This window comes from Cydia pomonella, chromosome 9 (assembly GCF_033807575.1).
Source record: "Cydia pomonella isolate Wapato2018A chromosome 9, ilCydPomo1, whole genome shotgun sequence".
In the NCBI taxonomy this organism is placed as follows: Eukaryota; Metazoa; Arthropoda; class Insecta; order Lepidoptera; family Tortricidae; genus Cydia; species Cydia pomonella.
In genome coordinates, this window is record NC_084711.1 from 17,033,062 (window position 1) to 18,156,874 (window position 1,123,813).

Genomic DNA, 1,123,813 nt, shown 5'->3' on the forward strand with positions numbered 1-1,123,813 from the left:
AAACTGACCTAGAAATTTTAAAATTTGAATTGAGTTTAGAGTATCGGCAAACCCAGGCCAGCACAGGATACAATATCATGTCTGTCTGTATTTTCGGCAGTTTCCGGCCGAAGTTTCGATTTCAGGATAAAAACCATGTCGCCGCCGAACCGAACCTTCGGTTTCGCCAAAAAAATCCTGTTTCGATTGGACACTAAATATCTGGAATTGCTAACTTCCCACACTTATATCACAATCTATTCTGTTGCAGGTATTAATATACAAAGATAAATACGTAGAAGGCGCTAACAACGCTCCACTAGCTATTCTAGAAGAGAACCTCATGAGCCACCTACTGGGCTTCTCTCAAATCATCTCGCTCCTCGAGCAATACCAGAAACCCATAGTTGGGCACAACATATTCATAGATACAGTGCTCCTCCATAATCAATTTATAGGACCATTACCTAAGAAATATTCCACATTTAAAAAGAATATTCACAAGATGTTTCCAAATATGTTTGATACTAAATATATTTCTCATGTTATGGCTAAGAAATTGTCGTATGATGAAGTATGGAAATCAAATGCATTGCAAGAGTAAGTCACCTATTTCATTAAAAATAATGATTTATTCAAATATCGATGCTACTGTCTGCAAGAAAATTTGAATAGTATATTCCATATCCCTAATGACAGTTTTTATAAATTATATTTCGTTTTACGGACACCTACGAATCCATCATCAGACCTAATCAGCTTTTTGTCACTTTCACGTATTGTCATATTAATTAAGTGGATGTAGGTATTTTAAATTTCAGCTCATTCCACCCACCCCACCTTGGGACAGCTTAATATAAATTTTTAAGAACATCGACATTAAGTGTTATTTGTTAACCAATTGCTTTCAATTTTAGTCTATATGAATTCTTCTCGGAAGCGAAATGCAAGAAATTACAAAATGGGGTAAATCTTATAAAGCTGAGTACGCCATTCGATGTACAGCAGACTTACCATGAAGCCGGGTGGGACTCTTATTGTTCAGGTAATTTTACTAATATTTTACTTAATGATACTGCAAGCAGTATATTTGACTGAGTATTTTCCGCAAATCGATAACCATTGTATTTTGTGTGTGTGTCTGAAAAACGAGGTAGCGCTACTCTAAACACCCTCAGCTCCTCCACGAAACCTATCAAGGTTTCAGGTTAATTTCTAAATGCTTGACCTGCTACCTATACTAACAGTGCATATTCAACGTCACAACACAATAGTCATTATTTTCATACCATTAGAGTTGAATATTTGAACTTATTTTACAGTAGGTACATATGGTGCTACTTTACCGCACTAATGTGAAAATGAGCACATTACGTTACTGTGTACGAACATTTAAAGGGCCATATGTACTGTAAAACGTTGTACGATACATGTGCGAATAGGTAATTCGCAACTCGTGTCGATTTAAAACACTCCCTTCGGTCGTGTTTTAGTTTATCGCCACTCGTTTCGAATTTCCTATTTTTCGCACTTGTATCGTAATGTACTATTCCAGGCTACTGCTTCATACGGCTCGGGCACTGGGCGGCGTGCGAGAACATCGGCAAGTTCCGGCCGGTCGGGCCGTCCGAGGCGCTCGCGGCGCTGTCTGCTTACAGCGGCAAGGTCAACGTCATACGGGGTGCTATTCTGTACATGGTAAGTCGAATTCCTCGAGCTGATTCATCCGCCTGGGTTACTAAGAGACGAAAACATTAACAAATTAAATTCGAGCCAGTGGTGTCCTCTGGGGCGCTCGCCATTAAAAACACAATTCAATTCATTTATTTTGTTGAACATACGTTACAAACACAAAGCGTAATGTAAAGCAGGATTGGATGTTTCCGAAAATATTCACTTTATCAAAAAAATGGTTGTTGAAGACCCGTTTTCGTTTTAAAAGACCTATCCAGCGACACCCAACATTTGACGCAAAAACAATAACTAACCACTTTGAAAAGTGCTCCAATTTTTTTTAAACACTACAAAGCAACTTATGTCAAAAAATCCATTATTTTTTTCGCAAACAACGCAAGGAGCACAACTTGATTTGCTTGCAAAACATAGTTTCACATCCATCTAAGGAGTCTAATTATACCATATCACAAATGCAGCTTCACGCTTTGCCTTTTAACCTTTTGAACGCCACGCCTATAGCACGCGGCGCGTAATCGTGAACGTTGTTGGTACGCGTGAAGGTTGATATTGGGTTGTAGCCGCGCGCGTCATATGACGTCTTTGGCGGTCAAAAGGTTAAGATTACATTGTAAGATTTGACTGGCTTGTGGCAAGATCAATGTGAGTTCTATATATCGGCCACATAACTCGTTTGTTAACAAATTCTGACCTATTGAGCCTTCGAAGGCGTTCGCAGCGCTCTCCTTACAGCGGCAAAGTCACCCTCATGCGAGCTTATAAATGCCGAACCGAATGTTACAAGATAAATAAATAAATAAACAAAATTATTTCCAGCCAAGGAAGCCAAGGAAGAATTTAATCAGCTTATTTTAAAAATCAATCGTGGTTTCATACTTCCAAACCCACCTACTTCAAATAAGCGAAGCTCATACCATTTTCATATGATTATAGAACCTAGAAGGGGACGACCCGCCGCGCCAGCGGCCCGACTGGCTGCACGTCAGAGCCCTGAAGGAGCCGGTGCTTAACGTCGAAAAGGTAACACATATCATGAATATATGGGTCACCGTCCCATAAATTACCCATCGTAATTGAGTATCATTTTGATGGCAGCATACTTCAATTAAAATAATATGTTTTAGTTGAAATGATAAATTATAAGTACTTAGCGTTTCTATGGATCTTAATTTACCACCTTGAGAATGCTCGTCGTTTTTCAAATCAGACAATTTGCCACAAAAATGCTACGAGTTTACCGAGTATTTACTAGAAAAACTTAAGTATCATATATTATATGTCAACTCGCAAATGGTTGGTAAGAATCAATAACGATAAATTTTTGCGTAAGGTGGTTTAAGGTTTGTGTGTGGTGCAACTTATGTATTATGTTCATTAACAAATAAAACTAAGGTGCACTAAAAATTAGTGGGCAGGCCATACATGGTATTATGGTCATGATTGATACTCACGACCGTTTCATACTTATTGGATCAAAAGACAAATTCTTACCACCTTATTTTAACCACCATATTTAAGCGCAGTTTAGGGTTTGCTTATCTGTTGTTTGTATCTTAAAATCAAAGTAGTACTTTATTTATAAAGTCACTTTGTGTGTCCTATACGGCATTTAAAATATATTGAGTGGTTAAATTGCTACCACTTCCCGAAAGGTGTCGCTATATCACCTGACGTCCGCTTCCGCCGAACTGTCGACACAGAGACTTGCACCGGGTAAATTTGGTTAATTATTTAAGAGCTTTTTATTTGGCAGGTAACTATTCTCTCATAAAGAGATACCTTCCACAGTGAGAACAGGGTGACATTTACTTCTAGTGATTAAGAGATGGCGCTCTACCCTATAGGGCTTGGTTATAACCCAACATTGTTCGTCATAGCAAATATAAAGCTTCAAATCAGTACAGTTGTATATGTGGCTTTATGGACCGCCTTGATAATATTAATACATACGTACCGCTGTAATTCGGCTGTATTGCTTTTTGTTTACTCAACTTTATTAGACTACTCGTAGGGAGCACCCGAAACCAGAGAAAAATAAAAATATCCTTTATAGACATACATTCTTGGGAAAAATAGAAAACAAACTGGGAATGCTCCATTTATTTATTTCTACCCCGTCTTTCTCTTCCGAATTCTATAATAATTCCTTTACTTTTCAAGCTGTTCGACTATGGGATTCTCTGCCTCTTGACTTAAGGTGCGCTCAGTCTCTTAACTCTTTCAAAAGACTCCTTAACCCTACACTTTTTATCCTATCCTCCATAATACTTTTTTCTGACTACTCTTCCTCTATGGCTGGTGCTGTTAGGTATATGCATTTAAATATATATAGTGTGTGTATGAAGTGTGTATATGTATTATATCATTTGATTTGCAACACCTACTAACATTTTGTAAATTTATCGATTTCCGCTACCTAAAGGTTGTCTGGAAGAGATCGTTTTTTAGCGGTAAGACCGCCTGTTGTTTATCTCTACTTATCATGCTGTTTTATCTCTGTATTGTTTTTATTGAGGTGTGCAATAAACAGTATTTGTATTGAATACATTGATGTTACCTAGGTTAAAGTTGAAACTAGTTTTCAATTTTGTTTTCTCATAATTTATTAATTTAGATATCTTAATTACGGGCCACAACACAATTACACGATACGACGATGTTTGGCTCTAAATCATCAACAAAACAAACAACATTGGGTTTCAATACTATTATATTAACCACTCGAAAACCTTATACCAACGAGATAAGGTCTAACAATCCAACGTACTGTTAGTAAATATAAGCAGAAATCTGGCCGCTGCCGTCAGTTGCATAACGCTAAATAAATCCTCGAATTATTATCTTTATTTAATAAAATAACAAAATAAACAACATTGTCGTCTAATTCCATCGTTGTCACGGTTAACCCTTAAATGCAGTGTTGGCAAATATCTACAAAACATTAGACAGCTCACAGATAAAAAAAGGCTTACGTTCTTGAACGCACCTTTATACCAAACGTCAAGTAGTCTTGGGAAATAATAACTGGCAACACTAAATACTACGCGCTTTTTTATTTATTTTTCCTAGATCATACATCCAATGAACTAAACAATAAAACAAATTTCTAACAAAAATAAAAAAAATCATGCATTTAAGGGTTAATTGTTCATAAACCTTACCCCAACGCTGTAAGATCTATCGACGGTCAGTCAGTTGCATTTCTGTTATTAAATCGTCATATAAGCAGAAATCTGGCGGCAGCTTGTAGTTGCATAACGCTAAACATGCGGCTATTTCCGTCGCCGTACGCGTCCGCGTTGTCTTGAGCGACAAATATAGACGTCACGAGTTCCGGGCGTGCTTAACCCTTTAGTGGGCAACGGTAAAACAACAACAAATAATAATTACAACTTCTCTTTTTGGCCCAATAGTTGACTAGAAGATAATGCTTTTAGGCATTACGCCCGCCATTTGTGTCTCTTTACTGTTGATATATACAATAAAGTTCAAATAAATTTTCGATGCCAACATACAAAAGTTTGAAATCAATTTTTAACAGGCAACGGTTGTGAGTCTGTACGCTACTTACTGCGATGGTACGAAATGGAAAGCTATTACTACTACGAACGAAATTCGGACCAGTGACCTCCTGGGATAGCAGCCTAGTCGCTTTGACTAAGATACGGAACCCGACGAATCTCCATTATGTTTACACGCTGCAAGCAAAATTAAATTAGAATTAAAGATTCTGTAGTTACAGAAATAGCGATTTATACAATGAGCGCTAGTTTTTGCCTGTCTCCCAGTCACCTTCGCTTTCCCACTAATAATCATCCCCACTTCACTAGCCCTGCGTCACCGTTACCTACGCAAGCTAAGAAAAGTATTCTCAAAATAGAACTGCGCCTTTCCAGACCGGCTTAGTCCAAGTTTAAATCACGCAATCCCACCTGTTCTCAAGATGGAAACACAGAAACACTGTGTTAGTGACAAAGTCAGGTAAGTGCTATTTGGACGCGCGCCAACGGAAAACACTCACACAGAGAAATTAACCCACACATTCATTAGTGCACCCCAGTTCAAACTGATTGATAATGACCAACTGTCACGGGAAAACTTTATTTTAGCGTGGGTATAGTTTTTTTAATCAGCTGGACGGTGTTTGATTTCTCAAATGTACGGATGGTCATTTTTCATGCCACTGTCAAGGTTAATTTAAGGTTAGGATATAAATACGAATGCTAGTGATCGCCAGCCGCGGTAGATCATTGCGATAGTCTCGTTTGTGTCACAGCAGCTATAGATATATTACAATGGCATTATTATGCCAGTTGCTATTGCACCACCACACCAATATATTCAGGTTGCTACGAAGGAAATATTTAAACAATGGCTCCTAAACTGCAATTTGCCTAGCTTTTATTGATTTTAGATAAAGAAATCCATAACCAATTTAAAAGTTGTAACCCACAAGTACAATACATGATATTATTTTTAAATTGTTATTGAAAATAAAGCATTTCTTTGTATGGTCAATGCCTTAAATATTTCATCGTTCCACGTCGCACGATGGTACAGAGAAGTTGCAGGAAATGTAACTTAATAATTATAAACAGCTCGCTAAGGTAGAGAACCGTGTGATTCTCCATTCGAACGTAGTTAGGCTCTCATTTTAAAACGACTAGCTTTGTTGCTCTGAAACTGTACTTACAATAGGATAAGGTACTCTATGCCTGTAATTAGTATATTTTGCTTCAGATACCATAGTTAAAAAAGCGGCCAAGTGCGAGTCGGACTCGCCCATGATGGGTTCCGTACCATTTATGACGTATAAAAAAAAACTACTTACTAGATCTCGTTCAAACCAATTTTCGGTGGAAGTTTGCATGATGTACATCGTATATTTTTTTTAGTTTTATCATTCTGTTATTTTAGAAGTTACAGGGGGGGGGGGGGGGGCATTTTACCACTTTGGAAGTGTCTCTCGCGGAAACTATTCAGCTTAGAAAAAAAAGATATTAGAAACTTCAATATCATTTTTGAAGACCATACCAAGTCGGTTAATTTATTCAGTCCCTACTTAAGGGACTTTCTGTCTTAAGTTATTACGTAATTAGCTAACCTAACAACATCTTATATATGTAAAATGTTTCATGTATGTATAATTGTTGATGCAATAAAGAATATTTACTTACTTATAGTGACCATATCAATAGTAAAAATCTTTTATATTTTAAATATGTAAACAGAATGATTTGGCCATCGCATGAAATCACAATGTATCTCACAAGTAATATATATTTTATTAAATTAAGTTGTTTAGTGCGATTGCCAAATTAATCTATTTATTTAAAACAAAAGATTTTTAATATTGATATGGTCACTATAAGATGTTGTTAGGTTAGCTAATTACGTAATAACTTAAGACAGAAGGTAAGGTAGGAAGGTAGGTAGGAACTGAATAAATTAACCGACTTGGTATTACATGGATCTCACAACTTTATACGGTAGAAGAACTGAGTTGTGTTGTGAGACTTGCTGGTTTCTTATATAAGTTATGTTTTTGATAGCTTTTGCTCTACGTCGTTTGTTTTATAAACTGGAGCTATATAAACTAATTAGAGGCGATATATCTCATGTCATTGTATGTGCAAAATTTCATTACAATCCAACACGTAGTTTTAAAATGAGGACGAAACTCCGTTTCAATGGAAAGGTGAAATTCGGTCGAGCTTGCTGCGGACTCTTAAACGCCAAGAAGAACGTTTAAACTCGTTATTAGTAGTCGTGTCCACTGTGCCACGAACGCTTATAAGTGTAATCGTGTACGCTGTCTATCTAACTTTAGGTTAATATTGCCATTCTTTCGCACGAGATCCTGACTCGAGTGACATTTTTGAATATATTGTGACTAAACATAATATACATACATAACATAATATATGTTACTATTATACTACGCTTAGTTTTACACGGAAGTTGTTAGTTACCGTTCAACATTTTAGACGTAACTTTATAACGAATCCACAATTTTCGTAAATTTCACAAGACTAAAGTGATGTCAGTAGCTATGATAGCTTAAGCTAGCAAGCTAGGCATAGCTTGGGGTTCCTGTTTAACAATATGCATTTCTTGAATTCATAGTACCTAAACATGGACAAGGACAAATCGCCAGACATACCAGCAGACAAGTTCCTCATCCGCTGCACTTTCGGCATCCGTGCGATCAGCCAACGGGCAATAAATTCAAGGGGCATGCCGATCACTCAACACATTCTGCGAACCGCGCTTAGCATATCCGCCATGCGTTTCTAGATTTGAATGCTCAGACAACTATTTGCCTTATTGTTATGCATTATGGTACAAAATTGAATGATTTTTCAAATACAGATACGGTGGATACGTTTGGTGTGGCAGAATTGCTACCTCATGCCAATAGACTAATTGTTCCGTTAGTGACACGTGTCTTAGTTTATCCAGAGATTGTTACCGTAGTACTTATTTCAAAGATAACACCCCTCTCTTTTTGCGTCGGGGGTTAAAAAGAGGGGCCTAACGCAAAATTGTAGCGTTTGTATTAAACTTTTACACATTTTATTCAAGGGCAAAAACAGTATTTTCAAAGTAACTGAGATAATTGAGAAAACCCGCGTCACCGCCATATCTCCCGTCGCAAGTTTTACGAGGCGTGCCGTATTTTTTGTGTCCTTCTAATTTCCTGGCTTTATTCCCCCTCTTAACGGATAACGCATCGTAAAAAGACTCCCTAAAATGACCAAAATCGCAGGAAACCACTGAATGGAGGCAGCGCATGATCCATTTTTAATTATGTAGACCCTATTAGGGTACCTATGCGTAGTAGGTATTTTTCAGCTGACGTGATTATGATGATGTATAGTCGGTCAAACAATGTTTGTCAGCAGAAAAAGACGCGAATTTTAAAATTTTCTATGGGGCGATAACCCTTCACACCTACATTTTTAAATTTGCCGCTTTTCCGTTTTTAGGCACATATATATGATCCACAACTCAGGAGCATTTCTATTACAGTTGGCTTCGCTGCTGGCCGGACTAGGATCCGTTGACGTGAAGCCACATGACAGTCGCTCGGCGTTGCTCGCCGTCGCCTCGCAGTACACGTAAGTCGCAGAACACTGCTTCCTCCCAAAACTCAGTAATTCATGAAGTTATTTGTCGGCTAAAGGAATAATAAGATGCACGAAGTGTAAGCAAAAAGTCGTGCATATTCTATATGGCCATCTAATTTAGCTGTCAAAACTGCCACTACCATACTTGGAGGATTTAACAACTGTAGACGCCTTGTCTGTAATTTTCTGTACAAAACAGTCTGCCAATTTTTGCGGGGGAGGGGCACGTCAAATGTATGTAAAAACGTCAGTCCATACAATACATATGACCATTGGCCGAGGTTTTCGACAGAGGGGTAAGCTCTTAAAGGTGACTCCAAAGCTACCCAAAAGTAAAATCATAATCTTTTGCTTAATGTAACAGCACTGTTAATTATACGTCAATTTACTTGAACGTACCTACTGTAAGTTTTCGATCATGCACTTTACAACGCAATATATTGAAACTTTTCAGGGCTGATAAAATCCTGCGTCACTTCAGAGACAGTCGAGAGTACAAGATATCAATGTACAACGTGTACAGACACTCAAAGCGGGCGCGGGTAGCAGTATGGCGAGTACTTTATCATACACACTTACACTTGACACACATATGCCTCAAACTACAATGTAGTTAACACAATACACATTGGCAGATGCAATGTTTCCGCACTTACCTTGAAAGCTCACACTTGTTAAACGTAATAGCATTTTTTTAAACCATGACTATGGTAAACCTGATGCTTGAAATTCCAGTGGCGTCTTGAGGTCGGTACCCTTTACTCTAAACTCTTTTAAACTCTGGGTACCTTACATACCATCAGAAACACAATCCGTGCATTTCAAATAACTGGTTGAAATTTAAAACTAAACCTCACCATGATTTACGAATATACAGGCCTTAAAATATAGGAAATAGATAATTGCGTTTGTTTAATTTACGAAACATAATGCGAAAAATGTTAAAACTAATTGGGTTGTCAAGGAACTTTACTTTTGTATTAGATTTCACATCTGGTTGCAAACGCCAAAATATGGCGACGAGAAGTAAACCACCTGTTTGTTAATTATAGTGCTTGCTTCGATTCGTGTAGTTCAAAACATGTGACTTTGAAATCGTGAAAACAATGTGTTCAAGTTATTTTGTTTGCAAGTCCTAATCACCGTTGTTTAGTTTGTTACATTTTTAAAATTTTGTTTAGTTTACTTTTTATAATCGGTGTAGTTTGACTAAATGTTACCAGTTTACAAATCACCTCTACAATATTTGTTACGTGTACAGCTTCCATGTCACTACTCCTCCACTCCACGCCACGTCACTACTCCACGCCACGGCCAAAGTGGCCAGATATATCGTAACACCTTGACCACATATACTCTGGCAAGCCCACTTTATCAGTAGAAAAAGGACACGAAATTCAAAATTTGTATGGGGGATTGATAGTCTATTTTGTTTTACAGTTTTCAAACACGACAAAGCTGGCTTGCCAGAATATAAATAAGGATGTATTACGATATATTTGGTCACTTCGGCCGCTATTTGATGCTGACTGTACCTGTTTATATGGTTCCAATAAATACTTAAATTTAATCTCAGTAGATGTTTGTTTCATTTCGAATACTTTGCACAGTATCTACTAAGACCACCTGAGTTATCTACCCAGACAATTACCGTGTTTAGCTTTCCTGAGTGGTTTGAGTAGACATACATAATAAAACAAAATTGTCCAAACGATTGTACTTGACATAGCATTTAGGCAGCCTTTTCCAGCGAAAATGAGAGGTGACGCGCAGGAATCCACCAATAGCATTGGTTATAATCCAGCGGAGCGAAGTGTAGTGTGTGTACTACGCATCACACACATACATGCGCATAGGTACTATAGTATTTAAGGCCTTGTCATTATACATCTGAACTCGAATCTAGTTGGTTTCTTTAACGCCCAACCTCACATGGCGACTCTGCCAGTGCGGCCTTGCTATACGCCTGCCAGATGAAAAAGTTGTTCGTGACCTTAGTGCAAGCTAAAATTAACTATCAATTTGAGTGAGTGGATCACCTAGATTTAGTAATATCTTGCTGTGTTAAAACTTGGATATATTACTACTTTGTTTATCTTTTGTTTCAGGAGTAGTGCCATCATCACGGGTAGCCTGGTGCTATATGTCCTCCACAAAAGTGTTAAAGGATAAACGTGTACAAATAACGTCTAAATACATATTTCTATGATAAAAACCGACTTGCCTTAAAATGTAATAATTATATGTTTACGCATCGAGATGATTTTTTTAAAGGTAGCACAAAATAGTTAATTTTATGTTATTCCGTTAATTGTTATTTAAGGAAAATCAAAAAGAAAAATACTGAATAAATCTTATTTTCTAATAATGTTGTTTTCATTAACATCGGATACCTTATTAATTGGTTGAATATATGTTAAAAATCAAGAAATCCAAGCAATTCATGTTTAAACCAACCGTAAAATCACCAAATTACTCAAAATTAACTTAAATATCTTCGCGCGCTCGACCTGTAAAGGCGTGTAGTTTATTCGACTTAATAATACGTGAGTAACCCGTTCAAAATAATTTTGTTTCGTTGAATGTCTTCGTTTATCGTTCCTCGACTATTATTTAGATGTAGTAGTTCTATAAATAAATAAATAAATATTGGGCATTCTTACACAATTGACTAAGCCCCACAGTGAGCTCAAGAAGGCTTGTGTTGTGGGTACTCAGACAACTATACTTAAATACATAGAAAATACCCACGTCTCAGGAACAAATATCTGTGGCTCTGTACTCATCACACATATAAATGCCCTTACCAGGATTCGAACCCGGGACCATCAGTTTCATGGGCAGGGTCACTGCCCACTAGGCCAAACCGGTCGTCAAGGCATCTATGGTTAAATATTTTAACTAATGGAAGAAAATACGTAAATAAAACCAAATAGAACATTGGTACTTATACTTAATCACGCCATGGAGTTTTGGTTAGTAAATAAAATAGTTGGGTACTTACAAGCTTACATCAAGTGGTACAAAATACATAAGCGCCTCAAAAAAATCTCACAGTAATTCTCGATCCCGTAAGTATGAAAAAATAGCATGTTTGTTTGTAGTCCACTCCCATTATGCCGGCACTCTCCCAACAGACTAAACACATCGCCGAGTTATGATCGGCTTGTTTCATCTAATCTAATTAATGACTGAAGAGTTTGAAGTGGCCGATATTGCGATTTCCGTTCTGCAATTACGTGAACAGCTCCGCTCCGCTATGTATAAGTTACACAAAAGTGGTTTCTGTAATAAAAAGTGTTTATTTACATATATGTATATTATATCAGCTGTAGAAATATCTACGTTGCGGGCGCTTTAATCTCTGGATTCCCTATAAAGTCAGTGCCAAGACTTTTGAACATGTCAGATGCATACATATTTGAGTAGTTGATTCTTGTCATGTTTACAGCGAGAAGAAAGTTTAATATTACTGAATAAGCCGACCCTTTGAACTCCACGATTTACTTACCTACTAGATGTCCCATAAATTAATAAATTTATAATATGGTACATTCTTAAACAAAATAACGTTCATCGTTTGTGTTTCGTCGTTTCCATTGTCCGTGATGATTATTATGCTATTATTCTGGAACTACCAAAGCTGTTTGTTTCACCTTATCTTATTTTGTTAATCTATTTTAGTCTATTTTTTATTTATATTTGTTTTTGTACATTGTGTACAATATAATGTAATATGCTTATTACATTATATTGTAACAATACCCACAACTCTCGTGTAACTCAGATGCTTGCTACTTTCTGAATGAAATCGCCTGCAGATCTTTATTCCTTCAGCAGGGCGATAGTTCTGAATTCAAATAATCGTTGCCAGTTATCTATCAAGAGACTGAAGGTTTCCAACCTTCACACTACCTATTTCAAATGTTGTTTTTTCTCGTTGAAACTTATTTACTGCAGGCAAAACATTTTTGACTTCACTTGTCAATCACAACCGAACAATAGATACCAGTAAATCAGAAAACAGTAGTTTAACCAACGTAATGTTTAATGTAAATTCTATTTTTGAAAAAATCACGTTTATGTGTGCTGTCGCTTTTACAGGAAACGAGCGAATTGTGATGTTTGTTACGGGCCAGTTGTAAATTCTCATAACTCGCGCATGTCAAAATGTTTGTCCGTTATTCCTGGGCCTGTAATTTCATAGCCGACTGAGCAGAGACGAGCGATCGTCGCTGGAGATCCAGTATAAGTGTGATTAGACTATGTATATTTGTTACGAATCTTAAGATCACGCTTAAATTGGTTCCCATAAAGTACCTAAATGTTCTCCAGTAAGAAACGAGAAGCCTGCCAGTAGTTAGGGGCTGGCATCCACTAGAAGCTGTATAAAAAAACTAACCCCCTTATTCATAAACGTGTACTAAAGTTACGATGCCGCTAATAATCGTGTGTCTCTTTCCGACGTATTGGTATGATGGAACAAACGATTATTAGCGGCATCGTAACTTTAGTACACGTTTATGAATAAGGGTGTTAATGTATTTCTATACTTGTTTAGTGAATACAATACAATTCGAATCACATCAGCTATAAAGCTGACATTTAAGTACGTCTTTTCTGTGCACCAAACAGGCATTTCTGCGATAATTCGAAGACACCACACACACCTTTATATGTTATCTACTTATTTTATTAGACGTACGTTACATTTTTTCTATCAATTGGTGTATATGAATATAGTCGCCTTACTTACGGAATAGAACAACAGCAAAAAACAAATTATAGATCCACATAGCATAGCGAAATAATACCGATGTCGCAACATGGTAGCATACATTTAAGTAGAAAAGCTTTTGACAGACTAGACGTCTCCAACAGCTTCAAGAATGATACCCAAATGAACTCCGAAAAATACAGCTTGTTGACTCGATCTTGACGCACCACACTGTTTTTTTATTGTCTGTCTCCAGAAATTCACTGCAGCGTGTGAATGCCAGCCTTAACAATTCGGTTATTGCTTGGGTTTAATTTCTTGCTATACACGTAAATCTGCCTTTACTGTTTGGCGCGAGTTCGATTTTAATTCAGTTCTCTGGTGCCCATTATGTATCAGGTTCATATTTCCGTTATTTAAAATATTTTTTAGACACAGGTACTAAATATTGTGACATCAAATACTAGCAAAGTTTTAGATTAAAATTGCTGAACTTCTTCGCGTACTTACAGAGATACCTACTCTGGACTGCACAATAGATACCTACTGGTGATGTAAGATTTATTGTCGGACTCGCTACAAATAAAAACTTACTAGTAGATTACTATGGCACTAGTATTGATGCAAATAAAGTAATAAAACTAAACGAGTTCGTACCGTAAATATTTAAATGTGCCTCAGTGGCACCAGCAATCTAAAATCGCTAGACCGTTTGGCGAACGACTTCCGAAATATATACGCTAATACATTTTCACGAGTCGTTAAAAACTTGTAATTGGTGGAACCACAATTTCGCAACAATGTGTACCGTGTTTAAACCTTCATAAATTTATAATGGATAATACACTAGCCAGTACCATAAAGTTTACTGTACTATTCTAGAAGATAAACGTCCTAATGGTGTTTGTACTACTTATGTAGTTATTACGAACTTCCTTTCGACGTTAGAACACATGATAGAAACTGCCCAGATTCTTGACCGTGACCTGGAAATGGGGTGAACTGACAACAAACTGCAAACTATTTGCGTGAATATACCATTTTCTGACTTGGGTATTATAGGTACTTAATTACCTGTACATATATTCCGCGTAGTTGGTTTGATGTATACTCATGCCTATTGATTTAAACTAACACGATCTTCCCTAATAATTAAACAAGAGTGTACTCGTATACTTTATCCTGACGTTTTGACCATCACATTAGGTGGTTTATGTACGTGCCCAATGCGCGTTCTGCGATACAGACGCAGACAGACAGCCAGCCTGGGTAGTTTGCTAAATATAGCTCGAAAAAATGCTGATAATGAAGATTTTATCGTAGATACTATCGTAGTACCTGTTTGATGTAAAAAGTGCCAAAGCTTGCTAGAATGGGAGCGCTTGGGTCCGACCAGTACGAATATCGTAAAGCGTGAACAGACAGAGGCCTTCGTCTACGCTACCAAAGATACATTAATTGAGTAAGATGCCTAAAATCTAACACAATTTCGTGCTTCGAATTTAACAGGTAAACGAGATGGCGCTGTACAGCTCCATACATTTTGCGGTAACTCTGACTGTCAAAAGTTGACGTTTGACAATTCAGTGACCGAAAAATATATGGCGCAATACAGCGCCGTCTCTTTGTGATGTTAAACTAAGGGGCACGTTTTTTTCATAGACTTTATTTCAATTTCAATTTTTTATTCATAAAATATTCATTTTACACGTCAAATTTATAACAAACAACATACATAGTTAAATAGATACATATTTATATTATTAAGTCAATAAGTATAGTGTAGGTACATTTTGTTCTCAATCATTCAGATTACAATATTATTATTTTTATACTATAGATTTCTTATACCTATTACAAACAATTCTCTTAGACGCTACGCACCCCGCCCTTAACAATCTTCCGCACTCAGTCGCCTGTTGCTGCTATTCTATGTTTAATTAAGTAGGTAGGTACCTACACTACACTCATGACAAATGAAAACGTTTAAATGCCCCTTAGGTACTTACTTTAGTTACATTTATTGGCTAAAATGCATAAGTCGGTAGAAAAATAGGTCACTTTTGCACTGACTAATGACCAGCACTGATCTGAAACGCAGGTGTTGAGTTGCCACTTCAGTTCTCGCCTCGACTGAACAATGGTTGTACGAGTATTAGGTTCACTGTAACGCGTTAAAAGCTATGTGCCTAATTATAGTGCATTGACACGGATGACTAATTGGTGTACACGTACGGGCAACCTGAAAGTCACAGTGTCAAATCGTGAACAACTACGTTACTTTAGGTACAGAACTAGCCATTTGTCTCTGAAAGATCCGAGTTAAAACAATCTTATATACGGATATGAAAATATTATTTTTCAGGAGTAAGTATAACATTTTTTTAAACAACACAGATCGTATAATACAGTCTGTTTGTTATTTGACTGGAACTGTTGTTGTCCTATAATCATACGAAGCAAATTTTTGGAAGGATATCAGGGAGTTTAATGTCTAAGATCGCCTGAAAGCCCGCCTGCAGCGAAAGCCACGAATATCTGCATTCCAGACAAAACAATTTCACCCACGATGGACGCGTATATCGCGTCGGTAGCGACAAAACGTAGGTAACTTACGAGGAAGGTACCTATCTCTTACCTACTTACTGTCGCGCGTTATTAGGAATATATATTAAATATAATACATATGGCGTTTCCTACACACTCCGCGTCTCCGCCTCTGATTTGGCAATGATTATCTTATTTGATAGCTAAGGTACTTTAGCAAAGTAAGGGTATTAAGAAAAATAACTCGGGAAATATGTCTGGATTATGAGTCAATAAAAGCAACCCAAACTGTGAGTCTCGTGATTACTACGAGGGCTGCTTTTTATATATCCGGAAACCGGGATTACAATCTTCTTAAATAGTATATTTGACCTCCATGGTAAAATTTGAACTTTTTTAAGTACTGGCCGGTATATTTTTTCTTTCTTATTAACGCTAGTGTTTTGTTTTTGACGGGTTTTAAATGTCATTTCGCTGCAAGAATGGAACTCACTCGTGAAAATATTCGTGCATAGATCAACTAACTTCAACTTTTGGTGATGAAGCTCCATCTAAAACTACTGTGTATCACTGGTTTAGTAAGTTCAATCGTGGACGTAGTATGCTTACGGACGAAGTTAAGGCAGGTCGCCCGAAATCGGTCGTTGTACCACAAAATATTGAGGCTGTGCGAAAACTTATAATGGACGACCGACATGTTACGTACCGCGAGATAGAGGCGACTCTGGGTATTTCTATGACTAGCATTAATAGCATATTACATGATCATTTAGCTTAGCAGAAAAAAAAATGGTTCGCGTTGGATACCGCACAACTTAACTAAGGAGCAAAAAGATGCTCGCGTCGAATGGTGCAATAAAATGTTAAAAAATATAACCGTGGTGACTCAAAGGCCGTTTATAACATCTATACAGGTGACGAATCCTGGATCTATGCATACGATCTCGAAACGAAGCAACAATCAACGGTATGGGTGTTTCAAAATGAGCCAAACCCTACGAAAGTTACTCGAGCAAAAAGTACATTGAAACAAATGGTGGCCTGCTTCTTCGGTATTAATGGCCATGTAGCTACAGTGCCACTAGAAAACCGTGAAACGGTTAATTCAGATTGGTACACGATCATTTGCTTACCGGAAGTATTTGAACAAATTCGTAAAACTAACCAGCGACGAAGAATCATTCTTCATCATGACAATGCCAGCTGTCATACGTCACGCGAAACAACTCTATTTTTGGAAGGTCAAAATGTGGAATTAACGGGTCATCCGCCGTACAGCCCTGACTTGGCACCCAATGATTTTTATTTATTTCCCAATATAAAAAATAAATTACGCGGTCAACGATTTTCGATCGCTGAAGATGCTGTCGACGCATTCAAACAACACGTTATGGAGGTACCTGAGGCGGAGTGGCAGAAGTGCTTCAAAAATTGGTTCACACGAATGCAAAAGTGCATAGATCATCAAGGGGAATACTTTGAAAAACAATAAAACCATTTTCAGCCGTGTACGTTTGTTTGTTTTTTTGTTTCCGGATATATAAGTAGCAACCGTCGTATCGCTTACAATTACATAAATAAGGAGTGGTTCATTAAAAAAATGGCAGTGAATTATCAAGTATATTTTTTTATTTATTATTAATTATGAAGCAGTTTATTTTTTTCAGTAATCTGTACATAAAATACCTACTATATAATAACAATAAAATTATATTGAGAAATATCAGATTGTATGAGTTTTCTCAGTTTTATTGCAATGTACCTCGTAACTTTTTGTACAACACAATTTGACAATCTTCACCTGCCGTTTTCCACAATACCATACTTGAATTTCAATTTTCACAACTAGTTGTATGCTTTTAGGAACATCATCTTACGAGTAAATTATACCAATAAACTGGAGTTCATCTTCGGTAGTCAGGAAGTCTTTCCAATCTAACCTCTGACAGAGGTTTTTCTATGGGAGACATATTTCTGTAAAAATCGCAAATACACAAAAATGGAAATTCCATGTAACTACCTCAAAGTGAAGTCAAATAAAAAAGGGCAATATCGAACATAAGACATTTTAATAATGTATTAAGTAGCTGATCAAACTTAAAGAAAAAACTATGTTTATGAGAATCACCTCACAAATTTTCTCAGAAGACGCTGTTCAAAAGGTCTTAAGAGGCATGTAATATAAAAGGCGAACACTTCAATTCGCCCTGTTATTTTAAATACGATTGTATTTAATTGTATAGAATAGTATGTACGGATTACTACAAAAATGCGCTACTTGAAAATTATCACTAAATTAAATGAAAATCCACATTAGTGCTGCTACTTTTTTTCTGAACCATTCCTTATGATATGCCTCACTTAGTAGGTATTTATTAACCCTTTATATGTAGGGCATGACCACCATATAAAATATTTTTGTATTTTTTTTCTTATACAGAATTCTTAAGACTAAGGAGGCGGTAAGGTTGAATCGTGTATTTTTGTAAACCTTGACCAAACGTGTACAATGTATTAGTGTTTCCCCTCTTCAGACGTGACCCATCAATAGGGAATACTACGCGAACTCTGCGTAGGGGTCGCCACTACCACAATCCATCACAATCTGGGGGCCTACCGCGAAACAAGAAAATCTTAATTTCATTATCTAACCTCTCTAACACTCTTGCTTGTTCGATCGAGCGATAAAGAGGCAGATAACGAAATTTCGAATTTCGGGAATACTCCCTATTAAACATGAAATTGTCCCATTCATATATTTTAAAGCTATCAATAAATCAACCTCAAATAACACTGATTTATAGACATCGGAAACGTTAAGTAACGGTATTTTTTCATCGACCAACCGTATCTAAAAATTCTAAACACAAAATGCAATTAACTTGTCATTATGTTGACGCACGGCCCGGTCGGTCGGCGCTTGCGCAGGGGTCGTAGCAACTCTAAACACGCCGACCTTCCCTTGTAACCGAGACCTATTGTTCGCTATGTCTGCTGCCTGAAAAATCTTCTCTATTTAATTTCTTTGGCAGCTGCCCCGTCAAGTATATTTTCATTTCGTCCCCGCGTGGGCCGCCCGCTCCTATAGCAGTGACTGACGTTGATTTTTATTGCGTGCACGATCCGATATCGTATTGTTTTATTGGCATTTGCCACGTAAAATAGAATGTGTACGCAATCGTAGCTCGTCAGAAGACATTGGGAAGATTTTAATTCTATAAAAGCATTAAACAATGGGTAATCTGGCGAGCATATGGTTTGAAGTCAGGCTTAGTGACTTCAAACCATATGCTCGCCAGATTACCCACACACCTGAGCTCTGTGATGATATTTGTGTTTGGTTAATATCGTTAGTGATTTTACGGCTATTTAGAGATGGGTTTCGTCGATCAGTGAGATAATGCATTCTGTGAACTGCTTTTATGTACGTTGCAACACAATGCTTTGGTAATCAGACTAGATGATGTATCAAATACGCTTGTTTTAGATAAGTTTATTTCAATCTCTGAAATATTTATTTAAGCCAAGAATATTGCCCTTAAGACATAACTAACCGAATTGAGAGATTGACAACTCTCACGAGAAATAGGTCTAGACTACGCGTTAAAAGTATGTTCTATATTCCCTAATAGTAAGCTCAGGTAGAACAATTAGGCTCTGACAGATACTTTAGAAGGCGAACTGTGGAGACATCTATAATACAAAGAAATGTTTACACATTTCGCTTTATTACAAAGGAGCAAGGCGCAAACATATATTTTTCTACTCGTCTACTGTCAGATTTGGTATACCAAACTATAATTGCACACTTTTCATGTATGAGCTCCCTCACCACTCAACTATAATATTAATTTCGATACGCTGTAATAAACTATTAAAAAAAGGCGAATCTCGTGCCGCCGCGCTCTCATAGAAATAAACGGTTGGGTCGCGCGTTTATGTCTTCCGTACTACATTTTTGTGTACTGAGATATTTACCAATTTTCATTAATTATTTAGATTTTATAGTAAAAAATATTATTTTAGATGACTCGTTGAAAAAGTACTGTATACAATAGTGATATAGTCAAGCTTTTTAAACCCGTGCCTTACTTAGGCAACTCAGCAAGCTTCTTTGCCTAAACACTGAGTACTCGACTGAAAAGCTCTCATATCACGATTGTATGAAATTATATTGACGTCAGCTGTACCTTCACGATAATAAAGTCACGATTGCATAGATATACCTTTACAAACCTTTATTATATAAAATTTCGACTCCTCGTCTTACCGAATCGCTTGCGTCATTGCATAAAGCCGTTTACATAATGCAAACGTAACGATTGATTTGAAAAAATCGTAAGAAATGCGGTGACGCATGCGCGGATAGTGGCAAGCACAGGAGCTACTACTATAAAACTCGTCTACTCGACTCTCAATTAGGTATTTCTCAGAATAATGTATAGCCTAGATTCGTACAAGTACGAGTATATCTAATCAGGGACATAATTATACTGATCCATCTGAGTCGTAGTTTCTGAGCTCAAGCTATGGTTCGCGTCAAGCGAACCAGAGATCATACCGAGGACATAGAAAATTGAAACGTCGTTATGTAGGTACCTCTCTATCTCCATATTCATGTGATAGTGAGGCAAATAGACAAACGAACAAAATGCGCGAAACAGCGCGAATGCGGAGGACGTCTGTATTAGTTTAATCTCCAATTATGCATAGTTGTTAGTAATCACGCGTCAAATATCTTGTTAGCTATTTGAGTAAAGTTCGGACTAAATTATTTTCAACGTGTTGATAAGCGTTCGCGAGTTCACGGTTTTTTTTTTTTTTGCTTCACTATTGTAAGGATTCTTGAACTTCTTGAAAAGCTAATACTTGTTATTAAGTAATAAAATGTTATAAAATCATTTTTAATAAACTCACATACCTGAAAATATGTATGAAATGCATCTCATTCGTCACCCAGAGTAGGTGGCTGCAGATCTGTTGAAACGAATCGACCGCCATTATTAAAAATGTGATCTTACTCGTGCTGTGCTCTATACGACATTGTCTAAAATAGTCACTTGGCGAGTTGGCGACTATCATGCATATTCCGTATTTTCTCTAAGTCTAAATCGGGCCCTAGTCTCAATGCTGCCGATCCACCGAAGGTTAGAAGTGGCAGCCAAAACCCTCTATCAAACACAAATCCCATCTATTCAGATGTAATAGCGATCTTGATATGTTCCGTGTCTCCGGTGCCAAACAATGAGAACACATTTCACGACAACACGTCTCCGTTGCGACAACTTCAGGCGCTAGAGAAATATAGACGCCAGGTGCAATATGTGGACATTCAGGGGCAATACGGCATGTATCATAAAATACCGACAGTCAATCTTGTCCAATTCTAAATTAAAAATATCACTGACTAGCCGGTTGACAATACCGAGCGACGTAAGAGCCCTAGAATTTAAAACGTAAATCCATGAGGTCAAAACAAAAACACGATCGGCCGCAATAACTTTATCGCGAGACAGTCAAAATATACTCGTACTACGATGTATTTAATTTTGTTTTAAGATTCCACGGATTTGAGGGATACACACATAAATTTTTGTTATATACTTATAAAACAACTAAACAATCAGTAACATGAAAATATAGTAAACTACAATCAGAACAGTTTTTCTAAGTCTATTCTGGATCGTAGATAAGTCTATCTTATAGGAATTTAGTGCGCAATATGATGGAAACAGCTCTGAATCCTACGATAACCTAGAGCCAGGATGTTTCTGGCGTTTCTTACTGGTGGCACGGTGACGCGCAGTCAGTGCCGGTACAATCAATGCCAGAAGGAATGACACCAGTGTGAACATGCTCCCTTATGAGCTTATGACGGACGTAGCAACTACGCCATGCGTACACGCACAGTGCACGCTCTCAGCCCGCACTCGCCGCTAATGACATATTTCTGGCAATGACGCGCCGCCATCAAGGACATGTCACAGCGGCTCTATTTTCTCCCGACTATTCCTGAAAGCTTACATTGTTTTATTTCAGTCCCACCACTGTCCACGGTACCGGGAAGTGCGTGTCTATTAGCGGCCTTACGTGCTTAGACCGAGGTTGAGGTGGTAAAAATAAACTGTGCAGATCTCAAATAGACACCACAATCTTATCTCATCGCCAAATTTTATATAATAAATAGGCAAACTATTGTTAGAGTTTTTTACATTATTCCATGTTCAACTTACCCACTAATCTATTAAATCTTTTATCAACTATTGAATAATGCAGAAGTCAAGATGCGTCAAATGTTTCTCACACTTGGATTTACTCCAGGCTATCAAGTACTTCTGCTGCAGTCAGCCACTTCATCACCCTACTCCTAGCTCCCTAACTCAACCCGAGTACTAATAAAGCACATATGAAAATTATCTCAAGGTTGAATAACATGATGAGCAGGTACAAGAATGTGATTAAAATAAATTCCCTTGGAATGATCACGGAAAAATAATAACCCGATAGAGTCCATTTTACGACATTGAGTGAATCGAATTTTGCGTTCAAAGCGTCATACTATTACGGTTATTACACCAATTACTGCAAGTACCGAAACTTACCATATTACGAAAATTCCTGTGTGAGGAAAGAAGTTGAAATTACACTAGTTATTAAATTACAGAATGACTATAAACTATTTGAAAATTGAACTCTTATCGTTTTTCCCCTGAACCCAGTACTAGTTTCGATACAGTTTCGAGAGAAAATGAGTTTGTTTCGAATTGCGGAAACCAAAGTGTTTAAGCTGAATGGTTTTAAAGAGTGTTTGTTTTGTGTAAGTGGTGGAGGGTGATTTATGTCGCGGCCATTACGCCGGCGGACGTCGTAAGCTGCAGCTCTCAGCCGTGTTGTCCCAGTATTCACACTCATTAATTCGGGGGCGTTTTATACTTCACGATTGTATATGGTTAGATTTATACGAGACCAAAAACCGAGACGATTGTCTAAAGCCTATTCAAGTGTTTGTAGTGTCGTACTCCCTAATATTAGTGATAAGGTCAGCCAGAGCAAATGCAATTACTTTAAAAAATACAAGAAGTGAGTCTGGAACTAGTGCCACTTCTACCATGCGTGAAGTCTTATGATTGGCGAAAAGGTGCCATGAATACATGCGGCGGAGCATTTTCCAAAATAGTATTATAATAAGGAGATTATTCGGATGTGGAGTTTGTCTTTAAGTAATTATTACACCACTCAATTAGGATATAGGCATGTATCCATTTAAGTTTAGCATTGGTGTAAATTATTGTTGGTAAACCTTAATATATTCAAAAAAAATGTTAAAAATAAATATTTCCACTTCAAAAAGTTTAACGTAACTGGAGCCATATAAAATCACGAACTTTTTATACACCGTGGGCTGGTAAAACCCGACAGATTTTAACCACGCATTCCTGAGGTCATGAGGAGCAAAAAAATTTTTATATAATTTTTGGGAAAAATCGGCAATAAAAAAATTTATCAGACAAAAATATTTTTTTTTTTGCTTTTTCTTCACACGACACGTTATTTCTTCTTTCATCTCGGCGAAAAACAATTAATTAGTTACAATGAATAAGTAAAGTTTTTGTTTTATTTACACTAAAAATTGCGAGTTTCTTATAAAACTTTTATGTCTGCCAACAAGTATATCTAAACCAAGTCACATACTAACAGCGTCGCAGCCAAAAAGGAGTTTTTCAGTAAGTTATTACAGAAACAATTGTTTACATAAATTGTCATTATCTCTAAAGCAAGACCGATTTCAGAAAACTTTTTGTGACATTTTAGTCTCTAAAATGCGGTCAAGAATACATCCTTAAAATCCGTCGGGTTTTATCAGCCCACGGTGTATAGTACCTGTAGAAGCCACGTAAAACTTTCAATAGACCAATTGGCTACTTGACTGTTTTTTGTAAATAATGTCAAACGATCTTGATTTTCCTGAGAATCAAATGTCTATATAGGACTCATGGCATTTAAGCAACACAAAGATCAGAAAGTCTGACGCTCGCACTCGACGATTGAATCGCCTGTAACAAAATGATAAGGTGATGTGACGTCACATCATATAAGTCTGTCCTAAATGCATAGAAGATTAAGGAAATTGACATTTTGACCCTGAAATATTGCGTTTATGTGTATAGTTGTCATACAATTTATTTTCATAAATATCAATAAAATGTAAGAATGGTACTATCTTCTTTTCTATTTTTGAAAGACCAAAAAAAAAATATTTTTTTGAGAATTCGGAGCCTTGAATTTTTTTATAATATCAATATAATTTTTTTAAATTCCACTTTTTTATAATGGATGGCTCATTTTCTATCCATTTAACTAAATTTTGTTATAATATTCAACATGTGTCAAGTACCCAATTATACTAACAGTACAAAACTAATGTCGAGCGGGACATTATTAGCAACCCGAAAAAAATCTGACACCAAACGTAACGACTACACCTACCGAGTTCAACCAGTGATAGGACAAGAAGCAGCTAATGCTGAATACTTTAGTAGCGTATTTCAGGCCAAGGAACCGCGGCTGGACCCTGCAGAGGTTGCACCACAGAACAGAACATGACACCAATGAGCGAGGGAGACATATCGTGCGTCACTATCAATGCCAGAAGGAAAGACACCAGTGTGCACATGCTTCCTTATGAGCTTATGACGGACGTAGCAACTACAACATGCGTACACACATAGTGCACGCTCTCAGACCGCACTCGCATAGATAATGTTGACATTTTAGACTTGCACCGAGCGGCGCGCAGGGTAAAGCCGCGCTCCTTGGCGTTAGCCCTCCATTTCCCTTATTTTCTTACAGAAAGTCTAAAACGCGTAAAGATGCCGTATAGTCGATGTTAAATAGGTACTCGTACTAATAGCCTTCATAAATTCATTCAGAATTCAAGTATACCTAAATTTAAGGACTGTTTGATATATAATAAATACATTCACACAATTAAGTATATAAGTATGTTTATATTATTACACCAGCACGAAATTACTTTTATTTTTCGGTGACTTCTATTGGCAGAGAATGCCTTTAAATTCGCCATTTGTACTATTTGATGCGCAATTAGGTTTATGTAAAATAGGGCTATAGAAGAACCGGTCTGTAACAGGTAACATCGTGTCGTATCCGTGGCGTGTAAGCGCCTCCTGGGCTGGCACCCGCCGCCAAGGTCCTAGGTGACCGCCACCTGGCTATTAATACAGCATGCACTCTCAATGGGCGATTTATTGCCTTCATTACCGAGCCGGCCGATCTTGGAGCAATCAACATGCTGTAGCTAAACAGGGTTTGTTTGGAACTAGAATTAGTGTTAGATGGAAATGCACAAATATGCAGTTTTATGAGTTTGTGTGCGCCTTCACACTGGTTTGTTTAAACGCTTCACCGCCTGCGGCTGGTGAACGCACTTAGTGGCAAAATAGACGGATGTATCGTGTTTTCCACTAGGTGCGTTGGACAAGGTTGTCACCATGAGTCCATTAGCTATCCCTCATGGAAATACTGTAATGAAGGCGATGGCAGTAAAGTCTAATGGTAGAGTAGAGAGCGTTTATTGAAAAGATAACATATAAGCCACGAAATGGTACCGACTCAGCATGGTGCTAGCCTGGTTGGACTAGCGCTGGTCTTCCGTCGGAGCCATGACCGTGTGCAGCACGAAGCGTAACACAATATTTAAAATAAATATGAAAATGGGCTATTCCTCTCTATGGGAAGAGGGGATCCTTTTAACGAATTATTTCTGTACCACTAAATAAAGTGTAATTACCGTCCAAACGAATTCATTAACATTATATGCAATTGCAATTTGTTTATACACACGATCAAATAAATTGCAATTGCACAGCTTATCGGTCGATCGTTGGTTGTATTTCCTACTCGAAAAATTTAGTACCTATTTTGTAAACATGAAATTTTGTGTGTGAGATTTTATATTGTTCAATCTCTGACAGACACGTAGGTACAGTCTGTCGAAAGTAAGGAAAGTAACTTCAAAAGATTTGACAATTCTGCGCGTCATCGTGGATGACACGAACTATATCAGACTATGCGTCAAACGTATTTCTGAAAGCTTAACAAAAAGAGTTATGTCTATATTTGTAGAACAATTAGACTGGCAGATACTTTTAACGCGTTAAATAGAAGTATATCTACACTACCGTCAAAATTTAAGACCAAATACAAAATATGCAAATAATCAACATTTTAATGATTTTTATACGAAAATACTACTAATCAAGCAGTGCATACCTACAAAAGCAGTAGATACCTACAATCCGAAAAATAAAGCGTTAAACAATTTATTAATCAGAATTTTTTAAAAAACCGGCCAAGAGCATGTCGGGCCACGCTCAGTGTAGGGTTCCGTAGTTACTCTTCCGTCACAATAAGCTAAACTGGAGCTTAAAGTATAGTAAATTGTTACCCAAGGGATGAAACGGTACCTTTCACGCGAGTTAAACAAATAGACAAATTTGCATAATCAGTACCTAATTAAAGTAAGTCTTTCGGAGCGATTATCTCCGAATATATTCACTTTATCAAAAAATGTTTGTTCAAGACCCCTATTAGTTCTAAGATCTTTCCAACGATACCTCACACTGTAGGATTGAAGCAAAAAAAAATCACCCCCACTTTGCGTGTAGGGGAGGTACCCTCAAAAAAAAAATTTTTGATTTTATTGTACGACTTTGTCGGCTTTATTGATTTATATATCCATGCCGAATTTCAGCTTTCTAGCACTAACGACCACGGAGCAAAGCCTCGGACAGACAGACAGACAGACGGACATGGCGAAACTATAAGGGTTCCTAGTTGACTACGGAACCCTAAAAAGGTATATATATATATATATATATATATATATATATATATATATATATATATAATAATTTCACAGTTTCTCATCGAAAAATCCTAGACGGTTTTCCACTACAGAGTAATCTTGACATCCTGTCTACAAGTTGGTGTAGTAGCGTTTCTTGGCTTATAGATTTCCACTAATATTGCAGTATCTCCCATAGAGTTTTTGCTGATTTGCTGAGTTCATTCCATGAAAGCTCGATCGGGTTAAGGTCTGGTGATTGCGGTGGCCAAATCGTGTTTTTAACACACCTTGCTGTTCTTTATTAGCTGTGTAGCCTCTATAGATCTTTGCCGAATGTTTGGGATCGTTGTCTTCTTCAAAACAAATGGGTTACCGATCAAACGTGTTCCTGAAAATGAAGTTCACCCTCTCACTTGGGTTTTAGACAAGGCTCTAGTAATATGTACATATTGTACAATAAATAATTGTTAAATAGTCTTCGTAGTGGTATTAATATAATTTCCGGCTAGGGTATAAACCTCTCCGAGCACCGCAATATTACATATGCCATAACAAGACAAATATGTTGCCTATACGTATATATGTAAATAGTCGATTCTTAACCAAGGGATGGAAGGCACTCATTTCAGTCGAGTAGTCCGAAGCTGAAATGATGCCATTCACCCGAGTTAAGCGCTCAAAGTACCTACCTACACGTGTTTTAAAAAAATATGACTATGAACTTTTAGAGTATTTCTTAAGGATACTTTCAATTAACAATTAAGGTCAAAATATCGTTATTTATGGAATAGGGAGAGAAAAACAGAATGGAAATTGTACGACAAATCCATTTAAAACCTACTTTAACTACTAATCTTTAAAAAAAATATGCCAAAAAACGTACTTGGAAAATAAAATGCTCCAGAGTAAAAAACACTTTCTGAACATGAGAAATTAAATTGAATGACATTTTAACCCGACATATCTAGAACATGCTGAGATCAAATACTTACCTAAGTATACATCAGTGCGATACATACACTTACTACACGTGTTAATCACATTAAAATGAAATTAGTCTTAAGCAATCAAAGTTTACATAAATAGACTTTGCCATCGGTTCCAACGGCAGTTTTAGGAAAATTCCTAAGCGGAATATGCAGCTTGCCTTTGCTGCACAGCCAGATTAATAATAACGGCCATCCGTTTGTCATTTTCGTGTCAAATATCATAATGTGTAGTAAAATATTGTCCATTTGGTTTGCAAAGCACACTAATATATCAATAAGAACACATTGTATGTTACATTGGCTTTTGCCAAAACGTTGATTGTTACGATGACAATTGTTATATCGTTATTTTGAAATGGCAACTAAACTAAACTAAACTAGGATTTCTTATCCACTCACTTGCTTCATATTTATAGATCTGAATGCACAAAACGTCTACTAGGATCCGTAATGGATCCTACCAGACGGATTTTAGTGGACGGAGGGATATTTATCAGTGACTTCTATTATTATAATAAAATAAGGGTGACAGCTGGTAACCACAGTTACCAAAAGCAAGTGTGGTTTTTTAGGTACTTAGTTCTTTTAAGCACAGCTTCTTATCTTAGCGAATTTCCCGGGCCCGCTTGGCAACCTTACCTGAGTTGGCTCAGTCACACACGCATCTGCTTTGTGTGATTCCAACCCAGAAGGGAATCTTGGCCTTGTTGGAATTTATCCGGTGTGCTAAGGATTGTTTTCCTTCATCGACGCTAAATATAGTTTAAATTATATTTGTTCCGATAAAACGCACGTAGGTACCTCTAACGGTACTCTATGACATCTGTATTATTTAAAATATTGTTTCTCAATAATTAATATTGTCATCTATGAAAGCCAACATGAATGTGCCATATTTCAAATTCTCATGTCATATTGTTTGTGGAACAACTAATGTGACAGACTGGCAGACAAGAGGATAGACAGAAACAAGAGCGATTATACTGGTATCATCGTATTGTCACAGTTTTGTTTTTAGGCACTTTAAAGTGAGAAAGTTTGCACATGTTGAGGTTTAAATAAAAAATTCTTTCATCAGTTTTAATTTATTTAGTATACAGTTATCTTTAAGCATTTTTTTTTGTAATCATATTACAATGATTGTAGGTATTCAATATATAAAAAAAAAAATAAGTACCAATATTATATCGAAAATATCCACTGAAGTCGTTACACAGGGTAGCAATGTTCGATTAATTTGCTCAACACAAAATATACCTACATAAAAGTGTCTATCTATTCTGTCCGCATAATTACTCCCTGTTATCTTTGATTCAGCAGTTCCATGGGTGATTTGGAAGTAAAGTTCCTTCCCTTTTGTTCAAAAGGGAAGTGCCCTGCAAATCCTGGCTACTACCTCGTGCCGGCTATAAATATTTTCCACGATCTGCACGCTTCACAAGTAAATATATACTTATCTAAAATTACCCCAAGGCAACCGTATATAATGTAATATCTGCATAATTTGGGTATTTCTGTCTGTGCGAGCTGCAGCCAGGACTTATTCCCGTAACCCACAGAGTACAGGCGAGAGTTCCATTCAGGCGAACCAGTGAAAATGTCGTCTTGAGATCTGTATTTGCTACGCGTGGTCGAAGAATACAGATATATTGGTTCTATTATTATTTGCGCTTTCCTGCGCTCTGAAGGCGATGGGAGTAGATGGATGGCCAGGGATTTGTGAGATTACGGGCTTCGCCAAGGTAGAGGCTACTATGCGGCTGCGGCTAATTCTCATAAATGCATATCCGGATTGGCTATTTTACAGACATTTCCTATTCGTATACAATTGACTTTACCGAATATCCATGTTGACTCCGTTTAGTGAATTTGATGACATTGATGATAATACTTTTACCCACAAAAATAAAGTTATAGCTACTAAACTTAATTATTATAATAGCTGACATTACTGAAAAAATATTCTCTAGTTTTAAATATCTGAATATAATGTACACATGTGACACAACCAAACACAATTACAATTAGTGTCTTTGATAACCAAAACTCACCAATTACTATCACAAGTTAAGAGTCATGGAACTAAGAACCGTGCTAATACCAAAACTAGGTAGGTAAACTTTGTTCGATATATATTTTTTGCAATTAATAAGTTTTGGTTGTCACCTGAGGATATTGTGAGTAAATCAGTATATATGTTATAGACTTGTGTGACTTGTGTCTCACTAATTTTCTCGCATTTAAAAGCTATGTATCGTCATAAAATAGCCCCTGCCATTAGAAACGAGCCTAGGTGGCCTCTACAACGTTTTAGTACAATTTGATAATTATTTATTAGGAAACTACCCATATACGAAACAACCTAACCATACAGTTTACCCATAATTTGAATTCTTATCCGTTTCTAGTTGCTTATCTGAGAGCGAACTATTAAAAGTAATTATCGCGCAAAAAAGTTCCTTAAAATTCGTTTACATATCTCACATGCTGTTGACACAACCCATGTTATTGAAGGGGCGAGCCCAGACGATATTACCTAAGAGATGTTTGTTGTTATAATAGTAAAAACCAATTTGTTAACTTTGTCTACGATGTTTCCTCAACCTACACCGAGATTTATATTTCCCGTTTAATTAATAATCAGTACGTTTAAACAAACATTGCCCAGGAAATTATTAATTAGTAAAAAATATATCACGAGATGAGAGTAACTATAAAACTGACGCACGTTAATCATTTTAAAATAAGGCCACCGGTTGAACCCTGGATCTATTTATAATACTTCGCCTAGCTCAATTCAATCTATCGCCACCAAAACATTATTTATGTTTGGTTTTGAACTGTCTATAAAAAGTTGAATATAGGTACAAAGTTACAGCAGTGTAGTTATTATCTTATGTCCACGTAAAATATTCCAGAAGCAACAGACATCTACAATATTTTAATTAACGCCTATTCTAATCCTCTTTACACATATCATCATGCTATTATAACTTATTAACCAAGAGGCTTTTCATTATCTGCAGTGTTCCAGTAAACTTACATGACGTACCGATTGTTTGTTAAAATCAATTAGTTCTCACTGGTTGTGGAAACGAGTGCTTGAAAAGCTCGGTAAGTGGCGGCCGAGCGTTGTACGCGCCGCTGCCGCCGGCGCACGGAATTTTTCGATGGACAACTGCCAGCTCCCTTCTTCTCATATTAATTATTATTTTACGCGCCTCTAAAGTATACTTACTAATACAACAACACTCACGTCGGGAATGGGAGCTATTCTCGGTCTTGAAAATTTACAACCGTTTGATTTGCCCTCTTAATCTTAGACAAGGCGAAACAAAAGTGTGTTCATTTATTTTATGGATGCTTAAATGTTTTATGTGTTTGGTTATTATAAGACGTAAAAATATTAATTGGTTTCTAATATTGCGTCGGCATATGTATGGATAAATACTGGATTGGATTTTCTTATAGCTGTGGTAACAACATGTTGCAGAGAAAGTTTAGCAGTTTTCTGTTGTTCTTGAAATTTTCACCGCAATCTCCAGCAGCAAATCGTGTTATTTAGAATTGAACCCGGCTGTATATCCAGGCTGCCATCTCACAAGGCCTCCTGTCTAAATTTGATGTAACACTGTAAACATAGACCAATTTAAAACAGGGCCGATGAGATCAAACAATCATTTCATTTTGGCAAACCCACGAAATTAGAAAGAAGTATAGTTAATGCATTTGATTTATTTTAAATACTGATTTACTCTCAGTGTCATCACCATTAATATTGCGCGGGCTCGGCCGTGAGAGAGCATAAGACGCGTGAGTTCCGCATTTATCTTCCAAAGCTGAATTTTGTTGCTCTTCCGCACCACAAGCGCAAGGTCATATATGGAGTTAGATTTCTGAATAATTATTAAGGTTAGTCTGAATTCTACAATTCAAGCAAAGCAAGAGTTCTTAACATTCGGATACCTTACAATAAATCAACTGTACCTACATATATATAGGGTACGTTATGTTACCTAAATCAAATCTAATCGGAGTAGGTATGAAGCGTAGCGCTCTCATACATACTGTTTTCGCGTTATCGGAAACGGTTGCGCTCGGACCAATAGGATGCCACTCTAATATTAATAGGCACCTACGTCAAATTTCCTTTTGAAAGTTGGCCTTCTAGCTTCTATCGCAACTTGTGCGCTGTAGCTATAATGAAAATGTATTTTATCATTTCAATCGCTTCACTTGTAACATCAAAGGCCCGCTTATGAGCTCCATCTCCATGAAGCAAAATGAGCTCTGTTACGAGCATTCTGGGTTTATTAATGCGGCATTTAATGTTGCGTGCGATGATAAATAAGGTGGTGTCAGGTAAAGACCTCTGATTAGTTTATCTAGTGATGAGCAAAACAGAAGTTTCAAATTGAAACTTGTCTGTCACACGACCGGCGGTGCGTAGCCTAACGGGCAGAGTTACACAAAAGATATTCAAATTAATTTTCTAGTTTCGTACTAGCTAGTTTTATCTGGAAAAAGATGTCTCACTTTTCAAGTGATAAAATATAAGGGTACCCAATCATTCTATACATCGAATAGGTACAGAGTACTTCCAAAAGTTTGAGGATTTTCCTGATTATTTTCTCATCATGTTTTGGTACTCATACCCCGGAAGCAAGTTTTGAAACTAGTTCTTCTTCTTCCTAGCGTTGTCCCGGCATTTTGCCATGGCTCATGGGAGCCTGGGGTCCGCTTGACAACTAATCCCCAGAATTGGCGTAGGCACTAGTTTTTATGAAAGCCACTGCCATCTGACCTTCCAACCCAGAGGGTATAAACTCGGCCTTATTGGGATTAGTCCGGTTTCCTCACGATGTTTTCCTTTACCGAAAAGCGACTGGTAAATATCAAATGACATTTCGTACATAAGTTCCGAAAAACTCATTTCTACAAGCCGGGGTTTGAACCCGCGACCTCCGGATTGAAAGTCGCACGTTCTTACCACTAGGCCACCAGTGCCTATAAAAGCGCAAAGCGCAAGTTTTTAAACTAGCTGTTTTGAATAAATTATAATTTTCAACGATGCTATTCATTACAAGCTTTTATTTACTTTCACCTGACCATTGTCTGTTTGTAATCAAATCTTGCAAGTTAAATTTGACCCACTTCCCGATTTCTGATGAAGCTGAAAATTTGCATACATATGTAAGTCGGGTGACAATTCAATATTATGGTACCATCGAGATGATCTGATGATGGAGACAGGAGGTGGCCATTCAAGCTTCGAATACATTTTTCTAGACATCCTTACAAATCCAATGAGGTAAACTTGTCTTTTAAACTATATCTTTAAGGCAACCAAGAGCGGTCTTTAGATTGTAAAACTGTTCTAAAGTGTAAAATTGTTAATAGGTAACCATGTAAAGTTCACATACTTTTTTAACGACGAACGACAAATTATTGAAACAAATAGTTCGTCCGGCGGAATTTATTCGTAGGTAAACTACCTAACTACTACTAAATTGAATTAAACCGGTACCATTGAAATAATAACAATATAATGACAGTTTATTTAGACGTAAACACGAAAGAGTCAGTGGAAGGTATAATTTTTTTTATAAACTTTTTCATTACCCTCCAGTGTAAAGTTGGACTATTTTCCGGTACTAAGTTTTTTTTCAGCTAACTATTTTGGAAAGCAACGTCACAAAATGGACAAGCAAATGGCTAAAGGAATTCCTTTAGTTACGTATCTCGCTAAGATGTATGGCACGTGTTAAAATCGTGCTTCATCTTGGCTGCTATTCAAACGTTTTTTATAATGTAAACTAAATATTGTTCATTATTTATTTTTTCTTTAAACATGACTCTGCTTGACTATTGTAAAATATCTGCCAACATTAAACCACCTGATGACTTTTATTAAATAAGATGCAAATTACCTATTATTCCATTATTATGACATATGGATCGAGTTACTCTACCTAAATTTTTAGGGTTCCATATTTCATATTAGAATCTTAACAATATTGCTATAGGTATCTTAGGGATATTCATGTCTTAAAAAATCTTTTCACTGAAAGAGATGTTAGCTGGATATTGCGAGCAATGACATGCATGCCAAAGGTTTCACAAAAAAGGATGACGAATACCATACGATGTGAAAGAACAGTCAACTGGAATAACTGCTAAGATGAAAGAAATAGAGAGAGAAACGACTGCCAGTTACGAAACTATCACTTATAAATAGTTAAATACCTACCTATTTTTAGAATACAATCATATATTTTTCAACGCAATATTTTTCCTTCCCAAAATGACAGAAATTATAGTGTGTCTATATGTTTACGGTTAGCGGGCCGTAAGTTTAATGGGTCACTTCGATGATAGCCCTTTGATAAACGACAAAATAAAAATACCTACATTGCTCAAGGCAGATGGCCCCTAGAGATTTGGACTGTAATTTCAAGATTTGGTCAATACACAAAGGAAACTCGACTCTGTACACGGATAATAATGGTTCAAAATTGTCTGAGTTAAGTGGTAAAAGACGTACATTTAGCGTGGGATGAGAAACTTGGCATGCCTCCAGGATTCACCTGTCGACCCCTGTATAATGATAAAAGCTTCACATTATTTACAGCTGTATCTTACGTTTGCACTTCTTGATATTAAGGTCTGATTATTCACGGTGATCGCTAAATGAGCGGTGATTGAGTATAAATCATATAGGAAATAATTACCTCGGTATTTATGAGTATTTGCAATCGAGATTTGGACTTTGAACCTTGTTCTATCCATCTTATTTGACGTCTGTTTGGATTAGCAGTTCTACGTCAGAATATATGTGAAGACGTCACGTTTGTCGGCATTAGTCGAGTCCCATTTTGTTCATGGAGCTGAGTTTTGTTAAATAGGATATTTCAAATATATATTTATATAAATCTTACAGAAAAGTTACCGTCTAACTAAAGACATAGAAACTTGTAGACAAAAGACAGAGAACATAGACAATACAAGGCAATGTAAGGTAAGGTATAGTAAAACAATCTAATCTTCGTCGAGTTGAACGATGAATTCCGGCAGCTGGTACTGCGGGCTACGCGGGCTCACCAAGCGCAAACAGATAAAAACTTCAGCAGCGAATATCAAGAAAATAAGTAGCTTCAATTATGCACCTTAAGTTTTTAACCATAAGAAAGGGCGACAACAATCGTGCGATCTTATATTTCGGGTCGGAACCTAACCCAAGCCTCATTCAGTTACAAGAGCCAGTGACGTACAAATAAGAATTTGATTAGGTTTAAATACAGGCAGACTTAAAACTATATAGACAATCTTTACCTGCGTTAGAGGTAGTCAATTAAGTAGGAAGTAATATTCAATGCTGTATTATGCAATTAAGCTTTCAATACCATTAATTAAATGTAATTTGAGTTGTGCGCTTCGCCTTCAAATTGTCGAGAAAATTCACCCGAAAAAACATAAGACGATCGAAAAGGTCATATTTTTTATTAATGGCCAGTGCGCGCGGTAACTGCACCATGCAGGTTTGCCATGTTACACTATGTATACATACAATTTATATGTAAAAGCTCTATCTCATCTTACTGCTTTCCCGATTGCACCCTAAAGGACCACCCGGTCCGCTTTAGGAACCTCATTCCCAGAATAGCATATGAGCTAGTTTTTATCAATATGACCTGACCACAATCAGACCTTCCAACCTAAAGAGAAAATCAGGCCTTAGATTACTCTGTTTTATAAATACTATTTCACACATTCCATGATACTCATTGCTACGAGTCGATGTTCAAAGAAACCTCCGATTTGGAAGTCCCACGCCTTAAAATATGTAGGTAAATATAAGAACAAAACAGAACAATGATATCAAACATGATTCTGCATAGAGTATTGAAAAAAATCATAGACAATAGAATATCTTGGCATCGAAACAGCCGGCGCTCGCCGCCGTCCAGCCAGCAGCAGGTATGAAGAATCAATTTTAGCAGCACACTCGCCATCTAATCACAGTCAGCATCTTGACCTAGTTATTTGCACCTGTACGCCAGTTAACATTAGGACGCTTTAATTATCTTCACATTCTTTGAGGGTATGAGTTAAAGACGGATAAATAAAATGAATATTTTTGTTAAGTAAGCAATATTAAAAATTTACAGCGTCAACTGGAACTATAATCTACTGATAATCTACCATCTAAAGTTAACTGGCTTGGCCACATCTGCAAGCAAAGTGGCAAACGGTGGTGATAATGGGGGGAGGGGTACTCATGCCCGCTACTTGTGCTATTAAATAATTTATGTAGTTTATGTAGTGTATGTTTTATTGACATATCACTTTAACGTTAGAAATATCATAATAGATAGATCTTATTGGGATCACAGCGGAATCGAAATAAACGTCAATTTTGATATGTCGTTTAGTTATCGATCTTTTGAAGATCTTTCCAAGATCGTAAACGTGTCTTAGTAATTCTTCGAATCGGGCCGTAATTTAGTGTTTATGCTTTCTGTTTAGCGCCAGGCTCTGCCGCTGTAGAGGTCTTGTAGCGATCTCGTAGCGCTACGCCGTTCGTAGAGGATGAGTGCTTGTGACAATCTGCTACGGTAGTTTCAGCTACTTTCAACAACTGCTTCTGATATATTGTTTAGTATCTGTAAAAGCTACAGTTTTAAAAAATTACATCAATTTTAATTGTTTATTAAATGTTAATGTCATCATCATTCGCTTGCCCTTATCCCATTCATTTGGGGTCGGCGCAGCATGTCTTTTCCTTCCATATCTTTCTGTCACCCGTCATCTCATCATTCACTCGCGTTCGTTTCATGTCATCTCTCACACAATCCATCCACCTTTTTCTAGGTTTTCCTCTCCCGTTCCATCCCTCCACATTCATTCGTAATACCTTTCTCGTCACATGACTTTCATCCCTCCGCATCACATGCCCATACCACGCTAGGCGATTCGCTCTTACTTTATCTATTATGGGTGCAACTTTCAGGCTTCCTCTTATATACTCATTCCTTATCCTATCCATTCTTGTCACACCACACATCCATCTTAACATTCTCATTTCCGCTACGTGCAATCTCTTTTCATCCGTCACTTTTAGGGCCCAACACTCTGATCCATACATGACGACAGGTCTTATGATGGCTTTATAAATTTTACCCTTCAGTCGGAGGGGCATCCGGGCGTCATAAATTGTTCCCGTGACCTGTCGCCATTTCATCCATCCTGTGCTAATTCGGTTTTTCACGTCACGGTCAATATCGCCATCACTGCACGAGCGAACCGAGGTACTTGAAGTCTGAGCAGACCGGCAATGTAACGCCATCGAGTTCTATGGCAGCGAAACCAGAGAGACCGCCCAAATCGCAGAACATATGTTCAGTTTTAGATCTGCTGATCTTCAGGCCAACATTCTCCAGTTTCCGCCGCCATTCCTCAAGTCTGCTCTGTACCTCGAGTCCGTCTTCACCCACAAGCACAATGTCATCAGCGAAAAGCATACACCAGGGTGCCTCCTCCTGTATATCCGACGACAGAGCATCCATAATAAGCAAGAAGAGGTAGGGACTCAGAGCCGATCCCTGGTGCAAGCCTACCGTGACACTGAATCTGTCGGTGGTGCCGGCAGTTGACCGGACGCGTGTACAACAACGGTTGTACATTGACCGAATTAGCTCCACATACTTCCCAGGCACGCATTTCTCTTTCAGAGCCCACCACAAAACCTCTCGGGGTACTCTATCGTATGCCTTTTCGAGGTCCACAAACACCATATGCATATATATATGTCTATAAGGTGTATTACAAATAATATTATTATTATGCTATTATAAGTAAGTATCTAGCATGTCATAAGTAACATTTCTTGTTTTAATTAGCATGGATTTCCGCAAAGTAACACCTGAATCTATAAATTAGTAATTATTTTGTTCCTGTCTAGAACAAAGTATACTTACACGCTGGCTCAAAAATACGTTGGGCAAATAATTTTTAAGTTTTTTTTTCTTACTTACTTTCACAAAATGCCTTTTAAAATATTGTTCCTTATCTTTGTTACACGTGCCTTTTTAGCTGTAGATTACATTTACCATGAGATAAATTAAAAACTAAATTTCATCACATACGAAAACCTACACTCCGTCACATTTTTGGGGACAAAAAACAGACAACAAAAATAATTTTAACCCAACCACAGATATTGTTTAATAATTAACAGTCTATTTTCTTGTTTGCCCCAGACGTAGTATACAAATAAATAAATGTCAATCGTCACTGGTTTAATTAATATATTTACAACTAGCTATTAATTTGGGTTAAATAAGTTTCCTACAGAAATGATATCTTCTCTTAGGCAATAAACCTTTTTATATGAATCAATATAAGACAAGCCCTTTACTATAGATACCCGAATACAATACTCACTACCCGAATATCTCAATTAATACCAAACGACATTCTTCGGCGCTCAGCCATAGAAACAAACACAGATTAGAGTGTAACGACGCAGCACCACACTCGTTTCATCTACTCGTAATTCAGTGTCATAAATTAAATGTTACATCATCACCTGTTTGACTTCACAAAGTGTGGAGTGCCATAATAAATGCCGTATTTGCATAAGAGTAAATTCATCATTCACGTCTATAACATTGCTAACAAAAACTTTCCTAAAGGTAGTCTGGAAGAGATTGCTTATTAAGCAAATGTCAATCGCTATCGTTACGACAACGAAACGCTTTGTATCTCTGTTTCATTCTTCCATGTTAGTGCGACAATGACAATTGCGTTTCGATCGCTACGGAGCGGAAGCGATTGGCATGTTGGCTACGTGGCCAGAGGCACGAGGTATTCGACGTGCAACTAAAGTGCAGTTGGTATGAGCTCTCGTCGTTTCAATATTCTAGTATGGTGCCGAAACGTGGAGCCTCAAAAGTTGACGCTCATGAGAAGACTGCTGCTCATACCTTGGACAGCTAGAAGATTAAACCCCTCCATTACGAGAAAGCTCAATATCAGCCACTCGGCTCTCCATGGGCGAACCCTTAGCTTCTTAGGGCATATTAGGCGGTTTCCATCGCATGATGTGGAGAAACATGAATTTAGGCCGAATAATGGCAAACGTGCTCGGGGTGGAACATGTGTGAGATGGTCGAACGCTATGAAGAGGTCGGCTGGTGGCAGTCTGCACCGTTCATTCCACACGGCTTATGACCGCACGAAATTGAGACAAATTACATGTGGTCGCGATCCTCAGCAATGAGAAAATGGTACTTGTACGACAAGAAAACCATTAAAGGAAAGCCGTAGCAGTCCACTATGTCTAGTAAATTTCAAAGATATTTGGAATAATATTTTGCTAAACTACCTCATTTTTAATACGATAAGGCATGGACATCATGAGAAAAGGGAGAGTTACAGTTAGGATCGAAGGTCATGGGGACCAGGTTGAAGTAACCCCTTAATGCCAGCCAGTTACAAGGAAAATCAAGTTATTATACCTATCCTATATTCATTTACAAATCCTATTTTACTCACAGCCTATTCCAAACTGTACGTAGTTCACTTCTAGCAACCTGGATTGATCAAATTTTCAAGAAAAACAACAAATAGGCGATTTTTCTTAAGGAAAGTCAAGGTCACGCCGATTTCACGCCGAAAACACCGATTTTTTTGCAAACGCCGCCGCGGATCTTTTTTAAATCGGTGCACACGTCTACTACGAAGCTATGTATCGCGTACCTGTACCTAAAGTACCTATGTAAATTAATTAATTTCTTAGCTTAATAGCATCGTTCGCAGACATTTCTGCTTGATACAAAATTAATTTACCAAAACGTATCCTTAAATTTAGAAGTTAACTACTTGAGTAACATTGGAACTTCCTATCTTTTTACCTTTATTTGTGTAATTAAGGTGCAAAGGTCAGTTCACCCAGTAGATATTTGCCCCTTAGCATATCTAAGCATCCATTCCACGCCGCGGTATGCCTGGCCGCTGCAACTATGCGGCCGCATTATCTTTTAATTATAATTTTCAATAAATATTATACCGGGCAGACACCGTGGCATATTTAACCAACCTTTCAGCGGCGCGGAATGGAATGGGCAGTTGCGGCAGCTATTCGACCACATTAGCTTTTATTTATCGCTATGTCGCCAGTTTTGTGAATGATTTCCTACGAAGAATTCCATTCCGTAAATAGACATACGCAACTTACGCCGCGGCCCTCTTGTATATAATAGATCAATATCGTTACAAATTGATGGAAATCGACTTATTTACAATTAGTCACGTAGGTATTTTTATTTTTACATGACTTTTAATGACACACAAGAGTTGTAAGTTGTACAAGAGAGCAAAGTGCTAATATTGATACTCGAGCTAGCGAAAGATCCCAAGATTGAACCATTAGCGTAATGTTAGGTTAAACAAACTTTGCTACCGAGTGAATCACGACATTTTTTACCACAGCAACGCGAGGAAAATACTAACTCTAAGACTAATCCAAATGAAGGCTATTAAATATCTATTATAATATTTATTATTGTTAGTGCTGATTGATTGAAATAAATAAATTAAATTAAATTATTCAAAATCATTACTTAAAAATCAATTACACCAGCCAACATGAGGAAACAACTCGAAACTTCATTTACCTAAATACATTTTTAAAAAGAATATAAGCTTAGAGGCTCGATATTAGACGTGATGTCGAACCTCTTCGCATACAGGATGTGTTCAGTGATCTAATGTATAAATATACAAATAAAATATATTTTTTTTTACAAAGTGATGCATAACCAAATATTTACAATAACAATACAAGTTTAATAATGTACTTTATGTATATACATAAAGTACATTATTAAACTTTAATTATTAACATCACTTTAGTATTCGTGCCCCGAGATACGAGTAACACACGTATACTTACGAGTATTAGAAAACTTTTGGAGGCAAAAAATATGTAACGCATGCAATGCCGGATTTAGAGGTCTGGAGGCCTCAGGCAATAAAGGAGTGGTGACCCCATGGCCCCAAATTATTTTCCTAATAAAATGGTAAATTTTCCGAAGTCTCTATTGTGGGGGCCCCTCTTTTGTGGAGGCTCCGAGGCTGTAGCCCCGGTTGCCCTCCCCTAAATCCGGAACGAATGTGTAACTTATAAACGATCTAGATTGTTGCATTGTTTCGTAGTGGGTCTACGCCGTAGCACCTATGATAAGAACATTACAAAACTTCTCAAATCCTGATACCGAGAGAATTCTCGATTAACAATATATACAGCTGTCCTTATAACCTAGTTAATCGGTTAAAATAGAAAAGATTATTATCAAAACAGCGACCCATAACGGAACCTTCCAACATTTCCGCCGTTTCATTACTTTCATTAAAGTTAATAACTTTCATCACTTAAAAACAATATTGATGTTATACATTACCCTCATTAAGATATGGACTTTTATAGTGATAAGAAAAACATGTAGGTACCTAACTCGTGTATTGATATTAGTAGAAAATTGAGTGTTGAATAAATGTCAACAAACTCAGCAATATGAAATGTGTAAGTATTTATTTTTGTAATTTCAGTTATTCGACGCCTGACTAACCTGAATATGGACCATATTTTGTAAATAAACTGAAGCGGACTGAATTCTACAGATAACATTGAGTGCAATAATGCGATGACAATAAACAAGTTGCACAACTGATGTTATTGAGGTATGATATCTACTAATATAAATACATATGAACATTTTGTATGCTTTAATGTTTCGATGTTTGGATATTTGTTTCTCTTTTATACAAATACGCCATAACGGATTTTAATGGAATTTAGTACACAGGTAGTTTATAACAATTATAACCTAGAAAAGCATAGGAGTATTTAATTATATTGAATGAGCGAATATTGAATGGTACTGAATGGCAGAATAGTTGTTCCTTTAACTTTTAAAAAATAATCAAAGAGGGAAATTGTTTTTGTCGTTTTTGGTGTGAAGGTTCGATGTGAGTGCTGGTTCATGTTTAAATTATGATTATTTTACCTAATTTCCTCGCATGTTTGGAGAAAAGCACTATATATGCCTCGGCAGGACCAGCAATTCTTGGATTCGTCTTCTTTGTCGGACTTCACTTCGCGTCGTCCGACAAAATTGAAACTCATCCACGAATTGCCCTTTCCCGGCCTCTGCAATAATCTACTATTATTCTATAGTTTGTTAAGTCCTAACGGGTGAATGAAGCACAAAGTTTAGTACGAGAGTTAATCCCTAATGGGGTTGGGACAGTTCAACGACTACATGTGGTGGAGGTCAGGAACACAGACATTATACATATTAATAATCGTTAATTAAGGTATGTACATAATACTTTGATCCTTTCTTACGATATAGGAGGCAAACGAGCAGACGAATCGCCTGATCTATGGGGTAACCAACAATAGGGAGTATTACTGCAATGTTCTGCCGCCAGAGTGCAGCACTAGCACACTAGCACCTTTCATAAACCATAGAGTAACTTATACATACTGTGCCTTAAACTGTTTTTTGTCAAGTTTTCACAGATAATTAAATATGACATTGATGCATCAAGGCGGTTTGTTTACAAAGGGTCTACCGGGAAACGCGAAAATCGAAATTTAGCTATCTTCCTCTTCATCGCTCGAATATGCAAGAGTGATAGAGAGGTTAGATAATGAAATTTCGATTTTTATATTTCGCGGTTGACCCTCAGATTATGATGGATTGTGGTAGTGGCGCCCTCTACGCAGAGTTTCGCGTAATATTCCCTATTACAAAGGCCACAAATTAAAGGTCCCATTCTACGGTACTTAGCTTAGCAGCAAAGTCGTTTTGCGTCTCGTACCTTCAAAAGTAGTCTTGTAATTCTCCACTTGCTCCTGCTTTATTATAAACCGTGCATTAAACAACTGTGCCGGCTTACATAGGAAATACGTTTTGCTTATCTGAACTGAATTTGCTGAAGATGCAGATTATAGCCAATCCAATCTAAAGCAGATGCGCGTGAGTCACCGACGACCGGAAATGCCAAGAACTTCCGATCGAACCGTGATTGATGTTTGCCACTACACGCTATAAGATACACTCATAAGCAGTAAAAAGTGTCACTTTATTTTGATTTTTTCATCCGTAACGACTAGTTTAAAGTGCTCCCGAGTGTATTCGCTGTTTGTAGGTCAAAGTCAAAGCAGAATGAGTTTGTTTGATAAACATGCTTAAATCAATAATCACACACTTGATAGCGACTAAACTATATACAATATTCTCATAATAAAAGGAATAAAGTTTCGTTTTAATAACCGTAATGGTTGGATTCAGAGGCATGTCAAAACAAAAGAAACGGTTAAGATTTTTTTCACTAGCGGATTAGCCCCTAAACAACTTTATAATTGGTAATTAATTTTATAAACCTTAAGTTAAATAAATAAAACACACGAATCGCTACTTTCATCAATTTTAATTATAGTTAAATCCTCGTGACCCTTGACGTCTGTTTGTAGCTTATTTGATTTCACCCCCGTCCCGGCGGGTCATTGCCTTATTTTTTTACAACCATTGACCCTGAATAGTGATATCGAAATAAAAAGAAACTTTTTTTATCTGTAACTAACTACAACTTTCTGTAACTGAGATTATTTTTGGTAATTGACTACTATCTATTATTGTCAGCAATTGTCTTCAAGGACAGGGGCTTAATGCTGGACAGTAAATGATGTGCATTTTACTTGTAATAATTTGTAAATTAAAGGTAACGTCAAGCGTTGTCAGAGAACTAGAAACTAGGTTTGCGGTTGCAAAGTTGTATGTAGTTGCATTTTGAACTGAACTTGTTCGGAATAGAGTCGAAGGGTGGGTTTGTGCGGTGTGCGGGACGCATGGGGGAGTAGCCGGCGCGTCTCAGCTGGCAAGCGGCCCGCTGCCCACCACAGAGCTTATAAAAGAGGGCGACTATCTGTTCCCGCGCCCGGCGCGCCGCACTCCTGACGCTCTCCTCATGGGGCGCGCTAACCTTACACGATAGTACCTACATTAACAAAAAAAGAAAGTATTCTTTCTGTATAATTGGATGTATGTACAAAACCAAGTTATTCGGACCAAGTGATAGTGAGGGTAAGTTGATTCAAATGTGACAGTGCTACCAACCGAGGACTGTGGATTGTGATTGTGTTCAGTGTTGCCAGCATATTCGGACTCCTAGATTACGGATATAATGGATTGTTAGTGCCGGATGTGAATAGGTGCGGATAAAATGCAGAAACGTGTCTCGCGTGATTTCTTCTTCGGAAGTGAAATAGTTACGGAAGTGTTTTAGCCAGTGTTACCAGGAATTAAATTGTGCACTATTGTTTTGGGCATAACCATGTGGTCAAGTCAATCAGTTGTGTGCGTAAAACTTTCTGTGAGCATTCGACTGATTTCTTTCTTACTCTTGGTCTCAAAAGTAAGGAATGAGTCAATGTTTTCAAATGTTGGGCTTGTGCCACAATGACTGGCCTGAATGTTGACTGGCCAGACTATTGTTACATCATATAACTCATATAAAGTCCCGACTACTGGTAATACTGGCTCATCAGAGTTTAAAAAGAATACGATTTTTGGTTAAATCGAATGAATCTTAATATAAATCATCAATAATGACAATAGACAACAGTACTTGTCATAATCATGACTGTATGATTATTAGAGATATTTGTTAACACAAAATACTTTCAAAATTAATATTTTAAAACGAATATGTCATCAATACATTTTACGGTGTCCCTTAATGGCAAATGTAAATCAAAATATTTACTCACCTAATTAAATTGAGATCAAACCAAAAATAACATTTGTAACTGGGCTCTCACTGTTAAGTGACGCAATTGATGGTAAACATATTGAATAAGTATTATACAAACAGTTGTTTGTTTCAGAATGACATTGACAGTCAAATTGCCGTCGACTGCACAAATCTTATATCTTAATTATAATTGAATTAAATACAAAACTGTCCGGTGCTTTTGCATAAAACAATAAAACTTTTTATTTGACGTTAAAAATAATCCTTTATTATCAAATCGCGTAAGTTAGTGTTATAATACTGATGTGTTAATTCCATACTGACTATCATATAAACAAAACTCGTACTTTATTTGTACGTACAATAAACAAAAACCTTTGATGAGAACAGATATTTTTCCACGATTCTAACTAGCCGGTTAGCAATAAAACAGGATAGAACATCTATAAAATTAATGTATTTTGGAGCTAGACTAACCTTTCTCGTGCGTTCTAAATCCCTTTTAGCCCATCCGAGCTGCCAAAGCAGATGGTCCGTTACGACACACTCAAGTACGATATTCTATTTCGATTATTACCTTCGGCCGTTTATTTGTAGATGACGAATCGCCTTACAAACACTGGCATTCGCCAGGGACTTGCGTACGCTCGTTACATTATCTCGGAATTTTAAAAGCTTGCTTTATATTTATGTACTCCGCACCTGCTAGGAAAACTCGCGCCGATCGCCGTTCGTTGATTTACGAACTCGATACTCCCTTTCCGTTGGTTCGCAAATCGCAATAACTGCGTAACCTACTTTATTCGAACCTCACAACACAATTAAGAAATCGGGCAAAGAAATTAGGGAGCACTTAGGTGTATGTAAATAGCATTTTTACATGAAAAAAGTATTTATGGTTTCCGAAAAAGATTATAATCTAAGAACTCGCAATTCGTTCAAGTCATTGTGCCTACCTAAGATATATAAAATACTAGAAAGAAATACTTTTTGTTGAATATCTTGAACAATTTCCCTAGAGATTTAATTTAGTCACATTTAAATTGACTAAAACATTTAATTTTTGGCGGTCAGTGTCATTTTTATTCCGAGAAACTAAATTAAATAACGACATTTATCTTAAACAGGGTTACCGATTGAAAGCATGCCGTAATAAAATATATAACTATACAATTAATTAAATGAAAAGTCGCGGGTAGATAACCCTACGCGTAGTAGGCACATAAACTTGCGCAAGGATATAACAACACGAATGTGTTCATTGTAGTATTTAACGCGGCAGCGTCAACACGGAAATAAGTCGTTCAAGTCGAAATCTAACCGAAGCGATTAATGGGCGATAAACCACAGTTACTGCCGCAAGTCTAGCGCATGATTCAATCGCAGGAAATACGCGTTACCACTTTATTCCCTCGTTAATTGTATGCCTGAAGCTAGAACTCTTCATTTCGTTCATGGGTTCCATCCACTTAATATCGACCTTGTAAACTTCTTACTTTAAATATTATTTTGTAAGTATCATCAGTTGCAACTTTTGTCTTGTATGTAGACAGGTGACTGAGATAATCAAGCTCTTTTTATTGTGTTTGAAGTTAAAGTTTGTCTTGGTCGTGCTGTCAAATAAAATAAGACACCTAACCACTTAAACTAAAAGAAAATGCATCTTATTTTGTAAATGTGCTCGTAAATAACCGTTAAATCGTTGTGTATTGAAGCCAAGTTTCTGAACACGTAACGCTATAAAATGTCCTCTCCGTAATACATTTTATTTCAGCCGCCGAAATAAACGTTGGTAGCATTGGCATTCAGCTGTTTTCCTGTAATTTTCTATTTCTACTCGGTGATTTTATTCAGAGTGTCATGAAGACAAGGCTGACAGTTTTTCAGCCGTCGCCCTGGCAGCTGGCTTGTAAATTGATTCAGGAACTGTTTTGTCAAGAAATACTGAACCGTTTTAACGTGCGTGGGCTTACCACGTACACGTGTCAATAATCGCTTTCCCAAAAAATATACTTCCTTAGGTACATAGCTTCGCTTTATCATTAACCGCTAGAAAGTTAGGTGGGATCTTCGATAAGATGATGGTTGATATTTCTATTCAAAAGAAACTAAAACAACGAGTGCCTGCCGAAAATCTGTGACGTATTTTTTTCAACCAACTCGTTTTAATAGTCAAGATATTTTTTTACAGAACCTAAACTAAAGTATTATAAATTTTAAATAACTTCAAACTCTTTCAAATAAATCAATTCCGTACTCCCTTATCGTGTACCTATAGATTTTGTAGATTAAAAGCGCTTAGTAGGAGACTGATGCTATATAGATACGATTGCACAGGTTTAGAAAACTGAAACGTAAACAAATCAACTGTTTACTAAAACAGCATTGCAATCGTGCGACGGACTGCCAGGATTATGCGATCGTACGAAAGCATAGGTATAGCTCTATATCCCTATTCTTTCATCGCGTTACGTCGACGGCACGTCAACGGAATAACGGATACTTTCCTGGAGTTCGGAGACATGAGGGATCCGAAACGAGACGGCCTTGGCCGCTCCAAACTTAGCTGACCGTGACAGACGCATTCGGTGTCCCCGTGGTCTATGTGCGTGGCATAGATTTATTTCCATTGTCTATTAGACAACTTTATTAAGTTTTTCTACAGAAAAGGTTCTAAATGCTACAATTGACTTCAATTAATAGGTATTATTTCCTACGCGCCATTGATTTAATTGATTACATTATAGATACAGTACCGAACCATAATGTAAACACTCATGTTTTTTTTCTGTATTTACTTATCCAGTCACCATCAGATATATCGGAGCGTCCAAGGTGTTCAAAAATATCGGATTATAGTCCTCCATGTCGTATCCGACAACGGTGACCTTTACAATTTCCTCTGATGAGCACGTAGGTATATGGCTCGCAATACCGATCTTAGTGTTAAATGTCCGGTCGCACTGTGTACAATAAAGCTGCCCTTGGTTATGTGTATGCGGTTAAAGTGCATGTTCAGATATTTTTGAGCACATTGGCCGATATATCTGATGGCGACTGTACATTAGGGTAGGGTATCTCTATTTATTCAGAAATGTGAAAAATGGATTCATATATAATAAAAATCAACTTCATAATTTTATATATAATTAAATTTTATATACTTATCAAAATAATATTGTAATAATTTAATTCAAATTGCATATTTTTAAGTTGAAATATTCAATTAAATGCATAAATTCAATCATAAAATGTAAATCTCTATAGCAATCTTATATTGGAAATACTGTCAGTTTATAGAGCTTTCAAAAACTCGACGTTGTTATCTCGATTCCCAACGAATATTTACTTTGCCACTGTTTGTATTTTTGTAGTTGGGAAGGTAAACCAGTTTAATTCTACAGTCCACTACTATTGAACACCTTAACGACACCTAAGACCAGCAAAGATTTAGCATTTTACTTAGCATGAATAAAAAGGAAACTGATTTGTAATCAATAGTTATTACAACGATATTTTATGATAATTATGATCCTTCCTTCAGACATGATTTACTCTTGGCACTATCTATGTTTACAATTGGTATTTATTTGTAAATTAATTAAAGTTTTGAGTTAGCGGAGCTTACATTTCAGTTAACGAGTATTTTGGACGTGTATGTGTATCAAATTGTTCTAGGCCCATAACCTGCTGAGGAATCATTTATCTAAATTGATTGATTTTTAGTTAATAGGTTTTCTATGGCAGGCTGGATGAATTTTTAATTATTTATTTATTTATTCGTTAGCATACATGCTTTTTACAATAACAGTTTTTACAATATTTTTATTATTTTATTTTATTTATAGGTAGATGTCTCTTTTTAAGTATTCAGAGATACTTGTGATAAGAGACACCGCTCTTCCGCAGTAAAGTATCTTAACTAACTTAAATTACAAATAGCCATAATTTTTTGAAAAAAAGTAATTTAAAAAATCCTTTCTAGTGTTTTATTTTAGAAACAAATACAACAAAGAGTTCAAAAACTGTCAATTGTACACTAAAGGGGATGGGGCAAAGGGGGTCCCGGCAAATATAACGTTTTTTTTCTGGCAAAAAATTAATGCAAAAACGCGTAAAAATCCTACAACGAATATTCACAAATTTCATCATTTAGTAAATAAATGAAATGATAAACAGAGTTCCCTGCGTGTCATAGAGCGGTATTTGGACTATTCATAACACAGGAAAAGCTACCTTTTTTGTTAAAATCTACCTATTAAACTTTTTTGCTTCTCCCCTCCCTAGAGGTCCCTGAGATTAAATTTAAAATTAGTTATCTCTTATAGTTTCTGAATTTCCCTTTAAGGATTAAAAACCCTGAATTAATTCTAAGTATGGATTGTTTTTGTCACCGTCCGTCTTTCGGGCTTTGCTTCTTCTTTTTGCGAGCCTGATGGTCATTCTAGCCGTATATATATATGTGTCAGATACACGATAGACGATTTAAGGGCACCCATCATATGTTTAATATACTCTCTATGCCGCAAATTTGGTACTTTTATTTTTCTCTGCATTTAAAACATTGCCGGAAAAAATTTCATAGTCAATAGAACTTATACCTCTGTACAGTGCGTCTCTGCGTGTTGTTGAGATAAACAATGCAAGTAACCTTATTAATTCAATAAAATAGTACAATTTTATTGAACATTATTCACGAATAATAAAAAAATTGTATTAAAAACTTGTCGAAAGCTTAAAAATTTTAGTAATGTCTCTTCGCGGCCGAAAGGTTCGTCAATTTTAACTTTTTTAACTCAAACCGAACCTTGATCGAAACATGATTTTTATGCCGAAACCGAAATTTCGATATGACACTAAATTTAGGTACAGTCGCGGACTTTAATTGTTGAGCCATTTAGGGTTCACTTTACATTAGTATTGACAACCTAATTAGGCTGAACCAAAGAGGAGTCGACAGTTAAAGCCCGCGTGACCGTACCTTCCTGTATAATACAGTCTTTCAAGTTGTATATACCAATGAACACCTCGTAATTATATGTGCCCTCAAATACCACGTATTTGACAGCTGTACGTCTTCGTATATATCGTCTGAAAAATATTTCGAGTCATACATCAATGTCGTCTGACCGTTGTCTCTGCCAACTGTAAACATCCAATGCCGATCCGTCTGTTGCGCCCCACTTGCAACAAGTATAACCTAATTATAGTAATTACCAAGCTTTTATTTAAGAGGTAAGAATAGCTTTGCCATCCTAGCGAAATAACGGTACTTTTTCTATGAAATGCCATCTCGGGAAAAAACGTTTTCACTAACTAAATCTTAACAAATCACTTTTTGATGTCGATCGCTTCATCATAATATATTCTAGGCTTATAAGTTTCGCTTTAAAAAAAAATTGTGTTGCAAAGAAATAAATAAAGGAAAACCTATAAACCTAGTTTTTCATTGTATCAATAACATACTAAAAATCATGGAGAATGGTAAATATTTAGAAGTGGGAAAACATTTCTCTTCTTCTATGGACGATCACGTAGTACTTCCCTCTTAACTTGCAAATCTTACAATGTACGGTAGCTATGTTTGTACGGGTCAAATCTTGCATAATAAATTTGACCCACTTCCCGGTTCCGATGAAGCTCAAAATTTGCATTTTTAAGAAAGTCAAGGGTGACAATGCATTATAATGGCACCATCGAGCTAATCTGATGATGGAGGCAGGAGGTGGCCATAGGAATTCTATACTTGTGTTTGGGGTTTTTAGTATTGTATCGATGAGTATTAGTTGCCCGTGGTAAGAAAAGTACAGTTGGCGACAAAAGCATTCATCTTTGTTAATATACCTACTCGTTATACATAAGCTTGTCTTTTTGATGTGCAGAAGCTCGGAAGCAAACACATTTAGGTTGCGTTGTTTCATCTCAGAGTTCCTAGTGACCACCCAGATTGGCCACCTCCTGTCTCCATCATCAGATCAGCTCGATGGTACCATAATATGACATTGTCATCCGACTTACATATGTATGCAAATTTTTAGCTTAATCGGAAATGGGGAAGTTCGTCAAATTAAGCTTCCAAGATTTGACACTAACAAGATAACATACATACAGGGCAAGTTAAATAAAATCTTGTAAAAAAATCAACCGTATAATGTCATCGTGTCATTGTCATACTTCTCACATAGGTGTGAAGCTAGCACATAATAGGTCTACTACATTACTCAGACAGTTTTTGTAGATACTGTGTATGTAAAATCAGCAAAGCTATTAGCTTGGCACCCCTGCATACACATTTTTAGCTAATCGTTTTGCTGACTGCTCATACTGTACGAGTACTTACTCGTAGCTACTGTTGCGAGGTGGCTTTTAAGTATTTTTTTTAAATATTGTAGGACATTATTACACAAATTGATTAAGTCCCACAGTAAGCTCAATAAGGCTTGTGTTGAGGGTACTTAGACAACGATATATATAAAATGTAAATATTTATAAATACATAGAAAACGCCCATGACTCAGGAACAAAATATCCATGCTCATCACACGAATAAATGCCCTTACCAGGATTTGAACCCGGGACCATCAGCTTCGTAGGCAGGGTCACTAGGCCAAACCGGTCGTCAAAAAAGTATACTTAAGAGCAATTCCTAGCTGAGCAACTTTCCATATCTCGAATTTTTGAAGCTATGTTTCTGTCGCGCTGCGGTGGGCGGGAGTGCGTGCGTGCGATAAGGACAACTGCAGCTCGGACTAAAATTCCCACGCAAAAAACTCAAAAATCGAGGTTTCGCTCTCGACTGTTTCCTCCTCTAAAACGCAACCAATCATTATAAATTTTTGGAAACTGCAAAGGAAAGAAATAATCTATGCCGCTATGTTTTGCTTTTTTGGATATTTGTTGTCATATTTGTATACTGCGCCTTATTTTGTAGCCAATTCAATTGAGCCGTTTTTGCGATTTTCGAGGCGCTGTAAGTTTCTTCAAAATAAAATAATCCAAAAAAGCAAAACATAGCGGCACAGATATTGATGATATAGATATTATTTGAAAAAAAACATTCAAATCCAGGGAGGAAACAGTCGAGAGCGTGTGTATGGAAAAATCGCAACTTAGGAATTCCTCTTAAGGGGCCCACTGATTAACAGTCCGGCGGACGGCCTGTCAGTTAGGACAAAAAGTTGACAGTTCCAAACAAGAGAGCGTAATTTTGGGTCAAAACCTAGTTTAACTACCCAATAAATGTTATTTATTTAACACAATACAGCAATAATAATACCTACCTTGTAAATCTGTTTTAAATTTGTTTATCTTTGTGATACCATTCAGTCAGTTATTTGTTTTACAAGGGAGTAAAGTTTGTTGTTTAACCGCTCGTGCAAATATTGATACCCGAGCAAGCGAAATGAGTCCAAAATTTCGAGAAGTGGAATCTTGAACGTCGCAAGGGTTTCAAGGCATGAGGGTTAAACAAACTTTGCCTCCGAGTGAAACACAAACATTTTCACCAAACCAAAGCGAGGAAAATACTAACTATGCAATACCAAAAAATCAAAATGAAATCCAAATGGACGTAATAAAAAAAAACATTCAAAACCATAATATCAAAGTCAATTCTACCAGCTAATATAAGGAAATAACTCAAAATTTGCATCTGATTACCTACTTTGCTCCACATGTGGATAAAATTCAACTTTCTCATCAGTTTTTGAACTATTAAGAGGACCTTTACCAGTTGGTATAGTGAAAATAATATGTTACTTTACAACAGCCAAGCTTTCCACAAGTTCACGATAATAACTTCTTACACGCGCATTTTCCCTTCGAATTGTATCGTTTCTATATTTTACCTTAAAATAGTTATATAAATGACCAATGTTTTCGTTTACCTCTCCTGCTTAATATTGAGACCAGAACAAGATAAAGATTCTATAATTTAATTTTAAGAAATCTTGAGCGTTGCGAGGATTTCAAAGCACGAGGGTAAGCAAACTTTGCTACCAAGTGAAACACAAAATTTATCACTACACCAACTCGAAGAAAATACTAACTGTAAAACATTACAAATCGAATTCCAATCAACGGTATTCAATAATTATCATTAGTCGATTCCACCAGCCAACATGGGGAAACAACTCAAAATTTTCATCAAATTACTTTGCCACTCTTGTGAATAAAATGCAATGTTCTCATCAGTTTCTGAAGAATAAAGAGAGGGTTTACTATGTGGTTTTTTAATATACTACTTTGGTGCTAAACAAGCATACGGCAGCTGGTGTGGTGAAATCGTTATTTGAATTATTTGTTTTATAAAGTTATTATTTAACCGCTTGTGCCATATTGATAAGATGTCAATTCACTCAATTTTTTTCCATCGAGTGAAATACAAGATTTTTCACCAGCGCGAGGAAAATACTAATTGTAAATTATCAAACAGAATCAAATTAACTCAAATCCCAGTGAACGTTATTAAATATTTATCATTCAAAAATATTATTCAAAAGTCAATTCTACCAGCCAACATAATGAAACAACTGAAAATTTGCATCAGATTACTTTGCAACTTTCTCATCAGTTTTTGAACAACCAAGAGAGCCATTACCAGCACTTGTGGTGAAAATGAAATTGTTTTACTTAATCGACCGATGCAATATCATCATCTGCTTCAAGCAACATTTGAAGCTATTAAACGTAAATAAGTTTTCCACAAGGAAATTTTAATTAATGTCAACTATAAAGTTACTTTATCGCTTGGAGAATAGTGGTGTAAACTGAAAAGCTTTATAATAGTCGTAAAGAGAAGCCGCATAATGTTAAAGCAAGGACCGGGGAGCTCGACCCGGGTAGCGCCCGCTATAAAAAGATCATCACAGGACAGGACGGTCGCGACGCCGCGCGAGCGCGACAAGCAACCCTGGAAAGCGAGTCGGCTCTGCCATCGAGTACTGTTGCCAAAATAATTAAAGAAATCTCTGACATGTCCCTCCGCCGCGCCCGCGCCGCGCTAAAATCGTCGCTCCCGCCCGGGAGTCACTACTCGGGGCGCGGCGGGAAAACACCTCCCGCGCCACTCTTATTTCTTCTTTCCTTCCCGACGCTGTCGAAAAATATTTCAGTAAGTCGAAAATAACAACTTTCACAACGCATTCCTGTGAATAAAATAATCAAAAAGTGTCAATTAAGTGTTTTCTAAGTAAATAACACAGTTTGTGACTTCATTACCAGTGATAAGTGTGTTACATAACGCAAAGAAATTATGATCACGTTTCTGCATTTTAAAAATACCGCATTTTGTAGGCGCCTATTGAACGAAAATAGCCTTCTGTCACGTGGTACAGAACCGGCCTATAACATCGCTCCACATTTATCCGTAGCTCTAAATCGTTCTGCTTATAATAAAACTATGTTATGTTAATAAAATGAATTATTTTAGTATTAAAACTATTATCGTACTCATTTCCGATTTTGCTTATGTCTTAAAAAGCTGAAGTAAATAAAAGGGTTTTAATTTGGATAATTAGTTCATGACATAAGTGATAGGTGGCGCTACACCTTCTCACTTTTACAACGTCACGTTAGACGTCAGTTCAAGAAAAAATGACGGCTACATTGGATACGTGTTCTAGTGGTTTATGATATTTACGAGAAAAGTATTAGTTTAGTACAAATACAATAGATTCTACTGTATAAAACTATAGTCACGCGCTTTCCTATTTTAAGTGTAACATTGTTAATGACAGTCATTTCTCATGAATAAGAAAAGTTCTTGGTGAGTGGAACAAACAGTAAAACGGTGCATGCGATGCAGGAAATTGCTACTTACAATTTCGGTTTCTTGCCCTATTTATCCATGGTATTTACGGCTACCGTGTAAATAATAATCATGTTACAATTCCGTCTGATGACAATCTCTTATAAATTTATTGTGTCGCAATTGTTTAACTTATCACCTTTGACTTGCATATTCTATTTTTTTTTTACAGTAAGTAATGTGCAAAAACATATGAATAAAGACAAAGCTATTACGTTGAATATTCTGCGGTAAACCGTCTGTAAAATTTAAATGTAAATCCAATGTTAAAGTAACATAACCTCACTAGTGTTGCAGTGATGATGATGACTGGTCAATTCTAACCTTAATTATTTATCTTTACAGAACTGACGGCAACATAGACTTTCACCATGGAGGACGCTCACACGAAATCCGTGGAAGAAGTCTTATCATATTTTGGAACAGACCAAGACAAAGGCCTTACCCCAGATCAAATCAAAAGGAACCAAGAGAAATATGGTCCAAATGGTAAGTGGCTCCATACCTACCTTGTCTTTGTTTAGGTCATGATGTTCCAGACCAACCAGTCAGAGTTAGGATGTTGATCATTCATGACAACAATAATATATTATCATGTGGATTATTACAAATATCGATTAAAACACATAAATCATAACACATCTTTTAATAGACATAAAGAAATCATTGTTGGTAGTATCTCGAAAATTCTAATACCAATGCATCATAACCAAATCCAATTCAGTTGACAGGCTGTTGATAGACAATATTAATTGACATTATTGACTTAACATTGAACTATGAAGCAATAAATATAAACATTTTATTAGGTATCTTACTACTAGTAGTAGTCACATAATAGTATTACACCGTAATTTATTATATATATAATACAACTTAGAACTCGAAAATATGGTATAATAGTTAGCAGATGCTATATTTTTTATTGTATGTTTTGGGATAAGTTTGGTTTCTGGAACCATAATTTAATTGAAGGTTATTTAAAAAAAGTATTGACCCTCTGAGCTATTACTACTAACTGTGGTTACCATTAGGGAATGCAATCTCCAACCAAGAGTGGTGATTCAAAATCTTGTGGGAAAAATCTAAATTGAGATTTGGTGTTTTGAGATCTTAACTGCCAGGCTTTCTAGATGGAGATTTGTGATACCTACTTGCTGTTATATTTGCAAAATAAAACTGCAACTTTGCTGAGAGTGCACTCCTTAGTTACCATCCAAATTTATTTACCTTATGTACTTTAATAAATGATATTGGCAAAACACATTAAAATATATGGACGGGCGGGTTAAGGGCAATAATAATGGGGTTAGTACAGCAGTGTATCACCCACAAACTCGAACCAATTGTGCAGTCTAAAACCACAATGCGTTTGGTCGCAACTAGTTGCATTAGACTGCATGATTAGCTCAAATTCGTGAGTGACACCTCTGAACTAGCACCATCCTAAAAGATATATGTCAATGCCTAAAAAGAGTTAGAATATTATCCTAAAACCACATGCAGCTCAATCATTTAAAGAAAATATGTGTTCATTTGGCATCATACTACTGTATCCATCAATCAGTCAGGGTTACTTGACTCCCTGCCAACTACAAACCTGGATGTGAATTAACCTCTGTTGACAACCATTTTAAAAATAAAAATCGTTCTATGATCTGACCTTGGACGCGACAAAATTAAGTAATTGAACCACTCCTGAAATTGCCTTTACTGACACCATCACAATCAATAATTTAATATTTATACTTATGCAATAGATAATAGATTAACTTAATTGATAGCTTTAAAATATAGAAAAGATATTTGACCTAGTTTGGAGTTTGTGTGTTGCATGCCAATAATTTAATATATGTATATACTTTGCGGTGAATTTGATTCATAGGTGGTGTATTATTTGTGATCTGTACTGAAATAATGAGCCTTATTTTGAATTCTGGCTGAAGAAATCCAGATCAAATTCATAACCTGTTTATTACAATAATAATAAGCCTCCTAGTTTCTGGATAAACTGATGGAGTAGGTTTTCCAAAAGTATTTTTTTTTAATAAAATAATTTATGATTATTTATTCCTAACAATTTAGGTAACCGTGTGGCAATTGAAGATTAAATTTAGGCAATTAGCTTACATGTTTGATTTTGAAAAAGCTCCAAACATTAAATTGTGAGTTTTTCAGTTCTTTCCATTTCCGTCTAACATTAAGAACTCTGGATCATTTAATTTAATGTGTAAAAGTTATTTATCTATTGGCAGAAATATTTCTTTCATTTGATAATATATTATTATATTTCTGTTGAACTATAACAATAACACACTATTTTAATACAAAAATATTAAAGTAGGTACTAAACTCTAGCCCCCTTATTCATAAACGTCTACTAAAGTTGACAAGCCGCTAATAATCGTTTGTCCCTTTCCGACGTATTGGTATGATGGAAAGGGACAACCGATTATTAGCGGCTTGTCAACTTTAGTAGACGTTTATGAATAAGGGGGTAGATGCGTAGGGTTAATCTAAATAGATTTTAACTTTATTTAAATCACACATTAATATACGCACACTAACCGTCGCCAAGTGAAAATACGAAACTTAAATTTAGTCAAGTCTATTGTCTTCTTAACCTAGTAACCGGCTTAACGCGACTTACTATAAACACACAGTGATAAACTGATCCTAATTTATACATTCTTGATTTCCTTTTTAGACACGTACTGTTGAAACCAGCCATAAAAGTAGTGTTCGTTAAAGCTCGTGTTTTTCGAGTCCTCTAATTTAAGACTCGACTCAGTTTTTCAGACTCGAGTTTACTTAATAAGTAACTTGAAACTCGAGTTCTCTTCAACTTCTTAGAGGCCAGTTTGTTGTTTATGTAGAGGCTTGATTCCTTTTTAGAGAAATCTTACGAAAAAAAATCAAAATGCATTTCTTCTTCATGTAAAATTAATGGGTTAGGTACACCATTACAATAACACTTATTTTCTTTACTGCTCCTAGTATTTAGACTATTTACATAAAACCTTCAAAATTGTTGCGCTGCGCTTGTTGTGTTGCGCTTAAAAAGGACTCGATAAAGGATTCGACTCGGGACTAAAAAGACACTAGTTTTTTTTAGCACAGAGTCTCGTAAAAACGACTCAAGTTCTTCAAATTTAGACTCGAAAAACTCGAGTGCCTACCAACACTACGTAAAAGCGCTAGAACTAGATTATTAATCACATTGATTGGTGGAAGAAAACAATTAGATTCATTATGTGATCGCGTCTGAGCGTTTTTGCCAGTGGAAGGTTGTGTAGGCATGTTCATGGACTGAAAAAGTCCATTGTCTCTGCCTCGGTGTGCTAATTGTTACGACGTACTGCTCCCAAATTATGCACAATTACTTTTAGACTATAACGTTATTAAGTATTAGTTGACTACGGAACCCTAAAAAAAAAAGCGGCCAAGTACGAGTCGGACTCGCCCATGAAGGGTTCCTTTATGACGTATTAAAAAAAACTACTTAAACTACTAGATCTCGTTCAACATTTTACCACTTTGGACACACATTTTACCACTTTGGTAGTGTCTCTCGCGCAAACTATTCACTTTAGAAAAAAATTATATTAGGAACCTAAATATCATTTTTGAAGACCTATCCATAGATACCCCACACGTATGGGTTTGACGAAAAAAATTTTTTTTTTAATTTTATGACGTATTAAAAAAAACTACTCACTAGATCTCGTTCAAACCAATTTTCGTTAGAAGTTTGCATCGTAATGTATATCATATATTTTTTTTAGATTTTTCATTCTGTTATTTTAGAAGTTACAGGGGGGGGGGGGACACTTTTTTTTACTTTGGGAGGTTCTCTCGCGCAAACTATTCAGTTTAGAAAAAAATGATATTAGAAACCTTAATATCATTTTTGAAGACCTATCCATAGATACCCCACATGTATGGGTATGTTGAAAAAAAAAATTTTTTTTTAATTTCATGACGTATTAAAAAAAAACTACTTACTAGATCTCGTTCAAACCAATTTTCGTTAGAAGTTTGCATCGTAATGTATATCATATATTTTTTTTAGATTTTTCATTCTGTTATTTTAGAAGTTACAGGGGGGGGGACACACTTTTTTTTACTTTGGGAGGTTCTCTCGCGCAAACTATTCAGTTTAGAAAAAATGATATTAGAAACCTTAATATCATTTTTGAAGACCTATCCATAGATACCCCACATGTATGGGTATGTTGAAAAAAAATTTTTTTTTTACTTTCATGACGTATTAAAAACAAACTACTTACTAGATCTCGTTCAAACCAATTTTCGGTGGAAGTTTACATGGCAATGTATATCATATATGTTTTTTAGATTTTTCATTCTCTTATTTTAGAAGTTACGGGGGGGGGGCCCACACATTTTACCACTTTGGAAGTGTCTCTCGCGCAAACTATTCATTTTAGAAAAAAATTATATTAGAAACCTCAATATCATTTTTGAAGACCTATCCATAGATACCCCACACGTATGGGTTTGATGAAAAAAGATTTTTTGAGTTTCAGTTCTAAGTATGGGGAACCCCCAAAATTTATTGTTTTTTTTCTATTTTTGTGTGAAAATCTTAATGCGGTTCATAGAATACATCCACTTACTAAGTTTGAACAGTACAGCTCTTATAGTTTCGGAAAAAAGTGGCTGTGACAGAATCGGACAGACAGACGGACATGACGAATCTATAAGGGTTCCGTTTTTTGCCATTTGGCTACGGAACCCTAAAAAGCCTTGCCTTGAAACCTGAAGGTGATATATTTTTGGCCGGAATGGAGGTATCTATAGTTGTATTTAGGAAATATTAATTAACATTTTGTTTCTGAAGCCAAAGACTTCTTAGGGTATAAACTATCAAGTAAGCATACCTAATAATTATAGTATTTGAACCATAATAGTCAATATACAGCTCATAACAAGTATTGTTATCAGACTTCCCTGTTTGTTTCTCAAGTAAATTTAGGAATGCAAAGTATTCATATTTCTCGCGAGCTCTTTTTATTCCACCTGTTGAGTCACGATTCAGTTTATACTACAAATGTAAACTAAGTGCATACAATATTCTTATTTACGCCTTACTAAACATATCGACATCAACTTCATTTTAATTTGTATCCTGTTGTAATAAAGGTACAAACAAAATCAATTCGCAAATTTAGAGAATAAAGAGAATTGCTATCCCACAAAACTAACGAAAGAATGCAATCCTGCCGTTAAATGTTACCCGGTTATCACACCTATGTCGCCGCGCCAATGTGTGAGCGGGCCATCGCTATCTTCGTGCATACCGCTGTTTCGCTTATACACCGGAGCGGGTTGCGGATGTGTAGACAGTCTTAAAATGGTCCATTGCCCGCTGCGCACGTGTTGATCCCACAAACCATACCGCTAATTACGTCATCGAAAATATTTGCACAAAAACTGGCGTCTTGTCTTGACCTATGTTTGCCGCTCGCTTGCCTAAGTTTGCATGACATTGCTTGCCTCGTTCGAACAAATGTAACTTTGATCTCTGTTTACGCATAGTTGGTAACTTTCCACTTTTGATGGTTCGTCTGAGATGCGGATGATGTGTTTGAGCGCCGGTATGCTATGGGTGAATTGTTTTGCATATACAGACAGACACATATTTTTTTGTAATACTATAAAATAATGGTTGTTACTTTTCACACGCAGTGTCGCCCGCTACTCATGATGCTAACAATATACCGGGTGTCCGGTAATTCCTAAAATCTTCTATACTTAATTAATCAATGGTTATCCATTAATTACCGGGCACCCTGTATAGGTGGGATAGTGACGAATACTAATATATGTAGAAAGAAGTATAAACGCGACCGTGCTATAGGTACTGCTTGGCCCTTATCATTAACCCTGGTTAATACACGTGTAACCGCCGTGTACACTAAGTGCTCCAACTTGTAACCATGTCGCCATACTAGCTGTATAGAAAAGTGGATACTTATGTTGGAGCGCCGACTGTACATAATTACAAATGCCCGATGGCGTAGTTAATAACACATCGATAATTTACCTTCATCAATGCTGATTTGATAGACTCGAAGCTTTGAAGCAATAGAGATGCAGGCCCACACATTTATAAATAGGCTGCATGGGCAAAGTCGCCAGTGCGTGCACGGGCACCGAGCCACAAAGCGCCCTCGGGCGTAACTCTCCCTCGGGGCTACCTATTAATAAAGAGGGGCAGTTATTGACACATATTACGCTTATAATGCTTGCTGGAAAAAATTGTATAACTTACTAATTATAAGAAATAGAAAAACAGCTATTTTATCTAGTTTATAGTAAAACAATCACAATTCTATCTTAGTACTCACGTCCATTATCTAACAACACCTATGTTTATTACAAAAAAATATCCGAGCTATTTTCTTTCTGCCACATGACACAGATTTCGTTTACGCTTTACATAGGACAGTTCTGGGCCTCCGGACAACCCAAAACCTGAGAAATAAACGTGCAGCGAACTTAATGCATTCGTAAAGTGGTAATGCACTTTTGTGGTTAGTTGTACATGACATGACTAGCAAATAGTGACCGTGATGTTAGTCAGTTCAGCTCAAGTTTTTCTCAAAACTTGTTTATTTACTCGCATCTGCCATCGTACAGCGAACGATTATTTTTCTTCTAACCATGCGGCATAAACTACACGTCGCTCCGCTTGAGGTTCCGTCACAATACGGAAAATGTTCAACGAGAATAGATCTTAAGGCGAATTTAATGCCGGCAAGCAGATTACGGTTGTGTATGTACAACCTGTTTTGGTCGAGTTTCATGTTGTATACTTCGTTTTTTTAGCATTAGAAAAAGGGTAAACAATCTTGATGTGTCTTTTTATTGAAAAATAAGTCACTGCAAATATGTAACATGTAGATGGACTTGGACGTATTTTATCCGGATTGGCGGGGGATACAAATGACAGGGTTGAGTAGAAAGGAGGCCTTTGCTCAGCAGTGGGACACAAAATCAGGCTAAAAGATTTTTTTTATACCTACCTTTTACCTACATTATTTTGGTGTAATATGCTATTGCATACTTCGATAAAAAGACAAGATTGTTTACCCTATAAAACGAAGTATAAGTGCCTACTTTGTTATTGAATAAAGTGAGCCGTGAACGATTCATTAAAACTGCAACATTTGCACCTAAATATGTGGAGTTCTCAGGCAAAACGTATGACTTGATGGGTTGTTAATAATAAAGAAGATTTTCACGATTTCTTGTTGCACTTTTCAATTTGTTTATTATAACACTTCCAGTAACATTTTAATTTTCAATCAAATCTATCTTAGACATAACCTTTACAATGCTATATAAAAACAATAAAATAATGGTATAATACATCTACCGGTAGTATTGCTACTACTGTTCACTATTCTATTGTAATTACATAATCCTTCTCTTTTTCATTATGTTTTACAGGGTTATAAACTAAAACTTTGTTGTAGGCTTTTCATATTACATCAAAGTATAGTAGAAGTTTTGCGTGTCTCATTAAAGCAGAGTGTCCACCTGCGGCGAGGTGCCCTTAATGTTTTCATGTACAGCTAAACTTGGCTGAATTTCTCGAGGTCGGCCCAAAGTGACAGGCGCCAACAACCAACACAATTCACCGCTGTTCATCATTGAATTACTTAATCTTTATTTGATATATAATTTATATTGTTGCAACAATGTATTTTATCTTGTCTAAAACTTTAAAATCTAAATAAATTTATTTGTACGCACAACAGAATATACTTAACATACACAGTTATCGTGCACGGGTTTAGGTCACAACTTTCATTGTTTCAATCGTATTAGGATTCGCTTGAACAATAATGGGAAACGGTCTAACAGTACACGTCGCTTTATATGACCAGGAAAGAATTTAAACGAACCTTATATGTAGCTGTAATCTCGAATAAAACATCCTCTAACGTCATCCTAAACCGTGTTTAGATAATACTTGCCCGGCCTCGGTTCGAGTGCATGCATACATATGTATGGGTTTTCAGCAGAGATAAATCTGTTTTGTTAGTTCACCAGAACCTTACATGCTCACGATAAATTGCTTGGGGTTCAACAGGTTTGCTTCATCTTACGTCTAAACAATCCATAAAAGCTCTGACGAGTGTCTTTTATTTTATTGTCAGTTTTGTTGCTTTCAAATGAGTGTGGACTGCGTCACTAAAATTTATTAGTGTAATTATAATGAGAAAACCATCTGCTTGAGGAATTTGCATGATAAATCGTGCAGAAGATATTGTAGATCGGCGCTTCAGAGTGCCTAGGCTGAAATATTATAAAGCGGCCTGTGGGTTTATTTTAGACGGGCTACGTTGGCGTGGCGTTTACGCGCCGACCAACTGACGCGCGAGCACTATGCGATATTCTATTTATTTTACAATACGAATATTTGATGTTCTTTATTGACTGTATCGTGTGATATCCACCTCATTATATTCTTAGAATCCAATTTCACGTGCCTGGCGTTTTTGCTCGAGGTTGTCGCTTGTGTTAACGTTTGTCATTTATTTTTAATCTTCAGTTACTTTCTTGTGTACTTTCACATTTTCGCGTTGGCTGCGAAACTTGTAGGTATAATGTTAAAAACTAGCACGGGTGTGTGAAAGCTCTACCTTTCCATAACTACTTCAGATTGGTACCTACGTTATAATTAGGTAACTGACTGAAACCATTATTATGTTTACCGAAGATCTCTATTATGTAGAGCAAATGCAACCAGCAACAAGGTTGAATTGTTTTGTCTTCGCCCACAACGTCAGTCTAGTAGCCTAGAGCTCCGTTGTTTCGTATTTTGCTTTGTTTCGTGTAATCAGTATATGATTTCAGTATCTTTCCTACTTGCGTGACTCATTTGCGTACGTTGATCTTGAATTTATTATGACCGAGTTCAAAGCTTGTTTTGTTCTAACGTTCTACAAATTACGTAGGTCAGGTGTTCCCAAACTGTGCCGCGGCGCCCTGGTGCGCCGTAGTCAAAAGAGGAGCGCCGGGAGGCAATCCTCACTATGTTACCTATCTAGTATCTACTTCGAATAGCCTCGCTAGGTTAGGGAACCGAGATTAAATTTTAAACTTGAAAGTGCGCCGCGGGCTGAAAAAGATTGGGAAACCCTGACTTGGATCATTCATAGGAGACTAAGATTCTGAGACTTTGGGTCTCTCATAGAACCAAGACATTGTCGGTTTCAACATTCGCTCGTCTTACAACTCTTAAGTGTTTCTTATAATTATCAAGGTGGTTTTACTTAGCACGTCGTTCTACATGAACGACGCGCGTATACCGCCATAACATCAGGAATACCAATTTTACAACGTTGAAATTGGAACAGTTAATCAATAAAAAGTGTCACCTACGGATGTGGCAGTTTTTGATTTGTGTGCCATTGTCAAATCCTCGGCGTTTCACGTCCCCTTGTCTCCCGTCAACGTAATATGATTAAAGCAATCCAATCACGGGTGCATCCACTAGATTGACGCGCTGCAGCGGCCTGTTGATCTTCTACAAGCGCGTCAATTGAGCGAAGGTCGACAGCACACGCCACCTGTCGCTAACTGGGCTTGTTGTCATGACGGACTTTCATACAAATCTAAATTTTTACTTTATTCCGCATAAGGACGTTGTTTTTTTGTTCAATATTAACCATATGACCACATATTAGGTGCATTCAATATTTAACCTATGTAGGTCGATTATTATTTAATTTAGGACAATTCCTGAAATGGCAAGCTTGCGTTTTTTTTTTTGTAAAACTATATATATTTGCGCGAATTGTACGACTTACGATCAGTAAGAGCTTGAATATTCAATTCGCGTAACGTGGCCAAACGTTGAAATACCAGGCGGTCTTCAGGATTTATAGCGAGCCAGAACCTGAAGAACATTATTAAAATTCTTAACCCAAGCAACAGCAGAATAAATAAAGCTAACATAATGTTTTTATGCGGTGCGCTTACCTGCCTCAACTTTATCTTGCTACGAGAATCTACCGAGGAACTTTATACTAATGACCATTAGATCCGAGAAGAGCAAACTTAAACAAAAAATACAGTCAACGACCTTCGTTTAGCATTTCCTATATATACGATAGCGATAACTACGCACGCGGCTAGATTACGAGTTCCATTTATAGTAGATAGTTAAATTTGCATTGTTAAGACAGATCAGCAACCGAAACACGTCCGCCGGCCTTTAGGAAGCGTAACGACGCCGTTGTCTCTACAGTTATAGCATCGCGAAACTATCAACGTTCGGGAATCATTTAATCTTGCCAGACACTTGGCATTTCTAAATTATAAAGCTGCAATGTTGCCTATACATAGGTAAGATAAGATTGCAATTCTAACCCAGAACCCTACTGGCTCTACTTTTCTGACTAGCATAGTATAGGGTTGCTAATGTTGCCATAACTATAGTGATCTAGACGGGGACAAATTTTTTTTTACAGATTTGTTTTGGCGTCAGATGGAGGGGGTGGAAATATAGTCTAGTAGAGCTATTTGAAAAATACATAACCTATTCCTTAGATGGGGCATGTTCTATGACTTTCACACGGAGCAATTTTCTTATTGGCCGGGACACCAACTTTCATACGGCGACATGTCTGGGCGTACGGGGACGTATGGCAACCCTAACATAGTAGAATAGTAAGAATCGCTATTTTCGCTGTATAGTCTTTCGTAGGATTAAGTGTCCCTAAGTCCGCTACTGTGCATTATCGATGAGTTGACTAATTGCTTACATTAGTCTACAAGGAGCTTGCCGGTGCGGCTCTGCCGAGCGTACGCAAATAGACGCACGATTGACTTAGAGCACATTGCCCGATTGTGCCGCGATAAAATCTACCCCGATTAACACACATGTGTCGCAAAATAAATAACACGAGACCTTGTAATGATAATAAGATACGAACTTGTACCTAATAAATAATTGTAATACGTAGTAGATCTTGAGCTAAATTTATGGGTCACTCGTCACGAATGCATGTTGAATTCATTACGCTGTGAACTAAATTAGATTTGAAACTTTGTGATGACGTTATGCGGTACGTAACGAGGTCAACGCTCAGGTCACCGGCCTAACCTAACACTCAATAATAAAGTTAATCTCATCTAAGCCCACGACTGAACGTGCTAAGCCTCAACCTGCAAAGGAATGCCGTTTCTTAATATATTTAGCTAAGTGTCAGTCGCCGCGGCCTCAGTAGAGGCACGTGCGTTTTATTTATTCACCGAATCAGCGATACCTGCGTAGTTTAGTTTCGCATTAGCAACCTGTTTGGGTTGCTGATAGGCGGCAAGGAGAGCGTTATCAGCCCGGCGTGGAAGTATTGACGTAACACATATACTATGCCATGTGCCATGTCCATCAGCCATCGATAGAGCGCTTTGCCGCCGACCGTGCCGCCGAACTATACATACGCCATACCAAAATGTATTTATGTACGATCGTAACTACCGAGATAGATCGCATGCCTGCTCTGACTGGTTTATCGTCTGTTAAATTTACTCCTTTGATGTTTTATTCAAAGCTCTAATTATGTTTTTTCCCTCTTTTCAGAACTGCCCACAGAGGAAGGTAAGCACCGGACGAGTAGAAACACATCTTTATCCTTTAACGCGCTTAGAAGTCGTTTTGGCGTGAATAGCAGACGCGTGAACGTATATCAGTAGTAGGACTTATTACGCATTCATATTGTTTACTGTGGCCTAAGTGAGTCCGCTAAGTTGTAAATTCATACTTGAAGAGTTCGAGCGTAACCGTGCCAAGGGCGTCTGCGACAAATTTTATTTACCTCGGAACCGTGAAATGTGATTAAGCACGTAGTGAAGTCGCCTCGCCGAGATGAGTATTAGTGAACCACCCAGGGAACTGCGAATTATGCTTGTAAAAATACATTTTGCGGTTTCATAAAACTCTAAAATAAAGAACGAATCTGATTCGTTTTATCGACACTAAAATGAAATTGCTATGTTTGATGGTACAGTCGATTAATGTTTGGTCTGTAAAAATGATCAGAACATAGCGAACTGAATCGAACGTATTCATCAGCTCTGTATTGAAGTTTGTAGCAACGAATTTGTTTATGCGGCAATTTCCGTTGCCGAATGCTGAAAAATGCCACAAAAATGTATGTCACTGAAATAGTGATGTATTTTTTCTCGCGGTATCTTGAATCTCGACCTCGTTCCCTTTTGTGGCTATCGCGGTATTGGAAGCCGCTAGTGGCTCTTGAAGCTCTTTTGTTAACTAGAAATATTGGGAAAAACTATACTACGATGTAACTTCAGGACTGACCTTAGAACTGTACGGATAGGAATCCGGCTTTCGTTCAGGTTGAGAGTAAAACCTATAATAAAGGTGGACCGGATGGTAAATGTTATAATAAAGAAAGCCTAAAATCTTCGACCTAAGGTGTAATTTACTTCTGTATGATTAATATCATACTTCTGTATTTCAGGCAAAAGTATATGGCAGTTAGTCCTGGAACAGTTCGATGATCTTTTAGTCAAGATATTGTTGTTAGCTGCTATTATTTCTTTCGTGAGTATTATATTTTGTAACTACATTTGATAACCCTAAAGGGCATAGATAGAGTAATAATTTTACTTACGTTTTTTGTTTCCAGGTATTAGCTTTATTTGAAGAACACGAAGATGCTTTCTCAGCCTTCGTGGAGCCATTCGTTATTTTACTTATTCTTATTGCGAACGCTGTAGTAGGAGTATGGCAGGAAAGAAATGCCGAATCCGCCATCGAAGCTTTAAAAGAATACGAGCCCGAGATGGGTAAAGTAGTCAGAGGCGACAAATCAGGCGTACAGAAGGTGCGTGCGAAAGAGATCGTCCCCGGCGACATCGTCGAGGTCTCCGTCGGCGACAAGATCCCCGCCGACATCCGCCTGGTCAAGATCTACTCCACCACCATCCGTATCGACCAGTCTATCCTGACTGGTGAATCCGTCTCGGTTATCAAGCACACTGACGCCATTCCCGACCCTCGCGCCGTCAACCAGGACAAGAAGAACATCCTCTTCTCCGGCACCAACGTCGCCGCCGGCAAGGCCCGCGGTATCGTCATCGGCACAGGCCTCAACACTGCCATCGGTAAAATCAGAACTGAAATGTCCGAGACCGAGGAGATCAAGACCCCCCTGCAACAGAAACTCGACGAGTTCGGTGAACAGCTGTCCAAGGTCATCTCCGTCATCTGCGTCGCCGTCTGGGCCATCAACATCGGGCACTTCAACGACCCCGCCCACGGAGGCAGCTGGATCAAGGGCGCCGTCTACTACTTCAAGATCGCCGTCGCTCTGGCCGTCGCTGCCATCCCCGAGGGTCTACCCGCCGTCATCACCACCTGTCTCGCTCTGGGCACCAGGCGTATGGCCAAGAAGAACGCTATCGTCAGGTCTCTGCCCTCCGTCGAGACCCTGGGTTGCACCTCCGTTATCTGCTCTGACAAGACCGGTACTCTGACCACCAACCAGATGTCCGTCTCCCGCATGTTCATCTTCGAGAAGATCGAGGGTGGCGACAGCAGCTTCCTGGAGTTCGAAATCACCGGCTCCACCTACGAACCCATCGGCGACGTATACCTGAAGGGCCAGAAAATCAAGGCTTCCGAGTTTGACACCCTCCACGAATTGGGCACCATCTGCGTCATGTGCAACGACTCCGCCATCGACTTCAACGAGTTCAAGCAGGCCTTCGAGAAGGTCGGTGAGGCCACCGAGACTGCCCTGATCGTCCTCGCCGAGAAGATGAACCCCTTCAACGTGCCCAAGACTGGCCTTGACCGCCGCTCGTCCGCCATCGTCGTCCGCCAGGAGATCGAGACCAAGTGGAAGAAGGAGTTCACGCTTGAGTTCTCCCGTGACAGGAAGTCTATGTCCTCGTACTGCACCCCCCTGAAGCCCTCTCGCCTCGGAACCGGCCCTAAGCTCTTCGTTAAGGGCGCCCCTGAGGGCGTGCTGGACCGCTGCACGCACGCTCGCGTCGGAACCGCTAAGGTGCCTCTCAACTCCACCCTGAAGAACCGCATCCTGGACCTCACCCGCCAATACGGTACCGGCCGCGACACCCTCCGCTGCCTGGCCCTCGCCACCTCGGACAACCCGATGAAGCCCGACGAGATGGACCTCGGCGACTCCAGCAAGTTCTACACCTATGAAGTCAACCTCACCTTCGTCGGCGTCGTGGGCATGTTGGACCCTCCCCGTAAGGAGGTGTTTGACTCCATCGTCCGTTGCCGCGCTGCCGGCATCCGCGTAATCGTCATCACCGGCGACAACAAGGCTACCGCTGAGGCTATCTGCAGGTCGGTAGTGTTTATCATTCGTTTGTTTGTTTGCTCAGGGAAACTTGGGTACGTTATAATGTATGGTTGACATTGCAGACGTATCGGCGTGTTCACCGAGGACGAGGACACGACCGGCAAGTCGTACTCGGGCCGCGAGTTCGACGACCTGCCCGTGTCGGAGCAGCGCGCCGCCTGCGCGCGCGCCCGCCTGTTCTCCCGCGTGGAGCCCGCCCACAAGTCCAAGATTGTTGAGTTCCTCCAGAGCATGAACGAGATCTCCGCTATGGTGAGTGAGCTGACATACGAGATAAAAATTGTGATACACGATAACCAGAGGTCGGAAAAGGTGCACTATATTACATTATGCCGTAACATTGGTCAGTTTAGTATGCAGACATTATAATATTAAAGTTAATAACGTTGAAAAGCAACACTAGCAACAACTTAAAGAAATATTTAGTTAGGTAAAACACCAAACCATTTCCGACCTCTAATGATAATCTGGTGGCTCGTGGGTAATATCAGATAGGTGGGGACTCTGATTTTGCTTTAGAATCGTAACTGTTCTTAATGATATTGACAAATAAATCAACCCCTAATCCCTATCAAATTAATCTCATCTTCTATTTAGTTTACTTTAAATCCCTGTTTAGTCTAAATTAAACAAGATGCGACTGACAACACTCCCAACTTTACTCAACTTATTATAACCTCTCCACAGACTGGTGACGGTGTGAACGACGCCCCCGCCCTGAAGAAGGCCGAGATCGGTATCGCCATGGGCTCCGGAACCGCCGTCGCCAAGTCTGCCGCCGAGATGGTGCTCGCTGACGACAACTTCTCATCCATCGTCGCCGCTGTTGAGGAAGGTATGTGCAACGCTAGTAACTTATGTTACAAATAAGCGCCAATGATTTTACTGTTACCAAAAAAGGACAGAAATGTTATGTCGAACTTTATTATTCATTTGCATCTTTTCTAAGATGAAAATCAGCCTTATGCCGTCCTTAATTGTAAGTAGAATTAAGATGCTGTTCTTCACCCACGATCGTTAAGAAACATCAAGAAAGTCGTTCACTTTCATGTGAAAGCTCCGATTACAAAACGAATCATTCTCTCCTTAGGCCGTGCCATCTACAACAACATGAAGCAGTTCATCCGCTACCTGATCTCATCCAACATCGGTGAAGTGGTGTCCATCTTCCTGACGGCCGCGCTGGGCCTGCCCGAGGCGCTGATCCCCGTGCAGCTGCTGTGGGTCAACCTGGTCACGGACGGCCTGCCCGCCACGGCCCTCGGCTTCAACCCCCCCGACCTGGACATCATGGACAAGCCCCCCCGCAAGGCTGATGAGGGTCTCATCTCTGGCTGGCTGTTCTTCAGGTAACGTAAAAAATACATTTATGTGAACCCCAGTTTAAGATTATGTCTCAGAGCTGTAAATAATCAATAGAATGAGGCGTTGGAAGCGGTTATTTGATATTAGTTCATTGGTGAATCAACTTTTTTTGTTTTATTATCCTGTCCCGTTGTCCAAGGGACAACAGTGGCACAGTTTGTTTGAAGAGACGTTGTATGCCGTTCTATTAACATGCTTAGTAGGGGGCCCGTTATGGACATTGGTTATAACGACCACAAAAACATTTAAGTACCATAAAATCAGTATTTCAATGAACTTTTGTCCCCTGGACAACTAATCGTAACCATGGCAACGAGTGACGCTAAAAAGTTGATTCTCCCATACATGTAATTGTATACATCATGGTGACGCGACTGTATGTATCATCGATTGGGATTATCTACTGCTAATCATTATTCTAATACTCGTCTTATATTTTTTTCTGAAACTGCCCACACTTTAACATATCTGCATCGGCTACAGTTTATCACACACTTTGCTTTCACAGCGATTATGGAAAAAGTATCCCAGAAACAAATTAAACAAACAAAAGTCTAAATTATATTTAAATTATCGTGGCCTCTTCGTATCCTCATAACTAGGAGTCGTAACTTCATCCGTCGTAACATATCCAGACGCAACCATAAAATGCCATATCAAACTCAACTCCAAATCATCCTAGTAATTAGTATTTTATGCAATCGTGATATAATAGACAGCTTTTCAGTCGAGTACCGTGGTTAGGTTAGGTTAAGGTACGGTCACCTCTGAAAATATCGATACGGACAAAGTGCCAAAAAATATGTATACACTACTCTAATATATATGACCCATAGGGTCGTGTATACATATTTTTGGCACTTCGATAGTGTCGATGTTTTCAGATGTACGAGATTGAAAAGCTTGACTATATCACTATTGTATACAATACTTTTTCTACAAGTCATCTTAAATATATTTTTTTAACTAAAAAACCTAAATAATTAATGAAAACTTGTAAGTATCTCAGTAAACAAAAATTTAGTACAAAATACTTAAATATATATTATGGTTTGGAGCCTATACATGAAAAGTACACAATTATATTTTGGTATATGAAGTCTTAATTCAACAATTACAGTCGACGAGTAGAAAAAATACGTTTCATTTTCAACGGTCCTCAAGAATATGTGAATTTGAACCTAGGTATCCTTGTTCAGGTACATGGCTATCGGCGGCTACGTCGGCGCCGCGACCGTGGGCGCCGCGTCGTGGTGGTTCATGTACTCGCCGTACGGGCCGCAGATGACCTACTGGCAGCTCACCCACCACCTGCAGTGCCTCGGCGGCGGCGACGACTGGAAGGTAACCTTTACATTCGTTTACCCTTTTACTGCCATAGACGTCAACTGGCGTGCGACGCTATAGCCCAATATCTACCTTATACGATTACTATTATTAATACATTGTGTTTGAATTATATTATAAATTACCTTAAACTACATGAACAACAACACACATGCAACTAATATTAAAATTAAAACATAAAAACAAGTTTTACGATGACGCATCGCGCACGACACGCGCGAACTCGAAGAGAATTGTTGCTATAACTAGGGTAAACTTACCTTACAGTAGCTTAACATAGTCTATGTTTTGTTCAAACAAATATTGTAAAAAAAATATTAAATTAATTTTGATAACAAATAAAACACTGTGTTATCTTATACAGCCGATTACAATTTGATAGCTGCAAATAAAGTTATTTTTAGTTAAATGTGTAAACAAACAACTTAATCGAAAAGGGACATTTTGTTAGTTTTGTTACACTAAAAATTCAAAATTTTAAGTAGATCTTATCACCTTTAAATGAATTTGATGATTTTATTTCTAAAATTATATTCTTTTCTTTTTCCCAATTTTACATCAGCTACAAGTTGCAGCTGGCCTCAACAGTAATATTTTGAAGTGACATTAGTTGTGATATTTGTCAATGTTCATTAAGTACGTAGAAAAAAACTAAGTTCGTAAACGTTCATACGTTAATTCCCAGGGCATCGACTGCAAGATCTTCACTGACCCTCACCCTATGACCATGGCGCTGTCCGTGCTGGTGACCATCGAGATGTTGAACGCCATGAACTCGCTGTCGGAGAACCAGTCGCTGGTCACCATGCCGCCCTGGTCCAACCTGTGGCTGGTCGGCTCCATGGCGCTCTCCTTCACCCTGCACTTCGTCATCCTCTACGTCGAGGTCCTCTCGGTGAGTCGCGTCTTCGACATTCCTATTACCTGACACCTATATATTTAACTGACTATTGGACAAATAATCAGGTTATCATTTAGAGACACTTTAAGTTGGCATAAATTGGTTAAAGTAAATGAACACCACAAGCCCTCAGGAAATTGTCATATACGCACCCATGCCACCATGACCGGATGGCCGAGGGGTCTAGGCATCTGTCGCATAAACAGAGGACGATGGTTCAATTCCAGCTCCAGGCCTTAGTCATTTTTTCCTTCGTATATGACATTTATTTCGGTAAATTGATGCATGATGAATACACCTACTTCCAGAGCATTCATATTAATTTAGTGAAAGTTTACCCACATTCAATCTTTACCGCAATTAGAAAAATAAAACGATCATGTGTATAATGTACATGTAAGACACTTGAACGAGACCTTTGTAAATTACTGACCATTTAACTCTCCAATAATATTTGATGCTCGTATTTTAGTAACCAGAGCCAGATCTAATTCATATGCGTAATCATTTTACCCTTTTATATTCAAACATACTATGTTACTCTTCCTAATTTAAACGCACAGACCCCTACGTATTGCTACCTTTAGAATCTGTTCGGCAAAGACGACGAACGGTTCGCCGAATGTGCCCGTAAGTAACGCTAACCGTTGTCGGTGGCGCGTGCGCAGGCCGTGTTCCAGGTGACGCCGCTGTCCATCGACGAGTGGTTGACGGTGATGAAGTTCTCGATACCCGTGGTGCTGCTGGACGAGGTGCTCAAGTTCGTCGCGCGCAAGATCTCCGACGGTGAGCACAACTGGCTCGACGGCATGCAGTGGATTGTGCTCATGTGGGCCGTGTTCTTCGGCCTGCTCATCTACGGCCCTCTATAGGCCGCGTGTGCCCCCCGTGTGCCCCCGTGCCCAGTGCCCGTGCCCCCCGTGCACACGTAACCTCCCGACCGACTGAAAACGCACGCCACCCATTACTACCGCTGCATTCTTATTCCATTCGCCCCTTTTGGGTACTAGCCGAAACCAGTCAATCAAAATGCATTGGGACGGATATTCCGAACTATTTTTTATCTAAAACTTTTACAGTTACAGCCACCAATTGATTTGTGGTTTTAGACTGGCCTCACCTAGTACTTAGTTATTTGTATAAATATTGAACGGTTTTGTAATATAAAAGTGGGTAGCGCGCGGATTCCTACTGTGGAACCCTCGGACACTGAGCTCGGCTCACCACAGTACCTAACAGTTTGATTGAATGCTAATCCCAGCACCGAGTGGATTGACCAGTGCACGGTATCGGAGACGGACGAGGCGGACGTTGTAGTGTCGGTACCGTGTCATACACGTACATGTACAGTGTGTACAGCCTGCCGGCGGGCGCCCCGAGCGAAGCGAAGCGTTAGATATGTGCGAGACAATAAACTAGTTTGGAGCTACACGAGGAACCATTTTACTTTCCTCTCCGAGTGAAGTGGCTGTGAACACCTTCATTGTAATTAACAACACCAAATATTGGTTTACTGATTTAAAAATATGAGTTAGTATTTTAGCATTTTAATGTATGATTATAATCTTTGTGCTGTGTAAGAAAGCTCCTTTTTGAAAATATCTCAGCTCGCACGCGGCTCAGTACATTGTCCCTGTGGACTGCAGACATAATTATATTCAACTTTACTATAATATAGTAATGTGCATTGTTAGCCTAGTGTAAATTATTGTAAGTGTAGGGTTAGGGTCGTGGTAACACTACGTGCTCAGGGGAAGTATATTCGTGCAAGGAACTCTCTCTGTCCTGTCACCTATTTGCTCGCTTGTTAACATTTATTAATGCATTTCTCTATTCTTACTTCAGATTGTATTCCAGAACGCATTTTGCCGCTGATTTTGTAACCATTATGATAACATGAATGTTTTGATCTGTTTATTTAACCCACCACTGACATTTATTTCAAATAATAATTTGTGATAACTTTAAATTTTTTTTTAATACAAAAAGACACGAGAGTAAAGTTTACCTTAATGCCACGTTGTGAATACTTAGCTTACTTCAGTGTTAATGTATTTCGAATTTCAAGTTCCATAAGTATGATAGTTATTACAAATTAATATTGGATGAGACTTGAAGCAATATAGTTGATGTATGTACGAACGTTTGATGCTAAGGTTCAATTTGGTACTTTATACTTTACGATTATACAATGAATTAATTTAAGTTTTTTTTTTAATAACTAATTCGATTTCTAGCGAGACATAATACTATTTTAAGTTTATCCCAGAAAATCTAAATTTATGTTATGGTACAAGCTCCGTACGTACATAAGTATACATTATATATACTACTAGCGTAATTAATCCCGCATGTGTACATTGCATGGTATCTATACGAATTAAACGAGTGCAGTTTGGTGTGAAGTTAACTATGTTATTTATTACTGTTATTGAAATATTTCAACACTATTTATGAGGTAAGAGACCGACAACCAATATTGAATTTAATGAACATTCTGTCTGTACACTGCACAACGACTGAAGGCATGCCCCGTGTGCCCCAACCTCCTCCAACTTTACAGTTACACAAATTAACTACTTATTTAAAATGTACAGTCGTTTATACATATTTTACATTGATTAAAAATTGTCGAGAATTAAACTTTGAATTATTTTCCCTGTGTTGTGACACCCCATGCACTACACTATCCCAGTAGCGATATTTGTACCTGTGTGTAATTAAAATCTCAAATGATGAGGATTAGAAACTTTGTCAGACCCTGCATCGATATTTTGAACTTGAGTGTTCTAAAGACCCAAGTAAAGAAAACCAGAGTAAATATCACACGCTTAGGCCCATAATTTTTTGAACACATTTTCGACGAAGTACTTCGGCATTTTGATGATAATTTTGATCGTTTGTTGGAGATTGCAGACTACTACCGAATAACCAGGAATATCATCAACATGTAGACACTTCATCAAAAAGTTGTCCAAAGAAATTAGACGCTCGAAACGCCCGTGATATTAACCGGATTGACCCACCAACATTCATAACATCACTACAAATAACCTGTGTTGTGTTATCCGTCTAACCCTGATTGTACTAAAAGTTTTGCAAAGCGTGTGGAAATTGCTTATTGGCTCAAACATTTATTCCAAATTTCAATTGTACTTTATTTTGTTGATTCCCAAAATCGAATATTTGAATTATTTCAACTAAACATGAACAATGAAGCAATCGTGACCAAAGAGAGACCATTTAACCCTTTGAAGGCTCTACGTCATAAACATAAACTATACTACCACGCCAAAGGCTACGGGCGTGAGAAAGCTAATGTAAACCTTACTTGAAAATGTGAAGGTTACTTTGACAGCGTACGCCAATAACACCTGTAGGTGCCCGTGGCGCTGTTGTCTCGACTAGTTACGACGCCTTTAGGTGTTCTTTGCGTTCAAAAGGTTAAATATTGTTATTTTGACTGTCTATAGGTTTCACTTCCCTGTTCTTCATTGTTCTATTTTCCAAATTTTGATAAGTCTACTGAAGCAAATTCGTATTCTATTAAACTGATTAAAATTAAATTATTCTACCCATGGCTCAAGGAATATGTGGGAATTTATTTATTTGAGTACACATGGTTCCTGGGGCCAAATGAGGGTAGTTGCAAAACTTTTACAGCGCGCGGCTGCCCGCCCTGACGGGTCGGGTGGGCCGCGCGGCGTTGTCGTCCCGTGTCGTATGCACCCCGCATGCACTAACGTCGTGTTGTCTGCCCCCAGCCCAGCCACACGTGAAGGTGCAGTAAACGCCACACGCCGCCGCAGCGCCTGCACGCACAAATCCATGAACACTCATTGTTTGTTGTGATCCCGCAGTGAAACTACACATTTAAAGTTAAATTCGACACGGTTGTGATCTCTGCACAAAATATTAAGTCGAGTGAGTCGGCCGCCGCACCCGTCCGAGCGCACACTAACGCTAACGTTGTTTTGCAGCGAACGAGCAAGTCATTGACAAGTGGTAAACGCCACCGATTCGTAGTTCCTCACCCGCTTCTCTCTGCCACTTCTACCGCTCTCGTCTCCCGTTGTAATAACCGATTGGCTTTTAGATGTGTATAAATGGAAGTCGCGTTGTCACTCTAGCCGGCAAGTAGGTCTGCTGAGTAGGCACAGGACACAGGACGGGCGGCAGCGGCGGGCGCGGACGGCGGCGCGGGCGCTACTTCACGCCCGCTACGATCTACTTCATCAGAGAGGACTTATGTTGTTCATAATGTGTATATACTATACAGTATGCTTAGGAGGTTTATTCAATTTGTTAAATTACGTCGTTCTATTATTAAAGACTACATGGTGCCCGTCGACAACAACAGTGCGATAGACAATGTGTACTTAAGTTGACAGCATTCTCATTATTAATTTATTGTTATATTTTTATTATCTTTTAACCTAGTTTGCTTATCTAGAGCTAAGTCTATGTTCGTCTATTAGTGCTGAAGCATCGACGAGCAATATGGTGTCTGGGAAGGATATACATTTGTCCAGTGTTTGATGGACGTAATTAAGTCCAAAAAATTAAACATACCTGTACATTTTAATGTATTATTGTTTTGTACAATAAATCGTTATAAAACCACCTATGTTTCATTTGGTAACCAACCCTTACAAACTGGTATAATAAGTACCCCATGTAAATCATCTAACATGTGGGTAGTTGTTCCGCTGCTTTCGCTTACCGAAGTGGATTTTTGCCCCCGTTATATACTATAATTCTTTGTCCTCTTATCGATATCGATCCCGATATATTAATCTTAATCTGGCATCACTGGATCCCAGATTCTGAGATAAGGGTGCGAATACAAACCTACCTACCCTACAGATTCATTGATTGTCTGTCTGTGATAGTCATCTTTTGTCAACCGCCATCACCATTAACATGAGCCAATTTGACTTATAATTTTGCACATCTTATACAATTAATGAATCTCTCTATCTAATATATACGCTGGCGTAATCTCCAGATATACAAGTCGTCTGTGTTTTTACCTTGCATAGTTAACATTACCTATAGGGACCGTGCGCGTTGGAGGGTCTGCCATCTTGTGGTCTGAATCGGAACCATAAACAGGCACATTTACACGTCAAGTGCTTTCTTGTGCATAGTAGGTTCTGCCATCTTGTGGGCTACATCGGAACAAAAAACATCACATTTACGCCTCGCGCCAAAAATCTGACGGCTCCTGTGCTGCCTCCTATAGTTCATGCACGCTCCCTATGATGTTTAATTTCGGGCACCGATTTCTAGCTCCTGTTTCTTCCTAGCCTAGCTAGACCATGGTGCCCTGGGGTCAATCATGTTTTTTTTTTTGATGCCGGAATTCATGAGTTCATTTCATCAGGTACAGTTTATATAGACACAAAGCTTAGGTTTCGGGTCCAGAGCAATGGACACCGATCACTTTGTGAAGAGCAGCTGCGCATTATAAAAAAACACATTCCGTAAGGACTCGCTTATAAGTGTACTTTTGTACTGAGACTGACTGAAAAAACACGTTCGTACTCGTAAGTTTCGGCGAAAATACAATAGAAAATAATTATGCATTACATCTGGACACGAGCTCCGAATATTCAAAATGACTGTGACGATGGCTTATATAATGAAAGCAATGTTTTTAAATGCAGTAGAGGAGAATTTTGTTGTCTGCCTCTCTGTCACTGTTTTATACTCAAGCGGTAGATGCCAATAAAAGACCGATGTGGTAGATCTTCGGGAGCACGCTCAGGAGTAAAGAGAGGCGGTAACACTGATGCAGCTACGCTGTGCGAGCGAGATAACGCTATAAACATGCCGTCGCCATCACGTACATATGGGAGCAGCCAAACTGTTCACAAATTTTAATATATGAACATAGCCTCTATTGTTTATTGCACAACAATATAACAAATAAATTACAAATGGCGAACTTAATGTCTAAATTCATTCTCTACCAGTCAACCATCACCTTTTGTCCGGGTCTACCTAAAACGTAGTCTGACTAATTCGCGTTATGCCTAGACCAACCGAGAAATAGTCGCACTGAGACTTAGCTTAGGCCTAATGAGTTTTTGTCCAAATGCGAATCTGGCACAAGAAGATTTAGGCCTCTTGCATTATTGTCGAAAAACGAATCTGGCACAGAGAGACTTACACTTATGTATTAAGTTTGTATCCAAAAGCGAATCTAGTGTTACTTCTATAATAGATTTTTTCTAATAATTTCTTTTCCAAAAACATTTCCTCTTAAACGCAACTAGACGGAGCCCCGCTTTACGGGGCTCCTATTTCTGGGTAGTGTGCCCTCCGGGCATCTGAAGCTACCTAACGAACCTAACCTACCTAACTATTAACCTGACTAATTGTGACTTCCCTGAAAACATTACACTTTGGGGGGCGACTAGGTAATTAGGCGTATCGCGAAATGGACAAACAACTACTTAATAGGTAATATAAGTAATAGGTCAATAGAGATTTAGACGAATAGCGAATTTCAAATGAAGTTTTGTCATAACGCGAATTAGTCAGACTACGTTTTAGGCAGACCCGGACAAAAGGAACCATCAGGCTAAACAAAACAGTAGTAGGTCCAGGCATGAAATATCAAGGCTATGGAGTGTTGAATTAAAAGGAGTAAAATCTCTTACTGTAAGTGTGATGTGACACTACTGTGTTTATTATAGACCGCGGGCCAGGTGCATATTTCGGCAGTCATCACCTCCCGGCTGATACTTTGTCATGCTAGTTTAAGATAAAATACACACGGATGACAGGCTACGACAGATATATATATTTAAATAAACATTACAGAATTATAGACAATCATCTAATATATAACCTTTTTGTTATTATTCCAACACTCCCACTTAACAAAAACAAACTTATTAAAAACTTCTACTTCTCATACAAGAATAAACTTGGGAGTATAAATTAATACCTACTGCACTGCTTAACACGTAGATAAACCCAACAGCTTTATAAATTTATAATGTTTGTTGGCCACCAAGCCTTTTGTCAGAATATCTGCGGGCATTTCTAGTGTTGGCAGATATTGCAATTTAATATTGCTTTTAACAATGTTTTCCCTTAGGAAATGGTACCGCACATCAATGTGCTTGGACCTTTTGTGGAATATGGGATTGGCTGCAAGCTTCTGAGCTGACTGATTATCATTGAACACAACAGAACTATAGTATAATCATTATGAGTTATCTCATATTGCAGACGTTTAAGATAAATAGCTTCTTTACAGCAATCAGCTAGCCCCATATATTCAGCTTCGGTGCTGGATAAGGCCACTGTACTTTGCTTTTGTGTTTCCCATGAAACAGCACATCCTGAAAGCTCGAAAAAATATCCAGTATATGACTTACGATCTAAGGTATTGCTGGCCCAATCAGCATCTACATAGGCTTGCTGATGTGCATTGCCATCCTTTGAATATCTTAAACGCAAGTCTTTGGTTAGCTTTAAATACTTAAGAACACGTTTTGCATAAGGCCAATGTTCTTCTGTGTAACATGTATTGAACTGGCTTAAATAATTAACTGAAAATACAATGTCCGGTCTTGTAAGAACAGCTAAATACATCATACTACCTATCAGTTGCTGATATGGCAAGGTCTTGTCGCAAACTTCACTTTTACTTGCATTCAGTTTAGGCTCAATAGGAGTCGCTGCTGTCTTACAATCAACTACATTAAATTTATCGAGAACCTGCTCTATATATCTTTCTTGATCAATGGTAATAACTCCGTTGTCCTGATCGTGGTTAACTCGCATGCCTAAACATTGCTTAATAGATCCTAAATCCTTAATTTTGAAATTTGTTGTCAATTCTTTTTTCAAACTGTTCATTTCATTTTGACTATCTGAAAATATGAAAAAATCGTCTACATACAACAATATCACAGTTTTAGAATGTTCATTAATTTTGGTAAACATGCACGGTTCCAACGATGACTTTTTGTAACCGATCGATTGTAAAGAATTGTCAACCCTTTCATACCATGCTCTGGATGACTGTTTTAAACCGTAAATCGCTTTGGTTAATTTTAAAACCTTGCTGTCATCGTCACACTCTAAACCTACAGGTTTTTGCATATATATTTTCTCCGACAAATAACCATTAAGAAATGCAGTTGTCACATCTAAGTGACATGTACTTAGATTTAATTTGACAGCTAATGCAAACATTAATCTTAAAGTTGAATGGCGCAAAACAGGAGAGAAGGTTTCCTCGAAATCAATGCCTGGCCTTTGGGTGAAGCCCTTAGCCACTAGTCTGGCTCTATACCGAATGCTGTTATCTGCATTTTGTTTCTTTTTAAAAACCCACTTACATTTTACTATAGCACCATCATCTGGAGCGTTAACTAACTCCCAAGCATTGTTATCATCGAAAGCCTTCAGTTCCTCTGCCATAGCACGCTTCCACTGCAAACTCTCAGGTCCATAAAGTGCATCATTGAGACTTACCTCACTACACGGATCATTATCGCTTACATTTTCACCAGTAGCGCACCAGCCGTATCTGTTAGGTGCCTTCCGCACGCGCTTAGATGACGTAGCTTCAGTGATCGTTCGCTGCGCTGCTTCAACAACTCTCTCGTCTTCGACTGCTGCACCAGTCTTTTCTAGCGCTGTCATAGGCTCAATCTGAATTTCAGCTTGTTTGTCCTTTTTAGTTTCTGGCTCTGTGCTTTTCGTGGCTTCTGGCATCGCTCCCACTGTTTTTGGACTCTCTTCGAACTCTATATCTTTGCTGATTACGAAGTCTAACGAGTTATCATCGATTGTGATCTGAACCTCGCTTCTGAGTCCTTCTTCAATCACAACAATGTCTCTACTCGTTGTTATCTGATTGGACTGTGGATTATAAACTCGATATCCTTTTACATTGTCTGGGTAGCCCACCAAGATGCACTGGATAGCCTTTTTGTCAAACTTAAGCCTCTTCTCCTTTGGCACGTGTACCATGACTTTACTCCCAAATATCCGCAGATGGCTAACATCAGGTTTCTTGCCAGTCCATAGCTCATAAGGAGTCTTGTCATCTGTACCCGATACAACTGATCTGTTCCGCAGATAAACAGCTGTGTTGACAGCTTCTGCCCAATATTTCTTGGATAGATCCGCGTCATACAGCATGCACTTGGCTTTTTCTACAATCGTACGGTTCATACGCTCACAAAGCCCGTTTTGATTTGGACTGTACGGATTCGTTTTGTGATGGATGATTCCGGCGTCTTTCAGGTACTTTTCAAACTCCTTCCCACAGAATTCCATCCCGTTATCTGTCCTAAAAATACGAACCTTTCTGCCGGTCTGGTTCTCTACCATGGCTTTAAACTCTTTGAATGACTTAAATGCTTCATCCTTAGTCTTCAAGAAGTAGACATGGACCATTCTGCTAAAGTCATCAACTAATAACATGAAGTATCTCGAACCTCCAATGGATTTTACTTCAATTGGGCCGCATAGGTCTCCGTGAATGATGTCCAGCAAGCCGCTACATCTGTTCCCAACATGGTTGAACGGCAGCCTCATCTGCTTTCCTTCACAGCATACTATGCAATTCTCTTTACATATCTGGGACTTATCTGTGTATGACATCCCTGTGACAGCTCCATCACGCATCTTGTTGAGGTCACTGCCGTTCAGATGTCCAAAACGCCGATGCCACACAGTCCCTGTTGTCGACAACAAACAGTGAGAATCTTTCACATTCAGTTTGTATACTCCGTCAACGAGGTCGGCAACTGCCACTATTTCATCCGATTGATTGTGAATGTAGCATTTTTTATCATCAGCAAAACAAACTGTATTTCCCTTGCTAACCAATTGGCTTACTGATATCAAGTTCGTTACAAGACCTGGTACGCACAAAACACCTTTGACTGGAATGGTATATTCTGTATTTTCAACCAAGGTTGTAATCTGGATGTCTCCACAACATTTCACAGGCATCTTTGTTTCATTGGCTACCACAATTTCTTTAACCTCATGCTGATCCGAACTGTCTATCAACCAATTTTCGTTTGGTGAAAGGTGAAAACTTGCACCGCTGTCAATATACCAATCTGAACGACTGAAGTTACCACTGAGGAATATTGCACTAAACGCATTCGATTGTTTTTTCTTCGTCATATTATTTTCGCATTGATTTTTGTAATGTCCAGTCTGTTTACATCTGTAACATTTTACGTGCGACTTGGATGTTGACGGTTCTGACGTATGCGTTGTAGCTGATTTAGGCTTTCTGTTCTGCCAGGCTTTGGATGCAAATGCGCTTTGCGAACGATTAACTTCCTGTCCATCTTCAATATCAATAAGCTTCGTTTTAATACTATCTGCGGTTATATCAATGCCGGAGTGCTCGATTGCCATGATCATAGGAGCAAACTTTTCTGGCAAACCCGCTAGTAATAGGGAACCAACCCACTCGTCACTGATTGAGAAGCCTGTGCTATTTAGCCTTTGACTTGCTTCTACGATCTTAGTTACATACTGTGACATGGAATCGCAGTCCTCTAAACGAATTGAGATGAGCTGACGGAGAAGACCAATTCGCCGGGAGAAGCCGGTGTCGTCAAACAATTTTTTAAGTTTTAACCACAATCCGCTCGCACTTTTCTCTGTTTTTATATGAACATATAGGCTTGGATCAATGGTCAAAATTATTTTCGCTTTCGCCTTTGCGTCATTGGCATCGCCTTCTTTTGTCAGACATTCGAACATGCCTTCTAATATAAGAAAATTTTCAACGGCAAACGCCCAATCATCATAATTTTGCCTACCCTTCAGTTTTGGTATGGTGGATATCACACTTGTTGACATTTTTGCTAATAAACAATCACGAATTTATTAAATTTTTAACATAAATAACCCATAACCAGATAAAATACACACGGATGACAGGCTACGACAGATATATATATTTAAATAAACATTACAGAATTATAGACAATCATCTAATATATAACCTTTTTGTTATTATTCCAACAGTTTAGATGCTGTTTTAATCTTTGTACTAGATTGTTATTTAGTTATAAGACTGCTGCGCCCTTGCAGGGTACATATTATGTAATTTTGTGTACTTAATATGATTGCAATAAATGCTTTGTCTTGTCTTGTCTTGACTTAAACTAAAAAAACCGTTAGCCGGTTCTATCACGGTGGGATGACCGTCAGCTGTAAAATGAACATGTAAAAAACATGCGCCTTACCACTTTATGTGCGGCAAAGCATGCGTAATGTGTAAATTGCGTAATCCGATGGATTTTCAGGCGTTTACGCCTGATGAAATGCTACATGCTAAGTTTCATGATTTGTTATTGCTATTATAAAAGGTATAGCGCTTATTTTTTACATGTTCATGCGACCAGCTGATGTTCTTACCAGCGCGATATAACCGGGTGAAGATTTTTTTAGTTAAGAACAGCATCTGAACTATAATTTGACAAAGTATCAAACGGGAGTCGATGACAATTTTTTTTGTTTTATGAGTTTAGGTGGCCATTCCTCAACACACCAACGGAGCAGCAGCTAACGTCCACGAGGGTTCATCATACCTAGCCGTTAACCACTACACGAGTTTTCAGCCGGGAGGCGATTCGTCATGGAAATAGTTCCTGGCTTGCTCTCTGTTATAGCCGGTCAAACAAGTTTGTCAGAAGAAAAAGGCGTGAAGTTCAAATTTTCCAGTGAAATGTATAACCCTTCGCCGCCTACATTTTTTGAATATCCCGCTTTTTTCTACTGACGGAAATGGCTTGTCAGTGTCAGACTATACCTTACGCTAGTGTATCAACATTAGATTTAGTGTCTACAAATTACCGCACCGGACCGCGATCTTAATGCGGTACGGCGCACGTATCGATAGTATGCTAAGGTGGTCGCCGGACGTAGATATAAATTAGAGCGAGAAAGAGACATTTTGTCCACACCAAAGTCACTGTCTAGTGCGGTAGTCTGTTATGGCTGTACGTTTGGTAATGTTGGCGCTTGGTCCATAAATTGGTTATCTAAGTTATCTTGAAAGTTGGATGTGCATTCTGCAGGTGATTATCTCTTACCTGTGGTTTTCCTTTCACATCTGTCTGACTGTCAAACTATGGTCAAATCAAACGTTCAAAAATTAAGCGTTCGATTAATTGTCGATTAATAGAAAATCATTGTGGCTTGTGACTGTTGCGATCGATTGCTTAGATGTTAGATGTAAATGAAAACTATAATTTAGAAAGAATAAGTACTAGCAGTGTAATACAATAAATATGGAATAACGCCCTTCTCACAAAATGGAACCATCATCAAGGTTGGTAGTTAAATGTAGTAGGAATCGAAACTTGTTTTACTTGGAAGTTGATTCCAAGAAGCTTTAAACTTTGCTTCTTTCAACTGCACGTCTTATATTGTTTACAGAGAAGCGTGTGAGTTGCCGACAGAAATGGCAAAGCTAGATATTATGGAGGTAGACGAGGAAAGCTCGCGGGAAATACAAGTATCTGCGGCACGTGTGCTGCGTAAGAGAAAATCGCTGACTCCAGAACTAAGCAAGCCGTCTAACAGACGCGTGAGTATGAGGCCACGCAAACACCATATTATGACAGAGAATGCAAACCCCAAGCAAATTGAGGCCCTATATCTTAACAAAAAAGTGAAAACATTGTCACAAACATTAGAAACAATATACGAGGATCCAAAACCAAATAATGAGACTGAAACTTTTATTGGAGGAAGAAAGGTGAAAAGACTGCTAACATTCCAGCTTGGAAACCAGTATACCAAGGATAAGATAAAGAAGCGCAGAGCAAAAATCAAAAAGTTATTGGGAAGTAGAGCATTTTTGAATAGGAAGAAGATACCAATGAAAGTATTTTTAGAGACTATCAATAGCTTGGAGTTAGATGAAGTACAAACAGAATCAATGGTTACTAATAAAAGTACAGATAAGGTGTAATTAAAATTCAATGTTACCTATGGTATCATAACAATCTCCCATCAATCTATTCTTAATGTGAAAGTTCGATAATGTAATTCAACAATTGTTAGTAATGTTTATTTGTAAAACTTAGTTAAGTATTGATTTTGATTAGGCTTACATAATGTACCTATGTTTGGTGGCTCCAGTTTTAGCACTATCAATTAATGAAATTGTTCTGTAAGTCCGGCCACAGCTCATATTTAAGTTCAGTTTTTTAACCTTTCGAGACCCGGACAAATATAGTGACATTCCATCATTGTTTTTTTTAAGCTGGCTACCCACGGAGCCCACGGGTCTCAAAAGGTTAACTCTACTATAAAATTTAGCTGCTTCATAAATCAGGATTAGATTTCACGTAATTAAAGTCTGATTGCATAAAAGCAGCAATTTTCGACATGCATTTAGATTTTTCAATAGTAAATAAATACACCATTTCAATAAATTAAAATTTATTTGAGATTCCTTAAAACCGATACTATATTACATTTATCACCATTTACTTATAATGTTAATTCTTAACATAACATGAGGATGATGTTTCTAGGCAACTTTCATATGTTTTCAAGAGTGTTGATGAGTGGTCATCCTCAGGATTAACACAGACGCAGCGCGGCTGTTGCCCGCCTGGGTTGTAGAGCTGGCGTGGCAGACCAGCCCAATCTCTTGAGATGCCACCACTGTAGATAGAAATGTAATATTAGTATTTTAATCAGATTGTTAATACCAATGCCAAACAGGGAATAATCAGCAATCAAAGGTACACTGGTAGTTACCGGGGCTGAAGTCTTAAAATATTTTAAGCTTAAATTGTGGCTTATACAAATGAATTATGCAAAAATCAACCTTATGTATGGTATAGGATAGATATCAGAACTTGTAATTTGATTGCCAAGTAGAGATCTTAACTGAAAACTGGTAACCTGATATTACTTGTCATCCTTGCATACTTACAAACTAAAACATAGCACAAGATTCGAAAGAAAATGATGTAACCTTATCTCCTGCTCCCTTATTTCTGTTTGCTTTCCAAATAAATAAAAATAAACATTAATTCAAGTAATGGAAATACCTAGTCCTTGTACACCACACCCGAGTGCCTTCACTGGAGGTCCACTCCATGTTGCATGATGGAAGCTTGGCCTCCTGCTTCTTAGCCATCTCCTTCTCAATTGTGCACTCATCAATTTTGCCATCAAATAGTTTTGAGTATTCTGTTTTTCTTCCTTGTTCATCATAAAATCTGCCAATCAGTAAACCTACAAAAAAAAACTAGAATACTTGGAATCCATCCTATCCATCCACCATCCATCCATCTCCAAAAATCATTAAGACAATTGACTTGGTGAATTGCCTGTTCCCGGGCAGTACAAAGAGTATAATAATATATGTAAGTATAGTAGTCTAAATTATAAAGTTGTATAGAAAAAGCTAATACTGTGGAATCTAGCTTTGAGTCAGTATCAGAGAAATCACATGGGGTGATTTAATACAAGTTACATGTCATATCTTACAAATAATATAAAAAATAAGTTGCCATTGCTACACATCTGCAATACAAGATGGGTTACAATCAAGAAATAGGCTTTACTAAGTATTATTACTAAGATAAAAAATAATGATTGCTCACCTACAGATGAATATTTTTCTTTTAAGGTATTTTCCCAGTTGAGCAAGTTAAACAACTCATTACAGGACAGAGTCAGCACATTGTCCTTGTCTTCACTCTCATCTTGAAAGTCTCCTGTTATAAAAGCACGAGAGCCATCCTTTCCTAAAACAATACAAAGCTTCAGACAGAATACTCAGATATTATTGGATGTACCAAAGCTAACATGTCCTTAATTTGGATGAGTTAAATAGCAACTAGGAACAATCTTTTATTTAAATTGAGCACATATCATATTTGGTAAGTGCAACAAGCTCAGTTCTCCATACAAACATAGTTACACTCTCATTTTAAAACAAGTATAAACTAATACAGGACTAGATATACTTCATGTCATTATACAGTCAAGTGTAAAAATATGGGTGTACACATCTTACTCAAAAATGTGTCCCATAGCATCTTATTCCAGTGTAATAAGAGCGTAGTACCATATTTATGAGACAATTCTTTCGATACATATTTTTGCATTTGACTGTATGTGCAAAGTTTCATTACAATCCAACACATGAACTGATGAGAACGAAACTCCGTTTGTATGGGAAGGTGAAATTCGACCGAACTTGCCGGGGACTCTTAAATTCACCTGAAGTAGTTAGTAGATTAGCAACCTTTTGTAGCATAGCTTTTGGATACCATCAGTCACTGTGCAAACTTGTATAGCAGAATATTATAATATAGAAACTGGTCCAAAATAATGTAACGATTTATAAAGGTTGTTTAAAGTAAATACGAGTAATCTTACCCACAAAGTAATGATATGGTGCATCACTACTGTAATGCCTTTTACCCTCAGTCACATCGTAAACGACGCCCATTAAAGCCAAATACAGTTTATCTTTTTTTACACCATTATATTGTAATAACTGCGCAGGCGAGAATATGCCTTCAATATTATTTTCATATTGTAAAAGTAAACTTTTAAAACTTTCAAACAATTCCTCCAAATGAGTTCTAAAGATAAAACTTCCCGTAAGCACAATTAACGTAAATAAAACGGTTTTTTTACCCAACATTGTTCTAATGTATTTTTATTTTATACACAATTTATCACAGATATGTTTTACCGGTAATTAATTAATTAAAATGAAATTGCAAACATTTTGAACTTTCGGTTTGTGATGTGGTAAGGTCAATGACCGACAGGATAGTGACGTCGTGACAGTTATCGGATCAATATTCAGCAGCGATAAAGGCGAGTATTCAGTCGGGTGTTCATTGTTAATAAAAACGTATTGAAGTACGGGAGTACCAACATAACAACTTACTAACATAAAAGATTGTTGTTATTATCTTACTGCCCTATTATCATCTTATCTGTCACTGTCAAATCATATGGTTTGGTTCTCAGTTATGTTATGGTTGCAGCTCAAAATTATTGATATTGAAATACATTGAAAATGAAGCTATTTCACCAGTTAAGAAAATATGCAACTTCAAATGCACGGAGAAGAGTCGTGGTTACCGGTCTAGGTGTAGTTAGCCCACTAGGTTGTGGAACGAAATTAGCGTGGAACAACCTTTTAAAAGGTCACTGTGGGATAGTTTCTCTTCAAGGGGAGGAATACTCTAAATTACCCTGTAAAGTTGCCGGTCTAATACCAACGCAAGAAGGTGATGAAGTTACGAAGGCACTATCTAAATCCAATTTACGATATATGGCTCCGGCAACTTGTTTAGCTCTTTTAGCTACATCAGAGGCATTAAAAGATGCTAAATGGATACCAGAGTCTGATGAAGACAAGGAGAGTACCGGTGTTGCCTTAGGCATGGGAATGATAGACTTGAAAGACGTTTGCGATACAAATGATGCTTTAAAATTAGGTTACAATAAAGTTAGCCCATTTTTTGTACCAAGAATATTACCAAATATGGCAGCAGGTCACATAAGTATAAAGTATGGACTTAGAGGCCCGAACCATGCTGTTTCAACAGCTTGTGCAACAGGTGCTCATTCAATAGGGGATGCATTTCGGTTTATTAGGAATGGAGATGCTGACATAATGGTGTGTGGAGGAGCAGAGTCCTGTATTAGTCCTCTAGCTATTGCTGGTTTCTGCAGATTACGAGCTCTCAGTACTGCCTTCAATGATGTGCCAGAGCAAGCCTCAAGACCATTTGACAAGAAGAGAGATGGATTTGTAATGGGTGAAGGTGCTGCTGTATTAATCTTAGAAGAGTATGAACATGCTGTTAAGAGAAATGCTAACATGTACGCGGAAATATTAGGCTATGGCTTATCAGGAGATGCTTCCCATATAACAACCCCTAGAGAAGATGGGTCTGGAGCAGTGTTATCTATGAGTAGAGCTCTCCGTGACAGCAATATTGATAAAGAACAGATAACTTATATCAATGCTCATGCCACTTCAACTCCTGTTGGTGATGGAATTGAATCAACAGCAATTAAGTCTCTATTCCAGAAGCACAGCACTAATATCTCTGTATCATCTACTAAGGGTGCTCATGGTCACTTGCTGGGCGCAGCAGGCAATCTGGAAGCTGTTTTTACTGTACTCACTTGCCACCATGGAATATTACCTCCTACCTTGAACTTGGATGATGCTGTTGATGACTTAAATTATGTGTCCAAGGTATCTAAACCTTGGCAAGTAGAAAAGAGAATAGCCCTTAAAAATTCCTTTGGCTTTGGGGGCACAAATGCCACACTTTGTATAGCTCAGTTATGATAAGTTTCTCCTAATGATAAGCAAAAATATATTAGGCATTTATATCACACAGTTCAATGGTATTTTTATTCCTTTCCTCTGAACTGTCAGATGGAAACTAAATAAGTTTTTGGCAAAAATTTCATTTTTGATACAAGTTTTTATCGCTGACTGTACTTTTTTCCACAGGGAACTAATACCCATAGAGACAATTCTAAAAACCCCAAACACAATTAGGTTGCGTTGTTTTATCACAGAGTTCCTATTGCTACCTCCTGTCTCCATCATCAGATCAGCTTGATGGTACCATAATATTGCATTGTCACCCAACTTACATATGCATGCAAGTTTTCAGCTTCATTGGAAACCAGGAAGTGGGTCAAATTTAACTTGCAAGATTTGTCCCATACATACTAACAGGGCAAGTTAAATAAAAGCTTGTAATTAAAACACATATTCCTTGCATTACAATTGATATATTTTAAAACTGAGTTACAAATTTCTGATTTGATAACAATGACAAAACTGCCAAGGTAAATCCTGAACTCTGGCTTACAGTTAACTCCTGATAACGAACAAAATTTTATTCATCATGTACCACATTATAACATTGAGTTACATAAAGCAATTGAAAATAAAATAGTTTGATCAAAAAATGCTACTTTATATATTTCTAAGCATTCTAATATTTTATATAGTAATTATTTTTAAATGCTGGGCATTATCCAGATGATTAATTCACATTTTATTGAATGGCTGAGTTTTTCCAACGAGACATTTTATCCTTCAAGTTAATGACTTCAACCACTACACTGCAGGAATCACAGGTGGCGCTCAACACCACTAACAATCGAATATCTATCGGGCGACACTAAATATGAATCTTATTTCAACTAAAAGCACCCTGACAAGCCTGCGCAACAGGTCGTGCATTTACTAGCGGACTGATGTGATCTGACGGTGTTCGGACGCTTCCTTCTATTCTATGAGACATGATTGACAGAAATAAAATAAGTTTAAAACAATTATCAAAATAAAAATGGCCGTTTCTATGTTTGGAATAAATCATAGCTACAGATATTCAATAGCCATTTTACCAAATAACTGGATATTACACATGCAAGACATTTTTAGTAGACGATTAAGCGGATATAGGTAGGTTTGTGCCTTTGAAGGTAAGATGAGTATGATTCGCTCGGCGCTTGGAGTCAGGCGGCGCGGTGCGAGGCGGCGCGCGCGGCGGGCGCGGCCGGCGCGGGCGGCGCGGGGTTGACGCACAGCTGCGCGAACTTCTGCCGCAGGTTCTGTCGCAACTCCTGCCTTTTCTCTGTTATGTTTCGACGTGATTTGAATTCCAGCACCTCTTCTATAGGAATATAACTGGTGTCTTGCTCCTCGTCTGAAGAGCATGTTTCCTGTGAACAATTTGATGGGTTCTTAAACTGATCTTTTTTTTTTGTATATGAAGTTTGAGCTCTATTAAATAATGGAAAGTGGGTCCAATTAGCTTACAAGATTTGACCCGAACATACAAAACACATTGCAAGAAAAAAGCTTGTAAAGAAATATGTAATGTAACATGGGTAAAAAAGACGTCCACTATAACTTGTAGGCGACAATTGGCTTGTAAAAATGACCAAAAATATTTCCGCATGATGTATAAGAGCATGTATGAGATTTCTGCTCAGATACATTTTCGTTATGCTTGAAAAACTGCTTGAAAGTTGAAAGTAGCAAAAATTTGATTCTTACCATTAACATTTCTTGTAGTGACAGTGGAAAACCGGAGCATGAAGTCTTATCGTTCTTATTGATATCTAAGCAGTCCCCTCTTTCATGGTTGCAGAACCCTTCCGAGCAGGCCACCTCCGAGCCCTCGGGAGAGCTCATGAGCGAGGACGAGCCTGACATAGTCTCACAGCAGCCTCCATTGTTGCCCGAAGAGTAGCCGTAATCTTGAGAATGCTCGGTCGGCGAAAGGTTTCCATTTTTGCCTCGTTTCTTGCCGGTTTTGATGGGGGAGCGGCGCTTGGAGTCGTCCTGGCACGACTGGCAGCTGTCGCCGCTGGCCTCGTAGCACTGGGTGAAGTCTCGCGGGGATAACAGATCAGTCGGTGTGTCTCGTTCCTCCATGAGGCATTCTTCGCATTGGCACTTTTCTTCTGGTTCCTCGGAATCGGCCTCCTGTTGCAAAAGAGTCGTAATAGATGATTTTACTTTATGCACTAGAGTAAAGCATAAAAAACAACTTTATGCCACGTAAACACGTCACCAATTCTACAAGCATGAGAAGTGAAAAATAAAAATAACCCCACCAAAACGATGCACTATTGTGATTGAATATTCTTCAATTCCTAGCTTAATTAAAGAAATATATGGAATAACTGACGATTCCAAACAGAACTCTATTTACATACCGATAACGTGAAAATGACGGCTGGTTGGTCAATCTACCACTTTGAAAAATTAAGGTGAAAAACCTGCATATTACAGTTAGAATTGTTATAGTCAATTCGACAAGTTAAAAAAAGCGGCCAAGTGCGAGTCGGACTCGCGCATGAAGGGTTCCGTACCATTTAAGACGTATTAAAAAAAATCTACTTACTAGATCTTGTTCAACATTTTACCACTTTGGAAGTGTCTCTCGCGCAAACTATTCAGATTAGAAAAAAATGATATTAGGAACCTAAATATCATTTTTGAAGACATATCCAGAGATACCCCACACGTATGGGTTTGATAAATTTTTTTTTTTTTTAATTTTATGACGTATTAAAAAAAACTACTCACTAGATCTCGTTCAAACCAATTTTCGGTGGAAGTTTGCATGGTAATGTATATCATATATTTTTTTTAGATTTTTCATTCTGTTATTTAAGAAGTTACAGGGGGGGGACACATATTTTTTCACTTTGGAAGTGTCTCGCGCAAACTATTCAGTTTAGAAAAAAATTATATTAGAAACCTAAATATCATTTTTGAAGACCTATCCTTAGATACCCCACACGTATGGGTTTAATGAAAAAAAATTTTTTTTTTTAATTTTTATGACGTATTAAAAAAAAACTACTTACTAGATCTCGTTCGAACCAATTTTCGGTGGAAGTTTGCATGGCAATGTATATCATATATTTTTTTTAGATTTTTCATTCTGTTATTTTAGAAGTTGCGGGGGGGGGACACACTTTTTACCACTTTGGAAGTGTCTCTCGCGCAAACTATTCAGTTTAGAAAAAAATGATATTAGAAACCTCAATATCATTTTTAAAGACCTATCCATAGATACCCCACACGTATGGGTTTGATGAAAAAAGATTTTTTGAGTTTCAGTTCTAAGTATGGGGAACCCCCAAAATTTATTGTTTTTTTTTTCTATTTTTGTGTAAACAAAATGCGGTTCATAGAATACATCTACTTACCAAGTTTGAACAGTATAGCTTTTATAGTTTCGGAAAAAGTGGCTGTGACAGAATCGACAGACAGACGGACATGACGAATCTATAAGGGTTCCGTTTTTTGCCATTTGGCTACGGAACCCTAAAAAGGGGAAGGAATGGAGATACTACTCCTCAAAATACGTGTGTTGGATTTGGAATGATGTATAGAAAAATGTATTCGAAGCGTTTATTAGCACACAAAAAATTTCAAAAGATGTAGACAAAACAATGCGGAAAAAGAAGACATTTCCTTTTTCGCCAATATCTCAAAAAGTACAAATATTTAGGAAATCTGAGAAGATTATTAAAGTGGAGAAAATTTTCAATCAAAAAGTCTTCACTTGCAGAATCTCCATTACTTATACTTTTTATTCAACGCTGAACATAGGTCTCCGCGTGTCATTTTGGGTATGAACGGGCGGCGTAAAATGCAAGTACGTCACATCAGATATTTTTGAAAGGCATTAATTGTCTTTACTTTGATTTTTTGTTAGTTTTCACCATTATGCTAAAACGCGGAGGGCTATGTTCAGTGTTGAATAAAAAGTATAAATACCGGAGATAAAGTTTTGCAAGTAAGGACTTTTTAAGGCTGTACCCGACGCCAATGACCTCGCGCGTGTTAGCGGAGCTTATACCCCTCACCGCACCACCCGCTGCAAAAGATCGAGCGCGCAAAACTATGCGTTTGAAATAGAATTTTGCTTGCTCGCGCGCGCAACGCGGCAGAAGTCCATCTAGCAACACGACTTTACAGCCCCAGCCCCGGTGCGCCCCGCACTGACTATACGGATGAGGTAATGGTAGGAACACTAGGAACCTAGGCGGGATTTAAGCTTATTTTTTAGGAATTGAGGCATAGTTTTATGAATAGAGATCGGCGGGGTTGAGCTGTTTTCAGTCTTTGCATAACAATTACCATTAAATGACAAGGTATGTCCAATACCTTGTCATTTAATGGTAATTACCCCATGTGTAATTAATAATTATAAACTAATTAAATTATTTTATTTTGGCTGCCTTCACGTCACGTCGCAATCAAAACTTACGGAATGTAATTAATCTACTTTACACAGCTTTCTGCTTAAGTGAGAAAAAAGTGTCATCTAGTATTAACACAAGCTTTATTGTATATCCATTTCACTCCACTCACATAAGTGGATGTAGACAGATCTTTTTCTATGTACAAATAAAGCTGAAATAAAACGCGGAACAAATAAAAAATTGAAAATATACAAAAACTTATAGTTATTTATTACAATAAATAAAAAAGCAAAAGCAAAGCACAGAAAATTTAATGTACAATAAATAAAAAAGCTTAGCACTCGTTTTGTAATGAATTTTAATTTTAGTTTAATCATTTCAGTCTTGTCTTCTTTTAATATTTATATATGGATATTCCATATCCAACATCTACAAGACACAACTACATGACATTAATGACGTAAAAACAGCTCACCCCCGCCGATCTCTGTTTATGAATTTGCAAAAAAAGCAAGAAAACCAAATCATTTTATAGTGTTTTGTGAGAAAGATTGTAAAGTTTCATATGTTTACGATAAAAGTTGCAGGAGTAATTAGGCCCAGCCACCCGATCCGGCCGGTCTGGGCTGGGGCCGGTGGTTCGGCCATGTGCACAGAATGACCACCGAGAGACTACCCCGACAAATAATGATAGGTCAAATAGCACACGCAAAAAGACCTGTGGGTCGTCCGATGTTGAGATTTAAAGACTCCTGCAAGCGTGATATGGAATGCTTTGGCATCAGTACCGGCGGTTGGGAACGAAGAGCTGATATGAGACATGAGTGGCGCAAGGATCTAAGCACCGGCATACAGAAACATGACGACGCCTGGTTTAAACATTTAAAGGACAAGCGATATAAAGCGACAATAACACCTCAACTTGCGACCCAAATTATTCGTGTGATATTATAACGAGCCCATTGTGTCCCACTGCTGGGCAAAGGCCTCCCCCCTCTTCTTCCACTCATCCCGGTTTTGAGCTACGACCGACCAGTCCCTCAAAAAGGAGTCTAAGTTATCCCGCCATCGCCGACGAGGCCGTGTGATATATGTGGGAAAAAATGTCGTGCTGCCATTGGGTTGCTAATAAGCCATAAGAGAAGCTGCATTAACCGGCACAACCGAAGATAATGACGTTGCAACAATCACCCGACAGGATGCTGTGGCCATTGATGAGTAATAAGGATACACCTGAACTAAATGCTACAGAGACTGCTTACCATCAGGCGAGTCATACGCTTGTTAGCCACCGACGTAGTATAAAAAAACTAAATATTGTCATATTTGCCAAGCTGCAGAATTTATCCTTAAAATAAACAGGATGTTTAGGTATTTAGTCGCCTGCAATATTTACGGGGTGAATATATAGGTCATACTGAGCAACTTTTACTATAGGATCAACCCCAAAATCGCGAAAATATGTACCCTCCCATCTTCTTCTTCTTCCTAAATGTCAAGGTCAGACAGCCAAAATGTATGAAACAGTAATTTTTTCGCGATTTCGGGGTTGGTCCCATAGTAAAAGTTGCTCAGTATGACCTATATATTCACCCCGTAAATTATTGCTGGTGACTAAATAAACATCCTGCATAGTGTTTGTACCCACAGTACACACTCTTGAGATGGAATGTGATGAATGGCTATGGCTTGCCGAGATCAGACAAGTATAAAATTAACTATTACGTTTAGCACGAGGACGAAAACGCATGAACGTAGCAACGGCAGCTCGTGCCGTCAAAGTAAGTACATACCTTGCACTTGCTCTCGACCGCCTGCCTTTCCTTCTTCTTGCGACGCTTGAGTTTCTTCTGCTCCTTCCTCTGGCGGCGCGTGAGTTCCTCCTGAGCCAGTTCATCGTACAGCAGCTGTAGTTTGGACACGCCGCTCTTGTGCTCGACGGCCGTCTCGAACTTGCGGTGCAGGGCCTCGACGGCGACGGCGCAGAGCGCCTGGCACGTGCCCTCCTCCTCGCGGAGCCGGAGCGAGATGCGCTGCAGCCGCTCGTAGATGCATATGCCGAGGCAGATCAGTACCTACAGAGAATGGTTTGTATAAAAGATTGAACAGAAAATACAGTCAACTTTAGTATATCTACGTCTTCCTCAGCTATCTCGGGGGTCGGGGGGATTCGGTCCTGGCCTGCAAGTGTAGACGTGTATCGAGAGGGCAGACTTGATACCACCGTAAATACAGCGTTGCTTTGTAAACTAGTATATTTACCTCGAGTCACATACTCGGTTTTAGCCTGCAAGTGTAGGTGGTGGTCAAGAAGGAAAACTTGTTACCACCACACAGTTTGTTTGTAAACTAGTATATTTACCTCTTCTTGAGCAATCTCGAGGGTCTTCGCGTGTCGCTCACGGTGGTTGCCAAGTAGTTCCGGTTCGGCGCGGGCAATAAGCCTAGCCACATATTCGGTCTTGGCCTGCAGGTGTAGATGTTTGTCGAGCAGGCAACGTTTGATGCCGCCGTACAGTGCCCCCACGTAGCCTTTCTCTTTCTGGGGCTCTTTCTCTTCCACTAACAATTGATATGCCCTCAGAACCTAGAGAAGTTATCAAAATTATTTATGTTGACGTGAATTTATTAGTACTATTTGATTCCTGACTTTTAAAAGAAAAGTTGCTGAAGGTGATATTTCACCTAAGAATTAAAATGCACAAAGCACAGGTGTAAACGTGAGTGTTGTATATAATCAACAGAAATCAATTAAAAAAATATACTGTTTTTCTATAATTAAAGTTTAAAACCAAAACAAAATCGCATGTTTTAGTTTCTTAAGATAAAAAATGCAATGTGCCAATTTAAAATTCTTGTTTGCAAGAAGGCAGTTTTTAGATAAGTCCTAGTCTCGACGCTTATCACAATGATAACAGTGTCGCAACCCAACCCAGCGGCTATAGACAGTTCAGGCAATTTATATAAAAACAACTTAGATTTTTAATTACTTATCATTTATCTGTATCATTTTCTAGTTGCATTCTAAAAGCGAGAAATTAACAAAATTACATTTAGCATGAGTAAGCTCCTCTGCTGTCAATACATTCAGGTAGGGGTTAGTTCAGTAGGTAAGAACCAAATAATGAATTTAAGCAATTCATACAATAAAATGGAGTATGTACTAATATTAACTGCTTGAAGGATAATTGTCTCATCACATTGTTAGGGTTGACAAGTTCAAGTATTAGAATACTTGTACATGGACTAGCGAAGCAATCGCTATGTTAAATCATGCTGCTAATAATCATTTGTCAAAGTCGGGTTTAAATAATCAATCATACATTTTAACTGCTACACACAGTGGTCGTGTCTACCATGAGGGGACTCTTTCCTATCAGGTGGTGTAAGAAAGAAACCTATGCTTATGTAAGAAATGTTTAACATTATGCTACACTAAAGTGCTAATGCATGTTCGACAGAGTTCGAAAGTTGTGCCAGACTGTAGTGTGTATAATGTATATACTGTCATATTCACCCAAACCCCTATCAGGCGCTTTTTCAACTACCAATGCTATTTGTGGCACAAAGGAGCCTATGTTTGTGGTTAGATGACTAGCTAACCTTAGTCTTGCAGTCAGCGCAGAAGCGATGCTTGCGGAGGTAGTTGTGCAGCGTGTCGTGCAGCGTGCTGAAGTGCACGAGCGTGACGTGGTCGCGCGCGGGCGCGCGCATGGCGTCCCAGGCGGCGCGCCACGCGCAGCGGCCCGCGCCCCAGCCCCAGCCCCAGCCGCACGCGCCCCAGCGCGCCGAGCCCGCCTCCAGCGAGTGCAGCGCGCAGCGCGGCGACTTCTTGAAGCGGCCCCCGCGCAGCACTAGGCATTCTATGCCGCTGCTGTGGACCCAATCGTATTGGTTCATTTTAACTTTAACCTATCAACTACCACAGTCGCCACATCGCATAAGCAAAAAGTTACCTCTGCCTTACAAAGTCACTTTAAATTTACATGTACTGGAAGTTGAGGAGTAAAATCAGAATGCCCCTCAAACTAATAACAGTCGAAAACTGCATTGAAGCTAAGGTTTCATTTCAATGAAGATGCTAGTAAAAGAGGGTTGAATGGGGTAAATAAATATATAAGACAAATGAATATTTGTGTTACTATTATTCCATCTAATAGCCTGAAACCACTATTGTAGTATTATTTAATAAATACTATATCCAGAAAAAAAAACATGTAAATACTATATGAACAAACAAAAAACAAAACATCATGGTCACAGCACCCGAATAACTTCCTTACATCTCAATATCTTAAAGACATTACCTAGTTTAATAATAAAACTTGTCAAAATCAGTTGTGCTAACATACCTGTGCCCGTTCAACAGTGTGGCGAGTGACTGTGGATGGATGATCTTATCTTCTCTAATGGTCATTATTTCGTCTGAGCCCAGTATCAGTGGGTCCAGTGTTGGGTGACCTGATTTTGACAACTGGTAAAAGAGGCGCTCCACACTAAAAAATGAAAAATAATAGACTCAAAATGGTGAAGAGCAAGTCCAGTATGGATTAACCAATAAGTAATTAAATAATTAGTTTGCAAAATAAAAGTGTGGTGTTGAATGTGTTAAAGGTTTTTGTGTCAGTAGTAATACCAGTTCTGCCATAAGTTTTTGAATTGTATAATTTTACAAGACATCTGCTAAAAAGGAAGTGATGGAAAATAACCAAGGGTCGAGTAAGCACCAAGGGCTGTTGAGGTGTGATCAGACTGATATTATAAGGGCAAATAACTTTTTTTATGTTGTTATTCTATCCCATGGTCCAAGGGACAATACTGGCACAGTTTGTTGGAAGAAATGTTGTATGACAATTTACTCACATACTCAGTGGATGACCTGTTATAGAAATGGCATAAAACTGCCACAAAACTCCATGTTTTCTTTAAATACAATAAAATCAGGATTTCAAGAATAGTTGTCTAAGGTATAAAAAAACCATCACCATGGCAATGAGTGACACTAAAAAGTTGATCCACCCTTGAAATGAATGTGAGTTCAGTGTTGATACAGTAAATCTATCATTTTTTTATTATTAATCATTTACTTGACCTTAGGTCATTAAATTCCATGCCTTGGAGGTTATAAGTTCTCTATATACAAATTACTTTCTTTCTAATATGCTGACTTGGCTAAACTAAGTATAAAATCTTGCAGTCATAGTTAAAACAACCGGAAACCATGCAAATACAACTTTGGTAAAAAAATTAAAGGCAAAATTGCTTTTGAAAAATTATACCTTCTCCGACAACCAACACATGGAATGCTTTGATTTAAGACGTTAAATATATCCGAGGCATCGACTCTGAGAGCCACTTTCAGTTCTTCTGTCGTGAGGATTTTATATTTGCGCACGAACTCCTCGTACTCGCGCCCCTTCACCTGCGGGTTGTCGCAGATCAAGCCCATCGTGTTCAAGTCCATGATCATCTGAAATCATACAAATAACCAATAGTTAACGTTCAACAAAGGAATTAAATCGCTTAATAAGGTCAACTATGAAATGTCATGCTCTTTTTGGTAGAAATCAATGATTCTTTGCGGCAAGTAATCACTGCGATCTTAAGCTAAATCGAAGTTCCATCGACAAAAACATTTGTGAATTAAGATATTTATCATTCTAGTTAAGCGTTCTTTATGTTTTTACATTCAATGACTAATTATTATAATACTACCACGGCACTAGTGTCAGAGTATAGATCTTGCTTACCGTGAGATTATCATAAATAGTAAGCGGCAACTGCCGTCGCTTAATCACGGGTTCTTTTTCACTGTTGTATATATCAACCAATTTCGCCATTTTAATGATGAATCACATAAAACTGCCGACAAAACACACAAATATACTCAAAATGACGGCCTTCACTAGTCAAGGAATACACGTCGTGTTGCGTCTGACAATTTGAATACAGATTATGCAAAACTTGGAAGTGAATACGAACCGTCAACGAAAGCCAAGTATTTAGTATGAAATATCATTGATATCGGAGGCGCCAACAGTATAAAATATGTTCGTAATCCACAGACAAATTACGTTTTTATGTTGCTGGGCCAGTTTTTTGTCTTGTTTTAGATTTTTTGGTTTTTTAATTATTATTTTTTTGTTCTGTGCTATTGGTACTTCTTTCTTTCGTGAATGACAGTTCGTTGAACTTGTTTTTGTGCGCATTTCGCAAATGTTCTGATTTTTTGTTTGGGGAGAGAAGAATCGTCATTTCCTCCAATTGATCTCGTTTTATTTTATTCGTTATCGATTATTTTAATGTCAATGTGTTGCTGTTTAGTCTCATGAAAACAAGATGTCAAAGATATTCACACCCACCAACCAAATTCGTTTGACGAATGTGGCGATAGTTAGGTTAAAAAAAGGTGGTAAAAGATTTGAAATAGCATGTTACAGGAACAAAGTATTATCGTGGAGAAATAAAGTGTATGTGGTATTTATAGAAATTTCATAACATGTTGCAACAAATACTTGGTACATAATATTTAAGGTTCTACATTAATTGTTTATTTTCAGAGAGAAAGATATTGACGAAGTTCTACAGACACACACCGTGTTTACTAATGTTTCCAAAGGACAAGTGGCTAAGAAAGAGGACCTTGTAAAAGTGTTTGCCAAGGAAGACCTAACAGAAATATGTAAGGAAATTTTAGAAAAAGGTGAACTACAAGTGTCTGACAAAGAGCGGCATTCTCAAATTGAATCCCTGTTTAAAGATATTGCAACCACTGTGGCTGATAAATGCATAAATCCAGAAACTAAGAGACCATATCCCGTCTCAATCATAGAAAAAGCAATGAAAGATATTCATTTTTCTGTAAATGTTAATAAGAATGCTAAACAACAAGCTCTGGATGTGATTCAGCTGCTCAAGAAAGAAATACCTCTTGAGAGAGCTCAGATGAGAGTCAGAATTCTTCTTACAGGCAAAGATGCACGGAAGACTAAAGAAAAAGTTGTTAAATTAACAACAAGTGTTGAAGAAGAAAACTGGGATTCTGGAAATTGCAACATAATTTGCCTTATTGATCCAGGAAATTTCAGGAATTTGGATGAATTGATAAGGACAGAAACTAAAGGCAGTGGCCAATTTGAATTACTAAATTTAAAGGAAATGGTTGAAGGAGAACAAGCACTGTAATATTAACTACAGCTTATTACTAAGTGGAATGTAATTTGTTTTTATTTGGTTGTGTAATAAAATTATTACAGAAATTGTTTTTTTATATATAATTATATGCCCAAGATAAAATTAAGGAGGAAAGGATTTATATAAAAGCAACTAATAAAATTACATATAATATATATTATGGAAATCCATTGTTGGTTACAATGCCTCTATTTAATTGCGCCAGTAAATCGCCTGTAATTTGCTAATTTGTTACAATTAAAAATAATTTATGTAAATACGAACAGATTAAATAAAATTGATATAATACAGTAACCATAGACAATTATGAAACGGAACGTAAAATACAACTAAAGGCATTTGTACATGAATGTAAATGATAAATATAGTTTGTCAAAGGGCTATCTCATTTCAAACATAGACAGAGGGAGTCATACTATCTTTGTGTTACACTAGTACTAGCATCCAAAAGAAAAGGATGAGTATAGTTTTTATTGTTCTTATTTACTGACAAATTGGTTTGACCAACTATAGCAACAATTAGTCATTTTAATTATTTGACGCTGCTTCCCTTATAAATGAATCTTACATTTTAGTAATTATTGATTCTTTTGATAAGACGGACGTGTATTACGTCAGTTGGTGCGATATTATTACTGTTCTCAAAGATGTATCGAATCTGTTTAGTGTGTATCGGAACGTTAAAGTGAATGTACTCAGTTAGGTACTCAAATGACAAATTAAAAAGTTTTATTTTTCTTATATTGGTACGAGATTTTATTGATTGTTTTCTTTCATAAGATTTTCGGGCAGACGGCGACTGAAATTGCAAGTTACTGTGATATATTTATTTTCAATATTTTACAATTCTTATAAAAGAATTAAATGAGCAGGGATAGCGAGTTATGTCTATAAGTAATGGAAGGTACAGAACTGGGTGGCGACCAGCAATTCTGTTTGAGATGGAACAATTTTCAAGCAAATATAACTTCTCAATTCGAGGCGCTGCGCGATGATGAGGACTTCGTGGATGTCACCCTGGCGTGCGAGGGACACAGGCTGGAGGCCCACAAAGTGGTTCTTTCGGCCTGCAGTCCTTATTTCAAGGAATTATTTAAAGTAAGTCGATCTTTCACTCCCCACACTTTGATGTGTCACCATTACAATGACTCTAGTGAAAGTTGTTATGTATAAAACACTTGATCTACTTACAAATGCCATGTCTTGCGTTCCGGTTAAGTACTCGTGATTTCATTTATTTGTACCTAATTAAAAATTGCACATAAATTTTTCTAATTGACTGATTAGCATACTGATGTGCCATGGGATTAATGTCCTTTGTTACTCCTGCAGGCTGAGCTCTGTGTGAATGTCTTAATTAATGCATATTTTCACATTAGAAATCTCTAGTGCATTTTTTTGGTATATAATTTCGAGGAATGCAATGCAATGTGCGGGTTTCATGTGGCTGAATTACTTTGGAGTGTGATTTGAAATTCAAACCATTCATTTTATTGTCTACTTTCATGATGCCTGCATTGTTAGAGAATTGATTAAAATAAAATTAACTAGTTAATTACACCTTTCTTTCAAACTGTCTTGACAAGTGTTAAGTTACATGTAATTTTTTTAATTATACAATATACAACAATCTCTAGCAAATGACACTACAATCCATGCCAAAATCCTTAACAATCTAATCCTTAGTCAAACATAGGTCTTGTTAAATGATAAGATCAAGACAGATCAAAACTAGATTTCCCATGGAGATGTTTTAACATTACTTTCATTTTGTATTGCAATGTCCAGGTGCTATGGGACACACCCCATATTTTCTCCATGCTTTTTTTATCTAACAATTAAGTTATCACATTATTCGGTTATCTCACACTTATCACATGTGGTTTTCAATCCAATATTGATTTACCTACATCCTGCATTTTTTTAAATCTATGTAACTAGTTTGAAATGTAAATATAATATTAAAAAAAAAAAACAGAACTGGGAGTCCTAAATTCATGTAGTACTTATAAAAATAGGCATCCTTAATTCATCTGGTACTTATACTTTTTGCATTATTTGGTATCATATTTGCAGCAGTCTTAAGTTGTTTATTTTATCTGTGTTTCATAAGTTGTTATGTGGTTGATGCTTTAAATATTTTTATCAACTAAAACTTTATATCAATTGTTTATATTTAGCAATTGATAAAGATGCTCATAAAGTCTAATTCCTTATATTTACTGTAACTCTAAAGTGCTAATCATATTGCCAGCAAATCACATGTGTAAATAACTTTATTATTTATTTTATTTTAGTAGAACAAGGTAAACAAATGTGATTTTAATACAGGTACAACAGTATGCTTATTACAAAAGACAGACCCGGATTTAGAGACCTAGGACTTCGCTGGCCCAATATTCCAGGGTTCTATTTTACATTTTCAAGAAAGTTGAAATTCGACTCAATGTCACTATGACAATGTTCACTTGATAAAACTGAACCATAGAACCCTGTAATATTGGGCCAGTGACTTGGTATGCCACTTAGAATTTAGGCGGCCTTCTCAATCTCAAAACCATTGCTAGGTTGCCCGGGCCTTTTAGGCCTTGGTGGAAATCTGACCCTAACAAAAGAATACTTATGAATAATGAAAAATGGTTTACCTTAACTCATAATTTACGTAAAAATGGTCTAAAGAGACCCGGAAAAAATGACAGCACTAACAGATTTTGGAAAAATGTACAGTCAGTGACAAAATCATCATTTTTAACAAAAAGTTTTTTTGTTCCAATTGATTTCAGTCCTATCCAACATCAAAGACTTCTTAAAGACCAACATTTGTTAGGGCACTGGAAAAGCCACGAATTGAAGAAACTGTTTTTCATATATTCACTGTATTACATTGATTAAATAAATAGAACTCAAAATGTATCAAGAGTACATAATGTACAGGGTCATATTATTAACTTGATTATACAATGAATGACATTGTGTGCAAGTTAACACATTCTCTCTTTATCAGGGGTGATTAACCTAATTGTAATGACACCATGTAATCAACTGGTCCCCATTGATTTACTAATGACTGTTGTCTCAAAGTACAAAGTCCAGTAATATCAACTTTATTTATGTTATGTTTCATAATCATAATTAATTTCGAAATGGGGAATATGCGGCCCATAATTAGGTAGTGATGCAAACTCTTGGATTGAGGAATTTCTGAACCAACCAATAACTAATGGTTTTATGGATAATGAAACATCTTTTCATTGTTAAATTTTATGACTAAACCTATACCATTTGTGGTTAAAGGGGCATTAAGGGGCTTTTAGTTTTAGAAATAATGAACAACTATTATTTCTATTATACCTAAAGTGCCTTAAGATTATGAATTTATGACTATGAAGAGGTATATAGATAATTACTTGCTATGGACTATAATCCTAGTGCCACAATGTCCAAGAGGTTTTATACCCACATAACTAACTTACTTCACCTGGAGGTTTGCACATAGTAATATAAGATGAAATCAAGAAAATGTCAAAAATATTAAAATGTTTATTTAGCAAATAGTTTAATTACCATGATGATTATTTATTTTTATATAAACAATGACCCATTGAAATAAAGTGACCCCTTGAACTGAGATAAAACAACCATGACGTAAGTATACCTTGACCATGGTTTAATACCATGATTGTGGCCAGTGAATAAACATTTGTTATTCATGGTTTTTTGACTCATAATAGGTAAACAAAGAAACATGTTGTAGCACAATTTCAACACTTTCGGTGCCGGCCGCCTCGTTTCCAGTTCAAAATGGACACACGTGTTCTTTTATAGCCATAAATGTGTTAAAACCCTGAATATAGTATACTTCAAAATAATGCCCAAAAATTTGCCATCTTGAGTAGTAAAGTAATGAAGCAAACCTGTAAAACGAAGTAAACCTAATTTATGCTAGCCATGATTATATTCATGTAAAAGTAGTACCTTACACATTTGTGGCGTTCCATGCCTTATGGGACCTTATGCTCCATGTGCATAAGGACCCTTCTCGTATCGAAAGCCACATTTTATGGTTGACACAATCTTATCATGAACTAAAATCATCGAAATTATAGATCAAATGTTTTTTTGGCGTCAAAGACAATTATAGGTACGTGTTGCTTATGCAACAAGCACATAGATAATTCTGTGATTATTTTTATTACATAATATAACAAAGCAAAGGAATTAATATCCGGTAGCATAATATAGCACATGTATTGCAATACAACTGTTTAATTTTATGAGCACTTTTATGACGTCATTGTTCTGACAAATATGACAAATTTGTATTTAAGTGTTAACGTTAAAATTACGCCCGACATATTGAACGCGACTTTTTTTTAAATATTATTATAGGACATTATTACACAAATTGACTAAGTCCCACAGTAAGCTCAATAAAGCTTGTGTTGTGGGTACTTAAATACTTTCATAGAAAACACTCATGACTCAAGAACAAATCGTGCTCATCACACATCTAAATGTCCTTACCGAAACGTCGTCGAATGTTGTACATTGTACTTCTATTACGTGATTTTCAAGTTAATACGCAATATTAGTACCCAAAATCCCGTTTAAATTGCACTTACTAAATTAAAAAATCAACATCAAACAAAAAAACTATAAGTAGGTGGAGTGCAGGCGATGTGATATGATATAGTGTATTTCTTTTGACAACGTAAATAAAACACAATATGGTATTTTATTAGGCAAGAAGATTCATTAGACGGGTCCACACAGAGCGAGCTTACCGTTTTGTGCGTGAGGAAATTGCCTTGCGCGTATGCTCGCTCTGTGTGAACCCGGCTATTTACACAGTTTTGTAATATTTGTTTAAATGGCTCTATAATTCGTTATTTTTTAGCGTTAGAAAAAAGAAAGACGATCTCGACGTGTCTTTTTATTGAAAAATAAGTCACGGCAAATATGTAACACTTATAAATCATATACGACCAATAACATCATTTTGCTTTCATAAGTAATAGTTACTATATTGTTAAAATCGTTTTTCATTAAAAAGACACGTCAAATTTTTTAATTAAAAAAAAACTAAGTAAGTAATTAGGTAATAAATGTTTTAAGTACCTGAAATTGTAAATTAAATTAAATATCATTTATTTTCAGGCAATTAAGGCCCTACATACCTAACGAACTAACATATATGCATTATTTTGTATATTTTAAAATCTTAAAATCATTTTGGCGACGCAGTTGCATCACTTGTTCCGGTGCGGGATTCGGCAGATTCCGACGAAACCGCCTCAATGTCACACCCTTCGGCCAGTAATTCGCGCTCACGATGGTTTTCAGTAGCGGCCGTGGCACGCGAACCACAAACAAGCGTTAAAAAAAAGCATTGTATACATTTATTTAACTACCTAAAGAAATACACTATAGACACATCACGTGTTATATGGGTGTTTTCTTTTTACTCATCACAAGAAATTTATTTGTCGAGTTCTCGAGGCATTGAGTTTTTTTTTCCGGTGTTTTCTTTTTACTCATCACAAGAAATTCATTTGTCGAGTTCTTGAGGCATTTGAGTTTTTTTTCTGTCTCGACGAAGGACAAATTTATCTAGCAAAGTGTGCTCTTCGAAAATGTAGCATTGCTAAAATATACAATTTGAGTGGTTTGTTCCAGAACAACCCATGTCCGCACCCCATAATATTCATGCGTGACTGCGAAGTGTCGCATGTTCGTGCGCTGCTGCAGTTCATGTATGCGGGGCAAGTCAACATCGCTCAAGCGCAACTGACTGCGTTCCTGCGCACCGCCGACGCGCTGCAGATCCGCGGTCTAACGGACTGCTCGCAGCACAACGACAAGGTACAACAGTGGATCATGTTTGAGGGGCAGGTTAACTTCGCTCAAGCGCTACAGGCTGCGTTCCTGTGCATCGCCGACGCGCTGCAGATCCGCGGTCTGACGGACTGCTCGCAGCACAACGACAAGGTACGACAGCGGATCATGTTTGAGGGGCAGGTCAACTTCGCTCAAGCGCAACAGACTGCGTTCCTGTGCACCGCCGACGCGCTGTAGATCCGCGGTCTGACGGACTGTTCGCAGCACAACGACAAGGTACAACAGTGGATCATGTTTGAGGGGCAGGTCAACATCGCTCAAGCGCAACAGACTGCGTTCCTGCGCACCGGCGACGCGCTGCATATTCGCGCTATGGACAAGGTATGGATACACCAGTTTATACAAGTTTGACTGTGCCATTGTTATTGGACTAGTTTATCATAGGTATGTGCGATTATATCGAGGGCTTCAGGCCAAAGGGGCGTATACGCAAAAATGCCATTTTTCGTTTTTAACGGCATCGTATTCGTCTTGTAACAATACGTAAGCACAATTTTTTTCATAATTTTATCATAACAATTAGTTAGTTAAATAATTAAAAAATCATTTGGCGTATAACTGACAGTCATCATTTAATGTCGTTCCAAAAAGGCGTACTGAAGGCGTATAAGTGATATTTTCATTCAGTCCCCAATATTCATCGGAGTATAAAGGCGTACGTACATACTTCTCTCACGTGACAGTGCGAACCACGAAATAGTGTCACGCTATATAGGCGTACATACATACGACCATAAACTTTTACCAACTATCCTCAAAGTGCGTCGCGGCAAAGAGGCGTATGAACATACGACCGTACAAAAATTACGTTGGCCTTCAAATAATGCCGGGCCAAAGGGGCGCGGAGACAGCGTCCTTGATTGCCGCATATTGCTATCCCTTTCTGTCAAGCGGGTAAGCGCACTAGGACCGCCTGTCTCTCAGTCAGTGTCTAGTGCATTACACTCTGCCTCCATGTACGCTCTGCAGATGGGGCTATCTGTAGCACGTAGGGTTAGTAGGTGTTTGTTTAGTGGGGCGGGGCCGGTTATGGCCCCAGTCAAAAGCCGGAGCTGTGGCCTCTTCAGCTGTCTCAGCCTCCTCGACAAACCGGGGTCGATTGTCGGGAGGGCTTCCTTCGCCTGCCTGCACGTGCCTAGGTTAGACCAGTACTGTTGGTGTTTTACCTTGGTGTTGTGTCGCAGCATCTTCCGGAGCCAGGCATAAGGCAGAGGTATAATTGGCTCCGGTCCTGCCACCCTCAGTTCCGAACCTCCTCTCGCCAATATGTCGGCCGCATCGTTCCATTCGCATTGATCCACTGCAGAGTTACGCTGGTGGTGGTGCTCACCTCTGACAGAGCTTTGTGGCATTCGTAGATTAGCCCTGAGGTCAAAGTATAACTTTGCAGAGCTTGTAGTACTGACCAATGGGGATGGGGTAGTCCAATACTTTCCTTGAGGCGATTGCGTGTGCTGCCATTATGATGCCCATATATTATGCCTGGAAGACTGTGTTGTGGGCACCTAGTGGTGTTGAGATATGTATATTTAGGTCCTCTGAGAATACTCCAGCGCCATTGCCTGACCTTGTCTTTGTTCCATCCGTGAAGATTCTCAGCTCTCTTGGGTTGAGCCCTTCACGAGGTTCTTCGTGTAACTGTATCTTGTATTTCTTGTCGAAGACGAATTGTCTGGGTATCCTGTCAGTCACCGCTTCTATTAGCGGTTCCTTACCTATCGCCTCGTAGAGGATCTCGGTGTGTGGTACCCTAGGTGGTCTCCTGAGATTAGATTTTTTGAGACGTACCGCCGTAGCCTAGCGCTTCCTGTTGTATAAAGAGGTGCAGCGGCGGCAGGCCCAGTAAGGCTTCCAGGGCCGTGGTTTGTATTGTCCTCATGCAGCCCGTGGTCGCCATATAGGCCAACCTCTGGAGTCGTTGTAGTTTAGCTTCAACTATGGATAGTTTGGTGCGTGGCCACCAAACTACCTTAGCTTATTATTGGTCGTATGGCTGCCTGGTAAAGCCATAGAGTTATCTTTGGGGTTAGCCCCTAGGTTCTACCCACCATTTTACGACACTGCCAGAATACGACTGTGGCTTTGTCAATTTTGCCGTTTAGGTGATTGCTTCAATTCAAATTGCTGTCAAGTATTACCCCTTAATACTTTACCTCAGCAGATAGTTGGAGTTCAGTGTCGAACAGTTTGGGAAGGCGGAAGTTTCCCAAGTTGCGTTTGTTGGTGAACATAACCAGCTCAGTTTTGTTAGGATTGACTGAGAGTTCGTTGTTACAATCATTTGCAGTTGCATGATTGCCGCTCGTCAGTATAACTATGTCGCCAGCATCGCCGATTGTGTAATAGTGATTATTGTTTAGTGTGATGATCAGGTCATTTACCACAAGGTTCTACAGTAGTAGTGGCGATAGGACTCCTCCTTGGTATTAATTTTGCTATTAATGCCTGCTGTGTTTCGCCCGTCCCGAGTTTGATGGTTCATTGGCTCAACATGTTGTTTATCCATTCTGTCATAACTGCATTCGCGCCATGTCTTACCAGTGCTGCTGCTGTAATGCTGCTGACCAGGTTCAGCCTGTCGAAAGCCCCTTCTATATCTATGAAGGTTCCTAAGCACATGGATCTGTTTTTGATCGCCACCTCAATTTTACTTACATGCATGAAGTGCTGATTCTGTAGATTTGCCAGGTTTGTAGGCATGTTAGTTTGGATGCAAGGGCACATGAATTAGCACCCTCTCTCTAAGGTACCTGTCACACAACCTCTCTAATGTTTTCAACATGAAAGAGGTCAGGCTGATGGGCCTGAAGGATTTGGGGTCCGAGTAGTCGCTTTTACCTGGTTTCGGTATGAAGATAAGGTCAAGACCTCCCTCCATTGCTTCGACACGTACCTATGAGCCAGACAGGCGCGCAGAACGATGGTCACCTTCAGAGTGAGATGCTTCCCGCCCCATTTAAGAAGCGCAGGGAAGATCCCATCCATCCCTGGAGATTTGAATGAGTCAAAGCTGTTTAAGGCCCACTGCGTGTGCTGCGGGCTGATTACCTCATATGTCTGTAGCCACTCGTCCTCCGTCGGGGCGGTTGTAATTCTTAAGTGTAACATTCCTCTGTTATAATTTGATGGAGACGTAAGTGGGTTAAGTTGTAAGCTAAATTACTTTTAGGTTTATTAGTAGAGAAGGTTTAATATTGTTTCTTTTTATGAAATGACGATAAATGATGTCGTATTTATTTGTTTAGAAGTTTTGAATAATATTTTATTGTTTAAGATAGTTATAATTTTGTTACCAGTGGTACCATTAAAGAAGGAGTAATGTTTATTGTATAAATACAAGTTTTGATACGTTTTAACCTTTTGTTCTAGTTAATGCACTCTAAATTTAATCGTTTGATTGTTTCTTGACTGCTTTTTTAGTAAAGCTATCATTGTGTTGTCTTAGCAATTTCTATGCATCCTTTACTACCGATTTCAATTCTTTTCTGTAAAATCGTTCTGTACTACTCGACTTTTGAGTGACTACCATTTACCTAATACTATCACAAATAGTAAAAATGATCTTATTGGAATTCAGTTAAGTCAGTTTTCTTAAGTAAGCCCACACGTTTTAACGCTAACTCCCACCGAACGGCTAAACGACTGCTATTATAGGCAAAAATCCGAGTAAGCGGCGTGATTGTCTTTTGAAACACTTCTTCTTATCGTGTGAGTTGTAAGATTCTTCTTCTTCTTCTTCAGGTACCATATCCTCAACGGATGTCGGCTACCACAGTCCGGAACTCTTCTCTATTTGCAGTCTTTCTGCCCAGCGAGGCAGCGTCCATTCCCGTCCAACTCCTAAGGTTATCCATCCATGCAGTTTTTCTTTTCCCTCTGCTTCTTTTCCCTTCGATTTTTCCCTCTATTATCACCAACGACTTTACACCGTGCCTTCCGAAGCACAGAATCATCTTACTTTTCGGACAATCAGGTGATTCAGCCTGCAATGTCCTAGCTAAACCGGGAATAGTCTCACAAAGTCACAAAGCGACTTTTGCTTGACAGTGTCCCCACCGGGATTAGAACCCAGAACCTCCGAATCGAGAGACAACCGCTCTAACCACTAGACCACGGAGGCTATTGAAACACTGAAATGCTCAAAGTGGCTATTCAAAACAGTTACTTACCCAATCGGTAACCAGCTCGAGTCGACATTGCTTAATCTCGTGGACAGTTGTGACACTATCAAAACCATCAGGAATCATTTTAATGGTAAAATCTAGATGAACTTATGAACATTTACTCACAATATAATTTGGCGCCCTATTATACGACCACAAATAAAGGATACTTACACGATAGATTCGTCAGCCCAGACGGGCGTATAAAAATCAGAAAAAATAGAAGAAACTACACAATGATGACTAAATTACTGTAAAATTAAAGTATTTCGAATTATTAACAGTATTTCCACCTTTCATGATTAAATTATCGAATAGAAAAAAAATATGAATTATACGACCATAAATCTCAAGTATTTTTCAAAAAATTTCAACCTAAATGTCGGAAATTATTGTCGTGGTAAAGAGGCGTAACTACATAATTACTGCTTTTTAGAATAGGTAGAACGAAACTAGGCATGACACATGAAAAAGATAGTAATTTAAATACTCTATGCAAAATTGTAGAACAATCGGTACATTGTAACAAAAGTTATTCAGTTTTTTGTGTCTCCTGAAAAGTAGGGTTCTTGCTTATACGCCCCTTTAGCATGAAGCCCTCGATATTATTAGTTGCGACATCTTTATTGTACCTATCAAAATAACGTAAACATCTATGAGATGAATAACCGGGGATACTTACTCACTGCTTCTTCTCTTTAGTATGGTATTTTACCAAGATATGATAGATACTGTGACTGACAACGAAGCAGAGCAGAAATATGGAAATACTTTGGTGTATGCGATATTAATACTTCAGGGCCCCCTAAAAAAGCACTTGCAATTACTTACCTGAATAGTTAGCAGACTGTTATAGTGTTGGTTTGACATTATCGTTTTGTTTGCAGAAAGTGAATCGAAAATCTCCTCCTTCCCAACTCCGTAATTTGCTCAGCGCCAAGCCGTCACAGTCTACCTCCTCCTCCAAAGCCACAAGCCAAACCGTCGACGCGCCCGACGATCCCGACAAGACCGCCAGTCGCCGCTCCACCATCAATTCTCCCGATGCTGCCAGAAATAATCTCGCTGATGAAACTCCTTCCCAAACGTCTAGTCAAATGAGGCCTAATAATGATGACTATAACGAATGCACCTACCCGACCATACGGGTGAAAACTGATCTCGAAGCTACCGATGTCAAGACCGAAGAGAACGATATTCTCATGGACCCGGGAGGCTCGGACCGGCCCGACGTAAAGTGTCAAGATTTCAACGCGTCCGATCTTTTAGAACCAAAAATGGAAGTCATGGAACAGGAAGCCAGCGACGAGGAGCGCTCCAGTTTCCCGCAGATTTACTACAACGAGAACAACACTCTCGCGAACCCTTTCGCAGCCCTGCAAGGTCAGTCAAAATAATCTTTGTAACTTTTGCTAATACTTGCAGTTTTCACGCGTGGCTAACAATCGTTTCTTTTTGTCCTTTAGGAAACATGGATCTCATGAGCGGAATGAACGCCGACGTCAGAGAAGACAGCGGGGAAGGTAAATATTGTCATATCTGTTATCACTTCCACATCATTATCACACGCACACGTCGACTCGGACAGCCGCGCCCCCGGCGAACCTTTAGCACTCGTAGTAGAGGAGGCGGTCGGCTTGGTGCTCGGTGCTCGGTGCACGGTGCAGGTGGCTAGGCGCGCGGGTGTCGGGCGACGGCGGCAGCCGCAGCGTCCCCGTCGGCCGGCGCGGGCGGCGGCGACGCTGCGGCTGGGCAGGCAGTGCGAACGTGGTGTTGTTGGCAGCGGGCGGAGGCGGAGGGGTGCGCTGCTCGCGCTGCGGGCGCCGGTACAGCAACGCGTCCAACCTGCGCCAGCACGTGCGCCTCATCCACGAGGCGCAGCCCGTGGCCTGCGCGACGTGCGGGCGCTGCTTCAAGACGCCGCTGTACCTGCGGCGCCACACGCTGGCGCAGCACCTGGGCCGGCTGCAGCCCGCCGCCGGCAAGAGCCCGCCGCCGCTCGTCGCCCAGCCCGCGCAGCGCTTCCCCATGTAGCCTCCGCCGAGGACCGCCCGAGCGAGAGATGCGCGACCTCCGGGACCGAACCGCCCGCTTGACCGCCCGACTTAACGTAGCGTTGCAGCACTAGCGATCCGCCCGCCTCGCATTCCTATTTCACTCAAAACATATATTTTTATTTTTGTCGCACGTCTGCTCTAAAGTATAATCCGGTATGCTTTATGTCGTCGTGGGGCGTATCGCATCTCTCGCTCCGGGTTTGTGTAGATGTGACTTTAAGGTCGTAATGAAGACTGTCAGTAGATTTATCTAGTCTGTGATCGGAGTGTCGCCGGGGGCCTATCTGCAGTCACACCTTTCCGCTTATTGCGTGCCTTTCAATAAATATACCGAGTGCCAGATGTAGGTTGCTTTGACGAGTCCCCGTTCCCCGTTTGTTGATCCGTTAATGCGAGATGATAGCTCTCTACTCATAATACCTATATTCGGTTCGGCCGCGCTTATTCAGAGACCTTGCGGTGGCGATTATGTTGTTTACTGGGAAGTACTCTCGGGAACAATGCGATGAGTCAGTGGCTAACGGGGCCTCGTTAAAGGGAATACACAAGTACCTTCCTTTCTGACAATAGACTGATTGTTGTTAAAGCATTTGTTGCGACCGGTGCTGATTTTACATGAACATAGGTTATTTACAGGTTACAATGTACATACATTATACATACACGTTATCCACAAATTGCCCGCCGCTTGCCGCCGCACCTAGAAGTAAATAAGGTGTATTTTCATAATAGAGAGTAATTTTTTGTACCGCGCGGCGGAGGGCGGCGCGCAGTCCGTTTTCTTTGTCGAGTCCGCGAACTGGTGTCCCTCTCCGGAGATACATTATATTCGCCAACAGCAATAGTGATATTTTTATACACAATAGATTTTATCTTTACACGATGTTATTGTTGAGTGATTGGACGGCTCCCGGTTAATAGTTTGTAAAGTGTTTGATGAATATGATCATTACGTTAATAAATGTCTTCAAATTCATATATTGTCTAGAAGAACATAATAATTAATTATTTAATATTAGTTACGGTTTATAGTCAAGCCATAGTTCTCTGAAACGCGCTGGGTCGCGTTTTTTTAATAAAGGAGACAAATAACAAGAGGTGTAGTTTAGTAAACGATATACACTTATTTTTCTAAGTAGCTTTTTAATTTTGATGCATTAATTTTTGAGTCGCGATATAAGGTGATAAAATTTAGCCATGGTATCACATCTAGTCATTCCCCAGCAAAAGCATTTAGAAAAGCGTTTATTTAAAGGTATCTATGATTAGGGTTGTGAATTACAATATTAGTTTATCATTTAAAAATTAAAGAATATCCGAATAGAGGTGTGATCTCAAAGTGACTATTTCTTACGATGATCTCTAAATTTCCATTTGCATTTATTTTAAACTATATAGCTTAAAGTTATAACTGAAAGTCTAATTGAATCCAAAAAATAATCCTAGATTATATTGATTGCAATAATATAAATTATTCTTGGAATTAATCGCTTATATTAATCTATTAGTAAGGTAATTTGAAAAAAGCACTTTCGAATTTCAATAATTTTAATCCAATTACTAAGTTAAGATGCAGTGCAGCTTTCATAATCGATCGAACGAGTATATAATGTTTAGAAAACGATCTCTTCGCACTTGCCGAGTTTAATTAGTCATTTTTGGAACTAGGAATTTTATCAATACAATGTTTATGAATGTAAATTAAAATAATATTATAACACCGTCGGAACAATATTTCATATGAACTATCGGAATTGTTTATATCATGTTTTTTACACTGTTCTGGCTTACGCCATAGTCGTAGCGCATAACGGCTGAGAACCTTACATCTGACCTTACATCTGACCTTACAAACTGAACGTTCCGTTTAGGCCAATACGTTGATTCGATTTTTATTTTGAATGATGCCGCTGAAGGCCTTTTCTTAACAACAGGGTGGTTCTCTGTAAAGCAGCTGTATTGCTTTACTAGAGGTTAGATTTAACATATCTGCAAGTCAGTGTGGATACACGAACTATATTCCCTTGAAAGCAGCTGTGGAACTACCTTCAAGAAAAATCACACCGTGGAAAGAGATGCATAAAGCTACCGCGAAACACGATACTCGATATTTCATTATCGCTCCAATATGCTAATGTGATAAAGAGGAGGATAACGATATTTTGATTTTCGTGTTTCGCGGTAGACCTGAATGGGTCTGACGTCATTCAAGGTATTTCGCGTCTCGACTGAGTGGCATAGGCAGAAAGTGCAGTTTTAATGGTGTTGGTCGTTGGTAGTCCTTCTTGCAATATTTAATTTAAGACCTGTTACGACTATATGCACTATAAAGGACTCTGTTTACTTGTTACACGTTTTACACACAACACTACACTCAATAGTTAAATCATATATTTCTTACATGGTTAAAATTACATGTCATTACAGTACAATTTATAACTTTAACCTTTTGAACGCCTAGAAAGCCTAAAAGGACAACTATAGGTGTTATGGCGGGCGCTGTCAAAGTAAACTTCACACTTCTTGAGTGAGGTTGGCGTTTTTGAGTGATGTTTGTGTTTATGATATAAAGTATTCAAAGGGTTAAAGGGAAAATAATTCGTACAACTTAGATGACAAATTTTAATCATGTAAGAAGAAACGCAATAGAAATAAATACAAATTTTTATTTATATATACAACAGATATATTTGTTTGTTTTACTGTAGAACTGTTAATTTAGGTTGTATATATCGTTCATCATTATGTACATAAATTATTGTAATTTTTTACTAAATATCAGAAAATAAAGTTCTACAATGACTTAAGTATTTAGTTGTTAACACAATACATGTTATTCTTAATTATACTTTCTGATGCCATAGGTACGTATATTTTCTTAACTTTTGTTGGATTTACTGTCGACGCTTTATGATCATGAGTCATTAACACGGGTATTTAATATAATTGATAATGCAATATTTACCTACGTCGTGTGATTAAGTGATTCCGGTAAAGATAATGTATTCTGTGATCATTAGCGTCGCCAAATATTAATTGACGACACTTGTACGTGATAGTTACAACAATCTTATGGTCAAATATTCAGCCCATTTCAAATGTGTTTTAAAACAGATCCTTATTTGGCCTATACAATGTGTTTGTCTACGTATAGTGAAGCCGTTAACCACGTATAGTATGATGAATTTTATCGACAAATCACCCCCCACCTATGTATTTTCTCAACCATTTTAAAACTGCACCCCTTCAAAGTTTTATGGCGCTAAACACGACTGCCCTTGGTTAATGTACCATTATCTGTCCATTTACCTATCGCACATTAAAAACACAAGAATCATTCGACAGCTTATGAATTAGGGCATACATTTGAAGCATAAATGTCACAGAAATTTCCACAAGTACTCGCGAACTAATAACAAAGATAAAAATTGTCTTCAAAAATTTCCTTTTTTTTATTTTATCTTTTTTTTCGAAAACGAGGTCGTTGACCTGTACTTTTTTTATTGATAAATGATAGTACAGATTATCAGCTAAAAGTTGACATCAAAATTATAGCCCTAGTCAAAACACTTCACAAGTTACACGAGTCCAAACAAGACCTTCTGTAATGTGCGTCGAACTAAGTTGCTTTAGTTCCAAATGACAATTCGGGCGGTGGGCAATTTTTCTTAAGAACTAGTTGATGCTCATTACAGAAGGTCTTGTTTGGACTCGTGTAACTTGTGGTGTTTTAACTAGGGCTATCATTTTGATGTCAACTTTTAGCTGATATCCTGTTCTATCATTTAGCAATAAAAAAAGTACAGGTCAACAACCTCGTTTTCGTAAAAAACGATAAAATTAAAAAAAAACTAAATTAAAAAAAAAAAAAACTTTGTTATTAATTCTCGAGTACTTGTGGAAAATTCTCCGTGACATTTATGCTTCAAATGTATGCCCTAATTCATAAGCTATCGCATGATTATAATTTTTTACATGTGCGATAGGTAAATTGACAGATAATGGTACATTAACCAAGTGCAGGAGTGTTTGGCGCCATAAAACTTTGACAGGGCGCATTTTTAAAATGATTGAGAAAAACATAGGTATGGGGGGTGATTTGTCGATAAAATTCATCGTACTATACGTGGTTAATGGCTCCACTATACGTGAACAAACTCATTGTAGATCGTGTCATTCGCGACGATGCGAGCTTTCACTCGTATTGTCATGTTATTTAAGGTTAGATTTGACAAATCTGCGCGTCATCGTGGAAAACACGAACTATACCCCTGCATCGAAAAACGTTATCTGCCTCTCTCTCTTGCATATTCGAGCGATAGAGGTAGGTAAATTAATTACCGGCCACTGTTATCTGACAATTCTTAAACCTTATTGCAAAGATATAAAGCCTACCATTGGTTAGTTAAGGTGGTTCGACTAGGTTACCCAAAGCTTAAACCTCACTAGATGGCGCCACAATTGCAAATTTTGAGTTTTAATTTTTTTGTGGAGTAGTCTTGGTATTTCTATACTGTAAAATATATTTAGCGCACTCTTTAAATAAATATTGAACTATTACAACAAACATTGAACACTTCATTGTACAAAAACTACCCCTTAATGTCGACAGAATGTTTCTTGACTCTATTTCTAACTATCACTCACACATTCAAACAGTCGTACTGGGATCCTTGTAGTAGACAATTTGGCACAGCGTGAGTAGGCTTCAATGGCGTTGCGGTATGTACGTGGAAATACATGCAAGAGGATGTGGGTTCGAGACTCATTAGAATTTTTTTTGTTATCAGTATTATCAAGTACCTATTATTATTAAATTATTTTATGAGAAATATGAGCGTTTTCCATAAAAATATTAAAAATCTGATTCTCACACATCATGATATTTTTGGGTTCTTCCAACTCAAAATCACTAGCATAATCAATCCTCGTGCTAAAAAAACCCGAAAATTTGTATTGAAATTTTAGTTTTACATTGTAATTTCTTTCACTAGTGTGACGTAATGGTATGGATATTTTAGGATATCTTTTTTTAATGCTAGGATGGAGAAGATTCTAAGTAGAATGAACCTAAGAAAGTCTAAATTTGTAAGTCAGATTTTCCGGTATTTTTTTATAAAAAAAAAACGCTGTTTTGTTCTAAAATTAAAGCAATCCCTTACTGCCCAGCCTTTAAAAAAGTAGGTACTATTTTACAGTAGAATTAAAACATTTTTTTACGATACATTTAATTAAATTACAGTGAGTTACAAAATTGCATGGCCTTCTATTTATAACCATTATAAAAAGAAATGAGATATTTACCATGTTTGTTTATATTATTGATTTCCCGATATTTTGACACAACTAGAAGTTTCACACAATGCCTAGAGATAGAAAATTATTTATTTATTTTATTTATTGTCAATTTCATTCAACGGATCACATCATATCCAATTTATTTTCTACCTAGTTGGTTATTAAATTCTGTTACTGCAATAATCTTTATCTACATAAATATACCAACGAAAGTTTAAAAAAGTATATATTAAAATGAAGTACACAAAATCAGGAATTACATATGACAATATCATTCAAAATCGCCTCCTCTGGCTTTGACACAGGCCCTCAAACGACGAGGCCAGTCATCAATAGCGGCACGCACGATTGTCATGTCTAATTCCGTCACTGTCTTAACTATGGCCCGCTTGAGGGAGTTAAGATTTGTGTGGGGTTTAGCACAGGCTTTCTCCTCAATAACCTGCTATATGGCATAATCCAGGGGCTTAAGGTCCAGGCTGGAGGACGGCCAGTCTTCGTGGGCAATAAAGTCAATTTTGTTCCTTCGAAACCAGGCTTGAGTTGTTTTTGCCTTATGTGCAGGAGCTGAGTCCTGTTCAAAGATCCATGGCTGGTTTTGAAATAGGGTGTGGTTTAAGGGCTTCACTATTGGTTCGAGAACGGTTTCCAGTTTCCGGTTTTCACACTTTTTTCACAGAAATGAATCTGTGTTAGCCCTGAGTATGACACACCCAAAATCATGTTTGGCGGGTGCCCACATTTGTGCAACGCAATAGGGTTGTTTCCATCTACAAATCTTAGGGCATAATTGTATCCCAATAAATTCTTTTGGATTATAAGAACATGTTAAACTGCTTTTACCTGGACCTGGGGACCTGTAATGACCATATTTTTATAAAAATTTAATTTAAAATAACTTTTGGCACACATCACGTGACCAAACTCGAAACGTCATTGAAGATTCTGATGACGTCACAACTCTCGGATTGACACTGTTGACAGTTAGGCGATTAACAACAAATGACAAATATCAGTTGACAGTTCGTATCTTCTACGTATGTATGTAGTTATGTGTCAAACCATAAACTGTGACGTCAACAATTTTCAGAGCGTTTTGGGCGCGAAAGCATCTGTCAAAATATATTTTGTTAATTGAACATATTTAAAGCCGTTTTTAGTATAAAAGCTGAATTTTAAGGCAACTTTTAGTTAATATAGAAAGTAATACAAGCGTTTCAAAAAATTGGAATACGATTCTCTTTTAGGCCCCAATTCATTATAGATACGACGAGATAAGCGTTATGTGTGGTATATAATTATAGCTCACAAATCCACCACATTATGTCATTTTTTATTTTTTCGGTAGCATTTGTTTTAACGGAAATAAAGAGGTTGCAAATCGAGTAACAGAACTTCAGAACAGATATCATTTGATATTTACCAGTCGCTTTTCGGTGAAGGAAAACATCGTGAGGAAACTGGACTAATCCCAATAAGGCTTAGTTTTACCCTCTGGGTTGGAAGGTCAGATGGCAGTGGCTTTCGTAAAAACTAGTGCCTACGCCAAATCTTGGGTTTAGTTGTCAAAGCGGACCCCAAGCTCCATTGAGCCATGGCAATATGCTGGGACAACGCTAGGAAGAAAGAAAGAAATCGAGTAACAGAACTTAGTAACCAACTAGGTATAATAGTTATGATGTAAATGTCCATATCATGTTGGAGTCATATATGTATTAGCCAACTAATTATTCAAGATCAATACACTTAGCTCCCTTAGGTATTCGCCTAAGTACAATCTCGGGCAAAATTGAGTTTTATAAAAGTGAACTAGTTTCTAGGTCATATTTTCTATGAATTGGTCATTTTTGTAGACTCCAATTACAGTTACACTTTTCCTGGTTTTTCGCGGACCAGAATATCGATGATTTTTGTAACTTGATTTAGACGTTGCTTTTCAATCCAAAAACACATAAAATCACAATTCAGAACATGCGGCAGCGTACCTCAACCACCAGAGCGGCTACCGGGAAAATCGAAATTCGTCAATTTCGGGCATTTTTCTCTGTCACTCTAATTACGTCTTAGTGAGAGTAAAAGAGAAAGATCCCCGCAATTTGCGAATTTAGGTTTTCGCGGTAGGCCCCCAGGTCCTGTCAAGTTTCAGCAGTGTTGCCAGGTGAGCGGAAGAGAATTATCGTACTCGAGTGTCAATATTATTGTACCGTTGAAAAAAATATCGTACGCCAATCAAAAAGGCAGCCCCTAAAAATGTCTAGCAAAATAAGCTTAAATTTCCAATTAATAATAAAAAAAAGACAATTTTCGTCTAAATTGCGCAAAAAATCTGTTTATGTTTGTGTATTTTTGGGATAGACTCAAACGGTATACAGGAAATTGTGACATTTTAAACTTTAAACTTACACCAAGGAGCCGAACACCCAAAAGATACTAATTTTAGCCTATTTCTGAGAGAAAGTGTCATATTTTGCTTCAAATTACTAGAGTTTTAAGGTGGCATCATCCAAGGGCTGAAAGTATAGTACTTTAGTGTACGATAATGCTCTTTGGAACATTATGTCATACCGGGGCCCAAATTATCGTACATGTACGACAATTATCGTACGCCTGGTCACACTGAGTGTCAGTGTCGACAGAGTCAGCTATAAACGCGTCAAACATCGCAACGTCGCGCCGATGGCCGGCCGAGGCATGGAGTGGCAACGCCGCAATGTATTTGTACACGACATTTGTCACACACACATGAGTAAAATTTATAAAAATATAACGTTGATTATTGCATGATTTCTGTATGAAACAAAGTTTTTCTATTAATTTAGCGCAAATGAATATTCTAAAGTAGATAGATGCGCAACTATTTATGTAATAATATTGTGTAATTAATTAATAAATAGCGATTGTTTTTTGTATGAAAATCGAACCACCTTAAGAGTGTTACTTTTAGTACTTTCAAGTTTATAAATAGAAACTTGTCATTAAGCTATTTTGTACCAGAATAGATAACGAGGCGGATTCACACGAGGAGCTTGAATTGATGACCACAATCATTGTTAATAACTATCACGTGAAAGTAACGTACTGTCAAAAAAGATGAGAATCAAGCTATGGTTTCGTATAAAACGAATAACAAGGTTGCTATATTTTACCTTAAATTGCGAAATAAACTTTTATATTTCATTTATTTATAAGAGCTGATTTGTTCAATTTGTTGTACATTTTGTTTTACTTGATTACCTAAGCTATTTTGAAGTAGGTAATCTGTCTCATATTCAGAACCCTATTGAACTATTTGTAGTTCTAGTGCAGTATTTTAATATACCTATGTAAAATATACTGTATAACAAAGCCAATTCTCATCTTCTTTGGGACCTTTCATTTCATTCGGGCTGTGTTTGCCTTCCCTACTTACTCCTTATCACTTTCATTTTAATTAATAATATCACGATATATTCAGCAAACACGGCCATCTGAAATGACACTCAATAATGTGTGCATTTATGTCAGCCCGGGCAAATATTTACATTTTCTGTAACAGATTTTCGTCTACGAGTTACTCCATTTTGACAAAGGGAAGACATAAATTGTACACGGGTTGATAAAGAAAGGTACAGTTCGCATGATTAGTTCCTATGTGTGGCGAGAAAACTACGCGGTTCCATATTTGCGCGATTTTGACATATAGGACCTATATAGCGAGGAAAATATTCGGGCGCCACCAAGCTGTTTAAAAACTGTGATTTATATAGAAGTCACCTGCAGTAGTCGAAGGACTGTCGAATTCGGCAAATGATCCAATATAATTGTGCTTTGGAACTGCATAGTCCCGCTCTCCGAACAGCAAAATTGAAAGATCATCTGTCTCTATCGATCAAATAATGCAAGAGCGATAGACTATGGAGCCAGACGGTCTTTCGAATATCTGCGTAATGCTTTTCGTGTGATAATTTGCGATATGAGACGGCCTTTACCCCGTCTCCTTAGTGTAATGTATTATGGTTTGTCAGCGGGGCGGTGGGACGGGCGACGCAACCGCCCGGTGCCGGACGCGGTGTGGCTAGAGCAGCACCGGCGCGCGCTGCCCTTCGTGCTCAAGCGCGAGAACGAAAGAGGCGCTGTCGCACCCCGTCTGGTAAATATATTTTTATTATTTTATTTTCTTACGGTTTGGTGTTAACAAGTACTAGGTATTAACACATGTTAGACGCATCATACGGGTGCGGACGTAGGACACTAGTGGCAGATCGTCCTTAGGCGGCTTGTATACCTACGCCTGTTGTTTTCACTGGTCAATTTATTGTCCGTGTTAGGCAAGGATGTCTTGTTTACTTGGATGTAGCTGCTGGTAGTCACAAACAAAACTGACGTATAAAAACGACCTTAGACGTCAATTCCTCCATATTGCCTAATTTTCAGCCAATTAGCACTTTTACCATGGCTTAATGAAGAAATCTCTCTCTCCGACACCGTTTACATTTTCTTTCAGTCGACGTATTTCCTCTAACTTAAAAATACATTCCTATTTAAATGTATCTTCTGGGTTGAAAGGTCAAATGCTGATCTAAATATCTTTGTTATGAATTGGTAACCAACCATGATTGAACAAAATGGTATTAGTATACTACTACTAGCTCTACTTTGATATCGACGTTCCGTATGGGAGAGCCAAATTATTTTTCGCTGCGTATCTCAGGAATGTTATAGAAAGGTGGTTCATTATGTCCTATCAGTATATTTGTACCTATAAACTATATTGCTCATTATGATATAAGGACCGTATCGTTAATTATGGAAACAAGTAAAATGACATCTACTCGTCTTGGGTAAGAATCTAAAATAAATATAGATTAAGTACCTTGACTTGAAACATGTAGGTTCTGATTAATGTTTCTAAAAAGAAATAAACAGTTCTATTTTTAGGGTTCCGTAGCCAAATGGCAAAAAACGGAATCCTTATAGATTCGTCATGTCCGTCTGTCTGTCCGATTATGTCACAGCCACTTTTTTCCGAAACTATAAGAGTATACTGTTCAAACTTAGTAAGTGGATGTATTCTATGAACCGCATTAAGATGTTCACACAAAAATAGAAAAAAAAAACACAATAAATTTTGGGGGACTTAGAACTGAAACTCAAAAAATCTTTTTTCATCAAACCCATACGTGTGGGGTATCTATGGATAGGTCTTCAAAAATGATATTTAGGTTCCTAATATCATTTTTTTCTAAACTGAATAGTTTGCGCGAGAGACTTCTAAAGTGAAAAAAATGTGCCCCCCCCCCCCCCTGTAAGTTCTGAAATAACAGAATGAAAAATCTAAAAAAAATATATGATATACATTACTATGCAAACTTCCACCGAAAATTGGTTTGAACGAGATCTAGTAAGTAGTTTTTTAATAAGTCATAAAATAAAAATATTTTTTTTTTCATCATACCCATACGTGTGGGGTATCTACGGATAGGTCTTCAAAAATGATATTGAGGTTTCTAATATCAAAAGTTTGCGCGAGAGACACTTCCAAGGTGCTAAAATGTGTGTCCAAAGTGGTAAAATGTTGAACAAGATCTAGTAAGTAGATTTTTTTTTAATACGTCATAAATGGTACGGAACCCTTCATGCGCGAGTCCGACTCGCACTTGGCCGCTTTTTTTTACATGTCTTGTGTTAAGACATTTATGTTTCGGTTTTTTTTTAAAGTAATACAATCTAACTTATGTATTGGTTCCCTCAGCCAGTTTCCTGAATTGATAGTGCTGTTCATAATTCTCTTGGACAGCAAATGTATTGGACGTTGTTTGAGTACGAACGAATCCAGTCAATTTCGAATTACTCGATTTTATGTTAGTTTGTTTTCTAAACCTTTATTTGAATCCAAAATCTTTCGATGGGCCTAATCTCAGGTTTTCGCAGCAAATTCGACATATTTTTTTAAATGCCAATCTAGTATATGGCGAGCCTAGTGACACGAGGCTAAATTGGGCCAGAATAATGTGTTTTCGAATGAGTGACAGTGCTTGCTTTCTTGTAATTATCCGAAGTTATATAAGTTGTAGTTTACGAAAAATAGGGACGCTTTCATACCACATTGACAAATAGCTTGCCAAACCAGTAGTTTTGGTCTAAGTTTACCGCAGAAAATGGAGTTATCGTCTTTAGGTATATTTGTACTTCTGATAAAGGTATAAAACGTCTGTGTTTTGTAGTCAAGTTTGACGTATGTACGTTTCATCGTCTATGATAGTACAACGATCATTTTTACTTAAAATTTGGTCTTACAACTTCCAAACCCGAATTTTGAAGGAAGTTTTTTTTGTTTTGCTGTGTTTACTTTTTGTACATTATCAGCAACTTCTCAAAATCTCTTTTTTCCGGGCAAATTTTTCGCATTTCTTCTTGACAAAATTAGAATGCGATGGGCCATGTTGTCTATTACGACCAGGTAAATCTTTTAAACTATGATAAATGCCGAACCGTTAAACGATAAATAAACTGTTTTCATGCTAACTTCCATAATCTTTTTCAAACTCGAAGGATAGGCTGACACATGTCAAAAAGCAATTATAGGGTTGTGAGCAGTTGTGAGTGTGACAGTGTTCATTAGAAACGATTTGGTCACAATGTTGAAGTATTTTGGTCACAATTGTTGTTGATTTATGAAATTGTTTGTAATTTTCAAACATATAATATTTTTTTCTTCTATTGTATTCCAATATTTAACTAATATAATAGTTAAAGTCGCGTACTCTATAGATTGGTATACGACAGACAATAAAAAACATTGTATTTTTTTTGAGCATCACAAACTTGTTTCCATAATTAACGATACGGTCCTTAACCTACCTAGCTACTTATACTCAACTCGCAAATTTCGGCTACGGGTTGAAAAAAACCCGTATTGCAATATTTTGTATTACTTAATGAAACGTTCAGAACTTTATAGTTCAAATATTTCACATTAAACTCGGATCTCTGGCCCTCTGGGCAAACATAAAGTGACTATATAATGAATATTTGCTGTGAGATATGGGAGCATGAACCTAGCCAGCGCCTGATTGCAGTCATGGGTCGGAAGCTAAGGACAAAGTTCTTTCCCTACGTTATCGCTCCTCTAAATAGTGCGCAGATAGCTGTCACCAAACTATAGTGAATATGCTATACACGGCAAACGCCGAGTTTCTTGCCGGTCCCATATTGGGACCTGAGAAGATTTAAGTCCCTCCTACAATTTAGGAGGGACTTAAATCTTCTCGGGTCAGAGGTTTAGGGTTAGAGCCGGCGTAGCTTTATTTGACGTTCATAAGCGCATTGTACTTGGAAAATTAATTATCTTTATCTTTAAACTGTGCCGTAGAATAAAGCGGATTTTCCATCAGATATGTACAATGTATCAAAATGGAAGAAGAGGTCAACATTAGGCTGTGAAACCAGTTTCAACCGACACTAGACGTTATTTTGAAGTTTATGTCCGTGACAAAGCTGTGTCAGGTTTGAAAATAAACACATTTTGACTATGTAAATACTTAAATAGGTATTTATATCGATTATCGCCGAACCCGATATTATAAATACTGGCGTTAAAGATATTTTGTCTTCATTGTAATGTTTTTAATTTACTTTTATGGAGAAAGTCAAGCTTATTTAAAACTACCAAAAACTAAAATCGCTAGTTAATCGTGTAAATACACCGAACGAGTAGTGTACAACACTAACATAATGAGGCAATTGTTAAGTTCCTTATTAGTATATTGCGTAATGATAAAAAATATTATCTCAAATTGGTGCCCTTCAGATATGGTACTTCATCTAAATTATAGTGAGATAGGTTATTAAAGACAAATTGGCTTAGGATTATCATTTATCATGTTGATAAATTTTTGTTCAGATAAAACTCGGCGAGGGCGTAGAGATCCGCGAGGAGCTGCTCCGGGGGGTGAAGTGGGGGGATTATAGAAAGGTGACGCGGGGGTTAGCCGCCGCGCTGTTCTCACCTATAGAGCTGGCTACTTGCTCCGTGACGGGGCAGCGCTGGTCGCGGGCGGGGCAGGAGTCCCGGCCCACGAAGCCGCCGTTAGACCGCCGCCGGGTCCACGCGCTCATATCCTACGTGAGCCGACACTTCCCCGACGTGGAGGTGTCCCGCATAAAGCAAGTGCTCGCGTACAAGTGCAAGGAGAACTGCGCCGCGCTTAGGATGAGAACTGCGAGGTAAGTGCTTCAAATTATCTCTGCGGTCGCGAGATCGTTTTTCTCTTAGTGTAAGCCGTAGACGGGCGAATACTAAGGCGCTTAAAGTAATGCAAAACATAGCCGCAAATTTGACTGCTGAAATGTAAGCCATACTGGGGGTGCATAATTTACGGGGCTGTGCAACTCCATCTACTTCAGCTTTTCAAATGGTTACCTAAAATATTTTACACAACTTTACTCTTCTTAGCATTTCTTATCTATGGTACAAAGACAGAGAGAAAGTTGAGAAATAATGTCAATGTCCAAAATTAAATAATCGTAGAAAACCATTAACGCCCTTACATCTGGATCTTACGACCTCTTTTTTGGATGGTGATATTCTATCTCAACTGTTAACTCTCTGTGTCAAGCATGTGGGATGGTAGTCATTTATTTCGTGGTTTCATATACCTCACATAAATTTAACACACGGCTTGTAGTTCATATTTTCATAAATTTCATGCTTTTGTTTATTTGAATACAAAAGGAATTCATTACGATCAGATCCATTGTGAATACACAGTACAATTATGTGAAAATGTTCAACAAACAAGACTATTAATCAAGTCCCATAAATAACCAAAATTATCAATAATAGACGCCCCGCGTGTAATTATCGTATACCTACTATATTTCACATAGCGTTATTTGTAAACATATCAAAGTACAATGGCTTGAGAATGTTAGTCCTGGTCAGTGAGACGCTCAGAGCGATGGCGAAATGTACTTCTTTACGTTATCGTGACGAGAGGTCGCTGGATGTCTCATTATCTTTGCTCAAAGAACACTATACATACCGTTTTGTTAACCGGCCTCTAATCGGGTAGAGACATGTGAATAATAGACTGTCTATATCGAAATAGCTAAAAAACTTCCAGGCCGCTTTCAATAATTTGTAGCGAGAGTAGAGAGTGAGTGCACTAAAGGGCAGATAGCTACAGAGACGTGTAAATGGTGTAATACTACAGAATAAACTTCCTTTAAATCCGAAGTTTGACAGCGATTCAGGGACGAATTATGCTGTCCCTTTCTTATTTATAGTACTATCCCTTTCGTCTGTTTAGGGTTGTCTAAATTCAAGTCATTATCTTATCTGTGGTCGTACATGCAAAGGGACGTCAAGTTACGCCAACACAATAATTGCAACGGACCCGAGAATGCCCGAAAGAAACAGCTTCGCCCCCCTGGTAATACCGTCAAGATGGATTGTGGTTCCTTGCAGAGGGCAGCCTATCGAACCCTCGGTCGCGTCACGATTCTTAGTCATGAAGGAGAATCTGCATATAAATTCGGTTTCCGCGCGCATTTTTATTGTTTTAGACAGGTCTCTGCGTGAACTGTGGGAGGTAAGTGTCAATGTCAAGTTTAAGGTTCCGATTTAGGCGATTTATGTCAAATGGCAGACTAGAACGCGTAAGAGAGTGGCAGTGAACTGTAGGGGATTAACCCGCTATAAAGGCGACGCCTTGAAGTGTTAGTGTCAAGTTAAAGTTTTCGACTTAGGCCACGAGGTGGAAGAGCCTACTACACATGCACTCCCTATAACGCTACTTAGAAAGGTGACAGGTAAAGATATAAATGGACAATTCATTTTATTTTAAAACTCACGGAATATTTTACAACAATGATGAGGCACACGTCTTTATTACATACTCGTTTTTGTCTTACTTAATAATAAATACCCTTATCTTTCTGGGTTCAACTTGGCCATATGCAGCGAATTCGGGAGCATGTTACTTTTATATTTAGTTACGGAATAGATTATAAGCATAGAAGGTCCACTGTCTAGCAAACGCAGCGTTGAGCAGGAAAATAATCTAAAACAGTTTTTTTCTCCGCTCTGCTGCCTCCTGTTTAGGCCCTTAGGTTTGTCAAACATACACTATTTAACGCTAAGTTATGGGACGAGATTCCGGTGCCTGTGAGGCAATCCCAATCTGTAGCATCACTCAAGGAGAGGCTTAAAAATTGTGGCTTTCCGATACTTTGGTTACGACTTTCTAGTTCCGTTGAGTACTTCTAATTTTTTAATTTCCTTTACTTTTCTGATTCGAATTCATATCTTTTTATATTATATATTGAATATTTATTTATTTTTATTTATGTTATATTCATATATGTATGCATTATTTTATGTTTTTCTATCTGTGTATATTTGTATCAATGTCTATTCAAAACTTCCATTTCTTTAATTTCAGTGATTGTACACTTTTGTTTGTGTTTGTCATTCATTCATCGTAACTTCTGTTCTACTCATTTTCTCAGAGGTTAACTGGAAGAGATCCCATACAGGGATAAGTTCGCCTTTGTTGTATTTAATTTGCTCTGTAATATATACATACATACAATAGTATACATCCGTTAGGGTTGTCAAGTTTGCGCGTCGTTCATGTTATTCAGTACACCGCAGTGGCTCGAGAGTAGAGGGTAAACAACTGCTCCACGCATTACTTGCATAAATCTACAGACGTAAGTGAAATACCACTGTCTGCCGGGTCAGGCAACCCCCTTTAACTTTTGCGCGGGCATACTTTTATAGCAAAGCAAAGATAATTCGAGTCAGGCTCAGTCTCACACTCCCAACCCCACACGATACATATCACCATGAGTTCAAGTTCAGCTCTCGTTTAATGTTAAACAAATTCTCGCTGGTGCTGTATTTTTAATGTACGAATATTTCAACTCTGTAATGATATACAGAAAGTCCGGAGACTGAATTTTGTTGCTTTCTCGTGTTGTGTTTTTATTAGGTGTTTTGGAAAGTTCTAGCCGCCTGTAGAGTATATTTACTAGATATAAATAAATATCTGTTGGTTACTTACTTATTTATGAAAAGTATATTTTGAATTTAGAGAAATATGTGTACCTACATGTTGCCTTTTAAGGTAGAAATGTCATTCTATTTACGTTTCTATCGTAGCTTGGTGCCTGAGTCAGCTGTCATAGCAATAAATAAGTACCAAATATACCAAGAGGAACGAATTAGACACGCGAATGAAGCTCGGTGAAAAATGCTGATGATGTTTCAACATTCTTAGCACAGTACGGTTGTGGTTGTATGCAGATCCCGAAATAAAACTTAAGATCAAGAACCAATAAAGAATAAATATGAAGAATATACAGAATTTAAGATAAAACTAGTTTCCAAGCGGACCCCAGGCTCCCATGAGCCGTGGCAAAATGCCGGGACAACGCGAGGAAGATGATGATACTAAATTTAAAAAATATTTAGATCAAAAGTACTTAGTGGACATCCTAGGATGCATTTGTTTGTTTTTAATTTGTATATAATTTTATTTATTCTTGCCTTCCATGTCCGGTTTCCACTAAAAAAGAGCCGAACGGAGCCCGTGCCGCTCGTAGTGGAAGGCATTCATTAGCATCATCATGTGCCTACATGTTATTTACTATTGTTACCTACTGTTATTGTTTTCTTGTGCTATGACTGCTTACTAATTTGACTGACAGAAATACCTACTATTTATCCATGTTTTGCAATCTTTTAAATCCTATAACCTAACTGAAAATGTTTATGGTACACTTGATTTGAATACAATAGATAAAAAAAAAAAGTTTCTCAATTATTGCGTGAGGGGTGAATCAACTTTTCGTCTAGTAACCCAGACGGCCGGTTTACATTGTTGTCTAGGGGAACAAACTGATTTAAATAAAACGACACTTCCATGGTGTTTCTCGAATACGTATATTGGCTTATTTATGAAATTTGCAATAGGTATTTTTAGAGAATTATTGTTCGACACAGTATATGGTTTGACTGCAGCCGATATTCAAAAAGATAAACTAATGTTTTGTTAAAAATAGGATCGTTTAAATTACAATTTAAAATAACGTGATTGAACAATTTGTTTTAGGTATCTGATGATTAGGTATGACATTCATATAAAAACATAAACCCTGCTTTAAAATATGGATGCGAAGCAAAAGTCGACGTATCAATGCACATAACCATGACTTAAAAAATAAATAAATGTTCAAATTATTTAACCGTATATGATGTAGTAGGTTAACAGTTTTGAATGATTCACCGCAGTTTCATTAGACTTAAATCAACCGGGATATGGACCGCCCGCTATTTTCAGTTACCCATGAACAAGATGCATGTAACTGCGGCGAAATATCGGGAGCTCGAAAACAATACAAAAGGTAATCACGGTCCATATCCCGGTTAATTTAAGCACCCTAAACGCGCGCGGCTCCGCGTAGGTACTACGCTACGAAGTGCACAGTATTTAACGATAATTTGCTATGCCTTCGTCAGATCTGAACAAATTTCAAGAAAATCCTAAATAAAGTTTAGGTCTTACTGCAAAAGTAATCCCAGCTTGCATTGGTAACCGATGCCCTGGTTGCGCATGCGGCACTCGAGACAGTAATACAATTTGAAGTAGGCTGTCGAATTGTTTCAGCGAGTCCACCAACTTCATGCTGACGGCGGCCGCGCGGCCCCCGCCCTGCGAGCTCGATGCGCCCGCTACGCGTGTCTACCCCCACTAGTAAGTACACTTTTAAGTCTTGTACAGTAACTTAAGTAACTAATTTATTATAGTGCTGTACATGAAATAATTGTACAAATTAAGAGGCTTCCCGCGGTTTTCATCGATTTTTGAGAAGTGTTGAGTCGTTACTCCTACATTTGCACTATATGTAGATAGATTTATAAGACAAACGGCTATCGGTTCATCAATCTTTTATCTCGATTCTGGCTACCGGATTTTGAACTAAAAAATATTAAGGTTCGTCTTTGACGTTTCTGAAAACTGGTCTGATATTTTTATTTTAAACTAATTAACACAAAAGTTATAGCCAGAAAATCAGTGCTTTGGCCTAAAATTGTTCTTCTTTGATGCCGAATATCTCGAAGACAGTGAACTTTGAAGTAAATACGGGATACTATATTGCTAAAAGCCGTTGCTGTTGATAAGCTACAAAAAACATTAGAAAACTAAGGGATTCCTATCGAAGGTCATTGGCGTTAGGGAGCCCCTTAAATAAAACGGAACTAAAGGAGAAACATAGTGCAACACCTGTTGACTTGTCACAACAATCGCAGTTATGTCATATTTTTGTAAATAACATATTTTTTTTCTTTCTGACGGCCACTGAAAGTTTATTGCTGATAACTCAAGATTCCGTTGCGTTGCGATGACTGCAAAATAAGGACACTGGAATCCTGCACGGTAATAATTAAGGGGAAATCATAGCATACGAAAATTTCTTAAATTAGTATTGTTTGGTTTTGCGTTATTACTTTGGTATTTCTGCGTAAAATAATAATTGGGAAACCCATTGTAGAAAATACTATTAATTTTTTATGCTTGAAGATATGTCCCAATCCTAGTCTCTGAGCCTTGTCTTTCCGCCATTTGACTTACAAATATCTCATATTTCCATAAGTTATGCAGAAGTTATTCGGAGGGTTACAAAGGTTTCTAGAACCACTTAAAAAGGGTGGGGATGAGCCGATACTAAATCAAACTACGATATGCTTTTTCGTGCGTAAACGGAGATCCGCATTCGTGATTCGACCGTGATATGTGCGTGGGCTTCCGATACTCAGCGTTTGGTCGTAAAGCGTGAATAACACTTTGCCTCTATAGCAAATAACATCTCATCTTATCAGGCCATGGCGCGCCACACACCATCTACGCGTCAATGTCTAAATAAACCTCGATAACATCGCGATAGTCTGACACGTAAATAAAACAAACTTATAACTGTAGTTTTCGTGCAGTTTCGTTTCGAAATGAGAGCTTATCTAAATGCTGTCGCAATAACAAGTAAATAATACAAACTTACAAACTCCGTGCAAAGTTCCGTTTTGAAATGAAACCTTATCGAAATGCTGTACTTTAACAAGGTCTTAGTTTTGTTTCTATGCCGATGCATACCGGGTCCGCCGCGGTAGGCTGGCGGTGTAACACTATGACGCCTTACAAAAAATGAAAAAGAAAATTAGAAATCTTTATTTTTTATTCGTCTGTAAGCAGATCTTAATTTCACACTTATTACACTGTAGTAGATCCAAGCGCTCCGGTGTGTGAGCGAAGCAGCGCTATGCACAAAGACACCGTCCTTATACTGTGTATATATAAATGTGCCGCTCGCACACCGGAGCGGCGTGCGAACCCTATGCATCCAATGTGTAAATCTATGTGTAGATTATTTTTCGACTTTTGAGTACATCGCTCTGCATAACGTAATAGATATCTTATCAACTCCAAGTTGATTATGATTTATGACAATTTTCATTTCTTTAACACACGTAGATTATGGTTGCGATGGGACCGATATCATAAAATTAACTTACGTCGAACTAAACACAATTAAGTGAAAAAAAGTACAGGTCAACGACCTCGTTTTCTAAAAAAAAAGTAAATTTTTAAAGACAAATTCTATCTTTGTTATCAATTCTCGAGTAATTGTGGAAAATTTTCTGTAACATTTATGCTTGAAATTAATGCCATAATGCATAAGCTATCCAATGATTTTTTTTTAAATGTGCGATAGGTAAATGGACTGATAATGGTACATTAACCAAGTGCAGTCGTGTTTGGGAGCATAAAAATTTGAAGGGGTGCAGTTTTAAAATGGTTGAGAGAAAACATAGGCATGGGGGGTGATTTGTCGATAAAATTCATCGTATTATACGTGGTTAACGGCTCGACTATACGTGGACAAACACAGTGTATAAATAAATAAGTTCTTTTCTTAAAAATGTCATATTTGATACAAGCTTTATCTTTGACTGTACCGTTTGAAGCCGAGTCCGACAAAGAAGACGAATCCACGAATTGCTATTCCTGCTGAGACATATATAGTACTTTTCCCCAAAAATGCGAGGAAATAAGTTAAAATTATCATAATTTAAGCATCAACCATCACTCAAATCGAACATTCACATCACAAACATTTTCCCTCTTTAATTATTAAAAAAAAGTTAAAGGCACAACTTATTCTCCCATTCCGTACTATTAAATATTCTTTCATTAAATATAATTGTGCAATATGAGCTACTATCACACTCTATCCTATAACATAAAATGGTGCTGACCGGGTCGGTAGACGCGGCCCGCGGCTATATTAATTGGCTGTTTCCGTTTTTCTTGGTGGACACATGGTTTTACCCTTAAATGCATAGTGTTGCCAAATGTCTACAAAGCATTAGATAGCTCACAGATAAAAAAAAGGCTTACGTTCTTGAATGCACGGAACGCACCTTTATACCAAAGGTCAAGTAGTAGTCTTGGGCAATAATAACTGGGAACACTAAAATCTGCGCACTCTTTGAAAATTTTGACATTTGATTTGGCGGCAACGTAGTTTTTGCTGAAGTTATAGCGGAGCGGTAAATTTATTTTTGATTTCACGTTAGGATTAAAGTGTTATTTCTTCAGTGAAAAAACGTTATTTCTTTCGGTTTCATAATACTTTTCCCATAGGCTGTGAACCAAAGTATTTAGATAAAAGCGTAACTATCTTGTTATAAACATGAAATAATAAAATGCAACTATGTATATTTTTGTATATAAACAAGTAAATATAAAAGCTGGATTTTTTTAATTATTTTTCCTAGATCATACATCCAATGAACTAAACAAAAACATTTTTTTCTACCAAAAATAAAAAATCATGCATTTAATGGTTAAAAAACTAAAAACAATACAGTAATAACTTCCCGTTCGCTAAAACACGACAATAATGGTTTGAATTTTTTTAATTTGAGTATGACCATAATGAAGAACTTCCCGTACTATTAGATAGATAGATAGATAGCATTTATTGGTAAAAAATAATATTTTACATGTCAAGTAGCAAAAAAAATACATTAGTTTTATTTAAAAGTAATTACATTACTAAAATTACTATTTTTGATACAATAAGGTGAACATTTCCCAGTATATTGAAGAAAAGTAAAATAACTGATGCAGTTGAGCTTGATAAAAGTCTTGTATGGTTTATATTATAAAGCCTTGTATGTGCTTGATGGAGATCTTTTTGTGGCCTCCTAACTTAGTCGGTAGTGACACTGCCTACGAAGCAGGAGGTCCCGGGATATTTTTCTCCTGACTTAATTGATTGTGTAAGATTGTCCAGTATTTATGTGTGCCGTTCTTTTTTCTCCACCACGCTGTTTTTTTATTAGTTTAACGTAATGTGACGTTGTATTGTTTCAGTGAGGCGTCGAAGAGCCCGGGCTTGGGCGAGTGCTCCGGCGCGGGCACGGCGCCTGCGTGCGCGGCGCCGCCGTGCCCGGAGCCGCCGCGGGAGCCCGACGCGGCGCAGTGATGCCCCGATACCGTTGCATATCAATTTCATAATCTTGTTGTTTTTTACCAAAAATGAGAAATTCTAACGATACTCGTCGCTCGCCTCAGACGCGACCCGGCCCCGCCCGCTCGGGACGCAGATGTATTTATTGGGAAGCGCGGAACGGAGGGCAGGCGGGGGATATTCATATTTATTTAGGTGATATTTTTCTATTGGCTACTGATAAGATTTTATCTGTCGTTATGTCGCCGGCCGCGCCGGGGTGCATTGTCGTTGTAAGGAGGGTTTGCCCGAAGCTCTAGCAATAATTTATCAGGTTCCTAAGAAGTTTCGTAGTTAGGTTCTATGCACGAATTTTCGCGAACACTGCCGCTTGATATCTAAATTTGTTTCACGGATATTAGTCGTTCGATTGCTTCCTTTATTTTATATTTAAAGAGTCATTTTTCATCGTTACGTTAAAATTTGTATATGAAGCATTTAAGTGCTGTACGAGGGACCGTTGCAATTGCAAAGTAAATATATAAAATGGCATAATGTTTAGAACTAACATAGATATATTATAGTCATTTCGTTTTATAGGTGTAAATGATAAAGAATTTATTTTGGAGCGTAAACGGTTTGGATATTGTAAAGTTTTTCGGAGAGCTGTGATCGAGACGGATATAAAGCAGTCATATTTTTAAATAAAGTTTAGGAATTACTACGTAATAATTGCCAGGTATACAGCATATTGTATGAGGCGAGGTGTACATAGGACGCGGGGCCGCGTCGCCTCCGCGCGTCCTCGTGTCGGATCCGCGCCGGAGCCGTACCGGACCCGCGTCGGACACGTGGCGGCGCCGCGAGCCCCGCTCTCGCGCACGGTCGTGTTTTTAATATAATCATATCAAAAAAAGCAATAACTATTATTTGATAGAAACGAATTTTTAATTTATAAAATACTGTTTTAACCAAGTTGTTATAAACGTAGCTAGTAAATTAATTAAAAAGTCTCTTTAAAAGTCCACAGTCGTTTTAGAGTTCTTTTGAACGATGAGTAATGTAATTACGTCTCACGTTTCGAATATCATATCATTTTGTAACGTGTTAGTTTGGGACGTTTCGTGCGAACGCAGTTCGTGTCGCGAGAACGGTAAGTTACAGTTACCACGGTAGGCTAGTGTAGTCCGCGCAACTAGTTACACTTACCGACTAGTATGTTACGAAGCCAATTGAAAGTCTTAATGCTCAATGTTGCCAAATTTTACTTGCCGAACGTCTTGTCTGTTATGATGATGATTCGTCAGTCGCCCGCCTTTACGGCGCCAGATTTGCTCAATAGTATGGAGTCCTTTATTACACTTTCATGAGTTAAAGTTTTGGCCGGAAAAATATCATTAGAAATTTAAATTGAAAGAAAATTTGATAGTAACTTAAATAAGACAAGTTAGATTTTATTAAGAGTATTTGCAAGTATAAATACTTCGTGGCGTATGATCGAGTCGAGATGCAATATGTTTATTTAGTGCCAAATGATAAGTTAACTCGTAGCAATATGTCGTATCTTAATGCTCTTGTGTAATTCGCGTAGTGCATCGACCTCTGAGGTTTCGAAAGTTTCTTTAACAAGACTATACAGGGAAAGTGTTAGGTATTGTTGGATTAAGGAATGTTGTTGAGATATAATACTCATGCGGCAGGGTGTAAAAATAAACGTACTCTATTACCGATCGGATGCATCGGTATGCCTCTCGGCTGTTGATCGACATGATGTGATCGAGCCTCGCTCTAAGCGTAAAGCTCTAAACCTAGTCTAGTTTTGATACTAAAATAATGTGAAATAAAAAATAATCATCCGCCAAACCTCGAAGTTATATCTCCACTCATTTACAGGGTAAGTTATTGTCTGACGTACGCCCTTCGCTAACATACTCTTATTTTTACACTCTGTTTTAATATTGGTGATGGTGGAGAGCAAGGAACAAGAGAATTTATTTACTCAAATAAGTTTTATTATTTATATTTTAACTAAATTGTAATGAATATACATTTTTTTGCATTTTATTATTGTAATGGCAGCTGTCCATGTAACGTAATCGATCAAAACAGCTGAATCGCGTAGGGTTTCATAAATAGATTTAAAACGATACATCGAACATGACACATTGGGCACAAATATTGTTAAAAATATGCTTGTTTTCTTAAACGCTTCGCTATCTAATAATGGATAATCGAAATCTTTGTTGTAATAATGTTCCTGGTTCTAGTGTCTAAATTTAATAGAAGTCACTTTGTGGAACCCTTGTGTTAGATACGTACTCTAAATACGTACGTTGCCAATTTTGTCTAAGTAATAATCTTGTACGCGTGTTGAAGTGACACGCGAGAGAACAACATCGAAGCCGCCGCGTCGCCCGCGCGTCTATGACGTGTCGCTAGCGTGTCGCCGTCGTGGCGCTCGCAGGTTGCGGGTGCGCGGTGTTGTGCCAAAATTAAGTGCTAGTCTTTTAAAACAAATGTTGTTATCAATTTTCAGATTTTATTTAGTCCAGAATATGTTTATTCCTGTGCTGTGAAAGTAGTTACTTCGATCAAATCAACACTAAATGGTGGTGTAGTGGTGATGCACAGTGTAGCTGTTTCGAACACTTTTAGCTAGATTCTTGCCTTTCAACACTTTAACCTTTTATCGTTTTTACTCAAGTTTACATCTTAGTCTTGTTTGTTATAGTATAATTTAATCGAGTCCGCTACATTGTGATCAACTTTTAAGTGTTAATGATAATGGTTGACGATTGCTGACAGCGAGCGAGCTAGATAGGCGTAGGCTTGTAGAGGCTAGGGCCTATTCGCGCTGCCTGAGGCAAACTCAACGATGGATCTCAACGTACCTAAGCCAATGAATACACTAGGTACCTCCTTTATTTTTGAGGCTAACATCATATTCCGCGATTAGGACCTGAACACCCTTGCGCTCACTCGCTGCGGTCATAAGATGATGTGATGATAAAGTGTCATTATAAGTCATAATATGTATGGAGTGGAGCCTTTGGAAAGCCGTGTTGGTTTGTTACTACATTTATAGTAAATATTTACTAAAGTGCACATAATTATTTAGCTACGAGCTTGTGCAACTTTATTCCAAATTGTTTATAGAGAAATCTATGATTATTTCCAAATTTTTATATTCATATTTTTGTAATCGTAAAAGACAAAGGCAACTTAAATTCTATTTATGTTGTGCATTTATTCTCAAATGTTATTACGTACCACATACTCGTGACTAATGTCAGAACAGGAGCGGAGAATATTATACAGTAATTATTCTGTATTGCTAATATTGTGAGTCAATTCTAGTAATATTAATGTTCCCTTTTATTTAGAGTTATTTACTATAATAAACAAATTAATTAAGATTGCTCAACCGGACGCAATGCTAACTGCAATTTAGCTGTACGAATAATTTTATATTATGTCCTTTTATATTATCATTTATATCTGATATTTTATCAGTTTTATTATTTTGTGAGATATGGCAGCGCATGTTAGTCTATGTTTATTCTTAAAGAGAGGCCAAATGTTGACTTGCTAATGTGAGACTGTTTTGCCAAGAATCAGAAAGTATATTATTACCTACATTGTTTTAAAATAAATGCTTTTATATAAATATACTTGAGTTTTTCTTTACTATTATCAGTAAAGTCACTCCGTTACCACATAAGACTAAAATTTATAATTAGTAAATATCTCAGTGCGCGACATTCTAATACCCAATAGTTGAGACCTTGTTGTCATCTCTATTGATAATAACGTAAGGAAGATAACAGGTACTGGGACAGAGTCGAGCATTCTGACTTCTAGTGTGTATAGCGGAATTGCCTCTTGCTTAAATTCGAAGCATCCCAACTGTGAAAACTTTACAGACAGCTTAAGGACTTATTAATTAAAGACTTCTGCCTCTGAGAGGAATCTTTCTGCTGAGAGGAAAAGGGAAATTACTTATACCATTATGGCCATTCATACCAAAAATAGTGGGAATCCGTTTAAGGGTATATTTGGGGTCCGGTTCTGATTAGAAAAATATTGAAAAAAATATTTTTCACGCGTAAAATTAAAAGAGGATCGGCCGAGTTGGACGCCCTGTCCCATAGTTCTTTTTTATTTGACTCAAAAAAAAAAATATACCAGTAGGGCTAAGATGGTCGGCTCTTTATGTTTCTTATGCCTGTCACGTTCTAACAAGTATGTAAGCGCGAAAGTGATGGGCATAGTGACAAGTGATAAAAATGGAACCATGCTGACACCGCAGTATGGCTAAGATAGTCGGCTCTTTATCATTTGTCACCATGCCTGTCACGTTCTCTTAAGTATGTAAGCGTGAAAGTGACGGGCATAGTGACAAATGATAAAAATGGAACCATGCTGCCACGATACGAATATGCCCTTAAACGAATAACTTACTTTTTGCCTTAAACGGATCCCCTCTATTTTTATCTATACAATTATCTGTCCCAGACAGTGTCCGACGAAGAGGTAGATGTTATACCCAAAGAATATAAATACTTGATAAATACCTAAAGTATGATAATGAGATTATATGATAAAGCGAACATTGGAAATATCAATTTCGTTAATGCCTCTTTATTTGCTGTTGCAAATATAATATAATAATAATATTATTAATAATATTTTTCCCCAGCTTCGGAAGAGGCTGGGCTCCTTTATTCTATGGTTATGGATATCATAGCACGTAGAAATAGTGAAAGTTAGACTGGTGTAGTTTTGTTAGAGAGCCACTATGAGGGTGACATTTGTTTAAAAATCCTCAATAAATAAATAAAGATTTAAAAAAAAATACGCGTGCGCCCGTGAGGGACAGAAGTTACGCAATGCACCAAATTAAAAACACTTTTAACATTCCTGACAACATACTAAAAACAACCTACGTAATTTGGCCGGGTTATTTGTTGCCTACCATTAACCATACTAAAATTTACGGTTGGGAATAAAAAAAATGAGACTGTGACAAGGACAAACAATCATATCGTCTTCTCTGCTACTCTTACTGAAAGTTCCATAAGAGCATCTCGTTCGGTCATCTCCCGGCTCTACCATTTCATATCTATACTTATTGTACCTCTATGAAAAACGAAACTTTTTTTTTTTTATTTGGAGAGTATTTAGAGCATACATTTACAAATTGGAGGGACTAAATAAGAAATTCAAAATTGGACTAAATCTGGTTAGCCAACTTCTCACCAAAATAAGGTTCGTACTTAATGCCGATTCTGAACTTACCCTAAAAATGAGTTTATTGACTTGTCAAATGTCATTTCTGAATTCAATAAACTAACCTCACATTCTCATAATTACAACTATCGTCTGTATTTATATCTGGTTTGGTAAACTATGTTGAGTAGTGAAATATTTTTTAAGCATTTTATATAATTCTGCTATTTACTAGTTAATATTAGATGGCGTTTCCTCAGCCTAACGCTCAAAGAGGTAAATACAAATCTTGTTGGCATTTCTAAATGAAGATACCACTATATACTTGTTTATATTAAAGATTTGGTGCTTTCTATAAATTCTCAAGTGTAGAAATCTGTTTGGTTACTAGAACTGACAAATAGGAAGATTTTGGAGGAGTTGCAGTTGAAGAAACAAATGCTTTTGAAGCAAGCTGCCGTGGCACCGCTCACCGCCACCACGATCAGCCTTACGCAGCCTAGCCCCGCCGGATCACTGCCTATGTGCTCTATCCCCCCAGTATCTGCTACTGCTGTGAGCCAAACTTAATTATTTGCTATGAAACACTAAAAAAAATAGCTTTTATTGAGTCAGCCAAAGTCTTGTTTTGTTATTCTTCACTCGGGATAAAACGGCTTCACAAATGCTTTGTAATTTGGCAATTTGACATATTTAACTAATAAGTCAGAAAAAGCATTCATTGGAGATACCATTAATTGTGAAAAAAGCATAATAGAATGACTAATACTGAACCCTTTTATGTGCTTCTAATAATTTATACTTTCAAGATCTAATGTGAAGCTATATTAAAAAATATGAAGCTTAAGAAACCATTTTCAAACTGTTTTTCAGGGTTTCCCACAACTCCCAGAAGCAAACATAATAAACACAAGCCACCGCGCTGCCTTGCAGCACGCCAACGCCACATCCTGTGGCTTTTTCGTCTCCCAAGACTCTTCATTCGGAAACCAAATCCTACCAGTGCTACCGAGGTTTGACAGCAAGTGACAGCAATGGCGGCTGTTATGAAGCTGAAGACGCTGCAGGGACATCTGCAGGAGTTGAGTGGGTTTGAGAAGCCAAAAGTACAACTGGAGCAGTATGAGACTCCTCCACACATTGCTGCAATTGCTCTTTACACAATGCAGGTGTGTACTGAAAACTAAAGTTTATACTTCAAATAGTTACTTTCTTCTATAATATTTACACATTTTATATATTAAAGAAAAAGAAACTTAAAATTATTAGTAGTGTTTAAATTTTACATTGTGTTCCAACACATACAGTACTGGAACCGAGAATTCCCGGTTCTCGCCATACAAACTCAGTACCGGGAGCAGGAGCATTCTTTAGTTCCGATATATTGTTATAATAATTGCATGTAAAAATATGCCAGTAAGTATAACGGGTTAGCACTGATTGACTAGCACATTATTATTTCGCGAAGTAGCAAAGGAATATTTATCTTTTAACGCCACTAACAATCTTTAAAAATCTGTAACTAAACAATATAGGGAAGGAAAAATTAATCAACTTCTCTTAGTACTTGTAAAACAAGCAATGTGAAAAGACTCAGATATGGCAGGCCTTCAGTGTCTCTATACTGATTATCTCCAAAATTGTTCCAGACACAATATGAAGCTCTAGAAGGCAAGCTAGTGCTCGACGCAGGCTGCGGGCCGGGCGCGCTGAGCTTCGGCGCAGCGTTGCTCGGGGCAGCCGTCACCGCCGTCGACGTCGACGCGGACGCCTTGAACGTACTACAAGAAAATAAAGATGACACTGACATTGCCAATGTTGATGTGGTGCAGTGCAATTTCCTTGGACCAAGTGTTTGTAGGTTAGTCATTTATCTTTCGTTAGCGCAGCTTTACTTGTGGTCGCCACCGCCGTCGACGTCGACGCGGACGCCGTGAGCGTGCTACAAGATAATAAAGATGACACTGAGATTGCTAAAGTGTTAGTAGGTTAATAAGAGTTGGGCCAAGCTTCAGTAATGTAATATTACTATGAATATAATGACACTGTCAGTGCAAAGTTAGCTTAGTCGGACTCTATTCTTCCCTTTGTTCAAATTTATTATCTATCACTTTGTCTGGCATCAAGCTTCCTTTAATGTTGAAGTCAGGCCTACATACAATTTGGCCTACTTTAAGGCCAATTAACTCCCGGGTCCACACAGAGCGAGCATACACGCTTAGGCGAGGAAAGCGCGCGCGCCGCCTCGGCCGAGTCACGTCTACACTGGCCGTATTGTGCGTGAGGAAATTGCCTCGCGCGTATGTTCGCTCTGTGTGGACCCGCATAACGACAAAGATGCATGCAATAGTTAGTACATTGTGTATTAAGGGCTGTAAACAAGAATTTACGAACGAATGTGAATTGAAGCCCGAGCCGAAGCGAGGGCTTAATTAACACGAATTCGTAATTAGCCGGGTCCACACAGAGCGAGCATACGCGCGAGGCAAACGTACGTACTCTCTTAACAGCCTGCATTACGTGTGAAAAGTGTGATAGCTTTATTTGTATAAAATATCTCTCCCTATACTAATTAGTTGCATGACTTTAATTTCAGATGGGAAAATTACTTCGACACAGTTGTGATGAACCCGCCGTTCGGCACGAAGAACAACGCCGGCATCGACTTGCGGTTTTTACGCGCCGGGCTTGATCTCAGCTGCGACAGTGTCTACTCGCTACACAAGTCTTCTACAAGGTAGGATAAAAATACAGTGGACTGAGTTCTACGACCAAAACATGTGAACAAAAAAGAAATTGAACTATAGAATTACCTTCATCTACGTTGTCAACTTGACATTGATTTTGCTTTGATTTTCTTGTTTGGATTACATTTTCTAGTATCCTATGATCACTGCATATACGACAGACAACATCCTGTCAGATAGGTTCTATTCCAAGTGCCTTCTAAAGTGAGCAATTGGCATTATTTAAACACATTAATAACTTTCTAGCACAGACTCGCCCTCCGAGCCCCTTACGTGCTACGGTGTCACACCAAAATCCAGTACGACATTCTAGTCAGAGAAAAAAAAATCTTAAGATGTATTCGGATAATTAATACTAATTGGGTAATTGTAAAAAAAACACCCATAATTCCACCATATTAGAGTTCATATTCAGAATTACCCGACTATACCGTATACAGTAACAATAGTTATATTTAAACAGGACACACATACAAAAGAAAATCAAAGAGTGGGGCGTAAAGGGCACCGTGATAGCGGAGCTGCGCTACGACCTGCCGGCGACGTACAAGTTCCACAAGCAACAGTCGCGCGACATCGCCGTCGATCTGTGGCGGGTGCACCACCCCTGCTAGGAGTAAATCACTTCACACATCTTACTTGATTCAGTCGTCCTAACCGGCATCCTAACTAGGATGTTTAAAAATATTCCTAGTTGGCGCATTTTTTTAAAGATCCTAGACTAAACTCTTACCCACTTATTCATAAACGTGTACTAAAGTTACGATGCCGCTAATCATCCTTTGTCCCTTTCCGACGTATTGGTATGATGGAAAGGGACAAACGATGATTAGCGGTATCGTAACTTTAGTACACGTTTATGAATAAAGGGGGTACTAAACGCGGTTACACGCGCGGTTAATTCTGAATAAAGTAAGACATGTGAAGCGCTTAAGGTTAGGTTGGGTGGGTAGCTATACAATGTACAATTGTAAAGTCGCCATCAGATATGCTCCGATATATCGGCCAAGGTGGTCACAAATATGTGAACACGCCTCTATTGCCAAGGCGTTAGAGTGCGTGTTCAGATATTTGTGACTATGACAACCTTGGCCGCTCCGACATATCTGATGCCGACTGTAATATGTATAATAATTGTATATGCTCAGGAACTACCTCTTAGGCTTAGAAAGTGACGCTTCTCTGTAGAAGTTGGGAAAGTAAAATGCGCCGTGATAGCGGAGCTGCGCTACGACCTGCCGGCGACGTACAAGTTCCACAAGCAACAGTCGCGCGACATCACCGTCTATCTGTGGTGTGGCACGTAGTTTGGATACGTGCGCGGTTATCAAATCGAACGAATTTTCGCAGTCTGAAAACAACTGACAATTTTTGAAGCTTTTTATTTTACCGCAACGATTTTTTTTTGGTAATTCATGGCAAGGTACTGCAACTGTAGACACGTATAACACGTTTACGTCAAAGATATTATTATGGCCTAGATGGTGATTAAAGTGCAGTAAGGTGCTAGCTATTAAAAAAGACAGAAAAGTTCGATTATCTCAAAAAACCATGATACTTTTACTAGACCTATGAGTGCATTATCTAGACCAGCCTAAGGTGGCCTGTCGGTGGTTAGAAGGTTATCTTCGTGTCATGTCACGTACGGTGGGCATGCGTTGTGGAGCAGAATCTCGTATTGTGTTTAGGGAATGCTCCCGGTACATAGTTTGTATGGCAATTCTCGGGGAGTCCCGGTTACGGTACTGAATTTGTATATAAAACCACTTCCTAATTGTGTCACTAACACTAGTATTTTACCCAATCTGACCATAGTTGTAATTTATGAATTAAGGTATATTCTGGTAATTCCAAATCACCTCCGAACATCAGGTAAAGGTGCATCCTTAACGCAGTTAAGCAATATTGCAACACGGTAGCATTAGGTGATCTACTTAATTACTTACTGTTACAGCGTGGGTGCACCTTAATTAAGAAAACGACCCATAATTCTACGATCAAAGTCCATTTCCGGAATTACCCGATCGTTAGCGATTTAAAATAAGCACCCAAATGCACCTTACCTACGGTTCACAAATATATTTTTATTTATTGCTATTTTAGCTTAATGTAGAATATCTATAATAGAGTGCTAAAAGTTAACCCTTCATGTGGCATACATCATTAAGTTTTTAGGAACTACTTTCTGTAAACTAATGAAATTTAAAAGACATATCTTGCTACGGGAATTTGCCACGCGAAGGGTTGACTTTTAATGGACGACGGCAGCAGCGTACTTGATTACGGTTTATAATCAAATGAAAAGTCAAACCAAAACCAGATTTGAGGCAAAATTTCGAGATTCGCCTCGTCTATTCGTAGATTTATATGTATACCTCTATCCATCGGCTCCTCCTCGCATAGCAATATTGTTACTTTCCAAAACTACAACAAAAAGTACTGAGGCAGACTGAAATAGTATGTATGTCAAATAGGAACGTTTCCGAGAAAATATGATGGGATAGGTTGATAGGCCAATTAGACCCACATTCAAACGGGCCTGATGTTAGGCCCGACGTTGAGCCCGAGTAAGAGTATTTTTCCCTTAAAGCAAATATCAGCACATCTTTTACAATATTTGACATGTAAAAAATACTTTTCACCTCAGCAGCTCGAACAAGCCTACTTTCGTCATTCCAGGGAGTGTGGAAAGTGTGATTTTCCTCACTCCAGGGAGTGGGACAAAGTAGCTTTTTAATTTAGTGAATGCCATGAATACAGGAATAAAAACTTTACTTGATGTTGAATTTTTTTTAACCTTTAATATGTTCTCACTACTGAAGTGAAAAGTTGTATGTGTCACACGAGAGCAAAGTTATTTTACATCTCTTGTTTTTGAGTCCTCAAGATCAGACTCAAAATCAACACTCGCAAGAAAAACTAACTTTCCTCTCTTGTTGCACAAATAACTATTGTCTCTAATTGCGAAAAATGTTCAATGTTAGATATTTTTGCATATGAACCATTTTTTTGCTGTGCTATGTGTACATGTGCTGATATTTGATTATCAGGCCCGGCGTCGGGGCAGACATCGGGCCCGATATCGGGAAGCTGTGTGGCGTTCCACGGGTAAAGGTACCTTATGGCGGTCGGCGCTTCCGCTGTTGTTAAAGACACTCCTATACTAAAGCGCCAACCGCCATATGGTACTTTTATCCGTGGAACGACACATAGTATTCTCGCGCAACAAAGTATAGAAACTGCGACAGGGACACAGTTGCTACGCGAGGTGGGGCAGTATGTTTATTTTTATAGTAAATATTATTAGGTACAATTTATATTTTTTTTATTATAAATCCAAATACCAAGTAAGTATATTTGAATTGGATCAGATATATGTTGACTGTAAAAAGATAAGTTTATTGTTTTAATTGAACACAAGGTAAATTTGAAATATATATCCAAATTAAATCCGAGTCTAAAAACTTATGTTTTTAATGAAGTATATAATGGAGCCGGACGTACTATTATAAGAATTGAATAACAAAATTAATATTTGTAAGCATGTGTTTATCAAAAACAACAGACTTTTTTAATCTTAGATGAAAACATTTGTAAAATTATACTTTACTAACACGATGGATGAATAAAGAACGATAAAACACAAAATAAAGTTTGTTTTCTTATGTTCAGCCTTAAGTTCGCCGGACGATATCGGCCTGTCAGTTATTTGCGATTGTCAGCTTTTGCGATCATTAAAATGTTAATAAAACGTTGTAAAAATGTACATGAAAATAACACTTGACTCGAGACGAACTCTAGACAATAGGTTAGTTAACATTTTTTAATGAATGGTATCAATCCATCAGGTTTTTTTTTAGGGTCACATGTCCATAAGAGACCCATTGCGTTAAAACAATACAAAAGTCACAAATGATAGTGAAAGTCTGACAATTGCACTTTACTGACGAAACGCTCCTAACAATGGAAATACATCGAGACGTCAGGATGTAACGTCACTATTGCTTAGAAGGCTTTTTGATGTATGGAAACAAGGAAATTGCGATTTTGTAGGTGAAATATTGGGTTTATGTAAATAGTTGGTAGGTTTCCATTATTTTATTCCTTTTAAATGTTTTTTTTTTTTAAACTTAAATTTCGATACTTTGAGGTCTTGTATCTTTTTTTATTCTTCATTCCTCGCGTTGTCCCGGCATTTTGCCACGGCTCATGGGAGCCTGGGGTCCGCTTGACAAGTAATCTCCAGAATTGGCGTAGGCACTAGTTTTTACGAAAGCGACTGCCATCTAACTTTCCAACCCAGAGGGTAAACTAGGCCTTTTTGGGATTAGTCCGGTTTCCTTACGATGTTTTCCTTCACCGAAAAGCGACTGGTAAATATCAAATGATATTTCGTACATAAGTTCCGAAAAACTCATTGGTACGAGCCGGGGTTTGAACGCGCGACCTCCGGATTGAAAGTCACACGCTCTTAATACCGCTAGGCCACCACCGTTTGTATCTTTTTTATTCTCATATACATATTTTTTAAGTTTCCAATTTATTGTGATGAATTGCTCTTTTTCTATCTATTTAAATGTGTCAATGAATTATAAAATTTATTTATAATTATTTATTTTAAGATTATTATAATGTAATGTTTACCTAGGTATTGGCTGTTGTATTTATAAATGTTGTTATGTATTTTTCATGTCACTATATGATGTTACTATAAATGTTGTATTGACTTGTAAAAGAGCCCTTGAGGCCTACTTGCAGAATAAATTTTTGAATTTTGTCAACAACCCTATTGTGTCAGACCCCACCAAGACTAACCTGTAAGTTTCAGGTTTTCATTTCACACACACACATAGCTAGAACTTAACTGATCACTATAACATTTACGAAAGCTTTGTTAACGGAGTCAACGATAGTACGCTTTAGACATATACAGCTTAAAAACGCATATTATGAGTACGCGAGCCGCACTAGTTAAGCTCAATAATATATACTAATCTATGGTTAAGCTTCCGATTGAGCGCCATGAGGAGTATTGGGCAAATAAACAGAATGGAATTTATAAATGTCTTTATATATTAAAGTAAGGTTCAGTCTTAAATAAAACTTTACAAGATAAGTAACATATAATTAATTTAGACACTCGACTCTAGACAAATTAGAAGCGCAAAATATTATCAGACCCCTCTCACACTAACCCATATTTTTGCCCGCTACTCAAAAGACCTTAATCTCATTTCATATATTCCATTGTAATCATGTTTATTTGTATATTTTGGTCATTCATTCAACAAAATGTTAATTTAATTTGAAATTAACATTTTGGTGTCAAATATGTCACTTTCTGGCATGAATTTACTAAAACATCATATTAACTTCAAAACGTCAAGCGACAACAGTGTTCTTTTCGTCGTTGTCGATTTGTCAGCGATAGTTACGTACTCGCTAGTATGAAAAGTAGGTACGATAAAATGGTCGCATCGTAGGATATTCATTCATCTCCGAACTTGATATTCTGCGCCAGCTTGATGGCCCCCGAGTAGTTGATGGTGACGGTGGCGCGGCGCATGTAGGCCTTCCAGCTGTCGGCGCCGCACTCGCGGCCGCCGCCCGTGGCCTTCTCGCCGCCGAACGCGCCGCCCACCTCCGCGCCGTTGGTCGGGATGTTCACGTTCACGATGCCGCAGTCCGAGCCGCTGGGCCCGATCCACTGGAAACAGATTCATATGACATTTTACACGCAGGAGTAGGAATAGTACATTGTAGGAGAGGCCGGTAAACCGCTTAAAGATGGACGAGTGATTTTCAAATAATACGAGTCCATCTTTAGCGTTCCCAGCCGAGGCATTACATAGTACTTTTCTCGACTACTGCGAGGAAATAATAAAACATTTGCATAACTTTAAGTACTTTAATAGACATTAATATTTATATTGGCGTGAGGACAATTTTCTTCACTAGAACTCTTCACTTATTTTTATAGCGTAGATATGTTTCTTGTATTTTTAGTCAACACATAATTTACACTATCCAATTCACTCGGTAAGTATTTTCCGATCTCGTCTTTTTGGCGTGAACTGAATGGTTTTGACGTTTCTTTTTTTTTAAAACAAGTAATTGGTCCTATAAATAACCTAATTTTATTTTTGTAGGAAAAAGTTGCGCCAATAAAGGACCTTTTACCATCACCAATGACAGATGATGATAACAATGAAACATTGTAGTATTGGTGGCTCAGGTGCTACAGCTATTGCCTACTTTCCAGCTTGGTTTTAGACCATCTATTGCCACATTTCTGAACGGTGGCGTAAAAACAGGTTGTACAAAAAATCCAATAGGTAAGTTTAGGTGATTAATTTGGAGAACAATACATTTTTGGAAATTTCTAAATACTAAAGTTGAAATTCTATTCACACGTAGGTACGTGATCATTAATCCTTACTAAGTAAATATATGTTATTTTTTGTTCATTTTTTATGCTTCTAAAAGTGTGCAGAAAATGACGCATTTCTTAACTAGAGACACATTTTACCTTTCCAGTATGTTTATTTCTTTTATATTACGATAGGCAATTAAAATTTAATATTAAATGAATTTGTACTCGTAGTACATTTCCCATTCTAATATTTAACTCGCCATTCCATAAATCACGATACTTTTACCTTTATTATTATTTGAAAGTACCCTCAAGAAATACTATAAAAGTTTATACTTAGTCATGTTCTTTTTTAAATACACACATGTTTTAATTTCCTCGTATTAGAAATTAAAAGTAAAGTGTTTAACTCGAGTGAAAGACTCCATTTCAGTCTCGGACTATTGGCACTCGAACAGAAATGAGTGTCTTTCATCCCTCGGCTAATAAACAATCTACTATTTTTCACTTGTTTCCGACTGAAAAATATAATCTTAAATATGAAATACTTACCTTGAAGATATCGGCTAAGCTCTCAGTGAACAAACTCGACGAGAGCCCTTGTTCCACTTCGTTGTTGTACGCGATGCCAGTAGCCAGATCGGGTATCTCAAGGCAGTAGACGATCGGCGCGAAGCACTCGGTGTGGACGAGCCTGTGGTCGTGGGGCAGGCCTGTGACGATGGTGGGCTCCACGAAGTAGCCTTCGCGCTCGATCACCTGCGTTCAGATAAATACGAGTAGTACATATTATAATCGAATAGTTTCTACATTGTTATGTGACATGTTGTGCCAAATTTTGTAGTGAAAGTTGACAGAATTCCGTCATGGTATAGTAGCTATATACTAATTAGTCAATTAAATAGGGCTCAGAGATGTTACTGCATTTGAAAACGCTTTCAACTGTTATCAATACGATAAGTATTGCGTGCCTTAAAAGTAAAAACACATATAATAGTAGTTTATATGACTGCTATGTAATGAAAGGCATTAAAACACAAGTGTGGGTTTAAGACATGAAAGAAGTGAGTTTCTTAAAAGGACCACGCGAGTATTACATACACTATTTTATCTCCACACATATTATAAACTTTCTATGATATATTCACTAACGCAAATTACAACCAACTCATTGGGGCTCTAAATAATAAGTAAATAAATCTAAATAAATTTTACCGCACACGAAAATGCACCTTTTCTCAACTACAAAAAGTCTAATTCACCTTTCCACAAGACTAGATCTTGCCGCCCGCCTTAACGATTTCAGCTACAGTCTTCTTATGCTTAAGCTTCAACGGCCGGGGAAGTGTGAAAAGGTGCGATAAGGGTTTCTGATTCTAACAGCAGCGCGTATCTTCTCACTACTTAAATGCACGTTATCTCAACAGAATAAAGCCTAATTCACCTTTCCACCAAACTCGATCTTGCCGCCCGCCTTAACGATTTCAGCAACCGTTTTCTTATAAGCTTCAACGGCCGCGGGCGTGTGAAGAGGTCCGATGAGGGTTTCTGGCAGTAGGGGGTCACCGATCTTGCTCACTACGCCGGCGAAGGCCTTGGTTAGGCGGGATACGACTTCGCTGTACACCTGGGGACAAAAATAGTGTATTCATTCACAATCATAAAACGTTTAAGAGACATGTTCAAACAGTATTTGACATTATACCTAATTTTTTGCACTCACCACAACATTGGTACTGTACGGAAAGTCTAGGTTGTTGGCAACGTTGCCAGCTCCTTCATGTGCAGTAGCATCCTGTGGGAGGCGGTGCAGCGCTGCTTGTTATAGGTTGGCGACGTTGCTAGCTCACCATCTTAAGTAGTAGCTGCCGACTGGTGGTGGTGCAGCGCTGGCCCGCGGTGCCGGCGTAGGCGAACAGCGTGGCTTTTAGTAGGAGGGCGACGTTGCCAGCTCACATTCTTATGCAGCAGCAGCCTGCGAGTGGTGGTGCAGCGCTGGCCTGCGGTAACAGCGCAAGTGAACAGCGCGGCTTTTAGTAGGAGGGCGACGTTGCCAGCTTACCTACTTCTTATGCAGCAGCAGCCTGCGGGTGGTGGTGCAGCGCTGGCCCGCGGTGCCGGCGCACGCGAACAGCGTGACTTGTAGTAGGAGGGCGACGTTGCCAGCTTACCTTCTTATGCAGCAGGAGCCTGCGGGTGGTGGTGCAACGCTGACTTGCGGTGCCGGCGCATGCGAACAGCGTGACTTGTAGTAGGAGGGCGACGTTGCCAGCTTATTTTCTTATGCAGCAGCAGCCTGCGGGTGGTGGTGCAGCGCTGACTTGCGGTGCCGGCGCACGCGAACAGCGTGACTTGTAGTAGGAGAGCGACGTTGCCAGCTTACCTTCTTATGCAGCAGCAGCCTGCGGGTGGTGGTGCAGCGCTGACTTGCGGTGCCGGCGCACGCGAACAGCGTGACTTGTAGTAGGAGGGCGACGTTGCCAGCTTACCTTCTTATGCAGCAGCAGCCTGCGGGTGGTGGTGCAGCGCTGACTTGCGGTGCCGGCGCACGCGAACAGCGTGACTTGTAGTAGGAGGGCGACGTTGCCAGCTTACCTTCTTATGCAGCAGCAGCCTGCGGGTGGTGGTGCAGCGCTGGCCCGCGGTGCCGGCGCACGCGAACAGCGCAGCTTGCAGCAGGAGGTCAAGGTTTGCGTCTTCGTTGACGATGATGGCGTTGTTGCCGCCCAGCTCGAGCAGGTGGCGCCCGAAGCGCTTCTGCACTTCTACTCCGACCTGAAAAAATGAACGTGAACATATTATTGATAATGCGATTACGCCAGGTAGCGAAATTTCGACCAACTGTCGAATATCGGGAAATAAATAAAGAACAAGAAAAGATTCTATGTATTGGCCTGGGTGGATGTAAAATTTAGGATTATTGGGTGGATTTTTTTTGTATGATTTTTTATTATTAAAAATATTCTTCACTTATATCTCACGTCTCTCCACCTTCTTGATGAAAATGTACGTAAATTGAATGCTTTAGACACCAGGGATTACCTGCTGTCCAACCGCGGTGCTCCCAGTGAAGGAAACCAGCTTCATCCTCGGGTCCTTAACCAACTGTTGCCCGATATCTTTACCGCCAACACACAGCGAGGCCACGGCGCCAGGAATGTTGTTCTTGACCAGAACGCTCTCCACGATCTTAGTGACGGCGACCGCGATCAGAGGGGTCGTGTCTGAGGGCTTCCATACGCTTGTGTCGCCGCAAACCTGTGGAAAGATTGGATTGGTGGGTATTTTTGAGGTTAATCTGTTGTAAGGGTGGAATGAAAGAAACAATCAAATAGGCGGGTCCACACAGAGCGAGCATACGCGCGAGGCAATTTCCTCGCGCACAAAACGGCCAGTGTAGACGTGCCTCGGCCGAGGCAGAGCGCACGTTTTCCTCGGGCGAGCGCTACCTTGGCCGAGCCGCTCGGTGTCGGTTTTTCGGCATGCTCAAAGGCGCCTCAGTCGTTTGCCGCGTGCTGGTCGGGATGTGTTTGTTTGGTGCGCGTGGTTATTTTGTTCCGTACATTTAATATCCTTTTACGTAGAAAATATATGATTTGAGATTCTAGAGACCCAAACTACACGAATAGGGGAATTAGAGAGCATTGATGTTTGATTGTTAATAAATAGACGGAGACTGGTGACGAGTCTTCCATCGCTAAATATCGCTGCGTGGAAAGCACCATCTTCCTAAAAGTGATACCTTTCTTCAATTTGTGTCTTGCCATTTAAGTTTTACGTGTAATTGTGAACCTAACAAGTCGAATCACTCCATTTTCTAACCTCGAAAGAGCCGATTTCCGTTGATATTTATAGCTTTGTTGCACCCAAAATCTCCTGAAACTCGTCGGTTTCGTTTTTTTCTTTTGGATTGCTTTGAAAAACAAAATAAAACATGAACGAGCCACGGCACCGGCAGTGAATGTGTACAGCACCATTTTGAACAGCTGACTCAGGGACGCCATCTTGCCGAGCAAATTGGCTCGGCTGAGGCACGCGCGAGGCCGGGCGTTTGCCGCGCGAGGAAATTTTCTCGCGAGGCTGCTCGCTGTGTGTGGACCCGCCTAATCGAAATCAAGATGAATCTAATCGAAACCTGACTAAAACAACGACGGGCGAATAAAAATGTGGTTCTTCCTAGAAACTCTGCTATGCTGTTCCTTATTTTAGCGTTTTAGTTGGTATGACAAAGAAAACTATCGTCATTGTATTCGTTTTGCGTTCTGGCAAATATTGAAAAATGAAAACAATTGGTTTCGGTATAATCACACACACTATACCTACTTCACTATAGGTAAAGAACAACCAACAACAACAACACACAACACCAACAAGCTGTTGCCCTGCTGTGACTGATAATGGGATGCTCTTCAAGGGCATTTTAAGTGAGTAGGTAAGTAGGTAGGTAAGGTTAGTACCTAAAGGTAGTGGATTTAAGATTAAATATCGATAAGTAATTGATAAAATTGTAACATTATTATTGAAAATTGTTCCTACCTCAAAAGATAAAAATACGTTTGATAAAGTCTCTAAAATTTTATAGTAACCTATAGGTTTGTATTGTAGGGAAACCCTCGATATGCCGTTCGTATCATAAGATTTAGATAAACTCTATTTTAAGACAAAGGCAAAGGCATTGTTATTGTTCATGTGAATCGTTGACGATAAGAAGTTGCCAATACAGAGTTCCGAAAGGAGGGTGGTCCCTGTTAGTAATCACAAACACATGAGAACAGCGTGATAGGACTGACAGGTGCAATACATACCATAGCAATGGCGCTGTTCCACCCGAACACAGCTACAGGGAAGTTGAACGCAGTGATAATGCCAATAGCTCCCAACGGGTTCCATTTCTCGATGAGCACATGACCAGGACGCTCTGAAGGCAGGATAGTGCCGGGCAAAGAGCGGGACAGGCCCAAAGCTAGGTCGCATACGTGGATGTACTCTACTACTTCGCCGATGGCCTCGGGGAGGATTTTACCTGGAAAAACGGTACAAGGTTAGGTACTGTGACCGGCACAATATGGACAGGACAAAAGACGAGCCTCGTTCAAGTCGGTATAGACTGAATCTTCTATGTCATCTACTGAAAGTAATAAAATTTTTAAATGAGCTTTTTGGTACGAGCTTTTGTCGTTGACTGTACTTTTCTTACAACAAGCAACTAATACTCATAGAAAAAATTCTGAAAGCCCCAAACGCAATTAGGTTGCGTTGTTTCATCTCAGAGTTCATATGGCCACCTTTTATGGCCAGCTCGATGGTCCCATAATATTGCATTGTCACCAGACTTACATATGTATGCAAATTTTCAGATCAATCGGGAAGTGGGTCAAATTTAGCTTCCTACACACTAACTAACAAACAAACTTACATACTAACAGGGCAAGTTAAGTAAAAACTTGTTAATAAAACGGTGGTGTTCAATATTTCTTTACATACAAAACTTAAAACCCATGGCACTCAAAAGTTAATTCAAATACTTCCAATACGGTTATCAATCAACATATAGAAGTAAACAAACATGTCAGGGTATATTCTCTGTTTCATGCTTTATCTCTCTGATGCATGCTCTGTTTCATCGTTGTCCGAACCTAGCGTAAAAATATCAAACAAGCGAAGAAACTAACATCTAACTAGGTATCTAATGGGCTTCAGTGGCGAGTGTCCTGCAAGTGCGAATCGTTCAGCAGGACGAGCAGCCGGGCACCGTGGCGTCAAGCGACAAAAGGATGTGTACAGCCTGCCATAAATGACGCACGTCCATCGGTTGCAGTTTCTTCCTCAGCACGTCCCCGATCTGCCGGACCACTTCCCCTCGCGCCGGTGCCGAAAGCTCCGCTCACTCGCGCTACGCTTCTATAATAAATCTTACTAGCTTCAAACTATTTTGCTTATAGTTGTCCGATCAAGTATAAAATCGACGAGCAAATACAAGTGTCTCAATAAAGATCTGAATAGGTATCTTACCCATTTCAAGGGACACAAGCTGCCCCAACGGCTGCAGTTTCTCCCGCAGCGCGTCTCCGATCTGCCGGACGACTTCGCCTCGCGCCGGCGCCGGGAGCTCCGCCCATTCGCGCCAGGCCTCCTGCGCTGCCGCGGCACAGGACTCGTAGTCAGATGGGCTGGCCGCCTGGACTTCAGCTATGATCTTGCCGTTGGCTGGGCTGAAGGATTGGATTACCTGCGAATACACATTGCTTAATAGAAATTACTTCTTAGGTACTAGGAACTAATTTAGCGATTGTAGTCTAGATAACAGTAAGGTGTGTGGCTTCGCACTTGGCTATGTGGTACGTCTGCTGGGCTACTTTATAGTGCAACCGAGAAAGCGCTAAGGTGAAAAGGACTAATAAAGTTTTCATAGAAGACCTTGATTTTTCCTAATCTATTTTTCACTGCATTTCATTAAGAAGACTGACAAGAAGAGACAATTCCTGATCCGGCTCGAAGGACCTTTTTTAGAAATGTGTAAGTGTAATGATATGTAAGTATAATGATTTAATATTTATAGGCAGAAATGTTTACTAAGGTTAAATGCTATAAAATACACAAAGATAACGGTGTGGGCAGGCGCCTTATCAGCATAAGCTAACAGACTAGAACAATAGGTTTGTTATGTTTGTTAACGTGTGCTATCTAATTTGTAATTTTAGCCATTACATCATTGTTTACCGTTTAAATTCTAGAAATACAGTTTATAATTTTATTTAGGATTGCTTAGGCGCTAAGTAAAATTTCTGATACTTACCGACTATATTGTTAACGCAAGAAAGGATATTTGAAAGTGTTTTATTAAAAACATCTCAATCATAAAAAAGAAACCAATCGTTCCAATTTTGGACTGACAAGAGATATTAATACTTTTGACTAAGTCTTTATTATATACTAATATTATTTCAATGGTTTTTACTTCAATAGAAAATTGTAATAAAATACTAACCTGCCCATTGGCCTGCCATTTCCCGTTGAACACACCAACATTCTTCTTCTCCAAGCCCAAATCTTTCAAGAAGGAATATTTAGGGTCCTCAATAAGGTAACTAGCGTTCCGAGCCATCGGTGCTGAGATAACACGGAGAGAGAGCACTCCACGGCACAAGATACGGCTCATCAGTGCTGCTTCCACACACGCCCGTATCAAAATACTTGTTTACGAGCATTATAATGATAGCCGGCATTATCTTATTTGTGAACAATTATAAATGAACGTCTTATCGGTAAGATAAGCCGTTGCTGGGTCAAAAGTGCCATTGATTTTTAATGATGGTATTTCGTAATGAAATTTTGCTGACATGTTTGTTATATTTCATAAATTCGAATTTTTGCTGATTAAAAGTTATAAGAAAATTTGCTGGGATCACTAAATAAACTCAAGGCTAAAGAAAAGAGGCCATTTCATATGAAAACTTCCGTACAATGTGACTAATTGTAATTGCTCTTAATTTTACCAAATGAAATTTAGCGACTATCATATGATACACACTGACATATTTCACATCAACAAGTAAAATATTAGATTGAGCTCAAGTAGCGATTCAGAACAGAACAATGAAGTTTATCTTGTATGAAAATAAGGCTTACATTAGGCATGTATGATCATCATAAAAATTTCCTGACACGGTCTAGTCATGATCTCATCTCATCAGCAATAATTTAAAAACTATTCAGACATGAGGGTAGTAACATTAGACATGATTGTCATGAATCTCAAATATGTGTATGAAATTGAACTATTTATAACTAATCACATAAGGATGACATTAAACATGCATAGTCATTCATACAAAATAACAACATGACCACTGATCAGGATCAGGAACAATTGAAAAACGATTTAGACATGAAAGGGATTAAAACCAGTCATAAAACTCAAACACCTACATATATTTAATAAATATTAATACTAATTTGTATATTTATCACATGATAGAACACCCCCATTCTCCAGGTGCCTCTCCTAGCGTTCCTTCTCTATATTCCTTAGCCTTATGGTCCAGATATGTGTTTTCTTGTCTCTTCTGCATCCACTCAGGTAGAGGTTTATCCCAGTCGGCAGGTGGGCTTTCTCGCTTCTTCCAGATATCATTTCTGTAGTGGGCTTTTAGTCTTTCCATCCGACGCGCCTTTTCACTCTCTATGAGTGCTGTCTGTAAAAATATATGTATGATAACATTTAACTTTAAATTTAATATTTACAGGTGGCCCATATACATTGTCAAAAATAGATTGACAACTTAATTTTGGGAATATTTTTCTTGCTTACAAAATGTTACTAAAAATGAAAACTACAATCATTTAATTAAAACCAAACTTATTATTTTCAAAATATTCTCCTTTAGCTTAGATACATTTGTTAAATTATCATAAAATATTGCCAACATATTTATTGGCCAACTCGTACAGTACCTGTAAGTTGCCTTAGTTCCAAATGATAATTTGGAACTAATGCATTTTTGTCCATCTATTTTTTGGAACTAAGTTGATGCTCATTACAGGTCTTGTTTGGACTTGTGTAACTTGTGAAATGTTTTAAATAACACTATTATTTTGATGTCAACTTTTAACTGATATCCTGTACTATCATTTAACAATAAAAAAGTACAGGTCAATGACCACGTTTTAGAAAAGAAAGATAAAATGTGAAAAAAAGTCAATTATTCCTTTAGTTATTAATTCTCAAGTAATTGTGGAAAATTCCCTGTGACATTTTTGCTTCAAATTCATGCCCTAATTCATAAGCTATTGAATTTTTATAATGTGTGACAGGTAAATGGACAGATAATCATACTATAACCAAGTGCAGTCATGGTTGGCACAATAAAACTTTGAAGGGATGCATTTTTAAAATGGTTGAGAAAAAACATAAGTATGGGGGGTGATTTGTTGACAAAATAATTCATAATATATGTGGTTAACAGCCCCACTATATGTGTTCATACACATTGTATACATTATTCTAACCAAAGATGACTAATTAATTAATTTTAACTAAAAACAAACAAACATGAGGAGATCTCAATTTTTTTAAATACCATTAGAAAATTTGAACAGAACTTAATACACAATAAAAATATTTTTTTAAAGCTAAACAAGATAAGGAATAATTACTCACCGCTGCCTTCTCATCCTTGTCAGATTCCCACTTACAGCAGTTATCATAGTCCTTCTTCCACTGGTTGCAGTTGAGGGTCTCACCGAAAATGAAGTATTGGTGGAAACGGCCACGGAAGCTTGTGCACTCTTTGTATTCATCCTTGTAGATTTCACAGTCTCTTATCTAGGGACAAATAACAGCATTAACGAATATCTGTAAAGATGTATGCCCTATTTGGCCAATTAAATATTTTATTTACATAATGTAAGGAAAGTTACATTATACATATAATACAAGAATAAATACATACAAACCACGTATCTGTATCAAGGTCTACTTGGCTCTTGGTCGTTTCTTCGTTAGCTGTACTTGTTTCACTACTCGGCGACATACTCAGGACAAATTGATTACAATATATAAAGTTCACGATGTTTTACCTAGGAAACATAACCTGTAAACATTTTATTACATAATATTTCTGCTAATTTAACGATATTGGTACGATGTATTTATAAGACCGACATAGGAATTAAAAATTATATCGAATCCAGTATTTACCTTATTCAGTTTGTTTCATGAATTTCATTTCAGCAATTTCAATCTTTGATGTTTAAAAATTTTGACAGACTGGCGGCACATATGTCGAATAATTTAATAGCTAAAATCAGTTTGACCAACATTGACAATGTGTTGAAATCGTTCAAAGCATGTTGAAAATGTGTAGTAGTGAGTTTTAAACGTATAACGAAACGTAAAAGCTATTTAAGTTATATAGAAAAACATAAGTTTTAAGTGACCTTCATATTGTTTATTGAGAATGAAACAGAGTGGAAACAGATGGATGAGACGTCAAAAAACCAGTCGTAAATAACAAAACGGCACACGTACACGTACATATTTGTTCCGAAAGATAAAGTGAAAACGATAATTTATTAAAATGATTGTAAATGGTGTCCAATCAATGATCCATTGACCTTTACCATCGGAACAAAAGTGATACTTTTAGTGTTTTAAAACTTTACTGTTTAGGTCGTAACCTGTGATACATACTTTTGTAGTGTTGTTTTTAAAGATGTCTTTGAATAAGCTCGTTGGAGGCGACTGCGGGGGCAACAACTCACTTGTTCAGTTGTCTAACATCGTCAGCCGGGATGCGGCTATCTCTCAACCGCTGTCGCAAACAGACAGGTTTGTCAACGAATTTATGGCTCAAAACTCCCAAGTACCACAAACTTTTAACATGAATGCTTTACTTAATAATATTCCTGAGGTGGACAAAAATGGAACCCAGCAATCTAAGCACACAAGTCCAGGATTCGTCGGGAATAGACCACAACTAGCTCCATGGATGGCAGGTCCTTCATCCTCTTTCATTCCCCCACAGCACATGCTAAGACCATTTTATATGCCTCAACAACCTATGATGCAGCAACCACAGAAATCAAATGTTCGAATTGAATATGTGAATGAATCTGATCTTCAGAAACCTGAGGACACTGATGTTAAAGCAAAAGCTCAGGAGTATGTGGATACTGTAAAGAATGATGATGAATTGGAATATAATCAATTCATGTCATTTATGAAGAGGATAAGTTCAGGGGAGCTTAACTTGGGAGCATCAACTGAGAGTAGTCAGAAGAGCAGAGATGAAATAATTGATGAAATGGCAGAAAAATATAAAGATGAATGGGCCAAGCTGAGTGATGGACTTGACTCAGACTATTGGAGTTCAGAAGCTGCAAATGGTATAGCAGAGGACTATTCATTTACTGAAGGAAATGTCATGCTGGAAAATAAGAATGCCCTTGAATTGGGGAAAGAAAAGTTGAAAATGGGTGATGTTCCTGGGGCTGTGCTATGCTTTGAAGCAGCTTGCCAGCAACAGCCTGACTCAGCAGAAGCATGGTTTATGTTGGGAACAACACAGGCTGAAAATGAACAGGATCCCTTAGCCATTACAGCACTGAAGAAATCCCTACAGATTGATCCCAGACAATTGGAAGCATACATCACACTTGCAGCAGCATACACTAATGAAAACATGCCCAAATATGCATTCATGTCACTAATTGACTGGCTAAAAGCTAGCCCAAAATACAGTGATTTGTTACCTCAGGATATTGATCCTAAGAGCTTAGATTTGAAAGGGCTAGAAGCTCATGTAAAGTCATTGTATCTCAGAGCTGCACAAATGAATCCCTCTCAGATTGATCCTGATGTTCAAAATGCTCTTGGTGTAGTGTTTAATATAAGTCAGGAATATGACAAGGCTGTAGACTGCTTTAAGGCAGCTCTAATGGTTGCCAATACAGACTCAAAGCTGTGGAACAGACTTGGGGCAACATTAGCAAATAGTGAGAGATCTGAAGAGGCAGTTGAGGCTTATCATGAAGCCTTGAACTTAGAGCCAGGGTTTATCAGGGCAAGATACAATGTTGGAATTACTTGTATGAATTTAGGCGCTCACAAGCAGGCGGCTGAGCATTTCCTAGTAGCATTAAACCAACAATATAAAGCTAAAAATATGTTCCCTGAATCAACTTCTGGAGATGTCAGTTCGTCAACAATTTGGACAACACTGAGAATGGTGTGTTCATTTATGGGAGAACATGAAGTGGCCAAATTTGTAGATGAGAGAAATTTAAGTGAACTGAATAAATTCTTTGAAATTGAATAATATTATTGCATCATTACTATAGTCTGCAGCTTTACACTATCAGAAACTGGGTTACTGTTTACTGATATCCTTTATACTACTGAATTACTGATAGATAAGAAAGTGATAAGACAAGATGTAACTTACTGGGGGCATTATTAAATTATAATTTGGGTGGTTAAGGGGCAAAGGATTTATATTGGAGGAAAAGCTTTTTGTTTCAGTAAAGTTTTTATGATTTTTTATATTGTAAATAATTGTGATTGGTCAAATTAAATTATTTTTTTATAATGTTTAGTGATTGTTTTGTTCAGTCAGCTCTTAGCATGTAAGAAACTGCACTTGTCATCTGACAGTGGGCATCCCTGTGGGTGATGGTTGTAAAACCAACATGGTCGAATCTGTATCCTGATGCTTCCAGACTTAGCTTTATTTTTCTTGTACTGACTATCCTTCTTCACTTCTTCAATTGTTTTAGGATACCTCAACTGAACTTTGCCACTTTGGACCTTGAATATGTGGTGATTGTTCTTCAACAGTGTTTGTAAACCACCACACTCTGATTTTAAAGCTTTCAGTTGATCATGTGGTAACAGTTGTACTAGCTCATTAATGTCAGCAATTTTACCAGGGTTCCAGATATTTGATACATTACAACCCTCAAGTAAATAGTTGGTTATATGACCCACAATTGATTGTATCAAGTTTTTGTCTACCTGAGTGCAATTTTTGACCTTTTCAACTGGATCTCTAGGCTTAAAATCATTTATCCATACATTTCTATTCACTTGTTCCTTATCAATAAGATTTTGTATATGGTTACATTGATCTTCGAAAGCTTTCTCTTCATATGTCCGACCTCTACCTAAAAGACAGATTCTTTTGGTGCTGGGTATTTTCAACCTGTCAACATCTGTTTTAAAACCAATGTCCTCAGACAATTGTTTTATGTGTTCCAAATACTCTGTGTATTGACTTTTAGATGAATTTTGCCTTTGATATTTGGTACCATCAAAGTTATATGCACAACATGGAAGTAAGAAAAAATTACATTTGTAGGAGCTTCTTGCTGAAATCACTGGGATCCATGGGGTCAGCTCATCTGAATGATTGCCTATTATCCAATCAGTGTCGGGATATAGATGTGTATCAGATGGTGTAATGGTTTTTTCCTGGAAATTCAAGACATACATTTAGAATAGCCATATTAATCATTCTACCATAGTTTATGGGAATAGTTACAAATATAATACAGTTTTTATTTTAGAATTATTTGTCTAGAAAGTTTTCTTCATTCCTGAACCATATTATTCCACTCATTCTTTCACATTACAACTGTAAGTTTACACAAGTGGTGTTTGCCTAAAATTAGCTGTGCAATAAGCTTAAGATACCTACCAAATGTACCTATACCTAACAATGTATCATTGTAACCGCTGTTGACAGACCTTTTGTATAATAAAGATGTTAAAATTGGCAAATGAAAGGATCTCTGTAAATAAGAACCACTTACATCTAATTTTACATCAGCACCAAACATGTCCCATATTTGTCTCTTTCTAACATCAATACCAACTCCAGGATGTCCTTCCTTTGACAAGATATAAACCAGTAAGCCATTTCCACAGCCCAAGTCCACAAAGCTTTGTAGAATGTTAGACCCTTGTAGTGCTCTTTCCTCTTCCCAGAGTAAAAGTAAGTAAGTGGCTATTGCCACATCTTCATAAACAAACTTACTAGGGTCTGTACATTCAGGCCATATCTGGAAAAAAAATCCCTATTTTTAATTACTTCAATACCAAGAAAATGTTAAATGTTTCACATATCAAAATCCAATATTACCTTAACCATTTCTTTCCCATACTTCATTTTTAAATCATTATACCTTCTGTAGTATTTATCAATGGAAACCAAGGCCAGAGATTGACTACAAAATTGTGAATTAGGTTTTGTATTCACACACTCTTGTCCCCATTTGACAAACTGTGGCAGCACTGTATTTAAAAGCCACTGAAGTGACTTGGAGCTTGTATCTAAAATGATAAGTGTAAGAAAAATTGGGTGTATCCCCATTTGTGCCCGGCGGGGACAGATGGGAGTACCGCTAAAATTGTTAATTAACATATTAGAATTACACTGACCCATACTATTTTGTTCATGATATAGTAGTAATTAAATTATCGTTACTGACCACAATTAGCCTTCAGAAGAATCATGTTGTTATTCAATTGCAAGGAATAAGAGTAATTTGGGCATACAATCTGATTTTTATTTTCTGGTGTGACATCATAAAATGTAACTAGATTTCTGTATTTTTCTAGACAAATGAGTTGAATTGCGTGGCTATCACTATAATTTTTAGGAAGCAACTCTGAGAGTATGATAACAACAGCATCATCAGAATCTGATATATCACACTGCTGAAGTTGTAAATTCGCAAGTAAGTAGTCTAGATATAAATCTACATTATCTATTTTGTCTATTTTTCCACACTGATCAGGTAAACACCAATTTAAAATCTTTGAAGTTATTGGTTTGCAATTGCATTTGTGTAACACCTTGCTGCCCCATACTCGTTTATTTACTACATGAGATTTTGTAATCAGGATCTTCACAGATTTCCAAAACGCGCTTGGAGTGATAGTCGTTGGAATTTCTTTTAACATGTTTTTTTTTTCTTTTACAATAAACAGGATATTTGGGATATTCGCTTCACGTGTCTTATGTTTTGACATCTACATGACATGACATACGTGTGACGTTTACTCATTTACTGTTTAAGTTAATTTTAAAAACACTATTTTTGTACACAATGTATATATGGAATACATAATTATATAGTTTGGCCCATAACTGTTTAATTTCAAACATAGACAGTGAGAATCATACTGTCTTTGTCTTACGCTAGTACTAATAACCGAAAGAAAGAGATAAGTATAATTTTTCTGACAAGTTGTGTTTGCCAGACTTTATAAAATAATAATAAATTTCCATTTTGTTTTTATTTTTTTTGGTATATCGTATTATTGCAAACAAAACAAGTAGTTTCGCTTAATGCCAGGTTAATTTTGCATTGTTACGAAATCATGTTCATCCATATCATGTTAATGATGTTAACAAAACGTCATCGGCGATTGACGTCATTGACATCAGCTGCGTTTGCCAGCTGCTGATTACAAAATATTTTTTACTTTTACAAAATCAATTTTACCTCTTGATATAAATGTATTTGTATGTCTAATTGTAATATTTATTCACCAGTCTATTTTTTATGCTAGTTTATGTATAGGTAATGTCATATACTGAGCTCGAACATGGGTATCAAGGGTTGCGGCAAGCCACACAGCAGCCTCAGTTCTATGTCGGTGATGATGGTAATCTCGTCCCAATAAGATCTCCAGTAAGTAAGATTATGTAGGCATGCTTTACGCTTAAATTTTGTTTAGTAAGTACTCTACAAATACACTGAAAGCAGGTCACGGAGCTGATACGCATATAGGTGTATGAAATAAATTAAAATGCACTTTTTTACTTTTCACATTTTCATAAATCAGTAAATAAAGGGAGTTCTTTTGTTTATAATTAAAGGTAGAAAGTCTCCTTATATGAGTTTCTTTGTTACTATAAATTTGGCAAGAGTCCATGTGACATTGTGGACTTGTGTCCACCATGTTTTTACCAATTTTAAGAGTGAATCACAATACAAAAATCATAATATTGGTTAAAAACATTCATTTACAAAGGCTTACACTAATTAAACATTTAGTTAGAGAATTAAGTATAATTTACCATTAAACCCGTGTAATAGTGCTGAAAGTAAACATAACATTTTAATATAACATACATCACTGTAAACAAATATCTATATCTCTCTTTATTTCACATCTAAAAAAATAGTGTGCTTAATATGACTAGAAATAAAATAGAAGGATATCTTTAATTACCTACTAGAAGATAACACATTCAAATGGTTGACCAAAACATAAACAAAAGTATATTAATATCATGAAGATTATGAATCAAAGCATAGATTACCATACTATTAAACTGACCAGTTTTAATCAAAACCTTAATCCACATTATTACACAGCTACAAGGCTAACCACTAATATTTATGCATATAAAACTTATCTGTAACAAAATGTAAACATTGCTTTAAGATTTCAAGATTAACATAGATAAGAATCACAAATAGCTTTGGTTTAGTCCTAAACTACTGTAATCTGCCACAAAATGTATGTGCATATCGAACAAGGCACATGTCCACACTAACACTACTTTATATACAAGCACATTATAATCACTGATATACAATGCATATTTTATAACTGGTCTGTTCTAGCAACAATGTCATGTGAGGTAATACAGTACAGTATGTTAATTTGTGTCAAGTTTATCATACTTATCTAGTGTGTGTGGTGATAACCAGCCGTTGACTAGCTGCTTTGTGCTATCTTTAGTTTTAGTTCAAGTATTCAGTGGGTTGCATGTGAAGTGTCATAGTGATGGAATGGCAGTGGCTTAAAGATTGGTGGAGGTTAAAAAGATGGAGGAGCAGGAAGAAAAAAGAGCAAAATGATGATGATTTTTGTTATTGTGATGACTGTTTGCCCGATGTGAGCTTTAATTGGCAAAATTTATGTTTATAGATAATGATTACATTTGTTGTTATAATTATGATTGTTTATAGAAGATAACCAAATAGGTATTATTTGTGATCTGTTTTAGCAATAATACAAAAATGTGGTCACTTGATTTAATCAGATTTTACATGACTCTAGACTTCTAAATCTATTTGCCATGTTGTTGTAGTGTTTGTAGATCTTAAAACAATAATCTGACTTTTAAGATCTCTGCAATAGTGCTCCTTTTGGTTTGTGAGGATAAGTGAAACAATGGAAGAGGTATTTAACTATTTCATGTTCATGGCCACACAGCTGTTATGCCTTGTGACAGTATTATAAGTTTTGATATGTTTCATTTTATTGTTAGCATTTCATTTAAATTAAATTTAAATTGCTTTGAATTTAAAAAGATCCGTCCATCAGTGTGTCACCAGGCTGTATCTCATGAACCGTGATAGCTAGACAGTTCAAATTTTCACAGATGATGTATTTCTGTTGCCGCTATAACAACAAATACTAAAAACAGAATAACATAAATATTTAAGGGGGCTCCCATACAACAAACATAATTTTTAGCCGTGTTTTTAAATAATGGTACGGAACCCTTCGTGCGCGAGTCTGACTTGCACTTGCCCGGTTTTTTAGTAAATCGTGATCTTCTTTATTGCTCACCAATAATGAAAATAACAAATAAAAATTACAAGTACAACCTACTACCTACATTACCTGCCAATATTTTTAGGGTGTGACAATTTTTTTTTAATAATAGATGAAAGCACATTTTAAAATCATTGCAATTAGTTTTCACTGATAGATCAGATCATAGAACATGTCACCTTGTAATTAAGAAGGGGGTATCTGAGCATCCCTTGGTACTCAGGTCTGTTAGTTTTGTACCTTCCGTTGGAGAATGGTTAATCTGTTGCATAAACTAAGTATGTCAGTTGCCGTCAAAATTTGTATAAGGTCTCGTTTTCTAAATAAAACGAAATTTAGAAGTCCTAAATGTGATGACAATGCATGGTTTCGGGGTAAACATTGCGGCCTCATTGAGTTTTTGCTCGTTAGAATCGTCTTTATGAGAAGTAGATGTTGTAGAATATAACGTGAAATAAATTTGTATAAAGCTGGAGGTCTTACGTTTGAATCCCTGTCAGGGCATTTATTTATGTTTATTAAAAATTATTGTTCCCGAGTTGTGAAAATGTGTTATGTATTTAAAAAAGTATCTAATATAGCTTTTTCTAGTACTCACAACACAAGATCTATTGAGATTACTGTAGGACTGTGATTTGTGTAAGTTGCCCTAAAATAAGTATATATTTATTTGAATAACTATTATTTTTCCACAGGGCGAATTGGATCTCTGCGACTCTTTGGATCCACACTACGATGGTGGCGGCAAAAAAGTTGTGGTGGGGGTGTGTGCCATGGCCAAGAAATCGCAGTCGAAGCCCATGAAGGAGATTCTCACGCGCCTCGACGAATTCGAGTACATCAAGATGCTCGTCTTCCCTGAGGAGGTTATCTTAAAGGTTCTCCTCATACTCTAACCTTTTAGTGGAACAAAATAGTGAGCGATACATTGGTAACTCTGTGACCTCTGTCCTTTTGACGCTAGTCTTATTTAAGGGACTGGCGCTGTTGTATCTATCCTTGTTCTGAAGTTTTTTTTGTATTACTCTTACATATAAAACCAGGTTATAATACTCATTACATTTTAAAAAATCGGGCTCAAAGTAATTGAATTGGAAATTTTGCCTTAATTAAAAAGATAGTGATTTATTTTTACTTTTATTTGTCTACATTAAAATGTGGCCCATTGGCCACAGATATAATAGTATTTGTCCTTATAATTTAGTCTAATGTTAAAAGGATATTAGAAACACATCCTATTATTTCTTCCCGTAGTTTGTAGACCATCAAGCTGTACGAGGGCTGCTACTTATGTATCTGGAAACACAAAAAATAACAAACACCTGTAGTTATAAATGGTTATATTGCCTTTATATTTGGTCAAGGTCTCAAGGTGAATGATGCACTTTTGGATTTTTTTTTTATACCACGACGGTGGTAAACAAGCATACGGCCCGCCTGATGGTAAGCAGTCACCGTAGCCTATGGACGCCTGCAACATCAGAGGTATTACATGCGCGTTGCCGGCCCTTTAAAAACCTGTACACTCCTTTTTTGAAGAACCCCATACTGTAGCCATGTAGGATATGTTGAAATCAGCGAAAACGGCTTTATCGCGAGTTTTTCTTTTTTTAAACCACATGTTCAAGTAATATCTTATGTATGCTCATCATACTATTGCAATGAGATCTTGCGATTTGTGCTATGACTATCTTTGCATTATGAGTTCGCGCACACCATCGATATTTTGTAGAGTAACAGCCGATTTTGAGTGTTTTTTTTTTTTAGTATTCGTCCGTAAGCATACGACGACCACAATTTAACTCAGTACTCACCTTTAATGGGACTCACTCTCCAAAAGTCTAATTTTTTTTAGTTTAACCACGCCGAAAATCGTAAAAAAATCATCGCACGAAAATGTTTACAAGTAAATCCATTGAATATGAAACAAGGAATTTTTAAAATGATGCTGCAATGTAAAACCAATTGATAGACATATGAAATGAAACAAACTGTATTCTTCTTCCAAAGAGTTCCATTTTTATATGATATATTATACTTTTATTATAGTTCCAGTAAGTTGCCCATTCCGGATACATAAGTAGCAGCCCTCGTACCCTAGAAAAAAAATGTGTCATATTGTATACAATCTGGCTACGTTTAAATTTAATGGCTCGTGAGTGTAATTTAGGAAAAAATACTGTTATCGAACGTTTATTTTGTTTCACTAGATAAACTTAGAAGTATCATTAGTTAACATTCTCTCCTGATTATTTCTGTGTAGTGTAGATGGTACATAATACGTAAAATGCATGCCGATGCCGTCTACTTACCAGCATGTTAACACAAACCCAAGTTCATATCATATTTAACGTGGTTATTAAAGTAAGGACGCTAAGCACGATCAATTTTGTATATTGACCCGCCATCTAACTCACGGGTCTCCAACCCCGGCCCGCGGACATTCAACGCGACAGCCCATGGTCCGGCCCGCGGGAAGTTGCCAAACGGATCCCAGGCTCCAGGGGTTCAGCATTCATTGAGAGTGGAACTGTGCCTAACAGCAGCAAGTAGATCCCCGCAGCGCAAAAACCGATGGTGGCCCGCGCGAAAGTTTCTGAGGTATAATATGGCCCTTAGATAAAAAAGTTTGTAGACCCCTGTGACCTAACTGTATTGCACGCACATAATTATATTGCTCACCCGCCAACGATGCTGGCGGTCAATTGCCACCGTGCGACAGGGACAACCATATAATAATGCGCGTGTTATCTAGATAGGAAGTGGCGGGTCAATATACGAAATTCTTCGTTCTTGACGTCCTTACTTTAAGCATAATGGACGTGGTATACCGTCAGTTACATGTATTTGTCTTTTTCTCTGAGAATCCAGTAAAGTGAAATCATATTTATGCACGTAAACACGTAGAGTGATGCAAGCGCCCAGTCAAAGTTCGCTGCTTGTCATCAGTTGGGGTAAATATTATGCTTGTTTGAACCAAAAATTGTGACTGACTATACTACCCGGGTACATTTGTAACGAAACACGTGATATTTCCGTGGACTTCATTTGTTTACCCACACACCCTTTGTCCGAGGTGTCCGGTTACCATTACTGATTATGACATGTACCTAACTACACGTATATTGCATGATCTTAGTGAAGGAACGAGGTAGGCCAAGTTCTTCATAATTTAATTGTCAATTGATTTTACTTGAATAAAATTGTCCAGTTGTCAATAGGGATTAGGTAATGCACGAGCCTCACAGCACGTATTTTGAGCATTAGTGTATGTTTTAATCAAAGATTCAGGGATTGAATTTAGTAGATTTACTGAAAAGTAGAACAAAAAATCGTGCATCGAATTTGACAGGTAATGTAGATAGTGCTATACGGCTTCGTACACAATGCGGCCACTCCGGTTGCCAAATTATGAAATTGGACATTTAAGTTACCACAAAACATTTTGCGCCGTACAGCGCCATCTTCTTCAGCGGTCAAATCGAGGGGCAAGTTATTTTTTAGGACTTTACATATCTTATACAATCAACGAATCTTTGGTTTTAATATACTTAAGGGGCCCATTGATTACCAGTTCGCCGGGCGATATCAGCCTGTCAATTATTCGCGTTTGTCAGCTTTTGCGAATAACTGACAGGCCGATATCGTCCGGCGAACTGGTAATCAGTGGGCCCCTTTAGTAGTTAGTAAGAAATGGGCCAAGTTCATGTTAATGTAAGATGTCAATTGTCTAGTTCCGTATACCGACTAAATTACAGTTTGCGTAACAAGACAATTTATGTAGGCTTGAACAAACAGATTGACTCTACTTACATAGCGATAAAATTTGTTTTATCGCTATCGTTTGAACCGTTTTGTGAATAATGGTTGTGCAAAGCAATATGAACACATTTAAAATGCTTTGTTTTTAAAATCCTGCTTATACCTTCCTACCTAACCATAAAGTACCAAACCTAATTTGATATATCAAGATTAGATGCAATAAAAAATAAGCATAGAATGATATCGTTGAGTAGTATCGAGCTTGTCAAACAGAACTCAGATTGTTAAAATAGGCGATTACAGAAGTGATCCGATTTTTGTTCAATGTGGAATACCGCAGGGATCCATACTAGGTCCCCTGCTGTTCTCCATTTATGTCAACAACGTTAGTACTATAGGTCTGTCAGCACATGTAACTCTATATGCTGACGACACTTGTTTATTTTACTTTGGCCGAAGTCTAACAGAGCTGGTTGATAAAGCACACGCAGACTTACATCTGTATAACAAATGGTGTCAAAGTAATTTGCTGACAATAAATACAAATAAAACATCCTACATGATCTTTGCTGCGAAAAACAAAAAACTTCAGCATCCTCCCACTATAATGATAGAAAACGATACTATACATCGCTCCACTAGCGAAAAATATCTAGGCCTGATACTGGATGAGAAACTAAGCTGGAAAAGTCATATAAATAAAATTAGATCCAAACTATCTTCTCTGACAGGAGCATTAAGACATTGTGCGGGCTGCATACCTTATAAAGCTCGGCTACTCATATATAACTCTTTAGCAAAGTCTCATTTACAATACCTAATTGAAGTGTGGGGATGCGCAGCTAAGACAAATCTTCAATTTCTGCAGAGATCACAAAATAAACTAGTAAGAACTCTATTTCAATATCCTCAGCTCACGAAATCAAAGTCACTTTATACTAAAACAAAACTATTTAATCTAAAACAACTATACACATACTGTACTTGCATACTCATCGATAAGTTACTTACACAGAATATACACTCTCAGTTACTATTAACAAAACGAAAATTTAGACATAATTTAAGAAATACCAATAAAATAAAATTATTTAGACATAGAACTAATTATGGAAAAAAAACCATTTTATTTGAAGGTGCACAAATGTATAACAACCTACCAAAAGATGTTAAAGAAAGTCATTCAGAGACAATGTTTAAAACTAAGCTGAAAGAATATATATATAATAATATTTACTAAGATGTGTTGGAATATGTTACATAATGTTAATTTATTGTAATCTCATGTAAGTGAACTGTTCTGTTCTTATGAGAATAAATGTCTTTAAACCGAGCTAAAGGCCACATCACCTGTGGCCATGGGGTGCTGACCTGCAGCGCGTGTGGCCGCACATGCGCTGCAAAGATCGGCTACGTCAGTCACCTGACAGCGCACAGCGACACTTAGCGGTAGAAAGCAGTCGCTGTGGCCGAAAACTGCTAGGAGACGATGATGATAATGATGAAAAGTTACGCCGCCGTATCGCTTAATAACATATGCTTCCTGCATGCATCCATCCATCCATAGTAGACTAATCTAGCATTTTTATATGATTAACAAGTTACCTAACCTGAGTCACCATTATTACTGAAATTGTAAAGGACTTGGCCTTTTTTCTTCCGTGCACACAACACCGTAATTATAGCAGCGGGTGTCCCCTCATTGCATGTTGCATTCTCGGCCATTCCACTCGTCTACCAGAAATTAACTTGTTATAACACCTATTTTACAGAGCCCCGTAGAGGAGTGGCCCATCTGTGACTGTCTGATATCTTTCCACTCGAAAGGCTTCCCGTTAGACAAGGCCATACAGTATGAAAAACTGAGGAAGCCGTATGTTATCAACAATCTGCATATGCAATACGATATCCAGGTATGTATCTAAACGTCTACAATAATGTGGATTGTTTGTGTTCTATTTTCATTGCCCTTTAGTGTAGAAATTTCAACATGTTCCTGCTTACTGTTACCTAACTAGAGTCATAGTAGTTCATAGAAATATGCAAGGAAAAATAAAAATTTGACATTTTGATGAGGAATTTTTCTCCAACTCTTTGGATTTTAAGGGCCTGTTTCACAATGCCCAAGTAAAGTCCTAAATAAGCTACTTGCCACTTATCCGACGAATAAAGTCATCGTTGGCGTTTCACAATCTTCGAGTAAGCTTAACTGGTAGATAAATACGTTTACAACTTAAGGTAGTTTTATCTGGCAGTTATTGTGAAACAGGCCCTTATCATAAAATCGTTCCTATACCATATAATCAACGCATAATTTTTAACATTTACATTTTAAGGTCAAGAAAGTGTCAGATTTAATCAAAATTGAACCTTATCACTTTGAAATAAAGTTAAAAAGCGTGGTGAGAGTTACATGTTGGCCTCTGCCTTATAAAGTGCTTGAGCGTTCGCACTAATCGGGTTATATGGATTGAAGAGTACGCCACTGATTGTTTATTATATCACTGTGTTTTTGCGGCGACTCTTACAGGATCGCAGAAAAGTATACGCCATCTTAGAAGGAGAAGGAATCGAGATACCCAGATATGCAGTTTTGGACAGAGACTCGCCGGATCCTAAGCGTAAGTAGCAATTTAAGTACGTCACTACTTTAGGACTAGGACTTCGCTGCATGAAACTGATTTTTATTATGCTAAGTATTAAGACATTGTAAATGTTAGCGTCAGGTATCCTAAATTATCTCAGCAATAATTACAAAACTCATGAAAGATTTGTTTGGTGGACTGGTTATTCATGGCATCGACTTCATTTCTATTGGTAGTTGCCGTTACACGATTAGTTAACGTTTATAGCAGAGAAAATCGTATCTAAGATGCTTTTTTTAAAACAAACATTTTCATTGTACAGGCAAATTAGACCGATTCAAGCCTCTAAATTTTCCATGTAGATTAGTTTAAACACACTTCAATTCAGTAGTTGTGATTTGTTTATTATTTCTTGTTTGTTTACTTTAAATTTTATAGACTATACAATAAGCTAGCGCAAAAGCAATTTCACTACGCACGGGGTTCGGGAAGCAAACAAGCAACCCTTTGTTGGACCCGGGTACGTCCTTAAACTACGTCCAAAAGAGAGGTACGGGCATTGTGAATGTCATCTCGCTTTGTGTGGTAGGGCACAGGACAGCGGATGTCATTCCAGATCTAGAGCAGAGCCTAACTGGGGAATTCCTCCACCTTACAGATAACCGTAGCCAAATAACACTAGACCCTACTCATAGTGTTGTGTTCCTGCCGGTGAATAAGGTTGCCAGAGCTCAACGAGGAGGAGGGGGGGGGGGGGGTTTGAGGGTCGGCAACGCGCATTCAACTCCTCTGGAGTTGCAGACGTACATAGGCTACGGAGACTGCTTACTATCAGGCGGGCCGTATGCTTGTTTGCCACCGACGTAGTATAAAAAAAAAGCACGTGCCGCACTTTTAGATTCTCCTGTTTAACTATGCGTTTTAGTCCCAAAACAGCTACTTACCATCTACTAAAAAATCACTGCAGACATAGGAAGGCTGCTTGATTTTAGGTATTCTGTGTCGTTAGGTTTCAAGGTATTCCTTAAATTTCTGCGAAGGTTTTTTTAATTGCTCAGTATTGTATTATTGCATAAAGTACCTATAGGATTAAAAGTCAGTTTGCACTATAACCGTGCCAAATGATAACCTTAGGTAACTTCAGACAGAAACCCCTAATTTTAAAGTCGGTTTTACTATTGCGTGTACCGGAAAATACCGGCAGACTCCGTCGCATACCTGCACTTGAGTGAGCCGCAAAATTACCTTAAACTACCGGGTCTTTATTAATCTGGTTTTAGGATGTCTAGCCACAAGTACAATCAAGGCCATATCAATAGGTATTTTTAATATATTTAAACCTTATTAAATATATTTAAAATGGGTCACTCACGTATTTTAAGTCGACCCGTTTTTGATATATTTAATATCTTACATCAGTGTCTCACGGAAGTTTTGTTAGGTATTTCCCTAATACCTACTTTACAAAACGTAATGTTCAACCGTATCTGTTCATAGTTATATTTCTTTGTGTATACCTATTGAACTATAGACCATAGAGAAGACCGAACAGTTAAACATACAACAACTTAAACTAACACCTAACTAACTGTTAGCCTATTTAAATTTACAAATCTTTATCTCCATACCATTTTTCCTGTGTGTGTGATTTTACACAATAATTCATCATTCGTTTCTCTCTTTTTGAGACCTACCTCTTTGACGTCTCTGTCATTAATTTCTCTTATAATTTTTTGTCACAGATCATGAGTTAGTGGAGTCAGAAGACCACGTGGAAGTGAACGGAGTGGTGTTCAACAAGCCTTTCGTGGAGAAGCCAGTTTCGGCCGAGGATCACAATATCTACATTTACTACCCCACGTCCGCGGGCGGTGGGAGTCAGCGGCTGTTCAGAAAGGTGCCTTTTACTTTGTTAATATAAAGATATAGGTGCGTCTAGACCTGGCGAACGCAGCACGAAGCCGCTTTGAATGCGTCTGTTTGCGAAAGGATCACTCACTGGACATGTGCATTGCGTAAGACATGCAGTGCCAGTTCTGGACACTGATAAGTGAATTGAAGTGAATTGACTTGCGCCAGTTGGAATCTTTAAAGAAATCATTACTTTGGAATGTGCAAACTATAGTCTGTTAAGCCATTTCCGTCAGTACAAAAACGGTGAATTCAAAAAAAGTTGGCCCAAAGGGTTATCGTCCCATAGAAAATTTGAATTTCGCGCCTTTTCTTCTGACATAGTTGTTTGACAGAATGACAGACTATAGTACCTGACATAATTTTACAAAGAGGGCAAACAACAGATGTTTACATTTAATCCCTGCCGGGCTAGCACATGATAGGCGCGAGAGCCCTCTTTAATTAACATAATTAGAAAAAGACGGGTAGTCTATCTCGCCGAGAGATACTCTCGCGCCAATGATGTGCTAGGCCTACAGACAGATTAATAATGATAGCATGACGTCACGAAATATTATTCGTCAATGACAATCTCTATGAGATGATGTAGTTTTATATATGTGCATAAATTTTGTTATGACACACTTCAGTCCTTTAACCCTGTCATGGCCTGTCATTCTTTACAATTGATTTCTTCTTTCAGATTGGAAGTCGTAGCAGCATTTATTCACCAGAGTCTAGAGTACGGAAGACTGGATCTTTTATCTACGAAGATTTTATGCCTACTGATGGTACGTATGCGTAGTTTATCTTTTATCAAACACTTTGATCAAATTTTCAAATAATCGCACTGTTTCGGCAACACTTGAGATTATTGCGTAAAGCTGAAACACTCAAAATTATCTTTAAGCCATTTGTTTTTCAGAATGTTTATCGTATAAGGTACTCAACCCAATATTCTATGTTACATGGAATTGTTTGATGATATAAATAATGATATATTCCTAATGATTCAATTCAATTCAATTCAATTCAATAATTTTAATTCAGAAAATAAATTCCATACATTAAAATACAATATAAATTAAGATAAAAATTAAAATTAAAATTATAATTAAATATGTTAGTGACAATGGGTAAATCCTTAAGAACTATGTTAGTAATAAATTGGCCTAATCAAAAAAAAATATATATTATTTCCCCGCTGTGGTATGGAGCTGCATCCATCGCCTAAGTATCGGGGAGTCCCACCTCTCGGCCAGCGTTTGTAGGATGGTGTTCGTGGAGCCGCGCACACGTTTCATCATCGAGGCGGCCCGCTTCCTGATAACGGCATAAAAGCCATCAATTTGCCGCTCCGCAAACATCACGGATATATACCTTCCAATATTAGGACTAAAGAATTTTATTCACGCATAGATCTGATACATCTTTTGTGCCATGTTTTATACATTTCCCCGTCATCCCAATGTACGAGTATGTTATAAAATATACGCAGACTTATCAAATTCTGATATTAATCTTTATTACATCCATCAAAATTTTTATTTATTTCATTATCAACATATGCTACCGCGGCCGGGTAAAACGTCCCACTTTCTCGCTTGCCATAAGGACGAGATTTGCTTGTATCTTTATATGAATAACCTGTCAAGGCATCCTTATGGCAACCGACAAAGTAGAACGTTTTTTCCCGCCGCGGTTACATATTTTAGTGACTTCAATATTATTGAAAAGCGCAATCAAATTTTATTTTGCATTAGAATAGGGAGTATTACTACAATTTTCTGCCACCAGAGTGCAGCACTAGCACCTATCGTAAACCATAGAATAACTTGTACATACTGTACTTTACACTGTTTTTAACAAGTTTTCACAGATAATAAAATATGACATTGATGCGTCAAGGCGGTTTGTTTACAAAAGGCCTACCGGGTAACGCAAAAATCGAAATTTAGTTATCTGCCTCTTCATCGCTCGAATATGCAAGAGTGATAGAGAGGTTAGATAACGAAATTTCGATTTTCTTGTTTCGCGGTAGAGCCTCAGATTGTGATGGATTGTGGTAGTGGCGCCCTCTACGCAGAGTTTCGCGTAACATTTCCTATTAGGTACTAAAAATACTAAAATTAGTCCCTTTTACATCTCAATAGGCACCGATGTAAAAGTATACACAGTGGGCCCAGACTACGCGCACGCAGAAGCCCGCAAGAGTCCCGCCCTCGACGGCAAAGTAGAGCGCGATTCCGAAGGAAAGGAGATCCGCTACCCCGTCATTCTGTCCAATCAGGAGAAGCTTATCTCGAGGAAAGTCTGCCTGGCGTTCAAGCAAACCGTTTGTGGATTTGATTTGTTAAGGTGAGTGATCAAGAAATAAGAAATCCTTTTGTAACGTATAGCTGGAAAGTATGGAGATCGCTATCCCGCAATTCTTTCTAATCAGGAGAAGCTAACCTCGAGGAGTCTGTCTAGCGTTCGAACTGTCTGTGGATATGATTTGTTACGGTGAGTGAATATTAATGTTAGGTAGGTGTAGGATTTTTTTCATTTTTTGAAGTTCGAAATTGAGCTGATAAGGCAAAAGAGAGATGTTTCAGTTGCGTAGTAAAGTCCCCTCTAGTTTTAGGTTTTAAAAAGGCATACATTCCTGTTTTTGTTACTCCTGCATGAACACCACGGTGTCCGGGGCCTTATGTCCGAAATTAAATTATGTTTGGGAATGACTTATAAATAAGTAATCGAAGTCAAAAGGCATTAGGATTCCCACAAGGAATTGTTCTAGGACCGATTTTATAAATCATAAATCATTTATTCGTTGCAGCCATGGTGTTACAGATGTTCTTAGAATTAAGTAAGTACAATCACGGACCCTACTAGGGCGTAGCAACATTTATACCTACATATAGGTAAGAGAGAAACATTTCTTTTAAATCCCAACGTCACAAAAAAATAATTAACATATCGCAGCACTTCTCACTATACTTTTATCTCCTCAGAGCGAACGGCAAATCATTCGTGTGCGACGTGAACGGGTTTTCGTTCGTGAAAAACTCGAACAAGTACTACGATGACTGCGCGAAGATCCTCGGCAACATGATCCTGCGCGAGTTGGCGCCCACGCTGCACATCCCGTGGTCCGTGCCGTTCCAGCTGGACGACCCGCCCATAGTGCCCACTACGTTTGGGAAGATGATGGAGTTGAGGTACGTTTAACTTTGTTTGGTAGAATTTATTTTCTACCCACTATTTTCTAAGTTGATCTGTTAAGTAGGTACGTGCACAATAAAGAATATTTACTTACTTACTTACTTACGTAGTCTACAACTACAACGCCGCATTATTAAGCGTTTACGACGATCTCGACCACACCGTATGTAGGCAATTTTACTTGTAAAATGCACAGTCCTAAGCACCAATGGTAAAGTTGCCGTCGAAGCTGCACACTGCGCTGCATACATACGCGCGAGGCAATTTCCTCGGATGCCGCTCTGTGGGTCCACGCCTATTTACACTCTATTGACACAATATCATATAGAAAAAAAAAATATTCTCAGATAATTAATACAGTCCATATTTGTTAGTATCAACTTACAACCTATGTTACATTACAGTACAATAAATTACATAAATGAAATTAGGTTGCTGGTAGGTTGCACTTTAGATTGCTGATTATTTTGGCCGATCTACCGATAAATTGTCCCAAAATACCATAATCAAACCACTCTGCTATCATTTTTAAGATCCCGATGGTGCTCCCGCGTATACGGTGTACCACTGATGCATTCTTTTTGCGCATAAAAATCATCTACATGTGCATCCGCAAACATGCCAGAAGCACCACAGTATCGCGAGAGCCTCAACAGGGCCCTGAAAACGTTGTTATACTGGACCCTCAGAGAGTCAAAGGATTTCTGTTTTAAATTAGCCCACAGGCCACTAGTATAAAAACATTGGCAAAACGCACGGAAAAAAGGAATTTTGACCTCCGTGCTACACTTAGCGAACCTGTGCGCCAACATACCGCCACGACCGGATATAGTCATCATCGCATTCCGCCATTTGTACTCTCGTTTTATAAATTTGTGCAATAAAGTTTAAATAAATAAATATCGTAACAATTATGAATAAAAAAAATATATATATAAAGAACAAAAAACCCGACTGCACACTAAAAAGATGAAAACAAGCCCCACAATAATCGCAGGCGGGGACCAACTTGACCGCCACCAACGAAAATACCTACCTAAGTAAGATTCTGCTAAAAAGTGAACTTAACAACCAACAACCAAAATGATTATAAGTAACCCTCTGTTGGTCCCCACCTGCGATACTTACCATCAGCAACAATATTATTATAGTTACCCCCAAAAAAACATCCTATGACACTCAAGACGAATCTAACGATACCTCATACATCAAAATCTATCAAGCCGTTTTGGTAACAGGAGACCACAAAGAAACAGACATACATACATACTTACACTGGAAAAACATTACCCTCCTCCCTTTGGCAGTCGGGTAAAAACGTGTCAAATTGTAGGTACACTAGATTCATCTGTTAATCGGCTTTCGAACACTGTACCAGTTTTACATACAGTAGAAAATCTGCGTTATATGAACGGAGAACATCTTCGTTACGACGACGCGTGGCTTGATTCGTATTGTCATGTAATTAAAGGTTAAGTTTTTACAAACCTACGCGTCATCGTTTATGAAACGAACTATAACGCGTTTCAAAACAACATTCATTTTTTCTTTCTAATAATTTTGGACGAAAATGAGGTCGAAACGCTGAAGGAAATTAGCCGTATTTTAATTAACTATCCATAATAATATTATTTTCAGATGCGTAGTGGCCGTCATTCGTCATGGCGACAGAACGCCCAAACAGAAGATGAAAGTTGAAGTACGACACCCAAGGTTAGTGTTAGCAGTTAGGAGATAAGATATGTAACGATTTCTTCGACATGTAATGTGATTGCAAGATAGATAAGTCTAATAGAATAATCTATACGTCTAAGACAGACTTCTTAGATCCTTAATTCAGACGGAGTCGACTTTCGACCTTTTCTGTGTGAATATGATTCTGTACGTGACTTTAAGTAAAATATCATTTGGGATGCGGATGAAAGGCTAAAACTTCATGCTCTAAACATACCTTTTATTAAAGCTTTGCCGTTTTAATTTTCACAGATATAGCCAAAGCAAAGCACAAATAAATATTAACCAAAACAGTTTGATATTAGACCAATACAAATGCCATGCAAGCCTTAGTTCCTATTCTTTTCAGGTTCTTCGAAATCTTCGAAAAATACTCCGGTTTCAAGCGCGGGCACGTCAAACTAAAGAAGCCAAAGCAACTGCAAGAGATTCTGGACATAGCGCGTGCGCTGTTAGCCGACATACACACGCGGCACGCCGACCCCGAGATCGAGGAGAAACAGGGAAAGTTGGAACAGCTCAAGAGCGTGCTCGAGATGTAAATACCTTTTTTCTCTTTTTAACTTGTAAATGCTAGGAGACTCATATCCTAATATTGTAGTGGATTTTTAATGCAACAACATGGTATTCCATACAGTCTTTGTCAATATAAATTTTGTCAATAAATATGTAATTTACATTACATCAATAAATTATGAGTATACAAGAAGTGCTCGTTTAAAGATATAAGATATACTATGATATTCTATTTTACTTACTTAAGATAGAGCTTATTTAAAAAGAATATTTCTTGAAATACTGTACTAGTGCGTACAAATAACTCTGACATCGGCATGATTTTGTATCGCGTCGATAGGGAAACGTGCACGTTGGAGGGTCTGCCATTTTCTGGCCTGAATTGGAAACAAACATGTACATCGACACTTCACGCCAAAGCAAGTGCTGCCATCTACGGTTCTCGTACGTTCTCTTGTAAGCTACATTGGAAGCATAAACGTCACATGTACACCTCGCGCCAAAAATCTGACGTCTCCTTTGCTGCCGCCTACAGTTTATGCACCTATAAGCTATAGATTTTAAAATACAACTAGGTACCAACGTAGAATGTTGTATGTCCCCAGGTACGGGCACTTCTCCGGCATAAACCGCAAGGTGCAAATGAAGTACCAGCCCCGCGGCCGGCCGCGCGGCTCCAGCTCCGACGACGGTAACGCGCCCCCGCTACACGGTCTGCACATATTTACACACTTTACTGTATTACTTTACCTTCCCGCCATTACTGTGTCGAGACTGACCGAGATATTACATTCAGATAAGGTTTATTTGGTCGTATGGTTGAAAAGAAGTTGGTCATCTTTACATCGAGACACATTTACTTTACACGTGGGGTTTGTATTTCTGTTATATGCGCACGTATATGTAAAGACGATGAACTTTTTTTTACGCTTTTAGGCTATATCAATTACAGACAAATTAATGTACAGTCAAGTGTGAAAATATGGGTGCACACAATTTATTTTATAATATGTCCCATACCTCGTAATTCGTCGACTTAAGAGCTATGGGACATGTTTTTCAGCAACTTGTGTGCACCCATATTTTTATTTTACACTTGAATTCACATTTTTTTAAATTCATAAAATTAAAAACCAGCCAGGAGCATTGTGTATTTATGTGTACCATCTCTTCAGTGACCACATTTATCAACTGTTATATGCAGTTCATAGTAGTAAAGCTTGAAAATTCGTTGATGTAGTTTACACTATACTTCGATTAATTAGCGGCTAGCTCTATTTGCAAAAGTTGCTTACGCTGGTAACGCTAAAAGAAGTATTCAGCGTATAGTGGTGGTTTTAATTGTACATTAGTATGAAGATAAGTGGGCTTGAAGTAAGCTTGTTATTTAATTGTCCAATAATAATACATTAGTTATTTGAATCAAAGTGGCCCACTCATTTTTGTTCACGTCGTTAAATATAGTGATAAATTAGCTTAGTTAGCTTAGCTTTGCTAAAGAAAAAAATATACAAGGTTTTGCACTGTAAACGCACATCGAACTTCGTACATATCACTGCAAGCGTAAAATATAGTTCATTATAAATACCACATTCAATAGTGAATCCGAATCAATAGTGTTTGCACTGTAAAACCTATGTTAGCCAGTAGCGATCTAATAAGGTTATCTTAGAAACTAAAATGGTCATAACTTACAGTAGAGGGCGCCGGCGAGCCGTCCCTGGTGCTGATCCTCAAGTGGGGCGGCGAGCTGACTCCGGCGGGCCGCATCCAGGCCGAGGAGCTGGGCCGCATGTTCCGCTGCATGTACCCTGGAGGCCAGGGCCGGCACATACCTGGTTGGTATTGCAGACGACACTATAGGACTATTCTTAGACTAGAATGTTCTTGTCAACTTTTCAGTTAGGAAAAATAATATATTCTGTATGAGCCCTATGTTTTAACTCTTTTATTATTATTTATGTATTCTATGTAAGTGACTGTACCTGACGGTACAGAATATATTATTTTTCCTAACTGAAAAGTTGTTTCTCTACGTCACATGGCGACCTTGCCAATGCAGCCTTGTTTCATCAACCTACACATATTTTAGATCCGCCCTTCGACCTCGTTTTCTAATCATGTCTAGAAAGACAGGAATTGGGGTGTCCATGCACAATTTTATTTAAACCGATTAGCCTCTTGCAAATACAATGTCTAGAGGTAGCTAATCCCCTGTTGAACATGTTTCAGATTCAAGTTAACTTACAAGTTTCAAGATACGTACTTTACAAAACTATTTCAATCTCTTGAAACATCCTCGCTCTCGTTTAAGGTGAAGGCGGCACCCAAGGCCTAGGGCTCCTGCGTCTCCACTCCACATTCCGGCACGACCTGAAAATATACGCGTCAGACGAAGGGCGAGTCCAGATGACCGCCGCGGCGTTCGCGAAGGGACTGTTGGCGCTGGAAGGAGAACTGACGCCTATTCTAGTGCAGATGGTTAAGTCTGCCAACACAAATGGGCTGCTGGATAATGATTGTGATTCGTCGAAGGTGCAGAATATGTAAGTAGACACTAACTCAAGACACAAAACATTACCCTGTCAGGCCTGTCACCAGACCGGTACCCTTGATCCCTTTATAATGTTTGTCGCTTTCTTTTTCCAATGCAAGTTTCTAATGTAGTTTCGGTATCGTTTCTAGTGGCGCTTAGATCTTATGAAATTTACGTTTCTGCACATGAAATGGACCAATTCGCTGTTGAGATAATTTACGAAAGGCTATTTTAAATAATTAATTTTTACATAGGGTCAGGGATTGTGTGATTTACTACATAATCATCCTGTTTTTGTAACAATTTTATACTGAAAACACTAAAATGTCAGATCGGTCAGCCAAATTGGGGCAATCTGCCTATTTATTAAATCATATCTATAACCGCAATAGCGAATTTATTTTATTACTTTTATTCGAAACTTCGGTAAATAAAGGTAATAAAATAAATTCGTTATAAATGTGATATGTGTTCAAAACGCGAAAGTTTTAAATGTTATAATCTGTCTATTTAGTATCTGGGATATAAAAACAAAGTATAAGTATAGAGAAGTCTAAAGAAAGGTACTTGATTTAGTAAAGGGACACTTTGCGAGTGCTTATGCAATCCGTTTGTTAATTCCAGGGCCAAAGCGCGTCTCCACGAAGCCATGCAAGTGGACCGCGAGTTCACCGAGCAGGACCGTCAGCGCATCAACCCCTGCGAGAGCCTCAGCATCAGCGCCGCCATGGACTTCGTCAAGAACCCGGTGCGCTGCTGCGCGCACGTGCACACGCTCATTCAGCAGCTCGTGCACATCGTGCTGGTCAAGAAGGACGACCCCAAGACTAAAGGTGACCCAGCCATGCGTGCCAAGACTTCACTCTTCACTCACTAGGGCAGGCAGTGCGTACCAGAGATCTTTAACGTAATTGACTCGAGTGGGTGTTCAGCACCGACATTCATCTTCCTCTCGTTGTCCCGGCATTTTGCCACAACTCATGGGAGCTTGGGGTCCTCTTGGCAACTAATCCCAAGAATTGGCGTAGGCACTAGTTTTTACGAAGGCGACTGCCATCTGACCCTCCAACCCAGAGGGAAACTAGGTCATATTGGGATTAGTCTGGTTTCCTCACGATGTTGTCCTTCACCGAAAAGCGGCTGGTAAATACCAAATGATTATCGTACATAAATTCCAAAAAACTCATTGGAACGAGCCCGTGTTTGAACCCGCGACCTCCGGATTGCAAGTCGCACGCTCTTACCGCTAGGCCACCAGGACTGCACAAGAAGATCTGCAGGAAAAGTGTCGTTAGTCGTTACTAATTGTACTCGTTTCTCATTCGCTTTTTTTCGTAAAGGCGTCTTACCAGTTTGTAAATTATACAATTTATCAGAAGTTTTTGTTTATACAACTTCGGTGGCAAACAAGGATATGGCCCGCCTGATGGTAAGCAGTTTCCGTAGCCTTTATACGTCGGCAACTCCAAAGAAGTAACATTCGCGTTGTCGACCCTAACACTCCGCACCCTCGTTGAGCTCTGGCAACCTTACTCACTGGCAGGAACACAACACTGTGAGTAGGGTCTAGTGGCTGTGGCTGTGGTTTTCTGTAAGGTTGAGGTACTTCCCCAGTTGGGCTCTGCTCTAGATCTGGAATGATATCTGCTGTGCTGTGCCCTACCATACAAAGCGTGATGACAGTGATTTTGGACGTAGTTTAAGGACATACCCGGGTCACGGTTTACTAACGATCGATTTTTTAAATATTACATTTCCTTTCAGACACTATCCTCTACCACGGTGAGACGTGGGAGCTGATGGGCCGCCGCTGGGGCAAGATCGAAAAAGACTTCTGCACAAAGAATAAGACTTATGACATCTCGAAGATCCCGGACATCTATGACTGCATCAAATACGATCTTCAGCATAATCAACATGCACTGCAGTTTGACTTGGCCGAGGAGCTGTACATGTATGCTAAGTACTTGGCGGACATTGTTATACCGCAGGTGAGCACTATACAAACACATGGCGTACGACATCTCGAAGATGCCGGACATCTACGACTGCATTAAATACGATCTTCAGCATAATCAGCAAGCACAGCAGTTTGACTTGGCTGAGGAGCTGTATATATACGCCTAGTGTTTGGCGGACATTGTTATATCGCAGGTGTATGAAAGATCATGGACAAAGGTGAAGAAAAACTTTTGTCGTATAAAACGGCATGTTTTAACCTCCCAACACCTACCATATAAAAATTTTGGAAGGGAAATTTAGACCTAGTCGTTTAGTAAATTGAATCGAACTTCTCTTGTTCGAGAAATTAGAGAGAGTGCAATTTTATTTGATTGAAGTTTTTTTAAATGTCATTGAGATGCTATAGCAATGTACAACGGTCTTTACGAGCTCAACTATTGTAGACACACGGCTAAATCATAGTCGGGAATGAGGTGGTATCAGTTCTTATACGAGTATGTTATTATCGGCAATCACAATAAATTGAATTGATAACCACCTTCTTTTGGTTTTTTAAGTCGGTAAAAATATAGACAATATTTGCTTGTTCGCCAGTCTGATCACATACAGGGGATTTCTCAAAATGACCAAAAGATGCACACAAAACTACTACAAAATGCGGTCACTACAATACATGCTTGGTTTTCAGGAATATGGACTAACGATGCAAGAAAAGCTCACGATTGGACAAGGTATTTGTACGCCGTTGCTCAAAAAGATTCGCGCGGACCTGCAACGGAACATAGAGGAGTCCGGCGAGGAGACCGTCAATAGGCTCAACCCGAGGTAACATTAAATGTTAACTTTGTATTCATTTAGTACTCGTATGGTGGAACGCATTTGTTACTGGTGAGAGATGACTTCAATTGAAGCGTGGGTGAGAGGCTGGTACGATGCTGGATCAATGTATCGTCAGGCGCCATCAAATAAATCGGAGCGGCAAAGGTGTTAAAAAATATCTTAACATGTACCTCAACGTCTTGATAATAGGGGTTTCTTTTCTCAGATATTTTGAACAACTTGGTTTTTTTTATGATACAGGAGGCAAACGAGCAGACGGATCACCTGATGGTAAGCGATTACCGCCGCCCATGGACACCTGCAACACCAGAAAGGTTGCAAGTGCGTTGCCGACCTTTAAGATGGGAGTACGCTCTTTTCTTGAAGATTTGAAGGTCGTATCTGTACGGAAATACCGCAGGCGACAGTTCATTCCACAGTTTAGCTGTGCTAGGCAGGAAGTTTCTGGAGAAACGCACAGTTGAGGACTGCCAACCATCTAAGTGGTGAGGATGGAAATGTGATTTTGACGTTTATTGTTTGCCACTAAGTTCTATATTCGTATACAGGTACAGCCACGGCGTGTCGTCGCCGGGCCGGCACGTGCGGACGCGCCTGTACTTCACCAGCGAGAGCCACGTGCACTCGCTGCTCACCGTGCTACGGTTCGGAGGGCTGCTGGACGTAAGTGAACCTTAATGTTACATCACTAAGGTTGATATTGTCTCGTACAGCTACTGTGTGTCGTCGCCGGGCCGGCATGTGGGAACGCGATACGAAAGCCAAGTGCATCCGTTGCTTACCGTGCTACGGTTCGGCGGGCTGCTGGATGTAAGTGAACCTTATTGGTACAGCACTAAGGTTGAGATTATCAGCCTCAGAGTATATATTAAAATTATGTAATATTAAAATTTATCGGTGTTATCACGCACGCTCGGTGCTATTGCACGCGCATAATTATATTGCTGTCCCGCTTATGATGCCGGTTGTCAATGTCACTGTCAATGCGAGTTTGACAAGCAATAAAATCATGCGGGTGCAATAGATATAGCAACAGGCGGCTTAATGTACGAAATTCTATATGGAAAGCATATGTGCTTTAATAGTAATAGTGTGTTACAGTTTGTCGCCATCAATATATCTCATGATATAACACAATATGTCACTTTTGATATTCTTTTAAAATTGTCAGGTGTTAAAAGACGAGCAGTGGCGGCGTGCAATGGAATACGTGTCCATGGTTTCGGAACTCAACTACATGTCGCAGATTGTCGTTATGCTGTACGAGGACCCTACGAAGGACCCCTGCTCCGAGGAAAGGTTAGTTGAGTTAGTTCCTCTATGGCATTCGACGTATGTGTCTCAGCATCAGTAATCAAGAAACGTACAAAAACACTGAAGAGATAGCACGTAGAACAAAATTTGTAAGTAAGCAATGTGACATTCGATCGATTTGTACCGTGTACTTTCAACCATGAAGAAAGAGTGACGTAATTCATGGTCACATTCCTTTGGCTCAAATTTTTGTTCGATGTGCTCACTCTAGTAATTTTTGTCCATTTTTTTTGATAAATAGTCTGTCAAACAGCGTCAACATGTCAGTAGAAAAAAGCGCAAAATTAAAATTTTCTATGGGACGATAACCCTTAGCGCCTACATTTTTTAAATTGGTCGCTTTATTCTACTGACGGAAATGGTTTGACAGATTTTATTTAGCTTATGTCGGCCGTATTGTGCGCAGGTTCCACGTGGAGCTGCACTTCAGCCCCGGCGTGAACTGCTGCGTGCAGAAGAACCTGCCGCCCGGGCCCGGCTTCCGGCCGCACAGCCGCAACCACTCCACCACCAACAACTCGGTGAGACCCTACTTCATGCAACGTGGAACAAAAATAGAGGGGATCCCTTTAAGGGAATATTCAGTATCGTGTTCTGATTGGGGAAAAGTAGAAGAAAAAACAATCTTTTTTCTAATCAGAACACGATTTACAGCCCCGAGTATATAGTATAGTGCACCACCTACGAAGAAGTGTAGGCGAGGACAGCCCCACACCCTCCCTCAACAGACTAAAATCACGATATCATCTGGAGCAAGTTTCACCTTAAACTAATCATTTATCCATTGACAAAATACATGACAAACATATTTGTTTACAGCAGAGCTCCTCCGAAGAAGTGAAGTGTATAGAAGAGGAAGCGGAGGACGACCAGATGGCGAGTCAAGAGACTTTACAACCGGTAAAATTACATGTTTCTATCTTGTGTATCTATGGCGCCACTTTTTGGTATTTAACACATATCAGTGAAAGAATAAGGATCAAAATCAAATGGCGTTCTAAAAGTTTTAATCATGTGTCGAAAGATGGCAGTAAATTTACTGTGGCTACAAAGTTTTCTTTGACAATCCACCTCTATTTCGAATTCTATTTGGTATCACCAGGCAATCAATTAGGAGGCCAGGTGATCAATTAGGAGATTAGAGAATGGGGTCCGAAAGAATGCTTTCAACGCAAGAACGGGTGATATGGGTCAATTTTGATAAAAACATATAGTATATTACTAAATCACATCGTTACTGACGTAAGTAAGCTTCACGGTTGTTTCGAACGCTTAATGTTTTGGACCACTGGGGGACCATATAGGAAGATCCAGGCCTTAGTAGTTGTGCTGAAAATGTATGCTATGAATGTTTTCAGGACACCGACGAACTGGACAACACGTTTTCTCCGAGGAAAAGTTGTAAATCGAAATTGAGACCTTCAGATCCTATTCCAATTTGGTAAGTAGACAGATGTCACATTACTTGTCACGCACGAAGGGTATATAGAGCTAGCTATGCTGTTTCTCAGGGATTATAAATAAGAAGAAAACCAGGGTCGTCGACTATACGATAAATTTCATACTGACGACCGGTTCGATCATTGGTGTTTTATTTATTTATTATTTATCTATATACTTATGTTATGTATATCGACGCCTAGTACCCATAGTACAAGCTTTGCTTAGTTTGGGGCTAGATCGATGATTGTCGCCAATATATTATTTATTTTTATACTTAGTGGCAGTGCGTAGAGCATATTAGCCGAAAGATTATTTTAGAGGCGTCCACGAACCGATCGGTCTTGGGTGGAGGCTTTTGAGAAGGTCTATGCCGATCTCATGCCGCATTTCTGGTGCCTGCAAATACCAAAAAGTACGGAACCCTCGGTGGGCGAGTCCGACTCGCACTTGTCCGGTATCTAAAAGGCTAAAAAGCGAAGTCACATAGCTCACGGAGCTACTACGTTAGTGATATTATGTAAATACGCATAACGAACTTTACAGTACATATGGGGCTACTTTATAGCACTAGTGCGAGAAGTAGCATATTACGTTACTGTGTCGAACATTTAAAGGGCCATATGTACTGTAAAACGTTGTACGATACATGTGCGAATAGGTAATTCGCAACTCGTGTCGATTTAAAACACTCCCTTCGGTCGTGTTTTAATTTATCGCCACTCGTTTCGAATTTCCTATTTTTCGCACTTGTATCGTAATGTACTATATTGTTTTATTTCCACGATGGTGGATGGATGGTGATGTATTGTGTTCGTACAGGTACCTAATTGTAATATCTATCCTCATGATTTTGCACCGCCTACAACTTATCTGCTTTGCATAAAGGTTGACTGGTAGAGAATGCCTTATGGCATTAAGTTCGGCTTTTGTACAGTGTGTTTTCTTATGTGCAATAAAGATTAAATAAATTAATAAATGGTGTAACTCAGCCTTTCCTTTCCCAGCAACCTGCACTACACCGTGAGCGGGCACGAGGCGGTGTCGCTGGCGGCGCGCCTCAACGAGCTGCGGGCGCGGCCCGACCACTCGTCGCATCGCGAAAAGGTCACATTAGTGTGTAGAGCGAACGTTAGCGCTCCAGTGCGGCGTCCATAACTAATAATTATAATAATTCAGCCTATATACGTCCTACTGCTGGGCACAGGCCTCCTCTCATATGCTAGAGGGCTTGGGCTAGCGTCCCCACGCTAGCCCAATGCGGATTGGGGACTTGACATACACCTTTGAATTTATTCGCAAATGTATGCAAATTTCCTCACGATGTTTTCCTTCACCGTAATGGTAAATGTCAAATGATATTTCGTACATAAGTTCCGAAAAACTCATTGGTACGAGCCAGGATTTGAACCCGCGAACTCCGGATTGAAAGTCGTACGTCATATCCACTGACACCACCGCGAAACAAAACAAAGACTTAGAAAAGTGCTAAGCCTAAGAAGGGATAACCTATGGCTTAGAATGTTTGTTATTTATACGTCATAATGTCATAGAAGTTAGACGTTTAAAATTACACTTGCACTGCGTGTGCTATCAAAATCTTTGCAGACTTGTCTTGATCTTACTCTAAGCCTAAAGTAGGTCTGTGTTCGATGCACACATCCCTCTGCCCCTCGACGCCACGCAGCCCGCTCGCCCGACCGCTCCGCTAGACGCTCGCCTCGCCACTGAAGCCGTAGGTACGGCCCGGCGGAGACACTATAAGTGGGAACGAAAGGTCTGTGATTACACAGCGTCTCATTTCCACAAATCTCGCTGATCGAACATTCCACCCATAGAATTAGTATTTTCTATAGACGGGTCATACGCATGCGCCCGTGAGGGTCAATTACAGACGCAATGTGACGAAATTAAAAATACGTAACATATCTAAAACAACCTACGTAATTTGGTAGGGTTCATTGTTCCCCACTATAAAAACGGTGGGCAATAAAAAACGTCTACGTCTCTTAGGACTTTTTAGAAGTAGGCAAAAGGGAAAGGTTATACTTAATAGGATTGTTTCCAATTTTTTGAAACGCTTGTATTACGTTCTATATTAACTAAAAGTTGCCCTAAAATTCAAATTTTATAATAAAAACGGCTTTAAATATGTTAAATTAACAACATATATTTTGATAGATGCTTTCGCGCCCAAAACGCTCTTTGAAAATTGTGTGACGTCACAGTTTACGGTTTGACACATAACTACATACACACGTAGAAGATACGAACTGTCAACTGACATTTGTCATTTGTTGTTTATCGCCTAACTGTCAACAGTGTCAATCCGAGAGTTGTGACGTTATCAAAATCTTCAAAGACGTTTCGAGTTTGGTCACGTGACGTGTGAAACCAGATATTTTAAATTCAATATTAACAAAAATATGGTCATTACAGGTCCCCTAAAAGTAGTTTACCATGTTCATATAATCCAAAAGAATTTATTGGGATACAATTCTGCCCTAAGATTTGTAGATGGAAACAACCCTATTATGACAAGGAGAAACAATAATAGTTCTTTCTTTGTTAGTCCTACTGAAAGTTCCATAAGACCATCCCGTTCGGTCATTTCCCTCACCTCCCACGTCTAATCCAGTTAAATACTAAATTCATTATTCCACCAGCTTATTGCTTACAATAGGTACTCTTTTCCCTTTAGAATGCTAGAAAGCCGGATTTTGGTTTGACACAGATAGCTTTTTAAGCAACCTTGGAATATTATTAGCATAAAACACATATGTAGTACGAATAAAGCTGTTGAAATTAGTTATTCTTCCTACTAGAGTACGGCCCGTTAAATTTTCGACATAATTACGTAATGTACTAAAGATCGCACTAGTGCGGTAAAGTAGCACCATAAAATAAAGCAATGTATGATATTCCCATTTCAATGTAAACATAACGTAAACCGGTTCTATTTCTAATAGCGCCTTGCAACACAACCTCTTTCTAACATCCACTTTACCCCACCAGAGCGAAGAAAAAGAACAAAACGCCAGCGAAGACCCGCAGCCGCGAGCGCGCAGCTACGACCAGCACAAGCAGCACGACAGCGGTAAGTGCGCGCGCCCGCCGCGCCTGGCCCGAGTGCGCTAACTGCTCGCGAGTATGAACTGTGCTATGTGAACCCTATAACAGGGGCCTGCTTTACGAAAGCTTGTAATTGCAAAACAAGAGGAAGTCTATGACAAAAGTCCCTCTGGTGTTGCGGGTGTCCATGGGCGGCGGTAATCGCTTACCATCAGGTGATCCGTCTGCTCGTTTGCCTTCTATCATAAAAAAGAGGCTAATAAAATTTAATAATCCCCAACGCAAGCAATCGATTTTGATAAATATTTAGAAAACTTGATTTCAAATGTAAAAAAATCCTCATTCAAATATGTTTACCCATTTAAGAGCTACGCTGTCACAGACAGACATACATATAGTGGAAAAAGTTATGATCATATCCCTCTTTTTGAGTTCGGGGGTGAAAAATAACCTCCTACAAGTTACAAGCTTTTGTGAAACTGACCCGGGCAGACAGAAAAATATTTACTGCCACGCGTGCTAAAAATGACCTTTAAAATCAAATTAAGAAAAAGGGGTAATATGTTAAAATATTTACATATCAGTACCCCTAGTGTAATTTTAGTCGATAGCGAAACGTGACGTACGCGTTTGCGTTAAGTCTCATTTTGTATGGGTTTTTGAACAGCGCGCCAAGCGGGACGTTTGTCGTACGTCACGTTTCGCTGTCGAAAATATTTACACTAGGGGTACTGGGCTACACTCACTTGACTTTTTTCGTCGCATGGAGTGCAGCTTTCATTATAATTGAGATGGTAAAAATATAAATTTGAGAGTATAGTGTAAACTGTAAAATGCCTCGTCTGCGAAAACTAGTCTTGAGAAAAAAAATATGGAACTGACTCCTCCAAAATAAGATACAAATATCTACACATTCCCTTATGATATTAGCTTAACATTAAAAAAAAAGTTTTAGGAATCACGGGGATAGCGCTCCCGATCTAATCTTACTGAAAATGTAAAAAAAAATAGGAGCGAGAACGGGTTGAATGTGTTCAGCGAAAAGTAGGCAGCTCGAAAACATCTTACTGGAATATTTGAAAATCTGCTTCAAATCAACTCCGATGCGATCTTATTTTACGAACAATGGATATGAAACCGTTGTAACAGTTTAGTATAATACTTAACGGTATATAATGAAGTTTTAGCTTCACGTGCCTTGAGTACCAAAATAGTAGTTGACGTGACAGAGCATCTGTGAAACATCGAATTTAAGGAAACCATACTAACGTTAACGGATGACTTAAGATTATTTAATGTTTTATTCTTCGTCATCTTTCATAGTTATGATTAGTTGATTACTTTGCTACTGAATAAGATTATGTTAAGTTTTATTCTTTATTCATAAGCAACACCGTAGGTACCACTTCGCAACTTATGCCTGATTTTGCTTCTGAACTATGCAAATTGCAGTAAAATATGTGGTGTAGGTACTTCTTTAAAATTTCTGGGAATTTGGGAAGTTCTTTTTATTCTTTACAATTTATTTTGTCCCCGCTTTTATGTTTGTGTTTTATTTTTATTATATTAAAGGACGTTATGATTTTTTTCCGGTATCAATAAAATAAATAAATAAAATCAGGAAATAAAAAATAGGACACACAAATTGAAGTGCCACAGTACGCTCAATAAGGCTGGTAAGAATGGTATTTTGTTTGGGTTAACAATATTATATTAAAGTGTAAAACCAAATCGGCCGTTTAAAAACATCAACTCGTCCAGTTAACTATTGGCTAGTATCCAAATTATTATTGCCACGGAACAAGTAAAATTATAAAATTTAGTATTTATAATTGAAATCTAAAATTGATAATTTTTATCATAAAACAAGACTGATCCATAAAAAATAGCCCGAAACCCATTGATTTCATCAGATTTATACTACTAAAAATCCAATTTAATATAAGTAAACTCTTTAACTATTGAAATATCTTACTAAAATTTACATTACCAATTGAAAGCAAAGCCAACAGGCGTATGGCATCATGTTTTACTGCAATATGTAGTGTACGGTTGTCCGGTGTATCGGGCAGGCGCGGAAACGACCCTACGCGGGGTGCAGGTCTGGTAGAGCTTCGACAACCGAAGGTGATTCCCGACGAATGGACGAAAATGTTAAACTCAGGGATCGTTTCATTGGTCTTCCTTATATTTTCGTTTTTATGCTTTCTTTCTAAAACAGCCCGCTGTTCGCTTGGGTATTATATCAAAATCCAATGGACTTGTCTCAAAGCTATATCTCATTTTGACCTAACTATAAGAAAATATGGACTGCAAACACTGACCAATGTAATTGACCCTTCACACCTTTCTTTGTCATGTCATAAGCTCATAAGTCTATCCAGAGAAGCAATTGTGATGTTTAAAGTTTTTTGTTTCGGAGTAAGTCCCTTGGAAGGTAAATGTGAAGAAGTGTTACCAGACTTATATACCAACCTTCTATCGACGGTTGCCAATCATACACAACAAAAAAACAGGTCGAGTAGAACCATAAGGGTTCCTTTTGTACCTTTTTGGTACGGAACCCTAATTAGAAAACTTTATTGAATTAAATTCCACTAAAATCGTCACTTCAATAGTCCCTTTTTGTCTAAATGAATTTACAAAATTGTTATTGCACACGACTAAGTATGCTCAAATATAATGTCTTGCGTTTAGGTCCATCCTTGACTTAGATACAAGACTTAGTACAAATACACTTAATTTCCCCTTTATCTTACGCCAAGTGTCATTTTGAACAATAAAATGGCCCTTTAAACCTGAACGCATAAAACTAAACAAAAACATTGCAAGCGGTACACCAGACAAACAGTAGTCACCTATAGTTTCCCCCATGTTGGAGGTAAGCCAGCATGTCCCGTCGAGGATGTATTTTTATTTAATATATTTTCTAAATAGTGTAATTTCTAGCGTTTCAAGTGGTGAGCTCAGCTGGCCGGCGATGTTGTGTGTTTGCGCGTCTTGCTCCTCGCGTGTGCGTTTGGTGATTGTGCTGCCCTGCATGGTGTTCTTAACTCTTAACCTAGTTAAGGTTATTGTCTACTGTTCTGCCATGATACTGTCACTGATAACTAGAATTATTGGTCTTATAATACTTGTCAGATATCAGAATACTTTAATATCCGCATCATCATTGCTTTTTAAGAATCTGTGCGTTTCCAATGTTTCCATGTTCAATATCATAATAATATGTATAGCCGAGTGCAGTACACGCAGTCGTTGTGTCCGAAATCGGCTAGGACTTCCTCATCATCATAAGCATTGACATAAATCTTTATTTTTAATACACCTACGATACTATGGCAATTCGTCAGACTTCTCGATTTTGTTGTGCACCACACCTTCAAAACTTAACTAAACGTTCTGTATTCTGATATCTAAGCAATATACTTAAATGAACAAAGAGAAATGCGTTATTAGTTACTAGTGATAATATCTGACTATATAGCTAGTGTAAGATGTTCTAGTGATGTGTTTTAGTACCGTGAACGCAAATTTCGAGTCATGACCCTTCTCCCCCGATCATATTCGTATGAGCGGGCGAGAGGCCCCGCGACGGAGGCTTGCGTCCACGGAGGGCGGCCACCATCCTCAAACGACACTTGGTTACGGGTTCTACTCTGACTGTCTCGCGTCTTGACACTCACGGGCACGCTTAAGCACAATTCTATACTTTATTTATTACGCAATATACTAATTTATTTTATTTCTATCACCTCCCTTCTAACTACATTCGCATATCACGTAACCGCACGTCCGTTAACCGCTCCCTACCCGCTAACAGTCCCCGTGCTAACGCTCACGACGCCCTCCGGGTTGACTTCGGCGCCGGAGACGCCGGAGTTCGACCTGGAAGGGGTCGAGTCCAGTACTAACGAGCTGCCGCTGTCCGCGATCACATTCGGTAGTAGAGTAGAGGTGGGGCCGGGGCCGGGGCCGGGGCGCGTGGCCTCGTGGCCCCGCCTCGAGGAGTCATTGTGGCGCGGCGCAGGGCGGCGCCAGCGGCACAGCATCGCCGGACAGATGAGCTACCTCAAGATGCTGGGGCTGGCACGCGGCAAGGCGGCCGGTGCCGCGGGGCTCTTCAGCACGGCCGTCATCTCCGGCTCGAGCTCCGCGCCTAATCTGCGCGTCTGCATACCCTCCTCTGCAACGAACAACAGTAAGTTATTTTTTTTTGATAATACGAGTCAAACATAAACTTATCGGATTTGACACATTCACAAGCCCTCGAGTTGTGAATGTATGGGTGTTGCGCGACTGCGCGTGTCTAAATATGAGGGTCGACGTGTTATAAATCATAGTTTTATCTTAGGGCGCGGTATCTGTGTATTCTTAGGTCCAATATCTTACGTGAAATTTAAATAAATGATAAACATGTCTCGCGCAATCTAAATGTGTCAAAATCCAAAAAACTTATCAAAGTAGAACAAGCTTTCCTATGATAGGTAATGAATTAAATGACGCAAAGTATTTTTACGACTTCGGTAGGTGGCCGGTTTATTAGTTTAGTCTTAATCGTTCGAACTTAACCTAACCGGGATTTTTTTTTATAGTTTCTTCGTATTACGCGAATCAGTGTTCCGGCATACCATCGCTTATGTAACACGTGTAGGCTTGGCCAGTTCTATTAGAATAACACATAGAATAGGCGCAATATTCCTAATGAATAGGGAATATTACTACTCTATCACTTTTGCATATTCGAGCAATAGAGAATCAGATACGAAATTTCGATTTTCGCGTTTCAAGATAGGCTCTCTAAACAAACCGCCATGATGCATCAATATCATAGTGAAAACATCTCAAAAAACTGTGTAAGGCATAGTATGTATTAAGTTAGTGTGTGTGTATTAAGTTAGTGTTAGTGCTAGTGCTGCACTCTGGCGTCAGAACATTGCAGTGACTCTCTCTCTTCCTCGCGTTGTCCCGGCATTTTGCCACGGCTCATCGGAGCCTGGGGTCCGCTTGACAACTAATCCCCCGAATTGGTGTAGGCACTAGTTTTTACGAAAGCGACTGCCACCTGACCTTCCAACCCAGAGGGTAAACTAGGCCTTAATGGCATTAGTCCGATTTCCTCACGATGTTTTCCTTCACCGAAAAGCGACTGGTAAATATCAAATGATATTTCGTACATAAGTTCCGAAAAACTCATTGGTACGAGCCTGGGTTTGAACCCGTGACCTCCGGATTGAAAGTCGCACGCTCTAACCGCTAAGCCACCAACGCTTCCAGCAGAACATTGCAGTAATACCCCCTATTATAAAAATACTCATAATAACATAGAATTCGCGCCAGTTTTCGTCAATCTATCTATTCTTAAATAACAGAACGATTGGAAACAAAAGAATACTAATGAGTGTTTCAAACAAAGAAAATCCAGTTAGTCACATAAGTATTGTTTAGTCTAATAAGAGACATACATGACTTAAGTTAATTGTTTCGTAAAATAAATTGTTCGCAAAAGGTTTTGGAAAACATAGATCGACAGGCAATGTGAATCAGGGACGAACGTTCCTTGGTGTTTTTTTCGTGTTACTCTCCCAAGATTTCATCTTCAGTAACAGGTAAATGGACCGGTTTAATTAAAGTGGTTACTGTTTTCTAAATGAGTGTTAACAGCTATTCAATACTTGTCATTATACCTAAGAGTAAATATAGAAAATTATTTTGATTACAGATTAAATTTTTTATCATCTATCAGAGTTATCTGAACACGTAAAACGTAAAGTCTCTTATAAACAACTTGAATAATATTTAGTAACACCCTTTTTCACCACTTAATTAACATCTGACTACTGACTGCAGTAACAATAACAACCATACATTATATTTAGAGTCCAACAAACAAACGCTCTTAAGTTTACTAGGTATAACCTATATTGTATGTGTGACGTTATGAACACAAGCGTAATTGTTTGCAGCCGCACTGGAAGGGTTCGGGGGCGTGCCGGCCATCCGGCCTCTGGAGACGCTGCACAATGCGCTGTCGCTGCGGCAGCTGGACGTGTTCCTCGAGCGCGTCACGGCGGCGCCCGTGCTGCTCGGCACGCCGCCCGCGCCGCCGCCCACGCCGCCCGCCAAGCCCGCCTCGCCCTCCAACAGTGAGTGTCACGCCTGTCGCGGCTTGCTCGCTCGGAGCACACGTTTCGTGGCCCTCGGGTTAAGCCACTTACGAAATTAACTTGTGGTTGCAACCGGCATTCTATACTACGAGTGGGTCCTTAAGTGCGTCCAACCGCAGCCGCAGTTGCAACCGCAAGCGCTTATGGTGCTTAAAATTTAAATAACGCAACCCAGCAGTGTCAGGGAACCGCCGGAACTTCGCCAATCCTCCTTGTTGAAGCTAGCGGCCTTCATTCGGAACGCTCATCACAAAATAATTAAAATTCGCGTTGTGTCGAGATTCTAACTTCGCTACCCTCAGGACGAATCCAGACTTTACTCTTACATAGTTAACCATGTTATCAACCTTCGTAAGGTAATGTAGACACAGACGGGTCGCAATTTCCTTCTCTTCTCCGCCTTCTTAATGATTATGCTTATGCTTCGCGTTACTTCTAAAGCAGCCTATAAAAAGATCAATACTTGTAAGATAATTTGAAATCAGATACCTAAATGATATTATGGCTCACGCACAAGAGCTACATACTCGTACAACGCAATTGTTCCAGGCGTGGGCTGGAGCGGGCCGTCGTCGCTGATGTCGTCGTCGGGCGAGCTGCCCAGCGCGCTGTCCTCGGCCGGGCCCTCCTCGCCCAACTCCAACTACGCCTCCAACTCCGACCACAAGAACTCCGAGAGGTATACCTTACCATAGACTATACTAAATATACTTGTCGAATTGAGGTTTATACGAGTATTGGACGTGGTTTAGCAAATGTTCCAAATCAGAAAATGAACTTTTGGCCAAAGAATGTGCCTACATTATATTATTATATCAAAGAATTATTTATTGATTGTAATAGAGAAATAATGTCTAACCCCCTTATTCATAAACGTCTACTAAAGTTAACAAGTCGCTAATAATCGTTTGTCCCATTCCGACGTATGGACAAACGATTGGATTGGAAAGGAACAAACGATTATAAGCGGCTTGTTAACTTTAGTAGACGTTTATGAATAAGGGGGGTAAGAATAAAACGTACCTCCTAGTTTGCCTGGCGAAATAGATGGCAGTATACTGCAACATAAATTTTGTGGTCACTTAATAATAGTCAAACGTCAACTTTTGACAATCAGGGATACCACATAATGTACGGAACTGTACAGCGCCATCTCATTTACTATCAAATTCGGAGCAAGAAATGGTCTTAAACTTAACACATCTTACCCTATCAATGTATATTTAATTACGTAATGTACAGTCTAGTTCATTGTATACATTTCTTCGCCTTAATCCATTATAATAAGGTGAAAAACTGTATACATATAGTTATGAACTCGCATCTACCTACATTAAATTATTTAATTATGTCTGTATGTATAATGTCATGTTTGGATCTATTTTGCTGAAACCATTTAATTATTGGATCAATTAAATTGACCCGGTCGGTCACTATTTATGAATACTGTTTTTGTATATTTTCAAAATATTAGAATGTTCCGGTCGGAATAATTTAATTAATCCATTATATTAGTGTCTTGTAAGATATGCTCTTGCTACAATTTCACCGCCAGCGATTCATATCAGAGACACTTATTTTTTTGTGAATTTGTATATGTTTGGAAGACTAAATGTTCTTAAGTGCCGTCTAAACATATCTGAGGGCATCAAAACGCTACGTTTCGTGTTTTAACCTAAATCTCGATTTCGAAAGTGAACCAAATGTTTTATCGTGTTGCCTATTAAAACATGTGTATTGCTAGCATGCTAAATTGCAGAGTGCTATAACACTTGATAATCATTAATCAGTTGTTACAACGATAATCAGTAAAAATGTTAGGTTAGGTAGGTAATTAAAAAATAAATACAAAATATATATTTTATATGTGCAAAAATTACAATTTTCAATAAATACACGATCATTACATCCGTGGCTACGTGCATCTATCTCTTTCGCACTAGACCGATTGAAATAGGTGCATGCTTTAGTCTCACGAAACACAGCATGCTGTATAGAGATCTAGTAAATTACGCCCAGTCAGCAGCAGAATTAGCGATAGCAAAGAGTTATTTAAATTGATCTGAAGTAAGGACGCTAAGCGCGAATAATTTCGTACAATGACCCTTCTGCTCCTAATTCTCTATTGCATTGCACGCTCATAATTATACATGCCACTGTGCGAGCGAGACAGCAATATAATTATGCGCCTGCGCAAGATATAAGAAATGGCGGGTCAATGTACGAAATTCTTCGTGCTTAGAGTCCTTACTTCAGTTGAGATGTAAAGTCTAGCGGCAGCTGAAGTAGATTGCACTGTACCGCGCCATATTTTTTGGTAACAGAATTGGCATGAACCAGATTTACAGATGTAGTGAATAATCCGTTCCCATAGTATTTTGTTGGAAACTTTCGTATTTGTCATGCTACTTCAATCAGTATCAGTACATAAAGTACACCTGTATCACATTATGTACCGAAACGTACAGCGCCATCTAGATTAGGAATCAAATTCGAAGCACAAAGGGTGTAGCAGGATAGCCTAGGAAAAATTATTTTTTCCTAAACTATGAAAGTGACGAATTTCAAATTTTGTACAAATATTAATAAGACTAAAAGCTATGTGCTAAAAAAATATTAACCCCCTAACCATTTAAATTCTTGTAAAAAAAAACAAAAATAAAAAAAGAATCACCCTGTATATCAAGTTTGGCTCATGGTACACACACCAATTTTTTTTTTTCAAAAATGAACCAGTTTATATTCTACATTATACAAAAGTTTCATGGACCTACTCCAGAAGGAACATTGCGAAATTAATATGTATTGGCTCTTTGGTGCGTACTATTCATTGAACTCCCACTGAGCCTTGCATTATTAATAAAATAATAAACAATGGCTTGCGATCGGACCGCTGCTCGTGCCCGATTTGAAAAAGGTGGGGATAAAGAAGTATGAATCAAACTCATTTGTATTTATAAAAATATTTTTAGGGTTCCGTAGTCAACTAGGAACCCTTATAGTTTCGCCATGTCCGTCTATCTGTCTGTCTGTCTGTCTGTCCGAGGCTTTGCTCCGTGGTCGTTAGTGCTAGAAAGCTGAAATTCGGCATGGATATATAAATCAATAAAGCCGACAAAGTCGTACAATAAAATCTAAAAATTTAATTTTACCCCCTACACGTAAAGTGGGGGTGATTTTTTTTTTGCTTCAATCCTACAGTGTGGGGTATCGTTGGAAAGGTATTTCAAAACTAATAGGGGTCTTCAACAATTTTTTTTTTATAAAGTGAATATATTCGGAGATAATCGCTCCAAAAGAAAAAAAAATGTGTCCCCCCCCCCTCTAACTTTTGAACCATAGGTCCAAAAAATATTAAAAAAATCGTGGAAGTGGAGCTTAAGAAAGACATTAAATGAAAACTATAGCGGACATGATCAGTTTAGCTGTTTTTGAGTTATCGCAAAAAGTTTCCCCTTCATAGTAAAAAGACTTACTTTAATTAGGTACTGATTATGCAAATTTGCCTATTTGTTCTCGCGTGAAAGGTACCGTTTCATCCCTTAGTTAACAATTTACTATACTTTAAGCTCCAGTTTAGCTTATTGTGACGGAAGAGTAACTACGGAACCCTACACTGAGCGTGGCCCGACATGCTCTTGGCCGGTTTTTTTTTAATTATTTTGATTTCGGGACCGAGACGTTGCGTATTAAGCATGATACGAGTATAATGATTAGTGGCTCAGAATAGTACGTTTATTTTAATTTCGCAATGTTCCTTCTGGAGTAGGTCCATGAAACTTTTGTATAATGTAGAATATAAATTGGTTCATTTTTGAAAAAAAAATGGTGTGTGTACCATGAGCCAAACTTGATACCTGTATATCAAGTTTGGCTCATGATTCTTTTTTTATTTTTGTTTTTTTTTACAAGAATTTAAATGGTTAGGGGGTTAATATTTTTTTAGCACATAGCTTTTAGTCTTATTAATATTTGTACAAAATTTGAAATTCGTCACTTTCATAGTTTAGGAAAAAATAATTAAAACAGTTTTGGGGTTAATCGGGTGTTTTTCACCCCCAGGGGGTAACAGAGGGATGAAACTTTGTGCAGATTATAACCTCCCCAAAAGGCATCGTTTGATTACAGTTTCGGCCCAAAATCGCTGGGGGCAATTTTTCCTAGGCTATCCTGCTACACCCTTTGTCTAAGACCAGTATCTACCTACTTTACACAACTTAAACTAGTTATCACCAAGTTGTTACCAGTGGTAACTACTGGGATTTTATTCCCACCATTTACCACTGGTAACTACTGGAAAAAAAATCGAGTATTATTAAAGTTCAAAACTAATAAAAACAGTATAAATATAAAATACTTTAATAAGTAATGATATATCGATTAGTGTTCCAGTAAACTGCCTTAACTGATCAAAAATAGTCGATTTTTAACTGATTCGTTTATTCGTTCGTATAATTATTTCAAATTACTATTAATAAAATAAATATCACCTAAACGTTGATTTCTCCTGGACTATTTTAACCACTGGTAAAAGGTGGGAAAAAAATTCCAGTGGTTACCACAGGTAAGAACTTAGTGGTAACTAGTGGGAATAACCCCTTAATCGTACACAATAAATGAATTATTAACATTTGTGTATACAGAAATAACATGCTCAAATGCAATGATCATAGTATTCATAGTCGTGGACTTCTCCATCGACTGTCAACGGAGCACTCCATCCACGGAGCTACTTCTGCTGCTGTCCATAATAAAAGATATGAAGCGCAGTGGATCGAGAATGGGCTTTGCGTAAAGTTAGGCGAAATACTTTGTACTTAACTAAGGGCTCATTATGAGCGAAAACTCGCATGCGAGTTTCATTGCATTGCGGTTTTTGATAGGTCGGCTGAATTGGATGTAGCCTCAATTTGCATCACGACTGAACTCTCATGCGAGTTCGCGCGCCCTCTAAATGAGTCCAATGGTATTTTTTTGGATGCTTGGATAATTTTGGGTTCTATGGATAAGATCTCTCGTGTTATGGTCACGTTTATCGCTGTCTATGCATCTGTCCTCATATATATGAAACCTATGGAAATAATAGTGTTACGTTCTTTAAAAAATGTTGAACGTTTCATTTACTTGTCATAAATGCGGCCATTATACGTCCGATTTTCACGAGTGTTTTCGAACGTATTGCCTCCAAAAGACAGGTTAATATATCGTACCCAAAAAAGGCCTCTTATTCTTATTACATTTGGGCCTTATTCCAGTCAGTATTGGTAACAGTATTCTGTTCTGATATATACCTAAATATGTATAATAATCTCTTTAAACTTACAGTACAGGGGGAAGGGGTCATTTCATTTATCTCTGCAGCTGACTGTACATAAGTACTATTCCGGCGTTCGAAAGTGCTCGTGAAGTACGAGTAGTGGGACTATGAATTTGATTTGTTTGCAACACCTCCGAAAGCAGATCTGTCGACATCGTAAGAATTAACGAAGAAAAATTATTAACCCGCAAAGCACGAACACAGACGTAATAATTACCTATATTCATTATTTTTGTAAGCGAAATGAGCATTTATATTAGTCATAATTTGATACCAATAAGTATAACAACGGTGCGAACCTTTCCAAAACATGCCGAAATATGTTAATAGTAGGGCGGTAAATGAGAAATTGTGGATTCCAGTAGCAATTGGAGTAAAAATGTGGCGAGCAAGCTCCCCCAGTGGGACGGGGAGGCGGCCACTCTGTGCGGCGCCGACGCCGGCCTGCCGCCTTACGCGCACCACCCAGGTACACACTTTACCGGTCCACAGGCCGTCTAGGGGTCTGTTTACACAATGATTATGTTTCATTCTAGTTCACACATTTGTTACTAACCACGAGTGACAGACGTATGGAATCGCACTAAACACTAATCAATGTGTAAACAGGTCTTTAAGCTATCTCTACATCGACTTGGTAGGTAATAAACGCCATCATAGACGTCAAATTTCTAAAAATGTGACGTATATAAGTGATCCTGTCATACTTTGCCGCAAATTGCCGTAGATTTATCTTATGAGCTCCACAGACGACACCTATAATTGCGTGTGATTTTCGATATATCGACTGCTGAGGTGCAATTTATTCAATTGATTATAAAACGTCGCCATGTATCTAAAATAGCATGCTATTTCGGTGACGTTTGTAGAGCCTCTTAGACAGACTCTAAATTTATCTGCCTTCATTCAACAAACCGTCGTGAAAACCGCATAACTGTTCAGGACATTTTGTAAGGCTAAAAGTTACTATTTCACAAGTCGAAACCGGCAACGATTATTATTATTCAAGTAAAGAATGTAAAGACCTCTTTATCAGTGTTGTCTGTTAAAACTTGTGAGATTGTTACTTGGAGTTTTATGACCAAAAGCCCTAATCCACGGCCTTTTGTAATTGAATTATTGTCTACATTAAACTCGTTAGCCGCAGATTGGAACGTAATGGAAGCTCTCATTGTATATCCGAAATACTAAAAGTTCGACAGGCCAATCTACTACACAATTTTATTTCTTATGTGTTGTACTAAAAGGACAGCTGGTTTGGACAGATTAGGTAGTAGATTGTCCAATCGAACGTCATTCAGGGATATAAAAATATGGTTTAATTAAATTTGCTTTCTTCGTGGCATAACTTTTTCTATGGGAATTATGTTTTTGCGAATTTTTTAACTATTAATGACTGTAAATATTTAGTAATCATTAACACATAGTATTTCCTTTAGTATCGTTTGGTAACTGAAATTGGTATACAGCTTTGAAAAGGGAAAAAAATCCAAATCGGTAACCGGTTACAACATGAAACTTCAGTTACCGATTCGTAACCACGGTTGGTAACCAGTTTCGAAACGGGAAAAAAATCTCAATCGGTAAATGGCTACAAAATGGGACTCTACCGTTACGGATTCGTAACCACGGTTGGTAATCAGCTTCGAAACGGGACAAAAAATCTTAAACGGTAACTGGCTACAAAATGGGACTTTACTATTACTCGTACCGATTGGTAACCAGCTTCGAAACGGTAAAAAATATCCCAATCGGTAACTGGTTACAAAATGGGACCTTTCAGTTACCGATTAGTAACCATGGTTGGTAACCAGCTTGGTAAATGGGAATATTAACTCCTATTACCATTCTATAGCAGGTTACAAAACGGCACAACACGGGCCCAATACGTAAATGGTTACAAACCGTTAACTGTTTCCCATTCTGTAGCGGATTACAACACTTGTTACCAAACGGCACAACTCAGGCCCAATACGTTACTGGTACAAACTGAGAATCTTGATTCCCATTCCGTAGCTGGTCACGAAATTTTGGTTACCAAACAATAATAAAGGTAAAATTGCTGTATTGATAGGGATTGTATAAATAGGGTCGTGGAATTTTCTTAATTGACTCACAAATTAACACCAAAACAAATTATTAAAAAAAATGTTTATTGGCTTAAGCAGTACAAACAACTGTATAATTTTGGAATTGGTACTAATCGGTATACTTAACGCCTACCTACAATCTAACATTGGCAGGGAAAGGTAAATCGCTTATGTATGCAAGTTTAGTAAACATTCTCATAACATACCTGATAAAAGAATACTGATATCAATTGCTTGCTTTCACATCTATATTGTTGCCCGCTGCTTAGGAGTCGATGCCGACATATATTACCTTATTGCAATATAATATATCGAAAACGTAACTTTTAGAAACAATATTTTGCTGACCAGGACCATTCCAATATTCACTTAGCAGCGGGCATCTTGTGTTTAAGGGTATACCTACGCATTCGTATTTATGCAGCATGATTGGTTTTTACAACACCAATAAAAATTACTAGGAATGCAAGCTGTTGATATTTTTATTACTAACAGGGATTGTATAAAACTGGTTAAAATTTATAATAACACTTAACGGCAGCTGCACTAATATCATCACACCTAGCTAATGTGCCACTATCCTAACTAGACCGCAAGTGCGTAGCGAGTATATTGGAAGCATAAAACAAGCCAGTTCGTGTCGACAAATCACTTCCGCATGCATTCAACGTTTTCAACCTGGGCGCACTTAAACTTTGTAGCCTGCTGATTTCGACAGTAAACCGATTTACGAAATTCGTACAGTCCAGTGCTATGGGACTCTCGAATTCGGCAGTATACATAGTGTAATCGTACCCTAAAAATCATACCCATTTACATCTTTCTTAACTCGTTTTTTATTTACTAATGAAAACTTTTCTAAAAGAGATGGTTATTTGTTATGAAACTGGACCTTCAATGTTGTGATGAGATTTAGATTGCATGCAGTGATGGTCGCTACACTAGATACATTAATTGTTACACAATATCACGAGATCATGGATCATAATGAATAACAATGCCATTGCACGATTTTTTTAAATATACACCTACGCTATATATAAAAATTCTTAAGTACGTATATGTAGATTCGTTTCAGAATTTTTAAAATAAAATATTGAGCAAGAATGAATTCTACTCATCATAGGCAGATTTCATATTAGGTACTACTATTTTTATTTTATTAAATTATGAATGAATGGGTTCTATATTCAGTATCAATTATATCATACCGGCTGATTTTACAATACTGCCACCATGTACAAAGAATTTCGAACGTTGAACCATTTTTTGTCGCAGTCACTCGCACGTTATTACGAATATTATTTATATTGCTGTTGCTCTTTATAGTGCATTTAACATGTAAATACGATGTATGAAATTCTTAGTAACCAACGGCCACATAAAAATAGTTCTAGATATTGTTATAATATATTATGTATTTATTACTAACAGTAAACTCAGTGTATCTAACCGGGTGTTATGTGTAAAAGGTTCTTCTGTTAGCGGGGACGTGACGCCCGTGTCGCTCGCCTCGGAGCTAGAGTTCAACAGCAACGAGGCTACGGCCGGCTCCATCACCGACCACGACCTTATGGTGAGACTGCGTTAATTAATGTGTGCTTTGTAATATTAGCAAGAAGGGTTCTTATTGGATTTATTTATCGGCTTCGTGGTGAGAGAACACGTAGAACACAGCAGTTTAGAAACCTCTGCTTTCTGTGTATGTTTATGGAACATCGACACGAAAGAATAGATTTAGAGTCAAACCAAGTTAAGTTGGCAGCGATTTTGATAGCCCAGACGGTGCACGGGTTATTTTAAACGTCAAACTTCTATGAAATTATGCCATTTACTTGACGCTTGCACTGTCCGGGCTTTTAAAATCGCTACCAACTTATCTTGGTTTGACTCTAAGACATTTGTTGACTTTAATGCTGTTATTGGTGGCAATTATATTTAATATGATGACTTGGGAGTCTAAGTAATTCGCAATTTAACTTGTAATGTATATATTTTTCCACCTATCCTTGCAGTAAGAGATAAATATATATGGGACAGAAATGTAATTTTAAAGAGTTTAAAAACAACAAACAGAGACAACCTTACCAGATTACTGTTAACACGTGAATTTGATATTACAGAGTGCAGAAGGCGAGGACGACGAGGAGACGCTGTCGACGGAGCCGCACAGCAGCTCGCCGCTGCGCTTCATTAGGAACGAGCTGGCCGCGCCCGCGCACAAGCTCCACAACTGCCGCGCCTCCACCAGCCACGCGCCCGACTGCACCCCCGACTTGCACAAGTCCAAGGACAACATCAATAGTATTAACATTAATATAGATAGCGAAAAAAATAACAAATACGCGAAGGTAGACTCCTCTCATTATTTAAGCAACCTCAACTCGCTAAACGACACTGGCAAGAATAAAAACAAGAAGAATGAACTGATGAACAATGGGAGTAGAAGATATAGCGACAGTAGCGCGCAGAAAAGCAACGCTGCAGGAACCGTGGCGGGCAGCCGGTTCACCACGACGCTAGTCGCCGAAGACTTGTTGCGACCGAGCACATCGAAGGAAAGTAAGTCCAACAACAACCTGCCCAACGTCCCCCCGGAGGTCACCACACCCTCGGTCACCAAAGCTAACAATGCTGCCGTCAAGCCTGGCTTCACGATCACAGACGATTAATGTTATGTACTACACCTAACTTAGTGTACACATTGTGCACCATGCTTTTTCAGAATTACCTACACGTTATAATTTAAGATGAATTGTGATATTGTTAGAAAACACTAATTAGTGTGCAGGCTGCCATAGGCTGTTAAGTAGCTTTTATTTTAATTATAAAAATTGTCCACTACCAATTACTCATTTAAATTTAAATATATAAGTTCAAATGCACAGGTTCAATGCAAATGTTTCATACATGCTTTTGCAAGGATTTCTTGCACTTAAACCAGATGTATTTAATTATGTAGTTAAACGCTATTTTCAATACAGTTATTTTAATAGTGTATACACGTTTTCAGATAATGAACTTTGAATCAACATGCTGCCTGGAATAGACAATTGTATTAGAATGTTTCATACATGCATCCTTATCAATTATGTTACATTGCATATACAACAGACATACTTAGTGCAACTAATAGGAATTAAAGTCTTTATGAGAAAATATATTACCTTCTATATAAATAATGGTGAGTTTATTTAATACTTCCTGATACCCACAACAATAACAGGGGACGCAAAGTAAAAACAATAACCGGAACATAGTCCTAACAATCAACTGCATGTATCACACAGTAATCATATACTAAAATTTAAAGCTCAAATAGAATAAGCTAAGCTTAAACTTAAATTTGTAATGACCAGACACATCACATTGGATTAAAAGCTAGTTTGACTGGTTGTCTACTCTGGCTTAAGATACTTGGGTTTGGGTGCCATGTTGACCATGGAGAGCACCATGTTGAAGATGCCTCGATGCTGGATGCCTGGCCACAGCAGCAGGCCGATGGACAGGATGTACAGCAGCAGCACATTGTTGATGGCGGAGGAAACCCAGCCCAGTGTGCACAGTAAGCACATGGATATTATGTAGTACTGAAATGTAACAAAAAATATTTGTTATGTAATCTTTTTAGATTGACTTGGGTGGTATACTTCCAACTTAACTTGAAGGTATAAATCCTATAGTTACTACAACTCTTTGTCTGGGAGACTTTTATATACTATGTCAGTGGCAAACAAGCATACAGCCTGCCTGATGGTAAGCAGTCTATGTATGCCTGCAACTCCAGAGGAGTTACGTGCACATTGCCAACCCTAATACTTCGCACCCTCATTGAACTCTGGCAACCACAAGTTGTGTTCCTGCTGCGGTTGCCAGAGTTAGTGTTACACAACACTGTGAGTAGGGTTTTTCAACAGGTATGTCCATTTGAAATTTATGTGATTGACTGAAAGTTATAATTCCAACAACTCTAAACAAATACCACCAGTGACTGCTTATCATACCCATTAATTAGCCTTTTGAATGCCAAGAACACCTAAAGTCTTTGTCGCAAGTCATGCCCACAGCAACAAGGATAACTATAGGTGTCATGGCTGATGCTGTCAAAGCAACCTTAACACTTTCAAGTAAGTAAGGTTTACATTAGCTTGCTTGCGCCAGTTATCTTGGCATATAAGTGACATTTTTGTTTATGACTTAAAGCATTCAAAAGGTTTAACCGCTTAATACACAGTGCAGTGTGCAAAGTGGCATTAAATTTGATTACTGTTCACTGTATGGTAACTGTATAAAAAACAAAAATATGTTTATTACAATATACCAGTGGTGGGCAAAGTACGGCCCTCGGGCCAGCTCCGGCCCGCGCAAGGCTTTCATCCGGCCCGCCGACGGTCCTTCGAAATAATTAGTATATAGCTCGAGAGATAACGGTTTCAAATCAAAATGTATTTATACTGCAGTTCCCGCCCCCCTCGGATTTTTTTAAATTTTCTGGCCCCCCATGAAAAAAGTTTGCCCACCACTGCAATATACACTAGAAGTAATTACAATTATTATTTATCTTCATTTATTTCTCTTCTTATGTTAGGATTTTTTATGATATGAGTATATAACTAATAAAAACACATACAAGCCATAACAAATATGGCTTGTATTCAGTAATCATGAATGAGTAGTTCCGCCCAGCGGGTTGTCTGGCATCTGAACTAAGTTCACGAGCACCCACCAGGTGGGTTCCCGGCAGTGAATGTGTTAATTATTATAGCCTCTTTATTTAGTCTTACAATTCATTGTTTATTTTTTTTTTATATGGTTATAATATGTTTTTATGCTAACAAGTAGTACACTAATTTATTTTTATTAAGCTGTTTCACATTTTGTGGCGGAACTATGTCTTCTGGGAGATGTAAAATAGACAAATCATATCATTCATTTCTAGTACTGAAATTCTTTCCAACTTACCAGAATAGGACTGGTCTCCCTGAATGAAAAGAACAATTGAACATGGTTCAGAATCTTGTTGTAGTCCCTCACAATTGCTTTGCAAATGTCTTCAAAGATCTTCTCCTTCTGTCCAGTCCATGCACTGGGGCCGTAAAGAGATGTGCATATGATGGGCACAATGAAATCCAAAAAGTTGAGGAAAATTCCCACAATTGCGAATGTAGTCAGGAAGTTTGAATCCATGAGCCAGATGAAAAAGTATAGGAAACTGAGTACACCAACAATAGTAGCTGGGTACCATTGCTGTTCCCACAAGATTATTGATCTCATTGGCAGCAGGGCCATACGCCACCCTTCTAGCAATCTTTTGAGTTTCTTAACTTGTTGTTCCTAAAGAAATACAAATGCATGAAAATTGGTTATAAATATCAAAATCAAACTAGAAATTAACTTGATTTTCTTTTGGAGAATCATAAGCATAAGATCGAATATATAATGATATTATTGAAATAGAACAAATGCTATATGAGGCATTAAAACAATGTACCGACTACTAGGATGTAACTGTTTGTAGTAAATATTCGAACTCGCAACTTGTGCACAATAAATCCAAGTACATAGCTCCATACGATGATATTCTAAAATCTACACAAACTATGATAACTGAAAACACTAGTGCGACTGCGAATTGTTTTAACTCAATTATAAATTACGCACCTGATCTTGGGAGATGATATCTGCCATTTTCTCTTAGCTCTTAAATATGCAGTTATCACTATTAAGAAGTAATTGGCGTATACCAAAGCGTAAATTCTTATTAATTTTAGCAAAACGAACAAAGACTGATAAGAAATTAGACAGTGAGGTCAGTAAGCGGTATGCGTTTCGATATAGTTTCGATTTACAGCGAACAGCGACAGAATACTATCAGTCAGTGTTGTCAACTCTGAAAAAATGCTAGTCATTATGCAAAAAATATGTTAAAGTTTTTTGAAATATGCTATAAAAAACCGGGCAAGTGCGAGTCGGACTCGCGCACGAAGGGTTCCGTACCATTATTTATAAAAACGGCAAAAAAAATGTTTGTTGTATGGGAGCCCCCCTTGAATATTTTTTTAATTCTGTTTCTAGTATTTGTTGTTATAGCGGCAACAGAAATACATCATCTGTGAAAATTTCAACTGTCTAGCTATCACGGTTCATGAGATACAGCCTGGTGACAGACGGACGGACGGACGGACGGACAGCGAAGTCTCAGTAATAGGATCTCGTTTGACCCTTTGGGTACGGAATGTTTTTAGACACAATATTATTCTTTTTAAGTGACAGTTTACACTTAAAAAGAATAATATTGTGTCTAAAAAAATATGCAGTAAAATACACCGTTATTATTTAGTTACGAAAGTTACGAATCTGTTGTAGTTTGGCAAAATATTTAAATACATTTCATTTAATCGTTTATTATTGCCCAAGTGAGTGCAAAACGCGAGCAAAGCGTTTCCATTTCATGGAAAATTTCGAGCAACTATCTCTGGCACTCTATTAATACAACTTATATTTAGTAATCAAGCCTAATTTTTATTATACTACGCCGGTGGCAAACAAGCATACGGCCCGCCTGATGTTAAGCAGTCTCCGTAGCCTATGTACGCCTGCAACTCCAGAGGAGTTACATACGTGTAGCCGACCTTAACACAGTTCAGCGACGTCTGTCCATCCGCCCATCCACCATATATTATACTACTCTTTGCATCCACAACTACAAAAGTCAAAATTCATATGAAAATACGAATCACATAACACAATATGCGCATTATTGCTGCCAAGTTAGTGTAAAATGCCAAAGCATGTAAAAATATGCCACATCAGGCATATTTTATGCCAAGTTGGCAGCACTGAATACTATACTTTTCGGTTTAGTTTAGCCGTCGGTATTCAAAACAATGAATTGACAAATACAATCACCATAGATATTCCTAAAGATGGAGTCTAAGCCAGCTTGTCACCTTAGCACACACACAGCCACATTTTATGTACGATTAACAATGACTACAATGAGTAACCAAAAATTGTGGCCAAATCCATAAAGTCATATCGATAAACTATCGACATTTTTTACAATTTTTATTTTTACTTGAAAGGATTTCAACTACCTAAAATGAACAAATAACCATTAAAACATTGGCAGACAAGGTGATATTTTCTGCGAGTGTGGAGTCCTCCAAACAACAAAACACATAATCGAATGTTCCCTATGCTCAACGATGTGCACTGAGGAAGATCTCCTGAGGGCTACACCCAGAGGGCTAGAAGTGGCAAAGCATTGGCAGACAAGAATTTAATTTAAAAAGTTTGATCCCTTTACACGAATAAGAAGAAGATCATTAAAACATAACTTTATATATTATTATCAACTAGTATGATTTAGTGAGTTTGATATTACTATAATCAGCGGCGGATATCCATGGGACACCGGCCAAAACCAACTAAAATATGCTTTCCGCAATAATTGAGTTGTATCATTTCTATGATGTTAAATTTAACTGCTTCAATTAATCGCTATTCCGTTCCGCTGTGTAGAGATTATCGATATATAACATGATTAAAATCGACAAGTCCACATCCCTGAAACGCAAACACACACAGCTTGCCCACCACCTATGTAGCTACGGCTTGAGTATCAAATTTTGTAATGCCTTGACCAGGGGCGGGGACACTAGGAAAATAGTTTACAGTACATATGGTGCTACTTTATAGCACTAGTGCGAAAATTAGCATATTACGTTACTGTGCCGAACGTTTAAAGGGTCGTATGTACTGTAAAACGTTGTACGATACATGTGCGAATAGGTAATTCGCAACTCGTGTCGATTTACAACACTCCCTTCGGTCGTGTTTTAATTTATCGCCACTCGTTTTGAATTTCCTATTTTTCGCACATGTATCGTAATGTAGGTACTAATATAATATGAGCTTATTTGTTCTATATTAATTTTAAAGTGGTAGCTGGGTAAAAATGGAACAAGCATTTAACTGGGGTAGTTTCAAATAGGAAAATTAGACTCCTAATGTTACAAAACTTAAATAATGCTCAAGGCAATGCAGATGCCGTGAGGTTTTATTTAGGTAATATCGAAGGTAAGAAGAAAATACCATCCGCAAAGATTCGTGCGATTTGATTTCGCCAAAGAAATCTGAAACGAACTAGAGCGCATCTATGGACGTATGTGCGTAGACAAGACATACGATCTATGCCTGAAATTCATCAGCTACAAAATATCTGGAGCGAACTACTTACGGAGCTATAGAGCTAAACGAAATTACTCCAAATTCTCCTAACGTGCAAGATCCTAGAGACATTACCTCCGGAATATCTTGAATTCAAGTTCAGTTAGCTGTTAATGTCAAAGAAGGAACGCTCAGTTGAGAACCCGGCAAGTCATTTATGCGAACACGAAAGAGTGCTAGGTCAGACTGAGATACAAGCCATAAGAGACGAGGCTAATGCAGCTTTCTGCACAAAGATGAATAAGGCTAAAAAGAAGAACAATTCCAAAGAGATTAGGAGTTGCAAGTACTTATACAATACAATACAAATCCTCTTTATTGCACAACCTCAAAATAACTTTTACAGAGAGACATACATAGTACATGAAGACAGAGGTGACAACAGGCGGTCTTATCGCTAAAGAGCGATCTCTATCAGACAACCTTTAGGTAGCGGAGAAGTGATAATATTAATATACCTACGTACCTACTCTATTACTATCTTGTATACCAAATTGAAAGAATTAAACATACTTACGTTACTTTTAGGGTTTTTAATTTTCATTTCATTCTTTCAAAACTTTTTCTACATAGTATCAGGTCTTCTTGGGAGGTTTACAAGTTTTTTTTTGTTTTGATTTCTTGTAACCAATAAAACATTTTTGTTACAAGAAACTAAACAGAAAAATTACTTGTAAACCGACCAACTGGACCTAATATTATGTAGGACGAAAGTACACATACGGATGCACTGACCTATCACACATAGACAGTTAGTCCTCATAAGGCTAATCTGCCAAAAGTGAAGCCGAAACACGATCGATGTGTGCGTGCGACGCTCGTGTCTTACGCTCAGCGACACACACATATATACAAAAACGGGTTGCCAGAGTTCATTTATTCCCCTTAAAGTAGATGGATTTTAACCACATCCTTATACTTGGCTATCAATCATTTGGGAGTGTGTATGTAGATATTAAATTTATAGCAAAAGCTTTCAAGGTTTCTTTTAAGGACTTTGCATTTCTGTACTTTGTGAAATAATGTTTAAATAAAAAACGTTTATTTTTTTATTTTACAAATGTGCACAAATAATAGCTGGTAGAATTGACTTTGGAATAATGATTTTAAATGATAAATATTTAATGACGATCATTTGGATTCGATTTGGTTTGATTTTATTTGATATCTTACATTTAATATTTTCTTCGGGTTGGTATGGTGAAAAGTTTTGTGTTTCACTTGGGGCAAAATTTGTTTAACTCTCGTAACTTGAAACCCTCGCAACGCTCAAGATTCCATTTTTAGAAATTTTGGGATCTTTATCTACTTAGCTCGATAATATTGCTAATTAGCACGAGCGGTTAAACAACAACTTTCCCTCTTGTAAAACAAATAACTATTTATCGTCAGTACTAGTAATTGTACCTGCCGGCCTAGCCAAGGTTGCAATCGCTATTGCTTCGACAACGAAACGCTTTGTGTCTCTCTATCAGTCTTCCATATAAGTGCGACAGTGACAGTTGCGTTTCGTTTTTACAGACCTTAACTGTAACACCTGTGTTCCACAAATAAAAATTACTTTACTTGCTCATCAAAATGGCGAGAGCATATTCGACTATGTTTAGTCGGTTTCCATATTGCATCGTTCCTATTTAATCTAATTTTTTCCATCCATCTCGCAGACAGTAGCGGATCAGTCGGAAATCTAAAACGAATATCACACAAAATAAAAATATGAATTTAAACTGTAATTTTATAAAAGACAAAACATAATTTGAAATAAAAGAATGAAAAACTAAAAAAGAATATTTTCTATAGTCATACAAGGAACTTAAAGTAAGCATATTAATTTTATCAATGTAATCGTCATGCCTCATTTGGAGGAAAAAAGATTCATATCACCTGGCAACATTTATAAGTAATGGCGGCTGACGAAAATTTGGATTTTTGTATTTACAATTACGTAAAAATATCACATTAAACTGGATACTTACGCGTGAAATGTTATATCAGGCGGTTTGTTTTTATTCACTGATGTGTTGTGACACCAATTCACCGCACAAACAACCATCTTTCTTGTATTTTTTAATTTATAACCGGGAGGTGTACACAAACCAACTCGACCTTGAGTACTGCGAGGGCCGTTCGGATACGATGACACGAGGGCGACATAATGTCGCCCTCGAAATGGCTTCACTAGGGATGTACAGACTAGGCATCTAGGCTAGTTATAAATCTATGTACGGATGCATATGTAGTTGTGCACGCACATATACAGACTTAACTTGGGGATGAAATCAGAGATGGCGCTTTCAAATGAGTTCAATAAAATGCTTCAAGAGGGTTCTCTTTACCTATATACTTACTTTACTCTTTGGCCTTGACAATCACAATGATCACAATGGCTTGGGCTCATGGGCTCGGCTACATCCACTCCGAAGTTTGTTATCTACATAATATCATGCGTAAATAGCTGCATCACTCTTGTTTTGTGATATTGAAGAAAAATATGCAACAGAAGCTTAGGCAAATACAAGTCGCATGTGTTATGTACGGATATGTTGCCCAGACTGAAATTACACTACGTTTAAATTAATTCCTTTATTATTGAAATAGTGTTATCTTATTTGTGTCTACGCCAGATGTCATGGTCGGGGCTGCCATTGTGCAATATTTTTACCCAAATGTGAGATATATTATAACATTTATAACTCAGTAACAAAAAAAACACCATACTTATATCGTAAAAAATTGACGTTCATGAAAAAAAAAACAAATGATTCTTACTGTTTACATTGAATTTCATTATTGTTTACATAAATTTCTCAATGTCCAAATCCAAAACTTTCGACGTATAGTTTGGCAAGCCATTTCCATCATCAACCGCGGCAATTTTAAAAAATGAGGGTTGTAATCACATAAACAAATTGAATTTCGCACCTTTTTCTACTGGAGTTTTCCAGGTTATATGTACTTACATGTATTCAACTTTTAAAATATCGGTAATAATCCTTAGAGATAGACCAAGATAACTCTGCAACGATTTTAATGGCATAGATTGTGCATGTGTTATTTATACGTCATAAGTTCATAGAGTAAGACCAAGCTAAGTTGGCAGCGATTTTAATAGGCCAGCCGGTGCAAGTGTTAAGTTTAAAATAACACTTGCACTGTCTGGGCTCTCAAAATCGCTGCCAACTTATCTTGGTCTGACTCTAGAAATTAGACAACACTTGCACTGGGCTATCAAACTTAGACGCTGGACTTAAGTTGGTCTTACTCTTATTATTTATTAAGATTAAAAACTCATGCGTAATGGTATGGGTCGTTTTATATTTAGGATAACGATTTTAAGGTTGACTAATACACTTAAATTTCAATTTAATTTAATTTCATTTCGTTTATTTATAAACACAACATATTTACACGTCAAACAGTTCAATTAATCGCTTTACATTATACATATATCACTTTATCTTAAGATAATTACATTGGTAGAAATACACTTAGGTTAAGTTATTTTTAAAATAAGCCCACCAAAAAATAGGAGGTTGTCAATAATAAATAACTATCCACCTAAGCACATTTAGTTTTATTAATGATTAGAGTTACATTATACATATACAGGTACATACATATACATATACACATATATATATATACGTGTATATATACATATATAGGTAACCTATTGAAAATGAAGACATGTAAACGTAGAGTCTGCATAAAGATTAGTGAATGTATTGGTTCCTAATAATTTAATATATTCCACGACTCTTCTCTTTCTGCACAAACTTTAATAACACATTTCCCTAAGTTTCTTGTAAGCATCATCCCTGAACGGTCTCAAAGTAACTTTCATGCTTTCAACTAAGGTTTTCTGGCAAGCTTGCACAAGTTGTACGAGCAAGTGATGTTTAGTGTGTGCGTATAATTTTTTATCTGGATAATAAAAAATAATGCAAGGATTACTTAAGAAAACATTGCGTATTGTATAAAATATTTATTAATTTAAATTATACGATTTCATTTATATGAAGATTTAAAGTTGGTACATATAAAAAAGTAAAAATATAAAAACTTATACTTTTAGTTAGTATAGAACGTAATACAAGCGTTTCAAAAAATTGGACACAACCCTATTGATTAAGCTATACACATGGCAGAATAATCTAAGTATACATTTTAGCTTACTTCTAGAATGCCTACGGATCATTATAATATAAGATCATTTTTGAAAACTTAATATTATGTGCTTATAAATAGATAAATAGCTGTGTGTCTATGAGTCAGAGTCAAAAAAATATCTTCAATAATCAGTGCGTATCCAAACAATAGTATGCTTAATTTTTTCTCGTAATATTTAGTTAATTCTTTTGAAGTATCTCTTCCCAGGCTTAGCGTTGTCATGTGTCAGTGTCTAAAAAAAGAAATGTATCATTATTACACAGATCACTTTATTTGTCAGTTATATATTGTATCAGATTAATCTATCGATAATTACATATATATCATTTATATTATCAGCTCTATCGCATCGTGAATAATAGCACGTATTTCGATAACGTCTCTAGTTACTATATTTCAAAGCATTTAATGTAAATCTAATGTAGCCGTGCATTTCCATTTCCATGTCGTAAAAAGCCTGCATACATTCGTCTTATTCTATGATTAAGACGAATATATGTGTCGTTTTCATGAAAAAGGTACCCCATTGTCGCTTGCCATAAGGACTCTCTGACAGGTAATTCGTATAAAAATACAAGTTATACAAGTTATTACGTCCTTATGCTAAGCGTCGAAGTAGTGCCTTTTACATGTAAACGTCACAGAGTCCGTCTAAGCTAATTTTTAAAATAAAGGTCATATTTTTGTAAAAATTGGACAGTAATAATATTTCATAATGTCATTTTCACACGTTGTCATTTCAAATGTCTTGCAGAGTTAGCTCGGTCCCAAGAGCGTCGCCATCCAGCTGTTGGGCTAAGGGGGGCAGTTCATATGGCCGATGGCCAAGGAGAGGGGTATACATATAGTTTAAAGTTTTGTATTCAGCTGCCCCCTCTTGGCGACGCCCATAGTTGGTCCGACTTTATTTAGCTCATTCAGCTGCAGATTGACCGTATATGGAAATGTTGCATATGGATTACTGTTGCACGCCACAAATTGAAATACAAAAACTGTTTATAATACTCCACCAGTGTCAAAATTTACCCGCTTAATACTTTTCACATACTTTACGAATTAGATAACAGGCCATCAAGTCATACAGTACAACCATACCCGTACCGTACCGTACTATGTATAACCATAGTAAAAAAAAGTGGAAGTTTCAGGAAATCAAATTATTCAAAAAAAAATCCTGAATACTACACAAAAATGCCGAGAAATTTCATGAACCAAACAAAAAAATGTACTCTAACCGTTTTCCCCCTGAACCGTTAAGAGCACACTTTGAAAATTTCAACAACCATACTTTATTATTATACCTTTTTTTAGGAGACCATCATTCTCAGAAATAACATTTTATAAAGTACTTACAATAATGCATTCATCATCAGTGAAGAGGTAATGGCGTCCACATTTCGCACCGTTTTCAGGGATTACTGAATTCGTCTGAACTTCATGATCGTTTACAAGAATGGTTACGCTCTAAAAAAAAGGAGAAACTTCTATTTTAATCGATAGTGATTAGCATTATGATAATTAATCAACGCAAAGCGGGGTCAGATTCACGCAATAAGTTTGCAGTATGAAATAACAAATTATATTTATTTATTTTCAATTATACTGCCATCGTTTTTTATCGTACCCTAAACGTATAAAGTCTATAAAATTTACAATAAGTAGTCGATTGTAAAACAAGATAACAATACAACCTATTTAACCAAAGCCAATTTATCGATATAAGTAGGTTGAAGATAAAATTCGTATATAAGCTAGAGTTATAGGTAAAATTAGCTTTTAATTCGATTAAGATGAAATAATATAGAAGATCTTAATTTTAATTTAGCTTTGAAATAAGTTTGTTTATACAATATTTTAATAGACTTTATAATAGTAAGAATCTATATACTACATAGATCTAGATTTTCTAGGTTTAATATGTATTTCACAGTGCTTTGGATTTTAATGTTTCTATGTACCTTAATTTCGTTATACCTATTTACCAAAATTCCTAGATATCCAAAAGTAATAGTGTTAAATTACCTAAATTCTTTCTCAAAACACCACTTTATCTAAATGCCTCAACTTCTAATCAATGTGCTGTCACAATACCTAAAAGCAAATTACCTAGATTAATGACTGCCATGATATCTTATATGTATTATCGTCTTTAATTCCAGCAAATCATTAATAAGTATAAATTTAAAAAAAATTAAAACCCCTATATGCTATATGCCAACAAATCCATTTTATGCCAAAAATTTCTTAGCGGATACTCTTTAAAATGCTGGATCGATTTTTATGAAACATAGGTAAGAACCACCGCAGGAAAACTCGCTTTCACGTTAAAAAACTGCATTGAAATCATTGGAGAGCTACACTGCCACAGACAGACAGGCAGATATTGCCCAGATAGCAGATCACCTTGCAGCAAATATGATTTTTCTTTGATTATAAATTGCTACGTCAAATGTAACAAGGCAAGCTTGTATCAATCTTGGAGCAACTTATAAATTTGATATATAATGCTTCAAATATGTTGCAGTATTGTCGCAATCTTGCATTTTATTTCATGTTTCGAATATAATCTTTCAAAATGGCTGCAAACTTTGAAGATACTGCAAGTTGCAAATATGATTTTTGACATTTGTTTCAAAGTTTCTACAAACTTTGTTTATATTTCAATTTGCAAAGATGGTCTTTCAAGTTTGTTTTATAATTGCTGCAAGCTTTGCTGTGACTTCAAGTTGCAAACATGATATTATTATTATTTTTATAGTTGCTGCAAGCTTTGACGTTTTTTCAAGTGGCAAGCATGATATTTCAAAGTTGCTGCAAACTTTGCTGATATGTTAATTTGCAAAAATGATCTTTCAAATTTATTTTAAAGCTACTGCAAACTTTGGTGTAACGTCAAACTGCAAGCTTAATAAAAAAAAAATCTAAATTGCTGCAAACTTTGATGATGTTTCAAGTATCAAAGTTGATTTTTCTACTCGTCGACTGTAATGGTTGAATTAAGATTTCTTATACAAAACTATAATTGCATATTTTTCATATATGGACTCCCAACTCAAGTGTACAAAATTTTTTCGATACGCTGTAATCAACTATAAAAAAAAAATAGACCAATCACGTGCCGCCGCGCTCCCATAGAACGGGGGACGGGCGGGCAGAGGCTCGCGCGTTTTTGTCTTTTGTACTACTTACCAATTTTCATTACTTATTTAGGTTTTATAGTAAAAGAAATACTATTTTTATTAGCTCGTAGAATAAGTATTGTATACAATAGTGATATAATCAGGCTTTTCAATCTCGTACCTCACTTAAGCAACTCAGCAAGCTTCGTTGCCTAAACACGGTACCTACTCGACTGAAAAGCTCTCTATTGTATTAAGATTGTATAAAATACTATTTCCGTGTTTGGTTTAAAGTTGCTGTTAACTTTGGTGTAACATTAAGTTGGAAACATGGTCTTTAATTATTTTTCAAAGTTGCTGCAAAGTTAATTTTTATAAAATTATTTTATTAATTAGTAAAATTACGTACCTACATGCACATAATTATTATCATCAAAAGGACACAATACCTACATGATCTTTCAATTTTACTGCAAACGGATGATGATCTTTCAGATTTAAGTTTGTATTGATTTAAAGTAACTCTTTTACCTTGGTCCTAGTTTTACCTCGGACAGTTGGCAATATTTCCACATTGCCACGGTTATTGAAATACCTACTTCATTCATATTATTTGAAACGTTATTATTAATCATCAAAATCAAGCTATCAACGAAACTTGAAAGCGGTCGGTATCTCAAGAAAAAAATCAAAATATAAATTGTCTCATGAAAAGTCAGTATATCGAATGTTAAGTACCTACATCAAGGATGATGATTTCATGTTTTGCTAACAGATAAAAAAAAAGAATATAATATATGGGTTAAAGTTAAATAAGTAATTAGCTACTCGATGGTAGGATTACTTCAGCCTAATCTCAATTGGAAGTGCTATTACGAAGCTTACTTGTCTAAAAAGTTGCTTTGTTGTACCTCAGATACCGAAAATATGTTGTACTTTGACCAGAACTTGCTACTAATGTACCTACTTAAATATTATTATTTTTTTAAGGATTAATATTTGCCGTATTCCTAATTATTGGTTACCTGCGTTATAAGTTACCAGGTAATTGATCTTAGAAAGGATTCCTAAAATGATTAGGCAAAAATTAAATAAGACCATTGCTAACTATATTTTTCCAAGGTACTAGAAAAATCTATTGAATGGCGTAAGTAAGTATGCTAAAAATATCTGATTCCATACATGAATATTATTTCTATGATTATTTTATTATTAATTAAAACAAAACAAGCGAAATTTCGTACTCTTTCGACAAATACAATACATTAATAGTTGATTAGTTGGTTATTGTACGAATTCCCGCCATGCCGCCAATTCGCAAACCCAAAACAAAGACGATATGCAGTTCACATTTCAAAAAAAATTATTTGAATCGTCTCAATGTCTAATATAATTTGACCCCTAACTTCAGTACTACTAAACGATAAATAATATGTCAGACATAAAATGGACGATCGATTCGTGTTGCTACGCAAGTGTTCGGTAAGCGTCGTGAATCATCCTTCGTTGTTGAACTGACGCAACTTTCGCTACTTGCTTTAATAATACGTATTATGAGGTTCTTAAATTTAAACCTTAAAAATCAAAAAATAGAGCACTTTTTTGTCTAACAAAACTTTGACCGTTTTTTAATATCATGGTCCAGTATATAGCGCGGTTAGCGTCTACCTGACAGCTCCATCCGTTCGCCGGCCGTATTGTGCTATTACCAATTTACCGCCCAAAATCCTTATGAAGAAAAAAAAAAACTCCAGCAGAGGCAGCAGAGGCGGTCGAGACAAGATGGCTGAGGCTGCATGAAGCTGGTATTGTGAATATTGTGATAAAGTTTTTATTGTTACTGGACATAGTAGGTAAGTAGGTTAAATTCTTTAATTTCCTTTTGTAACGATTTTGTTGTTTTTAACGAGAATACGGCCTATCTATACGAAAGCAGATATCATTTTAGCCTTTAGACGTCTTCAACCCCAGAGGTGATGCTTTAAGGAAGGATTCACTGTGTGTGTGTTGATGGCTAAAGGGCAAGCAGGCCTGTTAGCATAACTTGACTTTTGACGCGCGAGTTCAGGGTACAACGTAAGATATGCTAGGCCTACAGGTTGTAGCGTATTTACTTTATACTTCGAGTCACGCTTGAAGTATGAATTCGCGCGTCACATGCCAAGATATGCTAGGCGTACAAAAACATTACTATGAGTCGATATGGAATGATATTGGTGACTAGAGTTAAAAATCTGACGGCTTCTAGAGATATTTACTTATTTTCTATTTTTTATTTTCTTTAGGAAGAACTGAACATGTCTCGAAAACCTTTTGTCCTAATGTCTAGGCAGGGACAGTTAAAGAGAATAAAACGAGAAATGGCACAAAACACACAAACAAATAATATTTCGACCAATGACAGCCACACAGAGGAAAACATATTGTTTTCTCATCACAACTCTCGTCAGGTGGTGCAGCTAATGGCAGAGAACGAATTTGACTTGAATAGCCCGGGGTCCTCTTGACATTGTTCCCATCCTCCTCAAAACCATTTCAATTCCTCTCCAAGTCAACAAAATACTCCAGCTTATAATGATTATTCGGCATTTAATAATTTTATTAATGAACAGCCTTTATCAGATAGTGATAGTGATGACCAGGTTAATCCAATTGATATGAATGAATCATTTAAAAATAGTTTGAGACATTGGGCTATCAAAAATCAAATGACCCATGTTGCTACTAATGAATTGCTGAATATATTAAAAGATCATGAATGTTTTGATTTGCCAGCTGATGCTAGATCATTACTTAAGACTCCGGCAAATGTTATCTGTCGAGTTGTTGAGCCAGGACATTACTCTCATATAGGTTTGGAGAAAAATTTGAGGGAAATATTGAAATTTGTTAGTGAAAATGATAATGAAATTCTTCTATTAATCAGCATTGATGGGTTACCATTATTTAAAAGTAGTACAATGGAGTTTTGGCCAATTTTGGGTTCTGTCTATAATGTTCCTGCAATAAAATCGGTTGTGTTCCCTATTGGTGTGTATTGTGGCCCTAAAAAACCTATTAGCTGCACATCTTTTATGGAAGAATTTATTTCTGAAGTTGCTAAATTGATTAACTCGGGTTTGACTATTAACGGCAAAAACATTAAAGTTGCTATTAAAGGTTTTGTTTGTGATACTCCGGCAAAATCTTTTTTTCATGTACAAAGTGCAGACAACCTGGTGTTTATTTGGAAAACAGAATGACATTTCCTGAGTGTGATGCAACTCTAAGAACCCATGAAGAGTTTCTCAAGATGGATGATGAAGATTTTCACCGTACTCAAACGCCATTAATATCAGTACCTGGCATACATTTTATTAAAAGTTTCCCATTGGATTATATGCACCTTGTTTGCCTAGGTGTTGTGCGCAGTCTTATTTATATATGGATGTTTGGACCAGTACCAATAAAACTGCCTCGTCAAATTTTAAATAACATCAGTGCTGATCTGGTTGCTCTTGCCAAGCACATGCCTTTAGAGTTCAATAGGAAACCACGTTCTTTGGATGACGTCAAAAGGTGGAAGGCAACTGAATTTCGCCATTTTTTGCTATACACAGGGCCGTTAGTACTTTCAAAATTAAAGTCTGAATATTTATCATATTATAACAATTTTATAAGCCTTACTGTTTCTATGAGTATATTATTAAATCCGGAATATTGCTTTAAATACAATGAATATGCTAGAAATCTGCTAAAACATTTTGTCAAAACATTCATCAATTTATATGGCGCCCAAATGGCAACTTATAATCTACATGGTCTTGTACACCTCAGTGATGATGTATATGAATTTGGTGCACTTGATTCCTGTGCAGCATTTCCATTTGAAAACTTTTTACAGGTTTTCAAAAAGAATATCAGAAAAGGGGCCAAACCTCTTCAGCAAATAATTAAGAGGTTCGGGGAAATGAGTAATTCTAACTTTTGGACTAAAAACATATTACCTTGTGGTTCTATTTATCCAATATTTGTAAAACCTCACTCATCAGGCTTGCTTTTGCCAGGGTGTGATAAATTACAGCAGTTCAGCTCAATTAAATTTCAATCTTTTGTAATAAAAACAGCACATCCGGATTCATATTGTGTTTTAAAACATGGTAATATTGTAGCAGTATGCAACATAGTGTTTTCCAATAATGTGCAGAGCATGGTTATACTCTGTAAAGAGTTTGCAACTAAAGAAAACTTCTTTGGTACACCATTAATAGAAAGTTCTAGTATAGGAATTAATATAGTAAAAGAAAAAATGAGTCTATGTGAAAAACCTGTGTCGGATATTGTGGGAAAAGTTGTTCTTCTCCCTTTTCATGATCACCATGTCGCAATCAAAATGCTGCATTCATAGGTCTTAATCCATAATGTCCTTTGTTCCTGTCCTATCCTTTACTAGCCTTGTGGGTTTTGTCAAAGTGGATGATTACTTACTACAGGTATGTGGATATCAAGCCGGGCCTATTTTTAAAAAGCTTGTAACTTGTTAATACAAGTTACAAGCTTTTGAGAAATATGCCCCTGGTCAAACTGTTAATACAAGTTGCTTTTGCAGAGCCGAAGTGTATGAAACACCCAACATCTTATTCGCGATATTGAAATTAGTCCTATATATTAGTCCTATAGTAGAAGTGGATGTAGCTGCTGCAAGTGTATGTAGCTGCTAAACCCCCGTGCCGCTACGCTATAATAGTTTTAGGAAACCTTTTTTAGCTTTTTAATTTATGACATTTAAATAATTTTGAAACCATGCACAGTCAGGGAGAAAATTGAATTATTTAAAAATACACATTTGATGCCATTCGCTGTTTCTATCACGGATTAAGATCAAGAAACCAACCTTAGAGCACTATGAAAGCCACCTAGTATCAAAGAAAACATTTTCCATACATTAGCTAAAAATACAAGGTTATTCACTTAATCGCATAAGGATATTTCTGTGATTCATTACAGCTTGCAGCATGTCTTCATAAGTGAAAAAATGTATAAAAAATAGTAAATTTGATTTTCGTGATTTTTAGTAATCCAATAGCATCAGAGTATTGTTACAGATGGCGCCAGCGTAGGTTTTCCCCGTCAAATTTTAGTTTGGGATTTGGCTGAAATCCCATAGAACAAAACTAGATACTGGAGAAACATATGCTGGTGGCATCTATCAAAACCTTTAACATTTGCCTTCCCCATTGTGATGTCTTCATACAAAATTATGATTTTAAAAAGCGTATAATATGAGTATGTGAGTGATTGACCGAAGTAATAAAAGAGCATTTTCACAATGTATGGGAAACGTTTTCTTTGATTTGTGTTTTTCCTAGTGCCCTTGCCTTAACATGGCTTGGTCTCTATGAAATCCCTGATAAAAGCAGGACAGATGGCACTAAAAAACTTTGTTTTAACCAATTTTGTTGCTGCCTACATTAAAATAAAAATTGCAATGTTATAATTTAAAAAAATCTAAAGGCCCGCTAAGATAATCTTCTTATAGGGGCATGGGATTATAGTAGCTGCCAATACTGACCCATTAAAAAAACCATCCTGTATGTTCACCGCAACCGCTTATAGTCGAAAAACTCCCAGAATTATTGACAAAATCGTTACTACTTACTTATTTCGTTGGTCAATTTAGCTATGCTTCATAGGTACTTATTTTGTAATGTATTTTCAGATTCTTTATAATGGCTCATTTTGCCATCGTTACATTTGTGGACGAGGCTGATGCACCAGGAATAATTGCATCAAACTGGGTAATAAATGAAAATTTATGTTCGTACCCTAATGTACGTACAGAAGAATTAAAAGACAAATTGTTAAAAAGGAAAGCTGAACCCGAGGATAAATGGCCGCAGTATAAAATAAAAATTCTAAAATACTACGGTATGAAATTTTCATATATTTTTAGGGTTCCGGACCTACCTGAAAAGGAAATAAAACCGGCCAAGAGCATGTCAGGCCATGCTCAGAGTAGGGTTCCGTAGTTACTCTTCCATCACAATAAGCTAAACTGGAGCTTAAAGTATGGTAGATTGTTAACCAAGGGATGAACTGTGGGTGTACGTCTTTTTACTATGAAGGGGAAACTTTTTGCGATAACTCAAAAACAGCTAAACTGATCATATCCGCTATAGTTTTCATTTAATGTCTTTCTTAAGCTCTACTTCCAAGATTTTTTTCATATTTTTTGGACTAATGGTTCAAAAGTTAGAGGGGGGGGGGGACACATTTTCTTTCTTTCGGAGCAATTATCTCCGAATATATTCACTTTATCAAGAAATGTTTGTTGAAGACCCATATTAGTTTTGAAAGACCTTTCCAACGATATCCCACACTGTAGGGTTGAAGCAAAAAAAAAATTTCACCCCCACTTTACGTGTAGAGGAGGTACCCTACACGTAAAATTTTTAGATTTTATTGTATGACTTTGTCGGCGTTATTAATTTATATATCCATGCCAAATTTCAGCTTTCTAGCACTAACGACCATGGAGCAAAGCCTCGGACATACAGACAGACAGACGGACGGACATGGCGAAACTATAAGGGTTCCGTTTTTTGCCATTTGGCTACGGAACCCTAAAAACAATACCATCTCGTATATATATTTTTCGTAATTTTCCTGAATCCATTTTTACTTTCAGAAAATTATAGCGAAGCCCGTCTCCATTTGAAAAAAGCAGAAGAAACTTCCAATTTGGATTCTGATGAGGAAGTAAGAAAAAGAAAAAGAAGACAAAAAAATATCCCTGCCAGAAGACTCTAACTCAGAAGATGAATACCCCATTATGAAGATGTCAAAAACCCAGCAAATATTAAAAAAAAAAGAAAATGATTTAGTTAAATATCCAACTCCTCCTAAACCTTTTTTTTTTTTTTTTTTTTTTTTTTTGTTGACGCAGGGGTGAATGCCTTTACGCATCATCGCCCCCCGGGCGAGGGAAGCCCATTGGGGGGGCGGTATGTGGGACTCGCTCCTTCCGTAACCCCCTCTGCTATTCAGAGGGGGAGGAGGAGAATACCCACTAACCTCCCCTGCGGCGTTTCCGTCCATGCCGTTAAGGGGGGTGCAGGGGGCTCGCAAGCACGTCACCTCAGCACCCCCCCGGCGGTCCCGACCCGGATGAACCGGGACTTCACACCAGTTTGGGGAGAATCAGCAAACGCATAACTGACTCTCCCCCCTCCCGTGTAGGGCCGTGTTGCGGGTCCCTCACCCGCTGCCCTACTGGGGTATAGCGCGGTTCGCAATGGCGAACCGCCTAGCCCTCCTGCCCGCTCTTTTTCGCCTGATCGGGAGCGCGTTTGGATCCTCTTCGCGCTCCCGCTCCTCGACCTCCTTTTGCGAGACAACCGCGTCACAAAAGGAGGTCACCGCCTCCCAGGATCTCTCGCTGCCCAGCATGGCCGCCACGACACTGTGCAGCGAGAGATCATTGGTCCCGATGGCTACCACCAGCGCACTCCGCTCCACCGCCCAGCGATTGCACACCTGCAGGGTGTGCTGGGCGGTGTCATCCGTCTCGTCACATTGATGGCAGGATTGGGTAGGCTCGCGACCGATCCAGTGCAGGTAGTGACCGAAGCACCCGTGTCCGGTCAGTACCTGCACCAGTCTAAACCCAACCCTGCCGTGCGTCCGATCAAGCCATCGGTCTAGCGACGGGAGAACTGCCCCTATGGTGTAGGTTCCATAGGGGGAGTTCTCCAGGTCCTCCTTCCACTTTTCACGCAATCTCCTCTGCGCCATTCTGCGTGCCTCCCTCACTTCTTCAGGAGCAGGGAAGTCGCCCGTCTCCCTACTCCTGATTCTCCGTCTGTGCGCATCAGCGAGCACCTCAGCGTCCAGTTCCCAAGGGGAGGTGCCCGCCAATACGCACGCTGCCGCCCAACTCACCGTCACATAGGCCCTGCAGACGCGTACAGCTATTACCCGTTGGGGCCTCCGAAGCAGGGCTTTGTTCTCCCCGTTGAGTTTGTCGGCCCAGATCGGGGCCCCATAGAGGGCCATGGATCGGGCTACTCCAGCGTATAGACGTCTGCAGGCATGTGACGGTCCTCCCACGTTGGGCAACAGCCGACCCATCTCCGACGCCGCCGTCACTATTCGGGGAGCAATTTGGCGGAAGTGCTCCCCGAAGTTCCAACATCTGTCCAGCGTGAGGCCGAGGTACTTTATATGGGGCCTCACCTGGACATCCTCGCCGGCTATTCTGAGGGAGGACCCGGCGGGCACCCTCCAACCTCTCCTCGCAAAGACTATTGCATCAGTCTTTGTGAGGGAGACTCTCAGTCCTAGGAGGCGGATCCTATGAATCATGAGGTCCGCCGCCACTTCCGCCCTCCGCATTGCCTCCCCCAGGTCCTTACCCCGAATGGCCACCATCGTGTCATCGGCGTAACACATGAGGGCCATCCGGGGGAGCAGCTCTGCTCGGATGGCCCAGTCGAAGCCGATGTTCCACAACAGGGGTCCAAGCACCGACCCCTGGGGAACACCGCAGGCCATCCGCCTTTCCAGTCGCCCCTCGGGCGTGCTGCAGACCACCACCCTATCTGACAGGTAGTGGTCTACGAAACTCCTCCTAAACCTAAAATAAGTGCCATGTTAGTAGCAGACACAAATAAAAATGCCAGTAATTCCTCTAAAGAGATGAATTGTCAACACAACCCAGCTGTAGAAGGCCATCTGTGTTCTAGTGGAGTTGAAGACCACGCATATGGTAATTGGTTTATTGTATATTGACCATGTCTATTTTAAGGATCCCGAGGAGGTTACGTAGAAATAAAATTTGAAACTGATTTTTTTTACCGAAGTCCGTTTTTCTGTCTCTTTTTTGGTTATTAATCGTGTTGGGTGAATAAAAATAGCTTTGGTAGCTACTTTTAAGGGAGTCACCCTAAATCTCTACATTCTCTACCCACCGTGTGTGACAGCTTATCTGATACGCATTTTTAGCAGATTTAGAAATAATTTGTAGAAACTAAATTTTTTGTTATATATTGTTTTAACGTTTGACTTTTATGTGTTTGTTGCAGACATTGTGCCTGAAGAATTTAACAACTGTGCAGAAGTTAACAACCATGGGGCAATAAATGGAAACTCTATCATTGTATGTAGTCCCACTCATACTCTAGCCTGCACAAATAATGTCTCGAACGGTATCTCTGGTATGTGTTTTTTTCGTCATTGTTTTTAGATTAGATGTAGATAGAATATTTCTTCACATCACCTATTCAGAAATAGTTATTTGTGCAATAGGAGAGCAAAGTTAGTAATTGCAACGAGTGCCGATTCTATAATATAATCACGAGCGTAGCGAGCTATGATCATTCAGAATCGTGAGCATGGCAACGAACTAAAATCGGCATGAGTAGCAAAAACTTTGCTCTTGGTTTGTGAAATGTGGTGATATGAATATGTGCTGTGAAAATATCTAGGGCTACATTATTTAATTTTTACCTTTGCGGCCATTGTGATTTGTGGTATGATGACGATGACGACGAAAGATGATGGACACGGATCTCTTTTACCCACTAGACGCGGAGCATGCGACACTATTTGAGGTCACCACACACGGGCGCTCCCATATACTAATTTGTGACCTTATTAATAACAAATATCATTTTCATGTTGTTGTAGCATAAATTAGAACAGGAATCAATTCAATTGTGCGGCTCACGGCGCAGTATTTTATAAGCAAAAGAGCTCCTATATTTGTGGTGACCTCGCGGTCTTAGCTTCTAATCTGAGCTCCATATGCTTCATATAGCGGTGTTTGGATCTAGTCTGTGATGATGGATGACTGTCGAATGGCGGATGACGAATGTCTGAAGACGGACGTCAAATAACGGATGTTGAATGACAGATGTCAGGTGGATGGTGGATGTATTGATTGTCTTAGTGGTCTTTTATTTTCCTCAAAGGTGGCGTAAAAAGTATAGGCATGTGTTACATATGGTACCTAGCAATAGTTATTTATTATACAAGGGGGCAAAGTTGTTGTTTAACTTCTCGTGCTTATATTGAGACCCGAGGCAGCGAAATATTCCGAAATTGAGCCACGAGCGTAGCGAGTGGTTCAAAAAGTGGAATCTTGAGCGTGCGAGGGCCTCAAAGCACGAGAGGTTGAACAAACTTTGCCGCCGAGTGCAATACAACATTTTTCACCACAACAATGCGAGGAAAATACAAGCTGTTAAATAATGCAAATGTAATCAAAATTATTGCTATTCAATATTTATCATTCAAAATTATCGCAGAAAATGAATAATATTGTTGTTGTTAGAATTTGTATCAAGTTACATTCGGATATGATATTCGGACATGTGGATAAAACGTAACTTTCCACACACTTATTAAAGGATATTAAGAGCGCCTTTCCGAGGTGGAGTGGAGAAAAAGTATTTTCATCGTGCATTCTATTTTAGAATCCCGAGCGTAGCGAGCTTTACTTTGTCAAGGATTATTATGTACGCTTTCTCCATAAATGTAATTTAGCTCCCTTGTGACACCATCTAACTACATATTATTGTTGTAGGCTGCTCCGTAAGCAAACAATTTGGCATGCAGCAGGCTCATTTAATCCAGGTCGTGACTGACTTGGCCAAACAAATGTCTGAATTGAATAGAAAAGTTGACATACTTTTAGGGACACATACAGCAGATAGCTTTAATGCATATACACAAGATAATTTAGAAATTTCTGAATTATTAGCTACTCTTCCAGTAAAGGATGATGCGAGTTTTTGTCATTTCAATGACCAGTTACAAATAGTCCGGAACAAACAGGCAATTGTGAGTATACAGTATACACTTGTCTACTTATGTCCGACACTTATGTATTGTTTTTTATCTTGTAATTTTGTAACTTTTATTTAATAGGTATCATTTTTGGCTGGTATTGGCGGTAGAAACATTCGAAGTTTAACCACTAATATGTTGAAAAGAATACTACAAGACGAAGTTGCCGAGCTATATTCCTTAACTGGAAAACAAATGAAGAACTCCAATAAAAAACCATTTTTAAAGACAGAAACCTGTAAAATAATCTTTCGTAAGTATATTTTGTGACCAAATTTCCTAACATTAAAGTATCTCAACACCGACTTTGACATTAACGGCCTCATATCATAATAATTATATTAAAAAAGTATTATTTATACCTTTCCCATACGCCTGCTTAAAATTTCGTAAGCACAAGTAAATTCAAATCGTTTTTTATTCAGAAATCTGCAAGAAAGTTTACGAAGATGCGACAGAAGAAAACCTGAAAGAAATAATTAGCGACTGGCTGAATCAGGCTAAAGTTAGGACAACAAGAAGGTAAGAATTACTGTAAGGATTAATGCTTTGAAAATCCCTAGTTTCTAAGGTCGGTGTCGATAGAAAAGTAAATTATGGCAAACAAACCCATTTACCTTCATTGCATCGCAATTTTCTGAAATAACTGCCCACGTTTGACTGTAATTTTTCTGATCCTAAAAAAATAAGTATAAAGTAGGTAACCTTAATGCGTCTATGATATATACCTCAAGTCGATTGGTATGTGGTAAAAACGGCATGTCATTATAATATTATTTATTTGTTTCAGGGCAGAAAGACTAAACAGACAAGCATAACCCTTATAAAGGCAGAGGCGATATTTTAAACATAGCTAATATGAGAAAATGGAAGAATCCTTCAGCATTTTCAATTGAGAAAACCATTATTATATAGTTGATATATATTGCTTTCGTACCTTATACTTACTTTTTTCATCAGTATTTAATTTTGGTGTTAAGAAATCCACGGCAATAAGTGGTCAATTTATGCACTACGCCTGTTAAGGAAGGTGAGTTATCATATCACTGTTTTAATAGAGAATATATGTCAAATCAAGTGTACTAATAGGTAGAGTGCATATATTTACCACGTGTTTTTTTTAATTATTTAGGTTTTTTTACTGTAGATGTATTCCCCAGTGTATAACTGGGGTCTTATTAAGGGATAAATAACGAGTCTGTGCATTAAGTAACAATACTGTATGTTGGTACTCTTTATATATTATTATTGCATACTGACACCAGTCAGTTTAACCAATAGTGCTTTAATAGTTATTTACAGTACATATGGGGCTACTTTATAGCACTAGTGCGAGAAGTAGCATATTACGTTACTGTGTCGAACATTTAAAGGGCCATATGTACTGTAAAACGTTGTACGATACATGTGCGAATAGGTAATTCGCAACTCGTGTCGATTTAAAACACTCCCTTCGGTCGTGTTTTAATTTATCGCCACTCGTTTCGAATTTCCTATTTTTCGCACTTGTATCGTAATGTACTATTACGATACAAGTGCAAAAAATAGGAAATTCGCAACGAGTGGTGATAAATGAAAATACGACCGAAGGGAGTGTTTGAAATCGACACTAGATGCGAATTACTGGTTCGCACGTGTATCGTACAACGACCCATATGTACTGTATATGGGTCTTTAAAGTTTCGACATATGCACAGAAAGTGCTCATTCCCGCACGCGTGCGGGAAAGTAGCACCATATGTACTGTAAAATAATATGTTGTGTTCCATACCTAATAAATACTGTAATAAAATCTTACACAATTACCCATGAATAATTTGTTTTATTTAGTTAGTTTAAGGCTTCGTCACACTCCAGCGCGATGCCGGCGGGGCGTCGGCGCGGGCGCGACACCGACAGTCCGACACACCGTTGTGCCTCGTGTCACGACGTGAGGCTAACATTCGGACCTCAGCGACGCGCCTCGCTCACGCCTCGCCAGCATCGCACTCGATTGTGACGAAAAATCCTTTAGTTAAACAAACACTATGCAAAGCTGAGATGTTACTATTGCATATAGTTTATGAAAACAAACATCATTCAAATTTGACATGTTAGCCTTGCATATAAATTGTAGAAACAAAAAAGACGTAAATCTGACATGTCAGTATTGCGTATAATTTGTTAGAACAAACACCATGCGAGGTTGATAATATCAGTATTGCATATAGTTTGTTAAAACAAAAAATATGTAAGGTTTACAATGTCAATATTGCATATAAATTGTCGAAACAAACACGATGCAAATCGAACATGTCACTATTGCACATAGTTTGCAAAACAAACTTCTTGCAAGTTTGTTGTTGGGAAACTAGGAGGTTTGATCCAGGCTTGCGTCAAGTGTACATACTTGTCATCGCAAACTTGTCACAACCCTTCACTTGTGATACGTCAAACTTGTTGCAAGGCGGGTCCAAGTCTAAAATGCTATCTGGGTGGCGTCAAATATATAACACCCCTCTTTTTGCGTCGGGGGTTAAAAAATAATTGTTAATACGACAAAGGTTTTACAATTGCATATAAGACAAGTTTAAACGATGTTTAAAAAAACCGGCCAAGCGCGAGTCACTCTCTCATCGAGGATTCCGTACATAAAAATATACGACATTCAGATTTTTCTCTTCTCTACAAATTTGTAGTAGTTTAAAAAAATCTTCATAAAGATTTTGCTACCCATACATTACATATATGATAATATTATTATGATCACACATACTGGTGCTTAATCTCGATGATTGATTAAGTACTTTAAATAAAGACTTTTTTTTCTCTACTTGTTGTATAAGACGGTATTACTTGCCAAATTAACTTAATTAAGGTCAACGGAAAGTACCTTACACATTTTGATTCCTTTGCGAGTGTCAAAATATACGTTTTTAGCGGCATACTCGGCCATATCTTTTTTAAGTTAACTTAGAAGTTAGATTTTTTTTTACAACTTCAAAGGACTGTAAACCTGAGTATATGGTTTTAATTTCACGTCAATATCTCCAACGTTTACCATGATAAAGGGTCTTGATCTTGACAGACAGACAGAGTGATTTTGTAAGGGATTTTTCCTTTTGAGGTACGGATGCAAATTAATTAAAAGTCACTTATTGTCTATCCAAAACAAAAAAGAGAGACGTGGGTGTGTAAATATGTATATTATATTATATATTGACCTCACTGCCTCGTGCTCAAAGGGCAGTGCAGCAGAGTTTTCCTACCCGGTAGTTTTGCGTTGGTGAGTAGGTTTAAAATGGACTCGGTTGCTAAGTCAAAAAAGTATATTTTATGCACTACAGAATAATAATAAAAAAATTTGATGAGTTTAATGAGCATGAGAAATCCATGTCTTTTACAGATAGAAAAAAAATAGTTCAGTTTGGAGTTAAATTTTAAAATATATAATCGTTAAACAGTCCCATTCACCTTTATTGAAGTATTCGGCATATTCTCAACATATTCTTCGCCTAATTTGAATTTATATTCAGTTGTTCTCAATAAGGAAGAATTTTTAATTGTCATAGTTTCTCCTTCTAAGGTAATTTCCATAACAGGAGATGACATAGACATCATTTTTCGCCCCATATATGGTACACCTATAAAAATAGTAAATTTTCTATAAATTATTAAGCTTTACACGAAATGAAATTATTAAAAAAATACAAAGTTTCTCATTTTTACATACCGACTGCTGTGAAATATTCATCAATATCTTCATTTTTATAGTGCTGGTATTTTCCGGCGATGGACGGCATTTTTCTAGCGCTTGTTTATTTTTAGACACGAAGAATGGCGAAGTCACCTCACCTGTACGGCCCGGTAAAAAATACTATCATTATCACTATCAGTGAAGTGAACAACAAAGCGGCCAAAGACTGAAACGAAAGCGGTATGAAACGTCACACACAAAATATGTTGCCAGTAGATTTTTAAGAAAACCCCTAAAATTTGATCTATATCTACATCTCGCTCACATAAATGAGGCTGTGCTCGAGTGCGAGTGAGTCGAGCGAGTGTGTATCAGTACCCCTAGTGTAAGTTTTATCGACATCATAACGTGACGAACGCGTTTGCGTTAAGTGTCATTTTGTATAGGATTTCGAGTTTCCAAAACGTCCCGCTTGGCGCGCTCTTTCTAAATCACATACAAAACGAGACTAAACGCAAACGCGTACGTCACGTTTCGAAATCGAATTTATTTACACTAGGGGTACTGATCTGACAGGTACTATCGGTTATACTAAATGACACTAACAGTAGTGACACTGACAGTTCACGCTCAAAATGCTGTACTAATTTGTTTACTACAAATACTCGAATAAAATGTTAGAAGCTGAAGAAAATAACGCCCGTACGATATTGGATTATTTAAATGAAGACTGCTGGCGTGCCGTGTTACACTATGTACCTCTCCGGAATATCATAACGAGCGAGCGAGTATGTCGACGGTGGCAGAAAGTTATGCTAGTGTACTTGCAAGGAGTCCGGGTTAATATCACTTTTGAAGAGGAAAACGATAAAAATACCCATTCTAATGCCTACTGTATGAAACTTTTGAAATATAGGTATCCGTCATTTGTGAGCTGGACCAACAAATTAGGCGCATCTGTTGTTGGTACTTACTGCCATGATCAAGAGGGTTTCAAAATGGTTAGAGCTAACTGCCCCAATCTAGAAGCTTTAACTTTGCTACACATGACAATGAGAAAAGCCAACCAAAACCAATTAATCTCACATAATCTGAATGAAGACTTAAAGTTTCTGAAAAAGCTTTGTTTCTATGCATGTCCTGTCTCAGATGATTGTATTAGACAATTCATAGCTGACAAAGCCTTAGAGGAATTAGAATTCTATGATTGTGATGAAGTGACTGGTGAATGTTTCAATACTATAAAAGGATTAAATTTTAAATCCATTGTCTTCAGTAGCTGCCAAAGTTTGAAGTCTCAACAAGTGCTCTCATTCATCAACCAACTTAGTAAGCTGATGAAGCTTGAACTGTTTGATGTTCCTCGAGAATTATGCAGGGAAATCCAACTGGCACTGGATAAGATGCCCAATTTGCAGTGCTTAAAAATGTATGGACAGGGTGGAGCAACAAATCAGCCCTATTTACTATCTTCAGAGCCTCTCTCACAACTCACATACTTAAAGCATTTAAGTACAGACTTGAAAGTGACAGACAATGTGATAGAAGCAGTAACACGGTCTTGTAAGGAATTGCTAATTCTAGACCTCGCTGACTGTGAAGTTCTAAGTTCACAAGCTATTGAAGCGATTTGCCGCAACTGTGGGACACATATCACTGAGCTTGGGCTTCATGGCTTCTCCTACCTAGGAGATGATGATGTTGTGGCTCTCATTCGTGGTTGTCCTGAGCTCACATTGCTTACCTTGGGTGGGACATACCAGCTTACACCAGCACTGCCTCCACGCGCTGCTGCTGCGCGGCAACAGGTGCGACCAGGATGCTGTCTGCGCCTTGACGTAATTGATACAAATTTGTGTGACCCATATTACTTGGAGTCTGTAGAGGATGAATATGGAGAATTTCAGGAGGCATATGAAGACCTAATTTTAGAGCTTAATTGAGGACTGTTCATAGGAGGAGGTTCAGAGGACACATAATTATGATTTTATGATACTGGTTGCAATTGTTAAGAATTTGACAAAATTTATGATGAAAAATGTTTGTACAGAAGTTTCACCAGTTTTTATTATTTACATGTCTGTGGTTGTTTAATAAATTAAATACTCATGACAATGAGTTTATCCTCAGAAAACTGATAGGAAGTCCAGTATCTGGGTCTTCTCCAGTACAGTGAAGTCTTTTGAGGAACAAAACTACATATGGAAAGCGGCGATTTACAAATCAAATAATTTCTCAGATGAGAAAAATAATAAAATATACAATTTAGTCTGTACTTTTGCAGATCAAAATGATGACATGACGTTTTATCACGTATTCCACTCCACGAACATAGTTAAATTTTAATGATATGCAACATGCAGTGGCGGCGCAAAACCAACATTTTATGTGGGCAAGGTACATTCATTAGCGAGGCCCTCTGGTGGCACAAGGAATAACGAACATTTTTACATTGTGTTCGAGGTATACTTTTTGAGGCGCGAGGCCCCTCGGACCGCGAGGCCCCTCGGACCGCGAGGCCGTAGGCGGTGGCCCACGTCGCCTACGCCTAATGCCGCCTGGCAACATGTCTTAACGATGGACATTTCAATAAAAATTACGTCATACCTATATGAGATATATTTCATTTTCCCCGGCATTTCCTTTCCTTGATTCATACAGATAATTTAACATTACACATACTAATAAAATGTACACAAAATAAAAAAAACGTATTATATCTGTGTTGTGGTATACACTGTCTCTAGCACAGAATGGACTTAGTGAGTTGCGCGTTTATTAAAAACGCCTGTGCAGTTGGGTGTTTACGAAGCGGACGACGGACAGTCGGACAGATACAGTAATGAAATTGAAAATTGATGTGTGTACTATGACGTGATGTGACCGAATCGAATGTTTTGATTTTTATAAAAACTTGTAAAAAAGTAACGACTATTCATTATCATTCTGTGTTATTTAGCTTTAAGTGAAAAAGTGTTTACAGTGACATCAACTTTTTCTATTGCTTGCTAGCAAGGGATTGTTGATCGATTGTGTGATAATAGTTTATTCTGTTGACCTAATTAGTTTTTGAAAATGGGTAATAAGGAGGATTATTTGACAACGTACCGGGTGTTTTTTGAAAACTTTGCGGCGACAGTGAATCCTGAGGACCAGCTCCCCGTGAATATCGCGGGCTATACCATCACGGAGAGCGAGCTGCCGGGCGAAGTATTGTATTGGACCACCCAGTATTTATCAGAGAAGTAAGTACTCATTCCATCATCTGTGATCATTGATGATAATAAAAACATTAAAAGTAACCAATAGGTCAATGGGCACACACCACATATACACAAAAACATGTCTCATGTATGTCTCCCTTAAAGTTTCCTGTAAAAAAACGAAATTGTATTAAATTTCAAAATACAAAATAATTTACAGAAAGACCTTTAGTTTCTACATCGTTTCTTTTATTGAGAGTATGCCATGTCATTGCAATACAAGGGAAAACTACCTTCACTAAACAACAAAAAAACAGCATCAGAATTGTTAAGGAATTTTAAGCTTATATTGTACTTTTTTAACATTATTTTGTAGCACCAACCATCTATACAGTGTAGGGGCTAGTTTTATACATTTTTCATTAATTTTTTATAATTCTCTAATAGTATGACTTTCTTCTAATGTATGTCATATTAGAATTAGGTTTTTATTTTATGGAAAAATTGTTTTGTGTTTAGTGTATGCCTTGTTAAGATGTTTCTTAACATTGCAGTACATACAATAAACCCACAACTTTAATGAAATAAACTTAACTACATTTTGTAAATGATGAACTCTGTGGGTCATTTACCTTAAAAAAGGCTTTGAAGGGCTTGCTTGCATTCCTTGTTGTAACAGGTGTGTTCCTAATATTTCTTACACAAATGAGTACCATTAAACAGTAAAACAATGGCTTTGTATTTGTATAATTTTTATTTATAAAATTTATTTGTATGTCTTCAAAGCTATATAACTCCCATAAGACCCAAACATATTAAGATAATTTTTAGATGGATCCCAGTCACCATGTCAATCATTGTCATTAGCCAAAAAATTGTCAGGAAAAAATGATAACTAGTTTTGTGTCTTTACATATTTTAAGTTATAAATTAGGTAGTTTATTAAATATTTTACACAGATCAACATAGCCCCAAACTAAGTAAAGCTTGTACTATGGTACTAGGTGACAATATACATACTTAATATAAATAAATAAATTATTATTATTATTAAAGTTTTTTTTTCCACTTAACAAGTTTTGCAATCTGTTTCTAATTTACAACTATTTCTTCCATCTTTGTTATGTGGCCCCTCTGAGGGTAAAAGCCTCCTCCATTCCTTTCCACCTTTCTCTGTCCTTTGTCATATGCATTCAACATTTTCCTGCTGTGGTTATTATATTTATTTATTTATTTATTTATTTATTTAAACTTTATTGCACACATAAAGAAAAATGTACAAATGGCGAACTTAATGCCAAAAGGCATTCTCTACCAGTCAACCATTGGGTCAAACAGAGACATTTGTGTATGTTGGTGCAGGAAAAAATAATAACAAATAATAAGGAAAAAATTAAACGTGAAGTCAAATAATATTAAAAATATATAAATAGTTAAATACTACTACTTATATAATGTATAAAAGATAGACTAATACATATAATTATGTACATATACATGATGGTGAACCTTATTTAAGTTCTTCTGACAGAAGATGCTTGCGAAGTAGTCGTTTGAAAACGGGTTTGCTTGGGGCTTGTCGAATAAAGAGAGGGAGGGAATTCCAGAGACGGATTGCCTCAACGGCGAAAGAGTTAGACATAAAACCAGTACGGTGAGAAGGAATCGAGAGTTTGAGAGAACGGGAGGAACGGAGTTCACATCCTGGACGGGGGGTGATGAAAGTGAATTTACGTTTAAGATAACCAGGGGAGGAAGGCTCGAACAAAATGGAGAATAGAATACTCAGGATTCTAAGGGACCTACGACGACGGATGGAGAGCCAATTTAGCTGACGGCGATAAAAAGAAACATGGTCGTATTTGCGAAGTCCGAAAATGAAACGTATGCCATTATTCATAAGACGGTCTAGCTTATTGAGGTACTCCTGAGAGATATTAGTCGTGCACGCGTCCGCATAGTCAATAACTGGCAAAATTAGAGTCTGCACAAGTAATTTCTTAGTACCTACTGGGAGAAAATTCTTAAATTTATAGAGATAACGCAATGTTCCTGAAACTTTCCGACTTATTTCAGAGACTTGGTCATTCCAGGTAAGGCTAGAATCTAATACTAGGCCGAGATCTTTCACTTGTTTAGTTACTGGAATAACAGTGCCATCAAACAAAATCGGCGCGACAGAAACCGCACCAAGCTTTACTTGTTGATGATGGCTACCCAGAATAATAGCCTGACATTTTGCCGGATTGACACTGATGCCAAAGCTATTGGACCATTCAGCTATGTGAACTAGATCGTCATTGATGAGGGAAACAGCAGAATTAACGTTTTCCACAGAAGCATGGGCGTAAAGTTGCAAATCATCTGCATATAAATGGTAAGAGCTGCGGATTTTGGAGGTGATTTGGTCAATAAAGATTGAGAATAAAAGAGGAGAAAGGATCCCACCTTGTGGTACCCCCGTGTTCAGGTCACACCAAGCAGATAAGCATCCACTGGCTTTAACAGCCTGAACGCGGTCAGAAAGGTAAGACGCGAACCACTCAGTCGCTTTTGATGAGACCCTCAGATGTGTAAGAGTCGCAACAAGTAGGTCATGATCAACCGCATTAAAAGCGTTGGAGAAATCGATAAGCACCAACACCGTTACTCTGGAATTCTCCATGCCATTTCTTACATCTTCAACAACATTGAGAAGTGCGGTGGTGGTGCTGTGCCCTGATCTAAATCCCGATTATATCATCGGCCCATCTTTTCTTTTGTCTTCCCCATTTTCTTTTGTCTGTTGGGCCCGGCCATTTAGTTATTTGGTAAGTCCATCTCCTGTCTTCGTATCTTGACAAGTGCCCGGCCCAGTTCCACTTCTGTTTTAAACTAAATTCAAGGGCATCTGTCAATTTAGTTTTCATAATAAATAAATAAATACTCAGATGCAAAGATATCATCTATAACTGAAGACACAAATATTTGTTATAAACACATAAACAAATGCCCTTACTGGGATTCATACCCGGAACCTACAGTTTCATAGGCAAGGTCACTACCAACTAGGCTAGAAGGCTGTTGAAAGTTAATAATATCATAAGACTGTTTTGATTCGTTAGAATATGTGTTGCTGATCCCTTATTTTTTTGGCATAAATTTGACAACAGACGGGTACACACAGAGCGAGCATATATGCATTGGCAATTCCGTCACGCACAAACCGGCCAGTGTAGACGTGCCTTAGTCGAAGCGGCGCGCGCGTTTTCCTCGCCTGAGCGCCCCGCCTCGGCCGAGGCAAGTCTACACTGGCAGGTTTGTGCGTGAGGAAATTGCCTCGGGCGTATGCTCGCTCTGTGTGGACCCGCCTAATCAAGAGTTTGTGATTTTTATAAAACATGTAGACATCTTAAACAATAGTTAGTGGTAAACAAGAATATTGCCTGACCTACTTGATGGCAAGGTTAAATAATCTGCTTTGTCAATCCTTTAAAAATTTATACAATTTTTTTTTACAAATCCCTTTTACAGTCAGGTCTGAAAACATAGATATGGATTATAAAGTGCCAAAAATATGTATAAACCTTCTTCGACAATCTTATTGCCCATAGAGTCAGACTAAGTTAAGATGGCGGCGATTTTGATAGCCCAGAGCCCAGACGGTGAAAGTGTTAAGTAAACATCATAATCCATTATTTCATAGAAGTTTGACGTTAAAAATAACACATCAGCTGGGCTATCAAACTTGCTGCCAATTTGGTCTGACTCTATGGGCAATAAGATTGTGTATACATATTTTTGGGACATTGTTCCTATCAATATTTTCAGACGTGACTGTAGCTTGAATAATCATTGAGAGAGCATTCAACAACTATAGTGAAAGTATTTATATACCTACCTAAAATGATTTATTACTTATTAGGCAGTTGAACTGACGAGAAAAATCTAGCGCATCATTTAGTTACAAAATACAACAAATGCGCATGTAAATTCCGTTATGTGCTATTTTTTGGAAACGGAAACAAAACCTAAAACAACTCTCTGTTATTGTTGAGCCATTAAGGGTCTTAGCTAAATTGGTTGTTTAATACTTATGCGATGGAATGTCCAATTTAGCTAGAACCTTAAGGGGCTCCCCGCGGTTTTAATCGATTTTTGACCAGTTTTAAGTTGTTACTCTTACATTTGCACTATAGATAAAATTATAAGACAAACGAGCAAACGGCTATGGTTCCTCAATCTTTTATCTCCATTCTGGTCTGCCGGATTTTGAAAGAAATGAACACTTATTTTTTATTTTTTTAAACATTGTCTATAAAAAAAATTTTTCGTTACTCGTTTGCTGTGAAGGAGTTTACATGTACGAAATACACTCATTTGGGTTAATCTTTTACGTATCTAAAAACTGATCAGAGATTTTATTTTTATAACTAATTAACACAAAAGTTGTTCAACTTTGATGCCATATATTTCGAAGACAGGGACCTTTGAATATTGCATAAAGCTGTTGCTGTTAATATGATAAGCTACAAAAAGCATTAGAAAAATAAGGGATTCAGAGTCATTGGCGCTAGGGAGCCCCTTAAATGGCTCAAAAATTACGGAGCGCGACTGTTCATTAAGTATATATAATACACACTACACGTACACGTATTACATTTACGTATCTGTTATAATATGTTTTCTCAAAATATATTAAAACTGCACATAGCGGGCCTATTGTCAGAAAAAAATCAAGGACCAAGACTAAAATTCCCCTAGTTGTTCCATAAAAGCAGTACAGGTGATTTATGCGCATAATAAAGCACTTGTCTAATTTGTCAGTGCGTTGCTCTTGGGAATTGCGTAATGGTTTGTAGCGGGACAATGTTGCTCATCCAGACGAGGGTGACCAGATACAGCATGAAAAATTCCAGGAAGTTCCGTTCTGCTCATAGGGAAATTAAGACTTGTAAAAAAAACTGAAAAGATATGTATTCGTCATGTTGAAAAGCCACAGGTTTTTTTTATACCACGACGGTGGCAAACGAGCATACGGTCCGCCTGATGGTAAGCAGTCATAATAACAGTCACCATAGGTTGTTATCCTTGCAGCTAATTTTCTTTTCTCATTTTTTTCCGAAAACGATTTTGTAGCTTGTTGTTACAGTCGCTTTGCTTCTGTTAAATAATAACAGTGTGTTCATCATTTACGTATTAAATGGAAAAAAATACCCTAGGTTTAACATACCTAACCAATTTAACTTTAAACCAAAACTGATATTTAATGAAACAAACAATCAGCATTGATTTTGCCCGTTAAATATTTGTAATAAACGTAAATTATTGTTTAAAGGTGAACAGAATAGACAGACACGCAGACAGAAGGGTGCTACAGACGCGGAGTGTGTAATACACGTAAATCCGAGGTTAGACAATCGTCTAAACGGAGTCCGAAATTCTGGGACAATCCCCGCTTTTCCTGCCATGTGGCGACTCTAATGTCGACCGGCGATCGCAATCTCGATCCAACTCGGATGACGTATTGTCCGCTTTGTTATAGGAAAAAAACTACTCCATAATTACATACCTATCTACCAGAGGACAATAGTAGTACACGAACTAGTGCGATAATGGTGAATCATTCGCGCACCCTACACCTACCTACGTTTATAAATTTGTTTTCCCGTTCACAAACCGGAAGTCAACAATTAAGTTATTTAGGTAGTTGCTTGCCTAAATTATAGGTTAGTGTAAGGCTCGGTATAACTGGTTATGTCAGTATTTGATACTTCTCTTTTTCTTCTCAGCATATTTGCGACCACTGCTGAACATATGCCTCTTTCATGGATTTCCTGTATGCGACGGTTCTATGTCAGGTCGGCCCTGTCGTCTTTTTAATCTTCCGACCATCAGGCTTTCTTTCCGTTTTTTTTCGTCTTCGCTTCTTAGTCGAGGTCTCCAGAATAGTACTCGCTGGTCCCATCGATCGTCATCCCTGCGATAGATGATAGATAGGTATGGCCAGCCCATTCCCACTTTAGTTGCGCAATTCTTTTGGCGATGTGGGTAACGTTCGTGCGTTGGCGAATGTCCTCATTTCGAATTCTGTTTCACAGTGAGATCCCGAGCATCGCGCGCTCTATAGCTCTCTGTGCCACTTTTAGTTGGCGGACCCTTCAGGTTCAGTGACTGTGGGGTGTGGGATTTTGAACTCGAAAACATCGCCTAACTTGCCAAATGTGTATTCCACTATATAATTAGAAACGCTTTCTCAAAATGTTTTATAGAAGTATATCCGACATGGAAACTTCTTTGAATGCCATACGTAACTATCCATATACATTCATACGCATATCCATAACCTTCCCGGAAAAACCGACCACACATATAATATTAAACCAATCTGCAAAAGAATCCGAGAAGTAACTATAGTTGTAAGTTTCAATGCGTGTCAAGTTGCGATCCACCTGATACTAATGTAATTGTTTAGGCTTATCATTTATCATGCTGATATGAAGCCCATTGGCAGTTCTACATAGGTACCTATGTAGTGAAGCTGCGATTGAATCATTGATTTTTCACCAGCCGTTTGTCATCCTTGGATGTGACGTTATCAATTAGTCAGTGTAACGTGGCGTATATTATACCTAAACATTTTCCTATACATCTATCGGCGAGTTCACGCAATGACAATAAGGAAACCGTAAACACATCTTATGTAGGCAGTAGGTAGGTACTTAAGTAGCAATAGTGCATTGTAATTTATGACTACTGGTACATAACGTCACTCTTACCATCTGAGTTTGACGAATTTCTGTTTTTATGATTGATTTGAAATAGCTAAGTACACAAAATAATCGCTAAAACTAGATAAGTCATTCGACAGTAAAGTTAGATACCTACCTAGACTTACCATCGTATTTAGTTCATAAGCCACAGGACAAATATTTTTTCACATCACCTATTGTGGCTAAGTGGCACTTTTCAGTTATAGGTCACTATTTTTCACTTTTTTGCGTACTATTTTTTAGCTTAAATAATATTTTGAAACAATAATTTCCTTATAGGTGATGTAAAATAAAAAGCAGTGTGTGTCACATAGTAGCTTAATTATTTCCATCTTGGGCATGAACACTCGAATGAGCTGAGGTTTCTATATAAAATCCTTCGCTTCGTTCAGGATTCAATGTACGCCCTCGTCGTTAATATGTCATTATGCTCGCTTGTGACTCATCTACCATTGTTACAGAACTAAAATGTGACTGATTTAATAGTTATACCTATCAATTTCATTTAACTAACCATTCAAAAGAAGATGAGAATAATTATAGCCTATAGGCATGTGCTTTCCGTCGTATTTGCATGACGTCACGTGGGGTTAACCCATTTGTGTTCAACACTGTTACTCACAAGACTGACTGTGCACGCCTCCTTTTCGTATAACCAGTATGAACCTTTTAACTATTAAGTAAGTAATGTAAGAATTCTGAGATCAGTTACTTAGTAATGTGCCATGTGCCTGAGGTGACTGCGTTTTAGTAAATAATAAAAATAACAGCCCTCCATCTATTTCTTTTCTCATTGCCCACCCAGCGCGAGCTGTTAGACGACTAAAATTACCTATAACTGACACCTCGAGATCCGTAATAACTACGCGTATTAGGTGTCACTTTCCGCTGGCTTTTATTTGCTAGCGCATTGCTCTGTAAGGTAAAGGAATGCCCGCTCTGAACCCGTCGCCGCTTCCGTGCTCACAGATGTTCCCTTCAATGCATCCGGATGCGCCACTAGCCAAATGACGCTAACGAAGGAACATTCTTACTCCTATCCTATTATTTGGTTTACGCAATCATGTGTATTTTACCTCTACCTCAAATTTTAACCTTCGAAAGTGTTCGTTTTACGAGAACGTCAGAAGATTCCGACCAATAGGCGTACGGCTCTAGAAGGACGCGGACGCAGCGACTGAAGCGAGCAGACCTGGCAAGGAGACAAAACTTTTCCTTTGTATAGAAAACCCTCGGACTTTTTATTGGTTTCTACCACCAATACCATATAATTTTTGTTACCAATGAAAGGTCAATGCAACATAATATTTTTTTGCGGACGAAATCTTGTTGTTTTTCGCTTTTATTTTCAAGGGAGGCTTGTTTTATGGCGAGTGTTTGACATTGCCAACTGCTGGACAAGTCTACCTTATTTATTTATTTAATCTTTATTGCACAAAAGAAAACCTTATAGTACAAAAGGCAGACTTAATGCCATGATGCATTCTCTACTAGTCAACCTTTTCTAGGCTAGGCTTATCTAGATGACGTAGGTAGAGGTACTATGGTCTAAGACAGATTCTAACCGGGTGTAATCCACGAAATTGAATCGGGTATCACGGTGGACCTCGTCGGAGATGGAAGAATGAACATAGGATGATCGAAAGTGCTCAAAATCGGTAATCGTGGATAAATTTGAGGTAGGCCTTTGCTTAGCATTGGGATTTGGGACACGCTAACCTATACTTCCCCTTTGAAGTACGGTTAGTTACAAGCTTACAAATAGATTGTAGAGAAAAATCACCGGCTTTAGCGATGAGACAGAGAGTAATAGGGATCGTGATAAGTCCGTGGATTCCTGATTGAATCTACCGCTATTTATTATATTACTTTTAAGAATATGCACAGGAAAGGCAAACGTTTCAAATATTTAAAAACCGTTACTTTTGAAAAACAAATTATAAAAAAAAAACACAATAGTAGTACAAACAAATATACTGCTTTTAAATAAATGCTAACGCACTTTAAATAAATACTTTATTTAATTCGTGCTAAGGTAATCATGAGATTTTGGATTAAAAACTTATGGTCTCAATGTAGAACCAATAGAGTTAGACCAAGATAGGTTGGCAGCGATTTTGATAGCCCAGACGGTGCAAGTGTTATTATAAACGTCAAACTTCTATGAAATTATGACGTTTACTTAACACTTGAACCGTCTGGGCTATCAAAATCGCTGCCGACTTAGCTTGGTCTGACTCTAGCATTAGCGGTGAAGCATTTGCATAATAAAGAACTGTGTCATGAACAACTACATACTTCCAGTTAATTGAAGACGTTATATAATAATTATTAAGAAGCCATAAGTAAGAATTCATATCGCTTATCTAATCGCTTTCATTCTACTTAACCAGACTGGAAAGATTACGATCGTATGTGTATGGGTTCTTAGGCACTCTCCTATGCACGATAGTCACGTTCGTTTATAATGGAAACATCTGTGAAGTAATAGTTCCGAGGTACAGTTGATCTGTATTATAAAACACTATTTCTGAACTCTGTAATCCAGTGAAACTTGGATAAATGGAATCCTGTAGAATAGGATTGTTTAAAGGAATATATTATTATAATATTTAACTTTGTCAATTGCCAACATAGTAACAAAACTACCATCAAATAGCCAAATTATCAAAACAATATTCCATCTGTTTGAAGAGCTATTCTTTAATAGAGAGGAGATACACATACTACTATATGTTACTAGTTTTATAACTTTCTTTGTTAATAGATAGCTACCAACGTTAAGGTATATTGACATCAGGTCGTACTCGCACGGTACGTAAAAAACACAATAGGTCTCTTTCCAATTACAAAACATTCGAATACGGCCTGTTCAAAAAGAAGAGGTTTAGTTAGACCAAACTAGCTAATAATTTTATTGAACTGTTTAAAACTTCTACGAAATTAAGAAGTTTAAATAAATCACTGCCAACTTAGCTTGATCTAACTCGTAGTAGGGTGTTCTCTTATTCACAGTATCTGCGATACATAATAAACAGTTTGTTTCACTAGTAAAAAAATAGTCATAAAAAGAGCACTATATAATTTTTACGGTTGTACAGTCAACAACAAAAGTAGTGGATCAAACAACCCTTCAAAAGTATAGTCTACTGTAACAGCTTAACAAAAAGTGATGGTTTTATACGTAGAACAATTTAGACTGTAAAAGATATGCTTTTGAACATGAATTTTAGAGATTTATCTATATTAGGAAAAGTTATCGGGAATATCATATACTTCTGGCGCATTGTTTCATCAGCTACTTTTGATGCTGACCGTGCTCACGTATTTTTAAATAGTATAATTATTATGTATTATGTTAAAATGACTGAGGTATAATCCAAAAAAATATTGAAGTTCGCGTTAGTTCGAAATTCGGGACAGTCTCAGTATTAATTGGCCGTAATTTAGGGAAAAGGATCAAATTGATGTTAACCTATCAAACGAATTAAAACTTTCTATCAAAAAGAAAATTTATTCATTTAAATTACAAATTTTAGAGAGTGTATCATTTTTGCTAAAAGTGGGTCAAATTTAACTAGCAAGATTTGTCCCATACATACTAACAGGGTAAGTTAAATAAAAGCTGGTAAAAAAACACCCCGTCTTACTTATCTAGGTTACACTGTCTCAATCTAGGCCGGCGAGCTTTATGCGATATTCTATAATAATGTGTAATTTGCGGGACGCTCCATTTATTCCAGCCTGTGCGGTAAGCGAGCGTAAATTGCATGTTACGACCATCTGCCGAGTTGCATAATCGACTAGCTACATTGAATTGCAATTACAATACCAATTTGTTTACTTGATGCGGTACGCGTGTACGAGTATTGTTTACTAATTAGCTGAAAAAGCTATTGACGGACTTATCGATTATCGAATTGGTGTGAGAAGTCAGTGTGGTGTTAGTTAGTAATGTTGGTTTATTATGCAGCTTTAACCCTTTGAACCCTTTATGTCATAAATACAAACATCGCTCAAACGCCAAGATCCCGGGCGCAAGGGAGCTAATGGAAACCTTATTCGAAAGTGTGAAGGTTACTTTGACAGGGTAGGTAGACATAGTGATAACATGTATATTTTTGTTGAGTTAGTCCGAATATGGATGTATTTTGTAATTCGACTTTGTACTTTTTGAACCTTTCTTAAATGACTACACCTACATGTGTAGGTACCTAAACACTATATCTTTGCAAGCAGGAGATTTACTAACTATATAGGGACCGTGCGCGTTGGAGGGTCTGCCATCTTGTGGTCGGAATCGAAACCATAAACATGTACATTTACACGTCACGTGTTTTCTTGTGCATAGTAGGTTCTGCCATCTTGTGGGCTACATCGGAACAATAAACATCACATTTACGCCTCGCGCCAAAAATCTGACGGCTCCTGTGCTGCCTCCTACAGTTCATGCACGCTCCCTATAAGTACTTGATAAGTTTGTAAAATTTCCTTTGACACTCTTCTAATGTTGAAAAACATACCTATGCAAAGTAAGTGGAATAAGTATATGCTATTACAGGTAATGTAAACAATAGTCCTTATTGAATGCCTTTTGATTTTGATTTGATTGAATGGACATGGTGTATCCGTGTGAATGAGTAAACGTTCATGTATTAAGTTGTCGCATTAATCATGAAGTCTTAAGTCCTGATGTATTTGGTCCAAAATATAAAACTGGCTCTAGTACACATACATTTCAGGTACATCCACAATTTAGTAGTCGTCTAGCAATAAGATGTCAGTGTCTTAATATAGACTTGTGAAACTTGGCAATATAACGCTTGAGATCATCAATTAGTGTGCATCTGAGCGTGGGGTCTTTGAAATGCATGGGTATAAAAAGAGTTGCGCAATTAGCTTGAGGGATAATCAGAAGTAGAGATGTGCCGATTAACTTTGACGCATAATACTTACGACTCTTACGAGTACATTTGGTCGGTATGCGTTCGGTCTTTCTCTCGTCAAACTGTGTATTAGACTGACTTGTAGCGGTTCAGCCATTATAGCAGCGCCAACAATATATTCTGTTAGTTACCTCAAGGAGATTGGTACCTTCGAACCTTAAAGCAGAGAACAATTAAAATGAAAAAGAGGGAGCTAATGGGTTCGCATACCCCAGGTTGAGGGTTTAAGAAAATAAATTCTGCGAGTTTGATTGTCTTATTAAGATGCGTTTTAATATCACGCACTCCTTTAGTTACAAAATACATTAAGTGGTGCTAGTGATGCATGCTACTTGACAATCGAACCGAACGATGCGGTCAAAAAAGCTATGCCAAATATGCCGCATACTGAATAATTACCGAATGTTCGGCGCACCTCTAATCAAAAGGTCTACTCTGCAGCTTTCTCTATTGGACGTGGGATGCTGTAGGTTGGTTACTTGGATGCACAAATTGGCACGAGAGCTGCGTGGGACGCGGATGCCAGATAGTACCATTGTCGACAAACTTTACTGACCATTCGTGAATCTTACCTCGACGATATAAGGTCTACCAATGGTAAATTAACTGAGTTTATGTTAGTACACGAGTCAACGCTCCGCACCGCACTGCCCTTCTTGTTTAAAGTTAATCAGCCGAATTACGGTCATGGTGCTCAAACTGTTGGCTTCTAAATCTCTAAATTCTCTAAATTATTTTCACATACACATCAGTACCTTCCTAGATAATTCTGTGTTGCCTTTCCGTCTCCCATATTGATGTGGAAAATTGGAAATAGACAATGTTATCAAAAAATCCAATGTAGTTAACTATGTCTCTTTGCTTGTAGTAGTGATTATTACTTTTTTATGGTAATATTTCTAAACCTGTTGACATGTAGAAAGCTGTAAGGAGTTTTTTAAATCTACCCTCTTTAGAGATTCAAGGACACAAATTGATATCCACTTCGGGATTACCCTAGGCCTAGTCGTTGAAATGTCCATCATTTCAATTAGATTTTAGAAATACACCTGTATGATTGAAACATTAATGAAACGACAATATATGATAGAGTGGTGTTTCCTTATTGAGATAAAAGAACCGCCAGCACTAGCGAACCTAAAAGATCTATCAACAACTCTCGGATTATACTCATACAGTGTTAAAAACAGACGCAGCGTCCGAGTACAATTTGAACTTCCAGCCGGAACCGAAAATTTAATATCCGGCGCAAGTCCGTCTTTACGGCCACAGACAACAGATGCGCCACTTGACTCGAGTGTTCTTAACTCGATTGCTTTGCCTCCGCGCGGTCGCGGTACGAATTAGCTTTAATTTGTGGTGTCATGCCATGGGACGTCTTCCGATTTATCGGTGTACAGAAGAGAGCACTGACCTGCATGCACTCGACAGACAGACATATCCGCATTTTATTTCACATATACATCTACCTTGAACGAGTGACGGACAGAGTGAACGCCCGTGTGGTTTATTTATCCTGGTCTATTCTTCCGTCTGATATAAATAGCGTATGTATTTCTGCTTTCTGGCGTCTAGACGCCAGATAGAAAAGCACAAGAACCAGTGACCAGCAGAAGACGCGCTGGAAAGACGACATAATAAAACTGGCAGGCAAAACATGGCAAAGAACAGCTAGAAACCGACACAAATGGCGTGATATGGAGGAGACCTTTGCCCAAAACTGGGAGTCCAAACGAACATAGCATGGATTAACGAAACAAATACCTATTAAAAATAAAATATGTCTATAGATAGTATAAATTAACGAAGGTAGAAACTGTAAAACGTTTGGAATAAAGAGCTTTATTATTGTTATTATTATGTATTTCTGCTTATCTTTTACTACTGATCTGCCGCTTCGCAAGTTTACTAGTACTAAATCCACGAAAATAGACCAATTTAATCCTTGGTACGTAGCTTGTGGTAAGGAGTGAGGGCGCAAAATAGATAGTGAGGAGTTCGACATATTTGGCTTATGTTTTGAGCAATTTAGATTAGTTTTGCTTTAAAACACCTATATAAGTGGATAACCATATGGGCTGGATACCTTGTACATGTAAACGACTAAAACTATCTCTGAAATACGAGTCTGCACTCAGTGAGTACCTATATGATGACGTTACTACAACACTGGGTGACAAATCGCTAGAGCTTGCCCCATTTCACGACAAATAAAGTCACAGCATGTGCAAATACAACGATTCAAGCTATCAAGTACATGAAGAAATTGGAATAGATTGCGATATTTAGATACGGTCGCGATAACGGTATCAGCAGAGATGTCATTGTAATTGTACACACTAACCGAGTTAGGGCGTTTTAGATATCTAGGCGAGCCAGCATAAGTACGTTCTCTGATTATAATTTATATATACCGGTTTTTCTGAGGTTTCGATTTGCGCGCTCGCAACAGCAATATGAACACACTACCAGACGCACCTACTTCATTCGTATCGGCTGGCTTATGTCATTCTCTGGGTAAATCTTTTGTTTACAAACCGTTTTGTTTCACATCGAATGTTTGTCTACTTTGGTGGCATTCAATTGATTATTCGTGATTTAATTCAACTTTTGATAATAAAAACCGCTCGTATAAATTACATCAAATATCTCTTAGGTATTCAGGTTTAACTAACTTTCTAAAGATGTCGACCTTTGAAAAGCCGCTTCTCCTTTTCTTAAGGAAAATCCCGTGTATAATTGACACTGGTTATTAGAAAATTAATTAGCAAATTATAAATTATTTCTGATATCTTTCTTAGACCTAAAGGCGGCCAAGTTCCTTTAATATTCACAAGTTCTCGATCAGATTTAATGACATTGGCCCGGCATTTTTATTATCATATTATATTAAACTTTGGCTAGCAGTTTGAAGTCTCAACGGAATTTAAAGAAATATATGAAATGAAGGAACTGGTTTTTAGGGTTAAGTTCTAACCTAACTCACAGAAGTGTTTTTGCAGTGTGTTATTATAATTAATATTAATAAGGTAATTTTGAAAATTAAAGGGCTCCGTACAATAAAAGTGATTTTTTTCAACGATTTATTGTATTTTAACCGCCTTATTATAATACATGTATATTACTTAAAAGCTTATAAACATCAAACAGAATAAGATTATAAGATACAATACATAAGCAAAATCAGTCAAGCGTGTGATAATGTGATGGTAAGGAACCCTCCGCGCGTAAATCCGACCCGACCAGTAGTCCTTGCACTTTGCTCGAGTATTTTTCACTATACACACGTGACAAGGTCCAACTTTTATATTATTTTTTACTGAGTCCTTATATTTTTATAAGGCTCATATTTCATGTACCTCGCAGCAGTTAAAGTTTGTCGTTATACCTACATCAACATCAGTAGTCGTCTTCCTTCATTCCCTGTCTGTATGTATAACTTCTTATACGTGTCCCACAAACGCCTGTGAGGTGCAAGCAATAACAACATTGTATACGAATACAGCACGTGCGGTGCCGTCGAATTAATCGCCAGCTGATTTCAACGCCCACTCGAAATAGACTGCCATGCGGCGTTTTGGGGCATACGCGGTGTTGACAGAGTTGACTGATTATTTATGTAGCTTATTTCAACGACATAAAGTCTACCAATGGTTAGTAACTCTTAGTTAGGTGAGTTAGGTCTGTATTCCTTCCGATCACTAAGAACAGGTGAGCGTTCCACCACAAACCAGAGGGCCTACCGGAAACACGACAAATCGACAATCGAAATTTCGTTGTCTGCCTCGCTATCGTTCGGATATGCAAGAGTGATAGAGAGGCAAAAAAATAAATTTAGTTTTTCGTGTTTCGCGGTTGGGCTTCGGTGTGTGCGATTTACTAAGTAGGGATATTAAACATGCTTAATCACAAACTACTATATTGAGGACGTTCACGAGGGTGGGTTGATAAGTAATTAGCCTTGGCTATTTAAAATTTGATATATAACATTTTATTTTAAATCGTGTCTCTGGGGATCGGTGTTCAAAATTTGGATTTGTTGGTAAATATTTTGTTGATTTTTCAGCCATTAAAAAAAAATGTGTCCATTGTTTTCAAAATGGATAAAATTGAACAAATGCTGTGATAATGATAAAGTTTGTATACATAAAACGGGTATGAAGGGCATAGATATATATGAAGCTTTAAATAATGTTTTGGGTGAATGTGCTCTTTCTTACACCATTGTAAAAAACTGGATGGCTAAGTTTAAACGCGGTCGTACAAGTGTCTAAGATGAAGCCCGCCCGCGACGTCCGAAAACTGTCACGACTCCGGAAACGGTATTCAAAGTACATGATATAGTTTTGGCAAATGTCAAATATCCTTATTTTCAGGCAGGTCGACGATTGAAGCTACCTGAAATATTTGACATTACAGGTATCTCTAATTAACGGGTACATCATAGCCTTAGTGAGGAATTACATATGATCATCTTCCACCAAGACAATGCCGGGGTTCCCTTGTGTTGAATCTATGGCAAAAATCAAAGAATTGAACTATGATTTAATGCCCCATCCACCTTACTCGCCTGATCTTGCACCATCAGACTTCCACCTATTCCCTAAGCTCATAACATTTTTGGGTGGACAAAAGATTGCCACATATGATGCACGGAGACTCCGTCGAAAATTAAAATCTATATTATCATGCATTTTAAGTATTTTTTTTATTTTTACGCTAGTTACTTATCACCCGGCCTTAGTAAGAAAGTATATTAATATCATTTTTTTATTTTTACTGTTTACTACGAATGTTTATTGAATTTATTATTGAATATGCCTTTTTTTTTCTTGTCATAACTGTCGTAAGGGTGATGAAATTTATTAAATGGAGGTGACTACTATTACACTCTACGATAGGACAGGTTGTTGTATGACTTGTATGTTGTCTTAGAAACTACGAGAAAACGTACCCACGTCACGTCCGCGCTATAACTTATTTATACTTTTTCCAGACAATGTCCCTCGGCACTATTGACCCCGCTGCTGCGGATAATCCTCGACGAGGTCCGCGTGGCGGCCAAGAAACAACCCGCAGAGTTTGGATATAAAGCCGACGAGTCTGGTGAGTTTTGGCAAATTGGCACCCTATACCTAATAATGGCAATGTATCGGCGTCAATGCGGCGCGTTTAAATAGCTTACTTAGTTGTTTTATTTGACAAGCTTCTGCCTGCGATTTCGTGTGCGTGGAATGATGATGATAATATTTTGATAAAATCTATCTTATGTCCTCTTTCGGGCAAAATATCCTCATACCAAATTTTATCATAATCGGTTCTGCGGTTTAAGCGTGAAGAGGTAACAGACAGACATATAGATGGAGTTATTTACGCATTTATAATATTAAGTAGGGATTAACGATAATAAAATTAAAAACCAAAAGGTTTTGCTTATGGCCCGTCTAAGCTAACCTTGCACCGACTTGAATAGAACAAAATGAGGCGGTGTCTTATCTTATGATTTTCGGGGGCCCTTGCACTTTGACCCATAGGAATCTTTTGTGTAAAGGGGTAACCCCCTTAGGAAAGATCCGTAGATCCGTCAGCTAGTCAAGAGCTTGTTTGACCATCTCGATGTGCCGGATAATGGAGCTTATGGGTAGCATTTTGAATACCTTTGGTTCCAGATAGCCTGCTCCCAAAGTCCTTCATTATTTGTCTGGCGAGGGCGTGACATTGACACATTAGGGGTATTACTGTCTGAGGCAGTGTCACGTCATTTTTGAATAGAAATTTGACATTCATGATGTCTTGCCACACTTTGTCATTGCAAATGCCATGTAAAGTTAGCTTGGTCCAACTCTAGTTGTTTTTGACTTTGATTAAGAACCCTTGCTGTGCGTAATAGAGTGTTAGCTGACGGGGGCGCGGCTGTGATCCCAGTTCGGATGGAACCTTAACCGAATACTTATTAAGTCTCAACGCGATTGTAGTTTGTAAGGTTACTATAACATCTCAAAATATCTACATGACTGAATTTCCCAGCCAACTAATCCGTTGAGTCACGCGTTATACCTGCGATAACGACATTCACATACGTAGATAAAACTCAAAATGTATGCAACGGCATTATTCATCGCAATAAAATTAAGCAAATTTGTTTAACTTCGCCAAAGATTCCCTGAACTTCGTAGTGGAATCATTAATTCGGAGAATCTTCTACTGCGTTGTGTATCTAGATGGCATGAGATAATAGCCCTTCTTGTACACAGCTGCAGACTTGTTTGCGTTTATTAAATAATAATTTAGTTTTTTTTTAAGTGCCAAAGAGCAAAGCCTTCCTAGATGTGTGTAGAATGTAGATGTTTGGACGTTGGTCCTATAAGTACAAAAGTACAGGGGTTTCTATCATTTTCACTGTCTGTCGTCTTGGTCGTTGGTCTATATAGATACAATTTTCCTTGTATTCCAAAACGTCCTTGTCCTACTGAATGTAATAAATAATAAATATTGAAAAAAATCTGTGACGACTTGCTTCTGCATTATTTTCTTTTTGCAGTGATTTTAATGATGTCAGCGAATAGGTATAATCAGTCTGATCAAACATAGCTTATGGATATTGACAGTACGTATTGATTAATAATTTAATACTTACAAACTGTTAATTTATCCGAATAAATGAGCGGGATCCGAACCCTGGTTGGATATTTATCTTGTGAAGTTTACCTATAACTTCATCCTTTACACTTCTTTCTCACTATAGTAGCGTAGATATATGCACTCCGGCAATTTCCTAAAAGCTCGCGTCGTAAAAAAATCTTAGTGCCAAAACGTGCGATTAGGTAATATTCGTATTACACTATATCACCCACAACACAAGCCATATACCTACATCATTTTACAACGCCGACTATGGATGAACACAAAGGCAACTGAACATACATATTACGCGATAGCTTGCTATGAAATTAGTCGATCTTATTTCAAAACGAATCGAAAAATTGAGAATTGATAAGGGACTAGTTTTTTTTAATATTCTTCTACGCCTGCAACTCCAGAGGAGTTAAATGCGCGTTGCCAACCCTAACACTCCGCACCCTCGTTAAGCTCTGGCAACCTTACTCACCGACAGGAACACAACACTATGATTAGGCTCTAGTTTCGATTCCTCCAACCCGTTCTGCGTGTTTCTCATGTAGCCGTCAACGGCTCCCGGCACTCTAGACCGTACGCAGGAGCTAATTTTTTTCGATTCTGGTAAAGTTTGATTAAGAGTATCTTCTGTACCTAAAGCTATTAAATAAGTGCTCTGTGTCGATATCGTCAAAGTGTGAAGGTATGCAGTTCCAAGTGGGTGCAGGCGCCGTCTAAACTAGGAGATGTAAACAGGTGAGATACATTTTGGTCAGCAAGGTTACATAATAAGCTAACCCGGGATGCACTTGACAGTGAAATGGAGCTCGATCTATATATAGTTCAGGAGAAAATCAATACTTCAATGCAACTGAATTTCCGTGAATTGTAGCCCAGATATCGCGCGGCGCAACAGGCCGTTGCATACAGCTCTGCCGGTTTTCGTTATAAAAAGCGTTTTATCGTTTCAACAATAATGTCTTCTGAAAATTCCATGTGTTGTAAGAAGAGCGTTACAAGCTTTTCTGTATCTGAACTTTGTTTAGATGACTTATGTATTTGTATTGAAATTTATGGCCGTTGGTTGTTTCCTGCTCCTATAAATTAGTGGCACGTGTAAATTGTGCAGTAGCATTAGTCTGCAGGACATTACAGATTAGTATTTCTGAGACTTTCAAGATAAGATAACACGAAAATGTTTATTTACTTTTACATGTCCGTAATTGGTGTTCCTGTCGCCTCCTTCATATTTGAATGTATGTTCTGAAATGATTTTCTTGTTGCCTAAGTTTTGTTAGTCATAAAAATCCAGAGGCCGTGAGTTCAATTCTCGCCCAAGGCAGTAATTTTTCCACTTTTAAAATTATTCTAAGCTATTAATGCATCGTTCGCAGACGTTTCTGCTTGTTAAAAATTTATAAAAATTACATACATAATATTGGTATAATACTGTTAATACGGGCCTAGTGTCTAAAATGTATTATACACGCTTATAGCTCAACAAAAAAGTTGTGTTTTAATCATCTTGAACACCTCGGCCAGTTTGCAAACAGTTTGCTGTTTGCCAGACTGCAAACGGAGACCTAAGGTCGTTTTGACTATGTCTGTCATCAGTGTCACCGTTAAGCGTTTGATACATTTTACTGCATGGAAATTTTCATAGCTCACTACAGGTTTACGTTAAGTCAGTCCGCTAATTGTCGTAAGCCCTTACTCTTTTTCATTTCAGTTTACGTAGCCCTCCGCCTAATGCAAGCCGTAACCGCCCGCGTCAACGACGTATGCCTGCGCTACTTGGACAACTCGCGGCTGGACTCGCTGCCGCCGCCGCCCGCGTCGCACCTGCAGGAGCTACGCACGGTGTCGGCGGCCACCAAGAACTCCAGGCGCGTCATGGAGGACAGACACGTCGAGATCGGGAACTTGGAGGCGCTGTTCGGTATTGAGGTGAGTTGTTAGAAGTTGGACTATTAAGAGAATATCAATGGTATACGATACGGTATATTTTAGAAGAATCCAATATTTATACAAAATCTTTGTTGAATTCGTTGTAAATCAAAAGGTCACCACTCGACGTGCTGAGTTACAATTACAACTAGTCGTCTAGCTTTACCATGTTGCAAAAAAGAGTTACACGTGCTAAAGTGATTTTATGCTCGAAACGAAACGCCCGTAATACTTATATGGTGTAATGTAGATTCACGTGTGACTAAGCGAACCAGGCGTCGAAAATGATCTACAAAAGCCCTTATTCTCTTAACAGGAAAAAGTGTTCGGTTAATTTTGACTACCTCGCCCGCTTAGCTAATCTGCTGATGAATGGATGTAATAGGCACATAGGCAGTATTTACATTACCAAGTGCTGTAAAACTATGAAAATCAGCAACCAATTAATAAATGAATTTTGTTTCACATAAAAACAAATATTAGTAGAGATTATAGCGACGATCAATTCTGTGTGATTATTCCATGCCACGCTTCTGCGGTCGCCACCGCACACATAATATTTATTGTCAAGCACGTTTTCCTGCTTAGCATACCTTGATGCATCATTCTCACACTTGCATATACGTGAAACCGTTTGACCCATTTGACTCTTTGTCACTTAAACGTAGGTACGTGTACTTTGTACGTAGGTACGTGTAAATGTCTTTTGGAGGACAATAATTACATTCGAGTTTAGGGCTAGCACGATACCGATAACAAATGGTTTTGTTCAGTCCATCTACCACCATGGTTGTATGATATTTTTTTTACCATTTTCACTAGCCTATTGTCATAAACTGTCAATACGATACGACCAACCAAATATTTCATCATCCTCATTCGCTTGCCGTTTTCTCATCACTTGGGGTCGGCGCAGCATGTTTTTTCCTCCATATCTCTATGTCGTTCGTCATTTCACCGTTCACCTGCTTTGTTTTCATATCATCTCTCACGCAATCCATCAATCTATCCATCTACTTACTGTAAGATAATATTCGTATGCTATTGATTTTTCTATTGAGTCTCAAATTATGTTTGTGCTTCTGGTTGCTCAAAACAAATCTACCTCCTTTCGAAGTCAATGATCGATCGATTAGCCAGCGAAAGTTTTGGCTAACGACTGATTCCGGCTCCCTAAAAGTTGCACTAACTTGAAGGGTACTTGGCGGGACGATTCCCGGACCATTACGCTGATTTATCGTGTAGCTTTAGATGTAACGCAGTTGGAACATTCAAACTTATATGACAATAAGCCTTCTTATTCTATATACGAATCAATTAGTTATTTCTAGTGCCGAAAATACGATGGTTTACCCATACTTGTTTTAACCTCGTAAGGCCCAATGTGCATTACGATGTACACACTCAGTTTTAATTTTACTAGAACCTTTAATAACCCAAATAAAGTAGCATTTCTCTTGTTTCGTTGCTTTCTTAAATTTCAAATTTCTTATCAACAGGTTTTAAATTACAAATAGGTTTTATTTACGGTAGATCTTACGTGGTTATGGTAAATTAGAAAATACGTTGACCATAGAGTATTTTGAATCAACTTCAAACATCAAACAAAAGAAAGATAAGGTTATGAATTCAAATCGAATCTGAAAGTAAGTTTCTATAAAACTTTAATTTGAAAGTTGTCTAAAGTTTGATCGATTACATAGTTTCCCTTCTTAATTTGATGCGCACAGTGCAATGACTCGATTAATACGGATAACTGTCAATAACCGTAAGTGGTCCTATTCCCTGCGGCCGGGGCACTGTAATCATATATAGCTTCCGATCGTTACTTTGTATTAGTTTAAAAGTAAATAAATTGATTATATAGATTCTAATTTGAGGAACCTATGATTAAATTATGGAACTTCATGAGAGATTTGTTACGACTTGAATTTAGTTTTGGGCTGATACAGAAGTCATAAAGTGTGTAGATTGATTTCGGTTGATACAGATGTGTTGTAGTATTTATATTAACAACAGGTTCACTCAAAAACACTCGTCCAAAAAAAGGAGATTCTCTACGATACAATAAATAAATTCACCTTTTAAAAATATTTTGCTTGTATTTTTATGACCACTTATCTTATCTAGAAGCGTATGCTTATAAAAGTATTTACTTAAATCTATCTCATTTATCTATCATACATTTGCAGTGCACAAAGCCAACGGCCTTCTACGCCGTGTACGACGGGCACGCCGGCTCAGCCGCGGCCACCTACTGCGCCGCGCACCTACACCAGTACCTGGTCGAGAGCCCGCACTACGCCACCGACCTCCGCAAGGCACTCAGAGACGCCTTCCTTCGCACAGATAATGACTTCATCAGGAAGAGTAACCAAGAAGTAAGTCTTAGTCTACAGCAGGTAAAGGCTACAGCTTACTGCGTCACGCACCTACACCATTACTTGTTTGAGAACCCTCACTACGGCACCGATTTCCGCGAGGCGCTTAGCCTTTCTTTGCACAGATAATTATTTTATAAGGAAGAGTAATCAAGAGGTATGGCTTGTAGCTCCAGTTCTTTTGTCGTTGAAAGTTCACATTTGGCTAGGCGCTGGGGTGCATTTTTCTGCGTAAAGATAACGAGTTCATCTCAACATCAAGAGCAACCTTGAGTATGAATCAGGAATATATTGTCTGGAGTACGTGCAACAGTGATGATACTGAAGATGAATGCAGTGTGATACTTTGTACAGATAAGAAGTTTAAGTTCGCTATATATTTATAGAAAACTATTCTTTCAAGTTGTGTATCACCCATTTATACCAAAATTAAGAAATAAAACTCATCTTGAGAAATGCTAAACGGTATGTCAGATCTCTTCTGGCCAACCGGCCCCAACTTTATTTAGTCTTTTGAAAAAATAAAACCCTAAACCTAATTTTTTACCATTTTCCATGTACCACCTGCACGAATACACTGCGCGCATCCGCGCTTGACTATTATTCCGAAACTCATCGATAGAAAAGCACGTTCCTGACATATTAATAAGAGATATTCTTGTTGAGCAGCGAGCGTGCGGCGGCAGCACGGCGGTGGTGGTGGCGGTGCGCGGCTGCCAGCTGCACGCGGCGTGGGCCGGCGACTCGCTGGCGCTGCTCGCCAAGCGCATGCGCCTCATGCAGCTCGTGCGCCCGCACAAGCCCAGCCGACAGGTACACTACAAATACTGAACCGAGCCCGGCCAGAGCGGGCAGGCAAAACAGATCGCAAGCTGCAACGCATACCTATTGTAATAGGTTTCTCAGTAGAGTTTTTGCTCAGCGATTGTTTAACAAATTCCTAAAACGTGATGTCGCCGAAATGTTGTCTTCGTGAATTCTTCATCGTCGTTTATGACATGCTTCGCTCCCTAGCATTATACAAAAATTAAGTTGAGTTCAAAACTTATACTTGTGTACAAACTTGAACAGATCCGGTCACACGGACAAGTTGATTTTCGCCTGCCGTTAATATTGAAGCAAAGTGGCTATTCATTGAAACTACTATATAACTTTAAATTTTCATTAGAGATACAGTATATAACAAACAGAACGAAAGGCAAAGAAAGAAACCCATTAATATCTAGGTAATACTGAGCAACTTTTACTATGGGACAAACCCTGAAATCGCGAAAAAACATTGGTTGTTTCATACATTTTGCTGGTCTGATGTTGAAATTTCCTATCGGAGAGGGAGAGTCAATTTTTTTTTGTCGCGATTTCGGGGATGGTCCCATGGTAAAATTTGCTCGGATTACCTAAACATTAATGGGTCTCTTTCTTTGCCTTTCATTCTGTTACATACTCACAAATTTAAGTACGTTCTGAAGTTTGGTGTATAGTATTTTGTGAAAATAATTTGCATAGGTTTTGACGATAGCAGGATTTTTCAAGACCACCCCTTTGTTCTGCGAATGTGTAATCTATATTGCTATTGGCATCATTTTCTTTGAGAGATGTTAAAAACGACATACCCCTAAAACCAGAAAAATTAAGAGCTGCCATGCTGAAAAATGATAATAAATGTGTTTGTGTATGACAGGACGAAAAGGATCGAATACAAGCGGGCGGCGGCGCCGTCATGTTCTGGGGCACGTGGCGCGTCAACGGGCAGCTCGCCGTCTCCCGGGCCATCGGTAACTGCGCGTGCTAGGGGCCGCTTGCACCACGACTGACCCCCGTCAATCGGCACTCAACTATCAAACTTTTCATACAATAAAATGTAGCGAACTTTTAACGGTGACAGTTTGGTGCAACCGATCCTAATACTGCTATACTCTACGCGTACCTTAAAACCACCCAACTATACTCCAGTACTATGTGTACAAGTTTAATCTGTAATTAAGTATCAATGTCAATCTTCTTTTTGGCTTGCTCTAGAGCTGCGGCATTAAAATAATAGTCACAACTGAACGAAGATACATATTTAAGTTAATTTTTGGACCATACTTGTGAGCCCAAAAGGGCGCTAATTTGGTTAGTTTTACGGTAACATCAAAACTGATTTTGAATGGGATTTTGTACGTGTGACGTGTGTGAAGTGCCCTAAAAAATTAGAAAAAAAAGAGTTATAATAGATTCGTGCTTTCTACGTGCGTTGATTAATTGCATAAGGGTATTTCGTCTGACCAATATCTTGGTCCAATGCAATGCAATGCACATGGAATACCATCCTAAGATGTATAAAGACTAAGAAAAAGTTATGCCCCCAAGTTTGACAGCTGAAAGATGGCACTTTACCGCACGATATATTGTCGCAGCCATATACAATAGATATAAACATATCTAACATATGCATCTACTGTATATGATATCGATATTATAATAAGTACAAACCGCCCTTATTTACGCAAATAAATAATTTTCTGAAGTATGACCTAAATTCTAAAGATATCAAATTACTAAATAGTGACTGAAAATCGTAAAAGCTCAAATATTTATTTTACAACCACTGCGACTAAACGTAACACTCGTTTATGCCCTGAACAGGTAAATGTTCCTATAAAGAGAATTTATTTATAGGTGGGACCCCGTTCCGTCGAGTTACGAGTCCGCATGCACGTTTATGTCGAAATAAAGTGCACTTTACATTTTAAATGTCCTTGTTGCTGCCAAACTCACGCGCGTTGCTTCAAAATTATGCTTTTTGTGTTTTGTTCTCGTACATTACCTTACACATTTTTTACAATGTAATGCTACTATGTTTTGAACTTTTTGTTTTTAACTTTGAAAGAGATAATTTCAAAAATAACAAATATGAGCTAAACTAGAAGCATCTTCTGCTGTAGAAACAGGAGGTAAGATGCTTTGTAACCGTTTCAGTAGCGTGTTACCACAGTATCAAGTGCTTCTGTACCTTAAGGCGCTCTTATAGTCGGATTTTAGGTTTTTGAGGGGGTGAAACAGACGAAGTGGCAGAGCAAGCAGGCGGGCGCCCCGCGCGCCGCGCTCGCAGCAAGCCTACGTCCTTATTCTGACGCCATCCGTATTCTGGTTTGTTAGTTCTGGGATCTTTTCCGGAAATTTATATTGATTATGATTTAAACTTAATGAAATTAAAAATTTGATAATTATATATAATACTAGAGTATACCGCGGCAAATTGAGAACCTAGTAAAATGATACCAAATCGTTTTGTGTTGAAATAATATTACTTACTAATTCAGACAAAAGTTACAACTGTCTGCTTTAAATCATATATAGATACCTATTCAAAACTTAGTTGACCTTAAAAATGCAATAGAAGTCAATTTCGGGCAAGTAGTGAAAAAAGGAAGAATACTAGCAAAGCTAAGTAATTTGTGGAAGTGAACGTAAAAAGGTAGCATGTTTTCGCTGGTATTGAGATAACTGAAAATATAAGCATAAGGTATGCACAAGCATATGTAGCTCCAAAAAGTAGATAAATTATGCTATCTTCTCAAAAAAGAACCATGACTCTAACTGTAACGACTATTTCTATATTATTTTTTGAATTGACGACAATGAAGACGATTATAAATTTTAAATGCAAAAGTCGAGAAAACTGCTATTATTATTTATTATTTAAAGTTTATAATGGCAAAAATGCACTTATACTACTACTACTACTTCGAAGTTATATAGTAATGAGTATAATTGACTGACTTTAATTAATGTCTAATAAAGAATCAGTCTGTTGTCTGTCTACTCTGTCTGTAATCAAATATTACAAGTATATTTGACCCACTGAGGTTTCAGATGAAGTTGAAAATCTGCATACATATGTAAGTAGAGTGACAATGAAATATTATGGTACCATCAAGCTGATCTGATGCATGAGAGAGGAGGTGGCCATAGGAACTCTGTGTCAAAATATCGCAACCAAATTGCGTTTGAGGTTGTTAGAATTGTCTCAATGAGTATTATTTTCCTTTGGAAAGAAGTACAGTTAAGACCTGTTCCGTAAAGTTAATTAACATACAAAACTTTCCGATAAACAAAATTATTTTATCGTCAACTGTTATTTATCCCTTCAAGTGGTGGCCCACCACTCACGGGTCGGTTCAGCCAACAGAGGGTGGTTAGTGAGGTGTTGCCATATTTAGTGGCAAAATTAAAGGCTTTGAAGTATATTTACGCTATTCTAGCGCCCAAAAGTAGCTAGCAAGTTAGACAAGGAAAACATACATACACACGCTTGTTAACGCTTGGTTGCTAAGGACCTTTCATCCGGGATCGAACGCCTAGGTCGAGTTCTGTCTTGATTTTTAAAGAGGTTATTTTGTAAATACACGGTACCCTCGAGGAAACGGAAAGATTGTAACAGTATATTCCGGATCGTATATAAAGGCAAAAATGTCATATAAACTTTTTTAATTCGCCTAGTTTCAGAGTTAATACCAATTTAAAAAAATATTTTTCGTTGTGTTTTAGTGCATAACGCCTTTTTGATGGCTATGTCGCCAGTCGCCACTTTGGGACCTAGTCTAGACTACCTTCTTGACAGATATCAAAGTCACAAGGTACCATTTGAATAGACTAATTTTTACGAAAAAAAAATGTACCAATTTATATTAATCCATAAATTTTCCAAGAACATGAACTTAATATGTTTAAAAACATACAAAAAGTAAAAAAAAAAAAAAACAATTTTTTTTTGCGGAATTGACTTAAACTTGTACATGTCCCATTAGTAATTACCAAGCTACTACTAGGTATAGGAAAAACAGTTTCATATGCATGGCAGGCATGAGTTTAAATAAAGTTTCTATAAATTGTGATATCGACATATATAATGATAGCATAGCAGTAATAAAAAATAAATTAATTAGACACTTCATGGGTGACAATAATTCTGGCGCAGGACAAGGCTCGGTGCATTATTGAATATATATATATATATATATATATAGATCTGTTCTTATGCTGTAGGAACTTGTATGTGTAAATTAAGATGGGCAAAAACTTTTTATAATTTATTGTATTTCTATAAGTGAGAACCTGTAATTGGCTCTGTAATTCTATTGGAAGTTCTAGATATATATAGCGCTGTTGGTTTTCCATATATGTACTAAAAAAAAAATTAAATTCTTATGACCTCAGGAATACGTGGTTAAAAAAAATCCGTTTCCTCACGGGCACTTTTTATGACTTAACCTTTGAATTTTAAGCCCTACGTAGAATATTAATTCACAATTACCTCCAATCATAACTTTGTTTTGTGGTGGTAGTCATTTTTAATAAGGAAACTGGAAAACTGTCACTGTTGCTAGGTTTGATTAGTTAGGTGCATGTGGCGAAATGCATAAACATAACAATAATTTAACAACAACAAGGACAAATTCAACAGAAGGACATGATGTCACGATCCTCAGCATTGAGGGACCAAGAAGAAGAAGACAATAATTTAATTGTTCTATTCGAATAGCGTATTTAGTGCTTATTCTAACGATATATGCTTCAATATATACTTTTATACATAGATAAGCTTAAATAGTTGAATTTGTAATATTCTCTAAATCCGCGCTGAACACCCGACGGGGCCCCGCCACGTGACTACTTTTTACGTTTTGGCTTCTGCCACTTGAAGGGATATACTATAGGCCTTGACTAGTGATTCATTTCAAAATAAACTATTTTAATATATACATATTACACATAAGCACCCTAATGCAAAAATGAAGAAAATATATTTTGCGTAACTTTCGATCGATTTTTCCACTTATATTTTGTATTGGCAGGAAAAATAGTAAAAGCATATCACAAAGACATAACAAGGTCCAAGGTTTTAAAGAAGAAGGTAAAATTGGCTGAGACCTGAAATTGACGGCAGTGTCATCGAAATTTATACTTGAAAAAAGAAATAAAATGTCACCAGTTTTCATTTCATACCAAACAGAAATAGCATGGTATAAAAGTATTATACCAAACTTTTACAAAGGACTTTATGTTTAACATTATCAAAAATGGAATTTAGTGACATTCTTGAATTTACAGAATAATTAACCAGTGACATAAAAATATTGGCGAGAGGTACAAATATATACGAACTTCCGAACCGAGTACTTGCAAAATTTTGAATGGAATTTGAAGGGTAAACTCACTCCTGCTCACCTTACAAAATAAAATAGTTGATAAATGTTGTAAATAAAGTCTTAAGTGTATACCATATGAAAGTTAATAAACCAGAAATACCAAACAAATTCAACACTTATAACATAAACTATTACAGCCATTTGAGCACTTCCACAAAAACGTGAAATGGTACCTTTCACTAAGCACTATTTAAATCCCACATATTTAAATCCAGTATATCTCCTGCATCCTGTATGTGTTAAAAATGAAGCTGTTACAATATAATGACTTATATAAATTAAACAAGTGGACCCTCTTTGGATCACTGCGCCACAATAGTTAGTTAGTTAGTTATTAATTTTATTTGTTTACGTTTAAAAATAGGTATTCAATTTGATTATTACTGTAATAGCCATTTAAAATATTATTTTACCTAAATTGATAATTAAAAGTAGGTACCCCTCACGAAATAAGTACTACTGAATTTTATACTTAGCAGTGTTTTTTAAAATGTACATGTATTTTACCTTCCTCGTATTAAAAATGAAAAGTAGAGTGTTTAACTCGGGTGCAAGGCACCATTTCATCATTTGGTTAAACGTGGCTGTATGCCGGACAGGTGCGTGTGTAAAACTTGTCAAAAAAGATAATATGACGGATGGATGTCTGAAATGTCACCGTATTTAAGAATCAATTAGCTTAAAAATTAGTTTTTTCTTCGTAAGAGTGATGAAAACATTGTGTGTATAACATATTTGTGTATTTATAGTGTGATTATCTATTTTATGTAACGTCCGCTAAACTAGCACAGGTCCGACGCTGACAGTGGTCACGGGCGTACTGGCGTACTGACGGTATTGCCGCGCAGGGTAACGTTTAGTAGACAAAATGTTGAATTCATAATTATGAATGAAAAATTTAACGCATCGATAAACTGACAAGCAAAATGTTAGAGTTACTTAAAAGCTATTGAATGAAGTAAATTTCATATTGATATTCATCATAGTACTTCTAAAATATCGAAATAAATACAGTTTTAAGCATATTTTCAAAGCAAAAATCTATCGAGAAAAAGATGAGCCATCGTGTTTCTGACAAGCATACGGCTAGTTCAAAGACTGAAGTTATACATACTAGAAAATAATCGATGAAATCCTTGTACAAGCCTGTAAATATCGATTTAAAAATAGCGCATTTTACTATACACCGCGCCTTAATTTAAAAAAAAATCCTTACAGCTTCTAAAACACGACGGTGAAGTCTTCTTCCTCACGTTGTCCCTGCATTTTGCCACGGCTCATGGGAGCCTGGGGTCCGCTTGGCGAGTAATCCCTAGAATTGGCGTAGGCACTAGTTTTTACGAAAGGCACTGCCATCTGACTTTCCAACCCAGAGGGTAAACTAGGCCTTACTGGGATTAGTCCGGTTTCCTCACGATGTTTTCCTTCACCGAAAAGGGACTAGTGAATATCAAATGATATGTCGTACATAAGTTCCGAAATAAGGTTTGAGAAAATCACTATACTCGTACAAATCTTGGCAAGAACCGGGCTTGCCGGCCGCGTATACCTATCCGTCTATATCTACTTGGCCTGCAACCCTTCGTTTCCTGGCCTATACACCGTGTTTTTTTTTTATTTCCGTTAATTTCAAGGGTGCATTCCTGAGCTTAAATTAAGTAACTTCCTCAAAGCCACCGGTATTCTAATTAACTCCATTTCGGAGATAATCAATAATTTATTTTTATCTTATAAGGCCCCTACGAGCGTGTACACTAGCCTTGGGGCTGTTTACAAATTGATTAGTATTTAGTACGAGTTTATACATTTGCTACTAAACGTAAGTACTATCTCGGACGATCGATGTTCGAAATGACATTGATATGTCACAGTTTCCAAATGTTTGGTTGAGTTAAATGTAATGCCCGTGTTACAACAACGCTATATGCAACATTTAATTACTTTTTATATATAAAAAAATACATTATTTGAAAATTACCTATGCCATTTAGTACTTACGTGCTTACTCATACCCCGAAGGTAACGGAATTCAATAAAAACACGGTGTATTGTATAATGTAGGTACTATTGCTATACCTAACTTATTTGTATTACAATTATTTTCAAAACCTATAACTTTACATTTGCAACTTGGCAACATTGCATTTTTATTGTATTAACGGGGTTACAGGTTATAAAATCTTATGTTGTTAAATATTATAATGTACTTATACAATTTGTGGTAAATTCATTGACAGTTAAGTAGGTAACTTAATTGAACTACAATCTGACAATGGGGTTGGCAAATGTCAACGGATTTACATAGATAGCGCCAACATATTAGGGTTTTCCTGTCTCTAGTTAGTGCATCCAGGCCATAAAAAAAAAACAAGAATTCGACAAAACTAGGGATTCACAGGAAAAACTATGCTGTCGCCATCTGTAAAATACTCCAACCGGCCAACACAATTATGTTACTATACTATTTCACAAACTTGTCAAAATATACGTTATATTGAACAGCGCTCACAGTAGAAACTGTCTGATAAATCGGTGCAATAAACGCAATAATCTCCTCAATCGCTCACCGTCAAAAGAACTATCAACAACCGGCGTTGTTCCGTCGCCCCTGAAATTAGCGACAATACGTCTCGAGAACCATTTTCATTGCACCATTAACTTCATGACGGTCTCACCCTGCTGGGAAAATGTGGTTTATATCGAACTGTGTGGACTAGCTACTTATATTTAGTCTAAAAAAAATCACGCCCTAATGATGATTAATGGGGCATACACAGATTTTAAAACAATGCATGTATGTAATGGTTTTATCATATATCATTTTTAATGTGGAAATTTACACAGATGTGCCATCGGATAGTTTCCAAATGAATTGACATTTATGGTGACACCGCCAGACTCGGTCACAATCACAACAAAGCCAGGGCAGAGTTTGCTTGGACCCACTGTACTATTAGCTTTTTAGTGATTTTCAACTTATGACTACTATTATTTTCCTTTAATACACAGCATATAAAACGTCAATCCTAACCTAACACCTGTCATTTAATACAATTTTTTATTTATTTTACCCTCCTAAGTCCTAAAAAAATGCATTTCGTCGGAAACCTTACTATATAGTTCCAAAGTTTTTTTTTTGGGGGTATTAGAACAAATCGGTAAAAACCCCGACTAATGGCACTGGCTGACCTATTTGCAGCTGAAGGAATATCAGATCCAGATCATTCATAGCTAATAGTTATTTACGATACAAGTGTGAAAAATAGGAAATTCGTAACGAGTGGCGATAAATTAAAACACAACCGAAGGCAGTGTTTTAAATCGACACGAGTTGCGAATTACCTATTCGCACGTGTATCGTACGTTTTACAGCTCTCTTAAAAGGCTCTTTAAAGTTTCGACATTTGCACGGAAAGTCAAAGAAAGTTGGGAAAGTTGTGCTCATTCCCGCACGGGTGCGGAAAAGTAAGACCATATGTACTGTAAAACATTTTAAAAGTCATGGTCAAAATATCAATGGATTTTTTTTTCATTAAAATAACTGTTAGCTTTTACCTAAATCGTGGTATCATATGATTACCACACCCCAGGCTATTAATACAAAAAAAAATAGTTTCTAATAAAAATTGTGACGTCAATAAAATCTTGTGTTGTTGAATTAACGACAACAAGTCTTAAGAACCGCATTATTGCATCATTGACTGCACGTTGTGCATCCCCCCGTCTAACGGCATAATGGCTGCCTCGCGTCCGTAATGATCACGATCATTGTGAAAAATGAACCACGACCTACTGCCACAGATTAAATATTCAGTACGTTAAGTGAAGTTAGGGCTATTCTGGGACATTTCAGCACAACTCACCGTAGTATGTAATGAGCTAATAACAGCCTACAAACCCCAGATCCGAGTAGGTATATTAACTCCCACATGCAGGCTGCATATTCGAGCTAGCGCGACGTGACATAATTTTCATTAGGTAATTTTGACTCATGTACGGTAAAGTTGACATATTTTGTTTGACATGTCAGAGTAGGCGGGCGGTATTCTTATCTGCAGTTTAATAAGAGAGATATGGGGTGTAGGTGTGGTGTGTTAGGATAGGTTCTTCTATTGTAAGTTGACCACTGAGGTTTCAATAAGCGTTTTATCAATGTACTTTTCCTTATAGTATATTCCAGACTAGGTGTATTGGCTTATACATACACTGCATAAATCATCTGTCAAGATGATTCCAGGAGCTCCAAAGTTAGGTTAGGTTAGGTAGGTCACCAGCCATCATAAAGAGATTCACAATAAGCGAAAATTATAACCAGCTTAACTAGCCGCACGGTAGCTTACCGTTTGATGACTAATCAGAATTAAGATTGAAATTTACCAAAATTGATCCATAAACCTAGTCAATTTGCAATACAAAACAAGCCAGTTATATGACCAACTTAAATTGTTACTGCAGTTATATTCATATCACGTGGCAACAAAACCACGTGACCGGGTCGTTTAGCCAATGCTAATCCGAATACAACATTATTATTATCATGAGCCCATATTGTCCCACTGTTGGGCAAGGGCCTCCCTCTCATTCTTTCACGTGCCCCTATCCTCGAATATAAAATGTTGATCCTAAATTCCTAATGCTATATTATACCTTTTAACAAGCTTTTAATCAACTTGCTGTGTTTGTATACTTACGTAAGTTCGGGTCATATCTTACAAGCTAAATTTTCCATTATTCATTAGTTGGGTAACAATGCAATATTATGGTATCATCGACAATAATCACGCTGTGATAAAACAACGCAACCGAATTGTGTTCGGGTTAGTTCGAATTTTCTCGATGAATATAAGTTGCCTGTTGAAAGAAAAAAATACAGTCAGCAATAAAACCTTTAACCTAGTATTAAAAATGATATTTTTGACAAAAACTTATTATAAGTCAAAGAACTGACTTCCATAGCTTAACTGTGCTTCTGTTGTATGGTATCAGAGCAATAATAATAAAACGAGCGATTAACTTCGTTCGCACCCACCGTGTTCCGCCTACCCCTTTTTAACGCCTATTGTACGTTTTTTGTGAAGTGTTCATGAACGAGCTTTTAATGTAGGAACAAGTCTCTGTGCAATTTGTGGATTTTCCATGATTCAGCGCAATATACTTGCTGAATGCTTATTTGAAAATGAATATAAGATTGTATTGATGTAACATTTTATGTACTTATTTATTTTGTGTCAGAGCTTCTATAGGTTTCAAATCACTATATGTTTTCAAATTAAAAAAAGTTTATACTAGTACATTGACCAACGAGGGGGGTAAGTGACATTTTGGAAATGAGTTTGCAATAATTGCAATATTCTTACCCCCGGAGTTACATACAATGTTTTTCATCATACTTGAGAAGAAAAAACTAAATTGTAAGCGAATTAATTCTTGAATACGGTGACATAACATTCGTCCGCCATATTGTCATTTCTTGACAGGTTAGGTATCGAAGGCACAGACCTATCCGGCATTCAGCCACGATTGAAAATTATGTAAAATGGCTATTAAATTAATCAAATTAAATATTTTTAAACATAAACAAAAATATTAAATTATCAACGTCAGTATTTTAAAAGTAAAACTCATTTACGCGACTTGGTTTGTAAAAAAAACTCCCTAGGGAGTTATAGCTTTTTTTCACAATACATAACTCCCGAGGGAACAATATTCGCCTTTGTCCTTCAGTACACCTGCATGAAATAAGATCTTTTTCGAGCAAGTGTGATGAAAATAATATATATAATAAAATAATTAAAATTATGAACATTCCATGTTGGTTTCGTTATCGGTTTTGCGTGTCAAATACAGTCACTTGGTCAAATATTAACATAGCAGTCGCGCACCTTTACTTTATGGCAATTAAAAAAATGTGAACCTTGAATAGGAATAGAATATGTAAAAACGAAACGTATAAGATATATTTTCTTTTTCTTCTGCCTTAAGATGATAGGCCACTGCTTCTCCATATAAACGTAGTCCCCATTTTCCTCTCTGGATATTGACATTATGGATGTTTTTAGATATTTTGATGTATAGCTATGCCCCTATGTTCGATTTTTTTATTTGTGCAAGAGTTAGGAGTGAATAACAGATTACATTAAATTTTTAAATGCTCTAAACTTTTATAATAAATAATTAAAGAACTAAAAAAATACATAGGGGCAAAGCTGTGGTTGATATACAACAAACTGTGTCAGAATATTTTTAATAATGTTAATATCCATAGAGGAAAATGAGGACTACGTTAGTACGAAAAGGCGGTTTCGGGGCAGCCGGGGCCTATCCTCTTAATTACCTAAAATTATTTATGCATTACCTAATTATTTTATCGCCGTAAAATATACATGCCAGCAACATAAATTATCTACGACAAACGACAGATCGTCGTCACGCCATTATTCTGTATAAACAAATACAAAATAATTGATCATTATTATTCATATTCATATCAAAGCACTTATATTTTCAACCCACGTGCGTGATTTCGAAAACAATAGGGCTGTGCATTAAATTAGAAGTTGAATGGTGCGCGCGCCGGGCGCCGGCCAGCCGTGTGCGACCCTCTGGTCTTGCCCTACGATGTACCGCTATTAAACACCACAATATACCCTATTCCTTTTTCTCTGCACTGCAAAACGATATCTTATCTCAATGTAAGAAAGCCTGTTTTTGATGAGAAGCGGAACTGGACATACGATGTTTGTGTTTTAACTGCTGACATATCGATCACTCGGACACCGTGCACTTAACTCTTATAGGGGTAGGAATTGACGATCTTATTCACACTCTGAAAGGTGTTGTGAGTTTTTCTTCTCAATCTTGGCGTAGTCTTAATATTTTCTTATTTGTAACCCGCGGTGTTGTAATGCATCAAACCTTAAGCTATCAAAACCAAAATATTTCCAGTAGTTTATTTCAGTTTCTGTCACCAAACTGACTAATATCTCTTATATAATTTTATAAAAAAATCCCCCACGATCGTTTTTCAAACGATACCTATATCTGTAAACGACACATATTCAGATAACTATCACACAAACTTCCGAACAATATTAAAAACTTTACTCCGCATTGATCTCGAATTGTTAGGAAACTCCCACCTAAGGGTAGGCGTAATCTAGCGAAGTGGGAGATAAAAATAGTGTTGACATTTTTCTCGGCCGCGACGTTCCGGGTTTTCTCCACATATCGCAGACTACTCATCGATTTCGCGTTCCACGGCAGATTAAGTTGGGAAACGTTTGCTTGGGCCCCCTTAGGTAGGGTCACCAAACGACTGCATTTTGCCTGTGATTTGGTCTCGTGTTAGACACGCGAACACTGAATTTCCAAGACTTTTGATTAATTCATGACATATACCTGCGACGTACCGACTGGAGATTTATACAGATGGTCTGTTGTCTGAATTACAGCCATACATTTTGAAAACTTGCGGATTCATTCAGGTGAATAATTATAGGTATTTTATTTATTTAATATTTTCTCCCAGAGTTAGAGAGAATAGTAAGAGTTAGATATTTTTTTACTTGTTACTTGCTAGTAAAGTTGCAAGAAAGGCAATATATTCAGACATTGCTAACCCCTGTCGACTTTCATAAGTAAGATAAACTCTTGTAACAAATCCAGTGAGTATAAACCAGCTTCATCTGTATCTGCTTGCCAATCTTACTTATGACAAAATAGCAGACTTAGCCTAGTTGAAACTATACTCGATGAAAATTCGACGTTAGACAAAAATTCAATTTGGGATTTGCGATTGGGGCCTATGTACTACGTGTAGGACACCAGTCGTCATATGGAACACAAAAATCAGGGATTTGTTCCAAGTTTCTTAATCCATTTTTGGTAACCCTAGCGTTAAAACGAGCGAAACTTATCCGGGGTGCTTCACGCAAGATTAGTTTACTATGGCCTCCACGTAGAATTAACTGCGATGCGATTGCTCAGATGTATTGGATTCGGAATGTTTGACTAATGATAATGACTGGTTGACGCTTGACAAACTTAGGAATTATCGGATAATCCCATAAAAATATTTATAAAAATACAACGGCGCACTAAACACGTCCTGTTAAAACTCTTAACAGAAGGCAGTGTTGCTAGTTGTAAACGAACATAATTTAAAAATATAAAAAATTTGTAATTCATATGTCTTTCCCATCACGGAACAATGGTGGTCCGGATCTTTGGGAGGCGTGCGCGGAGCCGGAGCCAACACGTAGAGGCCCTTTTGACACTTTAATGAAATGTAAGGGGTACACATATTATTTAATATAAAGTCTGAAACAGTCCGAACCTAAAAAACCTTCACTTAGATTTGTAGTATTTAATACTCATTACCCTTTCTACGTTCTCTTAGACGTGTGACCTTAGTCACGCTATTTAAGTTTTAATCTTCGAGTGGACTGTATAACTATATGTATATACACTCTTTATGTATACCAAGTACATTACAATTGAAAGGTCAAACAAATATGGGCTCTCTCATTCAAAGTAATCACATTACGAAAGAGTACGACAGCTGCAGTTTCTTTGTTAGAGCCGTAGACAAATAAGGGCAACCTCAAGCTTGCAAGGCGCGAGTACTCTTGCCAGAACAATTTTTTAGAAGTCTGTTTTACTGTCTGTACACTAACAGATAATACATTTTCTTTGAAACATACAGTTTTGCAGATGGGTTGAAATCATTTTAATTTAAGATAAGTTTTCGACAAAAAACATTTTTGGGTAGGTTAGCTACAAGCTTTTATCGCCGACTGTACTTTTATTTTCACAGGCAACTAATAACCATCGAGACAATTCTAAAAACCCAAAACACAATTAGGTTGTTTAACACAAAGTTCCTATGACCACCTCCTGTCTCCATCATCAGATCAACTTAGCTCAACCATAAACATGATGTTGCATTGTCACCCGACTTACATATGTATGCAAATGTATGGAAACCGGGAAGCAAATTTAACTAGCAAGATTTGATTACCGATACCGACACGTAGACAACGGGACAGGTGAAACTTAAAGCTTGTAATAAATAAAATATTTTTTGTACTGGAAAAATACGGGGATTCATTATAACATTTTCCTACTCCTCTACTGTTATCTGTCATTTATGCATTCATTAACACGAATATAAGAACATACATAAAAGATTTCAAGAAAAGTCTATATTGTCTATTCCTCGTAAAAGCTCTTGTGCTTTTATAAGCTATAACGTTACTGCGATTAATGGCTACCAACCTAACAAAACCAAAACGAATACAGTTTTAAACTAAGTGCATTGCTGCCAACTTACAAAATATTCATTTGGTTGCATAGTAAAAATAATTACTTCATAAGTCAGAAACACGCATGTGACACCCGTAATATAGCAACACCCATAGACTACGAAGACCGCTTAGCGTTGCTTATTAGTCTCCGTAGGCTACGGTGGCCAAAATTGAAAAAAAACTGTCCAAAAAATTAATCTAGCAAGTAGCAAGTACCAGGGCCTCATGAGTTACGAGGAGGTGTCGCCGACCGGCCGGCCGCGGCCCGGGGCGGGCCGGGCGCGGAACAAGGTATGCTCGCGCGTCTTGGCTATATACTTTTGCTGTAATTTGTTTACCTAAATTAAGATTTATTTTTGTTGACTCGTAGGAAAAATATTGTATTTCTCTCGTGGCGTATTCCTTTACAATGTTCGCCTACGCCTTCGGCTCCGGCTCACATTGTAACTCACGCCACTCGCCTTTTTTGACCCTTCTTATACAACTGTTGCATAAAATACTATTATAACACTGTAGTCCTTTATTTACATAATGTCATACAAATCCAATACCAGAAAAATTGATTTAAAAGTACAAGTCATAAAACCCTGTAGAATGGTTCTTCTTTTATTTGCTCAATGAATGTTAGATCTGGCAACGCTAGGAATGTGTGGGTCAACTTTCTCGAACATTTATAGAGTTTAAGAAAGAGGGTACTTTTTGAGTCCATGTTTATTAGGAGCAATGTGCCTACGAGCAGAGTAAATCCAGACCAGATGATTTCAAGAACACTAACTGCGTCACTAATCGCTAAGTTTACGATCTTTAAAATATATGTCTTGCAAGCTTGGCCGCAACTTTTATGTCTGCATATATTTTATAATTATGCACAAACATCCCGTAACTATTAAACTGGTCGGTCAGACTCATTCTAGATGTTATTATTATGTGGTGCCTCATATGGTATCACACTGCAGGGAAAACATTTGTGTTACCTACGTGAACTCAGTGGGTCACGTAAGGATGAAACCGTCTAGTCGCCTCAGATTGCGGTCAATCCTTCAATCAGCAATCCATTTTTTCTTGTTTCATCAGCCAAATCCACTGCGTGTTCGATTTGGGGTTTCGGGCTTCTACTTCGTAGTGATTTTATCTACATGTCATTCTGCAACTGCATACCTATTGTATGACCAACGCAAAAAAAAACATTCTTGTTTGTTTAAATTTTTGTTCCTTTTTATTTAGTGTTCATAATTTTTTTTTGTCTCGCAGGCGACGCCATGTACAAACCCTACGTGACCGCACGACCAGAGCTCGCGACCGTGGACCTAGACGGAGATGAAGACTTCGTCGTCGTGGCCTGCGACGGGCTGTGGGACTTCGTCAGCGAAGACGAGGTCGCGCTCGCCGTGTACAGACAGCTGGCGGCAGATCCAGGTTAGTGAAATACCGAGACAGTGACCTTGGCAGGCTTCCTTCGATTGTTCAAAGCCCTCGTATATACCTACGGCAGACGATCGCTCGGTCATTCATCTTCATTGTGCATTTGTGTCCAGGACGATTGGATCCTTCGTGCTATATGTAAGGTAGAAAGTGTGTAGGTTACTAGCATGAGCACAGTGTATTGTGATAGATCTTTCACGGCTTAGGTAGGTACTCTATTGATTGCAGTATTAATATTATGTTATCGTTAATATCTAAATTCATACTGCAAGCTGAATTTCATGTATCATTTGATTCATTTGTTCAACTGTATTGAATGTGTGTAATTAAACAAACATGAGCATTTATAAATTTATTTGTATTCTGTACCAAAAAGGAAAAGCGTGAAAATTGTTTTTATTAACACAATTTTACGGTCGTTATAATGCGAATCACATAAATGTATTGTGCGGCGAATGAATCACAGCTCGACCCCCATTCTTCGCGATAGGTAGTTGGGAAACGAAGGGAAGTCGGTGTCTACTAAATTGCATTTGCTGGCCTTGAATCAATGTATGAGTCGCCACGACTGTGGTTTCTGTTTTATAAATACTTAGTTTGCAAAATAAGGTAAACTGAAAATAATATTATGGCCCGACAAATAACGTGATCGTAATACATTCTGAATGATGAATGATTTGTAATTACAATTTTGCGGTAAACATGCAACACTATTTTTACACAATCATATTAGGCATACAATATTTGTCTATAACGTGCAACAGAATTGGCCTTATAACACGATTTGGCGATCGACATTGATTGGCACGCCTCTCAAGTACGTCGATTGTTATGTGCGGGGCGAGTCACATGATTGTAACGTAAGAGTGTTTGCTTAAAATCTGAGTGCTCTTACGCTAAACACAAACAGTTTAAAAGACCCCTGACTGATAGCAGACTCCCTTCAAAGTCTCCCGTTTAAAGTGACGTTGCGAACAGTCGGAAGGACTTCTTATATTTGTAAATACAGTAGCATTGGTGCCCTCGAGTCTACTCTAAAGTGCCTTTAATGGATCGCTACGCCCTGGGCGATAAGAGCTTTCATCTTGTTCGACAACATTTTTCTTGTTTTGTAAACGTTACCTCGTTATGTTGCGGGTCCCCACCAAAAAAGGGTTACGTTGAAATGCCTCGGTGACGGAAGCATTCGTGAGGGGTCGCGTTTTTATGAGTTTAAAAAAGTGCTTCGTTAGATTAGTAGTAATCAAACAAAAAGTACTCCCCTGTCTAAATTGAGCAATGTAAGTCGGATAATTTTAATAAAGGCCGAGTATAATATTGTCCCGCTTGTTGACACATCGTATAATAGGGATGCGTGTGTTGGCGTTGGCGCCCCTTCACAGTGTCCATCAGCATTATGACAGTTTGACGTTTGGACCGAGAGGAGATCCGTGATTTATATCCCGCACATTACCAGATCAGGTTACTGTCAATTAGCTAAAGTGATAGCAAAATCAACATGACGAGATTTACGTTCCATTCATGTAGTCACACAACACTGGCTACAGTTTTAAAAAACAATGAACACCTGTACGTTTGCGCCGGTTTATTCAGGGTACAGGTTTCTTTGTTTGAATAGGTCTTGCGAAAAAAGCCTAAGGAGAACAATAAAACTGTACTTTATGTTCCGTAACGAGATTGCAGCGGTGCCTAGATTTCAGCCGGGCTGCGGCGCCTGACCGCAGCCCCACAATATTGTGTAGTAATTGCGTCGGAAGTGGGGAAGTGGAGAAATTGGATACTTTGTTTTCGCTTCGCCCCCTGTCGCAGCCCTCGGCCCGTGCCCTCGCGCTGAAGCCTTTCTAATTATTAGCTTTGTGCACTCTTTGTAAACGCAATATCGTGGAGATTGTTGATGGATTAGCTCTCAACGAGTGGAGCAACTAACTCGGATAGTGTTATTAATAGTTTTGGCTGTTTATTGTGTATTGCATTTCCACGTTGTTACATAAAGGTGTAACAATATAATTTTTAGTACAGCGACATGGGCCCTGCAAGGGCACAGCAATTCTGTAAGAGGTTTTGCAGGCTTTGGGGCATGCAGACTCATGTTGTAAAGGGCAACTGCGTGTCTTTTTAAACATGCTTTTAACAAACTGCAGAGTTCGAACTTTGACCTGGTTTAATTTGTCACTCCCCGCTTAATTTAATATTTTCAGTGGGTTCTAAATCCCTACATCGCTTTTCGTTTTCCATTTGGCTGGCAGTCCGCGCCTGTCCGTCCCGTGGATTATGCGATTTAGTCTTTTAAACTGTCGTCCGTGAGTACGTATTCAAACAGGGGAGGACAGCTGTCACTAATTCGCCGGGGGCTAGCTGAACTTACTGCGTCCGATGCACCCGAAATCACTCGTATTGTTTAACTACAGAGACTCAATTCCATCTACCCCAATCCCTTGTTAAAATTGCCGAATCGTCAGGATTAAGTTGTCGCCGCGGCCTTTCCTCGCATGTCACCATTCCATTTGAATATTCGGAAATTTCCCTTAGTACTGTTTGATGTTAAGATATCAAAAGGATTGTTGGATTTCTATGCGTTCAGCATACTATCCAATTTAGTTTGATTATCCATTCATCTGTTTAAATTAGATACCATTATAAGGGTGACTATTGATCTTTCCATTTTGTGTTACGTAGGCGTCGGATTTGGAGCAGCTGTTATTAACTGGAATGATTGGTAGCTGCGATAAGTTACATCAGCATGCATTGATGTCAAATTGCGTTCAGATAGTGACTCCCACTGGTGTGGCATTCCTCGCTAGCACGGGCCGGGAGCGCGGCCCGGCCGGCGCGCCGATCGCTGTGATAACATTGTACGCGATAGATCGATAAACGATAATTCACGCGCACGCGCATCCTACTAAATGTCACTGCTAACCCGATACTATTAATCTGATGACATATCACAACACATCACAACAATATCAGATTACTTCTCAATCCTCACTTCCGTCGTAAAATACGAGGATTCCGTGCTCATTTCAACGCGGAGACGCTTCTTGGCACCAAACTAAGTGCCATTCTTGACCTTGACACTGTTGGAGACATACGCAGTATCTGCTAGCTTTCATTCACGGGTTAACGAGTTACGCTATGAATACAATAATAGAAACATTCGAATCGATCATTCAGATCCACTGCCTACATGTTCCAATGGCATAGCTTTTATACCTGATTGTCGCTATAAAATTTGACTATATTTGAATACAATGCATGTTAATGCCTTGTTTAGCCGGTGCAATTTTTTGACGAATTGATGCAGAACTACTAGACTAATGTTATTTATTACCAATTGGACGAGTAGATTGTGTAATTATGCGATGAAGCGCAATGAACAGCTCTAGTAATTATGTCGTTTATTTTAAACTGGGAACAGCGTGCCTTCTGGGTTAACGTATAATGAGTTTAATTGCCAGTTTAACAATTACTCTTAGCTTACGGCGTAGGCTGGCGCGTAAAATTGTTTGGCGATTACAAAAATAAATTTTAAACGGTTGCTCGTTTAAAGAAAAGTTTGTACAGATTAATGAGGGTGAGGCTCTAGTTGCTTAACAAGCCGTGGACTATTCCGAGCTCATTAGCATCTACAAATTCTACGGCACGAGAGAGTACGTTGTGCCCTTTCTTCTGCCAGTTGGTACATACCTAATTAGCTTTACAAAATTTTTGTTAGTGCCTAAGTTAGGGTCACCTGGAGTTTTTTTATAAATTGTATCAAAAATTAAATAATTAATCATCATCATTGTTGCGTTTCGAACACATAATTAAATAATTATGTACGTTCTTAGCTTAAGCTTAAAGGTCTCCGGAGTCATATAAAAAAGTGTAGTAAAAAGTGGCATAATTCCACTTTAGTAATTTCTACATGACATTACCAAAAATTCCTCGCAAGTCAGTGCAGAGCAGCGTGAATTTTAATTAAAAATTTTACGTTCTCGTATTCAAGTCTGTGAAATTTAATGAAAACTAAGGGAAAATTCTTAGATCGTAATCAGTTCAGTCACGTGATTGCGGTTGTCGAAAGTAACCTGCGTACATGATTTGTTTCCTATGAAAGTGTACGCGGACGGAGTCGCGCTCCACATGACATGTCGGGCGCGGAGGCGGCGCGCGGGCGGTGCTAGATGAATTTGCATTGTAAACAGGCGGAGCGGCGCAAACGAAATCATTTGCAACGTCTCGCATCCATTACAACCCCATTGTCTTAATCATTCGCCTATCGTACCGCCTGTCACACAGTTATGACTCATTCATTGAGGTTAAATTATCACCAATTCGCGGCTTAAAAAGATCAGGAGAATTAATTAAACCAGCCTCAACTCACTCTGTTTACAAAACGACCCGTTTCTGTAGTGATTATATTTCCAGTCGAGTGGTCTCGCGGCTGTCGCGAGGGGTGCACTGCAATAAAAGAATGTGTAGAGCCGTAGAGGCGGGAGGGCGCTCGTTACTGCGGCCCTCTCGCTTTGACATCATTACATTTATTGTACCACCCCTATCTCGAGCCGCAAAACCTCCGACGCTAAATAAAGCCGTATTCTTCCACCTTAGAACTGACGTACTGTTGGAAACCTCAGTTTAGATCACCCTTATCGAAATTTGTCATCTCTATTCTGGCACGGTTGCTCCTTATTCAAATTGGAGTGAGTCAACTTAAGATTGTTAAAAGTTCAGTAGCTGGGATGTTCTTTTGTTAAAGTTAGCTCGTGTCCCGCGGCAATAATTCTCCGATTCTGAGATATTCTGTTATAATTTTCTTACTCAGTAGTTCTTTACGAGTTATGATGTAATATACTTACGGAAGGGAGAATCGAGAAACTTATGCTCCGCATATTGTGTTGTAAATACGCTTTCAGCGTTATGTGTGTTTGTAATTTGTTTCAAAGTCCATTTATTTTGTCTGTGACTAACGTTTTATTAATGACTAACAATAAGTAATTAAATAACTTAAGTGCATATAAGTAGGTGGTAAATGGGCATGGTATCATCATCATCAGTACTATGAAAAATGTCACAAACCTAACACCTATCAACATGTCGTTCATAAACATAATAGTGTAAAAATTAATGATGGGTATGTATATTATATATGACTTATTAAATATTGGATGTACCATGCGTTGGATTCTGTCTGGGTCATTTGCTTTTCCTCTTCCAAAAGGGTTACTGCCTAATAACTCGCCCGTTATCCGATTACTGGCTATACGTGCCCATTGAATTGAGACTGACTCGATTTGTTCACCTTCGCATACAACTAAATCAACTAAGATGAAGCAATTGCATATGCAGTCTTGTCTCAGGTGTTCCCTACTCCAAGGGCTACACTAGGCGACAAACACGCCGATGACGTGCACAACGTACTTACGTAGTGCATATTTTTATGCGTTAGTCTGGTTGGCTCCGGTCCAGCATTCTCGTACATTCACGGTACCGGGCCACGTGGGTGTCCGCTGTTCTGCAGCGTAACGTCAAGATGATGAATGCTCTTCTAGCCTGCTAAATTATTTGTCAAATCGGTTTGCACTGAACGTGCAAATAGAAGGTGTGGACACGATCGAGTTTTAATGAAATGACCCGACTTAGCGTAGGCACTTTTTCAACTAGTATATTCAGTTACTTCTTAATCTCTAGATGAAATTAAAACGTAAAAACAATTTGCTTCTATGAATTAAATACGAGTACTAGGAAAGCACCTTATTTTGATTTGGTTAGTAGATATATGAATATATGGTCTTTTAAAATCATTAAAAGTTCATAAATAAAGTATTTATCTTTGTTTTTAGGGTTCCGTACCCAAAGGGTCAAACGGGACCCTATTACTGAGACTCCGCTGTCCGTCCGTCTGTCACCAAGCTGTATCTCATGAACCGTGATAGTTAGCCAGTTGAAATTTCTACAGATTATGTATTTCTGTTGCCGCTATAACAACAAATACTAAAAACAGAATAAAATAAATATTTATTTCCAATCTCGAGGTTCTCATCCAATCACCGAAGTTAAGCAACGTCGGGCGGGGTCAGTACTTGGATGGGTGACCGTTTTTATAGATAATGGTACGGAACCCTTCCTCTGCGAGTCCGACTCGCACTTGTTTCCTTATACATATTTGGCATTGTTGAGAAACAAATTAAACTCGTTTATAGGAAACTAGCCTATTACAGCCATGAATGCATAATGCAAGAGCAAATAATAAAACATATTGGACAAAGTGACATTGACTGTAATTTAATGTCGCATGTTTTCACGCTTACTCTCTCAGATATTTATATCTTACTCCAAGACATATGTTAAAGTAAGTATATGGCCTGCAAATGACGTGTCTCTGATTGAAATAACTAATTTTACGTATATATTTTTCGAACGATTTAACTCTGGATAGGTACTTTGCTTTTAATATTTCTATTTTTTTAAAGGATTGTAATGCAATTCGATATTTGTTGTGTCAATGTTACTGTATTTTAATATCATAAAACGTTAAAGTGGCTATAGTTAATGTTTTATTATAGGTATTACTTATATTTCCCAGAATTTTCCTTAAGACTTGCAAAAGAACCCCTTAGGCGTAAGTAGTCAACTTTGAGTCATTAAAATTTACATGAACACTGCGTCATAGCGAGCGTAACGGGAACTAACTATACTTGCTTCAGCTAGTTCGCTGAAATTATCGCCCGTATGATCCCCTAATACATTTCGAAAGCAGGCTGTGGTCGTGTAAGCCCCTTCGGTATACATAATTCATCGTGATCAGATAGGGCTAGTGTCATTCCAACTCCATGCAGCCAGTTGCTCCTTCCAACAAACCAGTTAAATAGTGCTCTTCGTTTGTGCACATTTGTCGATCTCGAGATCTTAGTGAACTGGTTAGCCTAAGAAAATGATGCATAAGCGGTCGCGTAGTCAATCAGAATAGATGGCTAAGGCACGCGCCGCGGACTTGCGACCTGCCTCATGGGCTCCTATCCTACCCAAGCTGGCGTCAGGTGGTTTGACCCCAATGTTTGCTTTATCTATGATGTATTTTTCTGCCTCTTCTATCAATATTGATATTGAAATTTTGGAGTAAGCTATTATGTTGTCAATATGGAATGACGAATGACCATTTTTATTTTTGTAACTTTCTCTAGTTATAGTTCATAGTGAATATAGTGATCGTTTTTCACTGTAGGTATGCCATGGTTGACCTGGGGGTGCCTCATGCTATAGTTTCCAATTTGGCCCATCTGTCATTATCCTATAGGCGCACTAATGACAAACTCAGTCCCATTTTAGTTTGGTAATTAAGGTCCGACCGAGAACGCTTTTTCTGTCTCGGCCGAGAACGAGACCGAGACCGAGATTCAATGGTATTCTCGGCCGAGACCGAGACCGAGACCGAGAATTTATAAAATAGAAGAAAGAACACGATTTTTCCTATCAACATGTTTTAATAGTCGAAATTCGATGATTTATCAGAAAAAGTTTTCATGGCCACTTCTTAGCGCTATTAAATAAATAGTATTTATAGGGTTCCGTAGCCAAAATGGCAAAAACCCTTATAGTTTCGCCATTGCCGTCTGTCTGTGTCTGTCCGTATGTCACAACCATTTTACTCGAAAACTATACGATATATTTTATAACGGTATATGGAACGAAGGTGTATTATGTAAGTCGCATCTTAGTAAGGTAAATAATTAAGCTGTAATAAATACTTTTTCAGGAAAATGATTTTGAATATCTTCTTATTAAAATGAAGGAAATGCCACGAACATTCGCTCTTTTGCTTGTCTGGCTTTTTGTATTGTATGAAGGTACGGAACCCTCCAATATGCGTTGCCCGACACTTGGCCGGTTTTTCTAATACGGATGTGCACAAAAAGAGGTACAGTAACAATAATCAAAATTAAAAAAGTTTTATATTGTTACCCAAAAAACGTAATTTTTCAGCGTTATGGTCCGTTAAATTGTGACAATGCTCGTCGTTAAACTAGTCAGTTAGGGACCTGCTACTAAGCTAAGCCATATTAAATGAAAATCAACCTATGTCTCAAAAACCACACCGCGAGTTTCGTCAAAATTGTATAGAAGCATCCGCAAAGTTAGCATGAAATTATGTCCAATATTTCACAACAGTAATCCGCCACAGGTATTGTTTTGTACTTACCTACTGCTTTACCTTTTCCCGTAAACAAAAATTTATTAAGTATCAAAATATCCAGTGTCATCTTACACCCACATCAAGTTAATTTAAGTTAATTAGTTAATTACTGGCAACCGAGCCTATCCGATCCCAACGTCGTATTTGATAAGTAATTGGCTTAAAATGTGGGTACGAATCCAATCAAAATCACAAAAACGTCACACCAAGCGGGCGAAGCAACCAACGGGTGGCTTAGAAACGGGCGCTCGTGCGCGGTAAATTCAAAATCCACCAATGATAACTTATTGCCTAGTCTCGGTCTCGGCAAGAATCTCGGCCCATTTTGGCCGAGAGCCGAGACCGAGACCGAGATCTCGGTCGGACCTTATTGGTAATGTCTGGCTTATTGATATAGGTAGGTACATAATTGATGTATTGAATCATCTGTATCACTGATCGGTATTGTAGGTAGCAAACTCGCGGTCTTCTTTAGGAAGCAGCCGAGAAAACGCCGAGATAAGCAATGATTCTCAGTAATGAACGCACAATGATATTTTTAATTGTACGTTTAGTCTAGCAGCCGCTCAGCGAACTATCACCGCTTTATATAGAGAGGTTATTGACATACGCTGAAACGTATGCTCAGCTTATGATTTGGAGCAAAGACAAGTAAATAATAGACTGTAGCTGGCGATATTTTAGAGACCTCAGACAGCCCAATGCTATCTGAGTGCTATCAGAATATAACAGATAGTGTTTGCGCTTTGCGACACCTCTTTAAGTAGCGCCATCTGATACTGTTACTGATATCTCTGACAACTCCATTCCGCAGTTATACAATAAGAGGTCAAAAGACGTAACTGCGAAAGGCAGGAGATGTTGAGGCAAAAGGCTCGCTTGACTATCCTGGTTAAGCATAAGCACTACAATAATGAAGTATGCGACTGCAAGGAAATTAGCAGTCTTTTCCGTTTACTTTTCACTGGTTGCAACGAGAGAAAGTGGCAGGGTGCCGGGCGGGTTACGCCGCATGGACATGGCGACGTTATCTTCCGTCAATTCGTCTTTGCTAATTAATCCAGCTATCGTACGTGTAGCATCACGTATCCACGACATATAATCTAGTAGACTTCCCAAACGCACCATCTTCGCCCACGGCGCCCACCTACCAACGGACTTGCTTTTCTGAAGATGATGAAAGCCAACTAAAACTGAGCGCAGGTCATAACTGCCCGCGTAGCCAACATGCAAATCGTACACGCTCCGTAGCGTACGAAACGCAACTGTCACTGTCGCACTGATATGGAAGAGTGATAGAGAGTGATGACTACGCTATGCTACGGAGCGTTAACGATTGGCATGTTGGCTAAGTGAGTAATTACGCTCTAATCTTGTGACTGCTGTAACTGTTCCTAATGTATATCTGTTGTACCTATCATTCTTTTGGGCAATTAAACGTTTATGACGTACCTACTCATTTGGTAAATTTAGTGAGTATGTGACTTTTTTCATACAAATCGCGATACATGCAACATCTATTCTGATCTGCATCTGAGAGCGCCGCATTCGCGACGGCCACTCCGCGACGCCAAGCGAAACTATCTAAATGCAATTCACACATGAACAGTGCTACAGAATGCACCGCCATTCTTCTCCGGTCGAGTGCTCTCCTTCGCATCACCATTCACATGCTAATTAAGCTGATAGATTAATTGCCATAGATTACTACAAGGCTTTTATACAGGTATTGTCTTCTGAAGTTGTAATAACACCTAATTGGAATAAGAAAACTATCAACTCATATTTTTTAATATGTTGTATCTAAATTAATCTGTTCCGTTCATTAATTTTATGTTTACTATATTGCACTGCCAATGTTTGAATGAATTCCAATAACAGACGAGAGTAACGCGCTAACGTGCACTAGTTTATGCGATTAGCACCTATTTTTAATATTTATTATTTTTATTTATTATTGGGAAGTTGCGGGCCTTTGAGTGCCACGTCGTCGACCAAGCAGTGATCTATTGTGACGGCCCTTAAAAGTTGATTACTAATGCCCGTTTTTTGGGCCGTAATGTTCTGTACCTCATAGGATTGCAAGCCATGCATTTTTAATAACCTTGATCTTACATTAATTCGTAGTATTTTTTTCTATTTTATTTTTACAAAATACTTAACATAAAACATACCAAACCTGGGACTAATATATGTATAGGCACGAGTTATAACTTCATAACACTAGCTAGCTTTTAATTTATTAATCAAAATCATATCTTTTTTTTTGTGGAAGAGATTTTTAACACACTTCACAGTGTATGAGAACAAGCTTATTGTTTCACGCTACTCGACTTATAAGTACGACAGTTAAAATAATGTCTGCTCCAAGTCAACTTTGTCATGTAATAAAACCAGCCAAAGATTGCCATCCTTTACGGCCAACGATTAAAGCAAAGTCTTCGTTTCTCCATATCAGGGCGTATATTCGAGTTTCATTGCCTTCTCAGGATATTTTTTGCTGAATAAATTTGCATGGAACGAAATGAGGATGGCGAGACGGCCTGTAATGTTTGTCGAGCACTCTGTTTGGTTTGGCGATCCATGTTTGCGCCGCCATTGTATTGCCATCGCGAAACTGGTTCTCGAATCGCATAAGCCGACTATTCGCCCGCAGAACGTAAGACAATGATTTATATTTAATTTATCCTCTTATTAAATTCTGATAATACTTACAATAATATTATACTTAATACCTGATCATACAATACAATACAAATACTCTTTATTGCACATATCAATAAAAGAAAACAATACAAAAAAAACAGCAACTCAAGCAGAGGTTATCATATCATTTGTCATGGTTTTAGATACGTTTCAGTAAAACGATAGCCTTTCCAAGTTGACAGTTTGACCGCACCAAGATATCGACATCATTGGTCAATCGAAGTAAATCTTAAAGCGAGAAATTAAAGATGAGTAAAAGGGTTGTAGGTTTAACTATTTATAAGATCAAACAGGGCCATTCCATCAAAATTGCAACTCATTGCAACTGTAATTTTGACTATCACATCATTAGACCATGTGTAGACTTTGTCATAGCGGTACAATCGCTCTGAAATGCCATTAGGTGCGGGATGTTACTAACGCCGACAGAAGGATGGCGGCGCGTGTCCGCACTCCGCGGCGATGCGCCGCTCACGCCGTGCAACGCACTTCCACAATAGACTGTTGTTTTTGTGAACGCAAACGCAGGTTCAATGACCGCTCACTTTTCGTACACGCCCGCCAAATTATTAAGACGAATAAAAGTCTCATGTCCCCAGTCGTCAGGCCTTGCACATAACATCTTTTAAACCCGCCTGTAATTTTCTAAACTCTGCTCGCCTCGTAGTGGTACTCGTACTTCACGGTTTATCGGATCGTATATCTTATAAATTAATTACAATGATTGAGCGTTAATGCTTCTTTGCTAGATGCTACATAGCTTAGCGGGATAATGGACCGACTTATCGGCCGGTAGTAATCGGAACCTATTATTACTTAACGTTTGGCATGTATTTAATTTAAAAATATCACACGCATGAGTAATGGCCCATAATTGGCAGAGGGTATCACTGAAGAATACCTAAGGACGTGACATCCGCTTGCTAACTGTAAAGTGTTATCAAAAGCTACGCGTTTGTTTCTCTAAGTAGACTATTATTGGTTCTATAATTGACAGTGATGATGATGATAAATGGGCCCCGGCCTGAAATAAACGGATATTTAATTTAATTTAATTTATAAATACAAACACATAACTAAGTGCCAATACTTATTAATACAATTGTATTAACACTACTATCCGTAAATGTAAGATAGACATTAAACTTGTCCTTACTTATCTGGGGGTCATGCTACCGGTCTTAGAGATTTTATTTACCTACTATCCCTTATCTTCGTTTTCATTACATTTTACATGTATGATAACTGTAGGTACCTTACCTTCTAATATCATTCCAACTTATGGGAACTTTTACCAACTTCTCCATAGTTCTGAGCGATGTTGTACCAACACAATCCATCAAGGGCAATGATTTGTTCAACAGTTTGATTTATTGGTCCTCAGATAGTTATTACGAACAAACAAGTACAGTTACGTATGTATAGGTATATGTAAACAGAAGTGGACTCGTGTGAATATCGCCCAAATGTTATCCGCCTATTTGTTGCGCAATGTGCGTCGTGGTCATTTTTTGGTTTTTGCAAGCATGACGGTGAGTCATGACGACTCATAATAGCTCCGAGCGAACATTTATGAGGCGTTAGACTCCAGGGCTGCCGTTCCAGTAACTTGCCAAGCTATCGCATCGGGGCATTTATGAGTATAACCTACGCATACGCATAGTTGTTACGGATCCCGACATAATACTGCTACTGGTTCTATTGAGGCGAGATGTCCTGTTACAATGGGAATACCAGCGCAGTCGATTTGAGCGATGTCTCATTCTGATTCAAGCGGGCTATGTCTGATCCAACCCAACTTCGCCATATCAGGCCTACCAGTAATGTCTCCATTGTTCCATGAATAATCCTCACCAATTCTGTCGAGCGTGTCATATGTAACTATTTCTAGACACTTTAGATAGTTTCGATGACGCAATTTTATAAATATTCAGACGCTTTTCAGCATTTTTAATATGCAAAGAATACATTTAGCAATTGGTTCCCCGGGTTTGGTGAAAGCTATGCTAGAAAGGCTAATTACTCTACACTATTGTAATGCAGCCTACACACGGCACATCGTCATTTGTAACGGCAATCGAGGGTTTTCGAGTAAAATGCATTTTGCATGATATGATTTTGATGATCACAGCAGTTCGGATCATTTTGCTTCTCAATAAGTATAAGTTTCTAGACGAGGCTGATCAAGCATGTCCGATCTGCAGCACCGCAAAGGTTTTCTAAGAGGTAGTTGCAATAGCGATTGGTAAAAAGCCGTACAAAAAATTTACTGTAATTGGTACTACAAAACTGGGAAATAAGTGAAGAGTTTCGTGGAAAACGTGACGTGAAAACAATTTGCGAATATTAAAGATAAATATTGCTTAATGTCGAAGTGACAAGGCATCAAAAAACTGACAGAAGAAAGCAGTGTGCTTGAATTATTTCTGGGAAAACTTAAAGCAGATTGATTTCAGGATGATGAAAGTATTGTTTTATCATTTTTTTGCATTTGTTTTGCTATCGACAGTGATGTCGGTTGCGTCAGTTGGCAGCAATTTCACGGCTATCGAGCTCGTTCGCTGTTCCTTGTGGAAAAGTGAAGTGCGAAGTTTCGGAGAGTCGGCGCGCGGCGCGCTGGAGCGTGGCCGGCGAGGTCGACGGCCGGCCGGACTCTATAGCCATGCACCGAGGGGCCAATATCCCGCTGCGTCTATCATTATTAACATCGTTTTAACAACAATTGTTTCCTATATTTTCCTAACACCATCTAATAAGAACCCAATAAGAGTAGTAGAACTTTTCGTTAACTTTTTTGGAGGTCTCGGAAATGGTCAATCAGTCCAGCAGTCGCGTCCACTCTGGAGAATCAAACCCATGCATTCGTTGTGTCTACTGTGGTTACATTAAAAAAACATTAAAGTCCCTGTTGGTCTGAAAGTATCACATCATATTCTGGAGGTTTCCATGCCAGCCGGCAACATCTGGAGGGCGCGTTGCGCTGGCGTCGGAGGGGCGGAGTGCGCGGGGTGCGCTCGGGCTCCGCCGCGCGCCAGTCCCCGAGACGCCGGCCGCGCGGACGGCCACCGCGAGAGCACCACCGTGTTAAGTCTACCTATAGTGCAGTGAGTGCAGGAGCTACCCTAGGCCCGCTGTTGACATATGTGAGTCACGCTACCGCCTACGCTTTCGCATTGTTATGTTTATACCGGCGACGGAGACGCCGGCCGGCGCGCTGCATAACCTATACGCTCTCCCATACATAAAAGGTTTCAGTGAAAAAGATGAAAACTACTATAGTTATTCTGTACTGGTTTATTGCAGTTAATTAGACGCATGCGGCGCCGGCCGGTGACCGACATAACCTACTTATGCGTGCTTAGCTCATAAATGAAAGTTATTACTTGGTGTGAGGAAACAATTTCAGGAACTTTTAGTTTACCGAAGTCGTAATGATTTAATATGACGTATTGATACTTCTCTAAATCGGACTAGTGATTACTCGGTATGAACCACAATTTGTTGCGGAGCAAAGTAATATGCAACAATACATTGCCTAACAATTGTGTATTCAGTTCTAATATGCTATATCATTATGTAAATAAAATGTAATACATAGATATATTAGACACCTATGAAGATTTATCTATCTACTCAATGAAATGAGTAGGTACGAGTGGCTTAACGCCTATGACTCACTCACACATTCAGTCCATACCCTTCATGTTTCTACCTCTTTAAACTAACAAATTAACAAGTAAGTTTAAGTTAATGGCCCGAGTCTCGCGACGCCTGTGCATTTTTCACAAATAAGTAACAATACGAAGGTGATTCAATTAGTTGATTAGTTAACACGATCCCCGGTGCTTTGCGCCGCGATCACGCAACGGTATCCACCCTAGCCACCTCAACTAAATCCTACTACACCTAGGGCTAGCACTTGGTTAACTTTATACCAGACCAGCATTAGCGAGCAGACTTCTAAAATCTATACGGATAAATTCCAAATCCCCTGTGGGCTAGACACTTAGCAGCTAATTATTACAATTTACCACTTTAGAGCTCTTAAAGATCTACTGCTCGAAGAGGCAGTCAGTCTAGTCTAGATTTACATTTTGTGAGTAACAAACATAATGATGAAATGTTTGTTCAATAACTTCATAAGTACTAACTATTGTGACCCTACAACGGCTAGCTAGAATACGTTACATGCTGATCACGCGATATGATTCATATTGTGATACCACAACTCTATTAATCTCATTTAACTGGTGTGAAGCCAACGGTATTTCGAAATCTTCATCGAATTGCTACAACCATAAAAGCGCCACAGTCAAAACACATATATTTGCAATTGAGTTCTAAGTACTTATGTACATCTGTTGAGCAAGTATTATAACTAAACGAAGCAATAAGTTTGCAATTTTCATTTTAACCAACTGAGATCACTGGCTAATATTTATGGCGTAGCTAACCTCATAGGATAACCGCACGCAAACTGGCACTATTTCCAAATAAACGTCATATAAATCCGTACAGCATACCATTTAAAAGTTGGTATTTATAACAACTTGTAATCTGCAGTAGTATATTATTAAGGGTATTCCACAATAAAATCCATTCGAAACTACATCAGGATTATTATCTAAATTTACACGGCAGGAGGCTGCCGTATAAACTATAAATATGCTTTTTGCTAGAAAATCTTTCTGTCGTAAACCTAAATTGCGATACATTTTTATTCATTTTCGAATTAGGTATTTTATACTAAATCTAAATCTATACCTTATTGTCACATAACATAACTCATGAGAAGAGAACTAGAGATAGCAAATGCAAAGAAATATCATCATAAGTCAGTCATAGTACGAGTAGATTCAAATTAAATAATAAATTAAAAAAATAATTAATTAGACACTTCATGGGTGACAATAATTCTAGCGCAGGACAGGGCTCGGTGCATTATTGAATATGTACTTACAGGATTCAACTACTTTTTTCTTATTAATTTATTTTTGTAAAAATGGATCATATATATAGATCTGTTCTTATGCTGTAGGAACTTGTATGTGTAAATTAAGTTGGGCAAAAACTTTTTATAATTTATTATATTTCTATAAGTGAGAACCTGTAATTGGCTCTGTAATTCTATTGTAAGTTCTAGATATAGCTGTTTTCTCGCGCTGTTGGTTTTCCAGAGACTAAAATAAAATAAAAATAAATGTGGCGGCATAAAAATGGGGTTCAAAATGATCTGAAAATAAAACCCAACTAGCCCTAAATCATACTTTGAGCTTCATGGGAAAATAATCGATTAAGCTATTCTCCTCTCCGTTAATATTGCTTTGAACTTGTAGGTACATGACTGACTGATAGGGTTATCAGCATATAACTAACATTTTAAGACTGCTCTACTAAAGTGGCTGATATATCCAAATCAATGTTCAATAAAACTCGAAACACATGCTAGCTGCGTTTTCGAACAAACTGTTGTGTGAAAAGACGTAAAAATAGCGGATTTAGCAAAATTAATTGTCTATCAACCAAACTGTACAGCTCGCATGTGCCCAAACACTAAGATTTCCTCAATGTTTTCATCGTTTGTATAAATCCTTTTCAAGATAATTGTGTAAGTGTAGAATGACCGTAACGTCATTATGAAATAAATGGGTATCTATTTATTGGCGTATCTTGCGGCGTCAATTCTGGCATTTTGATTGCACCTTGTTAATCTTATGCACGCTTAAGAAAAATCATTTTGAGACTGCGCACTGTTTCTCGTTTTTTACCGTTCAACGAAAACAAAGCAACTTTTCTCGTTTATATCGCCTAATTGCCTCTGATAATGGCAAAAAGTCCTGTTATTCTTAATTAAACCAAAATAAAAAAGATCAAGATCGGACCAGTTGGAGCATCTGGTAACCCTAGATCCGAGTGGGGTCTACGAACCTCTACCGTGGAAATGGGATTATTACACGATGGCCTTAGACGCTATTTTGCACTCGTCCGGCTCGGTAAATAATTCGCTTTGGATAGGTACCGCGTATACCGGCACACTGGATGAGACGGAGCATTTCTTTTACGGATTCCTTTGAGATCATTTTACACATCATTAATACTTTTTCATTCACCGGGAACACAGCTAGGTATTCACTCCAGTTTATCTTATACGTTTAGCTTTAATCTATTCTATTAAAATATAATGTTCGTTGGTAATTATTACTTTGAAGTAGGTAAGAATATGAAAGGCATTTCTCTTGCAGAACATAATCGCGTGAGAGATTCTTGCATAGATACCAATATTATAAATTCGTGCATTAATGCAAGCGTGCCGTGCCGTTCTACCGGAAGGGATTGACTTGTTGCGAAAATCGCTAGTCCAATTTTGAGGAACGTAATTTGAATGAGCTTGATTATCTTTTATTACTAGTATATAAGACTTGTTTAAATTGGTTGGATATCGATGGATGGGTCTGTTGTTGTTTGTATTTTACGCCAAAGCAAACAGTTTGATTGTTGTCTTGATTGGGCCTTTCTCTTCTATCATAACATTGCTCTGTTTATTTGGCTCATTAATCGAGCACGTTTTCTATCTGCAACAATGCTCCGTGCTGTGGTACAGGTTGAGTTGATGCAATGCCCCCATTGTGGCAGATCTGGCGGCTAGACAAGACAGATGTCTGTTCCATTGAGCTGTCGAAACTTAAAGCGAGCACCTGAGCGGTCGTGCTGATGGTGTCGTTAGTGCTTAAAGCCCAGCATTCACTTGCGAACATGTAGGTCAGATCGGTTAATGGCGTGGAATTTTTCTTGCTTTGAAGCTCGAAGATTTGTCGCTCACGGATAAGTCGCAAAAAATAATTGAAATTATATTTAACTGCTAAATTATATCTGCTATATTATTCAAGTTATAATAACGCTCGTATTGGAGTAAACTTTGTCTTGCGTGAAATGGGGGGTGGGCTAGTACAGCTCCTCGAGGAATCCTATCAAACCTTTGGTGTTGAATGAGACCTCAGGGAGGTCTCTCGGGGATTCGAGATGTTTTGTATGGAGACACTCCGCTGCATTCCAGCACCACGTGAGAGGCTGTTTCTTCTGTCTCCATGCATCCTCGGCATAGGGGACTGTCTTTAAAAAGATGTTTGTTAAATAGTCCATGACCTGTTATGACACTGGTTACCATACTCAGTCGGACCTTCCCTAGTTGAAGAAGCGCTTTTGTGAGCTTTCCTTTGATGCCAGGCATGGCTTGGTTGTTCTGCGTCTAGTCTGGTTTAGCCAGTGTTCTATGTGCAGTTTCCCTGTACGTGCCAGCAGCATTGAGCGTACCTTGCCCAACGGTATCAGGAGAATCGGTTCCGGGCCCGGGTCCTATTGCCCCCGCACTTGCCTGGCAAGCTCGTCCGCAGCATCGTTACCCCGGGATCCACTGTGTCCCTTGATCCATTGTAGGGTGATCTGGTTATTATGACATACCTCCGTTAGTCGTTCGTGGCATTCGTGTATAAGTTTGGATGTAACTACATATATAGGTATTTAGAGCCGTTAAGACTGCTCGACTGTCGGAGAGTATGCGGATCTTACTACATTCCTTGCAGTGATGGCAGCGGCCGCGCTTATGATGCCCATGCACTCAGCTTGGAATACCGAGTTATGGGCTCCTAGCGGAGTGGTGATTGACATGTTCAGGTCTTCTGAGAAGATTCCAGAGCCCGGCCCGCTGTCTGTTTTGAACCCATCAGTAAAGATTCTCAGATCCCGGGAATGAAGTCCTTCGTCATTATCGTCCTCATATAACTGTACTTTGTACCTTTTGTCGAAGATAGCTTGTATGTGAATCTGATCCGCGCCCGACCTAAACACTGGAAATTCGTCATACACCTTTTCCAAGCATGTTGCGTGAAGAGCTGCTATGATGTTAGATCATATATTAGGGGCTCTCAACCTTACCGCTGAGAGACTGGCCTCTTGCTGCATGTGTCGGTGCAGCGGTGGAAGCTTTAACATGACCTCCATGGCTGCAGTCTAAGTGAACCTCGTGCAGCCAGTGGTGGCCGCACATGCGAGCCTTTGGAGTCTTGATAGCTTGTCTCGTACGTTGCCTAGGTTTGTTCTTGGCCCTTCCGCATACGTTATTAGGAATGCCAATATTTCATCTCTTCGACAAACCTTTTTACGAGCTTTTATTAGTCTTCTTACTGTCTCGGTGTCAAATGCAAGTCTTGCAAGTGAAATTCGACCCATTTCCCAGTTTTCTATAAAGCGGATATTTAGCATGTCTTACCTACATGTATATACTTTTGCGGTGACATGACAATACAATGACATGACAAAAACTTGAAAACCTTATAAATAAATATAAAAAATGTAGTGAATACCGGGCTTTAGTGCCTTACTCAACGGGATGCTGTTGACCGACACATCTGACTGTTACCAATCACTCGTCGTGTTTACTGCCTTTTGTTTTGCAGCCCGCCGCTTTCCCGTAATATATGGAGTTTTAATGTCTAAGACCATGGTTTTAATAGCCTACCTGCACACTACGTGCCATAATTATGACGCTTGTTGATGATAAAGCAGGTACGTTTAATCAGCAATATATCGCTCAACATGAGGAGTTTTAAAACATGATATTAAAAATTTACAAAAGTAAGTAAGTAAAACAATGAAATTAAGATAGAAAAAAAAATCCTTTATGAACAGAAAGTTGAATTTTCATAAACTTGAATGGGAATCCCAAGAAGGAATCCCAGATAACACATTTGTCTTCAATTGAAAAAACTTTGTATCTTGCAAACATGACTAACCAGCTTAATAATATCCCAACGTTAATTTAAAACGCGTTCATAAATACTCATGCTCAAATTCCTGAGATAGGTCACAAGTAGCTTGATGTATGGGAGCGCAAAAACGTCCGCTTAGTCAGGCATGAGTCAAACTGATCTGTTTTCCGAGCGTAATTTATTTGAGAGGGCTACTGAGAAATAAAAACACCGCTCGTGAGAACCGCTTTTACCATCCTAAAGTTATTGCAAAAGAGGTGTATTGTTCGGTGTTCTATTTGCGTATCACCTAGGAGTAACAGTCATTGTTCTAGATATCTTTCCGATCTCCAGGCGCCGGCATGTTAAATACGTCGTTTGCTGTTCCCAGACTATCACAGTATATCGTCATTATAATACAGTTGCAAGCAACAAGCAACTGCGATATTTGAGAGTATAATTTGGAGTGTGACGGCAGTTGATGGGTCCGTCTGCGGCGATGAGAAATCATGACGATCCCGCTAGTCACCGCTACGGTACTTTGGCTCGCTATTGCTCTGCGAGTCTTAATTTGCTTCGTTTTACTCAACTGGCCAATTAATCATTTTCTAAGTGTATTCTTGGTATTGTTCATAACGTTGTGTTGGAGGCGGTTGTGGCTTTCAATTTAAGTTTCGGTGATGAATTTGACTCCACCGAGTAGGAATTCAATTGTATAATCAAATTTATAATCTTGTCAAAAAAGGTATTTAAAAAGGATTTATAAATTTACAATAAATCCAAACATACTGTAGAGAAATTTTCTGTACTTTAAGCTTAATACATACGAATAGTTGCGTTTTTGGCAATGCTTTGGCTTTGTTAGTCCAGTCTCGTTTTGAGACGACAAGAACTAAGCTAAGGTCAAGTGTGTTGTAACAGCTGCTGTAGATTGTTTAAGTTCCCATATTCGTATCCCTTTTACGTCAGACAACGAATTAACCACACAATATCAAATGTTAATATCAACGATAACATGTGGTAGCCACATCGCGTTGTGATTGTTTTGAAGTTGAATCTTAAAGTATAGTCAGTAGGGTGGGTAATGGTTTGTTGTGAGTCGCGGAGGGCGGTTGCGTGACGTCAGCGGCGGCCAGCTGTGGGGCGGGTGACGTCACGAGCCGCGGTCGACGACCCGCTGCTACCCCTGAGTTGTTATTATCAACACTGCCATCAGGTGAGCCTTCCAGACCAGCCAGTATAAGTATCGTCGCATTTACGCTTAATGGCTTCGGCTGTCGAGGTTACAGTTATACTGGCTCGCTGATCGCGTCCACTTGTTAAGCTATTGGGAATACAAGGCATGCGCCCGCCCTCGCCGCGCACTGTCTATTGCATCTACCTGCCTGTCATACATAATGAATACCTTTATGCTGTACGTATGCACTACAGCAGCGACCTGGGGCAACCTGCACTCGAATTACATTGAAATAAATTTACATCCGCTCTTGCCGGCCGCTGAATGAGAAAAGTTTTTTCACCTACCGGCTTGCCTAGGTAACGTTTTTGTTGTCGCAATATACACGTCGAGTTCGTGGCTTCATGTAATTTTCATAGTGCATTCTCTTTATATTCTCCATCGAAATAAGAATCTTTTTTTGTATCAGGTCTATTGCTAGTGCGTTGATGCTTATTTATGTTACGGTTTCTCGCCCCTTTCCCTCTGTTTATTTGTAGTTTATGGAATTACGTGGATTGTAAGTTTACGCAGTCGGTTTCTGCCTGTAATATCCCGACCCCTGCCACCCCACCTGAAGCGAGCATTTCTCGTGGGAGTTGTAGCACCGTTAATAAGTGCGAAATGGAATCCCTTCCGTCCGCACGAGCCCGTACTATGTACCTACGCTTGTGCAGGAAATGCGCTTTTTGCCTCACTTGCAGACATATCATAACAGCTTTAGAAATCCGCTCGCATTTGCGGTTTTATTGCACTCGTACGTACAGTCAACAACATTATTTTTTGTACTTTAATCCTTGGCAATAAGATTCTAAAATAAATGTCTTATTTATGTTACTGACTGTAGAACGTACATACGCATACGACTGCTTTCACAGTATTTCAAAGCACAATTTGAATTAAGTTTAAGTGCGTGGTGCGGTAAAATTTAATGGGTGCATTTAGCTTTCCGCAAACACTATCTTTGATTGTTTATGTACAGTTATGAGCTACCGTTACTGTTTTACATACATAGTAAATATCGTAAATCTTTCAATGATTAATCCTTCAGGATACCAAGTAGGTCTGGTAGTTATATTTAATGTGTATCATTTGCTTTCCGTACTTTCATTATTTGCCTAAAACTACTGCTTATTAAGTTATTACTATTCACGGAAGAAAGTATTACCTACTACCTAGACAATTAGCAACTTTCGTTTTTAAATTATGTATGTGCACAAAATGCTCTCATTTAGTCACTTTCTTTTGCAATAAATGTATGTAAAGTGCTGACGAAAGCGAACTATTGTCTCTTACATTTCATAATAAGCATCATGTAACAACACACGAGAATGTGCTTTCTTAAATTCCGTACGTTTAACTCGCTCCATTACTTACATTGATGTTTAATGCTTCCCGGGTAACACAACAAAGTAGCAGATATCAGGGTTTACTCAGCAGTAAAATATTTTTTTTTCATTGATTGATATACTTGTAAATAGATAGATATAGGTAGATTAATATTATAGTTGTCTGGCTGAATATTTTGCTTAATGATAATTTTTATATTATGGCGCACATACGAGTATGAAGTCATACGTTGATAATTCATACTAAAGTCATATATCATACTAACTGATCGTTATGACTTGTCGAATAAAAAGTAATTAATTTCACTAGCTAGTTTGATTTCCTATTATAAAACTAACTGATACAAACTACCTACGTACTTACGTCAGTAAACAATCCTCTTGATTGTTGCAATTGGGAATAGCTACATTTGGAGAGTCTGGCATAGGTACATTTGTTCATTCGTCGTACGAGGATTATCCTTCAATCCGATTTGGATTATGGGCTTGGATATTGATATAAGATGGGCTTTGGATATTGTAGAATTCATTGGGCCGTACCGACGTTGTGGTAATGCTGGCGTGGATATATTATTATCTATGCAAAATACGTAATGGGTAACAAAATAGCAACCTTTTTCTGAACATCATAAACATCAATGGTTCTTTTGGAACTGATAAACGCTTGGAATAATATAGCAGACTATGCATTAGTGTAAGTATTCATCGTTTGATTTTGATCCTTCAATTCGACTGCTGTTTTGCATACCTACCTACTGCAGAACAATCGTGGCGTATTGATTTTGCTCTCATTGTTATGAATATTAAAATACCTATATATATAAGATCGCAATCCTATCATATGCACTTGTGCGTTCATTTTCTGTAAAATCATTCCATTCATCAATCAACCCGATTCTGTCTTGTATAAAACACAGCTTATACTTACTGTTATCGATTTTATCGTAACAATGAAATGGAGGCGCACGGGTACGGAAAATAGTCTTCAAGTCATGTTCCCTATAAACGGGGACTACGTGACGATATTTTACCATCGATTTATTCTGTTCCTATTAACTATGCACTTAGTAGCTTATTTTAATCATAAGGTCATAACTCATTTACATATGAATGTTTATCCATCAATCCAATTCCCGTAGAACACAATGCCTTTTCGCCTCGCCACGTATCGATTTGTCGTACCACCGGAGTCCAAGCGCCCTCGGGTTAGGATTGCGTGCACGTCCCGTTCCCTGAACGGGGGCTGCCGATCGAATTGTACGTGACGAAATGTTCCCGTCGACTTATTCTGTGAAGATTGACCGGCGGTTCGGTGAATAGCAGTTAATCGCTTGCAGGGCCATTCGATTTGGTCTAATGACAAAAGACGTGGCGACCATTTATGTCACTTTAGTGGAAAATGGAGGTCATCCCTACATTTAAAACCTGCTGAAAATTTAAATACGACAACATACACAATTTCGAATACTGAAATTTCGGATTAGGATAAATAGATAATTTTCAAGTTATACGAGAGTCAGAGACATCGTATAATTAAAAAAAAATCTATTCTATTCTATATTTAGCGATGATAACGGGTCTAATGCAATATAATAATGAAACTATATCGCGTTCGTGAAACGCGAGAGTTTAAAATTACACATTAGGTACTATAAAAAGAAATTAATGTCTGAATCTGAATATTCTGAATAGACTTCCGGGACCCTTAGTCATAAAAAATATGGACTGCTTTCGAACACATTAAACGGAATTAAAACTACAATTGATTAACAATAAACAGTGACGTGCTTTCCAATACATAAAGTGGAAAGTAGAAGTATATGCAAGCTGTTAACGTAGCGTTTTACTTTAATTAAGTTTATGTTTATATCGTTGGTCGCGGAAGTCACGAGGGGCTTAACCAAAGACTAACTCGCATAGACCCCGCATTATAACGAAAGGGAAATGTACGACTAGGTTTTGCTGTCGATACACGGTTCTTTACATGAGGACTCAGCTGAAAAGAGTGATCGCGCTTCCATATTTTATTAGTAGGTATGGGAGCCCTAGTGCGAGCGCCAGATGTTACATATGCTCCATCTGGTTGGCAAGTGACCAACCGAACTCATTAGTGTACTCAAGAGGACCACAGAAATTTTAATTGCAACCGTGTGCACGCGTCCTTCTTGCTTCAAAATGGCGGTCGCTAATTGAAAATGTTGAACCAGTGGGACTTCATTGTCTAAATTGTTATATTGGACTGGCCATGTGCCTAACTGCTATTGTTTAGTGACTTTAGCGCCAGCTCCAGATGTCCGTTCCAAATTGTCAGTGCTTGTTGCCATTTATAAAATGCTTTCAACTTTTAGATGCTGTTGTAAAGCAGATAAAAGTAACCATTCAGACATAAAGGGTTGCCATTTTAATCCAGTGGCGGGCAAACTTTCTTCATGGGCGGCCAGAAAGCTTAAGAAATTTAAGGGGAGGGCCAGAATTGCAGCAAAAATACATTTTGATTTGCGATTATCGTGGGCCAATGGCATATACTAATTACCTCATAGGACCGGCGGTGGGCCGGATAAAAATTTTCGGGGACCGGAGCTGGCCGTACTTTGCCCACCACTGATTTAATTCTTAAAAAGTAATCAATATTTTGGAACATACAAAAATAATTTCAATAGCCGAAAATTTATGGATTTTACGATGGTATTTTTTTATACTACGTCGGTGGCAAACAAGCATCCGCACCCTCGTTGAGCTTTGGCAACCTAACCGGCAGCAACACAATACTATGAGTAGGATCTAGTGTTATTTGGCTGCGCTTTTCTATAAGGTAGAGGTACTTCCCCAGTTGAGATCTGCCCTAGATCTAGAATGACATCCGCTGTGCAGTGCCCTACCACACAAAGCGAGATGACATTCACAATGCCCATACCTCTCTTTTGGACGTAGGTTAAGGACGTATCCGGGTCCGGGATGATAAATTAATACAAGTAAAAACATGATTATATTGATGTAACTTGTGTTACACAAGGCTCCCATCCTCTAATTTTCGTAGCTTGCATCAACTTTGGATATGAAAAACGTTCAAGTCAAGTTTCTGTAATTTCCTGAATTAGCTAAAACATACAAATTATAAGAAGGTGGGTTGACTTAGTAACGTTGTGACACTTGTGTCGTTACAGAATTCATATTCTTATTCAGATTTCGCAGTAAGTCATAGCGCAAACATAGCGCTTGTGTCTACGTCGCTATTGAAGTCCTTATATAGCTTTCTTCTATTATTAGTCGCAGTGTATAGTTTTAAGTTTGCACCAGTGCGAGTGTGACTAATAGGCTGTGGACGAACGGAGTCGTGAGTACTGTGAGTACAGGATAGCAGGCAATAAATTAGATTAATGCTGTTACAGCTTTATTCCTATCACTTATATCAAAATAACTATTTCTCATAGAGATACGCAGAAAATGAAGACTGGTCTAGCCTAGTGGGTGGGTAGTGAGGTAGTGACCCTGCCTATGAAGCCGATGGTCCCGGGCTCGAATCCCGGTAAGGGCATTTATTTGTGTGATGAAATATACATGTATTCCTGTCATGGGTGTTTTTTTTAATACTACATCGGTGGCAAACAAGCATACGGCCCGCCTGATGGTAAGCAGTCTCCGTCGCATATGGGTGTTTTCTATTTATCAATATACGTATGTATATCGTCATCGATAGTACAAGCTTTGCTTAGTGTGGGGCTAGGTCAATCTGTGTAATATTGTCCCCAAATATTTATTTATTTATTAATAATAACATAAAATATACATACTTACTATAAAATCACTTTGATATCGCTTTAACTGATTTGGCGGAAGGACTCTATGGACTTGAAGGATATTATAGCACAGGACCGACACCAGTAGAAAAATTAGCCAGCACCAGTAGCTGTGGGACACGACAGGTTCCGTATACATAATAATAATCGCTTTAACCGATATAAAAAATGGACGAAAACGTACTTTAAGAGACTGAGAAATCGTTTTAAAAGTCATCTTACTCAACACGTGTGATGAGTAATCGTGTGAGAGTAAGCAGAGAACTTACAGCTCATTAGTTAATATTAGCTAAATTATAAATACTACTCATACTTGATTGACCCTTGTTAATGGTAGGCACTGGCGCGAGGAATGAAAAGCAGGAGTAAACTTGACAATGAAACTTTTATTTTAACTTTCGGATACAGGGTCGAGTTAAACCGATCGCGTCTAGCAGCGGACTGCCGCCGGCGCATAGCAACGTAGTGCACATTACTTGCATAACATGTCATACAATTTTGAGCCTTAAGTATTAGTAACTAAGTATGTATTTAACATGGCAACTTTTCCTTAAAAATAAACTTTAACTAGTTACATATGTACCTATAGTGAGCGCATCGCTAACACTCCCCACCCCAGTGCTGACTCAGCACTCTAAACTTACGGGAATAGGAGCGATGCGAGCCGCGGACCTCCGGTAAGTCCCGGTAGCCGTCCTCACCTCCACTAAACGGATCCGTCCGTCTGCGCCAGGAATTACCTGCGTGATCAATCCCTTCGGCCACATATTGCGGGGAGAGTTGGGATCTACCACCAGAACGAGGTCCCCTACTTTTAGCGGCTTCCGCTCCTCTAGCCATTTTGTCCTAGGCACGAGGGTGGGTAAGATTTCTCTTAGCCACCTCTGCCAGAACATGTCAGCGAGCCTCTGCGCCTTCCGCCATAGTTTTCTCAAGTAGAGATCAGAATCATCGAACTCTCCTACAAGAGGGAGTCGCGATGATGACCCTAAAAGGAAATGATTAGGAGTAAGAGACTCACCGTCAGCAGGATCGACAGACACGTGCACCAATGGACGACCGTTGACCATGTTCTCAACTTCTGCCATTAATGTGGTCAAAACTTCGTCCCTTGGTGCTCGTTCTTTTAAAACGACTTTGAGAGCCGCCTTTACTGAACGTATTAAACGTTCCCACGCCCCACCCCAATGGGGGCTGGCGGGGGGAATAAAAGTCCAATCCATGTTGTTATTAACCCCCTCAGCTTTTAGAACGTCCATATCTAGCGCCTCCATTGACCGACGCAACTCTGTGTCGGCGCCCCTCAGATTAGTACCGTTGTCCGAGTACAGATGGCGCGGCCAGCCGCGCCGCGCCGCCATGCGTCGCAACGCCATGATAAGCGAGTCGGTTGTAAGGGAGGCAACCAGCTCGATATGAATCGCCCGCACTGTGAGGCATGTGAATAGAACACCATATCTTTTCTCTCTGCGGCGACCCACCGCGACCTCCATTGGCCCAAAAAGGTCCAACCCACAGTGAAAAAAGGGTCGCTGATGGTGTTCTATTCTGGCCTGTGGTAAATCGCCCATGCGCGGTACCTGAGGTTTGCTCTTCATTATCCTGCACAGCATGCACCTTGACGTCACGAGTTTTACAGTAGGTCGAAGTCTAAGTACCCAATACCTTTGCTTTATTTCGTTTACCACCATCTCCTGACTTCCGTGGGCCGCTTTCACATGGTAATGCCGGACGATTAAGCGTGCTACCTGATGACGGCCGTCCAGGATCACGGGTCTCTTGACGTCCAGAGGCACATCTGATGCGGCGTCAATGCGCCCGCCCACGCGAAGTAGTTCATGTTCGTCTAAAATGGGTGATAATTTTAATAACTTACTTGCGCGATGTAAAGCCCCGTGCGCCTTAATTCTGGCTAAGTCTTCCCCAAAAGACTCGTTTTGCGCGTGTTTTAGTAAAAGTATCTCAGCGCGCTCCATCATTGCGCAATCGATCTCGACCGCCTGACCTTTGCACCTAGCGATGAACTTTAGCACTGCCGCCGTGGCACGGGTGAGACGAAGCCACGAAGAGAAGCGCTGTGGGTCCGGCACTGGTATGCATGCAGGTTCGTCACGCACCTGGATGACTGCTACGCATTCCCCTGTCTCCTTCTCGTTACAGGTCGGTATTATATCCTTTGGCCATAGACTTTCGTCAGCGTATAAAAAAGAAGGACCTTTAAACCACTCGCTCTGTAGGGCTAGATCAAACGAGTCCCGCGTCGCTAAATCGGCAACATTTAGTTTCGTAGGAATGTACCGCCACTCGTCAACGCGGGTAAGGTCGTCAATCTCTCCCAAGCGATTTGCTTCAAAGGCCTTATACGTACGATTTTTGTTGAGAATCCAATGTAATACAGTTGAGGAGTCACACCAGAAGTAACGCCTCGTTGACGTCAGTTTGTGCTCCCTTCCAATTGCATTGGCTAGTCTTGCAGACAACAATGCAGCTTGCAGCTCAGCCTTCGGTATAGTCAGCTGTTTTATCGGCATAACTCTGCTTTTGCTGGCAATAAATGCAACATAAATAGTGCCGTTATCCTCCCAGCGCCAATAGCCCACAGCTGACATCGCCTGAGAAGATGCATCGCTAAAAAAATGCATTTGTAAATTATTATAATATGAGTACTTACTACTCGATGCGGTCGTAGCAGATGTAGATGCCGCTACGCCCTCGTAGCATTTCGTAGCACTGTGCGTAGGTGCGTGGGTCGCAGGGGGAGAGGTAGGTGCCGTTGCGACGATATCCACACAATCTTGCATTTCGCTCGCACGCGCTGTAGCCGATTGGCTGTCCCTTACCGCATTGCGCGCGGCTGTGCAGTACCACCTAGGTATACGGATATCTTTAATTACCTTCAAAAGGTCGACCCATTTTCGCCACTTGTGATAAATTTGGTCTGGAATGAAATCCTCCCAATCCACCTGTAAGCGCCAAGCCTCTTGAAGCATAATTCGGCCTTGAATCGTGAAGGGTGCTAAAAAACCTAGTACATCAAATATTGACATAATTACTCTTTAACATTACACGTTTCGTAGGCCTATTCTCACCTTCAAGTACGTCGCTCGGTATACGTTTTAATGACAGATCGAAGCCCAATATGTCATCAGCAGGGTACCAAATGAGACCTAAGGTACGCTCGCTCTCATGTTGCTGGCCGACTTTGAACCTTACAGCAGCAGTGCCTAAGGTCTCCTTTGGCACGCTGTTTAAAACTGCGACGCTGTTGCTCGTCCAATTTCTTATTTCAAAGCCGCCCGCCCTGTGGATATAACTGACATTTTTTACCATTTCGATCGCTGTCGCCTCGTCGGGCAGGCTGTCGATGTAGTCGTCCATGTAGTGCGAGTTGACGATGGCATCGACGGCGGCGGGAAATGACGATTCAAATCGCTGGGCGTTTTTATTTTTTACAAATTGCGCGACAAATGGAGCACAATTTGCGCCGAAAATAAGTGACGTCATCGCGTACGTCTTCATGTTTTCTGTGGGGTTGTTTCTCCACAGAAACCTCAGCGCGTCCTGGTCATCTTGATGGATCTTGACTCTCAAGAACATGTCTCTAATGTCACCTGTTACTGCAATTGGATGTTCCCGAAAGCGCAGCATTATACCTAAAAGTGATGACAATAGGTCAGGTCCTGTGAGCAAATAATCGTTCAGGGAGCTACCACTTACCTGACTTGCAGCATCAAAGACCAGACGAAGTTTTTGCTTATTGGGGTTGTCTACGCCGAAATGAGGTAAGTAATAAGTCTTCGGCGTGACCTCGGTGTTAATTAGTGCCATAGCGTAATCATTTTTTAACAAATGATTGACCCTTTCACGGTACCTTTCGGCGAAACCTGGATTCTTACCCATTTTGCGCTCAATACCCTTCATCCTGGTAAGCGCGTTTGGGCGGGAGTCGGGCATGGGGCGGTGTTCGTCCTTCCACGGAAGGCCGACGTACCAACGCCCATCGATGAGCTCGGCGGAGCGCTCCAGCTGCGCGACGGCGCGGGCGTCGTCGGCCTTTTGCCGCACGTGCGTCGTCACGCCCATGGAATCTAGCAAAAATGAGCGCCTAACATCTTCGTGGATTTCCCTTAGGAGGCACTCATCTGATGTGGTATCGTGATCTGCTCCGCTATCTGCAATAAAAAGGTTAGTATGCACAGCGACAGATGGCGGGCCCCTGGACGGACGGACAGTCCGCGGCACGCACACTTTCCCATGGACACTCCAGCCGAGGCGGGTGAGTGTAGCTGATGGCTCATTATATTTGCCCTCCCGTATTTGAATAGGTATTACAACATGTAAGTTATCTTGACCTAATAATAATTCAGGTTCTGAATCAGTGGTGCAAAATTTATGTTTTATATCAGCTAAGTGAGAGTAATTAACTAATTTTAAAACAGACAATGTTTGTATTGGCAAACTCAATTCTTCAACACAACGCAATTTAACATTATAAACCTTATTGTCCATACCTTTAAGGTCGACATTCACTTTTGTCGATTTGTACTCAAGTTCGTTATCTTTAAACGCACCGTGAACTCGCAATGTCTGTGAATTACCACGTAGACCGACGCGTCGCGCGAGATTAGCACTTATTAACGAGACGGAAGATCCATCGTCCAATAGCGCGGTGCTATTTACCATACCGTTAGGTCCCTGCACACGCACTGGTACTACTTTTAACAACACTCTGCTGTCGGTCGCTTTTATATGAGTTAAAGTTTCCATCACTGGCTTGAACGCGGGTTCGCGCGGCGCGGCTTCTTTTATCGCGGTACTATTATTCGGTACACTTGCACTCGGCAGCGGTGCGGGCGCCGCCGTGACGTCACGCGCACTGTTGTTTACCGGATAATGTAGTAGGCGATGATGTGGAGCTCCGCAGCCGTCCTTGTCGCACGCAGGGGCCTTGCAAGTATCGCGTTCATGCTTGGAGATAATGCATTTGTAGCATAAACCATGTTTTTTTACATGTTGCCACCGTACTTTTCGCAACGCCTTCTTAAATGGTTTGCATTCCGTTATCTTATGCACAGCTGTTCGGCAGAATAAACATTTTAAATCGCCTTCTTCAGTTTGTAGTAAAACAGTTTGTGTACGGGAAGATGAATGTTCGCTAGATTTGTTTTTATACATATCGCTGCGCGTAGTTGTTAAAAAACTTGCAGTTGTTGAAATCTTTAATGCTTCGTCATTAAGAAAATCCGATAGAATAACTAACCTCGATTTCCGGGCATCTTGGAGAAGTTTAAAACTGTAGTCTGACCATTTGGAGATAAGCACAGTGGGCAGCTTGGATAGGATGATGGAGACGATATTCATGCCATGTAGGTACTCCTCGCGTCCTACTGCTCGCACAGCTTCCACGAAATTTTGAACCTTCACTGCGAACATAACTATATCCTTATGATATTCGAGTTGCAAAGGCTGTAGCTTCTTGATGTCTTGCAGAATACGAGAAATGATGCTGTCAGGGTTTCCAAAACGTAGCTCCAAGGTCGACATTACCCGGTCGGGCGACGTGGCGCTGATAAATAATGCAGTGACAGCATCACGTGCGGCTCCTTTAAGACATTTACGAAGCCTCCATAAATTTTCTTTATCTGTAAATCTACAGACCTCAGTAGACTCCTGGTACGCCTGTTTGAACTGAAGCCATTCTAATTGGTCACCTGAAAATTCAGGTAGGTCCTTAGGCGTGCTAATGCGGCTGAGTAAACTGGCGTTAGGCACTTGATTGCTAGCGGTCGATAGGTCTTTAAGTGCGCCGGCTAATAATTGCACTGTTTGGTTGAGCGCGCTGACGGTACCTTCGGGCGCAGGCGGCGCTGCCGGCATGAAGCCATCGGCGGCGGCGCGCGGCGCTAAGCTAGACGCTGGCCTCGGCTGAGCTTGCTCGATGAATGCAGAGGGTATCACAGGTGCAGGCATCCGTGCTGGAACTGGAATGTGCAGCGCGTCCGTTGTGACTCCATTGTCGGGGGCTTGCTGCTCCTCAGGTAGTTCCGTTTGGTTGCTTTGGTGCTCAACCCACGCATTTATATCGTTGCGAAGAGGTACATTGCCATCAAATTGTGAACTGTATTCCTCTAGGTCCTCTTCGTCACTATTAAGTGCTGCAAGTTGCGCGTCTAAGGTTTTATTAATAAGATCCATTTGAATCGCAGCCTTTTCCTTTGCGGCGTCCAAAATTAATTGCTTTCGCCTGGCTTCTTTAGAGGCTGACGATCTTCGTGAGCCCTTGCTGCTCGGGACGGCACCCACATGTGACGCGGCAGGCTTTATGTCGGGAATTGGCTTAAATTGCTGCATTGGTTCCGACTTTATGCTGCTTGTCGCATTTAATTTGTATTGTAGAAACTTCTTGACCATCGGATCCAAAGGTTTCTCGATTTTTTCGGGCGTAGTTACATTGCACGGCGGTATAACCTCACTTTTTCTTTGTTCTTGCTCGCGCGCCATGTGTTCCGCGTGCTCCCGACGTACCTTCGCACTACGCGTTTCCATTTTTGAAGGCGTTCGGTGTATCGGCATTATCCGGTTCGAAGACCACTTTGTTAATGGTAGGCACTGGCGCGAGGAATGAAAAGCAGGAGTAAACTTGACAATGAAACTTTTATTTTAACTTTCGGATACAGGGTCGAGTTAAACCGATCGCGTCTAGCAGCGGACTGCCGCCGGCGCATAGCAACGTAGTGCACATTACTTGCATAACATGTCATACAATTTTGAGCCTTAAGTATTAGTAACTAAGTATGTATTTAACATGGCAACTTTTCCTTAAAAATAAACTTTAACTAGTTACATATGTACCTATAGTGAGCGCATCGCTAACAACCCTAAAATATAAAATGCCACATTCTATTATCATTAGTCGGCGTCGTGATTAATAACATGGAGTAACAGGTGGTGGCAAAAATAAAGGTCCTTGGAGAGATTAACTCATTAATACCTGGCCCGGTACACGTGTAGGTTATTTTAATTTTAACAACATTTTCGCTAAAATTAATTACATAATTTAATTACAAAAACGAAGATGTACGACTACGACCTCCGTCGAGTGTTTTATGTACTTAGAGTAGAATTACATCCCGTGTTTTCATAACTTTAATAAGGTTTAGCTGGAAATCCTCACGGTGGCAGTTATGGAATATTTTCCCAGCGAAACACGTTACGGTAGTGTCCTGACCGGTAATAAACATGGTCATCACACGTTTCTAGTTATTAAAATATCTAGAACTAAATCGTAAGTATTAATTAATTAACTGTAACTAGGTTAGCTAGGGGCGCTTTTATTAACTAGGTGTAATTATAGTAAGTAAGTTACAATTTTAAGCTAAGTCCACACAAGTATTTATCCGTGTTTAATTTTCTCGCAATACTTGTCTGAAATGTATAAACACCTACTTATGAACTAACGGCACAGGAGAGGCATGAAAATAATGCCCATATTAACCCTGTACAAATAAATTATAATTTAATTAAGGAACATACACAGTTATATGAACTAACCTATTTATTTAATACACATGGCTCCGAACCGTGACGCCATCTCACGGTTGATAAGGAGGGGGTTGTAGAGACTCTGTAGCGGGTAGCTATACCTCTTCTAGAAGAAGGTAATAATTTGGTTATTTGGTGTATTACCTCTTTTTTATACAGGATACACAAAGACACAAATATGACACAGAATAGGCAGGCGGACAGGGTATAAAGGCAATTTTTTCCTTTAATGGATCTCTTCCACGTAATCTTGTCCCTGATTTTCACTCTAAGTAATGACAAAATAATTAATATTCTCTTTGTGACAAGACTTCAACCTCACGATCCTCAGAATAACCTCCTTGTCCATATGGCACGATTTCCTCAGCCTTCATGGGGTGATGTAGCCGGACCAAGTACAGTTGCGTTGTCGGTGTTGCAGGACGCCGCGAGCGCGAGTAGTTTAAGTGTCGCGGTACGAATAACAGCGCACAAATTAACACGCTAAACGTCTTATGACAATTACTCTAGTAAGCGCTTGAAGCAAGACAAACTCCCTAAAAGGGATTAAAAACAATTTCTCACTAAAGGAGGCGCCCGTGAACATGGTACAATCTTAGAGTATGTCACAGATTGTTGGGGTTGCTACGATTTTGTGTCCGGTTTCTCGTTATGATTATATATATATATATTTTTTTATTCAAATTAGTTATACTAACTATAACATGATAACATGTTGGTACCTAAAAGCGCCTAAGAAAAGTGTACGTGTGGACATGGCTTTACAAGTTGCAACTTACCGCACAGCACCTAGTGTAATGAATATGAATATTCACGTGTCGCGTTTATTAACATCATTGGTGTCGTGGCGTGTTGGGCGTGCTCGCTCATATATATGCTGGGACAGACATATAGGGCACGTTAAATAAATTCCTTAGTGGCGTCGTTGTATAGAAACTAAGCTTGTATATTTTGGGTTACTTTGAAACGAACGAACTCTACGTGCCTAAGAACTCGGATACTCGTATACCTACACTAAAAGAGAGGGTGATCACGAAGCCATTTAATTGATAGATAGACTTTGACAGGTCAACCGATTGTACCTGATCTTTAAACGTTATTACTTAATGTTTTTATCTTGTTTATTTCTAGACTCATATACTTTATAATTTGAATCCAAACAAAGTTGTTGGAATTAAGTTATAAAATATCTCATTATTCGATTTCCAACTTCTAAACGAATTCGGTTTCATTGTTGGACTGCTAAGTTGTTGGACTATTAAGAATATGCTCTTTAAAAACATAATAGATGGCACGTAAAGGTGTGTTTATTAGGCAACATAAATATACGTATTTATATGTAGGTACACCGTCCATACCTGCCCTGTTTACATTTGAAGCGGGAGCGGCTTGATTTACGGTACCAACTGGAGGGGGACTTAAATTAGTGTTCTGTCGTATGTCACACGATATTTTATTTTGCTCTTCGCTGTACATTTCGCTTAAAACCTTCATTCTTGCTCCGTCACGGACTATTTATAAGTTTTCCTTATTTAGATTTATTTTACGGCCCCTGCTGCTTCGTCTTCTGACATTTTAAAGAGATTTTTGGAATGGGTTTAGTACAGCGTACTTTTATATTTTTGTTCTGTCGCATGTAGTAACACTGCATTAACTTCATCATGGCCATCTTAAGGAAGATTTTATGCTGAAAATGAATAAACGAATGCTTTATTGGGTTTAGATTCATCCTCTTCCACTAACTCTATAAGTCTATACCAAATGTTGACGTGCACGATGCAATGATAATCATATCGAATCGGGATTGAACTTAGATTAAATATTAAATACCTACGTTTTGAAGGGCCGGTATCAAAACAACTAGATCTCAAAATGACCGGTTCTGCGCAAGAACGCCGGGATCTCAAAACGATCACAATTGCAGAAAGCCTATATCTCAAAATAACGTGGTAGAAAAACGACTACCTTGCAAAAGGTCTTCATCTCAGAATGGTTTAATAGCAGGTAGCTAGGTAGGTTAGGTTCGTTAGATAGCTTCAGATTCCCGAAAGGCAAACCGCCTAGAAATAGGAGCCCTCCGTTTCGTCGGGTTCCGTTTAGTTAATATGTTGTGAAGGAAATGTTTCTCCTATTTCTGGGCGGTTTGCCCTTCGGGCATTTGAAGCTACCTAACGAACCTAACCTAACTGCTAAACCATTCTAAAACGAAGAACTTTTGCAAGGTATTAGTCGTTTTGCTACCATGCAGAAGTCTCATTTTGAGATCCAGTTATTTTAATACCGATCTGTTTTAAATTAGCGGCTAGCAAAGGGAGGCACGAATCTTCAGTCCCTGAGATCTCAGGTAGAAGCCAAAACATACTAATATACATGAGCGAGCAAAGTTCCATCGGATTAATATATAGGTAAGCCTAATGCAGGCTCTAATCTAATTTCGTCCCCCTATCTCCCTCTACACCTAAATTGAACACTATTAAGTCTATTAACTTCCAACACTATTTAATTATAGAATCGATCGATTGTTTGTATTTCGCGATGCATCACGGCCGTTGGCCAACGCCCTGTGCCAATATGAACGCTAGTTATTATATTTACAAACCCAATACTCGCTTGAAGTAGCTAATTTCTTTTTTTTACTGCACTTTAATAGGTTTCCCTGACATAAATGTGCATTATGAGGTTGTAAGTAGGTAATAGCAAGTTGCCTATTTAAAATTCAGGATCCATTAGCAAGCAAGTAATGCGCTGTATCGAATGAAGGGGTTAACATTTTCTGATGTAAGAACATAATCAACACAGCTATGTTTAAGAACCGTTGGCGATATAGTGTAAAATAATAATGTCTAGCTCTACTCCATGCCTTCGTAGAAGTTTTTCATTGTAAGTTCTTTATTTTAACTTTCACTATGGAATGTACATTAACACAGGTGCAATGGAGGAAATAATAAAAAAATGTAGCATTAATTTATGCTAAATATTGCACGGTCCTGCGACATACATATATTTTACTCATATTTATGGAGAAGCGACACACGAAACTTCGTTAGAAACAAGAGATGTTGACAGGACTAATAAATCGGCGGTCAGTGTAGGTGTGGGGCACTTCAAAGACTTGAGGGTGATTGATGCGCGTCCCCTGACGAGACGCAGGCCCAACTAACTGAATCTAAGTCCGCACCAAAGCCAATTTACTCCTGTAACGGGATTGGTCCTGTCATTGACTAATCGAATCTATATATTATCATTTTACTGAGTATATTTTATTTTATTCACAGTCGTAGGAAGTTGTTTATGACTTTTAATTACATAGAGTGATGTTTAATTGTGATTAGACGCGTATAAAGTCCATATTATAACATCGATAAGATAATGGCCGCACGATGATTAAGTCGTGGAGTATGGTGACATTCAGTGAGCGGTCACTGGACTCACTGGCGTCCTGCTCTCTGCACTGTCGAATTTGGCATTCACCAAATTAACCAATTTATTTCAGCCAGACATTTGCAATCTGTATTCGTGCATGTACATAATTCAATGATTTGTTTGAGTTGAGATGTTGTACAAATGGATTACAAGAGCTTTAAATTGTTTTGTCTACACATATTATATCACAGACCCTCTATGATGCGTTCTAAAACCACAAGTTACGGCCACAAACTTTTTATCTGTGAAAATGTTATAATTGCATAATGCAGATTATGCAAATAATTCAAAGCAAACGATAGCCGTAACAAGTAAACAATTTTATTTTGTAGAAAAAATACATAATAAGACTCATAAGTACATAACATTTATACAATCATATCCCTTTTATCGTTCCTTCTTTGAGCATTTAAGGAATACAACGAAATCCAAAATAATATAATGATCCCAAAACCAAGACAATCATCTTCGTTCATTGACTGAAACTTGAGACTAGAGAATTATAGATACAAGGGTTCCTAAGGTTCTCTATTCTGGTTTCGGTTTCTTTTTCGGTTTATAAAGTCTTTGTTTTCCTCAAACGATGACGTGATTGATACACACTTTTTCCGAATATATACTACCTACGGTTTTATGTGATCGGCTCATGAACAATAACTATGGCCAGGCACGTAGGGTGGTGATGTAAGCGTCAATTTCCTGCGGGCTCCTAGACCTGTATTGCAATCGCGTACCTAAAGCACGTTTTCGACTCCTACAAACCACTACAAGTGTCACTGATAAACATAGTTGGTTACCGGTGTCCAGGTCACCTTAAGTGGTTCGTCTGAACCTTATACAATTGCTAGGTATTGGGAACATAGGGCCTGGACGGTTGCGCGTGCGCCCGCTTGCTAATTAGCCATTTGACGTCACTCGTGAAGAGCTTAGCTCCACTCGCCATTACCGGGGGCCTTCGCGTGGAAACGACAACGACCGCCGCTTTCTCTATCGTGCAACAGCATCGCGGCACTGCGACCCGTTGCCAGGTCCTTTAAGGTCAATCGTTTCATCCAAAAAATCTCATCTTACCCCACTGCTAGTTACCCAATGTGCTTTCATCTTGCCCATATTTAATACCTACAGTAAACATAATCTACGTTCTATCTTCGTTTTACTATTCTGGATTTGTTTTGAGTTTTTGCGTTGTGTCGTGAGTCTGTTTGCTTCGTGCAGATTTTGTAAGGTGAACTAAGAATCATGGAATTCACTGATCGCGATTGTTAAGCCAGGCGGGGCTCAAGCGCGTCGCTAAGCGTGACTCATCTTAATGGCCGCAATTATGGCAGCGAGAAGCGGCCACCGCCGGCGCAGGCGAAAGAAACGTGCCACGCGCCACTTGAGACGTAGCAACACGAAATATTTACGAATAAGTAAATTTAAAGGGTAGCAAGGTTTTGAAAATTCAACTCGACACCGCCACGGGCGACACGGCCCGCTGCGCTTTTCTAATGATGACGTTTACAGATCTCCCTTGAACTTTCCGAGCGGATACTATAGCGGTTTCAATGAAACTCACTCATTCTTCTTGCAACAATTGAAGGTCGATTTATTGTCTTTTCGTTGCAGTTACACGTCTAGACTTTAGGTTGAGGAAATCGGTTTTTCCACCATCTGATGACTAATCTTCTTGAGGTCGGCGTAGTTGTAAAAAGTGAAATAAAAAATGTATTACAACGAGCTCTACCTGTTAATTACAAAAACATCTAGATTTAAGCTTTTTCATGTTTCACGGCCGGTATTTTTATTTTGCAACATATTTTTTTCACAAATTAATAATTGAGTGTAATTGCCATGAATGATTTAATCGAGAGATTCACGTAATTTGGATTAAAATTTTCACTAAGTACGTGATACAATTTATTTACCTATTTTCACTGCACTGCACTTGTAAGTTAATGGCTTTATTATTTGAAAGAAAATACATACATATACTGCGCCTGCGACCAATCGTTCGATCGGGCATGCTGTCAGAATATGTAGGTATATCTGCAGTATGTAAATTGTAAATAATTGTTACTTGTTGTGCGATTGCGTCAGATTTTTTTGGAACCGTGTTTTGCCTTCTGTGATTCAGTGCCGCACGTACATTCATTCTTATTTATTTACTGCCTCCACGACAATTACGTAAAAATCTTCATGACATCATGTTTCCTAGCAACACTTAGGTACTTGATAAATACCTATTAGTTATATTTAATTTTGATAACGTGAATGCGTCACTTCATTGTATACCCTAATAATAGGCATTCATAATGAAGTATTTTTTATATGCAGTGTTTAAGGCGCTCTTATAGACAGATTTTAGGTTTTTGAGGGGGTGAAGCAGACGAAGTGGTAAAGCAAGCAGGCGGGCGCCCCGCGCGCCGCGCTCGCAGCAAGCCTACGTGCTTATTCTGACGCCATCCGTATTCTGGTTTGTTAGTTGTGGGATCTTTTCCGGAAATTTATATTGATTATGATTTAAACTTAATGAAATTAAAAATTAGATAATTATATATAATACTAGAGTATACCGCGGCAAATTGAGAATCTAGTAAAATGATACCAAATCGTTTTGTGTCGAAATAATATTACTTACTAATTCAGACAAAAGTTACAACTGTCTGCTTTAAATCATATATAGATACCTATTCAAAACTTAGTTGACCTTAAAAATGCAATAGAAGTCAATTTCGGGCAAGTAGTGAAAAAAGGAAGAATACTAGCAAAGCTAAGTAATTTGTGGAAGTGAACGTAAAAAGGTAGCATGTTTTTGCTGGTATTGAGATAACTGAAAACATAAGCATAAGGTATGCACAAGCATATGTAGCTCCAAAAAGTAGATAAATTATGCTATCTTCTCAAAAAAGAACCATGACTCTAACTGTAACGACTATTTCTATATTATTTTTTGAATTGACGACAATGAAGACGATTATAAATTTTAAATGCAAAAGTCGAGAAAACTGCTATTATTATTTATTATTTAAAGTTTATAATGGCAAAAATGCACTTATACTACTACTACTACTACTTCGAAGTTATATAGTAATGAGTATAATTGACTGACTTTAATTAATGTCTAATAAAGAATCAGTCTGTTGTCTGTCTACTCTATCTGTAATCAAATATTACAAGTATATTTGACCCACTGAGGTTTCAGATGAAGTTGAAAATCTGCATACATAATGTAAGTAGGGTGACAATGAAATATTATGGTACCATCGAGCTGATCTGATGCATGAGAGAGGAGGTGGCCATAGGAACTCTGTGTCAAAATATCGCAACCAAATTGCGTTTGAGGTTGTTAGAATTGTCTCAATGAGTATTATTTTCCTTTGGAAAGAAGTACAGTTAAGACCTGTTCCGTAAAGTTAATTAACATACAAAACTTTCCGATGAACAAAATTATTTTATCGTCAACTATGTTATTTATCCCTTCAAGTGGTGGCACACCACTCACGGGTCGATGCGATAGCCAGAAAGCTGTCGGCCAACAGAGGGTGGTTAGTGAGGTGTTGCCATATTTAAAATTAAAGGCTTTGAAGTATATTTACGCTCTTCTAGCGCCCAAAAGTAGCTAGCAAGTTAGACAAGGAAAACATACATACACACGCTTGTTAACGCTTGGTTGCTAAGGACCGTTCATCCGGGATCGAACGCCTAGGTCGAGTTCTGTCTTGATTTTTAAAGAGGTTATTTTGTAAATACACGGTACCCTCGAGGAAACGGAAAGATTTTAACAGTATATTCCGGATCGTATATAGAGGCAAAAATGTCATATAAACTTTTTTAATTGCTAAGACTACCTTCTTGACAGATATCAAAGTCACAAGGTACCATTTGAATAGACTAATTTTTACGAAAAAAAATGTAACAATTCATATTAATCCATAATTTTTCCAAGAACATGAACTTAATATGTTTAAAGACATACAAAAAGTAAAAAAAAAAAAAAAAAACTTTTTTTTTTGCAGAATTGACTTAAACTTGTACATGAAATTATTCTTATGACCTCAGGAATACGTGGTAAAAAAAATTCCGTTTCCTCACGGACACTTTTTATGACTTAACCTTTGAATTTTAAGCCCTACGTAGAAAATTAATTAACAATTACCTCCAATCATAACGTTGTTTTGTGGTGGTAGTCATTTTTAATAAGGAAACTGGAAAACTGTCACTGTTGCTAGGTTTGATTAGTTAGGTGCGTGTGGCGAAATGCATAAACATTACAATAATTTAACAACAACAAGGACAACTTCGACAGAAGGACATGATGTCACGATCCTCAGCATTGAGGGACCAAGAAGAAGAAGACAATAATTTAATTGTTCTATTCGAATAGCGTATTTAGTGCTTATTCTAACGATATATGCTTCAATATATACTTTTATATATAGATAAGCTTAAATAGTTGAATTTGTAATATTCTCTAAATCCGCGCTGAACACCCGACGGGGCCCCGCCACGTGACTACTTTTTACGTTTTAGCTTCTGCCACTTGAAGGGATATACTATAGGCCTTGACTAGTGATTCATTTCAAAATAAACTATTTTAATATATACATATTACACATAAGCACCCTAATGCAAAAATGAAGAAAATATATTTTGCGAAACTTTCGATCGATTTTTCCACTTATATTTTGTATTGGCAGGAAAAATAGTAAAAGCATATCACAAAGACATAACAAGGTCCAAGGTTTTAAAGAAGAAGGTAACATTGGCCGAGACCTGAAATTGACGGCAGAGTGTCATCGAAATTTATACTTGAAAAAAGAAATAAAATGTCACCAGTTTTCATTTCATACAAAACAGAAATAGCATGGTATAAAAGTATTATATCAAACTTTTACAAAGGACTTTATGTTTAACAATTTCAAAAATGGATTTAGTGACATTCTTGAATTTACAGAATAATTAACCAGTGTAATAAAAATATTGGCGAGAGGTACAAATATATACGAAATTCCGAACCGAGTACTTGCAAAATTTTGAATGGAATTTGAAGGGTAAATATCACTCCTGCTCACCTTACAAAATAAAATAGTTGATAAATGTTGTAAATAAAGTCTTAAGTGTATACCAAATGAAAGTTAATAAACCAGAAATACCAAACAAATTCAACACTTATAACATAAACTATTACAGCCATTTGAGCACTTCCACAAAAACGTGAAATGGTACCTTTCACTAAGCACTATTTAAATCCCACATATTTAAATCCAGTTTATCTCCTGCATCCTGTATGTGTTAAAAATGAAGCTGTTCCAATATAATGACTTATATAAATTAAACAAGCGGATTAATTTTATTTGTTTACGTTTAAAAATAGGTATTCAATTTGATTATTACTGTAATAGCCATTTAAAATATTATTTTACCTAAATTGATAATTAAAAGTAAGTACCCCTCACGAAATAAATACTACTGAATTTTATACTTAGCAATGTTTTTTAAAATGTACATGTATTTTACCTTCCTCGTATTAAAAATGAAAAGTAGAGTGTTTAACTCGGGTGCAAGGCACCATTTCATCATTTGGTTAATCGTGGCTGTATGCCGGACAGGTGCGAGTGTAAAACTTGTCAAAAAAGATAATATGACGGATGGATGTCTGAAATGTCACCGTATTTAAGAATCAATTAGCTTAAAAATTAGTTTTTTCTTCGTAAGAGTGATGAAAACATTGTGTGTATAACATATTTGTGTATTTATAGTGTGATTATCCATTTTATGTAACGTCCGCTAAACTAGCACAGGTCCGACGCTGACAGTGGTCACGGGCGTACTGGCGTACTGACGGTATTGCCGCGCAGGGTAAAGTTTAGTAGACAAAATGTTGAATTCATAATTATGAATGAAAAATTTAACGCATCGATAAACTGACAAGCAAAATGTTAGAGTTACTTAAAAGCTATTGAATGAAGTAAATTTCATGTCGATATTCATCATAGTACTTCTAAAATATCGAAATAAATACAGTTTTAAGCATATTTTCAAAGCAAAAATCTATCGAGAAAAAGATGAGCCATCGTGTTTCTGACAAGCATACGGCTAGTTCAAAGACTGAAGTTATACATACTAGAAAATAATCGATGAAATCCTTGTACAAGCCTATAAATATCGATTTAAAAATAGCGCATTTTACTATACACCGCGCCTTAACAACAATTCCGGTTTTTGACAACAGTTTGTGTTAATCGTGTTGAGGGTTTTTAAATGTCACGCACCTCGCTCCGTGAAAGGGCCTGCACTCCGTGCACTAAATGCCATCATGATCTCGTTTTGAATAGTTATAAAAACTGGAGCCCATCGCCTCTCGCCAGTTCTCAGACGCGTTACAGTTAACATTGTATAAAGATGACTGTCTTCAGTTTGCGCTATAGATACTCGGGTCGGCTTCAGTCTTATGACTTATGACGTCACTGCCTGTGGTGAGGTGCACGCTCTGCCTTCTCGCCCCATTTCCTACTTTCTACCTCGCCAATGACTGCTCACACCGGCGATTCACCACCACAATTCTTAATTATTATGCACCCACGCAAGATAATTATAATAATCACTAAGCGGTTGCTTTTGACGAAGGCTTTTAAATCACTCGTTACCTATGATTTAGGGACATGAGTGAAACTGTTGGATCTCGTAAATACTACCGAATAATTAAATTTTATCCCTATAGCTGACCCTTCCTTTCAACAGATAACAGACTCTCGTCATATATTGAATAGGCCATAACGCCCTCGATTCTCCCGATGATTGCTGTTTCGATTTCGACACAGCACAACAATATAATTGTAAAACAATGGTCTACTAAATAACGTTCTTTGTTCATCGAAATGGAACCAGATTTCAGAATGTATCAATTGTAAATATCGACAGCCCACATTGCGTTTGGAAATATGTATTCAATCTGTCAAACGATTGACAGGGTACCGAATGTTTCTCATTAGCATTGGCTAATGGCGATGGTTTGGTTAAAATGGTCGTTTAATTTTAAAGCGTGATACGCTTAAGGAGTGGTATCTGCAGAGTAATCGTGTCGCTCGTTACTGCTCCTGCGTCTGTACGCCAAAAAGACGTATGTCATTATGAAACTCGTATGGAGATAGGACTTTTGATTTAGCACAACATTGCAGCCCCCAGTGGTAACTCACGTCCGCCCACGACAACGGCGCTCTCCGACTCCCGATAAAGAATGTAGGCTGCCTTCTGAAGCTTGCTTTACTGCGGTTCTTGCAATCAGCTTTGATTGCTCGTTAAAATGCCGCTAGGTACATAAATAATTTAGATGAGCTTAGAAAATTACGGCCGATGTCTAGCGGGGTCATCTATATCGAATCCGTATGTCATTCATAATTATCTACATGTACACACTGTTTAAATTATCTGTCGTTACACCTACTGAAAACATCGAGATTTGCATAGAGATTGAATGAGATTTGAACTACCGCTATTTTAGTTCATCTTATCTTATACAGAAAAAGCTCACAATAATACTAACAATACAATGTATCTATCTCTTAACTCGTTAACTTCATCGCCTATAAATAGTCGAAGGCCGCATCGTGTGTTTAGCTTCGGGCCTGTAATGGTATGGAGTGCAGAAAAGCGCGGATATAAATAGAAGGGCATGAGTTGCATGACCCTAACAGGTTCCCGGCAAGTAAGGTGCCCACGCAACTCCATTCCCGTGACCCCGAACTCTCTGACTCATTGCTGAAACTCCACGTTTGTAGAATTTACCACGAAGAGGTACCTACCACATGAAAACAATGGTAGGCTACCTTTATATAATTTTATGAATTGTTTCACATTAACAACAATAAAAAACAATTTTATGATTTATGTAGTCAGCAAAACATATAAAAGGAAAAGTCAAGCTGAAATAAATAAAACACGGGCAAATTTATAGCAAATAGTTTCATGATATTCTATGATCACATTATACATTTTCCTGATTTAACTCGTTTTAAAACTGGCCTATGTTGTTTGATGTGATATGATATAATATGAGTGCATTGTGATAAAACTTTTCCCTGATGCCACATTAGGCGCATACTGCAAATAACTATACGACCCGGTGGTATTTGTTAATGTACGCATATATTTACGCATTTAATTCGAACCCAGTGCACACCCTGCCGTAGCCTCCCACTGGAATATGGCTTTATAAAACCGTGACATCACTTCGTGCTTATTGATCCTAAGTTTGAATATAAAAACATTGAAATGACACATGGGGAATAAATCAGCCGCGCTGTCACATCTGACGTAATTGCGATTCGTCCCTCTTAAACTACAAAATAATATGATAATTAAAGAAGTTATTGGAAATGTCATACGAAGAATCAATTGGTATAGGTAGACATCTGGTGTAATCTGCATGAGACAGGCGTCCCCGAGGCGAGCGGCATCGGCAGCGGCTCAGTCGTCCGCGAGTCTTGCAGTCTTTTTGCATTGTCCATATTTATACACGAGTGGAAGCAAGAAATGAGGCACGCTCCACTTGCAGCGCCCTCCCCTGCAGGGAGCACTATCTATTTACATAGACGCTATCCAAACATCGTGACCGTGGCGCTACATGTGTTCAATTGTACCTGTTTCCTGTCGTGCGAACAGTTCCCACTAGAAGATTGACGGCCCATGAAGGGTTCTGTGAAGAAGATTGATAGGCATCTTGATTCCGAACAAGGCGACGATTTCTCAGTTTTAGCATGACCAGTCAGGCGGCTTTCGGCAGAAAGTTTTTGCCTGGAAAACGTTACGTACCGGTTTCGTAATTCTGCCACAGTATGTAGTGTACGGATTCGATTGGATGTAATTTGTTCTGATTTATCGATGACATCGTGTCGATATACACGGTAAGTATACAAATCAAAAGAAGAATGCAAAATACTTTTATACTCAGGCAAAAGCAATGAAAAGTTGCTTATTTATGGACATGGTACGTATTTAATTACACAGACTGCAATGATTTTTAAACAAAATTAAAAAGTTCTTTCAACTTTTCGGCTCAATCGTAAAAAGTTGTTTATACGACGATTTCGTTCACTTTAAAATGCTAATGGCACCTAATTACTTTTCGGCCTTGGATACATTTCTTTAACAAATGCTAGTAATGAATAAGCTATATTTGTTATTTTTTAGGTTTTACTAGGATTGTGTTTTGTCTTTTATATTAGGTTTATTGTACTCAGAATCATCCACTATTAAGTATCAGTTTAATGTCCTGAAACTGTTCCAGCTGCTGTTGCACATGTTTGTTCGGGCCGTAAACTCTCTTTGATGTAGGTAACTTTCAAACTTGTAGTTATGCTTTCTTATTCAAGTTATCAAAGGAGTGATGTCAAAGTTCCTCGCATTCATTTACATGACAAACAAATCTGAAGGAAATGTATTTTTGTGTATATGGACTCGTTAAGCAGCGTAAGTTATTCGCAACATTAATGTAAATTGAAAACCCTGTAGCGAAACGTGTTTAAGATGCTTATCTTATCTTGCTCCTTTTTTGGCGAAAATGAAGTAAATGGTGATATGAAAATCGAAGCTGGAGCATTAACCTGCAATGACACGCGCGGCTTATGTCGGTACAATCTTGTCGCTAACTGCGGTTCTCGCGAAACGTCCGAAAATAACCTCCCCACACGACGATATCGATAATTCTGTCAGTGCACTTCCATGCAGTCCGCAGCTGGAGATGCAAATATGCTATTTTATCATCCCGTTTGGAACCGGCTCTTAGGCCGCGTCAAATCCGCGCTGACAACGTGTTGGCGTTAAACAGATTATTTATGTTGACCAGAATGTTTAATGGGATAGGCAACTGCCAAAGGCATAGATGGCACCAGCATGGATTTTACGTGTCTTTCGTGTTGTTTTATGAGATTTGGCTTAAAGGGCAACCAGGCCATACAATAAAAAAATTAAAAAAGAAACAATTCTAGGGATAGACAGGAAAACCTATGCTGGCGCCATCTGTAAAATACTTTGTGTATACCCCATTATTGATATATTTTTTCTAAGAATGTTTCTGGTTCACAGGAATATAATAGAATCGCACGTTAATATATGTATCAAAGCCCAAAGGTACCATGAAAACATTTGCATTTGCAGTGTAATACTTAATTGTGAAATCCAAATTTTATAAATGCTTCGGAGAAAATAACACTACGTTTATAGGCATACAGTTCATGTTCCAAGGCTTCCTAAACATGAAAACACAGAAGTTCCTTGAATTATTTATTTAGATACCACGGTTACACTCACTTGAATTATTCGTTGCTAATGTCGCTATTGCTATATATGTTTCTAAATATTTTAGATTATGTGTTACGAAAGTTAAATTTCGATCAATATAGAATTTTCTAAATTTAAATATTACGCACTAGGTATGACGAGACTTTCTTTTGAAACACAATCGTTATGAGCCGTATAGAGTTACAATTAACTTTCAATGGAATTATATTGAGTTAGATCATGCAACCCAATATCTTTATCATCGACCGAGACTAACTAAAGTAAAAAACGTATGTATAGGTACAATGTAAATTTTAATATAGATTGTCCAAGAAGAGAAAAGTTTTTTGATTTCATTTTATAATAATTTTCTATTTACACATTGTTGCTGACAATGCTGACCGTATACTTTTTGTTAAACGCTGACCTAAATAACGTAATGTGAAGGTGTTTATTTTGATTTCTTTAGACCTCGGCCTCGAACACGCGTTATGTTAAGTTTCGTGCATCACGCAGCTGAATTGGACCCTAATAATTCATATGAATCAAACGTAGAATTCGAGATCGCGTTCATTTTCTTACTCGTACAGTTATACGGGAAACGAATAGGCTGATTGAATCATCCCGGCGCCGGCGTAATAGCCTGCAGGCAATGTTATCAAAGCATTCGCGAATTCTCACGCCTCTTGTACAGTCGCCATCAGATATATCGGAGCGGCCAAGGTGTCCAAATATTTCTGAGCAAGACTAAATTTCTATAAATTCTGCACTCTCCAAATGCCATTTATATCGCAACTACTGCAATGCCATAAACATCTGAGCTTGCTGTTTTTCAATAATTTCTTTGCATACGTCCAGTCAAAAATATCTGATCGAACAAAATACCAAACGTATCTAAGCAACAAAGGCGTTCACAAATATCTGTTCATTTGAGAAGAATATACTGTATATTATATGCCTTACGTCGTATAATTGTTAGATTTATGTTTTTAGATTTTTATACGTTTAGTAATGAATAAACTTAAAAACTGCTGTGCCGATTTCAAAAACTCTTTCACCATTGGAAAGCTACGATCCGTGCGACGCCGGGACGGGCCGCTAGTACAGTCGCCATCAGATACATCTGAGCTATCAGGGTGCTCATAAATATCTGAACATGGACTCTAACGCTTTGGAGATAGAGACGTGTTCAGATATTTATGAGTACTTCTAAAAAAAGCTCACATATATCTAATGGCGACTGTACTATATATACTAATATTAGAAAGAAGAAAGATTTGTTTGTTTGTATTGAATAGGCTCCGAAAATACTGGACTAACTGTAGCAAGAATACTTGCCATACCTTACCAGGGTGCCATGTGATTCTATTTTTTATATTTGTAACTACTGTATGTACAGTCAGCGTCAAATACTCTGTAGCAGTCAAAGTGGCCAAATAGTTTGGTACACCATACTAAATATATGGTGTACCGAACTATTTGACTACTTTGGTTGCTACAAAGTATTTGACGCTGACTGTACCATGGTTTGCAATAAATGTTTCTATTTCTATTTCAATTTGAAAAATTCTTTCACCGTTGGTAAGCTACACTCTTTGCGAGTATCATAGGCTATACATATTAGGGCTTTTTCACTTTCAGGGTCACCCAATTAGCTTAGCTGTCAAAAAAAGGTTAAATCGGTGGTCAGTGTTGTGACGACAATTAAGCTTTAAATTTAAACTTAAACTACTTTTTTGTGCTTAATTCATAAACATTATGCGTTATTGTACTATAAATTCCTGAATAAAGTTGACCCTCATAAAGATTTCATGCTTAATTGTCGTCACACACCTGACCACCGATTTAACTTTTATTTGACAATTAAGTTGTGTGCACCTAAAATTGAAACTAATTAGAGAAATATTAGGGATCCGTACTAAAAATTGCCGTGAACCCTGCGAAGCGGGACGGGCTGCTCGTAAATAATATTTGCATTGTATGTATTCGTTTGGTTATTTTTTTATCACTCGAATTCAGTGGACAGGCATCTTTATAAGGTAGTTAGTATTTAAGTAAGAGTGGTTTCGCACTAAATTCGATACCGCTCTACATTTTGAAACTCCTAAGCCAAGGGTTAAGGGTTGGTCAAGACCAACTAACATTGGAATAAAACTATCAATTAATTTTATTGTATTAATTTTATTTATTATAATTTCTAAGTACCGAGTACTAAAACTTAATGTATACATACTCGTATTTTATTAAAATTGTCTTCAGCATTTAGTGTAACCACCATCAGCATTCCTCACCGCCCTCAGCCGGTGTTGCATGGAGCCCACAAGTTTCGCACAGTAATCGCGGCCCCTGAAAGACTCCCACACAGCGAGTGCATGTCGTCTTAATTGTTCTTTCGTCCTACACTGGTCAGTATCCCACTCCTGGACCATTTTCCCCCACAAATTCTCTATTGGGTTGAGATCTGGACTTTTCGCGGGCATTTTCATTCGTGTAATTGTCTCTCTGTGTTCATGAAGCCATGCTTGCACTAGCCGAGAGTTGTGAACAGAGCTATTGTCTTGCATAAATGTCACACGACGGTTCGGATAACATATGTCTACACTGGGCAGGAATGAATCTTCGAGTATTTCCACATAATCCTTGGCATTCATCCGCCCAGTTATTTCGACAAGCTCTCCGGGTCCTTCCTTTGACATCCAACCCCAGAAGCCAATAGTTATCCGTCCGCTACGTCTATCAGGTACTACATGTCGTGCATGGTATCGAGTATTATCTGGCCTCCATAGTGTTAACCTGCCATTGTCAGACGAACAAAACACCTTTTCGTCCATAAAAAGGACATCATCGAAGTTTTTATTGCGATTGGAGACTGCAAACTGCAGCCTTTCATCCATATGTCTTTGGGTAAGAGCTGGCTTCCGCGCAGGCACTCGGTTTTGTAAACCTCCTTCTTTGAGCCGTCTTCGTATTGTACTACTTGAGACATTGAATTCACCAGAAAACTGGGTGGTATTAATGAAACGTTCGTTCCGGGCCTTTTCTAATATATTTACGTCTTGGAGACGCGTTGTCGACCTTGGACGCCCAAATGACACGTGGTTGCTTAGTCCAGCTTCCTGCTGGAACCTTTCTAACCATAAATAGACGGTGTTTCTCTGTAAAAGAACACATATTTTTAATACCAGTCTTCTTTATAGCGGTAGATAAAATAGAAAACGATTTCAAAGTACTTACTGCTATTCCGAGTTCGTTGGCAATATCAGTAACGGGTAAGCCATCATTTTTCAAATCTATTATTTTCTTTTTAACATCGTTGTCAATACGATACGGATATAACATTATTCAATTTAAAATCGCAAATGTATTTCACAAAAGCTGCAGATTATTGAAATCTGACAGAAATGAAAGAAGACAATTGAATAAAATTGTCAATATTAAATATGGAAAAACGATTAGACTATTAAGAGTATGCAAAGGAGTTTTCTAATCAAAGACAAATTACTAACAGTCTTCTCTAATTGGTTAAGTCAACTTAATCCCACAGTCAAACCGTGAAAACTGTTTTGTGGGACCCTTTATTTGTGTAAGCTGTATCTTTTTCAAGCTAATAAATAAATAATAATAAAATAATAACTATATTTATAAGTCAAACGCTGGCCGCTGAAACTTAGGTGTCATTAAAGTAGCACTTATAGTAGAGCATAGTCGCAGAAATGTGTTGATTAGACACGATTTTCAAGTGCCTTTTCAGATAGGATGAAATAAACTAATACCTACTTCGTACATTCATAGTTTTGACAAGTCTAAATTGCAGGAGGAATTGCAATGTTGCCTGACCACATATATACCATACCATTCAACGTAATAACTACTCCCAATACTAGCATCTTTGTTAAGAACTGCTTGGCGTGTTGAGTTTGAGTAACTAAATTATACCAACAGCTTTTTCAAAAGCAAACCGCAGATTCGGTCTTTCCCGCCAGAGCATCATATTTTCTGAAACAAACTTTTCCTGCTTTTTTGGGTACCGTAGCATAAATTGCAAAATGGAACCTAAAAATAGATTTAAATACGTTCAAAATAACTTGGCGATTTCTATACTATGACGGTGGAAAACAAGCACACGGCCCAGCTAGGCAGTCACCGTAGTCTAAGTATACACAGAAAAATATTATGATCTGTGATCAGTGATTAAAAACACATTTTTCTAACTTTATGTAAAGTAATTTAATGTCCCGGCCCTCAGTAAAATCACGCCACTTTTTCTTTATTATTTTACCTTGGTTTGGTTTAACTTGCCTCCCTCGACCTCTCCTTCACCCCAATCAGCTATTTCACATCCTAATTTTCTAAATTGGCTTCCTAAATCGGAAATGCGAAATAGTGGCTTAAGGGACTGTAGACCGGAGGGCAGGCAGCAGCACACTTCGTGGAACAAAAGCCATCTGACTGCGATTGCCAACCCGCCTGCCAAACGCGGCGATTATGCCATTTCCCTCCATAAAACTGCATGGAGGAGGCCTGTATACATCAGTTCACGTTATTTGGCTCATGATGATGATGATAACTTCGTAGTATTTAATATTGAACCCATTTTTTCGTAAATCATTTATTAGTTATTTATTATTCATTAAATAATACTCGTAGTTTATCTAAACCGTTCAATACATTTCGATTATGACAAGTTTGACAACGATTGGCGGAATCACGCATATTTATCAAGTATCAATCAAAACTACTTTGCCACGCTCATAACACCCTTATGTCCACTCGATAACGAAGTGAAAACGCATAATTTCGATTTCCGAACTCTGAACAAATTTTGTATTTATAGGTGTCAAAAATTTCATTTATTGTTCTAATATTTAACCTTAACACAAAGGCTAAAGGCATGTTTTGCTTTAATGCGCAGATCTTTGTGAACGTTCTTATTGAGTTATTGCTTAGATACAATTGACATTTTACATGATCAGATATTTTTGACTGGAAGTATGCTAAGAATTTATTGAAAAAATACATGCTCAAATTTTTTTGCCATTCCAACAGTTCAGATGAATATGGCATTTGCAGTGTGCAGAATTTATTGAAATTTAGTATTGCTCAGATATATTTGGGCACCTTGGATGCATAGAAATATCTGATGGCGACTGTACCTAAATGAGAATGTTGCTGCTCTCAATATGATATCTATAACAAGAAACGGAGTCTAATAAACGTTTGTAATTTATGTTCTCACAGCACCCGTGAAAAAATATCGCCGTCACGTCGCTACCAAAGAAATTTTACAATATTTCCTTAATATTTTTATCTCCTATACCTTTGTGGGAACCACGTGGGAAGACTCCTAATATGGCAAGACGAAACATTTTTAACAGGTATTAGTAAATTCAAAGACCTTATTTTTCGGACCCACTGCAGTTTAATTGATCTATTGTTTTTTTCTATGTTTATTTGCTACAAAATTTCATGCCTACTAATAAAGCTGTCATAGCTAAGCTTACATTTGTATGAAAATATTGGTTATCTTAATTTAGAATGCATATAATGCTAAACATTAATCAAACCTGCTTCAATTTGGATTATCTAATGTAAAGCAATAATCATAGACACACCAACATAAGTACATATTTAATTGTAGCATAAGATTTGTATCTTCAGTGTCGAAATGTGGACGTGACTCATCGCTGGCTAAGTAACATTAATAATCAAACTGCCTCGGGCAATATGTTACCCAATTTCATGAAAGTACCCTAACTTAGATACCCTAAATGTTTTAAAGTAATTTCGTTGCGGTTCATTATACATGAAAGGTTCACTGGTCCGTGAACAAAATTATTGAAGTGGTTACAAATCAGACACTGATTAACTTGTCCTCCTTAGTTTATATACTATTCTTCGATATCAGCATTCATAATCTAAAGAAGCGTGAGAGCATCTATTTATAGTAACCCACGGTAATCTCCGAAATGTTTTTGGCTTGTTTACATTATGTTGCACTTCTATAGTTCCGCTTTATGGCTCCTTAAACAATGCGTAGTGGAAGTAATGGTGTGAAACTCGCTTCAGGAGTGTTATTAATCGTGGCGATTGTAAACAAGCCCGTATGTGCCGGCTGGTGAGTCAGACAATTGCGATGTGGGCCGATGGCATTGTTCAGACTGCGGAGGCCGAGAGGCGCTAGGCTGCAGGGTGCTGGCTGTGCACATTGCTCACCGAGCGTTCAAATAAAAGGAACCAGTATAACTTAGACCTTGAGACCACCAACCATGCCCTGTTGGAGACTCTAATTATGCTGGTATGTATAAGACGAACGCTCGCTTGTTGACGGTACAGAATAGCAGCCCTGCATTGTACAATTGTATGTAAAGGAGACGAAGGTGCTGGCGCGGGCGCAGGCGCCGCCGTCCGCCGACGCTCTCAATATCCTTGAGAAAGCGCGAAACCGTTGTTGGGCGCTGACCGACTTACCAAATTCAATGAACCCGATGCGTTTCACAATTATAAGATTCATTTCAATCACTTTAATCCTACACTTGAACATGAACGAGTAAGCACAAACAGTACAATGTAGTTTCAAAAAAGTAATTGTTGCTGCTTCCTTGGTCTCTTACTCTCACGAAATGTCGTGATGAAGAGTTCTTGTTTAAGTTGATTCACGATCTGATAACATTGCTATTTACGTGAGCAGATTGGACTGCGAATTACCTAATCGTTAATTCTAAGATTTGGCCGAAAACTGGCGAAAACAAAGAAGAAACATCGAAAGCTACGAGTAGCAACAGTAAAACTGACCATTCTGTTGACCTTATTTACATATATATAAATGTTACAGGTTTACCTATGGTCAGTTATTATTGCTTTTTATGACAGTACTCAAAGTAGAGTACCTGTTCCTGCAAGAAACGTGAGTTTTTTTTTTTCAGAAGTCGTGACGTTGGCTTAATGGTTGTATGGCGAAATGTGGCTAAACAATGAATTAATATACCGAATTATCATCGCATCAAATGCTTAGTGCGGGACATGCACTACAATACCCTTGACCTGCCGTGGGAGGGAGTCGCACTTATTTTTAACGTCAGAGGTCGACAACCGCGAATCCGCAGTCTTGCAAGTCGTGTTGTGATTCGATAACGACCGCGAGGAACGCCAATTATAACTCACCAGTTTTAAAATAAATAAGAACCATAAAAACATTGCTACAGTATGACCAGCACATCAGTTTCAACACAAATGCCGAAGTATTTGCAAACGTCGTTATTCTGATTGCATCCGATCTACAATTCAAATTTAATCTCGATGTTTACGCAGCTGACGACGGCTTTAATATTGTTCAATTTGTGTAATTCTGTGTTCAGCGGGTACGTGCTGTGTTCTGTATATCATAATAAGCAGGAGGGATTTCCGCATCTTCGTACTATCTTTACCAGAAGTAATAAAGGTTTAAAATACAGCTATAACAGAATAAATTTAGAGTTCTGTTTTACACCAATTTGGTACTAATTCTGAACATACGAACATTAATGATGTGCATCCGTTTGTGTAGAACTGTAGATCATTAAAATAATAGCGCGTCGGCAAGTGTTTTGTGATTTCACAATCGCAATCTAGTCCGTTTAGTTCTAGCAAGCCAGACATTTTAGAGGCTTATATTCCAGAAATATATCTATATAAAATAATAAAAATGTAGAATAATAAAGAATTCATCTATCGATTTTAAAGAAACAAATGAAAGAGGAAAAGGAAAAGAAGGACTGGAAGGAAATTATAATTATAAGGACATTTAAGGGAATAGAAGAATAGGTATCGCATGGTTACTAAAAATTAAACTAATTTAGTTTAGTTTATAAAATGTAAAGTCTAAATGATGCTGTCATATTGTTGACACACCTTTTCAGGTTTCTTATTGATCGTATGTTAGTAATAACAAATGCAACAACAATAATAGGTACATAAACATGTGTCAACAATATAGCCCGATATTATCAATCGCGCGACTAATGCCTGAGCCAGATAGAAAAGAACCGTTAATTGTTTGATGAGAGCTAATCCAAGAATCAATCAGCTAACTTGAAATCGTAGTCGCATGTTCGGAAATTGCGATTGATTGCGCCGCAGAGAGCGCAGGACGCAAATGAAGTGCCGAGCGGGAGGCTGATCTCGATGCAATTACCGCACCGGCACCGCCCGCCCGTCCAAGGCTTGATAGCATTGATTTCTACTGGAAACTTTTACAATCAGCATTACTTTTTTAATAGTCTACACTTTTTCCGCGGTTATTGCCCTCGACAGAGTTGAAGGCATGAAAGATAATAAAATCTACCTGCATGGATCATATATTATAGCTTTCCTTAATGAATAAATTTAGGTAGGTATTTGATGTTTTACAACAGTGGTGTACAAAGTACGGCTCGCGGGCCAGATCCGGCCCGCAAAGGGATTTTATCCGGCCGCCGCCGGTCCTTCGAAATATTAAGTTTACTCGTATGACCCATATGACCCATATGATACTCTTATTTTGACGGTCCAGCCGTATAAAGCACAAGTATTTAATATTTAGGATTTTTTTTTTTTTTTTACTTTTACTATATAAGGTTGATTAACGGGTTCAAATCTAAATGCATTTTTGCTGCAATTCTGGCCCTCTTCTGAAATTTCTTAAATTTTCTGGCCCCCCATAAAGAATATTTGCTCACCACTGTTTTACATCATACTAACCTAAACAATAATTATGTACCTATAACTTAAAATAAGCTGTATATGAAATTACAACTGCCGTTAGGTCCGCGTGGGCTTATTAAGACTATACTAAAGATTAGAATACTAAAGACATATTAATGAGCAGTAAGTGTCATACTTGTAGCAGTAAAATTTGTATCTTCTGACTATTCCACAATATTTACCCATTTATTTTAGCATTTAGACTTGCATTTAACACGATAAACATACCACCTGGCCCGCGCCACCCTCACAAAATAAAATATTTTTGCCGATCCTCGCCCACTCGACACGGGTTTTGCATTAGCAAACAGTAACTCGCCACATTTATTGCATTGCTTTCTGTCAATATCCTCGGGCTAATCTCGTAACAGGACCTGGTTCGGCCTACGTATCCAGTGTCTACTTCATTATATTCTTGCAATGCCGCCAATTTAATTATTATTCAGCGTAAGAAGTAATACGTGAGCGTTCGTTAGGATATACCTACAATTCACACCCGAGAACTCGGCATGAATCATGTATTGTGTTGATAGAGACGGCTACAGAGTTGTTAGGTACAATTATCGTATTATGTGTATTTTAGGTTCGTCTGGTGAGCAAGGTCTGTGGCCGCGGCTCCAGCTCGTGATTTTCACCTCGTCTGAGCCGACCTCGCGTTCTGAAACCATGGCGTGTTGCTCTTTATTTATCTCTCATTGAAATATCGAGGACTACAAAACAAAAAGAACATGCTATCGATCCTTACTGCTTGATAAGATAAAATCGAAATAAAAATGCATCTACATACATGCATTGGCTATATGTGTATACCATGATACATTTGCAACAAGTTTAATATAGATAACGAATGATAATGGTTCATCGAACGCAATTTCTCCCCCGGTTTCGCGGAAAATATCGCCGTTTTATCGCGACATTTATGGTTTCATATTTATACTCTGATAATCAAGTAAATGTCTCGTTTCCTTTATGCGGACATTCAGCATTCTCATGGGCTTATGTATGATTGTCTAGTCATCAGTATTGGCTATTAATCAATGTGAGACGTCTGCTCCATATCAGCCGTGGTTGCCGGCAAGTGGCACTTGTTGCGTGGGATCTAAGCTTTTGCATATAAATGCGAACCGAGCGCGTGGTTTGCTGCACGAAAATGAAACCTTTCGCATATTCTATGCTAAACTGAAATAATTTAATATATAACTTAAAATACATGAACAATGGCTATTTATTTTGAATCATTCGCCTCGTTGCATGCCAAAGAGATGTTAGCCATTATTATTGAGCCATAAAATAATATTAGTATCGATTGAACTTCAGCTGTATATCTGACTGTGATAGTAATATTATCTATTTTACTGGAAACTTTCAGCAAATTCATACATGGCTTGCGTAACCACCTAGTCTCTTTGTGTCCAATTTTCTGAAATGTAGGTCGCTTAGCGTGTAAATGGATGTTGATTCTCGCTTCCCCTATGAGGCACTAAAACTAGAACAATGCAGGATTTCGGGCTCCGTCATTGCGATTTGTAATTCCAGGCGTGGGAGGGATAAAATGGAGCATAGTGGAAAGGTACTTAAATAGTTTACCTAGCAGCCTAACTTGGTTATTAAATTAAGAGAATGTTTTGATTAGTTTATCTAATCAGCATTACAGTGAAATGAAGCGTTTGGTGTAAGGCTGTAACGTCATTAATATTAATACATATTTTGGAATGAGTTATTCTTCGGTGCGCAGCCTTGAGGTTGAGTGCAAACTAGATATAACAATAACAAAAGTTTCTGGTGTTAGTAAATGTTTCATTCAGTGTTGATCATTACTAGTTTGTTGCCGATCATTTGCGGCGTTCTTGTCAGTTGAACATTAAAACAACTCCAGCAAACCCCACACAGGAGCAATGGTGCGACATGGACAGCCGAACAGGCGCACTTCCAATTACGGTGCTCCAATAGAATCGAGCGGGTGCTGCGAGTGTTAATTACAGGGACTCCCGGCGGTGCACGCCCGCGTTAACTCTTTCGAGCCGGCCGCCTAGCTGCCCATATATTCCCGTTTGTTTCGGAACACATCCATGCCGAGTTTTCTGACGAACCAGTGTAGAGAGACATTGAGATCCATACCAACGTCTAATCGGCGGAGCGCAATTCTACAGGTTTGTCTGAACCTTCGACATGCCATTGCTCTGTAAGCGGTTAGTAAAACACCCTTGCAAACCAATTACCTAACTAATGAACGCCGAGCGTGCACAAAAGTTGACGCACAATTCCATTACGCCTCACTGTACGCTTGTTAGTGGTAATACTAGAACCTGGACTAAGAAAATGTCGATGAATCAAATCAACAATCAATTTATAGTCGCGGTAAACTATTATTCAAACAAAAACAGACTACAATTCCCAAATACAAAAGCGAATTCATTTCTTAGTAGGTAGTTTATTTCTAGCTAACAATACTAGCCTGCTTTTCTTCTAAGCTTTTAATCTTCTGTTCCTGTGTTTAAAAATAGATGCTGATGATGTATTTTTGTGTCATACGACATGTTATCTCAGCTACTAAAGTGTTTTTTGTTGTTAGTCGTCTCTTTATGGGCTTCATGTCTTTTGACTCGTCACATCTGTTGGTATAATTATTTGGACTCGATCTATAAATGTTTGTTCGTGGTTGTGGCTAATGGAACGTTAGTTGCATTTGTCGCCATCACGGCTTTAGCTCGGAAACTTGGTTTTAATTAACACTTCAACGTTTAAGTGGAGATAGCAATGAATTCTGCATATCAGCGCGCCGCTATAACGTTTATTAAATGGGTATGATGCATCGGTTTCGCAGCTGTTGGATTAATATCTTTTCCAGATATGCCGTGAGTGGTTTGCTGCATTAGTTCTTTATTGGCTGTTATATGTAACGCATTTCTTCGTTCAGTTAATTTACAACCAATTTGGTCGTGTGTAATACCGTGGAAGTTGTATTTCAGCAGTATCAGGAAGGAATACATTTACATAAACAGTGTAATGACTCGGGTTCTTGAATTCGATGATAGATAAAACAATTGGTGACAGTTAACTTTACAGTATAATAATTAAAAATACAACAAAAACCTTAAATACTAAAATAAAGTTGAAATAGACACAGTGCACGATACTGCCAAAATAGCCAAGAGATTTTCGTCGATGACTAAAACTAACAGAAACTCTTGTTTACGTAAATTACATAAAAGCCAAAAAAATTAAAATAAAAACAAAATGAATGAAGATAAAAGTAAGACACTAAATACAAACAAAAATAAAAGAAACAAAAAGACTTCGCCTTTGCAGGAAGCGAACCCGGAACATTTGCTTAGCAGCCGAGTACTTGAGCCTCTAGTCCAAATCGTCTTATGATACTATGGCGAAATTGCGGTACGTATCCTCTGCAGTGTTATTCCGGGAGTTTTTGTTTAAATTCCCAGAAACGAATTCGACAGGAAGGGCGTTCCCGTATGCTGTGAACAAAGTGTCGCACAGTGAGTGTGAATAACACTTTAATATAAAATCCTTCCATGATCACAGAGTGACATCAATAAAGCGAATTGATCAGCCGGTACACTTACCCCGTGACTAATTCTGGAACTCACACGCACAAATATCACAACAAACTCCAATCGATACTATTATGGTCTACGATGTCCGTAAAACTACATGTTTTTATTAGTCTCCGTCTTATTAACGGCGTAACATTTTCTCCCCTTTTGTTCTGTCTTCTGCCGGTCGTCCGCGTTTTTTCGCGACACCCTCAATTTCCAAATGTCTGTTATCGGTGTCACTTGTTTACCAGTTCTCAACCCGCTGACCACTAGTCTGCTGCTAGTTGCGGAAAGATGGCGTTACTATGTAATATGTGACTTATGGCGCTACTACTTGCCGTGATGCGTTTGCGTATATTGCGCATGCATCACATATCCCCTCACCTCTGAAGAATCCGACTGGATTCACCCTATCCGTTTTAAATCGCTAGCGTGCCAGGTTCCCAAATCTTTCCCTTTAAGACCCCGAAGTCTATAGACATCATTGGAAACCTTATTCGCAATAACAGCTTTTTCAAATTTAGGTGCTAACTTGCCCATGAAACTTTTGTCCGCACATGAGAGATGTTTGGTACGCTTCAACACGAGATCACCTTGTTTATAGTCACACGTCCGTCGCCGGAGGTTGTAACGCTTGGCGTTGGCTTCATAAGATTTCCTCATATTCTCACGAACGTCTTCATATATTTTGCTACGTAGGTTAAAATTTCGCTGAAACCGCTCTTGATTAATAGTTATGTGATCTTTAGGCTCAAAGTTATACGCTTTCGATCCTTGTATCGCCGTCTCCCGACCAAAAAAAAGGTAGGCCGGAGTTCTTTCCGTCACTTCGTGTACTGAAGTGTTTACTGCGTGGGCAATGTGAGATATGTACCTATCCCATTCTCTGTGATTATCTTCAACATAGGAGGCGATCGCCACTCCAATTACTTTATTTACACGCTCAGTTGGATTTGCTTGTGGATGGTAATACGGTGTATACCAAAGTTTTGCTCCATAGCCGGACACTAGGTCTTTGAATTCGTTCGACACGAACTGTTTCCCATTGTCACAAATTATCACATTAGGCACTCCGTACACTAAAAATATCTTTTCCTCTAAAATTTGCGAGATAGCTGATGCCTTTCCATTTCTTAAAGGGAATAAAAAACAAAATTTGCTGAACCAGCATGTAATGACCAAAAGCATGGTATTGCCGCACTTTGACCTTGGAAAGGGCCCCATCAGGTCCATAGATACCATTTGAAAAGGCTCTGTTACTTCTCGCTGTCTGCCCATTAAACCAGACGGTTTCAATTGGGAATACTTGTACTTTGCGCACACCTCACATTTCCGTACATGGTTCTTAACGTCTTTGATCAACGACGGCCAGAAGTAGTGTTGTCTGACTCGATTTACAGATTTCTTAACACCCAAATGTCCTGCAGTAGGATCATCATGACATTCCCTCATAATCTGTTCTCTAAGTTTTTCTGGTATGACAAGCTTCCAATCGTAGTTTTCGTCTGGGAATTGTTTTAGCTTGAGGCATCTCCATAGCTGGCCTTGGTTGATCTCCCACTCTGGTCCATTAGCCCCCGCTGTGACTTTGGCCTCTTCGGACTTGTACCAGTCGTCTTTAACTTCTGGCGTAATTTCTAGAAGGTCAATATCCTCCGTAATAGCTCTCGACAAGGCATCAGGCACAGTGTTAAACTTTCCTTTGCGGTGGACAATTTCATAATCAAATTGTTGTAATCGCATGGCCCATCTTGCTAGCCGCCCATGAGGGTCCTTATTGCGATGCAACCATTGGAGAGCGCTATGATCCGAGATGACCTTGAAATGAGTTCCTTCAATATAAGGCCGAAACTGTTCAACCGCATGCAGAACACTCAGCAGTTCTCGCTCGGATGCCGAATAACTGCATTCCCTTTCCGTCAATTTTCGACTAGTGTAAGCAATCGGTATTTTCATATCCTCAATCTCTTGAATTAAAACTCCACCAGTACCCCTATTGGAAGCATCACACTGAACCGAAAAAGGTTTTGTGAAATCCGGTACTCTTAGCACAGGCGCAGAGGTGAGAGCCGTTTTCAGACTGAGGAATGCCTGTTGCGCTTCTCCGTTCCACAGAACCTGCTTTCCCTTCTTTCCTCCTTTCGTCAAGTCATGCAATGGGGCCGCCACAATGGCAAAGTTTGGTACGAAGCGCCGATACCAGCTGGCCAAGCCAATAAAGCGCTTCAACTCTGAATAAGTAGTGGGCCGAGGATAATCAAGAATGGCTCTAACCTTGTCTGGATCTGTTCGTAGCCCCTCCTTGTCGACTATATAACCCAAGTACTTCAGAGATGGTCTTGCGAAGGCGCACTTCTCAAGATTTATGGTCAGACCTGCCTCTTTCAGTTTGTCCCTAACAAAAGCCAGTGACGATAAATGATCTTCAAAGTTACCATTACAAACTACTATATCGTCCAAATAGGTAAATATTTTACCTTCATACTCGGGTGGAAACAGCCGATCCATCAGACGCTGTTGAGTTTGAGAAGCATTGCAGAGACCAAAAGGCATGACCTTAAATTGGTAAAGGCCCTTACCCGCGAGGCCAAAAGCAGTTTTTTCTTTACTAGAGTCTTCTAAGGGTATCTGCCAAAACGCAGAACGTAAATCGATAGTCGACAAAAACTGCGCGTTCTTTAAGCTGTCTAAAATAGTGGTCACCCTCGGCAACGGGTAAGAGTCTTTTACTGTCACTTTATTTAATTGACGGCTGTCAAGGCACAACCGATTTTTACCCGATGCCTTTTTTACTAACAGAACCGGAGAACGCCAAGAGCTGAACGAAGGTTCAATTACATCATTATCAAGCATATCTTGGATCTCCTTCTCCAGTTCCCGCATAATAGGCGGAGCGAAAGGATATTGTCGCTGGCTGGTAGGTAAGCTATCTCCTGTGTCAATCCTATGACTAATGAGCGATGTCCTCCCTAATCCCTTTCCTATATCCCTACCCATCTCTTCCAGTAGAACACCTAAACGCTGTTTTTGGCTGTCATCTAACTCATCTTGCGAAACCACCGAGCTTACTACTGCTATCTCCGATATTTCCGTAGCCAGCTTCTGCTCCGCCACTGTCAACCCAAAGGCGTCCCAAAAGCTAATACCTAATATGATTTCATGTTTTGATGGGTCCATGACAAAAAAAGGAACCACCCTGAATTCTCCTCGAAACTGTATCGGCAGATGGACTATAGTATCAATCGTCAGAACGGATGCATCAGCTATAGATATGTCCTGCGCGGCCACCTTTTGTGCCGTCAAGCCTAAGCTTGTGATCTTTGCACAAAAGTTTCGAGAAATTACCGAAATTGAAGCTCCGCAGTCCAAGAGAGCCAGGAATTGCTGGTTCAAGATTCTTATATCTGCGTAGTACCGTCTATCCCTATGACTGCGCTGTATGTTGCATATTTCGCCAGTCCTAAAATATCTAGAGACAGTATTTAGCCATTGCTGCCAGTCATCCGGTACAGAATGACTTATTTTTGCGGGGTCGAATCGGCAGGCATCGACTCCGACTGACCGTTTCCCTCATTCGCCTTACTGCAAGAACATTTCTGTACAGTATTCCCAAAACGGCCGCATTTATAACAGAAGAGTCGCTGCCTCGGTAAGTTGCAATCTCTAAATCTGTGGCCCGGACTCCTGCAATTCCAGCACTTTGACTGCACAGATCTACTGACAATTTTATTGTCTATGGCTGCTACCTCTTTGTTCTCCTGATGCATGGGACTTAAGGTACCCTTGTATGCTAAATCACGCTCCAAAGACAAGTTGTCCGTGGTTGGCTCCCTGAACCCTTCACAACGAATCTTGGTCTGTTCAATCACCCTTAGTACCGACGTCAATTCTGCCACGGAGTCAAAGGCGTCACGGCAAATTTCCTTCTGGTAGTAAGGTTGCAGGTTCTTCCTTAGAATTACCAATTTTTGTGATTCTGTAAGCGGCATGGGTAAACGGTTAAACATATTCTGCATGATCGATAAGTATATGACAACCCTCTCCTGCTTACTCTGCGTTCGTCTCTTAATTTCCTCCAAGAGCTCATCCTGATAATTTGGTGCCTGGAAAGTATCAACCAGGAGGTCCACTAGCTCCGACCAATTAGAAACCACGCCCCTATTAGCTCTAAACCATATGAGAGCCTCATCTTCAAACAGATCTATGGCATAACGAAATAAATCATCATCGTCCGCATTACGAGCCTCCTTGAGCTCCGCAACCCTCTCCAGAAATGCATTGATGCTCACAGTATCCCTACCGCTAAACTTGACCCCCCAATCTTTAATTGGAACTAACTTCCTCCTTTGACATTCCGGATCCCATGTCGACGACCTCTGTAAACCCTGCGAAACCGAAGGAACCTTCGGAATTTCGCCCCGAGTTTCTGATTGTATTTCCTTATGGTTATGGCCCCTCTCAAGGCTAGCACGACTTGCTATAGCTGCCGGTGCAGAGCAAGGTGCAGTGCCCGGAGCCGCTGCGTCACCCACGCGGTGTTGATGGCCTCCAATTATTTTTGAACCCGCTTTGCTAGAAGTCTGCGCTATAGATAAACTTCCTAATATCTTCAACCCTTCCTCCCCCAATGTCCTGTGTAACATGGCCTTGTCCTGCTCCGAGATGGCGGCCTCGTCCTCTGCCTCCTCCTCCTTCACCCCCTCTAATGACACCATAGCTTCATCAATATCCTCGAGCAATGCCAAGTGCCTTTCCGTGTCAGCTTCAGCTAACGGTACAATCAATTTTGCGCGGTAAGCCAGATGTGTCAACCGAGTTTGTAACCGCCTGATCAGTGCAACGTCTGGACTGACTGACAATTCCGAAATAAGTGCTACTAAGGATGACAATTTGTTCCTGCAAAAGAGAATTTCCTTACCCGGATCTTCCACACATCTAGCGGGAACTTTTATAGAGGTAGAGGATTCCCCGGATGCCTCCCGTTTTAACATAGCCCGCAGAAATTTACGCATAGTTGCCACAGTTTCACAATCCGAGACACCCCGGCATGCCAACTCAAACTCCAGCTCATCTTTATGCAAGGCGTTAACGTCCATTATCTTTGAACTCTAATTTACAAAACTTAAACAGACTTCTGTTGTCAACTGTCACCACGGACTGATCTAAACCACCGAATACCTGTTAGGCGCCAATGTAATGACTCGGGTTCTTGAATTCGATGATAGATAAAACAATTGGTGACAGTTAACTTTACAGTATAATAATTAAAAATACAACAAAAACCTTAAATACTAAAATAAAGTTGAAATAGACACAGTGCACGATACTGCCAAAATAGCCAAGAGATTTTCGTCGATGACTAAAACTAACAGAAACTCTTGTTTACGTAAATTACATAAAAGCCAAAAAAATTAAAATAAAAACAAAATGAATGAAGATAAAAGTAAGACACTAAATACAAACAAAAATAAAAGAAACAAAAAGACTTCGCCTTTGCAGGAAGCGAACCCGGAACATTTGCTTAGCAGCCGAGTACTTGAGCCTCTAGTCCAAATCGTCTTATGATACTATGGCGAAATTGCGGTACGTATCCTCTGCAGTGTTATTCCGGGAGTTTTTGTTTAAATTCCCAGAAACGAATTCGACAGGAAGGGCGTTCCCGTATGCTGTGAACAAAGTGTCGCACAGTGAGTGTGAATAACACTTTAATATAAAATCCTTCCATGATCACAGAGTGACATCAATAAAGCGAATTGATCAGCCGGTACACTTACCCCGTGACTAATTCTGGAACTCACACGCACAAATATCACAACAAACTCCAATCGATACTATTATGGTCTACGATGTCCGTAAAACTACATGTTTTTATTAGTCTCCGTCTTATTAACGGCGTAACATTTTCTCCCCTTTTGTTCTGTCTTCTGCCGGTCGTCCGCGTTTTTTCGCGACACCCTCAATTTCCAAATGTCTATTATCGGTGTCACTTGTTTACCAGTTCTCAACCCGCTGACCACTAGTCTGCTGCTAGTTGCGGAAAGATGGCGTTACTATGTAATATGTGACTTATGGCGCTACTACTTGCCGTGATGCGTTTGCGTATATTGCGCATGCATCACAACAGTATCGTCATTATTGCTAAATAACGAGTTCTAATAAGGTCTGTCTTCAGCAATATAGGTCATATTTGCATTAGCAATTACCCCGTAGATATAGTGATACAGTTAGACCGCAACGGCGGTGTCGGGTGTGATCCTTGCACAATGCACGCACATTCCGTACGCGCCGCACGCATGCTTCCATTCCATTACATGGCGGACGCAATGGAATTCCGTAATTTGATCTAATCAAATCCACCGTAAGATGATATAATAACCGTTACACTTGAAGATGCATTTACCACAATGAAAGCTCCATATTACACGCCGTAGAAATACTCGTACTTGAAAGTAAGTACATATAAGTAATCAATTTTGGCTCCGTTATAATCGAACGAACTATTCCGTAAAATATTAAGAAAGTTAGTAGGCCTGACTTTTGTTATTGAACAAACAATGTATGTGCCTAATACCTATATGTAATTTTAATTTTCTGTGGCTACCTAGATAAACACGCTGATCTCAGCGTTCCACTTTGCCAATTTTGGAACAGGACACTGGGAAATCCAAACACAACCTACCATTTTTCTTAGTCCCACCGTGACATTTCGCCTGTTTAACTCCCCAAATCAAAATTAATAGAGCAATAGGGGTGCGGTGCGACCACCGTAGATTTCCGTTTCGCGTTTTTTACGTTTTACGACGGACCCTAAAAGTAAATGCTACACTTGCTAAATTGGTTCCCTGTTGTCCAGTCGGCCGTTTAATATTCCTGTCTTGTCCCGTAATAGCCGCTTCCCTCCTGACTTGATCGATTTTTTGCTGACCGCCTCCTGACAGCATTGCAAGTTTCGTGTTGCAATCTTAGGAACCACTCAGTTTGATGTTTTACCAATACAATACGCGTTTATGAAATAATAGTTCATTTTAATGTACATATTTTTTCATATTGGTTTATTAAATACGCTTGTTACCGTGATTCGTTTATTATCTCGATGATTTGACGACATTCTGATGATGGCAAGATACTTTTGGATAAGCTCAGGATCAGGATAAGTTGTGCTCTTAAAGGCAGATATATCCTCCAGCCCCGGATTCAAATACAGTTTGAGAAAATTTTACAACCAATCATCAGGACTCAGGAAGATAAAGCTCAGCATCGATCACAGAATGACAGAAAAAGTTTATTATCATCATCGTTTTTTTTCTTGTGGACAAATTGTGTTTCAAATCACCTCGTTAGCAACTTTTTCGCCTGGTCGGTCAAACGACAGAAAGCTACGGCATTGAATTAAAAGTACTTTGCCTCGAAACGGCTTACCGAGGCTCCTATTTTGAAACTGCAATGGCGGCTGGGAGGCGCCCCCCTACTCCAACCACCAGCCTAAAGCCGGCTGCTAGGAATCATATCATATAAGCACTGACAATGACTGCATTCGCCCGTCTCTTTAACACTGGTTAAAGAGGCAGGTGAACAAATTTGGAGCGCGCTGGAATAAATATTATCGATTAACTACTCCTGATAAGAATTGTAAAATTGATTTCTAATATGTATATTACTCATGTACATATCGCATTTTTTTGCAGAAAGTTGAGAATTCCTTAGTCATTCTACATCTCACAAAATAATCTCTTGATTATTGGCCATTATCCCACGTTGTGGCGTGACGTTTGATAATACAGCTTTATGAGGTCGCTATGAAACCATTATAGCCGTCTAAATTATTTTTAATGACTACGTATTTGTGTAGCCATGTTGATATTGTTGATAAGTCATAAGCCAACCCAAGCATCTATGATGTATGTGAATTGGGTACTTTACACTTTATAAAAAAATACCAGGCTCCAAAGTCTCAAAAGTTATTCATTTTTTACTTTCAAAAAGAAAAAGGTACCAATCGATTCCTTAGATTTTATTAAAAGATAAATTGTAAAACAACTATATACATAAACAATATTTCAGGGTCAAACTAGCAATTTTCTCTTTTCTTCTATACATTTAGGACAGACTAACGTAACGTGACGTCACATTACACTATCATTTTGTTAGAGGCGTTTCAATCGTCGAGTGCGAGCGTCAGACTTTAACTCTCATTTCAATCATTTTTTGTTGCTTAAATGCCATGAATCTTATATAAACATTTGATCCTCAAGAAATTCAAGATCTATTGACATTATTTACAAAAAACTCTCAAGTAGCCAATTTGCAGATAATTTTATGTTCCGCCTTGCTGAATAAAAGCTTTGGTGTCGATAATATTTATATAGAACTTTTGCTGGGAGTCTGGGAGTATGCACGTTGCACTGAACTCGGCGGAAAATTGCACTTGATCCTCTGCCTCCCTCCCTGTCTGCGTCTGCCTTCTCCTTAGATGCGATTTCCGACCTACTACAATTATCCTACCTACCTCTATTATTATGCTTGGGACACTATCGTGGTATAGTTTATACATACAATGCGCGGCTTGTAATCGGTTTGGCATATCGTATATTTACGAGTATATCGTGTATGTTTATTAAATTGCGTTTATAATCAGCATTAATTTGCAAAAGAGTTGTGTTTTTGCATTTATTTTTTTTAAGTACTCTGTGTAGTCGTACTTATGTTATCTTCTTTTCCAGCTTTTGAATGAGAAGAAAAAACTAGAATCCACATAAAGATCTTATAACTTATTTTGGAAAGTATGTAGATAATAGGTTTTACTGTTTTTTTTTTTTACTTTGACAATTGTTGAAGATAGATTACTGACAACAATAATAATATTCATAAAAAGCATGTAAGAAGGTGGAAGGTAATCATGTTTGTAATAGGGCTTTTTCACTTGGTCAGGTGTAGACGGGCAGGTGCAGCGTGCTGCACGAGTTTTTGCTGCAGGCTGTAACAATGGCGGCGCTTCGCATTCCATCGCCGTTAGTGAGCGGTAATCGCCGCGATCATCGCCTCCGCTGAACCCGCCGAGGGCTTCCAATCCGAGTCATCCAGATAACTCTGCGGCCGTTTCCGCGTCGCGTGAAAGGAAATACTTCCATCTGATTAGGTGTCGGAGATATGCGACTAATTTAGCTAGATGACTCGTGCTTTTGCAGCTTGAGATTCCTAAGGAGTTCTACATTGATCGTTTAGTAAATAAAAACAACTTAAATACCACAACAAATACCAGTGGCAGTTAATAGTTGTAAAAATTACCAGTATGCGGTTAGCGCTCTCTTTTTTCCGGTTCTACTAGCTGTTATGTGAAAAATAAACCTTTATGAAATATTTATTAGTATCATGACTCGCATGACTTTTTGCCGAGTTCGTTTAAACCGTAGCGCACGACGGGGCGCGGTTGGCCACGAGCCAGACCAAACAGGGTAAAAAGCAAGGGCGGCGACGGCGGCTGCGCCCCGAAATAGCGAGCAAAGTCAAGGCGTGTGCTGTCGTAGTACACGCTCTTCGGTGCTTCATCGGCTACGTACTCGTATATGAACCCTTACTTTTTGCAACAAAGTTACTTAGACATAGAGTTATGAGGCACTCGCTAATTCGACAGGTTTTATTGCAGAAAGTCCTAATACCGCATTTCTGATACGTCTATGTGTTTTATACCTACGGTTTGTGCTTAGCAAATTCTTTTTCGTTTGATTCATTATTTCAAAGGATTTTCGTGGAAGTGGTGTTCTGATTTTAGCTATAAAAGTGACCAGAGGATGAGTCTGGGTTTTCATTGCCTATCCTACACCAATTTGTTTATCACCCTACGATAAATTAATTTAAAATTATCGAATTTCAGACTTTACCATTGGCAAGACGTCTAATTTTGAAACCACTTTCGCTAATTAATTAATTAGGGCTAAGTATATTTCTATAAACAGAGGCAACTAGACGCTCCCTACAGGGCGGGTCTTCAGGTCATGCGACAACAGTCAATTAGCCCAATAATTTTCAGCGCACCTCCAGTTAACGCTTTTAGGTATGACGTTATTGCCCAGTATCATAACGTGCAAATTCCACGCCACCGATGAATATATTACCCAGGCACGGGTGTCGGGCGTGCCCAATTGGGCCTCGTCGAGTTTAATCAAAATTGTTTCTTGCTAATTCATAGAACGTCGTCGGGGCTCAAAGCCACTTCAAGTGGTTTAGAAACGGTAGCCGCTCTTCATGTGACTTAATGTAGTGAATGCATTAACATTCAGATTTTCCTGAAAAATTTTATTAAACGATCATATAATGCATTTTTAACCCACTTCACATGTATTGCTTTGTTGGCATTAAATTTACTCTCTGTAAAAACAATCGTTTTAACATTTCCTGCTGTTGTTCGTATAGTTACACTGTGGTCAGTTTACTTTCATTGACCCATTTTTTGGCGATATTTTAAAGAAATCACTCCCGGTATAGATAGATAGATAGATAAATCATTTATTTGGCAGCTGCAAAAACACACAATATAAAGTTTAAATCATCATAAAGAACACAAATTATTACAGGAACAAAATAAAAATAGCACAAAAGAAAATTGAGACAACAAAATAGGCATAATTAATAAACAATAAAATAAAATAAAAGTACCTACCTACATACTGTGTGCGTTGCAGCAGGACAAAAGGGTCACGGCTCAGTGATACTCTTCACTCTTTCGAGTAAAGCACTGGTTTTCTGCCGGAACCCAGGTCACAGCAGATGTATAAAATGAGGGTATGTGTGTGTTACATGTTTATAATATATAAGTCGTATGTGATAATAAATAAGTCGGCTAGGGTGTGAACAGTGTGTCTGCCTGCCATCTCCACCATGTTAGATTCTGAAATCTGCGACCAAAAAGCCGTATGGAATACCAGCGGTTTGTTTATCGAGGAGAATCTTTTTATATATAGGTATGCGCTAGTGCTCTATTGTTGAGAAATATCAGAATGGACTTCTTCAATATTAGCATTGTAGCCATTTCTATAACAATCCAAGCTTTTAGAAATGCAACGACAGTTGTTTTATTTCTTACCATGCCATTTGTGTAAAATGAAAACATCTCATTTTGAATAACGGTGACTGCTAAAATCTAGGCAGTAACAAATGCGAAAATTATATAAACGAGGATAACGGGTTCAGACACCTAAGGCGCATCACGTACAGAAGGGGCACAATAGCGGTGCGCTGACTCACCGCGAGACAGAACAAGGACATCCTTGCACGCATGCGGGGACGCAATTCTTCATAGTTTTTTGACAGTTCGTGATATAGCAAATTTAAAACGGTACGTCACAAAGTTTGCCATAAGTTTCAAGGAGTTTCTCAAAACAAGTCATATTTATGGGTCACCATGCCAGCAAACTCACGTCAAAAAGCAAAATACGTCATTCATCGTTATTATTATGGCCACATATGTGAAAAGTAACGATATAACGGTATACGAAGTATGCCCAAATAAGTCATAACGAATTGAAATGGAAATTGCCTAATTTCATAATAGACTAAAATAAAAAACCGTGTTCTCACGATGTCACAAAGCAAAGTCGAATAGCGCTTCAGATTTGTGACCAATCAAAACATAAACATCGTTGCTCCATATCCGTCACAGCCATTCGCCATTGTGCTGCAACAAATTGCAAACATAATAGACTTTGCAACACCTTGGCGCAGGATGACACACTGATATTTTAGCTATGATAATAGACTTGAGAAATTCAGGATGCCTGACGACTGGTGCTTTACTTATTTGTGCTGCTATAATTCCACTCCATATTATACATATGGAACTGCTAAATATTTTTATTGATAAATTGATAATATTCCTCGCTATTTACTCGCTGTGCACCGAAAAATTACACGTGATATTTTGGCATATGTATGTGGTTTTTTTTGACGCTCTACCTCCCTATAAAGCATACATAATTTCTGCATGATATTGGGTTGGGATTAGGGATGCAGAACATTTTAGGCGGTCTTCACATTTGATCACTTTCTCGTGGCGTTGGGACTTGATATTCCAAGAATTATAAATCGTAGAAGGGTACCGATATCAGACACGAATACGAGCCCCCGGCACTACATAGTGGGCCAGAAAATTTGTGCGCAAGCTATTTGTTTGTAAATATTATGTAGGATGTCAAAGTTGTGTGCCCACATAAATCGTTTGGTTACAGGGAGCATTCTTCATGATAGCAAAGAACGAACGTTACTATGAATATTTTCGAACCAGCATCGACTAGGCCGGTACTTTATTAGCTAATAGATATCTCGCATTTTTTGCACTTACTTAGTCACTGGTCTGTCCGTTCATTGAGCGCTCTCTTAAAATTTTCAACTAGGTTGCCATGACTCATATCTAATTGTGATGTGTTAATGACTCCGTACTGAAAGAGCGTCGTTGTCCCCAGATGACTTGAAGGCAGTGACGAAGCGGCTGATAGTGCAGGCGAAAAGGCAGGGCTCCTGCGACAACATCTCCATAATCGTGGTGTTCCTGAAGGACCCGCGCGACATCGCCGCCGACAACCGCCCGCCCATGGATCTTGGGTAACTATTTTTAATTTATTTTGATTGATAATTAATATACGCAGAATTCAAGTAAGGGTTGCTGCTTGGCCAATCGTTGGTAGGTACTAACTGTTGGAGGTATAAAGAGCGTTAGATATCCTTACTTTGTCGACGGTCGAAGACCATCATGTACGAATTCCAAATTCCCTAAAAATTCTCGATTCGATGCAGAGCTGAAAGAACATTAAAAAAAGTTTTGGCATCACAATCGGAAGAACAAATTGATGCGAAATAGAAGGTGCCTCCCCAGAAATATCACACATCTCCAATAGTTAGATTTTCACGTGGACAATCAAAACGAACCCGCCGATAAAATTACCAGTTTTTGCGTATGTCACTATGCCGTTCTCTCAATAATGAAATCAACAAAACCAGACGACCTTGAAAATATCGGTGGTCTGCCTAACTTTTAAACTAAATTGAGAGTCCACGCACGATCTTAAATATTTATTATATCAGCCTCGGAGGAGGCGCTTAAGTTAATCTTGTGTGAGTCATCGATGTGGAGTCCGACACTGAAGATAAGAACAACAGGACTCCTGTTACCCGAGCAGAAATATGTAGAAAACTGAAAATATAGCCCTACCTTATAAAAGTCCTACCCTCATGCGAAAAGAAGTATGTACAATAATTTTCAAGGGTTTTCGGCGCTATCCCTTAATCCGATCCGATCCTCTGTTCATCATTATTATACATATTTTTATTGCGGTCTGATCCACTTTGTAATTCGTCCGGGATAAAACAATTTATTTCGGATGCTTGTTACGCAGATAATTCGACCGGAATTAAAAAAAATTAAAATAAACGGGCACCCCATTTCAAAGATACAAGAAAAGGGTTGAACAAGAACTTAAAAATCAACTCAAAACATAAGTAAACCAGTGTCCTGTATTTTTCGAGACTTGTGGAATAAGGTTTCAAACTTTTCAAAGTCACCTCGCCACTGGTGCCTAACCTAAAAGGTACATAAGATAAAGTTGACTATGCGTCATTAAGTCATTTACTAAAACTCGATACTAATAATCCCATTTAAACGATAATTATTACATAAGGCTAATAGTATGTTGGAAACTAATTTTACGGTTTAAATTCACGTGTTTTTAGTCACTCGCGCGACATGTTTCGGATAGCCTAGGTCTCCTTTCTCAAGCACCCAAGCATGTCACGTGTGTGACTAAAAACACGTGAGTTATAACGGTAAAATTAGTTTAATGTTAGTATGTCTCACGACAGTTTAAATTCGACATTGGAAACTGTTCCGCTACGCGAAAAAAAATGCGCCTCTTACATACCAGTGTGGGCGAGTCTACGCTGTGATTCATGCAATTGCAATTGTTGAATCCACTTATTTCAATAATCATATTCAGGCTGGACAACGCGTTGGTGAACGCGTCGTTGCCGCCGTTTGCCGTGGACGCGGACGCCAAGCACCACGGCATGGACGGCGCGGCGGCGGAGTGCGGTGAGCCAGAGGGCGAGCTGGCCGATAACGGAGTCGACAACTCGGACAGTGACAGCGAGGATCTCGGCCCGGAGACCGCGGTCGACGCGGACGATCTGGACGCGGAGGCCAGGAACCACGTCGCACCGCCGACACCTCCAGCTCACACAGGTACATGAAATATGGTATAAGTTAACTTAGGAGAGACAGCTATAATAGTCTATCACTGTGACCTGGCTGTAGGTAACTTGGAGCAGCGGAACACCGTCGTTCGCGGAACAGTGACACTTACCCGAAGCTGCGTACGGTACGGCAAAGGTGGCACGAAAATAAGTACACTCGTTTAGGGACTTGTTAAGGCTTTAATGACATGTTGATGATCTCGATGTTGGAACGAAATATTTTAATTAAGCTATCATTTCACGATAGATTTTTTTGCTTTATGTCAAATACTGAGTGACCCACCAGGAAATTAGTATTTCTTGATATAGGTAGGTTCCTCCATCTTTTGTAACTCTGTTGAGTGTGGTGTTAATATTCATATCAGTCCATTGGGCTTCTTCCTTTAGGTATTTCTCCTCTCTCTCTCTTTCCTTTTTCTTCTCCTTTCTTCTCTTATTTTTCTTGTGGTTTCATGTTGGGTTGATGAGGATTTAAAAAAAACATAGAATCTTCTAAACGTATATGTTAGGGCATCTTTTTGAGTTTTGTATATTTAAATATCTAGATAGCGTGTGTTTCAACATTTATCAATTATTTATTTGCCCGTGCATGTCACGATTAAGAAAGATTCATGAAAGGTAAGTTTGGTAGTGTATTTTTATCAATTGACTTGTTGGCTTTACTGGTTTGCTTTACACACGGTTGTGTCACGAGGAATCCGAAAGATTGTAATAGTGTAATCCTGATCACATGTAAAGACTAAAATTTCCTATAAACGTTTCAGGACTTAGCCTAGTTTCATAGTTAATGCCAATTGAAAACAAAAAAAAACATGAAGTATTATGTTATTGTTACTTAGTGCTAAACGCCTTTTAGATGGGGAAATTGCTATTATGGGACATAGTCTAAATACCCTCATTGATATATGTAAAAAAGTGACAGATTTTATAAATGGGCAAAATACAAGTGCAGGACATTGATATGCACATATCAGCTATAAGTTACCTGTGCATTCATAAATAATAATAAATAACTGCACTTTTTGCAAAAACTAGGTTTTACGAAAAATAAGTAAAAATCATTTTAAGTGACAGGTTTACTAATAACATTTGATTTTTATGTACTAACATTTAAAAAAATCCAACAAAAAGGTTTTTTGTTTGCGAAATAGACCTAAACTCATATAACATTTTCCCTTCTTTGGGCCTCAGAAATGCGTGGTGCGTAGTTAAAATCTTTTGGGTTCCTCGTTATACACCTTGTATTGCTCTATTTGCTCTGTTTATATTATGTTACATCTTCCACATTTTATATTACATATAGGTAATAACACGATGATTTATTTAGCTACTCCAATTTATTCAAGTTTACCTCATGCCGAGTCATGCATGGTTCTGTGATTATCTTTTTCTTAACTTACATTATTACATACATAGAATTCGATATGCCGTATTTAGACTCATACTTAGTTGCTGGCTGTTTTAAAATTCTGTTTTTTAATCTTAAGTAGTAAATACCTGATATCTGTTTATATACCTACTCTATATTGCTTCGCTTATGTTACGTACCTGATGTATAATTTACCAATACGGAACCTACTGATATCGACGTAACGTTTCAGGTGAAACCACGGATGAAAAGTTTAAGATATTATGGAATTATTACAAGAAAATTCAAACTTCTAACGAGTTATCGATAACAAAGTTAACGGATATGGTTTTTTCTGATATTATGCAAAACTATGATAGACCAATAGTCACAAGAACCACTGAAACTAATCCGCTAGAATCTAATATAGAAATAAAAATGGAACCAAATGCAAGTCCAATGGCAATAACAAAAATAGCTGCGAAATCATCGAAAACTCAACCAAAAACATTAATTTCAGCTACTAAGCAATCAAACAAGTCACCAATGTCACCATGTATGACCATCCCCACCACGGCATCCCCGACTACACGTACACAAAATGAAAAACAACCTCAGGATATTGAAATTAAGAAAAACAGAGTAAACAACCATGATTATAATCGCCTGAAAAACGATAGTACGAAGTTGGACAGAACTGATTATATTTTTTTAAATTATGCGGATACTTTTAAAGGATTTACCCCTCGGAGAAAGGCTGTGCTTAAATTAGAATTGGCAAGAATATTTACCTGTGCTGAACTTGCAAATTTAGATCACGTCGAAAAGTGTAGTTGTGGGACTAGCAGACGAAGTAGCGATGCTTCTAATAAAAATACTCCTGAGTATCTGGAACCTAAAGCATTTAAGAAAGATGATGCTACAAGGGTCTTGGATAAACATGATTATCTATTTTTAAATTATGCCGATACTTTTAAAAATATTACTTTAAAAGGACAAGCTATTATTCAACTGGAATTGGCAAAATTATTTACGTGTGCCGAACTTGCAAAGGATGACTTGGAATTTTTAGAAATTTGCGGACAATGAAGTTGCTAATGATTCTGGAGATGTAGACAATTTTTTTTTTTCAATTTTACATTTTAGCTTTAGTTCCGCAAGCCATTTGCGTCAGTAGAAAAAGGCGAAAAATTTAAAAAAGTAGGCGCGAAGTGATTCTTATAGAAAATTTGAATTTTGCGCCTTTTTCTACTGACAAAGTGGGTTTGCCAGAGCGAAATTTGTTATGTCAATAGTAAGTATCGAAATATAATGTATGTAAGAAAATTGGCTATTGTTTGATTTCTAACAGTTTTTTAAATTAAATGACCAATATAAAAATATATTTATTACAGTTTCCAAAAAAACATAGTTTTATTTTTCATTTGATTCGGAAGTTGAATGAACTGTCGCCTGCGGTATTTCCGGACCGATACAACCTTCAAACCTTCAAAAAAAGAGCGTATTCCCATCTTAAATGCCGTCAACACATGAACACACTTACAACCCCTCTGGTGTTGCAGGTGTCCATGGGCGGCGGCAATCGCATACCATCAGGTGATCCGTCTGCTCGTTTGCCTCCTGTATCATAAAAATAAAAAGCGGTGTACATTCCTATCGATTACTCTGGCCTGTCCGATAGAAGGTACTTAATAATAATAAAAAAGTATCTACCTACAGTATCTACTTACCTAATATATCTATTCCATAGTAGTAGGGTAGTTAATACTCAGAAACATTTTATTTAATTGTGATATTGTTTACATACAACTTGATATCTAATAAAGTAAACTAGTCAAACCTATTTATTTTTCCTACATGGGAGAATAATTAACTAAAATTGCTTAAGACGAAAGTGAAGGCCCCACGCGAAATCGCCTTTTCATGCAAACGTAGTCCTCATTTTCCTCTGTGGATATTAACATTGAAAATATTTTGACACAATTGGTTGTATATCAATCACAGCTATGCACCTACGTTTGATTTTTTTTTCGAATTTAAGTATAGTGCATTTAAAACTTTCTATGAAATCTGTTTTTCGCTCCTAATTTTTACAATAAACAAAATATAAAAAGTCAAACGTACACAGCTATGGTTAATATACATAAAATTAAGTACCTACGCAAAAATATTTTCCATAATGTTTATATCCAGACAGGAAAATGAGGACTACGTTTGTATGGAGAAGCGGCCGTCCCCTTTCCTCTTAATTTCATTATTTTATTGTGAAATACTTCAGTGATAAAGTAACAAGTAAACCCTATGCCCTAAATAAAGAACTCCTTGTATTATTATTTATTACTTTATAATACGAATTGATACGGCATCCCCGTCCCTGGAAGCGCGCCCCCCTCTGCCGCGGCCGCGTGTTCGCCATCCCTTCCCCGCGCCCTCCTCTCCCACAGTCAGTCGCTCATTGAACGCGCGTCAGGTCTGTGTTGTTTCGACGGCCGCTTGCCTATTGTGACCGGCTTTTGTCCATACATTCTTGCTCGCTTACAACTCTAATATTACACCGACAGTGTAGTGGAGATATTAATCTGTACAGTGAAATTACCGTTTACGGTACGTGATTTTTATAAGTTGTTAATTACTTTCACATACCGATCCGTTTGTGAAAGGTTATTTCTGTGTTGATTCATGCGGAGCGGTGTTCTGGAAATAGATCGGTTCGCCTGAAGGCGCATCCCTCGGTCGTCGTTTCACCCAGGATTATTACAGGCTCCTTCACGTGTTTAAAATGTAAACTAGGATTGCGGGCGTGTCTCAGCAGGCCGTTCTCGAAATGGCGTCCGCGAATGTCGCGGGTTTGAATTTTGCGACCGGTAAATTATCGTTGTGTTGGTTATTACGCTACATCCTACGTTCGTCAGTGTTTATTATAAAGCGCCGGTATCGGCACGTCGTTGTTCTTTTGTTATATGTCAAACTGAGCGGTTAGAATGTGTTTTCTTGGCAAACGAGGGTGTGTCACCTGTTGATGATTGGGGGGTGAGTGGCCTGTGTTTAAACGTGGTGTTTTGTTGTTGCGCAGTGGAGGCTAGCCACATCGACGGTGCCCTGGCGGATAATGTAGGTGAGAGCGGCGAGGAGTCCGAAGACGAGTGGAACTACTTCAAGGGAGAGGGCGAGCGCTCGGAGCAGCAGCGAAGCGAGCCTGACGGAGACGAACAGGACGAGCCGCCGCGCTCAGAGACGCCCTGTCAGGACAATGTGAGTATAATAAACAAATTACCTATTGCATAACTTAATGTAAACATTACCATCAGCTAACAAAATATACGTTTGTTAACTACACGTAACCTAAAAAATGTTCTAAAATACTAACAACGATATTGACCTTCAAGACTACAGCTAAACATGATGTGATCACCTGTGTGAAATCAGCTGTTAGTCATCTGTTTATATGTAAACACAAGTGAGGTAGTTTACTTTCACATTCCACAAACTTGAAGGATAATTTTACCCATTTATTCATAAGCAAAGTTTTTTAAACAACATAATGCATTGTTTTTTATTGTTATTGTTTTGCGTCATTTGTAAATGAGTTTGTGTGACATTGGTACATTGTCTACTCAAATAAAAATTTAAAATAAAACTGAACACCATTCTCTCAACTTAAGCATGCTATTTAATATTTTAGTCTGCCTGGGAAAGCAGTTCAGTCGACATGAACAGCTCCCCCCTCAACCCAGATGCCCCGGTGTTTGTGCCCGGCACAGTAGCCGGAGCAGACATCCTCTTAGCCGAGTCCCCGCGCAAGCCACAGCCAATGGACGACATTGAGCTGCCAGATGTTCAACAGTTTGAGACAGAAGTGGTTCAGCGGCCGGCTGAGTTGCTAGACTTGGATAATTGTGATCAGTTAAATGGACACCACGTAAGTTGCATTGTGAATTGAATATTATTCAAGTTATAAAGTACGAAATCAACAACAAACCCATTTTTAACATATTTTTATAGCTACAAGATTTTCAATGAATAATCACAACAAATTTTTAACAATATCTATTAAATAAAGATGTATTTATGTTATAATTTAATATTGATCCTTGATTGTAAAGGAAGCAGTATATATGCAAGGATTTCCTTCCACAACCACAGAAATAATATGCAATAGAATAACATGTAGAGGAATAAAATATTAAAATGGAATTCTAGTTCGTAAACCTGCAGTTGTTTCATTGTTGTTGTATTCATCATTGTCATGCAGGAAAGTCATAATGACATCCTGACTGCTTGTGCTCATACCTTTGCCATTTAGATTGTCTTACCACGGTCACATTATAGCCGTAGTTATATTTTTATTAATTGAAAATCTTGTTGATTAGGTTTAATATTTAGTCTTTTATAATAGTACCTACTTAGTACCTATTTAGATTTTTTAAATAAGAATTTAGTTAGTCCATCTGGAGTAGCACTCAGCCACTCACAGTGGTTTAAAATGATATTTTGTGTGAGAGCCCAAAATTTTGTTACCTACCTACCATTTTCTTTCCGTACTGATTTCTTATTAGGCAGATCCACACAGAGCGATCATAAGCGTGAGGCAAACCGGTCCGTGTAGACGTGCCTCGGCCGAGGCGGCGTGCTCATGCGAGGATAACGCGCGCGCCGCCTCGCCCGAGGCTCGTCTACACCGTATGCTCGCTCTGTCGTGGTCCCGCCTATTTAAAAGATATATTGATGAACATACACATCCAAATAAAAATCTAAGTGCTTATAAGACTCTTCCTATGATCCCAAGCTCTAATAGTCATAGATAGTCACATAACATGAAAATTAAATAGTCACCTAACATGGAAATCGGACATTAAACACATTCGAAGTAAACTCTCAAAATTTACTTATGCACTTTGCGAAATAAAGAAAACCACCGACTTTCAAGCAGCACTTGCAACATATTATGCATACGGTTATTCCTGGTTTTCTTATGGAATAATCCTATGGGGCAACAGCACAGATGCTCCCTCCCTTTTCACCTTGCAAAAAAAACTTATCCCCATACTCGTAAATATAAAACAAACTGATAGTTGTAAACCACATTTTATAGAACACAAAATAAAGATATATAATAAATAATAAACTACCACAAAATATAAAGGAAGAAAAAAAGAACACCTATTTGTACAGAAACCCTAATAAACAAGAGCTATTACACTGTTGAATACGAATATTTAAATGATAAGTTTTAAGATGGAATAAGATTACAATAACGATTATATTTGTATTAGCAATAAGTTAGTTTAAGTAATATTGCTACGCCCTTGCAGGGCTCATGTTTGAAACAACTCATTTGTTATTTAATACCTATTTGTTCAACATGAATGCAAATTAAGGACTTACTTATAACGAAAATTTTAATTGGCACTTCCTAATACTTTACTATGAAATGGGACTTTATTAACTTAAAATTATATTTGTGCATTTAGATACATATAAGAGCAACATACAGTTTACCATGTTGTATTAAATTATAAATATAATTTCAGAATGTATCAATTGATGGAATAACAGAACAATTGAATGGGAATGAGAAGAACACCCTGGACAGTCTCGGCTTTGGATTCAGTGTGGGCATGGAGCCTGACAAGGCAAAGGATATCAGTCTAATTCAGGACTTCGACAGAATACAGAAAGACACCACTGATTTCTGTAATATACAGGTTAGTTTACACACTAAACCATTACGCATTTCATTTACGTCATAAGTGTTTTAATTGTAATACTGGGATTTTTTTTATGTCCAACATATTCATTAATATAAAGCCTAGACAATTATAACAATGAAACAGTAAAAGTAATGTCTTAGTAGAGATTTTACTAGCAAAAATGGAAGATTGACAAAATGAAATATCAACATTACTAATCAATATGTATTATAATAGTACCTAAACTGTAGAGAAGATCTAACATTGCTTAAGAAAATAGTAGTAGTCTATCTTCTTTAATATATTAGTCATTTTTAAGGGTACATACTAGGGATTGCAATAACCGGCCAAACTTCATAACCGGTTTTAGTTATGTCCGAAAAATAACCGATAATAGGTTACAATCAGTAACGGTTATTTTCGACAAAAAATGATAAATGTACAAACAAGTAATTTAAAAAATATACAAAAATAAAGGAACAGTATTAGAGAATGTGAGTATAAGTCTTCATTTTTAATACAACGCAAAAGACAGTAAAGGTGAAAATATGACCTTGGATGTGATACAATATTCAATGAAAATATTTTTTAAATAAGGCAAGTAAATGTGGTATATTTTCGTTGTTAATTTACAAGAATGTCAAAAATTATAATTCATGGAATTTAAGTCATAAATACCATAACCGGTTATGACATTTTGTCGAAATAAACGGTTATATCCGATTATTTCGGTTATGATTATAACCGATTTGCATTCTTTAGTCGTTTGTTTTTTTTGTACCTACTGTAAATAGGGAAAATATATAAGACAATTTGATTTATATTCTCGTAACATTTTGGTGAGTTATTTTAACTCAATATTTACTTTTAAATCTTTTTTATTGATTTGTTTTGCTTGTTGCAGGCTTGTTGAAATTTCATTTTATTAATCTCTCGTTTTTTGCTAGAAAACATTCTAGGTTTGCACATGACTGTAAGTGAAAAATATTAAGTTGCTTTTATTTAATGCTAAAGTGGTTAGCCTTCCTATTTTAAGCAGTTAATTTTACTTTATTTACTGTTTCCTGTAAACATTAAGGATGCAGCTAATCATTACAACAGTTATTATATACAACAGTTAGTATATATACCAGGTTGGCCCTGTTACATGAACAAATAATTAAAACATATATTGTAGTCCTCGACTTCTTTCTTTTGTAAAAGTTGTTCAACTTTAAAAAAAAGACTTTAGTTTCCATACTAATTAATTTCAATGTACGCTATCATCATTGTAATTGAAACGCTTGTCACGCTTTAAACATAATAGACCGCGAGCCAGGAACTAATTTCCATGACCAATCGCCTCCCGGACGATAACTCGTATAGTGGTTAACGGCTTATATGATGAACCCTCGTGAACGTCAGCCGCTACTTTGGCTAGTCGAGAGATACCAGCAACCGAAACACGTAAAAAAATTTTTTTTATACTTTGTCAGATGATAGTTTAGATGAAATTTTGAATTTACAAAATCGTCAGCCGGTTGTATCGCGATGGAAAGAACGTCAGCTGCTCGCATGAACATGTATAAAATAAGCGCTTTACCTTTATATGATAGTGATAACAAAATCATGAAACAAAAGTATCAGCCGGGAGGCAATGACACGATATATGCTCCTGGCCCGCGGTATATGGCCCCCATAACAAAATTCGTAATACATTGGATCTTCGTTCGTACTAAAAATCAAAACACAAGTTATTCGTCAAAATTGCTGAACAATTAATGGTCAGTTTGAGAAGTATAGAGCCTACAGCTCCTGTTACAGGGCCCGCCCGGTATAAAGGCCTTGACTAGAGACTGGTACCAGAATTTACACAGTATTTTTTTTTTTTTTTTTCTATTTATCTAACAATATGCCAAAATGATAATTAAGACATTCTTATACACCTTTGTAAGTAATTACACCTCCCTCCTTTGTCTTCATTACAGGTATTCCAAGCACACTCTGAAACAAACCCGTTCGCATCAGACGACAATGAAGAGTTACTAGAGAGACTGAAGAGCAAAGAGCGAGACCCGATGAGCATGAGCTTCTACCAGGAGAAGGACGACGACACCTGCGAACGCCTGCTTGATGGGTCCGTCGACCTCAACGCCGTGCAGCCGCTGCCCGACGCCGACGACGACGACAACGACCACCACGACAACAAGGAGAACGTCAGGCCCTTCCCCGACAACGACCACCCCCTACCCAACAACGACCAATTCGATCAGGGTGCTAATTTCATGGACTACGTCAACAACTCGAACAACCTACAAAATTTCCCTAATATAGATCTACAAATCGACCACCCGCCCCAAGATAACGTCATGCAGACGGACACGCCCGAATCTCACAAGCTCCTGTTCGAGCAGATTCCCGAAATACCCGACGGCAAGAGCTCCGAATTAGGTTTCAATGAGGATATTCAGGATCTTTCGGATCGAGCGATCACACCACAGGAGGAAACGTCACAGGATGTCGAAATGGAGTGTAAATTGGAGACTCCTTGCGAGCCCGCTTCTCGCCCCGAGTCAGCCCAGGAACCCCCACAGACACAAAACGTAATCGTAGAGGCGGAACACGCTCCTTTCGAAGAGTTCTCTCACCGACCGGAACATACCGATAATCTATTGGAAAACGACGTGCACGAATCACACCCTATTGAAAATCACGAGCATTCCAACGAGCACCTGTCGCCGTCCCCCGCGCCCGCCGACCGCGGCGACGTCACCCCGGAGCCGGCGTACGAGCTCCAAGAGAACGTTAAGGCTGAAATACACAACTACGACAGGATCGACGACCACTTCGACGCCGTCGCACCGCCCGAGGACATGATCGAGCCCCAGGACGCGGAGACGCCACACGACTTACACGAGGACGTCGACCTACTGTCGGCCAACGCCCACGAGAGCGAGACGACCGCGTCGCCGCTACCCAGCGAGGCGCCGCTGTCGCCCGCGCCGCACCACGACGAGCTGCTCGCCGCCTCCCCGCTGCCTGCGCCGCACCACGAGCAGCTGCTCGCCGCCTCCCCCGCGCCCGCGGAGACTGATCTCATCTCAAATCTCGCAGCCGAGTCACCCGCACCGTCGCCGCTCCCGACAGAAGTCGCCCGCTCGCCGCTTCCGACTGAAATCGTCCGGTCGCCGCTTCCTACCGAAGACGTTCGCTCGCCGTTCCCGACCGAAGACAGTCGTTCTCCGCTCCCGACCGAAGACGCTCGCTCGCCACTCCTAACCGAAGACAGTCGTTCTCCGCTCCCGACCGAAGACGCTCGCTCGCCACTCCCGACCGAAGACAGTCGTTCTCCGCTCCCGACCAATGACGCTCGCTCGCCGCTCCCGGCGGAGGTGCCGCTCCCCAGCGAGCCGTCCCTGCCGTCCGAGTCTCCCCTCCCGGCGGCGTCCCCGCTGCCCGTCGAATCGACTCTCCCCGTAGAGTCTGAGATTCCGAGGGAATCCCCGCTGCCGGTGGAGATCGAGCCGCCGAGCGAGTCGCCCGCGCCCGAGGCCGCGGGTCCCGCGGAGTCGCCGCTCCCCGCCGAGCCGGAGCTGCGGCCCGAGACCGCGTCGCCCATGGCCGCCGCGCCGTCGCCCGCGCCGCCCGTCTGCGACCGCCTCACGCCCGAGCTGCCTCGCGAGGAGACCGCCGCAACGCCCCTGGAGGACCGAACGCGGACGCCCGAGGCCGCCTCCGGCCCCGCCCCCGACATCGTCCCCGAGGAGCGCACCGAACAATCACACAGAGACCTCATCACGGATATAGACATCGGCATTCCCGAGTCGCACGCGCAGGAAATCTGCGTCCCCGTCACGAGCGAGATCATCGACGAGGCCGTACAGCTGCCCGCCGGCACGCCGCCGCCGACGCCCGCAGTCGACTTAGTCGCGCCGCCACTCGAGGCGCCGGTCGCCGGGCCCGCCGACGCCCCTCTCGCGGCCGCGGCCGCCGCCGCCGCCGTAGGAGCGGCCGCCGCCACAGCCGTCGCCGCGACCGCCGCCGCGGCCGCCAAGGCGAAGACCCCCGCGAAGAAGACCGCTGCATCCCTCGCCCCCAAAACGACCGCAACCCCCAAATCTGCGACGAAAGCGGCCGCGCCCTCCTCCGCCGGCAAGAAGCCCGCGACCGCGCCCGCCGCACGCCCCGCCGCCTCCCGGCCGTCACTCACCAAGTCCCCCGCCGCCCCCGCGGCCGCAAAGTCGAAAGCGACGACGACCTCGACGGCGGCCAAGCCCTCGTCTCGGCCCGCCGTCAAGAGCTCGTCTTTGCCCGCAAAGGAGCCGCCGGCGGCCGCCAAGCCCACCGCGCCGCGCGCCGCCCTCGTGCCCCGCTCGGCGCCCAAGGCCCCCGCCGCGGCCGCGCCCCGGCCCGCCGCGCCGCGCGCCGCGCCGGCCGCCCGCCCCGCCACGGCGCCCGCGGCCCGCGCGCCTCCCAAGCCCGCCGCCCCGGCGCCGCGTCCGGCCGCGCGCCCCGCGCCCCGCCCGGCGCCCGCGCCCGCCAAGCCCAAAGAGGTGAAGCCGGCCGAGAAGAAGCCACTCACGAACGGCGACGCGAAGGCGCCGGCCCCCATCAAGAGGGTGCCGATAGCCGCGCGGCCCGCGCCGCGCCCGGCGACCGCTCCCGCGACGGCACCACCGGCCCCCAAGTTAGTACTATGAAATCTCTATGAGTTTCCTATGCGTCATTCTTCGTCGCTGAAGATCTTTTCCGTTGCGAAAGGTTAGTGACCGCGAGCGCCGTACGTTTTTGATAATTTTTAACCATCTTCAAAGAAATAGTAGATATATATTTGGTTGTGGCAGTTTATCAGTTTTAAGATTATATTTTAATAACGATTTAAAAAAATTACATCAGTCATCTGCCGAAATAGGACTTCTGCTCTGCATTTATAAAATATAGGAAAACTGCTTCTTCTTCCTTGCGTTGTCCCGGCATTTTGCCACGGCTTATGGGAGCCTGGGGTCCGCTTGACAAATATAATTCTTACATGAAACATTAAAAATATTTTCCGGATAAAGGAAAACTCGCGCTTGACTAAAATCTTAACTATTTCAAAAATATTAACACAAAAAGAAAATACTAATGATTCCAACAGTTTTCCTTCATCTTCAATCGTTTCTAATTTCCACATAGTATCCACCTGAAAAAATCACTGTATATGTCCTGGCCTCACGCTGCGGACTGGACGTAAGCGGCGCGCGGCACTGCGAGCGACTAATCAAAGCCGTTCATACATTAGGTTGAATCCGTGGCCTTAGTAATAATGTACACTATTAGACCGCGGACTGGACGCAGGCGGGGCGACGGGCACCGCAGCAAGCCGCCGCCGCTATCGTTCAAAACAGGTTCATTTGAATCGTGCGGCGCGAGTCACCGCTCGCACCGATTCCAAGCAACACGAACCAAATGCATAAATGAACCTGTATTGGACGACAGCGGCGGCGGCTCGCCGCCCCGCGCGCCGCGTGCGTCCAGTCCGCGGCCTTATAGATTCTCGCTTAGATAGTAATATTTGGTAAGATTGTACACTTGCGCTAAGTAAGTACCGTTTCCCGCAGGGCTGCCGCGCCCCGGGCGCGCGCGCTGGACAAGCAGAGCAAGGACCTCGCCAACAAGCGCATCACCGCCAAGGCCGCGCCGCCCAGGACTGCCCCCGCTAAGGTAGGGTATATCTTTAAATTCTATTGTAGCAGCAGCTAGTACTCATAAGCTTTGTTGTTTGATGTTGATATTTTCACCTGGTCATAATCATTAAGGCATGTTTTAAGTATTGAATTTATTTTATTTGTGTATAGTTAAAAAACTAAATACATTAAAACCAAATGCGAATTTAAGGTGAAAGTATTATAAGAGCAGTTTACTGAGTCCACTGTGGAAATATTAAATACTACCCTCAATATTTATTTATATATTATTTCCAGTTGTTACCAGTGGTAACAAATTGATTTTAAAGGTGGGAATAATGAATTTTGCGAATATTGTCGTTATTCACAATCATCATCATATCAGCCTTTTATCGCCCACTGCTGAGCATATGCCTCTCTTCCAGTACGCCACTTGTCCCGGTCCTGAGCTAATATCATCCAGAATTGACCCGATTATTCACAAACGTGCTACGAACCTCAGTTAGCTAAAATAAAAAATAAAACATTTATTCCGGTAAAAAAACCTTCCTTTTAAAAAATTTCTTCTGCCAAACTGCAAGACAGTTTGTTGGCAGAGGGACCTCCCTTAAATACAGATGGGTTAGCTTGTTGCCTAGTTAATTAATATGTAAGTACAATACCTCTTATTGCTTATTGTGGCGGTAATTTAATTTTGTTTAATAGAAACGTTTTCAATTTACATTTAAACATCTTAAGTGATTTACATTTCCTTATATCATACGGCTATTAATCATTTGTTTTAATATATTATTTTAACTTATGTATTTGTAGGAAAAGGATAAAATTAATTAACTACTTAAGGTTTGTAAAGCTTTATGAATAAGGGTCATGTCTATAGAGTCTGGCTACTGAAATATTACACAATGTTTTGGCGGGAAATTAAAAAAATCTTGGGCTGGTCACACTTTGTGTAGTAGGAATTATAGTTTTCATACTAGAAAATATTTATGATTTTCTGTACACACGTAAGGTACCTAAGGAAATAAGTTAAAATACGTTCATATGCACTCAAAGTCAGCTCACGTAATTTCTACCTCTATGTAAAGTACAAAGACATATACAACGTGTCCCAAAACTCAACGATAAGCCGGCACCAGAGGATGGAGCTGCTTATGATTAGTCGAGAAAAAATAAGGAAAAAAATATATCTCAATTATTTTAGAAATTACAGAAAAAAAATGAAATTCATTGAAAATCGACATCCCTAATGGTATTTTTAACGACCATGTCTACAAATATTCAAATATTACTGTTTTTTTATTTTGTTTTTGGAAACTTCAGTAGCCCTGCTATCTAACACAGTTCTTAAAAATACCAAAATACATGTAGTTTTTACACAAAAAATAATCAAAATTCATTTTGTCCCTACAATTTTGAAAGATTGTTTCTTACAGTCCACTTTCAATCATCATGGTGTAAAAAAATAGTATCGACACCACTATGGCAATTATTTTCAAAAGTTGACGCAACTAACCAAGATTCCAAAATGGTATAATACTTTGGGAAACCTAGTCACAACAAAAAACAACGAATTTTTAAACAAGAACCGACATTTTTAAATGTTGATATTAATCACTTTTGAAAAGGGTTGTTGTTGCAAGTTTTAAAATTTCAATGGAAAATGTGGGTAGTTAATACAATTTTCAAGTCAGTACACTCTGATCCTTTGTTCGCTGTGCACCGTTCCGTATTAATTGATGTGGCTCTCATACTAACAACTCTTGGCTTTGCTTTTTGGACTGGTGATCTGCAAACTGTACTGACCTGGCATTATTTTGGACTGTGATTGTGTTTTGTGTATTGGACTTTTTCCGTATTCTGGATTGTTTAGCGTTTATCATGCCGCTACCGTACACACCGTTGCAATACGCTAATATGCATCTCATTTATGGAGAATGCCGATGCAATGCTAACGCTGCTAGCAGATTGTATCGAGAAAGGTACCCAAATGTTCAAAGACATCCGGATTATCGAGTGTTTATTAATGTACATCAAGCCTTTGCGGAAGGTCGTTTACCATTTGACAGGAGACACACTGGAAGACCTAGATTGGAACGCGATGAAGAAGTTCTCAATGAAATAGAAAACGATTCAACTACCTCGGTACGTGCCATAGAACTAGCTACGGGAATACCAAAAAGTTCTGCACATCGAATTCTAAAACGTCACAGACTTCACCCATATCACTACAGGCGTGTGCAGACGTTACTACCGCGGGACTATCCACATCGGGTCGCATTTTGCCGTGCGATGCTGCAAAAGCACAGGGAAGATCCCCAATTCTTAGACAAAGTTCTATGGTCGGATGAATCAACCTGCAAGAAAGATGGCTATTCAAATCTACACAACTTACATAGTTGGAGCAATGAAAATCCGCACTTGATGAGAGAAGACAAATCTCAGTATCAATTCAAGGTTAACTTATGGACGGGCATCTTAAATGGAAATGTAATTGGACCCTTTGAGTTACAAGGAAACCTTAATGGTGATGGCTATTTGACCTTTTTACAAAACGACTTGCCTGAATTATTAGAAGACGTGCCTTTACGTGATTTACAAAACATGTGGTTTCAAAATGATGGTTGCCCAGCTCACTATGCCCGTGCAGTGCGAGAATACTTAAACCAAGAGTATCCAGGGCGTTGGATCGGGCGACTTGGTCCTATCTTGTGGCCACCCCGTTCGCCCGACCTGAACCCCCTGGACTTCTTCTACTGGGGCTGTCTTAAAGACAAAATCTACTCAAAACCCATAGCAACATTGGACGAGCTTCGCCAAAAAATCACACAAGCTGCGGATCATATCAATGGTAGAAGATATGCACGACGGATAAAACGATCATTTCTAAGGCGATGTCATGTCTGTATTAATGCTGGTGGCAGGCAATTTGAACATTTACTGTAGTATTAATAATGTAGTAAATGAATTTAAAAAAAAGGAAAAAAAATTGTACCATTTCTTTGCATTTATTCAACATTTTTCAACAACAAAAATCCTTTTTTGGGTACAGTAAAAGTGATTACCGCCAACATTAAATAATGTCGATTCTTGTTTAAAAATTCGTTGTTTTTTTTTGTGACTAGGTTTCCTAAAGTATTATACCATTTTGGAATCTTGGTTAGTTGCGTCAACTTTTGAAAATAATTGCCATAGTGGTGTCGATACTATTTTTTTACACCATGATGATTGAAAGTGGACTGTAAGAAAAAATCTTTCAAAATTGTAGGGACAAAATGAATTTTGATTATTTTTTGTGTAAAAACTACATGTATTATGGTATTTTTAAGAACTGTGTTAGATAGCAGGGCTACTTAAGTTTCCAAAAACAAAAAAAAAACAGTAATATTTGAATATTTGTGACATGGTCGTTAAAAATACCATTAGGGATGTCGATTATCGATGAATTTCATTTTTTTTCTGTAATTTCTAAAATAATTGAGATATATTTTTTTCCTTATTTTTTCTCGACTAATCATAAGCAGCTCCATCCTCTGGTGCCGGCTTATCGTTGAGTTTTGGGACACGTTGTATAGACATGTTTCGCCAAGATATTTTTATATATTTTATATTTTTATATCATTTTACTAGTCATTCCACAGATTTCTTCTAAATATTAGCTTTCAGTAACTCGTTACGTTCCAATGTTTTGATTTTATTGATATTTTCCAGAACTTCTAGTTTATCCGTCTCTTTACAGACTTGTCCTGTTCATGAGATTAAGGTATTAATAAATTCACGTACTTAATCAAAGTTATAGGCAAATGTTAGAACTAGTACTTAAAGCATCAAAATATTAATAGAGCACCAACCTACTAAATTGTTTACGACTAGTAAACATAGCAGTTTTTCGTTATACAACGCTTCACGTCGACTTCGCACATTATCGTAATTATTTAAGAGGTTAAATAATAGTTTGCGTTGCGGACCTCACTCGGTATAGTCATTATTAATATTATTTAAAATAAACCCCTTATAAACCGCGAACAATTTGAATGAATGACATAAATTGACAACAGACTTTTAGTTTTTTTTTAAATCATAGACAATTGGTGATACAACATGGAAATATCTGTCAATATGCAGCCTGGTTCGTGAAAGTACTCAACGGGCTGAAATTAGACAAGCCGCTGGGAATCGAGTTCTTTGAACGATCCGCCCCTGCTGTCAACAATATTTGGCTAGCCAGACTCCATCATATTACTAAAAATGTCCCAGAACTGTAGAAAATATCTTTAGGTCTTTTTCTTTCCATCCTGTTACCTCCTGCTGGGGTGTAGGGCTCGAACCATTTTCTTCCACTGACTCCGGTCCTGGGCAGCTCGGGTAACCTCCTCCCACCCCATCCCCAATACACCCAACTGTTGCTCCACGGAACGGCGCCAAGTAAATTTAGGGCGACCATGTTTCCGTTTTCCGGGCATCTTCCAGGTCAGGGCCACTTTGGATAGGTGTCAGGGTTTTGGGTATAAAGATCTTTAAGTACCTACAATTAAAAAAAGGTTTACTTCACTAGGTTATTACCCGTGACTGTACTACTACTAACTAAGCGTTGTACTACTACTTCGGCCGTAGGAGTGAAAGGGGTGACGTTCCTTAAACACTTTGCTCCACACATCTTAATTCAATCGTCCTAACTGCCATCTTAACTAGAATTCTAAAAACTTGTTCCTAGTTATAGTTTATTTTTTTAGCATTAGAAAGGAGCGCCATCGTCAATATCGCTTGATATTGACGATTCTTTTTATTAAAAAATCAACGGGTTGCAACCGGGAGTGCCGACAGAAGTGAAAACTTCAATATTAACGTTGTGCATTTTATATATTTTGGAATGGTTAGGGAATAATTTTGCTTTATCAGTATAAAAGTATAAAAGTACTATCATTTATGGGGTAAAATACAATATTCATTTATTGCGCTATCGTACACAAACATGACAATTTATATTACATTAAAAATGTAACACTTCCGAACTATTACAATTATTTAACATTAAAAATGCACAACGTTAATATGCAAGTCGCTCCGGCGGTCTACTGGCTTCAATGACATTGTAACAGTTTTCCGATCAGGTCATGTGTCCGTCTTACGAATTTTCAATCTAACGAATCTGTCGGTCACGTGGCCTGCGTAAGTGACCGACAGATTCGTTAGACGTTCGACGAGTTCGACGAGTGAGTACATTTTGATTGATGTTTATTGTTGGTTATCATTTCAGACGGCTCCCGCAAGCAAGACATCAGCAGTGAAGAGCGTGCCCAAGAAGCCGCTGTCGAAGGCCAGCAACGGGCTCGTGAACGGCGCCGGCGCGGGCGCGGGCGCCGAGCTGAAGCCGCCGCCGTCGCCGCCGGCCGCCGACAACGCGCTGCTGCCGGACGTGATCGCGTGAGCGCGGCGTCGCCGACTGCTCGCGAAGGCTCGACGTTAAGGTTCACTCAGGCCGCCCGCGGTGGCGGGAGCCTCGATCTCGGAACGCCCCAGTGATCGATTCCTATTATTTCCGCTTGAATTTTGTGATTTTCTATAAGTGTATGATAGTTGACGCGTTAGGTGCGGGAACATGTTCCCGGGGTATATTAGAGTCGCTTTATAGACGTACGTCGCCGGTTCGTTACGCGGGCCGAACCCCGCAACGGTTATTATTCATTATTATGATATGAGTCTGTTTTTAGAATTTTATATTACCAACGAATGATTGATTTAAAATCTGGCTTTTAATTTATTATCTTTGTATAACCGTATTATTTAAATAAAAAACGTGAGGAAGGACTGATACATTGTTTTATTTATGAAAATTCTAGTGATGCGGTTGTTTTTTACGCGAGGCTTAAGGATTAGATGTTGTTTAATTGCTACTGTACTTACATATTATGTGAACTTAAATAATCATGGTGTTACAAAGAAATAACTAAAATAGAACATTTTATTCGAATAAATGATTATACATCCTCTTACAAGTTTTTTTCTTATAACACTATTTACAACACACCTTTGTTTTGGCTAGGTACACTTAGCTTATCAGTTAGCACTTAATTAAAATCACATGGTTAGGTATTGTCTAAATAAAAAAATGAGGGAACCGGAAATCAGAATCCTTGAGGTTGTCGGCGATCCAACGATCTGCCTGCTGCGTCATTTCCTCGTCGAAGTAGTCTCGCCAGCCGCCAGCTTTACCTGCGAACAATCGAGTATATTTATAGTAAACACACTAATAATAATACTAGAAAAAGCTCTTAAAATTTAATCCACACTGCTTTAGTATGAGAGTTTAGTTCAAAGAGTAAAGTAAGTATATAGGTAGTTGGTTAAGTGTAATTTTTACTAATGAGGTTTGTCAAGACACCTAGACTAGGGAGTGCAACCTGGGCGCCCGACCATGTTAGACTAGGATAAAACCCGGGTTTTACCAGACTTGTAAATATAAGACCTAAAACGACTGGAAAGGTCAAAAGATTTCAGTAGGTAACAATGATAAGTTCTATTCCAATATTTAAAACGTGTTTTATAATGCTGTGTTGTCAGTGGCCATCTTACCGGGCATAGAGTAAAGGTTGTGTCGCCATCGCTCGAAACGATACCTTTGGCCTTTGATCTATTAGATGGTGCCACTTTTTGAAAGTTAACAAATGTAACTTTAGTGAAAGAATAATGATCAAAGTTAAATAAATGCCGATTTAGAAGTTTCAATCATCTGTCGCAAGATTTACTATATACTTTCTTTGGTCGTTTAAACCAAGACTTGACGGTTATTGAGGATATGACAAATAAAGAAATACAGACATTCATTTTATTATATTTTTCCTAGAAGCTATGGTTTTTGATACACAGGCTGTTAGGAAGCCGTACGTATGTAAGTGTACATTATTAAAACCGGCTTTGTAGCTATGAAGCACAATTTCAGTTTTTAGCCACACACTGATCAAAGGCAAATGTTTTAGTTGAATATATACAAAATATCTGTCACGTATTATGAATGGTTATATGATACAACATTCGATATCGGTTATTCTATGCATTCAGTCATGAAAAATCATGTAAAGTAACAATATAAAAACCTGGGTTTTGCCTTCCCTAACCTAAACATAATGGAGACTCCGGCGAACGGAGGCAGGGATTATCAAAGGCCCTTGTGTACCTACACTCTTGGAGTAAGAAAGAGAAAAGAGTTAAAAGGGAAAGAGACGAATATATAACACATATAACGTTAGCAAAGGTTTTCACCACCGGATGTAGCTTGCCGGCACTACGGGTGAGTACGGAGAGCAGTGGTTTTTCCATGGGAGGAAATTAGGACTGTCTAAGTTAGCTTCCCTTGTGTACAAGAAACGGCCTTATAAAAATGGCGACGGATTGTCAATCTTGTCACAACGCCGTAGAAGACAGGGACAAATCCCAGATTATTCCCAGATATTTAAAATGATAGTTGTTCTGCCGCCACAGTGCAGCAGCACTAGCACCTTTCGTAAACCACAGAGTAACTTATACATACTGTGCCTTAACCTTATTTTGACAAGTTTTCACAGATAATAAAATATGATATTGATACATCAAGGCGGTTTGTTTACAAAGGGACTACCGGGACACGCGAAAATCGAAATTTAGTTATCTGTGCCTCTTCATCGCTCGAATATGCAAGAGTGATAAAGAGGTTAGATGACGAAATTTCGATTTTCTTGTTTCGCGGTAGATCCTCAGATTGTGATATATAGTGGCGCCCGCCCCCTACACAGAGTTTTGCGTAATATTCCCTATTTGTCCAATCGATCTGTCAAATTGTAGTACAAAAGCAGTATGATAGTAATTTAATTTGGCCAATCGTACTGTCATTTTATTATCTGGGATGTAAATAGTCGGCTACCGGGCGTACCTTTCCGAATAAACCCTTGCTCCCCCGGAATGAGGATGCCAAGCTCCTTCATGACGTCATAGTTGACGGACTTGTTGTTCTTGAAGCTGTCGATGCTCAGGTGCTCGCAGAGCTGAGCTATCTCTTCGTCAGAGTACTGCTTGTCGAGGAAAGCAGCGACGCGTCGGACGGCCGCTGGTAAATCCTGAAAATTAAACGCTAAATTAAGAGGAAAGGGGACAGCTGCTTCTCCATCCATACAAACGTACTCCGTAGTCCCCATTTTCCTCTCTGGATTTGACATTATTGCAAATATTTTTCATAATTTGATGTAGGTATATTAACCATAATAGCTATGCCCCTACGTTTGATTTTTTTTCGATACCTTGATTATTGAAAAACATTCCATTCATACCAATTTTTAAATGCTCCTAACCTAACTTTTATAATAATTAAAAATTAGAAATAAAGTAAACGTCCCCTACGTTTGTACAGCTGTGATATACAACAAATTGTGTCAAAATATTATCAATAATGTTTCAGAGAGGAGAATGAGGACTAAGTATGTTTGTATGAAAAGGCAACTTCGCGCGGGTCCTCCACTTTCGCCTTTTTTTAAACCTTTGCAGAGATATTTCAAAATGCCTTCTTTACCGCTCACTCCCACTGTATTCTTCTTTATAGTGGGTCATTCGCTCTATGCTACCCTTGCTTTAGTTGATTAGGCGGTAATCAGAAGCAAACATAAATATGTGCGCATTGATGTATAAAACCCTAAGGCAATATCGATTTAGAAGGTTAGGTTAGGTGGAGTAAGGTAAGAGGAGTTCCTCTTCCATATGTGAAACAAAGTTATGGGCCAAGGGGGACACTTGCAAGGAAAATAAAGAGTTAGAAATACTTAAAAATATATTTAAAAAAAAGAAATAAAATGATAATGTCAAAAATAAACCTAATGCATAAATCACATTGACTTACAAATACTTATACGTAGAAGGACTTTCCTTATAGGGTTCCCTTACCTCGAGCAAAATAATTAATAAAGTATGTTTCTCTTACCCCACCTGACCTTATGGTAATCAAAAATATGACCGGAATGGTCCGGAAACAATCAAATGTTATAGGTATTTAAGTATGTATATGACGTAAGTCTGACCTTAGTGAGCTCTTCATAGAACAAAAACAGCATGCGAGGATGATGCCGTTTATGCCACGCTTCTTTAAGGTGCTCGAAGTACGGCGTCCAATGGTCTGCAAAGTGTAGATAAACCAATTAAAAACCCTTGTAGGTAGAACACGTGAAAGTTGCTTTTCACCACACTTGCTTGAAAACGATCTTATTTCATGCAGGTGTACGAAAGGACAAAGGCCTGTATTGTACCCGCGGGAGTTATGGATTGTAAAAACAAAAGCTATAACGTCCTAGGGTATAGCTTTTTTTGCAATTCTGTCACTAAATTTATACGAACCATGGAGGTTTACTTTTAAAATACTGACGTTTCTAATTTAATATTTTTGTTTATGTTTAAAAAGATTTACTTTCATTAATTTACTAGGCTTTTAAAATATTTTTACACAATTTTCAATCGAGGCTGAATGCCTGATAGGTCTGTGCCTTCGATGCCTAAGTTAGGCAGCCTAACCTGACAAATAATGACAATATGGCGGACGGATGTTTGAAATGTCACCGTATTTAAGACTTATTTAGCTTTTTTTTTTTTTTTTAGTTTTTTCTTCGCAAGTGTGATGAGAAACATTGTGTTTTATTCCGGGGGTAAGAATATTGCAAACTCGGGTCTTTAATTCCCTCGTGAACAATGTTTCACTTAACCCCCTCGTTACACAATGTACTATTTCAACTCCATGAGTTAGAAACTATATTCGCTTGTGCCCGTGCATTAGATGCCAAAGGCATTTATAAAAAGGTCCTAAACTTACCACCCTATTCACAAGAAGAATACTATCTAGGTACCTCTACTACCAAAGTCCAATAGTTGGTTTAAGTATATTTTTCTATTCGTCGACTGTAATGGTTAAATTAAGATTCCGTATACTTTTCATGTATGGGCTTCCAACTCAACTATAATATTCATAAGCAAACGCGGTAGTCAACTATAATGAATTTGATCAATCACGTGCCGCTACTGTCCAGTGGAAAAGACACCAACGCGGTACTATTTCATGATGAATATTCATATATCATGCATGCGTTGATGTCTTTTGTACTACTGAAATATAATAGTATTTTAGCCAGTCGTGATATAATAGAGAGGTTTTGAGTCGAATATAGTGTTCAGGCAAGCTGAGTTGCTTAAGTAAAGTATGAGATTGAAAAGCTTGATTATATCACTATTGTATACAATATTTTTTCTACGAGTCATCTACTTCCATAATACTTTTTTACTATAAAACCTAAATAATTAATGAACATTGGTAAGTATCTCAGTATTAGACAACAATGTATATAGTACAAAGACATAAACGTAAGACATAAAAGATTATTTCGTCCCGCCCCACGTCCGTTTAATATTAAGTATCTATGTTAACGGCACCAATCATGGGACATTTAAGAGAAAAAATGGAGTATTTTTGATATTTCAACGACATCGACATCTGTAAAATTTCTACCGCTTTATGCTTTAAAAGTTGAATGTCCAATTCGTCCTTTATGTGTCCTTTATGTTGCTATGTATTTAATGAAAGCTAATTCAATTGGTTTCAATATTATTAACCTGTGGATTTTTGCTCCAGTCATGGGATGTATGGCGCCATTACCTTTCAAAGTAACAAATATCAATGAAAAATTAAACTTAAGCAGCCCTTTGGCGCTTGTTTATGGTAGAATGTTGCCAGCGATTAAAAACTGATAGTAAATACTTGTTTTACAGGATTTGTCTATACCATCCCGTTACTGGTGCCTGGGGGCCTACCGCGAAAATCGAAATTCGCAAATTGCGGGGATCTTTCTCTTTTACTCTCACTAAGACGTAATTAGGGTGACAGAGAAAAATGCCCGCAATTGACGAACTTCGATTTTCGCGGTTATAGCCCTGTTCCATTATAGGGGTGTTTACTATACGGGAGCACGGCGGAAAGTGATTGCAAATTTTTTTTCATAGTTGACTGTAGCATATTGAAATGAATATTATAGTTGGGAGCCCATACATGAAAAACACGCAATCGTGAGTTTGGTATACGAAATCTTAATTCAACCATTTATAGTAGACGAGTAGAAAAAATACTATTTTTGGTACCTACTATGATTGTATATTTATTACGACTAATAAGAATCTTTGAATTCTCAGCAGGGCATATAAATTATGTCTCTGACTGTACATAATTGTTGGCGCAAATGAACTCACAAAGAAGTTGGTATAACTGCACGACATTTTGGTGGTCTGTTCTCGGGAAAACTCCCATTAACAAAGCCTGAGCTTGAGACACGCGATTTAACATAAGTTAATTGGCGTGTATAAAAGAGTAGGTAAGATTATTTAGTTAATATTATTCATACATATACTTTATTGTGAGTTTGTTTGTTTCATATATGATCACACAAGTGATTGAGAGGTATCATATCTCTTCTAGCTAAAAATAACAATTTTAACTAAAATTAGATAAAACCTATTAGTAAAGAAACCTAATCGAAAATGTTATATTAATTATAACATATTAAGTAGGTAGAATTGTGGCCGTCAACAGAGCCAGTTTTCCCTTCTTTTTATGCTATTTCTTAGCTTTATCAATGTAAAACGGTAAGTGCTGCGGAACTGAATCGTTTCCTTGTTATTTAATTATACCTGTTGCGATCACTGCAACCAGGTTCTGGTTTTATACATATAAATAGACTGTTGAAATTGTAAAATTAACGGCACTTTAATACCTACTCTATTGAGTCTGTAGGGAGGTACAGTCACGTCTAAAAATATCAATATGGACAAAGTGCCAAAAATATATATACCCGACACCAGACCTCAATATATGGACAATAAGGTCGAATATACATAATATTGGTACTTTGTCCGTATCGATATCTTTAGACGTGACTGTACGTAAGAACGTAGTATCTTCAATTTCATAGTACTTTGTTGTTAGAATAGAACGTTTAAAACACAACGCCCATTAGACGAAGTGTTCAAGGTTTGATTTGAATATTAACGATTATCAATACTCACGCAAGTCATTGATGAAGAAATTCCAATACATTTTGAAATCCCCGATATATCCTTGTGTTCTGATCAACCTGTTGAGATGATAGAACGACACAGCCACATCGCGCGGATCACGGGCTACATACACCATCCTACCCTTATCTAATAGCGTGGGAGGGAGTAGAGACATCGGTAAATGAGTCTTGATGAATCGCTGTGAGGTGTTTGCCGCCAATTGTTCTGTGCCAGGTTGGGAGACCAGCTCCAGTAGGCGAAGCTTCTCAGGACTGTGGCTGTTCTCTTCGTGAAACCGCGCTTTCATTACTGGGTGGACGAATATTGAGAACCTGGAAACGTTCTTGTGTTTGTAGTTTACTTAATATAGCTAAGTAGCTAGGTGAGTATTGTACAGTCAAGGTATTAAATATAGACCCGGACAAAGTGCCAAAAATATATACACACAACCTTAATGCATAGGTAATAAGGTCGTGTATACATATTTTTGGCACTTTTTTTCGTGTCGATATTAAATACCTTGACTGTAGCTGTACAGGTACATATAGATGCTAGTGATTTATGAATTTAAAAAATTGTCTACCCAGACTTAGAGTTGAGATTCTGGATAAATATGTGATAATATGTCTGTGGCACTTACTCTAAAAACGGATATCTCTCAGTGAGGGGAATTGCCTCGGATTTCTCGTAGTCCAAATCGTTTGCGACCATCCAGACCAGTTCTTGAGTCCAAGTGGTACCTGGAGCGAGTACGGACGGATATTTAAATATATTTTAGTTTTAAATTTCAATTATTGTTTTATTTAATTCATAGAATACAGAAAAGAAAAACTTTGAGCTGCCAGAATGTTCGCCCGCAATGTAAGGCAACAAGTTAAGAGATAGAGTCAGACCAAGCTGAGTTTGCAACGATTTTGATAGCCCAGCCTGTGCAAGTGTTAAATAAACGTCACAATATCATAGAAGTTTTATGTTTAAATGACACGTGCACTCTCTGGGCTGTCAAAATGGCTGCCAACTGATCTTGATCTGACAGTACGAGCTTTTTACCTTTAAAGTACCTGTCAAGTGTCAACGCTTGTTGGCAGTTACTATGTATATAAAAAACCGGCCAAGAGCATGTCGGGCCATGCTCAGAGTAGGGTTCCGTAGTTACTCTTCCGTCACAATTAGCTAAACTGGAGCTTAAAGTATGGTTGATTGTTAACCAAGGGATGAACTATGGGTGTACGTCTTTTTACTACGAAGGGGAAACTCTTTGCGATAACTCAAAAACAGCTGAACTGATCATATCCGCTATAGTTTTCATTTAATATCTTTCTTAAGCTCTACTTCCAAGATTTTTTTCATATTTTATGGACCAATGGTTCAAAAGTTAGAGGGGGACACATTTTTTTTTCTTTCGGAGCAATTATCTCCGAATATATTCACTTTATCAAGAAATGTTTGTTGAAGACCCCTATTAGTTTTTTCCTTTCCAACGATATCCCACACTGTAGGGTAGAAATATTTTTTTAGATTTTATTGTACGACTTTGTCGGCTTTATGGATTTATATATCCATGCCAAATTTCAGCTTTCTAGCACTAACGACCACGGAGCAAAGCCTCGGACAGACAGACAGACAGACAGACAGACAGACGGACATGGCGAAACTATAAGGGTTCCTAGTTGACTAAGGAACCCTAAAAAGCTGGTATCTCGTAATGTTTGCAGTTCATTGCTGCTCGGTTAAATTAATTACGGGGTCATAATAATAGTTAAGTGTAACTTGCTGATGTAACCTAAAAAAACTTATTTAATGGTGACATGGCTAAATTCTATAGGTATCTGGTTTAATTTATTGCCCGTATTGGATTTACACACTATAAGTATAAACTTATAAATAATAAAATATTTTTGTATTATTTTTTCTTGATCAAAAATATTATAATTTTAACAATTATACGTCAATAAATAAGTAGTAGCAGTTAGGATAGCTTGATGGTAGGTCATGCTTGTTGATAGTTCTGCATGTTTATCCTCATTAGGATTTATCTAGATTACATTGCAGGCCTAACAGCATCACAGCCATGCTCACCCGATCGGGGATAGCTGGCCACGAAGATGTCGCTGGAGCGCACGTCCATGGTGTAGATGTTGAGCGCCTCTTGCTTGTACTTGTCCGGGAGAAAGTAGCCTTTCGGGCCCACTCGCACGAAACCGGTGTGTTCGCCTGCAGACGAAATTCGCTAATTAAACTACTTTATTCTACTCTTTTTGGTATTCATATATTATTCATATATTAGAGTTCCTTCGGCCGAAGCTATCAAAGATATGATCACACTCGTATCTATTAAGCTGTCAAATCATGTCGGATAAATAGAATTGTTTCCTATCTTGTGCTCGTAAGTCTCATCGCTAAGGTACTGGGTAGCTGGGCAGAAGCATGTCAGATCCCATTTTTTGCATAATTGTTACAAGTTCAAATTGAGATAAAATGTTACTTATAATTAGGGAGCTGATGAGTGATCATAATGATGATGGCTGAATTATATCCCGCAAACATTTTCTCTCTGATGTACCATGACTTTAATTCAAATTTAATGCAGCGTTAAGGTCTTAAACCGAAATGTTTTTCGACTGAAAACTTTCTTTGCCGTATTTAAACGTAAAAAAATACCATAAAACGTAACAAACTATCCGTCTGATCTAATAATTATCTACTTATGTGTTATTACTTATTATCATTTTATTCTACTTTTCTTATCAAAGTCCGTGCTCATTACTAGACGAATAAACCACAATACTCGTACTACCTAATTAAAGCATATTGATTGACTGCATATTGTCTGACGACTGCCCTGCCTATGAAGCCGATGGTCCTGGGTTCGAATCCCGGTAAAGGCATTTATTTGTGTGATGAACACAGATATTTTTGTTCCTGAGTCATGTATATTTTCTATGCGTTTAAGTATTTGTATATTATATATATCGTTGTCTGAGTATCCACAACACAAGCCTTCTTGAGCTACCACGGGGGACTTAGTCAATTTGTGTAAGAATGTCCCTATAGTATTTATTTATTTATTATATTTCCAGGTACTACACTAAGATTAATATAAAGAACTTACCTGAATAAAGATATTGTCAGATCACATACCACTCATCTTGTATAAATCGTTAGGTGACAAGCAAAACTCACTAATAATTACTAAAAAAATATCAACCTTATTCTCTATGTAGTAATATGGTTCATTTTCATTATGGCTATGAACTTGTGGTGTAGTTAGTGACTTTGCTTGTCACCTGTACCCCTAGTGTAAATAAATTCGATTTCGAAACGTGACGTACGCGTTTGCGTTTAGTCTCATTTTGTATTGGATTTAGAAAGAGCGCGCCAAGCGGGACGTTTTGGAAACTCAAAATCCTATACAAAATGAGACTTAACGCAAACGCGTACGTCACGTTATGATGTCGATCAAATTTACACTAGGGGTACTGATGTAATATTTTTTCTGTGTGTCAGATCCAGCTAACTCATCGACAACGATTTTGATAGCACGACAGACTGTGCAAGTGTTTTTTAAACGTCAAACTTCTATGAAATTATGAAGTTTAAAATAACACTTGCACAGTGTGTGCTATCAAAATCGCTACTGATTTAGCTTGTTCTGACTCTATTGTATTTACTAGATCCGGGCATCTGACAGCCGTTTATCGGTAGAAACCATTAGTGACGACTGGCCAGCTACGGTTAGTAAATACGGAAGGTGGAGATATTAGTAAAGTAAATAAATTTAATAATGTAGGTATATGGGGCTCTAAAGGTAGCAACTTATTTATTAATTTATTTATACAACGAATTCCAACAGGTAAAAAAGATACATCTTTTATACGACTTAAAAACGAAGTGCTTCGAGAAAAGGTGGTGCCCTTGCGCTTCGCTTTGTTCGAGATAAGAATACTGAAGGTCTAGTGTAACATGAAAGCAAAATATTCGTTAACTATTCGATGACGTTAGGTGAGAAAACTACTCGGAAACTAAAAACCTATACTTTTTAGTTAACATGCGAGTGTGACATGCAACCTCAAACTCGTCCTTTACGAAAGATAGCTCATTTTGACAGTAATTTACCTTTTTCGTATGTTGGTAGAACTGGGTGTTATAGGTGGCCAAATTACGAAGTACAGCCCATGTGGGATCTTCGAGCGTATTAAGATCACCACTTAATTGGTTCGCGTTATATTTCCGTTGAATAAATGCAGTGGTCGGCAACCTTTAAGCAGCCAATGCACTTTGTTTATAATTTGCAACTTTATCACTATATCTGATAATTTATTATTATGCAAAGAGCACTCGACAATGTCAACGACGACTGAAAACGACAACAATTGTCAACAAATACCTATTTTAAAGGATACAAAAAAAGTTTCCGACAGCGGCAGTACTCTCAAGTTCAAATGCCGCACGGGCTTGCGCTTGCCTTTTACTTGATAGTAATACTTTTCGATAATGAAAATCTACAATCAAGCTGTTTTAAAATATGCACCCTTTCTTCGTGGTTCGCGATACTTGTATAGTAAATCTGAATAGACCATAGATTAAGTACAGATACAATTATAATATGTTAACGGCACCAATCATGGAACATTTAAGAGAAAATTTGGAGTGTTTTTGTAATTTCACCGACACCTGTAAAATTTCTACCGCTTTACGCTTTAAAAGTTGAATGTCCAATTCGTCCTTTATGTCTTTTATGTATTTAATGAAAGCTACTGCAATTGGTTTCAATATTATTAACCAATAAAAACTGTGGTTTTTTGTGGCGCCATTAATTTTTAAAATAACAAGTATCAATGAAAAATTAAACTTAAGCAGATCTTTGGCTCTTGTTTATGGTAAAATGTTGCCAGCGATTAAAAACTGATGGTAAATACTTGTTTTACAGGATTTGTCTATACCATTCCATTACTAGTGCCTGTGCCATTATAGGGGTGTTTACTATGTAGTATTACGAACAAAATCGATGTTTGTAAGCGCGAGGCCACGAATCATGTTGTCCCTGTCATGTCATGTTATGTCATGATCATTTGCGTTCCGAACGCGCCGACTTGAGAGACGTAGACCTGATATAAATTTTATATACAAAATAACCAGGAAGGTTCGCTGGCCGCCTGTTGCCGACCCCTGAACAAGAATATTATGTATCCGTTTTCAAACGCGCTGACTGCGGGCGAGTGTAAATTCAAATATGACATTCGTAAACGTTTCGAAACCTAAACTCAATAGTTAAATTAGTCACTCGAGAGTTGTCGAGTGAAATGTCGCGTTTGGAGTTTCGCCCTCAGGTGGCAATTCCATTTTTTACATTTTCTAACATTTATGAAATATTTACTATTAAATTGTCTCTAGTTTTGTTCTGAAATTTGGCTTAAAGTGTTTTAAAGTACAATAAAATCAAGAATCTGACACTATTCGTTAGGACTGACAAAACCTATGCTGGCGCCATCTGTAAAATACTTCGACCGGTCAACCCCATTTAACGTGCAGTAAGAAAAAGTTCAGACGTACAAGGCCACGGCATGTCGCATGTGCTGCTGTCAGAGAGGAGTGCTGCTGTATCTCGGTTTTAACCAATTTTTGAGGAGAGCAAGAAAACGTAATTTGTAGGTATTTCGTCTAAAATATATCATCTGTTTATGCCATTGTACTAAGGGCGATAATATTCAGTTTAAGCAGAGCTTACTTTTTGATATTTTTAGATATTAAACTTTGTACAGGCAAAAATAGTTTTCTGTGTAGATTACTGCCCGAAAATCTCAGAAGCATTCTACACAAATTCAAGTATCTCTTGTTTAGCTTTGAAATAGCAAGCACTTTATATTCTTAAATACTTCACATATTTGGTTCTTCACTCAATAACTTTTCCAATTTTCATGCCACTCTGAAGAAAATGGTATCAAATGAAAGCTAACTGTAAAACATATTTTTATTTTTCTTATTAGACACTGTTTGACAAAAATCATTTGAAAAAAATTCCTTGTCTTTTAAAAAACTGCCATCCTCTGACCTTCTGACACATGTGAATTGGTACCTATTTCATTGAATTTATTACATTCTAGAAATTATTATGTGACATGATGACACATTCCTTCAGCAAACCCGTTTTAAGTCCTCGTGGATGGGTGGTGCAGGATCATGCTTACGAACTTTTCTGTTCTTATAGTCCCAGTTGACAGACGTGTTCGATAGGAATGAGGCTGGTACGTGGTGAGAGCTCGTGAGTCCATAAAAATCTCACACAGGTCGACCTAATTCCCAAATTCAGAAAAAACTTGTGCTTGGGGTATTAGGCGACGATACACAGACTTGTATAGATAAATTTATACTTAGGTGCATAGATAACATCCATAACTCGGGAACAAATATTCGTGATGAACACACAAATAATTGCCCATACCGGGACTTCAACCTGGGACCTCTTGCTTTGTAAGCAGGGTCACTACCGTCTAGGCTAGGAGACAGTTGAATTAGACTTTAATTGACCGGTTTTATATTATTTTTATGGAGCTCCCGATATTATTAAAACAATATAAAAGGTAATCATGGTTTATATCCCGGTCAATTTAAGTCTAGTGAAACTAACCGTGACCGTTAAATTACTTATATCGGAAGTTTCGTAGTAATAATATAATTAGATCTCTCCATTCCGTATTACCTATTTTTTATATAGCCGTATCGATCTAAAACTTTGCTTAGGTATATATTGTTTACCTTTACCATCGATGAAAATACAATAGAAATAGAGGTATACCTAATAAAGGTAATCGGTGGATCTATTCGGTTGCTATTTTTTTTTTCACAATCCATAACTCCCGCGGGAACAATATAGGCCTTTGTCCTTCAGTACGCCAGCATGAAATAAGATCTTTTTCGAGCAAGTGTGATGAAAATGAAAATTATACATAATGTATGTGATGTGTACCTATGTGAAACACCATGGATTACCGTATTGCAAATTGCCTCCAGCATGGAACTTTTCATCAAAGTAATTGTTTACCTACCTGTCTTGATCTACCCAAAACGCTTAAGTACAAGTGGATCAGGAGGACGAAGATTTACTTCCCAGCATTCAGCGGAGAGAAGTAGGCTACGGACCGAAGAACGGTGGATAGGCTTGACTTATTCGGTCAATTTTTATCCCTAGGTACCTAATAAGACATTGTTTGTAGATTTACATAATTATTATTATGTTAATTATTAAAAAGTTGAAATAAAATATACGCTTTTTTTTAATTGATCGTTCGCTACATTACAATATTTTTTCAGATCTTGGAAGTAGGTATCCAATATAAACAATACAGTTGGTATTTTGTTTTGTATTTAAGTATAGTTTATCTATGTGTACAAAAATTATGTGCACTCAAAAACAATTCGGCAAGATGTATCCTGTAGAATACTTTACTTGCCTCTGTGCCGCCGCTTCTCGAAGCTCATTATGATATGTTACGCTCTTCATGCTTGCTTTGCACTGGCCACGTAAAGTGGTAAGTAGATATGCAACGAGCGATCTAAGATGATGGGATTACATCTTAGCCGAGATGACAATAGTTTGCTACGATAACGAAACGCTTTCCGTTCTCTTTCTCTTCCATATTAGTGAGATAGAGATACATAGCTACGTCAGCACAAACGATTGTCATCTTGAATAGGCCCCCAGTTCAGTTTTTGATGCGTGCTGAAACTGTTGAAAAAATATCGGACTTCAGGTAGGCATCGGGTAATATTAGTAGGTACTCAGCTATATTAAGGGTTTTGCTGTACATACTGGCATGGCATCCACGTTAATGTAAAGTTTATTGCTTGTTCGATACTCTAAAACTTCTCTTTTACTCATTGGCCTCGTACCTATAGCTTGAACAAATAAAGTAGCGGTCTTTATACGCCGGAAGATCCCACATGCACTGTACTTCGTAATTTGATGATTACCACCCAGGTCTGCCAACATGCGAAAAGAATTTAACTATGAAAGTAGTGAGCTAACTTTCAGAATTGTCAAGTATCACGTTGCGCAATACACTCGCATATTAACGTAAAACGTATCGTCAGTAGTTTGCTCGATTAACTTTTTACATGACAAGTGTCAAACTGAATGTCATCCGAGTCTGGTTACTTTGGAATAATCGTATCTCACCCAATTGTGACATTTTTTTCTTCATAATCAACGTTCTTAAAGAGGTTTTATCTTCATCGTTTTTGGTGATGTTTTGATTCGATGTTCATTTGAATATCACCCTTAATACTTTATCAGTTAGGTCAATATTAATTTGTGTAGTATTTCTACCATTTTTAATGCGAGGGCTTGTAAACATTTTAACATGTTTATGATACTACTGCTTACTGCTGATGATGGCTCCACAACGAGTAGTAGATAGGAAAAATCAATGATATCATTATAAAATAGAAAATGAAACAGTCATTCTATTCCCTTGGTGGTCAACTGGGCCCGCAGGGCACTGAGCCCATGGGCTAAGTTGACCATTTGATTGATTTGTTAAATATTTGAACGGCACTTATAAAATTAGAATAAATAAATGTCACTTATAAATTTAATTTAATGAATTTCTTGAATGTATAAGTTTACTTCTGCTCGATATTGTCTGGACCGTATAAGTCATATCTAGCACAGATGAAATCAACAATCAGCTACTAAAAGTTTGAGCTCACTCAATACCATATTTAACAAATTTACATGCCTACATTTTTTTCATCATTTCGCTTCGGTATAATGTGCAAAACACGTTTATTAGTTTTTTAAATAGACCATAATTAAATTAACGTTAAATAAAAATATTTTATTATTTATGTCCAATCTTTTCAGAAATTTATAAGTAGGTATATTTAAACATGACTTATCTAAGTTTTAACATTTGTGACCGGTTTATTGATTGAACATGAACTAAAAAACTTAGTTCTCTCTCCTTATCGTTAAGAAGGTGGCAGAAAAAATCATAGACCTCTACGAAGATGGGAAGACGACTTCAAAGCTCTTGTTGGTGCCACTTGGCGGAGGAAAGCCCATGGTCGGGAACTTTGGAGAAACTTGGGGGAGGCCTATGCTGGAAAGCAAGACAATCTCGACTCCGATGTCTGAAACTGAGCATTGATATATAATAATAGTTTTTAAACTAATGATAAGTGAAACTAGGAAATAATATGTTTATTATATTTTGTAAACTAGTTAATAAGATTGTTAAATAAAGGCTTATTGAATTGAATTGAATTGAATTGAATTGAATCGTTAAGAAGAGATTATCGTCAGTGTACTCGTACCTATTTTACCTCAATCCGAGGACAATGCCACTTAAATATGTTCATAAATCTTAGTGGGAATTGTCTCAGGATGTAGGTTGTACTTATAATTTAAAAACCAATAAGTATCCTCTTTTTTGTAACATCTGTCTATGTCTGCTTTTTTTTCAAAAATAAGAGGAAACGAGCTTTTGTGGTTCGCCGGAACGATATACCTAATATTTGTTACTCTCGACTTTCGGAGACACTCGGTTAAACTCGTTTGCATGTATGTTAAAAAGATAGCAATATTTGCCGTTGTATCTTGTAGATATATTCAATTTAACCGGGTAATTTTCTTTCCACAAACACAAAATAAAACTAATTTGCCATAAACTGGTACCTCATTAGAATAGTTCTTTAACCGGTAACCGCAAGCGGAAACGAAAACCTTTTCGTTCCCGAGTAATTGTACAAAAACGGTTTAAAAAATAAAACGGTTTGCGATCCCTTATAAATACGATACGAAACGTAAACGTGAGCGACACTTTGAGTAAACGTACTTATAATTTACACTCGCTCTTTGAGTTTCCAAAACGTCCCGCTTGGTGCGCTGTTCAAAATCCCATACAAAATGAGACTTAACCTAAACGCGAAAGTTACGTTACGCTATCGAATGGAAGTTACACTAGAGGTACTGAGCCAGTAATTTACGTAATGATTATGCTTATTAAGACATTTCGTTGTTGTCAAAATTGTATACCTTTTTCCGGGGCTAGCACTCCGTCTATAGTTGGAGGTATTTCCCTCTAAAGCTGCTTTAAAGTTTTTTTATACTACGTCGGTGGCAAACAAGCATACGGCCCGTCTGATGGTCTCCGTAGCCTATGTACGCATTCCCCCCCCCCCCCCCCCCCTCGTTGAGCTCGGAGGTCTGATTCATAAGGTGTCTAATACAATACCTGCATAAGTAGGTACTCAGTCGGTCCCGAGTTCTGTCACAAAAGAAAATAATGATAAAAACAAAAGCACCAAGTACATTGCAATTAAAATTACTTAAAATTATTTAAAATGACCTCCCTTTGTTTTTAATACAGGCCCTTAATCGGCGCGGCCAGTGGTCTATCGCAGCACGCACCATTTTCATGTCTATTTCAGCGACTGCTTTTCTTAAAGATAACTTCAGGCTCTCCAAATTTTTATGGGGTTTAGCACAAACCTTCCCCTCTAAGACCTGCCAAATTTTATAATCCAAAGTATTAAGGTCCGGACTGGAGGAGGGCCAATCTTCGTGTCGTATAAAGTCGATTTTTTGACGGTCAAACCAGGCTTGAGTGGTCTTGGCTTTGTATGCTGGCGCAGAATCCTGCTGGAACACAAAATTATGTCTTGAATATAAATCTTTGACAAGCTTATCCAAAACCGTCTCTTGGTACACTTTCGCACTGATTTTGACCCCTTTTTCGCAGAACTGAACCTCAGTTGGCCCGTAATAAGATACACCCAACCAGGCCATCACTGATGATGGATGATGCGCATGTTGCACCCGCAGAACTCTTTTTTCTGCTTCTTCAGAGCTCCTAGCGTACACTCTATCATTCTGTTTATTGTACTTCTCTTCAATATCGAAAATCTTTTCGTCTGTAAAGAGGATATCACGGTGTCGATTTTTCGCGTACAACTTCCGGGATCTTTTAAGCTTTATTGTTTTTAGACGGGCATTAAGTAAGTGCCCACTCTTTTTTTTGTATGCTCGTAGACTAAGACTAAGATCTTCGTTTAAAACCTTTTTGACGGTTTTTCTACTGACACCCATCTGCAAAGCCATCAACTTCTGTTTTCGGACAGGATTTCTTGCTATGCGCGCCTTGATCGTTTTGATCACTGCTGGTGTTCATACGAAGCGAGGCCGGCCAATTCTGTTCTTGTCCTCAACACTGGAGACTTCATTGTACCTATCAATAGTACGGCACACAAACTTAAGAGTTCTATTTAAATTTTTGAGCAACTTGAAAATGGTACTTGGCGAGTGCCCACAACGGTGCAATGCTAAAACAGCTACCTATTCGGTTTTCTTTCAATGTCCACTCCATCGTGAGAAATTGCAGCAAATGACTGTTTTTTGTTTTAAAATAATTGTCAAACATTCAAAAATTTAATTCAATTAAATTTTCTTAACATCATGTTCTAAATTTAATATAATGTGCTAGTGACTGAACTTTGGGACCGACTACGTAAGTTTAAGAAGGCGTCGATGGACGTCCAAGGAACTAAATAATTACTGCAACGAACGCATAGCCTTGATTTGTATAAGTACATTCTTGGCGGTGCACCTTTATGACCAATCGTGCGTGCTATTTGGAGGTTAGGTACATAATTAATAATCAGTTTCTTATTTATATTTAATATGACTTACAAAAACATTTTTAGTAAATAAAATAATTAAATTGAAACAGGTATCTTCCAGGTATATTCGCAAGGCATTTTTGTAGATAGGTCTACTAATCGAACTAGCGAACGAAGCGAAGCGAAGTTCTTCCATTACAACTTGGAACACACGGCTGGGCACGTCCCGGTAATTCGAAGTTGTTGGCTAAACTATCCGATGATAGGTGTGTTCTAATGAAATTAGGTAAACGTGTTGTTGGGGGCATTATAATTTTCAAGTTTTAACATGAGCAGGATCGATCAAGGGGTTATGGAGTTACAAGGTCCAAAAGCTTTTTCTGAGGGATGTTACTGCTATAAGTACTGGATAACTCATTTGCAAGAAAGTATGTGTGACCATAGTGTAGGTACATACCTATATGTAGGGCTTGTAGGGTAGGTGGAATGTTGTCTGGTCAATAATTGAGGCACGCGGGAAACTGGGCTTTTTAGGAGGCATATAAAATATTAGTAGGTATCACTGGTCTGATTGAGTTGGAAATCGTGACCAGAGCTAGGGTGTGCGGAAGGACTTTTAATATATAACGGGATCAACAATTCATAAAAGTTCCACTTAGATTTTCTCCTTTTTTGAATTCATTGGTCTGACCTTACAAAATTTTTGTAACAGAATCTGAAAGGCCGCTTACGAATAATAATACGAATCTGTAGTCTTGTAGGGGTATCTTGAATTTATTTATTTTCAGTAGACTTCAACTATTCAAAACTGTTTCTTTATTTTGCTCTAATCACGATGAAGATTGATATCTGAGGACCCGAAAATTCGAAACTTGTAAAAAAATGCCTGCCATAAATCTACTCTGTATACCTAGTTTTTGGTGAAACGCGGCGAGTTCTTAGTTCGGGGCGAACTATACTGGTACTTATTATAATTACATACCTATCATTCATGACCATGGAATATACAGTGATTTTTATCCCGGAATTCATCCTCTACGTGAATGCCTAATGACGTAATGACGAGGTCTGAAATATATTAACTTGTTGTTGTGGTTGATCGAAACTGCAGGTCAAAAAATTGGTTACTGCTGAATAACTGCGTAATCTGTGTTAACAATTCCATTTTTTTTTTTCAAAACGAGGTTCAATCTAAAATTATAAAATGAGTGTATTTATAAATCTATATACCGAGCATTTATTAAATTGATAACAAATATTTAAATCAAAGCATAAAACAATGAGTAACTAACTAGATACTTAATCAAGAGGAAAGTAGGTTATATTGATAAAGGACAATGACTTTGATAGTCAAATGATATCTATACTTACTTCTCGTACGTATATATGATAATTGATATAGGTAATTTCGAGTACTTGATGCGGCAACAATAACAACTAGATGCTGCATTATAAAATGTAATTTAAGTATTAAAAGGTCCAATCTAAACTAGTCTAATCTAAACTATTGGTAGGCACCGAATTCACTACCGTTGAATTCAAATTTATTTCTCGAAGGGCTTACTTTAAAAGTAACTTCACATGGTTTCCAGTTAACTCACGTGCACAACGAAGCGGACAAAAATATCTTATACCTTTAAACGAGCAATTCTTGTATATATATATTTATATATATTTCAGGGATCTCGGAAACGGCTCTAACGATTTCGCTGAAATTTGGTATATGGGGGTTTTTGGGGGTAAACAATCGATCTAGATTAGTCTTATGTTTGGGAAAACGCGTGTTTTCGAGTTTTCATGCGTTTTTCTTTTGACGCCGAATATGGTCGCTAATTTCGTGTTGCAGGCTATTGTCCGTCTGGTCCAGCGGGTTAAGTTAAGACGCGGGCGGCAAGAAATAACCAGTGTTACGGGTTCGAATCCCGCCCGGTGACTAACTTTTTTTTTTATATGTTAAGCTTATATATAATATTTTAATTTTATTGTTTTAGACAAGTTTAATTTAGTAAAAAAATGTAGTTAAGATTATCACCTATACACCACCATATTACAATAAATAGTTATAACCGAGCAGAGCTCGGTCGCCCAGGTACTTATTATATATTTAAGGAATATTTTTATCTTACACAGTTTTTATTAATAGAGTCACAAAAAGCTATAAAAATAAAAGGGCATGTCATATCTTTCTTAGTTCATTGTGCTGTGTGAGATATTAAGTGCAGATGACTGTATGAATTAGTTGGAAGATATACCTACTAAGTTAAAAAGGGCCAAGACCTTAAGGGGTAGGCCGGGCCGGTGAGGCCTCCGAACGGAAATAAATACAGTGAAGCATTTGTTTACAACTATGTAATGTACCTAAGTACGTTAGGTGCAGTCAAATGTAAAAATATGGGCCCACGCAACTTACTCAAAAATATGTACCATAAACCTTAATTCGCCGACATAAAAGCTATGCTATGGGACATATTTTTGAGCAACTTGTGTTTACCCATATTTTTACACTTGACTGTACTCTACTAAACTGCGACACAAATCAAATAGGTGCAAGAATGCTGTTTGAATAATTATTTATGTAACGAGTAAATTTACTAAATTTAGAGTTGACCTACATACATAAACTGATGAACATATTAATGCTGTTACAATTTCCGTTTCACGTCACTTCACCGTTAGAACCGTAAAATCTTAATATTAATTAGTTTTAAAATAAAAATAGGTATTTATTCTAAAATACTATTTTAATTATTTTAATTTACAGTACAATTTTAGTTTTTATCACGATATAAATACTGAAAATATACTTAGGTAAACGTTTAGCTACTTACCAGTAAAATACTTCATTAATTCCGCAGCCAACTTGGGCTCTACATCCCTTATTTCTAAGGGAAACTTGTTATTGTTTTGTATGTCCATGTTGTCTTTTATAACCCGTCGTATTTTATACACGATATAATTAAAACAATTGTCACACTTTAAATGTGTAAGTGAAACCGAGGGAAAGCGAAAGCGCGCGCGTTTGTCGGCGTCCGCGCACACTGTGCGGGCGAAGTCTTCGACTGATATTGTTTACCATTACCACAACTTGAAACAATCTCATATAAGTGTCCATAGATTTTGGTTCTCAATGCTGTAGGTTAACAGGTATGGAAAAACAAAACTGTAGTTAGGCTTGGTTGCCTTGAAATTGACTGCAAGTGGAGAGTACATCCGTATTACAATATTTTCGTTGCAATAACAATGTTACTTTGGCCGCTTTAAGATACCTATCTTAATAGATATTGTATTAAAACGAAGGTTTTACATTTGAGGAGTTTCTGTGTCTTCGAATATGATCAGTGTGGCAGACCCGGAGACTAATTTGAACTGGGTGGGCCCGCTTCTATTCCCTAAACGTGTGACGATATCATTTGTAGATGATCCATATTTCGGAATCAAATATTGAGTAATTAAATTTACTGCATTGAGAGCAGTAGATTAAGTGTAGTTTTCTAGTAGGTTGTAGCATAATTTAGGTATGTATTTACCGAAGATTTATTGAAATTATTACCGATCAGTAGACATTTCATTTTCATTGTTGTGGTGAAGTCAAAAGATGACTAAAAACACTAGCATCCTTCCCTGATTCCTTTTGGGAAGGGTGCTAGTGTGGAACGCTACCTGGCCCCTTCTCACCCCTCTGGAACCAGTAACCAAGCAGGTGCCGCGGCTAAAGCGGCCGAAAAGGTTAAAGTCCAAAAGTACAAAGGTCTGGGTCCCAAGTATATTTCGCCCGTGGAGTCCTAATGCTCTACAACTTTTTAAAGAGTTATAAAAAACACTGTTCGACTTCACAGGTGACCGAAGAGCTGGCAGCTTTCTCGCACAATGTATAAGCATCGCAATGCAGCGGGGAAATGCTGCCAGCATCCTCGGCACCATGCCAAAGGGGCCAAACTTTTAGACGTATTTTAATTTTATTTAGTATTAGATTTTAGCTTTAAATTATTATATATTAATATATAAGTTAGTTTAATTTTATTACAGTACCTGATTCATATAATTTCAGGTACAGGGTAAACAAAAATAAAACATATTTGCGTTCCCAAGAATTTGTTCATTCATTTACTTAGAACTAGGTAGAGTAGGTAAAACAGGATTGCAACAAAGTACAAACATTGCATAAGACTGTACTTTTAAAATTATTCGAATAAAGGACGTCATCACTTCACACACTGTACGCGGCGGCATATAATTATAAGCCTCTAAGGATAACGCAACGTGATTTCTGGGTCGTGATCCAGAACCACTTTTTCTGAATCTATAAATGATTTTCATTATCATACGGTAGTATTTGATTGAAAGATAATTAGTTTGATTTTTATTATTTTTCAAGTAAAATTAATCTTATAGGAAGTAATCATGGTCACCCTATGACTTTTGACATACGCTATATGGAAAGTGTATGTAAACATGTTTTTTTCTATTTGTCACCTAAAAAATAATCATAATTATTGGTGATAATAAATAATGAGCAACATCATTAGACTCATCTTTGAATTCTGTGTGATGTCTTGTTCTCTTGCTCCACGACCCCGAAATCACCCTGTAGTAGAGTCCGGGAAAAAGGTATATAATTTTAGTTACTTATAGGTACCTACATATTATCTGTATTATTTGCTCTGGGTGTCTGGCAGCTGTTTGTCGGTGGTAGAGTACTACTACTACGCCAGCAAAGCATTTAAATACCTATAAAATCAATTGAACATTTTAGGCTATTTTATTAATTTTTTCGCCATAAAGACGAAGTATTGACACCTAAACAATAAAATAATAAAATCGGATTAATAGTTTCTCGCGTTTTCTATAATTTTGATGTATGCTACAATGTAACTTATGAGTAAGTAGGTACGTGCATGCTATCGTAGGTACGAGTAACTAGCGTAAGCATATAATACTTATTTAAACAATTATTACAATAGCAATTTCATTGTTTCTTATAATCTTCTTGCAATCAACGCACTTAGGTACAATGATTAATGTTAGAGTCGGTGTAAGTTAGCTCTGCACTGACTTTGACGCGACAAGGTGTGGAAGTGTCATTAAAACGACAGACTTAATTATTTTCGCAGTGATTTGTACGATGCAGCATAGAAGTTGTTAAAAGCAATGCCGACGCCTGTTAAATTTGCTCGAGCACGAAACCAGCGCTACGTGTTTTGTTAGGCTATTGATTGCAACTAGGCTACGATTCCGTAATATTATAATTTAAAAAAAATCTGCTGTTCCAAAGAAAACATTGAAATATCATATATCATCAATCGCCGAAATGTACGAGACAGCAGACTTTTTGTACTTTTTCCGAGTTGGCCCCATAGTAAAAGTTGTTCAGTATGAGCTAAGATAATATTCTAGTTAGACGTAACATAATCACTTGGTGTTTGTAACGAGGAGATTGTAATAGTACGGGATTAAGTATATAAAGTCTATTTTGGTCTGGAAAGGTGAGCCAAAATTGTGACTGAGTGGGAGCCACGGGACATAACAGATGACCGCCGTAGTGAAGACAGACCAAAAAGCAGGTATAACAGGATGATGAACATGCATTTCATGGCGAATGATGGGGGAAATAGCAAGCGACAGGACCTACTGGAGAAAAAGTGGGGAGGCGTCTACTCAGCAGTGGGCAAAGCTAAGATTATACAGGGTGTTTATTTAGTCACCTGCAATAATTACTTAGTTAATTTAATATAATTTGTCATCGATACATTCCATTCGCGTGAAGCAATTGCAATAGCTACGGTAAGAGAAGATTTTTTTAATACTATACGACCTCGGTGGCAAACAAGCATACGGCCCATCTGATGGTAAGCAGTCTCCGTCGCCTATGTACGCCTGCAACTCCAGAGGAGTTACATGCACGCACGTTGCCAACCCTAACACTCCGCACACTCGTTGAGCTACAACCTTAATTCAAAAGTTGAGTTAGCTACTGTTCGTCGATACACACATTAGTCTAATTGCTTAAAACTTTAAAATTGTTGACATACAACATATTGTGTCAAAATATTTTCAATAATGTTAATACCCAGAGAGGAAAATGAGGACTACGTTGTTTGTATGAAAAGGTGATTTCACGCGGGTCATCCACTTTCGTCTTAAAAGGGCAGACAAGTTTATTTTATTTAATGAGTTAAAGAAAAACCCTGGTTATAGCACTAAAAATTAAAAACCAAATGTCTACAAGCAAAGAGAAGAAAAAGAAAAACATTTTCAGTACTTGCTTTTCCTTTATATTGTAAAGTACGATTCCCACCGAACGGGCGGAGTCGGGCCGCGTTGGAGCGCATTTCAAACTTGTACGGCCGCAAGCCGGTCGGCTCCTCGCGGACGGCTCCGGTCGGATTACATCACCTCTGCCATACATAATGTATAGGCACATTGAAAATGCGCTCCGACGCGGCCCGACTCCGCCCGTTTGGTGAGAAACGAACTTAACAGACGTCAAATATTGTCAGCAAAGGCCTTGGAAAAAAAAATAGTAAGTATCTCTATACTTGCTAATGTTTTTTCTCTCAATATAATCCATACCTCTAAAACCCTTTTAGTGTCTTTGCTTATGTTTAAAATACTGAATGTATTATTTGTTTTTCTGAAAACCGTACTTTGCTATGAAAATTGAACGTTGATACCGATGTTTAATTATGGCATACTTTTTGTGAAGTCTGTTCATTTTACAGTAATCTACTTACTAAGGTGGGTTAGGTACAGTTAAATATGTGCCAAAAAAATGTACACATTAATTTATTAAATATTTAACACCTTATAAATAACAACATGATACAATAAATATAATGAATGAATAATGAAAGTATATAATAATAAGCACTTTGCCCGCGTCGATGTTTTATACCTTGACTGTACATAATTTATCATATCAAGGAAAGTAAATGTAACCAATCTAGAGTTCATTTCATAGTCTATAAATAGTTAACTGATAATGTATGTATGTAGAGTTATCTGCATGCTTTGTTTTGACATTTGTATGCGACTGCGCGCTTGTGAGAATCGTGGAGAATCGCGTGCGAATTGCGAACATACCGTAAACAATGACGTTCTCTAGTTATTCTCGTTAGAATGTACTTCTTCATTTGCATATCTGGGTTATCTATGATGTGCCTTACATATTAAGCTATGTATTAGTAGGTAGTATTATATTAGTAGTAGGTAAAGCGACTTATATTAGACAGTTATTTTTTGGAAAATGTGAAAGGAAATAATAATTAATAACGTACACAAACGCAGTTCAGTAAAAATATTTTACTTCAATAGTCACAAACTTAGCTTAAAATAGGCAATAAATAACTTAAGAAAACGGGTTTATGGCGGAGATCGGTTTATGAGGAGATGAGCACGACTGAGGGCTCTGTCGGAACGGCCGGTTCTTCGGGCTGCCCGGCCGGCTCAGGCTGCGACACCTCGGGTTCCGGAGCCGGGGGTGCTATCGCTCGGCACACCAGCGTCACGGGGTCACGCTCTCGGTCTGGTCCGCACTGCTCCTGAGCTCCCAGAAGTTTGTACTCCTCTTTGTCGCTCTCGGCCTCCTGCGACTCGGCTTCAAACCTTCTTCGGCCAGCGATCTCGACGACGACGTTCCGACCGTCGGTGTCCGCGTATCGCTCGCTGTCCGACCCGATATCCACCCTGTACGGTGTGCTAGGCTCCACAAACGCCTCCATCACCCTAACGTCTGCGCGCTCCTGGAACTCATCCTGCTTATTGGTTTTCAGGCCGCCGCCGAATATGTCGGTGATGGGCAGCTTCATCTTATCCGGGTAGGCGATGACGAGGACGACGTTCTGGACGTCGGCGCGAACGTTGAAGTCGCCATCCTGCCGCTGGTCATAGGTGGCAGGCGCGGCGGCGGCGGCCGCCAACAGGGTCGCGAAGGTCAGTGTGTGCAGCATCGCGCGTGTGGTGCGGTGTCCCGGCGGTGACTGCGCGCGGCCGGCGTCCGCGCCGCTTTTACTGGGCTCCCGCGAACCAGTCGCCGGATGAAACGAGCACACGGTAACGGTTAACACAACACGATCTCGGTCCCTGGCGCTGTGGACGCAGTAATGGACACACAATTTTTACCCGCTCATTAAGAGGTCGCAACGGTGTATTTGTTTATTATTAAAACTTAGGGGCGTCGTTAATTTACGCGAAAGATACCGTTTGTACTTGAACATTGGAAACTACGAAGTGTTCGTGGGAAGAGAGCTAAGGCTATACTGTTTGTTTTGTTTACAATAGTGTCCCGCTGTAGATAGTTACATCTATTGTTACGACAAAACAATCGCCCATAAAGGTCTCGTAACACTTTCATTATTCGAAAACAAAGAATGAAAGGCAGATATAGCTAAGGAATTGGCTAGGATTCCGAAGGAAAAGCACCTGATACTTACTCGTGCCTACTCTTTAAATTACTCATATTAATATTAAAAAGTAGGTAACTACTTAATTTTCCATACGACATAGGTACCTAACTAGATTTTTCCCCGATTTAACGCAAGAGGAAAGACACAAAGAAATATACTTAGAACTCCCGTCAATCCAATTATCGTTAAAATAAGACGTCAATAGTCTACTCATTAGGACATTAAACACAGCAAATGTAATTGTTCCTTTCTGTGTTAAGATTTGTATCATCAAGACGACAATTTTGATAGGTATTCCTGAAAACTAGATCGGAACCGGTTTTGGGCGAAGTAAAATCACATATATTAAACACCCCTATAATGGCCCAAGTAGCACAAAGCTGCATTATATAATTCCACACTAGGTCCACATCGGTTGTTTTAGCACTTTTAACGACTTATTAGTGTCCACGCGAACTGTCAAAGCTGCATAAGAAATATCGTGACACAATATAGTGCATTTTTCTGTACAGTGATCCTATTAAGCGCTACACAGACGACACAGAATCACTGCTATTCAGCGTTTAGTAACGTTGTACCGTCTGCTGCAAAACCGCATTTTGTGGACACACATAGTGCTGTTCTCTGAATAATGGTTCACAGGTGTACCTTTAAAGGTCTTGCATTTTAAGAGAGAAAATGTGAACCTCTATAAGGCAAACAGTCACGATGTGTAGTTCATAAACACAGATATAATGCTCTTTGCTGCTTAAACGTATACTTTTACGCCATTAGTCAGCTGATAGAGTTTACTCGTATATCAGCATCAATATAGGTCACAATTGTAGCAAGTGTGTCTTTTATGCAGCTACACAGCAGCGTACTGCTATAAATCTGTACACTCGTGCCCGTCAATTCAGACATGGGCTGAATAATAGAATTTATGTCGGCATTTAGTCTGCTGGTTGAGTTATAATTTACCAGGAATTGAATTTTTATGACATCGGTGGTCTGGTGGTGTGTTTAACAGCTTATAATAGTGTAAATTATTTACCTTACAGATAATAAAAACTAAAAATGAAAGGAATGTCATGCATGGTTTTAGTTTAGTAACAGCGGAACCCTAACAGCTCGAATCCATAGACGGAATATCTGGTTAACTGGTATAAATGTGAACCTTTACCACCCTTCACAACGATCCGTTACTGATTTCTTTATCACAAGTGCTTCACTTTTCAACTCAAAGCTGAATTGTAACCCACACGTGGCCATTTATATGGCATTGAGCACTAAATTAAAGTTAACACTGACCACCCGTTTATCCACCATTTTAAGTAGGTACGCAACTCGTATTATTATAAAGATTTAGCTTTTATCCTTTTGGTTTATTTTAGTAAAGGTCGATATGGAACTGATTTAGATTAAAAATAAATGAATATGTAAACAGCTTACATGTAAAATGAATATGTAAAAAAAATATACGTGCAAATAGCCTATTTCATTTTAAAACATTTTCACGTATTTGTAGATATTAAGAGAGCGCGAGGAAATTTCGACCTAAATATATATGGTATTTCACAATAAAGTTACATTCCCGATAAAACTTCACACATAAGTAATTAAATAACCCAAAGATTTACTTACCTTAACTTTATATTTGTCCACAAAATGGCAACTTCACGCACAACACGACTTATTAGTTTGCACTTCAAAAGCCTCTCTCGGTCTCGTAGATACTGAGTAAAAATTAAAAACGCGTTTCTGCATTGTGCCACAATTTTACTGATAAGTTACTGCTAGCTTGCTGTGTTAGCTTCTTTAAAGCATTTAAGATGTTCACACTTATCCCAATTTTGCGGATGAGTATGAGTATGGCTGCATATTAGCTATAATTAGGACCAAGTACCTCATTATTCAGGCTATGTTCAGAACTTATAGTAGCTGTTACCATTAATAATGCTAATATAGTGCAATTGTAACTCAATTGTACAGCATTTAGCCATGTAATTTGTGCCCAAACTAGAGTTACAGCAGCATTATACCAAGGTATAGTGCTGATATACAGCAATTTTAGCTGCTAATGGATCCATGGTGTACTGTAAAAATGCAGTTATACAGAACCTTTGTGCTACTTGGGGGAACAGGCACCAGTAATGGGATGGTATAGACAAATCCTGTAAAATAAGTATTTACCATCAGTTTTTAATCACTGGCAACATTTTACCATAAACAAGAGCCAAAGAGCTGCTTAAGTTTAATTTTTCATTGATATTTGTTAGTTCGAAAATTAATGGCGCCATACATCCCATGACTGGAGCAATAAACCATAGTTTTAATTGGTTAATAATATTGAAACCAATTGCAGTAGCTTTCATCAAATACATATAATACATTAAGGTCGAATTGGACATTCAACTTTTAAAGCATAAAGCGGTAGAAATTTTACAGATGTCGCTGAAATATCAAAAATACTCCAAATTTTCTCTAAAATGTCCCCATGATTGGTGCCGTTAACATACCTAATACCTAAAAACCTAAAATTAGGCTTAAGTCCTATCGAACTATCGGGTGCAGGAGCAGTATTTTTAGGGTAAAACGGGCCCTATTACTAAGACACCGCTGTCCGTCTGTCACCAGGCTGTATCTCATGAACCGTGAGAGTTGAAATTTTCACACATGATGTATCTCTGCTGCCGACTTGCCGCTATTACAACAAATACTAAAAAGTACGGAACTCTCGGTGGGCGAGTCCGACTCGCAATTATTCGGTTTTTTTTTTAATTTTTTACTCATCTCGAAGTCTCTGCTCTCTTGTTGCTCTGACGGACTTGAAATGTCGTCGTGGGTTATAGCTAGGGTTGCCACACGTCCCGTATATACGGAACTGTCACCGTATTTAAGTGTCGCGTCCCGTATTTTTACCCGTCCCATTTTTGTCCCGTAAATCAACACCAGTGTAGAAAAAGTATATAAATGGACAGAATCAACTCCGTTTTAACCACATTGTGAGTAAAAAATCTGAGTTAAGCTGTGAGAGTTTGTATTTGATGCGGTTTGCGGATGCGACCGTCATTTGCCGGTTGTCCGACAACAATGAGCACAAGCGGCGCGACGGTGACCGTGGGTCATCGATACGATAACCGAGTTCCTGCGCTTACGCTTACACTTGATCTAGGTACCTACTAATATATACGGGATGGTTTTTTAGGGTTTCGTAGTCATGTATATAATTTTCTCTTAGTTTTAAGACCAGATAATTTTGTTTCCTCCAAAATTCTTGTGTACAATAAACCATTTTTACTTTTACTATTTTTACCTAGCAACCCTTATAGTTTCGCCATGTCCGTCTGTCCGTCCGTCCGTGGCTTTGCTCCGTGATCGTTAGTGCTAGAAAGCTGCAATTTGGCAGGGATACATGAATCATGCATGGCGACAAAACGGTAAAATAAGAAGTAGAAAAAATTTTTTGGGAGCCTCCCAAACTAAATGATTTTCTTTGAAATAACGGTATCTTTGGATAGGTATTTCAAAACGAATAAGGATCTCTAAGATAAAGTTAATATTTTCGGAAATAATCACTCCGAAAGAAGAAAATTATGTGCCCCCCCCTCCCCCCCTCTAACTTTTGAACCATGGGTTCAAAAAATATGAAAAAATCGTGAAACAAAAGCTTTATAAATACTTTCAATGAAAAGTATAGCAAACATCATCGGTCCAGCCGTTTTTGAGTTCTTGCAAAAAGAGTATTCTCTTCTTAGTAAAAGGACGTACAAAGCTCTGCGAAGGTACTCCCTTAGTCCCTTATGCTTGTAATGTACTTAATAGGTAATAGCCCCCCGCTTAGCCTGTTCTGACAGAATATTAACTTCGAAGCCCTACACGGAGCATGGCCCGACATGCTCTTGGCCGATTTTTTATGTCTGACGATACTCTGAGGGGTGATATGTAGGTCACACTTCATACTCAAGCCCCGTTATCAATGTCGAAATTCAATAAAAATCAGGGTTGCCAAAAATACCTCCCGTAGGGAGACCTAGAACCTAGAACTGCCCTTGTGCCCAACATCGCCGATGTAAAATATTAAAATAATAATTTTACCAAGAATTAAATATTCATTGAATTCGCATTTGCGTAAATATAAATGTTGAACATTTCATTTATTTATTTTATTATTTTTTATTTTTTTATTTTATACTTAATTTTAATAATAGTTTATAAGTTTTGTTATTGTACCTATCATATTTAATAAATGTTTAATATTCGAATATCAACACGGGGCCAACCTTGAAATCACGAAAAATAATTTGTTTGGGTTTTCAGGGTTGACCTCATTATAAGTAGATCCAGGTACTTAAATATTGTTCTGTATGATCTCCATATTCTCCTCTCAATGGCTAGAGTTAACAAAATCACTCTTGTTTAGCTAGCTTTGAATGAATGAATGAATTAATTAATTATTTTTATTCCGATTCCCGGTATAAAGCTACGAGAGAGAACCTTTGTCTGATATCATTGGTCTGATATACTATATATTGGTATGGCATACTCCTTATTTTATTTTATGAATGACTCATTTTTCTTTATTACTAGTATGCTAAAGGTAAGTATATTATCTTTCGTAGTGTGACACTTGTTTTCATAAGATGCAGGGCCTGTTTTTATAACAACATAAAGGAAGCCTTGGAACATTTTACACAGAACCAAAACATATGTAATTTTAATAATAAAAGGTAATTTAGTTTTTTACTTTTCTGCTATTTTATATTTCCATTTAAATATGTACCAATTATAATTTATTCTCAAATTCAGACTGCACCTGCGGAGCTGCCTTAAAATCCACGATGTGACGTGCGATGATTTATGCGCTAATGTGATAATGGTAACCAAACCTTTCGGAGCTGTTGACAAACATTGGTTGAACGCAGTTTGTTAATACAAATACAGAACACATTCAGTAAGTGCAGAACGCACAGCGCACGATCTATCGACGATGTCATGAAGACGAACCCCACACTGTAGCCCCTCGAGAAAACCTCGGCAGGGAGCTCATTCCACAGCCGGATGTGAACACCCTGCCGATGGCGAGCATTGCGGTAATACTTAGAAAGCGACCGCTGGCATCATGTCAAACAATTCTTCAGAGCACAGCCCATTGTACAAAGCGGTAGAACACACACAAAGAGGCAAAGTCTCTCCTTATACTCAAAGGTTCAATGCCGCTTGTGAGTTTTAGGATCGACGACGACGACTCTTACAGCGCGCCTTGAGACTGAGTCGAGGATCCAATCTAGCATCCAGGTGTTCCTGCCCATAGGTGACAGCAGGTATCAGACACAAAATTTCAGCGAATGGCGTTTTTTTTATACTGAACCACCTTCATTTTCCGGACCCCCATCAAGTGAGATAGAATTAAGGTCAATCATTTCTAATTAAAACTATTCGCCCTAGTTGATAAAGATTTATCTTAGACGAGGTCGTCAAGCGGGATTAAAGCTTCCTATGTAGGTACTTACCTTCAGCCTTGCAACAGATGGCATTTGATTTTAGATAATTAATTATCTAGCCAGCAATTACTGTAGAATTAGGAACAACGAATTCAATTTTTTTATACTACGTCGGTAGCAAACAAGCATACGGCCCGCCTGATGGTAAGTGGTCTCTGTAGCCTATGGACGCCGGCAACTCCAGATATGTTACAACCCTAACACTCCGCACCCTCTTTGAGCTCTGGCAATTGATTGATCAAATCCCGCAATGTATGTATACAAAGCAATTGTCAAAAGTTTCATTGACAGGAATGAAACTAAAGTATGGTATGGTTCAAACTATACATATCTGTGCTTCAAGCATTTCATGAATCATGCCATGCCATTTTGAAGTTACAGACGAATTTCGGTAAACTTAAATCACTTTTGTAAGACTGAAACTAGTATTACTTACAAAGGCCACACTTACGAGTATTTCACCGTTAATTATTAGACGATGTTGATTGATAAAAACTATCCTAAGTCGTTCCTCGGGCCTTAAACTATCTCCATACCAAATGTCATCTAAATCGGTTAGAGGATATACCAGCTGATCCCCTATTCAGATTTGAGAATTTTAGGTGAATATCTCCATCACACTGACGGGGGCGGGCGGCTCCTAAATTAGTGCGATAAGGACAACTGCAGCTTAGGCGAAAAATCCTGCGTAAAAATCTCGAAAATCAAAGTTTCGTTCTCGAAATTTTCATCCTCCAAAACTTAACCGATCGTAATAAAATTTTGGGAACGAAATGAGAAAGAAATTATCTGTGTCTGACCGTTGATTTTTGCGTTTATTTTGTAGATTTTGTATGCTAGGCGTCTTACGCGTTTACGGCGCATTTATTTGGCCGTTTTAGAGCTGTTTGAAGTACAACCCAGTTCTTATAAAAAAACAAGAATTAAAAAAAACCGGATAAGTGCGAGTCAGACTATCGTCGTCGGAGTAGCTATCACGATTCACCTGATACAGCCTGGCGACTGACGGACAGCGGAGTCTTAGTAATAGGGTCCCGTTATACCCTTTGGGTACGGAACCCTAAAAATCAAAACTTACAGAGACAGATACTGGTAACATAATTGAACTCGTATTTAAAAAAGTACTAGGGCCAAAATACAGAGAACGTTGTATGGAAAAATAACCACTAATTATTTCGCATTTATATTATTAGTTATATACTATTATTAAGTTTTTTATTTTTAATCGAACACAATAACTAAAAAAAGAATGACTTATATAATAAATTACAAATAAATAAAAACTAACTTAAAACTAACAAAAAAAGTCCCCCAAGTCTGTTCCCTGCGGAAGGGTGCCCATAATGCTGGCTACATTCCCCCGTTGAATCGCAATGCCGATTCTTTGGCCAAGGAATGAGCCAGCCCTAGGGTCTCGAGTGGTGTCGAGGAGCATCTTTTTTATTTCATTAAATAACCTATGGGCATCCTGACACCAAGGTCCCAAAGTCTCAACTGCAAACGCCGCAAATATGTGGTTACTTGATAGACCCGCATATTTGCGGCGCTTTAGAGCTTCAGCTGCTGCCGCCGCACCGCCAGGCCGTGATGAAGTAGAGGCCAAATGGGACGGCGCCAGAGTATCCACACAAGTGGCATCCCAAATGAGCGGCCGTCCCATCCGCCAGGGAATAAGGGTCATTCCGTCGGGCCTCTTTCCGTCGTCGCGGACAAGACCGGGTGGCTCCAAAACGGACGGCACGCCCACGCTGACAAGGGCCCGGCGGATAACATCATTAAGGCTGGCGTGACGGGAAAATCGGCCAGCGCTCTTCCGGCAAGAAAGGCCGTGGCAGCCACGACTATCCACCTCCACTCCGCAGGGACAGCGATGAGGGACAACTAACTCAGCCCCTATGCGGAGGCCGACAGCCAATCGTAGGGAGTTGTTGTCCAAAAGGGTAGCGCAGTTACTGGAGGGATACGCATGAAGCCAATACCCTGACTCCGTTTTGGAACACGCTAGAAGGCGGGCTTTCTCGACACTCGAAGCAGCAGATTCAAGGAGTGAAACATGAACCTGCCGACAGAGGGGTTCGTCCCACATCCTCTGAATGTGTGCCTCGGAAGGCAGGTCCACGCTTGGGCACGCCAATCGCCAAGCATCTACCGCATCCGACAGGCACACCACCTCGAAGTCAGGTATTGACGGAGTGAGTATCTTCCCCACGAGGGATAGCGTACCATGCACGGATGACAGAAACGCAGGCAATGCAACGTCTGAAATCCTCCTTATACCCAAACCGCCAAAGCGGATTGGCAAAGTTGCCTGTAGAAATTGCCTATCATCGAACCTAATATTAAATATTTTTTGTACTTCGACATGTAACGTACTGTCGATCATCTGACACAAATGAGCATGCCTAAAGAACGGACTGCACCTCATTGCATAAGTGAGTTTGGGGACGAAAAGGCAAAACCGAATAATAAAAAAGGCCATGTGGGCGTTAATTTTGAGAAGGCGGTCAGAATGTTCGGAGAAACGATGCATTTGGCTATCAACGAAGTCCGGGATCGCCTCGTCGAAAACCGGGGCCCCAAGAAGATGAAGAGAGCTCTTGGACAACAACTTAATTCCTGGACAATCAACTTCAAACTCCCTCAAGATTCGAGATTTGTCCGGATGGTCGGAGCTTATGTAGAGCTCACACTTGCTCATATTCAGTTCTAAGCCGACTTCACCAAGCTTCACGGTCAAAAACCGTAGATCCTCAAGGACTGTGCTTGCCTCACCACCCAAAGTGCCGTCATCCAGATACCAACAGTTAAATTTTGAACTAAGAGCCGAAATTATTGGATGGATTGCGAGGCTGAAGATAGCCGGCGCCAACGGATCACCCTGCTGACAACCAGCTGCAGAAAGAATATTGTGAGGTCCAAACATCAGGTTGGAGGGGTACCTATAGCATTGCCAGAGGTACGGGTATAAGCCGGGGATATTCTTCTGGACCTCCGTCAACATGGCGCCACGGTCTACAGAGTTAAAGGCGTTTCTGATGTCGACTTTAAGAAGTACTTGCTCCTCGCAACGGTGTAAGAAAGTTCGGCAGGCGTGAACTGCTGCTTCACACCCCCCCTTGGAGCCGAAACCCAATTGCGTTGGCTGGAACATGGGCTCCAAGTCCTGGGCGACACTTTTGCATCCGATTTTTGAAACAAGCCTCCGAAATGTCGAGCCAATGGCAATAGGGCGAATGCCGCCGTCCTTTTTACGCAAAGCGCAGAGACTGGCCCCGTAAAGAGTTGGGACGACCCCTGCACTAACCTTTCCGGCAAGCATGAGGTTGACAAGGCGGGTAATGCTCAAGAGTAAATCTTCGTTCCTTCCTCCGGGAGCGCCGAGAATGAGGTCTTTAAGGTGCTGGGGCCTTAAACCATCTAAACCACCAGCTGATCCATTCTTGAAAGACATTATAGCGGCCATAACTGCATCTTTGCTAGCTTGCAAACAAGGTACGGCAGGGTTAGGTGGATCGGGGTACTATTATTTATTATAGATAGATACTTATAAATTTATTTCTGGATAGGCAAAGTGATTAGACTTTCGAAATTAAAAGACAAAAGAGACAAAATAAAAACCATATTTTAGGGATTTTTCAATAAGAATTTTCATTTATTTTCAACAAAACGATTTATACATCCTAGCTTACTAATTAACTTAAGACTAAAATAAATATCTATAAATGCATTACAATATCACTCGTGGCTAAGTCTTACTTAACGGACCGTCGGGCACATAATATGCTAAACATCCATGTTTGTAATGTTATTTCTTATTAAGTATTTAATAGGCAAGTCTTGGAACGGTGCTTTTAGGGCACCAACACACCGGTTCTGCATTTCCGGGCTGTGCTTTGCGCGGCACCGTGTGCATACTTTATTTTTCTAGTATAAGGCCTTATTAGTCTTATATGCATCAGTTGTCATGGCTCTCCGTTTAGTGGTGGCGAGTCTTTCTCAGCAGGGGCAGCAGGAACTGAGCGAGGCGGTTTTTCAGTCTGTAGAAAAATATAATAGATTAATTAAAGATAATCGCGTAAGAGTTAAAAAAAAGAGCGTCAAAATTTTGTACCATTGACAAGTTATTCCCATTAATTAGATTTAATGTCCTCATTAAAATAAAATTTTCCCAAAATCCTATACAAAGAATAAAAAAATATTAAATTTCCTGCGACATATTTCTAAATAAAACAAGTAATTGGATATTCCCCAGTAGATAGTTCCATGGAAAAACTTCTCCGTAAATAGGTAATTATCAAAAGGATACATTACTGTTCAGATTAGGCAAAGTTACGCTTTTATAGCGTAATTGAAATGTGGGCGTAAAGTTAACCGCACCGTTTCTCATTTTCCATGAAATTCGAGACGCTCTTATCTTAACTGTTATAATGTTAACGGTAACACCTTGCTTTTGGCTGCTACGTGGGAATATGGCAGTATGGCACACGAAATATAATGTTTAATCTGTCTAAGTATTGTTATTATTTAAATAGATTGCTTGCACTATGATTACCTAATGACGTTTTATAGGAATTTGATAAAAGAATCCAGATTTGTTTTTCCATAGGTAATATTGATACTGTTTAATTGTAATATTATAACAATATAAATATTCTGTTTCAACTTATCAGGAAATTTACTACGGCTAGGCACTGCTAAGCTACAGCTAGGTATGTACGAGGTTCTATTGTTAATCTAGTCAAAGAGTAAAAGCAATAGTTTTTTTTACTATGATAGGCATTTGTTGCGTTATCTTACCTGTGTGCTTTTTCCTGTTTCCTTGTGAAAGCTTGTTTCTGCTCCTTCACTGTGTTCTGGCTGACATCGAGCACGGACAGGTCAGGCTTGTCTTCCGGCTTGTCCTGGGGCTTGCCATCCTCCGGCTTCGGCTCCAGCTGCGGCTTCTGCGACGACGGCCCGTCGTACTCCGACAGGTCCAGGAGATCGCTCAGATCGATCTCCGAAGCCGCGGCCAAGAGCGAGTCTGCAGGGGCGACGGCGATCACAACGCCGTCGATGTTTAGGCGGTAGTTCTCCGAACCGTTCTGACGCTGGTCGTAGTGGCAGTCGGGGTTGGACGTGGGCGCCGCGGCCACCGCCGCCACCAGCGCCAGCACCACGGCCACCTCGCACACGACGCGCTTGTAGTTGACCATCACGGCTGCTGGCTAGAGGCGCACTGCGGGCTTCGCTCGCGGGCTCCGCTATGTACCCAGTCTCCGATGCATTTTTTATTTATTTGCGGAGATAGCGGTACTCTCAGACAGGCTGCGACCTACCACGAGTACAACTATTCTGGAATTGCAGTTGTAATGTGCAATAAAATGCTAGCATTAATAATGCATGTGTAGATACGTTATGAAGATTAGTTTCCTATTAGTTAGTTGTCCGCTCTTCAAACACGATTGGGTTTAAGAGTAGCAGTCCAGTTCTATTGTGATAGGAGTTTTTGTGGCGAGTTTGTAAATAAAGATAGCCGTGAGCGCATTGCCCCGGCGACCCAATAACCCGTTAACTTTTAGCATCGTTCGAGGTCTAAGCTCTACATAATAATATATATTATGTGAATGCATGTATACGGGGCGTGCGTGAAGAAGAAAAAGCTCGCGATATTTTGTTTATACACCGTGGGCCAATTAAACCCGACAGATTTTAACCACGCATTCCTGAGGGCATCAGGAGCAAAAAAAAAATTATTATATGGGTATTGGCCAAATTCTATTCATGTTTTCTGCACATGAAACATGACACGTTATTTATTTTTACACCTTGGTGAAAAAAAAACATTACAAGGAATAAGTACAGTTTTTGTTATTTACAAATAAAAATTGCGAGTTTACTTTAAAATTTTAAAGTCTGGCAGTAGGTATGTCGAAACCAAAGTCACATAGTGGCAGGGTCACAGCTTAAAAGGCGTTTTTCACTAAGTATAACAGAAAAAAAAATTACATTATTTCTAAAACAAGACTTTGTAAGACATTTTAGTCTCTAAATCCGCAATTAGAATATATACCCTGGGCCAATTAAATTTGACATATTTTAAAGATGTATTCTTGACCGCTCAAGAATACATCTTTAAAATATGTCAAGTTTAATTTGGCCCAGGATATATACTTATTATCTCCTTAGACCTTGTTGCCAGAAGGTAATTAAGTAGCAGAAACTATATATGTAGAGCGCAGAAAGCATCCGGAATTGATTATAAAATCAAGCAAATAGGATAGGTATGCTATTTTTACAGATAGTTTGGGTACAGAAGTTATAAAAAGTTATTTAAGCACACTGTGATTATGTCACCAACTGAACTAAACGCGTGAAGGACTGAGTGCAACCGAAGTATAGGTACATGTCTTACGACGCTTCACTTATGCGTTGCCGTCCCTTTACCTAAATGTTTCAATTTTTTATATATTTGTCATTTTACAACAAAATGATCGCCTACTGATAAGGCAAGGAATCTTTGGAGGCACCCACTTCAAAAGTAGCTTAACAATTTCCACTAGCTTAACAAAAAGACATATGTCTCTATATATGTATACGTAGAAAGATTCCACTGTGGTAGATACTTTTAAAAGCGAACTGTAGTACATATACAAATAAATAAAAAATATGTTTTTTTTTCATATTTCGTTAGTAAAAAGCGACCAGTTTTATAGCCATAGGATTAAATAAAATAAATAAATATCGGACATTGTTACACAAATTGACTAAGCCCCACAGCAAGCTCAAGAAGGCTTGTGTTGTACTCATACAACGATAAAATAATGTATAAATACTTAAATACATATGCAAATACATATAACTAAATATATTTGTGAAAGTATTCGAGGGTGGCAGATACTTTTAGTGCGTTGTTTCATCCGCTACTGATGCTGGTTGTGCATTTGTGCAAGGCTCTTTATGCATTAGGTAGGTCCTCTCTGTGTTGAGCGGCTTGAGCCCTTTCAGGTTTAGGTCCCGGCAATAACCTAATAATGGCTATGGGTAGTTAGCTGCATAGCTAAGCTCGCGATAGCATCGGCCGGCTGGCACAGATCGCAACCTGTCGCAGCTTTCGCCTAACTGTACCGATAAACGGGACCGGCGTTACCGATCCGCTCGCCCTCCGAGCCTAGCGAGCCGAGGTACACTCAAACACGAGAAAAGCTCTTTCTTTGAAATCTCTTTATGTCATTTTTAAGGCAAAATTCGCCACATTGCTGGAGGCAATAAGGGCGATATCTAATTGCTTTTATATCTTTTAATGCTCTTGTAATTCAAGATAAATATACTCGTATTCTATGTAATTTTCTCATTAAGTGAAATGTAAATTTCTTTGAGAAATAAAGTTCTTTAAACCCAAACCTAAATTTCACTATTCATCATATTATGCAGACGGGATATTTATTGTAAAGCTCGACCACTTTTTGACTGGACTATTTACAAGTGTCAATCGACTAATATAAGCACGTCCTGTAAAGATATTTGTCTTTGCAGCTGTAAAACATGTTTAATGCAAATAAATGAAATGAAATTAACCGACAATTTGATATTAATAAACCGATTTTGCAATTTAAATAACAGTGATTATAATGATTAAATCGTGTTATCAAAATGGTTTTATTTTTATTCTACCTAAAAAAAATGAGTAAGTATTAGGAGAGCATTCTATGAAATGTCGAACAAACGCATTTTATTTTTTATATTATATGTAATAGGTAACTTTTATCAACGATTCAAGTCGATGAGTATTTTAATGAGCATTATTTATTGCATCTATTGTGATAGAAAAAACTATTTTACCTGCAACTCTTCATAAAATGTGTTTGTGCGAGACGACGGTAGACAATCACATATATCATTAGCTGAAGATATTTTAATTTCGTAATTATAAATGTACAGAAAGTTGCAAACACAACCACTATTTGTGAAGTAAGTAAAGGAAAAACCTTCAGCTAGGCTCGAACTCGCGATTCTATGACAGGACACCAGAAATGGCGAGGACCTTTCTCTTTTACTCCAATGAAGGCGTATTGAGAGTGACAGAGACAGATGCCCGCAATTTGCAAACTTCGATTTTCGCGGTTATAGCCTAGCACGCTTAGTTACTAGATCTCGTTCAAACCAATTTTCGGTGGAAGTTTGCATGGCAATGTATATCATATATTTTTTTTAGATTTTTCATTCTGTTATTTTAGAAGTTACGGGGGGGGGGGGGACACACATTTTTCCACTTTGGAAGTGTCTCTCGCGCAAACTATTCAGTTTAGAAAAAAATGATATTAGAACCCTCAATATCATTTTTAAAGACCTATCCATAGATACCCCACACGTATGGGTTTGATGAAAAAAGATTTTTTGAGTTTCAGTTCTAAGTATGGGGAACCCCCAAAATTTATTGTTTTTTTTTTCTATTTTTGTGTAAAAACCTTAATGCGGTTCATAAAATACATCTACTTACCAAGTTTGAACAGTATAGCTCTTATAGTTTCGGAAAAAAGTGGCTGTGACATAATCGGACAGACAGACGGACATGACGAATCTATAAGGGTTCCGTTTTTTGGCATTTGGCTACGGAACCCTAAAAAGTAAAGATACCTATATTCCGTGCTGAAATAATTCCAATTGTAAGGAAAAATAAGTCATATTTTTTAGGAAAACATGAAAAATCGTTCATTCAGGGCCAATATTAACTAGGTACCCTTTAATTTGAATATGCGGTCCTATCAAAAATATACCTACTCCGTATAACTACAGAATTAATAGACCGTATATTGTTTCACGCGGTAAACGCAGCGGTAAGCCCATTGTCATTTTCCCTACATTCCGTGATCGCATGCCTTCAACGCTGCGTCCTGCGCCGCAACCGCACGCTGAGTAAAGTGGACGGCCGCTCCATACAAACGTAGTCCCCATTTTCCTCTCTGGATATAAACATTTTAGAAAATATTTTTACATAATTTGATTTATATTAACCATAGCTATGCTCCTACGTTTGACATCTTTCGATTATTGAATTATTGTATAAATTAGGAGCAAAAAACAGAATTCATGCAAATTTTTAAATTCTGGGACTCTTATAATAATTAAAAATAGGGAAAAAATCAAACGTCGGGGCATAGCTGTGATTGATATACAACAAATTGAGTCAAAATATATTCAATAATGTTAATATCCAGAGAGGAAAATGAGGACTACGTTTCTAAGAAAAGGCGATTTTGCATGGGTCCTCCACATTCGTCCTTATATAGTCACCTAGGGCAGGATAAATGGTAAAGCTCACGGGCGTATTTGACTGGTGTAGAAGTGTCAACCTCGTGATAAGCACGTCCCGCGGGTCCCTGCAACTGTAAAGCGATTATGCAGAGATAACTGTGTTTATAATGATGCAGCCATGTTATCATGACCAGCTCGGCCGCTGTGGTCACGGTGTCTGCTTGCTTTGCTAGTGTCGTTGGAACCCTTAAGGTCTCTATTATGCAAGGTTTTGTAACTTATATAGTTTTTTTTCGTCAATCTCTTTAAATTATAATTCTTATAAATTTATACATTGCACGAATTTAGATAGGTAATTATTTACATTTTTTGTAACGAAAAAATCATAGTTATTGACGAAATTTGGGAATAAGTAATACCTAATAAGGAAAAGTTCTCTAAGTAGTACCAGCGAACAACTTAACAGTTTTTAAGTGCCTCTACTTAGTTAGGTACTTAAAGTTTTAAATAGTCCTGTTAAACAAAGATGCTTCTGTTATCACTGACCAAACTCTGAGGGGTATATAGGTCATACTGAACAACTTTAACTAGAGGCATCACGATTCGAAAAAAAACCAGCTGTTATATAGAAAACATTGACTCTGATTCACCGACATGTATGAGACAACAGATTTTTTTTGGCGGTTTCGGGGTTGGCCCCATGGCAAAAATTGTTCAGTATGCCCTACATATTTACCCCTCAAAGTTTGGTCAGTGATAACAAAAGCACCCTGTATATACCCTTTTTTCTTCGGGGATAGCCATATTAATTTATTCCGTATCAAATATATGCCTTAATCCTATGGAAGCTTTTCATATTAGTATGTTAATGTACCTAATACTTCGATGAAAATAAAGAATAGCTGATGGATTTTCTTTATATATATTCTTGTAATTACCTATATTTACATCAAAGTTCATCTGGAAACATGCGTAAGCGAGACACGTCCGCGGACAGAGGGGCTTCAGTATTAGATTAGTGGGATCATGGTACGTACTTACGTAGCCAAGGTGCCAATAGTTTACGATCCGTAGCGAACGAAACGCCAATGTATCTATCACACGAATATGGAAGAGTGATAGAGAGAGATGAACCGTATCGTTCGTGACTGATTGGCATTTTCTCTAGGCACCCTGCTCCCCAGAGGGTTCCGAGATAATTCGACAGAAAAGGGACCGTTCGTCGCTTTTGTATGCCACCGGGAACTATGTCATGAATGTCATGATAATGACTTTTACTCTATTTTACCATACCTACTTATACCAATCGAATTTCTTATCATTGGGCCCAGTATTGATTTGTACAGCCACATTAGGAAGTGTATTTTATTTAATTCAATTCCCACGGACATCATTGCAACAAATTGTCTTTTTAAACATTAAATGGCATCATTGGATGATGACGATCGGGCTGTGATTCCCAGTAACCACTGCATATTATTGAGTTTTGATGCATCAACCTTACACCTTTTGAAGCAAAATCGATAAGATTGTCAACTGTACATAGATTCGATGCACTATTTGAAGTTGGATTAACAAGAATGCAAAATAGCGTCGGTGCACCTACCGATACATATATATACCGCTATATTGAAGAGATTTATTTGCATACCAAGTTTCTACTTAGGGTAATTCTACACAAATCTCATTCCTCTGGCCTACCTTTTCGCAAATTCCCGGAGATGCCGCTTTATTAGCATCTCGTTTTTGGTGACTGTGTAACCCGTGCCACGTTTCATTTACAACTATAACTGCCGAGTGGAATTTTCTAAGATTACCAAAAGATGTAGCCAGGGGAATGAGATTGCTGTAGAATGACCCATTCATGTTTAGGTACCTACATGGACCCGGATAATATTGGCAACCCAACCAACACAAGAACACATTTACGATAGGTAATGTTGTTTAACGTGCACATACATGTTTCCATGTATTTAACTGTAAAGGCCGTACCTTGCCGTGCAGTGTAGGAGTTTCGAACGCCGCCCGTGATGCATTGCCAACATTGAACGTTAACTGCATAAAGATCGAAAACGTTCATTTTGCAGAGAACGGAGTACTTTCACGGTCATTGCATATATTCAGAGCACATGGACTGGGACACTGGGTCTTACTTAGGTATGTGCTTTGAATGTATTGAATTATCATGACTGTTTAATATTTTCAACATAAACGTCCTGCTACATCTTTTTATGTAAATCGTAAATATTCGCTGTTACACATTAATAATTATTTCGTCCACCCATACAGAGACTTATAAAAAGGCATTCTATATGACAAATTAGAAATGCATTAAATTATAACAAAACAAATTAAAGTAAAACAAACTGACGATCACAATATAAATTCCTAAGAATTTACCACGCGTAGTTTTAAGTGAAATTGTATATTGTGAGATAAATTAATCATATCATATCATTTCTCTTGCCAATTTTAGAAAAGTTCATATGACATTTTAGTCTTTAAATGTGATCAGGAAACACTGTTAAAATCTTTCGGATTCCTCGTGTTACACTGTGTATATAACAGCGTGTATCATAACTATTTTACAATGAAGTTCCCATTGCAGTCAAAGCTCGGTGCAAAGTAGGTAGATAACGGCGCCTTGCGCGAAAAGCACCGACGGGACCGGCGCCTTTCTAAAGTTTCTAATTAATCCGACTTGGCGGTAGCCCTAATTAGAAGCAGTTTACTATATTTATGGCAAGGCAATGATTTTATATATTTATTTAAACCTAATACCTACTGGCTACTGGGTAAAAGATACCATTGGTTGGTTAATTCTGATAGAACTAATAGGACTCGGTAGGTATGTTTTCTGTGGACTTTAGTTGCTCGGGATTCGTAGTTTTGTTTGACGGTTCAAATAAGTAGTTTACGAATGGACACACGAAAAAGTAGTCATGTAGCACACTACCTATTTTTGAATCTCTTTACTGGATTTTTATTTGTTAGTCAGTAAATTTGAAGGTCGTGTCCATTAATATACCTACCACAACAATACTAGTATTACGGTACAGAAATGACACTTCCTACTAAACCGAAGTTTGACAGCGATTCAGGGACGAATCATGCTGTCCCTTTCTAATGTATGGCACTATCCCTTTCGGCAATTTAGGGTTGTCAAAATTCAAGTCAAATCTGTGGTCGTGCACGCATAGGGACGTAAAGTTGTGCCAACCCTAATAGTTGCTCGGAGCAATGCTGAGCCGGACGGATCCGAGAATACCCGAGAGGAGTGTCGCCCCTGCCCATACTGTACAATACTACATATACAATATTAGTTACAGAATATCCTTAATTCCGCTGACGTTTGTGTTGAATAACCATTATTTCATAATTATGTGGAACTAAACCTTTGTATAACATTTTACAACATAAGACGTTTTTAACCCTTTGACTGGCAAAAACGTCAACTGACACTATCAACCTTCGTGTAATAGACGTGGCCTTCATAAGGTTAACTTTTTATTAGAAGTACCATCGTGCATCGTCTACTCTACATAATCAATGTCAATGTCTACTGACAATTCTTCAACCCTATTGCGAAGACATAAGGTTCACCGATGGTCACATAAGAGTGCTACTGTTAGTACCTACTAACTAACCTAATTAGGGATAATAGCATTATCTGAAATGGGTTTCGACGTTGAAACAAAATATTTAAAACTATACTATTTATTATGCATACTTGTATTCACAACATAGAGGCACTATAAGTTTTAGATATGATTTAAACCATCTTCTTTTTGCACATAAAACTGGAAGACTTTTGTGCAATTACTAGCATTAATACAATAATAATGTTTTTTTCAAAAATTATGTGTTTGCTAAAACTTAACTAATCTTAATAGGTCATTCTCTTATCATTTTATACACGCCAATTATACAACCTATCAAAGTGTGCAAAATATTGAACTAATTATAGCAGTTCATATCAATTCTATTCAATTATATCAAGCAGTTCAAGAGGAGGGGGAGGGGCATACATTTAGTTGGAAGTTTTGTTTCTAGGTGGGTAGCCGCTTCCCGCCTTGACACCCACAACTGCTTAACAACTAACATAAAATAATATTATGTTCAGGAAAACATGAAACTGCTGATGTAGTTGTCTGACATGAGAATAACAACACTAACAAAATAAATTTAACAGTTTTTCATAACTAAAATACGTACTTAATTAGTACAAAATATCATCAAGGCACTTGGGAAGACACAGAAATATCTCATCGATAAGGCACTCGTTACTAAAATAATATCAATATCAATTTGAAATCCGTAAAAATGAGAAAAGGTTTTCCGTTTCACACCTTATAAGTTAATTAATGTAACATAAAACAAATACATATGTTTAAGTAAAGAAAAAACCTTGTAAATAAGATCAAATAAAAAAAGAAGTCTTAAAAACCTGTAAGTTGATTAAGCTGAAGAAGGTCACTTCTTTGAGGAAGACTTATAATACAGTCAAGTATTTGTGTTACCAACATAACACGACAATTATTGCCATGACAAAGGAACATACTGTGACGCGTAAGGTACTACACAATCATGTATATACGTAAATTATCCCGCTGAATGATGGCGCTTTAAGGCGCGGTACACTTCGTGGCAAATGTAATTATGTAAGTCGTACAGCGCCATCTATGTACTTCAAATGTAAAAGTAGTAGTTTATGTGACTGCTATAATGAAAGGCATTAAAACACAAGTGTGGGTTTAAGAAACAAACGAAGTAAGTTTCTTAAAAGGACATCATGAGTGTTTTAATGCCTAATTATGTAGAGTTACATACACTGTTTTATCTATACACATATTACATATAAACTTTCCATGATATAGTCACTAACCCAAAAACAGCCAACACCGGCACCGTTGCTTTTTTTGCGGAACTCGCGGATATGTGGCGGCGTCGCCGAAATATCTTTATCGCTGATTTTAAACGAAACTTTTGCTATAGTTATTTTAAAAACAACAAAACAAGCTCATTTTATACTTAAAACTAATTAAAGATATACTGTACGCCAAATGGCGGTATATGAAAACTTATTTCACGCATGTCAGGCATTCGTAGTTTTTTTTTTTATTCAGAGACAAACTAGAGCCTAGAGCGGGGGCCTTTTTCCGTATCGTTCGATACAAATGAACATGCGAGATTTGTCAAAATTGTATGCAATTTACATTTCATGTCGAACAAAAAGGCATCTCGACTGATATTAGAATAAAGGTCGAATCGAATTGCTTTTTTCCAGAGATGTTCGAAATTTGAATGTCATTACCAACTCGAGTTTGATGTAGTTATGAATCAATTACAACATTTTCACAGATAAGAAATTTGTCGTAAAAAAACAATTTATCTTAATGTTGGCCATTATTTACGGATTTTTAAGGCATCATAGAAAGTTTATGATATATGTGTACATAAAAATAAGAAAAGGTTTTCCGTTTCACACCTTATAAGCTAATTAATGTAACATAAAACAAATACATATCTTTGAGCAAAGAAAAAAACCTTGTAAATAAGATCAAATAATATAGAAGTCTTAAAACCTGTAAGTTGATTAAGCTGAAGAAGGTCACTTCTTTGAGGAAGACTTATAATACTGCCAAGAATTTGTGTTACTAACATAGCACGACAATTACTGCCATGACAAAGGTGTATGCTGTGACGCGTAAAGTAGTGCAAACAATCATGTATATGCGTAAATTACTTCGCTGAATTATGGCGCTTTACGGCGCCGTGCACTGTGGCAAATGTAACTAGTATGAGTCGTACAGCGCCATCTATGTACTTCAAATGTAAAAAAAATTGTTACTACATGTTGTACGACACGTTCTTCTCCGATATCTTTGTCTACGCTGACACTAATGGATCATTCCAACTTGTCTTTCGTATCATCGGCGATAAGCTCCAGCGCGTGCGCGAACAGCTCGGCGCGCGCCACGCGGTACAGCGCCGCGTGCAGGTAGCGCTGCGCCGCGCCCGCGCACCACGCCGCCCCCGCGCCCGCCCCCGCGCCCGCCCCCGCCCCCGCGCCCGCCCCCGCCCCCGCCCCCGCGCACAGCTCCCTGGCCGCTGCGCACAGCGTCACCGCGCCGCGCCATATTCGGGAACTCACTGGTTGAAAGGGGAGAAATGAAAATAAGTACATTTTAATAAGGCTGGGAACTTATGCCATACGAGAAAACTTGGGATAATCAATTGTTCCTACTTGAGACTAAAAAGGATATGTCTAGGTAATAGCATGAGCTCTTTTCTTTGTACTCGTTACGTTACTGTAGCGTAACACAGTAGTGGTGGCTAATCTTTTCAATGCTGTTTACTCTGGTGTGATATTGGTGAGACTGATCTTACCCCCAATTCAAAATTATTTTGAGTAATAAATACAATTAAACAAAATTATTGGAGGTATCAATTAACTATACATACACCATCCCCATGAAATATTTATTTTCAAAAGTAATCATAATCAACCCCAGATGGCCCACATTCGGAACCAATCGCTACAGCTTTCTACAATTATTTGCTTCTGTTCTGTCAGTAATGAGCAAACAATATGAAACCTAATCTATTTTGTTGTTATTGCTTTTTTTTATTCCAGTTTCGCTAAACCAAACTAGTAAAGTTAACATCTCAAAGATCCTCACGTATCCCAAGTTTTCCTGGTTCACTGTATACAAGATTAAATACGGTATCGGCATAATCAGCAGCTAAATACTAGCTAAATCAAACAAATAACAGAAATTAAAAACTTACATTAACATTTTTGACAAACAATTAAATAAGCAGGAAAAACTCTTAAAACGACATCACATTTTTGAAATCCCATCGTAATCGGTAGGATAAAAATACACATTCGTTACACACAGAGAAAAATATTTAGCTAGTTGCAAATCGAAATCTCCACTGTCACAATTTTTTGTAGGGTCCGTTTCACGCGTAACCAATTTTAGTTTATAAATATTGGTATGCACTATGCAGTGCAGTGTACCTAAAATTTGTGGCATAATCACACTAAGTTCGATGTTTAAATATTTTTCTGTATGAATATCGTCAGAGAAAAACAACGATAATATACCAAAGCAATAGTAAACCTTATTGTAGTGCATGAAAATTCATTTTAAACGGTATCTGTCAAAAGGTAGGTAGGAATAAATGCGTCTAAGACGACGTTTATTGATAGACATCTTTTTTGGTTAAGGCTAAGAATTCATAAAAAGCTTCCCATGGTAAATAAAGAATACATAAAAAGCTATACAATGTAACTTTTCCAGAAAAGCTAGTCAAATTATTTAAATTTCAAATTAAAAAATTAAATAACTAAATATTTGGCGACAAACCTTACCAATTTTACCATAATCAATAAGCTCGACATGCATGGCGAATACTGGCCATACTTAGCCCGATCTAAACCTAAAATGTACTTAAATAAAATACCTACTTATTTAGACACCATGTCGGAGACCTGAAGGCCTACCGCGAACAACGAAAATTGATATTTCGTGATCTGGTTCTCTATCGCTCTGACATAAAGCCAAGTAGACGAATGAAAGAAGGAAGTGATTCGCGGTAGGCTCTTTTAAAACATTCAATCCAAAAATATTAATATCTCTTGTTTGTCAGAAGCAAAAATGTAACTCACGAAAATGTTGCATATCGGCATCGCAATGCTGCAGCAGCTGTTGTGTGGAGGAGGCGCCCTCTATCACGGGCACGCTATTCCCCGTCACTATTATTGAATTGGGCATAGTCGCTTTTTTCACCACCTCTTCTACTGTTGCTCTCAGATGCTGAAAAAAAAAGTTTTGCTGTAATATTGACATTTTTACGTTCGTTTTGGCAAGCTTCTAACTCTACAAGCCCTACTCATTACTCAAAATAGCCGCCTAATGGGCGTAAGGTGAACAATTTATTCACTCTTCATTACTTTTCTGTTATACAGTATAGTAGTAGTATATATGTAGGCTCCTATAATTGTTCATGAAACGAAACGGCCAAGCCACATATCTTGACCAAGGTGTGGTTTGTATAGTTAAGGCTTGTTGAGTTAGAAGCTTGGCTCTACATGAGATCTGATATCTTTTTAACAGTACGAGCCTTATGGTTTCGTCTTGGCAACATTTTACATGAAAATGTTTTTGGTGGGACCATTATTTTCTACTAACATTTTTTCCGCGACATAGTTTATTTTTGAGAAACAGATATTTTTGTACCTATCGATTAGGTATACGAAAAAAACCAGAAACAAGAAAAAAAACATTAAAAATGTTAATCCGATGTTATGTTACGGTGACCTGAGTTGGAAGCGTACAACTCCTCGGGTCAGGGCCTACCGCGAACCACGTTCGACGTGCTGCCTCTCTGTCATACTTACGTAGGAATTTACGAGTGCAACAGAGGGGCAACACGTCGAACGTGGTTCGCGGTAGGCCCTCTGCTCGGGTGTCGCCCGTTGACAACCCGTCACGTCGGACATAAAAATGGAAATTTTCTTACCACTCATACTCATGACAAATTGAAGTTCCCTTCCAACTGCTGTCATAAGAAATTCAATAAAAAGGAAGAAAACAAGGAAAATCACCTGAGAATTGCCATCCGTTTTTTCTTTGGGTATTACTTACAACTAGTATATATACTCATAGAATTTCCAACAGGTGCATAACGTGATAACCTTTTAACATGGCCGCTTTCTAATCGCCGTTGCAGTTTTGGCCAGCGAAGCACTTTACGAAAAGGAGTGTGATCCAGTCTGCAGGGTAAAGTTACCCGATTCAGCAAGGCATATGTGTTGCGTGAGACACGGGTTCCCAAAGGGATACAACAGTTGCGAGGATATCATAAGAATGAACTGTCGCACCTAGTCAAGTGGACCAAAAAAGAAGATATCTATGTCATAAGTACATCATTTTTACTTTTGTCCAGAATTCCGACTAAAACTTGGTGACATAACTGTGTTCTAATAAAAATATTAAGTACGCAATTTTTCTTTATTTTCGTTTGATCGTACACATACATCTGCCATTCTACTTTCATCACAAGTTCGATGCCCGATTTTCACATTATAACCGTCAGATTAAGGAAACCGTACAAATAATTATCAGATTTTGTAATAGCATTAATTAGGACTAAAATGACCAAATCCACAATCTGCTTAACGATTTGTTGAACCCCTCACCAACCAACGGCTCAACATAGACAGCTACAAAAATACTCCCTTGGGCTCCCCAACCATACGGATTAGCTGCATGAAGGTGATTTGTATTCTGTAGTAACATGGCATGAACAAAATAACTGAGAAGTATGGCAGAGCACAGTATAGAATTTCGCGATTTTTAGCCACATCAAACGCTGCGATCGTATTGCCATTTTTTAAAGTGGTTTTCAAATTCAATTTGTTGTGCTGAAGAGTTATCTTAGTCTAACTCTAACAAAATACATACATACAACAAGAGCTATGTGGAATATGTTTACCTCAGAGTCCAATGAAGTATTTGCTGGTGTTTTCTTATTGTCTTCTTTTATAACGTGCAGCCAGTAGCGAGTGGGTATATGCTGTAATCAACATCAAGGATTTAAAAACCAATCAATACTCAAAGACATACAATCACACTTTTAACTATATTACATTTAAACCGCGCATTTAGTTTAAAAAATCGTCAGCCGGTTGTATCGCGGTGGAAAGTACCTATTTATGATATGTTTACCTTTTTTGATAGTAATAACAAAATCATGAAACTTTGCATTTCCAAATATATGCGGAACGGATCACACATTACGAATACTTTGCGGATATAAGTGGTAAGGCGCATATTTTTTACATGTTCATGTGACCAGCTGACGGTCTTTCTACCGCGATACAACCGGCTGACGGTTTTTTTTTATTTAAAATAGCATCTAAACTATCATCTGACACAGTATGAATTGGGAGGCGATAACTGAAAAAAAGCTGACTATTTTATTAATTCATGATAGCATCTAAACTATCATGTGACAAAGTATCTGGCGGGAGGCGATGATGACGATATGCCCGCGGTCTAATTGAACAGGTATAATCATAATTCCTCATTATTTTTAATATTGATAATACTGACTCAACACATTATAGCAATTGGAAAATTAATTTAATATTTACCGTATTCTCATGCACTGCTTTGCAAATTCTAATTGATGTTCAAGTGGCTGTTCAACACCAAAATTGACGTAAAGTTGAATTAATTATATTTTCCTCTTTTTTTTTTTGTTCTGTTTGCTTTTTACATTCAGGTTTTGAAAATACAATATTACTCTCAAAAAGGGTAGAAAACCTACTACTAAGGGAGCAGAAACAATAAAAAAATGGTGGTAACACTGGTAACACAGTTTACTCACATTTGTGTCTGCCAGCATAAGTATCCTATGAACATGCGGTGTGTCTGTAGTGTCAGGAGACAACCTATTGACACAGTCCGGGTACATCTCGGCGAGCACCACACTGTTCTCTCCGCCCAGCTGGTCCTTCATCTGCGCCTTGATTGCTAGGTCATCCATCTTGTTGTATATGGCGGTTGCTACACGGTCTTTCACTCCTGAAATTTCATTTATGAACTTGTTAAAATGTATATTTTATAGCTCATTGTGTGTCAATCAGACTGATTTGTTAGACCTGTACCCCAAAAGCATAAAATTGTTGTAGTAATTCACCGAATCGCATTTCACCTCGATCTCATATTTAATTTTCGCATTGTGTCTCAATAGTTTTTTTTTCTAGTGGCTATAAGTTTTAGTCGCATTTCACCTCGACCGTACATTTAAACATCGCGTTGTGACTCAATCGTTTATTACTTTAGTCGCATTTCACCTCGATATTGTATTGGCGACGTGATTCAACGCAACGTCAACGTCACATAGATAAAATTTTAATGAGTTTGATAGCACTTGAGGCTTAATCCTACAAGTACAAAACGTGTTTAAAAAAACACTTAATTTTAGTGCAAGCATCAAATTAACGTATCAAGTTAAATAGAGTCCCAAACAAACGTCGATCGCGGCGAAATGCCTCTTCGGTAACATACTACACGAAAAATTAAATACTACAAATTAATTATACTAATGTCAAAGGCTACGGGAAAAAGTGCGTCAAGTAAAAAAATCCAGTGATATCTTTTTCATTCAAGGTGAAATGCGATTCGGTGAATTACTACAACAATTTTATGCTTTTGGGGTACAGGTCTAACAAATCATCAGACTATTTAGTTAGGTACAGTAGCAAAAGTTAAATTATTTAAGCATGATGAGTATTAGGCCGCGGTCTGGACGCACGTACAGATGGGGCAACGAGTGAGGCATTTGGTTGAGTGCAATGTATAAATGGCCTTGATCTGATCTTCCTCTTTCCGCCGGTCCTCTAGTCGATGGCCTTACCCTTCTCTAGCTCAATTAAGGAGGAAGGGAGATAATCATTTTATGATTCACATTTTTAGAATCAACCCAGGGTTTAAATAATTTAGCTCACATTATCCTGATATTATTTGATCTGGTTCAACAAAACGGCACAGTCCCACAGTATATTATAATAAAAACTAGTAACAAGATAATATGTAATGATAATACAGAAAACGGTTGTACAGTAAAATGCTAAAAATACCATATAATACTCACCAGTCTGTTAGGAATGTTAGCATGAAACATTTAAATATCCTTGTAATAGTTGTACATATTAAGAAAACAATGCATAGACTTCTTTTGGTCTTAATATTAGATTTAGATGAATAAATAATCATTTTCATTTTAAAAATAGAGTGAAAACATATTCTCATTAAGATTGAAATTGTACAGTAATATAATCCAAATGCCAATTTATACTTTTTTTATTTCAAATTACATCTCTCTATAAGTATTACGTTTTTATGACAAAGGATCTAAATATTAACTATATTACCGAGGTTTACCATGTTCATATTTCGTATTACTTAAAATAATATAAATTATAATATGCTCAAAGTAAAAAAGCATACCAAAATGCTGTGCCGCCTGCATGATTTCAGCATCCTCACTCCACGCCAGGATGATTTGCAGGGCCTGCAGCAAGGAGCATTGCAACTTCATAAAGAAAGAGCCGAGGCGCACCGGCTGCCGAGTCCCACATGCCTCACAGACCCATTGGACTCTGGAATAGTGTGATCCTGTTGGCTTAAATGTAGTCAGCAAGTCTATTAGCTTTGCACACCTGCATACATATTTGTATACAGTGATGTAAAGCTAATAATTTTGCTTTGCTGACAGTACAAGTAAATTTTGTCTAGTATTCAACATTTAGTAGAGGGTTTTGAGAGACAAACATAAGACAAGACCAAGAGAGATAATAATCATGATAACAGTAGACTTGTTTAACAATTTGAACACGATATGAGTATAATTATTTTGTAAATGATTGGAATCTGACAGACGGAATGAATCTGAGCCAGGCAAAATTTATCCAGTTAGGATACAGTTTCTTGGTTTCAGTCCTAACATACCTATCAATAACTCTGGCATTTTTGCACACCACTTTGCACTCTGCCTTCCCTGTGGGGCACTTCACTGTTTTGGTCAGAAGCCCATGTGCTTGCAGCTTCTCAATAATCTGCCATTCGAGACTCCTTTCACCAGTGCGTGTTGAAAAAGTGTTGTAGAGCTGGTAGTTCCTTAAATTTAAGAATGTCAGCCATGAAAACATTTAGCATTTGTTTTATTATTCTTAGAACAATTTAAATACCTCATAAATCAATTTTTAAGACCCTGGACTTACCCTGGGCTAACAGGGAAAGGGAAAACTGGCTCAAAACATGTATCCTTCGGACTGTTGTCCAAAGTAGTTGAATCAGCTTCCATTGTGCTATACCAATCACAAAATACAGAGATCCCACACTAAATAACAAGTCAGGAGCTATTTTAATTGCTTTCAAATAAACGAATACATAGTGTTTATGTATTTAGAATTAGGTATTTTACTCTTCTATGCACCCGCATGCATTATTTATGTTCGAGTTTTGAACAGTACGTTCAATATTACCCTACAATGACAATATTGTATGAAAACCAAAAATAAAACATTAAAAAATAACACAAACAAAAATGATGAGCAGTATTTTTATGTATTTATTGTATTAATAAAAAATAAAACATTTTTATTTTACTACAATTAATAATCACGCAATATTCTTACAACTGTATCGGGATATTGTTTACGAGATTTGAACGCTCCTTCAAATGTCTCCTTGGCAGCTATCAAAATAAATACCACAGGCAAAATAAAGAAAATGTGAGTGGATAGGATTATCAAAGTAAATTATGAAGGTATTTAATTTATTAAACCTTTCACGCTTCATCTTCTTATGTTTTCATTATAAAAAGCAACTTTATGTTATGAAAGGTGAGATTAAAGTGTGGCAGAATTAACAATGCAGCTAAATTAAATGTGTTTGCTGTGTTGGTATATATGTAAGTCGCACGAAATGATCGAATCTTCAAGGTGCGAGGTATTCTTGCCTTGCCGTACGTAGGTCAAACTTATACCTTATCTGTGCAAGTGATGCGTCTGGTAGTTACGGCTTGATTTTATCTTCAATTTTTAAGTTTTTCCGTGTTTTTGTATTAAATTGGACGTATATGTGATCAAACATTATAATAATTTACCGGTTACTTTTGTTTCCTAAGTTACTATTGTGATTTTTCCAATTTTACTGGCCTTTCAGCAGGCAAACCACCACACACATCGATTTTGGGAGTTAACAGGTATGTAATAATAAATTGTAATCCTTAATTAAATTTAAAGTTGTGTATATAATATCTATTTTTTTTAAAGTACAAAGTCACAATTATTTTTTGTTTTTTTTTTATTCAACTTTGTCAGAATTAGTGAGGTTTTAGTTTTGCCACAGAATGGCTGATATCTATAATAATTTGAATTCAGAAATTAGAAATCGTTTATTGCGAGCCATGGTACATAGTTATTACATTTAAATTATAGAAACACATGGCACCCTGAAAAGGGTATTGCAAGTATTCTTATAGCTACCTAGGTTATTAAATATAGTAGTACCCATTTATGAACATTATTTTTAAATACACATAAGTATAATATATTATAATTATTATTTTACTTAACCTATGGAGGAGATCAAAGTTAGTTTGTTTTTATATTTATGTTATATATACCTACTAAGTACTACTTATAATTAATATTTCTTATTATATAAAATTATCTCCCATAAATTCTTGGGTAGAGTAATATGCTTTCTCTATTAAAAAGGATTTTAGTTTTGATATGAACGGGTTTAATTGTTTTATGTTTCTTATTGTGTTGGGCAGTTTGTTGTACACCTGTATTGCCCTGAATTGCCCTGAAATTCATGTGCTGAATTCGGCATTTAAGGAAAACTATAGTATTAATATAGTATTTGTCGACCGGTCTGGCCTAGTGGGTAGTGACCCTGCCTATGAAGCCGATGGTCCCGGGTTCAAATCCTGGTAAGGGCATTTATTCTTGTGATGAGCATTGATATTTGTTCCTGATTCATGGGTGTTTTCTATGTATTTAAGTATGTATAAATATTTATATACTATATATATGGTTGTCTAAGTACCCTCAACACAAGCCTTATTGAGCTTACTGTGGGACTTAGTCAATTTGTGTAATAATGTCCTATAATATTTATTTATTTATTTAATATAGTACTAAGATTATACGGTAGTAAAATTTAATGTTGCTGAACTGTTGATAAATATGCTTTATAAATAATAAAAAGTGACACTGACACAACTCATGCCAAACATTGGCTGAAGTGGCTCATGTTATTTGTAGTAATGAATATTATGGTTGAATGGTAATTCATTAATTTATAATGAAAAAAATCAAGATTTGGGTAAATTTATGGTTTATGACATCATAAAAACGCAATAAGATGTTTTATATTTTTTACACACCTTACTAGAGATAGACCAAACTAAGTTGGCAGCGATTTTGATAGCACAGACTGTGCAAGTGTTATTTTAAATGTCAAATTATAACACTTATGCAGTCTGTGCTATCAAAATCACTGCCAACTTAGCTTAGTCTAACTCTAACTTCATATTACATAAACCAACAACAATATAACTAATTGGTTCTCCAAGCAGATTATTCTATAATGAATTGGTTAGCCTCTAAATGGTTGCCTTCTGTTCCTAGTATTGATTGGTAGTTATTTCATCAAACCTGATAACTCCTACCCACCTAATTGCTCGGCTGTTTTTGTTACAGTCCACTTAGACTGTCTCGCACCAATTGTTTCATGCAATTTATTATCTGACGTCTATACTATGTTTCTAATTAGATTATGTAATGTACTTTTTATTACATTTGTCCTACCAATCATGGGACATGTAACTAAAGATCGTGCACTTTATTTGGTTAAAGATAATTATAAAAAAATATGAGTGCAACTACTTGAAACATGGCATAGGCACACAAAAAACTAATAGGTACATATCACTGTATTTTCAATAATATTTGACTGAAACCATTATTAAACCAAAACTACATTTTAATCCTCAGAAATTGTTATTATCAGTACATGTAATGAAAACTTGCTATTTAAATTTGATCTACCTACTTCCCAGTTTCCAATTGAGATTTAATTTAAATTTGTTGTATGCATTACATGATGGATTACTACCTATACCAAATAGAATGCTGATGTATACAACAATAACTAAAATATACACTTTTCCGTTCTAAATCTTTGAGTACCAGGCATAGACAATTTCAAATAAAAAACCTGTAAGTCCCAGGGGCTTTGACTTTTTATGACTTTATTAAATTGCAGGTGGGTATTAGAGGTAACTTTCAAGAAAATTAAATTGCTGGGTGGTAGTTTATTTTTGTAAATCAGCAAACAGCATTTGTTCTAATTACCAATATGTCTCGCTAGCATGCTTAAGTGCATTTTATTTACAGACCACTGAAATTCCTTATCTTGCTGAAAGCATAATTCACCAAGTTATTAAACTATGCCCGAGTTAGATTTCCGGGTCGCGTGTGTCTAGGGGAGCTAGATGACGCAACGCGTTTATTTTAGTCGGCATTAAACTTATTTCGTCCATAACTGCTAGCACGTTATTCCGAATGCTTTCTTAGCACAGTCTAGCGTTCACCTTAGATAAACCAGGCAAAGTTTGACCGTAATCTGTAGCAGCCGTGCGTGATTAGAAATCTCTAATAAACTGGTCCATCACAGCATTCGTAGCGAATGTAGCGATGGAAATGCATACGCGCTGAAATGCGAACTGCCTTTTAACGGCTTCGACGGTTAAATTTGATTTACGATCTTATTAATTGTTTCCTTTAATTGTCACGTGCGAACGTTAAGAAATACCAAATGTAACGGCGGTTTTTGTTCCGTGTGTGTAATGCGTGCTCCGCTTACGAGTTTAGTCTCGGCAAGAAAATATGATTGGTGAAACAACTGCAATGCAACAATGCATAAATTTAAGCGTATTTATAGTCTTTTTAGGCAAGAATAAACTCTGCTTTAGGATGTAGGTCCTCTGTATCTGTCAATCGTTTTCCGTCCGTTATTACTGTTATTAGTGTTTTTCCTATACTTCGTTTTTTTGAGACGCATGAAGATTGTTTACGAAAACAGGTAAACAATCTTGACGTGTCTATAGAGAACTATAGAGGAGTTAAGTGTTCGCTCGGATACCTAAGGATTCAAGTCGTAGACGCAGTGGTTTTTACAAAACCTTCCAACCTAGCAGGAAAACTAGACTTCATTAGGCTTAACAATAATGTCAACCACCACACACGCGATACCTACACGACACGATAACTTTTCTTTGAACTTCCTATTGTTGTTAACCGTATAACCGTAAGTTGGTTCCTCTAACTTATCTTACTGTTTAAAAACTTATGAATTCATAGATTCCGATCTCCAAAAAGTAGACAAGCAAGTAACCGGGTCAAAATATGGCCGGGTCTATCTTTCATAACGAAGCCGGTGAACGCTGCCCGTGACGATTTCAATTTGCGTTCACTTTGTTTACATCAGTTTCAGTGCAACACCGGCTTAATTAGGCGTGTAGCTTGTAACGTCTTACAGCGTGGTTTCATTCAATGTTTTTTAGTCTGCAGGCAGCAGGTGACTTGACCGTATTTACCGAAATGACTTTGAGTGCAACTTTTTTGTTTACATTTGTTTAAATACCTATACATAATTGGCAAACAAGACTTGTTTGATTGAAATGAAATGAACGTCGTGATTTCAGGCAACTAATAGTGGCCCATAAATAAATACCTTAAAACTAATACATATTATAACAAATTAAACTAAACATATCAAATCACATTATGGTTGCGATGCATTACGCAACCCCGCAGTGTCAGGGAGCCGGTTTCGGAACCGCCGAAATTTGACACCCTTCGGCCAAAGCTCCTCCTTGGATTGGAAGGGCCAGGGCGCGTAGCCAACGTGCCAATCGTTAACGCTCCATAGGGAACGAAACGTAACTGTCACTGTCGCACTAATAGGGAAGAGTGATAGAGAGAGATGATTACGCTACGTTAACGATTGGCACGTTGGCTAAGCACCTAGTTCGGATATTAGACTTTACAGTCAAGGATATATTTGTGATCGTTCTATTCCATATATTATTACCTATTTCATTATGACTTCGTAACTCACTAACTATGAGCTTTGTTCGACATTCCGAATTCTGTGTAAGATTGTCCTTAAATATATATATTTTTTAAATATGAGTTTATGATTTTAAAATGATGGTTGCATCCTTATTTCCAAATCCATACCCCTTACCGACGGTTTTATAGACCTCTACACTTACTCGTATTGTTTAGAAAATATGTTTTAGTATACAATTGGGCAATTAAAATCGTATTATGTTACAACACACATTTAGAGAACAGCAATCTGAAAAAGCATAAACAACATTTGACCTCATCCGAGCTCAAGCTACACATTTCTCATAAATTACAGGGTGACTTTAGGTAAATTTGATGTCGCGTGCTTCGTTACACGCAACATTAGATGCCGCCACAGCTTACCTCCGACGTAAGACGTGATGCAAATACCGAGGACTGCGGCAATTGCGTCTTGGTCGTGTAATTGTTTTATTAAATTGACCACAAAATCCTGACGCTCGTCAGCATCGGCATTTCCGCGGTGATGTGTTAGTCAGATTTTTTATCAGTACCTACGGAAGTTTATAACATTCTTGATGTGCTTGTTCCGTTTAATTCTACGAGTTGGTTTTTACAACCAGCAAGTGATAAATCTCGTCCTATGATAAATATAAAATAAATATAAATATAATAGGGAATTGGCTAAGTCCCACAGTAAGCCAAGAAGGCTTGTGTTGTGGGTACTCAGACAACGACATATATATAATATACAAATACTTAAATACATAGAAAACAACCATGACTCGGGAACAAATATCTGTACTCATCACATAAATAAATGCACTTACCGGGATTCGAACCCAGGGTCACTTCATTCATAGGTATATGATGCAATATTTTACTACTGTATAGTAGGTACTGTCATGTAATTATTAGTTTCATTTCTCCACTACTTAAAGGTTGTCTGGAAGAGATCGCTCTGTAAGTAGCTATAATATAAGGCCGCCTGTGTTTACCTCTATCTTCATGTATTATGTGTTTCCATGTACATTAATTTATTCTGAGGTTGTGCAATAAAGAGGATTTGTATTGTATTGTACTTCGATCTTCACAACTTGTTCAAACGTTAATATAACAAGTCGCGCTCGCGCCTTTCGAACAATACCTTTGAGAGTCTCCAATTGTTTCTCAGTTTGGTCTAATTGCTCTTAGTAGACATGTAAGATCATTGTATTTTAATTGCATATTTTATTTTGGGTAATTGTTCCGTATTGTTACAAACCTAGCTTTAACATGGCTTACATGGCACATTACCAAAGGAAGTCATTTGTAGTGATATTTTCGTAAACAATCTTTATAACCACTCGTATGAGGTCGTTTTGTTTCCAAGTTAATTTACATTGATCTTTGTCATTTAAATGGTTTTACCTTGTTCTTTAACACATAAAAGTTAATTGTCCACCAATGTCGACTACTATCTTAAAGAAACTTTTATTCTATAAGTATTTGAAAAAAAAAACGTTCTGTATGCAATCCTTTCCGAACGAAACGTATTATTTTTAATCTTGTGACTAGGCTTTTATTTCACCCCATTTTCATTGTTCTCTGTAACATTTAGAAGCTTTATTAGCTCCTAAAGCTTTATGATGTATTCATTGTTCGTTCACCTTTACCAGGAAATGAGCATTAACCTTTATCGCAACCTTTCCTTGCGAACCTGTGCGGGGTTATTAAGCTAGGTTGACCTGGATTTATGTTTCAATAACTCGTTCCCTCGCCTTTCCGCTTGTACGCACAACAAAGATATATAAACACTATTAGATATCTCGATTATTTATTAATTTCTCTCTCGATACTTTATTAACATTTTGCTCCTGAAACTGAAGCTCCTTACCTGAAATTTCCTCTATAACTACGTCAGAGGCATGCCGCATATAACTAAAAGAGTTAGTATAACGTTAAATAGTATGTGGTGATGAGTAAGCTTTATAAATTATATATATTTGTGTCGGTGCTCTCTTTTCGATCTCCGTTGTCTTAAATGATTTATGGCGAGTTGTAATTTTCCCTTGTGAAATACAAGCATTGATAGCAATTCACTATGAGCGTTTTTCGTTCCTGTGTTTTTTATTACCTATAAAGGGTCGACAACTTACCAGATAGACTACGCTTAAAACTCCCCAGCATAAAAGCGTGCCAATTTATTTACACTAAATATTTCTCGTACGCCGGCACTTCAGTAACGCTGTAAAAATAACGGTCCGAATAACTGGACTACAAGCGAAGAGAGTCGTAAAACAGCAATATCCGAAGTAACGTGTATCCGATCAGATATGGTTAATTACATCGCAGGCTCAGTGCTACTGCAGCAATAAATTATAGAATGTAACGGTTTACATAGGTCCGTGACGTCAGAATATGACATCCACGAAATAAGGTCGACAGGGGTTCGGTTCGTTTTCGGAACAGCTCTCGAAACGGCGAACACTGACAAAAGTGGTGATGTTAAAGCAGCAAAGCCGAATTATCAATTTTGCTGTGTCTACCAATAAAAAAATCCCAAGGGCGGGTTTTCCCAACGCACAATCAACGTTAAATATGGCGGTGGCAACTGCGTCCCAGAAAGAAGCTTGCACTTTCATTCAAGATACCGGTTTCCGATCCCTGCCAGACGGTGTGGCTGATATTTATCCGAAAGAAATCTAGCAGCCCCATCTGCGTTAAAACCATAGCATATCATATATTATCTGTATCGTACTCGTATTCATTTAGTCAGTTGCATTGAACCTAAACACGACTGTTAATGGATGGATAGACACGTCAAATTTATTAAACCCTTTTTTGCGTCGAAGGTTAAAACAAAGTCGAATACAGTTCAAGGTCGACAGTTGAGGATAACGATAATATCAACATCAACCGTTGTGAACGAATTGCGTGAATAGTCTTTTATTGATTATACATTACGAGACAGTAAACAGTTTATTAATATCGTCAAATGGGAAAGCCCAGCCGGGGAAATATAAAAGATCGCAACCCTAGGCAACACTTTTGTTTACTTAGTATTATGTAGGTGTATTTGATAGATCACACGCACACATTTGTATTTAAGTATAGGCATAATCCTCGCTTACCTAGTGATTATAGATGAGGAATATAAAGTAATTTAAAATGTAAGAAACATTTCCTACAAATTTACCACTGTCGGGTTGCGTCCTGCTAAAGCCGAAACGAATATTGTTTTCTTCGCTCTTATGACATGGACATAGAGCTTTTCTGACTGAAATAATGAAAAAGATTTCGCAAATTGGCCAAGAAACTGTAGTCAAGAACATCACGCTTTGTTATTTTATTCCGGCTTGACTAGCCTTTCTGCTTCGCGTATACGCATTTTATTAATGCTCTGAAGACCGCCAAAAAAAAATCCATGACCAACAGAAAGTGAAAAGTTAAGTCCTTTACATTACTTACACAAATATTTTTTTTCCATTAATGTTGATTATATTGTTTTTCCTGTTATAGGTCAGACAGATCAGATGGCCACGGCCGGCCGTGGCAGCCAGACTCTCGGATTAGCTATTAGCCTTTTTTTTACGAGTTTTGACGCGTTTTAAAGCTCGTATAAGGGATGTGTTTTACTGACTCCAGTGAATAACGACGTATACCTATGCGAAATAAAACGAATGTCTATGTAAGCAGTAAACACGTGCCTATGCCGAAATTAGTATGTACACACAAAATGAAACGCCTGAAAATAAACTCGAGCGTCATTCTCTCTTATCTAAATGTTAAAACATACGCCATACAAGGAAGTCTTTATAGCAGTAGGTAATTACATAAACCCAAATAGAAACAGTATCTGTTTAGCTTTACACGCAGATAAAACAATCCGTCAATACTTAAACTGCTTAATGGTACGCTATGGCTCTCGATTCTTAAGTAATGGGCTGTTTCTCTTTAGCAATTGCTTAAAGCTTCTGCCATCTGCGTTCATTATCATTCATCTCGCTTATATCATTTGCTAAACAAGGATACTGTAACTATAATTAATCTGGTAATTAAATCTGATGGTTGTTACACATTCTCGTAGTGCTCAGGTGATAATTGCACCTTTGGTTATTAACTTATTACACCGTGTTACATTTGGTACATTCACACTGGTTCGTTCGCCGAATGCAAAAGACAAATAATGTCGGTTGCCTGGCAACCTCATACTTTGCCTTCGGTGAGCGACCCAGTGTAATTAAATTACACTATTAGTTGCCATCTTCTAGAATCCCTTGTAATATTATGCCCCATGGAATTCTATGGACTGCCCAGTATAAACGCATTTTCAAGTCGATGGGTATGTTACCGAGCGTTTTTACATCCATTGTGAAAAAAAAAAACAATGCTTATACCTGCAAAGGCTGCAAATCTCCAGAAAATTTACGTTTTTTGTACCGGACAACAGTAGACAATTTCGGGCAATGTTCCATATGCGTGAAAATAAGTCTGTCTGTCTGTCTGTTACCTCTTCAGCTATGACTATGAACCGGTAACCTGATTATAAAATATTTAATATTAGCATAGTTCGAGTCCTGAGGGAAACCCATACGATTTTTTTGTCACAGAAATCATCATTCAACGAAGACAAAAGCAGTCATTTAAAAAAAAGCACGTATAAAGTGGAAGCACATTTCCAGCAGAACTGCTGCAAATGTAAGTATGAGTAAGATAAAATTCCGCCGTGGCCTACCTCTACAAACCCGCGAAGATGGAAATAGTTTGTTGTTAATGTTGTGCGACGCGACAGCGTGTCGTTGAAGCGGCGACTATGCGCGGAACGCGGAGTTAGGCGACGCTAAAATTAGCGGCTGTCCTTTGTGCACATCACATGCACATGTCTGTCGTCGGTTCCTGGAACACCTTATAAGCTATCAGTAAACTAAATATTCCAACACAGCTTATAAACTTGACAATCCTGATGTATGTAAAAAGACATGTCCTTCTGTCTATGTATTGTATTTTATGTTCGATTCAATTATGTACAGGAATGGAGCGATTGACAAAGACACAAAGTTACTGACACTTCAATGGCAAATTTTTGTAAATATCTAGGAAATCCATACATAAAACCAATAAATATACCTAATATTAGTTTTGCTATGTAGGCGTTTTTATAGGTAGGTATTTTATACTCGGTGAAATATATACCTATGTATGTATTTAAATAGTGAATATTTACGTAAACATTTATATGCATTTTTACGGATATTTCAATGAGCTTTTGGTCGGTTTTATGATACCAATTTACTGTAGAAAGTAGTCAGCATCCTGTTTTTGAGTGTAAAGCACCAATTATTAAAGGAAAATCACTTTCGCTTGTATTTCCACGTAATAACTATATTATGGACAGGCCAGACGACGACGGCCAAAAGCTTGTAAAGTTGAGTACGGAACTTTCTACGAGGCTCGCCGTGTAGGTTTATTAATGCCCTATCTCTTGATTAATCTTAGATACGATAAAGTTCATAGTTTATAGGTACTCGTATTTAATACGTAATACGTATGATTATAACAGATATAATTTAAAGATAATCGCTCTCAATATTAAAAGTTACTCTACATTGTTTTGTTAATGCGATCCATATGCTTGCAAATATATAGGTAATGCGCGTCTAAAATAGTAAAATGATATCAAATAATAGGTATTATTAGTAGGTAGTAAATGTGCACAAAAATATCTCGAAACATCTCCACGGCATCCACATCCAGTATTCCAGTACACAGTACACATTCCAGTGACATCCAGTATTCGATATATCAACTAGAATATAAACAATCGTGAGTCAGGCACGAGCTAAACGAGGCGTTCGTTACTGTCTGAAACGCATTTCCTTAATGGAGGGAGGATGCGCACGCGCTGACGGCGGCATATCCGCACATGATAATCACCCTACAATCAACGAGTTCGCGCATCACATAACCCTATTAGGAAATGAAAATTCTACATCACTTTAATACAAATTCAATATGAATTTCTGTGAATCATGCATGCGCTCATCTGGTTGCGCTCTGCACACCAGCCCGCGTAGTTAAAATGCCAATCGTTAACGCTCCGCAGCGAACGAAACGCAACTGTCACTGTCGCACTAATATAGAAGAGTGATAAAGAGAGATGACTACGCTACGGAGCGTTCACGTTTGGCATGGTGGCTTCGCGGGCTGGGCGCAATCAATACGTTTTCAACGCCATGTCGACAAATGCGCACTGGAGAATGAAGCCTCAATTCAATCACTCTCTAGAGAAAGTACGGCAGAATCATTTAAACTAATCTATGACATGCAGTTTCCACACAATTAATCGCTCGTGGCGCAATGAAGACACGACCTATTAAAGTAATAGCCGTCGTAAAGCTAATGATTTTAAAAATAACCCAACGTCCCGCAAATACCGCCTCGGTGGGAGTATTTTTCGTTGTTTTTGCACCCGGATTACCATTCTGTATGCACTCATTGCAGTGAAACTGGTTTTTAGCAATTTTAGCTTCCAAACAAGCTCATTTACACATAACAAGTGACAGCCGACACACCTAATTACAACACACATAGTTGCACGAAATCGCTAAACGCAGATTTTGCAAAAACCTGAGAATTATCAGCTATGAACTTTCACCTACACAATAGACTGAACTGAACCAATGTATCGATAATTGTTTCCTTGTACAACGTGAGAATAATCAACTGTGTCATCTAAAAGTGCACATGTGACTGATTTTTTTGCGTTTACGCGGAATTAATATCGTATGGGAATTCAGTTATCGAAGATCGTTACATTACGCTATTCCATTTTTACTTTTTCCATTGTCTTTGTCGAGAAAGTTTTCGTATGAACCGGTTGCGTGTAGTGACTTTAACGGGAGATTTTGATTCATGGGTGCTGCTCTGCGTGAGTGTAAATGCGTTGCTGATACACTATAAATTGTTTCTCGTTTTCGTGTCACGGCTGCACAGTGCGTGTAAAACAAGCTGACCTCTCGAAACGGCGTACGAGTATAAGTACTTTTGCCCCTTATCCCATTGCAATAAGGCCGATAGCTGTAGATGTATATTTGTACTCTGTAGGTACGCAGGCTCCGCCGCAGACCTCGGATCTGGGTCATGCGGGTCGTGCCTGAAAACGGCAAAGTAATCCCGAAATATTAAAGTGACGAGTAAATCCTTAGCCTGTTTAAACTTATTCGTCGTACTATTTAATGCCGAGGATGTTTGCTTGCCGATTTATATGGCGTAGGTATTTGAGCCATGGAAACTGCAACATGCGTTATAAATTTGCAACGACTGGCTGATTCTTATTAATACGAGTATGGTCACAATTATTAGGATGCATGGATAGATAACTACGACTCATACTTTGAGGGGTGCTGGCGTTTTGAGTAGGTATGTTGATGTGTAGTTGATATGAAGGTAAAAACAAGAAAAAAAAAAGTACCATTTTATTATTATACTTATGAAATACAGTGGAAAGTATTTTTATTCAAGAGACGCCAAACCTATTTGAAGATAACTTAAAATAAATGGTTCACATTTGTCCCGCCCCAAATCGAGCAATCTCGATACGGCTCGTCAAACGTCAAGTTAAAATTAGCCAGACCGCAGCTTCGTGATATCAGTTTGGATTTGTTGTGACAAATAAATTCCCTGTACCTAATTCGTATTAGATTAATTTATTTGCTCATCGACTCTAAGTAAAAAAATAAGGAATCATCAAGGTTGTTTGGTACTCTAAAGCTCTGCCATGTTGATTGGCTTGAGGTTCTTTAGTTAAACTTTCAATTTATAGTTGGGACTGAGATAAACTGATTATATGAATATTACTAATCATCAATATAATCTCAGCCATTTTTCTCTAGTTTTTCATAATTGGAGTGAATTTTGCCCAGATCAGATCGAGCTGATGGTATTTTGTTTTTATTTGATAGGTATTTAATTTACATATTCGAGTAGGTACGAAACAACAACACAACCTTCATTGCCTCGCTTTCAGTTGGCTAAATGTGGTCTGGCTTCAGTCTCGACCACCCCCGCCTAAGCGCCGGCCGCGCGTGCTGTATGGCTGTATCGCCTCTACTTGTTGTTTACTAGTACTTCAAGTGTTCTTACTAAACTATTAGCCGACCAATATATGTCTATTGCCTTCATCTTGAAGGGCTAATTGAATTTGTTTCGGACTTATAAAGCAAAACTATTATCTAGTTGTGCTTTTTCATCAATATGGTAAGTTTATAATGTTTTTTTTTCTTTTATATTTAAGAAGGTTTAGCTATATACATATTGCAACTGGGATATTTAATGTTTAAAAACAGTATTAGTGCTTAAAAGCTCTAGCGTGACATTTATACAAGCATCACGTCTATGTTTACTATAATACAGACAAAGATCTCTTAGATCCAAGTCTACCTATAGAGTCTAGCTAGACCGGTTCGAAAGTGAGGGTTTTGTCCTGCAGAACCAGGTTTGTGATTTATGTTCCGGGTTTGATATTCAAAGTATCTGGCTGTTAATTTTATTGCGGTTCATTATAACCTGGCCGATTTGATATTTAAATAAAAATCGCTACCAAGACACCATATTAAAAGCGAGACCTCTAAAGTCGTCTACACTATCGGTTTGGTTATGACAATTTTGGTATCTGACTGAACCGAATAGACGCCATAAAAATCTGAAACCGCAAAAATAGCACCGGTTTCTATAAATGAGTATATCCCTATTAGATGTTTGTCACCTAACGTTTAGACTAATAGAGGTATTCTAAAAATATGTGTTCGTTAATTTTAGATATATTATAACTTTTTTCCCAGATATAGCTTTTTACAAGTTTTTATTAAACTTGTTTGTTTGCTTGCACTCAAGATTTGATACAGTCCCCCAAATCTGATGAAGCTGAAACCTTACTTAACTCACGTTACTTCGGTGCCAACGTAGTGTTACGGTACCATTATGTTGGTCTTATGGTAGATACCGATCGCCGCCACGGTCATGCCATAGGAACTTTGTTGAACGCAGCAAAACATTATTGAGTTAAAATTGTCACGATAAGTACATGACTTGTCTAAAGAAGAGTAGTCGAAAAAATTGTATAGTAAATGAAAACTATGTCAAATACTTCTTTCATCATTAAGTTGTCAGTACATTACTACACCGTAGACATTACTAAAGAACCTATCGTAGAAACGCCAGCGCTACGCTTAATGCGGATGATCACTGACCACATAAGCGTCGCTTTTACGACTAAATTACCCACATTACGGACTAGCATGATCACTCGCCTTGCCCAGGTCATCGCTGGTCCGATTATCATTGTAGCGTGAACTTGGCATTCACAACCTTTACGTACTTACGTACTGAAGTGTTAACCACATTCTTTGCGCCACGTTTTTATAAGACGTCTTTATTATTCGCAAGTCCGTGTCCGAGAATATAAAGTGCCGTTTCATTTCGTGGAGACTAAGGCTTTTAATATTATACTGCTGTTATTCGTGTCTCTAAGAAGTAGATATTTTTATTACTTTATTTTTATTATATTATTATTACTTAACAGTTTAAGACCATTATTAATTTTCTATATAAGGTTTTTAGTATAAGCTTTTTACGCCGACTGTACTTTTCTTCTGAGATTCATCTACTGCTCATCAAAACAATTCTGACAAGCGAACTTTGAAGTTGCGTTGTTTTATTTTACCCACAAAATTCTGTTCCTATGGCCTCTTTCGGTTTCCATCATCTGACTAGCCAGATCGCCTATAACCAAAACATCACCGAAGTGCGTTGCTCGAATTTAACATACATAATGTTAAATTTGAGCTCAATCACATGTCGTGATTTGTTTCAAATTTCAAATCTTTCTCGCGAGATTTGACTTAAGATTCAGCTCCCTATACAAAAACATTCTGACTTGAATAAATGCCTAATAAAATATTTTATGCTCTTTAAAGATCAATGGTGATATTGCCCTTCAGAGCAGAGCTCATTCATTGAATTTATTAATGTGAATATTCCAAATGCATCTGCCTTTTATTCATCTGATAAAGATGATAGTTATTAAGTAGCCGGAGCTGCAGACAGCACGGGCGTCGAACCCGTTAGATCGTTTTTAGAGCGACGACCTTGCACTGCGAGCCATAGGAATTTCAGAACAGGATTTAAATAATTAACACAATAAGATGAATAAGCAAATGGTCCATGGTCAGCCGTTAATTATATCTATTACTGTTTCATAAGAAAGAAAGTACCGGTATACTAAGGAACTTTGTGTTAAGAGACTTGTCATATTTTTTACTTGCTTCAATTCTTCGTGGTTACTTTACGGTAGTTTGTTATTGAAATTCCGCATTGTGTGACGTATTTTCCATACAATTTGATGGTAACCTTTCATGATAATCGGTATCGATAACATCATCACCATCAGATATTAAAACTATCCCAAATCCTATATAGGTACTTAGGTATTTCCTTTTTCATCAATTGGAAACTCATCTAAGACTTGATATTTCCTCTACGACTATTAACGGGTAACATCGTCTCAATCTTGAATCCAGAATATTCACGTTGTACATGTAACCGGTACTTTATTTTGACCGATGAATGCATCACAATGACGCAAGTTCAACTTTTTTTCTTATCTGGTCTGCAACCTACACTTTACGCTGTGCCTAAATGGCTACAAACCGGATCTTATTAAAACATAATGTTCTTATTCAAACTTGATGCTGCTTCCAAGAGATCTGTAGCAAACTTAACCCACATTTCCGTCACATCTTCCTCAGTCACGAGTTATTTTTCCACACAATTTGCTGAACGTTTTTCACACGGTTCTCCTCGGCCTATTTTTCTTGAAAAGGTTGTTGTTTGCAAAAGAAGTTGTCTTTGAGGGGAAACCGAGGCTCATCCTGTTAATTGCCCTCATTTTTCAGGCGAAATGTTGATAAAAGAATAGGATGGTTAATCTTCTGGTATTGTATTAATAATAATAATTATGGTAATTATAAATATCATTATTGTTCTCGTATGATAAACATTTTACTTTAAGGTGAAGTTAATCTTTGGCCAGATTGTTATAAAAAATAACTGGATCACGCCGGTACGTTACGGTTTAGGTAAAGTTGCTATTCTATTTCCAACCACGCCACTCCTCCGCGCGACCCATTGCCCTATGGTTTACCGCGTACGTATACTTTCGAGAAACCGTTATTTTTATGATAATTTATTAAGATATGCATATTTTATGTGATGTGTGATGTGTCACTGTTCCTAAGAAAAAACGATGTGTTGTATGTGAGCTTTCTATTAATTTTAATATACTAGTTACTTTTAATTGGATAGTCATTACTTATTCAGCTTTTGTTGTAAGCCATTCGGTAACCTATGTATATTGAAGCGGCCTGTTTCACATTCGCACTTAGCTACTGGATTGTTGCCAATGTGAAATGTATTGGACCCGCTTTTGCCTAGCGACCTCCCAGGCGGAGGCAACGATGCATTTTAATAGCGCGGGCTGCTGGGGTATTCCTGGTAATTGAGCAAATAATAAACTCTTTACTAAAGAACTTGTATTGTAAAGACTCTTTACCAAAGGTCTTTTATTACTTTTTCATACTGGTCTATAAATTCGGCTATAACTTTAAAGTTACGAAGCAGATTTAAAAGATACGTTCGTCCTATAATAAATACGTCTCATTTTAACTCGGGAGTTTTGTCATGCCATTTGTGCACTTCAATCTTGACCAAATAAAGGTTTGTCAGCGTTAAGTAACGCATGAATTTGACTTAATTTGCCGATATAAAGTGCGTCAGTAAATTCTCAAGAGCTAACACCGGATGAGAATGACAGAAATTATGGGAAGATTCAGGCAAGGTTAGCGTGATTTTAGACAAAAGATGGTAGTTTGGTGCCAGTTCTTTTGAGTTGGCCTGTCTGTAAAATGTACAAAAAAGAAACGGTCACTCACTCTCAATTCGAACCATTTTATCGTTTTCAACTACAAAGTACGTCCGAGACTTAAACGAATATTCCTGGTACTGATCCTGCAGCTTCTGGTAACAATCTCGTCTTCAGTTCCGTTTGTTTGTGGACGTGTATTTCTGTCCCGTGGCCGTACATGTTTATCGTCTAGCAATAGGCCGGTCGTAAACGCCGCGTACGGTAAACTCGCGGCGTGTTTACTTTCAGCATCCGAACCGTTTACAGACACATCAATTAAATTTAGATTTGCTTAACGGAAGTTGCCAATTTGGTTATGTTTATGAGAGCAGTGGTAGCGATTTACCAAACATCGCTCATAAAATTGTTTACTGTCATCATCATGTATGCAAAATTGAAAAAAACGGAGCTTTAGGTTAAGAATTTCGTAAAAGTAAAAATATAGCCTGATTTTAAGTCCTTCAACTCTAGAGCTGTCATGTGTTTGTGTTTACAGTGGTAGACCGTCAAAACAACAGCTTAATAGGTGAACGCCAAGCTTAATTCTAACTAAGATTTTTCTTTATGATCTATGAAATTCATTCTTGATATTTATTTCAAGCTGTGTACCTAAATCCTTTTATAAGACGTGGTGCCTATTCGCCTGTGTTTACGTTAGAGCTTACAGATTGACACTATCCATTAACAGCTGACAATAGCAGTCTCTAGACTCTAGCGGCGCCAGATCGTCGCGGATTATTGCGAGAACTTGCCCCACCGAGATATAGGTTAGTCTTGCGAGACCTTAAACGTAGTATGGTTTCGAGTTGCGTTTTGTTTAATAGAGAGGAAACTTATTTGACTTTGTCTTTTGGTGGGACAGCCAGTGAAGTGACAATGTCAGATTTTCGCGGCGCCGAATCGTCGCGGCTGCGGTAGCATGTTGCGAAAACTTGCCTCACCGCGATATAGGTTACTCTTGCACGACCTTTAACGTTCAGTCTTTACTTAGCTAAACCTTCGCTTGTTCGATCACAATGCCTTCAGCAACAGCCGTTTATCACAAAGATTTATGATTGGTTTTTGTTCGATGTTAAGAGCAATTCCTAGCTGAGCAACTTTTCAAATCTCGAATTTTTGAAGTTATGTTTCTGTCGCGCTGCGGTGGGCGGGAGCCGGAGCTATCTAAGTGTGAGTGCGCGCACACAGACGCGAGACTCGTGCGCTCGCTCATTGCGCGCCGTTCCGTCGACATCGCCCGCGAGCCAGACGGAATTTATTCTGCGCTGCCCGACGCAAGTTGTTTTTGTTGTTACCACGTAATATTGTTTTTCATTTTTATATTATACTGTATCTATTACATCCTATCACCTGTACTAAATGTATTTTACACCTATGATGACAAAATAATAAATGATTGATTGATATTAATTACCATATAGGTAAAAACTGCAAAAAAGAATGATGTCTCAGCTTCGGTTGTCGTCGTACACGTACAGTCAAGTGCAAAAATATGTATCGAAAGAATCGTCTCATAAATATGGTACTACGCTCTTATTACACTGGAATAAGATGCTATGGGACATATTTTTGAGTAAGATGTGTACACCCATATTTTTACACTTGACTGTACCTATCCGTATCAGTAAGTTGGGAGTGATCATGGTGTGTTGTGAAATTTTGTAAGTAGGTATAAATATACCTGTGGTTAAACTACAATCTATTTAACTTGTAGTACGATGGGGCTTTAGGGTAACGAGTGTTTTGCCATCAAGGGAGAACATTGGATGGTGAAAAAAAGTTGCTTCTAATGGAAAGAGAATAAGGTATCACAAAGAAATAGGTCCGGTGTCTACCCTTTTGTATCCGATCTTAACCCTGATACAAAAATTGATAAAATTGTGGCTCTCAAACTTTGATACCTATGTCATAAGGCAATTTGATAAGTAAACAATGTGCTAAGAAACCTCTTATTGTAAGGTTTACCCGAAGTAATAAAAAAAAACCACTAAAATAATAGATACGTTGCGAAGTTTTGACAATTTAAGATTTCGTGAACTGTACAGGTTTAGGGAAAGTGTAAATGTACTCGTATTGTTTATTGAATGGAATGTACTGGAAGATATTAAGTACTTAAGTAGGAGGGACAAAAATCAAAATAAAAAATAATCGTGCCGTCATTTTTAATGAAGGTCGCCAAAAAAATAAGAATCAAACTTAGAAATCAAAAAGACTAAGTAGTTCTTTAAAAAGGTCAAGGTCACTGAGAGCCCAACTTGAAGTATGGACAATAATTAAAATTGCGATTTTGTTGGTTTAATTTTGCAATTGTGTATATATATATATATGTATATATTTTTTGATAAAATGTAAGGATCGTATGTAAAGAGTAAAGTAAATATATAGGAAAAGAGAGCCCTCTTGAAGCATTTTAAGGAAACTAATTTCGAAGCCCTATCTACTACCTATCTCTATTTTGTATCCGAAACTAGCAATGTATGTATGCGTGCACATCTACATATGCATCCGTATGTGTAGGTACTTTATTGCGAAAAATTGCTCATTTATTTTACTCGATTTTGTTATAAATTTCAACATGTATCATCATCCCTATACAATATAAATACTCTTTATTGCACACTTCAATAAAAGAAAACAATACAAAAGAAAATTTAAAACACATAAGCACCGGTAAACAACATGCGGTCTTATCGCTAAAAGGCAACCTTTGGGTTGCGGAAATTAAAAAAAATACATTGTCAGTAACCGTCGCGCTGGTAGTGGTACTGGATAAAAATAATGGTACGAAAGTGTGATCAAGAAAACAATAAATGTGATAATTAAGGTCAGTAGGTAAATTGAAGAAAATTTAAAGTTTGATAATCACTGCTGTTTTTTAAATAGGTAAAGATCTGATTGTTTCTGGTCCGATCTTTCCTGGAAGGGTCAAGATCGGATATCGGTCTACAGCAGTGCTAGGTCTGTTAACACAATTACAAAAACAAACACAGTTTCATCACAATACGCAAAATAAATTACAGAGCGAAGATCGGATAGAAGGAAGAATTCGCGAAATTTACCTACCTACCTTGCTCTCTGTGATTCCACATAGCACAAGCCCGACTCCCTGAGCGACGCGGGGACACTGACAGTCGAGGCGCAATGAAATGGCGTCTTACACAATGTTGCCTACATTAAAATATAAAGCCAAATTAGGAGGGGAAATGAATGTCCTACGTTCTTCACCCACATCCGGTATTTACCCAACATACCTTAATCGTTGAACCGCCGCATTTCAAAATGGCCCTTATTTTGATATCGGCTAGCCGTAATGTAATACGGTGGATTATACAATACGACTGCGATACTTATATATAAATCCCCTCGTCAATGTAATTTCACTAAATTTGCTATCTAGTGGCAAACATCAAAGTAGTTATCTTTTACTTGTGACGCACAAGTGTGAGCAATGTAAAATACTATATTTCTAAAAAAAAAATTGCCTACTACGTAATAAAAGAAAATGTGATTATTAAATTATAATACGAAAGGTGGTCAAATCGCAAAATGCTGTCGTTTTATTTAAAATAATGAAATAATTAGACCAGTTCCGAAAGTACCGGGAAATCCCGGTTCTTTGAAACAGTACCGGTTCTGCAATCCCTAATAAGGATGTTATGCCCATCACTATTCCTTCTGTGTACGTATATTTAGAAACTGTCTCCGCCTCCAATTCGTGCGATAAGGACAACTGCAGCTCGGACCGAAATTCACTCGCAAAAAACTCAAAAATCAAGTGTGAGCAATGTAAAATACTATATTTCTAAAAAAAAATTGCCTACTACGTAATAAAAGAAAATGTGGTTATTAAATTATAATACGAAAGGTGGTCAAATCGCAAAATGCTGTCGTTTTATTTAAAATAATGAAATAATTAGACCAGTTCCGAAAGTACCGGGAAATCCCGGTTCTTTAAAACAGTACCGGTTCTGCAATCCCTAATAAGGATGTTATGCCCATCACTATTCCTTCTGTGTACGTATATTTAGAAACTGTCTCCGCCTCCAATTCGTGCGATAAGGACAACTGCAGTTCGGACCGAAATTCACTCGCAAAAAACTCAAAAATCGAGGTTTCGCTCTCGACTGTTTCCTCCTCCAAAACGCAACTAATCATTATGAAATTTTGGAAATTGCAAGAGGAAGAAATAATCTATGCCGCTATGTTTTGATTTTTTGGATATTTTTTGTCATATTTGTATACTGTGCCTTTTTTTACAGCCAATTCAATTTAGCCGTTTTTGCGATTTTCGAGGCGCTGTATCTTTCTTCAAAATAAAATAATCCAAAAAAGCAAAACATAGCGGCACAGATATTGATGATATTGATCTTATTTGAAAAAATCACTGCTCTAGGTTAAAAATCCAGGGAGGAATCAGTCGAGAGCGTTTGTATGGAAAAATCGCAACTAGGAATTCCTCTTAAGATGTAATAAATTGCTCTATTCTTGTAAGGAACTTATGGGAATTGGATCACGCACATAAGAGCATGTCTAAATCCATTTGTTCGAGTATTACAGAGTAGGTATATTACAGAATTGTGGTGAAGTCCTGATACAGAAACGTTTCAACCATGAATGTAAAAACGGGAATGGGAAATAGTGTTTGTCGGTTAACGTCCGCGGATGTTTATTGGAAGTAAACCCCAAAATGGCAACAGCCAACAATAGCAGTTCGCAACATGTGTAGTCGACCCTAATTGAGACTATTGAGAGTGACCCGCTTACCTTTAATTCGATATAAAAAAGGGAAAGGTGGGAAGTGAGTGAGTTCAAATTCAAACCTTGGCGCTCAATAGTCGTATTAATTAGTGGTAAAAATGCACAGAGGGTCAATACTCAAATGTTATATTCAGTATTTTATACGTTGTCGAATTAAGGGTTAAATAAAAAAAATAAAAGACAGGCCCAAGTGCAGATCGTGCATGGAAGAAGAGGAAACAGCAAAATACATTCTATTAGACTGTAAACAGGCAGAAGTAATACATGAACCATGAAATACCTGGGGACTCCATGCACACTAAAGGAGGCAGTTAGTAGCCTGAAGACATTGCTAAGTTTCGTGGAGGAGCTGAAGTAGGGTGGTTTGAGTAGCGTTACCTCGTATTCATGCAAAATAGCCACAATGGTTGTCGATTTGCGGAAAATGTCCATCAGAATTAACTAACTAAAGAGTTAAATGTATTGCTCTAGATTTTTTTTTGTCTTAAATCTATAGATACTAAATATTTAGATATGTGCCAGTGATGGGATAAACTGTTCAGAACTGATCCAAATTTCAGTATTGTTCGTTTTATCTTTTAGGAGAGAGGCGATTCGTGCGCCGTAATGTGATTGATAGAGACCGGGCCGATTGAAATCGCTTCCACCACTTTCCCGGACGTTGACGGTTTTGTGCCTTTAGCTCGTCCATTGTATGCAGTCCTCGTAACTCGTGGCCGGCAATCACCGTGATCGGCGGTGATGTAACACTTAACGAGCCAAGGTGACTGGTGGCTAATACGAAAATTGACGATTTAAGGGGAATCGCGAACTGATGTTCCGGCCGGGCAGAAACTTACAAGTTGAAGTACCATTGTCGACTGTTGTCCTCCAAAATAGAACTTAAAATAAATAATTCATCACCACCGCCCATACAAAAAAAAATTATTTTGTTCTCGGCTATTTCTTTGCCAGAATTGAATGCGAATAGATGAGGTGTTACAGTAACTGTTATAAATACTAAACTAAATTAATAATTTGTTAACATTTAAAATAGGCAATTGAGGTATTGTACCAAAAATGCTCGTTGTATCACAATGCTGATAAGCTGTGCGAGGAAGTAGCCAGCTCTTCGGTCACCAGTTACGGCAACCAGATGCTTCGCGATTAATGCTGGCATCGGATAGTTTTGCTTTTTTAATGTTTTTTTACACTTTTATGTCACTTTTTTAATAGGTATAATTAACCGTCCCTAATAATTAACTGATTCCTTACGTAGAATTTATCAATAAAATATTAATAATATCTCAATAACAGCAAAAACTCTAATATTAAATTATTCTATTTAGTTTCAGTTTCCAATCAATAACGGAACTTTGATTTCGGAGTTTTTTTATGGACAAAACGACCGCACATATCCCCTTAACGAACGTTAAGAATTAAAGCTCGCCTTCGTTCCAAATTGCCTCTAAGTGACCAATTAGACTATTACACGATACCTTATGGTAAATACAGCCATACTGCACGGTGAAAATAGAAGAGCGTACGATCAATATGCAGTCGTCGTCGTCTGGATACAATGCAAAACAATCACGGTGCAACGAACTTAGAAGGAAGGGGCCTTGCCTTAAAATGTCTATACTACCATAAATGTTTCAATATACTTATCGACGGAGTGATTCACGAATATAATGCTTTGCTTTCATCATGACTTCCGAATTGGACAGAGCTGGCATATTAATATTATTAATATGCTTTGGTGAAGCATGTGGTGGTAAAACGGATCAAAACTGTCCTAATTTACTTATTCAACTACAGAGAATCATGTGACTGTAACGTAAAGGCCTAACATAGCCATCAACGATGAATGATTACTATTTGGTAGACGAACTACGGTAGGTATACGTATTTCAACGTGGGCAAGGCCAATAAAAAATATCAACGGCATTTTAATTTTCTATGGTTCCTTCCATTCACGATTCGTTCCATCCGCGTCTCTCTAAATTTCATGACCCATATTGCTCTCCAATCTGCTGTTTAGATCATAATTTCCGAACTTACTGAGTATATACTTGCCCGGAAGTAATATGGAATTGTCAGAAAACAAAACAGTCCTAATTTATTTATTCCACTGCTGAAGAATACAGCGACAAATAGGGGCAGCGTTCGGTGCATGTTATATTTTGAACACGTGCAATGTGTACAGAAACACACGTGCTCTTGACACAGCTGACGGCCGCGGCCCTGGGGGCGAGGAAATTTAAAACAAGCTTATAACGTGTAACCGGTAAATTAAAAACTTGAATATGTAGAATTTATACCTTTGCAGGGATTCAAATAATTTTACAATTGGTTCGCGTAATGAAAATCAGTCAACATGCCTACACATAAACATCCCAGACGATCATTAAGCCTCCTAATATATGAGAAACCTATAGTTTCCGACGGAGCTCAAATATAGGGTATATCTGAAGGGTACTAACCAATAACCAGGCGATTCGTCTGCTGGTTGCGTCCTATATTCTAAAAAAAACCTTCTACCTTTCCGTATTTCAGCGGTGTTGTACGGTCACGTCTGAAAATATCGGTACGAAAAAAGTGCCAAAAATATGTATACACGACTTTATTGCCCATAAATTAAGGTAGTGTATACATATTATTGCCACATTTTTCGTGTCGATATTTTCACACGAGACTGTATGAAGACGTACGAAACCCTCCACTTTATGAGGCCAGAAAAGCGTTTTTTAGCTCATTTTAATAAGATTTATTTCATGCATTTTTTATCTAATAAATTATTTCGTCGTCTAAACTAACTGTACACTAACTTACCTGAACTGAACTGTGTGCTGATTTTAGTTTTGGTTTTAATCTGTATTGAAACTGCTAAAGTTGATTCGTTAAATTTTGATTACGTAGTCATTATTTTATCAGTACAGCCGTTTCCTGTTTTCCTGTTATTACAAGTAATATTATTAAAAGTTCTAACGTTTTTACACCATAAATAACTGGAAGTACTTACATGTTTTATCCACACCACATATTTATCGATAAAACATGTAAGTACTTACATGTTTTATCGATAAATATGTGGCCAGTATCCATAATTATGGTCAGTTGAATCCCATATCGAGCCTATCCTAGTTGTTTTTTTTTTCAAAAGAAGGTAAGAGATCTTGACAGAAAATAAATCACAGATTATATTTTACATTATTATGCTTTCATAAGTAATATAAACTAATTCTTAATAAGTATTTAAAGGTTGTCTGGAAGAGATCGCTTTTTAGCGATAAGGCCGCCTGTTGTTTACCTCTTCTTTATGTGTTGTATTATTTGTACTGTTTCTGTATTGAGGTGTGCAATAAAGAGTATTTGTATTGTATTGTATTGTAATAATAATTTTATAAAAAGACACGTCAAGATTGTTTACCTTTTTACTAATGCTAAAAAAACGAACTATAGAACGTGTTATTTTAAAATTAACTAAAATCATAGGTTCTTTTCACTTTAGAACCATTAAGCGCTATTTTACAGAGTTCAAAAACATGCATCGATCATGTGTCACGACGTAAGAGCACCTACATGTTATTAAGTAGCAAAAGTAAATATGTATGTACTTAACTGAAAAGCGAAATGGTCGGTGCCACTGATTTTTGCTTACGCTAATGGGATGGCGAAACCAATATAAGTATGGTCTTTAAAACGTCTAGTGTGTGCGGATCTGAAGGTCTAGTTATATTAGAATAGTTGTTAAATGCGAGACGAAATGTATCGTGAGTTATTCAAGTGTCGCTGCGGAAGTTGCTTATTTAGCGAGTCGTGCGGTTGCCGTCCATCGCTAGTGCGCTCTGGGAGACCGGCCTTCACCTCTCATCATCCTGTGCATTGTGTTTTTATTTCCGATATTTATGTGGACATTGATAAATATAGAAGGATTAAGAGCATCTGTAAATTGCGATTAACAAAGTACCTGTTGACTGAAAACTTTGCATTTATAAACTTGATTCTGTTAACATACAATACTATAGAGAATAATTTGTGATTTTATGTTAGTGCATGGTAATTGTTAGGCTTAGATAGAATGGCAATAACCTGAGGAAAGCACCTATATTTATATAGAACCGTGTTTACGGTTTCTAAAGCTAAAGAACGGAAATAACGGCAGACCGACCATTCCTGTAATAAAACTCAAAGGATGCTGTCTTATCGTATGGCTTATAGTAAATAGTGGCAATGTTAACACTGGCCATAAATCATTATTAACCGGGACTTTATTTTCGATAGAGCTATGCGGAAATGCACTGGCTGAATGAACACTTTTCAAGTCCAGTCCAAACAAGCCGAAATGAAATATCGGTCGGAAACTTCGATGTAATCTCGCTCGGATCCGACGACTGACATAATTATTTTCATATTTTATTCGTCTCCAGTTTCGTTTGGCCGTTAAATTAATAGAAGAATTCTTTTCATCTAATTTTAGCTTCTACACTAAACTAATAAACACAAATAAGCAAAAATCATTACCTACATACACAAAAACACTGTCATTTGTTCGTATTCCTACGCACGTTCCTGCGTTGGGACATGTTAGACGATCAAATCTGTAATCGAGTAAGGGTTTGGTAAGGGTCAGTTGCACCACAATTCGAACCACAAGCGAACTCATTAACGTTACTTATTATTGAACTATGAAACTTAACTAATAAAATTTAGTTTGGTCCTACCCAAGTCAAGCAACATAATCGGTGATTATTCTCCATATTTGAGACTTAAGATTTATTATTAGTGCGCTGACACCTACAAACAGTCATCTTAACTCTGACGTTTTTTACTTTTTTAAATATCGGCTCATTGAGCATGTCTCTGTAAAGGGACCTAGCTGACAAAGTAGACAAGATAACAAGTTTTAGCAAACGAAATTCCACAGGCTCTCGACGGAACGCTAGGCACGCGACGAGTGAGGAGATATAATTAGACACATACAGTCTCAAAACCCAGCCCCTCTATAAAGTCTGGATCACACACTAAAGATAGCCATGATTATACTTAACAACCAAAGGAGCAAAATTCTTGCTCCCTAATGAGGTTCAGTGTTTATGTTAGGGGTTTGTCGTCTGGCACAATATTTTGTCTATAAGTACGATGTATTTTTTGTATTTGTTTAACTACAATCAAAATGGGCTATGTAAGAACATAAGTGGTCATAACTCTCAACTCTCAATGTTATTAAGGTGAAATGTGGCTATTAACTACCTACTAGATGGTACGGCGCAATGCTGTAAATACCTAATTCATTTCAACACCTGCAAGCGTTTATTGCTGAAAGGTGATACCGGCGTTTTCCAACAGTTATTAAAACTATGAGGTGGTTGGAGTATATAATAACTACGTATAACTAACTACCTGTAATAACCAGAAGTGACTTACTTGCGTAAGTTGTTTCACATGTTGGAAAACACTTGCGACTCTTATTCAACTAATCAAAAGGGTTACTTCGTAATTTGAACTGCTTCCCATTGTTTGGTAATTCTAGTACTCTATTATCAAGCTTGTTAGTACGCAACAGAAGAGAAGGGACGCTTCGTTCTGTACATACGAGAGCGGCATTCAAGATATTCGTGGATCAATGAATGTGGGTGATTCTCATGTAAACCGCCATAGATTATAGTTTCTCTGGTGTTCATGGAAAACGATACCCGTGGTTCGTTCCGGCCGCGTGCTCTGAGGATCTGATTGCAATGCCAATGGACAGCCGACCGAGGCATGACCAGGTCAGGTCAGCCAATGATGCGGATGCAATCTCACTGGACGCAAACGGCATCTATAAAGCATATTCGGACTCTTATAATATGACAACAGTTCAATATCATAGCTCAATACATGTGTCTGACTGCGACGCACGGATATTGAAATCAAATATATAGGTATCATATTTGAAGTGCCTGAATATGTCTGTTTGTTATGTCGCTTATAGATGATATCGATTACAAATAAAGCAAGCGTAAGAGGTGCTTTACAAACGTTACGGTTGCATACACAATACAGTAGTGATCTAGTGATTCATGGGCTGTTAATTTGTAATTGATTGTAAATGCATTTGTAGTTTAATTATCAAACCAATATTGTCTAACACGATGTCGTTTTGTTTTTTTTTACTTTAATATCCATATTATTCCATATTATAAACAATCCCTAACCTAAAATGAAAAACCGGCCAAGAGCATGTCGGGCCACGCTCAGTGTAGGGTTCCGTAGTTACTCTTCCGTCACAATAAGCTAAACTGGAGCTTAAAGTATAGTAAATTGTTAACCAATATTGAAACGGTACCTTTCACGCGAGTTAAACAAATAGGCAAATTTGCATAATCAGTACCTAATTAAGTCTTTTTACTATGAAGGGGAAACTTTTTGCGATAGCTCAAAAACAGCTAAACTGATCATGTCCGCTATAGTTTTCATTTAATGTGTTTCTTAAGCTTTACTTCCACGCTTTTTTTTCATATTTTTTGGACCTATGGTTCAAAAGTTAGAGGGGGGGGGACATTTTTTTTTCTTTCGTAGCGATTATCTCCGAATATATACACTTTATGAAAAAATGTTTGTTGAAGACCCCTATTAGTTTTGAAACACCTTTCTTACGATACCCCACACTGTAGGGTTGAAGCAAAAAAAAAATTACCCCCACTTTACGTGTAGGGGAGGTACCCTCAAAAAAATTGAATTTTTAGATTTTATTGTACGACTTTGTCGGCTTTTTGATTTATATATCCATGCCGAATTTCAGCTTTCTAGCACTAACGACCACGGAGCAAAGCCTCGGACAGACAGACAGACAGACGGACATGGCGAAACTATAAGGGTTCCTAGTTGACTACGGAACCCTAAAAATGAATAAAGATACCTACTAATAAATAATTGGCCTAAGGCGTAAGTGTAAGTAATTATTTTTATAACAATTTTGTATAGTAATGGTATAAAAACAAAAACATAGCCTATTTAACTAACCGTAATTTATTTTTAAAATGTAGGCTCTTAAAATACTGCGTCAAGTTACTGGAAAAGATGCTCCATTGACACAGATGTGTAGAATTAATTATGTATGGTTCATTCTTATAATTAGTTTTGTAATATCAGCTTAATAACGCCAGCTTGCGTCAAGCGTATGTTTTCAGGTTTAACAGGGCCATCGTTTTGTTTGCTTACCTCATATAATGGGAAAAGATTACGTTTAGGTACCATTGGCAGGCGACAAAATAATCGGTTAGGTAAATTTATTTTTTGTTCATTAAACCGCTAAATACATATTGTGTGGAGGCAAGGTGTTGCTATATCAACTACTATTATTATATAAAAAAAAAAGATGGCACGTACATTAATCAATACACGTTTCCTATCTGCAAGAACCGCAATCACATTATTGTTGAAGTCGGAAAGAATAACGAGTAGGTATTGCGTGTGTCAATAAATTGTTCATGCTTCCTAAACTGAGCCCTGGCAAAGCCTCGGGGGCCGTAGCTAAGATGACAATCGTTATACATATAACGCCCCATAGACCCCGCAGAGCACATCTTAATAATATAACCCATAGATTTATTTCAAAGTCGACCATGTGTACATTTCCACGGCTTTCGTGCAAGGCTGCATCGCATCGTCACGAGCAGTGCTCCTTCTACGGCATTCTCGTCAATCCAGATTGGAGAATCAACACATGCGCCATATGGCTGCGCCGGTCAAGGCCGGCTTTCTGGGTCGGCACTCGAAGCTTAAAGGAGAACTGCTGGCAATCCTTGGTAGTGCCTCGAGTAGGTACCTGTTTATATGGCGAGATGTTTACGATTTGTAAAACAATTAAGATTAGAGTTTTGACCATGATTAAGACGAAGTGCAGTGTTCTTGTTACTCCTCTCGGATGTCTTGGAACAACAACAACATTTATCCATTTAGAAAAAAAAATCGTGCATTCAAACTTTTGTTATACAAGTATTATGCTTGAAGCTGCGACTTGAAACCGAGTGCTAGAGGTAGAGTCAAGCTCGGCCAAAGACAATTGGAAAGTCATTAGAATAGTGACAGCTGTCCCGGTCTGTTATCTGATTTTCCGCTTGTTTGGTGCACTTAAGCATTCAAATCATTGCTTTCGCTACGAGATAACTAGATGTGATTAGGTGTTTAAGTGCGTATGATTGACCTTACAAAGCAAATATTTCCATAGTATAGTATAAGAGTTTTAAGATAAAATTGAATATATTCTATGATAGGTAGATACGAAATAAACTGAAATTTCCCGTCTGACCGGATCTGTCAATACTGGACAGGATATTACTGTCTGCGAAAATTTAATCCGATTCCGTCGAAACTTCGTTCAACCATTTTTGTCTTTATAGTCGATAGGCGTAACAGTTATCCAACGTCATGTTTTCCACAATAGCTCGTTTATTGCAGGCGAAAATTCGTCATTTCACACCATAACACAGTTATCAAACTTTCTATCCACCTCGGGTTAATCTCTGCCATAAATATCCAAACAATTGGGCTGAATGTCTCTTAGCACCAATTGCATTCAAGTTGAAATTTAAATCTTGGCGAAAACTCCCACGCCACTAGTATTATTAGGCTCTTCTCTTCTCTACGTAAGGTACAGTCAGCGTCAAATACTTCGTAGCAGTCAAAGTAGCCAAATAGTTCGGTACACCATATATTTAGTATGGTGTACCGAACTATTTGGCCACTTTGACTGCTACGAAGTATTTGACGCTGACTGTACAACTTAATTTTTTTTTATGGTAGAGGAGGCAAACGAGCAGACGGATCACCTGATGGTAAGCGATTACCGCCGCCCATGGACACCTGCAACACCAGTGGGGTTGCAAGTGCGTTGCCGGCCTTTAAGATGGGAGTACGCTCTTTTCTTGAAGGTTTGAAGGTCGTATCGGTCCGGAAATACCGCAGGCGACAGTTCATTCCACAGTTTAGTTGTGTGAGGTAGAAAGTTCCTGGAGAAACGCACAGTTGAGGACTGCCAACCATTTAAGTGGTGGGGATGGAAATGTCGCGTAGGGCGATGGCGAAAAGAAGCGGCAGGGATTAATCCGAACAATTCCTCGGAGCACTCCCCGTTGTACATGCGATAGAAAATGCAGAGCGAGGCCACATCTCACGCAGCGCCAAGGAGTCAAGCCGATCCGAAATATGCTGGCAGTCGACAATAAGTCAGTTACATTATCATAATTTTTTATTCTCTAGTATTATTGTACAAATATATAGCCTAACAGTTTTATTTGATAACTGAACATAAATAAGCCAGTACATCTAAGAAAATTGTTTAACCTGTTATTAAGTACGATTTCCTGAATGGTGGAAATAAAATCTAAATGCTACCGGTTCTACCTGGAGCCAGGTTTACTTCCGAAGAGCAATTACTTTTAAACTGTCGTAATTGCTATGTTTTTAGCATATTGACGACGCATTGATGTGTTAACAGGCGATGTTTGTGATACTTATTTGCTCATTATTCTGTTCAACGAACCACAAAATGTGATAACTTCCAGTATCTAATATGCAAATCAATCGTCTAGCGGAAAATCTCTTATTGCGAATACAGATAGATCATGAATGAAGATGAAATCCTGAGGCTGCGCGTCCGATCAGCCTTCAGTTATTGCACGCGATATTGAATCTCCCAAGCAGAACGTATAGCCAATTTGCAGGTCATTATAGATCCAATTTCATGATATCGTTCCTGATCTCGTTAGCGGCCCTACAAAGTCTAGTTTAATAAATATGGACCTACGTCGTTCGTATATTCATATTTATTACATAATTTCAATTTCTTGCCTGTAATATCTTTCAAACTCGTCGAACCAATAATCAAGTTCAGCTCGCCTTTGCGCCCTCTGCTACATTCTGCCTAGTTTTTGTCATGTTTTTTGTTCTGGACATCTGCAGCTGCGGGGTTGATTAACCAGTAAAAGACTATAACATTTCCAATTTATACTTTGTCTGTTTATATGGCATTTGTAATGGGTACAGAAGCATGTGAAATTGTTAGGTTGTTAGCTACACATGGTGACGCGCGCCCCTCCCGGCGCGCAGCGGTCTTTTATTTAGTACATTCAGTAGACAGTTTCATCCGCGCCGGACTTGCACGTCGACGCGTGTGTACAAAATCGTAGCTCATGAGATAATCAGCTGCAGTTATAAACATTACCGTATTCGTGAAAGTGTCTTATTGGAAAGTTTTATTGGATTACGTTTACTGATCAACACTCTGTTCATGTTTTTCTGGAAGAGAAGGTAATACATTTTAAACCCTTTTTATTTTAAACTGAAACGGATGTACGAATTCAAAGTAATTGGAAGTATTTACTATATCATTCTAGTTGAAGGCCTTGATGGAGTGCATTGTTCAGTGCCTAGTTGAGCAACTTCGAAAAACTACTTACTTTATGGAATTACATATGTTTGATCACCTGTAACGTTTGTGTACACATTAACAGAAGCTCTATCAACCGGTACGTCCTCTAAATTTGTCGGTATAAAATGCATAACTAATATATTTTTTTCCCATTAGTATTAAGAGAAGGTGAGATATTACCATAACTCGTATCTAATGGCGCCATGTCTCGGTTGTTTATTACCTGCGTATATGGTTATCTTTTATCAAATTAATATCACTATAATTATCCTATCGTGCTACTATCGTTAATTTTATCTATATTGATCTCCTTTATGCACATTTTTATTGAAATGTTATTATTCATATCAGCACAAATATTGTTATAAATGAAAATCCCAAACTGGACCTTATTTTAGAGACGAAAGGATGCCCTAATTGTTAGGGGTTAAATTACAGACAGACATTAATGTAATGTCAATTAATATGTTGTAGTCATAAAGTTTTTCTACTTTATCTCCATATCTTTAAAATCTTTACAATATGTTCGTCACCACTACACAACAGTACCTACATTTCCCAAACAGTTTCCCAAAAATCAATGCAATTTAACATTCCCATCTCCCATTGCCATAACGAGGGTGTGTTAATTGTAGGGGAGACTGTTTGACAAAATAATAAACGTGTTTTCTGTGACAACACGTTCAATAAGCAAACTCGAGAATCGTCTGATTTATCTAATCTTTCGCCTCGTGAAAAGGCGTCAACTTAGCTGAAAAATCGATGGCCCATTTATTTGCATAGCCCAAGAAATCATTAATAATCCTGACATTATTACGAAATTCGATTTGTGTTAATGCAGAGCCATTAAGGCGTGGGATAGCGAAACTCCCTATTATGAGGGAGGTTGGCAAATAATATAGGGCATGCGTGTGCCTCTAATTTTTCAAACATACGGGCGTTGCGTGATATGAGATGTGAATTATGAGACGTAAGCATAGGGCCGGTCGTTTCTCGTCCAGCTGTTTAGTACGATTAATTATAATGAAACGAAAAATAAGAGGAATGGCCATTATGTGTCTACTGACTAGTAAATCAATCACATGAGATTACATTACACATGTAAATAAATAACAACTGCATGGATCTGCAAAAAAGCTTTAGATTATATCTATTTGCATAAATAATAATATTTTTAGGGATCCGTACCCAAAGGGTAAAACGGGACCCTATTACTAAGACTCCGCTGTCCGTCCGTCTGTCCGTCTGTCACCAGGCTGTATCTCATGATTCTCATGAACCGTGATAGCTTTCACAGATGATATATTTCAGATGCCGCTATAACAACAAATACTAAAAAGTACGGAATCCTCGGTGGACGAGTCCGATTCGCACTTGTCCTGTTTTTTATAATCAATTTCACTCAAGCGTCAATATCTTTTCATTATCACGATTCATGAGTTCGATTAAATCAAATCAAACCAATATCATTTATTTTCAGGCAACTAAGGCCCTTACTTTATAAACTAACATATATACAATAATAAAATACTTAAATACTAAAAAAAACATTTTCGCGACGCAGTTTTCTGTTGCGGGGTCACATGTTTTGGTGTAAGATTCGGTAGATTCCCACGGATCACACCCTGCGCCCAGAAGTCCGCGCTCGCGACGGTTTCCAAAATATTGGATAGTTGGCATTTGGCATATAAGAATGGATCAACATTTTACATTCTGCCAAAATAGAGATATTTAGTGTTTCATATTAATTTGTATACTTACTAATTACTTTTTTTACTAGCTTTTATTTAACGCCCTGTTAGTATGTATGAACATACTAACAGGGCAAGGGCATACCTATGTTAGTGTGGCTGAAATCTTGGAAGCTGAATTTGGCCCACTTCCCGATTTCCAATTCAGCAATTACTTAAAGGGTTAGTCCCATAGTAAAAGTTGCTCAGTATGACCCGTACCCCTAGTGTAAATATTTTCGACAGCGAAACGTGACGTACGCGTTTGCGTTAAGTGTCATTTTGTATGAGATTTTTGACTTTCCAAAACGTCTCGCTTGGCGCGCTGTTTAAAAACCCATATAAAATGAGACTTAACGCAAACGCGTTCGTCACGTTTCACTATCGAATAAATTTACACTAGGGGTACTGAACGTTAACGGGTTTGAGTAATTGCTTTACGTTGAGATACATACTGTATGTAAATCTAATGACAATGCAATATGATGATAACATGGAGCTGATCTGATGATGGAGACAGGAGATGGTCATGGGAATTATGTGATAAAAACAACGCAAACTAATTGTGTTTGGGGTGGTTATAATTGTCTCGATGAGTATTAGTTGCCTGTGGAAAGAAAGTCAGCGATAAAAGCTTTACCAAAAATGTGATTTTTGCCAAAAACTTATTTATTTACAGTAATTGTCCTTTTGTTCCGATTGACCTTAAGTTTCATTTCAACCACAAAAATATAGTTCAACGTTTAAGTGAAAGTCTTCCATACGGTTTTGTAACTAAATGTTAATAGGAATATGTATTATATAACATATTTATAAATTTTATCGAATTTGCTTATCGCTAAACGGGTTTATACGATTATTATACTAACATTCACCATAAAACTTTCTCGTACCATTACTTTTTACATTTTAATCTAATTATTTAAATTCTACAGGTCGTAGGGCCCATAATCTCTGTGATCTGATGGCAGTCATTTGCTATTCCGGTTGTCAGTCATTGAACAAATATTGGTAAATCTGTCTATCATTTTAATTACTCATCGCTCAGTCATTTTTGTTACTAAGTATGTGTTGGCTTGTCAACGAATTTACTACAAACGGAATATACTCGTATGTAATATATAAGTATATTGAAACGTATACACATGTCTGACATGTCCAGGTATAAGTGGACAGCTGAAGTACAAATACTGTCCAGATTATACCAGCGATAGAAAACATAAATGTATGTCGATGTAACTAACACGTTTTTTTCTCGCGGATTAGCAAAGTAATATTTCTTGCTTTAATATTTACTTAATCCACCATTGCAAATTGCATTGACCTTTTGCGACATACACATGCTTACGTGTTTTAGCACGATTCCCCGTTTTAATTGACTCAGTCTATTGCACCGAGCCCTTCATCCGGTCCCGCCCTGTCTGGCTAATGGCAGAAAGGGGTTCCACATGCCACGTACAACATGGACATAACACATAACACAGTGCAGTGTAATATCACCTGTTTCTTGACAATACAAGGCCACAGGTTCATATTTAAACAGGTAAAACTGTCTTTTATGCCACACGCCACTATGGTATATGAACCCTCGTGTGGTCAACGGGCCTAGCCGCCCTAGCCTATGGACGTTTTAACGCGAAAGGTGATCGCACGTTCTTCCAAACTCTTTACAATACGAGTAGTTTAAGGGATAAATGTACTGTCAGCAAACATTTTGGCACCCCGGACCAGACTAAATCCATCGTTGTCGAGATTCTTCGCGAGCTTTGATAATCTTCATTGCACTACCAGGAAATTAACGCCTAAATATAGTACCTAATAAAGTTACTAATAACGTTGTTATAGCCGTCTATAAGCTGAAGGTGCTCTCCCATCCCAAATTAGACTGATCCAAATACCAAATATTGAGCGTTGACATACCGCTGTACCCACCCATACTAAAAATACAATGCCTAATCTAATATCACTTGTTTCTTGACAAGTTTACGACTGAGGGCACAGGTTCAAAGTGATGCTGGTGATACATTGATGATGTTGTTAAACAATTATTGCGTTATTAAAAAAAAAAATGCTCTGACTTATCGAGCGACAACGCCACGATAACGGTCGACCCTCGCTTTATTGGCTATGCGTGCCGCCTCCTCGGGGATGTCTCAATGAGCTATGTGCCTTGTTATATATTAGCCCAATAACATTTAATGTTAACATACTTTTTATTTTTCATTGTTGTTTTGAACATCGCTGACAAAATTTTAATGCTCTTAATGTTCGACAAAGTTAAGTCGACTTGTATAGTCGCAAGTGGTGTCAATGACCTTTTTCTTGTATTTATTATTTTCCGTAAATCAACCAGACAGATTTAGAATAAATAATACCAAATATTTTATGAACAGACCCGTAGAATAATTAAAATTTCCTTATTAGGATCCTCAAAACGAACGATGAGAATAAACGTTGTGAATACATACTCAAGAGTAATTTACTAAGCGATTTCGTAAGAAGCACTCGTGCTGCAGTAAAAGACGCTAAACTATAATAAATGTCTGAGTAAACATGTCGATTTGTGTTAGACTGTTAACCATCTATATTGCTCTCTGATTTGACCGGGCTTTGGCCCCGCTGGTTAGTGCTAAGGAAATGTATTTAGCTTCTGTTTACTCGCCAGATTGGATAAACATAACATTTGCCAAAATACTCGTCCTCTGGCTGTCGAACTCGAATGTGGTACATCGACCTTGCTTGATTTAGATTCGTGTAAAAAGAGCAGAAGAAATATCTCTCTTTTTAGGGTTCCGTAGCCAAATGGCAAAAAACGGAACCCTTATAGATTCGTCATGTCCGTCTGTCTGTCCGATTCTGTCACAGCCACTTTTTTCCGAAACTATAAAAGCTATACTGTTCAAACTTGGTAAGTAGATGTATTCTATGAACCGCATTATGATGTTCACACAAAAATAGAAAAAAAACAATAAATTTTGGGGGTTCCCCATACTTAGAACTGAAACTCAAAAAATCTTTTTTCATCAAACTCATACGTGTGGGGTATCTATGGATAGGTCTTTAAAAATGATATTGAGGTTTCTAATATCATTTTTTTCTAAACTGAAAAGTTTGCGCGAGAGACACTTCCAAAGTGGTAAAAAGTGTGTCCCCCCCCCGTAACTTCTAAAATAACAGAATGAAAAATCTAAAAAAAATATATGATATACATTGCCATGCAAACTTCCACCGAAAATTGGTTCGAACGAGATCTAGTAAGTAGTTTTTTTTTAATACGTCATAAAAATTTAGAAAAATTTTTTTTTTCATCAAACCCATACGTGTGGGGTATCTATGGATAGGTCTTCAAAAATGATATTTAGGTTTGTAATATCATTTTTTTCTAAACTGAATAGTTTGCGCGAGAGACACTTCCAAAGTGAAAAAATGTGTGTCCCCCCCCCCCTGTAACTTCTAAAATAACAGAATGAAAAATCTAAAAAAAATATATGATATACATTACCATGCAAACTTCCACCGAAAATTGGTTTGAACGAGATCTAGTGAATAGTTTTTTTTTAATACGTCAATAAATTAAAAAAAAAAATTTTTCATCAAACCCATACGTGTGGGGTATCTATGGATAGGTCTTCAAAAATGATATTTAGGTTCCTAACATCATTTTTTTCTAAACTGAATAGTTTGCGCGAGAGACAGTTCCAAAGTGGTAAAATGTGTGTCCAAAGTGGTAAAATGTTGAACAAGATCTAGCAAGTAGATTTTTTTTTAATACGTCTTAAATGGTACGGAACCCTTCATGCGCGAGTCCGACTCGCACTTGGCCGCTTTTTTTGCTCTGTTTAGGTATCATAGGAATAGGAACTACTTCATGCGACTTACATTTTGATAAAAGCTTGTTTCTTGTAGCGTGACAATTTAATTGCACGAATGTTTCTTGGTAATAAATCCCAGTTTATGAGATCAGCCTTTAGAAAAACTTGTGCACTGAACTTTTTACGATCTGGTGATGCCGATAACAGTTAGTGTTCAGACACTTCCGACTCGGGGAATAAATGTTCAAATCTTTTAAGTTATCGTTGCTAGTTTTTGTTGCCATCAATCAGGCTAGTTTTTACAAGTTTTGTTGATCATTATCAATATTATGTACCTCTACATTTTAAGTGATTACTGCTTAAGCAAGAGCGTAGACGCTTCGTGATCATTTTCTTGCTGCGCAATATGGAGTTTTTGTTCACTTTAAAATTCCAACCAAATTATAGTCCCACCACGCTACGAACATTTTAATTATTGTTTACAAAATGCATCTTCTCTATTACGTTTCATATCATCATCTACTAAAGGTATTGTACTTATTTTGTGTGTGCAATTATGTTAGACGAATACTCATCAAACTAAAATGTCTATTCGTCTGTATCTTGTATTAAGATGGGTTTAGATTGCGGCATTTTTTTTTATTATAACGTCATACGCATTCACGCATATTATTTTTATCTCTACTTACAAACAGTGAACAAATAATTTTGGAATAAACAAGGACATGACCGAACTGACAGGAAATAATAAAACAAATTAAATTCAGCGGTTTCTTTACTATATATTCGTACAGGCGGAAAAAGGATATTCGAAACAAAAATGCTTGTACCTAAACTGTGGAATCCCGCCTTTAGATTTGCATTTACACATATAATCTGGGAGGTTTGATACAAAAAAAATGTTGCTTTTTGCAACATAACGCAAATCCTATTCATTCTTCGAGTTTCTTGTTTTAAACAACACAGGAACACCACAACTCTGAGGTTATTTTTTTCCACGTAGGTCTCAAGCCTCGACCTTCATCTGGAAAGGGAAAGATAAATATTTAGCTTCGTAAAAATAAATATTGTTCTCATTATAGTTAAATGTAGTTTATGGAAGCTACAACAAAACACGCCTGTGAGTTAAGTAAAATGTACCTAATCTAGAACATAACGCGAGTTGTGTAACTTTATCTAATGCCTGTGACGAATGCGAATGGCGTTTAGATGCAATTCGTTGTTTTATTTATATGATGTTAGCAATTGTACATTAACCTAGATGCGTGCTGCAATAGTTTGGCTTTAACTTGAAGACCAATGGCGACAGATGGAAACTCGCCAAGTGCTTGAAGGAGTATGTGTTGCAAATGTGCCCAGTAGGTAACTTTCTTTTGTTATTTGTAATGTAGCCACCGGCATTGATAAAGCTGTGTGTCCATTTCGATTAGATTACGATGATTTAAACAACACTAAATAAATTGACTCGGTTATTAGTGATATAATAAATTATATTACGTATGTATTTAATGTATATATTTTAGGTCAGTGCCTAATGTACAAAAATCAGTTTCATGTTAACCAACCGTGTTTACTTCAGATTCTCAACTCGAAAACAAAACATGTCGGGAATATTTTAGTAATTCAGCTTTATAGAATACTAAGTAGATAAAAAACGACTTACTTTGAATGCCCAATGTAGTTTGTTTCTCCAAGAAAGTTGTGGTAGAAATCGCAGTGGCATTCTGCATAAGTTACCGGATCAGACGAAAGCAGGTAATAAAATATTGAAATATCTATCAGGTAAACCACAATGATACTGTGGTAACGCATATATCTATTTATTGTGGCGGTGCCACTCTATTCGTATTGCTTCGAAAGTTTGCGTTATGGTTAGTTAGCTTGAGAGTCAACTTATAGACGGTAATTAAACCTTTTGGTGGCATTTTTTTCATTAACGCGAGCAATTTTCTCCTCCATCGCCGGCATGCTCCGGGGATGCCTTTCTAGAGATATTTCAACGCGGCGTATAATTTTCCGAAAGTGTCAACTATTCTTGATGAGTTTCTACATAAAGCGTGACCGGCGGCGTCAGCTTGAGACCTTCGCCGTGGCCTTTCTAAGTTAAATTAATGACCGCAACAACAGAGCCACGTTGTATCGCTATCGCTAGTAAAAATAACCATATGATTAATACCGAGTGGGTGCGCAGACGGCTCGCCGGCGTTCGCAACCATAACGAATTGAATAGTAGACCTCAGAGTGGGTGATGCTATTACGATGCTCATATTTGAATAGGCAGTATTACGGCTCTTGTAGTGCGATGACCTGGCCCCCTAGCTTAGCATGTTCTATCTCAATTCGATGTATTTGAACATGTCTAACTTCGCTTAACGGTAATGTCATTTAGAAGTCGTCGCTTTATCACAAAGTTGCAAGGATTAGCTGTCACAATCATAATACAAATACGAGGGAGGGCTCTTCTGTCGTTATTGTTGTAATCGGTTTGTGCGCAATAGGTATCTACAGATTAAACGGCCTGATATTTACTTAATCAAGAATAAAATGTAGACGCCGATAGCACAAAGTCGTCAAGTGTGTCATTTTGTGGTGTTCATATGATTCAAGTGGTGATAAGAAAAATAAAACTTGTTGCAAAAAGTCAGGGCAGAAATACTGCAAAAAATGTCTTTAGGTTTCTCTGCCTATTTATTTGTGAAAGAGTTAACCGTGTGCCGCACGGTACGTTAAATGTGAAATAGCAAATCGCTGAGGTAAAATATGAATAGCATCCGAGGCCGCTTGTGGGCAGCCTTCAGCCATGGGAACGCTGCATTGTGCTCCACTCGGAGAAACGCTGCAATACGTCGATAGGTTTTGCTCATTGTTACTGGTTTCACCACTTGACATTCTAGAGAATAACCATCTTTTTACGGCTCTACGGACAATAAAGAATGTTATTGTTATTGACTATTTGGATTATTGATTGGTTCAATTGCCCGTTAAAGGTGCTTGACTTGGTGATGGGCATGTGAAAATTATAATTTTCGCCGAATAATAAAGCAGATGAGAAAAGTTGTAAAACTGCGCTCATTTGAAATTCCTGCTAAATTTAAAACGTCTAAAATTCCTATTTCAACTCTAAATATCTGATAATACAATTAACAGAAACGTAATAAGTAATGTTCGGTATTATTCAAGTAAATAAGCATAATATAAATTGACCTATTTAGCGTTAGTACTAGCACGACGCCCACGGGAGAGATGAGGGAGTGGTATCTCATATTTCAATAAAAGCAGTCATTTGTATTGTTATGGAATATTTAGGTAAATGGATAATAAACTTGACCTTACAACGCCATTTACTGTTACTTGAATTTTCGGTATTTCAATACTAGTAGTATACTATGGACTGATGATATATAAATAAAAAGTCGTTTCGTTACGTTTCTATAGGTTATTACGTGTAGTGGAACAAGTATCTCACGGCTGTGATGATATTGCAAAACGAAGCCATAAAACGTGCTTTGTTGACACGAGTGTCATTGGCTGGTAATAACTAAATGCAATAAGCCATTTCTTATTTATGTAAGCTGTACACGAAATTATTTTAATACTCACGCAGTCAGTTAATCCTAATTGAATTTTATTTTAATTGTATCGACTTGTACTGTAATTGCTACCAATATATGATTTGAATTAGATTTGCCTAGTTGAACATAATTACAGCTAGATTGGATCACGAACGACTGGCGGGACAATGGCAGGCGGTAGTGTCCCCTGGGGCGCGAAACAGCATTCTGTCGCGCCCCCGGGGCGCTGAAACAATGCACAATTCCGTTGTCTCTTGATTACTCGGCTTCATACTTTATTAACCTACTTATTTTTTGTTACAGATCATGTGAATTAGCGGTAAGCATGGAAGAAGACAGTATAACAAGCACTGTCGAGGACCAAGATCCGCCCTTGGTCGAGGTTCAGACCAATGAAGAGAGCCCCGGCCAGCGCGAGGTGTCGACCGGCAGCGACGGGCTCGCTACCAGCGGCAGTGCTATTACTCTCACTAATGATGAGAGCGGGGTCGGTTTGGATTCCGTAGACGACTGCAATAAAAATGTGACGACAGAATCGTTAGTGGATCAGGAGCCGTGCGAAGTTAATGATGATGCTCGTTCGTTAGGTGATTTAGACAGCCTACCGGCTGGTGATGAGTTAGTCTTGGGCGCTGCTGGAAGCGACAGCGGTGTCGAAGGATGTGGCCGAGCACTTAGCAGCGGCGGTGGCTCCCGGTCTTGTGCTTCCAGTGTTGTTTCATGTGGGTCAGGCTGCGGCTCAGAAAGCTCGTCGGTCGCTGGCGCGCCGCCGCGGCCCCGCCGCAGGGTCAACGTCACCGTCACCGAGCCGAAGCGGAGCTCACCCCTCGGCGCCTCCACTCCTCGTCCCGTCACGGCACCGCGTGGCCCCAACCTAGCAACCAGAGAACGTGCCAGGAGTAGAGAGAAACCGACTCCGCCCGAAAAACCGCGGCCTCTCACGCCGAAGCCGCGAATCCGTCCAACCGGTGAACTGCCGAACCTCGTCCGTGAGAGTCCCGCATTACGAGCGAAACCAACGAAAACTTCAACAGCACGATGCCGGACGCCTAACTCCCCTAGCGAGGAGAAGAGATGGCCTTCAAACGGACCGCGGCTGACGACCCCGACGGACTCTACCGCGGCGCGTGTAGCCGCTGACAAATATGGAACGTTGCCGCGTAGGAGGCGTGAAAACGGCGAACCGGACGGTTCCCCCAAACACGAGGTCACACCACCGACTTCCAGGCGGCCTACCATCACGAGGTCGGTCTCCACGCGCTCCACGACTAAGGCGCGCGTGAGGATCTACGCTGAGAAGAATTGCCAAACTGTTTTATTAGGAACTGACGTAGAATCGGCTTTAGCCGGAATTACGCCTAATATTGAATGGTAAGAACTTTACGCTGTATATAATTATGATGACATTAATAAATATGTACACTGCCACAATACTTGACTTTATAAATACATAATGACTTTTCTGTTCGACCATATCGTATCGTAATAGTCTATTCATTAGAAACATATCTACTTATTCATATTCACTAATTAACTTGAATTGTAATGTCCTTATTTTATGATATTCATAGGAGGCAGTGCAGGAACACAAATACGAGCCAATTAAAGAGCATTGCCAATATAATTTAAATATCGTCCGTTTTCCTTGATTTTCTACTGACTGCGGAAACTAAACATCCGGATATGAAACTTTTTTTAGTATGTTATACGTTTTTTCTGTGGAAAACATAAAAATGAACTGTACTATACTATATTACTATACTATAAACTATAGTCTTAATTTTTTTGATGTATCCTTTATTGGCATAAGTATTCAAACTTTCTACTTCTTATAAACTAGATAATATTTTAAATATGATGAAAGCATTACTATAGCAAAATGTCTCTAAATCGTTAATATGTTTGGCTAAAGGAAAGACGCCCGTTATTCGAAAGGTTTTTGACCCACCTTCCAATGTCTATTTTCTAGTCAAAATCTACAATTTATCGTAACATGCTATAAAATTGCAGTAGCCGCGAGATCTCCCGGTGTCACCGCGGCGTGCAGGCGAGCGCGCGCGACACGGAGACGACGCGGCTGGCGGCGGCGGCGGCGGCGGCCGAGGCGGCGGCGGCGGAGGAGCGCGAGCGCCGACAGCACGCCGAGGCGCAGCTGGCCGCCGAGCGAGCCGCGCGACTCGCCGCTATTGCGGAGCTGGAGAGGAACTCGCAGCGGCTGCTGGAACTTGCTGGGGCTGGTGAGTCCAACGACTCAGCGATTTATCTTCTTGCTATAAAAAATCCTTCCCTTTAGTAAGGAGCGTGAGCGCCGCCAGCACGTCAAGCCGCAGCTGGCCGCCGAGCTCGAGCTCTCTTTGGTTATACTATAAACATAAACAAACTATAATTCGACATGCACATTGCATAGTAGGCACAGGAATTAGATGATTAAGAAAGACGTGCTCAAACAACAACGAACTGCATCAGCAGTGCAGATAGCTATTTTTGCCGCTGGATGAAAACAGTGTGCGATTTGTTTGCCACAGTTTATATTAATGCCCTGATTTTTATCTTAAGCCGTTTTAAGTCAGAACAATCTGCATGACCAACCAAAGGCCATCGAGGATCGTAAATCTAGACACGATTTGTTTCCAAACCGTTCGGCGCCGATTAAGTGAAAGGCTCACATGCGACTACAATGGCCTGCGTGTCATCTTGCAATTGTTACAAGGCTTGACTGGAAATTTGGTTGCTTATGTTCTAGTCTAGTAGAAAAGAAAGCATGAAAAAATTCTTTCTGTGCATAGATCCAACTTAAAATATACCTACGACCTACGAGTAATGCTTGATAACAAGCCCGTGCTCCAACTAGCAAAAGATTTATTGATAATTTAAACGTTATTGTGTGAACGAATTTAAATGGAGTGTACATTGTGATCATTTAAGTCATCATCGAGTTTGAAAAACCTTTTAATATTTAGTCAAGGTAACCTTGTGCGTGTTTTGATATTGTCAAGGACACATTGGCTATAGAAAGTTCCTTGACACTAAAAATTCAAATGAAGAATGATAGAGTACTCACTCTAACTTTATTAATCAGGTAATACCTACAAAGTAAAGCGTCACTGGTGTTTTCTATCAAGAATTGTCTGGTCTGTCTTTTAGCGAAATTGAAATTCAACCATAAAACATAGACAACATTGTGTTTCAAAATAACCAAGACAGGTTTTATTGCTATACCTACCTACTTGCGTAAATAAACATTGATATGAGATATGAGAGCACTTTGATTGCTGACTCGATCTTGTTTATGCGAATACGTGACAATAGGTTAGTTAGGCTTTCTTAGACTAACCTGGAGGCCAAGTCGAACATATGTTTTGATATTTAAATCTAAATTATGTTATTTAGCTATGATTCGCGCGTGCATTTCGCTCATAATTGTTCGTACATGTAGCGAGCGAGGTGCACGGGCGAATAAGAAATGAATGACATCATTATGACGTCAAAATGTAAGTTTGAATTGGCCTCCTTTTGTTGGTCAATTTATATATGAATTTTGGCTATAATGAATTGTGTTTCCAGGCGCCGGGGCGGGTGCCGAGGGATGCCTACGGGCTCTAGAAGAGCAGCTACGCGCGGCGGGCGAGCTGGCGGCGCGGCAGCGCGGCGACATCGACGCGCTACGCGAGCACTGCGACCGCCTACATCACGTAAGTTCATATAATTGTTGTCCACCCAGCCGCAAGGACAAGTAGCTAAGGTTCTAGAGGAGTGCCTTAAAAATTATAAGTAGTCTATACAATCCGTTTTTAACTTTTCACTTAACTCTCGAAACACTTTTTCTATGTTTCATTGTAGTAGGACCTTTTCACTGTAATTTTGCTAGGGTTTTGTGTCAAATGCTATATCAAGGCTCCATCATTACTAAGGCCATCGAGGTGTCATCATATATGACAGGAAAAAAGTCGCAAAACACTTAAGTGCCATACTAAGGACGCCAACATCTTTGTAAAATACTACTACTTTTTACGTGCATACAATATCGTTAAAATCATTTTGGTTACTTATGCTACTTCAGGTAGTAATGTCAGTCGTCCGCAGGAAGTGGATTAAGATAAATGAATTTAATTAATGGTCCGGGAGTGTGATAAGCAGTCTTACGACAGTGGATTACGTGAGATAAGGTATAATAGCGGGCTTACAGACTATTTTTGTTAGTGAAAGCACATATTTTAGACAAAAGGTATCTTGTTTCGGTAATAATCGTTAATATAAAACCATTTTTGTAGTCAGACTAGCCCTTATCCATTGTTTTCAGGATAATTATTTATCAGGAAAATTATACTCAATTCCATTAACCGAATGCAAAATAATTTCACGATATTTAATATATTAAATTATCCCTAAAGCAGTTACATCATAAGTTGCACTTGAAAATTTGCTCGATTTGGCACGGGAATAAGCTAGCCGGGAATAGTTATTGCATTTGCATTTGGACACTTCCGCGACTTTCTACCAGCCCGGTCCGTACGCAAATGTCGCGCTAGCTTTAGCGTCACGGCTGACTTGCACCCAGGAACTGCAGCCGTTTGAGTGACTTTATCGCAGTTCTCAGTTCAACAAATCTAAGCTTCGTATATCATTGGAGCTAAGTTGAAGAACGTTTATAAATTGTGGTCGTAACTGGTGATATCGATCTTTCAAGATGGAAATGCTAGGTACATCGATCAATTTAGCCTATCGAAACAAACGGTCAAGGTTTTAATTTTTGTTTATTTACGTTTTTCGCAGTGTAGCGTGACTGGTGCGAGCGTCATAATAAACAATTTGATTATGCTTTAACAAACAGCAAAGTTCAAATAAAATAAACAACGTATCAATTATTTTGCTTTGCGAAAACTTATTTGTAATAAGATTTAAACTTTTACTAAGTTTAAATGTTATTATTATGTTTTAAGCTTATTAGCAATATGTTTTATTATACCTCCCATAGAACTTAATATGATTAAGTAAGAAAACTCCTTTATGGAGTGAGCACTCTATGCTTACTTATTTCTCTATAGTATGGTTTTTTCAATGAACAAGACCTTTCCATTCTCTAATGTCGAACCATTTGTCATAAAACTGACCGCTGTGACAGTGTGACATTACACTGCAATTACAATTAGTCGCATAAACAGTTTAAAATGATCCATCAGTGTCCCGTGCAGTGTCTAACTATATACCGTTTCAAAAGATAAGACACTTGAAATTGTACACTCAAGAATACGACATGTTTACAGCCTTATTTTGCTGCCAATAACAACGATCATCAGTCATTTGAGAGTATGCTAAGTGATTCCAAGTGTCTCGGCTGAGTCATGACTCGTCGAAACATACGATGCACTTAACTTCGAAACTTGTTGCCATTATAAGCTTGTTTACCTTACACGAGTCTTGTGGACTTACATGCTATACATTTTTAAACGGGTTGTAGAGGTCAGAATGTTTTTACGGAGGTCATGAGCAAAGTTGTTGTGCAAAAAAGTGCTTATTTGCGGATACAAAAACACTTAATCGTGTAAGATCATAATATAAGCGTTTATCCGTGCGTGAACCATTATTAAGTTAAAATCATAATTTTGTGTTTGGGAGATGAAATGACACACAATTATAAGACTAATTACAGTGGCATACAGCCCAAAATGGTGTACATAAATATGGACGTAGGTTGCCATTTTTTCTGTACAGAAATGCTAAAATAAACCGGTGTGTATATTTACGATTCTGACTAGTTGGACTTGTTAATTTGTTAGCGAAATAATAAGAAGCCCAAGGGAAAATAATGTAATCAAATTCATCGCGGAAGTGTGCAAGAAAATGGATGGTGCTAATAAAGCTTGTTATATAATTTATTTATGTCTTTCTTTTATTGTGGTTGGTTTATTCATTATGTCTGCTATGTCTATTAATCAAATGAGATGTAATCTACCGAAGAGACAGCACACTATCTGTCTGTGAATATCATCATAAATATTAAAGTAAGTGCGGGTCGTTTCAATCATTAATACTCGTATTTGACAGCACTTATGGCCAAATCATGGGACGAGAGCTATGTGTAAACCAACTTATTGCATACAAAGAAGTGTAAACTCCATATTCAACTTTTATTGCTTCGTTAAATTGTATTGACGCTTTACACATTTCTGACTGGTTAGTGAAGTGTATGTACATACACTTACTTGTAGATACGTCCTTTAGAGCTCGTATTTATTATAATTGTTGTATTTTTTCCTTTAATTAATTTTTTTATTAATATAATCTATTAAACTTTTCAAGTCGGTTGTATCATGCGTGGCAGTCATCCCATGGCGGTCTGTCGAACTTGCAGATATGACTATACGAGTAAAGGGTAATGGTGGTATTTTTGATGTTAACATGAATCTAGTGTAACTGGATCAGACATGAGCGGTGAGGGGAAATGACCGAACGGGTTAGTTATATATTTTTCAATAGGAGTAGAAAAGAAAGCGCTATTATTGTTTGTCCCTGTCACAGTCTCATTTGTTTTAATCCCCACCGTACATTTTACTGTGGTTTATGGTGAGAAACGAATAACCCAACCAAATTACGTAGGTTGTTTTTGGTATATTGTCAGGAATGTTTTTAATTTTGTCGGATTGCGTTTAATGTTCTCTCCCTCACAGTCGCACGCGTATAGTACATCTATAGTATCTTACCATCTTTGAATGTTATGATGTTAATGGTATAATTTGTTGTACACAGGAGGCATGTTCGGCGCGCGAGTCCGCCCGCGTCCTGCAGGCGCGCCTGGCCGAAGCTGAGCGCGAGGCGGCGGAAATGCAGGACTTCCTGGCCGCCGAGACCGGCGCGCTGGGGGACTCCCTGCGCGAAGCGGAGGCCGAACTCGCGCGCGCGAACAAGGACCTCGAGCGACGGTAACACTTTCTATTTTAGTTTCTCTGACGTACAGTCAGCAAAACTATTAGCTTAGCATTTCTGCATACATATTTGTTTACTGTCCATAAACATATATACATATATTAATAGAAGCGCTATAGCTGCGCTTAATATAATAGAATATATTGTATCGTTTATACAGGGTTAAACTGTACTGTATAAACTGTTAACTCCTTGTTAGTTAGTTAGCTAACCCTAGAACGCGCAAGTGCCTCTAAATCTTTGCTTAATGTCACTTTGTAAGCAATTTTCGTATAATCGCTAAATTTAACTCGGTAAGTAAGCTTACTTGTATTGTTCGTGCTTTACAATATTGCCTTTCGTTAGGTATGGCTTTCCTTTCACAGATATGTCACAAACAAGTAATTTATACTCATGTTGTACAGACGCGCAGAATGCCGGCAGCTCGTGCGCATGTGCGAGCAGCGGCGGCAGGAGGCGCTGGGCGCGGCGGCGCGCGCGCGCTCGGGCGGCGGCGCCGCGCACGCGCTGGACGCGCTGGCGCGCCGCCTCGCGCGCCTCACCGACGCCGTGGCCCGGGCCTACGCCCTGCCCCGCCACGCGCTGGAGCCGCAGGTCTACCACAATGACGCCTTTAGGTACTTTTAAATAGCACTACTGGATAACTGTAAGAAAGAGAAGAGACCACGGGTGAGGAAGCTCGCGCTCTGGTGGGGTGCAAGCGCTAGACGTATTATCACAGCGGCTCGCGAGGCTGACTGATGCTGTGGCTAGAGCTTTCGTTTTGCCCGAGCGTACGCTCGAGCCGCAAGTCCACTTTAACAACGCTTCTAGGTATAGTCGCCATCAGATATATCGGGGCGGTTGAGGTGCTCAAAAATATCTGCACACGCACTAGAAAATTACTAATAGAGACGTATTCTGATATTTTTGAGCACCTTGACCGCTCCGACATATTTGATGGCGACTTTACTAATGACCACGCACTCACAGTTTGAAATTTATAGGAAATTATTTAAATGTATAACAATCACATATTAACAAATTAGATGGAACCGTATACTTGTTTTCCACCGACGTGGTATAAATAATTACATTAGATTTAGGCACTGGAAGCCTAGACTACATCCATTTAGCATCAACCAAGGGGCAGTTAATTAGCCCCCCCCCCCCCCCCCCCCCCCCCTACAGACGCTGCAGAGGGTCATACATTGTATATACAATTTGAAATTCCGGTGGGGCGGCACCTGCCCTCCACCCCGCCTCCACTCCCATGACATCAACTAGACTTATCCCCAGCCGCAGCGACAGCGGCGAGGCGTTGTCGCCGGACGACGAGCGCGGCGGGCTGCTGACGGCCGTGGCCAAGGCGCTCCGCGCCGCGCCGCCGCCCGGCCCCGCCGCCGCCGACGACGACCGCTCGCGCGTGTCCGACGACAACGACAACTCCGCCGACCTGCTCGACTCCGAGACCGAGCCGTGCCTCGTCACCGACCCCGGTCAGTCCCTTTGCAGCCGTGGCGACGTTCATTTCTTTAGGCTTTAGTTTCTGGCTTTATGGGGTTCTCTATATGATGGGGTTGACCGGTCGAAGTATTTAATAAATGGACCAGCATAGTTCGCCCTGTTAACCTAGATTTTTTTTATTGTTCAGAACACATACAGTCATTCATAAAAATATAGATATAAATTACAAAAATATATAAAAACAGTAAACATCAAAAGATACAGAAGCGTTTTTGTGAAGAGCAGATAAATAAAACATTAGATAAAATATATTTTATCAACAACAGTTTTGATATCGTAAGTTCTTTAATTGTGACAAATTCTTGTTTATTTTGTTGGAATTTTATAACTTTGATTCCGGCCCTTTAAGCTAAATCTCATAGAACAAAACTAGAGACAGGAGCAAGCTATGATGGCACCATCTATACGAACTTTTGACAGTTGTCAACTTCATTGCGTCACGTTGCATCAGAAGCCACCACGACATTATCCGAAGAGTCCAGTGAACAAAACAAATTATCGATCGGGATGATTCCTCGACGTAACCTCATCTTCTGTCTAAAGATGTCCGACCATTTTTAAGTGCGACGTGACGGGTTGTGCTTAATACGAGTTTAATTTGCTGTCAGAATGCGCGGAAGAGTGGTGGTCGGGCGCGGAGGCGGGCGGCGCGTGGAGCGGCGAGGAGCTGTCGCCGGAGCGCGAGTCGTGCGAGCCGGAGTCGGCGTCGGAGCGGGACTCGCTGCGCAACCTGTCGGCCGCCATCGCGCAGCGCCAGCGCTCCGAGGCCGAGGCCGAGGACGCGGAGCGCGGCTCGCTGCTGGAGCGCGTGCTGGCGCTGGACACGCGGCTCAGCGAGCTGCTGCGCGCGCTGCGCCTGGCCGCCGCCGCCGCCGCCGCCGCCGGCTCCGACGACAAGGACTCCATGAGGCTCGCGCAGGCGCTCAAGTGAGTTACTGCTTGCTTCAACTCGGAACCCAGACATTTATTTACTATAGTATATCTTATATCAACGGTACTAGTAAAAAGTTCAATACTGACATCCTATGATGTTAATGGGCACCAACAGGTGAAGTGAAAAAACAGCTGGGAGACTTGAACTTTTACTCCGCTGTAGACTGAAAGTTTCCATTCTCAACCGTTTAAAAAATATATGGCTTTGAAAGGCACTCACGGCGACACCTACTGTGAAAAGTATCAAACTTAACAAGTGGCTAAGGCGTCTCAAAAAGTCGAAATCAATCTATAGATGAAGATGATGCACTGGACTGCCCCTACAAAATTAATTAATTTTATCAAAGACAAATGTCGGCTATGAAATGCTGCAGTCATTAGACTCAATTCATTTTTAACTGTATATTCCGAGCAGGACTTGAATTAGGAACCTTGGCTTCACAAGAGCTCACATTTACCAACTCCTTGTTTGGGCCTCCATCTTTTGTCGACATCGATACAACAATTTGACCATCTGACAAATCACGTTCGCCTACAAATATGGAGCGTAGGAAACCCAACTAAGAATACGTCTTTAAGTAATATTATATATTATATTTTAAACTAATGATTCACTCTATTTGTTCGGAGGCTTACTTTACGAAAACAAAAAACCATCGGCCAGCGAACCACATTCGCGAGCCTCTACAAATACAGCAAATAAACATCTAGACGGTATTTTACAGAACTAATCTTAAGTATACTAATAGGCTTTAGGTACCCTCCAATATTATCGACAATACCTGCTCCGCTAATATACATTACTTAAATAACATTCTAAATACCGTTTCCCAGCTAGAGCATGTTACATTTTGTACCCTGGTATCTAAAATAATCAGGATCAAATATCACGCTATGCAAATCCAAGGATTTGTGTTTCCTTATGTCACATAAGCCTGAAATTTTAGTCCTTTGACCAATTTTAACATTAAAAAAAATACATACATATAATCACGCCATTTCCCGGGTGGGTAGTCAGAGACCACAGATTTCCACTTGCTACGATCATGACATACCTCTTTTGCTTCCTCCACGCTCGCCGGTTTAAAGTGCTCTTGACCTGGCCTTTTTTCAGGATTTCCCCGATTTTATCAGAGAAAGTCCGCCGAGGTCGACCCCTTCCAGCTCCCTCTTCTACTTCTCCCTTATATACTCTCTTTGTTAGGCTTCTTTCACTCATTCTTTCAACGTGTCCAAACCATCTCAACATACCTTCTTCAATGTTGTCACTACATCTTCGTTCATTCCACACTTTTCCCTTATCACCCTATTCCTAATTGTAAAAAAAAACCTCTAAAAAAATAACCATAAATAATAACCACAGTAAGCTCGTCGTAAGTACATGCTTGTAATACAATACTTGCAACTATCGGCAGCCCAAATCTTAAACTAAATTATTGATATACGGTACTTCCAGAGACAAGATAGACGTGACGGAGAAGAACGTGGCGGACGTGGTGGTGAAGAAGCTGGCCGAGCTCGACGCCAGCAAGAACATGATGGAGCAGTACCGCCAGTCCGTGGAAGTGAGTACACACTGATTAGACTTAGATAATGGGTTGATCATACTATTCGATCATACAATTCAGGAATCCGTAATATTCAAGATTCTATAGTTATACTCGTGTGTTTTGAGTTTTTTCGCATATTTAAAGTTGTTGAAAATAAACTGCAATAGATGTCATCTGATCTGCCGGTAGCGGAGTGGTCTAGGGATTCAAGGCGTTAGCTAAGGACGCCGGTTCGAATCCAGCCTTTGCCACTGGAGGACTTCGTCACTTGTTTTAATAATATCTGGGAGAGAAAATTAGGCATTATCTGGACTAATTTCTATTGATACGGCGATAAGCGTTACTTATTTGCTCTAGTTATTTAAATAATAATTAATTATGAAGATTGGTAGAATAAATATATTTTTGATAAGTTGATTACAAAGTTCGTGTCATCCACAATGACGCGCCGATTTGTCGAATCTAACCTTTCATATATCTTTCAAATATCATGGCAAGACGAGTGAAGGGACGCGTCTTCGTGAATGACACGATATATACAACTTTGGTACAAAATGGATAAAGTTACGAGTATAATAAGTTTTTATTTTATGAAAGGCTATATTCGAATATAAATGTTGCATACACGTTTTTGTTTTCCGACATAAATTTAATATACATCATTACTATGCGGCTTAATTTCATTTCATAACCGTAACATGTGTAGGAATATCAAACAATAATAAATTCCTCACATAAGTGTACTTGAACAGCCTATGCTACGCAGCATTCCTACCCCGGACAGTAATATTAGTGCCGTTAACTGGTTTAATGTGAAACAGGTATTTACACCATTCAGGCCCTGCTTGGCGATCTCGAGTCAAGAATAAGACGCACAGGTTAATATTCCCCATTCGCTGGTTCGCCTCACCGCTTTTAGAAGCACAAGTCACCATGTTCTCTCCTGGTTTACTACGCACTGTATCATCGATTGCATTTTAGGGATTATTTTATACTCTCTTGCAATATTGGGGCATTCGAGATTATAGAAGTGTTGCTTTTATTTATTGATACCTACTTATTACTACGCTTATCTATGGTTCCGTTATATTAACAAGTATGTTTAAAGGCTTTTACTGTATTATAAGACTAACATATACATGGGTGTTTGTGACCCGTTGACCCGTCAACATTTTTTGGGATTTAGGTGGTGTCATTTCCTTCCTTTCCGTCCTTGGAATCTTGATGTTTTTCCTAAATTAGCCAACATCTGATATTCGAAGCCCCATAACTTCTTTTTGTGTATGGTTTTAAATGCATAATTTGTTTCATTGTCTTACGTTATGTCTGTCTACTTCCAAATACTAGTTTTTAGTTACAAAATGAACACGTGTCTTTTTCATTACAAATAAACTGAATTTATGAAAACATATCCACTTCTAAATTAAATTTTAAAAGTGTAACAGCTATTGTAGGGTTCATTTTCTTTTTTGTTTGGTTAAGAAGTTCTTTGGTTTATGACGTTTCTAACGGTGTGCTACGAACTTCAATAAAAATAAGGCTTCCCACATGAGATTTTAATCAGAAGGGTGAAAAAAGTCATACTTATCGTAAGTGAAATTCGTATCTCCCGAACCGTGGCTTCTAGGACCAAGGACACCAAGGTTCCAAGGAGGGAAAAGAAGGAAATGACACAATCAACACCCTAAGATTTTTATGAATGAATTCCATTATTATGTATGGACGTTTGCAGCTCGCTACATTAGGTTAAAAATTAAAGCTTGAAGCTTGATGGTGGGCAGTCATTCAAAATTGATTATTGAAAACAAAATTACCTTTGATGCAAACGATTTTACAAATATATAATTAAGTTCAATACATTTTATAATAACAGTTTTATTGTAATTATTCTGTGTTTTAATTAACTTATTGTGCTATTTAAGTATGCTATTTTATTACACCTATATCATTAATGTTATCAATGTTATCAATTGATAAACATTTACTAATTGAAACTTTCACTTATGAACAACATTGTAATTATGATTTATGTTAAAATGAGTATTGTATGTACATACACAATGTATTAACCCCATATAGGATAGAACATAGTGACTCGCTCGCTTTACCGCGACGATCCGGGTTTGCACTTATTGTAAATAAACACTGAACCCTGTAAATAAATCGAAGATTTAAATGACAAGTTTAAGAGCAGTCGGTGGGATGTAAATAACAGATTTATGTATAATGTAAATAACAATGTAAATAGCTGTAGTTATTTTGCAAATTGATTAGCAGCATTCATATTTGCTGCGTTTCCATTTGTTTTTTTTTTTAATATGGCATCAACGAGTCGACAAGGCAATGAATTGTACACCGCATCGTCTTGTCGAGTCGTACTCGAGTTGTCAGATGTTTTTGATGCCGTTCCGTGTTTCAGGCACTCAAAAAACAATTGGCACAAACCGGTGAAGACGATGACTTGGATTTCGTCGAGGAGGTAAATAAGATACTTTTAGTCTCATGAAGCCAAAATTTAAATAATAATATGTGTCAATTATTAAGTTCTGCTGAGTCACTTTAGACTAGTAGAATTTCGAACTCAGGCTAGCTTTGTTTCTGAAATAAAAATGTTGGTATTCGTTTATTCGATTTCGACAACGCTACCTAAATCTGCCCGAGGAAAATGTAAAGAGGCGAAAAGAATCGCGGCGTAAACGTGACTACAGAGTAAATACCGACCGGTCCGGCCTAGGGGGTAGGGAACCTGCCTATGAAGCCGACCGCCCCGGGTTCGAATCTCGGTAAGGGCATTTATTTATGAGATGAATACAGATATTTGTTCCCGAGTCGTGGGTGTTTTCTATGTATATGTTATGTATGCCCAGTACCTAGGACCCATAGTACAGCTGTGCTTAGTTTGGGGTCAGGTTGATTGTTGTAAAATTGTCCCCAAATTTAGATGAATGTAATACAATAGAATATGATCGGTGTCGTCAGGAGCTGTCGGTGTGCTCGGAGGGCGAGCGGCGGCAGCGCTACGAGGCGCTGGACGCGGCGCTGGGCGCGCTGGGCGCGAGGCAGCCGCTCGTGCGCGCCTGGCCGCGCCTCGCCGCGCTGCAGCGCCGCCTCGAGCGCCTCGCCTTCGCCGTCGCGCAGCCGCCGCCGCCGCCCGGCCTGCCCGCGCCGCTCCACGGCGCCGCCTAGTGCTCCCTGCGGAACGGACGCGGCGCTGGAGGCAGCCGCTCGTGCGCGCCTGGCCGCGCCTCGCCGCGCTGCAGCGCCGCCTCGAGCGCCTCGCCTTCGCCGTCGCGCAGCCGCCGCCGCCGCCCGGCCTGCCCGCGCCGCTCCACGGCGCCGCCTAGTGCTCCCTGCGGAACGGACGCGGCGCTGGAGGCAGCCGCTCGTGCGCGCCTGGCCGCGCCTCGCCGCGCTGCAGCGCCGCCTCGAGCGCCTCGCCTTCGCCGTCGCGCAGCCGCCGCCGCCGCCCGGCCTGCCCGCGCCGCTCCACGGCGCCGCCTAGTGCTCCCTGCGGAACGGACGCGGCGCTGGAGGCAGCCGCTCGTGCGCGCCTGGCCGCGCCTCGCCGCGCTGCAGCGCCGCCTCGAGCGCCTCGCCTTCGCCGTCGCGCAGCCGCCGCCGCCGCCCGGCCTGCCCGCGCCGCTCCACGGCGCCGCCTAGTGCTCCCTGCGGAACGGACGCGGCGCTGGAGGCAGCCGCTCGTGCGCGCCTGGCCGCGCCTCGCCGCGCTGCAGCGCCGCCTCGAGCGCCTCGCCTTCGCCGTCGCGCAGCCGCCGCCGCCGCCCGGCCTGCCCGCGCCGCTCCACGGCGCCGCCTAGTGCTCCCTGCGGAACGGACGCGGCGCTGGAGGCAGCCGCTCGTGCGCGCCTGGCCGCGCCTCGCCGCGCTGCAGCGCCGCCTCGAGCGCCTCGCCTTCGCCGTCGCGCAGCCGCCGCCGCCGCCCGGCCTGCCCGCGCCGCTCCACGGCGCCGCCTAGTGCTCCCTGCGGAACGGACGCGGCGCTGGAGGCAGCCGCTCGTGCGCGCCTGGCCGCGCCTCGCCGCGCTGCAGCGCCGCCTCGAGCGCCTCGCCTTCGCCGTCGCGCAGCCGCCGCCGCCGCCCGGCCTGCCCGCGCCGCTCCACGGCGCCGCCTAGTGCTCCCTGCGGAACGGACGCGGCGCTGGAGGCAGCCGCTCGTGCGCGCCTGGCCGCGCCTCGCCGCGCTGCAGCGCCGCCTCGAGCGCCTCGCCTTCGCCGTCGCGCAGCCGCCGCCGCCGCCCGGCCTGCCCGCGCCGCTCCACGGCGCCGCCTAGTGCTCCCTGCGGAACGGACGCGGCGCTGGAGGCAGCCGCTCGTGCGCGCCTGGCCGCGCCTCGCCGCGCTGCAGCGCCGCCTCGAGCGCCTCGCCTTCGCCGTCGCGCAGCCGCCGCCGCCGCCCGGCCTGCCCGCGCCGCTCCACGGCGCCGCCTAGTGCTCCCTGCGGAACGGACGCGGCGCTGGAGGCAGCCGCTCGTGCGCGCCTGGCCGCGCCTCGCCGCGCTGCAGCGCCGCCTCGAGCGCCTCGCCTTCGCCGTCGCGCAGCCGCCGCCGCCGCCGCCGCCGCCGCCGCCCGGGCCCCAAGGCCTGCTGCCCGCCCCGCTCCACGGCACCGCCTAACCGGACCACTGCTGCTCTCTGCGGAACCAGCGAGAGAGTTTATTCCTTCAATTTTATTGGACGTAGCCTTCCTTTGATGGTCCTCCCGAAAGAAATTTTGTCTAGTGGTCCCTTATCACTGAAAATTTAAGAGCCGCTGACCCGGCTCCTCTGCGAGCGAGAGGGCCGCCCGAGCCGAGCCCCGTCTCCCCATATTTCGATCGCGCTTTTGAGAAGCGCGCCGGGCCATTTGGTGAACACTATATACTTATTAGATACGATTCGATTGAACTGTTACTTCTTTCATAACGTTAATGTATATATTTAAGAATGTTGAAAAAACGAATGAAACCGACGCTACAGTTTCTAGACTCATTGTTTGCGTCGACTCGAAAACGATCGCTTAGGGAGATCCTTCCCTATTATCTTGAATGTATTTTTTGCACGTAGATAGTGTACGAGTCATAAAGGTTTTTGCGACCTTCCTGAAATCGAATTGAATGATATTAGGATGCGGGCGTGTACACGTGTTTGGTGCCAAACGAACGCTACGTTTTACGTGCACGAAAGATTGATATCACGGTAAATAAATATTTGTCAATTTTAAAAGCAATCTCCCATGATACTAACGGTTATTCCACGTATAAATTAATTGAAACACATTTATGCTGGTCATAAACGTAAATTTATTCTACTTATTACATTGAATTAATCAAATGAAGTTTTTCGCCGCTCTAAATGTAATGAAAAACATTAAAATAAAACTATTTAAAATATTTAATTACGAAATGTTATAGTAAAAAGCACAAATAACTTAGTACCATTAAAAACTAATTTGTTGCATGAAATGTTTAGCATAGATAATTGCAAGATACCTAGATAGAAAGTAATCGAGCTTATTGAAGTCCATCAAAGCTGTCTATGGACAGACAGAGTGTTCTTGGAACCTAAGCTAACTTTACTTGTCATCACAATAAAACGACAGAAAATAATTGTGTTCTCATAATTAGATCGTTGGCGTGACTTTGACTACGGAAGAAAGGTCTATGTTATTGAGGTCACTCAGACCAAAGGGAAATAAGTAATCTTAAATGCTCACTCCTCAGACGAAAAACTAATGTATAATAAGTTTTAAGCGAGCAAAATTTAACCTAAAGTATTAAGTTGTAGGCAAGTTTAAAACTTATAAATAATACGTTTTACCATACTTTTTAATTAAGTAAAGAAACTGATGTAGTGAGCATTCTAAGGTTACATATTTTTCGATGGTCAGACCAAGCACAGCCGGGACCGAGACGATTTTTACTTGTCATCCAGCATAATAGGGTGTAAAATAAGCTTTAAAAGTGTGGTCACATTCTGCAATTGTTTGTTGTGATATTCTTGATGAACAACTGAAAACTTTTCGGTCCCCGCGTTGGCTTGAGTTTAGTTTCGGAAATATAAAGGTTTTTGTGTAACTAGATTAGAACCAAGTGCAAGGACCGAGGCGATCTTTACTTGTTGCCACATATTTGTTGATGAACAACTGAATACACCTGGGTCCCTCGATATATAGCGTTGGTTCGAGTTATATCTGTAGGAGTTATCCGTCCTCGCCATGACAGATTATTCCTATAAGCTTGCCGGTACCTAGTGCGTACAAATATGTTGTAGAAATAGAAATGGGACGGATATACGAAGCCATACAAAAACACTACGCTCTCATCGTAATTTAACATTGATGGCAATGAATTTATACTAAATAAGACTAATAAATCTAGGGAAATCTATCAAGAAATTGACATTGAATGCAAATGTAATAACTAATAAATCGAAAAGCTCTATGTAAATTTATAAGCAAATTTATGTCGAATTAAAAAATTAAATGATAGTGATGTTAGATATTTTAAGGAATGGTTATAATTCGTTTGAAGGGACCTGGATTACTATGATCACACTGGATTGATCTCAATTATGTGCGTGCGAACAGGTTATTATATTATGTTTAATTATAATTGTGTCCTGTATTTTAAACTCTTCGCAGTTGAAAATAGTTTCACATATTAGGTTTTGCTTCGTTTCTTGCTATTTGTAATATTAAGTACTAATTTATATCTTTCATTCCTAGGAGCATTTAAAAATTAACTTTTCGTAAATTATATTTGAAATTGGATACTATGAAATATACAATTATGTTTCATGGAGAATTTCTGTGTGAATACAATAATTATAAGTGCCATTAGTGCTAGGCCATGTAGATCGCAGCGCGGGTATTGTAAGGATATTCTAAGTTCCATCACGTGAGGACTTCCTAAAACAAATAAAATTGGTAATTTGCTAGAAAAATGTGTATTAAATAATTAAAATTTTGATGGGTGGCAGGCTCTAATCAATTGTTTTGCGTCTAGTCAGGCTAGTATTTTATATTTACTTTATTATCAGCTACATATCATTTTTATGGTAAAATTCAATATATTCATGATACTTTACATGAAATTATTTATCAATTGGCCATATTTTTGTCGGAATTTTAGTTATATTTAGCCTCTCGTACGCAGTAAACACATAATAGTACATACGACAGCATAGCTGTAACTACAATTAATTTCCCCTTAGGCAAAATCCGATATTATTTTGAAATTAATTTAATTATGTGAACCGCCACGCACTGGTATTTATTGTTATGCTACTGTCGTAAAAATACTGTTATAAAGTAGACCAATGCTAATATTCATAAACGCATGTTTCAGTTAACATGACTGTTAAAGCGCGCGGTTGTTTTATGCGATTAACGCAGCTTCAAACGCGCTCGCCGCACACCAATTTTAAATTAGATAATCTAATGACCTCGTGAGGAAACCTGCATACATCTGCGAAGAAATTCAAAGGTGTATGTGAAGTCCCCAATCCGCATTGGGCTAGCGTGGGGACTATAGCCCGAGCCCTCTCGCGCATGAGAGGAGGCCTGTGCCCAGCAGTGGGACGTATATAGGCTGAATTATTATTATTTTAATCTAATGACCGTAAATATTTTTACGCTGTAAACGCAGCGGTAAGCGCATTGTCATTTTCCCAACATTCCATGATCGCATGCGTTCAACGCTGCGTCTATCGCATTAGTAACCGCGCGCTTAAAGCCATTATAACTGACTACGGTACAGTCACGGACGTTAATTGTTGAGCCAATTAGGGTTTACTTTACATTGGACATTTCATACCGTTTAGTACGGTCGCCAAGCCGCTCAGAGGCCAGATTTAATTGACTCAGCTCGGCCTTACCCACAACCGGTATCAATGTGTTCGGACAGTTCTCCTGATCACCGTACATGCGGTAGTAAAGCGGAAAAATGGTGGAGGGGATAGTAATGACGTCACAAAGATGGCGGCCGGACCTATTCTTTTTGGCGGTGTATCTCGAAAACCACTTAACCGATTTTAATCATCGAGGTGTCAAATAATAGCTTATATTATGGAGATTATTTCCTTTTCTACAAACATTTACGTGAAACCTATAGGAAAAAAAATAATCACAAAAAACAGTTTTTTTATAAAATTATTATTTTTTATTTTGTAAAAATCTCCGTAAATATTAGCATTTCGCAAATTTTGTTTAATATAAAACATATTGCTTCATTATCAAGGAATATAATGAGCCTTAAAACATACAGATCGAGTAATAAACAATGAAGCTACACTCATTTATTTGCGCATGGGTAACGATAACTGGCTTTTACCGGTCGAAACTGTGGTGACTGTTACGATACGTATTGAATGGAATTTATAGAGTATCGGTTTTAATTACTGAAATTATAATTAAAATTATAAAAACCAGAAACAATAATGTTACCTTACTTCGACGTTTAGTCTCTTTTTTCGTCTTAATCATAGGTAGGTACATATTTCTTTTTACTTAAAAAATTTATACAGGGTGAACTTTTAACCACCAGTCATACTCTGCGCAGCGACTTTATAGGTCATACTTAACAACTTTTACTATGGGACCAATTCCGAAATCGCGAAAAAAATTTTGACTGTCCCATATAAAGGTGCGACCAACTTTACCAGACCAACACTTTTCCAAACTGAGCTACAGCTGTCCGATGAAGTTAAGTACTTAGGACTAACTCTCGACAATAAACTCAATTGGAACAACCACATCAACAAATGGATAGACAAGGCGGGAGTTGTCTTCTGGCAGTGCAGAAGGATGATTGGTAAGAGGTGGGGACTCAACCCAAAAATTACCCTCTGGCTCTATAAGACGATAATCCGCCCCTTACTCTGTTACGGTGCTCTGGTTTGGTGGCCAAGAACAAACCTAGGCAACGTACGAGACAAACTACAAAGACTTCAAAGGCTCGCATGCGCGGCCACCACTGGCTGCACGAGGTCTACCCCGACTGCAGGCATGGAGGTCATGCTAAACCTTCCACCGCTGCACCTACACATACAGCAAGAGGCCAGTCTCTCAGCGGTAAGGTTGCGAACCCTCAAGATATGGTCTAACATCACAGGAGCTCTTCACACAAAATGCCTGGAAAAGGTGTATGACGAATTTCCAGTGCTTAGGTCAGGCACGGACCGGATTCACAAACAAGCTATCTTCGATAAAAGGTACAAAATACAGTTATATGAGGACGACAATCATGAAGGACTCAATCCCCGGGAGCTGAGAATCTTCACTGATGGGTCCAAAACAGACAGCGGATCGGGCTCTGGAACCTTCTCAGAAGACCTGAACATGTCGATCACCACTCCGCTAGGAGCCCATAACTCGGTATTCCAAGCTGAATGCATGGGCATCATAAACGCGGCGGCTGCCATCACTGCAAGGAAGGTAGTAGGATCCTCCATCCGCATACTCTCCGACAGTAGAGCAGTCTTAATGGCTCTAAATAGCCATATAGTTACATCCAAACTTATACACGAATGCCACGAACGACTAATGGAGGTATGTCATAATAACAAGATCACTTAACTAGTAATTATTTAATTTAAGTTACCTTAACTTTTATAAACACGTATTTATATGTATAATTTTAAAAGAGCTTCATTTAAATATGTATTATCAAAATGTACGCGGTTTACGCACAAAAACTGAATTATTCTCTCTAAATTTAAGATGTTGTAATTATGATGTTATAGTGTTAACGGAGACATGGCTTAACAACTCTGTACTGAGCAGTGAGCTATTTGACGATAGGTATGTTGTCTACAGAAGGGATAGAGAGGAATCCAGCGTTTGCAAGGGTAAGGAGGGAGGGGGTGTGTTGGTTGCTGTTCTGAAAACACTACATTCTAAACGAATGACTCATTGGGAAAGTTAGTTTGAGGACCTATGGATTACCATCGATATTTCAAGTAACTGTACACGTCAAATGGCTCTCTGTGCAGTTTATCTTCCACCTCCCTTGCAAAGAAGTTCACTAAAATACTTTGTAGATCACTGTAATTCGATCATAGAAGAAAAAGAACATCATTTATGTATTATTGGGGACTTTAATTTACAACAAGGCGGATATGCACTATGACCCACTAAATAAATTTATAAAATCTGTCCGAAAATATTTTTTTAAACATAAGTAATTAGAATTTAAGTTAAAATTTTGGTACTTCTATAGTTGTTTACTTATATTTGTTTCGCATGCCGTGTTTACCTGTAAGTAATTGTGACACCACTCCTTACATGTATTAGCTTGTACGTTTTGAATGTATCGATGTCAACAATTGTTGGTGAACCTTAAATAAATAAAATAAAAAATAAAATCACCCTACAATGGATCAAGGGACACAGTGGATCCCGAGGTAACGATGCTGCGGACGAGCTTGCCAGGCAAGGATCGAATGCGGGGGCGATTGGTCCGGAACCGATTCTTCCGATACCATTTAGCAAGGTACGCTCAATGCTGCTGGCACGTACAGGGAAACTACACACAGAACACTGGCTGAACCAGACTGGATGCAGACAGGCAAAAGAAGCCATGCCTGGCATCAACGGAAAACTCACAAGGGCGCTCCTGCAACTAGGGAAGGTCCGACTGAGTATGGTAACCAGTGTCATAACAGGTCATGGACTATTTAACAAACATCTTTCCACAACAGGTGTCACAGACAGTCCCCTGTGCCGAGGTTGCATGGAGACAGAAGAAACAGCCTCTCACGTGGTGCTGGAATGCAGAGGAGTGACTCCATACAGGGCTAAACATCTCGGATCTCCGAGAGACCTCCCCGAGGTCCTACTCAACATCAAAGGTTTGATAGGATTCCTCGAGGAGCTGGGCTGGCAGGACTAGCCCACCCCCAACATATCACGCAAAATAGGCGCAAGTCGTCGAGTTGCGGAAAAATCGCCCGAATACAATACAATACAATACAATACAATACAATACAAGGTGCGACCAGACCGCAGCTTAAAAAACGGTCACGATACGGAATCGCAGTGACGCGTCGTATGCGTACCGTTTTTGACGCATGCTCCCCACACCGCTGTTTAAAAAACGGTGACGGTACGGAATCGCAGTGACGTGCTTCACGCGAATCTTTTTTGTTCGCAAAACAGTTGCGTCTTTTACGTCACCGGTACGGTGTCTGCCATAAGATCTCCGTGTAATATTTTTTGCGATTTTTACGCAGTTCAATTTACGGTGCGTCAGCTTATTTTAAGCAGCGGTGTGGCGAGCATGCGTCATGGACCCGGGTACGTCCTTAAACTACGTCCAAAAGAGAGGTATGGGCATTGTGAATGTCATCTCACTTTGTGTGATAGGGCACAGCCAGTGGTTGTCATTCCAGATCCAAATTTTCTTGCGTAATTCGGCATTGGTCCCATAATAAAAGTTGTTCAGTATGACCTGTAAAGTCACTGCGCAGAGTATGGCTGGTGGTTAAAATTTCATCTTATACCTATATTCGACACAAGTAGTAAGTACTTACAGACCAACTATGATACACATTTTTCCTGTATAGTGATACATAGTGAATAAATTAATACCCGATTTAAAAAATAAAACAAAAATAACAAATAGCATGTTATTTAATTCAGTAATCACTAATCAGTCTTAAACAATGAACATCATACTTTTAGATTAGACAACAAAATGTATATTTATACTGTGTTTCGACTTGAAAGATTTTACTGCTTTAAAACATAAGACAAACCTACCAACCAAATGTATAAAAAAAATGTTTTTTGTGATTATTATTTTCCTATTGGTTACACGTAAATGTTTGTAAAAAGGAAATAATCTCCATAATATAAGCTATTAGTTGACACCTCGATGAATACAATCGGTTAAGTGGTTTTCGAGATACACCGCCAAAAAGAATAGGTCCGGACGCCATCTTTGTGACGTCATTACTATCCCCTCCCACCATTTTTCCGCTTTACTACCGCATGTACGGTGATCAGGAGAAACGCCCGAACACTGATACCGGTTGTGGGTAAGGCCGAGCTGAGTCAATTAAATCTGGCCTCGGAGCGGCTTGGGGACTACTAATAGTAAAAGTTGTTCAGTATGACCTATAAAGTCGCTGCGCAGAGTATGACTGGTGGTTAAAAGTTCACCCTGTATAAAATTTTTAAGTAAAAAGAAATATGTACCTACCTATGAATAAGACGAAAAAAGAGACTAAACGTCGAAGTAAGGTAACATTATTGTGTCTGGTTTTTATAATTTTAATTATAATTTCAGTAATTAAAACCGATACTCTATAAATTCCATTCAATACGTATCGTAACAGTCACCACAGTTTCGACCGGTAAAAGCCAGTTATCGTTACCCATGCGCAAATAAATGAGTGTAGCTTCATTGTTTATTACTCGATCTGTATGTTTTAAGGCTCATTATATTCCTTGATAATGAAGCAATATGTTTTATATTAAACAAAATTTGCGAAATGCTAATATTTACGGAGATTTTTACAAAATAAAAAATAATAATTTTATAAAAAAACTGTTTTTTGTGATTATTTTTTTTCCTATAGGTTTCACGTAAATGTTTGTAGAAAAGGAAATAATCTCCATAATATAAGCTATTATTTGACACCTCGATGATTAAAATCAGTTAAGTGGTTTTCGAGATACACCGCCAAAAAGAATAGGTCCGGCCGCCATCTTTGTGACGTCATTACTATCCCCTCCACCATTTTTCCGCTTTACTACCGCATGTACGGTGATCAGGAGAACTGTCCGAACACATTGATACCGGTTGTGGGTAAGGCCGAGCCGAGTCAATTAAATCGTGTTTCTAGAGGGCTTTTGAGATTTGGCGACCGTACTAGTTAGTATTGACAGCCAAATTAGCTTGAATCAATAAAGTCTGTGACCGTACGTTAAGATTTATGAATAAGAGGGTTAATATTTGCAAGCTGACAACATTGCAACACTTGAGACTGATAGTATTTTAGTTGTCGTTGTTGAAGTTTGGAATATTGAGCGTTAATTGTTTATACGTATGTCAAGAGGTACGTCTGAGGAGCCTCCAGTGCCACCATACCCAAATCCACTTTGGCTTATTGTAAACTTTGTCACGCAGATCTATTCATGTAATAATTTGCTCTAGCCACGTAAATTGTTTGGCCTCGGGTGGATCAACTTTCGTGTGTGTATTGTTATTCCGTGACGTTGTCCAAGTGACAATAGTGGTAGTTTGTTAGAAGAAATGTTGCATCATATTCTACTTACATGCTTAATAGATGGCCCATTATGGGAATGGCTTATAACAACCAGATAAATGCATGTTTGGTAGATTTTAATATGTACCATAAGATCCGGATTTTAACGGTAATTCTTCCCTTAGAAATCGATAAATAAGTAAGCATAGAGCGCTCACTTCATAAATCAGTTTTAATACCAAAACGCTTATTTTCGTAGTCGACATCTAGTGTCCAGTAGCGGATTTATCAGTACCGCTACTAGATGTCACGAGTGTCGGGATTGACAAAAAGTGTATTGCTCAACAATTTTCGACTAATATTACAAGCAGTTCAGGTTTATCCGGTTATAATAATATCTACTTGACGCTAGACGTCAACTACGAAAATAATAAGCGTTTTGGTAAGAAAACTTATGTATGGAGTGAGCGCTCTATGCTTATTTATTAGTTAATTCTCTATGTCAGACAACTAATCGTATAGGTAAATTCATAACAGTTAGCGCTAGATTTGTACTGAACGGTCAACATTTTCATAGAAAATCCCCGCCAGCTTTCGTGAAACGACCTTGGTAACGAGTGGCAGGCACTAAAAGTTGATTCACTCTCTTACAAACAGGTCGTTAGGTAATACGAGGATAAAACCTATTAGTAATAGTACAAACGCCTCAGTGTCAGTAACCGCTTCGTCCAACCACGTCGCTTGCTTCGGGTGCTAAAGTACACTGTTGATTATGTTATAAGAATCGGAAGACTTCTGGAATTGTAATGCCCAGTTAATGCAAATTTTATCCGTAGCTAAACTTACATTTGTATTAAGAATCAAATTGTGAAATCATGTGATGTAAATAATGTGTAAATAAAATATTCAGAAATCTACTTATCTCTTCTTTTATTTCCTCTATCCAAACGGGATGTCACAAATGTCGCATTCTTCACATTCGCAAATGCCAATCCGAATGTCCGAATGCTATATTGATTTAAACCAACACGAGTCCCGTATTAGTTTTAAAATTATGTACAAATATGTAGTTGTTATTATCATTCCTAATAAGAAGAAATCTGTTCGTACATAAAACATACTTACCTTAGAACGGGATGTTATAAAGTGTTGAAAAATGCTGCCTACTGGTCAAAATGCATTACATGAAAACAGTTTGAGCGCCCTGCCCATACGAGAGTCGACGAGACAGGACACGACCTGCGCGCATTCGCAAAACATTCGCTTCATTTGATGCGAATGTTTAAAATGGTGAAAATATTCTCATATACGAATAGATTCGTAACATCCCTAATCCAAACATGGTAAGTGGTAGTCAGTTGAAACAAAAACTATTATAAGACACCGAAAAGTATCGTGATATTCGTGACCTCAACTCTAATATCATTGAAATAGAGACGGTTTTCCAGCGTAAATTACAAGTGCTAGATCTAGCACGAAATATCCCTATTTATGGGTGCAGAAATGTTTTTTGTTTCACCAGTGTAATAAAATAAGCCATTTAAATTAAACTTAATGCAGATCAAGTAAATTAAACCCATAAATGATTATGTTTGAGACATTTATTTGACATATCCATTAACATAATATTACATTTATAATTGTTAAAAATTTTCCACTAGTTCTTTTTTTTCTGATTGCTCAGCGTTTCTAAGGGTGAGAGTCAGAATAGCGGGTGTACCTAAATAAAATTAAATGAAAACCATACCATATTTTTGTACCTAATTTGTACTATTTAGTACCTCCCTTGAAAAAAAATTGCACCTCACGGTACTTAAAGTTATCACCAAAAAACACTACACCCGCCATCCTGACAGTCAGAATAGCGGGTGTACTTTATTACGCTATATTCCCGTGGTTATTGATAAATTCTATAAAAGCCAAATTTTTGTTCCTTCATATTCAATTATAATATGAGCCATTTTATTTGAGGTTTCCAAGTTTTACTCATTTATATTTTTCTTGCTATTACAATTTCGCAGGCGTTATCATTTTTCAAGTTATCGATCTCATTTTTAAGAAAAAACGCTAAGGTACAATTATTTTTATTATGCCAGGATTTAGTACCTTTAATGTTTAATCTGTTACGTTTAAATAACTCAGAAAATCATGTCTTAAAAATGATTTTTCTTAGGAAGATTTCTTTGAACTGGCGCCTAGCCTTTTTACTGTTTTTTGATGATAACTTTATGTACCGTGAGGTACAATTTTTTTAACGGAGGTACTAAATAGTACAAATTAGGTACAAAAATATGGTATGCTTTTCATTTATTTTTATTTAGGTACACCCGCCATTCTGACTCACTTCTAAGGGTCATTAGCTAGTTTTTTTTTACTGTAAATATAAGTATGATAATGCTGATAAAATATATCGTGTTACAATTTCATACTTTAATCTGAACAAACCTGGGCGGAAATATGAGTTAATTCAGAGATTAGTACAACAATTTGCATATATAACAGTAGATAATATGAGAGAAATAAACTGGTTAGTAACACAATTAGAATTTATAAATTAAGACAGCAAAATTATGGACAAGTGTAGGTACAGTCGAGTTCATAAATATGTATACATTTTTTCACCTTATTGCAATTGATTAAGGTTAAGAAATGTATACATATTTATGAACTCGACTGTACATCTGTTTTCCTGATAAAAAAAATAAAGTAAGTATTTCTGTCCTCCACAGAAAAAAAAAACTGTGGAGATACATTGCAGTTCTATTTCGTTTTCATATTTTATGTAATGTGTACTTTCAACAAGTATTAAATAGTACATTACGATACAAGTGCGAAAAATAGGAAATTCGAAACGAGTGGCGATAAATTAAAACACGACCGAAGGGAGTGTTTTAAATCGACACGAGTTGCGAATTACCTATTCGCACGTGTATCGTACAACGTTTTACAGTACATATGGCCCTTTAAATGTTCGACACAGTAACGTAATATGCCAATTTTTGCACTATTGCGGTAAAGTAGCACCATATGTACTGTAAAAAGTTTTTAAAGACTGTTCCTTTATAATTTATGTGAATATTTTGCCATTATTCTAAAATGAGACAAGCCAAGTGATGGAATTAAATGATGCGATTATAGTAAATACTTTGTCATAATAATAGTTTTATCACTTACGTAGTGTATGGACACATTAATTGGCAAAACGATTAAAACGTATTACAATTCAGAAACAGTAACGTAAGAAGGAACAGTAGGCAACGATAAGGTGATTATAATAGAACCGTTTGCCCAACAAAAAGTACCCTAAACGTATATTACAGATATATCAGTCAGTGGGCTGCGAACATCGAATATTATGAATACACATATTAAGTATCCCTATCTAACATTAGGACGACATACCATCGCTCTCATATCATCCCACGCACACCTTTCATCTCATTAACTATACAATATAATTATTAAATACATCTTCAAAACAGTAAAATCCAAATTCACTTGTTCGATTTCATGATAAGTCTAATATACAACATCAATAAATACGTGTGCCAGCCGCAAGATCGCGAAATGCAATTGAAGGACTCGCCTGCATCATGTAGTTCATAAATAAATGGGCACTTATTACAAAATAAGGAATGAAACTTCAAATAATAGTGCTCATGCTACCGACTCGCGGGCCGAGACACGTCAGACGCGTCTAGAAATTATTTCAAAATAAAAGTTGGCAGCGAGTCGGTTAAGAGCCCGTGAATACTGTAGTTTCTGATTTCACACGCTCCGGTGTCGATGGTTCGACTTTGTACGCATTAGGACATAATCGACGAAGAACCGCCGGACAGAAACGCCAGTGTGCACAGGGTCTATCAGTATGCTACTTAAGTTAGATCATGCTTGGGGCTTACCGCATTACTCAACGGGTACCAACGCCTTACCCAATTATCTTGATAGGCAATTCAATTTTAATCGGTCTAAACAAGACCTACAAAATCACCAGTTGTCAAACTGATACTTTTATTAAAATCACCGTATTTTATATTTGTACAAGTGGATCAATTGGTATTTGTCTATTACTTACCTGGCTTTTCTCGTCTACACTGGATTTACAAATTATTTTGTCAACATATTACACTACATCCTAGCTAGGAAAGATTCCGTGTAGATTTCCTATTGACAAACTATTAAAAAATTATCCAAAAATGAATTTCTGAGAGAAAACTCAAAAATGTATACTCGTAAGTAAATAATATTGCGTTATTCTATATAGCTAAAAATTCGTGCGCAAAAAACAAATGGATAGTTTTCGCTTTTTTGATAGCGACGTGGATATCACAAGACATGGTTTTATATGCCAGATAACACAATCTACTACGGCATTTACACAGAGTAAACTAAGTATATAAATAAACCGAGTCCGTGACAGACACCAATAGATACAATACCGACATTTAATTCTAGAATGCCCTAATACTTAAACCTTTCACTCGAGGGCAATATTTCTAATCAGAGTACTTAAATACTAGTCATTTCAATTTTCCTTAGCTTCGCCGATTACGCAAAAAATAAGCCGAGACCTTACTCATGGTAAACCTTTGTTACTTCACATTTATGCAACTGAGTTTTTATTTATTATTATTTATTCATTAACAATATTACAATTTTATCTGTTCATTTAATATTAGAAAAAAGTTTTATAAAGATATTCCATTTATCCAATATCAATATCCAATGTGCATTGCGTCTCACTCTCTCAATAAGCAAAATGTAAGACGCAAATACACATTGGACCAAGATATTGGACAGATGGAATGCCACCCTTACACAGATCAGTCATGAATTAATGTCTGGAATCGAAAAGATCTAAAACTGTCGTAAACTGATCTTCTACCACGAGTAAAGATCTATTCGTGCCTATTTTTTTATATCTTAACATCAACTTCCTTTCCAATCTTATACCCAAAATCGATCTAGCATGGTGAGCCTAACAATAATTTAAAAACAATAAATGGTCGTTTATTATAATACTGTGGCTCATAATCACCGATTTTTTCACTTAAAACTATAAAATGTATTTAGGTTTGTTTTATTTGCTTTCAAAATATACAATTTGTTTTTAGTATATAATAAGTTATATTGTAAATTCATATCGAACATTATTTAACCCATTCCACCGATATAACTGTACATTTTTGTTAATGTGCAGTAGTTTCCAGCAAAAAGATTACGCAATAATGATTATTTAAACCCACGTGTCGCTTATTACAATTTATCGCCTATGTTACGGGTATTAAATAACAAAGAGTGAGGCGGACTGAGTGTACTATTAAGAAAGTACATTTTAAAATGACGCTACGTACAATCATCACCATAAAAGATACAGGTGTATATTAAGGTGATACTCAGGTCGGGTGCATACTAAGTATATGGATATAACAGACATTTTCATAGTTTAGTGCGTCGAAGACGCACGCGTCGTCGGGACGGCAGAGCCACTATTGAAATTCGGTATAAATATCAATATATCCCGATTGACATTCTAAACATTCCTTACATACACAATAAATTATAGCAATAATGTTTGACATAATAGTCCACATACGTCAAAACGAATACAACTAAAGTAGTTTTGAACCTACATAATTATTTACCACTAAAGTTAACATAAAGGTATGAAATTTCGTCATCCTACAGTGATAACTACATACATCAGTGGACTAAACTTCATACCTTTCAGTTGATTAAATTAATTTACAGATATTTATACAATTAATCGGGTTGCCTGCTTATACTAAACAATGAACCTGTCAAAGTTGGTGATCGTCGTCGTTTATGATTTCACTGAAAATGACGGTTGAAAATATTAGAACTACCAGATTTTATTTTCATTCGCTACAATTTTCAATTTAACCTTAATGCGTGATCTGAGATTTCTTACTTGTGCACTCATTCAAAAACGATCACTAACTCTGACAGGACCCTGACTCTACTCAAATAGAAGCAGATTAATAAAATTGATATCCAATCAACAAGAATAAAAAGTATTTCGCAACTACAATGATTTGATTTAGCTATAAATACATCTTGTGATCGTTAGACTTCTTACCAATGACATTCCTTATTTAAATCGCGAAGTTCTGTCAAGTAACATCTGAATTTGCGTGTCAATAATATCAAGTGTGGTGTTTCGATATTTTAAATACATAATATTTGTTCTTACAATATACCTAACGATGCTACTTGAATGCATGAGCGCCGTAGTCACTTTTATATTTCTTGTTGTAAATAAATAAACAATTTCACCGAGATCAATTGAGCACACAACCAATATTATGTAATGTGGCATATTGTTTAACATGTATAGGCGCTGATAGAACTTCTTTACGCCAAGTGCCAAATTCGTCTGTCATACTATACTCTGTATCTTTAGGTATTTAAATAAAAGTAAACAAAACCTACCCACAAATCGCTCCTTAAGCCAGTTGAGGGCAGGTAGAAACATTACATCGTTCAGTGACAGATGCAGGCGGTTTTGTATTTGGTTGGTTAACCAATAAATGTTACAACTATCCGAAAATGTACAAATTGTTTGTTTACTTTTATTTAAATACAGTATAGAATATAGACTACGGCGCTCAAACAGTACTAACGCTGTTCCGGTCACAGACGTAGCGCGTAGTCTTTTTCGAAAGTTACCGCACGCCCGAACTGCAAGACTAAATCATAGCAGTCATAGCTCCTATCAACTTCTCAACTACTGTTGTGTGACAGTGTTCTCAAGTAGGTTGCGATGAACCGCTCAGTTAGCCCAATTTCCACCGGCGCATAGCTACGTGCAAGTGTACGAGTTTAAGAGTCTTTGCATTCCTTAGTTATTTAACAGTTGACAGACATTCACTAATGTGACAATTTAAGCACACAGTTAATTTTTTTAACACTCCGTGTCTACGCTTTTACTTCCCTCGCACTTCGCATACAGCCAATAGATACCTCTTAGCAGATCTGCGATACCTTCCTTACCTAAGCCATGATCGTCCTCCGCTCGTCTAGGTGGAGAGGTAGATGCGGTGGTTATCGTAGACGCCGAATGCGTTGCACTTGTAAAATTAATTATTTTGCCATTACATACGCAGTCTACGCTTTTACTTCCCTCGTACTTCGCGACATCTGTAGAGTTCTGCCACACCCCCGGCCTCACGTAGCCCATGGGATAGAGCCGCTGGCCTAGGTGGAGAGGTAGAGGCGGTGGTAGTCGTTGGCGCCGAAGGCCGCGTTGCACTTGGGGCACTTGCGCTGGCGCGTCTCGTAGCGCGTGCGCAGGCAGTCCCAGCAGAACACGTGGAAGCATTTCGTTAGTACGGCGTCCTTGCGTTTCACCTGGAGGAAGAGATTATGGATTTTATTATATAAATAAACAGTTTCTAAACATCTAGACGACATTTTGGTAACTTGCCCCTAAGTTCCTTTCACAGAAGGTAACAGAGGTAACGGTCCTGAAGATGAATCACATAGAAACAATTTAAATGTTGCTCAACAAAGAAGTACAAAAAGGCGATCGATCGGGCGACAAGCGTGGCGATCAAAGGGTTAACCGGTAAGAACGCCATACATTGACGGAACATTTATCATGAAAACATAGCGAGGTCCGATTCTACGTGAATCAATTTAGGAAGAGGGTATAGCAGATGTTTGACAAGAGGCGCGAATGCTAACTCATCACTGGGGAGCGTGCATGAACTGTAGGAGGCAGCACAGGAGCCGTCAGATTTTTGGCGCGAGGCGTAAATGTGATGTTTATTGTTCCGATGTCGCCCACAAGATGGCAGAACCTACTATGCACAAGAAAACACGTGACGTGTAAATATAATATCTTGTGGCCTGAATCGGAACCATAAACATGTATATTTACACGTGACGTGTTTTCTTGTGCATAGTAGGTTCTGCCATCTTGTGGGCTACATCGGAACAATAAACATCACATTTACGCCTCGCGCCAAAAATCTGACGGCTCCTGTGCTGCCTCCTACAGTTCATGCACGCTCCCTATAGTCGCTTTCTTTTTTACATTTTTAACTCTGTGTCAAACACAAAATCTGTCACTCTGCGTCACCGAAGTGTCAAAACTGAAATTGAACTTTATGCATATGCAAAGATTTATCGATAATCAAATACAAATGCAATCCGCCACATGCACGTAGGTCTACGTTGCTCTGTGGTCTATGACGGATTAATCCATCTTCGGCGTTGGAGTTACGGTGCGGATATAACCGTTAATGGCTTCAAAAAGGTTAATGTCTGCAACAAACAATGTCTGATAATTGACCTTGCATGAAGGACACGTGAGCGTCTCCTTGTACTCTCGTATCTCCTCGAGCAGCACCTCGTCCATGCTGCTGCCGGCCTGCTCCATCTTCTTCATGCGCTCTGCCTTGCGCCGCAGCACCGCAAGCTCTTCCTAAACATTTTAATAGGAAGGATTTTATTAGGATTGATCGAATTCCGGGTGTAGCAGATCATTGTTGGAACTGCTTATATACTTAGTCAAGTCATAAGTTCTGTCACAAAGGTTTTGACTGATAAAATAATATGGCAAACTTTTTTATGATTTGACAGCTTGTTTTATACTGATCAAAACGTAATACAATTCGTTTAAAATTAAGACCGCGACTTTATTTACTACTTGTTTACTTTGGGATTGTCGTTAGACGCGAATACGCGGCTGAATTGTGATAAAGTATCCTTGGCGAAAGGGAGTAAAAATCTGTGTCACATTAATAATATAGGTACAAGAATCTACTTTATTAGAGCATAATTTCGTCACCTGCAGTTAGTTCTCTGATAAGTCCGTACCCGTACTTCAGCTAATACCGTCCTAACTTAGGGTACTTTTCATTGACACGCTAATTTTCTGACTGCCATCCCACGAGTAGATTTGGTAAAACATGTTGCAGTTGCAATTTTGACAGTCCAATACACATGAGTTTGTGTTATGCAAGATTCAAGTAGAAAAAAATAGGGATAAAATCACCTTGAACAGGTCGCTTATTTTTTGCACGTTTTTTTATAACATTTTTCCGAATATTACATAGAGTTATGCCAAACGGAGACAGCAAATTACTTTAAATATTATTGTAAGTAATAAATAAGTAATTACATTAAATATTATTGTAAGTAGTAATTCAGTGTTAAGTTTTTTAATCAGTAAAAATCTTTATGACAGAATTTATGACCACATTTTTACTAATCGCGAAAATAGAATATAAAATAACAGGAAAAATTGGATCGACTGAAATTTAAGATATCAATGACTTAGGCATATAAACGATCAGTTGTGACTGTGACTCACGTGTAATCTCTTAGTTTTGTAAGCCTCCGCCTCCAGCGCGCTCGTTTTCTCCGCGACCACCTGCTGAGCTTCCTTCATCTGTGCGTGGTATTTTTCTGGAAAAATCACATCCTGAATTAAGTCAAGAATGAATGAATGTCATTCAAACGTGACAGTCTTAAAACATAAAATAAATAACAGTACTACCGTACAGAAATGACACTTCCTACAAAGCCGAAGTTTGACAGCGATGCAGGGACGTCCCGTCCCGTCCCGTCATCCCGTTCGGTCATTTAGGGTTGTCAAAATTCAAGTCATTATCTTATCTGTGGTCGTGCACGTGTAGGGACGTCAAGTTGTGCCAACCCTATTAATTCCTCGGAGCAATGCTGAGTCTAACGGAGACGAGAAAAGCCGAGAGGAGGACTATCTCCCCTCTGCTTAAAGGCTATGGCTATAGGCTGCTAACCTTTTTATCCATTATTAATAAAATTGTTTCAACAACAACGCTTATGATTGTTGTTGAATCCACCTGACTGGGAGTAACTTCGCCGATAGAGACGACGGCAGGGGAGCGTTAAAAAAAAAACGCAATTTCTCCCGAAATATGCACTTTGAATTTTACTTCAAAGTCGCGAGCCTGATAAAATTACGATACAGATAGTTTTACTTTCTTTCTCGGAAGACAGTAGTGTCAACGACTATAGCGTCAAGGCTCAGCGATTTATCTCTCTGGCGCAAGCTGCGGCAACATTTACTAGTTTGGGAAATGGCTACATCAAAGTATTAGTTACCGAGGTGCAGCTTGAGATCAGCGGCGGACTGCGCGGACTCGATGGCCTTCCGTTTGTGCATCTCCATGGCCTGCTGGCGGAGCAGCAGCTCCTTCTCGACGGCGGACAGCGTGGTCTGCAGCAGCCGCTCCTTCTCCTCCAGCCGCCGCGCCACCGCGCCCATCGACTCGATCTGCTGGTCCCGCGTCACCACCTGGGGACATTACGCGTGGAACTTGTCTTAACCGCACCGACCATGGCCCGGAGGCACTTGCCGTTGGTTTCTGCAACCGCAAGATCATGTTTGTAGGTCTCAAATGTTTGTTAGACAATATTACGATTATTGTTGGCATAATTTTCAGCAGTGAAAATTAATTGAGAGTCGAAGACGCTTCAAGTCACTGTCATGGCTGTTATATCCTCCTAAGGGCCCCACCACAAAAAACAAATGTCATTTGATTTTGAAATCAATACTCAACGAATTATGGTTGAATTTCTTTTGTTTCGAGATCGAACGAAACAAAAGAAATGCAACAAAACGGATTAAGTTGCTTGAAGTAATCAGTACTATGAGAAGGACCGTGGGCCTTACGAGGTTAACACATTCACTGCCAGACAAAAAACGGCGCACTACCCTAGAAACCGGTGGTCTATAGCTGCATACAAAACAACTCGCCTAGCGGGTTGTCCGGCATCTGAACAAAGTTCATGAGCGCCCACCAGGTGGGTTCCCGGCAGTGAATGTGTTAAAACGTTTTCGTAGCGCTACACGCGTAGCCGATTCTAGCATTATCCCACTTTGTAGAGGAAAACGACTACGAACAGAGCGCCCGCCAAGCGGGTTCCCAACTCTCGATGTGTTAAGCGCTCGTATATTCATATGTTTATTGAGATGACATTTAAAGACCGCCTACCTTTTCCTGCAGCAACTGTTTCTCCTCCCTCAGCAGCTTGTGCAGCGAGTTGGCCTTGATCCGCTCCGACATGAGCTTGAAGTTGGCGTCGTCCTTCTCTCGCAACTGCTGGATGAGGCGCGAGTTCTGCTCTTGCATGTCTTCGAACGCTTGCCCGGTCACCTCCATCTCGTTTAGTAACGCTTCTTCTTCCTGGGAAAAATAATTGAGGGTTAATTAACGCGAGTATGATCGTCATTTATAACGGCGCTTGGTTAGATCCAATGAGCACATCGATTTCTACTTCTGAAAATAAAAAATCGTCCTCGTCTGACAAGAAAATAAGATCATCAATACATGAAATACATCCACCGAAAACGTCTTAGCTAATGAGATTTCACTTACAAAACTATTCGCCTACGCGTCGATTCGTGTATAGAACTCATCGCGTCTCGTACTCGTTGCATTTTTACGTTACGCTTACGAGACGGCTACGCGTACGATTCTTGTGCTGAGGCCCTTACGATTACGTTACGACGCCGTGTGCGGAGGGCCAAGGTCGCGTATTAGCACTAGTAAAAGCCCACGCCACGACTATATTATACTCTATACTATCTTTAGGTATTTAAATAAAAGTAAACAAACAATTTGTACATTTTCGGGTAGTTATAACATTTTTTGGTAAACCTGATCGACCTGACTTTATTAACCTATATAATTTGATCATGTAATGTTTTCATCTACCCTCAACTGGCTTAAGAGCCCTTAATCCTTGGAGCGTTCTCCGATTTCACGAAATAACGCTCGATAGAGGGCGTTGGCGCTCGGTACGCGAGCGCCGGCAACGCGACGCGCGTTTCAATGCAGACTAGAATAATCTTGATAGTTTTCAATATAATTTCAAGCAACATTAATTTTAGTGTTATATGATATCATATGGGCACTCTTTATTTTATTTTATATGCACAGTAGTTTTTTTTATGTACACTACTACTAAGTGTACAGACTACAGAGTGTACTATAACCCTTGCTCTTTATTCTGTCTCTTTCACACCAATGGAAAATGAAGAAGTTAGTAAATGACTGCAGGTATAAATAAAGTATATTAGTGCGATAGAGAGACAGATAGTGTTTCGTTGTCGTATCGTAAACGATTGGCATGTTGGCCACACACTTGCTTGGTGCCTAGCCAAAATACCAATCGTTTGCGTATAGATATTAGTGCGATAGAGAGACAGTAGTGTTTCGTTGTCGTATCGTAAACGATTGGCATGTTGGCTACGCACCCATGATACCTAGCCAAGAAGCCAATCGATTGCGCATATTAGTGCGATAGAGAGACAGATAGTGTTTCCTTGTCGTATCGTAAACGTTTGGCATGTTGGCTACGCACCCATGCTGCCCAGCCAAGATGCCAATCGTTTGTGCATATTAGTACGAGAGAGAGACAGATAGTGTTTCGTTGTCGTATCGATTGGCATGGTGGCTACGCACCCATGCTGCCTCAAGATGCCAATTAATCGTTTGCGCACATTAGTGCTATAGAGTTTCAGTGTTATTTGAAATCACGTTAGGGTTTGTATTATTATTTATGACCCGAATGAAGTCCATCCAGGTTCTTATGATGGAGTCAGGAGTTGGTCACCAGAACTCCTAATCTACTCATTATAATTCCATCGTGCTTGGGCTCAAAAGATTTGCCCTGACGAACACCATCGATCTAGATGAGGTCCAGGGTCTCATGACGGAGTCAGGAGTTGGTCACCCGAACTCCCCAGAACTCCTAATCTACTCATCATAACTCCATCGAGTTTGGGCTCAATAGATTTACCCTGATGGGCACCATCAATCTAGATGAAGTCCAGGGTCTCATGATGGAGTCAGGAGTAGGTCACTAGAACTCCTAATCTACTCATTATAATTCCATCGTATTTGGGCTCAATAGATTTGCCCTGACGAGTACCATCGTTCTAAATGAAGTCCAGGGTCTCATGATGGAGTCAGGAGTTGGTCACCATAATTCCTAATCTACTCATCATAACTCCATCGTGTTTGGGCTCAATAGATTTGCCCTCACGAGCACCATCAATCTAGATGATGTTCAGGGTCTCATGATGGAGTCAGGAGTTGGTCACCAGAACTCCTAATCTACTCATTATAATTCCATCGTGTTTGGGCTCAAAAGATTTGCCCTGACGAGTACCATCGATCTAGATGAAGTCCAGGGTCTCATGATGGAGTCAGGAGTTGGTCACCATAATTCCTAATCTACTCATCATAACTCCATCGTGTTTGGGCTCAATAGATTTGCCCTCACGAGCACCATCAATCTAGATGATGTTCAGGGTCTCATGATGGAGTCAGGAGTTGGTCACTAGAACTCCTAATCTACTCATTATAATTCCATCGTGTTTGGGCTTTGGACCTCATCTAGATCGATGGTGCTCGTCATGGCAAATCTCATGAGCCCAAACACGTTGGAATTATAATGAGTAGATTAGGAGTTCTAGTGACCAACTCCTGACTCCATCATGAGACCCTGGACTTTATCTAGATTGATGATGCTCGTCAGGGCAAATCTATTGAGCCCAAACACGATGAGGTTATGATGAGTAGTTTAGGAGTTCTGGTGACCAACTCCTGACTCCATCATGAGACCCTGGACCTCATCTAGATCGATGGTGTTCGTCAGGGCAAATCTTTTGAGCCCAAACAGGATGGGATTATAATGAGTAGATTAGGAGTTCTGGTGACCGACTCCTGACTCCATCATGAGAACTTGGACTTCATCCGGGTCAAAAATAATAATGCAAATGCAAACCCTAACGTAATTTCAAGTAAAAATGCGTTTTTCAGAAAATCGCAGCCAAATAACACTAGACCCTACTCATAGTGTTGAGTTCCTGCCGGTGAGTAAGGTTGCCAGAGCTCAACGAGGGGCGGGAGGGGGTTAGAGTCGGCAACGCGCATGTAACTCCTCTGGAGTTGCAGGCGTACATAGGCTACGGATACTGCTTACCATCAGGCGGGCCGTAAGCTTGTTTGCCACCGACGTAGTATTAAAAAAAAGGACCACTGAAAATCCATCAATAAGCGAGAGTCTGTTAAGCATAGTGTAAAAAATGAACTTTTATTAAGATTTTCTAATCGCAGTATATAGCACTTCTCGGAACTCCGTAGCTGATTACGATCGCAACGAATGCCTGACAATCGAGCACAGGTCCGTCCTCTAAGCGCGCTCCGCGCGGACTGAGAGCGGGGCGTCGCTGCTGCGTGATTTATACGTGTTTAAAAAAAATATAAATTTACGGCAATGTAGGTCCCATAGTTATGATTTTTTTTTTATAGGTTAACATTAAGTTACAGTTTGCTATAATATTATTTTTAAAGCACAATGCGTACAATTTGCGGAAAAAAAAATATAATAAAACCCTGTTTTCGCCAAAAAAATGAAGAAAACTCGGAAGGTATTTTATCAGTTTTTTCAAATGAATCTTCGATTGTTAATCATTCCAGCCCCTCGTACGAGATATGTTGAATCAAATTGTAGTCATTCATGTACCAAATGATTCTTGTTTACAGCAAAATAGAGAACCGAAACGCCACATCTCACTGCAAAATTTGGAAAAGACTCCCAAAAAAAACTCATTAAAAAAGAGGTTTAAAAGAGAAAATGAAAATTTGAACTGTTGGAGCCGCTAGTTTAGGAAACGATTATTTAAGTACGTTACCAGTTTTTGAATAAATACTAATAGTTACGTCGTAATCTTGAATGAAAAAGGAAGCATTTTACAAAATACGCTCGTCTGTAGGAATAAGGACTCTTAAGGAGCCATTTGAGGGTAGATTTTGTTTAGTTTTATTTAAATATCTAAAGATACAGAGTACTCTTGTTTACAGTCCACTTTGTAAACTGAGTAAGGTCGGACCTGCGAGCCGGCGAAGGGCCTGGAGAAGTGCAGCGGGTCGGCGTTGGGGCGCGCGCAGGACAGCTGCTTCTGCAGCTCGTACTTCTGCTCCTCCAGCTGCTTGATCTTGCGCAGCGCGTCCTCGTCGGCCAGGCGCCGCTCGCGCTTGCTCTCCTAAACACCAAATTTTCCATATTTGAATTCTCATTTCGGAGTGCCATCTTAGGATCTAAAACGGACTGCGGATACGTTGATTTTAATACCCGACACGACACTCATGTAATTTTTTTTTTCAATACAAACTTATTTCTAGTCGTAATCGTAGGTCGTAATTTTCTAATTCGACGCCGAGAGGGTCATGTACTATTAATAAATAAATATAATAGGTCATTCTTAAACAGATTGACTAAGTCCCACAGTAAGCTCAAGAACGCTCGTGTTGTGGGTACCCAGACAACGATATATATAACATTCAAATACATAAATAGATACATAGAAAACACCCAACACTCGGGAGCAAATATCTGTGCTCAGAATAAATGCCCCAGCCTTTATCCAGCCATTCATAACAGACCGGTTTTCAAAATGTACTGACTCTTCTTTTCTTTCATGATTGGATGAGTGACTACATATGTAACTTTACAAATGTGTTACCTGCATCATCTTGGTCTTCTGGCGGTGGTCTTCCAACTCCTGGCGCGCCTTGCGCTCGGCCGCCATGAGCTGCACCTTGTCGCGCTGCTCCTTGCTCACGCCTTTGTACATGTCTAATAGGAGCTTCAGCTCTTTCTGCTCGTTCACTGCTTTTCTGTAATAGTACATTACTATAGAAGCCGCATGCTAAGTGGATATAGACGGCCGAGCGTAACTCGCCGAAATTTGTATAGTGTTTTCCTCAAACTTGCAATGAAAAAAAAATTGTTTTATTCGTAGGTTTAGACATCTAAAAACAAATTACGAATCAACTACTATTTGATGGTTGAATTGAATACCAAGACGTGTCATAATTTGACGTTTTAACGGACGGAAATAAAAAGAAGGTTGCTTTACTTGCTTTAAAAGCCTAGGTGTGTAAGGCCTTTAAAGGTCCCTTTTTTACAATAATTTCACAACATATATATACGTAAGTGGGCCCCGGGTTAGCACTGATTGATTAGCACGTATTTATTTCGCGGATTAGCTAAACTAGTACATTACGATACAAGTGCGAAAAATAGGAAATTCGAAACGAGTGGCGATAAATTAAAACACGACCGAAGGGAGTGTTTTAAATCGACACGAGTTGCGAATTACCTATTCGCACATGTATCGTACAACGTTTTACAGTACATATGGCCCTTTAAATGTTCGACACAGTAACGTAATATGCTACTTCTCGCACTAGTGCTATAAAGTAGCCCCATATGTACTGTAAAATATATTTTTAGTCGTGCGAACCACCGTTCGGGTCACCGACACCGAGCGACACGGTTAAAATGTATAGAGTCGACTGAATCTGTTTTGGACAAGAGCGGCGGCACTCGCTAGGCGTGAGGAGGAAGGAGCTAGTTACTTGAGCTGCTGCTTGAGGTCCTTGATGAGCAGGTCCTGCTCCTGCAGGCGGGCGCGGGAGTGGTCCTTGGCGGCGGCCGACTTGGCCTCCGCCGCGCCGCCCGCCGCCTCCTCGCCCTGCGACCACATTACACCGTTTTATTGCTCTTCTTTTTCATTCCTCGCGGCTGGCCCTCCTGCCTGTCAACCCCTCGCTTCCCGCCTACCCGATATTGAACCAGGAAAAAGAAAGAGCAGTAATGGAAAACTTCAGTGTTTTCTTATCCTGTAGTTGTGATTAGTAACAAAAGTTATGTTGTTTTTTTTTTATCACAGTTGGTCGAAAAAGATCTTATTTCATGCAGGTGTACTGAAGGACAAAGGCCTATTTTGTTCCCGCGGGAGTTATACTTTTTTTTATTATGTTACTTATTCATACAAACCAAGTAGCATAAATGAGTTTTGCTTTTAAAATACTGAAGTTTATAATTTAATATATTGGTTTATGTTTAAAATTATTTAATTTGGTTAATTTAACAGCCGTTTAAAATATTTTTACATAATTTTCAATCGTGGCTGAATGCCTGTGCCTTCGATGCCTAACCTGTCAAGAAATTACAAAATGGCGGACGAATGTTTGGTATGACACCGTATTTAAGAATTATTTCGCTTAAAATTTAGTTTTTTCTTCGCAAGTGTGATGAAAAACATTGTGTGTAACTCGGGGTTAAGAATATTGCAAACTCGGGTCTTTAATTCCCTCCAGCCTGCGGGTGTCGGGAATTACCACCCTCGTATCCAAAATATCACTTAACCCCCACGTTGCACAATGTACTATTTTTTTATATTTATGTCATTCTTTTGTTGCAGCTGACGCCATTTTTTAAAGGTTTTCTTTGTATGGATTTGAGAGCGGTGTTTTTTTAATTTTGTCATATATGAAACAGTCAGGTTAGTATCTGGCATACGGGTAGATTTCTTAAATAGGGCACAAAATGCTCTTAAGAGACCTTTTTCTTTACTTTTTAATTACAGATTTCTAAAAAAAACCGTACTCAACAACAAAATCGTCAATATTGATAATTTTTAGGATTCCGTAGCTCAAAAGGAAAAAACGGAATCCTTATAGGATCTCTTTGTTGTCCGTCCGTCCCTCTGTCTGTCTATCAAAACCATTTATCTCGGGACCGCGTGGAGATATCGATTTGAAATCTAAACCATATATTATATATTCACGTCTACAGTTTCTTGAAGCTGTGAAAAAATCAAACTTCTAAGTAAAAACGTAAAAAAAAACGATACGGTTGCTAATGTCGCATAAAACGTGCATTTCAAAACTCTCACGGGAATCAAAAAGTATAGACTACTTCCCGTTGACCTAAGTCTATGACATTTGGCAAGTACTATCGTCTTACAATCTTACACTACAAGTACAGAAAAAAAAAATTAACTATACATTTGTAAAAAATAAGCTAAATTTGTACGGAACCCTCGGTGGGCGATTCCATTACTACTCAGGATATAGGAGTTTAATTCTGGTATTGTAATAATAAGCGCCATACCTCTGGATCGGGCTCCTCCTTCTTGACGGCGAGCGGCTTCTCGTCGTGCGCCTCCGCCGTCGTGCTCGGCCGCGCGCCCGCTTCCTCCAGCTCCTTGCGCACCTAAATAACCATTCAGATACATTAACAAGCTACTTTGACCCAATAATATTTAGGATAATAATATGGTTCATTTCTTAATATTCTAATTATTTTATTAGACATCTATCAAAAGTCTTGAATGTAGAAAAAAATAATCAACTCAGTCAGGACTTGAAACCTGCATTCATGGGACTACGATCGCTTAATCAATAAAGTCAAATACGATCTACTATTATTTTATTAAATATTTAGATTTTTTTTACTACTAATATCAATAGTGGCATCTGCTGCGATCACAGAATACTAATTTCACTAAAAGACGCTTACTTATTAAATTCTTATACAAAAATGACCTTGTTTAACTCTTGACTAGTATCCTTATATTTCCGCTTGTACCGATGCACCTCCCCCTTGAGCTGCTGATTGTGGTTCTGCAGCGACGTGATGAGATGCCTCATCTCCCTGTTGATGGGGCCGGTCTGTTCGTTGGCGGCCAAGTTCTGCTCGAACTCTATGCGGAGCATCTCGTACTCTTTCCGCAGTTGCCCGAGAACATCTTCTAGTTGGATCATTTCGGCTCTGAGGGCTTTTTGTCTGGCTAGCTCCTCACTCTGAAATATTGGCGAGAATTACTAACTTATCAGTATTTAATATTTACATTAGATTGAATCGCAAATCATGGTGGCAAGAGAATATAATTGATGTGTTGGCTAAGTTAGGTGTCTCGCTAGCTTGTTTGTCTATGTATTTTAATTAGTAATTCGTTTTTAGATTATAAACTATGTGACAGGGTAACCATGCCTACACTTAACACATGTTAACGCCTTAATGTAACCATGGTTCTGCAATGAATAAATGAAATGAAAAATGCTCTCGTAAATGGGTACCCATTACACTGAGACTATAAGTATTTCGGCCGTCCCTAAACATCATCATCATATGCAGGTCCTTGGCGTTCTGCAGCTGCAGGCGCGTGTCGTCCGCGGTCTTCATCTGCACGGACTCGATGTCCAGCACTTGTCTCCACCACACTACACGTGTTAGAGAGAGACGCAGGTACCTCCATCATCTCTATCTGGCGCATGTGCAGGTTCTTGGCGTTCTGCAGCTGCAGCCGCGTGTCGTCCAGCGCGGTCTTCATCTGCATGGACTCGTTGTACAGCACCGAGAACTGGCTCTGAAGACACTTGTACTCTGTCGTCTCCACTATCACCGATTCTGGCAGTTGTCGGATCTGAATAGAAGATTTACATATCATACAAACTAAAATACGTCTATAGCAGCATTTCACGCCAAGTGGGCAGGTAAAAAACGTCGATGTCTCCGATTTTCGTAATATTTGAGTATGTTGTACTTTGAAATTTCTATGTCTGATCATCATCATATGCAGGTTCGTGGCGTTCTGCAGCTGCAGCCGCGTGTCGTCCGCGGTCTTTGAAATTTTGGCCAAGTGGTGGACATGCAGAACTTCAAAGCAGATTATCAAGTTATAAAATTATACATTTAAATAAAAAATACACTCGATTTATTACTTCATTTAATGAGCTTTTTAATTGCATTTTTAGGAATTAAAAAAAAAATCTACTTCGATTTTCACACTGTTCGACCACTTTGTTTTTTTTTTCTTCTAAAAATAACTAATATTATATAGAACATCCTTGCTAAGTTTCATAATGGGCGTGGAAGTGGGCTAGGAGCTAGAACGGAAACGCTACCACTGACTTAACTGTTTAACTAATTATTATATATCAAAAATATTTGGTACACGTATCAAGGACATGTATAGATACAACATACTCAAATATTACGAAAATCGGAGACATCGACTTTTTTTGCCTGCCCGCTTGGCGTGAAATGCCCCTATAGCTGGACATAAACATCTCCCAATATAGACCACAATAACCAAATCCTTGTGGTCTCATGCAGCGTACTTTTATTAAATAGCCAGTGTTACTTTTATTGATTGATTAAAAACTAACCAAACGTCACCTCATAAGAACAATAGCGTAAGTATTGACATGGATTTGCAACACCGATCAAAATACTCATTTTGGGCATGGACTTCAAAATTGTGGATTGCGATTCTAATAATGGTTCTTCTTCCTCCTGCCCTTATCCCATGTGTTATGTGGGGTCGGCACAACATGTTCCTCTTCTCCTTTCCTCTATCTTTCGTCACCTCAGCACTCACTCCTTTCTTTCTCATATTCTCTTTCACACAATCCATCCATCGTTTTTTGGGTCTACCATCCGCTCTCCGTTCATCAACATTCATTCCTAACATTCTTTTTCCTATATGGCATTCATCCCTCCTCATTAAATGGCCATACCACGCTAACCTACCACATTATTATTTCTCATAATGGTTATGCATATTTTAATGAATTTGCATTAGTGGTAAATTACTTTTATATTTCCGATTTTCTACAATATCACTAATGATACGTCATGTTTTTAAGGTTTAAAAAACAGTTCGTCTTTCAGCTAGATTTCATATATTTATCTCGCAGCTATCTTATATCTTGAAGAATCTCACTTGACGGCGATGTCTTCAAGTTCCACTGCCGTGGTGGCGGAGTCACTGCCCCGTAATACGATAAACAGGGCAGACCAAAATAAATAAATATTATAGGGACATTCTTACACAAATTGACTAAGTCCCACGGTAAGCCAAGAAGCCTTATGTTTTGGGTACTCAGAGCACGATATATATGATATAGTTAAATACATAGAAAACATCCATGACTCAGGAACAAATATCCGTGCTCATCACACAAATACATGCCCTTACGAGGATTCGAACCCAGGACCATCGGCTTCATAGGCAGGGTCACTACCCACTAGGCCAGACCGGTCGTCAAAATACTTACATCCATTTTCAGCTTCTCAACCTCCTTCAACGTATCTCTATGCTGCCTATGCAGACGATCCAACTCTGCCAAGCGATTATTAGCCAGTTCCCTTTGCTCCTCCAGCTCGGCAGCAATGTCTTCGAGCTTGGCGGCCGCGATGGTGGAGATGGCGGGCGCGGGCGCGGCGGCGGTGGCGGCGGCGCCGGACTGGTGGTAGCTCTTCAGCTTCTCTATGGCCTCCGCCAGGTGGTTTTCCAGCTTGTCGTTGCGGGAGCGGATCTGAGGAAGACATATGGTGTGATGAGTTTGGTTACATTTATTTTATTGGTTTTACGTTTATATAAGAATTTCCGCGCGTCAGTAAAATAGCCGGTTTTCATGATTTATTTTTTTCTTCCAATATTATTCAAGTAAAGGTTAAAGTAATTTTGAAATAATCAGGTCCGATGTCAGCCGCTGCAACCATAATCTCCATAAATGGAGCTATAACGCCAAACTGCGACTGTGGCGCGCCAGACCAGACAACCACGCACATCGTGGAGGAATGCCCCAAGAGATGCTTTTCTGGAGGCATGAAAGAACTGCACGCGATAACTGTGGAGGCCAGGGAATGGCTATCAAATCAAACTTAGATCTTAAACTATGACTATAATGTTAATGTTACCTTTGTAACCCTGATTTTAGTTTATTTTTTCAATAAAGCCATACGACAACAATAATAATAGTAATGCAGAAGAATTATAAAAAAAGATCGAATATAATTGATCCAAAGTTATTGTTTTCCTTTAATTTTAATTTTCTTATGTACTGCTATTATACACAACTGTACATAAGATATAAGCTAAGTCATTTAGACAAGGACTGTGACGATGAAACAATTATTCACACCAAACAAAATGCTCTGTACGGGATAGCGCGAGATTTAACACCTAGATCAGCAAAAGTAAATCGCCAACAGTTTAAGACCGAGATCTTCTAGAAAAAAGGAGAACTGTACTACGCGAGGGCAAAGGGGGAACAGACTACTTTAAAAACCTTTGCACTAGAAAAAGAAAGCAGGTCGAAGCAGATATTGAAGCATATCGGGAAAAAACCATTAAGCATACAATAGACAAATATCAGGGTCCTAAAGTATTTCGTAGAGCTTTAAAACCAGGGACGCAGCAAATCACTTAGATGAAAATAACAAATTTAAAATAGAGCTAAAGCAAAATAACAAATAAATATTATTCAAAGTTATACACATCCCAAAATCCCAAACCAAGAGGAATGGCGAAACGAAAACTTACGAATGTTGTCTCTGAAGATGTTTCTGAAATTAGAACAAGCGAAATCGAATATGCTCTCAAAAAAATGAAAAATGGCAAGTAATCCGGCAGTGATTACATCATTAACAGTTTTGAATGATTCACGGTTAGTTTCACTACACTTATATCGACCGGGATATAAAATATCGGGAAATGGAGCTCAATAAAAACAATATAAAAGGTAATCACGGTTTATATCCCGGTCGATTCAAGTGTAGTGATAACATCATTATTGAGATGGCAAACGACGGACGAGATAGAGTGACTGAGCTACTTATAACAGCTTTTAACAGATGCCTGGAGTGGAGGAGCAAACTATACCCGAGATTTGGAATTGTGCCAGTCATCTTACTTTATAAAGCAGATTTAAACAACTATCGTCCCATCAGTATGCTCTCACACCTGTACAAACTTTTTACAAAGATCATTACCCTACGCCTCACCAAAAAACTTGACTCATACCAGCAAGTGGAGCAAGCCGGATTTAAAAGTGGTCACAGTACATTGGATCAAATATTGTCGATGAGAATCTTTATAGAAAATACGACTGAATATTAAATGCCATTGTGGTTAGCATTTATAGGGAAAATCGTGTCGCTTAAATAATTTGCGGTTTGCTGATGACATTGTTTTATTGGCAAATGATCCCGCTGAACTTCAAAGCATAATCCAACAACTCAGCGATACTTCCATACGGTGTGGCCTGGAAATGAATCTAGACAAAAGTTATGACCAATGTCCAATACAGATGTCAAGGCGAATATCACAGTTGACCATACCGCCATCGAAACTATCGATAAATACGTATATTTGGGACAAGAGATAGTGACTGGGACGAAGAACTAAACCAATGAGATCAACAGAAGCGTACGACTTGCTTGGGAAGTCTATTCCAATCTCGAGTTTGCCTTCAAAATGAAACTTAAGGCAAAACAAAAAGCGCGCATATTTGATCAATGTATCCTGCCAGTTCTCACTTATGGTGCGGAAACCTGGGTCTTCGCCAAGGACATATTACATAAGTTGAGCGTTGTCCACCGGACGCTAAAGAGAAAACTGGTTGGGATCCACTGTTGGGATCACATTGAGAGACCGTAAAACGAATGAGTGGCAGAGACAGCAGAGCAAGTTCACCGATGTCATAAAACGCGTAGCCAGATTGAAGTGGGAATGGGCTAGTCATATAGCAACCATGGGGGGAGGAACGTCCTCAAAGTAGACCCCAGATGCATTGGGACGACGACATCAAAAGGACTTCGGAGAAGTGGCTCCAGGTCGCACAGAACCATGACGAGGGACATAAAATGAAAGAGGCCTACACCCGAAGGGTAGAGATGGGCTAAAGAGAGAGAATTATAAGATATTTCATTTCAATCTTAGTTGGTAAACAGATAGTGGTCGAGTCCTCCTATTCAGTATGAAGTACCTGTGTCAGGAGGCCTCGCTCTTCCAGGTTACAGTTCTAGATATCTATACTAAGTTAATGAAGTTAACACCATAATTTTATAATGAATTGACATATTGATAAAATTAACAACATACAATATCGAGCTTGTAGTATTGAATAATTTCAATGTTTATATTTGGTTGACAATCACACAACACTAATTAATAAATACATATATACCTTTTATGTTGAATAACTTTTTTAACTTGAAGTGCTTTCGGTTTTTTTTTAAGTCTGAAGGAGAGTCCCGCCCATTTTTCCCGCCAGGTTCTATCTGGTCCATTCGATTTAACAACTGAAAATGAACGGATTTTAAAAACTTGCTGTATAGTACGGTCGCCAAGCCGCTCCGAGGCCAGATTTAATTGACTCAGCTCGGCCTTACCCACAACCGGTATCAATGTGTTCGGACAGTTCTCCTGATCACCGTACATGCGGTAGTAAAGCGGAAAAATGGTGGAGGGGATAGTAATGACGTCACAAAGATGGCGGCCGGACCTATTCTTTTTGGCGGTGTATCTCAAAAACTACTTAACCGATTTTAATCATCGAGGTGTCAAATAATAGCTTATATTATGGAGATTATTTCCTTTTCTACAAACATTTACGTGAAACCTATAGGAAAAAAAATAATCACAAAAAACAGTTTTTTTATAAAATTATTATTTTTTATTTTGTAAAAATCTCCGTAAATATTAGCATTTCGCAAATTTTGTTTAATATAAAACATATTGCTTCATTATCAAGGAATATAATGAGCCTTAAAACATACAGATCGAGTAATAAACAATGAAGCTACACTCATTTATTTGCGCATGGGTAACGATAACTGGCTTTTACCGGTCGAAACTGGTGACTGTTACGATACGTATTGAATGGAATTTATAGAGTATCGGTTTTAATTACTGAAATTATAATTAAAATTATAAAAACCAGTCACAATAATGTTACCTTACTTCGACGTTTAGTCTCTTTTTTCGTCTTAATCATAGGTAGGTACATATTTCTTTTTACTTAAAAATTTTATACAGGATGAACTTTTAACCACCAGTCATACTCTGCGCAGCGACTTTATAGGTCATACTTAACAACTTTTACTATGGGACCAATTCCGAAATCGCGAAAAAAATTTTGACTGTCCCATATAAAGGTGCGACCAACTTTACCAGACCAACACTTTTCCAAACTGAGCTACAGCTGTCCGATGAAGTTAAGTACTTAGGACTAACTCTCGACAATAAACTCAATTGGAACAACCACATCAACAAACGGATAGACAAGGCGGGAGTTGTCTTCTGGCAGTGCAGAAGGATGATTGGTAAGAGGTGGGGACTCAACCCGAAAATTACCCTCTGGCTCTATAAGACGATAATCCGCCCCTTACTCTGTTACGGTGCTCTGGTTTGGTGGCCAAGAACAAACCTAGGCAACGTACGAGACAAACTACAAAGACTTCAAAGGCTCGCATGCGCGGCCATCACTGGCTGCACGAGGTCTACCCCGACTGCAGCCATGGAGGTCATGCTAAACCTTCCACCGCTGCACCTACACATACAGCAAGAGGCCAGGCTCTCAGCGGTAAGGTTGCGAACCCTCAAGATATGGTCTAACATCACAGGAGCTCTTCACACAAAATGCCTGGAAAAGGTGTATGACGAATTTCCAGTGCTTAGGTCAGGCACGGACCGGATTCACAAACAAGCTATCTTCGATAAAAGGTACAAAATACAGTTATATGAGGACGACAATCATGAAGAACTCAATCCCCGGGAGCTGAGAATCTTCACTGATGGGTACAAAACAGACAGCGGATCGGGCTCTGGAACCTTCTCAGAAGACCTGAACATGTCGATCACCACTCCGCTAGGAGCCCATAACTCGGTATTCCAAGCTGAGTGCATGGGCATCATAAACGCGGCGGCTGCCATCACTGCAAGGAAGGTAGTAGGATCCTCCATCCGCATACTCTCCGACAGTAGAGCAGTCTTAATGGCTCTAAATAGCCATATAGTTACATCCAAACTTATACACGAATGCCACGAACGACTAATGGAGGTATGTCATAATAACAAGATCACCCTACAATGGATCAAGGGACACAGTGGATCCCGAGGTAACGATGCTGCGGACGAGCTTGCCAGGCAAGGATCGAATGCGGGGGCGATTGGTCCGGAACCGATTCTTCCGATACCATTTAGCAAGGTACGCTCAATGCTGCTGGCACGTACAGGGAAACTACACACAGAACACTGGCTGAACCAGACTGGATGCAAACAGGCAAAAGAAGCCATGCCTGGCATCAACGGAAAACTCACAAGGGCGCTCCTGCAACTAGGGAAGGTCCGACTGAGTATGGTAACCAGTGTCATAACAGGTCATGGACTATTTAACAAACATCTTTTCACAACAGGTGTCACAGACAGTCCCCTGTGCCGAGGTTGCATGGAGACAGAAGAAACAGCTTCTCACGTGGTGCTGGAATGCAGCGGAGTGACTCCATACAGGGCTAAACATCTCGGATCTCCGAGAGACCTCCCCGAGGTCCTACTCAACATCAAAGGTTTGATAGGATTCCTCGAGGAGCTGGGCTGGCAGGACTAGCCCACCCCCAACATATCACGCAAAATAGGCGCAAGTCGTCGAGTTGCGGAAAAATCGCCCGAATACAATACAATACAATACAATACAAGGTGCGTCCAGACCGCAGCTTAAAAAACGGTCACGATACGGAATCGCAGTGACGCGTCGTATGCGTACCGTTTTTGACGCATGCTCCCCACACCGCTGTTTAAAAAACGGTGACGGTACGGAATCGCAGTGACGTGCTTCACGCGAATCTTTTTTGTTCGCAAAACAGTTGCGTCTTTTACGTCACCGGTACGGTGTCTGCCATAAGATCTCCGTGTAATATTTTTTGCGATTTTTACGCAGTTCAATTTACGGTGCGTCAGCTTATTTTAAGCAGCGGTGTGGCGAGCATGCGTCATGGACCCGGGTACGTCCTTAAACTACGTCCAAAAGAGAGGTATGGGCATTGTGAATGTCATCTCGCTTTGTGTGGTAGGGCACAGCCAGTGGGTGTCATTCCAGATCCAAATTTTCTTGCGTGATTCGGCATTGGTCCCATAATAAAAGTTGTTCAGTATGACCTATAAAGTCACTGCGCAGAGTATGGCTGGTGGTTAAAATTTCATCTTATACCTATATTCGACACAAGTAGTAAGTACTTACAGACCAACTATGATACACATTTTGCCTGTATAGTGATACATAGTGAATAAATTAATACCTGATTTAAAAAATAAAACAAAAATAACAAATAGCATGTTATTTAATTCAGTAATCACTAATCAGTCTTAAACAATGAACATCATACTTTTAGATTAGACAACAAAATGTATATTTATACTGTGTTTCGACTTGAAAGATTTTACTGCTTTAAAACATAAGACAAACCTACCAACCAAATGTATAAAAAAAAATGTTTTTTGTGATTATTATTTTCCTATAGGTTTCACGTAAATGTTTGTAAAAAGGAAATAATCTCCATAATATAAGCTATTAGTTGACACCTCGATGAATACAATCGGTTAAGTGGTTTTCGAGATACACCGCCAAAAAGATTGGTCCGGACGCCATCTTTGTGACGTCATTACTATCCCCTCCCACCATTTTTCCGCTTTACTACCGCATGTACGGTGATCAGGAGAAACGCCCGAACACATTGATACCGGTTGTGGGTAAGGCCGAGCTGAGTCAATTAAATCTGGCCTCGGAGCGGCTTGGGGACTACTAATAGTAAAAGTTGTTCAGTATGACCTATAAAGTCGCTGCGCAGAGTATGACTGGTGGTTAAAAGTTCACCCTGTATAAAATTTTTAAGTAAAAAGAAATATGTACCTACCTATGATTAAGACGAAAAAAGAGACTAAACGTCGAAGTAAGGTAACATTATTGTGTCTGGTTTTTATAATTGTCATTATAATTTCAGTAATTAAAACCGATACTCTATAAATTCCATTCAATACGTATCGTAACAGTCACCACAGTTTCGACCGGTAAAAGCCAGTTATCGTTACCCATGCGCAAATAAATGAGTGTAGCTTCATTGTTTATTACTCGATCTGTATGTTTTAAGGCTCATTATATTCCTTGATAATGAAGCAATATGTTTTATATTAAACAAAATTTGCGAAATGCTAATATTTACGGAGATTTTTACAAAATAAAAAAATTTTTTTTTATAAAAAAACTGTTTTTTGTGATTATTTTTTTTCCTATAGGTTTCACGTAAATGTTTGTAGAAAAGGAAATAATCTCCATAATATAAGCTATTATTTGACACCTCGATGATTAAAATCGGTTAAGTGGTTTTCGAGATACACCGCCAAAAAGAATAGGTCCGGCCGCCATCTTTGTGACGTCATTACTATCCCCTCCACCATTTTTCCGCTTTACTACCGCATGTACGGTGATCAGGAGAACTGTCCGAACACATTGATACCGGTTGTGGGTAAGGCCGAGCCGAGTCAATTAAATCGTGTTTCTAGAGGGCTTTTGAGATTTGGCGACCGTACTAGTAATTACCTATCGAGATTCATACTGCAAATCATCAATGATCTGGTTCTTCAGCTCTGCATTCTCTGTATCCCTTCTAATGACAGCGTCCTGTAGCTGAGCGACTCGGAGCGTCGGAGCTCATGTAGGACATTGCACTGCTTTTGTTGCGCGGACAAGTTTATAAAAGAATAAAGCATTTTCTGAAGTAATTGAGATTTAACCACCTACCTTCAACAACTCGTATTGGAGATCATCAATCTGGTTCTTCAGCTCTGCATTCTCTGTATCCCGACTATTCACAGCATCTTGCAGCTGAGCGACTCTGAGCGTCATGGCATGGTGCTTCTCATGTAGAGCGGTGCACTGCGCCTGCAGGCGGCGGCTTTCTGCCGTCACCTCGACGTTGGTCGCGCGGATGGTTTCGTCCAGAGATGGGGCGCCCTCTGTACACGCATTATTTATTGGATTAAGTAAGCAATATTGCAGGACAGACAAGCCGAGAGGGCAGAGCGAGCGTGACATCTTTATTTGGTAAAGACTGGTTGAACAATTACTCAAGATTCAGATAGAGGAATAAGAGGGAAGCCTTTGCTCAGTGCAAATAAATGTTAAATTATGTACAATTTGTTTAGAATAGAGTCGAAGCTAATGTGCTTAGACCTTGGCACTATAAGTAGTTGACAAAATATAACTACCATTGATTCACCTTACATACAAGTTGTTCTGGAACATTGATTATGCATATTATTCTTTGTCATTAGGCGGGTCCACACAGAGCAAGCATACGCGCGAGGCAATTTCCTCACGCACAAAACAGCAGTGTAGACGTGCCTCGGCCGGAGCGGCGCGCCACTGCCCGTTTAGCACTGGCCGTTTTGTGAGTATGATCAATGGAAATTATACGTAGAGTCAGACCAAGCTAAGTTGGCAGCCGTTTTAATAGGTCAGATGATTAGTGTTAAATAAACGTCATAATTTCATAGAAGTTTGACGTTTAAAATAAAACTTCCACCGCCTGGGCTACCAAATTCACTGCCAACTTATCTTGGTCTGACTCCAGCATCCTGGAAATTTGGCATGATATGGAATAAACACAACACCTTGGATAATAAATAATTATAATTGTATATATGTAATCTTAGATAAGAAACTGAAAGGATACAGCATAAATCTATAAACATACATAATTCATAGTTATTGGACCAGCCATTTTCTAACAGGTTTACTAGTGTGATTTCAAAATCAATTAAATGCTAAGCAGGCAATATAAATAAACTTCAAGTTATAACCAGTTATCAATTAACTTTTCCCACACTCAAGCATCTTACTATACACAGAATACAGCAAACAACATACCTTCGGCTTCTCCTTTAATAGCCCTCCATATCTTCTCATTCCTTTGTTGCAGCCGATCAAACGCCTGCAGAACCTTGGCTACTGCTCGCTTGCTCACTTGCACCCTGTTGGCTAACTGGGCGTCCAGTTCCTCCTTGTCCCATGTAGATAATTGCATTAGGAATGATGTAGTAGCTTCATTTTCATCTGGAATTGACAATGTTAACGTTGATAATATACACAATTTTTTATACAAGTTAGCAACATGTTTTTTTGTTACTCATAATTGTGTTAAGGTGAAATAAAGTACAGTGGGAACTGTCAATATTTGCATACCAAAGTTATGGGTAATCCATTGGTAACTCATGACCATAACCCACAGGATATTTAAAGTAAGAGTAGGGGACCCTCTATCAAATGAACACAACGTCTATAGTGGTGTTCCTCAGGGATCAGTGCTGGGACCAATCCTGTTTGGCATATTTATAACGGATTTGAAGAGTGTAGTACAGTCAGAACTCAATATTTGCTGACAATACCAAAGTTATGGGTAATCCATTGGTAACTCGTAATATTATCCAAAGTGATTTAGATCGCATAGTTCAGTGGACTAAAGACTGGCTCATATCACTAAATGCTGACAAGTGCACAGTTCTACATATAGGAAAAACAAACCCAAAACTAAATTACAACATTGACTCTGTTCCCCTACAAGCAGTAGCTAGTCAAAGAGACCTGGGCATCACTATTTCACATAACTTAAAATGGGACACGCATATCACCAAAATTACCAAGAGATCAAATTCTATGCTGTATATGATCCGAAAAGCATTCCATGTAATTACTAAGGATTTTGGTGGATTAAGGAGTTTGATGACTAGTTTGGCTTAGTGGGTAGTGACCCTGCCTACGAAGCTGATGGTCCCGGGTTCAAATCCTGGTAAGGGCATTTATTCGTGTGATGAGCATGGATATTTGTTCCTGAGTCATGGGTGTTTTCTATGTATTTAAGTATTTACATATTATATATATCGTAGTCTATGCCAAATCTTGGGATTAGTTGTCAAGCGGACCCCAGGCTCCCATGAGCCGTGGCAAAATGGCGGGACAACGCGAGGAAAAAGAAAGAGATTTATTTATATTTATTAGAATATAGTCATACCTCCGTCCTTTACTTGAGTATGCTTTTCAGATATGGTCCCCTACTTTAAAAAGGACATCACTTTGCTGGAAAAAGTACAGCGAAGAGCAACTAAAATGGTTGCTTCACTGAAAGACAAGCCATATGAAGAACGGCTTCAGGTCTTATAACATTGGAGGACAGAAGGAAGCGAGGTGATCTTATTGAGACATACAAGATCTTGTCTGGACACTACAATGTTCCAAATATTAAAGACCTATATATATCAACCCAGAATGTAAGGTTGAGAGGACACTAAAAAAACTAGTTAAACCTCCATCTGCTAGCAACCCTAGGAAACACTTCTTGCCAAATTGTGTACCGCTGGAACTCTTTACCAGAAACTGTTGTCAGTGTAACCTCTTTCAAACATAGACTAGATACACATTTTAGAACGTTAAAAAGTGCTAAATAAACACAAGTGCTGCAATATACAGGCATCAGCTCCAAGAGCTCTTGAAGCGCTAGTGTATCAAATTAAATAATAATAATAAAACCTTCACTAAACACGTTTACAAAGACAAAAACATGTTACTTTGATTTATATTCAGCAGATTTAAAAAACTTTTTGATCAAATTTTAATTCTTCTCTATTTAAAAAAGAATTTGAATAATTGTACAGAATAATAAACAGGCAAAGAGAGCTTCAGCTTCATCGGAAACCAACCAGGAAATGGGAGCAAATTTTATTCCAGACCCACAGACAACGGGGGGACAGGTGAAACTTAATATAAGCTTGCAAAAATTGTTAAACAGCATAAATACTATTAGATAAACTTCTGCCAAAAGATCAGGAACTCGTAAAAAATTATAGTTGAAATGACCATGTTAACTTGATGTTATATACTAGTTTACTTTTATTTTCCGACTCATCAGCAGTCTCAGCGTCAAATCTCTGCAGCAGCACCCTGATATCTTCATTCAGCAAGTTCCAGTATCGGTTGACAACACACAGTACGGCATCATCCTGAGTTTGTCGCTTCTCTAGCTGTTCAATCCGAGCCCGCAATTCTGCTTCACACCTGTGGCGTTGTTCTATTCTCTGTGAAGATTCAAGACACATTGAAATAACTGTAAATCAAAATGATAAATAAGAATGACAAAGAAATAGATTGTGGTAGAATCATATTAGACTGATAATAACCATTTTCCTCTCCAGATATTACTAATATAAAAGTAGTAAACATTTGGTTCATAACCATACTTACTTCTACTGCACTCCCTATTTGGCAGAATTTAGTGTCAATATCAAGAGCAGTTGACTCATATTTTGTGCTTAATTGCTGTATTACTTATTTTAGATTATCTTATTAACCTTTATTTCATGAAATATTAGTAAAACTCTGTATGCATAAGTAGTGTTTGTTGAAGATTGTTTTGTTAATCAGCTGATTGTGTTGTTTCATCTAATTTGTGAGCAATCTACCTATTATTTAACATGACAATAGGGTAATACATTACCTGAGCTAACTTTTTATTCTGAAATTGAAGGACTTTGATGTCCATTTCCTCCAGAGTGGATACTGGTCCAATGAGGTGAGGTTCAAAATGAACCTTTTTGATCGGGGGCTGGCCACTGCCGTTGCCGCCATCGTCTGCTCCACGCTTAGACATCCTGAACTAAAACATAAGTATAAGAAATTATGCTTTCAAATATGTTTAATTACGAAAGTTTAGCATCAAACTATTGATCTATATTATTCAACCAAATCACGAGTACACAGATTACCTTATATTGTGTTAGATAGTTACATGCAATCGTATTTGCCTGGGTTATGCATACCTGCTTGTCAATATTGACAGTCTGGAAACAGTAGCTTTAATTAGATTGTTCTTTCTCATTAGATACTGAATTTCGAATAGCTATTAAAATACCTATCATTGTGGTAAATATGATGTTAATTAATCTTATTTGAGTACAAAAAACTGGTTGTCCGTCCGCAACCACCTCTTCACCCAAACGAAGACGTCTCTTTACAATAATGTTGCCAAGGTAAAAAAAAAACACAAAGCTGTTTTTTTTTCAACTATTACAAGCACGAAAACACTATGATAAAAATAAATTATAATTAAATCAGTATCTTTTGCATTCAAATAATTGCTTAATATGATTAATCCTGTAATAATTCAAGAGAATTAAAGTTGTAAGGTGGCAAAAGATATTGTAACGGAGGTGCTGCCATCTATGGAGGTGGTGGTGGAGCTCAACGAGGGGGGTGGGGTTAGGGTCGGCAACGCGCATGTAACTCCTCTGGAGTTGCAGGTGTACATAGGCTACGGAGACTGCTTACCATCAGGCAGGCCGTATGCTTGTTTGCCACCGACGTAGTATAAAAAATATACGAAATCATTAGACATTTTCTATGCCGCTGTTTTTAAAATGTTTTTTTCACGTCAGCAGCTGGAACAAGGGTAATTTGCTGCTTAAAAACAGTGAGCAAAATCGCATTTTGCTCACCGAGTGAGACAAAATAACATTCAAGTGACCTTCATATTCGAATGTTATTTCAACGTGCGGGGCCTAATACAAGTTCGAAGTATTTGGATTCTATTGTCTTTGTCCCTTTCACGTCATTAGCAAAAAGAAAGAGACAAAAAAGAATGCATACGTAATTCAACGATATATTGACGGTTTATAATAGACCCCCGAAATAAGTCAGACCGCATCGTTCCAAAACACCCTACGAGTCTTCATTCGTAATAATTAATTAATGAAATAAAAGTTTAAAATTTAATAAAAATACCATATTTTACGTATTTTATTATACAATCAAAACAATGTACTTATACAAATTTACGCAACTGTTACGCTGTAAATAATTCTACTTAACGACTTTTAACGATCTCTACTATAGTTGACAAATAATTGTATCCGCAATTCGGACCGTATCTTACAAAGTTTTTTTTAACAAAAAAAAGTTGACGATTGAACTGTCAATTGATGTTCGTTAATTCAATATTATCGTATCATTTTATTGAAATTTCTTTCGTTTTGTTTTAAAGCGGTAATGAAAGTTAATTGTTAGAATACCTTCAGAAAACATGAGTGAAATAGTGATAAAGACGGATTACATTTTTTCAGGTTGTATTTTTTGATGGCTGACTGACGTGAAAATTTTTGTGTACTACACGAGATCAAAGTTATTTACATCTCTTGCGCTTATGAGTCCCTTACTACGCTCAAGATTCTAAATTAGATTCACTCGCTACGCTCGTGAATCTATTATAGAATCTTTCGCTTGCACGGGACTCAAAACAAGCACTCGAAGAAATATCAAACTTTGCTCTCTTGTTGTACAAATAACTATTTAAGCACCGCGATTGCAAAAGTAACTTTAAATGAGAAATAACTTTTTATGAATTTGATATGAGCCAATGCCTGGGTCTACAGAACTACATATGTTATTAACGAAGAAGATGTAGGTAATGAAACAATATAGATGGTAGTATTTTTATATTGGGTGCTCAAAAGACCACCAAAGATAAAAAAAATCTCATGTGTATAATAAAAAAAATCAAAGGCCTATTGAAGATTACAACGAAAAACTTATAAATAATATAATACATAATTTCCCTTATAAAAATACATACACAATTATCTCTTATTTCATAAGTGATCTATAAACTAATTGATCTTGAAACATTTTAAGGAACACACTGTATTTTTTATCATGGAATGACTTGATATTCAAATTTGGTTTAATTACGTCAGCTTTTCCCCCCATGTTTTGGATGGCTTCTTCCATATTCTTGAAATACTTGGAAGCACAGGCCCCTAGGATTGCAGCACCAACTAGAACGGAGTCCTTTTCATGTGGCTTCATAATGGGTAACCCTGTGGTATCAGCTTGTATCTGAACGAAGAGTGGGTCTTTTGTTATACCCCCACAGATAAGCAACGATTTAAATGAATCATATCCAGCCTGCACTAATGCATCAATGATGTGTCTTGTGCCATACTGGAAAAAATAGAATAAAATAATCCTTAAATTTAGTGACCTTGGCATTTGAGAGCATTTGGTGAGAGTAAGAGAGTTAGCTATAACTTTCAAATTATTATTAATCGTATGGCAAGATTCGAGTCGCTTAAGGTATTAGAAAGTATATTAACAGTTAGAGAACTATATCCAATGTCTTGGCCCATAGGGCTGCGTCTTCACTAGGAGCGAGCAAGTCTTCATGGTTGCCAATAAACTTTCTCTTAGGGCAGTCGACTGTTATGTGGTAGATAGTCTGCTTTAGAGCTCCGCAGTCACACTCTGGTGAGTCTCGCCACCCGCACTTGAACATATAATCGGCACAGCGTCCATGCTCAGTTCGAAGTCGGTTGATCTGGCACCATTCCTTTCTGGGAGCCGAAAAACATCCTGGCTTTTTTGTAGGGTCGAAGTTCGATAGGGACTGTCTAGGCGGATCTGACATCCAGTCCTTTCTCCATTCCTCATTTATATTGAACCCACATTCCCGCAGAATGTTTGCTGTTTCGTATGGTGGGTTCCGGGATTTCAGGCGGTGCTTTGGTGGGTGTAAGAACTCTTGATAGACGGGTAAGTTTGGGTGCTGGACTATTTTCTCACTTTCCCTTACCAAGGCGTGCTGTCTTCTGAGGTGAGGAGGTGGAATGTGGCTCAAAGCTGGCAGCCAACGAACAGGCGTCGACTTGACTGTCCCCGTTATACACCTCATGGTATTTCGCAATTGGACATCAACCTTTTCAGTGTGTGCGCTGTTTAGCCAAACCGGAGCGCAGTACTCCCCTGCCGAGTAGACCAGGCTGAGTCCAGTCGTGCGCAGAACATCCGCCGAGGCTCCCCAAGATGTGCCGGTTAATCTGTGCAATATGTTATTTCGGGTGCCCAGTTTCTTACCTAGCTTGCTTAGGTGGGGGTTGAACGTAAGGGAGCGGTCTAGGGTAACACCTAGGTATTTAGGGTGTGGGTTGTAGCAGAGAGCTTTCCCTTCAAAAATAACGCTGGGTTTGTATGCAGCCAGCTTATTGTAACTTTCAAAAATATTACTGAACTCTTTGAGGGCTAGTCAGTTTTTAGGACATGTGCACACTTGCACCACTGTCAGAAAGTAAGGGTTGCAGGATGTGTAGGATTTGTTCTGTGCCTATGTGAACACATGTACTTTTAAACCAATATGTATTGTATAAAAATGGAAATACTTACAGAAAGACCTTGTAATGTTGCAAGATACAACACAGCCAAGTTTTCCTCACTTTTGGTTATGGAAAGGCCACTTATCATGCCCTTCATAAGTGAATCTGCCAAGGGTGACCGGTTACCATGAAAGTCTGGCCACACATGATAGTCTTTTGTCAGCAAACTGATATCAGAGAGGCCATGGTTCTTTGCCATTTTAGTCATTATGTCCCTTAAGTGGTTGCGAACTCTGAAAGAAACAAAAAAAAATCAAATTATATAAGAACCGAGGTAGGGTCATGCATATTAAACTAAAAATAATACATACTCTCCTGTAGTGTGTCTTTTACGCAACTCAATGCCTGCAGGATGGCTGGAAATGATGTGATCCAACAACATCCCTGATGCACTCTGCCCGGCTTCATTCAACCATAGGTTAGGGACCATGGCACTAAAGTACGGACCCCATACTCCCTGCACCATCACAGCCCTTTTGTTCACAGCCATATGACATGTAGAAGTGCCACAGATCAGTCCAAGGCGGGAAGACATGTCTTTATCTATACCCGTACCATCTGTTCCAATCATTCCTAGGCCACCAGCATGTGCATCAATAATGGATGTAGCTACAGGTGTATTTGGCAGTAAACCCAAGACTTTAGCAATTTTAGGTGAGAGCCCTCCACAATGCTCACCAGGCATTAGAACTTTGTCACCAATCTTTTTAAAATTACCCTCAATTAAATCTTTCAATCCTACTCTCTTTAAGTAATCTGCATTCCAACCCTGTTTACCATCAACAGAACACTCATAATTCCATTTACAGACTAAGGAACACAGTGATCTGCTTAGAGATCCTGTGGCTTTCCATGTAAGAAAGTCTGGGAGGTCAAAAAAGTAACCAAACTCAGACCAGTTACTTGAATGTTTTTTTAACCACAGAAGTTTTGGGATTTCCATTTCTAAGCTGACTTTTCCTCCAACATATTTCAGTATTTCATGATTTGTGCTGTTTATGAAATCTGCTTCGGCCTGTGCCCTGTGGTCCATCCACATTATTATGTTTTGCTCATTGTTGTAAGAATCACTCACTGCCAATGGGTTAAACTGATTATCTAAGGCTACAAGTGAGCATGTTGCATCAAATCCAATTCCTTTTATTCTTACTGGATCCACTCCTTGGACAACATTCTGAAAAATTATAAATTCTATCAATAACATTAGTGGCATTTCTATATGATGAATAATAGCCGGGTCCAAACAGAGCAAGCCAGGCAATTTCCTCACGCACAAAACAGCAGTGTAGAGGTGCCTCGGGCGGGGCGGCGCGCCACTGCCCGTTTAGCACTGGCCGTTTTGTGATTATGATCAATGGAAATTATACCATACACTGGCCATAAAATAAAAGGAGTACACTGAGAGGATGCCGCTCTTGGCCCTTGGTGGCCCAGGTGTAATGACTATTGAGAGTTAATTAAATCTAAAATTAACTAGGCTATTAGGTGAAAGAGACGGACTAAATACTTGGCTATGGGATAAAAAACTGGACACATGCCTAATAAAATAGAATGCATTGATAAAATAATTGAAACTAACCTTGATGACATATTCACAGCAATTCCATATGTCATTAGAGGACTGCTCATAGAAGTCCACCTTTGGTTTCCAGGTTTGAATTTCCTTTACTGAAGTGGAACATACATGTCCTTTCTGATTCACAAGGGCTGCCCTTACGCTGCCGGATCCCACGTCAACACCAATGAAATAAACATCTTTCTCCATTTTTTAGGAAATTATAGTTTTATTTACTCGAAAAAGGCACTTGCAACCGTATTAACAAGAAAGATATTTAACTCTGGTGGAATTGATCGTCAATATTCCTTGGAGCTATTACAGATATGTAAGATGCTGAGCAATAAAATAATTGACATAACAACGTGATTATACTCGACCTTGGCATACCGATAACTGGTTTACTATTAAGTAATAAAAACACTCTGGTCTAAGAGACAACAGATAACCTTGTTTGCTCTCCATTCACTATGTTATCTACAGAATCGCAATGGTTTTAACAAAAAAAAAGGAAAAATGTATTAAGTTTTAAGAACATGTTGCTCTTATATTTCTGTGTGGTACAATATATTATTATTTACAGAAATAACGCAGGTTTTAATTTAAATTACGACTTTGCCGCCGAGGATTCTAAGGAACTTTAAATAAAGCTGTCAAGTGTCAAGTACCTCTATTTTTTTTGTTACAATTATGGCCTGGATGCGAGTCTTTTAAGCATCAAGTACGTCCTATGCTGTCAAGATGGTCAAAAATAGAGCTACTCAAGATAGGAGTGAAAAACGTCATAACGAAAAAAAAGTGAAAAACATCAAATAAGTCAATGAATAAAATGTAGACTACACGTATTTCGTTAAGATTATTTTCGCTTGGCATAAAGTAAGGAGGAAACATGCAAGTATGGAAAGTAGAGGCAAGGAACAGAATCTCCTTAGGCTGAACTATTGCAAGTGTCCAGCCGTCAGCTATAAATAATAGTTCCAAATCTCTCCAGAGTAGCGCTAGAGTAGCTAAGAACCTAGGCGTTATTGACGGAGTGGAGTGCGCTGTTTAGGATTAGATTTTTTTCTCATATATTCTAGGTATTGTAGCGCCACCTATTTATGGTTTTCTGTCGGACACTTTTTGATATATGGAGATTCTGAGGGCCTACCGCGAACCACGTTCAACAAAGGCAACACGTCGAACGCGGTAGGCCCTCTGTTCCTTGCCTTTACCTTCCATACATGCAAGGATCATGGGGATATAAAGTGGAGCCACTAAAGAAAACAGTCTACTTGAGATAGCAAAGGTGGGTCGCGGTGTCTCACTCGCACATGTTGTCAATGTTAAAAACATACCATTGTGGTAGTATTTAAATCAATATACTACTGAAATTAAATAATTTCTTACACTATTTTAGTGCTATATTCAGAATGCGGTTCTCAAATCTTTTAAGTAATTTGTAAATAATTATCATGTCAATATTATTAACTGATTAAACCGAGCATGTGCACAACAAAAAAAAAACATTAATTTTAATATGGTAGAGATTGTAGAAACTTTGAATATTAATTGGTATCCCCAACTTGACATATTCTCGAGATATTTTCAAAATACGCGAATGGTGGGGCTCTTACAAACGTGACGTCACTCGGGACGCCATGATACTGACAAGCGTTTAGCGCCAATTTTAAATTTAAAAACTAAAATGCAATTTTTTCCTACTTAACTATTATTTTCTCTAGAAAAATCTTATTCGTTGTACCTTCGAGCAACACTGGGAAGGGAGTCGCCATTTGCACTGTTTCCCCTCTGCCGAAGTACAAGATCAAAATGATCTAGCGCGGGTAATAAAACTAGTTGCGCGCGGATTTTAAACTTGCCCGAGTCTAGTCGCGCGAGTGAACACTGCAGCAGAAAAAATGCCTAGTTGCTCGGTTTTCTGCTGTAAGAAGAGGTCGTCGACATCAAATTTACAAAAACATGGCGTAACATTTCACAAGTAATTATTCATTTTATTACGTTTAATAACATTGAAACACCAAATTATTATATTTTAGTCTCACGTAATTGCTGGATTTATCGATTTTGCGCCCTCCAGCTATTCCAGTACAAATTTTGGATCGGTCGAGCGACAAATCCGACTTCCCATTGCGATAGTGATGTTACTTCTACAAAATAATGTGTGTAGATAAATTTGAATGTAGGTCGTCTACTTGTAATGATTCAGGTTCGACAAATTTCTATTATGGTTTTTATGTGAAATGTACCTAAATATATTTCATTAGTAAAATATTAAATAGATACATTTTTACTCATTCTTCAGTTATATGCGATGAAGGTGTTTAAACCTGTTTTTATTACGTATTTATAGTATATTTCGTTATAGAAGTGGTTACGAACCCTCCAAGAGCCAAGGAGCTATGAGCTCCCATTGGGAGCCTGCCAATTTGTTTTTGGACTAGATACTATTATTCAATGTTCTTACACTTACAGACTGATGAAAACATTGTGATTTTCAAGATGTCGTGGCTTTTCCCACTTTTCCTCTTTACAGGTCCTCCAAAAATCCTAAATTAAATTTAGCAATAATAAGCGAATCTGGGATCCCAAATGGACTAGCACAGTTTGTTCAATTCACTCCGAAACATCCGATTTTCAAAATAAATTTCGGACGATGTATTTGTGAACAGCATTGGCGAAAGAGCGTCTCCTTGTTTTACACCAGTGACTAGTTCAAAATCGGCTGTTGTTCTCCACGAGCTTTTTCCACTCATATTGCTTACTTTAGTAGCGACAACTATTATTATTACCAAGTTGTCTAGCAAAATTATAGTGTCTCTCTGACATAAGTATGCTTTGGCAAAATCAACAAATAGAATATGGATGTCTTTCTTTTCCATCACCTGTTTCAACAGTACTCATACTGCGGTTCTGGCTATGAAAATAGTAATAACTATTAATGAAAAAAAACAGGGACTCGTCGACTCTCTAAAATTAATAATCATTAACAACTAAAAATTGCATTCGGGATATTTTTACTCTGCATGAGTCTTCACCTGGGCGGCTACCGGGAAAATCGAAATTCGTCAATTGCGGGCATTTTTTCTCTGTCACTCTAATTACGTCTTAGTGAGAGTAAAAGAGAAAGATCCCCGCAATTTGCGAATTTCGGTTTTCGCTGTAGGCCCCCTGATAATGCGATCTCAAAGCATCCTATAAGGTGTCTGTGAAACTAGCATATCAGTATCACTGTTTTATGAGAGTTCTAGCACCCTTAATAGAGGTCCATAGTTCTGCTGACTTACGCAAAAAAAAAAATTAAGATGCTAACTTTGCAATCTAACCATTACACCATGGAACCGGCTGAGCTAATCGACGAATTTACTCATCACAAACTCTTACTACTTTATGTTACCGATTATAGCGTTAAACGTTTAACACAACCTTGTTGGAAGTCGCATAAGAAGTTTCACTTCAAAAACAAGGTTACAATACGCACTATCTCAAGCCCTCAAATTAAAATGGAGATATGCAGGACATATCGCACGGTATAAAGAGAATGAGATAATGATATTCATCTCTCACTCTATAGTATAGCTGTGTCCCTACTTACGTAGGTAAGTAAAACTTACAAGTGTACCTCGTGTAGATAAATAATTTGATATAATCGTTGGATCCTAGTTGGATGACTGAAAAAGACTGAAACTATACAAATATTTTACTGTATTATATACATAGATTTTCATAATATAAGGACTATGTTAATATGTTCAGCTTACTCCTTCACCAATAAATCTAAAAGGAAAGTCCATGAAAATAAAAAGTGGTATGGAGTTTTCCGCGAAACTATTTCGTATTGTACGCAATATACGCTATCGCCTTTACGTAGGGTTCGGTCTCACAGGATTAAATCAATCCGTTCATGTCATACAGGACTCTATCACCGAGAATAAACTCGTTTCCTTTTTTATGGTATTGTGTGTTATATATGCACCTATTGAGTAGACTTATATTAGGTTTCGCTGTGTATTTATTGTAGGACAATCTAGAATCCTCGTATATTATTGAGAAGAGTTTGACAATGGCACCATCTAATTAATAGTCTTCATAATCTATGTTCCTATATTCCGTCCTATTGGCAAAACGAAATCGGGAAAGCCATATAAACGATGGCTAGATGATATTACAGAAACTGCAGAGAAAGACTCGCTAAACAAAGCGGAAGACAGGCAAAATTGGAGAGAGTTGGAGGAGGCCTACACTCGAAGAGGGGTCCAAATTAAATAAACAAATAGTAGTAAAACTTCAAATGTAAAATGGGAAATTTGGAAATAAAGGCTTTTTTTTAATATACTCATTTATTTTATGATTTTCAGATACATTACAGTATGAAATGTCATAATTTCATAGAAGTTTGATGTTGAAAACAACACTTGCACATTCCATGCTATCAACATCACTGCCAACTTAGCTTGGTCTACTCTACTAACTCTATTCTCTCTGGCTTCGGTGACAGTAATAATTCTATTAACTTCTCTTACAGTTAAATGCTTAAGAAAACTTTTAACCCTGTTATTTGAAACTCACAATGTTTACTAGACACTTATAAATATAATTTTTTCCTCAAAGTATAATAACCAATATTAGGTACTTGTTCAATCCCTATCAAACTACAAAATTCAACAACCGCGTAATTTACCATAGTGAATAAATCCAATAAAGGTTCCCTTTTATCCCTAGCATTAATGATCCCACATAACATTTGGATGAATACTGACCCTGCCGTAGGAAGCCTAAAAGCAGCAAATTCTGGTGATGTAGCCCAGAAAACTAAGAAGTCTGTCTTTCTCATATTGTGAGGCCTGTCTGCAACTAATGTTGCTGTGGCATCAATAACTTGACAAGCTTGTAGGATTAGCAACTTCGGTTTGCCTCTTAAAGATTGCTTTTCATCCACTAAACTTTGAATATCATCCACTTTTATTGGTATGGAATCTGCTGCATACACACATCCTCTAATGCCATGTGAGAGTATGCAAAGCATAAACACACTATCTTCAGCTAAGACTTTCTTTAACACTTCCTGTATGAACGCTATCATCTCAATGCTGTTTAGATTGTCTCTGGTAATAATATCAAAATTCAAGCCATGCATAGTTTTCACCAACATATTTTTATCTTTTGTTGACCCATCACGTCTAGGCAATGCGTTCTCATTTTGCATTTCTTTAGATAGATGGAAAACTTCTTGGTTTATTATGCAGCATAAACCCACTCTTTTCTCATTTGTAATTTTATACCTTACATTCAAATTGATTGATGGTAGCCGATCCGACTTCAGAGGTTCTTCTAAACTCAACTTTTCAATCATACTGAAAACTTCATCGTAGTCACAAGTTTTTGTATTATTATATCCTTTTATATTTAAATTACCTTTGAAAGGTTTCTCAACACTAGTTGAAAGAGACTCCAGTTTCACATTCATCTTGCTTTCTGTATTTCTCAATACAATTGCATATTTGTTTAATTCAGGTTCCCTATCAATTATTTTCGCTAGTTGTTCAATTTTACACTCACAGGTGGCTTCACCTTTCTCATTATTTAGCAGCTTCAAAGTAATAAACTTCTGACTCATAAGTTGCAAAAGGACAAGTTCACAAGTATCATATTGCAATACATTCATATCAAACGAAGTCAAAGTCTTTTTAAAGTTTTCAAATGTGTCAGAAGTTATGTTTTCACAAATATAGTATAACACTTTTTTCATTGGATTGATATGGGAACTTTCTTCGTTTGTCGAGTAAAGTCTCTTTATTGTGGGGACATGGAAGCCCAGTTTCCTGATGACGCTGTATAATTGGCACACAGCAAGGGCTTCTAAGAAATGCTGACGCCAAGTAGGTCGTCCTTGAGCGCTTAAAGCCCAGTCAAATAATAAATTCAAGTGACTTCCCTCAAGGTCTCTAGAAATTCGTTGTAGTATAATAAGGCGGTCCAACGCTGTGTCTGGTGCATCATAGAGAAGAAACACGAGTGAAATCAAGTCGTACACTTCCAATTCCTTTTCTATTCTAGATATCACATCTAGGTTTATTGCGTTCAGGTTTTTATCACTAAGTGCATCGTCTTCTACTTGTACACTTGCGTCAGTACACATCATCTTTAATAAATGTGGGGTACGATGGGTACGAGTATGTTTTTGGTGTTTCTTTAGCAATCATTAAGAAAAAAATACTTAGAAATGAAATGAATGAAAGTTTGTGTCAAAATAGGGAATTCCCTCAATCTGTCTTCAAATAATATTTACTAATCTATGGTGCTGATATTTAGCGAAATGGAAAAATACAATTTTATAGGTCCGGAATCGGATCTGATATCGGGCTTGATTAAGTGTGGATGTAATTGGCAGTTCAGGCCTAATAAAGTGTGGATGTAATTGGCACTTATGGCCTATTATTATGTAATACATGTGGAAGGTAAAGGTATGTCTCAAAGAGCATTTCTAAATGTTGCCATTCAGGAAATTCATTCTTTCGTATTTTAAAATATATTTTTTTCTATTATTAATATTATTATAATTCTACTCTAGAATATTTTTACATGTATATCATATATGATCTATGCACAATGCAAAAATAAACTAAGAAGTGACATACATTTGAATGTATTGAAACTTTAGAAATACTTCCTGTGACTCAAACAAACTAAGGCCATAATTGTTAAAAAAAAAATCAAACAAACCAACACAATAAATATAACCTAAAAACTTGAAGAACCTTTTGAGAACGTAAAGGAAAGAAATTGAGTGAATTGAAAGTAAATTTAGCTAATGTTAAATAGATAGACCTATTTTTCAAATATGGTGCGCTTTAAGAACAGGTTTGTATCATATTAATTAAATTGTGCGCATTTTTTCTCATTATAAAAATGAATATTTAATACTCATTTATAGTACATATGGTGGTACTTTCCCGCACGTGTGCAGGAATGAGCACTTTCCGTGCATATGTTGAAACTTTAAAGAGCCATATGTACTGTAAAACGTTGTACGATACACGTGCGAATAGGTAATTCGCAACTCGTGTAGATTTAAAACACTCCCTTCGGTCGTGTTTTAATTTATCACCACTTGTAGCGATTTTCCTATTTTTGCCCTTGTATCGTAAATAACTATTATTTTATGATTTTTAGATACATTACAATAGAGATATTGAGTCCCATGGTGCCAGAGAACAAACCCTTGAGTTTAAAGTCCAGGATATTTCATGAAACTGTGATGAACAAAATTCAACAATTACACGGAGATTTTGGTGTTGCTGCTATAAGAATTGGATTTTTGACAAAATATTGCAATGAGAATACAAGGATAGCCATATTACGCTCCAGACATGGTCCTCATATATTCGTCACCAGTAGCATACCATTTATAACTAAAATAGGAAACCTAGATGTGTCTTTGAGGACACTACATGTAGGAGCAACATTGAAACATTGTTTCAAGTTTATTCAAAGGCACCAGAGAGCATACTTGGATTCAAAGTGGATGTCTTTAAAGTCAGACGAAGAAAGGAAACAATTGGAAGCAGCTGTGATGGATTTTACAAAAACTGATGTAGCAGTGAATATAGACAATTTGACATAATAAGTTCATTTTATTGAAGCTATAATCTATGTTAAATTCATACATACATGTATTATAAACACTAACATCCAATTGAAAAAGTAGCTTGTTTGTTACATTTTTACATTAACAGCCCCATGAATGTATATCTATTAATTATACCTAAAAATATACATCAAAATGGTTACACATAATGTGCTTAGAGAATAAGACTGAATTCCCTATATAATAGATGTCCTTTGTTGGGTTAGGTTCATCCACATTGTCTAGAGTTAGACCAAGTTAAGTTGGCAACAATTTTGATAGCACAGACTGCAAGTGTCATTTTAAACATCATAATTTCATAGAAGTTTGATGTGCAAAATAACACTTGCACAGTCTGTGCTATTAACATTGCTCTCAACTTAGTTTGGTCTAACTCTATGGCTTTGTATGTATGTATGTATGTATATACTTTATTGTACATAGAAATAAAAACACGAAAAACACAGTTACAGAGTAAATTAAATACAACAAAGGCGAACTTATCCTTGTATGGGATCTCTTCCATTTAACCTTTGAGGAAATGAGTAAAACAGAAGTAACGGTGAATGAATGACAAACACAAACAAAAGTGTACAATCACTGAAATTAATGAAATGCATGTTTTGAATACACATTGATACAAATATACATAAATAGAAAAATAACCATAAAATAATGCATACATATATATATATACATATATATATATATAAATAAAAATAAATAAATATTCAATATATAATATAAATAAATATGAATTCGAACCAGAAAAGTAAAGGAAATTAAAAGAGTAGAAGTACTCAATGGAGCTAGGAAGTCGTAACCAAAGTATCCACAGCAAAGCCACAATTTTTTAAGCTTCTCTTTGAGTGATGCTACAGATTGGGATTGCCTCACGGACACCGGAATCTCGTTCCATAACTTAACGGCATGGACAGTAAAGGATTTCTTGTATGTGCGCGTCGTATTGGAAGGAATCGTGAGTAAAAGATTGGTGCTTGATCGAAGGGGATGACCACTACCAGCAGCTAAATAACTAAACCTTTTGGAAAGGTAAGGTGGCGAAGCAGGATTGAATAGAACATTGAAAAGCAATGATAGGACATGCACATCTCGTCGACGACGAATCGGAAGCCAGCCAAGCTGAGATCGAAACTGGGATACATGATCAAACTTACGTAGACCGAAAATGTATCAAATACAAATATTTTGCAATCGCTCGAGTTTGTCCAGTAACTCCTCACTAAGGTCCAAGAATGCAGTATCAGCGTAATCTAACAACGGGAGTAAAAGTGAACATGCGAGAGTTATTTTGGTTTGAAGAGGAAGGAAATTTTGAAGACGCCTCAGTGAGTGGAGAGACGCAAAAAGTTTATTGCTAATGTCAGAAACATGAGCTGACTAGGACAAGGTTTGATCAATGATGATACCCAAGTTCTTAACTGTAGAAGAAAAAGGGATAATTGTTCCGTCAAAACGCACTTTGGGTACCACCATCTCTGACAATTTGGACACAAAATAAGGACCACCAATGACAATTGCTTGCGATTTTTTTGCATTAACTTTCAAACCAAACTTATTCGCCCAGCAACGAATTGACTCAAGGTCGCAATTTATTCTATCAACTAAAGATGAAAAATCATCAATGCTAGCCGCTGCGTAAATCATCCGCGTAAAGGTGGAAGTTACAATTTAAGGACTCAGTAATGCCATTAATGAAGATCGAGAAAAGGAGAGGAGAGAGTATCCCTCCTTGGGGGACACCAGTAGAAAGATCACACCACTCCGAGACCTTGTCGTCAACCTTGACACGCTGGCGCCTCCCAAAGAGATAGTTACGGAACCAAGACAAAGCTGCAAGAGAAACATTTAACGTACGAAGGATAAGAAGGAGAATATCAAAATCCACCGTATTAAAGGCACTACTGAAGTCTAAAAGTACCAGGACCGTGAGCTTTTTATTTTCAATATTAAAACGAATGTCATCAGTGACCTTCACCAAAGCCGTGACAGTGCTATGCCCGGGGCGGAAACCTGACTGAAACCGATTCAACAAATTATGCTTGTGGAGATGTGAAAGGAGGCGACGATTAACAAAATGTTCGATGATTTTAGACAAAACTGGGAGAATGGAGATGGGCCGATATTGAGAAAAGGATGTGGGATTAGAAGTTTTAGGAAGAGGGATAACATGAGCAAGTTTCCACATAGCAGGGAATGTACCAGAGGAAAAGGAGAAATTTATAATTTCGGATAAGATAGGGGCAATTATATCCGCCACGAGCATAAGCATATCCAGACTAAGGTGATCCTCACCGACAGCCTTCGATTTAATATTTTTTAAGATTGTAACAACCTCTTGTGGAGAAATATTGTCAAGAGTAAAAGTAGAGTCACAGTCAGAGCGAAGGTTATTGGCAAGAGAAGATAATGTTGCATGCTTGACGGAAGGATCTAATGTCACCGGGGATGTGCTAAAATGCCGATTGATTGAGTCCAGGTCAAGAATGCCTGAGGAACACTGAGGAACTTTGCCCACTCCAAGTGATCTCAAGAACTTCCATAATTTGAAAGGGGGGCATTCATCAATGGATTTATGAATATAACGGCGCCTAGCGTCCCTGCAAGTAACTAAGTGCTTTGCTAACAGTAATAATTCCATTAACTTCTCTAACAGTTAAATGTTTAACAAAAGTTGTAAACCTGCTTTTAAAAGTTTTAACCAGACACTTGTAAATATAATTTTTTCCTCAAAGTATGATTAACAATAGGTGCTTGTTCAATCCCTCTCAAAGTACAAATTGTAACAACCTTGTCATTTACCATAGTGAATAAATCCAAGAAATGTTCCCTTTTACCTCTAGCTTTAATGATCCCACATAAAATTTGGATGAATAATGAACCTGCCTTAGGATGCCTAAAAGCAGTAAATTCTGGTGCTGTAGCCCAGCAAACTAAGAAGTCTGTCTTTCTCATATTATGAGGGCTGTCGGCAACTAATGGTGATGTGGCATCAACAACTTGGCAAGCCTGTAGGATAAGCACCTTTGGTTTCCCTCTTAAAGATTGCTTTTCATCCACTAAACTTTGAATATAATCCACTTTTATTGGTATGGAATCTGCTGCATACACACATCCTCTAATGCCATGTGAGAGTATGCAAAGCATAAACACACTATCTTCAGCTGAGACTTTCTTTAACACTTCCTGTATGAACGCTATCATCTCATTGCTGTTAAGATTGTCTCTGGTAATAATATCAAAGTTCAAGCCACGCATAGTTTTCTCCAACATAATTTTATCTTTAGTTGACCCATCACGTCTCTCCAATGCATTCTCATTTGCATATTCCATGCTTTCTTTAGAAGGATAGAACACTTCTTGGTTTATTATGCAGCATATACCCACTCTTTTCTCATCTGTAATTTTATACCTGTCATTCAAATTTATTGAACGTTGTCTATCCGACTTCAGATCAATAGGTTCTTCCAAATTCAACTTTTCTATCATATTGAATACTTCATTGAAGTCACAAGTTTCTGTATTATTATCTTCTTTTACATTTAAATTACCATTAAAAGCTTTCTCAACACTAGTTGACGGAGATTCCAGTTTAACATTCATCTTGCTTTCTGTATTTCTCAATACAGTTGCATATTTTTTTAGTTCAGGCTCCCTATCAATTATTTTCGCCAGTTGTTCAATCTTACACTCGCACCTAGCATCACTTCTCTCATTATTTAGTAGCTTCAAAGTTATAAACTTTTGACTCATAAGTTGCAAAAGGACAAGTTCACAAGTATCATACTGCAATACATTCATATCAAACGAAGCCAATGTCTTTTTAAAGTTTTCAAATGTGTCAGAAGTCATGTTTTCACAAATATAGTATAACACTTTTTTCATTGGATTGATATGGGAACTTTCTTCGATTGTCGAGTAAAGTCTCTTTATTGTGGGGACATGGAAGCCCAGTTTCCTGATGACATTGTATAATTGGCACACAGCTAGGGCTTCTAAGAAATGCTGACGCCAAGTAGGTCGTCCTTGAGCGCTTAAAGCCCAGTCAAATAATAAATTCAAGTGACTTCCCTCAAGGTCTCTAGAAATTCGTTGTAGTATAGTAAGGCGGTCCAACGCTGTGTCTGGTACATCATAGAGAAGAAACACGAGTGAAATCAAGTCGTACACTTCCAATTCCTTTTCTATTCTAGATATAACTTCTAGGTTTATTGCGTTTAGGTTTTTATCACTAAGTGTATTCTCTTCAATTTGTACGCTTGCGTCAGTACACATCATCTTCAATAAATGTAGCGCACGAGTATCTTTATTGTTTTTGTTTGTGTAAAAAAAATACAAAAGAATGAAAGTCAAAATAGGGAATTCCCTCAATCTCTCTTCCAACCCAACTTCCCGTTCGCAAATAATTTGCAACTTTCATCCATCAAACCTAGGGGATATTTAAGACACTGTTTTAACCGCGCCATAAAGGAAATTACGAAATCGAGAGCCGTTTAATACTAGTAGAAAAAAAAACCATTTTGACATGTTGAGGTCCGGTTCGTCTAGTGTCAAAACTGTCAAAAAATCTTGTTATAGTTGTTATTCTTTTTCATAAAGTTATGAAGTAATTTTCAATTTTTATGTAATCAAAGTGTTTGTACAAATATATGTAGTCACAAGTATTATTCATATCCAATACACTTGTGATATTTGGTAGTGAAAAGTGTTTAGATATGTCTATAACTCGTATTGAAGTGTTGAGACTATATAAGAACTTAGTGTTGTATTCTAAATCTCTAACACTTACGGACTCCGTTTACTTTAAGAAAAGAATAACTTCAGAATTTAAGCGCAACAAATCACTGACGGATTCTAAAGATATATCATTTGCATATGAGGTAAAATTTTCTATGTCATTTTAGGTTATTTTGATTAGTCTTCCTTATTATTTTATTTGATACACTAGCAGCTCTTGGAGCTGATGCGTGTATATCGCAGCACTTGTGTTTATTTAGCACTTTTTAATGTTCTAAAATGTGTATCTAGTCTATTTTTGAAAGAGTTCACTGACCGTGCACTAACAACAGTTTCTGGTAGAGTTCCACACATTTACTACACAATTTGGCAAGAAGTGTTTCCTAGGGTTGCTAGCACATGGAGGTTTGACTAGTTTTTTAGAGTGTCCTCTCAACCTTACATTCTGGCTTGATATGTATAGGTCTTTAATATTTGGAACATTGTAGTGTCCAGACAAGACTTTGCATATCTCAATAAGATCGCCTCGCTTCCTTCTGTCCTCCAATGTTGTAAGACCTAATTCCTGAAGCCGTTCTTCATATGGCTTGTCTTTCAGTGAAGAAACCATTTTAGTTGCTCTTTGCTGTACTTTTTCCAGCAAAGTGATGTTCTTTTTAAAGTAGGGGGACCATATCTAAAAAGCATACTCAGGTAAAGGACAGAGTCAGGGAGAGGACTTGTATATTCTAATAAATAGATCCTTAATAATTACATGGTATGCTTTCCGGATCATATACAGCATAGAATTTGCTCTCTTGGTACTTTTGGTGATATGTGTGTCCCATTTTAAGTTATGTGAAATAGTGATGCCCAGGTCTCTTTGACTAGTTACTGCTTGTAGGGGAACAGACTCAATGTGGTAATTTAGTTTTGGGTTTGTTTTTCCTATATGTAGGACTGTGCACTTGTCAGCATTTAGTGATATGAGCCAGTCTTTAGTCCACTGAACTATGCGATCTAAATCACTTTGGATAATATTATGAGTTACCAATGGATTACCCATAACTTTGGTATTGTCAGCAAATATTGAGTTCTGACTGTACTACAGTCTTCAAATCCGTTATAAATATGCCAGGATTGGTCCCAGCACTGATCCCTGAGGAACACCACTATAGACGTTGTGTTCATTTGATAGAGGGTCCCCTACTCTTACTTTAAATATCCTGTGGGTTAGAAAGTCCGATATCCATTCAAGGAGCTGATCACTTATAAGAAAGAACTTTATTTGTGAATAGTTTCACCAAACGTCTAACACGACCCAGAGATGATTTCAATGACATTTTATCACTCAGTGGCTCGCAGTCATCACATAGTGCTTGCCTGCACACATAATTTCAAATGTTAGTTGTTGCAAAGTGTTCAACTGGTCTTATTATCTACGTGATCCAAGCCTGATATTAGTTGAGCATATTATTTTGCTTCTTTGTCAATAAAAAATGTGCAAATCAAATGGTTCCACAAATCGTTAGTCTGCATCTATTTTCATATCCTAATTCATTTGATATTTATTACCCTAAAACATTTTTTATTTCAGAAAGGAGCTGCATTGCTACGTAAAGGATCAGTAGTTTAAAATGTTAAGACCAAATCTACTCTTCAAAAGTTCCCGACTCATTGGGCCTATAATAAATGCTTTCAAACACACAATAGATTACTCTAAGGTGCCAAAGTTAAATGAATCAGATTTAGTAGAAAAGTTTGTTCGAGGCAGTGGTCCTGGAGGGTCTGCTGTGAACAAGAATGCCAACTGTGTAGTTCTAACACATGTACCCTCAGGTAAATGGTAGTAGAAATAACAGAACATTCTCTACACTTCTGAACTCCTTCAAATGGCATATTCCCATCTTTCTCCGCCAGGCACAGATAGAAATAGGCACTACATACAAATCATTCCCATCTGTGCCCGGCTCTTGTATGGCGGTCACATGGGGCGGGTACGCATTGGAATACACACTTCAAGTAGAACTTTAGTTTATCTTCTGTTTTTTGCCCGAATACAGTATCCCTCATATTCATAAAACTTAGTAACCTCTTAGAAACTTATGTTAATTTTATGCCTCTTTCTAACAAACAGAAATGTCATAATGACGGACAGGGACAGACAATTATCAATAGATAGTTTGTTAGATTTGATTAATATTTTAACATTACTTACAACAAAAGGAGGGTAGAATATTAGAACTATAGAAATACCTATATGTGTTGTATAGACGTGTGCGTCGCGGCGGCGCGCCGCCGCCGAGCTTTTTTGCCACGCCGCTGCCGCCGATAAATTATCGGCGTGAAATCGGCGTGACCTTGAGTGTTGTTAATTAGCTATTCCAAGTTGATATTTGGCTTACAATATGGATTTTTTCTGTATTATATATGTTACAGTTGTCAAATATACATCAATTATTAATTAAATGAAACAGAATAGCCAGTTGCATAAACTATTTGACACTGATTAAAGTAACTGAGTACCAGGGTCTCAGGGTCAGGGTCAGTACTCAGGGTCAAGAAAGATGAGGGAGCAATATACGAAGTAGGATTTTATACTGTTAATTGAGAATTCACATAGCCTCACAATTTACACGCAGGCAGAATGGCTCATGTACCATGGGACCTCAAGGTAGAACAGAAAAGGAAAACGAACTGGCTAATGTTGCGACAATCATACTTGATTATTTGCTTGTGTCTTAAACTGTAGTGGAGTCCAGCAAAAATCTGAGAACGTCGATGTGCGAACACTCTCGAGACCCTTGGGTTTCCTAAAAAAGTCGGGCGCCAAAAATGTCGAGAAATAGAAAGAAAGACGCAAACGCTTGCCGCACGGGAATGTACAAGCTGTAAATGGGTGAAGCAACATTTTCTTGTCACTCGTTGCTATGGTTACAGTCACCTGGGTTACTGGGGTTTACAATTAACCAAACATTTTTGTAATCGTTATAAGCCCTTTCCATAATGGGCCATCTAACAAGAATGATAATATGACTTTGCCTGCTTGAATAACAACAAGAAATACCGATGTATTTCGATAAATGGCAGCTTTTCTGAAGAAAATTTAATATGAAAATTCTAGATCTCGATCTAGTTCTAGGTCTTAAGATCATCTATTCCAAGACCAAATTAATGGTAGTAGACAGGGCAAACTTACTCCCAGTTACCGACGCACTCGGCAATTACAAAAAAGCGAGCTGATAACCAGTGCCGGTGGTTGCACTGCCGAGATACGCCGCAGAGCTGGCATGGTTAAGAGTTCTATAACTAACCTCCACGAGATATGGAAGAACAGAGGTATTTGACGTGCGAATAAAGTGCGCTTGGTACGAGCTCACGTCTTTTCAATATTCCAGTATGGTGCCGAAACGTGGTGTTAACGGAAACTGCTGCTTATACCTTGGCCAGCTAGAAGAACAAACCCCTCCATTCTCAGAGAGCTCAATATCGCCACTCAGCTCTTCACAATATGTTATGGGTGAATTTCTAGTGTAGGGTGTTATTTAGGTTAGGTTAGTAGTAAGTACCTAATTTCATGAATTCTATAGTAGTTAAATTTCTAGTTTTAGTCTAATTTCTATTGTTAGCTTAAAAATGTTTCGTTGTTAACGTCTTAATTTCAATTTTGTTATTTTTTTATGCTTAGATTTGACATTATATTTGTATTTGCATTGTACCTGAATAGTTCTAACACATATCATAATATATTAAATGGCATTATAACAAAAACAAAAATTTAATCACAGCCTATTCGAAACAATACGTAGTTCACTGTTCAGCAACCTGCATTTATCATAAAGTTTTAAGAAAAACAACAAATTAATGATTTTTCTTTAAAAACCTGAAAGTCAAGGTCACGCCGATTTCACGCCGAAAACGTCGCCGCCGCCGATTTTTTGGCAAACGCCGCCGCCGATAATTTTTTAATCGGTGCACACGTCTAGTGTTGTAGAAGAAACAAAAATTAAAATTAATTAAAGCTTCAAAGTAATTTAAAGTAAATCTAGTAATGTTAATTGTTGTGTTGCAGGGTTTACTGTCAAATGTCATAGTAGTCGATGCCAGGATGAAAACAGAAAGATGGCACGAGAAATGATAATAGCAAAATTAGACACTGAAATAAATGGAGAAGATAGTATAGCAGCTCAAAAGAAGAGAATAGAAGAGAAGAAGCTAAAGAGGTCCGAGTACAAGAAGAAGAAAATGGCTTTACTTAAAAATGAATGGAAGAAACGTGAAGGATTGTAAATACTTACCTGTTTTGTTTTGTATCATGCAACTTAGGAGTGTTAGTACCCGTTTACTGAATCTTGTAACTGGTTATCTGTATGTCTGTTAAATGTAGAAATGAAATGAGTACATAAGTAATAAAAATAGTTGAAATACTTTCTAGTATAATTTTTCATAATAATAACATTACAAAGGTAGAGGTTTAGGTGTAGGGAGAGGTTAGATTTTGCAATATGTCCTCGTAACTCATTCACTGCCAGTGAGTCCAGTGACCCTTTAGCCAGGCGGGTTCTCTGTTCGTAGGCGCTTTTCGCTACACACGGGTTTTCCCGTGTTTTCGGCTACGCTCATAGCACGTAACTCGCGCTGGTAGTGAATGTGTTAAGTACAGTATATAATACAATGTGTTCACAGAACATTCACCATGCTCTTGACTAATGTCATGCTTACAGGATTAACTTATTAATCCTACTTATCTTTACACTGTAATATTATGATACCAGCTATACCAAGATTATTCTTCTTCTTTTTCTTCAGTCGGACCCTCAATGCTGAGGATCGTGACATCATGTCCTTCTGTTGAAGACCAGATTCCTCCATAGGCTTCTATTCCTCGCCAAGCCCATGGCCTCGTGCAGTTTTAATTGCATAGGTGCAGTGATTTGAGCACACCACTCTCTCTAGCAATAACTCTCTCTAGGCTATGCGGGGAGCGGCGTGAGAGATGTCCGAAGTATATGAGAGTCAGGTCCTGGCACATTGTTGCGGACCGGTGTCTTATGCGTAGCTCTTCCAATATGGACTTATTAGTACGCATAGCTGTCCAAGGTATCCGTAAAAGCCGGCGCCAACACCACATCTCAAACGCGTTCATCCGCTTGATCAAATCTGCTCGTTTAGTCCATGTCTCACAACCATAGAGAAAGATTGGAGAACGCACAAGTCTAACATTCGTCTGTTTTAATATACCTCGATCTTTCCAGATCTCGTCTAACCGAGCCATGGCTCCCTTTGCTATTTGAATCCTCTGGATAATTTCCCCGTCACAGTCACAGCTACTGTCGCTAGCTATAAGTGAGCCGAGGTAGATGAAGGTGCTGACACAAGTTGTTGTAGTTCTAAGCTTCGTGGAGGAGGTTTTTTCCGGTACACAAACATTAGCTTAGTTTTAGCATGGTTGATGTGAATTCCTAATTTGATGCTTTCGGTTTCTATTCGCCGCAACCGAGGAGGAACCAAGATTATATCAATCTGAATTGGGCACCTTGTTTCTGATACAGTAGCGGCCAAAAATTTATCATATTGCTATTTTTATTCAGGTATTCATTCGAAAATTCGTGAAATTAGACTTTATATCATATCATATAAACAATGATTGTATCATCATCACGACCATATATATATACACTTATACTTACGTCCCACTGTACCTGGCAACAGGCAGCCACGTTAGCACAATGCGGATTGGGGATTTTACACAGACCAATTAATGTATGTTATAAATATTGAATTTATTATTTGAAAACACTCAAAAGCGAATCTTACCAACAATAAAACATAGATGGATCGATGTTTCGACCTCGTTAGCCTCTGTTTTGAAAATTAAATCGAAACATTACAACCACCGCGAAAACTAGGGCAATCAAATTATTTTAAAAATGTCCCCTAGGTTGATTGAAACTTATCAGTACTGATCAGAATCATATCGTACACAAATCGAAAAACTAAAACTCGAATTGGCCTGCAAGTACAGCCAGCCAAGAAAGTGGTTTACCACTTTTCGACTCTTACTTGACAAATAAGAGTCGAAAAGTGGTAAACTACTTTCTTGGCTGACTGTACCAAGTTATAACACTGCATGCCAATCTACGAACAGATTAATTGTGCCATTGACACAAAATTTTATAAAGAGTTCTAAAAAAGCATAAAAACAATTAAAGTATCAGTATTTACAAAGAAATTTGTAGGTATACTACAAATTATTCCGACCGAATTGTTATCAGTGGTAACAATTAAGATTTTTTTCTCACCTGTTCCCACTGGGAACAACTGAGAAAAAAACCAGAAGTTACCACTCACATCTTCTTATTAAAACTAAAATGCAGTTGTGTAAAAAAATGCGCCTAAACATCTTGATTTATCACTAGTGTCAAGAAGTAATGTTTCTTCAAACACAAACATAAACACTCACATATTCGATCCATATCGTATCTAGACCTAATATTTGACGTATCTTAAAAATCGAATCGGGCCGTAAAGCGTTAACAATTTTGCTACGGTGCTACGTGCTACGACGCGGCGTAGCACTTGCGCTCGCTACATACGCGGGGTAAAATTACATTTACAATAATCTACATTATTGTAAATGCAAATTTATGTCATTACAAGCTTATGTATCTATTAGCAAACATAAGTGATAAGCTTATTTATGACTTGTGTTTGAAGATAGTTGCTCCAAATCGTCGGTTAACGTCAACGTAGTTCGTAAAATATGCTTGCAGCAAAAGTTCGATAGGTCTCTTTAGGATGAAAGTTGCTGCTACCATAAGTATTTAACATTGATTGGTCCATTGATTGTAGGATGTAACGAATTACTGGAGAGAGAATTAACACCTACACACTAAAGAGTTATGAATAAAAACTCCTGTACTAAAAAATATATATATATATAATCTGTGTATGGTAACTACCTATATAAGCTGTCTACAAACAATATAATCCAATGTAACATTAATACAACCTTGAAAACATTTTTTTGTTAAAGCCGACCGTGGAGCTAACCTTAATTAAAAAGGTCCCTAATTTATTTTTACGGCTTCTTTCCCTTAATCAAGTTGGATGCCTTAATAAGTAGAATATGAAATATACCAATGGGAAAACATACATATTTTTTTCTTGGTATTTCGTAATTACCTCTACCTGCCAGTCAACTTAGGTGCCTTAATAATGAGAATCACTACACCTTAAAATAAACGGTCCGATTCGAAAAATGAGATACGATAACGATAAGTTCTGGTTTAGAATAGTTTTCATTTAGATATTGCTTGTATGTCGTACAATTGACAGAAGCAGCTCGATTCGGGAAACCAATGTCTCTTTGACGTTAGAAATATCGTAGATAGATCTTATTGGGATCACAGCGGAATCGAAATAAACGTCAATTTGGACATGTCGTTTAGCTATCGATCTTTTAAAGATCTTTCCAAGATCTAAAACTTGGAATCGGGTCGAAAGTCCGCCGCGTCTCTGTATGTTCGCGATAAACTCGAAAAGTACTGAACGGATTTCCATGCTGTTTTTCCATGCGAAGCCGGGGCGGGTCGCTAGTATCGCAGGTATTTCAAAATGAATATAGGCATACTCGTTTTTAGTGAAAGTAATATAATCTTATTATGTGGTCAATGTTGTTAGAATTATACGGTTTGGTAGTTCATTAACGAATAATTTTTATCTTTCTCTCAAAAAGGAGCAAAGAATTCTTTAAACTTTACATATTCCCAATTCCCAAAAATAAGGTACTAAGAAGTGTTTTAGTAAAGAAGTGGCATTGAACTATCTGGTGTTATTTTGCTAATTACGCATCAGTTTATTTTTTTAAGTAATCTGTAGATCTAATAGGTACTATAAATTAAAAATAATATATTGAGATATATGAAATTCTTTGAGTTTTCTCATTTTTAGGGTTCCGTAGCCAAATGGCAAAAAACGGAACCCTTATGGATTCGTCATGTCTGTCTGTCTGTCCGCATGTCACAGCCACTTTTTTCCGAAACTATAAGAACTATACTGTTGGTACTTGGTAAGTAGATGTATTCTGGGCACCGCATTAAGATTTTCACACAAAAATAGAAAGAAAAAAAACAATAAATTTTGGGGGTTCCCCATACTGAGAACTGAATCTCAAATTTTTTTTTTCATTAAACCCATACGGGTGGTGTATCTATGGATAGGTCTTCAAAAATGATATTGAGGTTTCTAATATATTTTTTTTCTAAACTGAATAGTTTGCGCGAGAGACACTTCCAAAGTGGTAAAATGTGTCCCCCCCCCCCTGTAACTTCTAAAATAAGAGAATGATAAAACTAAAATAGTACATTACGATACAAGTGCGAAAAATAGGAAATTCGAAACGAGTGGCGATAAATTAAAACACGACCGAAGGGAGTGTTTTAAATCGAAACGAGTTGCGAATTACCTATTCGCACATGTATCGTACAACGTTTTACAGTACATATGGCCCTTTAAATGTTCGACACAGTAACATAATATGCTACTTCTCGCACTAGTGCTATAAAGTAGCCCCATATGTACTGTAAAAATATAATGTACATTACCATGCAAACTTCCACCGAAAATTGGTTTGAACGAGATCTAGTAAGTAGTTTTTTTTAATACGTCATAAATGGTACGGAACCCTTCATGGGCCAGTCCGACTCGCACTTGGCAATTGAATTTACTTTTTCACAAACTTATTAGGAATATCATCTTATCAATAAGTTATACCAATTAACTGGATTTTATCTTGGGTAGTCAGGCAGGAGCTCACTCCACTCTAACCTCTGACAGAAGTTTTTCTATGGGGGATAAATTTCTGTAAAAATAGCAAATACACAAAAGTGGAAATTCCTTGTACCTAACTAACTCGAAGTGGAGTTCAATCAAAAGAGTTTAATATTGAATAAAAGACAATTTAATAAGGTAAAAGCTCAGGTAAGGTAAGGTAGGTAGAAGCTCATCAAACTTAAAGCAAAAACTATGTTTATGAGAAACACCTCAGAAATTTTCTCAAAAGACGCTGTTCAAAAAGTGTTAGGAGAGATGTAAAATAAAAGGCGAAAACTTCAATTCCCGCTTTTATTTTAAATACCATTGTAGTATTTAATTTTATAGAAAAGTATCTACATATTCCTATAAAAAAACAATGCTTAAAAATAAAATGAAAATTCACATAATGTGCCGCTAATTTTTATGAATCACTCCATAAGTTCGAGTCTTATTATTGTAACACCTACGCATTTTCTTTTATTTATATGTATAAGGCTTTTGTGTGAAAAGGTTGAGAGAGGACAATGAAATCATATCGTGCAGTAAGACCGTAAGGCGATTGAAGATTGGAGCTGGCGATCTTCCAACTCGCGGAGGTCGTTCCTGGAACTAAGCTCTGCAGAATCAGAATCCCACAAAGGTATTTTATTTCTTCAGTTCAGTGCACATTTTAATAAATCTAAGGGTGATTCGCTTGAATCCGTACGGATAAAATGTTCATTGAAATGAGAACTGCTTTTGGTCTTTAGTTGGAAGTTAAAGATTCGATATTAAGCTTATTTTTAAATTCAAAGTGAATTGAGTTTTACGTTACAATTCAAAGGCGTGTTACGGACTGTACGTGGGACTAATATTAATAGTAGATTGTTATCTAACCAAGGGATAAAATGGTGCCTATCACTCGAGCAAATACCTGTAGTTTTCATTTCGAATACGACGAAAGTGAAATACATGTGCATTGAAAAAAATAACTTATGACTAAGTATACTTTTATACGTATGTATTACATATCCAGCTCATTTCGCCGCAGTCTGATAAATAAGACGAAACTTCGTGTAACTTCGTACCAGCGGCGACACGAGCACATTCCATGAAAAATTCTAAGGGGTTAAAAGTTTAAAACTTAAGGTTAAACTTAACTTAAGGAAAATGTCAATGTCAATTCAAGTCAAAATAAAATTCCGGACACAAAATATATTTTAATAACTGTTTTAAGTACTAAAACTGTACTCGAACGACTTAACAGCATTAAATATTGGGAGCGTGCACGACTGTCACGCAACCTAGTGTCCGCAAGTCTAGGGGAAAACGTCAATTCACTACATCTTATAAAACTACTCCAAAACTAAAAACTACTGAACGGATTTTCATACGACTTTCATCTATCAATAGAGTGATTCTTGAGGAAGGCTTAAGTATATAACTTGTTAAGGTTTTGTGTAAATTGTTTCAAATATAACGATGTTGTCGGAAAAAATCACGCTGGCTAGGAGCTTTAATCGAAAACGCTGCCTAATCCGTTTGAGCTATAACAACACAATGTATGGTGAGGTTGTTTGTCATTTATAGGTCTACAAAAAAGTCCGCGATGTTAAATGTCTATCTTTTAAGGATAACTTACTATATCCATTCTTAACTTCTAGAAAAAGATCACGTAATATGTGGCATTTGCAAAGCTATTTACGTGGACACATTATTAACAATTATCAAAATAAATACGTTAGTTATATTAAGCATTTCATACAGATTACAATGATCCCTTACACCATACAATTTAAATGAATATTTCAGGAGTAATCGTAAATCAAAGTTTCATTTCGAGCCATATAATTGTACGAAATGTTAAAGACGCTATCCGCAGTTAGTTCAAATTTTTACCACCTTATGCGCTGGGATCGCTTTACTTACCCCCACCATGCACTTCGCACGGTCCCAATAAGTACATGCTCACTTCCAAAAAAATATATTTGAGTGGATATTTTCTCATTTTCACAAAAAGTCTACAAGATATTTTCCATATGTCATAACACTAACCTATAAAGGAATACCTTGTCGAACCGTGCAAAGCTGTCTTATTATCTGCGGTAGATCCCAAAGGCCGAAAATAACCCAGCATCCTATAAAGAAAAAAAGAAGTTCCACATGCGCCCGAGGGCTGCGCCCTCGATAAGTGACAGTGTTGACATTTGTCATCGCAGTTTTTTATTATTTTTGTAAACATTGTGATATCTTGATAGTGATTCTGATAGTTTATCCTATTTTAGCGTAAGTTTTAGTTTTACACTTTTTAAGCCTTAGTTTTAAGCCTGGGTGGATGCAGACCTCTACACCAGCCACTGGCAGCACGTCTTCACAAGGCGTTCCTTGCAATCAGTGCCACAAATCATTCTCAACAACCCGCGGCCTGAATATTCACATCGGAAAATGCCACAAAACTATGAATCCGTCCAACATCGCTACATGCTCACCCACCTTAGGACTCCAACCCAGCCCGTCAACACCTCAGTAGAACGTGAACAACTTCCATCTCCACCTCAGCCACCTTAAAAACAACATTTCTATAGTTAAAAGAATTCCGCGAGGTGCAAGAATCGCCGTAGCAATCCGACTAACCGATGTCATCAATACCTGCGTGGAAAGTAATAGCCTATTCGTGGGAAAACCTACTTACATTCTCATTTTCGACTCTTCATGCTACTTCAGACAATAACACTTACTCAAAAAATAAAAAACAACTGTGCCCACGCCCTTAATCACCATACTCCAATTTATCATCAAAACAACCTCCTCATCCTTCTCACCGTTCTTGCAACAATCTGAAAAAGACTGTAGAGGGAAAAGTCAGCAATGGTGACCTGAAAGGAGCCGGTCGGTTGCTTTTTTCAACCGACGTTCTGTCTGTGGACTCGACTGAAACCTTTTTGGCTCTACGTGACAAACATCCGTCCGGCCCAGCAACACCATACTTCCTAGATCCGCCTACAGAACCCAACGTGTGCCTTCAAGTTCAGGGTAAAGACATTTTAAATGCAATTCTTTTATTCAAAACAGGTTCTGCAGCGGGTCTCGACGGATTATCTCCGCAACACCTAAAAGATTAGACCTCACACTGCGTCGGCGATACAGGCAAACGCCTCATTATCGCACTTACCAAACTTATTAACCTCATGCTTTCTGCAAAAGTCAACCTCCTCTTTGTACCCATTGTTTATGTCGCAAATCTTATAGCCCTCACAAAAAATGATGGGGGAATCAGGCCCATTGCTGTTGGTTCAACATTTCGGCGTTTAACTTCCAAAATTTCCGTCCGACACATCCTTTCAAAATTGCAAAAACAATTCGAACATGTACAACTTGGTTTCGGTACTAAAGGTGGGTGCGAAGCCGCTGTCCATGCCGTCCGCACCTGCCTGATCACTGACCAGTGTGAGGTACTCCTAAAAATTGATTTCAAAAATGCCTTTAACTCGCTTAATAGGGACGCCCTGCTTGCAGAAGTCAACAACCACGCTCCAGAACTTTATAACTATTTATTAAATTGCTATGCTAATCCGTCAAAATTAATATACAAAAACCACGAACTTTCCTCCGAAGTTGGCTGTCAGCAGGGCGACCCTCTCGGACCAGCCATCTTCAGTTTAGCTATCAATCCAATTGTTCAAAACCTAAATTCAAAATTTAACGTTTGGTACTTAGATGATGGTACCCTAGGAGGCGATGTTAACACTGTACTAGCAGACCTTTCGGCAATAAAAAGTAAATTTATACTAATTGGACTGGAATAAAATTTCGAGAAGTGCGAATTATTTTTAAACCGTTGTAGTCCCGACATCGTACCAAAATTTCATGCCATCACTCCTAATATAAAAGTAGTTAGCAAGGACTCACTAAACCTCCTAGGGTCACCAATTTTCGAAAAAGCCATTCCCAGCATTATTATTACAAATGCGATTACTAAATTCAAAAACTGCGCCGATCGCTTGCTCGACATTAATTCTCATTCCGATCTGACTATTTTAAAATTCTGCCTTTTTGTACCAAAATTTACTTATTCGCTCCGCGTTTCAAGGGACGATGGCAAGAGACGGGAGGGTATGACCCTGGTCCCGTATAATAGTACGGTCGCCAAATCTCAAAAGCCCTCTAGAAACACGATTTAATTGACTCGGCTCGGCCTTACCCACAACCGGTATCAATGTGTTCGGACAGTTCTCCTGATCACCGTACATGCGGTAGTAAAGCGGAAAAATGGTGGAGGGGATAGTAATGACGTCACAAAGATGGCGGCCGGACCTATTCTTTTTGGCGGTGTATCTCGAAAACCACTTAACCGATTTTAATCATCGAGGTGTCAAATAATAGCTTATATTATGGAGATTATTTCCTTTTCTACAAACATTTACGTGAAACCTATAGGAAAAAAAATAATCACAAAAAACAGTTTTTTTATAAAAAAAAATTTTTTTATTTTGTAAAAATCTCCGTAAATATTAGCATTTCGCAAATTTTGTTTAATATAAAACATATTGCTTCATTATCAAGGAATATAATGAGCCTTAAAACATACAGATCGAGTAATAAACAATGAAGCTACACTCATTTATTTGCGCATGGGTAACGATAACTGGCTTTTACCGGTCGAAACTGTGGTGACTGTTACGATACGTATTGAATGGAATTTATAGAGTATCGGTTTTAATTACTGAAATTATAATGACAATTATAAAAACCAGACACAATAATGTTACCTTACTTCGACGTTTAGTCTCTTTTTTCGTCTTAATCATAGGTAGGTACATATTTCTTTTTACTTAAAAATTTTATACAGGGTGAACTTTTAACCACCAGTCATACTCTGCGCAGCGACTTTATAGGTCATACTGAACAACTTTTACTATTAGTAGTCCCCAAGCCGCTCCGAGGCCAGATTTAATTGACTCAGCTCGGCCTTACCCACAACCGGTATCAATGTGTTCGGGCGTTTCTCCTGATCACCGTACATGCGGTAGTAAAGCGGAAAAATGGTGGGAGGGGATAGTAATGACGTCACAAAGATGGCGTCCGGACCAATCTTTTTGGCGGTGTATCTCGAAAACCACTTAACCGATTGTATTCATCGAGGTGTCAACTAATAGCTTATATTATGGAGATTATTTCCTTTTTACAAACATTTACGTGAAACCTATAGGAAAATAATAATCACAAAAAACATTTTTTTTTATACATTTGGTTGGTAGGTTTGTCTTATGTTTTAAAGCAGTAAAATCTTTCAAGTCGAAACACAGTATAAATATACATTTTGTTGTCTAATCTAAAAGTATGATGTTCATTGTTTAAGACTGATTAGTGATTACTGAATTAAATAACATGCTATTTGTTATTTTTGTTTTATTTTTTAAATCAGGTATTAATTTATTCACTATGTATCACTATACAGGCAAAATGTGTATCATAGTTGGTCTGTAAGTACTTACTACTTGTGTCGAATATAGGTATAAGATGAAATTTTAACCACCAGCCATACTCTGCGCAGTGACTTTATAGGTCATACTGAACAACTTTTATTATGGGACCAATGCCGAATCACGCAAGAAAATTTGGATCTGGAATGACACCCACTGGCTGTGCCCTACCACACAAAGCGAGATGACATTCACAATGCCCATACCTCTCTTTTGGACGTAGTTTAAGGACGTACCCGGGTCCATGACGCATGCTCGCCACACCGCTGCTTAAAATAAGCTGACGCACCGTAAATTGAACTGCGTAAAAATCGCAAAAAATATTACACGGAGATCTTATGGCAGACACCGTACCGGTGACGTAAAAGACGCAACTGTTTTGCGAACAAAAAAGATTCGCGTGAAGCACGTCACTGCGATTCCGTACCGTCACCGTTTTTTAAACAGCGGTGTGGGGAGCATGCGTCAAAAACGGTACGCATACGACGCGTCACTGCGATTCCGTATCGTGACCGTTTTTTAAGCTGCGGTCTGGTCGCACCTTGTATTGTATTGTATTGTATTGTATTCGGGCGATTTTTCCGCAACTCGACGACTTGCGCCTATTTTGCGTGATATGTTGGGGGTGGGCTAGTCCTGCCAGCCCAGCTCCTCGAGGAATCCTATCAAACCTTTGATGTTGAGTAGGACCTCGGGGAGGTCTCTCGGAGATCCGAGATGTTTAGCCCTGTATGGAGTCACTCCGCTGCATTCCAGCACCACGTGAGAAGCTGTTTCTTCTGTCTCCATGCAACCTCGGCACAGGGGACTGTCTGTGACACCTGTTGTGAAAAGATGTTTGTTAAATAGTCCATGACCTGTTATGACACTGGTTACCATACTCAGTCGGACCTTCCCTAGTTGCAGGAGCGCCCTTGTGAGTTTTCCGTTGATGCCAGGCATGGCTTCTTTTGCCTGTTTGCATCCAGTCTGGTTCAGCCAGTGTTCTGTGTGTAGTTTCCCTGTACGTGCCAGCAGCATTGAGCGTACCTTGCTAAATGGTATCGGAAGAATCGGTTCCGGACCAATCGCCCCCGCATTCGATCCTTGCCTGGCAAGCTCGTCCGCAGCATCGTTACCTCGGGATCCACTGTGTCCCTTGATCCATTGTAGGGTGATCTTGTTATTATGACATACCTCCATTAGTCGTTCGTGGCATTCGTGTATAAGTTTGGATGTAACTATATGGCTATTTAGAGCCATTAAGACTGCTCTACTGTCGGAGAGTATGCGGATGGAGGATCCTACTACCTTCCTTGCAGTGATGGCAGCCGCCGCGTTTATGATGCCCATGCACTCAGCTTGGAATACCGAGTTATGGGCTCCTAGCGGAGTGGTGATCGACATGTTCAGGTCTTCTGAGAAGGTTCCAGAGCCCGATCCGCTGTCTGTTTTGTACCCATCAGTGAAGATTCTCAGCTCCCGGGGATTGAGTTCTTCATGATTGTCGTCCTCATATAACTGTATTTTGTACCTTTTATCGAAGATAGCTTGTTTGTGAATCCGGTCCGTGCCTGACCTAAGCACTGGAAATTCGTCATACACCTTTTCCAGGCATTTTGTGTGAAGAGCTCCTGTGATGTTAGACCATATCTTGAGGGTTCGCAACCTTACCGCTGAGAGCCTGGCCTCTTGCTGTATGTGTAGGTGCAGCGGTGGAAGGTTTAGCATGACCTCCATGGCTGCAGTCGGGGTAGACCTCGTGCAGCCAGTGATGGCCGCGCATGCGAGCCTTTGAAGTCTTTGTAGTTTGTCTCGTACGTTGCCTAGGTTTGTTCTTGGCCACCAAACCAGAGCACCGTAACAGAGTAAGGGGCGGATTATCGTCTTATAGAGCCAGAGGGTAATTTTCGGGTTGAGTCCCCACCTCTTACCAATCATCCTTCTGCACTGCCAGAAGACAACTCCCGCCTTGTCTATCCGTTTGTTGATGTGGTTGTTCCAATTGAGTTTATTGTCGAGAGTTAGTCCTAAGTACTTAACTTCATCGGACAGCTGTAGCTCAGTTTGGAAAAGTGTTGGTCTGGTAAAGTTGGTCGCACCTTTATATGGGACAGTCAAAATTTTTTTCGCGATTTCGGAATTGGTCCCATAGTAAAAGTTGTTAAGTATGACCTATAAAGTCGCTGCGCAGAGTATGACTGGTGGTTAAAAGTTCATCCTGTATAAAATTTTTAAGTAAAAAGAAATATGTACCTACCTATGATTAAGACGAAAAAAGAGACTAAACGTCGAAGTAAGGTAACATTATTGTGACTGGTTTTTATAATTTTAATTATAATTTCAGTAATTAAAACCGATACTCTATAAATTCCATTCAATACGTATCGTAACAGTCACCAGTTTCGACCGGTAAAAGCCAGTTATCGTTACCCATGCGCAAATAAATGAGTGTAGCTTCATTGTTTATTACTCGATCTGTATGTTTTAAGGCTCATTATATTCCTTGATAATGAAGCAATATGTTTTATATTAAACAAAATTTGCGAAATGCTAATATTTACGGAGATTTTTACAAAATAAAAAATAATAATTTTATAAAAAAACTGTTTTTTGTGATTATTTTTTTTCCTATAGGTTTCACGTAAATGTTTGTAGAAAAGGAAATAATCTCCATAATATAAGCTATTATTTGACACCTCGATGATTAAAATCGGTTAAGTAGTTTTTGAGATACACCGCCAAAAAGAATAGGTCCGGCCGCCATCTTTGTGACGTCATTACTATCCCCTCCACCATTTTTCCGCTTTACTACCGCATGTACGGTGATCAGGAGAACTGTCCGAACACATTGATACCGGTTGTGGGTAAGGCCGAGCTGAGTCAATTAAATCTGGCCTCGGAGCGGCTTGGCGACCGTACTATAAGATGGGTAGGGTGCTAGTCTGGGACGCCACATGCGTCGATACACTGGCACCGTCCCATCTACCAAGAACTTCGACCAGGGCTGGGGCAGCTGCCGAGACGGCTGAAACCAAAAGGATTTACAAATATCGAGGTCACGGCCCCCAATACCACGGGGGCCTTATTTAGATATATTTTAATTTAGATTAGTTTTTAATTTTAATATAAGTAGCTATTTTAATATAAGTAGCCATTAATTTTTCACTATTAAATAAACTTTTAGTAAAAAAAAGGTTAAATTAATTTAAAGATATAATTTAATTATCAACAATAAGTACCTACAACATGGCCATTGCAAATTATTTCAGATCCCTTTGAAACTCCTGTTTCTCTAACGAGGGCTAATTCGACTTGTTTCGATGATAACTTCTTGTGCCTGAGCGGTAAATTAAGTGACGATCACCGTGAACTCCCAAGTTATGCTAATTCTAATTCATTAAAGCCATTGAAAGTTGAAGGACAGTTTTTGTACCAATAGCAAATGTCATTATAGTCGATTTTTGTGCTCCTTATTATGAGTAGGTAGCTAGGTATAGGTACGATACTATGGTATTATATTAAACTAATGGGCGAAGCGAGATAGATTGATGGATAGTAAAACGCGGACACCTGAAAAGATGTTTGTCACCATAAAGTTTGGGAACTCCTGATTGGGAACCTCGGATTATTATCAAAAATCAAAATCAAATTTAAAATTGTAGACTAACATTCATACAATAATTATAATCTTAAAAACTATATATACTATATAAGAATAATTTGGGTGACGCAGCAGTTTTTTCTGCATCAGCTATTCTGGTGTGGGATTCGGCAGCTCACGGAACCGCCGAAATACCACACCATTCGGCCAAGCCAGTAAGAACAGTAAAATAAATTAAACAGTGGAAAGCATCTTGAGGAACCTGTGTTGGAAGGTCAGACGGTAGTTGTCAAGCATCACTTTGCTTAAGTTATTCATTATCTTAACTGGACCCGCGTCGCGGCGGGGTGTTCTACAAAGGGTTAATTTTTACTTCCAACAACTGCCAAGGACGCTGTTTTTTTTCAGCAACTGCGCCGTTTGTAAAGGATTATGTTACAAAAAGAAATATTGAAAAAAAGTTCAATAGTTTAAAAATAGTACATTACGATACAAGTGCGAAAAATAGGAAATTCGAAACGAGTGGCGATAAATTAAAACACGACCGAAGGGAGTGTTTTAAATCGACACGAGTTGCGAATTACCTATTCGCACATGTATCGTACAACGTTTTACAGTACATATGGCCCTTTAAATGTTCGACACAGTAACGTAATATGCTACTTCTCGCACTAGTGCTATAAAGTAGCCCCATATGTACTGTAAAATACATTAATGGCTTCACCCCGGAATTTCTTAACAAAAGATAAAAGTTTAAAAATTCATAACTCGAAAACTACGAAAAATCGGCTAACATAAATGGGGTATATTCTGATAGCCCACGACGTGAGCAATCTAAAAAAAAATTTTGGACGTCAAGGTTTGGACCATCCTGTATAGCTGTAAGTCTTAACATTAATTTTTATTTTTTACTTTGTATGTTACTAACACACATATGGGCTGTAAATGCCTAAAAATAAATGATTATTTAATTTAATAGCGCATTTGCGATGTCATAAATTGGACAAAAACAAAATGCATCCCACAATAATTGGCTTAGTTTGTTTATCGTTTGCAGTGCGTAGGCGTGCCGCAGCGCAGTCGGCAGCAGAAGCGAAAACATGCTTCAAAGAGAAATTTTGATTGAAAAGTGTTTGATCCAAAATCTCCGCAGGCGAAGTTTACAAAACTGGTTAATGCAAAATTTGGCTTGACCGATTTTTTTCTCGTTCTTTGTTGTTTGTTTTCGAGTATTCTTATATTAGCTGAAATTATTATTGTTTATTTATTATTATTAAAAAAATATGCTGGACATTAAACCAGACACTTATAAATCACGATTATAATACATACTACAAAACTAATTCAGTCGAATAAAGGCTGTCAAAGAGCACTACTACTACTGTGGGGTAAACAGTGTGTGTGATTGCAAAAAAATCGAGAACACGAATGGACCCAATATAAAAAGTTTAATTGACATAACAATAAGTCCTACAGTAAGGTAAACAGTGGAGTTTGTCGCTTAGCACGTCACGGTCAGTGTAATTGCAAAAGCTACACTGTCCCATCCTTGACCCGGATACGTCCCCTGGCCGGCTTTATTGGAAATGCTTACCGCGCGCGGGATTTGAACATTCAAGTGAACCAGCGTCAAGAGAACATTTGCATATTGTGTGAATGTTTGCAGCAATGAGTAGGAGTCTCCGAGAAAGTTCGAGATTTGCGTTCATTGACGTGCTTCAATAAACCGACATATTGCAAAATAAGGGTTCCTTTTGTACCTTTTGGTACGGAATCCTAAAAACCACAAATGTAATAGTAGTTAAATATATACTTACATGCGGGTGTGAGTGCTACACGAGCCAGGTAATTACAAGTCATTTATAATTGTAACGTCAATTTTAATTGGTATTGTATAGTCCTAGCCCTAAGTATACGTGGTGCATGGTAGATTATAGGAAATTGTAATAGTCATAGTCATAGTTTATAGTATTTTATGCAACAGTTGTATAAGAAGGGTCAAAAAAGGCGAGTGGCGTGAGTTACAATGTGAGCCGGAGCCGAAGGCGTAGGCGAACATTGTAAAGGAATACGCCACGAGCATTTTTTGACCTACTTATACAACGTTGCATACAATATTTTTCCTACGAGTCAACAAAAATAAATCTTAATTTAGGTAAACAAAGCCAAAGTATATAGCCAAGACGCGCGAGCATACCTTGTTACGCGCCCAGCCCGCCCGGGGCCGCGGCCGGCCGGTCAGCGACACCTTCTCGTAACTCATGAGGCCCTGGTACTTGCTACTTGCTAAATTAAATTTTTGGACAGTTTTTTCTCAATTTTGGCCACCGTTGCCTACGGAGACTAACAAGCAACGCTAAGCGGTCTTCGTAGTCTATGGGTGTTGCTATATTACGGGTGTCACATGCGTGTTTCTGACTTATGAAGTAATTATTTTTACTATGCAACCAAATGAATATTTTGTAAGTTGGCAGCAATGCACTTAGTTTAAAACTGTATTCGTTTTGGTTTTGTTAGGTTGGTAGCAATTAATCGCAGTAACGTTATAGCGATTAAAAGCACAAGAGCTTTTATGAGGAATAGACAATATAGACTTTTCTTGAAACCTTTTATGTATGTTCTTATATTCGTGTTAATGAATGCATAAATGACAGATAACAGTAGAGGAGTAGGAAAACATTATTATTTAAGGCTGTTACTAACACTTATATGGGCTATACCTGAATTAAACGATTATTTAATTTAATTTAATTTAATTATAAAGCAATGCAATTTGCTTAGGAACGAATGATTAGGAAGGTATGTAAGGTAATCACATCAATTCGTTTGATAAATAATGCAATCAAAAAATTTGGCGCATCACCGTTGGACCCTCTTACCTAATCAATTACGATTTACGATTGTTAGAGAAATGTTTGATACAAAATTTGAAATAAGCTTTGATGAAAAATAAATTTGCTCATATTTTCTGAGCTCCTTATTTACGCCCTGTTTTATTATTTAAAATATTGTCCGTGGAATTGTCTTGTGCAGTTCTTTATCGACTTAATTTTCTACCTTTCAGCTTAATAAGCTCGATGGAAGGATTAACAGCGGATAAGTAAGAAAGTAAAAGTTATGCTGGATGGATTTTGTTTAATTTAATTTAATTTGATTTTATATGTATGTAGGTTTTTTTATACTAAGTCGGTGGCAAACAATCATGCGGCCCGCCTAATGGCAAACGGTTACTCTAAGCCTATGGACGTAGGTACATTTTCTTTAATATTTTGTTTATGGATTGAATAGGTTTTTAAAAGTGGGTTTTCTACTAAGATACCATGGCAAATTTGCATCGTTTTAGAGCGTCCGCTGACAAGCGCGGTTGCATAGCAAATTTTACCAGTGGGGCGGCACTCCTACTTTCGGCTTTTCTCGACTCCGTTCGGCTCAGCATTGCTCCGAGCAATTTTTAGGGTTGGCACAACCTGACCTCCCTATACGTGCACGACCACAGATAAGATAATGACTTGAATTTTGACAACCCTAAATGGCCGAAAGGGATAATGCCGTACATTAGAAAGGGACAGCATGATTCGTCCCTGAATCGCTGTCTTACTTCGGTTTTGTAGGAAGTGTCATTTCTGTACGGTAGAAATATTATTTATTCTGTGATTTTACCTACAAATCCTACAATGGCACCGGCGTGCGCGCGTCCGCTCCGTGCACCGGCGCCAGCTATCGACGCCCAAACGTTCTTACACTTTGGACAAATTCAACCTGTACGGAATTTCACGTTATGCGAACTTTAAAGTTTACGGGCTATATGGATAAGCAATACGTGCGTCGTAGTCTTACCGGGAATGTGTTAATATGATTATTTTTTTGCTTTTAATGATCAAAAATAAATATATTGGGCATTGTTTCATAAAACCGAGGGTAGAAGCCATGATTAATAAAATGATAAAGTACCATAGAAGAAATAAAATCTTTTAACAAAAGCCGATTTTTGACTGCCGAGCCAAATTCTGAAAGCTAGTGATGCGATTTGATAAGGAGGCGGCTAAATGTTCGGTGAATTGCCTTTCATAATATGGAAGTGATCGAACAGATGAACATGATACGGACTGCGCCAAGGTGTGGGTTAGGTTCGGTTCTCATCCAGAGGATTTGATTTCAAAATATAAATAAATTAAATGACCTTTATATCTACATGCCAAATTTAACCAAAACCGAGACACAAGAACAGACAGAGTTACTTTAACGTTTATAATATTTAGTACAGATATAAGTAAGTACCTAAGTAAACACTTTATTGTACGAGAAAAATAAATATTGATTAAATCAGATAGAACATAATTGTGTAGTACAAATGCGAAATTATCCCTAAGTATATGGGCCTAAGAGGGATCTCTTCCAGTTAACCTATACCTACTTAGTCAACTTTTGTTTTGAAAGTCGGTAAAATATTAAAATTAAAACTCTAATGGACTTTTAAACAAACAATTAGAATATCAAAGTCGAGTAGAATCGTACGGCGATTATTATATATTGCTTACAGTATTAGCTTACAAGGTGCATCGCTTGCTCACGTACGTTTCGCGTGGCGTGAATTCTAAAATGATGTCGTGAATTTCAGATGAGTGCGAAGAGAAGAAGTAATTTGATGCGCAGAGGCACAGTGTAAAAAGTAACAGTGGGCCGTCGCCTTTGATGTTTGCGTAAATGCCGACATCGCTCAAGGTCACCGTACCTACCTAGGGTTGTCACAGACTTACACAATTGCCCAAAAGAGGAGGGAAATGTTGTTAGGTTTCATGTATGTATGTATTTATGTGTACTAATTTACAAATGGCGTCCATTTTGCCTAGACCTGCATTTTGCATTTTGACGACCGGCTTGGCCTAGTGGGTAGTGACCCTGCCTACAAAGCTGATGGTCCCGGTCAAATTCTGGTAAGGGTATTTATTCGTGTGATGAGCATGGATATTTGTTCCTGAGTCATGGGTGTTTTCTATGTATTTAAGTATTTATAAATATTTATATATTATATATATCGTTGTCTAAGTACCCTCAACACAAGTCTTATTGAGCTTACTGTGGGACTTAGTCAATTTGTGTAATAATGTCCTATAATATTTATTTATTTTGGAAATAAAGATGGCGGGCGTCACTTTTTTGAAAAAGTCGTCATGGTTGTTGTTTTCTGGGTTTTTGGGGGTGTAGATTTTAAAAATGGCATCTATTTTGAAAATAAAGATGGCGGACGTCACTTTTTGAAATATATATATAAATACAAACAGAAGCAAGAAACAATTTCTTGCTTTTTAAATAAAGTCTTAAACTACTCGTAATTTCTTAAAATAAGCTATAAAACATGTCCGCCATTTTGAAGTCAGCCCTCAAAATCATATCCCTGAATACTAACAATGGCGTGTATGAAACTCAGGGACCGCCCCGCCCGCCCCCCGCCCCGCGCACCCCGCACGGTTGCTCTGTCTAGACGCCTTCGACCGACTGTATTATTTCTTAGACTGAGGCAGAGGGGCGCGTTACCGTGGTTACGCATCTCGCTCAGATATTTTTAGCACAATTCTGAAAAGTCATCAATTTGCCAAAATATGCAAGGCCAGTTTAGGCTTTATATTTTTTTTTATAAATAAATTAAATTACTTTACTACTGGCATGGTATAAGTTTTACTAAAATACACAGAAACCAAACTCGCTAGCTCGTAGTTAGGGTTGAGCAAATGCACAAATAACTTTATCCAAATTGTCGACTTTCCTTAACAATAGCTCATTTATAGAGTGATTTTGTTATATCTGACTGCGTACTCTGAGGGGTGAATATGTAAGTCATACTGAACAACTTTTAGGTACTATGGGATGGGACCAACCCCAAACACGCGAAAATGATCTGCTGTTCCATAGGAAATGTTAAAGATAGCAGTGTTTTTCGCGAGTTGCGGGTAGGCCCAACAGTAAAAGTTGTTCAGTATGACCTACATATTCATCCCTCAAAGTATCGTCAGTCATAACAGCCTGTATATGAAACACCAGTTTAATGCCCATTAACTACTTACCGAGCGGAATAAGTAGCGGTAAGTGTTTTATAAAACTATTTCTCGCTCGCTGGCGCTGCGGAGTGGAGTCAGCGTCCTTGTAACACGTCTTTCGCATTTACAGCTAATTCATGAAACACTCTATGTCAAGTGTGAATTTATCCAATATAACTTGGGCAATTTAATTGAAAGTTTTAATCACATTAATCTCATCATTTTGTTCCACGGCTGCTGCAGGAGATCATCGTGTGTGCAGACGTCTGGATGAAATGTATCGCGGTTAAGGGGCAAACTAAAAACGCAAAAAAAAGCTGATGATGTGATAGAGCCACGCCGTTGTGTTATCTTGTCTGAATGACGTTTTAATGAAGTATAGTAATTATTTTTGTATTTATTTCAAATTTAGTTTTCTACTACATTTAAGAGCAGTCGTGACCTGCACACAGGTAATTATTTTCGGTCTATCTTGTTAGAGATGATATATGCTTGCCATTTGAAAACCTGAAGCAGCTGTTGTGATGTGATAATTATTTATTTATTTTTATGTTGCGTATTGCTACTCTAGTAACTCTCTGAGCTACATGGTTCCCCTGAGGATTTTCTCATTACTGAATGCATTTCACAAGGCGCCAGTCAAACACAAGCTCTGAATATTCGGGGGATGACGAAGGGATGCGGGTGATTCGAGATTCGGTTCAATTCCTCGGGGCTCGCAGACTTAAGTTCAATTTATGTTAGATTGCCAGATAGCTTTATGAATTACAACAAAGCCTGCTTGGGGGTAAATTTAGTGCAATTACAGGGTAATGTTGCTCTCTAACTACCCAACTTGTTACCCCGCAATTACACTCTCAGGCCTGCTTCTGAGTCTGTTCCTTGCTGAAAGCCTTATTTAGGTAATTAGCTAAAAGGTTATGTCGTTCAGTTACGGCGGAATACAATTGGAATAATATATTTCATAGCGAGTCTTTAATTATAACTCAGTGTGAAACTTATTTGTCGACAGAAAAAAACAGGTAAGCTCGATTATTTTAAATGTAAAAAAAAAATGAGAGCGAGTACAACGAGCGCTCTGAGCGTCCATAAGTACCTTATCAATATATAACATATTTTCATTTATGACTATCTGTTGAAACGATTTTGATGAATGAGGTAGGTATCTAAATAGTGTTGGTGGGAACTCAAGTCTGAAAAAAACTTCCGAATGTTTTAAGTCCCGAGACGAGTCCTTTATTGAGTCTTTTAAGCACGACTTTAAAAGACTCGAGCCTTTGGATAAAGACTTGGTCTAACATTTTGAAGGTACATTGGTGTATTCTCAACTGTGCCCGCCCCACGTGACCACCGCCATACAAGAGGCGGGCATAGATGGGAATGATTTGTATGTAGCTTAACCAGAGTCTGTGAAAGTAAGAAAGAGTATTAAATCAGGAGGCTCAAAGTTCTAGTCATAACCAATACTAGATGTTAATCGTTTCGTTTTATGGACAGGCTAAAAAAGTAAAAAAAGTCGTTTATTGTCGCTAAAAATCATATAAAGTACCTACAACGGATAAAATTTAAGAGTTTTGTCTATTACTTGTAATTACATACTTATTAATCAATAGTAGCTTCTTAAGCAAGGGATGAAAGGCACTCATTTCTGTCTAATAGTCCGAAACTGAAATGGTGCCTTTCACTCGAGTTAAACACTCTACTTATCAAAGAAGAAAACAAATGTTGGTTACACCCAAATATTAAATTGTGTGCAATAGACGAAATGGCCAATGATGATGGTAAAATGTTGTGAATTATCTTTACATAATACAAACTCCGTAAGCCTCTGTAGCCTATGAACGCCTAAAATGCCAAAAAAGTTACATGTGCGTTGCCGACCCTAACACTCCGCACCCTCGTTGAGCTCTGGCAAGTGTACCCATTCACATTTAGTACTGAGGCACGGTATCCTAGAAAATAAATGATAAATAAAGCACGAGCAGTTAACAATGAAGCTTAATGCATCTTAGACTCAAGTAAATAAAGCGATGGAATAGTGAAATGTTTTAAAAGGATCAGATATAAAGGCATATTGCCTCGGGTCGTACTTTTGTGCTGGGTTTCCATCGCTCGAAAGCCATCTTATCCCTTGATACACAGGATCACGAGGCTTTTTATTAGAATAATAGACCTTTCACATCACGAGGATTTTTGCCAAATGACATCGTATGATGGCTGAATGTGGCATTGACATTTTAGGGTTTTGCACACGAAGGATATTCTATCATTAACCACCTCTGTCAGATACGCCGTCAATGCACAAATATAGAAAAAAAAATGTTATTACATACGACTACTTGCCAATTGTTTCAGAACAGTAATTATACTCATACTTAGTTATGGCAATGTCTAACGTGGTGTAGCTAACTCCTCTTTATATTGTGAAATCCTGATTGATTGAATAATAAAACAAAAACCGCCATTGACATTCGTGATTTTTAGGATTCCGTAGCCAAATGGCAAAAAACGGAACCCTTATAGATTCGTCATGTCCGTCTGTCTGTCCGATTATGTCACAGCTACTTTTTTCCGAAACTATAAGAGCTATACTGCTCAAACTTGGTAAGTAGATGTATTCTATGAATCGCATTAAGATTTTTTAATACGTCATAAAATTAAAAAAAAATATATTTTTCATCAAACCCATACGTGTGGGGTATCTATGGATAGGTCTTCAAAAATGATATTTAGGTTTTCTAAACTGAATAGTTTGCGCGAGAGACACTTCTAAAGTGAAAAAATGTGTGCCTCCCCCCCCTGTACCTTCTAAAATAACAGAATGAAAAATCAAAAAAAAAAATATGATATACATTACCATGCAAACTTCCACCGAAAATTGGTTTGAACGAGATCTAGTAAGTAGTTTTTTTAATACGTCATAAATGGTACGGAACCCTTCATGGGCGAGTCCGACTCGCACTTGGCCGCTTTTACCTTTATTTACCGTAATTAGTTTTTTCTATTAAGGTCAGATATTAAGGTTAAGAGAATAGTTTATTTTGCGGGGGACAAGAGAAACAGTAGACTGACTACGCCAACTTTGCACAAGCTTGGCACTAAGAATGCATACATATCCCGACCCCGACTCTGAGGATTCCCTTCAAGTGTTCTTCTTGTCCCGCTGTTTCGCTTACCCCATCTAACCTTACACTCGGCCCAATTCGAACAATGCTTAGAAGATGTCACATCGATACGATACCGGTCGGTCAGTTTCAAAAGTGACGTTTTTAGTAGAAGAAATTTTACTCTAGACACTGACAGTACCGCTGTGACATCTTATACATATAAGCATTGTTCGAATTGGGCCGTATATTTGTTACAGTTGTTTGTTGGGTAGCCTCTTTAAAAGCAATTATTTAGAAATACTGCCAAAAGTTTCCACTGTAAGAGTAGCCTTCCAAAATTCCCTGATTGGCCCTCAGGCCAGTCATGCCTTCAAAATGTGGCCAAGACAAACTCAAAAATCATATTCCTTGCGGTATTTCGCGATGTTTCCCTTTGTTCCAGTTGAGCAACTTTTCGACGCCATTAACGGTGGTATTGTCATAGCTTACCAAAAATTTAGTTTCAAAGAACTACAAAAAATGTGATATCGAGCTCAATAATAACTATAAGGAATAAGAGACTATACTTTGCTGGTTCTCTTGTCATTACGGAAGAGGTAGGCGATGGAAATAACAGGCTTGGAATGCTTTAAGTTCGTGCAGTTTCTTTCACTAATTACTTTCTAAGAGACTTAAGTTTACCTTAACTGCCGGAATATGACAAACTCATGCTGTTATTATAATTCGATTATGAAACATACTTATTTTATGCTTAAGGTATTTCTTATTTTCGTTTAAACGTAACCCAACCCAAGGACATCGAAGTGAGTACGGTACAAAAAACACGTGACAGCTAAAAATACGGAATCCTAAAATAACACCGATCTATGCTTGTTTACTACACTTGTTTGTATTTAGTGCCGAGTAGGAGTTGTATTACAGCTGTTTTTATTAAGAGTTCCCGGCAAGCTCGGGCGAATTTCACCTTTCCTTACAAACGGAGTTTCGTTCTCTTTTATTTAATTTATTGAGAAACAGTCTTAAAATAAACATGAGTAACTTAGCTAATAGCTACAAATGGATTTCGTTATAGACCTATAGTTTCCTTATTTAAAAATATCGATGTAGATAGAAATATTGAAGAAAAATAATAGTGTAGACATATATTGTACATAACAAAAGCATAAATGTATAAAAAATAGAGAACTGAGAAAAGACTCAAATTACAGACCTACTCCTTTAAATAGACTAGTGTCACTAGGGGTTCCAAACTTATAGACCAGAGGTGAGGCGCGGTTTCTCGAAGGTTGGATTTTTCTCTTTTCGCGTGTGGAATTGCTGCGCATTTCGTTGACAACGAGGTACATTGACATACCAGAGTGCACGAGCGATCCTTTCATATCAGTGAGGTCTATTTAGTTAGCGATATCTTCTTATTCATTTGTAGTGGATATAATCTGTCAGCAAGACATTACTATTTGAGTAGACCTTATTATGATTAATACTATAACAGATTTAAAAAAATTTAATACTGCTCCAGTTCTTCGAATGTTAGAATTCGTAGCAGCGGCTACAATCTACGCCGTAGCCACGGACCAGTTGTAGATTTTATACATCTACTTATAATAAGCATAATAAATCATAATAAACCATTTAATTACATAAACTGGAGCAGCACTCGAGCTCTACAAAGTAATATGATTTAAAATTAGACCTCATTTTGATATCACTAGTAGTGCAACTCGTTCGTAGGTAGATTACTACTTAATATTGCATCTTGGTGGGAGCGAGAATACGTTGCTCGTGATTTATGTCTATTTTAGGCAATAAAAGTATTGTGCCCGGAATTTTGATCGCGGTAGGCTTCTGGTATGTGAATGTCCTTTGAAAAAAAAAGCCAATTTTATACGTGCCCGACTCGGCTAGGGTTAGGCACGTAAAAATTGCCTATCTGAAAGTACACAGCTCTTAATATTCTGTCGGATATGCCCAAAGTGAAGGTAAGTTTTAAGTACATTAAAACTTATTAGCAAATTAGCTAACAACTCGACTAATGCAATAAACTGTTATTATCGTAATTGCTTCCGAGAATCAAGGCCCCTTTTCCAATGATTTTAACGGCACCTTTTGACATTTAACTTTTATTATGCGAAAGTTTTTGGAGCTTAAAGTCCAATAAGGCTAAAATACGAGAAATATCGATTATTGGCTTTAATAACGCATTAAATATAATATTCATTCATCACATAAGTGTTGAATTGAAATGCTTTTGTAAACTGACGAGACTTTTGCGCGTGAATTTAGCTTCAGGTTGACAATGTATAATTAATACATATAAGTGAATTGAAATATAAATCATGTGCTCTTTTTAACCTTCAGGGATAAATTCACTTCACAAATATACTGTATAATTCATAGAGGAGTAAAATAAACGGACAGACAAACGGACATGACGAATTTATAAGGGTTTCGTTTTTTGCCATTTGGCTACGGAATCCTAAAAAGCTGCCTATAGAAAACTATTACTCTATAAATGGACACTCTACTTGAATTAGGGAATGAAGGGTTATTCCCACTAGTTACCACTAAGTTGTTACCTGTGGTAACTATTGGTTTTTTTTTACCACCATTTACCACTGGGAAAAAAATTCCCACTAGTTACCACTGGTAAAAGATGGGATTTTTTTTCCCAGTAGTTACCACCAAAATTTGGTTATCGTTAAATACTAATAAAAATAGTAAGCGCCTTTGACACAAGATCCAGGTTTCATAGGTAACGTCACAATTAATTCAATTTACAAAAAATCCACTAGTTACCACCAACTCGGTTTGGTGGTAACTACTGGGATTTCTATCCCAGTTGTTACCACTGGTAAAAGGTGGGAAAAAAAATCCCAGTAGTTACCAGTGGTAACAACTTGGTGGTAACTAGTGGGAATAACCCGGAATGAATAATGCTTAGCAGCGCGCTCAAATAAGGACCGCTAACAGAACAAGATCGCATCGAACGTTAAGTAGATGACACTGTTATTTTACAAATCAAGTCACCAGGGGCCCATTTATCGAACGGTATTAGTCTAATATATTATTAGTGTGTTGCCATGGTTACTCATATCATTTGACAGTTCGTGGACTAATAATATTAGTCTAATACCGTTCGAGAAATGGGCCCCAGCTTTAAATTAGCGATCCATTTAGGCCTTCTCTAGCTTAGCACTTTGCATAAAACAAGTACGTATGAGTACGTACGTCACATAGACATTGGCACACACCCCAGTCATTTCTGAGAAACGAGCCTGAATTCCGTCCGAAATGGAACCTATAATGGAACTCGCCCGAGTCGCCCCACACGGCCCACATTCGATTTGCCGATTTCGTTGAAAGCAAAATTGCCAAAAATGTTACGTCACACCAGGGGGGGGTGGAGAGTTTGCCAAAATGTGACCAAGTGTGACAAGGAGGGGGAGAGGGGTCAAAAAAACTTTAAATTCATGTGACGTAATTAATGGATGACCCCTTAAAATAGAATACTTACTTCTTACCCCTGAAATGAAAAGTCGTAATAAGACGAATAAATGGTCCGAGAAAAAATTGGATTATTATTATGCTTTTAACTTGACAAAGGAGATTAGAATCACAATTTAACAAAATGTATTTTATGAAGCCTATGAAACCAGAAGAAAAGATTTATGAAACGGTTTCATAATTCACGTTTGTTGTTTATATTTAGATTAGGTACATTTGAGCAAGGATCATTTTACGAGTCCGGCTGCGAATAGTTTAAACTTCGAATGGCGTACCTTCGAATTACATACCATAATTGAATCTTAAACACTGCCTTTTAAGATTCAATCCAATGCATAGTACGGTCAAGGAATTTAATTTCCCATTTCGTACCTTGTCACAGGGACAAACAACATGAAACTCGCTAGAGACCTCATACTATTGTCACTGTGACAAGGTACGAAATGGGTAGAAAATTAAATTCTTTGACTGTACCTACATAGTGTCTTAATGCTATTTAATTACTGAATATTAGACAAATATCGGAGCAGCCAAAGCATTTAGGCATATAACACGCGTTCTTACTTATTGTCAGCCGTTAGCCTGTATGCTAAGATACTTTTGAGCGATCGTGGCAGCTTCGATAGATCTGATCTTAGGACTATATATTTTTCAGTTGATAAGTTGAAAACTCCTTAATTGTACGCAATATTAACGTTATGGAAAATTTCTTAATTTTTCGCAACAATTGTGAATTATTTATTTCTCAACTTTTGCTTTGCCAATTTAATTTATAATATTAACTCACAATAATCAACAATTTTGTAACGAATAAGTTTCTAACTGATTTGTTTCGTTCGTTAAAGTAACAAATTAAATTAATGAAGAGTTGTCGAAATTAAAATGTATTAGAGGCAACTCTTGTACTTATTAATTACACATCACACATAGCTCAGACCTCGTAAAAAAACTTTCCTGTACGCCTGGTGAAATTAAATTTTGTCAAGTTTAGACTCATCAAGACTGACATGGAAAAGCTTACACGCAGGTAGTATTATTTTATATTGATAGTAGTAAATGTATGTACACGAGAATGCAGTAAATGTATACAAAAGCGAGCTTATCCTCTTAAGGGATCTCTTCCAGCTAACCTTTAACTGGTGTCATTGATGTCAATAATTTAGTTCTTGTTGAGAGAGCTACATTAAACTAAGTAGGTTTTGTCCTTCAAGCTATTTTCTCAGCTAATATTTCATCGTTTTATGCGTTAACAAAGAATAGGTCAACAAGTATAGCCCTAGGGAGTTTCTGATAACATGCAAATTTCTCAAGACTTAGGGGGTTGAGGGATTATAATAGAAAACTCTTTAATGATTTAATATTTGCTTTAGGTATGTTCAATCTCTGGATTTTTCGTAACATTTGCATGTCTGTTTTTAAGATAAGTTTATATTTCAGTATTGAATTTATGATTTATTCGCATGAACATAACATACAAGACATACAGTGCATGCTTTTATACACTATTACTTGGTTTAACTTTAAATTTCTATTAAGTGAAAAGGATTTTTGCAAATAACATTTCTAATTTAACATTTCTTAAATACAATCTGTATAAAAAGCTTGTATATTTCAACAGTCTCTATTCATTAAATTAACAGCCCTGTAGGATCGTAGGTACTGGTACCTACTGTATAATGCTTACAATTTCCTCGCAACGTTGTTACTGTAAAACTTTTTGCAACTGTTTTCTCAAATTAGTTTCAACCGTACCAAACCAGCAGTCGGTGCAATTGTAAACTCTGTTACATTATTTCTCTTTTAAAATGGTTTTTAATTTAAAAGCTCATTCTAGAAAGTACGCAATAGAAGATTCTCACAAAAACAAAGATTTCAACCAGTTCGGAGACGTAATTTTTTTTAATACGATACTAAGATTAAATCTTGGCACATACCGCTTACATTCGTATGAAATTATGCGGAGTTTTTCAATGAGATTGGTATTAATTACGTTTTTAATATACCTAGTTGATAATTGTGAAATTTCTTGAGCATGATGTTTGATCCAAGCATTTCTACACGGCGAAATCAAAAATAAATAAAAATCAATAACTAAGTATGTAAGATGTACAGATACACCGTACAGTATATTCGAAGTTTTATAATATCTTATCGCTAAAGTTACACATAAAGACGGGTGTTTTTTTAGGAAAACTTGAGTTTAAGCAGATATAACAAAACACGTGTACATTATTTTTTCCTGTTCTCAAACATATACTCAAAAAAGCCATTAACTAGCAAGTTGCTTGAGCATCACTTTCTATAGGAGTTTTAAGATTTAGTAACTTTTTAGTACTTTGGAGGACAATTTCTCCCAATAGGTTGAGTTTGGACAGCTAAAAAAAAATACGTGTCCGTTATTTTAGACTACTCTATAACATATATAAATATAAATCAAATAGGAACCGGACAGTTGGGTACCTTTCCTTGTTAGTTCAAACGCAGTTCAAATCTAATTTATTCTATTGAATCATGTACAATATGTTGGACTACCGTGCGGAAAACTGTGTTAGTAATATTCGATGTATCATATTTGCTTTTTATTTAAATGTTATTTATGGCCTATATAATGTTGTCTCTAAAAAATGAAACCGTCATGGTAACGTAGCGGCGGTAATTTATTTTTTAGCAAATATTCCTTTTGCCTTACATTGTTTGAACTCGAAATAATGTGTGCAGATGTCTCTTTAATTATGAATCATGTACATTATGAGATTGTTGGCGCAAGGGAATTTATTTACAATGTGATTCGGAGTCTGTTTGCCCAAAACAATCAGTTACAGACACACGCGTGAGTGTATTGCAAAAGACGTTAATGCTCGCTCAAGGAGCAAATTTGATCTGTTTAAATGGTATATTGCCCCACCATGGTAGGTTTTCGTATTTGTTTTTGTACTAATGTACATAAATACTGGACCCGATCGTGACACGAGTCTCCACGATAACCCAAAAAGGTGCGTTTTGTTCATACACCCTTACTAACCTTAGTTAAATAAAACAGCCGTGTTTCGTTTTACGGATAACGATTCAGCTCTACCCGTAGTAAAAATATGAATTAGACAAATTGTCTAAGACAGGTTACGAAATCGAACGAGGTGTCATATTTGTCTATGCCATCAGCATCTAGAAAGGTACATATAAATTTTACAAATTGAGTGTTTAATATAGTAAAACACGGAAAACAGACATAGGTAGACCTACTACTACGCCGCTATTGCGGGCCGGCGATGCTCATACGAGTATCAGCTGTCAGACCAGCTTGCACTGATGTGACCATATCCAACACCGATAGAAGGGCTGCACTCATAATCGGTTATCAGTAGGTAATATAAATAGTATGAAATGACATTAAGAAATGTCTCCCGCCGTCTTTGGTCTAAAGGGTGCTAATGTCATCTCGCCTGAAAGACTAGCGTTCTTTCAGTATGAAAACGGCAGATGCACTGTGCCTGCAATCGTGTTCGGCTCGAAGGCTGAGTCAAAGGAATACGAGTATGACGCTTCTTCATTGCACTTACATTCAATATTAATATTTGCTTTATAAATAAACAATGTGAAACTGAATCCTGTACTATTGCTGAATCTACCACTGAATAAACTGATCACGTAGCCTGGGTTATCCTTTGTGAACAGTCATTTGAAAAAAAGCTGGCATGATCTATTCTTCGATCATGTCTATTTAAAGATTTATTTAATCCCCTATCCTAAGTGAAATACTGTCACTTGTATTTAAAATGCAAAATACCTATTTTGTATTTTGTATTTAAATACCTTTTAAAGAAAACTATTTTGTATTTTATTTCAAATAGTTTTTGAGCCTATTTTCTATTTTCAAAATACAAAATACTTTTTATTAGGTAAAGTAAGTAGGAGTTACAATCTCTTCTGACGTTACAATCCTTGCAACTCTCTCATTCTTTTATGGCGAGCGGTCTGGCCTAGTGGGTAGTGACCCTGCCTATGAAGCCGATGGTCCCGGGTTCAAATCCTGGTAAGGGCATTTATTTGTGCGATGAACATAGATATTTGTTCCTGAGTCATGGGTGTTTTCTATGTTTTTTTTTTAGTTTATTTATTCACTATGAATTTTTTGAAACAGGGTTTAATACAATAAGTCACTATTGGAAACCTCTAGGGTTTATATACTCGTAATAGTTGGCGAGATCGCGCGGACCGATCCGCGTTTGCTTAATACTATTATTACATACTTAGTTATATTTTCCTGTCGAAGCTGTTATTGTATCTATCGTTTAAATATCGACCTTATATATATGTATTTAAGTATTTATAAATATTTATATATAGCATTGTCTAGTACCCACAACACAAGCCTTAATGAGCTTATTACTGTGGGAGTTCAATTTGTGTAATAATGTCCTATAATATTTATATATTTATTTATTATTTTAACATGGAACTGGTGAATCTGTAGTAACGCCGCAAATGACCACAAGCGTAGCGAGAGATTAAAAATGTGGAATCTTAAGCGTTGCAAGGGTTTCAAGGCACGAGAGGTAAACAAACTTTTCTGCCCTGGTGAAACACAAACGAGACGTTTTCACCAACCAACGAAATGTATATACTAGCTGTAAAACATTACAAATCTAAATTAATACTTTTAATAATTGACCGTTAAAAACCATCACTTAAAAGTCCATTCAACCGGTAAACATGAGGAGACACAAAATTTGCACTCTAGAGGACTGAGATACACACTATTTTTAAAGAATAAAGAAAGCCTTTCCAACTTGTAAATTCCGAGCAATACTAACTTTTTAATTCAGACTAGGTATTCACTACTTAAGAGTACCTTTTATCGCAAAGTATTTGTATTTTAAAAAAGCATTTTGAAAATACCTATTTTGTATTTTAAATACAAATTTGAAAACTATTTTGCATTTGAAATAGTATATCAAAGAAGTATTTGTATTTTGTATTTAAATACTTTTTATAAACTATTTTTCACATCTCTGCAAATAACGTAGACAATCCAATTTACTTTCATTACTTCGTAATCTCGCAACCTTTTAGGAAAATCATGATCCTATCAACTGTTTATACACTTAAATCTTTTATTCATATTAATTTATAGTTAAAATATATGATAATTATTAATATTTCCGCGAAAATAGCCTTCGTAAAAATGTTAGGTTCTATGTGAAATGCTAACTAAAATCAGTCATATTTGCAATTTCTATTCAACTCCCTAAAATGTCACATGTTATTATTAAGTAGGTCAGGATATTCATAATATACGAGTTAAAATAATTAAATCAAGACGTTAATGTAATAGAATTAGTAGGTTATACAGAACCCCTAGTATATACATTTATTCGATAGCGTGACGTGACGTACGCGTTTGCGTTAAGTCCCATTTTGTATGGGATTTAGAAACGGAAACTCAAAATCCTATACAAAATGAGACTTAACGCAATCGCGTAACATCACGTTTCGCTTTCGAATAAATTTACACTAGGGGTACAGATAGTTATATAGTACTTAAACGTATGTCTCAAAACGAGTTGTATTTAATACGTACACTTATATTTTAGGAAGTACGTACAAGTTAACGCTAATACAATCTATCTATTAGTTTCGACATTGCTAAGGATAGCCGCATTTATAAAGTTCTCGTGTAATTGTTAACACATTCACTGCCAAAAACAGGTATGTGTGTTCATTTTGTACTGGAGATGCCGCCCGAAAGTGTTAAAGCTTCCTAATACGTTTACCTAAAGAAAATTAGATTTCATACAATTCTTTATAAATAAGTCTGCTAAATTGCCAGACTTAAGTTTTGTTGTTTGAAATAATAACATGCGTAGGTTTTCCTAGAAAACAAAAAAAAAGTTTATTTTCGTAAAGCAGTATAATTTCAAACTTATTTCAGCTGTTGATATGCCTACCTCGCCTGGGGTAATGGTCTAATAAAAAGAGAAAAGTATTGCAATAACCATAACAGCGGAATGTTTGACATTATGTTATATGAAAATATGTTGTTTTACAAATCCGACCATTTTCTATGTTAATAAGGCATGCAGAAAATCATGTTGATTAAGTAAAATTGCCGCGATGTTGCCAATACGTATCATACGGATTTCGAACATAAAAACAGACATATTTAATAGTCGAAAAAAAATTTTTTGGATTCTTAGTGACTGGTAATAAATAAGCTAAGAAACCTCACTATTATATTTTTAGGTAATTCAATTGTTAATGGTTCACACATATGACAGCTTACGATGATAAATATCTACCCGCCATCACCACTTTGCCGATACAGGGTACCGGCCTTCGCACTTAACTGCGGAATCTACGCGTTCATATGATAATACCCTTTTAGGGCGGCGAAACCTTCGCATACGATGATTTATTGCTCTTGTTCCAGATCGGCCTTCGACAACGTGAAGAAAACGAAAGTCGCCATTAAGAAAATATCGCCCTTCGAGCATCAGACCTATTGTCAGAGAACCTTAAGAGAAATCAAAATCCTTACACGGTTTAAGCATGAAAACGTAAGTTAATATTTTAATTGTGACTACGGGGCCAATTCGAACTTATATGCCGATATAAGTTCGAATTGGCCTCTGTATTTAACTCGATTGATACACTCGTAGCGCTACGCCGTAGTACTCTAGGTATGGCTACGGAAATACTATGTAGGGGCTTGAAGACAACCAGCAGAGCACATGACAGCTGTTATTGATATATATTTGTAAATAAGGAAAACCAATTCGTAAGGCAAAAAGGAGATTTCTCAGTTTGATTCGTGGGTATGTATGTATGTATGTTTATCCGCGATTATCTCGCGTTTGGCTGAACCAATTCAGAAAAGTGTTTGTTATATTCTGGAGAAGGTTTTAAAAAAACAATTGGGCCCGGTAGGTGGCGCTGCTGTCGGTATATTTTTCTTTCTGGAAACGTCTTGAACGAGCTAATAACTATAATAGACTAGACATTGATTTATGCTTTGTTTTTCTGGGAAAATCGCTTCTTTCTTTATATTATTGCTATTCGTAATAACTTCTACATTACTACTATACCCACCTCTGATACAACGTAAAAATAATAAATTGTATTTTGCGGTTACTGTACTATTTTGACACATACTACTTTCTGAAAGTTATAACAAAAAGGATCAATTGGAACAAGCAAAATTTAGAATTTTAGTCCAATACTTTCAATTAAAGCTCACTGACCTTGTTCTATCCAGGCAAATTAATGGACTCCGATAGAATTGTATTAATTAATCTGTTTACTTTTACTTAAATTTTTTATAATCTCTAATTAGAAACCATGTTGCAAACGCTACCGCATTAGAGTAGGTATTAACACACAATCTAATTTTTTTGTAGTTTTCGTGATATGAAGTGGACATTTTTAAGCCATACCAAATTATACTTTACCTTATTGTGAACATGTATAGCTGATTGTCGTGGTTTTAATTACAGATGTAATAGTAGTTATGAAAATTCTCTCGCAATTATTTTTCTTTTGTTAATTCCAGTAATACGCTGAAAACTGAGGCCTCGGCGTGAAACAATAATTAAAGTCCGATTTATCATGTAACTTTTATTTAATTAAAACTTCTGAAACAATAATTATGGATCATGTCGGGGTTTTGAATACAATATTTTTACAGAAATTTACTTACTCTTAATTGTTATGATTTTAGTTAAGATATTTATTGTTACTAACATAGTTTTTAAGTTTTATTGTACATAACTAACATTTTATGAGCCACACGCGCTTGAAATAAACGTTAATTTAATTTAATTGCTTTTAAAGTGAATTAGTAATAATAATTGTCGGGACCTCAGCAATAGCCCAATCTTTTGACTAGCCAAACTTCAAGACATATAACAAGTACTTTTTTCCACTATGTTCACAATGACCCCTAAGCCTATTGAAACCGATTTGCGGGTCTGTACTTGTACCCGTGAACGGGTTCTAGCAGGTGTATTACATAACAGCAAACTTCTCCAAAGGGTCTCTACGTGATGGTTCTGACCGGGATGTCTATACCCGTCAGTTTAATGAGAGACAAATAATAATAATTCAGCCTATATACGTCCCACTCTTGGGCACAGGCGTCCTCTCATGCAAGAGAGGGTTTGGGCTATAGTCCTGTCAAGTGTAAAAATATGGGTGTACACATCTTACTCAAAAATATGTCCCATAGCATCTTATTCCAGTGTAATAAGAGCGTAGTACCATATTTATGAGACGATTCTTTCGATACATATTTTTGCACTTGACTGTCCCCACGCTAGCCCAATGCGGGTTGGCATTGGCAGATGTATGCAGGTTTCCTCACGATGTTTTTCTTCACTGAAAAGCTGGTGGTAAATATCAAATGATATTTATATAAGTTCCGAAGAACTCGTTGGTTGGTACTAGCCAGGATTTCAACCCGCGACTTCCGGATTAAAAGTCGGATGTCAGATCCACCACCACCACCTTCCACTTCCAATGTTAAATATACAATATAATAGGTTTATATTAAATGAAAAATCATGATTCTTCGACATGGAAATTCAATTTATGCATAGACATACAATTTTCTACGTCACGGATTGACAATAAATAAAAATAATAATAAATAAATATTATAGGGGCATTCTTACACAAATTGACTAAGTCCCACGGTAAGCCAAGAAGCATTTATAAAATAATGACAAATCCATATCCGCAACGAAGGCTTCATCAGGTACAACCATATATCGGTACCACCCTACATATATTGAAGTTCAAGATGTCACATACAATACAATCTACGTCTGATTAAATTGTATTTTGAATTTCCTTGAGCCTTCCGAATTTGCAATCTGTCTGAGTGTCTGAATGAATTCCATTCATAAAGTGGCCATGCACTTTTGCAGCTCGCTGTACAATACATACAGTCAAGGTCTAAAATAGCGACACTGACACAACACCTTATTTTCTAGCCATTAATGTAGTGTAAGATATATCTTTCTATCAATCTATCTATATATATATATATATATATATATATATATAAATACACTTGTCCTGGCTGATAGACTAACTCATCAACGCAGAGCCGAAACTACAAAAGTGTACAAGAGCTAAGAAGCCCCTAAGGGGGTTAAAAAGAGAATGAAAGTTTGTAAGATCAAACATTTTTTTGAGTGCTGGACTTGAAACTATACTTGGGCATATTATTGTAACACAAGAAAAGTCATTGCAGCGTTTTTAAACATTCATCCCCTAACAGGCTTAAAAACGGGTTGAAAGTTGGAATACATTACAAATTCTTTGAAACTTCTTATAAAGGCATAATAGCCGATTCCAAATAAAAGTTATTTCAACGTTTTTGGAAATTTAACCCCTAAAAGGGGTTAAAAAGGGGACAAAAGTTTGTATGGGGTTCAAGTTTTATTTTGAGCTAGGAACTTGAAACTTTGTAAAAAGGAATTTTATTAAAATGAAAGAAAACTGTTTTCAGTGTTTTTGAAAATTCATTGCCCAATGTGGTTAAAAAGGGGTTGAAATATTGTACGGAGATCAAACATTTTTTTGTGTGCGGAGCTTGCATCTTTATATAAAGAAATATTATTAGAATACAAGAAAAGTAATTTCAGCATTCTTAAAAATGTATCCTCTATAAGGGTTAAAAAGGAGTCGAAAGTTTAAATCCAGTACAAATAATGCTTTAAACCTTTTTAGAAAGGCATACTTAATATAATAACATTACTAAAATAAGCTAGGAACTTTAAAGTAAGCTAGGAACTTGAAACTTGGTCAAACAATATTTGGAGTCGGTGCCAGCAACGATATAAAAATAACTAGTGATACAACTTAAATGTCGTTTTCAATTCAATAACTTAGAAATTAGTAGATAATGTAGATATGTTTACAAAATCTTAATCCCATTATATCGTTGCTGGCACCGACTCCAAAATATTGTTTATTATTATTGATTTGTAAGTAAATAATATATTTTGTAAAGGGGTTCTTTAACGAACTTTGGATTTATAATACAGAAAAAACTTTATTATTTCTAACTTTTTAGTGTTTTATCTTACTGTGTATATAGTTACTATTTTCTTTATTGGATATTTTTTGAAGGCGGTTTTTTTTTAATTAAAAATTATTTATTTTTTGCCTTTTAGTGATGTAAATATATATATAGCCAGCATCAGCGGCGTAGCGTGTGTTTTTGCCGCCCGGGGCCCATCAGAAATTTGCCGCCCCGTTTATGATCAATATTTATTATTAGATAAAAAAAAGTTGACTAAAAATGGTAAAATACAACAAATAAGTTCAAAAACTGAAACTCGACTATTATGCGGGCTCATACTGTCCCACTGCTGGGCAAAGGCCTCCCTCTTATTCTTCCACGTGTCCCTATCCTCGGAAGTCTCCCACCAGTCTCTGTCGAAGGCATCAAGTTCGTCCCGCCATCTCCGAAGAGGTCAACCGTGACGCCTTACAACCTGTGGGACCCAACAGGTGGCTGTTTTGGCCCACAGGTCATCCGGCATACGGCAGACGTGAAAAAATTATGAAAAAAGAAAAAAAATCTCATCTTAAATACGAAAGAAAACAGAAAATACTTTATATTTATCATGTTTTATATAAAGAAACAAAACAAAACATAATTTACTTAATACATTTTGTACACAATGTGGGAACAAGTAGGTAACCCGACAGATTTTAACGTCGCACTCCTGGTCATAAGGAGCAAAAAATGTTGCATGAGTTTTGGTTAAATTTGGCAAAAAAAAGTGTGGGTATGTTGTTTTTAATTTAAAGGGTTGGGGGTGATTTATTATAAAAATCCTGAAATACGTATCTGGGACCAACTTTTATACAATTTGCTTTTTATACTGATTCCACTAAACACGCTAAATGCGGTCAAGAATACTCCTTTAAAATCTGTCAGGTTCCTCGTTCCCACGGTGTAGGTATATTCAATATTCACAAACATATTTAAAGGACAGCCGTGGTCGTATGCTGCGGTCATAAACTTTAAGGTAAAAGTAAAGTATTATTTCTGATTAGATTTTTTTCTTGCTTCATACGTCTTAGAGCGCGAATTTCAGTAGTCTGGTTTTAGTTTTTGAACGAATTTTTTATTTAATTCATTTTAGGGTTATCATTTTGTGATTCATTATTTAAATTCATTTTACATTATTTTTGTGCGAAGGCGCCTTTAGTACAGCAGCGGCAGCAGCGCACGCAAAGCGCCCAATACCTACGTCAGGCTACGCCCGATGCTTTTTACATGATTGTGACAAATACTATTACTTATTCTGTGATCGTGATTCGATGGCGTGCAGCGCGCCACGTTTATCGGGCTACGCCCGACTATTTTGGCATGAGGGCACAGGGCACTGAGGGCGCCCGGCATCCGAACGCGCGCGGCGCGCCACGTACGTCGGGCTATGTCCAGATTTTTAGTATGAAGGCGCCGATGGCACCCGGCAAAGGGCGCTGTGTTCAATTTGATGTGACGTTATTTAACATAACATATAACCAGCGGACAATCGTGTAAGATCGGCGGTGGCTCCGAACACCGCATTTCGGCAGCGATGGACCGCCCCTGGGCCTATAACTACGAAAATCGAAGTTCGTCAATTGCGGTCACTTTTCTCTGTCACTCTAATTACGTCTTAGTGAGAGAAAAATAGAAAGATCCACGCAATTCACGAATTTGGGTTTTCGCGGTAGACGCCCTGCACCGCCGCCTCGCCTCGCGCCGTTGGCTCCCGCGATGCGTTGGCGCGTTTCGTGACGCGATTTGAAAAATTTGGATTACATAATTTTATATTTTTAAATTCCGTCTTTGCCGCCCCCTCTCATGTGCCGCCCGGGGCCATGGCCCCCCTAGCCCCCCCCTCGCTACGCCACTGGCCAGCATGATGTGGTGTGCACCATTTGCAATAAAATGATATATCCTCAGCAGCGTACGAGACTAGTAACTACAAATCTAGACAATTTACTTCCTGCTGTTTTAATCGCTTTGGGTAATATCGTGACCTGTACTCGTTGTTCAAATCATATTAAAAAACGAAAAATTCCTGCTCAGGCAAACTGGAACAAAATGACCGTTTCAGATATTCCTGACTTATATTGTTTAACTTAGTTTTAATTTTAGACACTTGGAGACCTTATACATCTCTAAATTTTTACTTTTATTTTGTGTTTAATTTGATTGTGTATACCTATATTTTTAATAATTCTGACACTTAGAGACCTTTACATCTCATAGTACATTTAAGTTAATTTAAGCTAGTAATTTTGTGTAGCTATTGCGTCTTTTATCTGACATACAAGCACAAAATGTTGTGTCTCACAGCTACATGTTATTACTATTTCTTCCTATTTCTTTTTGATAGCGAGTCGGGTGTGTTGGGAACGCAAGATACCTAACACTCCTCCTCGCTTCGCTCGTCGTCGTACCTAACAGTGACTCTGGGACTGTATTTATTTTTTGATAGCGAGTCGGGTGTGTTGGGAACGCAAGATACCTAACACTCCTCCTCGCTTCGCTCGTTGTCGTACCTAACGGTGACTCTGGGACTATATTTATTTTTTGATAGCGAGTCGGGTGTGTTGAGGGCGCAAGATACCTAACACTCCTCCTCGCTTCGCTCGTCGTCGCACCTAACGGTGACTCTGGGGCTGCATTTCTTTTTTGATAGCGAGTCGGGTGTGTTGGGGACGCAATATACCTAACACTCCTCCTCGCTACGCTCGTCGTCGTACCTAACGGTGACTCTGGGACTGTATTTCCTTTTTGATAGCGAGTCGGTTGTGTTGGGGACGCAAGATACCTAACAATCCTATTATGCCTACTTAGCAAAAAATAATTATGCAATGTAATAGTACGCTATAGGATTATTATGGTATCTAAAATGATTATTTATTTATTTTGACACTTGTAGAGACTTTACACCTCCAAATTTTATTAGTATTAGTACTCTGACATTGGGGACCTTTTACATCTCCAGATTTAATGTGTTTTTAACCATAGAGACTATACATCTCTATTGTATTGTATTAATTATTTATTTTAAGATTATTATAATGTAATGTTTACCCAGGTATTGGCTGTTGTATTTATAAATGTTGTTATGTATTTTTCATGTCACTATATGATGTTACTATAAAATGTTGTATTGACTTGTAAAAGAGCCCTTGAGGCCTACTAGCAGAATAAATTTTTGAATTTTGAATTTTGATGCTAAACCAAAGTCGACCAAAGTAATGTTCTACGAAACAATGTTCTGCAAAATGTGTCGTATGCGTGGTGTTAATAATTCCAACTATACCTTTATGCAAAATTACCATTCGACCGAAAGTGTCTCTGCGAAACATGTTATGCCAAGTGTGTTTCTGACCAATATTGTTCTGCCACATGAGGGTAACCCTTATTGTTAATGTGCTTGTTTTTGTTTGTATGTAAATTCCATGTTGACGTGTAAAAGTGCCCTTGTGGCCTAATTGCTGAATAAATGTTGAAGTTGAAGAAGTTGAATGTTACCTATTATTTTATGCTGGGCTGTAACAGTACATAAACTACAGGGTATAACCCTCGATAAAGCTGTTATAAATTTAGGAAAAAAGAATTTTGCTAAGGGACAAGTATATGTAGCAGAGTAAAAACTGGAAGGAATAGCTCTATCTGATTTAGAACCCACTAAACTGTTAACTAAACCCCACGATGAACGGGCATTAGCAGAAATGCAACGGTTGAGAAATCTCATTACTGACTAAAGGTAGACAGGTACCTATTCATTAGGCCAAGAAAGCGGTTTGCTAGTATTGACAAGGTTTCCCGTGTATTCATCATCATTAAAGTAAACGTATTGTTGCAACAACGGAAGCTATCTACCCCCTATCTCTTTACCGTTAAGGAATTGTATCTTCCATCATCAGCTCTGCAACGAGATGATGACTACCAGGCGCAAATACCTAAAACGTTAAAATTGCCTATAAAATTTTAAGAATACCACTAGTTTCTCAAGGATACCATCATCAGATCCTGACCTGATGACTATGGGACCACCTGGGAAGTATACCCTATCAAACAAAAAAAGAATTTTGCAAATCGGTCCAGGCGTCTTTGAGTAATCGGTGAACATACATAAAAAAAAAAAAAATATTCCGACGAATTGAGAACCTCCTCCTTTTTTGAAGTCGGTTAAAAAAGAATATTACTCACTTAGAAGTCTTAGAACTAATATCAACCATGACAAACGAGAATACGTGAATAAAAAATCCGAACAGATACGGTTCTTTTTCAGTCAAAAACGAGCCACCTATTCGACCTTCTCACACTACTACTATTTTAATCGCAGACATTGTTTAGGTATTTCCCCAGTAAAAACAACGAGTGAAGGCAACGTTGTTTTAACTGTAAAACCTCTCGAAAGCGGATTTTTCCCGGAGATAAGAGTTTTATTCTGCGATTCAGAAATAGTAGATTATTAATCAAGGGATGAAAGATACCCATTTCTGTCGAACAAACCCAATAGTCCAAGACTGAAATGGTGCCTTACACCCTAGTTAAAAACGACTTTTCATATCGAATGCGACGAAACCGAACAAAAAAGGCAAATTTTCAAAATCAGTAATTAAAGTAATATACCTACGGCCATCATTTTTCCTTAGGACTTAGGTGCTTGCAATCATCTTGCAATCGGACACTTTGCATGTCTGAAGATAAATATCCCCTAACAAAAAACTTTTAAGTAAGGAGTAAGGAAACGCTCCGAAAAGCCCTTCAAAATATGACGTACGAAGACACAGATAATCTACTAATAGTTGTAAAATAATTTTAAGCAATATGTCTGGGTTTACAATAGGATAAATAGGATAATTATTCGAATAATGTATTATAATATTAAGTTGCAAAATTTTACTATAATTATGTACTTTGTAAGTGAAAATTAATTTACATGAACAATGTTTGCCATATATCTCGCCTGAAACACGGAATCCTAGTTTAGGCACATGTAAACAATCACTATTTTTAAGTCTGTGTTTTATATGAAAGTAACCACGAAATACGTGTTTTGTTTAGATTTGACACATTATATTTGCACGCTTGCTTGCAAGCAAAATACACATTGTACCTGAATAGTCCTAACACCTTATGTTACTGTATTTTTGCAAATAAATAAATGATTGATTGATTGATTGATTGATTGAAATAAATTATGTTTATGTTTTATTTAAATTGCAATATTTATGAAAAAAACACAAATTTTATAAAACTGCAATCATTTTAAAGTGATTTGTTCATAAATGTATTAAAATCAGCGGGATTGCCTTTTACTTTTTCGTACTAAAGCTACCAATATTCAACGGCATTATTCATACAGCCAAGATAATGAAACTATTTTAGAGAATGTAATATTAAATAACAATATTTGTCTTATATTTTATTTTGTACATACATAATGATTATAACTTTAAAATCCATTTACGTAGTAAAACTTCTAAGTGTGGCTGTATAAGATTATGCCTTTACTCAATTATGCAAGTTCTAGCAAAATCTTTTTGGTGTAAATCGGTTCCTGCCTCATGAAAACGATTTGATAAGTCGAAACAGGAGATGAATCTCCCATATACAATCGCCTTTTTCTACTGACAAGTTGGGTGTGTTGTGTTCGAAATGAAAACTATTTTTAGAGGTGGATACTTAAACATTAAAAATTGTTAGTCGAGAAATATGCTTTATTCATGCTGTTTTACATTGGAATTTGCCCTAGATTGTAGAGGTTTGCCGTAACAACATTACGTGTAATTAGAAATTCCTCGCTTGAAAACATTAAGCTAAAGTATCCAGGTTCACTCACGCATAGAATTATGCACAAACGTGTTATTACTTTTTAATAATAATATAATAATCTATAACTTTAGATAAAGATTTCCCAATAGAAAGTGGAATTGAAGTCATAAATCTCACTGTGCACACTTCATCTTAATAATCATTTATGCCGTGGCTACGAAAGTAAGTTGTTCAGTAACTATAGAACGGTGAGAGTTGCAGACACACGTGCGTGGAATGCAATTTGTAGAAATAAGTAAATATATATTTAGGGACAATCCGACATAGATTGATTAAGTTCCAGTGTTAAGCACAGGCCTCTCCAAACGTCACCAATAATCAAAAGCGATTTGTAAAATTTACATTACGGCAATTGGTCGATCAATTGAATTCGTTGTTCCTACTTAATCAGCAATTATGTAAAATTGCATGCCATTTATTTCGACGTCTGTAGAATAGTGTAGAACCTTAAGGATGACGCACAGTAGAACGGTCCTGGTCCGGGCCGAGGCGTCTGACACGTTTTCTAAAGAACATCGCGTAAAGCATCGCGTGATCACCGATCATCCGTCATAGTGAAAACGAAGCGTCGGAAGGCTCGGCCCAGACACGAGCGGTACAGAGTGAGTCATCCTTTAAGTGGTATTAGATATAATCAATTAATCACCTTATTGATCTGTCCAGTCGACGGCGTCGAGTTCGCTAAGGTCTTTTTGCACTTCGTCTCTCCAGCGGTACCTAGGGCGTCTAGACGGTTTTGGACAGAGAAGCATGGCGGTCTTTGGTGTCGGAGGCCAAGATCCACTTCGGGTCGCTGCGTCACAGCAGTAAGTAAGTACCTTATTGTTACCTAATCTTATGGATACATTAATGTTATTATACAAAAAGCAATACATCAAACACATACCACAATAATAAGATAAATTAAAATTGGTACGTAATTTGTACTAACTTGAAATAAATTGTACATTTTTAGTTTGGGAGTACAAGCCAAAGTTGGGGTTGCTGTAGAGGTAATCCCTGCAGTAACCCTTACCGAATTCAGCATAGATTTTTATTTTCCAGCAAACAAGAGGCTGGAAAAATTTGTACTCACGATATTATACTCAAGTAAAGCCCGACCAGAAATATATGATCACTGTCAAGAGGGCGCTGCATTTCTCATGTAAAGGACGAAAGTAGGTACAGCGTATGATAAATTTAGTTCCGATGAAATTCCACAATATGGTGCGTGATATATGTATTACTGGTCAGGATTTATATAAACTTTTGTCTAGTTTAATGCACCAGGCAGGTACTAAGTCCTCGGTCAATAAAAAAATATTTTTTTTTGTCAGCATTAGAATCACGCATCACTCTTGCTTCGTAGGCAGAGTAACAACTAAGTTAATATCGAATATTAAAATTAAGATACCTACTCGTTGCCTTTTCTCCACTCCACCAACACTTTGTTTAATTACCCACTTTATTTTAATTGGCTATCGTCGATCAATTACTTCAGCAACCTATCATAATTTTACTGTGCTTTTAAGTTCTAATCGGGTTGTTGGCTGTCAATTCGCCATGATAGAGTGCGCCATTACGAGATTTACGACTCTGCGCAGATTTATGGACCACTAATGGCATAAACAAAAGATTATGCCTTGTTTATTACGGGCGGTTACACTTGTATTACTCAAGGAAAGTTAATGTTGCGTCCTCAGCCTCATTTTCGGTCCACATCACTGGAATTTGGTGTGCGTGAAATGTTGGGTTGAGTAGGAGTAATTTAATATTTTCAGACATTATATTAGGAGCCATCTATATGTCAGAATTCCCAGAAATCAATATTTTACCAACGAGGTTGTACTAATGATGCTTAAATGCACCCCAAACTGTGAAGCAAATATTGTTGTAGGAATTGAATATATTCTATATTATAAATACTGAAGCAAATAACTAAAATGATGTATAAAAAAACATTTATTTCAGACTAAAGGTCCATACATGGTTAGTAATCATTAAAATCAAATCTTATTACTAAAGTTAGTACAATATAAAAAGTATATAGAACTAAAACTAAAAACAAATCAGTGACTGCATGCAATCTCTGCCAACGATTGAGCATATATAGGGATTTCATTATATCACGAGCTCGGACCTGGAATATTTTGCTTTCTATTATATCGGACCAGTAACTTCCTCCGGCTATTATACTATATGCTTATTTATAGCGTAAAACAAATAGCTCATAGGGCCCAGTTGATCATGTTATCATCAATATATCGGTGTCGGATTGATATAAAAATTTGATTACCGGTCTGACCTAGTGGGTAAGGGCATTTATTCGTGTGATGAGCATGGATATTTGTTCCTGAGTCAAGGGTGTTTTCTATGTATTTAAGTATTTATAAATATTTATATATTAATATATATCGTTGTCTAAGTACCCGCAACACAAGCCTTATTGAGCTTACTATAGGACTTAGTCAATTTGTGTACTAATGTCCTTTAATATTTATTTATTTATTTACACTATTCAAGGAATTATCCAAAAAAATAGCAGACGCTACCGGTGATCGTAGAGCTGGCAGCTTCCTCGCACAGAGAATAAGTATTGCGATACAACGAGGAAATGCTGCCAGCATCTACGGCACCATGCCGCAGGGGGATAGTTTTTTATTATTTATTTTAAGATTAGTTTTATTTATTTTTAGATTTAGATTTTAAGTTTTATATGTATTATGTTGTGTTTTTAAATAAATTGTATTTGTCTGTAATATGTTTAAGTATCTTTAAGTTTTTATTTTCTTTTTTTATTTATATAAAAAACTGTCGAAAAAAGTCGGACTGATGAGTGAATGTGATCTAATGCTCTTCAAATATTAGACTACGTAAAAAGGATCCGTAAAGGAACCTCGTTATAAATATTTAACAGTGACGTTTCCACAATCTGCGGCCGTCGTTTTATATTTAAAGGGAAAAAGTTCTGTTACCTACCTATTCAAGTAATTCCAATATTTTCCCGTGTTTCTCTATACGTCTATAATATCCTATAGGTTGTAACTTTTTGAAACGAGAAAAGTTATAAAGTGTGATATTCGTTTGCATACGTACGTTCCTCATAATACTTCCAATCAACATATTGTATTGTCATTAGCTTATGTTGCTTTCAAACTATATAGCTCATTCCTAACAATATAATATTACAAGAGAATATTAAATTTCAAGCAACATCCGTTTCACATTAAAATAAAAAAACTGTTTCTGATTTCGGATATGAAAGAAGGACTCAACTTTGAAGCTTGATTAGAATTTAAAATGTAATAACAGAGGTAGGTAAGGCACTTAATTAACTCAAGAAAAGGACGGATTTCTCTCGGAAAACATAAAAATACGACAGCACAAGGTTGAGAAATACATCGTCAAACTGAAAGAGAGTGCCAGTCGAAAGGAACAATATTTCAGAGATTGTCTTCGTGAACATAAGCGACATGCAACTACTAACAGCATGAAAGCTTACACACATTTTCCCAGTTACTTACATACTAAAGTACAGAAAGTAGGCACAGTGTTCGTCGGTGGAAAACAGTGGGTATGTAATAATACCCCGGGGTGATAGAATTTATAACGTTTCGCGGCGAGGCGATGAGTAATAGAGGCCGTGAATTGCTGCTCCCAATACCGGGGTGAGTTTATCTTTGTCTTCTATTGGGCTTCGTTACGAGAAACTGATACTTCCGCGACACTAATGACCTCACTAAAGGGCGTGTCGGACGTCGTGCCCTTTTAATATTCTCCTTGCAAATAGGAAACATCAAACCCATTTAGTGTAAAATAAAGGTTGTAACATTAGCAGGGTGGAAAGGAGAGATGGGGCCTTGGGAAATTGATTACTAAATGGGGGACACGGGTTGTCGCACCTATTAAATTTTAAAGGACTTAGAGGCATTATTTACCAGTTGACTACTTTTTAGTTACATACTATAGTATGAGTTGAACTCTTATTCATCAACACAAGATTGCTTAATTATAAATCATAATCTAAAGTCATCAATCAATTAATTGATTTAACTGTTACTTTTTTGTTTAAACTAAAATTATAAGATTCTTGTATTAAACTGAACTCGTTCAACAAAAATAATACTCAGCGCCAGAAACCCAATACTAAATTGCGAAAACTTCGCCAAGTTAGAAATTAAATGAATGGAGAATGCCGTTCCTATTCTTTACCCTCTTCGAAACAATGAGAATTGAACGGTTACAATAGGGAGGAACTGACAATGAAATCATTAATTAACGATGATTCTTCAAATCTTCATTTAAGGACGTTATAATAGTAATGTACAAACGTGTTTGTTAATTGTGTCGACAATCGACGGCGATGTACACTTTAATTTTGCGAGTGCTGGTGGCCTAGCGGTAAGAGCGTGCGACTTTCAATCCGGAGGTCGCGGGTTCAAACCCCGGCTCGTACCAATGAGTTTTTCGGACTAATCCCAACAATGCCTAGTTTTACCCTCTGGGTTGGAAGGTCAGATGGCACGCGCTTTCGTAACAACTAGTGCCTACGCCAAATCTTGGGATTAGGTGTCAAGCGGACTCCCCAGGCTCCCATTAGCCGTGGCAATATGCCGGGACAACGCTAGGAAGAACTTTGCGAGTTTTCAATTTCTCTCTTTATTAGGCTTAAATTAACCTCTTGTTTGGATCTGATGAGGATCCTAACCGAATTTTTATTTATCAGATTGCATTTTTTTCTACAAAGATTTTTTCTGCTCTTTACAGCACAACCCAGCGGTGCGAGCGTAGTTTCATTTTTATGCCCGTCGCTTTCGCACTTAGATACTTGTTAGAACGTGACAGTGACAGGCATGGTGATAGGCGATAAATATGCGACCGTGCTACAACCACACACATATGAAACGTTAAAAGTTGTATGTCATATTTACGCTGTTACATTTATGCCGCCAGAACTAATAGGTATGTTTACGTAAAAAAACATATAAAACTATAAAAACATTACCTATTAATAATATTTAGTGACAAAAACGAATATTGAAACTAAGATAACGTGCCACCATCAATTTGCCTGCTCTTCTTGAGCCAACTGCCATTATCAGGGATGATGGCAAGAGGCCTGATGGGGTGTCCTTGGTTCCTTGGAGCTTGGGACGGATGTTAGTGTGGGATGCTACCTGCGTAGACACACTGGCACCGTCCCACCTCCAACGGACTAATGTAAAAGCGGGCGCAGCGGCGGAAAGTGCCGAAATTTTGAAACGTAATAAATATAAGAGCCTCGGTAGAGAGTACCATTTTGTACCATTTGGCGTTGAAACTCTAGGTCCATGGGGTCCCAGCGCGCACAAGTTTTTTGGAGAAATCGCGAAACGTCTGGTTGACGTAACTGGTGACCGAAGAGCTGGCGGCTTCCTCGCACAACGTATCAGTATTGCGATACAACGAGGAAATGCCGCCAGCATCCTTGGTACAATGCCTCAAGGGCCTATTTTAGATATAAGCTAGTTATAGTAATCATCTGTATATATCCATTATGTATATTGTTATTGTCAATAAATAACATAGTAGTCAGATAACGTTACGTGTAAATATGTAAAATTAAAAAAAAAATTACAATACATTACATGTGATTTCCTCGTTAAAATGCTTTAAAATAATTGATACTGAATTTTCATATTATAGGTATGCGACTCAGCGTATAAAACTATTCTAATATTGATCAAAGTAAATCACCTATCTTTTAAATACATATATATTTTTATTTATCCAAAAACACTTAAATACTACTTAACATTGAAGAAACAGCGAGCGGAAACTGCCACTGTCGCTCGTTTATAAGTAGTTATGTTGTTATTCGGGCATAACATATTTGATTGAAATTAATAAAACTTAGAAAGGTTTTGTTACAAAATAACAATAAAAGTGTAACAGAATTAGAGTTTCTTTAGTTTTATTTACAGCGTGAATGAAACGCAAATAATATCTTCTGTTTTCTATAAATAAACGGTGGTACGAATTGGAAATGAACAAAGTTAAATTTCCCTGTCTGAAGCAGGTTATTCTGAATTCGTTATAAATAATTGTTCTTTACAATCAGTGATTGTACTGTACTGTACCTATAATTTATTGGAGAACTGATTATCCCACTGTACTCAAAACGTCCCAATATTAAAGTTGTCAATTTGTTAGGCATGGGTACATGTCTTAATGACTACCCGATTTCATTAAAACATATACCTACATCAATTTACTACTCCTAAGGGGCCTTGACTAGCACTCCGGGACATTTTTGGTGCAATAGATGTGCATTGTTAATTCAACGCGGCAACGCAGTGAGTGTGATGGGCACCTTTTCACCGGAGATTGCGCGGGGTAGCCGGTCTTATTAATTTTATATTGTATATGTTTATTTAATTTTAGATTTATTTAGGCTTAGATTGATCCTAACCGAGGCCCGTACATTTGATGCCCGTGACGTAAAAATGACCTTATTTCACATACAGACAGTTTTTTTATATAACAATATAAATTTTGATAACTAACCTATTGACGCGTAAAAAAAACAATCGTTTCGTTAAATACACTGTTAACAATCAAAAATATCTATTACGAGCTGTTGCCCGCGACTTCGTAGGCGTGAATTTGTATGTTGGTAGTACATTATGCAGCAAAAGATTGCAGTAAGGACGGTTAATCATTTGTTACTAATTATACAACGCATGAGACTTGTCTGTCCCATCCCAAACAACGAAGTTTCTAGATCCTGACTAAAAAAAATGCCCTCGATGTAATCCCTGTCCATCCCATTAGAAAATTTTGAAGTCCATTATTTAAAAAAAACTGTTCGCTCCCGATGCAAATTTTCAACCCTTTTTCATCGATTTAGGGAATTAATACAAACTTTCGACCCGTTAACTCCCTTAGGGAATAAATTTCTAAACACGCTGAAATCACTTTTCTTGTTTTTTTTTTATTATTATGCCTTTTCAATACATTTTATGTTCACTATTTACAGAAAAAAATCGTTTCTGATGAAAACTTTCAACCCCTTTTCACAAACTCAGGGGAAGAATATAACGCTGAAATTACAAAACCCCATGCAGAAGTATATTTATGTATAATATATTATGTAATTAATTAGTAATTATTGTGTAGTTCATAAAAGTATTATATATATATATATATATATATATATATATATATATATATATATATATATATATATATATTACCTATTAGTTTGTATACTGGCCTATTAGTATTAGACTTAGTATTTAATTTTGTAATATTTTCTTTTCGCAGTGTGAAAAGAAACCCATCACATATTAATATTACCCACCTTAGCAAATTTCTGTTTGGCCCAGTGGTTGACTGGTAGAGAATGCCTCAAGGTATTAAGTCTGCCTATTGTACGTTATACTTGAATTTGTGCAATAAAGTTTAAAATAAATAAATAAATAAATGAATTGCCTTCTATTTTAATATAATACCATTTTACATAGTTTCAAGTTCCTAGCTCTAAATTAAACTTGAAACCCATACATAAATTCATCCCCTTTTTAACCCCCCTTAGGGGTTAAATTTCCATAAACGTCGAAATTACTCTTTTTGTAATCGGCTAGCCTGCTTTTTTAAGAAGTTTTAAAGTATTTATAATGGATTAAAACTTTCAACCCCCTTTTTAATCCAGTTAGGGGATGTATTTTGAAAAACGCTGAAATTATTTTTCTTGTTTTTTAATAATATTCAAATGTACAAAGCTTCAAGTTCCGTACTCGAAAAACATTTTAATCTCCATACAAACTTTCAACCCCTTTTTCACCACCTCGAGAGATGAATTTTCAAAAGTATTGAAATCAGTTTTCTTCTCTTTTAATAAAATATCTTTTCACGAAGTTTCAAGTTTCTCGCTTAAAATAAAATTTGAACCTAATACAAACTTTCAACCCCATTAGAGACCTTTTAGAGAATGAACTAAATAAAACGCTGAAATAAGTTATTTTCCCTTTTATTATATTACATTTTTACAAAGTTTCAAGTTCCTTACTTAGTATAAAATTTCAACCCCAAGACAAACTTTATATTTTTAATAACATTCAGTTAATGTTATTTTGTATCTTATATTATGCATTTATAAGAAGTTTCATAGAATTTGATATTTCCAACTTTCAACCCCTTTTTAAGCCTGTTAGGGGAAGAATTTTTAAAAACGCTGAAATAACTTTTCTTGTGTTTTAATTAATAATATGCCCATGTACAGAGTTTCAAGTCCCGCACTCAAAAAATATTATGATCTACATACTAACGTTCAACCCCTTTTTTCCATCTTAAGGGATGAATTTGCAAAAACGTTTAAATTCGTTTTCTTGTATTTTAAAAATATTTTTACGAGGTTTTAAATTCCTAGCTTAAAATAAAACTTGAACCCATACCAACTTTCATCCCCTTTTTAACCCCCTAAGGGGATGAATTTTGAAGAATCCCTTCTCAGTGGATACTAACGTTATAAAAACTACCTATTGTGAAAAATTTTGCTCTCTAGGTCCAATAATTTGGACTGATGGCCATTGATTTAAGTGAGTCAGTCAGTCAGGACTTCTACGTTTATATATATATATATATATACCTATAGGATTAAAAAACTAACAATCTATAATATTTAGTCGAGTGACTGTAAGATAAAAGTCAGTTAGACGTTTCTGTACTGATTGTCAAGTATATCAGTTAACTAAAGAGGTTGATGAATGATTAATTCATTCATGGCCAAGACCCGTCGAGCGTACACAATACGCCGGGCCACCATACAAACCGTTTTTAGCTAAAACGTATGACTCAGCTTATGGCTCTCCGGCCTAGAGCGCTCGGTAAAAAAAATCGCAGCTTATGAAGCCGACCAGTTGAACAACATTATGCAACATTTTTACTAACCACCTTTTTTCAGTACCTATAAAAAAAATGCAATTTGTAGGAATGAACAAATTTATTTATTACATATTTAACCTGCTGTGTTTGTTGTTGTTTTATGGGTCAAATCTCGGAAGTTCAATTTGACCCATTTCCCTTGCCTTACCCCTCACACAAAACAATATATTTAAAAAAAAATTGTAAATATTTGTCACACACTATTATAATAATACAATATTAGTCAGTGGTGACTGTTTCAACTGCCTTGTTAATAAACAACCGAAAAAAAAATATGAATATTAACATCATTGTTAGTAGATAATTACCTAAGATACAATACAACGATCACCAAATATTATGACGGAAAAGTACAGTGGGAGAAAATTCTCTCACTGATCTGAATGGGTTAATTATTACGAAAATACTAATTGGAATCATACTCTATGTAGCATGACGTCATTTTTCCGTCAACGGCATGACATGTACGGGCCCTGATCCTAACAAATCTATTTTTTCTATAATAGAGGGCTTTTTCTAGTAAACGAATATGTCGCCCCATAAAGACAGACTTAATTAACAAAGTTAAAAGGAAGTAAACAATCAAATCTTGTTTAAGTATATCACACATTTCTGTCCCTCAGACCGCCTTCACAACAATTAATAACTTTTCAACTACATCGGACATGGGGTAGGTAGGTATTACATAACCCAATGGAACTGTCATGAAATAGTTGTCTTCTAGGTCGCTCATTTCGGTCATACTCCATTAAAAGTCCACTCCAGTAAAAAATAGGCACTATGGAGGACCCAAAACGTTCCTTCATACAATACAAAAAGCGTACCATCAAAACTGTACCGACCCAATACAATACAGCACACACCACTTCAATTTTCTAATCAAAACGGACAACTTTTCGGGCATACCTACTGATTCATAGATACCTATGGTCAAACATAAGAAAACTTTTAGCTTTCGTCATTCCTCAACCCATCAACGGAGCGGCAGCTGACATCCACGAGGGATCATCATACATAGCCGTTAACCAATAACCATAGGAGTTTTTGCCCGGGAGGCCGCAACCAAACCGAATTTCGCAAATTGCTCTTTCTCTTTTACTCTCACTAAGACGTAATTAGAGTGACAGAGAAAAATGCCCGCAATTGACGAACTTCGATGTTCGCGGTTGTAGCCCAGTTCCAGGCTCGCGGTCTACATGTTTTAGTTTTGAGTTAGTTTCGGGGCCCCGCGAGGCAGTCCATGGAAACTTTACCGAGAACTTGTTAGCGTTATTACATGCCATGCCGTAATACACTATAACCATTCTTGGAAGTAGGGTATAGGGTGTAAACTTTGCTCGGAAAGCGGTAGGTACACGTGACGTAACAATGAGTTGGCCGCAAACAAGCCTATACTAATCTGTTACCCTTTTATCTCATTAGTTACCGGTGTTGTTAATGTTGTTATATAGTTGGTCAAGCAGAACGTCAGTAGCATAAGGCGGCAAATTTTAACAATCGCGGGTTAGCAAGACTCCGATTTTCCGATATTACAATTCCAATTTTCCGATATTACAATTCCGGAATTGAGACCACCGAATATCGAAAATTCCGGAATTGGATTTAAGTAATTTAATTCGATTTTATTACGATTACTGCTGAAAATCGTTAAGAGGCTGTCAATACCTAAAGCGCGCACACTGTCTATTTGTATTGGAGTAAATGAGATAGCACTGTCGCATGTTACTGGGCCTGGGCAAGGGAATAATAAGAAAATTATTTAAATAAAAAAAAGTGGATTATTATTGTAATATTTTACTTGTTAGCGGTTTAGATATAAATATTTTGAAATTGTGATTTTAATTGCAGACCCATAAGTCAAAACAATAAAGACATTGAACCGTTTAATTGTTATTTTAAGACCAATCTTTGCAATTATTTTCTATCGAGCCGATTTCGTTCAATCATGTATCGAGTACAACCACGGTCTTTGAAATATAATTAATATGAACATATATTTTTCTTACTTGACTAAAACAAATAGTCTTTCTTAAAAAAATGTTTAAGTAACATCAATTTCAAGGACATTGGGTGTTGACAGTCCCTTAAGAGACTACACCATGCTAGTGTTATTAGCCGTCTTAAGTCTATCAGGATGTATTAACATGCCGCATTAACCATCATTTTTTTTTACTTTTGATACTTGCTAGAGTTCGTTTTTTTAGCATTAGAAAGAATGTGAGCGATATTGACATATCTTTTTCTTGAATAACGCGTTTGGAAAATAAGTAAATATGCAAAAATTATAAATAATATACGATACATTTACATTACTTTGCTTTCATAAATATAAGTTACTTATTTTCAAAAAGCGTTTTACAATAAAAAGACACGTCAATATTAGATTGTTTACCTTTTTTCTAATGCTAAAAATGAAGTATAAAGCAAAGCCATACATTTATAATTGCCCAGAATCCTACCTACGCGAAACTTTTGAATCAAAATGTATAAATATTTGGATATTTGATTCACAATTTAGAAAGTTTCCTTAATGAAAGATTTCGGATCCGCAGCAGAACATATTAAATTCTGAATTAGGAACTAGGTAGTAATGAAAAAACCAAACCTGAAAAGCACGTTTAAGTATGTTTTGCATTAAGTCTATGTGTCAATACAGTTATATTTAGTCCATTCGGTTTAAGCTTAAGTTTTGAGCACTAGTCAGCAATGCACAAAGGTAATAGGAATATCTGAATACTTAAATACATAGAACACAACCTTAACTCAGGAACAAATAATCGTTATTTAAACAAAATAAATGCCCTTACCGAGTACGGGATCCTAGGACCTTCATCTTCGTAAACAGAACAACTACTTACTAGGCTACGCAGCCGTTATATTTAGACATTATAAAATTAGACATCAAATGGTTTGCTAGCATCCGTACTTTTCCCAAATAAATATTTATGCCGTATCATTGAAGTGAATTAAAGTGACCATAGTAATAAAGTGCTAAAATAAGAGGTGCAAAGACGGCACTACGCAGTTTATTGATATTTCTCGATTAATAATACTTCAAATTAATTTCCATTGAAACAATACTATCTTTGATAAACGTTAAGTATCAGAATTTCAAATTTTTTGTTGTTTTTTATTAAAAAATCCAATAAAAATATGGTGAACCCCAATTCCGGAACCAGTTCCGGAATTCCGGAATCGGGCCCCAATATCGAAAATCAGTTCCGGAATTGAAAACCGTCCGATATATTGCAAGCCCTAGTCAGTACCTAGGTCATATACGCGTGTGCAATATATTAGAAAGGAATGTGCATTTGAACGTTAATATTATATCAGAGAGCTCGTGTGCAGACAGACTATAAGTGCCAATTACATCCACACTTTATCAGGCCTGATATCAGACCCGATTTCGGGCCCGAAAAAGAACATTATTCCGTTTTACCAAATATCAGCACATCGTTTACACTATTTGAAATGTAAAAAAATGGTTCATATGGAGAAATATCAAACATTGAACATTTTTGGCAAATAGAGACAAAGTATTTTTTACATTTCAAATATTGTTAACGATGTGCTGATAATATCATTATTACGAGAAACGAAAACGATTGTGGCGTGAATGTGGCTTACGAAATTCCATTCTTCTAATACTTCTGAAAATGCTGAGAAAGCGATATTTGATCCAGCAATATTTCATGATTTGGCTCTCAAATTAGCGGTATATTATCGAGGTTTACGCATTTAATTGAGGCAATACCTACCATATAATATAAGGTAATTAGTTATTTGTACAACAAGAGAGCAAAGTTTGATATTTCTTCGAGTGCTTGTTTTGAGTCCCGTGCAAGCGAAAGATTCTTGTAAAGAATCTAATTTAGAATCTTGAGCGTAGTAAGGGACTCAAAAGCGCACGAGATGTAAATAACTTTGATCTCGTGTAGTACACAAAATTTTTCACGTCAGTCAGCCATCAAAAAATACAACCTGAAAAAATGTAATCCGTCTTCATCACTATTTCACTCATGTTTTCTGAAGGTATTGTAACAATTAATTTTAATTACCGCAATAAAACAAAACGAAAGAAATTTCAATAAAATGAAACGAAAATAATGAATTAACGAACATCAATTGACAGTTCAATCGTCAACTTTTTTTGTTAAAAAAAACTTTGTAAAATACGGTCTGAATTGCGGATACTACTATTTGTCAACTATAGTAGAGATCGTTAAAAGTCGTTAAGTAGAATTATTTACTGCGTAATAATTGCGTAAATTTGTATAAGTACATTGTTTTGATTGTATAAAAAAATACGTAAAATATGGTATTTTTATTAAATTTTAAACTTTTATTTCATTAATTAATTATTATGAATGAAGACTCCTAGGGTGTTTTGGAACGATGCGGTCTGACTTATTTCGAGGGTCTATTATAAACCGTCAATATATCGTTGAATTACGTATGCACTTTTTTCTCTTTCTTTTTGCTAATGACGTGAAAGGGACAAAGACAATAGAATCCAAATACTTCGAACTTGTATTAGGCCCCGCACGTTGAAATGACATTCGAATATGAAGGTCACTTGAATGTTATTTTGTCTCACTTAGTGAGCAAAATGCGATTTTGCTCACTGTTTTTAAACAGCAAATTACCCTTGTTCCAGCTGCTGACGTGAAAAAGCATTTTGTAAGCGACATTTTCGTGGAATGGTCCCCCAACCACGTTGGCGAATCAAGTTCTTACTCGTGCCGCGATTATTATTGCTGTGTGTGTCTCCTCGAGGCTAAGTCAGGCGGCGGTTTCATCTGAGAACCTCAAATAAGGCTTATTGCTGACAATTCCAGGATTAAACAAAGTAACATTCCAAGAACATGTAGCTCTTGCTACAATAACGTAACAAGTCGTAATCGGTAGAGGTAAATATACAAAATATATATTTACCTTTTTTAGTGGACCTCTTAGAAATAACTTTAAGGGATAATACACATACTACGTGACCAGTTTAGGGGTGGAAGGGGTCTTCAAAATACCAGGCTTAGTCACGAGGGAACCGCCTTAGGTTTTCGTCACGTACTCGTAGTCAATATTCTCTAGGGAATCTAGCGCGTTTTCGAGCTTTATTCGAATATAGTATAGCGCTTTTGAAACTCGGAGGTCACCACACTAAAGAAAATTATTAGGTATTTGTTTTAGTTTGCAAAAAATATTTTAAGTCATATGTATGAATTAGTACGTGAAAACTAGAGGGGGGCGGGGTGTCTTGGCTTAGCATAATATACTGCGGGAGTGCGGGCCGTCACTGAGGGGATGGAGGGAGGTAAAAGATTGTATGTAATACATTACACCTTCAGCCTACTGGCGTTTGTTGGCACAGCACGCGTTACATACCCAATGCGAGTGAAGTGTTTTGATCAAACTAAAAGCGAGCTTCTTGCTTGATCACTCTCTAGTAGTCAGCCAATTTGTATAAACAAATAGAATAAAAAAAGTTCTTTATCCACTCAATTGCAATGAAAGCAGGTGACCCCAAAGTGACCCGTATTTATTTAGGTCATTGCTGACTCTTGAGTGTATTTTATTTTCCATAAACTGAATTTATCTCAAACTAAGGATACAGGTATACACTCTGGTGGTATAAATATCAGAGCCTAGGGAAACAGTGTGGGCCTCGTCACTCTTCCAATACTGACTGTTCCTAGAGCTTTAAGGAACTTACCGTTGTGATCCGATTCCCTAACGACTATTCACTTTGCCACTTTTTGTATTTTTGTAATTCGGAAGTAAACCAGCGTTTATAGGTACTACAGCCCACTCTTATATATCACCTCGACAACACCTGCAACAACTTTAATGATTCTCAATAATAGGTGACCGCAGGGGTATCATCCTGGCATTAGCATTATGTCGAGCATTGGGACGTTTACCTTATAATTTAACTATTTACAAATAGTTTTTATCTCCATGATGTTATCGACACAATGAAAAACTAGGTTTATAGGTTTTCCTTTTTTTTTAATCTGCAAAAAAATATTTTTTTTTCAAAAAAGCGAATCCTACAAACTTAGAATATATTATGTTGAAGCGATCGACATCAAAATAAATGTGATTTGTTAGGATTTAGTTAGTGGAAACCAGTTTCTCTCGAAATGGAATTTCATAGAAAACGCTATTCTTGCCTCTTAATGTCGGTGTGCAAAACAGGATTAACTTTTTTCTTAGAATTATCCAATGGGTAATAAAATTCTGAATTATATAAACTTTTAGCACAACACACTTTACTAACAATTAATTATTCAAGACAAATAGCTAAGAAACCTGTTAGCTTTGATTATTTATTCCTAGAAATCCCCTTGTTACTGAAACATCAGGACTAAGAACGAAATTACTTATTCACAAGTTCCCGCGTCCTAGTTACAGAACAGAGTCATTTACACTAAGGATTACTACGTACCTAGGTACATATACCTACATTGGAATTCAGGAATAGAATTACCAATTCAAATGTTGGCGTCCGCTGCGATCACAGGGAGTATTACTATCGCAGGCGAGTACTTCCTACTACTTACCTTCTCGTACTTCACTTTCTTGCAGCACGTCAACTTGTTTTAATAGAGATCTTTTTAGGGTTCCGTAGTCAACTACAAGGGTTCCTTGTAGTTTCGCTATGTCCGTCTGTCTATCCGTCCGAGGTTTTGCTCTGTGATCGCTAGTGCTAGAAAGCTGCCGTTTGGCATGGGTACATAAATCATGCATGGCGACAGAACGGTAAAATAAAAACTACATTTTTTTTAAGGAGGTACCTGTACCTACCGTTCCAAATGTTTTTATTATATATATATATATATATATTATTTTTTTTGCTTTAACTCAATAGTGTAGGGTTTCTAACAACCACTTTTTGATAAAGTGAATATTCTCGGAAATAATCGTTCCGAAAGAAAAAAAATGAGTCCCCCCCTCTGTCTCTAATTTTTGTATAATGTATCCAAAAAACCTTACAAATAGCCCCCGCTTAGCCTATTCTAACAGAATGATAACTACGGAACCCTATACTGAGCATGGCCCGACATGCTCTTGCCCGACTTTATTGCTGCTTAACCAAAAATGCTTAGTTTTGAAACAAAATGTTAGTACTTACTCATAATGTTCATGAAAATTGTAAATCGCTCGTAAGAACATGTCGTGCAAGTCAATCTATGCCTGGGACTAGTTTCGTCACTAAAAATTGTTATACAAAGCAATTAGAGCGAGTAGATGTTTTACATAGATACAAAACTTCTACTCCCTCTGTTTTCTTTGTATCTATAACAATTTCTAGCAACGAAAACTCGTATCACGGCCTGATTCGAACTTTAAGATACGTCAAAAATATGTATTGAATATGTCAGTGTCAAAAGTGACTTTTTTGTTTGAAGAAACGTCACTTTTGACCCAGACATATCTAATCCACATCGCATCTTTAGCAAATGTTTGACGTATCTTAAAGTTCGAATCGGGCCGCCACACTGTGTTACTTCAATGTTCATGTCAAATTTACTGATATTTCAGAAAGTTTTAAAATGTGAGCGAAACTTCTATTGTATGGCGGCGGCGAAGTTCATGTGACTCTTAAACAAGTTCACTAGATACCTCAGCTCATCCGGGCTCGCTCCAGCGGTCGGAACACGGTCAGCAATGAATGGGCTACGCGTCGTAAAGCGTCAGTGAATGGCACTGACGGTGCGGAGACACGAAGGCTCTTGGCTTTTGGGAAACTATTAGAATCAAATAAAACCCACGGACATCACAAGGGCTACGGAAGTGGTCACAAAAAGGGATAACACCTTTTCAAGACAGTATAGAGATATCAACTCGAATAGGGACGATATCAGTGCAGAAAAGTCTAGAATTAAACGTTCCCGAACAGCAGATTAAACAAGTTCTAGAATTTACTATGCAAAAAAATGTATAGGTACTACTTGAGCAAAAGCTAATAGATCCCAAAGATATGTTTAGGTACCTTTTTCGCCTTATTACGTAGGACTACCTAAAGTGTAAACATATATTTAACGTTCCCTGTATAGAAAGTGTAATCGAAAATACAAATAGAATTACACGAACCGATAATGTGTTTACGTGTCTTGATTAAACACCCTTACCCACCGAATTTCACTCATTAATAACAACAAACGCAGCAAATCACAAAGTCCGTTGCGGGCCAAGGATTATAGAAATCTAGGGATTATACAATTAAAATTGGTTGCCGCGGTGTGAGCTTTAACATGGGAAGGCAAAGGCATTAAGATCCTGGGATAACGGCGACTTTAATATTCACAGGAATAAAGGTAAGGAATAATCGCTTTAAGACGAGGAGTAAGCTATCACGTGGAGGTGATTCTGATTGCTTACATATTTATTTATTTTATTTTTATTTTAACAACAAAATTACACAGCATTACAGTATATACCAATGCACTGCGAAATTTAGGACAGAAAGTATATAAATGCATACACATCAGGTACAGAATACAATCTGGGACCGTACACAAATAGAAGGGTATTGATCATTAAATTGTGTTATACATGAAAAATAGAATTACAAAACACAGGAGAACCTTAATAACTAACTGAGGACGGACATATACTAAGTTATACGAGTATCTCGGTAAATAGGATTTAAGGTGGTTCGCTTTCCATACAAAATGTATACTTAGTAAATTTTAGTTACTACAATATAGGCAAATGTTCTAATTATTTTCTTAGATCATCTTAAAAAACAATTAGTTCCCGTCATTACGTAACGAAGTTTAAGAATTTTTAAATATTAAATATGGTAAAACGAGATTAGAAGGACAAAATAAATTTTGGTAATTTATTCAGGCTTTAATTTATACCTGTAATGTAAACCTGGCTTGTTCCGAATATTAATTACTGAGACACAATTCAAAGTTATAAAGTTAAGCTAAGTAACTTTCTTCAGAAACACTAGTATGTTTAACTTACACTGCCCTATACCTAACTTACAATTAGTCTGTAAAGTTTTCCGTCGAGATAAACCGGTGACTACCTATAAGGTTACCTTGGGTATTAATAATCTTTTCAACACACTTGCTCAAAACGACGTTTTTATTCCACCGATTTTTGGCTCATTATCCTAGATATTAAACACGCGTGCTTTTTCAGTATATTATAACACCTGGGCTTTCTCATTATATTATCCGACTGAGTTAAGAAGGTAACTAATTGTAAATAATATGCATGGAAACGGAGCCTTCTTAATTTGGTCGAGTAATACATTTTTTTTCTAACCAACTATTAGGTTTCAAATGTTAGTTCAAAGAGGTTTTATCACACCAAACATAATTTATAGATTAATTATCTCGTAAATTACATTAATGAATAAACATAACAATTTATCGATTTGATCTCCATCCGTCGAAAAGAAATATGAAAATATTAGCTTTTTAAATTTTTTTAATTGGCTGTGGTGTCGAATTCGTGCGCGCCTTTGCCTTGCGCGTGCATTGGAATCGTGCGTAAAAAAAATTATGCGCCAGCCATTTTCCGTATTTGTCATAAAATTGGATTGTCATTTTCTAGCATTGTAAAAGAAGAACATAAAATTGACGCTGCCAGTAATACTAATAGAGGCAAGAGCCGAGAACCATCAAAATCGGGTGAAAAATAATTGGCGGCATATGAATCTTTTATTCAATGGAAAATCAGCAAAAACGCCCAGTCTTTCTTGGAAAACGTGTTGGTAGCTTACTTCAATGAACTGGCGAATATGTGCCTACAAGCCCAGCACGCTTTGGTGCAATTATTCGATGTTAAAACTGTAGGTAAGCCAACATTTTGAAAATTATACTTATACTGTTTTGACAAAAAAAATCTAATTTATAAGTTTTGTTTTTTCTCGCAAGTGTGTTGAAAAACGTCGTATGAAACGTGTGTGCTATGGTCATTACACACATCGGCTTTCTCATTGCGCGCGAGCTGTAAGCGAGCGCGCACAATATCGCCTCGTGTGTAATGACCAACTTAGCACACTTTGTATCATAATAGTACATTACGATACAAGTGCGAAAAATAGGAAATTCGAAACGAGCGGCGATAAATTAAAACACGACCGAAGGGAGTGTTTTAAAATTTAAATCGACACGAGTTTAGAATTACCTATTCGCACATATATCGTACAACGTTTTACAGTACATATGGCCCTTTAAATGTTCGACACAGTAACGTAATATGCTAATTTTCGCACTAATGCGGTAAAGTAGCACCATATGTACTGTAATGTACTATTAAAACATTTAGGTACCTACTAAATTAGGTTCTTAGGCTCTCAATTGTTAAGTAAACTAACTAGTTAGTGTTAACGGGGGCTGGTAAACTATTTGACGACCGGTCTGGCCTAGTGGGTAGTGGCCCTGCCTATGAAGCCGATGGTCCTGGGTTAGAATCCCGGTAGGGCATTTATTTGTGTGATGTGTGTATGGTGGATATTGTATTTGTATATTATACACCGTGTTTTTATTGAATTCCTTTAAATTCGGGGTATGGGTAAGTACGTTTAAGGAAACTAAATGGCATAAACTAAATGTATTTTTTTATTTTTTAAAAAAGTCATTAAATGTTACATATATCGTTGTTGTAACACGGGTATAACATTTAACTATTACAACCAAACAATTGAAAACTGTGACATATTAATGTCATTTCAAACATGGATCGTCCGAGATAGTACCTAATTTTAGTAGCAAATGTATTAACTCGTACTTAACACTAATCAATATGTAAACAGGCCCTAAGGCAAGGGTGTACGCTCGGAGGGGCCTTATCAGATAAAAACAAATTATCGATTATCTCTGAAATGGAGCTAATTAGAATACCGATATGGAAAAGTTGCTTAATTTAAGCTCTGGAATACACCTTTGAAATTAACGGAAAAAAAAACACGGTGTATATATCGTTGTCTGAGTACCCACAACACAAGCCCTCTTGGCTTACTGTGGGACTTCGGGCCTGTTCAAAAATGTCCTGAATAAGCTACTTGCCACTTATTTGATGAAGATGAAGTCATCGTTGGAGTTTCACAATCTTCAAATAAGCTTAACTGGTAGATAAAATGCTAAGGTTTGTAGGAAGTTTTATCTGGCAGTTAATTTATTTATTTATTAGCTATCTAATACTTCACTTGGACATTGTGAAATAGGCCTTAACCAATTTGTGTAAAAATGTCCCTATAATATATATTTCTTTATTTATTGTGCCCCGCAGCAATGGAATAATATTTAATTTACGCCGAGACCTTTATGTGTAAATAACATTCGTCAAAGTAGGAGCAATTTATCAATGTAAGTATTTAAACTTACAATTTACTTGCAAATCTTTGAAATTAACTTAGTTCAGTGGGGATTATTGTCCACTATTAAATCATAAATTATTGATTTGCGTGAATAGGCGGTCAGATTATAGTTGTTACATATACATAAGGTATTTCAGTGGAAACGGTAGGTTTTTATATACTTTTAGTTTATAATTATTTAAAAATTATATACTTGGACCAGGGTAGCAGGGACTTCAGGGGGCTTGGACCGTCCAAAAGAGAGGTATGGGCATTGTGAATGTATTCGCGCTTTGTGTGGTAGGGCACAGCACAACGGATGTCATTCCAGATTAAGAGCAGAGCCCAACTGGGGAAGTACCTTACAGAAAACCGCAGCCGAATAACACTAGACCCTACTCATAGTGTTATGTTCCTGCCGGTGAGTAAGGTTGCTAGAGCTCAACGACGTTGCGGAGTGTTAGGGTCGGCAACGCGCATGTAACTCCTCTCGAGTTGCAGGCGTACATAGGCTACGGAGACTGCTTACCATCAAGCGGGCCGTATGATTGTATGCCACCGACGTAGTATAAAAAAAACTTTTAGTTTATTGGCTCATTTCGCTCGTACCAATATATAAATTGGGGCAAGATATACGGGCAAATGATGTCAAAATAAGATGGAATTGACATCAATTTGTAAGTTCGAGTGGTTCATTATAGCGTAGCAACCTTGTAGCGCGTAAAAATATATAATGTACCTAGCGGAAAATCTGTCGCGGTCGTAGCATCTCCCTTTGCGGATTCAGACTTTGTATAATGATTCCAATCACGCAATACGTCTCGTATTTTGATTGTAAGGTTATGAATTTGATCTGAATTTGTAATGGTTGTTGATATGTCACTTTTGACAGGGCCTTATTCGACATGCTAAAAGTGACGTTTCGTGTTGATTTCCATTTGATGTGGGAAATATTGTGACTTGTCGAATTGCTACCATCACCACCTGTCAGTGAACAATATCCACACTAGAGGCGGGGCTTTGTACCGGAATAGTTTTTGGAACAGGTTTTTTGTAATAGACTACTTTTATTTTTAACTTGTCGAGTATTTAAAAGTACGGACTTTGATTTCTGAAATAAAACAAATATGAAACTTTCATCACCTCATACCTCCACTCTTACCGTTACTTTATGCAAAATAAAATTTTGTTAACAGACAGTCGTCTGGGCGTCTGTTGTATCTAAAAATAATGTAATAATATATAATAAAAATATGTCAATAGATTCATAGCCTTCACTCAAAACGTCACGATATTTCCGACCCCTAGTCCCCTACCGAAATAATAAGTCGATATTTGCATAAATAATCCTTATTTGTAAGACGCCTAAGACCGGCAAATACGTAAACTGCCTATTGGGGGTCATACTCGTAAAACTGGTATTTTAGATAAGCGTGTTGAATACGTATTAGTTAACTGTCAAATGAAATGAGATCAATGGTAGACTTTTTTGTCGATGGCTGCCATGTTTGGATTTATGACATGTAAAAGGGGATCCTATGGCAGAGAGTAGTTTTTTCTGTACGATTTTGATTCTTCTACTGGACGCAAGATGGAGTTAGCTGCCAAATTCTGATCTTGGCGTTAGAAAAATAAACCGCAAGAACCATGACAATGACATGCAGTTGCGTCGATGTAGATCTATCATAAAAACGTACATGTGACGCAAGTGACAACTGTCCAAGATTAAAAAAAATATCTTGACAATTAACATAAAACAATACAATACCACAAAATGTCAAAAAGAAAACAGATTTATTATAAAAATACAAATTATATATAAAGCTTCATTTTAAAACCAATGGTCGTGGGTCCTATCCCCGGCTCTTCACAATGAACATCTTGTAACTTGTGTGCAAAATATCATTTGACATGCAGGTACCGATTGCTTTTCAGTAAAGTAAAATATCATGAGGAAGATGGAGTAGCCCCAATAAGGTATATTTTCCCGTCTGGGTTAGAAGGTCAGATAGTAGTGAGACAATAAGATATAGTGAAGAATGCGAAAAAACAAGCATTTATTGTGTTGTTAGGCTAGTTTTTTTTCTAAAGTTGAAAATTAACGCAACAGCAAGCTCAAAGCCCTCTACCTCTATGAGTCAGAATCTGTTAAGTGCAGGTTTAAGACGAAACAGAAGCTGAGCCCGTACACAAATTTGAGATTTTTAGGTAAATATCGCCGTCGCGCTGTCGAGTGCGGCACCCCGTAGCGAGAGACTATCCCTTTTTGTGTGTACTAACAAACATTATTTTAGACAAATATACGTAAAAATTAGCCAAGACAAATCCTTTATAATTTCAGGATTTTCTACACAGCACAGAACTTGGCACCCTTATAGATCTCAATTCTTTTGTCGGCGAGTCAACAACAACACATATTCTTAATATTGAACTTGGCTCTGATTTCACATTTATGTTTTTGTTGGGATAAATTAATTACAGGCATAGACATACCATATCCTATTGAAAGTACAAAGTTTCAGAGCAATCTGGCTAGTCGATTTAAAATGAGAGTGTAACTACGTTTGTATGGAGAACCGAGTTTGCTACGGACGCACAATGTAGCACAATCGGATTAGGGGCAACCTCGAAATCTCTGGCACAGGCATGAAATTTGACACGTTGACATAGTAACGAAAATAATAATCACGTCAATTGAAGTAAACAAATTGGCAAATGCCTTCGTGGCGATAGCCATTAAAAAAAAATGAAGTAAACAATATTATTATATGCAAGAAAATTTTGCAAAATAGGTACATTAATGATTAAAATTATGATTTTGTGTTAAAAAATATGAGGCAAATTATACAGCCCGATTACACAGGCTACATATTAAAAATAATTATCATGGAAACAGTAAATATACACAGGTGAACAAAGTTATAGTAAAATAGGTGCATAATTTCAGGGCTTGCCTGGCCCACCTGTACCTACCTACCACGACCACGGCCGTCTCCTAATATTATTTTTTTCTAATACCTATGGCCTTACTAGCGAACAGTATTCCATGTTCTTGATCCAGAATTTAAACCCTTAACTACATATTTGTGGCGCTTGGGGTTGAATTTGAAACTCTAGGGCCCTAGCGTGGCTCTATGAGAGCGCCTTATATAGGCTTTTGGTGATCAGAGGGCTGGCCTATATTTCACTCAGCGGATCAGCATTGTTAACCAGCGGGGAAATGCAGCCAGCCTTCTGGGCACCCTAATAATCGACCAGAATATAGGGCAAATATTTTATTTATACGTTTTTGACTTAAGTGTTTTTATCATGTTTTATATTTAAACTTACAGATGTCGAACTACTAGCAAAGTTTTTGAAGAGGTGTAGTTTTTATATTTCCTGGTACCAAACTGATACAGAAAATTGGAACATCAGTAAATAATCTTCACCGAAGACAATGAAATATAGTCACAGAATATCTTAATGTTTTATTTTATTAAAGAAATCGGTAAAAAAATGTGTTAACTGAAAAAGATCTATTTTATTTTATTTGTAGTTGAATAACAAAATATGTATTTAATCTTCTTTTAACATAGGAATCATCTTTGTGTAGGTACAATAGGTACTTAGGTCTTGGTAAGTAATATAGACAGTACAGTACCTACGTCTTATCTTAATAATTTGAGATCTCATACATGCGTTCCGATATATCTGGTGGCGACTGTACATACAATGGGGTCGCGTAGACTAGTACAAAGAGCATTAAAATAGTTGATAGACCAAGTGAGCGAGCTACTATATGGTACCTATCTTTATATCTATTTTATGCATAATGTAATACCGCAATACAGTCAATTTTTTTTGACAAATGTAGAATTATTTTTATAGTAATAAAGGTTATTCATGAACCAACTCGTAATTTAAAAAAAACGGACTTTATCTCTAAATCATATGCCTTATATTTACAGATATGTTAAGGTATACTTACAACTTGGTTCGTGAACGTTGTTTAAAAGCAACTTGAGACTGGGTGCGGAGTAAATTGCTTCAATTTGTTTTACAATTTTGAGCGTTTTTAGGAGAATATGTGGAGCGAGCATTATTCGACGTGAAGGTGTGGGTTCAACAAAAAGATCGCATGTCAATAGTGCTTTATTGTCGTTAAAATTCAATTAATAATCGCCTTTATCGACCATCAACTGTGTGTCACTTTTTAATTGATTGACGTAGTCAGGTATAGTTTCACTACTCGCCGCCGCAATGTTCATAGCGCATTACTTATCCTATCGAATACAAGATGTCGCTGATTCCTGTAAAGTTATGTTTTAAAAAATAGACGCCTTACTCTATGCCATATATTGTATGAAAGGAAGGGTATTCCCTGTCGTACGTCAAAAAATCCAAGATGGTGCCCAAGCCCATGGACAAAAAAGTCTAGCGATAAAATCAACACTTGTCAAAATTTGACATTAGTAATCCACAGTCAGGTGACAATCAAATCAAACCGAATCACTTCGAGTTCAGAGCCATTTCAAACTGTAGAGTAGTAATAAACAAAGTACATTTTTGTTTGATTTTTATTTGATTGTTCCAAATGATATTATCCACAGTTGATAGAATCAACACTTGATACAATCAACAAGCGATAGAATCAACTATTGATTTGATGTGGACGCGAAATTTGACAGTTGTGCATCTCGAATAAGGCCCATAAGAAATCCAGATCAAACTCTTAACCTGTTATTATAATCAGAATACGCCTCCTTAGCTCGATTTTGCTTAACTTGTACTTTAAAGCATGACTTATGTTGTGCTTAAGTCACGTTTAAGTGTAAGGTCTGAGTAGACGCTCGAGTTGGGCGTGCAGCGAGGCGGGGCGTGCGGCGTGCATGTCAAGCAAATGCAAACGTATAGGAGCGGCCTTAGTGCACGCACCTCAACTTAAGTGACAAATCACGAGAAATGGAATCTTGAGCGTTGCGAGGGTTTCAAGGCACGAGGGTTAAACAAAACGCTACGCTGCATGTCTCGCCGAACGCTCCGCTACGAGCGTCCACTCAGGCCTTACACAAACTGTCACTTACCTGGAAAACTATATGTTGTTGTTTGACATAGTCCGTCAGTTTTGTGATGATTGCTAACCATATGTTAACGGTACCTACACAGTTAAGTGAAAGTGACTACTCATGATTTTGTGCAAAATACACTAACGGCCCGATTCGAAGAATGAAATACGATAACGATAAGTTCTGGTTTAGATAAGTTGTCATTTAGATATCGTTTGTATGTCGTATAATTGACAGAAGCAGCTCGATTCGGGCAACCAATGTCACTTTGACGTTCGAAATATCGTAGATATAGATCTTATTGGGATCTCACAGCGGAATCGAAATAAACGTCAATTTTGACAAGTTGAGTTATCGATCTTTTAAAGATCTTTCCAAGATCTTAAACGTGTCTTTTACATTCTTCGGATCGGGCCGTAAAATCAGTATTGATCAAGCAAATCAGTTAAGTACCCAAAAAGTATTGGATTATATAATAAAAATTATCCAGTAACTTGGCTGTTTTGGCAAAAAATAAATGCGAAGAAATAAAGCTTAGAAAGGGATTTCTAAATAGAGTACGAACCAATTCTGTGAGGACCTTTATCTTTCATGGACCTTCGCGACCCTTTGTCCTTCGATAGTCATGCATTTATACTGATCCATGAGATACGACGCGTATTCATAGAATATTTGTGTATACTGTGTGTCACTGTGTGCAAATTGTTGATTCTGCTAACACGTACTGAGTTGTATTATCTAGAGCAAAATAATTATAAGGTTTATGTTTCAAATTCCCAAAGAGCGTACTCCCATCGTAGGCCGGCAACGCACTTACAACACCTCTGGTGTTGCGGGTGTCCATGGGCGGCGGTAATCCCTTACCACCAGATAATCCGCCTGCTCGTTTGCCTCCTGTATCAAAAAAAATCCCCGAACTGCTTCCTAAAGATTTATTTCATTCTACATGTAAAAAACTTATAGTATCAAATTTATTGTCATAAATTGCTCATTTTCTATATATTTAACAATATGTTGTTATATTATACAATTAAATTTGTGTCAATTGGCAAAAAATAATTATAGTTAAACTTGTTAACACACTTGTTAACTCTAAGCATCAGGAGTTTAATAGTTATATTCTGCCCTCCGGGCGGATAGCGTCAACTTTGCTCCCGCTGCGCTAAACGAAGTTGCCGCTTTCTGCCTCCGTCGAGCAGAAAAATAGTATCCGCACCACGGGAGGAAACGTAGGACATTCCATCCCGCGTGTTTGCCACCCTCACCTTCGGCTCGGGTAACACCCGAGCCGAACTTAGGGTGATTTTACACGCGGCACGCAATTTCCTACGTTTCCTCCCTTGGGACACAAATAACTATTATGTTACAAGGGGGCAAAGTTGTTGTTTAACCACTCGTGATAATATTTATACTCGAGCAAGCGAAAGATCCCAAAATTGAATCACGAGCGTAGCGAGTGGTTCGAGAAGTGGAATCTTGAGCGTTGCAAGGCTTGAAACCCTCGCGGGTTAAACAAACTGCCTCCGAGTGAAACACAAATATTTTCACCACACCAACGCGAGGAAAATAATAAATATGAAATACTATAAAAAACAAACGAAATCAAATCCAAATGAACGTAATAAAAAAATACCTATAATTCAAAATATTAATTTAAAAGTCCATTCTACCAGTTAACATAATGAAACAACTCAAAATTTGCATCTGATTATTTTGCCCCACATGTGGATATAATGCAACTTTCTCATTAGTTTTTGAACAATCAAGAGGGCCTTTACCAGTTGGTGTGGTGAAAAAGATATTGTGACAATTATCTTCATTTGAATTTATCTAGACATAATTTAGATTAGAACTGTAGTAATAGAACCTTGCCCACATTTTAGACACTAGAACACTGAAGATATTTTAAGAAGAGCAAATAGGATATTTATGACGATTTAGGGTTGCAAATAGGATAGTCATTTCCGAGGCTTACGGGCGAAATAGCGAAGTTATGAGGGCATTTTATGTAGCAGAAAAATCTGCCCGTTTTGCGCGGCAATTTATTCGGACATTACTGACACGATTCCTTTCACTGTAATACATAAATTTTTCGTTTTTTCGAAAATATCTAAAGGTAGGTAATCTGATTGGTTTCAAAGGCTAAAAACGACATTTCTTCACCATAATCCATTGCAATAAGGTGGAAAAATGTATACATAGGTATTTATGAACTCGACTATACTAACTATAAGTATATAAAATATTTTACTCGAAGAAAATGATATGCACGAAATGTTATTGGTAAATAATTATAAAACTGGGTACGTCTACAAGGAACTCCGGCTAAGATTTCATAAGAAACGAGAGGTCAGTTAAATTTTCTTTGTATTATTAGGTACGAGCTGACCTAATTAATTAAAGTTTGTGTGGAGGTGTAATCAGATATACAAAACTAGAGAAATAACCAAACACAAAAAAAAAAAACTCAGTACACATCATGCGCATTCATGTTGATGCAGGGGGAGACAGAGAGAAATGAAACGAGAGAAAGAGATGGATGCGAATACATATATACTCTGGCACGCGACGCGAAATTAAAATTTTCTATCGGAGGACAACCCTTATATTACATATTTTATTTTTCATATCTCATGCTCTGAAAGTGGGTAATTTTTAGGGTTCCGTACCCAAAGGGTCAAACGGGACGCTATTACTGAGACTCCGCTGTCCGTCCGTCTGTCACCAGGCTGTATTGTGAAATTTCTACAGATTATGTATTTCTGTTGCCGCTATAACAACAAATACTAAAAACAGAATAAAATAAATATTTCTTTCCAATCTCGAGGTTCTCATCCAATCACCGAAGTTAAGGAACGTCGGGCGGGGTCAGTACTTGGATGGGTGACCGTTTTTATAGATAATGGTACAGAACCCTTCCTGTGCGAGTCCGACTCGCACTTGGCCGATTTTTTTTTGATCTATCAAGTGTGTAGAAAGTGATAATTTCTGCTCTATGCGTATCCCCGTCCCATAAGCAACTAGATGGAAACAAAGGAAAAATATTGTCCTATAACACTGGAACAACTGGAAATTGTTCTAATTTTACTAATCCCGAATTGGATCTTTTTTATCAAAATGAATGTAGGGAAGTTAATTGTTCAACAGAAAATGTTTTTAATTTTTTTGTTGAATCGTATTTACATCAATTTCATAAGGCGGGAACCAGAAGGAATACGCCATAAATATATTTTTCTCCAATATGCTCGGAAATGTTCATCTTATTGTAGCAAAAATAGTACGGGAAGTTCTGCGATCGTTATGGTCAAACTCAAATTAAAAAAATTCAAACCATTATTGTCGTGTTTTAATGGACGGGAAGTTTACTGTATTGTTTTTTACTTTTTTTAAACATGAATCCACTAAGGAAAACGCAAACAGCCAAATATAGCCGCAGGCTGCGTCTACACGACCCGGTCAGCATCATTTCAAGCTATAGGATAGAGTCGTTTAAGACCGTTGCACGTTGTGTATGAGCGTGCGAATACTGCTTAATAAAATGAAAGACTAGGTATGTAACTTTAGGCAGAATAGTTGTGCCTTTTACTTTTAAAAAATAATTAAAGAGGGAAATTGTTTTTGATGTGAAGGTTCCATTTGAGTGCTGGTTGATGCTTACGTTATGATTATTTTACCTGATTTCCTCGCATGTTTGGAGAAAAGCACTATATATGCCTCGGCAGGAACAGCAATTCGTGGATTCGTCTTCTTTGTCGGACTCCGCTTCGCGTCCTCCGACAAAATCCAAGCTCATCCACGAATTGCCCTTTCCCGGCTCCTGCAATAATGTACTATTTAAACCTTAAACTTGCGTAAAGAGAGCAAAGCGAGAATGATATACATCCACACTTAAACGTTTTTACGACATTAAATTGAATGGGTTTTTAAAGTTATTTGGCATCATTCAGGAAAATAAAATATGAGATTTGCTTATTTTACTCATTTAATTGTTATTTGATACTTAATTTCTCGAAACGAGTTTCATTATATTGGCCTTGTAAGCCTTTGACTATTAGCAGTTATAGAACGAAAAAGTAAAAAATTAAAAATCAATCTTGAGAATTTTCAGCAATTCGAATCCTGAATTCCGATATCCGCACTTTAAAATTTGTATCAAAATTATGCACAAAATCTAAAAATATGAAAATTACGTATTCTTATACGCTATTTTATTTTTAAGGGAACTCATCGATAGTTTTTTTTTTGTTATAACTTTAAAAAATATATATCCGCGGTCCTGAGCACGCATATCCATCTCGCTCACACTTGCGCTATGTGAGAGTGAGCGAAGAACATGAAACGTAACCGGGGCCCTAGCAATCTACTATTAATAAATCTGAATGGTATCGTGTATTCACAAAATTATGCAACAATTAGAAATATACGTTAAAGTTATCTTCTAAACTTCTCGCAGAATAAGAAAAACATCTAAGGCAGGTTATTCAATATTTATTTTCTGTACAAAAAAATAATAATCAGGGACCATAATATTATATCCGCAACGCAAGGGCACCTACCTGTTCTCGCAGCACAGCCTCGTTTTTTTGAACCCTCATAACTTGGGTTTGAATTATACCAGATAAACAAAATTCTCGATATTATATATAATATCAATAGTGAATTCTTAAGCATAAAAAAATTCAATCTAGCTCTCACATTTTCGATTTTAACTTGTGTTGTGTTCTCAGACTATTGGCGCCAAACTACCTCGACAGAAATAGATGCCTTTCATCCCTTGGTTTACAATCTACTATTAATGTGTACTAAAAATCAAAACACAAGTTATTTTTAAATGTCGATGAAAAAAATGTTGGTCAGTTTGAGAAATACAGTCTACAGCTTAATTTGTTGCTCCCGTTATAGACCCCACCCGGTATATAGAGTATTCAAATTTAAGTAGGGGGGAATACGGAAAGTCTGTCTTGGAAAAAACCTTTGAATGTCTACATAAGCGTCCTACAATCGCCCCTTGCTGCCTTGAAAGGGACCCCCAGGGACTACAATACATGACACGTTTCTGTAGCTGACGTAACCTATTGTGCGCTTTATGGTGCTGACCATTCATCACATCTCATACACCCAGAGCCAGCCATATACATATAAACAACCGTTTTCATTATGTTGATCTCATGTCTACTAACTTGCCCATTATGGTGATGAGATTCAGATAAACACCCCCGCCCTCTAACAAAACATAAACATTGAAACAAGTACCGCAAGCGCGTATTTTTCATTTGCCTGTTCATTGAAATCTAAACCATAAGTAAATTAGAAAAAGGTTAAATATGACTCAATAGTAGCATACGAGTGTGATAGCAGCCTATAACTTTGTCGTAAAACAACAAGTGATCGTAAAATAGGCTGTATCAGCCTTAACTTCGTACATTTGTTTATGTTTACTCATACTGTTCGAGCCGATACGGAGTGTTTAGTTTATTATTCAAATTACCTCATAGATGTCGCTGTTCCAAACGCAAACTAAATAACAGTTAGTATTACTTAGATTGCACTCTATTTCGAGTTTTTTTGCCATGTTAACCGGTTGAATGGACTTGTAAGTGATCATTTTTTTAAAAGCATTAATTTAGAGTTGTAATGTTTTACACCCACTCGTTGGTTTGTGAAAACGCTTTGTTTGCGTTTCGCCAGGGCAGAAAAGTTTGTTCGCCTCTCGTGCTTTGAAACCCTTACAACGCTCATAATTCCACATTTTTAACCACTCGCTACGCTTGTGGTCATGTGCGGCGTTACTAAACAGATTCAAAGTTAAAAGAATGAGAGAGTTGCAAGGATTGTAATGTCAGAGGAGATTGTAACTACTACCTACATTATATACTAAACAGTATATTGTATTTTAAAAATAGAAAATAGGTCGCAAAAACTATTTCAAATAAAACACAAAATAGTTTTCTTCAAAAGGTATTTAAATACAATCCACAAAATAGGTATTTTGCATTTTGTATTTGCATTTTAAATACAAGTATTTCCAATAAGTCACATCTCTGGCTACACAATCACCCTGAGCATTTTACACAGTTTCATAATTATACACTAGTCTCGTGTTTGCAACATAAAAAATATGGGACAGTTATACAAATTAAGCTATTCCCACAAAGCTAAATAAAGCATAATTGTGTTGCGGTTACTAGAAGACATTATACATAATAGGTAAATCCCTAATATTAATATGCGAAAGTAACTCTTTCGCTCTGTCTGCCTGTATATTACCACTCGGTATTATATCATATTATACAACTATAGCTGCAGATGCTAGTAGGTATATATAAATACGTACATATACCGGGTATAATTGCAGATGGAATAGGTTAGGTACATTAAACTGGATTACATTAGAGTTACCTGGGGCATCGTCCCAAGAACGCTTGCTGCATTTCCCCGTTGAATTGCCAGACTTAGCCGCTGAGCGAAATATTCCCCCGCACGAAGGTCGCCGGACACCCACACAAGTTTGTGAGAAATTTCTTTCACGACTTGTTTGGTGTCCGATTACCACGGCCCAAAGGTTTCAACTGCAAGTGCCGCAAATATGTAATTGTTTTTTAAAAATGCTTATTTGCGGCACTTGTTAAGTTGGGCGTCTTCTGCAGCCGTCCCCGGTTTTCGGGACGAGCCCTGGACGTGGGACGGAGCCAATGTATGCACGCAGGTCACATCCCATGCCAAGGGTCGCTCCAAAAACCAAGGTACAAGCGAGCATCCATCGGGTCTTTTCCCGTCCGCCGCTGACATATACCGTCCATAACTCAATAATAAATATTCGTGATAAACCTACAAGCAAATGGCCTACGAGGTTTTTATCTTTAACCATAAGTAGCCAAAATAGTTAAAACCTTTCTAGTTTTGCATGTCTGTCGTCCGTCTTGCCGTATGTCACCATGTACATCATTCGTAACTTTAAGATATAACTTTACTCTCAACTTGGTCGGTTGAGTTTTGATGGACATTTCTTCAAAAATCTTTTCTCTTTAATATATAAAAGAACGTGAACCTGATTTTTATGTAGAAATATACCTATAATGTTTTATTTACTTTATCTATTTATCATCGTTACGCCGTCATACATCACCGTTTAGATTTAACATATAGCTGGGACAGCGATTACTTTTTACCGCCGAAGTAAACAACAAGCGCAGATCATTAATCTTTAGAACAAAACATCGTGCCCCGAAACTTACTAGCATAAACTCGCGACATTCCTTCTAGATTTCTATAATAAGTAATTAAATTTTAAACACGATATACATAAGTAGGAGCATTAAGCGATGATTTGGATACGGTAACGATAAAAAAACGTTTTCACCTCAGCAGCTCGAACAAGGGTAATTTGCTGCTTAAAAACAGTGAGCACTATGGTATTTTGCTCACTGAGTGAGACAAAATGACATTCAAGTGACCTTTATATTCGAATGTCATTTTGACGTGCGGCGCCTAATACAAATACGAAATATTTTGATTATATTCTCTCTGTCCCTTAGTTCAAAAGTAATTCAAAGGCATATTAACGGTTTATAATAAACCCCAGAAATAAGTCAGACCGCATCGTTCCGAATCACCCTACGAGTAATCGATCATTCGTAATAAATTTACGAATAAAAATAAATAATTATACGGTTAACGATCTCTACTTATAGTTGACAAATAATAGTATCCGGAATTCGGACCTCTTATTTGTCAACTATAGTATCATACAAACCTTTTTTTTCCAAAAAAAAAGTTGTTGATGTTCGTTATTTATGTATTACTTTATTGTAATTTCCTTAATTATGTTTTATTGCAGTAATTCAACTTAATTGTTAGAATACCTTAAGAAAACATGAGTGAAATAGTGATGAAGAAGGATTACATTTTTCCAAATATATTCTCACTGCTGATGTGAAAAATTTTGTGTCCACCACGTGATTGAAGATATTTACATCTCGTGCGCTTTTAAGTCCCTTCCTACGCTCAAGATTTCTAAATGACCCATTATAGAATCTTTTGCTTGCCCGGGACTCAAAATAAGCACTCGAAGAAATATCAAACGTTGCTCTCTTATTGTATAAATAACTATTATTTTAGTTAAAACGCGTTTTCTGTAATTAAAACTAATTTTCCGTGTGGCCTCGGTGGAATCTTGGATTTTTCAGTCAAAACTAATTTTTGCATAGAGCCTTAGTGAAAACTAGTTGTGGCTAATTGCATTTCGTAGCGTTAAACGCATTTTCATTAAAAACGGATTTTTACGATGACATACGTACATGACTTTCAAACATCTGAATACAACATGCAGTAGTGCATAGGTGTAATTAAAAAAAAATCATAGATGTGTGTAAAGTGGCTTCAAATGTCGATTTTCGCGTATACTTATCAAAAAATCCTTAAAAAGGTTTCCGTTGTAGTGTAATTTTAGGTTTATATGCAGGATACACCTAAATGTTTAAGTAATTGGAAACAAATCGATATCCAACAACAATGTTGCTCCAGCCTCTCAGAGAGGGAAACAGCGAGTTTAATCAGACCAAAGTGAACAAAAAACAATTTCCAGTTTAGCTTCTCTAAAGCCTTTTCCCCGAGATAAGCGGAAGTGCGTTATTTGGTTACTTTAGGTAAATAGGTTCATTTAATAAATAGGCCAAATTTAAGATTGAATGTAAAAAAGCCGCACTTAATTAATTTCCTTATGGGAAATTCTGTGACCTTTTTTCAGTTAGTCGTCGTATTTTTTATCAGCACTAGCTCAAGAAATTTAATAAAATCAGGAGAATTCGTGTAGTTTTGTAAATTGGTATAGTTATATACTTTTTGCAAAAACTCAAAAACGGCCAGATCGATCAGGTTCGCTACAGTCTTCTTTGAAAGACTTTACTGAGTTTTACTTTCACGGTTTTTTTTATATATTTATAAATTTTGGACCCAAGGTTCAAAAGTTAGAGGGGGGGGGGGGGACATATATTTTTTCTTTCGGAGCGATAATTTCCGAAAATATTCACTTTATTAAAAAAAAGTTGTTAGGGACCCTTATTATATATATACCGATACCGATACTTTAAAATACCTATCCAACGATACCCGACATCATTGGGTTAAAGCAAAAAAAGAAAATCAACAAATAAAATTTTGTATGGTAGGTTGGTACCTAAAAAAATATTTTTTGCAGTTTTTATTTTACTGTTCTATCGCTATGCATGATTTATGTATTCATGCCAGTTTTCTAGCACTAACGATCACGGAGCAAAGCCGCGGACGAACAGAAAGACGGACACGGCGAAACTAAGGGTTCCTAGTTGACTCCGGAACCCTAAAAAGAAATTGAAAACGGTTTGCCATTGTTAGAGTTCTGAAGCCCGATTCTGACTTGAATTTCTTGTTATAATACTGGTATGGTTTATCTGTCAGCTGTCAAAAGATACATTTCTGAACAAGAAATTACAATCAGAATCGGGCTCTTAAGCTAAAAAATGGCAAAGGATTCCGTTCAAATAAAAGTAGGTAATAACCCTAACTGTAATTTATTACTTTTACTTAAGTTAATTTTGGCGAAATATATCTTCTGACTTAAAATCTAGGTATAGTGTTTGTTCAAGGAAACAAAACAGATTTTTATTCTCTTTGGAAAAAGCAGTTAAAACACATAATTATGACAAATCACAACGATTTAACAGAGCCAAAAATTCTGCCATTTCCACGAGCTGTCCCATTTGAATCATTTGTCACGGAAACAACTTTATTATTCGAAGTTACAATCTGTTAGGGAGCATCTTTATATTTGTTCCATGTTCAGTACCCTTACCATGAGTTCCTGTCATAAACAACTGAGAAAATTCACTTGCAGTGTCCCGCTCGTACTGAATGGTGCGAGCGAGATACATTGAGAGTGAGTTTATGTAGTGGCTAGCGATTACGGTCATTGATGACGGTGACCCTAAACAAACATTATGGATGTTGTCTATCGTGAGCCTTATAGTTCGGTCGCATTAAGTATGCAGTAAAATCATCGTTGTCCGCCGGCCCAGCCACGTCCGTAACCAATCAAATCATTCTTATTAGAAAATCAAGTTGACAAGTGACCAGTTGAACGCATACTTTCTAATTAGGAATGACTTGGCCGGTGGACAATAATGATTGTACTGCATTCTTGACGCGAACGAACTATAATATGGTTGACTAGGCCGGGCTTGCTCCTAAATACTGTATTGCACGTGCGACAACAGAGGGCCTACCGCGAACCACGTTCGACGTGTTACCTCTCTGTCGCACTTGTAAATTCGTACGTAAGCGTGATACGGAGGCAACACGTCGAACGTGGTAGGCCCTCAGGAGGCCTACCGCGAAAATCGAAGTTCGTCAATTGCGGGCATTTTTCTCTGTCACGCTAATTACATCTTAGTAAGAGTAAAAGAGAAAGATCCCCGCAATTTGCGAATTTCGATTTTCCCGGTAGGCCCCCTGAGCTGGCCAGCCGCGTTGAACGCGTACACGTAGAAGGGCTAAGCTAAGGTCTCTTTTTAGGGTTCCGTATCCGTCCGTCCGTCCGTCCGTCCGTCCGTCTGTCACCAGTGATAGCTGTATTTCTGTTGCTGCTATAACAACAAACACTAAAAAGTACGGAACCCTTCGTAGGGCGAATGCTACTCGCACTTGTCCGGTTTTTTGGTAACTTGCGTTTTACGTTTAAGGCAAACTCCATGGTAAGTGCTCATAGGTACTCAGCGTCGTTAAACTTAATGTTATCTCGAGGTTCTGTTTGTTTTGCTTTGTTCCCATCTTGGGTACCATTGGTATCATCAAAAATTATATAGTAGTTATCCAAATATATTTTAGGGATACTTTAGAATTATTTACAATTCCGAAAGCTATTCGAAAAGTTGAGTTATTTTCTTCCTATCCTATCATTCCTATCCTATCTGTTCTTATTGCCGTGATTTATATGCCACTAAATGTTTAAAATTATACCTACAGGGTATATGCATTATGTAGCAAATAACAATCATTTATTTATAAGAATGTTTACATGTTAACATGTAACTAAGAAATATTTTTATATTACACTTATATATATTTATAAAACCTAAATATAAAATACCTCCCCAAAGCTACCCGCTTCTGGAATACTCCCTAGGATGCTAGCAGCATTGCCCCTTTGCACCGCCAGGCTTAATTTTTGGGCAAAGAAGGAGCCCGCCCTGTGGTCGCCCGAGACACCTATTAGTCGGACCGACACTTCCTTCATAAATTGCTTTGTGTCGCTTGACCATGGGCCCAGTGTTTCTATGGCAAGCGCCGCAAATTCGTATTGGTCCGTTAGGAACGCATATTTGCGGCGCTTTAGTGTCTGGGCCTGGTCCGCGGCAGTCCCGGGCTTCCGGGCCGATCCTTCAACGTGGGACGGGGCTAGCGTATATGCATATCATAATTATATATTAAACATCTTTACGTTTCTCTATCGATGCCAGAGAGAGCAATGTCACTAATTGTATGATATACGAAGTTGCATTGTTTTGTTTAATGTTTTTTACTCGTATCTAGTTTAAAGGTTATCTCACTTTTATGTATCAACGCAACGCCATGGTCCCAAGACTTATTTAGATTTTAAAACATCATGATATATCGGCGCCTCCCGCTCACACCAAAAATATGTGTATTCATGGCAGACAAATATGCTTACAGATTGGAATCATATTTATGAATCTGAATATGCCTCCCGACTTTATCAATTAATGCAACGCCGCCGCCGCCTCGCAGCTAAATGATTCCAAGGTAACTCTCAGGTCCTTCAAAGTAGTAAGTTAACCAACCAGAAATTTAACTTGTACTGGACTTGTGGTAAGTTTATATGTCAATATGTTTCAAAATATAAACCTAACGGATTAAACTATGTGAGTATATGGCTGACAGAAATGTATAACATATCCTATATTCTTCGAGAACGAGCGATTTCGATTAAAATTCTATTTTTGTGACCAAGAAGTCGAAAAATAGACCTGGCAAGGTTTCATTCTCCTAAAATTTCATTTTATCGAGTTCTCTAGGTCATCACATTTCCACATAGTTATTTCTTTAAGAGCTAGTCTTTGTCTACATATATAACCTGGAAACTTGGCTAATTTCCAGGGTATCAAACACTATCTCCGGCAAACATTGTGTCCGAAAATTAAACAAACAAGATTCAAAAATGTAGACAGGAAGAGATCCGCTATCATTTCACGTAATAGCGTGTCCTTTTTTCATTAAATATGTTTACAAGCTCGATCAACGTTGTCACGGGCTATTCCTTTAATTTTCCCCTAGATTTCAGGGGAATGTGGGTCAAGTTCGAAGGGGAGGTCATGGGAATTCCCTTGAACAGTTTTCCTCTGTGTGTTTCCCGGGCCCCGAGTTTGCTAGCCAGTACGTTTCCGTAACATTACATTAACTTCAGTTGAGAATGTTTTATCAATTCGGAAAGTACAGCTAGCATGTAGAATGGGATAGCCTATGAATAGATTTATTGCAGACTTTGGATGAGCGAAGCTCGTTGCATAATAAGATCAAACGGGCATTTTAATGACTGATTAATGATTATGTACATTGTACAGTTAGAATTGGGACCGTGCGAAGTGCATGGTTGGGGTAAGTAAAGTGATCCCAGCGCATAAGGTGGTAAAAATTAGAACTAACTGCGGATAGCGTCTTTAACATTTCATACAAGTTATATGGCTAAAATGAAACTTTAATTTACGATTACTCCTGAAATATTCATTTAAATTGTATGGTGTAAGGGACCATTGTAATCTGTATGAAATGCTTAATATAACTAATGTATTCAATTTGGTAATAATTAATACTGTATCCGTGTAAATAGCTTTGCAAATGCCACATACTATGCGATCTTTTTCTAGAAGTTAAGAATGGGTATAGTAAAGTTATCCTTAAAATATAGACATTCAACATCGCGGACTTTTTTGTAAATCCATGAAAGAGAGATAACCCCACCATACATTATGTTGTTATAGCTCAAACGAATTAGGCAGCGTTTTCGATTAAAGCTCCTAGCCAGCGTGTTTTTTTCCGACAACATCGTTATATTTCAACCAATTTACACAAAACCTTAACAAGTTATGTACCTAAACCTTCCTCAAGAATAACTCTATTGATAGATGAAAGTCGTATGAAAATCTGTACAGTCGTTTTTAGTTTTGGAGTAGTTTTATAAGATGTAGTGCATTAACGTTTTCCCCTAGACTTGCAGACGCTAGGTTGCGTGACAGTCGTGCACATAGCGAATACACTGCTAGATGCATTGCCTGTATAATGTGTTCGGGATCCGGATATTACGACCACCATTGCGGCATTCATCACACTGTTGCAATTGAAATTTATTTTTGAATAAAACGTCTTCTCGACTGACACTGTAGGTCTAATCAAATTCCTTTGTTTTACAGAGATGTTTCGAAATTTTAATGTCATTATAAGATCGAACTCGATGTTACTCGTATTACTACGCTATAGTAACATTTTCACAGATAAGAAATTAGTTCTAATAAAACAGTTTTCTTTTGACCAAAATTTCGGTTTTTGAACGTATCACAGAGGGTTTGTGATATGTGTGTAGATGGATTTTTTTAAATGTATTTATTATAACAAAGCATATACATTCTAAAAATAATGACAGCGAAAAAGCCCCCTAAGGCTTAACTGCCGCTGTAAAAGTATTATTCTTAGATAAACTACTCATTATTCTTAGTCTCGAATTAGAATCCTGTGGGACGAGATTAATTAGGTAACTATTCATTTTTCTTTTTTCAAGTTGCCTATCGTTTTTTAATAACTTACTTTTAAACAAGTATACTGGAAGGAGCAATGAATAATCTAAATAAATTCAGGTCTTAAGTTCTTATTCGGAATGAGCTTAAACGGATAAACTTATGAAACGTCATTGTCTATAATAGGTTATAAATGATCGGAAACCTCTGTCGGATCGAAAATAGTGGTGACTTGCTGTTTAAGGCCCAGACGGGAAATCCATCATTTTCAGGCTCTGACAAACCAAGGTGGGCAGCGGATAATCACATCAACATTACTTTGATATTTGAGTAAGGAGGTTATTTTTAGTCATGTACAATATACACATACACAATGTATACAGGGTGATTCAGGAGACGTGAGCAGGATCAAGCTTGAGCATTCAGTAAGTTATAAGCAACTGTTTCGTACCAGTATTTTTGAGATTAACGTTCTTTTATTTTTTACTGTTAAAAAAAAAATGTTTTAATTTATTTACGCCATGCATGGTCACCCTCTTTGTTTTATCCATAACAAGTGACACATTGAATGTCATCGGAGTCTGGTTACTTTTGAAAAATCGTATCTCACTCAAGTGTGACATTTTGTTTTCTTCATAATCAAACTGCTGTCATAACGGTTAAAGAGGTTTTATCTTTCTTAATTAAGTGTAGGGTGTCCATGATTGTAGATTATCAAATTTGTCCTTCCCAAAAAGTTAAATAACAGAAATAAAGCGAGATTGTTTTACTTAAATATGATGATGAACGGTTCATTAACGTTTACTGATTGTGTAGGCTTAGTCCTGCTCACGTCTCATGAATCACCCTGTATACAGGTTGAAAGTTAACGCGGTAGCGGCACGCATTAAAGGTGACTGTAAAGACAATATATCCATAAGTATATGCATTTACGGTTTTCGAGTATAAATATGTTTATTAGAAGAAAATAAACAATACATTGTTAAGAGTCACACAAACTTTTTTTTCGTCGCAATCAAAGTTATGCTTTCATTTTAAAAAGCCTTTTTTTTTCACAATTTTACATACAAAACTTCTACTCGGTCTATTTTATTTGTATAGCAATTATTAGTAACGAAAACTAGTGCCATAAATACATTATAGATATATATGTTAAGTAAATGTTCATGCCAAGTTTCATGTAGGTATTTAAGCATGTTGTTTTAAATTGAGAGCGTAATTTCCATTGTATGCAGCATCTGCATATAGCAGATTTTAAAGTTTATTTCATTTCTATATTTGCAAAATTATTGTTTTTTTTGGTAAACCTAGCAACCCCTTTACACTGAACAATAATGTATCTATAGGTAGACTGTTTAACTTTATTTGTTACGGGCTAGAATATTTATTATAAGGCGGGCTATTAAAACAGCTAATTAGAAAAATACCATCTTAAGTATATTATACAAAACTGTACTAACATAAAACGTAAAGTTAAAGTTAATTAGGAAGAGTAAAATATCCTAAGTGTTGAAACATATTAGGTATAGTACCTGGGCGACCGAGCTTAGCTCGGTTATAACTATTTATTGTAATATGGTGGTGTATAGGTGACAATCTTAACTACATTTTTTACTAAATTAAACTTGTCTAAAACAATAAAAATTTAAAAATTATATATAAACTTGAACATATAAAAAAAAAAACAAAAGTTAGTCACCGGGCGAGATTCGAACCCGTAACACTCGTTTAACAGTCCGCGTCTTAACCCGCTGGACCAGACGGACAGTGGCCGACAACACAAAATTAGCGACCATATTCTGCGTCGAAAGAAAAACGCATGAAAACTCGAAAACACGCGTTTTCCCAAACATAAGACTAATCTAGATAGATTGTATACCCCCAAAAACCCCCATATACCAAATTTCAGCGAAATCGTTAGAGCCGTTTCCGAGATCCCGGAAATATATATATATATACAAGAATTGCTCGTTTAAAGGTATAAGATTTTGTACTATCAAGTATACTTATTTATTTATAACTTTTAATACCTATTAAATAAATAAATAAATATTATAGTACATCATTACACAAATTGACTGAGTCACACGGTAAGCTCAATAATTGTGTTGCGGGTACTTAGACCTATTGTATTCGGTTACCCCGGTAGTTATTCATAAAATAAAACTATTTACTTACTATATCAAACTTTGCTCTATTTTTGTACAAATAACTATTTTAGATTATTTTGTCAGATTCATATCTATAGCTTATCAAAGCTGTTTATTATCAACTGCATATTATGACCTATACTGCTTTATTGATATTGACATTACATTGTGAATATTGGTCAGTGTTCTATTGTGTACTGTTTACTCGGCTTTGCATCAAAGGAATTGCAGCTTAAAACCAGCTTCCCGAGCAATATGCCCCAGGCAAGAATTCTGTAATTTCGACTTTAATGTCGATGAATTTCTCACTGATTCTACCTAGACACGAAACGAAAATAGTAGTTGATGACTGCAGCGAGTAAGTTATAGAATCGCCCCAAAGCCTGTATGAATAGCATTTTGCGATCATGGATGTTTTTGTGTACCTTCGGAATAAAATGCAAGCTTAAAAGCCAGAGGTAAACCTCTGGGGATTAAGGAAAATAATATGTTATCTGTTTTTACCTGACTATAAAATGAGAGATATGTTTTATTCTGACTGGATAGATGCAATGCAAGTAATTTTCCTATTTTAGGACTGGGTAATATGTCCATAATTTATAAGTTGTATCCATGACAGATATCGACACTATTGACACATTGTAAAAAGTAACAGTGGACCGACGCCTTTGATGTTTGCGTAAATGCCGACACCGCACAAGAACACAGTAGGGTTGTCTCCGACCTTTACACAACTGCCCCAAAGGACAGCTGGAAAAAACAATATGGGCAGCCCTGTAAGTAATACTGAGCTACTAACAATGGCAATGTATGCAGCTCGGGTGCCCGCTATTGTTTGATAGACTGTGCTATTGACATCTAATAATTTTGTTTAAATATGTAGTTGATAAACATGCTTTTCACGTCAGCAGCTGGAACAAGGGTAATTTGCTGCTTAAAAACAGTGAGCAAAATCGCATTTTGCTCACTGAGTGAGACAAAATAACATTCAAGTGACCTTCATATTCGAATGTCATTTCAACGTGCGGGGCCTAATACAAGTTCGAAGTATTTGGATTCTATTGTCTTTGTCCCTTTCACGTCATTAGCAAAAAGAAAGAGACAAAAAAGTGCATATGTAATTCAACGATATATTGACTGTTTATAATAGACCCTCGAAATAAGTCAGACCGCATAGTTCCAAAACACCCTACGAGTCTTCATTCGTAATAATTAATTAATGAAATAAAAGTTTAAAATTTAATAAAAATACCATATTTTACGTATTTTATTATACAATCAAAACAATATACTTATACAAATTGAAGCAATTGATACGCAGTAAATAATTCTACTTAACGACTTTTAACGATCTCTACTATAGCTGACAAATAGTAGTATCCGCAATTCGGACCGTAACCTACAAAGTTTTTTTTAACAAAAAAAAGTTCACGATGTAACTGTCAATTGATGTTCGTTAATTCATTATTTTCGTATCATTTTATTGTAATTTCTTTCGTTTTGTTTTATTGCGGTAATTAAAGTTAATTGTTAGAATACCTTCAGAAAACATGAGTGAAATAGTGATGAAGACGGATTACATTTTTTCAGGTTGTATTTTTTGATGGCTGACTGACGTGAAAAATTTTGTGTACTACACGAGATCAAAGTTATTTACATCTCGTGCGCTTTTGAGTCCCTTACCACGCTCAAGATTCTAAATTAGATTCACTCGCTACGCTCGTGAATCTACTATAGAATCTTTCGCTTGCACGGGACTCAAAACAAGCACTCGAAGAAATATCAAACTTTGCTCTCTTGTTGTACAAATAACTATTGTTAAGCTACAGCTATGAATCTGACAAAATAAACTGAAATAAGTAGTTATTTGTACAACAAGACAGCAAAGTTTGATATTTATTCGAGTGCTTATTTTGAGTCCCGTACAAGCAAAACATTCTATAATAGCGTAGCGAGTGAACCTAGTTTAAAATCTTGAGCATAGCAAGTTACTCAAAAGCGCACGAGATGTAAATAACTTTGATCACGACTAAATAAGTCCTTTTTCACTCATGTTTCTTAAGATATTGTAACAATTAACTTTATTATTGCAATAAAACCCAAAAACAAAACGAAGTAAATTTCAGTGATGTTTTGGAAATAACGAACATCAATTGACTGTTCTAGCGAGATTTTTTTTAACTTTAAAGCGTGCGTTTGGGATTGCTGATACTAGGTACTACCGCTGGCGTATATGTACAAGACAGACTATAAAGAACAAATTGTCTCCGCCATTTTCGACGTTTGACGTCTGGCACTAAGCTAAAGCTAAAATAAGCGTAGCTGCGTAGCTCTGGCCAGAGGCGAAACTATTAATTTTCTGCCTACATATGTACTGTAAAGGATCTAGAAAAATGAATGTATTGGATTTTTTTTATATTTATGTGTCACTGACGATATTAAAATTTATAAAAATAGTCATAAAATTCTTTCTTTTTGTCTCTCGTTCTCGTAGCAATTTTTATCAAAACGCGCTTGTAGCATAACATACTCCATAAATATAAGACAAACATATATATTATGTATGTATAACAATAAGGTCCGAAAAATGTCCAAAAATGCGAAATGTCCAAAAAAAATGGCGAATCACCGCGAGTGTTTGAAGTGACGTTTCAAAATAATCTAAATGAGCTTAAAACAAGAGTTTTTCGCAGTGGGTTATTATTAAGTTGATTTTATTATGTTTCTTAATATTATTAGAATACATTTTTATAACGAGCAGAGGCATTTTTTTTGTCAAAATCAAAATCAAAAAAATTTTATTGTACGGTTATTAATTTAAATTATCATTACATATATGGAACCTCGCATGTAGTCGGAGATGTCCTAAATGCAATGAAGTGTCGGCACTTCATTGAGGTGCGGAAACATTTTGTTAGAGATGCCGAATCTATTACTATACCTCTATGTCTACTATGAGTATTTGACCACTAAAGCAGAAATAGTTGAAGGTAGGTAGATTATTTTGCGTGATAATATTTGTATTTATAACTTCTATTCCTTTTATCAAAAAATAAACTAAAAATATTTAATTATTTTTTTGCTGAGTTCATTATTACAAATTCATACTTGTAGCGTTATTGAACGATGCGACCTGACTTTTTTTTCTGGGGTCTATACATCTGGGGTTATAGAGATGGGCTGAATATGAAGTTTGCTAAATATGAATATACAGCCGAATATTCGGTTCAGATCTTACCGAACCGAATATTCGGCCGAATTATTCGGTTCATCTGTATCATTCTAATAAAACATTCGATAATGCTTTAATTACAATAACAGCTAGATAGAGATGAGTCACTTCCTTGGCAATTTCTTAGAAACAAAGGAGTCAACAGGAAAGGGACTTGCAAACAAATTTTCAACACTAATAACGAAAACACCCTATGGATTCAACATGTCTCATCATGACATCTGTTTGAATTACAATGGGAAAACTTAAGGGGCTCCCCGCGGTTTTCATCGAATGTTTGATTAGTTTCGAGTCGTTACTCCTACATTTGCACTATAGATAAAATTATAAGACAAACGGCTATCGGTTCTTCAATGTTTTATCTCTATTTTGCTCTGCCGGATTTTGAAATAAATGAACACTTATTTTTTTATATATTTTTTAAACATCGTCTAAAAAAACACTTTTTTCGTTACTACATTTCTGTGAAGGATTTTTACATGTACGAAATATACACATTTGGGTTTGTCTTTGACGTCTATAAAAACTGGTCCGAGATTTTAATTTTAAACTAATTAACACGAAAGTTATGGCCAGTAAACCAGTCTTTTGGCCTAAAATTGTTCAACTTTGATGCCAAATATCTCGAAGACAGTGAACTTTAAAGTAAATATGGTATACTATATTGCTTACAGCCGTTGCTGTTAATATGATAAGCTACAAAAAACATTAGAAAACTAAGGGAAAATAAGTTCCAGACGATTTCGCTTGCTTTAGATCGAAGGTCATAGGCGTTAGGGAGGGGGCTCTGGAGCAGCTTACATTTTACAGTGTTGCGACAAGACAAACATAATAAAAAATATTTTCCGATCATCCCGATTAGACTCCAGAGACCGCACGCTACACTTTGCACTCACTTGACAGTAAGAACGCATACTTAATTCGTATAAGCTCCATACTTGACGTCACACTTCGCATGAAAACTTGGTGTGATCCAACTCTATCATTTCTGATGTAGCTGTCAATTTCACCCTGTATATATTTCAGAAGTCATTTATATTTTATTGGATAACCCTAAGACTGAAACAGGCCCCGAGCGATGTTAAGTTTATAGAACCCTTCAAAGGACATCCCGAAGGCATTGTTTTAAAACATATTACGAAATCGGACAAAGGCCTTTGTTGTAGAGCTACGAATAAGTAGCGAGGACAAGTCAATATGTTTTAATACGTAATCCTCGATATGTATAGATATATATATACATAAGACAAAAACGCCAAACAAAGATAACGATGAAATACAACCCAAAAGCAAGATTACTTTTGCACATACAGACCATAAGTTAATGTAGGAGAAAGAATATCTAAGGGACTCAGTTAAATTGTGTTTGGAGCAGTGAAGTAATATCAATCTCGTGATTTGACTTATTGTTCTTAAGCCTTTTTGATCTTACTGTAGGACTTAGTCAATCGGTGTAAGAATGTCCTATAATATTTATTGTTAACCATTCAAATTGTTAAAAACACACCCTCTAACTAGCCGCCAGCAGACAGTGTGGCCAGGAGGCTGGCCGCATTTCCCCGCTGAATGGCGATGCTAATTCGTTGTGCAAAATACTGACCAACCATTTGGTCAATTCCTTATATAAACGCCGGGCGCTGGGGCCCCATGACCCTAACGATTCGACCCCATGTGGCTCAAATATGTAGCCAGTGTAGCCACCCCTCTTTTTGACAAAAATGTAACATCATCAACGTAACTTGTCCGTGTTGTGATTGGTTAGTAGAGAGAGACTTTGTTAAGTGTTGTCTCTTTTTAACAGAAATGTCAAAATAACGAATAGGGACAAACGATTATCAACGGCTTGTTAGGTTTGACAGACGATTATGAATATAGTTCATGTCATCCACGGTGACGCGCAGATTTGTCAAATATAACCTTTATTAACATGACAATACGAATCAAGGCACGCGTCGTCGTGAATGACGTATCATAGATGTATTAGATCGTGATCTTTGACGCCATAAGTGGCGTTTTCTGATTGTAATAACCGGTTATGAATTTAATCTAGATTTGTCACTTTTGACACTGATCCATAACAATTCTAAATCAAATTCATAACCTATTATTACAGTCAGAATAATCCTCTAGAACCCATTTAACGCTTCTTTTCCGTCAATGTTTAGCCCGGCCGCATTTTAGCATAGAAATTTTGGGGCATATTTTGAGCTTTATTAACGTCTGCTACGCTTAACATAAAATTACCTAGTCTCAGAATACTTATATTATTAATTTAATGGCCTTCATAAATCTTCTTAATGCTAATAAATCCCATGATTAAAGCAAAGCATGCACAAAAAATCGGCCAAGAACGTGTCGGGCCATGCTCAGTGTTGGGTTTCGTAGTTACCATTCTATCAGAACAGGCCAAACGAGGGTTATTAATTATGTATCATGTAAATTACAAGCATAAGGGAGTACCTTCGCAGCGCTTTGTACGTCTTTTTACTAAGAAGAGAAGCTTTTTGAAATATTTTAAAAACGGCTGGACCGATCATGTTTGCTATAGTTTTCATTGAAAGTATTTAATAAGCGATATTTGTCATATTTTTTTGGACTCATGGTTCAAAAGTTAGAGGGAGTTATTTTTTTCTTTCGGAGCGATTATTTCCTAAAATATTAACTTTATTAAAAAATGGTTTTCCAAGACCGTTATTCGTTTCAAAAGACTTATCCAACAATAGCCCACACTTGGGTCTAAGCAAAAAAAATATCATTTTATATGAGAGGTACCATAAAAGATTTTTACAGTACATATGGGGCTACTTTATAGCACTAGTGCGAGAAGTAGCATATTACGTTACTGTGTCGAACATTTAAAGGGCCATATATGTACTGTAAAACGTTGTACGATACATGTGCGAATAGGTAATTCGCAACTCGTGTCGATTTAAAACACTCCCTTCGGTCGTGTTTTAATTTATCGCCACTCGTTTCGAATTTCCTATTTTTCGCACTTGTATCGTAATGTACTACTTTATTATACCGTTCTGTCGCCATGCATGATTTATGTATTCATGCCAAAATGCAGCTTTCTAGCTCTAACGATCACGGAGCAAAGCTGAGGACGGACGGACAAACGAACATGTCGAAACTATTTTTATAGCATTATTTTTTGGTCTCGGTCTTACAAAAATATTATTATGGGCAACCTCAACGTGTCTTTTATTGAAGTGCAAGCATTTTAACAATCGCTTTTGGGTTCATAAGGGAATATAATAATGTATTATCAACATATTTTTGATAAAAGAAATATTAGTAATTTAATTAACTGTACAATAAAATTAAATAAATAAAAAAGCGGCCAAGTGCGACTCGGACTCGCCCATGAAGGGTTCCGTACCATTTATGACGTATTAAAAAAACTACTTACTAGATATCGTTCAAACCAATTTTCGGTGGAAGTTTGCATGGTAATGTATATCATATATTTTTTTCAGATTTTTTATTCTGTTATTTTAGAAGTTACAGGGGTGGGGGGGGGGGGGGGGGACACATTTTTTTTACTTTGGAAGTGTCTCCCGCGCAAACTAATCAGTTTAGAAAAAAATTATATTAGAAACCTAAATATCATTTTTGAAGACCTATCCATAGATACCCCACACGTATGGGTATGATGAAAAAAATTTTTGTTTAAATTTGATGACGTATTAGAAAAAACTACTTACTAGATCTCGTTCAAAGCAATTTTCGGTGGAAGTTTGCATGGCAATGTATATCATACATTTTTTTCAGATTTTTCATTCTGTTATTTTAGAAGTTACGGGGGGGGGAGGGGGGGGGGGGACACATTTTACCACTTTGGAAGTGTCTCTCGCGCAAACTATTCAGTTTAGAAAAAAATGATATTAGAAACCTCAATATCATTTTTAAAGACCTATCCATAGATACCCCACACGTATGGGTTTGATGAAAAAATATTTTTTGAGTTTCAGTTCTAAGTATGGGGAACCTCCAAAAATTATTGTATTTTTTTTCTATTATTGTGTAAAAATCTTAGTGCGGTTCATAGAATACATCTCCTTACCAAGTTTGAACAGTATAGCTCTTATAGTTTCGGAAATAAGTGGCTGTGCCATAATCGGACAGACAGACGGACATGACGAATCTATAAGGGTTCCGTTTTTTTGCCATTTGGCTACGGAACCCTAAAAAGGCACCATTTCAGTCTCGTATTATTGGCACTCCCATTGCGTTCGAGCGCCAAACTACCTCGACACAAATGAGTGCCTTTCATCCCTTGGTTAACAATTTACTATTTCCTAACGGGTGATGTGAAAACAACGTTTGGTATAAAATAGACAATTACAATGGAAAGTTAGATACAATATGTAATTATAATGATCCGTTTCCTGAGGTCGATTCAAATTTAACTATCTGTTATAGTTTTGAACTGGTTTTGAGACGACCTTGACAATGATCTTAGTGATTGGCGCGCATCTCACGCAGGACTTTCACTTCATTTCGCATGCACCAATCAGCGTGTGCGATCTTCAAGGTTATACGACCTTATTAGGTATTTTGATACCAAAATAAGATAAATAAAAACCGGCCAAGAGCATGTCGGGCCACGCTCAGTGTAGGGTTCCGTAGTTACTCTTCCGTCACAATAAGCTAAACTGGAGCTTAAAGTATAGTAAATTGTTAACCAAGGGATGAAATGGTATCTTTCACCCAAGTTAAACAAATAGGCATATTTGCATAATCAGTACCTAATTAAAGTAAGTCTTTTTACTATGAAGGGGAAACTTTTTGCGATAACTCCAAAACAGCTAAACTGATCATGTCCGCTATAGTTTTCATTTAATGTATTTCTTAAGCTCTAATTCCACGATTTTTTTCATATTTTTTGGACCTATGGTTCAAAAGTTAGAGGGGGGGACACATTTTTTTTTTTCTTTCGGAGCGATTATCTCCGAATATATTCACTTTGTCAAAAAATATTTCATAAAAACCCCTATTAGTTTGGAAAGACCTTTCCAACGATACCCCACACTCTAGGGTTAAAGCGAAAAAAAAATTTCACCCCCACTTTACGTGTAGGGGAGGTACCCTAAAAAAAATTAAATTTTTAGATTTTATTGTACGACTTTGTCGGCTTTATTGATTTATATATCCATGCCAAATTTCAGCTCTCTAGCACTAACGACCACGGAGCAAAGCCTCGGACAGACAGACAGACAGACAGACGGACATGGCGAAACTATAAGGGTTCCTAGTTGACTACGGAACCCTAAAATCGTAACAAATTACAGGACATAAACAAACACCTGATGGAAGATGAGGAAACAGCGAAACATATTCTCCTAGACTGTAAACAGGTAAAAGTATACAGGAACAAATACCTAGGGACTCCGTGGACACTAAAGGAGGCAGTTAGCAACCTGAAGACACTCCTAGGCTTCGTGGAGGAGCTGAAGTGGCTAGAATAGTGCTACCTCGTATTACGCAAAATAGGCACAATGGTCGTCGATTTGTGGAAAGCTAACGTAATAAATTCTTAAATATGAATCAAACTCCGGTTTTTATATGATATTGTAGCATTACTTACATTACGACACACTTATTAATACATACGCCTTAACACTGTTTCTGATTCCTGACGCTTTTGAAGTTCAAAGGGATGTTAGTATTTAAGAGGGAAAAACAGCTTTGCGATCCTAGCGAAATAACGGTACTTTTTCTACGAAATTCCATTTCGGGAGAAAACGTTTTCCGCTAAATTTCAACAAATCACTTTGATTTTGATGTCGATCGTTTCAACATAACATATTCTAGGTTTATAGGTTCGCCTTAATACAATAATAATTGTGCTGCAGATTTTGAATAAAAGGAAAACCTGTAAACCTAGTTCTTCATTGTATCAATAATATACTAAAAAAATCATGTAGAATGGAAAATATTTAGAAGTGGAAAAGCGTTTTCTCTTTTTGTATGGACGATCTCGTGGTATATTTCCCTCTTAACAGTCCATGTATGTTCATGTCAGTCTTTCTTTAGCTACCTGTCAGTCAAAACTTTAACGTAGGGTAGCCCTAAACGATAGCCCTTATAGAATTATAGAGGGTTTGCGTCTTATTTATAACTGACAGGTGACTGGCTTAGGTATTGTAGGTACTTGAGGTGTTATTTCAAATATAGTTTGTTTACTTAATTTCACTGTAAAGGTGACAGTCCATTTCCAACTGCAGCTGCACTACCGTTGCGACATTACTGGTGCGACATTACTGCAGCAGCCGACTGCTGCTGCTTGCGGCGTGCAGTCGCGGGAGCGTTCGTCAGTTGATTGTCAAAGTCAATGAGTTATGAATAATGTCACTGTCAGACGTATAAATAAAATTACTAATTTACTTATTTATATTTTTTGCCAGAAGAAGTAAGTGACTATAATGCTATATGGTACACGAAAACGAAGATCAGTTTGCCTTTCTACAAAAGTCACAGTCAGTCGAAGGCAGCTACGCAATATTATTAAAAAACCAGATATTGATGGTGATGGTTTGTTTGCCGATTAAATGAATAGCAATTTAACTTCAAATTGAATAAATACAACCAAATTACTCGAATTAAATTAACGCAGAGGAGAAATATTTCTTCACTTAAGGTAAGTTAACATTTTGAAATTATCTTCCCCATCATCTTGACTAAACGCGTGACCACCGCACACAGCAACCCGACGAAAGCGGGACTCATGTTGCTCGTGATGGATACGGTGTTCGCACTTGATCCACCTGCATCACGTGATCCAGCCAAATCCAGCTGGCGATGTCTGCCCGTTTTAGGCGGCCTAGTACCGCCTGGATGTAAAAGTCTGCGATAAACATCCCCTCAAAAAGCCAGGCTCTTTTATCCCGGCTTTACTTTATTTCTGCAAAGGGATTCGTGGGTTTCGGCGATGGTCATGGCGATGCGACACGTGAGAATAAATTCTCCAATGCAGTCGTTCAGTGTTAGCAAAATTTAACATTACAGATTTATCTTTCTGAGTTTTCATATTAAACCAATTTTACTTTCTTTAGGTACCTAACAGTGAAGAATAAACGAATAAATTTATTTGTAAGAGCTATAATTGCTCAATTTACACTTAATATTGTCCAGTTTCCTATTTCAAACTAAAGCACAAATTTAAATCTTATAATCGCTCTTGTGTTGCAGGTGTCCATGGGTGACGGCACTCATGGTCGTGGCAGATACAGTTTATGACTAGACCATATAAAACTTGACGGGCGAGACAAGAAATGCTTTATGAAGAAAGCTATTTACGTTAGCTAAGGGGCTGATAGTATTAGGTTTAGATTAAATTTTACATTCCTGAACGTCAAACCTGTCTTGTTTAAAAAAAAAAAAAAATTAGTTCCTAGTTTCCTCACCTAGCGCCACTGTCAATGTAATTTCCCCTCATGTTTTTTTGGTTAGAAATACCAGTCGAATAGATTAAGTGCTATCAGAATTTCTTGTATTTTTATTAAATGGGCTACCGATTTCCTATAAACTATAATAGGTTGTGGGCCCAGCCATTTAATAAAAACACAAAGAGCAGTGCGCGGACTCGGTACAGTGGTAAAGTAAAGATTACCAAGTCATTGTTAGAATAACCTCAAAATATGGATCTCGGCGGACTCAAGATGAATGTGGAACATTTCGATGGTAATAACTTCCGTCAATGGAAATTTCAAATTAAATGTGCGCTGAGAGCGAAGGGCATTGATATATCTAAGCCAGAACCAGAGAACAACAAGGAATCATGGCTCAAAAACGACGGCATGGCGATGTTCATTATGACGTCCGCCATGGATTACCGGCAAATCGCGCTTGTGGAAAACTGTAACAGTGCGTTGCAGATTATGGAGAAACTTGAGTCAATTTACGAAAAGAAGTCAGAATTTAACAAAATGTTAGTTCATGAGCAATTTTACCAATATAAAATGAACCCGTCAGATAGTATGGCGCAGCACATATCTAAAGTGGAGAGTTTAGCGCAACAACTGAAAGATTGTGATGAGAAGATTAGTGATACAGCCATAATCACAAAAATCATAAGTACTTTACCTTCTCAGTACCGCTCTGTTAGACAGGCCTGGCTGTCACTGGATTCATCTCAGCAAACCTTACAAAATCTGACGGCTCGGTTGATGGACGAGGAAGCCAGCTTAACGGTAGAAGAAAAGACTGACGTAGCACTTGTAACTACGCAAGAAAAAGCGAAACCGAAAAAGAAATCCAGTTCTCACAATGATGAAGATAAGCGTCATCGCTTCATTTGTTATCACTGCAACAAGCGGGGGCATTTCGCCAGAGATTGTAGGTCTAAAAAGAAATCATACAACAAGCCAGATAGTAATATGTTGGCATTTCACATGGAACAGTGTTTAAACTTAACAGAGGAATCTGAAGATGTTTTTCTGCTCGATAGCGGCGCTTCAGTGCATACAACTTTTAGAAGGGATTTCTTTTTGAAACTAGATCTATACAGTGATAATGACAACAGATATGTGAAACTAGGAAACAAACAGAACCTGAAAGTATGTGGAGTAGGTACCATACTTATAAAGAAATGCTTGAACGGCCAGTGGGAGGAAAATATCCTAAAGAATGTTTTATGGGTACCTGAACTGAAGAGGAATTTGTTTTCAGAGGGTGCAATAATGGACTATAATTATGTAATCATTAAGAAGAACAATTCTGCCCTTATCTACAAAGACAATAAAATAGTTCTGAGTGCAACTAAAAAGTCTAATAACTTATATGTGATGAACTTTGAAGTTGTGACAAGTGCAAGTTGTAATACAGTGCATGTGCCAGTGAACAATCTTAAGGTTTGGCACGAGAGACTCGGACATCTAAATGTGAAAGAAATACAAAAAATGGTGAAAAGTGAACTTATACAGTGTAAAGACATAAATAATGAAAAATTTGTATGTGAAGGCTGCATGTATGGGAAACAAAGCCGCCTCCCATTCCATACTTCACGCCGAGGTGAGCAGTGTCCTGGAGACCTAGTCTACAGTGATGTGTGTGGACCTATGAGTGAATCATCTGTGCAAGGTATGGTGTACTTTGTCTTGTTTAAAGATGCAGCCTCAAGCTTTTTATATGTATGTTTTATGAGGCATAAAAGTGAGGTTTTGGAACATTTTAAGACTTTTAATGCCATTATACGGAACAAATTCGGCCACAACATACGCATCCTGCATACTGACAATGGTAAGGAGTATGTGCACAATGAGTTTAAGAAGTACCTTAACCAAAATGGCATCCAGCATGAATGCACAGCACCTTATACGCCACAACAAAACTCTCGCGCAGAGAGAGAATTACGTACAATTGTTGAAAGTGCACGTTCAATGCTTTATAGCCGCAATCTGCCAATGAGTTTGTGGGCAGAAGCTGTCGGATGTGCAGTGTATATACTGAACAGGACCACTTCAACACAAACACCAGATAAGTCACCATTTGAGATTTGGTATGGGGAAAAACCAAATTTGCAACACCTCAGAATATTTGGATCTTGTGGTTTTGTGCATGTTCCTGATGCATGTAGAACAAAACTTGAAAAGAAAAGTAACAAACTGTACTTAGTTGGTTATGAAAATGAAAATTACAGGATGTATGATCCAAATACCAAGAAGATAAAAGTGACACGTGATGTTATATTTGATGAAACTTGCAGTGACAACATTGTGAACAAACCTGCTCAGATTGAAATAGAAGAGTCAAATAGTGAAAGTCCCTTAGTACCTGTGACTACTTCTACTCCGATATCCACTCCATCAAGAGTTGAAACTTCTTCAGCTGCGGATGATAGTTTGAGGAGCTGCAATGATGATGGTGACATTACTTTTGAACCAGCTCAGACAGTTAACACACCTGAAGTGAGATCCCCTATACTGCTGAGATCGAGGAAGAATATCCATTTTGATGAAGTCAACTTTACTGAATACCCGGTGCCCTCAACATATGAGGAAGCAATGAACAGCTCTGATGCAATGAAATGGAGGGAAGCAATCAATGAAGAGCTAAACGCACACGAGGATAACAAAACGTGGACAATAGTTGATAAAGAAGCTGGTAAGAAGCCTATAACATCAAAGTGGGTGTTCAATATCAAACAGGACCGAGAAGGCAATATTGAGAGGTATAAAGCTCGACTATGTGCTCGAGGTTTCACACAAATTAAAAATGTTGACTACACAGAGACCTTCTCCCCGACTACTCGATATGATTCAATCAGAGTCTTACTGAGCTTGGCTGCAAAGCATAATTACAAAATTGTTCAATTTGATGTTAAAACAGCTTTTTTGTATGGGGAGCTTGAAGAAGAAATTTTTATGGAAATTCCACTAGGCGTGCATGTAGAAAATGGTAAAGTTTGCAAGCTGAATAAATCTCTGTATGGATTAAAACAAGCGTCTCGTTGTTGGAATGCAAAATTTACCAATTTCCTCAAGTCCTATGGATTTACACAAACAGAATCTGATCATTGTGTATTTACAAGTTACATAAATAATGTTAAAGTAACTATAATTATATATGTTGATGATGGTCTCATATTTTGCTCTAATCAAGAAATATTAAACTTAGTTATTGAAGCTCTAAAAACCAATTTTTGTGTAAGAATCTTGGATCTTAATTACTTTGTTGGACTAGAAATAGTTAAAAGTGAATATGCCATTCGCATCACTCAAAAGAGATATGTAGAACAGATCATTCAAAGATTTAATATGTCAGATGCTCATTCTTGCTCTACGCCAGTAGACCCAAATGTGTCATTAACAAATTGTAATAATGATGGTGAGACAGTAAATTTTCCTTTTAGAGAGGCAGTAGGCTCATTGTTATTTCTGGCCTCGGTGTCTCGTCCAGACATTTCATTTGCAGTAAATCTTGTATGTCGTTATGTCAATAATCCAAGCATAGAGCATGTAAAAGCTGTAAAACGTATTTTAAGATACTTAATAGCAACCAAACACATTGGTATAGAGTATAAAGGAAATTCAGATCTGGTTGGTTACTGCGATTCAGATTATGCAAGTGACACTGAGTCGAGGAAATCTACCAGTGGGTATATTTTCTTAATGAATAATGGTCCAATTATATGGGCCAGCAGAAAACAGCAAACCATTGCCCTGTCTACAATGGAAGCTGAATTTATGGCAGCCTGTGAAGCCACAAAACAATTTTTATGGATTAGACAACTTTTAATAGACTTAGGTGAATCTCTTAATAATATGACTCTGTTGGTGGATAACCAAGCTGCTATAAAATTAATAAGCAACCCTGTGTTACATCAACGATCCAAACACATAGATGTAAAATATAAATTTATCCGTGAGAAGGTAGAGCAAGGATTGTTAAAAGTTCAATATGTTCAAAGTTCAAACCAGTTGGCTGATTTTTTGACAAAAGCTCTGCCTTTACAAAAGTTCTGTGTCAATAGAGATCTAGTATTTTGTTAAGCTGATATATTTATTATGGTTTGAATGTATCAAGACCGGTGTGATGTAATGCAATGTAAAATTAGTGGGAGTATTAGGTTTAGATTAAATTTTACATTCCTGAACGTCAAACCTGTCTTGTTTAAAAAAAAAAAAAAAATTAGTTCCTAGTTTCCTCACCTAGCGCCACTGTCAATGTAATTTCCCCTCATGTTTTTTTGGTTAGAAATACCAGTCGAATAGATTAAGTGCTATCAGAATTTCTTGTATTTTTATTAAATGGGCTACCGATTTCATATAAACTATAATAGATAGAAATAATATTTAATAAATTAATTGGAATAATAAATATTTTCCTCGTGATGGTGTGATGAAAAAATTTCCTGTTGTGCTCTGTAGCAAAGTTTTTTTAACCCTCATGCCAATGAGCATATAATCACTACGTTTTAAGAGACGGGACTTCCATACTAGCGAGTGGAATCCCTTTGTTTCGCAAATCATTACCAAAATCTACGACAAAGAACTGTCAAAGTACTGTCAAAGAACCATAGTACCAACATAAACAATTTAAATAGTGTAGTACGCTACACGCTTGCGTTTCTTATCGATATCGATAAAATGGGGAGGCTTGAAATATAGACTCTTGTCTACAAATTTTGTACTCGAAATCAAGTCCACATTTAAGTTGTATGTTATATAGTGGATAGTTCTATGAGTGGACTAATACGTGGTCGAGCTTTATGTGGACTCGATTTTTTTTAGAACACCTTGTTGTTCTTCACCACTAGGAAGGATCAATGTAGCACTTTTTTTCCCTACTAGGAGGGATCACTTTTTTTCCTCTTTTTGCATACTTCTTAGGTTAAATTATTTAATTTAATTACCATTAATTACATTTATTTATTTATTTGTACCATAATAATTTCCTCATAGGTGATGTGAAAAGCAGTATGTAAAATTATCACGTGTTAGCAAAAATATTTCCACCTATCCAATTTCTTGGTCCAATGTCATTGCGTCTCACTCTGTCATTAATCAAAATGTGAGACGCAATACACATTGGACAAAGAAATTGCATAGGTGGAATACCACCCATAGGCGTTAACACTTGAATCCCTCACTACGCTAGGATTCTATTTTAGAATACATCGTTACACTCAGAATGTAATTATAAAATCCTTCACTATTTTTTTTCTTTTTTTTTTTAATTAAATGCACTATTTTCAAAATGATCTGCAGATACATGTTTCAATAAATGTAACTTTTCTATGGGAAGATGTACCAGGTCTTCGTTCCCAACAAATTTGACCCACTGCCTGCATCTGAAAACATACAGCCTTGGTTATGTACAGTTTATATTCCAAGTGTTTGCTAATGATCAACTGATTATTTAGCGCTAATATGCATCTATAAATCATGTTTTTTTGGCATCCAATTATCAACAACCCTTTATCAATGCTCTAACTTTTTATATATTTATATGTCTGTTAATCATGAGAACCGGTCATGGTCCTACTAGGCAGTAACCCTGCCTATGAAGCCGATGGTCCCAGGTTCAAATCCTGGTACGGGCATTTATTTATGTGATGACCATGCATATTTGTTCCTGAGTCATGTGTGTTTTCTATGTATTTATAGGTATATATCGTTGTCTAAGTACCCACAACACATGTCTTATTTAGCTTCCTATGGGATTAAGTCAATTTGTGTAATAATGTCGTATAATATTTTTTATTGATCACAAAAAGAGAGATTAATTTACTTACATTTCAGATTAATATATTAAATAATTACTAGATTAAAAAAAATATGTTAAATAATGACTATTAATGCATAGATGACAGATAATTTTCCACTGAAAATCTTCGACGAAATAATTTTGTCATATTGCATGCAAGTTCTCAGGAAATTTCACATATCTTATTTAAGTACTTACACTGATATACAAATAAACATACAGTTATCGATAGTTTTAGTACATTCCTAGTTCACAACTAAAAATAATATAAAATATCAAATTTTCGATGTGTTTAAAGCCTGCTGCACCAAAATAAGGTCAAAAGTATCTAAAGCAATACGTACCGGTCTTTATCCAAGGGAAATTCCGCCATAAAATCCCTTTTTTCGTGATTTTCTCGAGTGGCTCGCTTGCCACATATTTCACACTTAGTAAACCGTTTTCTAGGTGGCATTGTAACAAACTCGTTCTTTACTCTGATCACGGTTCACTATTTTCGATATTTTCACTAAATAATAAAGAAATTGCACGAAATACCCGAACAAAACATTGAAGCCTTCATAACAAACAAAACAATTAGGCTGACAGTTGACTTGATGTAAACTTGACATAACAAATAGCACTGACGTTTTATTTTTCTTCGTTGGCAAAGATTTGCGAAACAAGTTCCATACAAATCTTATTTTGTTCCTAGTTGCGTCAGCCTGCCTCATGCCTTGAAGCCTCCGCAACTGTCAATACAATTTTACTTTTAAAACCGCTGTCGCTTCTCTCGTGGTTCAATTTTGTAATCTTTCTTACGTTTGAGTATCCATATGCTTAATGAGGTGTTAAACAATGGCTTTGAAATGAAAAAGTCAGAAAGTGTCACGATATTATACACCATGGGCTGATAAAACCTGATAGATTTTAAAGTTGTATTCTTAATCGCATTTAGAGGCTAAAATATCATACAAAGTTTTCTGTAATCGGTAATGGCAATTCTTGCGAAAATTTATTTCAGCAATAACTTTGTGAAAAACGCCTTTTTGGCTACGGCACTGCCTCTATGTGACTTGGTTTAGACATACCTTCTGACAAACATTACTCAACTAAGAAGAACACTCGCAATTTTGATCATAGATGAATTAAGAAAACTTCACTTCTTCGTTTTAATGTTTTTTTTTCGCCAAGATGTAGAAAGAAATAAGGTGTTGTGTGCAGAAAATGGCTTATTTACTCGTATGGGCTAAAAGATAAAGCAGAACATTTTTTTGCCGAATTTGACTAAACATTTTTTGCTCCTCAGGAATGCATGCTTAAAATCTGTTGGGTTTTACCAACCCATGGTGTATATAATATGCTATTACGACACTTTCACATTTTATCACTCCAAATTCACTGTGCCACGATACTGTCAGCGAGAATTCAGTAATTAATCCTGTTAAATACGAGCATCACTGAAAATCCTAAGCACGCCTCCAACTCCTGTACACTTCTTTTTTGAAGAATCCATACTGTAGACCTTCAGGAAAACCTCGGCAGGGAGGGAAACCTCATACTAAAGCCGGAGCGCCCGCGGGAGGAAAAATCCTCTTAAGTCGCACAGTGCGCGACCATTGTGGCCACTAAAAAAATGTAATCTATCGGAGTATCCTTACACAAATACAGAGGATACAGAGTAAGCTATTTCATTCGAAACATTTTCTCTGTCAGACTTTGGAAAAAGAGAGAAAGAGGAAAGAGAGAGGAAATTGCATACGACCACTCCGTTCAGTCTTAGATTCATCATAGAAATATTATGTTATCACATTTTTATGCTGTGTGTACATGATTGTATGATGAATAACGGTTAGCATACCTAGATCGATCTTATTCTAACACATACGTGCGTCCTGTAATTTAGTAGTAGTAGTAGTAGTAGTAAAACTATTTATTGTACAAAAATGAAAACAAAACAGGAAAAAAACACTCATCATTAGTACAAAGGCGAACTAGTTTTCCAGTTTTTTCATAATTATCAGTCATGTAAATAATTTATATATACATACTTACGTATAGTTATCTACTATCTACTTATTGCCTACCATGAAAATCTTAATTTGAAAATCGTATATTTGCCTCTCTATCGCTCTTACCCTTTCGAGCTTATAGCTGTTCTCGGAAAACTACGAAAAAAGGAAAGAACAGTTAATTTAATGAATTTATCAGGAAACATAAAAAAAAAAACAATAAGAGCAACGCCAAGACACAGAGGAACTACCGCGTAACACAGAAACTATCGGGGTTGTTTATCTGCGGGTGTAATAAACTCCTTAGAATGTAGTGGTTATATCCTCTTTGATTGGAGCTAATAATATCTGTCACCAAAGACATTTCTGTACAGGTGAAAGATTTGACGTGCGGTTCGCAGTTGCGGTCCGATGTACACCAAACACTAAAAATTACCATGTTACGTGCAGTCGGTCTTGTCATCATTTTACTATGGAATTTGACAATAACACTGACACATTCAGGCCGCTGCAGTACTGTCGGAGCAGTAGTGCAGCTGCGGTCGGAAATACGTTAAAATTACCATATTACGTGCAGTCAGTACTGTCATTGATTTTACTATGGAAATTGACAATTACACCAACGCGTACAGGCCGCTGCAGTAATGTCGGAGCAGTAGTGCAGCTGCGGTCAGAAATGGACTGTCACCTTTACGCTTGTAGTGCTTCGAGTACATCAACGTTTTAGCCTGTAGGGTAGGTTTTCCGGGATGTAGCGAAAAAGCTTCGTAGAGGCGTAACGATAATTAATTGTGACTATGGCTTAGTGGGTTAAGTAAAGCGATCCCAGCGCATAAGGTAGTAAAAATTAGAACTAACTGCGGATAGCGTCTTTAACGTTTTGTACAAGTTATATGGCTCGAAATGAAACTTTAATTTACGATTACTCCTGAAATATTCATTTAAATTGTATGGTGTAAGGAACCATTGTAATCTGTATGAAATGCTTAATATAACTAACGTATATAATTTGATACTTATTAATATTGTATCCGTGTAAATAAAAAGTTCAGAATGGGTTTAGTAAGTTATCCTTAAAAGATAGATAGACACTGCGGACTTTTTTGTAGACCCATGTAAGAGAGACAACCCCACCATAGATTATGTTGTTATAGCTCAAACGGATTAGGCAGCGTTTTCGATTAAAGCTAGCCACCGTGATTTTTACCGACATAATCGTTATATTTCAACCAATTTACACAAAACCTTAACAAGTTATATACCTAAACCTTCCTCACGAATCACTCTATTGATAGATGAAAGTCGTATGAAAGTCCGTTCATTAGTTTTTAGTTTTGAAGTAGTTTTCTAAGATGTAGTGAATAGACGTTTTCCCCTAAACTTGCGGACGTTAGGTTATGTGACAGTCGAATATGTGGGTTATACACATTTTGAAGTTTGGTTAAGACTGGGTTTCCACAAAAGCTGTGCGAAGATGCGTAGAGACAGATGCGTTTGTTATGAACCAATATAAACATTTCATGTACCTATCGTTGCATGAGGCAACGCAGCTCTAGTGGAAACAGCACAGTGGAGCCAGGTTTTTGTACATACAAATGAAGGATGTTAGCAAGGAATGTGTTGAGAGTGATGTGTTGCGAGGTACGGAGTCGAGCAACAAACATTAAAAAGCTCCGCACCAAGCTCGCTATTTGAAAAGAGCTCAGCTTCATCGCACGTCACTGATGGAAACATACACATCCTTCTACATCCTCGCTACGCATCCTCGCACCGCTCAGCTGCCTCGCATAACTTTGGTGGGAACGCAGCCTAAATCATTCGCTACTTGTGTGTAGATATCGCGAAGTGAAGGGATACTCAAGCTATTTTTTACGCTGTAGCTTTACAGTTACAGGCGGGATACCTACTCGTTTCTACATTTTTTTAGTACTTAAGACTCAAATAAGAAAAACGGCATGCATTTTCTATCGCATGTATAACGGGGAGTGCTCCGAGGAATTGTTCGGATTAATCCCTGCCGCTTCTTTTCGCCATCGCCCTACGCGACAACATTTCCATCCTCACCTCACTTAAATGGTTGACAGTCCTCAGCTATGCGTTTCTCCAGGAACTTTCTGCCTCGCACAGCTAAACTGTGGAATGAACTGTTTCCTGCGGTATTTCTGGACCGATACGACCTTCAAACCTTCAAGAAAAGAGCGTATTCCCATCTTAAAGGCCGGCAAGGCACTTACAACCCCTCTGGTGTTGCAGGTGTCCATGGGCGGCGGTGATCGCTTACCATCAGGTGATCCGTCTGCTCGTTTGCCTCCTCTATCATAAAAAAAACGGGGTTTATATGAGCATAGTATTGAGTAAGTCATCTACTCTATATATACTTATAGTATGACAATACCCACGTCTCGTCGTCTTACTTCCCACAGCTGAATACTTATTATATGTAGTTGGACCAAGCTTGTAAGTTGTATAGATATTATAAAGTGTAAAAGTGTCACCATAAATAACAAATCTATTTGACAACAGGTATTTTTGGACACGATTGGGTAGTGTAATTTGGCCGTTTCCAGCAATTATCACTTTGTCCGGGGCTTGCACGGTGACCTGTTAATTGTCGGCTCGTGTCTGACACCCATACGGCTCGATTATATTGTTACTATAAAGTTTGATGCTAGTGGAGTTACAGGAATTTGTCTCTAAGTATGGCTTTAAGAGTTAATTTCAGTTCTTTAAAAGATATAGTTGTTTCTACTGCTCCGCCAATAAAAGTAATAGGAATACGATTTACAAAAAAATCGGACAAGTACGAGTCGGACCCGCCCACCGAGGTTCCCATAGGTACAAATTTAATTTATTTTTTTACAAATTAAGGTTTTTAAATTATTCCCTACTTGTAGTGTAAGACGATATTACTTGCCTTTTTTAGTGCTAGGTCAACGGGAAGCACCCTTTAATATTTTAAATATTAATTCTCTTTAGTGTCGAATTTTTTTTCGAATATTACATAGAATTATGAAAACAGAGACACCAAATTAAATTATGTTAAAATATATTGTAAGTAATTCAGCATTAAATAAGCTTTCAACCCATATATTTGAATAATAAAGGATCGTACCTATAGCTTTTTTATCAGTCAAAAACTTTTTGACAGTACTTATGACCTGACTAAGTATAATAGATGCACTTCAACTTATTTTTCTGCCTAATCACATCTAATATACTTAATCGTAACGTCGCACAAGTGGCGCTGATGTTAGTATCTTCGGCAAATTAAATGTTAACAGGTATTAGAGAGAAGTCGTATTAAGTCTAACGTGACAAAGACGTGTGAGGGCCGACCAGTATTTAAATAAAGAACAATAAAGCACAATTTAATGCAAAATTATCTTTCTGATATTTTAAATACTTTTATGTAAGTCATACAGTTGTGAAGTTATACTACCTACATGTTCTGGAAGAAACCGCGAGTGCGAGGTGCCAGACTTACTACGCGCAGTAACGGTAAATTTAGTTTTTCTAGCTTGAAATAATCACAACGTTAATTTTACTATGTATTTCTGAATTTATAGGTATGTGTTATATGAATATAAAAGTGTGTGGTTCATGGCGATACAAGTGCAAAAACGTCCGAAGGAGTGTTTTAAATCGACACGAGTTTTATGAATTACCTATTCGCACATCACACAAACATTGTGTACGAGAGCGACGCATTAATATATGTATAAAATTTTCACGTTTAATATATCTGGCTTAAATATATTCTATTTGTTTAGTCAGTCCATGATTCAAAGTAAAATATGGTACGCACGCACGATGCACGAGTATAAACGTGAATAATTTTAGCAAGTAACAAAGCGGTACCATGAAAAGGAAATATTCATCATACAGAGATATAATTAATGTCCCTCTATATGATGGAAGGTATGGCATTTTATATAGGTACCAAACCAGGCGGTAGACCTGTGCGGGAGCCGTAACAATTTTATTAGACTCGGTATACTGCGGAGGTGCGCATAAAAGTTCACTATTTATGGGTCCGTCCCTTAGGATCTGTAACGCTGAAATGTATACTCTCTATTTGATACTCTTAAAAAGTACAATTTGTCTAAAAGGGTTTGTGTATAAATAAGCAAACAGAGATCGTCAAAATGTTATCCTTATTTTGTAAAGTGGACGGTCATTAGAGTAGACAGGTTTATGAAAAAATTTGTTAAAAATATTTTGAATGAGAGGAATAAATATGTATTAACACATATTAAAAAAAGCTTAAGATATAAAGATAAATAAAATAATAATACTAAAAATAATCTAGGAACGACACGGCGCGTACAGCACGTCGGTTCCTCTCTCTGCGGCCCTGACCACCGGCAGCTTGGGCCCTGCCTCTTTGCTGGCGGCATCCTAGATTAGTTTTTTTTATAATATGTGTATATGTATTTTGCCGAAGACCGACCTGTATGGCGTCGTCTATTCATGATGGTCAATCCAAACACGACGATGCCTGGTTTACCTCTTTAAAAGAGAAACGCATGAGGCGCCACGAGCAGGCCTCCAATAACCCTCGCCCACCTGGGCAAGCATACACCTGCCGCGTGTGTGGACGTGGGATCCTCTCTCGCATAGGGCTATACAGCCACGAACGCAAGTTTCGTTACCAGGATGCTGCTTAAAACATCTCGCACAGATGAAAAGGCCTCTTATATTATGTATTTTGTATTATTTTCGTATTTTACTTTTATATCCATATTATACAAACAGGCTAGGTTGTTTAGGCAAAATGAAAGATAAAAAAAGAAAAAAAAAGTGAAAATAAACTTAAAAATACTTACGTAAAAAGACTTTCTAAATTTTGCCCCCTAGACAAGGTGCCTATCACGCAGGCGGCATTCCCGCTCTGAATTGCTATGGTTAATTGTCCTGTTTTAGACAACGTTGGTCGAATTCGAAAATTAGATAAAATGACACAAGTGTGAAATAATATTTTTTTATTTAGACATGATTTAAAAATATAAATGTGAGGACGTAGTTATAGCACCATACAAATAAAAATGTCTTAATTCTTGGTAACTGCGGAATTTAATCCTGTATTGCTTTGTATTACAGCCACTACACTACCGGCCCGATTCGAAGAATGAGATACGATAACGATAAGTTCTGGTTTAGATAAGTTCTCATTTAGATATAGTTTGTATGTGGTATAATTGACAGAAGCAGCTCGATTTGGGCAACCAATATCCCTTTGACGTTAGAAATATCGTAGATAGATCTTATTGAGATCACAGCGGAATCAAAATAAACACTAATTTTGACATGTTGTTTAGTTCTCGATCTTTTAAAGATCTTTCCAAGATCTTAAACGTGTCTTAATCATTCTTCGAATCGGGCCGTTAGGCATCGTCAAATATGTGGAAAATTACCTACCAACTGATTAGGATGTTCCTTTCAGTCGCATTTATTAGCTCTTTACAAAACAATTAGAATAAAAAGTTTTGACAGCTTTATACCGTACTCAGGCTTTAATTATTTTTACCAACAAAAATTTTAATGTCCTTTGAGCGTCCCTAAAGTGGCTTTTGGCTTTGTGTTAATTTTTACAATGTCATTATGAAGTTGAATATTGAACATTTATTCCACGTTTTTTTGTTTGTTGCTTAATTTTGTTTGAGAATTCATATGAAGGCATGGAGCCCTGCATATTATGCCGATTTAAGTAGAAAGCCTCTGGTGTTGCAGGCAGTGAAAATCGCTTACCGTCGTTTGCTTCCTGTATCATAAAAAAGCATTACGTGAACATTACCGAACTGTCCTACATGTACGTAATAATTATCTTCATTTCTCATGCTCTGAAAGTGGGTCATTGTTGTTCTATGAAGTATGCAGAAAGTGATACGTTTCTACTCTAGAGCATTTTACTTTCCAAGTATGTTTTTTTTTCATTATTTTTACGATAAGCAATTAAAATTTGGTTATAAATGGATTTCTTGTACCATTTCCATTTAGATTAATTAACTCCCCATCCCATAAATAACGATACGTTTAACTTGATGTTTAATTGAAAGTGGATACTTTCAAATACTATAAAAGATTATACTTAGTAATGTTTTTTTTAAACACGTCTTTTACTTTCCTCGTATTTAAAATGAAAAGTAGAGTGTTTAACTCGAGTAAAAGGCATCATTTCAGCCTCGGACTGTTACTACCTCGCCTGAAATGTGTCCTTTTCATCCTTTGGTTAACAATCTCCTATTATGGCACTCGAGGTAGGAGATAGAATATCCAATCGCGAATCTCTCAGCGCGCATTTTTATTTTATTTTATAATAGTATGTTTAAGAAAAAATACTCGTTGATATTTCCATCTAACTATATAGAAACAGTAAAACAATACTGCAGTAACGATGCGCCTTTGTTTCCGGAGAACTGAATTTCAGCAGCGGAACGAGCTCTGTTGACCGCACGTTCCAGCTAAACATTTCAGTTAGCAACTTGGGGAAACCCAACTAAAAGTTTAAATTGTCTGGATTCTTTTATCTAACTTTTATCGTTACCAATTGCAACATTATAGTCGAGTCAACCAATTATACTATTTAGAAAACACACATTTCCATATAGTTGCTTATTTGTTACCTACCTAATCTTTTTTTTTGTGTGGTGTAAATGGGTATTATAATTTAAAAAAAAATTAAAATTTATGTATTATTTCTACTCAGAATCACGAGCTTTTTCTATTTGGTTTCTAAGAATAAACGGTCCCAAAATTGTTTGCTCCGTTTGGTTACGGTTTTCAATACAACATTCTATGACCGTAACAAAACGGACAAAACAAAATTTTATTGACACTTTTTTTCTCTTATTAGGATCAAAAGATCTCGTGAGTCTGAGTGGAAATAATATAAAATCTAACGTGTAAGTTGGGTGTACAACTTTAAATAGAAATTCCCAAATAATAAAGAAATAAAGTGCGGTGTAAAAAAGAGGGTTTTTGTACAGCATTTCCGAAAGATAATCTTTCATCTCATGTTCTTTTTTGTGTTGCGCAAGTATTTTAATGATCTTTCAAATTGTATTCTCTTACTAAAAACAAAATACTATATAGTGGTAGGTACTATTTATTGTATGAGTATTTCAATCTAAGTTCTCAATAATATTGCACTTGGGAGAAGTTTCAATGCACAATTAAGATCAAAGTTAGTATATACAATGCAGAATACTGGCCAACAACAACAACTGCACAGCAACTATAACAGTCATTGCATAATCAGTTTGACTTTGGAATTTATTGCGCCAGAATATACAGCAGTAGAGAAACATTTTCAGTGTGAGGGTCAGAACGTACGCAATCTAATGAAATGAAAACACGTTTTAAGGCCAAAATACTTATTAATGCATAAAAATTTCAAGTAACTTATGAAAGAATTAAACTTATTGTCAAATTTAAAACAGTTTCCTTTTTTTTAATAAATAAATATTATAGGACATTATTACACAAATTGACTAAGTCCCACAGTAAGCTCAATAAGGCTTGTGTTGAGGGTACTTAGACAACGATATATATAATATATAATTTTTTATAAATACTTAAATACATAGAAAACACCCATGACTCAGGAACAAATATCCATGCTCATCACACGAATAAATGCCCTTACCAGGATTTGAACCCGGGACCATCGGCTTCATAGGCAGGGTCACTACCCACGAGGCCAGACCGGTCGTCACTTACAATGTAATACATAACATTAAGGGCCTGTTTCACTATGCCCAAGTAAGTCCTGAATAAGCTACTTGCCACTTATCTGACGAATAAAGTCACCGTTGGCGTTGCACACTCTTCAAATAAGCTTAATTGGTAAGTTTTATAGTAAATTTTATCTAAAAGTTGATTTATTTGTCAATTAGCTATCCAATACATTACTTCGACATTGTGAAACAGACCCTTAATAAGAGTTTTTATTTTTCCTTAATTCAACTGTTTTGCTGTAGGTAACTCTGTTATTATTACCACTGCGTAACCTTTTAGCCCCAAAAATAACGATATGAGTATCAACTACGACAATGAACTGATACGAATATTTTCAAATAAATTTTTATGGAAAAATAATTCAAGGAAATTACCGATGGAAAAATTTAGAAATAAGATAGGAATTTCTTATTTATAACTCGGCACAAATATTTTATTTCCGGACCACCGGCCGCTCATATCCACCGTATCAGGTTATTAGGCTATTAATAAACGCGCCTTATTACAGGTGCGGTATTCAAACTTTAGAAAACTTCTAGAAAATTAATTCGATTGATGTAAATGTAAAAGTACTCTCATGGCATTTGGCGAGCGCTTTTATTAGTGTGAGCGAGATGAACTGAAGTATAATAGAATATCATTTATTTCAGTATAAGTACACAGTTATACAGTACATACAGAGAGAGAAACAAAAAAAACCGGACAAGTGCGAGTCGGACTCGCCCAACGAGGGTTCCGTACTTTTTAGTATTTGTTGTTATAGCGGCAACAGAAATACATCACCTGTGAAAATTTCAACTGTCTAACTATCACGGTTCATGAGATACAGTCTGGTGACAGACGGACGGATGGACGGACGGACAGCAGAGTCTTAGTAATAGGGTCCTGTTTTACCCTTTGGGTACGGAACCCTAAAAAGACTTAAGACTTATAACTAACTTGTACACTGTAACTACACTGAAAAAGGTGAGCACTCAGCATGTAATGAAGATGACAAATTGATAATGATATATAATAACCTTTTTATAGCTTGCTTGTCACTTCTGGAGCGTTGTCTTGTCTTAGAAGTTTCTGGATAAATGTAGGTACCTAATCATATTATTTCTAGTCTACCTTCTCGCTCTAGAGCTTAACGTGGAAAATATTTACCCCACTTGACTGTCTATCATTTATTAACCTTTTTGACGCTAATGACGGATATATCCGTACCGTAGGTCCGAGTCCGATGCCGAAGACGGATTAATTCGTTACAGACAGCAGAGTAATATAGACCTATGTGAATGTGCATAAAGTTCAATTTCACTTGTGTTTGACACGGCGAAAACGTTAAAGCAAAACAAAAGTAGGACCTATTATTTTCCAAATTGTATACCCCCAAATCCCAATCCGTCGTTATAGTTTTAGCATTATTATAAACGAAAGCGACGAATTGATTTGAAATGTGCTAAAAGTACACTAGCTTGTCACAAACAATAGCTGATATTATATACGTATATAATTAAGCGAAATGATTATCCAATTTTTAGATTTGTGTACCCAACTAACCTTTGCTTCATTTCTAGAAATAGCGGTGGTTCCCTGATCCCCATAAGACAGGTTTACCTAGTTTAGGGCTCAGGACACTATTCCTAGGCTATCTAAGAATAGAATGCTCCTAAAAATGTAATACTTTTCTACTGTGTAATAAGCTGCAATTTTGATACCTAAATAAATCATTTTTCATTTTTATTTTCAGTTTCACTACTATTACATATATAAAATAAAGCACTTTAAGTATGAATTAAAATATTCCGATAAAAGGAAGATAATACCGCCACCAAATACCACATTTCCGGCTCACTGGTCGGTTACATCCGGCGCTGCAGGCTATAATAGCCTCTTGATTTTAATAATCAAACGCTGAGCCTTGTTTCAGGCTGCTTGAACATTGATTGATGATAATCGATATTATATATCAATTAGTATGTATAAAAATTTAATGTTGGTTAGGATGCCTGTTGTCATCGATACCCGAAGTATCTTTCTGCAACAAGATTATCATTCTAAAAACAATATGTTGTATTATATAGACACTTTATAGTTCGTGTCATTCACGATGGCGCGCAGATTTGTCAAACTAACCTTTAATAACATGACATTACAAGTCAAGGCACGCGTCTTCGTGATTAACACGATCTATAAGCAGCTGATCGCTGTGTCAAAGTGTCATCAGTGCATACGTGAACAGACTTAAAAATTCCGTAAGAACGTAAATTAAAATACAAGATAATAGTATCTAAAATTTCCTTCAGTCCATCTGTCATCTCCCCAGCGGCCAACGCGGCCATTGTTGGGATTAAAGCTTATGGAGCCACACCGAGCCGAGCCCAACGGCCCGATACGAACTTTAAGATATGTCTTCTTCTTTTTCTTTTACTTTAATGGCAGTCTGGCCAAACAAGTTGGCACAACTTTGCCAATGTCAAGTATTTGATGTGTACCTGAGAATAGAGAAGGACAACACAAACATATACCATCGCCCACACAGAACAAAAGCACTACACGTTTTGTTATAACTAAGTAGAACAAAGGTGAGTGGTCAGTCCAGATACAGACGACAGAAACATTATATAATATGTTAAACTATACAAAGGGATACTATAGCAAAACCTAGCAAGAAATCAAAATATTTTTTATTTTCAGTGAGGCATAATAAGGGCGTAGATTTTATAGGGAGAGGGATTTTCATTTTTGTTAGGACTGAGTATAAATTAAAGTAGGGGGAGTTCCGAGGGCAGTTAAAGAGAACGTGATCCAATGATCCTACTTCCTCATTACAATCACACATTGGAGAGTCTCTACGCTTGAAACGATGCAGAAGTTCTGGTGAAGAATAAAAATCCAAGCGGAGTCTAATGATGGTGCTGGTGTGCCTTTTAGAGAGTGATCGGTTTTTTAAAAACCAAGGGCGAGAGGGAATCGAGGGTTGAATGAACGAGTAGAAACATCTTTTGGAAGATCTCCATCGTGAGGACCATTGTTTAAAGATGTAAGATATGTCAAATATTAGGATCAGATATGTCAGTGTCAAAAGTGACGTTTATGTTTGAAAGAAATGTCACTTTTGACACTGACATATCTGATCCATATCGTGTCTAGACTAGGGATGAAAATTCTGGAAAAAAATCAAATGTTTTTTCCGGAATTATTGCCAAATTTCGTTTTTTTTCGGTTTTTTTCCAGTTTATTCAGAAAAATAAATACGTCATACACAATGCCACTGATGAGTGATGACGTGATGACAGTGTCAAAGTCAATAAAATGCCAGAAACTAACACAATAGATGTGCAATGTGCAACCTTAATCTACCTCATTAAGTGTATTGAAAAATACAGAAGATAAAAAAAAACTTGGTTGATTTCGGCTTTATTGGTTTTTTTCGGAAGTATTGTGTCTGAAATTTGCATTTCGAAAAAAAATTTGAATAAAACGAGCCGTTTGGGAATTTTCCCATATTTTTCCGGATTATTTCAACGTTAGTCTAGACCTAATATTTGAAGTATCTGAAAGTTCGAATCGAGCCGCAAGTATCCACATAAAGCGCTTCACACATCTAACTTAATTCAGAATCCTAAATTCAAAAGATGTAGCCGCGTTTAGGAAGTAGGTAATCATCCAAAAGAGAAATTTATTAAGTGATGTCTCACTGCACTTACTAGGAAAATATATAGAAAAATAGGATGCTAATTAGGATCACAGTTAAGACGAATGAATTGAGTAAGGTATGTGAAGGAAACCGTTAAAACATAGAAATTAATATCAATCCAATCACTATTTTGGCGCTTACTTTACTTGGCGCTGCGTAGACAAGCGTAGAGATGTGGCCTCGCCCTGCATTTTCTATTACATGTATGAGAGTGCTCCGAGGATTTGTTCGGATTAATCCCTGCCGCTTCTGTTCACCATCGCTCTGCGCGACAACATTTTCATCTTCACCACTTAGATGGCTAGCAGTCCTCAACTGCACGGTACTCCAGAATCTTTCTGCCTCGAACAGCTAAAAGCAAAACCTTAACTTCCTCAAGAATCATTCTATTGATAGATGAAAGTTGTATGAAAATCCGTTCAGTAGTTTTTAGTTTTGGAGAAGTTTTATAAGATGTAGTGAATTAACGTTTTCCCCGAGACTTGCGAACGCTCTAGGTTGCGTGACAGTCGTGCACATAGCGAATACAAACGATTGTCTCTGGGTTAGGTCCCAAAGCACGGCACGGTGTAACATCAGTAATCCTTTAGCCAGGTGCTCGAAACGTCGCTCCATGCAGCCGAAACGGGCTTATGGAACGAAAGCATCCCTCCTGATTGATAGCCTTTGTACAAGGATTGTGTGTCGAGAGTAATCTAGTTTCTGTTCGTTTTTAAAAGGATAAGGCGCGCATGAGTGAGCGGAAAAAAGACTAGCGTTTACAAACGCAAAGAGTGTGAGACGACTGAAAACTTTGTGAATGCGATAATCTGGTTGTACAAAGGGGCCTGAAATAAACGAGTTTTTATTAATTAATAATTACTTTTCATATATTATATCTTGATATACCGTTCTTGGAATAATGTAAAAAAGGTATAGTTCTATATTACCTAATCAACGACATCCATTGTATATTCTTGGTATAATAGTTATATGGTATAGTTACATTTCATCTAATTTACACTAGCATAATTAGGACATACTTTAAAACATTTTCGCTTGCTCTAACTAGTGACATGACATAATTATTTCAAGGCCTTAACAGAAAAAAAAGACAACTAGAATGGAGGGTTAGGTTGGGTTAGAACTACGACCCGGCATAAAAAATTAAAATTTTGATGGTAACTATAAAGTATTATGTACGTTATATTAATATATAATATAACAAAATCCCATATGTAATGCGTCTTTATACAAATAAAAAAATACGTAAAAACAGGCATTATAGTTTAGTTTAAATCAAAATATATCAAATGAAAAGTAATAATTCAGTAAATATACACGTGTTTTTAATTTTGCTTGTTAATAGATCCCTCGGCTATGTCAGCTATTTTAAATTAAATTATACTGCTAACGATACACAATTGGAAATAAATTAAAATTAGATTTTTTTTTCTTTAGAGCTAACTTTAACCTTTTAAAGTTTTGGATCTGCCATTGCAAACACAGCCTAGTTTCCGTGTACATTTCTTCAAGGCATAGCCCTTGTGTTATGTATATATACTCGTATCTTCTTCTTCTTCCGTCCCTGGTCCCGTTATCTGGGGTCGGGTCTCCTCACTCTACGGCGCCAGGTTGATCTGTCCTGGGTTGTCGGTTTTGGCAATTGGGCTTTCTTAAGGTCTCTTTCGATGCTTGACCACCAGGTCGATGGCGGGCGGCCTCTCCCTCTCTTTTGTTCTGGCAAGCTTAATGCGATTTTCACTACATGGTCTTCATCACGTCTCATGATATGGCCGTACCATCTAAGGCGATTTTCCGTCATTTTGTCTGTGATTGGTGCAACTTTAAAGCTCCCCCGAATGTATTCGTTCCGAATTCTGTCCATCCTGGTCACCCCACCCGCCCAGCGCAGCATCTTCATTTCATTTACATGTGCTATCTGTTCATGCGCTTTCTTGACTGTCCAGCATTCGGAACCGTACAGTAGGGCTGGCCTGACAGCTGTCTTGTATACTTTACCCTTTGTTTTTATGGGCATACGGGTATCACACAGAGCTCCTGTAAGCGACCGCCATTTTTGCCATGCGACATTTACACGGTGCGCAACATCGGCCTCTACATTGGCATCCGGCGTGAGCATAGATCCCAAATATTTAAACTTGTTCACAGTGGGGATTGGTGTTGATCCAATACATATGGTATCAGGAGTTGTATTTCCGCTAAAGGGACATTTCATATACTCCGTCTTGCTTCTGCTCACCCGAAGTCCGTACTTCTCTAAAGAGTGTGTCCACGTATTTAAAATTTCTTGCAGGTCTTTTGCAGTATTTGCCGCCAGTACTATATCATCGGCATATAGTATGCTCCACGGTAAAGGTGCTGGGATATGGTTTGTTAGATAGTCCATTACTAGGTTAAATAGAAAAGGGCTTAAAGCAGATCCCTGATGGACACCCACTTTGACCTCGAACGCGTTACTTAATCCTGCCGGTGTTTTGACTTGTGTACTGATGCCGCTGTACATATCTTGAATTATTAATATATATCTTTCCGGTACTTTTTGCGCTCTAAGGGCCTGCCACAATTATATAATATATAAATATATACTCGTATATATTTATATATTATATAATTATAATATCTATGATTTGCGTTAGCCCCTTGTTGACATCGTTGTATTTTATTCACAATACTACTTCAAGTATGTACCTAAACTCGTTACAATACCCGAATAAAATCACTATCGATGCTCAATTGAATCTGTGACAAAATAAAATCCCATCAGTCGCGCGCAAGGATGAAATCGTATTTGCCATCCTCTGACTTGGCAAGATAAACAATTTGCTATCTTTTTCACCGACGGGACCATCGAACTCACACTCGTATAGTTAATACAGTGAAATGTTTCTTTAGCACTTTCTTTTAAACTCTTTGTTGAAAGTGTTTACGTTAACTTTGAGCGGTTTGGATTGGAAGTGAATTAAGCTAAATTTTATCAAACTCAATAGAAATTCTTTGTTTTCTTTCTATATACATACCAATTTCTACTTTGGATTAAGACAGCTTTTTATCTACGAACAATAGAATGTGAACCTACCTACTTAACATTTATTTTGTCTCGGGTGTAAAGTAAGAGGAGCATTTTAATGCCTGACTGCTTTTTTCAATTATTTTTCTTTACTAAGTAGGGTTTTGTGCATCGAACCTTAGCTATTAAATAAAATAGGTACAGTATATTTTGCCTCCAAGGCCGATTATGATTTAACGATTTGTTAAGGTTTTGGTCTTGTTATGACGAACTTGACACGCTCACGCTGAAAGCGCGCGAAATGCAATCACAGTGGCGTCATTAAGCATTTCGCTCGCACTTATTGTTCTAATCGTTTTTTGATGATAAAGCATTTGCTCGAATCATGATGAGTAAACTTCTTTCAATACCTACTCAAAAGAGAATAGGTATGTAGGTACCCGTTGTACAGTGAGCTGCGAAATTGCAAGGATAAATTATGAATGAAGTCACCATGCACTTTTACGGTTGATGGTACATAGTGCACTGAACGTGTATTTAAAATGTTTAGCATTAGCCGCAACATACTACAGGAGCGACTCGAGACAGCTGCCTAAGTTTGGGTTTAAATGGCTCGTGCTAGTTTCTGGTTTGTGTTTGGCTAGCGACTTGAGAGGTTCGCTGCGGTAAAGGACACGACCGCGGGCACTTTGACTCAGCTCGCACTATACATATTTAAAAGCTACTAGAAAGTTAGCGAACCGTAGTAGAGCTCTGTTTGTCTAACAAAATTTAGTTTTCACGACATTTAACGTTCGAGGAAAACAACATGGAAGTATTAGATTAGAAACATGCAATTATAAAAGAATAAAGGAAATAAATATTTACTAGATGAGAAGAGGTCTCTGCTGAAAATGCTTGAAAGCAGAAGGGGAAATATGTTGGGGCAACTGATAAGGTAAGATATTTAAAAAAATATTATAAATAAAGGGACAATAGAAAAAAGGAAAGGCAAAAACAGACCGAGACGTGCGTTTGTAGGCCACGCTAAAGAGAAAGTCAACGTAGTGACATAGAGTTCAAAACAGTGGCAGAGAGAACGGAATACTTCTAGTGATTATTTGTACTCCACCGACAAGCTCTTAAAATTATGATGATGAAGATTTAATTCTTATTTTAGTGTGTAGTCGCTTTATAAGGTAGGCATAAACATTTATTGGTAAAAAATGGGTGATAGAATTTTTTTCAAAAACCTATTAATTATTTCCGTCCCATTTGAATCTCGTTAGAAGGCTCTTTATTCAAAACTCTGTCTTTCATAAAGTCTTTGTAGGGCGCATGTATTGTTGTCGAGGCTATCATCATTACAAATTCAAAGTATAGCGAACTTGGAGGATTTAAAAACTGGAGACGCCTTGACTGTAAGTTTCTGTACAAAATAGTCTGCAATTTTTTTGCGGGGGAGGGGCACGTCAAATGTATGGCTATTTCTACGTAACGTACAAATAGCCATGTCAGATAAACGTGAGTCCATATAATACATATGACCATTGGCCGAGCTCTTCGACAGAGGGGTAAGCTCTTAAAGGCGTCTCCAGTTGTTAAATCCTCCAAGATAGCGAACGCTGGGTGATTTAGTAGAAGCAAAGTGTCTATTACGAAACTTGCCAAAACATCATCCTCTTTTTCTTACCAGTAGCCAAACAAATGAGAAAGAGAGAGGGGACTAAAGTTTCAGAGTACGCAATATTGAAGTGAGAATTTGAGATTCCAGGTAGGGTCGTGGGAGCAATAAAGTCTGCATAAACAAAGGGTTTAGGTATTTAGTTTATCGTGAAATTACCCCGAAGGCAGACAAATTTCTAAACTATTAACAAAACTAATTATTAATATTTTTTTAACGAGCCTGCCAATATCAAAAGTGTAAGCAAAATCGGAATGATGTCAAGTGTCATTGGAAGTAGTGAATTTAGAAGTAATATGTGATTGCGGTAATCGTATAAAACATAATTAAACTATAAAACTTAAAACCTAAATCTAAAAATAAATAATACTAAACTTAAAATAAAATACTAAAATATATCCCCCTGCGGCATGGTGCCGTAGATACTGGCAGCATTTCCTCGCTATATTGCAAGACTAATTCTTTGAGCGAGGAAGCTGCCAGCTCTGCGGTCGCCGGTGACCTCTGCTAACCTTTTTGAAAGGTCCTTAATTAATTGCGGTAATTATTTGTTTTTGTAACATTATATTCCTAGATGTAAATATGGCGGGCGTTTGTTTCATTTTTGACCTCATATTCATTATAAAGGTCCTCTAGTATCCTCAGATATCGATTTTTATCTTGATCAGAGCAAACATGCAGAAATTCGTATTGAACACGTCGTCATACGAACAATTTGTATGGGAAAATATAATTATTGTTTTTACTATTTTCCTCGCATTCTTTCCATATTTTTGCACCGTTCAAACCGTCCCTGGACCTAGAAATACTCCAATACCAAAATTAGCCAAATCGGTCCAGCCGTCCGCGAACTTAACGAAAAGTTATAGACAGCAGCGAGATACCGGGACTTAGTCTTTCTTACTAAGACACATAAAAAACCTCCCCATACAACGGCGATTCGTATTTACTATCACAAATTTAAATTATTAAAACAACAACCTGAACAAATTAAAAATGAAAGTTTCTTAATATCAATGGTTGTTTAAAATGCATAACATCATCCCCATATAAAACCTGTTGTGAGAATTGAGACGCCATTGACTACATACTTTTATATTATCACATTTAAACGCGTATACATGTTAATTCGTTAAAGAATATTGCAAAAATAAAAATAAAACTTGACAATCCGCCGCCGGTTATATAGGTCGCTGGGAACTCGTATCGCGCGACGATGTATGCAGAGCAGCGCCATCTACCATTAAATTGAGTAAACTTTCTTGCTTGCCGCAACAGCATCAGTTATCCAAACACATTTTTTTTTTTTCATTTGGAGTACGACTTTCATCTTGTCTAGGCCCCCAGAACGGACACATTGTACATAATTATATTCTTATATCCACATGTTCATTAACATACATACGTTATTTTCAGAGCTAATCTGAGGTGTTAAATCTTTATGGAGTCACGTAAACCTCAAAGCAATACGCTCGTCAGCGGAGCATTAACAACCTTGTTTAATTATTCTTTTATATAACGAAAGAGACTAAATTAGCACAAGTTAATTAAAAGATAAGTGGTCCTTTGTTTGTGAAGAGTTTGCGACTCGACCTCGTAACGTTTGTGAACGTCGTAAAATTTCATTCTGCTTTTCCTTGCAATGACTAGGATTGTTTTTTTTTTATGATATAAGAGGCAAACGAATAGACGAATCACCTGATGGTGTAGTTAAGGCTATCTCTTTGTCTATTATAAGTAAACTGCACGCGCTAATGCAAAAAATAATTATAATTGGCACCTGAGCGCGGGCTCGTCCAATGTAAAAAAAACCAATGCAAGTGCGCACAGCGATAACGCGCCTTTTTTACGCATGTACATTTACACACACATAAATTTATATACATTTTAGACTGATTCTGTAGCGTTCGACTCGCCGGAACTCAGTAACCGAAGAGGGACTATACACAGCCTCGCAACATATTTTTCCATTAGTTAATTTTGCATCTTATTGCAATTTCCATAGGAGTTGTAATTCAAGTATCGGTTAAAGTGACCGAATCTTTTTTTTATGCAGGTAACTAGACAATGAATGAGCCGTAATTGCCAGCTTGAAAACTAATGACTATAAGCGATTACACCGGAGAAGTTGCAAGAGCATTGTCGGTAGTTTAAGATGAGAGTACTACCAACCGGCAACCGTCTAAGTGGTAAGGCTTGTTTGGATATTAAATGTAGTAGGTAAGTGCAAAGGATTGCACTGAGACTAATAACGTTGTTTTATTCCACAACGGTGGCAAACAAACATACGGCCCGCCTGATGGTAAGCAGTCACCGTAGCCTATGTACACCTGCAACTCCAGAGTTGTTACATACGCGTTACCGACCCTTACCGCACAAACAAACACAATTACAAACAAACAAACAAAGGAAAAAGGAAGGAGGAAGGGTTTTACAAAAGAAGCACAATTAGAGCATATAATTCACAAACTTTAAAATATTAATGCTTACTTTTGATAATAACCTTCTCCCATTTTTGAAGTCTGTTAAAATATAATCCTCTGTAATATAATCGTGTTCATGTTCTTCTTATGGATAATCATTGATATGGATTATCGGCATCGATATGGATATGCATTTTTTTAACAGCGACGTTCCAAATTAACAGCTATGATAAGTTGTTAACGACTGTTACTGGTAAAAAATGTATATCAGCAGATACGGGCACTCCTAAAAATATAAAAAATAAAGGTAGGTTTTAAGCATGTGCCAGACGGCAGACAACCACAGTTTCTGAAAGATGACCTTGGTAGAAAAACAGTGGTTTTAAGCCATGTAGCAAGTGGTTGAAACCAAATTCTGCATGAACTTTAAACGTCCTTGGTAGACAGGCATGCTCTGCCAGTGCCAACCATTGGTTTTGGGCTTGTTGTAAACCATGTAGACAGCCGCGCTTCTATCTCGCTTCTACCAAGGTCATATTGCAGAAACTGTGGTTGTCTGCCGTCTGGCACATGCTTATGTGGTTTTCCACGGGTGAAGATACATTATGGCGGTCGGCGCTTACGCTGTTATTAATAACGCTCCAATACTGAAGCGCCAACTGCCATAAAGTACTTTTACCCGTGGAACGTTTTTACATATAAGTTTAAGCACATCAAACACAATATGGTATTTTTTCTTAAAGTCTGGGCATTGTGTACAGCATCTGTGACATCATTAATATGAATGAAAAAATCTGGGACTACCTATAAAATATTTATGATCCATAAATATGCTAAGAGCACATGTTTTATACATTCGCGAAACGCAAACGACGAATTGGTGTTTTGTTTTTAACAACACGCATTTCACTGTATGTTTTTCGTAATTTTTCCTAATCGCTAGTACAGTCAAGTGTAAAAATATGGGTGCACAGAAGGTGCTCAAAAATATGTCCCATAGCTCATAGCATAGCTTTGAGTAAGTTGCGTGGACCCATATTTTTACACTTGACTGTAACAATTAAAGTCTTGTCTTGTGTCCTAGCCTAACTACTTTATGTATTCTTGTTTGTCTAAGTATTTATAAGTGTTATATCACTGACATCGACACTTCATATTTGTTAATTGAGTAATATATAAATATAGAGGTAGTAAACAGAGTATATACTCGCTATTCGGTGAAGGAAAACATCGTGAGTAAACCTGCGTACATCCGAGAAGAAATTTAAAGATGTATGTGAAGTCCCCAACCCGCACTGGGCCAGCGTGGGGTGTATAGCCCAAGCCCTCTCGAAAATGAGAGGAGGCCTGTGCCCAGCAGTGGGACGTATACAGGCTGAATTATTATTATTATTTAAACAGAGTACGCGAGAAGAACCACAAAATAAAATATACTCTGGCAAACCCACTTTCTCAATAGAAAAAAGCGCAAAATTCAAATTTCATATGGAAGCTCGACCCTACGCCTACATTTTTCAAATATGCCGCCTTTTTCTACTGACGGAAATGGCTTGCCAAACTATATTTAATAAAATATTTGGATTTGTAGGTCCTACTTGTAGATACTTGAGGATTATAGAGTCCGACCAAGCTAAGTTGGCAGCGATTTTGATAGCCCAGACGGTGCAAGTGTTTCAAATGTCAAACTTCTATGAAATTACGACGTTTACTTAATACTTTCACAATCTGTGCTATCAAAATTGTTGTCAACTTAGCTTGTTTCACTCTAGATACATTTATCCTTTGTCCGATCCTCGTGCATGTAAGTAATATCAAACCTGACATGTTATTATATTCGGTGAATTGAACTGGGAAAAAATCAAATAATTATTATTCATTATTTTGATTTTTCTTATTTTTAAGTAGAAAACTTTTGATGTTGTTTTGATTCAACCTTGAGGATTGCTCACGCTGATTGCATCTGTACGATTTTTTTATTTATTTATTAATAATGAAATGAAAGTCATGCGTGAGATGTGCACCAATCGCCAAGACTGACTATCGTCTTATCAAAACAATATCAAATTCGCAACCAATTGTCGCAGAATTGGCGTCCTAGTCGAATGCAAATAAAGATTTAAACAATTTTATTGAAAATAGTAAGATACATCTTATAACTATTTGTTCGTAAGCAGATGCATTAGTATGAACTGTGTAGCTATTTACGCCCACCTAGGGACATAGGAGTGTTTATGTTCTATATCTAGTAGATACATACGTATACAAGTTTATTCAATTTAAATTTACTTATAATTATGTTAGGTTTTGTTTAGTAGCACATTTTAATATTTCAACAAGTAGTAATGTTAGTTATACTTATTACAGCGCATATAATAGCACTTGAACAAGGTAATATTTTTTTTTTAGTTAATTAATTGTAGTGAAATAGAAGTGGATTGTCAAAGAAAACTTTGTAGCCACAGTATACTGCCATCTTTAGACACACGATCTACAAGGTATATTGTTGAAGCAATGATAGTAATAACCCGCAGGGCAGCTTGTGGCGAGCTGTTGGGGAGTAACGACCCCACGGACCCGAGTACTCCCGAGAGTCGGTCAGGGTCTCCGTCTCCGGCGTGTCTTCGTCGGTCGGAGTGGACCCCAAGAGGACCCGCAGGACTCTCAGCTCTGGCTTGCCTTCATTGGCCGTCCAGAGAGGAGTCGTTAGAGCTAAATGCTCCAGGGGTGGAAGTAAAAATTTGCGCAAAGTAAAAAACGAATAAGACGCGAGTTGGCAGAGTGGCTGTTATCAGCCACTGGGTAGAAAGCGGCGTACACCTCTCGACACCCCTGAGCCGCTCACACCGGTGTTGCTCCTGGTCGTCTTTGACACGGCAGTTTCAGGGGCCCATCTAGTGGGCGGCGAGTCACCGGTCACGGCGGTCACGGAAGACAGAAAAGCGGGCAGTGCGACACTAGATATTTGCCTTATACCTAGTCCACCAAACCGTATAGGCAATGTGGTGTGTATAAATTGCCTATCGTTACTATTAATATTGTTATTTTTTTGTATTTCCAAGTATATAATGTCATCGACCTTTTGACATAATTGTGGATATTTAAAAAGAGGACTGCATCGCATTGCGCTTGTAAATTTAGGAACGAAGAGACAAAACCGAATGAATAAAAAAAGCCATGTGCGAATTAATTTGGAGTAGGCGGTTCGAAAGTTCAGAAAAACGATGAATTTGGTTATCAATGTAGTCTGGAATTGATTCTTCAAACACTGGGGCCCCGAGGAGATGAGACGAGCTCTTGGTCAATAGTTTTATGCCAGGGCAGTTATTTATAAGTCTTTAAGAGGTTATAAAATAGTTTTAAAATTCGCTTCTTTTAAATATTTACATTTAAACAAGAATTTGAAATTCCTTTGAGTCTAGACGAATGCCCAGACCGAAGTAATATCTTTAAAGTGATACCTTTAGGTAAGAGACGTGTAAATGTTGCCTTTGAGGAAAAATGAAAATAAATACAGTAAGTAAATATAATGGAGTGTTAATATTATGGAAAAGAAAATGTCGGCATGAGATCTTAAAGTTATTGGTATTAAGAGTGCTGAGTAGGGTTTTAAATATTTATATAGGTATATTAGGTATCTAAGAATAACATTAAATATGTTAACTTGTCAACTACACAAAAACTTAAGCCTTAAAGATATATGGTTTTGACGACCGGTCTCTACTCTGACATTGGGGACCTTTTACATCCCCAGATTTAACCATAATGTATAATTAACGTATAATGTATAATTAGTATTGTGTTGTTTTAATGTATATTTAACCATGGAGACTATACATCTCTGTTGTATTGTAGTAATTATTTATTTTAAGATTATTATAATGTAATGTTTACCCATGTTGGCTGTTGTATTTATAAATGTTTTTATGTATTTTCCATGTCACTATATGATGTTACTATAAATGTTGTATTGACTTGTAATAGAGCCCTTGAGGCCTACTTGCAGAATACATTTTTGAATTTTGTATTTTGGTCTGGCCTAGTAGTGACCCTGCCTATGAAGTCGCTTAATTAGTGGGCTCACTAATCCTGGGTTAACCGGTTAAACCTGGAGTTACCATGGTTATCAGTACAGTTTGACACTGGTTTAGCGATTTTACCGGTTAACCCTGGGTTAGTAGGATGGTGTAAGTGGCGATTAAAGGGTTAAAACGAGTTTTTACGGTAGCATATATATTAATAACGTGCAACAAATACATACATGATAATATTTACATTGTGCCACTCTCAAATTTCTACGTTAATTTTCAGATCAAAGTGTATCTCACACTGCATGTTCGGCGAATGTGTACAAAATGGATCCAATTACTTGAGCAAACCGCCCGTATATAGGGCTTGTTATTACTGCGACCGCGCTACGCGGTGAGCTACGGCGTAGCGGTCTCATAGCTCGTAGCGATGGCTACGTATTTATAGCATTATTGGAATTCCAATGAAGTTGCAGTGGTTTGAATTGAAATCAGTGGTTATCGGACGGTAATATATTTGATTTTGGAAAGCAGATTTCACCGTGACGACAATGTTAATTCAACATCAACCGATTGCGTTTAAATTTTAAACAGAACCCCTAGTGTAAATTTATTCGATAGTGTGACGTGACGTACACGATTGGGTCAAGTCTCATTTTGTATGAGATTTAGAAACAGCGCGCCAAGTGGGACGTTTTGGAAACTCAAAATCTCATGTACGTCACGTCTCGCATAAATTTACACTACTACTACTACTACTACTACAACTACTGGGTACTGGGTGGGTGGTGGGTTCGAAGCTGATTGTCCCGGGTTCAAATCCTGGTAAGGGCATGTATTTGTGTGATGAGCATGGATATTTGTTCCTGAGTCATGGGTGTTTTCTATGTATTTAAGTATTTATAGATATTTATATATTATATATATCGTTGTCTAAGTACCCTCAACACAAGCCTTATTGAGCTTACTGTGGGACTTAATCAATTTGTGTAATAATGTCCTATAATATTTATTTATTATTTATTTATTACTGGTTCTATCATCTGTACGTTTTGATTTCGTGTTAACACAGACGTGTCACGGAACCAATGTTTTATCAATCTATTGGAGGACAATTTAAACTTACATTTTGACATCTCCCTCTCCCTCCCTCAACTATGATATTGTCGATTTTTAGAAGCAATACTCAATAGTTTTAACTTTTGCGTAAAATTTGTTACAATTTCTTTCTCTCTTCTTCCTCGTGTTGTCCCGGCATTTTGCCACGGCTCATGGGAGCCTGGTGTCTGCTTGACAACTAATCCTAAGATTTGGCGTAGGCACTAGTTTTTACGAAAGCGACTGCCATCTGACCTTCCAAGCCAGAGGGTAAACTAGGCTTCGTTGGGATATTTGCCTGTAAATAAGAACCGAAAAGCGACTGGTATTTAAATATCAAATGATATTTCGTACATATGTTCCGAAAAACTCATTGGTACGAGCCGGGGTTTGGACCCGCGACCTCCGGATTGCAAGTCGCACGCACTTACCGTTAGGCCACCAGCGCTTCCCGCGCGGGCGACTGACATCAATTAGAAATAATTTAATATAGAATATAAGTTTTAATTGGCCTCCAGCTATTTATGGATGTTGCCGGTTTTCGGCGGCTCGTACCAATGAGTTTGTAGGTACTAATAGGTACGAAATATTATATTTTGATATTTACCAATGGCTTTTTGGTGAATATTAAACAACATGAAGGAACTGTACAAGCCCCTGTAAAGCTTAGTTACCCCTGTGGGTTAGAAGGTCTGATGGCAAGTCGTATAAATTAGTGCCCGTGCAATTCTTAGGATTAAGTAGCAAATGCAAGTGAGCATTTTTTTTTATTTATTGAATAAACAAACAAGTTACAGTCTAGAATTTAATACAAGACCCATCGTAGGCACAATCTTAAGGAGGTTTGTGTGCCGATGGGGAGTTCAGAGAAAAAAAATTTACAACAACGCTGGGTAGGTGACGGCCACGTCTGATAATCGGTCTGATTCGAACTTTAAGATACATCAAAAATGTGCTAAAGATACGATATGGATCGGATATGTTAGTGCCGAAAGTGACGTTCAGTTTCAAGAAACGTCACCTTTGACACTGACATATTCGATCCATATCGTATCTTTAGGAAATTTTTGACGTATCTTAAAGTTCAAGCTTCCGGTTCGAGCGCCATCTTCATAGCCTCGTGCTTAATTCATTTGTTTTATGTTCATTAATATTGTTTAAAGTATAATATCGATCGCTTATTATACAGTAAACTAATGCCTTTGTTCCACCCAGACAACCAAGTTTGATAACTGGTTAACTAGACGCACTATTTCTTCCGCGGAGATAACCAGTTATGTGAGTGGAAGTCTAATTCCATTTTCTTGACCGAATTTAGCTCCTAGTTGTCTAGGGGAAAAGTATCTTCCACGAAGAAAACTAGTTGTCTGAGTGGAATTGTTCTTCCACGTTCGTAACCGAGTGTGATAAGGTAGTTGTCCAGGGGGAACGTACTTTCCGCGTAAAAAACTGGTTAACAACATGGACTAAGATGTCCTTGAACATAACCGAGAACAAACCAAAACCTATACTTAGCTAAAGATACATGTGGCATAGTAGGAACATATCAATGCTATACCTCAACTACTCAACCTCAACTACAACAACTACCTTATCACACTCGGTTACGAACGTGGAAGAACAATTCCACTCAGACAACTAGTTTTCTTCGTGGAAGATACTTTCTCCCTAGACAACTAGGAGCTAAATTCGGTTAAGAAATTGGAATTAGACTTCCACTCACATAACTAGTTATCTCCGCGGAAGAAATAGTGCGTCTAGTTAACCAGTTATCAAACTTGGTTGTCTGGGTGGAACAAAGGAACTAATGTGGTAGTGTGCAGTAAATGGAGAATTAATCTTGAAACGCGTTCAACTACCATTATGTCGTCCACGTGCTAATTGTAAAGTCCAGCTATCACTTTACAAAAGCCAATAAAATCCCCGTACACTGTGTTGTACTAACCGTACAATTTTAGTCGTATTTAAAGCTCCTAATACATTGATACAGACGAAATAGTCCCACTGGACTGAAGCTTGAAGCCATCATTTTAAAAGAATAAATGAATAAAATTTTAATCAGGCCGATTGTTATTTCTGATATTGCTTCAGATTTTAACCCGTAAATAAGTGAAAACTCATTAATTATGTTAAAACGTGCACTGCCCGCGCTACAAGCGTTGCCGATAACACATATTTTCCTACGTACCTACGAACAGAGATCCCGCCTAGCGGGTCGCTGGCAGTGAATTTGTTAAATTGACAAATGCGGACTGTGATATGATCTTAAGAGATCTGAATAAAATTATCATAAACAAACCTGCCACTGTATCTGTATTTACACTGAGTTTGATTACTCAATCTAGTTAAACTGCGCCATCACTCTTCGTCACGGTGGTCATAGTGGGCATCTCGCAGATGTAAGGGGTCGGGCATATAGACGGTATAAGCGCTTGATTAAACTTGACCCACATGGAAATCATTTCAGAGAGAGACACATTATAGGAACGTTCCCATTTAAAGGCCGGAAACGCATTTACAGCTCCTCTGGCGTAGCAGATGTGCATGGGCGACGGTCATTGCTTACCATCACACGATTTATCTGCTCGTTTCCTTCCTATATCCGCAAAAAAAGTTGGATGTCGACTTGCGGAAACTGCTTAGAACAACCGAAGTAAATAGGGAGTCATTTGTTTTTTTTTTTTACCAGCACAGAACGCGAATGTTGATTATTCTGCCATATGACCATTCTAACCCTTTCTGTTAGTCGTTAAAAGTGGAGTTGTGGTCAATCGTCGTGGAATTTATGCTTGTCTTCGTGTAGTTTTGTAACAACACAGCTTAAATAATTTTCCAAAACAGAGATGACGAAGTTCTAGGTAACAAACATTAAGAAAAAAAAACAAATTGAAAATGTCCTCCATTTATTCTAAATGTTAAAAGTATTTATTTACAATAACAATATACATCATGGATATATACAGATGATTACTATAACTAGCTTATATCTATAATAGGCCCTTGAGGCATTGTGCCAAGGATGCTGGCGGCATTTCCTCTTTGTATTCTAAATGTTTATTAATTCAAAAAAGAAAAAGTAAAAGTAGGTACTACGTGGATTTAATATATTTTTATTTTAATCATTAGGGAAATGATTAAACCAATAAGGGGTAAATTAGTTAGTCGGTATTAGACTTGTGTAAAACTGTCAGCTTGTCAGATAGTCTAGCCTGTGCCTAATATGGGCATCATCTGGCTCAAACTAATGACATAAATCCCAAAACGGTTCATCCATTTGTTACCCAATCACACCCTTTCACGGCAATTATAATAACTCAAGTGTGTCCCGCAAAACTAATGAACATACAGAAATTTGGGTAAGCACTTCCCCTTTTACTCGTTATTAATTAATTCCACCCATTAGGTACTCGTATAGTTCGTGTCATCCACGATGACGCGCAGATTTGTCAAATCTAACCTTTAATAACATGACAATAGGAGTCAAGGCATGCGTCTTCGTGAATGACACGATCTATATCTAGGTACATATCTGCGCTTTTAGAAATGAATTACCACCACAATGCACCATTAGATTCATTTTTTCCTTTTTATACTACGTCGGTGGCAAACAAGCATATGGCCCTGTTGGTAAGCAGTCTCCGTAGCCTATGTACTCCTGCAACTCCAGAGGAGTTATATGCGCGTTGCCGACCCTGATCCCCCCCCCCCCTCGTTGAGCTCTGGCAACCTTACTCACCGGCAGGAACACAACACTATGAGTAGGGTCTAGTGTTATTTGGCTGCGGTTTTCTGTAAGGTGGAGGTACTTCCTCAGTTGGGCTCTGCTCTAGATCTGGAATGACATCCGCTGCGCTGTGCCCTACCAAACAAAGCGAGATGACATTCACAATGCCCATACCTCTCTTTTGGACGTAGTTTAAGGACGTACCCGGGTCCAATACGTTATTAAACACAACTACTTATTAAGTCTTATATTGGGACTGTGCGAAGTGCATGGTAGGGTAATTAAAGCGACCCCAGCGCATAAGGTGGTAAAAATTAGAACTAACTGCGGATAGCGTCATTAACATTTCGTACAAGTTATATGGCTCGAAATGGAACTTTAATTTACGATCACTCTTGAAATATTCATTTAAATTGTATGGTGTAAGTAACCATTGCAATCTGTATGAAATGCTTAATACAACTAACTTATTTTATTTGATAATTATTAATACTGTATCCGTGTAAATAACTTTGCAAATACCACATATTATGTAATCTTTTTCTAGAATGGGTATAGTAAATTATCCTTAAAAGATAGACATTCAACATCGCCGACTTTTTTGTAGACCCATGAAAGAGAGACAACCCCACCATACACTGTGTTGTTATAGCTCAAACGGATTAGGCAGCGTTTTCGATTAAAGTTCCTAGCCCGTGTGATTTTCTCCGACAACATCGTTATATTGTAACCAATTTACACAAAACCTTAACAAGCTATAGACCTAAATCTTTCTCAAGAATCACTCTATTGATAGACGAAAAAGTCGTATGAAAATCCGTTCTGTAGTTTTTAGTTTTGGAGTAGTTTGATACTCGTAAGATGTGTGTGAGTATTTTTATTATACGTTCGACTTTCAATCCGGAGGTTGCAGGTTCAAATCCTGGCTCGTACCAATGAGTTTTTCGGAACTTTTGTACGAAATGTTATTTAATATTTACCACTAGCTTTTCGGTGAAGGAATACATCGTGAGGAAACCTGCATACATCTGCGAAGAAATTCAAAGGTGTATGTGAAGTCCCCAATCCCCATTGGGCTAGCGTGGTGACTATAGGCCGAGCCCTCTCGCGCATGAGAGGAGGCCTGTGCCTAGCAGTGGGACGTATATAGGCTGAATTATTATTATCTATAAGATGTAGTGAATTGACGTTTTATTGTATGTTATATAATAATCTAGGGGATTTGCGAATACTAGGTTGCGTGACAGTCGTGCACATAACGAATAGGAATTCATTTACTAATGAGACGTTAAATGAAAATGACTTTCCACTCCAGGTTAAGGGCTAGGCCACACTGGTGCGTTGCGTTGCGTCGCGTCGTCGCAACTGATTTAATGTGGCATGTCAAAAAAAACGATGCAGCGTCGACGCTGCAAGAACGCGTGCCACGAAAAATCGCGACGCAACGCAACGCACCAGTGTGGCTTCATACTAACAGGAGCCGCGGTTAAGTTAAAATTTAAACTGGAACGTGAATAATAGGTATTTATTACATATGCATGGTACAGGTGTTAGATGTACTTGTACAATATATTTTCAGTTACAATACTTATTACGAATGATGGATTCAATCTTCCGTAATCTTATTCGTCAGCAGTAGATTCGTATCGCTGAGAAAGGAGCAATTTAAATTACTTATTTCGCAAATTGAAATTGCTTTTTGATCACAACATTAATTTGTGTATGATTACTAGTAGATATAGACGCCTGTCAGCGACGATTTAATATGAGTAAGTAATCCAGATGTATAATATACATAGTCAGTAGCATGTAGCAAGACGCCAACTGTAATGGTTGAATTAAGATTTCGTATACCAAAGTATAATTGCAAGCAACCTATAATTGCGTACTTTTCATGTATGGGCTGAGTACTAATGAGTCGTAGAAAAAGTATTGTATGCAATAATGATATAATCAAGCTTTTCAATCTCGTACCTTACTTAGGCAACTCAGCAAGCTTCGTTGCCTAAACTCTGTAATCGACTGAAAAGTTCTCTATTATATCACGATTTTATAAAATACTACTACACGCTGTACGTTAACTACGTTAAGAGTCCACAGAAGAGAGTCACCACCATACAAATATAGTTACACTCTCATTTTATAACGACTTGCTAAAATAGCATGAAATTTATGCAATAACCAAGATTTATGCTTATGTATGTATTATTCAATTGAATACGATATAATACTTTAGAAATCCGATGAGCTAGCTAGTAGGATTACACTTGCCCGTCACTTTCGCGTTTACATACTTGTCAGAACGTGACAGGCATGGAGACAAATGATAAAGCCTCTTAGCCCTGCATTAGACACTAAACTGTTTATACTCGTATTTATATCGCAATCCTACTAGCTAGCTTATCAGATTTCTAAAGTATTATATCATATCCAATTGAATAATACATACATAAGAAACATCCCATACAGAATCCTTTGTAAATCTATCGTGATCAAATTCTACTAAATAATTTAATAAGCGTATCCCAGCTTAAACAGTCTGTGGTTTGTTAAAATAGAATACGTTGGAAATGCTATTGAAATTCCACTTACAACATTATACGGTTCCGAGGCACGTATAAGCTTTGAAAGGTAATGCTCCAAGACCTGAAAACTACACGTCTATTTTCCTTTCTTTGAACAAAACGTAGCTGCAATAAGATTGCGAGTATCTGGACTCAGGGTGAGGTTCTATCGCAAACGTGATTCCTTGTTTTCTAGAAATTGTGTAATGTTACATTCGTATCTACCAGAAATTAAAAATGCTTTGTATGTTTGATACCTACATGCATAAAGCTTAAAGAAAAATAATCATAATGTGTTTCTCTCTCTGAAACAGCCTTATCAATAAGTAGGTATGTACTTAAATATTAAACTTTGCTTTTACGTTATAAAACTTGAAAGATTATTCAGGCATTTACATTTCTTATAAGTAGAGGAGAGCGGGGACAAACGTAACGCTTTGTACTTACACCTTAGTGACTGGTAACCGTTATTCATTTGATGAAATTTATGTAGTCATTCATATATATATATATATATATATATATATGTATTTGACGTTGTGAAGAATTTACTAAGTATTGATTTTTGATGATGACTTGTATGTATCTATATTTCTAGACATTTTATAATTGTATATAATGAATATTTCTTTGACGATCATAGTATAAATTCATATAGATTAGTTTAATATAATTCATATTGTAATTTCATATTATGAAATAAATCATTCTAAATCTATACATTTAGTTCATGTTCTGTACATTTGTACTTTGTTAGTTTTGTACCCCGCCGGAATTTTGAGAAAACATGAAAGATAACCTTGAAACGGAACGTGCCAACGTAAAACGAATGGTAACACTGTGCAATCTAATTAATAATCAACATTACGACCAGTTTGGCCTAGTGGGTAGTGACCCTGTCTACGAAGCCGATGGTCCCGGGTTCAAATCCTGGTAAGGGCATTTATTCGTGTGATGAGCATGGATATTTGTTCCGGAGTCATGGGTGTTTTCTATGTATTTAAGTATTTATATATTATATATATCGTTGCCTAAGTACCCTCAACACAAGCCTTATTGAGCTTACTGTGGGACTTAGTCAATTTGTGTGATAATGTCCTATAATATTTATTTATTTATTTTATTATTATTTGATTAATATACTGCCTTTAATAAAACGTAAACATAATTGACTAAAGTCAAAAAACGTACTTTTGATTTATAAAATCACGTTTCGTCCTTTTACACAGCCTAATAGCGCGTGGCGCGCGTTTGACTGAATGCAGGGTGCATGCTGAGGGAGCACCACCAGCTATCACCCGATGGCAGCGAAGCGGTGTTTTGACTATTGGCTAAGCCTACAGAGCAACGTTACGTTTGTCACCGCTCTCCCCTAGATTTTTTTGCAATTCTTTTGAAATAAGCTGTAATTTTGGAGTGATGCATTATATATGTTTAAGCCGAAAACGAACAAAGGGACTAGGGAAACTTAACTTTGACAGGCCGCAAAATATGACAAAGGACAAAAAAAGGGCGAGTATTCGTAACGTCTACAGAACAGATAAAGAATAATTACGACCCGCTTCAAACTTTAAAATACGTCAAATATTAGGCCTTGATATCCATTTCGTATTTGACGTATTTTATGCCGGCTGTACACACTTGTCGAGACATCCCGAGACAGGCCGAGAACGAGTGTGTACATACTGCTCCCTTCTCATCACGCTCTTTTCATTATATTTTCCGAGTTTGCTTCAGTTGTTACTCATCAATGTGCCCATTGATAAAGAGCCGGTTGCCTGGACTTATTATTTAACCCATTCAGTGCTAATCACGACACGCTATATACCGGGAACACGTTATCGGTGACGACGTAGCGCTACGACCGTAGCTCAGCGGTGTATGTGTTAAGGCGCTTCACTTTATACTTTTCCGATACCTAGATGTTTGTCGAGCTGTCCAATTACCGAAATTCAACCTAAATGTGTGCCTGTCATTTTCAAACGATGGCTTATTAACAAAATCTAGCATAGAATTCCTTTGAAAATTATATAATAGATAGATTTTAGATATTATATAATAGATAGAAATTATATAATACATAGAATTACTAAAGCGGGCCACTCACACACCTGCCGCAGGGACAATACCGGTCGCACGGCGGTCGGAGCAATTTTAGGCTGTTTTCTACACACTAGCCTGCCACTCAGTGTGTAATAAGTGATAGTCCCGCTGAACGCACGTCGACGAGAATGGCTCCCGTGTTATCAAAGCACCAAAGGATTGGTATCGCCTTGGCACTTTCGGTACTACTGAAAAAAAAAAGAGAAGATATTGGGTGAAGAACTGGTTGCAGAAAAGAGGCAAATTGTGCCACATGAACATTATTAGTAATGTCTACACCGTTGGCGAGTTCGCGATATATTTCGAACATTAATTCGAAAGTTTGGTTTCGCATGTCGCGGTCATAATATTTTTTTGTTTTTTTTTTATCCCACATGTGGGGCCGGCCTTTATATACATCTATTATCCGTGTCCATATTTCACGTTCTTTATTCATTGTGACAAGTGACCTCCGTTTGGTTCGGTAGTCGCCAATGAACTGACTGGAATTGCCCCAATCGTACTACACATGTAACAACCTAGCAGGGCGGTAGATACAATCTAGGGAGCTAGGAAGGTCTTGCGCCCCTGCCGCCCTGCTGCAGGCCCAATCTAAAAATTGCCCCTGCTTCTCGACACACCACAGTGAGGAAGGAATTAAGGGTCCAATTCCAATATTGTCCCTGCGGCAGGTGTGAGAGTGGCCCGCTTAACATGACATAAATTTATTTAATTCCGCTGCCTAAAGGTTGTCTGGAAGAGATCGCCTTTTAGCGATAAGACCGCCTGTTGTTTACCTCTTCTTAATGTGCTGTATTATTTGTATTGTTTCTGTATTGAGGTGTGCAATAAAGAGTATTTGTATTGTATTGTTATTTTAGTTACAATACAAAGAAAGCTACTAACATCAAAGGACTGGCGAATCATTTATCTCTAAGTACTTACCTAAATTTTTCTATGTCATGTCACTCGTACAATAAACTCTAACGATACCTTACAATTTAAATGATTGCTCTTAAGTAGTGTTAGCCACAGAACATAATGAACACACTATCTGAAAACATCGCGCGTGCTTGCTTTAGAACATAGACTACCCTAGCTGTCATGTTACTATCGTAAAAATGCACGTTTGCCCTGGTTAAAATTATTTTTCCCTGTGGCGTTTTAATTCATTGAGGTGTGCAATAATAGTACATTACTATAGAGGACGGGAAACGAAGGGTTGCAGGCTAAGTAGATATAGACGGCCGAGCATAGCGAGGACAGATAGGGATACGCGGCCGGCAACCCCATTTCTCGCCGAGATTTGTATAGTGCTTTTCTTGTTTTTGTTAATTATTATATCAGGGTTTCAAAGGGGAACGAAAATTTGATTATTTTTGCGCTACGACACACGGTTTAGGGATAAAGATGTCTGCATGACTGAAAAAAAATATTTATAGGGCTGTATCTCCTAAACCGTGTGTCGTAGCGCTAAAATAATCAAATTTTCGTTCTCTATTGAGAACGTGATATAACAAACACAAAAAGAAAAAAAAAAGAAAAAAAACAAAAAAAAAGCATAATGGCAGAATTTTGCTTGTAGGTTTTTTAAAGTTGAATGCCAAGACGTCCTATAATTTGACGTTTAATACGAGTAACAAAAGAAGGTTGCCTTACAGGCCTAGGTGTGTAAGGCTGTAAGAAATTCCTTTATATATCATCTTCACTCATCGCACCTGATATACTGTGGTATTTCCGGACCTAATATGAAGTAAGTCATGTCAACATTTCATTACAAGTTTGAGAAATCACTATTTAGTTATGGCCTCACTGTCTATTTTTGATATATCCACAAACTTAACTTAAACGTAGGTTTTATTTAGTACTAGAAAACAATTCTGAAAGTTTATTTTTTAATCTTAACTACCAGAGCTCCTAGTGTACATTTATTCGATAGCGTGACGTGACGTACGCGTTTGCGTTAAGTCTCATTTTGTATGGGATTTAGAATGAGCGCGCCAAGCGGAACGTTTTGGAAACTAAACATCCCATACAAAATGAGAGTTAACGCAAACGCGTACGTCACACTATCGATTAAATTTACACTAGGGGTACAGAGCATAATTAATTTTGAAAATTTGTCGAGCGGCAATGTATTTCGTGCATCACGGTTACTTTTGTTACAGTTGTGACGTCGCGTCATTAAATTAGACGTTTAGAGTTAAAATAAAGTAAGTAATGAGATTGCGTGCTGAATTATTTTATATGGGAAAATAAAAGTCGTCCATTTTTTTTATAAAACCTTTAAAAGTGTTTTCAATACAGTCTAAACTAACTACCCTTTAATTACGTGGTCGTATCAAAATACACGTTGTATAAGGTGCTTGGATAACTTCAAAAGCGTGGTAAATTTGAAAATGGCAAATAGGTATCTATAAAACAAACACCTACGCTACCATTGACATATATTTAAGGACCCGCCTTACGGGCAATAAGAATGGGGTCAGTATAGCGGTGCCACGCACGCGAATTCGAGCCAATCGTGTATTCTAACGCCACAACGCGATTGGTCGATGAGTTCGCATAACGCGCGCGATTGGTTGCAACTAGTTGCATTAGACTGCACGATTGGCTCGAATTCGTGGATGACACCACTGAACTAGCACTATTCTTAGACCATAAGGCCCGTCCTTAGATATATGTCAATGTACGGTACTTTAACGTTTACCAAGTCATCTTTCTTACTGTTGCTACAGAGTGCTCTTAGTTTAGTAGGTACAGCAAATACCTGCCGCTTTCAAAATTATCCCGCTTTCTCTAAGAACAAATTAAATTACTTACTTTCTTATCCAGCCCCGGGCACTGGAGGCCTTGGTCATTTTTTTCCTTTGTAATATGACATTTATTTCGTTTATCCCGCTTTATCTCATCCAATTATGAGTTTCTGAATAATATCCTATAAGTTGTAGCTATATAAAAATGTCGGACCAAATGACGTTTACTCCGATATGAATAGGCAGAGTGCCTCCAGTGCCAAGCCAATAATGTACTTACCTTGCCCGCACGTCACTGCTGTTAAGGCAGTTACGAGCACCAGCAAACGCGGCGCCGATAATTTTACCAGTAATTGGATTAATTTCTGACGCTATTTTGGAAATACGGGTGAACAAAATAGATTAAGCAAAGATCCTTATCTATACATATCTAGGGTGCGCCATTTAGTTGTTGAATAGTGTTCCAGTCATACAGCCCAATTACGATAACGATAAGTTCTGGTTTAGATAAGTTCTCATTTAGATATAGTTTATATATAGTTTGTATGTCGTATAATTGACAGAAGCAGCTCGATTCGGGCAACCAATGTCACTTTGACGTTATAAATAACGTTATAGATCTTACTTACTGGGATCACAGCGGAATCGAAATAAACGTCAATTTCGTATAGTTATCGATCTTTTAAAGATCTTAAACGTGTTTTTTTAATAGTAAACAGAAATTTTAAGAGTTAGATAATGATTGCGTAAATTTACTAAGTACATAGGTAGTTATAATTCTTTCACACATATGTGAATTAGTGTTCAAATTACTAGTACGTTAATAGTTAAGGTTATGGGTATGACTAGAACCGCAATGGATAAGTTGAAGAGAATTTGGAAGAACCGAAACGTCACAAACACCACGAAGGTTCGGCTTGTACGGGCCCTCGTTTTTTCCCATATTCTTATATGCTGCGGAGACCTGGACTATCCGAAAGACAGAGGAGAAGAAAATGAGGTGCTGGAGGAAAATGCTGGGGATATGCTGGACCGACTTTCGGTGAGAGTCAGAATGGCGGGTGTACCTAAATAAATGAAAGACATACCATATTTTTGTACCTAATTTGTACTATTTAGTACCTCCATTAAAAAAAATTGTACCTCGCGGTACATAGTTATCATTAAAAAAAAGTACACCCGCCATTCTGACAGACAACGCGATGAAGAAGAAGGATTTGGAAACCACAAATAAAATGGCTCATATTATAACTGAATATGAAGGTACAAAAAAGGTACAAACATTTGGCTTTTAGGTATAGAATTTATCAATAACCACGGGAATATAGCGTAATAAAGTACACCCGCCATTCTGACTGTCAGGATGGCGGGTGTACTGTTTTTTGGTGATAACTTTAAGTACCATGAGGTACAATTTTTTTTAAAGGAGGTACTAAATAGTATAAATTAGGTACAAAAATATGGTATGGTTTTCATTTAATTTTATTTAGGTACACTAGCCATTCTGACTCTCACGACTTTCGGATTAATGTCACCATCCTTAAAGAACTCCGTATCAAGCAGCGCATTTTCCAGAATGGCCCCCAACGGCGAAAAATGGCGAGAAATCGTACGGCAAGCAACATCTGCGCCTGATGTCAGCAGTTGACCACGACGCTCTGCAAAGAGTACAACGACAATGAAGGAGTTAAGTTTAAGGTTTGCTTTGGGGTTTGTTCCATATACCTATAAAAACTTTTTAACTTCATTCTTAAATAATACTATAGAAATTATAGACTTGAGTTTATTTTATTCAGTTGAAACAGTATAGAAACAGCATTTCCCAAACTATGGGTCGCGACATTGGTACCCACCAATTTTTTTGTTATTATACATATATTAAAATTATATATATATATACATTGTATATTAAAATTAAAACTACACATTTATTCCCGCCAAACAGTAATGTTTATTGGCGAGAGGCGCTCAATTCTTTATAAAATTTAACAACTTAACCTATTGAACTTATTATTAGATATTAGGAATGCAGATAAATCGAGGAGACACTCTTTTAGCCTGTTTTTTATCAGGGATTTATTTAATTGAAGACTGTGTCGTAGTAAGCAAATTTCATTCAGTATTTGTACTATATACTTTGAGGTACTTTTTCCGTAATAATGGTTTATTTTGGTGGTACTAGCTTTTTATCTCTCACACTTCTAGTATTGTATCTATTGCTAATTAGGTGACACTGTCCTTTTTATTGTAATAATGCTCTAATGTTAATAAGTATGTGACTTTTTTATCTACAGGTAAAATTTTACATAAGGGAAATAGTTTATCATAATCGTAATCACATTTCTTCTTAACCTTTTTATTAGCTAGGAATTTAATCAGTCTTATATGTAAATTTCTTACGACTCTTATGTAATGAATGTTCGCCCGAATACAACTAGACCATAGCTTATAAGTGGGTCCTGAAACTACTAGGAAATATGAGCGTTATCAATAATATTTTATGCCCCTTTTTTAAGACGGCCAAGAGCTGGGTCCCGAATTTAGCAGTTTTTGTTAAGCGTGTCGGAGTCAACTTTGGGAGCCAGTGTTCTAGAAGATTCTTTAGTTACAAAAAAATATGTCAGTGTTTACCAGTCTATCGTTCGGCAACGTCCTACATTGCGGTATTTGGTCGAACGATTAAATTCATCTCTGCAGTTAGCAATGTATCGAATATTGCATGCAAATCCTCGCGCTGTGTATGATATATGTATTGTAAATCGGGTTTACGGCCTCTTATATACATATGTTCAAATAAAAATATTCCCAATAAAAGTTTTGCTCAAAGTTGGTTTGTGTTTGATAATGGATTTGATCCATTAATTCTACCTGCATACAAAGTACCTATTCAAACATATAATAAATAATAACACACATTGAGTACCGAGAACCCGCTCGGCGGGTTGTCTGTTCGCAGTGGCTTTCCTCTACAAAGCGGGAAAACGCTGGGATCGGCTACAAGCGTAGCGCTACTAAAACGTTGGTAGCGAATGTGTTAAAATACGCCGCCCAATCATACAAACCAAGCTGACTTTATCATTATGATATGTAATAAAATAAGTTGGACGATCAATATAAACAGTTAAAAACAATCTGTCAAACAAGTAAAAATCATATTTAGTATAGTAACAAGTTCGACCAAAACGAAACTAAAAATTTCTAACTTCCAAGTAATTAAAGGTCCATTTTAACATTATCCAGCCATCACTCAACGTTTCCTTAAGTGCAAGAAGCGCCATTAGGAGCCTTATCTCCGTTTAAAGCGGCGCTCAGAATAATTGCGCTCCTTCAATTAGAGCAGTAAGCTATTTCCATAAATATTAGCCGGCTTATTTTTATTTTTAGTCGTTTACGTAGATACGTCGTTACCAGACATAATTCACTGCGCGTTTGGTGTCGTGTATGTATGGCTCTCGATTGCCGGGATCTTTTGATTAAATAGAGTAATACTAATTTTATGATACCGTTTTATAACTACAAAAGTAACCCCATTTTTCCTAAAGTACCTAACCACGTTTTACTACAATAGCAAAGGTAAACCGTACAATAATAATACATCGCCGTAATAGAAAAGGAATACAGATACAGAAATAATATGGATTTCGTAATAGAATTATGTTCCGTAATCAATCAATTTCACGCGCTCCTACGGCCCGCATCGAAATAACGAAGCTAGCGGAAATAAATAATACCTACCTTCACAACTTACCTTCGCTCGCTGCCACTGCCGAGGAAACCGTTTATTCCATCGAATTGATTGTAACTTTTTCCATTACCAACCGTTTAAGATGAAGTTCAATGAACGCAACTAGCTACAATCGTTTCATAATGGAAGCAGAAGTTCGTTTTTAAAACTTTTCTGAGTGTTTGTTGCAGACTTACTTAGCATTCTAACCGAACTGTTCGAGTGCCAGAAAATTGTTGCGATGCAAATTTTTCTTCAAGTTTGATGGAATGGACCATAGCACTCTAAAACCTAACACTAGATTAGACCCTTACCTGTAACTCACGAGCACTTGGAAAAATACCTACTTGATCATGTCTGCGCCTTCTTATGCGACGCACCTCATTCATTCATGAATACGTCACGAAAGCTGATACTTACTGGTTTGTCGTCAGCAGCAAATTTACTTATAGGTACTTGTCATTTGATTCGAGCAACACCATCGCTCAAGTCCATAAAAACAATAACCGGCCAAGAGCATGTCGGGCCACGCTCAGTGTAGGGTTCCGTAGTTACTCTTCCGTCACAATAAGCTAAACTGGAGCTTAAAGTATAGTAAATTATTAACCAAGGGATGAAACGGTACCTTTCACCCGAGTTAAACGAATAGGCAAATTTGCATAATCAGTACCTAATTAAAGTAAGTCTTTTTACTATGAAGGGAAAACTTTTTGCGATAACTCAAAAACAGCTAAACTGATCATGTCCGCTATAGTTTTCATTTAATGTCTTTCTTAAGCTCTACTTCCACGATTTTTTTCATATTTTTTGGAACTATGGTTCAAAAGTTAGAGGGGGGGGACACATTTTTTTTTTCTTTCGGAGCGATTATCTCCGTATATATTCACTTTATCAAAAAATGTTTCTTGAAAACCCCTATTAGTTTTGAAAGACCTTTCCAACCATACCCAACACTCTAGGGTTGAAGCGAAAAAAAAAATTCACCCTCACTTTACGTGTAGGGGAGGTACCCTAAAAAAAATTAAATTTTTAGATTTTATTGTACGACTTAGTCGGCTTTATTGATTTATATATCCATGCCAAATTTCAGCTTTCTAGCACTAACGACCACGGAGCAAAGCCTCGGACAAACAGACAGACAGACAGACAGACGGACATGGCGAAACTATAAGGGTTCCGTTTTATGCCATTTGGCTACGGAACCCTAAAAAACTGGCGTGTAACGGCCAACCATAATCTGGTACATACGTCGAAATTTCGGTTCGTTCGGCATCTCAATATATCCAGTGAAACTTGCGTAGTCTGTATTACCCGATGTACAACTAACTGTAATTTAATGCAATCCCATGTTGGACTTTGTTTCAATGCTTTATTGATTGTCCTATACCTAAAATGAGTATTGTTCTTTTTAATGCAACAATACCGTATTTAGGTACATACATACTAACTCTACTACTTAGGCACTTGAACGCTAACATAACCTTACTTATTTGAATGAATTTGCTTTATTTAAATGATTTTTATTTATAAACTCTTGACAAATAAACCCTAGAAGAAACCGAGTTTTAAATTAATGAGGCTGTTACATTTCATTACGGTTATGCTGCGACATTATTTTTATAAAATAGAACTTCATTTTATCCAGACGTAAAGAAACAAACAACTACCACCGTAGTGTTCGCCGATTGCCATACATCACTTGCCCCGAGGGCCCACTACAATTACCTGAAAGAACGCAATAAAAACTATTTTCATTATTTCGGAGACATGAGACAGTCCGAGATGTCTGGTGACCCCAAGTCACATTGGACTGACCCGGTTTCTCAAAACGACTTTGTAATTTATCATAAAACCGTCATTAGCTACGTTAAAACGCGAAGCTGTTAGTCGTGGCTTAATTTATTTAGAATCAAAAGACGCTTTCTATAGGAACGTTTGTATTGAGATCTTTGAAGCTGAATACAGTTACTTTAGAATTATAGTTGAAATGATCTGAAATTACATGGGTAGGATAAAGATTATGGATTAACGAAGAATTAGTAGCAAGTGAGTAGTAGCGAAGAGTATAATAATATATTGTTACAAAGATAATCCGTATCGGGAAAAACTTCATTTCAGATAAATACAAGTATATTGGTTATGGAATCCATTTGTTTTTATTCTAATAAAGCTCATTATTGGTCATTGGTTCTATGAATATAATTTATAATTTTTTGATAATTTTCCAGTTATTGGAAATTGGAAGTGTATTAATATAAGCTGAATTAAATACCGTTACTATTTGCTTCGATTCCTGGAAATTCAATTTTTTTTATGTTAGCATAGTCAGCAAAGGAGCAGACGAGCCGCCTGATGGGAAGCGGTCATCGTCGCCCATGGACATAAGCAACACCACTTAAGCGTTGTCGACCCTTGAGAACCCTAAATACCCGCTTCTTGAAGAATCCCATGTCGTAGCGCAAAGGAAATACTCAGGAGGCAAGTCATTCCACATTCCGCACGTTCTAGGAAGAAACGAGCGATATGCCCGCTTATTCTTGGTGTGCCATGTATCTAAGAAGTGAGGATGAGCTTTGCTTCTTTGGGGGAGGTGCGATGATAAAAACGTGACGATGACAATTACAATAAAACAGGGTTATTGTGAAATGAAACTATTTATATCCTTTCATTTGATTTATTTTCGTAATATTCAACTGTTGACTGACAACAAATTATCTTAATATATCCAATTTGTACATAATGACTTAAGAAAATATGGCAACACTCATATTTAACAATAAATACATGATAGTCAATGGTGTCATCATTTTGAAGTTGTATAAGTAGACCCCGCACTGAGCGCGGCTACGTAGCAAGGACCTCTAGCAATCCGATTAGGGTTATTACAGACCCCTATCAGGAATTTAGGTGACCCGTGGATGTCTTCAGAGCTCTAAACGACTGCTTTAGTAACTTTAATCATAATTCAATTGATTTTTGTAATGACGAGGTCTCCTAAATGTCTGGCGTGGGAGAACATGACAGTTGATAGCAGTCTATGAAGACAAACGGCTCTCTTATTCGATGTAAAATTACTACTAAACGTCACAGTAACTCTTAAATTGATTGTCTTTTAAGTAAACCAAGGTGGCGACTAATTAGTCTTACAACACAGTTGAAAATACTCACATTGCTACTCATTTTATGATTACAATTAAAACACTGACAAATAATTTGTCATAAGTATTAAATTTAATAAACATGTCAGACATAGCTATGATTAAATGTAGTTAATAATATTGTACCTGTATGGAAGAGCTGTAAATGACAGATAAAATCAACATCTATTTAACATCACAACATCATGATCTTATTTGATATAATCTCAATAAATTATTTGAATACATTTTATGATTCACTTCTTGAATGACATATGTTCTTAACGCGCAACAACTTTAAAGTCCTTTGCATAGTAAAAGGAGGAAAGAAGGTCATTTCCGTTAAAACTTTGAACACTGAGCATTATGCGCTTGTCTACTACAGGCGGCGTCGATAGACTGAACAAAATATATAATAAAGCGCGCCATTTGAACTACTTTTTCATTTTACTATGGTATTAGTGAGACAATACCCAGATTTGATAGACCGAGCACACTAACAACATCGTTATAGACATATAGATTATAACAACAGACAGACCCCTCTCGCCACCGCGCCTGCACCATGCCGACCATTCGTTGAAAAACTTGACACAAACTCCCGCCCAATCGACTCAATTTTTAATCATCTTATAAACATTTTCTTAACCACATTTGATATGAATCGCCTATTCTAGAACAGTGTTGTGCGCTAACATGCAAATACAAGGAAGACGAGAATTATTAAGATAAACCATTTGAACAAGCAAGTTTTTCAACAAATACCTTCACCGTAGACAACGAGACACGATTATTCGAAAGTAGACCACGATACAATCGAAGAATAAAAGTAGTGCTCGAGAGTCTGAATCGGTGAAACTTTAAATTACATTTATTGAAATGCAAAAATATGTACATTTTCTCGCCATTTGGCCCTCTGTCCCTTCGAAAAGAGATCATTCATCGATGTCAATCGATGTACCTATTATATAGATTATTTTTATCATTCTGTTCGCGACAATTGGGTATTCAATAAAGATACAATTATAGTAATAAATGCGAATTTAATACGCAGATATCTGTATTTATCATGATTGTTTTGTAACCGTATTATGATGTCATGATGTACTTTTTCATATATTTGAAACAGTTACCAATTATTTATATCATTTTCCAAACCGTTTACAATGGCCATTTAAAACACGTTTTTGCTAAGTAGCAACGCAGTTATCTGAAGCACGATATCCTTTTACGCAGCCAAATATTTTGGTTTTGTATTCGGCGATTATATCGAAAACCGAGACCAATCAAGAGCACAAAAAGAATATCTACTAGCAAAGAGCCCCAATCAACTGCACAGCGAACGTTGTAATACTGCAAACTCCTCTCCCCACCTCTGTATCTGCATCATACCCAAATACCAACTGTTAATGTTTAACGTTTATAAATTTCGGAAAGTCCTATCTAATATCCTATAAGGTTTCTACGCTTAAATTTACATTATACTGTTTCAACTTTTCTACATTCTGAAACAGTCGTGACGACTCCTTACCCTTGTGTATAGACATTTCAAGTAAAACTATTTCTCTTAACATCACATAAATGATCAGTTCTTCAGTAGCTGACAATACGACAGCAAGAGTTTAGAAAAAAGCTCTGCATATGTAAAGAATGCTAAAAAGAAGCTTATTGTAGCATTATAAACTCCAGAAAAATTCTTCTGACCTGTCACATACGGAGCAATAATATACCAAAAAATATCTTAGAGCAAGGTACCTTAGTTATCTTAGGTAGGTATCTTACGATATATTTTACGTGCCATTGGACAGAGGCCACACACGAAGCTGTAATATATATTTTGGTATCTTACAATATCTTACAGCAAAGCGTCTTAAGGCTGCACCCGCCGCCAACGACCGCGCGCGTGTAGGAGGAGCTTAAACCCCTCACCGCACCACTCGCTGCATAAGATCAAGTTCGCAGCGCCCTGCCATAGCTCTCCGTTCAAAATAGAATTTCGCTTGCTCGCGCGCGCAACGCAGCACAGGTACGTCTAGCAACACGACTTGTCCCGCACCGACTATACAGACGAGAGTGGGGTAATGGTAGGAACCTAGGCGGGTTTGAGGCTTATTTTTTAGGAATTGCAGCACAGATTTATGCATTTGCAAAAAGCAAGAAAACCAAATCATTTTGTAGTGTTTGGTGACAAAGATTGTAAAGTTTCATATATTTTCAATAAAAGTTGCAGGAGTAATAAGGATACAACTGAAAGAAACAGGGGTGACTTCAAGTTTTTTTTTCAGTTATTTAATTAAAATAGTTTTATAGAAAAAACATATCATTTCTTATTGTATATTTTTTTCTGTTCAGATAGTGTCATATTGAATATAAAAAAAATGGTTCAGAGTAACTCAATTTTACCGTATTTTGCGGGAGGAGGAACCTTATATGTGTAGGTATCTTGCAATATATGTATAGCTCGATATATTTTAGGTATGATATATTTTGGTAGGTATATTTCATCTCTCTCACAATGTAGGTGCTAGATATACAGCGATATATATTTCGGTATCGTTGGCGTGTGTGGTGCTTAGCTATTGTGTAAGATATCTTACGGTATATTAATATATATCATCGCTCCGTCTGTGACGTGCTTTATATTTACTTCAATGCTGTTATCGCCGCCCTCAAATTCTTATAAGAAGAATCTTGAAATGTTTGCGAAGTCAGTTTAATAAAAAACATTCATATCTTTGTCTATTTACGGTAAAACAATAAAGCGCTTAACTAATGCAGATATTACACCAAGAACTTCTTCCCCTCTAAAATTTCATATTCAATATTTCTAGGTAACTTGATTATTACAATTTTGCCTCGCTGAATTCGTATTATTTCAAAAATATAAGACTGACAATACGACAGCAAGAGTTTAGAAAAAAGCTCTGCATATGTAAAGAATGCTAAAAAGAAGCTTATTGTAGCATTATAAACTCCAGAAAAATTCTTCTGACCTGTCACATACGGAGCAATAATATACCAAAAAATATCTTAGAGCAAGGTACCTTAGTTATCTTAGGTAGGTATCTTACGATATATTTTACGTGCCATTGGACAGAGGCCACACACGAAGCTGTAATATATATTTTGGTATCTTACAATATCTTACAGCAAAGCGTCTTAAGGCTGCACCCGCCGCCAACGACCGCGCGCGTGTAGGAGGAGCTTAAACCCCTCACCGCACCACTCGCTGCATAAGATCAAGTTCGCAGCGCCCTGCCATAGCTCTCCGTTCAAAATAGAATTTCGCTTGCTCGCGCGCGCAACGCAGCACAGGTACGTCTAGCAACACGACTTGTCCCGCACCGACTATACAGACGAGAGTGGGGTAATGGTAGGAACCTAGGCGGGTTTGAGGCTTATTTTTTAGGAATTGCAGCACAGATTTATGCATTTGCAAAAAGCAAGAAAACCAAATCATTTTGTAGTGTTTGGTGACAAAGATTGTAAAGTTTCATATATTTTCAATAAAAGTTGCAGGAGTAATAAGGATACAACTGAAAGAAACAGGGGTGACTTCAAGTTTTTTTTTCAGTTATTTAATTAAAATAGTTTTATAGAAAAAACATATCATTTCTTATTGTATATTTTTTTCTGTTCAGATAGTGTCATATTGAATATAAAAAAAATGGTTCAGAGTAACTCAATTTTACCGTATTTTGCGGGAGGAGGAACCTTATATGTGTAGGTATCTTGCAATATATGTATAGCTCGATATATTTTAGGTATGATATATTTTGGTAGGTATATTTCATCTCTCTCACAATGTAGGTGCTAGATATACAGCGATATATATTTCGGTATCGTTGGCGTGTGTGGTGCTTAGCTATTGTGTAAGATATCTTACGGTATATTAATATATATCATCGCTCCGTCTGTGACGTGCTTTATATTTACTTCAATGCTGTTATCGCCGCCCTCAAATTCTTATAAGAAGAATCTTGAAATGTTTGCGAAGTCAGTTTAATAAAAAACATTCATATCTTTGTCTATTTACGGTAAAACAATAAAGCGCTTAACTAATGCAGATATTACACCAAGAACTTCTTCCCCTCTAAAATTTCATATTCAATATTTCTAGGTAACTTGATTATTACAATTTTGCCTCGCTGAATTCGTATTATTTCAAAAATATAAGCATTTAAATTGAATTTACCGAGCTGAAATGCATATTCTTTTACTGAAATACTGCTATACAGACAAGAAAATTCCATATTTCCTTTCTTCTAATGCAACCTTCACTGATAAAAGTATTCATTTGCCGAAATATTTTTCGCAAAAGTAAGAGCAAGTCGTGATCTAACCACAAACTTTGTGTCAGTGTGGAAAGCATTGATGCCCCATTTATACGATCTATCTTACAGTATAATACCAACTGATCCCGTCGACTCGTTGCCAAGTCCTACGTCCAATACTTAATGAATGAGCCGTGCTTAGTCAAAACGGTCAATGAGTTTTCGTATAGTTCCTTTTAGTGAGATTTATACGTCGTTTTGTCTCGGCACGTCATGGTTATGCTTAAGTAGGGCCGCCGGTCGGAGTGTAGCTTTGGTTGTCCGGCGGCGTGTACTATACGTTGATAACGTCAAACTGACTTCACTGTCCGTTTAATTAGACCTTTTGTCCGTCTGCCCTTACAAAGCCTTATCATTTTCCTGTTACGATTCTCTGTAATTTAGAATTCCCGTTACCTCGCGGTAACGCGATCTGATATCTGGCGGTCAACGCTGTATTATCTACGCGTTGTCAAATAACGTACATACTGATTATTTTTATCAGTTCGCAAACAGTGAGCGAATGCCATAAACCACGTTTACAATCACGAGGTGTAAGGGAAATTGGAAAATATTGTTTTTTTTTAGTAATGTTATAAATATCATAGTAATCATCGAAAATAACATGGCTGTTTTTTCGGATTCCGACTCCCGGTTTCCTTTAGATTACATATGATATAGGAACCATCGCCTCAAGAGCCAAAGTATAGTAAAAGGACCTAGGAACCATTAAAATTAAGATAATCGAACTTGCTCCGTCGATATAAAGGCCAAGACCGCTTACCATATACAGAGGACAAAATAGATCTCATTAGGACAGTGGGTAGTAGCTAGTCGCCTACGCGTCTTCGTTGAGTTGCTTGAAGAGTAGAGTCTCCTCGAATATGTACTTCTTAAGAGTCTCCTTAGGCAGATCGTCCAGCTCCATCGCGAAACGGAACGGTTCCTCTGCTACTGGCTGCAGGAAAAAAAACATTTAAATATGAGACTTTAAAATGGCTAAAGAACTGTCGGAGAAGTTCAGAATAAAAGTCGCGTTAATCCGTAAAATTTAAGTTTTATATTTGAAATTAGAATGTTGTGAAATATGGAATTTAATCCCACAATCGCCGTAAAACTATTGTTACTTCGTAAACGCATTTAGGCCAAAAAATGCCCATACACCATTAGGCCAAAAATGCCTTACATAATTTTGGAAAAGAGTGATATTCTTCAAATTGCTGGATCTATTTTTATCAATCTAAGGACCACCGTAAGGAAACTCGCTTTCACGTAATAAACACATCGAATCGGTCCATCCGTGTGAGAGCTACCATGCCACAGACAGACAAAAGTATAACACCCCTTTTACATCGCGGGTTAAACATTTCAAAATTCATCGTATTAATTAAATTTGTAACCAATAAAGTTTCCGGCAGCTTGGGTGTAATTTTTCCGTCAATAACCATTAGCAGAGCCTATGCGTTAATAATAACCTTGTTTGGTTAAATTGAAGGCGCCCGGCCCCGGGGGTTTGTGCCGCCAATTTAAATTCCGTGTTGAGTGCCGTTAGCTCCTCTACCTACTATCACGCAATTTTAATTCAAACATTTACTTAGTGAACCTTTTATCCAGCGCGCCGCTAAGAGGCCTTTTTGACCAGTGTACGTGCTTACTCCGATTATATTTATTTGGTACTTGTCTCTAGGTTAAGTTATACCAGGCACGTGGCATGTTTTTTGAATTGGAGCAGGACACTAATGACTAACAATCAAGCTAACGACACGTCGCGCCGTGGGGGGAAAAGGACAAATATTGGGCAAGCACGCGTGTCACCAGGAAAATGTGTCTAATTATACTTTGGTAAAAATAAAACTTTTAATAATAGGAGTTTCGTAAACAATACGATAAAAAAATTGTAGGCTTGGTGATCAATGTTTCAGCTGTGATGATCGATGACGACTATTTGTGACTTAACTTTTTTTTACTACCTACTACTTAGTTGTAATGGCATTCATGAAAACGAAGTAGAAAATCGTTTCAGTCTTCACCGTACTCGATGTTAGATATACACATTATATTTTGAGAGCTCTTATTTACTGCGGGTTTTTTAAATAGATTTAATTTCCAAACAAAAAACAACAACATACACAACTCAAAGAATTATAAATAAAATGAGTTTCATTTACGTCTCATCGCCAACAGGTGCGGCACCGTTCAGCCCTTTCATATAAAATGTATGTAATAATCTAACCCCTGCACGGCCCTAGAGACTTCATCGTAACGACCAGACGAATGCATACAAACATAACAAGTATAAGTGGAATGACATGTATTCAACTGCCCGTATATTCTTTAAGATTATATTTTTTCTAACCTTAAAAGTAGTGGTAATTAACTTTGTCTTTCGAAACGCTAGGGTTCCTATGATCTCTAATATTGCGGTACAAAAATATGAAAACGACACTATAATTCAGTGCATAGTTACTCAGATTTAATTTTGGACGAAAAAAGTTACCTATACATTTGAAGTTATAAAATGTATGAAACAAATCTGAAATAAAAACGGACTATAGAATACAACAAAACTACAGTAAACTATGATGCAAAATCATAAGCATGTTTTTAAAATACATTGATGTTTATCTTTGAATCGTTCCAATGAATCATAACCGTGCCCAGAGGTTTTGGGTGCGGGGATGATTTATGTACAGTAAATTTATAATATATTCATTGTAAAATGCGCCGAGAAAGAGAGAGAGAGAGAGAGTCTAATGTGCTTAGAAATGTTGTTTCTGATTTTACAGTTTTTAACTATTTGGCTAGTATAAACATTCCCGCAGCCAAAACCCAATCATAACAAAACAAATTTTGTTGCCATAAACATCGTAAGGAAAACGTATTTCCATATTTGGAATTCCTGAAATCACACAAGCGCCACCACGTAAGCCGTACACCGCCCTCGCTAATTAATCTATACGTGTTAGGAATTTATCTTGTTACTAAACAAGCGAGAATTTGCATAATTCAAGACTTTATATTCGACTTTTCCCAGATCCATTCTACGTTTTTCCAAAGTAAATATAATGTACAAGTTTTGTTACGGCGTACATGCTAGATTAATACTTGCTGGATCGTTTTTCTAGAATAATCCATCATAGAAAAATACGTCAACATTAAATTAAAAGTTTAACTCAAGTAAACAAGTAGTTCGTTAAAAGCTCAAGGGATGTTTCATATAGTCCGTAATTGGCTCGGTGGTTTAGTGGTCAAGACGTCTGAAATAACCGAAACGTCTCCAATTTCAAGACTGATGTCAACTCAAGATCATATTATAGTAATTGGAATACGCTTGCTAGGGATAAAACAAGTTAATTTGCATGTTGCGCGAGACACCGTCTCTATCACCCATCAATTAGAAAGAGGTGTATAATTCACCCCGCATGCAGTCATCATAGTAGAGGACCCGATGAAATTACATGGCACACGATATATTGAATGGCAGTTATCTCAGTGAACAGTGCACTAACCTCATCGTTGGGGTCGTAGTACTGCTCGAGGTAGGGGTGCGCGAGCGCCTCCTCGACGGTGATCCTCCGGTGCGGGTTGAAGGTGAGCATGCGGTGCAGCAGGTCAAGGGCGCGCGCGTCGGCGCCCGGGAACAGCTCCACCCACGGCACGCGCGGCTTGAACGGCAGCGACTCCAAGTAACCACGAGCCTGAGGGCAAACAGATTTTTTTTAAATACATCTATCGAAGTGATTTCCTTATTTACAAAAGAAATCTGGGACAAATGTTGTTGGAAGTACATATAAAACATTAAGAAATGGAAGTAAAAACTGGTACCTACCGATTAGTCTAGACTCAAGCGTTTTGGTAAAAATGTGGATACACTGTGGCGATCACTGCACACAGCATTATAATCATGATTAACGTATTAACCTCCCCGCCGGAGTCGGTTAGATAGTATCAGCGCGCGAGCGGATGGTTGGGAATAGCATAGACCACGTAGCCGGTTTGGCTATACAGCGGCCGGCGCTCGCGCCGCTCCGGCAGTGCGATCTCATCCGCGACGGCGAATGCATGTCTCTCCGCTTATCGATCCGCTACATACGCGAGTGCAGTGTTTACGCCTAATTTTGTGTTATCTCGCTTTCTTTCGTGTTTCCTTCCTTCTGTGCTTTCTATGCTCTTGTGCCTGTGCTTCTTCTCTCTTGTAACTGTCCTTAAACTTTTAAATTAAACATAGTGTGTCTACAACGGACTTGTTATTCAACGCCCGGTAGGCACCCTATATTGGTGACCTCCGATTTCGAACTATAATACGCAAGAGAAGTTGATAGCTAGTGAAGTTAAAGGCATGTGCGGCGACGATAAGAAAAAAGAAAATAGTGCCGGCGGGGCTGGTGGTTCGCAGCCGCCATCGAATGATGTGGACTCCAACGGTTCTGTATTTAAGGTGTCCGTGCGCGCACCGCCATTTTGGCCCGCAGAGCCCGCTTTATGGTTTAAACAGATGGAAGCTCAGTTTGATGTATCGGGAATAACGAGCGAATCCACAAAATATAATTACATCGTGTCGCAGTTGGAACACCAATATGTATTGGAGGTTAAGGATATAATAACAAATCCTCCGGCATTAAATAGATATACGAAATTAAAAACCGAGCTTATATCTAGATTATCGGCGTCGCAGGAAAAGCGGGTGTTGCAACTAATGAAGCACGAAGAGCTGGGTGAAAGAAAACCTTCACAGTTTTTGAGACATTTGAGAACGTTAGCCGGTAAAACTGTAACGGACGACTTTTTGAAAACTGTATGGTCTAGTCGCTTGCCTAGCGGCTTGCAAACGTTAATAGCATCCCAGTCAAGTGCCACGTTAGAAGAATTAGCCGATTTAGCGGACAAGGTTCACGATATTGCACCTCAAACGCCCCAGGTATGTGCTGTAGGTGGAGATCCTTACGCCATAGAGATGGCAAAGCAAATGGCGAACCTGGCAAGAGAAGTAGCGTCACTAAAGGCCAATTTTGGAAACCAAGCGCACTCATCAAGGTCCGGCTCGCGAAATAGTTATCGTGGTAGGAGTCGTACGCCATCTACAGGCCGGCACAGGGACCGATCAGCTTCGAAGAATAGAGATCCATCGGTGTGCTGGTATCACAATAGATTTGGAGATAAGTCGACGCGGTGTACCAGGCCTTGCAATTATCCGGGGTCGGAAAACTTCGACGGCAGCCGGAAGTAGCGGCTAGCGACTGCCGATCAAAGCCGAGCCGCCTCTTCGTAGTGGACAAAAACTCTAAGGTACTGTTCCTGGTCGACACAGGATCGGATTTGTGCGTGTACCCGCGCGCAGCTCTTAGAGGACTGCGTAAGAAGACAAACTACGAGTTATTTGCAGCAAACGGCACTATAATACCCACTTACGGCTCGGTTCAACTGCAACTGAATTTGGGACTGCGCCGCGTGTTCAGCTGGAGCTTTGTGGTCGCCGATGTTTCTAAACCGATCATAGGGGTTGACTTTCTGTACCATTTTGATATTTTGGTTGATTGCAGAAACCAACGCCTAATCGACAACTACACAACGCTCACCGTGAAGGCCCCCACTCAGCCAGCAGCAGAGACCATAATGGCCATATCGTCGGTAAAGGTGACGGCTGGAGAATCCAGGTACCTAGACATCTTGCGTAAATACCCAGACATCACCCGTCCAGCAGGTACGCCAACAGTGCCCAAGCATAACACTGTGCATCATATACGTACCACACCTGGCCCACCCGTGTCAAGCAGACCGCGACGCCTCCCTCCCGACCGTCTCAAGATCGCTCAGAAAGAGTTTGAGGCCATGCTCCAGAACGGTACTGCAGTCAGGTCTGAGAGTCCGTGGTCGTCTCCGCTTCATCTAGCTCCTAAAAAGAATGACGGTTGGCGGCCATGTGGTGATTACCGTGCCTTGAATGCACGCACCATTCCAGATAAGTACCCGGTACGGCACATCCAGGATTTCACTCAACAGTTGGCCGGCAGCAAGGTGTTCTCCAAGGTTGACCTGGTGAAAGCATACAACCAGATACCAGTATACCCTCCTGACATTCCCAAAACCTCCATAATAACGCCATTCGGGTTGTTCTCGTTTCCGTATATGACGTTTGGCTTACGTAACGCTGCGCAAACGTTTCAACGTTTTATTGACGAGGCGCTTAGAGGCTTGGACTATTGCTACGGATACCTTGACGACATCCTGATCTTTTCTGCAAATGAGGAGGAACATGAGGAGCATCTACGTCAGCTGTTCCAGCGGCTGTCAGACTATGGAATCCTCATTAACGCTGCAAAGTGCGAGTTTGGTGTGTCATCGATCACCTTCCTCGGCCATGGAGTGAGTGCAGAAGGCATCCGGCCACTACAGTCCAAGGTTCAGGCGGTTTTGGATTACCCTGTCCCCAAAAATGTGAAAGAACTCCGTAGATTTCTCGGGATGATTAACTTCTATCGAAGGTTCATTCCAGGTGCGTCAGCGTTGCAAACAAAGTTGAACGTCGTGCTGAGTGGGCCAAAGAAGAAGCCGACCCAAGAAATCGAGATGACGCCTGAGATGTTGGAAGCTTTTGCAGCATGCAAAGAAGGTTTGTCCAAAGCTGCCATTCTAGCTCATCCGCAGACAGATGTTGAGCTAGCAATCTTCACAGATGCCTCGGATGTCTCGATCGGAGGCGTACTTCAACAACGCGCGTTACAAGGGTCATGGGAACCTCTGGCGTTCTTCTCTCGTCACCTCAAGCCGTCACAGAAAAAGTACAGTCCGTACGACAGGGAACTGCTGGCCATTTACGAAGCTATACGCCATTTCCGTCACATGGTCGAGGCCAGGCCGTTTACCATCTATACGGACCATAAGCCATTGACGTCCGCGTTCACTTCAACGAGAGAGAGCTGTTCCCCTAGGCAGTTCCGCTATTTTGATTTCATCTCCCAATTTACTACTGATGTTCGCTACGTAGCCGGGAAAGACAACGTAGTAGCAGACGCGCTTTCCAGAGTTGAGGAGATCAATGGGCCCATAGATTACGAAGCCTTGTCACGAGCGCAGGATGATGACATTGAATTGAAGGACCTTCTACAAAATGGATCTGGACTCAATTTAAAGAAAATTCAGCTATCTGACACTCACGCACAGCTTTATTGTGACGTCTCGACAGAGAGTGTAAGACCGTACATCACTGATGCCTTTCGACGACCAGTGTTCCACGCTATGCACCAGCTGAGCCATCCAGGTCCCAGGGCTACCACCAGAATGGTGGCACAAAGATTTGTTTGGCCAGGAATCAAAAGAGATTGCCGCCAGTGGGCGAAAGAATGCGCAGATTGCCAGAGAAACAAAATCTCGCGCCATACCACCTCTCCTATATCTCCTTTTCCTACTCCATCTGAAAGGTTTTCCCATGTCCACATGGACATCGTAGGGCCGTTACCATACTCTTCTGGTTACAGGTACTGCCTCACGCTTATCGATCGCTTCACTCGTTGGCCTGAGGCATACCCTTTACCTGACATCACGGCGGAGACCTGCGCCCAAGCCTTTGTCGCGGGTTGGGTAGCTCGGTTCGGCTGCCCTCAGAAGATCACAACGGACAGGGGGGCGCAGTTCCAATGTGAACTGTTTCGTGCCCTGTCAGCCATCCTGGGTGCCGAACATCGTCCGACCACATCGTACCATCCACAATGCAACGGTATGTTGGAGAGGCTGCACCGACAGCTCAAGGCGGCCATCATGTGCCACACCAACACTCACTGGACTGAGGTACTACCACTAGTGCTGCTGGGCATCCGCAGCGCCTGGAAGGACGACGTGAAGTCTTCAGCAGCCGAGCTCGTATATGGGGAACCCCTGCGCCTGCCCGGTGAGTTCTTCACGCCTACGTCGGACATTACAGTGGACTACGCTGATTTTACATCCAGGCTACGGCACCACATCTCGACTTTGAATCCAGTACCAGGATCTCGGCACGTTCAGAGAGCATTCTACGTACCAAAAGACCTGAGTACTGCAGACTATGTGTTCCTGCGTCAAGGACCTGCCAAGAGAGCCTTAGATTCCCCATACACAGGTCCATACAAGGTGCTGCAGCGAGGAGACAAGACCTTTAAAATCGACATCAGAGGTAAAGAGAACACTGTAACCATAGACCGACTCAAACCAGCATATGTGACCAGGGATGACGACTCCAGAGGTTCCAGCCCCATCCAAACTCCAACCACGGCTACACCGGTACCCGTGGAGCCTGCTACCACCAGGAAGACGCGCTGCGGTCGATCAGTGCGGTTTCCAGATTACTATCGACCGTAGCAAGCAACGGTCTCGGTGGGGGAGTAGTGTGGCGATCACTGCACACAGCATTATAATCATGATTAACGTATTAACCTCCCCGCCGGAGTCGGTTAGATAGTATCAGCGCGCGAGCGGATGGTTGGGAATAGCATAGACCACGTAGCCGGTTTGGCTATACAGCGGCCGGCGCTCGCGCCGCTCCGGCAGTGCGATCTCATCCGCGACGGCGAATGCATGTCTCTCCGCTTATCGATCCGCTACATACGCGAGTGCAGTGTTTACGCCTAATTTTGTGTTATCTCGCTTTCTTTCGTGTTTCCTTCCTTCTGTGCTTTCTATGCTCTTGTGCCTGTGCTTCTTCTCTCTTGTAACTGTCCTTAAACTTTTAAATTAAACATAGTGTGTCTACAACGGACTTGTTATTCAACGCCCGGTAGGCACCCTATAACACGACCCCAATTGGACATAAATATAGCATTCTTCAAGCTGGATTGACGAATGTTAATCTGTAAATCAACTAAATTTTGGCCGAAGAATGTTTGAATTCTCAACTTGATCAATGTGATCTATATTCGACGGTTTTATTTTCATTTCAGGAATGTTATTGTTTACTGAAATATGCCTTTATATTGCAAATTGTACCTTTCTAAACGTGAACATGTAAGTTATTTTTATCTGTAAATTCAGTTTCCTCCGATGCATTGTTCCGGACAGTACAAAAGATTGCCAGTTATGGAACATGTTTAGCCAAGCCTTTATTTCCGTGTTATTACAAAAACCTTTCAAAGGACAGATAGGCAATTTAAAATAAATTTGCCAACTACAATGGCATAAAACTTTGATCCTGTTTGTAAATTCATTTATTCATGGCAGGTCGAGTATTGGTTATTTATGTATCCAGAGCGCAACCCTTCCTGCTTGTTTGTATAAATAAATAAGTTACGTATGACGTTTTAATATCGCCGGCTGATTGGTTAGACTCAATTTATTTAGGAGGGATAATAGCCCGACTTCTGATGCAGCTTGGTTTTGTGAAATAATACATTTCGATTGTAAAATATTTCTTTATTACATATTACTAGATACTGGTATGAGACCTATGTACGAAGACGAAGAACGAAGTACGAAGATTTCTGTGTATTCTTTAGGACGAAAGTGCCCTTGGGTAAGTCACATCGATAAAGTGTCTGGCAAGATAAACTCTTTTATGTATGCTTTGTGGACACTAAGAGAGATACAAGTTTAGCAAGAAGGCAGCCATACAAGCGTATCATGGCTCAAAATGTTGCCTTTAAAAATGTTTAAAGGGAAACCAAAAGGATGGCTTGTGCAAAAGGTTTCTATTCCATCGAGAGAAACTACGTCTCATTTTTTGAATGAGAGTATGTATTGACTATAATTGTTAAAACTTAGTTTTAGTTGTAGTAATGATATTTTTTGCATGCCAGATGCTGGTGAAATACGAGATGTGTTATTTATAATATTGTCTGGCCATCTTTTGTACCATATTTCAAGCGAAATAAAGTCATTTGTATTTGAAGAAATAAGGATTACAAGAATGAAAAGTATCTATCAACAATCTATTGGACAAAACGATTATATTTAGTGTCATTTAATATTAAATGATGTTTAAAAATCAGCCCAAAAAACGATGCAAATAACGTCTCGTAGCATTTAACAGCCGATATAATAACGGTACATAGACGAAATGATTAACTTCAGTTGCATCGCGAAATAAAAATGCAAAATATGGCTTTCCTTGCGTCAATTGATTTGATGGAGGTATTCTCCACCGCCTTCGCCTACCAAAAGGCAATGTATTATGTCACGAAATAATGGATGTGACGTACAAAAAGGTATACAGCCGATGACATAAATCACCAAGGAATGTGACGCCATCGGCAGTTCCTGGTGTCCTTCCAATCGCTCACGAGTATAGGAGCGGCATTCGCACTTCACAAAATGATTGATATCATTTTGATATAACTCGAGAGAGTATCTTGTTTGATTGAACTATTATTGCTTGTATGCAAAGTGCAGAGTGGAAGAAATACAAGTAAGTGATGACAATGTTCAGCGTGGAAAAAACTAGCCGTGTCATGGGACGTCATCTCATCTATTTGACAGAGCAGCTGCCAATCTGTCAGATAATCAATGTGTCCGATACCCGCCAGGGTAGCACCACAATCATGTACAGAAGGAATACTCAAGTTTATACGAACTTGATGCGCTGCTAATATACTCGTAGAATGATGAGGCCTGTAATATCTACAAGCATACGCTTTCCGATTTATTGTTTCTAGGCTTGATGGTGAAAATTCAATTCACGCTCTTCATGTTTGCGTTGCGCGTTTGCTGTTGTTTGTACATACATCAATAAAACACCATATTTTGTTAGTAGAAAGTTTCGGCCGAGAACTTCTCGCCCGTGCTCGAGCAAGCAATGCGAATACACAACCCACTGATTGATGAGCGACGCAGTTTGGTACGTGTATTGCCGGGTACCGAGGCGGATACAAAGGACAGCGACTTTAAATAATGAAAGTGGTTTGAAAAGTTAGCCAACTGTGAGACATAGGACTATTACTAAAGCTTATAAAAAGGAAAACAGACTTGGAAAAAGGAGATTGTTTATTTACCGCTGAAGAAGAAACATCTCCCAGTTCCAGTCTTTTGACAAAAGTTAAATAGCAATAACAGTGGCTAACAGTAGGTTTATATATTGCGTTTTATTAATATCATGTTGCTTTGAATGAACGCTATTTTCAAATATACCTACTACTGACTTTTCCTGAAACTACTGAATTTTCAGCGAATTTTAACAGCATTTGCATTTTTCATTAGTTTCGCAGTCTGGATTTCGTCGTAAAAGTTTAATGCAATTAAAAAGTTATATACCTAGTAGGTATCTTCTACATAACAGTTCAAATGGACCTGATGGATTTACTGAAGCTAATTTAAAACTTTATCCATCTGGCGTATGAAATGTAACGTGGAAATTCTAAGGTCATAAGACGACCATGAAATTCTACGGCAAGTCTTTCAGCACACCACGCCATTACTCACATCACTGACTCACGTCCCCATTTCATTGCTTGTTCCCTTTATTTATGATGCAGAAATATTTATTTGTTTAAACTTTATTGCTCAAAATACGAAAAATAAAAAACGTAATAAAAACGTAATTAGCATCTCTTATTTGTGGAATGAAAATCACCCACTTACACCTTGTACAAATTATCGTTTAATAGCGTTTATCTTATAAAAATCTGTACCGAATCGGTGGCTATCGATTGCTCAGTTATCCAATCAGCGAGAGGTCGCCACATCCCACAATGCGATCCATCACATCGCCGCTAATCGGTCAGTATGAGCTATTGCTTGCTGACCGCTGGAAATTGGATACCGGCGTCCGAATTGTTTGATAACTTACCTAGATACGCGTAGATCGTATTAACAAGGCCGGATTTCCGCCTTTGCACACAAAGCCCGAGCCTAAGGTGCCCAGGCAACCTAGCCACGGTTTTGGGATGAAGAAAGGGGCCCCCTAAAGTCAAAGTACCATACCATGTACTTAGGGGGCCTAGGGGTCATTACGCTATAACATTTCATGCATATTACAGACATCAACAAAATATTCGTTTTAAAAGGTTAATGAGGCCAATCTATGAGAAGAATAACAAGAGCCATAATGCCCAAAATTAATGCATGTTCCTTTTATTCATGATTAAGAATTTAGTGTCTCTTACACTTCAATTTGTAACATTAATAAAAGAAATGCGTTGTGAAATCTTAAGTCATCTTAATTTTTCGTGAAAAATGATTTTTATACTGTAAAATGGACTATGGACTATACAAATCTCGCGGTTCGTTACGTAGCGTTTTGTAAGTTTTGATCTAGGTACTCTGATGTACTCATTTCTTGTACTTAACATGTTGTGTAAGATTCACTTATAAGAAAATCATTTTGTAATTTTTCATAATGCGGAGTCTACTGGGAAGTCAGCATTTATCAAAATCACACCAGGTCGTGCTATTTCAAACGTTGAGCACAAGTGGGTGTTTTATGCATACATTCATTCAGATCATTCGTGATAACTTGAATCACACGTTTAATTGATTGGAAACAACGAATTAGAATAACTATAGAAGTCAGACTAGAGCTGAAAAATGATCCTTTTTAAATGACATTTAGTATATAAGATAGTGGTTTAAACGTCGTAAGCGGTATGGAACAAATCGTTAGATTTGGGTACATTTATATTCGTCCCGGGGAAAGTTCCGCGGTTAAAGTTGGCAACGTGATATATTGAACTAGACGGAAATAGGAACTTGTCCAACTTTGTAAGTATTCGATCAGCTGTTTCACGGAATTAGCTATTAGGAATGTGATATATTGGCTGAAGTTATGTTCCGTGCTAACTTTATAAGCAGTGATCGGGATGTCACAACGCGGTATAATAAGTTGAAATGTAACATGGTACACCTTTAAACCCGCGATACCTTTGAAACTGCTAGAAAATTCTATTTAAGTGTAGGTAATATAATTAATTATTTATAGCGTCTAGCGTTATAACATACGTTAGATGGACAGACTAAATAGTGGCAATAGCAGGCCGAGGTTGGCTAAAAACAGCCAAAGACAGAACAAAGTGTCATGCCTTGGAGGAGGCTTTTAGCCGAAGGGGGTCCATCCATAAAATAATGTAAAAATATACACATATCTAAATTCTAATAATTCAAAAGTTATTCATTATAATAAAGTATAATTCATTCCAATTATGTTAAATTGACTAGTGCATAAATATTCAAAATTAATAACAACTAAATTAATAATTAACTATAGATTTAATATTGTATTTTTTTGCATGGACAAATAAAGCTGTGTTATTATTATCTCTTTATTGATTATTAATAATATATTCATAGAATATACGACAATAAATAAAATAAAATTTAGGTAGTTTTCCCCGAATGGCAACCAAAACCCCGATCACTGATTATAAAGGTTCTTCGCTAATGGGAGTGAATGTAATTTTTTGTCTCATAAAATTCAAGTATTATTTCCACCAGCAGCTCCGCCCGCGTGACTTCCTTTCCCTCCTTCCAAGGGGTGGATAGCAAGCTTCATTGAAAGCCGTGAATAGTTGACAGAGAGATGTAATATAACTTAGTACTTTTAAATATATAGAAAATACCCATGACTCAGGAACAAATATCCGTGCTCATCATACAAATAAATGCCCTTAACAGGATTTGAACCCCGGACCATCCACCCACTAGGCCAGACTGGTCGTCAAGTAACTCGTTAACTTAGTTCTGGCATTGAACCTAACTTAAAAACTGTTGAACAAAATTCTAACATGATACTAAATGTAGGTATATTTAATTTAATTCGTTTCCCTGGCATTTTATTATAGGTAATCTAAATGAAATCCCTCAATACCGAGATCTTAAAGTCTATAGAATTTAATTTATAAGCCGGCAATTCAGAAACGGCGTAATTAAGAGAATAAGGAAGAAAGTTATATTTAAGGAGGTTTAATTAAATTCATTAGTTATATTGTTCAACAAAGGCTTATGTTAAACTGAAAACTTAAAAAGAGAGTAGAAACAATGGAAACAGTGATTTATACACAAATCACAATATTTTACAAAAATCTACTGGTTTACACAGAACGGGCACCGCATCGCGAGTATTTTGCCGCCGAAGTAGCCCGGATCCTAACAAGTTGTTACGGGTTTCAACTGGTTTTGATACGTCTTTGACGATCGTCTCGACGATTGGCGTGCATCTAACGCACGACTCTCACACACCAATCAGAGTGAGCGATTTTCGAGGTAGTATCGAAATAGATCAAAACACTAACAAGTTGTTAAATCTAAATAGGCCTTCTGAGGGCCTACCGGGAGCCACGTTCGACGTGTTGCCTCTCTGTCGCACTTGTAAATTCGTACGTAAGTGTGAAGAGACACGTCTAAAGCAGTGGTTCCTAACCTTTTCAGTTCTGCAACCCCTATGACTAACTAGGGAACCTGATTTCACCCCTACTCCCAATAAATATCAATATTCTTTCTTACAGGTCTAATTTCTGTTATATTTAATTGAGCTTATTACCCCTGTAAAATACCAGTTTTACCCCTACGGGAGTAATTACCCCCAGGTTAGGAACCCCTGGTCTAAAGCTTGAATACACCAAAAGTTGAGCACACATTTTTGCTTATATTATTTACCATGGATGGTTAAATATACTTAAATTCTAATCGCTATAGCGTGAGTAATAAATGATACAACGATAGTTATCAATTCTATAATTTGTTTTAATGATAACGATGAACCAATGACTGACATAGCGGAGTCACTTTACACCAGTAAGAGTAGCCTTGGAAAATTCGATTAAGCTAAAAAAATTTTGAAAATGTAAACATATCAACAATTACATATATTAGTTTTCGTGTATTTTGGAATGTTGCACAAACGTTAATAAATGGAAACAACGAATAGAAAAATACAAGAAACTAGAAAATATATCGTTCTTATGTAGAAACCTTGTTATGTTGCTAAAATGGTACACATATTGCTATTTTATGCTTAAAAAGTGAAGTCAGGTAAGATTAAAAAAAGCTTGCAGAGTATGCCTGCTCCCAACAGTGATGCTCAATGAAATTTGTATGCAAAATATATGGTAACATAACGTTAGATAATTGGATACAGATATAGATATAGATCATATAGAAAAGAAAACTTCAAACTATAACACAGAATAAAAACTTTTACTTTGAGTTTTTCTAGAAGTTTGCAAGATATAAATAAAGTTATGTATCCCCATTATTTACTTTGGTTCAGCAAGCTACTTATGATTGTAGCAAGCGCAGCCGTTAATTAACTCGCAGGAGGGACAATGACCAAAGAAGCATTTGTGAAACTAACTTAGACCTATTTTTAAGAAGTCACAGCTCACAGTTACTATTATGGTATCATTTATCATGTTGCCACTACACTACGTTTATAACAGTGACGAAGGGGTATTTACCTTATAGACATGCTGTTAATGCTCAAAAGACACCTGTTTTAAGTTATATTATCAACTAATCAGCAAATAAATCGTACTTGGAAACATACTGTAATCATGTCGTGCAAAGTGTCTGTGTCCTGGTTATCACGTCTGTGAAATTTTTAATCCTGAGGCAGAAATGAAATTCGAGTAGTCGCAGCAGTCGGAGAGCATGATAAAATAAAATTTTTGCTACTATATTTAATATACATTTCGCTCCAGTACACTTTTATTTTTGATTTTATTGTTATGTGTAAATTTTTGCGTGTTCAAGTTTACGCAGACAAAATGCTGAGCGTGGCAATATTCTCGCGGGGCGGATAATTTTGTATAAACTCGCTTAGTTACTAATTTTCGTAATAAAATGTTCATTGTTCATGCGAATACAATTCCTACTTGAAACTTTCACTTTAAATTCCGCCGTGGTTTAGTTGAGCTACAAGAAGCCACTTATCCGCAAATTCACGATCTCAAAACGGAATTTAATTAGATATGGAGAGCTACTTGAAAACTTATTCGTATTTAAATTATACGGGTGCTTTGTACCGAGGTTTTATTAGTTTTACATTATATTTTTGCTAGTTTAGAAAGTTTGTTCTCTGACGTGAAAGTTGTAATAAGTTTTGTATTAACAAGAACTCAGAAGATACTTAATGGCTTCTTGCGATTTAAACTTTTGGTACTTATTCCTAAAATATAATGTAAGAACTAAGTTACAACCTAACGTCATCTTCATAAAAACTGTAGAACTCATCACAGCCTGTTGTGGATGCAGTTCAAAAAAAAAATTTATTCTTACCCTAGAAGAAGAACCCTATAAGTCTGTAATCTGTGATTCTTATATCTTCCGCTCCGATTATTTTTTTATTGCAGGCGACTGGTCAGATTACTATAGATTTGGTGTAACCCTGTGGAAAAGACTCCAGTTCCTCTCACCTTCTCGTTGATGATGCAGTCGAGATCCTCCTGGCTGGGGGAGCCCAGCACGCCCAGGATGTGGTTCAGCTGGTCGAGGTAGTGCTTGCCCGGGAAGATGGGCCGGTTGGATAGCATCTCCGCCAGGATGCAGCCCACTGACCAGATGTCTATGGACTTGGTGTAGCCCTGCGGGAAAGAAAATTGCTTCAACATTTTGAACGCCTGTCATGTCTGCGGTATAAAGGGGATTTATGCCTCGGCTATGGAAAAATGCGTACAGCGAATTCGTTCGACGTTGACGCCCGCAGCGTCGATCGCTATACAAATATGCTTTCGGGTTATTCGCAGGGAAATACTCAGTCCAATTAGAATAAAAAAACGAGCCAAACTGCACTGCTAGCGATAAAAAACAGCCTGGGAGGCACAGCAGTCACATATATTTACATGAACCAACAGAGCCAATTCATGCCCGGGATCTGCAGATACCATGCTTTTAAATTTGTATTTTTTGTATTTTTTTAGAAGCACATTTTTTGAAGCAAATTTTCATATATTTAGCGTTTTTGCAAAAGATGTTACAAATTTTTAACGTGCGTTTAAGAACTATGTTCGTGATTTTTTTCAATTGAATGAAAGTCAAGAAATCAAGTTTCGAATCGATGAAGTTTTTTAATTAAAATTTTGGTATCTGTATAATGATCTTGAGCTATGATTTTTCAAAAACTGCTGGCTAAAGCTGCACTTTAAGGACCTATATTTTGTTTTTCAATTTTCTTATATACCTTTTTAGGCCAATACCTTTACTGTTCAATTAACAAAATCAGGTAGATTCTTACTAGTTATTACGTTTCTAGGTTAATAATACAAGGTAAGGCGGGGTAAGACGAACATGGTTTATTTTGCTCGGGGCAAGACAAACAGTATGAGGATTCCATACAAGTGTCTCTCTTGCCCCGGTGATAGTCTTATCCCACCTTACTTTACTAGATATAATACGCAAAAAAGGCACCAGTCACTGAGTTACGGAAACCTGCGCCGACTACAATACCTACAATACAATATATTAGTTTTCTAACACTTTCATAAATATCTAAAAGGTTTTCCGAGACGAGCTTTATAGTCAGCATCAGAAGCTTTTTGAGATGCCACTACTACTTTATATGGCGTATAAGAACTTTTCCAATTCTCACATGTATATTTCTAGCGGGGTAAATCTTGCTTGGAATAGCGTAGGTAGCGGTGACGTACGCACTGAAATCGGCGTGATCAAATCAATGCCACATCAGATCGAGATGGCTATAAGTGTCGTTGGTGGAATTCAATTTCCGAGATAGTCAAGGGTAGAAGCCACGCATACCACGCATTTCACGTGTTGACGACGAATTTCACCTAAAACGACACTTATCACGTATAATACAAGTTTATATCTCTAACTGTACTGCCACCATCGGATTGTCAACGAGGTTATGAAAGGTATGCTAAATTCAGCTCAAGCGGTAACTACTTAGGTCATAAGTTTTGTCACAAAGGTTTTGACTGATATAATGTAATACAAAGCTTTTAATAAAAAGTGAGCCATGATTTGAAAGCTTGTTTTATACTCATCAAAACGTAATATAATCAGTTTTAAATCTTGATCGCGAATAAACAAACAATTATACCTATTTTATTAATGTGACTCTGATTTTTATTCCCTTTGTAAAGTATATTTTTTACAATCCAGCCGCGTATTCGCGTCTAACGACAATGCCAAAGTAATCAAGTAGTAAATAAAGACGCGATCTAAATTTTAAAATAATTATTTTACGTTTTGTTCAGTAAAAATTATTAAAAGTTTTGTATTACATATTACCAGTCACAGCGTTTCTGACAGAACTTATGACCTGACTGAGTAAGTAATTCAAATCTTGATAAAGGCTTCATAAAGGCTTGTAAAAATATCTAAATAAATTTTAATCATAGCCACTGACTTAATAGGGACCGTGCGCGTTGGAGCGTCTGGCATCTTGTGGCCTGAATCGGAACCATAAACATGTACATTTACACGTCACGTGTTTTCTTGTGAATAGTAGGTTCTGCCATCTTGTGGACTATATCGGAACAATAAACATCACATTTACGCCTCGCGCCAAAAATCTGACTGCTCCTGTGCTGCCTCCTATAGTTCATGCACGCTCCCTATAGGTGTTTGTATTTCAATCGTAAAGTTCAATAGAATAGCATTTGAACATCAATCAATAAGACGTATGTGGATAACTGACAGCAAAAAGTTTATGCCATAGCAGGAATAGCATCTGTAAACTAAACTGACACTAAAACTTTAACGAATAGTTAGGATTAGGCACAAAAAACAAAAGTGTGATTTTGATACGTTTTAGATTGTACTCCTTCGGAAGAACTAGATTTATATTCTTATCATAATGTTACCGTCAATATATATTATATTAGAATTAGTTTGTCAACAGATCCCTAAAATCAATTCTCCACATCTCTGGTTAAAAATGTTTCGCAATGAGGAACTGGGGGCTCACTATGCATGGACACCAATTGGACAAGAAATCGCGAAGCAAAAGTAGAGACGGGCACACAATCCGGCGAGTGAACACAACGTCATGTGCACTTCGGTTCGTGGAGGTACTGTGATGCCTGTGATGGAGCTGAATGCCGTTCAGATGAACTTGAATAAGATTAAGAGCGCTTCTGGTTATCGTGAGATGTGGCGTGAGCTTATTTAAAGCTCTCTGTACCTTTGGGGTACCATAGAATAACATTGACATCCATTCAAATATCCATGTTTGTCGTTACACCCCAGCGTAATCATTGTGTAAAGAGAATGTGTAATATCTTATGTATATGTCGCCGGGTTAAAGTCCCTCCGGATGTCACCGACCCGGTTCTCCGGAAATGTACAGCCCAACTCCGTAGCTGGACGTTTTAGTACAGTATAATAGCAATAGTAAGTGGTTCTTGTAATCACAGACATGTAGCAAGATAATAAATATTTCAGCTTCGTCTTTGTCTTCGACTAGCTCGACAAGTGTGTCACAAACCTACTTTGATACATTATTTCTAAACGATATAACAATTAATACATAATTGTACTAACAGACTCTTCACTGACCATGCGTAGATCTTATGCCTATTTAAGATTTGACGATCGCGCGAGTTATAACGTTTAACTTAATAACTCTGAAAGTATACTTCTGTTAAAAAATCGGTAGTCAAATCCCTCGGCTGTATCAATAGCTATTTTATACAAAAAAAGTTACTACTATGATTTTGAGTAACGATATACAATTGAAAATAAATGAAAATTAGACATGTGTTCGTGCTTTTTTTCTATCGAGCCAACTTTTAAAGATTTTCTTGGAGTCTGCCCTCGGAAATATAGTCTGTATTTTGTAATGTGATTTTTTTCATTGCATTTGCCCTTCATTAAATTAAAACATGCAAAAATTCATAAAAACTACAATTTCACGGGAGCCTCCTCTTAACTGTGTGTACACGTCGACTGGAAATGCCAATCTTGGAATGAAGATATTCATACCGAAGAAGTTAAACATATTTCAATCTCGAGCGCTAAAGCCACACAAATGACGGCACAAGTTTCTAGAGCTATCGTCCGACTTTAGCTAACTCAATTTACCATTCATTGTTATATTAATTGTTGACTAGCTAGCCCTCCGTGTAAGTAGCATAGTTGGAAACTAATATCTAATGTATCCAGGGTTTTAGGTAATACCTGGTTGTATCAGGTGGTCATCTGGTGTATCAGGGTTGTCGACACTAACTCTAGATTTAACCATAAGTGTATTATTATTATTTGTAGCCGGTCGTGTCCCACTGCTGGGCAAAGGCCTCCTCCCAATCTCTCCAGTGCTGCGTCTGGCCATTCCTTCAAGAAGGAGTCTAGTTCATCCCGCCATCACCGGTGAGGTCTGCCAGATCCCCGAATCGAGTTTTAATTTTAATTTAAGTGTATATTAGTTATAATTTAAGCTAGAATATAACTACTCATAAAATAATCTTAGCACGTCTTTTTTATATCGTTGAATAGCCAGTAATTAATTTGATTGACAACCCACAGGGGGCTGTCTTTTGAGATTAGGCTTAGACGACTAAATAGCGCAAAATATAGGAGCGAAATCTAAAGAACATTTTTGCAAATCTTAATTTAATTAAAACGTAGAATGCCCGGTCTCCCCTCGTCAAATAGGGGTTCTTTAAGGGCCGTAAAAAACACCCTTTATAACCTGACGTTTGAATAACGTCAAAATCAGATCCGACCTCGAAATTTATCTAACCATTTATTGTCTTTGTGGGCTCACTTTTTATGCCTTATAATTTCAATACGCGCATTGAATTGTAAGCCTTGCTTTTGTACGAAAAGAAGTGTGATTAAATCAATTATTTGGGGTTATGTGGACCACATTTCGTAATACATTCTCTTCTAAAATTTACTACGGGATACAAGGGCCTACAAAGAATTCACAACACACAAAGTTACGTTGGTGGCCCGTAAACGTCTCAATGTGGTTCAATGAAAATTTACATAACAAATTTCTACAATTCAAAGTTCAAACTATAAGGAACTAGCTCTAACTTTGTATTCCGAGCATCACCGAATAAAGTGAGCTACGAGTAACAAGTAGATATTACCTTTTATGACTTCGTCCCGCAATCGAGTTAACTCGTTCAGTTTGAATGCAAAGTGTTAGAATGCAAATTCTAAACCGAAAGGTACTCAAGTTAGGTAATGTTTACAATAGTTATAAGAAACTTACCTTGGAGTTGAGCATAATTTCCGGGGCGCGATACCAGCGCGTGGCAACGTACTCCGTGAGGAAGCCGGTGTGGTCGTGGTCAGGGTCTGCCACCCGCGCCAGCCCGAAGTCGCATATCTACACAAAGAAACAATCATCAATCAATCAATCATTTGTAGTTTTGCAGTGACTTAGTATATACTGTAATGCTGTACAACTATTTTGGAAATAAATCAACACCGTCAGGCCTTTGGACCGTCCTTTCCATGACTGAACGGTACTAGGTACACTAGTCATGCAGGAGTGATCCGTGATCTTTTTAATTTTAACGACGACCAAATTTTAATCACGAAAAAGTAAAAAATAGTACGATTAATAATGTCTTAGATACTGTTTGAATCGGAAAACAAATATACGATCAAGAGTTCCAGTAGAGGAAATCCAGTTTATAATTACACGAAGATTAAAAGACTTGCAAAACGACAGTCCGAATTAGTCACACCACGAAATAATCGCGTTAAGTTGAAAGACGCGCTCACAAAATCCCAATTTATTGGCTAAAATTAGATGCTGTTTGACAAGCCTCACTTTATTAAGTGACATCTTCAGCTTACTTGGACGCTTTTCTGGTAAGAAACTTTTAATATCAGTAAACTTTGTTGCCTTAACTCGTGGAATACTGGCTTCCCGTGTGTGCGATAGTAAACTTGTACCATAATACCTTCCAATCGTGTTCTCGATAAATTTCCATAAAAAGTGATGTACATATTAGTAGGAACATTATTGCAAAATAAGGACGGTAGGTATAATCAAGATTGTTAACGAGTCAAGAAACACGGATTGGCAGACGGGTTGCGTTAGTGACGAAAATGTTATTTTAATTTTGCCTGTGTTTTTCACCACGAATGCGAGTAAAAACGTTAGCTTAAATTAAATAGTGCTATGATAATAATGCTCGAACACCTTCCATTTTCTGGGTTAGCCGTTAAAATAAGCATATTCAAAATTCCATTTAGTTGTACTATCATTTCCGAGAGTGGCCCATAACTACGGAATACTTGCCTTATGAAAACCATATAATTATAAATTATAACCCTTGATAGGGGCAGGGAAGCCTAGTCAATATGCCAATCGTTTACGCTTCGAGAACGAAACGAAACTGTCGCTCTAATATGGAAGAGTGATAGAGATTGGCACGTTAGCTACGCACCCTGGAATACTAGTCAGACGTCTTAACGGAGTTGGATCTCGTAATAGCTTTGAGGTTCAGTGAGCGTTGCTCCATTTCAGATCGAGTTTAGATTAGATTAGCTCTAGCGACCTAGTGCAATAGGACTTAGTTATTATCCTCATAATAAGTTAGTCGATAAGGTTTAGTCGTCACTTCCACTATAGTCATTATTTGTACTTATTGAATTAAAGTTCGAAGTTTCATAGTTCACTACTGAGTGACGTAGAACAGTCCGCGAATGTGATTGATGCAGCTGGAACTTCTACGAGACTACAATTATTTTCTGGTGAACAAGTTACCTTTAGGTCGCAGGTGGTGTTAAGTAGCAGGTTAGACGGCTTCAGGTCCCTGTGTAGGACGTTCGCCGAGTGAATGTACTTCAGCCCTCGTAGGATTTGGTATAAGAAATAACAGATGTGGTCGTTACTTAATTTCTGCAACAATAAATAATTGTTAATTAACGTGTTAACTAGAGATGCCACGAATATTCGGCAATATTCGGTATTCGGCCTATTCGGCCACTTTGTCGAATATTCGGTATTCGGCCGAATACCGAATATCAGTTACACCTAACTAAAAAGAAATATTACAGAATAAAAATAACCAAAAACTAGGTATATTTAATAATTAGATAATTATATAGTTATTAAATATGAAGTTATATATTATATATATGTATAAACCCTAATTGAGCATTTGTTGATTACAAAATATTGTATTTTTATCATGGGTCTGATTTGATTAATTCTAACTACATTCATTAATTCTGTTCAACAAAAAGTTCTTTGTTGGCGAACAGTTTTCATAATAATTATGACAAATGTTCGCATGTCATGCGAATATTTGGTCGCCGAATATTCAGCACCTCGGCCGAGAGTGGACGAATATTCGGTATTCGGCCAAAACCACTATTCGGTGTATCTTTGATATGAACATTATAATTTAGATAGATTTTTTTGTTGTTGTAAGAAACGTCAGTTTTGAAATTGACACTGACATCTAGTCCATGATATGACAGGAACAAACGTGGAAGATTTGAACTTTATAAGACGACGATTGAAGATAGATATGGCCTGCCGGTGCACCTTTTATACCTTTACAAATATAAAATAGAAAATGGATAAGGAAAATAGCAAAACGACACGTGCGTCTAATGTAATGGATAACCCAATATAAAATAAAATGTTACGTTGTATCAGAAACCCGAAATAATATCAAACAACACATACAATACTTACCAATAACTAACTACAACTAACACATGACTAAACTTAATATATGTACAATATTTACCTGTGTCTTTAACAATTTGTATAAGTCTGTTTCCATTAAGCATTGCACAATGTAGACATCCTTCATTTGATCAATAGAATCCGCCCTTAAAATATCCCGAATGTCGATAATCTGTAAACAAAAACAAATGTTAACAAATGCAAAACAAAAGTTTTCACTAAATACGCCTCTACTCGTAGCGCTACGCCGTAGAGCGTAGCTTGTTAGGCAAGGATGCCGATTCGTACCCACTGATAGATATTATGTTTTGATACCATTAGCCCGTGCATGACGCGCGTAAATGGATCGATGCGAGTAATAAAATATCAATAATATATTTTTAATATTCGAATACGCTTCTAGAAATCGTTATATATATATATTAATAAATTGGTGCGATTTAGATTCGCTGCGTGCTCGAAAGCCGCTCGCAGAGATAAGAAACGAAATAATAAATTACGAATTCGCGCGCGTGTCATACATGTATTTGTACATATTAGGATGCGCACATGTCGTACATGCATATACGGGATATCAAATACAGGGTGGGGAAATGGGGAAACAGGGGGGAGAGTGATACAGTTTGTTTTTAAAATTTAATTATATTAAGTGCAAAATTTATTAAATATTTTTTCATAAATATATTATTATAGGGATGGCAATTGTACACGGAAGATAATTTCTGCCAAATGTCTACCTCTAGCAGCACGCAATTTTTTCTCAAATGTTTGTGTTTAAAACACGTTGCTTGTTTTGCACGATTAATTTTGAGAAAAAGTGACGGTGATTCCCCAAACTTTGCGGCTCCTGACTTATTTCTGTGGGAATATCTAAAATTACGTGTCTATGCTAATAAAATGATGAAATTTAAACAGTTAAAACAAATTTACTAAGATAACGCCGAAAATGTGCGAAAATATACTGAAAATTGCGATGATAAGGGCTTATATTTGCCTGCTGTTAGAAGTGGACACATGTCAGACATTATGTTCCGCATGTATTTGCCAACCCTGAATAATATTTTTAAACAATACTTAATAATATTTGAAATAAATACAGTTAAAACTTAAAAACAAAATCTATACTTATTATTTGCCCACCGTGTATTGAAATAGTGAATTACTAGTTCTTGAATAATATCTGCCACCCAGAATTACTTTTCCAAATAAATTTGAATAGGTATACGCCGTGCCGCGACCGCTGCAGTCTCGGACCATCGAGTGCGCCGATTTCTGGCCGAAGGCTGTCATGTTTTGGAGGTTCCAGGGCAAACTACCGAATCCGACCCAAGATCAGACGATTCAACGGAGCCACGCCGTTTTGTCGCCTAAATAGTGTTTAGTTTTAAGTCAGTTAATAAGTCCGTAAGGTTATAATCGTATAATTAAATTTTAAATTATTTCGCGCTGAAATGTATCTGTCGCAATCTTATTGTTCTACAAAGAGAGACATACCTCTTTTTGTTAATCTATTGGAGAATGATCGATACTTTTGAATGTACAGTACATTTATCAAGTTTTTTGTAAAGTTCGTGCAACCTGTTTGCAATAACGATACATTCGTGGAAATTGTTTACTCAAAGAACTTTTTAACAGCATTTGTGGACTATACCACATAAAAGAATACGTTAAATATTCATCTATTGTCTCGTCTTGGCGGTGGCACAGTGCGCTGTACTCTCTGTGCCCCCAGATATATATATATATATATATATATATATATATATATATATATATATATGTGTGTGTATATATATATATATATATATATATATTAAGAAACATATGTCAGAACCTTTTTGTGTTATAAATTAAAAAATCGGACTGAACGATGAAACCACCTGCATCCTTTGAACGTTGTTTGAATTGCACGTGGGAGCTTTTACAGCTATATTGCGTCTCTTGGCGGTATAAATCGCATTAAGCGCTATTGGATGTATTAATAAAACTAGCGCGTAGCGTTGTGCAGCTGTAAATAAGGGTTAAAGCGGGTTTAATGCCACAATTGATATTTAAAACAACTAGCTGTTGCTCGCGACTTCGTACGCGTGGATTTTTTATGTCGGTGGTTATATATTCTATACATGAGCGTATTAGAACATTATGCAACAAAAGATAGCAGGGACGCTTAATCAATTGTTAATTATTATACAACGCCTAAGATGTGTTTGTCCCAACCGACGAAGTTTCAAGCCCCTAACTGAAAAAAATGTTCTCGATATAATTCTTCTCAGCCCCCTTAGAAGACTTTCAAGTCCACTATTTAAAATATGTTCGCTCCCAATGCAAACTTTCAACCCTTTTTCATCGAATTAGGAGATTAATCCAAACTTTCAATCCATTTTAACTCCCTGTGGGAATACATTTCTAAAACGCTGAAATCACTTTTCTTGTTTTCTATTATTGTCTTTTTACGACATTTCAAGTTCACTGTTTATAAAAATTTTCGTTCCTGACTTTCAATACTTTTTTGTCCAACTCAGGGAATGAATTTTCAAAAACGGTAAAATTAGTTTTCGTCTATTTTAATATAATGCCCTTTGACCAAGTTTCAAGTTCCTAGCTTACCTAGCTTATTTTAGTAATGTTATTATATTAAGTATGCCTTTCTAAAAAGGTTTAAAGCATTATTTGTACTGGATTTAAACTTTCGACTCCTTTTTAACCCTTATAGAGGATACATTTTTAAGAATGCTGAAATTACGTTTCTTGTATTCTAATAATATTTCTTTATATAAAGATGCAAGCTCCGCACACAAAAAAATGTTTGATCTCCGTACAATATTTCAACCCCTTTTTAACCACATTGGGGAATGAATTTTCAAAAACACTGAAAACAGTTTTCTTTCATTTTAATAAAATTCCTTTTTACAAAGTTTGAAGTTCCTAGCTCAAAATAAAACTTGAACCCCATACAAACTTTTCCCTTTTTAACCCCTTTTAGGGGTTAAATTTCCAAAAACGTTGAAATAACTTTTATTTGGAATCGGCTATTATGCCTTTATAAGAAGTTTCAAAGAATTTGTAATGTATTCCAACTTTCAACCCGTTTTTAAGCCTGTTAGGGGATGAATGTTTAAAAACGCTGCAATGACTTTTCTTGTGTTACAATAATATGCCCAAGTATAGAGTTTCAAGTCCAGCACTCAAAAAAATGTTTGATCTTACAAACTTTCATTCTCTTTTTAACCCCCTTAGGAGCTTCTTAGCTCTTGTACACTTTTGTAGTTTCGGCTCTACGTTGATGAGTTAGTCTATCAGCCAGGACAAGTGTATTTATATATATAGATAGATTGATAGAAATATATATCTTACACTACATTAATGGCTAGAAAATAAGGTGTTGTGTCAGTGTCGTTATTTTAGATCTTGACTGTATGTATTGTACAGCGAGCTGCAAGAGTGCATGGCCACTTTATGAATGGAATTCATTCAGACACTCAGACAGATTGCAAATTCGGAAGGATCAAGGAAATTCAAAATACAATTTAATCAGACGTAGATTGTATTGTATGTGACATCTTGAACTTCAATATATGTAGGGTGGTACCGATATATGGTTGTACCTGATGAAGCCTTCGTTGCGGATATGGATGTGTCATTATTTTATAAATGCTTCTTGGCTTACCGTGGGACTTAGTCAATTTGTGTAAGAATGCCCCTATAATATTTATTTATTATTATTGTTATTTATTGTAAATCCGTGACGTAGAAAATTGTATGTCTATGCATAAATTGAATTTCCATGTCGAAGAATCATGATTTTTCATTTAATATAAACCTATTATATTGTATAATATTTAACATTGGAAGTGGAAGGTGGTGGTGGTGGATCTGACATCCGACTTTTAATCCGGAAGTCGCGGGTTGAAATCCTGGCTAGTACCAACCAACGAGTTCTTCGGAACTTATATAAATATCATTTGATATTTACCACCAGCTTTTCAGTGAAGAAAAACATCGTGAGGAAACCTGCATACATCTGCCAATGCCAACCCGCATTGGGCTAGCGTGGGGACAGTCAAGTGCAAAAATATGTATCGAAAGAATCGTCTCATAAATATGGTACTACGCTCTTATTACACTGGAATAAGATGCTATGGGACATATTTTTGAGTAAGATGTGTACACCCATATTTTTACACTTGACAGGACTATAGCCCAAACCCTCTCTTGCATGAGAGGACGCCTGTGCCCAAGAGTGGGACGTATATAGGCTGAATTATTATTATTTGTCTCTCATTAAACTGACGGGTATAGACATCCCGGTCAGAACCATCACGTAGAGACCCTTTGGAGAAGTTTGCTGTTATGTAATACACCTGCTAGAACCCGTTCACGGGTACAAGTACAGACCCGCAAATCGGTTTCAATAGGCTTAGGGGTCATTGTGAACATAGTGGAAAAAAGTACTTGTTATATGTCTTGAAGTTTGGCTAGTCAAAAGATTGGGCTATTGCTGAGGTCCCGACAATTATTATTACTAATTCACTTTAAAAGCAATTAAATTAAATTAACGTTTATTTCAAGCGCGTGTGGCTCATAAAATGTTAGTTATGTACAATAAAACTTAAAAACTATGTTAGTAACAATAAATATCTTAACTAAAATCATAACAATTAAGAGTAAGTAAATTTCTGTAAAAATATTGTATTCAAAACCCCGACATGATCCATAATTATTGTTTCAGAAGTTTTAATTAAATAAAAGTTACATGATAAATCGGACTTTAATTATTGTTTCACGCCGAGGCCTCAGTTTTCAGCGTATTACTGGAATTAACAAAAGAAAAATAATTGCGAGAGAATTTTCATAACTACTATTACATCTGTAATTAAAACCACGACAATCAGCTATACATGTTCACAATAAGGTAAAGTATAATTTGGTATGGCTTAAAAATGTCCACTTCATATCACGAAAACTACAAAAAAATTAGATTGTGTGTTAATACCTACTCTAATGCGGTAGCGTTTCCAACATGGTTTCTAATTAGAGATTATAAAACATTTAAGTAAAAGTAAACAGATTAATTAATACAATTCTATCGGAGTCCATTAATTTGCCTGGATAGAACAAGGTCAGTGAGCTTTAATTGAAAGTATTGGACTAAAATTCTAAATTTTGCTTGTTCCAATTGATCCTTTTTGTTATAACTTTCAGAAAGTAGTATGTGTCAAAATAGTACAGTAACCGCAAAATACAATTTATTATTTTTACGTTGTATCAGAGGTGGGTATAGTAGTAATGTAGAAGTTATTACGAATAGCAATAATATAAAGAAAGAAGCGATTTTCCCAGAAAAACAAAGCATAAATCAATGTCTAGTCTATTATAGGTATTAGCTCGTTCAAGACGTTTCCAGAAAGAAAAATATACCGACAGCAGCGCCACCTACCGGGCCCAATTGTTTTTTTAAAACCTTCTCCAGAATATAACAAACACTTTTCTGAATTGGTTCAGCCAAACGCGAGATAATCGCGGATAAACATACATACATACATACCCACGAATCAAACTGAGGAACTTCCTTTTTGCCTTACGAATTGGTTTTCCTTATTTACAAATATATATCAATAACAGCTGTCATGTGCTCTGCTGGTTGTCTTCAAGCCCCTACATAGTATTTCCGTAGCCATACCTAGAGTACTACGGCGTAGCGCTACGAGTGTATCAATCGAGTTAAATACAGAGGCCAATTCGAACTTATATCGGCATATAAGTTCGAATTGGCACCGTAGTCACAATTAAAATATTAACTTACGTTTTCATGCTTAAACCGTGTAAGGATTTTGATTTCTCTTAAGGTTCTCTGACAATAGGTCTGATGCTCGAAGGGCGATATTTTCTTAATGGCGACTTTCGTTTTCTTCACGTTGTCGAAGGCCGATCTGGAACAAGAGCAATAAATCATCGTATGCGAAGGTTTCGCCGCCCTAAAAGGGTATTATCATATGAACGCGTAGATTCCGCAGTTAAGTGAGAAGGCCGGTACTCTGTATCGGCAAAGTGGTGATGGCGGGTAGATATTTATCATCGTAAGCTGTCATATGTGTGAACCATTAACAATTGAATTACCTCAAAATATAAGTGAGGTTTCTTAGCTTACTTATTACCAGTCACTAAGAATCCTAAAATTTTTTTTTCGACTATTAAATATGTCTGTTTTTATGTTCGAAATCCGTATGATACGTATTGGCAACATCGCGGCAATTTTACTTAATCAACATGATTTTCTGCATGCCTTATTAACATAGAAAATGGTCGGATTTGTAAAACAACATATTTTCATATAACATAATGTCAAACATTCCGCTGTTATGGTTATTGCAATACTTTTCTCTTTTTATTAGACCATTACCCCAGGCGAGGTAGGCATATCAACAGCTGAAATAACTTTGAAATTATACTGCTTTACGAAAATAAACTTTTTTTTTGTATAATAATAATAAATAAACCCACGCATGTTATTATTTCAAACAACAAAACTTAAGTCTGGCAATTTAGCAGACTTATTTATAAAGAATTGTATGAAATCTAATTTTCTTTAGGTAAACGTATTAGGAAGCTTTAACACTTTCGGGCGGCATCTCCAGTACAAAATGAACACACATACCTGTTTTTGGCAGTGAATGTGTTAACAATTACACGAGAACTTTATAAATGCGGCTATCCTTAGCAATGTCGAAACTAATAGATAGATTGTATTAGCGTCAACTTGTACGTACTTCCTAAATACAAGTGTACGTATTAAATACAACTCGTTTTGAGACATACGTTTAAGAACTATATAACTATCTGTACCCCTAGTGTAAATTTATTCGATAGCGAAACGTGATGTTACGCGATTGCGTTAAGTCTCATTTTGTATAGGATTTTGAGTTTCCAAAACGTCCCGCTTGGCGCGCTGTTTCTAAATCCCATACAAAATGGGACTTAACGCAAACGCGTACGTCACGTCACGCTATCGAATAAATGTACATTAGGGGTTCTGTATAACCTAATAATTCTATTACATTAACGTCTTGATTTAATTATTTTAACTCGTATATTATGAATATCCTGACCTACTTAATAATAACATGTGACATTTTAGGGAGTTGAATAGAAATTGAAAATATGACTGTTTTTTAGTTAGCATTTCACATAGAACCTAACATTTTTACGAAGGCTATTTTCGCGGAAATATTAATAATTATCATATATTTTAACTATAAATTAATATGAATAAAAGATTTAAGTGTATAATCAGTTGATAGGATCATGATTTTCCTAAAATGTTGCGAGATTACGAAGTAATGAAGGTAAATTGGATTGTCTACGTTATTTGCAATTTCTACTGAACTCCACTTTACTAAATATATTGTATAATACATAACAGGTAGAACTTAATACAATATTTTACGGTGTTTGTGTTTGTCAAAGGAAACACATGAATTAATAAAATACCTATACATATACAGCGCAATGCACGTCCTTTACCTGTATAAGGTTAAATATAAATTGGAGAAACCGGATCAAACTAATATAAGGCGGTCTTCAGATTAAATGCGGACATCGCTTTATACCTCCACGCCTGGTACTATCACGGTCGTACTACAATACTGGCCAATAATATATCACCTCTATGTTTTTATGGTGTAACTTTTTTTTTGTTTGTGAGTGACTTCCACCTCACTGTTTTAGGTAGTCTAGAAGTATTCCTTTGTACGAGCGATGAGAAAAATTTGTCTCATGTAACGGTTTTTTCATAGAGGTTCTTTATTTTAATGTATGTAAACTTCATTTTTGTACTTATTATAGCTTTTTTAAGAATATGCTGCGTCTCTTATTGTGATTCTCAGTATTTCATTGCAGTATTTATCATTTATTTACTCTATAAAAGTTCATACAAAAACACACAGTGTATATTATTGGCCGATACTGTACAACCGAGCGACGTGCGAATACGCGTCAGTGCGATACCCGCGTAAGACCAACATCTGTCCTGTAGCGCATGGTGACAGGCAGCCCGCAGCGAAATTTATGGATAAGGGCTTTAAAGCCTTGCGGGGTGTAAAACCGAAACATAAATAGTTTTATGCCTGCCTAGCTGGATTAGGTACAATGTTAACGCGTTACTATGTTGTAAACGAGTGGCTCTGTGAGTCTACAACCTCGGGAGTCCAAATTCGCCATTTTGAAAAAAAAAAATATAACTGAATCGACAAAAAAACATATTATTAGGTATCGACCCTGCTCACAGAATTTCACGAGAATATAGGAATATAAAATATAGTAGAGGAGACCAGCCGGACATACGAAAGCATTTTTGCCCAATCTGAAACAGATAAACATCGCTCGCGATTCGCGCCCTCAGAACTCAATAAGATATTTAATTCTGACTGTATGTATATAAAAAATTATAAATTGGATAATAAACGAAGTTACAGATTGATTAACAGCAAATAATTATCGTCAAACAAGTTTGACAGTATTTCACTTAGGATAGGGGAATAAATAAATTTTTAATAGACATGATCGAAGAATAGATCATGCCAGCTTTTTTTCAAATGACTGTTCACAAAGGATAACCCAGGCTACGTGATCAGTTTATTCAGTGGTAGATTCAGCAATAGTACAGGATTCAGTTTCACATTGTTTATTTATAAAGCAAATATTAATATTGAATGTAAGTGCAATGAAGAAGCGTCATACTCGTATTCCTTTGACTCAGCCTTCGAGCCGAACACGATTGCAGGCACAGTGCATCTGCCGTTTTCATACTGAAAGAACGCTAGTCTTTCAGGCGAGATGACATTAGCACCCTTTAGACCAAAGACGGCGGGAGACATTTCTTAATGTCATTTCATACTATTTATATTACCTACTGATAACCGATTATGAGTGCAGCCCTTCTATCGGTGTTGGATATGGTCACATGCAACACAGTGCAAGCTGGTCTGACAGCTGATACTCGTATGAGCATCGCCGGCCCGCAATAGCGGCGTAGTAGTAGGTCTACCTATGTCTGTTTTCCGTGTTTTACTATATTAAACACTCAATTTGTAAAATTTATATGTACCTTTCTAGATGCTGATGGCATAGACAAATATGACACCTCATTCGATTTCGTAACCTGTCTTAGACAATTTGTCTAATTCATATTTTTACTACGGGTAGAGCTGAATCGTTACCTGTAAAACGAAACACGGCTGTTTTATTTAACTAAGGTTAGTAAGGGTGTATGAACAAAACGCACCTTTTCGGGTTATCGTGGAGACTCGTGTCACGATCGGGTCCAGTATTTATGTACATTAGTACAAAAACAAATACGAAAACCTACCATGGTGGGGCAATATACCATTTAAACAGATCAAATTTGCTCCTTGAGCGAGCATTAACGTCTTTTGCAATACACTCACGCGTGTGTCTGTAACTGATTGTTTTGGGCAAACAGACTCCGAATCACATTGTAAATAAATTCCCTTGCGCCAACAATCTCATAATGTACATGATTCATAATTAAAGAGACATCTGCACACATTATTTCGAGTTCAAACAATGTAAGGCAAAGGGAATATTTGCTAAAAAATAAATTACCGCCGCTACGTTACCATGACGGTTTCATTTTTTAGAGACAACATTATATAGGCCATAAATAACATTTAAATAAAAAGCAAATATGATACATCGAATATTACTAACACAGTTTTCCGCACGGTAGTCCAACATATTGTACATGATTCAATAGAATAAATTAGATTTGAACTGCGTTTGAACTAACAAGGAAAGGTACCCAACTGTCCGGTTCCTATTTGATTTATATTTATATATGTTATAGAGTAGTCTAAAATAACGGACACGTATTTTTTTTTAGCTGCCCAAACTCAACCTATTGGGAGAAATTGTCCTCCAAACTACTAAAAAGTTACTAAATCTTAAAACTCCTATAGAAAGTGATGCTCAAGCAACTTGCTAGTTAATGGCTTTTTTGAGTATATGTTTGAGAACAGGAAAAAATAATGTACACGTGTTTTGTTATATCTGCTTAAACTCAAGTTTTCCTAAAAAAAACACCCGTCTTTATGTGTAACTTTAGCGATAAGATATTATAAAACTTCGAATGTCGATTTTTTTTGGAAAAAATGAGTTTTAGCCGATATAACAAAACACGTGCTCATTATTTTTTGCTGCTTTCAAACATATACTCAAACCAGCCATTAACTAGCAAGTTGCTTGAGCATCACTTTCTATAGGAGTTAGAAGATTTAGTAACTTTTTAGTACCTTGGAGGACAATTTCTCCCAATAGGTTGAGTTTGGGCAGCTAAAAAAAAATACGTGTCTGTTATTTTAGACTACTCTATAACATATATAAATATAAGTCAAATCGGAACCGGACAGTTGGGTACCTTTCCTTGTAAATATTGTTGCAACCACATAACATGAAATCAGTAGTTATGTCTAGACATTCTTCACTTATTCATTAGGAATTATTAATGTACTAGACCAAGCGCCGAATTTCTATAAGTTTACCTAGAATAAACATTCAGCTGGCTTTACCTAGACAATTTCAATTAATAATAAAAGTCGATCACAAACTTTCTATAAAACTGAACGTATAATCAATAATGTTCGTATTAGGTGTGCCTGTGCTGATAAGTAAGATGGACAACCGTGAAGAAAACGAACTCCCTGTTGATTTAGGCCATGCTATTAATTCTCAAGGTGACAAGGGAAATTATACTTCAGAGCAATATTATTTTTTGCAATTTGGACTTCTCACGTTTCAATTATACTGGCTTAATATTGCGACTGGCGTAATTAATAACAAACAATGGTAAATGGTGTGGCCAGTTAATCAATTGTGTTGTATCGTATTGATGCTGATGTGTATTTTTGGTGAGGACGTGCGTGAAATATGAAAAAATAATGATGAGTGATGACGATGACACTGATGACAGTAAATGATCGTAGGGAAACACCGAACATATTTGTATATTAAACAAAGCAAACAATACTATATAGGTAATGTCATTAACTCATTAGGTCGATATGGCCAAGTAAATATTTATTCCCATATCACTTAAAATTATAGAGAGGCACTTTTATTTATTAACCCCCTTATTCATAAACATGTACTAAAGATACAATGCCGCTTATCATCGTTTGTCCCTTTCCATCATACCAATACGTCGGAAAGGGACAAACGATGATCTGCGGCATCGTAACTTTAGTACACGTTTATGAATAAGGGGGTAAATGTTTAAAAAGACGTTTAGCACTTAGTCAAGGTAAAAAAAAGTCCATAGGCTACGGTGACTGCTTACCGTTAGGCGGGCCGTATGCTTGTTTGCCACCGACGTGGTATAAAAAAAATATTCTGCTGAAAAGGAAAATACCTAGTTGTTAATTTCTAAAGTCATCATTAGTGAGGAAAGGAGCAATCTATATAAAATTATTCTATTGTCAAACAAATATTGTGTTACAGCTTACAGGAATACAGGAATTACTTACGTTCAAACACCTAAATCTTTATAAGATTTACTAACAAATATCAAATTATTTTCCGTAAAGAAGACTAAACTCAAGGCGACACGTGCATCTAGAAACTTTTAACAAGACGTACTACCTTTTTTCGCGGCTGTTTAAACAGTAACTTTTCTTTTAGTATCTAATGTAACGGCTATATACAACTTACGACCCTTGGGGCTAAAGTTACAAGGACCTGAGCCCCGCTGGCGGGAGATAAGACAATAGAATACTGCGTAAATGATGGCAAGCGAGATTAGATTACGCGGCGATACTCAAACGCGCTCGTTTAGGATAATTTTCCGTTAACTAATGACTACGCAGAACAATTTGTGTTCAGCTTTGGGCAATGGTAACAATGAAGCAAGTAATGATAATCACGTATAAACTATAAATTTTCGACACAAAATATTTATAGCTTAATTAATTATGTAATCAAACCACAAGCAGTGGTTCCCAAAGTTGACTGGGCTCCGACCCACCTAACAAAAACTGCAAAATTCGGGAACCACCTCTAGGCCGTTTTAAAAAGGGTGCACAAAAATATTTTTAGCAACGCTTAGATGCCCTAGTAGTTTCAGGACCCACTCAATATTCGCTTGCAACTCACTAATGGGTCGCGTCTCATAGTTTGGGAAATGATGATTAGAAGAAATGGCATAAGGGAGCAATGCAGCACTGTTTTGCTAGGAGATAACGCCGCTAGTGTCATGGGGTCCATATGCCGCAGGCCGACTTGTTGGACGGGTTCGGGGTTTATGTGATTTTTGAAGTGAAAACTTCTTTAGCGGCGCTGTGCACTTTTTGGGATGGGGAAAAAATGTTAAACTCGCGACATGTCACGTGACCGACAGATTCGACAGATTAAAAAATTCGTAAGACGGACACGTGACATAGTCGTTGAAATTATGGATATGTTATGGATGGTTGTTGATTTTTCTGAGAGATAAACTTTTTAATGTTAAATAATTGTAATAGTTCAGAAGTGTTAAATTTTGAATGTAATATAAATTGTCATGTTTGTATACGATAGCGCAATAAATGAATATTGTATTTTACCACATAAATGATAATACTTTCATACTGATAATTAAAGCAATTCGTGCAAAATTGTTCCCTAACCATTCCAAAATATCAAAAATGCACAACGTTATTCATATTCAAGTTTTCACTTCTGCCGGCACTCTCGGAGTGCAACCCGTCGCATCGTTGTTTTTTTTTGTAGGCATGTATATTTTTATATTTTTCTTGTTTCGCTTTAGTTTATTACAATTAATATTATTTCTATATTTTAAAATCATTTTATATTATTTTCGGAAATAATCGCTCCAAAAGAATAAAAATATGTGTACGCTCTGTTGTTTAAAATGCCTCTTGTATAAATACTTTCTCTCAGTTCGACGTATAAATAATCCATGATTTAATTCCAGCGGCGTCCCATGCATGGTTCGCATTTCGTTCAATATTCCCTTTTATATATCTTCGACCCCATATTTTATTCTGAGACTTACGAGGTCGACTCGTCCCATACATATTATATTGACAGCTAAATAAACTATGCAAATTGAGATAGTCTTCCACAATCTCATTCGTTACTTTTACTTAGTACCCCATTCAGGCGAATAAACTAATAATGAAAGTCTAAATAAGATAGTATTTGCTGTAGCCAAAATTTGGTCCCTAAGCGACACAAGTAGAAAAGAAGGAAATTTATTTTCTAAGTTCGCTTGCCAATCGAATTGCCGGTTAACATAAAGCGAGCCAATTTTATTGAGAACCAATATATTATCTGAAGTTCGAAATTCACAGAAATAGCACGTAAATATATTAGAAGTTAATTTCTAACCGAGCATTTACCAATATTCAATTTCTCGGAAGTGGCTTTAAAGTCTCAGTTATAAAAGGTGATCAATTCACTCCGGTTGAGTTTTCAATATTTTGCACTTCGAGAAAAAACAGTGCTATTTCCTGCACCGAGATACTTGATTTTCTGTATAAAGCAAGCGAAAATAGTGCAAAAAGCGAGAACGTTGTATAACGTTGACACTCAATTTCCTTTCCCGGCTAGCGAACATAGCGATATAGCGAAGATCCGTTGCCCGCGGCAGAGCCAGTAATGTAGAGAATACAGTAATTGATTTTGAACCCCTAGGGTCCGCCGAATTCTACACAGCAAATATAACAGAACCTAGCTAAACAAAGAGAAAATTCACGTAAGATAACAATTCAAAGGGCTCTGTGTATTACGGTAAGAGAGATAAGTGTGATTAAAATAAGAGCCCTTAATCCTTGGAGCGTTCTCCGATTTCACGAAATAACGCTCGATAGATGGCGTTGGCGCTCGGTACGCGAGCGCCGGCAACGCGACGCGCGTTTCAATGCAGACTAGAATAATCTTGATAGTTTTCAATATAATTTCAAGCAACATTAATTTTAGTGTCATATGATATCATATGGGCACTCTTTATTTTATTGTATATGCACAGTAGTTTTTTTTTTTATGTACACTACTACTAAGTGTACAGACTACAGAGTGTACTATAACCCTTGCTCTTTATTCTGTCTCTTTCACACCAATGGAAAATGAAGAAGTTACTAAATGACTGCAGGTATAAATAAAGTATATTAGTGCGATAGAGAGACAGATAGTGTTTCCTTGTCGTATCGTAAACGTTTGGCATGTTGGCTACGCACCCATGCTGCCCAGCCAAGATGCCAATCGTTTGTGCATATTAGTACGAGAGAGAGACAGATAGTGTTTCGTTGTCGTATCGATTGGCATGGTGGCTACGCACCCATGCTGCGTAGTCAAGATGCCAGTCGTTTGCGCACATTAGTGCTATAGAGTTTCAGTGTTATTTGAAATCACGTTAGGGTTTGTATTATTATTTTTGACCCGAATGAAGTCCATCCAGGTTCTTATGATGGAGTCAGGAGTTGGTCACCAGAACTCCTAATCTACTCATTATAATTCCATCGTGCTTGGGCTCAAAAGATTTGCCCTGACGAACACCATCGATCTAGATGAGGTCCAGGGTCTCATGACGGAGTCAGGAGTTGGTCACCAGAACTCCCCAGAACTCCTAATCTACTCATCATAACTCCATCGAGTTTGGGCTCAATAGATTTACCCTGATGAGCACCATCAATCTAGATGAAGTCCAGGGTCTCATGATGGAGTCAGGAGTAGGTCACTAGAACTCCTAATCTACTCATTATAATTCCATCGTATTCGAGCTCAATAGATTTGCCCTGATGAGTACCATCGATCTAAATGAAGTCCAGGGTCTCATGATGGAGTCAGGAGTTGGTCACTAGAACTCCTAATCTACTCATTATAATTCCATCGTGTTTGGGCTCAAAAGATTTGCCCTGACGAGTACCATCGATCTAGATGAAGTCCAGGGTCTCATGATGGAGTCAGGAGTTGGTCACCAGAACTCGTAATCTATTTATCATAACTCCATCGTGTTTGGGCTCAATAGATTTACTCCGACGAGCACCATCAAATTACCATTATGATGAATAGATTAGGAGTTCTGGTGACCAACTACTGAGTCCATCATGAGACCCTCGACTTAATCTAGATCGATGGTACTCGTCAGGGCAAATCTTTTGAGCCCAAACACGATGGAGTTATGATGAATAGACTAGGAGTTCTGGTGATCAACTCCTGAGTCCATCATGAGACCCTGGACCTGATCTAGATTGATGGTGCTCGTCAGGGCAACTCTATTGAGCCCATACACGATGGAGTTATGATGAGTAGATTAGGAGTTCTGGTGACCAACTCCTGACTCCATCATGAGACCCTGGACCTCATCTAGATCGATGGTGCTCGTCAGGGCAAATCTTTTGAGCCCAAACACGTTGGAATTATAATGAGTAGATTAGGAGTTCTAGTGACCAACTCCTGACTCCATCATGAGACCCTGGACTTTATCTAGATTGATGATGCTCGCCAGGGCAAATCTATTAAGCCCAAACACGATGAGGTTATGATGAGTAGTTTAGGAGTTCTGATGACCAACTCCTGACTCCATCATGAGACCCTGGACCTCATCTAGATCGATGTTGTTCATCAGGGCAAATCTATTGAGCCCAAACACGATGGAGTTATGATGAGTAGATTAGGAGTTCTGGTGACCAACTCCTGACTCCATCATGAGACCCTGGACCTCATCTAGATCGATGGTGCTCATCAGGGCAAATCTTTTGAGCCCAAACAAGTTGGAATTATAATGAGTAGATTAGGAGTTCTAGTGACCAACTCCTGACTCCATCATGAGACCCTGGACTTTATCTAGATTGATGATGCTCGTCAGGGCAAATCTATTGAGCCCGAACACGATGAGGTTATGATGAGTAGATTAGGAGTTCTGGTGACCAACTCCTGACTCCATCATGAGACCCTGGGCCTCATCTAGATCGATGGTGTTCATCAGGGCAAATCTATTGAGCCCAAACACGATGGAGTTATGATGAGTAGATTAGGAGTTCTGGTAACCAGCTCCTGACTCCATCATGAGACCCTGGACCTCATCTAGATTGATGGTGCTCGTCAGGGCAACTCTATTGAACCCAAACACGATGGAGTTATGATGAGTAGATTAGGAGTTCTGGTGACCAGCTCCTGACTCCATCATGAGACCCTGGACCTCATCTAGATTGAAGGTGCTCGTCAGGGCAACTCTATTGAGCCCGAACACGATGGAGTTATGATAAGTAGAGTAGGAGTTCTGGTGACCAACTCCTGACTCCATCATGAGACCCTGGACCTCATCTAGATCGATGGTGCTCATCAGGGCAAATCTTTTGAGCCCAAACACGTTGGAATTATAATGAGTAGATTAGGAGTTCTAGTGACCAACTCCTGACTCCATCATGAGACCCTGGACTTTATCTAGATTGATGATGCTCGTCAGGGCAAATCTATTGAGCCCGAACACGATGAGGTTATGATGAGTAGTTTAGGAGTTCTGGTGACCAACTCCTGACTCCATCATGAGACCCTGAGCCTCATCTAGATCGATGGTGTTCATCAGGGCAAATCTATTGAGCCCAAACACGATGGAGTTATGATGAGTAGATTAGGAGTTCTGGTGACCAGCTCCTGACTCCATCATGAGACCCTGGACCTCATCTAGATTGATGGTGCTCGTCAGGGCAACTCTATTGAACCCAAACACGATGGAGTTATGATGAGTAGATTAGGAGTTCTGGTGACCAGCTCCTGACTCCATCATGAGACCCTGGACCTCATCTAGATTGAAGGTGCTCATCAGGGCAACTCTGTTGAGCCCAAACACGATGGAATTATAATGAGTAGATTAGGAGTTCTAGTGACCAACTCCTGACTCCATCATGAGACCCTGGACCTCATCTAGATCGATGGTGTTCGTCAGGGCAAATCTTTTGAGCCCAAACACGATGGGATTATAATTAGTAGATTAGGAGTTCTGGTGACCAACTCCTGACTCCATCATGAGAACTTGGACTTCATCCGGGTCAAAAATAATAATGCAAACCCTAACGTAATTTCAAGTGAAAATGCGTTTTTCAGAAAATCGCAGCCAAATAACACTAGACCTTACTCATAGTGTTGTGTTCCTGCCGGTGAGTAAGGTTGCCAGAGCTCAACGAGGGGTGGGAGGGGGTTAGGGTCGGCAACGCGCATGTATCTCCTCTGGAGTTGCAGGCGTACATATGCGGGCCGTATGCTTGTTTGCCACCGACTTAGTATTAAAAAAAAAGTAACACTGAAAATCCATCAATAAGCGAGTCTAAAAAATGAACTTTTATTAAGATTTTCTAATCGCAGTATATAGCACTTCTCGGAATTCCGTAGCTGATTACGATCGCAACGAATGCCCGACAATCGAGCACAGGTCCGTCCTCTAAGCGCGCTCCGCGCGGACTGAGAGCGGGGCGTCGCTGCTGCGTGATTTATACGTGTTTTAAAAAAATATAAATTTACGGCAATGTAGGTCCCATAGTTACGATTTTTTTTTTTATAGGTTAACATAAAGTTACAGTTTGCTATAATATTATTTTTAAAGCAAAATATGCGTACAATTTGCGGAAATAAAATATAATAAAACCCTGTTTTCGCCAAAAAAATGAAGAAAACTCGGAAGGTATTTTATCAGTTTTTTCAAATGAATCTTCGATTGTTAATCAAACCAGCCCCTCGTACGAGATATGTTGAATCAAATTGTAGTCATTCATGTACCAAATGATTCTTGTTTATAGCAAAATTGAGAACCGAAACGCCACATCTCACTGCAAAATTTGGAAAAGACTCCCAAAAAACCTCATTAAAAAAGAGGTTTAAAAGAGAAAATGAAAATTTGAACTGTTGGAGCCCCTAGTTTAGGAAACGATTATTTAAGTACGTTATCAGTTTTTGAATAAATACTAATAGTTACGTCGTAATCTTGAATGAAAAAGGAAGCATTTTACAAAATACGCTCGTCTGTAGGAATAAGGACTCTTAATCTGTTTTCAACCTACATGGCATATTCCTCCCGCTATATATGTATTTTACTTTTTCTTTTAATATGTTCGTTACATTGATTGAGCAATTAATTTAGATACAACTGTTTTAACGGATGTTATCTTGCAGGTATAATTTAAAATAATTGTTAAAGATTAAATACTTTTATCTCATGAAAAATAATTGCGTTAATCAAAAACAATTTAGATTTTTAGAATGTTGTTTTACTAGCCCCGATGAAGATTAGATTAGATCGTGTAGTTCTACACAAATATTTTGTTAATTCTGATAAATTTTACACATGTAGATTAAACGACTCAGTAATGGGAACCACAATAATAATGTTTAATCTAGTTTTCATCACACTTGCTCGTAAACGGTGTTATAGTATGCCAGCATACTGATATGTAATGAGTTACATTATGGCCACGGGCGTAATAGTTTTTCATCATGGGCGTATTGGGCATAATGTTTTTTTTTTAAGTAGGTATAAATGAGTTTTACTTTTCAAATACTGGTATTTACAAAAATATTTTTTGCATAAATAAATATTTAATTTGATTAATTTAATTGCCGTTTAAAATATTTTTACATAATTTTCAATCGTGGCTGAATGCCGGATGAGTCTGTGCCTTCGATGCCTAACCTGACAAAAAATTACAATATGGCGGAAGAATGTTTAAATTGTTACCGTATTTTTAGAAATATGTCGATTAAAATTTAGTTTTTGTGTTGTGTTGAAAAATATTGTGTGTAACTCCGGGGGTAACAATATTGCAAACCCTTTATCACCCTCGTTTCCAATATGTTACTTACCCCCCTCGTTGCAAAACGTCCTATTATTTTGAACGTATAATAAAATTGCATGAAACGTTTATTGCTGAAAGAAATTATTTTCTCAAACATGCAATGAATTATTGATGTTATGTTCCTTAGGCTGCGAACTATGACATTTCAGGTGCGACTAGGAAAAGAGGTCGTTAATGGAATATCATACAAATCTTGCAGGCCTAGGCCGGTAAAGTCCTCTTTTTTGTGTTATTTTTTCTTTTTTGTGTTTTATTATTATTATTTCAGGGTGTCGTAAAAGGGATCGAAAATTTGATTATTTTTGCGCTACGACGCACGGTTTAGGAGATACAGCCCTATAGAGATTTCTGCATGACTGAAATAAAATCAATTTTTGTTCCCCTTTAGGAAACCCCAAAGTAATAATAAAAAAAACTCAAAAAAGAATAAAAAGCGTAATGGCGTGCGTCGTAGCGTAATTAAATGTTTGTGCCCCTTCAATACCCCACGCACTGAATAACCTATCACATAAGGACATGAAACAAGCATATTTTTATTATTATTTCATTGCATGTTTGAGAAAAATCTCCTAAACCGTGCGTCGTAGCGCAAAAATAATCAAATTTTGTTGTCCTTCAGGAAACCCCAAAGTAATAATAAATAAAACACAAAAAAGAAAAAAAAACGTAATGGCAGTCTATGTCGTCCGGCAACCCCTTTCGTCCCGGCCTCTGTAGTAATGTACTATTATGAAACATTGTCGAATTGTGTTCACTTCTGCATGCATGGGCTGGAAGCAAAATTGTCATTATACACCGTGTTTTTATTGAATTCCGTTTACTCTGGGGTATGCGACCGTAAGTACGTTTAAGGAAACTAAATGGCATAGTTAGTTTAAATACGTTTTTTTCTATATATTTTATTATAATAAGTAATTAAATGTTGCTAATAACGTTGTTGTAACATGGGCATTACATTTAATTCAACCAAACAATTGAAAACTGTGACATATCAATGTCATTTCGAACATCAATCGTCCGAGATAGTACCTACGGTTAGTAGCAAATGTATAAACTAGTACTAGTGTATTCGCTCGTAAGGGCCTTATAAGATAACAAATAAATTATTGAATATCTCAAAAATGGAGTTAATTAGAATACCAGTGTCTTTGAGAAAGTTACTTTATTTAAGCTCAGGAATGCTCCCTTGAAATTAACGGAAAAAAAACACGGTGTATTGACAGACCCCAAAATTGCTTTCCCTATTAGTCCCCTCCTAAATCTCCCTTTCTAAATCTGTTATATTCCTATCCTAAAAAATAAAGGATCGTTTTATTCAGCACAAATGGAATTTCTTGCGTTTGAATTTAGTTATTGTAAAATATTTATTTAGCATTTAACATTGGTGCTTTTTAACTAAACATTCTTTTTGTACAAACGGCAGAACCTCAATAAATGCTCAAACTTATACTCTGTATCTTTAGGTGTTTAAATAAAAGTAAACAATATCTACCCTCAAATGGCTCCCTAAGCTAGTTGAGGGTAGATGAAAACATTACATGATCAAATAATGTAGGTTAAAGTCAGGTTGTTCAGTGGCAGGATCTGGCGATTTTGTATTTGGTTGGCTAACCAATAAATGTTACAACCACCCGAAAATGTACAAATTGTTTGTTTACTTTTATTTATATACCTAAAGATACAGAGTATAGACGGGAACATGTGCATCGGGGCTAGTAATGACCGGACTGAGCAATGCTCATACAGTCAATTCAGCCTTATCAACATGGTATCGTTTTGTAGCAGTCATCTTCATCTCCAACGTTTAACGGCGACGACCCAAGCCCTAAATAAATGTTTAAATAAGAATTAATGGGCCGTTTCACTGCGTCAAATAGGTTTTTATGTAAATGTACTAGCTCGGAATTCCAGTACGAGTAAATGCTGGAACCAGTGGGTATCTGTATTTTTTCCATGAATACTAATTTGCTACTTAGATGGTCTCGCCTATGTTTGTGGCTTGATTCACCATTCATAATAAGTCATTCAACGATATGATCCACTTTCTCTTATATTTCAATTGAAGTCGGCACAGTACTTTTTTTCACACCCCTCTGTCACTCACAATTTCCTTTCTGAATTGTTCATACCTTCCTAAATCTACAATTAATTCTCATTTTCATTTTCTTGTCATCCTCCGTCTACAATTTGGGGCCAGAGTTTAATTATAATGATTGTCATTTGTTCTAATATATTAGCGGGAGTCGACAAGAAGCTTGCAATGCTGTTTTAACTTATTGGGACCGTGCGAAGTGCGTGGTGGGGGTAAGTAAAGCGATCCCAGCGCATAAGGTGGTAAAAATTTGAACTAACTGCGGATAGCGTCTTTCATTTCGTACGATTATATGGCTCGAAATGAAACTTTGATTTACGATTACTCCTGAAATATTCATTTAAATTGTATGGTGTAAAAGGGACCATTGTAATCTGTATGAAATGCTTAATATAACTAACGTATTTATTTTGATAATTGTTAATAATGTATCCATGTAAATAGCTTTGCAAATGCCACATATTACGTGATCTTTTTCTAGAAGTTAAGAATGGATATAGTAAGTTATCCTTAAAAGATAGACATTTCACATCGCGGACTTTTTTGTAGACCTATGAATGAGAAACAACCCCACCATACATTGTGTTGTTATAGCTCAAACGGATTAGGCAGCGTTTTCGATTAAAGCTCTTAGCCAGCGTGATTTTTTCCGACAACATCGTTATATTTCAAACAATTTACACAATACCTTAACAAGTTATATACTTAAGCCTTCCTCAAGAATCACTCTATTGATAGATGAAAGTCGTATGAAAATCCGTTCAGTAGTTTTTAGTTTTGGAGTAGTTTTATAAGATGTAGTGAATTGACGTTTTCCCCTAGAATTGCGGACACTAGGTTGCGTGACAGTCGTGCACGCTCCCAATAATCTTATTTTACGATAAATGGCGGCTTTTATCATTTGATGCTTTTAAGTTGTCACAGCAATACGATACCGATCTGTCAGTGTAAAATATAATTAACTAAAATAAATTTAAACAATTTTTAGAATTTTATAAAAGTTAATTGTATGTCTATTCTCCGGTACGTTATGACGTAATATTAAATACAATATTCAATGCGCAATAGTAGGTACCAACGATTTTTAAACCTACGACCAAATTCGAAAAATGCTTTTAAGATGTCATGCACAGCGATACGATACCGATGTGTTAGTGTGAAAAGTGACGTTTTTGGTTGAAGAAATGTCACTTTTGGCACTGACCTATCAGTATCGTATTGCTGTGACAACTTAAAAACATTGTTCGAATTGGGCCGCCAGTTTTTGTAGGAAAAAAAATACACTAATTAATTTTCACTAAGCACACCCGTGGACTATAGCCCGAGCCCTCTTGTACATGAGAGGAGGCCTGTGCCCAGCAGTGGAACGTAAATATATAGGCTGAATTATTATTTTTATTATTATTACACCCGCCGACAGACTTGTAATTTCTCTCATTCTTTGTTTTATTTTGTTATCATTTTAATGTGATAGGCTTTGTGAGTAAAATAGAATGTGGTCAAATAGTACATTACGATACAAGTGCGAAAAATAGGAATGTCGAATCGAGTGGCGATCAATTAAAACACGACCGAAGGGAGTGTTTTAAATCGACACGAGTTGCGAATTACCTATTCGCACATGTATCGTACAATGTTTTACAGTACATATGGCCCTTTAAATGTTCGACATAGTAACGTAATATGCTAATTTTCGCACTAGTGCGGTAAAGGAGCACCATATGTACTGTAAATTTTATTATTACCCGTGTCATAGACCTAGAAATTAAGTTGTGATAAGAAAGGAAAACTGAACGCTTTCATTCAATTTATGCATCTATACAGGAACGGAAACTAATAATAAATAAGTAAATATAGTACGTACGGTCACGGACTTTAATTGTTGACCCATCTACGGGCCAAGCTAATTTGGTTTTTTAATACTAACGCTATGACATCTCCAATGTAAAGTGCACCCTCAATGACTCAAAGTCCATGACTGTACTATCGTGGGTCGTAAACATTCGGGAAAATCTTATTATTTCTGCGGAAATTACAAAAGTTAACATATAACAGAAGAACATAGAACATATAAAGAAAATTGGACTAAAAAAAGATGAGAAAAATGCATAACGTTAACTATAACAACGTTTTTGACCCACGTTATACATTTATGTTGTTTTCACTAAACGAAGCCTATCTTTCATATAACTGATCTGATGATTCACCAAAGTGTAACTTTATACACTTGCGAAGCTACACTAACCCAACAACTCACGATAATCTGTTCGTTAACCTAAAATCTAGCACGGTCATACGCCATAATTTGCATATAAAGCTGAGCTCTCATATTTAATGTCGTATGAAGTGGACGTGGCGCAGTAAAGCGTTCGTCATGCTTGAATTTCAGGCCGAGCATTACCATTACTTGAGGGAGCGCCGCCGACGGCGAGTCGCTTACTGTGATGAGCTTGGATAACAAGACCTCGAGTTACACCGTACGTAGGTAACGTAAGCGGAGTGAAATCTGCACAAAATTCAATGTCGTATTAAATAAAAACAACATGCTTATTTTTTATAAAATGTTTTTTGTGACGTATTTAACAATGTTCAATGTAAGATAAAGTTTACTCAACTGCGAGATTTTTAACGGCAGTTATGGTACTTTAAAACCATCTGTGTCGAAAACACAAATGTTGTCATTTTTTTTATTAATGACCAGAAATCTTATGTTTATGACTAGTTATGGAGCCCAGTGTCATTTGGAGAAAAGTGACTACACTGACGACAAAGCCAAAGAAACTAGTTTTCTGATTTAGGAATAGCCTACAATTAGATCGTATTTGATGTGGAAGAGACGACGGCAGTTTTCAATAGTTCTCATTGAGGTATACGAAGTAAACCGGTTCGTGCTACTAAATGGTATATCAACAACGTAAGGATTCATACTTTGTCTCGAGGTCCGGTGATGGAATCGAGGAGACACACTACAAACTTTACCCAAGGAAGAAAGGTAAATCATCCGTGTTAGATAATGCAGATATGGATTTAGATATACTGGTTCGTTTAAGCATGCAGCTGGGCGGGCACTTGGAATGACATCTCAGTTGAGTTCGTTACGCCTAATGAGAGGCGACCCAGTCTCTTTAAACGTATTTACTGCAACATACACTGTGCTATAAAACCCGCTCTGCTCTAGTACTTTCAGCAAACTAGAATGCAAATATGCTGCCAACGAGCGCTTGGTTACTAAAAAACTTACAAAAAACAATGTAGCAAGCACTTTGCTGTATATACAGCACCGTTCCCTGGACGACAAAGTTGGAAAGATAGTACGGTTTCCACCGATTTTGTAGTGCGCGATACCGACAATTTAGCTTTTGAATAGTTCACGAATGGAACCCGGCGGACTGGAGGAATATTCGGAGCGCCCAGATTCAATTATCTTTTTGTTCAGTTCACTGTACCGTTACAAGCGGGGTTTTCTATTGGGCTTGTAACAAGAGATTGGAAAAATCGAGGTTATGATATTAATGTCTGAAAAGGTGAACTATTTTTCGGTTAAAAATACTTAGGGCAAAGTAGAAAGACAATGGTAATCAAACTGAGCTACGAGTGACTTAGTGATAAGCAGACAGTGATGCATTTATGCGCTTGCAACTCGGCATTGTCATACAGAAACACTTTCATTTCTCCATTATAGCCGCTCCTGCGCGGCATCTTTATCCAAATCGGCGGTCCATTTTCGCTTTGTGAGTCAAATTTTGAAGTTTAATAACAAAGACCTAACGACGCGTTTATTGTGCCCTTTTTTGCAAAATAAAGGCTTATTGTAACGACTTTAGAAATATATCCCGCTCATTGAATATACATTAGCGTAATCCGGGCACGTCGCACAACACATTGGCGGTAATACAATGTACAAAATACGTAGCATTATTTGGTAATAATAAATCTGCAACACATCTGGCGGTGAAGTTTAATGTTACAAACGCCTGTCTACCCAAAATCTTCTAATTTATACATAAATAACATAAATTCGTAGCTTTGAGAAATGACTAAGCTCAGCTCAGTATAATATTGGACGACGAACATAAGTAAACGTATTATGGGGCACATTAGCGTAATCTCGAGACGCGGCACCTTATGATCGGCGGTGATTTAAACAGCGTACAAAATATAACTATGTATATAGACTAGCGACCCGGCCTGGCTTCGCACGGATTACATAAAATCTTAACAAATTATAAACTTAAAATCTTCCTTGAGAATCACTCTATTGATAGGTGAAAACCGCATAAAAATCCGTTCAGTAGTTTTTGAGTTTATCGCGAACATACAGACAGCCAGACGCGTTAAAGTTTTGACGTGAAAATGGGGTGTAATTCATCTTTTTTTTTAATACTACGTCGGTGGCAAACAAGCATACGGCCTGCCTGATGGTAAGCAGTATCCGTAGCCTATGTACGCCTGCAACTCCAGAGGAGTTACATGCGCGTTGCCGACCCTAACCCCCTCCCACCCTCGTTGAGCTCTGGCAACCTTACTCACCGGCAGGAACACAACACTATGAGTAGGGTCTAGTGTTATTTGGCTGCGATTTTCTGTAAGGTGGAGGTACTTCCCCAGTTGGGCTCTGCTCTAGATCTGGAATGACATCCGCTGTGCTGTGCCCTACCACACAGAGCGAGATGACATTCACAATGCCCATACCTCTCTTGTGGACGTAGTTTAAGGACATACCCGGGTCCAAAATCTTTTTTTTAATATTAAGGACAGATATGCAACTATGCCCCTTCGTTGAAATTTTCGATTTTTTTGTTATTAAAAGAGGATCTACCAAAATATTGTATGAATAAATCGAAAACGGTCAATATATGTACCTACAACGAATTTTGTATTATTTTTTTGCATTCTGTCAGTATTCAAAAAGGAAAATGGAGAATACGTTTGAATGGAGAAGCGGTAGTCCACTATCCTCTTAATTAATCATTTGTGGCTTTTTCTATATTTACTGCTTATTTATTGGTGAACTCGGGCATTACCATAACAACAAAAAATGTACTTGCATGTGATTTAATATTCGCACGCGCCGCGGAAGTAACCACGAGCACCTTGAATAAAATATACCCTCACGTGTACCCCCCTATTACAGGAAACACCTTCGATAGGCACGGCTGCCTGGAAATAGCCTATTTCTAAGTAGTCATTTATCTCTCGGCGCCATTATCTTCCATTAGGGGAAAATGAAAATCCAACTTCGTAAGTTGGTAACAGCCATAGCCGAGATTAGATTTATACTTATTTATTCGTTGATGTAATGAACTGTGAGGAATATTCTATACATAATTTTCTGGAATCTTTGCAATATTAAATTGAACGAATCCGCAACCACTTTTCTCTATATAATAGAAGCCAGAATAATCGCACTTTGTGTGGGTAACAAAGCTTCCCTTCCCTCTAATAGGTATTAATATTTTCTTGAAAAATCTGATCTTTTCTTAAAATATAGACACGCGCTATCGCAGTATCAGCTATTTTTATCAATTTAAAGCTAATAGGTCTGTGGAAGGAATTAAGAGGAGCTAACGCAAAATAGTAGTTTTTACATACATATATTATAAATTACATAGTTTTACTAAGGCAAAGGCCATGAAAAAATCTCACGGACTAGAAAAAAATCCCCAAAACGTCTCTATTTATTATCTATTTCTTTTATTGCATCTGGAATACCTACTGACATGACATAAATTTATTTAATTCCGCTACCTAAAGATTGTCTGGAAGAGATCGCTTGTTATCGATAAGACCGCCCGTTGTTTACCTCTTTAATGTGCTGTATTATTTGTATTCATTGAGGTGTGCAATAAAGAGTATTTGTATTATATTGTATATCGTTACCCTGTATACCACAGCAGTATAATGTTAGTGTAAAATTGCTAGTGATAAAGCTGAGGGATTTGCATAATTATAATCTTCAGTCGGCGTCGCATATTTTCATTGTAAAGACCTGTCCAAAGAAAAACACTTGCCTACCTACCGTATCTCATACTAGCATTGCGCTGAGTAACGACATTATTAACTGTGTTCATTGTACGTGCGCAGTCTGTAACGCCGCAATGCGTAAACTTTGGGTATGTTTTCATGTTCCACTGCATTTTGTGATATATACGAGTACTATGTACATATGAGACAAATACGTTGACGTGTGACTTGTAGAAAAAAGTGGCTGTGACATAATCGGACAGACAGACGGACATGACGAATCTATAAGGGTTCCGTTTTTTGCCATTTGGCTACGGAACCCTAAAAAGGCAATAAAGAAATGTTTCTACAGACGGATTTTGCCCAATAACAGTTATTATGATACTGACAATAGAAATTCCGATAGCGTAATGTAGAACTCGAACATACCTTATTTCTTCTGGCATTAAGAGTCCGCAGCAAGCTCGGCCGAATTTCACCTTCTCATACAAAAGGAGTTTCGTTCTCATTTTAAAACTACGAGTTGGATGGACAATGACATGGGGTATGTCAATGCCTGTAATTACTGTCATTAGTTTATATAGCTTATAAAACAACGTAATAGAGCAAAAACGAGTTATGTATTATCCTATTGTAAGTATAAAGTTTCAGAACAATGTAGCTACTCGTTTTAAAATGAAAGCGTAACTATGTTTGTATGGAGAACCGAGCTTGCTGCGGACTCTTAAGTCCGCGAGTTGTACCTTCATGTGGTGGGCTATAATGATTAAATAAATACCTACCCATCATGCCATTGCCTTAAATTGTTATTGCCCAATTAGGACACCGTAATAATTTATTGCATAACATTATTTCACGAGCAAAGCCTACAAATATCTTATCCGCACCAACAAAAGCAATAAATGGAAGGATGCTAGAATTTAAGTACGCGCTTTAAACGAACCATACTGTTCAGAATATTAATTAGCCTACATTAATTCCTCGTTTCGTTAATACTGTTGAGGAAAAAGCAATTAAAAGTAAGCAACAATTAGCATGATTTATTATATATTCTGAGCTACTTAAGACTGAACACTGAACAGACAAGAACTGAATTGACTTAAACAGTGGTGAAACCAAAAACATGTCATAGTGTTTTGTTTAATGAAATGTTTGATTTGTATGTCAAGTTTTGAAATAGTCTATGCTTGTGTGTTTGGTAAAACGGCGGGTATTCTGAGCGGGCCCGTCAGTCAGATTTGAATTGGAAAGTTTCTCACTGGATTCCACAAAAATGATATTAAGTTATTGTGATTTGTTTTAACTACGGCGTATAATTAAACTACGTTATGGTCTATCAGTAGTCTACATGTATTATATAATATAATTCGTCACATTTCATCACACCACAAACCTTTTGTTTGTTTGTTGATGTTTTAACCACAAGATTGGACGTTAAACGCAATCAGCTCAATACCGTAGGTAGATAAATTTAAACTGATCAAATATGACAATACAATGATAAACACCAATCGATATACTCATAACTCCATAAGAAACATATTATTGTTTTAATAATTCACAGGCAATATATACAATTGTCACGACATGCTCAAGGTAATTGGCTTTTAACAGCCTATTAATCCTCGAAGCGAGATAGGAAGGTATACGGAAATACACAATACACTTGTAAACAAGGAAAGCTCCGGATTTGAATTGCGTCGGGTGAATTATTTATACGCTTCTAAAGCGCTATTCATCAGGAATGAAATGTTGTAAAACCAGAATCAATGTGCTCACTGATTGTAAATGTTTCAAAGGATCTCGATGTCAAGTTGTACTAGCTACAAAACTAGAAAAGAGACAAAATGTTTTGTTTGTGAAAGAGTCAGCAAATATAAGTCAGCGAAATTGGTTCTGCCAAAATTGCGGTTGCGGTCTGTATTGTATGTTTAGGGGAGTGACTAGGAATACAGTAAATAATATTAAAATATTATGTATAGGTATAGTCTTTAGTTAATTACGGCCTTCATGCCTAGGGCCATACAGATCATTAACATCAAAAAGCGCTTTAAGCATTGTTTTATAGCGCCTCCGACCTCCGGTTTGCGGTTTCAAATACAAAAAAACAAGACCATTCAAAGAGCTTAGATTAAAAACTATGTTATAGATCGTGTCATTCACGACGACGCGTGCCTTGACTCGTATTGTCATGTTATTAAAGGTTAGATTTGACAAATCTGCGCGTCATAGTGGATGACACGAACTATACGTTTAATATTTTTGGGAGTCCTCCATTAGGTGCTGCGTAACGCACTAGTGCGTGGTGGTCTCCTAAAAAGTCCCAAACATACCTGTTTAATGTTTAGTAGCAACTGAACTACAATGAACCTAGTTGATGTAAAATCACAACACGTTTCAAGCCAGTCATCGTCAACGATATAACTGAGACTTTCAGATTGACTCAGATATTTTCTAAGTGACACAATATTCTCGTCATCTATTTTGAATTTACAGGTTTTTTCATATGTCCCGTGGCTTTTCGTCACAGTTTAAGTTTATTTATCTTATATCGTACCCACTTAAGGCGCCGTGAATTCAAGTTCTTCTGTCTCTCTCGTGTCCGGATTGCGCAAATCATTGATTTTGAATTCTTATATTTAGTAAGTTTTAATATAAAAAAAGTAATCGATTAGTACGCTTAACAATAAAATTGCGAATTTATAAATGTATTTTTAATTATTTTTGGTAAAAAATTGTTAAAAAAATTTAAAGGTGCCTTTTAGACATATGTTCGTTCGAATCGACGAAGCTACTAGAGAAAGGCCTCAATATTTGATATTCATATTTTTTGACAACCGTATTATAATCTAAAAAAGCACTACGGTATTTCAAAAGCTCTGCTGTCTGAACCTATTACAATGAAGATAAATAGAATTAAACATTGATTGACGCATTAATTATATTATAAGATACCGTCGTCTTGATCCATTCACACAAAATTGTCTTTGAATAGACAATAGCCTGAAGCCTCTATCCGGTCCATTACCAGGGCCGTGACGTGATACAAAATGTTGAAGGCGAGAAGATAAACATGGCCCTGATTCCGAGATTAGTAAATATCATTAGTACCATACATAAACAATGAAGATTGGGCTCGGCCTTACGCAAAGAGAGTAATGTAGCGAAACGAAGACCTTGACTGACGTAGCGTAGGGTTGGTGTAGGGTTGCTGTTTATTAAGTATACGGTGTAAATCATTTAGGGTTGACTTTTAATTTCCCGCTTTCGGTTAAAATTAGACATACGAAAAGAAAATACTTGACATCACAATTATGTATTTTTGTTATAGCTTTCACGTTCGTCTCGCTCGCACCAATACATGTACGAACTAGTATGAGGGAAATGCATGTGCGAATGATAACAAAATTATATATATCACTTAGAATCATAGATTTCGCATTTTTCTCTCTAAAGAAATGAATTCTGAAGGAATTGGCCTTATTTTATCACTAAATCATCAATATGTCAATTATCTATTTTGTAAGTATATTAATTTAATTTACATAGAGTGGCGCCCATTTATAATATAATTTATAATATCTGATGTTCACAGGCACCAAAAATTATATACTTATATTAAAATTATAGTGTAGTTTAGGCTTTAATGAACTCACTTTCATAGGTTTTATAAAAAATGGACGTCTTTTTTTTTATAATTAGGCAAGCAATGTATCACTACTTTGTTTTTACTCAAAACTTCGCATTTAATGTCGCGACGTCACAACTGCCACAAGTGACCACAATGTCCGTAATATATTGCCGCTCAAAAAAAGATCTAATTAATTATGCTCGCGTAGTTAAGACTAAATTAAAAAATCTTTAAAATTGTTTTATAGCACTAAAATCTACGTCTAGTTTAAGTTTGCGGTTATATATAAAATACACACTGTATACAAATACCTACCGTAAAACATAAAAATAAATAAATACATAAATATTATAGGACATTATTACACAAATTGACTAAGTCCCACAGTAATCTCAATAAGGCTTGTGTTGTGGGTACGTAGACAACGATATATATATAATATATAAATACATAGAAAACACCCATGACTCAGGAACAAATATTCATGCTCATCACACAAATAAATGCCCTTACCAGGATTTGAACCCGGGACCATCAGCTTCATAGGCAGGGTCCCTACCCACTAGGCCAGACCGGTCGTCAAACATAGTTTTATCACAGTATACAGTTACAATTCGCAGTATTAGAAATTGGCTAAGGCCAATTTCGAATACTGCGAATAACATTGACGCCTACTGTTTGTCTAGGGCCTCTTGAGCTTTGTATTCATTTCGGCCTTGGCATCTTTTATACAGAATCCGATTAAACCTTCTTTCTATTGTGGTGTCTTGAAATTCGGAATTGGCTCAAAATATACCGGTATCGGTTTACTTTGGATTTACTCCGTACTTTTCCTGAGAATAAGAGCGTTTTAGTTGCAACTTGTCCTGATTGCATCCATGATTTAATACCGGTTTTGAAGTTCTAAAGTTTAGATTCTAAACCGATGAAAAATATTAAACGAAAATAAAAGGTTTGGGTTTTACTATTACTATTAGATCAAAATTAAAGTATTTTTGAAAATATTTTAAATTTATACCGACGATAATATCTTCAAGCAAGTTTTTTTATGTTCTTGAATAAATTAACCATACAACTAATAATGATACAGATAAAATACCTTTCTTATTTTGCCAAAACAATTCAGGGTTCCGCGACCCGTGGCGGTGGGCGCCGTTATATAAACTTGAACCTGGGCAAATTGACTAAGGCTCCAACATACAGACCCGGGTAATTTAATAACAGAACGTGTATTTGTAGTATGGGTAGCTCACATAATTTTATAATATTACTTGTAATTTTGCCACCGGGTTGCCTTTTTAAGACTATTATGTTATGTATCGGACAGATACTACAGTTTCATCGAGGAAGCTGTAAATTGTGGCAAATAAGATCTTACTCTTTGAAGGGTTTTTTTTAAGCTGACTTTAAATTAATGGTTAATATAATTACTACTAGAGAAAACGTGGATCACATTTCATAGTCTTGTTATCAGAAATTAGGCAGAAACCAACGACTTACCAATGAATTGTGCCACCGCAACCCTTCAAAAACGCCCTAAACCCTCAAGGAACACTTTAAGACAAATTACCAGCGCGTAAGGGCATGCTAATGATTATTATGGAGCTTCCTGGCGCATTTAACGTTCTCATTAAGTAGGGTTGAATTACCATAACTGACACGTGAGTCCGCGCACCCGTATCCTACATCCGACCCCTGTCTGTCACTGATCAGGTGAGCCACCCTGTGTAGTCCTACATATCTTACGCTAGTCAGTTAGAACATTTATTGTGACACGCACACAGTATATTAAAATATTTGCTAATGGGTTGACTTCAATTACGTTAGTGACGTTGGAAATAAATTTTAATATCTGTCTAATGATTTTCTGTCACTCCATTCTATTTCTCTTAAACTTATTACAATTTCGATTGCCATATAATATTTGAAGATACGTCCAAATTTCAATTGAGAATTGATCCAGTCAGTACCTATAACATGAGATATGCTTTGATCTAAGTGATTACTGAGCTGATTAGAGAAAAAAGAAACACGAGTCTTAGTACTATGACCTCAACAATATCTCGATATATTTAAACGATAAGAGATCAATATGGCTATTTGCAAACAATACAATTAAGTCCAGACGTTATAAACCATTTATGTCATTCCAGGCACGTAGCAAACCGGAAGGGTGCTAACCACAAAACTCAGTAACATTTAACTTGACTTTTGTAATATGATTGTAAATTGTCTTCACAGATGTCCAACACTACGAATTTTGGAACATCGGAAACAAGCTTGGCTACTTTAATACATTTCACCGCGGGAGCAATGCAGTTCGCAGTGATGTAGCACCATTTCGGCTAGTGCGGATATGATGGTCGTTCTTGTCTACGTGACAGCGTGATGGTGCCAGTGTCCGTCACTTTCAATCACGCAAGTGATGGTTATTTTATAACGTAGATCAGCCTGCAGGCTACTGTGAAAATGTGCAGGGTGCTAGGTTAGCTTAAATCATTGCTGTTAGTATCAACACATTGTCCCAGTTAATAGAGCCAACGAGGACAGGACGAATACGCAGAGTTTCAAATCTATATGTATATATATCCAAATGACAGATTGGGCTCCAATGACCTCATAAGGTTTCTATTTCGTTGATAGTAGTTTCGTAAAAAGAGGAAAATATTTCATACTCGGTGATGTAACGGTGCGGCATTGTATCTCTTTGCTGATGTAATCTAAAGGATATAAGTACTTATATACATTACGAGTATATGTTGCTCTCTGAAAAACGGACCGTATCGCAAGGTGAACTAAGATCAATTTTATCGGGCAGCGACGCACACAGACGTCTTAAAAATCATGTTCATAAGCCCTTTTTAGTTCTAGGCAGTAGGTATGACTCAGTGCGCTAGGGCGCGTCATCCCAACTTCCGTATCAGCCGAATATTTGCATGTAAGTAACTACTAAAACGTTACAATGAGAAAGAAATTTCATACGAAATTATTAAGCCAGTTAGCAACAGAGATATGTTATTTAAAGAAAATCTATTTTCAGGTTCAAAATTATGTTTAATATTGAAGCAGCGTGAAATTATGATTTGAAAGTTATTCAGGTTTCAAAAGATGTAAAAAGAGCAAGGTTTTATTTTAAGAATTTACATGTTTGTAACGGAGCGAAGCTGATAATGTACGAGTAATAGCTAACAGCTTTTCTATATGTTAGACACAATATGACTAACAATACATTGCGCAATTATTATCTGTCAAAAGTGTTTGTTCTTCGTAAAGCGAAAGTGATCTCATTATTAAATCTACGCCGACGAGCAGTCTTAATTGAAAACTATGAAAGTAAATTTAATGAAGTCATTTGTAAGCCTAGAGTGTATGTAGGAGTTGTTAGCCTTATCTAACAATTAGAATCTAAACTTTAGGTTAAACAGTGAAAGATCTTTATTTGAACGGTAACTATTATGATTATAAATGATAACATGTAAACTATGTTTTACCTGCATGTACCGAATAATGTATTTGTCTATAACTGTAGCGAATTCATGAGTGAGCTTGTCATGACTCGAATAATAAACAATATGAGCGATAAATTTCATGTAGCATCCCATCAACAGGGTATACAAATAAAAAGAGTCACAATACTCACAATAAAAACATTTCCAGATTTTTTCGGACAGCAATTAAATGGCAGTTAGATTACGGTACGCTTTGGGCGCGTCAATTTCAGCCGTGACAAAGGGCCCCGAGCACACGACGAGGCTTTCACAGCCGTAATATCGTACACATTATATAATAGAGCAGAACCATGACTGAATAGTGAATAGAGCGTCGGAACTGGCGCGCGTATGGAAGTCCCCATTTAGGTTATCAAATGTTGTACATGTATATTGTGGTATACGCGTAACACGACAGCCCAGTATGCGGAATTTGTCCGAAACATATTTTGAGGGTATTTCTTAATAGAAGCTTTGTACGTTCGGATCAGGTGAAATTTACGAGCATCGTTAAAAAGCGGCATTGTTTGTTTCCGTAGATAGAGCAGCCTGAAACTTTACACCTGTTCTAAAAAAGTAGGTAGTGTTTATAGTAAATTTATAAAAAACTTTATAGCATGCATATAAACAGTATTATAAAATTGAATGATTATAATTCTATGTTTCACCATGGTTACAAAACGTATTTATTTTGGTCATTGAATTTTTTACTTAAGCAATTTATGCACTGTTCTGTACTTTCTTTATTCCATGTGTACCCTAATGCCACACCAGGTGTAATCCCCAACCATTCGGGCTAATGCTAGCAATGTGATGTCGTCAGCGATAGTGCGTTAGTTTGATTAACCTTAATTAGGGTAACTATGGCAGCCAAATGTTAATGTGAGGATATATTCAGAGAATATGCGATCTAATAAGTTTCACAGACACATATCTTCGAATCGATCAATCAAAGGTCATAGTATTATTCCTATTGCCGAATCGGAACTCGATCTTCAGAGCAATATCGTCTTATGTAAATCATTTCCTTTTTATTGATATTTTTTTTATAATATGGGCTTCAACCTGCTATTTCGAATATTGCTCAGAAGGTTACAGTCCAATCCAGAAACTCAAGAGCAAATTTTGAAATCCGATATGAACACAGGTAAACGCGGTGTGTGTGTGTGCGCCAAAAGCGAATAAAAAAGCGACGTGTTCCACAAAACGGACGTTGTGTTATCCAGGCACGTGTTCTGTGATTTTTACCAGAAATAAGAAATTATATTCATTAAAATTGTTCTACATTTAAAAAGGAAGTGCGAAAGCATAAAGTCAACTTAGAGGCATAAACTATTAAACGTTATATTGTTGAACTGTCCAGCAGATACACTACACATCAAGCATTGATTAAGAATTGTCTTTCATCAAGAAACGCAATTGCTAATTTGTCCCCAGGCCAATCAGATATACATATAACAGAACTTGACAGTGCAAAACGAAAGTTATTCCTTGTGTTGCGTACAAGTAGGTACCGAATTAATATTGATTATTTCGGTCCGAGCCGCCTCTCACGTCCTCTAAGAATACGACGATTGATGAGATTCGATCACTTGCGCTCGCAGTACGATACAATGGAATACAAAAGTCTGCCTCGTAAATTGTAAATCCGATCGAAGTACAATACGACATTAGGTTCGGAAATCATCTTTCATTTTCGGAATACTAACAGGGTGTTTAGCAAGGTTTAGTGAGCTGTTGTTGCTTTTATGGCCAATTATCGACGTAAAAGCGACATTAATATATATTACTCACAATCTACTAGTGAGACATAATGCAATTAATACAATAACAAAATAATAGTTGAATATCTAGATTCAACTAAATTGCCTTTAGTGATGTTTTTAGGGTCGTGCTGTGATTTCTCAGACTAATCTCATTGCTAACTACATCACAGGAAAAACATATTACCGATAATATAAAGCAAACAAATTTGTCCGCAAAGTTGTTTAAAAAGCTAATATCTAATGATACCGCTTTTTTGCCAAGAAAAATTCTATTACAGAAACAAAACACCGCAATTTGGAGAAAATGTCGCCGGGAGTATATGGAATTATGTAGGTACTTGTTTAGCTGAAACATTAACACGAAATTGGAATAGCATGTTAATCCCTTAATCCGTTAGAAAACGAACGGCAAGTGTTTTGTGGAACCTTTAAAATCGATTTTTGTCCGGCCAACATTACTAGAAAGGCGTTCTTTTCATGCGAAAATAACTCATACATTTGAATTATTTTCACCGATAGTAGTTAGCTAGTTAGTTATTTGCTGCAAAAAAGATTTTTGAGACTACAGAATCAATTTAGTGTTTTTAAACTTAGTGATTGTTGTGAGACTGACGAGTATATCTGGCGTCAATAATCGTTATAACCTAGATAATTCTTAATTTCACCTTTACTTTGTTTATGTTTACAATGGACCGAAATGTTTCTTTTCTACATCAGTACTGTCATGTACTGTATACAGAACGGAACGAGGCAGCGCATCACACGCATGACCTCATTCAAGCAGGTACAGCCGTCTCGTCTGACCTTGGCTTGCTCATCCCTGGCCTGGTGGCCTTGATAGGGAATGCCCAGCGTACCGTGGGAAACCTTGCGGCCGCATGCGCCCAAGCAGCTGAGTTCACAAGCTATGACGCCAATTCGAAGTTTCGAAGTTACATTTTGAAACTTATGGCACTTTGTTATCACGTGCATTCGCTTGTACTAGCTCGTGCATGTATTGACGAGATTAACGAGACGCGCGGGCGAATAACAAAATTACATCATTTTTTGAAAAACTCTACCTACGGAAATAATCTTAAAATAACATTGGAAAAATAGACTTCTTTGTCAGAATTTTCAAAAAGGTTGTTGTTATTTACCTCAAATCTCTCGAATTTTATAAACCGACTAGCGACTTAGATCTTTTGTTTGTAAGCATGAACAATATTACAAGTTACATTTTGGTTACAACTTGTCTTGTTGTAATTGATTTTACCAATTATTGTTTAAATATTTGAAGGTAGAATTTAAATTAATAGTCTTATTAGTTTATCTCATATTAGATTAATTACATATAGGTTCCACTTGCTACCTGTCCGCTTGCCGTGCTTGCTATCCGTGGTCTCTGCTTAAATAGGCGTGATCATAATGTATGTATGTAGATAGGTTATCTAGTTATAATAGTCTAGTAGCATAGCATTATACATGAGCAACATCTCAATTAAGTTAGCCTGACTGAACGCTGCCAGTCAATTCAATTGTCTGTCGAGTGCGTACAGCACAGCCACAAGAGCAGAGATAACAAGATAACAATAATCACGTTAGTGCTATTGATAGTATTGCGTTTGACAATGATAGTTGATCTATGTTTGAGGTTAATTCAATTGTGTGATTATAGATAATATACTCAAGTGCAACCATAACGGATCTGTCCTGAATCCATATAAAATGCAACCATTTTTATTACTTTAAAGTGTAATATACAGAGCGGTAAAGACAATAAATATGTCTCATATCAGACGTTCTTACCGCCCATTGTGTGTATAATGTTACTTAGGAAAATAGATTTTATACCTCCACAGCAGGATATTGTTGCCCCTTTACATGCCTTGGTATAAATTTAAATGAACTAAGCTATTATAATATCATACACGATGGGTGGCATGATTACTAGATACAAAAAGGACTGGACATAATGCACATTATGCACAAGCCATTATTATGGGCTCCAGATAATAAAAAGTTAATATTACGCAATAGTTTTCTGGTTTAGAATATAAGTAGAAAATAACTGAAACGTTGGGAGCGTGCACGATGGCAGCGCCGCTTAGCGTTCGCAACTACTGGGGAGCTGTCAAATAATGAGCTCAACAAAATAAAGATTATTCCTTAAAAATGTTTGCTATAATACAGTTACCATGCGCGGAATCTTTTAGTTTTTAATGTTAAACACATTTGACTTTTGCTTGACTGAAAATAGTCAACCTCAGGTACAACCAACATCAGGTAATTGTAATTACCTGATGTTGGTACACTGTAGTTAGCCATACTATTTTATTAACATCCAAGCAAAACTCTGCGTTGACATAAAATGATAAAATAAATGAACTAGATAAAATGTTTAGCCGTTACGTTGGTAAGCCTGTAATAATACTATATGATATAAAAGCCTAATTTCTAGCTCGATGCTGGAAATATATCAAGTTTACTATTACTGTTTCGTCCAGTATTATTGCAGTTTACCATTTATCAGCTATCGTGACGTATTTTTATCGTAAATATGATTTTAAAGCAAAAAACGTGAACAAAATAACGGAATAGTATGGGAATTGACAGAAACACACGTAGCATTTTTGCCATATTTGGCCACATCAAGCGCTGTGATCGTTCCGGCTTTGCACGGTTCCAATAGTGAGGTGTAGTAGCAACCTAAACAGCTCTCTGTTTAATGAGAAGTTACCACCAGTGTAAAGCTCCCTGGCTAGTCGTCCAAATGGGTTTCATGTGGGTTATTGTCAGCCTTTTGTAAGACAAACAATGGGACATAACCTTTCGGGTACAATTCTCGGAAGCGAACAAAAATTTTCAGTAAAAACATCAAAGGCAGCATGCAAAAACATTCCTCTGTATTTTTTACGAATTACAGATTTCAGATAGAGTTTTTTTCGCAAATAATAATAGATATACCTATTTGGAATACTGAGAAAACAATTTTCAAACTCATGATACCTTTCTACTTTATTATCAATAGGAAATTCGGATGCAAAAACAACAGTGCGTCCACTGCGAACATGACGACACGAACATCTGTCTGCTTTTCTTTCATTTGTTTCATTTCTTGAAGACGTGGGAATCCTTAATAGAGTATATATATTTTATGGATGTGAAGAGGAGAAACGACGTCAAAAAAGCACTTTCGCGTGAAAGATGTATTTTCTTGACACGACGCCCGTTGCAAGCAAACGATGTCATGTAACATTACCGCGTGCATAACTTCCAAGCATAAAATTCGCGACCTCCGAAGCCATTAAACTCGAAGCTTACGCTACGTGACAAAATAATAGGCTGATACGAGTAGTAATTTTTGAGTACGGCTGGCTAGGCATAATGGGAACTTACCGAGGCTGCGGTCGAGGGGGGCCGTTCGAGTGGAAAAACGTGTGTGCGTCGAGTCGAGAAGCTATTGAAAGGCGTGTCGACGATGGAGGACGCTCAAGATCGAGTCACTGTATCCACCGGTTATAAGGATCTTTATGAAAGGCGGTTTATGAGCACGTAAGATGAAGCCACTATATTTTTTATTAGTCCTTGATAGAGGTCAACCAGCGTGGGGCTTACGGGGATGAATTTAAATTGATGAGGGTTTTAATAACTAGCTAATTTTAACTTTTAATTAAGTAGACGCAAACAAAAATGGAGATAATAAATACCTACCGCGCAATATTATCAAGTCAAATCAAATTTTTACAATGGATATTTAATCATAATCCTTTTGTTCTTAATTTTGCAAGATACTCCAAGAAGAGTTCGTTAGATAAAAAGATTTTGTTAAATTTAATACACTAAGTAACAGTAGATTGATTTGATTTATACGAACATTTGCGTGATTTGCGTTGTAAGATAAATTTCCCAAACTCTAAAGTCGGTAACTAAGTATTATGAATAATTAAACTTTGTGGATTCAAAGCCAAAGTTTACAGCGCGTGGCTGGGGTAACTTTTGCGTTTCTCATTCAGATTACAGAGGTTAGGATTCACCTTGCAGGTTTCTGGGTAATGAGCAGCGTTTGCGGCGGAACGAGTCTGAAGTTTATTATAATCGCAATACAGACTTATAGCATAGGTAAAATTAGGTATATTAATAGATATTAGTACCAAGGGATTTCCCTCGGTTCCATCTAGGCATAGTCGCTACAATCTTAGCAAAGTAATCACAATAGTATTGAACATGGGGAGTGACATAACATAACATCGATCAATAAATTTTGTAACATAATATTTTTCCAGTTTCAAATAAGTATGAACAATTTTCGAATATTTTTCTCTGTAATTTACATTTTGTTAATCCTGTTCATGTCCTTGAATTGAATAATTCTGAATAGGTATTCATTTTGTGTCACACAGAACATCATAGGTTTATCCCTGGCCAGATTTCGGAAAAAGCGAATATATAGACGCTTTTTTGTCAATCAATAAAAGACCGAAGATCTGTTTCGTGGAAGAAGTATACGACAACCAGGACAACGTGTTCCATGTGTAACGTTCAGAAGCGTTACTTCAATCGCTGTCTGAGCTGAGTATGGGCGATTGTACGCTCAATAAACCTAGTATAAAATGAACTCCGTAGTTACGCATAGTTGCTATAAATCTCGAATGACTTCGACGGTTACGCTGGCTCGCCAAGAACCCGACTCGCAACACTCACGTAGCCAAAGACAATGCACGTAGAGATAGCCACGGCTTTGAACTGTCAATTATGTCTGCAGCGTGTGGTTGCTATTTTTGCCCGCCATATTGAACAGAATGTGGCAGGTGAGAAAAGACCTTTCAACTTGTTTAATAGGTACGTTTCTGTTACTTATATTGTTTATAGCGGATTGTGCCATTGGTAGCAAACATAGGGTCTTGAAATCAATGTTTGTACCTTTTTATGGATGCACGAAATTCCGTTTGAAATTAGAGCAAATAACAATCGAGTGCACAAGGCTACATATTGTAATACTTGAAAATTGGACCAACTTTTAACTAATTATTTTCCACTTTTTTCATTCTTTTTTAGGGTTCCGTAGTCAACTAGGAACCCTTATAGTTTCGCCATGTCCGTCTGTCTGTCTGTCTGTCCGAGGCTTTGCTCCGTGGTCGTTAGTGCTAGAAAGCTGAAATTTGGCGTGGATATATAAATCAATAAAGCCGACAAAGTCGTACAAAAAAATCTAAAAATTTAATTTTTTTAAGGGTAGAGGTATCCCCTACACGTAAATTGGGGGTGTTTTTTTTTTTTGCTTCAACCCTACAGTGTGGAGGTCTTTCAAAACTAATAGGGGTCTTCAACAAACATTTTTTGATAAAGTGAATATATTCGGAGATAATCGCTCCGAAAGAAAAAACAAATGTGTCCCCACCCTCTAACTTTTGAACCATAGGTCCAAAAAATATGAAAAAAATCGTGGAAATAGAGGTTAAGAAATACATTAAATGAAAACTATGGCGGATATCATCAGTTTAGCTGTTTTTGCATAATCGCAAAAAGTTTCCCCTTCATAGTAAAAAGACTTACTTTAATTAGGTACTGATTATGCAAATTTGCCTATTTGTTGAAAGGTACCGTTTCATCCCTTGGTTAACAATTTACTATACTTTAAGCTCCAGTTTAGCTTATTGTGACGGAAGAGTAACTACGGAACCCTACACTGAGCGTGGTCCGACATGCTCTTGGCCGGTTTTTTATCCTAATTTCCCTATTACTTTTTTGTGTGATATATGTATGTTTATCATATAAATTTTGTATGTATTTATATCCTCTACACTCTGGTTCCTTGTACAGGTTGCTGCATTTGTCACCCTTTTCTCTCTCTCTCATCTACTCAAAGGTTACTTAACTGGAAGAAATCCCTTAAAGGGATAAGTTATGTATGTTTATCATATACATTTTGTATGTATTTATATCCTCTACACTCTGGTACCTTGTTGTACATGTTGCTGCATTTGTCACCCTTTTCTCTCTCTCCTCTCATCTACTCAAAGGTTACTTAACTGGAAGAAATCCCTTAAAGGGATCCCTTAAGTTCGCCTTTGTACGTAGCTTTTCTTAATTGTAAGTTACTTTTATTGTGTTTTTGTACAATAAAGAGTTTACTACTACTACTACTACTACTACTACTTTTTATGATGCGACCATAGAGGAACAATTTGACAGAGGCCGCGCAACTGTCGACCAGCTGTGACACTGCAATGGCCGAAGGATTCAATGTGTGCATGTCACCTAGGCGGATTTAGTACATTTTCTCTAGTTTGGTACGAACACCTTTCTAGCTCGGGGATAAGGTTCAATTTAGTGTGTTAAAAAAACGAGAGCGCCCTCCACTTAAGGTACAAGTTCATGGATTAATATCGTATTTTACGAAAGATAATGTGATAATTGATTAACTTATGTATGAAAATGTATCCTGCATCTTTTTTCTTTCGATCGGTATAATTTTTGCAACATTCAGCCACGCATGCCGGCATATTTAAATTTTTTCTTCGAACAATTAATGCACTGACGTTTTTAATTCTACTGACGGCAGATTGGTAGATGAGGCCATAGAGATAACTGTCAATGTGAGTGTGTCACGCGTAAATACTAGCAAATTGATGGATGATGGAATCCTATTTGTGTTTTAGCGAAACTACGTCCTTAGTGTTTTAGGTCCATGGATGCGACTTTATACTCCTCTTTTGTGTGCTTTATGGAATATATAATTTCTTCCTTCCATACGTTCAACCGACGAAGTGTCACAACGCCAGACGACAATGGATGACTTTACCGCGACGTCGCACGTAGTTTTCAAATTTATAGCCTCATGTCATACGCGACAGTGATATAGCACGATATCATCTGACGTAGCTGTATAGTGACACTTGCCTATAATATACGTAGACTTACGATGTTTTTGCAAGACAGTGAAATGTAGACTTATAATGACCACATAAAACAATAGACGAGCATAGCTGAGTGCAAGAAAACATGAATGCAACCATAATAGTACATTACGATACAAGTGCGAAAAATAGGAAATTCGAAACGAGTGGCGATAAATTAAAACACGACCGAAGGGAGTGTTTTAAATCGACACGAGTTGCGAATTACTTATTCGCACATGTATCGTACAACGTTTTACAGTACATATGGCCCTTTAAATGTTCGACTCAGTAACGTAATATGCCAAATTTCGCACTAGTGCGGTAATGTAGCACCATATGTACTGTAAAAGCCATTCTGCTGTGCCATTTATGACTATTACGCACCGAATGGATGTTATATGAAGGTAATGTCCACTGCCTCTATTAACCTGATTAAATTGGAATGAGAACCGAGCGTTAAATCATGAATTTCATGATGCATATGAGTTATAACTATCAACGATGCAATTAATCGCTCGGAGTTTCATTGTACGTTTAATGAATAGTTTCCATTTGGAAAATGTTCTCGCTAAAGAGAGCACACAGAATACGAAATGAATTGGGTAGATTTTATATTAATATTTTATAGGCGGGATCCAGTTACGCTGATTGCAGCTGTTATTATAAAGGTGTTTTGACGAAATTTGATAAACCTATCTTTTTATTGATGTGAGTTGCGATTGTATTTTTGTAAGTTTGCATTTTCTATGTAAGTACCTATGTATAACAAATATAGTTCGTGTCATCCACGATGACGCGCAGATTTGTCACATCTAACCTTTAATAACATGACATTACAAGTCAAGCGACGCGTCTTCGTGAATGACACGATCTATACAAGCCTAAAGTGTACGTATCGTCGGATTTCAACTTACTGAGCACTGGCCTCGTATTCCATAGGAGACATATTGAACTATACCTACTAAAATAAAATAACGTCAAATGGTCGCAATAAAAAAATGCCTCACTGTGCATGTCCACTAATTCTAAAAAATCAACCATAGTTGAAAAATAGCTGAATCGTTGCTTGAAATAATATGTTACTCTTCGAAGGACGCAAAAATATCTAACACTATCTTATTTGTAGAGACATAAGAGCGTGTCACATATTTTTGCGGGCTTCGAAGAGTAACAAATTATTGCAGGTGATTGTACCTAGTATTCTCGGGCGGACCAATATGACTGCAACATGGAGATTCATATTTATTTCGCATAGCCGTAGAGCCAACATATTGCAACTATTAGTTCATCTGAGCTTTCGATCCTATGCCGTAACGATCGCAATGATGACCCTTTAATAAAGGGCTTGTGCTCATAACTTAATCAGCCCCGAGGCGATCTATCGTGATTATCAATTTCACGTGATCGACAATTACCCCTGACCGTTAACAACTCCAATTGAAACGATTGTCAATAGCAGTTACGAGATTGAAAGCAATTAACATACGTTTGGAATTACGCTCATTAATATAATTACATATTATCATTTAGGCGCCATTGGAGCGTACGATTAATCGTTTCACTGTGTAATTGACATTCGTGACTGAATTCTCGTAAATCATATAAATGGGACCAAATCGCTGTTTAAGGCGCCTTTGAAGTTCTTTAAAGGATCTTTAACGATCAAGTAATGCAAGTTCGTGAATATCAATTCATCTAAAACCCTACCGCAGCTAACACGGGCGAGTGCATAATTTTACTTACAGAATTTCAAATTAGAATAGAGTCACGCCAGACTTGAATGTTCAGATTTTTTTGTTGTTTTTTTTTTTTTGTTTTTTTTTTTAGATTTTTTTGACGACCGGTCTGGCCTAGTGGGTAGTGACCCTGCCTATGAAGCCGATGGTCCCGGGTTCAAACCCTGGTAAGGGCATTTATTCGTGTGATGAGCATAGATATTTGTTCCTGAGTCATGGGTGTTTTCTATGTATGTAAGTATTTATAAATATTTACATATTATATATATCGTTGTCTAAGTACCCTCAACACAAGCCTTATTGAGCTTACTGTGGGGAACTTAGTCAATTTGTGTAATAATATCCTATAATATTTATTATTTATTTATTTTATTTTATTTCATTTGCGGGCCGCACTTATATAACTACGTATAATTACGATAGGGACGCCAATAAATAGATAAAACCTGTATCGTATTTTTAGATCTGAATAAGCTACTTACGAAGCTCGCGTGATATCATTTCACAGCATTTTTATAACTCAAATAAAGCTTTGCTTTTATGAAAATATAAAAAATATATGAAGTCTCCGTTACGACGCCGAAGCAAACCTCGCACTCTTTATAGGGTTCTAAATTGCCAAGGTTTATTCCCTAGCTTATCTCGTAGTAACGATTTTAAATTAATTAATACCTTTATGAATTTTATGACATTACTTTTCCATAAACTTCAGCGTGAGTGTTAAAACTTAGGTGTTAAATTTGAAATAGTAGTGTTATGCCTTGTTTGTGATGGCGGAAAGTGCCAGATGTAGGTCAAGACCGGGACGAATGGAAAAAGGGAGGGATTATGATACATAATTGTCTCTAAAATTACCTCTCCGACCGTTATACCTTAAATGATAGTATAGAAATATTTAATTTAAGAACAGAGTCAAAATCATGTTTTTATGATATAGGAAGGAAACGAGCAGTTGATTCGCTTTATGTAAACAAGTATCGTCGCCCATGGACACCTGCAACACCAGAGGGGTTCCAAGTGCGTTGCAGAAATTAAGGTCTCTTTTCGCTACGCTCTTTTCTTGAATGTTCGAAAAGAAATATCTTAAGAATTATTTGGTTGCAGGTTTATTAAAGTGTCCGGTCTCCGTACACAATCTAGTCGTCTATTCTAGTAGTAGAGTATGTTTTATAGATACAAGCTTTTTCAATAAATAAGGAATAAAGGAAGATTGTCGCAGCGATCCGTCGTTTAAGTAGACTTTCTAAATTTGGAAATTTCGAAGCATAATCCCGAATGAGACGTCTCATACAGGAATATGAAGATGATTTGTGCCATTGAGCAAACAATAGATTTCGGTATTCGAGAATGATTATACGGAGACGCTTCGCACGTGAGTCGAATAGAGCGCCTAACCGCGGATTAAATAATGGTGTAGCAGAAATGTCACTGTGTTAAGGTGGTACGCCTTCCATACAAAAAACAATTGCGTTTTATGAAGTCATTACACACTCCTACTATACAAATATGTGCGCATCTATCTAATTTCGAATATTCGTTTGCGCTAATATTTATATTCTTAAACCGCAATTGTTTTTTGTATGGAAAGCGAACCACCTTAATAACTGCCTCCTAGCCCAGTCGGTTGTGACCCTGGCTCCGCAGCACTAAGTTCGAATCCTGCTAAGCGCATTTATTTGGGTGCTTATCAGTTTTATTACAAATATTTGTTCTTAGTTATATATCGTCGTCTAGTAGCACAACACAAGCTTATTGAGCTTAATGCGGAACTAGGTCGGTTTGTTTAGGGTTGTCCTGAAATATTTATTTTAAAAGATAAAAAAACGTTAAAGATATATTTATTTACATAAATGTAGGTCCACACAGGTGGACAGTAATTTTAAATGTGTCATATTTATTGCATTGTATAGCGAAATGAAAAATGATCATGGTGCATCGTTCATTCGTTATTATTTTAGCAGTCAATCGATACCACGACGTAGACCATTGATCAGCATAATGATAAGAATGATAAGTAGTTTTGTTTACTTATGGAGCCATCCTACTCCAGGGATGCAATAAGATGCAAGTTGCCAACCTATCATAAACCTGGTTATAGCTTTCTTGAACAACGCCGTACTGTAAATCCAATCCTCAAGAAAATAAGGGCGGAGAGCTAATTCACAACAAAAGTTACACATGTCATAAGGGGAAATCGCTGTTTACCGCGCGATAATTTCACGCCTAAATAATAACAAATGGGTCGCCGACGCTCGCGCATTAGTAGAAATTAGGGAGTGTTTTATTAAAAATGGCGTATCTGGCTTATCTAATTAATATCCTAGCTTGAAGCTTGAAACGGACTCGGCGGGAATACTTATAGCGGCGTCCGACCACCGTTTCCACATCCGTAGTCAATATCGGAGGATATGTTTAACAATTTGTCTTTAGCAAACCTGGAGGCAACGATATTTTTATTGTAGGGATTACGCCTGGCTCTAAACCAAACACTGATTGCAAGCTTTTTAAGCTTTGAACACCAAATATCTTTCAGTAGAATTACCCCTGAAGATAATCCTGTACTGTGTTTTATTAAAAATGGCGTATCTGGCTTATCTAATCAATATCCTAGCTTGAAGCTTGAAACGGACTCGGCGGGAATACTTATAGCGGCGTCCGACCACCGTTTCCACATCCGTAGTCAATATCGGAGGATATGTTTAACAATTTGTCTTTAGCAAACCTGGAGGCAACGATATTTTTATTGTAGGGATTACGCCTGGCTCTAAACCAAACACTGATTGCAAGCTTTGAACACCAAATATCTTTCAGTAGAATTACCCCTGAAGATAATCCTGTACTACACTGTAGGATTCACGTAAGCGTAATAGGCAGTCAATACTGTTTACATGTTTACAGCTTTTTGTTGCTTCAGAATACTAATTGTATAATGTAGATTAATTAATTACTAAGCTAAAGAGTATGCATGTATCGTCGTGTAGTAATTAGTAATAGAAAATGAAATCCATTTCAGTGACTGCTGTAACTCGTGGTGTTTCAACCTAAGTAAGAACAAGTTCTCTTAATTCGCTACTGGTTGTGTACAAAGAATAAACATTCTTCAATCGCACCTGGTTGCGAACCGCAGTTGTGAAAACGGCCGGAAGGGGAAGGGCATTGTCGCATGTCTGACTTTAATTATAGCTCCAGTACTCTCAAAAATGTAAGTCCGCATGGTACGAATGGTTTAAGTCGAAATTTTACCAAAGCGACTATGCTACAGGTGCTGATGCTGCCAGAGTTTCCCTCAACCCTGTAACCCTCAAATTATCAACATTGCGATTCCGTGACGTACTTAAACAATTTTGTCTCTTGAAGACGTGGATCTAGTGGGTAGTGACCCTGCCTACGAAGCTGATGGTCCCGGGTTCAAATCCTGGTAAGGGCATGTATTCGTGTGATGAGCATGGATATTTGTTCCTGAGTCATGGGTGTTTTCTATGTATTTAAGTATTTATAAATATTTATATATTATATATATCGTTGTCTAAGTACCCTCAACACAAGCCTTATTGAGCTTACCGTGGGACTTAGTCAATTTGTGTAATAATGTCCTATAATATTAATATTAAGACGTTGTGTGATAGAGAGTAAAAGCAGGATGCGTATTTTTTGCTATAAATATATATATATTAGATAGTGAACTTTCTGTACGCTATTAGTATTCTATGACTTGGTTTATGTCAGTTCCAGCAAGTTCGGGCACTAGAAAATGCCAGGGGCATATTTGGTGAGGCGAAAAAGGTTAAAAGGCACAAAGGTTAAACGTTCAGTACGCGGTTCATTGGTCCCGTTTGAATTATGTATGGGGTTAGCTTATAGGTGAGGCTATTTCGATGCTACGGAGAGGGGTAATAGCATTCTTTCTTTGAATGTTGCGTAGTTGGGATGTCAAGGGTTTTAAATTTCCAGCACAACACGCAGTAGTAGGTATTGACGGTTCGATACTACTTACCTTCAGAGTTAACAATCTTCTTCAGTAATTTTAAAAGCGTGGCCTCGTCTTTTTCCTTTTTATTGCAATTATATTTGCTGGGAGTTTTATCATAGCGTTGGTATTGGGCTGTTTTCTTAGTTTTTGTACAAATAAATAGTAAAAAGCCAAATGTGCTTTAAAACAATTACACATAAATCGATCAAAAGTATGACAACGTTTGTAAGTATATTATTGATATTTTGTCCTTTTATTTTATTTCAAGACTACATGAAACTGTTAAAACTTCTGTGTGCTACCGAATATTACGTTTAGTGGTTAATGTAAACCAATCTAATTTGGTTCTACACACGCTGTCACAATAGCAAATACGGAGGGTCTTTGATATATGTGGCATGGTACTAAAGTCTTAGTTTAATCGTCAATTCCGGTCCTCTAAGCCGACCGCAGTACCGCAGCGATACGAAGTACGAACTAGATTTACGAGGACTGCCATTGCCGATAATTCCCATTGACGTTTGACGTATACCAACTGATCAGGCAGTTTGAATTTAATTCAACTGGGAATCAACTTATATTGAATATGAAGCCCAGAATTTATGTCATCTCTCATTTATTACTTTATTAGTTTCATTGTATATTCAGTTTTGCTTGTAGATTACTAACGAATTTGTTTTCGAATTGTTCTATTGATTAGTCTTATGAAATTATATATGTTCAGTTCAAATTCACTTTAACCGCTCTTTTAAGTGTAGATTTTATAAATACATTTTTATAGCTTGATAATTTGACACTGACAACGAGCAACTTACACGAATTATCAAAGCTTATTATCAAAAGAATCAAAATTCAAAAAAAAAAAAAAAAACAGCCTATATACGTCCCGCTGCTGGGCACGGGCCTCCTCTTATGCGCGAGAGGGCTCGGGCTTTAGTCCCCACGCTAGCCCAATGCGGATTGGGGACTTCACATACACCTTTGAATTTCTTCGCAGATGTATGCAGGTTTCCTCACGATGTTTTTCTTCACCGAAAAGCTGGTGGTAAATATCAAATGATATTTCGTACATAACTTCCGAAAAACTCATTGGTATTACGAGCCAGGATTTGAACCCGCAACCTCCGGATTGAAAGTCGGATGTCATATCCACTCGGCCACCACCGCTTCAATCTGAATCTTTAAAAAAAAACAATAGCTAAACCCATAAGCCTCATGACCATAAGATACCTATCACTTGGTAGTCTTCTTAAGTAAAAAAATGGATTTTCACCCACTACTGTCGTTGAGACGAAAAATCTAATAAGTACAAATTGGACTTGCGATGCGATCTGACTGTCGCAGCCCCTTGTTAAGCGGTTGACATGTCGTGTTTAATGAAAATACGTCAACGTCGGTTATCGAAAACGAAATGTGCGTAGGTACTTTAAAAGTACCTAATGTATAAAAACTTATTGGAGATTTTAGCTTTCTGCGAGTGTGTGATGACTGAAATTCTAAACCTGGTCTACCATTACGAGTACCTTGCAAATTTCTTGGGAATGTTTACAGCCGTCTCAGATTAATTTACCAATGTACACACTTATTATAATTATGAATATTTAAGTTAGCAGCAGAGAGAGATGAGTATAAATGAAAAATTTATAAGCCCCCTACGCATTGAGCTAAAAAATCAATTTTATACCAAAAATACTGAGAAGAGCTGATACTCTTCAAACTGCTACGTCGATTCATATCAAACATAGCTAAAAATCACCGCAAGGAACCCCGCTTTCACGAAAAAAGACATACACAGTATTCATTGGCAGTTTCCATGAAACGCTGTTTTTGTGTTGGTTAACACTCTTAATTTAATTTCTCGGCCAACAGCGTATTAAAACAGCTTTTAATTGGTAATCGAAGAAGCAAGAAACTTTCGGATAGCAATATAAGAAGTTTCTGCATTAGGTTTTGATGTGGTCTGATGTCGATCTCTCTTCAAACTTTAAAACAAACTTGCAAATAGACTTATCAAACGCTTTCATACAAAGGGCAATTTAAAGTTCGATCCCACAATTGCTACCAATTTGAATTAGCACTAACTAGTTTTGGACATCTTATTCAATGCTCAAGAGAGTTTTGGTTTCGAACAAATTGGTGTCCTAAAGGCGGTTCAATGGTTATGAATTCTTTGACATGTATTATTTGCATATTGATAGGGCTATAAGGGTTTAGTAAGAATCTCAATTAGATGCCGCAGGGACAGAAAGGATCTCGAGTGGCGATGTATATGACTATTTAGAGTGGGATGATTTAACAAAGGACGATCTGTTCAATATTATTGTTTAAATCTCTATAGTCAATAGAAAAAGGTGGAAAATTAAAAAAAAAATGCAGGCGCAAAGTTGACTTCCCATAGAAAATTTGAATTTCGCGCCTTTTTCTACTGACAAAATGGGTGTGTCTGAGTATAGATATTTTTTAGTTTAAACTAACTTACTAATTACACTAATTTAGTTAAAACTCACACATGTGCATAACGATACAACGAATCGCTCGCAAAACAAATAATGGCCTATGAAAAAAACATTCAAATCGACATGCTAAATCGTAACCAGTCGCGCCAACTCTTCAGTGACAACTTTTCGACTCAATTATGGAGTAAAAAACAAGTCGAACACTACATAAACCTTAAAATATGAATCAAGTTTTAATTGTGAAAACAGAAAAGTACACAATTTTAAAGGGTCTAGCAAGCTAAGCTAAGAAGATTGGCCCCCGCAAGGGATTTGGTTGTAATTTGAGGTGCAGTAGTGGCAGGTCCTAAGAACACTGTATGCGTAATATCAGCCTTCGATCTTCTTTTGTTTCAGACTTATCCACGAAAATGTCAAAAAATCAAGGTAACTTTTAAACTGTTATTGCAGCTAAACCAAGCAAGCGAGAGCAACCAAATAAATTCAGAATTAAGGAGCATAAAATGGGGTTCATAATGAATATTTTTACAGACATTCATTTCCTTGAACTTGGATGAAAAAAATAATGTTATTTTTTTCTGCTCCATTTTTTTGCCACTTCTCGCGGAGACACAACTATCAAAAAAATTACTTGATAAGCCAGAATTGTTAACTACGTGTCTATTTAAAAACATTTTGAAAAATCATGGTGCGTCATGTCAAAAAAAAACAATTACGAAGATATGTTTACTATATCATATTATATCAATAGAGTAGTACCTACTACCTAGTGGCAAAAATGTGTCTGTGGTATAACTTCCTCTTTCGTTCATTATGAAATAATTAATTGACACATTTTCTAGCTATTATTTAATTTTTTTTAAAATTTATGCAAATAAGAAACGAAGTGGGTACATAAAAGTATTGGATGTAAAGTCATTGACAAAAACATTTTTTATTACCATTCCATATTAACAAATAACTCGGTACAGCAAACAGAACAATACAATTAAGAAATAGCTAGAAAATGTGTAGTTGTAAATGTATGACATATGTACGTCATTGATCAATGACAATTAATTATTTCATAATGAACGAAAGAGGATGTCATACTACAGACTCATTTGCCACTAGGTAGTAGGTACTAGGTACTACTCTATTGATATAATATGATGTAGTAAACTTATGTTCGTAATTGTTTTTTTTTTTTTAATATGACGCACCATGATTTTTCGAAATGTTTTTAAATGGATACGTAGTTAACAAATGTGGCTTATCACGTAATTTTTTTGATACTTGTGTCTCCGCGAAAAGTGGCAAAAAAATGGAGCAGAAAAAAATTACATTATTTTTTTCATCCAAGTTCAAGGAAATGAATGTCTGTAAAAATATGCATTATGAACCCCATTTTATGCTCCTTAATTCTGAATTTATTTGGTTGCTCTCGCTTGCTTGGTTTAGCTGCAATAACAGTTTAAAAATTACCTTGATTTTTTGACATTTTCGTGGATAAGTCTGAAACAAAAGAAGATCGAAGGCTGATATTACGCATACAGTGTTCTTAGGACCTGCCACTACTGCACCTCAAATTACAACCAAATCCCTTGCGGGGGCCAATCTTCTTAGCTTAGCTTGCTAGACCCTTTTCCATGGAAACTAAACCAGACATTACTCTTAAGTAGGCTTCTTTAGTATGCAATACAATCGGAACCATTTGTATCGTTGATGTCAGCAGCATTGTTGCAGTAATTGTGCATTTGCATTTTACATTTCAATGCTGGAAAATGTCTAGCAAAAATAATTCTTGTCAAATTGCTGGAAAACCATTGAAGCGGAACATTCCATTTCGATTCACTTCTTGCGTTGGATATTTTTACAATTTATTTATAGCTGTAGCGGATAAACTAGGTATCAACCAATCAACTAGAATAACTATAGAAATCCGACAGAGCTCAAAAGGACGCCACGTGTATTGTACCGTCGTCACCAAATATATCGGAGCGGCCGAAGTGCTCAAATATATCTGAACACGGCTTGTCAAGGCGTTAGAGTGTTCAGATATTTTTGAGCACCACGGCCGCTCCTTCCGCTTTCCGCTTTTTTTTTTGTTCACTGTGCGCTTGAACTGCCCCATGACAAAACACTGGGTAGAAATCATCACTGGCCAAACAAAGTGATGATTTCTACCTAGTGCCGTTAATAATTAATTAATTTAATTTATTTTTGTAATCATTTATTATGTTTGTAGCTGCTAAATTTGTTATTTAATCTATTTTTAGTATTTATTGTTATGTGTCTTATGGGTGCCTGATATACCTGAAATAAATTATTTTATTATTATATTTGATGGCGACTGTACCGCGAACTGCGCGCAGCTTGTCAACGTTAAATATTGTAATGGCGGGCAAGCTATTTGATATAGGTATAGGATCTTATTTTAGCCAATCAAAACTTTTTGTGACCAATCTCAACTTTTTGTGACCAATCTCAACTTTTTTTAATAGCGGGAAATTATGTATAGAGACCGTGCGTGTTGGAGGGTCTTGCCATCTCGTGACATGAATCGAAAACGAAAACAATTAACGCCTTTAAGCAGGTGCTGCCCCCTACATTGCGCTCGCTATACTGCGCATAGTACGGTCTCTCATCTAGTGGCTGAAATCTAAAAATAAAAAGTTAAAAACCACGACTTTATGCTTCGCGCCAATGCATCGGGTTTCGTCTATATTCCGTCGTTGGTATTGGTATCAATCAACGTATAAGAGTGTCAAAACAGCTTACGCGATCTCCAATTTAAACGCTGGGTTGTTATGTGCGGAAATCGCAGCGTTAGACGCATACAATCAACAGAATGCGTTTGCCGCATCTGTGTCCCAAAAACATTATCTTTTGCGGCAAACGCGTCCGTTAAACGCCGCGGAAAGCGCATTGTAACTTTCCCTACGTTAAAACTACACAGGGCAACTTTGTTCCATGCGTACAACGCTGCGTCTATAACGCGATAACCGTTAGCGTTGAACTGACGACACAAAAAAGGATACTCCTTACACATACTATGAAAGTAAATTACTTTTTATGTGCGTTTGACTCATTGCGTCTCACGCTTCGGTTGCCGCAACGCCGCGTAAAACAATATTGGATTATCTGATTGATGATGTTGCGTCGAACGCATCGCGTATAACAACCGCGCGCTTTAGACATGGAAACCAGCCGTTAATGATTATATATATATATACAAATTGTTAAATTTATGCCCTATATGCGCGTGAAGTTGACTAACCCGAACCATAGGCCCGTAAATGGCATATTATCGTTGTTCATCATTAGGATCTGGGGGCCTACCGCGAAAACTGAAATTTACAAATTGCGGGGATCTTTCTCTTTTACTCTCACTAAGACGTAATTAGAGTGACAGAGAAAAATGCCCGCAATTGACGAACTTCGATTTTCGCGGTTATAGCCCTGACCCTAATATCCATCTTTTTAAACAATTTACGCAAAGAGTTAAGTGTGTGTATATACCGGAAAGAATCCAGACATAACAGGGAAAAGTTGTTTTTTTAAGTAGGTGAGCCAATGCATTTTATTGTCCTATATTATCAAACTAAAACAAGCGCGCGTGTATTATTTATCAAACGATTTATTAATAAGCTCGTTTTAGTTATTAATAATCTAACAAGTGGATAAAAATCGCTCACATGACGTAATATGTTACAACTTTTTTTCTTTCGTGACAAAAAAAGGACATGGATAGACCCCCCGCTATCAATGTCTCTTAGACGCCGTGGATCAGTCACCGTCAGATATATCGGAACGGCCAATATCTGAACAAAGCATCAAGACATTGTGTATGTTCAGATATTTTTGAGCACATTAGCCGCTCCGATATATCTGATGGCGACTGAACGTGCATAGTCTGTTCTTTTGGGAACGGGTTTAATTAATTAAATAGTAATTCGATTGGTCTGTGTCGAAGGACGAGTTTTTCCCTGCAGCGGCCACTTAAAGCTTTAGAGAATAAATCGGTGGTTTCAGCTAGAGCACAATGCAATCTAGGAGAATAGTTTTAGCTTGGCTTTGCGTTTGTAAATGTCGTAGTATTCATTTACGTTTTGTTTTATATTAAACACACTCGTGCATTTATTTATTTAATCGTACACACTAGCCTTATTGAGTTTACTGTGGGACTTAGTCAATTTGTGTAATAATGTCCTATAATATTTATTTATTGTTTATTTAATCGTGTATTTGATCTAGCGTAGCATGTGTTTTTATGTCTTTTATGGGGGCTCTATTGTTTCCCATAATGAAATCATAATGTATTGTTTGTCCGCATTTTCGTTAGTCATAATTTGTTTTTTCTCAGGATTTCCATAAAATAAACCTAACCTATCTATAGGATAACCTAACGAAAATCCTGAGAAGTTAACGGCTTCAGAATTATGACTAATGATAATCTGACAATCATTACATTATGACGTTCAATAATTATGTCAAACAAAGGGATCCGCTTTTATTGGATATAAGTATTAAGGGTTTTTTCTAATCATAGAAAAAATTATAGCTATAAGTTAAAAGAACCATTCACGCCATTCTGTATCGCTCCGTATTAAACGGTTCTTAGGAGGATTGGTTTTTACAGTATTATTAATGTCACTTCCATACAACATACAAGAGCGAAGCTTTACAAAAATAAATACAAAAATTCTTTATTTCATAATAATATACATTTTTGTGATGCAGGGGATGGAGCCGCCCGGTAAGCAAAACAATGCTTGTGTTGGGAGGCACCGCTCTTCCCTAGATTTACAACTAGTACATATATATATATATATAGTATATTATATATAACTACAAGTATGGGTAATTATACAGATTTACTAGTTAAACCTATTGCTTAAACATGCAATAACAATCAGATACACTGCACTGTACAATCAGATACAGCTTTAAAGTTTTAGGTTTCCTCTTATACGGCGCGATACCTATAATCATCGAAATCAGTATATATGCAATGACAACTTAATAACACTTCTAACATCGGCAGTTGCACTGGCGTCGGGCTTGTCTTAAGCAACAATCAAAACTCGTTTTAATTTTATTAATGCACATTTAGATTCACGCCGCGCCCACGCGCAGTGTTTTCGATTTCAACGCTGGACCCTTTAAATCCACACTGTTTGGCTTGCTTAAAAATAGGTTGACAATTTTTATAAATTCCATATAGTTGGTAATTTTAACAATACTTTGCGTTTATGCATCAAATATAACGGAGAATATTTTGTTTCAGTTATAAGTAGTTTTAATTTTTAATGACATTACAAAAGATGTGTAGTGTAAGTGAGAAAATTATTCCTAAAAATGTTTTATCAACATATTTTCTAGGCCTGTATTAAAAGTGAGACATTCTCAATAGACTGTGTTGATATTTTATTTGACAATTAAACCGTCCCTCTGCCTGCACGACCACATATAAGATAATTACTTGAATTTTGACAACCCTTAATAGCCGAAAGGGATAATTCCATACATTAGAAAGGGACAGCATGATTCGTCCCTAAATGGCGGTCAAACTTCAGTTTTGTTGGAAGTGTCATTTCTGGACGGCAGTACTATTGTTGATTCTGTGATTCCGCCCGAAGTTTAAAACGTTGAAGTTTAAAAATAGGTTCTGATTTTTAAAAAGCATGTCTTGAAAATTATATGCTGTATTCATGTTGTATGCAAATAATAATTTTGCTACTTTTTATATAACTGCAATATTGCACTCTATTACCTTTTAAGCAACCTGTCTAATTGGATTTTAACAATGTTTTACGATAACGGGACACATTACGATCCCGGGATTGATAGTAAATAGTACTACCTACGTGGGGATCGCAATTTACTCTATTTGTCTCTGGGTCTTTTAGGGAATCCTAATGCCGCGAACCGGATTATGTAGGTATTCATTATAGCTATAAAAAGGTTTATAAAAAAAACAGCGGCACATTATATATTCAGCGTGCTAAAATAAATTTGCATTTTTAATGATTTGTCTCATACGTGTAGGCTAATGTCTAATGTGAAAGACAGAGACTTTTTTTGCAACTGCTTTAAAAGTTTTGATAGTGTTTCAACACGCGCGCTGACCGCTTTAGCTTAAGTATATATGTCGTTTGTTACCAATTCTAAAATCGTTACAAATTCACATTGTCCTGGTGCGTTACCAATTACCACAACAATCGGCCGATAGATATACGTTCGATGGATCGATCGACGTCTAATTGACTCGGCGACGATAAAAATTAATCGATCGATGATCTTCTGCCACCAATCAATACAACAATGGCAATGGTACCTTTTCGCAATACCGAATTACCGAGTCCGAGAGTCCGACGCAAACAAACTTCAACATTTCAAGTTTTGCGAAATATATAAATGAATAGTTAGCTACGTCTAGTTGGCTATTGTTAAACATGTGATATCAAAAATAAATCAATAATACTAAAACAAAACGTAATTGTTATCCGGATTTCCCCACTGACGAATGTTTCCTCATACAGCTTAGCTACATTTGCACTTCAACAACAAAAGCATGACACATACTCTATAGATAAACATGTTTCTTTGAAATCAATTGTTAAGACAATCTGATTAAATTTGCAGTGTGAAAAATGAGTATCATTCTGCATTATCAAGTTTTAGTGATAAGATAATTACATTTTCCGAGCAAATGGTATGGATTAACTTAGTCCTCGCATTTGTATAAAATCCTATATTTGAAATTACCTTTCTAATTAATGTTTGACTTTTGCCTGCATAAGATTTTGTCATAATCTTTAACATCTTCACTGTATTTGTATATCATACATTGTCAGCCAAAACTCACAAATTGCAAAAAAATATACAAAAATCAACCTTGTTTTCGTTCAACAATTCACTATGGCTCTGATCTTGTGGTAGTCATTACTGAGTTTTGCTTGTCACCTGACAAAATGTTATCCATAATTTAGCCCAGGGTTCACCAATAAGTTTTTTCAGGGGTCCAGTTCCAGATCTTGAAATAAAATGACCACGGTCTGTTTGTACTTAAGTCTATTAAATAAGGAAAAAAATAATATCCGGATTGTACCGCATTCTGCCATTTGGTGCCCCTTTTTTTTAGCCTAACAAAAAGTTAATTCAGGCAATTTTCAATGTTACATTAACTTGTCTAAAGCAAGGCAAATTAATTATGTCTAGCTAAATTTGCAACCAATTCTAGCTAATTCGGTACCAGGAGACTTTCCTAGTGTGAATAGATAAACCGCTAGTCATTATCAGTAAATTATACTTTTTAAGAAGTAGGTGCCTATTGTATGAGAAATTTTGAATATACTTACAAACCAAAAATATTATTTAAATGAAAAGTAGGATTATTCTAACGAACCTATTAAGTCCTAATAATAATGAAACAGAACATTTGATGCATATTTTTGTATATCATGTAGTATTTGTTTTTAGGCCAGGTGCGTTAACCAGTCTCTTGGTTTGATGATGGCAATGGTACAGATAAGTTTAAATGAAATGTTCAATGTTTTTAAAATGATATAATAACAGTAACTTTGAAACAGCAAATGTATATTGTATACAACCAACAAGTGTACAGATAAGGCAGCCGAGGCACATGAGGAAAAACAAGGTACTTACCTTTTATAACTAGTTACTCAAACTTCATCACATATATGAAGAACAAATTGTGGTATAACTAGCATGCTACCTTGCCTAATTCAGGCCTGCATCATGTTGTTTTATCACAATGATGTCATTTCTGAATGAGATAATACACCAAATGTTTTAACATTTTTTATGGAATGTTCAGAATATTCTGTTCTACATTTTTGCCAATGTAATTGCCTCTAAAAAGATTACATTTTATGCAGATTATGGTCAGTTATAACCAAACAATGCAGTTATAGTGGATACTTACACAACCATCCCGTAGGCGCCTTCGCCGATGTACTGCAAGTTCACGTAGCGGGGCCCCACTTCGAAGACCTGGCCCCGCACGATCTCCGCGTTGGGGTTGGTGCTCGTTGCTCCTCCTTCAGCCATCACGATGCACTTTCAGTAAGCGGGAACACAAACTGTTTACTTTAAAGTACCTCACACGCTCTCTTCTTCCAACTTCAGCATCCGTAAATGAGGCCACAGACTGATCGAGTCTCGGCGTTTTAATTTACATCAAACACCTAATAATTAACCAAAACAAACCGTATCCGACCTACATTATCCACTACCCGACCAAACCGTACACTTGTCACAGTCACTCGCTTATCATTCTCGTATGCAAGACTTCATGGACACTCCCGCACGTACCGTTACCGTTCCTCAAATGAATACACACATAACAGCATCTCTTTCACACTTGTGCTAATTGTAATTTATCGTTTCCTTTTATTCCCGAGTGATGTGCAACTCTGCGCGTGCCTTAGATACCGGTTTTTCTTTATTATACAAATAAATATGAAATAATTCAATTTTACGTTAAATTTGTGAATGTAAATGGAATTATACAAATTATTTATATCCTAAAATAAAAATATTAAAATATTAATTCCAAAAAAAAACAAAAAAAATTATAGTTGCCAGCATAAAAAAATGTTTCTGACTGACAGTTTAAGCACGTTTTTCGTAATGGTTAAACATATTCGATTTTTCTCCAAAATTCTTTTTTTTTTAACAATTATGGCCCAACATTCATAAATCGTTGAACAAAGTGATGAACTCAATGAATATTGCCATTTAAGGGGTATTGCGTGATATTAAGACGTGTCTGATGAAATATCATAAATTATGAACATCTTACTAAATGTTTTACTAAACAGTTCCAATAAGGCAATGAGTTAAAAAATATCTGTTGTTTTGGCATTTATTTTGGCTTAAAGGACTCGCATCCAGGCCATAATTTAAAAAAAAAATGACATTTATTTGACATGTACGTGTATCACGAGCCAATACTCGCATTCTAATTGTTTAATTAAGAAATGCAAATATTATTGAATTAGTTTAAATATCGTAACGCAATCCTCTTTTTTTAAGGAATGTAAAATTATTTGTGAAATATCTGACGCGAGCCATGGAGTGATAGATAATTTTATAACACTGCAAAAGTGACCTCGTCTCATCGTATCGAAGGACTGTGCAATTGTTTAGGTATGTCGGTTTGGTCAGGCAGTACGGTCCCAGGCCCACCCTATCGTTACTCTCAGTCTAGTAACTGGTGCCCAAAAATGAGCAAGGTATGATGTTTCTCAGCATGTTTTTTTACGCCGCTCACAGAGCCGTGCTACGCTAAACGCAGTGTTTACAAGCAGGCTCGCACGATTACACGTATCACGTATTATTATGCAGTCTCTTGCGTGGTTCTCTGTTGTATAGTTGTGTCACAAGTATTTTTTTATCAGCACAGGAAGTCCTCTTAAACTGGCACTTTTAGTTCCCACATTTCAGTTAGGTTGTTGGGACAGATAATAAAATATTGATATTAAAAGTAGTAGAATAAGTAAAGACACTGTGAAAGTTACAAGAGCACAAGTAGCATGGTTTAATTTTTATTTTTATTTTTTCATAGTGAAATTGATGTGAGATTTGCAAAGCCTTAAAATTTGGTTTTGTACTACACGGAGGCTGCTACTAGTCCTTTAATAAAGAGTGAGTTAACTGTTTGTTTGTTGGGAAAGGGTTGCTTGGGTCCTGTAGTGTAGTCTCAAATCCTGGTGTAAATTTTGTGAAATATGATTTTTTATGCCAAAGGTAAGGTTAAGGTACTTTATAATTATTCATAAACATCAACACTTACCTTTACTTTTGATATAAAAATGATACAAATAGACAACTCACAAGATCTGAATCAAATGGATGTATTTACTAGCCAGAAATCAGCAAAAGCCACCTCTACACTTCTACATATAGTACCATTTCAAATTGACAAGCACCTCTATAGTACCATGTCAAATTGACAAGTATTCAGTTATGATTTATTAAGTCACTTTGATATAGCCGTGTTGTATCCAACCTTGACATTGGCAGTATCATCAACACCTTGATGGAGCCATTACACAAAAAATTGATTGAAGTTGCTTTGATGTAGTTCCACAGTGACTGTTTCCACAGTAATTGTTCTGAGAATGACTTCATTAAAGTCACTTTGTATTATGTTATACTTCTTAGAATTAATTTTAATATTTATGCATCTAGGTTAATATTTGCTACACTATCACATTCGGCAACTGTTTTGATAGCTGTAGGGTTAACTTAGCTTATACCTTTAAATGAGCAATTCCTGTATATACCTATTTATATATTTCTGTGACCTAAGAAATGGCTCTAAAAAATCCATGAAATTTGCTATATGGGGATTTTTGGGGGCGAAAAATCAATTTTTATATGTTTTCCAAGCAAAAGAAAAATAATTAACTCAGTGTTCCCTATCTATAAATAGCTGTAGATACAACCATTTGATTATTATATGTAATGGCCAAAAATTCAAATAACATTATTTGCTATTTAATTGGCTATGCTTTTTGCTTTTTGTTTAAATTAACTTTAATTGTTAGTAATGACTTGTTTTGTGCCTAATGAAGATGTTGTGATGATCTTTGGTATTGGGTAGAATTGATCGCTTATTAATTATTGTGCTGTCATTGTCAATACTCTCAATACCCATTAATGGGAAATTAATGAGTTCAATTACAGGTTACTATGCTATTTAGGGCATGTTAAACTTTTATTATTATAGTGGGATTATAAATGGAACTGTGTTTTAAAGTAACCATAAGGTGCTTAGCACACTGTGTCTGATTTTCATCCTTGGAACTGTGACATGAACAGTGAGAACAATAGAATGAAGATAATCAAGAAACCAAGGCTCGGAAACCGGTTAAATTTCCATGCAATTGGCGCAAAACCTTTTAATTTCGGTTTGATTCGTAAAGCCGTTATTTTTAAACCGGTTTTTAGGCGAACATTTCCATAAAGTTCTCCACAGATTAACTAGTTTAGAACAATAAAAAACCGGTTTCTTCCTATGTGGGTGTCTTTGTTTACGCGGCACACCACCATGCTGGCCGGCTGTCTCGTCACTCGTCAAATAAAACGGTTTATTTAGGTTACAATAAAGTTATTAAAACGTTCGCGTTCTTATAAAAATTCTTAGTAAAACCGAAAAAAAACCGATACCTGTTTACCGCTATTTTTAAAACCGGTTCCGAGACTTGTTTGGGACTATATTGGGCAATCATGTCCATGTCTGTTGCCATGTGGTAAATTCAAAAAAAATTTGCCACATCTGTGTACACAAACTATTTTTAAGTTACACGAACAAGTGTGGATTATTATAAAATTGAGTTGAAACCTCTTCATCTAGCTTTAATCGTATACATTTGAATGAGCAATTCTTGTATACCTACATATACCGGGTGTGGCCTGTAACACGAACAATATACTTTTTTTTCAGCCCGTAAATTATTGCAGGTGACTAAATAAACACCCCGTATTATAGTGACAAATGCGTATAAACTTTGGTGACTGAAAATATATTTAATTAGTACTCAAGATAGATAGCAAGAGGTTCCGATGTTTTTACCTATCTACTTGTATGTCACCACTGAGTTAAGGTATACCATACACTAGAGCAATCAAATTGGGTCACTTGCAATTGGAATTTGCGTACAAAGTAACCCGTTCTCATTGCTCTTGATTAGGTTGAGATTCTTTTGGCAACCCCACAAGTACGTCTAATTGACAGGTTATTGACTTTTCATCTGAGCACTCATCTCTAAATAACAAAGATGATATCATGTTCCATATACTCACAGTCTCATTTTAATATGAACCTTATGTCTTTACGTTAAGGATAATTTTTTGTTAGCTATGCTGGCACAATGTAATCCATAATATTCAGTTCATGCATGATTGTTTCTTCATGCGAGGCAAGGCCTGCATGCTCAGGCAAATTGTGAATGGCACTTGCACACATGTGGTTACGCGTTATGTTGGTATCGTATGTATATGTTATAAATAGTCTTAAAATAAACTTAATATACGTAGCTACAGTCGGCATCAAAAGTAGCGGATTAGAGTGCGTAGCCAACGTGCCAATCGTTAACGCTCCGCAGCGAGCGAAAGCAACTGTCACAGTCGCACTAATATGGAAGAGTGATAGAGATTGCATGATAACTACGCTACGCTATGGAGCGTTAATGACTGGCACATTGGCTAAGCACACAGACTACGCTAGTATCTCCCATTTAAGTAATCTCATCTTCTTAACCTTTTAATCACTTAGAATTTCTAATTGAGCGTGCTTGTGTCGCCGCCGGTACGAAGTTACACGAAGTTTTGTCTTATTTATTAAACTGCGGTGAAATGAGCTGGATATGGTCATTGAACCATTATTTTAATGAATTATTTTTAGTTTTTTTTTTTTCTGATTTATACTTAGGTTAAGAAAAAATGACATGTAAAATGTTGAGTTTTACCAATAAATAAAAAAAAAAAAAATTGTATGTATATCAGACTAAGGCGGTTAAAAGGTTAACAAAAATAGATAATGTCTCTGTATGTAGATTGTAAGTGTAATATACTTGGCCAACTCTACTGCCCCACCTGCGATGGAGTTTTTAAAAGTAAGTTCGGCTTTGCAAGCCATATTAGAGCTCACGCTCGTAATTAGCTAGGGTCGCCGTTGCCGATCACGGCATGGATAGCTATATATATATATATATATACAGGGCGGAAAAATCGAATGCCACATGGATGGCAACTACCTTAAATACTGTAAATAGCACATTTTGTGTAAGGGAGACTTTCCTTTGTTTTTAAAAACAATAAATTCTGCATTTAAGGATTTATGAAAAATCGCTTGCCTCAGTCGGGACTCGAACCGGTCAAATGTGACAAAAAATAATGTGCTGTATTTTATGATGCAGATTGAAAGGGTTACTGATAAGGTTCATTTTTCTCTAAATAACAAATACAATCAGAATAACGGAAGGCCATGAAATTAACAATTACCTTTGAAATTTGATTTCACCCGTCACGTGAATTAAGACGTAATCCTTGGAATACAAGGAAAATAAAGACGTTTAAATGACATGATAATGATGAGCTACACTTATGTTTACTTATCACTTTAGTTGCGATTACTAATGCCACTTTAGTAACCTACCTACTTCCTTTGATAGGAAAATTGCATCAATTATTCTCTAGTTATCATAGTAGCTAGGATAGGTAAATTTTTAAAAATGGAACATTTTAACGAACCGTTTTTGTTTTTTAAGTGCAATCTTTTTAATTTAAAACAAATAATGCCCGACTTGTTGAACGCATTCTTTTCTTTTTTTTCGAATTGTGTTTATTCCATTTTCAAATATTAGAGCTACTATTTTACGTAGATAAATTGAAATTGTGACTTGCAAGTGCTTTTACATTATAAATAGCTGACGATTATCAAGAACAGTTCGATTTATTAGAAGCGTACTTTGTTAATGCAAAAAATTAATAACATGTAACATTTGACCGGTTCGAGTCCCGACTGAGGCAAGCGATTTTTCATAAATCCTTAAATGCAGTATTTATTGTTTTTAAAAACAAAGGAAAGTCTCCCTTACACAAAATGTGCTATTTACAATATTTAAGGTAGTTGCCATCCATGTGGCATTCGATTTTTCCGCCCTGTATATATGTAGATTGTAAAACAATGAGACTGTGGCAAATACTTTAGAGCGCCAAATGTAGTAGAGGCATAGATCGTGTTATTCACGAAGACGGGTGCCTTAAATCGTATTGTCTTGTTATTAAAGGTTAGATTTGACAAATCTGCGCGTTATCGTGGATGACACGAACGGCGGATACTTTTGGCGCGTTGTTACATCCGCTACTATTGACGCTGACTATACAGCTTAAACCACCAAATATTAAAGATATATTTTAAATATAAATGTGTTCTAGTGTGTAAAGCGTGATAAAACATATTATGGAAAGTTAAACACATCATAAAGTATAAAATTTGATGTTAGTACGAGAACGTAAAAAAAACATTTGAAGTTGTTGCAAGGTAGCTATTATGATAACAGCCATATTACTGCATATATCAATGCAATATAACTCGGAATGTGAACAGATATAATAAACTTGATAGAATGTTATATCACATTATTTTGTTGTGTAACATACATTCGCAGGGAAACATGTATGATAATTAACAGTTGTTTTGTGACTAATTCAAAACTAACGTGGTGATTTGGTAACAAAGGTATAACTCTGTTCGTGCCAAATTTTCGGGGTTTGTAAATTGCACTGAAGTCTTTCACTACAGCACTTTCTTAAGAACATACCTCTGTATATTTGGTTAAAGAAGTGAGTTAATTTTATTAATTGAAATTAAAAAGAAAATCTACGAGACGTGGGTTTGTCACGTTGATAGCGTCGCCACTTTCGTTTGCCATATTAAGAAAAGAGATGCAACACAAATCTGCCGTGCTAACAACAAATGTAGTAATCACACTTGACACAATACAATTGTTTATCTTGTTCTCTTTGAATATGTTATTTATTTAAACGATGTTTTTCATGTAAGTACAGCATTTACGACAAGCAGGGCAACAGGGCAGTTGTTTGGGCGCATACGTTCATATGTGTTGCATGTTGTCGCGTATTTAAAAATCTACGCACCCTCGAGGAGCAATGAGGAAACGGCCACACAGTTCAGAGCCGGCGGTAACCGCTATCAATTTTAACTTATTATTGAGAACTATTTCATTACGCTGAAGTATATGGCCCGTGCCCTTGTCTCATAGTAGTATTGGGGTCCCAATACCATGCCTAGGGTTTGCACGACGGATCTGAAATATATGGAAGATTCGCGGATCCCGATCCGGATAATTCCATACATTTCGGATCCGGATTCCATGCAAACATATCCATGCCCAACATACTAAAAGTTGGTAGCGGTTGCTGACTCTGAACTATGTTCCCACAAGTGTGAGGACTATTAGATACGTGGTTGTCCGAAATGAGCGGCTCAACGACCTAAGTACCTATTGAAAAGTACTATAGTATCTATTGTTTATTACAGTCAAAGTGGCTGATTGATATCGCTGAGACCCACTAAGGGTCGGTAACACCAACACCAAACCTGTGTTACGGCTAAACCCGTAAACCGTTCGCTAAATTTTTTTGTATGAAAAGTTTCAAGTTTCAACTGGTTGATGTTGTTCAGTCAGTTAATTGTGGTTGGTGCAACCCGCTCTAAGTCTGGTTAGCAACCTAAATCTGAACATGTACAGAATATTGTACATTACCTCATGGGTCTTATGTTTTTTTCGCATGTTACGCGTTCACGCAAAACCAGCTTCTAAAGGTGTCGGGGTCACGTACCGTTTTGCCCCGATTTCGCTTTAATACAAGTTCGTGTTTCGCTTGCAGCACACGTGCGTGATGTCGGGCGAGGCGCCTATCCAGTCGGACGCAGGGCTCCACACGCCCGCGTACCTGTCATGGCGGAAACTGCAGCTGAGTCGCGCGAAGCTGAAGGCTTCGAGTAAGACTTCGGCACTGCTCTCTGGATTTGCTATGGTTAGTGAGACCACATTGAACAAAGGCACTAGTGCGTGGTATCTGAAGAGACGTCTATCCAGACGTGCGCAGGGCTCCACACGCCCGCCTACCTTTCTTGGCGGAAACTGCAGCTGAGTCGCGCGGAGCTGAATGCTTTGAATAAGCTTCCTTGGGACTGCTTTCTAGCTTCGCTATGGTAAGCTTGAAGACCCGCTGAATAACAGCCACTGCACTGTAGTTATTATGTAACTATTGTTCTTAAGTTTGCGCGCGCTTAAATACCTACGAAGTGGCCAATTCTTACATCTGGGTACAACGAATACCTACAGATATATATGTATTATACCCAAAGCAATCACGACCAAAAAACACGTGCAAAACTCAAACATTAACCCCCGCCTTCGGGTATGACGCACTTTTCTTCATAAGCTATTGAATATCAAATTCACACGTTCCATTTGATTAGGAAATATGAGCATTCTCATGTTTTTCAACTTAACTCGCCACATTGACGTCTAGTGTTGAGTTGCTCACTCGTGAAGCACCTCATTTGTACCACTCATTTAGTTAAATTGTCGCAGAACTTCACACCGCATAAATGTCATACATCACTCCTCAAGTAATTTTACTCATTTACTCGCGCGCATCACACACAGCTCTTACCACTCAAACCATTCAAACACTTCAAATTTGAAAAAAAACTCTCAGCCTTTCAAACTCACTCGCGTTCCTCACAACTCGCAAGAGAGTCGCGAGGCGCTCGGTGCTCGCCGACATTCAAATGAAGAAATGAGTCATTGACGTCATCGCATTCATCGCTCACACTATCAACTGCCCAACTACAAACCTTATTGCAAGGACAAAAGGTCCACCGAGAAATGCGTTGTGTTTATTCACTCGCCTCACTGTGACATCCCCTCAAAAATCCTTTCAAAATGAAACAATGAATTAGATTTACCGAAAGAGGGAGTGAGACAGACACGCGCCGTGCTTCAATAACACCTCATCGAAAATACGTTAAAAATGAAACACGAAAGAAAACAAGCGTAAGCGTCCGCAAGCTTACATACATATTACGTCATTTTGATCCTAGCATTGCTAAGTTACTTGTCAAAAGCGAAAAATCTAAGTCATCAAAGAACCTACCGAAGAAAGTTTTTTCTCTCTGTCGCACTTGTAATTTCATACGTAAGTGCGACAGCAAAGCAAAACTTCGTGGTTCGCGGTAGGCCTCCATATTTGGTAGCTATTGCTATTATTGTACTAACGCGCATACCAGTATAACCTGACCTCAAGACTCATATTGCTGGTGTCATGTATAATCTGAATCAATTAGACTGGACAGTGAAATGGTTACTTGATAAGCGATTGAAATGCCAACCAAGTCTCACTGGGCATTTACGAAGCTAGCTTAGAAACAGTTATCGTTTAAGAGACCAAAATATTATTTAAATTATTGAAATATAATATAGTGGCGTACACAAAATATGATATTTTACATTAGTTTATTAATAAAAAAGTAAATATAATTTGTATAGGTGAAATAAACATGTACATTTTAACGATTTGAATTTGTAATACTTTTTGTTAACGTGCTTCGTATAGTATTTCGATCATTTATGATTTTGACATATTTATAGTACGAGAAACTCGAAAAAGTTGTTCGTAATCTTTAGTTGTGTTTTATAAATAGTGATCAGTGACCATTCTTATAATTATACCAAAATAACAATATATTAACATTGTTTTCGCGATAAAATATACCTGTGGGTCTTTCTTTGTGTCTTTTGCATACAAAAATCAAGTGTATATTACACGCCGGTGGCATTACCGCGCGAACGTTATTGAGGCTTTCGTTTGTTATAATATAACAATGCTATTATTACTGATAAATTATGAGGTGGTAAGTTAGTAATTTCTATATAATAATGGTACAAAAAATATTGGATTTGTTCTCCTTAGTTTGTTAATTGTTTGTCTGGTAGTTTATGGTTAGTATTTATTTCAATATATGAATGTTAAACTTAAAATGATATCAAGTAGCAAGGATTGATACTGAACAATCTAACAATAAAAATAATAAACTGCTAAATTAGAACAAGTTTCATAAAAGCATCATATTAAGTTGCAATAGGATGTATGTAATTTAACTCCTTAGTTTGATTCTTAAATGTATGTCTTCTGTTGTTAAAGTTCTGTTTTTAACCTCCAGAATTGCACTCCAAGTAAATATTTAAAAGGAAGTTTAGCAATGCCTAAATATGTATTTACATTAAATATGGTTTGCTGCCGTTGGAGTTGATGGAATAGTCGATGCTGCAAAAGTGCTAGTACCTCTCCTCATTTGAAGTAAGACATTGTATCACCTCATTTTAGAGAATGAGGTACTCATACAAACTCATTTTAAATTGATGTCCTACCCATCACTATTGACGTCAATGGTTTCATACAATTTATCTGCTAAGGAGGCTATAAATTCCAAACACTTAAAAATTACTTTGAAATCTCGTAACTACAGGGGGCTTATGGTGCATGTATTTGTTAGTGTCCGCGTCGAAGTTTCGATTTCGGCAGGTTTCTCCATAAAAATCATGTTTTGGCCGAAGGTCCGGCTTCAGACAGAAAACTGCCTTGCCTTTCGACAGTTTCGACCGCGCCGAAGCTCACAAAATTGCAATTCTGGCTACAAAATTCTGTAATGAAAACTGAATTAAGCATATTTAGGCTTTAGACACACAATCGGCCGATTTTTTTTATATACCACTTACACGAGTTATATGTGTTTCATTGTCCATATGTCTAAAAATAACGGCCATCGACAATTTTTTTCAACGATTATTTAGGATAGGTATAATTCTCGGTTTCGGCCGAAACTAGGTCAAAACTGAAGCTTGGTTTCGGCAAAAAGTCGGGTTTCGGTCGGACACTAGTATTTGTTTATGTTATACACCAAGCCACCGGGACAGTAAACAAACAAAAATAAAACAGTAAATAAAAACAAAATGGTAACTTCTCTGTCGATGGTTCCCGTCGTTGCATCTATATTGAGCACACAATCAATGTAAACGCAACATTCACTTACAGCTTTAAGATGATTTCGCATACGTACGTCTAAAACGAAGTAAGCAGATGTTCTTCACATTTGAAATGAAATTAAAGTCCCATTTATTTTATATGACAAGTATTACAACAAACTTAAACTTAAATCTATTATACGTTTTTATGAGCACATGTCGGCAATGTAATGTTATGTAAACAATAAAATAGGTATATATGACATACAGCCTGAGAAGCCCTCGTCCTTAGTTCTGACAATTGAAACAATAGAATTGTTCGGACATAACGATTCTTGATGTTGAGTAGGTAATACATATTAGTCTTATTGTTAGATTTTAAGGTATACTTACTATTGTCCTTTCTACATATACTTACTGGCAACCGCAAACGCGATGTTTTTGGGACAGAAGTAACTATTACTATAGGTTGCGGAAAGTTTCAAATAGTTTGACAAGTTCTCGGAAATTTCATGAAATATTACAGGGAACAAAGGAAACATTTATTTTGGAAATAGGAAATTTCGATTTCTATACAATAATATAAACAATTTCCTAATTTTTCCATGGGGAAATATCGCAATTATGGAAACTCCGACGGCACATCAGTAGACGCGGAAATGTGACTCGGATATAAATGTTACTATAATAGCTGCACTTAAATACAAAGCATGTAGTGAATATTATTAGAATCGTGACTATTGTAGGTAATTAACGGTGCTCCCTTTCTGAGGCGTAAAGTATTATGTTGTTTATGCATGTTTGGTCGGTGGATAATTATGTGTCTGCATTATATTACTGTGCAAAATAGATGGCGACGTAAATATTTATTACGACGTATTTTTATTTTGACAAAAATTTGTTTATACCAGCGCCATGGCTAAGTATCTTAGTCATCGGCATATGCTGAGCGGCATCCATTTTGGTGTAAGATTGTTCTAGAATAAGATGTATTTTAGGTTAAGTTTCATTGTACACCAAACTATTTATATTCTATGCAATAAAAGTTATTTGATAATACATATAATATATACACTAATTTGGAAATAGTTTTAGGAATTTGTAATAGTCGGCCTATGCCAAACCACAAAGTCTACAAAAGTCAACGTATAAATATCAACCTACCACGTTTGCGTCTCCATTAACTGTTACTTTAAATTATTATCGCGAGAGCATGAAAACAAACCGTATCACATTTTGTATGCGCGTAAATAGAGCGAACCACGAATGCGACCTACATTTACAAACTGCGATAACAATGTTTACAACACAAGCGTTGATTTCACATTTTTTCACAGGTAGCTATGGTGGAAGTGCAACTGAACACAGACCAAACCAGTAAAGTGCCCAAGGAGATGCTCGTGGCGTTCACAGTGTGTACCACCCTACTCGTAGCTGTTCACATGCTGGCCCTCATGATCAGCACATGCATCCTACCCAACATAGAAGCAGTGGGGAATCTACACAGCATATCTCTGGTACACGAGTCGCCTCATGAAAGACTACACTGGTACATCGAAATCGCTTGGGCATTTTCAACATTACTTGGACTAATTTTGTTCCTAGTTGAAATAGCTATTCTCTGTTGGGTAAAATTTTACGATTTAAGCGAGACCGCCGCCTGGTCCGCCTGCGTTGTACTTATACCAGTCATGATTGTGTTTCTAGCGTTCGCCATACATTTCTACATGTCTTTAGCAACGCATAAATACGAAGTAACAGTCACTGGCATTAAAGAGCTAGAGCTACTTAAGGAACAGATTGAAATGGGCGACCATGACGGTAGGATGAATAATCTCACATTACTCGATCAGGGCAGAGTCGTTTGAAGACTTATGGCGTTATTCGTAAACGTGCTATGAGCCTCAATTAGATATAACCGTTTCTCTTTACCTTTTCAGCGCCATCTATCAATCCCAAGAACGTCATACACACGCTAATATCTCTGGCATAACCTAGCAAATATATACCGTACCAGAAACGTTGAAGGTTAGTTTGACAAACGTATGCCATAGCACATGTAAGCGTTCTTGGCGCCACAAGCATCACTTCTTACGTTGCCTTTAAGCGGTCTTGGCGGTCTAAGGGTTAATCTGTCCTTTTACCTTTTGCATTTTCAAGAAAGGGATAAAAATAAATTAACTAATTGAGGCTTGTAAAATTTTATGAATAAGGGGGTTAAGCCTTACCTTTCCAGTGTCCGATTTTGGGATGTTATTTACCTTTTTGACTTAAATATACCCACGTTTTTATTGTTAACGCGTAGGTTGTAGAAAAGTACTTATTGATCTGTATATTAAAAGTGTACTTATATAAGTGCCAAGTTTGCAATATTATATTTACTTATCGGGTTGGGTCGTGAGCACTGGACGTAATAGAATTATGTTAATTTTAGTAATTAATAAGCCTTACCGTACAAAAGGAGTTGGTACCTATTGGTAGTGTGAAGTTTACTGCCTGAGGAATGCCAATAATAATTATATTTAATTATCTATAAAGCCGAGAAAATAAAATATTTATTACTAAAACGCTTGCTCAAAAATTAACGCTTATAAGTGCAGCATAAAAACATCATTTTTATGCTTATATTATGCATTGTACTTTTTGAATTTGATAGGTTTTCGATAGGTTTGACATACCTACATTCGAATCTCCAGTTGACAAAGCTTCCTATGAAAATTATTTATTTTTTATGTTTACTATATTATTCATCATATTTTAACACATACCTACTTAGAAACGTTGGCCTTGTCCCTAATATCGGATATAATACAAACTATAAATATAAGTTAGAAAAACGGCCGAACATAACTTTTGGGAAATAGTGTAGATTGAATTTGTAACCAACGTGTAATTTTACGTATCCTACGGTTAAAAATTACTTGACCATATATTTTTAATAAAATAATCCCGTCTACCATCTTACTACTTTGGCTTAGGTTATATAAATATAAATTGCAAAAACGTCCTTTCAGATAATTATAAAAGTTTACAAATTAATTTCAAATATTAAATACATTTTTATGTTGTTCCTGAGAATGGTCAGTGAGTCTGTTATAGTTATTACAATAATGTCGTCTTCATACTTAGTCTATAGGTTTGGGTGCTAATTTTAAGACTTGTGAATCCCAAGTTAAAATCTGTGTTAATGCGAAGAAATTATAGAGCTCAAAATGCAAAGAATGTGAACAAAATCCATCACGGAAAACTATTTTATATTTTGATTAAATTATACAGGGTGCTGCAAGTTGTTTTTTAGTTAATTAATTATTTGTTAACATGACATTTTAATTTTCTATTATATTATTGTATTTGTTTGGTTATTCGCTGTCTGAAATAGACAGTAGGTAGGTCCGTAAATGTTTTTTTTAACCTTTTAACCGTGTTAGCTCGTGTCGCCGCCGGTACGAAGTTACACGAAGTTTTGTCTTATTTATTAGACTGCGGCGAAATGAGCTGGATATTGTATGTCATATATTAGATTACGGCGGCTAAAAGGTTAATAATGAACCGTTATGTTAATTTTAATAACAAGTAAAAATCATTTTAATATAGTCAAGCAAAAGATGCGAGCCTGCGAGGTACTTATTACTCGTGTTTTGAGTTCCAATTACGTCTATCCTTTTCAGTTAGCTTCAATGTAACTAACTTAAAATGTGGTTTATTTACAAATTATCGCATTACACTAAGTATTAGCTCCGGTTTCCCCGGAATAAGACCGATAAAGTTTCTTTCAATGTGCGTTCCATAAGAAACCGTAGCTTAATGAAATAAAAGTTAAAATCTAATGAAACTGAAACTTTTATTTATTTATTGTGACTGAGTAATATTCAGCTCTTACGAAGTAGAGTGAATTAACAGTAAATGATAAAAATAGATTATGGAAGGCAATAAAGTAAATGTTAACTATAATTTGACCCAAAAAAATTGGGTTTTAAACAAGTCCTCTGTGATAATGATAAATATGACATTTTGTTGAATCTGTCGATGTGTCTGCGTCAGATGAGAATTGTCGGAACCCACTGCGGCGTATGTTTCGCACGAATGTCAATATCAGGGGGGCTTACCAAGATGACAATCGTTAGTAGAAAACGCCAATCGACAGTTATATGTATGGAAATAGTCACGAGACTTTTCGTAGTATCAGTCATCCCGATATTTTCGTAGTATCAGTCATCCCGATACATTTTTGTGTACGTTTGGCGTTTGTCAGTGGCGAAGCGTGAAATAATCTAGCCATGGACGAATCCACACCTGTGAGGCCCTTTTCAATGTTTATTCCCAAGGTAATAAGAAAGTTGGCTTTGCCCATTCGCCCACGACTAGCTACGCCACTGGCGTTTGTCAATATACGATTGGCATCTTGGCCTGGCCCCCAGTAGCGTTTCCGCGCAATATACTTATAACGGAACGCCACAAAAAATTATTAAAATTTGATGCAGATTACATACTTAGCATAAGAGTTTTTAAGTCCATTATATAAATAAAACCTTATCTCATAGCTAGAATACGAGTAAACTCTGTAAACTGACGGGGAAGTAGCTTATTCATAAGAAGTATGAGATTTCAGTAACCTCATATATAACATCAATGCATCCCTCTATGACTTCAAACCGCTTAGTATGACTTGCGTTGTCGCGCGCGACTTCATATGTAGATAAATAGATAGATAAATCATTTATTTGGCAGCTGCAAAACACACACAATATAAAGTTTAAATCATCATAAAGAACACAAATTATTACAGTAACAAAATAAAAATGGCACAAAAGAAAATTGAGACAGCAAAGTAGGAATAATTAATAAAAAATAAAATAAAATAAAAGTACCTACCTACATACTGTGTGCGTTGCAGCAGGACAAAATGTATGTCAAGCGTGACTTCAAGTATGGAGTCGCGCGTGACAGCAAGTCATGCTAAGCGGTCAGATATCCGTTTTTTTTACTGAATACGAGTTTACGTAGCAGATAAGTACCTGTAATATTTAATGGCATGGAATGTTAACCTATGTAATGAGACAGTTTACGACCAAAGGAACTATTAAAACTTGAAAAGCTTAAAAAATATATAATGATGTGTAAATCGAAGCCGTGCAAAAAATACAGACTCACGGCCCGATTCGACGAATGATTAAGACACGTTTAAGATCTTGGAAAGATCGATAGCTAAACGACATTTTAAAATTGACGTTATTTTGATTTCGCTGTGATCCCAATAAGATCTATCTACGATATTTCTAACGTCAAAGTGAAATTGGTTGCCCGAATCGAGCTGCTTCTGTCAATTATACGACATACAAACGATATCTAAATGAGAACTTATCTAAACTAGAACTTATCGTTATCGTATTTCATTCTTCGAATCGGGCCGTTATTTGAAAACGGTCGACGATAGCAACCTATCACATATTATATATCGAGTTCCTTTTGTCGTGTATTGTCATACAATTTCAAATAAAACATCCGAATTATCCATGCAACAGTGTGTACCACTTTATTTATAATTGAAGATCTGTTATGGTTTTAGCAATATATCACCACATTTGGTCAATACAGTAGCGAAGTTTCTTGTCAATATTTCCTATTTTCATTTTCAGCCAAAGTTCGCTGTCATCCAGGACTTTTTTGGGATTTTCTAGTTGTTCCTGGTCGAAGGAAATTTTAATCTTTAAAAAAAATATTGTAGGCACTAAGTTTAATGTATTTACCTACCGACTGGAATATTCAATTCAACACAATTTTAAGACTAGCAATAATAATAATAAAAACATAAGTACATGGTTCGATTTTTTTTCCTCAGATTTAAAACCTGTGGAAAAACAAAACTGAAAACAAAATAAAAATCGGTCCACTTAGTACAGTCAGCGTCAAATACTTCGTAGCAGTCAAAGTGGCCAAATAGTTCGGTACACGTACCGAACTATTTGGCTACTTTGACTGCTACGAAGTATTTGACGCTGACTGTACGAGTGAGTATAGAATGAATGGAGGCATATATCAGAAGTACCGTAATTATGTTGAATAGTGGTTGAATATAATATCTGAGTCGAATTTTGTACTTGACACCGAGCAACAACAGACCTTCATTTCTCCGATCCGATGTGCAGTGAAGTTAATAAGCCATACTCACAGGTCGCACAGGTGGGATGGCTGGAGACGTGGGCAAATTACAAAACTGCCGCAAGACTAGACAATGTCGTCAACTTTCCTGCGTTTGTCTGATGTGTAGAACATAAACCATACTCACATGCGGGATGGGGTATGGCGTGGGCATATCACAAAACTGCCGTATGATAATGTCAGACATGCGGGACTTGACGCAGATATCATCCACCCAGCAACCTTCCTGCATCTGCCCCGTGTGCAAGTGGTAGAACCGGCCGATACCGCTCTTGATGTTGCCTTCCCAATGCCCTTCGTAGCGGTTGCCGTTTTCTGATTAAAGAAGGTAGATAACTTGACATTTGATTTATGCTTACAACTGGGGCTCATTTCTCGAACGTTATTAGTCTAATATTATTAGTATGTTGCCATGGTAACCCATACGATTTGACAGTTCGTGGACTAATACGAGGGTCATGCCAAAAGAAGTTAGATACTCTATGGTCATTTGATCGATACTGGCCAGTTATACACCATTGTAAAGGTAGGTTATTTGCTAATAAATTCAAATATGGAACACTCGGAAAATGTTAGGATTCCTTTTTTAATTATTTTTTTTCTGGGTAATTTTGGAGGGAAATTTTCGCAACAATGGAGCTCACTCGACGTGATTTTCGTGTTATGATTTATTATGATTTTAAAAAAGGTTTAAAACCTCAAGAGTGTTTTGAACTTTTAGTTTCAACTTTTGGCGAGTCTGCTTGTTCACGTGCAACTGTTTTTAATTGGTTTGCTGAATTTAAAAGGGGACGAGAGACCTTTGAAGATGAGGCGAAGACCGGACGGCCGCCAACCGCAGTCACTCAAGAAAACGTACAGGCTGTGGAAAAAAATGTTCGTGCGAACCGACGAATTACATATGCAGAGCTCGAGCGTGAGCTGGGTATTGGATCAGCAGCATTGCAAACTATAATTCATTATCATCTGGCCCTTCATAAGCGTTGTTCAAGATGGGTGCCGCACAAACTCACCGATTTGCAAAAAGACCGCCGCGTAGATTGGTGCAAATTTATGATAGATAAATTCGACGCTGGCGAGAAAAAAAATGTATATGATATACTTACAGGTGACGAAACATGGCTATATAACTACGACCCCGAAACAAAGCGGCAGTCCACAGTATGGTGTTTTGAAGATGAGCCGACGCCAACAAAATGTCGCCGAACCCGAAGTACACAAAAACAAATGATTGCCTCATTTTTCTGCAAGACGGGACATATTGCTACGATAGTGCTAGAAGATCAAAGGACAGTCAACTCTGAATGGTATGTGACAGTTTGTGCCCCCAGAGTACTGTCAGCTTGGTGTGACAAGCGGCCGAAATCGGGAACTCAGCACCTGCTCTGGCACCATGACAACGCTGCCCCTCACACTTCTGCTAGAACACTTGACTATTTCAGCTCAAAAAACGTGACTATCTTGCCCCACCCGCCATATTCCCCCGACCTAGCCCCTTGCGATTTTTACTTATTTCCCAAAATTAAAGAAAAATTAAAAGGAAGGCGATTTGAGAACAAAGAAGATGCCCTGGCTGCGTATAATTATGAAATTTCTGAGGTATCTAAAGAAGAGTGGTCATCGGTATTTTCTAAGTGGTTTAGACGGATGGAAAAGTGTATACGTGTTCACGGTGACTACTTCGAAAAAATAGATAGCTGTAATAAAGAATAAAGTCGGTAACTTTTGAGTATCTAATTTCTTTTGGCATGACCCTCGTAATATTAGTCTAATACCGTTCGAGAAATGGGCCCCTGAAGTGGGATCTCATAATATTTGGATAGGTAAACTTTAAAAAACGTAGCTCATTATTTGTTTATGTGAAGGCTAATCTTAATTTTACACCTGTGGGCATCATTGTTGGCACCGTGACTTCGTGAACATTGTTATTAGTAGAGTAGCTACCAAAGTATTGCAATGACGTCTTTAATATGTGATGCCGATTGATCGCGGCTAAACGGTTCATTATGCTCGTTTTTCGGCCACTGCCCAATTAAGTGTAAGTATCAGACCTGAAATTAATACCAAAACCACTGGTATTTCACTCAATTGTTGGAACGCGCTGAATTCGAATCATGACTGCTCCGAGCAGTCATTAAAAAGGTACAGTCTAGTGAGCGAGAAACAGAACGCATCATCAACCTTTCGCAGTTTCACATTGGTTTTGACCTTTTCGCCGCCACGACAAAAAACCGGTTATGTGCGAGTTCGTTTTTTTTAAATAATAAATATATTTATTTCATTCAATCCAATACAATAATACAAGGGGTTGAGACCTTCTAGTAGGTATAGAGTACGTGTCAGAAAGTCTCGTTCTTCCAATTGGTAACTAATTAGAACATTGTAATATGATTTGAGTACAACTATTAAAGAACTAAATTACAAGCTAAGCGTGTTTTGTAGTTTTACTCACGCACCGAGAGTTCCGTACAAACTTAGAATTATCTCGTGTAACTATAAAGGCGAAAGACGTCATCAGAAGTACTACTACTAAGTATAATTGTGTACAGCTACATCTATCGGCTTATTGGCTAACTAATTTGCGCGATGTACCTATGTTGGTTTTTCGCGAGGATAATTCTCTATCATGTGAACCAATTTCAAAAATTGTTATTTTATTTGAAAAAAGGTGACTTTATTTATTTATTTAAAACTTATTGCACAAAAGAAAAATCATACTTTCAATGTGTCTGGGATAGCGTTGTTCATAACTATTCCAAATTTCAAATCGATAGCTCAAGTGGTTCTCGAGATATTTAGCGATGTGACAAATAGACAGACGACGCACGGACAGAGTCGCACCATAAGGGTTCCTTTTGTGCCTTTTTGGTACGGAACCCTAAAATTGCGCATATATAAACATTACAAACCTGGCCAAAGCCACGAACTTGATAAGAAGTCGTGGCGTGTAGGGACACGAAATGTACTGATTTTATATATCAAGTCAATGGTGGCGAAAACGTTAAACAGTAAGAATTCTGCACGGCGTTAGTGCTATCTCCTACCACCTACCTATCTATTCTTAACTATAACTTACTTTGAACGAACATGCCCAACCCCTCTCTCAAGCTCTTATTCCAATACCCGACGTACAAGGTCCCGTCGGCGTACCATATCTTGCCGTACCCGTGTCTGTGCCCCCTCTTCCAATGGCCCAGGTAGATGTCTCCGTTCTCGTAGTACCACACACCGATGCCCTCCGGCTTGCCGCGGACCCAGTCGCCACGGTAGTCGAGACGGAATGTGCCGTTGTCGAGGCGATGGCTGAGCGTGCCGAATCCGTGCCTGTGTGTTTGTATAGCCTTAATGTCTCCAAATCTGAATACCTAAACATTTATGTTCCTTTTTACCGCTCTAGATAGTCCTGATAACAACGGTAAAAGTATTCGCTAATTTTCGTCTGATGGACCGTTAGCAATTATAAAAAAACACAGTAGGTGAGGATTTTTATTATGTACTCAAGACGAAAGTGGACGCCCGCCTCGACTCACCTTTCCAAACAAAATCCTCCTTCTCCTCATTTTCTATTCTGGATATAAACATTATTGAAAATATTTTAACATACTTTGATGTACATCAACCGCAGCTATGCTACTTTGTTTGATTTTTTGTTTAATAAGAGCATATTACATCAAATTGCGTAAACATACTAATCACAAATAAAGCCACGTATTCACATAAACATTTTTGTTTAGAAACATGGTTACAAATTGTACAAGTTTTATAATTTATAAGTTGCTAACATTTTAAGCGCTGGTGACCTAGCGGTAAAAGCGTGCAACTTGCAACCCGGAGGTCGCGGGTTCAAACTCCGGCTCGTACCAATGAGTTTTTCGGAACTTATGTACGAAATATCATTTGATATTTACCAGTCGTTTTTCAGTGAAGTAAAACATCGTGAGGAAACCGGACTAATCCCAATAAGGCCTAGTTTACCCTCTGGGTTGGAAGGTCAGATGGCAGTCGCTTTCGTAAAAACTAGTGCCTACGCCAATTCTCGGGATTAGTTGCCAAGCGGACCCCAGGCTCCCAAGAGCCGTGGCAAAATGCCGGGAAAAACGCGAGGAACAAGAAGAAGTTGCTAACATTTTAAGTAAGAAAGAACTTTATAGTTATTAGTTTAGTTACCTGAATCCTTTATACCAGTCCCCTTCGTATAGTTTACCGGTGATTGTGTAAAAAGAACCTTTTCCTGCAACATGTAACTAAGTGATATCTTAAAACTGCCTTCTACGGCTTCAACCTTAGGTCTTATTCAGTGGCGGGGCAAGACCAAAATTTTATGTGGCCAAGGTACATTTAGCGAGGCCCTCTGGTGGCGCATGAATAACGAACATTTTTACGGTGCAGAGGTACAGGTACTATTTAAGGCGCGAGGCCCCGCGGACCGCGAGGCCGTAGGCGGTGGCCCACGTCGCCCACGCCTAACGCCGCCTCTGGTCTTATTACCCGTTTAAGAAAAATAGACCGAATAAAGGCTAATCTATATGGAACTGCACACAATTTCAACAATGTGAACTTGCACGCAACAGGCCTTAGATTGTTGTTGGGCAATGGGCACTTAGTGAATGAAGACGAAATCTGTCTGTAAGTACATACTTATAACTTCGCGGACCACTTCAGATGCTTCTTGGGACTGTGGCCAACTGGTATGCGGATTCAGTCGATCACTTTGAAACACAAATTTACCGCTCTACGGCCTCAACCTGGGAGGGTGCCTTGTCGGCTTAAATGGCCAATACATCATACATATTTTGACAAAAGTGAAAAATTGCAGCACCTGTGTTTAATCTAGCTTTGTTGCGTTTAATTATGCAGGTACTTTGGCTGCCTACCAGTCATCAAAAGTATTTATAGGTAAGCCGAAATACGAGTACCTCTACCTAGTCCAGCCACGCCTAGGCTCAGTAATTATTTATCCTACCTTCTTTTAGATCTGATTTCCATTCCCCTGTGTACACATCCAGTCTAGACGTAAATATTTGATGGTGTAAACCGTTTTTAATCGACTTCTTTTCAGCTGCTACTGTAAGCGGGGTGAAATTACGGGGGTGCCTATAAAATGGCATTATAAAATCAAGTTTGAAAACATAAATAAGTATTAAAATAGCAATGAATATAATTAAAAATAGCTACGTCCGCTGATAACAATTTATGACAGATTTAGACATGACAATGTACCTTTACCTGTATCAAGTACCTATTCATTTTTTTTATTTGCTAAAACCAACCTTTTTACACCGCGTTGAAAGTAAATTTTTTCCTCTCTTCTAATATTTATCTTATCATTATCACATGGTTTTTCTACGAACTCGTGGTTGTTAAATAAAAATTGAGAACGACATAATTTAGTTTAGAGGTATGGAAGGTAGAGGTAAGGAACAAAATCTCCATATACAAAAAAACCTTCCCGCCAAAAAACCATAAATAGGTGGCGCTACAATACCTAGAATACTTGGGAAAGAATTCTACTCATATATAATACCTTCCATATTTAGAGGGTTTGAATACAGATTCAATATGGTCAAAGTCAAGTCTTATTTAGGTTTAGTTTAAATCACGTGGCTAAGCTAAGTGGCCACATGTGACTGAAGCGCTAGAGTTGAGTGTAATAGAGGTAAAATCTAAGAAATAAACGTTCCCCCTCATAGATATTCTGGATATAGAAGATTCAAGCATACTATAAAACCTAAATACCTAGTAAATGAAAATTTGTAAGTATCTCAGTAGACAAAATGTAGTACAAAAGACATACATGCGCGAGCCCCCGTCCTACGTTTAGTCTTTTATATGGGAGCGCGGCGGCACGTGATTGGTATTTTCTTTGAGTTGGAAGCCCATACATGAAAAGTACCTACGGAATTATAGTTCGGTATACGAAATCTTAATTCAACCATTACAGTCGACTAGTAGAAAAAAGTATTCTTTTAGATGACTCGTAGAAAAAGTATTGTATTCAATAGTGATATAATCAAGCTTTCCAATCTCGTACCTTACTTAGGCGACACAGCAAGCTTCGTTGCCTGAACATTACGTTACTCGACTTAAAAAGCTCTCTATTATATCACAATTGTATAATAGTACATTGTGCAACGAGGGGGGTAAGTGAAATTTTGGATAGGAGGGTGGTAATTCCCGACAGGTGCAGGCTGGAGGGAATTAAAGACCCGAGTTTGCAATATTCTGACCCCCGGAGTTACACACAGTGTTTTTCATCACACTTGCGAAAAAAAACTAAATTTTAAGCAAAATAATTCTTAAATACGGTGACATATCGCCCGCAATTTTGTAGTTTCTTGGCAGGTAAGGCATCGAAGGCACAGAGCTATTCAGCATTCAGCCACGATTGAAAATTATGTAACAAATAATTTAAACGGCTGTTAAATTAATCAAATTAAATAATTTTAAACATAAACAAAAAAAACTTTAAATTAAAAACGTCAGTGTTTTAAAAGTAAAACTCATTTATGCTACTTGGTTTGTATGAATAAGTGACATAATTAAAGAAAAAAGCTAAGCTTTTGTTTTTTCACAATCCATAACTCCCGCGGAAACAAAATAGGCCTTTGTCCTTCAGCACACCTGCATGAAATAAGATCTTTTTCGAGCAAGTGTGATGAAAAATACTATTTACCTACAACTATAAACATTTCTGCGTATGAAGCGCAAACGCGAACAACAGCTAGTTAGAGTACCTACAGCATAATATATATATGTTTTCTAAAAATTGTTACTATCAGTAATATAATTGTTATATTTAAATTAAACAAATACTTGAACCTATCCCCACTACCGGGCTAGCGATAGCGCGGGAGAACATCAACGGGTATAAAAGATCGTACACTTTGATTTGATTATAGTCTTTTGTTGAATCTAACACAGTTATATTAACACTTTCGGTGCCAGGCGCCCCATTTCTAGCACAAAATTAACACACATTCTTGGCAGTAATGTGAATATAAGTGTTCGTAAAACAAACCACAATGTTAGAGCCGCGAAAACTGTTTACAATACTCAATTTATTTACAATAATTGATAGTGTTTATCCGCAAGTTGGTTCCGACGGGCTGCATGGCGACACCATAGAAGCTCAGTGCTTGGAGGTGCTCGGCAATGAGAACCGACGACTACCCATAGCGTTCGAGCGCGCAACACCCAGTACATCGGATAATGTTCAACTAACAAGACATCACATCATCCCGGTAAATATACTGACCGATTTCTTCAACTCTGCTGTAAGAAGGAACGACGAACACAACGTCGAACTAAGTGGTATCATGAATTTTATTGGCTTTCTGGCGAACGATTCATTAAATTTGTACCCTGGACCTGGTATTTATCAACGTGTTAGAAATGACTTGGCCCAATTGAGAACTCTGCAGTCGCTTTATATTAGTGATATTAATGTGAATAACCCTCCTCTTGATATATTATTTGATGCGAAATATTTGGTGCATTCATTGTTTCAATGGATACCAGCGAATATTATTATTGGCCCTAGTGCTAGAACAGATGATCCTGGGGAAGGATTTGAAGAAAATGCCATATACATTATAGGGCGCAGAAATTTTGAGCGTCTTAACACAATAAGAAGATTAATGTTATCGTATATCTCCACAGGCCAACGGAATGAGTTTAATCAAGTCATAGAGTTATTATGTGAAATTTCAAGAAAGCGCAATACACCATATCCTTACAACCCTGATCAATGGGTACGGTATAGTTCATGGTTTGGTGATACCAAGTATTATATCGACAGAAATTCGAAAATACGTCGAAAAAGAAATATGACAGTGAGTCACATAAATGAGGACCCATATTGTGTGAAACCTATAGAAACGCTTAAAATGATGATTGAAAACAATAATTTGATGATTATCGCAAAAGCGCTCGAGAGAGTAAAGAACAGCAAAAACCCTTATAAATTTTACAAAGAAGATAAAAGTTCGTGGAAGGAGTATTATGAATCCATGACTTGGGATAAAATTTACGCTAAAGGTGTTTCTATGTGCGGTGACGGGTGGTTCTACAACGCATGGGGATATAAATTTAATGACGACTCATTTGCAGTTGGGATCGTAGCTACAGATGCAAAAAATGGAAAAGATAATTGGGTAAACCTCTCACTTGATTTTACCAGATCAAAAGAGTTCAGTGAATACGCAGGGCAAGTGTATTTCGATAAGAACGGACGACCAGTGGCCATTGTCATTAGTGCTTCCGTTACGGGCAGTCAGGGTTCAGGCTGGTCTTTTATTTATAACGGCGGTGAATGGGAATACGAATCTAAAAACACATGGCTCCAGCGGTTTGGTGGAAGAACCGAATCTCTGGACGCAAACGCACCGAGATTCATGAAGGAATAAGTAAGAGTATATACACTTTACAGTACATATGTTGCTAATTTACCGCACTAGTGCGATAATTAGCACGTTCAATAACTATGTCGAAAATTATAGGGCCATATGTACTGTAAAACATTGTACGATACATGTGCGAATAGGTTCAGTCGCGTTTTAATTTATCGCCACTAGTTTCGAATTTCCTGATTTTCGCACTTGTATCGTATACTATTTCATTTCACATGCTCTGAAGGTGGGTCATTGTTGTTCTGTGGAGTGTGCAGGAAGTGATGTGTTTCTGCACTAGAGCAATTTACATTCCAAGTACATTTTTTATTTATATTTTACGATAAGCAATTACAATTGGGTTTTAAATGGATTTGTTGGACAGTTTCCATTGTGATGTTTTATGGAATATGAATCCATAAAAAACGATACTTTTACCTAATTTGTTAATTGAAAGTACCCTTAAGAAGTACTAAGTAAGTTTAAACTTAGTCCTGTATTTAGAATAGGTACACAACATTTTTCGAAATGAAAAGTAGATTGTTTAACTCGGGTGAAAGGCACCATTTCAGTGTCAGACTAACTACCTCGACAGAAATAAGTGCCATTCATGTCGTGGTTAACAATCTACTATTATTGCACCTCAAAAGAAAAACTCGATAACAGATATACAGTGTAAATAAAGGTAGCACTAGCCGATCTTAGCGCTAACTTAATAATAACTTTACTTTCGCTTTTTTTCGACGGTAGTGTTTTTAGTTTTTTTTTTACTTGCAATGTATGTATGTTCGGACAAATCTTGCAAGCTATATTAGATCAACTTCCCATTATTCAATTGAGTTAAAATTTCACATACATATTGTAAGTTGGGTGACAATGCAATATTATGGTACCATCGAGCTGACCATGGCCATGGGAACTCTGTGATAAAACAACGCAACATAATTGTGTTTGGGATCAATTGTTACAATTGTCTCGATGAGTTTTAGTTGCCTGTTGAAAGAAAAGTACAGTCAGCGATAAAAGCTTGTATCAAAAATAATAGTTTTTTTTTAAATTATTTTTAATAAAAATAAAGCATAGTTTCATTTTGTTATTTGTTTATACTAGTTCGCAACATGTTATTTCAGTATAGCCACATAATTATTTCAGATGCGTAATAATAATAAGTACCTAACCGGAGCCAAGGAGTATATGTACCTAGGTATAGGTATGTATAGACCGGAGCCATTATTGCGGGTTTTTTAAAAAAAGTGCGCGCCCTTTATTTTCATTAAGTATGTAACTTAGGTTCTTTTACGCATAGGAATATTAACACGCTTATACATGCGTTTTTTTGCCTCTGAGCTTAGATTTTTAAACCACATTTGATTATCCGAATCTAGATTTTTCGTTTTATTAGAAAATCATACCATAGTATTGAATAATTCTTAAGTGAGAAATAGATTAGGTATTCAGTTGTATAAGTCAGTCGCTATAATTGTTGTAAAAAATATTGTTATTATTAAGATTTTAATTAGTTGATATTGTCTTTTAATATTTAATGTTGCTTATACCCTCTCAGGGTTCATATTAAGACTGTACTTTAGGCTACAAATAAGCATCAAATGTACACATGAAACGCAATAAAATATTTGACTTGACTTTTTTTCTGGCATATGCCTTTTTCTTTGCGTTCAACGCAATCATATTGACATACTTATATGTATGAACGGGCCTTACGGGCAATAAGAATGGGGCCAGTACAGCGGTGTCACACACACGAATTCGAGCCAATCGTGTAGTCTAACGCGATTGGTTGATGAGTTTACATTATACGCGCGCAATTGGTCGCAACTAGATGCGTTAGCCTGCACGATTGGCTCTTATTCGTGAGTGACACCACTGAACTAGCATCATTCTTAGTGCCTGTATAGACAGGGCCGGATTTAGGGGAGGGCAACCGGGGCTACTGCCCCGGGCCTCCACAATAGAGAATTCGGAAAATTTACCATTTTAAATTTTGAAAAAATTTGGGGCCTGGGGGCCTCCCCTCCACTCCTTTATTGCCCGAGGCCTCCAGACCTCTAAATCCGGCATTGTGTATAGACGTCCTTAGATATATGTAAAACAAAAATTTCCGCCACCGCCATATACCTCAACTGACGCGCGCGGTTGCAGCCCAATGTCAACCTTCGCTTATTCCGACAAGGTTTACGGTGGTGTTCAAAGGGTTAACTTAAAAATATTGATACAAACCAAAACCATTTCTTAACTATACATTTATTACACATCTACATTCAGGCACTCCCGTGTGCTAGTTTAATTCCGCGACTCAGCTCGACCAGTTGCTGGTAGTGCTCTCTGAAACCCTGCAGCGCCAGCTCTTGCTGGCTCTTCATTGAGGAGTTGGTAGTGATGTACTTCTGGACGCAATCGACGCAACTGCTATCTAGTTGGATATCTTCTTCTGTGAGGCGATCCGGTTTTTTTAGTTGGACAGGTGTTGGCAGGATCTGAAATAGAGACGTGTGATTTTACCCCTTCAGCTGCAGGTCAATATCAACCTTCGGTTAACGATGACGTACCGCACACGATAGGCGTGATGCTTAAAGGGTAAAGAACATGGACAAACCTGTTGCACAAGTTCAGTAGCCAGATGTCCCTCAGCAACGTCCCCATGTACGGCCTGTCTCGTGGCGACCAGAAGCGCGGCCTCCCTCACCGCGCCCGTCTGCAGCAGCTCTAGCATAAGGCTGTCTATGCTTTGATGCCAGGTCAGGTAGAATACTAGTGGCCCGAAGTGGCGGGTAGACCTGGAACGATTGTACGGGTTAATCCCAGCTATTACCACTGGTAACTGCAGGGATTTTTTTCCTCTATTGTTTCCAGTTGCGAAATAAAATCCTTAACATACAAAACATTTGATATTTCAGTGTAAGGGCATGTTTCACAATGTCCAAGTAAAGTCCTGAATAAGCTATTTGCCACTTATTTGACGAATAGTCTTCGTTAGTGTTTCACAATGCTCATATACTTAAGCTTAACTGATAGATGAAGTGCTAAGGTTTGCAGGAAGTTTTATCTGGCAGTTAACTTATTTGTTAATTAGCTATCCAATACTTTAGTACTAAGTGTAAGGCCCGAGTGGATACGCGAGTTGGGCGCGCAGTGGGGTGTAATTTTACATGCAATTATTGTTCCCACCCTCCTACCGCAAAAATAAATATAACAACCCACCGCCGACTGAAAAGTTTCAGTTTTCGGGCATAAGACCTCAACATCTCCAGCATCTGAGGATGCCTCGTAGAGAAGCGAAACACGTGGCTAGTTTTGTACTTTTGATGTTGGGTTGTTATATTTATTTGCGTATTTATTTTGCGGTGGGAGGGTGGCAACATTAATTGCATGTAAAAATACGGTATAAGTAAGTATAACGGGTTAGCACTGATTGACTAGCACGTTATATTTCGCGGATTAGCAAAGTAATATTATTTGTTTTAACACAATAGATATGTAATCTACACAATATTTATTAATTTTATAATCTACAGTTCATGTTAGACCTACATATATCTTAACTTATAGGGCTTCTTTAGCTCTTTCTACTGTAGTCTGTCATGCATGGACCACTCTCCTCCAGTTTGGGCCCGCCATTAGTCCTCCTATCTTATCCTCCATTCTATTATCCTCCTATCTATTAGTCATCTTCCTATCTTGATAGAAGTCTTCTCTGGCACCATACATTTCGAGTGATTATTTTAGAAAACTAACTCACCTCAATAACTCATATCTACTCTTAGCATCAACATGCTGGTAGGTAAGACTAGTGACCCGTTGATAAGATGGCTCGTCCGGTTCATACTGAATGCAAGCTCGGTCCAGTACGAATTCATACTGCTCTCTGTCCAGGATGCTGTTTAATTTCTCCTCATCCGTGAACATCAGGGGTTCCCTTATTGTGCGTCCGTTTATGGGGATATATATCTGAAAGGTGTAGAAAATAATAGGATCATACATCTTCATCTAGAACCCAAATATTGTTGATATTAGATAAAAGACTGTCATTGGCCTTCTTTTATGTAAACAGTAAGAGGCCGTTATCAATGTTAGTTGCAAAAATGACTAATTGATAAATTTAGTGCATGAAATTGTACACCTTTAGAAATAACAAGTACTTACTGGTTTCTATTAGCACATCTTGTTATGTTTCATTTTAATAATTTTTTTTTTGAAACAGACTCACTTAATTAGAAACGATTTTGTTTTCTGATAGATTTTGTCGATCTTATTTGTAAATTTCGTAAAGTTTGGACTGCTAAAAATGGTAATTTTGTATTACATGTGTAATCCTGTACTTCAACTTTAATAAACTACATTTTTGTTATTATAAATTTCAAGTAGTGTAAATGAAAGTTAGACGAAATCAATTTTCTCCAGAAATTACTTCAAAACAAGTGACAATTTCTCTGAAAATCGACTTAATTTCAACGTAATTTTGATTGTCATTTACTGCCATACTTTTTTGATGAATTTTTAAAAACTGTCCCTTCTCGTAAGATATTACCAGGGAAGCATGCTTGCGACTTCATTATTAAAAGGTAAGATACTTGTTATTTAGATATTACGTAACAAAGGGTGTTCAATTTCAATGACTAAATCTGTAAAGGTTGTCTGGAAGAGATCGCTTTTTAGCGATAAGACCGCCTGTTGTTACCTGGTTCTATTTTCCTTTAAAATTCATTTGTAGTTTTACATGTATGTAAAATGTATAATTGTTGGTGCAATAAAGAATATTTACTTACTTACTTACTTAAATCTATCAATTTTACTTTTTTGCTCTAAAATCGTTATTGGGCTCTTAACATGTTTTAAAAGCCATATAACAACCATTCTTGGTGTAGGTATCACAGAACTGTTACCAAGAACTGAAAAAAATCGGAATATGGGTATATTTATTTATTTGCTCCTTTAGTACACCAAGAGTACAGTTCTACAAGCTGATTAGAAAGTGCAAATAAAATGAATGTTTCGATATTTCTGAAATATTAATGCTTAATACCTGGTTTAGCCTCTTTCTGATGTCATGGTCACAATTTTGAAGAGTGCCATCAGGTAATCTGAAAGTAAGGACATATGAACATAATATGAGCTAGTTATTCAAGAAGGTGCATTAATCCAAATAATTTGAGAAAATTGATGTTTCTCTCAAATACTGAGATTGATAGTTCTATTGATCATTTTTAGCTACCTCTCTACAATAATTCTATGTTCATTTGCAACACCAAAACTGATATCTGTGAAGATGTATTTGGATGTGTCATAACCAATCAGAGCAGGGTCCTCCGACAGGACATCGTGAATGTGTTGTTGGATCTGAAAATATTTTATAATGATTATGTCAACTGTAAGAAAAGAAGAAAACTTACCCCCTTATTCATAAACATGTACTAAAGTTATGATGCCGCTGATCATTGTTTGTCCCTTTCCGACGTATTGGTATGATGGAAAGGGACAAACGATGATCAGCGGCATCGTAACTTTAGTACACGTTTATGAATAAGGGGGTAAGAGTATTTCAATTACTTAGTTTAACATAATGAGAACCTTAACAACAGGAGGCATCTGTAGAAGTTGATCAGCTCTCTCATTTGCTTTGGCGACCTCTTGTTCTAACTCCTCGGATGTTAAGAATTTATATTTGGGAGTAGGAAGCACAGGTAATGCACTGTTGGTTCTTTTGCGGAAAACCCTCGCCAAATCCGGCCTTGTTAACCTTTTCAGCAAAATTTGAATGTCAGGGGAGAAAAACTTCGGCGCAGGATCTTTATCACCATCTAAAAAGTCGCAAATAATATTAGATACTGCAGTTTATACGACTTTAACGTAATTGTTGGTTAACATCTATTACCGTATAACGATGGCACGAAACTTAATTTTCTTGAATAAATGAGGAACTGAATGTCGCTGTGCTTTAATATTACATTTTTAACACTAGATTGTGCAAATTTCTTAAATAATATAGACATTTTAATAACAAACAATCCGCAAGATCCCAATCCTAACCTAATTTTTGTATTTTTTTTTATTTAAAGATATCGTTTGACGTTTCTGTATAGGGATGTACTAAGGAGAAAAGAATCGGTAAAAGTTTCACCCGTGACAATTTGTTATCTTTGTAATAGAAAACAGGCTAACTATTAATCTAGCAACATTTGTGATTACTTGTCTGTCTTATCTGTCAAATTTCTTACGCGCTTCGTTGTATTTATAAGGAATTTCTTGTATATTTTCTTATTTGATTTCTTTAAAATTGATTTGTATCGACGGTTTGATGATCCATCTTCACGACAATGTCCAAAAGGAAGGCTGGAGTTAACGATATCATTTATGAATTGGATAATGATGACATCGAATTAAGTAGCGAAGATGAAGGTAAACATCCTAAAATTAACCGCCTTGAGCCAAAAATCGGCTCACAAACCTTAAGCGACGATGTTATTGTTGAAGAAACTTCTGTAGAATGTATAGATATCGACTGCTCTATTGAAACTATTGAGATTAAATCGTCGCCAACCAAAGCACAGAATGGAGGGAAAAGTCTGAATATTATTGAAGTTGAAGACGACGATGAGCAACTGGTGGTTGAGGAGGACGTTATTACTCAGAAACAGAAGAGTAACACTTCTGGATCATCAATATTTAATGAAGACATAGTTGTTGATTCTCCAGCATCTAATACAGACCTGGGTGTTGCGGGTTGTGAGAATCGGATGCCTTTGTTCACAGTGCGTTTTAAAGATAACAAGACAGCTAAAGCTTATAAGGAGGAAGTAAAAGCCTTTATGTTGAAACTTATTAAACTGCATGACACTGAATCTTTGGAGGGCTCGGAAACAGAAACAGATTTGGAACTTGATATTTGGCCAGAAGACTTACAGGATGCTGACAGTGCGCCTCAAATGGAGTCGCAAGAAGAGACAGAAGAACAAGACAACTTTTTCTTTGTTGATACTGACCCATCTACTCAGGAACCTGGTGAAATACCAAGATACAAACAGGTGAAATACAAACCTCATTTTTTTATTCATGTTGTTTTAATTAATTATGTATAGCTACGATTATGTCCATTGGGACAAGTTTAAGATCTTCCTCAGATACTGGTTAATTCCCTAATCGTTAACACTTGAGGTTGAGTGAGGTTAAAGAGGTGAGGTTAAATACCTATTTTTTTAGATTTGTTCTGAGCTCCATTAATTTATTATTGGTTTATTAATTTTTGTTACCAAAAACCAAATTGTTACAAACTCCTGCTTTTTGTTCCAGGCATCTACTCTTATTTGCAACATACCAGCGAAAGAACCCACACCCCCACCTGTGCTGCGTCGAGGCCCAACTTGCTTTAACTGTGATGGCGCACATCCATTAAGAGACTGTACGGTACCGAGAGATAATGCTAGGATTGCAGAGAAGAGAAAAAACATGGTTAAACTTGGGTTAGTATGTTTTATTTGTAGCCAGACGAGAAATATATAATATATAAAGTACAACATTATCTTCCACTTCTCATTGCTTTTCAAGGATAAAATTCCAAGAATAAATTAGGAAAGTTTCTTCTATTAAAATTATAAAATAATAATTTTGAAAGTATGTTATTTACATAGTTTTTACCATAAGAAATATGAATTTAAGGGCCTGTTTCACAATGTCCTAGTAAACTACTTGCCACTTATCTGACAAATAAGGTCATTGTTGATGTTTCACAATGTCCTAGTAAACTACTTGCCACTTATCTGACGAACAAGGTCATTGTTGATGTTTCACAATGTCCTAGTAAACTACTTGCCACTTATCTGACGAACAAGGTCATTGTTGATGTTTCACAATGTCCTAGTAAACTACTTGCCACTTATCTGACGAACAAGGTCATTGTTGATGTTTCACAATGTCCTAGTAAACTACTTGCCACTTATCTGACGAATAAGGTCATTGTTGACGTTTCACAATGTCCTAGTAAACTACTTGCCACTTATCTGACGAACAAGGTCATTGTTGATGTTTCACAATGTCCTAGTAAACTACTTGCCACTTATCTGATGAATAAGGTCATTGTTGACGTTTCACAATCTTCAAATATCTTAACTGGTAGATAAAGTGCAAAGTTTTGCAGGAAAATTTATTTGGCAGTTTTTTTATTTGTTAATTAGCTATCCAATTCTTTACTTGGACATTGTGAAACAGGCCCTAATACTATTTTTTTATAAAATAATGAGATTTTATTTTTATTTACAAATTAAAAATCTCAGTTCTATTATTTGTATGTCATATGGCCGCATACCCCGATGTCCATTTTTTCTGATGAGTGACATCACTATAGCAAAAACAAGTGTTGAATTTGCACTTCACACTTGACGTTTTTAGGGTTCCGTAGCCAAATTACAAAAACGGAACCCTTATGGATTCGTCATGTCTGTCTGTTCGTCCGTATGTCACAGCCACTTTTTTCCGAAACTATAAGAACTATACTGTTGAAACTTGGCAAGTCTTGGTGTCTGTGAACCGCATTAAGATTTTCACACAAAAATAGAAAAAATAACAATAAATTTTGGGGGTTCCCCTTACTTAGAGCTAAGACTCAAAAATTGTTTTTCATCAAACCCATATGTGTGGGGTATCTATGGATAGGTCTTCAAAACTGATATAATTTTTTTCTAAACTGAATAGTTTGTGCAAGAGACATTTCCAAAGTGGTAAAAATGTGTCCCCCCCCCCCCTAACTTCTAAAATATATGATGTACATTACCATGCAAACTTCCACCAAAAATTGGTTTGAACGAGATCTAGTAAGTAGTTATTTTTTAATACATCATAAATGGTACGGAACCCTTCATGGGCTTATTGTTTTGGGGTATTGTTTAGCTTTATGGTAACAAATTTCGTGAAATTTATTTTATATATAGGATTTATTTACGATTATTTTGTTACTTTATTAATACTACTTTGTTACTACATGTCACATGGAAGTTTAAATACAAACATGCACCTGTGTGCAAGATTACGTCATTTTTACGTCATCCGCACTTTTTGTCCGACCCCTGTACATTTTATTTTGACACTTGGAGAGACTTTACACCTCCAAATTTTATTAGTATTAGTACTCTGACATTGGGGACCTTTTACATCTCCAGATTTAATGTGTTTTTAACCATAGAGACTATACATCTCTATTGTATTGTAGTAATTATTTATTTTAAGATTATTATAATGTAAGGTTTACCCAGGTATTGGCTGTTGTATTTATAAATGTTGTTATGTATTTTTCATGTCACTATATGATGTTACTATAAATGTTGTATTGACTTGTAAAAGAGCCCTTGACTTGCAGAATAAATTTTTGAAATTTGAATTTTGAATTTTTGAATTTCATAAAAAAACTAACAAACGTTTCGTATTCCAGCCGCTACCATGTTGAAGACGAACAGAAGTACGGGCATCTGATCCCCGGGCGGATCTCCGGAAACCTCCGCCACGCGCTCGGCTTGAAGCGGAGCGAGATCCCGCTGTACATATACCGGATGAGGCTGCTTGGATACCCGCCTGGCTGGCTTGAGGAAGCGCGGATATCACACTCTGGAATCACCATGTTTGACTCCACGGTAATTTCACCCAAGGATACTTTATTAGTATATTACAATGGCGGGTTTTAATATATATTTGTGTCCATTGTAATTTAACACGAAGGGTCTAGCGGGGTCCCTCTACGTTTACGATGAGGCTGCTTTGATACCCGCATGGCTGGCTTGAGCAGACCCTAGATCACCAAATTTAACTACATAATTTTTAAATTGAAGTAAGATTTTTTGAATTAAGTACCTAAATGCGAGCGCAACGAATCATAGGCCTCAACCTACTTATACATCGGTACACTTTTTTTATTACCAAAGTTTTACTAATACTATGTCAACAATTCTGAGAAATAAGAATTCTGATTATTGTCTCCGGTATTGACGACGACTTTACACCTACTTAAGGTCCCAAGTCCCAGTCATTTTTCGTTTTGAATTTAGAACCTTTTATTCCATTAATAGTTCATTCAAATTTTGTCCTTTGAAAAGGACATCAGGATTAAGGAGGATACGAATAAGTTATTGACTTAATTTAATTCCGTGATACAAGTCGTCGAATATACTTTTCTTTACACAATTATTCAATTGTGTATACTTTATAATTTAGGGTCTATACACAACACACTGCGTTTTTTTACGTACGCGTACTTTAGGAATGCGCGTCATCAGCGTGTTTTACATTCCATAGAGCAGTTTGTTTGCGTCTTTAGCGAAACAAACGCGAGTTTGCATCAATACACGCTCGTCTTTTTACAATGTCCTAATACAAACTCGCTTCTACAACGCGTTAAAAAATTGTGTATGCATAAGCTCTAATAGAATGTACGTGTGCAAAGGTGTACAAGCTGCGTCCGACGACTCGCGTATGTATCGATCGAGCGTCAACAGCGCGTTAAAAAACGCGGTGTGCATAGGCCCTAATTGCTTCTGTATGTTTTCAGGGAAGCGCAATAAGGGACCCAGAAGAGGAAGAGGGGGAGGTCAGCGAGCCGGGCTCCAAGGACAAATTCGACATCAAGAAGATACTCGACTTCCCCGGCTTCAATGTGCCCGCCAGTGCGCGTTATAGAGAGGTAAGCTGACAGTAAGGGACCTAGAGGTAGGGCAAGGTCTGCAGGCTCCAAGGACAACAACATCAAAAAGATACTCGGCTTCCTTGGCTTCAACGTGCCCGCCAGTGCGCCTTATAGAGAGGTAAGCCGACAGTAAGACCCAGAGGTAAGGCAAGGTCTGCAGGCTCCAAGGAAAAGTTTGACATCAAGAAGATACTCGACTTCCCTGGCTTCAACATGCCCGCCAGTGCGCGTTATGAGAGGTTGGCCAATATTCCAGAGAGTCTTGAGTCTACTAAAGTAATTAGTAGGAGATCTACCAGCAAACCCCTCTTCCCCTGGTGTGACGTCACATTTTTAGCAATTTATCGAATTAGGTATCATTAATATATTATCAAAATATTTTTGTTAGTATTTTGAGAAAGAAAATGAAATGAATAAAAACGATTATCGTTCCAGAAGCTCGTTATTTAAGTGTACAGCAAATAGAAAACCTTTAAATAAATTTTCGGTTACTGTTGAAGTCAAAGTGACGTCACAAAGTTCTTTATTTTTATTTTTATTAATAAAACTTAAATCTATCATTACAGGTTTAGCCTAATGCGATAGATAAGCAACAAACCAATAATCAGAGTTATTGACTATATAATTATAAACTTAACCTAATGTTATCATTGCAGCCTTTGTGAGATCATTCAGAGAGCACGTAAATATTTCTAACTTCACCGCAAGTTTATTGATAGTGCGAATGGCCCTCGTTAGCGGGGCTTCCCTCAGCAGTTTTTGTGACTTCCCCTTCCCCCTTGTCACATTTTCTTGACCCCCTCCCTCCCTCCCTCCCCCTAAACGTGTGATGTAATTAATGGATGATGACCACATATGAGTTATTCCGAGTAAACGTAATTGTCACGATATGAGGTCACTTTTATGCCAAATGGACTCTTCTGTGACAAAATTGCAAAGTACCATGAAAGTACCCCATACATAGCTGCCACTAAAATCCCCAGTACCAGGTCTCTTTTTCCCGTTCCACTTCACCTCAAAATGCTTAAAACATGTTATTTAATTTCAGGAAGCCCACCTATACGGCTTGCCTCCGATGTCGGAGCAGGACAGTAAGATAACTATGCTTCAGATGTTAGCACCGAACGCAATGAAGGCGTACAAGAGGAAAAAGCTGACGTTCTTCCCTTCGGCCGACAAGGCTGCAGCCGACGGGCAGGCTGAGATGGAGTTAGATAGTGGCGACGGTACGAACAGATGTTATTTACACTTCAATATCAGCCTAAAGGGCCAATTAAGTCCACATGCAAACGGGCCCGATGTTGGGCCCGACGTCGGGCCTGAGCAAGAGTCATTTTCCGGTTCACGGAATATTAGCACATCCTTAACAATATTTGAAATAAAATAAAAAGTTCAAATGCAAAAATATCAAACATTGGACATATTTGGAAAATATTTTTACATTTACAACCTTTCGTATATTTTTGTATAGAAGACAGAGCATAATAGTGAAACAACTCGGGTTATTTTTGCCTCCACAGAAGTCGCCGAGTTCCCATCCGTCCCGCCGCTGCCCGACGACGCGCCGCCCCCTCCCCCGCCGCCCCCCGACTGTCCGCCCCCGCCCCCGCCCCCGCCCCCGCCCCCGGAGTCCCCACCCCCCCTGCCCGAGGCATCCCCGCCCCCCACCCCGCCCAAGTCCCCCGACCAGCCTGAGAAAGAGACCGACAAGTTGAATGAAATGGACGATATAGAAATTGTGGCGGTGACCGAGGTGAAGGATATACCGATGCCTATGGATGCGTCGCATATCACTATTGAAGATGGTTTGGTGAGTTCAATATTACGTATGAATTCCCATTATGTTTCATCTCAGGGAAGCGGCTTGATTATACTTGTGTGGAATTATATAAAAATTTGAATGTGTGCGTATAGTCAGTGGCTCTCAGTTACATACAGGATTAATGCGTACACAGCAATATAAATCACAAATTGATGGAACAAATATGGAATTGTACGAAATTGGTAAATACTTATAAATTTGTATTGGTCAGTGTTAGTACCTATTCCCACACAGCTATACTAAGCCAAATATTCTAAGCAACTAACAAACATCGAGACTCATGTTTTTCAATCCTTTTAGTCAAGGTTCAACTTATTTCCTTGTCCTTAAATCACAAGTTAATTCCACATTTCCTTTTTTTAACGAAGTTTTTTTGGCCAGTCCGCATCCAATAACTTGAAATATTGATTACAGGACAAGTCTGAACTAAGCAGCGGCCAAATTAGCCCCTCCCTAGATGACTTAGAAGAAAAGAAACGGCTCCTGCTCAACGCTTTAGAAACAGATGTCACTCTGCCGAACTCCCCTACCATTGCCATAGATACCGAACCAACCAAAATACCAAGCGAGGACACAATTAGTGAAAACGAAACCGAAAATGACCCTAAAGGAACAGGTGATAAGGATCAAGTTCCTAATGCAATACCTTTAAGATTGGAAATTGATACTAACGCCGATGCGTCACCCTCAAGTATAGGAAGTCCAAGTATAAATCCATTACCAAGCGAAGCTACAACACCTACATCAGACAACAAAGGTATTAAAACTACCTCCTATGGCACACCGGTCTTAAACATTGCTTCGCATTATGTGAAATTACCAAGTGACTCGAATTTTGCTAAAGACATTTGTGACGTTATCAATTTTGAGAATCTCCCGAACTCAACGGGTAAGTATAAGAAGATATGTAATCTGTTGAAAAAGGTGAAGAGTGAAGTGGACAGGATACATGACTCGTGAAGTGATCACTGACTTTATTATTGTAATACTGGATAGGTCGCTAATTCTCCTGTTTGTACAATACCCAGACTACATAGACTCCGCATTATGAAGAGCTTAAAAAAAACATGAGGTTCCCACACATAGACGCTATTTTACTTTTGAACTGCTTCGAGCAGCACAACAGAGTTTTATTGTATCCATTTTATACGACCGGTTTGGCCTAGTGGGTAGTGACTCTGCCTACGAAGCTGATGGTCCCGGGTTCAAATCCTGGTAAGGGCATTTATTCGTGTAATGAGCATGGATATTTGTTCCTGAGTCATGGGTGTTTTCTATGTATTTAAGTATTTATAAATATGTATATATTATATATATCGTTGTCTAAGTATCCTCAACACAAGCCTTATTGAGCTTACTGTGGGACTTAGTCAATTTGTGTAATAATGTCCTATAATATTTATTATTATTTATATACTATAACAGCCCAGGCACACCCCTAAAACTTGATTTTTGTTATCTTATCGGACAGTTGGCGGGCTAACCGAAAAAAAAGTGTAATATTTCTCCGTCACGGCCGTTTTGTTTAAATTCTTGCTTGAGAATAATTAGCCTAATTTCACTAACTGACGTATATCCTATAGTGGCGCAATTGGCAGGCAGCCGCTTAGAAACAGGCGGTGACAGCGATCCGGGTTCGATCGCCGGACGTTTATATTTTAGGTTTTTTTTTTTGCACTTGAATTTCATATTTTTGATTATAAGCGAGCTAAGCATATCTGTTTCAGCTTGTACAAAAATGTTTTCTTATATTTAGTTGTTCTCCCTGTCCGTAAGTCGGCATTTCTGAACTGATTTATGAAATTTTGTGTACTTAAAATATACTTCGTTCCCACCGAGTTCCACGACACTCACGCATTTTTTAATTTACATGAGTACTGGTTATATAGGCGCAACTGAAATAAGCGGCCGCATCCATACTAAATTTGTATGATAGCGCTTATGCGTGGTAACCTCGATCATCTTACGTACTTTGTCTAGTAGTTGAGGTGATCTGTGGTAGAATAATATAGTCTATTTTTTACAGACATAACTAAATTCAAATTGAAGACTGCGATCAGTGTCGAAAAACTCATCGAAGTGGTACTTTTCCTTAGGGTGTGCTCCCGGGTCTGGTTTTGTATACAAAATTATTGTTTACTCTTTTCCAGGCATAGTACGATTTATCGACCACATACGCGCCATTAGAATTTCAACTTTAGCATTCCGATTTAAGGTTCAAATTAGATTACACTTTCAGGAAATGTTACTTGTCTTCAAATGAATCATCAAAGCTGGATTTATTGGAATATATTTGGATTTTTTGGGAAAATTTTGTAGATTGGTGCGGCCTGGAAAAGGGTAACTCTACCCAACAATTCAACCCGGAAGCATTTCCTGCTTTTACTTTTTACTGTTTATCCTGTAGGTGTTTTCTAAATTAATATAATTAAAGGATATGTTGGCGATACTATCCAGTGTTGATATAATATTAGATAGTGCGGTTAGTACGAATTGTGTTCATAAAATAGTACATGATAGGTTATTATAAAAAAAGCAGATTCAATCCAAATTGCAGTCAACAATATACACCTAACACCTATAATTAGTTCATAATGTACGACAATGCGAAATAAAAATAAAGGTCTATGCGTCAAAATGGTCCAAAAACCAACAGAGTTGAGAGTTTTTAGACACATAGGTTAATATCTTCTACATTTTATTATATGGACACTATGTTAAAATATGTATACCTACCACTTAAGTTTTTTCTTGAAATAAAATAATAATAAAAAAAACCATTCAAAACTGAAACAATCAAGTTCTAATACTATTCGCCGTGCTCGCCCGGCGGAGCGCGAACATCTGCCCTGCATCAATTCATTTTACTTGGACTCTATTACTTAGGTAATAAGGGCGACGACATTTTGACTAAAACACTTTGTTCCCATAGAACGAAACCCCTTGATGCCCGTAAAACGAAATGAAGTATATAGAAATACCCAAAAGTGTTGTTATATAAGTGTATCTCATGTAAATGAATTTTGTAAATTATTTATGTGATAATAAATGTCTTAAACCATATATAATAACCTAACTCTCGTCTGTTCGTTTTTGGACCAGGCTCCTTTAAATGGTATGCCATGTCAACAGATTTTTACTGAAATCACTTGAGTGTATCACCCAGAAGATTGATCATTTCAGATCAATTTATTCCTGGGGAACTAGATATAATATGTCTAATAAACCCACATCCATCTCAGGGTACCTACCTTAAAAGTGCATCCTCTACGTTTTCGGTTGGATAGAATAAAAAAAGTATAAATACGAGCTCGAATTTGTTTGTTCGTTTAACTGACCCTCTGATCATAATGTGACAATGTGGTACCTTTTGCTTGAGAAAGTCACCATTATCTTTAGGTACCTTCTCTAAATTTGTTGACTGTACAGTTAAGACTAGGAATAAGAATACGATGTATTTTTATACTCAATAGCATTAATTCATAAAAGCCATTTGAAATGTTTGGAGCTTCCAACTCTAAAGTGTATGTTTAGTAATTGTTTACCAATGTATGTAGGTATAGGTAAAAAACTTAACTAAAGCCCGTGTGTATGTGTGTGTGTGTGTGTTGTGTGTCGTAAGTGGACAGGAATAATGAAACTCGAAAGACAAGCAAACAATGAGTTTGCAAACCATATTTTACAAATTTCAGAAATGGAATGTTTATTCGAACACTTCACTCGCACATTTAAGAGGGGCTTTAGCAAAGTTTTATACCTATACATGTGTTAGGGTCTGTTTCACAATGTCCAAGTAAAGTCCTGACGAAGCTCCTTGCCACTTATCTGATGAATAAAGTCATCGTTGGCGTTTCACATAAATCTTCAAATAAACTGGTAGATAAATGCTAAGTTTTGCTATCCGATACTTTATTCAGACTTTGCGAAACACCCTTAAATAAATGACAGAAAAACTAATTCTCTTCATGATGCATGTATTGATTCTAAACTTCATAGTCGTGTAGATATTATTATGTTTGCAGATGTGCAAGTTGCGAAAGTTTCTTAAAAGATGGGAACGTTCTCGGAAATTTCAGGAAATATTCACAGGAAACAAGGACGGAACATTTTGTAAATGAAAAATTTCGATTCCTATACAAAAATATGTTTCCGAAAATGTTCCAAGTGGAAATTTCACTATTTTGGAAATTTTCCGCAAGGTCATCAGTAATTATGTTTCTTGCTCAGCGTTCAGCATATTACCATTATGTTCTGTAAGTACGCAGTTTTTCGAGAAAAGTATATTTTATTAAAGAAACTATTTTATAATATTATAAATATTTTAGTTTTTAACACCAATAAAATAGTTTTGATTTAATTACGAAAAAAAAAAACATGTTTTTAAGTGAAAGCAATATTTTACGTGTCAAATTATAGCATAATAGATTTTAGGTTTTACTTTACATAAGGATATTAATTACCTTATTGAAATTGATTGAGTAGGTAAAATAGGGCTAGTTTTTTTTATAGAAATGTACAATTTCATGATATTGACTAAGTTAGCCTAGGTGATCTTCCATTATGATTTTTCTTATTAGATATCATAGCAGTTTCGATTTGGAATATTGCAAATTATCCGTCCGTGTTTGTCTTTCTATCAAAGATTCATGGATTATGATATTTATGATTATATAAGACGTCTAAGAATAAAATCGCCCCAGCTTGACCGTTGAATTACTGATGAAATTACTCACTTAAAGTTTCATTTGAACTGACCGCGCAACAGTAGCGCCCCTAGTGGTGAATTCTCGCGATATCATATTATCTAATTCAAACTTGTTTGAAAATATCGATATGAACAGCACTGGTCAAACTGTGGTATCATTTGTGCACATTGATTTGTCAATTTAGTTCGCCTGATTCTGGAGGCTTTTTAAAAGTTAGTCTTTCTTACTAAAGGCTTGTTTACACCGGATGCGTGTGTAGACGTGCACCTTGTATTATACAGATCTTTATGAGACGGCACACCGCTTGCGTGACATGAGCGTGCACGTACTCGCAGCCGGTATGCTCTGGCCTATATAGCGGATGCCTGACGAAAATATAAACTATATTCACTGTTTCACTGGTGATGACTTAAGTTAACAAGTGTAGTATTTGATTCCATGTCGTAAAAGAATGATTAAGTTTTTTATTTGTCTTTCTTTCAGTATGACGAGGTTTGTGAGAATATCGAGACTCAAGTGAATATCCTACGAACGAACTGAACTTTCTTAAGAGGGAAGAATATATATATAGCTTTGCGATCCTAACGAAATAACGGTACTTTTCCTACAAAATTCAATTTCGGGAGAAAAAGGTTTCCACTAATTAAATCTTAACAAATCACTTTGATTTTGATGTCAATCGCTTTAGCCTTACGCTTATTTTTTTTTTAAATTTTGTTATAATGGAAAACCTAGTTTTTCATTGTGTCAATAACATACTGAAAAATTATGGCGAATGGAAAATATTTAGAAGTGGAAAATCATTTTCTCTTTTTTGTACGGTCGAGTACCTACTACTCCACTACCCACACCATTTTGGCTCATCCACCTTCTACCAATTTTACCATACACTTTTTTTGTGAATAATATTTCCGTTTAAACAATGAAACAAATGAATTGTAGTTGTTTTATTTATTTTTTCATAATATCAATAAAAATCTCCATCGGTGTCTTGACATTATTAGCAATAGTGATAAAGAAACAAAACCCACCCAATATAACTAAGCATTATATTTTCATAATTTAAAATAAAATAGTGCATTCAATCAAATTAAAATAGATTAAATATTATCTGAATACAGATATGATCACTTAAATCTTTTTAAACATATAGTATAGGTATTCGTCTTATATTCTACATATAAGTCAGACCTAAATAAAATATACAACGAGCAAGCTAATGCGCGCGCTCTTCGTGTTTTCTTGCGAAAATCATTGTAATAAGAGTGGTGCTGATCCTCGTAGCGATTCCAGCATTTACCTATTTTTTCATACATATAAATTGCACGTATCATTGCAAGGAGACGGAGAACTTTTAAACACGAGTGCATGTAAAAATACACCTTAAAGTCCAGACTTACGTAATAATTTAGCTGTTTACTAACAAGGTAAGTCAACACTTCTGGTGGTTTTAGAAGAAGAATGAAGCACCTGAAATTGGCAAGATTCCCTGAATTCCTTGCAAGCATCTTCGCATTTGTTTTGAGACATTGTATCACAACTCCGTTGTTAACGGTTTTACATAACTTGATTTAACTTTGCCTTTAAAATTTAGACGCGACTAAAACTTTCTGGTGTTTAAAATTTGTCAGATCGACATAAAACATTGTCAAATTTATTATTAAAACTCATCACAATTAATGAGTTTAGGTACTTCTTTACATAGAGTCAGAAGATTCGAGATTTTGCTATATTAAACTAAAAATGTCAGGAAATCATGAAGTCTAACATAAATACAATCTATAATGGAATGAAACTGTTGAATGTATTTAACATTTTAGTTAGGCTGGTTAAACATTTACGGAAGTTAGATCTATTTATTTTTAAAGGGAATTATCGACCTTTTGAGGTCTTACATGAATATATATTTTATTATACATAGCGGTTCAGTTAGGGTCAATGTTCGGCGTTTTTGGCTGCCAATGTGTTTATTGTGTGACTTTAATAGCCCTACCAAGATAGTCTGTATGTACTAACCCTAAGTTACGCCAATATGACGGTTAGGAAATAAAAGACACAGTCAAAACGCTCGGATCTTAGCCCTTTACTGTGATCGCGGCATGGTCGTCGGTTATTTCGAGCCCGTTTCATATAAAATAATTAGCAGATATTAGGACTTTTAAGTGGAACCTTTTAGGTTAATATTTTATATGAAATAGGTCGCTGTCCGGTCCCGTCCACGATTAAATTCTAGGCGGCGTCGGCGGAGCTCCGTCGTGATCCTGTAACAAAGAGAAAATTGATATCGGTATACATATATATTGGATACCTACAAACGATATTATTATGCTAAAAAATCGATATATCTTAATATAATATTTATAGAAGCTTAACATTTTCAAATAAAAACTTTGCTTATAGGCTAGGTGACTCCACCGGCGAAAAGACCCTAATTCTATATAATATGGCCGGCGGCAGCGAGACCTGGTGGATGCTCTCGGGACCGCGTGGATTTCGGCATTCGATCAAAAAGTACGGAGACCCCTGGCTCAAATGAATGCCACTATCATTTGCGTGTGACACGGGCTTAAATTAATGAAGAAGAACCTTGTTGCAAAACGTAGGTTACTCTAGTATTGTCACCATACCATGCTGTTGTTAATTAGGTGTCTACAGCTAAGTATAAAACAAGTCGTTACAGTAAACAGTGTATTTATCATGCAAATGTATTCGTCAATGTTACTGACGTGTTACGTCTTCAGGAAAGTGTAACTGTAGGTATAACCTCAGTGTTGATTTGTAATTATATTATGTAATTTTAAAACTTGGTTAATGACCCGCGAGTCAAGGTGAAATTACAGGAAATAATTCTTCAACAAAACAGTTACACGAAATTGATTAATTGTGTTCAAATAAGTGTACCTCTAATGGAAAACATAGGTACTTATCCCTTCAAGTGGCGGCAGCGAAAATGCGAAAAGTAGTCAAGGTGGCGGGGCCACGATGGGTGGTCAGCGCGGGTTAAGATTTTACAAAACCGTCGATTTATGCTTATCTATGTATGAAAGTATATATTAATTCATATTCCGTTGGAATCAGTGTAAATAGGTTATTTGGATGTAACAATTAAATTATAATAATGTTTATGGATTTGGCAAGACCTAATCAAACCCTGGAGGAGCGACAGTTTTCCAGTTTCCTTGTTAAAAACGACTACCACCATAAAACGAATTAATGATTGGAGGTAATTGCTATTTAATTATCAAAGTTAGATGTTTACTTCTAAGATTCAATTATTGAAAATAACCTACCATACAATTATTTTTACAAAACCACCTCTTGAAAATCAGACTGAAACCAAGTGGTCGCTCTCGCATGAACGGTCCTCACTAACAATTTTTATATCAAGTGTTATTGTTTTTCTTACTATATGTTATCATTGTCTAACTCGCTACCTATTATCGGGTGCTAGAAGAGCGTGACTATATTTAAAAACGTTCAATTCCGCCTCTAAATACGTCAACACCTCACAAACCACTGCCACAGTTTACTGGCTTTCACATCAACCCTGAGTGGCGGGCCGCCATTTTACTGCTTTTCGGTCCTACCACTCACGGATTGAACGCCACTTGAAGGGTATGCCATAACTTACTGAAAAATACCTCAAACTATATATCAATTTAGTTTGCTTATTTATTCGGGCATCAAAAATTTTATTACAGTCCTAAATTGATGCTGACACACTAGGTATATTTTAGGTTTTTCCTATATTACCACCAAGTGTTTCCAGTTGTAACAACTGAGAAAAAAATCTCAGTAGTTACCACCAAAGTTGATTACTGAGATTTTTTTCTAAGCAATCGCCACTAAAATTTGATTAGTGTCCACTAAGAATAAAAATACCTAGATAAATATAGAGTGCTTAATTTAGTAAGGCTACGTGGGTAGTATATACTAACATCATGACACTCACTAACCATTTACAGGCCTTATGCCGCTGCAATAACCGCGGCATAAGGCTGATGCGGTTTATCAGAACTGTTTCAACGGTAGCTTTGTGACGATGCTACTAATGTGGATGTGTAACGCTGCAATAAGACGCCGTGTGAGATGATTCTTATTCAGGATCACTTTTATCTACAAATAAACCTTAAGCCGGTACGGTAAGATCGAAAATTGGTTGGCAGGAGTTAATTACAAATGAGTCTGTTAATAAAACGTGTTAATTATGAGGAAAACGAACGATAAGCATTATACGAGTACAATACGGAGGCAATGTGTTATACTTCTCTTTTATGATAACGTTTCGTTGAGCGAACATTATACATTGACACTGTTGTTTTAAAAATCCCTACTAATACATATTATAACTACAAAAATAACTTTGTCTGCCCAGTACTTCTTCATGCTTAAATCACTAGACAGACTTGCTAGCATGAGTTGCGTTCTCACGTGCGACTCCATACATCTAGCGTGACTTTAAGTATGGACTCGCGCGCGAGATCGCAACTCATGCTAACCGGTCAGATGTAGATGAAATCTGATATAAAGATAATTTGGTTACCGGATGAAAGATGTAGAATATTAGGTAGTTTTTATCATAGAGAGAAAAGAAAGAATTATCATAGAGGCTATGTGAAAAGAGTTGGAATTTACAATGAAATTAGGATATGGAAGCGCTTATTATACGCAGACGAGTTGTCATGAAATAATAAATCACGTCTTTACGCCTGCTGCGGGTTCAAAGATTAACTGGCAGATGCCTTTGTACCTAGTCGGACAACGCCGAGTCTTCCCGCCAAGTAATACGTCAAGTGTGGCATTTTACGGCCAAGTCCGTGCGAAGTTATCGAGGTCGGAGCCTATTTGATTTATAAAAATAAAATTTAAAACGACGGCACCATTGACGCTGATAACACAAACAAGAATGGAGAGAACACACACAACACAACAAAAATGGAGAGATCTGCGACACTAGAATACCATACAAACGAAGTTTATAAAACAGCAGCGAGAATTTGTCCTGCCCCACGTAACCGCCGCCGTACATGAGGCGGGTACAAATAGGAATGATTTTTATGAAAACACCTATTCCCACCTGTGCCCGGCGGGGACAAATGTGAATATATCAGACTATAGTCTATTTCTTAAGGTATTTAACAAAATGTCAAACCACAATAAAGTATTTTATTGGGCAAGAATATCCTTCAAGTCAATTACTTAATTTAACTCCATGCTTGACGCATACACAGAAGTTTTACTACCATATATATTGTATATTACTAAACGTAACAATGAAGCTGCTATTATCATGCTGTTTTGCTAATAGGAATGATTTCGGGATGGTTTGATTAATCAATAGTAATTTAGTTTTGTAATATTTGCTATAAGTAAAGAACATTATAGTGCTGGCGCGTTTTCCTTGCCCGAGGCAAGTCTACACTGGCCGTTTTGCTCGCGATGAAATTGCCTCGCGCGTATGCTCGTTCTGTGTGGACCCGCCTAAAAATTTGTTGAATCAGTTTTTGGGACATTTTTAAAGTATCTGACTATAAAAGCAAGGTTTAAAGTATGAAGGCAATATAACCAATAAATTAAAAAACCTGTGAGTTGCGCGGAGGCTTGTTGGCTTCGGGCAACTGGCGGCGCCGCGGGCGCAGCATGTACATAGCGACGGCGAGCGCCATCATCGCAAACATCACCAGGAAGCTGTTGCCTGCCGACTCGGGCTGTGGCAATCCGCTCATCTCGTCCAGGCATTCTGTGTCCGTGCAGTAGGATTGTCCTTGACGAAGCTAGAATAAATACATATTTAAATTTATAAATTAACTGCTTTGACTAATATTAACGAGCTGCCAATCTGGATTTTGTCAGATCTGGACTAGATTTAGATCACAGATTAGGTTTAGGGTTCGTAATGGCTCTATCAAGTTTTGTTAAGTGTAGTGAAAAAAAAAAAAACAATTACTTTTATAATTAACTTGCACAATACTACAGTAATTTAGCTTTTTTTATTTTGTATTAATATAGTATTTATTTATTTTGTATGCTTATCTCGATCTCACTGAGGAGCAACTTAAGAATGATTTGTATGCAGCGCCTATTCCCATCTGTGCTCGGCGTGGACAGATGCAAATACACCGCTCAAGTGGCTCCCTATTCGCTTTTGTTGTAACTCATGTTTTGTCTCTTCTGTATTCCATTATTTTTAACCCCGCAACTCCCCGCTATCTCAAGAACCATTTCTGGTGCTCCCAGAAGTTGCTTCTTTCTGTCCCATCATCCTCTTCTAAATTTTATAATAATTATTTATTTATTTATTATTATTTTATTTGATACACTAGCAGCTCTTGGAGCTAATGCGTGTATATTGCAGCACTTGTGTTTATTTAGCACTTTTTAATGGGAGGAGGAACGTCCTCAAAGTAGACCCCAGATGCGTTGGGACGACGACATCAAAAGGACTGCGGGGAAGAAGTGGCTCCAGGTCGCACAGAACCGTGACGAGTGGCATAAAATGAAGGAGGCCTACACCCAAAGGGTAGAGAAGGGCTAAAGAAGAAGAAGAGAAGAAGAATGGTGACTATGGAATTCTCTCATATCAGGCCTGTTGCTGGTGCCAAATGGAGCAGGGTTGCCAGAGACAGGAACGAATGGAGAAGGCTGGCGGAGGCCTATGCCGACTGGCAAGCGGGCACCCAATGCATTTAACAATACATCAGTGAAGAAACAAATAAAGCAATTAAACAGCATTTTGGTGCCATGACAAAAAGGCTATAATAATAATAAATGGAATTCTCTGCCTATACACTTGAAGCATGCTCCATCTCCTAATTATTTCAAGAGACTTATCTCATTTCACTTTTTATCTGCTCCGTAATACTTTTATCTGCTTTCTTTTCCATATAGTTCTTGTTACTAAAGTTCAGTACTCTCTAGTATAGCTATCATTATTTCGGTAAGGAGTAATTAAAGACTTAAATTTTTTTTGACCCATCTATTTAGATTTATTTATTTATTTGACATTGTTAATCATTTATTTTATTTTTCAGCTAGTAATATAATTATGTTCATGTAGATTAGTTTAGGAGTATTAGTTTTTTGTATTGTACAATTATATTAAATGAACTTTTTTAATGCTAACAATAAATTACTTACAATTTACTAATAAACTAGTCCCACAAAATTATTTTGTAAGCATGGCAAAGCCTGTACAACAGAGTATCCCAATAGGTGGATGTTTCGTTGATAAACAAAGCAATTATACATACGAAATAATTGGAATACCTACTGATAACAGTTGTTTCAGTACACGCTTTGTGTGTGTGTGTGTGTGTGTGTGTGTGTGAGCAAGTGTGACGAATCCTAAGCCATGAATATTCTGATAGCAAATTATTCACATACACAACATTGCAAATGAATTTAGCATGCCTGTGAAAGGGTGATGAAAATCTTAAATTTGGAATGCTATAATCCAGCGATAATTCGTGTTTTAGAATGCTACCAACACTCGTTATGAACGATTCTTGTAAAGTGGCACTTATCGATAATTGTAGCGTTCACCACAATAGGCACAAGGTCACGATAAATGTACTCACCAGAGAGATCAGTCGCCGCATTGCCAATTCGTGGTTCCAGATGCACTCGCAAGGATCCATTTCGTCACCCATTTCTGCATAAAGAAACTTGTTTGAGTTGTCTGCGCCACATAGCGCATAGGTAGTTGGGCTGCTAAAATTATCTTAAAAACTAGTCGAAATCTTCATATAACATTGTAACAAGCTAGTTGATATAATGAGAATTAAGTAGGGAATAGATTACATTGCAAAAATTACATGATTATGGTTCTTTGTTTTTATTTACAAATATTGTTTTAGAATCTAAAACTCAGCTGTCAAGGGAGGGGATTCTAGCTGGTGAAAGTGATCCTTTACCTGTGTATATTATTGTCCAGGAAAACACAACAACACAAAGATATCGTCAACAAAACGCTTATTATAGGAGTGTTCCGTCGCCACCGTCTTTTGCTAAACAAAAAATAAAATGCGTGTATTCTCAAAAGATGGTGACGACTCGCGACGTCATTTTTTCGATTGATGTCTGGGTGTTTTCCTATTGGCTGGCTTGGTACTTCATTTGAGAGGGGATTGACAGTTCTGTAGCAAGTTCGAGTAGACGCGAATTTAGGTATCTTCCGAAGCGATCTTTTGTTTCTGAACGTACCCTGAGCGGTTTGGACCGCATTTCATAAAGGGAGGTAATTCAAAAAATAGATGCACGTCAACCATCAGCACGGAACCTTCCAGAACGTGAGCGGGAGAATGCGCAGTCAGGCTGGTGAGTTCTGATGGTATCTAGATGATATATAGATGTCGTTTTCAAGAAAAGTCCAATTTTGAACAAGTGACTGCGATGTCCGGGTTTTAGGCCAAATTACAGAAAACCGCCTAGGGGTTGGTCTGTGTTTGTACATGATCTTTTTTTATACCATGTCGGTGGCAAACAAGCACACGGCCCGTCTGATGGTAAGCAGTCACCGTAGCCTATGGACGCCTGCAACTCCAGATGTGTTACATGCGCCTTGCGACCCTTTAAAAACCTGTACACTCCTTTTTTGAAGAACCCCATAATGTGTACCCTCGGGAAAACCTCGGCAGGGAGCTCATTCCACAGCCGGAGCGTGCGCGGGAGGAAATTCCTCTTAAACCGCACAGTGTGCGACCATTTAGGCTCTAGGTTATGAGGATGAACACCCAGCCGACGGCGAGCGGTGCGGTGCGGCTTGGCATCATGTCAAACAATTCTTCAGAGCACAGACCATTGTACAAGAGGTAGAACACACACAAGGAGGCAAAGTCTCTGCTTAGACTTAAGGGTTCAATGCCCCTTGTGAGTTTGGGATCGTCGACGATTCGCACAGCGCGCCTTTGGATCTACTCCAATATCAACATTTTACTTGACTGCGACTTAACCAGAAAGTTGGGTTATGGGTTTAAGTACTGATGATTCAGTACATCCTATAGCTTAGGATACTGGCCGGATTTTTAACCGATTTCAAGATTTCTCAAAGGAGGAGGTTATCAATTCAGTTGGTATGTTTTTTTTAATGTTTGTTACTTCATAACTCCGTCATTTCTGAACCGATTTTGAAATTTTTTTTTTTGATTGAATCTAAATATACAGATTGGTCCCGTTTTTGTCAAAACTCAATTCTGATGATGGGATCCATGAGGAATCGAGGGAATTCTTCAAATGTGAAGAGCATACATATAGTGTTTTTTTATTTTATTTTCATCGACAAATCAAGCATTTACATTTAAAAAGTGACATTTGATGAAGTGGAACTGTTGATGATGATCAGAATGGAACTCTTCAACAACGACGCATAGTTCACGTTTGGCGATTTGTCCTCCGCTGTGTTTGTGAAGCAAAATAGATTTTTAAGACAAATTTTTATCAAGTTCGAGTTCTGACGATGGGGTCCATGAGGAATCGAGGGAACTCCTCAAATGTTAAAGGCATATATATAGTGATCTTAGTATTTTCATCATCAAATCAAGCATTTACATTTGTAGAAGTGACATTTGATGAAGCGAAACTGCTGATGATGAACAGAATGGAACTCTTCAACGCCGCATAGTTCACGTTTAGCAATTTGTTCTCTTCGCATGTTTGTGAAGCAGTTAGGTTTTCAAGGCACATCTTAGTCAAGCTTATGAAGCTTGAGTTCTGATGATGGATGCCATGATGAATTGTGGGTACCTACTTCTCAGCTCTTTTAAGCAATCTTATAGCCATTTTTATTATTATTTCATGCATGGTGTGAAATAATGTATTTTAAATACTGTCGAATACCCTATTTATTGCGGGTCTTTTACCAGTCAACCAGCAAATCTGAAATGTGTCAAGGTGGGTGCAGTGGCAAACCTCCTTTTACCTCCTTTTCTACATAATTAGGCGTAGGACGCTGTCTTTTTAATCTCCGAAATCAACAATAATCTTTCTTTCACCGGTCTCCCTCATTAAAGTCGGTTTTTTTTTCTTAAAAATTATTTAAAATGACATATCGCTAGATTCCACTTGCTCTTCACAACTTTGTATTAAAATAATAATAATAATTCAGCCTATATACTTACGTCCCACTGCTGGGCACAGGCCTCCTCTCATGTACAAGAGGGCTCGGGCTATAGTCCCCACGCTAGCCCAGTGCGGATTGGGGACTTCACATACACCTTTGAATTTCTTCGCAGATGTATGCAGGTTTCCTCACGATGTTTTCTTTCACCAAAAAGCTAGTGGTAAATATCAAATGACATTTCGTATATAAGTTCCGAAAAACTCATTGGTACGAGCCAGGATTTGAACCCACGACCTCCGGATTGAAAGTCGGACGTCATATCCACTCGGCTACCACCGCTTCACCCTTGTATTATTAAAGTAAAATCAGTACAGCCGCCTTGAGAGGACGCCGAATATTAAATCATATTTTTGATTCTAGCGACGAATAGACAAATTTAGATCCATAATTGCTACACGGGTTCAAACAATATAGTACAATCTCTGGGATCCATGTTGACGTTCCTTAAAATTCGAGCTTTTGGGGGCCACGAGGATCAGGCGCCATCTTGAGAAGTATACGCCTTTTTTATTTTTTTCTCAGAATCTATGAATTTTATATGAATATTGTGTATTGCGAAACGGAAGCTTATTAAATTCCACACAAAAATAAAAAACGTTTCCCAACACAACAAGCCTTCGCGCCTTTTCGTACTGACAGAGAACTGCCAAACTATTTTATCACAGGCAAATAGTTACATTATTTTTTATTAGCAGACGGTGCTGTTCCGGGGCGACATTAAGAGGGAAGAATACCTTTTCGAATTTCGAATTCTATTTCGGGAGAAAACGTTTTCCACTAAGTAAATGTTAACAAATCACTTTGATTTTGATGTCGATCGCTTCAGCATAATATATTCTAGGATTATAAGGATTTTTTTTGCAAATTAAAAAAAAAAGGAAAACTTATAAACCTAGTTTTTCATTGTGTCAATAACATACTAAAAGTCCTAGAGTGAAAGAAGAAGTAGAAAAACGTTTTCTATTTTTATTTGTTTTGATTACGTGGTAGGTATACTTCCCTCTTCATTTGTATTGTAAATGGTTTCAGTTACCTACTCTAATGAATGTTTTAAAATTGATATTCAATGTTTTAAAATTCTCCAATTTTGATAAATTATTCTCTTCTTCCTCGCGTTGTCCCAGCATTTTGCCACGGCTCATGGGAGCCTGGGGTCCGCTTGACAACTAATCCCAAGACTTGGCGTAGGCACTAGTTTTTACGAAAGCGACTGCCATCTGACCTTCCAACCCAGAGGGTAAACTAGGCCTTGTTGGGATAAGTCCGGTTTCCCCACGATGTTTTCCTTCACCGAAAAGCGACTGGTAAATATCAAATGATATTTCGTATACATAAGTTCCGAAAAACTCATTGGTATCAGCCGGGGTTTGAAGTTCAAACTTTGAACCCACTACCTCCGGCTTGCAAATCGCACGCCCTTACCGCTAGGCTACCAGCGCTAAAATTAGTGATTATTTTAATTAAACTAAGTAGATAACATTTTTTTACAAGTAATGGATCTTGATGTTACAAGATATTAGGTGTACAGATATAAGTACTTAGTGAATAATCCCTTGCCATCATATTTTCTCGGAAACGTCACACACTTAGGATTGTAGGTACTACCGTAGTTCTTGTTATACTGAGACTAACTGCATGATATGACAAATATGAACGTTTCTGAGAAAATATGATGGGGAAGGGATTATTCATTAGTTTCATTACATATACTCATAGTGTTGTGTTCCTACCGGTGAGGTTCCCAGATCTCAACGAGGGTGCGGAGTGTTAGGGTCGGCAACGCGCATAAAACTCATCTGGAGTTGCAGGCGTACATGCTACGGAGACTGCATACCAACAGGCGGGCCGTGTGCTTGTTTGCCACCAACGTAGTATAAAAAAATATCTGTAAGGGCCAACCCTGGGTTCGTCACTAACTCGGAGTTAACCGTTAACCCAGGGATACTGGTAACCCCTGGTTTAACCGATTAGCCCCAACTGGCTAACCCTGGATGACGCAAGTGGCCCCACCGTCTGTGTTAACCTTTTCGGTCCTTTCGGCAGTCAGATACCTAACTACGATATGTATTTTATCCCGTTTGATACCAATTTAAGCAAATTTTTCCTTATGCAAAGGTTGTCCATTGCTGTTCAGCGTGGCATCGCGGCGAGCGTGATGGGCTCCTTTGCATCTGGAGGTGCGCGGGGCGTATTTTGCAACTAGTTATTTAGTTTAATTTAGGTTAGGATTTTTGTAATAGTTAAGTAGATTTTATATTATTGTGTATCGCTATTTGTTTTATCTTGTCAATAATTTAGCTAAAAAATCCCAAGCTTTATTTAAGCAAGGACACATTTAATACATATTTTAATAGACGATCTATATAAAAGTAAATACCTACCTAGCAGTAAAACGTGTGAAAAAACTTAACGACATAATTGTAATTTCCATCAGGGCGCAATAATGCGCTTACAATAAAATATTTTATACTTTTATATCGGGGCACTTTCGCGATGGAACCTTTTAGAGCTTCGCTAAGCTTTCAAAGTGCTGTGGGCGTGGCCCGGGGAGGGTGTGTCCACCGTACCCGTGCCACGCCTACCACTTGTCGCGAGGCCGAACTTACATTTTAACTATTTAATATTATAAATGCGATTTTTTTAATATTGGACTCTACACAAACTGACTAAGCCCCACAGTAAACTCAAAAAGGCTTGTGTTGTGGGTATTCAGACAAATTATAAAAAAAAAACTTTTTATCACACATCAAACATTTATTCAGCAAATAGGCCACAGGGGCACTTTTACATGTCATTTTTTACAAACAATAAAAATTACAAAATACAATTACAAATTCTAGGCACCTTGCCCATTGACGGCGATTTGGGCCAAATTTTTTATCTTTAGTTTAAGTTGTTAGTAAGTTTTATTATGTATGTTTATTTCTTTGTTTTTGGATATTAAAAGTGTTTATTACAAATGAAACATTATAAAAAAAAATCTTTGTCCATTACTAGACCTTATAAAACAAAATCCCCCGCCGCGTCTGTCTGTATGTTCGCGATAAACTCAAAAACTACTGAACGGATTTTCATGCGGTTTTCACCTATCAATACAGTGATTCTTTAAGGAAGGTTTATTTGATAAGGTTTTGTGTTACCCGTGCGAAGCCAGGGCAGGTCGGTAGTTTATAAATAAAATAAAATATTTGTCGATAATGTAACAGAGATCGACCCAGCGCCCCAATACAATCTAAGTTAAGCTTCTACTGGGCACTAAACAACAAGAAACAAAATAATGATCAACACCCAAATAAATGACTAATAAAATTAATGATATGGCGGATTGCACTTGTATTTGATTATCAATAAATCTACTCATTTAGAACCTGAAAAGAAGAGAAATAATTCGTATAATCTAAAAAGGATCTCCGAGCTTCGTATAAAGGACGACTCATAGAACGGCCTGGGTCCACGCCGAGGCATCCGATTCTTCGTTTTCTGTAGAAAATATCACGTGGTCACCTGTCATAGAAAATGTAGTGTCGATTGCCTCGGCCCGGACCCAGGCCGTTCTAGGGTGAGTCATCTTTTAAGGGTCCCTACTGATTTTATATGGTTAAATAATGGGCATGTAGAAAGCTTAAGCAGGGATGGCTTGTGGAAAATCCACTTCATCGATGAATACAAATCGAATTTCATCTTAGTAGTATCGAAGGCATGTATAATAAGCTTCGGAATGTTGTAACGTTTAGATTTACCTTGAGTAGTGTACAAGATACAGAATATTCTCCAATTTTCCGAAATTTTCTGGAAACTTTCATGAGAAAATTCTATTGCAAGTTTCCACTTAGAAAGTTCCTGTTCAGATTAGGGTTTATTACTCAATGTTCTTCAAGGGGACCACTGATTAACAGTCCGCCGGACGGTATGGGCCTGTCAGTTGTTCAGAACTGTCAACTTTTGTTCTAACTGACAGGCTGATACCCAGCTGACAGTCAATCAGTGGGCCCCTTAACTTATAGAACTTATGGAAGGTAGAGGCAAGGAACAAAATCTCCATATACCAAAAAGTGTCCGACAAAAAACCATAAATAGGTGGCGATTTCATCCGCTACTTTTGATGCTGACTGTACTGACCATGTTTTTAAGCAAAAAAGTTTCTGATTTCTGATAAATATTTATATTGACGTATCGAATAATTAATAGAATCAGGTGTTACTTTGCGGAAATCTATGCTAATTAAAACAAGAAATATTACTTTGCTAATCCGCGAGTAAATAAAGTGCTAGTCAATCAGTGCTAACCCGTTATACTTACTTGCTTATTTTTACATGCAGTTAATGTTCCCACCCTCCCACCGCAAAAATAAATACGCAAATAAATATAACAACCCACCACCAAAAGTACAAAACGACAAGCACGTTATTTTCTCGCGGATTAGCAAAGTAATATTTCTTGTTTTAATTACGTATCGATTCTAAAGGGTTAAATACCTATTTTATATTTTATATTAACTCGTAAGAATGTCTATATCTATAACCAAACTTTTTCCATTAACACTGGGCGGGTCAACACCAACCGCCCAATGTACAAACGCTACAACGTCCACTAATTCCGTATTCACTTCCATTCTTTTTCCAAAACAATGCAATACAACTCCCTTAAATCCAGAAGGTCGTAAGCACCGTGCATTTTCCTTTCAGCTCATTCTTTCTTACATGCAAACTGCTTTCCTAAGTATAGAAAGTCGTAAACGCCGCACATGTACTAAGAACATAGGTCGTTCTGTATAGGGTAGTGCCAGGACGAGGCGTGGCGTCGCCGGGTGCTATCGCCACTGTGCCCCGGACAGCGCGCCGTGCGGACATGGCGCGAACACTGCGCCCGCCGACCCGCACGTAAGTTTTAAACTTTTATTATTTTCTGTAAGTTGGCTATCCATTTCCTTTACTAAAAAAGTTTATAACTTAAAACCTAGTACAAATTTTATTAACCTTTAAATGCACCTTTTTTTTCTTTTTGCCCGAAATGTAATAAATTAAATGTGACACGTAATTGTTTACTGTTTTTGGGTGAAAAAAAAAAAAAAAACCAGTTTACTGCTAAATCAGTGTTAAAAGTGATATAGAGTGATATAGATAGATTGACGACCGGTTTGGCCTAGTGGGTACTGACTACTGACCCTGCCTACGAAGCTGATGGTCGGCAACGCGCATGTAACTCCTCTGGAGTCGCAGGCGTACATAGGCTACGGAGACTGCTTACCATCAGGCGGGCCGTATGCTTGTTTGCTACCGACGTAGTATATTATAAAAAAAAAACTGCGCAAATTTAAATAAAAATCGGTAAATGGATTACTTTTACTATGGAAATAATGCAAGTAGAAACAAATATATTTTATCTATTCATGTATAAAATAAGTTTAGGTATGTTTGTTGTGAACAGTGAAAGGGTACCAAGGCGACCTCTTCTCGTCCGTAAAAACGTAGACCCCATTTTCCTCTCTGGATATATATTGATACATTATGTAAAATTGTGTATTATGTAAAGTATATTTACATAATTTGATGTATATTAACCATATTATCTATGCCTCTTTGACTTGAATTTTAGACGATTTGGAATGAAAAATGTTGAGTTATGATTTTTTTTCAAAAAAAATTATGGAGCAGGAACAAGAAATCATTATTACTCAAGAACCGCTAAACAAACCGTAATATCCTCGCAGATGGTTATACTATGAATTATTTGTGATTTTTTGGAATACTACATATATCCGTCACGCGTGCGGTTTTTTTTAAATCATTAATTGTTTCTATGGAAAAATCACAAAAACCAAAGTCAACAATTTAAGATTTTTTTTTTGATTGAAATTAGTTTTGCTCAGTGTGTTTATGCTAAGTTATAAGTTTCAGACAATTTGAGTAGAAAATAATAGAGATATGATTTTTTAATGTAATAATGATTTCTTGCTCCTGCTCCATACATTTATTTTGAAAAGAAATCGTAACTCGACAATTTTCATTCCAAATCATCTAAAACTCATAGGTTACCATAACAATACTGGGCAAAACCTATTTCAATAAAAATAACATAAAGATAACAACTTCGGTTTCTATGTCAATGAGAGAGCCGAATTTCAGCCCACAGTGTGGCCTAGTGTTGAGAGCGTGCGACTAGAAATCCGGAGGTCGCGGGTTCAAACCTCGGCTCGTACCAATGAGTTTTTCGGAACTTATGTACGAAATATCATTTAATATTTACCAGTCGCTTTTCGGTGAAGATAAACATCGTGAGGAAACCGGATTAATCCCAACAAGCCCTAGTTCACCCTCTGGGTTGTCGGACTTGTAAATTCGTACGTAAGCGTGACAGGGAGGCAACACGTCGAACGTGGTTTGCGGTAGGTCCTCTGGGCTCTGGGCTATAACCGCGAAAGTAGAAATTCGTCAATTGCGGGCATTTTTCTCAGTTACTCTAACTACGTCTTAGTGAGAGTAAAAGAGAAAGATCCCCACAATTTGCGAATTTTGGTTTTCGCTGTAGGCCCCCTGGTACGTCACTCATACATACAAAGCCACGTTTGAGTGTTACAGCAAGTGAACAGAAGTTTCTTAATTAAGGAGTTAGTGTGAGTGTTCAAATCTGCCCTTTGTAGTATCTGCCCCGCTTCCCCCTAGTACAGTCACGTCTGAAAATATCGGTACGAAAAATGTGCCAAAAATATGTATACACTACCTTAATATATGGGCAATAAAGACGTGTATACATATTATTGGCACTTTTTTCGTATCGATATTTTCAAACGTGACCGTAGGTACATGTCGATTAAAAATTTACAAATTAGTTTGATAGAGTCGGACCAAGCTAACTCTGCATGTTATTTATGATGACAAAGTGTGGCAGTGACATAACTGGCATAAGTTGTATAACTGGCTTTATTCATTTACAAAAATATTATATTAAATACCATTATGATTTAAACAAAAAAAAAATTAAATAAATAAAATATAAGGAAAATACTATACATATGAAGAAGACCTGTCTATTTCTTTCGTACATATGTTTTTATCCTGACGTTCACCAGACACTGTCGGTTAAGAATGGATATTACTATTGAAAGTGTACAAGTAAAGTTAGCCACATTTATTTACATTCATGAATGAAATGCATCATCATTATGAGAAAAGCTTGTCTCACTGCATGAAGTGAGGAAAGTCGCACTTTCGTCACTCCCTGGAGTGAGGAAAGTAGGCTTGTTCGAGCTGCTGAGATGAAAATAATTGACATTATATAAAAATATGTAGGAATGGAACGAAATGATGTCACTTTTACTGATATTGTAGGTTAGATACCTTAGTACATTGTAGGAGAGGACGGAAAACCGCTCAAAGATGAACGAGTGGGTTTGACGGTCGAAACGTCAGTGGAGGCCTTCGAATAATACGAATCCATCTTTAGCGTTTCCAGCCGAGGCATTACATAGTGCTTTTCATTACTACTGCGAGGAAATAAGAAAACATGTGCATAACTATAAGTGCCTACTTTAGTAGAAATTAATATGTATATTGACGTGAGGACAATTGTTTAAAGAAAGCAATGTATTTTTGCCAGGAACAATTATGTTTTATTCACTAGAAGAATTCATTTGTATAGCGTAGATACGTGTTTCTCGTATTTTTTAGTCAAACGCAATTTTTCACTATCTAATTCAGTAAGTATTTTCCGATCCCACCGATTGTTTACTATTTTATCACTTAAGCGGCGCTTTTCTGTTGTTTGCTTCAAAGTTTCAAACCGACTCTAAACTTAGAAACGTTTTTGCTAAAAAATCACAAACAGCTACAAAAGTAAAATCGCCTTAAGCGTGAACGAAATGATGGCTTAAACTCGCATCCAGGCCATAAGTGTTTAAAATAACCGGCCAAGAGCATGTCGGGCCACGCTCAGTGTAGGGTTCCGTAGTTACTCTTCCGTCACAATAAGCTAAACTGGAGCTTAAAGTATAGTAAATTGTTAACCAAGGGATGAAACGGTACCTTTCACCCGAGTTAAACAAATAGGCAAATTTGCATAATCAGTACCTAATTAAAGTCTTTTTACTATGAAGGGAAAACTTTTTGCGATAACTCAAAAACAGCTAAACTGATCATGTCCGCTATAGTTTTCATTTAATGTCTTTCTTAAGCTCTACTTCCACGATTTTTTTCATATTTTTTGGACCTATGGTTCAAAAGTTAGAGGGGGGGGACACATTTTTTTTTCTTTTGGAGCGATTATCTCCGAATATATTCACTTTATCAAAAAATGTTTCTTGAAAACCCCTATTAGTTTTGAAAGACCTTTCCAACGATACCCCACACTCTAGGGTTGAAGCGAAAAAAAAAATCACCCCCACTTTAGGTGTAGGGGAGGTACCCTAAAAAAATTTAATTTTTAGATTTTATTGTACGATTTTGTCGACTTTATTGATTTATATATCCATGCCAAATTTCAGCTTTCTAGCACTAACGACCACGGAGCAAAGCCTCGGACAGACAGACAGACAGACAGACAGACAGACAGACAGACAGACGGACATGGCGAAACTATAAGGGTTCCGTTTTATGCCATTTGGCTACGGAACCCTAAAAATGAACGGAATGGTTTTGACATTTCTTTTCATTTAATACAAGTAATTGGTCCTATAAATAACCTAATTTTATTTTTGAAGGAAAAAGTTGTGCCAAATAAAGACCTTTTACTCGCATCAATGACAGATGTTGATAACAATGAAACATTGGAGTAGTGGTGGTTCAGGTGCTACAGCTATTGCCATTGCCTACTTTCCAGCTTGGTTTTAGACCATCTATTGCCACATTTCCGACAGTGGCGTGAAAAATATATTTCTTTATACAGTAGGTGTCTATTTTTGTTTTAAAGCAATTCAAATTCAGAAACGACAGTCACACTCTGACTATCGTACACAATGTTCCAACCCCGGTTCTCTGCAAGTAGTTTTATGATATTTACTAGTCGCTTTTCGGTGGAAGAAAACATCGTGAGGAAACCGGATTATGGGACTAATCCCAATAAGGCCTAGTTTCCCCTTTGGGTTTGAAAGCAGCTTTGAATGAAAATGAAACCATTTCGGCTGAAGGCCTTTTTGGCCTTCGAAATTTCGCTCTCTGACTCTCTTGCGTATTCTATCGATCGATAGAGAGGCGGATACGGAAATATCAATTCTTTTCGCGGTAGAGCCTCTGGCATAAGCTGTCAAATGTCATAGGTTTTGCAGTAAACATTAATTAGCAATCAATAGTAAGCCATTAAAAAAATCATGAATTGTTTTTCAGAGAATTATGGTACAATAACATGTGTTATACATTGCGAACTGTAAAAATATTAACCAGAATAGTTACTACAAATTTTATACATAAAAGTATGATGAAAATAAAAACAACAAATTATCCAAATTTGGAACAAATGGACCAGGGTACGTCCTTAAACTACGTCCAAAACAGTCATCTCGCTTTGTGTGGTAGGGCACAGCACAGCGGATGTCATTCCAGATCTAGAGCAGAGCCCAACTGGGGAAGTACCTCCACCTTACAGAAAACCGCAACCAAATAACATAAGACCCTACTCATAGTGTTGTGTTCTTGCCGGTGAGTAAGGTTGCCAGAGCTCAACGAGGGGGGGGGGTGGGGTTTAGGGTCGGCAACGCGCATGTCACTCCTCTAGAGTTGCAGGCGTACATAGACTACGGAGACTGCTTACTATCAGGCGGGCCGTATGCTTGTTTGCCACCGACGTAGTATATAAAAAAAAGTATATAATCCAAAATGAAATAATCCGCTTACCCAGTGATTGCTTATCAAAATTTGATTAATGGTGGATCGCTTACTGTCGATCAAATAATTAATTTGCCTATCAAATCAATTTAGAGCAGCTCAGTACCTATGACATTAATTGCGAACTGGTTAAGAAATACTTGATAACCACAAGTTGTTGACCAAATATACATTTTGGCTGACCAAATATATATTTTAGTTCATATTTTGCAGATTGCGATTAAATAATATAATGATATATTTATACTATAAAATACCTTCATTCGTTTCTCGAAATAATTAAAAATGAAAACTCACACGTGTTTATACACCTGAGGCTCCAATATTTCATTTCTGTAGTTATTAATGGAATAGGCGTTCGAAGCGGCTCGATATCGGCGCCGCGCCGACCGGACATCCAATTTCAATGTTGTGGTGTCATAACGTAGAAGTAACGTATCTACTAAAACTTTTGTATCTTTTAATAATATCTACTATAAAACACCTTTTTCTCGTCACACGATGTTATTAATTTGCTGTTTGAAAGTTTCCTAATATTACAAAATTTCTACAAACGAAGATTCTGAGATTCCAGATTTTTCTGAGAACATTACCAACTTTCCGCAACGTGCACATCTGTACCCGATGTAATGAAAACTCTCATACATGTAATGTGTCCAATATTACATTTCAGTAGTTGTAAATGGAATTCGCAGTCGTTCGAGAGGCTCGATGTTGGCGCCGACCCGACATGCCGATTACCGACATCCAATTCCGGTGTAGTGGTGTCGGCGCTGTCGGCGTTGTGACGCTTTTTCGGTGACCCTGCCCGCGACGCGTGACACTCAAGCTAACAGGGTTGCCAAAATAGTTATTTACGATACAAGTACAATACACGACCGAAGGGAGTGCTTTAAATCGACACGAGTTGCGAATTACCTATTCGCACGTGTATCGTTCAACGTTTTACAGTAAATATGTCTCTTTAAAGTTTCGACATATGCACGGAAAGTGCTCATTCTCGCACGTGTGCGGGAAATTGGCACCATATGTACTCTAAACGTTATCTTTGGATCTATTATATAGACATGTGCGGTTTCTGTTTTCTACGTCCATATCAAGATCCTCTATCACATAAAAAAACATAGTTTTTATTAGAAATAGAATTGCAAATACATATTTGGCATCAAAATATTACAATACAAAGAATCAAGTTATTAATGTCAGGGGCCTAGCCAAGTGACAATCGTTGGTAGAAAACGCCAATCTAAAGTGAAATAATGTCATCCCGATATATTATTTCTTTTGAATCAGCGTTTGTCGATGTACGGTTGGCATGTTGGCTAGGCCTCCAGGTACACCAAATATGTTCTCGGCGTCGTATCATAGCTGCGACTCTTTCAGGGTACCGTGGAAAACTAAAAATAAATGAAATGTTGGGTTATTTCTACCCAGAATCACGAACACTATCGATTTAAGCAATAAAAACTGTCCCACTTTTAATTATCAGTTTTGTAACGAAGTTATTAACCATACATGTTGTATGGACCGTTACAAAACTGACTAATAAATGTTATATGGAAAATTAAGGGTAATTTAGGTAAAAGGAGTATTTTTTTTTTCTGAAAACCCCGACTTAATATGACGCACGGTAATTATTAGAAATGTATTAGAGATAACCTTAACCCATAGTAATTAAGTTATATTGCAGTGCCCTACAGGGTTTCATAGCTGAACTAATAAAATGTACCTACCATCTTGTATAATAGAATAGAATACTGAAGCGACAACCCTAGCGGCGGTCAGCAGAGGGCCCTTCGTCAGCGCCAACATTTGTCACTTGATTACGCGACCTAATGGAGGGCCATCGGGTATTTCCGGTTATTTCTGGGCAGTAATTAATACCAATATGGTAGGTCAAGCACTCTCTGCTAAGGCGCGTTTTTGAAAAGGGTCTGGCATTTGTTTTGGAACGTCTCGAGTCTTGAAGGTTACCTAGGTTTGTTAATGAAAAAAAAAAAAATAGGGTAGTTGACTGACTATAGTCAAATCAGTTTCTTTTTTCAAACTGTCAAAACGATTAGCCACTATGGAATCTATATGAAAATAACTGCGGTCTAGATTTTTATAATAGGTATATTTCTGGTGCTTTATTGCCACATAGTGTAATATAAATTATTTTAAATATAGGCAACAGCCCTATTAAAACAAAAAGTATGTTTATTGTATTTAATAATGTATAAGTAGGTACCAGTAAGTACGCACTAAAGGGTCTACAAGATTGATATTTCTTTCTTATACTTATATATGAATTATCTTGATTATCGGTACTGATATACCGACGACGGAAAGTTTCCGTATTTATAAAAGTATTTATAAAAACAAAACATTTTTGTGTGGGGAACCAAATAAATTATTTGCATAATGGAACATTATTTTTTTTATAAGGATCCAGAAATTTCCGATAAATTTTCCTAACGGATTTAATTAATCAGCACCAAATACAAATATAGGTACCTACAACCTTTATTCACATGTGTATAACGTCGTTATTTATCTCTGTTAAAGTAAAATCCCGCATATTCTAATTGCAGCATTATTTCTTCGCTTTATTGAGTAGTTATTGATTGCAATAGTGAGGTAAAGTCTTACCCCCTTATTCATAAACGTCTACTAAAGTTGACAAGCCGCTAATAATCGTTTGTCCTTTTCCGACGTATTGGTGATGATGGAAAGAGACAAACGATTATTAGTGGCTTGTCAACTTTAATAGACGTTTATGAATAAGGGGGTAAGACAAAAACCTTCTCTCTAGTTTGGGGCTAGGCCTGGGTTAGTGTTAGTGACAACAAACACACACAAAACAAGGGGCAATATAGCGCCAGCTACATCACCTGTCAAATTCGATTCAAATCACGAAATTGTCTTCGACTTCTCCCAACTTAGGAAATTTATGGATCTTGGATTACTGGTTACTTATTTGAATTAATCAAGAAACCATTTGTTGGCAGGGTGGGGCGGCTTCGTGAGGGGGTTCTCGTGTAGGATGTCATTGAAGACACCGACGCCGGCCGCCGGCGAGCGCGAGACCTGGGGCAAGAAAGTCGACTTCCTGCTCTCCGTCATCGGCTTCGCCGTCGACTTGGCCAACGTGTGGCGCTTCCCCTACCTCTGCTACAAGAATGGAGGGGGTGAGTACAGGATATCATTGCAGACGCCGACGCTGGCCACCGGTGAGTGCGAGACCTGGGGCAAGAAAGTCGACTTCCGAGTGAGTGATCTGTCGATACCCCCCGTCAGGGGGGTATGAGGGGCCGCTACCGCCTCACGGCTGCGGCGGCTGTCGCGGGTAGCTTCCCCACCGACTGGTGGGGTGGTCGTATGGCCGTCATTTTGGGGACGGTGTGGGTAGCTGGTGTAGGCCAGCTCTTCGCTACCGATCGTTATCCAACCCCACGGCCCGTAACCTGGTGATACCGTTTGAGCGGGGCCAGGTTATGGAGCCGCGGAGAAGGCGACCGGCAGCTTAGCTGGCGTGTGTGGCGTGCTGGATCCGAGTGTGGTGTGGTGAGCAGTGCTAGATAGCTACTGCTGGTGTAGAAGGGCTCGGGGCAAGTCCGGAGGTCTGGTGGTGTGATGCGGCGCGATGTCCCGAAGATGGTCCAGACCGGCGTTGTCCGCGCGGTCAAACATGACCCGCGCGAGACGCTCGACGAACTCCTCCAGGCCGCGCCACTTCAGTGTCTCGGTGAGGGGAGTCGACTTCCTGCTCTCCGTCATCGGTTTCGCCGTATGTGTGGCTCTTCCCCTACCTGCTATAAGAATGGAGGGGGTGAGTGTAGCAAGAACTGGTACAACGTCGACTGTTGTCATCGCATAGTGATATAGTGAAGCGAGTTGGAATTGGACAATATTACACAACTAACATAGTAGGTAGGTACATATAAATATGTATATCTACACTTTATTTAATTGAAAATCTAATGCATATATGTAAGTAAAAATAAACTTTTGCCGTGAATAAAATTCAATATAAATTCGGAATCAAAATATCATTTTACTGCTGCATAGATGTACCTAAAGGATGAAAGCATACCTTTTTTACTAGGTACAAGCTTTTATTTAACTTGCCCTGTTAATACGAGTATGTATTTTTGATAGTGCGGGTCAAATCTTCGAAACTTAGTTTGACCCACTTCTCGTTTTCCGATTGAGCTGGAATTTGCATAAATTTGGACAAAACCATTGCAAACTAATTGTGTATCGGGTTGTCAAAATCGTCTCAACGAGTATTAGTTGCCTTTAGAAACAAAAAATACAGCCAGCAATACCAAATATACCAAAAATGAAATTTTTACCAAAAACTTATTACAATACAAATTGCGCACACAAATACGATTTCACTGCAAATTACTTCTTGTGATTCGGGTGAAGTTACTTCAACAATCACATAACACACTTCGTATACGCAAAAGTAAAGCCCCTTAAACACTTAACTAACTTAACAAGTTGTCAGTCCCAAGTAGATCATTTGACTCCGTGCACAACTGCGTCGGTATAGCTTTGATCGAGAAGTTATGAGGGACCGATCACTTTGACTTGTGTACCCGACGACGTAACCCGACGGAGGAAAGGCTATAAGGGGCAAAAGCGATTTTACCATGAATTTTTATGCGGTATAAAAGTATGACTGGAATTTATAAATCTGGACTTATTGTAGATGTAGAAATGACACTATTGAATTTTTATAAGCTCCATAATTAATTAAACTACTAGCGGTGTGCTTATAGAAATTAAATTGTTTTACACCGGTTATTATATTCATACAAACATTAATACGAGTATAGGTATAGTATGAATACACTGAAAAACAAGATCAAACGTGTTTTTGCGTTATAATTTATTTTAAAAATAACAAAAACTCATTAAAGGAATATTGATTCAATATTAAGTCACAATATGCATATTCTTACCAATTTCAAGTATTCAAGTAGTTTATTTGCTTTCATGTTGTACATAAGCTCTTATGACATAAAAGTTTCAAACATGAGCCCTGTAAGAGCATGGCAGTTCTTATAAGTAACTTAAGCTAACTTAAACTAATGGTTTTTTTACACTAGGTAAATTTCAGTACTATCTACACCGTGTTTTTTTTTATTTGCTTTAATTACAAGGGTGCATTCCTGAGCTTAAATGAAGTAACTTTCTCAAAGACACCGGTATTCTAATTAACTCCATTTCGGAGATAATCAATATTTAATTTTTATCTTATAAAGCCCTTACGAGTGTGTACACTTACCTTAGGGCCCGTTAACATACTGATTAGTGTTTAGTACGGGTTAATACATTTGCTACTAAACGTAAGTACTATCTCGGACGATCGATGTTCGAAATGACATTGACATGTCACAGTTTTCAATTGTTTGATTGAGATAAATGTAATGCCCGTGCAACAACAACGCTATATGCGACATTTAATTACTTTTTATAACAAAAAAATGTAAAAAAAATATTAAATTTTTTTTTTTTTTGGAAAATTAACTATGTCATGTAGTTTCCTTAAACGTACTTACCAATACCCCGAAGTTAACGGAATTCAATAAAAACACGGTGTATAATATAACCTACCTATTTTTTGACACAGTTTTTTTTTTTTCGGTATGGCGATATTTTGTGAAATTCTTATTTCAATTTGATCTATGAATTATATTCATTAGTATTATATATGGAATAATATTTACAACATCAATAAATTGCTCTGATAATTAGCTTAAGATAATTTGAGTTTACAGCATGGATGTTTCGCATCGATAATGTCGATATAGGTAGGTACTAGGCCAGTGTTGTACCTAAAACTGTTTCTCCGAATTTCATTTATTAGTTTCGTGTTTGTTTTGTTATAACAAATAAGGCACATTCTTCAACGTTTTAAGAAACTTCGGAATAATGCATTTATACTCTGGCAAACCCACTTGTCAGTAGAAAAAAGGCGCGAAAATCTAAATTTCTATAGGAGGCCCTTCACGGCTACATTTTTTAAAATTTTCTTCCTTTTCCTACTGACTGAAATGGCTTACCAAACTATAACTATCTCCATTTAATCTACATCTCTATGAACATTTCATTAAGGTCAACTTAAATCTATTAATCTCAGCCTTATCCATATAATTATCCTCTCGAGCGCGGTGCATGACTAAGTGGCTCTTGCGGGCTAATTGTGCCCCTAAGTGTCTTGTCTGTGCAGTAAGAGGGTTAAGTATGGGAGTTTACTATACCAAATGTATAACTTTTTTTCTCATAGTTTATTTGATACTCGTGTACACATTTGCTACTAAACGTAAGTACTATCTCGGACGATTGATGACATTGATATGGCAAAGTTTTCAATTGTTTGGTTGACTTTAAATGTAGGTAATGCCCATGTTACAACAACGGTATATGCAACATTTAATTAATTTTTATAAAAATAAAACAATAAAAAAAGTTTTTTTTTTTTAAATTAACTATGCCATTTAGTTTCCTTAAACGTACTTACTGATATCCCGAAGTTAACGGAATTCAATAAAAAACACGGTGTGTATTATTTATATTATGTTCAAAAGATTATTTTTAAGCTTTCATTGAGTACTTAAAGAATGACTCACGCTAGACCGGCCCGGGGCCGAGCCGGAGCGTCCGACACTATTCTATTACGGCTGATCGGTGATCACGTGGTGCTTTCCATAGAAAAAAAGGGATATGAATACTTATCGTTTGAAGAAATTTCAAGAAGGCAGTCCACATTTCTGCCAACATTAAAATAAACCTTGAATCAAAATAAGCCTTGAACGCAATAATCTGAGCTTAATCCATTACACCTACAATATAAATATAACCTACATTACGTCCTCTCGTGCGATGAATGGTTAAGTGGCACTTACGCGCTAATTGTACCACCAAGTGTCTGTGCAGCGGCGAAAGGGTTGAGTGTGAGAGCTTACAAAGAACTTTGACATATCACCTGCATGTTATGGCAAACTGAACTTTTGCGCAGCAAACGACAGATAACAACGTTTAAATGAAAGTAATGTAATAAAAAAATCGTTAAAATTCCATTTTGCTAATTGCGGTATAGCTAATAATAAACATAAAACTCATGTTACAAAAGCTACAACTAATGTTACAATATATTTGTATTTTCTAAATTTTTATATACCTACCTATTAGGGCATGCAATATCGGACCATTTTCAATCCCGATATTGAAATCCGATATTGAGTTCCAATACCGGGATCACGGGATTAATACCGGGATTAAGAAATATTAAAAAAAAAAAGTCCTTTGCGTGGTAAATCAGTCTTTATTAAAGATAAAATGGACATAAAAATCAACAATATTAACATTAAAATACAAATGTAAATAAAAATAAACGCTAAATCAACAACAATAAAAATAAAGAAAAATTCAAAGAAATCAACATCATAATATTAGTCATCATTTGTTTTTAAAGGCGGCAGTCATTATTAAGAATAAAATTGTCATTAAAAATACGCTAAATAACAGTAAATAATTAGAATCTAATATACAAATGCAAAAAAATCAACATCGTAAAACAGTATCGTAATCGTAAGTAGTTATTAATTTTAAATGACGATTAGAAAATCATATAAATTAAAATCTCAAGGCAACAAAAGAATACAATCAACAATTTTAAACACTGAATCACAGATCAACATCGTAATTAAAACAAGGGATAAAAATGATACCTATAAAGTAAAAATAAATTATCTCCTTAATGCTAAATGTAGTTATTTATTTATTATCAGTCAATCGTTCTTCTTGGAAATGGGTCCTTAAAAATGACAGCGTGTCGAGCATTTTGTCGGATAAAGAACTTCTTATTTTGGTACAGAAATACCCGGCGGATGAAAAAATCCTCTCGCTTTCAACGCTAGTTGGCAAAAGCGTAGAAAGGTATTGATATGCTTTCGTCAAATACACGCCTCGTTCTCCGTTGTTATCGTACATAGCTTTTTCGGTCATGACGAATCCTCGGAGGTCAAGATAAGGATCAGGCCCTGTCTTTGTTTTAACTGATTTACATTTTTCGAGTTCATTATTTAATTGCTCCTGTATGGTAAGCTGTCTCGGGCTACTTGTGCCTGGTGTTGGTTCCAATTCCAAGTTGGCGCAAGGTTCTTCTACAGGCATAACATTGAACGTTGTCTGTTTATATTTTAGTCTTCTTAATACAGAGACAATTGCTTCGCAAATGTCTTCGCCTGTCGGTTTGCGAAATGTGTCATCTTCTGGCGTTTCATAAAAGCCTTCAACATCATAGAGATAATGAAGCACACCAGCCACTAACAAACGCCTTTCTTGGATGCGTTTTCGCATGTTTGTTGCCAGCTTGGAACTCACAAATGTGTTTTTTTCATCAAGCTTGGTTAGCATGAATTTTAATGCTGTATCGGCGGTATACAGCGTTGCATCACGGCGGCAAATTGCTAAAACTGTGATCTTCACAATGTCCAAACTTTCATGAATCTCAATCAAACATTGAATTTCCTCTTCTGTGAAATTTATATGCGTATTTATGTCGATCAATACTTTTAACACCGAGTTTCTTATTTTAAAAAACGAACCAATCATGTCTGCCATGCTCGACCAACGTGTTCGGCAATCTAGCTGAAGCTGAATGTTATGATGGAAATAGTGTATTTTTGTTTACAAATCGGCTACACATACGTAGTTTCGGTGATCGTGGCTATTTAGCAACTAAGGCATGCAGTTATGTCCTAATACTATCTATGCAAAAACAATAGATAACGATATGGTCCAATCCCAGTCCTTCATGGCGGCAAACCGTTAACCTGCGGCGCGGCTCGATTATCTGACGGAAAACCCCGAGTGTTCCCGACTTCCCGAGCTTTGTGCTATGCACCACCATGTGTTATTTTAAATTTAAATACTTTTTCAAACCAGGCCATCTAAAGTGTTTAATAATAACAAATATAGAGATAGAGGTAATAATTGCCGTGTATTATTTCTTTAGAAATCTACTTACAAAAATGAATTTCGAAATCCCGATATTTCGATATTGGTCCTTTGAAATACCGGTATTGTAATATCGTAAAACTGGCCCGTGATCCCGGGATTTCGTGATCACGGGATCACGGATTGCATGCCCTACTACCTATATATTAAATTTGTATTTTGTAAAATTAAATTGTATGAAAAAGCGCCTACTTTTGATAAAACCAAAAGCTTGAGAAGAGATTTCGAAAAATTAAAGGAACTTGAAAATCACACTTTGGATAAGATAATTAAGACAGACCAAACCCCATAATTTTGATTAATAGCCCTATTCGAATAATGAAATACGATAACAATCAGTTCTGGTTTAGATAAGTTCCTTCTCGTTTAAATATCGTTTGTATGTCGTATAAATGACAGAAGCAGCTCGATTCGGGCAACCACTTTGTCGTTAGAAATATCGTAGATAGATCTTATTGGGATCTCAGCGGAATCGAAATAAACGTCAATTTTGACATGTCGTTTAGTTATCGATCTTTTAAAGATCTTTCCAAGATCTTAAACGTGTCTTAATCATTCTTCGAATCGGACCGTAAATGTATTGAAACATCATTGAATTTCGTGCGATATATTATGAACCGAAGTATGCTACGAGAGCGCTACGGTGTAGCGCGTAGCAGATATGTTAGCACCTGTCGCGAAATCGAATCGCCAAAGTGCGAATCGGGCTGATTCGAACTTAAGGATACGTTTAAAATTTCCTAAAGATACGATATGGATTGGATATGTCTACTAATAAATAGGTTTTATAAGTGCGAAAGTAGCTCTGTATGTCTGTCTGTCTCGCTTAAACGCTGGACGGATATCGGTGAAATATGGTATGGATATAGTTTGAGGTCCGCGGAAGGACATACGGCCCGATTCGAACTTTAAGATACGTCAAACATTTGCTCAAGATACGATATGGATTAAATATTCCGGTGTCAAAAGTGACATTTTGTTTGAAGAAATCTCACTTTTGAGACTGACATATGTAATCCATATCGTAACTTTAGCAAATGTTTGACGTATGTTAAAGTTTGAATCGGGCCGATCGATAGAATAGTTTTTATCAATCATTATCATCATTACGCGCTGAAGTTGCAGGTATAAGCTGTATATGAAGCCACAAAGTGCTAACGACTCAAGTCACAGAGCTTATATAACTAGAAATAGTAACTCAAGCCCTACTCTTCACCCAAACGTAGGAGTATGGGCATGTACGAGTAGAGTACGCCACAAACCAAAGCCACACTCGTAAAAGACGTCGAACAGTTGCATACGTCAATTAGAACGCCAGTAGCAGGGTTGTCACTAACGCTTGCCGAGCTACGCTTAGCAGCGATTTTGATAGCCCAGGCGGCGGAAGTGTTATTTTAAACATCTTCTATAAAATTATGACGTTCATTTAACACTTTCACCGTCTGGCGTATCAAAACCGCTGCCAACTTAGCTTGGTCTGACTCTACGGTGATATAAACTTCAGAGTTTAATAACTTGTACCTTTCTGACTAATTCTGGCTTTATTCAATCTTAAGGCTGCGTTTCCACTAGAGATGTCCGAGGATGCGTAGATTTTAGGCTGCGTTTCCACCAGAGCTGTGCGAGGATGCGTAGCGAGGTGTGTTTCTTAAGAACCAATAGAATCACTTAATTTACCTATCCTCGTGTGTAGTGAGTCTATTAGTTCTTGTATTAGTTACGCATCCTCGGACATCTCAAAAGTACATTAAATATCAATACGTGTCAGTCGTCTTATAACTTTGGTATTATACCGCATATCTAAGAATGATATACATACTTTTACAAAGCCTATAAATAGGCACCGACTGCTGCGTTAATTTAGGTAAGTTAAGTACATGATGAATAACCCAGTAATTCACACTGTAGACTTGTGGAGGAGATGAAATGAGAATATGAAGAGTTGTCAAGAAAGTGACTAGATGTCTCGAGATCATATTACACTAGTTCTCAAGAACTCGACTCTCTTCGCTCCATATCAGAATGCTCCGCCTGCTCGAGACGGCAAGGCGATTGTTAACCGGCTATTATGCACTGAGGCGCGCGCAATCACCGCTAGTGGCAACCCTAATGAACTCACGGCGTATAGTGGGGAACCTTTGAGTGTTCGAGTTCACCTTACATCGCCGAGTGCGTTTCAGAACGTGTTCTAGTTTACTGGAGATTTGGGAATCGGGTATTTGAGGTGTTACTGTTTTGAATTGGGCCGAATAACCTTATTATTTGATTAACGTCTAGATGTTTTAAAAACTATTGCTTTTATATTTTTTAATTAAAGGAAAATGGGAAAAATTCACCATTTCAGACTAGACTCGCCTTTGGGCAGGAACACCTGGATGCCAGCTTGGACCCTTCGACTCAGTCCAAAGGCGCGCTGTACGAATGGTCGACGATCCCAAACTCACAAGCGGCATTGAACCTTTAAGTCTAAGGAGAGACTTTGCCTCCTTGTGTGTGTTCTACCGCTTGTACAATGGGCTGTGCCGTGAAGAATTGTTTGACATGATGCCAACGGCCACTTTCTCTCACCGCACCGCTCGCCGTCGGCAGAGTGTTCATCCTCATACCCTAGAGCCTAAATGGTCGTGGTCGCATACAGTGCGGTTTAAGAGGAATTTCCTCCCGCAGACGCTCCAGCTATGGAATGAGCTCCCTGCCGAGGTTTTCCCGAGAATGTATGGGGTTCTTCAAAAAAGGAGTATACAAGTTTTTAAAGGGTCGGCAACGCGCATGTTCCACATCTGGAGTTGCAGGCGTCCGTAGGCTACGGTGACTGCTTACCATCAGGCGGGCCGTATGTCTGTTTGCCACCGACGTGGTATAAAAAAAGACTATCTTGGAGCATTCCACGAAATTGTCTACCGCTGTTATGTACAAACGTCATAGTAGTATATTTAAATGCAAATGTGCAGTGTGTCATTAATCACGAGTCTCGAGATATCTTTTATGAGCCGTAGGCGAATAATGACACGTACATTAAACGATGTTTTTTAATACATTTGCGAAAAAATTATAATAAAACTATTGGATATTTACTCACCTTACGTTACGATTTTTCCCTTGAACTTGAATGATATTGTTAATTCGGCATTATACAGCATTATACACGTCATCGTGGACTATATGGCGACAACAGCCCAGCCATAACAAATCCGGATCAAATGCACAACCTGTTATATAATCAGAATACGCCTCCAGCTTCTGTGCTGCGAGTGACAAGATGCGTGGGGCCGGAAATGAGTCCTTCGCGGCCGGAACTGCCTCTAATGAGATTTGTCGCCTCTACTCGTTCCGCCGTTTATGACCGTCTTCAAAACATTGGATAATGGATAATAAGCCACCGAGTTGAGTTGTTGAACTTCTGAGGAATGATTTTTGGGATTAACTAATTTCCGAAATTACCCAAATTATCCTTGCCTAATTAAATTTAACCCTTTATTCCAATTCTATCGACATCTTCGCTGATCATTGGTCTAAGCTAGTATAAGCATAGTAGCAAGTGTAATTAGTGTAAACCAATACTTACTTTTTGGTGTAAACCGTTCTTGTGAATAAATAATAAATAAATCACGGTCCATGAGATACAGCGTGGTGACAGATGGAAGGATGGACAGCGGAGTCTTAGTAATAGGGTCCCGTTTTACCTTTTGGTTACGGAAGCCTAAAAATGTTCTTAAAATAAAGAATTGATGTTTTAAATTCTTATATATTTAATTTAAAACTGATTGATGCCATTGCGACATCAAGCTCAAAAAGTGAAAATTGTATAGAGATGGAATATCATAAAAACACTCATTTTAGAGACATTATTCAATTATATTTTACTGGCCTCGTCATTCCTCGAAAGATTCATATACAACTGCTTTTTTAAATTGCTGTTGAAACTTTCGCCTAGCGACGCGATTGTTAAAGGGAACATTAGGAATACACATTTTTAACAAGTCTTCTCGATGTCAATAAAATATTGCCCTTATAAAAATTACTTAGCATCAATATTAAAACTCACAACAGCCTCAACATCGCTCTCATTTTTCATTACCGCTCCCAAAGTTTCCTACACACTAATTGCATCCTGGTCTTTGGTCTCAGCCCTTTGCCGTCCAAGAGTAATAGACAATCAAAACGCTACACGCCGGCAGCAACTTCGTTACCGTCCCGATGTGCAGGAAAATTAGTAACGTAATAATGGGAGGCGTACTTAATAAGATAATGTACTGGGACACTGGGAGGAGTAGACTGCCTTTTTGGACTCCGCATATTGTACGCTATACCAAGCATCTTACTTTTAATTTATTTCTAATACACAAAAAATACTTAACACTACTAAGTACAGCACTTCGCCAAACTGCGCAACAGTTTATTGGCAAATGAAATACACCATTCTATATTATCTCCATAAAAACTCGTCACTTTGTGTGGACATTTCTTTATCAAGTGACCCATCTTCACTGCTACTGAGTGCATTATACTTACATATTCAGTTATTTTTTAATATACTATAGAATACTAACTAGGTATAGGTTCAGTAACTGGCCACTTAAAGAAATAGTGTCATTAAAGTTACTGGCCATCTTTGTTTACTGTCATTTATATCGCCTGTCACTATGCCCGTCACTTTCGCACTTATATACTTGTTGGAACGTGACAGGCATGGTGCCAGGCGATTTATTTTATTTATTTCGATTCCGCTGTGATCCCATTAAGATCTATCTACAATGTTTCTAACGCCAAACTGAACAATTGGTTGCCCGAATCGAGCTGCTTCTGTCAATTATACGACATACAAACGATATCTAAATGAGAAATTATCTAAACCAGAACTTATCGTTATCGTATCTTATTCTTCGATTCGGGCCGTGTGATCGTCTTGCTCCATCTAGTAAAGTGATCTATCTGGGAGGTCACCTCGCCGAGGCGATCGCGTGGCGTAATTTGATTATACGCCGTCGATGACTGTCTTTTGACGTTTGAAGCGAGATTGCCTGAGAAAATGTATTTAGTGCTCCGAGGGAATGTAATTCAATATAGCTGAACCGAGAGTGGAGCGATGCCGATGCTTCGACGAGGGTTTTGGAGTAAAATTTGTGTAGCTAATATTACATAACAAATCGAGTGTTGAGTGGGTCGAACACATTTTAGAAAAAGGTCACTTCTGTGGACAATGTAATAAAAGAATCGGGCACACAGATATCCCGTTTTTCTTATTTGAGTCTCAAGTACTGAATAAATGTATCCCGCCTGTAAAGGTGCCTCGTAAAAATTAGCTTTAGATTCCCTTAAATTTGTGATGTCTACAGGATAGACTCGAACGGGTTTGCTATAAAATGTCTATGACCCGACTACATTGTTATGATGCTAATGTAACTTTTTTGTACGAAAGTGAAATGTTTACATGAGATCAACTAGCTACGTAGGTAGGTAGGAATCGTACATCAAATCAATCTAAAAGTCAGTATTAAAAATCATAGTTGTACACTGTGCGCTTAAACTGCTGCTGTGTGAATTTATAGCTAAAATAATTACATATAATTTTGCGATTTAGTATTTCTATAGATTTAAAGTCTGCGTTCCGTCTAAACTCCGTCTAACGTCTAAACACCATCGTAAAGTTTAACTGATTTTAGACTGAACGTAGACATAACATTTACACTCGCGAGCAAAGAAACAACCACTACACATGGGTTCTCCGCTCAACTACTTCTCCAATTCTCATCATTAAAAAAGTAGGCTTACAAATAAAACATGCATGTACAGTCAACCAATTTGAACCCTAGGCCACTATAGAACCTTGTTGCTTTAACTACTAGATACTTGACACGCATCACTCAATAAGCACTGTCGTCTACGAGTTATCATGGCATGGTTCTATAGTAGCCTAGGAATCAAATTGGTTGACTGTACCTGCATGCATTTATTTGAATTTATTTCGATTAATATACGATTAAATGTATGAAACTGATACTTGTAATGATCGAGACGAATTTATTTAGTTTTATATTTTTCATTTCTTATTGTCTGAAAGTGGGTCAGTGTTGTTCTATGAAGGTGTGCAGAAATTGATACATTTTTGCTCCAGGGCATTTTACTTTCCAAGTTTCCAAGTACGATTTTTTCATTTAAGCGATTAAAATTTGGTTTTAAATGGATTTGTTGAACAATTTCCATTCTGATATTTAACTCTTCATTCCATAAATAACGATACTTTTAGAGTCTGTTGGAAAAGAGAAGAGTCGTGGAATGTATTGGGCCCCATACATTCCACGACTCTTTCCGCATATACTGTGCCTAAATGGTTAATTTAAATTAGGTTCAAGAAATAATATAAAAGTTTATTAAAATTACATGTGTTACTTTTCTCTTATTCGAAATGAAAAGCAGAGTGTTTAATTCGGGTGAAAAGCATTAGAGTATTGCTAAGCTTACCTACCGATAATCTTTATTTCATCCGGAACAAATACGTGATAAGACATCAGTGGTTACTTTTGGAAAATCGTATCTCACTCAAATGTGTCAATTTACTTTCTTCATAATCAAGGTGCTGTCATAACGGTTAAAGAGGTTATACCTTTAGATTAGGCCTTGGATGGCCATGATTGTAGAGAGTTGAACCTTATTTACTTATCAAAGTGTAAAAGAGGTGTATTTGCTTCACTTAAATACGATGGTGAACGATCCATTAACATTTACTGAGGGTCCTGCTTACTCATGAATCACCCTTGAAATAGTCAGAATTATTTGTTTTCCCGAAAGTCCACTAAATAGGTATAGGAATACAGGTTTCAGTAAGAAAATGTGTCCATAACCGTCCCCGTCCTAATTGTCGGGGCTGTGATTGCGCGGTAATTGATTGCGCCCACTTCATCACGTGCCCATTCATCACGCGTGACGTGACGGTTATGGCGCACTAGCGGACTCGGTCGTTGTGCAGACCGGACGAAAGACAATATTTTAGGGTGACTTTTCTAATTCATACTACATTGCCCATATTAGGTAGTTAGGTACGGTCAGCTGTAATAAAAATGCGTAATCGTAAAACATTGAGTGTGATAAACACTGTTGAACGCTTATTTTATTTATTTATTTAATTACATATTTATTTTTGTAAAACTATTAAAATATGTCAGGGACTTTAGGCGCCTATTTTGGACTGTCCAATGCTCTCCAGTTCAGCTTGTCTAATCTACTCTCTCGCTTCTCACTTACTGGATCTCTTGACTTGATCACTTGGTGTTTTTTATTTACCATTTAAAACCATCAGTTTAGCTTATTGTGACGTAAGGGTAACTACGGAACCCTACACTGAGCGTGGCCTGACATGCTCTTGGCCGGTTTTATTCTAGGATCAAGTACGCCATAGTAAAGTTTGCTAGTTATTGACGTTATTGTAGTAATGAGAACAATTCTTGCATGCTTTCTACAGCTACTAAAATAATAACAAATATATGATAAAGCTAGACGGTACTTCATGAAAAACGGGTAAATCATAACAAACCTACTAAATAATACAATACGACGCCCCATAATAGACACATTTCCGTCGGCATCGGAATAATCCTGATAAAGATCCAACCCGGCTGATTTAATGCGTACCGGTGGAAATCTCATAATACCCAATCATCCGGCGTCTGCCGGGACACACCCGGCATTCCCGGGCTATCGGAGACGATTCGATTACACCTGACTTGAACCGGGCAGAAATACGGATTTGATTTAATAGACCTTGTATTTATTGACTGTCGTATCGATGGGGCAGTTGGTTTCCGAGTAACTAGGGATGTGGAGTTATGGAGTGTTCTCCTTATGGTACGCGTTGCTTTTACATTTATTGAGAAATTCAAATAAGAAAAGAAATGATTTCGATTTGAATTTTTAAGAAATGTGCTTAATTTTTTTGCAAATTGCACATCTGTTTATTAAACTTATTTATATTATAACATCGAAATAGTATTCTCGGAAAACCAACGACAAATTATTATACTATAAGAATAATTGGTTCTGGCCAAACTATCAAAACATTGAAATAAAGTCGGACCACGCTAAGTTTACATGCCAACAGCTACGTTAAGTGTGCAGCTTATAGAGGGATATGTATATGCGTTGTTACTACCAAGTTTGTGTAAAGTTAGCGTGGTCAGGGTCTACCTAACTTACCGAACAATCTATAATCAATGTAATACATTTTCCGTTGCTTTTTTTGTTTACGTGGGAAATACGTAAAATGTAAGTAAAAGTTTTATTCCTACGTTCAAAACCACTCGACCCAAAAATATTTCAAAAGCCAGTAACAGGAATCGCAAGTTGCGTCTTAAGACCCCATTATCCTCTAAGTGTAGTAAAAGTTCGGCTGCCTTTTAGCGAGTTCACAATGCCTTTATCCCGACATTCCCGACCTGTTGCATCCGGCTATAAAGTAAATCTCCACGGCCTCCCCTCGACGAGTCCCGTAATGCGAACTTGGGGTGTTTGAATAATTCGATAGTGTAGTGTGAAAATATGGTTTTGAATTTTTCCTTTTCATCATTATTTTCAAAACCTGCGTAAATGACTGACTTTTTCATACTAAAATTAATAGTTAATGTGCGTCTAGGAATTATATTAGACGCACATTGTCTAGAAATTATTTTTGCTACTCATACGTTACGAAAAATGTTTTTTTGGGGTCGAAAAGTACCTTCACTTATTTGTAAGTCAAAGTACATTATCAAATCAAGGCCGTCTTAAACGGACGCATCGACGGCTTCCACGCGATCAGGATGCGATGTAGCTCCCTGTTGAGGCGGTGGCGCGCCAGCTCGAATACCATCCTGTGCACTTGGGCTGACCGGTGGAACTCACCGTGGCTGAAGCACTGAGTATTCATGTCATGTCATACTAACCCTAGATTTAAGTATTAGTATGTTTCATTTCATTTCATTTCATTTATTCATTGTGAAGTCATGTACATTTCAATTAAGATGTTATATATATGAACAAGTCAGAACATGACACCCCGTAGGGGCATACAATATTACTTAAAGCTAATAACAGTACCTACATAATTAACTAACAAAATAATTACAAGAACGAGAAACTTATACTATAGGTCAATTATTACATGTCATATAATATCTTTTTTTATAGGCTATAAATTATTATCATTTAAAAAATCTTTAACAAAGTAGTAACATTTGTCAATAAGGAATTTTATTTATTTATTTTTAAATACTGTCAACTGGGGTTCTAGCTTTATATAATCAGGAATTTTATTAGTTATAACTATACATTTATAATGAGGACTATTTCTGTATATTTCCAAGTTGGTTTTTGGTAATATTAATTTATTTCTATACTTCGTTCTAGTATTTTCCTTATCTTGCTTTAGTTCGAATAAATCTGGATTTTCCCGAACAAAGAGAGCGGCTTGTAAAATATAGATGCAAGGCAAGGTTAATAATTTAAATTCAATAAAGAAAGGGCGACAACTGTTGGGGATATGCACATTTGCCTGGACACGAATACATTTTTTTTTTGCATCACAAACAGTTTTTTGGAATCGGTACTGTCTCCCCACAGCACCACGGCGTAGCGGAGCCATGCGTAAGCATATGCGTGATATGCCGATAGTGCACACTTGAAATCTGTATTTGATTTTAGTATATTATGCCCATATAAAAGTGTTACTAACACGATATGGACCTTGTTCGAAATAATAAACGATTTTTTATTTGATTTCATTTAAACTATGCTGGGGCCCTTTTGGAAAGTAAAGAAAGCGAATTAAAGTAATATTTTGCTACTATTACCTTTTATTTATTATGGGTAATCAAATATAATGTTACTGCCTGTCCTTCGGGGCCACCTGAGGATGGGGACCCTAGGCACGGGCCCCATGTGCCCTTAGTTAAAGACGGTACTATAAGTACATTATGCTACTCAATACGGCTTACCTACGACGTTCTTAAGAAAAACTGTTTTTTTTTTTTACCTTAAATCATCTTAGATAGAATAAGTAGCTTCACCGCAAGATTTAAAATAAGTAAGAATCTACCTAGTACAGATAGGTATGTTAATTGGTCATTGTAGGGACGCACTCTACCTATAGGCATTGTCAAAAAATTCCACGGTTATATTTACCTCACAAAGGAGTACGATAACTCATAATTTAAGCTTGTACAATATCGACAATACTACGACTCCGTTTAACCTGCTAATAAATTATGTGCAAGTTTTAGAGCGTGTGTTTGGGGGATAAGATTCAAAATTGTATATTTCTTATTGGAGTAGTTTGCACCTTTATTAGACTTGGACGGAAACGTCTCGTTCTTCAATTGGGACATTCATTAGCTGGTCGCATTCAACGTTACTTGGAAACTGTTGACAATGTGGTGGCGTCAACAATATTAGGTATTAACATCATGTGGAAATCTGTAGGATGACCAATAAAGCATTACTTCGAAGTTCGAAGGTATTAATTTTTCTTTTAGATTCCTATTCTGTACCATATTGTTCGGCACTGATACTGATGTGTGCCGTAAAAAAATTTCCAAAACTGCAAAAATTCCACATTGCAATATTTCGGAACTTACTCATGTTTTTGTATGGGGATACAAATTTTCCGTTTCCAATATGAAACTTTCCCTCATATTCCAATTAAAACTTCGATAATTTCCTATGAAATTTTCCTGAATTTTTCATGAACAAACCCTACTTTTTTGAACTTTTCGCAACTTGCACATCTGTACCCCTAGTGAAAATTTATTCGATGGTGTAACGTGACGTACGCCTTTGCGTAAAGTCTTATTTTGTATGAGATTTCGATTTTCCAAAACGTTCCGCTTGGCGCGCTGTTTCTAAATCCCATACTAAATGCGACTAAACGCAAACGCGTTCGTCACGTCACGAAATCGAATAAATTTACACTAGGGGCTCTGTACCCCTAGTGTAAATTTAAACGATAGCGAAATCCCATACAAAATGAGACTTAACGCAAACGCATACGTCACGTCACGCTATCGAATAAATTGACACTAGGATTTCTGTAGGCACCGCCCTGGCGAGTGTGAGATACATTAGATATTTAACAGTTGAAAGCTGTATGATACAATAGTATGAAGATGTCTTCTCATGAAAGTATACCCCTAGCTAGCACGCGCACTATTAATTGCAAAGTCGACAGCGCTCTGGGGTGTCGCTATTACTTACAAATATGTAAAATATCTATAATTATCTCGATAAGTATACTCTATGTAACGAAGACTGTTTATTTCTGATGAAACGCAGGAAGACAGGCGTTTACATTCAAAACATAGGCAACAGTCACTGGGAAATGAGTATTTACAGGTCCAGTACTCACTCATACTCAAGCAAGATTATGAATAGGTACTGTTTATTTCAGACCAACCGCACAAGAACTGGCGTTAACACATTATACAGTATGACCCATTTACTGTACCTATATTTTTCCAGGCTTTATATGATTTAGTAATGACTATTTAAAACTTTCCATTTTGTTTTTTTACGAGTAACGTCACTGCTGTAAATACTGAAGAGGTAAATCTAATAAGTAATACCTAGTAAGTTCCTCACCAAAAACGGATGATAGTTGAACTTTTGCTTGAAACTGTGTAAACTTGCAGCCATAAGTATTCAATGAATCTTAAGCATCCATAGATCCCGTAGCTGTGCCGGTGATAATAAAATACTGATGCAAACCAAATCAATGCAACATTAATAATATTCAAGCAGTGTCAACTGAATTCGCAGTTCAAAGGGACGAAGTCACGGGTAAAATTGCCCGCGTCTTAAAAGGGCAATTACGGGCAATTTGCCTCGCTCCCGGCGGCATTATTGCGAGATCGAGACATTTTTATACTTTAAGAAGATTATTGGTTGAATCTGTGGAAACAATAAGTCGGCTTTAGAGATAGTGAATTAATTATTCGAGAGCTTATTGGTTGGTCAGGGAATTGATTTCTCAGGGCTTTTAATCTGTAAGAGCGCGGCTGTTGAACTCAAAAAATTTTTTTTTTGTAAATATGACAAAGTTGCCTTAACCATTTTTACGTGGATATTTTAAAACTGTATGTAATGATAATTTCATTGGCGAAAAGCGAAATATAAGTCACCACCACCCCACCAGTTAAACACAAAAGTTGGGTGAAAGCAATAAAAAAGAATCGTGCCCTCGAAAGTCAATTTTCTTAAAATCATACTTACATACTACTATTTTTTCTTCTCTTAAGATAAATTCATGTTTGTGCGCAGGAGCGTTCCTGGTGCCGTACTGCATTATGCTGGTGGTGGGCGGCATCCCGCTGTTCTACATGGAACTGGCACTGGGACAGTTCCACCGGAAGGGCGCCATCACCTGCTGGGGCCGCCTGGTGCCACTTTTCAAAGGTATTGCGTTAGTGGTGCATGTTCCTGGTGCCCTACTGCATCATGCTGGTGCATCGCCTGACTTCTTAGATCTAATGTAATAATCGAGGGACCATTGTTTCTTTTAAAATACATTTGTTACTTTTACATATTTTATAACACTACAAGAAGATATTTATTAGGCATCTTAATTTAAGAGGTAGGTAACCTTCTAGGGCGATAAAAAAGTTAAGCAAAGTACTTAGCTACGTTCATACATGGCCCGTTGAGAAAAAACGTAACCTTCATATTTATTTATTTATAATAACGGTACAGCTATTATAACAGTTGCCCATAACGCGATAGTGTAGCAAATATTAACTTATTAGATACATATACATATAAAATTATTTTTAAGTACTATATGTATGTCTACTGACAAAGTCAACCAATCGTACCCATTTCTGCAGGTCACGTAGCTGCGCTATCAAACTGGAGGGCTCGGATCTTGAATTATTACGCTCTTAGGCTTAGGTGCACTAGAGCCGCGGCTCAGTGGCAGCAGGAGATCGAGGGCGAAATATCTTCAGCAGCCCGATCAGATTATTAACAAGTTTTATGGTTGTGAACTGGTGGCGTTCTCACGTACGAATTTCACTTCGTTTTGTATGCACCAATCAACGTGAATTATATTCAAAGTCGTAACAAAACTATAACTACCTAATGTGAAATATGAATCGAGCTCCTAATATGTCGTTCGATTTCTCGACATTTGAGGAAAGTTTAGTTAACACAATACCTAAAATTGAACGAACATTTTAGATTGAACGATTTATATATGACTTGAAGTATGCAGATGAAAATCATAATAACTTAACACACAGAATATTGTCATTGTCTAAATCAAAAGAAGTCAGGTAAAGGTATTAGCCAGAACTGTAAAACTGGGTACCTATTTGACTATATCAATCATTACAAATTTGTAAAAATAACAAACCCATTTTAAAAACACATAACCGACAATATGTGTTTAAACATCTGTCAAGGTTTAGTGTACTAGGATTATTATTAGTAATATGAACATTAAATGCTGTTAAAATCCCAATAGACACCTATTCAACTTTTAAACTTAAGCAATTTCAAAAGAGTCTCATATCAGGGTAGATATAAGCGCGCCCCGGCACTTATCCATAATTGACACCATTTCGCCCTAAGTGCCCCGTATGGACTAAAAGGACTCGGAGATTTGCGAGGCTTACGTTCTGATTTCATTTGACGCAGTCGTCACGTGCCGTGTAAAGTGGCTTCAGTGCGATTTTTAGGAAATAAAATTGGTAATGGAGTGGAAAGGTTTGAGCGTGGTTTATGGGAGTATTTTTGGCTGACCGGCTGGGCTAGGGTGAGATTTTGATTTAATGTTACGGTATGTGAATTCTTTGACTTTTTTCCGCATTATCTGAAGTAGTAGGGTGAATTGAAAATTGGTAGATGTGTCACTTGCATATTCACAAGCTGTGTAGTAGAATATTATAGATCGTCACGCAGTAGTAGGTACTTCAGGCAAGATTCTAAAACGTGCAATTTTTTCCTTTTTGTTTACACGCCTTAAGGAGACGCATAAAGTCATAAAGGCAGATTTGTAGTATACGTTCTGCTTGATAAGAATTAGTTAATTGAATCTACCTACATATACATAATTGAACAGGCATCGGCTACGCGGTGGTGCTGATAGCGTTCTACGTGGACTTCTACTACAACGTGATCATCGCGTGGGCGCTGCGGTTCTTCTTCGCCTCCTTTACCACCATGCTGCCCTGGACCAACTGCGACAACGAGTGGAACACGCCGGCTTGTAAACCGGTAAAGCTTGCTAGCTTCTAATACGTGACTAGGATAATGATGGAACAAGAAACGTGGAGTGGAGTGGAGTATTACGAAGTTTTAACACAGTGTCATTGGGAGCAAGTATACTACTAATTTGGGGAAATTGCTGTTAAAGGCTGTTTGACTGTGAATCGTGACCGCATTTATTGATCCTCCGTTTGATTCAACAATCATTTAAAAAAAATCGTGAATAAAAAGCTTAATAAATACTTTAAATGAAAACTATAGCGAACACGATCGGTTACACAAAAGGGAGCCTATTGTGATAGAAGGGTAACTACGGAACCCTACACTGAGCATGGCCCGACATGCTCATGGGTGACTTTTATTTTATTGTCTATCCTTAGGTATTGGAAAAAGTGCGGTTATGGTGGAAGGACCCTTTAACCTTTATACAATACTTGTAGAGTAGTTGCAGTGTCTCATGAGGTCATTTCTTCAACTGACCGTACACAGATTTTGGCACAAGTGCAAAAGCCTGACGTGTAATTTGGTTATGTACATTTAGCTAATTCTATAGATTCTAAAGCAGACGATCAATTTATAGCATATCCAGCTGAATTTCATAACCTAAAATTTCCTTTCTGGTGGCAGTTCTCTGCGTTCCTCCAGACGAACACCAATCAATCCCACACACATAACTCCACAATGGCGGCCGCAGCGACAACCCCTTTCACTTCAGCAGCTTCCGAGTACTTCAAGTGAGTAGTTTATAGTGGGTCCAAAAAAATTGTCACTAAAAAGGCTTTTTTGCCTAACTGCCTGAATTTCGCCTTTCGCCTTTTTCTAGTGGAAAGGTAATGATTGGGCAGAACATAATCATGAGTTTACACTATAAAAGAATAAAAGAAAGAGTAGATACGGTGGGATAAATGAGGGCATCAAATGAGACGGGCATGAATATATGAATATGAAACCGAGTCCAAGGAAATTCCAGTTGTATTTGTGTAAAATCCGCTTTGCGATTATAAAAAGGGTGACTGTTTTAGCCGGGCTATACTAGAGCTTCAAGGCAGCGAAGGCCTGCACGACCTGGGCGCGATCAAGTGGGACATGGCGCTGTGCTTGCTGGCGGTCTACATCATCTGCTACTTCTCGCTCTGGAAGGGCATCAGCACTTCTGGCAAGGCAAGGATTTTTCATCAAAAAATTATAAGAATAGAAATAACCATTAGTGTACATCCTCAGTGGCACGTGTTCAGCGTGGCGTCGAGCTTTCAGAGGGTCTAGGCAATATGACAATCGTACAAACGCCAAATAAAAACTTGGAGGATTTAAAAACTGGAGACGCCTTGACTGTAATTTTCTGTACAAAACAGGCTGCCGCTTTTTGCGGGGGAGGGGCACGTCAAATTTATGGCTATTTCTACGTAACGTACAAATAGCCATGTCAGATAAACGTCAGTCCATACAATACATATGACCATTGGACGAGCTTTTCGACAGAGGGGTAAGCTCTTAAAGGCGTCTCCAGTTGTTAAATCCTACAAGAATAAAAAGAAAATCTAATCTTTTGAGAAATAAACATCTTAAACCATAAACCATAAGAATAAAAAGAAAAAAATTACCAGGATGACAGATGATACGAAAAGTCACGTGATTTTTTCTATAGGTACCTACATTTTTTAAGTTTCGCTTGGCGTTTTCTATCAACAATTGTCATTTTGGCTAGATCCTCTGGATATTTGATAAGCGCGGGCGGAATGAGGGCACTCGCCGCCAAACATTTGAATATTTTTAACGTGGACACCGTGCGATACGCCCCGCTGGTCGCTCTGCTCCAGCGTCCATTTTATCTGCACACGTATGGACTATTTAAGAGAAATTTCAGCTATATTTTCACAGGGTTTGCGTAGATTCTCACACTGTCAAACATAGCATATTTACCGGATTGTTTTTGTCCTTAACACTTCCAACATAAAATATGAAAACCTTTCTCTCTTGATGTCTGCTAAATTGTATTCTTGTAGGTGGTTTGGTTCACGGCTCTCTTTCCATACGCGGTACTCCTTATTCTTCTGGTTCGTGGCATCACTCTTCCCGGCTCGGCAGACGGCATTCGGTATTACCTCAGTCCCAACTTCGAGGCAATCACACAACCTCAGGTACTACCAAAATAGTTATTTGATAATTGCTCTATAACACGCCTTGTTGCATATTGCCAGACCAATAAATTAGATCTAAATGTATCTAAATGCTTTACTTTAACCTCCACTAGACAACAAAGTTCAATTCCAACTTCGTACAAGCTAAATGATCATGTGCTTAAATCTGTGTCATGTATGAAGGACCTGGGAGTCACTCATGATTCAAAGCTTTTATTTGATACTCATACCTCCTAAGACCCTGCGTACAAATTGTTGTACTTATTCCAAAATCTATTTTGAACTTTTATTGTGTAACTAAGGATTCCAAATTCAAAAACGAAACAATTGCTTCTGGGTCTCAGGAGGATAGATAATATAGTAACTAGTGCTACCAAGACATTGGGATTCATAATGCGTAGTTTTTTACATTTTACCCAAATTAAAACTATAAAAGTTTTTTATTGTACATATGTCAGAAGTAAACTTGAATATGCGTCTCAAATTTGAAACCCCAGTTATAATATTTATATTAACAGAATAGAACGTATACAGAAAAAGTTTGTAAAATACCTCTGCTTTAAAATGAAAACTCCTTATAATTCATCCAATTATGAAAATATTTGTAAAAAACATCACCTTATCCCACTACATAAACGTCGACAGATTGCAGATATTACTTATATGCTTAATATTTTAAATGGTAACATTGATTGTCCTGAATTGCTCGCTAAGCTCTCTTTTAATACTCCATCTAGGTCTAAAAGACACTTCCCTCCCCTCTCAATTCCTTTTTCATCGCGTAATTACAGAAAGAATAGCTTTCTACTACGAGCTGGTAAAAGTCTAAATGAACTAACGAAGGAGCGGGATATAGACGTTTTTAATAGCAACATCACAACTATAAGACGGATTCTAACAGACAAATTACTTGAGTGAGCGAGTCGTATGTGTTGGCATATTATTGTATCGATTAACGTATTAAGTTTACTGATAAGTTTTGGTTTCTTTGTTCAGTATATAATATAATAAGTATTAATATTTAAAAATATTAGTGGTAACTCGTTGTAAAAAAAAAAAAAAAAAAAATCTAGTGCTAACCACCAATTATCTGTTAACCTGTTGCTACTGGTGGGAACCTATAATTGGCTCTTTGTTATCTATATATATAACTATTGTACAATTTATAGCTGTTGGTTCTCCGAACAATAAATAAATAAATAAAAAATAAAAAAAAACATAAAATATTAGTAGGTAGTTTTTAAATGGTTAGCAGACTCTAAAACCCATTAGTGCCTATGATGCATAAAAAATTGCGAGAAAATCATCCAGTTCTAGGACTTAAATTAATAATACGAGTACATACGAGTAATTAGAAGCTAATGTGTTAGTTAACATAACACGAACGATGGTGAAAAAAGTTTTGCTGATTTTATCCCTCTAAGTTTTGTTGCTGCTGTTTCACGGGATTATCATGGTGTATATTGAATGAATCAAAGAATAGAATTGAGAATTAATTCCATCAATAGGTATGGGTGGACGCGGCGACTCAAGTATTCTTCTCTCTTGGACCTGGTTTCGGTGTGCTCTTGGCATATGCTTCATACAATAAGTACCATAACAACGTGTACAAGTAAGTTTTACAAAAATATATTTTATGAATTAGGTAAAAAAATATTTAAGAACGTATTAGCTATTTCTAATTGCTAAACGAAGTACAAAGGACACAATTGATGGGGGAATTGGTGGTCACACGATAATATGTTCTATATGAGGGCCTGTTTGATTCCTCAAAGCGTGACATGGCTACTTCAGGGTAAATACAGATAAGATAAGTGTATCAAGTCAGAACTGCCACTTTAATGAGTTTTATGACTCATAGGCCTCATACTGCAACGCCTTAATAATTTCTAAAATCAAGATATCTTTCTGACAGAGACGCTCTTCTAACAAGCGTGATCAACTCCGCTACATCGTTCGTCGCTGGCTTCGTTATCTTCAGCGTTCTGGGCTACATGGCAAATGCGTCTGGTCGGCATATTGAGGACGTGGCGACAGAAGGCCCGGGGCTCGTATTCGTGGTGTACCCGGCCGCTATAGCGACTATGCCGGGTTCGACGTTCTGGGCGCTGATATTCTTTATGATGCTGCTTACGCTTGGACTGGATAGCTCTGTAAGTTACATGGCAAGGGTTCATTAGATTAGTTTTATTTTGGATCGCGTCTTCGATGTTTTCCTGTATTTTATAAAAAAATAAGGTAAGCTAGTTATAAAGGTAAGTTATTGGTCTAAAACTTCGATATTCGTAGGTGTTGAAATTGCGTTGATTTCTGTATCTGGATACAGGATCTTCCTTTTTACCAGCAGTCTATACATATAATATGTGAAAGCATGACGCATTCAATATTTATATTGAAAGAAGAAAATAAAATTTCAGCCGATCTAAATATTGTTTTGAATGTGTCGAATATATTCGATCTAAAAACACTATTTATAAACTTGTTTCCTCTACAGTTCGGCGGTTCGGAGGCCATAATAACAGCGCTGAGCGACGAGTTCCCACCAATCGGGCGGCACCGCGAGATCTTCGTGGCCTGTCTCTTCACGCTGTACTTCTTCGTGGGCCTGGCTTCCTGCACCAAAGGCGGCTTCTACTTCTTCCAGCTTCTGGACCGCTATGCAGCCGGCTACTCGATCCTGGTGGCCGTGTTCTTTGAGGCCATCGCTGTTTCTTGGATTTATGGTGAGAATATTATTGTAGTGTGCTAAATTATTGGTTTTCAAACTTTGAAAATGTTATCTGCCAGTTATGTACCTACTACCTATATACTTACAATTAGACTTCGATATTGTAATATTCTTGATAAATATACATTTCTTATGAAGTATTTAGGCAACAAATTAACAAATGTTGCTCTTAAACCGTCATAAGGTACCCTTAGATATTACTTATATAGGCCCACATATTTTTCTGATGTGGTGGTCACCACGTCATCTGCTTCTTGTATTGTTATGCAGAATTATTAGACCGTTAAAAAAAGAGATGAGGCTGAATTGTGTATTTATGTTAATCTGGTCCATTAAAGGATCAAATAATAAAAAGGCAGGTTGTAGAAGAGCTTTAAGAAAAATATTTTAACTCCAGTAAAATATACGTGCTCAACAACCAATAATGAATAAAAGCGGCCAAGTGCGAGTCGGACTCGCCCATGAAGGGTTCCGTACGATTTAAGACATATTAAAAAAACTACTTACTAGATCTCGTTCAAACCAACGTTCGGTGGAAGTTTGCAATCTTTGCATGGTAATGTACATTATATATTTTTTTTAGTTTTATCAGTCTTTTATTTTAGAAGTTACAGGGGGGGGGGACACATTTTACCACTTTGGAAGTGTCTCTCGCGCAAACTATTCAGTTTAGAAAAAAATGATATTAGAAACCTCAATATCATTTTTGAAGACCTATCCATAAATGCCCCACACGTATGGGTTTGATGAAAAAAAAATTTTTGTGTTTCAGTTCCAAATATGGGGAACCCCCAAAATTTATTGTTTTATTTTTATATATTTTTGTGTGAAAATCTTAATGCGGTTCACCGAATATATCTACTTACCAAGTTTCAACAGTATAGTTCTTATAGTTTCGGAAAAAAGTGGCTGTGACATACGGACGGACAGACAGACAGACATAACGAATCCATAAGGGTTCCGTTTTTTGCCACTTGGCTACGGAACCCTAAATATGATCGACCGATAAAGTAAATTGAATGAACAAATAAATGAATACGAGTATAAGAGTTTAATCTTTTCGTCACTATGCCAACCATCTTTATCTAATTTCCTTTTCTCATAAGGATCATTATGACTTAACGCTCATTTCTTGTCCCTCCCCAGGTACTGAACGCTTCTGCGAGGACATCCGCGACATGATAGGCTTCCGACCGGGTCTCTATTGGCGCGTCTGCTGGCGCTTCGCGGCCCCAGCCTTCCTTCTCTTCATCACCGTATACGGACTTCTGGACTACGAACCGCTGCGATATGAGGACTATGTGTACCCCGGCTGGGCTAATGCACTGGGATGGGCTATAGCTGGTTCGAGCGTTTTGTGCATACCGACCGTGGCGATATTTAAAATTCTCACCACTAAGGGCAGCTTTGTGGAGGTATGCACATTTTTAAATTTCTTTTAAATCCTTTTTTGTAGTTAATAATTTTTATTTAGGTATTTCTTGTAACCTGACACCATCGCAGTTCTAGTAAGTACTATAATCGATTTGTGGTGTTTTGTTTCGTTTAAAAACTTGGATCTTACCAACATTATCAGTAATACCTAATCACAATTTAAGAAGCTATGCCTTTGCCATATTTTCTTTTTAAAATCAAGGCTAGAATATGAAAAGGTACCTATATTTATGATCATCATATTTATAAACAGCCACTATCATCAAGGTAGTCTAACACAAACCCATTTTTCAAGCAAAATTAATGTCCTTAGCGCATACGCATCCTGACCACGCCGTACGCTGACACCGAAGCGCGCCGCAGCGCTACCAACGGCATGGTGGTCTCCGAGAGCGGCGGCGTGCGGCTCGCGTCCGCCGCGCCCTCGCCCAGCACGCCGCCGGCCACCACCCCCACGACACCAGGCCTGGCCGCAGGCCCCGCGCTCGTCTGAGCGCAGCTCTCCTTCGACGTCTACTATGTGTAGTCCACTTAGCCTCTTTTAGCAGTTGAGTTAAACCGTCTCGTCTCTAGGAAATCGGGGTTGTGCAAGTTATTCTGGTTACGACATTTATGCCTTAACCTACGGCATTTCATCGGATAGTTGCTGGATAAAAAGGCTGTTGATTTGAGTTGTTACTTAGGCATTTTGAATATCCGAGGCTATACTATTGCTTAACGCTGAAGTTTGTAGGATTATCTTTGTTTAGGTTTCTTTTGTCGAATTTATAGATGAGCGCATGTGTATTATTGCATTTTTCTTCTCCAAAATGCATATTAACTATTCTTAAGTGTAGATACAAAATGTTTTTTGGATAAATACAAGATCAGTGTTTTCGATTGGTTTACGCTTTAACTCTATATTTTTGTACAATATACGTTATGTTAATCATATATGTAAGTACCTAAGTAATATTTATACATTATACTCAAGAAGAGATATTGTGCTGTGATGGATGATATGATATAATAGAAAATATTGTGCATATTTGGATGAGTTTAGTAGCTGGTAGGTAAGTCAAATTTAAGACGCTTACTGCTGTGCTGTATTTTGCTAGATTAAGGGAAAAAGTATCCACTGTAAAAAAGATTTGCTATTTTACGTTTTTTTATTGCTCTTCAAGTATTATATTTAAAAATAGTAATTATTTGTGTCATTTCAATCATATATTTTACAGACATATTTAGCAAGCTTTATCGATTAAGACTAAAATAGTACCCAGTAGAAAATTTGCCGTAAAATCAAAATTAGGTAGGTATAGTTAGATTCAAATGAGAAAAAATATAAATTCTATTGTAAATTTGTTTATCTTGAATGATATGTATTCGTGTGTGAAGGTTTTATGAAATAAACCAATATATTAATATTATAAAATACTTGTGTACATAAGTAGCTATATATTAAAGTCTACTTACCCTAGAATTGATTTCGATTATGGCGTTTTAGCATATACTGTAGTTCAAACAAGTTACTATCTAGTAAATGCTTAGTTAGATTTGTAACTTTTTGTGGATTATTAGTTATGTTTTTTTTACAGATATACCTGTCTAAAATAGCACTTAAACCCAAAATAAAACATAACTAATAATCCACAAAAAGTTACATATCTAACTAAGCATTTACTTGATAGATTTTATTTTAGAGCATGTATAGTATTTTGTTCTGATCCGTCTTACTTACGTCATAAATGAAAAAAAAAATTGATGCCCTTATCTTTCCTGTAAACTAGACTTACAGTGCGCTAGAGGTACAGACCTACTTATATTTAAATACGTGTACAACAGAATAATTCAGCAAACCGTCGATGTGTTAGCAGTAGCTTATTTTGTATACAGATACTTATATTAATAAAGCATGAAGGTTGAAGCTGGAACAATACCGTATATTTACAGAAACCCTATTTTAAAACATGTATGTTTTTCCACACATTTTTTTTATTTTTATTTTTTGCGGGTTGTAAATGCTTGTGTCTTAAATTATTTTATCTCAAGATATGTGTTTAAGGATTGTACATTAAAATGAGAAACGTGTATTGACGCATTAATATGTTTTAGAAGTAGAAAAAATGTAGTTATTTTGACGTAGAAAAATACGTACATTAGACAAATATATACCTAGTTCATATTTAAAATCTATTATTAACCACTAATAGTAATAGTAATAGTAATATTCTTTATTTGCTTAAAATATGGAATATATATTAATTTGCTAAATACCAAAGATAAGTTTGTAAGTGTAATTTTAACAAAAATAATAGATACTTATTTTGAAACTACATATTAGGGATTCCCCTAGTGCTGTATATGTTTCTAAATAATTTCATAAATGTTCATAATAATACATAACATTATTTATTTAACAACCCAAAGGAAATAACTCAGAAATAAATATTTGTAGATTAAGGTTTCGTCTAGTAGTTATTAAGGATGAAAATGAAATGCTGTGTAGATAATAGTAAAGTAGAATTAACATTGGTGTGATAATTGATAAAAGAGTTCATATACCCACGTATAGCCAGATATTACTAAAGTTACATCGTAGGAAATTAGACTTTATCTCTTTATGGTTGTACTCGTACCTAATCAAGTATACATTTTGAAAATCTTGATGTTGTTGTTTGAGTTTTGATGTTACTGTAAGGATGCTCCATTTTTTTTTTCAAAGTTTTTTTCACTTTTTTTCTACTATTCGTCACTCCGTCCTGGGCAATGCGGACTGATGAGTAGTAAAAATAATAATTTATACCTTCATTTATGGATGGGAATAGGATGATAACACGCACTCCACATAGGCTCATTATTTTACGAACGCCACGTGCACAACTTTTTAAAATGTAGCAAATTTTCGTAGGTAATATTAATAATATTTCCTTGTTATAGAAATAGATTTTAACTCCCTAGTTACAAAATTCCCATCTTTAAAACAACCTAATAAAATAAATTCTTGTAGGTAAGCCGCTTGTGATTTTTCTGATTTTGTTGCTATTACTTGATATATAGGTAATATATTAATAGAAATAATATTAAACATAATCAATATAATCTATCTACTCGTTTCAAAGTAGCCGTTGGTTGATGTCTCAATATATAATAATGTTTCAATCTATAAGTAGCCAATATTCAAGATGTTTGATGTTAGGATATTTGATGTAAGCAACGTGCAGAATATGATATTATGTTATTCGTATAGCTGTTGATGTTATCCTGCAGGCGATCAGTAGTCATACCAGCCATTATGACTATTGATTAATTTATAGAATAAATTTGTTTATACTTACTGTAATCTGAGTTTTATTGAAAAGTGCTTATTTCGAATAATTTATTTATATTACCCGACGGGATAAGGTATTTATAAGTAGGTATGTCGGTAAAATGTAAGTAAATTATGTGTTTTACTAATTCCAAAATGCATGAAATAAAATGACAAAAACGTTCCTCTTAAGTGTCAAAAGAACCATTGGAGAAACATTAATTTAATGCATATATTTTTCAACTATGAAGAAAATAAGAGGAAATAGTAAAAGTAGTCAAGTACCTAATATTCCTATAGGAATATGCTCCATCAAGTTTTACTGGTTTACAACTTTATATATAACTTAAGATAACTTACAGAATTACAACGATTTAAATAGCGCGCCACCCGCGTACCACTAGCTAGCAATTTTAAAAGTTTTAACTATCCCGCCATACTTGAACATGTTTTTTTTTTAGTAATAACCTGGATGCTGATTAATTAAGCGAAGTAAATTGTGCAACTTGAGGACATCCATATTTGTCAGAAATAGGAAATAGAACAAATGGCGATAAGATGTTACAGGTCTTTTATACAAGAACCCAAGGTCATTAATAATAATATTTGTAAATAATAATAATTATTATTATATTTGCATAAGACGCGAGTAGCCACAGTGGCTGCTCGCAGCCACTGGGTAGAAAGCGGCGTACATCTCTCGACATCCCTGAGCCGCTCACACCGGTGTTGCCCTTGAGCCATCCTAGATGTCGCTTTTTGTGGGGCCCCATCTTGTGGGGGCGAGTCACCGTCTGCCGGAAATAAAATTGAATACCGTTTTATTAGGCAGGCATCCGGTTTTTTATCCCATAGCCCAGTATTTAGTCCATCGCTTTCACCCAATAGCCCAGTTCATTTTAGATTCCATCAACTCTCAAATAGTCCTTACACCCTGGCGGGTGCTGCCTCTGCGTGCGTCCCATGACGCGGGCAAGGCAAGGGCAACGTCCGCTAGGTGTACTCCTTACATTTCATTAAAGTGTCAAAAGGGCCTCTACGTGTTGGCTTCGGCTCCGCGCACGCCTCCCAAAGGTCTGGAACACCATTGTTCCGTGATGGGAAAGACATAAATAATAATAAATTATATTCATAGTAATATTTGTAAAAAGAATTTGTTATAAAGAGAGGCAAGCAGCGCTTACAGGATATGGTGGTCCCACACTGGCTGTTCTACAACATCGTGTGACAGAGACAAGATGGCAGTGATGGTAGTATTTTGTCCCTGTCACACAATGTTATATAACATTTTATAACACCCAGTGTGAGATCTCCATTAGGCTGTACCAGTGAATGCTGTTTGCCTGTCTTTCTAACGTATATGGTTTCAATAACAAACAACAGTGATTACGATTACTGCTTAAAAGCCGTTTATAAAATAAGACCCAGATATGCAAAAATATAAAAAGTCTTCTCAAACACACATGTTAGAGAAAATAAATACGCCCAAACATTAAAAAAAAAAGTGACAGTGACAGATGCTCGCTTTGCGCTTTGAGGTTGCTTGCTGATCCTTCCTAATCATATTCGATTGATTTTCTGGCTAAACAATTAGCCAATCGATATGGAACCAAAAGGTGAAGACAATTCCGTTGAGAAAACTATCTTTGACGCTATCGCGCAAGGAGACTTAAATTTGTTCAAAAATACCTTGGCGCAACATAAAGGGAACGTCGATTTCTTCGACGAAAATGGCATGACCGCACTACAACACGCCGCTTATAAGGGTAACAAGGACATGGTGCAGCTGTTGCTCGATAGGGTAAGTTAATGTGTTTGTGATTTAATGTGAAGAACGTGTATAAAATTAGTTTTTTACTGTCTGTATTGACCATGTTATGCGTTGCAGGGCGCGGACGTAAATTCTGGAAAGCACGAGTACAACTACACAGCGCTACATTTTGGTGCCTTATCCGGTAATTCTGATGTTTGTAAGCTGCTGCTTGACGCCGGTGCCAAATCAACCGCCACTAACTCAGTGGGGCGCACAGCCTCGCAAATGGCAGCGTTCGTAGGGAACCACCACACTGTTGCCACTATCAACAACTTCGTGCCTCGCACTGAAGTTTCCTACTTCTCTGTGCCTCAAGGACAGCAAACTGAAGCCTATTTACCTTCCTTCCTGGTAGATCCTCTTCACAAATTTGTCTTGGGAGTCAATATTCACCCTGTGCGATTAGCCCTTAATCTACAACATATACCTGGACTTCTAGAGAATGCTGATAAAATCAGTAAAGTCTTAGAACTATTGTGCAAAAAGGAGATGACTCGGGGCAGTGACACCAATGAAGTAATGGCATTTAAGTACCACTACCTCTCATACATCGTCCGTGAAATACACAACATCAGAGACAAGCAGAAACCAGCAGCAGAAGACAAAAAGCATGATATTGTTGAAGTGTTTACTAAGAAACTCTTGAAGCCAGGAAAAGATGGAGTTTCACTTGACCTGATGGATACATTCCTTAAAGATTGTGTTAGGGAGTTCCCATACAGAGAGTGCACAACATTTCACCAAATGGTGTCCTCGTTAACAAGCAAAGACCCTCCGCCAGCATTGTCCGTAATCAATTGCACTATCAACGGGCAAAGGGGCTTTGTTGATGCTATCCCTTACTGCAGTACATGTGGTGAGGAGAAGCCAGCCAAAAAGTGTTCCAAATGCAAGTCTGTGCAATACTGTGACCGAGAGTGCCAGCGTCTGCACTGGTTCGTTCATAAAAAGGCTTGCAACAGAGAATCCAGTGCTCCCACTACAACCAATGCTATTGACGCTGGCGAATTAAGTGCAGAGCTTCAAAACCTTGTAGCAGGATAGAACTTACTGTAAATGTAGTAAATTATTGTAATGCACCAAGTCAAGTGATTCCAGATTAATAAATGTACGTATAACTGTTAGGCGTTGATAATAAATATTTTCTTGACACATATTAAAGCTAAGCTTGTAATTCCTCATTTTGTTGTATTTAAATGTTTCTGAAAGTGATGTGTGGTTAATTAAATTTATTTACATTACCAAGAACATTATATTTTCCTTTACCTTATATACTCCAGCGCTATTTCTATAGTACGAAACAATATACAACATGCAAAATTATAACAACAGGAAGCCTGAATATTGTATTTAGCCATACTTTGTTTGATTAGCAGAGATATTTATTCCTGAGTCATGGGTGTTATCTATGCATTTAAGTATTTATATATATCGTAACCTAAGTAGGTACCTACCTACCAAACCTAACCCTTACCTAACCTAAACCTTATTGAGTTTACTGTTGGACTTAGTCAATTTTGTGTTGAGTAAGTATGTGTAATAATGTCCTGTAATATTTATTTATCTGAATGCTTCTGATTTATGACTATTATCGAAGAAAATAATGAAACCATTGAAATAATATACGTTATAACTTTTTTCTTCAAACTTGAATAAACACCAATATCAGAAACTAGTAAATATTTATTTATTACTGGAATTACTGCCAATACAAGCGCTATCATGTGAAATTTTAAATTAATGCCATCTAGCGACAGCCACGCCAACTTTACAGTACTTTACATTCCTCTAAAACTATGTGGTGGGTTGTCGCTTTCAATGTAATCTAGATGGCGCTTCTATTCAGAGTAAAGAATTTTATCGTCATCAGTAATAAATTAATAATATTTTGAAATGATATTGGCTACGATCACGTTGTTATTTTGCAGGTATCAAATAATAAATTAAAGTTCGCAGTTTGCCACTTCGAGCCCCGGGCTCATCAAATCATCACCTTTAGTTCTTCTTTCACGTTCTTCGCACCATCTTCGCATATAAGTAGCCATTTTAGGAATTAGGTAATATCTGGCGGAAATATTGGCATTATGTTCTTGATAATAGACTTCGAAATTGTACCTAATGGATCTTCATAGATAGCAAAGAGAATTTGAAATAGAGGTGGATTGTCAAAGAAAACTGTGCAGCCACAGTAAAACTGCCATCTTTCGACACATAATTTAAACTTTTAGAACGCCATTTGACTTTGATTCTTATTCTTTCACTGATATGTGTTAAATTTGTTAAATATCAAAAAGTGGCGCCATGTAATAGATCAAAGGCCAAAGGTATTTAGTCGTTACACAACATTTAGCTGATGCCCGGTAAGATGGCGCTACATCAAAATCAAAAGGCTTTCTAAAAGTCTTAATCGAGTGTCGAAAGATGGCAGTAAATTTACTGTCGCGCCAAAATTTTCTTTGACAATCCACCTCTATTTCAAATTCTCTTTTATATATCGGAAACGTGCATGAAGCCTTCTGATTCATTGGTGTGAAACATTATGTGAAGTTTCCATTTTTAGATGGCAGACCCTATGCGAAATGGAGCCAGCGTGGAGTGTAGGGGGCAGCATCTGCTTAGATGCGTGAATTGTTTTTGCTTTCGATTCAGGTCACGAGATGGCAGACCCTCCAACACGCACGGTCTCTATAGCTATATAGGACAAGCATACGATACGAAGGTCAAACTGTTTTTTTTTTATTGAGAAAACTAGTAATTAAGCGGTCGCTCTTTATTTTACTCTTTCTGCTCACATTTTCTCAGTCTGTTTTGTATGGCGATTTTGGGTCCGTAGAGTTTATACACCGTGTTTTTTTTTATTTTCGTTAATTTCAAGGGTGCATTCCTGAGCTTAAATTAAGTAACTTTCTCAAAGACACCTGTATTCTAATTAACTCCATGTCGGAGATAATCAATAATTTATTTTTATATTATAAGGCCCTTACAAGCGTATATGTACACTTACCTTAAGGCCTGTTTGCATATTGATTAGTGTTTAGTACGAGTGTATACATTTGCTACTAAAAATAAGTACTATCTCGGACGATCGATGTTCGAAATGGCATTGATATGTCAGTTTTCAATTGTTTGGTTATATTAAATGTAATGCCCGTGTTACAACAACGTTATATGCTACATTTAGTTACTTTTTGTAAAAAATAAAAATAAAAGGTATAATTTTTATTTGCAAATTAACTATGCCACTTAGTTTCCTTAAACGTACTTACCCATATCCTGGAGTTAACGGAATTGAATAAAAACACGCTGTACTTATATGAAATTCATGAGGTAGATTATTAATTAGTAATTATACAACAAAAATAACCGCAAACCACTAGGTATACTTATTTAAAATGTATTCTTGGAAAGATGTTAAATACGAAGACCCTTTTAATTAAATCTTAGCAAGCGTTGTGCTGTGTTTGCGAACAGGGGGCCGATTTTTGAATTTCGAGTGCTCGATTTCGTGTAATTCCCTTCAGTTTATCTCCACTACTAGGCATTTAAATTCTTTTAATATTATTGAAAACGAGTGGTCAATACCACTAGATTCCCAATTTCTATTGCTTGTATTTCTAAAATACAATAATAATAATAATAATAAAATTCTTTATTGCACACTACATAAAAAACAGATACAGAAATTGATAACATATACACATTGGTAGGTAACAACAGGCGGACTTATCGCTAAACAGCGATCTCTTCCAGACAACCTTCAGATAGTGAGATGGCGAACGAAGCGAAGTTAACGGGTGGTGAAAAAAATAAAAATAAAGAAAAAAGTAGTAAAAATACAATATAATACATATACTACACATATAAAGTTAAGATAGACTACATTATTACTATATACAAAAAATATATACATATATATATATATATACATATACATATATAAATGACAAAGGAAGCCATAACAACGACGAGTTTAAAAGAATACGAGTATAGGACCTTCATGAAATAGACAAATAATGTTCTAAATCAACAATTCAATTTGTTAATATACCAATTTCCACAGATTTTCGAGTGACGAATTCGAGCGCTCGAAATTCAAAAATCAGCCTCTAGTTTTCATAATAACGTAACTCAAAATTTACGCAAGTTTACGCCGAATATTCGGCGCTTCGGTCGAGAGAGGAGCCAAAACCACTATTCGTGGCCGTTTCGTGGCATCTGTCTGTACTAGATAGACCGACCGAAGTTTCGGTTTCGGTATAAAGATCATGTTTCAGCCGAACGTTCCGTATCGGTCGAATCTAGAGCAAAACCGAACATTTGGTTTCGGCAAAAAATCCGGTTTCGGTCGGACACTAGTTCTCTACGCACAAATATTCCAATCTTTTTTTACTTACTGGTATTTGAGAAATGTCAGAATCGGACAGATCATCTCGTCAACATGGTCGAATTAAATGATGAAATGACCGAAGAACTAACTCAAAATTTGACACTGAACGGGAGGAGAAAAGAAGAGACCCCAACAGATATTTTTATTTTAGAGTTATCGAGGATGGAAAAGTGTGGAATACCTACTGTCCACGATACAGGTAGACGGAGCATCTTTCTTCAGCACCACATTTCTCGTCTGTTTTGTGATTCTCGCTGTACCTGAGTGTAAGTTCTAAACTTCTAAGCGTCAATTCTATTAAACTGTTGAAGAACTTATTAGTTAATAAGTGTTACTATAAATTGAATGATTTCTTGGAAGATAAAAATTATCACGAATGTTATTAGTCTTAATTATTACTCATTATATAACTTTAAGTAATTTTTTAACAAATATTATTAGACATTGTGACATAACATTATTTAATCTAGACGTAACTATTAAAATTAATATTATGTACCCTATAATTTTATTTGGAGATTAATTGTTGATTATCAATAATATATCTTAGACATTAATCAATCTGTTGCAATAATATTAAAAATTACAATTACCTAACCATTGCTATAATATAAGACCTAATTTATATAATTATTACATCAGTATTAATACCTAGCATAATTTAGATTTAAGACTATTGCTGTGCCCTATCAGGGTCCATGTGAAACTTATTATTACTATGTAACACCTAATGTACATGAATGAATTAAAAATACGTCTCTGTTGTCTATAGGATTACGAAAGAAGGTATCTTACCAATAATCAGACCAATAGAGTCCTAGTAGCCATTTAAATTTTGCCAATGTTTGGCAAATAATAATATCAAGTTTATTTTGTAGGTATATCTACCTATACTCTGTATCTTCAGGCATTTAAATAAAAGTAAACAAAATCTACCCTCAAATGGCTCGCTGGCATCATGGAGATCGTAAAAACTAGTGCCTACGCCAATTCTTGGGATTAATTACCAAGCGGACCCCGGGCTGGTGACAAAATGCCGGGACAACGCCAGGAAGACTGATTTATTTACTACCTCCCAAGACATAAAAATAACAATTTGATTTATTTAAAAAATACATTATTTGAATCTATTCATATCTATATTATCGAAATTATTTTATAAATTTTATCGATACACTACTTCTCTAGTCGACACTGACCAACGAAGTAACTTTTGTAAGACGTCACCACGCGAGTTCGTATCGGATAATTTCAACAAATTTTGAGCAAAACTACATTATGTGCTATTAATATTGCTTAAATGTAGAGTCTTTACACAACATGTTTTAGGCGTATAACTATAGACTTCGTTACAAGGTTATATCGACGAAAACGACATTCGAAATGTCACAGGGCCCATCTTAGACCGGCTGCAGTATAGGGATTATATTTTTATATACGAATACATTATAGGCTATGAAATAGTTATTAACTTATTAGTTTTACAAGGGGGCAAAGTTGTTGGCAAAGTCGAGCAAGGAAAAGATTCGACGAGAGTGGTGAATGGTTCCAAAAGAGGACTCTCGAGCGTTGCGATGGTTTCAAGGCCCAAGGGAAAAGCAAATTTGCCACTGAGTGAAACAGAATTTTTCACCACGCCAACGTAAGGATCTAGCTACTAACTGTAAATCCGCAAACAAAATCAAATACAAATGAATGTTATTAAATGACGACGATGATGATGATGTTTTGACGACCGGTTTGGCCTAGTGGGTAGTGACCCTGCCTACGAAGCTGATGGTCCCGGGTTCAAATCCTGGTAAGGGCATTTATTCGTGTGATGAGCAATGGATATTTGTTCCTGAGTCATGGGTGTTTTCTATGTATTTAAGTATTTATATATTATATATATCGTTGTCTAAGTACCCTCAACACAAGCCTTATTGAGCTTACTGTGGGACTTAGTCGATTTGTGTAATAATGTCCTATAATATTTATTATTTATTTATTTATTTATTAAATATTTATCATTCAAATCCAACATTCAAAAGTCAATTCTACCAGCCAATCAATCGGGAGTCAATGAATGAAAGACATTTTTTTTTAATATTCATGTCATCAACGGTCTTTCCACCGCGATACTACCGGCTGACTATTTTTTTTTAATTCATGATAGTACCTATCTAAACTGACTGCGATGACTGACGATATATGCTCCTGGCCCGCGGTTTTCCGAGCTGGTTTAGTGATTTTTATTATCTATGCAGAGTATCCATCAAAAAACCTTAAATAGGTGGCGCCACAACACATCGTGAAGAAATGTTTGATTTTGATAAAAAAAATCAAATCATTGACAGCGTACTTCACTCTGTCAAGAACGTATAAGTTCATGTCATGTTTTTGTCCTACCCTAGAGCCACCGGAGTGATTTCGAACTATTATTTACAGCTGCCAGCTGGACATAGCAACAGTTCTCCCATAAGATATTGTTCACCTTACCTCTACCCTCCATATATCATATTATACACAGCAGCTTACGTGAGCGAGGACTCGCGAATGTGACGTGGAGCGGTGCGGCGGCCCAACGGTCGGTATTCGGAGATCGCTCTCGTAGGACATTTCCATAGGTATCAAAGGATTGAATTTATCTGCGCCGCGCCGCACCCCGCCGCGCCGCTTCGTGTTCGCGAGTTATTCGCTCACGTAAGACACTGCCTTACGGTTGTCAGGTTGCTATTTGAATTTCGTCAACAACTCTTTAGATTCCATCTAAGCTAACTTTGCATATTTTCATAGAAATTTTATATAAATGTTTGCCAACGCTGCTGCAAATGCCATCAATTTGGTCCGTCTCTATGAAAATATCAAAAGTCATAACGAATTATAAGGTGAATAAGTACGCAGCGAAGATATACGAGGGTCATACAATTTTATTGTACCTATGCTTAACTCGTTCGCGGCTTTCTTGTAGACATCGCAAAGTGGCAAAGAGAATCCAAAGCTAATTTATAAACTTCACGTTTACAGGCGAGATATAATTTTTCAGTATATTTTGCCCACAGAAGTGACCTTTTCCTGAAATGTTTTTGACCCACTGAATTGTTTCTTCTGTGTATAACACTAATTTTTCGTAAAGTTTTCATGTCTGCTGCGACATATTTTAATTTATTTTGGTTGTACTCCTCAAATATTGCAAATTTAGTAGTGCCACCACCAGTAAGTGCTACTACCGCCAGTGTTGCCAGGTGAGCGGAAGATAATTATAGTATTTGAGTGTCAAAATTATCGTACCGATGAAAAAAATATCGTAGGCCTATCAAAAAAGCACTACCCCTAAAATTTCTTGCAAAATAAGCTTGCATATCTGATGTATAATAATTAAAGAAAATGCAATTTTCGTGTAAATTGTGCAAAAATCAGTTTTATATTTGTGTGTTTCTGTGATACCTAGATCCAAACGGCTTACTGGAAATTTCTACATTTTTGACTTAAACCAAGGAGTCGATCACCCAAAAGGTGCTAATAGTAACTTATTTCAGAGTGAAAGTGTCATATTTTGCTTCAAATACTAGATTTTTTGAGTGGCATCGTCCAAGAGCTGAAGTTATAGTACTTTTGCGTGCGATAGTGCTCTTTGGAACGTACGGAGCCCCAAATTATCGTACATGTTAGATAATTATTGTACGCCTGGCAACACTGACTACCGCTTACCTTACTGTACTTGGTATTAGTACTATTAGTTACCTACTGTCTAGCAGTGTGTCTACCTATAAGTTGGTAAGTAGGTCCCGACGTTAAGGTCTAAATAAAAAAAAAAGCAAATGGTTTTTTAATAGGTATATTTATGGTAAAAATCTACAAAAGCTAAATAATAGGATTCTCTAAGTATTTACAAATTAGGTCTATTATAATTTTCTATACTTATTAAAAATAATTATTTATTTTATTAGGTATTAAGTATTATATGTGGAAATAAAATCGAGCAACTTACAATTTTAATCAATTCTTCATTGAGAACACTTTAACTTTTTCAAATATGTCAAACATAATTTCAATATACCTAAAGTTCCTATGTTAATAACATACCCTGGACAGACGGGGGCAATTAAGGTTTTAATAATAGTGCTAACGCAAATCAAAGTTGAATATCAAGCAGATATGTCAGCAAATTAAATAAATAATAATAAGTTAAATAATAATGCAGACATATAATGTATCTGCTTGATTTTTCACTTTCATTTGCCTTTACACTATTGACAAAAACTTAATTGCCCCTTACTGTCTGGGGTATGGTTATAAACATCAGTAGGATTTGATTTTCTAAATTAATAAGAAGATTTAGATTTTCGCTCAATTCACTGGTTCATTTCAGTATAATGAGTTGCTTTTTTCATGTTGGCCAGTTATTATAATTTTTACACTAATCTAAAGAGATATTTATCTTCAGATACATTCCACTTACTAAATATCAATCATATTAACTAACCATAAATATTTAGATATTTATACAAGGCACTGTTATCACAACAAAATATAGTATTTCACAATTAAACCTACGAGGTAATTCTGAACGCACGTTAACCAAACGTATAACTTTCTATCAACAATATCTACAATTTAAGTATCTATTGCAAATAATGCCCGTTAAGCTTATACTAGCACCAAGTCAAATGGTGACATGAATCACCCTTCGCCTAGTAGAGCGCTTATTGTAAAGCTTTTGACTCGGCGGCAGGGTGCGGGCGCAGGCACTGGGGGTGACGACACCATGGGCGGGGGAGGGGGAAGCGCGGGCGCCCAGCCGAAGCCTGCCATAGGTCCTGGCCAGAGACCTAGGGGCATAGGCATGGGCATATGTCCTAAGTAGGGCAGCTCTGGAGGGCAGAAAGGCGGAGGTGGCGTGATGTTCTCAGGTGGAGCGACTAGCGGAGCGGGAGATTCCACGAGAGGCGGCGATCGTGGGGAAGCGGAGCGCAAGCTTCCTTCTTCTGAACATGAAGACGCTGCGTCAGAGCAAGCTCTCTTAGCCTCAGTGGACTCTGTATTCTCCGTCGCTTCGGTGTCAACATTCTTTCTCTTGCATTTGGATTGACCGCACGCCCTGAAGCCTTTTGCGAACGGATTGTTGTCAATCTTCAATTTAGTTATGCGATCGTTCTGTGGACAAAGAAAAAAAGCGTTACAGCAAAGTTACAGACAGGAAATCAAAGTCATTTGTTTCTGTCGATCGTTTTATTTGCTATCTCTATTGTAGAATTGCAAGCGTGCGCTTTTAAAATTAATATTAGATTGTATATGATAAGGCATTATAAAAATTCAATAATTAATACGCTGTCATAATTAGCGTCTATCAAACATTTATATCCGCCGTAACGGTTTAGTCGCTCGGAAACTTTCTTATCTTGAGAATGCAATTTAAACATCCGTTTCCGCATGCATCCCTAATAGCTTGTAAGGGATAATTGTCACATGTGGCGTGGCGTGGCGACAGCCCAATTAGCTCAGGCGCCGGCGCAAGCGACTCGCCTACTGCGAAACCTGATCCTCGGAAGCTATACTTTAATTGAAAAGTTTGCACAATTTTTGTACATTAAAATATGAAACTATTTGACAGGGCGACAATTACCATGGTGTTTACTTTCTAAAATCCGGCCCTACGAAATTCCCCACTGTGGCTAAGAGTTATCTTAGCGAAATCCGGACCGCAAACAGTCTGGGCGCATGCGAAGTCTTCTAACGATGTTTACAGGACTTGATAAGGCGGCGCCAATGCTCACCGTCGCCGATAATGCACCCGCTGAGATAAAAATGAGTGCTAAAAGCTTGAGGCACTCCAGTTTTACCAGACTTCCAAATTTAGCCGATTAGCGGAGCAGGGTTTGCTAGCTCGGCGCCGCCCCTGGCCCGCCCTGTCGCCCGTGACGTCAGACGACAAACATGCCAGGCGTTTTCACTTTTTGCGTGACGGTTTCACATATTGGCGACTGTCGCCAGCTTTTTTGTGTAATTAGGGCTTTAAGCAAATTCGCTTTGTTTAAACAAAGTTAAGTATACGGAGATTGATTTAGGGGCTGTAAAGATGCGGGACGCGGTGTACTTACTTTTTTCTAATTGTCGGAGTATAATTGAAGCGGTGTGCCACCTACTTACGCCGGTGTCGGCGGCTACAAAAGCAGTATTCTAATTCGCTAGTAATTCGCAACAATGCTTTAGCCGGCGGGCGTCCATCTGTCCGGGGATAATGCGCAATGATACGCTGCTGGCATTGTCCGGTCCCGTTACCCAATCCAGGATAATCCCACAAAGCTGCCGAAACTTTCCAATGTGATATCTTTCAATTTAAGTCCTTATTAAAATGGTTTAAGGTTCATGTGGCGGGTGCTTGGGTGTGTAAATCGGCGCGGGAAAGCGTTCGCGCCTCGCTGCAGTCAGCTTTAAAGGCACCGCTGGTGCAAAGACGCCGCGACCTAATTACGTTCAGAGGATTACGCAACGGTACGCTGCCCAACCTTTGTGGTATCAAAACAAACAGCAGGGGGCCACTGTGCCCAAACTAACTAGATAAATACACGTTTATTGAAGTATCAAATAAATGGGATTAAAATTCATGAAGCTGAATCCTGTATAACAGCGTGTTACAGATACTTTGATTTATACTAAGTAGGTACTCCAGTTGGTATTGTTAATATCAGCTAGGGTTCTAATAACATTACTCCGACCGTTACCGTTACATTATTTGTCTTGTTGAACCTTCTAGAATATCTAAGGAACTGGTTAAAAAAGAAGAGGTAAAAAGTATAAAAGACAAGACAAAATACTATGAGAAGGACCTATAGGTAGGTAAGGATTACCAAAAATTAGACCACCAAATGTTTGTTGGATTAGCAAACTATATCAGTTCCAAAAGAAAAGCGGCATTCCTATCATCTCCAAGAATTGTAAGGACTAACTGTTCTCTATTGTGGAATTCACGCATTTCAACACAATTACGAAATCAGATAATGCGACCTACAAAGTGGACGGTCAAAAAGTAAATTAGTCGGTTTTTGTTTTCGTAAATACACAATGACCGTTCGAGTGGCAATCGGAACCATGTTTTTATCTGTGGCATTTTTTTTCTGGCTCGTCAGTAAAAGCATTGGCGCCTCCTTTCGAAAAAAAACATAAGTGCGAATCATCAATCGTTCCAGGAAATGGAGTGAGTATTCGGGGAAGTAAGACGTGTGTTCATATAGGGGGTTTCCCTTCATCACAAATTTGCATTTTACCTAGGTAGGTATTATGAATATGATAATTTTTTATTTTACCATTTCAGTAATTTTATCGATTGTGGAGTGGAAAGATCGGAAATGATATGAACAGAGTCGGACCACGGTAACTCTGCACAGACTTTGGAATTACAAAGTATGGAATTGGCAACACAAACCTCAAATGTCTATGAATAAACGACTTTTATTATTGCACTTTCACACTTTGTCATAATCGACGCAGAGTTACCGACCATATGCAGGTTAGTTTCCGGGCTGTTACTGCACACAAATATCATTAAACGTTAGTAGATATAGATCCATCCAAGCTATAAGAAGTAATATCAGTAAGTAAACTGAACTGGACTGTGCATGTTTTATGTGTAAGTTCGTTTTATTAGAACCTTAAGTACATTTTACTCTGTTCTGCTAATAAACAAAATAAATATAATAAAATAAGTAAATGCCAACCTGATAAGCAGTGACAGCGATGAACTCGGTCTCAGGGAAGGAGAAGGCGGCGTGAGGCGCGCCCCACGCTAGGGCGGCGGCGTCCCGCGCGCGCACCACCACCACGCGCGGGCGGTACTTGTGCATCGACGTCAGCACCATCTGTGGCAAGGGAGAACATGTTGAAAGATAGGAAGATGGAAATTTAAAGTGGAGAGACTCAACTTCAGGAAATTGGTAGGTACCTATAGCATGTTTTCGTGACCATTAAAATTAAATAAGAGAGAAACTGTTGATGAACAAAACCAAGATAATTATCGAATGTTGTGATCGATGTTAATCCTAATGGAAGACGACCGGTCTGGCTTAGTGAGTAGTGACCCTTATGAAGCCGATGGTTCAAATCCTGGTAAGGGCATTTATTCGTCTGATGAGCATGGATATTTGTTCGAGAGTCATGGGTGTATTCTATGTATTTAAGTATTTCTAAATATGTCTATACATATTATATTAGTTATATCGTTGTATAGTAAGTACACACAACAAAAGCCTTATTGAGCTTACTGTGGGACTTAGTCAATTTGTGTAATAATGTCCTATAATATTAATTTATTTAATTTATTATAATCCATCTGACTGCCTGTGTAAGCCACTCCAAATATATAGCGATAGCTATTGGAGTGCCTATGCTATATCGTGACAAAACTACTTAAAAAATAAGCCTGACATGTCTTTTTACCGTTGAAACAACGCAAAACGGATTTTACATAACGCTATTATATAAAAGAAAATAAAAACAATAAAATAAACTAAACACTATCATTCAACGGCAGTTCGACAACCGATTTGAAACCAGCTGAAAGTTTGAAATTACCAATTATAGCGACTAACATGTTATACATGTAAAGGTATGACGTATAATTTTCTCAGCCATGTATTTCCTTGGAGCAATAAATGTCACACCCGTGTGTAAATTTGCCCTGTAAATTGATAACAGTTCTGAATTTGCTGATAACACTTTCAGACAAATACCGGTGTAAAATACAAACAAACTACTTAGCAAACCCGAAAACCGTGCAAACAGTTAATAAAAAGGCTGGTACACATCGGCGTCAGATGTCGCGACGTCTGTCTCCTTATGACTTGTTCCCATCACTTGATCAAACCCATCATGTTCATGTCAGCCTGGAGCCAATTTAAATATGATCTTTAACAACATACAGTTGTAGTGGTTCTCAAGGCGTTAGTTATACTGGTTTACTTGTCTTTCTGTTCTGTCAACAACAGCCTGTCTCTGTATCCACGGCACTTGACAATTCGCTACCTGCGCAAGAGACGGTCGAGTGCACTCGAGAGTCAAAAGGGTTTCCGATTGTTTTAAATTGTTTCAGTAGATGCAACTCACTTTTACGCTCGCTTTTAAGTTTTGCGTTGATTCGAAAAGTTGAAGTAGGTAGGCTTGATACCTGCCAAGGGTAAATTACTGAAGGGAAGGGTATTAGGTAGTATGTGATGAGTATACGTATTTATTATGATACATAGGTACTTATTACGTGTGAGCTCTCTTATTCATTTTGAAGCAAATAAAACCGACGTTTAGCCGAATCAATTCATCCCGACAGAAAGATTGACAGACATACAAAAGTTTCGCCGCCTCCGGTAGCTCGTCCATCAAATGGACGAGTCTTCGATCAAACTGATCGAATCAGTGATACAGAATCATTCTGATTGATACATTTGATTTTGTAGTTTTTTTGAAATCTATAAAATTCCTATCGTTTGGTCGTGTCAGCATGATATTCAGTCAAGTGTGGAAAATGGTGGGAAATAAAACTGTTACCTTCTACTCAACTATAAAAAATTAAATAAAGCTGTAAATGAGAAAACTATTAAATAAATAAAAGAAAGCTACTTTATATACACATCTAAATGTCTCACTTGATGTGAACAAAAAAACCTGATAATTTTTTAATGCGTTGGGGCAAGTTTTAACTATGTAGTACATCCTTAAGCCTATTACATTTCGCCTCCGCATTTCCCCAGCTTTGCACGTATTTTTTTTGCACATTATAAAATTTTCATATCTTCCGAGAAAAATCAAACGGTGTGAAGGCATGTAACAATACGAGGCATGGTATTAATAAATCGCTAATTACCGAGGCATCGCGCCGCGGGGCTCCTCAACGGTCGAATACTTCCTTTTTTCCAGTCTGGCAACCCTTTGTTTCAGCTATCGCTTTCCAACTGCATTATACTTTGTGTTTTTCAAATAGGTACTCGATTATTATTTATAAAATACCTTTAAAAAGTGTCTTGACAAAAACGTGATCGACAAATTAATGCAAGAAAATCGCTGCCAAAATAACCAATGCCAAAGACCTGACGTTCTCAATGTAAAATGCAAATAAGCCGTAGCGAAAAGATAAACCGTACAATAACTTTAGAAAGCCGTTCAACTATAACTATTATAAATTATTGATGAAAAACATCGATATCACTGTTGGTAAGACAATGCAGTGTCATAGCTCGTGGGCGTCACTAATAGCTTTTTATCGCGTAGGCGTCGCAAACAGTCGCAGGCGCACACTTGTGCACAAAAACGCACCGCAATTAGCCCGTGTCTAGACGGCTTTATCTGCAAACATAGACGTGACATGTGTTTGCGTAGCGCAGTTTTTTCAGAATCGACGCCAGCTATTGGGTCAGTTTTTGAGATTTTGCGTGAACCAAACCGAATTAATTGTCATAGGTATACGAAGGAAACAAAAGACCTCCAGTGTCAAATGCTGTTTTGTTTTCCTTCGTATACATAGTTCCTTTGTAGTTTAAATAGTAGTGTGTTTACTTGAAATAACGCAAAAAATATTTTCATACAAAGTAATTTAATTCGTTCTTGGAGTACCTATTTTGGGTGAAAATATACTAAGCTGACTGCCTATCTTGTCTAAAGAATAGTTACATACAACCGAACAAACTTAATTGTGACCCACCATACAGGTAGAATGAGATGGTAGTTTCCACATTGAGTATCATAATAATTTTACTTTTTAAATCAATGCTAATGACTTAGTAAATGTGAAAAGGTTTCACTTTGGATTAGGAATCAAGTTGTTATAGAACAACCATAAAAAAGTACCATAATTTTTTAGTTTAATGGAGACCTTCAATTGCAAACAATACTAGTAATATACCTATTTAATAATTATATGTGTTTCTACGTATAACTTCACTTCAGCTCTCGCCATTTCTTCCTTTATAGGAAAATAGTATGTATGCCTAATTTAGTTTTAGCATGCACCGAATTAATTTCTACCTCATTAAACGACAGCATGTAACTTTTATATATAATTGTTATGTGGGGTGGAGTAAAACACAGTTTGACGGTTCAAACTAGACTGATTTAATTCGGGACGTAGTACTGCTTATAAGGGAGACAAGTCTCATTAGGATATTAGGATAAACATGAGAATAATAAACACATTATGGTCTCAGGACCATTTGAGATAAGTTAACACTAATGACAAATAACACATTAAGACATGAGGATGTTTACAATTATTGATGAGAAGTGTAAATAAAGTATTTAAGAAACTAATTATGATTTCAAAGTACAAAACTATTGGGAAAGGTAAACAAATATGTGAGTAGCAACTTAATAACTAAAACTAGGTATATGGATGGATCATATTATATAACACCTCCCCCCTTAGAATAAAGATTGGGCGTTAGCGCCTGATCTTTTAGAAGTCGCAGGAACAATGGAAACGGGTGAGATTGGCTGAGAATGCTGAGGCTCGATGTCTTCGTCTTCATCTTCTGTGACGCAGCTAGTTGAGATTGTAGACATGGGAATTGCGACGTGGGTTCTCTGTTGTCGAGATGAATTTGCGAAGCAGTTATTGAAGATCTGGATGCATCCGTTGGAATCGCGATTTGGAGAATTTGGTGTTCGGCGGCGTAGTAGAAGTCCATTGGGGCAGCGTTTGCAAATTTTAAATACAAGGTAGGCTAACATTATTAGGCCAAGTGTAAAATAAACCCAAGAGAAGGTAGTGGTGTTCCTTTGGGCGAATGTTGTGGATTTTATTTTCTTGATTTCTTCTCCGTATTTATCTATATGGTTTTTGATTTGTTTCAAGGAATCTAGTGGCAATTCATTAATTTTAATTGGCATCAGGTCAGGTTTCGCGATGTCCCTGTATTCTTCGAAACAGTCGTCAGTTCTTATGTCGGGTACGATTATAGGGTAAGTTATATTTTCTTCGGAGTCTTGTGGTGCTGATAGCGTGCTGTATCCAGTGTGGAGTTTACAGTTTTTCTGTAATGATAGGATGCCTGCGCCCTGTATCTTGTGATGTGTTACTTCTTTAGTGCATTGTAGGACGCAGTTGGTTTCGCCAGACAGTATGTATAGCCACTTGTTGTTCTCGATGTATTGAAAAGTGTTGATGTCGGCTTCGAAGGTTGAAGTAGTGCAGATTTTCGGAAGGGATTTGGAGATGCTGTGGAGAATTTGTAGTTCACACAGGGGACGAGCTGTAGCGTCGTAGGCGACGAGACCGGTGCAGACTTGTTTTTCGCTGGCGTATGTTTTGCAGGTTTCTAAACTGCTTGTCGACACGTAGGTTTGGCCGCTGGGGTTCGCAGCCAGGTACACGTGCTCAGGGAGGATAGTGGTATGAAGAGAGGAATTCGGATGTTTTATAGGGATGGAGTATACATGGTATAAGTCGAGAGGATCATTCTGAATTAAAGGGAATGTAAGTATATATACAAGTTTATCTGAATATACATATGCTGATAGAGAGGAAGATTCTAAGATTGTGTGTATATTTTGTGGGCTAACGGTGGAAACTAGATGTTTATTCGTGCGAATATGATTCGATAAGAGGAGTTCCTTATAAAGTTTTTCCAAGGTTATAATTGACGGATGGATTGTATTGGACTTTGCAAAGAGGATACTAGTTAGGCATTCGTTGATTTCGTTTTCAAGGTTTACTACTGACTCTAAAATTTGAAGGGAAATAGCTGACACATCTTGGCTGGCTTTTAAACTAAACAGAAGTGATTGAGAAGAGTTAAGGTAATTATTTAAGCGTTCGATATTTTCGTTAATGATTAACTCATCATAAGTGATTTTGAGAATTGATTCGTTGAAGGTTTTGACAGTCGAAGAAATTATTTGAGTTTGTTCGAGCATAAGTGATGAAAGATCGGTTTCACGTTTTTCGAGTTGGTTAATACAATCTTCATAATGCATGGCGTCTTTGGCATCAGGTGTACCAATGAGCCATTTAAGGACGACGCTCAGGCCGTCTAATAATTCGCGTTTTTGTCTTGAATTTTTTCCTAAGTACATATTTAATTCTGCTAAACGGTTTTCGATTTTTTCTAGGTTTAGTTTAAGAAAAGATTTCGTGGTTTCAATGTGGGTAAAATTATTATATTGGGTAGAGACGAAATGAAATTTGGTTGCTAATCGAACGAGCGAATCTTTTGCGATAAAAAGGGGTCTAAGATCCCTGTAGATAACTAATTTCCAGGATTCGTCGCTTAGGTAGATCGTGCCTTCGTTTTTAAAGAACAGACCGGAGTAGGAAGGGAGTGGTTCGGTCAATTGACCTGTAGCTCCATTCGCCGAGGCGAAGGCCCTGAAAGGGGTATATTGGTTTGATTAGAATTATGAGATTTATTTGTACTACGTAATTTGATTATTTTTTTGAGTTTCTTATATAATTTGTAGAGAACTATGTATAATATTAATTTGATTATAGAGCATATAATAAAACTAAAGTAGGGATTATTCATAATATAAGATAGAGATGAGGTATTTTGGGGAATAGGTAGTGCAAGTGCCGGGCAGATGACCCTGGAATGACAATATGTTTTAAAATATAAGAGTTGTCAATGGATTTTGATTTATAAACTATCGTACTTAAATTTATTTAGATTTATAAACTAGATTTTGATTATAGTACTAGATTTAGATGAGTTTTCCTAACCTAAAATTATCCTAGATTAGTCGCCTTTTACGACACGCTTGCGAGACGCGTTAGGACTATTCTTGACATAGCCGGTCACTACACGGCTAAGGGGTTTAGTCGCCTCTTACGACATGCCAAACATTAAAGGCAGTAGGATTATTCTTTGGTAAAGCCGATCGCTACACGGCTAAGGGGTTTTAGCTTTTAGGATTATTTATATTTACATCAAAAGGTCTGAGTCGGTTGGCATGGACAAGTTGATTCTTACCGGATTTCCTAATCAGGTAGTTTTCATTGAATCCAACTCTGATGACTTCACAAGGTCCTTCCCATTTGGGATCCAAATTGTTGGGATTAGGTGCTTTTACCAGGACTTTGTCGCCTAACGCAAACTTAGCTATGTTCCTAATACTACCATCATAACGCTCTTTGGCCCTTTCTTTCATTTTTTGGACGTTTTGGATTGCCACATCACGAGCTATTCTCAATCGTTCGTTAAGGTCTTTTATATAGTCGGCTGCTGAGTATTCTGGTACTGTTTTGAGTGAATAAAAGGGGCGTGGCTTGAAGCCGAAAAGTAGTTCGTAGGGCGTATATCCTGTGGAGTTATTGACAGATGTATTGTGGCAAATTATTGCCATGGGAATTATTTGATCCCAATTCTTTTGCTTCCTCGTTTGGTACATACGTATGTGGTCTCGTAGTGTACCATGGAATCTTTCAAGAGCACCGTTCGTTTGGGGGTGATAGGCTGTATTGAATGTCTGACTTGTACCTAGAAACTTTGTTAATTGTTTCATTAGTCCGTTCATGAATTCGGTACCCTGATCAGAATGGAACCGTTTGGGTACTCCAAAGTGTTGGCAAAAGTGAAGAAGATATTTGGCAACTGTAAGGGCTTCTTTGTCGGGAATGGGGTAAGCTTGGACGTATCTAGTCAGTTCGTCTTGTAATGTCAATATGTATTTATTATGATTGTCGCTAATATCGGAATATGAGACTAAGTCCATAGACACGCGTTCGAAAGGTTCTGAAGATTGGGAAGTTATGACCATGGGGGCCTTAAAAGTTCGTCTTTGGATTTTGTTACGTTGACAGATTTCGCATGAGTTTATATAATTTTTAATGTCTTCTGACATGTTTTGCCAAAAATAATTTTCGCGGATCTTTCTACAAGTTTCGGTAATACCTCGGTGTCCCAAAAGTGGTTCATTATGATATGTTTTTAAGATTTGTGGTATTTCTTCAGATGTGGGGTAATCAACCTTATTTTCACAGATTGTGACATTACAATTGTACAGCTCTGCCAGGTAAGCGGTGATATGTGACTGTTGATTTCCTCGTAGTTTGCATGTTTGGTGATGTTTTAGATCTGGGACGAACAGGGTTTCGGGATGGTTTTTTTCTAGACATACTAATAAAGACTTGAAATAACTTTCGGCATCCCAGGGGTCGTAGTATGAAGGTCTAGTATAACAAAAGTAAAGATTTTGTTTAGTTTCTGAGATTAGATGATCGGTTTCATAGATATTTTTACTTTTATCAGGGTAGGTACTAGTTTGTGGGCATAGACCTAGAGCTTCATTGAACAAATGATCGAGATCGGCGTTTTTGCATGGAATTGGAATGAATATATTTTTGTGTCGTGCGTCTAAGAGTCTTTCGGGAGTTGTTTTTAGCAAGTGAGAATTTGGTGTGCAACCTTGTGATACGTATTGTTCATAATGTGTTTGTAAGAAGTCATTTGAAATAGATTTGGAGTCATTGATTCCTATGTTGTTAATTGGTGGACGGGAAAGTGCATCTGCGTTAGTATTCATTTTCCCCGCTTTGTATATAATTTCGTAATCGAATTCCTCAAGTTTGAGCCTCCATCGAACGAGACGGGATCCTGGATCTTTAATTGAAAATAACCAAGTGAGAGGTTTGTGGTCAGTGACTATTTTGAACTTCCTACCAAAGAGGTATGGTCGGAAATGTTTAACTGCCCATACTATTGCTAATAATTCTCGTTCTATAGTTGAGTAGTTCGTTTCAGCTTTATTTAAAGTACGGGATGCGTATGCTATAGGCAAATCCTTACCTATTTCGCCTTGGGATAGGATAGCTCCGATGGCATGAATGGAAGCGTCTGTTGTGAGTATAAATTCTTTGCTAAAATCGGGGTATTGTAGTAGAGGAGTAGTTGTTAAAATGTTTTTACATGAATCGAACGCTTTCTGTTGATCAGGTCCCCAAATAAAAGGTACGTCCTTTTTTAAAAGGCTCGTCATGGGTTTCGTAAGTTTACTGAAATTGGCTATGAACCTACGGTAATAGCCTGCTAGTCCTAGGAATGACTTGATGTCTTTGCATGATTTGGGAGTTGGGAAATCTTGAACAGATTTTACCTTTTCAGGATTTGGCTTGACTCCTTCGCTGGATATTATGTGACCTAAGTAAGCCACTTCTTTTCTCAGAAATTCGCATTTATCGGGTTGGATTTTAAGGCTGCATTTTCTTAGACGATTGAAAACTTCGGTTAGTTTATCTTCGTGTTCTTGGAGACTGGATGCAAAAATAACGATATCGTCTAGATAAACGAAACACCGTTCACCTTGAAGGCCGTAAAGAACGCTATCCATTGCGCGTTGGAAGGTAGCAGGTGCGTTTTTTAAACCAAAAGGCATTCTTAAGAATTCGTAGTGTCCATATGGTGTATTAAAAGCGGTTTTTGGTATGTCCTTTGGGTCTAGTTCTATTTGGTGAAATCCGGATGCAAGATCTAAAGTCGTGAAGTAGATTGAATGACCTAATTTATCCAGTATGTCAGTGATATTAGGCAGTGGGTAACTATCTCCTATAGTGATGTCGTTTAACTTCCTGTAATCGATGACAACACGCCATTTTTGTTTTCCGGAAGCGTCTAATTTCTTAGGCACAACCCAGATGGGGCTGCTCCAAGGGGATGTACTAGGTCTTATTATATTTTGATTTAGCATTTTATCCACTTGGGTCTTAACTTCTTGTTGGTGAATTTGTGGAAATCTGTATGTTTTCGTATTAATGGGCGTATCGGAGGTAGTGGGTATGGAATGTTTTGTATGATTGGTGAACGTCAAAGGTTCACCTTCAGTATAAAAGATATCGGAAAATTCTGTGACGATTTTATTTAGAGATTCTTTTTCCTCGTTATTAAGGTGGTCTTGTCTAATAAGTTCGTTTATATCTTTTCGGGGTCGAGTGTTTATATCATTACCGCAGTTAAATGTATGGAGATGGTACTGATCGAAGTCTACGTCGCTTATTGAGTTTACATGGATGGTGGGAATAGATATAGTTTTGTCTTCATTGCTAGAATTTACGCACGTTATTAAGAAATGATTATTTTTGATAACAACAAGCGCGTTTGGAAGAGTTAGGTGATCGTCAATGGATTGTTTGTCTACGATTGCTGTTCCGTCTGAGATATCTTTAGTTTGGCAAGTGATAACAGTTTCTGATCTTTGTCTGAGGGTTTGTTTATTGTTGTCGATAGGAGGATTTGTAGAATCGTTTAGAGTAAGAAATTTGTATGTTCTGTCGCGTATTCGCAGGGTTTTAGATTCATATGAGATATCGACATTGAATTTGGACATGAAGTCATTACCCAATATGCCATCAGCGTGAATATTAAGGTTAGCTACGTGGAATGTGAACTTGGGCAATTGATCTAGGGATAAGTTACAGATGCCGTAAGTTTGGACGGTGGAGTTTGTGTTAGATACACCTATGATTGAGGCGATTCTAGACGTATCGATTTTATTGTTGCCGATTTTATCTTTATTTATGACTGAGATGGCTGCTCCAGTATCTATTAACAAGGTTATGGGTTCACCGTCAACATGGAATACACAATGTTTAAGATCTTCTGGGGGTATGTTTAACGTGTTTATAGTATATTCTTCCTGGGGAATTTTAGGCTTTTGCTTAGATTTTGATTTCCGCTGTGATTTTGAACGATGTTTTGATTTAGACGATTTTTCACTTTTGAATGGGGTATTCGTGATTTGGTTTAAATTCGATAGATTGTCCATTGATTTAGAGTTAGCAATGATTTGGGATGTTTCCTTAGAATTATTCTCGGAGTTCGTATTATTAGGGTTAAAAGAGGCTGTCGCGCTTATTTCTGGGGTATCGTTTGCATTTGAAGTTTGTTGTAATAAAGATTTCGAAAGAGATTCAGTTACATTGATGAATTGAGTTAGCAGGAAGTCGATGGATTTATGAAGCTCTAGTACTTGATTTTGTAACGTTATAGATCTGGGAGACTCTGAAGCTTGATTTGACGATGCAATAGGTTTAGGAGGCTCTGAGACTTTACTTTGTATTGTCATAGATTTTGGATCTTGATTTAGCGATTTAGTGGATCTAGGAAATGGATTTTCTGTGATATTAGATTGTTCTGGTTGATTTAGCGATTTAGTGGATCTAGGAATTTGATTTTCTGTGATATTAGATTGTTCTGGAGTTTGTGTGGATGCGTCGCGCAGGTGTCTCCGATAGACTGGGTTTGTTTGCGGTCGCATAACTTCGGCATTTAAAGTATTTGGAGATTGCTGAAATTTTGAAGATCTAGATGTATTTTTATCTATTGTAGTTGTAGGTTCTGCATGGTTTCGTAAAGTTCCGGGGCTGTGTTTTGTCTTGATGAAGTCATCGGGGTATTCGGGCAATATATCGAAGCGGTTCCCGAGTGAAAGCCCGTTTCCTCGGCCGCTTGTAAGTTTAAATTATTGATGCGAAGAGGGGCATTAGTAGGGCGTTCTATATTATGATTTTTTATATTATTATTGTAAGCTCTCTTTCTGCATTCAGAAATCAGGTGACCGGGTTTTTTGCAATAATTACACGTTTTTGTTGGCCTAAATGTGTTTGGTTGTGCGGTTGAAAGTGAAGATTGAGTCTGATTAATCGGTGGCGTTGGCCTACGAATGGTGCTACTATAAGCTGGGGTTCTAAATAGGACCTGACGTGCGTGATTCATGTTTTGAATCTTTTCTTCTTGAATCGCGAATGTACCAGCCTCGGACAAGGTGGTGAAACCTTTTGTCCTCAGCATCGAACCCAGATTAGAGCTCACACCATTTACAAATATGCTTAAGGCGGTTTCCTCAGTGCTGGTCTTCCGGCCGATCAATGATGCGTCAGAAACTTCGGCGGTTAATTTGTCGAGGATTTTATTACGGCATAAGTCAACTCTATGAAAGTAATCGGTGACCGATTCATTCGGTTTTTGGAATAATGATTGAAGCTCTAAGTTAAGATGTGTCAACGTTTTCGTTTGTGAGAATTTTTGAATTAGGAATGTTTTCAGCTCTGACCAACTTTGGTACCTTTTTGCAAATATATCTGACGAATTCTGCCCAGAAATTCTATTTAACGTATATGTGAGGATCACTGGTTGTTGAGATGCGTTTGCCAATTCAAAAGCGGAGTCGCATGAGCGAACGAACCTATAAACTTGCGCGGGTTGTGCTGTGTCGAAATCCGGTATTAACCGGAGGAGTGTGTTTAAAGGTATTGTTTCCGAATTGGCCTCATTTGATGTAGTGGGTGATGTTGTCTCTAGTTTGATTGTATCTTTAATTGCTGCTTGCGCGGCCATAGTTTCAGTGATTGGGGACATTTTTGATTAAATATATATGTCACAAGATAAAGAGATTTCGGATTTAAGATATATATAGTAGCCTGGAGATATAGGATGTGGGAACAGAGCAAACGTGTTTGGCCACTTACCACAGTAACGGGATCCAAATTTGCATCACGGAGCGTTGTTCGGCGAGCTGTTTGAAGCCCTGTAGGCACCGTCTAGGCTGGTGGCGATTTTGTCCTTAGCCCAGGCGTTGAGCTCGTCTGCTTAACGGCGGTGTGACGCGGTTAATGTATCCTACCGACTGCGCCAAAATTGTTATGTGGGGTGGAGTAAAACACAGTTTGACGGTTCAAACTAGACTGATTTAATTCGGGACGTAGTACTGCTTATAAGGGAGACAAGTCTCATTAGGATATTAGGATAAACATGAGAATAATAAACACATTATGGTCTCAGGACCATTTGAGATAAGTTAACACTAATGACAAATAACACATTAAGACATGAGGATGTTTACAATTATTGATGAGAAGTGTAAATAAAGTATTTAAGAAACTAATTATGATTTCAAAGTACAAAACTATTGGGAAAGGTAAACAAATATGTGAGTAGCAACTTAATAACTAAAACTAGGTATATGGATGGATCATATTATATAACATAATTTTACATATAAATTCTCCAGCGCAAAAACTTGAATAAAAACCAAACAGTGGCGCCGTTTAAAGGTTAGATAAAACGCACCATTTACACGTGTCGCGACACGGAAGGTTGACACATGTACGATAAAAACCCTTCGCTACAAGATTAATTAGATAAGGGTTACCGGATATCTAACCGCACAACCCCCGCTGAAATGATCGCTTCTACGATAAGCCTTATAGATTAGGTACCCATGTTTTAATTGTGGTAAGGTCAAGTATGCATTAAACGTTTTAGGTATTAGGCTATTAGGTACAATAAGTTCACATGACATAGAAAGAAAGAAGGACACTATTTTTGAGAGTAAGTAAAGTCTATACATCTAATAAAAGTCTATATAGTCTATTAGGTAATACCTACCAAGTTTCGTTAATTCCTTTTGGGTTTTATATTTTATTTTCCTAAGTGACGAAGTTCGTCGGTTAATAAGTTTAATAACTCCTGATGGAATATTTTTCTGCTAGTTATTTATTTAATTATTTACAGACCTATTGGACCAACATTTTTGGCTCGTGGTAAGAAATTAACTCTCTGAAGATTTTGTTTACCATTATAGATACACAAGCAAGCGTGGTTTCTTAGTTGTGTGAGCAACATTTATATTTTTTTTAGATAAATAAATACATATATTAAAAAATATATAATCATACTTAAGCGTTCTTGTACTTTTAACTTTTATCCCTAATCTTTAACCGACAGTAAAATTAACACCACATCTACAATCCCGAATTCAAAAGCGCCCTAACAGGTAGTTACGTAAACTATTCAAGAACTTTCTTACACAAATCACCACAATTAGTTAACCACTAGTTCTCACTTACAAATCTAGTCGGGTATTAGTTAAACCCTTTCGCCGTAATTGCCTTTAGTTAAGCGAGATTATACTAATCCGTTTCATAATTAGTAATGTTAAAAGAATTGAGTAAAAGTATTTTGTAAGCTAGTGTTTAGTTCTACTTGAAACTACAATGTAACAAAAGACTGCGCAAAAAATGGCAAAAAGATAAAACAAAAGAAAAGGCAGCGCCTACGGTTTTCCTCAAATTGCCCATACAAGGAAAATTTACAGTCAAATTTGAATCAACGTTATTAGAAAACAGAACTGAATTTGTTTTGTTTTAAAATTCGAACTTCCTTTAATTTGAAAAAGTGCAAGTTTAACATAAGTTTTGGTAAGTTTAGAATACCTACCACACTTTTTCACATTTGTTTCAATTTCAATTCAGTTTGTCATAACTGATGTATGTTTATTTTAATGTTTCAATTTAAATTTTAATGTGCATTATGTGTTCAAAATGTATAAGTACAGCATAGCTTTATCATTTTAACCTTCAATTTCAATTCGCACCCTTGATATAAATGGACAAAAAACCTCAATTTAATTCCCACCTATACTCTTGACTGTCTAAACCCTGAGACCGCGGCTTATCCTTTGTACCCCTAAAAAACCTGCAAAAAGGGTAAACAAAGCACGGCAGCATTATCACAGGTGGCGATCCTCAAGTGCGCAGTCACCCAGGCGAGTATTTCTGCAAGAGCGACTTGGCTCCCGTAAATGAACACAATAGTAACTGTTGGACCTTCAAAAAGGTTTAGTTAACCTAAAATAGACCCTATTCTTAGTAGTCTAAGAGTGGAGGCGAGTGAATTAGCATAGTATGAAAACGGTTACAAAGACGCCGCCTGAAGATTACTGCTTACACGTAATTATATGCTATTATAGTATTTGTTGAAGCTGAAATTGTGTGTAGTTTTTTGAAAGTTGGTAGCAGTATAATATTGTACAGGTATGTGGCAATTGAAGGCTTGTCTGCGTGAATATTATGCAGAAAGTATTTTCGAGTCATCTATTAGGTTTAATATCAGTAGAAAAATAAATTCATGCAAAATTAGTAAATAATATGTTTTAAATTTCACATTCACTGCCAAGACCACGTAGGTACCTATGTGTGTTCATTTTGTTTTGTTAATGGGGCTTTTGGCACTGAAAGTGTTAGGAATATAACTAGGATTTAGATGTGGAATTAAAAGTAAATATAGTAAAACAACATATTTACTTAAGAATAATACAAGCTTTTCGTGTCTGGTTCAAAGGCTTATTGCAAAATACAATATGAAAATTGAAATGGACTATGCTTGTTTCAATCTTTGATTTTATACAACATATTTTAAAGATGAAGTTCCCTATAACTGTTTTTATGTTACAAGCTTATTATGATAATTTAAAAAATAGACAGTAGTTTTTCAATGCCCAAGACTTCGCAGTACGTTTCACGCGCGGCCGCCTCGACGCACGCGCAGCGAACCGCACCGATCTTACCCCGTGTTGTGTATCACACGAGATTTGTTATGATAGCTGACTGTTCCTATGTTTGGATTGACTATGATTTGGGTCGGAAATTTGAAGGTTGTTTTTGAATTTAGGATAAGAAACAATTAACGAAATAGTTTGAAAGTTATTTTTATCTGAACCAGAACTAGTGGATGGTTTTGAACATCACTCAGCAATGAACAGTGAAACTTTCAACAATAAAATTTTGCGAGTGATGACGATTTGGTGCAACCGACCCTGTCTTAGGATAAATGGAACTGTGTTAACTTACAGATGATTAGCACAACCATAAAGTTGTTATATTTTCTCACAGTTTCTACAAGCATTATAAAATGGAATTGAGCTGAGCACACAAGGGTATCATTAATCGAGGCATCCGAGGCGTGAACCGCGTTGTCCAAACACCGCGCCCGCGCAAACAGCCGCAAGCGCACAATGCGATACAATGCCTTTCAGCGCATTTGTACGCTGACGAAACACTTAAAACTTTCCTTTGTATGGCTTAGACTCCTGCGGCGAAGCCTAATAACGAACAAATAACAACCTTATCTGAAAGAACTAAAGTTTAACTTGCGATGTTAGCGCAGCGGTAATCGTATATCTTGCACGATACACATTATACCAAGCGTGAATGGACGTTAAACGAAATTCGACTTATTGAACTTGTTATGCAGTCGAGATTTGATTGTGTATCTGTTGTAGGTACGTCAATTGGTTATAGAGACCTGTATAGGAGGCGTTGCCTTTGAAAAGTTATGCAGAGGTGCCTACGTAAGTACAGTCACGAGCTCGGATTTAAGAATCGATTCTTGTCTATTGATTTCTTGTTTTCAATTTTGATATGGACGATTCGCTTTTAGTTTGGACTTTATTGAGTGCTTTATTTAGAATCATTTTTGATTACCTAAGTACGCTTGAAAACAAAAGAAACGTAACATAATCGAACTGAGATCATATAGGGTACAGTCAAGAGTATAATATCAGAGTTCATGCTACTTAAAAATATTTCGTTTTGAATTTTATGACAAGTTATAGAATTATTCTAAATTTATATAATTTTGGGTTTGTCTCGTGATAAAACGAGGTTTTTTGAAATGGAGACATCAGTTTCTCCCTAATAACTGAGACTAGATATTGAAGTAACGCACAAATCTATAAGCATGTGAGCCTTTTCCCTCGTCACTCTCGTCAGTTAACTATCTGACCTATCAGTAGACAATAGATGTGATTACTAATATCCGGCATTCCAGTTGCCAATCATTAGCGTTATCTCGGGGCTTGCGCTAGGCTACATATTCTCGCAGATGACTACAGTGATTATGTATTAGGCTTGCACAGGAAGTTAGTTGGATGTAGTGTAATAATTAGATGACAAGTGACAAGTGTAGGGCAGCGTACATATGTCAACTAATAAAAAGTAAATTATTTATATATAAAGCACTTTGTCATCAAGATTCAAGAGAAATATTTGTAGATAACCAAATGGATGTGATGTGGACTCTTCCGGACATTATAAGTTTATATTCACGCACCAAAACAAGAAATCCTAATCATAAGAAAATAAGCTAAAAATCAACTTACATGTCCTTGCGCATCCATAGTATTGTTCGTCAGCTTGAGCTTACTGAAGCTGACAGGATTGGCGGTCCAGTGGTGCCCAGGTGCAGGGGAATCAGGGTGCAGCATGAGTCTCCTGGGAGACTGGGGCTCTGCCCCGCCCGCCTCGGCCCACGCACCGCCCGCCCAACGCCAGCGCCGGCGCCCCACCAACGTGAGCTCAAGGAGAATGCAGTATTCTTCACGAGGGTCCAGCCCGCCCAGGGAGATGCGGAGGGAGGGAAACATGCGGCTGTAACAAAATTGATTAATAAGAATAAAGTTTGATATGCATAATTTTATTAATCAGAGAATGGTTCTGAAAAGAGATTACGCTTCGGTAGGGGTTATTGTAGCATTTAGCACATTTTTCAGCTCAAGCATATATATAACTACTTACAGTTGAACTATAAGAAAGTACCCAGCTCTAGTTCGCATACACTTTCGGCAATTATTAAATGTTATTCGAAATATTAAAGTATTTTTATTTTTGTATAATATGGGTCAGTGTAAAACATTATTCTTAAAGTTCTTCACTTTCTAATATTGACAAATGGCTGAAGATTACTACATAAAAATATACAACAGGCTCTTAAGGATAAAAACTTGTCTGGTGTCTCAAGTTGTGAACACAAGCGTCAATTTTATGACATCTCTGTTGTTTGTCAAGAGCGACAATTGTGTCGTCCAAGATGACAAACACAAGCAATCAAAGCACTACTTTGGAGCGTGCGAGCGTGGGAGGCTGCCAAGTGTTGACAAAGCATCTGTCCTGCATAACACCATCCAACTTAATTCACAAACAAAGAAATCATAAATTCCAATTCACGAAATCGAGACAAAGAAGGTGATAAAAAATTTCCTATTGGACAATGGTTTTATCGTGATTATAAAGCATGTGATACGTGTAAAGTGTCGGTAAAGTAGCTTTTGGCACCTGTTATTCAGCTAAGCGACTGGTCGTAAACGGGATGCATCTGGCGCCTGGCTTATCGCTGACCGCCCACGACTGATTAGCGGTGCCTACAGTTTAGCTTTGCGGATTTTGCTTTATAGATGCTTTTAAATGGTGCTGTAAATATTGGTCAAAGTAATTAATCAAATTTGGTTTACGGCGGGGTAGAATTGTAGGTTGTCAAATTTGAGACTTCCCTGACAAGTAAAGTCCAGCTATTGTAACTGGCTTTGGTTAATATTAAGTAAAATAGGAAGTTTTATTTCAAAGTTTTCTGTAAAAACTGCAGCGAGACATGTGTAAGTTCAAACAACGGCTACCATAAACCTTTTTTACTGCGATTAAAAAGTACCTAACTACTCAGCAGACACATTAACCGAGCCCAACACTCAATCCAATAACCCTAATCTAACCCTCAATAATACAAAATTATCTACATTTCATAAGAACCTTCACGCATTCCCAAAAGCGCAGCCTCCATCAGTCATAACGCCGTTATCAGCCGCCCCCGGGGGCCAAGGCTGTTATTTCATTCTTCATCAAGCGTAAGCCAACTTTAGCATTAAGTCAACCAGTTTAAGCGTGGTCTTTGACGCAAAGTTGTTACTGATCTTGAGGTTGCACTTTATAGTGGTTTATTAAGGCGAACGGCCATCTGGGACTTGGTAAGAGATGTTAACACAGAGCTACCGCTAATGCAGGCCACTGATAACAGCCGAAGCTCAATTAACAGCCTGAATTAGCCTCCATTAAGAGTTTACGATGCCCGCTACTGCCTTACGTATCAAAGTAGCGACAAGCACTTAGCAATCAGAGCACCAATAAATACTTAGCTTGCTCTAGGTTTTATTGCTTGGGAACTAAATGCAAATAATTGTAACAGTAGTTGTATAATAGAATAATAATACATACGCGCTTTAAAAAATAATTGAATTAGGTACGGCAAACAAATTAGAAGTAGAATTATTGATCTCATTACTCATTTAAATAGGCAATTGATTATCCGCTATAGTTCGTGTCATCAATGACGCGCAGATTTGTCAAATCTGACCTTTAATAACAATGTAACTACAGAATTATGCATAACGCTTAGGCACCCATACCCGGTAGACGTTTGGTGTCTACCATCTTACACGGACAATATTTACAGATCGCCCCAAACATGTCACTTTTACAAATATGTGATCAATACAAAGAGCGCATCGACGCCTTCTCTGAGTTCTCTGTTGACCGTACATTGACAAATCCCGGGCTACCGTACGCACTATCGGTACAGATAGGGCATTCTTTGAAAGCGCCGACAAAGTGACGATTGAATATCGACGCCTCAAACTCGTATCAGAATCAATTATTTATTCTAAAAGCTACCTTGTTAGATCTTAAAATAAAGTTGAAATTGCGATTGAGAAGTTGAAATGCCCGCGGTGGGTATGGCGATTTTAATGTAATAGAAAAAGTTTCATCAGGTATGTACCTATCACAGGTATTAATAGAAACATTAACTATTGGTTATTACTTGTTATGTATGAATTTGATGTTGAGGTTAGAAATTATTTGTAACTTGTAATGAGTACGAAGACCTTAGAATATAATAAGATACCGACAAAAAGCTTCTAAGTAGTTTCCCATTTAGTATAGTTTTAATTATAGATAAACCAATTAACTACCCACTTTTTAATGAGATTTATATAACTTATTGGTAGTAACCGACTTAATGGAAATGCAATGATTTAATAACAATTTGTTTAAAATGTTACCTACTAGCTAGTAGCTATTTTTATAATGTGAAGACGAATGTGCTAGTAAAAACATCAAACATCATCATCAATCATCAAAAATTAGGAAGCAGTTAATATGTACGACGCATGACTGAATAAATAAATAGGATAGGTAAATATACTACAGCAACTGATACTGTGTTAATATGATATAATTATGTATTAACCTTAGTATTATAAGTTAATCATATAATTTAGATTAAGGTACTAACGTTGAAAATGAGTGCCTCATTTCACCGTTAAACGTAAGTTTGGCGAACCTAAAATAAGTTTATAATGTACCATACTATTTTTGAAAATAAATTAAATTAAAAAAAAAAAACATTATTATTACCTAAGACCTTTTAGGTGTCAACTCGTAGGTACGCTTAAGTTTAAATTGTCTAGGCCAAGTTGTTTATCATTTAAAGTCATTAATTAAAGATATTATATTAATAGTATTATAAAAGCGTATAACAGAAAAAAAAAAACACTTTCTTTATAATATTATTTAGTCTTTACAAAAATAATATAATGATTATTTATTATAAAATAATATACATACACACTAAATTTAAGTTAGGTTAGTTATGTTGGTACAGTTTTTAATACAAATGTTATACCTAAGGCTACAATAAAAATAACTACTATTAAACGGTCAGACTATAATTAATATTTGATTTACAGTTTTTAAAACAATAAACCTATCCTTTTGACCGTATTATTCTCTCGCTCTTACTTATTGCCTAACCAACAAGATAGCGAAGGATATAAGTTTTAAGTCAAATTAAAATTGAATGGGCCTGCCGTCGCGGGCGGTGGTCACACAGTATGCAGAACAATAGGACCACCACAACGATGAATAAACTTAAGAGTAGGTCGTAAATCGGTAACAACCTGCCAATTGCCGCACAGAGGCGCGAACAACCCTGGCCGAAACCGCCACATCCGCCGCGGCTGTAACATCCGCACTCGAAAACCGGCAGAAACCGATTCAAACACTAGTCGTTTGACGACGCGAACTCCAATTTATATGAGTAAAATGAAAAAAAAATTGCTTTAAAATCTGATAATTTACATTATGAATTAATGAAGCTTGTAGTCTTACTTGGTGTGTTCGTTAAACTTTTAAGTAAACACAGGTTCCTTAATTAACAATATTAACATACTTAGACTAATCTGCTTAGTCTTTCATTTGATTACTTTCCTATCTACCGTTAGAGAAATGTTTTAAAACTCTTAAGATTTACGAGACATTTAACAAGCAGCAGTAGATTAGTCGAGTCTTTGTTGCTATACTCGACACCGCCCGTTTCCTCCTAACCTACCCCACGCCAGTTATCTTTACTGCTAATTTCATGGTCTTTTTATCGTCAAGTTCAATGTGAAGGAGCAGGCGATCGTTAACGCGACAACCCCGGCTTTGTCCCACGTCCCACGACATCTGCTTCATTTACACTACGGGCTGTAACTCCAAAGATAAACAAACTCTCCAATTCTCGAGAGCCAAAACATAAGAATGCATATATATCCAGTATAACCCTCGCTCATTAGCGCTCATACGAGAAGTCCGGCCAGTTTTTTCATCCACCCAGATGTGAGGCTGAGCAAATACTCTTACATGCTCCGAGCTGATAAAAAATCGGACACCTGGAAGTGTCAAATTGTTTACTAACCCTGTGAGGGCCGTGAGAATCGGCGGCTGGCGCGTTGATCCCACGACTCGACCCTTGCTTTTTGTCCTACCGCGAAACTATAAGCTTTATAGCTACGGGTACTTAGCTTATCAATTATAATCGCGTGACATTGAATCGTAAACGAGATGTAATGTCAACATTGTCTGCAAATGGCTAATAAACGCTAGTTTTTGCGGTGGTAGATAAAAAAAAATGTAATCTTATGTGTTAATTGATGCCTCGCGTGCAGCTATCGTAATGGGCAGTGTGAGCGGCTAAACGCGCGCATGACAATACTATTACGGGCAGCGCCCGCGCCCGCGCAGCCACAAATTGATATCGCCCGCGGCAGGCCCCGTCATTGTTGTTTCAGCTAAGTGGGTTGTTAGCCTGGACGGAACTGATGTTGTCGATGAATCAGCTAAAACGATCACAATGCTCCACTACACACCAGAGGCGGTTCCGATAAAAGTACTATGTTAATTCACTTCCAAATATCCTGTTAAGACGCGGATGTCAAAATTGACAGTCAATAAATTTGCGCATAAAAAACTTAACCGCTTTCAAAGTGCTTCCATAATGTTTTATATTTGTAAGATACAAGTTCCATATGCGCTCGAGCGCCTCCGCAAACCAAACAAACTACACTTTTAAAGAAATATGCTTGTAACAAAACAAATAAACCAATTTAGGGGAGGCCACAAAAAAGTCTCGGAATCGTCTCGAGCGCTGCAACGCCGTATTAGCATATTGATGGGCATCTTCTATCTGTCGTCCTTTGTCTAAAATCAGCGACACCACCTTCAATCATAACGATCGCGACAAAAAAACGTTTTATTATATTTTTTATCGGCAGTTTCTGCCAGTTTTTGCGGACAGGTTGCAGGTGGTAAATAATAATAAAAACAGGTAAATGCTTGCGTCAGAGTGAATTCTAATGAGCGTTGAAGTATCGAATGTGGGCATTATGCTAAGAGACGGGCCGTTTACCCGTTAGTGTCATGTCGGAAGACATTGTACGCGGCAGGAGCGCTGAGACAGGGCTGTTAATTCTTTTTAATTTACAGAGCAATCGCCTCACGCACACAGGTTAGGAGAGTAGTGGTTGCGGATCACGAGACCCCATTTAAACTGGTTCTCTAAATGTAAGCGGCGGGAATATCAGCCCAGAGGCCGCGGCGGCGACGGGGTGTGAGCTGGGACATTACGGGACAAAGCACACCCGCGGCGCGCACCTGTGACATGTTTATGCGCTACTCGTCGCCAAATTTACTGCCTTCCCCACACCGCCGTAGGTGAAATTGGAAATTTTTAATCACCGCGGCGCGCTTTTGCCAACAAGCTTGCGTTTAATTGCAACGAGATTGTATTACGGTCGCAAATTATAAAGCCGCTCCTAATTAACTTTTGATGTTATCCCCTATTGATTCTGCCGGGTCGATACCGGCAATCAGTGTGATAGCCTTAAATATTGATATTGGTTCTTTGATTTAAAGCGCTTTGGTTAATAAAGCTTCATATTTATTTAATCCAAGTAGCTCTCGATGATGGATGGTTAAAGTGCTACTTTATTTGGATGAGTAAAAAGTGCGAAGTTAATTTCGCTTGAGTACAAGCGCCGGCGCCGGCCGGGTCGGGGCTGCTCGTAAATTGCGAGGGCAAGGGCCGACAAGCGCGCGGTAAATCAGTTGACAGAGCGCCGCCAAAGCGCTTATCTGCGCCATCTATAGGCTATTATGCGCCTTTTGACGTTCGGACAACGGCACGCTTAGACACCGATACCTATTTTAAAGAGGTAATTGCTTTCATTGCTTGTACCGTTATTCAAACAGTGACTAAATACATTGTGACGTCATTTTCAAGTCACCATACAATAAATAGATTGATTCTTTCACATGAATAGCATGTTAACGTCTATTACATTCCATCCATTCTATTGAATTGGACTAATAAACGAGCATGTTAGTTTCAAATGAGAATAAAACAATGGACGATCCAATTTCCTAATTCAAATTAAATCCAAAATCTGAATCGAAACTACACGTAATCACGCGTGAAACGATTGTGCAATCCTGTCCACACGTATTTTAGGTTAGAACATGCCAATGAACGTTTAAGTCGCCTTTAACGTCCAAGGTTTAAGGGTGATTTGGGATATTCATAAAAAGGAATATATTTGTCGCCGATTGTACAAGACGGACCAGTGGCGATCGCTCGTTAGCTCCCGACCCCAAATAAATCACCGTTTTATGAGAACTCACAATTTTTTAACCTGCATCTTAATGAAATGCGAGCGCAGTATGGGACCCGACTAGTGACATTAAAAACGACAAACCATAAGGACGGACAGTTTCTAATTATAATCCTGTCAAAGCTACGATATAAGGAACAATTGATGATCACCTCAAACAGGAGATTTTATCTCAGATAGAGATCAAGATAGTAGCTGTTGAATCGTAATAGCTTATCGTGTTTTTGTTCGTCGGCCAAATACAAATAAACGGTACAATGGTTTTGTGGATTTGTGACAGTATTTAAGGTTGCCGCCCACGCATCATTGGTAAAAAATTGCAATAAACACGACACTATATTTGATTATCTTATCGTAAGAACTTAAAAAATCAAAGCACAGCTGCCGCCGGTGTGGCAATTCCTGATTGAGGATTAAACTTTCTCAAAATTACCTACTTATGTAAGTACCTATCTGGGTTCTTTATACTCGTACCTAGACATTTTGCAGGCGAAATAATCAATACGCTACGCGTCACATCTCAGAAATAAACATCATTAAATCATAAGTCTACATACTATGCACAAGAAAGTTACGTTTAAGGCAAGCGGCATGCCTTAAAAAAGAGTGTTGTTTTGTTCGTTGATGGTCAACTGACCACCCAAAAGTCCCGGTAGCCGACAGCTCATTTGTCTTCCAAATGACCATAATTACATCTAGAACTTATGTCTATAGGCTAATAGTCTATCAGTCACACGCGGAGCCATACGCGAAACACGTTGAGCACAGAACAAACGACTATCAATCAGGCACAGGATCTTCGCTCGTCGTACCGTGATGCCGCGATCCCTAGAACCGAGCTACTGTCTTTTATGAACAACCGACAGGGTAATTAGGGACATATGGGTTGTAGAATAAGGTGTGTTTTCGGTTGAGTGGTGAAAATGAATGGCGCCAGTATTTTAGGATTTTCGAAGAAGCATAAGGGAGATACGGCGCGGATTTTAATCCTTACGCTGCGTACACGCAGCTCACTCGCGCCGACAAAGAGGCCGCCGCACGCGAGTCTGCGCCGATTCACAATTAAGCCAGTGTGTGTTAATTGATATTAATTTGGTGCGTGTGGCTTAAGTAAAAATATCTAGCGAGCAGTCGTGGATAGAAAAGACAGAGCTATCTTCTCTAGGTTGAGATAAGAATCTCTCCAGCGCTAAACCAATAAACTCGGTCTGTGGTAAATTCTTCGACTCTTTTCAAATGTTGTTTGTAAGACAGGTCTCCACTTAAAATAAGAACAACATAAAAAGGTTAAGGCAAGGTGCACCTAATTAGATATAATCACATCTGGGTTGGGTCGATTTTTGCCTAAAATATAGAGGTCGTACGATAAATAAGTTATGTCGGAAACAAATAATTTATTTAGGTCTAAATAGGCCTGACAGAAGAACAAACACTTGGCTTTCGGGGAAATTTACTCCCAAGTGAATAAATCATAAATCTCACGCGTTACAGGAAGACATGTTCATTAATCATTGTCAGAAGGAGAAATAAGAAGCTAACTTCAAGACCTACAAGAGACATGTCATTACTGTCATTAGAGCTCAATGCTAATTATTAGTCATTAGTATCATTAGATTTTTGGTATTATATGAGCTAATAATAAGTGCTAAATAATGACTACTTGACGTTTAACGTAGATAATACCTACGCACCTGTTGTTTTTGAGTAATTTTGCTTCTGTATAGATATAATGGTTACACTTACATACGATAAGTAAACTACATATTTTTATCCCCATATTAGCTGAAATTGTTGGAAAAAATCGCGCGTTTCATAATTGATTACTAAAATAATAGCTCCAATTTGTTATCCAAGTCCAAGACAAATATAGGGACCTACCAGCAATCCATCTCCTGTAAAAAATGAGACTAATTCATCTCATCATACCTACTCAAAAACATTTTAGCAAACCGTAGGCGTTTATTTGTTCCCGTATTTTGTACTTATGTCTTTTGTATTTTTTTTATATAATCAAGGTGCAAAATAATCTAAGTGCCTGCCTAAACCGTAATCTAGTGTTCGGAGGCTTGCAACTATATGCCGTATGTGAGCCGCTCCGTGCAGGCGCGGATCCAGCCCTCAAAAAAGGTTGTGGTCACAGCACAGCCACCCGAAAATCGGCCAAGTGCGAGTCGGAGACCGAACTCGTTCATGAACAATCATGACTCTCTACCGATTTCAATAGACTGAAAGTGTGACGTCACAAGGCTATTAGGGGGCTATCTTATCAATTTTTCGCAGATACCCGATTCTCAGACAACGTTTCGCAAGTCAACGTTTCATAGAGGGATTTATTCGTAGATCTAACTTTTAGTCGACATTTGCTAGTCTTGGTTCACATACCGTTCAATTCGCTTTTGTGTTAATTAGCAGAACACTGGCAGATCAATTATTGTATGAATTTCGTTTGGCAGAGTAATCTTTTCGTTTAAGGAACTATTAGTAGAGTAACTTTTTTTAAATATTTTATACATTTTTTTAAATATTTATTTGAGTAGTCTAGTCGACAAGTTCAAAATGGTTAAAAATATAAATAAAAATACTTGAAAAATACCTCATTGGAATTGAAACAATGTCTAGAAAAAAGGTATTCGAATTCGAATCGTTTATTAGCACAAAAAATAGCAAAAGTTATAAAAAATATGGTATTTTGTTTTTTGTCAATATCTCATAAGTAAACTATTAACATTTAACAAATGAAAACAAAAGATTCCTATAGTATTTTTCAAACAGGAAGGGTATGCGGATAGATTCTCATTCTCGCAAAATTGTATGTCATCTCAATACAATTTTGCGAGATGTGGAGCTTTTAGGATATAAATTGTATGGAGATGATATCTATCAGCGTACCCTTCCCGTTTGAAAAATACTATAAAGAAGAGAAAATTTTACAATAAAAAATCCAACTCTAGGTACTCTAAACTCTATTCGTTATAGTTTTAATTTAACGTTAAAAATAGCCCTCCGCGCCTCAATTTTGGGATGCGCGCGCGGCGTGAAAAAGCGAGTAAGTACGTAACATTAAATATTATTTTATAGGTAGATTTTTGAACAAGATAGACAATTATTAATTAACACTTTTATTGTAAAGTTTAAAAAATGTTATAATAATTGGCGTAAAAATATTTCGCTTCGTGGAGCCCATCTTATTTATACACCAAGATCACGTCACAAAAAATTTAATAAAATTAATATTTTGTCTAAAATTTCAGAATAGTAGTGAAAAATGTCAAAAAATTAATAATCAGGGTAATTTTTTTAAATATAAAACAATATTATAACCAAAGTATTGTTTTTTTTTATAGCGTGATATTGCTTAGTATGTATATAAGAAGAGCACCATAACCGAAATATTTTTACGCCAATTATTTGAACATTTTTTTTTGTTTACATTTACGATAATGACGTAAGAACGAGATTTTTTATTAAATTAATTATTCCCTAACTTAGGGCTATTTTCAGCGGTAAATGAAAACTACAATGAATAGAGTTACAGTACTTGGGCACTTCTTTAGGAATATTTTATTTTAATTTCTTAAATGTATTATAGTTTATGAGATTCGGTTAAAAACGAAAAACCATATTTTTTCATGAATATTTATTTTTAACTTTTGCAATTGTTTATGTGCTAATAATAAATATACGCTTCGAATACATTTTTCTAGACATTACTTATTCCGAATCTAATGAGGTACCACATGTATTTTTAGGAGCAGTATCTAAATTTTTCAACTTGCTGACTAGACTAAAGTTATTTTCGAATAAAGTGACAATTTAATTAAACTTTAACTGACAGTTAAATTAGTAATTTAGCAATTGCGGTAGTTACTTACAACATTCGGATCGGCAATATATCGAAAACAATTTATTGCAGTCTATGGAGCACTTTTTATACATACGCTACGCTAACTACGCTAAAAAAAACTCCTACAGCTGTAAATTAAAAGCTGGCAATATTTTTAAATATTGTACTAATATTTGTGAATGTTGAAGATTTCTAAGACTTCATAAGCTAAAAGTAATTGCCCTTGTTAGTAAATAATCTTTCTTTATTTTTTACAAATAATTAGGACTCGTGGTGGCGAGAATTTCTAACCGATGATCTGTTTTCGACTTGGGTAAGCGTGACAGTTATCAAACTATCAATTTACGAAAAGTATATCCGCGTATCAATGTTATGCCAACCAACTAACTACTCTGTGTAATGAATTTTTTACAAAGATTCCTCTGCCATAGCATCTGCGAAACAAAAATCGGCATAATTTTACTCGACGAATCATTAGGGCACCCTATTAGGGTTGTGGGCATGCCCATCGTGCCCACAACGGTGGATCCGCCCTTGGCTCCGTGTTTGTAAGAATTCGCCGTTGAGACAACTTAAGGACTGTGACAGCGCATCCTCAGGATGTCCAGAGCACTTAATACCAAAAGTCCGCTCCTCGCTTCCCCCTCGACACGCGGCAATACGCAGAATCGCGCCAAGGCTGAGCTAATGTGTGGTTCAAACGCGCCGCGGACGCGTCGGGACAATTAGTGGATGGATTGCGACATCCCACTCCGTGCTATTGACATTGAACACTTGTTACACATTTCACGGAAAACGCTGTCTCGGCCAATTTGTCGGGTGTTACGATGCGACGTTTGCTGTAAATTGTGTTTTATTGGTCTTGAGAATGCAGTAAAAGCTAGCGGCACCCGTGTATGTGGAATGTGTGATGTGTTGCGTGTGGTTTTTTTTTTACTCAGTATCTGTAGGTCGCAATTCCGCCGATCGCAATATTTTCAATTAATTGATAATAAGAACTAAGTAGTCTAACTCATGTGAAGAAATATACAAACTTAATATTTTTTTAATTGCATACCGACGATTTGACGATTTTGATTTTTTTTTTGACGACCGGTTTGGCCTAGTGGGTAGTGACCCTGCCTACGAAGCTGATGGTCCCGGGTTCAAATCCTGGTAAAGGCATTTATTTGTGTGATGAGCATGGATATATTTTGTTCCTGAGTCATGGGTGTTTTCTATGTATTTAAGTATTTATAAATATTTATATATTATATATATCGTTGTCTATGTACCCTCAACACAAGCCTTATTGAGCTTACTGTGGGACTTAGTCAATTTGTGTAATAATGTCCTATAATATTTATTAATTTATTTATTTATACTAGAAGATGTCCCTAGACACTCTATAAGGATAGGCCGTATATTAGAGCCGTCACTATTCTATTTAACGGATATTAGCATAATTAGCAACTGATCATCCAGTTACATCAAAATCAGACATTTGCTTACTTAAAATATCACTTTAATATCATTTTCAGTAAGCAAACGTCTGATTTTGATATGCCGTATAGCGTAACCTATTAAAGATGACGTATGTACATGAGGAACTTCTAAGTAGTGCCACTGTTCACTGGTCCACCCACGCGCTGAATCCTTTGAACAAGCGCTCTTCCCTCAAGAAAGCGAGAAACTCCGATGATCACGACAACGTTTCAAACAAATGCCTACACCCAGTCCAGCCCACATTCTCCCAGAATCAGTCGAGATTCGTATTCATCAAAGCTCCCATCGTGGCATGACACCAGTTTTATGCGAGAATCGTGTCCCTCCCGCTCTATCGACGGTAGCCGCGCGATACGATCGCGATGCGCGCGCGATGCTATCCCGGCCACGACGCGCGGGTGGCACCACACCCACGGCTCAGATGGGATTACTGCACGAGACAGAAAAGAAAGAAAGTCTGTGACATCAGTTTACATTGCCGGTTACTCAGTAGGAACAAATCGTCTTCTTGAGCTATCGCTACGTGGATAAAGTGAAAGCAAGTGTTAAATTAAGAAGACATTTAAACAGACATATACCTACAATATATAACTGAACGTAAAGCAATTACCTACTCAAACCCGTTAATGTTTAGGTCATACTGAGCAACTTTTACTATGGGACCAACCATGAAATCGCGAAAAAAAAAAATGCCTTATTCATAAATTTTGCTGGTCTGATATTGAAAGTTCCATTCTATAGTAAAAGTTGCTCAGTATGACTTACACATTAACGGGTTTGAGTAATTGCTTTACGTTCATGTTCTGTAATTTTATATGAAGGGCGATATAAAGTGAAGTAAACCTACATACTTGTCTCATCTAAAGGTTTTGTTGACACGATCAACCTTAACCTTTTTAAACAATAAAATATGATGAGTGCATTGCAGTAGAGACAGCCGATATTACAAGCCAAGCATGGCGCCAGCACCACATTTACATGCGCGAGCACTGTAGATGCGCGACTGATGTTATCGGGTCCAGGGCGGGTGGTTCATGGTATCCACGTAGTTTGAGGCACCAGTCTAAAGTTGACCTATGTCTGTTTAAGGGAAGAAACCAGTGATTCAGACCTTTAGGATACCGGCTTTGTGGGAAATCTTTGCACGTGTTGACTTAGGCTGGTTTAGATTTAGACCAAATCTGGTCTATATGGATATTTAAGGGATGTATAAATACGAGTAAGTAGATTAGGTAGATTTATTTAATAATACAACGGAAGCAGTTGACAGAATTCTGATTAATATACGTAAGTATTTTTTTGATTACAGAGTAGTTAGTAATAAGTAAGAAGACTATTATTAGGCAGTTAATATTAAATGAAATGTTTTTTTAGACATTAGGTATGTATTAGGTATTAATTCGAACTTGACCAATATGTGATATTTAAAAATACCCAAATTAATAATCAACCAACTCTTTTAAAGGGTTCACCAGTTCTCGCGTGAAATATAACAAATTCACAGATTCAAGTACCTACACCTACTAGTAGTTGGGCCCTTGTGGACACTGTAACTCGATATGATCTGGATCGTACGTGACCCGATTTTAGGGTCGTTATGAGTTATGATTGATGACGCACCCTGTTCTACTCATAACATAACAGCTTCTTGGAGTCCATTTTTATCCTCTTGGTACCAATGAAATGGAATAAATAAAGTGACAAAAGGCTATGTTATTTCAAAATGGGACATAGGTAAATACAATTACTATTAGTGGTAGGAGGAAAAGCTTTAAAAAAGTTATCTAAATCTTTACAATTATGGAACGAGATTATGTATGAACTAAATAATAATCTATCATGCTAAAGAGCTGAGTCATCGTTGAATTTGTTTTTTTGCGACAATAAATTATTTATTTTAAGAATTACTTAACTCGAATGTAGTTTGCAATCTTCTTTAAACAAATTACACCAGGGCCGGATTTAGGGGAGGGCAACCGGGGCTACTGCCCCGGGCCTCCACAAAAGAGGCCCCCCCCCCCCAAAAGAGGCCCCCCCCCCACAATAGAGAATTCGGTAAATTTACCATTTTATTTGGAAAAAATTTGGGGCCAGGGGGCCTCCACTCCTTTATTGCCCGAGGCCTCCAGACCTCTAAATCCGGCATTGAATTACACAATCATGCTACCCTTAATTTATAACAAACGTCAGTGTCTTGCCAGGAAGTTCAGGTACAATATGACAAACACAGTTTAGAATAAACCAAAAGTTATGAGCACGCAGCTACAAGCACGTTTTGTATACGTGAAAACTTGCGTTGGGCGCTGTTATCTCGAGCCCCTACTGTGTGACAGTAGCTGCTCCCGCTCGCCACTCCAAGTCACCTCAAGTGCTGCCGGGAGTGTCTGGACGAGCAGAGGTGGGCGTTCTCAAGCCGCGATTACTGCACTTAAGTGCTATACGACGAAGCCCGCTCAGAATAATTGTTAGCATCAAAAAATACATTAAAGAGTTGAAAGAAGGCAAGGTTCAATTAATTGCCGGAATTCGGCATGCGGAGACATTAAAATTTGTTAGCAAGCCGTGAGAATAATCCCCCAGTTCCACGTAACATGGGTTAAATGCTTGTATCGGGAGATACCGATCTAACCCGCTGCTCGTTGGCGCCATAAAAACAAAACATCTTCAACACGACCACTTTCTTCCCTAAATTATTCGAGGAATTTACGACGTTTCGACCGACAAAAATGTTATAACCTAATGAGAAATTATCATCAGTCCGCCGTCCGGCAAAAAACAAATCATGCCCGATGTCGGAACGCATATTTTTTACATTCTAAATTCGAATTATAGTTTTCGTGTTTGTTTTTTCCCGATTCGTCGATTGTTTTAGACTGGAGCAAAAAGGCTCGGGAGCCTGCGATGACTGCGCGGGTCATGAATTCATGATGGATCATTCGACATGCGCGCGATAGTTTGCCGGGCGACTGGAGAGTTGCCGAGTCAGCGCGAGTGATGGCCGCGATGGAGAGCGTCCTGCCTGTGCCCGTGACAAATGACGCCATCCGCCGAGTTCCCTGGAGATATGACAACTCGCGATATGATCAGCGCGTGCTTCGGATTCCCGGCGCTTGCTCCTTTTAGCCGGAATTACCCATTACATTCAATGACGCTACGCTTTTGTCCAATGACAAAATACTTTGAGATTACAACTAAGCCTTCATTATAGTAAACGGTTTCAATCAATTTAAAAGGTGTATAAACAACGTCGTTGTATGTAGGTATTAAGGTGTTTGGAGCGATTTACGGTATAGTGGACTTTGGCATTTAGCTGGCGCACCTCGCTAGATTACATGGTAAGTTGGTAAGTACGTAATTGACGTCTCTCGCACGAGTGCTTATTGCGTTAGAGCAGAACATTTTCAATCATGTTAGATCAGATAATGTTATAGTCAAAAATTATGAAGCATTATGTCAGTTTAGTATTCGGGTGGAGCGCTAAGCGGGCCGCCGATAGTCAATATCTTTGATCTGAGCCGTTGGCAGTTCCTCGCCAGTGTCACTGGTGGAGACGAGGCTGGGAGCATTGGAAGCGAACGACGGCGGGCTGTCATAATCTGATTATTAGTGCTGCGTGCGCTGGGCGGGGCGCGCGGCGGGCGGCCGGCGGCGCCGCAGGGGGCCGGCGCCCGCGCGCCTCCCGCTCGCACGCACGCGCCACGCCCGCCGCGCGACAGGGACCGCGCTATGGCCGTGCTGCGCAGGCGACAAACGACCCGTGGTAAAACAAAAGGAATGTCGGCGGCGACGCTTTGAGCGCCGGCGCCGGTCCCCGCGCCCTAATCACCCATTTTAATTACGACACAGATCGAATCAATTAATCGGTATTTCTGTTAAAACAAGCGCCGGAATGAGCTTCGCTCGTCCGTACGATATGAAATCGTGGACGCGAGATTCGAGCTGCGATTGCGTCTTTCACTCATAAACATTTTATAGAAAGCTATTAAAGTTCACATGATTTAGTGACGCGCGACACTTAACGTCGGGTTTCACCTGACCGTCGCGTACCTAAGCTACGTATCCTCGCCTCGCCAACCAAAAAAGTGAGCCCAGACGCTTTTAATTATAACTTATGATTTTTTCAAGCGAATTCGGGCGCGCCCTTCCCCCCGGATAACACGAGAATAAATAACGAGTTTTTGTGTTGTGTGTTTGTTTTTAAAATGGCGGGAGGTCCGCGCGACGACACGCGAGCGATCTGCGTGCGCCTGCGCGCCTCGCCCATTTGTCATATTCGGTTCGGAGAAAAAACAAATAATAAGAGTTTAGTCTATTCTAACCAGTGTTTATTTGTACGGCGGTTATTGAGGGTCGGTATTATCTCTAGCGGGCAGATGGGACATGTCAGCGCTTTGTTCAATTTACTAGCAATTTGGGTTTTTTTACTAAAAAAATGATGATGTTGATGATTTAATAATTATTAAACAGCTCATCATCATAGGTTTAGTCTGACACAAAGTCAATGTTTGAATTACGATTTATTCAGATTTAGGAAATGTGATTTAGTATTGGTGATTCCTGGAGGAAAACCCTGTTCATGGTATCAAATCGGAATATGCCGTTATGTTTGTAAAGCTTTCGTAGCGGATCTAAGACGTAGCTCCGCCGCCATTAGAAACTCCGCGTTGATTCCGTCGACTCTTTCACAGGTAGAAAGGTTGTTGGCTCAAAACATTCCAAATTCAAACAGAACCAGCAAGATGGCGTGCGGCAGGTGTTAACTCTGCCTTATGTGCGCGCAGGCTGCACAAACGAACCGCCCAAATCCCGTGTTTGCCGTACTCATTCACCGCCCGGCCCACTCGCGGACACCTCGCCTAATGAACCTACGTGGAACCGCTCCAGCTCCTATTTGAACAACCACTAAAAGCAAGAGGTAGAAAGCTTCAATAACTCAATTATGATCGACCTAGGGCTCAATACGAGAAATAAATGAAATATTTTTGACCCATTTCGGTGGGATGGCGCCACGGCCGGCGCCGGCGGCCCCCGGCCGCTCTCACACGGCATCATTAATACAAAACAAACAAAAGTGACCTCTAGACGGGCGCGCCGCGGCTAACGAGATTCACCAAACGCTCGGATAAAGCGGTAAATTATTGGAATGCTAACCGCTCGGCGCGGTGGTCGTCCGCGCCGGCGGCCACACGAAAAAAACGTGTTAAGGAGATGACAAGAGCACGGATGAGCTGGGCTAATTATCGGCAGCGCAAAAAGTCCAAGGCAGCGACGCAGGCGCGCGGGTACAGCCACCAAGCACGTCGGAGATTCGCCCACAACATACCGCTTTTTGCTGGCGATATTTAATAACAGCGACGCCGGAGACGCGACGTGTCTTAGCTTTCGAACAGTAATTACACGCCATTAATTATGGTGGTTGTATTTTTGCCGGCGGAGCGACATTCGTTATCGATGTAACTTTCTTCTGTGCGAGGAATCGCGCGCCTGCTAATGAGGAGATTGAATCGGGAAATTCTCCCGGCTAAGCATTACCTGTGGAATCTACATTTGAATATGCATTCCATTGTATACCTTGTTCTTATACAATAAGTTACAAATTTGAATGTGTTTTCAAATGTAGATACGGCGGATATGCTAAGCGTGCAGGAGCGTCACCAGCGCCTACCAAGAAGGAACTGTGTAATTTCTTCACTGCTCGCTCCACATTATCGATCACGAAAAAACATAATTGAAGGGGTTCCGTCGTAAAGCAAACAAGCTTATAATAAGCTGTAATTTGTGCTCGTCCATTTAGAGAAATGCACAAATTGCTATGGCAGCTGTTTGTTTTGTCTATGGTGGAGGTCCGATCCAAATTATCCGTTAACAAGCCCCGCGTCAGATTCGGCAGCCCTAATGGGTTTTCGTTAAGTTTTTGTTGGTTCTTTTTCAAATTTATGACAAGTAATATGTTTTCTTAAATTCTATTCTGGAATTGCGACAGCTGCATCGCTTAATTGACTAGATGGTTGGTCCGAGTGAGATATTTAATAGGTTCTCGCATGCCATGCTCATTACATGTTACCGAGACTAACAGAAATGCAAAACACTTATTCATAGAAACGCTGGTTAGGTAAAGTCACTTGCCCGTTAAAGCGTTGGTGTCTAAATTGGGACCTCCGACCAGCTAAAAAGGCTTCCTGTGGCTCCAGACGCATATTTTAACGTTAAACAGCCTATTTTATTTTTAATTAGAGAGCGACGAAAAACAACTTAGTGTAGTTACGGGTTTCTTAGAAGACGAATCAGTTTTAATTTAATTTAAATTTTTTCCGCCACTTATGAATTACTAATGATTTGCTGTAAAAAAAAATATTACCTCGCTGCGGTTTTAAAGGCCTTGACGTGAACATCATATGATCGTTGGTTTAAATTATTATTTGGTAAGTAACATACTTAATAAACATAATTGATGAGATGATAAAATAGTAAACTAACAAGAAAAATAAAAAATTTACAGCATCTTAGTCCTTGTACCACTAAAACGTAGATACAGCGATAAATAATTAGGTATTTAGATGGAAATCTGTACATAATAACAAACATTGAATATTCGACATGGTCCGTGAAACAAGTATTTATAGCTCCATTAATTACTGTTGAATTACAAATTAATGGTTAAAGTTCCTAGTAATTTGTAACACGGAATTTTCTGACACGCTTCGAGCAACAACCGAGTTAAGGGTAGGTACATAAATGGGACCTATTTGGCACAATATTAAATGAAAAATATAGTTTTTCATATTATTTTTGATTATTTTATCTTAACACTGAACTAATATGACAATATACCTACACTGTACAAGTGTACATAAGTAGTATCTTATTCTATAGGGACCGTGCGCGTTGGAGGGTCTGCCATCTTGTGGCCTGAATCGGAACAATAAACATTTACATTTACACGTCACGTGTTTTCTTGTGCATAGTAGATTCTGCCATCTTGTGGGCTACATGGGAACAATAAACATCACATTTACGCCTCGCGCCAAAAATCTGACGGCTCCTGTGCTGCCTCCTACAGTTCATGCACGCTCCCTATTTTAATCGCTTAGATTTTTTCATCGAGCGTGCTATTTTCGCCGCCGGTACGAAGTTACACGAAGTTTTGTCTTATTTATCAGAGCGAAAGGAGCTGGATATTGTATGTCTCATTCTTGTATAATTATATCAGACAACGGCGGTAAGGTATGTCAAACTGACAAGGATTAAGTTCGAATACAGAAAAATCTTCGTTGTTCAAATTTAACCTATATTTCCATGAAATAAAGTGCCCATGTCGGTGACTAGTGCAGCGTCGAGCACTAGTACTTCTACCTTAAAGTTTTTGACATGCTATGACAGCCAATGAAGAAAAAATAAAGAAAAATCTCAAGGTGTTTAACCAAAAATTTAAATTTTGACGCTCACACATAGGTATGAGGGTTACTAATTTAATAGATATTTTCAATTTTTATAATCCATTGGTTTTGAAACCTACCCTAATGCACCTCGCCTAACATAAGAATGTATTGTACGTACTTAGATTGCGTTGCATTTAGCTAATTTGCGTGTAACATGTACATTAATCGCTTTAACACTACATTTATCGGTTTCAACTTTAGCTAATTGATAGGTACTTACATAACCAATCAATACGACGTTACTTAAAGTTCAATAAGTATTTTTCTAAAAAGAGTCAACCTCTAAACCTCACGTTAAACAAACAAAAATGCATTCATTAATCTTGCTTCAAAGGAATTCAATTTCTTCTATAAACCTCTTTTTTTGGCACTTTAAAAAAATGCAGCCTACATCATCCTATTGATAACTCAGGACTCGGACAGTTTATTCCTTTGTAAAAGTTGATACAGTAGTTACGACAGTGACGGTTGCCACCGTTCCACCACCGATACACTTAAACCTACCTACTTTACATGGACTGCTAAGATAATAAATTTTTCCTTATGGCTTTAGCCTGGTAAAATATTACTCATGTTGCGCGTCAATATACGAACCTTTATGCACATGCCCAGTGACATAACTTTTCCACAAGGTAAGGAATAAGTATTAAACAAGAGATGGTACTGACCGTCTGCCCTTGGTGATTATAATATCATCTCGGTGCCGATGTCGTGAAACCGTCGCCAGAGGTCTCTCAGCAGGCGCGCCTTGCACGCCGGCGGCTCCGCTTCCACCCCCAGTCGATGTTCTGTACGTTAGTATATACATTAAACAAGAGGCACTGACCGACCGGCCTTGGTGATGATCATCTTGGTGCCGATGTCGAGGGTCCGTCGCCAGTTGCCGCCGTTGAGCAGGCCGCCTTGCACGCTGGCGGCACTGCTTCCACCCGCAGTCGATGGTCTGTACTTTAGTATATAGGTACATTAAACAAGAGGCACTGACCGTCCGCCCTTGGTGATGATCATCTCGGTGCCGATATCGTGGAACCGCCGCCAGAGGTCTCCGTTCAGCAGGCGCGCCTTGCACGCCGGCGGCTCCGCTTCCACCCCAAGTCGATGTTCTGAAAAATAATGGCGCGGTGTATAGTAAAATGCGCTATTTTTAAATCGATATTTACAGGCTTGTACAAGGATTTCATCGATTATTTTCTAGTATGTATAACTTCAGTCTTTGAACTAGCCGTATGCTTGTCAGAAACACGATGGCTCATCTTTTTCTCGATAGATTTTTGCTTTGAAAATATGCTTAAAACTGTATTTATTTCGATATTTTAGAAGTACTATGATGAATATCAATATGAAATTTACTTCATTCAATAGCTTTTAAGTAACTCTAACATTTTGCTTGTCAGTTTATCGATGCGTTAAATTTTTCATTCATAATTATGAATTCAACATTTTGTCTACTAAACCTTACCCTGCGCGGCAATACCGTCAGTACGCCAGTACGCCCGTGACCACTGTCAGCGTCGGACCTGTGCTAGTTTAGCGGACGTTACATAAAATAGATAATCACACTATAAATACACAAATATGTTATACACACAATGTTTTCATCACTCTTACGAAGAAAAAACTAATTTTTAAGCTAATTGAGTCTTAAATACGGTGACATTTCAGACATCCATCCGTCATATTATCTTTTTTGACAAGTTTTACACACGCACCTGTCCGGCATACAGCCACGATTAACCAAATGATGAAATGGTGCCTTGCACCCGAGTTAAACACTCTACTTTTCATTTTTAATACGAGGAAGGTAAAATACATGTACATTTAAAAAAACACTGCTAAGTATAAAATTCAGTAGTACTTATTTCGTGAGGGGTACCTACTTTTAATTATCAATTTAGGTAAAATAATATTTTAAATGGCTATTACAGTAATAATCAAATTGAATACCTATTTTTAAACGTAAACAAATAAAATTAATCCGCTTGTTTAATTTATATGTCATTAAATAAATAAATAAATAAATATTATAGGACATTATTACACAAATTGACTAAATCCCACAGTAAGCTCAATAAGGCTTGTATTGAGGGTACTTAGACAACGATATATATAATATATATAAATACTTAAATACATAGAAAACACCCATGACTCAGGAACAAATATCCATGCTCATCACACGAATAAATGCCCTTACCAGGGTTTGAACCCAGGACCATCGGCTTCATAGGCAGGGTCACTACCCACTAGGCCAGACTGGTCGTCACCATACCACCACCATCACCATTATATTGGAACAGCTTCATTTTTAACACATACAGGATGCAGGAGATATACTGGATTTAAATATGTGGGATTTAAATAGTGCTTAGTGAAAGGTACCATTTCACGTTTTTGTGGAAGTGCTCAAATGGCTGTAATAGTTTATGTTGTAAGTGTTGAATTTGTTTGGTATTTCTGGTTTATTAACTTTCATATGGTATACACGTAAGACTTTATTTACAACATTTATCAACTATTTTATTTTGTAAGGTGAGCAGGAGTGATATTTACCCTTCAAATTCCATTCAAAATTTTGCAAGTACTCGGTTCGGAAGTTCGTATATATTTGTACCTCTCGCCAATATTTTTATATCACTGGTTAATTATTCTGTAAATTCAAAAATGTCACTAAATTCCATTTTTGATAATGTTAAACATAAAGTCCTTTGTAAAAGTTTGGTCTAATACTTTTAAACCATGCTATTTCTGTTTTGTATGAAATGAAAACTGGTGACATTTTATTTCTTTTTTCAAGTATAAATTTCGATGACACTCTGCCGTCAATTTCAGGTCTCAGCCAATTTTACCTTCTTCTTTAAAACCTTGGACCTTGTTATGTCTTTGTGATATGCTTTTACTATTCTTCCTGCCAATACAAAATATAAGTGGAAAAATCGATCGAAAGTTTCGCAAAATATATTTTCTTCATTTTTGCATTAGGGTGCTTATGTGTAATATGTATATATTAAAATAGTTTATTTTGAAATGAATCACTAGTCAAGGCCTATAGTATATCCCTTCAAGTGGCAGAAGCCAAAACGTAAAAAGTAGTCACGTGGCGGGGCCCCGTCGGGTGTTCAGCGCGGATTTAGAGAATATTACAAATTCAACTATTTAAGCTTATCTATGTATAAAAGTATATATTGAAGCATATATCGTTAGAATAAGCACTAAATACGCTATTCGAATATAACAATTAAATTATTGTCTTCTTCTTCTTGGTCCCTCAATGCTGAGGATCGTGACATCATGTCCTTCTGTTGAAGTTGTCCTTGTTGTTGTTAAATTATTGTTATGTTTATGCATTTCGCCACATGCACCTAACTAATCAAACCTAGCAACAGTGACAGTTTTCCAGTTTCCTTATTAAAAATGACTACCACCACAAAACAAAGTTATGATTGGAGGTAATTGTGAATTAATATTCTACGTAGGGCTTAAAATTCAAAGGTTAAGTCATAAAAAGTGCCTGTGAGGAAACGGATTTTTTTTAACCACGTATGCCTGAGGTCATAAGAAGAATTTCATTTTTTTTTTAGTACATATATGGAAAACCAACAGCGCTATATATATCTAGAACTTCCAATAGAATTACAGAGCCAATTACAGGTTCTCACTTATAGAAATACAATAAATTATAAAAAGTTTTTGCCCATCTTAATTTACACATACAAGTTCCTACAGCATAAGAACAGATCTATATATATATATATATATATATATGATTCATTATTACAAAAAATAAATTAAAAAAAGAAAAAGTAGTTAACTCCTGTGAGTACATGTACATATTCAATAATGCACCGAGCCTTGTCCTGCGCCAGAATTATTGTCACCCATGAAGTGTCTAATTAATTTATTTTTTATTACTGCTATGCTATCATTATATATGTCGATATCACAATTTATAGAAACTTTATTTAAACTCATGCCTGCCATGTATATGAAACTGTTTTTCCTATACCTAGTAGTAGCTTGGTAATTACTAATGGGACATGTACAAGTTTAAGTCAATTCCGCAAAAAAAAATTGTTTTTTTTTTTTTACTTTTTGTATGTTTTTAAACAAATTAAGTTCATGTTCTTGGAAAATTTATGGATTAATATAAATTGGTACATTTTTTTTCGTAAAAATTAGTCTATTTAAATGGTACCTTGTGACTTTGATATCTGTCAAGAAGGTAGTCTAGACTAGGTCCCAAAGTGGCGACTGGCGACATAGCCATCAAAAAGGCGTTATGCACTAAAACACAACGAAAAATATTTTTTTAAATTGGTATTAACTCTGAAACTAGGCGAATTAAAAAAGTTTATATGACATTTTTGCCTCTAAATACGATCCGGAATATACTGTTAAAATCTTTCCGTTTCCTCGAGGGTACCGTGTATTTACAAAATAACCTCTTTAAAAATCAAGACAGAACTCGACCTAGGCGTTCGATCCCGGATGAACGGTCCTTAGCAACCAAGCGTTAACAAGCGTGTGTATGTATGTTTTCCTTGTCTAACTTGCTAGCTACTTTTGGGCGCTAGAATAGCGTAAATAAAGCCTTTAATTTTGCCACTAAATATGGCAACACCTCACTAACCACCCTCTGTTGGCCGACAGCTTTCTGGCTATCGCATCGACCCGTGAGTGGTGGGCCACCCCTTGAAGGGATAAATAACAGTTGACGATAAAATAATTTTGTTCATCGGAAAGTTTTGTATGTTAATTAACTTTACGGAACAGGTCTTAACTGTACTTCTTTCCAAAGGAAAATAATACTCATTGAGACAATTCTAACAACCTCAAACGCAATTTGGTTGCGATATTTTGACACAGAGTTCCTATGGCCACCACCTCTCTCATGCATCAGATCAGCTTGATAGTACCATAATATTTCATTGTCACCCTACTTACATATGTATGCAGATTTTCAACTTCATCTGAAACCTCAGTGGGTCAAATATACTTGTAATATTTGATTACAGACAGAGTAGACAGACAACAGACTGATTCTTTATTAGACATTAATTAAAGTCAGTCAATTATACTCATTACTATATAACTTCGAAGTAGTAGTAGTAGTAGTATAAGTGCATTTTTGCCATTATAAACTTTAAATAATAAATAATAATAGCAGTTTTCTCGACTTTTGCATTTAAAATTTATAATCGTCTTCATTGTCGTCAATTAAAAAAATAATATAGAAATAGTCGTTACAGTTAGAGTCATGGTTCTTTTTTGAGAAGATAGCATAATTTATCTACTTTTTGGAGCTACATATGCTTGTGCATACCTTATGCTTATATTTTCAGTTATCTCAATACCAGCAAAAATATGCTACCTTTTTACGTTCACTTCCACAAATTACTTAGCTTTGCTAGTATTCTTCCTTTTTTCACTACTTGCCCGAAATTGACTTCTATTGCATTTTTAAGGTCAACTAAGTTTTGAATAGGTATCTATATAAATGATTTAAAGCAGACAGTTGTAACTTTTGTCTGAATTAGTAAGTGATATTATTTCGACACAAAACGATTTGGTATCATTTTACTAGGTTCTCAATTTGCCGCGGTATACTCTAGTATTATATATAATTATAAAATTTTTAATTTCATTAAGTTTAAATCATAATCAATATAAATTTCCGGAAAAGATCCCAGAACTAACAAACCAGAATACGGATGGCGTCAGAATAAGGACGTAGGCTTGCTGCGAGCGCGGCGCGCGGGGCGCCCGCCTGCCTGCTTTACCACTTCGTCTGCTTCACCCCCTCAAAAACCTAAAATCTGTCTATAAGAGCGCCTTAATTTAGTTTCCTGGGCTACATTATTTTACTGTTTGGCATCTGACTGTCAAATAACATTTATTCTCGAGTTAATTTTTCTACTGATCAAGAGTCCAAGACCGATATTTTTTTAATCCATCGAAAATTTATAATTAACTAAATAGGTACGGTCACAAACTTTAATTCTTGGTCAATACTAACAGTATAAAATTTTACGTAGGTTTTGCTTCACTAATTTTTAACCGACTTCAAAAAAGGAGGAGGTTTTTTTTTATTTATTTTTTTGTATGTATGTTACTCGATATCTCCGAGAATCGTGAACCAATTTTCAAAAAAAAATTTTTTATCGAACGGGTATAACCCCGAGGTGGTCCCGTTGGCACCAAGTCGGGGTCTGATGATGGGATCTTGGAGAAATCGAGGGAACTCTTCAAATGTTATAGGTACATGTATGACGCTTTTGGTAATATTTGAAGTCGGTTTTATTTTTTGTTAAAAGTTTTTGCCATAAGTAGTACAAGTAAAGTAAACGAGCATAATCAAATTCCTACATCTAGTAGACTGTATATCTTTTAAGATTTTTTTTTATTGCATTTATAGTCGAGTTTTAAAATCCACCATTTTGAAATTGATACTGTTTGTTATACAATTCCCAATAATAAAAGTTTTATTACCACAAAATTACCTGATTCGGCGAAGTTCAAGAGGTAAATTAATTAGCCATTAAAAAATACTTAAAACTGTGTTGATTATAATAGTCTGGTGGCCCCGTGGAGGCATTACGTGGTTATCGCACTGATGCTGATCCGCACACCGCTCCGGTTTGTGAGCGAGACAGCGCTTTGCACGTATATAGCGATCTCCCGCTCGCTTAAGGGAGACGATGAAGACCACTATATACTTATAGGAGCGCCAACAGCATATAGTTGTCAAATTGTGAAGTACTTACTACTTACGCAGTTTTATATAAAACGAACGTATATCGTCCTTGGTCTGGTTACTTTTATACAAAGCCTTCATTAAGTGTGTGAATGCTTGTATATTGGTTACTTTTTCTTGAAGGGGTAATAAGTACTTCATGCATGTCATAAAAATATTTTGTTTAAATTTAAACTTCAATAGCTGTCAATAGAGTTGAATATTATGACTGCCATACATGGTTGCATGTGTAGTAAAGGGTTAATTAATCGTTTTCCTCAAGTAGGTATATTATTACTTAGATTTCTTTTTTTTTTCATTGCAGGTTTTGAGAAAAGCACTATATAAATATCGGCGAGAAACGTGGTTGCAGGCCGCGTATCCCTATCTGGCCTCGCTACGCTCAGCCGTCTATATCTACTTGGCCTGCAACCCTTCGTTTCCCGGCCTCTATAGTAATGTACCATTACCGGCAATGGTATGAAATTTCCCGTTTCATTTCACCACGCCCGGCGGAAATAAGCTCCGTAATCAAGCTTGTCAATGTGCTCTCAGCATGATTTGATCTGTAACTTGTACCTACTATTAACTAGTTTAGACTGATTAAAAATTAAAGATTACAGGCACAGAGGCCTAAATTGACAGAGCATAATTCATACATTTTCTTACCAAGGCTCGGAAACCGGGTAAATGTCCAAACCGTTACATGATAACTTGTAGTGACACCTTTTAGTTTCGGGTTCGTACGTAAAACTTTAATTTTATAACCGGTTTTTAGGAGAACATTTTCATCAATTTTTTGTTAGACTAACCAGTTTAGAACAACAAAAACTGGTTTCATCCTATGTCGGTGTCTTTGTTTACGCGGTACACCACCAGGCCGGCCGCCCGTCTCGTCGCTCGTCGAATAAACCGGTTTATTTTGGTTAGGTTCCATCAAATTCTTAAACGTTCGCTTGTGAAAGTTTGGAGTAAAACCGAAATAAACCGGTATTTACCGCTATTTTCAAAACCGGTTCTGAGCCTTGTTTGCTTCAAATACTCAACAAACTGTCTGACTAGAGCCCAAAAATGACTCTACGGGAATGGTGATGCGAGCCATTCAACTTTATACAGCGCACAGATTTTAAAATTTAAATAATGAATTTCAAACGCTCCTATTAAATAAATATGGTAGAATAAATATAAATATGATGCTCCTATTCACACCAATACATGAGTGCGAGTGAGATGAATTAAGATTAATATGAATTAAACAATTCAATATTGTATTTTGTTAATTTTGTAACCCGTATAGGGACCGTGCGCGTTGGAGTACTACTTGTGGGCTACATTGCAAACATAAACTTCACATTTTATGCACCCTACAGTTTATGCACGTCCCCTAATATACCCCTCATGCAATCACATTGCGGCGCATTTATACATGCAGATTATTCTTCTAATACAATGTGGTCCAAAATTATATAAACAAAAAAAAATTTATATTAGGCCTTGGTTTTGGCCACCACACAGTAGATAAGTACGTCACCTATAAGAAGCTGTTACTCTGCCCCTCAGTCGCATATCGGCTGTACACGGACGCCCCAAAACCGCCTTTTCATACAAACGTAGTCCCCATTTTCCTCTCTGGATGTTGACATTATGAAAAATGTTTTAGCATATTTTGATCTTTAGTTATTATACAAGTTAGGAGCATTTAAAAATTTCTATGAAATTTGTTTTTCGCTCCTAATTATTACACATAAAATATCGAAAAAAAGTCAAACTTCCTGCATAGCTATGGTAAATGTTTTTATATTTTTGATATATATTAACCATAGCTATGTCTCTTTATTTTTTTATCTTTTGTTATTATATATACAAGTTAGGAGCATTTAAAAATTGTATGAAATCTGTTTTTTCACTCCTAATTTTTACACATATAAAAAAATTGAAAAAAGTCAAAGGCACAGCTAAGGTAAATGTGTAAAAATATTTTCCATAATATCCAGCGAAGAAAATGGGGAATACGTTTGTATGGAGAAATTGGAAAAGCGGCCGTGGCCTATCCTCTTAAGTTTTAAGTCTCTTAACGAGATGAATCGTTAATTAGTCGTTAAACCGAGCCGTGGTCGAGTTAGCGTCATAACACGACTTGTTTACGACTTCCGACGACGCGACATTCCCATATCAAAGGCAGCCGTCAGATCATAATTTGATAGTCGCATAAATTGCGTCCATCATAGCGACTGCCAATGATTGGGATGACATTTAGGTTGTTTATTAGTTAGATTATTTGTGGAGGTATCAGTCTAGGTATTAAATATCGACACGGACAAAGTGCCAAAAATATGTATACACGACTTTATTTCCTAGATACTTTAAGGCAGCAATTTTAAGTATGAAAGGTAATTAGCTAACCGTTCTTTTTCATGCATGTTGTGTCTGCTATTTAAGGTGCACACAAGTTTTTGCTTGAAAATGTATATTCTTTATGATGTACTAGTTGTGACACCCAGTTTGTAGACCTTTAATTTAAAAAAAGGCTGTGTATACATATTTTTAGCACTTTGTCCGTGTATATACCAATTGCCTTGACTGTACCAACCAACCAATTGGTAATTGTTGCATAAGCTGATGCAAAACGGGCCTCCACAGCGTGTTGTTGATGACGATTTGTACATTCACGGACTTTAATAGTTGAGCCTTTTAGGATTTACTTTACAGTGGACTTTATACCATTAGTATTACTTACTTACTTGGCTGGCGCGATGACCCAAAATGAGTCCTGGCCTCCAACACAACGCACGTCACTTTTCTCTGGCCAGAGCGAACTCACGCCAGCTTACGCTGACGCCGAGCTCACGGAGGTCTGCCTCCACTCTATCCGCCCAACGATATTTATTTCCCATTATATTGATAACCAAAATAGCTTGAACCCTGGATGCCTCGACATTTTTTTTTGTACTACGTCGGTGGCAAACAAGCATACGGCCCGCCTGATGGTAAGCCGTCTCCGTAGCCTATGTGCGCCTGCAACTCCAGAGGAGTTACATGCACGTTGCCGACTCTAAACCCCCCCCCCCCCCTAGTTGAGCTCTGGCAACCTTACTCACCGGCAGGAACACAACACTATGAGTAGGGTCTAGTGTTATTTGGCTGCTGTTTTCTGACATTTAAAGTCCGTGACTGTACTACTGATGTACCGAAGGAATGTTTCCGAAATTGCGAAATATCCGCATTGAATAGGTTCAGACACATCTGACATTTTTGTATGGACGCCGAAATGTTCCTTTCTAAAATGATTTTTTCCTCAGTTTTCTATAAAATTTTCCTGATAATTCCGAATAAATAAATAAAAGAAAGATAAAATATTTTTATTTCAGAACCTTCAGAATACTTTTGCTACTATTTCGAAACTTTCCACAACATGCACATCTATATCTTTCATTTGGATTCCTCCTTATTTAGAAAAAAAAGGTTTTTTTTTTTTAATTCCGAAATTGGCTGTTTTATTACTCTGTTCACTATTTTTCTTAAAAGTATTAATAATGCATCGTTTCTTGATACAACCTATTCATAAATATGTATATATTTTTCACCCTATTGCAATGGATTAAGATGAAGAAATGTAGGTATTTTTTTGTATTTGTAATTAAATATGTAGGTACCTGCATTTAAACAATCAATGGACTAATTGACCTTTACATATATATGTGTGCTTATTTCTATTTTCTGTCTCCATTTTTTGTGCCATTTTTATTGTGTTTTTTTATGTAATAATCCGTATTTTTGTTATGGTGATTTAAACTTTATATTGTATGTTTTTGCAGCTGCCAAATAGGTAAATGATTTATGTATGTAAAATGTATAATTGTTGGTGCAATAAAGAATATTTACTTACTTACTTACTTTATCTATTTGTCTTTACAATTCTCCAGCTCTCAAGAAAAATACGTACTATTTTGGGTTTATGGACCTAGTCCTTTTATTGAACTGATTCAATGCATGAATATGCTTTACCTAAGTATGAAATAAATAAATAATTTTTTCTTCCTCGCGTTGTCCCGGCATATTGCCACGGCTCATCCGTCCGCTTGATAACTAATCCCAAGATTTGGCATAGGCACTAGTTTTTACGAAAGCGACTGCCATCTGACCTTCCAACCCAGAGGGTAAAACTAGGCCTTGTAGGGATTAGTCCGGTTTCCTCGCGATATTTTCCTTCACCGAAAAGCGACTGGTAAATAATATTTTGTACTTAAGCTCCCAAAAACTCATTGGTACGAGCCGGAGTTTGAACCCGCGACCTCCAGATTGCAAGTCGCATGCTCTTACCGCTAGGCCACCAGCGCTTCCCTAAGTATAAGATAAAATAAAATATAAGAACCTTTATTTGTACAACCATATAAATACTTAAAAATGACATAATATTTAAGTTAGGTAGAAATTGCCTCAGCAGCGTAGGCCTCCCCCATTTCTTACTACAATTGCCTTTCTCTGGCCTTTTGCATCCAGCCTGACCCAACCCGTAGTGTGAAAATGTCTCGCCGTCTTTCCATTGGGCCTCCATCTTTACTCGTCTCTAGATCCATTCGCATACTTTCTTCGTCCAAGTGATACGGTAATTATAAAAACCAATGGACGAAAGGAGGACGGAGGAAGGACGGAAAGAAGGACGAAAGTGGAGGACACGCGCAAAATCGCCTTTTCATGCATTTGTAGTCCACATTTTCCTCTCTGGTTATAAATATTGTTGTAAATAGCAGGTAATTTGTTTTATAATATGTTAAAGGCACCAATCATGGGACATTTAAGATAAAATTTGGAGTATTTTTGATATTTCACCGACACCTGTAAAATTTCTACCGCTTTACGTTTTAAAAGTTTCATGTCCAATTCATCCTTTATGTTTTTTTTTATATATATTTAACGAAAGCTACTGCAGATGGTTTCAATATTATTAGCCAATTAAAACTATGGTTTTTTGCTCCAGTCATGGGATGTATAGCGCCATTCATTATCAAACTAACAAATAATGAAAAATTAAACTTAAGCAGCTCTTTGGCTCTTGTTTATGGTAAAATGTTGCCAGCGATTAAAAATTTATGGTAAATACCTGTTTTACAGGATTTGTCTGTACCATCCCATTACTGGTGCTTGTTCCATTATATGGGTGGTACTATATTAACCACAACTATGCCCCTAAGTTTGATTTTTTCGAAATTTTAATTATTATAAAAGTTGGGAGCATTTAAAAATATGTATGAAATCTGTTTTTCGCTCCTAATTTTTACAATAATCAAAAAAACTAAAAAAGTCAAACGTAAGGGCATAGCTACGGTTAATATACATTAAATGGTATTAATATATTTTCCATAATATCAATAGCCGGAGAAGAAAATGGAGAAGACTATGTTTGTATAGAGAAGCGGCCGTCTCCTTTCCTCTAATCATAAATTTAAAAATATATTCATGAAATAGGTAACACAAAGGTTACAAGTTACCAGCTCTGTAAGTCTGTATTAATCAGTTATATATGTCCATGAACATTATTTAGCTATTATAATTTTGTGCCTTATCACAAGGATATTATACAAAACAAATACAAATAGCCAAACAATAAATAGCGACATATATTTAATCATGTTGCGTGATATCCGCCATACGCTAGAACGCATGTAGCTCATTAGTTTTAGCCGTTGTACTTCTGTGACACCTCTTAATAAAGACGTACACGTTTTATTTTATTATTACTTGTTTAAATAAAAACAATAATCGTAGATCAAATTGACAAGTCGACATTTAGTTGAGTCTGTTACGTTACAACGGTGATTTTGGCGGACGGATGTATAAGTTTGTATTATATACTTATTATTTTTAGTCATAATTATATGTCTTTAGATTAATTAATATTGCTGATTAATATTATGAGTTTCTGCAGGAGACAACTGCCAAATTGTATCTCGGTTTTTATTAGAGCTCCGTACAAAATTCTGTTAGCGGAACTCTTATGGGATCACTTCTGTCTCGTAAATCAATTAAATGAGTTTTTCTTAGAGACTGTATGACGTAGATACTTAAAATTTGGAACAGTTAAGGTAGAAGTACTAGTGCTCGACGCTGCACTAGTCACCGACATGGGCACTTTATTTCATGGAAATATAGGTTAAATTTGAACAGTGAACATTTTTCTGTATTCGAACTTAATACTTGTCACTTTGACATAAAGTGCCCATGTCGAGTACTAGTGCAGCGTCGAGCACTAGTACTTCTACCTTATAGCAATTACCAATACTAACAATGTGAAGAAATCAAAACTGCTATTTCCTATATTGGAAATGCGTTGATGTCTTTTGTATGAATGTATGCTTTGTAACTTTGTTTATGAAAATTATATATACAATCATTTTATTTGACATTAGTAAATATAGGAAGAAATATAAAGCATATAGGTAAGTAATTTAAACAATAAACACTAAGCAATGTCATGGTAATCACAATTAAAGAAACATTCAGACTAAAAATTGCGCCTATTTCATTACAGCATACACAAAAAAACAATTACCTGTTTTTCTGTTATTTTAAATATAAAATAAAAGAAAGTAAATAATAAACAGCAAGTAATAAGTACCTACCACCTTTATCTACCAAAAATCACTTCTTTTTTTTAACAAATAATTGAAAATGTAATTAATATAGGTATTATCAGGGAAATACAGTCAGAACCTACAACAATAAGGAAAATTGAACAACAGAAGAGACAAGAAAATAAACAGTTCGGAACCCTGCAAGGTGGTGGACCTATGTGGCTTAATAATTGGCTTTTTCTCTTACTTGATGCAGCGGTGTTTCCGTAAACAGGATCTGTAAAGGATTAACTATCTTTTCATTTGTAAGATAGGTAAATAAATACTACAACTTACGCAAGCCATTCAGCGACGCATGCAGCATTTGCTGCCTCAACAAATACTCTCCGAGGTGTGCCTGATCCATCATCATCGTGAATATACCACCACAGTCCAGTCACTTCACAATATCATAACTAAAATCCAGTCAAAAAGTTCCAAAACAGTTTTGTTATTACAAATACACGCGCGCTTGAGAAATATTGACGAAAGAGACGTCTCAACGAAACGGCAGCTGCGTTTGAACTGAATTGTTTTGTGAGCTCGGGCGGCGCGAGCGCATCGCCACGCCTCTCCGCTCTGATTGGCTGACGGCTGACCAATGGTGGGAGAGGATAGAGCCTTCGTAGCATTGGAGAGCTTTCCCGGAGCTTTTCGACCACCTTCGTTTGACAGGTGAACGTGATTGACACTAGCTTTGATTCGATGCGTAGGCGCTAGCTTTTGTTTTATTGAATTAACTCTTGTTATTATTGAAGGGATCTTTGTCGGAAGTTGTAGATGCAGGATTGGATCGATTCATAAATATGTACGACGCACTGTACCTACATACATCGATTCAATCGTTCCAGTTCGTCCCCTATAATCGTCTTCAATTTATTAGGATCATAACAGCCTTTATTATTATTCTACTGTTTCAAAATACGAGTATTTAATATTAGTAGTAGATACACCGATATTTTTTCATAGTACATATGGTCTACCTATTCGATAATAGTTGTTTGTGCAACAAGAGAGGAAAGTTGGTTTTTCATGCGAGTGTTGATTTTGAGTCCCGAGTAAGCGAAAGATTATATAATTGAGTCACGAGCGAAGCGAGTGATTCTAAGTTGGAATCTTGAGCGTAGCGAGGGACTGAAAAACACGAGATGTAAAATAACATTGCTCTCGTGTGACACACAACTTTTCACCTCAGTAGTAAGAACATATTAAAGGTTAAAAAAATTCAACATCAAGTAAAGTTAACCACATATATTTCTTTTTAAAAATACATTTGAAACTATTTCTTAACGATTATAATATTTGGTTAATTTGTGAGTTTTCGAAAGTTTTACTTGTTAGCGGTGTATAGGGGGTCTACTATGAAATTTGAATGTCGAACTATGAATCGACCTATTCCTGTCAGATTCTGTTTTCTTAACGAATAGAAAGGGATAGCGAATGAAGTTCAAATATGTATTTAGAATTTGTAATAGACCCCGAAGTATGAAGTGGCAGTTCACTAAATTAAAAAGCTACTTTGTCTCACTCCCTGGAGTGACGAAAGTAGGCTTGTTCGAGCTGCTGAGGTGAAAAATATAATAAACACCTACCTAATATTTCTTCATATTTCATTATCATTACTATACCTCCATCATGGACATCATGTATCTCTAAATGTTAAGTAAAATAAGAAGAAACCTCAGTGCAATTACATAGGTACCTAATACTTGTAGTTAATTAAATTTTCAAGAATCAATTTTTTTAATAAGTATTTTTGCCTAACTACTAATTATTAAATAATAGATTCCGCCAGTAGGTCAATAAGTACTCGAATAAACGATAACGTAATAATGACTTAACTACTTACTTACTTACTAGGTACTTACTAGTAATTGCGTAATTAAATTGATCCGGCGTGAATCTATATTCTAATGCATCTCTAAAGTAGGTAGCTATTGCTACTCTAAGGTTGGGGTGCCTTCGAAAGCGGGGTAACTATTAAAATAGCTAAAATCTGCTAAACCAAAAGCACTTCATAATTTGGCAAGAGTTCGCTACTAGGTACAACGGTTAACGAGGCAGCTTGTTTACTGTTGCTACAGTAGAAAGTGCTTCTAATGAAAATATCTAGTTCCAAATTTCAAAATGACCCCGTTCTCGAGGATACCCCAACACAGAGTCAGAGACCCAACACTCTGTATAATGCACCGAGTTAAACATTTGTCTTACTTTAACTTACGCGATTACTTCAACTTCAAATATAAAAATTGTAGGTAAGTACAATATATTCGATATCTGTTTGAATAAGTTGCTACGTTACCAATCATTTATTTTGAAATCAGACAGTTTCTTATATTATAGATTCTATGATAAACTAGCATTACTTAGTTTGCGTCTGGAACAGCGCCATCTATCAGGAAATTGGGACAACAAACTAAACACTGTGTAACGGGCGAGTGAGTTTCATGGTTGGATGGTTTGAGACTGAAAAATAGGAGCTAATTACTTTATTTTATTTCCAAAAACTTTGACACTGTACACTAAAAGTTCACCTACGCATCATTTTACATTCAATATCTAATAAAAAAATAAAAAAATTGTAAACATAAAAAGCTAAATCATTATTTATTATTTATTATTTATTTATTTAAACTTTATTGCACAATATAACAAATAAAGTACAAATGGCGAACTTAATGCCTAAAGGCATTCTCTACCAGTCAACCATCAGGCTAAACAGAAACAGTAGTACGTGCAGGCATTAAACAAAAAAAAAACAGAATAAGTAACTTAAAACAAGCAAAATAGCGATAAATAATATATACTAACGGTTATAAACTTACATAAATATACTATAAATAAATATACATACATATATATTAATTTATGTACCCAGTGCAAAAAATACTATGACTACGAAGGACAATTAACCAGAGAGCTTGTCGAAAAAGTGCTTGCGCAACATACGCTTAAACGAGAGCTTGGTTTGAGCCTTTCTGATGTTGAGTGGGAGATCATTTCAAAGCCGGATCGCCTGAACGGTAAAGGAGTTAGAGACAAAACCAGAACTATGACAAGGAACAGTAAGCTTGAGACTACGGGACTCGCGAAGGGTGCAACCTGTTCGGGCAGTTATAAAATGAAATTATCTACTTCAAAAAGTTCAAAAAATCTACTTAAACTTGAAAAGCTGAGGCATTATTTCATTACATGTAACACGATACAATTTTAAAGTTCATTACATGTAACACGATACAATTTTAAGCAATATTTATGTATCTGGGTGATTCGTTCCTGTCACTCATTGAATCCTGTTTTAACTATGACATTTAAATGAACAAAACATTGCATTTTTGAGCTAGTTACAAGCCCTTTCCACAGTGGGCCATCTGCTATGTACGATAGCATCATCACCATCATATCAGCCCTTTATCGCCCACTGCTCAGCATAGACGAGCTTCTAGTACACCACTTGTCTCGATCCTGAGCTAATCTCATCCAGAAATGACCCACATTCTTCCGAACGTCGTCCATCCAACGAGCCAACGGACGCCAGGGGGCTACTTTCATCCGTAAGCGGCCACCACTCTGATAACATTTTAGTCCACCTGCCAGTATATACTCTGCCTGGCAACATGTCCCGCCCAACTCCATTATAATTTGGTAATGATGCAACCCACGTCTTGCGCCGTAGTACGGCGACGGATCTCGACATTCCTTACTCGATTTTGAAGCTTAATACCGAGCATGGCTCGCTCCATGGCTTTCTGTGCTACACGCATTTTATGCACAACCTCCTTGATGAGCGTCCATGTCTCAGCACCGTAGGTCAAGGTGAGCAGGACACTATAATATAACGTGGTACAAGAATTCTTCTAACAATCTGTACTACTATTTTCGTGAAAAGCAAGTATTATTCCTACCCATTATCAGATGAGCAATGTGTGAACCATGTCATTAGCCAAAGCTGCATAATCGCGACACTTCCTGCGATAATGTAGAACAAAAGGTGGCATAATGGGTTACTCAGACGATAAGGATTAGTCACGAGTGAAAGGTTATTGCGATTTGTCATTTCGTACGACACATTCTTAGAGTCTATGCCTAATGATTCGGTGAAGTTATGTATTTAAGACATGGGAAGATAAAGAAATACAAGTATGTAGTAGGTAGGAGGCAGTAGCAAGTTGAATTAGGGATAGAGTTTAAACTTAAACCTCCTGCCTCGTCCGACCCCTGAGACTTCAAATCAGTGTAAAATACCTATAACCCGGTTCGGTATTTTATATTAGAAAATATCAATGCAAACTAAAGAATTATTACTTAATGATGATTTACAGAAAAAAAACTATGATAATAGTATAAAAATGTTCCGTGATTACTTTTACGCGAAAACTTCGACCTACACAGTACAAATACACAATAGGACGACAGACACTTAAGAAAGTAAGCGAGGTGAAAGATCTGAGAGTGCATCTTGACAGCAAGATCCATGCTAGTAACTCATATTGATAAAATAATAGCTAAAGCATACAGGATGCTTGGATTAATTATTCGCCGACGCAAAGATTTTAAAAACCCTAACACATTACTACTCTTTTATAACGCATTCGTAAGGTCTAATCTGGAGTATGCATCCACCTCATGGAATCCATTCTATTCGCTACATATAAACTCTTTAGAACGCATACAAAAGAAATGCATTCGTTTCCTTAAATATAAATTTAAAGATTATAATTGCGAACACCTTGAAAGTCTCCAGACACGAAGACAAAAAAGGGATGTTACATTTTTGTTTAAATTGTTTAATAATATTATAGATTCTCAGCATCTCGTGGGGAAGGTGTCGTTCCGTTGTCCAAGCTCTCTAACTAGATCCATTAATCTGTTTTGTATTCCTTTTAGTCGTAAAAGATATGTTAAGAATAAGTTTCTAGTAAGAGCATGCAATATTTATAACAAAAAATATTCATCTCTGGATATATTTCATTTGCATTTTCGTCAGTTTGTTTCTGCAATGAAAGCACCAGCTAAATAATCACTTTAAATCTACAACACTTTTATATCTCTACCACGCAGTTAGTATTGCAAACAATTTTTCTTTATTTGGTTAAGTTAATTAACATTAAACTAATTACCATTTGGAACTTACAGTCTACGCACATTTGTACATTTATTTGCAATATCTGTTGAACCTTTTTCTTCTCTATTATTTTCTCTTAATTGTGTTACACCTATCTATACTTTATATTTCATATCTAATCGCATGTTGTATTCTCAGAGCAAAATTGTATGTATTAACTTCCAGTGGAAACTGTTTTGGCTAATGTGTTAAAATACCTGTCTTAGGCTATAAGAATGTTAACTCAAACAGACCATTCTCCACAAACAGCACCCGTTCACGAGTATGACGCGTATCTCAGCATTCTCAGCCATCGCCTCCCTCAACCTTCATTAGGCAAAGTTGAGGGAGGCGATGGCTGAGATACGTGTTCTATTTTTATTGCTATCGAGCGTATTTATTTATTTATAAGGCAAATATTGTGTACCTAGGCACTTCTGATCAATTCATATCTTTTGCAATCAACTGACAACCAACGATACGAGTATAAATACAGTAGCAAACCATTTGCCTATCAACAAAATTAGTAATGTAATACTGTTCTTTAACTACTATTAATAGAGGATTACGTTAGTCAGAACAGAGGTGATAATGACGAGCTTACGGGTGATTAGTCAACTACCAGAAGTGAAAGGTTAACCCAATATTATACTAGACTTATCATTAGCGACGATTATCTAATTTCGTTGTTAACCGAATAACATTGTGGAATGAGGTCATTTACGTAAGGTACTCATAAGTAAGTATAATAATTATTATTATATTAAAACCATTTTAAATAAAATAGGGTGGAAATGCGATCGACACGCTTCGACCAATTAATATTATCGATGTCTAAAATTTCCACCTGTGAACATGGCCCATTTTTGAATTCTGTGGAAAACAGCAGAATCCTATTTATTTAATACGAACGATAGAATTGGGAATCTAGTGGTATTGACCACTTGTTTTCAATTCTATTTGTTGAATATAAAAGCCTTGTACCTAGTGGAGATATTATTAAAGGAAGAAAACGAAATCGAGCGATCGAAGTTCAATAATCGGCCCCCTGGTGTGAGAAGTCACACTTGCTGTACAGCAATAACGCTAATTTTTAAATTTTAAACCAAATATTTGAAATTTAGAAGTTAAAGAACAGAACAGTAACAGAATGTAGAATAGTGCTTAGAATAAGTGAATCGTAAGGTGGAACATCAATGTTTTATTTGGAATGTCTTGAAAGCTTTTACACGACACGAACTATACCAAAATACGTTCTAACTACCACTCCTTAAATTTTGTAAGCTACACTCACCTAAGTAGGTATACATACCTACCTAAATATGGACTGCGACATGTTTGTTCATCAATCATCATTTGTCGAATTTATATATTTATTTGAAGTCGATTGAAACTCCAAATAAACTGGGATAAGGGCAGGAAGAAGAAAAAGATTTGAAGTCGATTAAAAAAAACCTTTGATAAACCATTGTTATCTAAAATGATAGAATATTACAGGTTGTAAGTAAATAATTATAAGCTTAATATAATACGACATTACATACGAGAAATGACTACCTATTATACGTACTTACTTTACTCTTTGGAAATGATAAAGAGCATGTAACTACGTTGTCATTACGTTATGATAAGTGACAGCAGAGCATAAAGCAGTGTCAATATTGTTTACGGGAGGTTTAAGGTTTTATAGTGCCTAGTTATGTATTGTTTTACAGCAAAATTTGCCGAGAATAGTTGTCCACAAATAAAGTTAGAAACCCGTACCCACACCATCTGTACCTTTAAGCTTGCTTTGACTCTAGCGCCATTCATTATTATAGGTATTACTATTCTAATTATTTATTATTCCTAGAGTTGTCTAGCAAGTCCGAACCTACGTTCTGCGCCAGCATCCTCGTTATACGCAGGCTGCGTAGCCAACGTGCAAATCGTTAACGCTCCGTAGCGTATCGTAATCATCTTTTCTTTCTCTATTACTGTCGTACTAATGTCGAAGAGTGATAGAGAGAGTGAACGAGAATAGGTTACGGAGGCTACGCGGCTTGCTTGATTTCTAGGTGCCAAGGCTATTACGCAAGAAATCAACCAAATTATACCTTTGCATAGACTCCGGGCGCCATCATTAGACTCCTCACTAGGCGGGAGACTGTCGATTAATTAAGTTGCTTTCTCAATATCTTGGTGCTAATTACACTAATCAGGTTGTACCTCTTAGCCTAACGACCATATTGCAAATGGTCGATAAGTATCTAAATCAATCTAAGCACCTAATATTGAACTTCAAAGACGAAGTCATATTTTTATGTCGTGCCGAAAGTAGGTATCTACCTACGAATACTTATACTACCTACGAATTTGTGGTACAATTACAATAGGTAAAATTCTACAAAATACAAGAAATACCTATGACAAGACTCATACTTATATCTAACTCTAACTATTCTAACTGATACTTACAACAGTTTACCTTTCTACATTTCTTTCTTTTTAGTTTTATCTTCAAATAGGTGAGAAAAGTGATTGATTTTTAAAGCTTTTATTTACTTACAATGTTTGTCATAATGTAGCTCCATATGTTCGGGGTGAAATTTTGTAAGCTAAATTAGACCAATAGTTACCCATTATTCGATTGAGATGAAATTTTCTCATAGTATTAAGTTGGGTGACAATACAATGTTATGGTACCATTGAGCAGATCAGCTGTTGGGCACAGGAGGTGGCCATAGGAACTCTGTAATACAACATCGCAACCTAATAATAGTGTTTTAGGTTTGTTCGAATTATCTCGATGAGTATTAGTTACCTGTTCTAAGAAAGTACAGTCAACGAGAAAAGGTTGTATCAAAAATGTTCTTTAAATAAAGACTTAAGTATTATTTTTGTCTTCAAACCTATGAGGAAAACTATTCCGCAAATAGAATTTCTTTCGCGTTTTATGTAAATGCATTCACGTTTGGTGTTTTATTAGTAGTACTTGAGCATATCAGTGCAATACATTCCAGAGCATGTTTGCGTCTTGTTCTTAGTAATCACTTATCGCTGATATAGATAATGGGCTCATTAGCGTTTTTTTTAAATTTCTTTGCATAACTTCATGTGGCGCCAATATTTATTTAAGTTGTCCTATGTACCTAATGATAACGACCACATAACGACTTATGTAACCACTCACCACTGGAAGTCTTTTTATTGTTCTCTCTTTGTACGCATGTGTGTGTGCGTAAGTGAGCAGTACTTACTTAGCATTACTTTATAATACTTTGTATTTACTTGTCAGTTCCTTTTTTTTTCAAAAAAACTTATGACTATATACATACAAAAGCTTCGCCAAACTGAAGACAGTTTGTTGGCGAATAGTGCGCTCTCAATTATTATTATTATTAATACTCTGTGCCTTGTATTAGGTACCTACGGAGTACAGAATAAACTTCATATATAAGTTTAAACAAAATTTGCGTGAATACATAAATTGTTCCACAAGATCACCCGGTTTTTATTACTATACAGCTAGCATGTGTACTTACCTACTTCATCTCCTGACGGCATTGACCATGAAACTAGGGTAACGGCACCAGTTATGGAACATTTAGAGCAAATTTGTAGCATTTGTAACATTTCCCTGACACATATAAAAATTCTACTCCTTAGCGTGTTAAAAGTTGAATGTCCTATCGGTCTTTTATGTATCAGGCGTATTGTATAAAAGATACTGCAATTCGTTTCCACATAATCAACAAATTAAAACTATGTTTTTTATCTCCAGTCATGGACCACAAAGCTCCAGTGATGGAACCCCCGGTAATGGAAAGGAACCAGTGATGGGACATGACTACAAGACCCTAGTGATCTGAAACATGAGAATGAGAATAGGGACAACGATATTAATTTAAAATAAATGTATTTAATTCCACAATTCAATATATTAGAGCTAATTTAGACTATGAGAGAAGTCGCATACGATAAGCGGTATTTGATCGGTCGGCAGAATTCCGTAATGTAGCTAAAATCCCATGCGGGTTTGCGCGCCATCTAAACAAGACCCTAAAGTACCGTTCGTATTCAGACTGCACCAGCATTACTGCAGCAGTATTGCAGCACGATATGACTGCCGACTGCATTGCTGCCTCAAACATGTGGCCAGCAGTAATGTCGCGTTGCAATCCTGCTGCAGTAATGATGCTGACTATCATACCATACTGCCACAAACGTGAAATTTTAAAATAGTTGACATGTTTTTAACTACATTTTACTTATGTATTCTTAAAACATGAAATTACGGCATGGCAAGCATCATTGTATAAGATTGTCCCATCATAGGAGGTATGCAGTTTTACAGCTCCTATAATGGGATTGGGCAATATATCAATTTTTTTTTACATTTCTGGAGTAACAGAATAATGTGGCGTATACCTAATCTCATGCTAAATGCAATTAACAAAACTCATTCTAAATATATTATTATAATTTAACATACGTACTCACCCCTCTTAGCGGAGTTGTTAAGAATTCTTACAAATTATTTTTTCGTTCCACGACAACTATTGGCTTGGCGCCAATTTCTTAAGAAAAAGCAAATTTAATGAAACATCAAACTTAAGATGCTCTATGACTCTTGTTTATGGTAAAAGGTAGCCAGTACTTATAAACTAGTTTTAGTTACTTATTTTACAAAATTTGTGGTTTTATGTCCCATTACCGGTTCCTGTCCCATTATAGGGGTATCTACTATATCAGGCCGATCTTTTATGACGAAAAGTAATTGGCTTTCTGTTTTAATCTTGTTGTCCTATTGTTGGTTCTCCTTAATATAAATAAATAAATAAATCCTAGAGGGCCCTATATATAAACCCCAGGGTCACGCCACGCCAACTCTGCACAAACTTGGCAGTAAGAATGCATATAGATATATAAGTATATCCCTTTAAGCTCCATACTTGATGTAGCACATATAGGTATGAGCATATATCGTCAGTCATTGCCTCCCGACTGATACTTTGTCAGATGATAGTTTACAATACAAATCCTCTTTATTGCACAGAGAGCTAAAGAGCGATTTCTACCAGACAACTATTAGTTTAGATGCTATTATGAATTTAAAAAATAGTCAGCCGGTTGTTATCGTATCTCATTCTTCGAATCGGGCCGAGAGTAGGGTTTAGATTAGACCGAGTTAGACAGGTATGGTATGGGGATGGGCAGGGGCCTGTAGCAGCACGCGTCCATAGGCTACGGTGACTATATGATTCATTACCACCGACGTAGTATAACAAAATCTGAATGAACTGCAAAGTTACTAGTCCATGGAATTGATACATTTTACCTAACATCAAATGAGATAGTTCTGTTTTTTAGGGTTCCGTAGTCAACTAGGAACCCTTATAGTTTCGCCATGTCCGTCTGTCTGTCTGTCTGTCTGTCTGTCTGTCCGAGGCTTTGCTCCATGGTCGTTAGTGCTAGAAAGCTGAAATTTGGCATGGATATATAAATCAATAAAGCCGACAAAGTCGTACAATAAAACCTAAAAATTTAATTTTTTTTAGGGTAAACTCCCCTACACGTAAATTGGGGGTGAAATTTTTTTTTCGCTTCAACCCTAGAGTGTGGGGTATCGTTGGAAAGGTCTTTAAAAACTAATAGAAGAACATTTTTTGATAAAGTAAATATATTCGGAGATAATCGCTCCGAAAGAAAAAAAAAATGTGTCCCCCCCTCTAACTTTTGAACCATAGGTCCAAAAAATATGAAAAAAATCGTGGAAGTAGAGCTTAAGAAAGACATGAAATGAAAACTATAGCGTACATGATCAGTTTAGCTGTTTTTGAGTTATCGCAAAAAGTTTTCCCTTCATAGTAAAAAGACTTACTTTAATTAGGTGCTGATTATGCAAATTTGCCTATTTGTTTAACTCGGGTGAAAGGTACCGTTTCATCTTCTTGGTTAACAATTTACTATACTTTAAGCTCCAGTTTAGCTTATTGTGACGGAAGAGTAAGTACGGAACCCTACACTGAGCGTTGCCCGACATACTCTTGGCCGGTTTTTTTAATATGTTGGTAGTGATGAAATGGTAATAACAAATCCAAGTTTTCGACCTCGAAAGCCCTTGAGATCATTGTAAAGTACATGAAAATCCATTCAATTTTAGGACTTTTTCAGTTTTTGCAAAATAAAATCCACCGAGAACCGGAGTTACGGCAAAAGTCACTATGCACACTTTCAAGAAGATGAAATTTGCAATTAATTGACAATATAGTCTTAATAGTCTTAGTGAGCCAAATAGTTTCTACGGCATCTCGAACGTTTGCAAAATTTCGAACTAAGTAACTGTAACTGCAAAAAAGGTTGTACCAGCAGTTGTGGTTGCAGGGAAGCAGGACTCAAATGCTCAGCTGTTTATAACTACAGCAATGGTCAATCCTGCGAGAATATACCAGACCGGAGATGTGTGCCGATATTGAAAAACCATTTATTGATGATCCACCATCAGATGACGATTTCGACCTGCCTGATCAGGTTGACGAAAAAATGCTACCACATACGCAGGGTGCAAAAGAAGTGCTGTGGATTCAGAGGACAAGCGTGGTCCATCAAAGATATACAAGAGATGCGAGTTATAACAAGTTCCCTCACTGTACTGTATATTATACACACATTAATGATGCGAGGGGCTTTCGAGGTGGAAAACTTGAATTTGTCATTACTATTTCATCAAATCATCACTAATAACATATATAAAAAACAGAACTACCTCATTTGATGTAAGGCAACACCCCTTTTTTGGTAAGATTTCCATGTATTATACGAAGTACATTGCAATAAAAATGAGAAAACTCAACGCACTTCCTAATTTTTTTTCTGTTTTTTTTTTATTCAGTAAAAAGTGCTATTTTTTTCATTGACCACGTGTAGCTGTTATAATCTTTGTGGAGACCGCAAGCCGCAGGCCCCGCAGGCCGAGCCAAGAAGGAGCGCTGTTTCGCGGCCGGCTGACATGACAAGATGTCAACGTAAAATATCAACAAACATATTTGTAAATCTCAGAAAATATTTTTAGATGGTGAATACGGATGGATTTTTCTTAACCGTAGGTGGATGTAACAAACGCTTTCAATTCTGTGGACCGAGGCGCCCTGCTGACCCAAATCAAGGAAAAAATCCCCGAAACCTACAGTTTTCTATGGCAATGTTACAGCTCACCTACGAAACTTTTATATAAATCGAACTTAAAATTTTCTGAGATAACCCGTACCTGTAAAACATTGAATTTAGGTCTAATATGTGATTGGTTCGCATCAATGTTAAGTAAACTACGATAACGCCATCAATGGATACTGAACAAACGATAACGCCATCTAATCGACAAGCATCGCCATCTAGCGACAAATGTAGCAACAAAAAAATGTAATACTAAACTTAATTTTTTTTTTTAAATCTAACCAAATGTAACACAACAGTATGGCGACGTATAGCGCTACCTATTATAGTTAATCGAAACTGGTTTGAGTATGGTGCCGCCTCTAGCGAGAACATATTGTGGGATTATGATGCACAAGCACCCACAATAGTATGTTAGTTTTCTTCAAGTCTGCTAGATGGCTCTACTCAATGTATATAATCTGATTAATTACAAAACAGAAGTTGTTTGTTATATTTTTTTTTTTTACTAAATGACAAAAATTATGTTGTTGAAATATTATAAAAAATATATTTTACAATGATTTGAGATAAAATAAACAAAACAAGCAATAACAGGCAACATCGTACAAATGTCAAAATAAAATTTTCTCTCCTCCGGTCGCAGGGGGATTTATTGTTGTAATTTTTATAAAATTAATATATCTCCCACCTATGATACATTAAGAGAGTGCAATATAACAAATAAGGAGAAAAGTTTTGTGAAAATGTTATATTTACCCGGATAAGTCGTAGAGCTTGAGGTCGGGCGATATGACCTGACAACTACTAGGCTAAGGGAGTATACAATAATAACAAAGCAGTATAACGTACACTAATCGGTCGAAGATGTTTTCGAAATCCATGACAAGCAAGGATACGTTTCTGGAGCAGACGAAGGCGGCTCGGGAAGAGCGGGCACTTGAGAAGAAACGGGAACAATCAGCTGTGAAGGTACAAGCGTATATAAGAGGATGGCTGGCGAGGCGAAAATTCTTACGAATGATATTGTGAGTACTACTCATGTTACTCATAAATTTAGAAATTAGAGGAATCTTATTAGCATATTTCTTTAAATTATTACAGATTCTTAATTGATATGTGTTCAATTTTAGTCCTTTAAAAAATCCTCTTAAATCCTGTTTTTATTAGCTGTTTTAATTATAGTGAAATAATACTTGAGCGTCAAGTATGAAATGAATGACAAAATATGATAAGGCTGGTAGTACAATGAGGATACACATGTGAAGGTGGTAGAGCTGTAGTTTTTATATTTAATAAAATAATACAAATAGTACTTGTTGTAAAACTAAAAGGGGGAGAAACATATCATAGACTTTTCTAGGATTCCAGTTGGAACCTATTATTATATGTGGCACCTTTGGTTCTGAACATCATTTTTCTTAGGTATGAATTTATTTGACATGGTTTTTATTCTAATTGTTGAAGCAACAATGCATAAAGTATGTTATTCATAAAAGTTAACAGAGATTCTACATCTAATTGATCATAAGGTTGCTTTTTAGTAAAGATGGGCTGAGTATTCGGTAATTATTTTATATTGGGCATATTGAGCAATTTTTCCAGTGTTCGTATTTGGTAGTTTTTTTTTTACATCGTTTAATTTCCTCCAGAACTTTTGAAGTACTCTCTTCCATCAGTTTATGTTTTCCCATTGTCATTAAAACACATGATGAAACATGCTGAATCAAAAAATAACCAAAACATCTATGTTTTGATTAATTGGAGCATACAAAATTTGTTTGTGGAGCCCCTTGTCTTTCGACCTGTTCTTTTTCAGAGAATTTCCTAGGATGCAATTCATCTCTAGCTGCTAATAAAATTGAAGCATTTTGAAATGGTTTGGTAAGATCTGAACCAAACTTTGGACAAATATTTGGATTCGGAAAACTCCATCTTCAGCCTCTACTTTTTAGCTTAGGCCCGGTCCACCACCACCTGTGGTAGAGTGTGATGAGTATTACTGTGTACACATAATAAACAGAGATTTTGCTTGTTCCTTTATTCATTAATTATAAATATTACAATATCATCCTTACAGGGATGAATTTGACCACCTCCTCCCGGACCCACCAATCACACAAGATGAGACACCTCAACCACTGGAGCTAGTCCCAGCTCTGGAAGTCTACAAAGCAGCCAGTCAGCTGTTTCTGGTATTCAAGAAAGAAAGAGACAGAAAAAGATTTGAAAAACTATGCAAATACATTGTGCAGAGTCTCCACTCTGAGTCAGTGAAGATGTCTTATGTTGGAGTGTTTTTGAACAAAGAGTACAGGTAATTATGACAAACAAGTTTCATTAGTATATTTCGCAATCTCATCTGCATTATAAAAATATTTCGAATTTACATATATTTATTTCAAGATTTTCTTATTTAAATTTGGGTGATTGGGTGTATATTTACTCCCCAACTTACACTATCAAGTTGAAAGTGCAACAAGATTGTGGACTCTAATCAATCATTAGTCTGGCTATCATGGCTGCAAAAAGGCCCAAGTATTATATCTCAGTTATACACCACGGGCCAATTAAACCTGAAAGATTTTAAAGGTGTATTCTTGACCACGAGTTTCCTGAAATCGAGTCTTGTTTTAGAGATAATGACAGTTTTTGTGAAAATTTGTTTGTGTTATAACTTAGTGAAAGTAGCCTTTTTAGCCGTGATGCTGCCACTATGTGACTTGGTTTAGACAAACCTACTGACAGATATTAATGTTTTAAAGTAAACTCACACTTTTTATCTGCTAATAAAAAAAAAACTTTACTTATACGCTGTAATTACTATTTTCACCAAGGTGTAAAAATGAATAACATGTTGTGTGCAGAAAACGTAAAACCAATATTTTTCTTCTGCAAAAAAAATTCCTTAATAATGTATTTGTAGTTTTACATGTAAAATGTATTATTATTGGTGCAATAAAGAATATTTACTTAATATACAATCCAGGTCATAAGTAAACAGTATTGACCCACTGCACTAAGCTGTTGGCAAGTTGACTCATTCTACACGGTAAAAATAGCTCAGGATTAACGATATTACGTTAATTATATGCATGTGACACGCAACATGCAATGTTTCTTATTAAGGTCGGGTCCGGTCTAGAACAATGTAACATGTTATGTTATTTATGGAAATGAAAGAAAAAACAAATTGGCTAAACTGTACAGCAGCGGTGATATGGTCACATTTTTATCACCTGTCATGTCATGCGTCACTTTCGCACTTACATACTTGTTAGAACGTGACATGCATGGTGACAAATGATAAAGAGCCAACCATCTTAGCCCTACAGGTTTTGTATAGATTAGGTTATGCAAGTTTGGGCCATTCTAGTAAAGTAATTTTATCTGTGACAGCTGGTTCCGCTCTTCCGTAATATTCGAATATATTGTACACCTAGGCTGTATGAGTAGGTACAAACAGCAACATTCTTTACTGTCCATCGGTGGCCCTTATGCCTTTTGTAATAAGGTCCACCGATGGACAGTTAACAGTGTGGGAGATGGTAGTTTAAAACAACTTTTCGTGTTTGAGAATTTTAATGTGCTGTGTCTCTAGGTTGTTGGTTAAAATCGGCTTATAACAAATCAATGATCAGTTATCGAATCTTACATTATTTATCATTATGACCGTCAAATGTTAGGCCTTGGCAGCCACATAATAAATGTGGTCATATAGCACTATCGCCATCTATCTATACATCTATCTATCTGTATATATACTTCATCTGTCTAATTTGCGGCTATACTACTTTACACTGCGCATCTTACTTTGCCTCGTATTCATTAGCTCATCTATGCTAATTTTTATTTATTTATTTATATATATTTAAGACGAGGGTTACTAGTCAGTTTTTTTTTTACAGTTTGCGATGGATAGCCCACATCAAAGACCTGCTTTTCAAATGCTGTACATACCTCGAGGAGCTAAAACCAGAGTCACCCGTAGATATGCAGAGTATACTTATCTTTCTGCACACATTGGTCGCCTTCACAGCAACCAACACTTGGGCCGTCACCCGGATGAAGAATTTTGAGAAGCTCCGGGGAGGGATGAACCAGTTATGTGCCAATGTTATGGGCTCGCTGTTCCATAAAGGATATTACTTGACTTTGAAGGTTCGTCATTGATTTTTTTAAATCATTACTTAGAAAAAAAGGAGTTTCGTCATGCAGTGAATGTGTCACTCCTGTAATTTAATCATACATCATAGGACCTGTAATCATTGTTAAGTTTATCTATTGGTCTTTAACCAAAATTAGACTAATGGCAACACGCTTGTGGCTTCACTACGGTTTCAAGCTCCTATGTGGTACGATATCCGCCTACCCTCATCCTCATACAGCCATTCTGCTTGTTAACCACTAATAGACACGTGAGTAGATCACACAGATGATTATTATACACCATGTTTTTTTTTAATTCCGTTAACTCCAAGGTATGGCTAAGTTCGTTTAGGGAAACTAAATGACATAGTTTTAAAAATATATATATATGTATAATTTTTTTTTATTTTTTTATTTTTATAAAAAGTAATAAAATGTTGCATATTGTGTTGTTTTAACACGGGCATTACATTTAATTCAACCAATAATTGATAACTATGACATATCATTGTCATTTCGAACATCAATCGTCCGAGATAGTATTTACGTTTAGTATCAAATGTACACACTCGTACTAAACACTAATCAATATGTAAACAGGCCCTAAGGCAAGTGTATACGCTCGTGAGGGCCTTATAAGATAAAAATAAATTATTGATTACCGGTGTCTTTGAGAAAGTTGCTTAATTTAAGCTCAAGAATGCATCCTTGAAATTAACGGAAATAAAAAATAACACGGTGTCACGGCTCGCTCACTAATGGAATTGTTAAATTAGCATATGTACTTAGGTGATTTTAACAGACGAATACTTTGGTCACCTGGACATAGGTAACAGGTAAAGATAGGAGCTTGTTCCTATCTCTATCACACGCGCGTAAATATGTATTTTGCTGTCCCGCCCATGATGCAGACAGTCAATGACACTGCGAGCTCGTCGTGTTTCTGCAAGCTTCGTGAGAGCCTGAGGTCCGCTTGGCAACTAATCTCAAGAATTGGCGCAGGCACTAGTTTTTACGAAAGCGACTGCCATATGACCTTCCAACCCAGGGGGTAAACTAGGCCTTATTGGGATTAGTCCCGTTTCGTTTTTATTATTATTATTTATTATATTTTATATACATAAGTTCCAAAAACCACATTGGTTCGAGCTGGGGTTTGATATCGCTACCTCCGGATTGAAAGTAGCACCCTCTTAGCGCTAGGCTACCAGCGCTCTTTGCATGGACTTTTAATAATATAAAATTTTCCCATTGCTATTAATTTACCAATATATTTTAATTTAAAACACGTGGACGGTATATATGAATCATATAAGCAGACAGAGCAATAACCTATTACAATTAATGAATGTGACATTCAATTGGCGTTCATTTTAATTGCATAATGTCCATGTATGTTATGCGACTCGTGTACCCATCATATTTGTATCTTATTCTCTTGTAGCCGTCTTAACGACCTTACACGTTTTGAACAGGAAAGTGACAATAATGGGATTATGTATAGTCGACGCCAAACGTTACATTTTTCGCCATACCTATTGCAAAAGAATAAGGTGCAAAATTGTAAACGTATCTTTGACGAAGACTGTGCGCTACACTTTTGTTTGTCTAATTGGGGAATTTTTATTCAGAATCACGAGCTCTTCCGATTATAATAGATGAATAAAAAGTTAAAAAAAAATCCTTTCTTCCATTTTGTTACCCTCATACAAAGCCTATGTAAATTGGTAACGGAATGGAAACAAAAATGTATTTCGATGGAAAGAGCTCGTAAACAATCCAAATTAAAAAGTGTAGTGTACAAAGCAGAGTAAAATGACCCAGTTAAGTAAATAATGAGTATGCATACTTTACATTTAAGTACAAATTTCTAATACCTATCCCAATCCCAACTACTAGGAACACAGAAGTTAAGGTTTTTACCTACATAATATAAGCATAAGAAAATACAGAATGTTTATTTAGTCACCTGCAATAATTTACGGTCTGAATATATAGGTCATATTGAGCAACTTTTACGAATTCACGAAAAAAAAATTCCGAAAGTAAATGTGAGTCAGACATCCAAAATGTATTTAACAGTAATTTTTTTTTCGCGAATTCTGGGTTGTTTCCATAGTAAAAGTTGCTCAGTATGACCTATATATTCATCCCTTTAAATTATTGCAGGTGACTAAATAAATATTCTGTATGCATCAACCTTTTTTGCATATGATGTTACGTGACAATATACATGCAAATAAATAAGCTTTTTGTGTAACATGACATATCAGTAAGATAGGGAACAATTATGAGGTCATGCCAGTGAACTGTGTTATCACTGGTTATTGTATTAAATACAACTATCTAGCACTTTCTAAGTTATATAACTTCAATATGGTGACGTCATTAGCCAAGGGCGTCGCCAGCTGATTGCAATTCCTGAGGGGCATACATTTGGTTAGAAATTTTGTTCTCTCGGGGCGCAACTCAAAGTAGAGAGAGGAGACAACCGCAAATAAAAAGTGCTTTGAATTCTTCTTTAATTACTCTACAAATCTACTACCTTAAAAATGTTTTTAATCTAATGTTATTTTTAGTCACTTCTCCTTCGAGGGCTGTGTCGTGAGAAAGTTTGCCTCAAGAACGTCGCTTTGACTGCCGTGGTAACGCTCTCGCTTCGGCCGCTCGTCTCCGCTCAGTTCTCAGAGAAGCTGCTCACCATGTACATCATACAAATATTGTCTGTGCCAACGCTGGTGTTCCACATGCAGCAGATCTCGCCTGAAGTGAGTATTGGTATGATTGATATAACCTCAAACAATTGAGGTATTTTATACTGACTTGGGGTACTCCACATTTTGCAAGATGTTTTGAACGGTTGATATATTTCAAAAGGTTTTTTCTCGTTCGGAACGGCCCATATCTGCGTTTTCTTTTCTTCGCGGCTATTCATAAGCATTCAGGAATAGTATTTATTAAACCTTATTTCATAATCGGCCTGGTCAAACGCTTTCGTGATGTCCATATGTTTTTCTTATACTTATTTATTAAATTTTCTGACCAAGTAGTTAATAGCCCGGGAATGGCGGGAATCCTCCTTTAACGCTTTAAACGTCACAAAAAAAAGTAAATTGCAATGTTAATATTTGTTTTATTTCCAACAGTCCATAACGGCATTCCGTACGCACGCCATGTTCGACAAATGCCTTGAGTTCCTCAGCACGGATCAGAATATGCGGATAGTATTCAACACGCTTGAAGGGAACTACGCACTGTGCCTGCTTGCTAACTTGATTCAGTTGGCGCATTTAGAGCGCGAGCATGCTATGGCAGAGAGCTATTATCCTACTTTTGTGGTAAGTGTTCAAATATTAAAAAAATAATCCAAAAAAACAACGACTTTTTAATCACTAGGGACTTTTTTAGAGTTTTTAGTCTAAGCTTCGAAATACTGATATTTTATAACATTACAATTATTAGTATTCACTTTCATGCAAATCGAAACAATTATGATTATACTTCAGTACACATTCAATGTAATTTAATATCGGCCACCCGCTGTAGACCCTGACTCGGTTATATATGTAAGTTAATGTGTTCAAAACACGAAAGTTTTAAATGTTATACTTAAGTAATTGGATCACTTCTTTACTTTTAACCTCTTCCAAGTTCTTCTACAGTGTTATTCAAGTCTATACCAACTGACGACAAAGTTTCACTGCAGACGTTTAATTTTTTCTCTTCACAGCTTTTCTTTATCAAATCAATTTTACGTTCCGTAGCTTTTAATTCTTCTTGTAACTCTATTAGTTCAGATTCATCTTCGCATATCAGTTCTATTTCTTCCATGCCGGTTCGTATGATGTCCGTGCGAAGAGTAATGTTGGCAGGCTCTGACCAATACGCGTCGTTGCGAGGACTACCTGCCCGTTTACGGTAAACTTTGACTTCATAACGTTTACCGGGGCAGGGCAGTTGTAGCTTTCCTTCGCAAACGTTGATTGGAATGCCTTCATATTCACGCGTACAAGTAACTCGCAACGAGGAGGCCTTTAGCTCTTGTTGTTGCATTCCTGGCAGACGATACGTTACTTTATACTCCAGCGATCGATCGAAATTATCCCCGAATGTAGTGCCAAGCTCTATCCAACTCACCACAGCGCTTTGAGACCATGTTTTTAAAAGCTTTAAGCCAACGACAGAATCAATCTTTTTAATCTGATCCATGTTGAAATGGTATGTCTCATTTGAGCAAAATATAGGATTGCACGATTGCATCACGAGAGACAAATTTTCACCGACCTTCAAACCGTGGCTCCATACATCGTCCATGCTCCATTCGCAGCTTCTAGTTTTCTTTGTCCCGATATGATCCTCGTACAGACGCATAATATTCCCATTTTCATCCTCGTAAAATAATGTGAATGTTACATACTGTCCGACCATTGACCAGTGGCAGTTGATTTGAAAATTATATTCGATGCACCAGAAATTGTCAGCCGCTGGGGGATAGTCGAAAGCAACTATTAAACTAGAACTTCCATAGTTTAGCTCGTGTTCGCATTCATACCACAATTGCAATTGTTCTTTTTCGTGTCGCTTCGTTGCAACTACAGCAGTATCGTTTAGTCTGCGAGTTTGTACGTTCTGTCCGTCTTTACGAATCCTAAGATCAGAATTACCAGAACATATTACTTCATAATCCTCGCCGACCGGCACAATATAGTTAACTTCATTTCCAATTCGCTTATATTGCACATGAGGTGATTCAATAGTAATAACAGGTTTTACGTTCACTGTCAATTTGGCAACACAATTAGTTCCTTCATCTATGCACGTGTATTCGTGAGATTCTATCTCAGGCCTCACGATCAGCATTATCGTTGTCCTGTTAACAATTTTCGTAGGTTGCATACCGTCATCCATGCTGTTCGTTTGATGTATCATGTTGAGATTTCTGGACTGTGTCCCGGTACAGATGATCGTGATGGTATCCCCGTACTGTGCTATATAATTGTCGTAGTTCTGTGCAACTCCGTAGATCTTCAGGCGTGGGCCCCAGCATGCGCGTCCAGCCCTCAGTACCGCCAGCAAACACAGCGCCACGAGCACACCCATGTTGCTCGGTGTCACTAATTGTACTGACCTAGTCCTTCAGTAATGAGTGTAATGACAGTTTTTTTCGGACTTAATTATGAATAATAGCATACTTCCTCTTGGGAAACAAGGATGTGTCGGTTGGAATTTCGACATTGTTTTAATAATATTACATTTATTTTCGCTTATTAATTTCAAAAATGCTTGTTATTTAACTACTATATACAATAGGTAATGGCTATTGTATATAGTAGGTACCACTTACTTGCGTGTGCATTATGCGAGAAGACGGATTGTTACTATAGTAAAGCAAAGTAAGTAAGGTGTAAGTAAGGATTACAAATTATTCCGAAAACGGTACCTACTTAAAAATGGTCTGCCACAATTACATGTCGACATTGGAAACCCGATATAGAAACTATGTCCAGAACAGCTGCAGAAATAATTGAGCCTCTCCCCCCCTGCAAACAAATTTGTATTCAAGGGGGGTCAGTTATCTCTGCAGCTGACCGTACCACACCCCTATGATATTTTCAGAACAGCACACCCCTATGAGTATCGCCGCACTTTTTTCAGGATAAACCCATGAATTCGGAAACGCTTCATTAGTCCAATAAATATCAAATGACAAATGACTCGCTGACATTTTGACATGACAATGACATTTAACAATCGTTAGTTAGTCTGCTGACATATTTGCGCTGTCACTTATATTAACATAGTTATTTCGTAAAGATATTTCTAGAAACCTTGCTTTATGCCTATACCATACCTATATATATGTTGCGTCAAAACATAAAACATTACAAATGTTTCGTTGAATTAATTGAATATACCAACTTTTAGCTATTAATATACACGCACACATCTACTTATGGTCAATTACCTAGTGCTATCCCATTATACTTACACCAACTCTGACTAACACATTACTATATCGCGGATTAGCAAAGCAATGTTATTGTTTTAATTAATTCAGTTTTCCGCAAAGTAACGCCTGATGCAATAAATTATATTTTTGGGTTTTTCACTTTGGCTACTTATATACCTATCGCTAAAAATGAGAGGATCTTGTGCTCTTCTCTTCAACCTAGCGTTTTTCCAGCCTTGTGCCAGGGTCCGCTTTCCTACTTAATTTTCTCCTTTTTGCCCGGTCCTTGGCATCCTCGGGTGTGAGATTGTTCTCTTCCATGTCCGCTGTCACGACGTCCAGCTAGCGCTTCTTAGGCCTACCGCGGCCGCTTGATCTAGGGCCTTGGACAGTGAGGTTGAGGCATCTATTTTCGACGTAGTCTACTGATCTGCGTAGTCTACCATAAGAGGATCCTGTGCTATTTGGAAATAAATATAAATCTTAATTTTCGCTTCTTTTATGAAGCAATTGTTATCATCAATTCATCAGTTTTAAGTGTAAAATATTGATCATTGAAAATTACTGAGACGCAGGTTAGTTGGGTTTTCTCGTTAGTCAAAAACACATCTCAACCGATGCGGATGAAAATTTATGTAATATCAAAATAAAATCATTGTCAACAGCTAGTAGTAACCCGATTTCTGGACTCCTGCCAACAATACGTGGTCTGCAAGAAGGGCAACCTGAGCAACTGGCACCCGGTCCTCGGCTGGTTCTCCCAGAGCTTCGACGCGTATCTCCCGCCCACTATGGGGAACCTTCGCACGCAGGTTAGATATCCTGGTCAACAGCTAGTGTCAGCAATACGTGGTGTAAGAAGGGCAACCTGAGCAACTAGCATCAGGTCCTCGGCTGGTTCTCCCAGAGCTTCGACGCGTATCTCCCGCCCACTATGGGGAACCTTCGCACGCAGGTTAGATATCCTGGTCAACAGCTAGTGTCAGCAATACGTGGTGTAAGAAGGGCAACCTGAGCAACTAGCATCAGGTCCTCGGCTGGTTCTCCCAGAGCTTCGACGCGTATCTCCCGCCCACTATGGGGAACCTTCGCACGCAGGTTAGATATCCTGGTCAACAGCTAGTGTCAGCAATACGTGGTGTAAGAAGGGCAACCTGAGCAACTGGCATCCGGTCCCCGGCTGATTCTCTCAGAGCTTCGACGCGTATCTCCCGCCCACTATGGGGAACCTTCGCACGCAGGTTAGATATTGGTCAGTAGCTAGAAGTGATACCCGGCTAGCGGCCGGTAGCTACTAGTGAGTTTTTCGACTCGTGTCAGCAATACGTATCCTGTAAGAGAGGTCAAGTAACTGGCACCTGGTCTTTGGGAAAGTTCCGCACGCAGGTTCCAACAACCTTTTTTTAAATTGTACAGCAAACAAGTAATGGCTCATCTGAGGTTAAGGTTGCCATTATGACATAAACGTAAACAGAATGCTGAATTTGTGTTTCTACATTTTAATAGTTTATTATCAGCCAAGAAAGGACACAGAGTTAGAAATAAGCAGATTTTACAAAGTTTTATTTATATTTGTCTTGTGATGGATCTTGATAAAAAAAATCTAAAGCAACAATTGAACTCCATTGAGTCTTGGTTTGTTAGACGCGTCTCATAGTCTCAAATTATGATGAAAAACCTACTATGAGAATAAAAACTTACCAATAAATCTTTTAACATTTCTTCTATCAGCTCTCTCTTCTATGGGGAGCCCCGTTGCTGAAGAAAATGCTGTCATCTCCGCTGAAAGAGATGGTAGACGCGGGTGTAAGCGGGGAGGAAGGCGCGGGGCCTTCGCAGCCGTCCACGCCGGTGCAGAGTCATAACCCCGCTGCTATTATAAGGAGGGCATTTGAGGCTAGAACTAATAGGTAAGAATAGTCAAGCTACTGTGATCGTATAGTAATAGAAAATAAGTGGTCGCCATATTAAACTTGTGAGTTATAAGACCGATTGAGTTTTGTACGTACACTTTATGTAGGTGCTGCGGTTTGTATTATCAGAAATTGTGTCATGTCAGGTAAAAGAGATGATAGATGCAAGAGTGTGTATTTTAAGACAAGAATAAATATGTAACAAATCTTAAATTTGATTCCTTTTAAAATGGATACGCGAGGTCCAGAATTGTCGCAGAATTTAAATCGGTAAAAAATTCGCCGCCATTTTTAGGGTTCCGTAGCCAAATGGCAAAAAACGGAACCCTTATAGATTTTTAAATTTTAAATATTACTCCGACCGGTTCAATTAACTTGACGCTTGACAAATTTAACCTTATGCTTAATGTTTTTAACTTTCTTTTATCAACGCCTATCTTTTATACTTTCAGGGCTAATGCAAATAAAAACTACAGGAAACTAGGATCTCCCGATTGTACCAAAGCTGCGTTAATATGCTCAATGTATCACACGGCATTGCAGACTATGACGCAGGTTAAACTAGATATATTAACAGGTAAGATTTAACATCGCATTTATAATTTAAGTAAAAGTAAAATAAAATAGTCATAACACAATTTAAAATCGCGCAGAAAAGGCGCCATTTTTTCCTTCAACCCAACTTCTTATAGTCCGTTATTTCATGAATTTTCAATCGGGAGGAAATAACTATTTTTCTACGATTACTATTAACCTACGGTGTGGCAGTAGACGTTCACGAGGTATCATTGTACCTCTCCATTAACGCGTTGAACGTCACGCCAATTATATATAACGCGCCATCGTAAACCTTAATTGAAATGCATGAAGACTAATATTATTATATTGCTACCGGGCGTGTTTGAGGACGTCCCTGTCGGTCAAAGGGTTACCAACTTTACGAGTTATCGCCTAAGAAATAAATAGTAAAACTTTGTACATGGCTTTTTACAACTCATTAAATCGTATGATTTGTATGTTTCAGGTCTTTGCAATCAAGACGAAATATTATATTCTCTGTGGCAATTTCTTTGCACGTTGGGACCAAACTGTGGACTGAAATCATTTCTCGATCTCCTAGCTGTAAATACGAAGACGTCGGCGCCAGAGTTTCAGATGTTGATACTCTTCGCTGACTGCATGACGCATTATGTCACGTAAGTATACAATTATTATACGTTTTGAAAGGTTTACAAGACATTATTCAGTTTCACATGATGTGAATGTGTAAGAGGTAGAGGAAAGGCAATGTCATTGTCATATAGTAAATAGTAACCTATTGTGTCGCCAGATATTAGGGATAAGTATAAGTATGTTTTATAGCGGCCAAGTTAAAGTGGGACTGGGCTGGGCATGTCTGCCGCATGCCGAATGACTTGTGGGCCAAGATAACCACGGATTGGGTGCCCCACGAGTCAAACCGGGGATCTGGCAGACCTCGTCGGCGATGGCGGGATAACTTAGACTCCTTTTTGAGGGACTGGCCGGTCGTAGCTCAAAACCAGGATGAGTGGAAGAAGAGGGGGGAGGCCTTTGCCCAGCAGTGCGACACAATGGGCTCGTTATGATAATTATAATATAATAATGTTTTATAAAGCCGGAACCTTATCGAGGGGTAAACTAATATTTTTTATCGAGATTGAAGCGACAAAGCAGTTCTTTTCTTAAAGTGACAAAAAGTCTTGAGATAAAGAGAATTTTCAACACAAGCATGTTGAGAAATAAGTTACTTTTTCAGAACATGCCTTTACCTATTTTATTAGGTACACGTACAGTCACGTCTGAAAATATCGATACGAAAATACACTACCTTAACATACGGGCAATAAAGGGGTCCATATTGGGTTGCATACAAGTTTAAGTCATATCTTTCATACGCATAACAACTTGTGTCATAATCATCATTTCACATACAAATGAAAAGTCATATTATATTGTGTCATACATTTTTAGCCATAATATTTTATGACATACGTAGCAGTTGTTATATATTTTTTGTGCATACCTAACGAACCTAACCTAAAATTTTATGCGAATTAAATTTATGACTTAAAAAAATTATGACATAACTAATTTATGAGAAAAACCCAGTTATGCTCAGGAATTATTCTGACTAAAAAAAATTATGACTTACAATTTTATGCATAAAGTGTTTTGACAATTAAAAATATGACAAAAGATATTATGCGACCAGAGGTTAAAGTCCAGTCCTGCAATAAAGTCGTGTATACATATTTTTGTCAATTTTTTCGTATCGATATTTTCAGACGTGACCGTACCTGTATGGAATGTTAAGTCTATATTTAGAAATTCGATAGTTCTACGTTTTCTCCTTGTACATAGATAGATCATGTCTAAGAAAAACGTTCAAATAATATATGCATGTGGGTGTCTAAGTCGTCCCCAAAACTGGCCCGAAATAGCACAACAACGATAGCAGTGGGACACTAACGGGCTAACTAAAATATATCCATGAAATTTACGCAGTGATTGCTAACATTGTATGTTGATGTATTGATAAGGCTGATTTTCTTTCAGGATTTTAGATGATATGGAAATGTATGAGCAACAAGAACCATTCAAGCTGCAGGACTTTATAAACATGTCACTGTTTCTAAACATGTTCGTCTATAAGTCTATTATGAATCAACTGTTTGGTGAGTACCCTTTTTTAATCTAACAGAAATAATTGTATAAAACTTATATTTTTCGAACGATGATTAAAAGTAGGTACTCAATCACAAGGAGATCTCACGTGTATGTTGTAATAGTGAACGAAACTAAGATAAAATATCTACTACATACTTTTTCTCGGTTTCGTTAAACATAAATCTTCACTTGGCACTTCAAAATAGCGAGCATAAACAAGATTTGCTCTATGCGATACTATTTATCTTAAAATTAGGTCGAATGAAAAAAATAAAATAATAATACACGTGAGGTTATGTGGGGGAGGGGAGGTTAGCCAAGAACCTCACCTAATATCACCAAGGGGGAGGGGGGGTCAAAAAAGTAGCCGAAAAAACCTCGCGTGATTTGTGCACAAGCCCATACCATTTACTAAAAGAAAGTGTCTGAGACCTTTAGTGCCCGTTTAGGCCACCCCGGTCACTGTGTCCCAATTTCATTGGAATTTTTGGAAACTTAACTCCTTGGCCTTTGTCCACAGATCTAAAAAACATCCAAAGCAACGAGCTATTCGCTTCCCTACACACACTATTACTCGTCCTATATCGACGCGACTGCCGACGCTCCTATACCCCCGACAACCACTGGCTGGTCCGAGAGATCCGCGAGGGACAGTTCATGGCCGATTTAGAGAAGGGGAAAAAGCCGCAGCAGGTAAACTTCACCTTATTCCATAGCAATACAGTTGTATATTGATCTACGAACGGTAGAATGGTAAAGAAACATCCTAACGAACTATTCGCTTCCCTACACATACTATTACTCGTATTATACTGACTCGACCGCCTGCACTCTTCCACGCCCGACAACCACTGGCTGATCCGAAAGATCTGCGAGGGACAGTTCATGGCCGATTTAGAGAAGGGGAAAAAGCCGCAACAGGTAAACTACACCTTATTCCATCGCAATACAGTTGTATATTGGTCTACGAACGGTAGAATGGTAAAGAAACATCCTAACGAACTATTCGCTTCCCTATTACACACACTATTACTCGTCCTATACCGACGCGACTGCCGGCGCTCCTACACGCCCGACAACCACTGGCTGGTCCGAGACATCCGCGAGGGACAGTTCATGGCGGACTTGGAGAATAGCAAGAAGCCGCAGCAAGTAGACCTTATTCCGTCGCAATAAGACCAGTTACTTGTCTCCGAACGGAGAATGGTTAGAGTGGCATTTGACTTCTTAAAACTAAAGGACCTTGGGAGGCTACTTTACTTGGGAGGCTAAAGCAACGAATGATTGGCATCAATACACACACAACATCTCGTGTTTAAGGACAATGAGCGTTGAAAAGCTGCGACTGCGACATTGTGGCCTAAATCAGAAATTTAAATGTTCACTTCGCTTCAATAAACAGGGAGCTCTCGCTCCCTATACGAACATAACTGATATTTCAACACTCAACAGTTTTTGAAAATTGTTTTTAGGACAATACTATTCGAAGTTTTTTTTGTCATTTTCAGGTGCTGGTGCAAAAGACCCCGCATATGATTGCGCATGGCGAAAGAGTTAGACTGTTCAGACGCGCTGTTGCAGACGAAAAGGTTATCCACAATTTTTACTATTCTAGTTCAAATACTTCAAATTGGCAATATTCTCAAAAGGAACACGGTCTTTTAAGTATTCTTTATATTATTTCGTTTTGGCTAATCAACTTGAGTACACTCAAAGGAAACAATGCTAATAAATGGTTAACTTAAAACACGATACTAAAACGTCGTTACAGCCGTCTTAAAGGATCAATCAAATTATCGACTATCTCTATTGTTTTCTTCAAGGATGTTTTAAATAAGCTAAAACTAAATACTATACAATAATAGAATACAAACCTTTACATATCCGCAGGTGGTGCTAGGTTTAACAGAACGCGCTTGCGGCGGCCGCTCGACCTTAGTGACAGTCCGTCGAGCGCGTCTCGTTGAAGATGGTTATAGACAACTAGCAGCACTCCCCAGCAGGGCGCTCAAGGGCGTCGTGCGAGTACGCTTCATAAACGAGCAGGGGCTTGATGAGGCTGGCATAGACCAGGACGGCGTTTTCAAAGGTTAGTGTCTTGGCGGGGTCGTCATGTAAAGGCAGGTCGTGCTAAACTTAGCGGCAGCTCGAATTGAAAGTACGTTGAGTGCTTCTCGTTGAGGATGGCTATAGATTACTAGCAGCACTGCCCAGCAGAGCCCGTAACGGCGTGGTGCGTGTACGCGTTATAAACGAACAGGGGCTTGATGAGGCTGGCATAGACCAGGACGGCGTTTTCAAAGGTTAGTGTCTTGGCGGGGTCGTCATGTAAAGGCAGGTCGTGCTAAACTTAGCGGCAGCTCGAATTGAAAGTACGTTGAGTGCTTCTCGTTGAGGATGGCTATAGATTACTAGCAGCACTGCCCAGCAGAGCCCGTAACGGCGTGGTGCGTGTACGCGTTATAAACGAACAGGGGCTTGATGAGGCTGGCATAGACCAGGACGGCGTTTTCAAAGGTTAGTGTCTTGGCGGGGTCGTCATGTAAAGGCAGGTCGTGCTAAACTTAGCGGCAGCTCGAATTGAAAGTACGTTGAGTGCTTCTCGTTGAGGATGGCTATAGATTACTAGCAGCACTGCCCAGCAGAGCCCGTAACGGCGTGGTGCGTGTACGCGTTATAAACGAACAGGGGCTTGATGAGGCTGGCATAGACCAGGACGGCGTTTTCAAAGGTTAGTGTCTTGGCGGGGTCGTCATGTAAAGGCAGGTCGTGCTAAACTTAGCGGCAGCTCGAATTGAAAGTACGTTGAGTGCTTCTCGTTGAGGATGGCTATAGATTACTAGCAGCACTGCCCAGCAGAGCCCGTAACGGCGTGGTGCGTGTACGCGTTATAAACGAACAGGGGCTTGATGAGGCTGGCATAGACCAGGACGGCGTTTTCAAAGGTTAGTGTCTTGGCAGGGTCGTCTTGTAAAAGCAGGTGGTGCTAAACCTAGCGGCAGCTTGAATTGACAGTACGTTGAGGACGGCTATAGATAACTATAGCAGCACTGCCCAGAAGGGCCCTCAAGGACGTAGTGCGACTACGCTTCATAAGCGAGCATAAGACTGGCATCGACTAGTACGGCGTTTTTAAAGGTTATTGTCATGTAAAGACGCAGATGGTGTTATACCTAAAAGGCCTACAGATTACAAACCGAGCACTCAAGGACGTGATGTGAGTACGCTTAACAAACAAGCAGGTGCTTGATGAGGCTGGTATCGACCAGGACGGCGATTGCAAAGGTTAGTGTGTCCTGGTAGGGCCTGTGGGGACAGTTCATTTGTAGTGACAACAGAGCGAACAGGATAAATAGGAAATTAATAATAATAGGAATAGGAGGAATAAATGATTTATGATTTAGGGGTTAAACCAGAACAGTATCTTTATGTTAGTGACAAAGTATACCTGTACCATTAGATAGATTGGTTATTCAATACTTACACTATGGAATATCCAAATCACCTAGAACCCTACATCGCATAACAATCACGGAGCGTAACTATACAAGTGGAAAGAAAAATATATGTTTTTAAATCAATGACTATTTCGTATTGAAAACTCTATAAGATAAATGTTCTGACTAATACGGTGTTTTCCAGATAGCTCGCGAACTGTACGCGCTGTCTTCATTGTAAGACACCTTCTATACCTTTATGTATGAATTTTGTTTCAGAATTCTTGGAGGAGACAATAAAGCGCGTGTTCGATCCGTCTCTGAACCTGTTCAGAGTGACAAGTGAAGAACGCCTTTACCCATCGCCGACCTCGTGTCTCCAGGACAACCACCTGCAGCTCTTCGAGTTTATTGGCCGTATGCTGGGAAAGGCCGTTTACGAGGTACTTATCTTTTGGTATGATTCTGACAGTATTCTATTACTATTTTTAGCTATGTAATAAACAAGATAATTCCAATTACATAATCCGACGGAGTTCAGTTGCGTATTCTTGGTATTACCTAACGAGTATTTTAACATTTTCAAGAAAATAAATTAATTTTCTTTAGTAGCTTGTTGTCACAGCAAGCGGCGCACAAAATTCAAGTGACGACGATACATTTTTGCTAATACGTAGTTTTAACTCCAATAATTCATCGAAATCTATGGTTAAAGTTGTTTGAATTGTTCTGGTTCCACTAAAATAAATATACTTCATACGATTTAACATAGAGAAATAAGTAAGCATAGAGTACTCACTCCATACATCCGTTTTCTTACCCAAACGATTATTATTTTCGTAGTCAACATCTAGCGTCAAGTAGCGGATTCCGTCTATGCTTAATTATTTCTCTATTAATTTACAATGGAAATAACATACTTGGGTATTTATATTAAACTATGACTTCCAGGGTATCGTAGTGGACGTGCCGTTCGCGTCATTCTTCCTAAGTCAGGTGCTGGGGCAGACCAACCAAGCCCTGTACAGTTGGATTGACGAACTGCCTTCTCTGGATCGGGACTTGTACCGCAGTCTTACCTATATTAAACACTTCCAGGTAGGTATATACTCCATAATATTATGCTATTCAAAATACTTTTGTCTATATATATAATGATTTACCAACTATATTATATACAGGATGATTCAGGAGACGTGCGCAGGATCAAGCCTGCGTATTCAGTAAGTTATCAGTAACTGTTTCGTACCAGTATTTGTGAGATTAACGTTAAATTATTTTTCCTGTTCAAAAAAACAGTTTTATTTTATTTATGACATTTATGGTCACCCTCTTTGTTTTATCCATAACAAGTGACACATTGAATGTCATCGGAGTCTGGTTACTTGTGAAAAATCGTATCTCAGTCAGGTGTGACATTTTATTTTCTTCATCATCAAAGTGCTGTCATAACGGTTAAAGAAGTTTTATCTTTGTTAATTAAGTGTTGTAGGGTGTCCATGATTGTAGATAATCAAATGTGTCCTTAAAAAAAGTGAGATAACTGAAAAAATCGTGCTTGTTTTACTTAATATGATGGTGAACGATTCATTAACATTTACTGATTGTGTAGGCTTGGTCCTGCTCACGTCTCATGAATCATCCTGTATATAATATAGTTGGTAAATCATTTATTATTATTGTTTATTTACAATAACTATATATTCGTATAGCGATACACGCAATTTTCGTCCTTATGGTTAGCGAAAAAGTAGTACCTTTTTCTAAAAAAATTACACATTTGTGGTTCTTATTAGTCACTTACTTAGTCACATTAGGACCCGGGTATGTCCTTAAACTACGTCCACAAGAGAGGTATGGGCATTGTGAATGTCATCTCGCTCTGTGTGGTAGAGCACAGCACAGCGGATGTCATTCCAGATCTAGAGCAGAGCCCAACTGGGGAAGTACCTCCACCTTACAGAAAATCGCAGCCAAATAACACTAGACCCTATTCATAGTGTTGTGTTCCTGCCGGTGAGTAAGGTTGCCAGAGTTCAACGAGCGTGGGAGGGGGTTAGGGTCGGCAACGCGCATGTAACTCCTCTGGAGTTGCAGGCGTACATAGGCTACGGATACTGCTTACCATCAGGCAGGCCGTATGCCTGTTTGCCAACGACGTAGTATAAAAAAAAAAACTTCTTCCCGAGTTATAATCCGTAAAGTTGTTGAGAGAGAATTATCATGGAGTCTCACGGAATATTCAAGAGTTTTTATAATATAATACATCCCCTTTCACCACGAGTAATCGCTTGAAAAGAACACAAAAATATTCAGAACTAACAACAATTTCACCAGTGGCGTATCGTGAACTAATCTAGCAGTGGGCGAAGTCGCATCTGCGAGGTCCTTTTCTTTCAATGTGTATTCTCAAGATAATAAACCTCGTTGGCTTCCGCGAGGCCTGAAGGCTTTAAGTGCGAGGCCTGGAGGCTTTAAGCGCGAGGCCTGGAGGCTCTTAAGTGCGAGACCGTGGGCGAGGGCCTACTACGCCACTGAATTTCACCAAGGTACTCTATTTTCAGGGAGACATTTCAACGTTGGAGCTCACTTTTTCCGTGGACGAGGAGCGATTAGGCGAGATCGTCACCCACGAACTTGTGCCGGGCGGGAAAGCTATTCCTGTCACTAATGAAAACAAGTAAGTAACTTGTCTACACATTGATTATAGATAGAGTCTAAGGGCCTACCGCGAACCACGTTAGACGTGTTGCCTCTCTGTCGTACTTGTAAATTCGTACGTAAGTGTGACAGGGACGCAGCACGTCGAACGTGTTTCGCGGTAGGCCCTTTGATCCGAGCCTGTACAAGTGTTAAGTAAACGTCATAATTTCATAGAAGTTTGACGATTAAAATAACACTTGCACTGACCTGTCACTTGTCTGAGCTGTCAAAATCGCTGCCAACTTATCTTGGTCTGACTCTAGACGTTTTCGGACATGGCTCCAACAAGCTATAAGGTCCGTGCACGTTGTAGGGTTTTCACCTTGTGGCCTAAATCTAAAACATAAACTTAAGATTGATACTTCACGCTTATAATCAGGTTCCCCTACTCTCCACGCTACCATTGCGCTGGAGGGACTGCCACCTTGTGGCCTGAATTGGAAATTAAAACTTTATATTGACACATCGCGACGATAAACAGGAGGCTTCTGTACTGGCCTTTCCCCGTACGATTTGTTCAAATTCGTGCCACAATATTTAATTGGTTCAGAATATTCGCAACCGTGCCGTATTAACACGCCCTGACAGTTCAGATTCGCTGCACTGAGAGAACAATTCATATATAACAACATAATTTCACATTTCTGCAGGTAGACTTTGGCACATACGAAAATTTTTGGTCGAAAATAGAATCTTTACTTGATTTGTTATTTATTCAATTACAGAATCAACTACATACATCTGATGGCACATTTTCGGATGCATACGCAAATAAAAGACCAGACGAACGCTTTCATCAAAGGCTTTAGGACCATCATAAATCCGGAATGGCTGTCACTGTTTTCAACTCCAGAGGTAAGTACCAATCAGAGACTACTCTCCACAACTCAATTGTATATTTTTTAATTCGCTTTAAAGCAATTTCAGCTGAATTGGAATCTTTTCTTTGCAGTCACAAAAAATATTTATCTGATAATTACATACAAAATACCAGTGGCGGCGCGTCACAAACATTCGTAGGGAACCCGGAGCTAATTTTGCTTTCCTTTTCTCCATGAACCGATCGTGAAAGTACTCAACGGGCTGAAGTTTAGACAAGCCGGTGGGAATCGAGTTCTTTGAACGATCCGCCACTGCAAAATACTGGACATAAAGATAACCTTTGTATCTTGCCTAATATTACTACTATTTTACCACGGTTAAAAAGCGGGATAAATATGCGGCCCTGGGCGTTAATTATTATTTTTCTGCCCTACGGGCGGAAAGCGTCAACTTTGCTGCCGTTGCGCTAAACGAAGTTGCCGCTTTCCGCCTCCGTCGAGCAGAAAAATAGTATGCGCACCACGAGAGGAATCGTAGGACATTCCATCCCGCGTGTTTGCCAATTTTATACACGGAACGCAATGTCCTACTTTTCCTCCCTTGGGACACAAATAACTGTTGTACCCCTTGCGTTTGATACTACTGGGTGCTGGGGGTCGGACGCTATTATTACCTTCATTAGGGAAGTGGGACGTTGAATCAGGGAGAGGGGGTCTGACGCCCGCGCGGGTTCCTACCTGGTGCAAAGGTTGTCCATCACCATTCAACGTGGTAACGCGGCTTTCGTGATGGGTACCTTTGCGTCGGGTACAACTCGAGGACTTTTTGACTAGGCTTAGCTAGTCTTAAGTTATAATTTTATCGTTAATCTGTATATTGACATGCTTTATTTGAATAAATCAATTTTATTTTGTATTTTCTATAATTCATTTAGATACATTTTTACTATTATTGAGTGCCAATAGGGTTTTTTATTCACTGCCTCGTCTTTTTCGTATCAGATTAAGGGCTAAACATGCCTATATCAAAATGTACTGCATGCCAGTCGCTTATGCAGGTGAAATTTCAACGCATGCTGACACAATATGTCGGTTGGCACAACCCAAAAAGTCCAAGCTCGATATTTTAACACTCCCTTTTTCAGCTTCAACGCTTAATAAGCGGCGACAACGTCCCCCTCGACCTGCGCGACTTGCGCCGCCACACGCAGTACTACGGCGGCTTCCACGACTCGCACCGCGTCGTGTGCTGGCTGTGGGACGTTCTACAGCGAGACTTCACCGAGAACGAGCGCGCCATGTTCCTCAAGGTACGTGCAGTGTACGGCCGCGGACTTTAATTGTTGAGACATTTAGGGATTACTTTACATTGGACATTTCATACCGTTAGTATTATAAACAAATTGGCTTGAACCTTAGCCGCTGCTCCGTTGGTAGCAAAGAGAATTTGAAATTGAGGTGGATTGTTAAAGGAAACTTTTTAGCTTTGTAAAAGTTTTAATCATGTGTCGAAAGATGGCATTAAATTTACTGTGGCTACAAAGTTTTCTCTGACTGCTCCACTTCTTTTTCAATTTCTCTTTGATTGGTAGCGCTCTAATCACTAACGAGATCCCATTTTACTATACGATTGGATTAACACTTATTATTATTACGAGGATGAATAAAAGAAAAGTTTTTTTTTTACTGCCCGAGTAAAATGAAACTAACATTAAATTATGGTTATAGACGATCAGACACGAAGATTTATTTGAAGGAATTCCGTATCTCGGCATTTTCACTTAACTGTGTTACTGAAACACGACTTGTGGCACTTTAAAGTACAAGTTAACTTCGTCCTGCCCATTGTGATTCCTAAAGGACATGTTCCATTATGAATAAAAACCATGGATAGGTTGAGGTTACACTGAAACATCTTTTTTACTTAATCAAAGGAAAATCAACTCTATATTCCAAATAATGTGGTCTAAATTTCAACGGCTTAAACTGAGTATGGTGGGCAGGACGAGGTATGAAAACGCCCATTTAACGTAACATTTGTCGTTTTAGTTCGTGACATCATGTTCCAAGCCGCCAGTGCTCGGGTTCGCGCACCTCAAGCCGCCATTCTCTATTCGGTGCGTCGAGGTCGGGGATGACGAAGACACAGGCGACACAATAGGTAATGTAAAACTTTACCACTTAACCCTCTAACTGCCAAATACATCAACTGACGCACGCGACTACAGCCCAGGTTTTAACCTCCAACGCAAAACGAATATAAGTTTAATATATCTAGTTCGTGTCATCCACGATGACGCGCAGAATTGTCAAATCTAACCTTTAAGGCTGCACCCGACGCCAATGACCTCGCGCGTGTTAGCGGAGCTTATACCCCTCACCGCACCACTGCACCGCACCGCGGAACTAAGCGTTTGAAATAGAATTTCGCTTGCTCGCGCGCAGAACGCGGCACAGGTCCGTCTAGCAACACGACTTGCCCCGCACTGACTATACGGACGAGAGCGGGGTAATGGTAGGAACCTAGGCGGGATTAAGACTTATTTTGAATGGCGCGTGAATTTGCAAAAAGCAAGAAAATCATATAATTATTTAGTGTTCTGTGAGAAAGATTGTAAAGTTTCATAAATTTTCGATAAAATTAGCAGTAGTAATAACTGAAAGAAATAGAGGTGACTTCATGATTTTTATTCTTCACTCATTTAAATTAAAATAGATTTCCGGAAAACCACATCATTGCGCATATCTTTGTAGATTGTTATGTATTTTTTTCTGCTTAAAAAGTGTCATATTAAATATAAAAAAAATGGTTCAGAATACCTTAGTTTTACGGTATTTTGCTGGAGAAGGAACCTTTATAACATGACAAGCAATAAAAAAAACGCGTCTTCGTGAATGACGCGATATATATCTAGTGTTTCTCTCTATGACACTGTCTAGACAGTTCTGAGATGTTCGGTGGAAATATACGGATTTTTTAAATAATTATCTGATGATAAGCCGCTAAGGTGATGTGGAACTGAGCGGGACACGTTTTCCGTACGGATGACTTATGGGCTAAATCAACCACCAATTGGGCCCCACATAATCGAGTCGCGGCAAACCTCAACTGCGCTGGCGAGATGACCTTGACGCCTTTGACAGGAACTGGTGGGAGACAGGTCAAGACCGGGATACGTGGAAAGGGAGAAGGGAAGCCTTTGCCCAGCAGTATGGTTTTCTTCCCTCATATAAATAAATAATTTATTAAGTGAGCATCACACAAAATATAGTAATCCAATAATCACAAATCGTATGGCGCTGTTAAGCTCCAACTACTAGCTGCTAAATTAACAGCTGTAATTGTGCATCATAATACTAAATTAATAATTAAAAATATTTCTTACAGGCAGCGTAATCCGCGGTTTCTTCACGATCCGCAAAAAGGACCCGCTGAACCGTCTACCCACTTCATCCACCTGCTTCAATCTCCTCAAACTGCCCAACTATCAGAAGCGGAGTACGCTGCGCGACAAACTGCGCTACGCTGTTAATAGCAACACTGGGTTCGAGCTTTCCTAAATGTGACAAGTAGGTTTTAATAAATATGTCCGAGACGGGTTCACACACCACACTCGGCAGATGCACCCGTGACCGCGATGTCTCGAACAAGGCACGGCTTAACGAACCGAGCTGCTACGCGTGGCAATTCCTCGCAAGGCTGCTGTCGAAACATTGTGACTGGCCAACAACTGACGCGCGCGGCTCTGTAAAAAATATGATCTATCGAGAACACATTCAGTGATTTTCATTAAGATTAACTGCTTTATACACTAGGTATTTTTAGACCCAGTAGTCCAACTTCGAAGATTTAATAATCCTCGTTCCAAATTCAAAATCTCGAACGCATTTGCTCGCCAGTGACGGTCCGTCTGGGCGCGCCCCGCCGCAAACATGCTTAAACCTTACTCTTTATTCGACAAGCCCCAACCAAACCCGTTTTCAAACGATTACTTCGCAAGCATCTTCTGTCTTCTTCTTCGTCATTCCCTCATGCCTGAGGATCGTGACCAACATCTATGTCCCTCCACTATGTATAGTTAAATACTACTACTTAATAACAAATGTTATTAATTTTTCCTGCACCAACATACACAGGCGTCTCTGTTTGACCCAATGGTTGACTGGTAGAGAATGCCTTTTGGCATTAAGTTCGCCATTTGTACATTTTTCTTTATTTGTGCAATAAAGTTTAAATAAATAAACCTGCTTATATCTGTCGCGTCATCAATTGTTTTTACCCGAGATACGCTCTTTTTTGTACGAAGTTGGACTACACTGTATAAATCGGTGTACACTGCCGCTATCAACCGTCGTCTATTCCGAGAAGGCTCACGGTGACGCGACGTACACGATAGTCGTGGCGTTCTATAACTGATCAAATAGCTGTCTAAGGGCCTGTTTCACAATACTTGCCACTTATCTGACGATTAAGTCCTCGTTGGCGTTTCACAATCTTCAAATAAGCTTATCTGGTAGATAAAGTGCAAAGATTTGCAGGAAGTTTTATCTGACAGTTAATTTATTTGGTAATTAGCTATCCAATACTTTACTTGGACATTGTGAAACGGAAAACTGATTATGGTATCTGTCAGTTCGGGCAATGGGGAAATGGTCAAAGGCTTTTATGGATGACGCAAGCATAAGCTTCCTGTTTCTAGTTTGTTCTATGGGATTTGACTTAAAAATTATCCATGTCATAAAATTATAAAACTGACATTATTGGTATGATTGACAGGCGAATCCTATGCTGGCGCCTTCTCTTAAAAATGTTGACCTATTAACTCCATTAAAAAAAAATAGAATGCCGAGGGTATGAGTGTGAATTTGAAATCCGATACAAATACATTGTTATAAAATACTAGCTATGTTTTCTCCTATCTGTATTAATTATGTTTAGTCACGTTTACATAATGCAGGGAATTGATTTGAATAATTTAAAACATATTAGTATAATTTTTACTTTGGGTGTTGATAAATAAGTATATGTATACGCTATATGCAACACAACAGATGCATTGCAAAATATAATACTTGAACACAACTTTGAAAATATTTTGTTTGTAATGTATACTTGTTGCATAGACTTTAACTTAAGTACATTATTTACATTAATAACTATTACCATTTAAAACAACATAGAACGAAACAATTTTGCACTTCGACAATTTTAAAAGCAAAGCCATTGCGGCTAAGATTCACTACCGAAAAAAGAATATGGCATTTTTTTTTTCATTTTCAAAAAGTAACTGATTCGACTTTTCAGTCTGATGATGAGTTTTGAGTCTGATATTAACTACAATTTGTTCTAGATGCTTAGCACACTGCATCCGATTCGCTCGTGACGTGCAAGCGGAATGTCGCAATAATAATAGCGTTGTCTCGCTCAAACAACGGAGCGACGTGCGAATCGGATGCAGTGTGCCATGCGCCCTACACTATCCCCAGTCAAAAATGAGTTGCTTGGTTCTGTGTTACTGATTACCGCCACGTAGAATCTTTTTTACGTGTTACAGGATTTTTATTTTTCGGATTCGCTTCTATACGATTGAAAAATCCCGACAAAAAATATAAATAAAAATTCTTAAGAATAATACATTCTACGAAAGAAAATGGAGGGGAACTTTAACTTTGTTATGTATGAAGCCTAATATTACTGATACGAATTATTTATACTGTATCTGTTAGGTATGTTAGTTCTTACTTAATATTAGATTACTGTCATGAATTAGTTACTGTATAATGTGTGTGCGTGTTATAATAATGAATGTTTCTATATATAAAATAAATACGAAGTCAACCCGTCTGTATAACTTGTGTACATAGACAATAATGTCATTTTAGGTATTTTAAAAATAATTACAAGTTTATTTTTATGTGCAATAGGTATCGGAAAATAATGGAATTGAATCCTATTTTTAGTTATGTAATTATTTTTGGAAATAAATATGAAATTTGTTAGAAAACAGTCCTATAGGCACCTAGATCATATGTATAATGTTCATAATATTTTCTGCCGTGGAAGTTATCTGGTATGATGGGTATGGAATTTGGTTATCTATGTGTAAATTATCTAACGTGCTTTCTTCAACATAGCATTTGTTTTAAACCCAGGAGGGGTAGGGGAGCAGCCCCCCTCTGCTCCCCCCTGGCAACGCCCTTGCTCGGCATGGTTAATTATTCTTTTTCTTCAACTAAAATCATACGCTATTATGCCGCTATGCTCACCGCGGCCGACTGCAGCGCAATAAACATCAAACGTGCAATAATATCATTATTCAATTATAGAACAGGACTTAATCGCGTATTAAGTTTAAAATAATACCATTATAACATCTTGTCAAGGACATATGGATTTTAGTTTATTATACTATAATAGTACATTACGATAAAAGTGTGAAAAATAGGGAATTCGTAAGGAGTGGTGATAAATTAAAACACGACCGAAGGCAGTGTTTTAAATCGACACGAATTGCAAATTACTTATTCGCACATGTATCGTACAATGTTTTACAGTACATATGGCGCTTTAAACTTTCGACAAAGTAGGGTAAAGTAGCACCATATGTACTGTAAAAATACATATACGATTTGTTAATTATACTGAATAAATTTAACTCGTTAATTTCCTTACATTAGTGCAATTTATTTTTATGCCAGACCTTATCATATGACTACGATATTGTATATCTCTAACTCCATCGCAATTAATATCGCAACTATATGTGCAGTCGCTATCAGATACATCGGAGCGGCCCAAGTGCTCAAAAATATCTGAACATGAACTGTAACGACTTGATAATAGTGGTTTTGTTCAGTTATTTGTGAACAAGGTTCCAAGGGCGTCGCCAAGGGGGGGGACAGATGGGGCAGCTGCCCCCCGCCCCCTAGAGAATAAAATTTCTAACTAAATGTATGTCTCTCCCCCTCCCCTTGGCCTTTATCTGATGGCGATTATATTAGCAAGTTTCGAAGCTCTATGTATATAGTATCCATTAAACAAACTACATTTAGATAGAATCTAACCCTGAATAAAGATTGTATTTTGTAGTGGTGTTTCCATTTTGTTTTATAACTTTTAGGTATTTACTATACATGAACTCTGACATAAATCGGGATAAGGAAATTTTGTACTAGCCACGTAAATATGTTGTATGACACAATGTGATTCTCTGTGATAATATAATTGATATTTATTAAAGTGACTATTATTTATTAATTCCTCACCCCCGCATTAATTTCTGACAAAACTACTGAAAAAATAATTGTTTATTAGTAAGATTACAATCTGAGGAATCATAGTATAATAAGGCAAAAAAAAAAATTGAGTTAGACCAAGATAAGTCTGCAACGATTTTGACAGCATACGCAGTGATCATGCACTATAATAAGTTAACCCTTTTCCATGCCGCACCAATCTACAAGGTTTTCCCAAAAAATTCAAATATATTCCAGTAAATCCAGCTTTGATGATTCATTTGAAGACAAGTCACATTTTCCGAAAATGCAGTCTAATTTGAATCTTAAATCGGATAGCTAAGGTTGAAATTCTATTGTCGCGTACGTGGTCGATAAATCGTACTATGCCTGGAAAAGGGTTAAAAGATTATTAAGTATTATTTTAAAAATATATTACTCAGGGTTGGCAAATACATGCGGAACATAATGTCTGACAAATAACCACCACTAACAGTAGGCAAATGTGAACCCTTATCATCGAAATTTTCAGCACATTTACGCACATTTTTGGCGTTATCTTAGTAAATTAGTATTGGACGGTCGGTTTTAACTGTTTAAATTTCATCAGCTCGTTAGCATAGACACGTAATTTTAGATGGCCCACTGAAATATGTCAGGGACTGCAAAATTTGGGGAATTTGGGTGCTAATCACTGTCACTGTTTCCCGAAATTAATCGAGCAAACGACGTGTTTTAAACAACACAAACATTTGAGAAAAAAAACGCTTACTGGCAGAAATTATCTTCCGTATATAATTGCCAACCGTGAATAATATATTTATGAAAAAATATTTTATAATTCTTGCATTTAATGTAGTGAAAAAAAAATTATTAAAAACATAAGCAAAACCAAAATATGAACTTAATTTCATTTTTTTTTTAATGGAACCGAACCGCCTTCAAAAAACCCATCTACTGAAAAGTACAATAGTTATTTACGATACAAGTGCGAAAAATAGGAAATTCGTAGCGAGTGGTGATAAATTAAAACACGACCGAAGGGAGCGTTTTAAATCGACACGAGTTGCGAATTACATATTCGCACATGTAGTCATGTATCGTACTACGTTTTACAGTATATATGACCCTTTAAATTTTCGACATAGTTACATGTGCTAATTTACGTACTAGTGCGGAAAAGTAGCACCATATGTACAACCTACTGTAAAATAATTTTTATATACCCCACCCCTATCCTTGTCCGTCGTAAAGCAATTTTCTGCCAAAAAGTAATTAATACCTAATAATAAGAAAATTAATAACCATCCTGGTAATTACTTAGTTTTTGAAGTAGGTGCCGGGTCAAACTGAGAACCTACTTTCTTTTTGAAGGCGGTTAACAAAGTGTATACCTCTTATTCGCGCACCCTATCAAATCAAAGACCAACAACAACAAAATTTGCCGATTTGATCCACATGTATGTTAAGGTACAGGTGCAATAATAGTACATCGACAAACGCCAATGAAAATAAAAAACCGGTTAAGTGCAAGTTCATTTTACTAGCGCACCGAGGGTTCCGTACAAAGGCCGCCGTAGTCGCCGTACGACGTGACAATAGCGTTCCGTTCGCTACGGAGTGTAAACGATTGGCATGTTGGCTACGCATCCTGATATTTAACTCCTCATTCCATAAATAACAATACTTTTATCTAAATTGTTAATTGAAAGTACCCTCCAGAAAAACTATGTGCCTAACTATGGTACCTAAGTTTATACTTAGTCATGTTTGTTTGAATACACATGTAAGTATTTTACTTTTCTCGTATTCAAAATGATAAGTAGAGTGTCGTTTAACTCGGGTGAAAGGCACAATTTCAGTCTCGGACTAATGGCGAAATTACCTCGACTTAAATGACTGCCTTTCATCTCTTGGTTAGCAATCTACTATTTAGGGTACCAAAGTCAAAATGGCAAAACCGGATTAGCTTAACCGATTTTTATATAAAATCTAGGCAACCATGGACTGGCCCAAATTTTTAATAAAGCAGTCTATTAAAGTTAGATTATACATAAAATAAGCTTTCATTTGATATAGCATACGATTAAATATCAAAAAAAGGAAAACAAAATACAATTTTCTGTCCGTAGTAATCATATGCAATTTACTAGGCAATCTATTTAATAAATAATAATAAATATTATAGGACATTATTACACAAATTGACTAAGTCCCACAGTAAGATCAATAAGGCTTGTGTTGAGGGTACTTAGACAACGATATATATAATATATAAATACTTATAAATCCTTAAATACATAGAAAACACCCATGACTCGGGAACAAATATCCATGCTCATCACACGAATAAATGCCCTTACCAGGATTTGAACCCGGGACCATCAGCTTCGTAGGCAGGGTCACTACCCACTAGGCCAAACCGGTCGTCAAATCGAGGAAGAATTGGTAGGAAATAATTAAAATCCCACCAAAAACATTTCATGTAAAATTGGCGGCCAAGACTCATCACTTGCTGTAAAAAAGTTATCAGAGCATCTTTTCCGGTCATTCTAACTTCCTAATTTAACTTCGGGTGTTCGTGGTAGGCCCTCAGATCTCAGGAGAAGCTAAGCCCCTAAGATTATTTGTTACCCCCAATTTGTCGATAAAATTCGTCGTACTATACGTGGTTAACGGCTCTACTATACGTAGACAAACACTTTGTATATAGGGGGTGGGAGGGTGAACGTTAAAGATTTCTTGATTTTCATGTTTTTGGATATAAATTCTGAGCTCCATTCCCAATTTCTAGGAAATCGGGAAATACTTACCCTTGATTTTGTGTTCGTGAGCACAGGTCATATAATCCGTGAGTTAGTGCCAAGTCGTCATATTTTAGAGGAATTGATAAAATCTAAGGTCCAGTAAGTTCGTGTTTTTTCAGTTCTTCTTTCACTCTTACTGAGCGTAAGCGCGAGTAAAAACATGACATCTGCGATCCCTGGCACGTCTGCCGTCTCGCTCACGCTTAGTTCTTGAGCTCTTTGGTGTTATCTGGATCTGGGACGAAGCTATGAGGGTTTGAAAATGAGACGAAGCGGTACAAGAAAAGGTATGTAGTGCCCCCGTCTTTATTTGTTCGTCTTGGTGGGGGCACTACCGTGCCCGAGATGTATGAAATGAAGACTTAAGAGTCAAACTTTTCAAGCCTAATTTATTTTAAGTTCGGACCTTTTTCGTGTCGGATATGGTTAGCTAGATATCTTATATCTTTTTTGTCATCATCAAGTGGATTTTGTTAAGAAAATAAACCAACGATTTTTACGTTTTTACTTTTTACCCATTTTTTTACCCAATTTTTTCAAATTCAGCGCGGAACACTAACTGCATATCACCATGGCAACGATACTATCAAATTTGGTTTTAAAATTATCGGTAGGTGGCGCTCTATTTCGAGTACGTGCGGCCTGTGCGCCGGTCACTTAAGTTCAAAGAAGGAAAGAAGTCTGATTCAAACACTTCTTAGCTGGAAATTCTATAAATTGTTTTTTAGGAAGCCCATTCCTGAGTTATGATACGAATTTATTATAATATATTTATTTATACATTAAGGTCCGGTTACCATTTAACTCATCAGATAACTATTCCAACGAATTAAGTTATGAGAATGACACATGGAAATCTTGATATCAATGGAATAAATACTATCCGTTTGTTTCACTGGGGACTGAAAATCGGCTCTAAAATTACTACTTACTTAAAATTACATTACAGTCTGTCAAGCCATTTCCGTCAGGAGAAAAAAAGCGGCAAATTGAAAAATTTTTGGTGCGAAGGTAAGCATGGGTGAGTATGCCCAAAAACATAACTTTGCTACATTCCTTTTAGACAGTAGTTATATACAGTTCAAGTTATGTGAAGTTGTTTTGTATAATAATTGAAATGGTTTTGAAAAACGTTCGCCAAAGAAATGCGAAATTTGTTACTTACAATTGTAAAATGTGTAAGTTTCATAAAGGATTCTTTTTTGAGCTTGAGTTTGGTCAGAGGTTGCTGCCACTAATTCACAAACACAGGAGTCAAATTGTGCCATGTACTCAAATATTTTTGAGATTAAATGAAGGTATTACTAAAAAACAAGCTGAATCAACGTATTACATAATTATTGGATCGCTACACCACGGCTAGCAAGCTGCAGAAGTCCGCAGTAGAGAAAAGGAACCGTTTGAAAGGTACATACAATTGGTGATCTAAAGGTGACTCACAAAAAGGAACAGATATAAGACCATTAAAACTTGATTAAAACCAACATTTGTAGCCACAAATGCAAGAGCCCTTTGCGGTTTCAAAAACAGGATTTCGGGTACTGCGGATAGCAAATCATAATATTTTATCGGTTTTTATAAATGACGCTAAGGTAAATTGTAAATTTGAGACTGCAGTCCCCACTTCAGGAGTTATAAATAAGGCACAAAACACTACAGATCAGTCTCTCAAGATACCCATCTAAAGCTTCTATGACTTCAAAGTTTGAGTAATGTTTTGGCCCACTTAGCCACGTTTTCAGATTTGGAAGCAGGTGCAAGTTAATTTCCATTTATACGGAAATCATAACAGATTTTCTTTGGATCGCTATTGTTGACCGAAGCGTTAACGAAGGTGTCCGTTTTAACTTGGGCATTGCTTTCTTTCTTGCTTGCTTGTGCTTGGGCTTTCGTATGTCCCGATGTTCTCCTCTACAGGTCGCAATTCTTAACCGATTCTCGTGAAATTTTGGAACCATGATTTTTCTCGATCCAGTTTTTGCAATTTATTCAAAATGCGGAAATTGGCGGAAATAAGTAATTTAATAGGCGCCAATGGCGTCTATGGCGCTTCAAACCAATGTGAGTTCACCGTGATAACGACTCAACGAACTAAGTATTTTTCACTTTAACATTTTCTAAGCTTAACGCGAGGTCTAGAGCTCACTGAGCCACTAGTATGTTATTATTTTTGGGATAATAACTTAATATTGCTGATTTCCGCGGTTTTTTTTTGTTAGCCTACTAATAAATGTATAATTGTTGGTGCAATAAACAATATTTACTAACTTAGGGTGTCCCACTGCTGGGCAAAGACCTCCCCTCGTTTTCTCCACTCGACCCTGTTGTCGGTATTTTCCCACCATTTTGGATAGAATGCGTCCAAGTCGTCCATCTCCTTTTCGGTCTGCCTGTACCCCGTCCCCCCGTCCCCGTTTCGTGGATCCCAGTAACCATTTTGGCCCACCTTTCCGGGTGCATACGGCAGACATGTCCAGCCCAGTCCCACTTGAGCTTGACGGTCTTGACGCCTACATCTACAACTCGAGTTCTGGGGCGTAGTTCCGTGTTTCTGATTCGATCAGTTCTACGAACACCTAATATACTACGCTCCATGGCTCGCTGGCAAACCTTGAGTTTCGACTTTAGAGCCTCAGTTAATGACCAAGTTTGAGTACCGTAGGTTAGGATAGGCAGGATGCACATGTTGAGGAGTTTGCGCTTCAGACACAAAGGAAGGTCGCCCTTCATTAGAGCTTTCATGGACCAGAAGCTCTTCCAGGCGTTCTTGATACTTCTATCTATCGATTTCTATGGACTGCCTGTTCTCGAAGGATGTTATCTGGCCCAAGTAAGTATACATCGACATATTGTATATCCTGCCCACGTACCACTTACCTTTGTTTAGATTGATTGGTCATCAACTGAGTTTACGCTCATTCATTGTAAGTCCAACCTCAAGGCTCGCTGCGCTGAGATCTTGCAGCATTTGTTGCAGATGTGATGAGTTGATGATGTATGAGAAAAGAGGACTATGTCGTCAGCAAAGCTCAGGTTTTTTAACCCCCTGCGGCCAACTCCAATACCCATCGTCTCCCATGAGACCGCCAGCTTTTGAAATATTTTTTGAAGACAACTGGTGAACAATTTCGGAGATAATTGAATACGGGGCCGGGTGCGTGCAATTTAATACTAGCTGTACTGTTCTTCTAAATACTGTTGAGTATACCCTGATTCTGCATAGCGGATAATATAGCGGAGTGTTTGACGCTGTCGAATGCTTTGCTATAATCAACAAAAGCAAGATATAGAGATTATAGAGGGACCTTCAACTCGTTGGACTTTTCTATTATTTGATTTAGAGTGTGCCGGTGGTCAGTGGTGGCAAAACTGGGTCGAAACCCGGCCTGTTTGGGTGGCTGGTGTTTGTCCAGCAGTGGGGCAATTCTATTATCTATGATTTTAATAAACAATTAATATAAATGGGATATTAGGCTAACAGGCCTATAGTTATTTATGTCGGACTTTTTTCCTTTTTTATGCAGAAGTGCGGGTTTTCGGCGGATTAGCAAAGTAATATTTATTGTTTTAATTAAGAACTTAATATTGCCTACAAAGGCTTAACGTAAAAGCCAAAAGATTTTAGAAACAAAATCAAGAGAAATCAAAACTACCGGTACGTAAAAAAAGGTGACGCAAGTACTACACCCAGAAAAAGAGACTATTCTGGCAATCAAAATTTGTCAGTAAAGTAGAAGAAAAAAAACTATTTTATTTGAAATAAGACAGTCCCTGGTCAAACTATAGTTTAAAAATAGGACCCTTAAGAAATCTCATGTTAAACTAGTCATGTTAGAATATTTTTTTGACATAGGATGAGCAGACTTCGTGAAATATTATATTTTTATATACAGAATATTTAGTTACTTTAAGAAAATGTCAGTACTATAGCCGTCTTAAATAAACATTCAAAAATTCATTTTTTTCTTGGCGTAGGCACGACAGCATCTTTGTTATTTTTTTCAAATATTGTTTAAGCTCGCCGCGGCGCAGTGCTCTGTTTCATTCAGCGGACGAATTCAAGCCAAGCGGAGCAGCTGTTTATCGCGTCGTCGCCATTGTTGTTTGCTCTCTCGTTCTCGCGTTCCCTTCCAGTCTCGCTCGATTCTCGTGGCGCGTGGACGTTTGCGTTGCGCCAGGAAATACATCACGGTTTCCTTCTTTGTCCAGAAATTGTAATCTGGAAACTAAGGAGCAAGCTTGTGCTTGCGTACACGTTTGAAAACTTACCGTTGCGTGTGTGAAATAACTGGTGAAATCTGCTGGTGTATCCCGTCGTGTGTGTGCGTTCAGTGATTCCCGCATAGTCGTTCGAGCATGAATAATAAAGAAGCAGCCGGTGATCTCGTCGCGTGGATCTCGGGTGCGAGCTGGTGACCGGAGCGGAGTGCGGGTGTCGTGGGGTCCCTGTGATGAGTCTGCGGTGACGGCTCGCCGCGGAGCGGTTGGATGGCGGCAGTGACCGGCCCCGCGCGGCACTCTCGCGTGTCAATGAGTGTGTCAATGTCGCTGATGCAGGGCGGAACGCCGACCGCGTCGCAGGGCGCCATCCTGGCGGCGGCGGCGCCCTACTACCAGACGCCGGCCATCCCCTCGGATGTTCAGCCCGACCGGCCGATCGGCTACGGCGCCTTCGGTGTCGTATGGTGAGTCACGTCACATCCTACCTTGTTATCTAAATCCTAGAGTCTACTTTGTTAATTCCCGTAACCAAAATGCGCGAGTTCCCTTTGACAAACGTGTTAATTTGATTTGCTCTTGAAAAGTTTCGCGTGGTATTTTTTTAGGCCTACGTTTGTTTTTGTATTAAATTTCGTCAAAGAGGCACATAGGGTATGATAATATTTGCTATATAGGGTAGGGTACACTTAGGAACTGATGAGTTCTATTGTATGAAAAGTATCATCAGCATACACTTAACAATACAAATTTACATTACTTACCTTTTTTATTTGAATATTAAATAAAAGTAATGTGTATGTTGCATATACCAAGGATAAATTTGAATGTTTGAGGGTATGTACCTACTTTGATAATATTATTAATAGGTATTGCATGTTTAATTGTTTGTATTCTCCTGTAAGTACCACAACTTATTTAAAATATTTGTCTGTATATAATTGGCCTGGCCGGTATATCTGTGTTTAATTGCAGTTGCTCCTTTTTCTACCTTTTATGAGAAAAAACCAGCCAGTAAAAAAAAAAAGCTATTCACATAATCTTAAATATATGCAGTATAAGCATAGGTATCCAAAAGTTGACAAATTGAGACATCCCTACATTTAATTGGCCACATATTCTAATTTGTGTCTCAAATTCGAAACAATAGGTTTTTATTCTTACCCGGGGCATTAGAGGGCCTAGTTAACAATGTCCAAGTAAGTCCTGAATAAGCTGCTTGCCACTTATCTGTAAAGTAATTGTTGACATTTCACAATCTTCAAATAAACTTAACTGGTACATAATGTGCTAAGTTTTACAGGAAGTTTTATCTGGAAGTTAATTTATTTGTTAATTAGCTATCCAATACCTTACTCAGACTTTGTGAAACAGAGAAATTTGCTTAACCGACCAATCAAAACTTGAACAGGCAAATGCAATTTTGGTATGTCAAAATAAAGATTCAAATGGAAGACCTTTTTATAACCCTCTGGGCGGCTAGAGGTTAGAAGATTTATCATAAAAGCTGCTATTATTTTTAAATTGGTTATAATGCCTGTCTACTTTATTTACCTACATAAACCTTGGAGTGGAAGGCCGTTGACTCCTGACCGATTATGTCATTTAAATTTCAAATTTGATTAATTGAAATAAAATCAAAATTCAAATAATTGAAAAACTACATATGTCACTTGAAGAGATATAGGTATGATAACACTTTCATATAAGTAATTCAGTCATTATTCTCCAGATTTGTGATTTCAAAGCATATTATAAATGTATGCCCTGTTCTCACATAGATATACATATTAAATACTATTTTTTGTTTTTAGAGTGGTTACAAATTAAATTTCAGCTTGTTATAACTGCTTTATTTATTTAACAACATTTTTCACTGTATAGCAGAATGTGTCCAAGAAACTGATCTCTGGGTCAGCAGCGCGCATATAACACGCCTGTAGTTCTAGGCGTCCATAGGCTACGGCAACTGCTTACCATTAGGAGCCGTATAAGCATACGGCTTTGCTAGTGCTATTGACGTGGTATATAAAAACATGCCTACATTGAAAACGCTCTGATATTATACCCACAGAATAACTGCCATTTTAACTGTACCTACTGTGGCTTCTTTTTAATGTCTACAATAATTCATCTGTCCTACTAAATTCAATAGCCTAGTGCATCTAATGGCGACCGTAACCAGGACATCAGAAGGCCCCGACAACAGACAAGCAGCCCATTATAATACCAAAGCCACAATTATAATAACTGATCATACGTATACCTTATTGCAACTTCATAAGATCTATAAATGTCATTGCTGTTAACGTCGCTCACGGGACCACCACTCATTGTCGCGCTCACAATAACCCGACGAAAGCGCATTCGACACATTTCAACTCGATTAGTAAATTACCTATTCATGATGTTGATCGATCTGAGCACTGAGCTGACAAGATTGCAAATGTCCACCTAGCCACTTTAAAATTTGGGGGCAGGTGGAAGTCGAGGGCCAAGTCTGGTGAATATAGGGAATAGGGTAAACATTTAAAAGACGTTAGGCAACGGCAAATAATAACCCGACGAAACCGCATACACGTTAGTAAATTATTCCTATTCATAATGTTGAAATTAGCACTTTCGAACGTTGACAAGGTTGCAAATATCTCGTGCGCCAAATCTACAGGGAAACAAAAGACAAAGGATGTATGAAGTTCTATAGTTCTTAATGCATTTGTCTTTTGTAAGCAGAAACGTGCACGGACAGTGGTCATTGTCTTTTCGTCCGCTTTGTTAGCTGGACGAATATTTTATAGATAGGTACAATCAGCAGCGTATCAGAATATGCGTCAAAAGTCATTCTCTGATAGCTTAACAAAAAGAGATATGTCTCTGTAACAATTAAACGGTTGCAGATACTTTTGAACGCCGACTGACACGATACCTATATGGATATCTTTATTTGGAAAAGTATTCGAGGGTGGTAGATATTTTTGGCGCGTTGTTTCATGCGGTACTGTTGACTTGACTGTAAGTACGTTACCTACCTATATGTGCCTTTGAATCCCAACCCAATCAGGGCTAACGCGTTTAATTTCGCCGCTAGGGCGCTGAGAGCTGTTTTTCTGGACCACCATCTACGGTGGCGCCAACTGGTGAGCACAAAAACGGTAGCCCTCAATACCTTGCAAAATTGACCTAATTATTCGTGTTGCTCTTTGTAATAAAATATCTATTCTATACCTTATAATATTATTATTATGCCTTTGAATACTTAATTGCCATTTTAAGACCACACAGAGAGAATTCACAGTCACACGTCACACCAGATGCGTAAGCAAGCATAGCGGTCGGACCCTGACAGCACTGGGTAGAAAACGTGAAATCGATATGCTATCTATGGATTAAGTACCTACTTAACATTCTTAGTGAAGTTGGGTTCTAGGCTAGGAAGTACCATTCCTAGAAGTTCATACGTCACTAAATTATGTCGCGTCCTTAATGATAGAATATGCCTAATAAGGAATAATAATATATGTGGTTGTGCTGAATGAACCCTAATTACCCCAAGTCAACCTTGCTCTGCAAACATGGTGAAACCCTGCAGTCCAGCACTAAGGATTAAATAATGATAATAATGATGTTTAAACTTTTAGGTTGTTTGCTTGTTAGGTTCTACTACAGCCAATTACATATATCAATCTCGTCTTCATGACGGAATTGTGGGCATTGTTAGCCCGTTGGCCGTCCGCTGTACAAGTTTACAACGTCTGAACACGAGTTGCTCGTTAAGACGTAAGAAAAATCGTGGTCGCGTTTTAACATCTCTTTTATTTCGCTGGGAACAAGCGATCTCGTTTATTGCTAAAATGAATGGTTTTCGGTAGAGCGTTGGCGTCACTATCGGTGAACAAAATCGTGGTTTAATATTTTTTGCCCGCTGTTTCTCCATTTCGCATTCCAGGACATAAAAGAGCATCTTAACGATCCATCATTTTGAGCTCTTCCAAAAACACTGGTTTTTAAAACTTCACGACAACGTAAAAGTTGTCTACACGTGTCCAAAACTTACTTTCGTCGCGATAGAAACGTGCACTACGCTTGTAATCTGCAATTGCCTTTGTAAACACGTGGTGTTTGCATCGGGCGTTGACGTGTATTTGATCTAGCGTGAACGACATAAGAGCGGTTTTCAATATTCATGTTTCCCGCAATCGAGTGCACATTGCGCGTACCTAGCGACCGCGGCTGCCTTCAATAGACTCTCCACTTTATTCCTCCACATTAAGTTTCTATTTTATACGCCACTACTTCTGTTATCAAGATTAATGCAACGCCTGCGTGTTCACGGCCCATTCGATATTGGACTTTACTGCGTCGTGTTGGAGTTTATAGCATATAGCGAGAAGTAGTTTGTAGCTGAAGCAGTGCAGCGGGGGTTGTTAGGTGGGTATGGGTGGGTGCTTTGTGTTGAGTCGTCGTGCGTAGGTAGGGCTCCGATGGCGCTTGGCGCGTCGATTGTGTGTGAACGACCGCGACGAGGGGAGCGCGCCTGATTATACCGAGCGATCGGCCGAGGGCCCTAAACCAGACCCGGAGACCGCGCTCCCGTCCGTTGAATGCAAATTAGGGCTTCTTTTAACATTAACATTTTAGTTATACCTATTCTGTCTTTTAGTTAATTTATTCGAACACGGCTTTGTATTTGTGTGTTTCGACAAAAAGAATGGAGGATCATTTGGGTCGTGCACAATATGGTTGCTCCCTCGTGTTCATCTTCGCTTGTAATGACTAGGTTTCGTAATTTCTTGCCAGTGACCGCCACTGCAATCGTGTTACGCGGTTACGTAGGAAGTCAAGGCCATAATTAAACACCAAAACGTCTAGCTTTGTCTAAAATCGTGATAAAATCTGAGGCGAGGTAGGGAGACGTTTCGTTATACAAAAACTTGAATAAATAAAAACTCCACTATAGTAGTACTTACCATTCATATCATTCTAAAATGCGAAGTTTATTTTGAAAACATCAGAAAATCTATAAAAAATATGAATTACCTGTGGTCGGGTGGCGTTTGGGAATCGATCATCCTGCCCTGCGTAGGTGTTATTGATTGAACTAAAGCAGCTAATGCTCCCGGCGTGAACAAGACCTATAGCTGCTTTGAATGTACAAAAAGGTCAGGACTGGTTTTATGTCGCTTTTTAGGGCAGCCGTGCGTAACCAAACGAAGATCGGTGACTTTTTAGCTTATTTAGATCGATTCTCCAAAGCTTATGTGAATGAAATAAACTTTTTGATAATTTAGTCCTATAAAGGCGCCGCTTTTGGCAGACGTAAATATACTTTCTGTCATTCTCATTATTCGATCATTTAACAACATTTATTCAGTCTATGTTTTTTTTAAATTAAATAGCAGAAATTAATCTAGCATTGCTTGATTTATACCAAATTTGATCATATAGAAAAAGTCTTTTTCTATCATTTGCCGTAAACCGCACTTTTTTGTCAAGTACAAAGGCCGCTATATATGTATCAGTGACCTGCCTTTAATTTTATGGTAGTGCTTCAGACGATCTAGATCTACATTTGAACCACGAAGCGGAACGTCATCGCGATAGTTATAGCTGCTAGAAAGAGTACCAGTAAAAGGGGACATAAATATAACAAAAAAAAAAACACAGTGCCGTAATCATGGAAATCGTAACAGTGCAGAGAAGTTTAAAATAAGTAGAGGAAAAATTCGCTAGCCGCCGCGCTCCAGGTATCAAACTAAAATAGCTAACCTCGTAAGTTTCCTAATGGGGCTCCGTTTATTAGTTATGTTTTCCCAAATCCCATAACTAATAATACCTTCTTGCCAACTTTAAACTTGCAGAAACTGGGTTTCGACAAAAGTTTCCATTTACAAATAGCCGGTCGCCCACAACCGCCCGATCAATCAGCCCTCTGGGTAATTAATTTAGTTAGAAGACCTAGTGCTGGGTGCGGTATTTAGATTTTAAAAATATGTTCTTGATCTGATGTGACATTACTCTCAGTGTATTGAGCTCGATGCGAGATGCAATATCAAATGGATAACAGATTTAAAAAATCTGAATGCGGCTCCGGGACTTCTGTTTGATCCGGGCACCGTGCGCACGAGATGATGGGGCCCTAATGAGATTAGCAAGAATTTTATTATGGAGCTCGCTAATGTAGTGCAAATGCAGACTCCGTCCCAGAGCGACATTGCCTGTATAATATGTTCCAATTGTCTAAGTTCATTTAGTTAGTAAATAAATACCTATCAGCGGGACATATCTGTTTGATCCGGGCCCACTCAAGATGATAGGGCGTGATGAGATTAGCAAATAGGGTTTTTATAATGGAGTACGCTTATATATAGGTATTCATGCTTATTGGTGACTGAATCTAACCCTTCTAAAAGCGACGTTGCCTGCGTAATATGTCAACATGTAAGTAAGTAAATATTACTTATTGCACCAATAAAATACATATTACATGTAAAACTGCTAAGAAATTTTAAAGGAAAACAGAACTCTGTAATAACAGACGGTTCTATCGCTAAAAAGCTGTCTCTTCTAGACAACTTTTGGGCAGCGGGAAATGTAGAACTCATACAAAAGTTAACAGGAGTTAAATATGAAGAATAATAAACACAAACACATATACCTATATATATAAGTCTTGTATTAATTCAAAACCTAATATACAATGTTCTAAATGACTAGCTTCTAGATTTTTAATACTCGCCGGGAAATATTTGTTAGATTGGTGCGCGCGAACGTGCTGATAATGATGAGATTAGCGAAGAGAAAAGTGCTATTCAGAATTTTATTATTGAGTTTGCCTCGATAAGCCTAAATCCTCGTTACCCTAAAAAACCTCTCAAGTCGAAACTCCATAAGACTCGTACGGATTTTTAGCGTTTCTTTTAAGATTTGTGATTTGGAGGTATAAAAAAAAGATATCTTAGGCCTTTTAAATATAGGCCTGTTCACCCGATGAAACTACAAGCTCAGGTAAGAAAAGAGCCTTCAAAAAGTATCACGGTTAAAGAAGGACCCGAATTGTGCTTCTTCGCTTACGATAAGGGGGCTGCCCGATTAAAGATAAACGGACAAGATTCGGTTTCTATAGAGCCTATAGACGCATTTTCAAGGCAGTCTTAAGATTTTACGCTCTTATTTTAAAATAACATTTTTAACGGCGGGTTCGTCTGACTCTTATAACGTTGACCACTAATGTATAAATTGTTGGTGCAATAAAGAATATTTACTTACTTACCACTGACAGAAAGGCTTAAAAGTGATAAGGCCCTCATGAAGTTTAATCGACGATTTGATCGCAATAGCAGAACCGTTACATCAGAGTAGTGTAAGGTATAGTTGCACTAATCATAACCAATGGACTGATAAACCTCGTACAGCAGAGAACTAAAAAAACTACAATTTAGCGAACTGATCCTAAAGCAACTCGTTGCCTACTTATAGAAACCCTTTTCCCAGTAGCTTTACCTACGTTTCAATTATTATCAGCTAGAACAAAACGGGCTCTGAAATTTGTCCAACTGAGATGCCTATTTCGGAGGTAATTTAGTTCGGTATTGAGAAAGGCCTATAGGCTGCGACGTACCACGTACCTACCGTTTAATCCTACACAAGAACTGATAGGTCCACTGACAAGATTAAAGGACTGAGGGACAAGCTGACTTTGTTCGAGATAACTATAAGAATCACCCGTAAACATGTATGTGGGTACGTGTTTGATATAATGTTCTGTTTTTAGCTAAGGAATCATGTGTTCTACAGGCTTTTATCAGGTAAATAAAATATATTTTTTAAGAAAAAAAAACCGACTTCAATGAGGGAGACCGGTGAAAGAAAGATTATAGTTGATTTTGGATTTCATACAATGAAATTAAAAAGACAGCGTCCTACGCCTAATTATGTAGAAAAGGAGGCAAAAGGAGGTTTGTCACTGCACCCACCTTGACATATTTCAGATTTGCTGGTTGACTGGTAAAATACCCGCAATAGGGTATTCGACTGTATTTAAAATAAATTATTTCACACCATGCATGAAATAATAATAAAAATGGCTATAAGTTTGCTTAAAAGAGTTGAGAAGTACCCTCAATTCCTCATGGAATCCATCATCAGATCACTATATATATGCCTTTAACATTTGAGGAGTTCCCTCGGTTCCATCATCAGAACTAAGTTTTGACAAAAATCGGTTCAGAAATGACGTAGTTATGAAGTAACAAACATAAAAAGAAACGTACCATCCGAATTGATAACCTCCTCCTTTTGAAATCTTGATGTCGGTTAAAAAGGAATAGAAGCCTTCAAAACGAGAAAGTTACTACGTTTTAAGCTTCTCATGTAAAGTTTGCTGTTGTGTAGATACGCAGTCTTTACCAGTGCTAGTTACGCGGATTTGCATCTCCGACGATGTTTCATGATTCAATTTTATTATTTGTATCAGGCGTAGTTTTTTGGACGAACAATAATAATTGCATAGAATATTTTGTCTTAACTTGATCTAAGCCTCTTTTGTAGAACATTTTCTCTTTACAATTAAGTACATGCTATATGTTTATTTAACCGCAATTACATGTACATATAATTCATTGCTATTTGAAATAAGTGTCGTTGCTCTTGCTTATACACCGTGTTTTTATTGAGTTCCGTTAACTCCCGGGGTATGGGTAAGTACGTTTATATAAGTAAGTTTAAGGAAACTAAATGACATAGTTAATTAAAAAAAAAAAAAAAATTGAAAAAAAAAAGTAAATAAATGTTGCAGCGTTGTTGTAACACGGGCATTACATTTAATCCAGCCAAACAATTGAAATCTGTTACACGTCAATGTCATTTCGAAAATTAATCGTCCGAGATAGTATTTACGTTTCAAGTGTATACGCTCGTAAGGGCCTTATAAGATATAAATAAATTATTGATCGAAATTGAGTTAATTAGAATACTGGTGTCTTTGTGAAAGTTACTTAATTTAAGCTCAGGAATGCACCCTTGAAATTAACGGAAATAAAATAAAAACACGGTGTATAGGTACGCGCGATAGAGAAGCAGATAACGAAATTTCCATTTTCGACATTCACTGTAAGCCCTTTGGTTTCAATAAATGTTCATTCTATAATTCTGTTAACAAGTACATCAGCAAATCAGTGGACAATAACAAAGAAACAGGACTTCATTGTATTTACTTAATAATAGACTGTAATATTTTAGTAAATAATAAAAGGATTTGTTGCCTATTCACCGGGGTACGAATCTAAGGGACGGCCATTCCCCTTACCTGTTTGCTAACTGTACTGTCACAGGTAGAATTCATCTCTACCTTTGAAGCTTTGGGTTTCCGCTTAAGCAATTTCATTTATTTCGTAATTCAGTTATTTCGCTTATGATCACAAATGAAAGTATAACTGACAGTGAGAAGTGAGGTCTTCTCATTGTCAGATACACCGATAGTGCTTACGTTTTTAGTAGCCCAGGTACAGAAACTCAATAATTGGCTTACATCGTAAATCGTAATTTAAAAGATAAGTCGCCTGTGTAACACGAAAGAATAACAGGCTCATTCGAACGTACACTGGCATCAGAATGATATCTAACTAATGTCATTTAGTAATCGGACATTACGCTCGTTTGTCCGTACGTTGTATTGTCGCGAGCGATACGCACGACAGCTAAATACATCATGTAGGTATCATTCTGATAGCATAGTGTACATTCGAATTGGCCTGTTATACCGACTCGATTTATTTCTTACACGCTCACTTTCTTCAAAAATTTCTGCATTAATTAATGTTATTTTACGCTAATCACGAGTTTTGCCACTACAAAGCATTTTCTCTACATACCGAGAAACATATGGATGGTGGCGCTGACCGCAGCTCAGCGGTGAATGTTTTTAAATAACAAAACTTCAGTGATGCTTAAACATGTTAAATATATTAAAATGGGTCACTCACAGTTTTAAGTCGAAAATTGCTGAATATGTTTCGCTCCATAATGAGGAGCTTCAAATGGAGCCCGTGTGGCTCGTTGTGTGACCGACGCAAAGTGGCAGCTGTCATGTCGCGCCATTTTAGACTTAACTTATACTATACTTATGTATGGTATATGTATAATGTAATTTGTTAAGTTATTAATTTATTGCGTAGCCTGTTTTTAAGAAGACAACGCACTCTGAGTTTTTCCCACAACGCCCACGCTTCCGTGGCCTAGGTCATGAGCAGACTTCTCAATAGATTTGTACGCAAATTCGTTACGGTGACATTATTTTTTGCGCTTCTTTCTCCTTGCGTTTCACTCGGCGCGCTCAGAATCACGGCTGGGTTGTAAACGATTTTACGTCGCGTCTTACTGTCGGTCTCATTTATCTTTCACTGATAGTAAATTTATTAAAGTTTTTATAAGAAGGCTGATTATATTTTATAAATTTAGTTTTTGTAAAGGTGAGTGTAGTAAAGCGTTACATATTGCTGTCGAGAAGCATACACTATTTATGAAACACGTATCCGTTTTAAAATTATATTCCTTTGACCACTAGCTGGGTGGGCTTGGTTCATTCGTGTGACGAAAAGGGGAGAGCTACATACGAACAGTTTGGAAGATATGAATATCAATTCATACAATATGATACGACCGTTTCCTAAGGAAATATTCAACAAATTTGCAAATATGTAATAGCTAGGAAACTTTCCTTGCTATTACATATTTGCAAATTTAATGAGGATTATGGATCAAAAACTATTTGTTATTATGCGTATTTTCTGAGGAAATCATAAATCAACGGAGTTGAAAACCTAATTTTATTATTTTATCCTTATGACATATTAGAACCTTCTAGTTTAAAAGAGTTATATAATAAAAATTTTGGCAAAATATATCCAAATCGTTAACTCCGGCTGTCTATGTCTACATAACTTATGTTAAAAGTAGCTTTTAAGGCATATACATTGGGTGTTTTAACCCGTTTAGACTTAGTCCGATTATATTTTACATCAAAAACTCTAAAAACCGATTCTATTTTAACATTCCTAAGCACATTTGAAGCTCGCTTCCTAAAGTTTGGTAATTATTTTACAATAAACAAAGTTATAAATACACGAAATCATTTCCGCATCAAAAACCCCGATGTATGAAAAGTCCTTCTAATTTAGGGTAATATGTTCTTAATTAGTATTAACAACATATTACGCGTTAACAATAAACGTAAATCACAAATGCCATGTGATTATATCCATAATTGAGGTAAGTAATAATGTGTTAATATTGTTGGTCTTGTGTTTGGCCTCGTATTTAGCAGTAAACGCCACAAACCAAGCCCACATGCAGTGGCGCGGATGTCTCCACCTCCACCATGCTTGTGTTGTAGTGCACGTGTCTCCGTCTACTTATAACTACATATTTGCAGTAACATTTTTTCAATTACGTTAAGCGTTTTAGTTCGTTTTCACTGTTATATTTTGATTAATTGTCCAGATTCTATGAAAAAGCCTTCCGTTCCATTGTATTTAGACAATCCACAATTGATTTGTCTTGTTGAGTTCTGATTATGAGCGCCTTGAGACTATAGATAATAGTTAATAATGTTTGTATGAATGTATTATATTATATTAATGAGTGTGTTTAAATTAATAACAGTACATAAAATTATAACAATAAATTAATGATATTCACAATAAACTAACTAGGTACTATTTAAGTTAATGTTGATTAGTGCATGCAGCCAAACTAAATTCTGCAAAATAGGTAATACCGTTTACGCCTAATAAGGTATTTAATTGTACGCCTACTTAATTATGTTGCTTAGCTGAGTTTTTTCGCGAGCAATTTTACTGACCGAACAAAGCGACAGCGACAACTGAGGTTCTGAACGGTCGCCAATTTTAGTCTAGATTCGGAAATTAGATGTTAATTCAGAGATTAGCGTTCTTAATATCGACAAAGGTGTATTAGTTTTTGATTAGATTGGGCTTTTAATTAGGTCGTTATTAAAAGATATAATTTGATCTTAATATTTTGACAATAGCCAACAACGATCAAAGTTTTTAATTATTTAACCCAGGGGTTCCCAATCTTTTTCAACATGCGGCGCAGTTACAAGTTTAGTATTTTGCAACGGCGCCCTTGTAAATTTAAAATCACGGTCGAAAAAGAGTGACACGACGCTATATTATTTACCGATGCGAGCGCTCAAATAGGTACCCGCGAATATTTGTGGTTTCGGATAATGATAGAACTCACGGCGCCCCTCTTTACGTTCTACGGCGCACCAGGGCGCCGCGGCGCACACTTTGGGAACCCCTGATTTAACCTTCAAACATTTTACAAAAGTTTTATAATCGTTGCGGTCAAAATAATAAACGACTTCCAAACATAGTACTTAATCTAAACTAACACTGTTAATAGGAAGAAGTCCTTTAAGGGAAACATGTTCGTATTGATACTTGCCTTTCTCTTTGGTACATTTTATTCACTTGATACTGTTATAAGTATACTACAGAGTTTACCTTTAGTACTAAGGTAGAGCTAAGGCTCTAGCCACATAAAATAAAACTACCAATTCTAATTAAAGATTAATATAACTTAAATCCATCGATTATTTAACTGGTTGTGTTATGTTATGCTGTGTATTGGCCGAGTTCGCTGTGTTGTTTCATACAGACTACCACTAGTGGCTCTGGCTAGACCTCGCGTTAAGCTTAGAAAATGTAAAAGTGTAAAATAAGTACTTAATTCGTTGAGTCGTTATCACACCGAACTCACAATGGTCTTAAGCGCCATAGACCCTATTGGTGGTACTACCTCCTATCAAAGAGAATTGATCGTAATAGAGAGGTAAAGTCTTAGAAAAAATGAGCTCCTTATTTTGACATCCAAAACAGATGGCGTTGTACTGCGCCATGTTTTGCGGTCACTGAATTGTCAAACATCAACTTTTGATAATCAGAGTTACCGCAAAATGTATGGAGCTGTACAGCGCCATCTCGTTTAATTGTCAAATTCGAAGCATGAAATTGTCTTGAATCTGACGCATCTTACTCAATCAATATATCATCCTATATAAGGTCCTATAGACCGCATTTTGAAAAAAATCCAAAAACGTGGATTGACTGAAAAAATCTATTTAATCATAGAATTTGATCATAAAATTTGACTAGATTCGGTTAAGAATTGCGACCCGTAGATGAGAACATCCGGACATACGAAAGCAAAATGCCCGAGTTAGAACGGATATTTCGGTCAATTTGTACTTTAGGTCTTGCCGATAAATAATACCCCCATTTTCAATTAAATATTTTGAAGGTGAGACTTGAATAAGATTTAAATTAAATCCATCGAGCACACGGCTAGCCACGTATAAATAGCCATCGGCGCTAAGTACAAAGTCTTTGATTAACTTTCATTCAAATCCCTTGATTGTTTGTTGGTTACGTAATATTAGGTCAAAACTATAAGGTCGAACATGGGTCGAACTTCATTCATAATGGTTCCAAATTAAAAATTGATTTGATTGCAACTACAATGCAGCAGTGGTAAATGCATACTTGCAATGTAATGAACTATGTACTAACGTTTATGTTAATATCCAGAAAAGAAAATGAGGACTACCTTTCCTCTTAACAGTTTGGACGATAGTATTTCACACCACAGCGTCTAGTCCGGCCTACTAAATTTACGTGAGGACTATATATAAAACTAATAGGTTCTCTTATCTCTATTGTAGCTTATCAAGTTGATTAACGCTATCGTTTCATGGTAAAGCTGTGCGGTCACTTTATTCTGTATCTATATATAGGTGTGGGGATTTGTTCACTCACAATTCCATGTCAGTCTCTCTGTACAGAAGCAATATTAGGGCGCTGTTGAAGCTCGTCGCTATTATTATCGCCACCCTAATACAACACTTCGCGACGTAAGAATCGATCGAAGTGTTTTTTATTACCTATCTACAAAACAGAAGGTTAGTAAGGGCAGATGTGAAATAATAATTCAAACGATTTGCTTGTTTAAGCAAGGTAAGGTATTGCGAATATGTAACTTCTTATCGAATCTCGTACATAAACTAAGCTGTGGACATTTTAATCAGTAGCTATTTCCAAGTCAACTAGGAGTAAATTACTTCTGCTTTTTGCAACACGCCCTAAGTATTAGTAGCGTGGGAAAAGGCGAGTGATTGCCTTATCTTTTAGATTATCTAAGTTGAATGGAAAGGAACTGTACATATTTACCATCTTGTTCTCTTACAGTGTGATTTAATAGAATGTTCAACTGCCATTTAACATAATTGAATTATCTTACTGCCTGGTACAGACCTTATCGCCATTTAGCCCTATTGAATGAATCAGTGCCGATTTGCTGAAGCATTCCATAAAATTAGATTCTCACCAACTTGCCCGCACAAGAGAAAAGATTAATTCCATTACTTCAACAAAGAAATCCAATACCAAGTATACCAACACATCCTGACAGTTTTTATATTTTTAAGAAAGATTATTACTTAGAATTTAGAATAATCATAAGTACTTATCTATAATATTGAGAAAATAATTAGGTTATGGTTGCTTTGGATTTGTAAATATTTCACTTAATCTATGCATCAAATTGATTTTAGTATTGCAACTAGTAAAATATAGACATATATCACCGAATTGATTTTAGTATTGCAACTAGTAAAATATAGACAAATATGACTGTCACTGTCGAAATACTAAAATATTCAGCTACTTCCTTCTGTCAAGTACCTGGGCTTTGCTCGGTTATAACTATTGATTGTAATATGGTGGTGTATAGGTGATAATCTTAACTACATTTTTTCACTAATTTAAACTTGTCTAAAACAATAAAAATTAAAAAATTATAAATAAACTTGAACATATAAAAAAAAAAAACAAAGGTTAGTCACCGGGCGAGATTCGAACCCGTAACACTCGTTTCTAGCCGTCCACGTCTTAATCCGCTGGACCAGACGGACAGTGGCCGGCAACACGAAATTAGCGACCATATTCTGCGTCGAAAGAAAAACGCATGAAAACTCGAAAACACGCGTTTTCCCAAACATAAGACTAATCTAGATCGATTGTATACCCCCAAAAACCCCCATATACCAAATTTCAGCGAAATCGTTAGAGCCGTTTCCGAGATCACAGAAATATATATATATATTTATATACAAGAATTGCTCGTTTAAAGGTATAAGATTAAAATTTTCTTACCGTTCAGTTATTGTTCCAAATGAGCGTCCTAATTCATTACGAATGCGTTACAAACACACAAACTGCAGAATTGCAGAATTTTACGAGCGTATAAATAATTCCAATTCTTGAATACTTGACGCGTCCTATTTGATCCGGCACACTGGTACTAACAGCAACACAAGTGTGATCATTGGTAGAACTTATCTCGATGCAATAAAGCTTAGAAATGGACAGGCAATTGGGTCAACGAGGGTACACACCGCAACGTTGACAGAAGGCCAGTGCGTGTTTGCATGCCGTGTTTAGGTTTGTTTTAGTAATCTGCACTCGGTGGCGGTTGTATGGGCCGATAACGCGCGTTCGGACGGTTTTAACAGCTCTATACAATTTATTGACATTTCGATTGAAACCAATTTAAGCGTTTGAAAATTGTATGTCGGTTCGGTTTAGTACTGGAAGCGGCCGAATGCCTGTGTCGGCTTTGATTATATTTGCTGGCGTGTATATGCATAAATTGAAACGAACACAGGAAGATTTTTCCATTTGAAAATGTTAATTGTAACAAACCAAAGTTCTCTGATAAATTAATTACACATTGTATTGTTTATCAACATGTTGAATAATTCAACTGCCTCGCTGCATTAAATTTCGTGTAAACAAACGGTTTAACTGTTAATCCCTTTAATCCCTACGCAGATGAGATGACATCCAGCCCTGGTCTCTGTTTATCTGCCTCGAAAATAATTCGCGGCAATAATTAATTAAAATAAACGAAATAGCTTCGTCCCTTGTTACAATATTATCAATAGATTTTTTCTCAACACATTCACTGCCAGCGCGAGCTACGCGCTACGAGAACCGTATGTAGCGACAAGCGTCTACGAACAGAGAACCCGCCTACCGGGTCGCTGGCAGTGAATGTGTTAAAAGATCAGTGATGAAGCGTCCATATAATATATATATATAGACGGTTAAGTAATTAACCATCTACCGGATTCCCCAATTTACATAGACATTTCCTTGAGCTCGTGAAGAAGGAGGCCGCTATTGTAGGGATGAATGTATATAGAGCCTGTGCGGAAAGAGAAGAGTCGTGGAATGTAAGGGAGCCCATACATCCTACAACTCTTCTCTTTCCGCACAGACTTTACATATATATTAACCGAACATTATTTTTGATCAATATGAAACGTGAGAAATACGAGTAAGATAAGATAAAACAGACGCGCCAGCCAAGCGTCAAAAATAATATGTAACTAATTGTACAAGTTTTGACGTCACGTAAAATAACAATATACCTATAGATGTTCAAAGTGCTAAAGTAATTTCCATTGATAATAGTAAGTTCGTCGTTTAATCAATTGCGCTTGTGAATTTCCCGGAAGCTAGAGCGTGCAACCCAGAATAAAATTGATAAAGAATAACATATTAGAAAAGCAATTTCAGCCTTGTAACTGTATTTGCATGCAGCAGCATGCTCTATTAGAACTATTTATATGCTAATGCAAAACACGTTGACTAATATCGGGGGTGACGGAAACTGTCGATTCAATCCAGCCTTTCTTGAAAGATATTGACGATCGGTCTGGCCTAGTGGGTAGTAAATCTGCCTATGAAGCCGATGGTTCTGGGTTCATGGGCATTTATTTGTGTGATGAGCACAGATATTTGTTCCTGAGTCATGGATGTTTTCTATGTGTTTTAGTATTTGTATATTATATATATCGTTGTCTGAGTACCCACAACACTAGCCTTCTTGGCTTACCGTGAAAGTTAGTCAATTTGTATAAGCATGCCTCTATAATATTTATTTATTTAATTGCCTTTCTGAGTAATGATCTGAGAAAAATATTCACAAACTGAATCTTGTATATGGGTTAGCAATTAGTGGCATCTTCATGGGTTTATAGTACGGTCAAATTAACTCAAATTTCACTAAAGTCAGGAACTAATTCTAAGGACTAATAAAATCACTACGGATTGTTTTGTATGGGCTAAAAATCGAACTTTATACAATCGTTACTAAATTCACCCCCCCGGAAAGGGGTGAAATCGGCTGAAAATAATGTAATGGTTGTAACTAAGAAGAGAAAAAAGGTGTACTCGGTGCAATTTGGCGTACGTTTTACAACACTTATATCTAAATTCGCACGTGTTATTTATGTTAATTTAAGCTACGGAACAGGTAAAAAAAAAACAACATACAAAAAAATCTATTTTGGCCATTGCGGGTCTGGGGAAAGTAATGTACTCGGTGCAAATTGAGTAAATAATTAGAAAAAATATCTAAATCCAATGTCAAATTCGCACCAGGGTGTGACACCCGGAAAGTAGTTTTTCATGTTTTACTGTCGTTGTACTTCGGGGGAAATTTTAATACTATTGGAAATTGATGCAATCATATTCATTTGATTTTATTTACATTCGCACCCCATAAAAAATTGGCATTTTTATACGGCACATGCAGTTTTGTAATCAAGTACCAAAACGTAGAGCAATAAATACACAGAAGCGACAAGCGCGTGCTTAGTGGCAAGAGAAGGAACGCGCGTCGATGCACCGACGAAGCACGGCTCTTGAGGCACGAGTAGTGGCATGTACCTACTGCAAAAATAGTATGTTTTTTTTTTTCTTTTATACTACGTCGGTGGCAAACAAGCATACGGCCCGCCTGATGGTAAGCAGTATCCGTAGCCTATGTACGCCTGCAACTCCAGAGGAGTTACATGCGCGTTGCCGACCCTAACCCCCTCCCTCCCCTCGTTGAGCTCTGGCAACCTTACTCACCGGCAGGAACACAACACTATGAGTAGGGTCTAGTGTTATTTGGCTGCGATTTTCTGTAAGGTGGAGGTACTTCCCCAGTTGGGCTCTGCTCTAGATCTGGAATGACATCCGCTGTGCTGTGCCCTACCACACAGAGCGAGATGACATTCACAATGCCCATACCTCTCGTAAAAGGTTTCTGAGTATGCAGACAGACAGTCAACAAATTAAATACAGGTACGCTCAATGTTTGTTAAATTCGAAAAATCGCATTTTTCCATAGACTTACGAAAACGTTAGACTACTTAGTTCACTCAATGATTGTTTAAAACAATAGTTCCGTTTTAATGTCAGAAGAAAGATTTGTGCTCGTTGCCCGTCAAAAGTGTAAAACAAACTGTCTCGGAACAATCGCTGCGCGTAGGGTTTGAGATCCGGATATCCGAAATATCCGGATATCCGTCAACTATAAGATCCGGATCTAGCGGGTCATAAGATCCGGATATTACGGATCCGTTAAATATGGTTATTGACCTATAACCGAAACAATTTTCTAATGAAATTTATGAATAATTTTGTCATTTAAATATAGTATTTTCATATATTTAAGCAATTCAAATACTAACAGCACATCAATTTTGATAAGTACATCATGTCACGCAGTAACTTTATACAATGAATGCGAATGTTGCTTAATGCAAACATTAGATCATTGGATATCCTGATGACTTGGGGCTATAGGCTCAAAACAAAAGCGACCTGGAGGCCAAGGCTAGGATAGTAGAGTAGGAAGGAGAGAAAATGGGTCTGATAATCAACCACTAGAATATCTCCAAATGAATAGGGCTAAGATGGTCGGCTCTTTATCATTTGTCATGAAGGGCATAGTGACAAGTGATAAAAATAGAACCATGCTGCCACCGCAGATCGAAAAGAAAAGACCTACCTAAAGTAATCGGGAAGAGGAGATAGATGTTCGAATCCAAAATGCCTTAAGATGCTCAGCAGCGCTTCACCGAGTTCTAGTATCCAAGCTGATCAGTAGACTGTCCATGATTCAAGTCTATAAGACAATAATTATATTTTGATGAATGGCATCGGTAAGACACTTGGACTCTGAATCAGAAAAAAAAGAACAAGTTCTTAGTTAAGAAGACGAAATTCTGGCGGAATATTCTGGGACCTATCAGAGATGAAGATAGAGAAGATGAAAGCGTAGGAAAAATAGGGAACTAGAGTAGCTAGTTGCGGCACCCAATATAATTAACGAGATTATACCCGCACGACTTCGCAGACTTGGTCACTTGGAGTGGACGGGAGAGAATCGGGCTGTGAGAAGATAGGAGCGATGTAGCCCTAAAACGCCCTCGGAGTATCCAACTAGCGTGGTGCAGAATAGAGCAGAGTGACGTTGTACTTGTGTCAAAGGCCAAGATTCTTTTTGGGTCACTGATTTAATTTAATTTATTTATTTAAGAAACAAACATTCTTTTATAGTTATATAAAGCACAGGAACTTTTCTTAAAACTAGACTTACAGTTTCCTTAATGAAAATATTTTAACATCATGCTTATTAAGTAGTTTCTACATAGTAAAACAGAGCTATTTGTGCGCGCAAAAACAAAAAACAAACAAAAGAAAAGAAAAATTATGAGAATAAAAACATAAGAGCATTATAACAACCTTATGGTATTGTTTACAAACTGAAATCTCAAGGATTTATTATCTATTAATAAAGAAATTATAAAAAGCAGTAACATCTAATACTGAGATTATTTCTTTATAGCGCCAATCTAAACATTTGGGTTATGAATTATTACACTGCATAGATAGTGTTTTAAATCTATTAAGTTTCTCACAGAAAATATCAAGGCTTAGAAATTTTTCGTTGTACAACCTGCACGCCCTTCTAACAAAACTATTTCTTGCGTAAGCAGTCCGACTACGGGGGATGTAAAAGAGGGGTTTTTTCCTGCAAGCACGTTCACAACGTCGAGGGACTCTGAAGGAAAGTGAATGTAGTAAAAACGGAGCATCAATAATATTATTAATAATTTTGATCCAGTGAAGTAAGTAAGTATTGCTTTTCATAGTTAGTATTTCATGACGAATGAACACGAGGTAAGGCATTGGATGTATTTCCAACTATGCACCAGCTAATCCAGATATCTTCTTCTTCCTCGCGTTGTCCCGGCATTTTGCCACGGCTCATGGGAGCCTGGGGTCCGCTTGACAACTAATCCCAAGATTTGGCGTAGGCACTAGTTTTTACGAAAGCGACTGCCATCTGACCTTCCAACCCAGAGGGTAAACTAGGCCTTGTTAGGAAAAGTCCGGTTTCCTCACGATGTTTTCCTTCACCGAAAAGCGACTGGTAAATATCAAATGATATTTCGTACATAAGTTCCGAAAAACCCATTGATACGAGCCGGGGTTTGAACCCGCGACCTCCGGATTGCAAGTCGCACGCTCTTACCGCTAGGCCACCAGCGCTTCCAGCTAATCCAGATATAAACCCTCCTTATTAAGTACGGTTTTAGAGATAACATTATGTTAGCTATTATAATAATCAAGTAATCATTTAAAATTGGATGAGATAATATCATTGTATTAAAACATAGTTAAAAACGTTATTTCTGTGTTATCTAAATCCGTTTATTCGGATATTTATTTTGGTGGATATTCGAATAATTAGAATATCACAATATTCTAATTGCAAACCCTACATATAGTAGTGACACCCAGTAGTGACACAAATAGGTAATGTAAATACTGCGAGGAGGATCTTGTTTAGGAAATAATCGGACAGACAGACGGACATGACGAATCTATAAGGGTTCCGTTTTTTGCCATTTGGCTACGGAACCCTAAAAACAGAGCGATCGAGTAGGTTATGGTTAAATATTTACAAATATACCTTTTATAGTGAGCTTTTTCTTCTATTTTTCGGATGAGTTTTATCTTTTGAGATTTTGTGTTCCGTATAAAATATGAGTGGTCAAAAACTAGATCGCTTTAATATTGAAAAGCTACGCGGTCAAGACAACTGGTTAGAATGGAAGTTCGACATAAACCTGCAACTAACTATGCACAAACTGCAAGGTATAGTAAAAGGCGTCGAGTCTGTTCCTGTTCCGCCAAGTAGTGATGCGCCGGCTGACGAAACCGAAAGTTATCAAAAGAAGCTTATCAAATATGAAGAACGTGATTCACTATTGCAATGCATCATAGGATGTAGCGTGTCCGCCGAACCGAAACGGCATATTCTCACTGCCAAATCTGGTAAGGAAATGTGGGATAAACTTCACTCGGTCTACGAGCAGAAGAATGAGAGAAGACTCGATTTGTTGTACTGCCAGTTGTTTACCTATACTAAAGATGAAGCTGATGATATTGCTATGCACGTCTCTAAGCTACATACATTATGGCAACAACTCAACGACGAATTAAAGGAAGAAGGAGCACTCCCTCAATCATTACTTATGAACAGGATATTGAATACCTTACCTTCAACATACCTCGAGTTCAAAAATGCCTGGGAGTCAGTGCCTAAAGAGAATAGAAATATCTCTACTCTTATGGAACGTCTGCGCCTTCACGAGCAACGCCTTGGAGATCTCGGTACTAATTCTTCTACTTCTATATCTGATGAAGCTCTCATATCAAGTAAACCTAACGTTAAATGTACACACTGCAACAAAATCGGACATAAGCGATCGGCGTGTTTCTTGCTCAAGAAATCTAAGAAGCGAAACAACACAAAGAAACCTGCGAGTAACGAGTCCACTCAGGATGATGGAGATGCGTTTCTGTCTCGTCTTAGCGATCCCAATTCAAACTGGATCGTTGACTCTGGTGCGTCTCATCATGTCACGTCTAGCGCAAATTGGTTCAGAAGCTACACACCTTTCGATAACCCAAAAGCCCTGCGCCTTGGAGATGATCGGGCTATGTATGCTTATGGCCAAGGAATTGTTGACGTAGAAATGTCTGTACATGGCAAATGGAATCGTGCTCACCTAAATAACGTGTGGTATGTACCGCAAGCAGGTCAAAACCTTTTCTCAGCTGGTTCAGCCTTAGACCACGGTTACATTGAGGTAGCCGACAAGGACAAGCGCATCTTTAAAGACAAGAGCGGCAAAGTTAAAGCTGTCAGCATCAGAGAGGGTAATCTGTACAAACTTCTAATGAGAGTAAGAACTGCAAACGCATGTGTGGTCAAAGAAGGGACTAACTTACAAATTTGGCACGAAAGATTTTGTCATCAAAATAAAAGACATGTAAAGGAAGTCCTTACACGCAACGGTATAAAATTTTCACCAGAGAAAGATGACTGTGATGGCTGTGTATACGGAAAAATGACTAGATTGTCATTCGGTACAAGGCAGCATCGTGGCAATAAACCAGGCGATCAAATTAACGCTGACGTTTGTGGACCTATGTCAGAATTATCACTTGGTGGAAAAAGATACTTCGTTGTATTTAAAGATGATTTCACAAAATTTAGAAGAGTATACTTCCTAAAACAAAAATCCGAAGTAGCCAGCGTACTACCCAAATTTATTGCTGAAATTAAAACGGCCGGTCATGTTGTTAAAGAATTACTCACAGATGGTGGAAAAGAATTCAACAATGTCGAAGTACACCGTATCACCGAAGCAATTGGCCTACATCACCGCATGAGTATGCCTTACACAGCAGAACAAAATGGCGGTGCAGAGAGAGAAAATAGGATTCTTGTTGAGGCAGCAAGAAGCATGCTATACAATAAAGACCTTCCGAAAAAATTGTGGGCTGAAGCCATTAATACTGCGAGTTACGTAATTAACAGGACTGGACCAACACAGATTAAAGGGAAGACACCTTATGAGCTCTGGTATAACAAGACACCTTGTATTGACCATCTACGTATTTTCGGCACAGAATGTTTTGTACATATCCCTAAGCAGAAACGTAAGAAGCTCGATAAGAAGGCTATAAAAGGATATTTGGTGGGATATTGCGGAGACAAAGACGGCTATCGTATCTGGATACCTGAAAAGAATGACGTTATCATCTCAAGAGATGTACTGTTTTAGATCAGAAACAGTTTCTTCCGACTTTTGCAAGCTTCCATGTGTTATAGGCGAGCATGAAGATCCAGAAACAGCTGAGATTTTTGAAACAGAAAACGACTCTCGTAATGAGGCTATTCCGGATGAGGCTCTACTACCCGATATACCCGAAACTAGCGAAGTTGAAACTCCTAACTCTAATGAAGATCCAGTAAATCGCTACAATCTAAGAGATAGACGATTACTTCAAAGTTCCCGATCTAATTGCTGTATATGTCTTTCAGAAGATGAACCTCAGACTTACAAGCAAGCAATGGATTCAAAGAACCATAAAGAATGGCGTAATGCCATGGAAGAGGAAATGAATTCTCTTAAACAAAACAATACGTGGACTCTTGTTGATTTACCTCAAAATAGAGAGGCCCTCAGCAACAAATGGGTCTACAAAATCAAAAAGAATGTTGATGGTTCTATTGAACGTTTTAAAGCTCGACTAGTCATCAGAGGATTCAGCCAAGAGCACGGGATCGATTATCACGAAACTTTTAGCCCTGTTGTTCGCTGGGATACGATTCGGACTATGCTTAGCGAAGCAGTTCTTAGAAAAATGCACATTACCCAATTCGATGTCAAGACTGCCTTTCTGTACGGCGACATCGACGAGGTTATATATATGGAGCAACCTGTGGGATTTGACGACGGATCAGGCCGCGTCTGCAAGCTTCTCAAAAGCCTATACGGCTTGAAACAAGCACCACGGTGCTGGAACAAGAAGTTTTGTTCGTTCCTGTTTAAATATAAGCTTCAGCAAAGTGACTCTGATCCGTGCTTGTTTATAAGCCAAGATTGGCAACTCATCGTCATGATCTACGTGGATGATGGATTAGTCCTATCTCCAAACAAAACATGTATTGAAGAGTTCCTGAGTGCCCTGACGGCAGAATTTCAAGTTCGAACTTCTGAAGTTGGCTGCTATCTTGGGCTAGAAATAAATCGCCTAAATGACGGCTCAATATTTATCAACCAAGAAGCCTACATAAAAACTATTTTAAAACATTATGACATGTGTGATGCAAACTCTGTTGTTATTCCGATAGACAAAAGTCAGATGACAGAAAATTTGAAACTCGACAGTGACACGAGTGTCAATAATTTTCATTACAGAGAATTGGTTGGAAAATTATTATATTTATCGGTTGTGAGTAGACCGGATATTTCCTTTGCTGTAAATGTATTATCGAAACATCTTGAAAAACCCGATACGTGCCACTATGCGATCGCTAAACGAGTCTTGAGATACTTGAAGGGAACCCAATGCCTTGGTATATTATACAAGTATTCGTCAGCGGAAGGAAATTCTTTCGTAGCATATAGCGATGCGGACTACGCCGGAGACAAGGCTACGAGAAGGTCGACTTCTGGCTATGTATGTCTGGCCGCAGGGGGAGCAGTGTCGTGGTCTTCAAAAATGCAAAGATGTGTGAGCCTTTCAACGACCGAGGCAGAATTTGTTGCAGCCAGCTTAGCAGCCCAGACGGTAATTTGGCTAAATCGTCTCTATAAAGAAGTGCGAGGATTCACCGTTATACCTACATTGTTTGTGGACAACCAAAGTGCAATCAAGCTAGTCAAAAACCCTGTGTTCCATTTCAAGACTAAGCATATAGACACACGGTATAAGTTCGTGCAAGAAATGTACCACGAAAAGATGGTAGATGTCCTCTACGTGCCATCCAAGGAGCAAGTAGCGGATACGTTGACAAAAGCTTTGCCCAAGGAAAGCTTCCTCAGAGCACGCACCTTGTTGGGCATGATAAGTAAGCCTGCCCTGATGTAGGGGGAGTGTTGAAACTGGCCATCAGGTACATACTTTTTATATATAACTGCTGTATTTTCAAATGTATATTTGACAGACTTCAATAAATAGTTCTAGAGGAATATTTGTTTCAATATATTCCTTCAACAGGATGCTCTCTTACAGCATATAAAAAGGGCTTAACAGACCCACATTGGGACCAATTTACCTGAATAGCGACCCACAAATGCTAGATTCTTGCAACTAGGCTTGGCGAAAGAAAAATGATGGATCAGCGTACACCTCTTTGTAGAAAACCCTTCCTGATGCTAGTCTCAGCTGCAAGGAGCTATTGTCTTGCAAGTGCAAAGAACGCTGTACAGGGTGTGGGTGAGTAAAACACGGATTTAAATACACTATGCTTTGCGCATGCGAAGGTGCATGCTCTGGGATAAAATAACACGTAAAAAAAAAATTTTTTTGTTTAATTAGTGTGTAACTTTAATTAGCTAGATCCGGAGTAAATTACAACAAAACGATCTCAGTATTCTTAATTTTGATAATAATACTTTTATCGAAAATATTACTTTACTATAAATATCGTTCATCAAGTTACCTTTACTTAAACATCATTTGCCTTGCAAATTGTATTGAAACAGCCATCCGACTCTTGGTGGTGTCATCCGGTATGGAACAAAAATAGTGTAATTTGCTTGTTTATAAACCGATTTTCAAAATTTTAATGGAATTTAATAGCTTACTAATGTAGCATTCATATCTTGATACAATGTTTTCCTGTAAAGTTACTAGTAAAGTTGATGAAAACAAAAAACGGATTTTTTTTCGGGACAATTTAAATAAAACTTAAAATTTCTCGCAAACTATGGTACTTACAAGGTCAAATGTATAAACGATATTGTAGCGCATTTAATTTTGCTTTTTATGACACCCCACACAAGCTTACATGTGATATAATTTCTGTGGTATACGCAATATTCTGAACACGGCACCGGCCATTTTGATGACGTCATAACTGGTGACTTAACCACGTTAGAAACTGTCTCCCGATGGTTTTTTTTGTCAAAATAACATGCTTAACAACATACTAAAATATGGTGCTGGTTTCATCAAAGGCACCTTTTGGGCCCTATATGACCCTAAGGGAAGCGCCTTCATACCTACTCGTATATCATTTTTTATACAATCAAACACATTTGAATAAGTAGTCGATAAAGCGGTCAAACACCGATAGATTATTAATATGTTGTAACATGACATCACTATTTTTGATCTCACATAGACAATTTACGCACAAACTTGCATTTCATTTTTGGTCGCACTTTTGAAGTTTGACAGTCGTTCTTGATATCCTATTTCTATGTATCCGATCCGAAAAATTGTCGGATATTGCAAACCCTAGCTGCGCGATGCGCTATCTCCCCGCCCCGCGCGCCCCGCGCCGTGTGCGGCAACCACCTTCGCTTGCAGTTCGTTGCGATTAATTCTATTTACTTTTTGAGAAACTTCCGGTAAAAAAAATCTATTTTTTATTTAGTGCAAATGTAGTGTCTTTAGATAAGTACCGTTTTTTAAAATTTTCACGTCTCTCTTAATTTCCCCCGAAGCACAATGTACAAAATAATTAAAAATACATGTTCCATAATTTGCCCAGGCGTGCAAAGTTAACTGAATGTTTATAATGCTTTAAAAAGCTTAACTTGAGATTGCACCAACCGACTGACTTATCCTCGAGCCGCAATCGAAAAAAAAATTTTTTTTAGGGTATCATACATTGCACATCTTTTTAATTAAGATGTACTATGCACCAAGGTGTTCTCTATACACTACTTAGCTTGAACCCAATAGCTTTTAATTTACTCCAAAATTACGGCACTTTATAGTTTATACCTAAAATTTAACGGTCTTCCGTACATAATAGAAACGGTGCAACTCGGGGGAAATAATCTAGTTGCGCCATCTAACGAATCCAAAAAAAGCACGACTACACGACTTACTTCCATACTTTTTGTTAACTTGACTATACTATTATGGATTAATACAATACAAATCCTCTTTATTGCACAACCTCAAAATAAAATTTACGGAAAGACATAAATAATACATGTAGACAGAGGTGACAACAGGCGGTCTTATCACTAAAGACCGATCTCTACCAGACAACCTTTAGGTAGTGGAGGAATGAAACTCATAATTTAACTAATTAGGAGGTAAAAAAAAAGCTAAATAGCAGTAGAGGAAATACCTTTTTGTAAGTCATACATACTACTTACATCATTATATACCTACATATATACAATACTATATAATACTACTTATTATTTGTAAGAATTATTGTGCCCAAATAAACATTAAGACATGATATTTTTGCCTTTCTTGATGCCTATATGATAGGACATTTCAGTAAAACAATAGCAAGTCATAGGACTTGCGAGATATCAATGACTATTTAAATGATAGAAGAAAGCTATGCGGAATATTTGTGACGGCTAAAATACGGAAAGAACTTGAGACGAATACATAGCGTCCCAGTGTTTGGAAATCTAATACATTATTACTAGTAGGCGTTAGAATATGTCCACCAAGTCAAGTTGTAGTGCTTTAACAGACAACAACTCCCACACACTTATTGTTATAATGGGAATAGCTACATAGTAGGTACACTAAACAAATAAATATTCGCCTTTTATCGATAATCATAGTTTTTATAACTTGTATTTTTAGTTGCATGTTTAATGAAACGCTATCGAATTTCCCGCAATTGATATACCATTAAGTAAAGTGCCTTCTTAATGTTTCATACCAAACTTCAAAGGCGAATGTGATTTGTAGCCTCGCTCCTAGCTTAAACCAACCGAAGTTACGAGAAAATCTAATTTAGTTCTAACTTATTCGTTTAGATTAGGATGAGTGCCTGTAATGTCTTTAAGGCCGTACGTAATTCGTGGAAACAACTATAGTTGGTGTTCATCCGAGAATTTCGACGAAAAAACCAACGCCTGTCTTTGCTATGACAGCCCAGTGGTTCAATTTTTAATTCTATTGACATAAAATGTCGCCGGAATCTCTAAAAATACCCGACGTTGCTAGGATTTCGCCTCGCCTCGCTCTCCAATGCAATTTTCGATAAAATATCGTCCCGAGGATGGCTAGAGTCTGCGCTGTTATGAATCGTTACGGTGCACGTTGATAAATATTTGGACGCTGAAACATTGAGTGAAGTGGTTTGGGCCAGAACGCACCGATCGTATCGATAATATTATCTAAAGTCACGTTTCTCGTCCAAGAAGAGGCGACTACACTTTTATAAATAACAGTATTTAATTAGATTTGTTCTTTTTTGTAATATATGACAAGACATACTACTTTACCAGTATATCCCATTTAATTTCTTAAGATGGCCGTGACAGCGTCACACCAGTACAATTTTACATTTTGAAGTCATTGTGTCCGGGTGACAGCTGTCTCAGCCACCCTTAGAACTGAAATAAGATATATATTATTAATATAGTCGAACAAATAGATTTCTACGAATGGTAAATTTACAAATTTAATTCAATGTTAAACTTTTGAGTAAGAAGAGGTAACAGTTTATTTCAAATTGAGAATTCTTACTCTCAATGATAATGAGACCTATTAAAACCATAGTATTGTGTAGACCATATTGTGTAAAGTTTCCGATGCATGAATCACATTAGCCCCAACCAAAATCTTGTCTCTGAGAGCCTACGTCGTAATCAATACATTATGAACACCGTTAGTACGCAAGAAACGCATGAGTGTAATATCATTATCGCCTCAATTGATATAGCTGATGATATAAGTGATCCGTTCAAGTGTTGGCACTATGATCACAGAGGAGTGGACTTACAGAGCATCGGCTTTGTACAACCATACAACCGTGGCGAGATATGGCTAATAACAGCAACACATTCAACTATATCTCGTTGCGATAAGGTTTAGGAATGTTACAGTTGTGTCAACGATCAGCAACGATGGTACAAGAGCACGTCCACAGGACTCGCGTCACGTTCACAAGCTAGTGGACAGAACAGTGGAATCTCTGTGGGTTTAGTGCTCTGTGATACGATGATATAGTTTATTGGTAGCTATGACGTTCTCGGCGGGGGACTAACTCTTAACACAACGCTGATCGTGGCTTCTAGGAAAGCTTTGGCATCGTTAACTTGAGACGTGCTTGAACCCCGATTCACTCAGCTTCGATATCGTAACATAATACGCGTAAAATAAAAACGCAACGTATTTATAGTTTGAGTAACGGGATCGGAATCGGTTTTTTTTGTAAAAACATGGAAATAACCATATATTTCGAATTATTTTATACTCCAAATGTAGGACTCAGTTGTGTTTTTAGGTAAGGACTTCGTATTATTAGATTGTCCAATCAGAAACGAAATAATTAACAAAGAACGAAAAAATACCGTTTTCGTTCCCATTCAAAAAATACCGGTTTCTGATCCCTGAGTAACGCACTACACTGTGTAATATCTCGCTCGTTTATCTTTATCTATCATCTTGTCATTAGTAATAAAAACTGAAAGAATCGAAATAACTGTCTGATAATATAAGAAACATATGAATGTACTAATATAGGGTCTAATGGATCTTGATAAACACAATCTAGCTCTTATCATAATGCTCGTTATTCAAAAGTTTTCATTGAAGTGTTGAAACTATTTAGTTTGTTTTTATCCGCTCTGGATCTCTCACCTCGCGTTCATATCGGTTAAATCAACTTCACGATTTTATTTATCGCGTATTATACTAAGTTATTAATATAACCATATCGCAACGTGTACCGGCGGCGGCCGTTTCCGAGCCATTGACATTGGCAGTTTCGAGTTCGAAATAGCGCGCGCTAAAAATTTTACGCATTTACCTATCCCGTAGGTTATTGGCATCGAAGTTTAACCGGGCGGCGTTAACCTCATTCTCATGTGTACTTGGTTATATTTGGCATGGCGGATTAATTCATGTGCGCCCTTTATGATTATGCGTTATCTATCCCGTGTAAAAGCCTGTAAATACCCGGAAGATAGGAATCAAGATACCTGTGATTCCAATACGTTTTATAGGTCGAGAAATGTATATAAATAGCATGAAAAATATCATAAGTATCGAAATAAATCTGCTTTGATTGTAGTCATATTTTAGCAAATCCTTGCTCAAAGCAAAATCGTTTCACACTCCTTTCGGTTGCTTATTTCTGGATTGTGTTCCATTTTACAAAATCTGAATTTTCTCGAAAGTTACCAAGTGCGACCTAAATACCTTAACAGGGAAAATCTGCCCTCCAGTATTCTATGCCGCATTTCATTGTGCCAATTCAGTAGGTAACGTAAACAACCATCGGCTTATGTATGAGGTGTGATATTTGAATTTATAACCTTAGGAGGTAGACGTCGGCGTCGCTAGCTTTTGCATATATGTACTAGTTTTGTTATTAAATTCGTCGATAAGCAATCGCTATATCGTGTATTGTGTGTGTAACGCATGAATACTATCGCGTTGGCACTGTTTCCCAAATGATGAATTTTGTAGTTCTGTATGTCAGTCAACACAACGATAAACTGACAAGTGACTGACGTTGCCAGACAATTTGTCACGTAAACAAGACTTTACTCCATACGAAGAGATCGATAGAAATAATGTTACCTTAAAAAATGGAATAAGTATTAAGTAGGTAGGTATTATGTTAGTCTGAAACTTTTTTTGGTTGATACTTATCTTTTCAGGGAAAACATGTTTGTATATTTATATGGTAAGTAACTAAAAAAATATTTTAGCATATTATGATAAAATGATGTATTAATTTGTCCTTTGACATTAAATTATACATATACACATATATGCCAAAGTACTTAATTACGAGAACATGTTTGGTTTGCTATAAAGCACCTCCCTCTCATCATGAAATAATAAGTCCCTTCAAATTAAGACCCTCGGGCATGACTTCAGTACAAGGCGGTTTAAATTTAAGGAAATACAATTAAAATTCGTTTCATTTGCTCACCGGCTTTCCTAAATTACCTTCTGCGTGGAGCGTAGTGGGCGGCACACCCGAGGGGGAGTCGCAGCCATAATTTTTGTGCCCAGTCACATTCGAGGGCCCGGTCTCCGGCTTCCGACGCTTCGGATTTCTTCCTCAGTATAACTTATCTCAAAGACGAGCCTAGGTTTACTAAAATTCAAACTACTGGCCATGTTCCTTTAATTATATACGCTCTCGTCCTAGTTACTGTACATAATTAGCCTAAATTGTAACGCGGCCGAGTTTAATCGTTCTCGCGTACTTGTGACGGCGACTAGGTTAACTGCAGGAAACACCCTGAAATAGGCAACTAATTGACTCCCAGCCACGTCGCTGATTGAATCTTAAGTAAAGTTAAGTTAGTTTAGACTATTTATGTCAGTATCCATTGACATAAAAAATGCGTGAGTGCCTTGGAACACTCGGTTGGGAAGAAGTTAAGGCGGAATTCAAGTGTTAACGCCCAAGGTAGAAATAATTTTGCCATGTACCATGTACTTTTCACATCACATATGAGGAAATGATTTTCATGTTCATGTTAATGTTCGCGTCCGTGCCCGCGACCGTGTCAGTCATCCTCATTCTCATTCTTTCTCAATCGTATGAGTTGTGACGGAAAAATCTTAATTTTTTTCGCCTAGCCCCACCGCCAAGTCCGTACCGTCCGATAAGGAACTTCGTTGCAAAAACCGGCTGGTATTTAACGCGACAGTAATAAAAGGTGGAAATGGAAGCCAAAGTTTCAATTTAAACATTCATCTGGAAGACATGTGGGTGACTTTGAAGCCCTTAAAAGGCAAAATAATCACGAGACGCGGCATGTTAAATTAAATGTGCTAACAAGAAAACGTACCAAAATAATTCTGATTGTAGTTATATACATATGGCGTTGGCTCTCTTTTGTGACCCATATAAAGCTTTGCCACTATTCACAACACATTACAGTTATTTTCTTCAACGAATAGGTATACCTCAGGAATGATTTGATGGCTTCTCGATAGCGCACCGCAGGCTACGGCCGTGAGTCTATCCACGAACAGGTTATACTTTGACGTCCTGTGAAATTACAATTGAAAAATAAATGTGGACGTAATGCTGAATAAGTATGCAAGCCAGTCATAACGCGAAACCTGGCCGACCTTGCCACTACAATGCTACGTGTCAAGGAAATCTTCGCTGGAATATTGAAAATTGTCGTATAATACTTGTTTGTCGGTTGCTTCATAACGGGCACCCTTTAGTGGATAACAAGTTTGTCATCATATGTGAAGGTAGAACGCTTTAAGCGAAACAGTTAAGGTTCAAAATCAAATGTTTTAATAAAAATGTCTAACCGCTAAAGGGCCACTATTAACATGATAAGATCGTGACAAGACAAAGTAGGTGTATCAATGTTCTAATTGATATGATTAGTAAAAAATTGATAGTAGTCGCTTCCGGTTGCCGTTATTACCTATTTAAGTTAGAAATAGTTAGCCGTATAATAAACCAAGGGCGAGAGTAAGCAAGATGAAACATTTTTGCCTCAACGCCAAGAAGTCTCCAACAATTTCCCCGCCCCGAAATGAGGTCTATGCCGCTACGGTACATTTTATCGCGTCAATAAAAGTACGCTTAGTTTCCATACAATTCCCTGCTCTGTCAACCTGTATAAATTTATATAGTTAACCCGAAGAAGTAGTCACACCTTCATTGCCACAACATTTCGGTTGCGGCAAAAAATCCGGTTTCGGTCGAACACTAATTTTTGGACAAATTTGTTCGGTTTAGGATACCCTTGACCTAATGACCATCACAGATGATACTGATTGTAACGTGACGAGCGTTCACCACACATTGGCGCTATCATACTAATTTAATATAAAAGCGTAATCTCTTATTAGCTTTTCAGTTACGTCCGTGTGGGCGACCTTTACGCTTGTTAATTACAAATATCAACGTGAAGGTAATCCTAGCTTTTGTAGCTATTTACACTCGAGAAATCGCAATGTGCTAAATTTAAACAACATTTTTTGAAAATTAAGATACAATCTAGAAATCGTTTTAATTCCGTCGTTTTTAAAGGATACTATAAAATAGCGTATGATGAAAGTTAATAACACGACCCGCAGCGTAGTATAAAAGCGTATGACATGTGTATGTAGTTTAGCGCGAGTTATCTCATACAAGCAGAATCTATGCAAGGCGGCCTACGTCTTGCCTGACCTTTCTTTTGAGTTGTCTCGATTGGGTCGCAGGACTTTCGATGTCTTCCCCTTCCAACCTGTCCCGTCCACTCTTCCATCGTGATATTCGTGTATATAATTGTATGTATCGATCACGTGGCCGCACGTTGCCTGTCTCCCGGCGTGCGTCAGCCGGGGAACGCACACGGCGGCGGTCCTGGTCCCTGGTGTCCTACCGTCCTTCCGTCCTTCGGTTGAGACCATCAATTACTTCCTGATTTAACTTTATTATAGGTCGCTGTTTGAGTTGCTGTCTGACTGTATTTCGTATTTAGCGATATTTTAAGCTAGGTGAGTCACACAGAGTATTGGTGAGAGTTCTTAGTTACTTATTCATTATTTGGTTTGGTAGCGCAAGATATAGAAAACATTTATGCACTCTACCGTCTTGAGGTATCAAAAGTTTACTTAGGCTTTTGTGGAAAGTTTAACAGTATATGTTAATGGCACCAGTCATGGGACATTTAAGGGAAAATTTAGAGTATTTAGATATTTTCTCGGCACCTGTAAAATTTCTACCACTTTATGCGTTAAAAGTTGAATGTCCTATTCTCAACCGCGCTTCATGTAATTGAACAATGTCACGTCAAAATTCAAAATAGGCCTTCTGAGGGCCACTTGCGCGTTCCAGGTTTAGCCAACTAACCGTTTATACTAGGTTAAACTGTACTGTATAAAGAGTTAACTCCGAGTTAGTTGGCTAACCCTGGTCCTATAAAGTGTAGGTTATACCTACCTAAATAGTTACCTATTACCAAATCTCTCTGGACCAAATGTCAAAACAGCACGGGCTAACCTAACCTACACTTTTCTGTTCAATTTGACATTTGAACATACGCGCAGTCCTTTGAATAACGCGTGTAAACAACTCGTGCGTACAATTTCCCGAACTGAATAATGCCGATTGCGCATTTTCCTCCCTTGTTGCATTTTGACGTGCATCTCAATGCTCCAAGGTCTCCCCATGTATTATGCATTGACATTTCAGTAAACAGCATTTGTCAATGTTGCTGTAAATAGGTCGCGTGACAACCGCTAAAAACTTGAACTGTGCCACTAACCACATTGTTTAATGTTTCTGTATAATCTTTTTCATTTAAATGTTAATTAAGAGTTCCGGCCTTGCATTTGACAGCAAATCGAGGTAACTATTTCAAGACTACCTATATCACAGAATAAATAGTACTACCGTACAGAAAGGAAACTTCCTACGAAGCCGAAGTTTGATAGCGATTCGGGGCCGAATCATGTTGTCCCTTTCTAATATATGGAACTATCCCTTTCGGCTATTTAAAGTTGTCAAAATTCATGTACTTATCTGTGGTTGTGCTGTGCACGCAAAGGGACGTAAAGTTGTACTAACCCTAATAATCGCTCGGCGAAATGCCGAGCCGAACGGAGCCGAGAAAGTCCGAACGCTCTAGTTTCCTCCCTCTGCCTATATGAAGAGCCCAAGTTCCTGATTAAACATGAAACTTTTGGTGTATTTTTAAAAATGTTTTTAGTTCTTGTATAGTACAGAAAACTCGTGAATCGCATAGTAAGTATCTGATAGGTAAAAGCATTAAAGAATTACGTGTCACAAATTCAGGAATTACCGTTTCGTTTCAAAATTTTGTACGTCTTATCTTCTATTTCTTGTACCCAATGTATGTCATAAACAAGCCGTCAGAAATATAACACTAATTTGTCTGTCACATGTATGCGTAACATTATATTCTTCTATTTTTGCACACAATGCGGCAGAATACTATACTTACAACATATGAAACACAAAAGATCGTAATCTCGGGAGAAAGTGAACAGGAAACGCGGTCCATGATCGTGCTGCACCGGTTTCCCAATTTGCGTGTTTTGTGATCGCGGAGCATGACCATTGACTCTGCTCGTGCTTAATTGTCATCATTATCTTTATTTATTTTTTATTTGTTAGCCTGTTGTGTTCCACTGCTGGGCGAATGCCTCCCTCTCTTTCTTCCACGCGTCTCGGTCTATGGCAATATTAGGCCAATCTTTCCGAAAGACGTCAAGATCGTGCCGCCACCTCCTTCGGGTCATCCTCCATCATTATCTTACTAAGTATAAATACACATACCAGAAAATTGATGCTTAAACTAGGGGCTCAAACGGTCTTGATTTGGGTAACGCTGTTTTAGAAAGCATTTTAATAATTGGTTGAACTAAAAGAGCTATTTGCAAAGCGATAGTTGATCAAATGTTGCAGAAATATAGTGGTACCGTCGCCATCAGATATATCGGAGCGGCCGAGGTGCTCACAAATATCTGAACACGCACTTTAGCGCCTTCAAAATAGTATATTAACGTTAATTTCTGGATTGTATGAGTGCTTCTGACAAGCACTCAGAAACCCTTTAGCCTCAGAAATAGTGAATAGCTTCATTCAATCGTAGCAATAAAGATATGGAAATTTCTAGCAATAGAGATGGCAATTTAATAGCAATGGAGGTGGTATACAGGCATCTAAACCCTGAAGTACATACATAGTTTCATATTTCTAAGCCCGTTGATTATACATATTTATGTGTCGACGTTAGAAATAAAGTTGTAAGGAAAAGTGGTGCGACTGGTTAACTACAGTGCAAATACGATCTGACATTTCCGAGGACGAGTTATTTTATCGTTTATAGCAAGTGATAACGCGATAAAATCGGTCATGATGAAACCTCCTAATACGTGCTTATAAATTCCTCATAATGTTAATTGCTATGCCTTACTGGGAAAATCGAAACAAAGAATCGCGTGTTGCTATAATTGAATATTAGACATAACTGTATAGGTATAGACATCATAAAGATTTGAAGTTTAACGGATCTCGTAATACGGTGTCCTATTGTCTTAGATAGTCACGAGTTCTTGGTTACTGTAGTAATTAGTCATTTTCTTTTTTTTGACAGCCCTCTTTTTGTGACATGGATTAAAAATTGCATACAATTATAGCTAAACCAGCGGTGTTAGCACGGTCACATTTTTATCGCCTGTCACCATGCCTGTCACGTTCTAACAAGTATGTAAGTGTGAAAGGGATAGGTGGTAAAAATGGAACCATGCTGCCGCAGACTTACTTATGGACTTTAAACCAAACTACAATAATAACTTTAACAGGTTTTACATAAAATAAGCAGTCTTCAAGGTTTATCAGTCAGTTTTCTCAGGAAGTAGTAAAATTGCTAGGAAACCAATTTAATAGCCAGTATTGTAATCGTTGTCATAATTCTTGCATTAAAATCTCTATACACATTACAAAATGCAAATCTGTTGATAACATTCACCCCACCACGCACCAACATTTTAAATTCTTTCGGTTGACGACTATTCACTTTGTATGCAAGCGGCGTGACCCACGTTTCCGTTTTCGGGTCCATGTGAAAACGTTTACACAATGTCAAATTGCCTACCTGCCGTTGCAAAATACGGCCTTCCTGCCCGCTCTGCGCCCATTGTCACTGGGGTGATACACGAATAACTGTATTAATCTCAATGATGTTCCGTGGATTACATTCAATGAGGGTTATTTATCAAGTTTAAAAATTGTTCATGACGAGCTTAATTCGGTCAGTTTCAGTTGGCAAAAAAGGTGCCAAGTGGCGCTCACCAAAATTGAATAAACTAGGTTAAATGACATAGCAACGCTATTGGTCGAAATGCATGCACAGGATGTATGCGCGGCGTAACAGAATCTAGTAGCCTCTAATTTCGTTACTGAAACTGTAATGTTGTGTTTTGTCGAACATTTACAAAACTGTACATCCTCTTGCATTTTAAAATCGTTCCCAAATAGCAACCAACACTCTTTCATTACTATAACCGTAATTAGTTGCCATTTAGAACAAACGAACGGGCCGGAACCTCTTGGCCGCCGCTTCGCTCAAATATGGAATGACATCACGGACATTTCATCCAATTATAGTCATTAGGCCATCGACCTACATTGTGGACCGTGTAGGTACGGGATCATAACCGCAGCCTGTAATCCCACGAGTGTGGGGTTTGAGGATTGAGTTACCAAAATATTTCATTACACAGCCTCTTGTAACGGTAAAGGAGACCAGTAATTACGTGTGTGGTACTGCTCAATCATTTTGCCACAAGCAGACCAGAGGGCTAGAAGCGGTGGTGGCCGAGTGGATATGACGTCCGACTTTCAATCCGGAGGTCGCGGGTTCAAATCCTGGCTCGTACCAATGACTTTTTCGGAACTTATGTACGAAATATCATTTGATATTTACCACTAGCTTTTCGGTGAAGGAAAACATCGTGAGGAAACCTGCATACATCTGCGAAGAAATTCAAAGGTGTATGTGAAGTCCCCAATCCGCATTGGGCTAGCGGGGGGACTATAGCCCGAGCCCTCTCGCACATGAGAGGAGGCCTGTGCCCAGCAGTGGGACGTATATAGGCTGAATTATTATATTATTATATATATTGATACGCAAGTTGTCAAAGTAAATTTGTGTATCCTATATATAACACGTGCAGAGAAAAGTGTATATTTGATTATGACTATGTATCTCCGTCGTCAACGCACATATGCCACATATATACTAAAAAGTATATATGTATCACTAGCACTAGAAAAGTAAATTAGGAAATTGACGTCTTCATACTTTTTTTTTCTATACAAATACATTCAAAACAATTGATTTCCCAACAGTCCCCACCCCTAGCACCCCTCGTCCTCCGAACTTTACATTGTATTCGTGCAAAAATTTAGTATGCATCCTATCAATCCCCGCAAAACGTGACGAATACACGCCACACTCGGAACCGTGAGCTGAATGCCGCGACAACTATATGCATAGTGCTTCGTATGATTTTACGATGCCTAACGCACGCAATGTGACACAGCTATTGCCGGTGAGGCGCCAAGTATTCCGTAACTTGCAGATAAAGTTCGCGGACTCTTCAACTTGCATTAGACGCAAGAAAACGACAGAAATATCGAAATACGAGTCGGACTGTGTGAAACCGATGCGAATCGTCGTCGACGAACACAGGAAACTCTCTAGAACTCTTGAGACCCGAGCTTTGCACTGATTGAATATTCCGAACGTGGCACTGCTCCCTTTCCTGAGCTAGACCATCTATAAAACTCCAACTCTTGGGATTTCCTTTGCTAAAATAAAAAGACCAGTTTTTTGTAGACAAATTATTTTCACATCAATTGTTAAAATAAACCTAAGTTACAAGATAATACGAAATCGGAAAAAAGCAAAAATCCATAAAAAATAGGTTAGTTCACCATAGCAAACTAAGCCATAATCTTATCATTTTTTTCTAAAAGCGGTTCTTTTTCTTGCAAAACGTTTAAAAAAGAGTAGCTAGTATGTATGACCCATTAGGAAATAGACCTATTGCACAGATTTTAATTTCTTCGCGTACATCTGTTGACCAATGTAGCATAATTTATATAATATCAGTCTCGAGGATGCTAACGGTGAAACCGCGAGTCTCTGAGTAATAATAACGTGGTTAATTCAGACTTAATGACTTACGAAAATTAACATAGAAATAACATCAACTTCTGAGGCTCCCGTGTAAAGTAATCAAGCTCATGAATTACTTAGGAAAAGGAAACGTCCTCTGGGTCTGAAACAGACTCTTGTGAAGTGTAAAGTTTCGCTTGGGCATTTAATGCAATTTATTTACGAGTTGGTTGTGCAAATTTTACAAGCTCGTATTTAATTATTACTGTTGGTCTATGTATATATAGGCGAAGTTAACAAACTTGAATTGTAAACCACTTTGTACCTTGTCACAATGAAAATTAATATGACAGCCAAAAGGCATCTCACATCATTGTCTTTGTGACAAGTACAAAGTGTCCCAAAATTCAAATTATTTCAATGTGTAAGGAGCGCGCTTGGATAATTTTACACCTACTCGGCTCTAAGTTGATTGAGTGGAAAAATCATGTTGGAAATGTTGGAATCAACGACTTTTGGTACAAAAAAGGGAAGTATTTAGTTTATAATATCTTACAATCATTTAACTCGTCTATTAAAATTTTTAGTGATTCTCTTTTTCTTTGCGTCGATTGCCAGGCTATCTAACGTGCACTGATTTTCATTTAAACACTTCAAACACCGCCTTTAATATCCAAGCGCTTAAAAATACAATCTATGAGTGTAGCTGAATCGAGCGCTTGTTAATTTTCATGCGCTCAAAGAGCAGCGCATAGTCACGTAGGTACGTTCGGAATCCTTAATTTAACTCCGGCCCGGTGCCCGGAGATGCACCCTGAATGAGCTTCCCGCCAGTGATTGCGTTCGCGCCCGTTCCGTGACTTCAAATTAATGTCACGTCTTACACCCGCCTCATGAGCACACTCGCGAATCCCAATATCTTATAATATAGCATGCTTAGTCTAAACATAGTAGTTTCATTGATGTGCTGGGTCAGGAGACCTAGATCGCGGCGTAGGCGCCGATTGTCAGCTTGCATAATCCTGCCCGGCTTGCGCAATAGGTAGAAGGTGATTTAGTTGTGTACGAGAAAGTGTGAAAGAATAATAATCATTCATTATGATAAGCATTATACGAGTTGTTTTACTAAGCCTAATTAATTCTTGTCAAAATTATATGTACCTACACTTTTTAAAATTACTTATTTTTTTGTTATCAGGTAAGTCATCAGAAGTCTTGTAAATTAGAAGCATAAAGCGGCGATGGTAAGTTATCTAATGAAGAGGGTAATTACAATTATACATCTATATACGATAATATATATTTAAAAAGATAATGGCAGACCAAGCAGGTGTTTAATTAATTGTTTCCACCTCCTCCGGCCGCTCTGTAATTACGCCTCCAAAGGGCCCGTCGGACGGGACTGGCATTCTAGACCCTAGAGAACCGGCTCCTCATCGGTTCCTGATCTAGCGCGGTGTCTCGTTACGAGGGTGTAAAGTTTCGGCGACACGGCGACGCTGGCGGCCGCACAATGGCCATACAAACGCGTCTCGGATGGCCTCGCCTGCTCCCAACAGCGCAATCAGGTTCCGCAAGTTGTAATGAATACTTGATGCGTACTCGGGAAATACAGAGCCCAAGAAACGTTGCTGTTTGTCGACGCCCTTGACGTTTCGCTGCCAAAGGGCGAAGTTTAATGTTTCATTCGTTGAAGCGGAGTTTATTAACGGTTGCCGATTACAATGGTTATACTCAAGCCTTGAACCGTATTTGGCGGTGCTTTAGCTAATGTTGGAACATAAGACGCTTTTATGTTGGATTGTTTCTAAAAGCCAATTTCAAACACAGTTATTATCTCACATTGCTCCGTCAAACTCATTCCCTGCTAACGACTTGTGTTATGAGCGTGTATTTACTTGTATTGTTTTGCTTTTACTAACCTTCCGAGTCACTTTGACATAGTAATACATTACTGGAGTGTCATGATCTCATGACGCATGACTTCTTTCCCTTGACAAAAACCCTTATCTACGAGCATGATAACAATCTTCTTCTTGAAGTTGGTTGAAAAAAAAAACAAATATGTCAATAAAAGAACATGTTAAGTTTTCTATACTTATCCTAAAGTCAACTATTATCGATAACAGTGGGCGGTCAAGTGCGTGCTCGCCATCTATGTATATTAAAGTAGAAAAAGTAGTGAACGTGCGAGTCTCATACATTTTTTTATCTTTGGACTATGTATGCTATTAAACTGGCTACACCGAGTCCATTAGCGTAGTTTTCTACAGCCACGGAATACTAAAAAGTAAAAATTATAATAACCGTGGACTATTGTTCTCTTTTTATACTCGCTAATAAAGGATCCTGCGCTGGGCCCGTCATGGAATTAGTGCGGTTGTCCGCAGTACACTGATTGGATACAGTATGTTCTATGAAGGACTTTTAAAGGTTCTGTAAATGACTCTTAGAACTGTAGTGTGGGTGGAGATAATTTGAAGTATCTGCAGGGGTTATCTACTTACATGACAATCTAATTCGATGGTCAGTTTAAACAAAATGTGTGTTTTGTGTGAGGTCGCAATTTATATAACAGTACATTACTATAGGGCCGGGAAACGAAAGGTAGATAAAGGGATACAAAAAAAAGTCAATTTGTATTATTTGTAGGTTTACCGCTAAAAACAAATAACGAATCTACTATTATTTGATGGTTGGATGCAAAGACGTTGTGTCACTATTTAAAAACAAAAGAAGGTTGCTTTACAGGCCTAGGTGTGTAAGGCTTTGCATACATACAAGGTTTACGTATCATCTTCACTAATCGCACCGGATACGTAGTTTTTCCGGACCTAACTTGAAGTAAGTCATGTCAACAATTCATTGCAAGTTTGAGAAATAAATATTTACATCTCAAATCTGTAGCTACTTATGTGTTCAATAATTTACTTCGATAATAAGGAAAAAAAGATGCTCTGAGATTTTATTGCCGTAAAAACAAGTTTAATGTAGAATCTGCAGCAGCAGTAATTGAGCGGATAAGCTTCAAAATAACCTGCATTACGCTTTTAATCTACTAATAGTAAAGTTGTGCTAAGTTTATTTTGAACACTTCGACCGTGGAGCAGTTTCAGTTTTTCTGCGGCGCAACCACAAACCTGAAGAAGATGACGAGCTACACACATAGAACTTTCAATGAGAAGGTTAGAATTTAGAATCTGTATAATGTGCGGCGGCGTGAGAAGCGATGGTCATTAATAATAGAGTGACCCGGCCGCGACCGCAGCGTCCGTGATTGATCGGCGCAGACGCTGCGCCTAGATCATCTCGACATTCCGAGAGCACAGGCGAATTAATCCTTGCAAGCGTGAAATAGTTCAAAGCTTTTTATTTTACAATATGGTATAAAATTGGGTACCATATTGGCTCTATCGGTCTCCATATCTCTCTTGTAGACATGCCCAAAGTTGGCTTTAAAGCCTAATTTTCTGATTGAAGCTTTATGCCTATGAAGAAGTAATACTTTTTTATTAAACTGTGTGATTTAATCATTATTACAAACACATTAACGGCTTTTGTTTTATCAATCTGACCCGTTATCAAAAAAAAAAGTCAACCAGGATAAATGCAAAGTAATTATGGGATTATTGCGTCTATTTTGTTATTTCTTGATAACAATGGAAAGCCTCGCCTTCTATATTTTATTCACAAAGTAGATCAGGCTTTTGTAATTCATGTTTTGTAAACAAATCTTAAATAGACGCATTAATCTCTCAGTTGCATTACATCCGCAGATATCGTTGCTATCGAGACGACTATTAGCGAATTAATCACCAACAAATTTCAAAATAAACAATCAGATGAGGCGATTATGATATAAATGCTTACAAATCCAAGGTGGTGCCATTTAGACATTGTCAATCTTTATTTAATACTTTGTGACTAAATCAAAACCTCGCTGCTTCCTCAGCCCAACGGACAAAGTAAATGGGAACGATGGTCATTAATAACAAAACATTGTTGGGGCGTTTTGCAAAGCAAGGCGATTTTCTAAATATGCGGTATACAAGTAGTTTTGCTTACTGAGCCGTTATACTCTGCAGCTGGGTAACGAAAATGTTGAGCTCTAAAGAGCATTTCGTTGTAATGGCATTAGTAGAAGTCCATAGACAAACAAGTTTTAGTTTATACTTACCAAGGCATCTTACAAGGTAATTTCCTTCCGTGCCTTTTAACATCATTATAACCTTGATGAGTTTATTGCAGCTTATTAGATCTTAGCTATTCAAAACTTCGGATCTTTTCTTCAAAGCTTTCTACTCTGAATTCATTTTATGTAAATATGAAGCTTTGAAGCTTAGCAAAATAATTTACCGACGGTTTAATGTCCCTTAGTTTTGTAGTTAACAAACATTTAGGAGCTGAAATTGTCTATTATTTCCATTTTCCAGTAAACCCCCCGAGATACAAACTAGCGTTTTAATTTCGGCGAACCTGGCACTGAGAGTAGGTTTTAGTATTCACCGTATCCCCCGACGGGCATGAATCCCTAAAAGCGTCCACTAGCGGCCGCGGCCGTGCGATATTGTTTATTATTCAGTCCCTAAAATGAAAAACAAGCAGTTCGTTTGACAGAATGCCGCGCGAGCAGCAGCAGTCGGCGCCGGCACTACACCTTCACTTTTCCCAATATTTGTTACACCTACCTTCTATTTTCATTCACAGGATTAGCAGGAATCCGTTTTTACTTTCATCCAACCAACGTGCATCAATGTCGGAGCGCCAAAACGAAAACGCTGAAGTTTTCGCGCGCTCCACAATTTATGGAATAAAATGTTGTGTTGATTTTTCCGTATCCATGTCTTCATAAATTTACTTTGTTTGTTTATGACCGGATTAGCGATCGTGTTTTCCTATTTGCTTATGCTAATTCCGTTATTGCTACTCGGCTTATTTGGAGTCATAAAAAATTTGGGGATTCATTGATCATTTCTATCTATAGCTCAATTAAGTGGTCAGAATAAAGATAACTTGCCTTGATTCGGTTTCTACTGGTAGCTACGAATTCTGGTTGACGCTTGCATTGCGACTACTTCAAAGTTGAAAAATTACTAGTTTATGACAACATTATGCGCTTCTAAATGTCTTTGGCCATGATGTTACACCAAATTTTCAGTTTCCAACTGAATTCATAGTATAAATAAGTTGCCGTTAAGGGTCATAGTCGCTTGGCGGAGCGGCAGATGCGGCTGTGGCGGAGGTCACCGCACCCGGAGCGCAGCTGGGAGCCCTACCCGGGACGCTTTTTGTACCGAAGCCCGGATCCCGGGAATAACGCTTAACCATTGCACCGCGATAACGCGACGCATCGTCCCTATGATGGATGCTCCTATCGTATATCATCATCCGAATAACGATTTCTGTTCAAACTAGAGGTCGTGTAACCTTAGTTTGTTAGAATAGATACTATCTGATTTTTTAAAGGTTACTATAAAGTCACATTATAGTGATTCACAAGATATATGAGTTGTTAAATAAGCTACAAGCTCAACACAGCATGCGATGTTACAGGGTCTGTTAATTGAAAATGTTGAAAAAGTAACGAAACGAGTAGACGGTAACCCCGCAGTAAACATGTGATGCCATAGTTTTTAGTTTTATCTTTTCGCCGCACCAACTTCGTGACTTGGCCCATCATCCATTCGGTCGGTGGCGTGGCGTAATTTTCTCATTTCGAGTGGTCATTAGTTCCACGGGGACAGGACTCGGCTGTCGCACGACCATTAACTTTAACGCATACCTGCTCGCTCCAAATGACATGAAAACTTCTCCTTTATGACTACAAACACTCTGAACAGAATGAGAATTGGTCGCGGCTCGACACCTAAATAAAGAAAGGTATTTAAAAACCTGAAATCATAAATATTTGTTGAAGGACCCTAATGATGCTGCGACGCAAAAGTCCTGTGTATTCGACATTCAAATGTATGAAACGAATTAGATTTTTAACTTGATTTAGTACCTATCGAGTGCCCATTCATAACAAAAGCCCTGCCCTTGGCGACTGAATGCTAATACAATGAATGAATTAATTAAAGTAATAAGCAATTTAAATACAATATGAAAAAAGAGGCAAGTTAGTCTGTAGGCAGTGAGATGAAGCGTTATTGCTGAGGCAGATACTTTATCATTAGATTTGGAGAGGGGCTCGGGTACCTCGCCCGGCGGTAGCCTGGCGCGGAGTTTGGGGTGCGTTCACCGCGCGCGATCGATGCCGGCCCCAGGCCAACTGCGAAGACCCACCTACCAACGACTTGTTTTCATTTAATCATCCAGCTAACGCAAGGGGTGCCTTCTGTTCCGATCGTGACTGTGCACTTACCCTCTCATTATAACGACCCTATGAAGTTCCAATTGTTCCAAACCTATATTTTTCATAAGTAGTCACGCACTCCATCGAATTTATTTCCGCGCTTCAAGTATGCGGGGAGGTTCCACTTAACGTTTTTCCCACAGTTTCTATGTTACGCAGCATCCATTACTCTCGATCAAAACGCGGTAACAGCTTGCCGTCTGCGCCTTGCGTTCCATCATGGCACGGACTTATTCAATAACTACAATTTGTTCATAATAACACGCGTTGCGTGCGGTGAACGACGTCGAAACTCGCTTACTCATCAAGCGATCCCGATATCGGAACGCTAGGGCGTAGGTGCGAACAAATCCGTGTTTTAATTCACTGTGAGATTAGGCGTCTATCGATAATATGCTGAATCTGACGGTGCGCTTTGGACTTTTCAATCTGATATCGAGCGCGGCGGCTGCCGTTACAATAAAATAAATAAACTTAAATAAATGATAATGGTCTGACAAAATATACAGATAAAAAAAATTCGCTCTAATTGAAAGAGAGATAAGGCGAGGAATTTTAGTGCTACTTTACATGTGATCAGTTTTTAATAATCAGAGATACCGTCATCAAAGACGGACATACCGAGATAAAAGGATGACTACCAAGAGCTTCTACGAACGGACCGCAGCCTCCAAACTGGTTTGATGCAGGTACGCGGCTAAAATTATAGGTAGACAAAACGGACGGTCTCCGGCGAACACGAATTTCGGCACCGCACCGTACTATGGGACGGGTCTTTGACAAAGACGCATTCCGATCGCGTATCACCCTAACACAAAGGATACCCGGCCGAAATATTGAAGTGCTATTGTACCCACCCTGCGTTGTTGAGCTTACGTCGAAATATTAGCGTAAAACTCCTAAACACGGGGTACCTTTATCGCTTTACTTGCCTTGATGTTTACCATCCCCTCTTGGGTCATTGTTATTTTTACATACTTTTACCTGAGCCCTCGTATCAAATTTAGCACGATTCCAAGTAAGAAAATCTAACATTATTTTGCCGAAATATTATCAAGCCTCATTTAACTCTACACCCGGGTTTCCACAAGCGATTTACACATAATAGGTACCTACTTATAATGCCGATGACCATTCCCCTTCGCTGCTATTGGGAATCGATATCGCTGCCATCGTGTCCCACGGGCCACGCTTCGCTGACTCGCTTTATTCTTCTAGAAAAAGCTTCACTTTTAATTGTTCTTTTACTGAGTAGCTGATGAAAATTTCTTTGTTTTCAACTCACTTTACTACCACAAACAAAGCGGACTCGCTTGGGAGCTTGGAGCCGAAAATAACTTAGTCCAACACGATGACTAATATTGACCGACTTAAGTTAACTGTTTATTATCCATGCCTCGAGTGTAGTACGGCCCATCCATAAAGCTTACCTATCATTCCTTCAAAGACCATGGGTGTACATACACAACGTCCTTTCATAACGGCTCGTAAATTGTTTCTCACGGTCTCGCGTCAGATTTTAACTGCCCTTCCAACAGTAAACGCCGATGCCTGTAAAGATATTATATAATGCTTTTGGAACGTTTAGATTTTTACGGGAGCTCATTAGCTTCGGCTTAATGAACGCCCATGATCCCAGAGCGAATTAAAAATAAACCCATAATATACTATGTGGTTGAACTATGGGGCTATATTATGGGCCTATAGAAATCGGACTACACTCAAACTTTTTCACTGCTTGAGTATGGATCAAATTGTGTGTTTGTAACTTATGTAGTTGTACGTCTTCTTTCTTGTCAGAGTACAAAATATACCATCAAATAACTTTTCAAATACAGTTGCGGGCGATACTTAATTCGATATCTGCTAAATTGTATACATCGGTAATTCGAGAAGACACGCTTCACAAAAATTGTATTAGCGTTTGTTCTTACTTCTTACTTGTCAAGTTTTGTAAGTTTTTTTATTCAGTTCTTCAGATAGAATGTAACAAAGCCAAGTTCCCTCCATCGGGACCGTTGAATCGCTCTAAATAGTTTCCAAACAAAATACAGACCACACGTTCACCGGATATTTGGTTCTTAATTAAAACAAAGAGCGTGTTTGTTCGGAAGACTAAGGAATGAAAATTCGGTCCCTGGAGTCGAATTTGCTTCGGAAACAACATCAGGGTAATGTCGCCTTTGGGAAAGCCAGTAAAGTCGGCAGTAGATGTTCAGCCATTGTTGTTCAAAATTATCTGCGTACGTACACACTTATTCTCTTAACAATAAACTTGTGAAACCTTTTGAATTCTGAGGTACTTAAGAATTTTGGATAGGATGAGATACCTGAAATCATTTCAGTATGTTATAATAATTTACACTGTATTCAACCTGCAATATTCGAAGAAAGTGGCTTAATGACAATGATATCTCTATATTCTCGATATGATAGACGAACAAAATATTTCTTGGAATCGGACGATTAACAGTGCATTTTTGAGCGAAATTATCAAAACCTATTAAGTGTCATCCTTTTTTGAAAGTCTGTTACATGAAGTTTTAATCCTTTAAGTATGCTTTACATTCTCCGCGCCTAGTCGATCCTCGAGGTCGGAATGCCCGCCGGAAATGACATAGGTAGAGCTGCCATGAACCCGCCTGTTTCATGCTATCGTGGCTGCAGGGTTAACTACATAGTATCCACCAACCAAAGTTGACCAAGCAAAAAATAGTTTTTATTTTAAAGCTTAACAACATCTAAAGCCAAGACGTGTAGATTACTATAAATCTCTTCCTATTTTATGTCTTTTATGTTACAAGGATCATTATGGCCGTCCTAAAAAATTTCGCGTGTAGTTGATCCTCGGGGTCGGAATGCCCGCCGGAAACAGCATCAGGTAGAGCTGCCATGAACCCGTTCAGTTCACGTGATCGTGATTGCAGGGTTACCTACACAATACAAAATCCAGTAAGCAAACTTGACCAACTGAAAAACAGACTTTATATGAACGCTTAATAACAACATCAAAAAGTTAGGTATCAAAAACGTATGACTTTATAGGTCACGTTTCGGGGTAGGTAATGTTTCCATTTTATGATCTGACGTAATAAAATTAGGCGACCTTGCCATTTCATTAGGGAAAATGTCATTGTAGGTAGGAAGACAACTGTGACTTGTTGGCGGTTATCACACTGGATGCGATTCATACGTCGCTCCGTTGTTCGAGCGAGACAACGCTATGCGCGTATTATAGCGACATCCCGCTCGCACATCGGAGCGACGTGCAAATCGCATCCAGTGTGATAGCCGCCGTTATTTATTTTAGGTATCGGCCGATTTACCTCAGCGTAAATAAACCGATTGATTAAGTTACCTATATGTATGTAGTTAAATGTGTACGTCAAACTTTAACAATGCTTATTGCAGGTTGATATGACAGGACGTCACTCATAATGATAGACGTTATATGTTTAGTTCATTCCATTCTTAGAGCATTTAACCAACTGGATTGATGGCCATTAGCCGAGGCTTTCGACAGATGGGCAAGCTCTTAAAGGTGACTCCGGTTGGTTAAATGCTCTAAGATTCCATTCATCAAACCTGTATAAATACGTGGTTCCATTTCTGGCAACCCTAGCGCCAGTGTTCAAAACCGCAGCCGAACATTAGCCCTAGTTTCGCGGAATAAGGCGCATTAGAATAAATTATCCCATAACGATGACGCCGGTGACGATGACGCACCGATTATTCCAGTTTGCGAGCGTTCATTAGTTGATTACATATTCGACGGAAGGAGTAAAACAATAACGTTTTAGTACCTATGAGAAATACACTAGAACTCGCTTAATATGATCATATAATACGAATTCTGGCTTAAATACTCATTGTATACATATAATACATATATGTTATTGTACTGTTGTAGCACGGGTAATACTCATTATTCACTTAAACATTTTTATCCAAAAGCTATCATACTAATATCTGCAGTTTTTATTAATAAATAAAAAAAACAAAAACAGTCGAAAGTTAGAGCTTAGTCAGGTCACATTTCTTCTTAATTTAATATTTCCAATGCAATTTTATAACATCATCTAATTAAAGATTTAAAAATATTTCGATAGCATCCGACAATATCTTGATTAAGATTCGGGGTTGTTGATCTAAGATGGGAGGTTTCCCCTCCGCGCCACCTCGGCCGGGCCTCGGAATTCGTCGCCCTTACAAGTTCGCGACCTTTACCTGAGAATGGAAACCCAGATGTTTATTGAACGAGAACCATATGGCACTTCTTGTCACTGGTACAACTTTTATGTAGATGTGGCGGCGAACTAACCTATTTACAAAAGTCCAGAAGTTACATGGATACTGTACTCGAGTGAACTACTCACTCAGAGCTATAATATAATAATAATTTTGCTAATAAATTTTTAACAACAGATTTTTTTTTCAAATATAATCTAGGAATGGTTTTAGGTATGAGTGTTTGTCGATTTATTGGACACGCTTCTACAGCATAAGCGGTTTGGCTAGGTTTAACGTGTAGGTACTTAAATATATCGACGTCTCGATTGTGGAACATGTCAGACTATTTATTATTTTCTGTTATGTTGTTATTTGTTAGTTATTTATGAGAGGTATTCGTTGTGTTGACAACTTACTGTCACATTTTTGAAACGTTTAAAATATCCGGCATTTTACTCTTAGTCACGAAGGTGCATTTGTCACGAAATAAAACGTGATGCACTTCAGTATATCTGTCTACATAAAGATAATTTGTTTATTGTTCAATTACCCACATTTATGCATATTTATTTTATAGAAAATAATATTACAATTTGAGATTAGAGCCGTTCGTACGTTTACTAAATAAATAAATAAATAATCTGATTTTAGGAAAATCCCCGAGAAAAATGAAATGGTGGCGAAACGACACATTTAAAAAGAGGTACGAGTAAAAACCGACCACAAAAGGATCGGAGCGATCGTAGAAAACTGGGGGATATTTTTTCTAGATCGACCGATCTTTAGGTGCTCCTAGAACTCTAGACAAATGATTTAAAATAGTCGAAATGAGGATGAAAATACCAGAAAAAATGCCCAGCGTAATTAAAACAAACACACGGCATTTCAAACTTTTTGCCCCTACCGTAAAAGTTTTGGTACGAGTAGGGCGTGATTAAAACTTTCTTCTATTTACAGCCAGTTTGATTGAATAGCGCGATTGTTATGCATTAAAGCAAATCGCCGAGACTTGTTCGTAATTAAATTAAATGAAGATTCACTTTTCTCTGCAGTAATTAGAGGTCTTAACGACATGAGATGCGTAAATCATAAGGTACATTTAAGCTTACATTCGCCGACAAAATTAAACTAGTTAAATCAAACTATTTATTTCAAAGATGTTTAGTTCATTTGATGCGGTTTTTGTCTTATAAAAATGTTTATGGTAAAAACTTGTAATTTTTGTCTTCTAATAATTTCTTCTCACAAGAATCATCAATGATATTTTGCTCAATAAAATTAACCCTATTTGGTTGGATTTTTTAATAAATAACTTACAAAACAGCGAGCTCGCATAGCCCACAGAGGGCTCTATCAAAGTATCCATTCGATTATAATTTAATAATCGATTGTCGAGCGAGGTTCCGTCGCCATCGATTTGGTGTCGATTAAATAATAAAATCTTTTGATGGTCCGCGCCTGTGCACGCGATGCTTAACTCCCTGTCGTATATTTTATACTATCTTATTTTATGAATGCTCATATTTTTATCTTAAGTACCGTGAAAATTGTGACGACAATGGAAAGAATAGACCTGACGTCAGGTCTAAACTGAAACTTGCTTACAATCGTACTAGCAGTCCTACAGGAGCCAAAGGCAGCTATTGTTATAAAAGCAGAAAGTTGATACCTGGTCTTGGGTATTATTTTTACAGAACTCTTTTAACACTGCTTAAAGGGCAAACTAATATATGTACGTCTCACGTAGTGGGTAAGATTGTTTGCTGATGTAAACATATTGCTTATTGATTTGAGTAATAGTTTAATTTAAATATCGAAATCCGTCATGCACATTAAATCAAAATTGTTCAAAATAATCTCAATTACTTATTCCGTTCAAACGAATACAATTAACAGTAATAGTAAACCTTTGAAATTGATTCCATTTATGTAAATACCCCTGTTTACGATAGCCTATGAAGCGGCATCTTACTTTGTCGTTTTTATTACGCAGGTAACACATCTTCACATCCAGCGGGCTATAAACATGCCTACATAAACTTGTTTGATTTCGTTTGTCTACAGGATGTGTGTGAACCGAGAGTCCCGGGCGTGAATCACGCTGTAGCTATGCCGAGTTTATTTATATTATTTGTCACGCATTTTACTAAAAACGTGCGCTCTTGGTACTCGTTATAGCACCATGATAAAGCGTTATGGTAATTTGGCCTTACTTTTAACAACTTAAAACAAATGGGTACCGACATGAGGGAATATTTACTGTTTTAAGCCGACTCGATCCGATTTGAATGTCGAAGTTAATTGCCTAATAATGAAGTCAATATTATTGACATTACATTTAAAATGTAACGCTGGCTGCTAACATTTTTAATTGGACTTATTTTGGCGATTGAAATAAGTGTAAATTTAGTAAAGTTACTTATTTACCCCGTACAAGCGACGAACTGATTAATATTAAAAATGGCACTGTCAGCTGTCATACCTCAGATAACTGTCAAAGGACCATGGGCAGAAATGTCCCCACCCACCAACAGAAACAAAACATGTCTCATTCAATAGATCTTGGCAATCTGATGATTTGTTACTATGACGAGGATCGCCCTATGTATGGGGTTTTCTTGGAAAACTGTATTTTGTTTTTATATATTTTTCGCTCATTTCATTGAAAGTTGCAGGCAGAAGGTTATAGCAATAATGTTCCTACTATACATACATATATTTAGGCTAGACATCTTCGATTTTCCATAACAGTGCGAGACAAAAAAAAACCCGCCAAATGAAAAAAAAACCCGCCAAATGAAAAAAAAAAACTGCCAAATGAAAATGTATGTCAAACCTAACTTTTATTCTAAATAGTACCCGAACGACATCTATTTCTGAATTTTCCTTATCAGAGTATCATAAGGGCCGGTACAGACGGACTGCAACTCGACTGCAACTTGTATGGGAACTGCATGCCGACTGCACTCCAACTGCAACGTCGACGTGCAGTTGCCATACAAGTTGCAGTCGAGTTGCAGTCCGTCTGTACCGGCCCTTAGGCATACTGATTTTATTCTGCCAGCAGAACTCTTAAGTAATGTAATATTAGATGAATTTTGAGTTAACAATGTGATAAGTGATAATATGTCTAATATGTAAATAGTATTAGATATTGTAGATATAAAAAATATACAGCTCTAAGCGAATTTTTGTTTTTCTTTTTTTAAGACACAGTTTGTTTATTATTGCCAGTAACATAATGTTTCTATAACCTTCTGCCTGCAACTTTCAATGAAATGAGCGAAAAATATATAAAAAGAAAATACAGTTTTCCAAGAAAACCCCATGCATAGGGCGATCCTCGTCATAATACAAATCATCAGGTTGTCAAGACCTATTGAATGAGACATGTTTCGTTTCTGTTGGTGGGTGCGGACAGTGCCCATACAAATTTGTCCATGGTCCTTTAAATACCACCAAATTTTAAGGATCTACGGTTAAAGAACCAACTATTCGATGGAACCCTTAAATTGTATTTTGAGTAACACAAAGTCCTTGTTAAAGTCGTAAACCATGCTAAAGGCGAGCTTAAAGTTTTAAATTAAAGTATACCCATGTGTATACCCGTGGGTACCCTATAAACTTAAACACGATACGTGAACCCAACTGGGTTAGCCATGAGCCTTGTGCTACTTTAAAGTAATTCACAAGCAGCGTAATCTTGTTGTCCTAATATTTAGCGGAGCGCGCATTTTGCAGAAAACAAGGTCCATTAGCAGTTTATTATCTCGAGAGAGTTTCAGTGCACGTACTGGCTCTTGGTAAGTAAAAAGTAAGATTTGGAGCGCTATTTGAATTATTGGCAAATTATATAATTTTGAAATCACTCATAGTGCATCTCGCTTTTTGTGCGATGGGAGTGATGTCAAAGTGAGATAATTTGCTGCATACTTTGCACATCGCTGGCATCAGTCGAATCGCTGCCAATATTCTATGTTGATATAGTCAAGCAAGTAAGTCCACTGATTCGCATGCTATTGATCCGCTCCATGCGGACTCGTGGACGTCTATCTTTATATCAATAATCTATAATATTTATATAGTCGTATTTTTTATTACCAAGCTGGAGTAAACTCGAGTTTGCTAAGTCCAGTTATTAGTTACTAATTACATAGTATTCATTACTGCGATATTACATCATGTTTATTAATTAAAGTTCAGTTTCATTAGTAAGCAGGTATTCTCATTTATTTTCTTACAAAAGAACGAAAACTTTTCAGTTATATCTGTTTCAGTTATATTTGTACTATGTGTCCATTGGTGTGTATAATTAATGTATATCGTAACAAAATCCGCTTAATTAATTAAAGGGTTTCGCACTTCCTATATGTGGGTGCGTCATAGTGGCTATATTTATCGCTAGCTGAATTGCGTCTGCTTAAAACATTGTATCAATGATAAATTGATAATATGCCGTAGTACCAAATAAAGAATACGATCAAACACGACTCAAATTATGTTAATAAACATATAAAAATTTAATGTTAAAAAGGTCAGTCATAGATCTAAAATGAGCAAAAATAACGTTACAATTTAAAAAAGATGACTCATAGTAAAGTGCCTTATCTTAGTAGGTAATAATAATTATGATATTAATGACTCTATAATATTAATAATTATTAGTTTATTTATTTTACTGACATACCATGTAATGATAATGTTATTTTATGGCGAATAAATGAAACTGCAACTAATCTAAGTAGATTTATTTTTGCGGAAAGTAGTATTGGTCGAGTTGGTATATCGATCAGTTAATAAAATTGTCAGAACTACGGAGGTAGTGCATATTTCAAAATAAAGACAACAAATAAAATAAGCGATAAAAAGAAATACTCATTTCAAAAGGAAAATTAACCTTTGAAATGATTTATTTTCCTTCCGCCTTCCTCCAACCGCTGGTCTTTGGAATAGTTAAAAAAACACGTTTCGTTTTATTCCGAGTGAGCATTGATTTTCCAGCTCATTCCACACGGCTAGGCTCCGTCACATCACATCGAAATGTAATGACAAAATTCCATGCTAATCGTACAGATGGATTAAAACAGAATCTGGCAGTGATGCCATAACGTGTCAATAATAACCTGAAATTGATATGCTTTGGTTATGTTGCGGTTAGGGTGTCAAAATTGCTTGTCTATAGCATGTGTCTGTTTGACTTTGATCGCGCTCTGAGTATTACTTGCTTAATGTCATCAATCATCATATTGCCTGTTAAATAATTCTGATGAGAAAGGTATGTGAAGTATCTTTATACGTGAATGGATTCCGTATTTGACCCATATTCCCTAAAGGAAGTACCTAACTTGTAGTGCCTTAAAGAAGCCACAGAGGCGTGGTGTCATTTTTTTTGTATATAAAAGTAGACATGTGATTATTTTGAAAGAAGACAAATTAAAATCGAAAATAACATACAAACCCAACACCAGTAAATATTTAGTTAGCCCAAACACCAGTCGATATTTAATTACCGCTCCCATTTAATTAACGAAATGAAAAACGCTCAACTGCAGACCGCGAGGTCCGCTGCGACGCTGTAAGTGGGTCGCAGCTCGGCACTGTAGGTGCCAACAAGTCGCGCCGCGGTCGCCAAAAGAACCGCTCGTGCTCATTCACGAAACTTTCCGTACCGACTGTGAGCTAGTTCCTAGTGTAAAAATCACCCCGCGATTCAATAATAAAATAATAGGTAATTATTATGTGAGCCAGTAAAAAAATAATATAGGTCGGCGGTCCGGATCTCGACCGCCGTCCACCATTTGGTGACCCCTGGGCTTGTCTATTCCAAGACAACTAACTGACGACCTGTTCGGGTCAAAATGTTATTTGATGCACCGCTATTGAGCGCTATTGCCGTAAAGGTGCAATTTGAAATCGTCCTTTTCGACATCCAAAATATTTGAAATGCTATATCATTGACTTGATTCTTAAAATAGTTGTTACGAATTGGACAATCGGGGGTCGCACGTATATGACGTATACTGGTCGGCTTGTGGCGAAGTGTGGAGCTTTACGAAGAGCAAACCAGCTGATCGCGATATCACGTGCAAAGGTCTCTGGGTTAACGGTCCGCACGTTTAATAAGCTCCTTATATTGTACTCTTAATAGCTGCAGTAGCATTCTGGCTTACCGGTGCACTCAGTGCAGTTTATCTAATTAAACAATAATAACTTACTCGTCTAGCTTAAGCAGTGTCAGGGAAACAATCCTAGTGAGTATGGTAGGGCTGCATCCAAAACTGTTGAAAAAATACCTTACACATGTATTTTATTACTTGCTACATAAGTCATAACTCATAACATTACTTGAGTTATCATTCTATGGCAGCACATATCATACAATAATTATCCGTGCTTTTTCTTCGAGACTTACAGGGCATGATGTTCAATTGTCTCTATCTCGGTCGAGACGTAGATTCCATTCCATATCAAAACTACCTACTAAAAGGAACCACCAAGGTCTTAAGAGGAAAGAGGGCGGCCGCTTCTCCATACAAACGTAGTCCACATTTTCTCCTCTGGATATTGACATTATGGAAAATATTTTTACATAATATGATGTATATTAACCATAGCTATCGAAAAAAATACGTAGGGGCATTGTCGTAGTTGATACACAACAAATTGTGTCAAAATATTTTCAATAATGTTAATATCCAGAGAGGAAAATGAGGACTACATTTGTATGAAAAGGCGATTTGATCCTCCACTTTCGTCCTAAGTACCAAATACCTGAAGTACACCAGTACCACAGTGGTAGAACTTATCTTGTTTAGTATTGGTCAGTTAGAATCAAGAATCTCCCTCTTTAAACTTTTTTTAACTTGTTTTTCTTTGTTTTCAGGTAAGCCAGAAATAACACAAATAAGAAGTGGAGTCGTGGTTATTAGTCGACATTAGTAAGTTACTTTTTCAAGTCAACAATTTCCCATGATGTTAGTTTAAAACTGACAAAGAAATGATCTTAATTACAGCCTACTACCCTGAAAAGTCCGTATTGTAAACATGGAGAAAGATTTCACCCGCATTTCATTTGACGCTCGGAACAAAGAATGTTATCTTTAGGCACGTCGACTTGTTGAATGCCCGCCTAGATAACGTCGCCATCATTGATGATGTGACGAGTCCTGATGTTCGTTTTACATGCTCAAGTTTTTTAATCCCTATAATTTTTTTTTTCATTTATTAAGGAGCTGGTGACATTCATTACAAACATAAGTTCAAGACCAGTGAAAATGGGTATATTTTTTACGTATATAGACGTGCCCGTGCCGTGCCCGTAAAAGACAGATTATCGCCTGATGATATTAGTCTGTCAGTTAATCACAAAAGAGCACACACTAACAGTTCCATTTCAGGTTCGGCTTGACTACTAATACTAACCGATAGTGTGTGGCCGCTTGAAGACTTCTGTGAGCGTCGACAGATATCGGCCCGACAGTTCGTGGTCTTGGGGCGAAAAATAACGACTCTCAACAACTGCTAGTGTGTAGGGGGCAGCAGGCCATTGCCGGCAGACAATAATCGCTTACGTATGTAGACGTTATTGGCCTGGGACGGCAGGCCGCCCGATAGGACCAGAGACTACAGGACCCTTTCATTTCACACGTTGACATTCGTATTCCACATAAGTGCCGACAAATATATATCTAAAATCTTACGAACATATATACCTAAACCCTAAACAATTGGGTAATCCCCTGTAAATATATGTATGTATATAGCCGTATAAAAAAGAAACTTAACCGGAGGAAAGAAAACTACCTCATATGCTCTGAATTGAAGTTATCTTTAATGCGTTGAAATGTAAATGTTGTTTTGCTAAAGGTTTAATATGTTTTGAATTAGTAAGCTATTGCCGAAGCTGAGCCAAATTAAGAGGAAAGTTATTTAGGTACTCCGTCTGCCTGCCAAATCACCGTGTGTGATTTAAGAGCTTTTCTGTCCCTACACACTCGGCCCTTTAACAGTTGTCACCATAGATTAGTCTGTTTTTTGTTTATTTCGCCTCGCACACATAAATTTAAGGCTCGGGATGTTTAAGTCTGACTCAACAGATTTAAAATTACAATATGTATACGTGTAACTAATTTAAGTTTAACATTTTCTACAAATCAAAGGACCACCGCAAAATGTACAGACGCAGCTTCTGTTTTTTACTGGAATTTGGCTCCTTTCGGCAGTTTGCATAAATCTGTGCTGCTTCCAAGACCTTGTTCTTACTTGCTTTTATTACTTACACAGTCTGTAGGTAAAATATATAACTGCGATCTGTTTTACAGACCGACTTACCCGCTGATGCTACCATTCGATTGTGTAACTTCAGAACTCGGCCAAACAATAATAAAACGCAAGCATTATCTTACGATTACGCACCGTTACTGCATCTCAAAACAATGTATTCCACGAATGATCAATTCATCATGAAGATGTAATTATTTCTCAATATAATTATTTGTATCGTAATATTCCTGTGATATCGACCGTAGGTATCTTTACGGCCTGAACTTCCAACAATTAATGCGTTGCTTTAAATGAATATTTAATGTTAGTCGTGAAACATGAACAGTTATCGCTAATTCAATGCCATTAGTACTGCGGCTGTATTGTGGTTGCTATTGACTTACATCAAAGATCTTCACACGCAGTGAGCACTTCATGCAGGAGCTACCTACATACACAAAACAATACATACAGATAAGATATACAATATGTATGGTTATCGTCTAGTGCCCATAATGATAGTACAGGCGTTGCTTAGTTTATAATGATGTAGGTATATTTAAGATCTTTACCAAATTACAATGGGATTACAGTCATTTTAAGTCTTCGTATACCTAGATACCTACCAGTGTCAAAAAATTACTATTGAAATAATTAAATAAAAAAATTAAGTTTGATTTTAATGTTCATACGGCTTCTGACAGATTCGTTACGTATCATACATATTCTTCTTGCGTATTACTAGCATAGCCGGCTCTGAGAAAATTACGATCCGAGCCGTGTCTAACCGTAAAATCAAATAGCAAATTGCAAAACAAGACTAAATTGAGAGCCAGGGAAGTAATGAATGAAAAATACGGAACAGTACTGAACGAATATTCATATTCCTTGGTTCAAATTTTCAATGGCGAAGGCGTCTGCCTGTAAATTAATATGTTTCAATTAGTCGTTTCTAGGCCACTCGACCGTCAGGCAGGACATCCGTCTGTAATAATAGACGTACAATTTTAAAGGAAGTTTGTACTTGTTTTTAGTAAAAGGGTTCTGTGTTTCGTTGATCCGTCGCCATCGCCCCCGGCGCGTTTCCGCCGCCGCACCGTGCGTTGACCTCGCGCCGACCAGCCCATTATTGCACCTCTTTATACCCAATTAACGGACACAAGCACGCGATTCTGTTGATAACAGAACCTTTGCTGGACATTCGAATATATTAACGATCTTAAAACGCTTAGTAGGGCCGTTCCACTTAGGTCAAAAAGTTTAACCGTCGCATTGTGTTGTCTCGTGTCGATATAATTATTACGTGGTGCAATTGTGAAATTGCTGGTTGTTAATTATAGCAATAAACAAGCCAATAATTTTGAGTGTTAATTTAACTAAATAAATGATTTAAAGCCAAGTATAATTGAATTAACCGGGCGCCAGATGACCACCATATGAAAGCTTATAAGTTACATGAAAATACTAAGGGTGTTGTCATAGGTAAACTAAAGCTGTTTTTAGCGGCTGCAGGTCATATTTAAAGTATCTTTTTATCCAACGAAACTACCTAGGAAAGGAGCACTGTTGCGCCTCTGAAGATTTAAGGCACAGGTGTTTGCGGGAGTAGAACACACCGTGACAGCTGGCACGCGGCACACCTGCCCATCTGCCACCGACCGTGGATATTGACTTCCTGCGCACAGACATTACTAGCTACGAGACACTGATGGCCAGACAAATATCGACTTTATTGCTGCTTGCATACTTTCCTGGCCGCGTATTCCCATTGCTTGCAAGCGAACCATTACTGTAATCTTGAGATCCGTCTCAATCCATGCGTTGAAGACTTATACTGGTTTGTTGTGCGTTGGCTTGTCAGCGCTTGGTAAGCATTTAGAAAATAACTCCCCTGCTCACTAATACATTCAGCTCGCTCGTTAAACGGATATTGCTGAAAAATGCTATCACACAGCAGTTTACATTCTTTTGCACTCAGCATTTAATTCAATATTCCGTTAGAATATTACCACGCGTGCACCAATTCTCACATACGTGTTAGTTTAAAAAACTATATTTCCGAGTTCATTGCACTTGTTTCATTACGTAAATCGGGGGAAACATTGCAATATCAATGGAATTAATTCGAAGCCTGCTATTTTATGTTCTAGTTATTATTCATATCATCATATTTGTCGACAAACTTATAAGACCTAGAACATCCGTAACTGTAACCTATAAATCTATACGTTTCCTTTCTAACCTATGATTTTACTACAGATGTCACACGTCCTCCACTCTGCAGTAATATTGCATTTCCTCCACAGCCGGTTCGATTCCTGTGCTACTATTCAGCCTAACGGCAACCGCTTCCCGTGTACGCCACTGGATCCTCATCGATAACAATAATATTTCTTTAATTCCATACCTCGTTCTCACAAGTCGGGTTTCAATATCAATGTTAACAATTGCCCGGTACGGCGTTTCCCAAGCGGTCGCCGTGCGGATTTTGAAACGGTAATTTTGCAACGCTCCGTAACTGAAGCCTCGAGACTCAGCCTCGTAGCGTAAAGTTCTCACGGCTTCTCGGTCTAACCCGCCCACGCGCCGATCGGAATTATTGGCGTGTAAGCATACATTACGATACCTTTATCGCACTTGTCTCACAACCCCGTGCATGTGCTTTAACTATCTCCGTTTCCAATATCATGATTGATATTGCGTGTGCTTATACCATAGTATCGAAAATGAAAGCATTGGATAAGTTACATCGGCGAAAAATTATGATAACTACGGTTTAGCGTGCCGAGAGGAAATTCTGCACCATGGCGTCTGCCGATGGCCTTCAAAATTAACGCTACCGATGTTAGTTTGCGAAATATATTGGAAATGGTTAGTTTTGCGAAGCGTATGATCGATTTTATTCGAAGCGGGTATCGTATCATGAATTGCAATGCAATCTACGGGCGGTGCCGCGTCGCCTGCGGCACGGCATCGCTATCCCGATACTGTCTGTCTCGAGGTGACTCACGCTCGACTCTAACGCCGAAACTTGGGCGTGCTCTGTCTAATAGCCATTAAGATTATTCCACGCCTGATACTAATGTGATGTCATTATCCCCAAGTATTCTCAACGAACTTCATACACAACAAACCAACTTTGCAATAATGAGAACTACACACTTGAATCCTACGTATTTCGATAAAGCCTAAGCAAATCGTAAACCCGCTTCACCTTGTTAACTACTCGATCAACAAATATGAAGTGTAAAGTTATTTTAAGTGCAATATTCGACGGTCCGACGATACGTGTTTGCTATGAGTTTGAACGTTTACTAGTATCTGTTTTAAGATGAATCTTGTTTTCTTACGGTACCAAATCTATGTCTTTAGGACAGTGAACGGATTTAGTGAGTAGGTAATCACTAATCAATGAGCCTTGCTAACTCAAGCTTTTTGCTTGTGGTCGTGTCGTGCAGTCACGTCCATTTGCCTCATTGTAGTGAAAATTCATCAGTCTACTCCATGATACAGGAAAACTAGACATTAAAATAATGAAATTACAAAGATACAATTGTTTAACATTTGTAAAATGTTTCGTTAAGGTTAGTAGCGTAGTAGCGTGCATACTCCAGCTTGATTTGATTAATCTTAGGGTTGTTTTTTTTTTATTTGAACCTAGCGACTGAAACTTTACAAAAACCTAAACTTCGTAAAAACTACGGTTTGACCAACCCTGACTTGGAAGATATATGAAAACGTGTACTTTTCAATAAGTGATGGTTTAATTACCTAGACCGGTACTGAAAAGAACGGCCTGCCTTTGATATTGAAAGTTGAGGTTTTATGTAACCTTCTAACAAATTAGCTTCAACCCTGCCACTGGGTAAAATATTCACACGCCACATTCTTGGAGTAAGATCCCCGACGAGTGTTTTATTTTCCGCGCGTGTAATAAACAAAAAAGGCATGCATGACAAGCTGAGGTCGCCGTCTGAACTTTTCTCCTAATTACAACGACCACAATATTTTCTCTGGTGAATTTATTGTGGCTCTTGCCATAATACAGACGACTTATTTAATGTTTATGTTGGTGATCATTAAATGATTTTGTTTATTTCATTGTGCTCAAGAGTTAGTTTCTAGGAAGTTTTCTCGACCGGAAATCCCGTAACTTTAATTTTAATTGGCTTTTTAAGTCTATTCTTACAATCACAATAGTACTTTTAATGATAGGCGTTAAAAACTGACAGCGAGTAGATTGCATTGCCGTTACTTAAATCACATCGATGGTAACAATCTACTGGCAAAATTTATTTACTATACGAGGGGCGTGCAATAAAAAGTGAGAATGAGTATGTTATCTACAACTTTTATTTAATGTTATTTTATTTCTCGAAATAGTCACCTTTTGCCATAATACACTTATTATAACTTTTTCTAAACTTATAATTCCATTTCTAAAAAAGGTTTTATCTTGAGTACTTAAAACATCTTGTACTGCAGCGACTACCGCGTCGTCGTCTTTAAACTTCTTGCTTCTTAGGTATTCCTTCAATCTCGGAAAGAGGTAGAAATCACTAGGGGCGAGGTCTGGTGAATACGGAGGATGCTTAAGGATATCGAACCCAGCATCACGAATTGCAGCTATTGCAACGGCGGTCTTGTGTGTCGATGCATTGTCCTGATGGAACAATACAATTTTCGAGTTTACCTCGCCGTTTTTCGCGGATCTCATTGCGCACTGTTGCTATTTGTTTGGCATATAATGTGCCCGTAATAGTGGCTCCATGGTCGAGATCATCATTACGACCCCTTTACCATCCCAAAAAACAGAGCCCATGACCTTACCGGCAGATGGGCCCACCTTGAATTTCTTCGGAGTTGGAGATGATGGCCTTTTCCATGTCATAGACAGCAGTTCCGTTTCAGGGTCGTAATGATGGAGCCATGTTTCGTCCCTTGTTATAAATCGCGCCAAAAAAAGTTCCCGGTCTTGCCGTATCAGGTCCAGATTGTTTTTGCGTGTCAGTAAGCATTCTGGGTACACAACGCGCAGATACCTTTTTCATACCCAAGCGTTCATGTAAAATATTATGCACACTCCCCGTTGAAATCTTTCCATTTTCAGCAACAATACGAACCGTGACACAACGATCCGCCAAAACTAAGTTTTCGACTTTTTTCACAATTTCTTCAGTTACTGCTGTAGTAGGGCGTCCGGAGCGGGGGTCATCCATGGTCGATGTTCTTACACGTCTAAATTCGGCGCACCAACGTGCGACTGTCGAATACGGAGGAGCATTAGATCTTAAAGTGTCGTAAATCTAAATTGACTTGGTCCGTAGAATTTTTTTTCAAACACTTGTATTTGATGACGGCGCGCATTTCAATTTTCTCCATTTTCGCTAACGTACTCAATAGCACCGCAAAGAAAACAGTTAGTTTTTTTATTTCATGGCAATCAGCTAGGTAGATATTAGCTTTACCGGCCAGTATTTACTTTCCTAATATTTAAAGAGTTTGCATCTCATTCTCATTATATATTGAACGCCCCTCGTATATTATCTATTGTGTGTCTTTACGTATGTTGCTCCCACATCATATTATCATTTCAGAAAAACATCACATTACTTTTATGAACAAGAATACGTAATTCTGATCAAGTTGAAAATTTCAAACGGCTTCCTCGGTCGTTTTAGTAGATAGTTGTTTGGTGAAATATCACGTCTCGAAATCCCCTCGGCCCGCCATCCGACATACGTGTTCCGCTCGTAATCCAACTCTGTACAGCCACTACATGTCTACCACAATACATTTATTAAGTATATAGATTCATAAGCACTTATACATTTTTCTTTTAAACCAACCTTACTCTGACTATTGCATTAACCTCTTATAGTTTCCAGTATCCCTCACGTCGCCATTGGTGGCGCTGCCGTAAAGTCTTGAGAATGACGCTGCGTACAGGGTCGTTAAATTTGAAACGCTGCTCGTTGATAGGCTTTCTGCCGTATCGGCGCCATTTTGGCTCGTGTTTCGGAGTTAGTATTAATAAAAGTGCCGAATGTTGGACAGAAAAAGCCTTGGGTTAGCGTTATGTTTCAAAATATGTAGCCAAAGTGTTACATTAGACAATTTGTTAATTGTTTCTTTAAAACAAAAAAAAAAAAAACTTCAAATCAAATTGAAAATTACGCTCAACTACTTTGTTTCTAAAGAATCCTTCGTTTCTTCGAAGGCTGCCCTGCCGTGTCCTCTAGAAGGGCCAGAATTTCGCGTAAACTCCATATAATGTATATCCAATATAAATATATTACCAAAGAAGGATGCGACTTGAAATAGGAACGTCCATCACATTCACTGACGGTCTTTTTTTACAGTTGTGCTGTTCTTAAGAGCGGCACAACTATAGTATTTTTCTCAAGTATTCCGTGGGAAATACAGCGGACTAAACGGAGATTCGCTGGGGATGAATTTATATTTGTATGAATTTAAAATGCAACGTATTAGCGTAAGTATCGATCGGCTGGCTCACGTTTCGGATATTATGGATGTCGACCTGTGCGTACCCGTATTTACACACAATGGCGGCGTGAGCAAGTTTGCGTGTGCAAACGATGAAATATTAGTATCGGGCGGACCCGCGTTCGAGCGAGTCTGTGTATACTCTGCTCCTGCCTCTACTCTACAGCTTAATAACGTACATCCTTTCTTTACTACACGCTCGCTGAAAAACAACCTTTAGAGGTATAAGCTGTTTTTGAGCCTTGGAAATCTAAAAGCATCCTGTCCGCCCCCTTTCAAAACCCTCGTCCGCCGCTATCTCAGAGGCCCAGCGGTTTGCGGATTATCAAACTGAAATCAAATAGCTCCCCATTTATCTAAAAGCATAAGTCCTAGTCGGTGTTAAAATTACTTTCTAGACAGCCGGAGGAAATTTGTCATGGACTTTCTTCACCGGAATAATTATTTATCACTCACAGCGACGCCAGCTGATTTATAAAATCAATTCATATTTGATGAAGATATTTTGCTTCGGCTCACTGTTTTTACATCAAAGAATTTCTTCAATATTTATTAACTGAAAGCGGAGTAAAGTTTGCGAGTAAACTTTTGACTAACCCTTGTTACCTTTAAAAGGCACGGGTGGGTCTAACTCCCTATCGTTGTAACGATTCTGCAGTATTGGCTTACCTTCCGGGTCATTGAAGCTTTTTACGTTTACTCTTGTTTTGCTTGCTTCGGTAGCTTCAACCGATAATGTTTTGGATCGAGAGATATGATAACGGTATTGAAGAGAGCGGAGTTTTTGTTCTCGTACGAGTAACGCTGAGAGGCGTTTATATTCTCGATTTGGCCGGGGGATTTATCTCGACGTGCAATTTCTTTGTTTGCCTTGTACGCAATTTCCCAAAGAGTGCCGCGCGCCCGGCCGGGACGAGATAAACCGCGCAAGGCCCGGCGCCTGGAGATGCTAGATATCCCTGCGTAGTTCGCCGATGTACCTTCACGCTGCCATATTTCTTCCTCTAGGCGTGTCTCCTCTGCTCTCCCGGACGCCACAGCCGCCTTCCGCCTCTGAAATATGATTTTGATTATGAAATACGTCCAGAAAATTCTCTAGATAGACGTTCGCACAATTTATTCACTCGCTTGGCTTAAAATGTGATGCGAAATTGTGTTTCTTTTCTGCGGTGGATGCTAGATCGCGATATATCATGCATTCGCACGCAGCTGACGTCGGTCGTGCAGGATTGCTCATAGTTGTGCTAATGGAATGTTTTTTTTCTTGCGAGGCGAGGCGCAGGTGTCGGAGATGGGGTGAGGCGAACAGAAAGGCAGGTGTGCCTTCCTTCTCGTATTACAAACTTCGCTTCTTTTGCTAATTTCAATCTCGAATTCTGACACTGGCTATTCATTTCTTTTTTATCCTCGAAGCTGTTATCGATTAAAAGGTAGATGAGATGACAGACCAACGGAACAAATTAATCTATCGCCAGTTGATTTACTGAAAGCTATGGATTTTATTGCTCATGTCACTTTGGCAAAAGAAATTGAGAGATTTGACATCGAAATTAGCAATAATAACTAAGGAACCCGAAATCGTCGAGCCATTTTAAAAATATGCAAATAACTAACAGCATGTTAATTTTTTCAACCGATGCCCACTGGTCAACGCGTTTGTCAACTGTACTTTTAACGTTCTAAACTTAATTTGTCCTCCCCACAGGCAATTAAGCCATAAATATGTTACGTCTAACTGTTAATTTATTGTACCGACGCATTCGATTGGTTTATGGTCAGTACCATAGTCTGATCAACGACCAACCCCAATATCCGCAATGCTGCGCACTCTGCGCGGTATAGTTCAAATGATGATGTCATGAAAAAGGTGATTGGTTTTACATTTAATTTTTCAGTCTAATCGAGATATAATCCCTTATGATGTATTTGTACACTCCATACCTCACCTATGTTTTTTGGTAACGGTGGATTTTGTTAGTTAAGTGTGTTTAAAAGATGGTACAGGTGAAATCTGCGGTGGCAGCATGGTTCCATTTTTATCATTTGTCATTACGCTCGTCCCTTTCGCGCTTACATACTTGCAGGAAACGTGACAGACATGGTGACAAATGATAAAGAGCCGACCATCTTAGCCCTACTGATGTCGTTATCTAAATCCGAATATCACCTTTTTAGTTTTAATAATGCGGTCTTTATGATCGGAGTATTTGGCCTCTACTCGACTTATGATTTGCGTTCAGACACTAATGCATAAAAACCAGGTACACCACACTTATTATACGAAGTTAATGCATGTATTCACCGCATATGGCACGTAATAGTTAGTAATGGCTTGTCGGTTATATGCAAATGTGCCAGCGGTCCGTGCCCCCGATAATAGACAATTTTGCGATACTGCGCTATGGCGTGCCTGTCGCGCAGCGGAGCAACGCGTTATGTGCAATCAGTATCTTAGACTCATAAGAAAATATCGGTAAAAGACGCTTAGATTGATAAATCATTGCTTTCTAGAAGTCTTAGATCCTACTTAGGGCGTCCTCCCGGGAAATACCGGTTCTCGATTTCCCGGGAAATCCCGGGATTTATTTGGAATCCAAAGAACCGGTACTGAGCACCGAGTCCCGGTTCTCCCGGTTCCCGCCATAACATCAAATAAACATTTATATTATCAGTAAAATTAACGCACCGGCAAGTTCGGCAGCGTCGCATATATATGCAATCGATTGCGAACATCTCTAGGTGACCGTACCATAGACGCCATTAGTTTTCTTCGGACATATTATCAAGAAAAGAGATGCAAATAAAAGTATTGGACTAAGTACTAGATTTAGTTAGACTGATTTATACATATCATCTTAAGTTGACATTTAATTGAAGTAATCATTAGCGTCTCGTCAAACAAATTCGACATATTTACATAACTGGTCAGATTTTGATTTTGAACTTGTAGGTGTAATTTTGCAAAAGTTTATTATTTTGTAAGATTCAAATGTTAGATAATGACCTGAAATACCTGATTATAATTTGTTAATGTTACGTTTAAGTTTCCGCAATATTGATTACTTTTTACTCAGAGTTTAATAAATGTTATATACACAAGACTTAAACTACAATGTTTATGTATAAAACTATAAATCACATTCTTGTGTCTAATTGTTATTGATCTCCAGTTCCATGCGTCCTTAAGCCAATGATTAGATTAGGTATTTGATAAGTTCTTTATGTTAAATTATTTATTTGTGAGGTGATTATATTTTTGTTAAAAAAAAGAACTGTATTTGTTTTAAGTGTGTTGATTATTATATTACTGCAATGTTACAATTATCTTAAGTTAATCACATTTGAAATAGAAAAATATTGAACTATTATAATTAGACTGATTTATATTATAATTTAAGATCACATTTAAAATTAAAATAATGATTAGCGTTACGTCAAGTAAATTCGACGACATCTTACATAAATAGTCAGGTTGAGATATTAAAATTTGTATAACTTTGCACAATTTGTTTTTTTTTTTTTAATTACAATATTATGATAATTATGATATTGTGAACATGATAATAATGTTTAAAATATTATGGTGTTTGTAAGTATTACTTACTACACATGATTCATAACATTACGGTTATGATCAATGACACTGTTAACTGATTAATCAATTAAGACTGATTAAAGTAACTATAAAGACTGATTTAAGTGTATTATTCCTAAAACTGTTTTTTATTCTATAAAAAAATCTTAATTATTCCTACGATTCCTTTTCATTATTATTAAAGTTAGTTGCAAGATTCACAGTTAAATGATGTCAAACAAAATATATAAAAATAATTTAGCTCAGCATAAAGAACCGGGAGAACCAGGAATCCCGGTACCGGCTCCGACCCGGTACCGGGAAATGAAAAACTAGGAACCGGTCCCGGGACTGCACGCCCTAATCCTACTCAAGGGGGGAACAATAGAGTAGTAAGTGACAAAACGATATTTATTAATATTGCTGACTGCTTGTATAAAAATAATCATTGTCTGGCGAGGATTTCATTAAAATTTAGTTCAATAACACAAACTCTATAGTAATTATTCAGTAGCTTGATCGAAGAGGTAATTATCCTTTCCTTTCCTAGGCGCATTATAAATATCTCATGATGATAAAGTTCTCAAAGGTAAAATTAAGAATTTTCTTACCCTCATCAACATACATTCATAATACATATTAGAAATTATGAAATAAAACAGAAATCCATAAAGACCGCCTGTTGTTACCTGGTTTTTTAGGGTTCCGTAGCCAAATGGCAAAAAACGGAACCCTTATAGATTCGTTATGTCCGTCTGTCTGTCCGATTCTGTCACAGCCACTTTTTTCCGAAACTATAAGAGCTGTACTGTTCAAACTTAGTAAGTGGATGTATTCTATGAACCGCATTAAGATTTTCACACAAAAATAGAAAAAAAAACAATAAATTTTGGGGGTTCCCCATACTTAGAACTGAAACTCAAAAAATCTTTTTTCATCAAACCCATACGTGTGGGGTATCTATGGATAGGTCTTTAAAAATGATATTGAGGTTTCTAATATCATTTTTTTCTAAACTGAATAGTTTGCGCGAGAGACACTTCCAAAGTGGTAAAAAGTGTGTGTCCCCCCCCCCCCCCCCCCCCGTAACTTCTAAAATAACAGAATGAAAAATCTAAAAACAATATATGATATACATTGCCATGCAAACTTCCACCGAAAATTGGTTTGAACGAGATCTGGTAAGTAATTTTTTTTAATACGTCATAAAAAATTAAAAAAAATTTTTTTTTCATCAAACCCATACGTGTGGGGTATAGGTCTTCAAAAATGATATTTAGGTTTCTAATATCATTTTTTTCTAAACTGAATAGTTTGCGCGAGAGACACTTCCAAAGTGAAAAAATGTGTGTCCCCCCTTAACTTCTAAAATAACAGAATGAAAAATCTAAATAAATATATGATATACATTACCATGCAAACTCCCACCGAAAATTGGTTTGAACCAGATCTAGTAAGTAGTTTTTTTTAATACGTCATAAATGGTACGGAACCCTTCATGGGCGAGTCCGACTCGCACTTGGCCGCTTTTTTTCTTTAAAATTTATTTGTAGTTTTACATATATGTAAAATGTATAATTGTTGGTGCAATAAAGAATATTTACTTACTTACTTACATTTACCTCACACTTGTTTGTGATGTTTGACAGTTTTTAAATATTTAAATGACGTGATATTGTATTTTTGTAAGTAATTCCTACATTTCCTACCTATCATAAAAAGTAGCTGATATTATGTGTCAGGCAAGTACTGTATTGGTGGCGCCTACGCCTACCTTGTTCTAGTCGCATCTAGTATAACCAATGTCTCTTGTAACTTTGACGCAGGGTCAAGGCTGAAACAGCGGCTCAGTCGCCCAAATATCGCCTCTCTCGTTTTGAAATTAGCTTAAGTGAGCCACTGTACCCGGCTTTTTTCTACCTAGCAGCTGTTCCCCCTTGACCCTACGTATATGAATGGCATTTTAATTGCTAGAACGTGGAACACATTATCGGTCTAAAATACTTGTACTAAAGTCTTTATAAGTAGTTGAAAGGCTCGTCTCAACACGTGTCTTAGTGTTGAGTTTGTCATATCTATGCGTCGACCTACGTCACACACACACGTGAACCAGAAGTTATTCCTGAAGCTTCCAAACCGAAGGCGAGTCTATGTTCCACCTGAACACTCTACAAGAACACTCACATTTAGGATGACCAGATCTAATTTCCGGTTTAACGGGAAAACTGCATTGAAAATAGATGATTCGAGGTTATAATACGGGACGGGCCGTTTTTTTCATAAAAAATCAACATACATTTTTTTTGTTGCTAAAATATGGTATAATCAATAATTTATTACAATACAACAATATTAAACAGAACCTCTGTGTGCGAGCAAATAAATATTGTTCAAATAATTTTTCATCATTAAATGCCATTGAATCATAAAATTACGGGGCAATGGTTTCGCCAAATTACGGGACAATGAAAAAAATCATGACTGAAATACGGGACACCCCGTAAAATACTGGACATCTATTTACCCTACTCACATTACACTTATTTGTTAGGGATCTCGAACTCAAGTCACACTGGCTCGCCCCAGAAATCTACTCGCTTACGCTTGCGAACATGCGGCCAACTTTAAAAAGTGTGCCGAAGCAGCCGATATCTACCGGTCGCACCACCTCCGTTGACCCGCTTAAATGGCTATAATGACGCCATTTCTGGACGAAGCCAACTAAACTGACATTGCCCGCTTTTATACCGTAACTGCCAACTTTATAATACTCTATGGTATTCATTTACTCTATGCTAATCAGATAAGGCCTCGCAGCAATAACACCTACATGACCTATTTCTCTTCCTAAGTTCTTTGCAGATATAATTCCCATAATTTTATTACTGACACTTTCACAATTACGCTGGACGTTTTATGGCCAAGAGCGCAAATTAGACTGGCATGTAGGTCTCTAGAGAAAATTCGTCACATGCTGTACGTTGTAAATTTTTCGTGTTTGAAATTTCGCTATCCTAGAGTGGTTTTTAGTAGGTATCTACTTCGACGGTAAAAATAAAACTTAAGCCCGAAAGATAACTTTGAAAAAAAAAAGACAAGCAGGACTATGCCGCAAAATATGCACTATAAACTATTGCATGTAGCGAAAATATGGTTGACACATAAACATAATTAATCGTTGATAAATTAATACGATTACTGTACATATAAATCAAGTATTTGTACTTAGATAATGTTCTTAGTACAAATACTTAATTTACATGTCATCTGCAATAATTCACGAGGTGCATATGTAGGTCATACTGAGCTACTTTAACTAAAGGTCCAACCCCGAAATAGCAAAAAAAAAATCTGTTTCTTACATTTGTCTGGTCTGATGTTGATATTTTGTATGGGAGACAATTTTTTTTCGCGATTTCGGGGTTGGTAAAAGTTGATCAGTACCTACTGATCAACTTTTACCTATAAGTTTAATTGACCCTTAAATTATTGCAGGTGACTAAAAAACTCTGTATATGATATTCAGTGCGCGATGGAGCCACCTGATGGGAAGCGGTCACCGCCGCCCATGGATATAAGCAACATCGGAGGAGCCCCTTAAGCATTGTCAACCCTTGAGAACCTTGAACTGGTGCAGATGTTGATTGTATGTTGTACATACGTGTCGTTATTGAAGAACCCTCTAATTTACGAGTATAAAGTTGTAGTTGACGTTTATTAACCCAAAACAAAGGGGCTTGTAACTTCACCACCATGTTATTTGAGCAGGGAGGGGGCCGTGTACTAGTACATATTCCGAGATTTAGGCAAAGGTTATTAGCACCTAAACCAAACCTGATGCAATGATGATGATTAAGGTCTATACATCGGCCAGTTATTGTGTGCCCGGCGAAATATTTAGCAATCACAATGGAATTGGATATTCATTCATTTTATTACGAGCGTGAGTTTTGTCAAACAAACAAAACAGTCCTTAATTTACTGAACGCCGAAACAAGCATTTGCTTTTTAATTACATACTTCGCTTCGCCGTGTTTACAGATAAGATACAGAATTCTTTGAATTCTCAGTGTGGAATGCCAGTTTACTAACTAGACATCGCTAATAACCTCCCACTCATGGGCGTACACTGTCACACGTGCTAAACTTTTGTCACGTTGGACGATGGATATGAAATCGTAGGTGTAAACGGTTCGTCCAATTCTTTAATGAGATATGCAAGGTCGGAGAGCATAAGATGATCAAACATAACAATATGGGCGTGTTCAGATATTTATTAGCACGTAAATTCCAACTTAAACAAAGCAAGACCTTGCATGCAACATTCTATACATTTCTGAGTAAAATTAAATTCAGTCGATCGACTAAATACTGCAATGTAACGAAAACAGCATGCAAGTTCTTGATCCATCTAAATGGGGCTTTATTCTTGTATCAGATGGCTACTGTGTCTAGTAGCGTTTCCCAGCGCGCGCGCGTGGGAGTCTACTATGATTTGTTTACACCGCGCGTCGCACGATCAGCTGTTGTGACGCCACGAGCACGCCCGCCGCGTCACCATGACGCGCGGCTCGCCCACTCCGACGCCGGGTGACGACTGTCGAGTGTCGCTATCGAGCCGTGATTAGAGAATAGCGAGTTATTAGCGAGGTTATTTGTTCCGACTGTAAAGTGTGTAACGGCTTGTGGATCTAGGCTGCTGCAGTTTTAAAAGTTGCGCTTACGTCTGCATTATCCTAATCTTACCCCTGATGATTTGTCTTTTTCCAAACGAATACCTTGAGTTCTTAAGCTCATGTTCTGTATAAAGTTAATTCCGGCTAAGTATATCCCCTTTGTAATAAAACAATTGGCATCAGACTAAAACACGAGTTGAAACAATTTTAAACTAGACCCGTTCCAAGAGTTCAGGCGGAAACCTCTTAACTCCATCCAATCCGCTAGTATTACTAGTTACTAGATTTCAAGAATCGGTGCCCATAATGATAATAAAACGGGTTATTTAAAGATTTGGATTCGGAAATCTGTCATCAGACCAGAATACCTCGAGGATTTAATTTAAGAAGGTAGAAGTAGCATCTAATGTCAGATATAAAATATGCCTTAAATTATATTCAATTGGTTACCGTCATGTAACTGTTTGTGTAACATATCTATTATCACATACTTTTTACATATGCATTAGTAAATACGAGTACCCGTTATGCTAGGAGTTACAAAAACTATGACGTCCACATTTCTAGGCCACGGCCTTCTTTAAAATACAGTCATATTTTCGTTCCAAAAATTCTCCTTGACTTTTATTTTTCACCAGGGTAATTAGGGTCAATTGTTATTGAGCGTGCCCTTAACGTACTTGTGCACCCAGTGTCAGTTTACATACTTGATCGATCATATTAATTATGCCAACAACCAATTACAAACTCGAATAAAATTCAATTATTTTTTTAACTACACCGATTACAATTACACTATGATCGACGTTTAATTGTAATTATTGCATAATGGGTGTGTTTACAATATTTCTTAATCCGCAGACCGCTGCGATGCGCTCTGATTTCCACTGGACCCAAATTATGGCCTACACTGTATATAAACACAAGTATTTAACTGACCGCATATTAAACAACAAGTAAAAATACTGACAAATTATTACAGCAATCCACTCCCAACTAACTAGTATAACACATATGTAGACATGTTGTGTTTAGCGCAAGTTGGGAGGGTGCAGTAGGTGGGAATTAGATCCCAACTTTGCCAGCTGTCTTCAGGATCGTGTTATCGCGTTTCTCTCGGTTGTTTTCTATATTCCAAACATAATATGAAAACGTACAAAATACGACAGTTTTGTGTTTTTCAATAAATTAATTATGTAACTAACCCATCTGAAAACACAACATGTAAGTTTAACATCGAGTTTCAAAAGTACCCACTGTATTCCAAAATTTACAAAACGACGTTCCCGTAATTATGCTTCGCAACTGTTTTAATTGCTACGATAAACTCTCTAATTTGTTTCAGAGTTAGCTGTTACAGTTTTATCACATTATTATTGGTCGCCTGGTCTCGCTTATGACAGTTTCGTCCGTAACCGAACACCCCATCAGCCTTGGTCTCACATATCTTATATACTAATGCATTACCTATTTATAAGCGAAGCGAAACGTGTAACGTGTATAACGTGAACGTGCTGGTCTACTAGTCTAAATAATCGCTTGCCGAGTTGATCGCTCGGGCAAACCAGAATGAAAGCGCTTTACGGCTATTTACTACTTAGGTGGTTGGCAGTCCTCAACTGTGCGTTTCTCCTGAATCTTCCTACTTCACACAGCTAAACTGTAGAATGCAACTGTCGCCTGCGGTATTTCCGGAACGATACGTCCTTCAAGAAAAGAGCGTACTCCCATCTTATAGGCTGGCAACGCACTTGCAACCCCTCTGGTGTTGCGGGTGTCCATGGGCGACGGTAATTGCTCACCATCGGGCGATTCCTCTGCTCGTTTGCCTCCTATATCATAAAAAAAAAATTAGTTGCTAGGGTAAGGTCAAGTTGTACTGGTCATTGTTTCGACAAAGAACTTGACTAAAGAATAAACTCACAGTATACTTTATGTTGTTGAACTAAGGTATATGAATAGTCACTTAATATTGAACGTTGGAACATACGGTCTATATTTGGCAAGTCGTTGGAACATGAAGCCCCGCAAATGAGGCCGGCGCTGAAGACCTGAGCCTGGCTTGTGTTTACATCGACCTAAGTTCAGGTCAGGTGAATTCTTATGTAACGTAACATATCCGTTACATTTGAGTTCAGTCAACTACTAAACATTAGATAGGTATTAAAACAAGAACTATTACTTTGCTAATCCGCGAGAAAATAACGTGTTAGTCAATCAGTGCTAACCCGTTATACTTACTTGCGTATTTTTACATGCAATTAATGTTCCCGCCCTCCCACCGCAAAAATAAATACGCAAATAAATATAACAACCCACCACCAAAAGTACAAAACTCGACACGTGTTTCGCCTCTCTACGAGGCATCCTCAGGAGATGCTGGAGATGTTGACGGTCTGACTCCCGACAACTGACAACTTTTGGTGGTGGGTTGTTATATTTATTTGCGTATTTATTTTTGCGGTGGGAGGGCGGGAACATTAATTGCATGTAAAAATACGCAAGTAAGTATAACGGGTTAGCACTGATTGACTAACACGTTATTTTCTCGCGGATTAGCAAAGTAATAGTTCTTGTTTTAATTAGCATGGATTTCCGCAAAGTAACGCCTGATTCTATTAATTATTAGATAGGTATTTCAAATGGTTTACTAATATTAAAAAGATTTGCAAGGGACCATCAAAAGAACCTATTTGTTTGGACTATGGGCTAGCATAACAAAAGCTTGTTTCGATTTTTGCATTAAAATGAAATGTTTCGTGATTTATAAATGTTTATATTATATTCAATTTCAACAGGAAAGGAATCGTTACAGAGAAAAAGGTGAATATTATTTATAAAATGAGCATCAATGACCGCATACGAAAAGCAATATCCAGTTTACATGCAGCCTGGCTATATGGGATCTCATATCCGCCTTTACATATTCCATGAGGCAATGCAAAATTTATTTACGGCCGGCTCAATTACTTTCCAGCAACCTACATATTCACTTCTACTGGGTCAAGTGATCTAACGACTTCCTGGCGCAACCAGGTTTGAGTGTGTCTAAATATAAAATTGTGTTAGTCATACCCATACATACTCACTAAAATAGACACAGGCCCAGCGTAAAGGGCCGCACGGTGACATATCTCGAGGAGCGATGCTGAAAGCTGGGTGGTTAATTCGAGTTACCGACAAAATAACTGTTGTACCTGCTTTTTTTTATTAAGTAAGTGTTTCGGAAAATAGTTTACCTAATATGACACGCATGTCTCCTCTGTCGCATATCTACTAGGTCAGGGGTTCCCAATCTTTTTCAACATGCGGCGCAGTTACAAGTTTAGTATTTTGCAACGGCGCCCTTGTAAATTTAAAATCACGGTCGAAAAAGAGTGACACGACGTTGTATTATTTACCGATGCGAGCGCTCAAATAGGTACCCGCGAATATTTGTGGTTTCGGATAATGATAGAACTCACGGCGCCCCTCTTTACTTTCTACGGCGCACCAGGGCGCCGCGGCGCACACTTTGGGAACCCCTGTACTAGGTGATTATCCGTTTCAGTCGCAATCTACGTAACGTGATTCGGTTTAGAAATCTTCAACTCTTAGCTTTGAAACCGACCTATAAATGGAAATTTATGAAGTTTATTTCTTAGTTTTCACGAAGAAATATTTTTTCGAAATAGTAACGAATAACACGTTAAGCTCTACGGTGTTATATGTTTTCCATTCTTTCCTCCCGCCTTTGGTCTGTGACCTTTTCGACATTCGCCGTCCCTAAGGATGAGGAAGGGTCCATTTTGATTTTCTGTCTTGTTAACACGAATATAAAGAATAATGGGAACATTTCCGTTACTTTGCAGTATCAAAGCGCAAATACATAATATTTGTTCTAATGCGAATTTTAAATAATCTGACAATCCTTTAGATCTAGCATGGCATTATACATGAAAATAAATAGGTACCCAACCATGAGTTTAGAAAAATCTAACGGATCAACCCTAAATAGATCCCCCTGTAACGGGATTCGAAATTATGATCGTCCTGGTTCCACCGGAAGCCCGATCGTTATCAACAACGCTATAAAACGCGTTCTTTTAAAATGGTGCATTTAGCTTTTCCGATACAAAACGTTTAAACCTGAAGTTTGTACAGTCGGACACTGCGAGACCGGCAGCGTAATTCACGAAACCCTGTAAAAAGTGCCCGAAACGCTGACATTGACACACTTGTCCGTGCGGGCTTCCTGCGCTCTCCATTTGTTTTAGTTATCTCCTCCGGTTGACTTTCCAACAGATTTTCAATTGTGTTTTGCGGAATTTTCTGTCCTATTCAATAGCACTCGATATTTATTTGTTTGTTCATTTCATTGCTTTATGTTTCCTTCCGTTGTTTGAAGCACTCTGTTTTTATAGGAGTGAACGCTGTTTGATTGCTCTGTTCATTTCACGATACTTTAAATGCTTATTCGTTCGGAACTGCAGTATTGTTACAAACAATCCTTAGCTATTTTTCTAAATTGCCATTTGTTGATTGATTAGCTAGTAGGATTGTTTTAAGAGATTTAAAATCCTAATTACTATTGCCGAATATAGGAGGAAGACCCTTTCCTTCGGGTTCGGGTACACATGGATATCCATCTACAATATCCAATGACCGACATCCGCTAATCGTTTGCAATTTGACGACCCGTGACAGGCGGTCAAACGACCGGATTATGTTAAACAGCCAAAGTGCTTTTAAATGTCGCACTCGATATCTGCAAATGGACGAAAATAACTGTAAATTAACTCAAATTTTACTTACATAAATTTCATGTGTTTTAACTATTATGTGGGATGAAATTACTTAATACACATCGTACATTATATCTAAATTGCTGTGCCTCTGTATCCCTCAAGGAAGTTGATCCCCACACTGGTCCTTATTTATTCCTCCTCCCATCCGGCCAAAAACACGGAGATAAAGGACTCTCCGTAACTTCTTATTGCGGATTCACAATCCATTTCGCTCACCAAAACTTCTACCTGCTTAATGTCGAGAAAAGTTAACGCATTAACGGCTCGAATGATCTAGTTTACCTTCACCGATAGATAATTTCCTCTTTTGTCTTTTGGTGTTATTAACTTAATACCAGATCTTATTGATTTATTGAACACAGAAGCTCCATACATTTAGAAACTGTAATAATACTAACATTAGACGTAAATGTTTAAAGTAGTCTGTTTTTGATGCTTAAACTCTAATGTAGAACGGATTTGTAATTTTTTTTTTTTACATCGAATGACATATAATAATTAGTACATTACGATACAAGTGTGAAAAGTAGGATATTCATAACGAGTGGCGATAAATTAAAACACGACCGAAGGGAGTGTTATAAATCGACACGAGTTGCGAATTACCTTTTCGCACGTGTATTGTACGACGTTTTACAGTACATATGGCGCTTTAAATTTTCGACATACGCACGTATAGTGCTAGTTACCGCACTAGGGCGGTAAATTAGCGCCATATGTACTGTAAAATCATTTAACTGATTAAGAAGCATCACTCCGATGATAGGATTAATGCAAGTTATCGCGTCTACGCTATTCCCTCCATTCCTCAGTCAGACTGTTCTTAATCGCATTAAGCTAGAACACTTAAGAGGAAATGACAACAACGTACCATAGCCCATACCGTATTTGACATTTCCATTTCAGACGAGCAACAACCTCTACAAAGGCTGTATTATTATAAAAGGTTTAGTAGTGGAAGTGATTACCACCAAGCCACAAACTTGAGCCACTAACTTCCAAGGAGGTAACCGTGAGGTTGATTTCATTAAAACTTCAGGAGCGCTTCCTGTCGGTTTCATTTTGCGACTATTACGGTATTGTATGAATTGAATTACTTGATAAATGTCTAATGTAATGCTTAGTTCAACTGACACTATTGTATTTAAATATTTATGTGAGTTGTTTTAAATAATTAAATGTCTTGAGTTTCACGGGCGTTTTCTAGCTAAAATTGCATTTGTCCTCTAAAATCTACAAATACTTTAATATTGATCTTGACTATAATTTCCAAATGCTCAATAGATTAGAGTTAAAAATCACAAATTAAATGCACTTCGTGTACTTGTAGACACGAGAAAAACAAAAGTTTTGTTTTCTCCGGGCTGAGGCACATCGAAGTTCGAAGATTGTCTATTTCCATCTTTATCGCTCTTGCGTTATACAGGAACTTCTATTGTGGCGTTAAAGGATACTGGAACTTAATTTCTGGTCGCGACTTATATTCGCAAAAACCAGCGTATTTTGTTTGGGTTTGTTTTACCAGAACAGAAATGAAATGACAAGAATTCTGTATAACGTACAACGTGTAAGGCTTATTAATGTCAAGGATCAGACTGAAAACCAGCTTTGCACTACAGCATTACGCTCGACCTTTAGCATTGCATAATTTAATGCATGCTCATCAGATTCATTTGTATTTCATCATCAAGAGTAATTCGTTTTCTTTTTCTGGTATATTGTTAAGTTTAACATGGAGACATTCAATGCTTTTAATACCAAATAAAGCGTGTCCATGTCTAAGTTAAATTCCGTACTTGTAATGGATAGGTACATACGTGAAAACTTTCTATAGGCAGCTAAGGCAGGGGAAGCAAATCCTTGCGGATTTAGCTCGGGCGCCCGCCGCCTCGGCTCGTTTGATATATGAAACGAACCCGCCTGGTTGTCTGCTAAATAGTTATTCCTTTTTTATAAACTTGCTTTAAGCGAACTTTTCTCTATGGAACAGCCTTTAAAGGAACATTGGAATTGGAATCTGTTTTATTCAGAGTTTTATAGTGTTTAATTTCTTCAAGTTCGCTTTTAACGTTTTAGTCCTTACTTATGATTAATACTAATATCTTACCTGCAATTCTTGCCCATGATAAATAATCTTTTCTCCACATGAGACCAATAATAGGAATGTATAAATAATACATACTGGCTTCGGTTGCTTCGTCATCACTAGAAAACACGACGAAAGAAATAATAGCGCAATTACACTACCTACTAATACACTACGAATTTTTGCCAGACATATCAAGTTAGGTCGTGTGCTTTGGTCAAAATGAGTAGGGTAATGCGGAACATTTGTTTCGTGGCCTTTTTTTTGTTTCTGTGTACAGTTTGCTTACCTCACAGCAGATGCATGTTTTTTAATTGCGAACACGCTTGATATGTTTGCAATTATATTATGCCAGCTGTCATATCGCTTGCGTGCCCCACGAATTACTTTAAGGGCAGCCCTCTGACACAGAGATGATGTATAACTGCATGTCCCGACCGGACTGAAGGCGGTACATGCACAAAAGTAGATGAGTCGGGGTGTATTGTGTTGTGCCTCGCGGGCGACGTGATTACGGGGCGGAAACGAAACTTTCGGCGCCGACACGCCTGCCTTCGAGGCTGAAACTGCGTACCATACTAAAAACATGTAACTTGCTATACGCTTTACAGCAGCAGCAGCAGTTTGGCGCCAAGTTTTTTAAGAAAGTAAACAGTAGATTATCCTACATTTGGCATGTTTTCTACTTTTATGATATATGGATACACGTGGATTAGAGGCCAATGAAGGCCAAAAATTAGGTCAGGTAACTTCAAACTTGTTTAAGTAGTATTTGGGGATTCTTCAGGTAATAAAATATAGGTGATATTATAAATAGCCATCTGCAATAATATCTTACACGATGAAGCGCAAATAGCCATGAGCACCCGAAGTCATTAGGGATTAGGACTAATATATAATATAAAGTATAAAGTACTATATAATGTGAAAAGTGTACATATTTATGACATTTCCCATAATGCACCCCTGGAGGCAGATGAAATTTGTTGTTATAACCGGTGAGTAAACGCGCCTAGTTTTACACTAATTTATTCGTATTGTCCCGGTACGTTCCCGGCGCGGCGCATGGCGTCCTACGTTATCTCGTATGGCCATCCATTTGGCCGCGTATTCCTAATGCTAGCGTGAGCGCGGACGACTCTAGCTCAGGCAAACCAACACAACCTGACGTCCGAGATTCGGTACAAGTATACGTATAATAATTAAAGGACTAATAATACTGGTTCGAAAGAGCTGCCGACTCGCGCTTGGTACGAAACCCCTGATGTTTGCCCGGGTAGGTGTTTCGTGGCTGTGAATATAAACTTCTACATTTGGCCCTTTATTTGTTTGTGTATGTTCAAATATTCTGTAAACATGGTCATGTTATTCCCGTACTAGTAGTTTTTTTTTTGCTTAAATGGTCATGCTATGTAGAAAAACTTGTTTGAAACGCTACTTCGCTTCCAACTAAAAACTTTGTCCGACTACAAAAGGTACGTTATATATTTTATGATTTTATTTTTTAGCGTTAATAGGGGAGAGTCGACTATATTGTGCTGCCAGTTAAATAGTACGACGTCTTGATTGGCCATTAAACGATGTAGTTTTTGATGTTAGTTTGTAATAACATACATTGTGGTATTCGTACGCTCGAACGACGTTAGCGGAGAAGGAAATCAAGCCTTAAGACGAAAGTGCAGGACGCGTGCGAATTCGCCTTTACATACAGACGTAGTCCTCAGTCTCTCTGGAAAACACACTCATCACATTATTGAAAATATATTGTCACAATTTGTTCTATATCAACCACAGCTATGCCCCTACGTTTGATTTTTTCGAATTTTTAATTAGATTGTATGAAATCTGTTTTTCGCTCCTAATTTTTACAATAATCAAAAAATCTAAAAAAGTCAAACGTGAGGATATATACATATTATATAAAACATATTTTCCATAATGTCAATATCCAGAGAGGAAAATGAAGACTACGTTTTTAAGCAGAAGCGGCCGTCCCTTTTCCTCTTAATGTTGATGGTACGAGTTAGCCAACTGTTCGGTTATATCGTATTTCCAAAAAATACATTTTGACTAAAGTTGCTGAAATGTAGCAAAGATACTGACCTAGTATGCATACACATTTGCCTTCATAAACAAAATTTTTAATAAGCCACTATTCATCGTACTTTATTAATCGGACAAATACTGCTTACGAAAAACAAACCGCAATTGTTATAGAAACAGACACAACTTACGAAATCGAGAATTAATAAGTCCTACCATTTCGTAATTACAGCGGGCACAGCTGATGCCCAGGCTCACAGATGCTACGTGCTTATTACTTGGTCACTGCTCTTTTCTGTATATTTTATTCTTGTAATCATCACCAGGCGTCCTACTGCTGAGCACATGCCTCCGCTCATTGTTGAACGATGGAGAGCGAAGGTCTACATTTCAGTTTGAGTCAAAATGCTTTCGTGTTCTCCTCAAAGGGTCGCAATTCTCAATAGATTCTCATGAGTGTGGTGAGTAGGTTCAATAAATATTAGTTTGTCGATTCAGTTTTTGTGTATTTGGTTTTTTTTCCATGAGCCAGTAGGGTTTGCGAGGCAAGTGTATACTAATAGTATAACAGGGTTCGGGCTATAGTACCATAAAATCCCAATGTGGATTAAAAACGTCGCACACATATTTGAATTTCTTCAGAGATACCTATAGATAAATATGCTTAGTGACTTCCTCTTGCGGTTTTCCTTTACCAGTAAACAACGTGAATCATGGATATTTGGTTCATAACGCATTGTCAATATGGAAATCGAATTTTAGTTGAGCCGAATGATACCCAAAATATAGAAAAAAGAAATTATTGTTATAACATGGCGCTGTGTGCGTGACTTCGCGTGACGTCATGCAACACACACACGTCTGTTACATTTAATGTCTGATCCTCTGCACCGTTTAGATAGCATTTTGTATAGATGTTCGAGTCTGGGCGTGGAAACTTACAATAGATTTTCCCCCTAGATATTTTGTGAAATGTAGGTAGAAGCTTAAAAGTTTGATTTAATTTCTACGTAGATGCATGCAAAACTAGTATACAAATAAATGGCATACATGCAGTGTTTCGCATTAAACTGTTGGCAATAGGATAAACTACATATTCTGCCGCCGGATACCACGGTCTAGTCACGCTATGCTGCATAAAGCAGCCGTTATGCCTTCCTAAAAAAACATTCATTCACCCAATGTATCACTGCCAAAACTTTAACCACGCTAGTTGTTTAAATTCCCAACTTTCTCAGTTGCCCAAACTATAGGGCCTGCTATTCCATCCCCTAGTGCACGCTAGAAATTGTTCGCAGTGCTGTTCTCGGACTTTTAAAAACTACTAAACTATTGTCTTACGAGTCGCTAAAATATCAATGTTGTCGTTCAAATGTATGGAAAAATCCTGCTAGGTTGCAATTTTGGACGCTCGATGCCATCAAATATTGTTAAAACAACATTTAAGATTTTGTATCGGGTAACAACTGGTCGACGTGACTTATGCCACCTACACAATAAATACGTTAGTGTAACGTCAAGATTAGACACCCCTAACCCCTATTTCTTGATCGGATATCACATTACTGGTTTGACGTAGATGACTCGCCTCCGTCTCGTTATCCGACAGGAACAGTGTTTCCCAGTGGAGTTGCCGGCGTTCATTGGCTGGTTACACAGTTACACACACGAGAGCGCAATATTCCTGTGCTAAGCGCTTATGTTTAACTAACACACTATTTTTTTACGAAGGCGCCGAGGCGAGCATGAGCATGAACCACCGTTATGGTCCAGTAACATCGTGCTAAGGGCGCGCTAAATACCCACACCAACCACTAATTATATGCTATGTAACGACATGCAAGGTTTGGTCGATCAAATTATTCTAGCTAGTTACAACTGTTAATGAATAACAATTAACGTCCCGTGGTTTTTACATATGAAATTGAATTCGTTAATAGAAAATGTTCATACTGTATAAACTATTAAGTGGAGATAACTAATTAGTGGAGAAGCTATTTGATACTGTGTATACATAGATTAGTATTTCATTAATATATTTTAGAAAAAGATGTAAGCAATAAATGAAACACTAATAAAGCTGACAGTTTAATTAAAAGTATAAATACAAGATTATCTCTTTAAGTTCAAATTCGACGTTCTCGGAATCAATCTAGAAGAAATGTAGAAAGTATAACTAAGTTTTTAGTATCAATGAGTTAAGAATGGAATTATTATAAACACTGATTATAAAATGCATTCATTCTTAGACCATACACAACTTCCCTGCTATAAAACCCAGCGCTACCGAGCCCATGTAATAATAAATTACCTCGCCCAGGCACAACAGTATTAAACTTTTTATAATAACATTTGTTTATCTAACTAAATTACTGAATGCTAACATCAGGCTTAGTTTGTTAATACCGCACAAGTACCTAGAGACGATAGATAGATTAAGTTTGAAATAATTGAAAACAAAGAGAATTAGTACTGATAATCAAAAGACTTTCTGGGTACGTTTTTTAAAGATAAAAATATTGGCGGTTTAATTCAATGCACCTGATTAACGATGGTCTCGCCGGAAGATCAGCGCTGACCTGGTCAGCATTATGATGAGGCGAGCACATTTCGTGGTAAACAATTTCAATATGTTTTAGTCTTTTTTTGTAATATATATATTTCTGTATGTAATTTAAGTTTTACTACGAAAATGTATGTAATGTATTTATGTACCTCCTGTACCACGCACCTTACACGTACGCCGTCTAAGGCTGGCAGGCAGTTCTATTTGTTCGAAAAGAAACATCTGCTTATAAACATGTGGATGGGTTCGATTCGGCATGTCCATGTTTCGCAAACAATAGCAGGAAATGTTTTAAATTATATGCGATAAGTTTATACAAGTTGAATAACCAAACATTCTGAATATAAATAATATACAGAATTGGCGTTGGTTATCGCAATCATGTATCGCATTTGCGATCGGCATATTATGTGCGATTTTACGCGCAGTCTCGCCATGCATCCATTATTTTAATTGATCTATAATCCTCTAGGTGTCTAGGTAGTCTTAAATTTTATCAATTTAATATAATTTGCTTTATGTCTACTTATGAACTTACCCTGCCGCAATATAGGTGTGTGTATATATGTATGACAAACTAAGGAAGCTCTATTTGTAGGTATAATGTGAGAAAAGCATATATATATCTAGAATCAGTCTTAAGATATTCCATAACATTGAATACTCTAACAACTAGGTAAACTGATATTACATAACCTGGCTATTTTGGGTAGTAATCATTATTATTCATTACTAATGAAAGACGTTGATCTCGGATTATCGTTGTCCTGCCAAATACAGGTGATCCGTCATAGCCAGTTGCGTCATATGATTTGAGTGTATTTGATGATTTGTTATGTATTCGTGCACTATATTAATAACCTTATAGCCGGGAGTTATATCCGCCTAAGGGGTATTAGATAAACTCATTATTTGATACCTACTGGATAAATCTCGTTTGTTATTATAATGACATAATCAATGGTAAGTCACTTAAAATTGTATCTTTATGATTGTGTAATTTACAGTTATAAATGTATTAGCATAGGTAAATAAAACCGCACGAAAAAATATATGGAATAAGTACCAAAGAAAATAAATCATGGAAAGGTACTGTTAAATAACTTTGAATCCACAACTAACGACGTATTTTGCTTATGCATAAAATCAATCGGGTTTATTATGAAATCGCTTTAAAATAAAAACGGGTGCAAAGAAATAGTTCTATAAAGCCACGAATAGACTAGGGACGATTGTCGAGCGAAGTCCGGCAACGTTGAGGCACTTCGACCGACGTCGCTGGCTACACGTGTCGTAGGACAGTTGTCCGTCCGTGCTCTACTTTTTATATACGTAATAATTGAGATCGTTGTAAATACATAGATCAAACTTAAATGGCCATTTGTAAACTTTATTGTCTTCAGTTAATGTTTTAATACTTTCAATCGACACTTGAATCTATATTCCATACTCCATACCGGAGAACCGTTTTATATTTAACAACGACAGTTTGCACAGAATCTACGTCTAAAGCTTTATCGCCTGACTAGTTTTACCTGTTGCCGTCATTTCGTATTACTCGCTTGTTGAAAATGGCATTTAGCAAAATTCATTAATGTCCTATAAGATAATACTATAATTAAATCGTTTGCTCCTTTTGGTTTAAGAAAGGTTAACCCGTTTAATCCATTAATATGTCCACTTGGGCCCTTCAAGATGCATTTATTTTATTTCTGCATTTGCAAAAGGCATTTGCAAATGAGCTAACAGTTTAACAAATTCGCATTGACAACATGTTCTTTTTTTAACCTAGATAATAAACGTGTGGGATTAAGGCGCGATAATAGTACATTATTGCAGAGGCCGGGAAAGGGCAATTCGTGGATGAGTTTCGATTTTCAACGGTTTTCTCCATGAGGAAATAAGGTGAAATAACCATAATTTTGGTGGTGACCAAGTGGATATGACGTCCGACTTTCAATCCGGAGGTCGCGGGTTTAAATCCTGGCTCGTACCAATGAGTTTTTCGGAACTTATGTACGAAATATCATTTGATATTTACCACTAGCTTTTCGGTTACGGCAAACGTCGTGAGGAAACCTGCATACATCTGCGAAGAAATTCAAAGGTGTATGTGAAGTCCCCAATCTACATTGGGCTACCGTGGGGACTATCGCCCAAGGTCTCTCGCGCATGAGACCAGGTTTTTGCCCAACAGTGGGACGTATATAGGCTGAGTTATTATTATGCTATTAATCATAATTTGTGACATTATCTATGAAAAGAGACATATCTACGCAGTACGACGTAAGCGCCATCGACAATAAGGTCCCTTGTCATAGATAATGTCACATTTACCTAAGCATCTACCAGCACTCAAATAGAATCTTCATATCAAAAACGACAAAAAAAATCCCTCTTTAATTATTTTTTAAAACAATTAAATGCATAACTTGTTCTGCCATTTAATATTCGTTCATTCAATATAATTGTGCAATATAAGCTGTATGTGCACGCATGAGATCCTTAAAAAAAATATACCTACTATTTTTGTTTGTAGTAAGGTGAACATTTCCAAGCATTTCATTTTCTTTTCTTACGTTAGGTTTTTTACAATATGTATATAAAAGTAAAATATAAAAACACTTACAAAACAATACAAAAGATATAAACACATTATAAAAAACCTAATTTAGGGTGCCGCCAGCAGCGGGGCAAGGCCCAAGCTGCCGGTGGTCAGGGCCGCAGAGAGAGGAACCGCCGGACTATCCGCGCCGTGTCCAAGATCACCGCCTTATTATTTATTACTATTATTACGAGCCTATTGTGTCCCACTGCAGGGCAAAGGCGTCCCCCCCTCTTCTTCCACTCATCCCGGTTTTGAGCTACGACTGGCCAAGCATATTGGAGAAAAATATATTTTCTATCCGCACAGAGACCTAGAAAAATGCCTTCTATTCCATTGTATTTTAAATATTTATTTTGACAAATCGAACTTGCATTTGTCTTGTAAAATATTATTTCGAGAGCCCTTAGAGGATAAATTCTCTATAGGTACATTAGGTAAACATGCAATTATGCATGAAGTCAACCTAGCTCCAATTATATTAATTTTGTTTACTTAATATGCACGAATATTATTATCTACTTTTTTTAATGAAATAATTTTTATACAAAAAGTAACGGAATATTTGGTATATATTACCTTAGTAAAAAACAGCACGTGCAATGTCTACGAAAACGTAAAGATGCAAGAATAATATCTGTAAACGGTACTCATTAACCGTAAATTTTTATTATGCCGTTATAACATGCAGCTTTTGGGCATTATCTCTCGCCTCATAATCTTTGTTTGAAAAAGCACCATAATGCACTTTAGAGAATCTCTGCCGGGTTTGATATTGTACCGGGTCGTCTGGCAGGGTCGCTGGGCATCCGTAGTCTTATCTCGATCCACGCCCGATACATGTTATCTGTAACAAAGGCAGCCCTAACGGGCCTCGTCTATATACAAGGCTACACTTAAAAGCACTTAAACAATACAGTCGATCTATAATGGTTTTATTAAGAGACTGTGAAACCCTCGGACGTCATTGAGAAATTTCTTGGATTACGCATACTTAGTAATTATCAAATTCAAGGAATTGTCATTTGAAATACATCCATAATCCAAAACTAACAGTTATTGCGCTTTAAAAACAGCATGGATGGGCAAAAGGATATAGAGAGTTCACCGCGAACTCCGAAATTTAAGGTTTCAGTTGGTTATTTTTTATACTGCTCTAAATAACTTTCTAACAAGCCGATTTCAAACATGCCGGGAAACATGTCTCTAATGCATTTTATTGCTGTTTTTATAAAACATTAAATATCTGTAGTGGGTCATATGTTTACCTACAGTTTGGCCCAGGACTGCCTTATTTCAAACAGAGAGAATCATACTGCAGTTGCCTTACGCTAATACTAGTACTAGCATCCAAAAGAAAGGGTATAGTTTTCCTTACTTACTGACTGACAAGTTGTGTTTGCCAGACTATACTTACTAGCCAGACTATTACTCCCGTGTTCTCGGTCTTGAAGAGAATTCACTGTTCTCTGCCTACATACATACCTAGACAAAACAGGCACTGGATGGAGGTGTCAAATACCGCTAGAAGTCCGTGTGGAGTGAACGATGGCAGGCGTTAAGTGTCAGTGCTGCGGTCCCGGGTGTAACGGAGAAAAATTTAGTTAAGTGCCCGACGAAACAAAACGTTCTACATATATTAGCCGTCGATGGTTAGATCTATAGGCGAAAAACAGAAAAAGTTAAAACAGTTAGTTTCTGTTTCTGGTAACGTGTCCGCCGTGAATAGATTGAACATAAAAAAACGAAAACATCAGAAATAAATCCCATATGTCGCTTATGTCCTGTCGATGTTCGAGTAGGTTCAGTCAGCTCGATATAATTATGGACATCCAGAAAGTTTAGAAAAGCGCTGAGCCGATTGCATTATTAGGCACATCGAAAATTTGCACCTACTTCGGAAACTTAAGATGCAAACAACAAAAATGTAAAACTTTGACTGTCACCTGAATTGTTGTGCACCTGTAATCTGAATGCTTTAATCCGTTGCAGCTATAACGTCTAATTGCATTCAAATTTTCGGGCGAATGAAAATTTGGTAAAGCTGGTATTCGTATGATAGGGAAAAGATTTTTTTAGATAAAATACTACCTGTCTTGAATCATAATGTTGTAATATCTTTAAGCCCGGACTGCCGGCGACTCTGAAGCAAATTGGTATATAACTTCTCTTCGTTTCGCTAACGGTAGAAATATGCTAATTTGTTTTTAAATACAATTTCCAAGTTCCTGGGCTAACGGCGCTTGAGCGTACCGATATCAATAAATCTTAAATGCGAAAACTTTTTCAACAAATTCAATTTAGTTAGAAACATGGTTTCCTAAAATCGCGATAAATCAGCGGAACGCTGCATAAATTACACATGGTCCAACTACTGACGTGAGATCAACACGTTTTTGTGTCAAACCGCGACCAGACATGCGTGATGGCGCGACTCATAGTATGCCGAGCTGATAATGTCTAAAAAAAAAATGTTAACATTAATGTATTGGCATTCGGCAAGTCCCCGCATGTCTGGTCGCGGCTACCTAGCATGTATTAAGTATCACACCATTGCATAGAGAGAGGCACAGGTAATAATAACTAAAAGTCGAGCATTGGCATGAAACTGTCCACGTCATTTTAAATTCAGAATTTTCCATACTATTTTTACCTGCGTCTGAATTCCATTGATTGATCACTCGATTTATTCGCCTCTAAAGCTATTAAGTTATTATTATTATTAGCTTAAGTTACTTAAGTCGCTTTTATGTAGTGCGATGTGCCCGCATGCCTCACGTAAATATTATGGATAGTATCAAAATAATGTAAACGGGACTTGATAGCGTATAATTAAAATTACCTGCCGACGTCGTCGGTCAATCTTGAGGCCATGGATTACGTCCACAGTTTAGATTCAAAACGTCGGAAGGAAAATGATAGCCCTCTTTAGTTAAAATAATGTGCGCTAACTTAACTTAAAAAATATATTCTAACTACTTACTACGCGACAAAACAACACGAACAAGGTTTATGATAAGATATCTATCATATGTATAGGTATAAGAATTTGGATTCTGCTTTGCTACCGAAAGTTTAGCTGATGAAACAAATTACTAGCTAATACTATGTTTGAGGTTGTTGTCAAACTCATGAGATATGGGATAACTAGACATCTAAATCTATCGAGCCGCTGTGTAACCTAGCTTGGTGACATGGTTCTCTACTAATCACAATTTACTGACGAAAGTTAGTCAACATAATTAAAAACATTTACTAAAATATATAAATAAATGTGACGTTTTACAAGTGAAGGTACCTTATGGTGGTTGGCGCTTACGCTATTATTACCGACGCTCCAATACTAATATTAACCGCCATAAGGTACCTTTACTCGTGAACGTCACAAATCTTATGAACCGGGCGTTGTTTTATTTACGTGCATATATTAATTTGAAACAAGCTCGTAGATACTATTAACTCGTGCAAGCTCTGCTAAGCAACCCCTAAGCTCAGCCGTTTATTATTATTATTAAACATGAAACATAACTTTCCGGAACTATAGTGCTTGAGTTAGACTAGTCTTCGGCGATAATACACTTCACGCGAAAATGTATTGCTGTGAATACAAACTAAGCCTATTTGAAAAGCTTTTTGTAAGTGTGCGAACGATGAGTGTTTTGAGAGGTACCAAAGAATAAAAAATGGTAGTCTGTTGCCGCTGTTTGTTTGTCCTTCCGTCTATCGCCGAATAGTACTAGGCAGAGACCAAGAGGTCAAGTATTTTTCAATTGTAACGTACAATACAGTCAGACGTTTATTTAACGTTGGGGTTAAATAAAGACGTACAAACATTTGTCATCATTATGTGGAAAGTTGATTTGTGCTGTGAACAGAGCAGAACTGTGCATTACTGTATTACTTACTGTCTATGCACTCGGCATTTTCATCTTTCGTTATATATTTGTTTCGACATCTTGCCCGAAGACCCGTTTTTTCTAGACAAAGACACATTTTTAATTTGTATTATTTGAGACTTTCGTACATTTTAGAGAAAACAAAACACGTGAAACATTTGTTTTTAAAACTTCGGGCCCCTTTTTTATATCAATAACTGGTAATTTGGGCCATTCAAGCTACGAGTATTGGGCTGTTATTATATTAGGCTGTCATAATCTCATTTTATGTTACCATTGTTAAATGTATGTTTGTTTGTTGCAGGGCGGTGACGGACCCGCGCGACGGCCGGCGCGTGGCATTGAAGAAGCTGCCCAACGTTTTCCAGTCGCTCGTCTCCTCCAAGCGCGTCTTTCGCGAGCTCAAGATGCTGTGTTTCTTCAAACATGAAAACGTAAGTTTTCCAAAAACGTTACAATTAGTACAGAATACCTACCTGTCCATGATATCTAATACATAACTGACTTTAGCGGCAAATCAGTATAACTATGGCTTAACTATGTAAGGCTTATTCTTGGCATAGCTTAGCTGTACTACGGGAACATGTAGAATAATGGCTTATTATGTTCTTAATAATGTTTGTGCCTATTCTAATGAGAGATAAAAATACTGGACTACTATACTGAATTGCATGACTAAGGAAAGTGTTTAAGTGTAAGTATTCGTATGCGGCATTTTCATACGATTAAAAAAGATTTTCATTAAACAAAAACTTTCCACTTAGCATTTAATTCAATACTACATACTTCAATAATTTCTATAATTATAAACGATAATCTCTCTGTCGCATTAAAATTGGCAATTTAAACAATTGTTTATTTATGAAAATGACTTTTAAAGAAATTCAATAAATTTCAACTAACAATGCAATTACGTTGCAAGCGTGCATGATAATTTATTAAATTTCAATGAGTTCCATCGACCGTTGCTTTGTTGGCGGCGTGTGCATTTGTCGCCGCGTACAAACACGGGATTTGCATCGAAATGGGGGATCGGATCCGATAGCGAGCATTATGTCCGTATCGCGAGTATGACGGACGCTAATAACATGTCACACTGCCGCGCTGGCTTAGCGTTTACAAACAACAAGAACAACAACACATTTGCAAATTTCATCACGTTCCTGCTAACCAATCATCGTGTTATGACTGCATTTAGATGAAGTACAGCTTTATAGTAATTATAATTTTCAGATATTAGACAAACCCGGGATTTTCATCAAAATGGGGGGTCGGATCCGATAGCAAGCAGCATTATGTCCGTGTCGCGAGTATGTCGGCCGCTAATAACATGTCACACTGCCGCGTTATTGCAAATTTCGTCATATTCCTGCTACCGATCAGCGTGTTATGACTGTATTTAGATAAAGTATAGCCTGATAGTAGACATCATTATCATTTCCTTGACAAAATTTTATCAAGTATAGGGTTTCATATAATTGTACACAGTATCTATGTAGGTAACATACGACTTTGTTAGAGATGCATAAACCAACAACTTTTGATAACACTTCCCACCACCAAGACTATCAGACAAGTTTCGCTATTCAGAATGCATATAGAGTTGGTCGAAAAAAAAATACAAATTGAAATACCAATCGTATTACTAACTACGGGCATTTACGTATTTTCATAAAATTAAAATACTATCTGTTGCTGAATTTAATCTAGACATTTTTGTACTTCACAAATGAAACAAAGAATGTGAAGCTATTAAAAAACGTATTAGGCTCACACTCTACGAAATTGAATTACGAGAAACGTTCCCCAGCTTAACAAAATTTTATTTTCAGGTACTATCGGCGTTAGACATCCTTCAGCCGCCCACGCTAGACTTCTTCCAAGAAATGTATCCTTTTCGTTAAACGGGTGTCAGCCGCAGCGGGCGAGGGTGACGCATGCCCGTAGCTCGCTTACCGGTGCTCTGTGCGTGCCACGTGAGACTACGTTTTCCAATGTGTACTACGAAAACTAACGAGGTTAAACGATGCAAGGTCTTTGATTATTATGGCCTCGTAAGGTCGCACAACCTACCTAACAACGTAAAGTTTTTCTAAAAGTGCATATACTCCGACCACGCTGAGTTTGCATTGACTTGGCAGTGACATATTATTTTATCTCTTAAACCGCCATACAGGAATAGCATGGTCAGCCTATAAGAAGATAATTTAAAAAAGGAAGTCATTAATTCACTTGCTGGAATTGTTAATGGTTTTTGACTATTTCATTCTTCTATTTTAATACCCTTTTGATTTGAGCCCAATTATAGTTGAGAGAACGGCACTGCAGGACGTTTAGTGCTCTTACTCTGCTCTTCGTCAATTACCAAATGCGATATTATTACGAAGGAAATTGTATGCATTTCGACTAGGCCTAGAATTAAATGACGTAAATATTCGGTTTCTTTACCTATCCTAACCTTCGTAAGAAGAACTGAACTGATTTTTGTCGTAGTTCCTTCCTCTTTAGCCGCATATGTACCCCCAGTTTTGACGGTAAATATGACAGGCATGCTTCGTTTTCGCAAATTCTATTAACAATTTTTCTGATGGGTCACTTGTTCCTAGAGGTTCCCGTTTCGAGGCCTCTGTTCAAGAGACATACTAAATTAGTTGTTTAATAAAAAATGCACGAAACTTCGAGGTATTTTAAATGTTTCTAAATCAAGCATATAGGATGTCACAAATTTTCGTGCTATTTGGAAAAAGACCAATTTTTTACCGTTTACCGTTGTAACGTCGCACAGCATACACCAGAATTATTTATATTGGAATATATAATATAATAATAAGACTTATTATCGCGGTAAGCAAGTTGTAGTTATAGTAACAAAATTACAGCCGTCTGAAATTTACAGTTTTTTTTTCGGTACAAGCCTTATGACTCATCTCTTTCCGCACAGAATCTAAATGGATTAATAATTTATTTATTTGTATCGATTGCGAAGCGATTGGGATATTAATTTTTAAACCTACTCAACCGAATATCAAGTAATTAAAGCAACTATTCCCAGATTGATAACTAAAGTTCTAACTGACTAGCCTGCATTTAGGAACCCTGTCTCCACGCCATAAAGTTCTAATCTACAAACACAAGTTTATGATGCTGATTTATATACCTTTAGGTACTCCACGACCACTAACGATACCATTTTATCTCGGTCTCCTAAAATTGAAATAACAATAAATTATTTTATAAGATAATTTCTTTCTGAAAACCAACCAGTGCCGTTGAAACCAAACAATTGAAACCACCATTCCCGGGACACCTTGTATCACTCAATACTCATTGTGCCATAAAATACCTTATTGAAACTTAAATTTAAGTACCTACCTATAGATTCATTCGACTACTTGTCTATACTACATTTTCACTCACGCTTAAAGTTATATGGTTTCTAAATTGCGGAAACTAATTACGAACTTTATTGTGTTTGTATACATTGTACATAATAGTGTAGGTATGTCTGTTGCTTAAAAGTTCCCCATATGAAGAAACTTCTCTACTCGACATGCTTGTATCTAAATTCATATGTATGTAGTTACCTGCATCTACAAGCGTGGAATTTATGCTATGTTCCATCCGTACATTGTTATGTACGTGTGTTTGTTAACAAAATGCTAAGATTGTCAAGTCTACTGCACAAATATGATTGAATAGAGCATACTACGTACATAAAACAATGTTGAGACTTTTTTAATGTTCGTTATAGGACTTTTAAACATGCTCATCTAACATACCTCTAAATTATATCTACGTTATAAGAAATTTGCCGCATCGCCGTCATAATTGTCAAGCTTCAGCAGTTTTGGAATCATATTTTAGCGTCAAAATTTATGATCGCCCGGATATCACAATATAGCAGAGATTAATGATTTAGCGCCCGGCTAAAATAGCCAAGTTCTATTTCACGCTGTCAATCCAAATAGCTGTAACGCTTAGATGGGCTCAAGTTTCTGGCGTGGATTTTCACCTGGTCTTCAGTTCGACCAATTTTGTCATAATTCCGATACGGCCTCGATTTATATCGCGCGTAGAGCATCGGATGTCTGTTGAAATTACTTGATAAGATTTATAGCTTGTTAGAATTTATTTTCGTTTTATAACGAAGGTGATGGATTGGTTTCTCGCAGTTTTTTTTGAGATTATCGTACTTCTACGCCACTATTTGTGAAGCATGCAATTCTTGCGTTCGTAAAGACTGGTCACTTTATACTACTACTTTTTTTACAATTCTGTGTAGTGTAAAGGACAACACACTTTTATAATTCAGTGGTGATTTTGTTAACTTGCTCCTGATTTTTCAATACCAATAATGAATGAACTCCCTAATACGCTCGTCGACTGGAGCTCCTGATTGATTGACTTGGCCTCCGCTGCTGTTCGTTCCCTTTTATTTCACGCGCTCCACCCATTGTATAGGTGCTTCAATTAATAATATTAATTATTTGGCATCCTCCGGCTGCCGCGGCGAGCGTCAGCTGGCCCCGAACACAATATCTCGCTGCCCATGTCCTGATCCCGACAATTTATTCCCCAGCAACTTTTATTGAAATTCGAATGGTACTCTTTCCTCTCTGGCTTTACGAAGTAAAACGAGACCGGCGACAAAGGCTGCTCGAGACTAGGATCTTAAGAAATTCATCGAATTGAATATTTATTGAGAGACCTTTATGAGTAATGGCGGAGCTTTTGGTAAAGTATTCCCGATCGAGTCCACTGTGGACGTGTATTTCCTTCGAATTCGGCTCCTTAAATTGCCGTGAAGGAATGTAATCTATATTTATTTTATGTTGACTTCTTTATTAGGAACGAGTTTTCTTTCAAGTACATACCTATTCATATTCAGTACCCGTTTATAGTGAGAAATGGTATTAATTTTAATTTGTTTTCTGGTTTTACATAATCGATGCCAGTACAGCCTTTGTGAGTTTAGTGACATTATGATTATATAATTTTGCATATTGCAAATATTACGATACACAATCACCACCAAATACTAATCTATTAATTTAAAAAAATCTTCCTAGTTAAACCAAAAATTGACTAATAGCTAGTAGCAAATACCTTGACAGTAACTACCACCATTGTCGTACTGTCTGGTATTGTGAAAGAGGAATTAGATTAAGTATTTATTTACAACACGCGGATACAATACTTTACAAGAGGTATTTTAATCAAGAATGATGAAAGGAACCGATTATGTCTAGTACAGCAAATATCGACATTCCTGTTAACAAACAATAAGCAATAATGAAGTTGCGTAGCTATCACGTGAATCAATGATAAACAGCAGTAAAAAAAATAATGAGAACGTGCTCCATTCATTCCTTCGCAATCTCGATCATTGTGCGAAAGAAATTACTTCCCATTTTCTTCGCTACGCATATAAGGCAAACAAAATCAATTATGAAAGTTCAACAGGCAAAATATAATATTCCATAACGCCTTGATGGACGAATGTTGTGAGGTAGGTGAAAGAAAAATACCGCAAGTTTCCGACGAAGCGACGAGGCAAGGCTCTAAAAGTTTCCTAAGTGAAGTAGACACCGGATCAAAATACAGTACACCACACTTTTTGGAATGCCGCTGAAGAATAGCAGTCGGCATCTTTCAAATATACAATCGAGTTGGTTGCTTGTGCAATGCAAACAATAAGTTGATTGTTTCAAATTATATCATAATACCTACTTATCACCTTATCACTGATGTAAACTAGACAAAAAATAGGGAGATCGCTTTCAAATATTATTTTAGACTGCGTCTCGTCCAATATAATCCTGGAAATTGACTTATTTTCTTTATTTGTGTATTTATTTTACCACAACCATGCAATAAGATCAAAAAGCATTTAAGTAATTCTGCTATAATTTGCTAATCAGCTAAGTAATTAAGTCGATACTAATTGAAGCATCATCACTGCCTAGTAATAAACCGATTAACCGCTCCGATGATTTGTTTACACCTCGCTTTCCCATCAGCCGTCCACCGAAATAGAACTAAGTGCTTCCGCCAAATAAAATGCAGTAGTGCCATTCCCCCCTTTGTGCGGCATTCTTGACGCTTGCAATGACTCATTCTGCGTTCTAAAGTAATATTTATAACATTTGTGTGAAACTATCCTTTGTGGCTCGCTATCTGTGGTTTGTCTTTCGATTTATATGGCTTTAAATATGTTTCCGGCGCTTAAGCTGCAAGTTTGCATACCCTTATACGCACGAGAGATAGCCGCTTTTCATTTGAAGTTACACGACGCATATGCATGGAAACGTATGCACTTTGTCGTCTTTACAAGATTATCTACAAAGTTATTGTGTTTACCTGTTTCTCTATACAGTGTTATGGTGATGAAATATTATTAGAGGAGTTAATGTCTCTTTGAGTGGCCATTGAAACGTTCTGTTTGCGTGTTTACGCAATTTACTTGAGCTACAATGAATCAGCCAAACCTATAAAGACTTGAAGTTGGATTGAAGCCTTACAATACACCTACAACTGTAAATAACCCACGTACTTATGTTTGATGTTTGACTGACGTATGTGTAAAAGTAAATTGGTTGCCAACTTAAAAAACGACAAGTCGAAGGGAGGAATTCGTAATGAATCCCTCTTTCAGTAACAATGCACCAGTTGGAAAACAAAGGGAAGAAAAGGAAAATTGGCAGCTCGAATCTTTCCGTGGCGATGGCGTAAATCGACTAAGCACTTTTAGCGAGTGCCTCTTCTCGAAGTATCGACATATATTTTCCCGATATTCTATCGAGCAGAATTTTCACATAATATCTAGATAAAAGAAACATACCTATATTGCTTTAAGGTCCCGATTGGACCTTCTGATATGGTACTTCTTAACTGACCAACTGCGTTTAAATTGAAATCTTTCGATCACTACCTTCAACACCTCAGACAGGCTAAGGGGGATGTTATAAGTTTGCTATTGCTAGTAAATGTTTTTGCTTAACTCGGATTGACTTATAGTTGTTGTAATTGTAATATATTCGCAAACAATCTTGTTGCGTAGGTAAAGGTAAAAAAAGTTCTCATATTTCAGTAAGCGCATTCATACGCACTTCCATAGCTACCAGCGCAGTAACAGTAATCTTCGGCATTCGTTTGTTCTCGCTCGTCAAGCTCCTTAACAAAACATAATTCTACACAACGCCTTTGTCTTTCTAAACTGCTTTTGTTCTACGGACATTTCTTTTGTTTGATTGCGCGTTTCTTTTGTTCCGCGCAATTCGTGTCTTTGTTCCAGGCAGGGCTAGTTCGCGCATCGTGCGCGGTGCAGCGCCCTTGCGCGTGCGCTTCCTAATTAGTGGCCGGCGTGGGCCGCATGGCCCGATTTAACCTCGCCGCGTCACGCCCGTGCTCTGCGCGGACACCGGCCGTAGACCGATGCACTCGCCATCGTAACCACTGTGTCTACGAACAGCAACGTCATTAATTGATCGTGGATTTTATCTCGTTCGAATAAGGTCTACTAATGGTCAACTTATTGTGTCCACGTTAGTGAAAACAGTTGGAAAATACTGGTCATTGCCTAGATTCCTTCTTTTGTACTGTCTGGTGGTTTTTGCGTTCGTGCCTTTTGCGAAACTCGTCCTTTCTCTTTTTGTCGATGTGCTTCATTTACCTAAGTTACAAAGTCAAGCATCTTCCTTTATATACCTACATTCCTTCTTTAGTAGCCGTAAAATATGATTACCAAGAAATCGATTTGTGTTGGTTAAAGTCAGTACATTTAAGTCTGTTTATACTTAGTAGTAAATTACGCCACAATAAGGTTTGTAAGATTACTTGCTGGGTGACCGACCTGAGCACGCGTACCCGGCACGCGGTTTATACCTACAATTAAAATTTACTTTGAAACAACGTAATAAAATCACGTTGTGACACTCAAAACGCTCCAATTTGCAATAATGTTGTTGTGGCTTCAATTCTGACTTGCAAAGATATGGAATGGTTTGGCAATCGGGAGACACAAACGAATTAACAAGTACAGGGTTAACAGGAAATCGTCGTTGAGAATGCCAAATCCGGTATCTGCGCGATTTTAATCAAATTAAATAATACATTATGTACTTGGTCGCTAGGTAACTATTTGTTAATCAAAAATCGAGCACATAACGGATGTGGCATTACTTATCAACGAGGAAATATTGGAATAGTATATGTGTTTTTAATTTTCTGCTTATTAACATAATGCTAATTCACCAATACGTAGAGTAATTTCATGCTAGTATTGGTGTTTATTTTATTTTATATGTCTTCTGCAGTATCCTGCATAAGATTAATGTTTCAGTGACTTCTGTCTCTGACCTTACTTCCTTTAAAACAAAAAAAAGACGTGTGGCACTCGGGGACTGCCGCGGTAAAGCTATTGCATAGCATTTTGTATCAACTTATGCAATTATAATTATTTATTTATTTTATTTATGCAGTATTTCTTTTTCTTTGATATTAATACCACCATAACCAACCACCAGTAAACCAGTATAACGATATGATCTCAGTTGATAGGGATCTCGAGGTTTCACTTCTGATGGTTTTTCGGAAAAGACAAGTACGCTTGACTAGAGATAATGTAAACACTGGTAATTCGTAGTTACTCCTGGTATTTATATATTCCAATCGTTCACCGAGCGCACGACTCAAGATAACCAATATAAAAGTGTGAACCTTGTTTATTCATAGTTACGATACGTATACGGATTCACTTATATTGGACAAGTTGTAAGTCATGGGAATAAGCGCCTTCAACGGCGCGGCGGTCTTTATTAGGTAGCGTCAGGAAACAAATATTTATAAAAAATATACGAAATTAAAATAAATAGGCACTTTATTTATTTTATGGAAAACAATTTTTTTTCGCTAACACATTAAATAAAATATGTAAAACTGTATGTATTTTATATGTAAAACCGATAGTTTATCTATAAAATTAAAAAAAATATGCGGAGAGGGCGGTATAAAAAGGAAAATTATAATGTATGGAGAAAAAAATTTTTCATCAAAAACGAAACCGAGCATCATTTTTAATTTTCACAATTCAATCGCTAGGCATTTCCACAGCTGCAGCTCGTTTTAAAATAGAAATAAGTGAAAGTTTTTTCTCTAAACATTATAGTTTTCATTTTTTTAACGTTAATACTGATTTTGAAGTTATATTTTTTTAAATCATTCCCTATCGAAGGCGAAATTAGCAATGTCCCACTTTTCTCGATTTGAGACGGCAGCGTGCCCTTACATTAGAATGTTCAATTTAAAGTATTCGTTCTGATTTTCATCGTTTTCATTTTCATCACCTTAGTTGCTCTACAAAGAGGACAAATTAATACAAATACTCAAACGGTAAATACGTAGTTAGGGAGTTTCGTTCTGTTTATCATCAGCAGTTCCACTACACTAATTGCCAGTTTTTGGATGAAAATGCTCAATTTGTAGACAAACAATACAAAAATCACTATATGTGTACCTATAAGATTTTAAGTGTTCCCTCAATTCTTCATGGATTCCATCATTAGAACTTTGAACCCGGGACGGGACCATCGGCTTTATAGGCAGGGTCACTGCCCACTAGGCCAGACCAGTCATCATACATTTTACTTGACAAATAGAGATGATTATTATTTATTTCTTTTGTTTATGATAAAAGGTTAAATTTGATTGATCTAATATCTGTTCTAAATATTTTTTACACAGTTTTCAACATACATAAATACATCTTAAAACTACACTATAACTCGCATATTAAAATTGTAAATCCGAGCTCTCGTTAAAAATGTTGTCCATAGTTTTCCTATTGTTGTACAAGTACTATTTAGTAATTTTTGATGGACTATTCCCGATATTTGGGTTTCAAGTTAATGCAAGATATTGTTTTAACAATACTATCAGAAAAACTGGATTTTTGGTTAACAACCGGTTATTCGTAAGTATATTAAAATAAAAACCGGTTACATTCTATAGTTTCAAGGAATAGGAGCACATGATTTAAAAAGTTGCATTATTTATAAAAAAAATTGCTGACTCGGGCATGCATGCACTGCATGAAGCGGGCATGCCTACTTGACACTCGGATAAACGTGTTTCTCACATGGGTAATGCATTATTTAGCTGTCGCGCTCACTCAATAACAAGGAAATTTTTAATTTTATTTAGAAAAAATATGTTTTCAAATGTTATAATAGTACTTGCGAATGAAAAGTGATACCGTGAGCTTTGTTTTTGTGCTTGGAGCTATTGAAGCACTGGAAAAAGGCGCAACACGGCATTCTTTGGCAATATTTTATCGAATTTGATGACAATGTTGACACTTCAGCGTCACCCATACGACTAATTCAATATAGGTCCCGGAACCTATATTTTGTGGCTCACGATCGACCGCCTGGTACCTCATCTACCCCTATTACGTACATCAATGATACATACAGATTACTATAAACAGCTGCTTATGTATTTGTCCGATTTCGGAGCAGCTCGTCTCGATTCGTGCGAGTTTCGTAGAGTAGTACCATAGAAATAGGATAGTATAGAACGACTGTCAAACTTCAAAAGTGTGACCAAAAATGAAATGCAAGTGTGTGCGTAAATTGTCTATGTGCGAACAAAAATAGTGATGTCATGTTACAACATATTAATAATCTATCGATGTTTAACTGCTTTATCGACTACTTTTTCAAATGTGTTTGTTTTTATAAAAAATGTAATAGGTATGAGTATTATTACTACTATTAGACCTTATTAGCGCCTTTAGTACCTTTAATTTTCTTTTACAGCGGACGCATAGTAAATAACAATACTGATAGTGATAACCGAGGCTACAGTTACAGTCGTTTCAGTCAGCATCAAAATGGTCAAATATATAGGTACACATGTGTCACAATGGTCAAATATATATTGTTACTTATTTTACAGTACATATGGAGCTACTTTACCGCACTAGTGCGATAATTAGCACATTACGTAACTATATCGAACATTTTAAGGGCCATATGTATTGTAATACATTTGCGAATAGTTAATTCGAAACTCGTGTCGACTTAAAATCGTATCGCCACTCATTGCGATTTTTTATTTTTCTCATCTGGTTTGGTGTTCTGGGACGTTTACTTACTTACTACTTACTCCGTTGGCTCAGCGACCCAAAATGAGACTTGGCCTCCGACACAAGACAGCGCCACTTTTCTCGGTCCTGTGCGACCTCTCGCCAATTGTCGACTCGAAGCTCGCGCAGATCCGCCTCCACCATGTCGCTCCAGCGATACCTAGGGCGTCCGATAGGACGTCCTGCTAGGCGACCCAGGTACGCTCTTTTTACGTTTTTTCGTTTTTACTTGACTAAATTACTAACGTAGTCCGATCAAGCATTATGGAACCCGGCGCTGTCGGTAAAGCAGGTGACTCGCGTTGATAAAGCAGGTTTCTGTCGTATGCGGGTGTGAGTGGTGTAACATGTGCAATGTCGTTAACACAAACACATGCTAAGTGTTAACAGTAGGCGCAAATAGTTGACTTACCAAAGAAAATTTGAAATTCGCGCCTTTTCCGCCTGACAAGTTGGGTTGGGTGTGTATACGCTGTCTTGTGTTTCCTTGTGTTAGCGGCAAAGCCGTGGAAAAGTGGTTAAAATGTAAGTAATGTGTTGGAAAGTGAAGTTTAAATTTATCGCTGAACATGTGCATCTTCAAAAAAGGTATTATAACAATCGTTATTATTTTACGTCGGTTATAAAGGTTAATATCTTAATGATGTCTTGTGAACAACTAATTCCATACATACTAATATACCGACAAGTTATCGATACAGTCATATGAACATTTTGTCAAGCCCTAGCGTAAAGTAACAGTTTAGGTTTTTACACAAAATATTCTAAATTATTGACTAATATCATGAAATATTAACACACAATTGAAGAAAAACTTATAATGAACTGTATAAATTGGCTTTTTACACTTTTTATGCTGTTAATTTGATATAATATCGTTACGAAAATTTCGCTACGATACCGTATACGTAATTACCTGTGAAATGAGTATTTCCCTGGGTTTTTTGGCCCTGAAACACAACAATCCGGCACACAACATGACACCATCTTCACTAAATTACTTAATATTTATTTTTGATTTTGATTCTCGTATATTTTTAACGTTAAAAAATACGGCAATATGATTTTGGCCGCCTCGGCCGCCTTCGAATTCAAAAAATGGTTACGTTTTCTCATATGTAGTCTGCCTCTTTCACACTCGTGGCTTGTTCATATACGTGATGGCTTCCCTTTCGCACACTTCATCTGTCTGTCAAGCGAAGCGTATGACAAGTCTCTGAGTAGTACAATACGTCTAATCGCACGCACACAACGCCGTGTCGAAGACTGCCGAACTGAAACGACGTTAGACGAAGTGGGGAGCGTGAGGTTTTTTCGTTACGGAATTTCTGGATTCGGTCCCCGCGCTCAAGGCCCGCGATAGAAGCTATGCAATAGCTTAAAACACAATTACATACACATTTATGCATCACGACCTTGTCTCCAGAGTGAAATTCGTCGCACGGGATGCATCTCACCGAAAAACATTAAACACTCGTGGCGGGTGGCCGTGATTCACCTACTATGTCTTTATGATGAACGTCACACGACGCACTGTAAAGTGCTTACAAATAAAAATTACGGCTCAAGTTGATGGCTCTTTGTTCAAATCATAAACATATTTCATTAAACTTGTGAACTGAGGGTGTTAATCACGTTTAAGCGACTTTAAGTAGAACGTATTTGTTGGAAACAAGGTTCTCCCAATTTATTTTTCAGCTCCAAATTGAAATTTATTTACAAGAGATGAGTTTTTTCGGTCGCTTTACCGCATTTGTTCAAGCTGTAAACCGCAAAAAACACTGAACGTGGTTAGCTACGCATAGATAACAATTAAGTTTTATTTTCGCGCGGCAACCGTTTCTATAAAGAGTTGTGGGTATATTCAGACCGACACAGCGCATGACTTGCTAATATTCAATATTCACAATCAATAAGCCTGTTGGAAAATTAATTTAAAAGGTCGTACATAAAACTATAAATCGTGCGTTACTCTAGTAAGATCTCATTTGTCATTAAAGTTCTATTATGTATTTCAGTTACTTATTTTAAAAGATTATTTTTTATGTCGTATTTTTTTGATTCGTCTCGCTCCGCATTTTGCAACTGCGAATGGTTTGATTTATGTGTTAGCCCTTTGTTTTTGTTTTCTTAGTCGCGAACGTAATTCTATTCGTAACAATTTATAAAACGACGAAATAGTTTATATAAAAGTCACACTTGCTGTTTTTCAATAAATACACTTTTTTGACTCATAATAATTGTAATAAATAGTTCATTATCAACATATGTATTGAGATACTTTATCTGCTATTCATTACAATAATGATTGAGTGGTGTGTTATAAAATGTACTCTTTGACATAAAACATATAGATAAATTAGTCCCTAGCTCTCGAATACCAAAGCACATAAAGTGTATGGGTAAGCTCTATATGTTTTGTCGTTATTTATGTATATATTATAAGAAATATAAGTATGTATATTTATGTATGTATATATTATGTATGTATGGTATGTTATTGTATTATATTTGGTTGTTGTTGTTAAAGTAGCACCGCCCACAATCTCTGCTTTGCCTAAAGGTTGACTGGTAGAGAATGCCTCATGGCATTAAGTCCACCTTTTGTACTATAAGGTTTTCTTTTGTGCAATAAAGATTAAATAAATAAATAAATAAATAAAGGTTTCATATTCTGAGACGAAGGTTCCTTAGCAAAGTAAATTATATATTACACATATTATTGCTTATTTACGCTGATTAAAATGTGTACAAAAAATGCAATGAAACATTAATTCCGAACAGCAGACCGCATACCGGTAGTCGATTTATACTAGCCAATGCAGTGTTTTATTATGTTGCAAATATCGAGTAGTCGCATGTGGATGTTGTATTTATTGCTCGCATGAGATCCGTTTATGTGATGCCAGCGACCCCGGCCGTTAAGTACGCCCGGTGCGCTTTAATTATGCCCTGCCGTGCCTATATTGCACACTAATGCTTTTTTACCTATTCACTTTTATACCTATTCAAATTGCTTGGGTTTTATTATTCTATGTCTTGTAACGTATGTGTTAGATGTCGACAATCATTTTATATTAAACAGTGGCTTAATGATAGAATAGAAAAATCCATATTTCAACGCCGATTTTATTAGAGGTTCCACTAGGATCACGCATGTTGTTTACATTTTTTTGATTACATGAATACATTATGCGTGGTATTCCAGTTTGTCCCTACACAGAATTTACAAATTAATAAATTGCCTTGTGCTGGCAAATCTGGCAATGTATCATATAAAATCATTTCCATGTATGTATCACGAGACTTAAACATTCTAGTCAGATGCTAGTTGTAAATGCTTGAACAAATTCACATAAACTCGCAGCTTCCTTATTCTAATCCAGGATGGATTTAATAGCTCTGTAAAGCCTTTTATAGACTGCACTCCATGTGTCTATACGCGATCGCTTTACGATTTGTCATTACACGACATTCTTCACCCGCTGTCGATCACTCGTTTTATTACGAGGCACCATCTCGACACGTCATATGTCATGATTTAGTCACGATGCATCTACGGAGACACTGTGCTTGTAGTTGTTACTGAGCGCGGAAGATTGTTCGTTTTCGTTGATCCAGTAATCCCAGTAGGCCTATGAAATCGAGATTAGTAAGTCTGGCAAGCGTTTGGAATCATAGGTCTGTATCTAACACATACAATGTTACTTTTATACGTGGAAACATAACACGGGAAGTCGTGTGTGTCGCGGCATTAATTTATTGCGTATTTATATGATAAGGGCTTATGTTGGCATGACACGAGTTCTAATTTATGAAATACTAAAATAATCCTATTCGAAATGAGTATTTTGATGTGCGGAAAACATTCGCAATATACCTAGCCTATTTTCCTTACGGATGTCGCCACGGTAACTTTTACAAGTTTGGCTCAACTTTTCTGCTGCCAAAGTCGTCCAAAAATTTGCGTCTATCCCGCACGTAAATATTTGCGACCACGAAACGTGCTCCGTAACTTTAGCTAGCTATAATGTATTCAGTCGGTGTCTATTTTCGCTCAGTAATATTTCTTTAAAGAGCTTTAATCAGACAAATGTATTTCCATATTTGCATCAATCAAATAACAGCGAGGTTAGTTCAGACATACCTATCCGACGAAAGTCGAGCAACTCCAGGTCGAGTCGTAAAAGGAATACGTTTTATGTTTATGATCCATCGCCGTGTCATTATTTATGTATGTCTTCTGCTTTTTATTATCTTCTATAAGAAACTGCCTCTCGTGATGAATACAGGTCAAAACAGTCTCACCTTTGTACACGTCGCCGGACAAAAGTTCAAAAATGTCGCCAGCGATATTAAAAGCAGTAAAAAGTGCAGAAAGCAATAAAGTTTGACGCCCGTAAATAACGCTCTATCTGTGCTACACGCGGTAAAGTCTAACTTGAAACAGATTTCTTCATAGATATGCCTTGTAAATCTTGTAATACGAGTGTTACAACTAAAACCAGACGCCAGCACAACAAATTATTGTTTATTCACGGTATATATAGATGTTTGTTTTGGTAAACCAACAAAAGGTTAATCAACCAAGCTCTCATAGCCACTAGCTTTAGCAGTAAAAGATAATAGGAGCGTACTTGAAATTTGGCACAAACAGTTGATCACGAGATTAAAACCAGCGTAATATCTCACTAAAGGTTCGTAACAATGCAATTACCGACAAAGCATGCGAAAAATGACGTTATATTATGTTCTTAACGTAATGGTATGGCTGTTGTGAAACATTAAACCTTGGTTTTTATTTTCCAAGTCAACGTTTAAGGTAAAATAATCTCATCGTAAATAAGCCCTTTATGTTATTCCACGACTTCATTAAGTCCTTTTAATGAGATAACTCAGTGCGTTATTACGCCTTTTATCACTATTATGTATTCAGCTTATTTATGTTTCGCTGGTTCCATATATCGCTTGTCCAATCTATGCGAGACGTGACTCGTTTGTCGAATAGTCGATCGATTTATTAATTTCAACGGCAAAAATATATGTGACTGGCATTTGTGATTCGGCAAGAGCTTAGTTCGTAGCTTACGGTGCAGGCTCTTGAGATAGGCGGTGTGGGGTGCGGCGACCCTTTCCGTTAATGTATTCTGGCAATTTCGCTAACGCCCGCGCCGGGCCGCCTCCCGGGAACTTGAGCCCTGGCTAAACCCTAGATTAAATTTGTACCCTTCTGTTTATCATTACTTTTTTGTTATTCGTCCAACCGATTCACTAACGTTCCCGCTAAAGTTTCACTCACTTAGTCCCTAATCGGGGCTCATTAACGTATTTTTCTGCCTTTCAAGTTATTCTTACGCGTCTTTTGAATTTTCTTATACAACGTCGTTACGCGAAACTTTTTTAACGATAGCAGCTACATTATAATGTTTACAAATACTCTTCGGAGAAGTTCGATATAAACTTTTTATAATATTTTTTTAGGCAAGTTCCTCGTTTGTTTATAATCCGGACCAGTGCGTCCAATTCTGATTGACCTTCTTTGTTAGTGCTTGCGTCCCTAGCTGTGAGAGCGGCATTTAATTGCTCCACCCCCTGGGTCTATGGCGCCATGTGCGTCGTATGCCCGCCGCAAACGCAACGAAAACTAAATGTCAGGATCAAATGGCCTTGTATTGTTTACAATATTTTTCTATTATCAGTGTATTTTGGTTATGATTACTCCTGGTAATATTGCTCTTCGAAATCCACTAGAGACGTATAGGTTACTCGTTGGCGTTATTTAGTTTGTGATTGCAGCTTGTTTATACGTTATGACGCAAGGGAATTCCGCATAGTTAGACCGTTAAAATTGTTGTTTGATTCACTTTCCCTTTGTAATCATTATAAACAACGTAATTAGGCCAAGTTCGAACCCACTTGGCAATTGTTTACGATACTAATCGTATAATCCGTGACTTTGCGCCTTGCAAACAGACGGACTTTATGCCAAGGATTTCTTAAGGGCATAGCCGTTTCTCATGTCCGCTCCAGTAGGTACACGACATTGCTATTAAGTGCACTGCGTCTCTTTATTTATGCAATAACAGTCAATATAAATAAGGATGTCTGCAGTTGAAACGTACTTTTGAAAATGTGTAACGAGGCTAGCAATAAACGTAAGCAGCAGATATAAATCTTTTGAATATTCAGTCATAATTTTAGATGGGAAGCGAGCAGGGTTTAGACCGTGGCACTTGGCACGGGGCGGCCGAGAGGCTCGTTGGCGCGGAGGCTCTAGAGGTCGGTGCTGGCGTGGCTCCGTCTCGATGACATCTTGGAAGGCTGCCCGAGGCGCGCTACGCTTTAGATACCTAAACGTAAACGCCAACGTATTGCGGCTCCTCAATCGAAATCGCTTTTTATGCTGCTTTTTTGCACTAGGACGGTTCCAGATGTCGGAAATCCCTGTTTGTAGGAGTTAAAATCCTAACTTGAGAAGGTACCTACCTTATTAGGTTTTGGAAACTATTTATATGTGACATGTATTAAAACCCTTACTAATTGTAAGTTGGCCAAGCAACAAGAAGGTATAGAGGGAAATGCTTGGATTGGACACAATTTTTGACTCCGTAACTTTGTTTGTACTAGTTTATATCTTGGAAACTTTGCGTCTTAGCGACATGATTACTTACACAAAACGTAAGCTGATTAAATTTGCAAAAATTTTAATTTGCTCAAGTTTTTCGATATCTTTAATAGTTTTCAAGAAATCCTCTTTTAAAAGTTTATTTGGGGCTCTCAATTTTATCTTGATATCTACATCAGTGAAGCTTCGTATAAATCGGGAGTGGAATACATTTATGGTATCACATTGACACCATTTCGAAGCCAAAACATACAAACTTTAAACAATATCCTTTTTTTAACTCTTCATGCATAAACCGCTGTACCGATTTATTGGGAGCGTGCACGACTGTCACGCAACCTAGTGTCCGCAATTCTAGGGGAAAACGTCAATTCACTACATCTTATAAAACTACTCCAAAACTAAAAACTACTGAACGGATTTTCATACGACTTTCATCTATCAATAGAGTGATTCTTGAGGAAGGCTTAGGTATATAACTTGTTAAGGTTTTGTGCAAATTGTTTGAAATATAACGATGTTGTCGGAAAAAATCACGCTGGCTAAGAGCTTTAATCGAAAACGCTGCCTAATCCGTTTGAGCTATAACAACACAATGTATGGTGGGGTTGTTTCTCATTCATAGATCTACAAAAAAGTCCGCGATGTGAAATGTCTATCTTTTAAGGATAACTTACTATATCCATTCTTAACTTCTATAAAAAGATCACGTAATATGTGGCATTTGCAAAGCTATTTACATGGATACATTATTAACAATTATCAAAATAAATACGTTAGTTATATTAAGCATTTCATACAGATTACAATGGTCCCTTACACCATACAATTTAAATGAATATTTCAGGAGTAATCGTAAATCAAAGTTTCATTTCGAGCCATATAATCGTACGAAATGTTAAAGACGCTATCCGCAATTAGTTAAAAATTTTACCACCTTATGCGCTGGGATCGCTTTACTTACCCCCACCACGCACTTCGCACGGTCCCAATAGATCGTGTCATTCACAACGACGCGTGCCTTGACTCGTATGGTCTTGTTTTTAAAGGTCAGATTTGACAAATCTGCCCGTCATTGTGGTTGACACGAACTAATCGAATAATAGTTTATTTAGTCTAAATAAAGTTACGAAGTCAAGAATGGTTCAAGCTTTCCCTCTAAAACTTTTTTCAGCATACGTTGCCGGGCCTAATATCTTCATTTCGTGTAAAAGCAATTTAAACAATCAAATAAAGCCTTGCAAGATCACTAAATAAACCTTTTATCATTTAAATTGTAAGTTCCGCTTCTATTATGAGGGTAATATTTGACTTGGTAAGATAATTTAGTCGGTTTTTGTTCACCAACAAATGTTGCGGACATATTTCCAGCGGCCATGTTTACATCGCTCGAACGTACAGTCAGCATCCAAAGTAGCGGATCAAATAACGCTTTATAAGTATCTACCATTCTATAACAGCTGAACAAAAAGTTATGTCTTTAAAATATAACACAACTAAGACTCTAAAAGATAAATTTTTGAACGCGAATTTTAGAAAATTATCTATATTTGTAAAAGTTATACGGAATATACTTTTGGCGCAGTGTTTCATTCGCTACTTTTGATGCTGACTGTACAAAGCCGTGCCTGATTAGTTAATTACCTCACCAGGGAAATCAGACCCCGTTCGGACCATTTAATTACATAAGAGAAAATTCTACTAAACACCAAGGATAAAATATTTTCACCCCTTTAAAGTTTCGTGACAACGCAAACAATCTCGGCACTTTTCTCATAACACGTCTGGTAGTTTTAAGGAGTAATTTGACCAAGCTACTAAAATTTCAAGACTTTCCTAGTAATCGCCCGATCTGAGAAATCGTGAGTTGCTCGAATTTTGTGTTGGGAAAATAATCTCACAATTCTGGTTTTAACGACTTTGTTGTTTATTAATGTCATGTCTTCCTAGTTAGTCTTGGCAGAGTAATCGTGATCACGTAGCCTGTCAAATGATTCTACTCTCTTGCTGTTCACTCATTAGTGCATGTGTTTCAAGGATAGGTATTTGTTAAGGGATTTATCTAGTCAATCCAATGCATAAGAGAGTGACCTCTTGCCACCGAAAGATATGTCAAAGATGTAGTATCATTTCCATATCGAGTTACATGATCCAAATATTTGAGGATACTTCATATGAGGCCTCTCGTTACTCTGACGCACTTAGAGCGTGTAAGATGAACTGTTTTTTCTTCGGAGGTATATACAGTGAAGTTGTGACGTACTCTCATTGTTTTGTCACCGCTTCTTTGTCGATTAAGTTTGCATCCTGCAGATAGCTGCGGGAGTAGACAGGCGCGGACGGAAATTCGTTCCCTTGCTCGACCGGCGTCGCCAGTCGGCTTGCTATTAGCTTCGAATCAGTGTGGATATTAAATACTTCGCGTTAAGGTATAATATTTCAGACAAATAAGAGTTTTTTTTAAACTTATAACACTTTTCCTGTGCCACCATACATAATGCGTGATGCGTCTTAAATTGTTGCCAAACATATTCACTCACTTTACGGTTTAATATAGACTGAATGCTGACCATAACTGCTTAAACACTTCCTATATTTGCGTTTAAGTATTAAATATTTAATTCACTCAGGACTGTTTGTCAGGTTTCTAGTAGGGTGGTCTTAAATCACACAGTCGCGACACGCCAGAATGTACATAAGTCCGTAATTACACCTCCATCAGGAACCTTAAACATTCCTACATTTTGCCGGCGTCTTTGGATTCCGGCATGCGTAAAGAAGCTTCACATTAACCTGAATGTATTTACATTTGCTGCGGGTTTAATTTGTTCTGATCGATTTCTTGTTTGTAACGTGTCGTGTTTCTTTGACGCGGCTTTGGCTTCGGCTATGGTTGCGGTGCATTCCAGAGGTCATTGTTTCAGTAACCAATAAAAAAAGAGCCGTTGGCAAGCACAAATACTACTTAATTTTAATAAAATAATAAATAAATAAATATTATAGGACATTATTACACAAATTGACTAAGTCCCACAGTAAGCTCAATAAGGCTTGTATTGAGGGTACTTAGACAACGATATGTATAATATATAAATATTTATAAATACTTAAATACATAGAAAAAACCCATGACTCAGGAACAAATATCCATGCTCATCACACGAATAAATGCCCTTACCAGGATTTGAACCCGGGACCATCAGCTTCGTAGGCAGGGTCACTACCCACTAGGCCAAACCGGTCGTCAATGAAAGTTAAGACGATCATCAGGTTTACATACAGCGTATCATGGGTATATTAGTTCAGTGCTAAGTTATGGGCTTATTTTGTGGGGAAACTACTCGAGTTTTAATATTGCGTTGGTATCACAGAAAAAATGTAAACGTGCTATTTGTAATTTACCGCTGCCATGTTTATACATTTTAGAAATCTGCATGTTTGTGAAGACTTGAGGAGGCATGAAACTTTTTAACAAGTTACCAAAATCTTTAACCTTTCGTATGCACCTGTCAAAAATTTGCCGTTTATTTAGCAACCATGACATATTCATGTTTAAGTTGAATTTGGTTGAATATATATGGAGCAGATCTGCTCCTAAGCATACGAAAGGTTAAGAGAACTGGCTGTACATAGATTTAGAAACAAATTAATGAAGCTATTGACAGATAAAAGCTACATGTATACTACAAATAGCGGAATAATCTACCAATTGTCACTTACCACCTAAGACACTATTGTACTTACTTATTTTTTGCATTAAATACTTACTTACAATTTAAGATAAATAAATAAGAGAGAAAATATTTAAGCATTTCTTATTTACTTCAACTGAGAAGATAACACTTTCGATCACTTATATATGCTATAAGTCTCTGACAGCGAGAGTTATATTTTCGAAGAGCTCGCATTGTCGAGTACAACACGTTTTTTGAACAACCCAGAAACTGCCGGCGGTTCCCTCTCGGAAAATGCCATTCGTCAACGTCCGATCCGACCCGTGCTTGCCCTTACGCTTGGCGTGTTTGTTTCGAACTGACGTATTTTAATATTCATCAAATTAGGCCGCTACCAAATGAAATTACTTAAGCTTCACAACTTCCGTTTTCTGAAGGAAAGTAAGTACCTTTATTTGTTTGCCGCTTAACTTTTTCGTGAACTGGAGTTCCTATGGCATACCTGCAAGGATCTAATCTATATAATGAAATCGTTTAAGTAGGTAAATAACAAACAGTCTTGTGAGTCAGCGACAAAATATAACTGACCAGGTATCTGTAATTTGATTAAATGTTACCGTATACAATTCTTAGGGGACTATAAACCCAACCTTGGGTCGGTAGAAAGCATAAAATATTTGCGGACAATTTTCTCTCGTCCTTATTACAATTGGTTTTCTTTCTTTCCCGCAGGCATAATAAAGCGTAGTGGCTTTATTTCAGTCACTGTAATCCCGCAAGTAAGCCGCTTTTTTCTATTTGCATTGGTAAAAACGGAGACTAACCTAGAAATGTATCCAGAAAATTAACTGTAACAGTTTCTTAGCTTCTATCCATCTCATAAATTTATGAGGCGGTGTCGTTTCGCTTGAAGCCCGTATAATCGGCATGCCAGTTTGTGTCACGTCTTCTACAAGGCCAGGTTTACCGACGTTGTCTATGGAATGATTATTTAAGCAGTAAATATTTTTTCTACAATATGCTCGGAAATGTTCACCTTATTGTACCAAAATAGTACGAGAAGTTCTTCGTTATGGTCAAACTCAAATAAAATAAAAAATCAAACGATTATTGTCGTGTTTTAGCGGACGGCAAGTTATTACTGTATTGTTTTTTATTTTTTTTTAAACATGAATCCACTAAGAAAAACGCAAACAGCCAATTAAAATAGCCGCAGGATGCGTCTACCTACACGGCCTGGTCAGCATCATTTCAAGCTATAGGATAGAGTCGTGTAAGATCGTTGTGTATGATCGTGCGAATACTGCTTAATAAGATCAAAGACTATATAACTTTTATATTTTTTTTAAGGATCTCATGCGTGCAAATACAGCTTTTATTGCACAATTATATTGAATGAGCGAATATTGAATGGTTTTCGATGTGAAGGTTCGATTTGAGTGTTGGTTGATGCTTACATTATGATTATTTTACCTGACTTCCTCGCATGTTTGGAGAAAAGCACTATATATGCCTCGGCAGGAACAGCAATTCGTGGATTCGTCTTCTTTGTCGGCCGACAAAATCGAATCTCATCCTCGAATTGCCCTTTCCCGGCCTCTGCAATAATATACTATTCTATTGAGACCGGAGAGCGACATAACCAGGTATTCCCATGTACTGTACGATTTTTGGCTGATAACTTGCTTGTCCTTATTTGTATAAACAAGAATAGCTGCTTTTATGTTCTAAAAAAATATGAACACAAAAATGCGGCCAAATACAGCAATTAGTAACTTGCCGGCCTAAAATGTGACCGTGCCAACTAAGACGACTCTCTTGCAGTTTATCTTTTATGTCACGGACATTCAGGCGGTCGCGGATGCGACAGTTCCTAATGCATTTTTTTCCACTAACATTCTTCATAACATACGTATCTAATTCAGTATCAGGTCATCGCGCATCAATAGTACGTGTAATTACCACGGGCACGGACGTTGATGGATTGCGCGGGAAAGAACGGAGTCGCGACGCGTGCAGCCTCCCCGGGATTATGGCCGAGATGAATTGGACGCCTAGCCCCGCTATTCAATGATGGCGCCCTCTTACAGGGGAAAATATACCTAACACCTGCGGGCGTTTTGACTGATATAATCTCGTTCAGACATAATGATTTCCTAGTTTGTTACAAACGTTCTTACTTAAGTAGGTGTTGTCACAAGTTATATTTTGGAAAAATATTACATATACCTAAAAGTTGGATAATTATAAGAAAACACCCGCTGTTATTGTCACGTCACCCGCTACTGAGACCACTTTACTTGCTTTGTGCTCGTATATGTTACAATATTACACACACCGTATAAGTTCTCGCTGAGTCAAAAATCCCGAAGATAGCTTGCTAAATATACACTATGTATATTTTCTATACACTAGCTTGTATCTAGCCTAATGAGATATCTTGCAACAGCCACACATCACATATTTGCGGAATTCCTCCTTGCATCTGCGGACCAGTTTTTATCATCCGACACTCAACTATTTATCAGGGCTACATTGTGGACGTGTTTAGTATCTTGCTAAGCACATACTCGATATTACCTTATAAATACGTCACGGGGCCTAATAATGTAAAACATTCTATCAAGCACACGCGTAATTACGAGTAAAATGAAATTCGAGATTTTTAACCGAGAACTAATGTACAGTAACCTACTAAGTCGTCTATAATTTATTATTAATTGTCTCTTATGCATATTTTTCAAACCGTACAAGCGTGCAAGTAAAATCGTTTTCTTTCTTGAACAAATACTGATGCCTTCTATCCATCAACGTCATATTACACTTTTCCGTGGCGTAAGGAAATAAACTTTTACAATATACGTTAACTCTGAAACGCATGTGCGCTCCAAAATAGCGACATTTAAACCTGCTGTGGCTCATACAATATATTATGCATAACCATGAGTTACGGAATATTCATAGACTAGTAGCCGTGCCTTACGGCTGAGTGTGCATTGTTTAGATCCTCGTCCTGCTGCATGCATTCGAAAACAATAGCACTTAAGTGGAACCAAAGCACTGGCCTGAACCATTTCGCAAACTGCCACTAAATGCCCCGTAGCAGACTAGCAAATAATATATAAAACGCAACCAAGTCTCTCGTAACATTACACGCAACATGGTCGACTGCCGGGTCCCGCGACACAGGGACTAGTTGTAAACGGTTTATCGGTCAAAAACAAGATAACGATAACTTATCGGCTTTACGGCAACCAATCGTCATAAACCCGGTTTGGTTGCAGCCTGTTAACGTTTTTAACTATTTCGGAAACTATTAGCGTACGAGCCCATCGTTTTTTGTTTGAATATTGTTTGTGAGCGGGTCGGGTGCGCAGCTGCAGAACATCCGGTCTATTAATTACTTAACGTGCTTGCGCTTTACATGTTTCGTGCTCTTCGTTCTAAATTTCATGCGCGGACTGTCATTTCCCGACACAATATACCCTTAACCTTAGTTTGCCTTTCTCAAGATTAACTCTAATGTTGTATTCATATAAGTCGGCAACACCATTTAATTCAGTATAGGTACTTGTTGTTTACTTCCGCTCGGGGAGTTCTCAAAGTTTTGAAACTCGAAGAAATAACAAACGGATGTTATTGTTCATAGAAATTGTTTTAGTTGCTGATCAACTTATAGCGCACCTTTATGAGCGGAGGCAGCGACACTACATTGCAACTAAAAAAAACGCAACAAATCAAATATGAGGCCGAGCATGTAGCCCTCGCAACGAAAACCGTAGGGTTGTCAGACGCGAGCTGCGGATTAATTTATAAGATGTTTGGATTCACGCGAGCTTGTCACGCTAAACGAACAGACGGGAAGCCCTGTGAACACGAGTGACAGGAGAGTTACTTGGAGCAAATTCGCGAAACGTAATATATGTAGGTATATGTCGTGTTTGTAACTCGCTTCATCGTTGAGATATTTGGTTTTGTTTCAGGTTACCATTTCATTTAGGTACATAAGTACCTATCAATATGCTGAATGTTTACTGCTATAATTCCGGTAAAATATATTTTTGTGTATATGAATAGTGTCTAGTTTCTAGAGTTTTATTTACAGTCATGTTGTATAAATGGGCATTAAATGACAAACCTTATCTAATCCAGATTCCTCTTTACTGTCATTTTTATTGACACATTTAAATTATTGATATTTAGATTATGGTTAACGCTTAAAATATGTCCGCTTGCTTTACAGATCGTTTAGTAGGTATTACGATAAAAACGGGTTAAAAAGCCCCGTTCTTTACTCAGGTCGTTTAGTAGAAATAACAATATTAGTCATGTATTTTTCGGGCCTTAATAAAACAATACACTCGCATGCATGCAGCCCTGCGTGGCTCAGGGGCGGAATCTCAGCCCCTCTGTAAATAATTACCGCGTCGCCGCGGCGGGGGCTGCGCCCCGCGGTCGGCGCTCGCTGTCCCGCCGGGATGTTCCAAACTTATCTCTAATGTTTGCCTTTATCTCGCATCTAGGTGCTTGTAATAATTTACGTGTGTGAAGATGACGTGATTCCTACACTTTGGGACTACAAAAAAAGAATCGTTTAGAGTTATGTGCTGAAAAAAATGTAAAGAGAAAACGAGCGATTGGATCAAAGAGTGTATAAGGATTCCAATCTTGTATAATTTTAAAGAAAACAGTAAGAAAAAAAAAATCATTTCACAAATTTTTTGGTTGAAGCTGTTTTATTGTTTATGATGCTGACGATAATTGCGTCGGTTCCAGTTTAATAATTGATATGCAATTTGGCATTACCAAATTCGCTAATCGGCTATGCTACGCAATAATGCATCTCTGGAAGCATGAGCGAAATCTACCGAATAATGAATGAGAACAATCGTAACGTATTTATCTCATCATCACATCGGTTTTTTATGCATTCACTTCTGCACCATTATTAGACCCCATCAGAACCCTTTCACGGGATTACACTGGCCTTTTATTACCGCGTCCTCGCATAATGGTGGTTGATGAAATGTCATTACAGCCAGTTGAATGGCTCGGTTAGTGCAAGACGTGGTTCACCGAAGTACTGCGGTACCAATACCCTTATTTTTCTATTGTACCTACAATGTTCAGTAGAGATACATTAAGCAAGCGACCGCACCGCACTACGTGACCAAGCCCGCATTGCAATTTTTTCCCTTTTTTATCATTTCGCCTTTTTTCTCTTATTTATGTTGATGAACTAAATCCGCTTCATTGTTCTTTTACCTCCAATTTCTTAGTAACCAGCTTTTCATCGACTTTCCAGCTGGATTTTGTGAGCTGTAATTTTGTTAATTGCTTGTCGGAGTGTGATTAAATTGATTCACAAACATAATAACGAAGTCTTAGCAAAATTGTTGGGGCAGCTTCCTAGGCTTCCGGGAACCTCTCTATTGCGGGTATTGATTTGATGACAACGCCATTATATGAACTAATCATATTACTCCGTCTCGATAAACTCGTAACATTATGCCGCTTAGTTAGTTATGCCATCGGCAAAGCGTGAACCGAAGTTCAGCCGTCGTCACAATAACAAGTAACAAGTAATGAAGTGACAAGCTGATTCAACGAGTCGAGGTCAGCGCGAACTTGGTCGTATTCTTACGTAAACTTACATACAGCCGAGTTAACTTCGTACAGAAAACTTGTTTTCGCCTCCTGTAGGCAATCTATGGGTATCAAAGTGCCTTTGAACTTTGAGTTTCAGAAATAATAAGTTATTTGGGTTTGAATAAGAAAGTGTAAATGTACAAATATGTGTACAAGTTAGGCAACTAGAAACTCCGATAGAGTTGATTATTTTCTAGATAGCAGTTGATTGCTTCTTTTTTTTTATACCATAGCATATACCGGGTTTATGACGGTGGCAAGCAAGCAAACGGCCCGCCTGATGGTAAGCAGTCACCGTAGCCTATGGACGCCTGCAACTCCAGAGGTGTTACATGCGCGTTGCCGAATCGTTTAAAAATCTGTACACTCCTTCCCGACCAGAAATATATGATCATTATCAAGAGGGCGTTGTTATTCTCGTGTATAGGGTGACAGTTCAGTTTCTCACTAGATCCATCTTGGATCTACTGGTTGGATCTATCGAGAATGAAGGAGTATGAAAAATTTAGTTCCAATGAAATTCCGCAATATGGCGCTTGATCATATATTCCACAAAAACTAAGCTAAGCTGGTAAGGCTTTAATATTTATTTAAGTGTTGAAATACAAATATATTTTAATGTAAGTACCTTATTTTGTTCGAACTTATTTTCTCAACTTTTCCTACATTAATACGGAAGTTGGTAAAACAAAGATAAAGTTTACCCCCTATGATGTCGTGCCTATGTAGTTTTCGATGTACGGCGCGTCTATCAATTTTCCGTAATTTTTAACCTTACCCCGTCGTAATATTTCAGTAGCCCAGTTTATATCATTTTCTCGTTTCTCGCTATCTGACAGGCTACAATTCCTTCTGACATCGTTATATTACCTCTAGAGAAAAATCGCTATTCGTTACTCGCTTTACTTATCCCAAGTACGTCCGCAGCTGTTGTAGTTATGAATAAGTGATCGTCAATTATATTCGGTTCTGCGCTAGTTTCCACCTAGCGCTAATGCGTTGGCTGTGCGGCTTTATGGCCGTTATTTAGAGGACTCGCGCGCCTGGTAATGTGCGGTTCCTTCCAGAGTGCTTTCCACCGACGTTTGATCCTGCAAGTGCTTATTGCCTCTGCCTTTAACTCGATAACTTATTCCCCGACTTGCGCCGCGACTGCTCAATGAGATCACCTCAAGTTACTCTGCAATTTGAGTCACTTGTTCTTCATTCGTAACCATATCTACTCCAATTTCCTACCTTGTCACGTCGCGACCTTTACCGGCAATTGTATGGTCATTTTCCCTTGTAGGCACTAAAAATAAATACCTAACTAGATACCAATTTTCTACAAATCGGTTTTGGAACCTCATCTCTCAGATCTACCGATGGATATAATATCATGTAATACTCGTAATGCACTGGATTCCTATCGCAATTTGTAAGCAAACGATGTGATTAGTGTCGGCAGCAAGTGTCCTAATATATTTAATCTTTTTCAAATTCTCTTCAGGTGAATAGAGTGATCTTAATGTGGAATATAAAACTAGTTGAGCAATAATGCAGGCTAGAACTGAGCCGCTATTGCCAGTCGCCCCGCTGCCGCGATTCATTATTTAAAGCCGTAATGAATGAACCACCGGCGGATTCGAATCCGAGATGCTTTCATGCACGCTTTAATTACTGTATCACTGCCACTTAATTGATAGACTTAAATTCAACGTGAGCATCGAATACGTTCCGGTGCTTGACTCGGAAGATCCTCTGGCCTTTTTGGGTTGTTTTTGGCAATGTGACAGTTGGAATCTTTTTGCGGTCGCGCCTCGCAGCACCAAATAGCCCCGGTGTAATTTTGATAATGGGGACGGGGGGCGTACAGATAAGCGAGATAACACAGTCGAGACGGCGCGGACCCGGCATTCGCGCCCTACGGTCCTGCGAAGGGTGGAGGGAGGACAAATTCCCGTTGCCCAGGCGCGGCCCACCCTACCGCGCGTGGGTGTTTAAATTGCGCTTTATGTTTGTCACGGATCGTAACGTTCAATACTTGATTTAGTACGGTATTGTCTTCCAGTACCGTTAACGGTGAGGCGTGCTTAAATCTTTATTTACCTTTATATTGTGCCTAGGCTTTATCGGGAAGTGGTGACCGTGACTCGTGCGAGGGTCAGTAAAAATAGCTCTCGTCTTTCTTGGCCTTCTTCTGATAATGTCACAATGTTGATGAAGATATTTGCGCAAATAAAAATAAGAACAGCTTTATCATAATTATTAGCAAGTATTCTACCTGTATAGTAATAACAATATTTGTAAAATGAAATCTATCTAGCAAATTCGCATCTTTACCCTATTTCTACTCCGACAACTACCTACTTTAAACTCCTGTATAACAGTTATAATTAAACAGTTTTTTTATATATATAAATATATAACCTAGACCAAACCTCAATGTCCACATACATGTAGGATTGTAGGTTATACCACCATTGGTTTGTTCTTATTGTCTTTCAATTTTAACTTATATATCAAAGGATGTATTTTTAATGATAAGTAAATAACTAATTTTATACATAGGACTGCTGCTGCATTACAAATACTAAACACAAACGTTTATCTTCAACCCATCGTGATACATATAGCCTTAACCAGCGCACACAGATACGTGATCACGGAGCTACTACAGAGCGACCTGCACAAGATCATCGTGTCGCCGCAACACCTCTCCGCCGACCACATCAAAGTCTTCCTCTACCAAATACTCAGAGGTGAGTCCTATTTGCATTTCAACTTACGCTAAACATTATGGTGATTGCATCGCTAACAAGGTTCTAGTCCTTTGCGATGTCAACTAATTGGGAGACCGAAAGTTAGCTTTACAATTGCCATGTTTGCGTAGTATTTTTTATTAAGTATTTGAAATATAAGAACTTATTTCCTAAAGTTATCAATGTGCAGTCCCAATGAAATAATCGCCTAAATACGGGGATAATTTTGTTTGTTTATAATTTAGAGATATCATTTTTGATTTAAATTGCCAGTGTCTATCGGTATCGTTGAATAGGTTACAAATATCTTGCATACATTTTAAGGTAAGTCTATTTCAAGGTAAGTATTTTTTTTAAGGTAGATCAAAAGTATTGTTAATAAAATATTAAACTGACTGAGTCTCTTTGATTAGACGCATTGAATCGTGTAACTTTTTCCATACAAAATCACAGGTTTGTAATATCTTTGAAATTGCGACTTGCGATAAATCCTTCACGTTCTAAATAACTCATTTCGCCGATCAAAGTAAACTTAGTACTCGTATGAATAAAAACTTAATAGAAGACTACGTACTAATAATAGTCACGCTAATAAATGGATGACTTGGACTCCACCCAATACACATGTGCGCGATATGATTAATTGAAACACGACTAAGTAAAGAGAAATTCAGTGAAAACAGTAGCAAAACTACATAATCTGACTCCCAAAGGATTAAGTTAAATGATCACAAAGGTTCATTCACTAATGCAAAACTAGTCAGGCTTCTTGAACGGTTAAAACGTACAGCAAACTTTTCTCATTAGACTCGGCACAATCCCTTTGCGTAAGCTCCGTACTATATTGCCACGTACTGAGTAAATGACTCGATTTAAAATAAAAACATGCCAATCCCGCTGAGGTTTTACGTTTATTAAAGTAAAAAGCCGGTATTGGGGAGGAGGGTCCTGTACTGTAAAACTTGGGGCGTTCGCCCAGCGGCTCTGTAAACAACGGCGAAGGTTGATTGCGGGCTGGCCGACGCTCGCTCCGGTGTCCGCCGATAAATTCAGGTTTAGGCCTGTTATTTTCTCTTCCTGACCACCGGCGAGTGTTCATATAACCCAACCAATATATCTATGATTCTGTATTGTTGCTTTGTTTCGCTCACATGGAATATAGGCTCGCCTGAAATGAACGCTCGCCGGCTATTACTGGTGACGGGAATACAGCTCTCAGCTCCCGACCCGGCGCCGCGATGGCGACGTGACGCGCAAGATGGGACCACCTCCGCCACTCCAGAGCTTTAAATCAATTATAACTCGCCATTGCTCATAATTACCGACAACAATTCGCAATTCCAGAAGACCTGACTATTACATTACATTACCACATTGTTCTTATATAATCAAAACGACTTTACGAGAACTAATTCTACCCTAAAATTAAGCGCATTCAAACTGAAGGATGATTATCCCCTAAGTAAAATCCATTTGCAGAATGAAAATAATCTGCCGGCTGTCCGCTCCCTCTATTATAAATTTGCGCAATTATTCGTGCAGTCCAAAGATATTTCCTGTGAGTGAAGCGCTAAGGGAATGTAGATATATGCGATCGTTAAGCCTCCACTGCTGCCTGTCGCGTTTCATTAAAAACTTTATAGTTGCAGCGCCTTGATGGCCCAGCTCTAACTTGTCACGTAGACAGGGAGTCTTCCACAGAATTTTTCATTTCAGGGCGCGATGGCATAACACAGGGCGATAGTTCTGTCCAAATTCCTTAAATGAAACGTGAATGCCTTTGTTCCATTTCGGCACAAAGAAAAATTACTTTGTCCAACTTGTACACGATTTATGCGTGTATGGACTATAATGAAATATGGCGATGTATACAATTGTCCACTGGAATAATTTCGTCGCTGTATAATTTTGACAAAGTATAAAAATGTCCACGTGTATATTAGACGAAATATATATATATTGCGTCAATAGACTAAAATAAAATATGATGATGTATACAAACATGATTGATAGATGATACAATACTATGATTGTAGACATTTCTATACTTTGATAATCTCATTTTTATATTTCGACTTGACTAGACTTGAACGTTTTGATATATTGTCTTTCTAATAATCGGACAAATTTATGTTTTAAAAGTAGATATTTTTATACATCGCCATGTTTCCTTTTAGTCCATACACGCATAAATCTTGTACACGGGAGTGACTGCTAAACATGACATACATCTCTACAAACGGAATGCAAATCTCTTTTATTTTGTATTTCGGAAGAATAATTACTCCCATGTTTTTAAGCCATGTAGATACGGAATTTAAATGTTGGAGCGATCCGTCGGACTGCGCACATTGGTGACATAACAGATAGCTGAACTTCATTCCAGTATTGCGTAAGGGATTATTTCGCTACAAAAACGTGACGCCTGCCGTCCGTCCGTCCGTCCGTCCGTCCGTCCGCTTCAAATTAATAATGTATGCTGTGCAGCCGAGCGTGACGCGAACCGAGTCACCGCACATTTGACATGCGAATGCATATTCTCAAACAAAAAGGACACCGAGTGACTAATACTTTATTCAAATTCATAACGCGACCCGAGCGACCGTGTTTACTTCTGATTAATCCTGATGAATAACGCGGTATTGGTTCATTAAAAATTAAATCAATTATTCTTAGAGCGCGAGGAAGCGTACAGATTACATCGCAAACTCGCGAGCACGGCGTCGCCGCCGTAACGAGAGGAATTATGGAAATGCAGCCGTGGTCTCGCGGTGCCTCGACAATTTATGTGCGAGCTTTTTTCGTTCAGGAAATCGCCTCCGACTGAGCGTGCCTGTAATGTAAGCTACCAGGGATTTACTCTGATTAATGTCAATCCCTTCTGTTACCTTCGCACCGGTGCCTTTTCAACTTGTATCGACATTAGACGGATACGTTAATGAGAAGACGTTGCTTTCTTTCTGTAAAGTGCTTTCTGGACACGTGATCGTTAAAAAATAAATGACGCAATTGACACAGCAAACGGATGAGAAGGGCAAGGGTGTAGACGTCAGCCGACGGAAAAACCGTTAAGTGGAAAGTGGCGTCCTGCCGCCGGTGCCGCGTCTATCCCTCCCACTAATGGAATTTGCTTCGAGACATGTCGCCTCCCCGCAGAAAAGGCTGTGTGCGTCTACAAGCAGATCTAATATAGTATAGCATTTTTCACGTTAAGATAGGGGCTATTCGCTTCTTGCAGAAGACTCACATTTAACGTCACCTATAAATATCGCTTGACGTAAGATCTTCGAATCCAATGCCGAAATCCTTCCATGCCGGGCTTAGACTAAAATTCTGTAATTCGTCTCTGGACGGCTTCGGCGATGTCGTTAAACCTTCTCAGCCAGGGATGTCACTGGCTTAATCCCTTTCCGGTGATTTCACACGTTTCAATATGATATATAATATATAAGCATGTAGTTATTTGGTGTTACCGGTAATGTTTATAAACTTTGTTTTTATTGTTATGAAATTTAGCTATTGAGTGAAGTTTACATTTAACTGGGAATATCTGTCTCGGAAATAATTAATGTGATTGATGAAAAAATTTACGAACGACTTTGTTTGGAAGGCAGAGTACGATGTGCTCTATATGTTATCCAGATATTTTTGATTCAGTGTTGCTCAATATTTCACTATCGATCAAATAGGTGTATTTCCATTTGTCTCCGCCGGGCACAGTTGAGAATAGGTTGAGAATACTGATTTCATTTGAATCATTACTATTTCTCCCCGCCTCATGCAAGGCGGCGGTCACGTGAAGCGGGGACAATTGGGAATACACCATCAATCAAATATGATAAGAGCACGGTTAATAATCTCAGATATAACTACCAAAAAGAATGTTTCCGAAAATTGTCCTTTTAATATTTGTGTTTGATTTAAAATAACCTACAAAAGCGACGGTTTCAAACATCATCTGTCCATCTTATTTGACATCTCATCTCATCCATCAGTTAAGAACGTCACTTGCAGTCTTACTATACTTAGGTATACTGATACAAAAATGTAAAACACTTTAACACTCAGCACCAGCGAAGGAATCGAGTCTCGCACCTGGCTCTGTGTTCCAATCGTTTACCGAGCGCAGGCGTTTGAATGATGATCCGATAAACCTGTGCCCTTGGAACAGACGTAGGTAGACATTTAATATCGAAACGCTCGCCTGCTTGCTAATAAATAGTTCTGGAGTATTATTCAATAAGTAAGTGAGCTTTTTGGTTACACTACTTACACTTAGCATTACTTAACTGATCTCACAGTCACAGTTACACAGGTTCACCTTGACCTTCAACTCGCGTGCTCTCGATAACCAACAGGAATATATACTGGGTAAAGTGACGGATAAGTCAAACGGGTCGATGCGTGTGCGCCGGGTCGCCCCGTGGCAGATGGAGCAGCTTTCAAAATTAACGACCTAGCGCCCGACCAGGCCACGCTAATGACAACGCCCTATTTGCTGGAAGCTTTCCAAGAAATTAACAAGTACTGGAGCCCTTGGGATCGACTCCGCTTCGTGAGGTTCTTTACATAATGATAGATTGCGTCGGAAATGTAAAACGGAGGTATTTTAAAGAATTTAAATTTTTTGCTGCATTATGTCATTATTTAGTTCCAATGTATATAAATATTTTATACAGATGTGAATGTGTTTACAACGAAATAAAGACACAATTCTCAAGTGTGCTGCAAACTTCTTTTCATGGTATAATATTATAGCTGAAACCAATACAGTCAGCATGGAGTTCCCATACAAGTTGCGGCTGGTATGCAGTCTGTATTGTTCCACTCTACAGTATTTTACTCCTATTAGGAAACCTGTATATTGTTCCACGACCCTCTTGGGCGTCGGTGCACGCGCTGCGCGTGAGCAAACATCACGGTGTGAAACGATTAACTGTAGCTAGTGTTGTTCTCCATTGTACCGGGAATGTAGGCTGTGTGTTTCCAACACCAGTAGGGTGGGTGTATTCTCATTGATTCTGCGGGCCCTGAAGAGTCGAACTCTCGGGCACACCAGTGTAACGCAACCTCGATAACCATCATTGTCTGTCAGCGCACCTACACTGGTTCTTCTCTGCATTAGACTCGCTCGCGCTAGATGAATCATTGGAATGACACCTGAAAATAACGTTCCATTCTGTAACTCATTGCATCAAAATAAGGTGTACCTACAATTTAATAAATTTTAAAACGCCTGGCTAAGAACACCGCGCCGAAGATGCATTCCGATGTATCACAACACCTGGTTCAACAAACGATGTTTGAAGTTTCAACCGAAACGTGCCATTGTGTGCACCGACTTTATGTTTAAGTAAAATTCGATAAGGATTTCGTTTACTGAGAAAAGCATTTGTAAGTGATATTTCTGTCGGCTGTAGAAGAAAAACCCCATGAATTAATGCCCGTGCGTGTCTGTGTTAGAAATTCTCGTAAGGCATATTTTATAGATCATCCCCTCTAATTATATCCTATATTTTTTTGATAATAGCTCTATGTGATCTTTGTCACCCATTTTCAGTTTTGTAAATGATGGTGTTAAGTTCGCTGGCTACTTAGAGATATTTGTAAACGAACAAAAAAAAATTGACAATTTATTTTCAGGTGACCTAGGCCCATAATATATACATACCTTATAGCTTAAAACAAGGTCTCTTGTGTATCTATAGAATAAATAAAGATAAAAGCTCTTTTAGATACGATTTTGAAACTGATTATATTGTATGAAAATTTCAATACTTAACTCAAAAATTCGAATTGACCCATTGTCATTGTACATGTTCTTAGTTACATACACTTGAAAAACATATTTCCAAAAATGAAACGTTAGACTGTCAACTGTTTCTCGACTGCCATTAACGTGGCCGGTGCATTGTCCCCGTTGGGCAGGAGCAAGGACTAGCGTCGCGCTCGGGCGCGCGCGCAGGCCGACGACCCGCGATGTAATGGACCTGCCGCCCGGGCGCATCCTGTGCCCAAAGCCCAAACTAGCATCACAATTTAAGAACAACCGTAAAAAATTATAATTTCTGATTTCTGAAACTATACTCAGTCTGACATAAATATCGTTATTGTATACGAAAAAAGAGGATGGCCCTGGAGGTGCTGGCTTGACGTTGCGCTCCAGTGGTCTCGTCACTAAGACCGTGCGAAATATAGAAGAATACTCGTAAAGTGGACCCTATTTTCACTTAGTAATAGTTGAGGGCGTCGAGGCCGTAACCCGGATAACCGCTATGATTGGAGGAATAGACTTCCTACGAATATTGTATCTCCATATGTCATTACACTAAACAAAAATCACTTTTCTTTTGCAGATTTAGTTTGGTATTTAGTGATTTTGGATTTCTGAAAGTTCTCGCTGAACTTACTGGCTATACTAAGCCCAAAGGACGAAAACCCTCCGAAGACAAATCGAAAAGTATTCATCTAGATCATAACTTCGGTGTATCACTTGCAAGCAAAAATGAACATTAATTACAGATGTCGAGAGACTCGAGAACCCAAATTACTTTGCTCGACGCTCGGCCATGGTAATGGCAACCCATGTATTAAAGTTTGGGGTGTAGAAGGCCCAGCTGAAATAATGCTTAAAGCCACAACTGTGTGAGTGATTTACAGTGCACTTTCTTCAAGATAATGACATTCAATTGCTTTTTAACAATCACAAAGGTTTATCAACATTTTGATTTACCATTCGATATGAATACAAAATTGTTTAAGCAAATTGCTCGTTAAATTGCTGTAAATTCAAAGCTAATTACCTCGCGTCGTATGAGACAGTTTGCTTTTACAGTTATTGGACATAGACATGTTCGTAGCGAACACTGACACATGCCTTTAATTAAAATAATTACAACAACGACCATGCACGGCTTTCTAAAATCCAGCTTAGTTCATTTACCACATTTGACAGTCGTTTCTATTTGAAAGTCGAGTAAGCTGGCGAAAACTGCGGCCCACTGGGAAATTAAACTGTACGCGACGAGTTGGCGTTAATTTGTTATGGCGCATCACCGGGCGGAGACCGGTGCCGTAGTTTACTTTGTGTTACAGTTCTTGCATTTACAAAGACACTGATTCTATTCTGATCATAATGCCTCTGATGGTCTCGCTAATGCCAAGAACTGAAACTAGGATAGGATCTCTCTTTGTAGTATGACATTTTCTATGTACGCTATTAATTCATATTATGGATGACACATTAATTTATTACTTATTTTCTGTGATTTACCATCGACATCCCTATGAGTTGATGTTTATTGTGGTATACTGGTGATTATGTACGGGAAGGAATTCATGAATTTGATTTATGTGCCTTTTCGTACCTTGTCACGGTGGCAATCAATATAAAAGCCATACATAAATGTAATTCCTCGACCGTACATGGTACGTATGTACGTAGGTTATTTGCTAATAGGATTTATAATAACAACTTCAATATTCAATTCGAAGACCGCAGCATAAAGGCTTTTATGTCTTACTGTAAGATGATTTGATATATATATTTGTATGGCTTTATAATAGGAAATCTTAAGCTGTCGTGTCGGTAACACAACAAAACCACACAGATTAACCTCTAATCGTTCCAAGGCCTGTTCTGATTTTCGTAATTCCGGCGTCACAAATTTAATCTCCCAGCAACATTTCTATGTAACGTGCTGCCACGTCGACTTGAATGCAAAAACATTCACGTACTTTCCTTTCAGTTTGCCTCAGTCCCCTGGCGAACCCCGGTTCTCTGGCGCCATTATTCAGGCTTCGTTAAAGCAAAGGGCTGGGGCGAGAGACACGTCATGTCTAATGAGCTATACTTGCTCCCTACGCATTTATTATGTAAAGAGTACGGCTAGAATCTGGCACTCTCTTACAAAAGCGATTTACATTTGGAGCGCAACGCGACTCGTTATTTATTGTTCTTGTTCGAAGAATGGCCGGGCCTTGTTAGCTAGTTAACCTGGATTGTAATACCCTACGCTTCTAACGATCTAATCCACCAGCGTATCTTCCTTAGGTTTTTGTAAACAGTTTTGATTTACTACGAAGAAGGAACATATCATCAAAACACATCAAAGGAAATATGGTATCTATCATATCAAAGGACTTAACGGGATGTGTGAGGCGTTTGTAGCGATATTAAAACTTGATGTTGCGGTAATGAGTCAATAAAGCGTGTTAAGTAAATCCACATGGCCATATCATGATGAAAAAGGAATATCGCTTTATTATAAAAAAATACGTTTTACTTCCGCGTCTCGGCGGCGTGAGCGGCATCTAGCTATCTAGTATCGACCAAACAGAAGTAGTTATCGCCGGATTAGCGGCGAACCGCCTGACAAAATAGAATTCTCCTTATATCTAGCTGCGTGCTGCCCAAAAGTGGTTAGCAAAAGATTCGCAAACAATCACCTTGGCTGCTGATAGCGCTTGTACAATGTAGGTACATTCATATTAAATTGATTGGTCCATTAGCGATGTATCAATTTTCAATAATGCCCGCAATTTAGTGCGGTGCGTATTATCAAAACACACGTAAGACACGCACATACCACTCGTATCACAATCATATAACACAGCTTTTAGTTTTATCGCTTTACTATATTGTTGCTAATTAGACAGCTATTCGTGTGGTTTATCAGTTTGTGATGTATCGACTCATATAGAGCATTCTTTTCGACAAACTTAGATCAATAAAAAAATATTGCGCTACGATACGCATCCAAAAGAATCGTCATTTTTATAGAGTCTACTAAGATACATTATTGTGTGGTAGTAAAGTCACTTTTACGGGAAATAGTGATTAAGTGTGGCTTTCAAGCATCGTCGGTATTGCGTCAGTGTTTATTACACCCCGTACTCGGTGTTATTACTGCAACATTATAGCCCCGTCTTATACCATACGTCTCATGTTATCCTACTGACCATGGTCATATCTATGGTTATAAATCCGACGGGATTGCATAGCCAGCTCCAACGGTTCGTAATGTTTAGCGTTATTGTCACTATTTATTATTTGTTGCAACATTCATTATGAAATAATTCAGAGGGCCCTGGAATGTTTTACTACATTCTAATATTTAATTGTCTACTAATCACTTATATTCTATGTAAATATAAAAATAAAAAACCGGAATTATTAATAAATCCATAATGTCATATTCATGCTACTAAACCAAGTAAAACAATCTGGCATTGGCACTGGAGGTCTTCTTGGTCACGTTTTCTTTTCCAATTTGAGAAAAACATTGGTCTTTACAAGAAATTATAAGGTTGTTATCCTCTCTAACTTATATTAGTTACTAATCAAAATAATTGTTTGGACAAATAATAACTCTAGTTCTTTACCAGGTCTAAAGTATCTACACTCGGCTCGGATCCTGCACCGCGACATCAAGCCCGGCAACCTCCTGGTGAACAGCAACTGCGTGCTGAAGATATGCGACTTCGGACTGGCCAGGGTCGAGGAGCCGGATGCCAGCAAGAACATGACGCAGGAGGTGGTCACGCAGTACTACAGGTCAGTGACTAATATACCGCAACCTCCCGTTGAACAGCAACCGCGTGCTGGAGATATGAGACTTCGGACTGGCCAGGGTCGAGGAGCCGGATGCTAGCAAGAACATCACGCAGGGGGTGGTCACGCAGTACTACAGGTCAGTAACGAGACTGTAAAATGTACCCATCTATACACGAAATCAATACGCTCTTATTGGTTTTTGACCTAGATATTCTATTGTCAAGAAGAGGATGTGCGATATTTCAAGCTCTTCTTTGCGTAAGTAATACAGAAATATTATTAAGTAAGGCTCTTATGTCGCGACATGGGTATAGCTGACTGTAAGGTACACATCGTATTTATCACTTTACCATTCTAGTCGATAAAACTATTCCACTTGCAGAACCAAAGGGTTATTTGTTTAGGTACCTAACTGGAATTGGATATTGAACTTAAAAAGTAATATAAACTTGCCTAAAAAGTTCTTCGGAATCGCATTTCATGGTCGATATTATGGAAGGAAAGTTGACTCAGCGCTAAGTCTTGCTTATGTGTAACGTAAATATTCATCAGTCCTGGTTATATAATGTTAATTAAGACTTGGCCATTCAAAATATTTATAAAGCAGCTACGAGTAAATCGATCTGAGAGTAGATAATGTCAATCTATTCAAATCAAGATCGAATTCTTAAAGTTCGTATGCCGCTCGTGTTATGTACCTATTAGACGTCCGCAAATCTTGGAAAGATACTCCAAAATAAGTAATAAATGCTATCATTTCTACTTACAGGTGTATTCTTTTAAGATAGAGTTATGTATAGGGAGTACCAAGACCAAGCTCCCAGCTCCTCTTACTTTACGAAGGAATGTGTGTGTGTGTGTGAATAAATTATAAACTAAAGCTACCACTGAGAACAAAGTTACACGCTAGTAATAATAACGCGTGCAATACTAATACAAATGTCAGAGATAGTTATTATTGTTAGTAACACGTGCAATAAGCAACATGAGATATACGAAAAACCCGCGCGTCCCCTTGCACAAGGTCACAACTTTAGTTTCCGTGCGTGAGGATATTGACTTGGTTTCGACGCCCCGATTCTGAGCCAACGTGACGAATCCCGCCAAGCGTAAACCGCGCTCAATGTATGACCTTTGCTTCGTTGGCCGCGCTTCTAAAGTAGGCCGCGGTGCGTCCGTCGCGGCCTGTGAATACAAAGCTGAATAAAAAAGTGTTTAAAAACCCATTTCAATGCAGCATTTTGCTGGCTTTGAAAGCTCTTTGAATTGGTGTTAACCAAGTCATGTAGAAATCATAATACTAGAAAAATGTCTGACGGCAGTGCCGCCGCTAACAAAACATGCCGAGTATCCTTTATTTTAGACATTTTGTTTATGGATACGGACGACGAGTCTCGTTATTTGTAAATTTTCTGATCTTCCGATGTCGAAGATTCTGCTCTCCAATACTTGCACGAAACATTTGTAAAGTTCCAATTTACTAGCAATGTTCTTTGCCCAACCCTAAGGTTCAACCTCCGACTCGTACGAATGAGTTTCTCGGAACTTATGTACGAAATTTATATCATTTGATATATACCAGTCGTTTTTCGGTGAAGGAAAACATCGCGGGGAAACCGGACTAATCCCAATAAAGGGGCCCACTGATTTTGCGAATAACTGACAGGCCGATATCGTCCGGCGAACTGGTAACCAGTGGGCCCCTTTAGGCCTATTTTACCCTCTGGGTTGGAAGGTCAGATGGCAGCAGCTTTCGTAAAAACTAGTGCCTACGCCAATTCTTGGGATTAGTTGCTCAGCGGATCTCAGGCTCCCATGAGCCGTGGCAAAAATGCCGGGACAACGCGAGGAAGATATTCTTTGCTCAACCCTTTTTCTAATTTATCTAGGTGCCCACCTTGTACATTTACGTACTTGAGGAGTTTTGCACGGCTCGAAACGATTATGGACCCTTTTCCTTTAGGCGTATGTCTGAGAGACAAAATGTAACCTTTACTAAGACTCAAAAATATGACATACTTTAATAGTAGGTATATAGACGATAGGAGAGAATTCCATTCCTTAGCACTTTGCATTAAGGCAAATTTATTGTGCGAATAAATGGTATATCGTCAATGTAAGGGTTCATTCGCTCTTTACTCCTAAGAGTCCTAAGCGTCCAGCAATGGAATTGAAAGGGTGAATTTATTTCGTGTCATTCCTATAGACGTTGGTGGGCAACCAACTTGACAGTTTGTAGTCCAATAAAATCTAACCACACAATAAAATTTTGCCGTTGACGATTTCCAGGGCACCTGAAATCCTGATGGGCGCCAATCATTACACGGCGGCCGTGGACGTGTGGTCGGTCGGCTGCATTTTTGGCGAGCTGCTCGGCAGGAGGATCCTCTTCCAGGCTCAGAGTCCAGTGCAACAGGTATGTCTGGGAATATCAAGCAGATTCCACCCGCGGGACAAACGAGATTACATACTACAACTTGCTACAAGGGGACTGCTTGCCTGAATTTGAATGGTTTAAATAAGAACCAGTCCAAGATTTATTAGATGACTAGTTTTGTTAGATATGAAACGATCAGATATAGATGACTGTCTTTGTCCCTTAACACTGTGCCGTAAGTAAGCTGTACATTTAGAGAAACAATATAAAATGTGTAGGCAGTGTGGGCAGATCATGACCAGAGATGTAGAAAACTTGATTCATGTGCCTTTGACCTGTGCGATAAATATCCCTTTCAACTCAGACATTCTTTATTTTACTGCCCTATAAGTTATCATTCAAGAAGATTCTTCAGAGAAACACGCATTTTTTAAATATGCATATTTTGTAAAAGCTATCACGCATAGTTGGTATGGTGTTATACTATTTACTATGGAGTAGGTAATTTAAATAGGGCTTACGTTTTGTTAATGACAATAATAACTGTATATTCCTTACATGCACTGGCCGTGTGCACGTCTTTCTATAATTAAAAGTTAATAACAAAAAAAAAGTTGGCGTGACGAAGTGCTGAAGATTGACATATGTAGGGTAGTATAACTAGTGTTCTAAAGTAGTAAGACATCGTGTGACTAGTTAAATATAGGCTGCGGACAGCCGCTAGATGTCTATCTTCATTTTGCACATTTCACTTCTAATTTAGAATCTAGAACGATAGTAATAAGTAAGTCTAGATTTAATTATAAAATTGTACCTATGACATACTCGTATTTGGTGGTGATGTGAATAAAACCTATGTTGTACTAATGGCGGACTTAATGCCAAATGGCATTTTCTACCAGTCAACCATAGGGCTAAACAGAGACACTTACAATTGGTGCAGAGAGAGAAAAAAAGTCAATTAATTAAAAAGAAAAGCAAACGAATATACTTATAAACCACATATACAGGCTGATTCATGAGACGTGAGCAGAAATAAGCCTAAACAATCATTAAATGTTAATGAATCGTTCACCATCATATTTAAGTAAAACAATCACGCTGTTTTTCTGTTATTTAACTTTTTGTTGAGGACAAATTTGATTATCTGCAATCATGGACACCCTACAACGGATTAACAAAGATAAAACCTCTTTAACCGTTATGACAGCACTTTAATTATGAAGAAAATAAAATGTCACACTTGAGTGTGATGCGATTTTTCCAAAGTAACCAGACTCCGATGACATTTAATTTGTCACTTGATTTTGATAAAACAAAGAGGGTGACCATAAATGTCGTAAATAAATTAAAACTTTTTTTGAACAGTAAAAAATAAATTAACGTTAATATCACAAATACTAATACGAAACAGTTACTTATAACTTACTGAATAGGCAGGCTTGATCCTGCTCACGTCTCCTGAATCATCCTGTATATCACATAAATACAAACATACATACACACTATAAATATAAGACACACATACATATACATATACATACTATAAATATACCAAATATTGATGAATATTATTTGAACCCTTGTAATGTGTTATTGTTTATGTTGTGTGTATTATTTAAACTCTTGTTGTGATATGTTGAATAATGAGCACTGTTTTCGTTGTTGTCATTCGTGGGTTCTTTGTGAGTAAAATTAACTATTTTCCAGTTGGAGTTGATAACAGAGCTGCTAGGCACGCCATCGCTAGAGGACATGCGGCACGCGTGCGCGGGCGCGCGCGCCCACATGCTGCGACGCGCACCGCGCCCGCCCGCGCTCGCCGCTCTCTACACACTCTCCGTGCAGGCCACGCACGAGGCCGTGCACTTGCTCGCTCAGGTGAGGATCCAGCAGCTAGGTGCTGCGTTGAATTGGCCGCTATATGCCTGTCGCACACTGACCCCAAGTCGAAAAAGTGGGACATTGCAAAGTTCATTGCGCCTTGATGTTATAGGGAATTTTTGTGCATGGTGTTAATTTTGAGAAATCGATAGCAAGAACTCTCCATACCTACATTACCTCTTCATTTTAGTTTTATTTTTTTCAGTTTCCGTGTTGCACGTTTTGGAAACCTAATCCCGTTTAACAAAACTACTCCCATTTCATCGTCTCACTCAGGTGGCCTGCGATTAGTCCCGTTTCCTCATGTTATATTCCTTCACCGAAAATTACGCATGATTTCCGATTTTAAAGTCGTAAGCCCTACCGTTGTCTTCAGTTTCCAGGCTGCATACATTTATACCGCATTAATTTTTAACATGAACGGGTCGCCCTATTTCTTAATCGCTTGTTTCCTCGTTCCAGATGCTAGTATTCGACCCGGCGAAGCGCATCTCGGTGGTGGACGCGCTGGCGCACCCGTACCTGGAGGAGGGGCGGCTGCGCTACCACTCGTGCATGTGCCTGTGCTGCTACAGCGCGCCGCCCGCCGCGCGCCACTACTCGCCCGACCTGGAGCCCGTGGCGCCCATGCCCTTCCACGACGGCTGGGAGCGCAAGCTCACCTCCGTGCACCAGGTCAAAGGTGAGGACATCTCCGCAGGTCCACTAGCACACCCGTGCCTGGAGGAGGGGCGGCTGTGCATGTGCCTTGTGCCGACCCTTCCGGCTGAAATACATATCTGGGGGTACAGCAGTGCCCCCACCAAGAGGAGCAAAGCAAAGCGCAAGGGGCACTACCCACCTTTTCTCGAAGCGCTTCGTCGTTTTTTTGAACTCTCATAACTTGGGTTTGGATTACATTAACCAGATAAACAAAATTCTCAGGATATAATGTCAATAGTGGACTTATTAAGCATAAAAAAATTCAATTGCATAGGTCTCATACTTAAGGCGGCGCGCGCGTTTTCCTCGCCCGAGCGCGCCGCCTCGGCCGAGGCACGTCTACACTGGCCGTTTTGTGCGCGAGGAAATTGCCTCGCGCGTATGATCGCCAAAATGCCAATCATGAAATGCCATCAAAAACATTTTCATGTTAAATGTTGCCAAGACGAAACCATAAGGCTCGCACTGTCGAAAAGTTATCAGATCTCTTGTAGAGCCAAGCTTCAAACTCTACAATCCTTAACTTCTCTACACCTTAAGCAAAATATGAGGCTTGGCCGTATCGTTACTACAAGAAGTATTGTATAATAAAAATAATGAATAGTGAATAAAATTTTCACCTTACGCCCAAGTGGCGGTATTTTAACGGTTGGAGAATACTTAAACTACTTACTTGGTTATTAACTGCTTACTTTAATAAAACTATTTTTGAAATTAGTTAAGAAAACACCAGTATCAATAAATAATATATCCAAGGAACCTGCGAGACATGTATTTATTTAATTATGTCTTTTCCCGGGTCTCTCTTTCCATCTCAGAGCTCCAGTATTTTTATTATATCAAACCCTATCGCATATATTCTACGTGCTTTATTTACTGAACGTAAAAAGTGTCTCTAATGTGTTTTTGTTTTTAAATGTCTAACCGCACCGCTTATCGACCCGCAGAGGAAATCCACAAGTTCATAGCGGAGCAGCTGCAAACGTCGCGCGTACCGCTCTGCATCAACCCGCAGTCCGCGGCGTTCAAGAGCTTCGCAAGGTAAGGCGCCGCCGCCAACCAACCGCCAACCAACCGCCAACCGCCACCAACCGCCACCGACACTAGGTGATTTCTTTGCGATACCTATACACGCCGCTACACCACCCGTGTGCCACGACTCCCGGCCCGGTCAAAAGGGAACCGCGCACACGAATTACACATTTTTTGACGCTTCTTCGTCATGAGAATCACCCCTAGTCACAATAAATGACTAAGATTCCCTCCACTTTAAATAACATCCCATACTGTCATAGTAAGTTTCGAAAATTAATCGCGAATAGTTATCGTGTGTTCTCTTGAATAAGAGACTCTTTTGACTTGGGCCCGCTAGGCCCCCTGCGACGTGCGGACAACACTGCTTTGAGTTTTTGTACAATTTATTATTCTGCATCGTCTTTATAGCTACACGGTATGTTACTTACAATCGGTCGTACCATATTGAAGTTCAATAATTGAAAATTATGTACACATTCTGTTTACTAAATCCTTCAAATTTTGGTGGAACCCATTGTATACTTAGGAACTGTAGTTTTTTTTTATATTCGGTTTTTATTTACAAGGTTTTAGTACATCGGTGTTGTCCAAGCGTCAGCTACAGTACCAAAGATAATAAATCAGAGAAAGCAAAAATGGTCATCACAACTACAAGTGTGGCACTGGCACTAGCAGGGTGCGAACGTCAGTGCGCCGCCGGTGGTCGCGCACGAAGCGCCTGTGTCGATCCTTCCTCCTCCCTCCCGCCTCGTAGTGTTGTGTGTAGGTTTGTGCGACTGTACAGCGACTTCACCGACGCAACGGCCCCATTTTCTCTAAGCCCGACTCTTGCATGGGTTTATTTTATATTGTTTATCTATGACTCTCGACGCTTCCGACCCGTCGTTGTAAATACCGACGTCGCCGTTTCCGAGCTAAATCAACCCTCTTGAAATGGTGGTGCCTTCCGCGCTTTCCTTACGTAGCACCGCTGTTGTGAGTAGTTGAATAACGTTCTGCTTTTTTTTCTGTGTTCCTACGACAGCTCTAGAGCGGGTTCGAAAGCAAAAGTTTGTTCCCCTTTCAAGACGGCGGCAAAAATACTACTGCTATCGCCCGTGATATTTCTGTGCGCTGCGTAGCCTCCAGTCCGCCGTAAGCGCTTCCGCACGCTTCTCTGTTGTCCATCTCTACCGCTGCGAATACTGAACCGGCCCACGCAGGAGATTGTTCTTGCTCTTAATATACGTTAATAAAATTAGAATAATCTACGAGTTTTTGACGTGCACAATCACAGCCGGGTGTATTTTGCCAGCTGGTTTTCGCGAATATCATGTGGTAAGGCAATGTTTAATTTCAGTTAAAAATAATTAAAATTAATGGTTTAAGCTTACCGACGGGTGAGACGCACGTTACACTAATAAAAGATTGTGTACTGAAAATTAAATGGTAGCGGGGTCTTCTGACACTCCCCGTTTCTGGGGGCGTGAAGGGGCCATTTCTCTCATATTTTTTGCGTGTTTTTTTTACAACATAATCAATGTTGCCTTACCATGTAGACGTCCTTTCGGTAATTTCAAAAGGGTTGATTGTTAAAATATTCGGTCCGTCGTTGTCCGGTTCGGTTGCATGCTAACTCCATTTCTTGCTGTGAGTAGCGAGGTATTTTTATGGCAGTCTTCTAATAATCGACACCCAATGACATGACTCAAGGAACAAAAATTACTTTTACTATTTATCATGGCGGACAAAATTACAATTAAATCGCATACTCCACAATGAATATTATGTATGCAATTGTTTATTTTTTATTGATGATCCCAAAGAAGAAGACATAAAAATACAGCGCTACTCACTCATGCATGAACATGTTCTCTTCAAATTCGATCCGAAGTGGTTTCATTTCGATGAACACATTTGCTTTGAATTTGAAGGAATAAGTGGGGTAAAGTTTGTTTTAAATATGGATAGTGGGCCGTTGCGCCATCTAAAGTTCTCGTTATATTTAAAGCTATTTTTAAAGAGTAAGTTTCGTTGCTATACTCGCTATAGTGATAAAGTTTATTTTCGAGAAAGGCTTTAAATATAAGAGATTTGGACGGCTTTGTAGTGCATGAGTATAAGTAGTCGAGAGAGCACAGTGCCATGCACTTTGGTTGTGGTGATTTTTGACATTCATTGCTCGTTTTGAATATAAAGGAAATTACATTGTTTTATTACAGTAGTATTCTTACTGGAGTAGTATTGATTTGCGATGCAGTTTTGCTATTTGGAATCTCTTTTATTATCATAGTTTTTTGACCTACATTTCTTATTCAGAATTGGAATTGCATGCATATCTTGGTAAGTTTGTTGGATTCGGACGCCATTGCAACGCGCTCAAAATATGATAATTCATGAAAATTAAACCACTTAGAGAATAAGTAATTTTTGGTTAAAGCTATGAGCTTTATTTACATGCAATTTTCTGTTTTATATTTCAAACAAAAAGCTTGCTGATCCAAGCTACTGTTTTTAATAAATTTTTATCGTAACATACTGATATTGAGAAACGACTAATTATAAACCAATTTAAGTAAGTAAGTAAGTAAATATTCTTTATTGCACCAACAATAAAGAATATTTACTTACTTACTTACTTAAATTGGTTTATAATTAGTCGTTTCTCAATATCAGTATGTTACGATAAAAATTAAAAAAGATTCTCAAAACGTTTCGTCTAATCCGAGGGCCACGGACCACACGCTCCGAGCGTGCACCCTCGACGCCGACTCTCATACATTTATTTAACCAATGTATGGCGGCCGGCGTCAACGTCAGGCGTGCACGCACGGGGCGTGCGTTTCGTGGCCGAAACAGGATACGACTACAGCGTAAATATTTATTTAGCTAGTCACTTACAACCGTATTGAACATACCGAATCCAACAAGCTCCCTCGTGGCGCGGGTGTCCTCGGCTCCAGGCCAGTGGTAGTGACGCGCGCATGTTGCAGCTCCACCGTGGCGCACCCCAGCGAGCTGCCGCCGTCGCCGCACCAGTGGGAATGACCCGACAAGCGGCGCGCCCTCTACACCTCCACGCGATAACCGCTACCACCACATGTGCGGGCTTTCACACGTCACTGACGTACTAGCTACGCGGTTTGAGAACTAACACGAACTGCGCGGGGCGTATATCGCCTACTCATTGGCTGGGTATTGGAGATTTACGATCGATGGAACGTTCTACGGTTCTCATGAGACCGCGATTGCCCGGGGTGCGTTATCAAAGTGCCCGAATGAGTTATGGACCGCCATGAAAATACGGTATCAAAAATCCGCAGTACATTAGAAGCCCCGAAGGATCCGGTCGCGTCGCGTTCCAACGGTGATACGAAATGTAATTGTAATTCTAAGAAGATTTCTTTTTAGTGGACGTTTCCTACGTTTTAAAATAAGAATTTGGTAGAACCTGGCGTAGTTTTTCCTGTTTTTTTAGATCCATCGCGTGATCTTAGTACCTACACGTTCTGTGCTGACGCTAATACAACTTTCCAGTTTCTTATTTGAATATAAACAATTTGGTTTTATGTACAAAAATGATGAAATATCCTTAGTTAATTTCAATCGGCACAGAATGAACTAGTCCTTTCGCTAGATTGTGTTTAAAGATTCCTTTGATTTGCTTTCTAATAAATCTGTAATCGATAGCTATCTGTAACTAAAATGTAAAAAAACCGCACCATACCTCATCGCGATAATATTGTAGAGCGCATTCGTGTTAGATGTAATCTTTACCCCTTTAATTAAATATCCTGCACGAATTGTTATTAAAAGTTTCAGTTTTGGGGTTACAACTATAGCAAAACCTTTAGTAGAATCGCAGCGAGACTCCTTATCTATTAAAAATGATAATACTCAGGTTTTGCTATATTTTTCACCACTAGTAAAATTTCGAATATCTATCACTATTTAAAACTTCATAACACTCGTGCAGTCGTGAAAGCAAAACGAGGATCTATTAACACTACATGTGACGTCACTCTACCAAATATATATTTTGTCCTATTTACTTAGCGTAGAGTATAGCGTTGTGTGGGTAGTTTAGCTTAGATTTGATATCGAATCGCGAGCGGACGAGTCAACTGCGACACAACGAAAGTCGCCTCGACGACATACGAATAAGTCATCAGTTAAGTGAAAAGGACACAGTGAAAGACAAGTGAAGCTGCGGCTTAACGAACTATGTAGGAGTACCTACTCACGCTCGAAGTAAGATGACTCGGTAAAGGTACGAATGGTATCTTCGCATTGAAATCGGGATGCCCTTTAGACTAGTTATGTTCATTAATTTAGCGATTCCATGTAATTATACATTTGTATGTAATTACTAATTAATGTGTAGGTTTCATTGTGTGCCTCATTGTGTTTCGTATGGACATTGCTAGCAATAAATGTTGCAATATAATTAATTATTAATGCGTAATAATCGATTTGAATTTCATTTTATGTGACCGAATTATTGGAGTATTGATTTGTTTGTGTTCTGTACGTTTAATATGTCTTGGGAAGGGTCGCCGGGCGCGCGTACTTAACGTGCTGGAGTTGTGAGACGGACTCGCGACGAATCTCGGCCGCCAGCGCCTCTTCCTCACCTACTTGTAATATAATATTGTATCTTAAGCTTACTCCTAAACACCATTGTATGTAACATCGACTGAACATTTTTACGTAGCTAGGATAGGTAGAATTAGAAGTATTAAAACTACTAACCCGCTCTATACGACAAGTATATAAATAGATAAAACGAGTTCTCGTGAGTACTATCGCTGCGGTAGTGAGACGTATAGGGAATATAAATGTAATGGATACGTGTGTATTTCGAGCATTTATAGATTTAGAGGTTTGTAATAAGTATACTGGGGTGTGTTAGTGTGCGTGGTCACGTAGTTCTTCATTGGCGAGTACGTATGAATAAACGTACAGTAATTAGTTCAAAATTGATGTTCTATTTGTGTTGTCGCTCACGCCGCTAACATATGACTAGAATAGTGACTTTGTGTGAGTGTCGAGAGACGTCGTAGCCTTAAAACTAGTTCAAAACTATAACAAAATGAAAAGAATGTAAATAAATGAAAGTATAGTATTATTGTTAGGCCCTAGTATGGTTTGGGAGGTAAGCCTTGTAGTAAACCCACTCATGTATGTACATAGGTTCCACTGCTTGTTGCAACCGTAGCGCTTCAAAGTAAAATGATTTAATAGCACCTCTAATGCTTAAAAAAACATTCAGACGAATTTGCCAACGATAATTTATAAATTATATGATTTTATTAATTCCGTCGTAAATGTAAATTACACGAATAATTAGTCGTTTTGTTTCATTCATCGATCGAAAAGGTGCGATCAATATGTCACCTATTTTAATATGAAAAGGTACAGTATCTTTCCTCGGTTGCAACAAGCAGCTATAGTTGAAATTATTTGTTATGAACGTGTCGTATTTAACTAAATTCACTGTAATATCGTATCTATTATCTAAACAAAAATATTGATTGTGCAAGTTCATGGAATAATTTCAAGTATAAAGTACAGCAGGCTCTGGTCCGTCGTGCGCGGACACCTCGCCTTAGTTAACTAACACTGTGATCCGCTAGGCGTAATTATTGGAACGGGGTCGCTACAAGCTCTAGCGATGCTAGGTTTGAGAGTGTAATAGTCCCCTTCGATGGTCGATAGTGCCATGTATGTATGCGTTATATCAAATGGGTGTAAACTCTCCGTAAGTGTAATGCCTGAGTGGACGCTCAAGTTGGGCGTGCAGCGGGGCGTGCGGCGTGCACGGCAAGCAAATGCAAACGTATAGGAGCGGCCGCAGTGCACGCTGCTCAAAGCACTTGTGAGCCCGACGCCACGCTGCACGCCCCGCCGAACGCTCCGCTTCGAGCGTCCACTCAGGCCTTACATTAAGGCTTCACCAGCCGAGGCCGCATGCTGTGTAAAGTGTAACTTTGTGTAGAAAAAGCATTTCTGTAGAACGTGATGCTGTACGTACTTACTTACACAAAATAACTGCGCCGACTAAAAATCAACGCCTTACGTGTGAGTGTGTTCACACGCATTTGATACAGCGTTTAAATGTGTGGCACTGTCAACCAACAAAAGCGAATGTTAATTGCTCTTAAATTACTCGTACATAAGCAAAATACTATTTCACTGTACCTTGAGCGTAAATCACGTGACGGGTATTTATTTAAAGATTTTATTTCTTTACCATAACACATTGTACGGTTTCTGTTTGAATAACTCAAAATAATTGAGAGCGTAGGCGGCAATTTTACTATACATCGGAACTTCATTACACCTGAGAAATATATTGCAAAATTCACCGAATTTATGTAATCAGTAGAAAATATCTGTCACTTTCACGGCTCTAACTTAGCGAGTAGGTAGTAGTATAGTTGGTTGTGTCCAATATCTATCGCCTTTGTCAATTCGCTTAATAGGGCTTGTAGCTGCCTCGATACACACCCGTATACAGTCACTCTTTGTATGTGACCATGTATGTACATATAGTCAAGTGATTATTTACCGTATTTACATATTATTGGTTTTAGAATTTCGCTTACCGATCGACTTTTGTAAGCAAAGTATATTTCAGTCTAGTCTCTAAATCTACATTACATCACATTTTTAAGTTGATTTGAAAATTCCGTACGGCATTTTTTTATTTATAGAGCTAGACTGGGGTATGCTTTAGATATAACTTTGTAATGACGTTCGATTGGATGTATGTAAATAAGAATATAATAAGTAGACGCATAGAGGTATTCGGCGTTTGTAAAGGGTTAGGTGCGCTCGCGCACACGCGGCGCCTGCGAACACGCTTCTTATTTTATGTCCCGAACATACTTGAACATGATACTTCACTGGAAGATATTGTCATTAAATAACATAAGGATGATTGAAACTTCTGCATTCAGTGTACTTTATTGCGTGACGGTGTCATAAGGATAGAAGATAAGTACTCGGAGTCTTATGCACGGTTGGGGTGAAAATAAGGTATATTCGAGTGAGATTCAATTCAAATCTCCCCGTTAATTTTTGTTTCATGCGGAATAGTATACATTTTGCTAGTAGATCGCCTGTGGAGACAAAAGGTAGATTTTTTTTGGCACCTTCGTTTAAAGTGTACAATAATGACGCGTTTTATGAAAATGTACCAGTGCTTAATTCCTTCCCAGGTGGAGTGCGTGGTCTAGTGTGGTCGGGCTTATGTAATGTACGTATCGCGTTTCCAGACTTTCAGAGATCTCGTATTGTTTAAGTTCCGCGTACACGACTGTCTTCACATACACAAGTGACCTTTAGTGTTAGTTTAGTTTCGTACTCCTCGGCCAGTCCTCGGCTTTTCTACTATTATAATAATTTACTCGAATGAATAAGTCACTTGCGGGCTCGTTCCCGATCTAATTCAATTGTGTAAATAGTAATAATTACAATGTTTAAGTTTCTTTCAATAATGATCTTAGTTTTTACTCAGTACCGCCACGATTTATGTTATAATTTTAATCCTGATTTATACTTGAAAACTTAAAAAAAAAAATACAAAAAATTATAAAATATCGTATTTTCTTGTGATTCTTTTCTATTTACCAGTCGTAATGTACATAGTAGGTATTCTGTGCACTGATAGTCGGTTTTAAGTTACTCTAACTATAGGTTAAAATATCAAATGGCTGTATTAATTCTCGTTATATCGCCCAAGACAAAATGTTCACTTATAAGACTTAGTAGTTGGAATGTTCGCTTGATGTCGGGACCTCTGTCAATGTTTCCTATGTATAGTTTGTTTTAGTTTAATTTTGTAACGGACTGTAGCGTTTAGTTCCGAAATGTGACAGAGTGTGTAATGTAAATATATGATACGTGTTTCTGTCGTGTACGGAATTAGTTGCATTTTACCATTGTTGCGACCTGCCAAAACTATTGTAATAATTTTGTAGCGTTATGTTCGCGGCCAAGGCGTTACCGCTGAGCCGCGGACTCTAGGTAGGCGGTGGTAGACGGTGTCAGCCGGTACCGCGCTGGTCGCGGCGTAGAACGCGAGCAAGCAGCTGTAACATCGGGCTCGCGATACTGTAACAATAAAACTACTGCATAATTATCACGTGTTTTTATTTTACCTCATTCGTCAGCAATTAAATTAACGAAAATGCGGAAAACCAGTGAACCTATTTTTAGCTAAACCTTATCGTCTACGCCGAATTACGCTTGCCCGTATGGACCTTATCTACTCGTATCTGTAAGTAAACTATACAACCATTTTAATAACCATAACTTTACAGGCCCTTTTATGTCTATTATAAGTATTTATTCGTAAACACAAACAAGACATATTACATAATATAACAAAAACATAGAAAGTATAATGTGCCACGAAATCTCAGCATATTGCTGGTAGCTTCCAGCGCTGATCTTCCGATGAGACCATCAAGTAAGAATTGCATCTCTCAAATTAAATAAATGTAGGCACAGGCAAGGTAGTCAATATTAACTAGCTAGGCTAAGCGATCGTCCAAACCTATTGGAGTCCAACCAAGATGCATCGACTCTGCAGTGTTTCATCATCATCATAGCTTAATATCTATGCACTTGTCGGTCGCCAATCCTCTCTTTCATGGGTAAGTCTTGTTTGCCACATACGACGCATTTTAGTTTTTGCTTGGCTGAGATATATGTATGCTC

The 1,123,813-nt window shown here is 37.9% G+C and overlaps 45 protein-coding genes and 2 long non-coding RNA genes across 79 annotated transcripts in view; 23 read left to right on the plus strand and 24 right to left on the minus strand.

Annotated features, from left to right (window-relative positions):
- Window positions 1-11,880, plus strand: part of LOC133521525 (pre-piRNA 3'-exonuclease trimmer-like) — a 15,114-nt gene extending 3,234 nt beyond the window's left edge. Inside the window, exons 5-11 of one of the 2 annotated variants that reach the window (XM_061856530.1) lie at window positions 251-579; window positions 897-1,024; window positions 1,535-1,677; window positions 2,608-2,694; window positions 8,707-8,795; window positions 9,259-9,357; window positions 10,913-11,880. In XM_061856530.1, coding sequence (XP_061712514.1) covers window positions 251-579; window positions 897-1,024; window positions 1,535-1,677; window positions 2,608-2,694; window positions 8,707-8,795; window positions 9,259-9,357; window positions 10,913-10,976 — 939 coding nt within the window. In that variant the 3' untranslated portion in view covers window positions 10,977-11,880. Of the gene's footprint in view, window positions 1-250; window positions 580-896; window positions 1,025-1,534; window positions 1,678-2,607; window positions 2,695-3,834; window positions 3,872-8,706; window positions 8,796-9,258; window positions 9,358-10,912 lie in introns of those variants that run through there. The other variant, XM_061856531.1, reaches the window with a different exon arrangement.
- Window positions 11,881-43,916: 32,036 nt separating this feature from the next.
- LOC133521547 (calcium-transporting ATPase sarcoplasmic/endoplasmic reticulum type) lies at window positions 43,917-77,191 on the plus strand. Of its 5 annotated transcripts, none has more exons than XM_061856574.1 (12): window positions 43,917-44,081; window positions 54,905-55,048; window positions 66,180-66,197; window positions 67,081-67,163; window positions 67,249-68,939; window positions 69,018-69,207; window positions 69,643-69,790; window positions 70,046-70,304; window positions 71,520-71,664; window positions 72,353-72,562; window positions 73,237-73,354; window positions 76,549-77,191. In XM_061856574.1, the coding sequence occupies exons 2-12, from the start codon at window positions 54,931-54,933 to the stop codon at window positions 76,575-76,577; spliced, it is 3,009 nt and encodes a 1,002-aa protein (XP_061712558.1). In that variant the 5' UTR covers window positions 43,917-44,081; window positions 54,905-54,930; the 3' UTR covers window positions 76,578-77,191. The 5 variants fall into 5 exon arrangements, with proteins under 5 accessions (XP_061712558.1, XP_061712559.1, XP_061712555.1 ...); XM_061856575.1 differs by lacking the exon at window positions 76,549-77,191 and adding an exon at window positions 76,333-76,524; XM_061856571.1 differs by lacking the exon at window positions 76,549-77,191 and having other exon boundaries at window positions 73,237-75,211.
- Window positions 77,192-84,546: 7,355 nt separating this feature from the next.
- On the plus strand, window positions 84,547-88,250 carry LOC133521531 (uncharacterized). Its single transcript, XM_061856540.1, has 2 exons — window positions 84,547-84,905; window positions 85,013-88,250. The coding sequence occupies exons 1-2, from the start codon at window positions 84,889-84,891 to the stop codon at window positions 85,548-85,550; spliced, it is 555 nt and encodes a 184-aa protein (XP_061712524.1). The 5' UTR covers window positions 84,547-84,888; the 3' UTR covers window positions 85,551-88,250.
- On the minus strand, window positions 86,007-88,375 carry LOC133521529 (neuferricin homolog). The gene is made up of 4 exons (XM_061856538.1): window positions 87,983-88,375; window positions 87,202-87,345; window positions 86,644-86,830; window positions 86,007-86,251 (listed from the first exon to the last, which is right to left on the minus strand). The coding sequence occupies exons 1-4, from the start codon at window positions 88,251-88,253 to the stop codon at window positions 86,083-86,085; spliced, it is 771 nt and encodes a 256-aa protein (XP_061712522.1). The 5' UTR covers window positions 88,254-88,375; the 3' UTR covers window positions 86,007-86,082.
- A 151-nt stretch (window positions 88,376-88,526) lies between these two features.
- LOC133521528 (3-oxoacyl-[acyl-carrier-protein] synthase, mitochondrial) lies at window positions 88,527-89,978 on the plus strand. Its single transcript, XM_061856537.1, has one exon. It carries the CDS (start codon window positions 88,638-88,640, stop codon window positions 89,925-89,927), a length of 1,290 nt encoding a protein of 429 aa, XP_061712521.1. The 5' UTR covers window positions 88,527-88,637; the 3' UTR covers window positions 89,928-89,978.
- Window positions 89,979-90,362: 384 nt separating this feature from the next.
- Window positions 90,363-100,278, minus strand: LOC133521526 (gametogenetin-binding protein 2-like). The gene is made up of 8 exons (XM_061856532.1): window positions 100,078-100,278; window positions 99,607-99,797; window positions 98,680-98,823; window positions 97,931-98,201; window positions 96,690-96,914; window positions 96,121-96,402; window positions 91,659-92,090; window positions 90,363-91,321 (listed from the first exon to the last, which is right to left on the minus strand). The coding sequence occupies exons 1-8, from the start codon at window positions 100,165-100,167 to the stop codon at window positions 91,115-91,117; spliced, it is 1,842 nt and encodes a 613-aa protein (XP_061712516.1). The 5' UTR covers window positions 100,168-100,278; the 3' UTR covers window positions 90,363-91,114.
- A 152-nt stretch (window positions 100,279-100,430) lies between these two features.
- LOC133521530 (ribosome maturation protein SBDS) lies at window positions 100,431-101,586 on the plus strand. Its single transcript, XM_061856539.1, has 2 exons — window positions 100,431-100,797; window positions 100,888-101,586. Exons 1-2 carry the CDS (start codon window positions 100,667-100,669, stop codon window positions 101,510-101,512), a joined length of 756 nt encoding a protein of 251 aa, XP_061712523.1. The 5' UTR covers window positions 100,431-100,666; the 3' UTR covers window positions 101,513-101,586.
- A 528-nt stretch (window positions 101,587-102,114) lies between these two features.
- Window positions 102,115-139,103, plus strand: LOC133521527 (uncharacterized). Of its 3 annotated transcripts, none has more exons than XM_061856533.1 (8): window positions 102,115-102,619; window positions 107,198-107,383; window positions 112,470-112,965; window positions 113,049-113,105; window positions 122,942-123,066; window positions 126,820-127,142; window positions 131,573-131,677; window positions 135,359-139,103. In XM_061856533.1, the coding sequence occupies exons 1-8, from the start codon at window positions 102,419-102,421 to the stop codon at window positions 135,468-135,470; spliced, it is 1,605 nt and encodes a 534-aa protein (XP_061712517.1). In that variant the 5' UTR covers window positions 102,115-102,418; the 3' UTR covers window positions 135,471-139,103. The 3 variants fall into 3 exon arrangements, with proteins under 3 accessions (XP_061712517.1, XP_061712519.1, XP_061712520.1); XM_061856535.1 differs by having other exon boundaries at window positions 102,116-102,619; window positions 131,591-131,677; XM_061856536.1 differs by lacking the exons at window positions 102,115-102,619; window positions 107,198-107,383 and adding an exon at window positions 107,398-107,509.
- A 1,632-nt stretch (window positions 139,104-140,735) lies between these two features.
- LOC133521538 (SOSS complex subunit C homolog B) lies at window positions 140,736-141,692 on the plus strand. Its single transcript, XM_061856548.1, has 3 exons — window positions 140,736-140,939; window positions 141,055-141,218; window positions 141,537-141,692. The coding sequence occupies exons 1-3, from the start codon at window positions 140,909-140,911 to the stop codon at window positions 141,690-141,692; spliced, it is 351 nt and encodes a 116-aa protein (XP_061712532.1). The 5' UTR covers window positions 140,736-140,908.
- A 5-nt stretch (window positions 141,693-141,697) lies between these two features.
- LOC133521536 (rRNA N6-adenosine-methyltransferase METTL5) lies at window positions 141,698-147,062 on the plus strand. The gene is made up of 4 exons (XM_061856544.1): window positions 141,698-141,832; window positions 142,313-142,524; window positions 143,260-143,400; window positions 143,874-147,062. The coding sequence occupies exons 1-4, from the start codon at window positions 141,698-141,700 to the stop codon at window positions 144,022-144,024; spliced, it is 639 nt and encodes a 212-aa protein (XP_061712528.1). The 3' UTR covers window positions 144,025-147,062.
- A 1,400-nt stretch (window positions 147,063-148,462) lies between these two features.
- Window positions 148,463-156,980, minus strand: LOC133521534 (putative aldehyde dehydrogenase family 7 member A1 homolog). The gene is made up of 8 exons (XM_061856542.1): window positions 156,772-156,980; window positions 155,796-156,012; window positions 154,589-154,806; window positions 152,826-153,041; window positions 152,379-152,558; window positions 151,228-151,410; window positions 150,336-150,542; window positions 148,463-149,117 (listed from the first exon to the last, which is right to left on the minus strand). Exons 1-8 carry the CDS (start codon window positions 156,940-156,942, stop codon window positions 148,899-148,901), a joined length of 1,611 nt encoding a protein of 536 aa, XP_061712526.1. The 5' UTR covers window positions 156,943-156,980; the 3' UTR covers window positions 148,463-148,898.
- A 714-nt stretch (window positions 156,981-157,694) lies between these two features.
- LOC133521537 (UPF0545 protein C22orf39 homolog) lies at window positions 157,695-159,640 on the minus strand. Of its 2 annotated transcripts, none has more exons than XM_061856546.1 (4): window positions 159,484-159,640; window positions 159,236-159,376; window positions 158,944-159,108; window positions 157,695-157,978 (listed from the first exon to the last, which is right to left on the minus strand). In XM_061856546.1, exons 2-4 carry the CDS (start codon window positions 159,314-159,316, stop codon window positions 157,751-157,753), a joined length of 474 nt encoding a protein of 157 aa, XP_061712530.1. In that variant the 5' UTR covers window positions 159,317-159,376; window positions 159,484-159,640; the 3' UTR covers window positions 157,695-157,750. The 2 variants fall into 2 exon arrangements, with proteins under 2 accessions (XP_061712530.1, XP_061712531.1); XM_061856547.1 differs by having other exon boundaries at window positions 159,236-159,362; window positions 159,484-159,572.
- Window positions 159,641-159,817: 177 nt separating this feature from the next.
- On the plus strand, window positions 159,818-161,878 carry LOC133521535 (peroxisomal targeting signal 1 receptor). The gene has a single exon (XM_061856543.1). It carries the CDS (start codon window positions 159,998-160,000, stop codon window positions 161,600-161,602), a length of 1,605 nt encoding a protein of 534 aa, XP_061712527.1. The 5' UTR covers window positions 159,818-159,997; the 3' UTR covers window positions 161,603-161,878.
- LOC133521532 (probable tRNA (uracil-O(2)-)-methyltransferase) lies at window positions 161,794-164,407 on the minus strand. The gene is made up of 4 exons (XM_061856541.1): window positions 163,773-164,407; window positions 163,424-163,614; window positions 163,095-163,343; window positions 161,794-162,753 (listed from the first exon to the last, which is right to left on the minus strand). The coding sequence occupies exons 1-4, from the start codon at window positions 164,314-164,316 to the stop codon at window positions 161,896-161,898; spliced, it is 1,842 nt and encodes a 613-aa protein (XP_061712525.1). The 5' UTR covers window positions 164,317-164,407; the 3' UTR covers window positions 161,794-161,895.
- Window positions 164,408-164,709: 302 nt separating this feature from the next.
- LOC133521539 (inositol hexakisphosphate and diphosphoinositol-pentakisphosphate kinase) lies at window positions 164,710-208,480 on the plus strand. 14 transcript variants are annotated; one of them, XM_061856553.1, is made up of 29 exons: window positions 164,710-164,981; window positions 167,559-167,741; window positions 172,398-172,538; window positions 173,156-173,246; window positions 174,953-175,107; window positions 175,807-175,894; window positions 177,257-177,461; window positions 178,100-178,306; window positions 179,949-180,023; window positions 180,394-180,582; window positions 181,166-181,272; window positions 182,258-182,398; window positions 182,875-183,106; window positions 183,721-183,929; window positions 184,861-185,087; window positions 185,747-185,883; window positions 186,447-186,561; window positions 187,070-187,197; window positions 187,619-187,733; window positions 188,032-188,112; window positions 188,571-188,653; window positions 189,660-189,759; window positions 191,668-191,749; window positions 195,548-195,925; window positions 197,691-197,870; window positions 198,441-198,570; window positions 203,571-203,677; window positions 206,771-206,874; window positions 207,422-208,480. In XM_061856553.1, exons 1-29 carry the CDS (start codon window positions 164,874-164,876, stop codon window positions 207,968-207,970), a joined length of 4,647 nt encoding a protein of 1,548 aa, XP_061712537.1. In that variant the 5' UTR covers window positions 164,710-164,873; the 3' UTR covers window positions 207,971-208,480. The 14 variants fall into 14 exon arrangements, 13 of the variants coding, with proteins under 13 accessions (XP_061712537.1, XP_061712546.1, XP_061712542.1 ...); XM_061856562.1 differs by having other exon boundaries at window positions 164,871-164,981; window positions 188,035-188,112; XM_061856558.1 differs by lacking the exon at window positions 164,710-164,981 and adding an exon at window positions 165,914-165,940.
- On the minus strand, window positions 205,351-211,322 carry LOC133521541 (ADP-ribosylation factor-like protein 6-interacting protein 1). Its single transcript, XM_061856563.1, has 3 exons — window positions 210,960-211,322; window positions 210,261-210,632; window positions 205,351-208,888 (listed from the first exon to the last, which is right to left on the minus strand). Exons 1-3 carry the CDS (start codon window positions 210,984-210,986, stop codon window positions 208,697-208,699), a joined length of 591 nt encoding a protein of 196 aa, XP_061712547.1. The 5' UTR covers window positions 210,987-211,322; the 3' UTR covers window positions 205,351-208,696.
- A 5,554-nt stretch (window positions 211,323-216,876) lies between these two features.
- LOC133521560 (fatty acid-binding protein homolog 7-like) lies at window positions 216,877-235,574 on the minus strand. Its single transcript, XM_061856591.1, has 4 exons — window positions 235,359-235,574; window positions 235,100-235,269; window positions 219,054-219,164; window positions 216,877-217,932 (listed from the first exon to the last, which is right to left on the minus strand). The coding sequence occupies exons 1-4, from the start codon at window positions 235,426-235,428 to the stop codon at window positions 217,876-217,878; spliced, it is 408 nt and encodes a 135-aa protein (XP_061712575.1). The 5' UTR covers window positions 235,429-235,574; the 3' UTR covers window positions 216,877-217,875.
- LOC133521554 (uncharacterized) lies at window positions 221,582-227,573 on the plus strand. 2 transcript variants are annotated; one of them, XM_061856585.1, is made up of 4 exons: window positions 221,582-222,672; window positions 223,105-225,291; window positions 226,518-226,726; window positions 227,487-227,573. In XM_061856585.1, the coding sequence occupies exon 2, from the start codon at window positions 224,058-224,060 to the stop codon at window positions 225,204-225,206; it is 1,149 nt and encodes a 382-aa protein (XP_061712569.1). In that variant the 5' UTR covers window positions 221,582-222,672; window positions 223,105-224,057; the 3' UTR covers window positions 225,207-225,291; window positions 226,518-226,726; window positions 227,487-227,573. The 2 variants fall into 2 exon arrangements, with proteins under 2 accessions (XP_061712569.1, XP_061712570.1); XM_061856586.1 differs by having other exon boundaries at window positions 221,582-222,624.
- Window positions 228,515-233,462, plus strand: LOC133521556 (uncharacterized). Its single transcript, XM_061856588.1, has 6 exons — window positions 228,515-229,565; window positions 229,882-230,013; window positions 231,384-231,640; window positions 231,728-231,899; window positions 232,072-232,168; window positions 232,437-233,462. The coding sequence occupies exons 1-6, from the start codon at window positions 229,448-229,450 to the stop codon at window positions 232,462-232,464; spliced, it is 804 nt and encodes a 267-aa protein (XP_061712572.1). The 5' UTR covers window positions 228,515-229,447; the 3' UTR covers window positions 232,465-233,462.
- A 2,551-nt stretch (window positions 235,575-238,125) lies between the features above and the next one.
- LOC133521545 (microtubule-associated protein 1A-like) lies at window positions 238,126-370,305 on the plus strand. 2 transcript variants are annotated; one of them, XM_061856567.1, is made up of 15 exons: window positions 238,126-238,567; window positions 255,220-255,329; window positions 258,568-258,785; window positions 260,978-261,166; window positions 261,836-261,979; window positions 262,848-262,941; window positions 277,917-278,081; window positions 350,028-350,166; window positions 351,555-351,799; window positions 356,232-356,410; window positions 356,841-357,077; window positions 358,690-358,863; window positions 360,816-363,514; window positions 364,428-364,530; window positions 369,751-370,305. In XM_061856567.1, the coding sequence occupies exons 1-15, from the start codon at window positions 238,398-238,400 to the stop codon at window positions 369,919-369,921; spliced, it is 5,037 nt and encodes a 1,678-aa protein (XP_061712551.1). In that variant the 5' UTR covers window positions 238,126-238,397; the 3' UTR covers window positions 369,922-370,305. The 2 variants fall into 2 exon arrangements, with proteins under 2 accessions (XP_061712551.1, XP_061712553.1); XM_061856569.1 differs by lacking the exons at window positions 238,126-238,567; window positions 255,220-255,329 and adding an exon at window positions 257,974-258,094.
- Window positions 304,582-309,150, minus strand: LOC133521546 (uncharacterized). Its single transcript, XM_061856570.1, is given in 2 exon segments — window positions 304,582-307,128; window positions 307,130-309,150. Coding segments are annotated over 2 exon segments (4,140 nt in total). The 5' UTR covers window positions 308,840-309,150; the 3' UTR covers window positions 304,582-304,698.
- Window positions 342,680-343,687, minus strand: LOC133521562 (uncharacterized). Its single transcript, XR_009799915.1, has 2 exons — window positions 343,347-343,687; window positions 342,680-343,238 (listed from the first exon to the last, which is right to left on the minus strand). It is a non-coding gene; the product is annotated as an uncharacterized LOC133521562 (long non-coding RNA).
- Window positions 370,296-391,232, minus strand: LOC133521555 (luciferin sulfotransferase). The gene is made up of 7 exons (XM_061856587.1): window positions 390,992-391,232; window positions 378,624-378,758; window positions 377,185-377,284; window positions 376,554-376,876; window positions 373,535-373,629; window positions 372,400-372,583; window positions 370,296-370,706 (listed from the first exon to the last, which is right to left on the minus strand). The coding sequence occupies exons 1-7, from the start codon at window positions 391,077-391,079 to the stop codon at window positions 370,591-370,593; spliced, it is 1,041 nt and encodes a 346-aa protein (XP_061712571.1). The 5' UTR covers window positions 391,080-391,232; the 3' UTR covers window positions 370,296-370,590.
- A 4,215-nt stretch (window positions 391,233-395,447) lies between these two features.
- LOC133521542 (uncharacterized) lies at window positions 395,448-396,726 on the minus strand. The gene has a single exon (XM_061856564.1). It carries the CDS (start codon window positions 396,107-396,109, stop codon window positions 395,540-395,542), a length of 570 nt encoding a protein of 189 aa, XP_061712548.1. The 5' UTR covers window positions 396,110-396,726; the 3' UTR covers window positions 395,448-395,539.
- An 8,944-nt stretch (window positions 396,727-405,670) lies between these two features.
- LOC133521543 (uncharacterized) lies at window positions 405,671-407,978 on the minus strand. The gene is made up of 2 exons (XM_061856565.1): window positions 406,846-407,978; window positions 405,671-406,085 (listed from the first exon to the last, which is right to left on the minus strand). Exons 1-2 carry the CDS (start codon window positions 407,241-407,243, stop codon window positions 406,025-406,027), a joined length of 459 nt encoding a protein of 152 aa, XP_061712549.1. The 5' UTR covers window positions 407,244-407,978; the 3' UTR covers window positions 405,671-406,024.
- A 7,005-nt stretch (window positions 407,979-414,983) lies between these two features.
- LOC133521544 (uncharacterized) lies at window positions 414,984-424,549 on the minus strand. Its single transcript, XM_061856566.1, has 7 exons — window positions 424,085-424,549; window positions 423,813-423,980; window positions 423,312-423,463; window positions 421,687-421,883; window positions 420,790-420,870; window positions 418,961-419,108; window positions 414,984-417,435 (listed from the first exon to the last, which is right to left on the minus strand). Exons 1-7 carry the CDS (start codon window positions 424,165-424,167, stop codon window positions 417,191-417,193), a joined length of 1,074 nt encoding a protein of 357 aa, XP_061712550.1. The 5' UTR covers window positions 424,168-424,549; the 3' UTR covers window positions 414,984-417,190.
- A 61-nt stretch (window positions 424,550-424,610) lies between these two features.
- Window positions 424,611-479,411, plus strand: LOC133521549 (uncharacterized). Of its 5 annotated transcripts, none has more exons than XR_009799913.1 (12): window positions 454,422-455,942; window positions 465,481-466,548; window positions 467,188-467,414; window positions 468,742-468,869; window positions 471,925-472,097; window positions 472,506-472,718; window positions 473,380-473,579; window positions 474,216-474,534; window positions 475,997-476,105; window positions 476,912-476,968; window positions 478,510-478,569; window positions 479,070-479,145. XR_009799913.1 is itself a non-coding variant. In XM_061856580.1 (12 exons), the coding sequence occupies exons 1-11, from the start codon at window positions 455,923-455,925 to the stop codon at window positions 478,539-478,541; spliced, it is 2,529 nt and encodes an 842-aa protein (XP_061712564.1). In that variant the 5' UTR covers window positions 454,422-455,922; the 3' UTR covers window positions 478,542-478,569; window positions 479,070-479,201. The 5 variants fall into 5 exon arrangements, 4 of the variants coding, with proteins under 4 accessions (XP_061712562.1, XP_061712563.1, XP_061712564.1 ...); XM_061856580.1 differs by having other exon boundaries at window positions 476,929-476,968; window positions 479,070-479,201; XM_061856578.1 differs by lacking the exons at window positions 454,422-455,942; window positions 476,912-476,968 and adding an exon at window positions 424,611-425,070 and having other exon boundaries at window positions 479,070-479,411.
- Window positions 479,412-480,663: 1,252 nt separating this feature from the next.
- Window positions 480,664-490,216, plus strand: LOC133521561 (uncharacterized). Its single transcript, XR_009799914.1, has 2 exons — window positions 480,664-483,910; window positions 488,971-490,216. It is a non-coding gene; the product is annotated as an uncharacterized LOC133521561 (long non-coding RNA).
- A 666-nt stretch (window positions 490,217-490,882) lies between these two features.
- Window positions 490,883-522,038, minus strand: LOC133521548 (E3 ubiquitin-protein ligase Bre1). Its single transcript, XM_061856576.1, has 17 exons — window positions 521,830-522,038; window positions 521,508-521,666; window positions 520,902-521,088; window positions 518,888-519,073; window positions 517,760-517,974; window positions 510,236-510,496; window positions 508,426-508,599; window positions 507,719-507,976; window positions 507,285-507,386; window positions 505,745-505,860; window positions 504,847-505,000; window positions 504,214-504,366; window positions 500,306-500,497; window positions 499,413-499,605; window positions 498,640-498,734; window positions 497,617-497,748; window positions 490,883-496,670 (listed from the first exon to the last, which is right to left on the minus strand). The coding sequence occupies exons 2-17, from the start codon at window positions 521,658-521,660 to the stop codon at window positions 496,518-496,520; spliced, it is 2,724 nt and encodes a 907-aa protein (XP_061712560.1). The 5' UTR covers window positions 521,661-521,666; window positions 521,830-522,038; the 3' UTR covers window positions 490,883-496,517.
- A 1,447-nt stretch (window positions 522,039-523,485) lies between these two features.
- LOC133521551 (FGGY carbohydrate kinase domain-containing protein) lies at window positions 523,486-527,546 on the minus strand. The gene is made up of 4 exons (XM_061856582.1): window positions 526,790-527,546; window positions 525,522-526,384; window positions 525,221-525,443; window positions 523,486-524,005 (listed from the first exon to the last, which is right to left on the minus strand). Exons 1-4 carry the CDS (start codon window positions 526,973-526,975, stop codon window positions 523,649-523,651), a joined length of 1,629 nt encoding a protein of 542 aa, XP_061712566.1. The 5' UTR covers window positions 526,976-527,546; the 3' UTR covers window positions 523,486-523,648.
- Window positions 527,547-531,086: 3,540 nt separating this feature from the next.
- Window positions 531,087-533,003, minus strand: LOC133521553 (caspase-8-like). Its single transcript, XM_061856584.1, has one exon. It carries the CDS (start codon window positions 532,905-532,907, stop codon window positions 531,351-531,353), a length of 1,557 nt encoding a protein of 518 aa, XP_061712568.1. The 5' UTR covers window positions 532,908-533,003; the 3' UTR covers window positions 531,087-531,350.
- Window positions 533,004-533,468: 465 nt separating this feature from the next.
- LOC133521557 (ribonuclease P/MRP protein subunit POP5) lies at window positions 533,469-534,392 on the plus strand. Its single transcript, XM_061856589.1, has 2 exons — window positions 533,469-533,626; window positions 533,939-534,392. Exons 1-2 carry the CDS (start codon window positions 533,607-533,609, stop codon window positions 534,387-534,389), a joined length of 471 nt encoding a protein of 156 aa, XP_061712573.1. The 5' UTR covers window positions 533,469-533,606; the 3' UTR covers window positions 534,390-534,392.
- A 2,703-nt stretch (window positions 534,393-537,095) lies between these two features.
- On the minus strand, window positions 537,096-538,813 carry LOC133521552 (caspase-8-like). Its single transcript, XM_061856583.1, has one exon. The coding sequence runs from the start codon at window positions 538,689-538,691 to the stop codon at window positions 537,111-537,113; it is 1,581 nt and encodes a 526-aa protein (XP_061712567.1). The 5' UTR covers window positions 538,692-538,813; the 3' UTR covers window positions 537,096-537,110.
- A 338-nt stretch (window positions 538,814-539,151) lies between these two features.
- LOC133521559 (mitochondrial translation release factor in rescue) lies at window positions 539,152-543,556 on the plus strand. Its single transcript, XM_061856590.1, has 3 exons — window positions 539,152-539,293; window positions 540,727-540,968; window positions 543,202-543,556. The coding sequence occupies exons 2-3, from the start codon at window positions 540,767-540,769 to the stop codon at window positions 543,417-543,419; spliced, it is 420 nt and encodes a 139-aa protein (XP_061712574.1). The 5' UTR covers window positions 539,152-539,293; window positions 540,727-540,766; the 3' UTR covers window positions 543,420-543,556.
- A 147,067-nt stretch (window positions 543,557-690,623) lies between these two features.
- Window positions 690,624-773,778, minus strand: LOC133521568 (mitogen-activated protein kinase ERK-A). Its single transcript, XM_061856601.1, has 8 exons — window positions 773,365-773,778; window positions 720,397-720,523; window positions 714,655-714,765; window positions 713,661-713,795; window positions 712,152-712,268; window positions 707,386-707,553; window positions 694,591-694,779; window positions 690,624-692,039 (listed from the first exon to the last, which is right to left on the minus strand). Exons 1-8 carry the CDS (start codon window positions 773,487-773,489, stop codon window positions 691,920-691,922), a joined length of 1,092 nt encoding a protein of 363 aa, XP_061712585.1. The 5' UTR covers window positions 773,490-773,778; the 3' UTR covers window positions 690,624-691,919.
- A 574-nt stretch (window positions 773,779-774,352) lies between these two features.
- Window positions 774,353-789,603, plus strand: LOC133521563 (calcium release-activated calcium channel protein 1). 4 transcript variants are annotated; one of them, XM_061856595.1, is made up of 4 exons: window positions 774,355-774,676; window positions 775,009-775,088; window positions 780,864-781,013; window positions 785,347-789,603. In XM_061856595.1, the coding sequence occupies exons 3-4, from the start codon at window positions 780,876-780,878 to the stop codon at window positions 785,875-785,877; spliced, it is 669 nt and encodes a 222-aa protein (XP_061712579.1). In that variant the 5' UTR covers window positions 774,355-774,676; window positions 775,009-775,088; window positions 780,864-780,875; the 3' UTR covers window positions 785,878-789,603. The 4 variants fall into 4 exon arrangements, with proteins under 4 accessions (XP_061712578.1, XP_061712579.1, XP_061712580.1 ...); XM_061856596.1 differs by having other exon boundaries at window positions 774,355-774,590; XM_061856594.1 differs by lacking the exon at window positions 775,009-775,088 and having other exon boundaries at window positions 774,353-774,676.
- On the minus strand, window positions 789,517-795,382 carry LOC133521564 (MORN repeat-containing protein 3-like). The gene is made up of 5 exons (XM_061856598.1): window positions 795,132-795,382; window positions 794,336-794,399; window positions 793,245-793,492; window positions 790,296-790,483; window positions 789,517-789,693 (listed from the first exon to the last, which is right to left on the minus strand). Exons 1-5 carry the CDS (start codon window positions 795,274-795,276, stop codon window positions 789,583-789,585), a joined length of 756 nt encoding a protein of 251 aa, XP_061712582.1. The 5' UTR covers window positions 795,277-795,382; the 3' UTR covers window positions 789,517-789,582.
- Window positions 795,383-800,801: 5,419 nt separating this feature from the next.
- Window positions 800,802-804,627, minus strand: LOC133521566 (small ribosomal subunit protein mS22). Its single transcript, XM_061856600.1, has 7 exons — window positions 804,446-804,627; window positions 804,142-804,371; window positions 803,786-803,910; window positions 803,597-803,654; window positions 802,313-802,521; window positions 801,170-801,350; window positions 800,802-801,050 (listed from the first exon to the last, which is right to left on the minus strand). The coding sequence occupies exons 1-7, from the start codon at window positions 804,561-804,563 to the stop codon at window positions 800,835-800,837; spliced, it is 1,137 nt and encodes a 378-aa protein (XP_061712584.1). The 5' UTR covers window positions 804,564-804,627; the 3' UTR covers window positions 800,802-800,834.
- A 10-nt stretch (window positions 804,628-804,637) lies between these two features.
- LOC133521565 (zinc finger CCHC domain-containing protein 8 homolog) lies at window positions 804,638-816,700 on the plus strand. The gene is made up of 7 exons (XM_061856599.1): window positions 804,638-805,595; window positions 805,861-806,030; window positions 807,992-808,190; window positions 809,102-809,233; window positions 810,285-810,462; window positions 810,757-811,046; window positions 811,473-816,700. Exons 1-7 carry the CDS (start codon window positions 804,888-804,890, stop codon window positions 812,016-812,018), a joined length of 2,223 nt encoding a protein of 740 aa, XP_061712583.1. The 5' UTR covers window positions 804,638-804,887; the 3' UTR covers window positions 812,019-816,700.
- LOC133521569 (small integral membrane protein 14) lies at window positions 816,701-823,856 on the minus strand. The gene is made up of 4 exons (XM_061856602.1): window positions 823,678-823,856; window positions 823,342-823,415; window positions 821,347-821,538; window positions 816,701-818,025 (listed from the first exon to the last, which is right to left on the minus strand). The coding sequence occupies exons 2-4, from the start codon at window positions 823,411-823,413 to the stop codon at window positions 817,987-817,989; spliced, it is 303 nt and encodes a 100-aa protein (XP_061712586.1). The 5' UTR covers window positions 823,414-823,415; window positions 823,678-823,856; the 3' UTR covers window positions 816,701-817,986.
- Window positions 823,857-830,698: 6,842 nt separating this feature from the next.
- Window positions 830,699-867,420, plus strand: LOC133521570 (sodium-dependent dopamine transporter). Its single transcript, XM_061856603.1, has 12 exons — window positions 830,699-830,761; window positions 838,687-838,866; window positions 856,994-857,128; window positions 858,792-858,946; window positions 859,565-859,671; window positions 859,960-860,098; window positions 860,941-861,075; window positions 862,584-862,687; window positions 862,991-863,228; window positions 863,570-863,798; window positions 864,950-865,218; window positions 865,551-867,420. The coding sequence occupies exons 2-12, from the start codon at window positions 838,722-838,724 to the stop codon at window positions 865,728-865,730; spliced, it is 1,836 nt and encodes a 611-aa protein (XP_061712587.1). The 5' UTR covers window positions 830,699-830,761; window positions 838,687-838,721; the 3' UTR covers window positions 865,731-867,420.
- Window positions 867,421-870,024: 2,604 nt separating this feature from the next.
- Window positions 870,025-871,587, plus strand: LOC133521571 (ankyrin repeat and MYND domain-containing protein 2). The gene is made up of 2 exons (XM_061856605.1): window positions 870,025-870,327; window positions 870,415-871,587. Exons 1-2 carry the CDS (start codon window positions 870,130-870,132, stop codon window positions 871,381-871,383), a joined length of 1,167 nt encoding a protein of 388 aa, XP_061712589.1. The 5' UTR covers window positions 870,025-870,129; the 3' UTR covers window positions 871,384-871,587.
- A 7,042-nt stretch (window positions 871,588-878,629) lies between these two features.
- On the minus strand, window positions 878,630-932,214 carry LOC133521573 (T-box transcription factor TBX6-like). The gene is made up of 5 exons (XM_061856607.1): window positions 931,676-932,214; window positions 919,023-919,140; window positions 898,616-898,883; window positions 882,424-882,564; window positions 878,630-879,862 (listed from the first exon to the last, which is right to left on the minus strand). Exons 1-5 carry the CDS (start codon window positions 931,749-931,751, stop codon window positions 879,389-879,391), a joined length of 1,077 nt encoding a protein of 358 aa, XP_061712591.1. The 5' UTR covers window positions 931,752-932,214; the 3' UTR covers window positions 878,630-879,388.
- LOC133521572 (uncharacterized) lies at window positions 885,767-887,786 on the minus strand. The gene has a single exon (XM_061856606.1). The coding sequence runs from the start codon at window positions 887,759-887,761 to the stop codon at window positions 886,109-886,111; it is 1,653 nt and encodes a 550-aa protein (XP_061712590.1). The 5' UTR covers window positions 887,762-887,786; the 3' UTR covers window positions 885,767-886,108.
- LOC133521574 (uncharacterized) lies at window positions 891,022-894,243 on the minus strand. The gene has a single exon (XM_061856608.1). It carries the CDS (start codon window positions 894,031-894,033, stop codon window positions 892,996-892,998), a length of 1,038 nt encoding a protein of 345 aa, XP_061712592.1. The 5' UTR covers window positions 894,034-894,243; the 3' UTR covers window positions 891,022-892,995.
- Window positions 932,215-944,239: 12,025 nt separating the features above from the next.
- LOC133521575 (ubiquitin-protein ligase E3B) lies at window positions 944,240-970,148 on the plus strand. Its single transcript, XM_061856609.1, has 20 exons — window positions 944,240-944,665; window positions 945,718-945,954; window positions 947,546-947,798; window positions 950,366-950,554; window positions 950,933-951,124; window positions 954,402-954,548; window positions 955,468-955,646; window positions 956,102-956,226; window positions 956,674-956,845; window positions 958,227-958,345; window positions 958,858-959,030; window positions 959,846-959,926; window positions 960,228-960,426; window positions 962,054-962,217; window positions 962,726-962,872; window positions 964,339-964,454; window positions 965,203-965,332; window positions 966,444-966,608; window positions 967,348-967,459; window positions 968,687-970,148. The coding sequence occupies exons 1-20, from the start codon at window positions 944,505-944,507 to the stop codon at window positions 968,857-968,859; spliced, it is 3,234 nt and encodes a 1,077-aa protein (XP_061712593.1). The 5' UTR covers window positions 944,240-944,504; the 3' UTR covers window positions 968,860-970,148.
- A 9,074-nt stretch (window positions 970,149-979,222) lies between these two features.
- Window positions 979,223-1,123,232, plus strand: LOC133521576 (serine/threonine-protein kinase NLK). Of its 3 annotated transcripts, none has more exons than XM_061856611.1 (10): window positions 979,223-980,026; window positions 1,070,023-1,070,152; window positions 1,071,551-1,071,606; window positions 1,099,447-1,099,553; window positions 1,108,941-1,109,109; window positions 1,111,399-1,111,525; window positions 1,113,197-1,113,367; window positions 1,113,833-1,114,052; window positions 1,115,020-1,115,113; window positions 1,116,132-1,116,324. In XM_061856611.1, exons 1-10 carry the CDS (start codon window positions 979,830-979,832, stop codon window positions 1,116,226-1,116,228), a joined length of 1,368 nt encoding a protein of 455 aa, XP_061712595.1. In that variant the 5' UTR covers window positions 979,223-979,829; the 3' UTR covers window positions 1,116,229-1,116,324. The 3 variants fall into 3 exon arrangements, 2 of the variants coding, with proteins under 2 accessions (XP_061712595.1, XP_061712594.1); XM_061856610.1 differs by lacking the exon at window positions 1,116,132-1,116,324 and adding an exon at window positions 1,118,080-1,123,232 and having other exon boundaries at window positions 979,262-980,026; XR_009799916.1 differs by lacking the exon at window positions 1,116,132-1,116,324 and adding an exon at window positions 1,118,080-1,118,215 and having other exon boundaries at window positions 979,318-980,026; window positions 1,115,020-1,115,179.
- Window positions 1,123,233-1,123,813: the final 581 nt, after the last annotated feature.

Excerpts from the sequence above, each read along its gene's own strand:
- LOC133521547 (XM_061856571.1), top strand. The coding sequence starts at position 54,931 with ATGGAGGACGCTCACACGAAATCCGTGGAAGAAGTCTTATCATATTTT. Across the intron at positions 69,791-70,045 it reads CGTCGCCGCTGTTGAGGAAG|GCCGTGCCATCTACAACAAC; the intron begins GTATGTGCAACG and ends TTCTCTCCTTAG. Across the intron at positions 71,665-72,352 it reads GCGGCGGCGACGACTGGAAG|GGCATCGACTGCAAGATCTT; the intron begins GTAACCTTTACA and ends GTTAATTCCCAG.
- LOC133521529 (XM_061856538.1), bottom strand. The coding sequence starts at position 88,253 with ATGTTGGGTAAAAAAACCGTTTTATTTACGTTAATTGTGCTTACGGGA. Across the intron at positions 86,831-87,201 it reads AGAAAAATATTCATCTGTAG|GTTTACTGATTGGCAGATTT; the intron begins GTGAGCAATCAT and ends TTTTTTTTGTAG. Across the intron at positions 86,252-86,643 it reads GTGTGGTGTACAAGGACTAG|TGGTGGCATCTCAAGAGATT; the intron begins GTATTTCCATTA and ends TTCTATCTACAG.
- LOC133521528 (XM_061856537.1), top strand. The coding sequence starts at position 88,638 with ATGAAGCTATTTCACCAGTTAAGAAAATATGCAACTTCAAATGCACGG.
- LOC133521526 (XM_061856532.1), bottom strand. The coding sequence starts at position 100,167 with ATGGCGAAATTGGTTGATATATACAACAGTGAAAAAGAACCCGTGATT. Across the intron at positions 96,403-96,689 it reads TCGAGATTGCTCAAGAAGAG|GTACTGATCTGCCTCGGCAT; the intron begins GTAAATATACTA and ends CATTCTCTGTAG. Across the intron at positions 91,322-91,658 it reads CACTACAAGAAATGTTAATG|GAAACATGCTCTTCAGACGA; the intron begins GTAAGAATCAAA and ends AATTGTTCACAG.
- LOC133521530 (XM_061856539.1), top strand. The coding sequence starts at position 100,667 with ATGTCAAAGATATTCACACCCACCAACCAAATTCGTTTGACGAATGTG. Across the intron at positions 100,798-100,887 it reads TTATCGTGGAGAAATAAAGT|AGAGAAAGATATTGACGAAG; the intron begins GTATGTGGTATT and ends GTTTATTTTCAG.
- LOC133521527 (XM_061856533.1), top strand. The coding sequence starts at position 102,419 with ATGGAAGGTACAGAACTGGGTGGCGACCAGCAATTCTGTTTGAGATGG. Across the intron at positions 102,620-107,197 it reads ATTTCAAGGAATTATTTAAA|AACAACCCATGTCCGCACCC; the intron begins GTAAGTCGATCT and ends GGTTTGTTCCAG. Across the intron at positions 131,678-135,358 it reads ACGCGTGTCTACCCCCACTA|TGAGGCGTCGAAGAGCCCGG; the intron begins GTAAGTACACTT and ends GTATTGTTTCAG.
- LOC133521538 (XM_061856548.1), top strand. The coding sequence starts at position 140,909 with ATGGCGTTTCCTCAGCCTAACGCTCAAAGAG. Across the intron at positions 140,940-141,054 it reads TCAGCCTAACGCTCAAAGAG|AACTGACAAATAGGAAGATT; the intron begins GTAAATACAAAT and ends TTTGGTTACTAG. Across the intron at positions 141,219-141,536 it reads CCCCAGTATCTGCTACTGCT|GGTTTCCCACAACTCCCAGA; the intron begins GTGAGCCAAACT and ends ACTGTTTTTCAG.
- LOC133521536 (XM_061856544.1), top strand. The coding sequence starts at position 141,698 with ATGGCGGCTGTTATGAAGCTGAAGACGCTGCAGGGACATCTGCAGGAG. Across the intron at positions 141,833-142,312 it reads TTGCTCTTTACACAATGCAG|ACACAATATGAAGCTCTAGA; the intron begins GTGTGTACTGAA and ends AAATTGTTCCAG. Across the intron at positions 142,525-143,259 it reads CTTGGACCAAGTGTTTGTAG|ATGGGAAAATTACTTCGACA; the intron begins GTTAGTCATTTA and ends CTTTAATTTCAG.
- LOC133521534 (XM_061856542.1), bottom strand. The coding sequence starts at position 156,942 with ATGAGCCGTATCTTGTGCCGTGGAGTGCTCTCTCTCCGTGTTATCTCA. Across the intron at positions 151,411-152,378 it reads GGCTGCTGCTGCATAAGAAG|GTGTACAGCGAAGTCGTATC; the intron begins GTAAGCTGGCAA and ends TTTTGTCCCCAG. Across the intron at positions 150,543-151,227 it reads AGATCGAGTTTGGTGGAAAG|GTGATCGAGCGCGAAGGCTA; the intron begins GTGAATTAGGCT and ends ATCTGAACGCAG.
- LOC133521537 (XM_061856546.1), bottom strand. The coding sequence starts at position 159,316 with ATGTCGCCGAGTAGTGAAACAAGTACAGCTAACGAAGAAACGACCAAG. Across the intron at positions 159,109-159,235 it reads TTGATACAGATACGTGGTTT|ATAAGAGACTGTGAAATCTA; the intron begins GTATGTATTTAT and ends ATTTGTCCCTAG. Across the intron at positions 157,979-158,943 it reads ACAAGGATGAGAAGGCAGCG|ACAGCACTCATAGAGAGTGA; the intron begins GTGAGTAATTAT and ends ATATTTTTACAG.
- LOC133521535 (XM_061856543.1), top strand. The coding sequence starts at position 159,998 with ATGTCTTTGAATAAGCTCGTTGGAGGCGACTGCGGGGGCAACAACTCA.
- LOC133521532 (XM_061856541.1), bottom strand. The coding sequence starts at position 164,316 with ATGTCAAAACATAAGACACGTGAAGCGAATATCCCAAATATCCTGTTT. Across the intron at positions 163,615-163,772 it reads TCTTCTGAAGGCTAATTGTG|ATACAAGCTCCAAGTCACTT; the intron begins GTCAGTAACGAT and ends TTATCATTTTAG. Across the intron at positions 162,754-163,094 it reads GTGCTGATGTAAAATTAGAT|GAAAAAACCATTACACCATC; the intron begins GTAAGTGGTTCT and ends TTGAATTTCCAG.
- LOC133521539 (XM_061856549.1), top strand. The coding sequence starts at position 166,087 with ATGGAATGGCAGTGGCTTAAAGATTGGTGGAGGTTAAAAAGATGGAGG. Across the intron at positions 173,247-174,952 it reads AGACTCGCCGGATCCTAAGC|ATCATGAGTTAGTGGAGTCA; the intron begins GTAAGTAGCAAT and ends TTTTTGTCACAG. Across the intron at positions 180,583-181,165 it reads CTCAAGAGCGTGCTCGAGAT|GTACGGGCACTTCTCCGGCA; the intron begins GTAAATACCTTT and ends GTATGTCCCCAG.
- LOC133521541 (XM_061856563.1), bottom strand. The coding sequence starts at position 210,986 with ATGGCAGATATCATCTCCCAAGATCAG. Across the intron at positions 210,633-210,959 it reads ATATCATCTCCCAAGATCAG|GAACAACAAGTTAAGAAACT; the intron begins GTGCGTAATTTA and ends GTATTTCTTTAG. Across the intron at positions 208,889-210,260 it reads GGGAGACCAGTCCTATTCTG|TACTACATAATATCCATGTG; the intron begins GTAAGTTGGAAA and ends GTTACATTTCAG.
- LOC133521554 (XM_061856585.1), top strand. The coding sequence starts at position 224,058 with ATGACATTTCCTGAGTGTGATGCAACTCTAAGAACCCATGAAGAGTTT.
- LOC133521556 (XM_061856588.1), top strand. The coding sequence starts at position 229,448 with ATGTTAGTAGCAGACACAAATAAAAATGCCAGTAATTCCTCTAAAGAG. Across the intron at positions 231,900-232,071 it reads AACCTGTAAAATAATCTTTC|AAATCTGCAAGAAAGTTTAC; the intron begins GTAAGTATATTT and ends TTTTTTATTCAG. Across the intron at positions 232,169-232,436 it reads AAAGTTAGGACAACAAGAAG|GGCAGAAAGACTAAACAGAC; the intron begins GTAAGAATTACT and ends TATTTGTTTCAG.
- LOC133521560 (XM_061856591.1), bottom strand. The coding sequence starts at position 235,428 with ATGCCGTCCATCGCCGGAAAATACCAGCACTATAAAAATGAAGATATT. Across the intron at positions 235,270-235,358 it reads TGAATATTTCACAGCAGTCG|GTGTACCATATATGGGGCGA; the intron begins GTATGTAAAAAT and ends CTATTTTTATAG. Across the intron at positions 217,933-219,053 it reads CTGATGATGAATGCATTATT|ACACTGACACATGACAACGC; the intron begins GTAAGTACTTTA and ends TTCTTTTTTTAG.
- LOC133521545 (XM_061856567.1), top strand. The coding sequence starts at position 238,398 with ATGGGTAATAAGGAGGATTATTTGACAACGTACCGGGTGTTTTTTGAA. Across the intron at positions 358,864-360,815 it reads CTGATTTCTGTAATATACAG|GTATTCCAAGCACACTCTGA; the intron begins GTTAGTTTACAC and ends TCTTCATTACAG. Across the intron at positions 363,515-364,427 it reads ACGGCACCACCGGCCCCCAA|GGCTGCCGCGCCCCGGGCGC; the intron begins GTTAGTACTATG and ends CGTTTCCCGCAG.
- LOC133521555 (XM_061856587.1), bottom strand. The coding sequence starts at position 391,079 with ATGGACATACAAAACAATAACAAGTTTCCCTTAGAAATAAGGGATGTA. Across the intron at positions 378,759-390,991 it reads ATTAATGAAGTATTTTACTG|GCGAACACACCGGTTTCGTG; the intron begins GTAAGTAGCTAA and ends TTTCGTCTGCAG. Across the intron at positions 370,707-372,399 it reads GCAAGGGTTTATTCGGAAAG|GTAAAGCTGGCGGCTGGCGA; the intron begins GTACGCCCGGTA and ends GATTGTTCGCAG.
- LOC133521542 (XM_061856564.1), bottom strand. The coding sequence starts at position 396,109 with ATGCTGCACACACTGACCTTCGCGACCCTGTTGGCGGCCGCCGCCGCC.
- LOC133521543 (XM_061856565.1), bottom strand. The coding sequence starts at position 407,243 with ATGGTCAACTACAAGCGCGTCGTGTGCGAGGTGGCCGTGGTGCTGGCG. Across the intron at positions 406,086-406,845 it reads AAACAGGAAAAAGCACACAG|ACTGAAAAACCGCCTCGCTC; the intron begins GTAAGATAACGC and ends ATTTTTCTACAG.
- LOC133521544 (XM_061856566.1), bottom strand. The coding sequence starts at position 424,167 with ATGGAAGCTGATTCAACTACTTTGGACAACAGTCCGAAGGATACATGT. Across the intron at positions 423,981-424,084 it reads CCTTTCCCTGTTAGCCCAGG|GAACTACCAGCTCTACAACA; the intron begins GTAAGTCCAGGG and ends CTTAAATTTAAG. Across the intron at positions 419,109-420,789 it reads ATACTTCATTGGACTCTGAG|CATCTGAGAGCAACAGTAGA; the intron begins GTAAACATATTC and ends TTTTTTTTTCAG.
- LOC133521549 (XM_061856577.1), top strand. The coding sequence starts at position 455,923 with ATGTTTTTCTGGAAGAGAAG. Across the intron at positions 466,549-467,187 it reads ATTACGCCTAATATTGAATG|TAGCCGCGAGATCTCCCGGT; the intron begins GTAAGAACTTTA and ends ATAAAATTGCAG. Across the intron at positions 474,535-475,996 it reads AGGCTCGCGCAGGCGCTCAA|AGACAAGATAGACGTGACGG; the intron begins GTGAGTTACTGC and ends CGGTACTTCCAG.
- LOC133521548 (XM_061856576.1), bottom strand. The coding sequence starts at position 521,660 with ATGTCTAAGCGTGGAGCAGACGATGGCGGCAACGGCAGTGGCCAGCCC. Across the intron at positions 508,600-510,235 it reads TTGAGAAGCTGAAAATGGAT|ATCCGACAACTGCCAGAATC; the intron begins GTAAGTATTTTG and ends TCTTCTATTCAG. Across the intron at positions 497,749-498,639 it reads ACAAAACTAAGAGATTACAC|GAAGAGCTTGCGGTGCTGCG; the intron begins GTGAGTCACAGT and ends TAAAATGTTTAG.
- LOC133521551 (XM_061856582.1), bottom strand. The coding sequence starts at position 526,975 with ATGGAGAAAGATGTTTATTTCATTGGTGTTGACGTGGGATCCGGCAGC. Across the intron at positions 526,385-526,789 it reads GCTGTGAATATGTCATCAAG|AATGTTGTCCAAGGAGTGGA; the intron begins GTTAGTTTCAAT and ends ATAATTTTTCAG. Across the intron at positions 524,006-525,220 it reads CAACATTACAAGGTCTTTCT|TATGGCACAAGACACATCAT; the intron begins GTAAGTATTTCC and ends TATTTTTTCCAG.
- LOC133521553 (XM_061856584.1), bottom strand. The coding sequence starts at position 532,907 with ATGATGTGTACTGACGCAAGTGTACAAGTAGAAGACGATGCACTTAGT.
- LOC133521557 (XM_061856589.1), top strand. The coding sequence starts at position 533,607 with ATGGTGCGCTTTAAGAACAG. Across the intron at positions 533,627-533,938 it reads ATGGTGCGCTTTAAGAACAG|ATACATTACAATAGAGATAT; the intron begins GTTTGTATCATA and ends TATGATTTTTAG.
- LOC133521552 (XM_061856583.1), bottom strand. The coding sequence starts at position 538,691 with ATGATGTGTACTGACGCAAGCGTACAAATTGAAGAGAATACACTTAGT.
- LOC133521559 (XM_061856590.1), top strand. The coding sequence starts at position 540,767 with ATGTTAAGACCAAATCTACTCTTCAAAAGTTCCCGACTCATTGGGCCT. Across the intron at positions 540,969-543,201 it reads TCTAACACATGTACCCTCAG|GGTTTACTGTCAAATGTCAT; the intron begins GTAAATGGTAGT and ends GTTGTGTTGCAG.
- LOC133521568 (XM_061856601.1), bottom strand. The coding sequence starts at position 773,489 with ATGGCTGAAGGAGGAGCAACGAGCACCAACCCCAACGCGGAGATCGTG. Across the intron at positions 707,554-712,151 it reads AAATTATGCTCAACTCCAAG|GGCTACACCAAGTCCATAGA; the intron begins GTAAGTTTCTTA and ends TCTTTCCCGCAG. Across the intron at positions 692,040-694,590 it reads ACTACGACCCCAACGATGAG|CCAGTAGCAGAGGAACCGTT; the intron begins GTTAGTGCACTG and ends TTTTTCCTGCAG.
- LOC133521563 (XM_061856594.1), top strand. The coding sequence starts at position 774,593 with ATGTCGGTTTGGTCAGGCAGTACGGTCCCAGGCCCACCCTATCGTTAC. Across the intron at positions 774,677-780,863 it reads GGTGCCCAAAAATGAGCAAG|CACACGTGCGTGATGTCGGG; the intron begins GTATGATGTTTC and ends TTTCGCTTGCAG. Across the intron at positions 781,014-785,346 it reads TGCTCTCTGGATTTGCTATG|GTAGCTATGGTGGAAGTGCA; the intron begins GTTAGTGAGACC and ends ATTTTTTCACAG.
- LOC133521564 (XM_061856598.1), bottom strand. The coding sequence starts at position 795,276 with ATGCCATTTTATAGGCACCCCCGTAATTTCACCCCGCTTACAGTAGCA. Across the intron at positions 794,400-795,131 it reads GAAATCAGATCTAAAAGAAG|GAAAAGGTTCTTTTTACACA; the intron begins GTAGGATAAATA and ends TACATGTTGCAG. Across the intron at positions 793,493-794,335 it reads GACTGGTATAAAGGATTCAG|GCACGGATTCGGCACGCTCA; the intron begins GTAACTAAACTA and ends ACAAACACACAG.
- LOC133521566 (XM_061856600.1), bottom strand. The coding sequence starts at position 804,563 with ATGTCTATATTATTTAAGAAATTTGCACAATCTAGTGTTAAAAATGTA. Across the intron at positions 803,911-804,141 it reads AGATGCCTCCTGTTGTTAAG|ATCCAACAACACATTCACGA; the intron begins GTTCTCATTATG and ends AAATATTTTCAG. Across the intron at positions 803,655-803,785 it reads CATAGAATTATTGTAGAGAG|ATTACCTGATGGCACTCTTC; the intron begins GTAGCTAAAAAT and ends CCTTACTTTCAG.
- LOC133521565 (XM_061856599.1), top strand. The coding sequence starts at position 804,888 with ATGTCCAAAAGGAAGGCTGGAGTTAACGATATCATTTATGAATTGGAT. Across the intron at positions 805,596-805,860 it reads AAATACCAAGATACAAACAG|GCATCTACTCTTATTTGCAA; the intron begins GTGAAATACAAA and ends TTTTTGTTCCAG. Across the intron at positions 808,191-809,101 it reads TCACCATGTTTGACTCCACG|GGAAGCGCAATAAGGGACCC; the intron begins GTAATTTCACCC and ends GTATGTTTTCAG.
- LOC133521569 (XM_061856602.1), bottom strand. The coding sequence starts at position 823,413 with ATGGGTGACGAAATGGATCCTTGCGAGTGCATCTGGAACCACGAATTG. Across the intron at positions 821,539-823,341 it reads TGCGGCGACTGATCTCTCTG|CTTCGTCAAGGACAATCCTA; the intron begins GTGAGTACATTT and ends TATTTATTCTAG. Across the intron at positions 818,026-821,346 it reads AGCCTCCGCGCAACTCACAG|GATCACGACGGAGCTCCGCC; the intron begins GTTTTTTAATTT and ends TCTTTGTTACAG.
- LOC133521570 (XM_061856603.1), top strand. The coding sequence starts at position 838,722 with ATGTCATTGAAGACACCGACGCCGGCCGCCGGCGAGCGCGAGACCTGG. Across the intron at positions 860,099-860,940 it reads GCATCAGCACTTCTGGCAAG|GTGGTTTGGTTCACGGCTCT; the intron begins GCAAGGATTTTT and ends GTATTCTTGTAG. Across the intron at positions 865,219-865,550 it reads CTAAGGGCAGCTTTGTGGAG|CGCATACGCATCCTGACCAC; the intron begins GTATGCACATTT and ends TAATGTCCTTAG.
- LOC133521571 (XM_061856605.1), top strand. The coding sequence starts at position 870,130 with ATGGAACCAAAAGGTGAAGACAATTCCGTTGAGAAAACTATCTTTGAC. Across the intron at positions 870,328-870,414 it reads TGCAGCTGTTGCTCGATAGG|GGCGCGGACGTAAATTCTGG; the intron begins GTAAGTTAATGT and ends TATGCGTTGCAG.
- LOC133521572 (XM_061856606.1), bottom strand. The coding sequence starts at position 887,761 with ATGTACTTAGGAAAAAATTCAAGACAAAAACGCGAATTATTAGACGGC.
- LOC133521574 (XM_061856608.1), bottom strand. The coding sequence starts at position 894,033 with ATGTCCCCAATCACTGAAACTATGGCCGCGCAAGCAGCAATTAAAGAT.
- LOC133521573 (XM_061856607.1), bottom strand. The coding sequence starts at position 931,751 with ATGATGATGGATCAGGCACACCTCGGAGAGTATTTGTTGAGGCAGCAA. Across the intron at positions 919,141-931,675 it reads TGCGTCGCTGAATGGCTTGC|AACATCGACTTGGGGTGGAA; the intron begins GTAAGTTGTAGT and ends ATTATTTTTCAG. Across the intron at positions 879,863-882,423 it reads TCGCTGTCACTGCTTATCAG|AACGATCGCATAACTAAATT; the intron begins GTTGGCATTTAC and ends CTTTGTCCACAG.
- LOC133521575 (XM_061856609.1), top strand. The coding sequence starts at position 944,505 with ATGTTTTCGAAATCCATGACAAGCAAGGATACGTTTCTGGAGCAGACG. Across the intron at positions 947,799-950,365 it reads GATATTACTTGACTTTGAAG|TCACTTCTCCTTCGAGGGCT; the intron begins GTTCGTCATTGA and ends TGTTATTTTTAG. Across the intron at positions 951,125-954,401 it reads GCTATTATCCTACTTTTGTG|CTAGTAGTAACCCGATTTCT; the intron begins GTAAGTGTTCAA and ends CATTGTCAACAG.
- LOC133521576 (XM_061856611.1), top strand. The coding sequence starts at position 979,830 with ATGGCGGCAGTGACCGGCCCCGCGCGGCACTCTCGCGTGTCAATGAGT. Across the intron at positions 980,027-1,070,022 it reads GGCGCCTTCGGTGTCGTATG|GGCGGTGACGGACCCGCGCG; the intron begins GTGAGTCACGTC and ends TGTTTGTTGCAG. Across the intron at positions 1,099,554-1,108,940 it reads CCTCTACCAAATACTCAGAG|GTCTAAAGTATCTACACTCG; the intron begins GTGAGTCCTATT and ends GTTCTTTACCAG.